This window comes from Balaenoptera borealis, assembly GCF_965194805.1.
Source record: "Balaenoptera borealis genome assembly, chromosome: 3".
Lineage (NCBI taxonomy): Eukaryota > Metazoa > Chordata > Mammalia > Artiodactyla > Balaenopteridae > Balaenoptera > Balaenoptera borealis.
Genome location: NC_138866.1, coordinates 78,240,384 through 79,325,311, shown reverse-complemented (window position 1 = coordinate 79,325,311; position 1,084,928 = coordinate 78,240,384). Strand labels below are relative to the sequence as shown.

Genomic DNA, 1,084,928 nt, shown 5'->3' with positions numbered 1-1,084,928 from the left:
AAGACACATATTAATCAAACTAACAAAAATTAAATTCAAAGAAAAAATATTAAAAACAGCAAGGGAAAAACAAACAATAACATAAAAAGGAATCCCCATAAGGTTATCAGCTGATTTTTCTGTGGAAACTCAGCAGGCCAGAAGGGAGTGGCAGGATATACTTAAAGTGATGAAAGAGAAAAACCTACAACCAAGATTACTCTACCCAGCAAGGATCTCATTCAGATTCAATGGAGAAGTCGAAAGCTTTTCAGACAAGCAAAACCTAAGAGAATTCAGCACCAACAAACCAGCTTTACAACAAATGCTAAAGAAACTTCTCTAAGCAGGAAACACAAGACAAGAAAAAGACCCACAAAAACAAACACAAAACAACTAAGAAAATGGTAATAGCAACATACATGTCAATAATAACCTCGAATAGAAATGGATTAAATGCCCCAACCAAAAGACACAGACTGGCTGAATGCATACAAAAACAAAACCCATATATATGATGTCTACAAGAGACCCACTTCAGACCTAGGGACACATACAGACTGAAAGTGAAAGGATGGAAAAAGATATTGCATGCAAATGGAAATCAAAAGAAAGCTGGAGTAGCAATACTAGTATAAGATAAAATATACTTTAAAATAAAGACTGTTACAAGAGATAAGGAGGGACACTACATAATGATCAAAGGATCAATCCAAGAAGAAGATATAACAATTATAAATGTTTATGTACCCAGAATAGGAGCACCTCAATACATAAGGCAAATGCTAACAACCATGAAAGGAGAAATCCACAGTAACACAATAATAGTAGGAGACTTTAACACCCCACTTACACCAATGGACAGATCATCCAAACAGAAAATAAGTAAGGAAACACAAGCTTTAAATGACACAACAGACCAGATAGATCTAACTGAAATTTACAGAACATTCCACCTAAAAGTGGCAAACTACACTTTCTTCTCAAGTGCACATGGAACATTCTGGAGAATAGATTACATCTTGGGTCACAAATCAAGCCTCGGAAAATTTAACAAAATTGAAATCATATCAAGCAACTTTTCTGACCACAATGCTATGAGATTGGAAATCAATTAGAGGGAAAAAAATGTAAAAAACACAATAACATGGAGGCTAAACACTGCACTACGAAATAACCAAGAAATCACTGAAGAAATCAAAGAAGAAATTAAAGAATATATAGAAACAAATGACAATGAATACACGATGACCCAAAACCTATGGGATGCAGCAAAAGCAGTTCTAAGAGGGAAGTTTATAGCGATACAATCTCACCTCATGAAGCAAGAAAAATCTCAAATAAACAATCTAAACTTATGCTTAAAACAACTAGAGAAAGAAGAACAAAGAAAACCCAAAGTCAGTAGAAGGAAAGAAATGATAAAGATCAGAGCAGAAATAAATGAAATAGGAATGAAGGAAGCAATAGCAAAGATCAATAAAACTACAAGCTGGTTCTTTGAGAAGATAAACTAAATTGATAAACCTTTAGCCAGACTCATCAAGAAAAAAAGGGAGAGTACCCAAATCAATAAAATTAGAAATGAAAATGGAGAAATCACAACTGACACCGCAGAAACACAAAGGATTATAAGAGACTACTACAAACAACTATATGCCAACAAAATGGACAACCATGAAGAAATGGACAAATTCGCAGAAAGGTACAATTTTCCAAGACTGAACAAGGAAGAATTAGAAAGTATAAGCACACCTATCACAAGTAATGAAATTGAAACAGTAATTAAAAATCTTCCAACAAACAAATGACCAGATGGCTTCACAGGTGAACACTATCAAATATTTAGGGAAGAGATAACACCGATCCTTCTCAAACTCTTCCAAAAATTGCAGAGAGAGAAACTCCCAAATTCATTCTTCAAAGCCACCATCACCCTGATACCAAAACCAGAAAAAGACATCACAAAAAAAGAAAATTATAGACCAATATCACGGATGAACATAGATGCAAAAATCCTGAACAAAATATAAGCAAACAGAATCCAAAAAAAAAAACATTAAAAGGATCATACACCATGATCAAGTGGGATTTATCCCAGGGATGCAAGGATTATTCAGTATATGCAAATCAATCAATGTGATACACCACATTAACAAATTAAGGACTAAAAACCTATGATCATCTCAATAAATGCAGAAAAACCTTCTGACAAAATTCAACACTGATTTATGATAAAAACACTCCAGAAAATGGGCATAGAGGGAGCCTACCTCAACATAATACAGGCCATATATGACAAACCCACAGCAAGCATCATACTCAATGGTCAAAAACTGAAAGCATTTCCACTAAGATCAGGAAGAAGACAAGGACATCCACTCTCACCACTCTTATTCAACATAGTTTTGGAACTGCTAGCCATAGCAATCAGAGAAGAAAAAGAAATAAAAGGAATACAAATTAGAAAAGAAGAAGTAAAACTGTCACTGTTTTCAGATGACATCATACTATACATAGAAAATCCTAAAGATGCCACCAGAAAGCTACTAGAACTAATCAATGAATATGGTAAGGGTGAAGGATACAAAATCAATGCACAGAAATCTCTGGCATTCCTATACACCAACAATGAAAACTCAGAAAGACAAATTAAGGAAACTCTCCCATTTACCACTGCAACAAAAAGAATAAAATACCTAGGAATAAACCTGACTAAGGAGGCAAAAAACTTGTACTCAGAAATCTATAAAACACTGATGAAAGAAATCAAAGATGACATAAACAGATGGAGAAATATACCACATTCTTGGATTGGAAAAATCAATATTGTGAAAATGACTATACTACACAAAGCAATCTACAAATTCAATGTAATCCCTAGCAAACTACCCATGGCATTCTTCACAGAATTAGAACAAAAAATTTTACAATTCGTATGGAAACACAAAAGACCCCGAATAGCCAAAGCAATCATGAGAAAGAAAAACGGAGTTGGAGGAATCATGCTCCCCAACTTCAAACTATACCACAAAGCTACAGTAATCAAGACAGTATGCTACTGGTACAAAAACAGAAATATAGATCAAAGGTACAAGATAGAATTCCCAGAGATAAACCCACGATCCTATGGACACCAATTTTATGACAAAGGGGGCAAGAACATACAATGGAGAAAAGACAGACTCTTCAATAAGTGGTTCTGGGAAAACTGGACAGCTACATGTAAAAGAATGAAATTAGAACACTCCCTAACACCATACACAAAAGTAAACTCCAAATGGATTAAAGACTTAAATGTAAGACCAGACACTATAAAACTCTTAGAGGAAAACATAGGAGAAACACTCTTTGACATAAACCACAGCAAGATCTTTTTTGACCCACCTCCTAGAGTAATGGAAATAAAAACAAAAATAAACAAATGGGACTTAATTAACATAAAACTTTTGCACATCAAAGGAAACCATAAACAAAACAAAAAGACAACACTCAGAATGGGAGAAAATATTTGCAAATAAAACAACAGACAAAGGATTAATCTCCAAAATGTACAAACAGCTCATGGAGCTCAATATCAAAAACACCAAAAAATCCAGTGAAAAAATGGGCAGAAGACCTAAATAGACATTTCACTAAGGCAGGCATACAGATGTCCAAGAGGCACATGAAAAGATGCTCAACATCATTAATTATTACAGAAATGCAAATCAAAACTGCAATTAGGTATCACCTCATGTGGGTTAGAATGGTCATTATAAAAATATCTAGAAACAGTAAATGCTGGAAAGGGTGTGGTGAAAAAGGAACCATCTTGCACTGTTGGTGGGAATGTAAACTGATACAACCCCTATGGAAAACAGTATGGAGGTTCCTTAAAAAACAAAAAATAGAACTACCATATGACCCAGCAATCCCACTACTGGGCATATACCCTGAGAAAATGATAATTCAAAAAGAGACATGTACCACAATGTTCATTGCAGGACTATTTACAATAGCCAGGACATGGAACCTACCTAAATGTCCATTGACAGATGAATGGATAAGGAAGATGTGGCACACATATACAATGGAATATTACTCAGCCATAAAAAGAAACGAAATTGAGTTATTTGTAGTGAGGTGGATGGACCTAGAGGCTGTCATACAGAGTGAAGTAAATCAGAAAGAGAAAAACAAATACCGTGTGCTAACACATATATATGGAATCTAAAAAAAAGAAAAGAAAAAAAAAAAAAGACTGCACTGATGAACCTAGTTGTGGGGCAGGAATAAAGAGGTAGACATAGAATATGGACTTGAGGACATGAGATGGGAGGGAAAACCTGGGGAAAAGTGAGAGTAGCATTGACGTACATACACTACTGAATGTAAAAGAGTTGCCTGGTGGGAAGCAGCAGCATAGCACAAGAGGATTGTCTTGGTGCTTTGCGATGACCTAGAGGGGTGGGATAGGGAGGATGGGAGGGAGGCTCAAGGAGGAGGGGATATGGGGACATGTGTTTGCATATGGCTGATTCACTTTGTTGTGCAACAGAAACTAACACAGTATTGTGAAACAATTATACTCCAATAAGGATCTATTAAAAATAAATAAATAAATAAACAAACAAACAAACATATAAAATGGGGGAAAACAAAGAGGAAACAGGCAGTCTACCTGAAAAAGAACTGAGAGTAATGATAGTAAAGATGATCCAAAATCTTGGAAATAGAATGGAGAAAATACAAGAAATATTTAACAAGGACCTACAAGGACTAAAGAGCAAAAAACCAATAATTAACAACAAAATAAATGAAATTAAAAATACTCTAGAAGGAATCAATAGCAGAATAACTGAGGCAAAAGAACGGATAAGTGACCTGGAAGATAAAACTGTGGAAATAACTGCCACAGAGCAGAATGAAGAAAAAAGAATGAGAAGAATTGAGGACAGTCTCACAGACCTCCAGGACAACATTAAATGCACCAACATTCAAATTATAGGGGTCCCAAAAGAAGAGGAGAAAAAGAAAGGGTCTGAGAAAATATTTGAAGAGATTATGGTTGAAAACTTCCCCAACATGGGAAAGGAAATAGTCAATCAAGGCCAGGAAGCACTGACCGTCCCATACAGGATAAATCCGAGGAGAAACATGCCAAGACACATATTAATCAAACTATCAAAAATTAAATTCAAAGAAAAAATATTAAAAGCAGCAAGGGAAAAGCAACAAATAACATACAAGGGAATCCTCATAAGGTTAACAGCTGATCTTTCAGCAGAAACTCTGCAAGCCAGAAGGGAGTGGCAGGACATATTCAAAGTGATGAAAGGGAAAAACCTACAACCAAGATTACTCTACCCAGCAAGGATCTTATTCAGATTCGATGGAGAAATTAAAACCTTTACAGATAAGCAAAAGTTAAGAGAATACAGCATCACCAAACCAGCTTTACAACAAATGCTAATGGAACTTCTCTAAGTGAGAAACACAAGAGAAGAAAAAGACCTACAAAAACAAACTTATAACAATTAAGAAAATGGTAATAGGAACATACTTATCAATAACTACCTTAAATGTAAATGGATTAAATGCTCAAACCAAAAGACACAGACTGGCTGAATGGATACAAAAACAAGACCTGTATATATGCTGTCTACAAGAGACCCACTTCAGACCTAAGGACACATACAGACTGAAAGTGAGAGGATAGAAAATGATATTCCATGCAAATGGAAATCAAAAGAAAGCTGGAGTAGCAATACTCATATCAGACAAAATAGACTTTAAAATAAAGACTATTACAAGAAACAAAGAAGGACACTACATAATGATCAAGGGATCAATCCAAGAAGAAGATATAACAATTGTAACTATTTATGCACCCAGAATAGGAGCACCTCAATACGTATGGCAAATGCTAACAGCCGTAAAAGGGGAAATCGACAGTAACACAATAATAGTAGGGGACTTTAACACCCCACTTTCACCAATGGACAGATCATCCAAAATGAAAATAAATAAGGAAACACAAGCTTTAAATGACACATTAGACCAGATAGATTTAATTGATATTTATAGAACACTCCACCCAAAAGTGGCAGAATACACTTTCTTCTCAAGTGGACATGGAACATTCTCCAGGATAGATCATATCTTGGGTCACAAATCAAGCCTTGGTAAATTTAAGAAAATTGAAATCGTATCAAGTATCTTGTCCTACCACAATGCTATGAGACTAGATATCAGTCACAGGGAAAAAACTGTAAAAAATGCAAACACGTGGAGGCTAAACAGTACGCTACTAAATAACCAAGAGATCACTGAAGAAATTAAAGAGGAAATCGAAAAATACCTAGAAACAAATGACAATGAAAACACAATGACCCAAAACCTATGGGATACAGTAAAAGCAGTTCTAAGAGGGAAGTTTATAGCAATACAATCCTACCTCAAGAAACAAGAAAAATCTCAAATAAACAACTTAACCTTACACCTAAAGCAATTAGAGAAAGAAGAACAAAAAATACCCCAAAGTTAGCAGAAGGAAAGAAATCATAAAGATCAGATCAGAAATAAATGAAAAAGAAATGAAGGAAACAATAGCAAAGATCAATAAAACTAAAAGCTGGTTCTTTGAAAAGATAGACAAAATTGATAAACCATTAGCCAGATTCATCAAGAAGAAAAGGGAGAAGAGTCAAATCAACAGAATTAGAAATGAAAAAGGAGAAGTAACAACTGACACAGCCGAAATACAAAGGATCATGAGAGACTACTACAAGCAACTATATGCCAATAAAATGGACAACCTGGAAGGAATGGACGAATTCTTAGAAAAGTACAAACTTCCAAGACTACACCAGGAAGAAATAGAAAATATGAACAGACCAATCACAAGCACTGCAATTGAAACAGTGATTAAAAGTCTTCCAACAAACCAAAGCCCAGGACCAGATGGCTTCACAGGTGAATTCTATCAAACATTTAGAGAAGAACTAACACCTATCCTTCTCAAACCCTTCTTAAAATATAGCAGAGGGAGGAACACTCCCATACTCATTCTATGAGGTCACCATCACCCTGATACCAAAACCAAACAAAGATATCACAAAAAAAGAAAACTACAGACCAATATCACTGATGAACGTAAATACAAAAATCCTCAACAAAATACTAGCAAACAGAATCCAACAGCATATTAAAAAGATCATACACCATGATCAAGTTGGGTTTATCCCAGGAATGTAAGTATTCTTCAATATACACAATTCAATCAATGTGATACACCATATTAACAAACTGAAGGATAAAAGCCATATGATAATCTCAATAGATGCAGAAAAAGCATTTCACAAAATTCAACACCTATTTATGATAAAAACTCTCCAGAAAGTGGGCATTAAGGGAACTTACCTCAACATATTAAAGGCCATATATGACAAACCCACAGCCAACAGCATTCTCAAATGTGAAAAACTGAAAACATTTCCTCTAAGATCAGGAACAAGACAAGGTTGCCCACTCTCACCACTATTCTTCAATATAGTTTTGGAAGTTTTAGCCACAGCAATCTGAGAAGGAAAAGAAATAAAAGGAATCCAAATTGGAAAAGAAAAAGTAAAACTGTCACTGTTTGTAGATGACATGATACTATATGCAAAGAAACCTAAAGATGCTACCAGAAAACTACTAGAGCTAATCAATGAATTTGGTAAAGTAGCAGGATACAAAATTAATACACATAAATCTCTTGCATTCCTATACACTGACGATGAAAAATCTGAAAGAGAAATTAAGGAAACAATCCCATTCACCATTGCAACAAAAAGAATAAATTACCTAGGAATAAACCTTCCTAAGGAGACAAAAGACCTGTATGTGGAAAACTATTAGACACTGATGAAAGAAATTAAAGATGATACAAACAGATGGAGAGATATACCTTGTTCTTGGATTGGAAGAATCACCATTGTGAAAATGACTATACTACCCAAAGCCATGTACAGATTCAGTGCAATCCATATCAAGCTGCCAATGACCTTTTTCACAGAAGTAAAACAAAAAAATTTACAATTTGTATGGAAACACGAAAGACCCTGAATAGCCAAAGCAATCTTGAGAAAGAAAAACAGAGCTGGAGGAATCAGGCTCCCTGACTTCAGACTACACTACAAAGCTACAGTAATCAAGACAGTATGGTACTGGCACAAAAACAGAAGTATAGTTGAATAGAACAGAATAGGAAGCCCAGAGACAAACCCACGCACATATGGTCACCATATCTTTGATAAAGGAGGCAAGAATATACAATGAAGAAAAGACAGACTCTTTAATAAGTGGTTCTGGGAAAACTGGACAGCTACATGTAAAAGAATGAGTTTAGAACACTTCCTAACACTATACACAAAAATAAACTCAAAATGGATTAAAGACCTAAATGTAAGGCCAGACACTATAAAACTCTTAGAGGAAAACAGAGGCGGAACTCTCTATGACATAAATCACAGCAAGATCCTTTTTGACCCACCTCCTAGAGAAATGGAAATAAAACCAAAAATAAACTAACGGGACCTAATGAAGCTTACAAGCTTTTGCACAGCAAAGGTAGCCATAAACAAGATGAAAAGACAACCCTCAGAATGGGAGAAAATATCTGCAAATGAAACAACTGACAAAGGATTAATCTCCAAAATATACAAGCAGCTCATGCAGCTCAATATCAAAAAAACAAACAACCCAATCCAAAAATGGGCAGAAGAACTAAATAGACATTTCTCCAAAGAAGATATACAGATTGCCAACAAACACATGAAAGGATGCTTAACATCACTAATCATTAGAGAAATGCAAATCAAAAGTACAATGATGTGTCACCTCACACCGGTCAGAATGGCCATCATCAAAAAATCTATAAGCAATAGATGCTGGATAGGGTGTGGAGAAAAGGGAACCCTCTTGCACTGTCGGTGGGAATGTATCTTGATACAACCACTATGGAGAATAATATGGAGGTTCCTTAAAAAACTAAAAATAGAACTACCATATGACCTAGTAATCCCAGTACTGGGCATATACTCTGAGAAAACCATAATTCAAAAAGAAACATGTACCACAATGTTCATTGCAGCACTATTTACAGTAGCCAGGACATGGAAGCAACCTAAGTGTTCATAAACAGATGAATGGATAAAGAAGATGTGGCACATATATACAATGGAATATTACTCAGCCATAAAAAGAAACAAAATTGAGTTATTTGTAGTGAGGTGGATGGACCTAGAGCCTGTCATCCAGAATGAAGTAAGTCAGAAAGAGAAAAACAAATACTATATGCTAAGACATATGTATGGAATCTTAAAAAAAAAAAAAAAGGTTCTGATGAACCTAGGGGCAGAATAGGAATAAAGATGCAGACATACAGAATGGACTTGAGGACACAGGGAGGGTGAAGGGTAAGCTGGGATGAAGTGAGAGAGTAGCACTGACATATATACACTACCATATGTAAAATAGATAGCTAGTGGGAAGCAGTTGCATAGCACAGGGAGATCAGCTTTGGGCTTTGTGACCACCTAGAGGGGTGCGATAGGGAGGTTGGGAGGGAGACACAAGAGGGAGGGGATATGGGGATATATGTATACGTATAGCTGATTCACTTTGTTATACAGCAGCAACTAACACAACGTTGTAAAGCAATTATACTCCAATAAAGATGTTAAAAAAAAATACTGGCTGTCAGCTGGAAGCTTAGCAGGGCTGGAGCATCTAGGCGTGCCTTTGTCATGTGACTCCTGCTTCTCACAGTACAGAGACTGACTTCTGAGAGAAATGTCTCAACAGTAGACGCTCCAAAAAGCAGGAAGCAGAAGCTGCCAGGCTACTTAAGTTTTATGCTCAGAACTGGCACACCACCACTTCCTTTGTGCCCTACTGAAGATAACAATCATAGGATTCATTCAGATTCAAAGAGGTTGGAGAAATAAACTCTTAATGGGGAAATGGAAAGGTCACAATGTAGAAGAGTATGTGAAATGGGAAATATTATGTGACTATCTTCAGAAAATATAATCTACTATATCCTCCAAGAGGCTTCTGCACTCTTTAATGAAGGGTTATTAAAGGAAAACCACAAACACAGGAGTAATCTGGGTTGGGGGATAGTATTTTAGGTATTGTGTAAAGTTGTGTAGGCAGTGAACTCTAAGTTGTGGTGACCTTGGCATGAAAAGGAATTCATTATGTAATATTGTGAGAAGAAAGAGCCCTAGACTAAAATTCTCCTGGCTCTGCACTTTGTTAACTATGTAGCCCTGGGATAGTAACTAGACCTTATATCTCTGTATTACTAACAACAATTCAGAGTTGAATGATCTATGAGAGGCTTTCCCATTCTTAATAATTAGGAAGCTATGAACTTAATGGTCACTTGCCTGCTGTAGATCAGAGGGAATGATACGATGAATGAACTGCTCATAAATTAAAAGAACACATTTGGAGCAGGGTTGGCTTTTCTGGGAACCAATAGTTGACATTAAATACTGTAGAGAAAGTTATTGATGGCATTGATTGCTAGATTATTCCTTTGGCTCTGGAGTCCTAGGAAGGCATTTCCTAGTGATCTTCTATAATGGAAAAACTTTTAAGTTGTTTTTCTCTTTTCTATGTTTTTCACTCTAATCTAAACTCCGGTAAATAATCTCTGGTCTGCTATCAGGGGTAGAAGTTTATTAATTTATTTTTAATCAGAATAATCGCTTCTTAATATTGGTTTATAAATCCATATTTTCATTCATTGAATGTCTTCAAGTAGGAACAGGATAGACCCAAGTCTATGGCTGTGGATTGCTACATGTGAATTCGTACTTAATATTAAATGAGATAATGCATATCTCTGCCAAACTATATGTGAGAGCTGAGCCTAATAGCATGTAAAAGAGGACCAAGCCAGTTCATAGTCTCTCTGAAAAATGTGAGCAGCGCATAGACATAAAACCTGTGCTCTATGCAGATGCTATGGGAACTTGAAGCTGTAGTGAATGAGATGTGTTCTCTCCAGTGAATAACCCAAGCAAGGGCTGGAAAGCAAATGTAAAATGTCAGGCATCTTCTGGATAGAGTTCATAGAGGATCTTAGCACAGGATATGTGTCTTGCTAGTTTTTTGCATAATGAGAAGTTTAAACAATAGGACCAACTTGTATTTTCTATGACAACAACCGCTTCCTGGACTTCTGGGGCTTCCCAAGTAAAACTGGTATCAATCTATCTCACTCCAGTTATGAAAAATTGCCTCCTCTCTGAAAACTGTCCCTCATTTACCTTTGCATATTAAATGGCAGAACAGCTTGTGGCATATGCCAAATTTTCTACTTAAATTGTACAGAAATACAACTGTATACTATCAACCAAACATTCATTGAGTGACTATTAGATACAAAGCATTGTATTTGAAGGCTATCAAAGGGTTTACTCATTCAATTCTTTTTTTTTTTTTTTTGCACATTTAACAAATATTTTGAGCGCCTATTCAGTGCCAGGCTCTGTTCACTATGACAGAAGTTATTGGTTGTCTACCTAATAGATATATGCCTCATCCCGTCACACACACCCTTCCACAGAGGCAGCCTAGTATTAATTTTTAAAGTACCATCTCTGAGGCCAGACCACCTGGGTTACAATCCTGGTGTCACCACTAAATAACTGTGTGACTTTAGGTTATTTAATGTCTCTGTAAATCATAGATAATAGTGCTAACTACCTCATATCCTTGTAGTGGTGATTAAATAAGTTAATATACTATAATCAGTGGAAAAGGGCCTAGCACATTGTAAATGCCATGTAAGAGTTAGCTATTACTATTGCCACTATTACTAAAACTACTAATACTACTACTACTAATACCACTACTAATACCACAAACACTGCTAACAAACTCTTGATTTTGTTCGAGTATTGGTGGCTGTGTCCTTCAAAGGAGGCTGAGTCCTAGTCCAAAGATGCATATCGACTTTAGTTGAAATTGGTCATGTAAATTCCATTCCTATTTTCACGGTTGTTTTAGAAATAGGCACGTGATGCCATTCTGTCCAGTGAAATGTGAGGCCATTATTGTTTAGGTGTGAAAGCTTGAAACTGCTTTGGAATGCAGGAAACTAGCTTAAGGATGAACACCAACGTTCTGAGAATGGCAGAGAAAAAGATGACGATTTCATTGAGCTCCTGAGTCAACAAACCCCCAAAACAATTATACTGGACTTACTGTTAGATAATAAAGATAATAATAGCTTTGTATAAGCCATTTTCAGTTGAGTTTTCTGCAACTTACTGTTGAACGTATCAAATGAAATGATGTATCATTCCTAATCATGATGATTCATGACATCATTGAAGTTCCTTGTTTATTTAAAGAAATATGAGCATAATATCCAAGGCTTTCTCATAAGGAAGAATGAAAGACCACTGGCAGAGGATGGAAAGTGTATCCTATTTACCCTAACTCAGATGTGGTGATATTTGTTTTAACATCTACAAAAATTACAGTGAAGATAAGTAGAAAAAGGTATAAGTTTGATTCCATTGGTCTTTCCACATAAGAGCAATAATCCTCTAGGTCACTCTCATTCTGCACAGAGACATAACACTGCATAAGGGGAAACATCATCATGGGTCTGTTCTGTAAGATGTGTGATAGTTGACTAAGTGTAATTAATCTATTAGGAGGTACCAGTAACAAGAAAAGTTAATTTGAGCCAGAGTTTCTCAGGTTAAACAGGAACTACTTAGATAGCCTCTCTCATGCCCTGTTTCAAAGATTCTGACTCAGGAGATTAAAATATGTCTATGGGCAACACTTGAAGAAACACCAGTTTGAACACAGATTCAAAGATATGTAAAAATAGATTATTGGTCTTCAGTTTAAATAAATATCATTTGCTAACAGAAGAGGAAAAATCGAAATGAATGTTTTAACTCTTCAGTGAGATCATCTTAATACATACTCTAAATTAGCTTATAACCTGTAAATAAAAGATTAATTTTGGTTGAAAAGAGTAAAATGACTTCATTTACTACATTTCTGTCAACTCTAACCCAATGCCCTAAATACTTTACTGAAGAGAATTTGATATCTTGTAGTTCCACCTTGAGAAACTACCTAGAGTCACAGAGGAAAATTACACAGAAGTAATTCTCACCTTTGTAGGAAGAAAGCACACATTAAATATCTACATCACCCATTTAGCAACCAGGCGGTGCCTTGAAAAAACCAAGGTACAATTAACCCATAGATATATGACCATTTAAAGTTTCATACCTGATGGAACTATCCGTCTGAATAATCAGATCACACATCTGTGTTATTGAGTTCTTATTCTTACATTCTAATCCCGTTACCTTCATAGTTTATGTATCTGAGATGTCATCTGCCTGTTTGCCGTCAGATCCATTCCCTACCCTCTGCTACTCTAGCTGTATTCCAGGGAATTACTTTTGCCAGTCTCACTTACTGACTTCTAACTAGGTTCAGCTGATAGGAGGCACCAAAAGGAATTTGGAGGGTGCATAAAAGGAAAAATCAATGTATTTTTCTGTCTCTATCTGTATCTGTCTCTGTCTCACCCTCTCCCTTTCCCTTAAGTGACATCTATGATAGCAACTGGGCCTCTGTTCCAAATCAGGCCAGATGTTTCTGCCTTACTGGTTTCAGCTATCATCAGGCATACCTAACGTGGTTTCTGCTTCTGAATGTGGGCCCAGAGACTGGGAACTAATACTGTCTTTTCCCTTTAAGCCTCCAGCCTAGTGGTGATAGTGGCTTTTTGCTGTTGCTAATTATCTGGGTTACCATACTGTCATCTTTTTGGTTTCTCAGCATTCCCCTGTATTAAAATTTCTCTTGCCTGGAGTGGTTACTGTTTTCTTGACTGATATGCTATCCTTGGCTATTATTCTGAACTATGCAAATTATAGACATTTTTGGTAACATTCTAGATTTAACTTGACTTCTACCAGTTATCCTACTTTTCCAATCATTGACTATTATACCATCTTCACTTGTATTCAGAAGTGACCTACATGCCCCTGATTTCATGTATTTCCCAAACAAGATCAACCTGGTTGAAACACAGCCTAGTTTTATATCAGTGTGTGATTAATTAGTTTCATTTAACCTATGAATAAATGTGACAGACCAAGAGGGTATCAGAACTTATATAAAAGCCATGTTATAATGGACTTCTAATGTAGTTTTCTTAACTGTATATGATGGAGCTTTCATGAAGAGACTTTCAGATGTAAACAGTAGAGAAAACTTTTAATATGAAATGTCCCACCTAAGAAAAGCCACAACAAAAGGCATATAAAGGGAACTATTGAAGGACAAATGAAAGGCAACAGGGTAAGAGAATTATGTAATAGCAGAGCTAATAGTTGGGCAAATTTAAATTTCTGAAAAGGTATGCAGTGTGTTAAAGTTATCATTGTTAGAGAAATGTAGAAATTGGCAAAGGAAATTCACACATAACAATATACAGTCCAAAGTATTGCCATATCATCTTTAATTTTTGCAGCCTTTCATTTAGCACACATAAGCCTCCGAATGTTCCAATACTTAAGGGCAACCAATAACAAAGGAGAGTTGTGGGGAGGACCACATCTTTTATTTTTACTCCCTTTGAGAAAATGTGCTGAGCTTAAAGGCTAGTTGCTACCAGCCTTCTGTCTGCCCCACAGAGAGAGGAGTTTTCAGCAGAGTTTCAACAGAAAATTTTATCAGGTAAAGGTGATATTTTAGTTAATGATTTCCCAGCTTCAATTCTGCATATACTATTTTGTCTTTGAAACATGCCAAGAGATATATGTAAGCTGTCTGGTACATAGTGCTTTAACCTGTGTTGTTTCAAATCCATAGCAAAGCAATTTTATGTAGTAGGAGTAGCATTCTCTTATGTCTGCTATTCCTTTCTACAAGCAAGTGGGATCATCAGACACTATTAGCTCTAGCTATAGTATTTGAAATGGATTAGCAAAACTACTCTGAGCTGTGGATTTCCTGAAGTCAGAGTGTTAACTATCTATCATGTATCGTGGTGGAGGAAACTCCTTAGATAAAGAAAAGCTCAGTTTCATTGGCTGACAAATAATTAATCTTTAAGGAGGTGATTAGCCTCATTTTTCCCCCTTATGTCTGGAAGGATCTGATACCTTAAAATTTTTGGAGATAGCTCTGGGAGATGGCTGAGTGCAAGAGCCACAGAGTCAAGAACTTGACAGGGTATGATTGGGAATCCTGGGTTTGTTTACTAAACCAATTTCCTAACTTTAAAAGTGACAATAAGAGTAACGGGCCTTAAGATGTGTTATGAATTTCCCATAGGAATATGTACACAAAATCAAACTCTGCTTTACAATATGGCAATTTTAGCAATTTCTTGAACATCTCTATTTCCACCACTACTTTTTAGTACCCAAGGTAAAATCCTCTCCAGACCAGAAGGATGCCACTTAAGGGAAAGAACAAAAAAAAAAAAGAAAGAAAGAAAAAGAAAAATCCACTTTCTAGAGTATATAATTTTCTTTCGAAAACAAAAGTTTGTGGTGTTTACCTATAATAAAAGTGTAAGGGTAAAGTTCGAACATGTTCATATCACCTCCTTGCATTTTTAAATTTCAATTTTTGGCAATCATCAGGGAATAAGATACTTTTAGATCCATCATAATGACCCCACTACACTCCCCCCAAAAAAAAACTCACAATTTTTCTAGGCATTTCTGATGCAAAATAGTTTGAAGATGTATGTCCTGGCGGGGTCTAAAAGTCAAAATGGAATTGCTCCTTACATGCTGTGGCATGTACCTTGGAGACCTGGGTTCAGATCCTATACTTCTACTTACTAGCTGTGTGACTTTGGATAAGATATTTCATCTAAGTTTATCTTCTCATCTGAACAGTGGAGGTTATTCCTACCTCACAAGGTTGTTTGGGTAATGAAATGAGATAATATAAGGAAAATGATAGCTCATAGTTGATGTTCACTTACAAACCTCATCTACATGATGTTTCCCTCTTAATTACCTATTTTAATTACAAAAATCTAAATGCTATGATCCAAACCATTTGCCCTGAAACATATAATTACCAATGCAAAGTCAAGGCTACCACTAGCCTATAAATGAAGAACTTGGTAATTGCTCCTTCTCCTGCCCTAGCCATCAGTTTCCTCATTACACAAAGCTTCTCCAATGTACATGTCCATAACTATCTCAAAACCTAGGACGTCTATTCACAAATGTATTACAAAGAACAGAGCTAATTTTAATGTTCAACCAAGGCAGTAGCAAAAGGCCAGAATCCCCATTCCTTTCCTAAATAGTGTGCCTTGTAGCATCCTATAATGTCATCTTATAGGTAGTTGCCTATCCATGTGTGCATACCACTGGCTTTGAACCAGTATGTGTGTATACAATTAATTTTGTCTTTAGATTGAATCCTTCCTGATCTTGTTCTAATAGGCTGAAACCAGATAAATAAATGATGAACAAAGCTGATTATAAATGTGTGGATGCCTGTAGCCTATTGCACATTGGGGCACTGGGGTGCAGATTGCTTATACGTAAAGGAAGGAATTCAACTGAAATAGCATGAAAATGGATTACTAAAACATATTAGAATTACAAGATTTCAGACCCAGTAGTTTTTTTTGTTTTGTTTTGTTTTTTAATGGTTTAATGGATGGGGGATCTTACATGTCTGAAGCAAGGTCCTGAAGCAACAACCCAATGTGTGCAGCTGATCGCAGGGCAGGACATGGCAGCAAGCTTCCCTTCGGGGGCAGGGGGAGGCTACCAGTTACAGGGGGAATTGAGGGCAGGTTGGCTCATTGGTTACCAGCAGAGGAGCACATCCCTCATTGACCCTTTGATAAGCTATAAAGTGGTTAAAGTTAGAAAAATCATTAGCTGGGGCCTGGGGCAAGCATGTAGGAAGGGCAGTTAGGTGAGTAGGATATAAGTGAAGCAAGCACTGGTTGAGCTTTGCAGACAGAGTAGTTCTTGTTTATTTATTTACACAGCCAAAATGGTAGGCATGTCTTTGTTACTTCTTAAAGCACATAGGAAATGAGAAGAAAGATGAAGAGGAAAGGACTTCTAGAATCTTTCTATATTTTTCTGAGCTCACTAGAATAAATAGCCTAACTCACTCATCCATAGATGAGACTTTCTCTTGCAGAATTTGCATGCATCCTGAGGTATGACTGAAAATTATGAGTTGACAATGAGACTTTAAACTTTGACTAATGCCCTTTGGTTTTGTTATTGTCTTTTGTTATTTGTTATTGTTTTTGTCCTAAGTTTCAAAGATAAAATTGTAAGATACATCTGTAGAGCTTTCAGTCTTGGAATTCCAAGGATATATTAAAAAATTGCTTTACCATTCTTGAGGAATAATAATAACATTGATGTAGGCACCATGAATAGAATCATTTATTGATAGAATATTGTAGACATGAGGAAATTTTATTTATTCTTCTAACATATCTTATCCTGAAGTGCTATCTTTATGATGACAATGTTATTAAAACATGAAATATTTGGGGGTTTGTTTTCCTGATATATGCATGTATGCGTATGTGCAGGAGGGAGTGGGCAGGTGATATATGAGAAGAGGGCCTGCTGACTAAGGAACCATACCTGATGCCAAATGACCAGTATACGTGATCCTCCCTATCTGCTCCTCATACCCCAACTTAACCAGTTGCCATGGCATTGATAGACATAGCTCAAGATAATCAAAGATTTCCCATTGGTCTGTCACTATGATGTGTTTAAAATTCAAGTTTCGGGCTTCCCTGGTGGCGCAGTGGTTAAGAATCTGCCTGCCAATGCAGGGGACACTGGTTCGAGCCCTGATCTGGAAAGATCCCACATGCCGCGCAGCAACTAAGCCCGTGAGCCACAACTACTGAGCCTGCGCGTCTGGAGCCTGTGCACCGCAACAAGAGAGGCTGCGATAGTGAGAGGTCCGCGCATCGCAATGAAGAGTGGCCCCCGCTTGCCGCAACTGGAGAAAGCCCTCGCACAGAAACGAAGACCCAACACAGCCAAAAATGAATAAATAAATAAATTAAAATTCAAGTCTCTCTAGGTCACATTTAATAGCCTAAATAAAGACAAAAAAAAAAAAAAGATGAAGTTTTACTGCTGTTTAAAATAAATCAAAGTAAATGAAAAAAAATTGTCAAAATAACAATATTGCCCTAATATAAACCTACAGCACGTGGGAATCTGAGTCAGGGCAGCACAATAATCTTAATACAGCAGTGCAGGGCCCACCAGTTACACACATATGGCCCACCAGCCTATTTGCTTTTGCTGATCCTGTGAAGGCAACACACATGCCACAACTGGTTGGAAGATCAGAATTGAAGGCAGAGACCTGAAATTTAGATTTTGTTAAAGAGAGTGTTTCTTGAAACATACTTACCTCTCAGGCTTACATCAGGTCTTTACATTTTATAAGGCATAATTTGAAATTTTCTGGCACACCCAGACATGGGGCCAGAAGACAATGAAGTTATTCATTACTTTTGGCATGAATCCGTCTGTTCCTAGAAGAATCTTAAATTGTCATTGATTTTATAACATTTTCAGCTTGAAAACACATACATCTATGTAAGTCAATGAGTTCTTTTTGTACTCCTGTATTCTATTCCAAACTCAGCCACAAAAGTAAACTTTTGGCAAAAATGGTTCAGGTTCAGCAAAATATCAAATAGGATTTGCCAAACGTTATTTTCCCTTACATTTTAAGGCCCTCCCTGCTCATTCTGGGGAAAACACAACCCACGTATCTCTAATTCATTTATATTTAATAAAGTGAAATATTTTGTCAGTGGTCTGCTGTCCAAAAGGGCTTTGGAGGTTCTTGAACAGTCTTCTCCTTGTCTTTCATGTCTCCACTGATCTGATTCCAAAAGACATTTTCTAACTAGTGATGCTTAAATAGTAAAAGATTCCTTTTAGTTTGAAACCTGGTAAAATGTGCACTTTTTTTCTCACTTTTTATCAAAGTTCTTATGACCTGATCTTTTAAAGACCGTTTTCAAATATTTAACACAACCTTACTGAGTTATATGTTTTCTTTTCTTTTTTTATGTTAAAACAGAAAAAAAAAAAGAACTCTGAATATGGTAAAGTACTTTGCAGCTTGCCAGTTTGTGTCAGAATGAAGATTAAATAATCACCACCTTGTTCTTTTTGCTGTTTGACTCTACTTTAGATAATTTAACGTAGATTAATACAGTCTCTTTTCCTGTAAGCAGCATCCAAACCACGATGTGTCTTTTCCCATATTTAATATTAATATATATTATTTAATATGGAAGAGTTGGCTTTTCCTGACCACTCTTACCACCACAGTCATACACACTGAATCCCTATTATCCATATTTGATTTTCATTTGAAAATAATGTAACACATCTGCTGCAATCGTGGAAAAAACAAAAAAATATGTAAATTCTGGGAAAGTCAGACATGTTGATGACAGTCTGCAGCCCGATACATTTGAAAAGACTATGCAAGATGCAAAGGAAATTTCCTGAAATAATAAACCACAAAAGAGTACTATACGTGAAGAACAGTCATGGAGCAATAGAGTTGGAGTGCTACAGCATGATGACAGAGACTATTTTCCAGAGAAGTAGATTCCCTAACCTCAATCTTGATGTCAAATGGACTAACAAAACACAGTCAAAATATTTTTTTCTCTAAGCTGAATATCTCATATTATTATTAAATTATTTTATTTCATCAAGTTATCTGTAAACATTCAATCAGCTGGATTCCAAGCTCTCCTAAAGGAGTGGGTTCCAGTTTTGAAAATCATCAGTAAACCATAGGACCTTTGGAAGAGGATATAGACAGAGACATTGAGGATCACTTCATAAGGGAATTGACTGGAGAGCATAGCACATTATTGGGTAATTGCATAAGTGTTGCTGTGTTTAAAACCTTCCTCTACCATTTACTATCCGTTCTCTTTGGATAAGTTACCTAACCTATCTGTGCCTCAGTTTACTCAAATAAAAGAGATTATAGGTAGTACTTACTTGATATAGCTGTTGTAGAATTTAGTAAAGTACTTCCTGTAAAGCAAGTATATCTCTCATAAATAGCTCATCCATGTCCCTCTCTATATCTTTCCAGAGCCCATTGCCTGCTGCTTTGTCAATACTTGCTCAACTGAATCTTCAAAACCAGGCTACACATGTACTTCCTCCTTGAAGAGCTCTGCAATCGATCTAGTTTAACTCCAATCTCTTCTACTCAATCTTACCTCAGGACTCCAGTAGTGACTAAACTATTGTTTTGGGAATTTATTGTTTTGAAATTATATCAGCACTTTATCTGTCTGATTTCTTTCTCTCCAATTAGAAAGCCAGCTCTTGAGAGTAGAAATATTTTATATTTTTATTTTGTTTTTTGCTCCATCTTATCTTCTTCTCTATACCACATATACATACAGCAATATTCAAAATAATCTCTTTAGTTCATTCATTTCTTTAATGAAGAAGGAAATGTTACTTAAAAGGATTTTTTAACTTAATCTTTTAAAACTGGTAAATACATGCAATTTAAAATGTAACCACTTTTAAGTGTACAGTTCAGTAGCATTAAGTACATTCACCCCGTTGCGCAACCAATATCCAGATCATTTTTGTCTTGTAAAACTGAAATTCTATACCCATTAAAACAACTCCCCATTTCTCTCTCCCCCCAGTTCTTGGCAATCACCATTCTATTTTCTGTTTCTATGAGTTGGACTACTCTAGGTACCTCATATAAGTGGGCTCATACAGTATTTGTATTTTTGTGACTGGGTTATTTCACTTAGTATAATGTCCTCAAGGTTCATCCATGTTGTAGCATATGTCACAAAATCTTTCCTTTTTAAGGCTCAGTAATATTCCATTGTGGGTATATACTACATTTTGTTTACCCACTTTTTCTGTTGATACACTTTTGCTTACTTCCACATTTTGGCTATTGTGAATAATACTGCTAAGAACATGGGTATGCACATATATCTTTAAGACCCAGCTTTCAATTCTTTTGAATATATACCTGGAAGTAGATTGCTGTAAAAGAATTTTGATATCTAATAAATGAAGATATTTTTACTGCAGTTAAAGAAATGATTGATACCTTATTCATTAATTCCATAAATAGTTATTGAATATCAGATACTGCACTAGGTCCAGGGGGGAGGGGGGCATGCAAAGATCAACAAGTCATGGTCTGTACCTTAGGAAGCTCATTCACATGATTTCAACTTCCTGTTGTATTAACAATAATAAAATGTATGTGAGTCCTAAGAAGGGAGGAAAGGCTTCATCCAGGAGGTAATCTTTGGGCTGATTCTCAGGTCAAAAGTAGAAACTTACTAGGTAGAGGATAAAGGAAAGGCATTCTAGGGAAAAGAAACAACAGGTACAAAAACACTAGCTGTGAAACAACACACCACATTGAGGAAATCTCGAGGTTGCTATGGCTGGAACATAGCCCATGTGGAGGGGACAAGGGACTAAAGAATGAGGCTGAGGCCAAATGTAACTCGGATTGTGAAGGACACTGGATGATAAAATAAGAGTTCAAAATTTAACTGCTAGGTGAAGGAGCTCCAAGAGGAGTCGGTTAGGAGAGAATGCTGATTTGAATTGCTTCTGGGAACATCAAGAGCAGTATGAAGATGATGCTAGAGGCAGTGGATAAGGGGCCATTGAAACAGTGCAGGCAAAAAAATAATAAGGTCCATCTTTCTGTTTGGTTATTTTTGGTAAAAGTGACTACTGAAAAGGGTTTGGAGGCAGAAAACCAGATACTGAGGCCTTGCTTTTCACTTATTAGCTGTCACTTAACCTTCTCTGAGTTTTCAGATCCTATCTATAAAATATGAACAATAATACCTGGAGAATTATGAGGATCGAGCAAAGGGATGCATATGAATGCACTTTGTAAACTGCCAACATTCTGTGCAAATGTAAAGTAATATCAATATTATCATTATATACTCATCAACCTGATAATTCATTCAAAACAATGCATTATTTTAAGTGTATTTTCCAACTAACAAGGTATCCTATTTTCAGTAATAACACAGGTTGAATAAATCAAATCTCATTGAATAAAAGTCAATTTTTTCCAGTCTCTTGCATTTAATATAATGATGTAAAATAGTGTGGTAGAAAATAAAATGGGCCTAACTAATTATTTCTGATCTACTTGAATTCATTTTTGCCCATGTTTTCTCCAAGGTACATGACCCTTTTACTATCAGTGAAGACTGCAAGTTTTAGACATGTATATAACCCCCAAAAGTTCTTGTTTAACCTCACAGTTTTCTTAGCCACACACACACAAAGATAGAAATATGGAACATTTGTCAAGATGATTTGATATTGTGCAGATGGGCATTATATAAATGCAGATACTGCTGGGATATTTAAAGTACTGTCAATGAAAAGGAGGACATTTTAGTTTCGAACTGACATAGACTCTAGACACAATGATGATAATAGGAGTTAGCAAGACCGTCCATCTATTCCATGCATTAGCAGCTCTGAGTTGTACATTTCCCAGCTACACCATGAGAGGAAGGCATGGCAGGCCTTGAAGGTTCTTTCCCCCCCCGAGAAGAGATAGAAAGAAAATAGCAATTATTTTTTGAATCTAGAATAAATTTGCTAAGAATTTGACTTGGAAAAGTAAAAATGGGATTGTGACTACCCTTCCTCTCATACGTGAGGAGTCAGGAGGATAACTGTTAGAATGATTTGGAAAGAAATTTTTAACTAAGCAAAAGGGTTACATGTCAATCAGAAAGTAAGTAATAGGTTGTTTGCATTGATTGGGTCATGTGTCAATATTTTTGGCACCTATAGTTTAAGCAAGACAGTAATCCTTGATATACAGGGTAAATTGCTTAGCATTTCAAATATGCCTTCAATTTAGGAGAGTAAGTGGTAATGAAGTTCAAAAGGTGGCATGTTGTACCTCATATTCAGTGATGGCTGCAAGTGTTTACTTAAGGGTCTACCATTAGAATCCTGCATGGATTTCCTTTACCGACTCTGTCTCTGGTTTAGTAGAGCTGCTACCTACTATGCCATCAACTCCAAATCAAAAACTTTCCTGCTGCCTCGGTTTCCTTTGCCATAACTGTATAATTTTTTTCTTTCAAACACTGTAAGCTGATTATCAATTTTTAACCCCCAAATAATAGTTGGTATTTTATTTATAATGTACACCCTACTTTTTCCAGAATGGATCTGAGTCAGAATTACAGGAACATTTTAGTGCATGTCTTCATAAATATTTGCACATTTCTGACTGCTTTCTCTCTCAGTGTTTACCTATCTATAAGGATATATTTCCTTCCTGTCTCCTGTCAGCCAGCCCCTTTGGCCATGTCAAGTTGGTTCCTACAGTTAGAGGAAATTAACAACAGCAATGTAAATACCCTTCTCTACCAAAGGACATTATTTGGCTGAGTAAATCCCAGTAGAATGATTCAGATAGTTTTTCCGAAGTTACAAATGAACAATTAAGTGAGATTTTACAAGCTGGTAGAGGTAGATAAGTCAAACTCAAGCAAAACCTAGAGCTTAGGCATAGCCATCCAGGAAAGGAGTGATAAATAAGAGACCACATGTAATAGCTGCTGGTCCAAGTCTGCAGGACATCTTCAACAACAACGTGATCTTAAGACACACCAAATGAATGAATGAATGATAAGTGACCTCGGGCATCTGGAAGTGAATTAGTAGAGAAAACAAACAAACAAACAAAATATACTTTCTTTAAGCCATTCCATACTTCTGACAGTTTCAACTTCCTTAGTTAGTTTCTTTATTATTTTCCATAGCGTATAAAAGCACCTGGCTGATATGCAGAAAAAGAGAGAAAGAACATTTGTGGATGTATTTTTCTTTGTGTTAAGAGGCTATATATTTGTCATAGCAATATTCCCTATAAGCTATTTTTTAAACACAGATGAGAAGAAGAGCTTAGATTGTGGTGCCAAAATTAGAATAAGATATGTGGTCACCTGCAAGGAGGAGGCTGTCTCCCAGGTAGGCATGGGAGTATATGCTTTTGTCTTTTTTTCCACCCAGGCTCCAACCCCACTTGAGCCTCCCTTTGGGAGAGCAGCCCCTTCCCTTGTGTGCATTTGTGTTAGGAGTTGGTGCCCACTGCTTTCTGTAGGAGCTATGGTGTCCAGACCATCCCCTCCCTGCCTCAGCATAATCAAGGAGACACACCTGACTCACGCTCAGCAGATTAGACACCCTTTTCTGGGAGGTGAATTTAACGGGGTGCAACGAGAAACTCCAGCCTCTTCCTGCTTCAGAATCTGTGCTTCAGTTCTTGGTTCCCAGTCCTCCAGAATTCCTCTCTTCTTGCCTGTTTTTCCACCTGATCCTCCAGGTCCCCACTGATTTGGTAGTCCCCAGAGATTTCCAGGTAATCAGGAAATTCCCTTCCAGCTCAATATAGACAGCCATTTCTGATGCTTGCAGCAATGAACCCTGACTAATACAGGTATAGTTAACAGACACCAGTCTTGCTTAGAGTGATATTTGGGTACTCAAGTTCCTGTTGTAAGTGTAGCATGAACTCAACTTGGTGAAATTCTCTCTGGCACTAGACGAGTGACCTACTTAGTCCACTGAGATCCATTAGATCTGACAATCAGCAAACAAGAACTAAGGGTCACAGATGTAACACCAGAACATAGAACTGCAGGGAATGCTAAAATGAAAGGCAAACTCCACTGTTAACCCAGTGGATGGAATGACCCACTGTGATTCTTTCACTAGGATAGGATAGAATCATAGAAGACTTTCAAACTTTAGGCTGCATAAGAATCACTTTGGAAGCTTGCTTAAAAAATGCTATGTCTCACTACTTTATATAAAATAGATAATAAGGACCTAATATATAGCACAGGGAGCTCTACTGAATACCCTGTAATGACGTATATGGGAAAATAATCTAAAAAAGAGTGGATATATGTATATGTATAACTGATTCACTTTGCTGTACACCCAAAACTAATGCAACATTGTAAATCAACTATATCCAATTAAAAATTATTTTTAAAATCCCATGCCCCAGTCATCCTCTCAGAAATACTAACCTAAGTGATATGATTTGAGTCCTACTTCATTTAAAGAATATTCCTTTCTCCCTTCCCAAGTTTCCTACAATTTCTATTAGGAAATTGGGAAAATTGGGAGGAAGAGAGAAATAAATATTGTCTATAAAAGGACTCTATTCCTTAAAAAATGTAACAAATCAACATACAGTAGTGTTGTATCCAAAGTGTACTTAGCCTGCTAGGATTCAATTATGTAGGCTTAGAAAAAGGAAACAAAACAAATAGAAAGAAAAACTATAAAGAGTGTAAGCGATTCTTTAGAAAAGGGCATGTGTCATCAGCCAGACTCGGCATCACTGCACCTCTCAAAGTGACCATTTCACCAACTGCAGGTGATTCTAGTGTCTATACATGTGGACATTTCTATCAATATTGTCCCCAAACATGCATCAGTTACTTTATCAGGTATTCAACCAAGCAAGCAACAATCTGTCCCAAGCTGTCAGAAAAAAATACCACATTGGATTTATCAAGAGACTTTCTTAGGAATCTTCAGGGTAATTTTGCTAACAGTGATTTTAAGCTACATAATAAGCTCAGAACTTGACCCCCTAGTAAGATGACTCTGCTCTTATTTAGCCCAGCACTGACAGAGGCAATATAGTGTAAATCAGAGGTTAAATGCCTTTATTCTAGAGCCAGATTGATTGAGTTCAAATTCTTGCACTGGCATTTGTTAACTGTGTGACTTTGAGCAAGTTGCGTACCCTTCCATGCTCAGCTTCCTCATTTGTAGAATAGTCTCTCTTTCATAAGGAGGGCTTCCAGGTTACAGAGTGGCAAAACCACACGTAAATCTTGGTGCAGATAAAAGATAGAATCCCTTCCTCACTTTTCTCCACTTCCCAAGACCAGAGTCCTGCAACAGGGTGCTCGACTAATGTTGGTGCACTGAAATTCAAGCCAAGTGAAAGCCAGGCAAATGCTGGAAAAACATTTGCCTTGGTTTCAGTTGGCAACCACTGTGGCTGTAAGTAAAGCCACAGTCTCAAGATTCCACATGTGTGCTGAAAAATTCAGCCAAGTCTTTCAGGTACCGAATTATCAGAGTAAGGATTATGACTTGGATTAAAACTTGAAGCCTCCCCTGACCACTAGCCTAGACTGGGTCCCCCAGTGGTATACTCTCAAGGCATCCTCTGATTCTCCATGGTAATACTTAAAACAATTTTATTTAAATAATATTTAGTGTCTATCACTCCTCTGTCCATGATATCATTCAGCCCCAATGCCCCCAGAATGTAAACTCCATGAGGATTCATCCACTTCTATATCACCAATATTTAACATAGTGCTGTGAGCAATTCAGGCACACTCAATAAATATTTCCTGAATAAATGAATGTGTGACTGACAATCATATACCTGTATAGATTTTAGATATTTTCTATTTTTAAAGTGTAGGCTATGAGTAAGGAATGGGACCAATATCTGTTTCTATATTGTCAGTTTTAAAGTCAGCCATTTCTCCACCATACTAAGTGTTCACTCAATTCATCTGAATTCAACAACACTTCTTGAGCACTACCATGTGCTACAGTGCTCAGGATACAAAGATGTTCTCAATGAGTTTATCCTCCCACACATTCCCTTTTCCCATCAAACACACAGGAGGGGGAACTTCATGTTATTCTTTCATTAAACAAGCCTTTTTCGAGTGATTGTTGTACGCTCTTTCTGTGCCTTCTTTCAATGGTATAGACAAGGACATGTACTCTCTGTGTCATGTATTGTGTGACTTTGCCTGTGAATAATTATTCATTTGCTGCATGAGTATAAATGGGTCACCTGGGTGAGCCACCTGGGTCTGAGGCAATGATATGTTCTTGTCTACAGAACAGATAACATTGCAGTTAAAGACCTCAAAATCTCACTTATTCAAATGTATTTCTTACTCTCCCAAGTTCTTTGCAAGTTCAATGGCTCTCCAGGGCAGCTCTCTTCCAAGTATCAGTGATCTGATCATTTCCATCTTGTGGCTCTGCTATCTCAACATTTAGCTTGCAAGGCTGCTATGTCAGGGGAGTAGAGACAATGAAGAACTCTCATTGCTCTTCTATTCTTTACTCCAGAGAGACATTCTATCTAGAGTCCATTGATCAGAAAGATTCACATGTCCCTACCTAACTGTAATGGATCCAGGAAGGAGAGGAGAACCAGATATGGTTAAATGCTGAAAGTTTCCACCATGTTGTTGTATCATATTCTTATCAGAAGCAATCTCAATCAGTGGAGTGAACGCTAAGATAATAGTAGACCACTAAAGCTGGACTAGATATTAGGGAGTATCTTCCATTCCCCTATTTTATAATAAAGGAGACTGAGGCTGAAAGATCATCCATGGCTTCAGAACTACTTAGAGGAAATACCAGAAGTGGAAATTAGGTGTCCAGAATCTCTATCCAGTATATTCTTCTCACTGCATAATGATCCTCTCAAAACACAGTCCACGTGGCATTCTACGTGGCTTCCCCATCAGTAGGAAGCTGCAGAATGAGATAAAAACAGAGCCTTTACGGTTCAACCAGAGCCGAGTGTCTCATGTCGGTTGATTAAATGGATTAGAGCTGTCTATCTAATTTCAGTAGAAATTCCATTTCCCTAGACTTTCCATTTTCCATACAGTATGTTATTTTCAATGAGAATTTCAGTAGGCAGGAACTATATTTGTTGAGCCCTGAGGCTTGGATTTTAAATTTTTATTAAGCATGTATGTTGCCCTCCCACATCAAGCAGATAGTTAAATTCTGGTTTGGAAAATTTGCTGGCATTTATTGGGCGTATATGAACTGGACTGTATCTTGCAGCACAGTGAGCTTGTTTTATAGGTTATTCTTCTCTATTTATAATTTTTACTGGTGTTGAAAATAGATTTAAAATTGGGCAGCTTAATTCCCATAATAGCTGAAAACACATTTGGTACAGGGGAAGTTTTTAAAGAGAGTATATTTAAAGTTACCTGATCTAGGGTTCAGTTTATAAGCGGCCATACATAATGTCTGTCTCTCTTCTTTCCCCAGAGTCTCTTCTTTTCACATATCTGTACCAAACATGCTTCTCTACTCAAAGGTCCTTTTCACCCTGACATAAGCGGTGACAAAGAAGGTGATGGTGGCAAACATCTTCTTGGCGGGAGATGGAAACTCATGGTCCCTCAGACAGACATCAACCAAACCCCAAAGTGCCCCCTGACACAAGTGTGCCCTCTGATGTGCTTACAAAGTCCTTTTAGGGGCACAGTAGCCAGAAGCACATCTTCAGGCCATTTCAAGTTCCGGTCAACAGCCACTTCTGGACATTTCCTAGGAAACTCATCTCTGTCCTTGGGCACTCCTTCAGCACAGCCTCTCCCACCATACCTAGCAGGCCGAATAGTTCTGACACCACACCATTTTCTTTCTAAGTCACACTCACAGTAGCATGGAAGGAAGGAAGGAAGGAAGGAAGGAAGGAAGGAAGGAAGGAAGGAAGGAAATTATATTTAAAATAGGATTAGGTCTCATTTCCTTCATCCCTTTCAAATTATGTTCTTTAGCCCAGTGCCCTCCAGCTGTGCATGGAGATCAGTGACTTTTTCACATTCAATGCCAATGATCAGTCTGCAAATTGTCTGGCAAGCAGTGCCAAGACACCAGGCAATTGGCTGGTGCCCTCTGATGAATGTACACTTTCCCTCCCCTTCTCTGTAACCCAGTTAGCTACATGAGTTGCCATGACTCTCTCCAGTCCAATCCAGTGCCCAAAGTGGGCATTAGAGCATACAATTCAATATGTTCCTATTTAGCAGTAGGACAGCTCATGATAGATTTTATCACAATGTTCTATGAATTATTGGGAGTAGAACAGGTAAGGTTTGTCAGGGCAACTAGATCATACTCAGGAGAATGTCCCTTTACATAGCCCCACAGGAGCACAGCATTTCTCTGTAAGACACCATATTTATCCTTGATACCCTTACCTATCAGCAGACACTAAATTATGAGACATTGGTCAAGTCACTGAACTTCCCTCAGTTTCACCCCTCTGAACTACTGAGCGGAGTTCTTAAGGTACTTGTTCTTCTTTCTCACATGGTATGTAAGGATAAAAATGAGACATAGTTATAAAATGCTTTGAACAATTATAAAATAACATATGATAATTACATGCTCATTTGTTGCTTGTGGGGCTATTAAACAATACAACCACTGAGAACTAACTTGGAGTATTACTGCATTCGTTGGAATTATATCTGGCTGGCTGTGACAGAAAGTCTAAAATAACAAAGGCTTATACAAGAAATAAGTTCATATTTCTCCAATAAAGTCTCAGGGAATAAAGTCTGTTGCTGGTAAGGCAGCTCCAGGAAGTTACCCAGGTTCCTCCTGGTTCTGACTTCCTTACGGCAGGGCCCTTATGCTCTTAGTCCAAAATGGCCCCTAGACCTTTAGTCAACATATCTGTAATTCTGATACCAGAAACAAGGAAGGGAACAAAGCAAAGGAAATGTCAATGGATATATGGCAGCTATCTTTTAAGGTCATATACTGAAAACTGTCATACAACATTTCCACTTACATATCATTAGCCAACATTTAGTTAAATTGTCAGACTTAGCAGCAAGGAAGGGTAGGAAATGTTTCTTCCAGACAACCATGTATCTAACTGAAAATCAAGGAAGAATGAGTTTTAGGGTTGGCAACTAGCAGTTTTTGCTCCAGCTAATAAAATTGAACCTGCACGTACCTTATGATCCAGCAAGTCCATATCTGGGTGCATGCCTTAGAGAATCTCTATCACACGGCAGGACTGACAAATGGACAGAAATTTTCACTGTGGCACGATGTCAAGTAGTTAAACTGCCTATCATGAGGGGAATGGATAAATAAACTGTGGTTTATTCTCCCTATGGAACACCATACACCAACATTCACGATTTAAAATAATTAATCTTATTTACTTAAATCAATCTAGATATATCTCGAACAACTTTTGGGGAAAATAGCAAGTTGCAAAATATATATGAAGTATGATACTGTTTATACAAACTTTAAAAATACATGAAGCAGTACTATGTATTGTTGTGGACAAAAATACATTTATAGAAAATGTTTAGAATATGTCTGGAAATCGTATGAACGTCAGAGTAACTATCCCAAGAGAGAAGGGGGGGGGAAGGATGGGAGAGTGGGCTTTAACTGTATTCTATAACATCTTCTTTTAAAAACAAGCAAAAACAAAGAAAGTTCTGAAGCAAAATGGCAAATTGTTAACTTCTATTAAATCTGGGCTATGAGTATTTTGATATCTGCTTTGTTATTGTCATCATGTTTGAAACATTTCATGATTATAAACAGAACGTTTAGTTATAGAATATTACGCACAGCACAGGGTGGTGTTATTGATGGCAGTTGCTGTTTCTTGGCGCACACAGAAATTTCTTATGGCAGAGATAGATTTGTGTATAAGTCCGTGATGGTTAAGAAACGTTCTTGGCTCATACAGAAATTTCTTATTGCATTACTTGTGCAGCCATGCAGTAGGTATCAGTTGAATAAATACAATGGACAGTGAAGGTCTGTCCAGTGGTATACATATACTGACTTCCAAAAATCATTGGAAAGAACTTTGGGACAACCTCTCTTCTGGAAGCTTCCCTGAATAAAAGGAAACAGGCAGCAGTAGGACCCATCGCCAGCCCATTGCTCCAGCCTCATCTTCCTCCACTCATTATTTTATTCTCCATACTTGGTGACACCAATTGTCTTTTTGAAGCCTCAGTCGTTTAAACTTATTGTTTCTCTTACCTAGTATACCTTTCCCCATGCAGCCTCTTTCTCAACACTCAAGGCTCAGTTTAAAAGACACCTTCTCAGAGAGGCCACCCAGGATCACCCTAACTAAAGTTGATTCCCCAACTCCTACCCATATCACTCTCTATTCCACTACCATGCTTTATTTTATAATTTCCTTCACATTGATTATCATGATCTGAAATTATTCTAATGATTTTTTAATGTATTTGTTGTCTGCCACAAAGTGCAAGCTCCATGGGGGTAGGTACTTCATCCATTTTGTTTACTGCTGTATCTCCAGAATCTAGAACAGTAGAGGCTTGGCATTATTGGCTCTCAGTAAGTAGTTGTTGAATGAATAATAAATGTGAGCACATGTTGTAACCTCTAAAAATCAAGGAGGGAAGCTTAGAGGTTTTTCCCTAATTGGTTAGGGAAATTAATGGCCCTAGAGGCCAATATTTCAAGAAAGCATAGTTTTTGTTATTGTTTTTTATTTTAATAGACTTTTTAGAGCAGTTTTAGTTTTACAGAAAAATCATGTAGAAAGTACAGAGAGTTCCCATATACCCCTTTGTCCCTTCACACACACCTTGCGTTAATGTGGTACATTTGTTATAATTGATGAGCCAACACCAATACGTTATTATTAATTGAAGTCCATAGTTTACATTAGGGTTTGCTCTTTGTGTTGCACAATGTACAGGTTTTGACAAATGCATAAAGTCATGTATGCACCATTACTGTATCATACAGAATAGTTTTGCCACCCTAAGAATTCTCTGTGCTTCACCTATTCATCCCCCTACCCTTCGCCTGAAGTCCTGGCAACCACTGATCTTTTTGCTGTCTCTCTGGTTTTACCTTTTCCAGAATGTCATGAAGTTGGAATCATATAGTATGTATCCTTTTTAGACTGGCTTCTTTCACATAGCAATATGCATTAAAGATTCATCCATGTATTTTCCGCTCTTGATAGCTCATTTCTTTCATTGCTATTGTAATGTACTGTATTGTAACATTTATACTTAAATATAAAATGTATGTTTATTTTATTTTAATGAATAATGATCCATTGTATATATGTTTCATAGTTTATCCATTCACCTACTGAAGGACATCTTGGTAGTTTCCAATTTTTTGCAATAATGGATAAAGTTGCTATAAATATTAATGTGCAAGTTTTCGTGTGGACATAAGTTTTCAACTCATTTGGGTAAATGCACAGTTGCTGGATTATATGGTAAACTTATGTTTGTAAAAAACTGCCAAACTGTCTTCCAAAGTGGCTCTACCATTCTGCATTCCCACCAGCAATGAATGAGAGTTCATGTTGCTCCACATACTTGTCAGCATTTGATATTGTCAGTGTTTTGTATTTTAGCTATTTTAGTAGTGTATCTAGTAGTGTATCTCATTGTTGTTTTAATTTAAATTCCCTAAAGACATATAATGTTGAGCATCTTTCATAGGCTTATTTTTTCCATCTCTATATCTTCTTTGGTGAGGTACTTATTCACATCTTTTATCCATTTTTAAAAAATGGATTGTTTGTTTTCTTGTTGAGTTTTAAGAGTTCTTCATATATTTCGGTTATAAGTCCTTTATCAGATATGTATTTTGCAAATAATTTTCTCCAGTTTGTGGCTTGTCTTTATTCTCTTAAGAAAGCACTAGTTGTCATAGAGACAGTTGCCTCAATAACTTTACCTAGTGTATTCCTAATGTCCTCTGAGAGCCCAAGCGTGCCTGACTCTTTGCTTCCAATGCCTGATTTCTGTTCCCCTACACCCATTTTGCCTCATAGCACTGACATTAGGAGGGCAGGTGGGAAAGCAAAACATCAAGTATTATACAAGTTTCTCTGAATTCATCATATGAAAGACATTGATTTAAAATTGACTAGTAGTAATCCAAAGGCTCTGTACAATCTATTCCAGAGGATGGGGCAGAGACTTGTACCTATAAGAAGGTACAGTTCACTAATTTTTTCTCTTTTGTACTATATTAAAAGCTTCTAATTCCATTGCTAGAGATACTTCCCTTTTGTAATCCTGTGCCACCCCTTCCCACCCTTCAGAAAGGGGGGAATTCAGGGAGACAATGCATTTACAGTTAACTTTCACTAGGAGAACACAAGTTTGTGGAGAAACTTCATCAGGAACTATTGTTAAAGAAAACTCTTCTGCTAATTCTACTGGAGATTATTGAGATACATAATAATCATTTATTGACATAAAGGCCTATACCTACAGAAACAAATTGCTTTCTTTTAAAGTCTTGGCAATCAAACATCCTCTGATTAAACTCTAAATTAAAAACCTTTCCATTGATTACTAGCCTGCTTATAAATTTCAGTTTCCAAATGCCATGGGACTATGTTCTTGGTCTTGGGTATAGTATTTCTTCCAATAGACTCCTATATGTACAAAAAGGTTCATGCAAGTTTAGAGGTTCCATTACAGATCCCCAAAGAGGATTTATTTTCCTTGTTTTTTCCTGGTTTCAGGCACAGTAACTAGAGTTCTCAAAGGAAATTCAATTGTCATGCTAAAATTTGAAATGGCAAATTAAAAAATTTTTTATTAGTTAATAACAGCATAAGTTATTTTCAAAGGGGAAACAAGGTAGGTGTTATTTTTAAAAAGGAATGAAGATAGTGAAAAAAAAATATTGCTTAGTTTCCAATTCTTGAGGGCATGGTTTCCAAAATGCCTCATTTGTATGTCATTTGAATGTCCAAAATTGACACCTTTCATAGATGGAGTAGACACCCTCTGTGACTTGCTTAGAGAATCTTCAGAGTAGCCTCCAAACTAAAACTATTTTCTTCACTGAGTTGTCTCTGTGCCCAAAATCCTCACCAGGTATGTTTTCCCTTTGTGCCTTTACATTCCTTATAAGAATTCTCCTACTCCCTGCTGCTCACAAAGCAACAAAGTTGATAACGTACATTATAATATTGGAGCAAATAATATATTAGATTATCAATAGTTTATTATTTTTGTCATTTCATAGTATTCCATTGTATTATGTTCCACAATCTGTTCATCCATTTACCAGTTGATGACTATTTGAATTTTTTCCACTTGGGACTCTTATGTATAAAGCTGCTATGAGCAATTCATATACAAGTCTTTGTATGAAGGTATGCTTTCATTCCTCTTGGAAAAATAACCAGAAGTGAGATTGCTGGATCATATGGTAAATACATCTTTAACCTTATAGGAAATGGCCAAACTGTTTTCCAAGTGGTTTACCATTGTACATTCCCCCCAGCAACGTATGAGGGTTTTAGTTTCTCCTCATCCTCAAGGCAAGTAACTTATAGAGGAGGATAGAAAGAATAACAGAAGGAGATAGAGGGATTGGTACAATATGAAGCCCTTGTCAGGATCTCTCTATATTGGGAGATACCTCCCAACAGCTGCCCTTCTCTCTCATCTACCTCACTCACCTCTACCTGCAGATGCTCAGAAATGGGTATTGCCCTAGTAGGAATTGTCCCTGGATGAGACAAAGGTCTGCCTTAGATTATCAAAGTTGTTTTGTAGCCTATCTACCTGTTTCCTTTCCCCTGCCTTTTCAGATTTCTCAGTCCTCCTGACCCTTTTGCCTTCATTCGAAGCCTTTACCTCTTTTGATCTTAGTTAGTTGTGCCCTCCTGGTTGTCACCTGTACAGTGGGCCTGTTTTACCTTCCCTTTTCATTGCTGCCTGGACTTGGGCTCCTTATGCATGAAACTACTTTGCTCAGCCTGGTGGCTTTACTCTTCAACTCTTTTTGCAAACTGGCCTAAGCTAATTTGCTCACATGTATTTTGACCTTTTTGGTACATAATTATAGTTACTATATATAATTACAGTCATAGCCTCTTCAATAAGAGCACGTTTCTGACCAAAGTCTCCCAAAAGTGTTGACATTTATTAAACATTTACTAGCAAGCAGGCATAGAACATTTTGTACAGTTTGCTCCATAAGTTCAAAGAAACAAATTCTCTGTGTCTTAAGTGTGCCTGCCACAACTTGTATGAGAGATGGTCATCATCTAGTCACCCCTGAAAACTGAATTTCTGATTAGGACAGTGCATAGCATGTGACTCAAACTAAGAAGTACCTACATACATCACACATGTTGCTTGTTTTTTTTTCTTTTTGCAGAAGTATTTTAAAGTAAATTATAGATATCATAACAACTCTTGAATCCTACCTTTGAAATAACATTTATTGAGTACCCACCACATACCAGGCGGTCTGCTAGGTGTTTTAAAATTGCATTTATATTCTTCAATTAGAAAATTATATAATAACTCAATGAAGCAGGTAGCATTGTATGTCCCTGTTTTACAAATAAGAACTGTAATTTACCCAAAGTCATTTGAAGTGATAGAGCTCTAGTTCAAATCTAAGTCTACCTACCCCCAAAGCGATATTTCAGCCATCTTTCAGTTTAAGCAATATAAACATAGTTCTTTAGTATCCACTCAAAGATGTAACTAACTCACTGTTTATTAATCTTTCTTATACTTTCTGGTTAATGAATACCTACCTTGGAGAATGTGATGAAAGCACTTGCATCTCTCCTATCAGAATGGACGTACATGGCTTATTTAGTCAATAACTTCAAGAAATTTGTGAAAACTTCCCCTTTCCTCCCTATGCCCAAATGAATCTCAGATTAAGAATCCCTGCAATAAGGAACATGAAGTGTTTCCCTACTTTAGGACTGTAATCTACACTATTTGCTCTGGTTCCTCTGTTTGCACTTCTGAACGTGTTACTTGTTTCTAAGGTACAGAAGCTATTTACCCTTTCTGTAATGGTGCTCCTATTTCTTTGGTTTAAAATGCCCCTAGACACAGGCAGTCAATCTGCAGATATTAGCAGCAGAAACCCCTTCTTGGTGACTATACTTTGTACTTACAAGGTATAGTTTTCCCTGAATTCATACCTCAGAAACTGTACTTAATGAGTACAAAGCCACTGTGAAAATAGGGTCTTTAACCCAAAGACCATATCCCTGCCCATTCAGAGGTCAACTGCTGCCTGAGAGGTTACTTCAGAGAACTGGCCATGAAAAAGCATGCCTTTCATCACCTCAGCACAACAGCACACCTGTATTTTTCTGTTGCCCTCCAGGTTCTTCAATGCTTTTGACATTATATGAACTTTCCTAGGTTTGGCATGTTGCCAGGGCTCTGTGTCATGTGACCAAGGGCCTTCTCTAAAAAGAACGCACAAACCACTCATTAGCATAATTTAAACATTAATTATGAAAACAGTCCCCCAAATGCCATGAAAGCAAATAAACCGCTGAGCAACTACCAAGCAAACTATTTTACTGCTGAGGTTCAGAAAAACAATAGAATGATTAGCAAAAATGCATTACTAGGCCTAGTTATATTTCACACAATTTGATAATCCATAGGGCCCACTTCTGTTTGCCCATAAATAAGATATACAATTAATGGTTCTCTTTTATCTGACACATCACAGTGAATCTGTGAGAACATCGCTTAACCACTTCAATCCATCTTTCAACTACTGTATACTTACATATAAGAATGAACAGAAATGTAACTTTCTTGATTTTATTCTGTGAATATGTACTTCTGTGTTGCCTCTGATAGAGTGAAAAATGTATATTCAAATACAGAAAAATTGCTATTGTCGTACATTAAGAAAGATTCTGAAGCTTATTAAAATATAATAAACTACCGAATTGGCATTTTTGGTACTTGTTGAATCCATTCCAAGGTATTTCATTATTTGGAATTACTAGAAGAACCTCATCACAAGCTAGCTTTTCCAATAACTCAATCTTGAGGCATGAGTAGAAATTATAGCATGAAAATGAAGCTATAATGCAAACTGAACATATATGAGTTTTATCCTAGGCAGAAAATAACCTAGTGTTATAACTAATCTCTGCTTTAAAGAAAAAAAAAGTGCTTTTAAATCATTCAACACTGATTCTTAAAAGAAGCTATTATCTATAACGTGACCATCAAACAAGTTTTGGTAAAACCAGATATAGGCAACACTTTGAGAAGTTGCATTTTCCTAAGAAACTATCTTTTTTCCCCTCTCTAATATTCATAGCATTTTGATTTTAGTTTTTAATCTCATTTACAAAATTTAAGATTCAATGGGTCAATTAATTTTTCTCATATATAAAATGAGGGCAATAATAGTAACTACAGGCACACTTTGGAGACATTGCAGGTTTGGTTCCAGACCACTGCAATAAAGCAAATATCGAAATAAAGTGAGTCACACAAATATTTTGGTTTCCCAGTACATGTAAAAGTTATGTTTATATTATACTGTAGTCTTTTAAGCGTGCACTATGTTAAAAAAAGATGTATATGCCTTAATTTTAAAATACTTTATTGCTAAAAAATGCTAACCATCACTGAGCCTGCTACGAGTTGTAATCTTTTTGCAATTGTAACAGCAAAGATCACTGATCACAAGTCACCACAACAAATATAACAATGAAAAAGCTTGAAACATTGTGAGAATTACCAAAATGTGACACAGAGATATGAAGTGAGCAAATGTTATTGGAAAAATGGTGCCAACAGACTTGCAGTGTTGCCACAAACCTCCAATTTGTAAAAAACTCAGTATCTGTGAAGCACAGTAAAGTGAAACAATAAAACCAGGTATGTCTGTACTCAACTGGCTTGTTGAGAAAATTAAATATAATAATGCATGTAAAGATCCTGGCATGGAAGACTTCTAGGTTCAGCTCCAACATGGAAACAGCTTGGATGTTGTCACTCCTGTCTCTATAATAAGAAAAAGCTGGACAAATAAAAAATCAACAACTTTTTTGGATTCATAAGAGAAATGAGGTCACAAGGCAAACCAGCATCCACAATCTGGAAAGACAAACAAATCTAGTGGGGTCACAGCCAAGATCTGCTTACCTGGAACAGAACAGCTGGAGTCATAAACTAGTAAGAACACTTAAATGATAATTTTGATGAATTGTTGAAGGCTGAGTCTGGACTAACATGAGAGTGAGAAACTCTCGGGGGCTGCAGTCTTAGGAAGGCCCCCACACTCTCATGGGTTTTACCTCCAGGAATCTCACAAGGTTCTCATGGTGAAAATCAGCAAAAGATCTCCTAGTTCATGGCTCTGGCTTTGGCAGGAGTTAGAGAAAAGTAATCACTCTGTAGTAAACCCAGACCTTCTCCATAACAAAGGCCTACCCTCAAAGAGAGAAGACTTTGCCAGAGCCTTATCTCAGCTGGGGGATATTCCCCCAATAGCCTTCCTGTCTCACCTAAGATTAAAAAGAAAAATCTACAGGGGTCAGGGCTTCAAAGAAATAGGTTAGGAATGCTGAAGCCAAAGAAGTGAATGGGGGAGGAGGAGAAAGCTATATCATGGAGAAATACTTGTGAAGATTGCTTCCCAGAGACACAGGCTCTCTAAAAGACTAAGATTTATTCACAAGATTATAGAACACTTCCCTTCCCCCATACCTGACCATCACATTAACAGGGCTCCTATTGATATATAATAGTGATATATTATAGCTAAAGAGCTGCAAGCTGCAGACTCCCTCTGGGAAGGAGTATTTAGGGAAGCCTAAAGTCAAGAAAGGAGACAAAAACTAGGACAATGGAGAAATTTAAACACTCTATTATCTATAGCCACAGCAAATATTAAACATAGTCCAATTACTAGACAGATTAATATAACTCCTCACACTCAATCCTATTTACCTCAGTTCCTATTACTCAATACATTTTCACTTTCAACAGAAATTACAAGGCTAGTGGGAATGAAAAAGTTACAGACATTTTGGAAGACAACTTGGCAGCTTTTGTAAAGCTAAACATAGAATTACCATATAATCCAGCAATCACACTTGTATATATTTACCCAACTGATTTGAAAACTATGTCCACACATAAACCCACATATAAACACTTACAGAAGCTTTATTCATAATCGCCCAAAACTGGATGCAACCATGATGTCCTTTAGAGGAAAATAGATAAATAAACTATGGCACATCCATATAATGGAATATTATTCATACACTAAAAAGAATGAGCTATCAAGCCACAGAAAGACATGGATTACATAAATATATATTACTAAGTGAAGGAAGCCACTCTGCAAAGGCTAAATACTTTAAGATCTCAGTTGCAATATATTCTATAAAATGTAAAACTATAGAGATGGTAAACAGATCAGTGATCACAGGGGTTCAGAGCAGGGGTATTAGTAAGTGGCACACAGGTGATTTTTTTTAGGGCAGTCAAATTGTTCTGTATGACACTGTAATTATGGATACACGACAAGATGTATTTGTCAAAACTCATGGAAATTTGCAGCACAGAAGCAAACTTTAATATATACACATTAAAAAAAAAACATTTAGAATGTTGGAGGTTCCCAGGATGAACTGTAGAATGTGACAAAATAATCTAACTGTATTACAAATATATGTAACAACCTCACTGAAGGAGGTAGAGTGGAAAGGTCTTTACCTTTGTAACTATGGAAATGAGTAGAGTCTGCATGACTAAAGGCAATAGAAACTGCACATAAGTACTGTACTCTAGTTGATTAAGTTGCTTCCCATAGAGGCATGGGTTAACAATTCTGCAACCACTACTTATAAGCAAGAGGTTGAGGCTAGAATGATCCATGATGTAATGGATTCGAGTTAGAAACATCAGTATGAATTCATATTTAGTTTAATATAGATATTGATGGTTACATGTAGAAATATTTATAAATATGTGTATATACAGATGTTAGTATACACATATGTTTCCTTGCTATGTCAGCTAAGAGGGGGAAAACCGACAACACCCCAGTAGCAATGAGCACATCTAGCACCCAGTTCTTGATTTCTAATTCTCCATTGAAAGGAACCAGGGATCCTAGAGAAATTGCTGGGTTTAGGACTGAGGCAGGAAATATACAAGATGAAGCTGAAGCATCTTGTAGTGTCAGAAAGTAAGCAAGTGTTCAAAAAAGAAAAGAAACCCACAAAAATCAGGGCACGTTAAAGGGACTTGGGAGTCAATCAACAGAGCTCCCTATTGCCAAAGTTGGAACAATTTAAGCAGGAAAATAAATAATGTTAGGTTATAATAAAAAATATAAAGCAAATACCATGAGTCCATATTGATGCAACAAATCATTTGGATAAATAAATAAGTTGGGGAGAGCAGACAAATCCCTCATGTAGAAAAATTCTAAATAATTTATGTATCTACTCCACCCTCAAGGAGGTAGAACATAACTCTTCACTTGTTAAATGTGGGCTATACATAGTGACTTCCTTCCAAAGAACAGTATGGAAGGGGTTAGGGAGGGAGGGAAATTGTAACTTTACAGCTGAGAGAACCTGACACACACTACCTCAGCTAGGTGGTCAAGGTTAACATCAATAATGATGTCATCTTGACAGCATGAACCCTTGATCTGACATGATGAGAATGATACTTTATTCTGTAAAGTATCTTCCTATTATCTTATTAAAGTATCTCTGTTATCTTCCTCCCCAAACCCATAACTTCAGTCTAACCATGAGAACATCAGAAAAATACCAATAGAAGAACATTCTACAATCTATACCTGACCATACTCCTTACAACCATCAAGATCATCAAAAACAAGGAGTTTAAGAAACTGTCACACCAAGAGGAGCCTAAGGAGACAGGACAACTAAATGTAATGTGTTATTTGGGATAGGATCCTGGAATAGAAAAAGGACATTAGATAAAACTAAAGGAAATCTGAATAAATAATGAATTTTAGTTAATAATGTATAAATATTTGGCTCATTAAAATGTGATAAATGTACCATATTAATGTATATGTACCAGATGTAGCATTACATGTACATATAATTAATTATTAATAGGTGGAATTGAGTACAGGGTATATGTGAACTCTCTGTACTATCTCCTTAATCTTTCTATACATCTAAAATTATTCTGAAACTAGAAGTTTATTTTTAAAAAAAGGACGTGACATGGGTCCTTCCTCATAAGAAGTACTTGATAAAGGTCCACTGTTATCATCTACACGATAAATACTAAGTTTTCAGGGATCTCTGTGGTCAAAGAGAAGTCAGATAATTATTAGATATTTGAATAGACTATTGACTGTAATTAACCTGAATAATTCAGAAATTAAAAGGAATTGCTGAACCATGGGTTAGCCAGATTACCTGTCTCCCATTTTGCTTATGAGTCAACCATAGAATAAATAGTCAAAATATGAGGTAGAAAAAAAGCAAACCTTAAGTGATTTCCCTCTTACCATCCAAAGGAAAAGTGAACAGTATTGCCTCCTGATTAAAAACGCTGTATTGCTTTCAGGGTGATGTCGTCCAATACACTTCTGAAGGCTTGTGCACAGTCCTCTTAGTGCCATTTACATTTCGGTAGTGAACTCCTACAGATCTAAAGACCCTTAAGATACAAGCAGGCATCCAATACTACTAAGGCTCAGAGAGGCTCTGGAAAAATATGAGAAGGGATAAGGTATGTGAATAATAATGATAGACTATTTCATTGGAAGAGTAATTGAATTGTCTGCTTTAAAAAATTTACTCCTATGCCTTGGCATTCATTTCTTATCTCATCTTTCAATAGATCCTTTTGAGAACTTCTTAGTTGTTGAAGAAATTGTCAATTGACCATTCATTTATAATCAGGGCCACACAGCATGGGGGAAAATGCCAAAGTTTTATTTTTAGTTCACTTTACAAATTTAAGAGAATCACTCAAACTCCTATAACTCTGGGTGAACCACATAGACATAACCTCACCTCTGAATTCAGTGAACCTTATCCTACCTTCATGTGTGTTCTCTTCTAGATGGGTTACGATTGTTGATGTTTGCCTCCATCACCTCTGGTATCTCTTTGGATAAATAAGAAGTTAACAAAGTCATGAGGACCTCTGGATTTAAAGGTTTCATTACATTGTAAATAGAAAAGCAGGCACACAACCTTGTCTCTGCCATTGCCTGACAAGGTCCATCTTATTTTAAAATTTTATGAATTAATGAAAACCACTGTCTGTTTAATTTTTTTTAAGTAAATACTAAATTTATCTACCAAAGATGAAGCTTCGTGTATAAAAGGATCTGGTTTTTAATGCTCCAAAAAGGAATGTGCCTACCAATAAGTCCCTCTGAATCTCCCTTTCATCAGGATGTACACATGAGAGTGTGCACTCAGTGGCTACACTGGCCAATAAAATGTCCACGTCAGCCTGAATTATGAAGCTGGTCAAGTTAGTCATGGGAAGGCTCTATTTGTCAGCACACAGGTCCCATTCTTAGAAGCACTTGCTTTAAACATGATGTCAGTAAATCCTCTCCAAAGTGTAAATTTATACTAGATTAAAGTATATTACCACCCTTTTCAGGAGTATTTGCATTTTGATAGCAATGCCTAAAGATTAAGAAAAAAACTCCATAAAATTGAAAGGTGTACCTCTCTAATAGTGGAATTTTAGACTCTGTCAGATGATGGAGAGAGAGGAAAGGAAAAATGCTTAGAAAAGGTTTTTGCTCAAAACCTCTTGAATCACAGCAGACAGGCAACCTCCTATTCTTCTGTCTCCCAATTATTTCTCTCTTTACATGGCCTCTTCCTACATGAAATGCTTGACTTTATCTACATTATATTTATTTTATAGAGTTTTAACAACATTGAATGACATTTTCAGAATAAAATTCATATATAGTCCCATGTCGAACATAGTTTTTGCAAGTGTTTTTACATAGCTATATTTCAGTGTAATCAGCTTTACTGATTGTGCTTTATTCTTGCTAATGTATTCATTCATTCAACAAACATTTGTTAAATGTCTAGTACGTGCCAGGCACCATTCTAGGTGTTAGAATATATCATTAATCAAAACAAAAAAAAATTACTGATTGCATGCAGCTTACATTCTTTTGGAAGAAAGAAAGATATAAACAATAAGCATAATACCTAAAAAAATTGTATATGCTATTTTAAAAAATAATAAAGCAGGGTAAGAAGGGTTGGCAGTGAAGATTGAGGAGAAGGATAAAATTTTAAATATTATATCTGGGGTAGGCATCCTTAAAAAGTGACATTAGAGCAAAGACTTGAAGGAGGTGAGTTAGACGTTGTAGATACTTAGGGAAAGAGACTTCCAGACAGAGCAAATAGTCAATGCCAATGACCCCTTAGCTGGGGCTGTGTCTTGCATGTCTGAGGAGCAGCAGAGAGGCCAGTGTGGCTGGGGCAGAGTGAGTGACAGAGAGGGTACAAAAAGATGATGTCTGAGAGCTATTGAAGGCTAGAAAATGTAAGGCCTTGTAAGCTATTGTAAGGGCTTTGGCTTAACTATTCTGTGATGTTGGACAAGTGGTTAACCATTGTAAAGCTCAGTCTAATCTGTGCAGTGAGGAACAACCAACTAAAAAGAGAAGTATAGCTAATAAACCAGCAATGGAGAGGAAATGGAAAAACAAAAATTAATTAATATTAAAAAAAAACCCCAAAAGGGAAAAACAAAAATTAATTAATATTAAAAAAAAGCCCCAAAAGGGGAACAAAAAAGGTGGGACAAAGAGAAAACAAATAGTAAGATAGTACATTTAAACCCAACCATAATGTAATAATAATTACATTACGTGTAAATAGTCTAAATACTTCAATTAAAGAGCAGATTGTCTGATGAATAACAAACCTAGACCCAACTGTATACGTCTATTAGAATCACACTTTGAATATAAGCTACAGAATGGTTAAAAGTAAAAGAATGGGAAAAGATGCTAAGCTTGATAAAAAGAAAGTTGGAGTAGCTACATTAATATCAGACAAAATAGATTTCAGAGTAAGGATTGGGGCAGATACAGTTAGGATTGTCGTGTTTTATCGATGTATTGACCACTTTGTCAAACATCCACATCCATTCTTGATAAAAATGCTCAACAAATTAAACATAGAAAAGGACTTCTTCAATTTGTTAAAAGGTATGTTTGAAAACCTCACATCTAGCATCATACCTATCTGTGAAAGACCTTGTAAGATCAAGAACAAGGAAAGGATTCCCCCTCTCACTGCTTCTATTCACATTATACTGAAGGTACTTGCTGATAAGGATAGAAGATAAAAAGAAAAGGCAGATTAGAAAGAAATAAAAATTTCTTTGCAGAAAATATGATCATCTATATAGAATATTTTAGTCAATATAAATTTTATCTATGCATAGTAGTAACAAACAATTGGAAATTTCAATTTAAAAATACTATTTACAATATTAGGGAATATGTAAAAACTTAGGGATAAATTTTATAAAAGGTGTATAAGAATTGTACACTGAAATCTACAAAATATTGCTGAGAAAAATTAACAATGATTAATAAGTGTAGAGATATATCATTCTTAAGATTATAAGACTCCGGACTTCCCTGGTGGCGCAGTGGTTAAGAATCAGCCTGCCAATGCAGGGGACACGGGTTCGAGCCTTGGTCTGGGAAGATCCCACATGCCGTGGAGCAACTAAGCCCGTGCGCCACAACTACTGAGCCTGCTCTCTAGAGCCCACCAGCCACAACTACTGAGCCCATGTGCCACAACTACTGAAGCCCGCATGCCTAGAGCCCATGCTCCTCAACAAGAGAAGCCACTGCAATGAGAAGCCCGTCCACCACAACGAAGAGTAGCCCCCATTTGATGTAACTAGAGAAAGCCTGTGCACAACAATGAAGACCCAACAAAGCCAAAAATTAATTAATTAATTAATTAATTAATTAATAAACAAAAACACTCTTACTTTAAAAAAAAAAAAAAATGATTATAAGACTCAATACTGTCAGTATGTCAATCCTCCCCAAACTGAGGTATATATTCAATGCAGTTCAACTCAAATTCCAGTAGAAACTCTCATAAATTACTAGTAGAAATGCAAAATGGTACAGCCACGTTGAAAGACAATTTGGCAGTTTCTTATACAGTTAAACATAGACTTACCACATGACCCAGCAATTGCACTCCTAGGTATTTACCAAGTGAATTGAAAATTACATTCACACAAAAACATGTAGTAGCTTTGTTTATAATTGCCAAAAGCTAGAAGTAACCAACTCAATAATAAATAAACAATCCAATTAAAAATAGTCAAAAAAGAATAGAATTTAACCAAATAAAAGATATGGATGCCAAATAAGCACATGAAAATATACTCAATAACATTAGTCATTAGGGAAATGCAAATTAAAGCCATAATCAGATACCACTACACATCTAGTAGAAAAGCTAAAATTTCAAACACTGACATTGCTAAATTTGCAACGAACTCACATCCATGGCTGGTGGAAATGCAAAATGATTAACTACTTTGGAAAACAGATAGTGGTTTCTTAACAATGTCATCATAAACATTTGCTACAAAGATTTGTATAGACATATGTTTTCATTTCTCTTGGGTAAATTTATAGGAGTGTAATGATCCAGAGGACTTTCTAAGTAGTGAGTAATGAACTACATGGTAGCAGTAGGAAGAAAGATACTTTCCCAGAATTTCCCAGTGTTAGAAAAGAGGAGAGTTAACAATGAAGTTCAGGAAAGTGAACGGTGTTACCTGGAGCACCATGAACAGTGAGAGAATTGATGAGGAATCCTGGAAAGGGAACAGCTCTGGAGGTAGGTAAAATAAAGGGTTCTATTCTCTAATATAAACTAGAGGGGCATGGCCCTTGAAAGGGGCTGAGATGAAGAGCTGGCTTAGTTAACTTGTAGGCCCACAATCTTTCCAAATCAGTTCTGAGACAATAAGCAATCTCATAAATGTAATAGAAATGTAAGCACCCACAAAAGATCTGAGAATTTATCCTCCAGATCAGGACGCATGCCACTCAACATCCCCCAAACGTAATGTGGCTCCAAGAGCTCTAGTTGTTACAGGGAAGACGTTCTAGGCTGAACTAGTCGTAGAAGCCCAAGGGCATGCAAGAGCAGTGGGTTGTGTGATAGGACTAGGCACATGAGGGAAACAGTAACTTAATTGACTAGAGCATAAGGTGTGTGAAGAGGAAAATAAGATTGAGGAGAAGTAAATCGAGGCCAGACTCAGAATGTCCAGACCCTGAATGTCCTCCTTATGATTCTAATTCTATTGTATATTTGGTGCTTAATTCTAGAATTTCACAGTTGGAAGAATAGAGGACAACATTTTGTTAAGAAATATATGATTGCATGGTGAAAACATTATTTTTTTAGGGCTCATATTGCTGTTGGCATACACTACAAGCTGAAAGTGCACTAACTAGTCTTTACTGCAGGGAATTGAATGGTGTGGCTCCATCTCCTATATGCACCAGTACCTACGGTACTAGCTACAAATGATTTAAAAGAGAGAACTCAGTCCCCTTCATGCCTTTGCTCATACTGTTTCCTCTGCTAAGAATACGTGTCCCTCCATAGGAACCACATCCTATGGTTTAATGGTTAAGAAAAAAGACTTTAGAGTCAAAGAGTGCCTGGTAACATAAGAGCTCAGTAAATGTTAGCTGTTTCTATTAATACCCATCCTTTAAGCCCACATGTCAATCCCTTGATAGTTTCCCTTTCATGCCCTCCATATCTCTCTCTCCCAAGCCATAAGGCTTCTTTCTTTCTTCTGAAAACCCATATCACTCTGCCAATGTCTACTCTTTAGTTGGCACTCTAATGACCCGTATACATTCATTATCGCCCTTGCTAGATGGTGAGCTCCTTGAAAGCAGGTCCATACCTGTCTGCCTTCATGTCCCTCACAGTGCCTGAGAGGATGCCTTACAGTAGATGTCATAGTAAGCATTTATTGATCATGATGTCATAAAAAGGTATCATTTAGCTTTTAAAGATATTTCCTACTCTTCGTATAAAAGCTGAAGTTTGGTAACATATGAAAGGTAATGATCATTATGAAAGTGTTTTTGAAAATATCAAGGTACTAATATTTGAAACTAATCTGCCAAATAGAGACACAGATGTAGAGAACAAACTCATGGACACCAAGGGGTGAAGGGGGGGGGGGGTGGGATGAATTGGGAGATTGGGATTGCTATATATACACTACGATGTATAAAATAGATGACTAATGACAACCTACTGTATAGCACAGGTAACTCTACTCAGTGCTCTGTGGTGACCTAAATGGGAAGGAAATCTTAAAAAGAGGGGCTATATGTATACATATAACTGATTCACATTGCTGTACAGCAGAAACTAACACAACATTGTAAAGCAACTATACTCTAATAAAAATTTTTTTTAAAAAAGAAACTAACCTGCCCCCTCCATACTGAGATAATCAAAAGAAATAATATCTAAAGAAATCTGCACATCCATGCAGTGTATGATAGCTGTACTGATCCAGCAGAGACGACAAGGAGAAGCCGCTTCATTTGGTTTTTGCTAAAGAAACACATGACGTTCATCAGCATAATTTTATGTGAGATAATTTTAAGAATCTCACGTTCTTAAAGAAAGCCTTAGTTATTGTTTTTTCTTTATTCTAAATTACAAGAAGAAAAATTTATTACTAATTCCTCAATTATTTCATTATGCAGCACTAATAAAAAGTCTTGACATCTCCATTATGTTTGAAAATTTTTAATAAATAATTTTTGACTAAAGTGATTATTTACTTAAAACAGAAAACGCAGAAGGAGCTTTAAATCATATTTTGCTGGTGCCATATAATAAAATAATTGTGCAATTAGTAATAAACAGCGTGCAAGAATGACAAATGTTTTATTTAAAACTTGGCAAACAAAAGCACATCACTTGTGTTTTTTCCAAGCGAACACAATTCTGTGGTATATTAATCAAAGGGCCTTTTTTATGCCTCTGGCAGCAGTGTTTTAAAGTAAACCCTTAATATCAGATCCCAATCCCCAGTTTCAATTTGCTTTCAATGGAAAGGACATTAGAGTTTATAAAATACTCCTTGATTACTTTTCTGAAGGCCTGAAATCTTGACATGTCCATGACTTGCTTGCACTGCATCAATATACAGTGGTTGAAAGAGCAATACCCATCGTGAACATTGCCACATTGACTTATAGAATCATGCCCTTGAGAAAAAGCCAGAGAGAAAAAAGGAGCAGCAGGCAGTGACAAAAATGAAATAGAACTGTCATCTGGCAGTTCTTCATAGTCCGTCAAGGAAACTATTAAAGATGTACAAAGAGCCAGAGAATGCTTGGGCAAAGGTTGTTAACTCGCACTTCAAGGGCAGGTCACTGCAGGCTGCTCAAGACTCAGTGAAAAGACCAGCCAGCACTCACTGAGGGGGCTCTGGGCAAAGGAAATGAAGCTTTCTGTCCCAAGGCAGTTGAAGATGAGGAATTTAAAATAAATTGTAAATTAACTTCTAAGTGTATCCTTTTTCTAGCAGCAGATATCATGGAGATTATTTTTGGTCTGGTTAGGAATTTTATTAAGAACCTTCCTGGTGTCATTTAACCCAGGTTCAAATATCAGTCTGCACAGTTTGCAGCACCTTTACCAAATTATTTAGATTCCCTGATCCTCAGTTTCCTCCTTTTCACACATAGGAAGTATGAAATTAGAACTTGTCCTTTACCTCCTTCCTCATTTGCACCCGCTCTATTTTTCTTATCCAGTATTCTGCTACTCATCTGTGTCCCCCTCATTTGAGAGTTTCCTAAATCCTAAATCCATTAGATCAGATATACTTCACTGGCCACCTATTAGTTGATTTGAAGAAAAGTAGTGGGTCCTTCTGGGGATCAAGGGGCATTTTCAGGGAACTTCTCCCCCAACCCTCACCCTCAACACACACACACACACACACACACACACACACACACACACTCACACACACTGCCCTGATGTCATGCATATCAGCTTTCTGGAGTAAATGTAATGGTTCCTGAGGCCTTTGTCTATTCCTCCAATTATACTAACAGTCAGAATTTCATCTAGGAAAGGAGGAGCAAAGGATGCCACATCCAGGCATTTAGGAGAGATATTTGGAGAAGGTTAGGCCTTTTTCTTCTCTTCATATCACCCAACATAGATCCCTATCACTCAAAATAGAATTGGGGAAGTTATCTAAAAATGGAATAAGCTCATATATCACACTATGTAAAACACTGGTGACAAATATACCTTGTCCTTAAATCTCATTATGATTTGGGTTTAAAATAAGTAATAAGACATCTTGAATATGAAAGGCAATAGAAAAGTATAATTCAATTCATAAAAATTAAAAGTTTAGCTTCAGTCACATATAGTAATTTAATCCATAAAGTGATTATGAGAATAATGGTAATTCAAATTTTATTCTATTTCTGTTGTTAAATCAACTTTTTATGGTCATTCAAGCTCAAAATCTTTATGTGTGTGTTTGTGTGTGTGTATGTGTGTGTACATGTGTGTGGTGTAGGCGACCATTTATAGGCCTCTCTAGAAGACAGTTTGCTTCTGGATGTAATTTAGAGTATTCACACAATCTAAAAAAAGGAGAGAAATCCAGTTTTTGAGAGTGGGGTGAGAAGAGCTTATTATGATCCTCTTTTCTAGCCATAGTCTTATAGTCATTTTAATTCTAACATGCTATTATTTATCCCAAAGATTTATTTTTCCAAATAGAGAGTACCACATTCAGAATAACTTCTGGTTTTTTATTCTAATGGAATTTTCACCTTCAGCTACCACAGTTTAGTGGGCTATTTTGGAGGTATTTCTTTCACAATTCTCATATTTAAGAAGTGTACTATAGACTTTTAATAGTAAGTATACTGTAGACTTATAGTAATAATGATTTTTTCATTTCCACTAATCTCTCATGCAGATGGGACATATTATTTTATTCTAGGCTTCCCCCATATTTCTTTGGCAAGACCAAACATACACTATTTCAACCCAAAAGATTTTATTTCTCATAACATTAGAAGGTATGCTGTAGAATTCAATTTACAAACTTGGCTACAGACATAACTATGACAAATAATTACAAAAACATAATATAAAATGAGTAATTTCCTGCTGCATGGAAGATATAGAAACCTGCTGTAGAATCCAATTTTTTTGGACAGATCATCAGGGGGCCATCACCACAATTGTCACTAAATACTTTTAGCAGTGACCCAAAGCTTCTGCATTTAAGAGAATGGCCTCTTACAAAAGCTTCTGCATTTAAGAGAATGGCCCTCTGGAAATTTCCTTTTCAAAGGAGATGAGAGACAATAGGCATGGATAGCATTTAATTCACATATTACAGTTTTGGGGTTTTTCTTTTTTTTGGATGGTAGTGCTTTTAAATATGTTCCCTTTTTTTCATTCCCCAGTTAATGTAATCTATAAATTCTTTTTCTGCTAAAAGAATACAAAGCAAATTGTTCCTGACTGCTCACTGTGACCAGAAAGAGGGCCAGGTACATATAAGATATAAGCAAAACTATAGAGGCATTATTAATTTCAATGATCACTTAATACTGAAGCTCTGTATTGGTTAATAGTTTTGCCCAAATCTGCACTATGCTAGAAATTGTATGTATATGGTAATAATCATAATAATGAGGAGGAGGAGGAGGAAATCTAATATGGGTAAGGCAGGTATTCAACATACATAGTCATATTTAATAAGAACTTTATGAGAGAGAGAGACTTTTATTTTCCGCTTTTTACAAATGAGGAAACTGAGGCACAGCCAGTAACCTGTGTGAGGTCCTAGTAAGTAGCAGAATCAGGATTTGAACCCTGAACTGTTTGACTCCAGAGCCTTTGCTCACAGTTGCTGTACTTACAACTTGGAGGTATAAGAAATACACATATAGGAGAGTTCATGAATATGGCAGCAGAGCACTGCAGATTGATTCTAGGATATCGGCATTGGACTAGAACCATGTATTTTCATGTTAATGGTGTAACGTAGATAGTAACTGTAAAGGTGATTTATTAAAGAAGAGAGTGATGTGAGTTGGCATCATTGCAGGAAAATGTTTAAAGAAGGCAGAACCTGAAAATGAGCAAAATCTAGATCAGCTGAGACTGGAGTGCAGGAGTGAGAGACTGTACACAAGAGAATAATATGAGTATGGGCACATGGGTGCAAGTTGTACATATATGTCCCTGGGAAAAGGACAGCTGCAAAATTGCCTCGAACTGTCCCAGTCAATCTCTACTACATTTAAATTTTACCCCAAATATTGTATGGGACATACTTATGTTAAAAGATTATTATTTATCTGATATTCAAATTTATCTCAACAGCTGGTATTTTTATGTGCTAAATCTGGCAACCTTATATAACACTTAAATTTACCTGATTTTCTTAATTATCTATCCTCCCCTACCCCCTATGCTAAAATATTTGCTCCATTCAACCAGAAACCTCACCAGTCTTGTTTCCCCAGCCTATCCTCAGTATGTAGAACATCACCTGGCATCTGTAGGTGCTCAATAGATGCTTGCGAATGAAAGAGAAATAGGCTTTTTACTATTTATTTAATTCCAAAGTTGCCAAGTTTGAAAGCAAAGGGGCAAAAAATAGGAAATTTAAGATTGGGTTGGGGAATGAAGGATAGGATACAGAGAGGCAGTAAATATGAAAATATAAACCTAAGTAAACTGGAAAGGAAAACATGCACAGCACATATGGAAGGGTTTGGGGGAGGAGGAGAAGGAACAGGAAGAGGAGGAGGGGGCAATCCCTTACCTGGGAGGAATATGAAAGGGAAGAAAACAGAGTTTTATTGACAGACATAGGAAAGGATGAGGGGAACAATATCAGTTTGCTTTAATAATTTTAGTGAAAAAGGCAATGCAAAATCCTTAGAATTTTGGTTAAGGACTACAATTTTAAAAAAGAGAGGGAGAGAGGCCCTCTTAAACTACGATGGAACCTGATGTAGATGAAAAATGACATGAATAGCAACAGATGTTCTCCTTATAACTCTTCTTTTTTTTTTCTCGAAATACCAAGATGGATTAGAAATGTGCAAAACAAAAGAGTCAAACTAACCCAAATTCTTCTAATTCTCTAACTGCAGAAACAGGGCTGTAACCAATTTTGCTTTTTTCTTTTTTTTTTTTTTAGTTTAAAAATGGGGAATAATTTTATCCAGACTAGTACTTCCATCTTTCAGCCTATGAAATATAATATTGTAGAGTTGCTCTTAACTAAAAAATCACATTTCTGTTGGGTACACATTTAGGCTATTTAAACGATCGTTCTGGTAGCTGTATTTGGAGGTTTCATGACCAAAATTGAACAATGCAGACTTTTTCCCAATTCATTAATTTGTAAATCAAATTTCTTTAAAGTATTTTCATCATAGTTTTTCTTGTATATTTGGCACCTGCCACTCCTCATCTATAGGAGAATCTAGCATAAGATGGCATGTGATTTAGCACAAAATGGTACATTACACAATTTTAGCTTTATATGTCAACATTTTATGATGTTCAGTAAATGCCATCATGATTTCCAGATGTTTCACCACCTGAATCAGATTTAAATCATGGTAAAATCTTTGATACATATGCTTGAGAAATAAAGAGGAGCATATATGTTTGAATATATCATATCAGCCTAAGCTCAAAAAAATACCTTCTCTCCAGCCAGGTCACCAATTTCAAAATTCACTTAAAAGTCTCCCCAGTGTTTCCTGTTAGTGTTAGTACAGCAACATTCACCTCCCTTTTCCCTGGGGGCCACCGATGGGATTAGTAATGCTCGATGTCATGAGCACTACTGGTATACAGAAGTGATGACTCAATTAAATCAAGTTACCAAATAACTAAAAGACAACTAAAGATAACTAAAAGACAACTCGTGCAAGATAAGGTGCTCTGAAAGTTGCCTGCCCTCAATGAGAGCAAAGTCAAATTGGCAAAATGCCAGGTAAATATGACCAGGTTAACTTAGTACAATATTTAAGAAAATATTGATTTAACAGATAGTGAAAAGACATACATGTATGCATTTTGACAATAAATCGAAACAGAAAAGGAGTCAGGAATAAAGGGGAAAGATAATGGTAGAAGGAGAAATACATGAAAAAAAAAGCGAAATGGAGAAATACATCCAGCTCCTGCCTTTGTGTGTTACAGTGTTCACAACCAAATTACAAGTTTTTTACCTTTACTAGTTGGTTTATAAATTGAAATGTGTATCTTTGTTTTATTATTGCTTCTGGTCAGTACTACCCCGAACTAGTCTATATACTAAAAATACATAACAAAATAAATTATAAAGAGTATAAAGACCATCTTCGTATCTTCCTCCTAAACCCAGAAGGGAGTCAGAAACATAGTAGGTGCTTAATAAATGTTGAATTTAGTAATTAGTTAACTAAATGTTGAAATATTATTATTGGTCAGGTATAAAGCTATGATTCAAATATGTATATATTACATAGAATTTCCCAAACCATATTCTATAAAATATTAATTCAGCTAGGTGTACCACTGGGGGTGGGGAGACAGATTCTGTATTGAAATAGATTGCGGAAACATGCATAGTCATACTTTCTCTCTCCAAGATATCCAATGCATGTTAATGTAAAGAGTTTGAATTGTAACTTTTCTAGCTCCAAAGTGGAAAAAGTTGTCATGCAGCTAAGACAACTTAAATTAAAAAATATATATACTGCCTTTGTTACAAATAAAATAGAGAAGGAAGAAATTTCTATAACATCAATCTGATTTACATATAATTGTTTGATTGGTGAATATTTTATGGGTAATATGGTCACTCTATGGCATTCAAGGAACACATAAATCATGGAGCTCAGGAGTCCAGGTCGGTCATTTTTTGGCTTCAAAACATTCCATCTGGACTTCCCTGGTGGCGCAGTGGTTAAGAATCCACCTGCCAATGCAGGGGACACGGGTTCAAGCCCTGGTCCGGGAAGATCCCACATGCCACGGAGCAAGTAAGCCTGTGCGCCACAACTACTGAGCCTGTGCTCTAGAGCCTGTGAGACACAACTACTCAACCCGCGCACCTAGAGCCTGTGCTCCGCGACAAGAGAAGCCACTGCAATGAGAAGCCCTCGCACCACAAAGAAGAGTAGCCTTCGCACCACAAAGAAGAGTAGCCCCCGCTCGCCGCAACTAGAGAAAGCCCGTGTGCAGCAACAAAGACCAACGCAGCCAAAAATAAATAAACAAAATTTAAAAAAAAAAAAAAAACATTCCATCTGATACTTAAATTTATGAATTAAAAAATTTTAAAATAGTAAAGAAAATGTGAAGGGAGAGCTCTCATGTACTAGATATATATGTATACTACACATATATTTGGGAGAGACCAAGTATGCAACAGTCAGTCAGTCCATCTTGGCACAGCTGGCTAATTTGGACAATGACAACAAAATATCAAATTCACCGGGTAGCACAAGTGTATGTGGGGCCATACTCAAGACCATATTAACTTAAAAAATGATGTTCTGCAAAACAGGTACAGAATAGTTCCGATCACAGTAGTAAAACATCAAGAAAGTCACTTCTCCTGCCTTATAAATTACACGAGGGAAGTCTTGCATTTAAGCTCTGTTGTTGTGACTGAGTGTGCTACTTAGATACATTCAATTATCTTTTTGACTTCTGGAAACTGGATACATGGTGGTTGACAACTATGGTTAAGCACTTAAACAAATTACAAATTATTATTTAAATGTTCAGTGGTAAATGATTGTGGGTCATGGGACTTGATACCAAAGTGAATGAGATCAGAAAGAGACTCAGCTTTAGGCTATATGTAGTACCTGACTAGAGAGATCTATATATTTTTATTTTTGTAGCCCCCATCCCCTATCCTAGTGAATGTCATTAATTGTTTTGAGCAATTTTTTTCAAAAAGTGTGATTCTTTTGCTGTATTAATAAACAAACTATGTCTTTTGATGTTTGTATCCCCAGGGCCCAGACCAAGGCTATGTATGTATATACTAGGTGTTCAATAAATTGTTGTATTTAACAGTGAATGTGAATTAACCAAAAAGCTATTTCAAACTATCTATCCCTTAATGTTAGGCAGCAGTGGTAAAAGTTCTCTGTGATTGTACATTTCTGAAAATGTCATCACAGCATCTTCCTGGATTGATTAGGCACCCTGTCCAAGTTGCTTATCTGATGTATATTAGGATTAGAGGAAATGTCTATGGAAGTTCCACAGAAGGCATCTGCAAATCCCTGCCTCTGCTTGACTATTTAGAAAGGCTTGAAACATGATATTATGTAACACCCCAGTACCTTAAGACAGTGTTTACCAAACTTTAATCACTAGTAGACCAACATCATAATTGCTCAATCCCCAGACTCCAGAGCATCTTACAATTGCAACTGCAATTCATATGGCCTAGGTGAATTGTCATGGCACTGCCTACCTTACACTTAACCTAAGCACTGCTATCCATAAAACACATTGAGTTCAACAAACTTTTATTAGATAAATATTTTCTATATGCCAAACATCATGTACTAAAAGTAACTATAACTGACAGAACATTCATTCTTAGGAATTTATATTCTGGAGTAGATAAATTTTTAAAATGCAATATGTCATTAGGGGATATATGCCATAATAATTTTGCCATAATAACGTGGCATAACAAAGCACCCCAATATTGAGCATCTTAAACATAATCATTTATTTCCTCCATGAGTTTGTGGGTCGTTTATTTAGGACTTGGCTGTTCATCTCTCTTAGTCTCCAGCGAATTTGCTTACAAAGCTGAAAGTCAGCCAGCTGTGGGCTACTCTAGACTGCTGTGGTTGGGATGAGAGGGTGATTCAGTCTTACTCCAGGAAACTTATCCTCCAGCAGGTATTCATAGAAAGTGCATAAGAGCAATATTCAAACAGAAACAAGCACACACTTTTTCAAGCTTCTGCCTGCATCATATTTGCTAATATACCGTTGGCCAAAGAAAGTCATATAGCCAAGCCCAGTGTCAGAGTGAGAGAGATTAGAGTCACATGGCAAAGAGGGCAGATACAGGATGGGATGACAAATAGAGGCCATTTCTTCAGTCTACCACTGGGCATAACATCTATGGAGAAACACAAAGCAGAGTGAAGAGATAGAAAGTGAAGTTACTAGGGAAGGGGCCAAATCAGGTGATATTTGAGCAAAGTCTTGAATTCAGTGAGGAAGAGAGCCATGTGAATAGTTTGGAAGAGAATTCTAGAAAGAGGAAAGAAAAGAAATTCCAAAGGCCTGAAACCAACTTACATTCAGCATGATGGAGAAATAGCAAGGAAGCTGAAGCAGAGTGGCAGTAGATAAAATCAGGCAAGTAGCCAAAGGAAAGACCTGGCATGGCTTGTGGGCCATGGCAAGGATCCTAGCTTTAATTTTGAGTGAGAGGAAAAGCCACCGCAAGATTTTGAGCTGACAAAATCAGGACCTAACCTATGTTTTTAAAGCTTATCTCTGATTCCCATGAGAAAGATCAACTGCAGGTAGGAAGAGTAGAAGCAGGGAGGTCAGTTAGGAGACTATGGTCTTAATTTAGCAGAGATATCACGGTGGATGGGTCATGAATGTAGTGTGAAGATGGTGAGATCACATACTGGATATTTCTAAGGTACTGCGAACAAGATTTGTTAAAAACTTTATACACACACTATGTATATATATATGTGTGTGTGTGTGTGTGTGTGTGTGTGTGTGTGTGTGTGTGTGTATATTCAATTACTCATTAAAATATCTACATAGTTAAAACAAAAAGTGCTCATTACTGTAGCACCTAAGGTCATCTCATGTACCACCCAAAGGTGATTATGTGAGAACTAACCTTGGGAAACAATGCCTTGCCGTCAGACAAACATTTAGACTAGTCATCTAAAACTCCTAACATGAATTAAGTGGTCAAAGACTCTTGGATTAAAAAGTCACAGACCCTTAAATTGTCTTGATCACTCAAAATATAAAATCAAAGTAAATGACACATTTATTTTACTAGAACTTTGTAAGGGGAAATTTCTCTTGTTCTCAATGCTTTCCATGTCTTAATGATTTCCCCATGATCACAGAAATTTCTGGCATTGACTCCTCACATCAGAGAAATTTTCTCAAAGTGTTTAATAACCTAGGTTTTATTTCCTTGGTTTATTATGTTCATAACTTGTGAAGCTGCCCAAGAGTTCTTTCTTATGGGAATAGAGGCACACACAATCCTCAAAATTATAAGTACCCACTACTGTTGGGAAAGGTGCTATGTAAATGCAAAGAGAACAGAGTACTGCCGCTCCCCCTAAAAATTATAAGAATCTACATGTTTTATTATTGTTGTCACTTTATTAAAATGAAAATTCATTTTCACAGGGATTAAATTTTCATTTTGCCGCAGAAAAAAGTGAAATTTTCTGCAAAAATTATAAATTTCCACAGCAGCAACTTCATAAAAATGTATGATCTTGCCCCTCAGGGTGCCTGCTCGCTTATTTGAAATGAAAAGCTGTTTGTATTCATGGTTAGAAATACACACATGAGGAAAAATTAATCATGCAAATATTTACAAAGTGGGAACAGTAATTGTTGGGAGCCTCTGCAGTGAGCTGGGCACAATACCACAGATAGAAGTGCTAGAGAGAATTCCAGAGGACAACTCATTTGACAAAGCCAGGTCTGAAGTCCCATCTTATGGACTGACAATGCTATAAAAAAAATCCTGGGTGTACTTCTTACGAAATTAAGTTTTGACAGTCATGATGCCAAATATTATGAGAGATAAAATAATTTTCATTAAACATCTGCAAATGGTACAATGGTAGGCAAGATTTAGAAATTAGAATGGGCATTTTTTGTGGAGGGTGACTATTTGCTCTGGCAATGTTCTTCTTATCTTTATCTGAGGAATATTATTTTGAGACTTCAGATTTATTTGATTTATAGTTTTCAAATGGGAAGGGGTACTATTTTTATTTTGTAAGTCACTTTAATGTTTATGGGAAATCTAATTTAAAATAAAATGCACTTGTTGTTACTTTAAAGGATAAAAAGTTGACTGGTCCCATTGGAAGAGTATTACCAAGAGCACTGGGAAGGGATTTTGATGAGTCCTGTGATGGCCGTGTGTATGACCTGGAACATGATGCTGGGTCTCCCTGGATGAAAGTCTGGACAGCTGGACATGAGACATGCTTAAAGGCCAAACAACTCCCTTATGTATCTCTGCCTACAGATCTCTACATTCCTTCTGCTCATAAGGGATGGAAGAAGAAAGAAAGCAACTTAGTATGAGAGCAAATCAGAGGTCCCTGACAGGACTGACCACATAATGAGTAGGGACCAGTGCAAAAGGAAAATGTGAGGCTCTTTGTTCAAATATTATTAAGAAACTCAAGATGGCAGCAGCAGAGCATGAAGCAAGCACGGAGCCCTAACTGCACGGTCACATACCCATGAAGTTAGTATTGGTTCCTAACACAAGAAATGTAGGCCTCAAATCAAGAATCTTATGCGTTTTTGGTATTCAGGCCAAGCCGCTAATAGGACATCTCTGATCTGAAAGGAAGGTACTGAGGGACTCACTCGGAGGGGTTCAAGAAATGTATTTAACAAGGCTTTCTGGATTGGGTGTTTTGGGAACTATAGAATCTTTGTGCTGTCCTTTAGTTTCCCATTTAAAATGGCATCTTAGAATAAGATGAAAGCCAGCATTACATTTTCTAAACATTAGAAGTTTTATTTTATCTTATGTCTTAGAACTTGAAGGCCACAAGCAACTGCTAAGTCATTCTACATCCTCAACTACATAGGTGGTCATGAAAGCATCAATACATGCTTAAGAGAATCATGCCAAGACCCCTCCCCTGATTTCCTCTAATCCTGGATTTTCTCATAGTCAAGAATTCTGTATAAATATCTACTATCCACTTAAGGTAGATGTCCCAAAGAAGGCATGAGAAATTGCCAGAAACAAACAATAAAATTCAACCCCTCAAATATGTAAATAAAATGAAAAAATAGGCAAAAAGGAAATAGTATTTTAGGTATGGACTTTTTGTGGCTGTCATTTGGTTAAATCTTTATTTGCTCTCTGATTTTCTTTTAGTGATGATACATGATGATTTCTTAAGCATTCAAACCACTAAACACTACTATCAGTATATTCCAATAATTATAGTGATTGCTGTTTACAGTGACCAAACTTTCTTGATGTGGTGAAGTCTTCCAATTCTTGAAGTTGGAGAGAAAAAGGTATTTTGTTCTTTTATGATGCATCAGTAGTAAAAAAATAAGACACAGTTTCTCAATTAGGTGCTCTTCACATATCCAATCAGCTCAGGAGCATCAATATTCTCACCTAAAACCAAGATAAAGAGAAACCCTTGAGATATTCCCTCATCTTGGCATATCTTCAAGGCTGACCAGGGTGATCAAGTTGTGCTGTTAAAAATGTCGTTGAAGGAGGGTGAGGAAGAGTGCAACTTTGCCCTCACTCTCACCTCTGGTGACCCTCTGATTGTGGTGTCAAATGGATTCTAAACAGTCAACACTCCATTATCTGCACTGTCAGTCCTCTGGTGTAATTCTTGCTTTCATGTTCGGCTGGAATAACTAAGCTTGATACGTGGACCCAATTAACTATCTTTTGCTTATTTTTACCTCCCTATGCAGCCTGCCACCCCAGCAGGAGGACTTCAAATCCCAACACTCAATTACCTTCTCCAACCCAGGAGAGGTGTGAAAAGTAAATAGAGTGAAGTCAGTAAAGAAAAATCAAGTTTTATTAGGCTGATCCATCATATGAACTCTCAGTTGACTATAGTTTTTGGCACAGAGTAGGAAGCAGAAAACAATTCCTTGCAAGGAGTAGAGTGCAAGCACAACCTTCAGCTTCTCTAACCAATGACAGTGCATCACCAAACAGCTTTGTGATGGAGTTTATCATATAGGAATGGCTCCTGCCAAAAGAATACTATTGACTCCAGAAATGACAGACAGCAAGGAAGAAGTCACAATGAGGATTCTGCTAATTCCACAGGCATCATTATCAGGAACCTCCAAAATACTGTATACAAAAATTTTATTACAACCAGTTTTAACTTGCAGTAAGCTCATAGAAGATCTCTCTTTTGGTAACTCTTCATAAGATACAGGTCTGAGTGGAAAAAGTGTAAAAGCTAAAGGGAGTCAGAAGAAAAGAAGCAATCTCAGCCAGCAGCCTCAGTGTTCATCTCTCATATGTGTAAACACCACATAAGCATTTCTTGCTGTTTAAACTACAAAAGATATAGGGTTATGGGCCCTTTAAGCAATCATTATTGCTTAAAAGTTTGGAATTTAAATTTCTATCACTGATTCAAAGTGTTATGAATTCCCAGAACATCAGACAAATCCTTATGATTGAGGACATATGTGATGTCAAATACACATTCTAAAACTATGTGATCCTAGATCATCCTTGGTGGTGCTCCCCTCCAATTAGCTAGATTATCCAACAAATACATGGATACACTATTGTCAGAGGCTTTGATCCAAGAAGAAAACTAACTGTGGCACCATTACAAAGGCCTGACTTTATCCTGACCAGTCCACCTGGAAACACCAGAAATCCATTTATATTTTGGTATCTTATTAACTAGATTAATAACTTTGATTTTTGAAGGCTTTTATGTATAGAGGGGAATGTCAAATTGGGTCACTTGTACAAAATGTTATGCTCATTGCCTTATTCTTCCTACCCACCACTACTTATGAGACAATACACTTTTCAAACTTGCTAAAAATGCAGTGACAACATTAATCACCCAAACTAGACCCTTGGACTACAGAGCTGAACTTTCCTACAGGCAATGCTGCAGTCTTCCAAAAAGTTCAGGGATCTCTCTAATTAACTGTCTAAAGGGGAAAAAAGAGGATTTAATACTTTACTTTGCCAATCAAAAAATATCCGTGGTATGGCTCTTGGCATTATAGCTCTTGGCATCACCAGGACTGCACACCTACCTACTCTATCTTGTTAGTACTTTTTGGTCTTTCATGTGACAATGACTTGTAATGTGTAGTTGCTGTCTCCTAGCAGGGAGTGAGGTGGGGAAAGAGGGGAAAAAGCCCAGCAATTACTGTGCAGTACTCAAATCTGCCTGCCAACAGGAGAACAATGATTTGTGAGACACATCAAGAAGTGCTGGCAAGATCAATCCGCGGAGATCCCTCTGATAGTGGAATAATGAGTTGACAAAGACCAATGTTCAATTGGGTCCAAGCCCAATAAGATTACTGTTCAGCATCATCAATATTGTCTCTGTTTGGAACTGACACAATCAGACTGGAATCAATTGTATTTTCCACAGCACTGTCACACATGATTTTTAACTTTGGCTCACAACTCTGTAGAGGAGCTTGCAGATGTTGGCAGATTTTTGCTAACTTACGGGATGTCGTTATTAAGTAGGAGTTGCACCCCACAGTAATTTGTGGTTCTGTAGTGTTTCTCTGAGGTCTGTATATTGAAGAGAGAAGACAAGGAGGAAGAGAAGGAGGAGATGAGAGATTAGCATGACAGAGAGATTTTCTGTTTAACCTCCCTGCTTTTGTTTTTGTTTTGTTTTTTAGTGTAATGACCAAATACCATATGTAAATATGTAAGCTAGTTCTTAGCTTCAGCTCAATTTAAGTTGGGGATCAAAGATTTTTAATGAAACACAGAATCATAAAATTTTTTCTGCTATGAAGCAACATAACAATAAAATTGTTATGTTTTACCATCCAAAGGCAGAGCGTATATGTAAATGGCTCTGTCTAGAAAATATCAGAAGTTGTTCAAGGAGCTGGAAAATCTAATAAGCGATTTGATTTTTAAGCAATCTCTCCAGTCTCCTCCAGTGTGTTTTATAAGTCATTACTCCCACCAAAGAAAGCGATCAGCTTATTTCATGAGATGAATTTGTGCCTCTAGTCTTGCCCAAATGGGCATCCTAGACCCCTGATACTAGCTGACAGATCAAGTTATCCAGTAATATAATGTGGTTCATGGCCACAGAATTAATATTGGAAAAATCCGGTAACGGACAGGGGCTGGATTTCTCTTTTGCCACAAGCATACATAACAATGGCATGACTAGATCTTCCCCCACTGAGATCCACCTAAATGTAAATTTTGTGAGAAGTAAGCGCTGTGGAAAGACAACGAAATTTGCTATTCTGAACTCTCCAACTTAATAGGCTTAAATTTTACCTAACAAACTCAGGCTTTTAAACCTGATCAAATGTCAGTAATCCTGTCCCTTCAAATCTAATCCCAGTTGTTAGAGTGTATCTCTCCCCAGTCCAAGATGACATCAGTGTTTCAGAATATTATGTAAAGCAGAAATTTATGGTGGCCTCTCTGGTCTCTGATCACCCCTGACACGGTTTTTGTCCAAGCCCATGTTGGTCCCTAAGAGGCAGGCATGTGCCCACCTTCTTGGGCAGGATATCTTTGTGGAGCCTGGGAACCTTGTTACCTATGGTCCAGCCTCCTTAGGTGAATCACAGTCATTTCCTCCTGATGTCCTGCTTCCACTCCAAGGCTCTGTGAAGAAGTGAAAGCACCAATTCCAAGGTATCTCAGATCGCTGCTGCTTCTCCTTTGGGAAAGTCTTCCTTTCCCTTCATGCTCACTGCAGCAAACATTCCCCTCCCCTACAATGCTCTCACTGCTCTCCATTTCCCTGGAATAACCCCCTCAAAGAGTTCAGGTTAGAAAACAAAGGTGGGTTACTTTGATGTTGACCCCATCACAAAGGGCTCAAGAACAAAAAGGCCAGGTTACCATTTCAAGATGAGGTTGGAAAAATTGAGAACAAATTGCAAATTAAAATCTTAATGAATAATTCTGTCACACCTGCGGCTAGGTGGTCTTGAAAAAGACCTAGAAAAATCCCAAATCTACAGCCTCATCATAATCCCAGATCTAAAAAAAGAAAAATAGTACTTGTGAGGATCAAAGGAGAATATGCATGCAAAAATGTCTTGTTGATACTAAAATATGAGTGGCATCAGTTATTCTTCATTGTTTAATGCCTCTTGCAAAGCAGATAGCAATTTGCAGCTGAGAAATGAGAGAGAAAAAAGAGAGACCAGTCTTCCTCATACTTGATTTCTTAGGTGGTTTGGATCTAGTCTGAACAGCCTGCTCTGTTGGGCTCCAAGCTAACTGAAACCCCTGGAGACTTTGCAGTCATTGCATTCAGCACTCCTCTGGCAGACTAAGAAATGCCAGATGCCCCATTAGGCAAACTCACAGAGGAGCAGCTCCATTCTCATGGGAGTTCCCAACATCAGCTCGGCCTTAAATATTGTGAGCATCTAGGGAAGCAGGGGCAGGAAAATGTCAGTGTGTGTGCTTGGTTTGAATCTCTATGTGTGCAGCATTAAAGACTTGAGTGTCTCTGGAGGGTATTTAAATAAATTCCAATGTTCAGGGCTGGCCTTATATATAAGTGAATTAAGCCTCTGCCTATTGGGTTTAAACATACCAAAGCATCCCTGACTGAAAATGGAACTCCTATCAAGTATTTCTATAGCCCTGGAAGTACTTCCTTAAGGAAATGCTTAATTTAACTTGGATTAGATATTACTTGATACCTTATAGAGAGCAGCAAGGAACAGTTTATCTGACCATCACACAGCAGAATTTTGTGTCTTGAGGGTCCTGGACAGAGGAAGAGTACATTATCTTGTGAAGAGGAGAGAAAGTCAAAGCACAAATGGGGGAGTAGGTGTTGTGGGTGCTGAGTGGAACAGGTAGAAAACCAAAGCAGAAGACATTGTGCATGTAGGAAACAAGCAGTGGGCTCAGGCACCAGATCGGAGAGCAATGAAGAGAGAGGAAGTGCCAACTGAAGAAAGAAAGGAAAAGCACAAAAGATTTGCCTCTGCTACAAATGCTTGCCAGGGTCTTTCCCTCATTCTCATTCAATTCAACAGATATTAATTAAGCATGAGTATCATAGACAAATATTTTCTACAAAATATTTTCTGTAAAAATTTGACAAACATGGGCTGAAGGCAGTATTCAAACACTAGGAACCATGTACCTGGTCTGTAGTTCAAATCCACCATATATTAGCTATATATTCATAGCATTTACGTTATCTGTCTCAGTTTCTTCAACTAGAAATTGATGATAACAGTATCTGTTGGACTTGACAGAGTAAATCTAAGCATATCCCCAAGAGGATCAACCATTTCTCCCACTGACAATATGCAGTAAAAGAAACAACAAACTCTCCTCCACTATTCTTCTGGCAATAAGATGTAAGAAAATGGGTTAACATGGTAAACTGAGCCCAGGCTCACTGCTGGGTCTGTCTCCTGCTTAGACTCCAAAGTGGAAATCACATTTTAGGGACTCCAGTTGCCTGTCTAATGTGATTCCATGTTTTTCACACATTTTTCTCCATGAACTCCATTGATAAGCAGCTGTGATGAGAGCCCAAAGGAGGATACAACCCCTACACATGGATTGACATTTACAAATGTTCCTTTACTATCCGCCCATTTCTGCTTTTCTAGGTTCTATCCTGAGAGTCTCACCCTGTGAGTGAGACTAAGAATTGCAATTAGGAATATTCAGTGAACTACTCAGTTCTTTGCTAGACTACTAGCTTGACCTGCTGAAGAGTAGTTCTTAAACTATGAGGTTCATAAGAATCATCTGGAGAATTTTTTTTAATGCAGATGATTCCTGAGGCCTTTCAATCTGCTAGATTTTACTTTCTCCTGTGAACTTTCCAGAAAATGCTCTTGGATCAAAAATTATTGCCTCTTCATCCTTGTCTTGCTACAATTCAATTTCATTATTTCCTACTCAATATGCCTAATGTCATGGCCTGGATAGATATAATTTGGTGTTATTTTTCTGAGGGTAAATGGCAAAAATATCATTACAGAAAAATTTTCAGAATTATCCTAGCTTTAATGATACTCCAGAACCTCAGTTTTACCAGACAGTATGAACATTATAATGAACACAGATTTTTATATTATATATTTAATTTTATGCTCAAATAAAATAAACTTTAACACGTTTATGTACATGCATTTTATATTGAATTTTGTTAGATATTTTCCTTAAGTCAGCATACCACTCCTTCAGCAAGTTTCTGCATCTGCTATAGTGGGCCACATTACTGAATATTGTTATAACTGGAGAAAAAACTAAAATGAAGGAACAGAGAGTGAGGTAGTATATTTCTTAGCTTGTGAGTCTATGTAGTTCAATGGTCCCTCTATTAAGTCATTTCCCCACTCTCCTTGGATATAAGGGAATTTTCAGTCTGACAATCTCTTGTTGGGTTATACCTTTCTCATTTCTCCCCTTCCTGGGGTGAACTGACAACATTAACAATAAAAGAATATGGAGTTTCTCAAAAGCAATAGCTTTGCGCTTCATTTTAGGAAGAGTCAGGATAGTAGAATGGTTAAAAGCATGGCTCTGGAGACAGATGGTTCTGGTTCAAACCATCACCCTGCCATTTATTAGCTACACAGCCTCTCTTTATCTCAATTTCCTCATTTGTAAAATGAAGATGATAATAGTACATGTCTCACAGGAATTCTGTAGGACTAAGTGAATTAATACATGCAAAGCACTCAGAGCAGTGTCTGGGACATGGACAGCAACAATTAATGTTAGTTATTTTATGAGAAGATATAGGTGCTGTGTTAAGAAATTAAATACTATATATGGTGAACCCTCATTATGGGTATTAAATGTTATTATTTATTAAAATGTTAAATTAGGTTTTAAAATTAAAACCACTAACAAATTACATTTAAATAATTTAGAGGCTAACAATATGGAAAAAGATTTCTAGGAGGAGTATATTCAAAACTTTAAAAAAATTCTACAGAAAGACTACTGAGTTATTTCAGTTAATTGAGACAGACTATGTATGACAAAGCAGACCTGGAAACACAGACTGGAAGGAATTGCAGACTATGAGATAAAACATATCAATTAAAGAGGAAGTTAATAAATGGATATTAGGACAAGCACTAAGGGCTCTATTACCACATAATAGGGAATGCAGAATGGTCGCTCAAGACCCATACCAGTGAGACAAGAAAATCTAGGTACAGTAGTCCCCCCCTTATCCATGGGGGATACGTTCCAAGATCCCTTATTGATGCCTGCAACGCAGATAGTATCAAATCCTCTATGTACTATATTTTATCCTATACATACATACCTATGCTAAAGTTTAATTTATAAATTAGGCACAGTAAGAGAATAGTGGAATTGCCAGCATCACTACTCTTGCACTTTGGGGCCATTACTAAGTACAAATAGGGGTTACTTGAACACAAGCACTAGGATACTGCAATAGTAGATCTGATAGCTTAGATGGCTAAGCAACCAATGGTGGGTAACAGGGATGACTGACCTCCCAGACAGGACAGAGTAGGACAGTGAAAGATTTCATCATGCAACTCAGGATGGCGTGTAATTTAAAATTTATCAATTGTTTATTTCTGGATTTTTCTATTTAATATTTTTGGACTGTGGTTGACCGTGGGTAACTGAAACCACAGAAAGTAAAACTGCAAATAAGGGGGGACTACTGCAATGGTGATATATTCATAAATCTTAGCTAGACAGGCCTTGGGAGAGATCTGTGAGCAGATAATGGAGAGCAGGGTCCCAGCTTAGAGCTGGGATATAAGATCAAACTCCTGCCATTGGAGTCAAGTCTGACAAGAATAAAGGATCCAAATCTTTTCGTGATGTGAAGGCGGAAATTTGGTCTAGGAAAGAATAAAAATCCAGTTATGAGAAACAGCATGAGTTGGTGGCCTAAACCAGTGATATTCTGGTAGATGTTCCAATAACTCTTCAGGGGAAAGGTCTGTTTTTTTAGAGTTTGCCAATTTCTGTAGTGTAAATACTCCCAACATGGCTGATTTCAAGCTACTATGCAACATCTGCCAGCTTGCATAATTCCTCAAAAATGAAAAACTGATTTCCATGAGCCAATACAAGTCAGCTCCAGTGCACAGTAGGAGTCCTGGTTTTCAGAATTGAGGGAGACGTTTCAAGAATATCAATGATAAGTCAGAATATCAATGCTGAATCACCAAATGGTAAACGAGACCTTCTTCTTTCTTATGCTAAAGGTCGAGTATGATCTTGAGACACAGGGCAAGGCTAAGCTTTTAAGGGAGGCAATCAGGAAGCCCCAGTGGAAAGAAGAGATATCAGCAAGCTCCACACCCCTGGGCTGCCTACACTTCAGCTGCCCCCATACTGTTTTATCTGCATGGCTTAGACTGGAAAAAGTACAACTATGTAATCCTGAGCCAACAACACTGGCTGACCGGCCAGTAGGCTCAGCACAAAGTCTGGACCAGCAAAATGGACTCACCAGTTAAGCACCACAGACTGGGAATTGGTAAATGCTCTTCTAGGAAAGGACGTGTTATCTCATTTCTCCTTTTGTAAATTATACTACTTTCTCCCAGAATGAAGTCTAAAAACAACTGGTGACAATAATAACATTAATAGTTAGCATTACTTGAGTAAATATTACATGGCTGGCATTGTTCAAGGTCCTTTACTTTCAAGGTCTCCAATAACCCATATCAAAGTGGGTTTCTGTCACTATTCCATGGAGCTCAGAGCTTCATGGAGATGCCTGAGGGGTTACCCGAAGAAGGAAGACAAGGCCAGGGCATGGGGCTTTGTCAGCATAGTAGCTCCGCATACATATATTTATGTAACGAAGTTTCACATAAGATGCCTTTTCAAAAAGGGGCTCTATTGATAAAAAATTTTTTTGAGAACAGTCAAAACTTAAATAGTCCTACAAGATTGTTACATTTTTTCTTGTTTAAAAAAATGTTTAAATCTATCTAAGGTAAAAGACAAATAAAATCACCTCCTTAAGATAACTACTGTTACCTGTGTGTTGTATAACCTTCCAGATTTGTTTTTTAAGGTACACATATTAGGGTAGGTTTTATTTTCTACATTTAACAGCTGAAGAAATTTATTCTTGCTCAGAGTAACACAGATGAGAAGGGATCCTAACTCAGGCCTGTCCCTATGTTCCTATCAGGAAAAACAGGCAGTTACCTCTTATTCTCTCATACAAAGACCATATAGGTTAGTCCCTTTGTCTTTCTATGAAATCTAGTGTTACAACTAAGGATGGCATTCACATCTGCCTACTCTCTCACTTATAACTGAGTCAACTGTCCCCCAGAGGAGAAAGCCCCACACTAAATTCCAGAACATATACTGCATACTCATGGGAAGAAAGCAGACCAGATAGACAGCTTATACCCTGGACCCATGCGTTGGTATAGTTCTTCAATGTTATCTCTTCCTTAGGCCAGGCTTTTATCATTAACCATTAATATCATTTAAAAGGGATAAAAATTGTTATAAACTTTGAAAGGTTTCAAAAGCAAATAAATGCTAGCTTATCAATTTCACCGTCAAAAAATATTAAAATTAGATTAAAAATATACAATTAACCTAATACATTTTGAATTTGGACTAATTGTTTGACATTCAAAAGGGCCCCGGGATATTTTTCACTTGAAACACAGAAATAAAAAATTCATACTAAACAGTCAGAGTTTGCCCTCAAGGTTGAAAACATTAATCATCTCGCATCTAACTGTTAACTGTAAAAAATCATTTTTCTTCTGATTTAAAGGGAATTATTTAGTGAGTGTTTTTAACTTCTCAGCTTTCTCAAGCAGAAGCAGTAACACAGGGTCAGGTTCCAGGCTCCTCTGCCCCTTCATGTCTCCCTTCTCTACAAAAAGCTGCCTTTGATATACAAGGAAGCTCCTGGCCCAGAAAAGAATACACAAAGCCCAGGAAGAAATGAGAGTCTGCTAGGAATGTAATTGAGATTTAGTTACTAAATTCAGGAAATGACTGGAGTTGAACAGTCTTTCTAAGAAGGTAATACTAACCCCAAGTAAACATGAACTTGAGGTGACAGATGAATCAGTAGGGATGAGTCTTCACAGAACTTCCAAGTTTCTGAGAATCTTTCCATAATTTTAAAAAGATCATCAAGCTAGAAGTAACCACTTTAAAGAAAAAGTTGTCTTTCCATAAAATGGACAGGCACATTTCATATCAGGAAGGAAGTAGAATAAATCAAATATACTTAATAGCCTATTTGTGCTGCTTTCTTATGGTGCCAAACCATCCCAACAACCTGACTGGTCTATAACATTATGCTTGGGCTCTTCAGTATTGAAATTGCCTTAGGTGGGATCCAAGATAGCTTTCCTGATATAAAACTATATTCCACAAGTAATGTTGGAATAACACTGAAAAGGATTCTTTATCTCTGATTTTGGGGTTGATATTTGGCTCACAAGGGAGTTTTAGATTTTTTTTAAAACTTCTGGTTCTGGACAGCATTCCTTTCCCTGTATAGGTATTAATTTTAGAAAAATGTCCACTGTTAATTAGCTAAAAATTTTTTTCTTTCAAACTGCAACATAAAGGTTAACTAAAAATGCTTGATTATATGTTAAAGCAAGTTTTAAAAATGATTCTCCTTTTTTTCTCTTCCTAAATATATGGAGCCATGGAGTTTGTTATAAAATTTAAGGAATCTAAGATAATAAGTGCTTAAAGTCACTGTCATCCACCCTCTAATCCATTCTTCTATAGTGACCCCAGAATGGGACTATAAAAGAATAATGCAGGGACTCTTTGTATATAATTATTATATGGAAAATACCCCACGCTAGTAATGATGTTTTTATATAATATTAACCAAATCTCTGGGCATATGCTCTCTTCTGAAATTAATCCTCATCATATCTTTGACTAGTAAACTAGATTGTTATTATACTCCTAAATAGCATACTGGATGATCAGAGATTATAGCAACATGTTCGCAGTCTAGTCAAATTATAGAAGGTTCACTTTAGAAATGTGGATAATTCAGAGACTAGTTTTAACATAATTTCAGTATTCTTTATTTTATACCTTTAAAAACGTGAAATATATTGAGCAATTTACTTACTATGTGCTAGGTCCTGTGCTAGGTAGGGACAAGTACTGCTTTGCAGGTATTGATAATATTACTACTCACATAGTTAAAGAAAATGCTAAATTTTATTAGAGGTTAGTAAAAATACAAGTATATTTTCTTCCCATTGAAGTTGTGGACTCCCTGAATTGCATCCATGGACCTACATTAAGACAGAGCCTTATAAGTTATTGCAGCCACTATCATTACTCTGCACATATCTCCTTAGATTCCTTTACTAATTAGATGCATACCAGCTTCCAGTGTGCTTTTATGCAAACAGTCTCTGCATCTGTAACTGGAAAGCAGGAAGTATACATATTTATGTCACCTTGGGGACATCCCTTAAACAACAACTGAGAGATACAGGGGTCAAAATATTCTAGCTTCTTTTGCCCCAACTTGAATCCTTCTGAGGTGTGACCAACATGGTCTTCAGAGTCCCTCTGCATCATTATGTCAGAGTTACAATTCTTGGATCTTGCATCCTTCTCTTCTAGGTCCCTATCAGTTTTTCCCAGGAACAGTTCCCAATAAAAAACATTCACAAGAATATTCATCAGACTATCTGCTTCTGAACCCAAGGCAGTGACACATCATGGTTAAGACTCAGATCAACAAGATGTAAAATATTGACATATATGATCCAGCTTACTTTGTATAAATAATCAATAATTTCCCAAATAAAATTTAATCTAAACTTTAACCATAAACTATTCAAACTCATAAAAGACTGAGAAAGATTTAGGACAAATGTAAGGAGAATACTTCCACTTACAGTAATAGCAGACCAGGTAATTCAGATTAAACCACCTCCTTAGGAAGTCCAGAGGCTGAACAAAATACACATCAAAAAATATATGTTTAAAGGCATAGGAGAGCTACTAAAGTAGCAAAGACTTATCAGTTGAAGATCTAGGGAAGAACAGAGACCCAGGGAGATGAGTGTATTTTGAGGGCCCCTTTTCCTCCGAGGGCATCTGTTAATTTTAAGAAGGGGAAGCCTCTTAAGTATAAGTGACCTGTATCAGAGTCCATGGGTCTCCAAGGAAAGGGGCTCTATGAACTCTCCCTGCTTTGGGTTAGGATCTAGAAAAGCTGTACTGTAAAAGCAAGGGTAAACTAGAATTAGATAAGACCTTAGAATGACTGTATGGCAGCTTTAAAGAATCCCAATGTCAGACACTGGATTAACTTCCCTGCATGAAAATTTCTACAGAATATTCTCCAGGCATCTGGAAGAAGCAAATAAAATATTATCTAGAAGACATCATCCTAGTTTTCATATTATTTCTGTAAACAATTTTTCACATACAATAAAAAAAACTAACCAGGGACATGGAGAGACAAAAATAATGTAACTTTAAAAATAGTAAAAACCACATTAGAAACAGACTCACAAGGGCTCAGTATAGATTCTGTAGATCTGGTTAGACACAGATGACACAGTTAAGAGATCTACAGTTTGAAATATATAGTTCAAAGTCTGAGAAAGAAAAGAAAGAGAATGAAGCAAGGGTAACATTTGAAGACATGATAGCTGAGAACATTTTAAAACTGATGAAAAATATCAAGCCATAGATTCAAGAAACCCTATGAACCCCACAAAAATAAATACAAAGAAAGCTATACCAAGAGATATAATAGCAAAACCACTGAAACGTTGCAGATTATAGCCTATTTCTCAACAGAAACAATGAAAGCCAGAAGATAATGCAAAAATATCTTTAAGGTATAGGAAAAAATGTTGCTGTCAACTTAGAGTCCTAGTTTTCTATAATTATTCTTCTAGAATAAAAATTATTCACCTAGAATAAGAGCTTAATACAGTTCAGACAAACTAAGAGAATTTGTCAGCAAGAGACCTACAATAAATAATACTCTAGGGCTTTCTTCATAGGAAGGAAAATAATCTTAGGTGGAAGCCTGGAAACTAAGCAAAAATTGGAAACCTACAAAACACAAATATTAGAGTAGATATTAATAAATATTTACTACAAAAATAACTAAATTTTTTCATTTACATTTATATATAAAAGGAGAGGGTAAATGAAACTAAATTATTCAAGAAGAGGATAAGAGCATCAATTAATATTAGGAATTTGTAAGTCAAGGATGAATGCTGTAATTTCTAGTGTAATCATCAAAAGGACAATAAATGAATTTATAACTTCTATGCCAACAGAATCAAAGTAAAATTATGAAAAATAATTACTCCAAAAGAAAATAAAAAAAAAAAAAAAAGAAAATAGTAAGGAGAAAAAGGAACACAGAGCCAATGGTACAAATAGAAACCACTTGAAACAATAGTAGATTTAAGCCAAATATATCAATAAATACGTTAAATGTAAGTGGACTAAATGCTTCAATTAAAGACAAATTGTGAGATGATTAAAAAGAATGCAAAGGAAACCATCAACAAAACAAAAAAACAACCTACAGAATGGGAGAAAATGTCTGCAAACAATGCAACTGACAAGGGGTTAGTATCCAAAATATACAAACAGCTCATACAACTCAATGTTGAAAAAACAAACAACCCAATCAAAAAATGGGAAGAAGACCTAAACAGACATTTTTCCAAAGAAGACATACAGATGGCCAATGGGCACATGAAAAGATGCTCAACATCACTAATTATCAGAGAAATGCAAATCAAAACCACAATAAGGCAACACTTCACACCAGTCAGAATGGATATCATCAAAAAGTCTACAAATAATAAATGCTGGAGAGGGTGTGGAGAAAAGGGAACCTTCGTACACTCTTGGTGGGAATGTAAATTGGTGCAGCCACTCTGGAAAACAGTATGGGGTTTCCTTTAAAAAACTAAAAATAGAGCTGCCGTATTATCCAGCAATCCCACTCCTGGGTATATATCTGGAAAAAAGCAAAAACTCTAATTTGAAAAGATACATGGAGCCCAATGTTCATAGCTGCATTATTTACAACAGCCAAGACATGGAAACAACCCAAGTGCCCACCAACAGATTACTGGCTTAAGAAGATGTGGTATGTATGTATGTATGTATGTATATATATATATACATACATATATACACATGTATATACATATATATACACACTCACAATGGAATATTACTCAGCCATAAAAAAGAATGAAATCTTGCCATTTGCAGCAACATGGATGGACCTAGAGGGACACTGTAATGATTAGAAGTATAATTCAGAAATTTATAGCAATTTAAAATGTTTGTGCCCTTATCATAGTCTCAGATATATAAAGAAAAAACTGAAAAAACTAAACAAATAGACAAATGGACGATCATAATGAAAGATTTTTCTCAGTAACTTAATAAAACACACAGGCAAAATTAGAAATTATATAGAAGTATTTAACAATATGATCATAAACATATTTAAACATGGCCATCATTTCAGAATACACATTCTTTTCAAGCATATAGGAAAATTTCCCCAAACTGACCATTTCTTGGGTCATAAAGCAATTTTAACAAATTTCAAAAGAATGAAACCATACAGAATATGTGCTCTCATATCAATGCAAATAAACTAGAAATAAGTGAAAGCAATTTAGAAAATCCCCATATGTTTGAAAATTAAGCAATATACTTTAAATAACTCATGAATGAAAGTAAAATAAAAATGGAAATTAGAAAATATTTTGAACTAAATGATAATGAACTATGACCTCTCAAATCATGGAATGTTGCTAAAGTTATTTATAATGGAATTTATAGCTTTAAATGCATATATTAGAAAAGAAGAAAAACTAAACCTCAATGAAGTATGCATCCATCTTTTTAAATTACAAAAGGAACAGAAATTTAACCCAAAGAGAATAGATGGAAGTACATAAGGAAAAGGGGAGAAATTGCAAATTAAACAAATGTATAATAGAGAACATCAATAAAATCAAATTTGTTTTTTAAGACTGATAAAATTGATAAACCCCGATAAAACCAATAAAATTAAAAGAATGGTAGGCATAAATAATCAATATCAATATTAAAAAGTGACTTCTCTATGGATGCTACAGATAATAACAATGTTATGCCAATAAATTTGAAAATTTAGATTAAATAGAATATCTAGAAAAATTAACTTTAAAAAAAGTGACCAAAGTTTTAAACATTTGAATAGATTACCTGTTCATCAAAATACACGAATTTGAGGGTAAAAAGACAAACCACACAGTGGAATATCTGGAGCACATAACTAATAATAGGCTCCTTTACAAAACATTAAAAAATGAAAACTGTGACAAATCAATAAAGAAAAGACTGCCTCTCACAAAAAGTAAACCAATGCATACATGGAGTATTCAACCCCATTACTAATAAGAGAAGAGGAAATTAAAACCACAATAAAACACCACAAGAATGACTATTATTTTAAAAGATTAAAAATAACTAATGATGACAAAGAAGTAGAGAAATCAAGACTCTCTAATACTTCTAACAGAAGTGTAAATTGATTGGTACAGCCACTTTGAAAAACAGATGGACATTATCTTCTGAAGTTGAGCATGCATATACCCTATCTCTCAGTAATTCTTCTCATAGACATCTACCCAACAAAAGCTCATGCACATGTGTACCAGGAAACACGTAAAAGGTTTAAGGCGGCATTGTCTGAAATCATTTCAAACTGAAAAGTAACCAAATATCCATCCATTCAATAAAATATTGTACAGTTCCTGCAACAACATGGAACTTTATAAAGAGCCAGACACAAAAGAATGCACATTGCATGATTGAACCTATGTAAGTGTAAAAAGCAGATAAAACTAAACTTCGACTTTAGGTGATAAAAGTAAAAGAAAAGAAGTAAGGATGGTGGTTACTGTGATGGGAGGCAGGGGAAGGCAGTGATTGGAAAGAAGTTTCTAAGATGCTGCAACTGATACTTCTTCATCTGAGAGGTGGCCACCTGGGAGTTTCCTTCATGGTAAGTCATTAAACTATACACACTTGCTTCATAAATTTTTCCATATACATGTCATATTTTTAATAAAAGTCTTAAATAATCATTTTAAAAAGTAAAATTATAAAATTAATTCTTACCATTGGAAATGTTAATGTTACATAGTCTTTGTTTTTGTTGTTATCCTTTGAATGACCAGATTCTACTTCATAGACTATTTCAGAACAATATAATATTGGGCAGCTCACAAACAACTGGTAATTGGCATTTCTGAATACAAGTCTTTAGAAAATTCCAATAAATGCGGCTTCTTTTAAGTCAGGCCTGTTCTCTACTAGACATGGAATAGGGTATTTGGGTTATTCAACTACTCTAAATAGTAGAGTTACTATCTATATCATATACAAATTATATATTTTTAAGATGTTAGAATCCATTTTTTAAAAATCACTTTATACTAACAAGACTGGGCATAATTAAACTATTAGTAATTTGAAAAGCAAAAATTTACCTTACTTGAGTCCCTTTAGGATAATCATAATGAGTATCAATTGTCATTGTACTGTTGAGTCTTAGAAGGGCCAGGTAAAAGTAAGTTTTGGTTAATGGAACTTAAAATAAGAGCATTTATAGTTAGTGTCTCAAAGGGCAATTATAGTGTCTCCCTATCTGGAAAACTGAAGTTCCATTTGGACAATATTCAAAGCATATTTTGCCTTGAGTTTCAGTGACAGAAGAACTGCCTTTCTGCTCACCTCTTTCCTCTGACATTACAATAATCTGTCCCAAACTTGAGCCTTATTAGTGTATGAACACATGCATGTGCACGTGCGTGCATACACACACACACACACACACACACAGAGAGAATGGTTTTGAGTTTACATTTATACAGATTTTTAGAGTATGCACCTGTTTTCTATCACTCCCAAAGACTTTTCAAGATTTATTTTTAGGGGGCAGAGGATCAATACATAGATAATACAAAGATGTTGCTATGAATTCAAAGACAGTACTACTATGTGTCCAAGACATTGCAATCCTAATATTAAAGAGATAAGGGTAATAATGTAAATTACTCTAGGGATGAAACTGCCTATTATAACCTTTGGCTGATAGTTTTATACAAACCCTGAAAGTGGTCTAAAATTTCTAAGTTCTGTGTGTAAGTTGAAATGTAAAAGTCTTTTGATGTTTTTCCTTTCACTTGGTTTCAGAAGCAAGGGCCTTAAAAATTAACAGTTTAATCTAAGTTTAGCCTAAAATTATGGAACTATCCTCTCTCCAATATCATCATATAACCTTCCCAACACACACATACACACACACACACACACACACACACACACACACACACACACACACACACACAGGCTATATCATTAAAAAAAAAACCTACTCCCAATCTAACTTACCATATTTTTATTATCATGGCTAAGGTTTAACCAGGACTTTTAGCCATCTTGTAAAATTTCAGTGACAGTCAAAAGTAAGTAAAATAGTTCAAAGGCAGGGTGAACTAACTCATAAAGTGCCCTGCCTCAGAGAACAATAACGAATGGTATCCTTCTAAGTTCAGAGACTAAGAAAAAGTTTGAGCTAAATCCAGATGATTTAAATTTTTCTCGCAGAGAGAAAAGTGAATTTCCTCTACCTATACTGTTCTATTCCTATAACTGAGTTTGACATGGTTCTAGTTTAAATACAATAGAAACAAAGAGAGGAAGTTATGCTTGGTATCTTTAACATTTATGTCTTCAAGGTTGTTTGGAAATCTTTTAGGCAGTCTTCCTTTCTCCAAAGTTCTCTTCCGTTGTTTCTTTAACTGGAAGAGGAGTTTTTTTTTTTCATTTTATATACTGTACATTTCCAAAGTATATATATGGTTCTGGGCATGGTATTTGCTTTCCTTAGAGATATAAATTGCTTTTGTTCATTTACTTTCTTTGAAATTCATTTCTAGTAGCTGCAGAACTGCTGCTATGAGTGTTAATAGGCTTCTCTAACATAGCTGTCATTTCAAGTAATAGGTGCCAAGCTTTCAGCAGCTTATTAACACATTATAACAGCAACCCCTATACTAAACAAACAAATTGCACAGAGGAGGACACAAGCAAAATTAGTGTATATAAATATATATATTCTTATGTATACATACATACAGTATATACTTAGGACTTACCAACATGTTTGGTTCCATACATGATTAGCCCAGAATTGGCACTTTGTTTTTTATGAATATTCACAGGGAGAAAGAGTGGATCGGATTTGTATTTGGTCCCAAATGTGAGACGAATACAAACTGGTATAATTACTGAAAGATTTCCATCCTCTCAACCCAGCTATGCTCTCAAGACTGAAAAATTGCAGACTTGTGGTATTTCACATCATGGAACTGTGCTAACGTGATCTTTCAGCGCCACTTCATGGGGGATGTTGCAGAGGAAGAAAAAGTGGAAACAAGCAAAGAAATACACCAACTGGCAAAACTACTGAGAAAGGAAGACATGCAAATATGAAAATTTGCTTCGAAGAGTCAAAATTTGCATTTGGATATGAACACTGGACCAACTCTCTACAAACACAAATATATTCTTCCAGATGCAGGGGCAGACATATGTACAGATAAATATGAGAGTGTGTATTCACACATGTTTTATATAAATATGTATAAATACACGTACACACACTTATATACATATGTATGTATATAGAGATACACTGTCCTTTACAAGTGTTTGCATATTTAATGGTTTCATAAAAATTTTTAGCAGCTTTATTGAAGATGTATTTCAATAAAGCCTCTAAATTTTACATTGTAGTAAAAGCTGACCTCTTTTTTGAGTATTAAAAAAAATCCCAAAGCAATTTATAATCACCTTGTAATATATTTGGAGGTTGTAAATATGTTAAATTCAACTTTTAAGTCAGCTGGATCATTTTCTAAAATTTACTAAAATCTGTAGTATTAAGGAGGATGGCTTGATGGCCTCTAGCTGTCTTGCAAGATTTAATATGTGTTACCTTTATTGTCAGTAATAATGACAGGTGGCATTATTAATTGTTCAGTAAGTACAAGTGCTGAGCTAGTAACTTTATATTACCCTAAATGTTTCTACTATCTCCAGACAATTTTTAAATCTTGGGAAATGAGAGAAATTCAAAACAAAAAAGCCAAATTTAGTGATAGAATTTCAGTTAACTGACTAATGATTGAGTTTTTCAAAAAAAACAATTCCTCCCCAATACTATTCTTGTTGGACTAGATGCAACTTAACATCATAGTTGGACGGAAAATTATTTTGAACCTTATAATAAATGACAATCATTGATTTCAAGAAAATCTGCTACAGAAAATGTCCAGATCATATAGTACAAACCCAGGACCGACTGTAAGAACCTCTTAAAGCTTACTTTCCATGATGGCACAATTCACAGGAATAATTAATGCCTTTTAGCAAAGAACATTTTCTTCTCAAGGTGGAAATAGTAATATGTAAGTAACAAAGTCCCAAATTTGGAGATCTATCCCAAGTTTCTCTCAATCACAGTCCTTGCATTGGCTCCCATATACCCTGTCTAACAAATTTGTAATGCTACCTTCATTGTGCTCGTCTTGTGTTTAATACTTCAAGTTGTTTTTTATACCTGAAAAGCCTTTGAAAACTAAATAATTTCTTTTATTTGATACTCTGGAAGTCCTTCTGTGAATTATACTCCTCTCTACTTCACTCATTTCTAAACATCTCAGATCACACTAGTATACATACACACTACTCACAGCATTATAAAAGAAGCTATTTAAAGATGGCATCCTCTAGATGCAAGCTCCTTGGGAGAGGTCTGTCTCTTGTTTGTCTTTGTTTCTCTCTGCCAAGTATAGTACCTTGTGCATGAGAGCTGTTCCTTAAGTGCTGAATAAATGAACAAATTAATAAATAAAGACTAGGTCTACTCTGTTTTTTCTAAACTGTCTTAGCTCTTGCTGCTTAGTCAAATTCAATTTCATTTTCCCATAAATATCTGCTTCTAGTTCTAACAACGATCTATACCTTAAGTTAGAGCCAGAAAAAGAGAAGTGTCTGAAAGTTAGGACCTCATCTTTCTCTAAGAACTTCTCCTGTTTCTTTGCCTGAGTAAATTGATGCCTACAAAAAATAAATATGCAGTAGGGTCAGGGCCAAGGGTCCTTTTGTATGATTTTAGTAAAAACATATTTTTTTTTATAGAAAAGTATCTGCAATAGCCTCCCAAGAGTTTGGTCAAATCACCCCAGAATTTGGTTTCCAATGACAGTTATATGATATATGTGTGAAAATAATGGGCAATGGTTTCAGATTATGAATGTTATTTTGGTTGACATTCTGAGCAACTACCATGATTTTAAAATGGGAGAGCAAAAGTAAAAAAATAAATAAATAAGAGAAAAGGGAAGAAAACAAAAACAAAACAAAAAAATTCTAGCTATATCTCTACAGAAACTATTCCAGCCAGTTTGGAAAGGCTGAATGCCACATGACCCATAAAATATGAACTTTGAGTTTCCAAACAAACTATGAGGGGAAGTTGTTCTGCATTTCCACCGGAGTATTTTTTAAAATGTCCCCTATAAATATATACATGGTTGGACTCTATGATTATAACACACTAATAAAGGTTTGTAGGAAAACCTGTTTTCCACCTCAACGTTGTTTATGCTATTTTAATAAATTGAATAAACTTAGGAGACTACGAAAATGTCACTTTTCTAACTCTGCTAGGAAGGAATCTGACAACTGTGACATAATCATTGAAATGCTGCAATTTGTTAAAATGCTCCTAATAATTTTTTCCTGACTTTTATTCAAAGACTAACATATGACAGAGAGAAAGAGAAAGAATTAGGCTAATGATGATTAACATATTGCAGGAGGGAAGGTTACAACGACGTTTAATTTCAGAGTCAAAATGCTAGGGAGTTGGCACCTTCATAGAATCTGTGATCATGGGAGGGAGCAGGAGTTTGAAAAGAGTGCAGAAAAACATAGCCTTTAAAATAATGAACAGCTTTCCCAAGTCTTTCCATATCACAAAAACACCCATATACCACACATGCATACAATTCCCAGGGTCTCATAAATTACTTTAGTGACAAAGATTGTACCCTGAGTGATAAAGGTCCAGTACTACTATTATCTTATGGATAATTGGGGCCACAAAATAGTTCCAAAGCACCTTTTATTTGTCATTTGTTGACAATTCAACCAACTCTCCTATCTGCCATCCTCTGTATTTAATGGGTCCCTATCGAAGTATGCAACACACTCGTTTGTATGGGAAGGATGTCTTCATATTGCTGTGCTGTTGCATATCCTTTACTTCCCTATGTTGTTCATCAGTCTGCCTCCTGCTCTTTTTTCCTGTGACACCTCTGAGATGGTACCCATAGCAACACCTCTGAGAATAAGGTGAAAGTGAAGATGCCGCAGTCATCTGCAGCACACAGTGCTGGCAATGCCAGTCATTAATGCAGCAGCTTCTGCCTACTCAGATCTCCCTCGCTCCTCTCTGGTCTTGTTTCCCTCCAGTGGCAGCCACAGAGCTCACTCACGGAGATCCAGAGACTTGCTGTTAATGATTTGTCACTTGTTTAGAACACCTCAGGATGGCAGCTCTGTATAATCTGCCCTCAATGGCACTGCCAGGTTGCATTAGGAAACAATTACCTAGTTTATGACTAGTAAAGTAGGCGCCAGAATTTCCAATTAAACTCGCGTGTTTCCAAAGGAGCCTGGGTGCCCCTATATTTGAGGAAAGGAAGAGAAACCACCATTACAGATAGTTCTACTCCCTACTGCTTCACAGTAAGCCAGATGAGACTCAGTGCACTCTAGATTAATAAACTGAGAGTCACAGAATATATAGAATGATTTTATGTGAATTGTCATTGCCATTTATTAGGTTCTCACCCTTTGTCAGGATTTGGGTAAAACGAAACAATGCACACACTTGCCTAAATGCTTTTACAGTAGAGAACCAAAAAAAAAAGGAGAGGCTAACATGTAACTTTATTACTTCAGTCACTGCCCTCCTGTATGTGTTTGCTCACACGCATGTGTATGTGAGCACATGATAATTATGGAGTTCTTTCTTTCTTTTACACTTCGAATAAATGCTAGAATTTGTAGGTTTTTGTCAAAATGAAAAGTATACTGCATTACAAAAAGCATCTATGATTGAATGTTTAACATCAAATATAAATATTAACTTGTATAAATTGACTAATTTAAAATATTACATTGAACAGACCTTGACTTAAATATACCCTATGGATCTGGAATCACTATATTTATTGAGACAGAATAATATTTTCTTCAGAGGTAAGAAAGGTCAAATGTTATTGAATGTCAACTCCAAAAAGTTACAGTCCAGATTTTCCATGCAATAGCTCTCATGATATCACATAATAATAATAATAATAATAATAATAATAACAATAAACAACTGAGAGTCTTATTTAAAATTCCCAAAAAAAAGTATACAGACATTTAATAAAAGGTATGTGTACACAAATATCACATACTCCTATATATCTATTCTGCCCCCTCCAAAAAGAGGAAGAAAACTAACCATTTATCAGTAGCAGTGTGAAAGGAGAAGATTTATCATTTAAAAATTTTCATTGCAGATGGTTTTCATTTTAAAAGGCAGGGAAGTGATTTTTTTGAAATCATTTTTTTTCCCTAATGCAATTGAGCCAGACATCTCTCATAAATCTTGTTGCTTTAGTAGACAATACTCAATTCTCTAAACTTTATATGCAATAGCCAGCTTTTTTTTTAAGATGCTCGTCTCCCAGGCATGAAAATGAAAGCCACCTGAAAGGTGGCATCATATCCAAAGTGTGCCCCCCAGGCCACTCCCCTTTTCCTTAGCTCACAGCTCTAGGATATTCATCTTTGTGCTCAAACAAAATGATAATTTTTCAATAAAATTTTTAAAGATTCCTGTCTTCCATTCTTCTTCTTTATTTTGGTTTTTGTTTGTAAATAGGGAGAAAATATATGAGTCTGCCAGTCAATATATCTTGTGAGTCAAATAGCAAACTGCACCCAGTGATTCACTAAGTTCGTTGGGTCAGGGAGTCAAGACAAAAAAAAAAAAGCAACTCATGAGGGAAAAAGCAGGGAGGGGATGCTGCATTTGTAATTAAAACAAACAAAAAAAATCATTTAATACTGGATTTGAAGTTCTTGCATGATGTCACCTCCTTTAAGGAAGAACAATTTAACATTTGTGGTACAGCACTGGATATTCCCACTGAGCAAATGACATGATGGTACCGTACTGACTAGATTCATTGTTATTCATAAAGCACATTTGCTGTTAGTTTTTGAGGCCATGGCATGCCTAGAATCAAAATGCTCATTAAAATGCCATCAATCAAAAAAAGAAAAATACTATCAATTGTCTTCACATGAAAAGTTTAGTCATATATATATGTATACATATATATACACACATATATATGTATACATATATATATATATATATATATATATATATATAAAATCTTCTTCTAATGGGAGATTACTTCCCATTTGCCCAGACCAAAAACATGTTGCTTTTTTAGAAACTGAGGTTGGTTCTCTTGTGACCATTTATGTCTCCAGCTTCAAAGATACCAAGGATTGAATAAAATACAATCATCGGTTGGCATGTATTTTGTAAGCTCCAAATGGGCAGATCCAAAGATGAATTCTACCTAAGATTTTAGTAAATCAAGATTCACATTTGCAAATATTTCAAAGAGACCCAACCAAAAATCAATACCTACAGAAAATCCTTCCTTTTATAATCAACAAAGGTGGTGAACGGTGGCCAAGATCTCTTTGATGGGAGTGATAGAAGGGGTACTAGATTCTCAGTCCCCTGATATCCAGTTCCGTGCTCCTGTTACAACCTGTGGCTTCATACAGAAGTGAGTGAATACTGACCATATAAGAAACGCAGAAAATGATCTTTAATCAACTATCTTTAAGTTCATTCCAAAGAGCATGTCATGACATTTGTTTGCTGTAGCATAGAATACACTTCTGCCCTCTCATTCCCTTTTACACATATATGGCTTTCTACTATCAAAATATGAAAATTACTGGGAAAAAATAATTCCATTTTTTGAGGCCTCTATTTCCCTATAGCAAAAAATTACAACATTTATTTGAAAGACATTTTTCCTAAACATCTGGAAAATATGCCAAAGTGATAAGCTGAGATACAAAAATCCTTTGCTCCAAGAATACATTCTTAAATATAATGCTGGAAAGTATAAACAGGAAAATGAAAATCACCCATAATCCCATCACTAAGAGATTATATATCTTGTGTGATATATATTTATTTTTCTAAATCAAATCACATTTGACGTAGAAACTCACTCCCTAGGGTTTGATAGAAATACAGTTTAAGTCACCTTTTGTTTCCACTCCTTAACAATCTTGCACAGAACTTAGGATTTAAAATCCAGAAAATTTTGGAAGAGGGGCCTCTGTCCTTGAGTCATCTGTAGTCTCCATTGCAATGATCTCAACTCAAACGTATGTTCCTGGCACCTTCTCTGCTATGCCATCCCCAGCCATGTGGACACACTGCTGTAGCTCAAGCCCAGGTTAAATATTCTTAAAAGCATATTTTTTATAGTTGTATAATGTTTCATCCTATCACTCTGCCATGATTTCTTCAACCATCTCTGTATTTTTTGATATTTGGATTCCTTCAAGAATTTTTGTTATTGCTGATAACCCTACATAATACTACATTTATACATAAGTCTCTGGCCACATCTCCAACTATTTCATAAGGATAGATTCTTAGCAGTGAGATTTCTGTATTAAGGAGTACAGACAGTTTTAAGGATCCTTATTCAAACTTCAAAGTTACTTTTCCAAAATCAAGTTAACATATTGATGATTTAGTCCTTTCAAAATATTTGTTGTAAATTTCCTTCCCTGTCTACCTTTCACATTTTTTGAAACAAATTGAAGTTTTAAGTTGTTCTGTAGTTCAATTATGCTATATGTGTAGGAATTACTTCTGTATCCTGAGAGCAAATATTATTCTCTTATACTTTAATTTTATTTATTTAACACTTTAAAATTTATTTGCTACAAAGAATGAACTTAGGGTATATTTTCTTAAATAGATAAATCAATTCTCCCACCACCATTTTCTTTCCCCAGTAATTTATAATACTATCTTTCACAGATGACCTAAATAGCCCTATGTTGGGACCAGAACTTGGATGAAATGAGTGAGGAGCTTACTTGCAGGGCAAAATTTAAGGAGGCACTAAGAAAACCTCAATAATCAAGATAAATAATATTTTGATGCAATATTTTAAAAACTCAAAACTAATGCAAAAATTTGTAATAAGCAATATATTAAAATTTTAAGTAGAGACAGAATCAAGTCCTGTAGCTTTCTGCGGTTATTTTTTAAAATAAAATCTACATAAAGTCACACGATTACTAGCAGTCTTCCCAGTATTCCAGGGATTCCTGTGGAGATTTACATTCTCTGGTGCTCACCTCACATAAAAATCTTGCTCAATTGTCAACCACTTCTAACCATCTCATCACCACTCTGCACAGCTTCATTCTCAGCATGGGCACAGTCCCTTCATCTTTATTTCCCAAGGCACTGCTAACACAGGGCTATTATGCATAACAGATTTTTACTGAAAGTTTGGAGATAATTGAAGGAGAGTATAACATGGAAGGGGAAACACCCTAAGATTCATCATAAAACATCACTGTGTCTAAAATTTCACAGCAGCACCCTCCAATCACTGTCACAAAGATTTCTCCTTAGATTGCCCAAATGCCAGTTGCTTTCTCCCTACTGAGTTCTCTCACCTGTCATATGTCTTTCCTGAGCTCAGCAATTATCAACCATCCTTCACCACCTTTTTTCAGTTCAAGTTATCACAGGAAAACTAAAAAGTCTGATTTCTTTGCTGTGCAAAGTAAATGCCTAGAGTACTGGCTTTTGTATCAGACACACTGCTATTTCTTCATCTATATCCCCTTGCCCTTAGCACTTCAGAGCTTACTGGCCTGACTTCCAGCTGCCAACACCTGGATTTATTGCCTGAGGCATTATTTGGCCACCAAAGTTTGTTTGGTCCATGGGAGCAGACGGTTGGAAGTACCCAGAGATTACTGCCTGCCCCTTTCCCAACCCAGCATCCCTCGACATATAACTGTTGTGTAAATACCCAAGTTCTCTTACCCTTGATGGGTTGGAACAGAAGAGTCTAGGTGCATGTTTTACACCAGCTCCCAGATTTTCCCAGCGAGATCAGGCTCCATTTGCCCACAATGGTAAGGTGGTTAACAACAAAAACTTTCTTGGCTGCCTTCCTTCTCTGTCTTATTTCTCTATTCCCTTGACAGTATTTCTTAGGATTACCTCCCAAATCAACTACTTGCACTCCAATACTTATCTCAGGGTCCTCTTCTTAAGATAGCATTCATAACCAAATGGGAAGTCTAACTTAGCCCCATGGCTTTAGCTTGGGGCCAAGTTAGACTTGGGGCCAAAGAACAGGCAGAGCTTTGGAATCAGAGTTTGTCTTTAAAATGGCTTCAAATTTTGTGTATTAAATCCTTCGGTTGAATTAATTTCCCACTAACACCTCTATAAGCAAAAGGGGAGAAGATATTGGGCAGGGTCTGAAAGACAGTATTTATTCTCCTGCTATCCAAAGCAAATTCCAGAGGATGTGGCTTTTTTTTAATCTTTCCATTTCACTTAAATTTTAGTATATATCGGGACTTACCTGGCGGTCCAGTGGTTAATACTCCACGCTCCCACTGCAGGGGGCACAGGTTCAATTCCTGGTCGGGGAACTAAGATACAAAAAAAAAAAAAAAAAAAAAAAAAAAAATTCTAGTATATATATATACAATACTGGGTCTTTTTTCCCCTGGTTTCCATTTTTATTTCCATTGATCCTTATGCCAGTACATATTTTTTATTATTATACCTATTATCATGGGTTTTTAAAAATTACATATCACTTTTCCTCTGATACCTGCCCCCTGCCTTATTTTCTTGTCTAGTATCACTCTTTTATATTTTCAGGTCAACTTAAAAATATCTAATTTAAGGGGAAAAAAACTTTCTAGGATCTAGAATAAAATTGAATTAAACCTGGAAATTAGGAAGAAGTTAGTTTTTGAAGAATTCTCTTTCTACATTGAAACATGGTGTGTCTCTCCATTCATTTCAGTCTTCTTTTATGTCTCTCAGTAAAACATGGGTTATTATTTCAAATAATGAAGCACATCTTTCTTATTGCAAACATGAAGTTCATTTGGCTGCAAATATGAAGCCCATATTTTTCAAAGCGAAATTAGACCTACAGCTAAAAATAAAGGTTAAAAAAAGATTGTTTCCATTATAGTGAATTCATTCACAATATGGTACAATGAAATGGATACTTGCTCCAAGCATAGTGATCTATTTCAGTTTACAGATAAAAGTTCAAAAATTTTTAATTCAAAAATGGCTTCTAGCATACAGGCAGTTTTTACCAGTCTTCAGTGCAGACTTAATACTATTAAGTATCTGCAACCTTTGATTTCAGAGAAAATCAACAGAGTAGACAATGTAACACCAAGTTTATGATTGATAATTTCATTTTTTTGAAATTTCAAATTTAACCCATTCCCAAAAATGACTTGAAATAGCTTAAAACAAAGGACATGAATTATAAGGTTAATTAAATAAGAACCAAGAAAAGGAAAAGGAAGCATTTGTTTTCTTTCCCACAGAAATATTTATTTAGACTCAGCCTTTTTCATTTAGGTACTTTTAGGTTCTGTGGCCAGTACCAAGTGATCTGACAGTTTTAAGCATAAGACTACAGTATGACTGAGAGATCATAAACTTTAGAAGATGTATAGACCATGAAAAACAGGGGCAATGCTGTAAACTCATGAGAACCTAAAGTTACAAGTCTTGCTCTCATCTGTGTAGGAGAATGGGCTTCAAAACCTGCCTTTGCCTTTAACTCTCTGTGAGATATTGGCCAGATTATACAGCCTCTCTGGGCCTCTAGTTTTTGCAACCAGAAGAGTTATAAATTATCTTCCAGCATTCAAACCTTTGGTCTAAAATGACACTTTGAATAGCTACATCTGGGTGACTTTCTAAACAATTTATGCGTGTTTGCTGATGTTTACTCACTTGCAGCAATCCAGGAAGTATACTTATTTTTTAACACCTTTATTGAAACATAATTTACATATCATAAATTCACATCACCCATTTAAAGTGTACAATTCAATGGTACTTTTTAGTCAAAATTCCATGATTTGGGTAAAGTGGGAGGGGTCGTTTAGACCATAAATTCTTCTTTTTAAATGTATGGCAAGTTCACTAAACCTACTGGTAGAATGAGAAGGTCACTGAAGTTATATTTTTTCAGTGTCCTTTCATTTTATTTGATGCATTTCAAATTCCTATGATATCAGACATAATACTCCAATATGTCTACAAACATTTCAGAGACAAATGAAATGTATTTGGGGGATACTCAGGACTCTGCTTAAGACATTATGATAGGCAAACCAGTTTCAGATAATAAATAGTCAGAGACTCACAGACAGATGGTATGGCTCAACATCCTAACAACACAAGAAAAAGACATGCACCTGACATTAAACTACGCCTGCTCTGTGACCGTTGGCAAATTCTCTATGCCTTTGTTTTCTCATGTTTGTTTGATAAAATACAGTCAATTATACTACAACCTCTCTTTGTAAGTCTGACAATGATAGATATTTTTATTAATTACAATAAATATCATATGATATTAATTTTAACTATTCTCTAAAATTAAATCTTGGCCCTCAGATACCATAAAATATATAGGCTTTGATGGGAACCAGTGGCCATGGTTGGAATTTTATGCAATTGTGATTAAAGAAAAAATATGTGGAGATTAAACAACATGCTACTGAACAAATTAGTCAAATAAAAAAATCAAAGAGAAATTTTAAAGTACCTTGAAACAAATGAAAATGAAAGTACACCAAAATTTTTGGAATATACCAAAAGCTGTTCTAAGAGGGAAGTTCATAGCAACAAATATTTACCTCAAGAAACAAGAAAAAAGTCTCAAATGAACAACTTAACTTTACACCTCAAGGATCTAGAAAAAAGAACAAAGTCCAAAGTTAGTAGAAGGAAAAGGAAATAACAAAGATTAGAGAAGAATAATAAATATATACTAAATGAAACAATGTGCTAAGAATAAATGAAATAGAGCCCAAAAAGACAATAGAGAAGACCAATGAAACAAAGAATTGGTTCTTTGAAAAGAGAAATAAAATTGACAAGCCATTAGTTAAACTCACCAAGAAAAAAAAAAGCAAGAAGACTCAAATAAATAAAATCAGAAATGAAAGAGAAGATATTACAATGATACCACAGAAACATAAAGGACCATAATAGACTACTCTGAACAATTACATGCCAAGAAATTTGACAACCTAAAAGAAATGGATAAATTCCTAGAAACATACAACCTACCAAGACTGAGCCATGATGAAACAGAAAATCTGAACAGACTGATTACTAGTAAGGAGATTGAATCTGTAATCAAAAACCTCCCAACAAACAAAAGTCCAGGAACAAATGGCTTCACTAGTGAGTTCTACCAAACATTTAAAGAATTAATACCAATCTTACTCAAACTCTTCCAAAAAACAGAAGAACAGGAAATTCTTCTAAACACATTTTATGAGGCCATCATTAGTCTGATACCAAAACCAGACAAGGATGACACAAGAAAAGAAAATTACAAGGATGCCACAAGAAAAGAAAATATCCCTGATCAACACAGATGAAAACATGCTCAACAAAATATTAGAAAACCAAATTCAACAATACATTAAAAGGATTGTACACCATAATCAAATGGCATTTACCCCAGGGGTGCAAGGATGGTTCAGCATCTGCAAATCAGTCAATGTGACATACTGCATTAACAAAATGAAGAATAAAAACCATATGATCATCTCAATAAATGCAGAAAAATCATTTGGTAAAATTCAACATCAGTTTATGAAAAAACTCTCAACAAAGTGGGTATAGAAGGAACATACCTCAACACAATAAAGGTCATATATGACAAGTCCTCAGCTAGTATCATACTCAGCAGTGAAAAGCTGCAAGATTTCCCTCTAAGATCAGGAATGAACAAGGATAACCACTATCGCTACTTTTATTTATGGTATTGGAAGTCCTAGCCAGAGCAATTAGGTAAGAAAAAGAAGTGAAAGGAATACAAATTGGAAAGAAAAAGTAAAATTGTCACTAATTACAGATGGCATGATAGTATATATAGAAAACCCTAAAGACTCCATCAAAAAACTCTTAGGACTAATAAACATTCAGTAAAGTTACAGGGTACAAAATCAATAAGCAAAAATCTGTTGCATTTCTATACACTAATAATGAACTATCAGAAAGAGAAGTTAAGAAAATAATGCCATTTACAATTGCATCAAAAAGAATAAAACACCTAGGAATAAGTTTGACCAAGAAAGTAAAAGACCTGTATATTGAAAACTATAAGACATTAATGAAAGAAATTGAAGAGTACACAAAGAAATGGAGAAAGACACCATGTTCATGGACTGGAAGAATCAATAATCTTGAGATGTCCAAACTATCCAAAGCAATTTACTGATTCAATGCAATCCTTATCAAAATTCCAATAGCATTTTTCACAGAAAAAGAAAAAATAATCCTAATATTTGTACAGAATCAGAAAAGACTCTGAAAAGCCAAAAAAATCTTAAGAAAGAAAAAATGTGGAGGCATCACACTCCCTGATTTCAAACTATATTACAAAGCTATAGTAAATAAAACAGTATGGTACTGTCATAAAGCCAGACACATAGATCATTGGAACAGAATAGAGAGCCCAGAAATAAACCCATGCATATTTTGTCAATTAATTTATGATCAAAAAACCAAGAACATACAACTGGGAAAGGATATTCCCTTCAATAAATGGTATTGGAAAAACTGGACAGTCACATGCAAAACAATAAAACTGTACCACTATCTTATACTATACACAAAAACTAACTCAAAATGAATTAAAGACCTGAACATAAGACTTGAAACCATAAAACTCCTAGAAGAAAACATAGGTGGAAGCTCCTTGATATAGGTCTTGGTGATGATTTTTTGGATGTGACACTAAAAGGAAAAGCAACAAAAGCAAAAATATAGTGTGATTACATCAAAATAAAAAGCTTCTGCACAGCAAAGGAAACAACAAAGTGAAAAGGCAACCTATTAAATAAAATATTTACAAATCATATATCTAGAAAGAGGCTAATATTCAAAATACATAAAGAACTTTTGTGCGACTCAGCAGTAAAACAAAAACAAGCAATCTGATTTAAAAAGGGGCAGAATATCTTTGCCAAAGAGGACATACAGAGGACCAACAGGTACCTGAAAGGATGCTCAACATCATTAAACATCAGGTAAACGCAAATCAAAACCACAATAAGAAGTCATCTCATACATGTTAGAATGGCTATTATCAAAAAGACAAGAAATAACAAGTGTTGGCAAGGATGTGGCCAAAAGGGAATCCTTGTGTAGTGTTGGTGGGAATGTAAATTGCTGTGGCCACTATGGAAAACAGTATGAAATTTCCTCAAAAAATAAAAATAGCAACAGAACTATCATATGATACAGTAATTCCACTTCTGGGATTTTATCCAAAGAAAACCAAACCACTAACTCAAAAATATATGTGCACCCCATATTCATTGCAGCATTATTTACTATAACCAGGGTACAGAAACAAACTAAGTGTCCATTATTGGATGACTGTATAAAGAAATTGTGGTATATATGCACAATGAAATATTATTCAGCCATGAAAAGAATTAAAACTTTCCATTTGTGACAACATGGATGGACCTCAAGGGCATTATGCTAAGTGAAATATGTCAAACAAAGAAAGACAAATACTGTATGATCCCTCTTATATGTAGAATCTAAGAGAAAAAAAAAAAAAAACAAGCTCATAGATACAGAGAACAGATTAGTGGTTGCCAGAGGTTGGGGGTAGAGGGTAGGGGTGGGGGTGGGAGAAAGGGGTGAAGAAAAGCATTTTAAAAAACTAAATTAAAAAGTTATGTGTTTGGTAGGGGCAAGATGGCGGAAGAGTAAGACGCGGAGATCACCTTCCTTCCCACAGATACAGTAGAAATACATCTACACGTGGAACTGCTCCTACAGAACACCCACTGAACGCTGGCAGAAGACGTCAGACCTCCCAAAAGGCAAGAAAATCCCCACGTAGTTGGGTAGGGTAAAAGAAAAAAGAAATAACAGAGGCAAAAGGATAGGGACGGGACCTGCGCCAGTGGGAGGGAGCCGTGAAGGAGGAAAGGTTTCCAGGCACTAGGAAGCCCCTTTGCAGGCAGAGACTGCGGGTGGCAGAGGGGGGAAGCTTCGGAGCCGCGGAGGAGAGCGCAGCCACAGGGGTGCGGAGGGCAAAGCGGAGAGACTCCCGCACAGAGGCTCGGCGCCAACCAGCACTCACCAGCCCGAGAGGCTTGTCTGCTCACCCGCCGGGGCGGGCGGGGGCTGGGAGCTGAGGCTCGGGCTTTGGTGCTGGCCGGGAGGGAGTCCGGGAAAAAGTCTGCAGCTGCCGAAGAGGCAAGAGACTTTTTCTTGCCTCTTTGTTTCGCGGCGCGCAAGGAGAGGGGATTCAGAGCGCTGCCTAAACGAAATCCAGAGACGGGTGCGAGCCGCGGCTATCAGCGCGGATCCCACAGCAACAGGGGCGCAGAGGGAAAAACGGAGAGATTCCCGCACAGAGGCTCAGCACCGAGCAGCGCTCACCAGCCCGACAGGCTTGTCTGCTCACCCGCCGGGACGGGCGGGGCTGGGAGCTGAGGCGCGGGCTTCGGTCGGATCGCAGGGAGAGGACTGGGGTTGGCGGCGTGAACACAGCCTGAAGGGGTTGGCGTGCCGCGGCGAGCCGGGAGGGAGCCGGAGAGGAGGTCTGCAGCCGCCGAAGAGGCAAGAGACTTTTTCTTGCCTCTTTGTTTCGCGGTGCGCAAGGAGAGGGGATTCAGAGCACCGCCTAGACGAACTCCAGAGGCGGGCGCGAGCCGCGGCTAACAGCGCGGACCCCAGAGACTGGTAGGAGACGCTAAGGCTGCTGCTGCTGCCACCAAGAAGCCTGTGTGCGAGCACAGGTCACTCTCCACACCGCCCCTCCCAGGAGCCGGTGCAGCTCGCCACTGCCAGGCTCCCGTGATCCAGGGACAACTTCCCCGGGAGAACACACGGCGCGCCTCAGGCTGCTGCAACGTCACGACGCCTCTGACGCCGCAGGCTCGCCCCGCCTCCACCGTACCGCTCCCTCCCCCGGCCTGAGTGAGCCAGAGCCCCTCGAAGCAGCTGCTCCTTTAACCCCGTTCTGTCTGGGCGGGGAACGGACGCCCTCAGGCGACCTACACGCAGAGGCGGGTCCAAATCCAAAGCTGAATGCTGGGAGCTGTACGAACAAAGAAGAGAAAGGGAAATCTCTCCCAGCAGCCTCAGAAGCAACGGATTAAAGCTCCACAAACAACTTGATGTGCCTGCATCTGTTGAATACCTGAATAGACAATAAATCATCCCAAATTCAAAAGGTGGACTTTAGGAGCAGGATATATTAATTTCCCCTTTTCCTTTTTTTTTGTGAGTGTATATGTGTATGCTTCTGGGTGAGATTTTGTCTGAATAGCTTTGCTTTCACCATTAGACCTAGGGTTAGGTCCGTCCATTATTTTTTTTTTTTTTTTTTTTACTTAAAAAAATTTTTTTTCCTAATATATGTTTTTTTAATAATTTTTTCCATACTTTCTATTTTTAGAAATTAAAAATTTTTTAATAAGTTTTTTCATATTTTTTATTTTAAAAAATTAAAAAAATTTTTTTCTTAATAAATTTTTTTCTTAAAAATTTTTTTCTTATTTTTTACTATAAAAAATTAATAAATCTATTTTTAAAAATTAAAAAAAATTTTTTTCTGAATACATTTACTCTTAATAATTTTTTTTCTTATTTTTTATTATAATAGCTTTATTTTATTTTATTTTATCCTCTTTCTTTCTTTCTATTTTTTTCTCCCTTATATTCTGAGCTGTGTGGATGAAAGGCTCTTGGTGCTCCAGCCAGGCATCAGGGCTGTGCCTCTGAGGTGGGAGAGCCAACTTCAGGACACTGGTCCACAAGAGACCTACCAGCTCCACGTAATACCAAACGGCGAAAATCTCTCAGAGATCTCCATCTCAACATCAAGACCCAGCTTCACTCAACGACCAGCAAGCTACAGTGCTGGACACCCTATGCCAAACAACTAGCAAGACAGGAACACAGCCCCATCCATTAGCAGAGAGGCTGCCTAAAATCATAAGGACACAGACACCCCAAAACACACCACCAGACGTGGACGTGCCCACCAGAAAGACAAGATTCAACCTCATCCACCAGAACACAGGCAATAGTCCCCTCCACCAGGAAGCCTACACAACCCACTGAACCAACCTTACCCACTGGGGACAGATACCAAAAACAACAGGAACTACGAACCTGCAGCCTGTGAAAAGGAGACCCCAAACACAGTAAGATAAGCAAAATGAGATGACAGAAAAACACACAGCAGATGAAGGAGCAGGGTCAAAACACACCAGACCTAACAAATGAAGAGGAAATAGGTAGTCTACCTGAAAAAGAATTCAGAATAATGATAGTAAGGATGATCCAAAATCTTGGAAATAGAATAGACAAAATGCAAGAAACATTTAACAAGGACGTAGAAGAACTAAAGAGGAACCAAGCAACGATGAAAAACACAATAAATGAAATTAAAAATACTCTAGATGGGATCAATAGCAGAATAACTGAGGCAGAAGAAAGGATAAGTGACCTGGAAGATAAAATGGTGGAAATAACTACTGCAGAGCAGGATAAAGAAAAAAGAATGAAAAGAACTGAGGACAGTCTCAGAGACCTCTGGGACAACATTAAACGCACCAACATTCGAATTATAGGGGTCCCAGAAGAAGAAGAGAAAAAGAAAGGGACTGAGAAAATATTTGAAGAGATTATAGTTGAAAACTTCCCTAATATGGGAAAGGAAATAGTTAATCAAGTCCAGGAAGCACAGAGAGTCCCATACAGGATAAACCCAAGGAGAAACACGCCAAGACACATATTAATCAAACTGTCAAAAATTAAATATAAAGAAAACATATTAAAAGCAGCAAGGGAAAAACAACAAATAACACACAAGGGAATCCCCATAAGGTTAACATCTGATCTTTCAGCAGAAACTCTGCAAGCCAGAAGGGAGTGGCAGGATATACTTAAAGTGATGAAGGAGAAAAACCTACAACCAAGATTACTCTACCCAGCAAGGATCTCATTCAGATTCGATGGAGAAATTAAAACCTTTACAGACAAGCAAAAGCTGAGAGAGTTCAGCACCAACAAACCAGCTTTACAACAAATGCTAAAGGAACTTCTCTAGGCAAGAAACACAAGAGAAGGAAAACACCTACAATAACAAACCCAAAACATTTAAGAAAATGGGAATAGGAACATACATATCGATAATTACCTTGAACGTAAATGGATTAAATGCTCCCACCAAAAGACACAGGCTGGCTGAATGGATACAAAAACAAGACCCATATATATGCTGTCTACAAGAGACCCACTTCAGACCTAGAGACACATACAGACTGAAAGTGAGGGGATGGAAAAAGATATTCCATGCAAATGGAAATCAAAAGAAAGCTGGAGTAGCAATTCTCATATCAGACAAAATAGACTTTAAAATAAAGAATATTATAAGAGACAAAGAAGGACACTATATAATGATCAAGGGATCGATCCAAGAGGAAGGTATAACAATTGTAAATATTTATGCACCCAACATAGGAGCACCTCAATACATAAGGCAAATACTAACAGCCATAAAAGGGGAAATCGACAACAACACAATCATAGTAGGGGACTTTAACACCCCACTTTCACCAATGGACAGATCATCCAAAATGAAAATAAATAAGGAAACACAAGCTTTAAATGATACATTAAACAAGATGGACTTAATTGATATTTATAGGACATTCCACCCCAAAACAACAGAATACACATTTTTCTCAAGTGCGCATGGAACATTCTCCAAGATAGAGCATATCTTGGGTCACAAATCAAGCCTTGGTAAATTTAAGAAAATTGAAATCGTATCAAGTATCTTTTCCGACCACAACGCTATGAGACTAGATATCAATTACAGGAAAAGATCTGTAAAAAATACAAACACATGGAGGCTACACAATACACTACTTAATAACGAAGTGATCACTGAAGAAATCAAAGGGGAAATCAAAAAATACTTAGAAACAAATGACAATGGAGATACGACGACCCAAAACCTATGGGACGCAGCAAAAGCAGTGCTAAGAGGGAAGTTTATAGCAATACAAGCCTACCTCAAGAAACAGGAAACATCTCGAATAAACAACCTAACTTTGCACCTGAAGCAATTAGAGAAAGAAGAACAAAAAAACCCCAAAGCTAGCAGAAGGAAAGAAATCATAAAGATCAGGTCAGAAATAAATGAAAAAGAAATGAAGGAAACAATAGCAAAAATCAATAAAACTAAAAGCTGGTTTTTTGAGAAGATAAACAAAATTGATAAACCATTAGCCAGACTCATCAAGAGAAAAAGGGAGAAGACTCAAATCAATAGAATTAGAAATGAAAAAGGAGAAGTAACCACTGACACTGCAGAAATACAAAAGATCATGAGAGATTACTACAAGCAACTCTACGCCAATAAAATGGACAACCTGGAAGAAATGGACAGATTCTTAGAAATGCATAAACTGCCGAGACTGAACCAGGAAGAAATAGAAAATATGAACAGACCAATCACAAGCACTGAAATTGAAACTGTGATTAAAAACCTTCCAACAAACAAAAGCCCAGGACCAGATGGCTTCACAGGTGAATTCTATCAAACATTTAGAGAAGAGCTAACACCTATCCTTCTCAAACTCTTCCAAAATATTGCAGAGGGAGGAACACTCCCAAACTCATTCTACGAGGCCACCATCACCCTGATACCAAAACCAGACAAAGATGTCACAAAGAAAGAAAACTACAGGCCAATATCACTGATGAACATAGATGCAAAAATCCTCAACAAAATACTAGCAAACAGAATCCAACAGCACATTAAAAGGATCATACACCATGATCAAGTGGGGTTTATCCCAGGAATGCAAGGATTCTTCAATATACGCAAATCAATCAACGTGATACACCATATTAACAAATTGAAGGAGAAAAACCATATGATCATCTCAATAGATGCAGAGAAAGCTTTCGACAAAATTCAACACCCATTTATGATAAAAGTCCTGCAGAAAGTAGGCATAGAGGGAACTTTCCTCAACATAATAAAGGCCATATATGACAAACCCACAGCCAACATTGTCCTCAATGGTGAAAAACTGAAACCATTGCCACTAAGATCAGGAACAAGACAAGGTTGCCCACTCTCACCACTATTATTCAACATAGTTTTGGAAGTGTTAGCCACAGCAATCAGAGAAGACAAAGAAATAAAAGGAATCCAAATCGGAAAAGAAGAAGTAAAGCTGTCACTGTTTGCAGATGACATGATACTATATATAGAGAATCCTAAAGAGGCTACCAGAAAACTCCTAGAGCTAATCAATGAATTTGGTAAAGTAGCAGGATACAAAATTAATGCACAGAAATCTCTTGCATTTCTATACACTAATGACGAAAAATCTGAAAGTGAAATTAAGAAAACACTCCCGTTTACCATTGCAACAAAAAGAATAAAATATCTAGGAATAAATCTACCTAAGGAGACAAAAGACCTGTATGCAGAAAATTATAAGACACTGATGAAAGAAACTAAAGATGATACAAATAGGTGGAAAGATATACCATGTTCCTGGATTGGAAGAATCAACATTGTGAAAATGACTCTACTACCCAAAGCAATCTACAGATTCAATGCAATCCCTATCAAACTACCACTGGCATTTTTCACAGAACTAGAACAAAAAATTTCACAATTTGTATGGAAACACAAAAGACCCCGAATAGCCAAAGTAATCTTGAGAACGAAAAATGGAGCTGGGGGAATTAGGCTCCCTGACTTCAGACTATATTACAAAGCTACAGTAATCAAGACAGTATGGTACTGGCACAAAAACAGAAATATAGATCAATGGAACAGGATAGAAAGCCCAGAGATAAACCCACGCACATATGGTCACCTTATCTTTGATAAAGGAGGCAAGCATATACAGTGGAGAAAAGACAGCCTCTTCAATAAGTGGTGCTGGGAAAATTGGACAGATACATGTAAAAGTATGAAATTAGAACACTCCCTGACACCATACACAAAAATAAACTCAAAATGGATTAAAGACCTAAGTGTAAGACCAGACACTATCAAACTCTTAGAGGAAAACATAGGCAGAACACTCTATGACATACATCACAGCAAGATTCTTTTTGACCCAGCTCCCAGAGAAATGGAAATAAGAACACAAATAAACAAATGGGACCTAATGAAACTTAAAAGCTTTTGCACAGCAAAGGAAACCATAAACAAGACCAAAAGACAACCATCAGAATGGGAGAAAATATTTGCAAATGAAGCAACTGACAAAGGATTAATCTCCAAGATTTACAAGCAGCTCATGCAGCTCAATAACAAAAAAACGAACAACCCAATCCAAAAATGGGCAGAAGACCTAAATAGACATTTCTCCAAAGAAGATATACAGATGGCCTACAGACACATGAAAGAATGCTCAACATCATTAATCATTAGAGAAATGCAAATCAAAACTACAATGAGATATCATCTCACACCGGTCAGAATGGCCATCATCAAAAAATCTAGAAACAATAAATGCTGGAGAGGGTGTGGAGGAAAGGGAACACTCTTGCACTGTTGGTGGGAATGTAAATTGATACAGCCACTATGGAGAACAGTATGGAGGTTCCTTAAAAAACTACAAATAGAACTACCATACGATCCAGCAATCCCACTACTGGGCATATACCCTGAGAAAACCATAGTTCAAAAAGAGTCATGTACCAAAATGTTCATTGCAGCTCTATTTACAATAGCCAGGACATGGAAGCAACCTAAATGTCCATCGACAGATGAATGGATAAAGAAGATGTGGCACATATATACAATGGAATATTACTCAGCCATAAAAAGAAATGAAATGGAGGTATTTGTAATGAGGTGGATGGAGTTAGAGTCTGTCATACAGAGTGAAGTAAGTCAGAAAGAGAAAAACAAATACAGTATGCTAACACATATATACGGAATCTAAGGAAAAAAAAAAAAATAAAAGGCCATGAAGAACCTAGTGGCAAGATGGGAATAAAGACACAGACCTACTAGAGAATGGACTTGAGGATATGGGGAGGGGGTGGGGTGAGATGTGACAGGGTGAGAGAGTGTCATGGACATATATACACTACCAAATGTAAAATAGATAGCTAGTGGGAAGCAGCCGCATAGCACAGGGAGATCAGCTCAGTGCTTTGTGACCACCTAGAGGGGTGGGATAGGGAGGGTGGAAGGGAGACGCAAGAGGGAGGAGATATGGGAACATATTGTATATGTATAACTGATTCACTTTGTTATAAAGCAGAAGCTAACACACCATTGTAAGGCAATTATACTTCAATAAAGATGTTTAAAAAAAAAAAAAAAGTTATGTGTTTTGATGGGAAACAGTGGCCATGGTTAGAATTTATGCTATAGTGATTATAGAAAAGAGATAGGAAAAAAATGTACTTGGTCAAATTTAAATCAAACTAAATGATTCATATTCTTAACTTGAGAGTAAGTTACATACAAATGCATTTAGTTTTTTTTGTAGTGAATAAAGATTTACTATATTTATTTAAACTCCCCTGTGCAAGAAGTTTCTGAGATGACCCACTATATTCAGGGGAAGTCAAATTTAATTTCATGGTTGATCTGTATGATCTGCCAAATTCCATGTTTGAAGGCATTCCACTTATGATACAAAATATTGATTTAACATGATTTTTGGCTAGTGTGATTCCTGCTTTCCACAGTGGAATTGTTGTCTGAGTGAGCTGGATAGAAATGTCAGGGGAAATGGGTGGTGGTGAACATGTGGACCCTGAGCTGCTTCCAGTATGAGTTATCGAGTTAGTCTTTGCTCTCCATGCTGCTGCACTGAAAGAAGAAATTCAAAGGTGTAGACTGCACATAGATGTGTTTCAAAACCGTGTGGTCTGAATAATAAACAGCTCCTCACATTAACAATCAGTAAAATATTTATTGAACACATACTATAGGCAAAACCCTCTGCTAAGTGTTGTAGCATATGCAAAGATGGATGATAGAAGGTCCCTGGCTTACAAGAGTGTAGGGAGTATGCATAAGTAACCGTAAATCAAGGCCGACTACGAGAGAGTATTATAAGAGAGCAGGGGAGACAAACTGACTGAGGGTTCAAGGAGGCTTCTTGAAAGAGAGATTTAAGCAGGCTTTAAAGTTACCATGACTAGATACATTTTAATTCAAGGCCTTAATCATCAGAAAAAGATTTGCCAAATCTTCTATGTGTATACAAAGTAAATATTAAGCCACACGTTATGTATATTGCTTTTGTAGAAAACTCTATAATATGAATGTTAGAAAAATTAAAGCATGATAGTGAATGTAAAATCGGAAAAGTTACTCCTTCATGTATAAAATATAATTCCCATGCCTAAATATTCAGATACAAACACTATCCTATGGCTTCCAGCAGATATGATACAGGAATAAGAGGCTGATTTTTTATTTATTTATTTTTTTGGCCACATTGTGTGGCTTGTGGAATCTTAGTTCCCTCACCCAGGGATGGAACCTGGGCCCACGGCAGTGAAAGTGCCGAGTCCTGAACACTGGACCACTAGGGAATTCCCATGAGGCTGATTTTTTTAAAAAATCAAAACAATAGCTTCTTAAGTAATGTGGAAAATGCATAATCGAGTGCAGGAAATTTTAGCCTGGAGTTTAATGCACTGGAAATAGTTGGGTCTCTATTTGCAGTGTTCCTCTTTCTTGACTGTTCAGGTTTCATGTCATTATCTCCAGTTCCAGGTCAGTGGGACATCACCCTCCAGGCCACTGCCCCACCCTCACTTGCCCAGGATGCCATTGATGTATGATGCCGAATCATCATATAATGAAGAACCAAGTACTCAGGCTTTTCTAATTTTCACAGAAAATGAACTTTAACTCAAAACTATGCCTGGTTAATTAAACTTTCCTGTGATCTAATTTGCTCTAATTATTTCCATAATTTGAGATGTAACAGGGGTTATATAAAATTATCGTAACAGAAAATTGAGTTTTAGTCTGAGTTTTAAGCTAGGATGAGGTTTCTGAATTATTGCAACCTGTTGCTGAATGTAAATACTCTTTTTTTTTTTAATGTATTTATTTATTTTTGGCTGTGTTGGGTCTTCGTTTCTGTGCAAGGGATTTCTCTAGTTGCGGCAAGCGGGGGCCACTCTTCATCGCAGTGCATGGGCCTCTCGCTATCGTGGCCTCTCTTGTTGCGGGGCACAAGCTCCAGACGCGCAGGCTCAGTAGTTGTGGCTCACGGGCCTAGTTGCTCCGCGGCATGTGGGATCTTCCCAGACCAGGGCTCGAACCCGTGTCCCCTGTATTGGCAGGCAGATTCTCAACCACTGCGCCACCAGGGAAGCCCTGAATGTAAATACTCTTAAACAAAAATCAGAACTGTACAAGATAAAATAAGGTTTTTCTCTTCCTCTTTGAAACCCTAAGGTAAAGTTTCACTCTCTTAAAATACTAGAGACTGAAGTTATACTGCACAAGTAAAGCTGAACAAACAATTTTGAACTAGAGCCAATGAAAAACTGAGTAATCTAAATCTAATACATTTACCATCCAATACTAACTATAAGCCAAACTACTTCCTACTTCCTGAAGGATGTAAAATCTAATTATACTCTGTATTAAAAAGCATTCACATTCTCTATCAAATTATATTTTCATATCTCTGTGGCACTAGGATGGCAACTTTTGAAATATTCCCAACAGTTTTTTTTGTTGAAGAGAAAGAAGGTAGAAGGCAACAACCTATGGGGGAAATAAAATGATTATCACAAATGGGAACATGTTAAACTGAACCACAGAACTTTGCCCAGAGTTAGAGCCAACACTCAGAAGAAGATATGAATAGAATGAATTCACAACCCAAATCATTAAAACAAGCATGAGTTTGGACCTTAGGATATCCTTCATTGTGGCTAACTAAATCACTTACTACTCATGCTGGTGTAAATCTGGCAATAACACAGAGCCTGGACTCCACCAATGGGAAGAATAGACATCTATAGAAGTCTGATGAAACTGCCTGATAAAAGTTTTTTGTAAGCAATTAAATAAATATATTAAACTCATCTATATTTTTAATGTACCTCATTGTAGTTCATTATGTAAGACCCCCATATGTTCTGTATCATTAGTGAAATTCTCAGTGGTGTAATGATGTAGTACATACACATGGGGTAAAGTAATGTATTTTTCATTTCTTCTACACATTTCATTACAGGGTGGAGATGCTGCAATTTTTCACTTAAGATTCCATTTTGGTGTGGGAAAGGGGAAATAGACCCAGAGCCAGAGCTGCTTCCAATTTCTCTAATTTCATAATTCAGCAACTGATAATTTGCTGAGGATAACTTTTCTTAATAGTTCTCTTCCCATCAGTGCTCAGGAAAAGAGTGATAGAGGTTGCAGTTGCTAGCATTTTTTCTTTTCAAACAAACCCGTGGTGTTTGACTTCTGAAGAAAATGAATTCTTTCATTCCCATTGCCAGTTTTGCCAATAATAATTATAATTTTTGATCTAATTCCTTAAAGGGAAATTCCAGTTTATGGAAGATGGGAAATGTAGGATCCCATACCGCTCAAAGTTAGTTCTTTGCTTTAGGGATTATCCATTAGTTTACTTTTTTTTTTGCTTGATTGGTGTAACTAGAGTTTTTTGATGACCTCAACAAAAGTGACTGCCCCACAGCGTAGTCTATAACTCTCTAGGATGATATGAAATGCTGTGGGATCACAGCCTATAAATAGCTGTGCACTGATCCCACGGCATTTCTGTTTGTAATGAAAGGTTACAAGCCAACACAAAGGTACAAAAGTTAAGTATTTCCATGGGATGTTTCAGGGCCCCTAGTGTTTATAACTGCTGCTTCTCCATTTGCTGAGCTTGTTTGTCCTTTCCTTTCTCATTTATCAACAACAATGAAAGGGCTTCTCAGAATTTGGGCACTAAACTGTCTGTGAAATATCCTTCCCCCAGTCTCTCAGCTTCTGCCTCATCTTGGCCCAGGTATGCAATGCAGCTGCAACAGAACCCACCTCACCCATCTCCATCTTCCCTGTGCCCTTATCCCTCACCTGCACAAGTGAAGAAGGAAGTTTTTCTAGAAGGAAGATATGTTATTACACATTATTTCATTACAAGAATCCTGTTGAGCAGGGACAGCCAATGGGCTCAGTGAAATGATTCTTGGGATGTGTGTGGCTATTACAGGTTGATACCAGACAACATGCTTCATTTTCCCTGGGGTATATCCAGCAACAAGCATTTTTCCCTCTCACCCTTTGCAAATATACGATCTATAACATATTGTCCATTCCTTCACTTTATATGAATTTTAATAATTACTATACTCTTTTCCTTTGAAGTGTTCATGTTAGGATGAGGCCTGGGTCAGGGAGAGAGGAAGAAAGAAGGAAAAAGAAGTAGCAGAAGAGACCCCCATGGGTTGGTAGGAGGGGAAAAAAAGGTTAAAGTAATAGCCAACAAGCCAGCAAGTCCCAGTTGTCTACTAAGTGCCTCTTTAATAATGTCAGGGAGACAATGACATTGAACAGTTGCTGTTCTCTGTTCAGCATCACTTCCTTGTCTGACATTAAGTTGATGTCCACCAAGGCCATGACAGACCCAGTTCTGCCTGCACTCCTCAATCTGGAATACTTGCAGGATAGTCAAGGCACAGATGATGCAATGGACGTAGTATTTTGTTGCAACAAGAGCTGGTGAAGAACAAAGGCCCTGGCAAATGAGTGAGCTGGCTGCCCTAATGCCCACTCCATTGTTCTGTTTTCTAAGGTAAATTTCTCTGCAGAATGGGCGCTCAAAGAAAAATAATTATAAAGGCCAAACTGAAAGGCAAGGCTAACTATATTTGCTGCCTCCTGTAAGAGATTTCCTTTCAATTCATGTGAAGTGCACAGCATCTACCATGTGATATTCTGTTCCTCGACAAATAATGACCCACATACAGCTGTGCACATTATCTGGCAGACAGATGTTGGATTAGGGCTGCAGTTGATATAGTTCATATGCAGAAAGAAAAAGAACAGTCCATTAGCGCTAATTCTCTTCTTTCTTAACAGGTTCACTATTTGAACCAGACCCTCCACTTGGTTTATCTGTAATACATAGTAGATTCAGTCTCTTCTTGATGTTCTCCTGTTTCAGAGAGGAGTTAATCGGGTTAAAGGTTTTGGCCTTTAGCCAAAACCTCTGATTCCAGACTTTAAACAGGAATGCTCTCACTTTCCCCCGTCTCCATAACTACGTTCTCGGGGGACTGGGGAGTTTAAGCTGAAATTAGATGGCTACAAGTGCTAACACCTGCTACAAGTTCATCAGTTTTTGCTGGCTTTACAGCAGTGTCGGCTGTTTCAACAGTTTGTTCAGTGAAAGATGGAGAAGGGAGCAGTGGCCCTATCAATCATGGTGTACCATTTTTTCTCAGTGTCTTTTCTCATTTTGCTGCCTTCACAGCCATGCTATGACCGAGCATGGCTGTCCTCTCTTGGGCTTCCACCTCATTACTGATGCCCGCAGAAATAAGACCAGTGGAGGTAGCCACAAATGCCTTCCTCAGCTGAGAGAGCCAGAAGTGCCTGAAGGTGACCTCAGTTATTTATAGGTTTTCCTTTTTCATCAGCATGTGCAGGCTGGGGTGGTAAGGGATGTGGCCCACTCCCCTACTCTCATGGGAAACAAACCCACATTTGGGGGAGGTCTCAGACTTATGTGGGAAATGAGAACCAGATGAAAATGTCTTACCAGCCACTCCCAGAACAGAGCACAAACAAATGAGAATGGATCTCAGTTGGGAACCTCTAGACCTGAGAGGTTAGGAGAGGTGGGGAGAATGAGGAAGGGATTGAGAGGTCCTGGAATCAAAGACTAATCCTTACTGTTCCCTCTTCACCACGAAGAACCCTCAAAACAGGGAGGCGCCCAGTCCAAAACGTCCTACCCCACTCACAGCTGCTCCTCCAAAGGCGAGACAAGCCCCAACATCAACTCAGCTGGGAGAGAGCACAGAGGTATCCGTTGCCCTGGTCTGCTCCTGTCTAGTTGTGCAACTTGCATTAAGTCACATAGCTCTCCTTGTAGTGAATTTCGACATTAAACAGCCTCTTTCCTGGGTTCTGAACTGCATCTGCTTTCATCCCTCTCTTCCTTTTCAGCCTATCATTTTAAACTCAAGCAAGCTCTTGTCATCTATGCCCTTGTACTTTCTGAAAGCACAAGTTGTGTCCTGCTCTCTCCTATTGAGTATTCTGCTTTAATTGTAGTTTATAAAGGTATTTCTTGCTGCAAGTCTGCTGGCATGTGTGGGACCTAACCCAGTGAGTTCTTTTCTCTCTCTTCATTTTATTTCTAGCAAAATACTTCCTCATCCCAGCAAGATTTGACTCCATCTCTCTTCCCTTTCTGAGTTTTGAAGCACTCATACGACTAAAATTGGGGCTCTCACCCATCTCCTTGGTGCTGGCTGGGAGGGTCCATAATAAAGACATTTCTAACACCTGTTTGCATTCAAAGGTAATATCTGCACCCTTTCCCTAAAAGCCCCATTGTCCCAGAATCCTAGATTAGAGCAACCAGACATCTTCAAAATGCAGTCATTTCTTTCAACTTCATTTTGCTAGAATTGAAGCTGAGGCACAGAAAGATGAAATACTTTGTCCAACTTAGTGTTTTTCTCTTAGAACATTTTAAAAACTTAAAATTTGCTTTATGCATGTTAAAACACAAATCTCTAGGCCCTTGGTTAAGAGGAGAAGCATCTAGTGGAGGGTATGAAGTGGAACTTCCTTCCTTTTAATTCCATTCTAATTTGCCTCTAGACTGTCCTCACCTGGAGGCTTGAGGCGCTGATGGCCAAGCCCTTGAACCAGAGGTCAGCTGAAAGCACACGTGCCATCAGTACCTATTGTACTTTGTCCTGCATCGTGGGAGCAGAATGCAGGCTTTGTACCACACATAGATGACTCCCTTCAAACCTCGGCTGCAGGTGAAAGCACAGCAAGGGCTGTGGGCAGGCAGGGTTTTCTCATCTCCAGTGAGTATTTACTTAACACCGCAGGGTAGATGATCACTTCCAAACAGATACCCTCTTAGGATGGCCTAGGAAACACAGTGGGCAATTAACCTTTCATCTCTGGGTTCTGAGCCTGATTAAGCTCACCACTGGAAAGGCATTGGGTGGCAGTACATGGCTTGGCCCCTTCCTTAATGTCCCCAGGTATCATTTTGAGTGGCAGGCTGTGACCAACACCAACCCAGAGTGAGAAGAGTGGGAATGTGGCAGATGAGGACAAAAGTACAAGGGAAGGTGCCCCACACTGTCCTGTTTCCCTTTTAAGCCTCTGCTGTGAGCTTCCCCACACATAGATAACGTTTGCTCAAATTATTAAAGAATGGAGAAAAAAATCCCCGTCACAATTACATGGATGTTCTGTCAACAGCGGTAACAGTAGCAGTTACAGAATAACTACAGATAATTACAATCATTTAATTCAAAGTACCAAGTCACTTCATGCAGAACATGACTCATTTATCATTATTGACCTTAGAAGAAGCAAATTTACCCAAATCAATAAAGGTTCCAAATATCCATTAGAGCAGACAGAGATTGGTTACAAGTGCTAGGAGGTTCTATATACCTGGATTAATAGGGGGAAGTAGATCTGGATGCTTTTGATTAACGAAGAGATTTTTTTTTTTCCTTTTGAGACAGTTATTTGAAACAGAATTGACCTTAATTTCTCCTTTAATTCATGTTATGGAAAGTCAGTTGTTTTTGTTAAGAAGTTTCATTCCCATTAGTTGCTGAAACATAGTGTAATTACAAAGAGAAATAATCTATAACCAGGTAGAGCTCAACTTTGTTTTTAATGGACTGTTCGGGGCTCTCTGAATATTCATATGGCAGAGATCCATCTGGTGGGAATGAGTCAGAGAGTCTGGTGGGAATGGCCAGACATCATTGTGGTTCTCTTTTAAACTACTGCTGTGCGCTTCTTCACACTCAGATAAAATTCACCCAAGTTATGAAAGAGGAGAGGAAAAAAATTTCCACCACAATTACAGAGATGTTCTATCAACAACAGTAGTAGCAGTTTCAGATAACTACAGATAATTACAATATCCCTGTTGTAATAAATGCTGGAGAGGGTGTGGAGAAAAGGGAACCCTCCTGCACTGTTGGTGGGAATGTAAATTGATACAGCCACTATGGAGAACAGTATGGAGGTTCCTTAAAAAACTAAAAATAGAACTACCATACGACCCAGCAACCCCACTACTGGATATATACCCTGAGAAAACCATAATTCAAAAAGAGTCATGCACCACAATGTTCATTGCAGCACTATTTACAATAGCCAGGACATGGAAGAAACCTAAGTGTCCACTGACAGATGAATGGATAAAAAAGATGTGGCACATATATACAATGGAATATTACTCAGCCATAAAAAGAAACGAAACTGAGTTATTTGTAGTGAGGTGGATGGACCTAGAGTCTGTCATACTGAGTGAAGTAAGTCAGAAAGAGAAAAACAAATACCGTATATTAACACATATATAAGGAATCTAAAAAAAAAAAGTGGTTCTGATGAACCTAGGGGCAGGACAGGAATAAAGATGCAGACGTAGAGAATGGACTTGAGGACACGGGGAGGGGGAAGGGTAAGCTGGAACGAAGTGAGAGAATAACATTGACATACACACATTACCAAATGTAAAACAGCTAGTGGGAAGCAGCCACATAGCACGGGGAGATCAGCTCCGTGCTTTGTGACCACCTAGAGGGGTGGGATAGGGAGGGTGAGAGGGAGATGCAAGAGGGAGGAGATATGGGGATATATGTATATGTATAGCTGATTCACTTTGTTATAAAGCAGAAACTAACACACCATTGTAAAGCAATTATACTCCAATAAAGATGTTAAAAAAAAAAAATCCCTGTTGTAGAAATGAGAAGGTTTAGGCTGCTTTCGAGAGAGTTTGGTATTGAAAAATAAAATTGAATGTGGAAGGAAATTGAGATAATAAGTCAGTTTAGTCGCTTAAACCTCAAATAGTTCAAATTGATTTCCAGGTATGTAACAAACATTACCTCACTTAATCCTGATGCTGAGGGCTGGTAGGGAGGAAGGGGAAAATTGGAGGGAAAATCTGCCTATCTCAACTAAATACACACAGATTAGAACATGCCCCACCCAGCATCCCAATCCAAGGTCCTAGGATAGAGAATTCAGATTTCTGTCAAAAAAGGAATAGATCACGAAATGTGTTAGCGTTAAGTTGGCTATCGTGTGAAAAAAAAAAAAAAGGTTATAAGTCTATTTGTTTTTAAAATGTCAAAATTACAAGATTTCCTTCATGACAAAAAGTTAAAATGTTGAAAACCTAGGAATATTATCCCACAGGAAGTCCTATCACTACAATATCAGATTCTTCTTCTGCCCCACTCCCAAAATTGTAAGTCACACCACTAGATCCTCATCCCATTTGGCTGAGAGGGAAACTGAGGCTGGCTTTTCCAAGGTCTCCCAGTCAGTAAAGATGGAGCTGACATCTGAGTCCACCTGAGTTTGGCTGCAAAGGCCATCCTCTTCCCACCATAACTTGCTATCTCCACTAGAGATTGAATGATCCCTAGCAGGGAAGGCATTCTGCACAGAAGTCATCTGGAAGAACTAAATCAACATTCTGAAATGGGTTTTGAATGCTCCATATCCCCAAGTAGAATAAAGGATCTTTCCCACTCCTGGGGGGTCTCTCAGAATAGGTGCAGTGTAGCCCACACTTTACATTGATTAGTTCTTGTGAAAAAGTGAAATTCCACAGCCCTTTCATTGAATATAGAGTTTAAAATCCTTACTTGAGGAACTGAGAAAATTCAGCCCCACTAAAAATCCAGCCCAACAGGAAATCCAGGTACTGGCAGGGAGGGAATCAGCTGGAACCACTAAAGAAACAATTGCTTCCTTAACACCATCTGGGGAAGAGAAGCTAGAGTGGGGGCTGAGAACATGGAAGGAAGCTCTAAGGAAGAGAGAAAACTGCACAAGAAGCATAAGTCACTGGGACTGAAAATTTGTTCCATTTGTGTCTCTCTGCAGGAAGAAATAAAGAAATGCTGACAAGGCATGCCAGTCTGAATCCCCTGAGCAGTTGGCCTGTTTGACTTTGTGTGATGGTGGGCCAACCTGTGTGCCTGCCGGCTCACACCACCATAGCTCTTCAAACACATTCTATAGATCCCGCTAATAAATTCCGTTTGGCTGCAACCATTTCCCAGTTCCAGGCAGTCGCCTCTGAAGTGTAAGTGCAGCCTGTCTTTAAGCCAGGCTACTGCCACTTACTGGTGATCTGTACCTCTTTGGAAAACTAATCTACGCTGCATTTGAAGGCAGGAAGCAGAGTTTGAATGAAAATGCAGTACCATGGCTAGAGGACACAGAGCTCACACCTTCTGCAGTTCCAGAATAAGTGCTATGTTTTAAAAATATATATGTATGTGTTGGCAACATTGAAAAGGGGGCTAAAAAAACATCCCCCACAGAAGTGAGAGCAGCAGCAAAAGAAACGTTAGCGCCCTGCTGACGGGAACAATAGAGCATATGGACATCACACTGCGCTTGCCAAGCAGACGAGGGCAGGATGATCAAAATGGAGTCAATCTGCTTCTCTAATAGAAGAATCGCCTGCGTGAACAGTGTGCACCGAAGCTCTTTAATTGCCTGAGAAAGGAAAGAAGGTTCGGTTCACATTTTAGCTAAGCATGCTCCTTCCACTGGGGCCTTTATCTCAGGGCATGTCCCGTGATAAGTCTCACAAGTGGCCACCATCTGTGGATCTACACACCTGAGACCTGGCACTAAAGCAGAACACCACCCAGCCAGGGCTCTCACCCCAGAAACCATTCTTGACTGTCACCAGGGTGGAGTTGACTCAACCCACAGCGTAGACGAAGCTACAAAGCTCAGTTCAAGCAGAGGTTCAGCATTGTCTACCAAGCAACTTCCTGGTTCTTACATATTTCCTTCCAAGTTCAATCCCTTTGCCCTTCAGGAAATCTACTAGTATATAGTTTACAAGCCTCAATGTCAACTTTTTCCTTTTTTGTAAATTTTGCATCTTTACAATGGTGATTGAAAGGGGGATGCAGATGGCTTGATGCAGCCCATCACCTTTTCTGAACACCACCTGGAAATATATTTCTAATTGCTGTGGGTTGATTAGTAAATTGCCTATCTTACAGCCATGTTTGAATGACACTCTAGTATCCTGTTTCCCTTTATAGGAACTTTTGACCCCAAAAGCACACTGTGAGCATAAGTAGAGGCCTTGGATCTTTTACTCTTCTCTGTGACTAAAATACTATACACTAATACAACTCCCAAATTTATATTTAAAGCATAGAACCCTCCTCTGATCTCCAGACTCATGTATCTAAATGCCCATTTAACATCTCAACTTGGAGGTCACACAGGAATTTATTTATTTATTTATTTATTTGTTTGTTTGTTTGTTTGTTTTTCACATAAGTATTTAAAATTGTGCAGCAAATACATTGATATCTGTCCCCACTGCCTCTCCTCCAGTTCAAATTACATTATGTTTCACCTGGACAACCATGAAATTCTCCTTGATGATTATCATTCTTCATGAGCTCCCTACCATCTATTTTCCAAACAAAAGTTAGAGTATTTTTAAAATATTAATTGTATGACTTTCCTACTTCAAATGTTTCAATCATTTGTCATTGCACTTCCATTAAAAGCCAAACTCCTTCCCACAACATTTGAAGTCCTGTACAGTTCCATGTACCCTCTAATTTCATCTGTTCAATATAGTTTTCTCCATCATCCACAGAGCTACACTCAGTGGCCTCCTTAATTTTTTTGAACCTGCGAAATACTTTCCTGCCTCAGTGCCACTACACATGTTGGAATGCTCCTCCCCTACCCCTCCCATGGTTTAATTTTCTACTTTCCTCAGTTCACAGCTAAAATGTCACTTCCTCAGAACCTTCTGTGATAATCCTCTCTAATCAGGGTTCCCTGCATCGTTCCATCATTATTGTTCATCCCTGGATCATATTCATTTCCTTCATAATACACACCATAATTTATTATTATAAGTTTATCTGTTTATTTTCTAATTTATTTTCAATCTCCTATATCCCAACAGAAACTCCATGAGATGAGAGAAGAGCCAAGCCTATTTCTTTTACCACTGTCTACTCAGTACCCAGCAAACATCTAATATGTAATAGGTATGTGGTTAATATTGTACTAGCTGAATGAATGAATGAACATGCCAAGTGAGAAAAGGGAGCCAGAAGAGCTGAAAAGGGAAGAGAAGAAACAAAGGAGGAAAGAATAAAACAAGAAGGCAAATGGGCATCAGTATAAGCTTAGGTAAGATTAGGCAGAAGCAGAAAATGTTCAGATAGTACATGCCAGGTGTGGAAGAGGGAAAAATCTCAAAGTCAAAGAGTGTAATTTCCTATCAGACATAATTTTACCATACCAAAAAACATGTTGTCCCTCCTAAAAACCATTCAATATAAATTATGACCTTCAGGAAAATTAATATAATCATAACTGTATTGATCAAGGCAATGCTAACCACTGTAAGAGATAAACCTACAAATATCAGTGACTTAACACACTACAAGGTAATTTCTCAGTCGCATAATGGTCCAGTGTAGGAGTCTCTAGTTGGGTAGATCTTCATTAAGAGATGAGTCAGAGACTCAGGCTCCACCATCTTCAACAAGTGTCTCCCAATGTCACCCTGGGGGCTGACTCTATCCTAGCTAACTGGAAAAAGAAAAGAAGATGAAGGGTCATGATTGGGAAGCTTTTATGGGCCAGGCCCACAAGCGGGTATGTCATTTCTGATCACATTCCATTGATTGAAACCCTGTTTCATTGATTGAAACCCAGTAGCTGCAAAGGAGGGCTGGGAAGTGGAGTTAGCTTTGCCACCAGGGAGTAGAGGAAACGGGTTGATGATCCGTGTCACAATATTCTCTAACTTTGAAGAATGCCTTTTAAATATTTTATTCAAGTTGTCAGTTATGTGAAAAGAAATGATGTTTACAGCATATGACTGGCAACCCTAAAAACAGAATGAGCCCATTTAGCACATAATTTGTAATAAAATTTTCCTCAGGTGCCATAGGGCACTTTCCTTGAGGTCCTAGTCAGTCTCCCGCCTTCATTCACAAGTGAGCTGCAGGAGACAGTGAAACGTACTCTCTGCTCGCGTCCTTAAAGTGTTAATGTGCAAGGTCTGTGTGCAGAAGGCAAGCTGCCATAGATCTCATTGACTTTGGCAGCAACTCAAGGGTTATATTTTTCTCAGGGATGAAATATTCTTGGATAATTGTTCCAACATGTGAGACCCAAAATTTTTTTTCAGAAAAGATCTCAGGAAATAGAGACAGACAAAAAAACAACAAAAAAATACCCTACTAAGTTATCTAGTCCATCCCTTGAGAATCCAAGCAGATTTATATATTTCAAGATAGTTCACAGGATAATCCATTTGTATGTGGAACAGCCAGCCATGGACCTCCCTGTCAGCCAGCCTTTATGGTGCATGACACACAACCTCACCCCGCACACATGCACAATCATCATCTCACTCAAACACAGGCTGAGTTGGCTTTATAAGTGTGCATAGACTGAACAGATGCCTGTGTAATATGGTATGAAAGATGCTGGAAAAAGGCTCCATGTCCAAAAATATCTCCCCACCTAGTGTGTAACACTTTCCTACAATTCTGCTATGAACAGATATAGAACATGAACCTCTCACCTTTGTGTGAATTAGGTTACCAGATCCTTCTCCTCCAAAACACTTTGCCAGATCAGAACATTAGTATTTTAAAGATAAAATAAGATGGAAAAAGATAAGTATGGAGTATACGACTCTGCCCAGGAAGAAGATGCTCTAGGCACCTGCAAATTGGAACTAACTGCACAGAACAGACATTTATGTCATTATCAGATGCTTTTGTAGATATTCAAGCTCTTTCACTTATATTAAATTCAATTATAGCAAGTCATTTCTGCAAGATCAGTGAATAACTACATTTTATTTCATTTTAACTTCTGAATAGATTCTTATAACCAATTCATGCAATCTATTTCAACCATACTTATTGGTCTTAGGCTTATGATTCCCTCCTGGATAGTACTTATTTTCAATCCTCCCATTTCACAGATAAGAAACTGAGGCCTGGAACATTAAGATCTCATAGTAGCAGAGCTAGGACTATAACTTGAGTCTCTGGATTTCTCATTCATTACTGTTTATATCATGTGATGGTATTTAGTATTTATAAAGTCTTTACACAGTCCTGGGCACTTTGAGTTAAACAAAGAAATAATATGGTAAATGCTTGCTCTCAAACATCTTATCTTTGGGGGAGATTAGATCTACACATGTAAAATAATTAGCAAAAGACACTGATGTTAATGGAAAATATATTTTTCCCATTCCTTGTGTTTCCTTCTTACGAAGGGAACCCAAAAAGTGTAAATCTGTGTTTCACCCTGCCCTTGGGGAAGTAGACTGCTTTATCTTACAGTTTAATTTGGAAAGGATCACTGGGCATGCCTAGTTCTATGCTGTCCTTCTTCCTCTTGTGAGCAATCCTTACTGAAGAGACCTCGAGTTCATCTCTGCACCTCCATGTCCAAGTCTTACTGCCCAAAACAAAGTGGATAAGCCTGCCCAATTTAGAGCTTCAGTTACAAGGCCAGTGGTCTCATACTACACTAGGTCCTCCAAGGCAGGTGAAGAAAACTACGATGGACCAATGAAGACACTGGACTGTGCAGATAGAGAGGAAAATTTATGTTGAGGAAGAGAAGCCTAAAATCTCACAATTGGAAGAAATCTTTCAAATCAGATGTTGAAAACTCAAAGGTCTTCAAGAACTAGGCAGGTTGAAAACAAATGTATGCAGCAAATAATTATGACAATAAAATAATGTGGACTCTGGCAACTAATGAACTAACGAGTTCTGCTCCATCTAAATGTATATAAGTTCTTTCTTTAATTTTTGATGGTAATAAATGGGTCAATCAAAGAAAAAAATACATCCATGAGAATATCTAATTGATCCCATCTGATCACTCCTAAAAAGTAGATGCCCAGTGTGTACCAAGTGACACCACCTCTAGCGGTGAGCTAGGCTACCTAGATACCACTCTGATAATCAGAAAATATTCTTTCACAGAAGCAAAATCTGACTCCTGTAAGTTCATACCCCTTACTTGCTAATTTCATCCTTGTGGTCATACAGAACTAGCCTAATTCCACTCATACCTTAGACATTCAGTGGATCATCAGAAATCAGTGTTCTTGTCTCCTTCTGAGTGTCTTCTTAGGATATGTTTTTTATTTCCTTCACTATCCTTGCTGTTCACCTTTGAAAAAATGTTTCATTCTGTCTGGGTTACTTTTAAAATGTGGTCCCCAAAATTTTATAGGAGAGAGTATTATAGAAATCTTAGGCATTATAGCTTTTTTCATGCCAATGAAGGAGAATATAGGATTATATCTTCCAGTGGTCTACATAACTTATTTATTCCTATTGATGCTACCCATAATTACATTGCTCTCAAATGAGGTTACTGTTGACTAAACCTCCAGGTCACCTTTATTCATGTAGCTGATAAGCCACAAAGTCCACACTATGTGGCTTATACTTGAACAGAATATTTTTCACATTCAATTTCACCTAGTTAGGGCTGGCCCCTTATTCTAATGAACAAAATACAGCAACCAATCAAGTACCCATTAGGTGCCTCTTGTTTCTTTGGGTGCTAACAATTGAGAGAGAGAGATAAAGGTAAAACTACTTGCCATCAAACAGCTCACAGGTTGCTATGACACTGAGAAGTAAATAAAAGAAACCACAAAATGGTAAATACTATGATGGAATGCTTATGGAAAATGCTGTGGGAACAAAAGCTGAAGAAGCATTTATTCTTATTAGGAGGGTTGAGGGAATTGAGGAAAACAGAGAGAATATGATATTCAGCTAGGCCTTGAAGGATAGGTAGGAGTTTTTTGTTTGTTTTATGTTATTGACTTTATTTTTTTTTTAATGTAGTTTTAGGTTCACAACAAAATTGAAGGGAAGGTCAGAGATTTCCCATACACCCCCTGGATAGCCTCCCCCAATTATCAACACCCCCCCACACCAGACTGGCAGATTCGTTGCATTGATACATTGACACATCATAATCACCCAAAGTCTACAGTTAACCATTCATTCTTGGTGTCGTATATTTTATGGGTTTGGACAAATATATAATGACATTTATCCATCATTTTGGCATCATACAGAGCATTTTCACTGTCCTAAATATCCTCTGTGCTCTGTCTATTCATCCATCCTGTGCCCACCCACCCCAACCCCTGGCAATCTTTTTATTTTCTCCATAGTTTTGCCTTTTTCAAAATGTCATATAGCTGTAATCATACAGTATGTAGCTTTTCAGATTGGCTTCTTTCACTTACTGATATGCATTTAAGATTCTTGCATGTCTTTTCATGGCTTGATAGCTCATTTCTTTTTAGAATTGAATAATATTCATTGTCTGGATGTACCACAGTTTATCCATTCACCTACTGAAGGACATCTTGGTTGCTTCCAAGTTTGGGCAGTTATGAATAAAGCTGCCATGAACACCTGTGTGCAGGTTTTGTGTGGACATAAGTTTTCAACTCATTCTGGTAAATATCAAGGAATGTGATTGCTGGATGGCATAGATGAGAGTAAGTAGGCTTTTTTTTAGAAGAAATACCTGTAGTACGAGATTATTTCCAAATGACGGAACCCCTTGAGGAAAGTTACTGAGGTGTGAAAAGGCACGACACATGAAGGAATTGTAAGGTGCAGGGAACACAATGAGAAGAAATAAAGGCTAATGTTCCAGGATGAGAATCATGGTCTCCAGGCTGAAGACAATAGAGAACCATCAAGAGGTTATAAAGAAAGGGAGTGATGAGTCTATATCTTGTGGGTTCTGATTCTTTTCAAGCAAAGGACTCCCTATTCCTTTCATAGTCCTGCCATCTGCCTATTTCATAGTGATTTGTATATTTTGTCCAAATTAATTGATTAAAATGTTGACAAGGACAGCCCAGCCAAGAGAAAGCTGCCTTCATGTTTATATCAGCCCATTCATCTAGTACCAATGGAGGTGGGGAAGATAAGATGAAAGAAGGAGTCTAAGGAAAGGTATGAAGTGCTCTGCACATGAAAGAAAGTTAGAATTTGGTAACAATCTGGTTATGTGGGATGACGGAGAGGCAAAATCAAGGATAATTTCAAGGTCTTTAGCCTGGATGAATGGGAAAATTGTAGTTCTGGAAACAGGGAGTGAGATTTTGAAAAGTGAGAGAAGGTATGGGAAATGTGCCCAATTTTGGTTTGAGAACTATTGAATATCAGGAGTCTGCAAGACCATAAGACATAAAGGTCTCAAAGCTTGTTATAAATTGAGTACTGAAGTTTGAGTGAGAGATCAATGCTGAAAATGGAGATTTGGAAGTCATCCACTTGGATGGATATCTGAAACCCTGAGGGTAAATAATGTTCTGGAGGGGAGCAAAGTTGAAAAGTTAAAAATAAATAACACAACATGGTTTATTTTGCTCTGCTCTATTATATTACGAGTTAGGTAGATGATACAAACAAGTTTGTGAATTTCTCTTATCCATCTTTAATGATCCAGGAATAGGTGAAGAATATTAGATGAGTTGAAGAGAATATCAATATTCAAGGATTACCGTCAATAGGCTGATTCTTCTCTGCATACTGGGGAGTCAAAGAAACATAACTGAACCCAGGCTATAATCTATGCTCTGAGTTTAAAAACATGTTCATGTTAAAAATAAAAAAATGAATCTCCTTCCTTGAAATGTTTCACCATCACAGATAGAGAAAAAATGATGCTGATTAAAAACACAACATAGAAACAAAGTGATGCCATTTGTATTTGATTTGTATTTAATAAGGTCTGCTTTTGTTGTTTACCACTCAGCCATAGAAACACTGTTTACTATTTCTTCATTGAGCTTTTGTTAATCTTCCTTCAGCCTAGCTTTAACCCTTGCTTCTGTTGGAGTGGGTGAGGGGTGCGTGTGTGTAGAACACGCAATGTACTATATTTTGTTTTGTAAGCCATTCCTCTCCACTGAAAAAGTACAATTTTTAAAAGTTTGATCATAGAATAATTGCCTAAAAGCTAATTTCTTCATTTCTTATATATCTGTATTAGAAAATTCATCTCTCAAACCATTATAAGGCACTAGGAAAAGGTGAATTTGGGTATTGGTTTTTGCAAAATTATTTTGCAATTAAAAGTAAAATTCTGGTACAAAATCATTTTTCAGTTCAACCTTTCTTCACTCCTGGCATCCTGCAACAGGCACACACGTGTGCATAGACACACTCTGTCCCACTGCATCTTCTTATCTGAAATTATTAATTTGATGGTGAAGGGCTCCCATTAATATTGTTCTCCTTTAGCAAAAGTCATCTCTCCTCAGAATCACCTTCAAAATAGCTTGACCAGTGACTAAATTTGTGAATTTTTAAAATATTGTCAGTCAGCATCAAATGCATTTACCTACTTTAAATGAGTTTTGTTTCCACGCACTTTGCTGCCATCCATGGTAATTGGAAAGTCAGTTTGAGATATCTTCTAATGTGCTTTTTAAAACTGACCAAGGCTGCAGAAACAACTTCTTAAACCAAATATAATTAATTTCTATCTGTCCAATCTGATCACTGTAAGCTGACAGTCCCTCATACCCTTTATTTTTAATGTATGTGTATTTTTTTTCAATAGAGAACATTGTCCTTTCATCTCTATCCTTTCCTTCTGCAAATTGGCACTTTCTGTCTTCTAGGAGTTTCGTTACCATCCAGGGATTTTTTTTCCACTTCACAATAAAGGCACTAAACTGGGGCACCCACAAGAAAACACGCACACCCACCTATATAGCACATTTTCTTTTCTTTCTCTGAATCTTCCTCCGTGTGGACTTTATGCTTTCAATAGCTCTCAAGTATCAACAGAGACCTGAAACTTTTCAACCGTTGGCTGCCTACCTCATTCACCCTCCATTCCTCCCAGGCAGCATCCTAGGTAGAATGGAATGTCGAAGCACATGATTGGCTCGTGGGCAGAGCATTCATTCCCCAGGAATGCCCTGTAGATACCAATTGAAACTGCATCATCCATAAAGTAATCCATAGACCCATTTGCTTTTCATTTTTGGCTTATGATAGCAATAATGACTATAACATAGGGCCCAGGAATTGATGACCAGCTGGGGTTAATGGTCCTTGGCTGCACTGTGGGCTAACAACTCCCCCAGCTGGTCATTAATCCCCAGGAAATGCCCCATACCTTGATCGTTATTTCTTAATTAATGCCTCTTTCACTTTCAGCCTAACTGGTGAGAGCACGGTAACCCTAACAGCATCTTGCAGTTGGAACTGCGTATTTCCACTCAAATACTGGAATTCCCTATGGCTGCATACATATTTTAAATTTTTCCTAGAATAGTTGATTATGTTTGCCTCAGGCCTTTTTTTTTCCCCCTTGCAGGGTGGAGGGGTGGTTGTGAGGGTTTATTTTTCAAGTGAAAATTTGCTACTTGCATATCAGAGCTACAAGTTCAAAAGAAAACTTGAATGTGCTCATCTTGCCTTTTGTTTTTAGGTCTTTTGGAGTGTTTTTTCTTCCAGAGATCTAAATGCAGAAGTAAATGGGAGGAAGAAGGGGACCATCCCTTCTGTAGCTGCTTTAGAACAGACTTCACAGTCCTTGAAACGACATAATAACAGAATTTATTCTACTGTTGTAAAACTCCAAGTGCTTTCATAACTAGTTAAATAACACCCGAAATAAATATTCTCATAGTATTAATATTACTATGCATTATATTTTCAGAGATTTCTCTAAACTATCACTGAAGAATAAGTTACCAGGCTGACAAAGAAGGTAGATTTCGTTTGGTTTAGTGGTAACTGGCAAATGTGACTAAAGGAAAATATAAGGGGAGTTTTGTCTGAGCACACAATTACCGCAAGGAACAAGCCAGATGCTGCTTTGGGTCAGCTGGGTTTATATACAAAGAACTGCCTGTTTATAAACCAGCTACCAACCCCAAATGATCTTAACTTCTTCGGTCTCAAGTAAATGTCTACATTTATTCTCAGCAGAGGCATAAAAGAAATGCAATCCTTCGTTCCTCTCCATATTCTGAGAGAAACTGATGTTATCTGGAGAAATATGTTTCTAAGAGATTAGCAGTGATTCATGACCATCGGAGGCTCAAGTGTGTAGAACAACTTAGAGGAGATCATTTGGGAAGATCCAAACTGTAAAGCCTTATCTTAAAGTTTACTTTGAGAATCTGACATCTCCAGGATGAATGTTATAAGTAGAAATGAACTCTCACCACTGGAACCATTGAATCTTAGGACTGGACAAAGCATTTTGCAATCATTTAGCTCCCTGACTCAACTTCATACAAGCTTAGGCATAAACTAACTCCAGTAGATAAAAATCTATCCAGAATAAAGTTGTATGACAACTTCCTTAAATATATCTTAATGATAAACAGTTGTAACTGATGGGTAATTTTTTCTCGTACTCAAGTTTGAGTTCATTTTCTCTTCTGTCGTTAGTTCAAATGGAAATTCCTTGTCTAGCCGTGAAGGTTTTTATTAAATTGTCTTCTCTTTTAGGCCCCTAAAGAAACAAAGTGCCAGTTCCTTTATTCTTTCTTTTGAAGTCTTATTTCCCTACAGATTGTCATCTTTGTGTCACTAGTTCCTTTCAATTCCCTAAAATCTGCTTTTGGTTGTGTGTTTGCAGATTGTGTATAGGTTGTGTTGTGATCTAAACAATGCAAGGTATTAATTGAGGATTGCCTCATGGCTCATGATGTCTGCACTGAATTACAAAATATTGGAATCTAGGTCCTTCTCTGTTGATACCCTGTCAAATACTTGAGAGGCCTCACTATGGGTACCCTGCCTCATTTTTGCCAGTCTTCCTATTCTGCAAGCATAGGGAGAGTATTTACTGTGATTGCACATTGCACTAAGAATGGAACATACAGAGATTCAAACAACAGAAAAGAGAAGGAATTCACAAATGGTTGCAGGAGACTCACAGATAAACAGAAACAGTTCAGGTCAACAGATCTGCCTCTAATAGACAGAAAGTTCAGGACACCATGAAGGCACAAAGAAGGGGCACCTAACTCAACCTGGAGAGTTAGAGACCTTTCCCCCACTACCCAAAATATAATATCAGAACTGAATTGTAAAGATGGAATTGAAGTTAATGAAAAAGGAAAAGAAGAGTGTTCCCAATAAAAGAAGCAGCATTTATAAAGTCACAAAGATATGAAAATAAGTGCTCCTGGCAAATGGTCCAGATGTTGACATTCATATTGGTCCTATGGCCTCTTCTACTCATTTAATGAATTTTGAAGTTATTTCTTGCTGAACCTTCCCAGCTCTGATCCTTTTCCTCTCCCTGAATCTCATTTTCCACTTGCCTCACTAAACATTCCCCCACTTCTGCATCTGGTTTTCTGAGCAGGTCTGGCTTCCACTCAGAAACCCCCTTAGCCCTACCCTGGACATCTATTAAGTGGTGTTAGTCCAACAGTTACACATCCCTACTTTGCACATTATTGTAATACATTATCATGTCCTGTAATATACAGTTAAATCTATAGCTACACTTAAATCCAGCCAACCTTTTCCAAGTATGTATATTATTTTGTTCTTTTGTGACTTTAACTTATTATCCAGGCTTAGAATCCAAAGTGAGTTGTATTCACCATAGGAGAACTGCATGAAATCTACTTCATCATTGATGAAAATGTTAAACACTATATAGTCCAAGAGTAATAGGAATGTAGAATACTCTTAGCTGTGGAAATTATTCACATTTTATATTCTAATACTTCTGTTATAAATGAAGCAATCTCGTTTACATTTCTTTGGTTGTATACTATATAAAATTGAATATGATTAAGAGAATAATACAGAGTAATCTTGAATATTCTATACATTCTATTTAAAATTATAATTTATTTCCAAAAGTTAAATCATATCTGAAATACGTAAATTCTTGTACGAGGTAGGTTATGATAGTAAACAAAAATATCAATACAGCCATACACAAAGGGTATTTTTTAAATGTTCAACAAACTTTGTATTTTAGAAAAATTTTAGAACTACAGAAAAATTGGAAAAATGTTGCAGAGAGTTCCCATATACCCCATACCCAAGTACTACAATACATTTTTCACAGCTAATACCAATAATGGTGTATTAGTAATAACTAAGGTCCATACTTTTAGGTTTCCTTAGTTTTTACCTAATGTATTTTTTTGGTTCTAGGATCCCATCCAGTATGTCACTTTATATTTAGTTATAAAATCTCCCTAGGATCCTCTAGACTGTGAAAGTTTCTCAGCCTTCTCTTGTATTTGATGATCTTGACAGTTTTGAGGAGCACTATTGAGGTGTTTTGCACAATGTCCTTTAATTTGGGTTTGTCTGATATGTTTCTAATGGTTAGATGAGCTTATGGGATTTAGGAAGGAAGACTACAGAGGTAAATCATCCTTATCACATGATATCAAGGGTACATGCTATCCCCATGACCACTGATTACTGATGACTTATCTCTTAACTGGCTAAAGCAGTGTTTGCCAGTTTTCTCCACTGTAAGTTACTCTTTTCCTCCCTTTCCATACTGTACCTTTTAGAACAAAATTCCCATGAGCATCTCACACTTAAGCAGTGGAGAATTTTGTTCCACTTCCTTGAGGGGAAGTACCTACATAAATTAGTTGGAGTCGTTCAACAGATACTTTTTAGTGTACAAAATTCACTTTGTAATAATATATATAATCTGTCAGTATATGTATTTTTAAAAGGACAATAGATAGATCAATAGATAAAGGTAGAAATAGGTAAAGATAATATAATGAATATGGAAGGGCACATAAACCAAGAACATGTTTTCCTTTAGGAGGAGAAACTGGAACAGTGCGGGAAGATACCTCATTTACAACTGAATACAATATTTAATTTTGTATTCTTAAATTATGTACTCTGCCCTTCTATATTTTTAAGTATTTAAAATGTAAAATATAATCATCTATGGGTGTAGGTTAAAACAATACAGAGGAGAGATAAATGGTCACATTGCTTTATGGATATTGTTTTTACAATGAAGAATAGTACCAGATCAGTGATCTCAATGATCATTCTTTGCACCTCATGATAGATCCCAGAATGCCTTAGTGCATACAAGTGAAAAGTAAATGTTAGTGGCTGGTTTTGATAATGAATAGTGTATGCCAGAGTTGTGTGCCTGTATTTGGTGGTAGAGGCAATTGGGCAAGAGAATCAATACCCTGATTAAAAACAGAAAGCCCAAGAGTCTTCTAAACTTAAAATGTTGATTTGCTATTTTAGTACATGTCATTGAATGCACAAACTACCCTGGTCACCAGACTTACTAGGAGAATTACCCTCCATGTAGGTTTCAACAAAGATTAATATTGCCATTGATAAGGAGAAACACTCGTGTTAGGTTATTCCCTTGAAAGGTACTTTATTTTATATTGTATAACCAGTGATTCCCATGGGATAAATAATTTGAATTGCATCTCACAGATGCATTACAGAACTAGTGTTTGTTTGTTTCAAGTTTCTACTGAAGTAAGCTTTCACCATTCCACATATATGAGATAAGGGTTATGTTGCTCAATGGTTCATTAGAGAGAGTAAACTAAAGGACTAAAATTAAAGGAAACTCTTCTAAATTGGGGAGCAAAATATTGTGGCAAGAGTTAATCCAGATAAAATAAGAAGAATCATCCAAAAAAAGCCAAAATGAAAGCATCTGAATTAAAAAAAAAGAAAAGTGGAATAGTTTTTTAAAAAGATCAAAATTGATCATTTCTGAGTGTTGAGAAGGGAGAAATAGACATTAAGAAGAAAACAGATGTGTTAGCTCTCTGACAGCAGGAACTTCTTTGATCTTATATGGCTTTCCACACAGACCTTTGCATAAATTAATCACTGTTTTAATATTGATTGTTTAGCTTTATATAGATTGTGATGGTATCTGAAGATGCTAATTTTTTACATGACACATAAATAGTCAAAGAGAAAAAGGAGAAATCATAAGGCTGACCTAAGAAATTAGGTCTGAGAAACAAGCATAGAGTAACATGTTTTTAGAAAATTGGGTTGTAGAGAACATATTTTAGACCTTTTGGTCAACTCAGGAAGGCATAGCTTCTCTTCAGCTTAATGCATATGATCTGAAACATCTTTTTTAAAATTATAGCCATAACCATTAATTAGACAAAGCACACGCTATATAAAATTCTATGCCAAATTTCAACTAGTATCAAATGAGCTCTCTCTGCCTTCTCTGCCATACAGAGTATAATAAACTGGCAGTTCTTTAATTGGGAGGAGACTATAACTTAATTCTTATACCAGCCCACTATAAAATTTTATCAGTACTGTTCCAGGAGGGATGGATACAGAAGTAACATTGTTTCCTCCCAATATGTTATTTTAGGTCAGTGTCAGATTCACAAACGGAACTAAGAAGTCTTTTAAGATGAACCCCACCCTACTCTACAAATTTAGCAATATTTGCAACAAATTTAGCAATATTTGCAACAAATTTGGAATTTATTTCATGATAAGTCTAGAAAATTAGATGGCATTTGAATGAATGCATTACATATCCCTGAAATCTAAAGTGGATAACATGTATGGAGGGGTAATGATTTATCTGATTTAAAAGGTCAGTGACATTTTAATTTCCAGACAATGTGTTGATTACTAGGGTATTAGTGACTGGCATATAAATGATCTTAATCATATTATATTTTAATATACAAAATAAGTATTTTATTGTAGTTGTACTATTGAATGGTGTTAGGTCATATGGATCTTGGTCTAAAAACAGAATGTGTTTCATCTAGTGTTTTAGTATTTCTAGTAGATAAGACTATGTCATTAGGCACTACATATTGCTTTTAATTAGAACAGGCACACCACCATAAATATGAGTTGTGATGCCACTAAGGCAGTTGTCAAGGGGGAATTAATTAATTAATTGTAAATTAATTAATTTAGAGTGAATTAAATCAACCTAGCAAGATGAATATAGAACTTGGGGAGGAGGGTTAAACTCACAAAACAGATTGAAAACCCAAGACAATCTAAATTGTTAATCAAGACAAGAAAATTAAGCAACACATTATAAGAGAGTACCTGTTGTTTTTGAGAAAGCAAAGTAATAGCAATAAAAGCAATAAATTAAATTTAAACATTTTCCTTAAAAATAGGAAATGAAATTGTGGAGAATACTAAGATTTTTTTCACTCTATGTTTTAGACCTAGAAAAATGATTTGTAGTATGGTATACTTAATAACACTCATCACAAATTTAATCACTTCATTTTCTGTTTGTGATTAAAGAGGAAATTCACTCAGATGCTTGAAAGAAAATAAATACACCAAATTGAAGAAAAAAAGTCTATTTTAAAGGGAGAGTTGTGCCCTTTTTTATGGGTTTCCCTATCATTACTGGATTCCAATGTTTATGAAACTCAATGCTTCAGCACTGAGCAGCATAGATGGTTAGCTAACAATTGGAGGTTATGTTTGGAGAAAGAAAAACATTAAATTTAAACAAATTTTACAAATTCAACTATGAAAAATATACATATAAGTAGACAAAAGCTGATAATATATTAAAATGAAAATATTTGTGTTATGGAGTGATGTTTTTATTAAAAATGTGTTTAATATTTCTGGGCCTGCACACACACACACACAAAGAAAAATAATCAGGAGGTTTCCTAACGACAAATGAAAGATCATATGTCAATTACAACTTATTAGTTAGGATTGAGATAAAATAGTCCAAAGTGAAAATTAGAGTCAGATGTGTATGAGTCTCTGATTTCCAAAAAATACATGTACTAGATAGTCTACACTTTTCGACAATGACTTCCCAGAGGCAAGGCATTGAAAATGAATGCCAGGAAGAGAAATGTTATTTGCTCTTGCTGTATCTGCCTGCAAACATGATGTTACCTCTGCTAAAACATAAGCAGAAACCACCTGTAATAAGCAATGCTACATTTTATTAGATCTTTGTTAGATAATCAATAAACAGAGTCGCAATGTGTCAAATGGCAAGAAAAGGGCATGCCTCTATGTGCCCTTAACAGGTTTAGGGGCTTCTTTGGTCAAAGGAACACACTGCATTACATCACAATCATCTCTGATTTAACCTTAAAAGCAGGCTACAATATGAACCTGCCTATAGTAACTGCCTATAATCACAAAAAGTTAGTTGCAATTTGTCCTAGGATAGTTGACACTGTAGTACCTTCAAAAATGCACTGTAATTTCTCAATGTGAATTTAACATTGAGAAATAACTTAACAACTGTTTATTGTGCATATACTATAATTCATACACTGTTCCAGGAGACTGAGATATATGGATAATTTTTTTAAAAAATACCTCTGCCCTTAAGAAGTTTATATTCCAGCAAATTGACATAAAAAATAAACAAAGGAAAAGCATAAGAAATAATTAATGTATTATATTAGAAATAAGTTGGTGAAAAAAGAAAAAGTAGATCAGGGTATGGGGAATTAGGATAAGAATTCAATTTTAAATAGAGTGATTAGGGTATACACCTAATCACCCTATTTGATTAGGTGATTAGTCCTCGGCCCTTTTCAATTATATACCTCACCTCATTGAGGAAAGGCACATTTGGAATGTTCTTATTCCACATAGAAGAGACAGCCAGAAAAAAGTTCTGAAATGAATAAAAAGTTCTGACATGATTACCTCCCTGACATATTAAAGGAACAGTAAGGTGGATGAGAGTAGTAAAGAGGATGTCAAAGAGAATTTGGAAGGCCAGGACGTGTAGAGTTACACCTGAGTAAAATAGAGAACCATTATGTGATTTGGGGGAAGAGAACTGATGAGATGTTACTTAAGTTTCAAAAGGATCACCATGGTTGCTCTCCTGATGGTAACGGACAAGGGTAGGAGCAGATAGATCAGTTAGGAGGAGACTGTGATAATCCATAAGAGAAACGAGGAAGGCTTAAATCAGGGTGGTATCAATAGAGACAATAAAAATTGATCCAATAATCCAATTCTAAATATATTTAGATGGTAATGCCAACAGGATTTGCTAATGTAGTGAAAATGGGATATGAAAGAGAGTGAAAAAGAGGGTATTACACCATGACACCAAGGTGTTTGACCTGAGCACTTGGGAGGATGGCATTGCCCTCAATTGGGAGGGGATAAACTGAGAGCAAGTTTAGGAGAAAAGATATGATTTGGGCAGGTTGAGTTTGAGATGCCTAGTAGATATCCAAAAAGAAATGTCATATGAAATAGTGATGAAAATTGTATTTTATGCCATGATACTGGGTATCACCAAGGGAGCGAGTGTTGACAGAGAATTGAAAAGGGCCAAGGACTAAGCACTGGATCACACCAGCATCCTACTCCTTGAAGAAAAGAAGAGGGATCAACAAAAAGGACAAATGGATTGACCAGTGAGGTAGGGAGAAACCTGAAAGAGTATGAGGTCCTAGAAGCCAAGTGAAGAAAGTGTCTCCAGGAAGAAGGAATGATCAACTAAGTTGATATCCAGTTGTGAGCAGGTGGAGTAGATTTATAAAATATGGAACCCACTCATTAAAATTAAAGACCAATTAAATAAGGATCACTTAACAGCAAAGTTTTATATGATTATGAGCTCTAACTCACAATCTCCAGCTAACTGCTTTATGCTTTCTGAAGCTGGTTTCCTGGATATCTACCTCACAGACTTTCTGTAAAATTCAGTGAAATAATTTGCATAGAATCACCAATGAAATGCTTGTGAAGTAATAGGTTCTAAGTTTAAATATAACATGTATACAAATAATACAAATATTAATGAGCCCAAATATTTTATTATATAATTGTTACATATTATTATAGTCATTATATGACTTCTGCTATTTGTAATATTACTCACAATTCATTTACTCATTTGTTACATCTATTATATATTAAATATTCTTTAGCATTTAGTCTTTGCCAGGTACTGGCACCCAAGAAAACAAAGATACAGAAGACATGGAACTTATCATTCCTATAATTAAAGTACACTAGACTCTGCAACTTATACTCTACAGAGTTTATTGCTTCATTTCATGTGTGGGACTTGGGCAGTGGCTCTATCACCTACTAGGTAGGTGATCATAAATAAATTAAGCTCCCTGACCCTCAGAAAAATGGAGATACATTGTCTCTATTTGCAAGGTGGTTGGAAAGATTAGCAAAGATACAGTAAATATTCTAGCATGTATTACTGAGTAGGCATTCACTGCATAGGTCATATTAGCACTGTAAATTCTGTACATTCTGTCAAAGAGAATATGGACTTTCTTGAAGTGAATAATTCATGGTTTTCACTTTTATTGAAAGTTGACAAGTTTTTAAGACAACCTAAACTGGCACCCTGATAAACAATATTTTATTTGTTTATAATTACTTATACCCTGTCTCTTTTCACAAAAGATTTGAGAGAGTTTATGTAAAGTGATAATAATGATAAAAATATAAAATCAAGAATGCATATATGCAGAACATATTTATGCTATGACACCTATTTAATTTTTTACTGTGTATTTCAAATTTAATTCTGAGCTTCCTGGCAGCAGAAACTAAATGGAAATATCAGTTAAACAGTTCTATTTATCAACAAAGAAGAAGATTCCAGGTTCTTATAAAAATAAAGTTTGCTTAGCATTGAACCCTAAAAAGATATATCTTAGTAGAAACTCCATATAGGATATGTGGAGCGATACAGATTATAATCTTAATTATTTTTGTAACAAATTTAGTTATAAATTTTATAGAAATGTCTCTTGCAATACCTTTTAACTAACAATTGAGTTCTAATGTAAAAAACAATTGAGTAATAATAATTCTGTGAAGAGTTGAACTAACATGGTCCAAATATGTAATAACTAGACTACGTGATAATCCAAAAACGCTCTCTAATTTTCTGTGTGCATCTTATCACCCCCAATATATTTATATGCTTGTTTATTTATAAACTATATATGTGTACATATAAACATATATATATTCTACTATATTTGTACCAATTTAGAATTTTTAGAGGCATAAATGACCTTTAAATCATCTACAATAAATATTGCTCCTCAGACTTTCAGTGGGAGCTGAATAGTAAACAAAGACCTAGGGACCTATGTTCCGTATTGCTAGATGAGGACAGAGGAATATTCTTCAGAAACCAAACTAACATAGTAAGTTTGACATTCCATTAGAAAAACTATGACCGTTCCAGGATTTTCACATTGATGGACATCCAGGTAGGTACTCTTGCCACCATATGACACTAATTCTGATGGTTTACAGATGATACCAGGATTTTTCTCAGGAAGAATTTTTGGTCAACTATCATATAAACAAATACACCTTTGAAGTCCGAATAGTAAACTCTGTTGGAAATATATCTTTCCAAGAATATAACACTATAATTTTTTTTTATGCAAACCCAGACACTCATAAAGGCCTCCTGGGCCTAGTTCACATGTGAAAGAGAACATCCACATCTTGCTAGTTTCAATTTTTATAGAAATTTCTGACATTCTTTCTCTTTAGTTGTCTTTTTTAAAATAAATTTATTTATTTTTTATTTATTTATTTTTGGCTGCATTGGGTCTTCATTGCTGTGTACGGGGTTCCTCTAGTTGCGGCGAGCGGGGGCTACTCTTTGTTGCGGTGCACGGGCTTCTCACTGCGGTGGCTTCTCTTGTTGCGGAGCACGGGCTCTAGGCGCGAGCGCTTCAGTAGTTGTGGCACACAGGCTTAGTTGCTCCGTGGCATGTGTGATCTTCCCAGACCAGGGATCAAACCCGTGTCCCCTGCATTGGCAGGTGGATTCCTAACCACTGCACCACCAGGGAAGCCCCTAGTTTTTGTCTTTTTTGTTTGTTTGTTGTTTTTATTGCTGTTGTTATTTCCCCTTCTTTTAAAAAGTTCTTGGCCAATCCTGATTTTCCTTTTATGATGCACTTGACGCTATTGGGGAAATGTCAGAAATAAAGAAGAAAAATCCTAACATGCTGTCCTACTGAAGTCCATCTTTTGAAATGAAAAACACTCATAATGAAAATGAGTTGACAGCTTACTTGATGATATTTACAACTGGATGTGACGTCAATCGGAAGGATAGTACAGATCAATTTTAATGGCAAGCAGCTAAGCACGTTTATTGATCTAGCAGCTTGCTACTCTACAAATGGCAAAGACCATTAATATGCTAGCACCAGGAACGTGAGAGAAGCATAAAACAACAAGTGACTTTGAGCCTTTAAAGAAGATAATTTAAGAGTGCTGATTTGAAGATCACAAGGGAAAGTGTGAATTCATGATTTAACCTCATTCACTACCTCTCAACTAAAAATTGATCACTGCTCCTAGGAATCATATTTCATTTGAAAGGAATTTAATTTATTTCATAATTTCCTCTTTAAGCCTTTTGCTTTAAGGGATGCCATTTGCTGTCCAGCTAATCCTAAAGTAGATGTTTTTTTCCCCTGAAAGAACAGAATAATTTCTGCTAGAGGAGAATGACCACATAGGTGAAACATGAATCAAAAACATATAAGAATATCATGTATTCCCCTTGTCTGCTTCCGTATTTCCTTTCTATCCTATAAGGACGATAGCATTAGTCCCTCCCTGGAATATGAAAGTGGCTAAGATCATGTCTTTTAAGTGCTGCTAGAAGACATTTATTTTAGGAACCAGTAAAAGCCATCAGTAGTACCCACACAGTAGTCAATATTACAAATATATATCACTTGAATGTGGCCACTGCTATTGAGAGTAAACATTTCCTCATCTGGAAGAGATGTGAATACTCTGCTGATCACTGAATAAACTTTTCATTCAGACATCTCGAATTGTATTTTAATACCTAATGGAGTTTAACCAAATGGATGTTAGGTGGGCTGTCTGTTATAATGAACTTCCTAACCTCTAGAGAGACAGTACAGCTGTTCCGATCAAAGTGTGTTGTTTATGAAGCGCCCACACTCTGGAGACCTATGTACAGTAACACTGTGAAAATAACAAGTTTCAAACTCTTCAAATAGTTCCTAGTTAGCCAGTAAGGAAACATTAACCCCCCAAATGTGGAATGAATCCTGCAAATTTACAAATGGTTCGAATCCTCAGTAACAGTATCTGATGTACAAAGACTCTTACATGGTCATTGTTAGAAGAGAAAATGATCAATTTAACCCGAAGAGCTTTGTGTTTTCCTGCATAAGTCCAAATGGCCCATTAAGGTGAAAGTAGAGAAGAACCAAGTCAGGAGTTCATTGTGGTTTATGACCTCTTATAATCAAGAATTTTCCCCCTCCTTTCTTAAGGCTGACTAATAGATTAAAATTCATTTTTTGGTGTGGTCTTATAAAAAATTTTAAAATAGCCATTCATTTCACCAAAATGCATATTCTCAATACCTATTATTAACACTCAGTGATGACCTTTGTAAGAAATTTGAAGCTTCCTAGCCATTTATAAATCTTAGTGCTAACCTCCAAATGTATAAAGGCAGTTCCAAATACTGTACTTATAATACTGCCATTGCTCTCTTATTTTATAAATGCCAATTATACTTTTCCCCACTTATTCTTCCTATCACTTTGTTTATTAAGATTATTACTTCATTCTATGGAAAAGTTTGGGTAAAATAAAACAATTTCTTTTGTTGAAAGCACATATCCTATTAACATTTTCTGGGTGAATAGGAATGGGTAAGGAATCCATAAAATATAGATATGTAACACTTCTAGTATCCCTTGCTATAAAGTAACTCAACATTAGGATTTACTAATATTTATATTGCTTAAGAACACTCCAAAATTCGACCACTCATCAAAAATAATTCATTGAGCAGCTAAACAATTTTGCTCTAACAAAGTATCAGAATATGAAATTCATGTTTAGTATATTAAATAGGAAAGCTGTTAAAATTACTAAAGATGTTAAAAATAATATTAATTTAATGTTAAATTAAACATTTTAAATTTATAACTTTTTCAAAAATATTAAAAATGTTAGGAATGAAGAATTTCAAATAAAGTGAATGCCGTTGGTACCCTTTACAGATCCCCTTCATTGGGTAAGTGTAAGATGCTGTGAGTGTTGGAGACCTAAGGAGAGCCACTTCACCTGGGAAATCACACACACACACACACACACACACACACACACACACACACACACACACACTGGACGAGGTGGTGTGAACAACCTCCAGCCAATGACTGACTCACATGGAAGTATATAAGGTCAACTCTTTACCTCATTGTGAAAGACCAAATCTAAGGTACAATTTATGCTTCAGAACTCCCTGGGGGATCAGTCTGTGAACCACATCCTTGTTTAGATCTTTTCTTTACTGTATCCTACTTCCTCCCCTCTTTTCTCCCAAGAGCATCCACTCAATAAACAACATGCACCCAAATTCTTGTCTCAGGCTCTACTTCCAGAGAACCTAGGCAAGATATCAATTAAGTACTGGACTTCCAAAAACAAGAAAAACACATACTTCTGAGACCTTCCTTAATAAAATCTTACCAACAGTTTTGTTTTGTCTTTAACAGGCAGTTTTAGAAAAATATTGGTGTAATAAAATGAAACCGTGACAAGTGATTGAATAATTTCATATATCAGAATTCAAATTTCCAGCTTTAGAAATTTTGACTTGCTGTGAGTTCTTACCTTGATACCTGGACTCTTACCATTCCCTAATACTAATATTTCAGTGGTGGCTTTACTGATGTTTATTTCTTTTTTTTAATTTTTGTATTTTATTTAATTTACTTTTTATACAGCAGGTTCATATTAGTTATCCATTTTATACATATTAGTCTATATATGTCAATCCCAATCTCCCAATTCATCATACCACCACCCCTACACCCCACCGCTTTCCCCCCTTGGTGTCCATACGTTTGTTCTCTACATCTGTGTCTCAATTTTCTCCCTGCAGACCAGTTCATTGGTACCATTTTTCTAGGTTCCACATATATCCATTAATACATGATATTTGTTTTTCTCTTTCTGACTTACTTCACTCTGTATGACAGTCTCTAGATTCATCCACGTCTCTACAAATGACCCAATTTCTTTCCTTTCTATGGCTGAGTAATATTCCATTGTATATATGTACAACAACTTCTTTATCCATTCGTCTGTCGATGGGCATTTAGGTTGCTTCCATGACCTGGCTATTGTAAATAGTGCCGCAATGAACATTGGGGTGCATGTGTCTTTTTTGAACTATGGTTTTCTCTGCGTATATGCCCAGTAGTGAGATTGCTGGGTCATATGGTTATTCTATTTTTAGGTTTTTAAGGAACCTCCATACTGTTCTCCATAGTGGCTGTATCAATTTACATTCCCACCAACAGTGCAAGAGGGTTCCCTTTTCTCCACACCTTCTCCAGCATTTGTTGTTTGTAGATTTTCTGATGATGCCCATTCTAACTGGTGTGAGGTGATACCTCATTGTAGCTTTGATTTGCATTTCTCTAATAATCAGTGATGTTGAGCAGCTTTTCATGTGCTTCTTGGTCATCTGTATGTCTTCTTTGGAGAAATGTCTATTTAGGTCTTCTGCCCATTTTTGGATTGGGTTGTTTGTTCTTTTAATATTGAGCTGCATGAGCTGTTTATATATTTTGCAGATTAATCCTTTGTCTGTTGATTCGTTTGCAAATATTTTCTCCCTTTCTGAGGGTTGTCTTTTCGTCTTGTTTGTAGTTTCCTTTATTTTGTGAAAGCTTTTAAGTTTCATTAGGTCCCATTTGTTTATTTTTGTTTTTATTTCCATTACTCTAGGAGGTGGATCAAAAAAGATCTTGCTGTGATTTATGTAAAAGAGTGTTCTTCCTATGTTTTCCTCTAAGAGTTTTATAGTGTCCGGTCTTACATTTAGGTCTCGAATCCATTTTGAGTTTATTTTTGTGTATGGTGTTAGGGATTGTTCTAATTTCATTCTTTTACATGTAGCTGTCCAGTTTTCCCAGCACCACTTATTGAAGAGACTGTCTTTTCTCCATTGTATATCCTTGCCTCCCTTGTCATAGATTAGTTGACCATAGGTGTGTGGGTTTATCTCTGGGCTTTCTATCCTGTTCCATTGATCTATATTTCTGTTTTTGTGCCAGTACGATATTGACTTGATTACTGTAGCTGTGTAGTATAGTCTGAAGTCAGGAAGTCTGATTCCTCCAGCTCCGTTTTATCCCCCTCAATACTGCTTTGGCTATTTGGAGTCTTTTGTGTCTCCATACAAATGTTAAGATTTTTTGTGCTACTTCTGTAAAAAAATGCCATTGGTAGTTTGATAGGGATTGCATTGAATCTGTAGATAGCTTTGGGTAGTACAGTCATTTTCACAACATTGATTCTTCCAATCCAAGAACATGGTATATCTCTCCATCTGTTGGTATCTTCTTTAATTTCTTTCATCAGTGTCTTATACTTTTCTGAGTACAGGTCTTTTGTCTCCCTAGGTAGGTTTATTCCTAGGTATTTTATTCTTTTTGTTGCAATGGTAAATGGGAGTGTTTCCATAATTTCTCTTTCAGATTTTTCATCATTAGTATATAGGAATGCAAGAGATTTCTGTGCATTAATTTTGTATCCTGCAACTTTACCAAATTCATTCATTAGCTCTAGTAGTTTTCTGGTGGCATCTTTAGGATCCTCTATGTATAGTATCATGCCATCTGCAAACAGTGACAATTTTACTTCTTCTTTTACGATTTGGATTCCTTTTATTTCTCTTTCTTCTCTGATTGCTGTGGCTAGGACTTCCAAAACTATGTTGAATAATAGTGGTGAGAGTGGACATCCTTATCTTATTCCTGATCTTAGAGGAAATGTTTTCAGTTTTTCACCATTGAGAATGATGTTTGCTGTGGGTTTGTCATATATGGCCTTTATTATGTTGAGGTAGGTTCCCTCTATGCCCACTTTCTGGAGAGTTTTTATCATAAATGGGTGTTGAATTTTGTCAAAAGCTTTTTCTGCATCTATTGAGATGATCATATGGTTTTTATTCTTCAATTTGTTAATATGGTGTATCACATTGATTGATTTGCATATATTGAAGATTCCTTGCATCCCTGGGATAAATCCCACTTGATCGTGGTATATGATCCTTTTAATGTGTTGTTGGATTCTGTTTGCTAGTATTTTGTTGAGGATTTTTGCATATAGATTCATCAGTGATATTGGTCTGTAATTTTCTTTTTTTGTAGTGTCTTTGCCTGATTTTGGTATCAGGGTGATGGTGGCCTCATAGAATGAGTTTGGGAGTGTTCCTTCCTCTGAATTTTTTGGAAGAGTTTGAGAAGGATGGGTGTTAGCTCTTCTCTAAATGTTTGATAGAATTCACCTGTGAAGCCATCAGGTCCTGGGCTTTTGTTTGTTGGAAGATTTTTAATCACAGTTTTGATTACATTACTTGTGATTGGTCTGTTCATATTTTCTATTTCTTCCTGGTTCAGTCTTGGAAGGTTGTAGCTTTCTAAGAATTTGTCCATTTCTTCCAGGTTGTCCATTTGATTGGTCTAGAGTTGTTTGTAGTAGTTTCTTAGGATGCTTTGTATTTCTGCCGTGTCTGTTGTAACGTCTCCTTTTTCATTTCTAATTTTATTGATTTGAGTCATCTCCCTCTTTTTCTTGATGAGTCTGGCTAATGGTTTATCAATTTTGTTTATGTTCTCAAAGAACCAGCTTTTAGTTTTATTGATCTTTGCTATTGTTTTCTTTGTTTCTATTTCATTTATTTTTGCTCTGATCTTTATGATTTCTTTCCTTCTGCTATCTTTGGGTTTTATTTGTTCTTCTTCCTCTAGTTGCTTTAGGTGTAAGGTTAGATTGTTTATTTGAGTTTTTTCTTGTTTCTTGAGGTAGGCTGCTACTGCTATAAACTTCCCTCTTAGAACTGCTTTTGCTGCATCCTATAGGTTTTGGATTGTCGTGTTTTCATTGTCATTTGCCTCTAGGTATTTTTTGATTTCCTCTTTGATTTCTTCAGTGATCTCTTGGTTATTTAGTAACGTATTGTTTACCCTCCATGTGTTTGTGTTTTTTACGTTTTTTTCCCTGTAATTGATTTCTAATCTCATAGCGTTGTGGTTAGAAAAGATGCTTGATATGATTTCAATTTTCTTAAATTTATTGAGGCTTGATTTTTGACCCAAGATGTGATCTATCCTGGAGAATGTTCTGTGCGCACTTGAGAAGAAACAGTAATCTGCTGTTTTGGGATGAAATGTCCTATAAATATCAATTAAATCTATCTGGTCTATTGTGTCATTTAAAACTTGTCTTTCCTTATTAATTTTCTGTTTGGACGATCTGTCCATTGGTGTAAGTGAGGTGTTAAAGTCCCCCACTATTATTGTGTTACTGTCAATTTCCTCTTTTATAGCTGTTAGCAGTTGCCTTATGTATTGAGGTGCTCCTATGTTGGGTGCATATATATCTATAATTGTTATATCTTCTTCTTGGATTGATCCGTTGATCATTATGTAGTGTCCTTCCTTGTCTCCTGTAACATTCTTTATTTTAAAGTTTATTTTATCTGATATGAGTATTACTACTCCGGCTTTCTTTTCATTTCCATTTGCATGGAATATTTTTTTCCATCCCCTCACTTTTGGTCTTTATGTGTCCCTAGGTCTGAAGCTGGTCTCTTGTAGACGGCATATATATGGGTTTTGTTTTTGTATCCATTCAGCGAGCCTATGTCTTTTGGGTGGAGCATTTAATCCATTCACTTTTAAGGCAATTATTGATATGTATGTTCCTATTACCGTTTTCTTAATTGTTTTGGGTTTGGATTTGTAGGTCCTTTTCTTCTCTTGTGTTTCCCACTTAGAGAAGGTCCTTTAGCATTTGTTGTAGAGCTGGTTTGGTGGCACTGAATTCTCTTAACTTTTGCTTGTCTGTAAAGCTTTTGATTTCTCCATCGAATCTGAATGAGATCCTTGCCAGGTAGAGGAATCTTGGTTGTAGGTTCTTCCCGTTCATCACTTTAAGTATATCATGCCACTCCCTTCTGGCTTGTAGAGTTTCTGCTGAGAAATCAGCTGTTAATCTTATGGGAGTTCCCTTGAATGTTATTTGCCATTTTTCCCTTCCTGCTTTCAATAATTTTTCTTTGTCTTTAATTTTTGCCAATTTGATTACTATGTGTCTCAGCATGTTTCTCCTTGGGTTTATCCTGTATGGGATTCTCTGTGCTTCCTGGACTTGGGTGGCTATTTCCTTTCCCATGTTAGGGAAGTTTTCAACTATAATCTCTTCAAATATTTTCTCAGGTCCTTTCTCTCTCTCTTCTCCTTCTGGGACCCCTATGATGCGAATGTTGTTGCGTTTAATGTTGTCCCAGAGGTCTCTTAGGCTGTCTTCGTTTCTTTTCATTCTTTTTTCTTTATTCTGTTCTGCGCAGTGAATTCCACCATTCTGTCTTACAGGTCACTTATCCGTTCTTCTGCCTCAGTTATTCTGCTATTGATTCCTTCTAGTGTATTTTTCGTTTCAGTTATTGTATTGTTCATCTCTGTTTGTTTGTTCTTTAATTCTTCTAGATATTTGTTAAACATTTCTTGCATCTTCTCGATCTTTGCCTCCATTCTTTTTCTGAGGTCCTGGTTTATTTTAACTATCATTATTCTGAATTCTTTTTCTGGAAGATTGCCTATCTCCACTTCATTTAGTTGTTTTTCTGGGGTTTTATCTTGTTCCTTCATCTGATACATAGCCCTCTGCCTTTTCATCTTGTCTATCTTTCTGTGAATGTGGTTTTTGTTCCACAGGCTGCAGGATTGTAGTTCTTCTTGCTTCTGCTGTCTGCCCTCTGGTGGATGAGGCTATCTAAGAGGCTTGTGGAAGTTTCCTGATGGGAGGGACTGGTGGTGGGTAGAGCTGGCTGTTGCTCTGGTGGGAAGAGCTCAGTAATACTTCAATCCACTTGTCTGCTGATGGGTGGGGCTGGGGTTCCCTCCCTGTTGGTTGTTTGGCCTGAGGCGACCCAACACTGGAGCCTACCCAGGCTCTTTGGTGGGGCTAATGGCAGACTCTGGGAGGGCTCATGCCAAGAAGTACTTCCCAGAACTTCTGCTGCCAGTGTCCTTGTCCTTGTGGTGAGACACAGCCACCCCCTGCCTCTGCAGGAGACTCTCCAACACTAGCAGGTAGGTCTGGTTCAGTCTCCTACGGGGTCACTGCTCCTTCCCCTGGATCCCAATGCACACACTACTTTGTGTGTGCCCTCCAAGAGTGGAGTCTCTGTTTCCCCCAGTCCTGTCGAAGTCCTGCAATCAAATCCTGCTAACCTTCAAAGTCTGATTCTGTAGGAATTCCTCCTCCCGTTGCCAGACCCCCAGGTTGGGAAGCCTGAAGTGGGGCTCAGAACCTTCACTCCAGTGGGTGGACTTCTGTGGTATAAGTGTTCTCAAGTTTGTGAGTCACCCACCCAGCAGTTATGGGATTTGATTTTATTGTGATCGCACCCCTCCTACCATCTCATTGTGGCTTCTCTTTCGTCTTTGGTTGTGGGGTATCCTTTTTGGTGAGTTCCAGTGTCTTCCTGTCAATGATTATTCAGCAGTTAATTGTGATTCCGGTGCTCTCACAAGAGGGAGTCCATCCTTCCCATTTTCATTCACTGAAACCAACTCCTGCTGCATCAGAGCGTCTTCTCCTCCTTCTCTTCTCCCCTGCATCCACACCAGGCTGCGCGCAGAACCTCGTGTTTGCGCTGAGAAGAACGATGTCCTGCAGAAGATGCTGGAGTGCCAACACCGCAGAAACCCTGAGCTTTTACCACATGCTGCACTGTTTCATCCCAAAGAGAAATCTGACCACATGCTGCACTGTTTCGTCCCAAAGAGAAATCTGACTGAATTGAAGTGGCTGCGTGGCCTGAACTGTTTTAAGGAACCACAGGAAAATGTTGAGAAATGCCAGGCAGCCGGCGGTCTGAGAGGACTAGCAGGGTTTGGCTTCTGACCCGATGACTGAGGGTTATAAATGCGGGGAGTACAAATCAGTCCTGTTCCCGAAACAGCCTGCTCAACCCAGGAGCTCCCTTCCCCTTTGTGCCCAGCCCACCGCCTGCTGCTCTGGGGCCCCGGCCCAGCTGGAGGCACGGGCAGCACCGCAGCCACAGAGTGAGCCCTTCACAAAACCTGAGGTTTATTTCTGAAGTCAGCCCATACATATCACACTCATCTTGTCTCTTCACTCAGCCTCTCTCCCACTCTATTCAATATTTTGTATTATTATATCTCTCATTTCTAGGACAAGGCTTTGAGCAGTACCTTACACAGTGGGAATTATTAAATATTTGTTAAATCTATTTGGCTATATAAATCAATTATTAAGGTCAAAGAGAGAAAGCAGGAACATTTACTGAAATGCCCATGTACAGTTAGAGAGAAAGAATAGGAAACCACACATTCCCACATAGGTTCTGAGGCAAGAGACAGAGACTCGTCCCTAATCATTGTCACTGGTTCCAGAGAGGACCAGAGACACAGGAGGATGCCAACATTAAATTACTCATGACTCCTCTTGACCCCAAAAAAAGAATATTTATTTCCCTTCAATTCACATATGCTTCCCAGAATTGAGCTTCCTGGAATTTCAATTAAGAATCTGGATTACATAGCAATAATTTTTAGGTGCCACAGTCTCTGCTAACAGTAAGCTCTAAAAGAAGGACAGTGGGAAAGAGATAAGCCATAAGCCAGTCCAGAGCTGCAGAGATTTGGGGACAGTTTGAATGGATATGCATGAAGGATGGAATTTCCAACAGGTAGAAATCACAGTTCATAAATTCAGGGTGCAAGAAATACACACTACCTCATTTTTCTATAAGCCTATTTCCTTTTTCTTTCAAGCTCTATCCCTTGATTCTGCTGAATTAGCAGAAGATTTAATATCACTATTTTGGGGGGCTCCTACTCCTCTTCCTCAAGGTTGATTAGGTCCCAGGAGATTTACATAGGGCCAGGGTACTTTGAAAATACAGTGTGAGTAAGGACACAGGGAAGGGAGTGATGGCTGGCAGTCACATTGTTTGTGGTTGACCTGTCCCTGATTCCTGTCCACAAGGCTTCCTTGAGCAGTGGCTCTTCCTTCAGGGCCTTGCCTGGGCATCTCTGTGAGGCCATCTACATGCATATTTCAGCCTTCCTCTCTTGGGGTCAAAGCAACTGTCCAGTCTACTGGACTAATTTCCCAGGAGTTTACTGACCTCTCTACACTCATTACTATTCTGTATCTCACCTCCTCCTGATCCAGAGGAATCCTTTCTATTCTAAGGGAAAACCTATCCCTTTCTTTTCAAATTTGCCTCAAAAGCACTCCCTTTTTTTTTTTTTTTTTGCATTTTCAGGTATCAGTAGGGCCTCAAGCTTGCTGGGTCCTCAAATTTTCCCTGCCACTGAGTAGTAAATTTGCACAGGGGAATGACTAAGCATATATTCCAGTCTTGGGCTCTATCTTCATTTATTTTCTAAGAATCATACTATCTCCAAAAGCTATTGCAAATCAATCACTTTCTCATAGATGACGAGTTAGTTTCACGATTTAAAAAAGTTGACAACCCAACTTGAAATTAATGGAAATGTGTTTACATTTAACTGTTTTTACTCAGAAGGTGACCCTCTGTTCCCAGAGAATCTTGTGAAATACTCCCATTGAATGTTCACCCATATTATTACTATATACTAAAAAGTCTGTTAATGGTAAATGACCTCGCCTATTAGAGAGTGCCTGCCAAGTAAATTCTCAATGTTTCCAAGCTAAACAAATTAAAAGGAAGAGGGCATGCCTGGCAAAGATTAGGAAGCAAGTAATACAGTCAGCGGATTCAAGAGATACCAGTTTAGCCTTCAGACAACACCAATGAGGGCAAAGCTTGAGTCACTTTCAAATCAGTTTTCATAGTTACATGTCAGAAATTCAAAACAACTCTCCACATTATGAGAAAAAAAAGTCCTTTTACTATGTAGGAAACATAATTCTCCATCCATGGAAGAAAAGAGTTAAAATATTTCTGTTTTTAACTTCCAAATAGTAAAGTTTTTGAGAAATCCTAAGAGATGGAATGGAACCAAGTCTAAAGTCAGTCCCCTTTCGTTTTGATTTATTTCAGTCTTTTTTCACAGAGACAGCCATTGAGACAAGTATTTTTTATGTCAACTCGCTGAGGACTGACTACAGTCATCGGAAAGATGTAATAATTGATTTCAATAATTAATTCCTGCTTGCCGAAGTAATGTTGCTTATGCAGTCCTCCTCTGGCCCTATTTAAAAGGAACTCAGAGGCAGGAGTGCATAAACAGCTACATTACTTTGGGGAGTGAAAGTCCCCTAACATACTGTAGATTTGGGAAGAGCTTTTAGGCCTGGGGCTATTTAAGGTTAATTCCTACAGAGTCCCATGTTACCTCATGTTGTCCGTGATTTTCTAACCAATTCAGAGGAGTAGAAAGCCAAGTGGAGAGATAGGCATCTTTGCAACAATTGATCTCTGCTGAATCAGAAAATCCATCTTCACACTATATCAAAGTTCTCTCAAAAACAAAAGGGAGAGAGAAAGAGTTCTGGAAGTTAGGGCATCAGGAAGAAGGAGACCCAGGAGTAGAAAAATAATCAGAGATGAAGGTCAGGAGGAAAACAAAGTAAGTGGAAAATGCTATTTGGGAAACCAAATGACCCCTGGTCCTTTTCAATGAAATGATTTCTAAAACCCCAAACTGCTTCTTACTATAGTCAAAAATGTTAAAATGAAGTCATTTTATGGTCATTTCAAAAAGGTTAAATAGGCTGTGCTTTCTTGTATGCCTAATATAAACAGAAACTAAACTGACTCCATATGACAGTATTTTATTGCTTCCTCTAAGATATTTCCATACATTTTTTAAAAATAATATTTTGTATGCCCTAATACAACCATGTAAAAGTAAAATTCAACTCAGACGCAATATTTTAGAATATTTATCCTTAATGGAAATGCTGTTAAACACTCAGATCTTTGCAAATTTATCACTGAAAAATAACTTTAACCACCTCCTTTACCCCAGATTATGTATTCAGCTCCCCTTGACCCAAGATATGTCACAATACAGGCGTTTCACTAATCAGGAATTTACAATCCCAAATTGATTGTGCTGTCAATGCTTTACTGTTAATGAAGGCCTATAAAGGACTGAAAAGCATAAATGGAAATCAGGCCCTTATTAGGCATGGACCATGCGTAGCCATGCCCAGGTACAAGAACCGACTTCTTGTTACTACTTGGTCCCAGGGCAATAAGGTTCCTGATGTAAAGAACAGATTAAAAGTAAAACTAGTCCAGATGTTTTTCCTATTAGATGGATTAAGTCAGACCAAACCTAAAATTAGGAAAACACGCAGGGCTGATTTACTACTGCGCTGCGATCGGTTGCTGCACTGGGAGCTGTGGCCAGTGGCTGCAGAGCCAGCTCTCCCTTTATTAATGGGGCTGTGGGAGCAGGAAGGCCTCACCCCTGACTGCTCTAAAAATGCTGAACGAGGACTCCAACCTGGTGATGAAAGCTGCTGTCTGAAGGTGGAACCTTGGTAAAAACAACATTAAAATCTACTTCAAACACAGCTGATGATACAAAGGGAAGAGGGAAAATCTAAGCTATACTATCTTCCTTAATAAAAATATTTGAGGAATAAGAGTACCAAATTAGACCAGCTGAAGGCACTTTTTTTTTCTGAAAATACAATCTTGTTATGACTAGGAAAATCAACTTCATTGAGTCTCATGTAGACCGAGATCAGACAATTCAACCCCAAGTGTTTCTTTGCATGCTGAGCTCTGAGAGTGTCTAATAGAATATTGCTACTGTAACAGTTTGCTAGATTAACCTTACCAGATAGAAGGAGGGAGACCAGGTTTAACACAGCAAAGAGTCAGAATGTTCAGAAACTCTGCTGCAACTGCCAGTTCTTTGTACTGCAGCAGTTGAATGTAGCTCCTTGCCAAGAACTTGACATAAGAAAGAATTATTTGAAGAATAGCCTTTATCTTAAAATCTTATTTAAAACTTTATAAGCTTTAAGAAAAACTCAAAACAAACCTTCCCAGACAGTGTATTAAGAGTAATATCAAATAATCCTTTGGACAGTTTCACCCATGATAGAGTCTTACTCAAAAGGTAAATTTCTTCCTAATTCTGCTGTTATTTATAACATAGTTACTCTTCAGTATCTTTAAGTAAGTTTTGTTGTTCTTGATGTTTGTTTTGTTTATGCTTTTATTTTGCATCCTCACAGCCAACTTTAATGTAATAGAAAGGCTATGTGGATACAAATCCAGACTTGGGTGGGAACTCCTGAGGTGTCACGTCATAGCTGTGACTTTAGATATGTCACATAAACTTCTATGAACCTCAGTTTTCTTAGTAAAAATAAGGTCAAATGTGCATCTTATAAGGTTGAGATGAGATAATGCCTCTAAAAGTAGGAACCCATTCAATCCATGCCAATTATGTGTCTGCCAACCTCCTTAAGGTTTGCATTACACCAGTTCTAAGAAAAAGTTTGCTCAAGATCACAAAGCTGACAAGAAAGCAAGCCTTAAGTCTCCTCCCAAGACCATTCCCTCAGTCACAGGGACTCCTGGGAAGACTAACTCTTTCCCACTTTTGCAGAGATTATGCTGATGAATTTTCCAATTTTAAATTGTTTTCAGCCCTCAAAAGCCTATATAGGGTTAAATAACATTTTTGTTGGCAGGACTGAGTTATGGTAGCCTCTGTGGGTATATACTTAGTCTAAAGCCAAAACTGAGTGTCCTTGGGCAATCAAAGAGGTCCACATTGCATCTTGGTAGGAAAGAAGGGGACACAGACAGACCCTAATATAAGACCAATAGCCAGCAGATGATGTATTCATGGCTAGGAACCAGATACCTAAGCTGGACCCAACAGCAGGAAGGTAAGAGACAGGCACAGTCATGGTTTCCAGGGAGTCAAGAAACCAAGCAAAAGGAAAAACAAAGGGACACTGAAAAGAAGAAAACTCACATGCATACACACACATGCACGCACAACCACACACAAGCTGATAGGATGGGTCTTTCCAGTTTTGCCTTTTTTGCTACAACAGGCAGCTTCAGAGAGCAATATCTATAGGTGAGGTAAAATGATGCTACAAATACTGTGCTGAAACTTTTAAACAGGCATTTGGGAAATCTGCTGTTTGTATTCATAAGCTGTTTGCCAGCAGATGGAAAAATATTACTTTTGTAGGAACAAATGGTCACCACCTAATTTACGGCACTCTCAAAAATATTGCTCCTCTATTTCTTGTGGCTGAGGGGACACATCAGAAATTATGTACAGCAACAAGAGTATTTGTTGTACCTGAACATGTTAATCTGGAGCTCATCTATGCTGTACCAATGGCCAGGCACACCATTCTGAAGTGTTTGACCTTATATTTTCACTTGTAGAATGCCAGAAATGTGATCTACTTTAACATGATAAACTATATTCCAAAATAGTGGTTAATGCATGATTTGAGTGTGGCAATAATCTAGTAGAATGGCTACAATATAATAATGGTGGTGGTATCATTTAGTGAAACTTGAATTTGTCTTTCTAGCTGGGTTCTTGACATTTAGTATGATTTCAGTTCTTTTGGGAAGTATGTCTAATTTTCCCAAAAAGAAGGAATCTATCACTAGACACTCCAGGTTGGAGTAAACATGTACTAAAAGCATCAGTAATTGTGATCTTACATGTACTTAATATTTTCTTCTTAAGTCTAGAATTCATGTAGCCTTTTATAGCTTGTCGAGTTAAGTACAAATATATGTCTGCTGTCAAAATACTTAATCCAGTTTCCTACTATGGTATATACAAATGTATTTGTAAAGTGTGAAGTGAGGGCCATGGTGTTGAGGGAGAGATGGGCCATGTGTTTATGTGTTTGTAAAGGATCTCTTATGCAACTGTCATTACTCAAAAACTATAGCCTCCCTGAAGACAGTTACCCCATCCCTAAGAGAAATGATCTTTGATTTAGTTACAACTGAAAGTTTCTACAGGTAGCTACCCTAATTATTATAGAACAAAGAAGAGCATTTGCAGACCACTTTTTTCACAAACTGTATTCTCAGTGAATGCATTCTCAGTGAAAAACACTAGTTAGTTCATGCCTTGATATAATGCCAGCTCTAAAGAGCATAAACATCTCTCTAATTTCTTGAGATAGTGGTGTGTAGTCTAGAATTTAAAGAACTGTCATGAAAAATCAGCAATTAATGGATCGTGTTCTGGTGACACATTCTTTTCATTAACATTTAGTGTAGTCCTATATTTACCTTAAAAGAGAAATGATTTTAGTAGATGAAATGTGTTTGGTATCCATCTTTATAAAAATTCCAAATTATGTATCAAGTTTTACAGAAGGTGTAGCTTTTGTGTTCTCTTTACAACTGTTGCTACGGTAATCACAAGGCAGAATGGGATCTTAAGAACTACCCAAATAGCCCCTTGCCTCTAGACATGTCTATATTTAAACCAGAAAGATGGCTGTTCATGCTGTTCTTTAAAACCTCTGAGGAAGCACATAGTCGTTAGATTATCATGGTAATAATGCAATATCTGTGAGTAATATATACAACTGCCTTTTTATGGCTACTGCGTTAAGAGTATTTCCATTCATTCCATTTTAAATTCTGTTCAAATGTAAGTGTGAATTCACTGTTAAACAGATACATAACCTATGTAACTCAAAGGAGAATAGAATGTCAAAGAATGAAAATTGTTCTACATGAAAATCTTGTTATATAACTTTGGCAGTATTAAATTGTTAAATTAATAAAAATGTTCAGGTGTGATACTCTTTATGCAGTAAAATACTTCTGAAAATGTCTGCAAGGTGAATCATATTGAAAGCTTTCCATTTAAAGTAATCATATAATAAATACTTTACAAAGTAAATAATCTTTTTCATGAATTCAAGCATATTTTCACCTAAACTGACACTCACCTGTATTCAAGTTTATTTTAATATTCAAGTTAACTGTCACACCAAATTGTATAGAGCCCTCTTCTACTGGGCCAATAGGAAGTCAAATTTTCGGCTTGATATCTTTTATTACAAGGTCATTATCTGAGTCAGTTTATTAATTCAGGCTACTATAATAAAAATACCATAGACTGGTGGCTTAAACAGCAAGCATTTATTTCTCATGGTTCTGGAGGTTGGGAAGTTCGGGATCAAGACAATTGTAGATCCAGTGTCTGGTGAGAGCCTGTTTCCTGATTTATAGATAGCTGCCTTCTCACTGTATCCTCACATGGCCAAAAGAAAGAAGTGAAGCAAGCTCTCTCATGTCTCTTCATATAAGGACACTAATCCTATCATGAGGGCTCCACTCATGACCCAATTACCTTTCGAAGGCCCTATCTCCAAATACCATCACATTGGAGATTAAGGTTTCAACATATGAACTTTGGGAGACATAAACATTTGGTCCCTAGCAGTTGTTTTGAAGTTATTTATTTTTAATGAGGTATAACATCAAATTATACAAAATTCAAAAGGGCTAGAAGAGACTATTGTGAAAAGTAAGTTACCGTTTGCTATGGGCTGAATTGTGGTCTCCTCCAAAAATTCATATGTTGAAGCTTTAATCCCCAATATCTCAGAATGTGACTATATGACAGGGCCTTTAAAGAGGTGATTAAGGTAAAATGAGGTCATTTGGGTAGGCCTTAATCCAATCTGATTAGTGTCCTTCTAAGAAGAGGAAATTTGGACACACAAAAAGACACCAGGGATGTGTACTCACAAAGGAAAGCCCATGTGAATACACAACAAGAAGGTGGCTATCTATAAGCCAAAGAGAGAGGCCTCCGAAGAAATGAAACCTGTCAACACCTTGATCTTGAACTTTTAGCTTCCAGAACTGTGAGAGAATAAATTTTTATTGTTTAAGCCACCCTGTCTGTGGTACTTTGTTGTGGCAGCCCTAGCAAACTAATACACTCTTTGACCTCTCTTCTTCAACTTTAGCAGTTTCTAATGTATAGTTCCAAGGAGATTTTATGCAATATACACACATAGATACATAATACTATACACTCTCTTCTGGATCTTTTTTTACTTAGTAATAGATCATGTACAGAACTTCATATCAAAATGCCCACCATAGAAATTATATCAATTTAGACTCATACAAAAAGAATGTATGGGAGTATCTATTCCTACACTCTCACCAGCATTGGCATATATAAAACTTTATATGTGGTTTCCCATTGTAGCTTTAATAGTATTTCTATTATTATGAAAGATATTAAGCTTTTTAAAAATTCTTCTTAAGAGCTATTTGGATTACCTTTTCCATAAACCATTTGTTCAGGTTTTTTCCCATTGTTCTACTGGGTTGCTGATAATTTTATCATTAATTTGATGAATTCTTTACATATTAAGAACATTAGCCTTTGCTCTATAATATGTGTTTACAAATTATTTTTTCTCAATTTATTATTTGTCCTTTGTATATGTTTATGATGCTTTTCCCATGTACATTTTAATGTAAATTTATCAACTTACTTAAGTCTCTAAATTATGTGTCACATTTAAAAAGGCCTTCCTCCCTCTGAGATTTTTTTTAATCTTTATTTTCTTCTAATAACTTAGTTTGAACTTTTCATTTGAATCTTTGATCTATCTGAAATGCATTTTGTTGAAAGAAAGGAGGTAAGGAGTGAATAATTTTTTAAAGACATTTATCACATTGTCCCAACACTTCTCATTGAATAAACCACCTATTCCCCATTGATATGCAGTGTCGCCTTTATTACATATACATATCTGTTATGTTTTGATACATTCTTGAATACTTGTTCTGTTCCATTAATCTATGTGTAAATTCTTTTCAATGCCTAATAATTTTCACTCTTGTAGAATTATAGTATGTTCTGACGTCTTTTAGGGTATAAATTTCCACATGACTTTTCTACTTATGAATTTTCCAGACTATTCATGCACATTTATTCTTCCAAAATTCTTTTAAATCAGTTTATGTAGTTGCCAAGAATGATTTGGATTCCATTAAATGTGTACATTATTTTATAAATAATTGATACCTATAGTATATTGAGTCTTTCTATATAATATTGACAACTTCTTTTCCAGGTACATTATTTTAGAGTTTCCATTAGTATTATGTTGTTTCCTTTATACAGATCTTACACGCTCATTGTTTTATTTATTGCTAAGTATCTTACCATTTTTTTGCCTTTTAAATGGAATATGGCACATTCAGAAAAAAAAAACGGAAATCTAAGTATAAATAAAGAAATCACACGTCAAGACAGAAAAGAGATTACCAATAAATAAAAATTAATCAGACAGTTATCAGACCTCTCATTTGCAACATTTGAAGCTACCAAACTAGAGATTACTGATGGAGAGAAATTAGTCACACATCAAGATGGAAGATAATTTTAGACTGCAATAAATCAGAGAGTAATCACTCAAGCCATATCAACAATAAATAAATAAGGACTCTAACCAAATAACAAATGAGTCAAAAATCAGACTGTATAATGAGGAGAAGTGAAGAGAAGAAGGAACCAGGGTGAATAATAAACTCCAAAAGATAGATAGATAGGATAGATAGATAGATAGATGGTAGATAGATGAGAGATAGATACTGTAGGATAACAGGAAAATGTTATATGAGTGTTTTTTATGTCTTTTGAAGCTGAGAAAACATACAGCAAAGAAAGTTCTAATTATAGTCTAGAGCCAAAAACACTAAACTGTCTAACTGAAAGTTAGAAATCTGGGTAGGGGTAAGGACAGGAGGAAATAATGTTCTAAAATTTAGGTTGGGGTAGGGGGATGGAAAGATAAGTAAAATCATCCCGATAGTTTTCTTTTTATGAAGGAGTAAGGAACCAAAGGAAATAGAGCATCTTGCTGAATGACGTGGTATCTTGTTTCCAAATAGCAGTAGAAAAAATATTTGTCTGAATATGAGAGCTGGGAAGGGGATATAACCACGAGTTAAGTGGAAAATTAGAAAAGAATTTCCAAATTAACCATGGGGGAAAAATAGAATAAATGGCAACTTAATCTAACCAACAAAAATAAGGGAAAGGAAAATTAAGGGGGAAACAGATTAAATAAATAAACACAAATGTAAGATGAGAGTCATAAAATCAATGAATTTGTCATTACACTAAATAGCCTGAATCTCCCATTAAAGATTTAAAAATTGTCAAATTGGGTCTACAAAAGAAAAGTCAGTTCTATGCAGTTTATAAGGAATATACTTAAATTGAAAAATAAAAACTTGTATTGCAAATCCTATAGAAACTACTAAAAGTTTTTAAAAGAGGTATAAATATTAAATAAATAGAAATAAAATGGAATTATAAAAAATGTTCAATTATATCCCAGAGTACAGAGAAAGAGGGGGAAAGTAACAAAAAGCTAATAAAAACAAAATAGTAAAAGGCTAGTATCTTTCTATATCTTAATCCAACCTAATCAATAATCACTTTACATAAGAATTATCTAGGGGCTTCCCTGGTGGCGCAGTGGTTGAGAGTCTACCTGCCAATGCAGGGGACACGGGTTCGAGCCCTGGTCTGGGAAGATCCCACATGCCGCGGAGCAACTGGGTCCGTGAGCCACAACTACTGAGCCTGAGCGTCTGGAGCCTTTGCTCCTCAACGAGAGAGGCCACGATAGTGAGAGGCCCGCGCACCGCGATGAAGAGTGGCCCCCGCTCGCCGCAACTGGAGAAAGCCCTCGCACAGAAGCGAAGACCCAACACAGCCAAAAATAAAAAATAAATAAATAATTTAAAAAAAAAAAGGATTATCTAAACATACTCATTAAACAACAGAGATTCTCAGATTGGATAAAAAGACAAGACCCAGCTAGATGTCATTTCAAAGCAACCCACTTTAAATATAAGACATAGGTTCATTAAAGTAAAAAGATAGAGAAAGTTATAGCATGCAAACACTAACCAAAAGAAAGCTGGGATAACTATATTAATTTCAGATAAAATAGACTTCAGAACAGGGATATTATTAGTGATAAAGAGGGACTTCATACAATAATAGTAAGGTCAATTTTCTAAGAAGACATAAATATCCTAAATGTGTATTAACAACAGAACTTCAAAATGCATGAACCAAATATTGATAGGTGTTAAATAAAAAGAAAAAAGAAAGAAAAGAAAAAAAAATAATCAAGTCCATGATTAGAGTTAGAGGCTTTTTCTTTCAGTAACTGATAGAATAAGTAGGAAGAAAACAGTAAGGACTTGACCAGTATGATCAGCTAACATAACCTAATAGATATTTATAGAGTATCCCACCCAACAGAAGTATATCACACATTCTTCTCAAGTGCACATGGAATAGTCACAAAGATATCTTCTGTGCCATAAAAAAAAATCTTTAATAAATTTGAAAGAATATCAACAGAAACCATACAAAGTATGGTCTCAGATCATAACAGAATTTAACTAAAAATTGAAAGATATCTGAAAATGCCCTCATATTTGAAAATTAAACAAAACACATCTAAATAATCTGTGAGACAAAAAGGAAGACTCAGGAAAATTTTAAATATTTTGAAATAAAGGAAAATGAAAATACAACATGGTAAAATCTGTGGGATGCAGCTAACAGTGCTTCGAGGAAAATTTATAGCATTAAATGCTTGTATTAGAAAAGAACAAAAATCTAAAATAAATAACTTATCTTCCTACTTAAGAAACTAGAGAAAGAGGAGCAAACTAAACCTAAAGCAAGCAAAAGGGGGTGGGAAAACAGAATTGCATACTACTTTATTAAAATGTTTTTGAAAATCAACTAGGATGATAAGGGATGTAGGATGGAATGTACACTGTAACAAATGAATCTAACTGTATTACAAATGTCTATGACATAAACTCACTGAAGGGAGCAAGAGGTGGAAGAAGGAGCTCTCCTCAGTATCTTTGGAAAATGGTCATTTTATTGTACTTGACACTCTAAAGACAAAAACAACAACAACAACAAAACCAAAGCTGCACATAAACATTGTACTTTAATTGGTATGTTTTTTTCTCACAGGGCAATGAGTTAGTAATTCTGAAACTACTTTATACATATTCCAGATGTGAACAAATAATTAAATAAATTGTAGATAATGGGAGAGAATATCTCATTGGAAGAGAAAGAGATTACAAATAAATAAGTGGTGAGGGGTGGCAGATTTAAATGAATCCTTTTGTGCTGGATTAGAATCACAGATGTCAGTATAAATTCATGTTTATTTTAACATACTAATAGATAGATAGATACAGAAATATAGATGTGTGAATGTGTTTTAATATACATGAAATGATTCCTAGCACTGTCTACTAGAGGGTCTAGATGCAGTGACACCTCAGCAGCAATGAGCACGCCCATCATTCAGATTTTGTTCCTAAGCATCATTCTTCATTAAGAGGATCCATTTCTCCAGAGAAATGGCTTATTTCAGAAGTGGAACAGAGAAAATACGAGATGAACCTGAAGCATCTTGTAGCACCAAATAAGGAAGTGCTCAAAAATTTTTAAATAAAAAAGAATGGAAGCATGTCAAAAGGACAGAGGAGCCAGCCTAAAAGAGCCCCCATTGGTCAAAGCTGTTTTTGTTTGAGCATCAAAATTAACAAACATAGTACTGAGTTATAACCAAAAGAATAAAATAAATACCCTTGAGTCAATGTTGATATAAATACATGATTGAATGAATAAATAAATATATAGATAAATAAAAATTGACAAATCTTTACAGAAGAAATCTAAATAATACACATAAATATTCCTCCTGCCAGAAGGTGGCACTTAATTTCCCTCCTCTTCAGGGTAGATTGGACTTAGTGACTCATTGATAGTGATTTGAGTATAGAAAAAGAAAAAAAAAAATAGTAGCTTTACACTGGAGAAACCTAGCAGACATCACCTTAACCAAGTGATCAAGGTTAATATCACCATTGGTAAGTCATGTTGATATCATGTACTCCCTGATGTGATGAAAAGGGCACTTCACCCCCGTGCTTTCTTCCAAAAGAACCATAATTCCAGTCTAATCATAAGAAAACATCAGACAAATCCAAATTGAGGGACACTTTACAAAACACCTGATCAGTACTCCCCAAAACTGTCAATGCCATGAAAAACAAGGAAAGACTTAAGAAACTCCCATGAGGTTTAAATGAAGAGATATGAATGTTAAATGCCCCATCGTAACCTGGGTTGGATGCTAGAATAGAAAAAGAACACAGCAAATTCTGAATGAAGTCTATTAATTATATTGAACCTATGTAAATTTTTAATTTTGACAAATGCACTATGATTATATAAAAGATTAGCATTAGGTTCCCCTAATGCTAACTGGAGGGAGGGTATATAGGAACTCTCTATACCACCTTTGCAAGTTTTCTGTAAAACTAAACTTTTTTCAAAATAAAATTTTTAAAAACTATATGCCAAACATGACTATAATCTCTGAGTAGAGTTTCATATAATAAAAATGCTAATACAGTATTGAAACACACATACACAGAAGAAGTAGCACAAAAGAAACATAATTTTTTGAAATAGGATGCCCATATTTTTAAGTTACTTTCACACCTACAGAAGTGTCTCACTATAGTTTTTTTTTTTTAATGCATAGTTTAGTTATAGTGGTAAGCTCCTTAAAGTCTATATAAACTCTTGTACTTTTTCAAAAAAAACTTGCTGTGATTGCATGCAGTGATAGAGATGCCTTTAAGAATGTTTCACAGATGCTTCAAATCATTCATTTCTCATAAACATATGGGGTCTATTCTTCCGTCACTGTGTGTAATTCCTATTGACACTAATGGGAAGTATGCATGCATATCACTATAATTTGCCTCAAACAAACTGAAAATCATCACTGTTGAGATGAGAAAGTAAAAAAACCAAATAAGGAGAATAACTGACTCCCTAAAACTCAGATTCTAGAATTTCTTGTCACAAGAAATTCCAGTCAAGGAGAATTAATCCATAGTGATTTCAACACAATAAACTACAATAATTCAAAATATAATACTGAAGGAGAGCAGAATTTGCCATCCCAAAATATGCCTCTTTGGCATAAGGATTATTTTAGGCTGATTATTTTTAAGAAACAGCAGACACTGGAGAAGCTGTGAAAACCAAGTAGAAGTTGCCCTTTTGAAAGAGGTATTTACATTTATAAGAGAAATCTCCATTTTTAGGGTGTCTCCATCTCTGTAGTGGAAAGAGAAGGATGACCTTAAATATCTAGAAACTCTTATCAACGTAGAGGCATGGACTTAAATCTGCTTAACAACCTTACCCTTATCCACTGTGCTTTTCCTAGCAACTTCCCATACTGGCCTCCTCCCCCCCCCCCCCAAATCTTTTGTCTTTATCTGGAGTTGATATTTAAGATGATGGCTTGGCCCATTTCAGGAAGCTACTCAGTTTTCCTGGGTATCTTTTTTGGGTCTACAGGAGGTATACATATTATTAATCTTTTGTTTATTTTTCTCCCATTAATCTGTCTTTTTATTACAGGGGTGTCTCAGCCAAGAACCTAGAAGGGTAGAGAGAAAATTATTTTTCTTCCCCCACAATACTTAACAGTTATTATATTTTTAGAGCATATTATCTTCCTGAATGTAATAAATTATCTTTTTTCAACTGTAATACAGAAATAGCTAAACATTTTGTGATACCACTGAACAAAAATCCCAACGCTACAAAAATAGCTCTAAGCTACTAGGTGGCAACACTATGTGTTATACAGTTTTAGGACTTTTATTCAGATCTATCGGCTGCTCATTTGTTCAAATCTCCTGTTACAAGATTATATACCTATTTTTAAACCTTAAGTTAAATATAGAATTTTTTCCTATTTAAAATTTAAGATTATAACATGTATCCACCAAGAAGGAGAGTCTCAAATTAGGGAGATTTGTTCACTGTTCCATTATCCCATTTCCACATCAGAAAACATAACAAAGTTCCTCGTTGTGTATCTCAGCAGTGTCATTTTGGCCAGATTCCAAGATGTTGCTTTAGATCTCAGTGGGAGGCAGCCATTATATGTTTGGGGGAAGCCATCTGAAGCTGGCAGGTGAGCCAATTCTATCACTGAGGAGAAAGTACTGCTAGTAAAGTCACCTTGTGACAAGTGTCTCCCCGCTGTGGGTTAACTTCCAGAAAGAAGGTTTGGAGAACACATAACAGTTCACAACAAGGAAATCAAGCAAAATAAATTGGGCATAATTTGACACTGTTAAAATAAGAAGTGTCACTGGTGCAGCTATGAAGTAGGAGTTATGAAGAGCTTCTCTGAGATTAACCATTTAGCTAGACAATAAAATCGCTTGCTGGTCAAGCCAAAGACATTACTCTTAATGCTTAAACTGATGGAGACTAGTGAATAAGTCTTTTTCATAAGCAGGGCTGCCAAAGAGTAGCAACTAGGTCTTAAGAGGCATGCATGTGTTCGTGTAGTTATTATGCCACAAGGAGAGAGAAATAGAAATACCATTTAAAAAAACAGAGTATGATGAGTTTTAAGAGAAATTTTCAACAATTGTATAGAATTGACCAGAAAAAATATTGTGTGGAAACATAGCTTCTTTTCCAAATCCACTTGGCTCTTGTTAGACTGAACAGAAATAATTCCACATTACAGTTTTCTAATACCAAAATACTGTCATTCAATTTTCAAATGTTCTTCAGCACATTCCCAAATGGTTTAAACTATATGTAAGACATGTCCAGTGGAAAGAAGATGAAGTCACACGAAATAGCTCAGACAGAAATATTGGCAGAAATTAGCCAAAAAAAAAAAAAAAAATCGCAAAGTAATAACAGCATCTTCAGTGCTTTCACAGTTGTACATCCCTATCCCACTTACTAACAAAAATAGGCCATACATGCTTTCTTTATAGGTGCCCAGTGCTCTCACTTAGACTTTCACTTCAGCACTGCACACCTACTTAGGATGAAGCCCTGTTCCTCACTCCTTTTCCTTATTTATGTAATGCTAGTTGAATTTAAACTTCTATTAGAAAGAAAGCAATTTAATTAAATGAATTCACACTAACATATGAATCACTACCCTTATAACTTGTTTGCCCCTTAAAGCAGTGTTTCTCAAAGTCTCATTTCTGGATTGCTGCACCATGCTAATGAAGGGGAGCAGAATTTGTCAACCCAAAACATGGCTCTTTGGCAAAAGGATTATTTTAGGATGATTATTTTAAGAAAGCAGACAGAGAAGAAGCTCTGAAAACCAAGTAGAAGTTACCCTTTTGTACGATACATTTACATTTATAAGGGAAATCTCCATTTGTAAGGGTGTCTCCCTCTCTATACCAGGAAAAGGAGGATGACCACATTTCTAGAAACTCTTATCAATGGAAAAGGCACTGAAAAATCTGCATAATAATCATATTCTTGTTTACTGTGCTTTCTGGTAACCTTCCGTAACCTGCCTCTTCTCCTCCAACATCTTTTGTCTTTAGCTGGAGAAGATATTTAAGATGGTGGCTTGAGCCATTTGGGGGAGTTACTCATTTTCACTGGGTATCTCTCATGTATACAGGAGGTATATATGTTATTAAACTTCTGCTTGTTTTTCTCCTATTAATCTATCTTTTATTACATGGATGTCTCAGCCAAGAACCTAGAAGGGTAGAGAGAAAATTATTTTTCTTCCCCCACAATACTTAACATTCTACTCCAGTAGAATACTAACATACTAACATACTAAACATTCATATTTCTGGGCCCATTATTGAATCAGAAGTGCTGCATATTAAACAACTTCCCCTGTTGGTTGTTATGGAAATGATTTAGGGAATCATTGTTAAAGAAAACAGTAATAACTCAAAACGCTGGCCTCTAGAATTGCAAAGAGAGCAATTGGGAGAGACATTTCCTGAAGGATAACTTTTCAAATCATACAAGTCATTTTCTTGGGTGTGGCCTTGAGTCTGGCTGAGATTGGCCACATTATTAATAAACTACTGATGGTTTAAATCCTATAAAAATTGTGAAAGACCTTTGAAATCAGGGAAGAACAGAAAACCAAGAGATATACTTGTCCTAGCCATATACCTTGTTGGTTTGCAATGCTGATTTTCAAACATATATGGGCTAAATAGAACAACAGCTTTTTGCCACATAATGATGCTATAAGATACAGTGAAACTAACTCATTTTATTTTCTTTGACATGCAAGGAAAAAGTGAATAAGAGAAAAGAATGCAGTATAACTTCAATTGTTAAAATAAGAACTCTTAGATTATGATTTGGCCAGCTGAGAATAAGTTTTCCCAGATATATCCTGTGCTTTCCTACCTCCATGCATTTGCCCCTTCTTTGCTGTCCCCTTCTCTACCTCAATATCCCACCTATCAATTTAGGATCCAACTTGAATACCTTCTCCCTCTCTGACTCTCCAGCTTAGAATCATCCTACAAATTCTCATAGTAGTTGATCATTACTGTGAAGATATATAGTACTTTCTAACATATTAATATTATATATATAGTATATATACATTATATATATACATATACATACATACACACACACATACATATATGAAGGGGAATAGGTTTTGCTCCCCCCAAATATGCCACATTGACATGAGGATTATTATAAGCTAAAGGACCAAAAACCCAGCAGATTCAGGAAAAACTCTTTACATCCCTGTCAACTGCCTAATTTACATTGGAAAGGGGGCCTATATCAGAAAGAGAGCTATTAACAGAGATATCTTTTTACCTAAGATATGTATCTTCATAACAGGGCAACCTTTGTTTTCTAAACATATCCTTTGCCTTCCTGTGAATGGCTTTCCTCTCCTTTGTATCCTCAGACCCCTAACCCTTTCCTTAGTTCAGGATATTATATGAGCTTCAATTATCTGGCTGCCTTTTGAGTCTTCAGATCTTTATGGGGCTCCCCTACATATGTAATTAAATTTGTTTTCTCCTGTTAATCTGTCTTATATCAGTTTGATTATTAGACCAGCCAAAGAACCTAGAAAGGAAGAAGAAAATATTTTCCACCCTTACAGTTGGTGACCATGAAGGGACCTGCACTACCTGGACACTGTTTGCTCCAGGATTGTTGCAGCTGAGATATCCTGGGACCTCTGATAAAAGCCAACAGAAGGTAAAAATTCTTACCACGTCAGTCTCCCAGATCTCCTCTTCCTTTTCTAAATGTAGATTAGCAGAAGAAAATATTTGTGTGAACTAGTTTCTTGGGTATAGCAACTTTGGTAAAATTTTGATGTGAGTGAGTACTCTTGTTTTCTATTCTTCCCTTTTCTCCCAGAGATGGTCATTGTTTTCTTTTGTCTCTGTCATCTCGTTCTATGTCCTGAGAGCTTTTAACCAGTTGAAACCAAGCAGGACACTATGGGGCCCTTAGAGGTACAAAAGCCCCTCCATATTCCCTGATTCTCATTTATAGAAAAACGCTTTAGTTTCCTAGGCCTTCCCTGAGTTCCAAAGAGCAGACTCAAGCAGTTACTAATTAGGGAAGTGGGGGAATGCAGAAACAAAGGAAAAGCAGTCAAGCAAGGAAAGTAATGATAGCTTAAACAATAGTTCAGTCATAAAACAGAGTCCTAGTTCCTGCTCAGAGGATATACATAACAGTCTGATGCATAACTTTGAGTTGTTCTGCAGACACTGAGATCCTCACCTAGGTAGAGGATGATGACTACATGTTGACCACAAGCTTGGAGACACCAGACTGGTTGGAACCAGAAGGTTGATGATTAAGACTTCTGAAACGTCTTCCTGTTACCTCACCACCAACCAGTCAGAAGAAAGTCCATGAGCTGTAATCCTTACCCCAAATGTTTCCTTTTAAAACCCTTCCCTGAAAGGCATTGGGGCGTTTGGGTCTTCTGAGCACAAGCTGCCCATTCTCCTTACTTTGCACCCTGCAAATAAATGCTGTACTTCCCTTCACCACAACACAGTGTCAGTAGATTGGCTTTGCTGCATGGCAGGCGAGCAGACACAAGTTCAGTTTGGTAACAGTGAGACCATTCTCTCTGGTATCCACCAACTGGAGGATGCATCTGGTGGACAGTTGACTAGGCTGTGGATCTGATAAGTAGTGTTTCCTTTGTTCAACTTTGCCAGCTTTCAGGGGAGTTTGTCATAAGGGGTCCCAGTCCATAAAGGGCCTTTGCTATCTCAATCTTTGAGGTGTCTCACATTCTCATGGAAAGCCAGAGACACCATTTGTACTACACCATTCTTACTGCTTGTGATGACAAACGTCTTTGTTTTCTTAGGCTAACTCTGGGAGTAAATTTTCTGGATCTTGTGAGGACTGCATCTTTTGCACTCTCCTGTGGGATGCCTCTTGTGTCCATGGTCAATCATAAAAAGGCTTATTAGTTTGAGTCACTATTAAGATTAATATAAAACCCTACTCATTAATGGTCAGACAATGGATTCTTTGAATTGGCTATACTTAAAAAAATATTTAGAGAGCTCTCATTCTAAGCAATTGTCTTATTAGTGTAAACTTAAAAAAAAATGTACAATGTGAGAGTTGCAAGTTAAGTTTTATTTGGGGCAAAATGAGGACTGCAGCCTGGGAGACAGCGTTTCAGATAGCTCTGAGAAATTGCTCCAAAGAGGTAGGGGGGAAGGTCAGTATATATGTGATTTTGGTGAAGGGGGAGTACATGCAATCAAGCACATAATTTTTGCAGAAGTTTTCTGCTAGTCTCATGAAGGTTACTGATAGTCAGGAGGAGCAGATGTCACCATGAAGGATTTTAGTGCTTTTCTAGATATGAGGAGATACAAGAGTTGGGTTCATAAAATAGCCTCCTGAAAATATCCAACTATCTGAAGACCTGTTCTGCCAGTTTTTCCCAGAGCACAGAGAGCCTCATTTCTGCTCTCTACCCTGAACTCCTTTCAGGGGATGTTGAAAATCAGCAGCTGCAGCAGCACATGATTTAGTCCTTATAGAGATAGATGGCAAGTGCCAATGGCAAGTGCCAATTTGTATTTGACATTAGTACCTATGGAAAGACCAAGTTGAAAAGTGGATACAAAGGAATATAACAGCTAGCCTTGGGGACTCCCTTGATAAGATGAAAAAACAGAAATTGGACCTAAAACAACAATTAAGGTCTGCACCTTATGAAAATCCCACTTCTCCACCCTCTTATACACCCCTTTATCCCCAAATCCCTGTACCTGTCCCTCTTGAAGATATTTTGGATCTCTGGGCCCCTGGTCTAACCCCCTGCCCTCAAAATCCAGCCCCACTTCCCTCAGCAAATTTCTTTAGACCCCCAAACTCTTCCAACTTCCCCAGGAAATCCCTTAAGCATCCAGCTGCCTGTTTTGACTTCCCATTCTTTATAAGGTTTACAGAGAGCACTCCAGCCTGATCTCTAGGTCCAGGGTATACTGGTTACTTATGTAAATACTAAAAGCCAGGAAATAAATTTATCAGAAGCAGCCAGGACAGGTGGTATGGTTTGCTTTGCTATTCCTTACAAGTCATCCTACTTTCCAGAGCTCTGTAATTAGGCTTTGCCAGCTTCAGACATTCCTATGCAGTGTCCTTTGTAGATGTATCCTGGACCTCCACCACAAAGAATTCATGTCCCCTGGACAACAGCAGTTTTCTAAATTATAATACTCCTTTACTTCCCCTTTAAGAAAAAGCCTACCAAATTTACAGAGGAGTTAGAAAGATTAGTGGCCATTCACAATCCCACTCACAGGGAGCTAGATTGGCTGTTAAGGAATGTTCTTCCAACCCATGATTATACTGTAGTTATCAGACAATCCATGCACCCCCCTGAGGAAAACCGTCCTCAAAGAGAAAACAGATGCTAAAATTCCTCCCAGATCCTCCTATAAATGACCAGGAAAGTCTCAGTTGGAGGCTGATATTCAGAGGCTGAAAGGAGCAATAATAGAGGATTTCCCCCCTAAGGTGAATTTGTCTAAGGTTGAACTGTGTACTCAGAAAGAAGGAGAGAATCCAAAGGCTTTTGTTGAACCCATTATAAAGACTTTTCAAAGGCATACTGCACTAAACCCTGAAGCTCCAGAGCATAGAAATCTTTTAATTTCCATCTTAGTAACAAATTTCCTTCCTGATCAAAAAAAAAATTCAAAAGAGTATGTTCCAGTGGGCTAGTCAACCTCTAAGCATTATAATAGAACCAGCGACCCAATTCTTTAAAGATAGGTTGCAAAAATGCAGGAGGGAAAAAAATGAGTTAAAATCACAATTCTTAATGTGCAACTTGAATCTTTAAAGAAACAAAAGTATAACTCTGAAAGCAACTGAAAGTCCACTCAGACCCTTTCTATTTGTCTTCAGACATATGCAGATATTGTTAAAAAAAAAAAAAAAAAGTCAGGACATTGGGAATACAATTGTCCTGTACTTTTAAAAAGCTTTTTTTCTTTTTTAAAAAAAATTAAATAGTAATTACTCTGGATCTCTGATAATAGGCAAATATGCCTTCAAAACTTGAATACTTTTTCTGTGTCTTTGTGATGTAGATTTTCCACCCCTATCTTCTCTAAGATCTAAGAGCCATTCTTTAAAATGCAAACTTTAAGAAGAAATTTCTCATCAGAAGAAAAAAAAACTATTTAGAAACTGGGCTAATGAAAAATCTTAAATGTCTTCTCTACAAATATTAGTGAAAAGCTTTAGCCATCTGAGCAGGTGAAATTAATTTATTCCAACTGCCAAAACAAAATTTGGATCCAACTGTCCTTTTGTAAACTAGTGAGTTTTGTATTATTTTATGTGACTCATGGATGAAATTTTAGAACAAAAGTTATATAAGATCTCTGTATCTGTCTGTATGTTTGTGTCTGCCTATATATGTATGCTGTAGATGTGATATTTTTCTACCTCCATATGGTATTGCCAAAATTAAATTGTAATGAGGTTTATTTAATTGGATTAAAATTAAGTGCCTATGAAGTAAATATTCCTAAAACTCAGAAATATAGAAACTACGCCACATATTTTTGAAGTTCATGTGATCTGAGATAATCTTTGGTAAATAAAAGCTAGTTTAAGTTTGTTTGAATAGACATGTCTTTAGAGTTATCAACATTGAATATAATGCAGACATACAACTTTTATTCTACCTGGGTTTATTAGTCAAATAAATTCTGGACACATCTATTACAAAATTTGTCAAAAAGAAAAAAATAATAACTTAGAATGATGGCTGACACTGTCTAATTTCTCATGAAGTTTTTGTGAGTAGTCTAAACATAATTATTGGGAGCAAGTAAATTTGATAGATATACCTGAGATAAGAGTTTTTAGGTAAACTTTTCAACAATAATTATATTTTATGGATTGTGTACTTAAAATAGTTTCCCCAAATCTTTTTGGTAATTTAAAACCTTAGAGTTTTACTAAGTTTGGTTAAATGATGGAAATTCACTGAGTATCTAGATCATTACACATAAGATAAAGTAATGAAACATTAATTACTGAACATAGGTTTATATACTTTGTGTTTCTTATTATAGGGAAACTAAAGATATTTGGGTTTGTTAGTAAACACGTCTTGTACCATATTGAAACAGTGTACTATTTTTTTAAAAGGACATATGTTTCTAGAAATTATAAAATATATTCATAAATTTGTCAATCTAAAGAATACAGGTGTAACAGGCAGTTTATAATTGCCTACTTGTTAGTTTTCACTGGAAATTAAAGTTTCTAAGGGTAAAGGATTCTAATTAACATGTGTAATTAAAGCTACTAGAAATAATAAGCAAAACAACTCTGTATGCAAGGAAAGTAAAAGTGTTTTGGGGTAAGGAAAGGTATGAGTATGAAGATACGTTTTTGTTTAGGGAAAAGAGAGTTAAATTTTTCTTAAAGTAAAAATGGTTATTTCAGAATGGGAAAGAGAAATATAAAGGACAAAATGGTATAGAAAGTTGAGAAGAAAGCAAGAAAAAGAGAGAATTTTACCTTGTGCAGTCAAATTGACTACAAATTAAGCTGTTATTATAAGGGTTTGAAAAATAACCTTTAATATCAATAGTTTACTTTTCTGAAACTAAAACTTGATTTCCTTTCATCTGCTAAAAGGACAAAGTTTTATTGGACTATTGATCTGCTCTTGATAAGATATTGTGAAGGGTTTTTTCTTTACTTTTTAAGTAATCTGCCTAGAAAACAAAGATTTTATGTCTTAAAATAATTTCCTGTGCTTCATGTTGTCTTAATTACATATTTGACTACTTAAAAAAACTGAATCTTCTCCATATTAAAAGAGCTAAGTTTTGCTCACAACCTTCTGTAGTTGCCTTTGAAATCTCTTATTGTCACTTTGGTTAAATAGATAATTAAGTGTTGTTTTATAATAATCTGTGATCCTTATTTAGTCCCGTGTCCAAACATTTTGCTATTTATGACAAACTTCCAAAAATGAAATTCTAAATGAAGTATTTTCAACATCAAACTAACTTTGGGATTTTTTCAGAAAGCTCTTGGAACATCTCAAAAGAGTGTTTTCTCTCCTATTAAAAAAAAAGAAAAGAAAGAAAAGAAAGAAAGAAAGAAAGAGAGAGAGAAAAAAGAAATGCTAAGCTAATTAGGTTTATTTGATATGTTAAACTACATGGGAAGCATTGTCAAATAAGGATTAATACTAAGCCTTCTTTATGTTGTATTCGTATAGGTATATAGACATTCCAGAAATTGTATGAAATTCCTAGAAATCAGATGTCCTGGTATAATGTAATCACTTGTAATTCTAGTTATCTTAAAATGTTGTGTGTGTCACAGAAAGAACCAAATTTCCCTGTCAGTTGCATTAATACAAACTCTCATCAGATCTTTAACCATGGCCATTTTTAAGCCTTTTGTCATTTACAGTTATTGTTTCATGCTTTTGCAAATGTGCTTCATCTTCTAGGAGATGGAAAGGACTCTGACAAGCTCAGGTTTCTGTTACCTTTAAGATTATAAAACTAAACCGGGAAAGAACTAGAACAAATGGAAAGACTGGATTCAAGCAGAATAAGAAATAATAACATGGGACTGAATGAACTGATGAGGATGATTATAATTTTTATAACTTTTTGGATAAAACTGATGGTTCTTTAATATTTTGTTTTTTGAGATTTAAGAAAATGTTTTTTATCTCTCTTAAGTTAACTATGACCTAGAGCAATTTGGTAAAGTGTAACTTTGTGAACAAAATAAAACAATTATTTTTTCTCCCTACCTAATCCCTCTCGAATTTGAAAACTCTGAATATTCTTATTTTTCATGGCAATATATTTATTTGCATACGTTCAATAAGAATCAGTTCTTCTTATAATAGGACACAATTGGAAACATTGGTTATATTATCAAGGCCTTCACTGGAATGTCATATTTGAGAATGATGTGCATAAAATCAGATATGGCAGACAGCTTTAAGGAACTAAGGTTGACTTTTTGGAGCCAATAAAGCCTCTTGGTAAAACATCCTGGTACCTTGCATACAGGGCTCTAAACAGCCTAACCAAGTAAGAAAGGTCACTTCCTGGCTGGTGCAGGAAACTCAGAATATTTGGGGGACCTCAAGAAGAAAGGAATTCACCCAAATCTGTATATATTGCAGGCAAAATCTGATCTCAAGTTCTTGGCTTGGCTTCTTGGCCTCCAGAGGCTTTTCAAAGTTCAATCTGAGATTTCTTACAAAAAGTTCCAGCAAAGCAGATTTAAAAGAGCCTATATGGTCAAATCACTATTCTTGCTGCACTTATGGAAATAATCAGGCCAGGTTTATTGAAATTAGACTTATTTTTGCAAACAAATTAGTCTTACTTTGGCTTTCTTTGGTAGAAATAAGGGTGACTTTAGAGAGAAAAATTATGTCTCAGTAATAACTATAATACACACTTGTGGATATCAGGTTTTATTTCTTTTAATTGTCTTTGAGGTTTTCTTTCCTACCTCTAAGCTCAGCTGGATACTGAATTCTTCTAATTTCCTCAAATATCTGTCTAATAATCTCCAAACTAACATTTCCAATTTTCTCCCACTCTTTTGATTTGGAATCACTAAGAAAAAAACTGCCTTTTTCCCTGTAGCCCTGAAAAACTGAATATAGACATCCCGATATAAACCTCAGAGAAATCACTGTAATAGCTATGTTTAGACAATCTTTGTGCTGCTGCTGTGTGGGCCACTCAGAAAGTTTACATGAACACCTAATGACATCACCAGAGACATTCAAACTGCAAAAGGTGCTTTGATCCTTACATCTGAAAATCTTCTCTTCTCTCAACTGGTTGCCTTCTGGACCCAGACTGGGTTTATCATCTGCTCCAATCATACCCTTTGTTTTTCTTTAGTTTCCATAGAAATGCCTCTTATTAAATACATTACTGCTTGCTTATACAATAAAGGCCTAATTTTGAGACCCACCTGCATCACTGCCTCCTGAAATGAGACACAACTGTTTAACTGAATTGACCTATTCTGAGGCTGGCTCAATGATATACAGAGCAATCTAACAACTTAGCTTCCAGATTATTAAATTTCTTATTTGAAGTTTCAAAGACAGGACTGAAAGGGAACAAGTTTTGCCACCTCAAACTATGTCACTTTGGCCTAAAGATTATTTTGAGCTAAAGGCAATCAAAAACCCAAGTAGACTCAGGAAAAGCTCTTTACCTCCCCCTCAGCTACCTAAATTTACATTAGAAATAAGATCTTTACCAAGTAGAAATCTATTATCAGATATAACTTTTTACCTAAGAAACTTGTCTGCATAACAGGGCAACCTTTATTTTCTAAACATACCTTCTCTCTTCCTGTGAATGGCTTTCCTCCCCTTCATGTCCTCATACCATTACCCCTTTCCTTAGCTCAGAATATTATATAAGCTTTAATTACCTGGCTGCCTTGAGTTGTCATATCTTTATGGGGTCCCTGTATGCACATAATTTTGTTTGTTTTCCTCCTGTTAATCTGTCTTATATCAGTTTGATTATTAGACCAGCCAATAACCTAGAAAGGAAGAAGGGAAAATTTTCCACTCCTACAGTTGGCGATCATGAAGTGACCTAGCCAACTGGACACTGCTTCATATGTATATTAAAGAGCTCCCATATGTACATAATTAAATTTGGTTTTCTCCTATTTATTTGTCTTATATCAGTTTAATTATTAGGCCAGCCAAAGAACCTAGGAAGGACTAAGGGAAGTTTTCACACATATATATAACCTTCCACCCTTGAACATAAGCTGCATAGTGCAGTATGCTTGCTATGCTTAAGGAAGGAAGAATGGGAGGAGGGAGGGAGGGAAGAGCAGCCTCATCTGTCACAGACACAGGAAAGAATTTTACAACTTTACTAGTGCAACCTTTCCTTTTAGATAGGCCACCCATTAAATGAGGAAGGTGGGCTTCTGTGAACTTCCTCTCTTCTCATATTTTAGAAAATCACCTACATGGTCTGTATTCATCCTTTCTCTGAATTCAATAACTTACCCTATGTTGTGTGTTTCTTATCACAAACCACATCTTTCTAATTTCATACCCATATATACAACTGCACATTTCTACCAAGATAACAAGAAACTGGGAACTCTGTCAATAAACATTTATTGAGCACATACTATGTGCTCTTCTGTGTGTCAGGGATACAGCAGTAAATATACCAAACTGGGCTGCTGTCATTATGGCACTTATGTAAATATATGATAAAATTCACATAGTAATCAATGTGATGAAGAATGAATAGAGCTTGCTAGGGGAAGAAGGATTTGCTAAGTTTGCTAGAGAAGACTTCTCCAAGAAGGTGACTTTTAAACTGAGACTTGAGTGGCGGAAGCCAGCCCTGTGAGCTCTAGGAGGAAGGACATTTCAGGCAGGGAGCAACAACTGCAAAGGTCTTAAGATGTGGCATCCATGTTCAACAAACAGCAGGAAGACCAGTGTAGCTTAAACAGATAAATGAAGACAGATAGAGAGATATGCAGCAAGATCATGGGTACGCTTAGAAGCCATGCTCAGAACTTTAGATTTTATTCTATAATAGGAAGCCACTGGAAGTTTTTAACTAGGGAGTAACATAATCTGGCTTATTATTCAAAAGAAGCAGTCTGCCTGCTGCCGGAGTAGGGTAAGATGAAAAACAGGGAGACTATTTTGGAGTCTATTGCAATGATCCAGAGAAGAAATGACTTGGGCAGAGCAGTAGCAGCAAGTGGTCAGATTCAGGATATAATTTGAAGGTAAAACCAATGGAATTTCCTGAGAGTTTGTATGAAAGGTGCAAAAGAGATATCTATGAACTGGGTAAAATGTGGTGCCATTTTGTGAGACATGGAACACTAGAGCAAGAACAAATTGGTGGGCAGATGGTTAAAAGCAGTTTTATTTTAAGCATGTAAAATGTGGTGTTAAATACTCAGGTGCAATATTAGGTAGGCAGTTAGATGTGAATCCAGAATTTAGGAGAAAGGTCAGAGCTAAAGAATAAATGTAGTGATCACATGACTATAAATGGAATTGACAGTCACATAACTAGAGATGACTTAGAAAGTGAGAATACCTACCTAGAAAAGAGAAAAGGGCCAAGGAAGGAGGTAGGGAGTAATCCTTATCAGTCCCACACACAACCCACTCCTTCTGTATTTCCAGTTAATCCTCTAAGATTCAATTTAAATGGTAGTTTTTCTATCAAGGTTTCCCTACTCTGCCTGCTCCCATAGCATCCTATACATGCCATTGCAATAGCACAAAATGACACAATGTTGGGTTTTCTTAACATGCCATAAACTTGAAGTTTCTGAGGTTGGGGCTGCACTAATTATCATTACACCCTCAATATTTTCTGTGGTCGCTGAAATATAGAGCACGGTCATTAACTTTGTTACCAAAAAGAAGGAATGAACATTTACTACTCCATTAGTTAGAAAAATACAGTACTATTTAAAGATTCACTAGTGTAAGGTAGAATTGGTTAACATTTTTATTTCAGCTTTTTCTAGGACAAACAAAGAGTTTTTCATATTATGAACCTGGAAATTAGTAACATTCCAGAGAGGTACATATAATTTTTTAAAATAGAGCACAAATCCCCAGAGGAAGAATTAAAAATAAATCTGCTACAAAGAAGTCCTATCAGAAATCCAAAACAAATTTGGTTAAAATTTTTGGCAAGAATCCTAAGCATATTGAATAGTTGAAATTATAGACAATGAGAGCAAAAATCTGTAAGACCACTTCTTGAAACACTTTAAAAAATTGAAAATAATCTGATCTATATTTTCTCTTCTTTCATGTCTAGCTCTTATTTCTCTGATGTCAAAATAGTCTGCTCTATGTTGAACTATTGTGGAAACAAAACAAAAGAAATTTATAGAATTGTCTATTATTTAGGATAAACTATAACTGTTATAAAATATCCAAAGCCTTCCCTAAAATTAATATATTTTATCCTAGGATTATTTAAAATCTAAAACAGATTGCTAAGTACTGATTTATATAATAGTTGAAAACTGCTGTTAACAAACACTTTATAATGTCTATGGAAAACTTACTTTTTAAAAAATGGACAAAAATCCCTGAATTTATAGCAAATATACTAAAAATAGTTTACATTTATACAATATTCTTCCAAGGAAATTCTTTTTTACACATTAGCACATTTATTCCAATTTGTTCCTAGATTCTATCATCCTCCTGGGAAGTTTTGGAGTTAGTTATGTTAGATTGTTTTTTATTTTCATTTGTTTTGGAATCAGGAAAAATGAAAGACCATGATTATATGTTACCTATCTTGGAAAACCTTCTCAACTCCCCTTGTGCCTTCACCCCAATCAACCTCCTTGTTCACATTCTTCTTCCTTCTACATTTCTATACTTTAGGCAAAAGAGAGGAGAGATTTAAATTTAAAAAAAAAACCAGAAAAAATGAGAGAAGTAGAGGTTCCTAAAGGACATGAGCAGATTGAAGGAAAACAGGAGAATCATCTGTTGCTTCCCCCATCTAAGGAATGGGTTCGAAAGCTTTATTTGAAGCCTTCGGGAAGTTATTAAGAATATAAAGATAAGTAAGGAAATGTATTTAGATAATGCAGTGATTAAGTTTTAAGAGACAGACATAGACAGACAGTGGTAACTTTATAAGTGAAACCTCAGTCCATTAGGATAATCATTGTTCAATTATTGCCAACAACGACAAAAACAGAAATAGGTTTAAAGGTCTGCTGCCTCTTTATTAAACCTTCTTCAACTGGCCTTCTTCTGGTCAACTTTCTGATGTCCCAGGGCTATTACCCTTCCCATCCTGAGCCCCATTCCCCACATCAAACTTGAGTAACTTTAGGGTGCTTCAAACTCGTTTATTCCCCCCCAAAAACTAGTATATCTTCAGCTTTTTGTAGGTGTCCTTTAAAAGAGAGTTCCATAGTCAAAGGGTAGAAAATACTGAAATAAACAAAGTTAAATAGGTTGACTCATTTATTATGTAACATATATTAATTCTAATAATATCTAAGACATTTTGAGCATTTCCTAGGCACCTGGAACTGTGCTAAATACTTTACATGGAATGTGTTATTTAATCTTCACAACAACCCAGAGGTAGAGACTATAGTCCTCTCTATTTTGTAGTTGAGGAAACCAAGGGTAGGAATGTCTTACTATTTTGATAGGTTAAGTAACTTGCCTAGTTTTTAGCAGGATTGAGGTTCAAACTAAGACCATTTAGCTCCAAAGTCAAGCTGTACATTTAACCAGTTTGATATATAGTCTCCCTGCAGGATTTTATCAGAGCATTTAGTAGGCTAATGTGATTGTGAATCTCCAATAGGGAGATGCGATAAACAGCGTTTCCCATTTATTTTGTTATAACCCCTCTTTTTCTTACAGAATCCTGAGCCGCCTGAAGAACACTCTTCCCTGTTCTCCTCCTCAGGTGAGGATAGGATTTCCCTTTTTCTCTCTCCCCCATTCTTCTTTGTCCTACTCCTTTCAGGATGGGTCCTACAGTTGTACATTTTATACTCCTTTAGGAACTAATTCTCAATTAAAGGAAGCCTTGTCCCCCAAAAGCCAAAATATTCACATTTCTTAATATCTTAGTCCTGGGATAGTATGTCCTGTGCCACTGAATCTTTCTAGTAATAACAGAAGTTTCTCCTGAAGTTTTTATTATTTTTCCATGACCTGAGGGTCTAAAAGAAGTCAAGGACTTCACACTTTATGATCTGTTAACTTTTCCTGTGTCTATTTTGAGTCTTCTATGTGGCAGATACTGTCTTTTAATATATTTCATGTTTACGAGTGCATTGCAAACAGTAGGTATTTAAGGGTAATTAAGGTCATAAATTGTCAGGTCCTTTTCAATTCTAGGAATCTATGTTCATATTGGAAATATAATTTATTCTTTATGCATTCCATACCAAATACATCAGTATTTAGTTATGTTTTAATTGGCCAGCTCTCCAAATACCAAAAGAAAGCAGGAGAAAGATTTTCAGTAGCTAATTGTGATCATGTTAAAATCCATAAATGAGAGTTCTACTGAAAATTGCTATTCCCTTTCCCCTCATTTCTTACAGTTTATTGAAATGTGACATATATGGGTATTCATGTACTTCTCACATGAAGTTTAGCGCAAGGTTGTAGAGTGTGTTTTTTACATTTATCAGCCCTTTAAACCTAATCGTTTAAATATCCATGAATGGAAAACTGGCTAAATAGGAACTTAAGAGAGTTCCTTTCCTTCTCATCGTACTACCCATCTGCCTCTTAAAATAGATCTACACATAGGCCTAATTGGTAATGCACATCCAGATGCATAGTTAGTTGCCCAATCACCCAGGCAACTGGGTCGCAATGGGTGTAGATGTATTTTTCTTAGGAGCTCTTCTGGCAAATAGCTTCAGTCATTTAGCCCATGGAAAATGAGCCCTGTTTTGCTTGATGTTTTAGGTTAGGGAGTGGCTGGCAGCATTCTGTGAAAAAGTGACACTTTCAACACTGTAAGTGATTTGCTGACTTTATTTAACAATATCTAAACCATTTTAACCAACAGTATCATATAGCTTGGCACATTATACCACTACAGATCTTCCGGAAAGGATGAAATGGCCAAATATTTACATGTATTCCGTTTTCTTTACATATTTGTATTTCTACCATTTTGAAAATTAGAATATAAACATTCTGTTTAAAAATCTGTTCTCCCCCACATACTACATATTCAAAGAGCAAACACACTTTTTTCCCTTTGGTATATGTATATATATATATATATATATATATGTAGGTGTATCTGGGTTCCCATACTTTAAATATCAATGACCACCTAATAGCCCCAACCCTTTGTTTTATGATGTGAAGCAGAATTATAAAATCTGCTATCCCTGTAATTACATTGCCCTTTGCCATCTCTTAAAAAAATGGCGGGGAAAGGTTGTGTTCAAATTTTCCCCCTGTTTTATTTGCACCCTATTAACAACTGTTACTGGAGCTTTAATTATGCCCCGGTGATTACGGAGTTGTGGCTGACTTGTGTCATTTTCCTCCCAGGGGATGCTTTATAATTACCAGCATCCATCGTGGCTGCCTGTAAGCTGATGCTTTTTTATTACCAGTTCAATAATCACTGCATCCTTGCGAACATCTGCTCTGCAAGCCATGCATCGGGGGTCCCAGCGCCTGTCACTTGATGTTCCCTCACCACAGTGACCCTGGTGCCCTCGCCTTCGGTTTATATCTAATTTGTTTACCAGAGGCTCTGTCCAGAAAGTCTCCCAGGAATGCAATTAATGCACCAGATTTGCAAACAAAAGAAAATTTTGCCCTTTCTCTCCTTACTCTTTTTCCAGATTATTGTTTTACTCTTAGATTCCATAATTTCTATTCCTAGGAGAATGAATCTGTTTAAGACTTACAGGAACAGGGAGAATGAAAGATGAGTTTATTTGGGAGCTATTCTCCTGCTTGTATTGAAAAGTAGGTGGATGTTTTGTAGTATATTTTTTCTTGAATATATATGATGGTGACTAGCAAGTGAAAGAAGGATATTGTACATGGAATACTCCATTTGTGTGAAGGAAAGGACAATTCATTTGTCCCCAGTCTGATTTTATTTTCTTCCTGACCTCCTGTCTCATTTTCTTCCTTATTCTAAATAAACTCTCTGCTTTTTGTTTTATGGAATAATTCCTCCCTCTGCAACCGTTCTACTTCCTCAAGTCTTTTGCTCTACTTCGTCTATCTTTTCCTTCTTGCTTGCTGCTTTACTTTACAAAAACAATACAAGTAAAAGATAAAAATGGGTAAAAACAGCACATGTTGGGCACAGCTGCTGGTCCTCCTGATGGTGATTCTCCCTTCTGACTCACAATTTATACTAATAAAGCTAATCTGGGCACTGCTTACTAATCCTGGGTAGGTCTGATTTCTTTAAATAAAAAAATAGAGTTTTAAAGTTTCAGTTATTTTCATAAGCATATCACAAGCTGTGCTGATTTTTTTAGAGCAGATGAGAAAAAGCTGAACTCCTTCGGCTGTGCTGACCAAATCCACGCAATCCTTTGACGTGCACATGTGGCCTTACCCTCTCATGTTCTTAAGTAACTGACATTGCAGACCTGATGAGAACATTTCATGAATGTCCAGTGCAGGTGCATTTATTTATTGAACCACCTGAACCATAGTAATTCCTAAAATCTCAAAATTAAGTAGAAATGGCATAGGTCAAACTTCAGCAGCAAAGTCAAGGACAAGGGAGGTTATCTATTCTGCCTCCTCTACTGGCCTAAGAGAGCATTAAGGAGGGGTCTCTACCTAATTGTTCTCTGTACCCACAGGAACTAGTGTTCTACTTAGTTCATACTATGTGTTGGTGAAGTGATTCTTGGCTGATTGAATTATACTACTTGTGGAAGAATTTGTATTTCAAATCCATTAACATAATATACCACTTAGCCCCAACCTTGGATGAAAACTACACACACACATACACACACATGCTAGAAGAATAATACTCAAGAACTTGAGACTACTGGTCAAGACTGTCATTCAAATTCATGCTTTAAGACACCTTCCAAATACAGAGTTTAGTTGAATCTCTGCAGAGAAACAGGAACTAAAATGCACCCTCAGGAGGCAGGAAGCCAAAAGAAAGCTCACTGCTTAAGAACAAGTGCTTAGTAAGACTCTCTCCTTCTCTTGCCTCCCCATATTATCAAATCCCACTCAAGAAAAGAATCTGAATAACACTGCTACTGACTGTAGCCAAAGGCTACATCTCACAGGGAGCAAGATTGTTGCAGTCTAGATCTGGTCCAATTCATCAAATGGCTTGGTGACCGAATCTAAGAATTATCTAAAGGCATTATGGGGTATCAGACCTGAGTTATCAGTTTAAGACCTAGATTTGAACTGGAGAACTTAGGAGACAACCTTGAGGCAAGCATATCAGAGAAGAGTTTAGGGGAAGAAGGAGGGAAGCAGGGAGGGAGTTAAAGAGGAAACAAGTAAAGAAGAAGAAAGGAAAGCCATAGCCAACAAAAGCTATTTGGGAGATTAATTCAATATTGATGAAATGAAAATACCACCACAATCTGGAAGTTACTTTAAAAATATAGGTATGTTTAGTGCCTAAAGAAGAATTAAGAAAACAAAAGCAAACAAAAACTCACCACTGCTTTTTCAAAAAGAAAAGATATCATAAAAAAAGATTAAACAAGGTCAGGTAGATATGAAAAAGAACCAATTAAAAATCCAGAAAATGAAAAACTATATAAAATAATTTAAATTTAAAATCTCACAAATTAAACTGGACATAGTTGAAGAGAAAATGGGTAAATAAGGAGAAAGTATTAATGAATTGCCCCAGAATGTAGCACCAAAAGATAAAGGGAATAAACAACATGAAATAGCAGTTAAGAGAGAAGGAAATTAACTTTTGAGGCTTCAACATACATTTAATATAAATTCCAGCATAAGACATTGGTGGAATGGCAGAAAAGTGAAATTTTAAAAAAGATAACACTTAGGAATATTCCAGGATTGAAGAAAGACAGGTTTAAGTGTAAAATGTAAAACATAGAGTTGGAAAAATGAAATAAAATATAGTGTTTATAATGTCAAATTTAACATTATTTTTAAGAGTTTCAAAATATTCCAAAATTAGAAAGAATCATGGACAATAAATATACAATCACTTATACAACCCTTCTAGCCCATCTCTTAATATATTCTGTGTATGCTCAATTTTATTTGTCCCATTTTAAAAAATTTCTTCTCACCTTTTGTTTGTTATCTTTACTTCTGCCATATTTTGAAGAGAACATGAAAATTTAAAACAAGAAACCCACTTTAGATATTTATCCAATTTTAAATGTGTTTAGCATAAAACTTTGTTAATGTTGCAAACTTTAAATCTCAGAAACTCTATAATCTCACTTTCATTTATGATAATAAGATACAAGAAAAAGCAAATTTTTACAGCCTCATATTACAATAAGATAGGAAACTGGTCACTGTACTGCTACATAATAATGGTGCCTCATTTGCTAAAGTTCCTAAGAAGTTTCCAGAGCGTATGACACACTGGAAACTATTTCTCACCACATTTTTATAGCGGGGAAACTAGCTACAAGGGATTGAGATTTGTATCTATTCTGAAAACCTGGGTCCATCAAACTCAGCTAATACGAATATAAAATACAAGTCAACATGTTTGAATTAAGGAATCATAAATTATAGAAAGTGATTCACTCTTCAGTAATCAGCATTTTATTTCAGTTCATTTGAGAGTCTAGGGGTTTTATCTGATGCTGTTACCTAGAAGGTGGAACAAACAGTATCCGGTTGCCCCAGGCATGGAGGAAGGGAAGAGGGACAGAGAGACAGACGACAAGCAAGAAATGTCTGTTCTAGTGTCTGTATTTGGATGTGTTGTTAAGACAGATGATTGGTCTGTTCTATCCTTTAAAGTTAGCATATCAAAGCCTCAATAGCAGCTGACATCACCAGAAGTGGTGTCCAACATGCTCTCAGGCAGCTCCAGTGGCTTCCCCCAGCCTTTCCTGCTATCAATTCTTAACTGCTCATGATCCCTAAGGCATTCTTTCTGCTTCTCTCCTTTGTTCTTCCATTTGCTCTTTTGCCCCTCCTTTCCAAGACTGCTTGATGTCCATTGCAGTCCTCAGGGTCCTTGGGTCAGATTAACTCTACCCCATCCCCACCCCCAGGAGCCTGCCACCTGGTTTGTCAAGCCCAGCGCTGAGGGAGGACTCAATACCCTCATCCTAAAAGAAGGTCATAGCAGAATGGGACCAGAAAACACTTCATATCTAGGGTGCTGAGGAGGCTCTTCACAGGGAGGGATCTGCTATTAAACTGCATCTGAGGGTGCTGCAGGAAGTTGTCGGACAGCGGGTGCTGTTGACCACAGTGGCCTGCAGGAACTGGGTGCTGCACGAGCCTTGTACTGGAAGTTACCCTGAGATGCAGGCAGGACCGGCTACATAATTTGCAGGGCTTAGTTCAAAATGAAAATGTGGAGCCTCTTGTTCAAAAAGTATTGAGAATTTCACGATGGCAACAGCAGAGCACAAACCAAGCATAGGGCCTTGGGTTTCTGCACAGATTGCATGTTCATGAAAATGGCCCCTCAGTGTAGAAAACAGGTGCTAGAGAAGACCTCTGTGCTATAGGAGCCTGCCCAAAGAAGCACAAAAGTACCAGGAAGAAAAACCTTTTCCTCCTGCAGTGTCTTGCCAGTGCCTTCCATGGACATAGCTTAACATGGTACAGCAGGAAAAAGGAAAATATTTGAAGGGCTCATCTCTGTTTTTGCAAATCAGTCAATGATGGGTGGATTTGGAGCTGGAGGCATCAAATTGAGAACTGCCACAAGCGGCAAAGGTCCATAGTACTGGAATAGGGTGAAATCATTGGCCTATGTAGAACTCAAATCCACAAATTTGACCTCATTAAATTTATTTCTCTATATACTTTTTGCTGAGGAAAACATTTAAAAACATTAGTTGGCCATTCTGCTTTCCACACAGGCATAGTCAGCATACCACTGAAGCTCAAATACACAATTCCCTTGACCAGAACAAATACAGCCTTAGGCTCGACTGTCTAATCCTTCAATTAGTCTAGTAAGTGTACATAGACTATGATGCTCTGTCAGTCTAATAGCCAGCCATTTATTCTATCAAAGTGTATTTCTAACAGTTTCCTTTTTCTTTCTTGTTTTTTTTTTTCCAAAACAGAAAAAAGTTGAGTAATTCATACTATGTTTGTTAGTTGACTCAAAACATTTCACTAAAACAGAGGATTAAAATGCATTTGACAGACAAACCCATTAGATCTTTTCCTGCCCTGGGCAGATTCTCGGCTTCTGGCTCTATTACCTGATTGGCAAGTGATTGAAACTGATTGACAGATGTGGCAGTGAACACCCCAGTGCATTAAACCCAGAGTGTCTGGTTTTACAAAGGCAATGCTTAGACTAAGAGAGGAGATTCACAACAGGTTGACTGTAGCACAGGGACTTCCTACATCACTGCACTTGGAAAGTAAAGCTTGAAGAAGCAAAGCTGGCATAAAGTCTAAGACGCCTCAGCTTGGTATATGCTACCAAGGCACAGGGAGGGTGCCATCACCATGGCAGTTTCTGCCCAGGGAACATTCCTCATGCTGCACTATTTACAATGGTGATGAGGGCTTAGGGATGGCAGGGGGCTGAATCAAGTTCTGGAATCACCTTCCTCATCATTTTTATCCCTGAGAGCTGTGCAGAGCAGGAGTGCCCTAGACCTGTCCCCTCTCCTTTTATACTTTACAGCGGACCCTAAGCTCCATCAAGATAGAGAGGCTTTGGCTGTTTTGCTTTCTTGGTGTGTTTCCAGCTACTGGAACAGCATCAAGCACTGCTTAGTGGTGGCATAAATAGCACTGGATCTAGAATGGAACCACCATGAGGACAGGGATTTTAATCTGTTTTGTTTACTGCTGCATTACCAGCACCTAGAAGAGTTGATACTTCAGTAAACTCACTTTTCTCTCTACCCCTCTCCTAAGAATACTCTTTCTTTTGGTAGTGACAATATGGAATTGCCTGCCCAATCCCTCCCCTCTTACTTCCCCTTGGATCTGCACTGGTGAAACTACCTCCTCTGTCCCTCAATATCTATATGGTGAGACTCATAAGTTCATTCCCAAATACAGTTGTTTAGCTCAGGAGTAGCCAATTAAAGTCCTCCCCTGAGATATTTCACTCTGTTACTGGGGGATAGGTTTGATTCTGATGGTAGAAGCCATGAAGATATAAAACTTAAGAATGGTCTGTAGCCATTTTGCCTCACAAGAAAGAAATAGTTCCATCTAAATTAAGGAAAAATAAAGTTTATACAAGATATATAGGATAAAAAGATAGAGAAAAAGAGTCCTGGTAGCATCTAAGACTCTGGTTTTCCATTGTGCCTACCTGGACCCAGCTACATCTCTCGCTTTCCCATGGGTTGGTTCTCCAACCCGTCCTGGGTTTTCATTACTCAGTAGATTTCCTTTTTCCCAAGATAGCTTAGGATTAACTAAAAGAGTCTGACATTCTTGAACTCCATGATCTATTTTCCACATAGCAGCCAGGGAGACATGTTTAAAACATCTCTGCTTTATTAGAATTCTCCAGTGGTTTTCCACTGCATTTAGAATAAAATCCAAACTCCTCTTTTACAAAGCCTCTGCATTCATCTTTAACCCCATCCTCCTCCTTGCTCCCAGCCGTTTTTAAACTCTTTAAACAGTCTAAGTCCCATCCTATTCAGAATTTTTGCACAAGCCAGTCTCTTTGCTGGGAATGTCCCTTCCCCCTGTCTTTACTTTCCTGAGTCTTTCCTGTCATTTGAAGCTCAGTTCAAGTGTCACTTCCTCAGAAAGGCTCTTTCTGACCATCTGATGTAAATGGCTATTCAATCACTCTGTATGTCATTACTTTTTTCTTTTGCAATAGCAGAAAATTATCACTACATGGCAATTTTCTTTTTTATTCATCTTTTAAATTGTTGTCTGCCCCTTCCCACCCCTAGTCTGCAGAACAGAAACTTCATGTGTCTTATTTACCTACATATCCCCAATCCCCTAGAACTGTACCTAACACATAGTCAGTGTCAATAAATATGCCCTGACTTAAGAAATTCATTACACACCTTGCCATCCCAAATTCCAGGCATCCACCAGGCTCCAAAATGAGAAGGAGAGTAGCTCCTATAACAAACAAAGAGTTTGGGGACCTTTCATTCTACTAAATTACCTTGGTAAAAAATTTCAACTTAAAAACTGTATACAGGACTCTCTATTTGATATTCAGCAAGTAGAGTACCCATAATGATTAGATAGGTAGATGATAGATAGATAGATAGATAGATAGATAGATAGATAGATAGATAGATAGATAGAAGATAGATAGATAGCAAACCGTAGGTGGTTAGGCATTAGGTAAGACATCAGCCTACTTACCAAAGGACTTGTCAATGAAGAATAATTGATGTTATGAAAGACGTATATAAAATAAAACAGGTTATCTTAATTAAGCTATTACAATATGTTAGGCACAAGTGCTTACATGTATTAACTTGTTTAAACCCCATAAAACCCTATGAGGTAGGTACTATTATTTAAAGATTAGGAAACTTGCCCAAGGTCTCAGGCCCAGTATGGAGTTGTTCCAGGACACAAACACAGACAGTCTGCTTCATGCTTTTAATATCACCCTGCACCATTTATATATGCTATGAGAATACACCAGAGCCATCAACTATGTTTGGGCAATGCTAAAGAGCCATCATCTAATTATTTGATTTGGGGATTCTATGTAGCCCATAACTACATAAGAGCTAGCTAATATCTCTTATATGTCCAATAAGTAATAAAAAGCACTTATCAACATAAGGATAATTTTCTTTAAAAACAAGCACAAATATTAATGATAGACACCACAGAGCTAAGCATGGGGCATTGGAGGGTGGAGGTACTTCTTCATTCCCATTCTCATTATTTTTACTTCAGCTCATGAATAACTGGATGGAGTTTGTGGTCTTCTTTCCAAATCAATGAAATGATTTTCAAGTTGGGTAATTTAAATTTACTGTCGATATATCCATGTCATTGCTACCTCTCTTCTAAACCTGATATATATGATTATTTAGGTATCTTTCTAGTTTAAAGCTAGTGTCTACATGATGAATATGCAGGTCCCCATATCAAACACCCTGATTAATGATAATGTGATCATTTGTCAGTGTTAAGTTATCAACATAACAGAAGGTGAAGCGTGATGCTCCCCACCCACCACTCCAATCAAAACTGGCTGGGTCTCCACCCACAAGAGAAACATCAGCCCTTTAACACAGCATGTCACATCACCTGCTGACAGACTCAAAAAAATAAGAAAAAGAGTATGTGTGTTCGTGCTTCAGTGCTGCCTTATTAAACATGGTTTCCTTTGTGTCTAGGTATTGAAGGGAACACTAGTTTATGGACAGCAACTTTTATTAATAAAAGACAACTAATTTTTGAAAACCCTATCATTGCTCATTTCTCCTCCAAGGGACTGAAATTTTTGTCCAGGAATTTATTTTTGAGCTGAAGGAGCAAAACAGTAGATGAGTCCCTCTTTTTCTGTCTATAGCTAGAATCTAGAGAAAAAGGAAAAATAGAACATACTATGTATGCACCAGTAATTGGACCATTATGAGGGTAAAGTTGGTCTAATGGAGCTCTTTAGTAGGGAATGTAATTTTACCAAATCATCACTGATTATCTTAAGTAATGCTTTGAGAACAATTATAACTCATCTTACTTTGTCTCAGTAAATCCTGCCTTGGAATTTTAAAAATACATATCACTATAATGACTGTAGTATAGGCCTCTGAAATATGTGAGGACAATAAATTCAACAGTGTTGCTCAAGTAGAATAGATGGAAAGCAAATGATACAGGTTTAATGCATGCAGCAATAGACAAATTAGTTTGTCTCATTGTCTCAGTTTCCTTATCTGTAAAATGATTTTAATATACCTAACACATGGAGTTACTCGAAGTTGTACATGAACATTTATATACATCACCTAGCATAGCGCTTAAGGCTGACAGACATTCCATAAATAGTAGCTATTATTATTATAATTAATAACAATTTATGTAATTATTATAATTATTTATAGCCATTGTGAGAAACTGAAGGGTTGCACCACTGGTGATAAAGATTATTTAAAGTTTAATTTGAGTTTCCTTTGATAACATGGAATTTTTTCAGCAGCAATCTTGTCTATCTTATTCTTAAACATGAAATATTCAAATTGCTCTGTTCAGTTATACATATATTCTACTATTCAAATATGTACATTAATGTATGTAGCATTAACCCTTAGTTTATATATTATGGAAGAAAGAGGGCTATTAAGTAAATATTGCTTACGTAAACTTATATAATTTTCATTTTTTCATTGCTTTCCATGACTTTTCTACAAGAAAAAAATCTCACAAGTAATTAAATTGAAAAATTGAGTTGAAGAGCAGTGTGTTTTCATATTTAGCATATCTTCTTAGCTATGGCATCTCTCCTTATCATTTACTTGACTTTCCTTTTTTCCTTCTTCATTTCGATTGTTTCCAGGCCATAAGAATGTCTACAACTAATAATAACACTCTAACAAACATCTCAAATGTCTAGAATTTATCTCTCCAAGTCCTCTTTTAGTCTGGGTTTCTATAAATCAGCAGAATTGGGATGCATTAAAACCTTTTTTTTTTTCCCCATGTTTTCTAATAATCTTAGCATAATGACTCTGAAATTGGGTTTCAAGGCTATACTGCCTGATTTCAAATCTCTGCTCTGCCACCTTCTAGCTGATAATCCTTGGCCAAGAGACTTCACACTCTTTTCTAAAGACTTCTCTTCCATAAGTGAGAATTATGATAGTAATCCCTATCCCAAAAGGTTGTTATGAGGATTAAAGGAGTTAATCTGTTTAGCACCTGCCGCATAAAAATCACTCAATTTTTATGATTTAATGTTTGTTATTATTATAACAGCTCCTACATTTTTTAGTTTAAGATATTTTCAAGCACGACAAAATAGTTTTATGACCTTAATTAATGTTTCCCCCGCCTTTTTTTTTTCTCAATTTAATGGCTCTAAAGTTCTGTTAAAAATGTCTACTTAAAATACAGTCTTAAAAGTGTACGATATTTCCTATGACTAGTACTTTTCAACTAGTGAATATCCAACAACATCAACTTATCAGCAGACCAATTCTACATTGACACTTTTTTTTTACCATGTTTTATTTAACTAATTGATAATTTCTTAGGGTTTATTAGCACATCAAATGCATGATTCTTAAAGTTTGGCAAGGAGAAAAGTGATACGCTTATAACTTATTCTTTGTCCTACATAATTAACTGTTAGCAGCAGATACACCTTCAGCTGTCCTAATTGGGGAAAAGTAAGCCACAAATGAAGAGAAATATTTACAGTCTAGAATGTTGCCCTAGTCATTTCTTCAATTGCTTCCACCTTTAGAAATGCATCATGGAGATAGAAATTTTAAATTACCTAGGAGGGCTCTCAAAACAAGTTCTGTTAGTTTATTGACTTTTAAAAAGTCTTTGCAACCATAAAAAAAGATTTGAAGCATCTTTACAAGGTCTGAGATGCAAGTTTTGAACTAACAAACTAGACACTTGGGTAAAGTCTAACTTCTGTGAGACTTATGAAATCTGCATAACATAGGAATACCATCTGCATTCCTGGCGAGAAAGCTCCCACTGAGTGTCGTTCAAACACCAGTAAGAATTTCTTATGATACTCAAATGGTTTGTAAAGTATCATCAAATGCAGTTTCTCTGGTAACAGGAGACAGATTTTACCTGTCTTATTTTTCGTCCTAGCACAGATCAGGTCTCTTTCGAATCTTTGTATAAGACAGTCATTCATCAGCCTCAAAGTCTTTCTTATAGCTTGGGCGGCCACTCTAGTTAGGGTCTGTGCCTTTTATTGGTATGCTACTTTACTGACTGGTTTCATATGTAGGAAGACCTTTAGACTATATTAATTCTTGTAGTTTACAAATTAACTTCTGTTCATTCCTCTTATGTTCACTTTTGAGTTGGGTAATTAATTTCTATTCTTTTTATTCATCATCACAAAATGACATGCCCTGCTTCTCCCTACAGGCCTGCTGTGTTGCCCAAAATAGGAGAGAACTCTACAGAGGAGATATAACTTTCCACATTAATGCTAGGTTTTTACTTAAGTGCAAATTCTCAAAGAACACAGAATGCATAGTCTCCAAAGCAAAAGAAAAAAAATCTCAATAAAAAATATTTTACCTCAGTGGAAAAGTAGGGCAGGGGTTTTAGAAGATCATTAACTCCTAACACTGAAAATCACAATGTTACAAACACAAAAGCCATGGCATTGTTTTCCTTTCAATGATGTCTTTCTTCTTTAAGGTGAAAAAAAGAAGTGATTGAAAATGCAATTTCTGTTTATTTACAATGTGTTAAGTAACAAAAATATTTGCCAAATATTGGACATTCTATTTATTTTCATGAGCCGAGCGGAGCAGAGTCTTCATCAATAAATATTTTTCATTATCAGGTTAAAAGCATGACTTTCATGAAATTGTAGTATCATTAATCCTTTACAACAAGCTGTCATTTTTTTAAAAAAAGTCTACAAAGGATTATGCTTTGTTGCAGGAATATTATGTAAAAAAATAGTTTTTGCTACTGCAGATAAGGTCACAGCCAGCATTCCTTCTGGTCTCACATGATCTTCACTTGTTCTTTCCTCATGTAAAAGGCAACTTCACTTACAATGGACGTTTATTTGAAACTCATATAAATAATGCATGTTCCCATTGTTTGTCAAAGATGAATAAACAAACTGCTCCTATGTCTCAGGACTAGTTTTTGCCAAATCTATCTAACGTTTTTATGTTCTAATTTATATGAGATTGTCAGTGCTTTTTACTTTCAAGAATTTCCTTTTCCAGAGACCAGACTTGAAAACACTTTTCAAGCCAAGTGTTTACCTAATGTCCTGGGTGACTGACGGATCTAGGGCAGACCCAAAGTCAGTTTTGTGCTTGAAGATCAGCAGGAGGACAGTTCAGACTAAAATTAACTTTGCTTTTACTCTGGTTCACTACTGAACTCGCAAGTAAATTCTGTGAGGAATATATAAAGTAAGGAGACAAGCAAATGCACCACAGCTTACTGATGCATCTCTGGCTTCAAAGACATGCTCCTAAAGTTATTTGATCCACTCAGCCCAAACACAGTGAAAAATGTGCCAGGAGACAGGAACTCATGATGGGGGACTTGCTGCCCTTTCGACAAGGGGCCATGTCCACACCACAAAAAGTGGCCATCGTCCACTCTACAACCATGTAAGAATGTCTTGCCATAAACATTCTTCTGATTCTATGACACGCTGTGTAGGTGGCCCTATGGCAGGTTGGCCATGGCTGATGGTTCTGTTTCTTGCCAGTTAAGTCATGTACAATCCTCTGTCATTCAAAGCACTTCATAATTTGGGCCTGCCTTAATGTACAAACATCTGTCTCTTCTCTCTCCATCCCTCACAACCCTCAGCCCAGTCAGCCCTTTGTCTATTTATTATTCACATGATTTCTACCCCATGGAATAGCCCCTGCCACCTAGAAAGATTTCTCTTCTCCTTTCTCTTACTTGTGTCTATACTTAACCATGAAATCTTTCCTTAACAACACAAACTCATCCCAGCTTCTCATCTCTCCTCATCACTGACTCCCCAGCATTTACTGCTGTTAACAAATCTACACAAATTAGAAACTAATACAACTTAACTCTTAAAATCATCAAGTTATATACATCAACTTTCTACAGCTTTTATATATCAACAAAAATTAAGACTAAAGACATAGAGTTACAATGGGAGGAGAGAGTTTAAAAAATATTAAGAGCCTTCACAATTACTCACTTTCCATATTCATTCCTGTCTTTCATACTCACTGTTCTCAATGTTTTTTTTTCTTCTACTCTCTCATCCCCCATGCATTTATGTACCCAAAAAAGTAAAACCTGAACATTAGTGGGAAAACCAGCAAAACCTGGATAAAGTGTACTTTAGTTTCAATATTAAAAGTGTGTAAGCACTTCAAGGGCAAAGAATATGTTTTTATGACTCATAATTCCATAATAGACACTAGATATTTCCTACTGCTGTTTCTGCTAACAATAATTATTTTGGATATTCTTCGCCCTTCTTCTAGATCCACCTTCCACCCTTCTCAGTCTCCTTTACATCCTGACCTCTATGGACTGCACCAGTGTAGCTCCCAGTTTTGCTCAGACAATGGGAGGCACAAGCAGTTGATCAGGTGGCAGAAGAGAGATTGGGGTATTTATTGCCCAGGCTCTCTCCCAGATAGACTGCAGATTGGCAGAGACTGAATTTCTCCACCAAAGTTTTACAGCTCTTATTGATCATTCTACAGCTGCAGCTACCAATCCCCTTCCAGGTTCTGGGAAATACTTCATCTTCTTGCTCCTTCAAGCTTAATAGTAATGGCATCTTGTCCCTGCTAGTCCTAATATGCTTCACTATCTCTTGTTGGTTTCCCTTAATTCTGTCCATATCTATTGTAAACTCTCTTCTGTCACCCCATTTAAGTGCCATCTATTTCTTGAAGGGTCCCTGAGAAATATGAGGAGGAGGAGGATATGTTTTATATCCCATCAAAAATTCATCAATTTGTTTCTATTTAGCAGCAACTCTCAAACATTTTAGTGAGAAGATGGCATTTTCACATATTTTTTGATATCTGACTTAACAAAAGAGTCTAGATTCTCATATTTGCTTCTGCATTCAATCTGTCGTGATATGTTGTATTGGTGTAGTACATGAAGAAAATCCAGCTTCACATAGACATGTAGATAGAAAAAGGAGTAATATAATTATCCTTTCAGATACTTATGGATGTTCTTATTTGATAATACATCAAAACTTGACAATTAATAGTTACTTAAAGGTTAGTGGCAATGTAGAATCTGAAATTTGTCAATAAGCTTTTCATTTCTCTTTCCATTAAAATCCACTGATTGCATTTACATGTCTTTTACTCATACATGATTTTGTAACATCATAAACTAGTCATTTAGAAAATATTATCTCACCAAATTATACAGATATTTCAAATGTCACATTTTATTGTATAGTATCAAAAATAACATTTAATTATATCACCACCAAAATTATGAAAAAGTTTTTAAAAAATATTGGAATGCTATTAAGCTCATTATGAAGAATACGAGTTTTCCAAAATCACACAATTACACAAGTGCTTTTCCTCAAGATAACCATTATACTTAGGCATGCAGCAGAAGTGTTTTATCCATATTTCCCATAGATTACAAAAAATATATACATTAAAAGAATGAGATTTAATAAAATTTATAATTGTTATTGTTTCAAAAGGACATTCTTAAATGAAACTAGTGTTTATTTTACTGTGAGTGCATGTTGGTGATGAATTCAATAACTGCCAGTACAGTTGGGTGCCACTGCCTTGATTTGTGCTAAGGAACCAGCAATTTTACCCAGCAATGTTTTTGCACCATCAGAGCAAATAACAAAAAAATGTTGGTCCCGGACAAACTGTGAGATCCAAAACAGCTATTCAATACTTTAAAGTACTGTGAATATTTCAGCAGTACTTGTTTGTTTGCCAAGTATTCACACACACAAACAAAGATCTTTGCTGATTTGTTGGTGCAGAGACCAGGAAAACATAAGCAAAACAATAAGTCCAGCCGTGGCTGTAGAGTCACCCTTTTGTAAGGCAAAAAGCATCATCTGCACAAAGATATTAACTCAGCCTTCAGGTTTAGAGCTAAATCTTTAATTCAATGAGTCAATTGGCACTGCCATGATTTTTCTTTTTCACTGATTTTTTTATCCAGCAGGAAGTCAGCACTGTAAACCATACAAGCTATCGTGTGTATTTCTCCAGTCAAGGCAATGCGATAACTTACCCTGTAAGATGATTCATTTTTCATTTCTAGTTTGAAAAAATGTAATGAACAATTTCTGCCTTTTAAAGAGTTCAGCATGTCTACATTTAATATCCCAAAATAATGCTACAACATAGCTGGCACCCTACTACTATTCAAAAATATTCTGATGCATAAGATACACTAAGGTAAATGTCTAACATCTATAAAACCAAGGATAAGATAACTTGCATCATATTTCCATTTCTTTTTTATGTTTTTCCCAATTTCATTGAAGTAAATTTTTCCTTCCATGAGATTTCATCCTTTTTGGCAACTTTAGACAAAGCACACAACTATACAGAGAAGGCAAGTCTTCTACTCTCCTTTTTTTAAGCAAGTGATCCAACTTTAAATACAAAAATACATTAATTTTAAAATTTTAGAACAAATATTGCTAAATACTAAATACAGCTTAAATACAACAAACATTTATATAATACTCAAAAATATTTTTCTTAATATTATTGTAAAACAAGACACAAGGTGCCCTTACTTCTTGTGTTTCTATGTAGTTGCAAGGGAAATTTCAGCATTTAAAAGTAACAATTTATTGAATAATAATGAGTTACAGAGATTATAGGAGGCATAATCAAAAATAATTGGTAAAAGCAAGAGAGAAATAATTGAGAACAAACGGAGTTAATTTCTAAAACCACACATGTATTTATACCCCCAAATCACTACCTTAGAAAATTCTATTAAACAAAAGAATTCACAAGCAAAAAAAAAAAATCTATTATTGTCAAATCAATAACAGTAGCACAAGTTATGTGGCATCTGGAAAGCTTTACACTCCTGAGAGAATGAGAGTGAAAAGGCAAAAACATCTTAGTGTTATTATGAAAATAGCTTTGTCCTTGAAGACATCCTGCAAGGATCTGAAGGACTCCTAGGGGTCCCTTGAGCCACACTTTGAGAACCACAGATTATAAATTGTTATGGGTAGAATTATTTTATCATTTGCTTTTGAGTTATCAATTTTGAACAGCGAAGTGGCTTGAATTCATTGGCTCAGCAAACTAAATCCTGGCACTACTAAAAACAAGGTTAGAAGTTAAAAATATAATAAATCTCATGTAAGGGGCAGGACTAGTTTACAAACATACTGCCAACTGTCTGGTAATTTTGTAAGCTCATATGATAAATGAGCATGAATAAGATTATGACTTTTCAAGTCTAAGGACATCTTTTTTAACCTTCAAAAATATTTGCAAAAGTTCCACATGATAGCAAATGTACTTTTAGTTTCCATTCATTGAAAAAGGAAAGGGGTGTTACGAAGACTACATGGGATAATAAGTGCAAACTGTCTAGCACAGTGACAGGCACTTAGTAAATGCCAATTAAGTCTATTCCTCCTCACGCCCAGAAAGTCTTTCTTCAACCTATTGAGTAACACAAATTTACCAAAATTTCCAGGTAAGAATTTAAACTCTGAATCAATGCCACAAAAGGTCTTAAGTGCAAAAATTTCAAGAAATATCTTATAATAACCTATAAAGGGATATAATCTGCAAAAAAAATGAATCACTATGCTGCACAGCTGAAACTAACACAATATTGTAAATCAACTATACTTCAATTAAATAAATAATTAATTTAAAATTTCAAGAAATATGTATTTATCATAGCAAGGATTTGCAAATTGTTTAGAAAGATTTAAGCTGATTCCAGATAAGGCGCACGTGACCTTGTTGGCATCAAACTTCAGGATTATATATATGTAACTGAATGATGAATTTTAAAAGTTTTATTTGCAAATTCCTTTGAGGTCTTAAGATTTCAGTATGTTCAGTATTATAGAACCTTTGTGTCTGTTGGTAGTTTTATCTCTTCTATCAATTAAAACTTCCAGGTATAGAGTATTTATTTCTATAGATTGATGTCATTTCTAATACATAAATGATATTAGAAAACTAAGACATACTTTCAGCTATTTTTTCCAAAGGGCAATAACAAACCCTGAAATATGCTCTGAATTTATTATTTTTCAATTTGTATCTCTCAATGAACCCAGCCCTACTGCCCTTAGGCAGACTTTTAAAAAAAAGAAATTCTTACAATTAAATCAAAACATGCCATGTAAGTGATCAGCAAGACAAACAAACAATAAAACAAATATCAACCCATTCTCAAAACTAACATCACCTTTTAAAACAAATTTCCCTGTCTCAGCAACAAGTTCCCTGGAGCACATGCTCTAGCAAATTGATGGATCTTGGCTATGAAATTAAAATGCCCAGAATCTGTTAAAACAATATTGGAAACTGGTTCCATAAAGGATTATCTTCTATTTCAAATGGTGTGTATCCTATACTCCATAGTGTAAATCCATGGCAAGCAAGGCCTGTGGTCTAGTGGATGGCTTTAGGATCAGAAACCTGAGTTTATGATTTGGCTTGATTACTAATAGTTGGTTCTCAATAAAATTTATTAAATATATTAAATTATTGCAATATACTCATGAGTCCACTAAATAGTTAAACAGTGAGCAATTTTAACCAAAACAATGGCATAGAGAAGAAAGAAAAAATCTTACATTGTAATATATATGATGCAAAGGGCTTTTAACTAAGGAGTCCCTTCCACAGAGTTTTAGCTTTGTGGAGGATATGGCAGTATATATAAATCTCTTCTCACTAGAGCAACACAGAGAGATGGTAAAGCATTTAAGTGCAATGGTGGTAGGCATATGTACAGAAACTAGAGGATTTCAAGACCTCTTGAAGTTCCAGTATGTGCAAGAATGATGAAGAGCAGCTTAACAAGTGAGAATCAACAAGTGATCCAGAGGTAGAAGACCAAGAAGGAGCAGAACTCAGATCAGAAGCAAGATGTAGTCACCTCTCTTTATAGTTCCTAGTTAAGATTTTCACATATATCTTCTTAGGGGATTGGTTTACTGTATGTAAATATTATACAATTCAGTTTAATAATATAGTTTAACAAATAGAACTGTGATACAACTATTCTGAGGTCCAAAGTACATCAGTACTTCTTCATATAACATGTCCAGTTATTTCAGTCAAATCCTGTCTCTTTAGTGTGTACTTTTTGTGACATTTCCCTTCCTTTGCTAACTTCATCCTCTCTAGGCAATGAGGTGATTCATAAACTCACATTATGTAAGTTTTTATGCAGTTGAACTCTGTTTTGTTCTTTGTTTTTTGTTGTTGTTTTTTGAGTCTTGCTTTGTTTTATTGTCTTAAGCATTGCTTTCAAGCATTTTTTGATAGAGTAAACTCTATGGATTCTTAGATAGCTTACTGCTTCCTGTTTGCTTGATTTCTGACAAATTTGCACTTCTTTAACTTTTCATGAAAAGTCAAGGTAGGCAAAAAGATAATAAATCACAGAGAGCACTATTTGGCTTGCTTATTGGCAGTTTGGTAAGCGTACTGAAAAATTAAGATCATTCATTAATCTAAGTTTTGTATTTTGTGTGTTTTCATTTAATATTGTATTTATTTTCTTTCCTCCTATAAGCAAAAGTTGGCTTGGTAAATAATTGCTTTTGTTCCTATCTGTATGCCCTTGATTAGCTGTGGATGTTTCTCTGCTTTGTTGACGTCTTCTGCAAATGTTTCAGCTCTTACCAGTAAAAAGCTGAAATTGAAACAACCTAAGCAACTCTTTGGCCTTAACCTCTCTAGTGAAATTTCATGATCTCTTTTGATTTACTTCAGAACTAGATTACAGTCAATGGTGGCCTGCAACAGAATAGAGGGGTAGGTTTACAACAGCCTGGGAAATAAAGCTTGAAGCTGGTCTTCCAGGCTACTTTTTGTTGAGGAATTTGTCCTGCCTCCATACTACCATCTTTGCTCAATCAACCTTCATTTCTCAAAAGTCTGTGCTCCTCAATTTGAACTTAAGAAATCAATTATGCAGATCTTTTAAAATTGGAGCTCTGTCTACCAGACATCAGTCTCTCCCTGCAAGAACTGGAACAGGGGGTAGAAGTGAGGAGAGAGGCAGGCAAGTTGAGAAAGTGGTGAACTCTCTATGCCCTAGTGAATAGAGACAGGATGAGAGCACATTCCATTCTCTCAGTAGGGCAATGCCCTCATATTCAAATGTAAATGAATATAAAAATGTCCTTCCAGAGACAAATACAAACGCTCTGAGGATTATTTCCCTTCTATCAGTGCCGATACTTAGAAGTTGGACAGTACCTTGCTAGCTAGGGCTATCTACCCTGCAGTCTTTATCCTTTCAGAAAATAGCTAGCCAAGCAATGCCAGGCTCTGCTCTACAGAGCACGAAGGATATCACTTAAATAAATAAAACCATTCCCTAAAAACATCACCATGTTTGGATTTCTAAACCTAAACAAAACGATATACGTTTAAATATGGCATGGGTTTCTAATCTATGGGTTTCTAATCTATGGGTTTCTACCCTTTGCAGATTGAACCATTACGGTTTTTTTTTTCTATGTAAACACAGATCTTGAAGTAACTCATAAAAATGAAGTATGTTCACTCTTCAAAGAGAGTTAGTCATTGGACTTTTAGAGAAAATGCCCCAATCTTCAGCTTCCTTCTATTCTTTTAAATATATCTTCAGTGGAAATAGTGGCTTCGTTTAATCTGGCTCAGAAACATACCCAGTTAACTGGAAAAGGAAAACTTTACAGCTGGGCCAGATAACATGGTGTTCATGGTAGGCATTATGCATTTTTGTGTGTTTGTGTGTGTGTGTGTATTTGTTCATTTATACTTAATGAGCGCCTGTGGAGAGACATCATGAGTAAGTCAATATTTATTCTCCCACGTACTTTTAAGAACATTTGGCAGGTTATTTGTTAATGGGTAGGAGGAAAGGAGATGGAAGAGCATGCCCAAAGCTTTTTAGCATGGCCTGCCATTTTTGTAGATAAAGCATTGAACAGATAGCTGTGGCTTCACCAAATTCTAGTTTTAAACTTGATCACTCTTAAAGGAGCTTGGATAAACCCTTACAAATTCTGGTTACTTTAAACCAAACTTTTATTCTTCATCATACAGAGTAAATCAAGTTCTCAGTATGCTTTTGTCATTAACAAAAACTCTGAGGGTGGTTTCACAGGGATTTTTATGCATTGTTCTATGTTCTTTGATTCACAAACTGCTGAGGGGAAATGGGGTTGTAAACCTAATCCAGGTTTATGATATAAAAGGGCAGCACATTTTAGAAACACCTTGTGGTCTTACAAATAGAGTTAACTTTAAGCAATTTATTTAGCTAAATAACTGACTCAACTATGTATTAAATTGCTGCCAGTTGGAAATAATGGAGCTTGGCAGTTTTACTGTCAAATATAGTGGGTATAGGAAAATATGTGGAGACTAGAGACTTGCAAAAGACTGAGCTGCTGTAGCATTTAGTGATGGAAAAATCAAGTAATTCACCCTGACTATACTCAAAGGGAAAAATTTGAAAAGCAAGCTTCCACTATTAAACAGTTAATTATAGTGTGTTTATGTGTACAGGGCTTGATTGTTAATTGCTAAAGCTAAGTTGTCCTATAAAGACAAGTTCTCTCCTAGATTCCTATGTGCTTACAGATTGATATGAGTGGTGAGCTGGTCTGTTTTGCAGGGTGTAAATTGACTGACATAAATTTGTAGTCTGAATTTTAGAAAAGAGGTTTTATTGAATGTCTTGAGCGTAAGATTAACTATGTGGAAAACCCCCAACATTAAGGGTAAAATTTAAAATATTACATGCTCAGTCTTACCACGACTTTTGAAGAAGCATTTCTTAGCCTCTTGATTCCTATCAGTGAGAAAAAGAAAAAAAGAAAAGGGGGAAAAGAAAAGACATATAACAGATTCTGGATTATAAGATTTTATGAGTTCAGAGGATTTGTGATTAGTTATGGAAAATAAGATCCCTGGGAAAAGATCAAGGAACATGGAATTGTTTGGTGCCAGAGCAAGGAAGGTGGAGGATTAATATAAAAGATCTTCAAGCCTATGAAAGCCATATAGGAAACAGACAATCAGCTATTCTATTTGAATATGGACACGAAGCTTAACAGGCAAAAGTTGCAATAGAAACAATTTGGGATGGAAATAATATGAATCTATAACTGTTCTTAAAGGTTTGTTTTTTTTTTTAATTAGACACTAGGATTATAAGATGACATAGTGGCATTCCATATAGAAAATAGACCCACATTTCAAATTCTGCATTACAAATTCTTATAAACTTTGGTTTTCAAGCCTTCAGATTTGATCAGCATAGGCTTCAGGAAAACTATTACTATGACTTGTAATTTGTTCAAATTATGTTAACTACAGCATGTAGTTAAATTGTAGGCTTATAAATATCCAGAAGAAAAAGAAATAATGATACAAAGTAAACCCAGTGTCAGGTGAGGTCATTCTGTCCTTTACATTTAATTAAAATTGGCTCAAGGTCCCTGCCCCATGTCCCTTGAAAGGTCCATGCCCTCCAAGATTTCTGAAAATTTCCCAAGGCTAAGAGCCCCATGGCTTCAAGGCTAAGAGCTCAAGGCTCTTTCCCAAGGCTAAAAGCCCCATGGCTTTCTTTGAACTTAGAACTCTAAGTCTCACTTGGGTCTCAAATTCCAATTTAAAAAGTCATAATAATAAACCCAGTGTTATAAGGCATTGTGTGTAAAATGGACTTTCACATCAAACCAAAATTTTCTTCTTATCTGAATCTCTGTGTAGGTATACTAGTATTCTCAGACATTAAGTGCTCTTAAGTGAGTGAGCCTCAACTATGTTGAGTAAGGATGGTCTATAGAAAAGTATAGCTAGTCTTTGTAATAAATCCGGGAAAAATATAAAGTCAATTCAAAACGCAAGTCACCAAAAGCAAGTTTCATCATGCCTTTCTACATTGCAGGCTGTCTGTAGCTTACAGAGAAGGGGACATCTGATAGAATTCAGGAGAGTAATTAACTGAAGGACAGCATGCAGTTTTGAAGTAAGTTGTGTCTGGTTCAAATCAGGAGTAGAGAACAGAGCTTTTTGTTCTTTCTTTCTGTGAACTTCAAGCTCCGTGGCGTAAAACTGTTCAAAAAGGGAGTGTGATGGATTAAGCTAAGAGATAAGTATGATCTTAAAGTGATATAATACCTCAAAAAATCATTTTTCCCATTAATAATGGAAGTAAACAAAGGCTTTCCAAAATTTCTTGTTTATAATAGTCCCTGTTTATGTTGTTTTATCATGCTTGGGGCTTCTCCCTATTATTCTTACTAGCTTTCTTTGAGTTAAAGTATGGCTCTATAAAAAGGAATGAAATCATCTGTTCAGTAACTTTCTATCCAGTAAACTTTTTTTTCCTCCAACTACAGCACTCATAATTTTACTAGTTACCATTCTTCTCATCTATTTTCACATTCTTTAGTTTGCATGTCAGTCCCAAATACCTCAACCCATCAGTTAAATTAGTTCTGTTTTTACAACAGCTCACAAAGGGTTTACAGCTGAAACTCTTCCTCTAATCTAGCTCTTCTCACTACATGTACTATTTCTTTATTGACCTTAGCTTGGGAGAGCTTTAAAAATAATACATATCAGCAAGAGTTGCATGCTTTCTAATCACATGTTTTCTCCTGCTAATCATTGTTACGTGATTAGAAACAGATGCAACCTATTTGAAACGTGAACTTAAGAGTGAACTGCTCATAATGGTTGCATATTTTTGAGATATTCTATGTCTATGTTGTGAAATGCCCTAGAATGTTTTCAATAGCAAGCATTTAGATGATATTTCATAGCTACAAGCCTTTTTCCTACCAAATTACCCATTCCAACCAATACAAACTGATAAACAAAACAAGCAACAACATTCAACCAACACTGAAAGCCCCAACATTTATAAGTAATCGGCAAACAAGAATACTGTAACTGTGATAACACAATTTTAAAACAGACAAATCCCCTGCTTTCAAAGAGCTCATGGTATATTGGGAGAAGTAAACACATAAACAGCTATTTATTATCCAGAGCAAATGTGATAATTACTTTAAATAAACTACATACAAAGTGTTAAGTAAAAAGAGAGGAGAGAAAAGAATACTTCTAAGTGATCCATATCAATAGCCCAGTGCCAACCAAAGGGACTTGAACTGAGCCATGTACAAATTTTGTTTGTAGAACTCCAAATATAAATATACTCAAATATTTGTTTAATCAGACTGCCAACTGAACTGAAATTTTCTTAAAAGAAAAAAAAGAGTAGAGTGAATCTCTTCGAATTAGAACTGAATCTATGTGGGCTTCTTTATTAAGACTTTCTTTTGTTAGGGCAGTTTTAGGTTCATAGTAAAATTAAGGGGAAGGTACAGAGGTTTCTCATCTACCCCCTGCCCCCACGCACGCACAGCTGCCCCCATTGTCAACATCCTCCACAAGAATAGTACATTTGTTACAATTGATGAACAATGGATTGACACATCACAATCACCCAAAGTCCACAGTTTACATTACAGTTGATTGTTTTTACTTTTATAAAAATAACAAAATCAGGGCAATCAGCATGTTCTCAAAATCAAATCTGAGCTAAACTGATATTTATTACATCTGGTTCATATCTGTGGTTATCAATAAAACACCCATTAGGTCACCAAAATTTGGACAACAAATTTTAAGTCTTAGTAAACTGAGGCTTTTACAACGACTATTTGACCATTTGGAGAGTTTTTGTTTAGAATAATTCTCATCAAAGGTAAAACGCAGGGAGAAAGTTTCTAAGCTTAAATTCCCTGGTTCAGCATTTAAATTACATTCTTTCCTGTGGCCAAATGGTTTGTTCAGACAATTCAGGGTGGATACAGAAGTAGTCGGTGGTGGGGGGGGTATTTTTGCTGAGGACCAGTTAGTAATAATAATAACCAGACACATCAAAATTTGCTGCTTCCTAATAAATAAATGCTTGTCAAGTGACTGCTGAGTTCATCCCAATGTACACTCTTTGAGTAACTGCTGAGTTCATCCCAATGTACACTCTTTCAGTAACCATGAGAAGCAGAGAGGCAGGGATCTGACAACTAAATGGCCCTTTTTCCATTGCTTTGATCCACCACCAATTCTATTTAGTCATCTCTGCTCTGAAAACCGAGTTTCTCCGTAACTCTGAGGGCACACGATGGTTTGTTTTGGCACTGACTCTGTGGAGCTAAAACTCTGGGCTACAGAAGCAGAAAGATTTAAGAGCCTCTCACCTCACAAACTTGAGTTTCAGGTTGGGGCAGTGACAACCTGTCAGAATCTCGTTTGTGGCACCCAAGCAAAAACCAAGCACATGGACAGCGGAAATGGCTAGAAAAATCCTTAGACCCTGGTTCTCTTGGTCATTAATTCCATGGATGATTTTGGTGTTTAAATACTGAGACAGGCCCTGGTGCCAGCCAAAAATACAACTAGTCAACTCACATTTCCCTTGGCCTTTTAGAAAATGCAGACGTGCCAAAATCCTAAAAAACAGCTGAATTAAAAAAAAAAAAAAACAGGTGGGGGGGGGGAGAAAAAGAAAGGAAAAGGAAAGAAGCAGGGAGGAAAAGTGTTCCAAACAAACGAAATGTTGATCTGCCTTTTATTAATTTCATTTTTTATCTTCTTGTGTACAGACGTTTGACAGCTGTGACATTCATGGGCAATGCATTTGAAAAAGAAGACATAAATATTCAGAGACATATTAGAATGCTGTTCAATGTAAGCACCTGTCTACTTAGTGTTGACAGAAAATCATTTACTTTGCTTTATGCATGTTCTCTCCAGAGACCACAGAGGTCCTATTTTATTTAAAGAGCTGGTCCCAATATCAGTGCTTGCTCTCGAAACTGCAGTATATACAGCTAATTATATTTATTGAGGAAACAATTCTGTTTTATATTTTCAATAATACTTAAACAATTTTGTCAATCTTGACCTCAGAAACAATTTCCCCAAGGATTCAGTTAACAAAAGATTTCATACAAGGCCTGATACCAATGTCCTTACACTACACTATTTCCATTATCACCTAGGGAAGTTTTTCAAGTATAACATTCATGGAGGAGAAGTGTACAAGATGAAACTGCAAGATCTCTGTGGATATTATGAAAAAACATCACAGTCAATGAAATCCATGCTGGTATCTGTACATATGCATTTATTATTTATTATACTTTGATTTATACGCTCAAACAATATTAGTATTGCGTAAAGTAATACATTATTAAAAGACACATGAATCATCATAACTTTTAAATCATATATATCAAATTTGGTAAATCTTTGTTCCTTCTCTGGTCAAATCACAGAAGTAATTTTGGAACTTAATTGAAACAGGTGGCCAAGCACAGAGAAAAGAGAGAAAGAAAGAATAAAGAAAGAGCAAACTTTGTCAGGATGCTAAGTTTGCTGTGGGGACCTCATGAGGTGGTTTTGATATGTGTTCTCGAAGCCTTCTGACTTGTTCCCAAGTGATTAAAATAGGTATGCTTAAGTTAAATTAATTATTCACCCAAAATTTAATTTCCCTTCCTGTACTTGGTACAATGCCTATCTTGAAGGTGTATGGCTTGTAATGGGTTAATGTTGGACTACAGAGAAGCCTCCTTTCGCTGAATCTTGGGTCAGAATTACAAATGTACCATATTATCAGAGATATAATGAAACACAGACCGAAGTGAACAAAGCCTAATTTTTTGGCTATGACATTTCTCTCCCTTTTAGTTTTACCTGACCTGAGTGTGTAATGATGTTAGCTCGGCCTGATGAGGTGGGGCCGGGGGGTGCGGGGGGTGTGGGCTGTTGTTGAGGGGTGCAGGAAAGGCAGAACAGAACAGGCAAAGACCTCAGAGCTCAAGACTTCCAAAACCTTACAATGCTGCCACCTACAGGCCAAAACTTTCCAGGCGGATTCCATCAATGCTGTTTTCCGACGCTTTACAATGAAAAACATGCCAAATCGTGGTAGGAGACCAGAGCCCCAAACTCAGAATCCCGCAAAGAGTTAAATCGCCAGGTGATATGAAAGCACAGGCCCTTGGGCTTAGCTAGTTCAGTGCCGTTACATAATTTAATTAGGATCATCACACGGCAACCGAGGCTGTCTAAAGGAATTATGAGCCACAAGTTCAGATCACATGTGAATCCTTTTGCTCAATTAAAGCTAAGCAATTTTTAAGGTTTTTTTCCTCTTTGCAGTATATGCAAAGAGCACTGAAGCGTGGCCTGCATATTTTTCACATTAAAATTATTACATAAAGCCTGTAGCATTTGAAATACTTATGGAAATCAAAATGTTACACTCTGACCTTGGGCATTTAAACTTCGTCATTTTTAAAGCTATTGTTACCATGCTCTCCTTTGTTCTAAGAAAATTACTGTGGTTAGTTATAAAAGCCGAATGAATACTTACCGCAAGAAGAACAAAAGTATGTAATAGTGCTGAAATAATTCTTGAGCCTGTGTTACCACTAAACAAAGTTTTAATTCTGTTTTGAAGACCCAGCATTGTGACTAAAGGCATTATCCTACTTCTCCTTACCCTACTGTGCCTACCAATAAAAGTCACCATTTCCCTTCTCAGCAGACTATCCAGTCTGCTTACCTGTATGTCAAGGAAAACTCTGCTAAGAGCTTGATGAGGGGAGAAAATTCCTGGCGGAGTCTGTATTTTATGATGTAAGCACATGCAGTATGAAGCATGTTAGGTTCCTTACCAAGATTTTTTTCTAAAGTTTTAAACTTCCTTCAGGCTTTTAGCTTCCTTTCTCACTGATTGTATCAAGCAGACAGAAAAGATGGCAGTACTTCCTGGTTTTAATTATGCTTTAAACTTATATAATTAGACACAAAATTATAATTTTAGTAATTTAAAATTACAGTTTGGGATCATACTTGTTATTTGTGCTTAGGAAAATGAATACTTTCAAATCAAGCTACTTTAAATTCCCCATACTAATGGGGATTTAAAGTTAATTTTTAAATGTTTATTTTGGGAAATAAGTATTACTCTTAATAAAAGATCATTCTAATAAAAATGACAAAATGGGAAGATGCAAAGAAATGTCAGAGCTAGGCAGAAGGTTACATTCAGTTGAGAATCTCAGCAACTTGGAGTTGTTTTATTTTTTTATTTGTTTGCTTTGTTTTAAAAATCCTCAGTATTTCTAGATCTATTGCTTAAGATAGTTGAAATTAGAACAAACAATAAAACTTCCAGTGAGTACTGTGGGAAATTCTTCACTAACTCATAGATCAAAGAGAATAGGCAAAACTCATTTTTCAGTAGTATAGCCTACTTATTATTTGCAATAGGAAAAAATATTTCTAGATTTGAAGGGCACATACAGTGTTTCCGAGTCACATATTGTTTATTAATATCTTAGACAAGAGGTACACAAAATGCAAAAATGAGGCAATCCTTAGTTTCACAAAATCTGAAAAGGTTAATTCTTTCTTCTTTTGCAACCAGATATTTGCAGGATTAACAACTTCTTTAAACACTAGTTAGATTTGGCTATAATAAGAATATAAATACAATAAGACATTCCTAAGGGGAATACAATTTTTTAAAAATTTCCATATTTGCTACAATAAATGTTATGCCTAGAAATTTTATAGCTAACAGAGACACAGAAAATACTATACCCAGAGCTAGAAAACTGTTCTGGTACAAAGCAAGTCTGATATATTACCTCCCAAATACACAGCATATCCCTGGTAAAGTTGTAAATTATGGTTGCAAATGAGGCCACAAAAAAAATTTTGCTCAAGGCATGAATCATAAATTCAAACAATAATCATATCCTACGTGAGGCACAACTACTTTGTTTACTTCTTAGACACTGTTTCCTAAACATGAAGATGAAAGTAGGTCAAGGAAATTTCGCATCTTTTTCTCATGAAGCATGATCTGATATTGGGTGCACTGTCTTATTTACAATTGCACAAACCTTTTAAATATTAAAAATGTGTGTTTTCACAATGCTGGGTCCTTAAGCATATTGATGCTTTACCTCATGATGACACAATATCATCAAAACTATAGATGATTACTGAGGAAAAACAAGCACATCAAAAAGTAACCTGCTATGTGGAAGTCAGAGGTATTTTTCATTTTGAAAATAAAAGGATATTAAGCTAATGTTCAGTGGTACTTTTAATCTACTTATTAGTTGATTAGATATAGTTGTTTGCTATCGCTTGCACGTATCTGAGGAGTCAAAGGTTTTTCTTTTTACATTTTAGAATTTCTAAAAGCCTAATACCACTAAACCCTTTTTAAGCATGAAGCTTAAGAAGGCTGTCCTTTAATTAAATCTGTTCAAATCATAGAAAGAATCATTAAGATAAATCACTTAAGCACCAGTTCTGAGGATTACCTTGAAAGAGCATACAATTGTAAAATATTGTTTGGAATGCAGATTTTGAATATTAACCTAACGATTTCTATTTATGGATAATAAGAATGAATAGCAACATGCTTGTTCACCTCTAAGGAACCTAAATGTCACAAACTTCCTGTTTTTTCAGCATTGAATATCAATAGCAATAACAATCATCACATTAGTGTTTACAATATACTTAAAACTGTGCTATGTACTTTATGTGAATTATCCCATTTAATTTTCACAATAACTCTTTAAAGTAGGGGTGATGTTTATATCTGTTTTTGATTATGAAACTAAGGCTTAGAGAGAAAAAGTAAAACACCTTTTCCATGTCACCATGAGCTAGGCACTGGGTATTCAAAGATAGGGGGAAGGGCAGTTTCTTCTATTTCCTGAAGAAACCATTACAATTTTGTACCAGTGTATAAACCAAGGGGAGACACATAAAATTTGATTTCTTTTAAGTCTACTCAATTGAAGTAAGACAACTTACAGGTAGTCATATGAACTAATAAACTGGCACAATGATCTATGTGATGCAATCATTCATAAAATATTTATTAAATGCCTAGTGTGTACCACTGTCCACTAAGTGGTATGAATTCAGTGATGAGCAAAATGGAGGTATCCCTGTTTCTGCCCTCAAGGAGTTTTTGTAGTAGTGGAAAATCAAACAAAATATTTTTAGGAGAAACCAAAGTGTGTATGCACCAGGAACAGGTGTGTGGTGAGTCCAAGGTCCAAAATGAAGGGTCTTTGTTTTCACATCCACCCACCAATCTTCTCTGTCTCAGTCACATCACCTCCACCCAACTGTCCAAGCTGAAAAGATAGCAGTTGTACTCAATTTCTCTTGGCTCTCACACCCCACATTCACTCAATCAACTAGCCCTGTTAGCTGGAACACATTATTCTGAATCTATCCACTCCTCTTCTATTCCCCATCCCAGTCCAACTTATACTCATCTCTTGCCTGGACTACTGCTATAGCTCCCTAACTGGGCTGCCTGCTTCTACCTGGCTTCCTTCAATTCCATTCTCCTCACTGCAGCCAGAGTCATCTTTTAAAAATGTAAAACAGTTCACATACCTAGCCTACATAAAACCCTCCAATAGCTTTCCTCTGTTCTTCCTTCTGCTATCCATATGATGTGTTCCATCTTGTCTCTCAGATTTCCACTTAAACACCACCTTCTAAATGAGGCCTTCTTGTATGGCTCAATCCAAGATGGGACCTGCTCATTCTAGCACATTATATTTATTCTTTTTAACTTTCTGTTCATGGTGTATCTTCATCTCCTGGAACATATGCTTTTTGAAGAAGAATCTTGTCTATCTTAGAAGCTGTGTCTCCATCACTTAGAACAATACCTAGCAGACAGCAGACACTCAAACTGAAAGGGTTGAAAAAGTATGCAGAGGTCAAATCATCCATTGATCTTTTGGTCACAGTAAAGAGTTAAGGTTTGTATTCCAAATTCAGTGGGGAACTTTTGGGAAATTCTAAGCAGGGGGACAAAAATCACGCCGGCTGTTCTTTATGAAGAATAGACTGAAGACGAGCATGAGTAGAAGCAAGAAAATGGATTAGGAAGCCAATTCAGAAATCCAAGAGAAAGATGGTTTTAGCTTGCACTAGGATGGCAGTATTAGAGATAGAGGAGAGATGGGTAAATCTGTGATATAATTTCACTTGCTGATGGAGGAAGGAAAGTAAGAGATTAAGAATTATTCATATACTTATATATTGTATGTCATATATATATGACATACCATATATATATATATTTGGCCAGAGATGACAGGAAAGGAGGAGTTAAAGGAGGATGGACCTGGAGATAAGACAATGAATTTGAATTGCATGCATTTAATTACCCTGAGCCAGATTTTATTTTCTGGTGACACATTTGGGTTTGCTTCAGGTCTGGTATTTCTCCTCAGAGGGGCAATTTAAGGAAAGGTCAATCTATTAATGGAAAGAAATATATCTTTAGCAGCCTTCCTGCCTTGATTGGATGGAAGCACCATAAGATGCAAATAACAGCCCATGAAGGATGATGAACATTTAGCTCTTTGTTTTTTTATACCGGTTTTCCAAAGAGGCCGAAAACAATTTTGTCAAAGAATTTCCAGCCCTAAATATAATATATGGAGGAACTCATGGATTAGTAAGCTTTCACTGCACTTAGTTGACAGATGGTGATGCTGTAGGTTTTTACTATTCCATTCCACCTCAAAATCCCTCCATGCAATCTGTAGCAACAGGGGGATGCAGGACAGAGAGGAGTAGAGATGGCCTGATGCCATTAGCAATGTGTTAGTCATTGTTAGTTAGGGAGGCCTGAGAATATGAATCATAGCAGTAGAGCTGAAGGAGAAAGCCTATGTAGAAGTCCAAGAGTAACAGTGATTGTGGTAGGAGCAGTGGTTAAAGGATAAATAAAATTGGATAAAGGAGCATAACAAGAGAATGGAAAGTACCTTGGGTGCCTCTTGATTCTAAAATGAAATGAAATGTTGCTTTTCAGAAGGTTTCCTAGTCCATTTGAAGATTGATATTCTAGTAGTTATCAAATTATTAAGAAATTAAAAATCCCTTTCATTGATATTTTATCTTTATGACCAAGGTAGCTATTATATTCATCTTCATTCTTCTAGTAATGTTGTTTATGAAACAAGAATGTACTGGGCTCTAATATAATTCCAAATTTGTGAACATCAAGTAAACATAGATTTTAAATGCATGGTAAAGATTCAGAACGCAACCAAAAGTAGGTAAATGACAACAAAGACGTTACTTTGGATATAAATTGTTCTTAACATCCTTGCAGAAAAAAATAAAATAACCATTGAATGTAACTTCTAAGAAAAAAACAGAACCATAGTCAATATTCTACTTGACATAGATTATAAGAATTGAATGATTAATATTTCTAATTATAATTTTAATGTTGTAAAAAAAGGAGGGGAGAGAATACCAAAAGTAATATGATTGTTACGAACATAACTGAATTTCAATAGTAACCTTAATACATAACCAAATAAAACATGGATAAAGGGAAAGCATGCACTAATGTAAGATCAACAAAATAAGCTGGATATCTCCTTTACAACATCCCTATATTGTTAATTAAGAAATTTGTGCCAGGGATATCTACCCGCTGCTCACCCCAGCTGCGGATGGTTTGAAGTACTTAAGTGCGGACATAAACTACAGGCACAGGAGTGTCTCTTCCTCCATTCTACTGGGTCCAAGGTCCTGTTAGGGATTCTAAGTCTCCTGGTCTCCTGGGGCACAAATAATCATTTTCCTCAAGGGTCCAAACATCAAGTAAGCATACATTCAGCCCCCAAATAGTACTGATTCCCTCTTGTAATGACTGGACAACATGCTGGTAGGATGAATCTTCCCTTGGCCTGTATTTTGGGGCAGGTTCTGATTCTCTTCTACATAGCCCCTGGGTACTTGAGAATTTAGCTTCACAGCAGTTCTTCTCCCAGGCAATTGGCCACAGCACCTTTTGACCACAGGCTGCGTAGTGGATAACTTTCAGGGGTGGGGGACACAGGCCCAAACATTCCTGCCCCACTCTCATTATTTTTCGAGCTTCCTTTCTTTATTTGCACTTCCTCTATCTTTTGTCCTTCATCCCACTTGTTTTCTCCCCATAGGACTTAACAGCCTATCAGAAAGAGACTGTCAGCAAGGACCTCAGCATTCAGCCACATGTAATTTATTTACCTTCCTTGAAGTAGAAGGTGCCAAATCCTCAATACACAACCTCCTTTCATAAAGGAGAGAGGAAATGTTTTCACTCCTCTTGGTGTCTTGGACATTTTTAGGGTGGCTTGTAAATAGAAAACATTAAAAAGTAAACATACACACAGAGGGAAATGTGTTTTCATACCTGATTATAAACACTCATATTTAAATAATTCCTTTCTATCAAGTGACTTCCTAAATCTTTAGATCCTACCTCCTTTCTCTTTTGTAAAATGGACTAAAAATGACTCCTTACATGACAGTGATGCTTTGAAGCATCAGAGAACCTCAAAAATGTATCTTGCCAGCCTAGAGCAAAGTGCTATTTTAACCCGAAACCAAAAAAAAATTACCAATACTAACCTGACTCAATTTGCATATGGCAAAATTAGTAAATAGAGCAGAGTATTCTAGAATACACAGTGTCCTTAAGTCCCTTTGAGAAAGAAGACAGAATTTCTAAAACTTTAATCTTTCCAAAAAATAAAATGAAGTGGTTCTTGTTCTCCCACTTCAGGTGAATATATATTTATATATAGTGAAACCATTTAGGCATACGATAAAGCTGAAAATGGTGATACACCTGCATAACGGAATAAAAACCAGCATAGTTGAAAAGCCCACTAGATCCTCCTAGTAGAAGTGATGCCATCTACCCATTAGAATATATTTGTAAAGATACTGCCATAACCTGTTAGGGTTAAAGCAGACTATTTTGAACTACACTTTACCATAATTTAGACCCCCATTCATATTAAACACAGCACTCCATTGGTTTTGAAAATTTGTACTAATTCACACTTCAAAACTGACTGAGATCTCATCTTCTGAGCTTCAGTCTGGGCAAATATTTTATAGGCTAGTCATAAACCCTAAATATGGAGAGTAGTGATGAAAAGTACAAGCCCCCCAAAAATGATAATAATACATTCAATAAATCTTTTCTTTCTAGTCTTACCAAACTACACGTGAAAAATGTAAGCATATAAATTCATACCATGTGTAAATAGAATGGAGGAATAAAATCCAGTAGGAAATGAGAATCAGAAGCTGTAGCCTGAAGTATGCAGGTACAGTGAGAGTTTCGAGAGCTATTTCTCTGCTTCCCATAATTTCATTAATGTGTGCCATTTAGCTTTGCTAATGTCTGATACTCCATTTTTTTTTTGGAACAGCCTGTAAAACAGTCCTGTGAACTGCGTTAGTACTATTCCTACATTACAAATGAGACACTGAGGGAAAGAATGGCCACACAGCTAGCCAAAGTAGGTAAGGAGAGATTCCATACTCTTTGTGTTTGACAGCTCTGCACATTAGGGGTCAGCAAACCATGAGATTCACGGTCAAAACGTAGCCAAAAGCCATCAGGCTGCCCAAAAGATCGCCTTCTGGATTCAAGAGGAAATGCTAACATAGACAAAATATGATTCTAGCAACCTCAGACTTTGTTTTAAATCCATCAATGACAAGTACATGTGGTCTTTCTCCTCTTTGTCACTATTTTCTGCTACACTGTGTTGAAGGACTATACCCACATGTATGAACTGATTGGCAAGGCTATATAGGCATTTATATTAAAGATATGGGTAATTTACACATGCCTATGAAGACAATACTTTGTGTCCTTGGACCACTTTCATGATAACAGTCTCATACACCAGAAGTCAATAGATCAATGATAAAAAGAATAAGACAATCACCAAGTAAATGAGTACTGACTGATCAAGCAAGAAGAGAGAAACTCAATGCTTACCTGCTGTTCAGTCCTCTAAAGAAAGAACTAGAAGAGACAGTATATAGCCCACTAAAAACTTTTGCTAAAGGCTTAGAGGCATGATACCATTGCTTCAAGAAAATTAAAGAAGTAAAAAAGCATTCTTCTTATTCTAGAGAAGCAGAAAATCCCGATGAGAGGAAAAATAGATACTACTGGGGACAAAAGAGACTTGAAACCCTTCAAAGCAATAAAGTCAAGAATGAAAAAAGTAAACAGTTAATTTTCATAATGTAATAGTAAAATTGAAAGAGGAGGGATTTGGAGTCGGAGAACCAGGGCTCCATCATTCAGTGGCCAAATGGCCTCAGGCAAATTCCCAAATTCACTGACCCTCACTTTTTTCATAGTGAAATGAAGACAATACTAGCAATCGTTACCACAAGAGTGTGTTGTGTGCAATAAGTTAGTTATTATAATCCAAAATGAAATCAGTTGGAAACCTCACCAGGAAAGCCTTGTGACTAAGATGTCAAGTCTAAATTCGAATAGTTTATCTTTAAGAGTTTTCCTTATCTATAGCGTACTGTCAGAGAACCCAAGAAATTCAAAGACGGTGGCTAGGTAGAGAGATTTCAAGACATTTTAAAATGGAACTGAGTAAATGAAAAATAATTTATAAAGTTAAGGAAATTAAAGCATACGGCAATTAATTACTTACCCAGACTTCTAAAACACTTCTAAACGTATAGAAGTATTTTAACCAAGAGTCCATTCTAACTCTTGATAACCCACAGTGACAATAGGAATTTTATCTATAGAAGTAGCTCTAAGGCAAGGCTTGACAGCCTATCTGGTACTGCAAGAATCAACAATGATTATTGAACATCTACATGCCTTCCCAATGCTGTGATATTACCAAGTACTCTAAAGATTTTGCATTTAACAAAAATCACATGTTTTTTTTTTCTTATCCTCCTCCAATTTAACTGATCTCCATGCCTCGTAACAGCCTGAGGTCTGGAGGCCTGGCTCATATAAGGACTCACATCTGCTGGTTCTGTAGAGTCTCAGGGGTTTCTGCAGTAGCAACATTTACATTTTCATTACGGAAACTTCCCAACCAGATAATGTCACCTCATACGCTATAGACCCTCTGAGTCTTCCAAACGCTTGGCATCGGCTCCGCAAGAGCCTGTTCTTATTAGACAGTTTCCTTTCACTCTCTTTGCACTAAGCTGTTTGCTAGGCCAAAGATTCGCCTTACCTTGCCTTATGACCCATTTCTTCAAGATTTTCCTTTGGCAGCAAGATTTCCAGGGGAGTCTAAGTATTGAATCCCTGGGTGCTTTTAGTTGCACCTGTTTTATTCTTTATGGAGTCATTAGAATTTGGCTGAGAGGACTGAGCAGCAGGTAAGCATTGAGTTTCTAAACGAGCAGCTCAGCATGGCATTTTTTTCCAAAGTGCAGTGGAGTGCATCTTATAACAGAAAATTTAGCCACAACCAACCACCTTAGAGGTTTATAATTTGGTGCTCTCACACTATCCGTTCCTAGGATTTCTCCCTCTGGTCTTGACGCTTCAGGCAAATTCTGAATAATGAATGGGAGGAGCTGGGGTGGGGGAGCTGGGGAGAAAGTGTCAAGAACCCTATACCAGGAAATGAAAATAAAAAGACCCTGTGCAGTCTATATTGGATACAGATGTACACAAGGCAGCAACTCCATCCTGTAAAGTTGCCAAGAATGCACCAGCTACATATGGCCTCGTAGTAGGATGGAGAACAGTGATAGGATAATCTAATAAGCATTCTTTTACTATTAGAAACAGAGCTATAAACGGCACTGTGGTCCTGGATCTACCTGATACCTCAGCAGTTAATGAATACCCAGTGTGGGCAGAGGACTGGGGTAGGGACAGGAACCATGTCGCTCCTATTTGCCTTTTTTCCTCCCATGCCCACGTCACTGGTCAGGCTCTCATTAATTCTCAGCTGGATTCTTAAAATCATTTTCTAATAGATCTCTCCCCTTCCAGACCAGCTTTCCCACCACCGTAGGATTGATTTTTCTAAAATATAGCTTTGATCATTTCACTCATCTGATCAAAAGCCTTCAGCAGCTCTCTACCATAAACCCAATTAAGTCCAAAGGTCTCAGCTTAGCATTTAAGACCCTTTACAGAATGGTCCTTTTCTCCTTGCCTTTCCCCTCTGCTCTCTCTGGTCTGGCTTCTGGGCACATTCCATGAAGTCAGCAATTCTCTAGACTCTCCAAGGTAAGCAAGTGTGAAACAGCCAGGGTGTCAAGGCGTTCTGGAAATTTCCTCTAGGCTCAGGGATTGAGGGGGTGCAGGAGTATCCCTGGTGCAAGGAAGGTTGGTGATGGCCAACAAACTGTAGGAAGGGATTCATGGTAAAGCTAGGAAGGGACCTCCAACCTGCAGACAGTGTAGATGTTACATGTTCCACTCACATCACTCAGCCAGATAGTTCTCACTGGAAGCCATTTCAAAAGCACAGAGCTAATATGTATAAAATGGATAACTAATAAGAACCTGCTGTATAAAAAATTAAATGAAATAAAATTCAAAAATTAAAAAAAAAAAAAAAAGCACAGAGCTAAGCCCACACGAGGCTAGTGATCCCTGATGTTTGCATATGAGGACATGGTGGTAACAGCAATTATGCCCAGCTTTCCTTTTCTCCCTCCCTTCCACCAGCCTAAGGACTGACCATGCAAGCCATCACTTCTTCCTCCCTGACTTGGAGAGTATTCTTTTCTTTTTTTTTTACAAAGAGCTCCAGATTACATAAGAAAACACTTGTTACTTCAAATATTGTCACCCCATTCTGACTGGCATTCTATATGTTTGTGTACCTTAAAAGTGCAGGAAAGAGCAACACTGAAGTCCTAAGAGGTAGAGATCTGAGTAAAGTGAGTGCAGACTGAGTGTATGGATCACCTGCATGGCACAATCACCAACACCTCCTCCCTGAGAAGAGAAACAAGACAACTATGTTTGCAATTTCCACTTCCATCAAACACTATATTGGAGGTCCTGGAGAGTACAAAGAGGCAAAAACAAAGAAACAAAGAGTTTATAAGACTTGAGAGCTCATTATTCACAGATGACATGACTGTGGCTGAATAATCTATACATACACTCTCAGAATTAACAAATTTAGCAAAGTCACTGGATGCAAGAGCACTGTACAAAAATTAATTATACATCAGCAAAAACAATTAAAAACAAAATTTAAAAATTTACAAAAATATCATTTACAATAGCATTAAAACCAATAAATACCTAGGAATAAATGTAACAAAAAGTTGTACAAGTCCTCTAATAGAAAACTAAGACCTAAACAGTGGAGGAATATGTAATGGTTGTGGATTGGAAGACTCAGTGTTCTAAAGATCTTAATCCTCCTCAAATTGATCTATAGAGTGAATCAAAATCTGACCAAATGAGGTGGTTATTTTTGCTTTGTTTTGTTTTGATGTTGCTTGGGAATACATGGTATGCACGTGTGTAGAAATCAAGAGGCAAATTCCAAAATGCATATATAGACCTGCAAGGTGTCAAAAATGGCCAAGACAATCTTGAAGATGAAGAACTAAAGTGAAGGATTTATACAACTAGATATGTAAATTTATTATAAAACTATAATATTTAAGATAGTGTGGTACTGGCACAATGATAACCAAAAGGGTCAATAGAACAAAAGAGACCAGAAACAGATTCATGTATATATAGAGACACCTGCTTTATGACAAAGGTGGCATGACAGTGTGATAAGGAAAAAGGTGGTCTTCAGAGTCAAACAGTGATCTATAGGGAGAAAAAACTCATCTTGACCTCCACACCTAATATCATACACTAAAATTAATTCCAGTTAGACTGTAGATCTACATGTGAAAGGAAAATCAATTCAGCTTTAGGAAGATAGGAAATATTTTCATTAGCTTGGAGTAAAGCAAAAATTTTCTTAAACAAGACACAAAAAACCCTATCATAAAGGAAATGATTGACTTGAAATACATTAAAATTAGAAACTTCTTTTCATCAGAAACACAATTAAGGGAGAGAAAAGGCAAGCCACAGAGTGGCAGAAAATGTTCAGAGTAAATATGATCAACAAAGGACCCATTTCTGGCATGACAAACAACTCCTATAAATCAATTTATAAAAGACAGATAACCCAATAGAAAAACAGGAAAAGATTTGAATCAAGGCTTCACAAGAGGCTATGCAAATAGAAAATTATCATGAGAAAATGTGTTCATCCTCATTAGTAATCGGGGAAATCGAAAATAAAACTACAGTATACCACAACATACCCACCTAAAATTTCTAAAATTAGGAAGACTGACAATATCAAATGTTGACAAGGTTGTGGAACAACTGGAACTCTCATACACTGCTGCTGGGGGAGTAAATTGTACAATTGCATTTGGAAACTGTTCAGCCTCATCTATTAAAGCTGAACATACCCAATCCAAAAATGGGCAGAAGACCTAAATAGACATTTCTCCAAAGAAGATATACAGATTGCCAACAGACACATGAAAGAATGCTCAACATCATTAATCATTAGAGAAATGCAAATCAAAACTACAATGAGATATCATCTCACACCGGTCAGAATGGCCATCATCAAAAAATCTAGAAACAATAAATGCTGGAGAGGGTGTGGAGAAAAGGGAACACTCTTGCACTGTTGGTGGGAATGTAGATTGATACAGCCACTATGGAGAACAGTATGGAGGTTCCTTAAAAAACTACAAATAGAACTACCATACGACCCAGCAATCCCACTACTGGGCATATACCCAGAGAAAACCATAATTCAAAAAGAGTCATGTACCAAAATGTTCATTGCAGCTCTATTTACAATAGCCAGGACATGGAAGCAACCTAAGTGTCCATCATCGGATGAATGGATAAAGAAGATGTGGCACATATATACAATGGAATATTACTCAGCCATAAAAAGAAATGAAATGGAGGTATTTGTAGTGAGGTGGATGGAGTTAGAGTCTGTCATACAGAGTGAAGTAAGTCAGAAAGAGAAAAACAAATACAGTATGCTAACACATATATATGGAATCTAAGGGAAAATAAAGGTCATGAAGAACCTAGTAGCAAGACGGGAATAAAGACACAGACCTACTAGAGAATGGACTTGAGGATATGGGGAGGGGGAGGGGTAAGATGTGACAGGGTGAGAGAGTGGCATAGACATATATACACTACCAAAGGTAAAATAGATAGCTAGTGGGAAGCAACCGCATAGCACAGGGAGATCAGCTCAGTGCTTTGTGACCACCTAGAGGGGTGGGATAGGGAAGGTGGGAGGGAGGGAGATGCAAGAGGGAAGAGATATGGGAACATATGTATATGTATAACTGATTCACTTTGTTATAAAGCAGAAACTAACACACCATTGTAAAGCAATTATACTCCAATAAAGATGTTTAAAAAAAAAAAAAAGCTGAACATATACTAACTCTAAGACCCACCAATTCCACTCAAAAGAAATGCATACATATGTGCACTACAAGTATGTACAGGCAGCTTCTCAAAAAGTTAAACATAGAATTAACATATGACCCAACAATTCCACTCCAAGAGAAATAAAAACATACATCCACACAGAAACATGTTTGAAAAAGTATATAGCAGCATTATACAATATATATTTTGAAAATAGTCAAAAGGTAGAAACAACCCAAATGTCCATAGATAAATGCAAGAACAAATGGAGGTATATCCATGCAATGGTATCTTAATCAACCATAAAAAGTAATGAAGTGCTGATACATGCTACAACTTGGATGAACCTTGAATACTTCATGCTCAGTGAAAGACGCCAGATACAAAAGTCACATTTTGTTTGACTCCTTTTATATAATATATCCAGATAGGCAAATCCACAGAGACAGAAAATAAATTGTTAGTTACCAGGGAATGGGGGAGGGAAAACAGGGAGTGATTACTAAATAAGTACAGGATTTTGTTTTTTTAGTGCAATGAAAAATTCTGAAAGTTGAGAGAGGTGGTAGTTATACAACATTGTGAATACACTAAATGCCACTGAACTGTACACTTTAAAATGGTTAATTGTATGTTATGTGAATTTCACCTTAATTTTTTAAAAGATATTTAAAATGGCCCTTTTCCGTCCTTACTTTAATATTCTCTGGAAACTATATCCCTATTCTATACAGGTAGTCCTCACCTTGTGCAGCACTTGTGTGAATTTCAGTTACCACAGTTAAGTTCAATTATACCAGTCCCCCAACAAAATGGCTCCAATTTCAGTAACCACAGTATACTTACTATGAGTAATTGCATGAAGTACAAACTTTGTACCTAGGTCTTCAGTCCACAAATCACTATGTAAATAACAGCCAAGCATCATAATCAGTGACCAATCACATCACTTTTTCAAAGTCTGCCAGTGAAGACTGCACATCTGATACTCAGTTCCAGCATGAACAGGGAAGCATACAATTGTGTTGTTTCCCAGTGATAAACTCACATGCCATTCTATACAAATGGATAAGTGAAAGAGGGAATTGGCCAACAAATACAAAAATGCTAGCAAAGAAATGAAAAGTGATAACTTCAAAAGTGAAATTCTAATCCAATGTAAATAGAGTTATGGAAGAAATAGTTGACCATGGGATTTTTGACAGGGCTACCATTTGAGAGACTCAGGATATACAGCCAAAGGAACTTAGTAAAGGTGAACTTATCAACATACATGAGGAAAGTGGTTTTGACAAAAAGAATGAATATGTCCCAGAGGAGACGATGCTGGCAAACAACTTCAACATTAAAGGAGCTCTCAGAAATATTTTGCGACATTGAAAGCACGAAGAATAAAATGTTGGAAATTAATCAAAACTTAGAAAGGAGTATAACAATATGCCAGTGCATAGAAAAATGTTCACTCCCTATCATAAATTATAGGCAAGAAAATAACAAGTACCATTAAAACTACTTTTGATAGGTTTTTTACAAAAATAATAATGTATTTTAATGTTCAATGTTTCTCATGTCTTTGATTACAGTGTATTAAATAAGTTTCAATGTTTTAATTTCCCTATATATTTATAACTGACAACAACACAGTTTTTACTCTTCTGACAATAATTTTTTAAAAGTCACTGAACAATTATAATTTTCCCATTGATTATTTAGTTCACTTTGCATGGTTTCAGCTTGCACAGCCATTTTTATGATCCCACACTACTATGCAAAACTACAACAGCCTCTACTCTATCCTTTATACTCCATATCCCAGTCAAATATTCATTATTAACACCAATTTAAAATATTTCTATACCTCCTAGCAATATCTCTGCCACATGATATTGGCTTAAGAAATTTTATTTCCACCACTCCCTCCCCACCCAGTGACTTTGATTGATATTTCCATACCCTATAATTTCTTCCTCTTACAATTTTAAATTCACCTTCCTTCATGAAGACGTTTTCTGATTTCCTGCTCCCCAAATTAAGGGGATCCCTCCCTCCCTCCTTTGAAGTTTCTGCCTACTACAATAAAAATACTTCTTTAGAATTAGCAACAAGCACCTCTTAATACACCTTTGTTGTAAAGCCATATATGTCTGGGCTTTGGTTTTGGTTTTCTTTTTTGTCTATGTTTTTGCAAATAGAGAATTGTGTGATTAAAATGGCATATAGCTGAACATGTGCCTATAAAAATAAAGGCAAAATGGATAAAGGAAGGGAAAACTAGAACTTCTCTTTTATTTTTAATAAATATAAAAATTCCAAAGCAAAATTTTCCTGGAAAAGAGTTAACATACTATTATGGCTTTTTATTTGAGTATTTATAGAATATTGGACACTCCTAAAACATCTATGTTAATAACAAAGTCTATGTGAGTTTTATTCCTCAAGGGTGTGGGGAAAAGACAACATTGTGCACTGTATTTCAGCAGTCACTCTAGCAACCTCCCAATTGCTGTGTTCAATTGCACTTTTATATATTGCCCTTGAATAAATAGTTACTTGGCTCTGAAATTTCTTGAACCGACAGCTCTTTGTTGAAGACCTCACAAGACTTTTAATAAAGACAACTAAAAAGCAATTGATTTTCCCCCTGGTTGGAGTATGTATTCAAAAGAGTGGTAAACAATATCCACCATGTTCTCCCTTAAGAATGCATCCTTTGATTTGTACTTTGAAAAAAAAAATATAAGTCAATATTTGTTTTCTTTGTATAATAACCACATGCAGAATTTTCTGGGACAGTCATACAATAAAGCTACTGTTGTTGAAGATTGGGACAAATGGTTTTTGTTCACACTCTCATTCTATGTGACTTAGTTGAAATTAGTTCTAGCTGATACATGCTTGGATCAGTTTCTGCCCCCATCACACACAACATGCTATATTACACTGCTGGGCACTTTACATCCACTGCCACTCCATCCATGAAGGTAGACACATCAGCTATCACTTTATTTATAACCCCACTCCCTTGGCCATGATTGATTGGACCAAGGATGTGCACCTGCCTCAATCTCAGCCTAACAGACTCCCTTCTCTCAGAAACTGAATTTACAACCTAAAGGCAGTCCTTTTAGGGGTGTTTGGACCTGTGAGATGTACACTTAGAAATGTGAGAAAAAGATTTCATTTGTCATGCAGAAGAAACCAGTCTTCAGAAAGGAAAAAAAAAAAGTTTTCTGGTCCTTGGTTTCAACTCCTTCCTAATCCCAAATTCCTTCCCACTACTAGATTCCATGAGACATCCTTGTATCTTTATAATGTATTCTTCTTGCCAACTTAAGCTTACTAGAATTGCTTTATGTCACTTGCTACTGTGACTCATAACAAAAACAAGGAATTTTCTAATATGGTTCTGTGTAGAAACTTCATCTTTGAAACAGGAATAATGATGACATTATTATTATAAATCTCAGTAGTAGACAAGCAGAACAATGAATGCCATTTTAAAATTGGAATCAACTACTAATTATTTTTACATACAAAATTTTCAAGCTTTTCTCAAGAAGGCTTTCTTACCTGTCCTAAGCATGCTGTGTAGGTCTAAACTGCTAATTTGCTACACTCAAATTGATCTGCTACTCCACAAAAGCACATCAGCCTTTTAAGCCTGCAAGTAACTCTCCACCTGAGTGGGATATGTAGTCTCAAACAGTGTAGTACATCTTTTATATGAGACACTCTTCTAAATGAATAACAATTTCAACATCTTAACAGAGTTCGTGTTGGTTTCCCTGGTGCCACAAGGTCCTTGCTGGGGAAAGTGTCTCTAATCTGACTACTGACCATAATGGTGCTTGTTTGTTTCCTGTCTAATATTATCTACCTTTAGAAATGCTTAGTTATTAATTTTTTTGACTTAATATTTTCTAAAATGCACCTCATATTCTCTCCTAGAGGACTTTTTCTCTTTTCCTATTCAATTTCTCATGGGTCTTTAATCCCATTCTCATCACAAAACGGTATACAAGAATAGAATATCGAAACTTGCTATAAATTGGGAAAGCTGGATAAACGGATCCTAAGTATAAAGGTAGGAGGAAGGCAATATTGTAAGTTTAGCAGACAATGCAGACCATTATTTTCCCCCAAGGCCATACTTAATTTATTAAAAATAGAATGATTATACAATCAAGACCCAGAATAAAGAGTCATTTCTCCTTTACTAAATACACAAACAGTAGGATTTATTTCCAATATTTGTACTTACCTTTGAAAAAGTTCTCAGTTATCATCAGATGGTTTAAAGGTATCTAACCTCCAAATTTTTACTGGTCCCAACAACACAGTTCAGGTTAACATTTTAAACAATCAATTAGCTAATCATTTATAGAGTATCTAGAGAACAGTTGGGAAGGCCATTAATTTACTATTCTACTGTCAAGGTTAATAGCTGTTTTCTTTTAATTGTGATGTGTTCTTTTTTTTAAGGCTTCTTTCCTTACTGTAAATTAAAACGTGTTTGATTTTTATAAATATGTTTAAATAAAATAGAACATTTCACAGCTAGGATATGGGTCCAGGTAATCTTTTCAGGAAAATGGGGTATTATATAAATAAACAAAAAAGAGTAAAAGGAACCATAAATAATAACTATTATCAATGTAATTCCTAAAAATGGCTATCTATCTATTTATCTATCTATAATCAACTATGTAACATTGATTATCAATTATTAATATAATCATTTTTTTGGTTTGTCTCTAATACTGGCTGCAATAGCATAGTAAAAATTTTGAGTCAGAAAAGTTTAAGGAACAAGGAATGGGTGTTTAAACTAAATTCAACTTAACTATCCAATACATAAAATGGAACTCTAACCAAGGAATAATTTGTACAGAGAAGTTAAAGTAAAAAGAAAGCATAGGTAAATTGATAGAAATAGGACAGTTGTTGAATGTCAATTATACATTATCAACTTATAAATACTTATATTTTTGCTGCTTTGGAACACAGTTTGGAAGGTCCTCAAAAAGTCAAACCTGGAATTACCATATGACTCAGCAATTACACTTTTAAGTACATTCTCAAGAGAATTGAAAACAGTTGTTCAAACAAAGACTTGTACATGAATATTCATAGCAGCATTATTCAAAATGTGGAAACAATGTAAATGTCCTTCACTTGATAATTGGATAAACAAAACATGGTTTATTCATACAATGGAATATTATTCAGCCATACAAAGAAGGAAATAATCAGCAAACTGATTCAAATTTTATACGGAGAGGCAAAAGAACCTAAATAGCCAACACAATGTTGAAGCAGAAAAATAAAGTTGGAGGACTGACACTGTTTAACTTTAAGACTTACTCTGAAGCTACAGTAAACAAGACATTGTGGTACTGGTGAAAGAATAGAGAAATAGATCAATGGAACAGAATGGAGAGCCCAGAAATAGATCCCCATAAATATAGTCAATTGATTTTTGAAAAAGGAGCAAAAGCAACACAGTAGAGAAAAGACAGTCATTTCAACAAATAGTGCTGAAACGAATGGACATCCACCATGCAAAAAAATGAATCTAGACACAGATCTTACACACTTAAAAAAAATTAACTCAAAATGGATCACAGACTAGATGTAAAATGCAAAACTATAAAATTCCTAGAAGATAAAATAGAAGAAAAACTAGATGACCTTGGGTATGGCAATCCCTTTTTAAATACAACATCAAATCATTGATAAACTGAACTTTATTAAAATTATGAATTAAAAAATTTCTATGAAAGACAATATCAAGAGAATTGGAAGAGAAGCCACAAACTGGGAGAAAATATCACACATGTGATAAAGCAGTGGTCCCCAACCTTTTTGGCACCAGGGACCAGTTTTGTGGAAGACAATTTTTCCATGGACCGGGAGTGGGGGTGGGAGGGGGGATGGTTCAGGTGGTAATGCAAGTGATGGGGAGTGGCAGATGAAGCTTCGCTCACTCGCCTGCCACTCACCTCCTGCTTTGTGACCCAGTTCCTAACAGGCCACGGACTGGTTCCAGCCCGTGGCCCGGGGGTTGGAGACCCCTGTGATAAAGGACAGTTATCCAAAATATTCAAAGATCTTTTAAAACTTAACAATAAGAAAACAAAACCCAATTTAAAAATGGGCCAAAGACCTTAACAGATACCTCTCCAAAGAAAATATACAGATGGAAATAAGCATATAAAAAGATGTTCCACATTATGTGTCATTGGGGAAATGCAAACTAAAACAATAACGTACCACTACACACCTACTAATATGGCAAAAATCTGGAACACTGACAACACCAAATGCTGGTAAAGATGTGGAGCAACAGGAATGCTCATCCATTGCTGGTGGGAATACATAATGGTACAGTCACTTTGGAAGATAGTTTGGCAGTTTCTTACAAAATTAAACATACTCTTACCATATGATCCTGCAATCACACTCCTTGGTATTATTCAGATTATGTCCACACAAAAACCTGTACACAAATGTTTATAGATATTTTATTCATTATTGTCAGCAACTATGACAGCAACTATGATGTCTTCAGTAGGTAAATTTGGTACATTCAGACAAAGGAATATTATTCAGCAGCACTAAACAGAAATGAGCTATTAAGTCATGAAAAGACATAGGGGAAGCTTAAATGCATATTACTAAGTAAAAGAAGCCAACCTGTAAAAGCTACTGTATGATTCCAACTATATGACATTCTGGAAAGGCAAAACTATGGAGACAATGAAAAGGTCAGTGGTTAACAGAAGTGGTAGTGGGAGCTGTATAAGCAAAGCACAGAGGATTTTAAGTCAGTAAAAATACTCTGTAAGATAGTATAATGATGGAAATATGTTATTACATAGTTGTTCCAACCCATAGAATGTACAACACCAAGAGTCAACCATAATGTAAACTCTGGACTTTGGGTGATTATGATGTGTCCACGTGGGTTCATCCTTGGTAAAAATGCACCATTCTTGTGAGTGATGTTGATAATGGGGAGGCTATGCATGTGTGGGGGCAGGAGGAATATGGGAAATATCTGTAACTCCCTCTTAATATTGTTGTAAACCTAAAATTGTTCTAAAAATGAAGTCTTTATAAAAATAAAAAGAATGAAATACTGATACATGTTACAACATGGATGGACCTTAATATATTATGCTAAATGAAAGAAGGCAGACACAAAAGGCCACATATAGTATAATTCCATTTACATGAAATAAAGAGTGGGAGTCACACTGGAAAGGACTGGGAGGGATCCAGAGAAAGAGAATGGTGTAAGTTGTAAGCAGGCCCAGAAGAAAAATAGTGTTGCACTTCAGAAGCACCTTTGGGACTTTGGATCCTAAATTATTAGAACGGGGTCCCCAACCCTTGGGCCATGGACTGGTACCGGTCCGTGTCCTATTAGGAACCAGGCCACACAACAGGAGGTGAGCGGCGGGCAAGTGGGCTGTATTTACAGCCACTCCCCATGGCTCACAGTACCGCCTGAGCTCCGCCTCCTGTGAGCATTATGGTGAGTTATATAATTATTTCATTATATATTACAATGTAATAATAATAGAAATGAAGCGCACAGTAAATGTAACGCGCTTGAATCATCCTGAAACCATCCCCCCAACCCAGTCCGTGGAAAAACTGTCTTCCAAGAAACCGATCCCTGGTGCCAAGAAGGTTGTGGACCGCTGCATTAGAAGACTGCTGAAGTAGAAATACGAATTTAGAACAGCTTGCAGAAAATGGACTGAAGTATCCATCTAAATTTGGATGTTAGTTTAGTGCTAACCACATGACGTTTCTCTGACTCTTTGCGTACCCTGTGTTAGTCCTAATGCCAGGCTTTCCCAGATGTTTTTCTTTGCCACAAAACATCCAAGAGGGAAAAGAAAATAAATTTTCAGTAGTCATGCAAGTGAACACCGTTGGGGTTTTTCACAGGAGCTGATAGAACATTTCACCTTTTTGATGCAGTATCTTGATAACACCAACCCTCATTCTGTTCCCTCCCTAGGCAGAGCCTTCTATTTCCAACAGTGCCTCAGAGAATGAGATCCCAATTCCTTAGTGTACAAGTGTTGAAATTTATCTGTAGTCCCAGGCAATGTCAGTATACCAAAATGGATGCATTTAGTGTTAAGTACCTTACCAGCAATTTCCCTTTTGAGCATTGGGATGTGATAAAGCATCAGAGCTTTACTCTTTGGAGTGAAATGTAATACTGCATGGGCTGCAAGAAAATAGATTGGGAAGAACTTCTTGCAGCCATTTGTCCCAGTAATTGACCAATAGAGAACAATAAAGCAGTATTCCTCAATGCTAGTATCCTATTGGAAGCTTCTTGCCCTTCCTCTTACACATTTTATAAATTAGAATGCTAGTAGGACAAGCACATTTCTCCATTAAATGGATAAATTTGGTCCCTGGAACATGAGCAACAGCAGCGTAGCACCTACAAACAACAAGGAGGAGATCCATTTCCATTGCTTCCCAGAACTTGTGGGCCTCTTTAAGGATGAAAGCAATCTTTTCACATTCCATCTTGACGTAGTGACCGGATTGGCTCTGAAGCTGGCACCTGCATCTGTCACATTCTGACAAGAAGCATCTCCAGCTGAACTTCTTTCCAAGTAATTCCCAAACTTTATACAATTAAATAAGCTGATGGAAAGAGTGAAAGGGTTCCACTGCAGAAAGAATACCATGGCAAACAGAAAAGTGAGGATTTCACCAAAGACTGCTTCTTTCATGGTAAAAATGCATCATGCACACGTGCAATAATTAAGGGATCCTGTTCATCTGAGAAGCATAATCTCCTAACACATCATTTTACATGACAGATCATCCAACAATCTACTCATTTTTGGCTTAAGTCTATAATAGCTCCGTTGGAATAGTTTCACAGAAAAGAAAAACGTTCTTTCCCTAGGTAACAGTCTAGTAGGTTTTCCCGCCTCGATTCCTTTTTCTCTCTACTATCTCTGGCCCCAGTGTGCAATTTTTTTAAAGCATTGCAAAATGTCAATACACAAACAAAGGAGACCAGAAGCAAACCTCTGCTATCACAGACTCTTGTTGTATAAACTGAGAAACACTGACATGTAATGAAACCTTATTCCCTTTTTTCCCTCCTCTTTGTAAATGATTTGCTTCCCCCTCCTTCTTCATGTATAAATAAACAGAAAAGTGTCTGTGTATTTGGTGTTTTTTCTCCTTTGGTCTTCATAATCAAGGGCTATTACAGCAATAGATCTTATCTGTAGAATGGCAGTCCCTCTGCACCTTCAGTTCAGATTTTTGTTTATGCTTGGCTGCCATTGTGGCTGTTCCTGATAGTTTCAGGTCAGCCATGACAGACTATGGGTGACACTAAATAAACAAGCTGGGAGTCTGGGACCAGCCAGGAAGGAGTGGTACTAGGGCTCACAGTTTGATTTTCCTTGATTAATCACCCCTTTTACTTAGAATAACTTACTGTGTACAGTACCTGCTTGTCTGGCTAAGCAAATTACACCATCAACAGGCAAGGGCTTAGAAATCCTCATAAACAAAGAGAAACAAGGAAGACAAGTACAGCTTACTCAACTGCAAAGTGAAGCTGCCGGCTTTAGGAGCATGATCACGGCTGTTTATTTATTTTCTTAAATAGCATATAGCTCTTTCTTCTGCTGCTTGTTATCCTGCTTTGACCTAAGTAACCTTGTCAAGCCACCTCCCAGGTTGCCCAGATGGCCACAACCAGCAGACTAATCATTCTGAATGATAAGAAAGGGCATGATTCCTAGTGATCAGTGTCTCAGTATCCATCTTGGCTCCCCAGAAGCACTCTGCATCTGATTGTGTGTGTGTGAGTGTGTGTGTGTGTGTGTGTGTGTGTGTGTGTGTGTTACAACTATTAGGTTTAGAAAAGAGGCTGCTGAATGGGATCACACTTTATTATATTTTCTGCTCTGAAACTCGGTTCAGAATCGTCCTCAGTTCCTACTGTGTGTCAAGAGCTGTAGCACTTTTGTAAATAATCATTATCCATTAATTTCCTCATATTGTGCTCATGAATTAAGCAAAGATGGGTGACTTGTGTAGCTGACTATAACCATTTGGGAAGAAAACAATTTATTCCTCAAATTTTATGTAGTTAAAAAGCATATCTGTCAGGAATATTGAGAATCCTTCAGTTCAAATTCAGCAGGTTAACAAATGATCCTAGGAGTTGTCTGCATTGCAATAACAAAGGTAAGGATAAAAATAGAGTTTAGAAAAGTATACAGATATTTAGATGAGAAAAACAGCTACCAAATGCTATGTACAGAGAATTCATGGACAACTATTAATAAGGAACATCACCAGTAATGAAAGAGGATAAATAGTATTAAAATATGAATTTTCAATTATTAAAACTGCAGAGTTTTCTTTTAATTAAGGGTAATACTCCGTGCTGGTGAGATTATGGTGAGTTGAGTTTTCTTATACTGTCCTGCTACCAGTAGAAAAATAAATTGATACAATCTTCCTGGAGTGTTAGAATTCCCATGGCTACAACCATATTCTAAGAAATTCCTTTTAACTTTAATTTAAGAATCACTTGGGGATCTTTTTAAGAACGTGGATTCTGATTGCATAAGTCTGGGTGAGGATTGAGATTCTTCATTCTAACAAGCTTCAAGACAATGGGGATGTTTCAAGTTCAGGGACCATATTCTAACTTGCCAGGTGTTAGAAGGCTTCTCAATAGTTCCCCCAACAGAGCCTGTACTAAGGAAGTAGGTGTGGAAGGCAAACACCACACATGTGATAACCATGGTACCGGACACTGAAAGAGGAATGACCCAAAGATAAGGTCAAAGCTTTAAGCTTAGAAATTTCCTAAGAAGATGGTAAGTTCCATTTTGGATGTGTTACTCGTGAGGTTCCTATGGTGTAATCATGTGGATATGTATAAAAGGCAGGGCAACATACAAGTTTGGAGCTTCATGAAAGTTTAGAGTAGAGACGTACCAGGTTGAGCCATATGAAATTGCCAATAGCCAACAACTTTCAACCTACAAAAATGGCTGTGTCATATGGTTCAACCTAATAAATCTGAGGATCATTTTCATGGAGGTAATACCTAAATGTGTGAAGATATGTGATATTAGCAAAGGTAAGCATGAAGACTGAGGTAGGGGCTGAACTTTGGGAAATGTCTATATTTAGGAGATGAGCAGATAGAGAGTAAAAAATGAAAGAGTCTATATTCATTTGCGAGGGCTGCTGAAACAAAGTAAATGGACTGGATGGCTTAAAACAGAAATTTATTTTCTCAGACTCCTTGATCTCTGGAGTCTGAGATCAAGGTATCAGTAGGGATGGTTTCTTTGGAGGCCTCTATCATTGGCTTGGCTTATAGATGGCCATCTTCTCCCTGTATCTTCACATGGGCTTCCCTCTGTAAATGTCTGTGTCTTAATTTCCTCTTCTTACAAGGACACCAGTCATATTACATTAAGGCCAATCCTAATAACATCATTTTAATTTATTTACTTCTTTAAAGACCCTATCTCCTAATATAGTCACATTCTGAGATCCAGGGAGTTAGGGTTTCAACATATTAATTTGGGGGGAACACAGTCAGCCCATAAGAGAGAATGACAAAGAATTTTCAAAAAGATAGGGAGAACTAGCATTGCACTCTCAAAATCTTAAAGAAGTAGAATTTCAGTAATGAAGCCCAGAACAAGAATGTAATGGGAGGAATGTGGATGGGTTGTTGGAAGAACCACTGGATTTATAATTTGGAGGTCTTTGTTGACATTTGGAAAAGCAGTTTGAGTGATAAAACTGGGAGTGGAACTCAGAATAGGAAGGGGAATAAGTGAAGACCTCACAAAAAAGATTAAAGAGACCCACTGGATCAAATAAAACAAGCATAAATCCTTAGGCAGTCCTTGGTCCAGCCTTGCTGCGACCTAACAACTCCCTTTCTCTCCCACTGAGGTACCGCTTCACTTACCCAGAAGGAACCCAAGTGTCTATACCTAAGAAAATGTGTAGTCCTAGGTCCTGGGACCACACTAATTTCAGTACTACCCTCTGAACATTCTGGTACCTTTAGAGTACAGTGTACAGTGGGAATCACTGACAAATCATCTGCCTCCAGTAGACAGAGTTTACCAAAGATCACTAGCTTCAAAGAGAGGAAGGAAAAAAGTTCTTTTTTTCTCAAAATTAATCTGGGACAAAGGGTCAGCAGTGAGGCACCCAAGTGCCTTTGGTGTTTATGTGATATCATTTCCACAGCATCATATGGCAAGGTCATGAAATTACCCACACCACTCTGGCAAATCTCCCTACTGGCAGATATCAGGAAAAATGAAGTAAATTTAAATTTAATAAATTACCTCAGTCATTCCAGTGTAAAGCTTCCTTTTAGTTTAGGCATTTAATTCACTGATAATTCATTTTAAATCAAGATCCACTAAAGTACTCTCATTTGGATATCTGCACTTGGCAAATTTTGCCACCTTCTCCCTTCTCTTCTCAAAATGGTATCTGGGTATATGTTGGGGAAGGGGCTTACCAGGTCTTTGTGTCAGTGGACTGAAGGAGTCCTCAGAGCTGATGGTAACTCTGCTATCATATTTCTTTTTTGCCTGGTTGCTACTCCCTCTGCTGGCACTCAGGTCTGAAGTCAGTAGCTGGTGTGCTTGATGGGTGGCCCGTTCCAACTTGATTGGGGTCAGATGGTAACCCCCTGACTCTTACTGTTGACTTGATATGGGCATCCAGCATTCAGGCCGTGCTTTGATTTACCTCACCAGAGCAGATACCATCCCATCATAGGCCCACTGGATCCCAACTCTACCTCAACCAGAATAAGATCTCAGCAAGGGCAGAGATTTATCAATAGATTTTATTCACTGCTATATTCTCAGTGCTTAGAAGGGTCTCTAATCCATAGTCATCATTCAATAAATATTTGGGAGAAGTGACTTTTCTAGGCTTGGCTCTTGCCACGCTAAAGGAAGAAAATCCTTTCTCAATCTCTCTCTCTCTGTCTTCTTACCTAGTTTCAAGTTTATTTGTCAAAATCCTTATTTGAATATCAGCAACTGAATGTTAACTTTTTAAAATTTGTATCACTTCTCTAATGAGCCTAAATCCTTCCTCCTTCCTCTCTTCTCACCTCTCACAGAGGGAGATAGTTCCCTCAGCCCACAGAAAGAAGGCCATTCAAACACACACATGCATGCGCACGCACGTGCACACACACACACACATTTAGTGGCCCCAAAGTTCATAAAGAAGGAAGGTGCTTCCAAAAAATCTTAGGTTCCATGTCTTTCGTGGCCAACTGAAAGGAAAAATCATAAAAGGCAATATCCACCAAAATTCAAGCACCTTTGTTAGGAGGCAATGTTTCTTCCCCCTCCTATGTCTTCCTGTGAGGGAGTTCAAGGAGAGTAACACTGATCTTTTTGCTCTCCTTTCACTTCACCAGCAAAGATGAGAACATAAGAGGCAAATGGAGTTACTTATCAGATTAATAAATGTGATATGACCCCGCCCCTCCCCTTGCCCCTGGGAGCAGTCCTGCCCACCTGCCATAGGTCACTGTTGCCTGTGACTAGTGAGTGAAGCCCACTGGATTCTGGGATTCAGCTCTAGCCCATCTGAATGCACTCTAAGATATATTGTTCGAATTTTATCAGTAATAAAGGTGATCTTTCAGTACTCCATTAGCTTACTGCTGATTTATTACTTGATTAGTTCAGAATCTGGGCAAGGTAGAGAAGCATTATTTATTACACTGCCTCAGAAACCCCCAAATTGGAATATTCTCCTCAACCTAGATCTATCAATAGATACTTAGTCATGAGATAATGAAAAGCCAAAGTGTGCATAGTATGGATGAAATAAATGTCTAGGTTGAATCATTTAATATGTTGCAGAGTGTAGGACATAACAGAACTCCAGCATTCTGACGCTAACCAGTCCCCTCTCTTTGCTTCCATCTGTGCCAGGGCCACTTATCTTCTCCAGATTTGTTGAAACAAATTTCAAGAACTTTCTTTGTTAACCATTTCCATTTCTTTTAAGATTAGCATTATAAAATTCTTCACTGGCTTACAGTAATGCAATGGAAGAACTCTAAGCTGAGAAACAGAGAAACTTAGTTTATATCCCAGCCGTAAAGGGGACAGGTAGACTAGATGTGCACTAACATGCCATTCTGTACCTTTTCTAGACAATTCATCCTTTTTATCTCATAAAATAAGAAGAAAGTTGTCTCAGTTAGAAAGCAAAGATAATTGATCAGCATTCTTCATTAAGTAAACTTTTATAAAGTCACCTCTAAATTAAAGACATTCTTAAACTCTATTTTTCTAATCTTAGTAAAATCACCTTAGCATATAGCTTCAAGATGGTGGAGGAGTAAGATGTGGAGATCACCTTCCTCCCCACAAATACATCAAAAATACATCTACATGAGGAACAGCTCCTACAGAACACCTACTGAACGCTGGCAGAAGACCTCAGACCTCCCAAAAGGCAAGAAACTCCCCATGTACCTGGGGAGGGCAAAAGAAAAAAGAAAAAGCAGAGACAAAAGAATAGGGATGGGACCTGCACTTCTGGGAGGGAGCTGCGAAGGAGGAAAAGTTTCCACACACTAGGAAACCCCTTCCCTGGCGGAGATGGGGGGTGGGAGGGGGGGACGCTTCAGAGCCACAGAGGAAAGCACAGCAACAGGGGTGCAGAGGGCAAAGTGGAGAGATTCCCGCACAGAGGATCGGTGCTGACCAGCACTCACCAGCCTGAGAGGCTTCTCTGCTCACCCGCTGGGGAGGGTGGGGGCTGGAGCTGAGGCTCGGGCTTCGGAGATCAGATCCCAGGGAGAGGACTGGAGTTGACTGCGTGAACACAGCCTGAAGTGGGCTAGTGTGCCACAGCTAGCCAGGAGGGAGTCCGGGAAAAAGTCTGAAACTGCCTAAGAGGCAAGAGAGCATTGTTTCAGGGTGTGCGAGGAGAGGGGATTCAGAGCACTGCCTAAATGAGCTCCAGAGACGGGCGCGAGTTACAGCTATCAGCGAGGACCCCAGAGATGGGCATGAAATGCTAAGGCTGCTGCTGCAGCCACCAAGAAACCTGTGTGGAAGCACAGGTCACTATCCACACCTTCCCTCCTGGGAGCCTGTGCAGCCGGCCACTGCCAGGGCACTGTGATCCAAGGCCAATTTCCCTGGGAGAACACACATCATGCCTCAGGCTGTTGCAACGTAACGCTGCCTCTGCCGCCGCAGGCTTGCCCCATTCTGTACCCCTCCCTCCCTCTGCCCTGAGTGAGCCAGAGCCCCCTAATCAGCTGCAACTTTAACCCCGTCATGTCTGGGCAGGGAACAGACACGTCAGGCAACCTACACGAAGAGACGGGGCCAAATCCAAAGCTGAACCTCAGGAGCTGTGTGAACAAAGAAGAGAAAGGGAAATATCTCCATGCAGCCTCAGGAGCAGCAGATTAAATCTCCACAGTCAAATTAATGTACCCTGCATCTGTGGAATAACTGAATAGACAATGAATCATCCCAAACTTGAGGCAGTGGGCTTTGGGAGCAACTGTAGACTTGGGGTTTGCTTTCTGCATCAATTTGTTTCTGATTTTATGTTTATCTTAGTTGAGTATTTAGAGCTTATTATCAATGGTAGATTTGTTTATTAATATGGTTGCTCTCTTCCTTTTTTAATATATATATATATTTTTTTCCTTTTTCTCATTTTGTGAGTTTGTATGTGTATGCTTCTTTATGTGACTTTGTCTGTATAGCTTTGCTTTTACCATTTGTCCTAGGGTTCTGTCTGTCCGTTTTTCTTTTTTGTTTTTTAGTATAGTTTTTACCGCTTGTTATCATTGGTGGATTTGTTTTTTGGTTTGGTTGCTCTCTTCTTTCTTTCTTTCTTTTTTTTATTACTTTTTTCTTTTTAATAATATATTTTTTATTTTAATAACTTTTTAATTTTATTTTATTCCTTCTCTCTTTCTTTTTCTTTCCAGGGTCTTGGTGCTCCAGCCAGGTATCAGGCTTGAGTCCCTGAGGTGGGAGAGCCAAGGTCAGGACATTGGTCCACCAGAGACCTCCTGGTCCCACGTATTTCAAATGGTGAAAGCTCTCACAGAGATCTCCATCTCAATGCGAAGACCCAGATCCACTCAACGACCAGCAAGCTACAGTGTTGGACACCCTATGCCAAACAACTACCAAGACAGGAACACAACCCCACTCATTAGCAGAGAGGCTGCCTAAAATCATAATAAGTTCACAGACACCCCAAAACACACCACCAGATGTGGTCCTGCCCACCAGAAAGAAAAGATCCAGCCTCATCCACCAGAACACAGGCACCAGTCCCCTCCAACAGGAAGCCTACACAACCCATTAAACCAACCTTAGCCACTGGAGACAGACACCAAAAACAATGGGACTACGAACCTGCAGCCAGTGAAAAGAAGACCCCAAACACAGTAAGGTAAGCAAAATGAGAAGACAGAAAAAGACACAGAAGATGAAGGAGGAAGGTAAAAACCCACCAGCAGAAACAAATGAAGAGGAAATAGGCAGTCTACCTGAAAAAGAATTCAGAGTAATGATAGTAAAGATGATCCAAAATCTTGTAAATAGAATGGAGAAAATATAAGAAACGTTTAACAAGGGCCTAGAAAACTAAAGAGCAAACAAACAATGATGAACAACATAATAAATGAAATTTAAAATTCTCTAGAAGGAATCAATAGCAGAATAACTGAGGCAGAAGAATGGATAAGTCACCTAGAAGACAAAATAGTGGAAATAACTACCACAGAGCAGAATAAAGAAAAAAGAATGAAAAGAATTGAGGACACTCTCAGAGACTTCTGGGACAATATTTAACATGCCAACATTCGAATTATATGGGTCCCAGAAGAAGAAGAGAAAAAAAAAAGGACTGAGAAAATATTTGAAGAGATTATAGCTGAAAACTTCCCTAATATGGGAAAGGAAATAGTCAATCAAGTCCAGGAAGTGCAGAGAGTCCCATACAGGATAAATCAAAGGAGAAACATGCCAAGACACATATTAATCAAACTATCAAAAACTACATACAAAGAAAAAATATTAAAAGCAGCAAGGGAAAAGCAACAAATAACATACAAGGGAATCCCCATAAGGCTAACAGCTGACCTTTCAGCAGAATTTCTGAAAGCCAGAGGGAGTGGCAGGACATATTTAAAGTGATGAAAGGGAAAAAACTACAACCAAGATTACTCTACCCAGCAAGGATCTCATTCAGATTCGACAGAGAAATTGAAATCTTTACAGACAAGCAAAAGCTAAGAAAATTCAGCACCACAAAACTAGCTTTAAAACAAATGCTAAAGGAACTTCTCTAGGCAGGAAACACAAGAGAAGGAAAAGACCTACAATTACAATCCGAAAACAATTAAGAAAATGGTCATAGGAACATACATATCAATAATTACCTTAAATGTAAATGGATTAAATGCTCCAACTAAAAGTCATAGACTGGCTGAATGGATACAAAAACAAGACCCAAATATATGCTGTCTACAAGAGACCCACTTAGGACCTAGGGCCACATACAGACTGAAAGTGAGGGGATGGAAAAAGATATTAAATGCAAATGGAAATCAAAAGAAAGCTGGAGTAGCAATTCTCATATCAGACAAAATAAACTTTAAAATAAAGACTATTACAAGAGACAAAGAAGGACACTCACTACATAATGATCAAGGGATCAATCCAAGAAGATATAACAATTGTAAATATTTATGCACCCAACATAGGAGCACCTCAATACATAAGGCAAATGTTAACAGCCATAAAAGGGGAAATCAACAGTAATATAATCATAGTAGGGGACTTTAACACCCCACTTTCACCAATGGACAGATCATCGAAAATGAAAATAAATAAGGAAACACAAGCTTTAAATGATACATTAAGCAAGTTGGACTTAATTGATATTTATAGGACATTCCATGAAAAACAACAGAATACACTTTCTTCTCAAGTGCTCATGGAACATTCTCCAGGATAGATCATATCTTGGGTCACAAATCAAGCCTTGGTAAATTTAAGAAAATTGAAATCGTATTAAGTATTTTTCTGACCACAATGCTATGACACTAGATATCAATTACAGGAAAATAACTTTAAAAAATACAAACACATGGAGGCTAAACAATACACTACTAAATAACCAAGAGATCACTGAAGAAATCAAAGAGGGAATCAAAAAATACCTAAAAACAAAGGACAATGAAAACACGATGGCCCAAAACCTATGGGATGCAGCAAAAGCAGTATGAAGAGGGAAGTTTATAGCAATACAATCCTACCTCAAGAAACAAGAAAAATCTCAAATAAACAACCTACCTTACACCTAAAGCAATTAGAGAAAGAAGAACAAAAATACCCCAAAGTTAGCAGAAGGAAAGAAATCAGAAAGATCAGATCAGAAGTAAATGAAAAAGAAATGAAGGGAACAATAGCAAATATCAATAAAACTAAAAGCTAGTTCTTTGAGAAGATAAACAAAATTGATAAACCACTAGCCAGACTCATCAAGAAAAAAAGGGAGAACACTCAAATCAAGAGAATTAGAAATGAAAAAGGAGAAGTAACAACTGACACTGCAGAAATACAAAGGATCATGAGAGATTTCTACAAGCAACTATATGCCAATAAAATGGACAACCTGGAAGAAATGGACAAATTCGTAGAAAAGCACAACCTTCCGAGACTGAACCAGGAAGAAATAGAAAACATAAACAGACCAATCACAAGCACTGAAATTGAAACTGTGATTAAAAATCTTCCAACAAACCAAAGCCCAGGACCAGACGGATTCACAGGAGAATTCTATCAAATATTTAGAGAAGAGCTAACACCTATCCTTCCCAAACTATTCCAAAATATAGCAGAGGGGGGAACACTCCCAAACTCATTCTATGAGGCTACCGTCACCCTGATACCAAAACCAGACAAAGATGTCACAAAAAAGAAAACTACAGACCAATATCACTGATGAACATAGATGCAAAAATCCTCAACAAAATGCTAGGAAACAGAATCCAACAGCACATTAAACGGATCATACACCATGATAAAGTGGGGTTTATCCCAGGAATGTAAGGATTCTTCAATATACACAAATCAATCAACGTGATAAACCATATTAACAAATTGAAGGAGAAAAACCATATGATCATCTTAATAGATGCAGAAAAAGCTTTTGACAAAATTCAACACCCACTTATGATAAAAACTCTCCAAAAAGTAGGCATAGAGGGAACTTACCTCAACATAATAAAGGCCATATATGACAAACCCAGAGCCAACATCTTTCATCTTTGGTGAAAGATTGAGACCATTTCTTCTAAGATAAGGACAAGACAAGGTTGCCCACTCTCACCACTGTTATTCAAAATAGTTTTGGAAGCTTTAGCCACAGCAATCAGAGAAGAAAAATAAATAAAAGGAATCGAAATTGGAAAAGAAAAAGTAAAACTGTCACTGTTTGCAGATGACATGATTCTATACATAGAGAATCCCAAAGATGCTACCAGAAAACTACTAGAGCTAATCAATGGTAAAGTAGCAAGATATAAAATTAATGCACAAAAATCTCTTGCATTCCTATACACTAATGATGAAAAATCCGAAAGAGAAATTAAGGAAACACTCCCATTTACCATTGCAACAAAAAGGAAAAAATACCTAGGCATAGACCTACCTATGGAGACAAAACACATGTATGCAGAAAACTAAAGGACACTGATGAAAGAAATTAAAGATGATACAAACAGATGGAGAGATATACCATGTTCTTGGATGGGAAGAATCAATATTGTGAAAATGACTATACTACCCAAAGCAATCTACAGATTCAATGCAATCCCTATCAAACTACCAATGGCATTTTTCACAAAACTAGAACAAAAAATTTCACAATTTTTATGGAGATACAAAAGACCCCAAATAGCCAAAGCAATCTTGAGAAAGAAAAATGGAGCTGGAGGAATTAGGGTCTGGACTTCAGACTATATTACAAAGCTACAGTCATCAAGACAGTATGGTACTGACATTAAAAACAGAAACATAGATCAATGGAAGAGGATAGGAAGCCCAGAGATAAACCCACACACATATGGTCACCTTATCTTTGATAAAGGAGGCAAAAATATACAATGGAGAAAAGACAGTCTCTTCAATAAGTGGTGCTGGGAAAACTGGACAGCTACATGTAAAAGAATGAAATTAGAACACTCCCTAACACCGTACACAGAAATAAACTCAAAATGGACTGAAGACCTAAATGTAAGACCAGACACTATAAAACTCTTAGAGAAAAACATAGGCAGAACACTCTATGACATACATCAAAGCAAGATCCTTTTTGACCCACCTCCTACAGAAATGGAAATAAAAACAAAAATAAACCAATGGGACCTAATGAAACTTAAAGGCTTTTGCACACCAAAGGAAACGATAAACAAGATGAAAAGGCAACCCTCAGAATAGAGGAAAATATTTGCAAATGAAGCGACTGACAAAGGATTAATCTCCAAAATATGCAGGCAGCTCATGCAGCTCAATATCAAAAAAACAAAAAACCCAATCCAAAAATGGGCAGAAGACCTAAATAGACATTTCTCCAAAGGAGATATACAGATTGCCAACAAACACATGAAAGGATGCTCAACATCACTAATCATTAGAGAATTGCAAATCAAAACTACAATGAGGTATTACCTCACACCAGTCTGAATGGCCATCATCAAAACATCTACAAACAATAAATGCTGGAAAGGGTGTGGAGAAAAGGGAACCCTCTTGCACTGCTGGTGGGAATGTAAATTGATACAGCCACTATGGAGAACAGTATGGAGGTTCCTTAAAAAAGTAAAAATAGAACTACCATACAACCCAGGAATCCCACTACTGGGCATATACCCTGAGAAAACCATAATTCAAAAACAGTCATGTACCACAATGTTCACTGCAGCTGTATTTACAATAGCCAGGACATGGAAGCAACCTAAGTGTCCATTGACAGATGAATGGATAAAGAAGATATGGCACATATATACAATGGAATATTACTCAGTCATAAAAAGAAACAAAATTGGGTTATTTGTAGTGATGTGCATGGACCTAGAGACTGTCATACAGAGTGAAGTCAGAAAGAGAAAAACAAGTACCATATGCTAACACATATATATGGAATCTTAAAAAAAAAAAAAAAGGTTCTGAAGAACCTAGGGGCAGGACAGGAATAAAGTTGCAGACATAGAGAATGGACTTGAGGACACGGGGAAGGGGAAGGGTAAGTTAGGGTGAAGTGAGAGAGTGGCATGGACATATATACACTACCAAATGTAAAATAGATAGCTAGTGGGAAGCAGCCGCATAGCACAGGGAGATCGGTGCTTTGTGTCCTTCTAGAGGGGTGGGATAGCGAGGGTGGGAGGGAGACGCAAGAGGGAGGAGACATGCGGATATACGTTTATGTATAGCTGATTCACTTTGTTATAAAGCAGAAACTAACACACCATTGTAAAGCAATTATACTCCAATAAAGATGTTAAAAAAAAAATCACCTTAGCATTCTTTCTTAGATATTATTTGTTAACCAGTTCTGAGTGATAACTTTTTGCTTCCAAAATGCACTTTAAACAGTGATGCTTTTTTTTAAGTGGATATTGGCCAGAGTATCTGACACCAGGATAGTTTAATTAGTTATGCATTCGCCTCCTGTCCAGGTCCAATAAATATGCATTCATCAGCACAGCTGCATCTCAGCATGCACATTTAAATTAAAGAGGCTTCCTCAGAGGCTGAGGCAATCCTCGCATCTCTTCACTTTGCCAGAAGACACATCAAATACTGAATCAGTTATTTCCTTAGAATTTCTTCATAGGTTCTTCCTGTGACAATCATAAACATGTTGCCAGATTAGATTTTCACACTGTTGCTTAATAACCTAGGGATTATTTTTAAATGAAATAATAGCACCTAGTTCTTTAATAAAATCAATATTTTCCTCTCTGTCTCTTAAATGTAAGTGCATAAATGATATTTGATATAAGAGACTCAAGACTATTGTCCCATGCTTTTCCTTTGATATTCACTGTGGCTTTTCTAGAATAAAGCATCATTAGTTGAAAATTAAATTAAACCCCAAAGATTCTATTTTTTGTACATTAGAATCCAAATGTAAGTTACCCTAGCTAATAGACATCAGATTAGCAGTTATTCAAAATGAGATGCTATTTCTTGAATGTTAACATTTAAAATGATGCAGATATTATTTTCTTCCCAGTCAGAAACCCCTAGCTAACAGGGAAAAGGGGCATTGTTATGGAAGTTCTAACCAGGGCTGTGTCAGTCTCTGAACATTCATCCACAGCTTGCACCTGAGATAGGCAATGATGAATGAGCCAACTTGCTGTTTGCTCTCCCCTGCAGAGAGGGCGAGCTTCCTTTTTTTCTAGAGAGCCAGAGGGAAAAAGATGAGAAGGAGATGGATGGGCATTTAAGAGGTACCTGCAGGGGCGCTGTATGTGTGACAGGCATCAGTAGCACCTTCCACCACATGGAACCAGGCCAGAAGGCTTTAGGACCTGCATCAAGTCCCCCCCCAGACTTGGTCCTCAGGTCCTCTGGTCCTCAGGGTCGATCCAGAGCAGAAAAGATGTCACGTAACCATGTGTAAGTGATCTCCTTGAGGGCTGCCCACATTGAGACTTTACAGATGGGCACCAAGTTACAACTGCCACCATCCACATGTAAGTAGGGGACTCTACACATCTCAAAGACAGCTATAGCATAAATGAAAACGAGGGGAAGAGTATGGTGGGGTGGGATGGGAAGGGGCCGGGGTGGATGAAGAAGGGGGAAGTGAAGAGAGAGGTGGTGAAGAAGATCTTAGATTTTCTTCCAACTGTTCACTTCTTTAAATAACAAGAAGGTTAATGGTTTCTGCAGTCCTAAAATATACCTATGCCTGACAGGTTCCTGAAGGTTAATTGCTGCTGCTAGGGAAGCTGTCCTAATTTGTTCTGCCTTATAATGACCTTCCTATAGGCAAACGCCAGAAGAGGCCTGCCTGCAGGTGTGCTGCATGCACAGGAGATGATGACCCCTCCTAGAGAAATGGGGAATATGAGGTTGAGTTACTGGAAAAGTTTATCAGTGATTGGCAGTGATTGATATTCAGGGGCAAATGTTGCTAGACAATTTCACATTTTCATCTGTCTTATAGGTTTTTTTAGTGGAGTTTTCAATTACATGTCAACTGTGCCTTTCCTGTCACCTTGAAGTTCCTATACTATCCACAACATGCTCCTGTAATACATTCATGCCTTTGAGAGGTTGACAAGAGAAGTGAATGGCATGAGGTACCCAAGATCACAGCCACACTGTTTCCCTTTCCCCCTGGTGACGACAAATATGTCCAAATCCAAAAACTGAGATATACTGACACCTGTCTGAAACAGGAAGTTCCAGGACATGTAATGACCGTAACTTTTTACAACAAACTAGTTCTTAGTGACTCAGTGATTAAACTGACCTACATTAGGCCAATTTCCTAACCTGAAAAGTGTATATTAAAAATGTATACGATGCTATTATTTTGATAGAAATGTAGAAACTGTTACTATGCATTCAGGTTAGTTTAGCCACTCATTTTCACTAGCAACATCAGAGAGATTCTTTGCTTTCCTTTGAAGCAATTCTCACATACATGACCATCTCCCATCTTTTTAATCAACTGACAATGAGACACACTCATACCCCCTGGTCCCCTACCTCAAGCTATTTCTAGAAGTAGGTAGAGAAGCAGGCAGCCACCTCTGTGCTGTGTAAAAGGAAAGGGGAAAAAACCTTCTTCCAGTAGTAGTCATAATTCTAGAATAACTCCATTCCAGCAGTCCAGAGGGGCTGCCCTTACTACCACTGTAGCTTCATTTCTTTGGTTTTGGAAAAAAATTTCTATCTTCTTGGGGTCCTCTTTTTTATGGTAATGAAATTGGTAGGGGCTACATGCTTTATTTGTTCACTGTATTAAGTATAGTGTGGAAAAAAATAAACATGGCAATGGGTTTAGTGTGGAAAGATATGATTTTGAGTCCCAGCTCTATCACTGGGAATTAGGATCAGGCACTTTGCTCTCTTATGCTTCAGTTTAGTCATCTGTATAAAATGGAGTTAATACTCTTTGTCCCACATATGTCCCTGGGTGGTTGTGAGGGTCAAAGGAGATATTTTATATAGAAATGCTATGTAAACTATAAAGTCTCTATCAATTCAATATGTTATCATTATCAATTAATATCTTGATCAAAATCAAGTAATAGCTCAGTTAAATCAAGTGCAAAACAGAAAAATGCCTGGACTGAGGTGGGTAGTTCTAAGCTGATGAATGCTGATCATGGTGAGGGAAAGAAAAGTATAGAGAAGGAGGGAGGCATCTAGGGTAATCAATAGTACTATCTATCAAGTATTTATTCCTTTCCCAAGCACATGGAGGGATTTCATTTCCTTGCCCAACTAAAGATATTGTGGCCATGTTATTTGCTTCGTCATGAAATATGAGCAAAAGAAAACATGTTCATCAGCAGGATACTTTTACCTACTAGATCCTTGAGAGGCTATAACATATAGGAATCTCTGGTAACCAATCTTAGATATGAAGTATGAGTAAGAAATAAAATTTTGTTGTGTTAAGTCATTGAAATTTTAGGATCATTTGCTAGCCTATTCTACTGCTATGGATCAAAAGTAAATTTTGTGCATAAACCATCTGCCTAGATTTGACCATATCTCTGCTGTACTTTATCTCCTGCTCTTTGAGGGAGACAGAACTTTGATAATGGTTTCCCTATGGATAATTTACATTTTATAATAGCGATTCAGGGTTGGTCTAACCAGTAAGTTATTTTGGTTTACTTCATTAAAAAGTACAGGAGTGGATATGTAGTGGCTTAATTTTTTATTTGCTTAATATTTGGTGGCTTATTCTGATGCAAATGCTAAGAGATCTTCTCTGTGCAGGGAGAGCCACCTTTGATGTTTGGCAAATAGCAAATGACTGGTAAGCAAATTCTGGAGGAACGCTGAATGAAGTTAGTTTTCATGAAAAAGAGTGAAGTTTGAATAAATACCATAAAGGATGGAAAGGTAAAGTTTAGTAGCATGAAGAAGGAAGAAATTTTAGGAAAACCAAAGAGTAAATTTCTAGTCCCAAAAGAGCCTGTCCTGCTCTTGACCAGAGGTGGGAAAACCAACTGCACTGGAGGATATTTGAGGCCAATTCCATTATATCTCAATTGGAAGTCTCTGGTTTGTAATCAACAAAAACCAACTCTAATTTAATCAACAAAAAACAACACTAAACAGAAGTTTATTGGAAGGATAATGAGTAGTTCACATCATCGTGAAGAAAGCTGAACAGTCAGACTCAGCAAGGATAAAAGCTATAGCAACATTAGGGGTGCAGGGAGCAGGGGCAGATGGGCAATCTCCTTGGGGTGAATGAGCTCCAATCATTTTCAGGCTTTTTGTCATTCTGCTCTGCCAAATTTCAGGGAAAAGGTTTGGATCATGGACTTTTGCCTAGGACAAAGGAGGTCAGGGCACCTTTATTGACAGTTTCAGTAGATTTTACACAATAGAGCAAAATTGAGGTAATGTTACCAGGAGAAATGAGTGTTGTGTGGTAAAAAAAAGTTCCACCAAAACCAGCAATAGAAATGTAATCCTGTAGTCATAAGACTGAGTTTAGATTTGGCTTAACAAATAACTAGAAGGTATAGTAGGTAGACTGCACATGGAAATGGCATTCCCTAAATGCCATGTACTTCTAGTAGACGATCCTTACTTTGTGTACCGGACAAAAAAGTAAAGAAGATAAAACCAATAGTGGGGTAATCGATTACTGGAATAGTATGCATTCGTGTGAGGTAGTCACTTCCTGGGAGGTGCTGACTTTTCAAAAGAAGGGATGAATCTGAACCCTCTGAAAAAAATGTCAGGGGGCAGCTAATTTGGGGATTGAAAGAGAGGGGAGCTAAAGGCAACTCATGCTGCAGCAAGACAATCAAATCATGTAGAAAAGTTTAATACTGAGCAGATAGTGGTAATTAAAAATGATTCTCATTTAACAACTTTGAATGCAGCACACTGATTTAAGAACTCTGCAGTGAGTAATCTTTTCTCTACATGATAAATTGAATTGAATTTCTATGTTTGGACTCAGTGAATGCTGATGGGTCCAAAATCTCCTTTTAAATCCATTTTTTAAAAATTCTTTGCCTCTCTTCCTTCAATTCATCACTGTGAGAAATGTTCTTCAGATTGTGGTGAGTTCTAAATGGATTGATTGCTTGTTTTAAATAGCTCTCTCATTTCCTTTGGGGAAGGAATTGTACTTTTAAGAAGGTCTGCTCTGAGGCATAATGCAAGATTACGATTCAGGGCTCCTCTTATATTTTAAATCAATAATATGAAACAAGACATCTACAGTACCTGAGGAGAGTTAGAACTTTTCTCAGAAGACAGGAGATTTTGTTTTTTTATCTGCATTGTGTGTGTGACTGTGGGGTACACACATGCATATTCACAAGGCTTCAAAGATAGGCAGAGAAAGGGCAATAATGTTGAGAAGTGTGATAAAAGCAGCACTAAAGGAAGAGAACGCATCCTTATAGGGAGAGAGGCTGTGACACGGAGGAGGGGAGACCTTCGGATGACAGACAATGAAGTGGGAGGATAGAAACTTTCAAAGGTTAATAACTTAATGAACTTTAAATTTCCAAAAAAGGGAGGAAAAGAAGATATATGTTCCTATTTAAGAACTCTATACTCAGAGTTAAGAATGTTATTTTACTTAAGCAAAATAACTTGTACAGAGGAAAGAGTTTGGAATCTAAGTATTAGGTTTAAAATACACCTTACTCTAGGAATAATGAGCTCCAAGTTCAGCTGGCTTTGCACATCTCCCCCTATCGCTACAGAGGGACTTATTGAAGAATGGACTGTGAGGAGAGATCTTTACTGGGGCCTTTCAGAAGATCTTCAGAACCAAAGTATTTTGTAGTTTGAATGGACTAAAATGAGTCCCTGAGGCTTAAGACTCTAAAAGAAATCCTAACTCTTGGGGCAGGTTTGGAAGGCTTTTTATTTATAAGGTTCACATACAAAAAATGGTGACAAGCTGTTCTCCTGGTCTGGTCCTTGCCAAGACCAGAACAAGAAGAAAGGATCTAAATCACAAAAAGAGGGTTGTTTAATCATAAGGAAAGACTTCCTGCTTTGATTCAGCGGGGAAAAAAACACAGTACTACAATCCCCCAAACACAGATTTAGGCAGAGCTTTGTCACTAGCTATCAGATTGAAAAGCACAAGTTATATAAAGTGTATGAGCCCCAGTTTCCTCTTCTTTAGAAAAATGGTGTTGAACTAGATTCTCATTCATGTCACTTCTACAGTAGTGGCAGAGCGGCGTCTAGAATCTATGATTCTAAATGCCATTCACTTCCTTAACGCACCATCCTCTTCCAACCTATGTAATAGAAAGCTTGTATAGACTGGGGAGAAAAGAGATCAGGATTTCTTTGGAAAGAGTTGATTAGAGTTATACATTTGAAGGGAAAAGGTGCTTCCTTATGATCAAGCCAAGTTGACAAAATGATTCAAGAAAACCTTGAGGATACTAGAACTGTCCTTCACCTGGAAAAGTTTAATGATGAGTAGCTGCCTCTATTAACAGAGAATAAGGACTACAATAGATGCAACACTTTAATCAACCGCAGGTAAAGGTGCTGATTTCTCTTAAGTGGCATATAGTAGCAGAACTTGAGTACTTGGAAAAATCCCACCCAATAGATCTGATAGACTGAAAACCTCTGTGAGTCGTGTATCACCAGAAGCAGGAGCCAGGAGTGGTCATGCAGAAGGTACATCATCTGTTCCAAGGAATGGTTAAGCAAGAGGTCCCTGCCAGGGATTTCAAAAGAATCCACAAAATATGTCATGATACAAAGGACCAGTACCTTGCCATGTGCTATACATAGGACCCCAATTTATATTACAGAAGACTAGCCACATTAGAACTTGCTCTTTCCTTCTAACCATCCTTCTTTCTGGCACTCAACTTTGAAGAAGCCAGAAATAGCATGTAAAGTTAGAAAGTAGGTAAAGTGAAGAAAGGAGAAGAACGGAAAGAAAGAAAAAAAGAAAGGGAAGGAAGGAAGAAAGGAAGGGAGGGAGGGAGGAAGGAAAAGAAACTGGCCATGCTCCCTTTCCCCACTACAGACTTCTAAATATGGATCAAGCCTGAACTACAGTGGGGAAAGGAGAAATTTAGGATTAGATAGGATATTAAAAATGTGATATTAAACTCAACTGGACCTAACTTTTTTAATAGTATATAGATGATTGTCCAGCAATGATTCATCCCTCTCTACCTCCTGGAGGAGCATGCATGCATTATTCAAATATGTTGGTTAGAAGTGACTGTGTGAACATTCCAAGCCTAGACCTTTAGTTAGAAGCATGAGTGTTTTTTGTCACCTCTCTGGGACCTCTGGCCTCACTACAAAAAGAACATGTCCCAGAAAGTCTCTGCCCCTCCAGCTGGGGCCCCAAAATAAGACAAGTGAAGTAGAGCCACCACAGGCAATCTGCACAGTTGCAGCCTGAAGCAAGCCACTCAGCCGAACCACTTGTCTATGAGCATGAGAATCAATGCTTATGGCCCTGAGTTTGGGAGTAATTGTTATTATGCATCATTATTGTGGAAATAGCTGACTGAGCTCAATAGTAATACATTCAAGTAGATTAAAAGTCAAAGAGAATAAAAAGACATTCAGTGAAAAGTTTCCTTCCCTCTACAGTTACCCCAGCCAACAACTTCACCTTCCCATGGGCACATCTTTTTATTAATTCCTTGCGGATATTCCAAGTAGTATTTAATACACATATAATTAAATATAAATATGTATGTTTTCCCTTTATTACATATTGGTAGGTTATTCTGTTCACTCTCCTGTTTTTTTTCCCACTTAATATTTTGTTTCAGTACATAAAGAACATCTTCATTCTTTTTGCCACCACATGGTATCCATTATATTAATGCATGGATTACAATTTCTAATACAGTACCTGAAAAGTGATCAAGAGAAGTTAGGGGATCTGCTCAATATATTGACCAGGGGTAGTCATGGAGAACTAAGGGAATGGGATTGAAAGGTTGTGTTAGGAAGAGAAAAATTATTTCCTGCCTTGAACCCTACTGAGCCCAGTCCATTCAGTGAGCCAGTTAGCATTAAATGACTTAATACATGTAAATCACTTAGGAAAGTGTTTGGCACATGGTAAGAGTTCAGTATATATTTACTATTATACTTAACAATCTGAGGTCCACCCCAATCAACATATTAGAAAACTCTATGAGGTGGCATCATGGGCCATCTTGCCACTCACCCCAAATTTTAAAGTTCTCACCCCTCTTTTCTGCCACATTTAATGTAACTGTTCCCTCCTTTCCTTCTCTCTAGCTTTGGCTGTGCTTGCCTCATACAACATAGAGGGGTTTCTCCCTCCATCCCTCAGAGAACATCCATGCAGTGTCCTCATCCCTTCTCCTTATTGTCTGTGTTTCACACATCTCTGTCCTCTTAGGACCTGCACCACATGGATTTGGAAGTCAGACAGACAGGTTCAAATCTGAGCTGTGTGTTCATTCTTGTGTGATCTTGGACCTTGCTATGCATCACTTTTCCTGTTTTGTAAAATGGGGAGAACTATATATATGTCACAAGATTTTTGTGAAGTTTAAATGAGATGTAAATAACATGCCTAGCACAGAGTAGCCTCTCAATAAATGTTAACTCCCTTAACTCCAGTTTTCTCTCCTGTCTTTTTTTATTGAGTCTTGTCTTTTCCATTTTGTGACTTCACCTACTATCTCTCTGTAAGTGACCCTAAATCTCTATAGATCACCTCATTTCTATTTTGCAAATGAGAAACTGGAGTCTTGCTCTTTCTCAAGTTTCCAAGGAGCTATCAGATATCAGAAAAAGATGTCATTGGCCTCTACATTGCAACAGATCCAAACCTTTCCTTGCCCACTGATTCCAAATTATTCTCTCTGCTTGACTCTCTTATCTGTGAATGACACTAGTCACCCATTCCTCAAACCATGTTTGATTCTTTCTTCTCCCTTCCTTGTATTTATATTCTTTTGCCCAGCCCATACAGTCACAATAATTTTTATGTAATTAAAGTTTTCAAAGCTAGGAGGAACTTAGGTGATTGCATAGGAAACCATCCCCATTGCACAGATGAGGAAAACGGAGGCCTGGAGAAGTAAGGGGAGGTCTAGTTAGAGGAGAGGTAGGACTAAGACCTGAATCCTTTGAGATGCGGGACAGTGTTCTTTCCATGTCACTTCACTAATAGACGTCTTTCTCAACATTTCTGCTGCCTTCACCATGGTTCAGGCCATCATTATATCTGTTCCATTATTGCAGTAGCCTTCTACCACTTCTCTCTACCACAGTTTATCTATATATACCTCCTGACTAATCTCATGACAGTACAGTCTGCCATTATACAGGAGTATGGCATCTGTTCTGGTTCCCACAGTGTAGGCCTAGGGTATTGTTTTTCATACTTGGTCATTTTGTAATCACCTTCACAATGTCAGTCATATTCATATTTACATACATTTAACATTTACTTAATAGTTTATCAACTCAGCCTTACAAAGACTCATTTTCTCTTTCCTTAACTTCATCTTATGCAATAATAATCTGTGAAATCATGAGTTTGGTACACTAGTATATTTTTTGAATGTATGTTGAAATATATAGTATCATTAAAATTAAAAGACAATTTCCTGTATATCACCTAAAACCATGTCAAATACCACATTTTGCAAGACACTAAACCAGCAAATGAGTGAAAATCCAAGGATGGTTGGTTGAAAGAAGAATTTTCAAACAATTAGAATGTTCTGAAAACTAGGTAGTAAGTTTCCTCTCACTAAAGATATGCAAGTCAAGATTGGTTAATCACTTTTAAGGGATATTGTAGAGGGATCATATGCATTAAAAACTTAGAATAGATTATCCTTAAGGTTTTGTCCAACCCTGAGATTCCATGATTTTAGGGACTAATCTAGTACTTTTTAATTAGTTACTATCAAATTATTGTTTTGTAGTATAAATTTTAACTCACTCATCCCCCATGAGAAAGTTGTGATTGTTCTCTATTGCCTTCTAAATGAAGTTTTTTGTGAAATGAGTCGATTACTCCTTCCTTTCAACTTGGAAGTTTCTAATGAATAAAACCTACTTATTTCTTCAAGCAAATAATTTCTTTTCACTTACACTCCTCCAGACTCTCATTTTAGCTCCTCTCCCAAAAGAAGACACTTCAACCCCAAGTCTAAGGTCATTCCTTAAGTAGGAACTTCACTAAGCCAATAGAAGGCATGAGTCTTTTAATTCTTTTAGAGTTAGGAACATTTTTGCCTCATACTAGATCACAGAATTAAACCTAGACTACTCCAATTCCTGAATTTCTATTTTGTTTTTACTTCCTATTTCTTTAAAAAATAACAACTACAATATTCCTCAAAAGGGTGAGAGGCTCTAGGCTACTAATCTCTCTCTGAAGAAACGAAAGAGAATTTATAGCTTTTAATGGTTGTGAAAACCAGGAAATAATAGAGAAATCATGCATTCTGCAGGAATTCTCCTGAGTGTATTAAATTAAACTGACAGCGTTGATATCGCTATTCATGTTGAAATAATTAGCGATTCTAAGGCTATTAATGGTGTACTGTATCACTGTTTTAGAATTGGTAGGATGAATGCAAAAACCTGTTGGTGACTTTTGCTCCTCCTAAAATTTAATTAGCCTTAGTTACTGACCTCATGTTTTATGTAACAGTACACTCCAAAATGATCTCATAAAGAACTGAAGTTTTAGAAGAAAGTCATTCTTGCTTTAAAAACTAGCATCACATAAAAGTTCTCTGAGTGTTTTTTAACTACTTTTGCAAAGTATTCTTATAATTGCTAACATTACATATGGGACTGACGGACTTTGAATTTAATTGAAGCAAAAATGCATCTCTTTGACAAGGTCACTTTTTAAAGTGGAGCTGCACTACTTTGCATTACAGTTCTGATTTTTTTCTTTCTAAATTAACTATGATCTATAAAATTATCGATAAAGAGTAATACCTTGGCCATCAAATATTAATAATGATTACAAGAGGGGGAAACTACCTTTAATGCACATAAAATTTATGGATGGTAATGATCTCTATTAAATCTGGAAGACTGGGTCTGTGCAGCTGGGGGTGGGCAATGCATTGGGGTTCAATGGAAAGATCTGAGCCAGAACAGCTATGCTTCATAAGAGATTGGAGACTAGGAAGTCTAAACTGGCTGAGACCAAACAAAGGCTTAAAAACAAAACAAACAGGAAGTACCACAGATGGTGAGGTGGTGTTGTTGTTTGGGGGTAGGTGGGAAGGAGTTAATCCACCAGTATCTCTATGTTGCTTAATTGGAGTTTTACTAATGCTTTGTGATTGTTCACACTGTTCTAAAAACACATTATGGAAATGACTATTTTGTATTAATAGATCATCTTTCTTTGACAATTTTGTACATATTGGACTTTCTGCTCCTTAAGAAAGTTGCTACTAAATGTACCCTCCTCATTCTGAGAAAAAGGTATCTGAGAAAAAGGTAAAGGATGTTCTAATCTTCCCCCTGGTGGGTCAATTGGCCCAGAAGCTTACACTAAACTTCCTTTTGAGCTGAAGCCAGAATCATGCTGGTCAAATGAAGCATGAGAGCTCAATGTGCTCAGAGTGCAATGTTTGAGCTACATGTGGCTCTTTTTCATGCAACTTTCAGTTCTTTAAGGCCTCTTATTTCAGTATTACAATTTTATTATGCTAGAAGCTACCAAGCATATAGTAGTCAAGGGGCTCTCTTGGTTAATAGTATTTGCAAATATCACTTGAGGCAGGGTTGTTACTTCAGGATGAATCACAAACTGTGAGCATTGCAGTGATAGCTTTATGGAATGAGAAGCAGCCTGGTGGGTTGGAAAGAGCATGAACCCCAGAGGTAAAGAGAAACAAAACAATACACTGGGTTCAAGGTTCGACTACTTGTAAGATGTGAATATGGACAAATCACTAAATCCTTGGGAGCTTCTGTTTTCTCTGCCATAAAATGGAATCAATATATTGACTCCCAGTTTTCTTGTAAGAATCAAATGAGATAATATATATTAAAAATACTTGAATTTCCAAAGAGCTGTTATTAATAAAGATAACTCAACTTGGCCGGGTCAGATCATGCTCTCATTTGGCGCTCCCTGAACAGGATACATGAGCTACTAGACACATTCCTCTTCTGGTTCTATCCCATCTCCACAGAGAAGAAAGAGTTGTACTAATCCTATACATTGTGAAGTAATTTATTGTGCCCATGATTCATGTCATATTATGATCAGTCAAGTTCATATCTATTGCATGCTCTGTATGGAGCTATATGTTAGACCCTTTGGAGTTAAAAAAAAAGTGATTAAAAAGAGGAGTGTAGTTAAAAAACTAAATAGACACATCAAAGAGCTAAAGAAGGGATGTGAAAAATATATGAGGTGAAATGAAGCTATCTAGGTATTCATAGATGACTGAACTGTGTCAATAAAGGAGGCTTTATTAAAGAGGCAACTTTTTTAAAAGGCCTGGTCGTGGAATAGCAGAGTACAAGGGGGAATGGCATCTTCTGGGAGAAAGAATAGTACGGACAGCAAGGACCTAGTCCATAGCCTTCTGCAGTTGCCTGTTTCATCTAGCAATCATATATTCTCCCCTTGCTTCTCCTCCTGACATTTGTCTTGACTGCTGTAGAGATTAAATATATATCTGCCTTTTAGAAGCATAAATCCTAAAATAAAATTAAAGCAAAAAATGAACTCTATTAGGAAGATTTTAAAATATTCCACATATGCCCTTCCAATAAAGAGGGCTTCTTGGAAAAGATGATTTTTTTTTTTTTTTTCTTTTTACACAGTGAGCTTCAATGGACACACATATACGTTCCTAGTTTTTCCTTTTTCTTTTCTTTTCCAAGGGAGAGCAGGGTTGGGTTGGTTTTTTTCTATTTTTTTTTTTTTTTTTTTAACTCATAGATACAATCCAGCACTAGGGGTTGAAAATGTGAGGTTTGTGTACAATGAGAATTGGTGCCCCTGGGCAAGTCACTTACCCTCCTGAATCTCAGTTTTTCTATTTCAAAATAAAAATTCTTTGTGCTAGCCAGAATTTTTACAACAGAGTATATTGAATTCTTCATAAAAAAAAATACTATAAAGATTATTTATTTCTGTTAATACTCTCTTAAAAACAAAATCTAAAATACCTGTAAAAAAAACTTATCAGCCTTCCTTGAGCACAACATTTTCATAATAGTTAACTCTTACGTCAGCTGGAACTGAGCCATAAGAAAGTCTGCGACAGATAAGAAAAGTTTAAGATGAAACTTGGCCCTTGTTGAACAGAAGTCTATGACCTGGAGATGCGCAGAAAGGTACCCAACCAAAGAAGAAAGGATTATTCTACCTCATCGTGGATGACTGCTCTTCTGCTTTTATTGAAAATTTTCTAAATCCTCTACTAATTACTGCTAAATGTATACATAAATTAGCCACTCAACCAGAATAGTTAAAATTTCCTTCCAATTATATTTCTGGACTTTAGCTTCTCAAACTAGTTAGGAAAAACAAAGAATTCCATTAAAAAAAAAAAAAGCTAACTTCTCTGAGATCTTTCCCATAAAATGATCAGGAAAGATGCCTTCTTTAATGACAGTATGATGCGATACAGTATAAATTAAAAAAAATATGGGAGAGGGTATCTGATCCAGAGGCCTACTTTAAAAAAAGTAACAAGTGAGTAAAAAAATCATGAAGTCGCAGTATCTTCAATAATTCTACATGGGTGTTCAAAAACAAGGACTTACCTCTCATTAATCAAGAGAATGTAAGAAATGCTATGCTTTATTTTCTCACATGAATTTTAGGTGAAGACTTGAAAATGGATTCTTTGAGTTGACAGCAACTGTAGTCAAATCCCATCCTCTAACCCCATCCCCAAAGGTCAGGAAAAGCTCTTGAAAGTGGCTTATTTTACATCATAGCCCCAGGTTAAGCCAAAATAATCCAGGAGGAGGAAAACAACAATCATAACAACAAAAAAATTCCCACAGTGAGCTACACACCCCAGATGCCCAGACTTTCCATGGGATCTTAATGAGGGTCAGAGGTCAGTGCTAAGGAGCCTGGTGAAACAGTGAGAACCAAGATCCTGTTTCCATTTTAATGCCCTTGTGTTTATGTTTTGCGCTCTGCAGGGGAAAGACCGAGACAATCCCACTTCCAGGGAGGCCAGAGAAAAATGCACTGGATATAGTAGTTTGACAGAAAAATAGGGGTGTTCCATGAGGCCAAGGGTAGCCTCAGTTCAGAAAAACACAGAACTGCCAAAAAGTATACTGTTAGCTGAAATTTCTCCTCCAACACTGGCCTAAAATTAAAGTACATTATGAAAATAAAGACCATTGTTTTCAATCTGCCCCTTCACCTCTCCACCCACACACGTCCAGAGAAGGCTGCTGGTGTTTAAATTTAGCGGAGATGTTAGTTATATAAGAGTCATGAGCCAGCTCAACATCCAGTCTCCCAATTTGTCACGCCTGACCTTCCTATCGCACTCTGATAAACTTCATTCTATTACAGCTGCTTATTTTGTTTATCTTAGAGACTCAGATTATAGTTTATCATTAATTTAAAGTTACCTGCTCTCTTGGCCACTATTTCAGTCAAAACTTGTTTTCCTCTCTACAGAATAATTTTCCCCTATGGGTAAAATGCTAGATGCCCTCCCACCAATACTTAAACTTCCATCCCTTTCTCAGCTCCTGAACCTTTGATAACCTTTGAAACTAGATCCAAATCAACATTTCATGGAGTTCCTGAGCTTACAGCTTTGGGATAACTTTAGCTTCTGGTTTCCAGGACAGGCCTAGCTGGAAATCCTGAAACAACATGAGTATGTTCATCCTAGAGGGAAGTCCAATGGGGATCGGAAATGCCAGTCTCTTCTATTCTGACCTCACCAAATGTCTAGTTCGTCCTTACTGAGATTTAGAAGGAACGAGTTTCTCAGACCATTTTGTGGTTAAACAGATGAGAGAAAATGATATGACAGCCTCATCCAAGAGACCAGGGAATGCAGTTCTTCAGCCTAGGTCTAGTACTAAAAATAAAATAAGCCACAGTCTCTGATGGTTAGCAATAGCAAAGTTTATTGAATCCCTATTCTGCACCACATCCTGGGATGTGCACTTTTTTTTTTGAGGGACTTTTTTTTTTCTTTTCCCTTTGTGCTGAGTCTAGTGTCACTTGCCCATAGAGGGCAGCATTCAGAGGCCTTGCATGGTTTGCTTCAGACCAGAGTTCCTGGATTTTATATGGATTATCTCCTTGAATCCACCCAACGGTCCTATGATGGTAGTTATTTTTATTCTCCCCATTTTATAGATTAGAAAACTGAGACTCAGAGAAGTTAACCTTAAAGTTAAAAAGCTAAAAAGGGCTAGAGCCAGTTTTGAAACCCAGTCTTGGTTGAACTTGGCAGCAGCCTGTTCTCTTCACTAGGGACACATTCTGTTAGCATATGGCTGTGTGCCAGAATAACCTGATGAATTCTGATACTGTACACCCACCATCAATACCGATTCCCAGAAAGATTCCATTCTCTAAGTCACATTGGGTTGCAAACATCTGCACATTAAAAAAAAAAAAAGTCTACCCAGGTGATACAAACCAGAGTTGGAACCACTGACTACTATAGATAATAATGTAGGTCAGAGACATCCCTGGTGGTGCAGTGGTTAAGAATCTGCCTGCCAATGCAGGGGACATGGGTTTGAGCCCTGGTCTTGGAAGATCCCACATGCCACGGAGCAACTAAGCCCGTGCGCCACAACTACTGAGCCTGCCCTCTAGAGCCCGCGAGCCACAACTACTGAAGCCCACGTGCTGCGCAACAAGAGAAGCCACCGCAATGAGAAGCCCACCCACTGCAATGAAGAGTAGCCCCCACTAGCTGCAACTAGAGAAAGCCCGCCTGCAAAAACGAAGACCTAATGCAGCCAAAAATAAATAAATAAATCTATTTTAAAAATAATAATAATGTAGGTCAATAGATTTATGAACTGTCAAGCACTCCATGAATGCTTTTAGAATCAATAGGCTCCTTGTGGGCAGAGAATTCATCTTACAGATCTTTGCATTATTTTTTCCACTGCATTCGTTGAACAAATATCTACTAAGTGCCTACTATATTCCAGGAAGAGCAAGGGTCTTTCATAAACATCAGACAAGGTCTCTGGACTCATAGAGCTTAAGCCCAACTCTGTGACACCCTATGACAAAGCAGTGCCACAATGGGCATTCAAGACTCAACTACTGAATTGTTAAAGTATTTAGTATATGTATTGCTTTGCTTTAACCTTTTAATTGTCGTTTGGGGCAGATATAATCTCTAAGAATCACCTTTTTAGTTAAGTACTACAGGAAAAGATCGTACAGCCTGAATCAACAGTCTTCTAGTACCATCACCCCAACCTCCTTTCTTTTAAACACTAAGCCTCTGCTTCTATGTGGTTTGTAGCACAAACATGATGCTACCTGCCCATCAGTGGGGAAGATGCTTTTGATTTTCTTTTCTAATACTGTTATTGGTTCTATGTTCTCAATTCATCCTCTTTGGAGACCTTTGAAATCCACCGTAAAGTGGTAGTTCAGGTTGACTACATTCCTAAGTTCTCAAATTTTAGTTTGGTTTACCTCCAGTTTCCCCTTGGTCATAAATCAAGCATTTTTGTTATCATAACCAAAAAAGCAAACAAAGAAACAAGATTTATTGTTTAAAATACTAAAGAATCCTAAAAACATGGGTTGTACGCTTAGAATTTTCTTTTTTTTTTAAACAATTTTTTAAGAAATTTGTTTTGTCTTGGTTTCTATGCCTAACAAACAGGAAGTATTCCAGTAGCAGTCATAGATTAATGCATTTCAGGAATGTAAACTGTTAATCTAAAGAAAAAAATTATACCTGTGCACTAGCATATACCAAAGTATATAGCTGAGATGACTTAAAATATAGTTTTCTTTCATCAGACAAATATCCCTTCTTTAGTGATCAGCTCTCTACTCTCAACTCATTTTCATGCCATTTCATATTTATTTTTTCTTAAGATAATGATTATAAAAATAAGTATCTAATAAATCACTCCTTAAAATGAAAAAAAAAAAAAAAGAACAACCCCCTTTCCAATCTCTTTTCTTTCCTCCTTTAAGTTGCTCCCCTTTTAAAATATACCTAATTTCAGGAAATTTTCATGATTTTGTTTTACATGAGCATGAAAAATAAGCATACATAATATTTAACAGTAATAATTCAAAAATAAATTATATATTTGATATTAAACATTTCCCGAAAAGCCAAGTCCTTCTTTGGCTGTCTAAAAGAGGTGATACCTAAAATAGGTGATTGGAATCCAATCTAGGAACTTCTGTTTAATTGGAATCATGACCATGAACTTGGGAAAAGAGATCAGGCCAAAAGTTTGACTTCTCTTTGAAGCAGTTTTTTAAGAGTGAAAATAAAAGATTCGTTTACACAGAGGTTACTCTAAGGACCCTCACAGGCAGTCTAACAAGGGAAAAGCATTGTTATTAAAAAGGAATGCAGAGGAATGGAGGGTAGAATCATCTGGTTGGTGACCCTAACCTCAAGAGCCTAAGCTTGCCTCTCAAGGGGCAAACTGGAAACAGAGTGAGGCCCAACAGAGTCTGGGTGATCTCTCTGGACCAGAGAACTCGAAATTGGGCCTGAGAACCTTTTCACTTTGTTTTGCAGTCAGACTATAAACAAAGATATTTTTATTCCCTTCTGAACAATTTCCCTTTCCAAACACCATTTGTCAATCAAGTTGGGCATACAGAGCATACTCAAAGGTCTGTGAAAGAAAACTTCCCTATGTAGGCTTGAGTAGCATCCAATCCAATACCCAGTGCCTATTTTTTTAGTCTCTTCTGCTTACTAAACACTGGAAATTCAATGGAAAATAAGACAAGCAGGGTGAGGAAGGAGAGTATCAAGAGACCTGAGATGAGGCTGGGAACTGTGTCATAAATAATGGAGTAACATTTGCTCAATGAATCAGTTCTATAAATTGCAATCATACCAAGGTTTTTCTTCCTGGATTCACTATATCTGAAAGTTAAAATCTAACAAAATAAAAAGTAACAAAATCTATAAATTATTGTATTACACAGTTGAATTTCCATTTACTTTATTTTATATTTTTGTTGTTTTTGTGTGTATAAGAGAGGGTCAGAATGCATAGCATCTAGAGGAAGTAGCCACAGAAATCAAATTTTCATTACACTTATCCATGGCTCTACTATAGCTAGATGTCTTAGAGTTGTTTTACAACCCACAGACGGGCACTTAACTGTGAGATGTTAGTAAAGAATAAACTTTAGGGTATGGGACAAACCCTTTAAAAACAAGCAGTCTCACCTCAAGCAAAAAAAATGTTTTGAATAAGTTGAACACCTTCTGTTTTCTTCAGCTGTAAGGAGACTTTACACCTCAGTCAGTTCAGATAATATCTTAGTGTTTTGGGCAGTGTCTCTTTCATTGTCAAAAGGATCCAAATGATCTTCTACTGAAAGCATATCTTTTTTAATCAGTCTAAAAGTAATGGATATTTCCTTTTCTTTTTTAAAGGCATCTTAATGAAGGGAAAATAATTAAATTTCTCCTTCTTTCTAAGAAACACATTTCCTACACTCCTACCCCAATTAGCCCATTAAAAAGTTACCAGATCTTTAAAAAAAAAAAGGATATATATATATATATATATATATATATATATATATATATATTATATATATATATGGTATTGAATCTGAGGTCCCATGGGGGCTCACCAGATATAAGCAGAGAAAATAGGATTTGATCCCTTTGGAGTGGTTTTAATAACAAATGTTCCTATTTAGGTTTGATTAATTGCTCTCTAAAGGGGTCTTAACACTAGAGAATGCAGGCTTTATAAACTCCTTCCCTAAGGATGCAAAGTTACTTATTTCACAGGTATATGCAAAGATTCATCATATTATTATATCAGATTGGGTCAAATTGTAGCACTTCAGAAAGTGTGTGTGCTTTTCAAAGAGGTTAAGGAAAGTGGGCTCCTGAAAGTCTCTCAGATAGATAGCACAGTGGGAAGGAAACAAAACGCCCTTCTGTTTTCCATTAAAGTTATGTTCTGTACCAAGTTTGATTGCTAAACATCTGGCAGTCTTTTCTCTGATAACGTAGTTCAATAGGGTGGACAATGCTAAGCCTTTGAAGCTCTCCCTGTAACTCTTAAGTGGTAGGTGAACAAGAGAAAGAGATAAGAACTCTAGATCTTTCCCTTCTATCAAAATTGGCAAAAGAGGTTTACAGTCTTCTCTTATTTTCTTTATTCTTTGAGGTCTCATTATTCCCTTTCCCTTGAATAGGATATAGGCAAAAAACAGAGAAAGTCAGTAAAATGTTTTACCCATCTCCACAGCCAGACACAAAGCCTTCTGGCTTTTCCTTCACTGTTAGAAAGGAACCAAGAACTGACTGCAATATTCATAATCATTTCTTTAAATTCTTTGGGTAAATCTGTAGTGAGAGAGAAAAGAAATATCCGAAGTGATAAGATCTGAAAGATTTTCCTATATCCTTTGGCTCTGATAATATTATGCATCACTTGTTTCCTGGAGAGTCTTCTCTTCATTTATCCATGCTATCATCTTCAACAACAAGAAGAACTTATTTAAATTATGAATCTGCATTCTGAAGCTGGAAAAAAAATATAAAAATCACCTAGCTCAGCTTTACAGTTTAAGAAGGAACTGTGTCTCAAAGAAGCAAAATGACTTGCTCAATGGTGCACAATTATAAAAGAATAATTGATGTGGTTTACAATATGCATACAGTAAAATAATTTTTACAAATAAGGACATGGAAGTTTATGAAACTAAAGGAGGGAGAAACAAAAGCCTATGATGCAAGAGTCCTGTGTAGATAACTGGAGATGCGTTGGTTACAGATTTGCCTTTGAGATTCCTAGCAACCAATGAAAACAAACAAAAAAATTATCTGTTACATATTCACTGTCCATAGATTTTAAAACACCAGTTTTTACCCAGATTCTCATTAAGAAGTCCCTGCATTACAGTGTGAATCACTCCTAGAGTAAATGCCTGCCTACAATAGTAAGTCCCATGGGGATCATGTCCCTCAAAACAGTCTTATGGCATAATGCTGAAAATTCAATAAGCTCACTCCTATTAGAGACCAAAATGATTCCATGTAGGTATACAGCCTTGAGGCCTGGCTTTATCTGGGAGAAAATTTGTATGAAGCACTGGAAGGACTAAAGATCTTTCAACACAGATTTATTGACTGAGCACTTGCTCTTTGCCAGGCTGTGTTCTAGGAGCTTTATGTGCATGAACCAATCTCATCCTCAGCAACCCTGTGAGATACATACTAAGTCTTCCAGTTGAACAGATGGGGGAAATAGGTGCATGACTTGACCAAGTGCATGCAGCTAGTGAGAGCTGGAGACCCAAACTCTGGCTCCAGAGCCTGGGCTGTAAGCCAGTCCCGCTTGACTCCCTAGTAGGCCATCTTTCTCTCCTATGTGTGCTAACATTCTTTCAACAGTTCTCAGCCATAAGGTCTACTAATAAGTAAATATTGATACTAAAAAGTATCTTTTTGGAGAGTATAGTGCTGTTTTTCCAACCTGTACAACAAAAGTAGCTGAAAGTTGATATTTTATATTTTTAAGCCCTGAATCCATGCTGAGGAGAAACTATTTATTAAATTAATTTTTACCAAAACTAATCAACCCTTAGAAATGCTAAAAAAGGACAGTTTTCTCCTGATCTCTGTAGGAAACTAGAACAAGAAATGCAAGTCAAGTTCCAGGGCTCCCACTGAAATAATTCACCATAGAAAAGGCTCCTGACACCAGAGGGAAAAGGCACTTCTGTTAACACTTCTAAATGTCCCTTAGCCATGCTCTCCTACTTACTTTGTAATGATTGCATGTTTTCCCTTTGGGCCTACTAAAGTATTTAATTGCAATTACACTCATTTACATAGCAGATGAGGCTAATTGCTGGTATTAGTTACCAAAAGTATGCTTATATTGTGAGGGTGAAAAAAATGCCCTACAGAAAAGAGAACGACTTTGCCTCTAATTAAGGAGTTATGAAGTCAGAATGAGCTGGCTCCAAGATGTAAATATGAAATTGAGGGCTTGCAGAACTTTATGATGGTTTTTTATGACTCCATCTCACTTCCTTGATTACACACAATGTTTAGGGACTAAAGATAAATACAGTGCGACGTTCATAGTGCTGACCTGATTGCTAGGCACATTCTCTCACACGTAGACTGAAATAAATGCAGTTGTCTGGCAAACCCATGATAAATGGGGGGTTATGAGTACCTGGTCTTTATTTACTTGGCTATTCAATTGCTAATTCTGGCTCCACGGATTGCAAGAGCAGCTTTGGCATCATCAAATACACACAAATCGGTATCTGAAGCTTGTTAGGCATACTTGATAAAGAATAAACAAAGAAATAATGAAATGTGGTACAAATTTTGGGGGGAAGACCAAACGTTAGAGACCTCTAGATGTACTGTTCTTCCCTGATTCATTTCTGTGTTGGCACTATAATGTCTAAAAATGGAACTTTGTGGCGACCTACCTTGCGGACGCTTACAATCTCATTGAGGAGACAGAATTCATACCCCTGAAACCATACCCATATATGTATTTTCCCACCCATTTAATGCCAGAACGATTTAAGGCAGAATGGTAGCCAACAATAAAAGATGGCAGTATTTAGTACTAACTATAAACCAGAAGGTCAAAAAGGCAAGCTGTCAGAAAGGACAGGAGCCTTTTGAGAAGGTGTCATAAGAAAATGTCTTCTCTTAATAAAGATTTGCAATGAACAAATATGCAACAACTCTCACAGTCACAGAATTCCAACTGTGAATTGGAAACAAACTCAGTTATTTATGAGTTATTTAAGAGTTTCCGTTTTTTACAATGATTTTTCACAAGTAACATTTTTTTTTTTAGTTTCTCATTCCTTTCTTCTTCTTAGTTCTGGCTTCCCACCATCACCTCCCACACCTTCTCTTAAATTGTGTTTTTAGAAAGAGAGGGAGAGAGAGAGAAAAAATGAAGGAAGGAAACAAGGGAAGAGAGAAAGAAAGAAGGAAAGGAAGGAAGGAAGGAGAGAAAGGAAGGAAAGAAGGGAGAAAGAAAAACTTTTCTGGCCTTAAAATATACTAGCTCTGTTCATTTTCTCTTTACTGAACACTTAGTTATAAAAATATTACACTGTACAGTGTTCAGTTACCTATGCAGGTCATTTCATGAAATGAGTCTGGCTGTCAGCCAAGCTTCTGCCTCTCCCTTTTCTCTTTGTTCAAAAAAAAAGTATTGAGGGAGAAAAAAAAGGAAGAGAAAGGATAAAGAAAATCCTCCACGCCACCAAAAACTGCATTCCATGGAAGCCACGGCCTCACCCTTCTTAGTAAGCATTCTTTTAAAATATAAGCCCTTGATAAACCAATCCCAGGTGGCATAATGACAGGGTCAGCTGAGTGCCATTTTTTAAACTTGTGTGAAAAATCCATTTTGAGTTTCATCTCATCTCTGGGGCACTCAGGCAGTGCAATCACCAGGCTCTGGTGCCAAATGTAAACAGGACATCCTTTCAGATATCCAGGTCCAGCTGGTGAGAACACACACCCACTAGTTCTTGCCCAGTTCGGGAAACCGACCCCAGTCCTTTCATAGAGAGATGCTGAAGCAGGGAAACCTACTTCTCCATGTGGGATGTAAACAGAATCCTTCAAAACATCTTTTTCTCGCTATTGTTTGATGTGTTCCTCCCCATCTCTTAATTCTTCTTACACCACAGCAACACCTGCAGGCTAAAATTATCACAAACACCCCATGGTTGTGATTTGTCACAAAATTTTCCATTCACTGGGGAGAGTTTATATCTTAGACCCTGGAATCAGAGAATGTTAGGCCTAGAAGACATTTGAGAGATCATCCAGTACAATTTTTTGATTTTTCCAGTTAATAATAGATGCTGAGGAGTAAAGAAAGGGTACAAGCCCTTAAGTAGCCCAATCTCCAGGTGAATCACTGCCTTCAGTGCTCTTGGGAAAAGGTGGGTCATAAAGAAACAAAAACATGATTCCTACTCTGAAGAAGGTATAAATGTACATTCTTACCATTTCTCTGCATAACACAACACTTAAAATGAGATATTATATTAGCAAGAGTACAACAAGAATTATAGACTTTTAGAGGTTAAAGGCATCTGTGAGAAATGACTAGTCAGAAAATGCTTTAAGTAAGAGGTGAAGTTCTCACAGCACTCTCCACCTCCATGCTGGTAAAGGAGAGGAAATATTCTCAGTCAGAAGTGTAAGAATGGCTGACTCTAATCCTGGTTGATAAAAAGTTACTTTTATCTCTACTGCCTTTTATTTCTTTTATCTTTTACATCTTCCTTTCACTTTTCCCTACACCATTGTAAAGTTTGAACCCCATTTCAAACTTTACGCTACCACTCTTGGGCATCTATCCAACTCAGCTGACTTACCCCGCTTTGGAAATTGCTCAAAGTAGCAGATGGTCATTTGGCTAGTCTTCATTAGTTCAGTTCTCCACTCACCCCACCCATCTCTATCACAAAGAGGTGATTCGATCAAGGTTCAATGGCTGATCCAAGTTGGGTCAATCCACTTCTCCCAGGAATTTGGAATTAGATTATCAGAGAGTTCAGTTAGTTTCAACATGCGATTGGAAGTATAACAAATTCTTGTGAGAGCTGTGTACTGGCCATGTGTACCTGAAGCAGAAAGATAGTTGGAGCTGGCTTTCATAGACACTACTTCAATCCCTTTCCAAAGACTGGCTGCACTCTTGCCCTCAGGTACCTAGTGATGTCCCTGTATTCCTATAATAAATTCCTAAGTAGTTTGAGTTGTTTTCTGTTGCTTGTAACCAAAGAGTCTTAACTAAACTTAAGTCCTGGACTTGAATATTTTCCCAGTAGTTCCATGTGAAAAAAAAATGTCTCCTTTTCCTGACCATCTAATTCCAGAACCAACCTATCCCCAAGCATTAAGAGTGAATCCAAATTTGTCCATATCTTTTTTCACTCTCTGGATCTGTCAAAGGAATAGCATGGTCAAGTTCAAACAGGATTTAAGACCAGTTAGCTAAAATCAGATTCCTCCTAGCAGCTTTTAAAATAATAATTAAATTTAAGGAAGTACCCACTGGGATCTCCAGTGCTGCCTAACACCTAGTGTATTGACTTATCAGAGCAGTCCCACTTTAAGTAAGACTTGAAATAATATTGTTACTTCATGTTTTTACAAGCTAATATTTATATAATTTACTATGGTAGTTTGCTTTTCTAAAACAATTAGTAAAGCAAAAATATGCTTATATAATTGCATGGGACAATTATTTAAAATAAAATACTTATAAAAGAAATTTGGTTTTATAATAAGAATTCCTAAATAAATCTGAGCAAAGAAACAACTGACTATGGTTAAAGTTGATTTCACTAATTTCATGTACAGGTCTGAAAAGAAGAAAATATCTATGAGAAGACTGAACATTTTCATTGGACTATCAATGTACATTGCCCATTGTCAGGCAAATACATCAGGAATAACACTTTTAGAGACATTGATCCTTACAATCAGACTGATGTTTTCTGAATAATCACTAATTTCATGTTTCTTCAAGAAGGTCATAAAGGCACCGAATCATCACCTTCCTCTCCCATTTCTTATTTCCTACCAATTCTCCATCAATTCCCCGTCATCACCATAGATGAGCTCAGGACCAAGTCCAAGCGAAGTTGTGAAGCAGAGCTCTGTTTTAGTATCCTCTCCCAAGACAGGCTCTCAGAATCCTCACACCACCTCTACTGACCAGGGATCCTCCCTGTGGCTCACCCCACTTCCACCCCCCACACATTTCTCCTGGACAAAGGCCAGTGTGCTTGTCTTCACTATCCTCCACCATCATCATTTATCTTTCCAAGTCTTTTTACCTTAGGGCCCTGTTGTTTGCTGATAAAATGATAAGTATTTAGTGGTGTTGATAAATTAATTCATTACTTTGTCCAGTTAACTAGGTTTGCATTTTAAGAAGCCTTCTAGAGACAATGTTTATACTCCAGAAGGTCAGGAATATGTCTTAACCCTTTCTAAACATCCTATAACGTCTAACATGGTATAGATCTGGTAATAGGTGCCAAATATAAACTTGAATTGAATTCATAAAAAGAATTAAACCAGATGAGTCATTCTAGGTTTTTCCCAATGTCTTTCCTTCCATCTCCCCTTCCTTCCCCACATAACCATATGTTCATGCCAGAAGAGATTATATTAGTCAAACTATATGTGGCTCTAGGTAAAAACCACAAAGTAAATTTAGAATTTAATAGCTTGTTTCAATATTATGGCCCCATTGAAGTCATTTGGCCATACTTTGTCTCAATTTCCTCTTCAATGAAATGGGGTTATTATTGATCTATTACTCCTAGAAATTTTTGGTAACATTCTGTTTTGGTAAAAACACTTTAGGAGTCTTCCAGGAAAACTGTCAGAGAAAATTAAATATGGTCTATTAATTTTTTAAAACAAATGTATTGAGCACCTATGGTGCACAAAGCAGTGTCAGCTCTTATGGAAGACACAAATATGGCTAATATTTACTGCCTTTTTTAAGCCTGAAGTCTAAAGTGGAATTTTATAATCTAGGTTGTTTTACTAATGATAAAATCACAATATAAGCAACAACATTTCTTTAACTGTTGTGCAAAGGAGACACGCATCATTTTTACTTATCTTTCAGAATTTTTCCCATAAATAAATGTGGAAATATTATGACAAACCTCACAAATTACTAAAAGGGGTGGCCCAAAGAACTTAGGCAAGTACCTGCACAATTGTCTATGCTTGATCAGATAGCTCAGCAGAAATTGACCTTATGTCTTCATAACTGTCCTGTGAATGCCATTCATCTCTATGGAATCTAGGAATTTACTGTAGAGTGCCTTGCTAACAGTGTTCACCTTCTTATCGTTAACCATGAACTTCAGGTCCTGCTGGATGTACTCAAGGGACAATATAACGCAAAACTTCAAAGCCCAGAGATAGCTAAAAAAAATGAAAAGAACAGTTAAGCTAGGGAAACCTGGAAAATTTTGAGTGGCTCTAAATAGAGTTTCCCCCAACGCACACACCTGAGCCATCAGAAGGCACATCAGGTCAGATGTTTGACTGCACACTGACCCTGTCACGCAGCACAATTGCTGGAACGAATTTATATTATTCCAAGAACTATCACCTCTAGAGAGCAGATTCATCAGAAAAAAATGATGCTGTGTTATAGGGAAATGATGAAATTTTAACACTGAGTCCCCTTCTATCAATATTACTTTATGGAAAATCCCAGGAATTATAGTCAAATATGCCTAGGGATGTTCTGAACATTCATCAAAGATGCTGCTATCTCTAGGATTAAGGCAAGTCATTATTTTTCTTCCTAGTTCCTGTTCATATGGAGGAAATGCATTTCTGAAAAGAATGGTCATTGAATGTTCACTCCAAAAACAAGCAAAGGAAATTTAAGAGTGAATCAAATTCTCTCATTCTGGACTTGGAGGCTGATCTGCCAGCTTCTTACCCAACATTCCAAGGGAAAAAATTCTTTTCTAAGAATGCAAATAAAAGCATCTCTCACTTCAAATTTTCCTGTCTTTGGAAATCATAGTTTTTGAGTCAGGACATGAACCTAGCATTAAAAGCAGCTGTCCAAGAAGTAGGTGTGTACAGGAAATGGGAGGGTGACAGCCAGGGGACATTGAAAGGGCATTTTTAACTGGCCTCTGAGAAAGCTTATGGAAAATTTTTCCAGATATTATATGGAATGACAAAAGGAGTCAAATATTTGGAATTTAGGTAGAAACTCTTCCAATGGAGGACTATGGCAGACATGTTAAGGCACAAATTTTTCCAACTTTAGGCTTAGGGAAGTTAATATTCTGTGTGTGTGTGTGTGTGTGTGTGTGTGTGTGTGTGTGTGTGTGTGTGTGTGTGTGTGTATGTGTGTGTTTTAATTGGGAAGTGCTAAAAATAACTCAAGTCTTGGACAATCACCTTTTTCCTTTCTTATCCAAAAATGTCCACCTATATTAATTATGGGTATCGTTAACTTTGTCTCTTATTTGAGTATGATCCTACTACAGAAATTAGGATCCACCAAAAAAAAAAAGAAAAAAGGATTTTCTCTACCTTCCTCCTTCTATACATTTTCAATAATAATCTTTCCTTACCACTACTCCCTACACCTTTCCCTGTGTCCACTTTGTGAATTCAGCACACCAAGTCACAGTATTAGGTTCTGAATATCAAATAAGTTTTGTTACTTGCTTGCAAAGAAAGTGAATATAATTATTTAAAAATCAATTTACCTCAAGAAATACAACTAAGAACTTAGAGCAGAAAGATGGATCTTGGCCATCACTGTATCTCTGCAAGCTACTCTTTTTTCATATTGGTCTTTGACCTGAGCTGGTGAAAAATCTTCAGTTTCAGAGAAGCCTGGAATTTAACAAAAAAGCTAATATTCTCCCCATGTATCTTTTCCTTTTGTTAACATTTTGTATTAAAATAGCCACGTTGTCAAGGGCTTTGACTTTTCAGAGATGAGCACTAGAAATACATAAATACATAGATGTCTTTTTACATAGGCTTTTTCTGACCAAATTTAGCTGCAGAGGGATATAAAAGACAAACGTGTTGACAAATGACAAGATGTTACTCCCTGTAAAAATATTATTGCATGCACACAATTTCCTGTTATGGTGCATATATTGAACGCAACTTTGTTCAAGATGAACTGCATATTAAGAGAAATCTTGCCTCTGATCTGTTCTAATTTGATTTTGAATGCTCTGGAAGTAGCTGTTTAAAAAAGCTTGTCCTGAACCTAATAATCACAAATAGATGTGAATTTCCCCCAAGAGATGCCACAAATTTAAAAAATGGATTTTATTTGGATCAAAAGTGGTTTTGGCCAGAAATTGATAAAAATATTTCAGATAAAGTATATGAGGGATGTGGCTCTGGAGACACATTAGGAGTGTTACTGCCAACCTCTGCTAAAATGCGTGCTCTTCAATAATGATGTACAGATAGTCATGTGGCTATTTTAATTTATTATCTATATTTCAGTTAAGTCAAAGTCTTAAAGATAAATCTGGGCATCAGAAATATTATTCATGTTTTTGTGGACCTTACAAACTAACCTCATAAGTGTTTATGTATAATTGGTTCTAATATATTGATTACCCAAAGAATATATATTATAGTTCCAATATCTACTAGCATTAATAACAAGAGTTTGTGGTCCAACTTATTATTTAGCTGAGTTGGATTATCTTTTGGTACAGATATCAAATGTTAAAAAGGATGTAACAGGAATTCATATATTCTTATTCTCCATCAAACCTGGCATATTTAAATCTAGGTTAATATCACATCACATCATCATAATTAATGAGTGAAAATTGAAGCCAGCAACTGGAATAAGTTACACACAAAAAGAGCAAATCTGAATGCACTTTTATTAAGCAACTCAGGACTCTTGGACATAGAACTCATTTGGCTTCAAAAAAACATGTCACAGAGGGCATCAGACCTCGGCTAGGGTTATGAACCTAGATGTCTTATTCAACTGTTGAGCCAAAATAACTCTAGCCGAAGGCTATTCAGTATTCTCAGTGTTAATTACAGTTGTCCTGGTGTTTTATGTTATGTCTGGAAAGAGCATGACAAACAAGCCCATTCTGAATTAGACAAGGCACATGGTAGACACAACACTGAACTCCAGGTCTATATTTGGGCTTCAGCATGGGCAAATCCTAACTGTGTTTGGCAGAAACGCAGGTCTAATGATCCTCCCAAGACTAATCCAAACACAGGCTAATGGCTGGATTTAGTAAAGTTTTCAGCATACCACGTTTCAAATCAGAAATAGGTCCACTGCTTTGCCCAAATTTTATTTGAAGTCAATATTTAACTGTAAATTTTTCCTACTGTCTTCTCCAGCCTATATATCTTACAGAGCCACCATAAACAACAAGCCAAATATTTTCCCATTAGATCTTCAGGGTGGGGATTCTATTGAGGTCAGTGTTTCGGAGCTTGGTACAGGATGTCCCTTCAGCTTTCTGAATCCTGGCTCAGTGAAATCACTGATAAGCTGAGCCTTTGCTCTTGATTTCCCACAGAACTGAGGGGGGAAAAAAAGGATAGCTGAAGTGACTTGGGAGAAATGGGTAAAATGTATTTTCCCAGCACCGCAAGCTCGCCCTGCCCCCACCACATACTCCCACACACCATCTCTGTCTCTTTTTTATTTTTTTCTTCCTCTTTGGCTTGTGCTGTTCTTTTTTGGTCTCTGGCCCTAGTTATGACAGCTGATTGACATAGCTGGCAGTTCCCTTGGTGTCTGGTTAGGCAGAATTCCCCCTGCAAAACTAGGATGCAAAACAAAGAACAGACAACAGTGTAGAAAGGAAGACCGAACAAAACAAAACCAAGAAAGAAGCAATGTTGTTTGCTGACAATATTTTTAAATTTTTCAGAAAGAGAGAGCAAACTTTTAAAAGATTGTTTTAATTTTCTGTGTTCTTTTTTCTTCCCTCTTCTCTTTCTAGCCATCCCTTCCCCCCACCCCATACACACCACTTTTTGGCTTCCATTTCTCCATCTGCCTTCTTCCTTGTATTTTTTTTCCTGAATCATAAACATTTTATCAATAAGAAGTCTTCCTATTTCTTACCTTCCTCAGAGCCAAGCATTTGTATTATCTTATTTATTTTTCCACGTGGAGGGTAGAATCATGATTGCATCAAGTGAAATTGTGAGCAATTATTACTCTGTCTCCTTTTATTTAAGACCTTTCTTCTATTCTTCTACAGGAAACTAGACTTCATGCTGTCCCCAATACTACCACTAGGCAGGGTACAACACCTGCAGCCTAAGATAATCTTCACTAAAATCTTCTTATGTGATAGATGGCCCTCTCTATTTTCCCTCTGTTGGGTGGATCACTTGTCTGAGAAGTTTCTCTCAGTTCTCTATCACATTTCAAAAGATCATATAAAATTACATTCATTGAACTGTTGGTAACTTAATACATCATCCCTTTGATAGTATATTCTTTTTAGTATTATTAAGGCAGAGAAATAAATATAAGATGGAAATGCAGGCTTCAGCAACTGGCCTTCTGAATTTTTTTTGATTTTATAATGCAACTAGCTATACTGTTTAGGACAGAGATTTGTCCTATGTATCAGGCAGGGTCCTAGAAACTCTTTAATCCTCTTTTTCTTATAGTAACTCTGTATAAAATTTGAGCTCAATACTTTTTTGTTGCTCATATTTATGCATTTAGTTTTCCTGAACTTTTAGATGGACGCTTAGCTTACATAGCTTTTTTACCTTCACAGAGAATTCTCTTATGTTATTTTTGTGTATGGTTTTTATATATATATATATATATATATATATATATATATATATATATATATATTATATCTGATAAAGGACTTGCATCCAGAATATATAAAGAACTCTTAAAAGTCAAAACCATGAAAACAAGCAATCCAATTGAAAAATGGCAAAAGACTGAACAGACCAGACGTTTCACTTCACCAAGAAGATACATAGATGGCAAATTCCATGCAAAGAGAGATAAGATACAAAGATGCTCAATATCATTAGTCATTAGAGACATACAAAACTGAAACCATGAGATACTACTACACACCTACTAGAAGGGCTAAAATTAAAAACACTGATCATGCCAAATATTGGTGAAGATGTGGAGGAACTGGAACTCTTCATACACTGCTGATAGGAATGTAAAATATCACAACTTCTTTGGAAAACAGTTTGGTAGTTTCTGAAAAACTTAAACCCACACCTACCCTATGATCTAGTCTTTCTACCCCTTGGTGCTTACACAAGAGACATTAAAGCATACGTCCATGCAAAGACTTGTATGCAAAAGTTCATAGCAGCTTTATTTATAACACTCTCACACTGGAAACAACCTAAATATCCAACAACAGGTGAGCAGATGAACAAATTGTGACATATCCACACACTAGAATACTACTGAGCATTAAAAAAGAATGAATTAATGTTATATACATGCAACAACATGGATAAATCTAAGTAAAAAAAAATAGAAAAAGATAACAAACTTTATAATGCAATTTATATAAAACTCTAAGAAATGCAAACTAATCTACTGTGACAGAAAGCAGATCAGTGATTGCCTGGAGGGGAGCTGAGTTAGGCAGGAGGGTGAGATCACAAAAGAGCACTAGGGAACTTTCAGGGATGATGGATATGTTCACTATCTTGAGTGTGGTGATGGTGTCACATGTCACAGCTTGTCCAGTTGCACACTTTAAATATGTGCAATTTATTGTATGCCAATTATATCCCAATAAAAATAATCTAGTGGCTTGCCTTTTGAGACTTCTTTGCTCTGTTTTCTGCCACCTACATTTAATTGACTTTCTCTTTCCTTTTTCCATTAAATTTTAATTCTACCTCCAGCAGTTCCTCCTCATTATGGGACCCTGTCCTGGAAGGGAGCCGTGGCATTAGTTTTGAGAGTGTGTGGGAGCTAGGCAAGGGCCATGGGACGCTTGAACTTTTCAGCTCTTAGAGTAAGCAAAACCTCTTCCAGTTTGAGCTGCTTCTTAAATTGATCTACCACATTGCAGGGAGCACCTTTTGTCTACTTTGAGGCTCTATTCTTCTCACCCCATTGCTTCTTTCCACTTTCTCTCTCACTGACATCAATAGCATGCAGCTCTTATGGCTGTACGTGGTTTGCCCCTATCCACTTGTCTTTTGGGGTTCATGAGGATACCTTATCACCTAGTTTTATCTTAAGGGTTATCTATGGGGTTTTTATTTAGCTATTTATTTAGCTATTTATTTTATTTAGCTATTTAGCTATTTTTTTCTCTCAGATTTTATAAAGGAAATTCCAAAAACTGCACTGCCAATGCTATCTCCATCTTCTTAAAATCCCTGGTTGACATTTGTTTGAATTTTTGAGATTCCTTTTTTTCAGGAATACTTTTCTTTCTCTGTTGACAAGAATCAAACATTGTGCTTTGGTAAGGCATCGCATACTGAAATTGGTCATTCATTCGAGTAATATTTGTTGAGTGCCTACTACATGCCAGGTACTGTTCTAAGCTTTGGAGATGCAGTGGTGAACAAGGTAGATAAGGTCCCTGCTTGAATGTGGCTTAAATTCAAGAGGGGAGACAGGCTAACCAATAAAATAAATAAATAATACATTGATATGGTCTGAATGTTTGTGTCCCCCAAAATTCATATGTTGAATTCTTAATCCCCAAGGTTATGGTATTAGGAGGTAGAGCCTTTGGGAAGTGATTATAAGGGCTTAGTGCCCTTATAAAAGAGGACCCAGAGAGCTCCCTTGCCCCTTCCACCATGGAGGACACAGCAAGGAGATGCTATCTATAAACCAGGAAGCAGGCCCTCACCAGCCACCAAATCTGCTGGCACCATAATCTTGGACTTTCTGGCCTCCAGAACTATGAAAAAGAAATGTTTGTTGTTTAGAAGCCACCCAGTTTATGGTGTTTTGTTATAGCAACCTAAATAGACTGACATATAAATATAGTAATATATTATTTCAGTTTTTAAAATTGTCAGCATGGGTTGTAATTGAACCCCTGGTAATAAATGATGTTACTTGGAAAGAGTATGTAGAATTACAAGAAACATAACCCTCAATCATATTAAAAGTTTAGGTGCAGAATTAAAAGAGAACCCATGAAACAGACTGAGAAAGAAAAATCAGAGAGATGGAAGTAGGATGGGAAATCAGGGTTAGAAAAGAAAATGGAGAAGAGTTTATAAAAGGAGGAAGATTGTGATTTCATGGAGCTTGTCCATGAAGAAAGGACAAAGGGCAGTAGCAGGAAAAAAGTGATGCAGCTCTCAACAGTTTGCTTTGTTAGAGAGAAACTTGGTGGTTTTGGTTACAGTGAGGAAGCAACAGGAAGGGGGAAAGTATTAAAAAAAAAAAAAAAAGAAAGAAAGAAACAGTCATTTTTGCACCACTAGAATCCCTGTATGGAGCACATCCAAAAATTTCCCAGCAAGCTTTGATGGAATTAGGGCCAGGCACAGTGCTAGGCACTGGGTATGTAGAGACGTAAACCCATCCTCTCCTGCCCCATGAAATACTCACCATCTAGTGGAAAGGGTGGCAAATAGACTTAATTTATAAATTACATTAACTATCTTAAATTGGCTACATCAGCATTGTGTGTCAGATTGCAAATTAGGTGGTGGAATTTTATTCCTTCAAGGGGACATAGCAAATATCTACTGTCTTTTTTACATGATAAAACTAAGTCATAAAAAGTTTAAATAGCTTGTCTAAGTCTACTACAGCGCATTAATAGAAGATTCCCAATTAGGACAGAGTGTCCAGACTCCCAGGAATTTTTTTACTCGAACAGCACAATACCTTACTAAAAGCATACATATTCATGTTACTTTTAAATACTCATGCATGTTTTAAATATTTAAAATCTAAATAGTTAATTTCAGCAAGAAAAGCAAACTTGGATAAATCTGAAACCATCCTGCTACCAACATCTAGAAATAATGGAAAAACACAACAAAATTTTTAATGCATGTCTAAGTTTGAAAGGAAAAAAAGGAAAGTCCCAGGTGGTAGAAACCAGGGAACTAAAAGCCCTAATTGTAAGCACATGAGCTGACTCTGCAGTTGCCCTGAGGTAGGGTCCTTTAGTTTGGTAACAGCCAGAGGCTTAGGGTTACAAAACACAGGAGACAAAACCTTGGGCCTTTATGATGCAAGGTATTAGAACTGAAACTGAGCATAAAGTCAGAACTTTCAAAGCCACACCCTCAGAGTAAAGGATAACAGAAAGAAAATAGACCACCACCCAAGGGAGATTACAAGGAAGTTTGTCTATGAACTCTAGGGAAAAGAAAATGATAAAAATCTCAAGCAACGTGCACAAATTTAGAGACTGAACTTAGATCACCTTCATAGTTCAAGATTCCCCTAAAAATGAGAAATTAATTTAAAAATTAAATTTTCCCTAGGGACACAAGCAGAAGTAAAAGTAAAACCACTCTGGAGGGATACTCCTTAAATCCAAAGGCAGAGAATTCACACACACACACACACACACACACACACACACACACACACACACACGCCCGCACGCCCACGGACACAGCACCACTAAAGATGAGCTCACAGTTAAAACTGACAAAACACACATAAGCAAAAGTCAGCAACAAACCAATGGGAGGATTAACTGCCTGTAGCAAATGTTGATTGCCCTGCCAGTATGCTTTTGGCTTTGGACTTTACTACTTCATGTTTGTTGTCAACTCCCAACTGCAGGTACCAGCATGACTGCCTGAGGGCTGTCTCTAAAGCAGCAGCAATAAAGATGCAGACATAGAGAACGGACTTGAAGACACATGGTGGGAAGGGGAAGCTGGGATAAAGTGAGAGAGTAGCATTGACATATATACACTACCAAATGTAAAATGGATGGTTAGTGGGAAGCTGCTGCATAGCACAGGGAGATCAGTTCGGTGTTTTGTTGACGACCTAGAGGGGTGGGAGGGGGGCTGAAGAGGGAGGGGATATGGGGATATATGTATACATATAGCTGATTCACTTTGTTGTACAGCAGAAACTAACACAACATTGTAAAGCAATTATACTCCAATTAAGATATATATAAAAAAAAAAAAAAGCAGCAGCATAAGCCACTCTATCCTTGCACATAGCAGGCTACGTGTTCCAAGGAGTTAACACCCTCAGAGCAGCCCTCAACCAATGACTAATATGTAAATATCCCAGCACCCTTGCTCCTGGGCAAGGGAGGGAGGTGTGATAACTCTGAGAAGTATTCTAGCTGTTTCCCACACATTTCCTTCACCTCCCAAATAAACCACTTGCACCTGAATTTTCTCAAGGTTGACTTCTGGAGAAACCAGAGCTAATAAAATAATAGAACAACAATTTGAACAAGAATATAAAGCAAATACATTTAACAGTGTTAAAGACATGAAAGAAGGGATAGAAACTGTAAGCCAAGAGCTATACCTATGGGCAAAAGAAAAGGCATATTTAGAAAGAAATGAATAGAAGTTACAGAATAAAAATTGCCATCAATGAAACTTTAGTAAATGAGTTAACCAGAAGGTTAGACATAAACATGAGTTAATTAGTAAACAGAAGCATAAATCTTGGAAAACTATTAAGAATACAGCACAGACAGTAAAAGAAAAAAATCGATGAAAAATATTAAAAATAGTTAAAAGCTTAGGGGATAGACCAAGAATTACCAATATATCTCTAATGGATAACATAAAATAAATGGAATAAAAATAGTATTCAAAGAAGCAATAGCTTAGATTTTTCTAAAATCAAAGAAAGTCAAGAATACCCAGATTCAAGAAACACAAGTCCTGAGCAGGAAATATAAAAGAAGTAATGATCACTTATTTAGACGGAGGAACTAAAGCCAAGGTTGTACTAAAATACTAGGTAATAAAAGCATGCTAGATAGAGATGGTTATAGAAGTTAAAATACTCTAATGATCTTGCATTGCTTAAAATGGAACATAGATATATTGATCATCTTTAGAGATTCTTAAGTCAAACATGCACATTAAAAATGTCAGGATGGGCTTCTCTGGTGGCGCAGTGGTTGAGAGTCTGCCTGCCAATGCAGGGGACACGGGTTCGGGTCCTGGTCTGGGAGGATCCCACATGCCGCGGAGCAACTGGGCCCGTGAGCCACAACTACTGAGCCTGCGCGTCTGGAGCCTGTGCTCCGCAACAAGAGAGGCCGCGACAGTGAGAGGCCCGCGCACCGCGATGAAGAGTGGCCCCCAGCTCGCCACAACTGGAGAAAGCCCTCGCACAGAAACGAAGACCCAACACAGCCATAAATAAATAAATTAATAAATAAATTCAAATAACCTTTAAAAAAAAAAAAATGTCAGGATAACTACTGAGAGAAATCGAAAGTATTTCTAACGAACTAATAGAGGGGAAAACAGGAAAATAAGAAAACTTTGTCAATTCAATATAAAGAAAAGAAGAATAAACAATGAATAACAACAAAAAAGTCAACAGAAATCACAAAAGATGCTATGTACATACACACATACAGACAACATAATCACAATGAAAGTATATAGACTAGAGATGCTCAGATAGGATTTACAGTTATAGGATATTTTAAAGGAACTCAAAAATATAGCAGAGGTAAGACAAATAGAAAACTAATGGTAAAATGGCATATTAAAAAAGAATATTATCAATAATTTAAAAATTAAAGTGACAAAGGAAAAATTTTAAAGGCATATTGTTTGTGTCAATTAGCTATTGCTCTATAACAAACCACCCCAAAATCCAGTGACTTAAAAATGTAAGTATTTATACTTGCTCACAAGTCCCAAATCAGCTGGGAACTTGTGCTGATATGGACCAGGTTCAGCTGCCCGTGACTTGGCTCACCCATGCATCTATATTCAGCTAGGGAGTTGGCCAGAGGCTGCTGGCCTAGGATGGCTTCACTGCATGCTAGCTCTTGGATGAGGCAAGGAAGGAAATGGGCCATATCACTCATCATCCAGTAGGGTAGCTTGAACATTTGCAGGATTCTAAGAAAGAAAAGAAACGCAAAAGGCCTCTCAAGGCCCAGACTTAGAAGTGGCACTCTGTCATTTCTACTTCATTCTTTTGGCCAAAGCAAGTCACAAACCACCTTGGGGTGGTGAAATAGACTCCACCTTTTCACAAGAGGAACAACAAAGTCATGGCAAAGAGCATGGACATCTATAGAGGCCATCAACTGGAATTATCAATACAATCAAACTACTACACTCAGAAAGTACAAACAAAAATAAAGCCAATAACTACACTATAATAGAAAATATATTTTAAGAGCAATTAAGATAATCAGAACCAGTATATCTTATGAAAAATGAATATGTCATAGAAAGCTATAAAAATGTCAAACCTATACCTACTTAATAAAAACAACTCTAAAAAATCTGACTAAATTACACAGAAAATTTACAAATTCATAATTACAATGAGCGGTATTAAGGGACCACACAAATTGATCAAAAAGACTGAAAATTAATAAGGATATAGAAGATGTGAACAGCAATATAATCACATTTAATCTAATTAACATATATAGAGTTCTGCATCTGAACATTGACGTATACACATTTCTTTTAAGCTTATATTGGAACATTTACAAAACTGACCATGTAATTGGCCCAAAACAAAGTACCAATGAGTACTGAAGAAATTATACCATACCTACCATCTTATATCTCTGACCACAAAGCACAAAAGGAGAAAAATCAGAAATTTATATCAATAAGATAGCTACTCCCTAGTATTAAAAGATAGTCCCTCCACCAAAACAAACAACAGAAACAAACAAAAAACTCTTAAGTTTGGAAATTTAAAAACACACACATAATGAATCAAAATTGAAGTCATAATGGTAATTAGTAAAATTTAAACCTGAAGAACAATGAATATATTGCACATTAATATTGAAGGGTGTAGCTAAAGCAGTACTTAGAAGAAACTATATGGTCTATGGAATACCAACTAGCAATAAAAATCATGAGACAAATATAATCGGTAATGTTAATTCAACATTAATGCTCTGTATATTTTCATTTAATCTCAGAACAATCAACCCACTGAGTTGACTACTATCATGATTTTACAAATGAGGAAATTGGATCTCAGAACTTCACTAATTTGCCCAAAGTTACAGAGTAAGCAACAGAGACAGGATTCAAACTGAGGCCTTCTTACACCACAGCTCATGCACTTAGGTGATATATAACTATGTATGTATGTAGTGCCATGAAACGATCTCTAAGAGGCATTTTTTAGGTAAAACAGCAAGATTTCTAGTAATTCCTATGTATAAACCCATTTATGTAATATCAAATTCTAAGACTAGGTATAGATTTATGTAAATAAATATTTTATTTCTTAAGTATTAAGAATGGAAGTGAGGAGAACATAGGGTAAGAGGGGATGTTCAAGTTTTGGACTACGTACTCACTGTTTGAGTTATTTTTATATTGTGAATATACTCATATATTACTTGCATACTTAATTCAGAGTGGAAGGGGAAATGGTAAATTTGAAAGTCACGTTGGAAAATAGTTCTAGAGCAAAAACTTCAAAATATAAATGCACAAAAATCTATATACAGTTGACCCTTGAACAACAGGGGTTTGAACTACACAGGTCCACTTATAGGTATATTTTTTTTCAATAAATACATGTTACAGTACTACACTATCCACTGCTGGTTCAATCTGCTGATGTGGAACTGTATATACGGAGGGCAGACTGTACTGTTATATTCAGATTTTCAACTGTGTGGGGTCAGTGCCCCTAGCTAGCTTCCACATTGTTCAAGGGTCAATTATATATGCGTGTAAGAGCAAACAAGTTGTTCAAACCAGTAGTCTGGTGAAACAGTGCTAGGTGTGTGCATGTTCTATATACATACAGTTTCAATTTGCCCTTTGGAGTAAGCTTGGATTATTCTCCAGGTTTGGATTATTCTCACATTGAAATAGCCTTCAAAGAGCTAACAAAGACTTGATTATATAAAGATTAACTTACTTTATTTAACACAAAAACTGTGTACCAATTACTATTCTAGATTCTGGGATATAACAATGAATTAAGATCATAGTAATTTCCCTAAAGAAACTTAGAGTTTAGTAGAACTTGATGGATCTCTGTGCTCTATATTTAATACTAGATGTCAGGATGTCAGTGGCTAATACATAGGATTTCTGGAGAAAAGAGAAATCAGAACTGATTTTAAAATGCAAAAAATAAGTAGGTATCTAAAGATCCAAAGCAAAATTAGCAAAGATAAAAAGAGACGTAAACAATGGAGGGGGAGGGTGGTTGGAGACATGTTTTGTTTTGTTTCCCTGAAATCACCTGTATGCATCACTTTTTAGATGATGAAAATATTTTTTCTATTGCCACCACACATTCACAACCACCTTCTTATAACATTTGTCCTACCCTTGCTTATATCCCAAGAAATAGCTGCAACACAAGCATTCCAAAGGGTATGGTGAATTTCCCTCCATCAGAACAGTTTTCAAAAACAGAAGCATTTCAACCTGTTCTGAACTTGTTATTATCATACTTTCTTGCTGCTTTGGGGTTTAATCTTCCCAATTTAGCTGACAATTACAGAGCAGGCAGGCAAATTCTCCAAGCAGTTATGCCTATGGGGTCCATGACAGAGTAACGTTCTTCTGAGCACTGGATTGACTAAATAGTTTCTGAGAAAAAGGTCAAAAACAGCTGAGCATGTCAAATTAGATTGAAATCCTAAGTACTTAACCCACTGAGGTACAGAAGACTAACATGTGGACCACAAAGAAAAAAAAAATGCTGTCTTCTTTATTAAATTTCTAAAAACCTGTACAATCCGTTTGGGCAAATAATGGTACTAGAAGAAATAATCTGAAAGATTACAGATGGCAAATATTTGACATGTTTTAGGAGGTGAAATTTGTGACTTTAACCAAAGTGTTTTTCAGAGTGTTTTGTATTTAAAAAGGATTTCCACTTTTATTTTCTCAATAGACTTTAGAATAGCAAAGGAAATACAAATACCTCATGTTGGATAGGAAAACAAAAACTCAAAAGAGTAAAATGACTTAACCAGGGTCACACATTAGGATTCAATGCCTCTGTTATTAGCAAAAACAGAACAATAAATCTATTCCTTCTGACCCTCTTTGTCTTGATGACTACCTATTGCAAATTTAATTCCATCCTTAGGAGTCTTCCCTAGTTACCCAGGTGTGATTGCTAAGTCTACAAATAAGGAGATCCACTTGAGGCTAGGTCTCTTCTTCTTGAATGGATTCCCAAGTATGAGGCAAAGAAAGAAAACTGTTTATCTATATCGGATATTTTTACATTCCCTGAAAGTTACTGATTTTTGTAACAGAGGCACTTGTGGCTAGAGCCAAAATAACATACTGTCTGATTAAAAGATGTTACAATAACGTTATTCTTTTGAGAACTGTTTTTTTTTTTTTAATTTAGCTCCTGATAAGAGAGAAATATATGATGAAGGGATAAGACAGAACAAGTGTCAATGCACTGACTTGAATCTTTGGCTGTAAATCATGTTCTTTAGGCCATTTGTTAGTTGTAAATATCTAATCACCTCAATACCCTCTTTTACTGCCTAAGGAAGATGAGACTCTGCTAAATATTTATAAATGGCAATTGTGTGTACAAACTATGCTATTTTCTGGTATGAGGGAATGCAAATAAGACTGAGCAAAAAATATATATAAATAAAAGCACCAGCTTGCTTTTCCCAGGAAAGTATATCGTGGGACCCTTGGCACATTTCTATTTACTATTTCTATATTAAGCTAACCCTGAGCTAAAGTACTATGAGACAATGAAAAACAAAAAAGAACAAGAAGCATGCAGAATGGTTAAGGAGGGCTGGGATCATCAGTCTAGGTGTGGGGGAGGAAAAGGAGAAAGAAATCACAGAGTTATAATCTAGTTGGGAGGAGAATACCTACACACACGAACTGACTTATCTGGTGTGATGGATTATCAGCAAGTGTAAACTAATATGCACGAAAATTCCATTAACCAGCACCATTAGGCAATTAACATGGACTGAAATTAATTTCAGGTTTTCAGTCATATGTGTTTAGCTTGAGCGTGGGGAATGGCAAAGCACCACACACACACATTTTTATCATTTAAAAACTTTCCAAAATGTGCTTTTGGACCTTTACAGTTCTAGAAGTAAAATATAGTTACAGTAACCATGGATATTGGATTTCCTGGGACAGCTCCCATTTCAAATACTTGGCAACACTGCTTCCATTAATCTTTCAATCCGGATTTTGTAAAGACTTGAGGCTATCAAGCTGAATATCAGCAACCTCATATAGATCTGCAGATTAAGAAGTTATAACAGGTTACCATAAATGCATGTAATGCATGGACATACTCTGTAAGTTTCTTTTATGAAAAATATGTTTATTTTATTACCAGATTTTCTTTAAAAATAAAGCATATCAAAGAGATTACAGTTTGTCCAAGATCCTAGTTAATTTATCTAACAAAGAGTTCACAAGTATAAAGAAAACATTCATAGAGACCTGACCAGAGTCAATGAAGTTACTCCAGATGTTGGACTCTAGTTATGACTATGAAAATATAAACTGGCATTTTAGATACATTGCAATATTATTTATAACATCATGCCAGACAGTGTAGATTAGTTGACTCAAAACTTTTTCCCCCAAAACTTTCTTCCTTGCCTTCCTCTACTCTAAATATTGGAAAGCTGAATATTCCATTTCCCAGCCTCTCTTGTAACTAAGGTGGCCGTGTGATAGTTCTCTACCATGGGAGATAGGCAGAATTCTGTTGAAAAAGGCTTTCCTTACAGAATAAAAGGGCAAAGCATCACAAAGTACTGTTTTCCCCTTTTTCCTGTTAAAAATACAGATGCCTGGAGGTTCAATAGTCATCCTTATACCAATGAATTAACACAGTAATATAAAGGTGAAGAAAACCCCAGAGATGTAGACACTGGTAGTTCAAAGCTACTACATCATTGCCAGAAGCAACACTTTGTGACTTTTGTTGTATGCAAGAAAAAAAAGAAAAAAATCCAACCTTTTTTTTGAGCTATTGTTTACTCTGGTACTTAAAGTTGAACACACTCCTAACTAATGAAAATGTCTCCTATTTTTACACACTTTCCCCTCATTATTTCTAACCACAAACCTGTGAAGTAAGTTAAGTATTAGTGTAGAAGTAGTAACAAGATTAACAATTATAGTAACAATAGAAATAATGATGATAATAATAATAGCTTAGATTTATAGGAATTACCATGTGCTGCCAGTATGCTTAGTGTTTTGTTTTGTTTTTTAACATCTTTATTGGAGTATAATTGCTTTACATTGTTGTGTTAGTTGCTGCTGTATAACAAAGTGAATCAGCTATACTTATACATATATCCCCATATCCCCTCCCTCTTGCGTCTCCCTGCCACCCTCCCTATCCCACCCCTCTAGGGGGTCACAAAGCACCGAGCTGATCTCCCTGTGCTATGTGGCTGCTTTCCATTAGCTATCTGTTTTACATTTGGTAGTGTATACATGTCCATGTCACTCTCTCATTTTGTCTCAGCTTACCCTTCCGCCTCACTGTGTCCTCAAGTCCATTCTCTTCATCTGCATCTTTATTCCTGTCCTGCCCCTATGTTCTTCAGAACCTTTTTTTTTTTAGATTCCATATATATGTGTTAGCACACGGTATTTGTTTTTCTCTTTCTGACTTACTTCACTGTGTATGACAGATTCGAGATCCATCCACTTCACTACAAATAACTCAATTTCGTTTCTTTATATGGCTGAGTAATATTCCATTGAATATATGTGCCACATCTTCTTTATCCATTCATCTGTCAATGAACACTTAGGTTGCTTCCATGTCCTGGCTATTGTAAATAGTGCTGCAATGAACATTGTGGTACATGTTTCTTTTTGAATTATGGTTTTCTCTGGGTATATGCCCAGTAGTGGGATTGCTAGGTCATATGGTAGTTCTACTTTTAGTTTTTTAAGGAACCTCCATACTGTTTTCCATAGTGGTTGTATCAATTTACATTCCCACCAACAGTGCAAGAGGGTTCCCTTTTCTCCACACCCTCTGCAGCATTTATTGTTTGTAGATTTTTTTGATGATGGCCATTCTAACCAGTGTGAGGTGATACCTCATTGTAGATTTGATTTGCATTTCTCTAATAATTAGTGATGTTGAGTATCCTTTCATGTCTTGTCAATCTGTATATCTTCTTTGGAGAAATGTCTATTTAGGTCTTCTGCCCATTTTTGGATTGGGTTGTTTGTTTTTTTGATATTGAGCTGCATGAGCTGCTTGTATATTTTGGAGATTAATCCTTTGTCAGTTGCTTCATTTGCAAATATTTTCTCCCATTCTGAGGGTTGTCTTTTTGTCTTCTTTATGGTTTCCTTTGCCGTGCAAAAGCTTTTAAGATTTATTAGGTCCCATTTGTTTATTTTTGTTTTTATTTCCATTTCTCTAGGAGGTGGGTCAAAAAGGATCTTGCTGTGATTTATGTCATGGAGTGTTCTGCCTATGTTTTCCTCTAAGAGTTTTATAGTATCTGGCCTTACATTTAGGTCTTTAATCCATTTTGAGTTTATTTTTGTGTATGGTGTTAGGGAGTGTTCTAATTTCATTCTTTTACATGTAGCTGTCCAGTTTTCCTGGCACCACTTATTGAAGAGGCTGACTTTTCTCCATTGTATATTCTTGCCTCCTTTATCAAAGATAAGGTGACCATATGTGTGTGGGTTAATCTCTGGGCTTTCTATCCTGTTCCATTGATTTATATTTCTGTTTTTGTGCCAGTACCATACTGTCTTGATTACTGTAGCTTTGTGGTATACTCTGAAGTCAGGGAGCCTGATTCCTCCAGCTCCGTTTTTCTTTCTCAAGATTGCTTTGGCTATTCGGGGTCTTTTGTGTTTCCATACAAATTGTGAAATTTTTTGTTCTAGTTCTGTGAAAAATGCCATTGGTAGTTTGATAGGGATTGCATTGAATTTGTAGATTACTTTGGGTAGGATAGTCATTTTCACAATGTTGATTCTTCCCATCCAAGGACAGGGTATATCTCTCCATCTGTTGGTATCATCTTTAATTTCTTTCATCAGTGTCTTACAGTTTTCTGCACAGAGGTCTTTTGTCTCCTTAGGATGGTTTATTCCTAGGTATTGTATTCTTTGTGTTGCAATGGTAAATGGGAGTGTTTCCCTAATTTCTCTTTAAGATTTTTCGTCGTTAGTGTATAGGAATGCAAGAGATTTCTGTGCATTAATTTTATATCCTGCTACTTTACCAAATTCATTGATTAGCTCTAGTAGTTTTCTGGTAGCATCTTTAGGATTCTCTATGTATAGTATCATGTCATCTGCAAACAGTGACAGGTTTACTTCTTCTTTTCTGATTTGGATTCCTTTTATTTCTTTTTCTTCTCTGATTCCTGTGGCTAAAACTTCCAAAACTATGTTGAATAATAGTGGTGAGAGTGGGCAACCTTGTCTTGCTCCTAATCTTAGTGGAAATGGTTTCAATTTTTCACCATTGAGAACGATGTTAGCTGTTGGCTTGTCATATATGGCCTTTATTATGTTGAGGTAAGTTCCCCCTATGCCTATTTTCTGGAGTGTTTTTATCATAAATGGGTGTTGGATTTTGTCAAAAGCTTTTTCTGCGTCTATTGAGATGATCATATGGTTTTTCTCCTTCAATTTGTTAATATGGTGTATCACAATGATTGATCTGAATATATTGAAGAATCCTTGCATCCCTGTGATAAACCTCACTTGATCATGGTGTATGATCCTTTTAATGCAGTGTTGGATTCTGTTTGCTAGTATTCTGTTGAGGATTTTTGCATCTGTGATCATCAGTGATATTAGGTTGTAGTTTTCTTTTTTTGTGACATCTTTGTCTGGTTTTGGTATCAGGGTGATGGTGTCCTCGTAGAATGAGTTTGGGAGTGTTCCTCCCTCTGCTGTATTTTGGTAGAGCTTGAGAAGGATAGCTGTTAGCTCTTCTCTGAATGTTTGATAGAATTTGCCTGTGAATCCATCTGGTCCTGGGCTTTTGTTTGTTGGAAGAATTTAATAACAATTTCAGTTTCAGTGCTTGTGATTGGTCTGTTTATATTTTCTATTTCTTCCTGGTTCAGTCTCGGAAGGTTGTGCTTTTCTACGAATTTGTCCATTTCTTCCGGGTTGTCCATTTTATTGGCATATAGTTGCTTGTAGTAATCTCTCACGATCCTTTGTATTTCTGCAGTGTCATTTGTTACTTCTCCTTTTTCATTTCTAATTCTATTGATTTGAGTGTTCTCCCTTTTTTTCTTGATGAGTCTGGCTAATGGTTTATCAGTTTTGTTTATCTTCTCAAAGAACCAGCTTTTTGCTTTATTGATCTTTGTTACTGTTTCCTTCATTTCTTTTTCATTTATTTCTGTTCTGATGTTTGTGATTTCTTTCCTTCTGCTTACTTTGGGGTATTTTTGTTCTTCTTTCTCTAATTGCTTTAGGTGTAAGGTTAGGTTGTCTATTTGAGATGTTTCTTGTTTCTTGAGGTAGGATCGTATTGCTATAAACTTCCCTCTTAGAACTGCTTTTGCTTCATCCCATAGGTTTTGGGTCGTCATGTTTTCTGTGTCATTTGTTCCTAGGTATTTTTTGATTTCCTCTTTGATTTCTTCAGTGATCTCTTGGTTATTTAGTAGTGTATTGTTTAGCCTCCATGTGTTTGTATTTTTTAAAGTTATTTTCCTGTAATTGATATCTAGTCTCATAGCGTTGTGGTCAGAAAAGATACTTAATACGATTTCAATTTTCTTAAATTTACCAAGGCTTGATTTGTGACCCAGGATATGATCTATCTTGGAGAATGTTCCACGAGCACTTGAGAAGAAAGTGTATTCTGTTGTTTTTGCATGGAATGTCCTATAATTATCAATTAAGTCCATCTTGTTTAATGTGTCATTTAAAGTTTGTGTTTCCTTATTTATTTTCATTTTGGATGATCTGTCCGTTGGTGAGAGTGGGGTGCTAAAGTTCCCTACTATGATTGTGTTAGTGTTGATTTCCCCTATTATGGCTGTTAGCATTTGCCTTCTGTATTGAGGTGCTCCTATGTTGGGTCCATAAATATTTACAGTTGTTATATCTTCTTCTTGGATTGATCCCTTGATCATTATGCAGTGTCCTTCTTTGTCTCTTGCAATAGCCTTTATTTTAAAGTTTATTTTGTCTGATATGAGAATTACTAATCCAGCTTTCTTTTGATTTCCATTTGCATGGAATATCTTTTTCCATCCCCTCGCTTTCAGTCTGTATGTGTCTTTAGGTCTGAAATGGGTCTCTTGTAGACAGCATATATATGGGTCTTGTTTTTGTATCCATTCAGCGTATGTCTTTTGCTTGGATCATTTAATCCAGTTACATTTAAGGTAGTTATCAATATGTATGTTCCTATTACCATTTTCTTAATTGTTTTGGGTTTGTTATTGTAGGTCTTTACCTTCTCCTGTGTTTCCTGTCTAGAGAAGTTCCTTTAGCATAACTGGTTTGGTGGTGCTGAATTCTCTTAGCTTTTGCTTGTCTATAAAGGTTTTAACTTCTCTGTCAAATCTGAATGAGATCCTTGCTGGGTACAGAAATCTTGGTTATAGCTTTTTCCCTTTCATCACTTTAAATATGTCCTACCACTCCCTTCTGGCTTGCAGAGTTTCTGCTGAAAGATCAGCTGTTAACCTTATGGGTATTCCCTTGTGTGTTATTTGTTGCTTTTCCCTTGCTGCTTTTAATTTTTTTTCCTTGTATTTAATATTTGATAGTTTGATTAATATGTGTCTTGGTGTGTTTCTCCTTGGATTTATTCTGTATGGGACTCTCTGTGCTTCCTGGACTTGGTTATTTCCTTTCCCATATTATGGAAGTTTTCAACTATAATCTCTTCAAATATTTTCTCAGTCCCTTTCTTTTTATCTTCTTCTGGGACCCCTATAATTCGAACTTTGGTGCATTAAATGTTGTCCTAGAAGTCTCTGAGATTGTTCTCAATTCTTTTCATTCTTTTTTCTTTATCCTGCTCTGCGGTAGTTATTTCCACTATTTTATCTTCCAGGTCACTTATCCGTTCTTCTGCCTCAGTTATTCTGCTATTGATTCCTTCTAGAGAATTTTTAATTTTACTTATTGTGTTGTTCATCATTGTTTGTTTGCTCTTTAGTTCTTCTAGGTTCTTGTTAAACGTTTCTTGTATAATCTCCATTCTATTTCCAAGATTTTGGATATCTTTACTATCATTACTCTGAATTCTTTTTCAGGTACACTGCTTATTTCCTCTTCATTTGTTTGGTCTGTTGAGTTTTTACCTTGCTCCTTCATGTGCTGTGTATTTCTCTGTCTTCCTATTTTGCTTAACTTTCTGTGTTTGGGGTCTCCTTTTCACTGGCTGCAGTTTCGTAGTTCCCATTGTTTTTGGTGTCTGCCCCAGGGGCTAAGGTTGGTTCAGTGGGTTGTGTAGGCTTCCTGGTGGAGGGGACTGGTGCCTGTGTTCTGGTGGATGAGGCTGGATCTTGTATTTCTGGTGGGCAGGACCGTGTCCAGTGGTATGTTTTGGGGTGTCTGTGAACTTAGTATGATTTTAGGCAGCCTCTCTGCTAATGGGTGGGTTTGTGTTCCTGTCTTGCTAGTTGTTTGGTATGGGGTGTCCAGCCCTGGAGCTTGCTGGTCGTTGAGTGGAGCTGGGTCTTAGCGTTGAGATGGAGATCTCTGGGAGAGCTCTCACCGACTGGTATATTTTGGGGCCAGGAGGTCTCTGGTGGTCCAATGTCCTGAACTCGGCTCTCCCACCTCAGAGCCTCTGGCCTGACACCCAGGCAGAGCACAAAGACCCTGTCAGCCACACTGTGTAGACAACTGTGGTAAAAATCTTACTGGTGTCCTGGATTTTTCTTTGCTGGGCGATTTATCCTGCTGGCTGCTCATGGCTGGCTGCTCATGGCTGCGAGGATGCACTGGTGGCAACTGGTGGCTCTTGGATCGCTCCTGCCTGACACCCTCAGGAAGCCCTCGGATGAGAGACGCAGCCCCTGGGGACAAGATAGTCTCTGCTCCCCATGCTTAGTGTTTTATAAGGCGTTATCTAATAGGAACCTTAGTCTTTTTAAACTTAGTCTTTTTAAACTTAGTCTTTTTAAACCCAAGAGTTTTTTAAACTATTAGTTTCAAAAACACACCACAAATCATTCTTAAATACTTATCAAATTCAAATTCAAAGTGCAAATAATTCTTAGCCATTTTTTAAATGTTTTTCCCAAGAAATGTCAGTAAGAGGCAGTTAGCCATATTCCAGTTCTATGTAGTATTTTCAAGACAGGACATTCTTCCTTCCACCCTGCCCACTGAGCTGGATTGGGTATTGCTCCTGTGCTCCCAGAACAACTTTTGAACATCTCCATCATATCTCTTGCCACATTCTATTAAACTTATCTCTGTCTGTTTCCCCAACAAGATTTTCTTATGCACCTTGTAATAAAGGTACCTAGCATACTTCATATAACGTTGTTGTAAGTATCCAGTAAATGTTTGTCCATTAAACAAAGAAAGCTTTTAAAAATTGTCTTCAACTTTTTTTCTATAATAACTTTGTTCTTCCCCTTCAATTATTTCATTAAGTTATACTGTCCTTAATTTCTGTCTCTAGTAAAATTTTTTCTAGTAAGAATCTGAAAAGGGCTTAACAGCAATTTGACTCTGTGATTGTGGGGACTGGTTCACCTCCAGGATGTTAGCATATTTTGTTTAATTTATAAAGATGGTGAGCCTCTGATGTTCCTTTCCCTCACTGAAGAAAAAAAACGAGTAAAAATAGTAAATTTGATGTTGAGTCACATTACTTGTTTCACTTAAGGAATTGCCAATTCAAACAAAATGGTAAATATTATCTGTTCATAAAGCATAACTCAAGTCCAGATTATATGTCTAAAAAGTGGAAAATATTTCCTCATTGGTTAAGACTTATCTGTATCAGTTGTTTTTTTTTCTTTCCATTATCAAAATAACAGCAGTAGTTTTTCCAATGTTAAAATATACAAGCATTTATAGATATATGTATACATACAGTACATATATACACATATGTATATATACATGTAAACATATATGTATATTTATGTATGTATACATGCTTGTGTGTGTACAGCAGCCCCCCTTATGCATGGTTTCAATTTCTACAGTTTCAGTTACCCTCAGTCCACCAAGTTCTATAATTATTAAATGGAAAATTCCAGAAATGATTCATGTTTTAAGTTGCGCACCATTCTGAGTAGCGTGTTAAAACCTCACACTGTCCCACTCTGTCCACCCAGCCCAAAATCTCCAACAATTGACGTTGTCCACTCATGACATCCAACCATCGACATCATCATGGCTCTATGATCCAGGATCACCTGCAGCATATGATACTCATCTGCAGATAATTCTCGTATGTCACACGTCAGAAGGTCAATAGTAGCCAGGGCTACCTCACGATGCCTACGTCATTCACCTCGCTTCTCTCATCAGGTAGGCATCTTATCATCTCATATCATTACAAGAATAAGGATGAGTACAGTAAAATAAGATATTTTGAGAGAGAGAAAGACCACATTCACGTAACTTTTATTACAGTGTATTGTTACAGTTTTTCTATTTTATTATTAATTATTGTTGTTAATCTCTTAACTGTGCCTAGTTTATGAATTAAACTTTATCATAGGTATGTATGTATAAGGCTGAGTACTATCCACAGTTTTAGGCATCTACTACGGGTCTTGGAAGGTGTAGGTATGCCACACAGATAAAGGGGGACTACTTTATAATACACACACATAAACTACATGTGTGTATTATATATATTGGCTTACTACATGTGTTCCAGAATTGATAAAACTGGTAAATTTCAACCTCAAGACACTTTACAAATAATGACAAGATCAATGAAACCCCAAAGTTGATGCACAAATTCAAATGCTTAGTCTCTGAATTCTTTAAGTGAATAATTTGCATTCACAAGATCTGCTGAACTTGGCCTATATATTTACTATCCTAGTATATCTTATATATTGAAAAATCAACAAAATTATTTAAAATTCAAGGAATAACATTTGTGTCTTTGATAACTGTATTCTTGGAAATAATCTCATTATTCTAGCTGCCAATACATAGGGTTTTAAGCAAAGGGTTATATAAATGTTATTGGTCTATGTCTTGTTTAGACCATTATCAGTTTGCAATTATATGATTTTTAAAGTGCATTAAGTTATTAGATCAATAAGCATAGAAGGAACTAAGGAAGGAAAATTGTTACTGCTATAATTATGTCATGGGTCTAAAACTGTACCTATGAACAGATTTTTGAATGAAAAAATTCAAAGTTATAAAATTATGGTTGCATGTGGGATTGCACATGTTTGGGATTATATTATATAAGGCAACAAAACTGTAAGCATCATCTTTCCTTTCTTCGTTCTGAGAAAGCAAGATCCCCAAAGTAGCTTTGAGGATACTTTATTTATGGGCCTGCTAGTTCAGGAGCCACACACCAATTCATCATGCTCCTGCTTTGTGCCATCTGTTATAAATAAATATCCCTGCCTGCAACTTTCTGTCAGGGCATGTGTTTACTGTTATGCAGATGAATGCAATATGGGAAGACATTAAAGTTAAAAAAGAGAAAAATTGCTTATGAAAATGTCTATCGAACGTGTATATTCCTTCTACTTGTGTACAAAGGTTAGGATCACGTGAAGGCCTGTAACCCAAGCAAGTCTGACTCAGAGCTCCTCGTTTAGCTTGCAACTACCTGGGGAATAGGTGAAAACAAGCAGGGAGGACGTGGCCAGATTTACAAAGAAGCGCACAGCCAAAGCCTCTTCCCTGAGCCCTTTTAGCCATTTCACACAACATATTGCTGTGACTTTGGGGAGGGAAGGACACATAGGTAATGTGGGAACAGTGTGAGAGAGTTTTGAAGGCAGCAGTCAACATCCAAGCTAAAGAGTGAAGAGAAGCCTCTGGGGGCCTGTGAGAAGCAGAGTGACATGGTCAGAGCGCTCGGAAAGCGAAATAATTCTGAGAAGTGTGTAGAAAATGTTTGAAGTGGAAAGAGCCTGGGAGGTTGGGAATCAAGCTAAACAGAAAAAATGATGACAGTGACTCCAACAGCAAGAAACCCTAAGCATTCTGGCGCATTCTGGAACCAGTTACTGAATGCACAAACACACTTGAAACAGTAGAAGGCCCTTTTCTTCTATAGCATATTATGCCTCTTCTTTACCGCCTTCCCAGAATTCCCACAGACCTAGAAGTAGGAAGGATCCATCCCCAAGGAAAGAGTAGAGTATATCAACAACACACTACATTCCAGTATGTAAATAGAGTTATCTGTAAACCCACATGTTGATGAGAAGACAGAAAAGTAACATGTAGATATATAGTGATGAGAAAACATCTCACTGACTTACGGAAAACCTGAACCAGCCTTTTTCCCCAAATAGGAAGAACAATAAAATTAAGACAAGCAATCTAAAGACATTTATTTGACTTTTGGTTGCTTCACCTAAGTTTAGAGTATATACAAATAACCATAGTTTTATATAACCATAGTTATGGTTATATAAAAAAACATAGTATTTTTCATACCATTAGTATCTAAAACATCACTGTTTTCAGTGGTGAAATGGAGAAATTTACCATTTACTTAATATGAGTACTTAAAATTAGTAATTTTACCTTAAAAATTTATAATCATGATTATTCTTCATATTATAAATTTTAAAAAACTATGTAACTTGGCTGTAAGTTTTTTGGAAGTACTTATGGCCTAGGTAGAATGTTTTACTCGATAAATCTATATGAGAAAAGGGTACCTCCAAATTAACATAAAAGAATAAGTGATTTCCTGACTTCAAGATAAACTACAACTCTCATCCCCAGGGTGTCATTAAAGACTTGATATATTTTCTGAAGAATATTTTTGAAAGTCTCTTCTATTGGCATTATAATATTCCACAATGTTTTCTGTTAGTCATTTTATTATTTCCTTTAAAGATTTAATTCAATTCTCTTTAATGTGTTTCTCAGAAGATTAATTTTTCCCATTATTTATTTTTAGAACAAGATTTTTCCTTGAAAATAGGCCTTGATCCTTTCCTTTCTTATTGGACTTAAATATTTCTGCTTGGAAATGAGAGAGTTTGCAGTTAAATTTGAATTAAAAAACAGAATACCTTTCAGTAAATACAAATATTATCACTCTAACCAAATTGTTTTATTCGTGGTGTTTTCCAATTTTGAAGATTTCCAGAATGCTAATTTTAAAACTGCTTGTTGTAGAAAATAGATTGCTGATAAGAAAGCATCTACAGTTACTCATTTTATATCAAATTGCTTGATTTGGGGTTGCAGTAATTACTAAAAGTGATAAATACTAATTAATTGTAGGGCAAATTAATAAATGCCCAATTACACTTCTAAATCATGATCTGAATAGATTTAGAGGTCAGGAATGTAGACATTACCTGTGTATTTCTCCAACTGGAGGAGTTAGAAACTAAGAAACAAGTTTTACACCTGGACTCTTTAAATTGGCAGAGTGAATTGTACTTTTAATTCTCATGCTCATTTAAGCTATTGCACCAGCAGTTACTGGAAATGAGCTTTGTACTAAACAAAAAATCTAAATTTAAATAAGGCTGAGTATGCATGAGTATCTATGGCTAAACACAAGAAGGCTGCTGTGGGGTGCAGGGCAAGTTTCAGGTCTTGATATTTTCTACTTTGCCAATCAGGCTGTTTCTTATTTCCTTTGCACCTGGACTGTTTGCTGAATAAGAGATGGCAAATAATGGAACTGATAGTAACTTTCCAGTGAGTAAGAACAGTCCCTTCTATCTGAGAGGAAGAATGTCAGGTCTGCAAAAGCCAAATGATCCAAAGCACCCAAGAGGAAAAACACCCGAAATGACTCCAGCACCTTGGGTCTCCTCCCCAAACAAACCCTGTGCTGCTATCAGGTTTGATAAGCAGGCTTTCCTCACCCATGAGGCTATAACATGATAATGTCATTCAATAACCCTCACACCCTTTCCTGCTATTTGTCCAGCACAGGAAACTGAGGATTTTCTTGTCGTGTGGACACAGCGGAAATATCTAACCCACAAATACTGACCCTCGCATGCAAACAGACCTATATCCTCTTTCCGCCTGACAACTTCCTTCCTGCATGCCAAGAACAATCTACCCTTCATTTTTTTCCGGACTTTATACTGACTACTCTGAAAGCCCTTGGGGAGAAGACCCATGTAAACTTCCACTCAACAGCTGGATTCTCAGACAAATAGGCTGCCATGGTTGAGATACTAAAGATGCCCTCTAAATATGGTGATATTGTATTGGAAACAGTTACTACATACCACAAATAGTGCTTGTGTTTTGACAATTACCTGAAGAATTTGGCCTGTATGGACAACTGCACTAGATGTTTCAGACTCAAATCTAAGATATTTTAAATTATATCATAGGCCAGAAAGTTCTCTTTTCTAGTTATCCTGCAGAACTAGACCTGATATCATTTTATGTTCTTCAAACCTGAGAATTTAAGACATAGACATTTAAACCTAGAGAGGCAGAGGATATTATAGTTGCACATCAAATTAGCAGCTAAATCCATTTTGCTCACCCATGCAGATTAGGCTTACTAGAGATATTCAAAATCACTATTCTTTGAGCTAGGTAGTAAGACTGATGAGGTAAGTTATATTGCTGCTTAATCACACCTCACACCTCAGGCAAAGACAGTGTGGCTTTTCAAATTTCTTTCTGAAATACTGAAAGCTTAAGACTTGACAGTCAAGGGACTTCCCTGGTGGTGCAGTGGTTAAGAATCCACCTGCCAACACAGGAGTCACAGGTTCGAGCCCTGGTCTGGGAAGATCCCACATGCCGCGGAGCACCGAAGCCTGTGTGCCATAACTACCGCGCCTGTGCTCTAGAGCCCGCAAGCCGCAACTACTGAGCCCGCAAGCCACAACTACTGAAGCCTGCGCGCCTAGAGCCCATGCTCTGCAACAAGAGAAGCCACCGCAATGAGAAGCTCGCGCACAGCAACGGAGAGTAGCCCCCACTCGCCACAACTAGAGAAAGCACGCGCACAGCAACGAAGACCCAACGCAGCCAGAAAAAAAAGACTGACAGTCAAAAACCTTATTCATGTATATTTACTTAACAGAATAACTTCTTGATATTAAAAAGGCAAAGAGCTCAAGCTCGGAAAACCTAACCCAAACTTGAAAAAAATGTTACTAGCTTTTGCATCCTTTTATGAAATCAGTTTCTTAGAGTTAGGTGGTTTATAATGGGCAAAGTTAAAATGCTTATTTAATAATGTTGTCAATAATTTCACTTGGTTTAAAACATTTTACTTCCTGGACAAGCCTAGTGTCAGGATATGCCTATGCAGCTAAACCTCAGGAAAGCGTAGCAGGGAGGAGGAGAAGGCTATACGTTGAAAGCAATGCTGCCAAGCACAAAGTCTGTTATCACCAGCTGCCTTTCTCCTCATATGTCCTCAAGTGCTCTCTAAAACTTCTACATATAAAATAATACCCAACAATGATAGAAAATAATAAACACTTCTATTTCTTTATGGCAGTTATTGAATTGGTAAATAGTATTCATGGCCAAATGATTACCTTTTACCAATTTATCTAACTAATAAGTTTTTACATTTTTAATCCACACAACTTATTTAACAGTTTATTTAAAAATATGATAGTAAAGGACATTAAAAAGTACTTTGAGAGAGTTGTCACCACCATTCATGTGAAGGAAGGACTAAAACTGTCTTTCAGTCTCCAACAAATAACTCATTTGAGTGTATATTTCATCACCATGATGGCATAGAATAAACATAAAAATAATATTGAAAGGACTCCAAACACTAATTGCTTCTTTTTTGCCAGGAAATGTCCAAGCATTTTTCATGAACTATCTTATTTAAACCTAAAAGGTAGATATTATTATTTTACACTATTGTGTTAACAGCTGACACTGACCACTTACTACATGCATGTCACAGTTTTTAGAAAACTAATTAAATTAATCCTAACAAGAACCCTAAGATGGAAGTGTTATCCCAACTTTTACAGATGAAAGAACTAAGACACAAAAAGACAAAGTATCTTTCCCAAAGTCATAGAACTAGTAAGTGGTGGGGCTGGGGTTAGGAATAAGGGAATGTGAAAATTTAGAGCCTAAGACCTTGAGTGAGTCACTTGAGTTACAGGTTCCTTATCTCTAACTTGGGTCTAAAAATAACTGCCCCTCCACATCACAGGGCTGTTACATGGACCAAATGAGAAAAGGCGTGTGAATAATTAACATGGACTTTCCCTTACCCTTAACGCACACAATTCCGAATCACTATGGCTAAACAACAGGCTGTATGTCAATTAAACATAAAAGCCACATTTCTCCTCTGTGGCTTTTTGTTACTTCACTTCCTTTAACAATTTCTGACATTTTCATAAGCTTGTTCAAAAGAAAGAAACCCATGCCATTTTGAGAGCAAAGAGCAATTTACTTCATAATTGATTGGGTAAAATGTCAAGAAAATGAAGAAACAGAAGGGTATTGGTGTTGGCTGCAGCTATGAAAACAACCCAGCACAACTTGGATGAAGGTTCTTGAAAAGTACTATGGGAGAGAATTTTATGCATCTATAGTTATTTGCTCAAAGATGCTGCTACATCAGCTCTAATATGTATCCCTGGAAACAAAGAGGCACTGATTAGCCCATTTTAGTTCAGTGCTTCTGAGGCAGACCTGATCTCAGAGGGAAGGCACAAAGCAGGAGGGACACTCATTGTTTTTATCATGGGATCTCAGTCTTAGGGAGGCCCCTGCTCACATCTGCACACCCACACAAGGCCCCAGTCCCACAAAGGCAGCTCATGGGAATACTGACCCTCCCAGGAGTGAAGGTTGGCATGAATGAATTAACACATTCATTTCTGAGTGATTCTTTGGCTTGGTTTGAATAGATGAAAATCCAGAGCTGGAAAGGAGAGAGTTTTTAATAATTTTCTATATTATCTGCTTCTGTTCTCCCTTCAGTAAGGATGGCTGGATGGTGATAATAGTTAATGTTTATTGACTACCTCCATGTGTAAGGCACTGTGCCGAGCAATCCACATTCTCTCTCTTATTCCTGACCACATCCCTCCTGACCACAGTATATAGACACCATTAAAATACCCATCTTAAGCACAAAGAATCTGAGGAACAGAGAGCTTAAGGGTATACAACTATAAGTGAGAGAGCTGTGATACAAATCCTTATAGCTAGATTTTAGCCCTTGTACTCTATACATTAAGGGATAGCTTCTGAAAAAAAACAAAATAGAAGAAGAAAAAAACAATGAGTTAATTTCAATCCACAAATCAACAGACAGTTGTGCCATGCTAGGTAAAAAGTGGTAAACAAGGCAGGCATGTCTTGCCTCTGTCAACATGTAACTTACTATGTACCAGGGAAAACAGATACTGAACAGATAATTTTAAGTGTATTGAATCTTATTAAGTACATATGCTAACAGAGCATTCCTCAAAGAACTTTAACCTAATCCAGGGGATACCTGAGGTAGCAGTGTTTAGATGGAAAGAGGAAGGATGAGCAAGTATTAAGTAGATAAAAGGAAGATGAAGAGTCTTCCAGGGGAGGTAGTGGTGTGTGTATGAAGACATAAGAAGCATTTCAATACCAAACTCCATATATCCCTATTCACATACTATTTAAATACAAGGGATGATGTGATTATTCTGAATTATACAAAGATGAGTGAGGTGAAGTCACCTCTTCCGTAACTATCAATTCAGTGAAAGAGACAAAGCCATACATAAATACACGGAAAACAGCGGTAGGTGGCATAAGAAGATACAAACAAGATGAGAAGGGAAGGCAAAGGAAGACATTAACATTGATGTGGAGGGGAGCTTTTAACTGGTCCTTTAAGGATAAGTATAATGTTTAAAATGTAGTGGATTCTCTACTCTAAAGTGGGGAATAAATGGGAGAGTAGGAGTTAGCCCAGCAGGTAAAGGCTCTGCAACATTCATCCTGCAAAAATGTGAATGTGATCCCAAACTGAGGGAATCAGAAGTAGCTAATGAAAAATGAGGCATGGAGATGACAGCAGAGACAGCAAGAGGAGACAAAGTAGGAGGGCTATGCTGAGTAAATTCCTGAGTAAATGGGGCATTGTTCCCCATTGGTTTTTGCCTTCCCTGGAAAATGTGGTGTTGGCAGGGCAGGCTAACTTTAAAGGCAGAGAAAAGACCAGTCAGACATCTGTACCCTATGCAGCAATGTGAAAAGAACAAAGAGGTTAAAGAGAGAGTGAGAAAAGACATTATCATACTTCAGAGAAAAACAGCAAAAAATGTAGTCCAGAGACCTTTTTGTAGTTGGGACCACAAAGCCCCTGAAACGTAGTAACTAGTCATTGAGTAAGTGTAAAGAGAATCTGAAAGTCCATAAAATATACACATGAACTGCACAGAAGCAGAAAAAAGTAAGATGGAAAATGTGAATGCAGTAAAGAGAAGGAAGAAGCTAGAGAACTGACCTGTGACTAATAAACAATTGTTGACTCCCTAGTACAATATACTGTAATAAATAATAAGCAGAACTACACCTGTACAGTATGCCTGCAATAAATAATAACAAATAACAAATATCTGTAGAATTATTTATAGTGCCTGAAGCGTGTATTTTGACATATATTATTTCAACTAATCTTGTAAACCACCTTGTGAGATAAGCGCAAATCATGTCAAAATGTAATGCCAGTAGATACTTATCTATTGAGAGATAAATGGCCAAGAAATAAGATTCTAAATTCCTAAATCCTGTCCTACATCAGTCATCTCTCCACAAGTTCCCTGAATTAAAAAAAAAAAAAAAATTGCCCAAGGAGAAAAAGAGCAATTTATTATTATCTTACTATCTGGGGCTTTGACCCCAACACTGACGTGGACTCTAGCCTTCTGGTATGGCCCATGTGGAAGACTTCTTTTGCCCTAGCAAAGTAGACTTAAGTAGAGCAATGTCAAAGCAATTCTAAAGGCCTATACTGCTTCTTACCACTGCATTCCAAGCCCGACTATCAGATCTTACCATTCCAATGGAAGAAAAGAATAATCTAGAATGCATCTGCCATTAGGCCATAGTAGAAATTCAAATCAAGACAGTGGCTGCCCTAGATCTCAGTCTTCCAAGTCACTCTCATTTCATCATCCATGTGACAACCCAAGAGATGGCCTCTTCCCCTTACAGATAACTTATCCAAGCTCGTGGGGAGAGGGAAAGGGAAACTAAAAGGGCCACGTTCAAGTGTGAGCCAGTCTTTAACCTGGCACAGCTCTTAGTGCTGTGTCAACAAAATGAACCCAAACAATTCACAGCAGCAATCCTTCAGGGAAGAAGCCCTCAGCTTCTTTCTCCTGCAAAGAATTATTAGTATCCCGGCTTTATAGTTGTCAATGGCTTGACTAAGAACATACAATAATAAAAAATGAAACTAGAAATGGAATTCAGATTTTCTACTTCAAATTCCCTGCTCTTAGTTAAAATGAAAACTTTAATGTTTTATTAAATCAAATCTGCCCGATAAGATTTGTATATTCACAAATAATACCTTTGTTTCCTAAATCCCAACTTCAAAACTCATCTTGGGGAGTAAAAATGCCTGAAGCAAGGCGTTTTTATATATTAAATAAAACATTGATATTATCACTATGCTGATGTCTTCTTTGAAACACTCACATTAGTGCCCAAGGAGGGTCTTGAGACTGAGGACCACAACCCTGATTCATACTGCTCTATTTGCTAAATGTGAGGAGCACACAAAGTAGCTTCAGACCTGAGGCCACATGTATCTGGTGACCTTGAAGCAGGACTATTATGTTCCTCAACATCTTTGCAAACACGGGGGAAAGCCCCAGTAGTTGGAAATCTTGTTCTAAGAATGAAGGTTCTGTATCAAGGGAGTACTACGACCTGCCAACAAGTTGATGGGTATATTTTGGAAGCCATTTTTATCTAATATTTTGCCTCAGGAGAGCTCGTTCGGTTTTAATAAAAGTCCTCAATAAAAATGGATGAGCTAGTGCATCAATTCTCTTGCTTCTAATTTAAGAATCTGGTACATAAAAGCACAGAGAGTGTGAAGGAAATGGATCATGACCTTATGACATTTGGCATGATTTCTGAGGCAGGTGTCAGATAGGTTCATAAGCAACTATCTTGCCAAATCTTATCAAAACCTAAAAGACGAAAAGAGAAGAAAAAATACACACTTTATAATTGACATCAAAAAGGAAGTCATTTTATTTTTAGTACATTTGCTTTGGAGGGAGAGCCAACTAATTGGAAAGAGTCCATAATTTAACCAACATCAGATCTCCTCACTGCATTCCCCATTGAAACTTAATAAATGTTAGTTTCCAGATTCACTGACTTTACAGTTTTCTCTAGTTAATGATCAGCAAGCACCTTTTATTACTTTAAATGAAAACAAAATGAAGACCTGAAATCTTGTGATCAAGAATCTGCTGGCAGACAAGCAAAATTGTTTGGTCTATTTTTATGGTTGATATAATTGTATTCAAAACCCATAAACAATGTACATCCACTTCAATACTTTTCAGCCCGTCTTTGGTCATAAACTTTAATTAAAACAAAACATCCCTTAGGTAAATCAAAGGAAGTGCCATTGAAATAATATAAACACCCAAGGAAACCTTGGGCTGTTTCCATGCTCAAGTCTGATTAGGTGGAAAAGCACCAAGCACTTGTGTCGGTAGACCAACCAATAGAGTGTGTGATTATAAGCACTTTCTCTAGTATTAAAGGTCTTCCACATAGTTTCTGGGAAAAGTGGTGCCAAATTTCTCTGTTCCAAGAGAGGGTTTTCCACTTGGAGGCTGTGGTATCTATAAAGGCTATCTTTCATGAGCAGGGTGTCCTCTATTTAGCTGTCAGAAGGCCTGTCTATCGCAGGACTTAGACTGTCTGTCCCATTTGGCTGATGTCAGAAACTTATGCTAGAGTTATGGCAGAGAAAACATGTTTTCCATTACGCTTGCACCAAAGTGTTGATTAAGGTGGCACATGTCAGACCTGGGAGTAGCCAGCACTCAAAAACAGTATAGACTTTTACAGATGCTGAAATTGTTTCCAGAAAATTCAGCATCTCAGCTTATCTTTTTTTCTTTCTCTCTCTCTTTTTTTTTTTTTAAAGAGAGAAAAGAACCCAGGGCATTTTGCCCTTATTTTTAAACTAGCACTTTAATCATGTCTGATTTATTTATTTTTACCATATTCAGACATTTCCTTGTGTTTGTAGTCAAAGAACCTTTTGATAATTGGCAAGTAGATTCTACAAGAAGCAAAGATTTCAAATTTTACTTGAGATCTGGTGCTCTCTATAAAGGGTGCTCTCTATAAGATGATTCTTAACGTTTTTATAATTCTGAGCCCTTTCAAAATCTGTCAAAACTATGCATTCTTTCTCAGAAAACAACTGCGCAAGATCACAAACCTATGTGGAACACCTAGAATTCCAAGGGCCTCAGGTTAAGGACCATTGTCTAAGTGAAGACAGAAATAATCATACAGCTGGCAGATTGAGTTTTTACTAGTAGATAGGAATAGAATTCCTTCACAAAACATAAATATTAATGAGCCCATATAATTTAAGCAGCTGTTGGCAGTTGGTAGAATCTTCTCATTCTGGAAAGTAGGGAAAAGCAGAGGTTATCCCAAAGGCCAGCAAGCCCTTATGTGTAAGTCTCCTTAGAAGGCCAACTCCTTAGACAATATATTGGTTTCCAATGACCGTCAGTCAAAACTACATTGTTTCAGAAACAGAATCAGGGACATAGATGGTGGTTGCCAAGAGGGAGGTGGCGGGGAGAGGGATGGATTGGGAGTTTGGGATTAGCAGATGCAAACTGGTATATATAGAATGGATAAACAACAAGGTCCTACTGTATAGCACAGGGAACTATAGTCAATATCCTGTGATAAACCATAATGGAAAAGAATATGGAAAAGAATGTATATATGTATAACTGAGTCACTTTGCTGCACAGCAGTAATTAACACAATACTGTAAATCAACTATACTTCAATTAAAAAAAAAACTGCTTTGTTTCTCCTTAAGGAAATACAGAGTCTCAGAGTGATAATGAGTAGACTTGCCAGATTTAGCAAACAAAATGAGGGACACCCAGTTAAATTTGAATTCCAGGTAAGTGAGAAATAATTTTTAGTACAAGTATGTCCCAAACATTGCATGGGACATGCTTATACTAAAAATTATTCATTGTTTATCTGAAATTAAATTTAACTGGGTACCCGGTATTTCAGCTGACAACCTTGTAAGTACCCAAAATTTTACAGCCAGTCACTGGCTGACAGTGGGATCTAAGTTTCTAATATTTTCTAAACAATAAGTAATGAGAATTACCACTAGATTTCACAATATCACTTCAGTGAACTCTTGGGCTATTGGCAGTTAAGGCAAGCCAAAGTGATGAGGTTGATATTCAACATTTTGGTTTTTGCCCTTAACTGTCTGACTCTGGTTCATTAACCCATTGTTCTCCTTCTTTCACTCACCCCTAAATTTGGGTATTTGACGATCTTTGGTCCTCAACCCTGTCTATTCTTTATCCTTTCAAACTTTCTTTGCATTTTCATTTACCCTACCACATCAGTATTTTTACCAATGACTCCCCAATCCACACTGCTATTTATTCTAACTCAAGACTAATTTTTCCATTTGCCAGCTGAGCCTTATGCCAGAAATGGACTCATTAAATCCCATAATGACATCTCAACCTACCACCAAATAGCAAAGCATCATTTGTCCTCTTATTTCTTTTTCCTTATTTCACATTCCTAAAATTAGTTAACTAAATCCTGTATATCTATCTGTTAAATATTTTCCCATCCACTACCTCCTTTCATTTCCCTTTTCCTGTACTCTAGTTCAGATCCTCATCATCTCTTTCCTGTATTATTGCATTAGCCTTGAATTCATTTCCCCACTTTTAGTATTTTGCCACTGTACTGCATCTACATTATGGTCACATTCATCTTCCTTTTCTATTTAACCATTTATTGAGCGTCTACCATGGATATACAAAAGCAGTAAGACTAATATTTGCCCTCAATAAAAGTACATTCCAGTGGAGGAGGTAAAAATATGCACAAAAGAATATAATTGGCCCTTGGCCAGAGAATAACACAAAATACAGCGGTTATAGAAGTATGTTAGGGGCATGGGTGATGGTGGTAGGAAGGTATTCTGATGCTTGGATGAGATAACACCTGAACTGAGTTTTAAATTGGATCAGCGTTGGCCATTAATCAGGGAGACCAGAGTTCCAGGCAGAAAGAATACCATATACAAACACATGGCAGTATAAAAAATGTGACACTTTCAAGAAACTTCAGTAATCCATTATGGCTGGAATATGTGATTCTAAGACAGGAGGGATGAGGTTATACAGGTAAGATGGGTCACATAAGCCACGATAATAATTTAGATTCTACCATGAAAGCAATGGAGAGTCTTTGAAGCTCTTTATGTAGAGTGATGACAAGATCAGATTTGTATTTTGAAAAAGGGTGTGAAAGGATATGAAAAATGGTTTTTAGGTGGCAAGGCCTGAAGCAGAAAGATGGTGAGATACTATTGCAGAGATCTCTGTGGGAATGATGCAGGCCTTTCCTAAGTCAGCAGCAATAATGATACAAAGAAAATATTCAAGAGATATTTAGGAAGGGTTTAGATTACTTGGTGATGGCTTATATGTAGAAAAGAAGGAAAAGCATTTCTTTGATTATATGAAGGCTTGGTGAAACCTGCCCTGATTCCCATTGTCTACAGTAGAGATTTTAAGTACCCAGAAACTAAAGTAATAATTTACTATGAACCATTTCAACATAAAATATTTTGCATTTATCACTTGTCACATGATATTCTTTAAACATTGCCCTGGGAGGCGGGGGGGGGCAATTTTCCCCCCCCAGGGAATATGGTAAAGTCTGGAGACATTGTTGGTCATCAGAAAAGGGGAGATAAAGAGAAGAATGCCACTAGTCTGGAGCACAGGACAGGCCCTGACAACAAAGAATTATCTGGTTTCTATTCTTAGTGCCAAAATATCCATAGTGGCAAGGTTCAGCAACTGTGCTATACAGCATCAAGTGGATCTCTTACCCTGAAATGTAAGGCTCTTCAAAATATTGCCCAACTTCCTTTCCAGACTAAATTCCTATAGCCCTGCAAGTCTTCTATAGACCAAGCAAAAACAACCTATTCCTGATTTCCCAAATATATCTCTCACTTTCCACCTAACCAATCTTTCTTTTAATATTATTCTCTCACCCAGGAACATTTTCTCACCACCTGTTGGACTGCACGCCACAGGCCTTTAAGTCCTGTGCTTGCCCAGCTTCAAGACTGAAGAAAGAGCCCGGAGTCAGCAACAGAGACATCAATGGTTTAATGGATAGCAGGGGAACTTACAGGTCTGAAGCAAGGTCCTGGAGCAACACCCCACCATGTGCAGCACATGGCGGGCAGGACATGGTGGCAGTCTTTGCTCCCAAGGTGGAGGGGAGATTGCCAGTTATAGGGGGAGTTGACTTCAGGTTGGCTCATTAGTTACCAGAGAAACCAGCAGAGGGTCATGCCCCTCACCACCCCTTTGATAAGCTACCACTAGCTGGGACCTGGGGCAAGTACATAGGAAGGTCAGTCATGTGCATTGGGTATAGGTGAAGCAGGCACTGGTCTGGCAGGGGATGGACAGAGAGCAAGAGAACAGCCATCTTGAGTGGCCTGACCATACACCACCCCACCCCAACCCCCATTTGATTGTCGAAGTGCTACCACTGTCTCCTCCATGAAGTCTTTTATAATTTGCCCTTCCAGATAAATCCTCTCCCTCCTCTGCATCCATTTTGTGGTATTCATTACATTGTACCTGGTAAATGTACTACTAGTGGATTGACTTTGTCTTATCCCCCTCCTTGAAGAAAGACCCTAACAGGCCAAGCACAGTTCCTTCAACAAAGTAAGCATTCAATAAATATTTGTTAAAATTAAGCATGATTTTCTAAATCAGTTGTCTAAAATCAATGCCTAGGCTTCCACTGCATTCATGTGGACAATTCAGAGTTGACAGGTTCTCACTTATAAATGCTAAATAATATGTAGTGACAGTAAACTGTAACCAATACTTAGTTCTACAAATATTGTGCTTTCTAATTTGAATATGCTTGTCACCACAGCCCACGAAATATCTGAGTTTTGTCCTTAAGTTCTCATTCCAGTCCAGGTTTTGGATTTGCTTGGTAGAATAGATGCTTAAGATTCCTTATACCTCTTTACGCACAGATTTTCCTATCTACCAGGTGTTCTACATTGCCTTCCAACTGCTCATTTTAAGCTATTTAATTCTGCAGTGCCTGTTTCATTGTTGATATCCTTAGAAAATTTTTTCTGCCTGGTAAAATAAAACCTGTTCCTTGTCAGCTTAATAGATAACTAAACTACTTCATAGAAACACTGGGAAATATGAATGGTATGGGTGGCCAAGACGTTGCTTCTAGATTTTTAGTTTATTGCCTTTTGACTTTTACAAGACTTACTTAAGGACAAGGATGGAATATTGCTTAGTCCTCTGAGGGCCATGCATTCATGACAGGCATTTGCTTTGCCTAAGCACTAATTCATTTCTACCACCTCTGAGACAGTTTTTTTTTTTTTCCCCCCCCAAATCCAGTAAGGTCTATGAAACTGAAAAGAACCTGTGGATCACCATGTTACTTACCATACACAGTGAGGGTAGGCTTGGCAGTTCTGGTTTCTGCTGCCATGTTTGGCCTTAGGATATGTGTAACAGCCTCAGCAACAGAACGTGCACAAATCTTCAGCAGGCAAGGTGATGTAGAAACCAAACTACCTTCCAAGCTATGGAGAAATTTAGCTGGTAAAAAATAAATCTAGGCCAAGTATACTGTTTCCAAAGCAGATATTTGCAAATCATCTGGACCAGGATGGCTTTGTGCACACAGATCAAAAAGTTATGGCCTGACCCCTTCCTCCCAAACAGTTCCATCTTCATGGCAAGAAAGTGTTTGAGTTGTTGGCCATTGTGTGATACAAAGGATGAAGGATGGGCTCTAGTTTTATTCTTCTGTCTTAGTCTATAATTGGTGTCAATTAATACTCTGGGAGATATAGATAGATAGATAGATAGATAATAAATAGTTTAAAGATAGAAAACGAAGCCCTAAGAAGCCAATTCCTCCTGAGAAGATTAAAATTTGGAAGAGAAAAAGAATGTTTTTGATTTTTTAAATTTAGGTATAAGCAACATATTACATGAGTTTCAGGTGTACCACATGATTTGATAATTGTATGTATAGTGAATGATCACCACAATAAGTCATTAACATCCACATTTTTAATATTTTCTTGAAATAGCTATTCTAGTTAGAATAATAAGCTATTTATTTCCATCCTCCTTCCACTGGACTGACATGGGGAAAATGCATTTTTCTTATTTATGCCTGATCAAATGTGAACATATTTCACTACAACATGAGACCCTGAAGACCATGGATCATATCTTATTCATCTTTGTTTGTCTTCATATCACCTGGCCCAGAGCTTTGTATGTTTTAAGTGTACAGTAATTGCTATTGATTTCATATTTGATCAGTCTTGTGGTATAGAGACAGGTGTGGTCTGCAATGGCACTACCAAGCACCTCTATCAGTTCTCTCTGTATATTGATAAGTTTTTAGACTTCAGTTTTCAGATGAAATTCTCAGATTAAATTTATCATACTGATATAAATATATATTTGTCTATCATGAAATTTGAAAAATATCAAAAAACAATTATTAAGAAAGAAAAATGGAGGAAAATGAAGAAAATTATTAATATTATAATAGTAAGAAACTGAGTACACTTAACTGTTAAAAAGACCAAAATAGTAATACAGTGGAATTTTGTCAATTATATATTTTATCCAAGTGTTTAAATTGTCCAAATGCCTATTGTGATTCACTGTTTTGATACAATAGTAACAATGAAATGAAATCCAGTAAGCTATAAGTAAAGGGCATTAAACTGCAACTTTCATTCTCAAATGGGTACCTCTAACAGCATCCTTCCCAAAGTATTCAAATAACATTCAAGGTCTACTTCACGGCAACTCCAGCCAACATAAAGTGAAGCACTTGTCAATTACATGTTAAATATTACAACTTTTATAATAATGATTCTATATACAGAGTCATGAAACACTTTTTACTTCTTCCAAGAACTTCCACACACTGCTTTGATTATTATAATCTTGAGGTGAACAGGGCAAACATCATTCTTTTCCAGTTTACAGATAAGAAAACAGGTACAAGATTTTAAATAACTTGCCTGCATACGTCTTCTTTCAGTAAGGGGCAGAGAGGAATGACACTCATCAATAACTCCAAGGCAGACTGTGACTGCCTCCCATATTTGTTTTACCAGAACATATATAGAAGAGTTCTGGCATACCATAAACACACAATCATTTCAATTATTCATTTATTCAAATGTGATACTGAGTATTCACAATGAAGGAATAGACATCATCTGACTCTAAGACCAGAGTTTTACCTTAAATGTATAGGTAGTAAATTCAGAAAGTGGAGAATGCTGTGGTGCAGCAGCCAGGTCCCCCTACAGGGCTGAGGCATTCTTTCTCCCAACTCACAGATCACAACTGCATCCTCCTATAGAAATTGCCCTTGGCCAACGGAAACTGTTTGGCCCAAGATTATGTTTCTTCCTGGAGCCCACCTGTGTCTAATGACTGGTCAATGCAAGGCTAAAAAGCCTGGGCCCTTTGCCTAAATTTGGGAAATCTTCAAAGGATCGTTCCAGCTTCAACACTCCCAGTGGGATCATCTGAGGCTGTTATTGCAACCACATTACAGTTCAGTTTCTTCAGCTGCCCATTCCTGCTATCTTTGCCCTCTCACAGGTGTTGTTCCTGAGAAGGCACCTCAGTAAATCTCCTGCATACAAATCTCCAAGTCTCAAGTCTATTTCCCCAGGATCTTGAATTGTGATGGTTAGCACAAGAGTCCAGTGGGACAGATTCTAAAGTGGGATTTTCATTTCTGGATACATCCAGAGTCTCATTAAACATTAAGTTTCAGGTGGTTACTTTGGGTTCCTCTGAACAAGAGATTAGCAGATAGAGAAAGGAGTCTCCATCCTAACAGAGACAATTGACCCTGATCATCAGGAAGATGTGGGTCTATTTTCACACAAAAAGGACAAGGAAGAATAAGTTTTGTGCCCAGGTGATCCACTGGGGCATCTCTTGGCAATCCAATGGCCAGTTTTAATGGCAAATGGACAACTACCTCAGTCATGGCCTAAGAAGAGCATGGTAACCATAGGCTCATGGATGAGAGTCTAGTCACCCTTGCAGGTAAGCCACCTGGACCAGCAGAGTTGTTAATCAAGGGTGAGGGGAAACCTAGAACGTATAGTTAAGGACAGAGATGGTGAGTGTCAGGAACAGCTTTGAGACCAGCTGTCCTGACTGGGGCTAGAATTCCTCTTAACTTTCTCTTGAAAGTTTCCCCAGGAAAAGAAACCATCCAGAATGAAGTCGGTCTTCCCAGATGGGTTGAATTTACTATATGAAGCAAACAGATTTGAGTGGCAGAGGGAGTGGACTGTACTGGATTCTGTAGTGTGCCCTTCATATTTCCCCAAGGACCAAGCCATTTATTTTTTCAACTGTAACCCTCTCCAAGAATTGCCCTTGGCTAAAGGGAGCTGCTTGACCTAGGGACAGACCACATCCAATGACTGATCATTGCAAGGGTGCAAAATTTCAATCCCCTTGCCTCCACTTGAGACATCTCTGAAGGGATATTCTAGCTTCAGAGCTCCCTCTGAGTTGGCTGAAGCTATTGTTGCAACTGCATCACAGTTTGATTCCTCCCTCTGTCCAGTCCCACTTTCCTTTGCTACTCAGTAAACTGCCTGCAACCAAATAGCCAAATCAGTCTGTTTCCCAGGGAACCTTGTATTTGACAACCAAGAATCCAACTGTATATAATTCCATCCTTTATATTATACATCCTTAAATGATCCAAAATTTGTTTTTTTCTTCCTCTGGGTCAGAATTTGTCATTCAGGTGACAGAAGCAGAAGCAAAAAACCAAAATTATTACTTTATTTTCCTCTAATGGTTCTGGCTCTTGGGTTATGATCACCTTACTTATCTGAAAACTGACTATAACTGAGCTTTAATTTCATCTTATGCAGTGGCTTTTTTACAGCAAATATTTTATAAGGCTTGTCTTCCTGCTGAATCAGAACCCATGTGGTAGCAGGTCTGACAAAATAGATTGTCATGATCTATTAAATCAATAATCCATGCACTAAAGAAAATTTACACTATGAGTTCCACTCTACTCTCCAATATGCATCACTACAAAGCTTGGGGAAAAAAGCCAGCTGCTGCAATGGTGCATAAAGAGGTAATTTTTAGGTTTTTTTCTTATGTGATACTGGGATCATTCAGTGAAATTTAGTCCTAAGGCATTCTAGTCAATCATACTAAAATTTAGCATCACAGAATCAGAGAGACATCAAAGTGAACAGGACCCCAAGAGATCGTTTCATGCTGCCTGACTCAAAGCAAGTTTGCTTGAATTATTTCAAATACATTATTTTGTAAGGTATTCTTCAGCTTTCAAAGAAGTTACCCACTGCAGGATCCTCAAATCCTTATTGTTAATAAATTCTTCTGCATGTGATAGTAGATTTTTTTCATTTCCTTTGTATTGGATAAGTAATGCATTTTGCCAACAAATTTCTAATCATCTTCCCTATACTTGGAGAAAAGACTGTTTCAACTTTTCTTTAATAAGCTTCTTTTAAACTTTCATTAGATCTTGTTTTCCAACCTTGCTTCTAAGTTTAAATCTTTCTGTTAAACATAGAGGAGCTAGAGTAAAAATCTGACCGAAAAAAAATTAGTAGAGCCGTCAACAGTGAGATTTAATCTTATGATCACTAAACAAAGTTGATTAATCTGTGGCTGAAACAGTTGATTGGCTCATGAAAATCTCCATTCCCAACCATGCAGTAGCAAACAAGTGAACAAAAAATCAACACAGCAAGGACAGTGGACCAAAACTATAGAAAAAGAGCTTGAGTCCTCAATGGCATCTTTGAGCAACTGACCAATAGCACCAGCACCTATAATAGCCTGTCTCCTGACTTCTCGTTATATGAAAATAATGAAACCTTGTTTTAGTCATTCATCAAGTGTTCTGTTACTTACAGCCCAGCACAATTATAATTGATACCATGATCATTATAATGAGGTATTTACTGTGGGACTTCTACCAGTGAGGTATATCCAGCACCAGTCTTCCCATCTTAGTGGAAATATTCAGTCAGTACTCTACTTATTATCCATTTATATCATTTTCATTAATGCAAAATATTTCTCAAATTTGTAAGTTGTTTTCCCTCCCTAACTGCACCACTCTTCTCAGTCCAGGAGGGGACAGAAAATTACAAAAGCAGTGATGGCAAGAGAGGAGGCATAAGTTAAATTACAGAGTCTTTGGTTTTTTTTGGTTGTTTTGTTTTGTTTTTTAAGAATTCATATGCAGCAACATACCTGGCATCTCCTGGTCCCTCCACAGGGAGGTCCCAATCCAAAGTTATAAATGCCATTTGTTTTTTGTTTGTTTGTTTGTTTTATAAATTTATTTATTTATTTTTGGCCGCGTTGGGTCTTTGTTGCTGCACACGGGCTTTCTCTAGTTGTGGCGAGCGGGGCTACTCTTCATTGCGGTGTGCAGGCTTCTCTTTGCTCACGGGTATTTTGAATGAAATTATGTCATTCTGGCTTTGGGTGGGTGGGTGGGTGGAGAGGGATGTGGGTAGGGAGAAGAATCCGTAGTCATCTCAGGATCCAGCTGCATCTGAATTATTTTTCTGTGGGTGTCTTGTTTCCATTCTTTGCCACATGAAAAGTAATGAGACAAGTATACTAAAACCTCACTCAAAATTATTTCTTTAAAGAAGAATATCTGGCAAAGGCAGTTTCTTTCCTGACCAAGGATTCATTTTCAATACCAAACGTCTTTTTAGTAGGTTTAGCCATCCACCAGGTGGTCCTACAGCTTCAATTCCAGTGACAGCATCAAAATGAGATTCCAGTTTTTATTTTTGTGGCCATAGGAAGCAGGCATTTGCAAAAATTTTACATATAGCAACATTATCAGTAGGCTCAGAGTATTACCCTTCTGAATGCCACCCCTGCATAACCCATAAGCACCACCAATTGCTTTGGTGGATGCTATTTATTTCTTGGGTTTCTAGGAACAGATGTACTTTATAGATGTGAAAATACATGGTTAATGGAAAAACATGATTCCACGTTAATTTTTTCAAATATGTGCACAATTGTCTTAAAAAATTACACACACACACACACACACACACAGAAAGAGAGATTGAGAAAGAAAGGGAAGAACAGGGAATAATTATGCACAGTGTAAATGCCAAATTATTTTAGTTTTCTTAAAGTATTTTCATATTCCTGAGCTTATGAAAGTAGTGACCATGTCCACTGAGCTATAATTTTTTAGGAGTTGAAAGTCGAAGGAACTAGAGCTCAGTAAGAATTCTTAATCTGTGATGTGGCTTTGCTAACTTAGATGAAGAAAAAAACTCCATTCCTTTGGGAAATGAGACAACCCTGGCCTCATTATAAAGGTGTACTGAACACAATTCAGTGATGTAAAACACCCCATTCTTCCAAACACTGTTTTTAATCAAGAGGTTACTATAAAATCACATTACATGCCATCACAGAAACGTAGATAACATTTTGAAGTTTATCCATCATGCTTGTCATAATTCAATAGGAATGTATAAGATCACTCATAGATGTCATCAATTATTCACCTGCCTTCTTTGCATCTTAAAGAGTCAATACAATTCTCTACTTTAAAAAGGAGTTCATTTTCTTTATTGAAGACTATAGGAGAACCCAGTTTACCTAAGAATCTTTTGTAAAAATATCATAATTAATGAACAAAAGATGCCAAACTCTATCAAGATTTATTGGCGATTTGCTATAATCAGACTAACTTAGGCACAAGTTTGTACCTTGCCCAATTTTATCTAAAGACTACATAATGAAAAAACGTTTGACAAGTTGATTAATACTACTGAGCTGTTAAAGTTCAGCTGAGTGAGCAATTAAACATTCCAAACAGCAATGAACCTTCAGAAGGTAATTTATGATAATTTTATGCACAAGAGCTCAGTGGCTTTTTAATTTGATAGAATGTTAGTAGCACGAATTTCTAACAAGGGAGTGTCAGGGTTCCATACATCACTGAGATTACTTAAACATTTCAAACATGGCTGATGAATGAACTTTCCTGAGATGTGGGGAGATACAGGAGGTGTTGGAAGGTTGAGATTATTCATCATATCAATTATTGAGAGTAGATGCACTGACATCACACTCCCTGATCATATTTTATGTCCACAGTAAAGATAAGTCAAGCTTGAAATAACAGACTTTCCCAACCACAATATCTGCAGGTAATTCAACTCCCTTTACCTCCTTCCCCTCCTTCTTTACACCACTTTAAAACTAGTTTCTATTTTTTGTGTCATCTTTTCAAAGGATTTTTTGTTTGGTTTGGTTTGTATTAAATTTTTAACCTTTCTTGCTTTGAAACAATTTCAGATTTACAGAAAAGTTGCAAAAGTAGTGCAAAGATCTATAGAGTTCTGTATATCCTTCAGCCAGATTTTCAAAATGTTGATATTGTTCATATTTGTGTTCTTTTACTCTCCCACTCTTTTCACCAGTACACAAATACACACACATACACATACCACACACTTTCATGCCCGCACACACACACATGCACACATCTCAGATATGAAAATCCCCTCTACCACATCTGCAGCAATGGCCATCTAGCCTCTCCTTTAGCACCTCCATCCTTGAACTAACATGCCGCATCTCTGGCAGGCCTTTCTCTTTTCAGATCATTAATGACATAGTGTGTTTTGAGCAGAAGTAAATTTCTTCTTGCTGCAATTCCTGTCCTCGAGTCCTCAAATTTTAAAACCAGAAGACCCCCTGGAGATCCTTTAGTCTAGAGTCTGCACTTTTAGCTCATGGAGCATTATGTAGCCTGTTGATGTGATTATTTGATCCACACATTTTTTTTTTCTTTTTTTAAAAATTTGAATGAATTACCCTCCTTGAAAAACTGAGCTATTTTACACAAAATCTAGATTTCTAAACTGAAAAATTAGAAGCTTTGGAAACACGTGTCCTTCCATTCCCAAATAATAGTATTTGTCTGGAGCTTGGTAGCAGCTGCCCCTTTAAAGGAAACATGCTCTCTCCAGTTCATCACAAGCCCCACCACCACCTACAGGCTTACACCTGGGCAGATGTACTCATGTATGATACCAGCCTGGACCGTGTAGAAATTTGAATTTGTTACCATTTACTTAGATTAACCTCTTTGCTTTATAGTCTAGGAAGTGAAACCAGTAGTAATAACATGACTTTAACCAAGGTCACCAGCTAGCTAATGGCAGAACAAAAATCTTTTAACTCTTGATCCAGTGCTCATTTCATTACACAATAATTTTAGCTCATCATCTTTCTCATCACTTCTATGTGTTGTGTTATCTTTTAACGTAAAAAGGGGAAAAAATACACTAACCTGATCATAATACAAGTTATGCCTCTATATCAGTTTCAACTCAGTGAAATAAGAATAAGATAAACCAGGCTAAATTTAATCCATATGCAATAAAATATCTTTGACATGAAGGTGTTTTATTGTCTACTCAGTTCTCTCCATCTTCTCTAAAATCAAAGTAGCACATTAATTAGAATTACATCACTAAAGTAATAACAAATATGGACTGTCTCAATACCTACTTTTGTTTTCTTCTATATATGTTAGATAGCTACACAGCAAATGTCAAATGCTGACACAATGTCAGTTATGTTTCTCTGCTACAGACACAGAAATTGAGTGCAAGATCATCGTGACTATTTCCTAATGTTTTTATTTCATCAGATGGGTTGGAAAACAAAACCAAACAAGTAAACACAAGCTCATCTAGCTATCATCTCTGCAGATGTCGTTTCTTGGTAATGTGCTATTATAATTCATGTCAGGTAAACAGTCTTGCAGATGAAGTCAGAATTATTCAGGCAAGTTTCTTCATACCACCCTGTAAAGCTGTTTCCCACACATAAGAAACTTCCACAAAGACTACTTGTTTACAGAGACCATGTGCCACATGATCCTCTTTTGTGTTTCTCCCTCCCTAGTACTAAGCATATGTTTTTAATGTTAACACTCCCTCATCTATAGAGACCATCTGCTTATTAAAAAGAGTGTTCTCCTCCCTTCTTAGCCAGCTTTTTTGCATGGTGAATCCTCTATGCCAGTTCCACAGATTCAGGGGAAGGAGAAAAGGCTATGGTTTCCAGTTCCAAATGAGACAGTTTGGGACTTGAGTGGCCTTTGTAGAAGGAGTGGAAGGTGCTCCTGTGGATTCAGAGAAAGAGAGGTGTCACACACCTGAGGGCCTGAAGCTGCTTTTTCTGCCCATGTAGCCAGTGGATAAATCTTGAGGGCCCTATCTCCCTTATATCACCACCATCTAACCTTATAGATTAAGGTACTTTATTTTCCATCTTTGCATCTCTGCCCAATCTCAGCAATACAGATATTATGATAATAAGATGGAGGTTTCCCTGAAAACAATACACTTAAAGTCCTGAAAGATGCATAGGAACTGATCAGGCAGATGATAGTTACAGGCAGAGAAAAAAAAGTCCACATGCAGGGGTAGTTTAAGAGCATGTGATCTATAGAAGGATAAATTGCCTGATATTTTTAAAGCTTAGGGTATGAATAAAGAAGAAGCAAGAAACAAATGAAAGAGAACTGGAGGAAGACAAAATATAGACTATGAAAAACCTCATAGTTATTTAAGGCTGATTTGGCTTGTAAGTCCTGAAGTTCAATTTTGATGCCCTTGGTTTGAGGAAGATCTCATTTCAAAGAATAAGAAAGGGCAAGAAAAGTTGTTGCAGCTGCCTTGATTTGGAGACTCAAAAAGGAGAGTAATCTTGGCACAAACTCCTTATATGGGCTGTGTATCCAGGAGCACAGGAGTCCTGAAAAACCTCAGCTGTCATCAGCCTCATGGAGTCTTCTCCACCCAAACCACAGCTGCTATCTACAACCTTACTCTGTACTGCCTGGAAGAGAATGGGTTGAGAAGAAAGTTTCATAGTGTGGTATAGTGAACTTTCCCCCAGTGAAGCAGTGCCCAGTGGTATATGGAAGAAACTTCATAACTTAATTGGGAGTTAGTAATGGGGAGCAGGCAGTGGTGAACAGCATGGGAAGGCAAGAGGAGGAAGTATACCTCCTCTGGACTAAACTACCAACTCCCCACTCTGGAAGGAGAGAAGTGGCCAGAAAATGGTGGGAAAAGCAAGCTGCTAGGATTAAGAGCTCTCCTCTCTGCCACGAGAACATAATGAAGCCAGGAAAGGAACTGGAGAAGTATTGGTAGTTAACATGCCCAGATGTTTTAGTGCCCAAACTGGTATATTTTTGAGTAAAAAAATGGCATAATTAGTAATTGTGGGACAATAGCCATAAATTAGACTGTCCTGGGAACAGCAAAAACAAATAATCACACTACTTAAATGACACCAGCATTTAAAAGGCTGCCTCCTAACTGATCTCTCTTCACTGGGTTCTCTGCTTCCCTCTCTTCCCCCCAGCCTTCTCCAACTTAATGGTTAGTATCACCATCTACCAGGTGACTGTGCCAAAAAATTGTTCCCACGTTTCTCTCACCTCAGATGCTACTCCCTTTCTTAATAATCTGCGCTCAAAAGAAGAAAATCCAGGATAAGGGTAAGATACTCCTTATCATGGCCTACACAGGTTTGCATGACCTTGCCCCTTGCCTATCTCTTGAACCTCACCTCATGTTATTTTGTGTTGTTTTTCTGTCTTCTGGTCTTTTTTGTTTCTAGAATCAGCTAAGCACTCTTCTGCCTTGTGACCTTTTACTGCTGTTACCTGTGCCCATTATGTACTTTTCCTAATTCTTCATATGCCTGGCTTATCATCCTTCATCTTAACCCAAGCATCTTCTTCTACAACAGGTCTTCCTTGACCCCCATCTAAAAAAGGGTATCTTTCCCTACACACACACACACACACACACACACACACACACATCAGAGCAGCCTGTTTTATTTTCTTTATAGTATTTATCATAGTCTGGAATTATCTTGTTTATCAAGTTAGCTCACTTACATAAAAACAGACCCATAGACCAATGGAAAAGAATCAAGAGCCCAGAAATAAACCCATGCATATACAGTCAACTAATATTTGACAAAGGAACCAAAAATACTCATGGGAAATGAGAGTCTCTTCAATAAACAGTGCTTGGAAAACTGAACGACTACACGCAAAAGAATGAAATTGGACCCTTACCTTACACAATTCACAAAAATGAACTCAAATGGACTAAAGACTTAAATGTAAGACGCAAAACCACAAAACTCCTAAAAGAAAATGTAGGAAAAAAGCTCTTTGATGTTGGTCTTGGCAATGATTTTTTTTTGGATATGACACCAAAAGCACAAGCAACAAAAGCAAAAATCAATAAATGTGATTACCTCAAACTAAAAAGCTTCTGCACAGCAAAAAAGCAATCAACAAAATCAAAAGGCAACCTATGGAATGGGAGAAAATATTTGCAAGCAATATATCTGATAAGGGGTTAATATCCAATATTTACAAGGAAAATATATAACTCAATAGCAAAAAAACAAATAATCTCATTTAAAAATGGGCAAAGGGGGCTTCCCTGGTGGCGCAGTGGTTGAGAATCTGCCTGCCAATGCAAGGGACACGGGTTCGAGCCCTGGTCTGGGAAGATCCCACATGCCGCGGAGCGATTAGGCCCGTGACCCACAATTGCTGAGCCTGCGCGTCTGGAGCCTGTGCTTCGCAACAAGAGAGGCCGCGATAGTGAGAGGCCCACGCACCGTGATGAAGAGTGGCCCCTGCCTGCCACAACTAGAGAAAGCCCTCGCACAGAAACGAAGACCAAACACAGCCATAAATAAATAAATAAATAAATAATTAAAAAAAAAAAAATGGGCAAAGGAAAAAAAAAATGGGCAAAGGACCTGGCTAGATATTTTTCCAAAGAAGACATACAAATGGCTAACAGACCAAAGAAAAGATGTTCAGCTTCAGCTATCATCAGTGAAATGCAAATCAAAACCACGATGAGATATCACTTCATACCAGTTAGAATGGTTTTGATCAAAAAGACAAAATATAAGTGAACAAGATGTGGAGAAAAGGGAATCCTGTACACTGTTGGTGGGAATGTAAACTCATAAAGCCTCTGTGGAAAACAATACAGAGGTTCCTCAAAAAATTGTAAATAGAACTACCAGGTGATCTAGCAACCCCAGTTCTGGGATATATCCAAAGGAAATGAAATCACTATCTGGAAGAGATATCTGCACCCTTATGTTCATTGCAGTATTATTTAAAATAGACAAGACATGGAAACAATCTAAGTGTCCATCAATGGATGAATGGATAAAGATGTGGTATATATAAGCAATGGAATATTAGTCAGGCATAAGAAAGAAGGAAATTCTGTTATTTGCAACAACATGGATGAACTTAAGCGAATTCTGCTAAGTGAAATAAGTCAGACAGAGAAAGACAAATGCTTTATGATATCACTTATATGTAGAATCTAAAAAAGCCAAACTGATAGAAAGGAAAGTAGACTGATGGTTGCCAGTTTCCTGGAGGTGGTGGGGATGGGAGATAGAGGTCAAAGAATACAAACTTCCAGTTATAATATGAATAAGTTCTGGGGACCTAATGTACAGCATGATGACTATAGTTAACAATACCGTATTGTATACTTGAAAGTTACTAAGAGAGTAGATCTTAAATGTTCCCACCACACACATGCACACACACGCACACACACACAAGGTAACTATGTGGGGTAACGGATATTAACAAATCTTAATGTGGTAATCATTTTACAATATAAATGTATATCAAATTACTGCATTGTACACCTTAAGCTTATACAATGTTATATGTCAATTATATCTCAATAAAGCTGGAAAAAAACAGTCATAAGGAATTTTTTAAAGTTAGCTCACTTGCATATTGTTTGTCTCACCCACTAGTAAGCAGGAAATAGGACGGTTTTGTCCACGTTAACTTGCCAGTGATCTAGCCCAGTACCCAGCTTTTGGCAAACATACACTAACTCTTTATTTGAGTGAATGTTGAATCATTGAATAATGTCTAAGGCACTTTCCCACCATCAGAACCTACCATCAAGACAAAGAGAAGGAAAGGGAAGATAATGAGTCCCCACCTCTGCACACCAAAAAATAAAACGAGATGAAACAAACCTCCCAGGACAAAATTTTTAGCCTACCCCTTGAGTATCCTTCAGGATTTCCAACTCCCTGCTGAAGAAACCACCTAATAAAGGACTGTGGGGACCTATATGGGGGACATTAGGGGTAGCCTTATAACTCCCAGAACTCCTCTCCTGCTGTCTCTAGTGTTTCAGAGATATCAGCTTGATATACTTTGAACATGGCTAAGAACCAAAACTGGGCCTGCTGGTGGATTTCTCATAGCTCCAGGCTAAACATGTTTAGTTATCTGATAATCAATATGCACAAATGTTATTATTTGTTTTCTAGGAGTTAGATGAACAAGATCATTCTAAATTCTTATGTTATTAGTACATGGTAATGAAAGTGAAATATTAATGACTTAGTCAAGTGTATTAAGAATTTGAAGTGCTGTGCAAACTGAAAACTTGCATCTTAGAGGGGGAAAAAGCTCAAAAGCACCAGATGGCTTGGTGACAGCCATTTTATTTAATGCCATCTCAGCAGATATGTTTGATAGCCTTCATGAAAGGCCATCAACTATGCAAGCGAGGGTGCTATACCTGATTGTCTGGGAGGGCCAGGCCAAAGACATCAAAGGGATGGAGCTGAACTGTGCTTCTTTGTGTCTTAAGTGTGCACGGCCCTGAATGAGATATTAGGGCATCTCGGGCTGTCAGTGAACCGTGGTGGCAAAGTCTGCTGGTTTGTCCCCCTCCCCACACCTAGCTGTCATATCTATGACTGGCCTTAGAGTAACGATCTTCCTACATCTTAAAATGTGACGGAGTGGAAACAGCCCTAGACTAGGAGTCAGCAGAACTGAGCTTGGGCCAGCCTGACCACAGAGGAGCCGATTGGCCCTGAGCAAGCAGATCATGGATTTGTGTTGAAAATTCCTTGTCTCCAATCTGCAGATGATAAAACCTAGTTCTCTTCCTCTCTGAGACTGCCAAAAGATTTAAAGAGATAACACTTTATAATAAATAAACAGACTATGTAAAATGCAGAGTGAAATTGTTTTGAGGCTGAATGTACTTTATCAATTCTGTTACATTTTTGTGTCTGGCTTATTTATTCTTATATAAGAGGCACATCATTCAATAATACTAGTTTCTTTTTTGTAGTAAATATATACTCAAGGATTGTCTTTTTCTTTTCTTTCTTTCTTTCTTTTTTTTTAATCTATATACCAGGCACATAGATGCCTTTTCTGTAATTTCAGTGTACTGTTCTTAATTTATTCTGCATACTAATTTCAACATTCATTAACAGTATTGAGGTAAAAGTCCTGATATGACAGGAGATATCTATACATAGATCTATCTATAGATATCTAGGTAACTATATAGGTATATCAATCTTAGATAGATAACTCCTGTCATTTTACATCCTTAAAAGAAAACTAATTAATTAATGTATTCACAATTTCACAGTCTGATGTCCTAGCTAAACATCTACTAGCCACAATACCCATCCTCCATCAAGGATCTGGAATGTTGGTTTGCCCTAGAGCAAATAGAAAGAATTGGCCCTGGTCACTTGACAGAGAATGCAAGGTAATAATGACTAGAGAAATAATTTCTGCTTTTTCAATAGGGAGAATGTGTCCCTTCCTTGTACTTTGTTTATTATGATCCTACCAACTCTATGGAGAAGATGTCCTTTGAGTCAGGAAGTATCAGCTACATAGAGACTCCCCAAGAGATAACTGAGAAGCTGACAAAATTTCCTCATTAGCCCATACCCATTTCCTGTTCCCAATAAATCACAAAAAACAGTTGACCACTGGACACTACTAAGGGAGTTCAAAATGTACAAATTCTGCAAATTCAATAGCAATTTTCATTTGATAATCTTTAATCTCCTCTTTGCTAAATTCTGCTTCTAACTCTAGATATGTATATTAGATATTTCTGGATTTTATCACTAATTATTTCCTCTGGCTCTGTCCTAATGTTTTCTCCTTATAACTACCCTGAGTTTGCGTATTAATCTATCCAATGAATATTTATTGAAAGCCTGCCATATACCTAGCACTGGTCTGGACACTAAAAACGTATACATGAACACAAAATCTCTACTCTCAAGGATCATATAGTTGAGTCAAGGTTATTATCATTCAAACATCTTTAATCTACTCTCAAGGACAGTATAATTGAGTCAGGGTTAATATCATTCAATCATCTTTAATGATCTGATCATCAAAACACATAAATAAAATCATTACTCTGGTAATCAGGATAGAATAGGCTATGGTTTAGTAACAAATAACCCCCCAAATTTCAGTGGCTTAACATAATGGAGAATAATGGAGATGTATTTCTTATTCATGCTACAATCTGATACAGGTTGCATGCCTATTCTGTGCTGGTCTCTACAGGTGGAAATTTAGAGCACTAGGCTGCTTCCAACTTAAAACTGCCATCTCAAAGTCTTTCAATGCCAGCCCCAGAGATTAAATGTATCCCTTACTCTTTCCTGCCTCCAACCAGAATGGCATTACTTCTTCTCATATTCTATTAGTGAGAATTAGTCAAACACCCCACCCAAATGCATGGGAACTGGGAAATACTGAGGAGCAAATGAAGTTTCGGTAAATACCAATATTCCCTGACAGTCCTTTAAGAAATATACGAATAAGCATATTACTTCATTTTTTTTTCTTTTTTTAAAGTGATCACCACCAAAAGTCTAGTTACCATCCATCATCATACATTTGACATCCTTCACCCATTTCACCCACCCACAAATCCCCCTCTGGTAACCACTAATCTGATTCCTGTATCTATGAGTTTGTTTTTGCTTTATTTTGTATGTTCATTTGTTTTGTGTTTTTAGATTCCACATATGAGTGAAATCATATGGTATTTGTATTTCTCTGTCTGACTTATTTCACTTAGCATAATCCCCTTGAGGTCCATCCACGTTGTCACAAATGGCAAGATTTCATTTTTTTATGGCTAATATTCCATTGTGTATATATACCACAATTTCTTTATTCATTCATCCATCAATGGACATTTAGGTTGTTTCCAAATCTTGGTTACTGTAAGTAATGCTGCAGTGAACAAAGGGGTGCATATGTCTTTTCGAATTAAGTGTTTTTGTATTCTTTGGATAAATACGCAAAAGTGTAATAGCTGAATCATATGGTAGTTCATTTTTGAGGAAACTCCATACTATTTTTCATAGTAGCTGTACCAATTTACAGGCCTACAAACAGTGTATAAGAGTTCCCTTTTCTCCACCTCCTCTCCAACATTCATTATTTCTTGTCTTTTTGATTATAGTCATTTTAACAGGTGTGAGGTGATATCTCATTGTGGTTTTATTTGCATTTTCCTAATAATTAGTGATGTTAAACATCTTTTCATGTGCCTGTTGGCCACTTGTATGTTTTCTTGTAAAAATGTCTATTCAGATCCTCTGCCCATTTTTCAATTTGTCCATTTGTTTCTTTGATGTTGAGTTGTGAGTTCTTTGTCTATTTTGCATATAAATCCCTTATAGAATATATCATTTGCAAATATCTTCTGCCATTTAGTAGTCTGCCTTTTTTTGTTGATAGTTTCCTTCTTAGTCTGATGTGGTCCCATTTGTTTATATCCGCTTTCATTTTTGTTTCCCTTGACTGAGAAGACATATCCAAAAAAATATTGCCAAGACCAACATCAAAGAGCAAACTGTCTATGTTTTCTTCTATGAGTTTTATAGTTTCAGATCTTACAGTTAAGTCTTTAATCCATTTTGTGTTTATTTTTGTATATGGTGTGAGAAAGTAATACCTGACAGTCTTCTAAGACATATATGAATGAGCATATTACTTCATTTTTTTCTTTTTTTAAAGTGATCATCACCACAAGTCTAGTCACCATCCATCATCATGCATGTAGCTGTCCAGTTTTCCCAACACCACTTATGGAAGAGGTTGTCTTTTCCTCATTGTATATTCTTGCCACATTGTCACAGATTAATTGACCATATATGTGTGGGTTTATTTCTGGGCTATTTGTTCCGTTTATCTATGTGTATAATTCTGTGCCAGTTCCATACTGTTTGATTACTGTAGTTTTGTAGTATAGTCTGAAGTCAGGAGTGTGATAACTCCAGCTTTGTTCTTCTTTCTCAAGATTGTTTTGGTCGGTTATTCAGGATCTTTTTTGTGGTTTCAAACAAACTTTAGAATTATTTCTTTTAGTTCTGTGAAATATACCATTAGAATTTTGATAGGGATTGTACTGACTCTGTAGTTTGGAAATTTTAATAATGTTAATTCTTCCAATCCATAAACATGGAATATCTTTCCATTCATTTGTGTCTTCTTCAATGCCTTTCGTCAGTGTATTATAGTTTTTAGTGTACAGGTGTTTCACCTCCATGGTTAAATTTATTCCTAGGTATTTTATTCTTTGCAATGCAATTGTAAATGGGATTGTCTTCTTATTTTTGCTTTCTGATAGTTCATTATTAGTGTATAGAAATGCCAAAGATTTCTGTGTATTGATTTTGTATCCTGTGACTTTACTGAATTTATTAATTAGTTCTAACAATTTTTTTGGTGGAGTCTTTAGGGTTCTATCTATATAGTATGATGTCATCTGCAAATAGTGACAGTTTTACTACTTCCTTTCCAATTTTGGATTCCTTTTCATCTTTTTTCTTGCCTAACTGCTGTGGCTAGGACTTCCAATGCTATGTTGAATAAAAGTGGAAAGAGTGGGCATTCTCATCTTGTTCCTGATCTTAGAGGAAAAGCTTTCAGCTTTTCACTGTTAAGAGTGATGTTAGCTGTTGGTTTGTCATATATGGCCTTTATTATGTTGTGGTACATTCCTTCTATACCCATTTTGTTGAGAGTTTTTATCATAAATGGATGTTGAATTTTATAAAATTCTTTTTCTGCATCTATTGAGATGATCATGTGATTTTTCTCCTTCATTTTGTTAATGTTACATACCACATTGATTGATTTTCAAATGTTGAACCATCCTTGAATCACTGGAGTAAACTCCACTTGATCGTGGTGTATGATCCTTTTAGTGTATTGCTGGATTTCGTTTGCTAATATTTTGTTGAGGAATTTTGCATCTACGTTCATCAAAGATATTGTCCTATAATGTATTACTTCATATTTTGAAATGTAGAATATTAATGTCCACATATAAGCTAATTCCCAGCACAAAGTCTAATACATGGCAGACACTCGATAAATTTTTGAGAAATATAGCAAAGAATAAATGATGCTAGTGGAACTAATGATTTACACAAGTATAAAAAATGCATAAATGAAAAGTTATTTTAAAATACAAGAAAAACAAACACTATACCATTTTATATTGCACATAACTGACAAGTAAATTATACAGATCACACATACTTAAGAGATGGAAGCAACCACCTTGTACTGGCATAGGCAATTATGTTGTTTTGTTTCATTTTATTTTATTTTATTTTAAGGTGGTGGGATTTGATTGAAGAAACAGTTAAGATTTGGACAGTGAAAAAGGTCATGTCTGATAGAGACCTTTGTGATCAAATATATACAAATAGACAAATGCAAAATGTGTTTGAGAATCATTAGGTCAAATGACCTGGTAGGACAAGAAGATCAATCTAGGAAAGTTACTGTGAGAGAAGTTTGGAGCAAAAGATTCAGAAATTTAAACTTAAATGACTATCTGCAACCTACAAGATAAAAGTTTTGAACAAAGAGTAGCAACCTAGAGGTCACAGAGGTAGTTTTGGCTCCTGATGCTGTCCTCAAGCCTATTCTAGATATAGATCTTGAGTGAAAGTCCTGTCTCAAAATAAATCAGGAGGGTAAATACAAAGTATAAATTCCTGCACTAAACCACTGTAAAATAAGTGCCCCAACATTATGGCAATGCCAAACTATATAGACTAAAAGGTATAGACCATGAAATTGGTATAGCAAACTTCGGCCAATCTTGTGAGCCCTAGGCATCTATGAATGACAAATAACTCAAAGATATGAAAGGAACTCAGAGTTGGGTTGGGTGCATTAGTCAAACAGGGTATATTGTCTAATTATTTAGAAAAATAATTTATACATATTTTTAACTTATTTATGATTATACTGAAAACATTTCTTTTGGAGAGGGAATGAGTATAGATAATTGTGCTCTTGTAGGTGTTTTAGTGGTTCTCTTTAGAAACCTTGTTAAAAAAAAAAAAAAAAAGCCAAATTTACAAGAAAATTGAACCATAGGAGTGGTTGTTCAATTTACAAACATTTAGCAACTATTTCCTTTAAATGTTTTTTCCTGATATATTTAAATATGGTTCTATGTTTAAATCGTTCACTTAAAGTCTCTAAAAGTAGTTTGCAAAGCACTTCCTTGCAAGTTATCCCTGGCAACATTGTTCAGCTTCATCTGTCATTAACCCTAAAGCAAGTCAGTACTTTGTTGGAAGTCAAGGGGTTTAGCTCAGATATTTGCAATCAAGCTATTATACATGATATTAAGTCTCATGAAGCTACTTATCTTACCGAAGGAAAAAGGAAACACTAACTACTCTTTTCAATAAGAAGAACAAGGCAAAATGTATTTGAGTAACAAAGGAACAAATGACAGGACTGAATCCATTTAGCCAATAAACTGTCCATAATCTAGACCAGTGATTTTCAAACTGTGGAATGCCACCCAATTGGTGAGCCATGACATCAGTTTAGTGGGTCACAGGGTTGCATTGTTGAGAAAAGGAATAGAATAGAATAGATCCAAATATAACTCAAGTAGTAAAGACAGATATTTATGAAAATTTTTAGTTATGTGTGTGTGTATATATTGGAGTACAATTAAAGTTATTTCTTACTGTAGGTCAGGGTCAAGAAGTTTAAAAATAACTGACATGCAGTTATCATAAAGAAAATGTGTAAGGTCATGTCAAAATAAAGTAGCTATTAGCATTCATTGTGATCATAGCATAAAATCACATCCACAAAAACTCATTTCTTCTTAAGGATACTAGGTAGATCTTGAGAGCATCTTACTATTTTCTAACCATTTTCACAGAAACATTTCTCTCTTAATTGTGGTAGGTTCATCCCTTCTTGACAGAGAGGAGACAAAATTGGGATTAATTGGCTCTGTTTTTTCTGTTATCCTTCTTCCATTTGCTCCTAGTGGAAGATCAACGCCTTTTTAGTTTTCTTGTTCTGAACATAACTGAAACCAAACTCTTTGGTCACCAGCATTCTCACCTGACTCCACACCTCTGCCATTAGTTTCCTGATCCCATTCTAATTTTTAAAAAATATATTATTTCATTCTAACTGATTTGTGCCAAACTCTATATTGATCCCTAGTCATGTAATTTTTTTTTGGCTAATGATTGTTGGAAGGATGGATTCATTTGAGATCTCCTATGCAGTAACAGTAAATTATTTAGCTGTCTCCCCTTTTCCTGTCTGTCATTTACAATTTCATACCAGCAGATTGTTTCACTTATTGTTAACCATCTATTTTAGGGTCCTTTGGGAAGCAGCCTTGAATCCAACTTCCCCAACATTTTATTTTCCCTTGGCTATAGCCTACCTTTGTTGCTAGAACAGATCTCTTACCACAGCAGTACTGCTTTATTCTCCACTGACCTCTGGTCTAATTTATTTTTCAAATGTCCACTGCCTCCTAGTTCTCGGAGACGCTCTTGGCCTTTTGGTAAATCCTTCATTTTCTCCTGCTTCACTTGACCTTTCTCCTTGGCATCCATGCATGATTCTTTATTCTTCAATTCAATTTGAGCACTAAAGCCCTGTAGCTATTCCCTGCGTAACGGTCCCTTCAGATTTCAGTATAGACTAAACAGTTTTTCTCTTGACATTATTCTCTCCTGACCTCTTTGCTTCCAAAAATGGTGACCTAGCTTAAGTAGGCCTTTTGTGAAGACAGTTTTCTCTATTTCCTGAAATATTAGATACTTTCCCTGCAGTTATTTCACTTTTTACAAAGTAATAAGCAAGGGAGTCACTGTGTAATAAACATGGGTTCTCTCACTATAATAATAAATTGTAGGACAACTTATTCTAATTTGATGAATTTTTGAATTATCATTTTCTCCTTTACGTAAGGCAAACAATGTTGATGACTTTGAAGGTCTGTTCTGCCTTCCCCTCCCTCACACAGCAGAGTATTGCTCCCTTTTCCATTGCTCACTGGGACATGCCACATAGTACTGCAATGGCCATGTCTGCAAAGGGGTCAGAGATATTTCAGCACAGAATCAATCACCACCGGTTTAGCAAAAGCAGCCCGAAGCAGATTTTATCAAACTGTTTAACTCTCACTTTTTCCCTTTCTGAATGAACTCTGTTTCCCCTTTGCCCGTGTGCCATTCCCTCAAACCCAACATTCCCATGTACCTAAGATCACTCTTATATGGCAAAAGATAAATTTGATAACCTAACTTGTATTAATATGTTATTGACTTATAGTGTTACCTCTTGTAAGAGAACTTGCTTAAGGAAGGTAATATTTAATTCAAATATATTACTTTCATTGAGAAATTCAGGCTCCCTTAAATGTGTTTCAGGAGAAGAACTGGAAGCAGAGGTGACTGGCAATTGTGCCATGTAGGTGACTGATTTTTGCATCTTCATAGAGATTTAACCCAGAGCCCAATTTGGAAAAGGCCTTGTTTCACTTTGTTTCTAAAGAGACATTCATCTTCTAAGGAGTTCACATCTGTCAGGGAAAGGCAGCCCATTTCCCAATGCTCATTATTACCTCTGCAAAAATAAAAGCAGAGCCCAGTTTCAATCCCTGTATACCTTGAGCTCTATGGAATGTGGACAATAATCAACCACAGAGAATTGACTAACATAGTTCCCAATTATTAACTCTGCCACATTTTGATGTTCAATAAATTTAGAAAGATATACTGAAGTAGAAAGGGTGTGAATTCCAGGTAGAATATAATAAAGATTTATAAGGTTTTTGCAAAACCCTTGCCCTTTGCAAATATTAAGAGCCGAATTTACCTGCTCTTCAGCCTAAGAGAGAATGGCACCTGAAGAGCCTCAGGAACTAACAGTTTTAAACTCTGGTTGAACCCCAGGTGCTAGCTCTACCACAGCACTATCTTTCTTTAATAGAAAGTTATAAGTTTCCAGAATTCACAGGAGTCTGGCTGGCTTCTATCCAGGACAAGAGTGTAGAGGAGAGGTAATCAATATGCCCTAGCCTATCCTGCAAGGTTTATTTTAAAGATTACCTTGAGTTATGGTAAGGTCTTTGTGAAATACATCATCCTTACAGAGTAAAGCAGATCCATGGAGGTGTCCTGGATGGGTCTTCAGGGAACCACAGCAAAATGTCAAAAAGCCCTCGAAATCTCTGTTTTTATTTTATGAGGAGCAGAGGATCGATAGTAGTGATTGGTAGAGCCCAGTTGATGAAAAGGTCCATAACTTGGGAGGATGCTTCCAGCTGTGATTGGCAGAGGGACCAGGTTGCAGCTTAGAGCCAAGAATTAAAGTTGCATAAGCAGCATGAACTAAGTCCAAATGCTGGGTAATCTAGAAATAGCCTTGTCAGAAAAGCCATGCTAGAGAGAATAACAGAAATCAATTTTGGTTGCAAGCGAAGCCTTGTTTAAAATTTCGGCTTGCTAGATACTAACAACTATGAGAGATTCTTCGATTCAAGAAAATTGGAGGTAAATGCTTTGGGATACGACTGTGTGATTGACATAGTTGAGTTCCAGGACAGAATTGTGTTGTCTTTATAACGAGGTTTGGAAAAGCTTCACATACTGCTATACCATAGTAGTAGTTTTATTATCACTCTAAATATTACTAGTAGGTGAAATAAAAATCTTTATGAAAGTCTTCATAAATTAAAGTGCTTACATTTGTAAATAGTTGCTATCAGTTTACTTCAATATTAGTTCATTTGCTCAGAATTAGTAGAGTCCTCTTTTTCAATCGATCAGAGCTTGTGATAGATGAGAGTAAATTCTGTGACAACTGGAAAACTTAAGTAACACAGCAATTGTAATAGGACTGCTTTTGGTAGTGATGAGAGAAGCAGATGAAAGCTATTGGCAGTCCATTTGACCCATGAACCTGATGAGATAAAATACGCATAAAGGTAGTTTGACTAAAGTCGCTCCTTATAAGCTCTGGATTCTGAGGGAAATTTCTTGGCTCTGTTGTTTTTACTCACTACATCTCCTCTCTGCCTTCAATGCTTATGCTTATCACTCAACTTGTAAACCTTTGCCTTGGTCCTGCCATTCCTTCTAAATATGGGACCAATTCATAACCAATCTGCCTTAATTTCTTCTTCTTCACCTTCAATGTAACCACTTAACTCTATTGCAATCTGGCCTTTATCCCCATAATTCCACTGCAACAAAATTTCTCCAACCTTATCAATAGTTTCTTCTACACCATACTCTTTCAAATTCTGTATGACATTTAATATTTTGATCACCCGCCTCCCTTTAAAAAAGTTGGTTCTCATCTAACCTCTATAACTGCTCTTTCTCTGTTCCTCATTTAATAGTTCTAGAGGTCTCCCTTCCCTCCCCGTCCCCCAGCTGTCATTCAAGTTTTAGTCTTTGACCCTATGCTAACTGCCCTCTGCTTTCTCTTCTTCACAGAGTTCTTGAGGCTTCAACCATCATTTTTGTCTTCCAAATGTTACATGCCAGGTAACACTTCTCATGTATCTCTGCTAATTAATCTTCAAAAACTATTGTTTTGTTCAGGTTGATCTCCATTTTGAGAGTAACAAAGATGCCTGGATTCTGAGACCCAAACTCCACGCTTGACATCTTCCATGAGACATATCCCGGCCAATTCTATTTCAATAATAATACTGCCTTAATGAAGCTTTTTACCTCTTTTCTATGTCACACAATCTAGAATGTACTTTCTGTTGCCTTTTATTATCTAGTCTATCTAGATCATCAGTCTCAAAAGATAACATACTGTATGATTCCATTCATATGATATTTCCAAAAAGACAAACCTATAGTTATAGTTAACAGATCAGTGGCTGCTAAAGGAAGGGGAGGATGTGACTATAAAGGGATAGCACAGAGGGCTTTTGGTGATGATGGACCTGTTCTGTTTCCTAATAGTAGTGGTTGTTACATAAATCTATCCGTGTGTTAAAATTCACAGAACTTTATACCGAAAAAAAGTCGCTTTTACTGTATGATCATTTGAAAAATAAAACTTAAAAAAGACTTAGGGATATGAGTAACTTTTCATCTTTTTTTCATTTTGAAAACTTCAGAATAGAAAGGCTATGAAAAGAGTAGAGCTGGTCTGTGGATAAAGCTTTCAAAAATCAGATTAACCTTCTGGGTCATGCATGCTTCCATGATGACAGCATGGACACATGTGGATTAGCCATAAATATGAAAAGGAAGCACGAAGTAAATTAAGGTTTTACACTAAGTGTCACTCAGCCAATGTAGCAAATAAGCAAAGGCTAGGCATCCCAAAATATCTTCTCATGGATTGCAGCTATGAGTGAACATGACAGTAAAAAGCTAAGGTCTAAGACATAGGCACAAAGTATTAACTCTGAGGGTGAATGATAGAACTTAGAAGGTATCCAGGTCATAATTCTTTCCCGTAACCCTAGGTCATTAATAACTAGTAAAGAGTCCAATTTCATCTAGATTCCATAGCTTCTCTGTGTTTTCATTTCCTATCTTGATGGAAACAATTATATTTTTACACAACCAAAGAACAAATATGACCTGTTTCACAATTTAGGCAGCTGACCTGCATGAATTTTTGACAAAATTATCAAGTTTCTTAGTTATAAATGTTTCTCCTTCTGAAATTTGGGATACAGTGGGGAGCAAGGCAGAATATATCATCTGTGACTCCCTTCTGATGCTACATTCATGGCTAACTTCTTGATTCTGGATGAGCCTTACCAACAATCTTCATTCTTTGGAAAGATTTTCCTAGTCTCTTATAATCTTCATCAATCAAAAGTTACCATCTGAGGGACCATGCTTTCTTTGCAGGTAGCTAAGACTTCCACACACTTTGTTAAGCAGAACTCTTGACTCCAGGCTTGATCCATATATCTTAAAGCTAGAGGCAGTCCCTTTTGCTAAGGTTATCTACAGCAATTTCTTTTATTGCCATTAACAGCTGGAGACTTTCTTATTGAAATGTAACCAGCGCCATAATAGCCTTGGTACTCTCAATGCTCCCAGTGATCTCTTCAGAGGCCTTGAAACACTGCTCCTTTAGGAAGACTGGATCAAGCATAAGAGTTCATATAACATCTACTGCGATGGCCCCAGGTTCTCTGTGGGACATTTCAGATATTAAGTGATGGATACTTGCCCCTCCTGAATCATCTCATCCAAGCATGCTATTCAAGGTTCAAATGCTTCCTTTCCAGGAGCGAAAAGAGGACTTGAGCATAATCTCCTTTATAGACACCGGCCCGGTTCAATAGGGGAGAGCTCTAACACTTATAGAATGCCTCATCCCAGGGCTTTGGGCTGGATCGCCATGATGTCAAAGAGCACCAAAGAGGCCCACTATATCATTACTACCTGTCCGCTCTACTTCAAGCACTATTGCCACATTCATATGGGTACTATCTCAAAACCATTTTCTTAAAGAACTCTGTGTCACGTGAGGAAGGTTTACTTAGCTACCTTCAGGCACACCCTTTAGGGAGTTTAGCAGGTTCTGTTACCACTGGCAGGCTAAATGACCCTTTTAAAGAATTGTTTTTGTAAACATAGAGCAAAAACACCACTAAGCCAGAGAGCACAGGCTCTTGCACAACTTTGGGATTATTCTTAGAGCCCCACCACCCATAGGAAAATGGACCCCTAAGTGGTCAGATAGCACCTCCCCGGCCCAGCTGTTAGAGAATAAGCACAAGTCATGGAAGAGAAAGGGTACTGAATGGACAAAATTAGGGTAAATGTAATGCTAAATATCACCAAAACAAGCTCTAACCAACAAAGGATGGTTCCTCACCCTTCCTCACACTTCATAGGGAAAATTCTGAATCATATTTCACATCGCCTCTCAGAGTTCCCCAGCAAGGCTAAGCCCAGTTGCCCACAGTGAAAACTCACTTATTAATATACAGGCCTCCCCACCTCCCACTCCCACCCTCCTACCCCGACTTTCTAAAAATTCACTTTATACCGCTTCACTTTTACAAAAGACCTACATTAGTACCTTTCTTTGCTAACTGAAAGAAATACGAAAAGGATTTTAACTTTTGCAAAAAAAGCAAAAAGTAAAAATAGCATTCAGCCTTTTTTTGCAGTGAGCCCTGACAGAGGCATCAGGCTCCTTGAGCAGCAGCGAGAGTGGGACCCCCAAGCTCCTTCCCCGGGAACTACATTCAGCATCTCACCATCAGGCCACCACAGCTTTGAACTGTTTCTTTGAGCAACTGTGCTTTATCTGGATTTATTTTATACATCCATTAGCAAGATGTGTCCTAGGGTACTTGCATCTTCTTCACCTTATGCCATTTCAGCTTAGAAATGTTTCATAGGAACGCTCTACTTTCAAACATCAGGGGAAAACTGTACTCTTTATTGACTTCCCTTTCTTCCATCTCTCACTTTCTCACTCACAGTGCTTCCTAAGGTAACTTTCCAAAAAAAACTCCGTATACCCAATCATTGTCATAACATTTGCTTTGGGGTGGCGGGGAGGAGACCTAATTTAATACCCTGTCTTTTACTCATACACAAAATTTCTGTGATTTCAACTGCCAGGCTTTCTGCCGATTGGATTCGATTTATTTTTACTCAGAGAATATTCATTGAATACCAACAATTTTATATTACCATGGAATTCTTAGGTTAGAAAGAGAAATAAGAGCTGCAAGTAAAAAGTTGTACTAGAGTATATAAAATTGGAGTAATAAAAAAGTTACAAATGTGAGAGGCAAAAGAGGGAGCTCAGAGGACCAGAACAGAAGAACTGAAGAAGGTGACATTGGAGCTGGACCTTGAAGTGCAACAGGATTTGGGCATCCGAAAGCCCTGAAGAAGTGCCTGATGGGCAGAGGGAATGATGAGTGAAGACACTGAGTCAGGAACGTACAGGGTATATATGAGAAACGAGAGGTAGTTCCATCTGTTTCAAGTACAATATGTAATAAGGGCACGTAGAGAAAGATAAAGATGGAAAAAAAGGATATTGTCAGATGGGACTTCCCTGGTGGTCCAGTGGTAAAGAATCTGCCTTCCAATGCCGGGGACATGGGTTCGATCCCTGGTCGGGGAACTAAGATCCCACATGCCGCGGGGCAACTAAGCCCGCGTGCCACAACTACTGTGCTCGTGCGTCTCAACAAGAGAGCCTGTGTGCCACAAACTACAGAGCCCACGCTCCCTGGAGCCTGCGCGCCACAACTAGAGAGAGAAAGCACGCAGGCCACAGCTAGAGAGAAGCCCGTGCACCACAATGAAGATCCCACATGCCGCAACTAAGACACGAGGCAGCCAAAAAATAAATAAATTTAAAAAAGGATATTGTCAGATAATTGATTCTCAATCTAAGTAGTTTATAAAGAAAGCAATGGTAAGCCATTGAAAATATTTGAATACAAATAGTGATATCTTATCTTTCATGTCTCAGTTTGCTATCAGTTCAGGTATACTACTTTTACCCCCTTATCCTACTGGCCCTATCCCTCTCTATCTAGGTTCTTTGCTTTTTTCCTTTATAGCATTATTATAATACAATGTTGGTTTTATTAATTTCTGTACTTAGTTTTTTCTCCCTCAGTAAAAAGCTGTCAGATAACCCATTTAATATTATGTATCCAGTGTTTTTTATGGCATCCTGCAAATAGTAGGTACTCAATTTAAGTTTTGTTGAATAAATGAATGAATGACATGTTTTTTGATGGCTCTGATACTTTATCTGATACTTCTCTGACAAAAGACTCTTCACTTTCTCCTCTCCTCATAGAATCACTGTATTCAAACACAAATCAAACTCACAACACCTAATGTATCCCACGGTTTCCAGACTCACACAAACAAGCTTAACTTGAACTATGGTTACATATGATTTGAGAGAGTACCAAAGACCCATCTAGCAGGCTCTAAAACTTTATTTAATCAAATCTGAACAGAGAACTTGACTGTTTACTCTCCTGTTACATCTGAAGCCCCAGACTTGAGGGCATGGCTGGTTGCAATGCCGAGCTGGTCCTTCCACCAGGTAAGGTGTTCCTGCCACATCACAGGTTAACCCAGGTGAGTACAAGAAAGCAGAGTGGCCTGCTTTTGTTCTGATTGGCACAAGCTTTTGATTGTTCCATCCAGGCTTCCATCTTTATAAGTCTACACACCCCTTGGTGAGAACACAAATTCTTGTGTTTTAATGTTGACTTTTGATGTTAGGCACTAACAAGAAGGCCATTAGACTGAGGTGGCCTGCTTAAGCAAACCAAAATCTAAGCCTGTAAATGTCTCAAGGTTATGAAAGCAAAACCCAAGGATAACAAATCACAAACAGCCAACTATAGTCAATTAAATAATTTCTTCTCTTTGCTTCCATACCTTCTCTGTATAAATCCCCAGCTCCTGCCAATGAAGTGTCCTAATTGATTCTGCTTTGGCACTGCCTGATTTAAATTGATTTTTGCTTAAACTCTTAAAAATCTTTATATGTCTCAGTTTATCTTTTAACAAAACTGAGTGTGCTATGGGAACCCAAGTCACCCATCTCTAAAATTAAGAAAGGATGTACACCAACCCAGAGAAACAACTCCCCAGGATTTACCACAAAAGGAAGAAACTCTTGAGCAGACAGATGATATCTGTGACCACCTGACCTGAGCATAGATCATTCCTCTATTGGTGCAGGAATGGCCTCAACACATTATTGCAATACTCTTGGGTAAAAGAATGCATAGAAGCTGATAGCCCCACTGATTATTGGCTACAGACATATCAAAAAATAATCGGAGCAGATAAAGGAAGAGAATTCCTCTCCCTACGCAGAACACAGAGAGACATGTGCAGGAACTCAAAGAAAATCAGCATAGTTAGCCACTACAGTGATTAGCAATAGCAGTGATCATAGTAGGAGGGAAAATTTAAGCAACAACAGGAAAATTACTAGATAAAAGAGAAGACAGGTGGAGATAATCTTAATTTTGGCCTGAAAATGTTGGATTTTGAATCTTTCTGAAAGATTTTCCAACTTCCATCGTCTGTGGCCTAATTTTTCAACTAGTTCCATCAGTGCCTCTTATTTTCTATTTTCTAGCCCAAACTCCCAAATGCTTGCCTGTTTATCCATCCTTCTCTTCTCCCTTTCCAGATCCTCTTTCCTTTCATTTCTTTGTTCCTCCATGTCACCCATACTTGTTAAAATTATTTGCATATAACACTCATAATAACTTCATACCCTAGCAAAGTGACTTGCATGGGGGAGGTTTTCAATAAATATTCATTTAAGATGACTTTTTTCCACTCTTCTTTTGTCATAGCTCCCCATCCCACCGAGCCATGGAGACATTGGTCTTATTGTAGGTCGCAAAATAATGAAGTACAAGGATTTCACTTTAGGAAGAAACAGGAATCAGGACTTTTGTCACTGACTTTCATGAACTGGGCTTCCAACTTTTAAATGTGGTGCATAATTGACACTTTGATACTTTTAGGCTATGGTGTATTCTCACACTCTCATGGGGAAAAAATACTTGCTGACACAATCAGGAAACAGATGGTGACAAAGATCTTATACTTTGGTGCCAATCAATATGTTTTACTTGCCACTACTAAAATCTCATTTGAGGGACCCAGGAATTTAAAGGAATTTTTCTGGCTTTTTTCTCTATCCTTTAAAGACTATTTTTAAGAATCTTCAGGGCTTAAAAGTTTTACTTCATTTTTCCTCTTCAGTTTATTAAGTCAATTCTAGAAGGGTTTTGGCTTGTAGCTAAGAGAAAATAGTGAATTCAAGTATTTTGTTCTTTACCATCAGTGACAGAATAGTGTCTTAACTCTTGCCCCCTCCAATCCAGACACCACCCTTGAGTACAGCTACCCTAACCTTGAAAAATTAATCTTCTGGAGAATGATGAGTTCTGTAATTGTGCACTGACATAACAACAGAAATGCTTCTCCCCATCCCTTCATTCCTGCTTCATTTACGTAATAGCGACTGCTTGTCAAACAAGAAAATAAAAGGAGGGACTTCTCTGGTGTTGCAGTGGTTAAGAATCCGCCTGCCAATGCAGGGCACACGGGTTTGATCCCTGGTCCGGGAAGAACCCACCTGCCGCGGAGCAACAAAGACCGTGCGCCACAACTACTGAGCCTGCACTCTAGAGTCCATGAGCCACAACTACTGAACCTGCGTGCCATAACTTCTGAAGCTGCACGCCTAGAACCCATGCTCCACAACAAGAGAAGCCACCGCAATGAGAAGCCTGCACACCGCAATGAGTAGCCCCCACTCGCTGCAACTAGAGAAAGCCTGCGTGCAGCAACGAAGACCCAACGCAGCCAAAAATAAATAAATAAATACACAAACCCTTAAAAAAAAAAAAAAGGAATATTTCTGGAAGGAGTAAATGATAACATTATTATCCAGAATACAAAATATTAACGAGTTGAAACTCTATGTCTGAGGAGAAAGAATCAGATAATCACGTCCAACTAGGAACTTCTCCCCTAGACCAGAAACTTCTGAAGGGCAAGGACAATGTTTTATTCTACCTCAGAGCCCACATAGCCATTTTTAACAAATATTTGCTGAGTTGAATCTACAGCAGTCCCTGAACTGGCCAGAGAGATGTCCACCAAAAGAAGCCCCCTTTGTTTATGTATCTCTAGTATATTTGATTTACATTGTGACTTTTAGGGTTTGGGATGCCTAAGAAATGTGTAGGTGAGTGAACCTTTATGCATCACCTACCTAGGCAACTATGGGAGCCTGATTTAATCAGGTGTATTCTATTTCACTGTGCTTTTCTCCCCACTGCTTAAATTGGTCACTAACATCTCTCAAATAATTTGAAAATATTTGCTGAGTATGACTTCCATAGAGGATACAGAGGAAGAAAACTACATTGTGTTGAACATATACAATACTTTATGCCAAGCACACATAGGATATATAATTTAACCCTCAAAACAATTATGTGAGGGTGCTGTTATCGATATTCCTATTTTATAATGAGGAGACACAGGTTCAAAGATATTAATTAAGTAGCCTAACATCACACAGATTGCAGCATAGCTGGGGTAGAAACCTAAGTCTGTCTAGTTGCAATGTCTATTGCACAGGAATGAATATTAATTTTACTTTAATTTCCTTGAATCTACACAAATTCTGTGCTCCTACTTCTAGGATCATAAATAGGTCATTACTTCTAATTTCTCAGTTAATTGTTCAGTAACTTACTCAGCAAGATTTTGGCTCTGACATCCTAACAGAGTTCTGATATGGGTTTGGTTTTCATCCTCATAGCAGTCCTTCATAGAAATCCACAAAAGGTGTAAAGTGTGCTGATCTTACTCTTCTTCATCTGCCAGGCTTCCTGAAAAATTCTACAAACTCCAAACTGGTCACAATCTGAGCAAACATGTTTTTGTAGAAACAAATGTATGGCATACACATCATATAATTCCTCTGCTCAAAACTCTCTAATAAACCTCCATCTTGCTCAAAGTACTAAATTTTTGGCTTTCCAATAACCTAGAGGGCATTACATAACCTGGGCCACCTCCCTTACCTCTCTGGTAGTCCCTTCTACTGTTTTCTCCCTGGCTCATGTTCTCTGGCCACACTGCCCTTCATGCCTTCCAGTTTTTCACCCATATCAGAGCCTTTGCATTGGCTGTTTCCTCTGCCTAGTGCCTTCTTCCCCAGATTTGCAGACAGTTTACTCCCTTACCTTCTTCAAGTTTTTGTTCAAAAGTCACCTTCTCAATGATATCTACCCTGATCCCCCTATTAAAAATTATAACCAAACAGTCAAGAATTCTCAGTCTTCTTTACACTACTCAGCATTTTTAGGTAACATTTATCACTTTCTAACAAACTATATTTCAACTGTTTTTTAGGCTCATTATTTACTGTCTGTATCCCTCCACTAGAATATAAGCTCCACAAGGACAGGTGTTATTTTAAATTTCATGCATGGATGTATCCCGAGCACCTAGAAACAGTGTATATAAGAGATGCTCAATAAATGAATAAATATGCATGTAAACACACATACATTTGTGAACTCTTAAACACCTGAATCTCTCAGGAGTATCACACAGTATTAAGAATTATAATAATTACCTGACTTATGAGTTTAGATTCAACCCACCCTACTTTATAGTTCTTTTTGATCAATAAATTCAACAAGAGTATGTTAGCAGTGAAAAAATAGATCCAGCTGCATACATTCCTTTAAAAGGCACTCAGTAACATTGAACATTTTCTTTTCAGTAGTAAAATGACTTATTTGAATCAGAGACCTTAAAGTCCATGTACGGGGAGGGAAATACTCTCACATAAACTGAAAAGTATATGCAGGTCAACATATAAAGACTGGTCAGACTCTGGTTTGTATTTTCATCTGTCTCTCTCCGGCTGTCTGCTCATCGTTCAGCTTCCCGCTCCCTCTTTAAATCTATGCTCTTTTCTAAGGTGTAGTCCTCTATCTCTCCCAGCTCAAGAGGAAAACAGTCTTCCATCAAACATGGTGCTCAGGTTTAGACTTCCTTAATCACTGCATCAGATTTATTGCTGGCTTCATCACTTTTCAATAAAACCGGCTTACACACCTTGCTCTATCTTGACAGCCGTCTCTCCAGACATCAGGAACCAAGGTTTACATAGACTCTGGACTTTATCTGGGCCCTGTGATGTACAATATCATGGCAACAAGGCCTTTTCTCTTTGTTCTGGGGAAACTTGAGCCATAATGTGCCAGCCTGGTGTTCATGCTGATTGTGATAAAGAGCAGCGCACAGCTTTTTCTCTCACTCTTCTTTCTCTTCTCTCATTTTTTTCTCCTCTCTCTTTTAAAGAAACAGGTGTTGGCATGGATTAGAGAAAAATTACATCATCTTGAAGAGAAGAGGAGAAATGGAAAGGAGGGAAAAAAATAGGAAAAAAAAGTGGCAACCAGACCCAAATACATTTGCACATATAAAGCTGTTCTAATGAGAGCCAAATTGATTTGACATTCAGTGGCAGTTTGAAGCCAAGAAAAGCAAAGCAGCCTACAAAAGGCCTAGCTCATTGTTTATGGAGTGTCATACTCTATCATCTGTGAGACCAATAACAGGGATGGGAAGGCCTTTAAAGGCAGGGTGTGTTCTGGGAAGGGCTGTGTGGATACCACCAGTGTCAGATCTGATAGACTGATTGAACGTGGCTTCCTGAGCTGAGATGGGGTTTGTCAGATGAGGCGGATATTATCTGCAGATTACACATTAGCCAGCAAATTTATAAAGTATTAGCATTCTTTGAAGATGTGTACAATGCTTAGGGAGGCACATTTTACACTGGTCTAGGGAGAAAAAATTCTCATAAAAATATTAACCAATGAAAGACAGTAATGAATTATATGTCATTCAAATGGAACTATATGCATAATATAACAGAAGCATCATTATCATCACAAAAAGAGTATGGTTCCCTCATAGCAAGCAACAAACACTGCAGGTATGCACATGTATACAGTTGATAGAATGAAAAAAAGTCATACTAAAATAGAAATTTTTTCCATTAACTTTATTTTTCAAGAAAGAATGTTTGGTCATTTCAATATTTGTTAACTGGCCAGGGATTTAGCATTCTGCAGCTCACTGTTAAGAATACCTGGGGAGGAATGAGGTGTTTATTAAATGTCAGCACATGATAAGGTGGATTAAATAAGTCTTTCTAGAAATGTGAGAAATGCTAGAGTGTTACAGTCTGTGTACAAAGAAGAGTTTCTCTTTCTCCATCCCCTCCAGCCTCAAGCCCAGTCTAAGTATTACTTTGATATTAGATTCAGTAGAAGATTCGGATATTAGTGTTTACTTTTGGGCTTCACAAAGGAAAGTTGATTTTATTGCAGGGTATTGCTGAGTGATATCAAATACAAAATTTCAGCCTCTTTCATCTCAATCTTCTAAACACTTATGGGGTTAACAATAAAATTTGACCTTAAGTAATCTAGACTTCACTGTGTTTCTCTGGTATAGATTTTATGGCACCATAAAATACTGTGCATATGAGACAAAGATTAAATATCAAAATGGTGTCAAAGGAAGCATATTAATACACCATGAATAAATTCAGAACTCCTATTAATTTAAGCATATACATCTTTAATATAAATTCAAAAAGAGAAATGGAAAGTATTATTATTGATAGGAATAACAGTGCAGATTAGAATTTTGTTATGCACATTTATCTCATAGAGCTATGAGATCCTTACTTGATAATCCTTGGGACTGGATAGGCCTTGATGCTTCTTTGCCCCGTATTGCTGAAGGTCAGCAGGACTGGGGGTTCTGAGGAGTTACATGTAAAGAACAACTGGAATTGCTTACCAAGCCCACTGCCCCCTAGTTACCTGCATGCAGATAGTGGGTTACAGGATTTTTATAGAACCCTGATGGAGCATAAGCACCTCACTCTAAACCAGAACAGAATCCCTTAGCCTGTACCCTGTGCAGGATATAAGGATGAAAGCTGCGGCAGTGGCTAGGCTGGAACATGGTGTTGGACACACAGCTTCTCTCCCTCCCTGCCACCACCACACCAATGGAGTCACCACAAGGAGTTCAATTCCACAGACATTTATGCTGGGAATACAAGTTAAACAAGATCCTAGCCTTTACTCTCAAGAAGTTTAACATAAGTTTAACATAATCCTAGCCTTTACTCTCAAGAAGTTTAACATAATTTACGGAGTTCCAGGCAAGAATAACTCTTACTTTCTCCAAATCTCAGGCCCTCACGCCACCATCAGAACTTATGCTCTCTGGTGGCATATTGTATGCCTCACTGAACAGAGGGATAAACATTTCCTAATAGGAGTTTGCTGGACCTAAAGTCTCAGACAGTCTAAGTGGACAGATATGGAAGCCTTAAATTAAAACAGTAACCCTTACCTATGGATTACATGGCTGAGGAAAATAGGGGTTCAAAATAAAAATATAACTAATTGTATAGTGGTTGCTTTCAAAATGCTTTCACATAGGTAATCTACTGTGATAATGTCAAAGAATTTGGCCATTTGATGGGACAGTTAGAATTAGGATCTGATAGATGGATTATAGTTATACTCAACTGTTATGGACTGAATATTTTTGTACCCCCCAAAAATCAAATGTTGAAACCTTACCCACCCCAAGTTGATGATATTAGGCTGTGGTGCCTTTGGGAGATAATTAGAATTAGATGAAGTCATGAGGGTGGAGCCTTCATGAATGGGATTAGTGCAATTATAGGAGTCACCAGAGAGTTTGCTTCCCCTCTCTGCTCTCTGCCATGTGAGGATACAATGGGAAGCTGGCAGTCTGCAGCCTGGAAGAGGGTCCTCACCAGAACCCAACCATGCTGGCACCCTGATCTCAGACTTCCAGGCTCCAGAACTGTGAGAAATGAGTATCTGCTGTCTATAAGACACTCAGTCTGTGGTAGTTTATTATAGCAGCCTGAATAGACTAAGACATCAAACTAAAAGAAAGATCTAGCATGATTAGTGTAGACCCCACAGATTGCTCATTAAAAAGATGAAGATCTTCAGGAAGTTCTCTAGCTTTAGACAGGATTTGTTCTTATTTAGATCCAGGGGTATACTTTCTATGAATATCAATAACAGTAAAAAATGATTTGAATTCTTCTATCTATAGGTATTAGATGACTTTATGAAATATTTTAAGGACAATTTGGGTAAAACCAATCAGTCTATGTGTTCTGTAAGGAAGAACAATTAATACAATGATGCTTCCGAGTCTTTGTCATATAAACGGATCCCTGCTGATTGTTTAAGCTAAAATAGCTATCAAAATCATTCTGACCTCACTTGAAAATTGAGATCAACCTGCCTGTGCACCCTTCTACACTGTTGGTGAGAATGTAAATTGGTGCAGCTACTATGGAGAACAGTATGGATGTGCCTTAGCAAACTAAAAATAGTTATGATCCAGCAATTCCACTCCTGAGCATATACCTGGAAAAGATGAAAACTCTAATTCGAAAAGACACATGCACCCCAATGTTCATAGCAGCACTATTTACAATAGCCAAGACATGGAAGCAACCTAAATGTCCATCAACAGATGAATGGATAAAGAAGATGTGGTATATATGTACACTGGAATATTACTCAGCCATAAAAAAGAATGAAATAATGCCATTTGCAGCAACATGGATGGACCTAGAGATTATCATACTAAGTGAAGTAAGTCAGAAAGAGAAAGATAAATATTACATGATATCATTTACATGTGGAATCTAAAAAAATGACACAAATGAACTTATTTACAAAACAGAAACAAACTCACAGACATAGAAAACAAACCTATGGTTACCAAAGGGGAAAGGGGGTGGGGAGGGATAAATTGGGAATTTGGGATTAACAGATACTACCGTACATAAAATAGATAAACAACAAGGACCTACTGTATATAGCACAGGGAACTATATTCAATATTTTGTAATAACCTATAATGGAAAAGAATCTGAAAAAGAATATATATATGTGTATATATATAACTGAATCACTTTGCTGTACACCTGAAACATTGTAAATCAACTATGCTTCAATAAAACACACATACACACACAAAGAGCAACCTGCCTGTGTTCAAATACTGCCTCTGCCTCTTTTTAGCTAGGTAACCTAACACAATTTAATAAGCCATTTTGTGCCTCAATTTCTTCATCTGTAAAATGGGGATACTAAAGGAGATGCTGTAAAGATTAAACAAACAACACTTGTAGAAGGCACTGGACATATATTAAAATAACAATGCTAACAATGATAATAAGTTTTAATTTAAGGAATATTCCAACAACATATCTAAAACAATTCAATAATTGTTTCACTAGATTTGTAGTGAATTGTTTCTTTTTCAATTTTGGAAACTCTATTACTTTAATGTTGATGGTAATGTTAGGGAAAAATAAAGAATGATGGCAGAAAGTTTACTGATCATTTCTACTAATCCAATAGTATTCCTTTTAAAAGTCCTGGATTCATTGTACTTACATCGTATCCGTCCTCCTACATGTATCTTTTCTGGTACATGAATATGTAGTACTTCATATTGACCAAATTAATAGTCTTTCTTTCTGGTGTGAAATATTATCAGCTCTTTGCGGGGTTTCTCACTATGTATGCTGTCACTGCTTTTCCTCACAAGCCATAGATGCCTTTCTGTAAACCTGGTCACCTTATCCTTGGTTGAATTACTTTAAAACCCAATATCAAATAAACCTGTATGTTGCTCTTTTTCAGAAGGAAAAACTATAGATAAAGATTCATGTTTTATTTTCTCAATTTTGTTTAAAAAGTGTCACTGGGCCAAAATACAACAATAATAATAGCTACACTAACTTAGTGCCAGGGAGTAGGTATTATTACTATCTCTATATCACAGATGAGTAGGGAGGAGGGTAGAATAGAAAGGAAGCATCATACAGCTGTTACACAGCTAAAACAAGATTAGCTCCAATCTCTCAAGCCCTTAACCCCAGTTGCACTGCCTCCTGGGATTATGTCTGAACTGTCACCTCAAAGGAATCAGAACCCTCAGTGGCTAAACAATAAATGGGCATCTCCTAGAGATAACAAACTGCCCTTTCAGACTCAACGATTAGTGACTGTAATTTGTGGCATGTGCAGCTCCAACAAGTTCAAGTGTTACAGACAGAGATAAAGCAGTGCACTGGAACATTTTCTTGTACATGTTGCGAGTTAATCTTCAGTAGTTGAACCTATATTTTTGGTTATAAAGTTTAGATGAAATGCCTCAATAAACATATAATTAACAATAAAATATGGTAAAATAGATAAAAATATCCATCCAAGACCACTGACCTAACCAGAAGCCTGACTCTCTACTTTTAAATTTATTAATTCATGTTTAACATGGGTATTTTTTGTAATCCACATGGTTATGCTTAACAGAGTGCTATAGTCTAAATAAGTTTATAAAGTAACATTACTAAGCACTTGGCAAAGTTATTTTGTCATCATTTCCACTCCCATCCCCTTACTTTGCACAGACTGCTATGTTAAGAAACAGTGTGTGAAATAATGGAAGACACCTGAGTTCTAAATTGATTCATGAGCTTGGTGCTCTGGAAGAGATAGTGTTGAATCTCAACAAGCTGAAAGCCTTATGCCTCTTCCCAATACAAAGAGATGAATTCCTGTTTGGCAAGCCAGAACAGGTCCATTATTTCTGACTCTGTTATCACAGTGAAATTTATCTTATTTAGATCTCAGATATTTGAAACTTTAGTTATCAGGCAAACAATCTTAGGTCACAGCTTATAACATTGAAACCAAAAAACAAACAAAAACCAAAAAAAAAACTGCCCGTGATTAAACAAAATGTCCCAAAACTTATGCATAGATGAGAATCCTCAGAACATATTTACACTTGCTTTTTCTACAGTTCAAAAGAGCCTTTTTTTCCCCATTTCCAGTCCCACAGTCGATTAAATACAACAAATTAATGGGTGATGGTTGCTATCTGCAGACACATTGAAAGTACAAGAATGTGCTAGTTAGTGGTCTGATAACAAGAGGGAATGTAAAGAAATATAAGAACAACTTGAACCATATTCCCACCTGGGGCCATTTAATGTTGGAGAAAGCAGCTACTTGAAATTCAAACCCCACAGTATTATGTGGATCATTAATATATTATAGAAAACTATAATTTACATCCACGATGATTATCTTGTATAAATAGGATGTCACAAAAATTATGTTCAGTATATTCTTTAAAAGAAGGCAAAAAGTTTTTAATATATTTAAGGAAATATTTCCGTACAAAATGCTTCACATATTGGCTTAGCTTTGATATTTAAAGGATAAACACTAAAATAACCAGAATACTCAAATGCAAAAAAATCATGCATTCCCTGAAGGCTCTAGACTATTGTGGTTTTATTAAATATAATTGTTTTTGAAGAATAATACTGGTATGTCTGAACTGGTTGGTGCCCTTAACAGCTCCCTCTCTACCCACAAACAAGGCCAAGTGCTTTCTATAACCACAATTCCAATACATGTTCCAAAAAATATTTCTAAGCTCTCTTTCCTACGCACCCTTCCAAATCCACTGGCTCTGGCTTGGTGTCTCTAGTCACTACCCTGTTGCCTTTTCCTGCTTTGTGTTTCAATTGCTTATTTAGTTCCCAACTCTGGCTTTAGCCTTGGATGTAATTCAGATATCCCATAGCTCCATGCCCCAGAATAGCACTGTCTAAGAGAAATACAATGCGAGCCACATACAAAATTTCCAATTTCCAGTGACTACATTTAAAAAGTAAAAAGAAACAGACACAATTAACTTTGTAATGCATTGTATTTAGCCCAATATACTGAAAACTATCATCATAAAAATATTAATGAGATTTTTTACATTTTTTCAATACTAAGTTGGAAATCTTGTGCATCTTTTACACTTATATCTCATTTTGGACTAGCTACATTTCAAGTGTTCAATGGCTACATGCGGCTAGTGGCTACCCTATTGGACCATGCAGCTATAGAGCACTTAGGTCATAATCACTCTCAACTCCCAGAACTCCCACCCTGGCTGGAGCTTCAGATTACCTAATGGTCTCTGAGGGTAGTTCTTAAAGTACGCCACATTATTGGCTAGAGGTTCCATGTATGCATTGGTATGTACCTAATAATAATCTCATTTTAAACAACTTTGTCTTTTATAAGTTTCACACCAAAACACTTTTAAATCTTTTTTCTTCCAATTGGCACCCACATCAACTATGTGATGTAGATAAAGCAGGCATGAATATCCCCATTTTATAGATAAGGAAACTGAGACTCAGAGAAACTTAGTGATTTATTTAAGGTAGCCAGCAAAGATAACAATTCAAGGGGAAGTTTGTGATTTCTAGTTTACAGCTGTTTCTACAATTCCTTATTACTCCTTAAACAATTAGAGGATGAATCTGTTTACTGATTCTTGGATGCAAATTCCCAAATAATGCAGACATCTGGTCATCAGTAGCCTAACTCTCTCTCTTGAGCAATGATATCAAATATATATTGAAACATGCACAGTCAACCCAGAGATATCAGGGATAATAGAAGAAAGTCTGCGTGAAATATGTGGGAAAGAGGTTTTCTCTTCACGTATAAGTAGAACTAACACTTGGGCAATGATTAAATCACATTGAGAAACCTCAAAGACACATAAAAAGGGAAATTCTTTGGGGGTTTGCTTATTGTTTATTTTTCAGAAATGAAGTGATCTAAAAAGAGAGGACAAGTTCATTCAGTTATAGCTTTCATATAATTACCACAAACTCTAATGCAAATTAGACTGTAGGTCTGCTCAATGTACATTTCTGTGCTTGCCAAATTATGTTTGGCAGTGTGGTCAAGCAAGAACAGATGCACACTGGGCCGAGTTTTCTTGGGCTGTTCAATAATTAGGAGGACCATGTATTATAATAAACCACATCCCCTTGGCTAAGATTTGGATGCAAATTGCACACTAATTCACTTCCAAGTTTTTTGGAAGCTCACCAAGAGAGACGAAAATCAGGGAAATATACTGTTTACTTCAGGAAATTTGTTTAAAACTAAATATGGCTCATTTATAAGAGGCGTTGGGGAACTCCATAAGAAATGTAACAATAACTTTTTTCAGGTTCCATTCAGCAGGAATAAGGAAATCCTAAGAGGCTCCTTTGAAGAGCTGTCCTGTGTTACATGCCAGTTCTAACCACCTTCTTATGAACGCATTGGAAGAGTTCTAAGTGGATGATAAACACTCATATTTGTAAAATATCATGTTGCTCAAATGGAGGGTGAAATAAGTTCACCCTCAGTGAGTGAGGCCTTGTCAATATTTTATGCTAAAAAATATTGATAGGTAGCAGGCTGCCTCTTAAATTTGGAAGTGGGTGGGTTGAAACATTTTTTCTGCAAAGCCAAAATATCCATTATAATAAAAGCCCTTGCATCACTTCAACTGGTATTGCTTAGTAATCCAACAATTGCAAACACTATCTAGAATGAGGTATTTTTAAAAAGGCAAGACCCAAAAGACCAAAGTCTATGCCACATTCCCTGCATGTCTTTTACAACTTGCGGAGAGAAGCCAATGCCTTCCAGCATTACTCTTGTTCTTAGATGAAGTTACATCCAATCATGTTGTTAAGAAGAACTGCATGTGTGTTCTCAGTCTCATTCTCCAAATTACATTTTTTGACTACTTACTTGAGTTCAGTATTAGCTCAGTCACTGACCTGGGTCTTTGTATGCCAACTGTGTCAACACAGAGATACACTGCCTGAATCCTCCTTCCAGGCAGGACTTGATGCCCAGCTGTGGGGAATGCAGTCAGCAGAGAGCCTGAAGCTGCCAGCTTTTTCAGGATCTGTCTCAGTTACAGAGAGCCACTTCACCTGAGGTCATGCCCTCTGAGGGCTGTCTACATTTGATGACTGAGTAAGGCCATTGGGTACAGCTCAGGATGACTCTGCAAAGCAATACTCCATCCAGAGCTTGAGTCTACTCAATCCTTCACTTTTCTTTCATAGGTGTCAATCCTCAACAAACACCCTAAATTCCTTCTCATCATCTGCTTCCAGAAAGCCTAGCCTACAGTCAAGCTTCTGCTCATGTCAGTGCCCTTCTGCTCAACCTGGACCTATGACACGAATGCTACCACTTGATCATGTCCTCCAACTGGACTGAATACTCCAGCCTCTAATCTTGGCATCCATTCAGGATTCACAGTAAATCACTCCTTTTAGCAGAATTCCTAACACTTTATGACCTGATCCAATCAGTCACTTGATATCATTCTCAGGCTAGTGTCTGCAGAAATGGTAATACAGATGCCTGTAGTGGATTCATAATGGTAGTGAATAATCATTTTCTAAGTTTTTATTTTGAGATAATTGTAGATTCACATGCACTTTTAAGAAGTAATTGAGAGGTCCCAAATACCCTTCAGCCAGTTTCCCTTAATGGTAACATCTTGCATAACTAGAGTACAATGTCACAACCACTAAATTAAGATTGATAAAATTCACTGATCTTGTTCAGATTTCATTAGTTTTATATGCATTCATTTGTGTCTGTGTATGTATGTAATTCTATACAATTTTATCACATATGTAGATTGGTGTGATCACCCTAACAGTGAAGATACAGAACAGTTCCATCCCAAGGCTTCCTGGTGCTACCATTTATAACCACAGCACTGTTTCTTCTAATTCTCCTCCCTAAACCCTGGAAACCACTAATATATTCTCCATTTCTATAATTTTGTCATTTCAAGACTGTTATATAAATGAAGTCATCCAGTATATAACCTTTTGAGAGTGACTTTTTTCACTCAGTATAACTCCCTTGAAATCCATCCAAAGGATGTAGCAATAGTTCTCTTGATTGCTGAGCAGTGTTCCATAGGAAGCATGTACCACAGTTTGTTTAACCATTCATCCACTGAAGAACATTTGGGTTATTTCTACTTTTTTGGTTATTAAGATAAATCTACTTTGAATATTCGTGTACAGGTTTTTGTGTGAATGTACATTTTCATATCTCTTGGACAAATGCCCAAGAGTGCATTCACTTGGTCATACAGTAAGCACACGTTTAGCTTTGTAAGAAACTGCCACACTCTTTACCAGAGTGGCTGTACCAATTTAAATCTGCACCAGGAGTGAGTGAACCAGTTTCTCTACACCATTGCCAAGATTTGGTGTTATCATTATTTTTTATTGTAGCCATTCTGAAAGGGGTGCATGATATCTCATTGTGGTTTTAATTTGCCCTTCCCTAACAGCTAATAATGGTGAACATCTTTTCATGTGCTTATTTGCCCATCTGTTTATCCTCCTCAGTGAAATGTCTGCTTATGTATTTTGCCCATTTTCTAATGGGATTATTTGCATTATTACAGTTGAGTTTTGAAAGTTCTTTATAGATTCTAGATACAAGTTCTTTGTCATAAATGTGGTTTGCAGATATTTTCTCCTAGTCGAGAGTTTGTCTTTTCATTCTCTTAACAGAGTCTTTGGCAGAGCAAAAGTTTTAAATTTTGATAAGGTCCAATTTATCAATTTTTGTTTTAATGGATTGTGCTTTTAGTGTCTGAGAAATCATTTTTCATTATGACTTTTTTTCATTTTTGAATGTGTAATAAGAATTTTATTTTATCTTTTACAAGTTAGTATATGTACAAGGTAAAAATAAAATTCAGACAGTCCTGGAAGGTATAAAATCAACAATGTATGTGTTTTTATGGAGCATATACAAATTATTTTTTAAATCAAAAAGCAGGAAGCTTTACAAAGTGAAAAAATTATAAAAGACAGCCAGCTTGTACAACAGTGAATATAATCCCATATTTTATTACAGAATATTTGTAGATGATCTATTTCTTTCCAATTCAGTGAGATTCATGGTTAACTTATGAATGGGGATAGCTCACATTGCATCCAATATTTATTCATTTATTCATTCAACCAATATTTTGAACAATTACTACATGCTGGTCATAACCTGTCTCACTTTCATTCCAAAACCCTTAATGATGTAGTTTTACATCGATCTTAAACCAATGGTATTTCTTTTACATTGCATTAAGTCCACAGAAGATGTAAAGTTAAAAACTTTCAGTTTTGTTCCAAAGCAATTCGTAATTTGTTAGAGGTAAAGGAGCAGTATCTGTTTTGTGATGGAAAAAGGTCAGTAGTAGGTGTCAAGTGATGGCATAATTTACTACAAAGACAATTGATATGTTACGTATTTAATAAACTGTTCAAATGTAAAAATTATTGACAGCACCAAGCAATTTAGTTGAGGCAAAGTTGAGAAGATATGATGGCTTCCAGAAAAGCCTTAATAATGTCAATTAGACAATGGAATGAAACAAAATTGAGACCAGATGAACATAAAGTAATACACAATGGCAGGAAATTTTTAATTATGTCTGTATACATGTGGGTTCTAAATCAATTGTAATCATTCAAGAGCAAATAGACATCATTACAAGTCAATGAATAAAACAATAATAACAGTGATCTTTAAAAGTGAGTGGGACTTTAGACTGTGCAATGGTAAAAAAAATAATGTGGAGAATATTTTGATACTAACTATATTGCCATATCAAATAGTGAATTCAACTTAGTATTCTTACCTACCAAGCACTATCTAAGTTCATCAAGATTTAATACCATTAAGCATATTATTGAAAATAGGTAAAATAATACTGTTTCAATAATATTTAATAATATATTTTCTAGTAATCTCAAAGCGTTTTGCAAATAAATTCATTTTGTAAAGGAAAATGCTACAAAAAAAAGAAGTTTTTACAAGTCAATGGAACAATAATATGTAAATCTGGCAACTGTGGAGTGGACACATTTAACCATACAGAATGAAGAAACAGAGAAAGCCAGTCCACAGAGACTGACAGAGAGACAGAGATAAGAGATAGGAAAAGAAAGTATTGCCTGGGATGCTGAAGGTTATAAATTCCTTATTCCTAAATCTTGGTTGTATTCTTTTCCTTGAGTTTATATGCCTTCTATACAATAAATTCCTCCCTCCCTTTTTTTTTTCATTTAAAACATATTATGCCCAGCCATGATAAAATATTAGGTACTCAATTTACCCCATATCAGTAAACAACTTAAAAAAAAACAGGCAAAAGAGATAGAAAAAAAACACACACACTGGACAACAGGAAGCACTAGACAGTGATCCCTGAGAGAGTAGAAACAAATATTTGATCCCAATAAATGCCTTAGCTCACTACTTAAAGAGATTTTCCAGGTCACAGCACAAGGAGGGGACACCAAAAAAAGACTGCAGTCTTGCTGAGTTTCAGAGAAATAATTCAGAGTTTGGGGAGGCCAAAGTGGGTATAATTTTCAGAGCAAAGAACCAAAGAAGGAGGAGGTTGCCACTAACAGAAAGAACGCAGGAGAGCTCCAGAAAAATTCCTCTTGAGTCATTGGCTGGGTACTGATCTGCACATGAGTGTGAGGCCAGGAAAGAAACCACCAGAAAAGAAGAGGCAAATCAAATCCTTGAAGGCTAAATTGGCCCAGAAATAGGTTCCATTCTCAACATAGTAGAAAAACTTCCTAATACATAAAGGGCGTAGAGTCTTCAGAAGTATACTACCTAAATAATGATAGCAAATTAACTTAGACTAATGAATGTCTGCACTCATGTTAACAAATCTTGAAAGGAAACACCAAAGGACAAAATTGGATCCAAGTAACTTAACTTTATCCCAGAACCAAGCTCCCAAATATTCAAAGTATTACACCCCCAAAAAAATCCACAAAACAACAACTTAAAATCCTAGCTAGCTTCCAATCAAAATTTACCAAACATGCAAAGAAGCAAGAAAATATGACCTAAAACCAAGAGAAAATTATTAGAAACATAACAAAAATTACACAGAGAATAGAATTAGTTTAAAAAATAGAATGTTAAAACAGTTAAAATATATATACTCCATATGTTAAAGAAGCTATAGGAAATCATGAATATTTTGGAGAGGGAAATGGAAAATCAAAAAGAAAAATTAAATTTCTAGGGATGAGAAATAAAATATATGAAATAAAAACTATACCAAATGAGATTAAGAATAGAATAAGCTTTACAGAAGAAAAAGTCAGTGAACTTATAAACAGAGCAATGTAAATTACCTAAAATGAAACACATAGAGAAAAAAAAGAAAGAGTGAAATTAAAATTAAAAAGAGCACCAGTGGATTGTGGGAAAATAACAAGAAACTTAACATAAGGGTAATTGACATCCCAGAATGGGGTCTGGGAGGGCAGAAAAAATATTTGAAGTAATAACGGCTGAAAAAAATCCAAATTTGATAAAAATCATAAATCCACAAATCCAATAAGCTCAGCAAAAGTAAAGCAGAAGAAAAAAAAGAAAACTATACAAAGGCATATCGTAATAAAATTAATGTAAACTTTAGGCGGGGGTGGGGGACAGTCATAAAGGCAGCCAGAGGGAAAAAAAGACACATTGTGTACAAAGGGAAAAGAATGCACTTCTCATAAGGAGCCATGCAAAGCAACATAAAAGACAATGGAATATCTTTAAAGTCCCCCAGAAAACAACAACAACAACAAAAAAAAAACCTGTCAACCTAGAATTCTATACCCAACAAAATATATTTTAAAAATGAGGATGAAATAAATAGCTATTCAGGCTTACCAAAGCTGAAAGAATTTATCCTCAGCAGACTAGAACTACAGAAAATACTGAAGGAAGTTCTTCAGGAAGAAGGAAAATAAACCTAGATGGAAATGTAGATCTACTCAAAGAAATGAAGATCACAGAAGAGGTAAGTATGTGACGAAATATAAAAGATTTTTTTTTCTCTCCTTAAAGCAAAAGTAATGATCACATACTGTGGGGCTGGTAGATTTGGAAGTACAACGTATTATAAATATAGCACAAAGGCTGGGAGGGACAAAATGAAAATACATGATTACAAGTTTCTTACATCATACGCCAAATGATATGACATTATTTGAAAATAGACTGTGATAAATTAAAAGTATATACTGTAAACTCTACACTGACCATATAGAAAATGAAATAAAGACAGCTAACATGATAATAGTGGAATAAAATAGATTTATTAGAAAAAAAGAAGTAATCTGACTAGAAAAAGTAACAGAGAAAAAAAGAAACAAAGAAAAGATAGGATGAATAAATCCTAAATAGCAAGGTGGCAGGTTTAAACCTGACTGTACCAATACTCACATAATAGCTTATACTCATATAATACAATAGCTCAGTGATGGAAAATTTTATTATTTGACTGTTGTGATGTTTTCATGGGTGCATATATAAGTCAAAAAAGATCTAATTGTATACTTTAAATATGTACAGTTTATTGTGCTTCAATTATACCTCAATAAATTTGTAAAATAGGTAATGAAAGAAGATAGAAAAAGAAAGAAAATAATGCAATTTTTAAAAGTCTCAAAAATATAAACTACTTAGAAATAAATTTCCAAATATTCCAAGTAAAAGGCATACATTATTAAATTACATGAAAAATAAACAATGCCAACTTTATACTGTATTAAGGAAATTCACTTGATATATAAAGTTATAATATGTTAAAGGTAAAAGCATACCAAAAATGTATACCATGAAAACACTTGTCAAAGAAAGCAGAAGTGGCTATACTAACATTAGACAGAGTGGACTTCAGAACAATGAATATTACCAGGGATAGAGAGGGAAATTCATGATGATGATTGAGTCAATTTTTCAAGAGAGATTAATTATTATGTTTTTGTACTTAATATCAGAGATACAAAGTACATGGAGCAAAATCTGATAAAACTAAAGGCAGAATTAGACAAATCCATAATTATAGTTAGAGATTTCAATACTCTCAATAATTGATAAACAAGTTAGAGAGAATATCAGTATGGCTATATAAGACTTGAACAACACTATCAACCAACTTAACCAAGTGTATGTCTATACAATATTCTAAAGTAATAGTAAAATGCATATTTTTTTCAAGTGCACATAAATCATTTAGGAAGGATAGACCATTTTTTGTCTTCAAACAAGACTCAATAAAACTTAAAAGATTGAAAAAATACACAGTATGTTCTCTGATCACACTGATTTACATTAGAAATCGAATTTTAAAAATAATATCTGGACAATCCTAAAATATTTTAAGTTAAATGACACACAGCTAAGTAAATCCTAGGTCACAGAAGAAATCACATTAATTAGAAAATATTTGTAACTATGAAAATTAATATACAATATAACAATATTTCTGAAGCAGTGCTTAGAGGAAAGTTTATAGCATTAAATACTTATGTTGGGAAGAATCCAATCAATGATCTAAGCTTCCACCTTAAGTAATTAGAAAAAGAAGAGAAAATTAAACTGAAGTAAGGAGAAGAATTGATATCATAACGATCAGAGTAGAAGACAATAAAATATAAACAGAAAAACACTAGAGAAAATCAAGAGCTGCTTCTTTGAAAAGAACAAGAAAATTGATAAACCTTTAGTCATGCTAATCAGGAAACAAAGAGAAGACACAGTGTACCATTATCATGAATGAGAAACAGAACATCGCTACTGATTCTATAGTCATTAAGAGATTAATAAGGTAATTTTATGAACGACTATATGCTAAATAATTTGATAACTAAGATAAAATGGGCAGTTTCCTTGAATGACATGAACAACCAAAACCCACTAAAGTAGAAATAGATAAGCTGAATGTTCTTATATATCTGTTAGAAAAATTGAATTATTACTTTAAAACACCCTACAAAGAAAACTTCAGGCCCAGATTACTTCACTGGTGAATTCTACAAAATATGTAAAAAGGAAATAAAACCAATTCTGCACAAACTCTTCCTAAAAGTAAAAGAGGAGAGAATTCTTTCTAACTCAAACAAGGAGACCATCCTACCTTGACACAAAAACCAGAAAAAGAAATTATAAGAATGACCACTCTTATCACTTTAATTCAGTAATATAGTGGAGATCCTAGCCAGGGCAATCAGGCCAGAAAAAGAAATAAAAGGCTTACAAATTGAAAATGAAGTAAAGCTGTCTATATTTGCTGACAGCACAATCATCTTCATTGAAAACCCTAAGGAATCTACCAAAAAAAGCTATGGAATAAATAAGTGAGTATAGCAAAGCCATAGGATACAATGCAAAATAAGTTGTATTTCTACATACTAGCAAATTGAAAAAAAAATCAATTGCATTTCTATACACTAGGATTGAACAATCAGAATCTGAAATCACAAAAATGTTTCTTTAAAAATTGAACATTCACATGCCATACAACCAAGCCATTCCACTTCTAGGTACTTACCCAAGAGAAACAAAGGCATATGACCTCACAGAGACTTGTACACCAATGTAATTCACAGCTTTATTTGTAACCACTGGAAACTGGAAACAACCCAATGTCCATCAATGGGTGAAGAAAGAAACAAATCCTGGTGTAGCCTTACAATAGAATACTACTGAGCAATAAAATGAAATGAATTATTCATACTTGCAACACCATAGATAAATCTTGATATCATTATGTTTTGTGAAAGCAGCCAAAAGAGATAATATTAGATGATTCAATTTACATAAAATTCTAGAGCATACAGATTAATCTACAATGACAGAAGGTAGGTTAGTGGTTGTCTGGGGCTATGGGTGGGGAAAAGGATCAACTGCAAAGGGCATAAAGAAATTTTGAAAGGTGATGGTAATGTTTTTTGTCTTGATTGTGATGATAGTTTCGTAAGTGCATAAGTAAGTCAAAACTGATAAAACTGCATACATTACATATGTGCATTTTGTTGTACTTCAATTATACCTCAATAAATGGGTGGAAAAAAATGACTAAAAGAGATATAAAAACACAGAAAATAATTCAATTTAAAGTAGCCTTTAAAATATGAAATACAAAAGGGAAAAATTTTGTAAAAAAATCCTAGAGTAATGAAAATAAAAATAAAAATAAACAAATGGGACCTAATGAAACTTCAAAGCTTTTGAACAGCAAAGGAAACCATAAACAACACGAAAAGACAACCCTCAGAATGGGAGAAAATATTTGCAAATGAATCAATGGACAAAGGATTAATCTCCAAAATATATAAACAGCTCATGCAGCTCAATATTAAAAAAACAAACAACCCAGTACAAAAATGGGCAGAAGACCTAAATAGGCATTTCTCCAAAGAAGACATACAGATGGCCAAGAAGCACATGAAAAGATGCTCAACATCACTAATTATTAGAGAAATGCAAATCAAAACTACAATGTGGTATCACCTCACAACAGTTAGAATGGGCATCATAAGAAAATCTACAAACAAATGCTGGAGAGGGTGTGGAGAAAAGGGAACCCTCTTGCACTGTTGGTGGGAATGTAAATCAATACAGCCACTATGGAGAACAGTATGGAGGTTCCTTAAAAAACTAAAAATAGAATTACCATATGATCCAGCAATCCCACTACTGGGCACATACCCAGAGAAAACCATAATTCAAAAAGACACATGCACCCCAATGTTCATTGCAGCACTGTTTACAATAGCCAGGTCATGGAAGCAACCTAAATGCCCATTGACAGACGAATGGATAAAGAAGATATGGTACATATATACAATGGAATATTACTCAGCCATAAAAAGGAACGAAACTGGGTCATTTGTAGAGACGTGGATGGATCTAGAGACTGTCATACAGAGTGAAGTAAGTCAGAAAGAGAAAAACAAATATCGTATATTAACACATATATGTGGAACCTAGAAAAATGGTACAGATGAACCGGTTCGCAGGGCAGAAATTGAGACACAGATGTAGAGAACAAACGTATGGACACCAAGGGGGGAAAGTGGCAGGGAGTGGGGCTGGGGTGGGGGTGTGATGAACTGGGCAATTGGGATTGGCATGTATACACTGATGTGTATAAAACTGATGACTAATAAGGACCTGCTGTATAAAAAAATAAATAAAATTAAATTTAAAAAATAAAATAAAATACATGTAAGACCTTTATACTGAAAACTACAAAATATTATTAAAAGATATTAAAGATGCCGTAAATATATACTGTACTCATGGATTGAAAGAATCAATATTGTTAAAATGTCAGTTTTCCCCAAATTAATCTATAGATTCAATGCAACCCCATTCAAAACCCAACAGATTTTTTTTTCAGAAACTGATAAATTAACTCTAAAATGTATATGGAAATGCAAAGGACCTAGAATGTCCAAAAAAATGTTGAAAACAAAAAATTGTGAGATTTACATACCTGATTTTAAGGCATAATAAAGCTACAATAATCAAGACATTGGTACAAAAATAAATATATAGACAAATGGAATAGAAGTCCAGAAATAGACCAATATATATGTGGTCTGTTGATATTTGATAAAGGTGCCAAGGCAATTCAGTGTAGAAAATTGATTTCCAATGTGCTAGAACAATGTGCTAGGACAATATACACATGTCAAAAAAAAAAAAAAGACCACAACTCTGGACCCTTACCTTTATATATAAAAATTGACCCAAAATCCATCAGAGACCCAAATTTAAAAGCTAAAATTACAAAACGTCTAGAAGAAAATTTTAGTCTTCTTAGATCAAGCAGTTTTCCTAAATGACTCAAAAATTACAGACTATAAAAACTGGTAAATCATATTTTGTTAAAATTAAAAATTTCTTCTTCGAAAGACAGTGTTTAAAAAATGCAAAGGCAAGCTTATATCTTACTCGAGAGCTACAAAATTAGTATCTCCAAAGATGGGGTTCCACATGTCATTCTGAAACATGACTAATGAGAATTACTGCCTTAAGTTCTCAAAAACAAAAACTTGAGAATTTTATTATACTGTATTCATGGTCTCCACAATGAACCGTAGAAGAGTCATATGGAGAAATAAAACACATATATTTTGTTTTCTCCACATCCTCACCAACATTTGTTATCTATGTTCTTTTTGATGATAGCTATGCTGACAAATGTGAGGTGATATCTCATTGTGGTTTTGATTTGCATTTCCCTGTTCAGCAATATTGAGCATCTTTTCATGTGCCTGTTGGCCATCTGTATTTCCTCTTTGGAAAAATGTCTATTCAGGTCTTCTGCCCATTTTTTAATTGGATTTTTTCATTTTTTGATGTTAAGTTGTATGAGCTGTTTATATATCTTGGATAAAAACCCCTTACTGGTCATATCATTTGCAAATATTTTCTCCCATTCCATAGGTGGTCTTTTTGTTTTGTTGATGGTTTCCTTTGTTGTGCAAAAGCTTTTAAGTTTAATTAGGTCCCATTTGTTTATTTCAGTTTTATTTCCTTTGCTTTAGGAGACAGATCCAAAAAAATATCGCTACGATTTATGTCAGAGTGTTCTGCTTATGTTTTCCTCAAGGAGTTTTATGGTTTCTGGTCTTATATTTAGGTCTTTAATTCATTTTGTGTTTATTTTTGTATATGGTGTTAGGGAATGTTCTATTTTCATTCTTTTACATGTAGCTGTCTAGTTTTCCCAGCACCACTTATTAAACAGACTTTCTTTTCTCCATTGTATTTTCTTGCCTCCTTTGTTGTAGATTAATTGACCATAGATGTATGAGTTTATTTCTGGGCTATCTATTCTCTTCCATTGATCTATGTATCTGTTTTTGTGTCAATACCATACTGTTTTGATTACTGTAGCTCTGCAGTATAGTCTGAAGTCAGAGCGCATGATTCCTCCAGCTGTGTTCTTCTTTCTCAAGATTGTTTTGACCATTCAGGGTCTTTTGTATTTCCATACAAATTTTAGGATTATTTGTTCTAGTTCTGTGAAAAACACCATTGGTATTTTGATAGGGATTGCACTGAATCTGTAGATTGCCTTGGGTAGTATGGTCATTTTAACAATATTAATTCTTCCAATCCAAGAACACTGTATATCTTCCCATCTGTTTGTGTCGTTTTCAATTTCTTTCATCAGCGTCTTATAGTTTTCCAAGTACAGCTCTTTTACCTCCTTAGGCCCTTGTACACTGTTGGTAGGAATGTAAATTGGTGCAGTCACTGTGGAAAACACTATGGAGATTTCTCAATAAACAAAAAATAGGACTACCATATGACCTAGCGATTTCACTCCTGGGTATGTAGCGGAAAAAAACAAAAACACTAATTTGAAAAGATACATGCACCATAATGTTCATAACAGCATTATTTACAATTTCCAAGATATGGATGCAACCTAAGTGTTATTCAACAGATGAATGGATAAAAAAGATATGGTATATACATACAATGGAATACCACTCAGCCATTAAAAAGAATAAAATTTTGCCATTTGCAGCAACATGGATGGACTTGGAGGGCATTATGCTAAATGAAATAAGTCAGACAGAGAAAGATAAATACCATATGATATCACTTTTATGTGGAATCTAAAAAATATAACAAACAAGTGAATATAACAAAAAAGAAGCAGACTCACCTATATAGAGAGCAAACTAGTCATTACCAGTGTGGAGAGGGAAGTGGGGAGGGGCAACACAGGGGTAGGAGACTAAGAGGTACAAACTATTATGTATAAAACAAGCTACAAGAATATATTGTACAAGACAGGGAATATAGCCAACATTTTATGATAACTATAAATGGAGTATAACCTTTAAAAATTGTGAATCACTATATTGTATACCTATACCTTATATAATATTGTACATCAAATATATTTCAATTTTTAAAAGACATATATTTTCTAAAGGAAATTAGACCTAGAGGGATCTATTAATATTGGCCTGCAAGTGCATGAATGATCTCTATGCAGAGATCTGGACACAGATGCAGTAAATTAAAAGAATGGAAAAATAAATATAAGAATTTTAGGCTAAAAAAAATAAACCTCGTTTTTGATAGTCAGCTTCCAAATGAGGTTGTGAAATCTTATCAAATGCTCATTAAGATTAATTGTCACTCAGTAGGTAAAATTATCCTAATCACAAGAAGATTATCTAGAGAATTTAAATTTTTCTCCAAGGGGATTAGACCAGTGGTCCCCAGCCTTTTTGGCACCAGGGACCAGTTTCATGGAAGACAATTTTTCCACAGACTGGGGTTGGGGGGGGATGGTTTCTGGATGATTCAAGTGCATTACATTTATTGTGCACTTTATTTCTATTATTATTACACTGTAATATATAATGAAATTATTATACAACTCACCATAATGCAGAATCAGTGGGAGCCCTGAGCTTGTTTTCACTTGCCACTCCCTGGTAGGGTTTTGATGAGTCTGCAAGCAACTGATTTATTATGGTCTCTGTGCAGTCAATCCTCTCTGCTAATGATAATCTGTATTTGCAGCCACTCCCCAGCGCTAGCATCACAGCCTCAGCTCCACCTCAGATCATCAGACATTAGATTCTCATAAGCAGTGTGCAACCTAGATCCCTCGCATGCGCAATTCACAGTAGGGTTCTCGCTCGTATGAGAATCTAATGCCGCTGCTGATCTGACAGGAGGCGGAGCTCAGGTGGTAACGCAAGCGATGGGGAGTGGCTGTAAATACAGATGAAGCTTCGCTCGCCTGCCCGCCATTCATCTCCTGCTGTGCGGCCCGGTTCCTAACAGGCCACGGACAGGTACTTGTCCGTGGCCCAGGGGCTGGGGACCCCTGGATTAGACTCAAGGGGGCCACTCTATTAAGCTCAAATAGTGACATCAAAGTCCATTTGCCAAGAAATTGGCAAATTGGGTGTCCAGAAAATTCCTACACAATCCATATCCTTCTGTCCCTGTTCTAAGTTGTACAATGTTAATGTAATATTGAAAAACTACAACGTGATAGTTTCCTCTTTGTCAGTCTACTTATAAGCAAAGAGTAGTGGGTAAGAAGGGAGATGAGGAAAAGTTGTTAAACTGTTTGAATTTATGTGTGTCAGAAACAAGATCCCTCCAGGTAGCAAGAGTATGTGCCAGGGTAAAATCTAGTTAATAATCAACCCTAGAAACCAGTGAGATAGCAAGAGTGAAATAGCTGAGGGTTTGTTTTTATTTTATACCCTGATTTCCCCCAACTGAATGCTGGAAATCAGGATGTATTGCATCTGAAGGAAAATCACAAAGCAGGCACTTTGAAAATAACTCTTTTATTATTACAAAAGTAATGCATGTTCATTTTAGAAAATAGAGTTAAACACACACAAACACACACACACACACACACACACACAAAGAAAATAAAAATTTTCATAGTTCCACCACCCAGAGATCATTACAATTAATACTTGGGTATCAACCATCTATGTGCTGACCCATCCATAACACCAAAATGGAAGCAGTCAGTACATATTGCTTGTGATCTTGAGAACTACATTCTCTTGGTAATATATGGATGCCTCTGCTGTTCCAGCTATTATGCAGGATGAAATTCAGCAAGCCTTAATTAAACATGTGGTCCCAAAGAAATGTAAGAGTAGATTCCTAGCCAAAAAGAGTTCACTTACACCAAATATGTATGTTGAGAGTTTGGTAACCTGATTTATCTGATTACAACAACCACAATTTAACTGTGTCTTTTCTTCCTTGTCACCTTGTATTCTAAACATAGGGATACCATTTTTAATGGCAATGTCTTACTTTTTCTTTATCTCCAATTCTCTCCATTGTAAACTACAATTTCCCACTTAGTTGCAAAATGGATATTAATTATCAGCAGAGATCAAAGGATCAAAATTTACCATCCTTACAGAAATTCAAATTCCTTCCTACTTTTTCATGTCTTTGTCCCTAAACTGTAGCAGTAATAACTTTCTCATATTTAAAAAAAATACTATACAAACAGAAATTATTATTGTTGCTCATTCTTACTGTCCTTTTTCCACAACCACAGGGAGCCAAATTACTAATTCTTTATTGGATTTGTCATTGGAAATGTTGCCAACTGTGGAATTAGAAAGAGAAAACAATCGAGCTTCCTAAGAGCACAAATCCTCGAATTAACTCTAATAATTAAGGCATCTTGTGAAGGGCTTCAATGACAGGATAAACTCATCTGTCCCTAGCACAGGACCCATATCAATTACCCTGGGCATGGGGAGGCTGGTACACAACAAAAGGATCAAAATACAGAGACTGACAATCTAGACAAAGCCTGACTCTGGTCAAAGGCAGCCTCTCCAAGTGTTATCTTTAAGCCAAGTGGTTTTAAATAAGTTTAAATACCAATAGGGGGTTAATTTGGACCCAATTTGATTTTATTTCTGAATTAATGCTTTTAAAATCTGCTTTTATAATTTCTGCTTATCAAGGATTGCCCTTCTGGTATAAAAACTGAGCCAAGACTCAGTTATCAAATACTATGAAGGGTTCTGTTAATTAGATAGTTTATCTGTGATGAGTTGTTGACACTGAGATGATGTGTTAAATAATTTTAAAATATTCTGTGGGGCACTAACTTGGTGGCTCAAAGCACTGTTCTTCCATTTTTCAGACCCTGATTTGAGTCAAACTAGAAGCTCTTAGTAAAAATTAATGTGATGGTTGTAACACATTTCTTAAATATAGAATCATTCATATCTCAAAATTATACATATGAGAGAATAAATCTTCTGGCACTCTTTATTAGGCTGCTCTAGACCATCCTAATTCAGCCTCCCTCACATGCTGGTTGGTCTTTAACTGCTCAGTACAGACTGCCAGGAAATTCATCCTTGCTGTTATTAAACACAATTCTCAGGATTTGCTCTTTTCATAGTGTTGCTTTTAAAAGCTTTTTTGGTGATTTTTCCTCTGGCTTCTCTCTCTACCTTCAAATCAGGCAACCCAGGAGAAATCTCAGAAAATGAAATATTTTTTCCCATGTAGGTAAATTAAAGCTCCAGCTGTTAAGGTTTTTTTCTTTCTGTCTGTCAATTTTCTTTTTCTAGTTATAGTCTGTGACAGCAGAGGCCAAGAACAGTCCACAGGGAATGGCTTGGAGCCTTAGAACAAGCTGGTATCTTTGTATTTTCCAGAAGAAAAAATATTGGACACTAGTCTTTAACATCAGGAAAGCTGCTAATTAATGAACCCGTAATTGTTAAAAGCACAAATCACTATTATCTATGGAATTTCATTTTAAGTTCCATTTTAAATATTGATTTTTATTTATAATTTTGTTTCTTTAAATTTTTGCTATTTTCTTTCCTCACTAATTCTCTAAGACACATGGTATACTAGAACAGCTGTGTCTCATGGAATCTGGAGTCCTAAGCCTTCCTTGTCTTTAATTTAAATTAATAGCCATAATGTGTTCAACCATTATGCATGTGGCTCAGAAGAAGAGATGGCTCTTCCAAGGTAGTGAAGCTCTCTGCAAGTCACTAACCTCAGAGAAATGCTGAGTTCAGATCCCAGTGTTACCAATGTCTGTGCAGCCTCAGGCAAGTTGACTCCCTCAGCCTTGATTTTTATATTTGTAAATAAGGAGATTAGAATCCATAAATACCCCTTTCAATTCTAATACTTTATGATTCTTTTCATCAGAGGAGCTTACTCTTGTGAAAGAATAAAAATGGAGCTCACATGAGAAAAAACTTGGCAAGCAGCCATTCTAAACTGGCTTTGTTCAGTTTCTTCAGAGGAGGTTTTGGAGAAAATTATCAGAAAAGAAAGGAGAACATTGGGCATCAGGTAAAAGGAAAGAACACTAGAAAACGAGGGGGTATCTTGTTCTAGTCACAGTTGTGCCATTAGCAACTTAGTAATCATGAACAAGTTATGGAATTGAAACCTCTGAGGCCAAAGATTGGACTCAAAATTGAAGAGTTTTGATTTTATTATCTCTTAGTCTCTTTCAGTACAAAAATTCTATGATTCTATAAAATGTCCCAGAAGTCATGGAGGAGGTGTACCTGAAAATGTTCTAACAACTATTGACAATGAACTCTGCTCTTTTGATCCAGGTTGGAGAATGTTGTTCAAAAGCATGCTGTCCCAGACTGTCAAGTCAGAAGTAAAACATTAGCTTGGGGACCCTAAAGAAATGCTAAGGGTAACTTTCTGAATCTATAACATCTTAGTTATCATAATGGCAATTTCCCTCATGCCCACTCCAAGAGTTAAGGATTATAAACAAAGCTGTTCCACGCATTTCTTTTATTCCACTTCTTGATTTCTTCTGTCCACTTCTTTACCCAGAATATAGCTGAAATAGCTAATAAAAATCAAGAAACAACTAAAAATGTTAAGTCCTAGTGGTACATCGCAGGACCTTAGGGCATGTGAAGTGCTTGCTCGTTCTGCAAACCTTCCTAGACCCACTAGGCACTCTCTACAACACTGAACTTGGCAAAGCAGCTATAATACTAATGCATCCCAGCCTTTTAGCAAGAGAAATATCATCATTAATATTTTTCAAGTTCTAGTCCAGTTAATAAATCTGAAAGAACCAAGTATCAAAGGGAAAAAATGCCAAAATAATGGTAGTAGGAAGGATAACTTCCAGATTTTAATAATTTACCAAGTGAAAAATATAAAAGGTAGTGGGATTTTTTTTCTCCTGAAACATCAAGTACTGGACACTGCTCAAGGTAAGACTATGAAGGCAGATGGTGTCATCATCCATTCCAGATAGTCAGTTCTGCTTTTTTTTCTGATCGCCTCCTTGGAACCCAGCCAAATGCTTTCCTTTCTTCTTCAGGACATTGACCCTTCCCCTTAGTGTCTGGAACCCCCACTTTTTGCAAGCCCTACTTATAGGATAAGCAGCATCTTCCAATAGCCCATGCTTTGAATCACAGTAAAGAAGATGGAGATTCTGGTCCCAATTTTTTATGAGCCTGATATGCTACCTAGGCCAAATCCCTTTAACCAACTCCTAGTGTCATGCTTTGATTTTCCTTTCATTGGTAAGATAATAAGTGGCAACATATGAATGCACTTAAATATGCATTAATGATTATAACACATTGTGCCCAGAACATGAAACTCACAGCTAAAACTTTCGTTAATGAATAAATAAGAAATCTGTACTTTAAATTTTGATCCATAGAGCTCTTGAACCACAGCAAACAACCGATTTATCTTAGCCTCCTACACAACTATTCCATTTTCCAAATGGGAAACTGGAACAGAGGCTAAGGGAATTTCCTTAGGCTACAGTTCAGGTTCAGGGAATAACTTCTTTGTTCAACGTAAGTAATTCACTTTAAATTTCCCCAAGTCAAAATATTTCCAATATGAATCTCTAACGTATACAGAGCACCCACCAAGCATGGGGGAAAAAAACCTCAAAATACTCATTATTTGAAAATCAGCAATAACCTAAACTAGGTTATAATGCCAAAAACTGTTCCCTTAAAATAAGCTCTCATGTTGTACTCCCAGTGCTTGGTACATAGTATGGACTTTGCAAATGTATGCTGAATGGATGATGGATGGTTGGTGGTAGTCTTAAATAAGTTAGCAAGAAGATGGGGAATTGACGAAAGTGGATGGTCTATAGAACTATTATAAAGATAAAAATTTTTTAAGTTGGTAATTGGATGTAGAAAATATGTTGAAGAGGGGGAAATAGAGGGATTTCCTGGTTTCTGACTTACGTGACCAGATAATGCCATTCAATAAGATAAGAAACACAGTTAAGGGGGAAGTAGGTGAGTTGGTGCGTAACGAGCTCAAGATTAGATGTGCTAAATCAAAAGATTTGTGAACATCAAGGAGATTCATTCAGTAGGAAACTGTATATATAGATTTGAGCTTAATATAGACATTTTTTACTTGGAGCTCACCATCATGTAAGTGATAACTGAAGTTATATCCATAAATGAAATAAACCAGGAATAACTGTAGAATAGTTTCTCAATGTCCAGTATAATTTTAAATGGTTGGAAGGGAGAGCCAATAAATGGTTGTTAAATTTTTACTTTTTTAAGGACATTAAAAGTATACATAAGTAGCCATGTACTATCACTATTATTTCATAGAAGAAGTAGAAGACATTTCACCTTTTAAAAATATGGATAACATAGCCTTAAAAAGAAGGATAATTTTTCTAATTAACAAATTAAGGCACATAAAATGCTCACTACATTGTCCTTCATCACAAAATGACTCTATCATGAAATGGTATCATTCACAGGCCAGCATTTGGGAAACACTGATACTGGTGAAAAGGAACACCAAGGACAGATGCCCAGGGAACACTCATCCTTAAGGGTTCATCAGAGGAGAGGAACCCACAAAGGAGACTGCTTCTAATGGAGAATCAGGAAGCAAAGCCAGGGAAGTGTGGTGTCCTAGAAGGAGGCAGAGAAAATATTTCAAGGAATACATGGTCAACAGTTCAGATGCCACTGAAAGATCCAATAGATTTATTAACAAACAGTTTACTGATGTTCTGAGTAAGAATGGTTTAACACTGAAATTACATGATATGAGGACTTCATCTCAGGGTTGACTCAGGCAATACAGTCTTTTGTTATGACTCCTAAATTCAGGTCAATAAGCATTTGTTGAGCACTCAGTGTGCCCAAATCAATTTAACAGGTCCCCTGAGAGATTAAAAGATTAATAACAATTCCATCCTGAAGAAACTTGTAGTCTCAGAGGAGAGATAAGAAATGAACATAAAAGTCTATGGAATAACTCCAAAGATACACAAACGGCCAACAAGCACATGAAAAGATGCTCAACATCATTAGTCATTTGGGAAATGCAAATCAAACCCACAGGAGATGTTACTTCACATCCACCAGAATGGCTACAATTAAAACACACACACACACATATACACACACAGAAAATAACAAATGTTGGTGAGAATGTAAAGAAATTGGAGCCCTCAAACACTGCTGGTGGGAGTGTAAAGTGGTGCAGCTGCTATGGAAAACAGTTTGACAGTTTCTCAAAATGTTAAACATAGAGTTACCATATGACCTAGCAATTACATTTCTAAGTATATGCCTAAGAGAACTGAAAACAGGTATTCAAATAAAAACTTGTACATGAATGCTCATAGCAGCAGCAGCATTCATCACAGGCAAAAAGTGGAATCAACCCAAATGTCCACCAACTAATAAGTAGATAAACAAAATGTGGTATATCCATACAATGGAATATTATTCAGCCATATAAAGTATTGATACATGCTACAATTTGAATGAACATTGAAAACACTATGCTAACTGAAAGAATTCAGACAAAAGGCCACATATTATATGATGCCATTTATATGAAATAACCAGAATAGGCAAATCCATAGAGATAGAAAGCATGTTAGTGGTTGCTAGGAGCTGGGGGATAGAAGAATTGGGAGTGACAGCTTAATGGGTCCAGGGTTTTTTTCAGGGGGGAGTGATGAAAATATTCTGGAATTTGAAAGTGGTGATAGTTACACATTGTGAATGTACTAAAGTCACTGGACTGTACACTTTAAAATGGTTAAAATGGTCAATTTTATGTTATGTTAATTTTACCTGAAAAATGTGTGTGCAATACAATGTGATGAGCCATAAGAAACTTGCCAAGCACTGTGAGAATTAGAGCAATCACAACACTAAAGAAGATAATGGTGTTTGACCTAGGCCTTAAGGACAGACTAGAGGAAGAATAGCAGTAGAAGCAGAGAGAACACTTTCAGTGGGGCAAGAAAGGGCAGGAAAATGTAGGTCATGCGCAGATAGCAGTTGACAGCCCTGCTTAGCAGTCATATGATAGGTAAAAGGTAGTAGTAAAAGAAAACATTGGGGCCCACGTAGTTTGGAAAATCAGGTGCTGCTCTTTCCTCCTACAGGATACATTTACTCTTGGCAATGAGCTGTGACAGGACATTCTTTGAAGCAGATCTGAAACACAGATCCTTGAAATGATTCTCATAGTAAATGCCTAAATTGGAAGTTTTTTCTGTGTCCTTCCTCCCCATATTTCTTTTTTATCTTGAATAGACTTAGGATAAACAAGACAATTAATCATGAAAAGTTCTTGATGCAGTGAAGAAACAACAGTCTGTCTTCTCAAGTGGTCCTTTGCTGGGTATAAAATTCTTAAACATTGACAAGCAGTGACAGCCTTCCTGTTGTAGCTTTGTTAGTTACAAAACCCCAAACAGCCACAAGTTACCAGAGTGAATATTTGCCTTTCCATGATTTCAGGATATAAAAAGGCCAAGATATTTTAACCATCTACTTTATATATCTAAATCACAGCAGAGGACATGGACACCTTAAGTCACCAAAACATTGTGGAGGGAATAAAATATTTAAAAACTGCAAGCTTATGAGATGCATAGGATGGAAATTTAGTTCCTGGTTATAAAACATTTTATCAGGATACATGTCCCCATTGCTGGAGAAGGTCTGTAACCTTAAGCTGTTCTTTCTTCCTTAGAGTCCTTACACAAATCTCTGGTATCTGGCCCTGCATCTCCATGATCTTCATCATTATTAGAGTCATTGTCACTATATAGCCATGGAGAATCTACATGAGTCTAGACTGATTTGCACTTTGAATTTATATAAACAGCATTATACCTCTGGGGCAGAAAGATCCTAAGACAGCCCTCCAAGATCCTTGCCTCCTGGTATTCACATCTTCGTGTAATCTCCTCCCCTAGAGTATGGATAGGCCCTGTGACTTGCTTCTACCCCATGGACTATGGAAAAAGTGATGGAATGTATGTGATTACATACTAGCATAGCACCCAACTTGCTCGAGTCTCTCTCTCTCTGTTGCAGATTTTGAAGAAAGAAGCTGCCATGAATCCTACAGCTGCTAGGAAATGAACCCACCAACAACCTAAGGAGTATGAAAATAGATCCTTCTCCAGTCAAGCCTCTGGTGAGAACCCAACCCTATCCAACACCTTGACTGCAGCCTCGTGAGAACCTAAACCAAGGACCCTGTTAAGTCATGTTCAGATTCTCAGCCCACAGAAACTGTGGGAGATAATAAATGTGTGTTGCTTTAAACCATTAAGTCTGTGGTAATTTTTTATGCAGTAATAGAAAAATAATAAAACCTCCAAGAAGTACACTGTTTAAAACAGATAAGGGAAAACACAGTTATGCAAACAACAAAAACATGAATTAAGTAAGGATAGCTGTGGGCTTTTTTACTCTCTCTGCAGGGAAAAAGAAATAGCATGAAACTTATTTTATTACCAATTAGAGAAGTGAGGCTTAGAAATGTATATAAGTTCTCAATGTTAGGGAGCCAAATAAAAAAGAGTATCACATCATGACATCCAACAAAGTAATTTAAGCAGCATTAGGAAAGTTCCTATGGCACTAATTCTCCTCAACCCAATAACAGAAATACACCCTTCATCATTTTAGCCTAAGACTTCGGGTTATAGGCATATGTATATATTCCTCAGAAGGAAAATATTTTAAACTATTGTCAATCATTTTCACGTATTGAGAATGAAATTTTATATGAGTCAAGAAAAGCATAAGAACCCTGTTAGTCAGGTCAGCTCTATCCTTTTAAGTCTATGCTCTTAACCTAGCAAAGCTTTCTAAGACCTGCATAAAAGCAACACCGCCAAAGATACTACAGGTTTTCAGACCTGGATACTGAATCATTCACTTCAACAGCTAGCACATTTCCCTGTCCTCTATCTTCCTCGTTGTGTTTTCCTGGTTAATGTCTCTGCCTTATCCTTCCAGTTGATGTGTTGATTGATTACCTTCCAATTTCCCCACCTCCAAGCATGGATCCATTAATGCTCTTATTTTTCCTACCATTTATTCTGATACTCCAAGGGTGAATTTCCAGATAACATCCCCTAGGACTTTCCCTGGTAATACTGAAGCACTCTCCTAGCCAGCATCTCACCTGGGCAAAGTCCATCCCCCAAACAAGATCCAGATATAGGCACCTGAGTAGAGAGGGAAATAGTGCTCAGGAAGAAGGAAAGACCATGAAAACAACTTCACCTACTGCAGAATTTTGCATAATTCTGTGGGGTTGTTATTAAGTTATCTACACAAGCAGATATTTAGACTCAGCTGAACTTGGTCTTCTTCCTCTCCACTGTCCTGGACTCAACAGTGGTATTTGTGGGAAATAATGAGAATAGAAAATTATCTTTCTCTTAATTTCTTCCAACATTTATGAAATGTAAAACAGTTATATGCAAGGCACTTTGTAAAGTGCTGTTAGTGACCTCAAAATGAATAAATCATGTCCCTTCTGCTGAGTTGCAAGAGGGGAGGACATAATTTATATAAGTATAATGCAAAGCAGAAAAATAATTCTATGATAGAGTCACAAAGAGATAGAAGGGAAAGATTATATAAGATTGAAGCAATCAGGAATGTATTTTTGGAGAAAGGAAGTTAAAAGCAGTTGACCAGTGATCCATTTCTTTCTCAATTACCATAGGGATGCCTCTAGAGAAAGAAAGAAGGCAGTGACTCACTCTAATGTTCTTGCAAATATGATTACTGGAATTCTGGGGAAATAGACTAATGATGTAGGATGTTTCTGGTTTAGGACTGCATAGGATGAACAAGCCTATAATCTATGGATTTATCATGCTTGGTTCCCTGTAGAATGTGATATAAGCTAAACACCTCTCTGGAGCGTAACGTGGAGATGTTTCCTAACTTAAATGCTTCCCACTGTGTGAGGTGACCTGCAGTCCGCATTAGAGACCTCATCTATTATTCTGGGCTGGAGAGCACATCTACCAAAAAAGGGACGTGGGGAATCTTGTGGCATGTCCCAACCTTCTCTCTGCCCTGCCTGTGTCTTTTGAGTGCTTTCATTTTTGAAACTGTATCAAAAGCTTGATACTGGGTAAGAGCTATATTTGTGTGAGTCTTGTTTGACAATCTGATCCTTGGTGTTAACTCAGTCTTCATGGAAGAGGCAGAATTTGAAATGAGTTTAGAGAGGTGTTTAGGATTTTAAAAGGCAGAAATGAAGCAAATGGCATTCCAAGCAGAGACACAATAAGTACTGAGAAAAGAAAGTAGAAAAACATAGGATATATTCAGGCTACAATACACATCCTAGTTTAGCTAGGGTATATGCTATATCTAAGGGAACAGTCATGAACATAAAGCTTGAAAAGTAAGTGGAGGCTTTGAATTCCAGGCTGAGGACTTTATACTTAATTCTGTAGAAAATGAGGAGCCATTAAAGGATTTTTACAAAGAGAATAACAGTATCACAGCAGAGCTTCAGTAGATTTTTCCAGCAGATCTGTGCAGGTTGCTTTGGAAGGTGGAAAAATTTTCCAGATTGAAGCTTGAAATGCTTAGCTCAATGATTCTCAAATGAGGTCTATGAACTCAGTGGATCTCTAGGCACAATTTTAAGTTCTTTTTGAGGATTTTGCTGTTGTTAGTATTTGCTTATTTGTTTTTTACATTTAAAAATATTGAATATTTATTTATTTTGATTATAATTTTTTTTGATTCATGTAATACTGCATGCCATGAAATGGCCTTTTTTTTAAAACTGAAGTGTAGTTGATTTACAATGTTGTGGCAATCTCTGTTGTAGAGCAAAGTGACTCAGTTATACACATAGAGAAATTCTTTTTTAATATTCTTTTCCATTATGGTTTATTCCAGGAGATTGGATATAGTTCCTTGTGCTCTACAGTAGGACCTTGTTGTTTATCCATTCTAAATGTAACAGTTTGCATCTACCAACCCCAAACTCCCAGTCTATCCCTCTCTCTCCCACTCTCCCCCTTGGCAACCACAAGTCTGATCTCTATGTCTGTGAGTCTGTTTCTGTTTTGTAAATAAGTTCATTTGTGCCATATTTTAGATTCCACATATAAGTGATACCATATGGTATTTGTCCTTTTCTGACTTACTTCACTTGGTATGATAATCTCTAGTTGCATCCATGTTGCTGCAAATGGCATTATTTTCTTCCTTTTTATGGCTGAGTAGTATTCCATTATATATATATATGTACCACATCTTCTTTATCCATTCATCTGTCAATGGACATTTAGGTTGTTTCCATGTTTTGACTATTGTGAATAGTGCTATGGGTAAAAGCTATGATTTGTGTGAGTGAACATAGGGGTGAATGAACATAGGGGTGCATGTACCTTTTTGAATTATAGTTTTGTCCAGGTATATGCCCAGGAGTGGTAATTCTATTTTTAGTTTTCTGAGGAACCTCCATACTGTTTTCCATAGTGGCTGCACCAACTTACATTCCCACCAACAGTGTAGGAGGGTTCCCTTTTCTCCACTGATGATAATTTTAAAATGTAATTTATGTTCAGCTAGATGACCATATCATAATTAAATATGCCACAAATTTCAGTGCTTACGTCTTCCTTCTGTTTATCATCATGTTGGCACTAACTACAATTTAAATTGTCATGGACTACTAAGAAAAAAAAAACAGGACTTCAAATGTAAATTTGTATTCATGCCAAGGGAAAGACAAATATTTTTTATTCATTTGAATTTTTAAAAAAATGTTATGAGAGAACTATGTCATCACAAAGTACCTGATAGTACATAGTACTGAACTCCAAAGAATTTGAATAAATATTTATCTTTACCTCTCTAGACAACTCTCTCTACCCTTCTCCATTCTATTCTGTTCCCATAACCTTCATCAAGGGGTTTCCTTGATCTCTGGTTTCTGACTGGGCTCAGCAAATGGGAGTTAGCAGCAGGAGGCTGAAGAATGAGAAGAGTAAGATCAAGGTATTTATTTTGATGTCTTCCTCCCTGCTGGATTCCTGCAAATTCACTGTATCGCTCTAACAAAGAGCATAGCTTCTCTACATTGTTCTCCTATAACTGCAGCCACTCTCTCCAAGCTGTGATGATCACTTCTTCATTTGCCTTTACAGTCTCACAGTGTTAGTGGCTCTTCACTACTAAAATACTCAATACTCTTTAGTTTCTTCTGAGCCTGTCTACACCTTTGTATATATTTCTTTTATTAAATCCTCTTCAAATACAGCTAAAATAAATGCCTTTCATTTTCCACCATGATTCATCTGATACAATGAATCTCAATGATCAGTACTCTGTTCGTATTACAAGCATCAGTTTGGTTTCAGCAAAACAACATCTGTCACATTGAAATAAATATATTACTCTGAATTTGATTGGTTTTATAGTTTCATTTTATTTAATTTATAAAGTTATTTTTGTTTATGGTTGTATCTAAGCTCTAATCATAAGTGTATACCTAGTTTCATGTTTGTATGTTAAGTAAATTAATAAATAATAATAATAATGTCAATCAACACTAAGGAGATCCTTGAATTTTTTCTCCTTCAAAAGAAGGCCATATATCATTCAGATCTGAGACTCAATAGCCTAGCTCATTGCTTCTACCACAGCTTCCAAAACATCTTTTAAAAGCATCATAAAAATTGTCAGAGTGTGAAATGGACAATTGATAGTGAATGCATACCAAAAGCCAAGAACTTCATAAAGCCCATTATGACCCCAGAAGCCATAGCTGGAAACAACTGCACATTCTCCTACCCCCACAGTGCTCTGAGAAGGCCTACATGAACCACTATGGTTTTTCATGAATTCCAGTCTTTAAACTCCAGATTGGAGAACTGCATTCGAACATTTTCTTAGTCAAGCTAGTAAATTCATGACTTGACACACCCCTCTACTACAAACATATAGCAAGTTTGAAAAGGAAAAAAAAATAGGCATTTTTTTTCAAAAGAGAAGCATCTCTGTAAACCAGAATTCATAGTGGTACGTGGGGCTGAAGCTCCTGACTTGCTGGGTATCAGGTCCAGAAGAGACGGGCAGGAGGTAGTTCAGCCTCAGAAGCATAAGGTACTCTAGATGAAGAACAAGAGTCAGCTTCACAACTTGTAGCCAGAGGTTGGAGAACTTATGGTGATTGCTGCCTGGGACTAAAGAAGGCCTCAGACCTATGGAATTGGGAGTATAGAGACCAGCCTTCTAATACGAACTGAAGCCTGCCTGCTGGCTTGGTGGATTAATCTTCAATACCTCTAATATCATAATAGAGTAGGAACTTTGAACCATCATTTTATAACATAGTTCTGGAATAGAGGTTGGGGAAAAGGGTAGGTTGGCATGTGGTATATCAGCTAGGGCTAAGTTATGTTGCAGTAAAAAATTAAACCAAAATATAACCAGATTTAGATGACATTCCACGTTCACATCACCGTCCATGCAGGTCAGATGATTCTCCTTGACAGATGTCCTCCAACAGTGATATGGGAATCTGGGATGATTCCATCTAGTATCTCTGCCAATTCAGTGCTCTTTACACCCATCAATAAGATAGAAAATGTGGCTATCCCACATATGCAGACCAATGTTTCTAAACATATGAAGAAATTTACCAATAAGAAAAAAACATAAAACAACAATCAGAACATGAAGTTGCTTCATAGGAAATTAATTTCATAGAAAAGATTGACAGACTTCAGAATAAGTATATTTTGAATGCTCATAGAGATATGTGAGTTAATAACTTCTATTTAGAAATTAATTATGTAAAAGGAAGAATTATTTATATCAAAAATGATCAATTAGAAACATTGGAAATATAGCCATTAAAATTAAAAATGCAATGGTTGGATTAAACTGAATTATATATAATTGAAGAGAGAATTAGTGACAGTAGGAAAAAGGAGCAAGGAAGCCACCCAGTATGCCAGAGACAATGAGCTTTTTTAAATAGGAAGAGCAATTTTGAGAATGTAAGACAAATTGAGAAACTCTCACATTCATCTAATAAAAGTCACAGAAGAATAATATAGACAGTATGAAAGAGAAGCAATATTTGAAGACATATTTGAAGGGAATTTTCCAGAATTGAAGAAAGACATGAAATAGGGAATGTATCCAAAATAACAAGATTAAGCCCACACCAAAACCCGTATTAAATGTAAAATATCAAAAAATTTAAAAGCCATCTGAAAATCTACAAAGGAATGAAAATAGATTAACAATGATACCTCATCTAAGGCAATAGAAATCAGAAAACAATGGAACAACACCTTCAAGATGTTGAGGAAAAAAGTTGTCAATTTAGAATTTTATATCTGCTTAAAGTGTTACTTCAGAATGAGGGCAAAGTAAACACATCATCAGACCTACAAAGGCTTAGAGTTTGCCACCCACAAATCCTCACCATAAACATTGATAAGACATGCACTTCAGCAAAAAGGAAAGTGAACCCCACAGGAATATATGTGCTACAAAATGTGTGAGGACAAAAACCAATAAAATTATAGTAACAAAAAGTAACTCTTGTCCATGGAAAAGTAACAATAACTAGTAATTTATATTTAAAAGGCAAAAATAAAAAATTTAAATGTCATAACAAAAAGGAGAGAATATCTAACAGTAATAAAAGAATGCTAAGACCCTTATCATGGTTGCCTTCTGTTGCTCGGGATTTCAGTATTAGAAAATATTAGGAGTGAAAAAGCGTTCAAGAGTGATAGATTCATGCCTATCTCCAAGTAGGTAGCTGTGGTTGTCTTTGATAAAACACAATTTTTTGTGTGCCTTGGTATATTCCCTCCATCCTATTTATTTTAAGTGTTGAAAGAGAATATGGTCTGACATGTTTTCCAATATTAGTCTTTTAAAATGTTTTATATCAATCCAGATGAGTGATTGTATTTTAACTATTCATAGAAAGTATGAGTATTCTTGAGATTGCAGAGAGGTGTTATATTTCTGACTTTTGGTGGGGAGAAGTACATAGTATCTTTGTCCACTTCTCTCCACGGACCACAAAATTACACACACGCACACACCCCACACACACACTGAATTATAATGGGCTTTTACCTATGTTGCTAGGTTACTGTAGCTTAAAAACACACAAAACAAAAACTGCATGAGGCTTTCCAATTGCTTCATAATGGCATCTTACTTGAAATTTAATTTGTCATCCACAGGTGATAAAGATGAAAAGAATCTGATAGGTTTCCTAGTCTGAGTTAGCTTGTGAGTTAAAAAAAAAATGTTTTGTGGTCAGGAAAAGTGGGAGATGCTATGTTATATCCACCATTTTGAGCTTTAGTTACCATAATTGTTTGGGTTTAGTGATGGCCGATATCAAACTTTAAATATTTGGGGTCTTTTTGTCTAGCTCAACTGGCTTTGGTAAGAAAGGAGTGAAAACTTCAGGAAAGGTGATGTGTAATTGGTGTTTGATGGAAGGATGAAGCAATTGAAATGAATTCATCCATAGCTCATTATTATAAGCAGCAAATAAGTCTGTTGCTTAGTGACAGTGATTATGTAACAGAGATAAGCAGAATTTTATTGTAGAACAAATATTCGTTATATAAAATTTGTTATAACAAGATCATTCTTTTATAGAGAAGCTCATTGAATGGAATAAGCTTTGTTATACAGAACACCTTTTGTAAAGTAATTTGTTACAATGACTATTTTCACTCTTTTTTTTATCATATTTTAAGCCCAAATCATATGAAATGAATGGTCAGTTTCTTATAGCTCTTTGATCTGTGTCACAAGAAAAATGCAAAAGTAATAAATTATTGACTACATCAAAGGAACAGAGAATTCATGCAGTGACAATGTAAAACATGTGGGAAATGTGGTTCAAGGAAGACCATGACTTTTAAAAGTTTGTAATTTCAGGACTAATTTCTTGAAGTAGGAAAAAATCTAATTTTAGCAGCTTTCTTTAGTAACAAAGATTGGAACTGGATTTTCAAGAACCTGTATAATTAATCATTGTTCTCAGAGGCATAGATGTGGCTTCCACTAGTTTACTATTTAAATTCAATACCTTTTGAGAACCAAAATTCCTAACCATGTAGGAAGTGGGAAAATATCAGATTTCATTTACCATGAATCAACTCAAATCATTTGACAAAACTGAGCTACTTCTAGCCTTCTGACTGTTACTTCTAGACTCCTGACTCCCAGTAAAAGAAGCATGAGTAAGACTACCAGTATTTATCCCTAATCAATTAGCTACTAAGTTGTTACTTGTTACTCCAAGATATGGGGTGAGCAATACAATGCAAGTGAGGCTGAAACTAGGAGAGAGGCCTGAGTACCAGAAGTTTAGCCAAGTTGTAATGAAATATCACAAGTTTGCAGGAAGGAAAAATCAAGCATCCAAATATTGTATCAAGTTAAAAGTACAACACAGATAGGCAGAACAACACAAGAAAAGATTGATCTTGTAGTTTAGGGGATTTATCTTCCATATTCTTTATCTTTCTGATAAGATGCAAAGTGGTCACAGGGTAGAAATAGAAAAGAAATATAATAGAAAAGCTTTGCATATACATACATTTATACATATAAAGTTAAACAGAAAACAAAACAGTTTGCAGTTAAATGCTAAATAGTGATAACATATAAGACTGAGCCTAAATAATTTTCAAGAAAGGTCAAATGTTTGTTTACTTGGCTCATTTGAAGCTTACGTTTAAATATGCTGTTTGGCTATTGTTTCTTGGGAGGCAGGCATCATGTATAGACCACAATTACAATCAACAGACCCTTTAGCTCTTGTCTTTCCAAAGTCAATTTACCATAGCAGCTACTATAGATTCATTTAGCATGTAATGTTTTACATTTTACTGTGTCTATTATAACCAATTACATGTTATTTTAAAGATAGTCTAATAAAACTGAACGCATAGCTCTAAATAAAGAATCATTAGCAGCTTTCACTGCAGAATGTAAGAACAATGGAGAGGCATGTTGATAATACTCAACAATTTCACCTCTGAGATGTGATTTTCTGTCTGTGCATGATCAAAAGCAAAACAAGCTTACTGATGTTAATATAGCCCATTTTTCAAACTCTGCCTTAAGCTATTCAACTTCAAGCTTCCCATTTTCAAAGATGTTGGGTCTTAAGGGACATGTATTTTAAACTACTATGTCAAATTGATCAATTTAAAAATATATCTATGATGCACATCTCGAGAAAATCCATAAGAAAAAAATGGACAGTGTTTGTTGGAATCTAGATAAATAACTCCACTAGAACAATATTTTGGCTTAAATTCAAAAGCATCCCAAAGACTTAAGTTTCCATGACATTTTTCTAACTTTCAAAAAAGTTCATAAACAGGAACAATATAAGATACTCTCCCTTTCTCTCTCTCTCTCTCTCTCTCTCTCTCGTCAACTCTAACTAGTATTTCCATTTTTAGCTCTGAAAAATTGTTGTATCTGAAGTTGTACCATTGTATTCTAATTCAAGGAAAGATTCAAAATAGTAGTGTCCATATTATTTAGTGTTAGGCAATACCTGGGCATTTTACTAACAAGACAGAGAATTTGTGCCCTCAAGCCCTTTAATTGCCTGTGAGTTAATAAGTACTCATAAATAGATTTGAGAAGGAAACACAAAATTCCTGCTGATTATCATGTGAGTGCTGGTGCTAACCCTGGTAAAACATAAAGCAAGTAAACTTTGCTTTAGAAGTCCCATCTCCCCATCGGCTCCATCACTCCAGTTCTCTTCACTCCAATCTCCTTCCTCTACCCAGAATACTGACAATTTTAACTCATCTTCTGTAGAAGAAGATGTATACAAGACAAGTATTTTGGAGAGAGAAAGGATTTTCAGCAGATAGGACTCAATGGCAGTAACTCTGAAAATAAAACATCTATGTGATTGTGTTAGGATGCTTCAGGAATCCTTTCTGAAACATTTTGAATTATTGCCCTGATCTTTTCCAAAAAGCATTTAATAATTCAGTCGATAAGTATCAATGGCATCAACTATACTTAGTAGTAAGAGGGTGACTTCTTTATTCTCCTGATTCTATAAATTAATTACATTCAAACTATCACTTAATGATAATTCCCTGTTTTTAAGTGGTGTTCGATGCTGAGTGCCAGAACTGGCATCTGAATACTCCACCTTCTAACTTCAAAGGAATGCCAGTAATTGGAGCCATCATCATCTTCCACATAGGGCCTGTAGAAAGGCACTCTTTCAACATAACCATAAAGATCACCTCCACCACCATCACTACCAATATAAGAGAAAGACTGGGTTTGGGAAATGAGGCATGGCTTTTATGGAGAGTGCAAGAGCTGTAAATTTGAAAATCAAGGCTATTGCTTTCCCAAGGAAGAATAGAGATGGCATACTTCTTACCAAAACAGAGAGAGAAGGGCTCCAGGAGAATTACTCTCAGTGACTGTCTGAACAGTCCTTATTTAAAAATTTCCAGGCTACTAGGCCAGCAGAATGTCTGATACTGAGTGTGGACAAAGGGCAAGAAGAAGATGGCATGTAAGAGAGGTCAGTGAAACAGCCTGCATTCCACTGTTAAATGTGGACTACGATCCATGATTTCCTATGTAGACACTGAGTAGGATGGCTGGCTTGAGCTAACTTGCTGGTATTAACCCCAAGAAGGCTGTCTATTAACTAAGAGGATCCCAGCAGTAAGAAGATATAGAGTGGGTGGCTTGTGAGAAGGGTTGACCTGGGAGGAAAAGATTAAAGCCAGCTTGGATCTCCCATTCCAGGAGATTATAGAGGGGGCATTCCTAGGGCCCTCCAAGAAACCAAAGGAGAATGATGGCCAATCAGCATTAGGTAGAGATTAGCCTGTTGAAAAGAAACATATAAGAAACCATGTCCATCAGAATAGAAGTACAGGAAAGAGGGAAGGGAAATGAGTCTTGTCTCGGTCATTTGGGGCTGCTATAACATAATACTATAGATGGGTGGATTAAACAACAAAAATTTATTCCTCATAGTTCTGAAGTGTGGGGAATCCAACTTCAAGGTGCAAGTATGGTTGGGTTCTGGTGAGGCCCCTTTTCCTGATTTACAGACAGCCACCTTCTCACCATATGCTGGCATGGAGCAGGCCTCTTCTTATAAGGGCACTAATCCCATCGTGAAGACTCCACCCTCATGACCTCATTTAAACCTAATTACCTCTCAAAGGCTCCACCTCCAGTTACCATTACATTGGGGGTTTGGGTTTCAGCACATGAATTCTGGTGAAGCACAAACATGCAGTCCATAGCAAGTCATAAATCTAACTAGAGCTGGGGGGTGGAAAATGGGAAAGTTTTGAATTGAATGTGAGATTGAAGTTGCAAAACACACAGGACTGAGTTTTCAAAAACTAGAAAGACTGTTCTGATAACTGAAAAGACTGTTAAGTCATAGAATTGGAAGTAGTACCTCAGCAAAAAATAGAGAGGTCAGCATAGTACAGAGTTATCAGAGAAATAAATCTAATTCATGTTTATCCCTAACAAGTTGAAGCTCCTCAATAAACTCATTACAGATTTAAAATTTTATCATATTAAAACAAATTTTAGAATAAAAATAAATCCCTGAAAATCATACTACATTAATACATTGATACTATTTTATAAATATCTTTTTAGTGTTTACACATATAGTTACATATTTTACATAGCTATATCCACAGTGTAATTTAAATTTTGAATCTTTTTATTTCCTGTATCATATGGTAGCATATTTAAATCATCCATTGTAAAAGACATAACATTCCATTGAACTGTTATTTTATAATTTGTAACTATTGTGTTTTTTTTCATATTTGCTTCTACGTTTTGCTACTATAGAAAATATAGCAGTTACTCGTAGCTCATGCAGCTTTTAAGATTTTATTTAGTTATTTCTTAGGATCACTGGTCATAAACCTGTCTCAAGGCTTTTGATATAATAAAATGATCAAATTTGTTTCCAAAAGTTTTACATTGCAGCCAGCAATAAATACAGATACCGGCTTCTCCACAATCTCACTAACATTACATAATATCACTTTTTAAAGTTTTACTTACTTTAATAGATGTAAAATGGGCCTTTATTGTTGTTTTAATCTGCATGTTTTGGATTCCTCCTGAAGGTGAACATTTTCTTTATTTCCTGGTTTTATTTTCTCCTGAATAATTATCTCAGTAACTTTTGTCCATTTATCTATATGGGATCTTGATGTCATTCTATGTATTTAAATGAGCTTTTATAGGTTCAAAATATGAACTCTGTTCCACTTTAAAGCTGGTTAAACTTCTCTAGTACTAGCCCTCCCTTACAGCATGCATATGCATGAGCATGGCCACAAGCATCCCTACTCTAAGGAGGGTCCCCTTATATTTAATTGTTTTTTCCTTCTAAATTATTCAAGACTTCATGCCATTTGGGAGGAAAGGTTCATCATTAAGTATATGACTCCGACTCAAGTAATTACATTCTGCTAATTGGGGCTATTCTTGTGGCATTCCTGAGGGATGGGATTCTCTGAAACTGAGAGACTTATTTTGAACAGTCAGGGACAATGTGCTCCATGTAGGGGCAAAGAAATTCTTCTCTAACGTTTCTTGTTCCTTGACAATTATTGGAAAAGATCCATTTACATTTATGCTACACATCCTCATCCCCCACTCCCACCCTAGGGCAGAAAGTTTCGGGCTATTACATAGTCCAACAGAGAGGAAGACCCCACACAGCCTCAGAAGGAGGCCTGCATGGGAGATAATAGGACAGAGACGAGAGGGTGTCCTAGAGCAAATAACAGAAGAGACAATGCCCACTCAGATGTCTCTTGTCCAGATACACCTAGAGCCCAGGTTCTCATTCTCTAAGGGCAAGGTCTTCTAGCAATATGAGTAAGGAGAGGGTGGTGTGCATTTCTGTGAAACTTTAGAATGAGAGTTTCTGTTCATATTATTGCAGTATAAGGGTCCCTCAGAGCCCTTCTTGTAAAATCAAGGAAGTTGTTCTGGGATCTGTAGCTACACTCCTTGAGCCTGGCTCCCATGCAGAAACAACACTGCTTCAATAAGAAGTCAATGAATATTTCCCATAAGCCTTCTTCTTTGCCAAGAATGTTAAGCCTGCAGGCAAAAAAGGAAAATTACAGGACCAAGCGGGGTGGTGAGCAGTAAATACATAATAAGGCTGTGTGGTTTGTAGGTGAAGACAAATTGTTTTGAAGACTATAAAGACTTTCTGGGTGCACATACAACATTCATGAACACCTGCAACGACAGCCTCCACTGTTTTAGTCATGAACGACTTATTCCCTCCCCTCTTTCTAGTTTTCTTAAATTTACAAAGGATCAGCTTACATTATACCTTTCTGCCAAACATCTCCCTACATTATATTAATAAAAGGCTTGGCCTAATATAAAAGTAATGAAACCAAGGAAAGGGCCAGAACCTTAACAAAGATTTGAGCATCTCCAACTCCTAACAAGTATTAAATTGTTTATATTTCTATGAGCAAGGAGTCATAGAATTACATGATTCACGTAGGTCATCTGCTAAAGGAATCACTGTTCCATTGGCACATTGTCAAGTATTAAAGAGAGAAAGATTATTATTACCTTTATACTGCTCTTGGTAAATAAAAACAGAGTTCAGTTCTTAGACAAGAAAGACCACTGCCCAGAGGGGTGACTACATAACTAAGGTTAAGGTTCCTGAATTCAAAAATATCTCTCTTGGCCACTCTTTCTGAAATTAGAGCTAGACTTTTAGGCAATTATCCCATTAAACCTCAAATAGCCCCCATACAGGACAATATAGAAAGACACTGTCAAACATTAACATTAGGGTATGAATTTCTTTATAATACTCCTTCTCAGAGAGCTATTTAGAGAAAATGGTTTTGAAAGGAGAAATAAGGAAGAAGTTGGTCCAGATAATAGGAGACTTTAAGTTCAGGGCAATAGAAAGGAATTTTTTTTCCCTAGGCCACAAATACAGGATGAAAATTCATCATGAAATCTTCACCTATTAAGCTATTTATGAAAACAACAAGGTCTGAATTAACTCAATCATGAAAAAATGTGCACTAAAACTGTTGCCCCATAGAACTACTTTTGTCTGAATTTACTTTTAGAAGGGTGAAATCAGAGGAGCGCTGTTCAGATTTTATGTTATGACAGACTAATTTCTTCACTTCAGTCCTGGGGCAGACATGGCTAGATGCCTACCCAATGTCTTTCCTCACTTCTGCTTTGTCTAATAGGACCCTGGCTTTTTGGAGACGTAACAAACTGTCTAGCTAAAATCATTTGCTTTCCCATACTCCATGGCAATCTAATCATGTGGCACAGTCCTGCTCTATGAAACGTAAGCAGACATCTGCTGGGATTGATGGGAAATCTGTTGCTTCTTGATGCAGTCACCATCCATGCCTGACTCCCTCTTCACTTTATCTTTCCTTTTTGTCTGATAAAATATTAGCATAAGACATGGCAGCAAGCATCTTTCTTGCAATCATAAGATGCCAAGCTTGAGAGCAAGAGCCTGCAAACTATGTTTGGCAGAACAAAAAGATGGAAAGAATTGAGGTTCCTAGTAGAATTACTGAGCTGCCACACCTACCCTGTACTACCTACTCCCAAACTTCTTGCTGCAGAAGACAAAACCTGGTCTCTCAGGGCCACTGTGGTAGTTTTCTGTTATTTGTAGCCAAATACATCTCTAACAGACCCCTTTGACCTTGTTCTGACCATAGACAAATATCAGATCAGAACAGATATTAGTACACCCTTTATTAAAGCTTGCTTCAAGTCTTATCCTCTGGATTTCTGAGCATACAAACAGAGAGAAATAAACTCCACTGTGATAAACACATCACCTGTTCAGAGCTGTGTTCTCTCTCTAACATGTCACAAACGATTGATTTCTTTCCCCCATTCAACAAGTATGTATTGAACGCCTCTTATGGTCTAGTCACTAGCAATACAATAGTGAGCAAAATATATAAAATCTGTCTGTTATTAGAGCATATATCTAGTTTCCATAAAAAATATCTTGTTTTCTAAGAAACATGCTCATTGATTGGAATAGCATTAACTGAATATTTCACTTTTTAACTGGTTAGCCTGGTAACATATAGAACTCAAAACATCCCTTCTATATAGGTTCAAGAATATAGTGTTTAAAGTGGAAAGTATTACTAATGTTATATTGAAATTTAAAAGCAGGGTATCCATGAATGAGTGCTGCAATTTCCAAATTAAAAAAAAAAAATCTTGTCTGAACAATGGACTTTTAGACACTTATGGTTTTACTTTTCTCCTTTCATTGTTCTTAATTCTTATATTAGTCTGAATAATGTAGTAGGGGTGGGTGGAAAACCACCTTTGCTGATGCTCAGTAAAGCATGTTTGTGTGTTAGATACCGTGGGGAGTGTTTGGAGAAGCAATAGGCTCGCAAAAGATTTAACCAGCCAGGCTCCCCAACTTCATGACAGCTTAAATTATCTACTCCAAACTGCCAGCCACACTCTTCTCGAGACCAGTTATTAGACTTTACTTAGGCGGGGTTTCAGGAGCATCTGATGCTTAGGAACCAGCATTTTTTGTGCATTTACATAGGGACTAGTTTTTACTTTGACTTTTCCCCAATGGACAAAGCATTCTTGGACTGGTCCTGAGTGTTCCCCTGACTCCATAATGCATGAGTCCCTTATGGAGACAGCTGATTTGGGAAGAGGCACAACATATAATAACCCAGTGTAAATTATAAGGAACTGGAGTGGAATCCAGGCATACAGTAAGTCATTCATGAGTACAACTCAGAATGCTTAAGGCTGGATGCATTTTATTTCCACCAGCTCGGCTCCCTGCTATGATTTAGATCTAATAGGATACACATGCTGTTTGTTTGTATTTCTATTGGCAATATGCTTATAATGAATTGTACGGCTTCCATGAGCATACTAAGGATTGAGTGAATTAATTTTCCTGTTTGGTGATACCAGCTTGTCCTATTCCAATGCAAAGTGTCAATGATGTCAGAATTGTGCTTGAGCATGAAGTATGAATATGTGTACTTACGTTTGAATATAGGTCTATGGGCTCTTTTTTACTAGACTATTAGACATGTGTGTGTACATACACACACATCCTTACATACAAATATATAGCTTGTTCTTAGAGTGGTCCATTCAAATCCTACACATTAATGTAGTCTATATATTCCTTTACTTTCCCAGAATAACACATATTGATTTCAAAGGAAATTAATTTAGAGGTAAGCTACATGTTCATTCTCTAAAACTTCTTGTCTGAAAGTCTAGAGGTAATAATCCTACCCTGCATGATTTGGTCAGGGAGTCACACCTGAATAACCATGCCTGACCTGCAATCTTGAGGTAGCATGAGTTCATAAATATTCTTTAGACCATAGTGCTCTAGTTTTGACAAAAATTATCTTAAAATTTCTATTTTTGATCTTTTTTCAATGATGTGATTAAAACACAACATTATGTTTAAAGGATTTTGTCATAAGTCTAAAGACAGGAGAGATATTAAAGTTGTGTGTGCCACCTTTCCCCAGATTTCACACTCATATACCTGGAGATCCACTCTGACTGGTGAGACTATCTTTAAAAATTACAGACATATGAGGATTGGGGGAGAATTTAAGAATAATTTTCAAAATCAATATACAAAATAAAACAGTTAAAGAAAATAAACATATTTCTCTAGGCAATTCAGCTTTAATAGATTAACTGATGAATGGGCTTTTTTTTGGCTTAAAAAAGAAAAATAGTAAATTTTGCTTTATGACATTCAAGTGTTTTGTCAAAATATACCTGGCTGTACTTATTATCTTCCCTTCCAACACTACCAAACACACACACACACTCTGTCAGAATAAACCTGAGGAAGACAGGTGCATGCATGAGTGGCGTTCTGGTACACATTGTAATCATTTTAATATAGGTTATCCAGTCACAAATGATGCACAAAAATGGGAAAGAGATGAAACTCCTTCCCGTCCTTTCTAAGAGATAAATAGAATCACAACAAGAGCAATTAATAATTCTCAACTCAGAAGAAGAGGTCAAAGGGTGGGATGCTCTCCGGAGCAGGAAAATATCAAATCTTAACTGAGGACCAGGTAATGCCACCATGTTGGAGAGCATATTCGTTCTCTAGGGAATATACATTATCATTGCTGTTGTTGAGTCTATTTGTATTATTGCAACTATTCCTGTCACTGATTGACATGAGGTTGTTTGGCATACTTCCTTATACGTGAATCTATGTTCAGACTAAATAAGTATCTGGGACTATGTACGGGGCTTGATATAGTTTGAGCAAACCAAACTTCTAAATATATGTTCTTGGTTCTAATAACAGATTAATCTGGTGAGCTCTCAGAGTCAGTTCCTAGGTTCCCTTTGTTCCTCTTTACTTAATGTCAATATGTCTGAACAGCAGGTCTGATACAACTCACCATAACACTCAAAGTTGACATATGCAAATAAATATTACATTTCAAGTCAAATTCAATAGAGAGACAATGATAAGAATATGAAAAATATTGCTGGTAAATAAAAAAAATAGTAGCAACAATAGCAGTTTTTTACATTTGCAAATCATTTACAGATTAACAATTTCATGATTAAGTTCTTAAGTCAGAAAATATCTCCAGTCATTATAAAAGTTTGTTTATTATTAATTTACAATAGAAATGTCTTTGAAAGTTAGTCAGAAGGTAGTCAAAACCAAGCCTTTACTGTGGATTTAAAAATCTACCACCAAGTCCACTATGCATGGACTTTAAACTTTTATAGAGTTACTCCCCTCAGTTTTTCTAATATACCTGTTAAAATTTCATCCCATGAAAATCCTCTAAAATGTGGCTGTATTATTCTGCTGGGAGTGTGGCAACTCAAGCAGCAGTTCTGACATTAAAACTGCTGTTGGTGTTTTATCTTCTTTGCATCACTTACCCCAAACAGGCCTGATAGCTACTTGCCTGGAGCTACGTCAGGGCAGAGAAGCCTTCTGAGCTGGCTCACTGAGGATGCTGCAAGCCCAATTCCGACCTTTCTTCTCCAGCAGTAAGTGGGCTTCCTCTGTGCCATTTCCACACTTGTAAATATTTCAGATAGGATCCCACAGGAGCAGAAAAAAATCTGACTCCTGTTTCTTTTTTCTTCTCACATCTTTTCCTCCTCAGAGTGGGGGTGGGAAGCTGGGGGACGGGCTGGTTAGGCTTTGATTCTGAGAAAGGCCAGTGAGGCTTTAAAAACTTGGTACTTTTCAATAAACAATCAGATATTCCTTTCAGAAAGTTTCCTCTTAACATTGTTCATGACAATGCCAATGTTAATGATAAAAATAAAAACTATTTATTGGTTGGTGCTATAGGTCAGGGATTTCTAGATTTTCAAATTTTATGAACCTAAAAATTAATCAGCAGTAGAAAAAACTGGGAAAGTGATATAAAGCTGCCAACTTTTCATTTCCTATGAAAGGTAATTTGAAAAAATAAGTACTATCTTTTATCACTGTTGTATAAAGAAAAGACAATTTGATACCAAAATTGTAGGAAGAACCCCTGAAGAAGATGTAGTTTCTTATTAAATTGAATAAATTTGGCTAAACAAAATTCTCACTACTTTTTATTTTTGTTTGTTTTTGCCAGCCTAATAATATCATCACCCACTAACCCCAACTGATATGTATCCAAGATATAAGCACATGCACAATGAGGAAAGAGATGATATGCTGTCTCTTTAATTAGTGCTAAGTTTTCCATTATTCTTTTTATATTCAACATTGTATCAGTGCTTTAGGGCCTAGAAAGAATTTGACTAGATGGTTGCTTCTCAGAAACAAGAGACCATTAGAATTTCAGTGATCTTCCAAATCTACCTGTTTTAAGGCCTTCATTTTGTAGGTTAAAAAATCAAGGACCAGCAGGGCCCAATTTCTAAATACCACACAACTTCCCTCAATGTAAGGTGTTAGCCTCTATCTGTCTATAGCAATATGGTCACCTTTCAAATTTATAGTCAACATTTGTCTAATAAGCATCAGATATGACTACATGTTATTTCAGTTACGCTTATAGATTGGTTAACCTTTTTGGTAGAAGTTAGCAATCCCGTTACACAGATAAGGAAAATAAAATCAATATGTAATTAACCCAGGTTCATACTGCTAGGAAATGGTAGGGTCGCCATTTGGTGAGACCTTCTCCAAGTTAAATGTTTGTTATTCTTTACCATATAATTAGAAGGTATTTATTGAGTGGCTCTATGGGCCCAGCACTCTGATTAGTGCTATAGCATTTGCCAGCTAGGTTGAGAATCTTAGGGCTGTCATGAGAAGAAAAAGGGGTGCCTTGAGCTTCAGTTGCTCTCTTCTATTTATTAGGAGAAGAGAGAGTGAAAAAATCTATTTTAGTAAGAGTAATCCAGTGTGGTACATGTCTAGGAATATAGGGCAAGTCAGATAGATGCCCCTCCAGACCCCAGTACATTGGTTCAACACCTCTTGATTCCAGGCCATAATGATGGCTCCCTCCCCCCAAATTTTTATCATTTCCTGGTTAATTCTTCTGGTACTACCTGATGATATCTATACTGTTAAATGAAATAATGATTTACTTTATGTCACTATATACATTTTTATATGCGTAAATGAAGTGCCCTACTCTCCTCATCCTATTGCTAGCCCGGTGCTTAAATCTCATTTCCTCTTGAGGACAAAGAACAAGACTCACATTTTAGGCATTCTGGCGAGCAGCTAGCGAGATGGGCGCTGAGCGGGCGTGGAGCTCGGTCCCCCACACACACACCCCTCTCAGACGTGAGCCCCACCCCTCCGCCGGCCAGGCCCACCCCGACCGAACTACCCCCTGCGGCGCGAGCCCGGGGCGGCTTCGGGCGCCCCCCAGCAGAACCCCCGCCATGGGCAGCCAGAGCTCCAAGTCTCCCCGGGCGACGTGACCGCGGAGGAGGCAGCAGGCGCTTCCCCCGCTAAGGTCAACGGACAGGAGAACGGCCACGTGAAAAGCAATGCAGACTTATCCCCCAAAGGTGAAGGGAGTCGTCCCCCGTGAACAGAAAAGAGGAGGCAGCCGGGGCCACTGGCGATGCCATCGAGCCGGCACCCCCTAGCCTGGGTGCTGAGGGCAAGCGGGAGGTTCCCCCCAAGGATACCCCCAAGAAGAAGAAGAAATTCTCTTTCAAGAAGGCTTCCAAATTGAGTGGCCTGTCCTTCAAGAGAAATCGGAAGGGGGAGTGGGGGGACCCGTCTGCTTCCTCACCCACAGGAAGGGCAGGAGCAGGGGCGGTCGGTGCCTGCAGCAAGGAAGGCACTGCCCAGGAAGGGAAGGCATGCGCCACCCCTGAGAGCCAGGAGCCCCAGGCCACAGGGGCAGAGGCTGGTGCTGCCTCCAAGGGAGGAGACACAGAAGAGGCAGGGCCCCAGGCGCAGAGCCATCCACCGCTCTGGGCAGAGAGGGGCCCTACACCAGCGGGCGGACAGAATGAGTAGCTGGGTGGGGGCAGGTGGGTGATCTTAAGCTGCAAAAACTGTGCTGTCCTTGTGAGGTCACTGCCTGGACCTGGTGCCCTGGCTGCCTTCCTGCGCCCAGAAAGGAAGGGGCTGTTGCCCCCTAGCCACGTTCCTTCTCGTCCTCTTCCTCCTGTGGATTCTCCACTCATCCATCTGGTCTTCCTCTTAAGGCCAGTTGAAGATGGTCCCTTGCAGTTTCCCAAGTTAGGTTAGTGATGGGAAATGCTCCTGTCCCTGTCCCTACCTCCTTCCCTGTCCCCACCTGTGCAGAAGGCAATTGCTGGTTTTCTTCCCCAATTCTTTTCCAAGTAGGTTTTGTTTACTCCCCAAATCCCTGAGCCAGATCTGGGGGTGCCTACACTCCCAAACCCTGAGTGTCCAGCCTTCCCCTGTTGAGTTTTTAGTCTCTTGTGCGGTGCCTAGTGGCCCCTGGGCTGGGGAGGACACTGCCCCCTTTTAGGTTTTTATAAATGTCTTACTCAAGTTCAAACCTCTGGCTTGTGAATCAACTGTGTCTCTTTTTTGACTTGGTAAGGAAGTATTAAGCTTTGGGGTGGGGGAGAGGTATGTAATGTGAAACAACTTCTTGTTGTCCTTTTTTTTTTCCCCTCCCATTGTTGTAAATAACTTTTAATGGCCAAACCCCAGATTTGTAATTTTATTTTTTCCAGCTGCTAAAACCATTCTCTTCCACCTGGTTTTACTGTAACACTTGGAAAAGGAATAAATGTCGTCCCTTTAAAAAAAAAAAAATCATATTTTGTTTGTTTGCTTTTTTGAATCATATTTTGAATGGCACAGTCCTTTAATGTAGAGGCCCAGAAATTATTTATTAATTGCTTCTGTTCTGGTTGAAAGTACTAGGAGTAGGCAAATTGTGTAATAGATAATGTTTGTCTCTGGCTGTATTATCTCTTCTTTCCATACTTTTTCTCCTCTTTTATGTTACTCTCTTCTACACCTACACCCCCCAGCCCAAAAGAAACTAGCCCCTTAATACCTCCTACTAGATAAAATTATGTAGCCCTTTCCAGAAAATTTGTCTTCCCTCTGATTAAAACTCACATTCCTTCTGTGCCCAGATCTCAGCTACATGTCACCTGTCACAGAAGTTGAGCTGATAAGCCAATTAGCACTAAAGTATGATGACTACAAGAAGTAGTTCATTAATCTGTTAATAGAAGCATTAGATTATAACTGGGGATATTTGGAGACACAAAATTTGAACCTATTCACTCAACTTTTAATTAATATTTGAGTACACATTACGGTTCTCAGATTTTTCACCATTAAGTAAAGCTTTTTAATTCATTAGACTCCACAGTCCTTATGTTTTGATATATTTTGTTTAGCAAACAAATTTATTTCAAGCAATATTTGGTTTCCTGTTTTATTACACATACATATCTGTTAATCAAAGTTTCCGGTCATCATGAAGTAACCAGGATATAATCTTACTGAACTGGTAGAATCCTAGCCAACAGCCGAGAAACTCATCTCTTTAAACAGTCTGTGCAGTCTTATCATTGTAGATGGATCATTTTCTTTGACATTTTAGAATACTGACTGTAAAACACATAGATTCTCCAATATTATCATCACATCCCTGGTGGTCCAGCAAACCCAGGTTTAAAATCACTGTTGGAACACTCACTGTACACTGAGCTTGGTACTAAGTGCTCAAAATATGAAACTAAATAAGCCAAGGGCCCTGCCTTGATATTCTCAGGGTCTACTTCCCATTGTGGATAACCTTGGCTTTCACGTGTACAACACCTGCCTGGATTTCTAACTTCCCCCATTTTTACTCTGTTTATTTCTTAACCACCTAGGGCTCTCTTCAGGACAGAGCACTTAACACTTTTATCTTTTGTTATCTTAAGCACTATGCATAATTCAGATACTTTTTGCATAGGAGGCAGTCTAGTAGCTGCTTCCGTGGAGAAACTAAACCAGAAGGCAGCAGAATGTGAGGTTAAGATCACTCACCTGAAGTGGACACTTCTCTGGATTTGAATCCCAGCTCTTCCACTTCTGTGCTAACAGAATTAGGGCAAGTTTCTAACCTTCTTTATGCCTCCCTTTACTTATCTGAAAGACAGAAATAATAAGAGTACTTACCTCTTATTTTTTATGAGGATTAAATGATACAGTGTATGTAAAACATTTATCACAATATTAGCACATAGGAAGTGCTTAATGGATTCCATCTATTATCATTATTAATACTACTATTACTAAAGGGGAAAAGAAGAGAAATAGAAATATTAGGATACTGAGGCTTTAAAAAAGGGATGCATTCTTAATGGACCTTTAGCCAGAGAAGTATCAGGTTTGAGGAGATCATTGTTTTGAGAGTTAAACAAAGGACAGGTGAAGGAAGATGGGAAAGAACAGGAGAGACAAAGAGCAAGGAAAGTGAAGTAACAGGGCAGAAAAGCTTAAATCATAGACCATGGAACTTGGTGTCTCTCTTTTCCAGGTAATTTTGGGTGCTTATGTCCATAATTTTAACGATCATAATATACTTAAAATGGAATAAAAATAGACATTGTTTGTTTTAGAGAAAAAGTGTTCAGAAATTATAGATTATGTAGAGAGATTTTCCTCGTACATAGTTCAAATGAAAATAAGACTAATAATGAATCTAAATCAGGCCAAGACTTCCAATTTTTGACTCTTGAAGTTATGTCAATAAACTCCAGCATTGGATTAGTGAGAAATCAAAAGTCATTCTGTAATCTTGGAATTTGAAAGCTGTATTAGTCTCCTGTTTCTGCTGTAACAAATTACCACAAACCTAATGACTTCAAACAACATGAATTTATTATCCTACAGTTTTGGAGGTCAGAAGTCTAAAATGGGTCTCACTGTGTTAATATCAAGGTATGGGCAGGGCCCAGAGGAAAGTCCATTTTCTTGCCTTTTCCAGCTTCTAGAGACTGTATGCATTCCTTGGATAATGGTCTCCTTCCATCTTCAAAGATAATAATGGCGGTCAAGTCTTTCTCACAGTGCATTCCTCTGACACTGACTCTTCTACCTCTCTCTTCATTATTTCTGTATTTTCTTGTGATTACATAGGACCCACCTGATTAATCCAGGATAACCTCTCCCTAGATCCAGGTCATCTGATATGCAACCATAATCCCATCTGCAACCTTAATTCCCTTTTGCCATGTAACTTAATATATTCAGGGGATCCAGGGATTTGGATATGGTAATTTTTGAAGTGTCCTATTCTGCCTACCACAAGAGTGTACTGACTGCATTCTGCTTTAGCTTTTCATGCTTACAGAAATTAAATAGAATAGATCCAAATTTTAATATATGTGGGTAATTAATACCATTAATGGAGGTCACTTCTGAAGTCCAGTTAGAAAGAAGTTCTCCTCACTTACTAACAATTCGGGAAAACTGATTAACCTTTCTGCGCAACAACCCTCTCATTTTAAATGAGAACCATAATATCTACCTCATATTGTTGTTGTGAGAATTAAATGAGTTAATTAATGTAAAGAATTTAGGCTGACATAAAATGAGCAGTCCATAAATTTAGTTGTTGTTATTATTATTAGCCAGCTTTATGATCTACTGAATCTCTTAAACGTATGTGTGGTTTTATACATTCATCAGTCATTACCAATTTATCCATGAATCTAGTCTGTCCATTGATCCACCAGCATTTATTAAACATCTATTGTGAAATGAGCAGCATACTACACATAATAGAAATAACAAAAATACCTTACAATTACATAGCACTTTACATTTTCACCTTTTTATCTTATCTGACCCTCCTTAGAAGTTCCTGCCCTTAGAAGTTATAGTCTCCTTGAGAAAACAACAGATTACATACAAATTTAGCCAAACACCCTAGACATAGTATTGAAGTTTTGCAACATTGGGAATGGGCACTCACTCAGGCCTGAGATTCATTAAGAGTAAGTCTATGGATTAGTGAGCACCACAGGGGGGAATGACAATGTCCACCGTCTCAGTCTAGATTGGGCTCTTCTCTCACACAGGGCTGTGCAGTCTAGACTCATCAGTTTAATGAGGTCCTAACAGTTCAAAAGAAAGAGAACAACAAAAAAGTAGGCAAAGAAGAAAACAATCTACAGGGTGGTGGCTGTAATACCTCCATGAGTTCCTCCACTAAACAGTTAAATCTACACTACAAATTTCCAGGTTTATTCTTCTTCCAAATAAGAAGGGGTGGAAAACCCAAGACAAAATTATTTGCACAAAATTTCTCAGGTTGTGACCTGAGAAAATTTTATAGGGCAAGCACTGTGTCTCTTTCCCCAGAGTTGGTATTTTGATGTATCCACTTGCTGTTTCGTATGTTCATCGTTGATTCTGACAGTCACTTCGTACTATAGAGTATAGGGTAGGGGGAGTTTGAGTAGCATTCTCCAAGATAAAGAAAAGACCAATAAAAAAATAGGTGGAATGGGAAACCCCCAAAAGAAACAGTAAATGAGGGCACAAGGTTAGAATTTCAGTTTGAGTGTTCCATTCCTTCCACTAACCTCTTGAGTCTGGCTGCCCAGTGGGAGCTTTGCTCCCAGGTGGATTTCTGGGAAGAGAAGGCCACCATTTGCTCGCTTTACCCTGGGGCCACCCAGCTGCCAAGTGTCAGCTGAACAGAGGTGCATCAGAGGCCTGCAGTCAAAAGGCAGCAGGATGGCCAATTGCCATGAATTTCTGAAGCAAGTCTGGCATCTTGGCATCTTGCTGCTCTCCCCCTCCCCCAGGTTAATTGCTGAGAACCTCCGACTTGAAAGCTGCTTATCCTACCAACTTCAGCTGCTGCCCTCCTTTCCCTATGCCACTTCAATTCCTACCTCCTAACACTCTGGAAGTGAAATGAAGTCTCTCATACACCTGGCTCTACTCGTGAGACCACCTAAGCTCTAATGTAAATACTTCTTTCCCCCTTTACACACCCCCATGGGTAAACGCAGAATTGCCACATCCCCCTTGGACCTGATTGCTAGGCAACACTCAGCCATGTGAATTTGTCACTTCTGTTTGGCGCAAATTTCAATTTCACCTCCAACTGTAACACTGCTCGATATATTTTAGATGCCACTGTGGTTGGACGGCATCCCAGGAAAGATGTGAAGTGCTACTGCCAGGAATGAATGATTGGCATTGGGTAAAGCAATTCTCTGAACTCAGCCTTGGCATACCATTAATTGTTAAGTCTGTTCAGCTACCACCAACCTCTTGTCAGAATCATGTCTATTGTAAGTCTTTGCAGCAAGAGTCCAAATGGTAGAGTTCTCTCCCTCTGTAAGATCTGAAGAATTATGTCAATAATGAAAGCAGTGGATTTCTCAGCTCACAACATATTACTTCTTCCTACTTTCATCTATTGGCTGCACTTTCATGTGCAAAGAAAAATAGTTCCACGTTTGAATATTACTGAGCTAAGAGCTGCCAATTCAGGTTCTGGCCCTGAATAAAAGATTTACCTTCCCTTCACTTCTTCATCACAATCTGCTTTCATTCATGGTAACAATTAAATGCTGCTACAAGGAAACATGTTATTAACGGAAAAAGATAAAGTTAATACTAAACATACTCTGGTGACAATAAATATATAATATTTGACATGTAAAATTTACATACTGACATTGTCAGAAAACATGCAACACAAAAACAATTATAATTTTTGAATAAACGCGTACCATCACTGGCAAGATATAATGCTATAATTCCCAAAGCCTCCATCTAATGTGGTCTACCCAATGGTTATATACATATATAATATTATTTGTCCTTAATACATTTGTCCTTAATTGTCACATTCAATTGCCTAGCCACCTACATCGAATATCCTTAAATACTACACAATTGCTCTATTGACTCTAAGATGCTATAGTGTGGAATGCTTTCATTTCTGTGCACTGTGCTAATTAATGGTAAAAATAGTAAATCTGTTTTGATTCCCCTTCCGTCCCTCCGGCCACCAACTTTTTAGTCAATTGATCATTTTTTTTCCTCAAATCTAAACATCCTCAGAAAGCTTGGAAATATTTCCCCGGAATGAGTCTAATTAAATAGAAGAAGTCAGTCAGCTATGAGTAAGAATAGTGTTTCAGACTTTACATGCATTCCCTGATTCACTGGAAACAAAAGGAGTTTCTGTAACAGTGTGAATGAACCATGAAGTGTGCATGTTCTTTTAAGAAAGGCCAAGGGTGCAGTTCTATTTTCTTAGCTCTGCTTTCATATTTATGTGTCTCATTTCCAGCTCATTGCTGATGCCTCAGTTGCGCTATCCATCACCACTTTTATCCTCCTTGTTCCTCAAAAAGAACATAAAATCCTTTTTTATGTGGTGGTAATATTATTGCAAATAAAAGCAAATACCAAAATCTTTATTAGTCTGCCAAAATAATAAACTATTTAATAAAAGCATGCTGTAAAAATAAGGTCATTTGCATCACTCAAGTTACTTGTAGGAAATACAGAGAATTATTGGTCAAAAAAGCACAAACTGACAGTAATTTTTGCTGTCGTTCATCTGATGCACCATGCAACAGTGTTAAAATTTTGTTTATATTTTGCATATTTTCTGGGTTCAAATGCCTTTAATATTACTTAAAACTGGTTGCTCATTGGAAAATGAAAAAAAAAGATCCAATTCTCACAAAATACTGATTTCCTCTTTGTAAAAAAGATTTTTGGTAAGGGAGAAGGACTAAGTAGACTGGTCTCTTTTTGACACCTTTTTCACAAATGTGGAAGTTGACCTACTGATACCCTTGATATTGTAAGATTTATTGCCTAAATATTTACCATTTTAATATCCAATATTAATTTCATTTGCTTTGGATTTGTGTCCATGCTTCAGCTGTATAATTTTTACCTCTTTGTATTCACCTTTTGTCATTTCTGCATGCACACCAATATAAGATATTTCATTTGGGAAGTTTAGTTTAACAGTGAAAGTTAACAATAAGTGTACTATTTCTAAATAAATGTCTAATGTTTGCTCTTTTAGCCTATTGTAATATAAACCCACCAATTCTTTCTCCCTTGCAATTTCCAACCTCAGCTGGCAGATTTGCAAATATATTATTGATATGTTTGTAACATAGCAAACTCAGTAGTGTGGTGAGAATTAAAATATAATTTGTATAGTCTTTCCGTTGCCAAGAATAACTTGTACACCAATTCTTCTACATAAAAAGCAAACATGACAATTAAACAAATATTATAAATCTTTTCAAAACTACATATTAATTATTTACATTACTTATTCCATGATGACATTTAAGACCAAGAAAAGCTCTTCAAACTACAGTTATTACTATTTTCTCTTTATAAAGCCTTTTGTCTGTGGTTGTTTTCTTTGGGCCACAAATTAACCATTGCCAGTTTTATTGACATCAGGTTAACATAAGAAAATGAGGTGCAATTTCTATATAATGTAATGTTTCTGAAGGATAGTTCAAGTATGAAAATTTGGAATTTGAAATAACACTTTTAGGGGCAAATAAAGGCAAGTAAATTCATATACTATGTGTTACAGCCTGAACTATGTCTCCCCCTAAATTCATATGTTGAAGCCCTACCTCCCCCATCCCCCCACCCCCATACCTAGGAATGTGACTGTATGGGAAATAGGGCCTTTAAAGAAGTCATAAAGATTAAATGAGGTCACATGGTGGATCCTAATCCAATCTGACTAGTGTCCTAAGAAGAAAAAATGCAGACGTATGAAAAGACACTAAGAGTGTGAACCCACAGAGGGACAATCATAAGAAGAGGCTGCAAAAAGGCAGCTATCTGCAAACCAAAGAGAGACATCAGAAGAAACCAACCCTGCGGACACCTTGATCTTGGACTTCCAGCCTCCATAATAGTGAGAAAATAAATTTCTGTTGTTTAAGCCACCCAGTCTGTGGTATTTTCTTAAGGCAGCCCTAGACAACTAATATGCTATCCTATATAAACAGAAAATTTTAATAAAAATCTATCTGCAACACCAAATCAAATATAATATTTATTTTGTCCAATTCTACCACCCAAATGCATTAAAGACACACAATACAACTAATTATTATCAACTCAGTGTTATAAGTTATCAACAAAAATCCAATTTGACGCCCTAAGCTCTGTGTTGTCACACAAATGTCTGAAAATCTTGCTCCATATTTGAAATTCTTTGTGTCTCAATAGTTTTTAACCTGAGGTCCACAGACCACAAAAGCCTCTTGATATTTCTTATACACCACATTTTGTGGGCTTTGCATACATTCACTGTCATGGGAAGGAGTGTGTCATCTCCAAAATTTAAGAACTGGGGTATTGTTTCTATTTGACCAATCAGTAGGCAATAGAGATGTTCTCTAATGGAAAAAAAAAATCTAATGCTGTATATTTTAATTAACAGGTTTAGATGTACAATCATTTACCATCAAATGAATGATCTGGCTGGTCCACAGTGAGACGCTTGACTCAGTGAATAAGTCATGTGCAAATTTTGTCAGAGGACAAGATAAACCATTGTTTTCTGGTAACCAAATGTTTTCTAAGACCGTTTACTGGTTTGTAGCTTCTGGACTCATAAGGATCACATAAATTCTAAAGAATCTGCAGTATGGTAGGTTCTAAGGAAAACGTCTGCAAATTTGGTGAATTCTATTTTATGCTGAGAGGAGCATTGAGATTACATTTCTGATCTGGGCCAAGTGCTGTGTCTTAGTGACACTGTTGGATAGTTCTTAGAAGGTCACAGTTCTTTCTTGATAGAATCTACAAGAGATTAAGAAAGTCTTCTAAATAGAGCTGACATCTCCCAATTAATACTTGGATTTGTCAACTGTGGGTTTATCTAAATTTTACTTGGCACTATCCTTCTGGATTCATCAAATTCAGTATTGGCGATAATGCCCAGGGGAAAATAATCGTGTGGGAGAATCAAAAGAGCTTAAAAACATAAAATCTTCAGGATGCCTCTTTGTGGCCAGCTATCTGCTATGGAACACACCTGACTAAGTGTAACATAGAAGTAAGGACATCTTTCACCTCCTGCCTGGCCATTCACCTCAAGAATCCATTCTTGCCTTTTTTTTTTTCTTGAAGACCCAGTGTAGATATGCTCAGAGGGCACCAGAGCATGTTGCAGCCTGCCTCAGAAGTACTGCAGGCAGCGGAGGTAGCACCAGGGCCTCTGGGACCAGTAGATACCAACATTTTATAAGGGGCCAGCAGTGTTGAAATCCAGCTAGAGGCACCATCTGATTTGCTGCTCCATTCTCAGGCAGTGAGTGGAGACGAATTCCCAGAAACATTCAATGAGGGGAGCCTCTGGAAAAAGGATTGGAATTCCTGATTCTAAAGGCAATGTGGACTTGGAGCACTATAATCTGGTTATAAATAAAATGAGACCATTTTTATCACAAATGGCCCTTTTAAAAAATTCTTATTTTATGCAGGAGGAAACTGTAATCCAAAGAGGATAAAGGTCTCAAAGTTTATAGTAGATATAGGATTCAAACTTGGATTTCCTTGGCTCCAAAGCCAGTACTTTTCCACAACACTAAGAGTTTCCCTGCCTGATCCATCCACTTTTTGCTTTGTAAAATGTGGCAGGTCTCTATGCTTGTATTTAAGACAGCTACCTAAAAAGTAGTATCATCTTACCTCAGATTAGCAAATTAAAGTGTGCATGTCTGAAGTGGTAAATTAAGCATAGAAAGAAAGCTAAAAGGGTCTCCCACTAAATGCCCATAGCTCTGTCTGAATTCAAGTCTCCACTCATTGCCTGAGAATGGAGCAGTAAATCAGTTTTGGACACTGGGATGGGGAGGAGGAGGGTGGAGAAACCTTATCAGTTTGTAAAATTTAAGCAAGCAGATCCCTATTTTGACTACATAAACCAGATAATAATACTTTCCCATAACCATTTCACGCCATAGCACATGGTTAATTTAATTAATTAACGTGTGTGACATTACATTAGTTTCCTGTTGCTGATGTAACAAATTACCCCAAACTTAGTGACTTAATGGAAATTTATTCTCTTACAGTTCTAGAGTACAGATGTCTAAAATCAGTTTCACTGGGCTAAAATCAGGATGTCAGGAGGGACTTGCTCTCTCTGGAGACTCTAGGGGGCGAATCTGTTTCCTTGCCTTTTCCTGCTTCAAGAGATGCATTCCTTACATTCCTTGGCTTGGGGCTCCTTCCTCCATCTTGGAAGCCAGCAAAGTAATCATTTTGCTACAGGCATCACATGGCCTTCTTCTGTATGCAAATCTCCCTCTGCCTCTCTTTTATAAGGACACTTGTGGTTACATTTAAAGCCCAACCAGATAATTCTGGAAAATCTCACTATCTCAAGATCCTTAATGTAATCATATCGCAAAGATGCTTTTGCCATATAAAGTAACATTCACAGGTTCCAGAGATTAGGATTTACCAGGATCTCTTTGGAGGATATTATTCAGCCTATTACAGGCATTCATACAAAACCTCTTTTTAAGGTATACTGGAGAACTGAAGTATTTATTCAGATATTTTAACAAAAGTCTATGCTTTTAACGGCAGAGTAGTAATATTTATTGAGTGCTTACTTTTTGTCAGGCACAGCTCTAAATATTTTAAATATATTATATAGGTTAGTAGTAACAAAACAAATTATGAGATGGGTTCTTTGTTATTTCTATTTTAAGGATGGGGAAACTGAGGCACACAAAGCGAGATTATCAAATTTGCCCAAGGTCACAACTACTTCTTTAAATTATCCAGATTAAGTACCTGCATATATAAGAAAACTCCTTAAACTATCATTTCATATTGCCCATGTAGTTATTCTAGAACGCTATGCAGTGTATAGACTTGCAGCTACAATGTGTTCTTTGTATCATTTTCAGACAAACGTTAATTTCCTTGCTTTGGTATTCTTTCTTAGAATGGTTTCTAAACAATAAACCCACTAGTCTCTCATTTTGCTACCAGCAATGATAATCCTAATTTTATTTCCTGAGTATCTTTCTTTCTTCTAAAGGTCACAAAGTTCAGGATAGGGTTACACAGTAAAGGGAAAAAAAGCAATTTCTCTCTCCAAAGAGGCATGAGATAGGGGGCAGGCCTTGGCATATGCTCAATTCCTGTTGTTACCCACCTCATTAATTGCTTGTTTTCATTTGAAACTCTTCTCTGAATGTGTTCCTTATAACTTTTAAAACTTCTTTTCATACCCTTGTTTTCAATGGCCCCTTATAGGCTTACAGATGGAAATCTGTTTCCCTTATCCTTATCCTTAACCCATGTTCTTGTTTTTCTTTGTAGCAAAGGAGGGAGAGTGAACAAAAACAGCTCTGTCGTTCAAGATCTTTTACACACATTCCTCAACTTTTGGAGCTTTCTCTAAACCTTAGCTATGTAACAGTGTGTGGGGAAAAAGAAGATTCTTTTTTTTTTCTTTAATTTTTTTCTGGAGTTTTGAAGAATCTGTCTTAAATAGTGGAAAAGTTGTAGAATTTGAAGACTCAGTGAAAAGTTAAGTTTGGTCCCAAACCCACTGGCAAGGATTATGGGTTTTATTTTGTTTAGATAGGTTTCAAGTTACATCAAGCATGTTATTGTTGTGATATTAGAGTACTTCCTTGTAACATTATTAGATTATATAATTGTATGACCTATTCAACTTAACTAAAAACAGTGACACTAATGGTGAGAGTTTCATACACCACACCATATAGGAAGAAGAATGGTTTACAGCAGACTCTGGCCTTTTAGTATCTCTTAACCCATGATACTATTAGTGGTTTATTACATTTCTCTCTATTGCAAACAAAGGAATAAATATACCATGATACTATTATGCATGAAGAGGTAGTGTCTTAATAAAATGGTGGACTAAATAGCTATAGTGATTGGTCAAGTCATACTCAAATGAAATCTATAGAAAAAGGTTGATTTAATTTTTAAAACTATGAACAATACTGAGAGCAGATGATACTGAGAGAAGGAACTGTATGGCTGACAGAGTCATGAAATTTAGAAGTTAATTAATACATTGGTAGATATCCATGAGATAATTAGAGAAATGAGACAGATGTTGTATTTGTAGCTTTATTTCAGCCTGTAGGACAGAACTTATTTTAATAAATCTGGAGAATTATAGACATATATACACACATAAGAGAGGGGGGAAATCTAAAAGCATTGTTCTTATGACTCTAAGTTTAGGGTTATCTGTAAAGCTTTTTAATTAAAAAGTTATCGAAGAAGAAACATCTGAAATAGAACAGGGAGCAGGTTCCTCAAGTGACTTAGCAGTTTGCAGTAGCATCAACTGTTGCAGTGAAAACAAAGATTTCTAATCTTAGAACTTGGCAGGTGAGTGAGTAACAGATTTCTCAATATAATGTTTTGATTTTTAAGAAATAAATGGATTTGTCACTTTTTTCTTTGGCCTGCTTCACATTCAGTCACATGTTTTATTAACCACTTGGGAGGTTGATTACAAATATTTTTAGTTAAAAGAATTCTTGGTTCTCTATTAACTGAACAATTTCCTAGACCTTGCACCTCTCTGGGGATCTGTAAGGTAGTACAAGCCTGAAAAAGTGAGTATATTTTTGAATATGCTGATATTAAGATATATGTAGGTCTGTGCATGTGTGTGTTTGAAATGGAAGAGAGGATGTAATTAAGAAATTGAGGCTTTTAGTGTTAGAGTTCCTTTTTGAACATTATTGGTTTCTGTCACTTTATTAATTTCTCTCAACTTTTTGATTATACTGATTGCAAATGTTGGGAAGAAGGTGCAGAGTTGTTTGAGATATTTTTACCCCCTGCAGCACACCATCTTAGGTTTCTTTAAGTGCAATGAATGTTGTATTAATGAGGGCTGTTGTCAACGCTATGCCAATAAAATTGCCAATTAAGACAAGAAAAGGTACGCCTAGAGATTTTTTAAAACATAAATTAGCTAGGTAGTTGGGCTGTATAAAAATACATTAAAAAATAAATTTCTCACTAATAAAATGCTTTTGAGTCGAATGAATTCTACCTAAAAACACTACTCTTCCTCATGGTCTCTATACCAGCCTTGCAAATATTCCCTTATTCACTTGTCCATTGCAAGTAACCATGGGGGCTTCAGGAGTAATAAAGACTATGAATTTACTGTTCAAATATATTTCTCCTGAGGTGAGGGCAGGTAGGGAAAATAATGAACAAGTCAATTTTTGAAAATTATTTGCAAGGCTGCTATAACACACTTTACAGAGAGAAAACAGATGGTCCTTAGAATTTGCCTTATACTGACAGGGCAATTCTAACCCAGAACACTAAGGCCATTTCTTACTATGGTGGCAAAATGATAGAAGCCAAAATCTCAGAGAATATTGTACTTTGCCCTGACAAAGTAAATTGTGAAAATGCCATATTTCTACAATATTACATCTTGCAGAATGAAGTTATCTAACAGTAAATACTTTTAGTTGTCTTTCTTCAAGGGGTCAGAGTTCTTTACTAATTGTACATTAATATTTAGAACACAATATGGTTTACTTTATGTGGGGCATTTTATGCCTAAAACTCAAATACTTTCAAACATCAGCTTAATTTCCCTTGATCATTAACATAAATTTAAAAATCACTGACAAAAATTTTTTCATGACACACATAGCTGGAACAAACTTAATTGTTTAGAAATGGTATAAAAATAACCACACTCTTTGGTTATGGCTATTTAATATTAAGCCAATTCAGTATGCATTTTGCTTCCATAAACTGGGTAACCCTCTGAAAAATCTCCTCTTACACTACTGTGGACTTGTTGGCTTGATTTAAATAAGTTTCTTTTTTTCCTTCTCTATCAAAAGAAAATTACTTCTTTAAAATTGCCATTTTTCACTAGAGATTTAATTCTTTTCTCTGTTTCGTCTCAGACAAAACATAGAGGCCTAATGTCTCTGTGTCAGTGAAGAATTTTCGTATAATTTAAAATATTTTATCTTTCCTTTCTTTCGTATTACTCAAACTAGGTTCACCCATCTACCCACCCACCCATCCACTTAATCATCCAACACTGATTAAATGCTTACCATGTTAGGCACTAGGACTAAAGAAATAATAATACATAATCTCTTCCCTTAAGAAATGTGTACTATTCAAGGCGCTATTAGGGAAACCAAAGAATTTAATGAAAGAAACATTTGTAGATGTGTGTGAAGAATTAAAGAATCAGCAAGAGATGTTGAGGTATTCAGGGACTGGCAATTGTGGGAAGCCTAAATCATTCCTAAACCTGAAGAGGGAAGAGGAGGAAATGGTGTTACCAGCACCTAGTGAAGTCTGGAGCTAGGCGAGCAGAATTATGAGGAAGAAGAGCACAGCTACTGCCAGAAACACAGCATGAAAGCAGAAAAAAAGCAGGAAAAGAAATATTTCTACTCTATTTCTATTTCTCTTTCATCTTTTATTCTTCTGCCTGGACTTGCCATTGGTAAAACCCAACAGAAAGCCAGAGGGTATGAGCCTGAGTGATGCAGTCCAACTGAGATCCATATCAGGGCAGAATCGGGCAGAGAATGAATTGAGGGTATGAGAAGCAGCCTCCAAGTGGCTCCCAATGATCATTGCCTCCTGGTATTCATTCCCTTGTGTATCCTCCCCCTGAAGTGAGGCTGGAAAAGTCGTATACTTCTGATGAATAGAATATGATAAAAGTGCTGAAAAGTCACTTCCATGATATGATTCCATCCTGGCTTCCATCATGGGCTTCCATATTGGACACCATCCCCTGCTCTCTCACTTCCTTACTCTACGGGAAGTCAGCTGCCTTCTTATGAGCTGCCCTATAGAGAGTCCCACATGGCAAAAAAATGAGAAAAGTCTCCAGCCCAACAAGGAACTGAGGCCCTCAGTCCAACAACCCTGAGGAACAGAATCCTGCCAATAGCCATGTGAGTGAGCTCGGAAGTAGATCCTTTACAAGACAAGTCTTTGGATGGGCTTCAGCCCTCCGAGAGAACCTGAGTCAGAGTATCTAGCTAAGCTATGTCTGGATTTCTGACCCACAGAAATTATGGGATAATAAAATATTGTTCTTTTAAGATGTTAGGTTTGGGAAGTAATTTGTTATGCCATAATAGATGGGAAGGGGGGCGGGACAGAGCATAAACAGCTTAGTTTACAATTTTTGCCTCATAGCATTAATTTTTGCCACTCCATCACATGAAAAAACTCTAACTCCCTCACACAAAAGTGACATCAGCTATTCCATAAATATGGAGTGATTTCAGTTCATTCATGCCCCTTCCTGAAACTTAAATTATAATTAACCTCCCATCAGAACTTTTTATATTCAGTAGCAGAAAAAGGGGGGAAATGAAATTAACATATGATACAGCCACTATAATATCTGCTTTTGTAGCTGGTCATGAGACCTAAAATTATATCCATCACTCCTTCCATGTATTTTTCAGATTGGGGTTATTTACCTGGAAGGGTGACCTAAACCTTTATTTCCACAATTTAAAATTCTTAGTGGTGCTGACTTTATTGCGATTCCACAGTTTCCCACGGACTATTCTTATGGAACAGTAAGTTCCTCAGTGAAATCCCCGAGTTCCACACGTGTTTTTCTTGCCTCTACTGTAACACAGTAACCCAATTTCCACATAGCAATTACCTTAGCCAATAGAGTAAGATCTTCTTGTTGGTTCTTCAGCATGAGAAGCCCCAAAATAGCCAAAAGATCGACTCAGCTCTTAATTTAATGGAACAATGACTATGTTTCCTGGCAGAAATTGTTCTACCTTGGAAATTAGGATTTCTAAATCTTCTGAATACTTAATTGATATATGAGATCTTAAGACAGGCAACTCCCACCTCCATTCTTTGGTTCCTGAATCTCTGCATTCTGGCTAAAAGGGCACTATATATCTAATGTTAGTTTAAGGCATATACTACATTCTATAGCATAGCAACCTAAACTCACCAGTTGTTGTTTCTAAGTTGATGCCTCAGCTGATAAAAAAGTCTATTTTTTAATATATTCAGAAACTGCGGAAATAACTACAGGATGGGTCTGTGGACTTATTGAATCCACTGTCAGATTAAATGAAGTCAAGACTTCATTTATCACTTGACCTCCATTAAGTCCATACTCTGACCACTGGGCAATAATAGTGTTTTGTCTCCTAAGGACTAGCATTATCTCAAATTCACTATCTAAAAACCCCTAGAAGGACTGGGGATTTCCCTTCCCCAGTAAAAATCATCCTGGTACATGACCATAGGTTAATCTGGAAAAGCCATGGATGCCATTTGTGGCCATATTTCAGGCTACATTCTTCCTCAAAGGGACCTGGCCTGCTCCTTAATTAAAGGACTTCAGATCTGTGAATTGGGAACTGGGCCTGAGGCTAATTCTCACTGACAACTTAAATTGGTTTTTATTTTATATAAGTCAAGAAACACCTTACAAGATTGCCCATATATTTAATTGCCAGTGACCTTGTGATCAATTAGTCACTGGCACATGTCCATGTTGGTCAAAACACTCTGATTACCACTCTGTAAACTGCATCTAATAAGATATTATTATTAATAATAAAATATATTGTTAATAATAAGGTATTATTATTAATAAGGATATTGGGATAATTGTGCCCACCTTGTCTCTGACAGTTAAGAGCAGCCACTTAGCCCTGCTACTCAGGGAGTTCATTTCCATGGCAACATTCTCATGTCCATCCTCAGCTGTTAGGGATGCCACCACAGAGGTTTTCAAGGGTGCTCTCTTCCTTAACCCATTGCATTTTAGTATGTTTTGAACGAAGGAGGTGTCCTCCAGGATGTTCTGGAGTAAGGAAGGTGAGAGGGTGTGGAGCAAATTGCACATTTTAAATCTGTTCTAACATTCTTATTTCTCTAAGCCATCAAGCTTCCTTTTCTACATTATGTCGAGGTAGTTCTGTAATCTTAAACTCATTAACTACAGGAAACTGTTGAGTCCAGGCTTTCATTTACCAGCCAACCGTTTGACTCACTCCCAATTTTTCTAGCTAACATACTAAAATCTCATATTCTAGTAGAGGCCACATACATACATTTAGCATATTCCAATGGTTCTCAAATTTTAACACATACCAGATCACCTGGATGATTTGCTAAAACAGATTTCCAGGCCCCATGCCCTAGATTTCTGATTCATTAGGTCTAGGATGGAGTCTAGGAAATCTGCATTCCTAACAAGTTCTCAAGTGATGCTGATGCTGGCTGGTCCAATGACCACATTTTGAGAATCATTGGCCAATTAAATCTTACAATTCATTCACCTTGACCTAATTCTTTAGCATTCAATCTAATTCATGCTTGCCAGATTCTTGTTTATATAAATTGGCAAGATGATCTCCCAGAGCAGACCTTGCAATTTTCTCTCAGGATTATGCTGGGTCTCATGGTTATGTTGGGATTTAATTCTCATTATGGTCCTGGAGGCAATAAGGCATGGTGAATGGGGCAGGAGTGTCTTGAGGAGAACAGGTACTCCGTTGAGAGGCAACTGCCCCAAGCGAAGTTATTGAAAAGTTCTTCTGGAAGGAAAGACTGGTTTCATTAGACAGTGGGAGAAAGCATCTTCCATTGTCAAGGCAGCTTCAAAGGAATTTGAGTTTCTAAGTTCTCAGCCTCATCTATGCCTGCCCAAATGTCCCTATTTCAAATAATAGTTTTCACTTCTTCCCAACAATTGCCCCTACCTTAGATAAGAAACATGAATTTTTAACGTGGATTCTAGGTTAGGAAATCTTGCTTAAAGCTTCCATAGAAGCTTTCTGATATTCTCTTCATGCCTTTGGTTTAAGAGTTCAAGCACTGAGCTTATTTGTTTCTTTTTTATAGGCTTTACAACACAGAGATAATCTGCCCATCTCACAGTCTCTTAATCATCATTGTTGCCATAGTGATCAAATGCCACAACCACATGATCTCCTAATGCCTTGCCCCAGCTGACACTCCACCAAATATCAATACCAGTGATAATTTGAGTAATTGTGTGTAACTGCATGCCATGAATTACATTTTCTGACTCACCTTCTTCACTTAATTATCTACTCAATAAACTTGTTCAAATTGAGTCACCTCAATTTTGCATACCAATACGATCTCTTTCACAATTCCTTCCCCAGTTACTTTACTTTTTAGTATTCTTCATAGGAGTTCAAAATGTGGTTTAAAAGTATTTAATATCAATAGCTAAAACCCTCTCATGACAATATTCAGTGACAAGACAACTTATTGAAGTAAACTAATTTCCTAAAAAAGCCAAGAAATGCAGCCTGATCTTAGCATCCAGATTAATTACTTTGCTTTTAATGTCTATGTTCTTCATTCTTTCATCCATTAAATATCTTTAAGTATTCCCTATGCACCAGGCAAACAAACAGGAATTGGGAATATAGCAATAAGGAGGTGTATAGGTTCTTCTATTTGCCCTTCTAAGACCAACCCTTCATCCTACTCTGCCTTCCCTGCCAACCCCAAAGGGCTGATCTCTGTGAACTGTATCCACATGCTTCCTTATCCTCTTCCTGTGAAATTCAGCCAGTGGGAGGCACTGGTAGGAGATGGCAAAGCAGATGTAGAAAGAGGTCAGTGATTTCTCTTTCTTGGTGCACTATTATGGTAATGACTGGATTCCTCTATCACTACGGCTCCTATTGAGTGACTGACCCCTCTTCCATCACTCCAGTATCTAAAAAGATCCAATGACACCATTTTCTTCCTTTGCCTCTTTAGAGTTTGCTGCTCATGCAAATTGGCAGGATTATCTCCTCCCTGAGATAACTTGGTGGACTTCGAATTTCAGTGACCTCTAAAATCTCAGTAGTTTGCAACAACAAAAGTTTACTTCTTAATCACTCTAAGTATACATCCCAAGACAGCCAGGGGCTTTGTTTTAGGACTTAAGCTAGTAGAGCAATGAGCAGTCTGATTACCAGTCCCTTGGCAAAAGAAAAAGAGAACCAGTGAACCATGTACTGGTTCTTAAAATTTCTTGCCAGAAGCGACTTCTGTCACCTCTGTTCATTTAATTGGTCAAAACAAACCACATGATCTTTGGGCAGAGGTTAATGGTCTCTCAGCAAGGGACTTCAAAGGGAAGAAAGACAGAATATTTGGTGAACAGTAATAAAAGCTACTACATTTACCAGATGGGATCTTGCCAATGGATGGGAAATCATCCATTGATGATTGAAAAGTCTTGATAAGTCTTAGGAAGCAAAAGTCTTTTCCATAAGATACAAAGTTAATGTTGAGTTTTTAACTAGGACTGATATGGGCAAAATGTTCCCAGCCATCCACACAATAGTGTTCTGCACTAATAGCATTAGAATATTTCAACTGATTGGACAATTATTGTGCATTTCGAAAGAAAGCAGAATTAAGGGTGTATAAATTTCCTTTTGCCTGAGAGAGAAAAAGGAGTCAGTGATGAAGAAAAACAAAGAAAATCCTATAAACAAATCAGGTAGGTTATTTGTTCTTTATTGATTTATATGTCTACCTTTTATTTTAAAAAAATTGGAGGAGATTTTAGAGAACGATTCTTCCTCATTATTTTTATTTTCAATATTTTAAAACATCAAATAAAATTAATATCCACTGCACTTTTTCAAAGAATTTCTTATCTATAAAAAGTATTCATTTTCCCAAGTCAGAACACAAAATTACATCCACTCAAAATAACAATTATGTTAAAATTATGTTTGTATATAGGTACAAACAAAAATTAAATGTGGAAAATTAAAATTAATATTGGTAAGGAGATACAGAATTTTTTTGTTTAATTTCTAGAATTATAATACCAATTGTGTGATGAATAATTTAAAGTGTTCATTGCCTATTATTTATCATCGAAATCTCCCACTATTTTCATTACATTAATGCTTACATAGTATATTTTGCTTGCTTAAAAATCCTACCTATTTCATTTCTGTCATGTTTTTTACTGTAGATAAATTAAATCATGTCAACTATATGCTTTCCTTCCTCACAGCTGAATAGTTCTCAGATATCACTTATTCTCCAAGCATGTGCACATGCTCAGATACAGAGATAAGAAATGAAAAACAATATTAGAATTATGCACACACATAATCCAAAATACACATTGCTAAACACAATAAAAATTCAATCTATTGAGTTCTACAAAAAGAGCAAAGCCAATGTACAGAAATCTATGAAATGAAAGCTCAAAGAGAAAATGACCATAATTAAAATGTTGTTCAATCAAATTCTAACATATTACTATAATTGCAATGAAAATTTTCCAAGTTTAAATTCTATTTTTATAGACTGTTTTTTTCAGTTTTTCTTGCAAATTGCTCTACTTCAGAGAAATATAGGTTTTCCATTTAAACAAACACGTTTATTCAACTATTCCTGTTGCCACTGAGTCACTGTTTAGAATTTAGTTTGCTGGATTATTTAATTCATCTAATTACTCAGAAATACACAGCTGGACAGAGAAGTTTATTCATAAGCTTTTACCAGAGCCATGAGATATTGCTATGAATGAGTACAGACTATATATGTTCCATGATGAAAAAGAAGTGAGAGATGGGCATGATGTTTATGATGCTCCCAATATTTTCAGAGTGTAGTCGACCAGTTTCAAATGATTGATTTAGAGTCTAGGGCATTTATATGTTTGGACAATAATTTACAAGAATGAAAACTGGTGTAACATTGAGCCTGATGTCATCACATTTTAAGCTCATCAGCAAAGTTCTGATGAAGAGAATCAGTGGTTGAATACATATTCTCTACATTTCTTGAGAAATATTCTTTTCCAATGAGATTAGAATGAAGATTTTTTTCTTTTTTTAATGGATTATTATTAAGCTCTAGAAATTCAGAATGTGTGAGAGTAGATGCTATTACTTTTGCAAAACTGCAGAGGTGACAGTTTTATGATTCTGAAACTTATAATCTGGCTTGAACATGAGGAAACCTGGGTTCTAGTCCCAGCTCTGTCACTAGCACACTTTGTAGGCAAACACTAATTACTTGACATATCTATGTTTCTGTTCTTTCGTTAATAAAGTGAAAAGACAATATTTTCTTCCTATTTCAAGGGGATATTATTAGGACAAATGAAACAGAACTTGTTAAAGTACTTGGCACTTGTCAAAAGAAAGATGATCCACAAATCCCCATTATAGTTATACAACACTATATATTCTACCAGACCAGAAACATTTTCATAAATAAGAACAATGTATAAAATTATAAAGAAGGAATCTGGAAAGAAACTTTTTGAATATGGAATTATTAGAAATATCAATTTGTCACTAAATAACTCTAAGTTTCTTCTATGATGCAAGTTTACAGACAAAACGTCTGGCAATGGAGACTGAAATTGGATGCACATATTAGTCTTATTTGCAGTACATTGAATCAGTAGCAATGAACTTCAAAAAGAATTTCATCATCCATCTCCAACTTACTGGGACATCTTGAGAGTGTAATCTATAAGACTTGATTACAGTTTGGGGAAGGATAAGGGAGAAGGAGAAGTTAAGAATTACCTTGGAGACTAAATTGGTGGAAGCTTATGTCTTCAAAAAACAATAGATTGGTAGAAGTGTGAGTTGGTGTAATGGTGCAGGAGTGTGACATGTTAAGATATTGACCTTAGCTTTGAATGTGCTGGAGATGCAGGTGTCCAGCATTCTTTAAATTAGTTACATTCCAATCTTATTTTAGAGGGGCTTCACCTAGCCACATTAGCTAGAATTTGGACACCCTGGTTTTTTTTGATGGAGACCTTAAAAAAAAGAATACTTTATTCTTGGTGGGAGGGAGACGCAAGAGGGAGGGGATATGGGGATATATGTATACGTATAACTGATTCACTTTGTGATTCAGCAGAAACTAACACAACATTGTAAAGCAATTATACCCCAATAAAGATGTTAAAAAATAAACTTTATTCTTTACTATGCAGTTGATAAAAAGAATGAGATAGAACTATATATAACAGTACAAGATAATGCCCTAGATATATTCAGAAAAACAAAGTACACAACAGTGAATATAGTATGCTCCCTTTGGTGAAAAATAAAAGTGATATATGCTTATATATTCATAAACTCATTCTGGAAAGATACAGAACAGTGGGTAATGTGTTGCCTCACAGGAATGATCTGGAGGACTGAGGGTCTGAAGAAGGAGAGAGACTAATTTTATTCCTTGCTCTGAAATCTGATATGTATATAGTCACCCCAGCTTTTTTTTGAATAGCGTTTGCATAGTACATATTTATATTTCTCATCCTTTTACTTTTACCCTGTATGTGTCTTCATATTTAAAGTGAGTTTCTTGCAAACATGATATATTTGGGTCTTGCTTCCTTGTCTAATCTTTCAACCTGCATTTTAGGTATTTAAACATTGATATTTAATGTGATTATTGATATTACTGGATTTAAATCTACCATCTTGATATTTGTTTTCTGTCTCATTTTTCCCCCCTATCCTCTTTTTTTTTGCCTTCTTTTGGACTAATACAGTATTTTTATAGGATTCCATCTTGACTCCTTTTTGGCTTTTTCGCTATAAATCTTTGCTTCGTAATCTTTTAGTGTTTGCTTCAGGGTTTACATGTGACAGATACTGTGACCACTGTGTGTGTGTATGTATATGTATAAAATTCTAACCTCATAAGGTAAATGTGAATATCTCTATTTCACAGATGAAGTAAAAACATATTGCTGAAATTACAAATGAATGCCTCAGAACCAGAATTCAAACCCAGGTTTTCCTGACTCCAAAACATACATTGTAATATCAGGAAAATTTTATAATAACTTTAAACCTTGATATAATCAGAAGTCTATAAAAAAGACATAGGCTAAAAACTGAATTGTTATTACATTTTTAATTATTGAATATATACATGAAGATTGCAAAGAGATATAGGGTCTAAACATAATGGATTGCCAGAATTTGGAAATAAATTCAAGAATATGGTACTGTTATCGCTCTCTCTTTGAAGCTAACTATAGTAAAACAGAACAATGAAGAAATTAGCTATCTGCAGAAGTAAACCATACCCTTAAGGCAAAGTTTTAAAATACGTCACTGATAATATTAATGTGTAGTGCAAATTTCCTTTCATATATTTATAACTGACTAGTGCCTGATTGAAATCACTATAGTATTTGAAAATGCAACTGCCACTAAAGATGGTTTTGGAGGCTTTAGCCCCCTTATAATCTCTTGCCTCCATTTTTAACTGGATAGCCACTCCTAAAACATTTTTTATATAGAGATTCTAGAACTCCTATTGTTTGGGAAAAAGAATGAAAGGAAAAGGGAAAAGGATGCCCCACCAATGAATGTAGATATTCCGGTCTCCTTCAAATTTTAATTCTTATGGTACATATACTCATACATATAATATATATATATTGAGAAAGAGACTTAATGGAATGATACCATTTATCAGATAATAAAAACTGACTCTATCCTTTCCAATAACTGTTTTGTTAATTAAGATATTAATTGCATACAATAAATATTACCAATTTTAAGTGTACAGTTTGATGAATTCTGATAATTGCATATAATTGTGTAACCACATCTTCTATCAAGATGTATTAGAACAATTCCTTCACCCTAAAAAAGTCTCCTTAAGGCCTTTTGCCCTTGATGACCTCTCCTCATTCCTGACTCCAGGCAATGCTGATACTCTTTCTATTACGGGTAGCTTTGCCTTTTCTAGCATTTCATAAAAATGGAGTTGCATGAAATATAGTCTTTTGTGTTTGACTTCTTTCACTTTAGCATGCTTTTAAAATTCATCCATGTTGCTGTGTGTGTTGCTGAGAAGTATTCTATGGTATGAATATACCATAATTTATTTATTCATTTGAAAATTGGGGTTGCTTTATGTTTTTAGCTATTATAAATAATGCTGCTATGAATATTCAACTACACATTTTTACATTGATATATGTGTTTATTTCTCTGAAGCAAATACAAGGAGTAGAACTGCTGGATCATAAGGTAAAATGTGTTCAATTTTATAAGACACTGCCAAACTGTTTTATAAAGAGGCTGTACCATTTTTGCATTCCTACTAACAATGCACTAGAGTTTTAGTTGCTCCATAACCTTGTCAACACTTATTACTGTCAGTCTTTATTCCATTAGCTATTTTAGTGGGTATGTATTAGTATCTCATTGTGGTTTTCATTTGTTAGGCAATGTTTCAATGAAAGAGCTATATTTCCAATGTGTGCTTTCCTATTGGCAAAAACACAACTGACTTACGTACATTCTGGTTTATTATTGAGTCATCCATGAAGCTGTGTAGCTTCTATCAGTTCCCTACAGTCTTATCTACACTGGATGAATGGTAAAGACTTTTTGAATCTATGGAGCTGAAAACTAGCTCCTATACTTTTCTGTAATTTCATCAGAGTATTGCCTAACCCGTGAGACCTAGCCTGAAGCAGTCGGGTATCCTGCCTCTCTTCCTTCCTTCCTTCCACTCTCCCAATTATCCATTCTTCCAAATATCTCCTCTATTTACAAAGATAGGTTTTAATTTTGGAAAATTAAAATGATATAGAAAGGTATATATAAGAAAGAAAAATAATCCATTCAGTTTTACCACCCAAAGACTACCACCAACATGTTAATGAATTTTTTCCAGATCTCTCTTTATGTAAAATAAAAAGACTTTGTTATTATAATGAACTATTTAATTTAATTCTTACAACAACTATGTGTAGTAGATCATACTTTAACCCCACCATACAGATAATAAAACTAAAGAAAAAAAGGTTTCAGTACTTTGTCTCAAATTACAAAGCTTAGTAAGTGGCAGTACTGATATTCAAATTAAGGCAGTCTGAATCCAGACTGCAAGTACTTAACCATGCTTCTGCACTGTCTCTCATATATATGCCTATGTATACGTGTGTGTATATTCTTTGTATGTTAATGCAATCATATTATATCTCATGGTTATATTTACATGGTACATTTATTTAACCAATCCCTAATTATCGATATTTAGTTGTTTTCTGTTTTTCAATATTATAAACAACATTGCAAAGAACATTCTCTGTACTATTGTTCAATTATCTCCTTAATATAATTCCTACTGATGGGAATGCTTAGTCAGAGTTTATGCACATTAAAGGTTTAATATGTAGTCCCAAATTGCCCTCCAGAAAAGTTGTACTTACTTCTCCAGCAACTGAGGATGAGATTTTCCCTTTCCCTGTATTCCTGCCAGCATTGGTCTCTATCCTCACCAGTTTTGGCTTTTTTATAACCTCCGCTAACCTGAAAGTTAAGAAATTATATCACACGTTATTTTATTTCATTTACTTGTTATTGGAGCTAAATTGTTAGTCTTTTAAAATATACAAGTAATGCATATATATTCATCAAAAATAGTCAAACAATACAGACATATGAAGTGAAAGTAGAAGTCCCACCTCCCATTTTTCTCACAGAAGTATCATTGTAACAGTTTAGTATATAACTTTGTAGAGCCTTTAATATTTACTAATATATTTATGCATATGTATGCTTAATTTTCCTTTGATATAAATGAAAACATCTTATGCAACTTGCTTTTTACACTTGAAAATATGTCCTAAATAATTTTTCATTTTTCTTTAACTGTTACATATTATTTCACTGTGTGGAGGTACCATAATTTATTTAACTAGTTCTGTTGATGAAATTTAGGTTAATTACATATATATGTATGTGAATAAATATATAGTAAGTACCTACTATATACAAGGACTGTTCAATAAATGAATAATAAATAATATCAATTAATAAATATAATAAATAATATTATATATAAATATATAATAATTTAAAAGTCCCTGTCCTGATGAGATTTCCATTTTGCTGCAGTGGACATTCCTATACATTTTTGCACATATACAAGCCAAAATATTTCTGTAGCCATGTAAACATTTAAAATTTTGATTAATAAACATATAATAGGTCATCAATAAATACTAGTTGAGTAAAGGAATAAAGATTGTTCTCTAAAGTTAAATTAAAAAATTAATAATAAGCAGATATGTTTTATTTGCTGTGCATAGTGATTAAAACTTTTAAAATTAGTTTCCAACACTGAAAAAAGGAGTTAACTAAAATGGAGATTTCTATCATCTCTTGGAAAATTGGAAGATCTGGTAACACTGGGTTCACATTTGCACAGGGCAGCTACAGCAAAGTGATGAGTGAGTAGTGGTTTGCCACAGTCTTCACCATTCCAAATTTTCTTATACCAACCTACTGCACTCATCTATGTTATCTGACTGGCTCCTATAGCTTCTGAATTTGCCATTCTAGATTATGGAGTAAAGAAAAAAGATATCTAAAGGAGACAGAATGAGTCTCAGGCCTATAATGCTCACCCAGGACCTCATGCAATATATTAATTCATGTAATACAATTTGTGTCTTTCAAACAATAGCAGACATCAATGAAACTGAAAGCTGGTTCTTTGAGAAGATTAACAAAATTGATAAATCTTTAGCCAGACACATCAAGAAAAAAAGGGAGAGGACTCCAGTAAAATTAGCAATGAAAAAAGAGAAGTTACAACTGACACCGCATAAATACAAAGGATCATAAGAGACTACTACAAGCAACTATATGCCAATAAAATGTACAACCTGGAAAAAATGGACAAATTCTTAGAAAGGTACAATCTTCTAAGACTGAATCAGGAAGAAATAGAAAATATGAACAGATCAATCACAAGTAATGAAATCGAAACTGTGATTAAAAATTTTCCAACAAAGAAAAGTCCAGGACCAGATGGTCTCACAGGCGAATTCTATCAAACATTTAGAGAAAACCTAACACCTATCCTTCTCAAACTCTTCCAAAAAATTGCAGAGGAAGGACTACTCCCGAGCTCATTCTACGAGGCCACCATCACCCTGATACCAAAACCAGACAAAGATATCACAGAAAAAGAAAATTACAGACCGATATCACTGATGAACATAGACGTTAAAATCCTCAACAAAATACTAGCAAACAGAATCCAACAACACATTAACAGGATCATACACCACAATCAAGTGGGATTTATCTCAGGGATGCAAGGATTTTTCCATATCTGCAAATCAATCAATGTGATACACCATATTAACAAACTGAAGAATAAAAACCATCTGATATTCTCAATAAATGCAGAAAAAGCTTTTGACAAAACTCAACACCCATTTATATAAAAACTCTCCAGAAAGTGGACATAGAGGAAACCTACCTCAACATAATAAAGGCCATATATGGGAAACCCACAGCCAACATCATTCTCAATGGTGAAAAACTGAAAGCATATCCTCTAAGAACAGGAACGAGATAAGGATGTCCTCTCGCCACTATTATTCAACATAGTTTTGGAAGCCCTAGCCACGGTGATCAGAGAAGAAAAATAAATAAAAGGAATCCAAATTGGAGAAGAAGAAGTAAAACTGTCACTGTTTGAAGATGACATGATACTATACATAGAAAATCCTAAACATGCCACCAGAAAACTACTAGAGCTCATCAATGAATTTGGTAAAGTTGCAGGATACAAAATTAATCACAGAAATCTCTTGCATTCCTATACACTAACAATGAAAGATCAGAAAGAGAAATTAAGGAAACAATCCCATTTACCATTGCAACAAAAAGAATAAAATACCTAGGAATAAACCTACCTAAAGAAGCAAAAGACCTGTACTCAGAAAACTGTAAGATACTGATGAAAGAAATCAAAGATGACACAAACAGATGGAGAGATATACCATGTTCTTGGATTGGAAGAATAAATATCGTGAAAATGACTATACTACCCAAAGCAATCTACCGATTCAATGCAATCCTCATCAGATTACAATGGCATTTTTCACAGAATCAGAACAAAAAATTTTACAATTTGTATGGAAACACAAAAGACCCCGAATAGCCAAAGCAATCTTGAGAAAGAAAAACGGAGATGGGGGAACCAGGCTCCCTGACTTCAGACAATGCTACAAAGCTACAGTAATCAAAACAGTATGGTACTGGCACAAAAACAGAAATATAGATCAATGGAACAGGATAGAAAGCCCAGAGAAAAACCCATGCATCTATGGTCACCTAATCTATGACAAAGGAGGCAAGAATATACAATGCAGAAAAGACAGTCTCTTCAATAAGTGGTACTGGGAAAACTGGACAGCTACATGTGAAAGAATAAAATTAGAACACTCCCTAACACCATACACAAAAGTAAACTCAAAATGGATTAGAGACCTAAATGTAAGACCAGACACTATAAAACTCTTAGAGGAAAACATAGGAAGAACAGTTTTTTACATAAATCACAGCAAGATCTTTTCTGACCCACATCCTAGAGTAATGAAATAAAAACAAAAATAAACAAATGGGACCTAATTAAACTTAAAAACTTTTGCACAGCAGAGGAAACCATAAACAAGACGAAAAGACAACCCTCAGAATGGGAGAAAATATTTGCAAATGAAGCAACTGACAAGGGATTAGTCTCCAAAATAAATATACAAACAGCTCATGCAGCTCAATATCAAAAAAACAAACAACCCAATCAAAAAACGGGCAGAAGACCTAAATAGACATTTCTCCAAAGAAGACATACAAATGGCCAACGAACACATGAAAAGATGCTCAACATCACTAATTATTCGAGAAAGGCAAATCAAAACTACAATGAGGTATCACTTCACACTGGTCAGAATGGCCATCATCAAAAAAATCTACAAACAATAAATGCTGGAGAGGGTGTGGAGAAAAGGGAACTCTCTTACACTGTTGGCGGAAATGTAAATTGATACAGTCACTATGGAGAACAGTATGGAGGGTCCTTAAAAAACTAAAAACAGAACTATCATATGATCCAGCAATCCCACTCTTGGACATATACCCAGACAAAACCATAATACAAAAAGATACATGCACCCCAATGTTCACTGCAGCACTATTTACAATAGCCAGGACATGGAAGCAACCTAAATGCCCATCAACAGAGGAATGGATAAAGAAGATGTAGTACATATATGCAATGGAATATTACTCAGCCATAAAAAGGAACAAAATTGTGCCATTTGCAGAGACGTGAATGGACCTAGAGACTGTCATACAGAGTGAAGTAAGTCAGAAAGAGAAAAACAAATATCGTATATTAATGCATATATATGGAATCTAGAAAAATGGTATAGATGAACTTATTTGCAAAGCAGAAATAGAGACACAGACATAGAGAACAAATGTATGAATACCAAGGGGGGAAGGGAGGAGGTGGGACGGATTGGGAGATTGGGATTGACATATATACATTATGTATAAAATAGATAACTAATGAGAACTGACTGTATAGCACAGGGAACTCTACTCAATGTTCTGTGATAACCAAAATGGGAAGGAAATCCAAAAAAGAGGGGATATATGTATGCATAAAGCTGATTCACTTTGCTGTACGGCAGAAACTAACACAACATTGTAAAGCAACTATACTCCAATTAAAAAAAAAATTTGTGTCTTTCAGAAAAAGTATTGGTCAGCTTGGAAGCATAGAAAAAGGAAATTCAGGAAGTGAATGATGGCAATATCCTTCCAAACATATTTTGGAAATAGGATATATTTGCCAAAATAACAAGCTGGCCTTTTCAGTTGCAGATATAGTACAGTGGTTAAGAGCATAGACTTTAGAGATAGGCTGCCTGGGTTTGAATCTTGATTTTGCCACTTATTAGCTCTAGGATTCAAGGCAGTGCTACAGACTGAATGTTTGTGTTACTCCAAAATTCGTATGTTAAAGCTCTAATCCCCAATATGACGGTGTTTGGAGGTGGGGCCTTTTGGAGGTAATTAAGTCATGACATTGGACCCTCATGAATGGGATTGGTGCTCTTATAAGAAAAGGCTCTCCCCACCACGTGAAGGTACATCCATCCACAGACCAGGAAGAGAGCTCTCATCAGAACCAGACCATGTTGATATTCTGATTTCAGACTTTCCAGCCTCCAGAACTGTAAAAAAGTCTGTTATTTAAGCCACCTACACTATGGTATTTTGTTAAAACAGTCCAAACTGACTAAAACAGGCAGCTTATTTAACCTCTTTGTGCTCAGTTTTCTCATCTGCAAATGGGAATAACAATGTATCCTACTTCATATATTTGCTGTGATAGTTACGTCACTATACCTAAAACACTTAGGAGAGTGCCTGGCCCATATAAGTTGTCATTATTAATATAAATGCATCAGACACTCATGTAACGATGTCCTTAAATCTTCCAAATAATCACTTAATTCCTTTTTTCCTAAATCCTCACCAGGAAATCTTCCAATGATTCCGTGTATGGCATGACTTCAGAGAGATGCACTGGCTTGAGTTGTATTGATAAATCCTCTCAAGATCTCTGAGGAGTATCTACCTATAGGGTTTTTGATTTGATTATCTGAATCTCTATCAATCAGTACATCATTGAGATGTGCTGCCAAGGAAGCAGAATTCAGTGACAGCTTGCAACTTTTTATTACCAGCAACAGTATTTGGCTATGAAGAGTCTCCCCTAAGTAAACTGGCAAGGAACTGAGATTTTTTGAGGCTGATTTTCCATTCACCTATTTTGTTGGCTTTATAAACTAATACATAGTCATTTATAACAGTTTGAGATTGTAGGAAGTGAGCTCACAATGCCTTTGAAAGGCAAATCTTGGGCAAGTCATTTCAATATATTATAAAAAGAATTACTTTAGACTATGCTGATATAAAATCTGTTATCTTGTTGACACTGATTGGGCTGCAGCTACCTTTACACTATCCATGTAGAATGCTATGCATATAGGGGTCCTGCTAAGCCAACTTTTCTTGAAGTTTGGGCAAATTACTTATCGACAAGTGGATTGACTACTTAAAAATGAGTTCTCCTTATTAACTTGTGAGTCTTTTTAAAAATACTTTGTGAAGTTTCAATATTAGTATGTTACTATGTTCAGGATTAGTATATTTGTTTCAAAGTAAATTAAAGCATTTCCTTAAAAATACTGGTGTTGAAATTCCTCATTTTGGCTTTCCATGACACTGGATAATCTGGCATCATTTTATCCATCCAACTTATTTTCCCTTCTCTCTTATATACTCTTACAACTTATCAGGCAGGTTTGCCCACTACTGCTGAACACACCATACTCATTCCTGTAGGGGAGGAAAAATTCTCTTCTACCCTCTTAGGTTCTCTGGCTAAGAATTAAACTCGCCTATGGCAGATTAACTGGCAAAAAAAACATACAAGTTTTACTAAAATTTCTTACATGGACATGGGAGCCTTCACAACAGAATGAAGATCCTCCCCACCAGCCCCCAAAAGATGGCAGAACCTACATGCTTTTATAGTAGGTTGAACAAAGAGAGGTAATTGTAGAAAAGTAACTAAACTATACGGAGAGGCGAAAGGAAGATAAGAATCCATATTTTTAACAAGTTCTGTTTGCACAGTTTTGGCCTTGATTCCCCATTTCCTATCTCTGGAAGAGAATATCTTTTTTTCTCCCAAGTACAGAGAAGGCACCTTTTACATTGGGCTTTTATCTCCTGCTTTCAGAAATAAAAAGGAGTTCAGAATGCCCTTATTGCACCTGCTATTTCTCAAGTGCCCTTAACTTAAAATAATCAGTATGCCAAAGTGGCATTTTTGGGGTGACATGCTCTGAATTCTTATATCTGTCTTTGTTTGTAAGGTCCACCTATTCCTCCTCTTCATTTCTGCCCATCATTCAAGTTTCTAGAATTTATCCTGTGGATTCAACGCATGAGACTCTCGTCATATGCATTACATAACTTGTTACTTTCAAAATATGCCCTCTTGTATTGTGAATATTTGTTTCATGCATTTGTCTTATCTCCCCAACTAGACTGCAAGCTCCTTAAATATTTGACTCATTTCATAAATATCCATGATCACAAAACTTTAAAACTGCATTTTAGATGCTGAAATTGGTATGCAGACTGTCACTGCTCTAGTCACCCATACTAAGAATAGCAGAGTTAATGAGAACATAATAGTATAATAAAATTGAATGCTTACTGGGTACAAGTCCCTTACATATATTTATTTATTTAATTCATAATGGTGACATCATCCTTCATGGTTTTCTTCCTCTCGCATCCAATGTTTAGTCCATGTGATTCTATTGGCTCTACCTTCAAAATAGATCTGGTACATTCCCACTTCTCAGTGAAGTCACCAGTACCATCCTGATTCCAGGCCCCATTATTTCTCTCCTGGATTATTGTAAAAGCCTCCTAATAGGTGTATTCGCAACACAGCCCAGTGTCATTCTTTCAAAGTTTTAAGTCATATGTCTGTTCAAAATCCCGCAACGGTCACTCACTTCAAAGGAAAAGATGAAGTCCTTAGCGGCCTACAAGAACCTATGTCACTGGCAAAGCCCACTGGGGTTCCACGGAAAAATAAGATGGAATCTAGGTGTTAAGGTCTAACTTCTTCTTTTGTGCTTAGTCTAGTTTCACTTGCCTGTAGGGGGTCGTGTGCAGAGGCCTTGCACCTAACACGTGGAATCAGAGTTCCCAGTGCAAAACTGCTGCGCCCGACACCCCAAATTGCCTGGGCCGTGGGCAAAAGCCCTAGCGCACAACATCTCAATTCAAGATGGGGACAACATACCCTGTGCACAAATGCTGCACCCAGCACTTAAGTCTAAGGTGCCCCCAGGAACACAACTGTGCCCCACCCTATTGACAAGAACCTCATAAAGCTGCCCTGCCCATGGCCTGTTGGGGAGAGCTTGTCTTCTAGAGAGAGAGCTCACACCTCTCCGTTCTTTGACCAAAGAACAAAGCTTTGCTTTGCTTCTGAATGAACCAGGCAGGAGGACCCTTGTTGGAGCCCAACTTGAAAGGGTTGGTAATACTAAGACAGGCTGGGACATGGTACACTCTGCTGTAGTACTTTCACATGGACAAACGGCTCCTTGAGCAACAAAATACAAGGAAACTATAAAGGACTAAAAATAACTGCGTGCATGCTCAGTTGGGGCAAATTATACAAAACAAGATACAAAAGACCAAAAAAAGAGCTGGGAGCAAAAACAGGGTGTCAGGAGCAAAAGCAGGGTGCTGTGCATGCCCCCTGCACGCAACACCACCAAAGGGGTGGGCAAACCACCTAAGCCACCACTCCCGGCCAACCCCTGGACACCCCCCCTACCCTCATCCCATATAAGGAACCAGCTGCCCCTACCCCCACCCCTGGGGAGCGAGCAAGGGAAACTATTACTTGTTTTTGCTCCTCCCTGCTTGCCTGAATTTCTTGTCTGGCTTCTTGTCACCTTCTATTGATTGGGCAAGGTCAAGAACCATGGATGGTATCCGTAACACCTATATGATCTCCCTCACTCCATCACCGGAACCTCATCTCCCACTACTCTGAGGCTTCAGCCACACTGGCCAGCCTTGCTTTTCCACAAACACATAATGCATCTAGGGTCTCGGCTCTGGTTTTTTTCTTCTGCCTAAAGCAGCGGTCCCCAACCTTTTTGGCACCAGGGACTGGTTTTTGTGGGAGACAATTTTTCCACGGATTGAGGGTGGGGGGATGGCTCAGGCGGTAATGCGAGCAACAGGGGAGCAGCAGATGAAGCTTTGCTCTGCTGGCTGGCTCTCCCACCCACCGCTCACCTCCCGCTGTACAGCCCAGTTCCCAACAGGCCGCGGACCAGTTGGGTCTGTTCCCAACAGGCCGACAACCTCCTTCCTGATTCCTCTCAAGCTCCATTCTTTTTCATAGCACTTAACATGTTTCAACACGCTATGTAACCTTTTGGCAGTATACTGTCTGCTTTCCCCACCCCCATGTAAACTCCCGGAGGGAGGTGATTGGTGTTTTTTTTTTGTTTATTTTTGCCGCTCTATCCTTGCAAAGCACACCTGGCAGTCTCCCACGGGACGTTATTGTTTTATTCACGGATGTATCCCAAGAGCCTAAAACAGCGCCAGGTAAATAAAGGCACTCAATAAATACTTGGTGAATAAATTTAGAAACTAGATTTTCTTTCTGCAAGGACACTGCTCTTTGGTGATGAACCTTAATCAGCTTCTGAGCTTATTACACAAAGGGCCCAAACCACAGGGAGCCTAGCGGCCCTGGGAGTGGCCCCAGAGGTAAGTTGGAAGCACTGAGGAGACAAAAGCTAAAAAGCTAAAGGGTGCAGCTCTTTCTGGGGAAGGGGTGGGTGGGTGGCTGAGGAAGTAAAGACCAACTTGCTTTCCCTTTGCATGTCCACAAGTGTTTCAATGGGCGGCATAAAGGACTTTGAACATTCTCCTACCCAAACAAATCCAGGGCTCCGAGCCCGAGCGCGACGACGCGGGACTTGCCCTTCCCCAGGCAGCTTCAGTGCCCTCACTTAGGTGGTTAGGCCGCGCCTAAACAGCGTTCTTTTCCGGGCCGGGACGTCCCTGCCTCAGGGACTAGGCGCCAACGTGGCGCGTACTCCGCGCCCAGGTGCCCCGTGGGCGGCCGCAGGGGCCGCAGCACCGGTCGCCTGACAGGCGGCGGAAGGAACACCCGGGCGAGGACCTGCGCGCGTCACGGCGGCGGCGGCGCCCCGCCCCCGCCCCCGCCACACGCATGCGCGCTGCGCCCAGCATGAGGGTCGCGGCTCTGATCAGGTAACCGCCCCGGTGCCGCCTTCCTCCTCCCTGCTAGTCTCCAGTCCCTTTCTGCTGAGCGGCGGGAGCTGCCGCCACCGCCGAACTGACGGTGTCCCTGCAGAAGCCGCGTGTCGGAGGCTCGGCGGGTCCTCCCGGTAGCAGGAAGAGGCGGAGCTTTCGGGCTACCGCCCGGTCCGGCTGGTCCCCGGTCCCGGGCTGGCGCTCCTCCTTTCTGTCCGTCGCCGCCTCCTGGGTCTTCTGGGCCCCAAACTTGGGTTCAGATTGGTTTCTCTTTAAAACGACTGCTGATGTCTGGCTCTCACCGCCCGAGAGCTGGTTAAATTACTCCGACCCGACTCGGGGTCGGATTCTCAAAAACTGTAATGGGCTGTGAAGTTTGAGGGGCACTGCTTGACGCCACTTAGTCTCTCCCACCCTTTTCTCTCTTTCTTCATCCTCTTTTATAGTTCCCTTCAGTCCTTCTGCTGGTCCTCGGGCCCTGCCTGGTTCCCTAAGTTGTTACCAGCCCCGCCCCCTCCGTTAAAAGACCACCTCTCCCTCGCCTGCCGTCCCAATAGTGACTGGACTGTTTATGGCATAGATGTGTTTTACTTTGGTGCTCAAGTGATAGAGATGGAATTATCCTGTTTTATCTGAGATCCAGTTGCCATTGCTTTGGACACTCATGATTGCTTTTAGAAAAGTGACCTTACGGTAACATACTCCATATTCCAAAAGGAGTTTGAAATCTATAGTAACCCATCATGTTTAGGTGTCTAAATTAAGTCCTATGACGACCAAAGATTGGTCAGCTTAAATGTCTCCATACTCACTCTGTAAACTGAAGCAAAAGGGAAAAAAACAACAAAATGCAAAAGGGAAAAAAACAACAAAATGCAAAAGGGAATTTAGACTACTTGAACATTTGTTTGATGAGTTTTGGCTCTGTATAGAGTGAGATGAATAGAGGGCAACCATGCAAAGCCCATTGAAGATTTCATGAAAGTTTTTGTTCAGTGACCTACGAAATTAATACTGGCTGACAATAGTGTGACCTATTAAGGACTCGATATAACATCTTTTACTTCAATGCCATTGTTAGGATACTGGACTATAATGCCAAAATAATTTTTTTTTCAATGAATTTCTTCTGTAAACAACGTGATTAAGCTTCCAACATTATGGACTTCATTTGATCTAGATAAGTAAGAACAAAAAGCAGTCCAGGAAATGAGTAATTCATATCCACATGCAGTTTACCAAAAGTTTAACCGTTAAAGTGAGACACTTAACTAAAGTCTCAGAAATGTTGAAGGGAAGGAGAGAAGAAGATTGGTATAATCCATTACACTAAATATTCTGTAATGTGCATATGTTACTTTTATAATAAAAAAGCAAATTACTTTTAAAAAAAGGCAATGTTGGAAAATTGTTGCTAAAATGTAAAATCTGTATAAATGTTGGAAGACATAAGTAGGAGTACAGAACATAATATGTACATACAAATATGAATGCATACGTAATACATATATACATTTGTATGCATATACACTTGAATGTATTTGGATTTAAACTTAATACAGTGAATCTGTTTGCAATAAATATATTTAGTGTGTGCACTAAGAGATGGGATATGTGTGTGTGTTCTAGGGAATAAGTGAAACCAAGATTCTTACATTATCTTTAGACCATGAAGAGCATATTTTCCTAATACACAAAAGATTGCATCATTGAATTTTACAGTTGAATGACACCTTGAGGATTAGTTAGACCATTCTCTAATTTTATAATGAAGCATGTGAACCCAAGCACATTGAGTAACTTAGTTTGGTATTCCAGAATTGGGAACTGAAATTCTGATCTTGTGAAGGATGTCTGTCCTAACATGCTGATGTACTTTGTGATGTTCTAAGAAGTGAGTATGGTACTCAGCATTTTCCAAATGTAATTTGACCTTGAAAACCTTTTGTTCTTAGAGTACTTGTTGGACACTAGTGTTCCACAGAACACAATTTGGGAAATACTATCTTAAAATCATATTTGAAATCTTAGCATATTTTAAAATAAAAGGACAAGTTCTGATTGTATACCCTTTAATCTTTAATATTCTAAATATTGTAAAGAATTACATCATCTTGTCCTGGGGAAATAAAACAGTGAGGTTCAATAGGAGAAGTTGTGAAAGAGGTACTTGGGGGAAACATCAGAAGCTGAGGAGAGAGAGCATGATGTGTAACTTCACTTTGCCCCTTGCAGTCTCCCTCCCCTTGAGAAGTTCTGGAATGACAATTGTTACTGATCAGAATATGGTAGAGGCTGACAAATGCTGGGAACTAAAATAAAAGGCAAAATGGCCAACTTCTAGGGTAATCAGTCTCTTGGTTTCTTTGTTTATAAATAGGTCTAAACATTATCTGGGGGTACATTTGCAGATTTTAGCAAAGATTAGAATGAAGGGAAACAGGAATAAAACAAAGGAAGAGAGACAAAGATAAAACAAAGGAAGAAACATGCAACAGAGCACTAAACTGAAATAGTATAGAGGTTGCCATTCAACCTTGTTATAGATGAATGACTATTGGTCTTGAATAAGTGATTTGCCAGGTAGGTAGATTTGGTACCAGAATTTAGAATTTCCTGTCAATCTGTTTGTTAGATTTATGACTCAGGCCTTATCCTGCCATCATATGTAGTGATGGCTGAAAGATGAAGTACTGATAGTACTGATGTTTAACTTTAGCAGTGTAATTCAGCATTTTGCTTTCAACCTCTACAGAATTTGAACCCACCAAGTACATCAAACTTTGTCATTTGATTGGATCTCAGATCTTTAATTTGATCCTTTAATTGGTGATGGTGACCCTTGTTAGAGTTCTTAAAGTGGAACAGAACAGATGTTTTTTCCTACTTTTTCATAGAAAATTTCATCTGAGAAGTATATATAATAGTTTAACTGAAATGTAAAATTAAATCATATTTTATTTGCAAAACACTTTATATATTAAGCAAAGCCACTATCACAAACCAAAGAGTTACCATTTTTTGTTTAGCATAGTCTTTGTTATAACGGCATATAATTTCATAAGCCCTTGTGAGTAGCAGCCTTAGATAATCAGATTCGTTTGATCAGTTGCGTATGCTATGGAAATTACATGTGTTTTTTGCATTCTAATGTAAAATAGTCCCTCAAATATTCTGAAAAGCTGAAAAAATGTGTTCTATTTCGATATCTAATGAGTCTATGTCAAATAATGGTCAGTAACCTGATATTTGTCTCATCTATTTCTTTATTTATTTTTTAGTGGTGGGAAGGACAGCTGTTATAATATGATGCAGTGCATTGATGCTGGGCATCAGATTGTTGCTTTAGCAAATCTAAGACCACCTGAAAACCAAGGTAAGTGTATAACTATCAGAAAGTTCTCTAAATGACTGAAACTCCAACCTCATAATCGCATTCTATTGTATGCAGTATGCAAACAATAAAAGGAACTCATATATCTTTAGCACTGATTACCTGCTATGTTCTATGCTAAGTGTTTTCGATTACATATCCTTTACTCCTCGCAAGAACGCCTAGAAAGTTTTATTAGACAAAGATACTGAAGCTTAGAGTTTTATAAATTTGTCCAAGGTGAAATAGCTAGAATAAACTTGCAGAGCTGAGACTTGAATCCTCTTACTTCAGAGTGCACTGCTCTTCTACTACAACACTTTTCCAAGTGTTGTTGGCAATGCACAGTTAAATAAGGTACAGCTTCTTGGATCTTGGGAAGTAAGACATATATTAATAAATGATAATATATGAATTTTGTTATTAAAAGCATCCAGTTTAGCCACCTTAGATGTAAGCTAAATGTGTGAGACTTGAGAGAGCCATAGAGCAATGTATTTCTACTTTTTATTTGTCTGTGGTAATAAGGACATCTACAAATAATCCATAGACCTTATTTTAGCTACTTTTTTCAGTTTTTCTCCCATGAAATGTCCCCATTTAGAACTGTTTTTTCTCTGTGCCCATGTCAGTGTCCAGATTTCCTCTTTTAATAAGGACACCAATCATACTGGATAAAGGCCTTACCCTAATGACCTCATCTTAACTAATTATGTCTGCAATGACCTTTAGGACTTTAGCACAGGAATTTGGGAGCGACACAATTCAAACAGCAACAATATCTTTTTTTTAATTGAGATATAATTGATGTGTAGCACTGTATTAGTTTTAGGTGTATAACATAATGATTTGGTGTATATATATATATATATTGTGAAATGATTACCACAATAAGTTTACTTAACATCCATCACCACACATAATTATAATTTTTTTTCCCAATCAGACTTTTAAAAAAAGAAAAATATTCACTGATTTGCTTTTTATACTCTTTTATTATACCCATACAACCATAGATATTAACTGCTAAAATGTAATAGGGCAAGATTAACACTTGTCTAACTCTATTACTACTTTTCTAGTAAGATCGTTTTATCATCCCCTTTACTTAACTTCTTTCAAGATTCCATGCTTTTGCTCTACTATTATTTTAGGATGAATTATTAGTGAAAACCCTAATCATAGTTCCTGGCATGAAGTAGGCACCCAGTAAATTTAGTTGAATCTGCATCTAGCACTAAATATCCTTCCTTCCTTCCTTCCTTCCTTCCTTCCTTCCTTCCTTCCTTCCTTCCTTCCTTCCTCAGTGCTGGCAGTATATTGAATTTTTGTTTTTATATCATTTTACAGTTGTTTTCTATTTATTTTGTCTTTTTCTTTTTTTTCTTTATGCCCAAATAGGTTGTTTGTAAGCTTCTTGAGAGGAGAGGTCATATCTTTTGTGTTCCTTTAATTGTTCCTCAGCACAGGACAACTCTGTGCCTCTGATAAGCATTCACTCAAGGTTTATTGATGGACAGATGAATAATGAACTAACTAGAATTAGCCCTGCAAGAGCGAGCAGTTATTTCAGTCAGATATTTGAATTTTCTTTCCTTCTCTGATTAAGACCCAAGTAATGCTGGAAGTGAAGTGGGGAAGATAGAGATTAGAAATATTTTATAGGAAGAAATAGAACAGGTCCTGTGGAGGTTCTGTAGAGGATCAGGGGTAAACATACACTTTAGGATTTTGTACTGGGCTTCTGATGATTAATAATAATAGCTTTTTCGAAGTTATATGTTTAGAAAATAACCTCCTATTTCTGACTTTAAATAATAGAGAAAATTCTTTCACTAAGGGTGAGTGGGAACTATACTATAACTTCTATATTATAAAAGAAGAAGCAGAATTTCCTTGCAGGTTGTGTTCTGTTACCAAAGGAAAGTATTTTCTTATCCCTTGTGGCCAGTCAGGCAAGTGAGTTTTTTAAGCTTTCTATCTTTAGAGGTGTTGGGATTTAAAAAGCAGATTGTTTTATATAACATATAATACGTACATGATATAATTTCATTCCCTGGAGTTTCTATCTTCAGCTTTTCTATATGAATTATTACAGTTACCTTGTACTGAATCATTAACGTACAGAGCTTCCTTGACTTACAGTAGGCTTATGTTGAAATAACATAAGTTGAAAATATCCTGTCATAAATTCATTTAATACACCTAACCTACTGATCATCATAGCTTAGTCTAGCCGACCTTAACTGTGCTTAGAACACTTACATTAGGCTACCACTGGGCAAAAACATCTAACACAAAGCGTATTTTATGATAAAGTGTTGAATATCTTATGTGGTTTATTGAATTCTGTAGTGTGTGGAAGTGAAAAACAGAATGGTTGTATGGGTACAGAATGGTTCTAAGTGTATTGGTTGTTAACCCTTGTGATCGTGTGACTGACTGGGAGCTGTGGCTCTCTGCTGGGCATCACACAGAGTATCGACCACGTATCACTAGCCTGGGAAAAGATGAGACTTCAAAAGTCGAAGTACAGTTTTTACTGAATGCGTATTGCTTTTGTACCATCGTAAAGTTGAAAAATCCTACATTTAACCATTTAACCAAAAATCCTAACCTTAACCAAGTTAAGGACTGTCTTTATAACCTTCCATGTGCTCTGGGTTCACTAGCAGAGTGGTAAGATGACACGCAAAGTATATCTTTAAATTACGCCTCATATGGAATGGAACTATTTATTTAGAATATTGTTAGTGAGAAAAAATTTAGTAGTAAATGGAATTGGAATATTACAAAGTAAAAGCTGGAAAAAATCAGAGGCAACTCTCATTGTAATGGAAGAGAATAGATGGCTGTGGGTTGGTAGATGGAGAGGGTTTAGCTAATCGTGATTTAAAGTCAGCAGGAAGTTGGTGATTATTGAATGAATCATTGACTGACTTTTTCCCCCAACCACGTAAAAGGAATCTTAATGAAGAATGACTGGTAGAGATGACTTCAGTACAAAGTTGGTTAAAGTAAATTCACAGCACTGAGTTTTCAATGGGTAGTCTGGAAAAGACTTTATCCCCATTAATGGGGATAAATGTGAACTTGTCATAAAATTCATAAAGCCATCTCTTTAAATTTGTAGTAGGAACTTTTGTGGTGTGTTAATTGAAGTGTTTCAGGCAACAGTGGAGCCTTTTGGTTTTATTTGCTCTCATACCATTGTTGCTATGTAGCTTCCATTAATAAAAGTTACATTGTGGTTGGGACTAAATGGAGCCTTAAAGGAAAATTGTCTTCCAGGTTTTTGAAGTCAGTAAAGTGTTCTAATTATTAGGCTAACATCAGGAAGTTTCTTGCTAAGTAGCTCAAAGTTATTTAAATATATTAATTCGATTGTATTAATTGCCTTTAAAACTAATACATTTAAAGATCTAGTTTAAACTTGAGATGAAGGTAATCTGAAAGGTTTTTAGGTAACTTTAGCTATATCTCTCCTTCCTACTGGGACCAGGACTAGACAGATTTATAATAATAATGTGAGTACATGGAAGCCAGTCTGTTCTGTGGGTTCAGAAATCTGGTGAGCCAAAATCTGATAGCATATGGTGGCAGTTTTGATTATTGAAGGGCCCTTACAATATCATTTTTCATGCCTTTTGATAGAATTCTTTCACATACAGTGGAAAGCCTAGACCTGCTTGGCATATATGCATATAGAAACACATATATGTCAAACATTGTTTTGTAACTTTTTGAAAACTTAATAATGTATTGTGACCATTTTCCCTGTCATTAAGTACTATTCTACCATAACATTTTCTAGATATTGTGTTTGGAACACAAATACCCTATGAAAATATAAGTGTTCTGTGGATAGATAACTTAGAGAGATAATTCATACACTCTCCCCTTGTTAGAGCACCTTAAAGAAGAATAGCCTAGGAAGAACTGCAGTTAAAACACCTGTTTAATATGGTTTATCCTCATTTTTTATAAATTTATTTGACCACAGAGTCCTTTTTTTTCATCCAATACCTATTAATATCTCATGGAATTTCTATTCTGCAGAACATACTTTAGAAAATACTCCTCTTCAAAATTATATGAATGGCTGCATAGTATTTTATTATGTGAATATACTATCATTTTAATCTGTTATAAACAATGCTGTGATGAACATCTTTGCAAATAATCTTTGTGTATATTCATGATTCCTTTTTCTAAAAAAAAGAGTGTTAAGAAATCAGAAAGCATATTCCAATATATTTCTAAGTTTATTTGTATCACCAAAAAGTCTGATGTGACTCATCTGTTTTGAATATTTCACTCATTGATATTTTTGGAATCTTGTGGCAACCAGTGATTGTGTTACTTATTAGCTTAAGTTATGTTTCTATACACATTTGTAACTGCTCTAACAATACTGAATTTATATATGTTTATATGTTTTATTGAAGTAAGAATATAGAATATATCAAGAGCATCTAAATATTTTTCTTACAAATATTTGTCACTTATTAACTAAGTACATATTTAATTAAGAGTTTCTTCTACAACTCTAGGTGACTTCATGAATAACTTTGAATGATTTGAAAAAATATTTATGTAATAAAATCTTTAATCAAATAAACTATTCAAAATTTGCTGGATACATTACTCTTCTCTTTAAACGTTCTATATATAGTTTTAAAAATTTATATATACTTGTATTTCTAATTGCAGAAGAAATGACCAGAGCTGATGTGAACTGGATGCAGCTTGAACAAATGTGTAACTCTTATATATTTTATTTCATTTAATAACTGAAGAGAGATATAGTGTAGTAAGCTTTTAAATTGTGTTGACTGCTCTCCAAGCAGTAAAACTTCAGTGGACTTTCAAATCCACTCTCTTTCACTCTGTTTGACTGATTATTTCTACTTTAATTGTTGCAGTGGGGTCAGATGAACTGGATAGCTACATGTATCAGACAGTGGGTCATCACGCCATTGATTTGTATGCAGAAGCAATGGCTCTCCCCCTCTATCGCCGCACCATAAGAGGAAAGAGCATGGATACAGGACGAGTGTACACCAAATGTGAAGGTGATGAGGTTGAAGATCTTTATGAGCTTTTGAAACTTGTTAAGGTATGCAGAGTAACTAATTACCTTTACTGAATTTAGTGTGTAATTTAGTAAATTACATTTACTGAATTATTTAGTAATAAATAATTTACAACTGCTAGTAGCCCAACTATCCTTTGAAAGGATATTTTGTCTTTTTGGATAGAAAACTATTACTATGCCTTTATATTACATAGTATTTAAAAATAGAACTTTTGGTGTACTCTGGCACCCATAACTATCAAATGATATTTAATTAAGTTCTCCTTAGGATTTTGGAGCTGATGGCCTTTCAGTCATGATTTTAGCAAGTACTTTTTGAATACCTACTATGTGCTTGTTATATATAGTTCTAGGCACTGAGGATAGGGCAATGAACAGATCAAACAAAGTCCTGTTTTGTTGGAGCTTACTTTCCAGTAGAAGGAGACAGACAATAAACAAATTATATGCTTGGTGGTGAAGAGTACTATGAAGAAGTATGAAGCAGAGTCAAGGTGCTCACGAGTGATGGCAGGGTGTGGTTAAGCAAGACCTTTCTGATATGGTGAAATTTAAATAGACCTAAAGAAAGGGAGAGACTGAGCCTTACTTTAAGTTAGTAAGAGGTATGAATTAAATACTTAAGTCCCTGTATATAAGAGTTTGGCAGTCAATGTGTATTCATTATTAATTTCTCTAGACAGAAAATTTAGGAGAGAAAGTATGGGACTCATATATCTAGTAAGTACTATACTTAGTAAATGTTAATTAATAGAGATCCTTTTAAAAGGATAAAAGCAGTTATCTTTTATCTTTTCATTCTCATTGATAGTCAATTACTTTAAAAAGAAACTGGTAGGGAAAACACTTAGAATTGTTACATAATTTACTGTCTAGTTATGGATGGCCTAAGAAGTAGATACTTTTCAAAGGAAATCACAGGGACCTGATTTCTTCCCTCTGGGGATGTACATGCTAATAACAACTATTCTGATTATCAAACAAAGGGGAAGGCATAAAAGAAGTTTTCACTTCTCCCCATGTGCACAACTAAGACCTTGACAGCATTCACTTTGAGGTGTGAAATACTGAGCGCAAATTCTGCATTTTCAAAATTTCTTTCTCAGGGTACAGAGAAACTGTGTATCAAGTTTTTAGCATAAACCAATATTACAGAATGGTGGGACTCAACACTAGAGGTAATTGTATTGCTTAAAAATCACTGATAACTGATAACTTTGGAGAAACTACGTGATAATAACAGGCTTCCAAGAAAGGGAAAGATAATAAATTACTAATCAATTTAATTAAAAATGGGCTGATTAGTAGTAATTAAGAAGAAATTTCCCTTTCAATCCATGCTGTCTTTGGAGAAATGGATGCTTTGCCATTATCTTTATAGTAACCGTCAGTTACGACATAAATTAATGCTAATGTTAAATCTTGACAACTTCTGCTTTGGAAGTTCGTACATGATAATTATAACTATAGCTGAAAGAGATGTTATCAGGTTGTCTGGGACTAAATAGTTCCTTCTTTTTCTGTGCAAAAATATTAATTTTACTATAGGATATTTTAAGGACATAAATATTGGAAATATATTGCTTTTATGGAAGAGATTGTATAACCAGGCTTTTATAGTTAAATCCATTTATAAAACACGGTGCAAAGATTCCAATAGTGGTCTTACATAGTCTAATGAATAATTGAGTAATTATGGAAAAAACGAATTGAGAGGAGCTATAATTCTTCAAGTTAGACTTCACTTGTTCTAAGGAAAAGATGGAATTGCATTTTTTTAATCCTTTGAATATTAATGAAGAATTGAAAGCATTTAGATTCATTTTCATTTTAAACATTAATTTATAACAGGTTGCAGTTTTGTGACTTTCATATGTATGTCAGTCTTTTGTTTTTGTAAACTCTTTTTCCCCCCCAAATATTAGAGCTAATTTTTGAGTAGGAGGTACTTGTTTTTGCAAAGAGTTTAATTGACTAATTGCTGAAAATAAGTAGAAAGACTTGGAAGAATTTACAGAATTAAAAGTTTCCTAACTATTTTCTAGAAGTCATGAAAACTAATAGAAATACAATAAGCCTTTATGTCTCATAGATTGTCAGGTGATTATGACAGGTATGTGTATATATATATATATATATATATATATATATTTATATATATTTATATATATATATATTTATATCAAGCTGTTTTCAAAATATCTGGTTATCATATAGCTAGTCTTTTATTCTTTAGAATTTCTTTAATATTAAAATGTCATTTTGGTTCTCATCTGGATTAGTTTGGTATATAGATAACTTGTATTATTTCCTGAAAATATAGTAATTTTCAAATTGTGTGGGTGTTTTCCTTTTAAGTCACATAAAGCAATGAAATAGTTACTGAAGGATACATCTAAACATCATATCTCTATAGAGAATATGTTTAGGGATCATGTATTCTTTCTTTCTCCACCTGTTGGGTGCCACTTCTTACTGGATCTCATATCGCCCTCTTTCTTGGTTTATTCCCTAATTTCAGTGGAATCCATCATTAAGAGACTGCCTTAGAGAAGTTACTTTCAAATCCTTGCATTTTGAAAACGTTCTTATTCTGCCCTCATATTTGATTGATAAATTGGTTGAATTTAATATTTTAGAATGAAGGTCATTTTTCCTCAAATCATTGAAGGCATTGCTCCATTGTCCCCTAGCATTTTGCCAGTGAGAAGTTTGATGCTAATATGATATTTGTTCCTTTTTAGCTGACTCTTTTTTTAAATTAATTAATTAATTAATTAATTAATTTATTTTTGGCTGCGTTGTGTCTTCGTTGCTGCACGCAGGTTTTCTTTGGTTGCGTCGAGCTAGGGCTACTCTTCATTGCTGTGCATGGGCTTCTCATTGTGGTGGCTTCTCTTGTTGCAGAGCATAGGCTCTAGGCATGCGGGCTTCAGTAGTTGTGGCATGCAGGCTCAGTAGTTGTGGCGCACGGGCTCAGTTGCTCTGCGGCACGTGGGTTCTTCCCGGACCAGGACTCAAACCTGTGTCCCCTGCATTGGCAGGCGGATTCTTAACCACTGCACCACCAGGGAAGCCCCAGCTGACTCGTTTTTCTTCTCTGTTATCTTTTATGATTGTGTCTTTATGTTTGACATGCTGAAATGTCACAACAGTGCACTGGACATTGAAGGTTGTTTCCCCTGTATCCCTTCTGCAACTTCCTATTGAGTAGCAGCATATCTCTGTCCTCTTTCTCTTAATGATGGTTTAGGGTGGCATTAATGCAGGTGAAAGCCAGTCACAACATGGCATTCTGGCCATAGCCATTAGTCAGGGATGATTTTGTTAACCTGCATTGTACCAAATAGAATGAAGCCTAAGATGATGGATTGTTGGCAGAAGATAAGGTCTTTCTCCTGTGCAGAGGGATGTGTGGATGTGAGACCTAGAACTGTTGTGGCTTTTTTTGGGGGAGGCAGGGAAGAGAACGTGCTGTCAAATATGACACACAAAAAATGGCAGAGTCAATAGAATTGCAGTGTGAGGATGACTCTGCAAAATGCTCTTTCATTATTTGTTTGATGATTTACCCCCCTTGACTTTCTTTATTCCCTTTTGCTGGTACCCTCACTGATCAGACTTTAAATCTCCCAGATTGAATTTTCATGTCTCTTGTCTTTTCTCACATACTTTCCATCTCTGTATCTTTTTGTTGTACATTCTGTGAGGTTTCCATTTTAAATGCCCTACTTTCTTGTTGAAATTTTCTTTTTATTTTAGCAATCGTATTTTCAGTAGCCAAGAACTTGTTTATTGGTTGTCCCTTTTTTAATAACAATCTGTTTTTTCTTCTATAGATATAACGTCCCTACATCCATTTTAAAATACAGATTAGAGATTTTAAACATTATCTTTCATTCCCTAAAATATTCATGTTTTCTTTGGGTTTTTTTTTCTCATGTTTCTTTCTCTTTCATGTTGTAGGCTTTTCTCAGATGTCTCAGTTGCTTGTTCATATCTAAGCATAAGGCAAGAGGAAAGCTGACTGTGAATGCTTTTGACATTAGAGTTTTTCCAGCCTCGCATTTCATCCTTGTTATACCTAGAGTTCAGAATAATGTGGCCTCGTTTGGTTCCTTTCTTGACTTTCTTCTCTTCCATACAACAGTAGGTTACAGCTTCCTCTGTTGATTTATCAGTTGTTGTTCCTTATTCTTCTGCTTTCTGACTCAAGAAAACTAAATGAAATTCCTTTTCCATTGGTGTTTCCCCCCTGTTTTCTTTGTTTTTTGGAGATTATAACTTTGTTTTCATTTTAATGGAATCTCTTAATCCAGAAATCTTTCTTAATTTCATTCCAATGGAATTCATTTAATATTCTTCCCAAAGTTGAGTATTCAATTTCAGTCTTCCTCTTCTAATCTTTGGTACTTTTCTTCTTTCATGTTCCTTTTTGCATTAGGCATTTTATCTTGGTATTGATGATGTTAAATATGATGTTAAATTACCTAGTGGACACTTGTTTTCTAATTTGAATACAACAATAAGTGAATAATGATCTTTTTTCTTTTTTAGATATAATATTTACTATTGATAGACAGGCTTGTGAAAAACTTATTTTTTAAAACTGGATTTTAATTTAAAATTTTTAGAAAACATCAATTGCTACTTTACTCTTTGTATTGGTCAGAATTCTTTTGATTATAAGGAGTAGAAAGTAATGTTCAAGCTAGTTTAAATAATAAGAGAATTTACTGACAATGACCTAAAGATAAGTTTAGCTTCAAGTAGATTAGAAACAGGATACAAGCTATATGACCAACCCGCCTGCTGGGCTGTTTTTATCTCTTGCCTTTCTTTTCTTTTGATTCTATTCTCAGTCTGGACCCTTGTAGTTAGAAGATGGTTCACAGTTACATTCTTTCTAGTTCCTACCTAGTAGGAAAAGCTCTAATCTTCTTAAATAGCTAGAGGGAAAATCCACTTATGTTTCATTGTCACTCAGTGGCCTGACACGTATCATCCATGAATGCATTGTTGTTGGGAGAAAATGATTTCATTTGATTGGACAGGCCTAGATCCTGTGCCGTTCGTGGAGCAAACGACTGAGTCGTGATTGCTGTAACCACATCTACTGTGGTTCTGTGGGAAGAACAGAACCCACTGTTGGCAGGGTAGGTCTCCAAATATAAAGCAGGCTGTTGCCGGTAGAAGGCTGAACTGTGGCAGGGGGTAAAGAGTAACAAGTTTCCTGAGAATAAATAGGTTCCAACTGCTTACAAACTTGAGAACCATTCTAAATGGTTCTTCTTTTGAGATCTTCCTCCCTTTCTCCGCACCCCTCCCCCCTTCTTTTCTTTCCTCCCTCCCTCTCTTCCTTCCTTCTTGGCTTCTTTCAAAAATAGTTGACCATTGGAGCTACAACAGTAAGCTTATACTCTAGGACCTATATATTCAGTTGCTCATGATTTCTCCACCTTAACATCCTGTAGGCATGGTAAACTCCACAAGTTCAAAATTTATTCATTATCTTTCTGCACAAACGTGCTCACTTTTCTGTATTTCCCTCTTAGTTAAAAACATCGTCATTTACCCCATCACCTGAGTCTAACCTGGGGCCTCACTACCAGACTTCCACTTTCTCTCAGTTGCCTCCCACCCCAACCATAACCATTTGATCTACAAGACCTTTTGATATTACTTCTATGACTTCTGAAGTTGACCCTTTGACTTCATTCCCACCATAAATGTTTTTTTTAATCTATACTGTGCAAGTCTTCTAACTGGTCCACTTGCCTTCAATATTGCCTTGTGCACCCTCCAGCCTTGCTACCACATTGTCATCAGCTGATCTGCATACATACTTAAATAACCCACCCTTAAGATAAAGTCCAAACACATTAGCCTGGCAAAAAAAGACTCTTTAGGAAGAGGTCCTTGCAAGCCTGCCTGTCTGATCCTGCCATTCCCACATTCCCAAGCTTCTGGGTTTGAGTTATAATGAACTAATTAGGTTTCCAGGAGATTGCTTTTTCATATCTGAGTCTTTGCCTATGCTTTTCTACGCCTTTATCTCTTTGTTCTCTTGAAGAATCTCTTGTTGCTTCATACCCTTCTGTGGAATTGGCTCTAATTCACCTTCCTGTCTCTTCCTTGGCAGCTTGTCCATACCTCTACTGTGCTTCTTAGGATATTATCAATACTAGGATTGTTTATATGATTGTCTCTTGCTAGACTGTGAGACCCTCAAAGACAATCTCAGTACTCTTCATTTTTATATCTCTAGTGTCCAGCTATGTTCCTGGCATATGGATGACGTTTAAAGGATAGTTGAACAAATTAGTCCAAAATTTAACGAATTATCTTTTATATAATAATTTATCTAATGCAGGGGAGCCACAACATTGTTTATAAATAGATGTAAAACCATTGGCAAATTCATTTTATTTTTGTTTTTTCATTTAGAAGCTTAAATAGAAGTGAAACTTTTATTCATAGTTCGTAGAATAGAACTTTTATTCATCATAGTGAAACTTTTCAAAATAGGGTGTCCTATCAGATTTGGCAGTGTCACCATTAAGTGTACCAAGAATAATTTCCAGCTGCAGAATGTTTTATAAAAATGCTAAGCAGACACTTTTTCAAGTTATTTTTGGTATATATATCTTAGAAAACCTGCTTATTATGGTGGAAAATTACTTTGTGGATCTCTTTTCACTTTGAATCTCAGGGAAAAACCCTAGATAATTGGGTGGCTTGAGGCAAATCCAAAGGGTTTAGAGCGGGAGGCACATATAAGATGGCCTTAAGATTTTCAGGGAGAACCCATAGTGCTAATTAAACAGGCCCATAGTCCTGTACAGATTGCTTTTGGCTCTTCAGCATTGCACAGCTTGCCTCAAGCCCTGTCGGTTCCCAAGATTTTGGACATTAAGCCTAATCCCTTGGCACAAGAAATGCTTTGCTAATATTGATTCTGGACTCCAAATAGGAAAACTCGGAATTAGCACAGGCCAGTGTCATTTTGACTCCCAGGTGTGGCTTTATTGAGGCTGTGCCATCTCTGGCCCTTTCAATGATAAAGTCAACTATGCATGAGAAAGTACATGATGGATGATCTGTCCGGAAATAAAATGTTGGATCATACTCATCAATTATTACAGTTTGTAAACTTATCACAGGTCTAGAGTCTTCATCTATAGATTTCCCCTAAAGCCTGGAAAACGTGACTCCTTCATTCTAGCAAAACTATCGTTCTGTCTCCTCAACTTTGAACTTTCTCCACTTAGTATCAATGAATGTGTGTGTATATTACACATGCACTTATATACTCTTTCTTTTTATCTTTTGCCTGATTCATTGCCTCTCTATAAATTTACCAACTGACTAACTTTTATGTCCTTGTATTCCTTTCTTCTACGAATTATAGATTTTTTTCTATCTTATCATCTACTCTATATATTTTAAAGTATGTTGGGTATGTTTGTCTTGTCTTTCAAATTTCTTGCTTTTATGCTTTTCAACCTCTGATGCTTGTGTCCTATTAACTTTTTGGACTATGCTACTATTTATTTTTTAAGAAACCTTTTGTTGATGTCTACTTCTGGAGTTGTGTTGTCTAAGATGCTAGATGTATGTTGCTGTCCTACAGTCTATTATTTCATTTCTAGACCTGTTGTTTACCATGTCTTTGTTATGTTCTCTATTAAATGACTGAGAACACATTACAAAGATTTATAAGTATAAATTACTTTATTCCTTTATTGTTATCTTTACATTTTTTGTTACATAAGACTTTATTGGTGGTCACACAATAATATGATAGGTCTTGAACTGAACTTTTATGTCAACTTTCCCTTTTAAGTAGGGAATGTCTTCATTCAGCAAGTTTGTAGTGCCTAAATCATAAAGTAGCCATAAAATCAATGATAATATCAATAAATATTTAGAGCTTATCTTTTTTATTGGTAAGAAATGATTTAATAGGGGCTTGTTCTGTGACATGTGAGAAAAAATTGAGTGAATCAAAGGGATGTGTTAGTTGACCTTGACTTTTCCTGTTAACTTTAACCTATACTACTACCATTTAGAGACTTTTCTTATGTCATTCATTTTGCAAACATTAATTGGATGCTTATAATGTACCACTACTGTAGAGTAAAAAAATGTACAAGACGTAGTCTCTGCTTTCACAGACCCTAATGAGATAAGACATATACACAAAGAAACTAATATAATGTAGAGATGCCATTAGAGTGTGCATTTAATAGGCTTGGGGATTCAGAGGAGAAAAAAGTCCCCTGTGTTGGGGAATCAGGAGAGGCTTTACAGGGAAAGTTACATTTGATATCCTTAAAGGTTGTTTCAATTTTGACAAAGGCAAGCATGGAAAATGACTAAGAGAATGTTGCAAATTAAGGGCATAGTTTAGCCACAGTCATGGAAGCAGGAAATCATGAGATATATTAGGGAAATAGTAGTTCAATTTGGCTAGAGCTCAAGAGTTCAAGGAGTAGTGGGAAATTAGTCTGGAAAGGTAGGTTGAAGCCACAAAAAAGAGTGTCTTAAATTTTAGACCAAGTTCAGGCAGTGAAGAGTCCCTAAGGCGGTATTTTCCAAACTCAGTTTGGTGGTCACATCTTTTTCCTTAAATGAAAGAGGCTAGAATAAAATAGAAAATATCAAAATGCAGTGTATGTAGTAAGCTTAATTATTATTTTGGGAAACATGCGCACGTGTGTGTGTGCATGCTAGGCTGTTAACATTACGTGTATATATGTGTTTCTTACTGTTAAACAAATTGTCATGGTCAAACAAGTTTGAAAGCCACTACCTTGAAGGATTTTGCAAAAGAAATGACATAGAATTATATGGTTGAAGGGAACTTCAAGACCATTAGGTTGAACCACTAATAATGTAAGAAATGGATTAGGGAAGTGGAATTCTGGAGATGAGTTCAAATTGGAAACTGAGATACTCGGCTAGCTGAAAGGTTCTGAGGATCTAAACTGGGGGAGTACCAGTGGGAAAGTTGAAGAGAGGACATTGAAGAGGTGGGTTGATAGGGCTTGATGGTAATATTTAAATAAAAAGTGACAAGGAGTCTATGTAAGGTACCTTGTGAACTGACAGTTCCATGGCTAATCTACTCAGCTTTCACTGGGCACTGTTGATAATCAAATGAATTACAATAGCTATCTATTACAAATATTGTGATCCTCAATTTTGCAGCACCCTATCTTTGTCATCTCTTTAATCTGGTATAGGATGGTATAGAAGGTGCTTTATATCAATCTGGGTTCATTTAATCAAGATTAACTCTTAATAAATGTTAGTCTTGATGGTCCTTTTACATCTTCTTCATAGGGTTATATGTAGTACACATCAGCTAAAATAGTCCATCATATTTCTTGACTCTAAATAAAAGCACCTACAGGGAAGCACAATGTATGATATTAATGCTTTTAACATAATAGTCATGCATGTAGGTGGGATTCAAATTACCATGGTCTTTCTCCACTCTCTCACACTCTATAATGTATCCTGCAAACTCCTGCCAGGTTAGTCTTTCTAGAGTGTAGATCCAGTCACATTTGTCTCCTCATCAGAAACCTTTGCTGTTTACCATTGACCCCCTAGGTGCTCTGCAGTATGACTTCATCTTATCTTTCATATTTTCCCAGTATTCCCCCACATAGAACCTGTGTTCCACCTGCACTAGACTATTGTCAGAACTCATTCTTCCCCATATAGTCCTTGTCTTACCTGCTGAGTGCTATGTTTTATTCAGAAATAACCTTTCCTCTCCAATTCCTTCTTTAACATGGCATCTCCTTCTTGATGTCTTCCTTGATATGCCTCCACTGAATGTAATATCTTCCTCTCTGGACCTTTCATGTAACATTGTATTTCTCTTATAGTACTTAATCTATCTTGATATCCAGAGCTACTGGCTCTGTTTTGTTGTGTAATTTGTTTTTGTTGTGGGTTTTTGTTTAAAGGTTATAATTACTTCAAGGGGCAAGGATTGTATTTCGTTCTTTTTTATTTCTTATGGACTATACAGGCATTGTGTTCAACTGTTCTCCTCTGGAATTCAGTTTTTCCATCTGTAAAATTTGAATATATCTTCCTTTTATCCTTTTTATCTGTTTTGAGAATAAATGAGAAAATATATGAGAGCCTCTTTAGGTTTCTAGAAAAAAAGATGCTGTATAAGTTACTTTTTTTTTAAAGCCTGTCAACTTCATGTCAGTCTCAGATTTTCTTTCTCCTTTATTCTCTAGCTTCCAAAATAATCCAGTACAGCTAAATAAAGTCAGTTTTTTTCATTGCATACAATTTCCATTAGTATATTAATATTAAGTAGTAGCTGCAAGTTGGCATGGAGATGAGTGTAATTCCTCTTGACTTTATTAGTACATTAATGCAGAGAAGAAAAAGAATGGTAATCGTTCAAATTGTGAAAGAGGTTTTAATGGGGGCAAATTTATATTATATATTGGATTGAATTTATTCTACTACATTTGTTGCCTATAATTTTTGGCCCTCTGAGTCTTTTTTAGACTCTTTCAGTCAGATAGTTCAACCTTCCAAGAGATGTGTGGAAATAATGTTTTCTGTCTAGTTTCCTATATGAGTAAACTGAGGCATGGATTGTTTCAAAAGAAGATAAAGAAGTGAACCCAAAGATGACAAAGGTTCTTATTAATAGATGCTTTTTTTCCCATTAAAAATTATTTTGGCGTGTTCTTTTAGGGTTAAACTATGCTTATTTTTAAAATTGAAGCAGTATATTTGCTATTAACTCATTTGTAAAAAGCCTTAAGCAAGGACTTTCATTGAGGGTTAATGAACTAAATTTAGAGAATTTTGACTTTTGAAATAGTATGTAAAGAATTAACAGATTTTAAAAATGGCTCTTAGAATGTCCAGAGGCAGTAAAATGGGACAATTATGTGCACTCCTGTATATAAGAGCAATTACCTCTCAATGCCAGCAGAATTTTCCTACCCTTATTCATAGAATCTATGGTGCTGAGGCATGTGGTCACTTTGTGTACTTGCACAGCGTAGGTGCTCAATGAGCAGTTGTTAAATTAGACTTACTAATCTGAGTCTATCTAACCTTCACCAAATTTAGCTAATATTGATCCCTATAGATTTCTATAAAAATAGAGACAAATCAGAAGAGGCAGAACTATTTATCAGATATTTATTTTCCCTTCCTTGTGCAAAATACTTTGCTGCCTACTATAAGATTGGTTCTAGAGCCATTGAAATGGTCTGTGGTCTCTTTTAAAACCAGTTCCCTTGTGGATTCTTTCCTACATACTAATTTTGCAAGGTGGTGAGGAGAGGAGGAAGAATCATCATCACTTGGTACATAACCCGTGGTCTTCCCTTTTGAGCCTTTCACAGTTTCCCTCCTTTAATGATTTTTATTGGTTTCACAGTCATTTTTGTGACTTCTTAACCCTCACCCAACTTGTACTGATTTTGAGTGGTCATATAACCTGGGCTTGATCACAGAAAGCTAGTAGGAATCAGGCTAGTGGACTTCAGTGCAAAATAACTTGATACTTTAAGACAGGATTTCTTAATTTAGAGGGGAGAGATGTTTTTGAACCCTGAAATTTTGTGCAAATTTTTTGTGAATGTAAATTTTTCTGGGGAGAGGTCCAAATTTTTATCATAGACTCACAGCGATCTGTTCTTTTCAAAAGTTTAAGAACTACTATTTTAACCATCAGTTTCAGAAAGCCTTGTAGCCTAGGGGTACACATGACTACTCAGGTTAGGCATCTACTGTCCACTGAGCTATGTGCTATGAGATCAGAGGGAGCTTCTGTGGCTTCCAAAGAGTGAAGAGGAAAGTACCATGGAGGTAGCACCTGAGAGCAGATGGGGATGTCAGGCATTTCTCAAGAAAAATATTAAGATCTCAAAAATAATAGAGTGAAAAGTGGCATCTTATAATTTCATGTAGGAAATGATGACCAGAGAAGGACCAACAGACTTGGACCTTGTGTGTGTTCTGGATGGTTCTTAATAAGCCTTTGGATTTTATGTTGAAAGAGAAAAGGATAGGGATACAAAAAGCAGTGTTCCTGATTTTCTCAAATGTAGCTTTCTTTTTTTGAATTTCTGTTGTGCTTAGTTACTTTTTTGGGTTGTTATTACATTATGCCTTGTGTTACATCATTATTTGCATAGGTATTATATCTTCCTTGTCAGTTTATAGCCTCTTGAAGGCACAACTTTGTGTTTTTCAACTTTGGATACTCTGCAGTGTTCATCATGGTGCCTTGTCCATAAGAGGTGTGCAGAATTTGTCATTGTGTATTTGCCCTAGGGATGCTGTTGAAGATTTTCACCATATTGCATGTTCAACTTTATAACGATCCAAGGGTGAAATTTCTCTCAGGACTTAGTCTTTATAATGGTTTGCCTTACTATAACTATTAAGACGGTTTTTATTGTATGAACACTAAATCACGCAACTCATTTTAGTTTCTTCTTTATATTGATTGTTAGAAAGCCCAGAGCCATGTGATTTTTTTTCAATTATTTTTGTCTTATTGTAATTATAGTTGCTATTGTTCATGTAGCACTACCTGCCAGGCACTGTCCTGATCTCTACACATTATATTCTAATTTATCCTTACCTCAACCCTGGTTTATTATCCCTGTGTTACAGATATGTCATTGAGATACAGAGGTTAAGTAACTTGTCCAAGGTTACACAGCTAGAAAGTAGAACATGTACTTTTAATCACTGTGTTCTGCTGCCTCCCAGCATTACATATGTGTTAATTCATGCAGATATTACCATATATATATATATATGGTACATATATTACATATATTATATATTACATATATAATACATATATAGACCAATAAGGCATGTGTGAATTAGCAGTGAGACAGAGGGGGCAGGTATGTGGTTTGATAAGGGGAGGTGGAGTTATTATGTCTTGGATTAAATTCATCTATCATCTGCGATCTCATCTCATTTCAAAGCTCTCAGAATAGTTTTAGATTATTGCTACTCAGAGTATGGTCTAGGGGCTGGTGCTAGTCGAAGAAGTGTTTGCTGTTGGCTCAAGGTCAGCTATTTATAGAAATTGAAGGTAAGTATTTAGAAACTTTTATAGTAATTTGAGAGTAATTTTATATTTGTTGAATCTAATAATAAAAATTTGGCCTTGTGTTTTTTATCTTTTTAATTTTTTGTTTGTAATTCATTTTAATTGCATTTTACAAAAGTGTTGGTCTTTGAAGGTTTGGAAATCTTTTTTTAAAAAGTGGTCCTTAACTTGGTTTGAGAAGCACTGGTCTAGGTAACAGCTTTTCAAGTTTTTAGGCTATTGTTTGAAAAAGAAAAGACGTGATCTGTAGCTTGAAATTACATTCTAATCTAAACCTGGTTCTGAGGATGAATTAGGAATTGGTATATTTGGCTGCATTGTCAGTTTCTTGATTCTGTGAGAAAAGGCCCTAAATTGAATGGACTTTTTAGGGAAGGAGGGCAGTTTTCATTTTTTTTCTTATATTTAGTACTTTTCTCAAGAATGACACATTTTATTGATTCCTTGATCCAGGATAATAGCATGAGGAACTTGTCTATCATTTACAGTTACAGCCTCCTTCCTTGACTTAAGTAGCTAATAAGGTACTTCAAATTTTTTTGTGTTCAAATTTTTTCCTGGAATAACAGAAAAGAAAAAAGATAATAACAGCAACAGAACATTGCTGATGATGCCACCTTGGTGTGATAGCTTCTACATTTATGGAAAGCAAAGATATCTTCATTGAAATAATATTTGCAAAACCAGTTCAGTTTTTATTTTTTTGAATTTTATTTTTATACAGCAGGTTCTTATTAGTTATCTGTTAAACCAGTTCAGTTTTTAATTTTTCTTTTTCTTTTTAGGTGGGTTGGGAAGTCTTCTTCTACAATATAATATGCTGTAAAATAACTACGTGTTCAGTTACCAATCCTAATAGGGTGTTTTAGTGTCCATACAATTGCCATCTTGTCTTTAAAATAATCTCTTTTTGGTGATCCCGTAAAGTAGTATTTGATGAGTTCTTTTCATCACTTTTTTTTTGGATGTTTAAAAGCTGGTCTGCAAATAGAGAAATGGGCTAAGGATATGAACAGGCATTTCACAGAGAAAGAAATTCAAATAGCCAAAAAATGTTCAACCTCACTAACTCAAAAATGCAGCTATCACTTGGGCAGGATTAAGAAACGATACTGGTTTTGGGGAAGTGAGTACTCTTATGTGCTGCCAACAGCCCTAGAAATTGGTTCAGCCTTTCTGAGTGTAATTTTGCAGAACTCATCAGAAAACAAAAAATATACTGTCTCTTTATCCAGCCCTTCCACTTTGGGGATATATTCTAAGGAAATAAAGTTGTACTGAAAGATTTAGAAATGGCTGGCAAACTAAATTATGGTGTATCCATACAGTGGAATGCTGTATAGGATCAAAACTGAAGTTGCAGATATATATCTATATATATTATTAGGAGGAGGCAATGGAGTACCAAATACTCTGTATGGTATAATTACATTTTTGTATAAGTATTTGTACAAATATATGCATAGAAAAATATCTGAAGGATAAATTTTTTTTAAAGTACTTTATTTATTTATTTATTTATTTATTTATTTATGGCTGTGTTGGGTCTTCATTTCTGCGCGAGGGCCTTCTCTAGTTGTGGCAAGTGGGGCCCACTCTTCATCACGGTGCGCGGGCCTCTCATTATCGCGGCCTCTCCCGTTGTGGAGCACAGGCTCCAGACGCACAGGCTCAGCAATTGTGGCTCACGGGCCTAGTCGCTCCGCGGCATGTGGGATCCTCCCAGACCAGGGCTCAAACCCGTGTCCCCTGCATTGGCAGGCAGATTCTCAACCACTGCGCCACCAGGGAAGCCCTGAAGGATAAATTTTTAAGTCTGTATATGGAAAGTATTAAGAGCATTGGTGTAATTTTTGCACATTGGAATTTTTGATTCTTTCCTCTAATGAACATGCATTGCTTTTGAAGCTTCTTTGTTGAAGATTTGGCTTCCATCTTAAAATGCACAGAATGGTATAGGAGTCAAGGAAACCTGGTAATCAACAGGATGTCACCATTCCCCAGGTCCTTTACTGAAGGTTCATCAGGAGCCTGTTTTTCTTTTCTTTTTAGAGCTGGTTCTTGAAAGCTGTGTTTGAGGGGTTTTTTTGTTTGTTTGTTTTTCTGTTTTTTTTTTCCTTCTGTGACAAATGCCTATCATTTTCTAAACAAGAAAGCCAATGTCCCAGTTAGGTGTGTGGGGTTCTTTTCATTCACTTGCAGCCCTGTTGTGTTAATACTGAATAGGCAGAGACAGCCTGACTGGTGGTGAAAGATGGTGAGCCAGCCTCAGGGCTTTTTCTGGTCAGCCCTAAACCTCTGATTGCCACGTTTTCCTAATTTCCCATTTCCAGGGCATCACTAGAGTGACCTTGCTTGCTGAATATGACGCTCTGAATCTCAAAGATTTTCACATGCATTTGGAAGTGGGCAGCCAGGCGATTGTTTACAGGACTCTGAATGAACTGTGCGCTCACAGCAAGTTTGATAAACACACCATTTCCTCCTTTTATCAGTGAGATTGCAGAATGTGAAGTATGAGTTTCCAGTTTTACTCATTCTCCTCAACCCTTTTCCTGTTTAAAAACTTAGACATACTAATTGGATGCTGATCTGTCCCTGTTTTTTATTTTGCTTACTGGTAGTTGACGGCTTATTCCACTACTTACCTAGGCAAGGTTTGGCAGTCCTTCAAAAATAAACTTTCCATGTATTCAACTTAAAGGAGATTCATCCCAAGGAATGTAATGTGAGCACTAATTAACAGTAATGACTGCTAATCACTTTGCTTTTTATACTCCTTTAGGAGCACTGCTATTATCCAGTGTAGTTAAGTAAAATGCTTGTATATGAATCAACAATGCTGCATCCTTTTAGCAGCTATTGCTCACAGTCAAGCTTTGCATAAATTAGAGTTAACCAAAATTGATTTTAGTATGCTACATTTCTTTTTATAATAGGAAACTAAAATATCTACTTAAATATCCTGAATATTAAAGACATTACCTGTTTTTCTTTATTTCTTCTTTCTTTCTTTCTTTCTTCAATCATCCTTATGGTAGATGAAGAACAATATTGCAAATAAATTTTCTCATAGTTCACGACATTTCTCTTAGATTTCTTTGAAATTGCGTGTGACATACTCTTCATAGTCACAGCAGCACTTTGATTCTGTTGTATGCATTTTATCAGATCAGTGAAAAGCAATAGGCTTATGTTTAATTTTTCTGGTTTTGTGCATTTACTTCCTAGAGGATCTTACAGTTTCTTTAAATTACATGGCCCATTTATATAAACTTGGTTCATAGGATTGCTCCTTCAATGTTCATTAAAAGAGGTTGTTTTATTATGTTTAGTGTATTATTAGACTATTATAAAAGCTTTCTGTTTATTTACATGCACTCAATATACCTACAAACTGCCTTGCCTCAGGAGGAGACTAAGCAAAACTCATAAATTAATAATTTAAGGGAGCAATACTCAAGTAGCATTTTGGTTAAGTTAATAAGTTAAAGCCTTAGAGTCAGTGCTGGCCACTTCAACAATGCTTTACTTTTGACTTTTATTGGCTGAAAATAACTTGTTAAACTGGAGCTTTGGTAATAAAATGAAATCTACATACCATCTGAAGCCCCTTCCCCTCTTTTTGATTTATGAGTAGGTTGACATATTATTGAAGAATTTTTAACACTTTCACAGTTCTGCACTTTGATTTCAGAGAACGTGCCAATCTCTCTGGAAGTTTGAGAGTGACAAAATGAGTTGTATACTGTTTTTCTAGGAAATTTGGGAGTCTTTACTAGAGGCCTTAGTTTTATTTTATTATTATTTTTTTGAGCTGCTCTGTGCAGCCTTTGGGATCTTAGTTCCCTGACCAGGGACTGAACCCAGGCCCTCAGCTTCGGCAGTAGAAAGCGCAGAGTCCTAACCACTGTACCGCCAGGGAATTCCCAAGGCCTTAGTTTTATGATGGTACCTTTATTAATGTTGATTCATCTAACTTCTAATGTGGTGTTATGATTTGATATATATTAATGCATTTCTCATTTTACATATTATCTCTAGTAGTCTGGTCATGATGTTTTAATTCTTATAGCTGTATAGTGTTTCAGCAATTCAGGACATTATTTTTAAATTACCAAAATAAATAATTTAATTTTCCTTTCCCATTTATATTATTTGTGTCAAAAATTTTAATTTTTGGTGAATAAACAAGTGGAACAAAATTAAGTGGTAGGGTAATAAGTAGCTTTGTATTTTATATACTAGCCTCATTGTAATTCATTGCAAACATATATATTAAAAAAGATCTTTGGCACTGTACTTAATCGAATTTAGTTGCAAAGAGTTGTAACAGGAATGATGTGAGAGGACAGAAAATACATGGAAAGCTTGAATGCTATCCGTATGTAATTATATGATTAGTGAATATTGTTGTATATAACTTATTTCTTTTATATCCCAGAACTGTTGCACAATAGCACAAAATTCATATCTCTGAAGGAAAACTTGTTTTTTCTATTTTGCTTTGAGTTTGAGTTTTTACATGTAATAGAATTTTGTTTAAAAAAGGTGAGGATTTCAATTTTGATCCTTTTTTTGTTTTGTTTTTTTGCAGTGTGTTTACTTTCATGGGAGAGTGATTGATCTGTAGCTGTCATTTTTCCCAAAGAGGGGACAAATGGAATTGGCCTTTTAGACAAAAGTATGCAAACAGACTGCATTCTTTCTGTTGATAGAATTATGGAAGGATTGCATGAGGTGCCACATTCGTTTTCCTATTGATTGTGAAGAGGATTTTGCAATGGGGTGCTGTTTCCATTGGATAAGGAGGTGCTATGATTAGTTACCTTTCTCATGAAAGCACTACAAAGTGAAATGCAAAATGTGTGCAGTGCGGTGTTCTCAATTTGACAGTTGTTTTTGTTAAGTTTTTTGCCCCATTGAAGTTCAGCCTATTTTAGAAAAACATACATTTTGGTTTTTTCCCTTTATTAGGCTTAGTAGATTACCATGCATTTGACTCTTTAAAGAAATTACACATTCTAGACGTTTTTCTCAGCTTCTATTGTAAAGCTTCAAAGCTAATGCAACAGTGCCCTCTATAGTCTTTTAGTGAACAGTAGATAAATGTAGATGATTTGGAATATTCAGGTAAGAAGCAGGATATTTAAATTTAAGTTTTGCTCAGACAAGAGACTCCTTTTTCCTAAGCAGACATTCTTGTTTTTCACTAGCGGCTTTACTTTAAACAAAGGGAACAAAAGACCATTCTGAGTTTTCATTTAGAATTATTGGCTACCTCTTGGTGTTATCCAGTGGTAAATCTCAAGTTTTATCAGACATTCATCAGAGTAATTTGAGATAGAAGGAATCTTACAAGCTTTACTGTCTCTTCATGAAATATCTTTTTGAAGTTGAGTTCCAATAGGAGTATTTCAAAAAATAATTTAGTTCCTTTGTACTCATTTCTTCTATTTAATTAGAGCCTGAGTGGGCTGCCTAGAACTTAACTTTTACTTGTTCCTGAATTGGGTAACCCAGGCTTTATACATGACATTATTTAAATTCAAACTAAGGGAGTTACACAATGACTAAAGTATTTGTCATTAATTAGCATTGATTTAAATTTTAGATTTTCCTTTCTCTTTTTTGGTAGCCTATTTGATCATATATGTCGATAGCTAAATTTTTCATTGTAAAACAGCTTTATGTACAGCTGTTAAATGATAGTAATAGAAGGCATCATATTTAGCTGTGATTAGAAGAGAAAAATTTCATGTGCTAAGTTTATTTTGCTTCTGAGAGTATTTTAATAAAAAAAAACCATGGGCCCAAATCCTAGCTTCTCCTTGTATTCACTATGTAATATTGAACACATTTCTTAACGTCTGAGCCTGCTTTCTCATCTGTCAAACGGGAGTGAAAATAGCTTATCTTTTGAGGTTTTGTAAGGGATGAGAGATAATGTATATTAATTGGCCAAGTCATTATAGATGCTTAAATGGTAACTTCAGTCCAAAAATCACAGTGTGAAGGTAAGTGGTATTGTTTTACATGGGGAAGTTTTAATATAAATCTAGAACACATTTAATGCACTATAGATTTCTTTAAAAATTCTGATCTCATAACTTCTGATGATTTATGTGAATCTGAAAGCTGGCATGGCATTCCTTGGTAACGTGGACTGACAAAGTGAGATGGTGCATTAACTTTCAATTCCCTGCAGACCTCATCCCCAAACTTCTTAAATAGGCCATGTTTATTAACTTTACTTTAGTAGACATTTACCCACAAAACAATATTTGGCAACATGTGAAACTGATGATAAATGAAACTCAAAAAAAAAGGGAGTCTTTTATTTTTTTCCCTCAGTATATCTGGGAACAGTTAGGATACTTTTCATTTACCTGTGTTCTTAGAGGTAGTCTAGAGCCCTTATTCTACTTTCTAGGTAAGCGGCTTTTGCTTTCTTCACCTGGCTGCAAAAAAGACGTGTAAAAATAGATGAAGGTGGAGCTTTTCTGGTCGAAGTGGACTTGGGTCAATAAAGACCCGCCCCTTTGAAGGAACAAAGTTTAAAAATCACTTGGTACTGTATTGTAAATGTATATGTGTGTACACACACACACACACACACCCCCTCTATTGTGCAAAGGCTTTGTTCTACTTTGGTTTGAATACAAAGTACTTAATTCTTTACCTGGCACATAAAAGATGCTCAATTAATGTGTGCTGAATACAAAATTTTTTTAACATCAGGCCTTTTTTATTGATATATAAGATTTGAGATATCATATGTATTAAAATTCACAATTTAATGCAGTGACGTAATATTACAGTAATTGTTTCTCTGTGAACCATTTAAAACAAGCACACCTTCAGAGTAATTCATATACTTATTCTTTAAAGTCAAATTGTTCTAACTACAAATAATAATGGGAAATGAATTTTTAAAAATTCAGAACTTGTCTTCAAAACGTAAAAGCTGCTTTATTCCACAGTGATGGATTTAGCTAAATATTCAGGCATTTCACATAACCCGATGATAAACATAATCTTTCTCTAGGAAGTACTGAACTGAATTTTCTTAACATTCTGTAAAGCATTGTTTTTCTTGTAAGGTTCTTACTTGTGCTTCATATTGATTTTGAATAACCTTGAATTTAATATAATAATCAAGCACATATTGTTTTTAGTATATCACTTGGGTTAACATTGAGAACTGCAAAAGCATCTTTTTAAATCATTTTGAAGAAGCAACCAATGTTTAAGCCTTTAGATTGAAAATGAACAAGCTCCTAATAAACAAATATGGTAGTTCTTTTTAAAATAATGGCCAGTTGCAGTAGGAAACATGTTTAAAATTAAATTCTGGTTTCCAAGACTGACAAGATGCTGTCTACCAAAAAAAACGAATAAGGTATTTTTTCTTTGCAATGGAAGTACCAAATTAGGAATCCACTTAATTAAAATAGTGATAAATGTAGATTACATTACTGAAGACAGTGAAATACAGCTGCTCTGTCTAGTTAGAGCCTGCATGATTTACCCAGACTGTACAAAGAAGCAGTGGAGCAGCCACTGCAGACTGTTAGAGGAAATGTCCTGTTTATTCTACATACATGTCTTTTTTTAATTAAAATGTCAGTGATAATTTTATAGCAGTCCTCTAAAAAAAAAAATCCTTCTTTAAATTTCTTCAAGGTGGTAGAATGTGAGACGAGATCATTACCACTGCTGAATGAAGAAGAATGAAACCTGAGAAAAAAATAGCATTTTATTATTTTTTTACTAATTCAGTTTTCTTTATTATAAGTTGATATTGAAATATGTGATGAAATTTTTTTAATGTGAGTCTTGCATGAGAGAAATGTGGCAAAAATCTTTGAATATACATTTTATTTAAAAATCTTTTGGAGCCACAAGCAAGATTTGGGTGGAGCCATAAGTAATATTGCTTACAAAAAAAGATGTGTGTATGTATACTGTGGAATTCTCAAGGTGGGTATATCAGGATTAGCTGGGTGGTATTTCCTCCTCAGCTCCATCACTGGGTTGTGATGAGGAATAATATGTTGTCAGTGTTTGGAGACCAAAAAGAGGTTGATAGCCCTTGTTACACTGTATATTTTCACCTTTTACTTTAATGATGACCAATGATATCTTCATAATTACATATATTTCAGAAAACCAAGGTTGTATGTAACAAGAAATGTTGGGGATTTCTTTGTTTGTTTCCAAGGGCTGAGTGGGGACTCTGGAGTCAGACTTGTCTGCTGTGTTCCAGGCTCTACCATACCACATGCTAGCTGTATGACCTTGGTTTAGTTAATTTCTCTAGCTTTCACATTTGTAAAGTGGGGCTAATGATAAGTACCTACATCATAGGATTGTCATGAGCATTAATGGGACAGTAAAATAGATCATAAAGGAAACCTCAATAAATGTTAACTATTACATTATTATCATTATTATTATTATTATTTTTAGTCACTAAGTATTATGTTTCTTTTGCATTAGAGCAATAGAGCATTGCTCGTAGTTAACTAACTTAAGATCATTGTTATCTGTCCTGGTTTATCTGTTGATCTGGTTCTTAGAGCAGTTAACCATGCTCTTCTGTGTCTTCAGGCATAGTGTGGTAGAAATTCTGCTACTCCTTATTTTGTCTTTAATTGTCTTTCCTCTTTGTGCTTCAGATATCAGTTTCTTTGACATTGGTGAATATAATGTCAAAGCTTATGCATTTCACTATGTGTGTTTTTTACTTTGCTTTAGCTTGATATTGCTGGAATTAATTGAATATCTTCCAGGGTTCAGTTTTTCTAAAGGGTCTTGCAGGTGCCCACCTACTAAAATTTTATTAACTGGAAAAGCTTTGTAGACAGAAAATGGTCACATTAGTAGAATTTGAAAAGTTTATATGAGAAAACAATGTGAGGAGGAATTCTTCAGATGATTTTATTCTGTATGCTTTTTTCTTTAGCTTCAGTAAGGTGATAAATGCAAGAGGTGCAAAGATAGGAAGTCACATACTATATAACCATTATTCATAATGTTTACACATGCTCTGTGAGTTGTAGAACATTAACATACATTTATTTTTTCTCTTGTTATTTTTCTAGGGTTTTTTTTTGTCTAGCTGCTAGAGATGTGGATGATTTAAGGCACAGTGCCTGTCTCAAGGACTTAGCACTTTGAGTTTTAAGGGAAAAAGTTACTGCTATGTATTCATCAGAATTATTATTTGTGATGAAATCTTTGCTCTTTTAAAAATATTCCATGTTTCTTGTAGTGTACCTTTGTTCCACGAGTTTGCATTCATCCTTCCTTGTCTGGCCATTGTCACTGAGTTTCTCCTAAGAGTCCTGTGGTCTTTAAGGCTCAGTATTGCTCCATCTGAGCCTGTTTGTGGATTATACTTACGAATCTTGATTTAGCTTATAATTTTGATTAATACCTTCAAATAACTTAGTAGTTTATTTTTAACCAATTTAGCCTTAGAGTCTCTAAGATTCTTCCTTGTCCTGGTCCTCCACAATGGAGAGTGGATAATTACACGGTAACAGTTTTTCAGTGCTTCCACCACAGTACTAGTTTTGCCAAAGTGAAGTGTGATTTTGTACTAAATTAGGTCAGACTTCCAATTCAGTGTATCCTGAGGTCATTACTTAGACACTTATTACTGTTTTAAATTAGTTGCTTTGGAAAGCCAGAAACCACCTCTCCCCTTTATTTATGGAAGCATCATCACATTAATTTCAAATATTCTTTAGAGTTGTCATAGACTAGTTTCTATCAAAGACTAGGTAATTTAAACATTAATTTTAGGTTAATATCAAGGGGCCTTGTTTTCAGATGGAGTTCTTGCACATTTATGCTCATGTAGAAATTTTGTCTTCAGCTTTGAGTAGCTTGATTTTTCCTTCATGCTATTGAGCATATATAGTTTCTTCTCAGACTGTCACTTGTGTATATTTTAGACAAAACAGTGATATATAATAGGTAAAACTAATCTAGTTTGTGAAGATTTCACAGTTATAAGATACCAAACTTATGTTGATGCTTTCTGTATACTTTATGGTTATTTGATAATTACTGATTCCCTACTGTGTATAAAATCAGTGCATTCACTGAATTTCCTGTTTTATATAATGGATTTAGTGTGACTACTCTTTACTCCATGTTTTTATTGATTTGGAATCCAGATCAATCAAGCAATCTGAAATGAAAATGATTATGAAGCACTTACAGTCAAGAAAAGTTTAAGGGAAAACACAGTAAGTTACAACTTACTGTTACTAATTAACATAGTAGCTAAAATATTGTTTTATAAAAGACATAGCTTGTAGATTGTACACATTTCAGTATATAATTTTTATCACCTGGACAGTTTAAAGTTGTGTTTTAACTGTGTTTTGTGAAAGAAATGAAAACAGCAGTCTTTGTATCTGTCAATTTCATAGAAAACAAAATGAGGTTCTAGAAATTTGTTTTGTTATTATTTAATAGTAACTAGTTTCTTTCTTTGTATTCAGTCCAAGACTTGGAACAAACATTCTAAAACTAAGCGTTATTATAATTTATTTTCTTATTTACTGAAACTATTTGGTACTTTTGTAGAGTAAAAAATCACATTGGCATTGATGATATCCCCTTTGCTTTCTTTGTCCAATTATTAGATTCTAATAGATCTGACTTTTCTACATTCTTTTTTTCTATTTTTTATTGTTTTTTTGCTTAACTGTTTCATCTGTCTTTTACCTCTCAGGTAGTCAGAAGAAAGAGCTTCTTTTTTTCTGACACTAGGTTCTTGGTACTCCTCTTGCAGACACACACACAATTTCTTTATTCAGTGGAATAGCTTCAGTGTAACCTTGCAGTATCCTCACCCTTGTTCTTCATAACTTGTCTTTTATCTAAATTATTACTTAATTTTCTTTGATACTTAAAACAATTGATTCTTAAAGAAAATATATAAAAGTATAAGAAAAGATCTTGCTCAAAATTCAGTCATTCAGAGTTAACATTTTGACATATTTTCCACACCCATATATTTAACACACATACATAGATATACACACATACTTTGTGTGTATAACTTTATACACTGCTTTTTTTTTTTTAGCTTAAAATATCAGGAGCATTTTTCATGTCACTAAAACGTCTTTATGAATATAATTTAATGGCTACTTAATAGTCCATCATGTGGCTGTATAATAATTTCCTTAATGATTCCCTAATTTTGTAAATTAGGTTGAATCTAATTTTTACTATAAATAATAGCACTTTGATGTGGGTATATCAATTATTGTCTACATTAAAAAAAAATTAATTCCTTAAGATAGATTTTCAGACAAATCTATCCTAAGGAATTAATGGATCAAAGTATATGATTATTTCTGAAGCCATTGATATATATTGCCTAGTTGACTTCCATAAATAATAAACTTGTTTATGCAAATATTATTTATATTTGGAAATTTTAAGTCTTTGTTTAATAAGTATCTGAAACCTCAACTTGGAATCCTATTTTTATAGTTCCTGGCATTTGGTGAATACAAGCTGGGAGTAGCATTCTGCCCATCTTTTTTTTTTTTTTTTTTTTCTGCCCATCTTTGACTGCATTTTTTTCTTGGAGCAAAACCAAAGAGATATGTATTAGGGAAGCTCAGTCATGAAATGCAAGATATAGGGTGATTTTTTTCCCCCTATTATTGTGAGAAGTCAGTCTCCAGTGATTTAATGGAGCTACATTCCATAGATGGTCAGCTGCAAAGTGAGCTGAATTTTACTACACTGTATACTATTAATGTGCCATGTGGATGAATACAGATACAGATATATATGTACACATATATATTATTTTTTAAACAGATACAATATTACATTAATTATAATTCATTTTTTTCCAACAAGTTCTGTTTTCTGATTAACCATTATGTTCTCCTGGATATCAACTGGTATATTTTCTATTGGTATCATTAAGTTTGGCAGTATTTAGAAATGATTTCTAATTTTCTCTCATTAAATAAATGATAAAATATTGGATTAATCATGGTAGATTAATCATTTTAGGTGTATATATATATATATTTAAAAGTCAAATGTAACATTTTAGGTAAACTTTACACTCTGCAAATTATTACTGCAGGTTTAAGCCGTTACTTTATGTCCAATAGAAAATGTTTCTCTTTTTTCTTGGGCTCGTGTTATTAATGTTAGCTATTTTATGATGTCATTAAGAACAATCAAAACTATAGTGCTACTATTTTGAATTTAGTCTCTTAGTATAGTAATAATAAGAGTAAGAATAGTACGTTCATTTGTAAGAATAAAACAAATAATGTTTATTTTACGGTAACTATTTCTAAATGATTATTTAAACTTTGGAAAAAGAGTATTAAATCACCTTTTTAGTGTTATAATTACCTTGTGCTGTTGATCTCTTTACTTTCTCAGAAGTAATCTTTCCATGTTTACTTGTATTGTTTAATACAATTAGGGAATACTGGTTTCTGTGACATATTTTGCTTTTAATGCTTATTTCTTGGTAGTTTCTTGTTGCTGAGATGAAAAGTATTCCCATCACACTGTCTTGGGCATGTAAAAGAGGGAGTGTGTGGGAATGTGGTTGAGAAGGGGCATTGCCGCTCTTCTCCAAGCTGCTGGGTTCTCACTTAGTTTCTTCTACTTTTCGGCCCTAAATACATCTACATATACATCCTCTGTACACTCTTACGGTTCCATTCTCTCCCTTTTATTTTTTCTCTCATTCTTATTCTACCTTTCCTTTCTGTCTTCCTCTTTCACCTCTCACACATGTCTGTGCATGCACATACACACATATAAGTGAATTTGCAAGTATTAAAAACAAAGATTGCAGGATCTAGATCTAATTTAATTACTTAAGTTTTGCTAACATTTTCTCCCTGTTTTCTCTTTCATTATTTAAATTGTGGTCATCTGTAATATTATGTGTTTTTATGAGTACAAGCTGTTCTGTTCTTCACTGTTTTATGTCTCTCAATGAAGAATAAATGGTGGAACTAGAAAAACTTAGACCAGAGCTCCTCAGTGCAGATGAATCATCTGGGAGTCTTCTTAAAAATTCACATTCTGATTCAGTTGGCCTGGGTAGAGCCTGAGATTTTTCTAGCAAGTGCCCAGGTGATGCCATTGCTACTGGTCTGAGGCCACACTTAGAAATGTGAGGTTTTAGACGGGTTCTCTGCTGAGAGTACCATTCATTTAGAACAGGAATATTTGAATTTAAAAGTCAGTTCCTTCACACATTAGCTATAAAAGTCTAGTATCTACAAGGATAGGGAGGTACTTTCTTTTAAATCATAATTTGCCGTGTTTCTACAGTTGTTCTCTAATTTAGGCAATTGTAAAGCAGGTGATTTAAAATATCCGTGAGTCTTGGATCTTCTGTGATGTTTCATATACAGCTTCCCTAGTTTAGTTTGCTACTTAGTGTAGACTAATGAAGATATGTATCAAGGTTTATTTTTGATGATTAGATTTTACGGTATATCATCTCCCACTGATATTTGAAATATTTTCTGCTGGGAGGTTTGGGAGTGAAGGTTAGGGGTGGGGAATTGGGAGCAGGCATGGAGGCCCTAGTGTAAATGAGAATTAGGTTACTGTAGGGAAATGCTTTTATTCTTTTTCATCCCTGTGGTTATCATTAGGAGAATCACGGACAACTGGATTGAAATGAATTACCTGTTGAAAGTGAGAAAACCACCCAGTACATATGCAAGAGTTTTTTTCCCATTACACTTTTGAGTAAGATGTCTTTTAAATAAAGAGATCCACACAGCTTCCTGTACAAAAGCCAGCAGCTTCTAGCAATAAAGATGTTTCAGAACTGATGGGCTGATTTTAGAAAGGAGATGATATGGCCAAGTTTTTCAGATTGGCCCATTATTTGCAGTCCAGTAGTCAAATGTGACTACCATCAAAACACCTGCATCTTTGAAGCTGGTAATTGTTGAGTATCTTCGTTTACAACATTGTTGAGGAAAATGATCAAATTATGTAATGCGGTTGGTTTCTGAGGTGGCAGAAGCCATGTACTCTATTATAAACTCCAAGGAAGAAAGGTGGGAAGCCTTTCCCTTGCCAGTAAACACTGCACTTGAAATTAATTGTATTTTAATATATCACAAAAAGATTTCATCCAGCATGGATTTTGCTTTTTCAACCCTTTTCAAACATTATTTTAGAACTAGGTACAACACTTAAGTTATATTTTCAAACTTACTTACCTGCGTACTTTCAGTGAATATATTGCCCTTTCTTTAGTCAGCCTACATTTTAAAAGCTTATGTTTTGCCATAATACAGTAGAATTATTTGTGGTAATGTTACAAGTCTCTAAACTGCATGAACATTATCCTGCTGTTTTATTGTTTTATAATGTAAAAGTAAATGCAAGCATTAAGAAATGTGCAGTGCTGTCAGGCTCCTTCAGGATTTAAGAAAATTGCCCCAACTATTGAAGAACTGAAAATAATCTTTCAGGTTGCAAAGAGCAGTTGTTATAATATTGCCTAGCATTTTGCTTTCTTTTTACTCTAACCATGGTGGTGATTTGAGTCAATGCTGAAGAAACTCAGATTTTATTTGATTTCAGCAAACTGCTGTTGCCTTCTAAGAATTCCATATAAAATAGCATAGTTAAAAATAGGAAGAAAATACAGGACTCATTCTTAAGTCTGCACAAGCCTAAACAGTAAATATGTTTCTTGTAATAGTAAAAATTTTGCAACCCTACTTCTTCATCCAATTTGTGAATTTGATATAATAGCCACAAATAGTATGTGTTAATCACAAAACTGTGAAATTATGTTGCACTGCAAGCTCTTCATAAAAATGAAACAAACATGCAAACAAAATCTTAATGCCATACCATACAGAAAAGTTCTTATGAAGCATTTTGGATTTTTAAAATGTAAGGATGGAGATATTCCTTATGGTTTTAGCCTTTTGTCCTGTCTGTTTTAAAATATTTCCATTTAAATGTAGATTTTGATTTTCCATCTGGGAGTAGGTAGAAGCCATTCTATTACACTACTAAAAGAATAATCCACTTTAACACAACATTTCTCCCTAAAGAGATGGTCTTTTCTAGTCATAAGGTATTATTTTTTTCAGAATGATATTAACATTCATGATGTAGCGATTTTATCTTGATTTGAAAGATGTTTTGTTCTGGAAGTGAAAGGGATTAGAAGAATGTCCTTTGTATCCTGTTGCTAAAAAATAGCCTTACCTTGCTCAAGATTAGGTATTAGTGATTTTCAAAGTGTTTTGGGGTGGGTGTATGATTTATATTTTTATAACATAAAATCTTTAAGTCTAGTGAAATGGAAATCTCCAGATTCATTTAATTGAATTCTTAAACGTTGTACAAATATACATATTTTTAATAGATCAAGAAGCATGTTGGAAAATTTCTAAACCTGTTAGAACATTTTTTTGCTTTCATTTTCTTTACGCCTTGTGAAGAAGCCTTTGGGGTACATAAGAAAAGTGTTAGAGCAACTAGTTACAGCATCCAGTGCCATAGATATGTTGGTTTTGCCTCACCTAAATTTATTAAACCTTTAAGATAAAGAGGGATTACATTAATTAAATGGAATGTCTCAGACAGAAGAAGAAAGGCTCTGAAGGCCTCTCTGCTATTTGTTGGGTAAAGTCTTGGCGTGCAGAATGTAGCTATCCAAGGCTTAAAGCATGTTGGGACCCTGTGTGGGATGCCAGTGCCATGCCCCTAGGCACGCTGTCATTCAGCCGCAGATTAATTAACCAGAGGCTGCAGAGCCTCATGCTTTCAGTCAGCCCATTCTTGAGGCAGAAAATACAAGGTTTTTAAAACCTTGAACATTCAAAAAAGTTTTTATTTTCTTAACAAAATCAGAGTGTATAGTGACAGTTTTTCTGGGAATAGTTTTACTTATACATATATAAATATATATGTGTATATATATGTATATATACATATTTATAATTTTTGTCTCTTTGCACCAATGAGTGATTTAAATGGATTAAAATTTTTTTAATCCATGCAGAGGATGACGTGTATAGCCTCCAAAGAGAGGATTTTTCTAGTGTCACTGTGCGTCTTTAAAACTTCCTAATTAATGATTTATTAAATCACAGTGAGTAGTGAGCTCTTAATTATGATTAAGACTTATGAAGTTTCAATAGAGTCAACCTAAAAAACATACATTTATATATCTGACTGATCACAAACTATATACATTCACATTTTCATTAAGACCATTTTTTATCTTCAGCAAGGACATTTCCATTCATACATGCATAGAAAGTATTTTGAGGTGAATGAAGATTTTTACACTGTAGTGTTTTGTTTAAACAACATAGTTTTAAAAATAACTTTTAACATCTTATCTGTATATTCATCTATAGAAATGAGTACATTAAATTTGAAATGAGCCTTTTTTTCCCTTGTCAGTTTAGCTTGTTTTATAATTATTTTAAGCATTATTAATAGCTTATGGGTAAAATATTAATAACTAATTATTTTCTAAATATAGAGCAAGGTCTATGTTGATAAGATAATGTTTCATTTGTACCTTAAAGTTAGGAAAGAATAAGGCATGTTTTCATTTTTATTTTTTAGCAGTGTAGAATACGACTCCCGCTTCCACCCTGCAACCTTTTTTCCCTGACACTGTCAATTTTTTAGCGTTCTCACTGGAATTTATTTTGTTGTAGTAAATAAAAGACAAGTCATTATTAAACAGATTTTTCTGTTAATTCAATGTATGATTACCCTTTGCCATAGGTACTTCTAAGGGCTTTTATCCAAAATAAAATTCATTAAAAATGCAATTAGAAAAATCTATTGTTAATGACTGCTTGAGTGACTGGCTCATAATTGGCTCATTACAATAAAAAAGCCACTGTTTAAAAATCTTGACAATGAGATACAGTACAGAGTGAACACTTCATTGTAAGGCCCTATGTGATTACAAGATCCTGAAGGTGAAGCAGAGAAGCATGCAAATCTGAGACTCCAGCAGAACTTTCTCTTTTACACCAGTACAGTGAGTTTAGGTCGTGACCTAGCATGGGCTGTCAAAGTAGGAGCCCCTCTTATTTACAGTGTCCCACACTGAGGAGTAAACTTAGGTAATATATTCCACTTAAATGCTAGCATTCAGACTCCTCTTTGTTTCCCTTCCCCAGAAATCTTTTCAGTTGACTTAGATTACCAAGTCGTAATCAGGAAATCTTTAGTTCTGTTGGGGCTAAACTAACAAAGACAATATTGTCATACAAGCCATCATTATTACCTGCCCTTTTGTTAATGCAGGAAAGCTTGCAAATAGCTCTTTTTTAAGCTCCAGAATTTTTGTTTAAGCATTCCTAGAGATTGTTTTTTTTCTAGTATTTTGGTGATTTGATATTTGCATTAGATTATTTTTAATTAATTAATTTTAATTCATTTAATTTTTAGGCCATAAATTGCAGGTAAGATAAAAATACAGACTTGGTGATGCAGGAAGGAAAGTAAACTGTACATGATAAGGTTTTTCCTTAACAAATTAGTTTTATTTCTCTTTTTGTGTTTTGGGCTTGACATACTGTGGTTTTAATAATGAACTTGTGATGTCAAATATCGGCTGTTCTTTGCAGAGTATCAAATTTTAAAATACTGACAAGTATAAATAAGAATGATCATTAAATCTCTGCTTAGAGTTCCACCTATAAGGCAAAAATCCTAAGTTCCAACAGTAGTTTAAAGGGCTTCTTTAATGAGCCCTATATTTCCAAAATGCTCTTCCTGTTGGAGGCTAGAAAAACAGTAAAAGTTTTAAAGACTGCGGACTCCTGCTTTTGTTTAGTCTACAACAGCAATATTAATGTTGCTTTTGTGTTCTGGTGAGTGACTTAGGTGTAATTTTTCATTATATGTATTAAAAGTTGAATTATTTTGAACTCTGAACTTTAGACCAGCCCATGTGTGAACCTTAGTGTATAAACAAGGCAGTAACTTCAGGATCAGAATCACTCAAGACCACTCATATTATTAAATGCAATCCAAGAATGTTGACATGAGAATTTAATATAAATTAGGAAAAAACTCTCAGTGAGATACTCAATAGTTTTTAAAGAAATAAGGCACATTTAATTGACTTCATTGTAGCTTAAGTAACTAAACTGCTCTGAGTATTTCATCATTGCTCTGTTTGTGCTACTTTGCATTTCTCTCATCACCTTATTTTGTAACCTTTGCATTTTTTTTTTTCTTTTTCTCAATAGAATTAAGAGGAACCGCCTGCAGAGGAAACCACCGTTTAAAACATGGTGGAAACCACATTGCTTTCTGGTTGAATTTTTCTTTAAAGATCTACTTAAGGCAGTTTACCTCTACTCTTACAAGCAAAAACTGTACTATGAGTTTCCCCTACTTAAGGCTGAGTGAGACAGCTTCAATCTACCTCACACTTATATGCAGTTGGGCATGTAAGCTGATGCCTTTGTGATTTATAAATGTAATTTAGTAAACCATTTAGTAAATGCCGTGGTGTGTCATACCATTGCCAAAATATTTTATACATGTAGGAATTCGAGTAGCGGGAAAAACTATTGAGACTAAAACTTCAGTGTTTGTTTGGTTCATGTGGATATCTTGTAATATTTATAATCTGATGGCTATTCATGATCAAGTTTTGTGGCTTGGAGACAGGCCTAACATTTCTGACTTCTTATTGCCTTTATGTATTTTACTATTTACTTAAAGATTGCTTGTGTAGATGGTAGAGTTCTTTGTTCACTGGAACTTCAAGGAAGAGTCTATACTTGTATTACTATTTAAACAAAAATATTCTCTGCATATTGCTAGGTTTTTAGCTGTTTTATAGGCAAGTAATTATTAATTAAGATTATGATGTCTCTTAGGATGTATTCATTTATCTTCCCATGTCCAGAGCACATTGATTTTGAACAGTAAAGAAGAGCTACATCTATTCATTTATCAAATGTGTTCTGAGTGACTGCTGTGTTCTGGGTACTGGATACAAATATCAGTAAGAGAATGTCCCAGTTCTCTAAGAGCTCATAGTCTATATTACTAATGATAGAACAATATTATATTGTGATGATAGAGTTGGGTTTTTTTTAAACAAATATTTTGGGAATGTAGAAGTAGGAGAGAGAGATTAGCTTTACCTGGGGAAGGTGCAGGATGGGCGGTTTGGAAAATACAGATGAGTAATGATTCATCAAGAGAGAATCAAAAATGACTTCCCAAACTGAGAGAACATTCTTTGTGCAGCAGAAGATGTGACAAAGCTTGGTACATACTTCTCAGAGTTTGATGATTAGAGGATATGTGTAAGTAATTGCCGGAGTAGAAGTGAGAAGGTAATTTTGGAGCAGGTTATTAAGTGTCTCGTGTGCCTTGCTGAAGAGTTTGGAGACCCTATTTTGTAGGTGATGGAGAGTCATTGAAGGTTTGTAAGTTAAAAAGCATAATGGATAGATTTGATTTTGTAGCAGTGTAGAGGAAGCATAGGGAGAAAAGAGATGGAGGCTAGGTCTTTCGAATATATTGAGATCAAGGTATCTCAAAATAGAAAGTAATGAAACTACATAGAGAAAAGTCAAGACTGGATAGACTGATGGTAGTGATTATTAGTGTATAATTAATAATCAAAGTCATGTGAGTAAATATCCTTACCCAGGGGATGAAGTGTTGCATAGTGGGAAAGAACTGGGCTCTGGTACCTGGTTTCTCAGTTGCCACTTACTAGCTATGTGACTTTGGGCAAGTCACTTTGCCTCTTTGTGCCTCAGTTTACTTTTCCGTACAATGGAAATAAATACTGCCTACTTATAGAGTTGTGATGAGGACTGAATAAGTTAATGTTGTATTACTTATTATTAATGTTATGCTATTATTTAGAATTGAGAGTCGGGTTTTTTTTTTCCCATGAAGTGTTTTGATAAGGAGGAAAAAATGGCTAATCAGTAGAAAGAACGCATTTTATAAGATGAGAGAGATTGGGATGTGTTTATAGGTTAAGAAAAAGTAGTCAATAGAGAGGAAGTTATTGAAGTCAGGTGACTGAATGAGATCCAGGAAGATACGGAGGTGATGGTGTGAAGAGCACAGGTTCGTGGGTCAGCTCTGGACAGAAGAATATAGATATGTTTAGAAAGGAGAAATGGAATGATAAAGGACTATGTGTCCTTTGCTATTTTTCTCTGTGGTCTTGGAGGCAAGACCATTTATGTCAAGTGGGTGGAGATGATGGAAGTAATTAAGGGATTTGAGGAGAATTTTAAACATTTGGAATGATCCCTTTGGAGAAAAGAAAAGGGGACTGATTGCCAAACTGCCCAGAGCCCATGTGTGGTTAGAAATCAGAAATTTGAAAAGGAGATAGTTTTTAAAATTTAACTTTCACTTAAATTGAAAAGAATTAGGGATGTTTGGTAGGTAAGATCACTTTTAAGGAAGCAGATTACTTATGTACTTATATCAAAGGTAAGTAGTAAATATAATTTATTATGGAATATATAAATAAAGCATTCCAGAAACCATAGCAGATAGCAATTGCTAAGTAAAATTTCTATGAGAATAATCTTCCATACTTCAGAGGGGAGAATACAGCATTAGTATGAATTTAAATGAATACAGCTGCTGAAAGATTATATTTTCTGGGCAACAAACAACAGATGATACAGTCACTTTATGATGGTCACTTAACTATGTCAGTGATGAAAGAATCACATACCAGAAAACAGTTCATAGAGTCAAACAAATATAGTCCTCCCTTTCTAGTATTAATAATGATCCTAAATAGAAATAGGTGCCTAAACTGCCTTCTTAAGTGAATTAAAAACAAAATGAGATATCCACAAATAAGTTAAATAAATGTCTGCATAACAGTCTAGTGTTGCAATTTTTCTATATTATGTATAAGTTGCTTCAAGAGTTATTCCAAGTAGCTTTTTTATTTTTCAAATATTCCTCTTTAAATGTTTATCCTATATTTAATTTATAAAACAGTAGTCTCATTTTTAATAATTGAGAATAATCTTTAAAATATTGTCACTTCGTTTACATTAATTTATACTACAAAGGATGAATAAATATTGCAATGTCAACTACTTACTGTTCTTTAACTGCTGAGAAATGGACAGCTTATAGTTTGGATTCACCAATATAAAACAAACAAACTGAATGGGCAATTATTTGTCAATAGGAGAACAGTGGTTGCAAATAGTAATGTAGAGATTCTGGTGGTATTTTGTTTCCTATCACTCTGGTGGCTATTTAATGCTTAATTTTTCTTTTTCTTTTTTAACTTTAGAATGAGGAAAATTTTAAGCATGTATAAAAGTAGAGAAAATAGCATTATGAATCCCCATATAGCTGTCTCCCAAATTCAATAATTTTCCACTCATGGAATGCTTCATATAAAGTATACAGATTCATATGATGTCTTGGTGCCAGTATAATTACCTGTATCTTAATTATAAATATAGAAAACTGCAGAGTAGCATTTAAAATTGTCGATTTGCGTAAAAAGACTTTGAAGGAGTAAGTTTTTCCTCTGAATGAGCATTTTAAAGCCATTGTTTTTATTGTTTTCCAGTTAGGAAAATTAAAGCATCATAATTCTAGGTTATTTATCAAATGAGAGATTGAAGTCAAGAATATTTGCTGCCTAGGTGTAAGGATTGAACTGACCTTGACAATGTTCCATGCTAAACTTAAATTGGATGGGTTAAGGTCTGGCTTAAGAATGTCTTTGACCCATTGTGTAGTCCCTTTTACTTTGATTAGGAAATCTCTGAGAACTATTTTAAAATATAGCCACCCTTAAAAGAATATGAACAAAATTAAAATCAGAATGACTTCCTACTTTTTCTCTAGAAGATAAATGTAAAAACTTGAGTTTTGCGAGTTTCTTAATGAAGGAACAAAAGTATGATCAGAGTTTTATTTTAGGGTTAACTTTTCAGGAACATATTTATTCTATTTATTAAGAAAACAAAGAAACAAACAACTAGACTGACTCTCCAGTACACAAATCAACTCAATGGTTCCTAAAATGTTTTCTCTGTATATAACAGAGACCAAGCCTTTGTTTTTCACTAGGAAGTTGAAGAAAAGTTGTAATGTGCAACTAACTTTTCTATGTTTTTTATCTTTTATGTGAAACATGATGAATATTTCTAGAAAGAATTACACTTGTTAGAAATTGACCCATGTTAGCAGTTTAGAGGACTAACTGAGTTTTTGACTAAGCTAAATACTCATGCTAGCAGGAAGGCTGCTCTGGCATTCATGAGAGTCACTGCTGAAAAGTGAAAAAACAAGCTAAGAGGCCATGGTTTTCAACAGAAAGTGATATAACCATGAAAGGAAGCTTCTAATGTTTTTCCATATCTTAGGTTTTTATTATTATTGTCATTGATTGTCATTATGAAATTAGGGGAAATATCTTTTGGAAAGAGGACGGGCAATGAGAGGGAAAAAAGGGAAGAAATACATGGAGTCGTTTGAATGGAGAAATTCATATAATGCATAAATCGAACTAAGCCCCATTTTATTTAACATTAAAAATTATCATGAAAAGAGAGTACATGTTCAAATCTGCTGGCTTGCAGTTTATTCCTGGTAGAAACAAAATCCTGGGCAATACCAGATTTGAGTAGGCATGGTGCCTTGTTCATATTTGGGTACCCCAGTTATTTGTTAAATGAATAAGTAAATGCCAATGAACAAAGCAGTGGAAGTTTAGCCTTCATGTGAAAAAGTATGTAGTAAAATAACCAACACTGCTTGTAGAATGATAGGTTGAGTTATTATTTAAATCACAACAAGGACCCCCCAAATCAATATATGCTTGTTAATAAAAATAGCCCTAGCACTCTCATTCTCCTTGATCACTAGATCACATTGCCAGCAGATGCAGTTCTGAGAAAAGGTAGTGAATATCTAATTAAATTGACTTGAATCATATTGAGCTTCTTGTTAGTATGCTGAAAACATTTGCAAGGTGGAGTATAGCCATCAGTGATGTATTCATTGACTGTAACAATATGATTTGACTCATAGAAGGTATAAGATTCAGGACTGAGAATAGGAAGCTTCTAATCAAGGGAGAGCCCATCACTGTCTTCCTAACCATCAGCATTATATGGAGTGGTTATGATACTGATTATGTTGTGGCATACACTGATACATTCATTATCCTGGAAAATAGAGGACTTACTTAAAGGATAGGACCAAAATGTCCTCATATTCATGATAGGGGTGAACCTAGAAAAATATGACAACTTCCTTAAAATTATTAACTTCACCTCTTATCTCATCAACTTCTTAACCTCTTTGCACAGTGGAAAACAAGCTGCATTACAGTCTGTGACCTTGTTGACATTCACAAGACTGAATGGTTGCTTTAGCAAGCTGGTTGCTATGGGTATGTTATTGCAGGAACCTTATTCCTGCTTCTTTCTATTGACACTGCTGCAGCTGTTGTCAAGGTACTTTCTGAGTTAAATGGGAAGCTCACCATCATGACACCTCTGCACCTATGCCCACCAGGCACACCTGTCAAATACACAGTGGCCAGAAAGTAATGGAGCAAGCATCTGCTAGACCCACGAACCTGTGATTTCCCTTTGCTGCTGTGACTAGTTATTCTCTTTAATACTTAAACAAGTTCAGTTATTGATAAAATGATTTTGGCTATGACAAACATGCTATTCACATTAGGACCCTGGGGCCTCTATCCCTATAGCAGTAGCCAGCAGACCATCTCTCTTAACTCTTCCCTCTTTATCTTCCCTTTCCTCCTAAAACACACAGTGGAAAAATTACTATTTCACATGTAAACCTTTTCCCAGATTTCCATGGGTGTAGGTTCGGGGCTGGAGATATTCTTGTATTCTGTGTCAGTAGTAAAATTTGGTAGGTTGGAACAGAGGAGGTACACATGTCAGCCTAAAATGCATTTGTAACCAAAAGGTAAGTTAAGTCTCATAATCATCAGAAAAATAACTTGTGGGGGGAAAGGAAGGGAAGGGAGGGAGGGAAGGAGAGATGGGGAGAGAAAGAAAGAGAAGAAGGAAGGGAGGAGGGGAGAGAGGATTCTGCCTTGGTGTAAGTTCTATAAGTCCTGCACTTAGACTGTTTCATTTGGTTCTGGTTGTAGTATCTCAAGAGGAATTTTGTCAAGAGCAAAGGGAATTGGAAAGGAGTATGAGAAGGATGAACAAGGTCATTCTATATTTAGTGTTCTAGAACTGGCAAGAGACAAATTTAGGAAAATAGAAAAGTATAGAGTGGCTTTCTCAGGGAAGAGCAAACTACTGGAATTTGCTACTCTGAGAGCCACAACATTGTGGGAATGGTTAAATAAATTATTCCCATGGGATATCCCATTAAATATCCCAATGGGATATTTCAGTGCTAAAGCCTATATATATTAACACATAAAAATGCATATGATTTAACAAGATAGAAAATTACACGTATACTTTGACAACATCTATGTAAAAACAACTGTATGAATTGAGACTAAAAGGGAAGATCAAAAGATCAAATTGTATTTACTCCCACAGTAGGCTGGCCCATTCCTATCAACAGCGAAGCCTGTACTTCCCACTGGTGGCCATTTCTTAACTGTACTTCCTGGGAAGTGGGGAAATGTGGGATGGGGTGAGGGGAATGAGTAGAAATTTTCTAAATAACTTTAACCTTATGCTTTGATAACCACGTGACAACCTGTGCAAAATATCTGTGTCTTATGGTAGACCAGGAATAAGAGGATTCTCTAATTTTCTCCCAAGAGGTGATTTTATTTTTAAAAGTGAGAGTTGGGAGAAAGGAGTGAATGAGGGATGGGGAAGAGAGACTCTAGTACTCATCTAAGCTCATGACTTTGCTGTTAAAAATGAGGGACCTGAGACTGAAAGGGGATTTTTGTTGTTGTTGTTGTTTTGTATTTTAAACATTTTATCATTCTAGATCTATTTGAGACAAGCCTGTGAACTTATAAACATCCAAGAGCATGGTTAGAAAGACATTTGAGATAGTATTAGGGGCAGGGGCTTTTTAACTTCTGAACTAAGGGACATCTCAACTCAAGAGAGAGTTGTCTACTAGACAACTTTGTATCTTGGTGTCATTGATGGTTTCCAAAATGTGTAAATATTTGTAAATTCACTCCTGAACAACAGCAAAAATAAAAACTGCTGTATAAGGAAGAACTCACTAATATCTGTTTCTTGATTCCATAATATTTTATTTTTCGATTTCATTCATTTATTTAACAAATATTCATTGAGTACTTACTGTGTGACAGGCCCTATGCTTACTGCTAGGAGTATAATGGTGAGCATCTGCCTAGAGTCAAGTAATTAATGTCTATGTTAATTACTAATTAATTACATAATTAGTTGTTAGTGTCTACAGATATTAATCAAATAAACCATCTAAAACATAAAATTGCAGCTACGACAAGTATTACAAAGGAGAAGTACATGAGGCCATGAGGAGGAATTTAAACTGGTCAAAGATTATGAAAGGCTTTCTTGAAGTGAGGTTTGAGTGTGAGAAATTTCTCCAATTGGACAGTATCTGATTAAGTGCTGGGAAGGAAGAGTGTTTCCATCCCACCGATGGCTGTGAGCAAAGGCCTCTAGCAGGCAGGAGAGCAGCCTGGTGCGTAGTAGGAGGCTGAGAGAAAGCTAGTGTGGCTGCAGTGCTGAGAGTGAAAGTTGAGAGTGATATGTGAAGAGGCTGAAGTAGGTAGATTTGGGTAGAATTTACTTAGGTGGTTTTCTTTGTAAGTACTCATCAAGGTGTCCAGTTTGATACACTTTTCTATTTGTGCATTCTACCTCAATTAAAAAGTTTGCTTAAAATTTGTTTGGGTTCACTTCAGAGAATATTTTAGAAGGGTCCAAAGTTTTATACAAAAGAGCACCTTAGTAATTCTCTTATATCCACTCCTGGTTACCACTCTCCCTTCACTAGAGGCAGCCACTATCCTGGCTTCAATCACCATGGGTTATTTTTGTCTATTGTTAAACATAAAATAATTGGAATCATAATATTTATGAGTTTATATCTGGCTTCTGTTGATCCGTTTTATGTCTATGAGATACTTCTGTGTTTGCACAGAGCAGTAACTTGGTGCACTTTTATTGTAGCATATATCCCAATGTATAAATATACCATATTTTGTTTATTCATTCTACTCTGGATGGTCATTTGGGCTCTTTCTAGTTTGGGGCTGTTACAGAATATTTTGTATATATCTTTTGGTGTACTTGTAGACTCATTTCCATTAGAAATGTGTATAGGAGTCAGATTGCTAGGTTATAGGGTATGCATATGTTCCGCTTTAGTAGATATTACCATATAGTTTTCCAAAATGGTTGTTCCAATTTATACTCCCACCAGTAATATATGAGAGGTCCAGTTGTTCCACGTCCTTGTCAGCACATGGCATTGCCACTTTAAAAAAAAAAAAAAATGTTACTCATTCTGGGTGGTATATAATGTTATGCATTATGATTTTAATTTGCATTTCTCTGCTGAGATTGAAAAGTTTTTATATGTCTTTTGGCCATTTCGATATTATTTTTTAAATTTATTTAATTTATTTTCTTTTTGGCTACATTGGGCCTTCGTTGCTGCGCGCAGGCTTTCTCTAGTTGTGGTGAGCGGGGGCCACTCTTCGTTGTGGCGTACGGGCTTCTCATTGCAGTGGCTTCTCTTGTTGCAGAGCACGGGCTCTATGCGTGTGGGCTTCAGTAGTTGTGGCTCATGGGCTCTAGAGCCCAGGCTCAGTAGTTGTGGTGCACGGGCTTAGTTGCTCCGCGGCATGTGGGATCTTCCCAGACCAGGGCTCGAACCCGTGTCCCCTGCATTGGCAGGTGGATCCTTAACCACTGCGCCACCAGGGAAGGCACCATTTAGATATTCTTTTTTGGTAGTGCCCTGTCAAATCTGTTGACAGTTTTTCTGTTTTATCCTCTCTTTCTCTCATATTGACTTAGGAGTTCTTTATATTTCTGATATTTTAAGTCCTTTGTTAGATAGGTGAGTTGCAAATATTTTTTATTCTGTGGTAGAAAAATATCTTCTACTCTGCTTAAAAATTTTAATTATCAATTTTTTCCTTTATTATTAGATAAGGCATCTCTATACCTTGGTTTTGGAATCTTTACCTACCCAAAAGTCAGAAAAGTATTATCCTATACAGTCTTTTAGAAGCTATTGTTCACTTACACATTTAGATGTGCACTTGAAATTGATTTCAGTATAGTGTGAACTAGGGGTAAAGATTCATTTTTTTTTGTCGCAAATGGATATCCATTTGTCCCAGTATTATATATTGAAAAGACCTCACTATACCACATTGTCATCTTTGGCGTAAATTAAGTGATCTTATACATGTGGATCTGTTTCTGAATTCCCTATTTTCTTCTGTTGGTTCATTTATTCCTTCTTGTGCCATTAGAACACTTTTTAAATTACTGCAGCTTTATAATAAGTTTGCTCTCTGGTAGTGTAATTTCTCCAACTTTTTTCTTTTTTAAGAGTGCTACGCTTTTTTTCAGCTATTTTAGATCAGGTTGCCAGTTTCTACAAAAATAATCCACTGGCATTTTGATTGGGATTATACTGAATCTATAAATTAATTAGAAGAGATCTGGCATCATTACAATATTGAATCTTTAATCCATGAATGTAGTATATCCCTCCATTTATTTGGGTCTTCTTTAATTCCTCTTAATGTTTTGAAGTTTTTTGTGTAGAAGTCATTCACATATTTTTTTAGATTTATGTCTGAGTGTTTTTGATGCTAATGCCAATGTGTATTAGTTTGTTAGGGCTGCCATAACAAAGTACCGCAGAGTGAGTGGCTTAAACAATAGAAATTTATTTCGTCCAGTTTACAGGCTAGAAGTCCAAGATCAAGGTGTCAGTAGGATTGCTGTCATTCTGAGGCCTCTTTCATTGGCTTACAGATGACCTTCTCCCTATGTCTTCATATGGTCTTCCTGTGTCTGTGAGTATATCTGTGACCTAACATAAGGTATAGAAGACCTACTCTTCTTATAAAGACATAGTCATAGTGGAGTAGGGCCCATGCATGTGACCTCATTTTACCCTATTTACTTCTTTCAAGGACTAATCTCCAAATACAGTCACATTCTGAGGTACTGGGGGTTTAAGACTTCAACATTCGAATTTTGTGGAGACACAGTTCAGCCTATAATACAGTGATATCAAATTATTTGTTGCTGACATATAGACATACAATTTTAATTTTGCATATTGACCTTGTATTAATTATATAGTGATCTTGCTAAACTCACTTATTAATCTAATAGTATTTCTGTTAACTGTTTTGGATTTTTGTGCATAATTACATCACCTGTGAATAACGGCAGTTTTATTTCTGATCTCAGAATGAAAGCCTTTAGTTATTTCACTGTTAAGAAGATACTTGCCATGGGCTTTTTGTAGACACTTTTATCAGATTACGGTAGCTTTCTTTCTATTACTCATGTTTCTTGTTTGTTTGTTTGTTTGTTAATCATGAACTGACTTTGAAGCTCTTAGACTGTATGAATGTTAATTGTTACTGTAATGGGGACAAGTTGGTAGAATTTATTGATGGATAATTTTGATATGGAGAATGGTGGAAAAGAGAAATTTCTTGTTTGAAGTATGAAGTTTTGTTGAAAAAGTTAAGAATTCAGCCATCTAGTATTTTTAAAGTTACAGGTATTTATAATCATCAACACTTGAGTATTTTAACATGATTTTTATTTTTTTTAGTTCTTGCCAACTAATGTTGTTATCCAGTTTATTTTCAGTTAATAATGGAAATAACTGCTCTGGTTTCTTTGCTTTGGTATTTTGGAGTTTGGTGCTCCAAAATAGTGAGTATGTGCAAAAGTTAAACAGTGCATTGCACAAATAGCTATCATTTTAGAGAAATCTGAAAATCATTAAAAAGTATGTCATTCAGAAATAGATGGATGACAAGGAGTAGTCATGATGGTAATAGTAATAGTAATAATAATAATAGTAGTTATTAGTAATAATAACTAAAGGTTGTAATAGTAATAATAACTAAAGGTAATATTTTTTGAGCAAATAAAAATTGCCTACTTTTGAGCAGGCACTGTTCTAAGTGATTTACATGTATTAATATACTCCTTACATTAACTCTATACTACTATTTTATCGTTCCTTTTTACAGATAAGGAGACTTAGGCACAGAAAGATAAGTAACTTTTGCCAGGCCACGCAACTAATAAATGATTGAATCATAATTTGAACCTAGGCAGTTGCTTCCAAAGCTTTCTCTAGAACGCTATGTTAGGCTGGGATAGAAATCTTCAATTTTAAAATAGAATCCTAAAATAGATAGGTAGTAGTACATTTTAATCTCAGACTCAAAAAATACAGCAGGAGCAATAAAAATGTTATTAAAATACCCTCATCTGAAATACAAGAGTTCTTCACATTATGACTTCATTATTTGTCCCTGTGCATTTACTAGGTACATCGTTCCTCTCCCTCCTGTTATTCTTAAACCATTTGTCTAACTCTGTGCCTAATTACTCCCCTTACTACATCAAGCCACTTCACATGTTTTATCTGTGACTATGGACGAGAGAACGTTGGTAGATCAGCATGAATCTACTACTTTTGAATAAAGAACTTAAAAGTTAGTGATCTTCCTAAGGTAGAAAATAGAACCATGTTAAAGATGACACTAAAAATCAGATAAAAGTAGTTCACACATTTGGATCTATGTTTGTCAAGTTCTGTCTTGTGTCTAGTAAACCAAAATAGTGGACTTCATTATTCATTTTTTTCTACACCTTTGCCCTGTTGTTTCAGTGTAGTGGTTACAAGCCCAGACTCTGGAGCCAACCTGCCCTAGTAGTTGTATGTTCTTGAATAAGTTACTTAATCCCTCTGTGCTTCAGTTTTCTTATTAGTAAAATCAAAAGTAAAGGAACATATCTTATGAAGTTACAATGAAGATGGAATAAGATAATACATGTGAAACCCTTAGCAAAGAGCATGCACTTATTTAACACCTCAGTGATTGTCAGCAATGCTCTCAGACTTGAAAATCTCAGTCAGCGAAGACCATGGGAAATAATCCTTAGTGAGAAAATGTTTCTGAATCTTAGGAAATCTTATTCCTATAGATTACTATTACTGATAAAGAGGGAGGGAAATTTGTGGATTACCTTCTAGCACCCACATGATAAACAATTTTCATTTGTTAGTTGGCAAATATTCTTATTTCTGAGTGAAAAACTTGAATAACGTAATAGGTGAATTTAATTGTCTTCCTTCATTGGCCTTATGTTTGATGTTGACCATGGAAGTTCAGATGATTAATTGAAAATGCCACTGAGAAAGTGATTATAGGAAGAACTTGAAAGAACTTGGTTTAGGACATTAATTTCAGTAACAGTTTACTTTGTAGAAAAATTTTCTTTATCTACGAATCCAGTCATTTCACTTTTGACCAAGCAAGGTAGTCAGCTAACCTTATGGCATTCTTGTTGACTCTGTGCCAGGCACTGTATATCGATATCCATTAATTTTCTCTTCCCTAATGTTGCGCAGCCTTTTATCTGTCTTCATTTTTCTATTCTTTAAAAAAGAATATATATACATATATATGTATCTTTAAATTCCCAGAGCAAGCTGAGATGGCACAGTGTGTTTAAGCATTGTGGATTTCGTCAGACATCACATTCTTCCAGATATATTTTTCCAAATGGAAAGATGGCTCAACATTTTCTATTATTATTTTAGATGAAATGTTCTGCAATATGTTGTTGACATTGTACTGAAGTAAATACTGTATGCTCAAGTCTCTCAGGAACCCTCATGAAAATGAGATGCGTGTCCCAGGAGGCTATCTCAGAAAAGAAAAATTCTAAATAAAATAGCATGAATGAAGAGGCACAGAAGAATTTATTATAAGAAAATATTCTTTTTGTACATTACTGGACCTAAAGAAAGTGAAAGGTTGGCACAACAGATTGCTATCATTTTATGGCTCTATGTGGTCACGTACACATAATAATTTATAATAGTTTTCCTTTTCTAGTCAAATAGACTGAAGGTATTTTGTTTTACAATGATGGAATGTAGTTCGTTTATTAGCTATATTCCACATTCACTTGATCCACTACAAATCTCTCTTTATAACTGACAATTCAGGCTGCTTTCTTTTCTGGTTTTGGGGGATATATTTTCCTTTAAGAGGGACTAAGTGGGAGCCACAGAAATCTCAGACTTTACTTAGTGAAGTGTAGATTCACCCAAGAATTGAGGTGCAGTTGAAAAAGGGCCAGTGATCCTAGAGTAGATTTAGTCCAAGTACAAAGATAAATGCTCAGTCTTCTTTTACCCTTGGATGTTTTAAGTTTAGGTGCACCTCCTGCATGAAGAGCATTGCTTCAGGGCTTATGCATTTTCAGTAATTTTGTCTAATTGTTTGCTTGCCAAAAATAGTTTTTTGCTACTTTTTTAAAGTAATCGTTATTAGGTTGTTAATTAAGAAAAATGTTTGGGCGTCCCTGGTGGCGCAGTGGTTGAGAATCTGCCTGCCAATGCAGGGGGCAAGGGTTTGAGCCCTGGTCTGGGAAGATACCACATGCCGCGGAGCAACTGGGCCCTTGAGCCACAATTACTGAGCCTGCGCGGCTGGAGCCTGTGCTCCGCAACAAGAGAGGCCGCGATAGTGAGAGGCCCGCGCACGGCGATGAAGAGTGGCCCTCGCTTGCCACAACTAGAGAAAGCCCTCGCACAGAAACGAAGACCCAACACAGCCATAAATAAATAAATAAATAAATTCAAATTAAATAGCTAGTCATCATCTTAAGTTATAAAAAAAAAAAGAAAAATGTTTAAAAAATCTTGTAATCCCATACCCAGATAACCTTTGCTGACATTCTAAAAAATAGTGCATTATTAGACAAATAGAATTGCACATGAAGGTACAGAATTTGTTTTCCATCCCCCCAAAGCAAAATATTTAGTAGTTTTAATATATTGCACCAGAAAAAATGGTTTTTATATTTAATATTTCATTATGTAAACGAAAAGCATCTTATTCTGTGTACACTGTAATATGAACATGAGAAAGATATGGGCTCTTTCCTGCAAAAGTTTGGTGAATAAGTTTTGGTTGTAATTCTAGTTAATATTTATTAGTATGCATCTTATTCTATTTATGATGTATTAGTTGGGTCTGTTTTAAGATAGAAAAAAATGTTTTAAGGACAGAAGGGAAGCCAATGTCATAAAACTCTAGAGCAAGGGACTGGAGTACTTTCAAAACTCTTCTCTCTTATTTCTGCTTCTCTTTAAAAATCCACTCTATTTTCTCTGAAAAGACTGGTTTTCTCAGATCCTCAGATTATGTGGTAGAAAACATGGCTGCTCCTAGTTTTCAAGGTTATAACTCCCTTTTCAAGAGTCCGTCTTAGCCTGAGATTGAAATCTATCAGTTTCAATTTCAAATTTCTGAGAAGCAAACTGTTGGCCAGCTTGGAGTGCCCAGTTTTGAACCAATTAGTTATTCCCACAGGGACCAAATCATCTTGTAAAAAATAGTTGTGGTTACCACATGGATGGTAGGTGGGTGTTTTGCACAAAAGAGATGCTGGACAGACAACTAAGTATGTATTTACTGTATTCATTGACTGAAATTACAAGATGCTAGGTGATTTTATAGCTTGCTATGCACAAAGTTGCAGTATCAATCTTGTATTTTTAGGGAATTTAGTATTAATAAAATTCAGCGTCTCATTTTTTTCTGATTTGAAATGTCTATGGCCCTCAACCAGATTTTTAAATTCCATTTGCCTGATTATAATTTCCTTTCCTCATCATTTTTATCTCTTTCATAGCCCTGTAGAACTTTATTTTACATAATGTACAATTTATTCTTTTTTTGTTCTTTTCAAACTAATATTTAATTACTTAAACTAACTAGTGATTTGTGGTCTCCTAAACCCCAGAAGCATTTAGGGAAGAATAGTGGGTACTAGGAAGGGCCCTGGACTCAGAAGCAGGAGTTCCAGTGTGAGTTTTGAATTCCCCACTTACCATATTACTGTAATCCAAATAGAGCAATACTATAAACTGTCAATTTAATTACAGGCTAGTGTGAGAAGGATCAAATAAGATAATATATATGAAATTACTTCATAAATTCAGAAATATTCTATCCAAACAGTTTTTAGACATTTGACTTTGACAGAGGGAGAGTGAAGCATGAGAAAAGGAAGCCTTGCCCTGCCAACTGATCAGAGACTGATGAAGGCATGTGATTTGTTAGAAGAACAAAAGAGAGTTGAAAAGAACAGCTGGCCACATTTATGATATGTATAAATGAGAAATTACATTAGCTATTAAATATTGCTTACATCTAAAAATAATCCATGCTGATCTTTTGAGCAGAGGGTGAACCATAGAATAAACTTGTCTTTGTAATGACCTGATCCTGTAATGGGGTTGACAAGGGAGAATAAGACCATTTAATTATTTTGACATAATAACATATCTTGATACCCGAATTGTGTAGTAATGATGTAAACATTAATAAGACAACACATGGCAACACAAAAAATCTTAATCCCCTTCTCCAAGAATTCCTAATTCTGAACTTTTTTTTTTTTTTTTAATTTTTTTAAATTTATTTATTTATTTATTTTTGGCGTGTTGGGTCTTCGTTTCTGTGCGAGGGCTTTCTCTAGTTGTGGCAAGCGGGGGCCACTCTTCATCGCAGTGCGCGGGCCTCTCACTATCGCGGCCTCTCTTGTTGCGGAGCACAGGCTCCAGACGTGCAGGCTCAGCAATTGTGGCTCACAGGCCTAGTTGCTCCGCGGCATGTGGGATCTTCCCAGACCAGGGCTCGAACCCGTGTGCCCTGCATTGGCAGGCAGATTCTCAACCACTGCGCCACCAGGGAAGCCCCTAATTCTGAACTTTTGATGTGTTCCCCATGTGCCATTCAATCCCCATCCCCCTCCCTGCCACCCATGGAACTTTTGGCTCTACTACTTACTAGCTGTGTGACCTTGGACAAGTTATTTAACTCTTTGTACCTTAGTTTTTTCATCTGAAGGATATTAGTAATACCTACTGCAGAGGATTGTTGCGAAAATTAAATTACACTAATATATGTTAAATATTTAGAACAGTATCTGGTATGTGGTAAGTGGTCAAAAAATGTTAAAATAATCATTTTATTGTTTTTTCATTTAACGACATTTTCATTATTTTGCTACTTTGTAGAAACTTCTGAAATTTTGTTAAAAATAAGAAATGTTTACTTGCATTTAGTTTCTGAAAATAATACTTTCTCTCTCTTCTTGAAATTTTTATTAGGAAAAATTTCAAACATACACAAAGAAATAGAAACACAAAGAAGTAGAAAGAATAGTGTAACTAACCCAATTACCCATTACCTATTGCGTTTGACAGCCTCTAAGATGGTCCCTAATGATCTCTGCTTTCTAGTGTTCCTGCCCTTTTGTAATCGTCTCCCTTTGCATGTGGGCTGGACCTAATGACTTTTTTTTTTTAATTTTTAAAATTTGTTTATTGATATTTATTTATTTTTGTATTTTGGCTGCACTGCATGGCATGCAGGATGGTTCCCCAACTAGGGAATTCCTTGTTAATTATTTGTATTTTATAGTTTTATTGAGGTATAAATGACAGTGTGCTGTAAAATACTCATTGTAAGTGTACAATTCAGTGCCTTTAGTAAATTTATAGAGTTGGACAATCAACCGCCATCTAGCTTTAGAACATTTTTACCTCCACCAGTTTTCCTGTGCCATTTGTCCTTGTTCCCATACCCCAACCCGAGGCAACCATTAACCTGCTTTCTGTCTCTATGGATTTGCTTCTTCTAAACATTTAATGTAAATGAAATCATCTAATATGTAGTCTTCTGTATGTGATTTCTTTCTGTTAGCATAATGTGTTTTCTAGGTTTATCTATGTTGTACATGTATCAGTGTTTTATTCCTTTTCATTGCTGAATAGTATTCCATTATGTAGGTATCTCACATTTTGTTTATCCATTCACCAATTAATGGAAAATTAAATTGTTTTCAGTTTTTGGCTAGTATATGTAATGCTGCTATGAATATTCACATATAAGTTGTGTGGACATGTGTTTTCATTTCTCATGCATAGGTACCAGGAATGGAATTGCTGGGTCATAAGATAAATTTATCCTTAACTTTTAAAGAAGTTACCAAACTGTTTTCAATATGACTACACAATTTAAAATCCCCATCTGCAGTGAATGAGGGTTTCCCTTTCTCTACATTCTCACCTCACTTGTAGACATTTTGATTTTAGATATCCTAGTGAGTGTGTATTGGAATCTCATTGTTTTAATTTGCATTTTGCTAATGACTAAAGTTGCTAAGCATCTTTTATGTACTTATTAGCCATTCATGTTCTCTTTGGTAATACTCACTTTTTAGTTATGTTGTTTGAATTCTCATTATTCAGTTGCAAGAATTCTTCATATATTCTGTATACCAGTCTTTTATCAGATATATTATTTGCAAATACTTTCTCTTAGTCCATGGCTTATCTTTTAATCTTCTTAATGGTATTTTTTGAAATGTGAATTTTTTAAGTTTAAAGAAGCCCAATTTGTCAATTTTTTCTTTTATGAACTGTACTTTTGGTGGTGCTTTTAAGCTAAGGCCATTCGGGTATTCTTTTGTATTTTCTCTTAAGTGTTTTATCGTTTCAGCTCTTTAAGTCTGTGGTGTAATATATTTTTAGTTATTTTTTTGTATATGGTGTGAGGACAGGATTTGAATTAATCATTTGCACATAGATAATCAACTATTTCAGTACCATTTGTTGAAAACTATTCTTTCCTCCATTTAATTGCCTTGAAAACTTTTTCAAAATTCAATTGGCCATAAATGTGAAGGTTTATTTCTAGAGTCTTAATTCTAACAGTTTAAATGACCTATATGCCTATTCTTACTCCAGTACCATCATCTTGATTATTTGATTTTATAGTAAATATAAAATGTTTAATAATCAGCTACTATTCCCTTTTGTGTCCTACCTGCATAGGCTTACCATTGTCAGGAATGTGTAACTAGCTTGGGCCCTCTCTGGTGTCTCCTGCATATATGTGTGTAGAATTTATCAGTTGGTTCTATGCTGTTTCATTTTCTGGGTCTCCTGTTATATGTCTGGCTAGTCTGACAGTCCATTGCTTCACCCAACCAGGATTGCAGCCTCAGGCTATCTGAGTCCCTGGTCTTCTCACTTCGTTTGCCGGGGAAATCACGGTTGGTACTGAGGATGCCACTGGATGTGGAGATTTTTCCATGGCTCATTCCAAATCTAGTCAGCCTCCTCTAGCAATAAAACTGCTGATTTTTTCAGCTTCCCCTGCCTTGATATGGGAGCAGCTCCAGGCAAGAATGCCACAGACTCCCAAAGTTCAGTAGTTTTTCATGTATTCAATGTAACCACTTCTCAATTTGGTACATACCTTTGATCAATTTCCAGATCCCCGAGAGAGTTGTTTCTGACAGTTTCTCCAGGTTTATCATTGCTTTTGTGGGGATAGTATTTGCTGAAAGTAAACACCAGGCCTTATTTTCTTTTTCTTTAACCTTTTTGTTATTTTTTTTTTTCAAAAAATTTTAAACATTTAAGAAGAAGGTAAAGGGGGGATGGAATCAAGATGATGATGGGGGAAGATGCTGGGTTAGCATCTCCCCACAACTAGGGTGCCTGCTGGCCACTGGTGGGGGACCCTGATGCCCAAGGAGACAGAAGGAACCCCCAAGTGAACTGGTAGGACGTGGGGGGACTGAGGGGGGGGAGGAGAAGTGGAGGCCAGACAGGATTGGTGCCACTGAGGCCAGGAAGATCAGGAGAGGCAGGTGGGAGGGACCCTCCAGGAGGAGCAGGAGAGGAGCAGAGGGCGATTGCCCTGCCCACTTGGGTCCCAGGGAGCAGGCTGAGCTCCCAGGCAGATCCCCTGCCCTGAAAAGCCCCTTCCAGGCCATGTAGGCCCTTAGGGGCATAGGAAGGAGGCCAAGGGGAAATCAGGAGAGGCAGGTGGGAGGGGCCCTCCGGGACCAGAGGAGCAGGAGAGGAGAGGAGGGCATTTGCCCTGCCCACTCGAGCCCAGGAAGCCTGCTGCATTGCCAGGTGAGGTCCCCCACCCTCTGACACCTTGGGCATGCCTGGGCCCTTTCAGTTCTGTTGAGCCTAAGCCCCACCGCCGACAGCCCCCAGGGCCTTTTCCAGCCCTGTGGGTCCTAAGCATAGGCCACACCCACTGCCCAAACCTCACCCTTGCTTAGGCCCCACCCTCCGCAGCCAAGGCCTTCCCCGCCTCCCTTTTTTTTCTCTTTTCCCTCCTCCTCTTTTTTACTATTGTACTATTGTACCTTCTGGTTGTTGATTCATAAATATTTTTATTTTTATATTCTTTCTAACATATCTGTTAGTTTCCTAGTCTAATTTTATGTTTTATTTTGTTACTGTTCTCTTTTTTTTTTTTTTGCCAGCCCATGTGGCTTGCAGGATCTTGGCTCATGAGCCGGGGGTTGGGCTGAAGTTCCTGCAGTGGGAGCTCTGTGTCGGAACCACTAGACTAACAGAGAACCTCAGACCCCAGGGAATATTCATCGGGGTGAGGTCTCATGGAAGCCCTCATCTCAGCATCAAGACCCAGCTCTACCCAACAGCCTACAAACTCCAATGTTGGAAGCCTCAGGCCAAACAACCTGTAAGATAGGAACACAATCCCACTCATTAAAAAAAAAAAAAAAAAGAGACGGCAAAACAATATGTCACAGATGAAGGAGCAAGGTAAAAACCTACAAGACCAAAGAAATGAAAAGGTAATAAGCAATCTACCTGAAAAAGAATTCAGAGTAATGATAATAAAGATGATGCAGAATCTCAGAAATAGAATGGAGGCATGGATTGAGAAAATGCAAGAAATGTTTAACAAAGATCTAGAAGAACTAAAGACCAAGCAAACAGAGATGAACAACACAATAACTGAAATGAAAAATACACTAGAGGAATCAATAACAGAATAACTGAGGCAGAAGAATGAATAAGTGAACTGGAAGACAAAATGGTGGAAATAACTGCCGAGGAGCAGAATAAAGAAAAAAGAATGAAAAGAATTGAAGACAATCTCAGAGACCTCTGGGACGACACTAAACACACCAGCATTTGAATTATAGGGGTCCCAGAAGAAGAAGAGAAAAAGAAAGGGTCTGAAAAAATATTTGAAGAGATTATAGTTTAAAACTTCCCTAACATGGGAAAGGAAATAGTCACCTAAATCCAGGAAGCACAGGGAGCCCCATACAAGATAAAACCTAGGAAAAACACACCAAGACACATATTAATCAAACTAACACAAATTAAATTCAAAGAAAAAAGATTAAAAGCAGCAAGGGAAAAACAAACAAAAACATACAAAGGAATCCCCATAAGGTTATCAGCTGATTTTTCAGCAGAAACTCTGCAGGCCAGAAAGGAGTGGCAGGATATACTTAAAGTGATGAAAGAAAGACCTACAATCAAGATTACTCTACCCAGCAAGGATCTCATTCAGATTCGACAGAGAAATCAAAAGCTTTTCAGACAAGCAAGAGCTACGAGAATTCAGCACCAACAAACCAGCTTTACAACAAATGCTAAAGAAACTTCTCTAGGCGGAAAACACGAGAGAAGAAAAAGACCCACAAAAACAAACCCAAAACAATTAAGAAAATGGTAATAGGAACATACATATCCATAATAACCTTGAATGTAAATGGATTAAATGCCCCAACCAAAAGACACAGACTGGCTAAATGGATACAAAAACAAGACCCATATATATGCTGTCTACAAGAGACCCACTTCAGACCTAGGGACACATAAAGACTGAAAGTGAAGGGATGTGAAAAGATATTCCATGCAAATGGTAATCAGAAGAAAGCTGCAGTAGCAATACTTGTATCAGATAAAATAGACTTTAAAATAAAGACAGTTACAAGAGATGAGGAGGGACACTACATAATGATCAAAGGATCAATCAAAGAAGAGGATAAAACAATTATAAATGTTTATGCACCCAACATAGGAGCCCCTCAATATATAAGGCAAATGCTAACAACCATAAAAGGAGAAATCGACAGAAACACAATAATAGTTGGGGACTTTAACACCCCACTTACACCAATGGACAGATCATACAAAGAGAAAATAAAAAGGAAACACAAGCTTTAAATGACACAATAAACCAGGTAGATTTAATTGATATTAATAGAACATTCCACCCAAAAGTGGCAGAATACACTTCTCAAGTGCACACAGAACATTCTCCAGGATAGATCACATGTTGGGTAACAAATCAAGCCTCAGAAAATTTAAGAAAATGGAAGTTGTATCAAGCATCTTTTCTGACCACAGTGCTATGAGATTGGAAATCAATTACAAGAAAAAAACTGTAAAAAACACAAATACATGGAGGCTAAACAGTGCACTACTAAATAACCAAGAGATCACTGAAGAAATCAAAGAAGAAATAAAAAAATACATAGAAACAAATGACAATGAAAATACGATGACCCAAAACCTATGAGATGCAGCCAAAGGCAGTTCTAAGAGGGAAGTTTATAGCAATACAATCCTACCTCAAGAAACAAGAAACATCTCAAATAAACAATCTAACCGTATGCTTAAAACAACTAGAGACAGAAGAACAAAAAAACCCAAAGTCAGTAGAAGGAAAGAAATAATAAAAATCAGAGCAGAAATAAATGAAATAGAAACAAAGAAAACAATAGCAAAGATCAGTAAAACTAAGAGCTGGTTCTTTGAGAAGATAAACAAAATTGAGAAACCTTAGCTAGACTCATCAAGGAAAAAAGGGAGAAGGTGCAAATCAATAAAATTAGAAATGAAAAAGGGGAGGTCACAACTGACACTGCAGAAATACAAAGGATTGTAAGAGACTACTACAAACAACTATATGCCAATAAAATGGACAACCACGAAGAAATGGACAAATTCTTGGAAAGGTACAATTTTCCATGACTGAACCAAGAAGAATTAGAAAATATAAGCAGACCAATCACAAGTAATGAAATTGAAACTGTATTTAAAAATTTTCCAACAAACAAAAGTCCAGGACCAGATGGCTTCACAGGTGAATTCTGTCAAACATTTAGTGAAGGGCTAACACCGATCCTTCTTAAACTCTTCCAAAAAATTGCAGAGGGAGAAACACTCCCAAATTCATTCTACGAAGCCACCATCACCCTGATACCAAAACCAGACAAAGATATCACAAAAAAAGAAAATTATAGACCGACGTCACTGATGAATATAGATGCAAAAATCATGAACAAAATACTAGCAAACAGAGTCCAACAACACATTAAAAGGATCATACACCATGATCAAGTGGGATTTATCCCAGGGATGCAAAGATTCTTCAATATACGCAAATCAATCAATGTGATACACCACATTAACAAATTAAGGACTAAAAACCATATGATCATCTCAATAGATGCAGAAAAAGCTTTTGACAACATTCAACACCCATTTATGATAAAAACTCTCCAGAAAATGGGCATAGAGGGCAAGCTACCTCAACATAATAAAGACCATATATGACAAGCCCACAGCAAGCTTCATACTCAATGGTGAAAAACTGAGAGCATTTTCACTAAGATCAGGAGCAAGACAAGGATGTCCACTCTCACCACTATTATTCAACATAGTTTTGGAAGTTCTAGCCACAGCAATCAGAGAAGAAAAAGAAATGAAAGGAATACAGATTGGAAAAGAAGAAGTAAAACTGTCACTGTTTGCAGATGACTTGATACTATACATAGAAAATCCTAAAGATGCCACCAGAAACTACTAGAACTAATCAATGAATTTGGTAAGGTTGAAGGATACAAAATTAATGCACAGAAATCTCTGGCATTCCTATACTCCAACAACAAAAAATCAGAAAGAGAAATTAAGGAAACACTCCCATTTACCATTGCAACAAGAAGAATAAAACACCTAGGAATAAATCTGCCTAAGTTGGGGCAAGACTTGTACTCAGAAAACTATAAAACACTGATGAAAGAAATCAAAGATGACATAAACAGAGGGAGAAACATACCATGTTCTTGGGTTGGAAGAATCAATATTGTGAAAATGACTATACTACCCAAAGCAATCTACAGTCAGTGCAATCCCTATCAAACTACCAATGACATTCTTCACAGAATTAGAACAAAAAATTTTATATTCTTATGGAAACACAAAAGATCCCAAATAGCCAAAGCAATCTTGAGAAAGATAAACGGAGTTGGAGGAATCAGGCTCCCTGACTTCAAACTATACCACAAAGTACAGTAATCAGGACAGTATGGTATTAGCACAAAAACAGAAATGTAGATCAGTGGTACAGGATAGAATGCCCAGAGGTAAACCCACACACATATGGTCACCTAATTTACGACAAAGGAGACAAGAACATGCAATGGAGAAAAGACAGCCTCTTTTATACGTGGTGCTGGGAAAACTGGACAGCTACATGTAAAAGAATGAAATTAGAACACTACCTAACACCATACACAAAAATAAACTCCAAATGGATTAAAGACCTAAATGTAAGACCAGATACTATAAAACTCTTTGAGGAAAACATAGGAAAAACACTTTGGCATAAACCACAGCAAGATCTTTTTTGACCCACCTCCGAGAGTAATGGAAATAAAAACAAAAATAAAAAAATGGGACTTAATTAAACTTAAAATCTTTTGCACAGCAAAGGAAACCATAAACAAGACAAAAAGACAACCCTCAGAATGGGAGAAAATATTTGCAAATGAAACAACAGACAAAGGATTAATCTCCAAAAATATACAGACAGCTCATGTAGCTCAATATCAAAGAAACAAACAATCCAATTAAAAAATGGGTGGAAGACCTAAATAGACATTTCACCAAGGAAGACATACAGATGGCCAAGAGGCACATGAAAAGATGCTCAACATCACTAATTATTAGAGAAATGCAAATCAGAACTGCAGTGAGGTATCACCTCATGCCAGTCAGAATGGCCATTATCAAAAAATCTAGAAACAGTAAATGCTGGAAAGGGTGTGGTGAAAAGGAAATGCTCCTGCACTGTTGGTGGGAATGTAAATTGATACAACCACTATGGAAAACAGTATGGAGGTTCCTTAAAAAACTAAAAATACAACTAACATGTGATCCAGCAATCCCACTACTGGGCATATACCCTGAGAAAAGCATAATTCAAAAAGAGATGTACCACAATGTTCATTGCAGCACTATTTACAATAGCCAGGACATGGAACCAACCTAAATGTCCATCAACAGTTGAATGGATAAAGAAGATGTGGCACATATATACAATGGAATATTACTCAGCCATGAAAAGAAACGAAATTGAGTTATTTGTAGTGAGGTGGATGGACCTAGTGAAGTAGGTCCATTCACCTTACTTCATACGGAGTGAAGTAAGTCAGAAAGAGAAAAACAAATACCGTATGCTAATGCCTATATATGGAATCAAAAGAAAAGAAAAAAAAAGTGGTACTGATGAACCTAGTTGCAGGGCAGGAGTAAAGATGTCGACATAGAGAATGGACTTGAGGACACAGGGTGGGAGGGGGAAGCTTGGCGAAGTGAGAGTAGCATCGACATATATACACTACCGAATGTAGTATAGTTAGCTAGTGGGAAGCAGCAGCATAGCACAAGGAGATCAGTTTGGTGCTTCGCAATGACCTAGAGGGCTGGGATAGGGAGGATGGGAGGAGGCTCAAGAGGGAGGGGATATGGGGAGATATGTATGCATACGGCTGATTCACTTGGGTGTACAACAGAAACTAACACAGCATTGTGAAGCAATTACACTCCAATAAAGACCTATCAAAGAAAAAAAAGAAACGAAAAAAAATTAAAATTTTCAGATAACAGTAAAAAAAAAGAAGACAAAGTAATATAAAGTAATAAATATTACGGCACCTATTAGAGAGCTTCAACAACAACGTAGCCAATAACCCATCTTCTTTCATCTATATACCTGCTTACTTACCTCCATCAATTATTATTTTGAAGCAAACACCAGATATCATGTATCATTTGCAAATATTTCAGCATCTATCTCTAAGAGATAAGATTTTCCTTTTAGGTATAATGGTAATACCATAATCACAGATTAAAATAATGCATAGTAATTTCTTAATTCATTATATATCCAGTCAGTGTTCAAGTTTTCAGTTGTTTCATAAATGCCTTACATTGTTTTGTCTTGCTTAAATCAGGATCCAAATCAGTTTTATGCATTGTAATTGGTTGGTATATCTTTTAAGTCTCTTGTAATCTATATTTTCTCTCTCTTTTAACTTCTCTGTTGAAAAAACTAGGTTAGTTGTCCATTAGGGTTCCCGCAGACTGACAAAATCCCCACAGTGTAGTGCAGTATGTTTCTTTGTTCTCTGATTTGCTGTAAATTCATAGTTCAATCTAAAGCTTTGCTGTCCAATATGGTAGCTATGAGCTACATGTCATTAAATACATCAAATTTTTAATTAATTAAATCTAAGTAAAATTTTAAAATTACTTCCTCAGTCTCACTAGCCACATTTCAAATGCTCAATAGCCACGTGTGGTTACCGTATTGGACGGTACAGAAAGAACATTTCCATCATTGCTGAAAGCTCAGTTGAAAAGCACTAATCTAGAAGTTTCATTAAATTCAGGTTTGAATTTTTTTTTTTAATTATAACTCACAAATGGTGTTATGTTCTTCCATTAGGAGACATAACGTTTAATTCTCTCTCTTTTTTTATGATGCTAACATCATCAGCTGTTGATGATTGTTGCTTAGATTTATTATTTAAAAGGAGGTTGCAAAATGTTGATATTAATGATTCTACCATTCTTGCTTCATTTATTAGTTGGAATATTCTATAAAAAAAGACTTCCCTTCACCTATTATTTGGTTACTCAGCAGCTACCCATAATAGAGTTCATATAAGAAAGACAGGACAAATTCTTAATTCTTAACTTACTTGAAAATAATATTTTCTTAAAGATAATACCCAACCTTAAATATTAAAGTAGTTTAATTTCTCTTGTTAAATTATTTTAATGGAGTTTTTAGGTTAAATATCAGCATGCCACATGTGAAATCTTATAGTGCTTGCTTTAAATGTTAAACATTTCATTTAAGGATAAAAACGTAAAACTGCTATAAGTTTAACAGGCATCCTATGTAAAATCCCACAAATGTATTTGATATATATGTGGTTGGTATTGGATAGAAAACTATGTAGCCTTTAGACTTAATTGTTGTGGTTGTTCACTGGCACCTGATCACTGCAGAATAACTTTAGTGTATTAAAGTTTGGGAAGCTTGTTTATGTCAAATTCAGTTTTAAATATAAGTCATCGTCAGGTTGCTAATGGTGGTCATTCTTATATATAGGATTTCCTGAAGGAATTGTCTGTAGGAAAATGCTGTGTAAATATTTGAGCTTTTAAAGGGAGAAACCACAAAATTCATACATATTTCACTGCAAATAAGCATCTACCTAATATTAGCTTTTTTTTTTTTTTAAAGAAATTCACGTATTTATTTATTTATGACTGTGTTGGGTCTTCGTTTCTGTGCGAGGGCTTTCTCTAGTTGCGGCAAGTGGGGACCACCCTTCATCGCGGTGCGCGGGCCTCTCACCATCGCGGCCTCTCTTGTTGCGGAGCACAGGCTCCAGACGCGCAGGCTCAGTAATTGTGGCTCACGGGCCCAGTTGCTCCGTGGCATGTGGGATCTTCCCAGACCAGAGCTCGAACCCGTGTCCCCTGCATTGGCAGGCAGATTCTCAACCACTGCGCCACCAGGGAAGCCCAATATTAGCTTTTTTTAAGCTGATATTGTTATAAAGTCTTCTGGTTGACTTGAACTCATCCCAGGAGCAAAATTGGATTATTACTATAAATTTTTTTTAAAATTCAAGATTAATTTTTATTTTGTTTTCTTCAAAGTTTAATAGGTCATCATATTTATATCTTACATATTTATATTTATATCAGGTCTATATCAGTAATCGCATATCCAAATAAATTTTATCATTAGAATAATTTTTTTTTAACATCTTCATTGGAGTATAATTGCTTTAAAATGGTGTGTTAGTTTCTGCTGTATAACAAGGTGAATCAGCTATACATAAACATATACCCACATATCTCCTCCCTCTTGCATCTCCCTCTCACCCTCCCTATCCCACCCCTCTAGGTGGACACAGAGCACTGAGCTGATCTCCCTGTGCTATGTGGCTGCTTCCCACTAGTTATCTCTTTTACATTTGGTAGTGTATATATGTCCATGCCACTCCCTCATTTCGTCCCAGCTTACTCTTCCCCCTCCCCATCTCCTCAAGTCCATTCTCTATGTCTGTGTCTTTATTCCTGTCCTGCTCCTAGGTTCTTCAGAACCATGTGTTTTTTTTGTTTTTTTTTTTAGATTCCATGTATATGTGTTAGCATATGGTATTTGTTTTTCTCTTTCTTACTTCACTCTGTATGACAGTCTCTAGGTCCACCACTTCACTACAAATAACTCAATTTCGTTTCTTTTTATGACTGAGTAATATTCCATTGTATATATGTGCCACATCTTCTTTATCCATTAATCTGTCAATGGACACTTAGGTTGCTTTCATGTCCTGGCTATTGTAAATAGAGCTGCAGTGAACATTGTGGTACATGACTGTTTTTGAATTATGCTTCTCTCAGGGTATATGCCCAGTAGTGGGATTGCTGGGTCGTATGGTAGTTTCATTTTTAGTTTTTTAAGGAACCTCCGTACTGTTCTCCATAATGGCTGTATCAATTTACATTCCCACCAACAGTGCAAGAGTGTTCCCTTTTCTCCACACCCTTTCCAGAATTTATTGTTTGTAGATTTTTTGATTATGGCCATTCTGACTGGTGTGAGGTGATACCTCATTGTAGTTTTGATTTGCATTTCTCTAACGATTAGTGATGCTGAGCATTCTTTCATGTGTTTGTTGGCAATCTGTATATCTTCTTTGGAGAAATGTCTGTTTAGATCTTCTGCCCATTTCTTGGATTGGGTTGTTTGTTTTTCTGATATTGAGCTGCATGACCTGCCTGTATATTTTGGAGATTAATCCTTTGTCAGTTGCTTCATTTGCAAATATTTTCTCCCATTCTGAGGGTTGTCTTTTCATCTTGTTTATGGTTTACTTTGCTGTGCAAAGGCTTCTAAGTTTCATTAGGTCCCATTTGTTTATTTTTGTTTTTATTTCCATTTCTCTAGGAGGTGGGTCAAAAAGAGTCTTGCTGTGATTTATGTCATGGAGTGTTCTGCCTATGTTTTCTTCTAAGAGTTTTATAGTGTCTGGCCTTACATTTAAGTCTTTAATCCATTTTGAGTTTATTTTGTGTATGCTGTTAGGGAGTGTTATATTTCATCCTTTTACATGTAGCTGTCCAGCTTTCCCAGCACCTCTTATTGAAAAGGCTGTCTTTTCTCCATTGTATATTCTTGCCTCCTTTATCAAAGATAAGGTGACCATATGTGCATGGGTTTATCTCTGGGCTTTCTATCCTGTTCCATTGATCTGCATTTCTGTTTTTGTGCCAGTACCATACTGTCTTAATTACTGTAGCTTTGTTGTATAGTCTGAAGTCAGGGAACTTGATTCCTCCAGCTCCGTTTTTTCTTTCTCAAGATTGCTTTGGCAATTCAGGGTTTTTTGTATTTCCATACAAATTGAGAAAAATTTTTTTCTAGTTCTGTGAAAAATGCCATTGGCAGTTTGATAGGGATTGCATTGAATCTGTAGATTGCTTTCGGTAATATAGTCATTTTCACAATGTTGATTCTTCCAATCCAAGAGCATGGTATATCTTTCCATCTGTTTGTATCATCTTTAATTTCTTTTAGCAATGTCTTATAGTTTTCTGCATACAGGTCTTTTGTCTCCTAAGGTAGGTTTATTCCTAGGTATTTTATTCTTTTTGTTGCAGTGGTAAATGGGAGTGTTTCCTTAATTTCTCTTTCAGATTTTTCATCATTAGTGTATAGGAATACAAGAGATTTCTGTGCATTATTTTTATATCGTGCAACTTTACCAAATTCATTGATTAGCTCTAGTAGTTTTCTGGTAGCATCTTTAGGATTCTCTATGTATAGTATCATGTCATCTGCAAGCAGTGACAGTTTTACTTCTTCTTTTCTGACTTGGATTCCTTTTATTTCTTTTTCTTCTCTGATTGCTGTGGCTAAAACTTCCAAAATTTTGTTGAATAATAGTGGTGAGAGTGGGCAACCTTGTCTTCTTCCTGGTCTTAGTGGAAATGGTTTCAGTTTTTCACCATTGAGGACGATGTTGGCTGTGGGTTTGTCATATATGGCCTTTATAATGTTGAGGTCATTTCCCTCTAGGCCTACTTTCTGGAGAGTTTTTATCATAAATGGGTGTTGAATTTTGTCAAAAGTTTTTTCTGCATTTATTGAGATGATCATATGGTTTTTCTCCTTCAGTTTGTTAATATGGTTTATCACATTGATTGATTTGCATATATTGAAGAATCCTTGCATTCCTGTGATAAACCCCACTTGATCATGGTGTATGATCCTTTTAATGTGCTGTTGGATTCTGTTTGCTAGTATTTTGTTGAGGATTTTTGCATCTATGTTCATCAGTGATATTGGTCTATAGATTTCTCTTTTTGTGACATCTTTGTCTGGTTTTGGTATCAGGGTGATGGTGGCCTCGTAGAATGAGTTTGGGAGTGTTCCTCCCTCTGCTATATTTTGGAAGAGTTTGAGAAGGATAGCTGTTAGCTCTTCTCTAAATGTTTGATAGAATCCACCTGTAAATGCATCTCGTCCTGGGCTTTTGTTTGTTGGAAGATTTTTAATCTCAGTTTCAATTTCAGTGCTTGTGATTGATCTGCTTATATTTTCTATTTCTTCCTGGTTCAGTCTCAGGAGGTTGTGCTTTTCTAAGAATTTGTCCATTTCTTCCACGTTGTCCATTTTATTGCATATAATTGCTTGTAGTAACCTCTCATTATCCTTTGTATTTCTGCAGTGTCAGTTGTTATGTCTCCTTTTTCATTTCTAATTCTCTTAATATGAGTCTTCTCCCTTTTTTTCTTGATGAGTCTGGCTCGTGGTTTATCAATTTTGTTTATCTTCTCAAAGAAACAGCTTTTAGATTTATTTTTTATTTTTATTTTTTATTTTTTTAAACATCTTTATTGGAGTATAATTGCTTTACAATGGTGTGTTAGTTTCTGCTTTATAACAAAGTGAATCAGTTATACATATACATATGTTCCCATATCTCTTCCCTCTTGCATCTCCCTCCCTCCCACCCTCCCTATCCCACCCCTCTAGGTGGTCACAAAGCACCGAGCTGATCTCCCTGTGCTATGCGGCTGCTTCCCACTAGCTATCTATTTTACATTTGGTAGTGTATATATGTCCATGACACTCTCTCACCCTGTCACATCTCACCCCTCCCCCTCCCCATATCCTCAAGTCCATTCTCTAGTAGGTCTGTGTCTTTATTCCTGTCTTGCCACTAGGTTCTTCATGGCCTTTTTTTTTTTTCCCTTAGATTCCATATATATGGGTTAGCATACTGTATTTGTTTTTCTCTTACTTCACTCTGTATGAGTGACTCTAACTCCATCCACCTCATTACAAATACCTCCTTTTCATTTCTTTTTATGGCTGAGTAATGTTCCATTGTATTTAGATTTATTGATGTTAGCTATTGTTTCCTTCATTTCTTTTTCATTTATTTCTGATCTGCTCTTTATGATTTCTTTCCTTCTGCTAACTTTGGGGTTTTTTTATGCTTCTTTCTCTAATTGCTTTAGGTGTAAGGTTAGGTTGTTTATTTGAGATGTTTCTTGTCTCTTGAGGTAGGATTGTACTGCTATAAACCTCCCTCTTAGAACTGCTTTTGCTGCATCCCATAGGTGTTGCATCGTCTTGTTTTCATTGTCATTTGTTTCTAGGTATTTTTTTATTTCCTCTTTGATTTCTTCAGTGATCTCTTGATTATTTAGTAGTGTATTGTTTAGCCTCCATGTGTTTGTATTTTTTACCAATTTTTTTCCTGTAATTGATATCTAGTCTCATAGCATTGTGGTCGGAAAAGATACTTGATATGATTTCAATTTTCTTAAATTTACTGAGACTTGATTTGTGACCCAAGATATGATCTATCCTGGAGAATGTTCCATGAGCACTTGAGAAGAAAGTGTATTCTGTTGTTTTTGAATGGAATGTCTTATAAATATCAATTAAGTCCATCTTGTTTGATGTATCATTTAAAGCTTGTGTTTCCTTATTTATTTTCATTTTGGATGATCTGTCCATTGGTGAAAATGAGGTGTCAAAGTCCCCTACTATGATTGTGTTACGGTTGATTTCCCCTTTTATGGCTGTTTGCATTTGCCTTATGTATTGAGGTGCTCCTGTGTTGGGTGCATAAATATTTACAATTGTTATATCTTCTTCTTGGATTGATCCCTTGATCATTATGTAGTGTCATTCTTTGTCTCTCGTGATAGTGTTTGTTTTAAAGTCTATTTTGTCTGATATGAGAATTGCTACTCAGCTTCCTTTTGATTTCCATTTACATGGAATATCTTTTTTCATCCCTTCACTTTCAGTCTGTATGTATCCGTAGGTCTGAAGTGGGTCTCTTGTAGACAGCATATATATGGGTCTTGTTTTTGTATCCATTCAGCCAGTCTGTGTCTTTTGGTTGGAGCATTTAATCCATTTATATTTAAGGTAGTTATCGATACGTGTATTCCTATTACCATTTTCTTAATTGTTTTGGGTTTGTTATTGTAGGTCTTTTCCTTCTCTTGTGTTTCCTGCCTAGAGAAGTTCCCTTAGGATTTGTTGTAATGTTGGTTTGGTGGTGCTGAATTCTCTTAGCTTTTGCTTGTCTGTAAAGATTTTAATTTCTCTGTTGAATCTGAATGAGTTCCTTGCTGGGTAGAGTAATCTTGGTTGTAGGTTTCATCACTTTAAATATGTCCTGCCACTCCCTTCTGGCTTGCAGAGTTTCTACTGAAAGGTCCACTGTTAACCTTATGGGGATTCCCTTGTATGTTACTTGTTGCTTTTCCCTTGCTGCCTTTAATATTTTTTATTTGTATTTAATTTTTGATAATTTGATTAATATGTGTCTAGGCGTGTTTCTCCTTGGATTTATCTTCTGTGGGACTCTCTGTGCTTCCTGGACTTGATTGACTATTTCCTTTCCCATATTAGGGAAGTTTTCAACTATAGTCTCTTCAGATACTTTCTCAGTCCCTTTCTTTTTCTCTTCTTCTTTTGGGACCCGTATAATTCGAAAGTTGGTGCCTTTAATGTTGTCCCAGAGGTCTCTGAGACTGTCCTCAAATCTTTTCATTCTTTTTTCTTTATTCTGCTCTGCAGTAGTTACTTCCACTGTTTTATCTTCCAGGTCACTTATCCGTTCTTCTGCGTCAGTTATTCTGCTATTGATTCATTCTAGAGAAATTTTAATTTCATTTATTGTGTTGTTCATCATTGTTTGTTTGCTCTTTAGTTCTTGTAGGTCTTTGTTAAACATTTCTTGTATTTTCTCCATTCTATTTCCAAGATTTTGGATCATCTTTACACTCATTACTCTGAATTCTTTTTCAGGTAGACTGCCTATTTCCTCTTCATTTGTTTGGTCTGGTGGGTTTTTACCTTGCCCCTTCATCTGCTGTGTGTTTCTCTGTCTTCTCATTTTGCTTAACTTACTGTGTTTTGGGTCTGTTTTTCGCAGGCTGCAGGTTCATAGTTCCTGTTGTTTTTGGTGTGTGTCCCCAGTGGGTAAGGTTGGTTCAGTGTGTTGTGTAGGTTTCCTGGTGGAGGGGAATGGTACCTGTGTTCTGGTGGATGAGGCTGGATCTTGTATTTCTGGTTGGCAGGACCGCGTCCAGTGGTGTGTTTTGAGGTGTCTGTGACCTTGTTATGATTTTAGGCAGCCTCTTTGCTAATGCGTGGCATTGTGTTCCTGTCTTGCTAGTTGTTTGGCATAGGGTGTCCATCACTGTAGCTTGCTGGCTGTTGAGTGGAGCTGGGTCTTAGCATTGAGATGGAGATCTCTGAGAGAGCTTTCGCCATTTGATATTATGTGGGGCTGGGAGGTCTCTGGTGGATCAACGTCTGAACTTGGCTCTCCCACCTCAGAGGCTCAGGCCTGACACCCGGCTGGAGTACCAAGACTCTGTCAGCCACCCGGTGTGTAGCACAGGGAAGTATACTCAGTATCTTGTAATAACCTATGTAGATGCTGTTTCTGCTGTTTTCTTTTTCTTTGTGTAGATCCAGGTTTCCATGTGATATAATTTACTTCTGCTAGAAAGATTTCTCTTAACATGTCTTATACTGCAGGTCTGTCTGTGAAGCATGATTGCAACATGTGCATCTGCTGGTCTTGGAGACTCTCCTTGAGAGGCAGCAGGGACAGCTGTGGCTCACCCTGGGGATATAGTCACTGGCAGCAGCCGTTTTGGGGAGCTCTTTCTACCATGTGGACACTGGTGCTAGTGCTAGAGTAATTTTTTAAAGAGTAAAATTTTCACTATTCAGGAAAATACATTTGGAAATATAGCAAATTGTGTTTAGAACCATAATAAATACATTATTTTCATAAATGGTTATTCTTATTTTCCTTGCAATTACTTTTAGAGGATGGACCTAGTATTGTAATTGTAGTCTCAAATAAAACTGTGGATAATTTTCTTTTCAATTAGAATTTTTAATTCTTGTAAATCATTACTCTTTTTATTTAAACAAGATGTTAAGTAATACTCTTGCATGGATTTGAAGTTGTGGAGCGTTCAGAGGGATAGTGTTGTGTCCATTAATGTGAGACTTTCAGAGGTCAGAGGGAGTGTGCATTAATTAAACCCTGTGGTATGAGAGGAGACCAAAAAGCCCTGGGGATTGCTAGAAGCAGCTAAATTGAGTCACCTCTTGGTGACCGGTTCAAATTTCATTCTATAACCCTAAGATAATTTTTCAGCTGCTCTGTGGTGAACTCTGAAATATGTGGACGTCTTGGAGAAATTTTAACCTGCTTTAAGCAGTGTTAGTCCTTGATGGACTCCCATCGTCCCAAGTGTTTCCTGAAAGGTGTACATTGCTGCTTGTAGCAGTTAGGAAAGCAAAACCACTTCCTCTGCACTTCAGGTAATTCTTGACAAAAACAGTGATTTCAGAGAGTCTGTATTAAGCTTTTTAACATATTGAGAAGTAAAACTTTAAGGTACAGTGATCCTCTATCCATATGTGGGTAACAAGTTTGAAATTCTGTTGAATAACTTTAATTTGTGCTATAGACCTCTGATGTTTAGTTGTTTGTATTTGCATAGAATTGGCCCAATTCTTCTCCTGTCAGTGGTCTACTTACTAAGAAGTTGCATTTGATAAAGAGTATGAGAATCTTGTTGAAGTTGAATATATTATCTGATCGCAGTAGAAGAGAAGAATAAAGATGATGGAGTATTAATTTGAAATTTTCTTTGTCAGAGGGTTTGGGACTCCTGCTCTGATTTATAAATGGATTTTTCATAACTACTGCCTATTATGTCTTTCAAAGATAATTTTCCATTCTTTTCAGATTTAGTTTCTTTCTGGCACTTGTTACTGATATATCAGTTTATAAGATAGCCCTCTTGTATAGTTAAAGCAATCTTAATTAGAAATCTGAGAATGCTTTGAAAGTCATAATATGCTCTGAAAGTGTAAAGGTTTGCCAGCCTCTGTATATAATAATAATTGTAGGAGCTTTTAAATCCTATTATTAATAACCAGGCCCCTGATGATATATATTATTTTAATTGGTAACACTGCAAATGACTGTTGGTGCTCATTGTTACAGGTTAAAAATTGTCTGCTTTCTTAATTAATTTAGGATCTTGCTATAGTTTAATCTACCCCAGATTTTTTTAAAAAATTGGTGGAATTGTATCATTTCAGGCACTAGGTAGAACTCTGTGGATGAATGATCTTGAATTTACGTACACTTTCCCTTAGCCATTAAATATTTGGTTTACTTGGTATAATTTTTCAAGTGTCCTAGAAGTAGTCTCCGTGATAATAAGCACTGTTTCAATAAAATCTCTCAGAGAATCTAGTTTTAAGAATTCCATTTCCCTACTCCAGTGCATGTTTTTACTATCTTTTTGTGGGTTCATTTATATATAAGTGTGCATATGTTTGTTTTTATGTGTGGGTAAAATATTCCTAGTCTTTTCTCTAAATTACTTTTTTTTCCTTAAAATCATTTAGAGTAATTTGAATGTTGACTCTAACATTTCTTTCCAGACAGACATTGTTACAGTGGTAAGCAGTTCTGTTTACTTATAGGCTTATCAGTAACCTTTACACATAATGTGATATTGTCTGAATGTCTTATTTTGTTCAGCTTTCCCTGGCACTGATGAAGCCTAAGGCTGCTGTTTCTTTGAGTTACTGATAATTTTTTATCTGATTAACTGACACATTTAGTTGAAATCAGACACAGCCCTTAGGCTGGGCATGGATTTAATTTAAAAAGTATCAAAGGTTTGCTCTGTGTGCTATTTAATCATCGTGTTTATCAGGCAAAGAAAAATTACCGGAAGGACCATAGGGAGAGGGTTATCTTAAGGAGCAGTAGCTTGGGAAATTGATAATAGCTACAAGGTAATTTACTGCTAACTTTTACATTCATTAATATAACATTTCCCGCTAATAATTACAGTGCATGTAATATACTAATTAAATTGAAAGCATTATCACTAATTTTCTTTTTGCTGAGTCCTAAGATGGCTAGATAAGAAGTGAGAATGTGAAATTGAAGAAAACCCATATAGTCACACCAATTTAAACAATTGGTTAGTTGGCCAGTTAAAACATTTTGGAGATAGACAATGAAATTACCATGAGTGTTCAGAAAACTCATTTTAGGCTGTGACAAGGAAATGAAATTTCTAAATGAATGAAATCACTATGTACTATAAATCTATAAAATATTGCACTGGTCTAACCTGTAAGAGTAATACATTACCAGGAACAAGTGCATCACTACTATCCATGTGTATGATGGAACTACTCTAGTGAATGAATATGCTGCACTGCTGGAGTACACTGATGCTGTGGGGCCTTTGCAGTGCCTTTGTTTGTTATATAGCTCTTAACACTTCATAATATGAGTCATTTTTTACTTAGAAAAACATTTCATGCTGTATAACAAAGTACAGTAACTCCATGTTAATATTTAAGAGAAAATCTACCCCCCACCTAAGATCCCTCAACAAAACAACAAAAAAAACTAAAAAAAGATTTATTTAAAATTTTATGTAATTCAGACAATAAATGTTATACTATGATATATAGTTATGGTATAATTGTACATTTTAATCTAGCAATAAGCCTCCAGGGTTTTTCCCCATTTTCACTAATGTTATGCATAGGGTATATTAAAAATGAAAATAACATAATCATTTCAGCTTGTATGAAAAATAAAACCTATAATTAAGAAGTCTTATCTTTGTAGCTATAACAAAGTATTGTGCTACCTCTAAATGTCTTTTTTCACAATTCACAAATGTATTTGTTTTTATTTTGTTTTGTTTGGTTTGGTTTTTGAAAGTCTCACATTGTGTTCACTTTTAGAACAGAAAAGTTTAGTAGTTTCCGTGGAAAGAAAATGTTATAAAAAATGAAAAGCTTTGTTAAGTGGAAATCTGCATAGTCTTTTGCCACCTATATTTTCTAGATTATTTTCTTAACACTTAGTGTTCTATAACTGTTCTATAATGAATGCTCTGAAGGCTAAGTAATGCATTGGGATTTCTCTATAATACGCAATGTAACTAGTAAGTGAAACTCAATCTAAAGTCAGTCTCTCTTGTACCTGATTAATCACGGACTGTGTTTTAAAGAAGTTTCACCTTTAAGTGATACCATAGGATAGATCTTGAAAACTTTGTAATCACAAAGTTTTTTTTTTTATTTAGTTTATATTTTATATTGGGGTATAGTTGATTTACAATGTTGTGCTGGTTTCTGTTACAGCAAAGTGATTCAGTCATACATATACATATATCAATTTTTTTCAGTTTCTTTTCCCATATAGGTTATTACAGAATACTGAATAGAGATCCCTGTGCGATACAGTAGGTTCTTGTTGATTATCTATTTTATATATAGTAGTGTGTATATGTTAATCCCAAACTTCTAATTTATCCCTCTCCGCCACCTTTCCCCTTTGGTAACCATAAATTTGTTTTCAAAGTTTGTGAGTCTGTTTCTGTTTTGTGAATAAGTTCATTTGTTTCATCTTTTTAGATTCCGCTTCTAAGTGATATCATATGATATTTGTCTTTCCCTGATTGACTTCACTTAGTATGATAATTTCTAGATCCATCCATCTTGCTGCAAATGGCTTTATTTCATTCTTGTTAACAGCTGGCTAATATTCCATTGTATATGTGTGCCACATCTTCTTTATCCATTCGTTTGTCAATGGACATTTAGGCTGCATCCATGTCTTGGCTATATTGTAAATAGTGCTGCAGTGAACATTGGGGTGCATGTATCTTTCCAAATTATGGTTTTCTCCAGATATATGCCCAGGAGTGGGATTGCTGGATCATATGGTAGTTCTAGTTTTAGTTTTTTAAGGAACCTCGATACTGTTCTCCATAGTGGTTGTACCAATTTATATTCCCAACAACAGTGTAGGAGGGTTCCCTTTTCTTTACACCCTCTGCAGCATTTATTGTTTGTAGACTTTTTGATGATGGCCATTCTGACTGGTGTGAGGTGATACCTCATTGTAGTTTTGATTTGCATTTCTCTAATAATTAACGATGTTGAGCATCTTTACATGTGTTTATTGGCCATCTGTATGTCTCTGGAGAAAAGTCTGTTTAGATCTTCTGTGCATTTTTGATTGCGTTGTTTGTTTTTTTTGATATTGAGCTGCATGAGCTGTTTGTATATTTTGGAGATTAATCCCTTGTCTGTTGCTTCATTTGCAAATATTTTTTCCCATTCTGAGGGTTGTCTTTTCATTTTGTTTGTGATTTACTTTGCAGTGCAAAAGCTTTTAAGTTTAATTAGGTCCCATTTGTTTATTTTTGTTTTCATTTCTCTTGGAGGTGGATCCAAAAAGATATTGCTGTGATTTATGTCAGAGAGTGTTCTGCCTATGTTTTCCTCTGAGAGTTTTATAGTATTCAGTCTTACATTTAGGTCTTTAATTCGTTTTGAGTTTATTTTTGTGTATGGTATTAGAGAATGTTCTAATTTCATTCTTTTACATGTAGCTGTCCAGTTTTCCCAGCACCACTTCTTAAAGAGACTGTATTTTCTGCATTGTATATTCTTGCCTCCTTTGTCATAGATTAGGTGACCATGTGTGCATGGGTTTATTTCTGAGCTTTCTATCCTGTCCCATTGATCTATATTTCTGTTTTTGTGCCAGTGCCATACTGTTTTGATGACTGTAGATTTGTAATACTGTTTGAAGTCAGGAGGCTGATTCCTCCAGCTCTGTTTTTCTTTCTCAGGATTGCTTTGGCTATTTGGGGTCTTTTGTGTTTCCATACAAATTGTGCAATTTTTTGTTCTAGTTCTGTGAAAAATGCCATTGGTAATTTGACAGGGATTGCATTGAATCTGTAGATTGCCTTGGGTGGTATAGTCATTTTGACAGTATTGATTCTTCCAATCCAAGAACATGGTATAGCTTTCCATCTGTGTAATCTTCGATTTCTTTCATCAGCATCTTATAGTTTTCAGAGTACAGGTCTTTTGCCTTCTTAGGTAGGTTTATTCCTAGGTATTTTATTCTTTTTGATGTGATGGTAAATGTGATTGTTTCCTTTAATTCAATTTTTCTTCTGTACATTGAATATAATATATTGGGTTGGCCAAAAGGTTCATTAAGTTTTTTACATAAGATGGTTCTAGTAGTGCTTACTTAGCTGTCTTTAACATCATTCAAAACAATTTTGTTAGATTGTATTATGACAGCTGTCATATCAGTGTGCATTAAAAAAAAAACTTATCAAAATTGGTGAATCTTTGTGTAAGCATTTTAATATTGAAGATAGAAGAAAAAAAGCAACATTTTCAGCATACTATGCTGTATTATTTCAAGAGAGGTAAAAATGCAACTGAAACACAAAAAAAGATTTGTGCAGTGTAAGGAGAAGGTGCTGTGACTCATTGAACATGTCAAAAGTGTTTTGTGAAGTTTCATGCTGGAGATTTCTCACTGGACAATGCTCCACGGTCGAGTAGACAACTTGAAGTTGATAGCTATCAAATCGAGACATTAATTGAGAACAATCAACATTATACCACGTGGAAGATAGCTGACATACTCAAAATATCCATAGCAAGTGTTGAAAATCATTTGCACCAGCTTGGTCATGTTAATCGCTTTGATGTTTGGGTTCCACGTAGGTTAAGCAAAAAAAACCTTCTTGACTGTATTTCCATGCGTGATTCTCTACTGAAATGTAATGAAAATGTTCCATTTTTGAAACAAATTGTACATGGTTGATGAAAAGTGGATACTGTACAACAATGTGGAATGGAAGAGATCATGGGGCAAGTGAAATGAACCACCATCAACCACACCAAAGACCGGTCTTCATCCAAAGAAGGTGATGTTGTGTATATGGTGGGATTGGAAGGGAGTCCTCTATTATGAGCTCCTTCTGGCAAACCAAACAATTAATTCCAACAAGTACTGCTCCCAGTTAGACCAACTGAAAGCAGCACTCGATGAAAACCATCCAGAAGTAGTCAACAGAAAACACATAATCTTCCATCAAGATAACGCAAGACTGCATGTTTCTTTGATGACCAGGCAAAAACTGTTACAGCTTGGCTGGGAAGTTCTGAGTCATCCGCTGTATTCACCAGACATTGCACTTTGGATTTCCATTTATTTCTGTCTTTACAAAATTCTCTTAATGGAAAAAATTTCAATTCCCTGGAAGACTGTAAAAGGCACCTGGAACAGTTCTTCACTCAAAAAGATAAAAAGTTTTAGGAAGATGAAATTATGAAGTTGCCTGAAAAATAGCAGAAGATAGTAGAACAAAAGGGTGAATACGTTGTTCAATAAAGTTCTTGGCAAAAATGAAAAATGTGTCTTTTAGTTTTACTTTAAAACCTAAGGAACTTTTTGGCCAACCCAATAATAGCAATGAACTAAAATTATCAAGTAGAAATAGCCCAATCTTTGTGCTTCTGTGTAGACTTTTAAAAAACTAAGATTTTTAGATTGTGTATACATTGATAGTGTTGTAATTTTCTGGTATTTGAGAATTAAAGATCTTTCCTAGCATTTTTTTGTACTAATTTCTTTGATAACCTGCTTTGGAAAAATGAAGCCGTGTTTCATTTATTTATTTATTTGATTTATTTGGTTTATTTATTTGATTCAACACAGCAGGACCAAGTCACATTCTATATTCTCAGATCATCTGTTATTCCATCATCCTAACTTTATGCACAACCATATTTATTAGTTCAGCTGCTCAGTATCAGGATAATAGACACACCAAGTCTAAACTTCTTATTTACCAATGACGGACCTGAGATCTAGAGAAATTAGGAATCTTGGCTAAAGACCCATAGTTAGTGATTATCAAAAATATATACCTGGTAAGATACTATTTCTATCATAGGAACTCAACAGTTAGGAATATTTCTTACTTTTATAAATCATCTAATAATTTTTAAAATTAAAAAATGCCTTTTATTAAAAGTTAGTAAGCCTTCTCTTGTCCCAAATCTTTTCTTTTCACGTCTTATGCACCCTCGGTAGTCATTTGCAACGATGTTTTGCTGTTTTGTTTTTATAAGATTTTTTATTTTGTTCTTTTCATTTACTGTTTTGTATTATTCATATATCTTTTTCTCCAGCTACATGTAAGCTGCTTGAGGGCAGAGACTGTGGCTTACATTGCTTTTTAATATTCTTTCCAGGTTTTTTTTGGTTCATGTTATAATTTATTATTATTTTTGCTCTGCCACTCTTACCCCTCTTCTTGACTGTCTTTCTTATCCAGTATTTTCTGTGATAATTTCAGGTTACTCTGATGCTTTATGTGCAGAAATTAACACTATTAAAATGTTAACCTGTCTACAATTCTGGCAAAATACAAAATGCTTCAAAGCAACATTAAAATTCCGTTTTTCACCAAATGCATCAAAAAATTTTGCTTTTCTGTACTTGACCTCAGAATATCAAAGATTTGACCTAAGAAATATATAATTCAACTTAATCAACATGTCTCCAATAGCACTGCAGTCTCTTTAATTGTAACTGCGTGTCATCTTAGTCAGTACTTGGTCTAGAAAGACCTTGACAAGTTTGGGATACTGGTTCTGATTAGGTTCTCCAGTTTTATAATTTCCAAGAGCCTTCGATTGCTGAGAGTTCAGGGAAACTAAATAAACATTGATGTTTATAGGTTCTGAAATCATTGCTGATCTTCAGGTTTATTTCCAAATCTGCCCTACAGCTGATACTGACCCTGAAACTAGAAAATCACACCAGCAATTTCTTGGATGTATGTATGGAAAGAAGACTTATAAAAGACTGTTTCCATGTTTTGTTTAACTCTCATTCTCATCCTATCCCTATTCTATGCAATATTTAATGTTTGGCAGCTAGAACCAGGGTAATATACTTTACTAAGTCTGTTGTTGCAGTGCTTCATTATCTAGATGCAGGGATGAAGCTGGAAGGAGAGAGAAAATCAAGAATGGTGGTAGCTGTTTAAGTTTTTTCCCCCAAGTGTGAGCGGGTAGCATGAAGGGCAGTATTCTAACTACTCCGCTCATAGGACTGGGCCTTGATGTCCCAACTCTTGATATCAAAGATCTTCTGAATGAAGGCCTTTATTATTTTATTTTTGCATTTATTTTTTATTATTTATTTATGCATTCTTTTCTGGTGCAGTTATGGAGCTAATATTCATTAATTAGAGAATGCTGGCTTATTGATGACTAATAACATTGAAAAAAATCTTTAATTATTTAACTCTTTACATTTATATAGTATTCCAGTATGGTTTGAGAGAAACCCTGTTTGGCTGGTGGTCAACATTCTTTTTCCTCAGGGATGCTAAAATGAATAACTAAAAGATGATCTACCAAGAAAAATTGGCAAATAGATCTGTGCTTTGACTTAATTAGCCTAACCATGTGCAGACCATTGGCGGGTTAACCTTAAAAGAATTCTGAAAACTACGGTCTCTGCCTTTAAACTTTAATGTTATGTCTGTTGGTGGCTTTTTTTTTTTTTTTTTTTTTTTTTGTTTATCAAGGGCAAAGAAGAGTTAAGAATGTAACTGGTCTTCAGTATTTGCTTCTCCTTTTTGTAATTCCATATGTTTATGTGGCAACATTCTGTTAGAGTTTTAAACCTAGTGACTCTATAGTTGTAACAGCACTTCAGGCAATAATATGTAGAGCAGGGCTAATTGGAATTTTTCCCTTGAATTTTTCTCTCTCTTAAAGAGGGGAAAAAATTAACTTGGTTTGGAAATCAGTTTCCTGCCAAATTTGCTAAGGGCAAAAAGATTCAGAGGATGTTGCTGTTGAAGTTGCTCTTAATCTTGTTTATTTATTGAATAGGCAATGCATTCACCTGGTTCAAAATTCAGAATGTTCAAAATGTTCATGGGGACCTCCGATTTGTAGCCAAATGGGACAGAAATTGTGAGTAACCTGGGGACCTACTACTTGTAATTGGCATCTGAAGGAGGTGTGGGGGCAGTCTTGTAGGACTGAGCCCTTAACCTGTGGGATCTAATGCTATTTCCAGGCAGATAGTGTCAGAGTTGAGTTAAATTGTAGGACACTCAGCAGGTGTTGCAGAATTGCTTGATGTGGGACAACCCTCCTCTGACATTGGTGTCAGAAGTGTTGTGAGTGTGGTAGTAGTGTGAGAGTAAAGGAGAAACACAGGAGGAACTGGGTTTTTTCTAACATAATGATTATGTTATTACTGATCAAGGCTTTTATTTTCATTTCCTTAATGAAAAGAAAACATAACTGAATGTTGGGAGACCCGAGTCCTTTTCCTGATAATGATTTATTTGGTGAACTTATGTAAATCAAAGTACTTGCTTCATTTTTAAAGCTGGCACCATGAGTTTTCTTTCCCAGGATTGTTACCAAACTTTATGTAAAAATGAGACAACTCCTGTTTGCTGAGTGACCTACATGGTGTTTATTAATTAGCATATATAAACATGGATTCTCTTTCTATTCCTGACTTCTGGCAAAGCATTCTATAGTTGAAATTGACCATCTTAAAGACTATTCCTCCTAAATTTCTATTTTGGGTATAGTCAGTTAAAGTTGCTTCTCTCAATTTCGGGATTAGTATCTAAGAGAATCAGAAGAAAAGAACATTTCAAATAGAGCTGGTAGCCCACCGTTCTTAACCATTTATATGGTGATGCTGGAAACCAGCAACGTTTATGATATATTACTATGTCTTATTTATTAAGGTTGATTATTCTAGCAAGCCTTTGCTAGACAGTAAGGTCATTAAGGTAAAGATGATGTCTGTCTGTATTTGTTGAATAATCTACTGAGTGAGAAAAAATAGTGTGTTGGGATTTGTCTCTTGCTGATTTTTAGACATTTTACTTTCATAAGTAGTTTTTTTCTTCCTAAAAACATTTTCTTAAATGATTACATACTGTTAAGGTCATTGTACGGGTCCTGGGCCTCTGCCTTCATATCTTTTTTTTTTGCTCCTTCCAGACCCTGCTTGGTATCCCAAGGGGGCTTAGTGGGCTTAGATTCCAGAGCTCCCCAGTAGCTGGCTTTCCCTTAGATAGGAGCCACTGGGGAGATTAAGGTCAGAAGGAAGTGAGAAACCCTGGTTCTTCCCTTTTTCTCTGCCTAGGTGGATTTTGTGCTATGGCTGGCTTGCCTCTTGCTTAGCTCTTATTGGACAGGCCCACTGAGGTTCCAGCTTCCACCAGGTACTTGGTTCCTGGGCTCTGGAAAAGTCCTCCTTTGTCCCTTCAGCCTAGGGATAGTAACTGCTTTCTGCTATTGCTGGTTCCTGGGTTCTCTCGCAATGCTCTGTTTGGCTTCTCAGTTCTGTAACCTGTGTAATTAATTCCCTGTACCTTTCTTTAAATTCTCAGAGTGTTTTTTTTTCCTACTTGTACTTTGACTGATACAGTCATCAAAGTGCTAATTTTATAAAGTATAACTTTAATATTGCTAATAAATTAGTCATCCCTTTACTTTTATCATTGTAGGATCTATAGAAATGACTGAATTCTCGTGTACTTTTTTGATGATTGAATGTAAGACACTATACTGGGTGCCTGTGGATGCCAACAGAATAAAATAGATTTTGTTGTTATTTTATATATATATATAAATGACATATGTAAAGTGCCTCAAGAAGTGTACAGAGTAAGAGGTATAAAGGGGTGAAAGGCAGAAGAGATCACCTCTGATCAGAGGAATCAGGCAAGGCTTCATGGTTTGTGAAGAATGAGTAGGATTGCACTTAGTGGAGATCGGGGCCAGAGGATTGGTAGAAAGCTGTAAATGGAAAGAAGAGTAAGATAGGAAATTAGTACATTCAGTCTAAATAGAAGATACATAAAGGATTTATGTAAATAAGTGTAGATTAGAGAGAGAAATGTATTTGGCCAATACGGAAGTGTGAAGGGATTGCTTTTAGGAAGATAAATCTGTTAGTTGGATCAACTGGAGGGAGAAGAAATTAGAGGTGGAGAGAGCAATGATGGCTCCATTGCTGTTATTTTAGGGAGAGCTGAGAGGATCTAAACTAGTACTAACGCAGTAAAATGCCTAATTTGCCATACCTAGTGACTGGATATGGGGAGTCTTTCTAGTCTCAATGTCTGTCTGGCTCCAGGTAAGCACCCACAGAGGGTGGAGAGTCTAAGGTCACTTGTACATTTTGAAGCTGGGTGATGTTAGTGACAAATACAGAGAAATGAGAACATAAAGGAGGTTAATGAGGAAATATTTGTATTGCTCTATGATTATTTGAGCACTTTTCCGTATGTTATACTAGTTGCCTCACACAACCCTATGAACTAGATTACCATCTTTATTTTATGAAGAAACTATGCTTATAAGAGTTGAGATTTGTACAGGATTTTGTTATTTGGTATGTTGTAAAGCTGAGTATTTTAACTCAGGTCTTCTCTTTCCCTGTTTTCTTTTTTTAATAATGGACTTTATTAGCTTCCTTGATCACATTTAAAATCATATATTCTTCTGACCGTAAATCACAGCTTCTATAGTAATTATAATAAGGTTAATTTTGGACATGTTTTTAAAGGAAAGTTAGAAACTTTTAAAAAAGTTTTTCTTCTGAGAGTACAATTATTGAGGTAAAAGTAAGTTTTCTCGTTTTGTTTTACTTTTTGGAGGACACTCGTACTTTTAGAGATTATGAAGCTGCATACATTTTCTTATGGTCGTGTCATTCTTGACCTGGATAGCATTTCTGTATGTTAGTAGAAGTAAGACTGAGCTCGGAAATGTTATTTCAAATTCTGATTTTCATGGTGGTGCCACCACTATGTTTTGTGAACTTGTAATACTAAACATTATGTATCCCTCCTTAATCCTAAATTCTCTTCTAGCAATTGCACCATCTGTCTACAACAGATCTTTTTGGAATATTTATTTATATTTATTTTCTTTCTCATTGCCCATTCTATTATGCTGCTTCAACTTAGTTCCCATCAACAGCAATGCATTAAAACTTCTCTTCTTAAGGTCAGTAACAACTAAATCCAGTGGACACGTTTTATTCTTTTTCACTCCCAATCTTTGGGAACTTGTAAACTTTTCTTCTTTGGCCTCGTCTTCTGTGATATCCTCCCTTCCTAGTTTTCCATCTGTTTTTCTGTCCTTAGCTTTCTTTCAAGACCCTTCTTTCTCTACCCAATTTATAATATTATAGTTCCTCGTGGTTCATTTTTCACCCTCTTTTACTCTACACTTCCTTGCCGTTTGACCCCATCTCTTCTTATGGCTTCAGTTACCACCCAATTATATCTTTTTTTTGAGCTCCATATTCAACTGTCTATTGGACAACTCTGATTGAATGACCAAAGACACGTAAGGCTTAATGTCCAAAATAGTACTCATCATATTCCTCCCCAAATTTGTGTATTTCTTATAAAATTAGTGTCATTGCTCTTCATCAAGTGACCAAGTCAAAAACTTTAGAGCATTCTGGATTTCTTTCTCAGCCACATGCCACCAAAATCTGTTGATCTTTTCTTGTATCACAAGTCTGCCTTTTCCTTGTCATCATCATAACCACTGCCTTACTTTAGACCTTCATCATTTCTTACTTAGATACCTTTAGGGTTCCCTAAGTAGTTATTCTGCTTCTGTACACTTTTCTGATCAATATTCCTATGTAATCACTTAAAAATGCAAAGCCAATTGCACAACAGTGTTAATGTACTTAACATTCAGTGCTCAATCAGAAAGGTAATATTGTTAAAATGACCATACTACTCAAAGCAATTTATAGGTTCAGTGCAATCCTATCAAAATTCCAGTGACATTTTTTATGGACGTTAATAAAAAAATCCTAAAATTTTTATGGAACCACAAAAAATCCCCAATAGCCAAAGCAATCTTGAGAAAGAACAAAGATGGAGGCAAACTATATTACAAAGCTATAGTAATCAAAACAGTATGGTATTGACATAAAGATAGAGACATAGATCAGTGGAACAGAATACAGAGCCCAGAAATAAACCCATGCATATATGGTCAATTAATTTTTGACAGAGGAGCCAAGAATATACAGTGGGCAAAGAATAGTCTCTTCAATAAATGGTGATGGGAAAACTAGTTAGCCACATGCAAAAGAGTGAAACTGGATCCCTGTCTCACACCATAGATAAAAATCAACTCAAAATGGGTTAAAGGCCTGAATGTAAGATCTGAAACTTTTAAATTACTAGATGAAAACATAGGAGATAAACTCCTAGACATTGGTCTTAGCAATGATTTTTTTGGACTTGACACCAAAAGCAAAGGCAACAAAAGCAAAAATAAACAAGTGGGACTACATAAAATTAAAAAGCTCTGTACAGCCTCAGAAACCATCAAGAAAATAAAAAGACATTCTATGAAATGGGAAAAAATATATGCAAACTGCATGTATGATAAGGGGTTAATATCCAAAATATACAAGGAACTCAGACAACTCAATAACCAAAAAAAAAAAGAAAGAAAGAAAAGAAAAAGAAAGAAAAGAAAAAGAAAGAAAAGAAAAGAAAAAATCCCAAGTAACCCAATTAAAAAATTGGGCAAAGGACCTGAATAGACATTTTTGCAAAGAAGACATATGAATGGTGAGTAGGTATGTGAAAAGGTACCCAAAATAACTAATTACAGGGAAATACAAACCAAAACCACTATGAAATATTACTTCACACCTGTTAGGATGTCTGTTATCAAACAGACAAAAGATAACAAATGCTGGCAAGGATGTGGAGAATAGGGAAACCTTGTACAGTGTTGATGGGAATGTAAGTTGGACGGCCACTAGGAAAAACAGTATGGAGGTACTCAAGAAATTAAATATAGAACTACCATATGATCCAGCCATCCTGCTTCTGGGCATATATCCAAAGGAAGTGAAATCATTATCTCCGAAAGATATCTGTACTCTCATGTTCATTGCAGCTTTATTCAGAATAGCCAAGGTATGGAAACAACCTAAGTATTGTTGACAGATGAATGGATAAAGAAAGTATGATATATGTATATAATGGAATATTATTCAGCCTTAAAAAAAGAAGGAAATCCTGACATTTTGCAACAACATGGATGAACTTGGAAGGCGTGCTAAATGCTAAATGAAATAAGCCAGATAAAGACAACAGGTACTGCATGGTATCACTTATATGTGGAATCTAAAAAAAAAATTCTTTTTAAAGATGAACTCATAGAAACAGAGAGTGGAAAGGTGGTTGCCAAGGGGTGGGTGATGTGGGAAACAGGGACAGGTTGGCAAAAGGGTGCAAACTTTCAGTTATAATATGAATAAGGTCAGAGGATTTAATATATAACATGGTGGCTATAGTTGATAATACTGTATTGTAAAGTTGAAGTTTGCTTTGAGGGTAGGATTTAAATATTCTCACCAAAATGAAAAGAAAGAGAAAAAAAGTTAAATATGTGAGGTGATAGATGTGTTAAGTCAGAATCCTTTCACAATAATATGGATCATCATGTTGAACATTTCAAGTATCTTACAATTTTACCTGTCAATTATTCCTCAATAAAGCTGGAATAATCAAAAAACATATAAAATATAATAATCCCCATTTATATAAGTTGCATTTTAAAAGTTATCTCTAATCAAAGGAAGTTTCCTTAAGAGCTTAGAAAATGAGTTCAGAAAGCAGCTTTTAAACATATTAAACACCTCCTACCAAACTTGTCTGTTTAGAAATGAATACTTCTTGATTCTTTATTCTTCCAACAAAGATTAACAATTTAATCCTTTATTTATTTATGTTGTTGTTGTTAGAGTTTCACAGAAGTCCTCAAAATGTTACCTTGTCTTGTTAGCAAGATGAATATTCTTGGGAAACTCAAGGAAAAATAATAAATAATTGTAGTTCTAGACTTGTGTTCAGTTTCATTTTGGGTTGAATTTGGTCTAGGATGACCAGCAATCTCTAAGTCCATTGAGGTTGGAACACACTCTCTGTAGCAAACGACTGATTTATTACAAACTAGGAGTGTCATACTGTTGCAACTCAGATGGAGACTCAAAAGTAAAAGAATACACATTCGTTTTAAAATGAAATAAATGACAAATGATTATGATTTTCTGCAGTTTCTTTGTCATTTAATTTCCAGCCTTAACAAATTTTTCCCTATTTAACTGAGAAAGCTCACAAAGGGAAACAGTAATGCTACAAATTAGTGACCTAATACTCTGTCATGAGCTCACTGTTTAATGGAAGAACTCCAGATGGTGATCGTTTCCCATTTCGGAAATATTTTATATTGATGATGCTAAGAAAAACAATAACAAGTCAAACAAAAATTTTAGTCAGACGCCTGAATATATCACTTGGAAATTCTCTGTTACTTTCAGAATTATTTCATATAAAAGAATATTCACTTTTGTGGTTATTTTTACTAACCTGGACTGGTCTAATTCTACTAAAATGAAGAATTAGAAGTTTAAGGAAAAATCATCTAGTGCCTTACTGGCCACATAAACTTCTTGTTTAGTTATCCAGTCCCCAGAATATCATTGACATTCACAAATGTTTCTTATTTAATAATGTCATGCTGACAGAAGTCCAAGTATCACCACTCAGAGCTATAATGCAAGTGTGCTTCTTTAATGAATGGTTCATATTAAAAATGTTAGAATGCCTTTCAGATGAAAAACATTTTGAATTCAGCAGTTCATTTTTTTCTCAACAGGCAGGAACTCATTAACAGAATAATACTGGTAACGGAGGCATTTTTCAAAGAAAATAATATCCCCAATAAATGCAAGCTGCATATCTTCTCATCTTTGGAATAAGTAGGCCTAGTTTTCATCTGTAAAAAGGGACAGCTTGTTTTCATCACGTTGCACATTTTAAACATCTTACAATTTTATTTGTCAATTATACTCAATAGAGCTGGAATTGTTTAAAAAACATAAAAAATAATAATCTTCATTTATATAAGTTGCAATTTAAAAGTTGTTTAAAAAGTTTATGTTGTTGGCTTTGTGAATCAACTTTTCATTATGAAAATAAGTGAATATTGAGTGAATAAATCTAATTTGGGTCTAGATTTCTACCTTTAAAACTTGTAATTATCACTATTACCATATGACTGAATGCCTTCATCATCCCAATCTCTATATTGGGTGCCTTTTAACTGTTATATGGTAGAGTTTTGCATGAGGACACATCAAGTACTTTTCAGAGTGCAAGCCCATTTCTATCCTTGTGTGTCTATGTTCCTGATACCTTAGGGTATTGATTTTAAGAGAAGTCAATAAGACTTAGTAGTTAATAAGGCTTTAGGACTAGGTTATAAACTTATATGGGCAGGTCCTCATAATCTGATGCAGTTCCCCGCCTGGTGCAAAGGCTTGGACTTCTAGGGCCAGGCCTGGGCTGGGCTCACAGGAGCTTCGTGGAGCCCTCAGGGCAGCTGTTCACCCAGCAGAGGACTCTGGCTTTCTGAGGATCTAGGCCCAGGCCAAAAGCAGTGAGCATCCCAGGAGCCACAGAAGAAAGGTGCCAGCCTGGCACAGGACCCGCCCCGCGGCCTTGACAGATTGACATGGTCATATTTTTTTGATGATTATTGATTGCTGTTTTCTATGGAAGATGGAACCACACAATCGGATACCAAATGGAGATAAACGATTAGTATTATGTAGATTCGTTAGCTGATGAATTTTATGTATTTCTTTTTAGATCCAGTTTTATTTCTTTGAAGAAAAAATACTTGGTGGATTTTGTACATAAATGAGATATGAAGGAGGGTAGAGGAAGACAGTAGTGGGAGCTATTATCTATTTTCTTATGGTCAAGAAGGGCAAAGAATCAACATTTCTGACTGTTTAGTATTTGCAGTATAATTTTTTTTTAAGAAGTATTTTCTAATATCATTGCCCCAGCAAGAATTCTTTCCTTTGTGGTCCATTATGCTCTATATGGACTTATGTCACTTATTTTACTTAATTTCTTAATGTGTCCATTCTGCCACATCCCTCACCACTAGATTTTAACTTCTTAAGGTTAGCAACTGTGCTGTTTTCAAATGTGTTTCATCCTTCCTAGTATAGGACCTGTCACAATAGGCCTTTATAAATTACTGTATAATAAATACATGAATAATTTTGTCTGCTAGCTTACCAGCACATAGGATAAGAGATGAGTACGTATACGCATATGTGGATTTTAATAACTTTCCCCCTAATTGAAAAGTAATACACGTGTTGTAAAAATATTTGAGGAAGTATAAAGTTGGAAATGAAATAGGAAAAATGAATTACTATTCAGAAGTAAGCATTATACAATTTGGTCTATTTCTGGTCTCCAGAAGTTAAAATGTATTGTGAGAAGCATGGTTGACCATCTGTATTCAGACTTGGATTCTTAAACAGAGTGCTGATATATTGATATATTTGCTCTTTCTGAATAAATCCTTGGTATAACTGCCCTTTTGCACACAAGTAGGTGTAGAAATAGTAATAATGAAGTTGTGAGTATGTGTCTGTTTTTGCAAGTGAACTCTCTATTGTTATGATTGGTGAGGTAGGTCAGTAGCTGCCTGGACTAGCTCACCAGCAGTCCTGCAGGTGTGTTTCACATTGACAGAATTGGGAAAAAAGAGTGATCTAAGCAACAAATAAGCTTGTGATGTCTGCTTAGCTAATCTGATCATCGTATTTACAACTATTACATAGCATTTACATTGTATTAGGTATTTCCAGTAATCTAGAGAAGATTTAAAGTATGTGAGAGAATGTGCATATGTTATATGCAAATACTACACCATTTTATGTAAAAGACTTGAGCATCCTTGGATTCTGGCATCCACAGTGGGATCCTGGAACCAATCCCTTTGGATACCAAGGGACAACTGTACTCTGATGCTCAAGAGAGAATAGAGAAAGATGGGGGTGCTGTCAGCATGTAGGAGAACTTGAAGCCACAGGAGCAAACAAGAACCTCAAGAAGCAGGACACAGAGTGAGAAGAGGGCTCAGTATCTGACCCTGAGGGTTCAGTGACTTGTAAGAAGAGAGGGGAGGAGAAGGAAAATTCAGTAAAGATGTTGAGAAAGAGTGGCCGTGATAATGAGACACACAATGGGGATAGAATAATGGTGTGTGCACAGAAACAGAATTTTGATGAAAAGGTAAGATAAAGTAACAATATTACCAAGTTCCTATTATATACCAAGATTTGTGCTACGTGCTTTGTATATATTATCTCAGTTATTCCTTATAACAATCCAAAATATTATTAACCTGATTTTATATGTGAGAACACAGACATTAACCCATTCAGGTTGTCATAGCTGGTAAGTAGAATAACCAGCCTTTAAGGCCTGTCTGCCAACCATACTTGTGTTCTTTCTTGTATACATAGTACCAAATTCTGTAGAAAGTTCAACAGAACCACTGTATTTTACAATATTTTACAATTAGGAAATTGGTTATGACCACTGAGGGGAAAGTTGTCGATGTTTAATGAAAGCAAGAACACAACACTTGACACATATTATTGCCAAATTCTTCAAAGAATAAATTTCAGACCCTCAGTAAAATAAATATGGTTAATCAATTAATGAGTATCTATTGCTAAATTTAACACAATTCAGAGAATTTGGAGAGTTGAACACATATTAAATTATATTCCTGTCATAAAGTAGTTAAGAACAAAGAAGGCAAAAATAAAAATAAAAATTAGTAATGTCAGTAATAGAGAAGTTAGAGACAAGGGCCTGGGCCCTAAATAGTCTGGCACATTACTAAGCCCCAGGGACTCCCAGACACAAGTGGAAACTGTTTAGCTCAGGCCATTATCACTATCGATGATGGATGTGTAAGTTCAACTCAGGAAATAATAAAATCAACAGTAGCATCACTGAGTACCAGAAACAGCAGCACATAATGTCATTAATCATTTATATTCGTTACTACCCTCAACCCTGCTCCAAGGTAGATAAACATTATAAGGGATGCTAAGAAATTTTAACAAAATTCTGTGCACACACCATTACTCTGTCCCGGTGGTGTCTCTTATTATCCTGGCCACTCTTTCTCAACGTCTTCACTGAATTTTCCTTCTCCTTCCTTTTCTTATAAGTCACTGCACCCTCAGGGTCATACATTGAGCCCTCTTCTCACTCTGTGTCCTGCTTCTTGAGGTTCTTATTTGCTCCTGTGGCTTCAAGTTCTCCTACATGCTGACAGCACCCCCATCTTTCTCTATACTGTCTTGAACACCAGAGTATAGTCATCCCTTGGTATCCACAGGGGATTGGTTCCAGGACCCCATTGTGGATACCAAAATCTGAGGATGCCCAAGTCTCTTATATAAAATGGCACAGTACCTGCGTATAACCTATGCACATTCTACCATACTTTAAATCCTTTCTAGATTACTTATAATAGCTAATACAATGTAAATGCTCTATAAATAGTTGCCAGTGTGCGACAAGCTCAAGTTTTCCTTCTTGAAACTTTCTTGAAAATTTTTTAAAAAATATTTTTGATCCACTGTTGGTTGAATCCATGTATGCAGAACCCATGGATATGGAGGGATGACTGTACTCAATATACCTAATGGTCTTATCTACTTTGGATACCTAGCAAACAAATTGAACACAACACGTACGTTGCTAAATAAACTCAGTATTTTCTTTTAAGACATATATTTCCTTTCTCAGTTAATAGTCACTTAAATTACAGTCATTGGCCCCATGCTTTATGTGTGCTTCATGTCACTGTTCACAAGTCCTACTAATTTTGTCTCTAAATCATTTTTGGAGTTTGTCCTCTTATCTCCATTCTTCAGTTCTTTCAGATTAGGCTCCTTCTTCTATTTCTCTACTCTCTAGTCAATCCTTCACACTGTCGCCACGTTTATCTTTTTACTTATAAATATCATATCTCACTTGTTAAATTCTTTAGTAACTCAGGAAAAGTGAAAACATATATGAACACAAAACCATAAAGTAAAATTCATAGCTTTATTCATAAGAACCTTAAACTGAAATATCCGTCAACAAGTGAATGGATAAACAAATGTGGCATGTCCATACAATGGATTAAAATGGAATAGAAGGAATGAACTATGGATACACATACAACATGGATGAACCTCAAAATCACACTGAGTGAAAGAAGCTAGAAACAAAGAATACGTATTGTAGGATGCTATTTATATAACATTCCAGAAAATGTAAACTAATGTATACTGACATAAAACAGATCAGTAATAGTATAAAGCCAGGAGTAAAGGGGAAGGGTTGGGCTGCAAAGAGGCACAAGGTATCTTTTGGGAGTAATCAGTAATCTTGATTGTGGTGGCAGTTTCACTGGTGTGTGCGTTTGTCAAAACTCATTGAATTGTGCACTTTAAATAGATGCAGTTTACTGTATGTGAATTGTACCGCAAGAGTTGGTTAGAAAAAATTTTCTACAGGGAAGGGTTCTCTGTTACCTTCAGGATGCAAGCCACATTTCTGAACAATCTGATCCCAATTTGCTTTTCCATCCTTTTTTCCTTCCACTTCTTGATGTGTGCTTTCAGCTCCAGCTACCCAACACTGCTGACCATCTCCTAATATGCCAAACACTTTATTTTGTTGCCTTGGTTCATATTCTTCACTCTGTCTGAATTGTTCCCTACTACCTTTCTTTCCTTTCTCAACAAAATCAAATATATCCTTGATGAGTAGGCCCTGAAGTCTACTTCTTCTGTGAAACCTTCCCCAACTTTTTGCTTTCATATCACTTTCTTTATTACTTAGTTTTGGTGCCTTAATCTCCCAACAGTAGAGCTAATCTTATTTATTAAACTGGTACATAGTATGGACATATAAAACATTTTTGGTTACATGTTTTAATATTAGATGAACCATTAAAGAATGATGACATGACAATTAGCATTATTGTTAGAAGAGGTTACATGGCTGGTTAAGCTTGGGAATATTACTTTGGTGAGTACTGTGGTATAGCTCTCCAGACTAGAGACTTGATTTTGACAATGTACCAAGAAGTTATATCAGTCTCTTTAGTATAGACTAATAGAGACCAAATTCATTTAAGACTAATATATGGGCTTGAATGCCAATTTGTTGATTTATAATGTAGACCATTTTTGTTAAGTGGATGAGAATGCTTGTTTTTATGGATTAGCATAATCTTTCTGGGTTTGACAGTAACTAGGCAACCTAAGGTTGCTTAGTGGGCATGGGATTGATCATGGGAAGTTGGTTCGAATCTGGTCAGATTTCTGGGTCTCAGATTCTATATTAACTGTTTTCTGCAGCACATTTACTTGTTTATTTATTTTTAAATATTTATTTATTTATTTTGGCTGCACAGGGTCTTAGTTGTGGCACACGGGATCTTCACTGTGGCATGCCTGTGGGATCTAGTTCCCCAACTAGGGATCGAACCTGGGCCCCCTGCTTGGGAGCGTGGAGTCTTACCCACTGGACCACCAGGGAAGTCCCTGCAGCACATTTATTTTTATTTCAGTTATGTCACAGGGTGATTTATTTGGCTATGTCTTTATGCTGCCTTGGTATAACACCTTTTATTCTGGAGGTCTGGTAGCTCAGGTAGGACCTGAGCTTAGCTTTGTGTTTACTGCAGAGTAGATTGACTATGTGATAGAATGTGATAGATTTTTATCTTTTATAGGTCTCTCTTTCTTCAAAATTAGTAGTATGTTCTGAATGATTAAGGATTCAAGAGAAGTCTTACTTATCCTTGGATTATTCAGGGCTCACTAGGTTGGGAACATTTGTGACTGGACTGTAGAGTTGGTTGTCAAGGGTTATGTATTAGTCAGGGTTCTCCAGAGAAACAGGACCAATAGGATATATAAAGATATACAGCAAGAGGTTTATTTTGAGGGATTAACTCATCTGATTATGGAAGCTAAGAAGTCCCACGTGCTCCATTTGCAGGCTGGACACCTAAAAAGCTGGTAGTATATAGTTCCAGTCTAAACCCAAAAACCTGAGAACAAGGGGGCCAGTGTTGTAAATTCCACTCTGAGTCCAGAGGCCCAAGAACCAGGAACACTGTTGTCGGAGGACAGAAGAAAATGGATGTCCCAGCTCAAGCAGAGAGTAAATGCGCCCCTCCTCCACCTTTTTGTTCTATTCAGGTCCTCAACAGGTTGGATGATGCTCACCTGCATTGGTTAGGGCAATCTTCTTTACCCAGTCTATGAATTCATAATCTCTTCCAGAACTTCCTCACAGAAATAATGTTTTACCAGCAATGGGTACCCCTTAAGAGCCTAGTCAAGTTCACACATAAAATTAACTATCATGGGTTAGTAAGCTAGTTAAAAAGTGATAATGAGCAAGAGATTAAAGTCCAGGAATGAAGGGCTTTGTTTGTCAAGTTAGGCCTTTATCTAGTTGTAGTGGTGGTGGTGGTCAGTAGTAGTAATAGTAGAAGTAGTAACAGAAGTGGTTGTAAAAGTAGTATTAGTGATAACAAAGATTATGATAATGACAGAAGAAAATATTTACTGAGTGCTCACTAGATGCTAGTCACTTATCTGTATTATATTACTCAATGTTCACAATGCATGTAGACTAAGAAGAATTTTATAATTATTTTAGGGTTGTAGTGAACATTAAATGAGAATTATAAAACATTAACACATTTTAAGTGGAGAGTAAATGCCAATTATTATTTTAACAGTGGCTTGACTTAGTTTAGAAAGAAGAACACCAATGACTTGTGTTTGTTTTCATGATCTATAGAGAAACACACACACACACACACATACTGTTCAGTACCTTATATTTTCTTTTGGCAGTTAAACAATATATGGTAAAAGAATATAACTAAAATTTTGATTTTTGATAACATTATTCACTACCCTATGATCCTATGCCATATTTTCATTTAATGAGGATCACTATGCCATGCTTTTTTCTAGTAATACAATGACTTTTATGAAAAGAAAATGGCTAGGAAGGTTAGAGAAAGGTTACAAGCAAATGTTCTCACAAAGTTGCTGAAATAGGAAAGCAAAGGAAATAGCTCTTTTCCTGGAATCCTTATCTAATAGAAAGAATCATTTTATTTTGGGGAGGTTTGGGAAGATGTTTCTCTATCATTTTAGAGGGGAAATTTTAAATTGGCTTTATCTTCAAAGACATGAGAGATTCCTGTTGTGCATTTTTGTTTATTTATTATGGCATCATTTTAGGACATTCGGGGTTATTTTAGAATGTCTCCAAGTATTACATTTATTTTTATGTGAAACACTATTGTTCTTTTTTGTAGGTTTCCAAGTTTGGAAAGACCAATGTTAATAATGAAGTTATCTCTCTGAAGTAGTTTCTTCTGTACTCCATAGGCTAGGATGACTTTTCTTTTATGCCTATTCAGAGAATTTCTATTCAGTTTGTTATTAGTAATCACCCCCCAGTCACTTTCTTCATATCTGTTTTCTAGATAACATTTCCCTAGTTTATACCTGTGTTGTGTGTGATTCTTCCTTAAGGGTATTATTTTATACTTCTTTACATTAAATCTCATCTTAGACCTGTCCTTTCAAATCCCCAGGTTGTCCATATCCATCCAGGTACTTGATTGATTTTCTTTTCTTTTTAGTCCATCCTAGCTTTGTATCATCTGTAAACTTGATCATATTTGAATTTACATTCTCCTCCATGTCATTAATGGCTGTGTTGTATAGACTACTCCTCATCCCTGGGGGACTCTGCTGGATATACTGCTAGATGTTCTCAGCTCTACTGATAATAATTCATTGCTTCCTTCTCATCCTAGATTTCTTTATCCACTGTTCTATACTGTTATACAGGCAATGCCTCTATCATCTCTGCTTCCTGGATGCTCCTATGTCAATCACTTTAAGATATGGATTAAATCATTGTATTCCTTTATCTACTTATACCATTGCTTAAATTTTTTAAAAAAGTTACTCAACCTGGGAATACATTGTCCTTAAATAGAAATTTCTTGGAAATTTCTATCAAACATCAGTGAATCTTTAAAAATATATCAAGTGAGAAAACATTTTGGAAGTGCTGCCTTTATCTTCTCCACGGAAAATGGTCTCCAGTTATTTGGATTTTAGGTAAAAAGAATAATTATTTCCCCCCAGAGCTGAGAGGGTGACTTAAAGATATATTTTTTTAATATAATTTCTTTTTCTCTGAATGTGGATTGCATTTCCAGTAAGTTATTCTGTTTCAAGGTGGTCTTCTAAATGAAACACGGTTCAGTTATAATTTTTAGAACATGATGCAAAGCCACATGTTATTTATTTTTTAATCATATTTTTTTCTTTATTTTCAGGAAAAAGAAGAAGTAGAGGGAGTATCAGTAGGTGCTATACTCTCTGACTATCAGCATGTTCGAGTAGAAAATGTGTAAGAAAACGTTAATTTGTCCTATATTTTTAAAGTTTATGTATTTTAAGAATGTGAATAAAAACTCAATATGGGATTGACATATATACACTAATATGTATAAAATAGATAAATAATGAGAACCTGCTGTATAGCCCAGGGAACTCCATTTTGCTGTAAAGTAGAAACTAACACAACATTGTAAAGCAGCTATACCCCAATAATAAATGAATAAATAATTATATCCAAATAATAAATAGATATGGTATTCTACATGCCCCATGAAACTAAATGTATTGCCCTAAGTAACAAAAGTTGCACTTTTACTTTTTTTCTATCCTTATATCAACACATGAGAAAACTTACCATAAGGAAAAGTAAATTATTTATAATAAAAAATTGAAACAAAGATTTTTTTGAAGTCAAAGTATTATTTTCAATTTTTCCTTATTTGAATTAGTACACCCTTTTAATATCTTAACTTATCATCATTTGTAATAAAAGTGCAGTAATAAAGAAAAAAAATGTATTAAGAAATCTCTTCTTTGGTCCTTAGAATTCAGTTCTTGACTAAAAATATTCATGAGATTGAAATACTTCTATAAAAAGCCATTCAACTTTAAAGGAATTTTTAGATTGTTGCTCCTCCCATCTCCCCCACCTCCCAAGCAATGTAGTACTAGTAAAAAACATTGTCTGTACAAGTACCAAAATAGTCAACTCCTTTGATCTACTCAAAAAACATAAGGTCAAATGAAAATAATGATTATTAAATGTTGGCTTGGCAAAACACCCCCGAATGAATTTAATTTCCATTTTTAATTTATTCGGATAAATAAAATATTGTGTAGAGACTTTACATGTCATTATATTAGCAAAACAGAAAATAAGGACTTCAGTGTTAATCTTGAGCACAATTCGATATAGAAATAAATGATTTTGCCATGTAAAAGGGTAAATGGAAATAAGATAAGGGCTGTATTTAGGTAATAGTTTCATGTTCTTGACAAAGAAACATTCATATTGACCATCTCATTAAACACTCGCATATTAATAGACTTGAAAACTAGTTTTATTTTTTGCTTTATTTATTTTCTCTCTAATTCCACAATGAATTTAAGGCAGTTAAATATATAGAATTTTAAAAGTAAGTGAAGGGAAAGCAGGACAAAGAATAAATAAATGAAAAGAAGTATGACGATCTCATATTTGGGGGACTATCAGAATCTCTGGAGAATGGAGAGCGGAGGTGGAAGTGGGGGAGGAGGTCAAACGTGTATTTGGAAAGTTTTCCTTACATTCTATCTGCCTACATTTGAGAACAGCTGATTTATTGATGGAGATGGATTGCATATCCCTTAGCCATATGTTAAAAATAATATTATTCTCATCAAGTTTTAAGTCATGTTCTCTGAGAATTATTTTGTTTAAAAATCTTTGTTTTTGAATAAGTTCAAACCTACATGGTTCACTGGGTAGCCAAGCTGTAGATAGGGCTGACATCTGTTTATGAAAGCTTTAAGGAGCAGAATGAAAATGTGCTCCTGAGGTGAAGCTGCCTTATAGCAGTATCTAAATGGGAGAAGGGCCCATTGATTACTCATAGGTAGAGGCAAGCTATTTCTCAAAATGCAGTCTCAAGTACACTTCAACACATGGTTTAAGATGCCCAGATTATATACCATAAAGCACATCTGTAATAATTTAATCCTTGAAAATTGTAAAGCAGTGTTATTGGGAGTCTGTTGGTCTACAAACTCAGGTTTGAATTAGCTGATCTTCAATTTGTAGTTAGTGTTGCATCATTATATTTTCAAGGTATAAAGCACTTAATAGATGTCACAAGCTCAAATACAACAGTGATTTACAGAGGAAGCTTATTTCAGCCATGATATTTTAAACTGTTAAAGAATTTAAATAGGTAAAGAAGTATGACTTAAGTCTAAAAATAGCCAAAAGATCAGGGATACCGAAGAAACAATCAAGAATTTTGCAATAAGGCCTGGAAGGAATACAATTTTTTTCAAAAAAAAAAAAAACCTTTTAGCTGAAAAAGGTGGAGAGAAGTTTGATTAGTAGGCATTAAAGATTGGTGATAGGACAGCAAAAACTGTAATGCTTGTGTTACATGGATAGTTACAGTTTTATTATTTTTGTATTTATTAACTGCCTCCACATTGCTTTAGATGCTCAGGACATTTTACAAAGGTAAATTATATACTGATGAAAGTCTCTACATTCAGGAAGATTTTGATTTCTTTGAAGGTCAGGGTATATGTGCATGAAAAAAGGAGTGATATTTCTAAGACCATATATGAGTAAATGACTAAACGTGTGGTACATTTAATAGGTACTGGGATTATCTGAGAAAGAGTTCAGTGTGTGCTGGAGTAGTCAGCCAGGAAACCTTACTGACACTAGGGATGATGGGGTTTAGAGCTATGTTCTTTTAATTTGCAATCTGATCTCAGCCACTTACTCTGTGACTTGAGCAAGGCACTTGGCTCTGACTACCATTTACTGAAGACCTATTTTATCCAGGTATTGTACTACATTTTTTATCTACATTACTTTTAATTGATCAATCAATTAATCTACATTAATTTTAATCAGTTGGTCCTCCCTGAGAAAGTGACATTTAAGCAAAGGCATAAAGCAAGTGAGGAAGGTAGGGAACATGGCAAGTGTGTTAGGCAAGAGTGAGCAGGCCAGGGGTGGCGGGTTGGAGTGAGAGGAGAGTAGTGGGAGATGAGGTATGAGAGCCAACCAGGGTGAGATCCATGTAGGTCTAATTTACTAGGAGTAATGGGGAGAGTTCTGAGCAGAGAAATCCCATGATCCGTTTATGTTTTAAAAGGGTCACACTGGCTACTATATTGAAAACTGATTTTAAAAGGGCAAGAATGGAAATGGGAAGAAGTTAGGAGAGATACTGGTGGCTCAGACCAGCATTTTAGCAGTGGTATTGGTGAGGAGTGGTCATATTCTGCATTGTGGTAGATTGGATGTGGAATGTGAAGAAAAGAGGAATAATGAATGACTTCACCTTCTAATATTTTAATCTTCTCAAGAACTTTGGAAGGAAATATTTTTGTCCCTAGGTATGAACTGGGAAACTAAAGGCCTGGAGCTTAGCTCTGACTTGTCAAAGTCATGCAGGTAGTGAGTGTAGAAGGAGGTTTCAAACTCAGATTTGTCTGGAATCCAAAATCTGCATTCTTTCTACAGCAACATAATGTAAAATACGTAGTACAATACCTGCAGCATACTAGGTATTCAATGAATGTACTTTTTGTTCTTACTATTTTCTTTTCACTCAGTCGAATTCTTTTTTTTTTTTTTGCTGTCTTTATGATTATGCTTTTTCTTAATTCTTTTTGTTTGTATTAACATATCTTTATTTTACCTTTCTTCTCTTTTTTATTGAAGTATAGTTGATTTACAATATTATGTTAGTTTCAGGTGTACAGCAGAGTGATTCACGTATATATTTTTTTCGGATTCTTTTCCATTATAGGTTATTACAAGATATTGAATATAGTTCCTTGTGCTATACAGTAAACCCTTGTTTATCTATTTTATGTATAGTAATTTTTATCTGTTAACTCCCATACTTCTAATTTATCCCTCCCCCTCTCAGAGTCAAATTCTTTAAAAAAAATTTCAGTTATTAGATAGGAATAATTCATATAACCATAGGTATTATAAATGTAATCAATATATAATTATTTTATTAGGATAAATGTATTTGCCTGTGCTTCACAATTTTGATACCCAAGAAAGTTCTAAAACAAGAATAAACATCCATTAGCATTTGGAAGCTTTTTTGCATAGATTTCTAAACTTAGAGTCTTACTAAAATTAATATTTCTAATCTGCCTGGAGATTTCATTTTTATCTATTTATGCATAGCCCATGGAAATTAAATATATTTATGTTGTATATATAAACTTCATTATGCAAAACATGTTTTTAAAAGTATTTTATATGCTAAAATCCTTGAGAGAAGCAGTATGTTTAAAATCAAAGTAATTGCTGTGGGTCCAAGTATAGAACATTAAGATATCATCTGATTTTTTTAAAATTATGTTATAGGTGTAAAAGGCTTAATCTCCAGCCTTTAGCTTACCTTTGGCAAAGAAACCAGGAAGATTTGCTCCGAGAGATGATATCATCTAACGTTCAAGCAATCATCATCAAAGTAGCAGCTCTAGGTATGTAACCAGAATTCCAAGGGAGCTGTCTGTTACCACACAGATAATCTGAGTTCACTAATAAGCAATTACAAGTAAAAAGGAAGAATGACTTAGAATATAAAAATGTGGAGTCACAAGCTGAAAAAATTGAGTAAGGGGAAGTTTTAAAATGGGCTTTTGATTATTAACCAAAGTGATTAAATAGTGAGCCTCTTTTCTTTTTTTAGTATATAACTACCTCTAAAACTGGTATTATATTGTGGTCCTTCAATTTAAGTTCTTTTTATAAGATATGGAAATCATATTCATAGGAAACAGAAAATATAGTTTGATTTTTTTTGAAGCTTTTTAAAATCTGTATTTGGTATAACACATGATATTTTCCTTGTATTTTTTTTAACATACTTTGAATAATGCTGAAATAGAAGGATTGTCTTTGTTTGTGGTATCAGAAATAAGCCGCGTAGTGGGTTTTTGTTGAGGATGATGAGAAATTCATGTTTGAGAAAATGTCGTTTGATCAGTTAGCATAGACACAACAGGCAGGTGGTAATCTGATTCAGAAATGGATATTACATACAAACACATTTAATTTGTTGCTTTGAATTTTTATAATTATATTCATTTTCAAGAAACCATGGGATTTGAGCCCAATTCATTTATTTCATGAACCTATTACAGTAAATGCCCTGGAGCCTCAGGGTTCTCAAAGCCTAAAACATGTACCTCATTTGAGAGTGTTCACCTTGCTGACCTCTAAAATAACAAGGTCCAAAGCTGTGGAAGATTTCACAGATGAATTCACATTTTAAACAGCATTAAAAGGAAGATTCCATAATATTTCTTCTTGGTAAACACCAAGCTACTCTCTTCTTGTGGAAGTTGAGGTGTTATCTTTAGTGGAAAGCCTCATTTAGAGAACATGCAGTTGATCTCCTTAGCTGTTAAAAAGAAAAACATTGAGGTGGTGTTGTGTTCTCATTTTTGAGAAAATGTTGCTCAATAACTCTTATGATTGAAGTTCTCACTACAGATATATTTGTCATATGAGTTTCTATATGCATGTATACAGAATATGCTCTCTCACTTTCTTTGTCGCTCGCTCTCTTTTGGATTTTCTCAGATTGCATAGTTCTGTAATGAAGTTCATGTGACACCTCACTGGACAGTACATATTCTGTCCCTTTTACTACTAGAAAATGGAATGGATTAGAACCCTGAGAGATCCTGCCCTGTTAGAAAGACAGAGCAATAGAATATGACCTTACTGCCACCTTTATTATAGTATGTGGCTGATATTGCTTGTCTTTTCATTTGTGTGTGTGGATGTGTGTGTGCCTCTCTGTAAAGGTTGGGGATGGTGATTAACTGTATTAAACTTTTGGCTAAAATATGAAACTGAGATAATTTGCCCTTGACATCCCAAAGACAAAAGTATAGATCCAATTTGAACATTTACAGCACATAGTTTCTATTGATTGCCTATAGGTGTGCAAAGATGAAAGTTATTCTCAAGAACACTATTAAAGAAAGATTTGTTGAGTGGCACATTCCTTGTAAAGACGCAAACATAAATGATGCAATATAGGTTTCCAAGCTTCCCCCCACACACACTTTAAAATTTTCAGAAAAAGTTTTAAACAAAAAATGGGACAATAGGACCTTTCCATTCACAGAGCGGGTCAGCAAAGTTTTGTGGCCCATGAGATTATGGAATGGTCTTATAAAAGGGTTGATTCTATATGAACGTATAAAAACAAATTTCGAATAATTGTGTTACACAACCTTGGTGTCTTGCAGGCGTGAGTGAACTCGTGAAATTTTCACATTAACGGCTTAGTGCTTAAAGGAGTTTCTGGTTTTTAGACTTATTTAAAGAAATGTTTCCACATTGGACTTAAGAACAACCCTGCCTTTTAGAAATATTTATTTTTAATTGTATGAGTATTACATGAAAACATTCTTGCCATGTAATGTTAAATTTTCATGGTTACAGAAAAGATTTGATGTGCTTTCTGTCTGCTCCTCTGCTGCCAATGATTCCCTTTCCCAGAGATACCCACCAGAGTGATGCTGATCATCTTTTTAATCACTTTTTTGGTATGTGTATATGTAATATTTAAAAAGCCATAAAACAATCATAGTACTTCTACATAGAAATATTATATGAAGAGTATCTTACTCTGTGTATTGATGGGCAACTTGCCTTTTTTCACTCAACAATATGTTTTGGAGACTTTTTTTTTCCATGTCAATAAATGTAGATTTACTTCATGTTTTGTTTTGTTTTTAATTAACCTTTTATTGAAGTATAACATAAATACAAAAAATTGCATTCTTGTGTCCAACTTGATGAATTTTCAAAAAGTGAACATATCTATGTAATCAACACCCAAATCTAGATATAGAACATTGCTAATATCTCCCTAGTCAATACTTGCCTTGCCCTCCCAGAGGTAATAGCTCTTCTGATACTTAATACCGTAGATTCGTTTTTCCTGTTTTTGAATTTTATATGGCTGAATCATAGAGCATAGGCTCCATTGTGTCTGGCTTCTTTGGCTCAACATTATGCTTATGAGATTCATCCACGTTATTGAATGATGCAGTAGTTTGCTCATTTCTCCTTATAGTGTAGTGTTCCATTGTAGGAGTAAACCACAGTTGAATTGTCCGTTCTATATTCGATAGCCTGTGGGTAGTTTCTAGTTTGGTACCATTATAAATAGTACTGCTATGAACATATAGTGTCATTTTGTACATTTTCTGCCCCAGACCTAGAACATCCATTTCTTTAAGAAGACCTTGGGTTTTTTTTTTAATGGGGAATGATATATATGTATGTGTATATGTAAAACCTCAGGAGTTCATGATATTTTGAAATCAGATTTAGGGCTATATAAGGACTGTAATTATTCTGTCTTCCATCTGTGCTTTCTTCCACAGTGAAAAATATTCTTGATTCTCAAGGCCATAGGAGATGTTATTGATTAGAAGATCCCATAATTACTGGGAACAAAAGATCAAGTAGTAGGTCTGTAACTCATTCTTTCCAGTAACTGGGCTAAGTCCCCTGGAAAAAAAGGAAGAACTCATATAATCTCCTTATAAACATTAATTACAGATGTCATGGCAAAAATAAACAAACAAAACAAAATCACTAATGATATTTACTAGTGGGGAGGAGTCCTTATCTTTAAACTGCCTTTAGCAGGACGTATCTGGTTGCTATGGTTGGTTTTGGTAAACAAACCTGGAATCTTTGGGTTTGGGGGCATGGCTCCCTGGAACATGTCATGTAAGGTATGTAACTATCTGAATAGGAAATCAATCAAGATGTTTTATGACTGAGGTAGCTATTTTCTGTGTAAGTAATGTAAGCTACATGCATTGCTTAGAGACCTGACCTGTTGACCTGGTTCACGGCAGGTTCAGTGTGACCAGAAAACACCTGGGGGGCTTCACGCATAGTTCTGGCCCTCTCCCTGCTTCACCTGGCCCTTTGATTGCTTGTATCCTTGGAATTATTAGTAAAGCTTGATACTAGGTAAGGTCTCTGGTTTGTATGAGTCTGATTTCACAGTACAGTCTTCTGTTATTGCAAATTGGCCTAGTCAGTGGGATTTTGTTTTTCAGACCCACAGATATATAAGACACCTTTTGGCAAGAAAAAAAAGGGTAGAAAATGGTGATGAGGACTTAACTATTGTTAGCAGCCCCGGTAAAAGCAGGGCAGTTTAAAAACAACAAAAAAAGAGATAGTAGTTGGAGAAAAAGCTTGAGACTATCTTTACCCATCACTGGAAAACCTTCTGCTTCCATATATATTTGCTAACAAAGTAACTAAATTGATCAGTAGAAATACCATACAGGTAGTTGGAGACCAAACTCAGATGACTACTCAATGCTAACAGTATTCTGTTTAAGAGTTAGTGCTCTTTATAGAAAATACCCGCAGAAGCCTGGGGAATGATTATTGACATGGATTTTTAGAATTAACAATCAGGAAGCCATATCACTATTCTAGACATTGTTGAATGGAAAGGAGTATCTAGGTTGAGCAGATGGATGATACGACAGTTCATTCTGTATACTTCTGAACGGTATGACAACTAACTTGCTACAGTGCATTATGGTTGGGATTTGGCAATCTTACCCTGAGAAGAGTAGGTGTCTCACCCCTTCCCTGAACTACAAATGGATGGAATACTCCTTGCAAAGCAATAATAGAAATGGTATGAGTTACAATTAACCCTAGACTGGCTTTATTAAGACCAGAGGGAGACACATAATTTGATGCCATTGGCGCAAATGATGAAGTCATGCGAGTAGGTCATCATGAAAACATTGCTTTTGGGAAGCCAAGAGACTATTCAGGGCAGTAGCTGATCTGCTGGCTTAGTTACCATGCATAGGGCTGCATTGTGAAAAACTACCAAGCTATCCAAAAGAAAGGAGGCAAAAAGGAGAGAAATGAAAAGATAGAACAGTAACTGGCTCAACCAGGTGGAGTTGTTTAGATGACTTCTGAAAAATGGGTTGACAAAGTAGGAAATTGATGGAGTTTCTACTAAGGATCTAATAAAGCACTATGAAGCTTTAGGAAATGGGAGAGGCATTCTGGCACCACCTTTTAAAATGCTTCCGCAAATTCATTCTATCTGTTCTGGAGAAATTTAGCCCAATTATGAGGATCATGATTTACAGTGGAAAATAAAAAGGGGACTGAATTTATTCTCTCAGAAAGCCGTAGAATCTGAAAAACACTGAGAAGTCAGATCTGTTTGCCCAATCCCTAGCAGGGAATCTTAGGCTACATACACTGTTGGGGTGGAATGCAGAACTTTTTAGTTAGATACTGGGCTCAGTATCCTATGTAGTCCCTATGAAAGATAAGAATTGTGCACTGAAAGGCTGAGGGTGAAATTTGTGGTATGTAGGAATGCTGTAGTGGAGAAAACCAAAGTAGGGCTAAGGTTAAAAATTGGAAAATATAACTCTTGAGCTTCTCCTGTGGTCATTTCATGTTTACCTGAATGCATACTTGGTATGGATATTATGTGTGAATAGTATATGTTGCCCTTACCCTTTTTACAGGGGATGTGTACTAAGTCTGTCCCTTCATTTTGGTTTAACTGGCCATGCTAAATGGAAACCTTTGGAATTGCCCAGGCCCTTCTTAGTAGTGAACATTAAGCAATAAGGATTCCAGGAGGTCAATAGAAGATCACTGATCATTTTTAATCACCTAGTCTGGCTAGTTCCTGGAGGTTAACAATATGCAATCAAGGATTATACAAGGTAGTTCTTCCTATTGCTATAGCTGTACCTGATATAAAAAGACTATAAACAGGAAGTGCAAAAGGACCAGGGGGACTAGTATGCCATTAGAGCCCTGACCAACACCTACTTTACAATACCAGTTTCAGAGTCCATCCATGTACAATATGTTCCATTCTCATGGACTGGAACTCAATATACATTTACTGTGCTGCCACTGTGATGTTTAAATTCATCATCACAATCCAGTGAGGTAAGACTTGGACTTGAAAAACATTAATACCAACCAAGTTAGTGCATTGCATTGATAAAATCGTGAGAATTGCCTCTTCAGAGGAAGAAACTCAGGAGGAGTTAAGAACTATAGTATATATATGAAAAATAGAGTCTGGCTGACAAATCCAGCTGAAATTCAAGGACTAGCTCAGTCTTTGAGTTTCCTGAGAATTATATGGGCTGGAGCAACCATGGGATGTTCCTCAAAATGTGAGAATTAAGTTGATATCTCCCACCGAATTCACTAATAAACAAGAATCTAAGACTAGAAGGGCTTTTGGATTTAGGCAAAAACATATTCATCATTTAGGAATCCTGTTCATCCCTATTCACAGAACCACCATAAAGAAATCTGAATTTGAGTGGAGACCTGAGCTAAAACAAGCAAATTGTAATCCCTAAGAGAAGGAAAATGAGTGAGGTGAGTGCTGCAATTGTCTTAGCTAACTGCCTGGAGGTAATTTCTGCACTGCAGCATAAGGGAAAAGAACCCAAAGAGAGCTCAGGCAGTTTTCACTGAACTGAGGAGACAGAGATCACAATTCAGAGAGACCAAGGGCTGAGATTTTGTGGGACAGAATACCAGACAGAAGGGATCTTCATGGCGAGAAACCTCTGTAGACCTATAGAAAGCTTCCCTCAGTCTTCGGCAGAGTATGGATCTGCATATGTGTGAAAGGGAGCTACCTCCAGCTGAAGAAAGAATCATCAAAAAACAGTAGGCTGAACAATTTCCAGAGTTCACATAAAACTGGAAACATCCATGTTTCCACCAGTGGAAAGACCTCATCATACATGAGATATCAGGTAGAGTCCTCAAACAGGTATCACCTTAGTAGTCATGAGCCTTAGACTAAAGGCTGCTACGAACCTGATCTAGCAAAATTTAAAAGCAAGCCTCAAAAGGATCAAACTGATTTCAAATAACTTAACTTATGCCAGAACAAAATCTAAAACTATTTAAAGGAAAATAATAAAATCCAACATATAGTATAAGATTCATAATGCCTTGCGTCTTAGTTACCAGGCATGCAAAGAAGCAAGAACGTGATTAATACTGAGAAAAATCAATCAAAATACACCCAGATTTGGAACTGGCAGGCAAGGAAGTTATAACAGCTCTTATAAATATGATCATAATGCTAAAAAACTAGAGGAAAACATGATTATGATAAGAAATAAAAAATATAAAAAGGCCCAACTACTACTTCAAAAATACCTTATCTGAAATGAACAATACACAGCAATTAGACATTGCAGAAAACATGAGTGAATCGGAAGACAAATAGTATCTGTCAAAAATGAAGCATAGAGGGAAAAAAAGGACTGAAAATAATTAACGCAGTATCAGTGAGCTGTGGGACCATAACAAGCAGACTAACTTAGGTGTAGTGTCCTAGGAAATAGGATGGGGAGAATATTTGAAGAAATAATGGGCAAAAGATTTTTCCAGTTTGATGAAAACTCTACATCTACAGATCCAAAATTTCAATGAACCCAAGCAGAAGAAACATGAGGAAAATCACAAGGCACATTATCATCAAATTGCTGAAAACCAGTGGTCAAGAGAAAATCTTAAAAGCAGCCAATGTGAAAAAATTAATTCTATACAGAAAGCAAAGATAAAAAAATCAACAGGCTTTGCCTCAAAAGCTGTCCAAAATGGAATACAATGAATTTATATCTTAAGGTACTGAAAATCAATAAAAGTCACCAAGAATTTTATACCCAGTAAAAATAAATTGCGAAACGAAGACCATATAAAGACATTCTCAGATGTACAAAAATTGAGGGATTCATCACCTTTAGATCTGCATTTCAAGTAATATTAAAGGAAGTTTTTTGGACAGAAGGAAATAATAATTGATGAAATTTGAATCTTACAAGGCGATAAAGAGCAATGAAATAATAGAGTAGATAAATTTTAAATCTATTCTCCTAACTTTTAAAAAGATAAGCTAGATTACTTAAAGCAAAAATAATGGTAGTGAGTTGTGGGGTTTATATGGGAAGTAGATATATAATTATAGTAGCACAAATAGTATAAGGGGGAAAGTACAGTGAAATGAAGTTACAATGTATAAGATTCTTAAATTATACATAATTATATAATACTATTTGATTGTGGACTGATAACTTACAGATGTAAAATGTAAACCATAAAGAACCACTAAAAAATAAAACAGGTGTATAGGAGAGTAAATTGAATATTGTAAAATAATCCAAAAGAAGTCAAGAAAGGGAAAAAACAAACAGAACAGATGAGAAAAACAGAAAACAAAAAATAAGATGGTAGATTTAAACTTAATCATTTCAATAATTACATTAAATGTAAATTATTCAAACACCTCCAATTAAAAGAGAGGGATTTGCAAATTCAATTAAAAAATGAAAAAGAAGGCTCAACTAAATGCTTTCTATAAGAAACTTGCCTTAATTGTAAAGACATAAATAGGTTAAAAGTGAATTGATAGAAAAAGATACTCCATGGTAACACTAATTCAAAGAAAGCTGAGATGGTTATATTAATATCAGACAAAGTAGTCTTTAGAACAAGGAGTATTATTAGGGATAAAGAGGGACATTGCATAGTGATAAAGGGGTCAATTTATCAAGAGAGCATAGCAGTCTAAAAGATCTGTGCACCCATAACAGTGCCTTAAGATACACAACATGAAACTGATATAAGGAGAATTGGACAAATCCACGGTTATACACAGAGCTTTCAACATTTTTTTTTTTCAGTAATAGCTAAACCAGGTACAGTAGACAGAAAATTATTAGGATATAGAAAGTTTGAACAACACTACCAATCAACTCACCCTACTTGCCCCTCATAAAACACTTCATGCATTAGCAGCAAAATACACATTTAAGCACACATGGACCATTCATCAAGATAAACCATATTGTGGATCATAAAAGAAGTCTCAGTATATGTCATCATACTGAAATCAGACAAAGTATGTTCTCTGAATATACAAAAATTAACAGATATATCTGGAAAATCCCCCACGCTTTGAAATTAACCAGTATACTTCTAAATAACCCACTAGTCAAAGAAGAAAGTATTTGAATTGAATGAAAATAAAACTGCAATGCATCACAGTAGTGGGATACAAGTAAAGCTTCGTATTATAATTATTCCATTTATATGACATTTTGAAAATAGAAAATTATACAGGCACATGGTAAATAACTGGTTGCCAGATGCTGGGAGTTGGGGGAAAGACTAACTGTAAAGCAGGAAAAGAACAGCCTACAACTTCTCTCATGAACTTTTTAGAGTGGTGGAAATGTTCCGTATCATTATGATGGTGGCTACATGCCTGTATATATTTCCTGAAACTTAAAATTGGTGAATTTTATTTTAAAGCGAATTTAAAAAATGAAAATAAACAGAGCAGTGAATAAAATTTCCCAAAGACAAGGACTGGCATATTAGCTGTCAAGTAGATTATATTGGACCTTTACCAGAAGCCCCAAGAGACTGCAAATGAGTGTTAACTAAGATGATGCCTATTCAACACTAAGCCTTATTCAACTTAAGCAACATTGGGAAGTACAGTTAAAGTTTGGAGCAGCCAATTCCCCATCTTTTGGTCCACTTCAGTATATTCTGACCATTGTATACATTTCACTGCTATAAATACACAGAAATGGGCAAGAAATATCTCATGGACCTACTACATTTGTTAGCATCCTTAGAGCAGCGATGTATTTGAAAATTGGAATGGGGAATTGATGCACTAGTTAATTAAAATGGCTGGTAAGGGAAAAAAAAAGATTTATGGTTAGCTTAATTAGTTAAATTATTTTGTGCTAATATTGACTATGATAGGAAGTAATGCCAAGACTCTACTGGCAAGGGTTCTAGGATTGGGAGGTAGGAATGAGGTGATGGGAGATGATGCAAGTGCACAACTATATACTTTTCCTATTTCACAAATTTTTTCTTTTGTTTTGCCTGATCTATACTGGTCCCAGGCCTGAGTTTAAAGTTACATGTACCAAAATAAAGTGTTATCAATGCACAAAACACAATATTAATACTACTAAATTTGACAGTGCATATTCTTAAAGACTGTTAGGGGTATTTCATAGCTTCACCCATAGAGATAAATTAAGGCCTATCTCTAAACACAGGGCCATGTGTCCTGTGATTCTTTTTCTGTCAAATCCTGTAACATCAGCCTGCGAGTCAGTCCAAGGAGAAGTGCTAACAAGGCTGCTGTTTTTACTGCCCCTGTGGGTTTATAATACATCTGCTGAGCCAGAAAGGCCAATCATAGGGGAAAGGGTATGGGTCAAAACAGGTAATAAATGGAAATGGAGGGAATCAGAGGAGATGGAAAAGCACTTATAAGTAGATTACAATTCTGTGGCAGAGTGCAGTCATGTGACCTCCGTGCCAGAGCCTCTGAGCTAGAGAATAACACTCTTAGGCATCCCTCTCAGATCTGATGCTGACTACTTAACTTATGTTGAGAGAAAACTCTGGACCTCTTTTCTGCAGAGAAGGGAAGTTGCTGATATATGAGCTCTACGTGAAGATTTTACCTAGATAATTTGAAGCAACAAAATGACAGTGTTCCAACTGATGGTTCAGTGTAGGGGTAGTTTACTACAGTTACCACTCAGTTATTGGTTTATTGTCTATAGCTACCATTCTGATCATTTTTCTGATGATTATTGCTAATGAATTATGTAGGTGGAGGATTCTGAACTGTAGAGCTTTTGCACTCTTTGTGGGCATAAAGCAAAACAATATGTTGCTAAGACATCTACCTAGGTATAATGGAGAGCAGATTTTTACTGCCTGCCGTAGCTTAGTCTAGTCCTTCAAATACAGAATATGTGAATGTAATGGACTTCATTTAAGGAAATTGGAACACAACCCTTGAGGGAGATGGATTTGGTAGAGATATAATGAATTGATATTACTTATAACTTCTCTCTGGAGTTATGCAAAGTACATTTATGGAAAACCTGTGACACCCAGGCAGAGCTGTATTTGGTATAATACACCAATTGATAATCTTACGGGGCTTAACGTTATTTTTGTGTACAAGCCATTTTCCTAAATTGTACAAATGCCACTAATGTACCGTGGTCATAACACACGTTGTGGGTTGATTACTATTGCCTCTGCTGTACAAGATGTTCTGTAGGGATTTTTGATCCTGGTCTTGCAGTACTACATCAGACCAAAATATGGAATGCTCCTGGAAGTTCTTCATGGTGAAAAGAACCTGCTAGTCCAAATATAGACACTAGAGGGAGCTCTTTTCCAGGAGACTGACTACATCTAGAAACGGCCCTGAAGGGAGAGCAAAGCTTTAAATGCCTGGACTAATGGAATATTTACTTTCATGGAACATTGTGTCAGTCAACAGTATAGGGAGAGGGCCTGAATACTTACCCACGAAAGACTGTTGAATATTCTACTCATTATGGAAGTTGCTATTTTTCTTTTAATTTACTTAATTTTATTTATTTTATTTTTGGCTGCGTTGGGTCTTCGTTGCTGCGCGCAGGCTTTCTCTAGTTGCAGTGAGCGGGGGCTACTCTTTGTTGCGGTGCACGGGCTTCTCATTGGGTGACTTCTCTTATTGCAGAGCACAGGCTCTAGGCGCGCGGGCTTCAGTAGTTGTGGCTCGCGGGCTATAGAGCGCAGCCTCAGTAGTTGTGGCCCACGGGCTTGGTTCCTCCGTGGCATGTGGGATCTTCCTGGACCAGGGCTCAAACCTGTGTCCCCTGCATTGGCAGGCGGATTCTTAACCACTGTGCCACCTGGGAAGCCCCGGAAGTTGCTATTTTTAAAGATCAAAGGAGTATTAGAAGCCAAGCTAAGGATGCCAGTATACGGGAATACTACCATTAGCCTAGATTATGGTAGGACATTACTGGACAGTGTGACCCTTATATTTGTTTTCTAATGGCCCGGGTACCACAGATAGATATAAAGGGGATTTATCTTTCCATGGTGCATTGACTGAGATTGGCCAGATAAAGGAGTAACGCTGTGTTGACCTGAAGAGAGCATTTTGCACAATGATATCTGGAAGCCAATGGCTGTTAAAACCTACACTGTGATATCTGGGATATAGTTGAATTCTCAAACCAGATGGAATCCACAACTTAATTGAACAGTAATCTCTGGTCACTACCCTGGTCACTGAATGTGAATGTGCATGAGAAAAAGTTGGTTTTGTTGGGCAAGAAATGGAGAATGGTGCTATAATTCTAATTGACCCTTTATGCCAACCTGGGCCAGAGCATAACCAGTGTGACAGTGAAGGACTTGGAAAGATGTTCTGATAGTCCTGGACCTCTCCCTGATTTGCTGTGTTGTTTATTTCTGTTCTTTAAATTATCAGTAAAGATTGATACTGACTAAGGTCTTGGATTTGTTTGAGTCTGACTTGGCAGTCCAGTCTTTTGGTTTAACTCAATTTCTCATTTATTTTGTACCACATTGTATATGTAGGGTTGTAGAGAAAATAGGCTTATGTTTCTGCATAATTAGGGCTTTCTGAGCAAATTTTGCAGAAACTTGGGACCTCGGCTAAAAGACAAGCATTAGAATTTAATGTATGTTGGAGTAGACAGAGCGGACTGCAGAGAGATTTACTTCTCTGGAGGTCTGTGTTTACATTTCAGGGGTGGGGGTTGAGACCAGGACCTTAAGAGACATCTCCTGGGTTGTAAAGCTGCAGACACTGGTTTATTCCTCCCCAGAGAGATTTTTTTTACGTTCCAAAATGAAGACACAAGTCTTTCCCTTTACTTTTCCAGAGAAGCTCTCAGAAGGAGAAGGAAAACAACTGTCTCTTTTTTCCTAAGTAAATATACAGATTTATACCTTACCTACAGAAGATGGAATTACTTGAAAAATTCCATCTCATTCTCACCACCTTGCTACTGGGATAAGACCTGGGGCCCAGAAGAGCCAGAATGATATTACCTACTTACCGTATGTAAGTAGTAATAATAATCTGTTCTGCTCCAAGAGACTCATGTTGGCACTCGGCATTATTAATAAATATAGATATTAAAATTTTAACAATGTATGATACAGTCTCAGAATAACCATGCTAATACCACCACCATTAATGTGATTGTTGAGAACAGTTAAAAATAATTTTTTACACGTGGTTTCCTGCATTTCACTTCCCATTTCTTATGAGTTCTACATCTGTTTTGTCTGAGAATATAACTATTATATACTGCACTATTTTTTAACAGTTTTATGGAGATACAATTAACATGCCATACAATTCACACATTTAAAGTGTACAATTCAGTGTTTACTAGTATATTCACAGAGTTGTGCAGCAATCATCATAATCAAATTTTAGAACATTTTTGTACCCCCTCCCCCATAAGAAACCCGTACCCATTAGCAGTCATTCCCCATTTCCTCCCAGCCTTCTCCTACTCCAAGTCCTAAGCCCCACAAAGCTGCTTTGCATCTTTATGTCTTTATATATTTGCTATTATGGATATTTCCTGTGAATGGAATACTACAATATGTGGTCATTCATGACTGGCTTCTTTCATTTGGAATAGTGTTTTCAAGGTTTATCTATATTATAGCCTGGATCAGTATTTATTTATATATATTGCCGTGTAACATTGCACAGTGAATTGTCCCTTTTTTTAAATTGCTTGATTCAGTTTGCTCATACTCTGTTTAGGAATTTTGCATGTATGTTCATAAGAAGGATTGACCCATAATTTTCTTTCCTAGTAATGACAGATGTGGGTGATAAGGTTACGCTGGCCTCATAAAGCCTCATAAAGTTTCCTCTTTTTCTATTGTCTGAACAATTTTCTGTAAGATTGGTATTAATTCTTTCTTCAGCGTTTTGAAGCACTTATTGCTTAAGCCATCTGGACATGAAGATTTCTTTTGGGGAAAGTTTTCAATTCGTGATTGCATTGCTTTGTTAGATTAAGACTATTCAGATTTTCTATTTCTTATTTCAGTTTGGTAAGTTGTGTTTTTCTCTGAATTTGTCCAAAGTTTTGAAAATTGTAAATATAAAGCTTTTAATGCTTCTTATTGTCTTTTTATCATCTCTAAGATTAGGAGTGATGTCATTTTTTTCATTCCAATGGTAATTTGTTCTTTTCCTTACTTTGTCAGTCTTGTAGGGGTTTATTGATTGTATTATTGACAAGCTTTGATTTTGTTGATTTTCTAAATTACATGTTGATTTCTTTAGTTCCTTAATTTCTGCTGCTGTCTTTATTATTCCTTCCCTTATACTTTCTTTGGGTTTAATTTGCTGTTTAGTATAATTGACATATAACATTATATTAGTTTCAGGTATATAACATAATTATATATTTGTATATATTGTGAAGTGTTTTCTAATTTCTTGATATATACATATACACTAAATTTCACCCTTGTTTTCTAATATATATATATTTATGCTATAATTTTTCCTGTAATTGTAACTCTAGTTGTATTTTCATTATCAGTTAGTTCAAAAGCTTTCCAATTTTCATTGAAATTCCTTCTCTAATCCATTGGTTATTTAGAAATGTGTTATTTAGTTTCAAGTATTGCTTAGTTTCCAAACATGATGGCTTCCTATTTGTCTTTATGTTATTGATTTCTAACTCAATCACAATTTTTAAAAAATTTAAGGGGATGCTTTATAACCTAGCATATAGTGTAATCAATATGTTATTTCTTAATTTTTCTTCTTATTTTATCCATTTGATGTTATCTATTTTTCATGATTTATTGTGTTTTCCTTTATTTTCTGCCTTTTGCTGTGTGTAATATTTTAATGTTCTCTGTTGCTCTGGGAGGGATTCATTCTACTAGTAATTAGCTTTAATCTTTTCAAAGTTATATTTTTCAACTTAAAAATTCTAAAATATTAATATCAAAAATGCAATATCATCTTTATAGTACTTCCTAATCAATATAAGGAATTTAAGGGGCTAGCCCATAGGCAGGACAGAAACATAGTCCTGCCGCATAGCACAGGGAGATGAGCTCGGTGCTTTGTGACCACATAGAGGGGTGGGATAGGGAGGGTGGGAGGGAGACGCAGGAGGGAGGAGATATGGGGATATATGTATATGTATAGCTGATTCACTTTGTTATAAAGCGGAAACTAACACACCATTGTAAAGCAATTATACTCCAATAAAGATATTAAAAAAAAAGAAAAAGAAACATAGTCCTATTTGGGATCCTTATATCCCAGTGATACAAAGGATTGACCTTTGATTCAAAATGACTTGCTGTATTTTTTCAGAAATGTGCTTAACATGTTGGGCCTCATATGTGCTAGTTTGTAAGCTGATAATAAAGACAAATAGAAACATTTTCAATGCAAGATGCTCTGGTATCCTGACAGTTAATTTATATATTATACAGGACAGCCTGGTGCAGTACATTTGGGAATGTTACAGCCAAATAAAGACATCTTTACCCCTCTTCTTTTTTCCTCTCCATAGACACATATATCAGGGACCCAGGTCAAATTTCTAGAACAATTGTTTTCAACCTCGGCTGCACATCAGAGTCACCTGTTGGGCTTTTAGAAATCCCTTTGCCAAAGCTTCACCCCAGAGGACTTAAATCAGAATATCTAGAGATGACACCGAGGCTTGCGGGCTCTAGAGTGCAGGCTCAGTAGTTGTGGCGCACGGGCTTAGTTGCTCCACGGCATGTGGGATCTTCCTGGACCAGGGCTTGAACCCGTGTCCCCTGCATTGGCAGGTGGATTCTTAACCACTGCACCACCAGGGAAGTCCCAGAAATTGCTTTTTTAAACAGGGGGAAAGATTGGATGAAGATGGGACACAGAAACAGCTATAATTCAGTGAGTGGCGAGTGACCAGAACATTGAAAGGACGAGAAATGGTGCCATAGGAGGACTATTTAAAGGAGCTATATATTTAGCCTGAAGTGAAGGCAGCAGGTTACTGGGTCAAGGAAAATGGGGATTTTTACAGCAATCCACAGTATTTGAAAGGCTGCTGGTACTTTCGTGACTTCAGAGAACAATTTTAAGAGGAAGTGGAAGTTATGTAGTGAAACAAGTCTTGATTTGGTATCAGAACTTTCCTACATTTGGAGCTCTCAGATAGTTTCATAGGAGGTTGCCGCAGGCCCTTGTGTGGATTTCTTCAAGCTTCTACTACATGCCCTTGCCCTTTCCAATATAATACTGCTCCTTCATGCTGAAACAGAAGTCATCTGAGGTTGTAGAATGGGGCTAGCTAAGGTTGCTTTGGGGAGGAAATTCCATCCTACTCTGATGGCTTCTGGCTCCACTCTTGAAGGGTGGAGGTTTGCCACCATTGGATAACTTCAGAACAATATGCCACTGGCTCTGAGGGCAGTTCTATAGAGAGAATTTTGGAAATGGATTGATTAAGGGCAAATATATACTACCGGAATAAGCATATGTCATGTGCAAAGGCGACCACTTTGAAGGTACAGCCCTCATTTGACTACGTAAAAATCACTCTCATTACTTTATTACTTCTTAGTTTTCATTAAAATCTGATGCTTACACAGAGCACAGTGATGAGAAATTTAAACTCAGTTATGGCATTCAGATTCCATTTGCTAGGTTAAAATTTTGTTACGTGCTTATTTTGCCATTGCATGTTGGTCTCTTACTGTTTTTTTCTTGATTTGGAAGCATATCTTCCTTCCCTACTGTTATTCTGCATCTTGTGTATAGCGAAATTCTTTTTTTTTTTTTTTTTTAATTAAAGGTGATCTATATGTGTCTGGAAAAGGTAACACGGTGTTAGGGAAGAAAATTGTCCCTGAAACTTTGTTTTCATTACTTAGCAAGTTTTACAGTTAATGACAGAAGTTTCTCTTGTGGCCTCTCCTCCCAAAGACTGCTTATTTTTCTCCAGTAGTTTCATGTGAGCTTGTTAAAAGCTTCATGTAATTCCCAAATAAATTACATTTACTGGTTTACTTCTATCTAGTATTTTATTGACATTTCCAGATAGGTTTAATAGGATGGAGAGAAACAGTGTTCTCTTTATAGACTCAGTGGGTGATTTGACCTTAGCAGGTTAACCTTATCCTGATGTTGAAGGAAGCTATTCTTAATTAGACTCTATCAGTTTCTCCATTATCACCAAGAGAGTCACTGGTCTGTAATTCTATAAATCTTAATTTGATTGTTTTTCTTTCTTACAGAAGAGCTACCATATTAGAAAAATTGCAATATTTGGAAACAGTTGCTGGTTTTCTGAATACATTGCATATCCTCATCTGTAGCTGAGCCATTTCACACTTTATTTCCTTCAGAAACTCTCAGTTGAATACCATCTGGTCATGGTAATTTATTACTGTGGAATTTCTCAAGTTGCTCTGTTATTTCCCCCTAGGAGATTGCTCTCTGCTACTGCCCCACTGATTTTCTCAGAAAGTGCCCTTGGAATAGTCGTTTCCCCACTATCCTGTACAGCAAAGGTCAATGCCAAATAAAACTGAATTAAACTTCTCTGCTGCTTCTCATCCTTTTATTTGTCCTCATTTCAAGTCCTCACTGATGGGGAGAAGCTCAGCAGTTAGTCCAACCACTCATGTTGTCTGCTTAGTCCTCATGGCACCTTTTGTCCTTTTAATTTTCAAATTCTTTTTTTCTCTGACAGTGTATTTTTGGTATTTAATTCAGAAAAAAAAAAGGCAAGTGTTAAAAGATATTCTAGACACTTTCAATGTATTCATAAGTGACTCTGGAATTATTTCCAGTTTTGTTTTTTTTTTTTCCAAACTATCCACAGATTTCTCTTTTGACCTGTCGAATAATGAGCACTCTGTATATGTCTCTCATTGCCACTGTCCTTTTCTGTCTTCCAAGCAGCCTGCATAGTTTTTAAACTCCCTTACTTGCCTCTCGGAGGGATGCCAACCATTTTTTTTCTTCAAATTTTTAACATACACTTTTTAAAGTTTCACCCTTTGGATTAACATTAAGAGATGCCCATACTAATTAGAAAACAGCTTTAATTGTGCCGACATCCCAATGGCTGAGTTCCACTCCTACGCATACTCACCTGCGGTAATTCCTATATGTTATATTAATCTATTTCTTCTTTTATAACTGCCCAAATAAGCCAAGGTAAGGCATATTAATTATTGCTTCCACACCTTGCACTCTTCTGTCATTCATTTGGATAATAATGGACATAATTAAAATCATTCATTGCAATAGCCTTCCTAGAAAAAATTGCTGAACAGTAAAGGTTAAAAGCAATTTGCATTATTCTTTCATATTCTGTGGTTAACATAACATTTTTTTACACCTGAACTTTGTTCAAATAATTATTTTGTTTAAAAAAGGTTACTTAATGTGCATTCAAGTGTAAATTGCTACTAGAAATATATTTTTATCTTTATACAAAGTACTGTAGCACAGAATTTTTAAACTCAGGTGTTGAAACATCAAAAGTCGAAACTTTTAATGTCTCCCAAATGTGTTGTAAATATTTACCATTTTAAATTGAAGGAAAAAAATCAAGTCTTAAATATCAAATTCTAAGTATATGCAATATAATCTTTCCTTAAGGTTCAAATACAAATACTACCAGTCCCACAGCTACCCATCTCTGAATAGAGTGCCTTTTGCTCAGTCTGTAAAGTGAAGTAACAGATTATAACAGCAGAGGAAATAAATGCTGATTTTGTTCATTTTATGGCTAGCACATCTTTTCCTTTGCCAGGTAAGGCAGGCTGTTCTAAAAATAAGTTAGGCATATAACTATTTGGTGCTAATATGGATATGTTCTTTGAATTTTTTAATACATTAAGATTCTATCCATCCCAAGCTACTTTGTATGTATATGTATATGTATGTGTGTGTGTGTGTGTGTGTGTGTGTATATATATATATATATATGTATATATATAGCCTTCCAAGAAATATGTACCATGTTATAATTCTAAAACCTGTCTTTCTACCTTCATTCCTACCGATTCCCTTTATTCTTTAACATATACAAAATGTAATATTCACAAATAGATAAGATCTTTTTTTAGTGCCTGCTATTATAAAAATTATCTCTCTGTAGCAAGTAGCCTTTATGGCTGTGTCAGGCAGTTTACACTAAAACAACTTTCATGATAATATGTAACAATTCACTGAAAATTCCTTCTGGAAAGGTAAGTCTTTGAGTCTTTTTCTGTTTATCCATGTAGTAGTAAGACTATTTAATAACTATACGCCCAAGCAGATATTTGTGTGTAGAAAATACCAGTATCATTCTATATTTGCCATGGTTGGAAAGTGGGATTTTCCTGTCTTAGCTGAGGTCCCAACATTTACGTATTAAAACTGCTTGGAACAAGAATATGTTACAAAGTTTGTAGAGCTTGTCTTCTGACAAAATCTCTTTCAGAAAGTTAATATTGTATTGGTTGATGTCTCAAACATATGTAGGTAAATATGTAGAAATATTTATAGGTCACAGTTAGTGTAAAGTTACATAAAAACCAGGTGAGGTGGGCATCTCACAGTGCAAGACCTAAGGTATGGACAATAATTAGGGTTCTCTGAAGTCACCTGTACTTCTTTTTCTAGAAAGTTATTCTTTCACTGGAAAAGTCTTAGGATAGACTTTCTTCTGAATTTGATTCCAACTTCACTCAAGTAAGCAAAATTTAGTTCAAGTTTTGGGCAGTTTCAGTCCTGATATTTTCCTCTTCCTTTATTTAGTGGTCTTTTCAGTGGAGTTTGGAATGGAGAGGGTACATGTGTTAATAAGCAGGGTTCTCCAGAAAAACAGAACCAACATGATATAAAGGAAGTGTATTATGAGGAGCTGGCTCACATGATTATGGAGGCTAAGGAGTCCCACAATCTGCTGTCTGTAAACTGGAGACCCAGGAAAGCCAGTAGTGTATTTCAGTCCAAGTTCAAAGGCTTCAGAACCAGGGGAGCCAATGACGTACATCCCAGTCCGAAAGCGGGAGAAGATGAGGTGAGATGTCACAGTTCAAGCAATGAGGCAAGAAAAAAGGGGTGAGTTCCTCTTTCCTCTGTCCTTTGTTCTGTTCAGGCCCTTAACAGACTGAGTAATGCCCACGTACATTGGAGAGGGCAATTTACAGAGACCACTGATTCAAATGCCAGTGTCATCCCCAAACACTCTTACAGACACACTCAGAAACAGTGTTTCATCTGGGCATCCCATGGCCTACTCAGGTTAACACATAAAATTAACCATCACAGGAAGAAAAGGAAAGAATTGGATGCCAGTGCTCATGTAACCATCTTGCCTAGAAGTATAAATGAAGGATTTAAAAATGAAGATGACCAGATCAGATTTCCATTTTGGACAGCTCTCTGACTGTAGTGCCCATTAAAGTTTGATATTCCTCAAAGCTCTTGCCTATATTTTATCTTCTCACTTTGCAAGTTCTCCTTGACTGTTCATCTTGTGGCTTCTATTTCTATATCAGTGTCCCCAGCTCAGACTTCCATGCTGGGCTCTAACCCCATATACCTAATTGCCAATTAAATATCTCTTCTTGGGTGATTCCCTGAAACCTCAAACACATGTCTAAAATTGAATTTGCCCTTTGTTTCCTTCCCAAACTTTCTTGTGTTCTGTTCTATATCTGAAGTAAATGGTGTTTGGTGCCACCATCTTTTAATTTGACCAAATCAGAAACCTGCAAATCATCCTTGCCTTTTCTTTTTCTTGTATTCACGATACCCAATTTATCAGCAAGTACTATATATCCTACCTACTGTATGTTGCTCTCAAATCTGTTCTCTTCCTTCCATACCTATTGCTTTTGTCTGTTACATCCTGTCTCACTAATTACTGCAACAATCCTTTTATTTGCCTTCTTACCATCAGTCTTGTTTCCTCCCAAGGAATTCAACTGAAGCTAGAGTGATCTTTCTAAAGAAAGATCACTAATTGGATCACTAAAGATCTAATTGGATCATGTCATCCTCTGCTTAGAATTTCTCTGTGACCTTGAATTCAAGTACAAACTCTTTAAAATGAAACACAAGGCCCTATAGGATTTGGCTTTTGTCTACTTTTTTTTTTTTAATTTATCTATTTATTTTTGGCTGTGTTGGGTCTTTGTTGCTGTGCATGGGCTTCTCTCTAGTTGTGGCGAGCGGGGGCTACTCTTCGCTGCGGTGTGTGGGCTTCTCTGCAGTAGAAGCTACTCTTGTTGCGGAGCACGGGCTGTAGGCACGTGGGCTTCAGTAGTTGTGGCTCTCAGGCTCTAGAGGGCAGGCTCAGTAGTTGTGGCACACGCACTTAGCTGCTCCGTGGCATGTGGGATCATCCCGGACCAGGGCTCGAACCTGTGTCCCCTGCATTGGCAGGCGGATTCTTAACCACTGCGCCACCAAGGAAGCCCCCTTGTCTACTTTTTTTAACCTCAACTTTCACCCCTCTAAACACTCCCTACTCATATCAAGCTTCTTTCACTTTACAGTCCTCATTATGTTGAAAACTAATATGAAAAATTAGGAAGATATTTCTATAATAAATATTTCAAATCCCCCTTTTAAAAATTTCTTTGACTCGCATATCTTTCACTTTTTATTCATTTTTTTCATATTAAAACTGTGTAGTATTTTAAAGGTAGAAGAAGGACCATTTGGGCTATCATCGGCAAGTATTGATTATCATTAACTGCATAATTATATTTAATATGATTTATTGGTCATTCATTTCATGGGTGCCATGGATCTCAAAAGTGAATCCACGAAGTGTCTGAGTCTCCTTTATGTTACATACACTGAAGTACAATACCAGTTCATAGATTTCAGAAAGAAGTTACATGTTGAGATGAGTCCTAACACAACCTCTAAGATAGCTAAGCTTTTAGTGATCTAATTGTAGAAATGGAAAATCTGGAAATTCAAATAAGATCCTTCCCCCAATAGTCAACTTTCAAAACATGTGAGCTAATTTTTACCTTAGAGATCATATAATCAGTCTTTTTTATTTGTTCTTTTGACACAAATATAGTGGTTATATTTATAAAGTGCTCAATTGTAGAATAATGGTGTGCTAAGTTGAAGTCTGGGAACAAAAAGGTTATATTTACCAACAAAAACATTAGAGCTTTTTAAATGAAATTCACTTGTTTTGATGGCCAGTGAGCCTGGTAAAAATAGGAAGAGATTATTGGGGGTGGGGAGGGGTTGTGTTTAACTTTTGAAGATACACAGAATGCTCCATTCCTGTCTGCACTGAAATTTATCAAGAATTATAGGCAGACTAGAAGTTGCTTCTCAGAGTGATTATACCTTTTCTGATATCACCTACTGATTTTACAGTAAAAGTCTAGGCTACAAAAGCTGAGAACACAATTCATTTTACTTGACTCTGTTAAAAGTAGCATTATCAAACATTTCGTGATGTTTCTCTCATATCATATATTAGGCTGTCCTGAAGAAATAAACCTCCACTTGCTTTCATGATAGTAGACAATAAATTGACTGATAAAATTCAGTTGAGAAGTTGAAAAATGCATTGAAAATAATGGGGCATAACATTGTAGGGTTAACATTTATTCATAGATGATACAATTAAATAGAACAGGCATTAACTTCAAGGTCAGTCAGTAAAGTAATAAAATTGAATATTTTAATTGAATTGTAATTGCTTCCCATTGATACATGCAAGTAAAGTAAAATAGATGTCAGCTCTGCAAATTATGGTTCTTCCTCCTAATTAATTTCTTAATTCTGCATGGAGTTATCCAGTGCCTAGGTCTTGTTGTGGGTTTATTCATCCACCCAGCTTCCATCAAGGAATGTCTATAAGTCATGATTAAATGATTAGGTGTCAGGATTTATAGTAAATTTTTCTGCACTTTGAAGAAAATTTTGTTAGTAACTTAAAGTAGCTTATCTAGGTATTTGAGTTAAATATACTTTAAATATACTTTATATTTATATAAACATTATTAAATGTTACCATCTCGGTGATTATAAAGGTTTTCATAAGGGAGCTAGACACACTGAGACTCAGATTCCACATCTGACTGATTCAGGAGGTAAACTGAAGAGACTGTTAGGGTTCTGGTGAAGCACAGTTTATGTCCATTCATGACCCAGGCTTCACTAGAGAAGAGACACCTAAATTGAATGAATCTAAAAAAGAAACATCTTTTTCAAGGACTAGGATAAATTGAAGCTTTTAGTTGAATTGCATGGAAAAAGCCCATGAACCATTGTGGCTTTTTCATAGGCTTTTCACAGTCCCTCAGAGGGTTTTTACATAATATAGTTTTATATAAAATAAAATGGGAATGAAGATATTACAAAGATTAGGCTAGAGATTTTCAAATTGTATTGAAATTGTATTGGGTCTAGATACTAGCATTTATTCAAAGAAAGAGAAGATTATGCCTTTGGACTGGCTGCATTTACCAGTTAAATAGCTACTGTTTAAAAATTGAAAATAGAATGAATATATAAGATGGATTTTAAAATTACTGAGGTGTGTTATATATTCATGTACTCTAAAGTGGTTCCATATAGTAGAATCATTTGAGAGCAAATATATTGGTATATTAGCATCTTTCTTTAGTTGAGTTTAAAAATATAAGTGGATACTTGTTGATAAAACAAGTAAATTAAACTGAGAAGTTATTTATTTTGTCTAAGCTTTGTGTTAAATTTTAACTCAAACATTGACTTTATTATGTAAAATATTTCTGTCTAAAGCACTTAAAGCATAAATCCAATGATAAATATATTTTATTGATACTAATCTGACCCTGACTTTCCATTCTCAATTATGAAGGATCTTCAGTGTCAGAATTCTCTGTGCATATCATCTAGTTAGAAAATACCAAAACCAAAATACATGAGGTAAAGATTAACATCTTTGGGCTTCGTAATTATAGATAAGCTAACAGGTTTTTGGGTTTTTTTTAATGTTAAACTGATCTGTTTCTCCAGATGCTTGTTTTAAAATTATCTTAATAATTGTCTTATTCCATTCAGAGAAATTAAATATCATACAGATTGTACATACAATGCTAAGATGTTTCTAAATGAAGAAACTTGTGAAAAAAATGTGTAAGTGTAATAAAATTAAATATTCAATCATCCATTATATTTATAAAAAAGTTGCAAAGAGTTTTCATTTGCATATAGTTTAATATTTATGGAAACATCAGTGTTTTAGGCAGAAACAAGAAATTAAAAAATTTCTTGAGAAAAGTTCCATATCTGAGTGTATTCTAGGGTAGGATGAATAATCTTCCTACCGCATCCCTGACTAATATCATCCCACGTGTAATAGTATACCAATTTAGAAGAGATCTCGGAGATCAGGGTGGCTTCAGGCCATTGATTTCTCAAGGACAGGAGCTTGAATTGCTAGGAGTCTCTGGATCTTATCCAAGAAAACATTTTATAAAAACAATTTGAAATGCACGTCTTATGGGCAGTGATCGTGAGGTCCCCAATGACTTGTCACTTTCTAATGAACAGAAAAATGGAAGCAAAGACAGATTGCACTTGCACAGGATAACCAGCATCAGGAGAAAAGCACTTGAGTAGTCATTACCAACTATAGTAGAACATGGTAGCCTGACCCAAATATATATTATATATAGTGTTGATTTAAAGTAGAAAGATTCATTCAGAACAATATGTACATTATTGTATGGAATCTAGACAAGCAGTTTCATTATTAAAACTTAGACGTTTTTTGGGAAAGAATTATAGTCTAGTTAAACAGTATCATCTCATGAGATAAGAACTCCTAAATCATTGTTTATGCAAAGATGCCTACCAAAATCACCAGACATAACCTCTGATAAGTTTACAATGTGTCAAAATTGTTTATTTCTCAGTTCCCGCATTTCCTTGGTTTTACACGTCCATTGGAATCATCTATTGATGTGTGTATGTGAAGTATCCTTACTGATTGGTCTGCCCTGTGTGAAAGATCTAAATAGTCAGACCATGACTCGTAACAGCATCTCATCCTCACCAAACATGGTGCAGACCGTATTACCAAACTATAATGACTCATACATGCAGCTTATTTCATTATTAACTCTGAGAAAAAATGTAACTCTTTTATTTTAGCTATCTTATAGTTTTACAATAATCTCCTAGTGAAATGATCTATAATGTGTTTCAGAAAAGTATTTGAAAATCTTCCTTAAAGTTTTAAATTTCTATTCTAATTGTTTTAGCTCCATAGAATTTTCAGTGCTATCCTAGGAATAAATAAATTGAAAATATTTCTATGAATACACAAAAATCTTGAAATAATTTTACCAGGGTGTACTTCTGTGATGAATACAGATTCATGTGGAAAAAATGTGCCCAATGTGACTTATGTTGACATATTTTACTGACTCTCTTATCTAAAGGCAAGCCAAATTACTTTACTGGTACAGCATGGAATGTAGCCATCTTTGAAATGAGATATTACAGCTATTTCTCTACTTTAACAGTTCAGAACTGGGGCATGATCATTTTGCAATGAATTAAAAGGCTGCAAGGAAAATGGGAAGATTGTTGGCTTGATCTTTCACTGCCCACTTGTATAAAATCACATGCTCTTAAATTCCTTTTCATGCCTTTTAGATAGACATTTATTTACTCCCAAACCCTTATAGAGAACACAAAACATAAATTCTTAGGTTCAATCATGAGAGACTTTTTAAATGATTTTAATGATGTGTAGCCTGATGCTAAGTGCTAAGGTGATATGTATGTGCTATGTGACCAATATATATGAGAATCAAGGAATTGGAAGGGCGGCTAAAAAATGACTTCCTGCCAGGCTGGCCTTGTACATTCTTGCTTTGAGTTTTCCAAATTTCTACCCCAAACCATGGCAGTAATAGATGAATATATGAAGGAAAAGTATGAAAGAGCTGTGCTGGAAAGCATTATAAACATCTCTGTGAATTAAGAATGAATAGACATGCAAAATAATTCAGAAATGAAGCTGTGGGGCTGTAATACAGAGGGTCAGGAAATAGGCAAAAGCAACTGGGAGATCACAGTCCTGTGGGGAAACAGACTGAAAGTGCCCCTCTGAAGGAGAACCTCAAAGAGATAAAAATAAAACATCCATTAAAGAAAAAACAATCAATTAGAAAAATAAATCACTCAAAATGAAATAGCAACAGTATGATGTGAAAAGTAAACAATTAGAAATTTGGGGTGAAACATAGATTCATTTAAAAAACAATAGTGGGCAGAATAAACTCTAGATGAACCAAGTCAAAGACAGAATGAGTGAAGCAGAAAAAAATAATTCACCCAGAAGACAACATTGAAAGAGCAACTTAAAAATATGGAGGATAGATTGGGAAATTGCAATATTTGTGTAATAGATGTTTCAGAAAAAAATAGAAGGCAGAAAAACAGTATTTACAGATATAATGGCTATAAACTTTTTAGGTTTGAAGAAAGATGAGTTTTGGAATTGAAAGTGCATATTAGGTGCTGTGCAGTGTAAGTAAAAATAGATACCTTGTGTTAAAATTATAGAATGTCATAGGTAAACTGAAAATTGTACTGTCTAGCACAGAGAAAATGAAGATTCCTTATATGGGAACCACTGTTTGACAGCGTAAATCTCATTAAGAACAACTAAAGCCTAAAGAAGTAATAATATATTACAACTAAACTGTTATGTGGTGGAGATAGCAAAATAGGACATTATCAGACAGGTTAAAAACTAGGAGAGTTTACCACTCACAGATCTTCAGTGAAAAAATAAAGAATGGACTTCAGTCAGAAATAAATTGAATTCCAGGAGAAATGAATGACAAACAACTGTGAGCACAGACACTGTAAAATGTGTTCATAAGCTTACATTTTCTTGCCCAAAATGATGGAACTAAAATTTAACACAGTGATAACAACTTAAATGGTAAAACTTATTTAGTGTCTAGTTTAAAACATGCTAATTTGTTGTGGTCAAAAAGTTGCTAAATGGAATTCCCTGGCGGTCCAGTGTTCAGGCCGCTGGGCTTTCACTGCTGAGGGTGTGGGTTCAATCCCTGGTGGGGGCACGAAGATCTCGTAAGCCACGCGGCGTGGCTAAAAAAAAAAAAAAGATGCTAAACATAAATTCTTAGATTAAAAAAATTTAAAAATAAATTCTTAGATTTATATTCTAAGGTTCATAAATTCTTAGATATTTAATACTTTAGACTTAAATACTGTTTTGAATGAATGTTACAAGTGATTACTGGAAGAGTAGAAATTCAGTCTACAGCTTTCTTTTTTTTATTTTTCAGATTAACATGCATTTATTCACTAAATATTTCTTGAAAGCTTATACTTGAAAGTGTTCCAGGCACTGTACAAAGATGAGACCGATGAAAAGGATCACATTTTAAAAAAATTTTTATTGGAGTATAGTTGCTTTATAATGTTGTATTAGTTTCTGCTGTACAGCAAAGTGAATCAACTATACGTATACATATATCCCCTGTTTTTTGGATTTCCTTCTCCTTTAGGTCACCACAGAGCACTGAGTAGAGTTCCCTGTGCTGTACGGTAGTTCTCATTAGTTATCTATTTTATACATAGTATCAATAGTGTATATATATTGGGAGATTGGGATTGACATAAATAGTCTACAGCTTTCTAATCAGCAGAGAAAACAAACAGACAAAATATCCTTTTTGATCCAGTATGAGGCAGAAAGTGGCAAAGGAAAAAATATATATATAAAGTTTAATGTAACAAAAAGTGCACAATAAGGTGATGGAAACAGGTCCAGACAAAAAAAATTGTAAAATATAAAAAATATAAAATATTTAAAATCAATTCTTTGAATTTGTATTTATAAGATAGGATAAAAAATTTCAAAACCCGGTTATATGTATATCAGAAAAACGTTAACAAAAGAAAGCTGGTGGGCTTCCCTGGTGGTGCAGTGGTTGAGAATCTGCCTGCCAATGCAGGGGACATGGGTTCGAGCCCTGGTCTGGGAAGATCCCACATGCCGCGGAGCAACTGGGCCCGTGAGCCACAACTAGTGAGCCTGCGCGTCTGGAGCCTGTGCTCCGCAACAAGAGAGGCCGCGATAGTGAGAGGCCCGTGCACCGCGATGAAGAGTGGCCCCCGCTTGCCGCAACTAGATATAGCCCTTGCACAGAAACGAAGACCCAACACAGCCAAAAATAAATAAATTAATTAATAAAAAAAAATAGCTCATATTAAAAAAAAAAAAAGAAAGCTGGTGTTGTAATGTTGATAAATAGAATATATGATAAAAGTCATATGTGGAGATGAAAAGCTCACTACTTCTTGGTAAAGGAATAATCCTCCCAAGAAGTTTTAGAAATTATGAATTTGTGTCCATAACAACACACCTCTCAAATGTATAAAACAAAACTTTCAATTATAAGAAATTATTAAAACCAAAATCATAATGGGAGGTTTTAACCACCTCTATTTGAAACTGATGGTTCATGGAAACCAAATACTAGTAAAGTCATAGAAGATACGAACAGCAGAATTAACAAGATCATGATTTTTTATGTTTAGGTATAAAATCTTACTTTGCTTTCAGCAGATCCACTTTCCAAGCACAAATGGGGCATTTATAAAATTTAATCATCCATAAGTCACAAAGGAGCTTCACCAAATTTTGAAGAATTATTATATAAAGACTACAGTTTTGACCATATGCAATTAAATTAGAAGACAACAAAAAGTAGTGAAAGTAAACAAACATGTTTTGACACAAGAATAATCTTAAATAACAAAAATGACAAAATATTGAAAACAATGACAATAAATGTGTCACTTTCAAATCTTCTGGGATGCAACTAAATTGGTACTTAAAATCTTTCTATTTAAAAAGTAAGAAATGTGTAAATATAAATGAGTCAAGCATTCAAATCAAGAAGCTAGAAATAAATAAGCTATTGAATGAACACAAAGAAAGCAGAAATAAGGAAGTGACAAAAGTAAGAGTAAAATTTATGAAATTGAAAAGTGGAGAAAATATTAAAAACAACAAAAAGCTAGCACCTTGATGAGACTCCCCAAGTTGCCAGATACATGACAAGATCCATCAAAAATAAAAGACCAGTCACCAATAAAGTATTCTGCCTTATATGAATTCATAAAATAAATGGCCTTGGTTTAGAAGTGTTTCAGTATTAAGAAAAGAAGATGAGTGGCCTATTAGAAAAATAGTCATTTTCACAGTTAAAAAAAAAGTTACAAATCTGGCCACAAATTTCTGAAGAACATGTTCCACCTCAATCATACAAGAGTAAAGATATGCAAATAAAAATACCAAGGAGATAAATATCATTTCTTCCTATCAAAATAGCAAAAGTTTTAAATTTAATAATATCTAGTATTGGTGAAGATGTTAGAGAACACATCTCAGTAGATATAGACAAAGTATGTATAAAATTTGGTGTCTGTTCATGCTATAAAACAGCAGAATTAGCAAGTATGATCATGAGAACAGCAAAGAAATCTTAGCAAATGAAGTATAGATGGAAACATCCTTAATCCAACGTAGAGAAGCAACATAGTCTGGCAGTTGAAAGCCTGGACTGTGTAGCCAGACTGCCTAGGTTTGAATTTTCATTTTTATCTCTTGGTAGAGGGTGATCTTAGAGAGTCACTAAACTTCTCTGTGCCTCTATTTTCTCATATATTAAATAGGGATAATTATAATACCACTCATTGGATTGTTATGAGAATTCAGTTAATATTTGCAGAGCACTTATAACAGTGCCTTGTACATAGTACTATATAATCTATATATATTTTAAATTTCACAAGGAAAAATCATTTCTAACAGACATGTTAATTAGCAAACTTTCTCTTGCTGGTCTAAGATAAAGATAATTGTACCACTAGAAGTTGGAGTTATGGGTTCTGATTAGAGTGCTTTAATTGCCAAATAACCATCTCTGAGTGTAGATTAAAACAGACACTTGTATATTTCACTGGTTATGCTGAAATATTTTAAAGTAAGTTGTAGGCAACATGACATAGATTTCCATATGTATGGAAACGTTTGTCAGAGGTGGCGTATACATCAATAGGGAAGGGATTCCATAAACAGTACCTACCCATAAATAAGAGATACAGTTATAACACTACATCTATGATAACTGAAAGTAAATTCTACATGGATTGAATATCTAAATGTGAATAGCAAAATTTTAAAACTTTGAAATGAAAATATAAGAGAGTAACATTATGACCATGGGCATTGTTTATTACAATACAAAGGAAAAACATTTTTAAATAACAATTCTTTTGACCACTATAAGGTTAAAAAGTTTATGTTTATCAAGAGACCCTCCCTCAATTAAAAAAAGTGTAATGACAAGCCACTGATTAGGAAGATATTTACCGTGCCCATAATGATGAAGGATTAGCATTCAGAATATATCAAGAACTATGAATCATCAAAAAACAGCATTAAAAATAGGCAAATGATTTTAATAAGCAATTCACAGAAGTGAAACCCTGAATGAATGGACAATGAAATATGAAAAAGTGCTTACTTTTAATAGTAATCAGAAGATGAAAATTAAAACAAGTATCCAGAACATTTTTTATATGTCTATATAACTCAGATTGGCAAAGATGAAAAATCTAACAACATTAATTATTTTCACCTTATGGGAAATAAGAATTCTATTTCCTTGATGACAATACTGCTTTGGAGAGCAATTTGGCAATATATAATGGACTTGAAGATTATATGTATATATAAAATAGCAAATATATTTTTTCTCCTCTATCATATTGCAATAGTAATTTCACATAAAAGCATATTTACTGCAGCATAGAAAGTACTTACTAGTGGCAAAACAGACATTAGAAATAAGTCAGTGCCCAACTGTGCATCTATTGGAAAATGGATAAGTAAATTCTGATATATCCATATAATGGAATACAATACAACAGTAAAAATGGATGGACCAGAGCCATAGTAATTACTATAAGTAAATCTCATTAACAATGTGAATTGAAAAAAACAAGTAAAAAGTTATCATTCGTGTTAAAATTTGATATACATGAACAATAACAAATATTGTTTTGGATATGTACATTTGTAATAAAATTATAAAAGCATAGCTGGGAAATAACATACCAACTTCAAAAGACTGAAGGCTAGGGAAAATAGATTGATTAAGGGTAGATATACTGTGAGATTCTATTATGTTGGTGGTGTTTAAAGAAAAGTTGTGGAGGAAATAGGGCAAGATGTTAATGCTTATTAAATCTGGGTGGTGATTACATAGGTGCTTATCTCAAATATTTTATTTACTTACTCATTTTAAACATTGAATTGCAAAGGTTGCAAGGGTGACAGGAATAAAGGAACTGGACAAAGTCAACAATTAGTTCATCAAGTGTTTACCCAGCCAATTGAAATTTTGATTTTAATGAATGCATCTTGAGAATAAGATTGCTGTGAAAGGAGTCAAATAATCCATTTAGTGCTAGTAGTCTGAGTTGTTTCCTTTGGGATTAATGTAATTTAATATCAGTAGGAGAAGAATCCTTAATCTTTATCTGACTTCCCTTTTATTATTCTGTATGTGATTATAAGAAATACCATGTTACAAAGAAGGCATTTGACTAGAAAAAGAAAATTATTACTCAGTTTGTATAATTAATAAGCTGATTGGTTTAAACCAATAATAAATAAAAATAGCCTATTTAAATGAACCTAAGCTAATACATGTATTATGGATGTAAATATCTAAAATGAATTCATTCCTTTCATAGCTGACTTGCGGCATGTGATTTTTTTCCTGGCAGGTTAGTTTTGGAATGTGGGAAGAGTTCCTGTTGTCCACAGTAGTCTACCTATACCCCATCACCCACATAAACTCTGCTATTATATCAGTTGAACATCTTTATCAGAGATTATGCAAATGCTATTGGTACTATAATGATTTTTCAGAGTGTTTCTATTTTTTCTTGGAAAACGCTGTCACACAAGTGGTCATTGAAATGAGCTGTCATTTAATTTGGTAATACAATTGTTTGTGTCCATATGCTACTAAGTGAATTAATTATATAAGGATACAGTTTACCACTCTTTTATTTTCTACTTTTATTCTCCAAATAAGAAGTTTGAAACAGATAAAATAGAAATGTCAGAAAATTCTCGCTGTTGTCCATGAGTAAAAAAAAATAATAATAATTAAAATACCAAGGATTTAAATTTCATATCTTTGAAATGATACTTTTTTTTTCCATCCTAATTACAATTCCTCAAAAATGAAAAAGGGATTGAAACAATGTGTCTGGTAGTTGATGAAGTGCAATTGAAATGAATTGGAATGAAACTTATTTTTCAGGAGCAAGAAAACCAGTTACCCAAGGGGAATAGAAAAGTAAATACTAATAAGGTACATTTTGCCTTAAAATACACATACACTGGTTTCCTAGGCAAGGAGGAGCCAAGGGAAGGGAAACATGTCTTTAAACCTCCATTTTAATCGTTATCTAAAAAAAAATTTAACCTTTCTTGGCAGGTTTAGATCCAGATAAGCATCTTGGAAAAACCCTGGACCAAATGGAGCCTTATCTCTTAGAGGTAAGAATTTATACTATTTCTCAAAATATAGGCATCTAAAGCAAGAAAATAAACAATGCCATGATATAATGATTATACAATCAATTTTTAGAAAAACTCAGATACATTGATGATATAGTTTTATGAAAAAATTAAACCTCTAGTGGATATGAAAGTATGTTTAAAATTAATTACAAAAGTTATATCAGCTCGTTGAGCTCACTGAAAGAGTAAGTAAGCTATACCTAAAAGGAAATTGTTCCGTCAAGAACAATTTTACTTTTATTCAAATCGACATTGTTAAGTACTATACAGTACCTGATAGTCTCCATCAGTACCTGATCAGGTGCATTTCCATCAGAAATGTGAGTGGAAACTTCCTTTAGAGATTATCTAATATAACCTCTTCTTTTTTACCAATTGGGAAATTAATTTGCAGAGTAGTAAATAAATTATCCCAAGCCTTCAAATTACAATTGTTTAACCCTTATCATTGTCAAATCCTGAATGTGTTCTAAATATTAAAGAAAGGTTTTGTTATTTTTACTCTTTTCTATTAACTGTATTATATTTTATTAGAATTGGGGTCAAATGTTATGATTAGTATGGCAATGCTAAATTAGCTAGAATAGTGTAATTATTAGAATGTTTTTTTATTTTACAATCATGGTAGAAAAAAGAAAATCACCCTACTTCTGTGACAGAAGTGAACTCCTCTATTATCATTTTTCCCTCCCATGTTCTTCATCAGAATTGTCTCTGGACATTGTTAATACCATTGCTGTGATATGAACTGTTAGCAGGTGTGCTCTTCACTAACTGTATAGATTTCACATTTTCTTTCAGACTTATTTGTATTTGATTATTTTATGGCTTATCAATATGTACCAAATGCTTAGAAATCCCTAAAATGCTAATTCCTTCTTTTATTAAGCATTATTAAGCATCTAATATGTGCCAGGGAAATAGTAACGATTAAAATTAAAATGCAATGCTTATATAATTGTGACAAATTATATTTGATTTCTAGACAATTTGGTGTCATTTATTTAAGTCTATCTAATGGACATGATTGCTTTCCATGCCCTTCTGATAGGTCTCTTCTCACAGCAGTTTGTTCTGTGGCCAACATATCTATGTTCACATCTGTTCACTACCATCAGACTAAATTTTGTTTCTGCAAAAACAATGTAGATAAATAATGAAATTAAATTTATGAGGGTGAAAGAGAACTTCAGAAATGGGAGACTGGAGCTTTGGCAAAAGAGCTTTTGTAAGCTGCTTCTAAAATTTGAAATGAGTTCAGGTTTCAAGCATGTAGAGATTCTTTGTAGAAAAGGTTAAGTAAAGTTTCAGGATTGCTATGATGTTGATTGTGAATTAACCTATATGTTATCATATATGTTTAAACACAAAAATGCAGAAATTATTTTATTCAACTTCAGCAAGTTCCTCACATGACCTGGCTATCTTACATTTCATTAGAAAAATAATCTACCCATTCTCTATAGTGGTCATTTTATTCCTTCTCCACTCCTCAAATTTCAAACCCCTGCATATTTTCTCCTCACAATGAGAGGATGACTTGTTTCTTCCTTCACAGAAAAAATAGAAAGCATCATCCTAGGAATCCCTCCACCTCTGAGCACCACTCCTTCTAACTGATGCGCACTTACACCTATCCTTGCTTGCTGTGACGGGGAGAAGTGTCCTTCATCCTGTCTATGGCTAATCCACTCTCTGTGCTCTAGATCCCATTAGCATCTGCCTTCTTAGAGACCTTGCAATCAACCCTCCCCCTCCAGTATCTTCCTCCTCTCTCTCTTTATGGTCTCCTTCACATCACTGTTGAAACATGCCACCATCTCTCCCATCCTAAAGATTCGCTCCCTCTACTCTAGTTATTTCTCTAGCCACTTCTCTTTATTCTTTGCTTCAAAACCAAAAATTTCAGAAGTGTTATCTGTATTCATAGTATTTCTTTGCATCTCAGACGCCTCATATACCTAGCATCTTACTTCTTTTTCTACCTCTAAATGGGTACAGCTCTGATCAAGACCACCCATGATCTCCAGTTTTACCAAACCCAACAGACACTTCTCAGTCCTTATTTGACAGATATAAACATTTCTTCTTGAAATGCTTGTACCGGCATTCATGATGCCACACTCTCCTAGTTTTTCTCCTTTGCTTCTGGACACTCTTAGTCTCTTTTGCTAGTTCCTATTCTAGTCCCCGTTTTCAGTCTACAGACTTTTCCTGGGTGATCTCAGTCACTCACATGGCTTTCATTACTAGCTCTATTCTGATAACTCCCAAATATTTCTAGCCTAGATTTCTCTGCTAAATTCTAGTGCCCAAAGGCACTGCAAATTAAATCTCTACAAACTTGATTGTGGCCTTTATATCCATCACTTCTTGCCGTTCCCTTTGTCATCACCTTAATTCAGATGCCTGTCACTTCAAGCCTAGAGTATTACTGATACTTCCAAATTTGCCTCTACTTTCCATTTTATTTCTCAAAGAATTTATTTTGCTACTGCTTCAAGATCATTGTTTGAATATATTCTACTGTAATTGTGTCACTCACTTCAAAACTTTAAATGAGTCCCCATTGCCTACAGGCTAAAATCCAAATTCTTTACACTCCTCTCCCTCACCTACTCTGTCCAACCCATTAACATGATCTTGTCTATTCTATCTCCAGAATATATTCCAAATCCAAGCACTTCTCACTGCCTCTGCTGCTACCACCAGACCATAATCATCTCTTATCTGGGATACTCCATCAACCCCCAACTGGTCTGCTTACTTCTGTCATTGCCCTGCTATGATCCATTATTCATACAGATGCCAGAGTGATTTTTTTTTAAGGGTAAATCAGATATAACTATTTTGTTTAAAGTTTCAGTGGTTTTTCATTTCAATTAGAATAACATCCAGACTCCTGTGAGATCACAACCACTGAGACCCTGTGTGATGAGCATTTTATCAATCTTTTCAGTCTCATTTTCTCCAAGTCTCTAACTCACTCACTGAGCCGTAGCCACATATGCCTCTTTTATTACTTAAGCACACTTTATTTACCCTTTTTCTCCTTAAGACTTTCCTCTGCTTGAGGTTTTTTTTCCCTCAGACCATCACATGGTTAATGCTTTCTCATAATGTGACAGCTCAAATGCTACTTCCTCAGCTCAAAAGCTCTCCCTGACTACCCCAGCTAAAGTAGGTCTCCTCAAATTATTTTGTTTATCTGTTTACATGTATATTTTCTGTTGCCTCTCTCCTTACTCCACTAGAATGTAAGCTCCAATAATATTACCAAGATTTTGGCAAAAACATGAGTTCTTTAGTTCTTTCATTCATTTGTTCTGTCTGTCCATTCATCGCTTTCATCTTTAAATTATTTAACATTTATTGAGGACCTGTTATGTGACAGATGCTGTGGTGAGCACTAAATATACATGACGAATTAAGTAAACAAGATCCTTGTTCTTGAGGAGTTTACAATCTGCTATTGCTGTTTTCAGACCTGAGAGGAAAACTGGGGACCTTGTTAAAAATGCCTATACTCTTTTCCCATTCCAAGAAATTTCAGTGCTGAAGGACCAGTAATTTGACCTTTAAATAAGCACAAGGTAATTTTGACACAATGATCGAATGTATAATCTTCTAGTTCCTCAATACCAGCAACATACTTCAGGTCCTATCTTTCTAGATTTCTCTGAAAGAGTGTATGCCTTGTTTGTGTGTTGGGAGGGAGAGATATAAAGCAGAATTTTATTTATTTTATGCAAATCAAACATTCATTTATGGAAATGAAAGATTAGCATGTGACTCACTTATGAACCTGTCACTCCTTGCTCTAAAGCTTTTGATGACTCCCATTCGCTATAGAACAAAGTCCAAACTGCTTAGTATATACTTTAAGGCCCTCTTTTATCTGGTTTTAACCTACTTCCCTAGGCTGGTATTTACCACCCTCTCCTCCCACATCCAGGAATCTTATGCTCCGGTCTCTTGGACTGATTTCTACTCCTGTTCCCTTGGACCTCCTGATATTTCTTACTCCACTGGGACCTTACTCCTTTTCACTTTCTCTGTCCTTTGACCGCCTATCAGTCTCAGATGCTCACCAGTTTTCCCATAAAGTTTTCTCCATTTTACCCGAAGGAATTAATCTCTTGGAGTGTATGCCTTCCACTCACTCCTGAACTTCTGAGTACTTTCTTAGCTTCCTCTTGGGGCTTCCGATTATATTCCACCCCTTATATATTGTGGTTCCATCCACAGCCTTCCTCCTGTGGTGATATTAAATACCTATGTGACTTCAACTACCAATTTTATTCTTACGACAGTTAAGCCTATTTCTCCATCATCTTTCTATGCCTAAGACATGTGTTCTTTTTTTTTTTTTTTGGCCATGCCATGCAGCATGGGGATCTTGTTCTCTGACCAGGGATCAAACCCGTGCCCCCTGCAGTGGGAGTGCGGAGTCTTAACCTCTGGACCACCAGGGAATAGATACATGTATATGCATAACTGAATCACTATGATGTACACCTGAAACTAATGCAACATTGTTAATCAACTATACTCCAATACAAAATAAAAAGTTAAAAAAAAAGACATATATTCAGCTGCCAACTGGGCACCTTTCTCTCTTAGGTGTCTTCAAGCACCTCAGCCTCAACTGTGAAGAACCGAACATTTCTTCCCTGACATCTATGCCATATTTATGTTTCCTGACAGTGAAAGGCCCCATTGTTTCCTCAGGTATCCAAGCCAAAAAAAGAAAAAAAAAAAAAATTAAAAATGAATTGTAATAAATCATTTCACATACTCCATTACTCATAAATAAGGCCCCAAGTCCTTTTCATTCTACCTTCCTAATATCGTATTATCTGTTCCTTTTTGTCCTCATGTCACCACTTTAGAGTCTTCCCTATCTTCCTTTTTTTTTAAATTAATTTTCATTGGAGTATAGTTGCTTTACAATGTTGTGTTAGTTTCTACTGTATAGCAAAGTGCTTCCCTATCTTCTTTTTCAAGTCTGTCTCCTCCCTGTCTTGCCCCTTGTCCCTCCATTGTCCATATATTGCCATCATGATATATATGAAATTCAAATCTGATCATATCACACTTTCATTTCAAAAAGCAAACTTTTGAGTTGCTCCCCATTGTCTCAAAATAAAATTTAAACTTCTAACACAGCACAATCTGTCCATGAGGAAGAGTGAAGCTTGTAAGGTATACAGTCTCCTGCATCTACCCTATCCTTCATCAGCTTTGAATAGTTGATGATTTCCCTAGAGTGAGCATGCCCTCATACCTCCATGTTCTACTCGCCTTCTCTGCATGCTTTCTCTCTCCTTCACTCTACTAAATCCAATTTGTCCTTAAAGTCTAAATTCAGAGTTTAATACTGTGAGGTTGTCTTGCTTAAATAAGCCTTTTTTAAAGAGCCTGCCATTTTCCTCTTTGCCTCCTGGTATGTAGCACTTCTCATGCTATATAATATTTTTCTCTTAATGTTTATTATAAAGTTAAGGCATGTAATATGTAAAAACATAAATTCAAATACTATAAAATATAGTGAAAAATATTCCACTGACTCCAAGCTCCAGTTTTTCTGTCCTTTCCCAGAGCAGCAACTCTTTTCTGCTCTAGGGTATCTTGTCAAAAACATTTTTGCATATGTAAAAAATATATGCATGTGTTTATCCACTTTAGCCTAAATTGGAGTATACTATGCACATTAGTCTCCATCTTCCATTTTAACACATGAAAATTCAGGTCATTTGTTTCCACATCATTGTGTTCTATTACATACACATAAAACCTGTTCTTTATTGATAGATTTTATTCTTTATTGATTCCTTTCATGTCTTGCTATTACAAATAATGCTAGAAAGAACATTACATATAATTTTGGGCATGTATGAGTTTATCTATAGGATAAAATTCTAGAATGGACATGCTGGGTCAAAAGTATATATGTTTTTAATTCTAATAGATACTTAAGAAATCCATTTCCAGTTATGGTGGAATAACTTGCATGAGATCAACTCTCCCAATTCAAACAACTAGAAAAGTGGTATGAAATTAAAACAAATTAATGTTGGAAGGCATTAGAGAGTTACAAAAACTGAAATAATTTGAGGGGCCAGAATTCTAGAGAGGATGGAAGACCTGAACATTGCCTCTTCTTCTAATTCAAAAATGCTACAGAAGTGCCAAGAAGCTGAGGAGAAAACTCCAGCTGAGAAGCTGACTTGGACTTTCAGCAGCTTCATAGGGCTAGGGAGACAAAAATTAGAATTCAGGGCAAACCAAAGTGGAATGGACCTGCTTAACCTTCCAAGTTTTCAGCTGTATTCCTACATGGACTCTAACTTAGGAATAAAGGCAAACCAGAAATAGTGCAGCCCTTGCAAATGCTTATATCCAACTTTGAATCGTATCAATCCTAGAGTGAATTAAAGTGGTCTGATCTTACTCTTATTGCCTATTTCTCTCTGGAGAAAAATAACGTGATTCAGAGCCTTAGATTTAAAATATCTCACATACAGTTTTCAGCAGGCAATCAAAAATTACCGAGCATATCAGGAGACCTGAGAAGATAACTGAAACTAAGAAAAAAACACAAAATAGAAACAGTCCCAGAGGATATCTATTTAACCAAATTATCAGATGTAGACTTTAAAATGACTGTGGCATTGGGTGAGAAGATGAACTATTTTAGGGGATATTTGAAAGCTATATAAAATAATCAAATAGAATTCTGGAACTTAAAAATACAATACCTAAAACTAAGAACACAATACATGAGTTTACCCGTAGATTAGATACAGTTGTATAGACAATTAAAGAACTGGAAGATAGGGCAATGTAAAATATCCAACCTGAAGCACAGAGAGAATAGAATGGAAATAGAGACAAGAATATGAGATGTAAGGAAAAGAAGTTTATCATACATGTAATTGGTGTTGCAGGAGTGGAAGAGAGAAAGGAAAGAACAGAAGCAGCGTTTGAAGAGATTTTAGGGCTTTGCTGGGATTATTTTTGCTGATTTTGACAAGTAGCTTCTCAGGATGGTTTAAAATTGCTCTAAAAGGGAGGGGTGAATATAAATGGATAGTTGTACATTTTGAACAGGAATTCTTTTCCCTGATAGTTATAGAAAATTATGCAAAGCAACCTGAGTGTCTTTTTCTCTGGCTTCTGCGTAGTCTAATCTGTGTATGTGGATTTTCTGTAAAGTGAGTACTTAATATTTATACAGTTAGAAATTTGTTTCTCAGCTCATTCACAACAGTTATCTGACACAATCCACATTTTAATTCAGACTGCCCAGGTTTTTTGCTCTCTTTTTGTTTCCTTTCAGTTTTGCATACGCTCATAAAGGAGACTCAATCAATTGCCTGATGTACACATAGTACAGTGATTCTAATATAAAAGTGAATGAGTCATTTGTCAAGCTCTAGCTTCTTTCTGAATTTAGAAAGTATGTTTTTTTTAACTTATTATCTAGGACTCTCATCTTCTGCATCATTGTCTAAGACAAATCAGATTTTAAGGAATGCCTGTATCTCCTTATCTTTATGAATAATGTGATTAACCTCATTAAGTGATTTTAAAGATCAACCACATGTTCATTTTTCAACTTGTTGGCACAACTCTCATGAATAGTCAAGGAGTCCAAAAGAAGGGGAGAAAGCAGACAACCTTTGAACTTGCAGGGGTGGGAGAGAAAGAGGTTAGGTAGAGGAACCCAGTGTGTTTACCTGCCTCAGATCCCCTGAGCCACTTTTTATGTACTGTGTAATGTGGGTTGACATGACTTATTAACCGTAATGTCACTTTTGCTAATATATTAATCTTTGAATATATTGCTATATTCAAGGGTTCATATTTTTAAGTTAGGGAATTTTTGCATATTATAATGTTTTCCCATGCAGGAATTAATATTTAATTGTGAGAATTACAGAGAAGTTGGTGACAGGAGTTGTGGAGAGAAGATGATACCTTTGGGCAAGAGTCCTTTCATAGTTCATTCAGATCCCATAGGGTAAGAGGCAGTGTGGGATAGCAATCAGCAAGTTACCTCTGTACCTAGGAGCCCAGGTGTGAATCCTACCCCTGACTCTACTGCTTACCTGAAATGTTGATCTAGTTAGTTTCCCGTATATAAAATGGAAGTAATAACAATGATATGATATATAAAGTGCTTAGCTCAGCATCTGGCAATGTTAAATGTTAGCAATGTTTACTATTATGAGTAAAATTTATAATGTTAAATGTTAGCAATGTTAGCAGTGTTTACTATTACGAGTAAAATTTGCCATTACTAAAGAAAAATTTGGAAACTTTTCTGCCTTACAAAATACACGGAGAACTGGGTAGACACTATAATTGGGGTCATATTTAAAACTCTCAAGGGATTTTTAACTGGCATATATCAACATGTGAGGCAGCAATCCTAACAGAAAAATGGCAAAAGCTATGGAGAACCACTATACAGAAGAGAATGTCTTAAAACCTAATACAGACGGAAGAGATGCTCAAACTGATTTAGTATCAGAGAAATACAAATTAAAGCAACAGTGGGATGTTACTTTTACCAGTTTGGCAAAAATGCGAAAGCTGGATAATGCCAGTTGTTGACAGGTGGGGATTTATAGAACCCCTCTAAGAATGTAGACAGGTACTACCATTCTAGAGGGCAATATTGTAATACCTAGATTAAATGTCCCTATGCTCCTTGACGAAGCAATTCTCCTATCAGTCCCTAAGGGGACATGAGTGAGACTAGTCCTTTGCAGGGTTAGTTTTGATGGTGTTGGGTTGGGGTTGTTGGAGGCAGCATGGATGTCCATTCCCAGGAGAGCTTTTAGTTAAAACGTGGTAGGCACACCTTACAAACTACAGATTTACAGTTAAACAAATATATTCAATGTGCGAATGGCAGCAAAGTGCTGAATGAATAAAAGTATAGGGTAGCAAATAAAAAGCATAGTTCTTCTGCCCCATGATGCACGCTGCTAACATGTTGGTGTATTCCATGTTGTTTTATTGTACACACAGTGTTCATTGTACACACAAGCTCATGTCATTAAATACTTGTACATATTGTATTTACATAATTTGGTTCAACTATACATACAGTTTGTTTCCTTTTTTTCTCCTAATATTATGCTGTGTTTATTTTCCCACATAACTAAATCTATTTGAAAATACATTAATTAATGGCTGTGTAGATTCCATCATATTTATATTCTGCATATGAATATAGCATAGTGAATTTAACAAGTTATCTCTTGTTGGGAATATTTCTTTCTAAATTATTATAAATAATGTTATTTATTTTTAAATTATTATAAATAATTTTGTGATTATTATCTTTCCTAGTAAATCTTCATGTACATTTCTGATTATTACTTTCTTTAGATAAATCCCTAGGAATGTAATTTCTGGGTCAAAAAATACAACAACTTCAAGGTTTATACATTTATTACTCTAAATTAACTATGGAATCATTTTAGTCATTGATTCTTAAATTCCTACAGGTTCCTAAAATTATCATCTGAACAATGGAGTCAAAAATCGTTTTATCTTTTGTGCTTTTTTCCCCCAGGATTATTTTCTCGCTGTTCAAAAAAAGGAGATGAATTTTAATATGAAAATTACATCAAATTTTAAAAGTTTTGGACTGTTATTTAAATGTTTGTTAAGAGTATTCCTATTCTGTGATATTTTACAATGTTTGTCAAAGTTAATACTCTCAAGTGGTCCTTCAAACTTTGCTATGGGAAGCAACCCTCTGAGTCTTTCCTGCCTCTCACTCATTTCACCATCTTACTTTCATCTCTTATAGTTGATTTTTACCTCCATGTCTATGTATTACTTCATGATTTCCCCCAATTCTAGAACTATTTGTTGACTTCTCACTCTAGATTATACAGATTTAGCTATCTTTACTCCCTTTGCCTCCATCACATATGTGTACTCTTTCCCTCATTCCATCTTCCCATACAGTTATACTGCAATTCCAGTTGGATGAATAGTCAGTGTTAAAATTACAATAACTATGAAAATTCAAAACACAGCTGAGTTAGATAATAAACTCTGGTAATAAACCTTTCCTGTACAACTTCTTATTTTTTCATTTGAATTAATAATTGTCTTGTTTTATTCACTTATTTAGTATTCCATGTACCAATCACTAATTCAGTGCTGTACTCGCTGCCAATTTTCTAGTCTCTTAGCCAGATGTTCAGACATGTTAAGTAGTTTTTCAGTTTCCTCCTCCTGAAGTCTTTTCCAGGGCCCTCTGACCTGTATGTAATCTGGGCCAGTTTCCTTCTATGTTACAAGGCTGTCATCCTATCATCTCCTCATAATCCTGGAGACCCCTTTACCTTTCTTCTTTGTTGAAGCCCTCATTTCCTGGATCCAGCGTCTTCCTTTTTCTTTGTTTTATTCTCATTTTTGTGAAGCGCATTCTCTATAAGATTTTAATAAATGGTCCACAGGAGGTAAGTGTTTTGAGACACTGTGCATATCTATAAATGTCTTCATTCTTTCCTTGCATTTGATTGGTTCTTCAGCAGGTCGTAAATTCTATTTTTGGAATATTTTCCCTCCTGGATCTTGATAGTATTGCTTCATTCCCTTGCAGCTTGGTATATGCTGTTGAGAAGCCTAAAGTCATTCTAATTCCTGACTAGTTGTATGCAACCTTATTTTTTCTCTCTCCATCTCTCTGTAAGAGTATGTAAGATATTTCTATTGCCCCAAGAATTTTAAAGTCTTATGTGCTGTGTCTTGGGTGTGCATATTTTTATCCATTGTGCTGACACAGGTAGAATTTTCAGCTTGAAAATTTCAGTTCTGGGAAACGTCCTTGAATTACTTCACTGGTGTTTACCTCCCCTTTGTTTTTGCTTCTTTGAATTCCTATTATTTAGATGTTTCTTTAATTTCTAACTTTTCTCTTTTAATTTTTACCTACATCATTTTTCCCCTTTCTGGGAGACTTTCTCAATTTTACCTTCAAAATTTTTAATTGAGTTTTTTCATATCTTATTTTTAATTTCTAAAAGCTTATTTTTGTTCTCTGTTCTTTTTTAAATCTATAATACTTTATCCTTATTATAATTTTTCTTCTCTCCTGCATAGTCCTTTTTCTCCATTGTTTACTTTGGTCTCTAACTTTCATTTTAGAGATGTTTCTGCTAATCTTTGGTGTTCTACTCATATTTAAGAGTAGGGACCCAAAATTTTTGTGGTAAGCACTAAGTGTATGGATGGAGCTTTGTGACCTTGAGTTTCACTATAGGGAAGTATATCTAGGTCATTTAATCTGAGCTAGTTAGATTTCAAAGAAGAGGATTCTCCAGTCTGCTCTTGAAGTGAACACATGCTGCAGGTTTTTTTGTTTGTTTGTTTTGTTTTCTGGGAGTTGAACATGGAAAATGGCTAGAGGTCTCAGAATCTTGTGTGCATACATTAACTGAATCCCTCTGTTTTTATTATAGTACCTCTGCCCTCAGCTGTGTCTCTTTTCTCCCAGGCTAGTTCCTCTGTCTCACCCTCTGCAGAGAATAAACCTTCAATGTTCTGTCAGGGTGGAGGAGAGACAGTTGCCAGCCTAGAGCAAAAGGATCTGGGGATCTGACTGCTTGTTAAACACACTGCCAATCAACCCTTCTTATTTTGGTGTCCTTTTCACATTTTCCCTTTACTTCCAGAGGTACCCAGTGCCACCAACTCATTACCTTATTGTTTTAGAGGAAGGAGTTATCTTACTGTGTAAGTTGGTTTGGTCCTTTGCATTCTCCACTGTCGGTTGGCGTAGGATCCAGTGTTCTTGGTTCTATTAAATTTATTGATCCTGTCACTTGCCCTCTGCTTTTCTGCATCTTTTTGTGTTTATGCCATTTTATGAAATACCTCCCATGAAGGTTTTAGAAGGGGGTGGGAGTAGATACATGGATTCAATCCACTGTCTTTACCAGCAGCCGTTACTCTTTAATCAAGAGATTTCTTAAGATCATCCAAGTAAAAGTTGTCTGCTAAATGGAAGAATGAAACCATATTATATAAAAATTGTGAATATATAGAATTGGTTGCTTTTTCCAGAACTATTCACATAGAATTGGGAAATTGGACTTCTAGCCTTGAGTCAAAGGTAAGTAGATATGTGCTGACTAAGAAGTATACCACTCAGCTAGGTGCTATAAGAGCTAAAGCCAGATATGTGCAATGCTGATTTCAAGCTTAAAGCTCTGTTTCAAGTTCTGTTTTATATGAGTTAACTTGTCTTCCTTATGGGTTTGACAAAAGAGCAGTTTACAATCCCAGCTACCTGTCACTTAAAAAGCAAAAGATATAGGGAATTTCACTAAAGTTGATTTGATAATGTGGGAGAGAGAGACAGAATTTTAAGCCTTGTTCCCTGCACTGCTAACTTTATGGAAAAGAACACCTTTAACTGACCTTGAAAGTCAAGAGGAGGTAGAACTTCCTTGAGAGGAGATTTTGAATTTTGAACATAACTGAGTTGGAAGGATATGTGGAATTTTATGGTTGAGTCCAGTGACTATTATAAATATAAATTACAAGGTGTATTGAAATGTACTCTAAAAAAAGTAAAAAATATGTACCATAGAATTTCAAAGAAAATTATATGTTGTTGAGAGAATTCTGAGTAAATTCAGAGATAAATTGACCGCCATACTGGACTTTAAGAATGGATAGGATTTTTGACTGGCTGAACTGTTTGGAGTATATTTTGAGTACTGGGAGAGGAAGCTGAAAAAAGAAGTCAAAGCCATATCGTGAGAGATTTTGAATACTGAAGTGCGGATTTAATTATCTAAACAATGAGGACTAACTGCAGGAGTTAGAGGAAAGGACTAAAATTCTGACAGGTGTAGTTTAAGGAATTTGACCTGGCAGTAGTGCCCATTAATAGCTGTAGTTAAAGAGAAGAGGTGAAGGTCCTCCGTAGTTAGTGGCTGTTATAATATATGACCTTGAACCTGTCCCTCACATTTCTCTGACTGTGTTTTATAGAAGAACTCTTAACTGCCAGTGTCATGTGGTACTAATAGAACTGAGTGATAAGTATTTGTAAGGCCTTCTTATGTGCTCAGTTCTCTGCTGGCTTCTATAAGGGGTACAAAGTAAGTCAAAGAGTTATTTTTCATGGAACTTAGAGTTTTGTAAATGAGGGGAGGACCCTAATAACTTGGATCAGATAAAACCAAATTGGTATTTACTATAAATGTAATTGGGACCTAAGAGTTGGAAGATGACCACATGACCTAGAGTAGCTGAAGGCGATGTCATGGAAGCCTCAGCACTTAAACTGGTCTGAAGGATGGATGAAATTTACATGGGTGGTAACAACAAAGTGAATCAATATGAAGAAGATTCCTTGGCAAGAAGACATGCAGGGACAATGAGGAACTTGGTTTAAATGAAACTAAGAGTTGGTATTGGTAGATTAATAAGAAAAAGGTGAGGTGGGAATTTAGGACCCAATCATAAAGGGCCTTGAGAGATGGACCAAGCAATTTGGGATAAGAAATAGCAAGATACAGAAGGCTCATCAACAGGGATTTATATTACTAAAATATATCTCAGGAAATTTAGTCTGTCAGTAGTATTCATGGATTGGGAGTAGAAGAAATTGGAAATGAAAAAAAGTCTAAGGTGCTCTTATAGGAAACAGGTGTGAGGGCTTAGAGCATGAAACCGCTGACAGTAGGGATGGAGAGAGAGAACAAAACTAAAAGAAAGATTTTGTTGGAAGAATGAAAAAGAAATTAGCACCAAATGGCCAGAAGCTGGAAAAGGAAGAATCAAAATTAATACACACGTAATGATTGGGGAAATTAGAAGCACACATTTTTGCAGAGGAGAACAGGGTTGAGAAAGAACATGATAAGCTTGGTCTTAAACATACTGAGTTTTAAATTATAACATGTAAACCAAAGGCATATGTTTTTAAACTATGAGGTTGGCACACAATTGAGATGTTCAGGCTAAAGACTAAGGTTTGTTATTTATCAGAGTCAGGACACAACTTTAAATTCTGGGTTTGTTTAGTTCTAAGCTATATAACCTTTGCAAATCAACCTAGTTTTCACCTCTGGAAAAGGAAGAAAATAAAATTAGTAGCCATTTCATTGAGTATATATTATGTGCTGTGTAGTATATTAGACTTTTTTTTCACATGGTTTTATTACTGAAAACAGCATTCCTATGAGGTAGATGCTGTTGTCATCTCCATTGTACAGATCAGTAATCTGAGGCTCTGAGAGTTTGCATGACCTAAGATCACGTAGCTACAAAGTGACAGAGCTAGGATTTGAACCAAGGGCAGTGTGTCTCCAGAGCTACTGCTTTTAATCAATTATGCAATGCTGCTTTCACCGTGCCTCACTACCATACGTGCTTTACCTACTTTTATAGTTAAGCTGTGTATTTACTAAGTGCCATACTCTGTGCTAAGTGCTTTTTATGCATTATTTTATTTAACCATCTAACAAGCCTATGATGTTGCTACTACTAATGTTTACATTTTACAGATGAGGAATCACTTAGAGGGTGAGTTACTTTTCCAAAGTCACAGAGCTGGGAAGTTGCAGAACTGGAATTTATGCTTTAAGTCTATCTGATTTCAGAGCCTATGCTCTTTTTTATTCTTAAAAGGCATTTTGAAGATTAAATAAGATAATTTCATCATTTTCTTAACTTTAAGGCATAAAGCAAATTGTCTTTAATTAGTAGTGACAGTGTTTGTGTTTGCAGCAGCAGAATAACATAAAGGTGATGGTTGAACCCGTGGACTGCATAAGCTATCCAAGGGAATAAATTGATAAAGAAGACTATAGAGAGAATCATGAGGGCTACTTATAATTTAGGAGCAGCAGGAGGGAAAGGAGGTGGAGAAGCCTAGCAATAACTTAGAAAATACAGTAACATGGAAGCCTAAGGAAAATAATCACAAAGATTTGAGACATCAGTTGTATCACATGCTACATAAAATTTGAAAAAGATAAGGTCATTAGACAGTGTCCCAGCACATTGCTACTTATACTAAAATCCAGGAAACAGGACCACCATCCATCCAGTTTCCCAATGCAGAAAGCTGGGAATTTTTCTTACTTTTTTTAAACTTTCTTCACTTCTCCAGTCACTTATTTCAGCCTAGAAAATCTCTCTCAAAATATCTGCCCTCTCCTCTCCATCCTCACTGCTACTTCTCCAGTTCAGGAAAGCTTTACCTCCTGCCGAGATTCCTCCAGCAACTTCTCAGTTCTTTCTGCTTCTTGACTTTCTGCCCTCCAGCCCATTCTCCACTGTGCAGCCAGAATGATGTTTCTAAAAGACAAATGAGATCAGGTCAGTTTTCTGTTTAAAACATCCCCATGGGTTCTCAATGACCTGAGGATAATAACTTAGCATGGCATATGAAGCCCCATAACATCTGTCCTCTTTCTAGTTTTTCAGCCTCACCTCTCCACTATTACTCGTCTAGTTATGTTTCAGCTATGCCAAACTTACTTCAATTTCTAGTACCCATCATGTGCTCTGGGACTTAACACATGCTGTTCCTTCTGGAACAGTTTTCTTCTCTCCTGCCTTCTCTCTCTCTCTCCCCTCTCCCTCTCCCTCTTTCTCTTTCCCTCTCTCTCTCCAGACTTTCCTGGTTAACTCATCCTTCAGATTCTTTGAGAAGCCTTTTGAGTTCCTTCCAGTTAGGTCCCCTGCTTTATATTCCCACTGCATTTCATGCATCCACCAAAGCAATCCCTACCTTTTATTGTAATTGCTTGTTTAACTTTATGTCTGTACCTCCAGACAGTAAGCTGTTTTATGCAGAATTTATGTCTGCTCCTATTGTTATCCCCAGCACTTAAAACAATGCCAGACCTACTGTAGACATTCAATAAATACTTCTTTAATAAATGCTATGAATGAATATATGCAGCATGAAATTATTTTGTATGTTAAATACATCATTTATAAAATGAAATTGTGGTGAGTTTTTTAAACCTCATGGTTTTCTTTAGGTGGTAGGAGGGATGAGGGAAGTGCAGTTTCATTTGGCCCTTTTTTTTGTCAGTTTTAAGATTAGTAACAGCAAATGAGGTAGGTTTAAAAGAAGAAATATCTTGATTTAATAAGAAATTCTCACAATTATGGTTATTACAGTCTTTCAAAGGGATAAAAAAATTAAACAGGGAAATCATGATGCCCATAACCTTTTCAGTTCAGTAATTAGTAGAGTTCAAATGGAGTTATTATGAATATGAATATTTATCTGTATGAATAAATGTGCCAGAAAAAATAGAATCATATAAGTAATTTCCTTTTCATTTACTAGGAATTCACTTTTTAAATGCTCAGACTCCAAGGCATTCTTATAAGCCATGAAATGACCCAAGTCAGCCACATCTGTTCAAAATGTGTTTTAGAAAGCTTATCTTAACAATAGTTAGTTGGAAAATTAATGTTCACCTTCCATAAAAATTTTATCCAAAGGAGAACACAGCACAATTTAGATATATGTGAAGCAAGGAATATACTTTTATACAATGGAAATTATAATGTGAAATAAGTAAAAAATGATTTTATTATTTTATCAAAAATAATTTAACTGGTTAGAAAACAGCAACATATTTCTTTTCAGCTGGTCAAGATCCTTTTGAAATTTTATTTTATTTTATTGATTGTGTTAGCTTTATACCTTTGTATTTATACAAAGAATGGGACCAGTTTGACTGATGTCAGACAAAATAACAGGTGTATTAATCATATCCAATGGCCATCTGATCTGAATCTTTTTCTATATAACATTCCCCAAATGGTTAAAGACAGGGGGAAAGATAGTGACATCCCTGATTCAGTGGGTAATGAGATAAGAAAAACATTGACAACCATGTGTAAATTTTATCCAGTTTTAGAGTTCCAAAAATAGAAAAATTTTATCCTATTTCTAACGATATAGAAAAAGCAGTTAGTAACTTTCTCCTGATGCTGAAAGCTCAGCTTCTCTGTACACTGGTGCCGAATCAAATCTCGGAGACAGAGATTTGGGTGAAGTAGAAAAGGATAGCTTTATTACTTTGCCAGACAAAGGGAGACACAGCGGGCTCCTGCCTCGAAAAACTATGTGTCCCAACTTGGAGAGGATAGTGAGAAGTTTTATAGTAATGGTTCAAAGAGGGTGTGATCAGCTCATGGACATTCTTCTGATGGGTTGGTGGTAAGGTAAGTAGGAGTCAGCCTCATCAACCTTCAGGTTCCAACTGGTCTGGGGTCTACATGCTTGTGGGCAGCATACCACCGTTAACCGTTAACTTTCTCCCACCTGGAGGGGGTTTCAGTATCTGCAAAACAGCTCAAAGATATTATTGTGTGTATCCTTTGATGGGGAACCAGGACCTTGCACCAAGGCTGCACTATTGTTTCTCTTGACTGTTTTGTTTCTCCCTTGTCTCATATCCCCTCCCTTCCCTAATTAACAACTGCTTGAATCTGTATTTTGGGACTCAGGGAAGCTTCCGGAGGCTGAATGAAGGCTACTTCCTGTAATCACAGAAATGGGAGACACAGAAAGGCTTTGTGCCCAGAGGGCCCACAGGGCCCTGCTCGGTATCACTCCTCCCTTTTACTTGATAATTCTGTTTGGGAATGGCTTACTTTCTGTCTGAAACTAGACCTGTCAGTACATGCCAATTGGACCCTTTTCTGGGAGTATACAGGGTATCCGGACCACAGATAAGACAGCCATTTGGTCATTGTGTACTATGTGCTACACACTACTAGGAAAAAATTATGAGAGGGTTTAAGAAATTTAGAAACTTATAGTCTCATGAGAAACATTTAAATTCAAGGGGTACATAGTAATGCAATACAGAAGTATGTCACAAGGCAGCAGAGGACAATCCCACAGTCAGTAATAAGAGTGATTTCTATAAGTTGAAGAGAAGGAAATTGCCTGTTGGGGTTTATGTTTATCACATTATATTTCACTTTTTAAGATTTAATCTTCTGGGGTTTTTTTCAGCCAGTCAAGATTCTTTTGAATCTTTATTTTACTTTATTTTCCCATTCAGTGTATTAGCTTTATGTCTTGGTATTCTTGTGAATGATGGGACCAAATGGCTGAAGTCTTTGACTCTCAGTTTACAGAGCTTGATTTCCATTGAATAGGCAATAGTCAAACACCAAAAGTTTTTGAGTGGATGAATGCCATCTCATATTGTTAAGGAAAGTTAGTGTGTTGATAACATGTAGGGTAGATTGGGAGGGGTGAATATAAAGCAGGAAGACAAGAGTTTATTGTAATAGTTCAAGTGCAAAGTGATCAGTAAGGATGTTAGAATGGAAGGGAGTGCGTACATTTTCTCATTCACTGCCATATGCCTAATGTATAGAAGAGCATCTGGCACGTAATAAGTACTGAGTGAATATTTGTAGATTCAATAAATGAATTCATGAAAATTTTAAAATGTAGGCTGTGTGGCAGAAGGAAAGGAAGGAATTAAGTTCTACTCCAGTATTTTAAGCTTGATTGAACAGAAATTGAGCAGGGAGAGAAGGTTTTGGGGAAAAAATAAAGAACTGTGTTTTATTCATGTTGAAGTAAGACAACAATGCTCCCAAGTAAAACACTCAATAAACGTTTGTTATGGGGGGAGCGAATACATGGGAGAGGGGTTGATGGCTAGGGTTTTCGCTTCAAAAGCCATTTGCAGTAGAGGTAATAGATATAGTAGGGGTCATGGTCCTCAAAGATGGGAGTATATAGGTAAAGAGTAGAAGGTCTAAGGGAATGGCAAATTAATAGAGAAAAGATAACATATGTCGACTGCTTCCTGTGCACTAGGCACTGGGTTAAAAGCTTTGTATGTATTATACCTTCTAATACAACATCCCCCGAAGGGCAGGGATCCCCCTAGGGAAATGGAAATTCAGAGAATTTAAGCAATTCATCCTGGGTCCAGTACTCAGAAAGTATTGGAGCTAGAATATGAACCTACAGCTGTCTATCCCTAGTTTTCCAACTGTGCTAAAATTACTCTCTGTTCGTAAATTTTGTCTATCTTTTCCAGTAAATCTTTAATGTATTTATAGTAGTTATGTTTAAAGTCCTTATCTACTGGGTTCAACATTTGGTTAATGTGTGGGTCTGTTTCTGTTTTGTTTGTTTTTCTCTTGATTACAGGTCACATTTTTAACTTTTTCACTGTTCATCTAATTTGTTTTATATATATTATAGTAGATATTGAATAAAAAAGAACAGTAGAGACTGAAGTAAATATTCACTCTGGAAAAGTCACACCCCTTCCTCTGTCTGACAGCTAGTTTGTGATGTTTATTCTCTGTAGTCTAATCTCCAGTTGAGCTGGGTCTGGTTTGAGTTGTTTCAGTTTGCTACTTGTTTGAAATGTTTTGAAAGCAGGATAAGGTCTCTCCCTTTATCAGGGCATGTGATCTGTGCTCCAGTGAGTCTAGAGATCTCTCTCTCCTTCTCCCCCCCTACCCCGTCCCCCTGCTTTAAAGTCCTGCTACCAGTGTTTTGTGCCTTTTCAAGGGCTTACTGCTCTTGGCCTTTCCCTGCCTCCTCTCTGGCTTTCCAAGTCTTGGCTGAAATCTCTCTGTCTTCCTGCCCTGTCACCAGTCCTTGGTACAGTGAAAGTTCAGTAGAAAAGACTTGATGGGCAGGTGTTCTCAAAGGGATCTCTCTCCCCTTTTCTGCCCTGGCCCTAGCTCTCTGCATGTAGCTACTGTGTACACTTAGTTAAGACTGTGAAAAAGAACTGGCAGGCTGTACACACTCCCTGGGTCTTCTCAGGACCCTAATAATCCATCACAGAGGTCCACAGATGGCCATAAGAGTTTGGCTTTTTGTATACACTGATAGACGTCCCTCATCTATAGAGGTTTGCTTCTACTCTGTCTGTTCCCCCATTAGGAAAGTGACCATGGATCTTCACTCATCTAGGAAAGGCTTACCCTGATCTGAAGTTAGTTCATCCAGACTTCTTTGCATTCTCGGATCTCTGTAGGTAAAACACAAAGGCATGGTTTTGTAGCCTATCTGGCATATTTTTGGTGTTACAGTGATAACTGTCTACTTCCACTTTTTACATACTAACTGAAACTATTTAACGATGTTTTAATCATTAATGGACATTAGACCTTAATGGTCAAATAGCAATATGAAAAATATTTTTTATTTTTCAATAGATTGCTATCGTTTGTACTTAAATTATGGAAAGAATCATGATAATTCAGCGAGAAACTAAACCTTAGAAAAACTGTTACCTATTTAGTATTTTCAATTACAATGAAATTGACAGAGAAACTTATCGAAGTGAACTGCAAAAATTGTATTTGGAGTGATTAAGTGCTGGCATACAATAATGCTAATTTTGAGTTGAAACCCAAACACAGACCTGAAACATGTTAGAATAAAGTTGCTACTTTCTGTGAATAGTGTAGATATGAGTAACAGTGGCCTACATGTTTTAGAAAAGTAAATTGAATGTTGTGTACCACAAATATGTCTCTGGAATGTACACATCTGGATTCTCTACTTACCTAAACTGACCCTTTTTTTATCACATGCATACATCATGCTTTTGTGCTACCAGGATGTTGATTTCTAACAGGGTGCTATGTCTTAGATAAAGAAAGTGGCTTAAAGAAAGTGGCTAGCATAAACTTTGCTTCTTGAGGCCTCTCAGGACATCAAAGGGACTTGGAACTGGCTAAAAGTCAGCCAATAAAGATCGAATTTTCTAAATACTTGCATCTACTAGAGCTTGAAGCTAGTAGAGTTTAGAGGGGCTGCAAAAGACATTCTAAGGATTCACAGACTACTTCTTGGTTCATCAGCCATAAAAACCACTGGGCTCTTTACCCAAATTTCTTGACTTGGAATCTGTGTCCATGCTGGTGAACCAGTAGTAGTGGGGAGAAGAGATTGCACATATTATTTATAGAAGTGACATCACTATTTCATCATATTGTGGTATTAAAATATAAGGTGCAGTATATTTAGGAAGCTTCCAGAGACCAGGGACATTGTCTTGTTTACTTTTGGATCTTTTTCATCTAGCAAGGCCTGCCAAATAATCACTGTTCAATAAATATTTGTTGAAGAACTGATTGGGTGAATATTATGGAAATATTTTACTTGAACTGGAAATATCACTGGATGCATCCATATTAGATTTCCTAGTACTGTGTTGGATTAACATAGCAGCTTGCATTATTTTTACTAGGGACTAATAGAAGGATATCAGTAGGATAACAGCCATGCCAACTTTAATTTTAAAAAATCCAGTTATTCTTTGGTGGTAGATTATAGAAATTTTGCAAAGCTTCAATGAAACATTTTCTAATAAAAAGAAGCCAGTGATTGTTAAGGTATACTCCCACGTAAGGAGACTGTCCATAAAGGTGAGAGTAGATGGTTCACTTGGTAGACAGTTGCTAGAATGGGAAGACCAGTGAAGGGAGATCAGCACAGAAGGGGTCAGGCACCAGCTGACAGAACAAGGAAACACCCCTGAAATCCACATCCCATTATTATTCCTACATTTTTTATTGCAAAGCAGACATGAATTTAATTTGGTTTACTACGGTAATGTATTCCTGTTATCTGCTCTTATAAGGACCAGCTGCCGTAATTCTTCTGCCTTGCTGATTCCCTACTTCATTTATCTACTTTGCTCTTGTGAGTTCTTATAGAAAATGCCACCCCATTTTCTTTCCTTCACTTCTCTTGCTATTTGGCTTTACAGGTCATCCACATTACTGTTGAACCTTAGAGGGAGTAGTAGAATTTTCATAGATGTGTGCTTTAAATCCCGAAGGGCACGTAGTCAGTAGTTGAAATGTAATGGATTTGGAATGGTAGCACAACCACAAAAATAACCAAATAAATAAATGTGTAACTATGCGGGTAAAACCGAAGACTTAGGCCACAGTCCCAGCACTGGCAGTAACAGAGAACATCAATGGAGTCGCTCTTCCTTTGGGCTGTGAGGACTTTGGGCTGGGAGAGACTGTAAGCAGGGAAAGCTATGAAGTTCAGAATGAAGGAGAAGGAATCATAGTGATAAAGCCTCTGCACAAGAGCAGAAAGATTCTGTGGCACAGCCAGTGAGAGTGCTCCCCAGCACTGATTCCAGCCATGTACCAACCAAATAAGAGATGATTGTACTCTCAGTATCAGGATCATTTAAATAACACAGCTTATATTCAGTGCAAAGCACGGGGAATTTATTTGTTTCTTTGCTTATTTTTTTGTTTTAATTTCAGGTTTAATCAGACAACATTATAAGCTATCCCAACCTTTCTGGGAGTTATACTTTCCTAGGGCTTGTCTGCAGCGTTGGAACTTGGAACTTTACTATTAATAATAACCTTAAGCATAATAACCATGTTTATGACTTCTTTGTGTGCCCAGGCCCAAGGAAAGGCCTTAGATTACATTCTCTGTGTCTCTGAGAAATGCTCTAAACACAACATTTTTTCCCCTTCTACATATAGGTCAAAGGGCAGGGAAAAGCACAGTTTGGCTGCATATATTCTCATTTACTACGTAATTACTTAGTATCTTTCCTCCTTAGCCTCCCTTTGAAGCTAAAGCTAGTGGCATTCCTAAACTTTATAGTAATCTTTAAGCTTTCTCATTCTACACAAAAATGTTGGTCCCTTACATCTTTTTATAAGGGTTTGGTGATTATTAAAAATGCTATGCTTTATGATAACATTTTTCATATGGTTTTAAACCCATATTTTAAGCAGACGTATACAGTTATTTTCCTGTAGCTCACAATCTATTTTGGAATTAAAGTTTCTGGCATGGATATTTTTTAGGACAAAATAAGTTAAGTGAGCATTTTTGCTAACTAATTTTAAGATTCCTGTTTCTTTCTTTTTCTTTTTCTTTTTTTTCCCTATTTTCAGCTTTCTAAGAAGTACGGAGTCCATGTTTGTGGAGAAGGTGGAGAGTATGAAACGTTCACTTTGGATTGCCCTCTATTTAAGAAGAAAATAATTGTGTAAGATATCATTTCAGCATTTTCTTCCCCTTCCTCAAATTTAAGTGATGGAAGCAACGTAACATTAAGCTGGAGGCAACTTTTGTTAAGAGAAATAGAACATGTCCTCCAAGTTCACAAACACTCAATTTGTTTAATACCAGTGAAGTCGTCTGAATACCTAAATCAATACATGACAAGAGGAGGCCTTCATAGAAGCCTATAAACTTTTTAGACATTGCACTTTCATTTACTTGCTGATTATGGCCTGCAGTAAAACTGGTACCTACACACTGACACTTTTATCCTTTCATGAAGTGTGAATTGCCTGTATTATTTATCTTTCATTACAGCTACACTTGATAAACTGCCACATCAGTAGCCTGTGGGTTCCATTAACTCTGTTCTCTTTTTCCTTTTTCTTGGCTTTAATAACTTAGAATGGTAATACTAAACATTTCTCTTCAATTATTTGGGGTTATTTTTACATATGAACTTTGTTTTTAAATGAATTCTGTTTTATGGTGAATAGTGTGATTTCTTTGCCATAAATTGTTAAAATTTGTGTAGCAAAAAATAGGAACTTTCTTCAGTTTGTTAACATTATTATCCATACTCTAATTTATATCACTCTTCTCATATGCTAAGAGAGCACTTTATTTGCTTTTCCTAAGCTCTTCAGCTTCTTGAAAAGATTGTCAGAATTATGCTTGATTTCAGAAACCTCACTTGATGAAAGACTAGAATCTTGTATCGAATGGACAGCTTTAATATTTTCAACACTGAAAGGTGACTTCTTTGTACATATTAATAATGAGGGAAAGAATGTTCTAAGAAGTTAAGACAACTCCAGGTGAATTTTCTAAAAATTACATTTATCTTGGGAAACATAGCCATGACCTTTTCATTACCCTATGCAATATTCACCCACTCTTGCTTCTCTCATTTCTTCTAACTTCTCTTCCATTAATAATCATCAAACATAATAATAATATATTTGGCAAATATATATCAAGTACCTATTATGTCTAAAGCATTCTACTGGGCACCACTGATGTTGAAACATAGTTCCTGTCTCCAGAAGGGTGGAAGGAAGACACATCTGCATAAAATTGTGACACAAAATGGTAGAGGATAAGAGTCAGAAGAATAAGTTCATAAACGGGAGGTATTTCTTCTGGCTTCAATGATCACAAAACAATTCATTGAATGAACTGTGCCTTAGGTATTACTTCTATGAAATAATACTGTTTGGTTTTTCAAGAAAAACATTTCCATGCTAGGGTGAAATTATAGTATCATAGGAAACTTGCAATATACTTATTAGACTAACCAAATTAGAAAAAAATAAAAAGCACAATAAGAGAAAGAAGGCCAAAGAATAATACTCTTCCTGTTTATTAGACAACTTGAGGTCCTGGAGCACCCAGAAGTCTTCATGGACAACATAGAATTATAAGAAATGTACTGCTTTACACTACATAACCAGAAGGTTTATTTATCATAGTACTTTAGACCTGAAAAGTGAATCTTTCACCTCATCATTGTGTAGACAGAGAAACCTCAACCTGACTGAGACAATGACATGATGGGAGTTAATCATGCTATTGAAGAGAAGGATGTCAGGGAAGGTGTATTAGAACCCTCTAGTGCCAAAATGAGCTGTTCAATTGAACTGGATAATCATTTGTTGAGGATAATTATGTGGGTGGAACTCTGCAAGCTGCCACCCTGCTCTGTAAAAGTTCTTCTGTAAGAATGGAGAGGCAAATCAGCAATACTGTAAGTGCTGACATACGAGTGTGTACCTTGAGAACAGAAGGGGGAGAACTGACATTTCTTTCTTACTCAGTTATCAGCTAATCACTAATCTGATTCTGATGCTTAAGCATGTTCTTTGATTTTTTTCTTCATAGGCTCTGCCTCACCTCAGCTTCGTAACTTTCTTATTTGACTTCTTTTCGCTAGATTGCCTTCCCATTTATCCCCACTTTGCTAAATCCTTCCATTTTTAAAGGCTTTGGTTGTTACTGCTTCCAGTGCTTGTCCTCATATCTGAACTCTCAGAACACACAGTAGTAGGCACTGATAAATGTTAAATATCGTGGAATTAATTTTTCATTTATTGTTTAGTTTTAAATATCCTATTTCACTTTTATGTGTTCCTTTCTTAGGTTATAACTAGAGGTTGTAGTAGTTGAATGGAAAAAGAATGTCACCTGCTCTATGCAAAATCTTTCCTTCTCTTTAAAATAGAAAATGTCCTTATCATACCTATCTGATAAGCACTAAATGTGATGATGTGAATGAATATGCATTGCACATTCTAAAACTGTATATAAATTAAAGTTATTTTATTTAGAGATAGTTTTCCATGTGACACAATTAAAAGATAAGTTTAGACCTGGTAACTACTTGTTAACAATTGACTATTAATCATACTGGATCCTGTCAGTTAGAATGTATTTGGGGGGACAAACTTAATAATTTCTCCTGTTATATTTGACATAGTAGTGATCTTCCACAATTAGCATACAACTAGTTGATTATTAGGAATCCCCTTTTAAATGTCTAATTCAAAATTTTATGTTAAAAAAGGAGACTACCTCTATGAGGAGAAAAAATAAACTTTTGCATGCAAAATGATTTGATTATAATTAGGGTGTGTGTTTTTTGTTTTTTTTCAAAAACACAGATAGAATCTCTTGTATAATGAAATAATTTAGACAAATTAGGGTGGTTCTAGAAGTTTATTATAAGATACATTTTGCCCCGAATTCCAACTAACATTTTTAAAATCTTGTGGGAAACACTGGTATAACAGTCTTTGTGTGGAAGTAATTTTTTAAATTTTTGACTAGAACATTTTACAATTTACTTTTCACATCAATTAGGATGTGACTACTCACCTCTAGATACAAATTTTTAGATCAGAAAATGAGGGTTTTTTCCTGAGGAGCCTTGACAAAAGGAATTACAGCCTAGTCTTTAAGAAAAGAGGACAATTGTAGGTCCTCAAATAAAAAACCTACTTTCTCGGCATCCCTGGTGGCGCATTGGTTAAGAATCCACCTGCCAATGCATGGTACACGGGTTCGAGCCCTGGTCTAGGAAGATCCCACATGCCGCGGAGCAACTAAGCCCGTGAGCCACAACTGCTGAGCCTGTGCTCTAGAGCCCGTGAGCCACGACTACTGAGCCTGCGCACCTAGAGCCTATGCTCTGCAACAAGAGAAGTCACCGCAGTGAGAAGCTCGCGCACCACAACAAAGAGTGGCCCTCCGCTCGCCGCAACTAGAGAGAAGCCCGCGTGCAGCAATGAAGACCCAACGCAGCCTAAAATAAATAAATTAAAAAAAAAAAAAACTACTTTCTTATTATTTCTTACTTTGAAATATATGTGTATGCATATCAAAAGTAAGAACTAAAACACGGGGAATATAGCCAGTATTTTGAAAAAAAAAAAAGTAGGAACTAAAATCCCAATGTATTAATGAAGGTGATAACTTTCTTCTCACTGTTAATGAACACAATTTTAATGTCAATCTTTGATACAACCCCATATTTCCATTTGAATTGTCAATATTAATATACTACTGCTACAGAGTTGCTGTGTATGGGATGGATGGATGGATAGAAGAAACAATGGGAAGGAAGGAGGGATGAAAAGAAGAACTAAATTCTATGATTAAAACACGATGCACTCATCTTCCCCACTTACTCCTAGTTTCTACCTATTCAAGACAGAACTCAGCCCAGAGCATCATAATATGGCATTTAGCCGTGAGGATGAATCAAGTACTTTCCTTATCTGCCTTCTCATTTCTATTCTGTATCACTTAGGAATTTATTAGAATTTATGAACCATTTTCCTTGTATTTAAATTTATATAATTATTTTTATTATGCTAGAGATAACTATATATTGTTATTGGTATACATATATGCTTATGTTCATGTACCCATATATATGCAGTATGCATGTATGAAAATGTACATATTTGTGTGAAGATAGGTAATTGAAAAATCAGTGTGGGTTTTTGATAGTGTCAATAGTTACTGTGTAAATGTAAAGATACTTAACAAAGTTAAACTATACAGTTATTTGTTTATTCAACAAATGATTGAAAATAAGGCAGTGTATTCTGCACTGAGCCAGAGGTGGAGTGTGGGGAGACAGGCAGACAAAGATGAACAAAACCTGGTCCCTCTCTAAGAAGGGCGACAAGCACACAGACACATAATTATAATACAGTGAATGTGTTATGAAAGGTCTGTAAATGCATTACCAAAGCACATAAAGCAGAAAACTAGCACTGTCTGAAGATGTCAGGCAAGCCTTCACAGAAATGACGTTGGAAATGTCTTGTGAGGATAAGTGTGAGCCCACGGGGAGTATCTGCGTGCAGTTGTCTTTTCAGAGGGGAAGTAGGAACCAAGACCATGGCTGAGCCTCAAGAGAAAATATCAGGGTTTTGAAGTGAGAGGGTTAGGGCCTGATCTCTTAACTCGAGAGAGAGCCTGTAGTCAGGGAAGAGAGACTCAGACCTGACTCAGCTAGCTGCCCTTTTGAAGTCATAACTAGGGATAAGCCTAACGCAGCAGTGAAAGGGAGCATGGGATCTAGCTCTTGCCTACCGAGAAACCTCAGTTGTGTAAGAGGAAGGGGCTGCACTGATTACTTGTATTAATAGGGAAAGAGGAGGAGGGTAGTGAACTGGAAAGCATTTTTGCTGTGGTAGAGTTGTTCTTAATTTTCTGGGTCTCTCTGAGGGTATTCCAGCAGATTCTGCTCTAGGTTTCAGAGAAATCCATGAAGCAGACAGAAACCAGAGACCCTTGAAAGTTGAGTTTCAGGTGATAGTTTATGAAAGAAAAGAAGAGCAGTAGTGGCATTATTCTGTTTGAAGCTAAAAGCCATTGATTTGAATCTACTATCTGTCTCCCAGTTGGTTCTAGCTTTGTATAACTGAGTGAAATGACATTAGTCAATTAGAGATTATGGATTTAATAGAATCCATAAAAACCATATTCCTCTTCATTTAGTGTTCAGAATGTTATATATTTTCTCTGGATAACAATCTTGATTCAGAATGCAATAATTGTATCAATTAAGTGAGCTATTTGCTGTCAATCTTCTGTTTCTAGTGGGAATAACTGTCAAGAGAAAGGAGGGCCCGAAACCCTTTCCACTGACACATCACTGGTTCAGGTTAATCATGGTTTTGGTGTACCCATTGTCAAGGATATCAAGACCAAGCTGCCTACATCAGGCATAATTCAGGCTCAGGGTCAGTTTCCAAAGCTGGGATTGGGAACATAGAGATTGAAATTTAATGTAAGAATGAGGTCATACACAGGAACTAGAATTTGAATCTATTGCGGAGCCAAGATAGGACCAGAACAGACAACTCTGGAGTAAATAGACAAGACAACTAGACTAGAGTTAACAAGGCAGAGAGACAGGTGGTAGAAAGCAAGAGGGTCTCCTCTTTTCTTTCTCTTTCTCCTCTTGCTCATTATACATTGAAGCATCTTTCGGTTAGGTAGTCTGTGAAGGCAGGTTATTACTTTCTTTCATGATCCCGACTCTAATGATTTTATTTCTATTATAATATTTTTCTTTTAAAGTCATAGAAGCCTGTTTTAATGTAATTTTTTAAAGCACTAACAAGATACGTATTTGATACTAACGGTTCATGAATGGTAGTTGATTTTTTTTTTTTTTACCATCAAACTGTTTTTTCTCTATCTCTGATCTTCCAAGTGAAAAGTAAACAGATTTTGCTCATGAAAATTTAATATATCGGATCCTAGTCTTTTGAGATTTCTTCTATTGTCACTAAATAACTTTGCATTACAAAAGTTAATTCAAAAATATTTTACATTAGTGGAAAAGAATCAAAGTAAGAATTTATTTTGCTGAACAACAATGGTTAAAGTGCTAACAGTGTACTAATATAAACATTGGAACTAGTTCCTAAGGCACTAAAGAGATATGAGAAATTTCTGCCTTTAGAATTTGAGTTAAAATGCAAAAACACTATTGCTTTCTTAATAAACAACAATAAAAGATAATTAGTTATTAGAACTTCACACATAATCTTAGTTATTCATATGTGCTTTACAGGGTATCTTTGATAAAAGTTGAGTTAATTTACATGTATCCATATGGTGCCAGCAAGCAGTTCATACTGTTTTACCTGAATGTGGTAATTACTATGTCAGACAATCAATTTTAATAACAATGATATTGCAGTGTGAAGAGTTCATCTAGAGCTTAAAACCATCACCAGTACTGCCTTTGTGAAGGATAATTGAGATTTTGTGTGAAACACTGGATGAATTACCTCTTGAAAATGAAAAGAATAATGAAGATAAAGCACTACTGTTTAATGGTAGCCCATACCAACCAAATTTGTGAAAATGAAATTGAATAGAAGTTTCAAGTTGTAAAACTGTTCCGAGAGCTTTGAGTGAACCTGAAAGTTGAACTGTGTGTCCTCATAAAGATGAAAAGGTCTTTACTTAGTTTTGAAAGTTTAGTATTCTCAATCTTTTCCCCAATTAAATATTGGATTATTAAAAGTAGATGTTAATCACAAATTATGTAGTAAATATGTATACAATAGTATACTAGTGGAAATAAATGAGGATTTTTGGTCTTTTCTAGTCACTAGTAAGAGTAACTTGCCACAAAACAGATTTTTCATAGTAGATAAATGTATTATAAAATTTTTTTATTTCAGGGATTCATCAGAAGTAGTCACACATTCAGCTGATGCATTTGCACCTGTGGCTTACCTACGCTTTTTAGAATTGCACTTGGAGGACAAGGCAAGTAAGTCTAAGATTCACAGTGATTTAAAGAGAAAATTGAGATATGTGCGTTGTCTCTATAGATGTAATTCTATAACAACAAATGAAAGGGTAAAAAAAAGTGATTTTTTTCAAATCCTCAGTAACTAAGAATTCTGCAGATGTTTATAGTTTTAAGAGCTCTATATTATATAAAAGATATTACATTTCTGAAGAGTTTGCAGTTCATTTGAAAAGGGAATCATATATACATTAATCAAGGAGAAGACAGGACGGTGTATAACCAAATATTAAATCAGCTAGAAAATTAAGAATTAGGTTATTGAGCATCAGCCTTAGGGGAAAGGTTTGAGGATAAATTGGATCTTCATTATACAAAGTTTAAGAGGAGAGGAAAGGGAGAAATTAAAGCTTTTCCAAAAATATACAGGGGAACAGATGTACAAATGAAAGATGGAAAATGAAGCAAAAAGTGTGATAGTTTTATTTTAAATACATTGACTGTCAAAATACAGCAGAAGTCAATTTTTAAATGTTTTGTGGAATAGTTAAGGTCTAGATTAGACCCTGTGATTGAAAGCTCTGCTCCTTGAGGCATAAATGATTGGAAGAAATCTGCATCTTTCGTGTTCTGTCATCAAGTCTTGAGGCACACCCACAGTCATACATATGATATAGGATCTGAAGAACCAAGAGAATCAATGATTGGCAAAGGAAGGAGAAAAATGGGAACCCCAGTAATCTCTCAATCAGCAAGAGTTTCCAAAAGTAGAGAATAATATTTGGTGCCATTTCTCTAGAAAAACTAGAAAAGACAGGGTTGAAAAGAGATGATTGAATTGGGCTGAAAGATGACTATTGGTGACCTTTTACCAAAAAACTGGTAAACCTCAAGAGAATGAAGCTAAACTATCCAGACATCTTTCAGACCCACTGAAAGGAGCCTCTTACTTCTAGGTCTCTGCTGCTTTTGCTGCCATGGGCACACACAAAAAAATCAAAACCACCAAATTCTGGTTTAAATACATTAGCCATTATATGTTCACCTCTACCTAAATAGCTCAGTATTTACACTATCTTGGTATTTCTTTGGTCTTCTCTGTCCATTTGCCCTCTTGCAGAAAAGAATGTTACTTCTTTAAGGTGCAGTACTCACTGACACTGAATAAATATGGTGCATTTCCTTTTTTTTCCTTAGGTGTCCCCAGTACCTGACAACTGCAGAACATCTAATTATATACATAACTCTTGAAAAGCATTTTTGTTACTAAGCTGGTATTTTTATATTTTAAAAATCACATAGCATTTTCTCAATTATAATGTCCCACTTTTTTCATTACATTTTTTTATTCTTAGAAATATTTATCTTTATCAGAAGTTGATAGAACCATTGATTAATTGGTTAACACATCCAATCCATGATCTCTGTGATCGGTACCTTCTTTTTTCCCCTTTTACTTCATCTGAAATCCTCATTTCTGTAACATTTCTTTGCTTTCATCACACTGGTTTATTTTCCTCTTTCTTGTTCCTGCTTTCATCTCTGCCTATAGTATCCTAATGCAAAGGCATTTGAAAATGAGGATGAAAAGGCAATCACTGTATTTAGCTAATCAAGTTTATTCTACTGGGCGTCACCATTTTTGTTTTGAATATATTCATTGTTTCAACATTATTGGACAATCAAGAAGAATACCATTAACTCTTACGGGTTGTTTTATAACTGATTAAAAAAATGCAGTTTTTCGGTATTACCTATGCTGACTTCAGACTACTTTTAGAGTTTGCAGCAAAATTGAGTGGAAGGTACAGAGAGTTCCCACACATGCACAGCCCCGCCAGCTGTCAACATCCCACACCACAACAGTACATTTGTTACAGTCAAGGAATTTACACAGACACATCATTATTACCCAAAGACCATAGTTACATGATGAGTCACTCTTGGTGTTGTACGTTCTATGGGTTTGGACAGATGCATAATGACTTGCATCCACCATTATAGTATAATACAGAATAGCTCTGCCTATTCATCCTTCCTTTTCCTCTAACCCCTGGTAACCTCTGATGTGTTTACTCTTGCCATAGTTTTGCCTTTTCCACAATATCATGTAGTTGGAATCATTTAGTATGTTGCCATTTCAGATTGGCTTCTTTCACTTACTAATATGCATTTGGATTCCATTGTGTCTTTTCATGGCTTAACAGCTCATTTCTTTTTTTTTTCTTTTTTTTCTTTAATTAAGACAATTTTTTAGAGCATTTTTAGGTTCACAGAAAAATTGGAGGGCAAGTACAGAAATTTCCCATTTACCCCCTACCCCCACATATGCATAGTCTTCCTCATTATCAACATTCCTCCCCAGAGGGGTACATTTGTTACAAGTAATGAACCTACAGTGCACATCGTAATCACTCAAAGTTCATAGTTTACATTACAGTTCACTCTTGGCGTTGTACATTCTATAGATGACATGTATCCATCATTATGGTATCATACAGAATATTTTCACTGCCCTAAAAATCCTCCATGCTCCACCTTTCATCACTTACTACCTCCAACCCCTGGCGCAACCACTGATCTTTTTATTATCTCCATAGTTTTGCCTTTTCCAGAACGTCATATAGTTAGAATAATATGGTATGTGCCATTTTTAGATTGGCTTCTTTGACTTAGTTATATGCATTTAAGGTTCCTGCATGTCTTTTCGTAAGTTTTTAAATGCTTAATAATATTCCATTGTCTGGACATACCATAATATATTTATCCTTTCACCTACTGAAGGACATCTTGGTTGCTTGAAGTTCTGGCAATTGTGAATAAAGCTTTTGTAAAACATCCATGTGCAAGTTTTTGTGTGGACATAAGTTTTCAACTCTATTGGGTAAATACCAAGGAGCGTGATTGCTGGATTATATGGTAAGAGTATATTTAATTTTACAAGAAACCACCAAACTGTCTTCCAAAGTGGCTGTACTATTTTGCATTCCCACCAGCAGTGAATGAGAGTTCCTATTGCTCCACATCCTTGCCAGCTTTTGGTGTTGTCAGTGTTTCGGACTTTCATCATTCTAATAGGTGTGTAATGGTATCTCATTGCTGTTTTATTTTATTTTTTTTAATATTTATTTATTTATTTGGCACTCAGGATCTTTGTTGCCACCTGCGGGATCTTTTAGTTGGCGGTGCGCAGGATCTTGAGTTGTGGCATGTGAGCTCTTAGTTGCGGCATGTGGGATCTAGTTCCCTGACCAGGGATCAGACTCGGCCCCCTGTGTTGGGAGTGTGGAGTCTTAACCACTGGACCACCAGGGAAGTCCCCTCATTGCTGTTTTAATTTGCATTTCCCTCATGATGTGTGACATGGAACATCTTTTCATGTATTTATTTGCTATCTCTATATCATATTTGGTGAGATGTCTGTTTAGATCTTTTGCCAATTTTTTGTTCGAACTCTCTGTTTTTTATTATTGAGTTTTAACAGTTTTCTATATATTTTGGAAATAGTTCTTTATCAGCTATGTCTTTTGCAAATATTTTCTCCGAGTCTATGGCTTGTCTCCTCATTCTTTTGCCAGTGTCTTTCACAGAGCAGAAGTTTTTAATTTTAATGAAGCCCAGCTTATTAATTATTTTTTTCCTGGATCATGCCTTTGGTGTTGTATCTAAAAGTCATCACCAAACCCAAGGTCATCTAGGTTTTCTCCTATTTTATCTTCTAGGATTTTTATGGCTTTGCATTTTACAATTGGGTCTGTTATCCATTTTGACTTAATTTTTGTGAAGGGGTATAAGGTTTGCGTCTGCATTCATTTTTTTATGTGTGGATATCTAATGGTTCTAGCACCATTTGTTGAAAAGACTATATTTTCTCCATTATATTGCCTTGCTCCTTTGTCAAAGATCAGTTGACTGTATTTGTGTGGACCTATTTTTGAGCTCTCTATTCTGTTCCATTGATTTGTTTGCCTATTGTATTGCCAGTACCACAAAGTCTTAATTACTGTAGCTTTATAGTATGTCTTCAAGTCAGATGATGTCAGATTCTGACTTTGTTCTTCTCCTTCAATACTGTGTTGACTATTCTAGGTCTTTTACCTTTCCATATAAACATTAGAGTCAGTTTTTTGATATCCACAAAATAACTTGCTAAGATTTTGAATGGGACCACATTGAATCTATAGATCAAGTTGGAAAGAACTGACATCTTAACAATATTGAATCCTACTACCCAAGATCATGGAATATCTATTTATTTCATTCTTCTTTGATTTCTTTCATCAGAGTTTTATGTATATATGTATATGTATATGTGCTTAGACATTCTTTTTAATGTTCATTGTTCTAACTTAATCAGTTAAATGTTGCCTCCTTTAGGACTTTTTTTTTTTTTTTTTTAATATCAGGCTTTGAGATGGCATTCTTAGGGTGAATCAGGAAAGAAATAAGTAAGAGTTCCTTTCCCAGAAATTTTACTACATCTCAGTGGATTGGGTAAAGCATTGGCCAAGTCACCAACTTTACTCCTGAGCCCACCCAGGTAGTAGAGAAGGGGATTCTATAGAGGGAAAACAAAGTATAATTAACAAAAGAAAGATGAATAAATGCTAGAGGGCAAAAATGACAGATATTCTTCCACGTGTTTTATCAAATTCACATTGTTATTTTAAACTCATATTAACAAATTAATTAACACTCTACTCCAAATAATAGTGAGACCTCAAATGTATACTTTGAATACCACTCTGAAAATCCGTATCTGTTCCCTAAATTCCTTTAGTTTCTATTCACTTTATAACACATTTGCAATCTAGCTTGACCTCAGTTACTTTGATGTTGGTCTTTTCTGTCTTCATAATTGTTAATCATTTGCCCTGATAATATTGACTACCATCTCCTCGAAATTTTTTCCTATAATGTGTACATGTCATTGTACTATTCTGACTTTCCTTCCACTCTCTCAAGATTTCTTCTGTCTTCTTCAATAGCTTCTTTGCTTCTTACCTTCATCATATATATATAAATATATATATATATATATATATATATATATATGCCTCAAGTTCTTTTTATGGCTCCATTTTATTCTTTGTCAGTATTTTCTCTGACAAAGACTGTGTCTTTTCCCACAAGTTTACTTTTTACCTCTATGCAGATAATTCTCAAGCACTCTCTTTCTGGACTTTCTACTGCTATCTTTTTTTTCCCCTTAACTCTACATCCTTATTTCTGACTGGCTGCTGGACATGACTGCCAATGAGTATCAAGCTCATTATGTACAAACTTTGAAATCATTTTCCTCTTCAAGTGCACCTTGTCCTTGTTATTTGTTATTTAACACAACTCTTTTCCCCCTAGTAACTCAGGCACAGAAAAAACAAATCATCTCTTCTTTACCATGAACATTCAATTGGTTATCTAATCCTTTATAAGTTAGTTTTAATGTCTTGTACACCAGCGACCCCCAACCTTTTTGGCACCAGGGGCCATTTTCGTGGAAGACAATTCTTCCACAGTTGGGGGTGTGGGAGATGGTTCAGGCAGTAATGGGAGCGATGGGAAGCAATGGGGAGAAGCAGATGAAGCTTAACTCACTCACATACCACTCACCTCCTACTGTGTGGCCCAGTTCCTAACAGGCCACGGACCGGTGCTGGTCCTTGGCCCAGGGGTTGGAGACCCCTGTTGTACACTATTCCATCTCCGTGCCCATCTCTGTAGTTAAAGTTGTATCTTGCCCAGACTCTTGGACAAGATAGAACTTCTTTAAGTGGACTCCTTGCTTTTATTCTCCCCATATTCTACTTCATTGCCATATTAGATTTTTCTTTCTAGTTTTTGTTTCTCTGCACAAAAATCCATAATGGCACTACATTGTTTTCTCAATAAATAAGATGTTTAGCTATGACATGTTGCCATAACATCCTTTTTCAGTCTTTCTCCCAGGACTGCCCCACATGTACCTTTGCTCTTGTAATACAGAACCATTGGAAAAGTCCCTTACCATGCCTTCTGCTTCTCTCCTCCCTTGCCTTTGCTTATTCTGTCTGTCTTTTTTGACTGTTTACATCCTGTCCATGATGTATGACTGAATTCAAATACTCTTATACACTTAGCCACACCAGATGAACTGCCCTAATACTTTGTTTGTTCCTTTCTTGTGACCATTAATTTAAGCAGCTTATGTTATAGTTGTTTAAGGACTTATTATTTCTACTAGATTGTAAATTTCTTAAGGGCTCTTCTTTTTTCATCTTCATACCCCCTACAACAGCAACTAGTTCTGCAATAAGAATTTTTTAATTTAACTGATTGTTATTTTCATACTTCATTTTTTCTTCTTATAGAATTTTATGGACGTGCTTCCATTTCATGTTGCATACCATTTTTCTTTTATCCTGTTAGAGAAAAATGCTCCAAGCAAACTGGAACATAAAATACAGCCTTTAGAGAGGTTGTTAGTGTAAAATTTAAGTTATCACTAAGATTTGCACTTATATATAATGACCCTTAAACTTTTCTATTGAATAATTAACCTATTTAAATGTTACCTTTAAGTTAAAATATTTATTTATGTGAGTGTAAAAATTATATCAACTAAACATGGGATCCCAAACAAAATAACTGAATAATGAAAAGCTCCAGGTTAAAAATGGGGAAATATATTAAAATTTCTTTTGGGGGCTCTGACTTTATTGCTTATGGCAAACTTGATGCTAAAATGAACCATACATCACTACTCTGACAGGCTTGAGAAAATGAAAAATACAAAGCTTTACATAAATCAGCCAACAGATCATATTAAAATGCATAACCTTTAACAGAAGAATAAAGACTTTTAACAATTCAGAAGCTCTTCCTTCCTTATGTAGTTGTTTTAGATTTTTCAAACAGCTTTATGAGAAATAATATTTCAAATTAATTATTGGCAAAGCCATTGCATTTATAAAGAGACAAGGTTCACGGAAATTTAGCCCCAATTTTACTAACGTACCCTACTATCACTTAGTACTTTCGTTTTTTGTTGAAATAACCCATCGGACAATTATATATTTTATATAATTATAAAAGCTCATACTCCTTCTAGTTGTAACTTTTAAAGACATCATAATTTCATGGACCATTCTTGGTCTTTCATTTTATTTTGCTTTTTTTCAGAAACCTCTTCAAATATCTTGAAAAAATTTATAACATTAAATCATCTCTGTGCTTTTATTTTTCTCTTCAATCCAACAAATATCTGTGAGCACCGACTCTATTTCAAAAACTGTTAGGCCTACATGGAATTGACTATAATTATGGACAGAATACAGCATAATTCTAATTCTGATTTTAAATTGAAGTTATTATGAGTAATCATTATTCCCAGTATTATGATTACAATAACAGTTCACTAGCTTGGCTAATCTGAACTTAAGTTATGGCCATAATATATTGTTGATTCAAGGTGAAAAGTAATGTGTAGGATATGGTCTTGTTTTTCTAAAATATAGTGGTGGAGACAAGGAGCTTATATATTTAATTATATTTGATTAAGGATAGTAAGATGTAAGCACATAATAACCAGACTGATAATATTGGTTTCTTTGGGGAAAGGGAGCATGAAGGGGAAAAACAGAAAGAAGCTTAATTCTTTATATATCTGTAATTGTGACTTCTTACAATGAGCATATGTTTTTAAATTTAATATTTGATTAAGAAAATGAGGCAAATGAGTTCATCAGTGCTAAATGAGTATTTAAATGTTATTCTACAGCGTTTTAGTAGTCTCGGTAGAAAGAGATGCACTAGAGCCCTTTAAAACTTTCCATATAACTTAAGTGAAAACAGTACCCACGATGTGGGTTGAAATCTAGTTGATCCTATAGTAAAGTCTAAGCAGTGAATCTTGGGGCAAATAAATAAATAAATAAATAAATGGACTAAAAGTATTTGGATGGTTGGCCTCTTGATTATGTTGTGCATGGGAATTTACTCTCACAGCTCATAGACACATGTATAAATTTGAAGATCCCTGCCATGGAGATATGCTGCCACAGTCTCTATACCACCTCAAAAATATTTCCTTACAGAGGGACGAAAGAAGGAGAAAGATAAAGGATGACTTTTATTCGTCAACATTTGGTTCAGCACAACTTTTCTACCACATCCCACCCTTTCCCCATCTTTTGCCATCAAGCTAAAGAGCAGAAAACTGATCTAGTAGGCGGGAGCAAGGCATTTAGCAGGTTTTAAAACCTTATTCTATAAACCTTATTGATATAACTTGGGATTCAGGTAGATTTTGGCCTTAGGTACCGCTGTGCCAATGCTGCCATAAATGATCACTGAAGCAGATTAATAAATCAAGCGTCAGGGCTTCCCTGGTGGTGCAGTGGTTGAGAGTCTGCCTGCCAATGCAGGGGACACGGGTTCGAGCCCTGGTCTGGGAAGATCCCACATGCCGCGGAGCAACTAGGCCCGTGAGCCACAATTACTGAGCCTGCGCGTCTGGAGCCTGTGCTCTGCAACAAGAGAGGCCGCGACAGTGAGAGGCCCGCGCACCGCGATGAAGAGTGGCCCCCACTTGCCGCAACTAGAGAAAGCCCTCGCACAGAAACGAAGACCCAACACAGCCATAAATAAATAAATAAATAAATAAATTTTAAAAAATTAAAAAAAAAAAATCAAGCGTCAGATTCACCCAAGTTTAGAGAGCTGCTTAACGCATTTCTGCCCCTAATGCATAGATTTCAGTAGTACCAGCAATTTATCAGTGTGTCAGGAAGCCGTGAATCAAACTGGGCAGTAGAAGAGATTTTGAACCCAAATCTTGGTAGATTTAATCAGTTTGGGGCAGGATCATAAAAATAACCAATCAGTTGATTTCCTTCTCTTCCTTCAAATTCTAATTGACTAACTTTTTTTCTTTAATATTTACTTAGTTGTTATGTTCTCCCATGTAGCTTTTTGTTCTTGGTGTTGTTTTAAAAAATAAAGTTTCTGATTGGTGTTTTCATAAAGTTTCACTTTGATGATTTCTCATAAAAGAGATGTGGCATACCACTTATTCATTTAATATACTTATTTGGTGCTTACATTTATATGCCTGACACTGTTCATTCAGTGGGGATACAATAGCGAATTGGACAACCAAAAATCATTTCTTTCATGGAGCTTTTATCCTATGGAATGAGACAGATAAACAAATCAAATATATAAAATAGAGGGGATGGGGGAAGTTGCCTCATTGCCCATAGAAATGAAAATTGGAGTTTATGGAATAAACATGATCTGAGAATCTTAGGCTGCTCTGGTGACAGGTTTAAACCCAGATTTAGGGTAGCAAGACTGGTTCTTTTGGTCATATACCAGATAGTGGTGGTGAGCTGTGAGTGGTTGGATTTGGGTAGGGAAAGGCTAAGAGTCTTGCCAGAAGCCTGTAGATACATCCAAAGAGTGATTCAGTGAATTAGAAGTCAAAAGAAAATATTCAGAATGAAGCATGGAGAGAAACAAAGATAAAAAATATGCATTAGAGGTTGAGAAATAAAAACAGTGGAAAGGTCTAAAATGTAATTAAAGTGTCAGAGAGGAATGGTATAATGGGTAAAGTGCACAAATTGAGAAGATAATGGTTCAGAACTTTCCAAAATTAATTAAACACACTAAGGTACAGATTCAAGAACCGCAGATGGACTAAAGAGAGATCCATATTTAGGTGTGTGATAATAAAACTGCTGGAAACAAAAATCAAGGAAAAAAATTGAAAATAATCAAAATGCATTTTTTAAAAAGGCTACATTCAAAGAAGCAACTATTAGAATGAAACCTAACTTTTAAACAGAAAAAAAGGGAATCCAAAACAATGGAGTCATATTCTTGGTAGTGCTAAATGAAAATAACCGTCATCCTAGAATCTGTAGCCAGCAAAAAATATCCTTCAAAAATTAAAGTGAAGGTACTTTCAGGATGACGGTAATGCATTTGTCAAAACTCATTGGTAGTGCACTTATGGTTTGTCCATTTCACTGTAATTTTTATCCTTAAGAAATAAATATTTTAATTCTAGTTAATAACATTTATGTTAAAACCTTAACATACTTTATTATGCTTTGGTGTGTCTGCTAGTAATAATTTTTCTAAGTTTTTGTTTGAAAATTTCTTAACTTTATTTTTATTTTACTCCAACATTTTATTAAGGAAAAATTTAAACATACAGAAAAGTCTAAAGGAAGAAGAAATAAAGACCCTCCCAGTTAAAGTAAAACTGAGAGAGTTCTAGATTTGCCTTTTTTATGAGTATTGCTAAAGGGAGTTCTTCAAGTTGAAAAAAAAAAAAAGACACTAGACAGCAACACTAAAGCATTTGAAAATGTAAAGCTCTCGAATAAAAGGTAAATATATAGACGTATACAGAGTTTTATAATATTGTAATGGTGGTGTGTAAATTAATTCTAATTCTGGCATAGAATATTATAAGTAAAATCATGAAAAGTAACTATAAAACTATGTTAGAGGATACAGAATATACAGAGATATAAGTTGTGACATCAATAACATAAGGTAAGAGAGAGGAAGTATAAAGGAGTAGAATTTTATATGTGATTAATGTTAAGTTGTTATCAGTTTAAAATAGATTGTTGTAGATGTTTGATGCAATCCCCATAGTAACCACAAAGAAAATACCTATAGAGAATGCACAAAAGAAATGGAGAAAGGAATCAAAGTGTGTCACTACAAAAAAAAAAAAAAAATCAACAAAACACAAAGGACAACTGCAAAAGAGGAAAGGGTGACAAAATAACTAGAAGACTAGAAGACATAAACAATTAACAAGATGACAATAGTGAATCCTCTCTACCACTAATTGCCTTAAATATAAATAGATTAAACTCTAAATCAAATGACATTGGGGAGGGTGGAGATCAAGATGGTGGAGTAGGAGGATGTGGAGCTCACCATCTACAAAACACCAAAAATTAACATCTACATGTGGAACAATTCTCATGGAAAACCAAATGACATAGAGTGGTTGAATGTATTGAAAACAACAACAACAACAATATGCCCTATATAAGAGATACACTTTAAATATAAGGTTATACATAGGCTGAATGTGAAAGGATGAAAAAAGGTATTCAATGAAAATGGTAACTAAAAGAGAGCAGGAGTGGCCATACTTATATCAGATAAATAGATTTTTAAGTCAAAAACTGTCAAAAGAGCCAAGAACATTTTATGATAAAACAGCAGCTCACCAGGACGTTATAACAACTATAAATATATATACACCTAACAGCAGAGCACCCAAATATATGAAGCAAACAGTGACAGAATTGAAATGAGAAATAGTAACACAATGATGGTAGAGATTTCAGCATCTCACTTTCAGTAATGTAGAAATCAACCAGATTAAAGGTCTTGACCTATACTGTAGACTAATTGGACCTAATAGACATTAAAATAACTCCACCCAACAACAACAAAATATACATTCTTCTCAAACATACAAGGAACATTCTCCAGGATAGATCACTTGTTAGGCCACAAAACACTTCTTAACAAATTTAAGAAGATTGAAATCATACCAAATATCTTTTCCAACCAGAATGGTATGAAACTTGAGATCAATAACAAAACTGGAAAATTCACAAATATGTTGAAATTAAACAATACACTCTTGAACAACCCATGGGTCAAAACATACACACACACACACACACACACACACACACACGCAAGAGAAATTAGAAAATATCTTCCGACAAATGAGAGTGAAAACAGAACATACCAAAAATTATGAAATGCAACAAAAGCAGTACCAAGAGGGAAATGTATAGTGGTAAACACATACATTAAAAACAAAGACAGAGTGATGTTAGCATCGTGGTCAGGTGAGACACCCCCTTTGTTGCTCCCTTTTAATCTGCAACCAGTAAAACATCCACAAGTCAGCAAAGGTGGTTCTGCCTAACACACCAGAACACTGCAGAATTTTCACACATCTGTACATTTAAAGGTGGGTGGACTCCAGCACATGGGGGAGGCAAAACCAAGGGAACAGCAGAGGCAATGCCTCTTATCCTGGGTCCTCAGCCACTACAGCTGAACCTGCAGCCCTAGCAAACCCAGTAGCAACAGAGGAGTAGCACACACAACTCTGTCCTCCTGGCCACAGCAGTACTCGTGGCCACAGGTAATTGGGCAAAAGTGGTTCAGGGCCTGTGACCCCATCTCTCCAGCCGATACACCCACGACTTAGGCCCTCCTGCTCCCCACCTTCAACAGTGGCAGCCACAAACTCAGCAACTCCAGACACAGCAGAGGCACTGACAACCCCAGCAACCCCCATCTAACCCCCTCCCTCTGCAGCAGTGGAGTCTGTGACTCAGGAGATCCCCAACACAGGAGTAGCACCTGCCACCCCAGTGCCACAGATGCTGGCGCCAACAACAAGCAGTAACAAAGGGCACTAAGCTACACCACTGAATGATGGAGGCAGTGGAGGATGGAAAGTGACATCTCTAAAGCACAACCAGAGGCAGCCCAAGTAAGGGAGACCAAAACTTGTGCTATAGCACTGCCTACTGAGGAAAGAAAGACCTCTAATATCCAACCTGTTGAATCCATTATTGGGGAAAAAAAAAAAAAAAAAGCTTTATCTAAAGAAGAAAAGTATTCACTACTTCAAAAGGAACAAATCATCAAGCATCATAAAGCATCACAGTAACACTGTATCACAAAAAGAAAATGACACTTCTCCAGAAACCAAAAGTAAAGTCATGGAATATTACAAGCTAACTGATAGAGAATTCAAAATAGCTGTCATGAAGAAACTCAACAAGCTATAAGAAAACCCAGAAAGGCAGTTCCATGAGTTTAGGAATAAAATTAATGAACAGAAGAAATAGTTTATTGAAGAGATTGAAAGTCTAAAAAAGAACCAAAACGAAAGTCTGGAGCTGGAAAACTCAAGAAACAAGATGAAGAATGCATTAGAAAGCATTAGAAGTAGAGCAGACCATGCAAGTGAGAATTAGTGAGCTCAGTGGCAGAACTACAGAAATGATACAAGTAGAAGAGGAAAGACAATTAAGATCTTTAAAAAAGTGAGGAAATTCTACAAAAGCTATCTGACTCTTCTAGGAAGGGCACCATAAGGTCATAGGCATCCCAGAAGGAGAAGAGAGTTTTTGTTGTTGCTGTTTTTTAATAACTGAGAAATTCCCAAACCTGGAAAAGGAACTGGATATAAAAGTCCATGAAGCTAAGAGAATACCTAATTACCTCAACACAAAAAGACATTCTCTAAGATACAGTATATTAAAATTGTCAGAAGTCAATGAGAAAGAATTTTAAAGGCAGCCAGGGGAAAAAAGATGGTAACTTACAAAGGAAACCCTGTAAGGTTAGCACATATGTCAGCAGAAACTCTACAGGCCAGGAGGGAATGACATTCTCAAAATACTGAAAAATAAAAATTGGTCCACCAGGAATACTCTATCTTGCAGTTATAATTCAGATATGAAGGAGAAATAGTCTTTCTCAGACAAATAAAAGCTGAGGAAGTTCAACACTAGATCCGCCTTACAAGAAATGTTGGAAGAAGCTCTTCTACCAGAAACAAAAAGGCAAAAGTACACAAAACTTTGAGTAAAGTGATAGAGTCAGAAAATTGCAACTCTATCAGAATAGGTTTTTAAACACTTTAATATAGCATAAAGGTTAAAGGGGAAACAAGCAGTAAAAATAACTATAGCTACTTAAATTTGGTAACAAATTCACAGCATAAAAAGGGGTAATTTGAGACAACAAAAGCATAAGAACACTAAGATATATAAAACAACTATTAACAGATCTAAAGGGAGAAATTGACATCACAATAATAGTATGGGATATTAACACCCCACATACATCAATGGATAGATCATCCAGAAAGAAAGTCAACAAGGAAACAATGACCTTAAATGAAACATTAGGCTGGGTAGATTTGATAGATTTGTACAGAACATTGTATCCAAATGCAGCAAAATACACATTCTTAAGTGCACATGGAACGTTCTCAAGAATAGACCATATGTTCGACATAAAGCAAGTCTCAATACATTAAAGAAGACTGATATCATATCAAGCATCTTTTTTGGTCACAATGATATGAAACTGAAATCAACCACAAAAAGAGAGCTGGAAAAATCACAACTATATGAAGACTAAACAATATACTACTGAACAACTATTGGGTCAGTGAAGAAATCAAAGGAGAAATTTTTTAAAAATCTGAAGACAAATGAAAATAAAAATACAACATGCTGCTTACATGGTATGCAGCAATAACAGTTGTAAGAGGGAAGTTTCTAGCAATACAAGCCTACCTCAAGAAACAAGAAAAATCTCAAATAAAACAATCTAATCTTACACCTAAAGGAAATAGAAAAAGAAGAACAAATGAAGCCCAAATTCAGTAGAAGGAAGGAAATAATAATGATTAGAGTGGAAATAAATGAAATAGAGACTAAAAAGACAATAGAAAAGAGCAATGAAACTGAGCTGGTTCTTTGAAAAGATAAAAATAATTGACAACCTTTAGCTAGACTCACTAAGAAAAAAAGACAGGAGGCTCTGATAAATAAAATCAGAAAGGGGGGAAATAGCAATGGATACTCAGAAATACAAAGTAATATAAGAGAATATTATGAACAGCTATATGCCAACAAATTGGACAACCTAAAAGAAATGGACAAATTCTTGGAATCATATAACCTTACAAGACTAAATCATGAAGAAATAGAAAATCTGAATAGTCCGATCACTAGTAAAGAGATTGAAATAGTAATCAAAAACCTCTCAGAAAACAGAAGTCCAAGACCAGATAGCTTTACAGGTAAATTCTACCAAACATTCAAAGAAGATGTAATACCTATCCTTCTCAAACTCTTCCATAAAGTTGAATAGGAGGGAATGCTTTCTAACACATCTTAAAAGACCAACATTACTTTGATACCAAAACTAGGCAAGCACAACACAAAAAAAGAAAATTACAAGCCAATATCTCTGATGAACATAGATGCAAAAATCCTCAACTAGCAAACTGAATACACCAATACATTAAAAGGGTCATACATCATGATCAAGTGTGATTTATCCAAGGAATGCAAGGATTTTTCAATATCCACAAGTCAATCAATGTGATACACCACATTAACAAATTGAAGAATAAAAACCATATGATCACCTCAATAGATGCAGAAAAAGTATTTGACAAGATTCAACATCGATTTATATAACAACTCTCAAGAAAATGGGTATAGAAGGATCCTACCTCAACATAATAAAGGCCATCTATGACAAACCCACAGCTAACATCATACTTAATGATGCAAAACTGCAAGCTATCCCTCTAAGATCAAGAATAAAACAAGGATGCCCACTCTCACCACTCTTATTCAACATGGTATTGGAAGTCTTAGCTAGAGCAATTAGATGGGAAAAAGAAATGAAAGTCATCTAAATTGAAAAGGGAGAAGCAAAACTGTCACTATTTGTGGATAACATGATCTTTATATATAGAAAATTCTATACCAAACAACTATTAGAAATAGTAACAGATACAGTAAAGCCGCAGGATACAAATTAACGTGCAAAGCCCGTTGTTTCTATATGCTAACAGTGAGCTAGCAGAAAGAGAAATTATGAAAATCTCATTTATAATTGCAACAAAAAGAATAAAGTACCTAGGAATAAATTTAATCAGAGAGGTGAAAGACCTGCACACTGCAAACTATAAGGCATTGTTGAAAGAAACTGAAGAAGACATAAAGAAATGGAACAATATTCCATGTTCATGGTGTGGAAGAATTAACTTCTTAAAATGTCTATATTACTTAAAGCGGTATACAGATTCAGTGCAATCCCTATCAAAATCCCAAGGACATTTTTCACAAAAACAGAACAAAAAATTCTAAAATTTGAATGGAACCACAAAAGACCCTGAATAGCCAAAGCAATACTGAGAAAAAAGAACAAAGCTGAAGGTATCACACTCCCTGTTTTCAAACTATATTACAAAGTTGTAGTAATCAAAACAGCATGGGACTAGCAGAAAAAAACAGATATATAGATCAGTGGAACAGAATTGAGAACCCAGAAATGAAATCCACACTTATATGGACAATTAATTTATGACAAAGAAGCAAAGAACAATGTAGAAAGGATAGTCTTTTTAATAAACGGTGTTGGGAAAATTGGACAGCCACATGCAAAAAATGAAAATAGAATATTATCTCACACCATACACAAAAATCAACTCAAAATGTGTTAAAAATTTGAAGGTAAGACCTGAAAACATAAAACTCGAAGTAAACACAGGCAGTGTGCTTTTTTTCATCAGTCTGAAAAATATTTTTCTGGATATGTCTCCTCAGGCAAGGAAAACAAAAGCAAAAATAAACAAATGGGACTGCAAATTAAAAAGCTCCTGCATGGTAAAGGAAACGTTTAACAAAACAAAAGAACAACCTACTGAATGGGAGAAGATATTTGCAAATCATATATCTGATAAGCCATTAATATCCAAAAATATATAAAGAACTCCTACAGTTATCAACAACAACAACAAAACAATCAAAAAATGGACAGTGGAGCTGAATGTTTTTCCAAAGAAGACATACGGATGTCCAACAGGCACATGAAAAGATGTTTAATGTCACTAATTATTATGGAAATGCAAATCAAATCCACAGTGAGGTATCATCTCACACTTGTTAGAATAGCTGTTATCATAAAGGCAAGAAATAACAAGTGTTGGCAAGGATGTAAAGAAAAGGGAATCCTCATACACCATAGGTAAAAATGTAAATTGGTACAGTCACCATGGAAAACAGTATGGAGATTTCTCCAAAAATTAAGAATAGATCTATCTTATGATCCAGCTATTCTATGCTGATATTTACCTAAAGAATACAAAAACAGTAATTCAAAAAGATATACATATTTGTATGTTCATAGCAGCATTATTTACAACAGCCAAGATATGGAAACAGTCTAAGTTCTTATCAGTGGATGAATGGATAAAGAAGATGTGGTATATATACTACATCTTGCTGACACTGGAGTGTAGGTTCTTGTCTCATCACAGAAAGTATTCAGAGACAAGACAGGGAGGTCAAGAAAATAAAGCGAGGATTAATTTAAGTGATAGTTCACTCTCAAGGGGAGAGCGGGCAGTTTCAGGTCAGTAGCTGCCCCAAGTTTCTTTGGCAAGCCAGTTATGTGGGCCATAGAAATGAAGGGGTGGAATATTCATTAGGGGGGAGGGATGTGGGGGTCATACTCCCTGATTTTCATCCCATCTCCATCTTCCAAGGGGAGGAGGGATTTATATCCTTATTTAATCTTGATTGGAAGTGTCATGGCATCAGTGCATGATGGAAGCTTCTTATCTGCAAGGCTAATTTTATTGTAATGAGAGCATAATGAGCAAAAGGTTACATTCAGACACTGGAGATTCCCAACTTTTCCCACCTTTCTTTGTCTGCCTCTAGGACACTATCATCCCAAAATATGTGGTTTCCTGTCAGTCTGGAGGTTCCTGCTTTTCTTTTTCTGCCCAAGGACCCCCATTGTTTACAGGTTGTATGGTTTCCTGCCATTTGGCCCGTGCCCCCCTTTCTATGCTCATATCTAGGTAACTGCCTGCTTTAACATTGCCACTTACAACAACATGGGTGGGCCTTGAGGGTATCGTGCTAAGTGAATTAAGTCAGATGTAAAAAGACAAATACCGTATGATTTCACTCATATGTGAAATATATTTTTTCAATAGTAAAATAAAATAAATGAACAAATTAAACTAAACAAAAACAAACACCTAGATACAGAGAAGAGTAGTGGCTACCAGAGGGGAAAGAGTTGGGGGAGAGGGTGAAATGGGTGAAGGAGCTCAACTGTATGGTGAGGGATGGAAACTAAATTTTTGCTGGTGAGCACACGGTATTGTATACAGAAGTAGAAATATAATGTTGTACACATGAAACTTATGTAATGTTTTAAACTGATGTTACCTAAAGAAGATTTTTTAGATGATTGGGGAAAAAAAAAAAAGAAAGATCTCAAATCAACAACCTAACTTTACACCTCAAGGAACTAGAAAAAGAAGAACACACTAAACCCAAAGTTAACGGAAGGAAGTAATAAAGGTTAAAGCAGAAATAAACACAGTAAAGAACAGAAGAATGATAGAAAAAAACCGCAAAACTAAGAGTTGGTTATTGGAAAAGATCAACAAAAATGACAAATCTTTAGCTAGACTAAGAAAAATAGAAGACTGAAATAACAAACATCAAAAATAATAGAAGTACATTGCAACTGGTATCACAGAAATAATAAGTATGAAACTACTATGAACAATTATATGCCAAAAAATTGGAAAACCTACAAATAATAGATAAATTTCTAGAAATATACGACCTATCAGGACTGAATCATGAAGAAATTTAAAATCTAAGCACACCTATAACTAGTAAGGATATTGGATAAGTAATCAAAAACTTCCCAACAAAGAAAAGCACAGGACTAGTGGTGTCACTGAAGAATTATACCAAACATTTAAAGAATTAACACCAATTTTTCTCAAACTCATCCAAAAAAGTGAACAGGAGGGAATATTTCCAAGCTTATTTTATGAGGCCAGCAATACCCTGGCAAAGATACTGCAAGAAAAGAAAATCGGGCAATGATACTGTAAGAAAAGGAGACTATAAGTCAATATCCCTGATGAATGTTGATGCAAAAATCCTCAACAAACTACAAGCAAACTGAACTCAATAATACATTAAAAGAATTATATACCATGACCAATTAGATTTATTCATGGAATGCAAAGGTGGCTTAGCACATGAAAATCAGTCAATATAATATACCACATTAACAGAAGGAAGGACAAAAACCACATGATTATCTTAATTGATGCAGAAAATCATCTTAATTGATGCCTAGGAAGAGAAGGAAATTACCTCAACATAATAAAGCCCAAAGGTGAAAGCCCACAGCTATCTTCATACTCAATGATAAAAAAAAAACAGAAAGCTTTCCCTCTAAGATTAGGAAAAAGACAAGGCTGCCCTCTCTCACCGCTTCTATTCAACGTGGTACTAGAAGTCCTAACCAGAGCAGTTAGTCAAGAAAAAATAAAAGGCATTCAAATCAGAAAGGAAGAAGTAAATTTTTCTCTGTTGGCAGATAATATGATCTTATATGCAGAAAACCTTGATTCCACAAAAATATTATTAGAACTAATGAACAAATTCAGCAAAGTTACAAGATACAAAATCAACACACAAATTCAGTTGCAGTTTTAAACACCAACAACAAACAATCTGAAAAGGAAATTAAGAAAACAGTCCTGTTTACAATAGCCTCAAAAAGAATAAAATATTGGATTGGCCAAAAAGTTCATTCATGTTTTTCCTTAAGGTGTTACAGAAAAAGCCTGAACGAATTTTTTGGCCAACCCAATACTTAGGAATAAACTTAACAAGTAGATGGAAGATTTATACACTGAGAACTACAAAGCATTGCTGAAAAAAATTAAAGATACAAATAAATGGAAAAACATCTCATGTTCATAGGTTAGAAAACTAATATTGTTAAATTACCCTCACTACCCAGAGCAATCCACAGATTCAGTGCAATTCCTATCAAAATCCCAATGGCGTTTATTTTTCAGAAATAGAAAGTACTATTCCTATGGAATCTCAAAGAACTCCAATAGCCAAAGCAATCTTGAGAATGCAAAACAATGCTGGAGGCTTTACACTTCCTGGTTTCAAAACATATTACGAAGCTACAGTAATTAAAACAGTATGGTGCTGTCATAAAGACAGACATGTAAACCAATGGAACAGAATAGAGAGCCCAGAAATAAACCCTCATATACATGGTTAAATGATCTTCAACACGAATGATAAGGCTACTCAATGAGGAAAGCATGGTATTTCAACAAATGGTGCTAGGAAAACTAGATATCCACATGGCAAAGAATGAATTTGGACCCTTACCTTATACCATATGCAAAAATGAACTCAAAATGGATTAAATGCCTAAACATAAGACCTGAAACTATAAAATTCCTAGAGCAAACATAGGGGAAAAGCTTCATCACATTGCATTTGGCAGTGATTTCTTGGACATGATACCAAAAACACAGGCAACAAAAGCAAGAATATGAAACAAATAGGACAACATCAGACTTAAAAACTTCTGCACAGCAATGGAATCAGTCAACAGAATACAAGCTACAGTATGGGGGAAAATATTTGCAAACCATACCAGTATTCAGAATATATAAAAATACCTACAACTCAACAGTGACAATAAGAATAATTCAATTTAAATATGGGCAAAGAACTTGAATAGACATCTCTCCAAAGAAGATCTACAAATGGCAAACAGATGAAAAAATGCTCCTCATCACTAGTTATCGAAGATATGCAAATAAAAACTGCAATGTGATATCAATTCACATCCATTAGGTTAGCCACTATCAAAAAAAACAGAAAAAATACGAAATGTTGATGAAGATGCAAGGAAATTGTAACTTTTGTGCACTCTTGCTGGGCATGTAAAATGGTGCAGCAGCTATGTAAGAAAGTATTGAGTTTCCTCAAAGTATTAAAAATAGACCTACCATATGCCCAGCAATCCAACATCTGGGTATCTATCCAAAATAATTAAAATCAGGATCTTAAAAAGAAATTTGCACTCCTGCATTCATTGTAGCATTATTCACAGTAGTTGAGATGTGGGAACAACCTAAATGTTCATCAACAGATGAACAGATAACAAAAATTGGTATATACATATGATGGAGTATTATTCAGCCTTTAAAAAAGAAGGAAATTCCATCATATGAATAACATGGATGAGCCTTGAGGACATTATACTACATGAAATAAGCTAGTCACAAAAAGACAAATGCTGCATGATTCCACTTATGTGAGCTATCTAAAGTACACAAACTTATAGAAACAAAAAGTAGAATGTTGGATGTCAGGGACTGGGGGTAGGGGAGGAAAGCGGAATTGTTCAGTGGGTACAGAGTTTCCGTTTTGCAAGGTGAAAAGGTTCTAGAGATATGTTACACAACAAGGTGCATATATTTAACACTACTGTACAACACATTTAAAGATGGCTAAGATGGTAAATTTTATGTTACTTGTCTTTAATCACAGTAAAAAAAGATAGCTAGAAAATTTATAAATATGTGGAAATTAAACAGATTTCTAAATAACTCATAGCACAAAGAATAAACCCCAAGTGAAATTAGTAATGTTTTGAACAAATTGCTAATGAAAAATTTGACATATCAAAATTGTGAAATAACATTAAAGCAGTGTTTCCAATGAAATGTATAGCCTCAAATATGTATATATATAATATAAAGAGAATGGCAAAAAAATCAATGAGTTAAGCAATAATCATGAGTTAAAGAATAGAAATTTAACCCAAAGAAACAAATAATAAAGTTTAAAAAGAAATTAATTAAATAGAATATGAACGTAAGACAGAGAAGTGGTTCTCAGAAATGATTAAACTCGATCAATCCGTGGCAACGCTGATAGAGATAAAAAGAGTGAAGGCACAAATAATCAGTCCCAGAAATCTTAACAGGAAGACATCATTATGATTCCTTCATACAGAAACCTTTCAAGAAAACAGAAGAGGCGACTCATTTTATGAGGTTAGTATCTACATTCTGTTACATATAATTGACATTTCTTTTGAAAATGTTTTGGGAAGGATGACTGACTACACATCCTTTCAATGTTATTCTGGAGTATTGCTGAAAAGCCCACTCAAGGAGCATTTATTCTCTAGGAAATAAACTTTAATTTATTACTTATTACTTATAAACTTACTATTTACTGATTAAAGCCTAGAATCTATGAAGTTACTAATTAATATATAGATTTTTGTCCAGTAGGGATGTGAATTATTTCTGTGAAATAGAAAAAGATAACCCCAAAAGTTACAATATTACTGCCCTGTAGGTGGCATTAACCAGTTTTGATATTTAATCCTGGTTTGCATTAGACTCATGATTCTAATTTTTTTTTAAATATACTTGGAAATAATAAAATCTGATAATGAAATTAAGAGGTAGGAAAACTAAATCAATCTCACTCACGAACATAGGTTTAAAAATCCTTCACAAAATGTTATCAAATTAAACTTGTGATATATAACATGAATAATACACCATGACCAAGTTGGGTTATTCCATGAATGCAAGGCTGATTTAACAGCTGAAAATCAGTTAATGAATTCACCATATTAAAAGAATAACAAAGACAAAAACACATGATCATCTGCAATAGTTAGAGAAAACATCATACCTAAGTGTGAAATGATGAAATCTTTTCATTTGAGTTTAAGGACAGGATAAGGGTGCCTAAAATCACCACTTCTATTCAGCCAGTGGGGAAGGTAAGAAAAATAAATAAATGTATAAGTTAGGGAAAGGGAGAAATAAAGTTATCACTGTTTGCAGATTATGACTGTATAAGTTGAAAATGTAGAGCAGATCTATAGACACATCCTTAGAATTAAGTTTTGTAAGGTTTCCGGATACAAGGTAAATTTAGAAAAATGGTTTTATTTATGTATAACAAGAAAAAGTTCAAGTGCTTCCACTTTTGTGTTGAGTGACCTTGAGCAAATTTTCTAACCTCTCTTCTTTCAGTTTCTTCTATAAAATAGGAATGATAATACTGTATCTTAGTGATTCTAGGGCACATTTTTTCCATTTTTTAACATCTTTGAAATTATGATGTAAGTCTTAACAGTGATGTCTTAGATTTGATGAAATATGATATCATATACCTCATAATGTGGTTTTGAAGGTTAGATTAGTAAATACAGTAAATTTAAAATATTTACAACAGTGGCTGGCACTTAACAAATGTTCAATAAATGTTAGCTATAATTATGATTTTCTTCCATTATGTTTTTTAATGAGTTATTGTTTGCATAAAGAAAGCTTCTGGTTTTTTTATAGATTCTTTTTGTAGAACTAGCTTACAAAAGTTTTATTATTTCTAGTATCTTTTTAGTTGATTCCCTTGGATTTCACAAGAATATATACATATCAATTTAATTTGAATATTTTATATCTCATTTTATTCTTTTCAAGTTTCATTTTTTTCCTGTACTCTAAGAACAATGATAATTACAATAATAATAGCATGATAACAATAATAATGATAATAATGAAAGCCAGCACTAAGTAGAACTTACTGTATACCAGGTACGCTTCTAAGTATTTTAAGTATGGACACACTTGCCTTTTTTCTGTGTACTAGAGTAGTTAAATTATAGCACATTAACTCATTGGAATAGTATATATCCATTGACAGTATTTATTTTACAGGGTATACGACATTGATAATTGCATGTTATATATCTTTAAATGATAAAAGTATAATTGTGCCTATAGTATGACTGTAGATGTGTAAAATTTATGCATCTGTAAAAAAGGACAAGAAGAAACATGAAAAATAATTTGTTAGGAAGGAATTCTATATTTTTTGCTTCTAAATTTTCATTATTTGTGCTAAAATTACGTAATAATCTTTTAAAAATATGTTAATGGTTTATAATCTAAAGATACAGTTTTTACTTCCATGTTAAAGGTAGAGGGAAACTTCTCAATCTGTTGCAAATACGGAATTTTTGTGAGAAAACAGAAGAATATTTTTTTCAGTATGATGCTTTAATTGTTATATTTGTCCTTTTCAATATATTAAAAGTGGGATGAGGAATCAAAGTAAGTCCTTGGAAGCATTAAAGTAATTGTGGACAGAATAGAAAAAAAAATGTCTCAAGAAGAAATAATGATTAATGCAGTACCCCCCAAAAGTAGGTCAGTCTCAAATATTAGAAATTAGCTAATATTTAATAATGGTACTATTAAACAATCATAGTTATATTTAATAATATCAATTAGAAAATGGCTAGTTTAATCATAGAAAATGTTTAAATTGTTATTTGAGTGATAGTATTTTCACAATGAATGTTAGTATGTTGGGTGCCACATTATATCAAGAAATCTATCCTTATTAAGCAAATGCTATCTAGTATGATACTTTGCAGCTACATATTTGACAGTTTCTGTTGATTGTCTTATATGTGTGTGTGAGTTTATGGGTGGTTGATCCAAGTCAACCATATAAAAAAACATTTTCTTCGCAAAAACGGCTCTTTTTTCTAATAATTTACTAAAGACAAAAGATTAAAGTCACTTCGAAAATAAGATTCTTCGCTGTTTTAAAAGTAATTTCCCTGGATTAGGTCCACAGGTAGTTCAAGTTCAGTTTGAAATAAAATAGGAACTGATATCTGCCTATTTTTTTGCACATTCTTTAACTGTGACATAATACATAAATAATTTCACACCTTTTTTGTAACCAAATAAAGTTCAGAACAGAATTATATACTCCAGTAATATCCTTCTTACTTTATTTATAATTTAGACCACGGTCCACATGTAGGAAAATATTATACAATGTATTATTTCATATACTATTTAATTGCTTCTTTTCGTCAATTCAGTTTCTATCACTTGGTCATTTATTTGCCTAAATAAGTGAATATCTAAGGAGAGACTATAAATTCTTTAGGAATCTAGCATGTTTTTAACTTCCTTTTAAGCCTCTCCTGAATTATGTTTCCTAAAAGAATGGGGGGTAGTAATTGAGTCTCCTGAGAACTTTGAAACATACAGCTTTCACTTAACTGGAGACATTTTTTCCTTATTCGGGTTAAGTATTTATGTGTATTTTGAATTTCTGCTTTAGACTTTTGACCCAACCTTAATTATAAGTGAAGGTTCAGTTCCATTGCATATAATGGGGCTTTCAGCCTGGAACAAATATTTTTCTAAAGAAAGAGAGCAATTTTTAATGAGTTTAGGATTGGCAATTTACATATCTTCTTTGAGCTTGGTGTATATGCTTACAATTCTGCCTTCCAGTTGGCTTCTCTTTATCATCAGTAGTAATCATAAACCTCTAAAAAAGAAAGCTGTCTAATAAGAAAACATAGATGTTTCAAACTTATCTTAATTGATTACTTCAGGTTTAATTACAAGTTGTTTAACCCATCTTAAACACAGCTAACTGTTATTAAACAGGAAAAGTAATGAATGCCTTATCCAGAAAAAACCTAGGTTAATCAGTTTAGTCCCATTACTATTAATTGAACGGCCTCCTATATGCAAAACTTTTTGCCTCTCCTCATTTTTTTCCTTAGTAAAATCACAGTTTTCAGATGAGAAACAAATGTTGTTAGGGATTTTTTTAAATATCACATTTCCTAATTTTAGAAATAGGTTACATGGGCATTGCTTTGGCATATTTTTACAGTTTTCCTACGAGACTAGATTGTAAACTTGTTGAGAGGGGAGATCATTTCTTGCCTATTGACTGCTCACATAACAGTACGTATAACATCGTGGAGCCTAGCATTTATTAGGCACTCAATAAATATTTATTAAGTTGAAGTGAATTAGCCAACTTTTTAAATCTGTCAAAGGATGAGTGATTGGTTTAAAGTAGTCCAAGGCCTTACCTATTCATTGCTACTATAGATAAAGTAGTTGTTGGAACATGAGGCAGTATATAACAGAAAATGAGGCAGCAATATATCTAGAAAGACATCATGTACTTTTGTGTGGTGGGCATAGAAGTAGCATTATCCCATGTCAGTTTGTGTGCATGTACAAATAAAAGTTAAGGTGACTATTCACAGAAAAAAAGTGAACACATTGGAGATAACTCATTGGCAAGTACTGAATCTTAAGGTCAAAATCCTTCTATATTGCTTAATGGAGACTTTAAAGTAAATAATAATGGATACTTAAGAATTTTACTTGATAATAATTCATATGAAAACAACATTCAGTTAATTACCAAATGTATTTTAAAAATTAAGACACATATACCAGTTGGGTATGGATTTTGCTTTGACCATTTATTGTACTATTTGTTAAGATATCTTACATTTTGTTGCATTTCATCAAATTTTGATGGGAACATTGACAAGATAATTGATGATATTAAAGAATTATTTTTTTAGGTGTGATAATTGTATAGTGGTTATATTTATAAAGAAAACAATAGTTCTGTATGTTTACTTACTGAAATACATACAGATGAGATGTTATGATATCTGGGATTTTCCTCAGTATTATCCAGTGAGGATAAGAAGTGGGTGAAAGTATAGGTGAGTAAGATTAGCCTTGAGTAGATAAATGTTAAAGCTGGCTGGCAGGAATACTGGACTGAGTTGCCCTCTCATTTGACTATATCTGAAGGAAGGAAATCAAATAACCCATGGAATTACTGAACCTCCATTTAAAATTATTGAAAAAAACAGACCAGATGAGCATGAATAATTTGACTTTTCTAAAGTTTATTGGTTAGTTTTACAGAAAAACATTCAACATTTTTTCTCAGGTTCATATTATGAAAACCCATATAATAAGAACACTATGTTTTAATATGAAAACTCAGTTTTAAAAACCGCTTGGAAACAACTTTTAAAAACTGGGAGAAAATGTACTTTATTTTCTATTGTGAAATACAAATTTACTTCAAGATATATTTTATGTATGTCTCCCTATTTTAAACCAAACTAAAAATTCAATGCATAGTTTGTTGGGATTAGTTGATGAAAGTTGTTCTTTAACGTAACCTTAGTTCTCATCTTTAAAAAAAAATGATGTTTCTTTTCGAGCTGCAATTATAGAATCTCAAAAAAGTATTCTTCTCTATTCTACTTTTAAATTCAAAATTAGGAAACTTGAAGAAGCCTATTTGATGCCCATTAGATACCTATAGTAATTTAGATCTATTGTGCCAATATGCAATAACAAATTTATCCCAGATTGACATAAATTTAGTTTCCTAAAGGTATGCTCAGTGCTTTAAGTTTATTTGTATTACTGTGTCCTACTTTAGACTATGGTATTAGTTTATATGTTTATTTATTTAATTGAACTTATATAGTAATTGTGCTAACATATGACTTTCTAATGCTGGCCTGCCACTGCATGATCAACCTTTTTTCCTACTGGAATTTAAAATTTTTTTAATGTTTTTAATTGATGCTTTTTTACTTTGTCCCTTTTGCCTTTAATAGCTTCATGATGTTTTTCCCTTTTCTTTGAGCAATTCGCAACCTAACTCTATGCTATTGTATTATAATGCTTTTGCTCCTTTGCATGATTGTAACACACCAGTCATTTGTGTGATTGTAATCTATTATTCCACATTGGTCATTGACCACATTGCGTCACCAATATCTACTGTTTGCCATTTTCAGATATTGTGTTTTCCTACTAATGGATAAACTTCTTGCTTTTCCTTTTAGTTTTTTCTTGAGTAAATGTAAGTTGCATTTATCTATCCAATTTCATCTTTTTTTTAGCTTCCTGATTCATCATTTCTTATTCTGCTCCCTAATCTTTATTCTGAGCATTTGACATCCTCAGACAGGCTGTTTATGGGTAACTGCTCATGTGAGGTGAACTGTAATGAGGATAACATCCTTGCTCTCAAAGAGGAAGAAGACCAAAATGAAACTCCGCCTCTCATCTGGAAATCATTGACTCCCCTTCTACCAAATAGTGAGTTTATGTTTTACTCAGAGTCTTTTTCTCCTTTATTGCTTTGTAGTATAATTGTATATGAGTGCACACATAATTACACTTACTGTTAATGACTTTTTACCTCCTAACTTTTGTAGATTATTAGCAATACATAATAATAATAATCTGTAATGTTACAGAGCAGTTATTATGAGATGGACACTTTTCTGAGGGCTTCATATGTATTATATCATTTAATCCTAAAGTACTAATTACTAAATATATAACTAAGTATTATCATTGTCCCCATTTTGTACAGCTGGTAAGTTGCAGAGAGACAATTCAAACATAGGCATCTGACCCCAAGGCCTGAGCAATTTTAACCACTATGATATATGGCCTTTAAAAAAAAAAGTACAATTAAGACAATGTGTTTGTTCATGATGCTGAAGCAGCTAGTTGGAAAATGTGGAGTTAATCCAAACCAGATTGTTCTTTACTGAGATAAAAAAGGATAAAACTGATCAAATTACATTATTTTCCATTTAAATAATTTTGTAGTATAGAAACAATGTGAAAATTATTTGTCATATACCTATTTAAGTGATACTTTCTCTTTCTTTTAGCATCAGTGGCTTCTTTTTCTTTAAACTTCAAAATTATCCTTTTGCCTAATTTAAACATGAATTTCTTCTGAAAGCACACACACACTCACACACCAAAAAAAAAAAAAAAAGGAAATTGTATTGATTATACGAACACATAAATCATTTTTATAAATTAGATTGTTTTCAGATTTTTAAAATTAGGAATAATAATGTATTTTAGAAAGTAAAAACTTTAGATTTATGAAGAGTCTTACTAATCTCCATCTTGTGAGCTGATTCAAAGTAATGCAGTGATAACTTTTGTAGGTGACCTGGCATCTGAGGCACAGGTTTTTGGTGCCCTTGTCACATGCTGTCGAGCACTGCCAAATAGTTCTGGGTACACTGACAATGTTCTACCAAAACTTGGGATGTGCATTTCTCCATTCTTCTGCCTCAGGGCTTCCTCTGAAGCCAAGGGAGCTTACCCAGCCCTTGTGCAAGGAAGCCTGGAAGAGTGAGGGAAATATTGGCACTTGCAGCAGCGTTCAACTAATGGGGGACAGGATACTGTGAATAAATACACCAGCCTGATATCCTTCAGATGAGCAATCTGAGCCACCTTCTACAGAGCTCCTCAGAGAATTCCCAGTAGAATTGATCCTTGGTTCCTCAGATCATTAACCCACTCAATAGCACTGTTGGCTTTTCCTCTCCTGTCTTGCTCTCCATGCCTTCTCAGTCAGCTTTTTGTGACTTACCTCCCAAATAAGTTACCTACATCCAACTTCTTATTTTAGACCCTCTTTTGGGACAGTCTAAACTGAGACAGGAATTTAGAATTGAATGTACAGATAACTTATAAAACCCAGTGTTCTTTTTAATCCTGCATTTTAACTTCAATTTTTTAATGGTACTCTTTAAAAATCTTTTTAACCCTATGCACAAGTTACATATAGCATAATTTATCTGTTCCAGGGATGATATATTTATGTATACCTGAAATGTATTAATACATTTCAGAGCTTCAACTCTATATTTCAAAGTTAAAAACTTTTGAAATCATTTGAAAAACATTTGTTACTATATGTTTACCTCCTCTAACTGTGCATAATTCACTTGTTCAAACCCAGTGATAAGGGAAGGAATGTGTTTCTTTAACTTGACATTTTATTCTGCAGGATGTTATTTTCCTCCCAGGAGTTCTGTTTTATGGAACTGTATTAGGAAAGTGTTGATTTGACATCTGTCATTATAGGTTTCATTTACTGTTTTTTTTCTTTCTTTCTTATTCTTTCTTTTTTTTCTTTTTCAGGTCAAAAATCACTGAGTTCAGGAAAATCTCCAAGTGGTTACCAGTGGATTCGTGGCATCATAGCCGCCTTTCTCTCATTCAGTGAAGAAAGTGTTATAATTGCAGCAGCACAAGCCTTTTCTTCTCTACAAGGTGCTAATTTAGTTAGTACTTAGTGAGTAAGGAAACTGCTTTTAAAATTCAGAAAAACAGTTAACAGGTTTATTTATTTATTTTAATTCTAAGCCTTCCCCAAACCAGAATCTATGAATATCTGGTATTAAGTGATCTTTAGTGATGAAAATCAACTGTCTAGTGATAATGTATTTATTTGGACATTCATAAACATCAAGGTGATAGGGAAAAAAAGTAAAACCTGTGTGTTTGAATTATCTCTGAAATGTATTCTAAAGCTTTATGCAAATAACCATGGCTTCTTTCTGTAGTCATGTATCTTAGATTAACGTGTGCATGTATGCCGGGTGTGTTGTCTGCTTCCTAAAGTGCTTTTGTTAACATCATAATTTTAAATTAAGTTTTTCAGAAGGCTGTTCCTACTGTACATTTTGGCATCTAAGATTAGGTCAGTGGCCATAAATCTCATTTACGTACTTAATGCAAAGGAGATACTGCTGTCTTGGGAATCATGTGAGCCAGATTCCTTACTTTGCCCCTCTTGTAAGATATTAACATATAAAACAAAATGCTCCCATTTTGTTTTGCATCTTTCTTTATTTAAAACTTTAAATAAACAATGTTTATGCAAGATTCTTTTTCATTCATAAAAATGGAAATCACTCTTAGTGACTGCATGAGAAGGCTTGTTCACGAATTCGCATGATAGATCACCCCATAAAATCTTTACATTTGGCTTGTGCCGCTGAATTCATGACTGAATACAGAATGATAAAGAAGCGTTAGCATTTTGTGGAAAGAAAAGAAATCATGCCTTCTAGATGGCCCTTAAGCTAGCTTTTAACTGCCTGGAAATCAGATAGAAATGTATAATCAAACTTGCCTTAAAGGCACAGTGTTTAGTGCAAATCTTTAGGTCATAATCTGTAAATTAATACAAAGAGATTCTTTAAAATTTATTTGGTTTTCATTATATTTGCATGGAAATCTGCCAGTCCAAACATATATTTATCTTTTTTTTTTTAACCTTTCTATCTATCAGAAGTTAAAATAGAAATGATGGATTGTGTCACTGGCCAGTCCAGCAGCCTATTTCTTTCAACACATTGCTATGTATTTACTGTTTTAGCTATAGTGTTTTCAATTTCTGGCAAAATAGTCAGTTTTTGATCCTGGGTAGAAAATGTCAGTGCTCACATTTCCTGTGGGGTTTTGGCCTTTTTGTGAAAAGGTAGGGGGAGAGCTAAATGAATTATGATGCTGTCATCTGAAGAAACCACAGTGTAATTCTTTGCCAAATTTTAGCAAGAACAGAGCTGATCATCTGCTAGCACAAGCCTTTCCTTGAACCCTACCAGCAGTTCACTCAGGCTTCTGCCTGTTCTCTTTCATGCTGTGAGATTGTAGCCTACAGAAGTTCTTTTAACCTTCCCTTTGCAAGGTTAATTGATTTAATAACCCCCAAAGAAGACAAATTTTGCCAGAGGAGTTTAGAAATCTAAATTTAGGAATTTAAAATTTCACAGCTGAGCTTAAGTAATATTAAAATTAAGACTGAGTTGCTTCTTAACATAAATAGTTTATGGAGAATGCATGTGTCTTGTATTAATTTTTTTGAAAGCTGACACTCTTCTCATCCTTCACAAATCTATTTCCCTAGATTTTAAAGAATGGCAAATATTACCAGATAACATTTGTGTGTTATAGTCTTTGAAATCAACACATTCTGAATGTGAATATAGCTAATGTATATTGTAATCATCTGATAGTATAGTTTGCCATGCTTAAGTGCTCCTCAAAACCATTAATTTATACATTCTAATATCTTTTACTGACTCCTAAGGAAGTATCCTTGCTTGGACTAATGGAATTTTGTTCCTACCCATTTGGAACAATTCATAGGAAAAAAATCTCAATATTAAAGATTGTTTGTTATCTATGAGGATTCTTCAATTTCATTTTTTAGCAATCATTTTGTAACACTAGTTTCATATGATTTTTTTAATTGTTCATTTACAATGTTGTGTTAATTACTGCTGTACAGCAAAAGTAATTCAGTTATACATACATACATGTTCTTTTTTTTAATACATTCTTTTCCATTATGGCTTATCATAGGATATTGTATATAGTTCTCTCTGCTATACAGTAGAACCTAGTTGTTTATCCATTCTATATATAAATGCTTACATCTGCTAACCCCAGCCTTCTACTCCATCCCTCCCCCAACGCCCTACCCCTTGGCAACCACCAGCCAGTTCTCTGTGTCCATGATTCTGTTTCATAGATAGATACGTTCATTTGTGTCTTATTTTAGATTCCACATATAAGTGATATCATATGGTATTTGTCTTTCTCTTTCTGTCTTAACTTCACTTAGTTTGATAATCTCTAGTTGCATCCACGTTGCTGCAGATGGCATTATTTTGTTCCTTTTTATGGCTGAGTAGTATTCCATTGTATATATGTAGTACCACATCTTCTTTGTCCATTCAACTGTCAATGGACATTTAGGTTGTTTCCACATCTTGGCTATTGTGAATAGTGTTGCTGTGAACATAGGGGTGCATGTATCTTTTTGAATTATAGTTTTGTCTGGATATATGCCCAGGAGTGGGATTGTTGAATCATAGGGTAATTCTATTTTTAGTTTTCTGAGGAACCTCAATACTGTTTTTCACAGTGGCTGGACCAACCTACATTCCCACCAACAGTGTAGGAGGGTTCCCTTTTCTCCACAGCCTCTCCAGCATTTGTTATTTGTAGACTTTTTAATGATGGCCATTCTGACCCATGTGAAGTGGTACCTCATTGTAGTTTTGATTTGCATTTCTCTAATAATTAGTGATGTTGAACATCTTTTTATGTGCCTATTGGCCATCTGTATGTCTTCTTTGGAGAAATGTTTATTTAGGTCTTCTGCCCATTTTTTGATTGGATTTTTTGTTGTTTTTGTTGTTGAGTTGTATGAGCTGTTTCTATATTTTGGAAATTAAGCCCTTATTGCTCACATCGTTTGCAAATATTTTCTCCCATTCTGTAGGTTGTCTTTTTGTTTTGTTTATGGTTCCTTTGCTGTGCAAAAGCTTGTAAGTTTGATTAGGTCCCATTTGTTTATTTTTGTTTTTATTTCTATTGCCTTGGGAGACTGACCTAAGAAAACATTGGTATGATTTATGTCAGAGAATGTTTTGCCTATGAGCTCTTTTAGGAGTTTTATGGTGTCATGTCTTATGTTTAAGTCTTTGAGCTATTTTGAGTTTATTTTTGTGTATGGTGTGAGGGCATGTTCTAACTTCATTGATTTACATGTGGCTGTTCAACTTTCCGAACACCACTTGCTGAAGAGACTTGTCTTTTTCCCATTGTATATTCTTGCCTCTTTCGTTGAAGATTAACTGACCATAAGTGTGTGGGTTTATTTCTGGGCTCTCTATCCTGTTCCATTGATCCATATGTCTTGTTTTTATGCCAGTACCACACTGTTTTGATTACTTAGCTTTGTAGTATTGTCTGAAGTCTGGGAGGGTTATGCCTCCTGCTTTGTTCTTTTTCTTCAGGATTGCTTTGGCAATTCTGGGTCTTCTGTGGTTCCATATGAATTTTAGTATAATTTGTTCTAGTTATGTGAAAAATGTCATGGGTAATTTGATAGGGATCGCATTAAATCTGTAGATTGCTTTAGGTAGTATGTCCAGGGAATGATTTTTTATTTGATTTATCCTTCTTGATAAATAATTTTAAGTCTTTGTTTCCTCTTATCACCTTTTTATTTTATCACCTTTTCTTCTTTTGTCCAGCCCAACTCTAGGATTCCTTCTTTCCATAACATGTATTCAGCAAGCACTTTTTAGTGCCTATTCTGTGCCAAGTACCATGCTACGTTCTGGGTTTACTACAGAGAATGAAATAGGTTTATATTCTGCACTCACAGAATTTAGAGTCTAGTGGAAATAATACCCATAATTATGCAAAAATGATAGGTGAGAGATAGAGAGGAATATATTTAACCTAGATTTTTTTTTTTCCAGCTGAATGCTTTTCCTCTAAAATCAGGAACAAGACGAGGATGCCTACTCTTACCATTTATATTAAAAAATTAAAAATAAAATTACCATATGATCCAGCAATATTCACTCCTAGGTATATATCTGAAGGAAACAAAAACACAAATTTGAAAACATTGAACCACAATGTTCATAGCATTATTTACAATAGCCAAGACAAGATATGGGAGCAACCTAAGTGTTCATGAACAGATGAATGCATAGAGAGAATGTGAGATATATATATGTAATATATATACACAATGGAATATTACTCAGCCATAAAAAAGAATGCAATTTTGCCATTTACAACAACGGGGATGGACCTGGAAGGTATTATGTTTAGTGAAATAAGTCAAACACAGAAAGGCAAAATTCTGTGTTTTTACTTATATGTGGAATCCAAAAAACAAAACAAAAGAATGAATATAACAAAACAGAAACAGGCTCACAGTACAGAGAACAAACTAGTCATTACCAGTGGGAAGAAGGATTGGACTGCAACAAGATAGAGGAAGGGGGTTAAGACACAGAAACTACTAGATGTAAAATAAATAAGATACAAGGATGTAATGTACAACACAGGGAATATAGCCAATATTTTATGACAACTTTATATGGTATATAATCTATAAAAATATTGAATCACTATGTTGTATACCTGAAACTAACATAATATTATAACTCAACTATACTTCAATTAAAAAATTAAAAATATTGACACTCCCTCTTGCGAGAGCACCAGAATCACAACTGGCTGCTGGACAATCATTGACAGGAAGACCCTGGACTTCACCAAGGAGGATACCCCACGTCCAAGGACAGAGGAGAAGCCACAGTGAGACGGTAGGAGGGGCGCAATCAGAGTAAAATCAAATCCCATAGCTGCTGGGTGGGTGACTCACAGACTGGCGAACACTTATACCACAGAAGTCCACCCACTGGAGTGAAGGTTCTGAGCCCCACATCAGGCTTCCCAACCTGGGGGTCCGGCAACGGGAGGAGGAATTCCTAGAGAATCAGACTTTGAAGCCTAGTGGGAATTGATTGCAGGACTTTGACAGGACTGGGGGAAACAGAGACCCCACTCTTGGAGGGCACACACAAAGTAATGTGTGCATCGGGACCCAGGGGAAGGAGCAGTGACCCTGGGGGAGACTGAACCAGACCTACCTGCTGGTGTTGGGGGGTCTCCTGCAGAGGCGGGTGGTGGCTCTGTTTCACCGTGGAGATAAGGACACTGGCAGCAGAGGTTCTGGGAAGTTCTCCTTGGCGTGAGCCCTCCCAGAGTCTGCCATTAACCCCACCAAAGAGCACGGGTAGGCTCCAGTGTTGGGTTGCCTCAGGCAAAACAACCAACAGGGAGGGAACCCAGCCCCACCCATCAACAGTCAAGTGGATTAAGGTTTTACTGAGCTCTGACCGCCACAGCAACAGGGAGGGAACCCAGCCCCACCCATCAACAGTCAAGTGGATTAAGGTTTTACTGAGCTCTGACCGCCACAGCAACAGTCAGCTCTACCCACCACCAGAGCCTCCCATCAAGCCTCTTAGATAGCCTCAACCACCAGAGGGCAGACAGCAGAAGCAAGAAAAACTACAATCCTGCAGCCTGTGGACCAAAAACCACAGTTACAGAAAGATAGACAAGATGAAAAGGCAGAGGGCTATGTACCAGATGAAGGAACAAGAAAAAACCCCAGAAAAACAACTAAATGAAGTGGAGATAGGCAACCTTCCAGAAAAAGAATTCAGAATAATGATAGTGAAGATGATCCAGGACCTTGGAATAAGAATGGAGGCAAAGATTGAGAAGATGCAAGAAATGATTAACAAAGACCTAGGAGAATTAAAGAACAAACAAACAGAGATGACCAATACAATAACTGAAATGAAAAATACACTAGAAGGAATCAATAGCAGAATAACTGAGGCAGAAGAACGGATAAGTGACCTGGAAGACAGAATGGTGGAATTCACTGCTGCGGAACAGACTAAAGAAAAAAGAATGAAAAGAAATGAAGACAGCCTAAGAGACCTCTGGGACAACATTAAATGCAACAACATTCGCATTATAGGGGTCCCAGAAGGAGAAGAGAGAGAGAAAGGACCAGAGAAAATATTTGAAGAGATTATAGTCGAAAACTTCCCTAACATAGGAAAGGAAATAGCCACCCAAGTCCAGGAAGTGCAGAGAGTCCCATACAGAATAAACCCAAGGAGAAACATGCTGAGACACATAGTAATCAAAATGGCAAAAATTAAAGACAAAGAAAAATTATTGAAAGCAGCAAGGGAAAAACGACAAATAACATACAAGGGAACTCCCATAAGGTTAACAGCTGATTTCTCACCAGAAACTCTACAAGCCAGAAGGGAGTGGCATGATATACTTAAAGTGATGAAAGGGAAGAACCTACAACCAAGATTACTGTACCCGGCAAGGATCTCATTTAGATTTGATGGAGAAATCAAAAGCTTTACAGACAAGCAAAAGCTAAGAGAATTCAGCACCACCAAACCAGCTCTACAACAAATGCTAAAGGAACTTCTCTAAGTGGGAATCACAAGAGAAGAAAAGGACCTACAAAAACAAACCCAAAACAATTAAGAAAATGGTCATAGGAACATACATATCGATAATTACCTTAAACGTGAATGGATTAAATGCCCCAACCAAAAGACATAGACTGGCTGAATAGATACAAAAACAAGACCCATATCTATGCTGTCTACAAGAGACCCACTTTAGACCTAGGGACACATACAGACTGAAAGTGAGGGGATGGAAAAAGATATTCCATGCAAATGGAAATCAAAAGAAAGCTGGAGTAGCTATACTCATATCAGATAAAATAGACTTTAAAATAAAGAATGTTACAAGAGACAAGGAAGGACACTACATAATGATCCAGGGATCAATCCAAGAAGAAGACATAACAATTATAAATATATATGCACCCAACATAGGAGCACCTCAATACATAAGGCAACTGCTAACAGCTATAAAAGAGGAAATCGACAGTAACACAATAATAGTGGGGGACTTTAACACCTCACTTACACCAATGGACAGATCATCCAAAATGAAAATAAATAAGGAAACAGAAGCTTTAAATGACACAATAGACCAGATAGATTTAATTGATATATATAGGGCATTCCATCCAAAAACAGCAGATTACACGTTCTTCTCACGTGCGCACGGAACATTCTCCAGGATAGATCACATCTTGGGTCACAAATCAAGCCTCAGTAAATTTAAGAAAATTGAAATTATATCAAGCATCTTTTCTGACCACAACGCTATGAGATTAGAAATGAATTACAGGGGAAAAAAACGTAAAAAGACAAACACATGGAGGCTAAACAATACGTTACTAAATAACCAAGAGATCACTGAAGAAATCAAAGAGGAAATAAAAAAATACCTAGAGACAAATGACAATGAAAACACGACGACCCAAAACCTATGGGATGCAGCAAAAGCAGTTCTAAGAGGGAAGTTTATAGCTATACAAGCCTACCTAAAGAAACAAGAAAAATCTCAAGTAAACAATCTAACCTTACACCTAAAGAAACTAGAGAAAGAAGAACAAACAAAACCCAAAGTTAGCAGAAGGAAAGAAATCATAAAGATCAGAGCAGAAATAAATGAAATAGAAACAAAGAAAACAATAGCAAAGATCAATAAAACTAAAGGTTGGTTCTTTGAGAAGATAAACAAAATTGATAAGCCATTAGCCACACTCATCAAGAAAAAGAGGGAGAGGACTCAAATCAATAAAATCAGATATGAAAAAGGAGAAGTTACAACAGACACCGCAGAAATACAAAGCATCCTAAGAGACTACTACAAGCAACTTTATGCCAATAAAATGGACAACCTGGAAGAAATGGACAAATTCTTAGAAAGGTATAACCTTCCAAGACTGAACCAGGAAGAAACAGAAAATATGAACAGACCAATCACAAGTAATGAAATTGAAACTGTGATTAAAAATCTTCCAACAAACAAAAGTCCAGGACCAGATGGCTTCACAGGTGAATTCTATCAAATGTTTAGAGAAGAGCTAACACCCATCCTTCTCAAACTCTTCCAAAAAATTGCAGAGGAAGGAACACTCCCAAACTCATTCTATGAGGCCACCATCACCCTGATACCAAAACCAGACAAAGACACTACAAAAAAAGAAAATTACAGACCAATATCACTGATGAATATAGATGCAAAAATCCTCAACAAAATACTAGCAAACAGAATCCAACAACACATTAAAAGGATCATACACCACGATCAAGTGGGATTTATCCCAGGGATGCAAGGATTCTTCAATATATGCAAATCAATCAATGTGATACACCATATTAACAAATTGAAGAATAAAAACCATATGATCATCTCAATAGATGCAGAAAAAGCTTTTGACAAAATTCAACACCCATTTCTGATAAAAACTCTCCAGAAAGTGGGCATAGAGGGAACCTACCTCAACATAATAAAGGCCATATATGACAAACCCACAGCAAACATCATTCTCAATGGTGAAAAACTGAAAGCATTTCCTCTAAGATCAGGAACGAGACAAGGATGTCCACTCTCACCACTATTATTCAACATAGTTCTGGAAGTCCTAGCCACGGCAATCAGAGAAGAAAAAGAAATAAAAGGAATACAAATTGGAAAAGAAGAAGTAAAACTGCTTTGCAGATGACATGATACTATACATAGAGAATCCTAAAACTGCCACCAGAAAACTGTTAGAGCTAATTGATGAATATGGTAAAGTTGCAGGATACAAAATTAATGCACAGAAATCTCTTGCATTCCTATACACTAATGATGAAAAATCTGAAAGAGAAATTATGGAAACACTCCCATTTACCATTGCAACAAAAAGAATAAAATACCTAGGAATAAACCTACCTAGGGAGACAAGAGACCTGTATGCAGAAAACTATAAGACACTGATGAAAGAAATTAAAGATGATACCAACAGATGGAGAGATATACCATGTTCTTGGATTGGAAGAATCAACATTGTGAAAATGAGTATACTACCCAAAGCAATCTACAGATTCAATGCAATCCCTATCAAATTACCAATGGCATTTTTTACGGAGCTAGAACAAATCATCTTAAAATTTGTATGGAGACACAAAAGACCCCGAATAGCCAAAGCAGTCTTGAGGGAAAAAAATGGAGCTGGAGGAATCAGACTCCCTGACTTCAGACTATACTACAAAGCTACAGTAATCAAGACAATATGGTACTGGCACAAAAACAGAAACATAGATCAATGGAACAAGATAGAAAGCCCAGAGATTAACCCACGCACCTATGGTCAACTAATCTATGACAAAGGAGGCAAAGATATACAATGGAGAAAAGACAGTCTCTTCAATAAGTGGTGCTGGGAAAACTGGACAGCTACATGTAAAAGAATGAAATTAGAATACTCCCTAACACCACACACAAAAATAAACTCAAAATGGATTAGAGACCTTAATATAAGACTGGACACTATAAAACTCTTAGAGGAAAACATAGGAAGAACACACTTTGACATAAATCACAGCAAGATCTTTTCTGATCCACCTCCTAGAGTAATGGAAATAAAAACAAAAATAAACAAGTGGGACCTAATGAAACTTCAAAGCTTTTGCACAGCAAAGGAAACCATAAACAAGATGAAAAGACAACCCTCAGAATGGGAGAAAATATTTGCAAACGAATCAACGGACAAAGGATTAATCTCCAAAATATATAAACAGCTCATTCAGCTCAATATTAAAGAAACAAACACCCCAATCCAAAAATGGGCAGAAGACCTAAATAGACATTTCTCCAAAGAAGACATACAGACGGCCACGAAGCACATGAAAAGATGCTCAACATCACTAATTATTAGAGAAATGCAAATCAAAACTACAATGAGGTATCACCTCACTCCTGTTAGAATGGGCATCATCAGAAAATCTACAAACAACAAATGCTGGAGAGGGTGTGGAGAAAAGGGAAACCTCTTGCACTGTTGGTGGGAATGTAAATTGATATAGCCACTATGGAGAACAATATGGAGGTTCCTTAAAAAACTAAAAATAGAATTACCATATGACCCAGCAATCCCACTACTGGGCATATACCCAGAGAAAACCGTAATTCAAAAAGACATATGCACCCGAATGTTCATTGCAGCACTATTTACAATAGCCAGGTCATGGAAGCAACCTAAATGCCCATCAACAGATGAATGGATAAAGAAGATGTGGTACATATATACAATGGAATATTACTCAGCCATAAAAAGGAACGAAATTGAGTCATTTGTTGAGACGTGGATGGATCTAGAGACTGTCATACAGAGTGAAGTAAGTCAGAAAGAGAAAAACAAATATCGTATATTAATGCATGTATGTGGAACCTAGAAAAATGGTACAGATGAGCCAGTTTGCAGGGCAGAAGTTGAGACACAGATGTAGAGAATGGACATATGGACACCAAGGGGGGAAAACTGCGGTGAGGTGGGAATGATGGTGTGCTGAATTGGGCGATTGGGATTGACATGTATACACTGATGTGTATAAAATTGATGCCTAATAAGAACCTGCAGTATAAAAAAACAAACAAAACAACTAATACTAAACTTTCATTGGGTTATTTGTATGGAAATATGTTAATATAAATGTTTCAGACATTACATGAAATTTCTAAAAATCTTATATTTGTATTTGTATGGAAATATGTATGGAAATATGTTAATATAAATGTTTCAGACATTACATGAAATTTCTAAAAGTCTTATATGTTCTGGTATAATGTTATAAGTAATAATCCTAGTTATTACTTTAAAATGTATATCTCAGAAATAACTAATTTTCTTGTCAACTGCATTATTATGAACTTTCATCAAATCTTTAACCGTGGTCATTTTTAAGTCTTTTGTCATTTACAGACAGTTCTGGGTGTACTCTGATGATTTTGCATATATGTTCCTATAAAAGGGTTTCATCTTTAAGAAATTCATGGAAAAGACTCTGACAAGTACAGGTTTCTGGTAACTGACTGTACTGCTTAACTGAATGAATAAGCATTTTCAGAACTCTAATGAAAAACTGATGAACTCATAAAAGTGCTAACAAAAGATCAAGATGAAAAAAAAAATTAATTACATGGGACTGAGTGAACTGATGAGGATGAGTATAATTTTTGTGACTTTCTGTCTGAATTAAAAAAAAAAAAATCCCACAAGGACTCAGAGGCAAAGAATATACAAATCAATTTTCACTGCAAAGTAAAGGAGCTGTTACAGTGGAGGATTACTGGACTGAATGTCAATATTATGACATAGTATGAGTGTGTTTCATGTTTGGTAATTGCAATCATTGTTGCTTTTGTTGTGGTCATCCATGTACAATGCTTGGTGTCAGTCTATTTATCTCTTGTAAAAATAAAATACAGTGTGTGTGTGTGAAAAAAAAAATTAAAAATATTAGTTTGGGATGAATTGTAAATAGAACAGGTCTAAACATCAGCTTAGGGAACTGGAAGCTTAACCTGAGGAATTTTTACATAACCCAGTGCGAAATCACAAAGGGATGAAAAAGCAAAGGAGTTTGTTACATTTGGTACCCTTTACTTCTCTTTTTGGGGTCTACAGGTTCCTCAGCTTCATATGATTGCATGTATATGTTTAGTCTTTGGGAGATAGGACACAGGAAGTGTTTGAAGTCATAAAGGGAATTGTTGGAAAGCTTTGAAAATAACAGAAGGCACGGTGAGAAGACGGAATGGTTTTGTATTTAACTGATACACGTATCTTTATTTTATTCTTCATCCTATTTTTGTTGGATTTAAGGAAAAGTGGGGTGTCTATCTTTTCCTCATATTCCCCTTGCTCCTGTGAATTTCTATTTAAAGGTCTTTTGGAAGATGACATGACTTTATACAATACACTTATATCTCTACTGATTTAGCATCTTCTGACAATTCTCTATTATCTCCTCACTATAAAGAGTGAATAATTAGCTAAATTTTATTTAGTATTTACTATATGCCTGATCCTGTATTAACTCAATTATCACAACAACCCTGTGAGTTAGGTACTGTTATCCCCATCTTACAGATGATGAAACTGGGTTAACTAGAAGTTATCTAGGCCAAGTTTACACTACTAGTCAGTTGGTGGGATACACATAAGCAACTGGCCCTTCTGCTTCTGCTTTTAGCCTCTGTTCTATATGGCCTCTCCCTAAGTCAGTGATATACCTATGTTTTAATTCTGTTATTGAAGGATTAAGTAAACATACAGGTACTTTTCTCAAGCTACTTAGCTTTAAATTTTTAAGTGAGAAATTTAAATGTAGACATTTGTCATAGGTTATAAAATAAATTACTTCCAGTGGATTTCTAATAATAGTTTCTCAGTGCTGAAGCAAAACAAATACTGGATGGATTCCGGTGCTGCATTTAGTTTTTAATTAGTGACTGTGAAAATAATTTCTCACTGTTGTTAAAGCAATTCAGTAGTAGAATCACTTTAAAACATTAATTCTTACTTATAAATAAATTCACCTTAGGCAAACAGTACATAAAAATGAAATGATACCACTTAAAGTGAACAATAGACTTTTGTTAAAGTGTCTAAATGTAGCAGTAGGTAAAGAGGTGAGCTGGCAACTGCACTGTTTTGGAAAGCTACTGACTTTGGGAACAAAGTGATGCTGACAAAGTCACCTCTACTGTTCAGATTTGGAAGTTTGATAACAACCTATGCTCACTCTGTAAACAAAAATATCCCAAGAAAAAAAGAAAACAAAATATTTTCCTCTCTTTTCCCAAGTGACACATTTTCTTGGCTTTTGTTCCACAAATATGTTCATTTTAACACAATCAAAAAATGTTTCAATCCAGACATAAAACCAAAATTCTCTATAAGAAAGCTGATTTAAAGGCATTCATAGGAAAATGACATCTAAAGTGTGTTACACATTAATAACATCACCCTTAAATAGAATGTCTTTTAAATGTCATGTTCATAAATTGACATACTGATTTTTTAAAAATCCAATTTAATTACTTTATGTCTGCATTATACAAGATTTGAGGAGGGAGAGTTTAAAATCCTTTTCTAACTCATCCAGAAGCAGTGTCTTCATTATTTTTCCTTTATTCTTTCACTAACTATGTTTAAATAACATATTTGAGTGAAAATTTTAAAAATTCAGTGAAAATTAAGATGTTTCCAAACATATTGATAAATTCATTCAAGAAATTATTTGGATTCCTACAAGTAAGTATATTTAACCTGAGGGTAACGTGATGTTCAGAGGCATATAATATAGTTCAAAACACAAGAATAAGTTAATAATCTGATAACTTCCTACCAGTCAAGGATATGTCCCAGAATATATAACAAAAAGTTTGGAAAATATGGGAGAAAAATTGAGAGACATGGAAGAAAAATCTGGAAGGTCCCAGGTTCAAATAAACAGAACAGAAATAGGTGGTAGAGGAGAGATAGTTTTTGAAAAATAGAAGGAAATTGTATTCAGTTAATAAGGATAAAATTATTCAGAAAAAACTTCAACCCAAAAGACTCTTGGATACTATCAGATTTACATTCTCCACTCTAAGGAAAAAGAGAAATGCAGTAATACAGAAATGGCAGTGAGAGAAAATATTAAGTAACACAGGTATAATGCAACCAAAACTTATTAGAAGATGGTGGCAGTACAGATTGAGAAGCAAGAAGAAATGCGTCTGTTCAGTCACCTCAGGATGAATGAAATGATATTGAGAGGATCTCTTTTAGGAAATCCATAAACTGCTTTTTTACTTACATTCTCGTTGAAGTATTAGCACACAAAAAAGAGCACAATTCAAATATACAAATCAGTTAATTTTCACAGGGATCACACCTGTGTAACTGCTACCCAGGTCAAAATATAAAACATTATCAAGACTGCAGAAGTCCTCCTCACAGCTTTGTGCCCTTCTCAGTCACTATTCCTTCTCCCTTTCCTGACAGTGAACACCATTCTCACAATTAATACCACAGATAATTAGTTTTGCTTGTTTTTGAGCTCTATATAAAGTAAATATTTATTATTTATTCTTATGTGTTCTTTGTGCCTGGCTTCTTCCACTTCATTTCACTCAACATTGTGGCTATAAAATTCATCCATATTGTTGTATAAATGGTCGGGGTATTACTTTCCTTTTTCTTTTTTTTCTGAAAAGTATTCATATTGTGTGGATGTACTATATTTATCCATTCTATGATGGACATTTGGGTATTTTATGGGTTTGCAAATAATAGTGCTATGAATATTCTAGTACATATCTTTGGTTCAAATGTGTATTCATTTTTATTGAGTAGAATTGCTGGGTTTTCTAAAGTGTTTAAAACAATTTGAACTCCCACCAGCAGTGTATTAGGGTTCCATTAGCCCCATAGCCTCACCAACACTTTGTGTTGTCAGTCTTTTTAATATTTGCCATCCTAGTGAGTACATAGTGGTATGTCAATATATTTCTAATCTGTAGTTCTCTGATCATGTTTTCTAGCCATTTGGATATCTTCTTTTGTAACTTGTCTGTTTAGGTCTCTTGTACATTCTCCTACAGGATTATCTGTCATAGTTTTTAATTAATTGGGAAGAATTCTTTTTCTATTTTAGATGTGAGCTGTGTCAGATACTGTGGCTTCCCATTTTACTCTATTTATGATGTCTTTTGATGAACAATTCATTCCTTTTCTTGTCTTTTAAGGTTAATGCTTTCTGTGTCTCATTTAAGAAAAACCTTTCCCTGTCTCAAGATCATGAAGACCATGTTGTCTTCCAAAAGCTGTATTTTATGTTTCATATTACAAATATGGACTATGAACACTTTGTTAAATTGCTATTCAAAAAGTTTGAACCAATTTATATGCCTACTAAAATGTGCATAAGAGTTCCAGCTTAGTCACACTTGCTAAAACTTGCCCAAACTGGCTATTATTAATGTCTTGTATTTTTACCAATATGGCAAATATGGTGTAGCTTTTTATTGTTATTGAAATTTATGGGATGTTCAAGACATACAAAAATGATCAAAAATATTATATAAAAAACACACTCAAAAAAAAAAAAAACACACTCAGATATCCATAACCCAGTTTTTTTGCTTGTTTGTTTGTTTGTTTGTTTTAGTATAGGCTAGTTGAAATAGTCTTCTAAATGCAAGAGACTAAGCACTTTCAGAGTCTTGGTCAAATTATCTCTTGTTTATAACATTAGTGTGATAACAGTTTCTAACAAAGTTACCAGCAAGGTAAATTTTCACAAGTGACTGTCTCAAATCATTTTGGGAGTGAGAGGTTTACAGGGTGCATAAATAAATAAAATTTTTTCTTATGAATTAATTTTTAGGATGAAAATTAGGTTTCTATGTGGAAATCCCTCAGTTTAAAACTCTTAGCATTAAAATGTCATGAACCTAGATAGTCCAGTGGAATAATGGGAAGGATAATCTCCAAAGGATTAAAAAGCAATAGCATATCTTGATGGTCCCAAAGTAGCATTCCTTGGCACATTTACCCAGTATAGACTTGATCAGAAAAAAGAGATTAGCCACAGTAACAGATGACCTTCAACTTCTGGGAAGCTATGTATAAAATAGTGGACCTTTTGGCCTATCTGTTACCTACTGTAGTTTGAGAGTAGCTGCATGTTAGCAGGATACCTAGTTTTTCCCACATGGCAGTGCAAAGACGTATGTGTCTCCAAACACATCACAAGTGGAAGCAGCTCCATCCCAAGAGTTATTAGTAGGCAAGCAAACCAGCCAGGTGTTGCCAGAAAATGGGGCAGGAAACCCTTATAACCTGCACATCTTCCTCAAGGAATAGCTTTGGGTTGGGAGCCCCAAGTCCCAAATGTAGGTACATTTTGTGTAACATGAGTTCCAATTCAAAATCTCTCTGCAGCTATCAGACACTGTTTAAACCAAAGATATGAGTGAGGACAGTTCCTAATTCTCTTTACTTCTAGACTAAGAGAAGTTGTAGAAGGATTCTGACATGGGAACTTTAAATCCTTTGCCTGTTAGTGGTATCCTCTGTCTCCTAGGTATAAATGCTGTTGGGTGTCATATTTATCAAAGGATCACCAAACAGAAAGGAATGGGAAAAGCTCATCTGGGCTGAATATCTACTCTTTCACAGAATTTTACTACAACTCAGAAAAATAGCAGTCTGTTCTTCTTTGAAATGTACAAAAAATGAAAATCTTCCAATAGTCAAATGTTTCATAATTCTTGAAGCAAGAAGTTCCTCAAAAACGGAATTTTTTTTTTTTAGCTTTTGATACTAAATCTTTAATATTTGCTTAGGGATTTTCCTTTACCTTTTTTAAACTTTGGTTCACTTTTAAGTATTAACTTGCATGTTAAGCTATAACACTTCAGAATAATTTACATTTTTAATAATTTGTAATAATTACAAATTATTACATTTGTAATAATTTACATTTTTCTTAGTACTTCAAGAAAAAATATAGCCAGTGAATGTTGAATAAGTGAACTCAGTGGCCCACAAAAAAAAAAAAAGAAATGCGGCATCCCAAGAATGGCTGTTTGCTGGTACATGAAGCAAATTGATTATTATATTTGACTTAATGTTTCAGTGTATAAGAATGAAATAATATTAATTTTAAAAGCAGCTTAAGATCTTCATACGGAGCTCTTTGAAGGTTATTTTGTTTTCTATTTTCTTCTATTCAAAATATATAATATACATTAAATCCTACTTCTTTTATCTGCTTTATTGATGATTAGCTGCTCAGTTATCTTCTAAGCATTCTTTTGCCTGAAATTCGAAGTTCTAAATGGAATACCCTTAAAGAGAAGTACTTTCCCTCAAGTTCCTTAATAATTAAGTCCCATAAAGTCAATGATCATCCCAGGATTCAGTTCATCCCAAGAATTTTACTGCCCTTTTCTGTTTTATTAGTAATCTTCAGTCTCAACAGATGGTGATTCTGGTTTCTTACTTCTTTATCTTCTTAAATCCTCTTAGTTTCTTGGTTCAATCAAGATTTATCTCATTTCCAGAACTTTGGAGAAAGTAAGGGATAACAGTATATGGAAACAATCAACAATCCTTAAGAAAATGGTATTAACTTTTTAGTATTTATAATCTATCATTTTCAGTGGATCTAACTGGGAAGTGTCCAAAGCTCAGATCTAGTGTAGAGGACATTACAAGCAATTTAAGAGGTCAGAAATTAGATCAATTTGTTTTCATTGAAATTTCGATAATGGTTTGTTTCCTTAATCTGGCTATCGTTTGCGAAGACATAAGGTATTAAAATCATTGATATTACTCATTGGAAGTATTCTGAAATAAAAATCAATGGGTTTTTTTTAGCATAAGGTAACACTTTAAAATATATTCACTGATTTAATCTTACTAACATGAAGTTTATACAGGAAGAAAACCTTGATAAGTTGCAGATGCTGTATTTCATAAAACCTAAAGTTTAAAGTCATGTTTCTTTTTTTATAAAAGGCCAAATTATGGTAGCTTTAAAGACCATTAGTGTAGAAGTCAATAAACTAAGGCCCATAGGCCAAAGCCAGCTTGCTGCCATTTTGATACCACCTACAAGCTAAGAAGGATTTTTACAAATGAACATTTGCAACTGATGCCAGGGAATACTAACTTAGAACCCTTATTAAGTGAAATGTTATCCCAAAAGAAAAAAAAAAAAAAGAGAACTTCATTCTTCTCATGAGTAGACATGTATTTTTTAATGATCTCAATTACTATTATTACATTTTGAATTTTGTTAACAAAGCAATTTGTCTTCTGCATTTTGTTAGAGTTTCTATAATTTGTTATGTTCCAGATGATATCCTCAATTTTGCCTCTTGGCCTGCAAAGTTTAAAATATTTACTATCTGGTCCTTTATAGAACAAGTTTGCTAACCTCTGCATTATACCATCACCAAATACTGCAATCACACTAATCCATTGTCAAGAATATAAATATTATAAATGGCAAGTATTTTGTATAAAATCTACTCAAGATATCACTAATAATTTTCATAGTTTTCCTAAACTTACGGATATATGTTTCCTTCTGCAGCTACTATTAAATCTGAGAGATTGGAATTGAAAGATATTATTTTGGTCCATCTCTATCTGAAAAACATGAAAGATTTCTCATCTATTAACTCAGCATGTGTGACCACCTTCAAGCATTGCCTGCCTGCAAGGTATGTAACTGTTACTGCTACATGAAGGGAAAGTTGCCTGAATGCCTGATACCAGGCATTTCTCTGGTTATCTCCTTTAATCCTCATTCAAGGTTCATGCTCTGATATCCCTGACTTTGAAACCTGTTCGTTATCATGCTCTCTCCCATTGGTATAGTGGTTGTGTTGTTTTTCAAATTTATGTGGTTTTCATGTTTTCTAGCATGGTTTATTATCATAGGTTTCTTTTATTTCCCTCTCTTATTTACCAATTCTTACTATTTCTTAACAACAATTGTCAGTAATTCACAAATGGAGATACACATTCATGGTAAGGCTTAAGAAATAAAGGAATTCTGGGATATAAGGAGAGAAAAATTAATATTGGAAAGTGACATTGGCAGTGAGGTAAAGAATGAATCTTCGTGGAACCAGTAAAAGGAACACTCTTCCTTTTACTCCCTCAACTCATCTCTATACCTCCAGTGTATGGTCATTTTCAAATTGTCTAATTTGGCCTTGTTTTACTTATCCTTAAAATAAATGGTTTCAGACATAATCTTAAACAACCGAACATCAGATGTTTTGCTGTTGTTTTGCCTGCACAAGACTAATCAGGACAATTTGCTAATATTTAATTATCTTTTCCAGTTATTTTGGAATATATAACTTTCAAATTAAAAAGTGAAAGAAGGGCTTCCCTGGTGGCACAGTGGTTAAGAATCCACCTGCCAATGCAGGCAGGGGACATGGGTTCAATCCCTGGCCCAGGAAGACCCCCACATGCCACGGAGCTACTAAGCCCGTGAGCCACGACTACTGAAACCTGCGTGCCTAGAGCCCGCGCTCCGCAACAAGAGAAGCCACGACAATGAGAAGCCCATGCACCGCAATGAAGAGTAGCCCCTGCTCACCGCAACTAAAGAAAGCCCGTGCACAGCAACAAAGACCCAACAAGTCAAAAATAAAATTAATTAATTAATTAATTATTTTTAAAAAGTGAAAGAAGAAAATAAAAATGATTTTGATTGTACAATATAAAATGCTTCAAGAAATTCCAGTTGTTTGACAAAAAAGTTAATTTTTTATAGGAAGTTTTCTAGAAATAGGTATTTATTTAATTTTGATGCAGAACACTATACTAGGGACATATATTTTAAAAACAAAAGAAAGTACAAAGACTTTTTCCATGGCAAGCTTAGAGATAAAAATAATTTTTCTATAAAACAACCCAAGTCCCACTAGAAGTAAATAAGCAGAAAAGAATTTACTGATGAGAGAATGCTTTAAGACTTAGTAGACATGGGATAAAAGGATAGAGTATTGTGGCATTAAGCAGGGAAATTGGTACTTTCTCCAAGATCTCTGCCTTACTCTAGGCCCATTCCAGGTAGCCACAGTGAGCAGCATCCAGCCATGAGCAGCCTAACCCACCTGCCCCCAGAACCAGTGGAGGACAGTGACTCAATATACGAGAAGCTCTTTTCCCATTAGGCAAATGAGATTGGAAATGCTCATCTGATTTGCTACACTTAAGGGCTTAAGCGCCTGACATCTGCCAGCCATTCCACCATGTAGGCAGCACTAAGATTACAACTTCCTATTCAGACCTCATTGGCTCTGAAACCAAGGGTTATTTCTGCTTTGTTTCCCAAATAACTGGTTAAATCCACCTTTCAATTCATATTGCTTCCAACCCTGTTTTCTCAGGCTTTGTCCTGTTTTCCATCTATTCCTTCAAAGTTTTGATCAATTTCAAAAAAAAAATATATATATATATATATATATTTGACACTCCTACAGATTGCCCTCCCTATTATAGAAACCTCCCCCACTATATGACTCCCTTCAGACTAAGAAGGAATTATCTAAGAGGTAGGAAGAGGACCGAGTTCAAGTAGGACCATGGAATCCTTGGGAAGATACCTTCAACGAGAGTCAGGGTTCAGTAGTATTCATTACTGCAAATGAAGACTAAGAAAAGAACATAGGTTTGACTTATGAGGGCCTCAACATTGTTTTTCATTCTTTTCTTCCTATTTCTGATCAATTTCCATGATTCTTCTCTATCTTTGGCATTAGTACCCTTTCCACACAACATTGAGAGAATCCCCACTGTCCCACTACCTTCAGACTAAAGAGTTGATATAGAGGTAGGACAAGGACCACAGTAGCGTTAGGCTCAGGGAACTCCCAGGAAGGCTTCCTCAAGGGTGAGTGTTTGGCAATGTTTATTGCTCTTTGGGCTTAGGAGTTAATGTGAGGGCTGTGAAAGATAGGAGGGAGGTGAAACAGAAGAGATATTTTTAGAATAGGGAAATTTAAAATCTGTTTTAAGAGAAAAGAAGAGCCCACAGGAGAAAGATTGGAGATACAAAAGAGGGTAGGAGTAGAGAAGGGATGGGGTATACTTCTTATGCTGAAGCAAGATTGAAAAAGCAGAGTCTGGATGAATTTACTAAAACATTAGTGGAGAGTTGGAATTAAGACAGATGGCTCCCATTTCAGTAAACTAGGAAGTGCTATCAGATTACATTTATTTAATTGGTCAGATAATTCAAGTGAATTGACATAGAAATTTATATACTGGTTCAAGAGAACTGACTCACATTTTGACAGCTTTTATCTTTCTATCCTACCAAAATTTCATTGAAATGACAGAAGAAATGTAAAACAATAATAAATCCATAGCAACTTTAGAAAGCAGGGAAGGGTGCCATCAGAAGCGCAAATTTCTGTAAGGTATAAAGCAAATAGGATAAGATTGATGGCATATACCAGCAAAGGGGAGCCTGCAGCTCCATAGAGATGGAAAATATCCTCCAGAACAAAAGGAGTCTATAAATAAGCCCAAGATAAAAGGCTGCAGGGAACTGAGAAGAATAGGTTATGTCTGGTTGGCTAGGGTGGTAGAACAATTGCACCAGTGTCCTGCCTTCAGGATGATTCTACTGTGTACAGGATGAAGCCACAAATTTGGAAATCCAAATAAGATATGAGAGAGTCCCAAAGGAGATTTTGATGAGGTAGAGTCTCCCCTGATTAATGGGCCCCAGAAGACAAGGAAGTACACCCACCCCAAAGATATACAGTGTACACAAACCAGCCTGACAGTGTGGCCAGCACCATGTAGTCATTGTCACTCTCAGAATCAGGTGAATGTTGTCACTTGAAATTCACTCCCGGTAACAATGCTCAGTAATCAAGATCCTTGCTTATAAATGTAGATAACCAAGAACCAAACATTCAAGAATAACCAGCCCAAGGGACTTCCCTGGTGGTGCAGTGGTTAAGAATCTGCCTGCCAATGCAAGGGACACGGGTTCGAGCCCTGGTCCGGGAGGATCCCACATGCCACGGAGCAACTAAGCCCATGCGCCACAGCTACTGAGTCTGCGCTCTAGAGCCCGTGAGCCACAACTACTGAGCCCACGTGCCACAGCTACTGAAGCCCGCACGCCTAGAGCCCGTGCTCCACAACAAGAGAAGCCACCACAATGAGAAGCCTGCACACCACATCGAAGAGTAGCCCCCGCTCGCTGAAACTAGAGAAATGAAAGCCTGCGTGCAGCAGCAAAGACCCAATGAATCCAAAAATTTAAAAATTAATTAATTAATTAATTAAAAAAAAAAAAAAAGAATAACCAACCCAAGCACAGAGAGACATCAAACTCAGCAATAAAACAATGTAACCTTTGTGGGAACAAAGTTAATTTGGGAAATAAAGAAAACTTCAAAGTTATTTAATATCTTTAGTGACATTCAGGTGGATAATAGCTTTTTTTTAAAAAAAGCTGCTATGAAAATGAAATGATTAGTGATTTTTTAAAAAGTCACTCAGGCTATATAGTAGACTTAACAGCCAAAGATCAGCTTAGTGAACTGGAAGGGTGAATGGACTAATTCTCACATAATCCCAGGTAAAATGGCAAAGAGGTGAAAAGTATAAGAATTTATTGCCCATAATGTCCTTCCTGTTCCCTTTTTGGATCTGCAAATTCTCATCTTTGTTGCAATTCTTTCTTAATCTTTCTTTCCCAATTTTGTTTTATACCTTCCATAAATTCCTTCCTATTCTTGCATGCTGGTAGTACCCTCTAACTTTGCAGCATTGCTACAGATATATTTTTAGATTTATATTTCTACTGTCACTTCAGTAGAATTTTTAGATGGACAAGAAATTAATGTTTAGGTTCCATCAGTGACCTTGAACTACAACAATGAGAGAAGATCCTTTCCACATTGGTTTTCTTGGTTTTGGTTTTGCTTTTTTGTTTTACGTTGTTCCTTTAAATTTGGTTTATTTTTCAGAGTATGTGTAGAAACTGTGTTGCCAGAAGAAGTACTTTTCTCAATAGATTGCCTTATCCGCCAGAGTGACATAAAGATTGATGATGGTCTCTTTCATCCTAAAGAGATTCCGCATGTTCAGAATATTTCTCATTGGGCACCTGCTAGCATTGGACCATATAGTCAGTCTATCAAGGTTAGTAGACATGTTTTCTTGATTTTGTGGCAATCAACTAAATATGTGAAGGAAGTTGACAAGTTGGCTCTTTTTTAATAACAAAGTTTTCAATTCAACTATAATCTTTATCATGTTAGTGATCCCAAGTATATATAGTGACATCTTTAAAAGGGGAAACTTGATATATAGGCAAAAATAATTAAGAAAAGCAATTCTATATATCATTTGATCTATGAAAAGTTAAAACACTATTTAAATTTTTTTTTTTTTTTGGTAATTAACAAAAAATAAATATGAATTAATTCCAATTTGTTATAGTCTTAGTTTGGAATATGAAACAAATATATTTGTAATTTTTTGGTTATTGATTTCTAGCTTAACTAAATGATAGTCAAAGAATGTACTCTAGATAATTTTAGTCTCTTGCAATTTGTTGAGGCTTGCTTTATGGCCCAGCACATGATCAATTTTGGTAAATGATTCATATATATATATATATATATATATATGTATTCTTTTATTATTTGCTGCAGGGTTGTATATATGCCAATTAAGGAGGGTTTATTAAAAGTATTCTTCAGTACATGCACCCCAATGTTCATAGCAGCACTATTTACAATAACCAAGACACAGAAGCAACACAAGTACCTGTCAACAGATGACTGGCTTAAGAAGTTGTAATATATATATATAATGGAATATTACTCAGCCATAAAAAATGAAATATTGCCATTTACAGCAATGTGGATGGACCTAGAGAATATTATGCTTAGTGAAATAAGTCAGAGAAAGACAAATACCATATGATACCTCGTAGATGTGGAATCTAAGCAAATAACACAAATGAATCCATATACAAAATAGAAACAGACTCACAGACATAGAAAACAAACTTATGGTTACCAAAGGGGAGAGGGAAGAGGGATGGACAAATGAGGAGTATGGGATTAACAGATACAAATTAGTATACATAAAATAGATAAGCAACAAGGATTTACTGTATAGCACAGGGAATTAAATCCTATATCTTATAATTACTTGTAACATTGAAATACAGTCTGCAAAAGCCTGAATCATTAGGCTGTATACCTGAAATTAACACAATATTGTAAATCAACTATACTTTAATTTTTTTTTTTTAATATTCTTTAGATCTTCTATAGCTTTGCTGATTTTTTTCTTTCCTTTTTTCACCAGTAATTGAGAGAGGTGGTTGTATGGGATTATGTTCTCCTTTAAGCTTTGTCAATTTTGCTTTAGATAGTTGAAGATATGTGAAAGCAAGTTTAGAATTGTTTTATCTTTCTGATGGATATCCTTTTACTATACATCCACTTTCAAAGTAGAATAAATACACTGCACTGATTTTTTTGGTTAGTGTTTCCATGGTATGTACTTTTTCATCCTTTTACTTCCAAATTTTCTCTATTCTTATATTTAAAGAATATCCATTATAAGTAGCATCTAGCTGTAATTTTAACCCAGTTTGAAACTATTTACCACTTAATTGGAGCAGTTCTTTTAATTAGTCATGGATTTGTGTTTATACTTATCGTCTAACTATCGGGTTGGCCAAAAAGCTCGTTTGGGTCTTTCTGTAAGATGTTACAGAAAAACCAGAATGAGCTTTTTGGGCAACCCAATATTTTCTCCTTTTCTCACTGGTTTCGTGTTTCTTTTTTTTCCTTCTTTACATTATTTAAGGTTAATCAGACTTTCTTCATGTTAGGTATACATTCTTTTATATGTTTTAGTACATATCCCAAAGAATACACCATACAACGTGTACTTATTACAACCTAATATAATTTCATACATTTAAAACTTCTTGGAAAATGCTAGGACCTTAGAATATTTAAGTCCATATATCACCGTTCTTTGTGTTATTGTTATCAAACATTTTAGTCCTATCTATGTTTTATTCCTCAGAACACATCATAGTTTCTATTTTGTATGGTCAGTATTCATTTATATTTACCCACAGTTTTTACTCTCCCTGTTGAATTTCTGTGTTTCCTTGGAATTATTTTTCTTTTTCCAGAAGAACTCGTTTTTGTATTTATTTTAGTGGGCATATGCTGGCAACAATTTCACTTGCTTTTTTGTTTGTTTGCTAATGTCTTTATTTCACTTTCACTTTTGGAGGATATTTTTGGTGGGTATAAAATCTTAGGATGACAGTTTTCTTTCAGCAACTTGAAAATGTCATTCCGTTATCTGTCTTTCATTATTACCATTGAAAAGTCAACTATCATTCTTATTTCTGTAATTTGGACATTTTTTTCTTTGCCTTTTTTCAGCAGTTTTGCTGTGATGTGACTTGTTGCAGTTTTCTTTGACTTGATGTCTTTCAATTTGGAAATTCTTTGCCTTTATTTCTTCAATTTTTTTTCCTGTCCTGTTTTTCCTCTAGGATGCCAATTAAGTATACTTTTTTACTCATCTTATGTTAAAGCTATAAACTTTTTAGTATTTCATCTCTTTTATTCACCAAATTTCAACCCAAATACTTTCTGGTATTTCTTTCAGATCACTTATCCTCTCTTCATCTTCCAATATTCTCTTTAGCCCACCTATTGAGTTTTAAATTTCAGTTATTACATTTTTAGTCCCAGAATTTCTATTTGATTTTTTAGAATTTATAAATTCTTCATGTTATTTATTTTTTGAACCCAATTATAGCTCTCTTTATCCAACCTGATAATTCCAATAAATGGGTCATCAATTGATCTGATTTTTTCTCCTGTCCTATTTTGTGTCATGTCTGTTTTCTTATTTTGTTATTAGTATCAAATATTATGTTTGCTAAACTGTAGTGGCTCTGGATAATGTTATCTTTCTCTATGGATCTGGTTTGCCAGTAGAATCTTGGCAGATTACCATATTCTAATTCTAGGACTCAATCGCAGATTTTGTGATGCTCAATCTACCTTTTGTTTGTCTCTGCTTTTCTAGTATGTGGACACCTGGGTTTCTAACTGAGATCCTGGAGTTTTTAATCAAGATCTCTCCCCCTTGGAAGTTTCTGAACTATAGTTTTTGTCCCCCTAGGACTGTAAGACTGTAGAAAACCTTGCTCAGCAAGTCCTTCAGTGGCTTTCTGCCTAGCTTCTTATTCTCTTGTTTGGTGTAATTTAATAATTCAGCAAATGATTTCTTATTCTTCAGTTCATTTACTTGTAGAAATGCATGCTTTATTGTTTGCACTAAATCTTATAAAATAATTGCATGCATCATAAAACATATACTTTTAAAATGTACTAACTTTTCTTATCTTAGCATTAAAAAAATGCTTCTTCATATAGTCTGCTTTCCCTGGAACCCAAGAGAAGTTTATTTGTTTGTTTTTCTTCTTTTTCATTTTCTTAACCAGGCCCTCAGAGTTTGTATCATTAAAGTAGTTATTAATGTTTGGAACAGACATAAGATTATAAAATTTAGCATTGGAAGGAACCTAAGACATCATCTTCTGTTGGCTAATCTCCCACACAGTGCAGAAATGTTTCATGCAGCATCCTTGGCATATGCTTATCCGGTCTCAATTTGGATATCTTCAGCAAAGGAGCTCATCATTTCCTGAAACAAACCATTCTGTTGGACAACTCTATTTTAAAAATCCTTATGTTGAGCTAAAATATGCCTCTTTGTAACTTATACTCATTTACTCATTGTTTTAAGTTTTCCTTCTGGAATAAGTCAAAACAAGAGAACACTTCAGATAGCTGTATTTAAAGCAGATCTAAATGCCATTCCTGTCTTTTTTATTTTTTATTTTTTTGCCTTCTTGTCCCAAAGCATTGAAGGTAATTTGCTAAACTTGGATAATAATAATCATAAGGAAGGCCATTTATTTGGAAACAATTTAAAAGCTATCTTTACATTATACAAATCCCTCTGACATTTTGAAGACAAAAAGCCTTTTGTAATTAATCTTGAATTACATTTTTGTATACAAAAAAAGAGTAAGAAGACTGCCATCTATTTTCAAAGATGACACTACATGACCACATGTGGGAATGTAGAGAAAAACAGTATTCAATTGTAGAGATATGATTGAAATCTTGGGGTGTGCATTTTTGTTTCCTTTTCATACATAGACCGTCTTTAAAACCTGTTGCTTGTGAATTAATAATAACGACAATAATCTTATAGCAGCTAATATTTGTTGAGTACTTACTATATGTAATTCATGTACCTTGGTTCTACTTTTAGACTGAGTTCTCTGCTCAATAAAAACTCTCTAATTCCTTATAATGTAATTTATGATCCAAACAGGATGCTTTGAGCATCAAAGAAGGTACTATTAGTAACTACTCTGAGACAATAGGTATAACCTGGAACTGTCCAGGCAGAGGGGGACTTAGAGTCACTCTTCTTGTAGTTGAATTCTAGTTATTCCATTGGCTGATACTGTTTGCCCAGAAATTTGCATATATATGCCACATTGTTTCAAAAAGTTCTAAAAGGCATTTTTAAAACATTATTAAGTCCTGTTCTCCTTATGATTTAAGATTCCACTTAAACCCCACCCTCTCCATCACCTTCATGATTGAACAATGTAGTTTTATAGGCAAAATTTACTACTTTTTTTCATAATTTTTCAAAAATGAAAAAAATCCATTGTTCTTGTTCCATTCTTTTTCAGCTAAAATGGAGGAAACAGTAGGGCTTAGAAGTCTAGACTGCCTATCCTCGCCTGCCAACCCTTAAGGTATTCTCAAAATGGGAGAAGAGGTATATTTTGAAGAATCAGAGCTGTTGTGTTAATAATCCCAGATTCCAGACCTAATTAAAAGTTAGAGGATGGAGAGCACCTAGTGCTTCCAAATTATTTTGCAGAAATGCTATATTTGCAAAATTAATCCCATGATCCCTAAAGGATGCCCATCCTCATTCTAAGCAGTGTTCTCAGTCTTGGCACTATCACATGGGGCTGATTCCTGAGTTTCACTCTGACTTAATTGGTCTAGGGAGGGGCCTAGGTTTGAGATTTTTTATATATATCTAAGGTTGAAAGCCACTATTCTAAAGCTACACGGGGGAAAGAAAAGATTTTTGCTAGGCCCAAGATTTGTGATTGCAAGTGCTGGCATAAGTAAAGTGCATGCAGGAAGATCACATAGATTCCAGATTTTCACACCTCAAGATCAATGCATCACTCTGAAACATCTGGTTGATTCTAAAGGAAACTTTCAGAATCTTGCTGGTCAGATCAAGGGGGGGGGAGATTCATATTTTTCCCCCAAAATATGTCCTTTTAACCTCAACCTGGCAGAAATCACTTTAGATCTTCTGTTCATAAAATAAAGAACTATGTGAGTTCCTTTTTGCAATATTGCATACTCTAGAAATTGGATCAAAACGATGATTAGGGAAATATAATGTCTATCCAGTTTCTTTTGTTAGTAGAAGAGAAAAACAGCGTAGAAATACTTATTTCCCTCTGTTCTTGCCTTTGTACTCTTAAAGTGGGTTTAAGATAGTTTATCCTGTCGCTAAGGAGGCAAGTTTCGTACATTAGTTTTCATTAGGAGCAATATCAGATGATCACCATACAAAAGCGCCTCCTCTTTTTATTTATTTATTTATCTATTTATTTATTTATTTATTTATTTATTTATGACTGTGTTGGGTCTTCGTTTCTGTGCAATGGCTTTCTCTAGTTGTGGCAAGTGGGGGCCACTCTTCATCGCGGTGCACGGGCCTCTCACTGTCGCGGACTCTCTTGTGGCGGAGCACAGGCTCCAGACGCGCAGACTCAGTAATTGTGGCTCACGTACCCAGTTGCTCTGCGGCATGTGGGATCTTCCCATACCAGGGCTCGAACCCGTGTCCCCTGCATTGGCAGGCAGATTCTCAACCACTGCGCCACCAGGGAAGCCCGGAGCCTCCTCTTTTTATGCTATCTTTTCTAATTTATGCATTGCCACAATCCATCAGCCTACCTGTGCTAGCTCTAGGATGTGTTGAGGAAAATATTTTTTCACTTTAGTATCAAATATTTCTTTTCTTAATGACTCAGTATCATCATGTTGCTTTATTTTTTTAATCTGTATACGATTTTCTTTCCTAACTTATGTCCATAAAAGGTAGCTGCTAAATCATGATTTTGACCCATTGATTGGATATTTCTGATTCTACTTACTAGAATGAAATGAATCTCACATGAGCCAGCAGCTTAGTTGTCACACCAAACACTGGTCCATAACACTGCCAGAAGGTCGTACTGCAATGAAACTTCAGTTCCGAGAGTTAACAGTTTCCTCACGCTCCTCCCTCTGTCAAGTATGTTTAGCTGAGCTTGAGCGTATGACTTCAGTTCATAAAAAGTTTACAAGTGCAGCTGGAATGCTTAGCATTTGATTGTTACATAAATAAGTATTTGAGAACATATGTAAACTTGACAGTGTTAGTACCAGATGTTCCAGTAACACAGTAATGTACTTTGAATGTCCCTTCTCATTTCGGCTTGTTTATTTTGGCACTCTTTCTTTATCTGATAAGTTTCAGATAAGCACATATTAACTCTATCCATAGTGTTGATCCTCTTATTGTTACATTCAAGTTAGATGTATTACATTTAATGTGTAGAAGTACAAATAGCATAGACATTAATACACAAAGTCATTTTTTACACATCCCCATAAAATACAAATATTTCAGTTCCTTAATGTTTATGGTATATAAAGAATAAAGAAATCTTCTCTGGGCATATGAATGTACTCTCATCTCTACAGGAATTGCCCTTCCAGTTATGAGTTTTCCAAGTATTTTCTTTCTCTTTTTGACCACCAGGCACTTCAATTAAGAGACTTCTGTCTCCTGCACAAATTCCCCTGCCTTCCTCAGGTCTTTTCCATCCCCTCACCATAGTTGACTCTATCTTGATATGTAAAAGCTATTGGCATTCTGAAGCACAATTTTTGTTTCTTTTTGGTTTTATTTTGCAGTTATTTCAAACTCACTGAAGAATTGTGAAAATAAGAATGGTACATAGAACACTTATATATCTTCTTGCCAGATTCACCTGTTGTTGACATTTTGCCCCATTTCCTTTATCAGATGAGTGTGCTCACTCTCTCTCTCCCCCCCTCTCTTTGCATATGTGTATGTGTGTGTGTATATATGTATGTATATATATGTGTGTGTGTGTATATATATATATATACCATGTATATATATATATATATATATACTTTTTTTTTAAGTATTTGTTTGTTTATTTATGGCTGTGTTGGGTCTTCGTTTCTGTGCAAGGGCTTTCTCTAGCTGTGGCAAGCGGGGACCACTCTTCATCGCAGTGCACGGGCCTCTCACCATCGCGGCCTCTCCCGTTTCGGAGCACAGGCTCCAGACACGCAGGCTCAGTAATTGTGGCCCACAGGCCTAGTTGCTCCGCAGCATGTGGGATCTTCCCAGACCAAGGCTTGAACCCGTGTCCCCTGCACTGGCAGGCAGACTCTCAACCACTGCGCCACCAGGGAAGCCCTATACCATGTATATATTATGAATGTGTTTATGTATGTGTGTATACATGTGCACACACATTTTTTTCTGAACCTTTTAAAAGTTAGTTGCATAGTCTTTTACTCATATACTCCAGTGTGTATTTTTTCTAAGAATAAGAATATTGTCTTACATACAAGTAAATTTTAAATAGATATTTTTTTTCCTAATCGTCCATCTGTATTCCAATTGTGTTTGTTAACCCAATGGTATCCATTGTAAGATACCCAGGTCTTACTTTTGGACTCAAGTTGCACATGTTGGATGTGTTCCGTATAGTTATAGGGCTCTGGGAACCTTAGTGGCCCAGCAGTTTACTAGGGAAGTAACTTATTTAGAGGAAAAAATCCAAATATGGTCAAGAATGAAAGCAAAAAGTTTAAGCCAGAAATTCAGTTCTAAGCCTCAGAATGAGAGGTTATGCAAGGCCCAAAAAGGACAATCAATCATGAGATTGTTTGGGAAACGTGGTACAATATGTGTTAAGCCAAGAGATTTAGAATTAATGCCCTGAGATTGATGGAGGTCTGTCTTTATATGAAAACATCTCTATGGTAAGGAAGCAAGCTTGACAACCTAAAAGAGCCAGATTCTGCCTTGCTTGGGCTTTGCCTGATAGAAGACTGTGACTCAGGTGTTCACGTGGCTTTTGTGAGATGAGATTCCCTCAGTGATCCTCTGGAGCAGAACCAAAATGGCTTCGGAGATAAAGGAGTGCAAGACCTCCTGTACCGGTTGCCTCTGATCATGAGGGAAGGGGTAGCGCGCCATCCAAATAAGAGTAAAAGTAGTAAGAAGTAACAGGGAAAAGGAGTAAAAGGCAAGTGAGTAAATGATTTCTAATTTTCAGAGTGGACCTAGGAAACATGCTTCAGGTTTGTCCAATGGATGCAGCACAGTTCCAGAGGGAAGAGAGTCAACTAAGTTTACTGATTGAATTGTTTCCTTTGGTGGAAAATGTGTTTTATTTGTATGTAATATTGTAAAAAAAGTTTTTAGAAACACACTGTTATAAATTTCAAGCTTGCCTCCAAAGATACAGGAAAACAAGAAAAATGTGCATGAAGTTAAGTAAGAGTAGACCTAATTAGCATTCTTATAGAATGAGCTGTAGATTTACTGGAGACTTACAAAAGGGAAAAATACCAGAGCACCAGACTAGCACATCAATCATTTGAAATTGTCTGACAGTCTTGAAGAGGATATCCTGGCTGCAGAAAGCACATAGCTGTCTTAAGGCTAGGGGCCCAGGTCAGAACTTAATAAGAACAAAAGATGAGCAATTTTGAGAGGAACCAGCTGGCTTAAGGTGATCCAAAGTGCACAGATGTTAAAGGCTTACTGTTCCAACAATACCATTACCTAACACAAGACTTACAGAATAACCATCAAAAGAATTACACAACTTGATTTACCACGTTGACCCTTGAGATCTAACAATATATGTGTTTCTGTTCCAACATACTAATTTTCTATTTCTACTTCCATGTTATTTTACTTTGTGTCTTCTGGTTGATGGCTGTAAGAAAGGACAGAATTTCTTACAAAAGTTGAAAAATAAAAGGTAACTGATCTTTCTTAGAAATATATATAGAATCCTATTGATGTGAGATATTTAAGTAGGTTTTTAAAATGGCCTAAGCACAATAACCAGGAGTCTATAATTTCCTCTATGCTTGCATCAAAATTCCTCAAACTCTTAACACAGGTGGTTTTGTGGCAAGCAGAGAAATGGTAGATCTCAAATCAATTATGACCCTTCTGATGTGGTAATCGAATGTAAAAGGGAGTAATCTAAAACAAAATCTTAAGTGGTTTGAGTCATGGGAGTAATCAGGAACTGAAAACAAAAGTGGTTTGGAAAATGTTCGTTTTGCTAGTGCAGAGTATGTTGCAGTTAAAGTCATGAAAGATACTTTTACTTTCTTTAACACTGTGGTCATTGTCTTCTATCAGTGATATTGAACACTTTGTGAGTGTAAGAAATGTTACTGATAATTACATGGAGGCATGACATACCTTAGAAAAGAGTCACTGTGTACCATTTAAAGATATTTAAAATGAATCACCCACCATATATAGTAGAATCAACTCTTTGACTCGGAGGTACCCAACTTTATTTATTTAGTAAGGAGTATTAAGTACTTAAAAATAAAAAACCTTTATGCCTGTCTCTGTGGCATTACTGAGTACATGGGCTGGCCATGTGAAAATTCCTTGTCGCATGCACCATGCAATACAGGGAGGCTTCCCCATTTGCACTTAAATAAAGATGTGAAAACAATCATGTTAAAAGTGATCCTCGGTGACTGGTTGTCTCTATTTTCAATTCTAGGACATAGTAACTGCATAAATAAGCAGGATTTCAAATTTGATTATTAAACTCTGTAAGTACATCACGTCCTTTTGTTATTTGTATTCAGAGAATGTGAGAGTGAAGCTATCTAATTTAGCTGCAGCTTGTCTCCTTTTTTTAAAAAAAAAACATCAAAATAGCTTCATGGATGAGCTTTGAAGAATGGCTTAAACATACTGTTTTTTTCTTTCTTCTCAGGTTAGTGTCACTTCAAAAATAAAAATAAAAATAGGCACTCTTACTGGAACTTTAGGAGTAATGCTGGGTATAAACAAGCTTAGAATATACTTAACTGTAGTAATCCTTCCCGACACACATCAAGATGAATTAATAACCAGATTTGGCATTTCAAATATTTTTACCCAAGGCAAGGGCTTTAAGGTGTTTTCTTGGTATTAGAGAGTTTAGAGATGAAAAAGGTGCCATTTATTATTTTCTCTTTCTGTCAGCTTAGGACTTCTCTTTGCAATCACGTTTATAATACTGGGCCTAACTGTTCTTAAATGTTTTACCTGTTGAAGAATGTTCCATTCAATGTATAGCCAAGGTTTTGACTGAATAATAGTCCGATAAAATCAGATAAGATAAGTTATTGGAGGGGAACTTGGACTTGGAATCATAAGTGAGTTCTAGTCAGGAATCTGCAGCATAATTTGTATTGATCTTGAGCAAATCACTTCCTGTCTCTCAGTTCCTTATTTTCTCATATGAAATGCAAAAGATTTTGGGTAGATTGCAAGATTCCTCTGGTGTGAAATGGATTCCATCAGTTAAGCATCAAATAAATAAGTCATTTAATCATGTTAACCACATCAACTGATCAGTTCAGCCAAAATATTTAAACCATTTATAATAAGACTAAAAACAATCAGAAAATGACATTGTTACATCTTGAGAATGTCGGTATCTGCTTTCCTAATATTGGTACTACTTTGCCAAGTAATAGCAATTTAAAAGATCTTTCTCTCAAATATGATAGTAGTATACCATGTTGCTGCACTATTTTCTAAAAGAATACAACCACAGCTTACCTACTGCCAGGGTCATAGACTATCAATGAAAAAAGTGATTAACTTTCACAATCCTACTTTCTCATGGGATTCAAAGAAGAAAATATCTGTCCTCCTTAAAAAAAAGATGGTTCCATATATTCCCATTCCTCCAAAAAGCTGAATGTCCAAATGGAAAGTAAGTAGTCATTAAACCCTTTTTTTAACTTGGTAGCTCACTGATTTGAATAATTTTCTCTTCACCAAAACTGATAGAATATTTTACTGTATCAACAGATTATTTCTGATTGCAAAGACATAACCTCACAGTATTCTTATAATGAAAAAAGCATAGAATTTCAAGTCAGGAGATCTAGATGCAAGAATCTGTTCTATCTCCTATCATATACATATGATTAGGGTAATTCTTTTAACATCTTTGAGCCTCAGTTTTCTTATTTTTAACAAAGTGGTAGCAATAATACTTGTCTCTGGAGCTGTTGTCTGTATGCAATGAAATAATGAATGTGAATCATAAAGGCTAGGATGCATTGTTAACATTAAGCCTTTAAAAATATTCAAAAATAATTAATATTTCATAAATTTTTATTTCCATCTGACTACATATTATTAAAACTCAAATATTAAAGGGGAAGAAGGGAAGGGAAATGGAACCAATGTTTCTTGAGCACCCTGCCACAGTGTCAGGAAAAGCTGGACAACAGCTTTATTTCTAACTCCTACATAATGTACTTTCTAACTCCTGGGTTAGAGACAGGGCCTCACAGGTTATCACCTCCATAACAGAAGGGAACTAAATACCTTTCTGGGTGCTATAAATTGTGGAATAAAGAACAGTTGCTCAAATATGGAGAAACTCTAGGTTTTCCTCTACTACCTCACTCCTGTACCATTTCTCCAAATTTTATTTTCTTAATCTATAAACCGTTCATAATCATATCGCCTACAAGTCTAATGGATGTGGCTGCACACCAAGCTGTGAACTGATTTTCTTATCGGAAGATTGCTATTCAAGTTGAAATCCAGGTGGATTTTTTAGTTGAAATGCCTTAAAAAAAAAAAAAAAATGAAAGCAGCAAAACTTTCTTCATTATGAATATGAGATAATTACTTTTCAAAAATTGCAGCCCTAATCCAAGAAGGGGCCACAAGGTTTAATTGTGGGTATGCTATTTACAGATTAATTAGGACGTTTAACTTCATTTTTTATACCACAGAATTAATCCCATAAAAATTAGTGATCTCGAAGGAGTCAGTTGTCAACTCTGACAGGATCCCTTTGCCATAATCTATTAAAATGCTGCTTTTATCTTGTCTTGCCTGTGTCATATTTTATGGATTTTTTCATAAACACTGCCTATACTTCATAAATGTCTCAATTTTCTAGTCTATTAACATTACTTCAAAAGCAATTGATAAAAGAGTAGGGCATGCATGAAATAATACACCAATAATGTGAAGTGCTGGAGGCAAGAACAGTGGGTAGGATCTGCACAGCTTGTGAGCTGAAACAATGAAAGGATGTTTTATCTACTATAATAAAGAAACAAATGATCATTTTTGATAGTAGAAAAAAGAGTGCTAGTAATTGGGCAGATGAAAAATGGGTTTCACAGAAAATACAGCCTATTTTGAAAATGAAACTGAAATGAGAAAATAAACATCCCCAAGTATATGTTTACATTATGGGGAACCTTTTCCCTTTGGTTACTAAAGATTTGGTATTCGGCCAGATTTAGCTTAGACATGATAGTCTTATTCTAATTGTAAACAATATTTCCTTTGTATGCATATATTTAATAAACCTATTAATATATGTATTTTATCTATTAACTACAATAAATGTTAGAATTAGTTTTTTTAACCTTTATAATTTTATTATTTTGGTTTTTAAAATAAGTTTAGTTTTTCTTTTGAACGTATAGATGATATGTCTGTAGCATCCTCTTTATTTTATTTTTCTCTTTATATTTTTAAAGCACTAGTATCTGACCTAGGTTGATATAATGAAATGAGTACCTTATCTGGATTTGTGCCACAAATTTAAGTCACAGGTACGTAATCAGACATTTCAAAACCTCAGTTATTAAATCAATCAAATAAATATATTTAAATCAATAGAACAGAAGACAAAGAAAAGAAGGAACATTAAGTAGATGCAGAATTCCTGATTTTCCTTTCATTTTATTCTTTATATTTTACCACCTGATTTAGCTAAATGAAACCATATGCTGTTCTGGACTTTCATTTTTAAAATATCATGCTTTATGAAATGAGTGACCATAGGTCCCAATATGCCTGGACAATCCCAGGCATATTGTTTACCTGTAATTATCAATAACTCCTTCTCTCACTTTCAAAAATGTACTGGCTTGGATGACAAAGTATATGGTCACCTATTGAATCATGTGGTCAAATAAATATTGGAAGGGATGTTTTAGTAATACATTTAATTTTAAATTTCTTTAAACCTAAAGGTACTATCTGAAAGAATTAGCATGATGTAGTGTTAAATTCAGAAAAGTCCTTGGTTCTTGACTCATATTCTTTTTTTGACTTGGAAACAAGACTATTTTGTTGTTGCTCAGGTCAAGAAATAGGCTTGACTAACTCCATTGTGATCATTCAATTCTAACACTTGGAAAGTAGATGGTTTTTCTCAAACTGAGAGATAGTGATAGAATAGGTTGTTGCATTGTACTAGTGGTACTCTATGAAGCAGACAATGTAATTGAATAGGACCCAGCATAATGATACTGTATGTTCCTGTGACCTTACAGGGGCACGGGAAATCATGATCAAGGAGATTTTGTAGTCCTCAAATGTTGCAAAGAATATTTTAGAACGCTGATCCTCAGTACTAATGTAAGGAAACAGCCACCAGAATTATGTGAGTAATATCCAGACTTACCATGTAGGGTAAAAGACAGTAAGTAACATAACAGTTTCCTAACCTGACCTAATTTCCACCCATGTCCCAAACTCATTTTTTTCAATCTTCCCCGTCACATCATAAATATTCACCCAGTTGTTCAAGCCAAAAACCTGGGGATTTTCCATGTTTCCTCTTTCGTCCACTGTATGCACCAACAAATTCTGCCCCTTCTACTCCTAGAACCGAGTCAGAGTCTGTTTTTCTTCCCCACCCTTACAATCCTAGTCCAAGCTACCTTCATCCTTCTCCGTGGTTTTACAACAGCTGTGTTATCTGATTTCCCCACTTCTCCTCTTTCCTTTTTCCCCGAAAATTCATTCTCCACATAGTACTCAAGGTGACCTTTTTTCTAAGAAATTTTTGACATATTTATTTATTTATTTTAAAATTTTTATTAGAGTATAGTTGCTTTACAATGTTAAGGTGACCTTTTAAGAATATAAATCTGCAAAGATAAACAAGTGAGATTTCATCAAACTAAAAAGCTACTACACAGCATAGGAAACAATCAACATAGTGAAAAGGCAAACTATGGAATAGCAGGAAATATTTGCAAACCATATATCTAATAATGGGTACATTTCCAAAACATATAAGGAATTCCTACAACTCAAAGGCAAAGAAATTAGTAACCTGAATTTAAAAGGTCTAAAGACTTAAATAGACATTTCTTCAAGGAAGATACACAAATGACCAACAGGTAATGTCACTAATCATCAAGGAAATGCAAATCAAAGTCACAGTGAGATACCACCTCATGCCTATTAAGATGGCCGTTTAAAGAAAAGGACGACAAATGTTGACAAGAATGTGGAAAAGTTGGAACCCTTGTACACTGGGTTAATGGGAATGCAAAATGGTATTCATATGGAAAACAAATGAAGGTTCCTCAAAAAAATAAAAATAGAAATACCATATGGTTCAGCAATCCCACTCTGGGTATTTATCCATAAGAATGGAAATCTTGAAGAGATATTAGCACTCTCATGTTCCACAGTAGCCAATATGTGGAATCAACCTAAATGTCCATTGATGGATGAATGGATAACAAACATGTGGTGTATACATACAATAGCATATTATTCAGCCTTTTAAAAAAAGAAAATCCTGCAATATGCAACACAATATGGATGAACCTTGAAGACATTATGCTAAGTGAAATAAGTCATTCATAGAAGGTCAAATATTGCGTGATTCCAGTTATATGAAGTATCTAAAATAGTCAAACTCATAGAAGCAGAAAGGAGAATGTTGGTTGCCAGAGGCTGGCAGGAAGGAGAAATGAGGTGTTGCTAATCAACAGATACAAATTTCCAGTTATACAAGATAAATAACTTCTATAGATCTGCTGTACAACATTGTGCCTATAGATAACAATGCTATATTGTACGCTTAAAAATTGTACACTTAACAGTACTGTTAAGAGGGTAGATCTCATGCTACATGGTCTTACCACAATACTATAAAAATGTTTTAATGTAAATCTGATTACATAATTCAGTACTTTACATTAAGTTGAGGATAAAATCCAAGCTCTTCACTGTGGTCTATGAGCACTATATGATAGAACCCATCTCCCTCATCTCCTGTCATTCTCTCCCTTTTCCCCATTCTCCAGCCACACTATCTTTTACTTATGTCCATCCAGCATACCAAGCTTATTCTTGTTTGATGTTGCCTCTGAATGTCTGGCTCCTTTTTCATCAGGTTATCTTTTATGAGGCCATCCCTGACTATCTTATTGAGTACTATTTCAACTCACCCCTCACTCCAGCTCCTTTCTTACCCACCCTGGTTCTAGACCAGTGATGATGACTTGAAGCTAGCTTTGTCAGTTACCTTGGCAAATATCATCATAGTAGCTAACATTTATTGAGCTTTTACGAGTTATGTGCCAAAACTATTCTTAAGGTTTCACATGAATTCTACTTCCCACAATAATCCTGTGAGATAGATGGTATTATTATTCTCTCTTTACAGATGAGAAAACCAAAGCACAGAAAGGATAAATAACTAACGAGGAACTGGCAAAACCAAATTTTGAACACAGGTTTTCTGGCTCTTTACCACTACCCTGTGCTGCTTTCTGTGTAGTAGGGTGAACGATGCCATGTAGTCAGGAGAGTCTTTGGGGGGTTTGAAGACTAACATGATTACAGAAAGGTAAAACCACTTGAGGACAAAGGCCAGAAACAGCATAGGTGAATCACCACTACTGATTATGGACAGAAAAAAGCAGAGCCTGGCACCAGCCAAGATGAAAATATAGGTCAACTGGTGATAAGTCAATTTAAGTGCAGATAGAAGGATGAAAGCAGAGGCAGGCATGAAGGCTGCCGGGCAAGCTGAGCTCTTGTTTGTGAGTTCAGCTCTAGGCTCTTTTTTCATGCTGTACTTCTTTTCTCAGTAATCTCATCCATACATATGACTTCAGTTACCACTTATGTATATACAGATGACTCACAAATTTATCTCCTTAGTCTAGATCATTCCTTAGAGCTCCAGACTTTTTTATTGAAGTATAGTTGATTTACAATGTTGTGTTAATTTCTGTACAGCAAAGTGACTCAGTTATATATATGTATATTCTTTTCCATATTCTTTTCCATTATAGTTTATCACAGGATATTAAATATACTTCCCTGTGCTATACAGTAGGACCTTGTTATTTATCCATCCTATATATAATAGTTTGCCTCTGCTAATCCCAAAGTCCCAATCCTTCCCTTTCCTTCCCTACCCTCCCTCCCCCTTGGCAATCACAAGTCTGTTCTCTGTATCTGTGAGTCTGTTTTTGTTTTGTAGATATGTTGATTTGTGTTGTATTTTAGATTCCACATGTAAGTGATATCATATGGTATTTGTCTCTTTCTGACTTACTTTGCTTAATATGATAATCTCTAGAGTCATCCATGTTGCTGCGAATGGCATTATTTCATTCTTTTTAATGGCTGAGTAGTATTCCACCACATCTTCTTTATCCATGCATCTGTTGATGGACATTTAGGCTGTTTCCATGCCTTGGCTATTGTAAGTAGTGCTGCTAAGAACATAGGGGTTCATGCATCTTTTCGATTTATAGTTTTGTCTGGGTATATGCCTAGGAGGGGGATTGCTGGATCCTATGGAGAGCTCCAGACTTTTTTTTTTTTTTTTTTTTGTGGCTGCATTGGGTCTTTGTTGCTGCACGTGGGCTTTCTCTAGCTGCAGCAAGCGGGCTTCTCATTGCGGTGGCTTCTCTTGTTGCAGAGCACAGGCTCTAGGCACACGGGCTCAGTAGTTGTGGCTCATGGGCACTAGAGCACAGGCTCAGTAGTTGTAGAGCACAGGCTTAGTTGCTCCGCAGCATGTGGGATCTTCCCAGACCAGGGCTTGAACCCATATCCCCTGCATTGGCAGGCGGATTCCTAACCACTGCACCATCAGGGAGGCCCCAGCCTTTTATATCTAATGCCATTTTGTCATCTCTTCCCACATGTGTCAAGAGAAATCAAACTTAGCATGTCCAAACCACAATTCATGATTTTTCCCTTAAACCTTGGCCTCTTCCAATGTCCCTAAGTCGGTGACACACAAACACAAAACCTTGGTGACACTCTTCAAATCTCCCTTTTCCTTACTCTCATTTTTCATATCCAAATGTGATAGGATATCAAATGATCTTCTTCCTAAATATCTCTGCAATCCATTCACTTCTTGCCATTTCTCCCCAGAGTCTTAGTACAAACTCCCATCATTACTCACCCAGATTATGCTAGCAGCTTCCTCATTGGTCGTGGTATCACTCTGGCTCTCCAGCCAGAGTCATATTTTCTTAGAAGTGCATATTTGATAGTGTTGACACCTTTATTCCTTCTCCATCGCTGCTCTTTCCACCTCAACCACACTGTCAGCTCCCATTCATTCATTCAGCTACATTCTAGGAGCTGAATATGCAGCCCTGGTCTTATAGATTTATATTTTAATGGAGAAGCAGACATTAAATACACAAACAAATAGAATAATTTCCCATTCTACTAAGTACTGTGAGGAAAATAAATTAGGACACAGAGAGAGATAATAATTAGGAGAGGTGTCACTTTTGGGTTAGAGAGTCGGGGAAGCCTTTTCCCCAAGGATTAGCTGTGTGAAGATCTGGAGAAAGAGGCAGGAAGGAGCTGGGGTGGGGAGAGCATAGTGAGTGAGAAAGAAAATAGAGATAAGGTTGAAGAGGTAGGAGGTGGGGATAAGAGATGAAGAAAAAGGGATGATCTGGCACATATTCTGGAGGTAGAGCTAACAGAATTTGCTAATGGTTGGTAAAAGAAAGGTAGGAATTAAGGATGATGCCTAGATATTTGGCTTGACCATCAAATGAATGGTAGTCCTATAAATTGAGATAGGGAAGAGTAGAGAAGGAGCAGGTTTGGCGGGGGTGGGAGAAAACTGAGTTTTTGTTTCTGTTTTTGTTTTTTTTGGCTGGGGCAGCTAAACTTTACAATATCTGGTAGACATCCAAGTGGCTGTATCAAGCAGGTAAATAATTATATGAGTCAGGAGCTCAAGGGAGAGGGCAGGGCTATAGATATAAAACTGAAAGTCATAGCATTTAGATGGAGATTAAAATCTAGAAACTGAATAAAGTTACCTACAGAGAAAAGACAGAAAAGTAAAAGGGAGAGGGATCAAATCCTGAAGCACCCTTAATAAGATCAGTTAATCTCCTTTTATGGATGTCTATCTGTTAGAGATAAAAAGAAAACCCAAGTATGGTATCTCAGAAGTGAAGGAAGTACTTAAAGAATGAGGCGATGGGGAACAATAAAGAAGAATTAGGCAGCAGGACAGATCCTACTCTGAATAGAATAAGGTGAGGATGGGGAACTGACTTCTGGATTTGGCAAAATGGGGGTTGTTGAGAACTTAGACAAGACTGAATTCAACAGACTGGTGGAGAGAAAAGCCTGATAGCTATTGGTTAAAGTGCAAGTGGGAGAAGAGACAGTGGTTATAGACGACACTTTCAAAGATTTTTGCCATATAGAGGAACAGAAATAGGGCAGTTGCAAATTGGGGTCAAGAGATTACTGTTTTTCAGGTGGAAGTCACTGCAGCATATTTTTATGTTAATGGGTATAATCCAAATGAGAGGATAAAACTGAACACATAAGACAGATAAATAGTATTTTCAGAATCCAAGCCTTTGTGTTGGCAAGATGGATGGGAACTTTAAGTGGAGTGGTTAATCTTAAATAGAAGCAGGGATGATTCTATTGTGATCTAAGGGAAGGTGCAATATGCGGGCTCATCTCTTTGTAGATTTGGTACTGGGAAAATGAAATAAGAAGCCGGGTCATCAGCTTAGAGAAGATGAGGAATAAAATTGTCAGGAGAATGGGAAAGTTAAAATACTAGGGAAATGTAGTAGGACTGGGCAACAAGAAAGGCCTGCTTGAAATCTGTGATCATAAATTTAACGTGGTGCCTGCCTGCACAATCATGTGTTTTTCTCCAGCAACATTCAGCAGCTTGGATGGTGGCACAAAGCAGTTGGAGAGTTGGGTGTAGTTTTTGGGGTTCTGACAAAAAAATAAAACTGAGTAGCAAAGGGCAAAGGAGTTAAAGGTATGATGAAAGTAATAGAGCCTGGAATCTGAGACAGGCAAGGAGGGATGAGAGCATATGAAGGGGGAGGTAGGAGTACAGTAAAAAGTGGTAGAGTCAGTGAATTGGAAAGTCTTCTAAAAAATCTAGAAGGAGGAGACTGGAACAAGTAAACTCTAAAGTTAGAAGGTGGTAGTTAGCAAATGGGATGTTTAAAATCAAGATTTTGAAAGTAATTTGGTTATTGGTGATGACAAAGTTGGTCAGTGTTTTTCACACTTTTTGGACTGGACACAGTAAATAATATGATTTTCAAAGCAACTTAGAATGCTCATATGTATATGACATGTAACTGAAAGAAATGTTTATGAAACAATGTTTACCTTACTTAATGTAATAAGCTAATATTTTAAAATCTAATCTATGTTATACTTAAAAGAAAAAAAACTGTTTATAACTCATTAAATCAAATCAAAGATTATTTATTTTTATGATTACTAATGGACCAAAACTTGTAGTTTTGTAAACACATTAGAGTCTACATTAGAGTTTGTACTCTAATGACCCCAGGAATGGGTAGTTAAGGTGGAGTGGGGACACAGGTTGTTGGAAATGTACGATTCAGACCCCTGAGAGTCCACAGGCAGATGGATTATCTGTCTCAACATGGAAGCCACCAAGGATGACAGGAGTAATGGCACAGTGGAAGACAGTGAAATAGATGCTCTCTTAGTCCATGAATGAGTTCGGTGATAAGGTGATAGGTGCTTGACGATATAAAGTAGGGGAAGTGGTGATACAGTCTGCTGGTGGTTTGTGCTTCTAAGAGGCCATAGGTTTTAAGGAACTGGAAAGGACACACCAGCCCCAAGTCCTAGAGTGTGGGGTGGGAAAGAAAAAAAGAGCTCCATTTTGAAAGCCTCAGGGGAAGATGTGGACTTGGAATATAGCCTGGTTTCACTGTGAGCAATAAGGTGAAGAGAAATTTGAGAGAAGGGATAGTGGATATGGGGAATTTTATTGCTGTGAGATGGTTTGGACCTTCTGTAGGGCCCAGGGGGAGGCTTTGGGAGGTCAGAGATGGGTGGGAGATGGAGTCAAATGAAAATGACTCGGGAGGCTTGGACTGAAATGAACATGGATCTGATTATTCTTGATGATAATGTAGGGAGAGGTGGGAGGTCAGTCTATATGACCTCCCTGACCAAACTTTTACAGCACCTTGCACCTCACCTTTAATCTATTTATCCATGTGTCACAACTGCAGTTTTACCCCTATCTGTGGGATTGTTGTATCAAACTTGACTCCTTTACTAGACTAAGCTCCATACAAAAGGGACTATACCTGCTTTTGTTCACTATTGTATCTCAAGCACAGTGTATGGCATATAGCAGGTACTCAGCAATGATAAATTGAATTAATGAAATCAGAGCTAGAAGATGTTGATGACCAAAAAAGGCTGGGGGATAGGAGTGAAGCAGTACAAAGGGAGCTAAAGAGAACCAACAGGAGATACTGTTGAATTTGCAAGGAGGACATCTTGCTGCAATTAGTGAGGCTCCTTTTGAAGGTTTACAGCTCAATCCTCATGGACATAACCTAGCCGATCTTGAAGGGACAATACTGTGAACCTAGTGTCTGAAGGCAGAGAACTATCTAAAGACTATATTAATTACCAATAATCACCAGAGGGGTTGTTAGATGGAAATTTGGGGGGAAAAGAAAAATCTAGAGACAACTTCAAAGATAACTCCTGTAAGAACCTAGTCCTGACTAAGGAAATAACAACTGTTTCAGTTCTGTAAGTGTCTGAGGGGACAGGGTGCACCTAGGAGAGAGGAGGTGCTTTTGGCAAGGGGTGGAGCGGGGTGAGAAGAATGAGAGAACAGGATAGAAAGTAGCATTGCAACATTCTGAAGCCGGGAAGCAATGGGCCATATTTGGAATCGATTCAGGAACTGGGACACTTCAGGGAGTGTGGCCATGCCAAAGACAGTTATTTGGGAAAGACAGAGTTGGTCAAGTTGGAGCAAATGATTTAACTACCTGGGTTGTGGGGCTCTCTCCTACCTGAGTAGGACTTGGAGTCTAGAGGTTGGAATGCCAAAGGTTTGTGGGAACTGTACTCTTCCCTTATGCTACCAAGTGTCACCCAAGACAAATATCATAAGACAGTGTTAGCACATCTTTGACAAAAGTCATAACAAAGTTGAAGAATCACCTCCAGGGAAGATTTCATTCTGTTTCCATTTTAGTTTTGTACCGGTCAGGAACAGCGTTACATTCCTTTCACACCCACCCCCTCTGTGCATTCATAGTGCATACTCTTCATTTTTCTTGTTAAGACCTGCGTGTGAGAAGTGATTTTTTTTCCTTACTGGATCATCATTCAATAGCAGAGTAGGAGACCTCTGAGCAATCACTGAGTTTCATCTTTCTGTCACAGAGGAATTCAGTGACTCACCTTTTGCAACTGCATTAACTCCTTCAGGCCAAGAGGCCACTGGCCAGCATTTTGGAGGAAGTAATTTACTAAATGGTGCCTTTGTGGCCAGAAAGGCTTAACACACATAGAAGAGAGAAACCACAAATTCCATTTCTTCTCTTCAGAGTGTTGGAAACAATTAGGATTAATTATGTGTTTTTGTGTGGAAGAGATGATATGAATTTCAATGGCATATAGAAAAAAAAAAAGATAAACCTATTTTTTAAGGGAAATAATTCCAGTTTAGGTCCATTATAGCTACACAATATCATTATGAGATATGAGAAGGAGATAACTAAATTATTCATATTATAATTTTATTTGTATTCTATTCCTTATTTTTCCTGTAAAATGTCCCTATTTGTTATTAAAACTAGCATGTTTTGTAAAGAGATTTATGTTAATTACACAGAAAGATGCCTTGCTTAACAGCAAATTCTATAGTGAATTTCAGGGTTTTTTAATGTGTGATTTCTATGGTGTAGAATATTTCATGCTAATGGTTCATGCCATCTATATATTTAGTGATCTTTGAGCCCCATGTTCATTATTATGGTTATAGCTGTACCCAAATGGCAACATATTATTAAAATATGAAGCACTGATAGAAGAAACTAGATATAATTATGCTTGTAAGGAAAACAAATCTTCTCGGAGTTTTTAGAAAACAAAATAATACCTTTAAAATGTTGTACTCAAAGTAAACACATTATGACAGATGACAAATACCAGGTTTTCAAAAAAGAAGGAGAGAGACTGAATACAGTATCAAAGGCCATCTCAAAAAATTCGCTCACTTCAAAAAACTGTACTTTTTTAATAGGAGGTTTCCCAGAATTTTCTTTTGATAGATTTGAAATGTTTTATTATACAAATGAATAAACATAGTCATTGTTATTTCAGCAAAATCTGAAGTCCTACCACTGGGGAGTGTCATTCCTAGCTTTGTGCTATTAACTTTTAGCCCAGTAGGTCTATTTCTGTGTCATGAAGGCTAGGAGCCTGAAAAAAAAATGAAAACTCGTTCCTGTCACCAGCTGAATCAGTTCCATTATCATAATAGTGCTAACAGTTCAGGGAGAAAAACAGGTATCAAATACTCTCATATCAGGCTGCAGAAAGATCTTGTCTTACAAAAGAGACCCAGACATGGAGGGCTGAGCTTAAGCTAAATGTCCTATAGACTGACCAAGAGTTGATCATTCATCTACTGAATTTCTCTAGAAGGGGATATATTCATCATTGTTTAGGACCAGATAGACAATTTACATTCACAGTATATTTTTAATGTAATAATGGCTTAATAACACTGCCAGATGTTTGCAAAGTATGTTTACTTTGGATACAACTAAAAGGAAATATATTTTTAGCACGGTAACCTTTTTGCCTAAGTATATTTTTATTAAAATAATTATTTATTTATAGAAATGTGTTTTGGGATTGCATGAATATTTGAATGTTTGAACTTTTAACACTAGTACTCTTTTTTTTTTTTTTTGGCTGCATTGGGTCTTCGTTGCTACGCGTGGGCTTTCTCTAGTTCTGGGGAGCGGGGGCCACTCTTTGTTGTGGTGTGTGAGCTTCTCATTGCAGTGACTTCTCTTGTTGCAGAGCATAGGCTCTAGGCACGCAGGCTCAGTAGTTGTGGCTCGCGGGCTCTACAGTGCAGGCTCAGTAGTTGTGGCGCACGGGCTTAGCTGCTCCGCGGCATGTGGGATCTTCCCGGACCAGGGCTCGAACCCATGTCCCCTGCATTGGCAGGCGGATTCTTAACCACTGCACCACCAGGGAAGCCCTAGTACTCCTTTGAAGGCTTAGTTCTGAAAGCTTTCTGAGAAAGGGAAAAAGTGCTTATATGAGGAAGCACGTAAGCTGGTAATGAATCAAGTAGTAGGGGAAAGGGGTGGCGATTGCTGAGGTCAGAAAAAAAGAGTGAGCAAAGAGAATTGAACAAAATCACAAGAAAAACAACAGTGGTATATGAAATCAGAAATAAAGAAGTGAAGACTATCTCAGAAGAAAAGAAAAAATAAGACCCAGGAAAAAAAAATGTACGTATCATAAAAAGTTACCACCCTGACAGCATGATTCCCATTAAGCTCTACCCAAACACCTTTCTTCGTATCTGTCTGGTCATTCATAAACAGACAAGGCTGAGCTATCTGCCTTAAGCCCTAAGGTATTACAACATCATCTTTTGTAGCTGGGATGCTGGAAGTAAATCCTGGAAAATTGGGAGGGACTGCGAACATTAAGAGTTTATAAGAAAACTTCTGCCACTTACCCTCCATTAGGTCATAAGAATATCTTATCCAAATAAGCAGAAAATATGGAAGAAGAGCCAAAAATTTAAAAATTACAGGATTTATACATAAAAACAATTTAAGAGTGTGATATTGTGGAGTTTTATCATTACATAAAAATCTATAGGCTGAACTGTGTGAGAATATTGTGCTTCCCTTGTTATTGTTTACCTAACCAGTGTTTAACATTTTTCCTACTCATTGTTGATTGTCAGGTCATAGGCATGTAGGTTTTTATTTTAAATTACTATCAAATTGTAAAGACAAAACACAATGTCAGTGAGGTGATTTTCTGTAACTCCTGGTTTCACTTCTTTGAGGAATAAGTTAATTCTCTGCTAATGGTTTTGGAGCCTAGGTAAGCAACTTCCCCTATTACCTGTAAGTAACTTACATAATGGACATTGTTTCTTTTAGACACATTTGACTTGTGTTGGGAACTTTTAATGAAAACTACCTGAGAATGGGATGAGTTTAATTATTTCTTTTGCCTTCTGAAATCCATTGTAATTGATTAGCGGGGATTATACTGCTACCAAAGAAACAAATAAAAAATACCATGTATCATATAAACCAGAAGTGAAAAACACCCCAGCCTTCTAGTGACCAACACTATGGCATGCACAAAGGGCGATGCATTAGGTGGCGGAGGGAGGGACGGAAGTGGATAATTATTTGTAGCAATGCTTTTACTGTTGTTCGAATGAGACAGACTAACAGTGGCAGCAGTCATTTTGCTGAATCAAAGTCCATGTTAGTCGCATTATACACTGCCACAAAAGGTTGTTAAGGCTGGTATTAGCATGTACCACTGAGGACATTGGAAGGACTCGATCTGTCACACTAAATCGCCTTCTTGCCCTCAACCATTGAAGTCTCCAGCTCCTCTGACATGTTCTTTCATTAATGGCCTGGCCTTGACAACTGATCCTAATTGCCTCTGAACCGCACTTCATGTATTATTGGTGTCTGCCTGCCCTGGTTCATGTCAACAAGCCACAGCATGCACAGGGTGTGCCCAGTGCCTTTGCTGAAGTCACGCTCACATTGTCTATTCCTCTGAGGGGTCTGGGTCTCACTGGGAGTAAAGTAGAAAGCTAAAGATCCTCCTGTCTCTTCTTAGTAATACTTTCCTGTCATTTTGTGCTGTGTGCTATGAAGCTTCTATACGGACCCACTAAAACATTAAACCAGTAAGGCAGCATTTTATTAAAGCAGAGATATAAATGCTGACTTAAATTTGCCCTTACTTCAGTAACTAGTAAAACGTGTGTTTATTGTAAAATCCTTTTTCTACCTTAGATAGTACAGTTTACATTCTTTCTTCCTTGATTATGCATAGCAATTTCAATTTGATACATGATAATGGCCAAAAAAGGTCTATAATATTATGTAGTTTCCAGGTGGAATTACACATGAGACCATAATTCCCCAAAAGTAAATTATTGAAGGTTTGAATAGGATATTTTACTCCTAACACTTATCAACAGATTTGTATTTACTGCATTTTCTAGAAGTAGTTAAAATAATCAATTTTAGTGCATTACATGTATTTAAAAGTCTTTATTTTGTTCTGACATTTTCAGAAGATACTCATAAATAGAGCTTAGATGTATTTTAATTTACTATTCTATAAGGTGATTTATATGCAGTGAAATACTTTAAAATCTGAAACATAACATTAGAAATGCTCAAGATATTTACCTTTTTTTTTTTTTTTTGGCGGGGTGGGGGAAGTGTCTCTGCAATTTAAAATTTACCTCATTCCTGTGACAATTTTTTACAATCACATCTCCAAACAATAATATGAGATTCTTTCAATCTTTTCATCCTTTTTTATTTATTGAAGACAGTTTTCTGGTGAGCCTTTTAAGCATGCAAGTTCTACCCATGATCATAAAAAATAAATCATAGAAGCTCTTCCGTGCTAGGTATCATTTAGCCTAATCTAGACAGTGACATTTGGGCCACTAACAGCATAATCATGGTTATTGCTACAAATTGCTCCATGTTTGAGTTTTAATGTTATAAGTAAATTATGCCACTGGATAAAATATATGTTTCTTTGGGAATTAAACATGTTTATTTCAGCAATGTGGTCATAGAATATCACATAGACTTTAGACTTCTTTCATGTAGTAATACTGCCACCTTCTGAAGCACAGAGGAATTGTCCTCAAGGTTAGCTGTCTGACTCTTAAGACTTCTCAGGTGGCCATTTGCAGTGACCCAGCAGCAGAAAAACTTCCAATCAAAAGCATTCCAGTCTAGAAACTGTCTGATTTTTTAAAATGATAAGTTTGATCTTAACTCTTCGTTTTAAATAGCTAAAAATGAATAGAGTATCCAACAGTCAGTAAAAATGTTTTCTCTTTTCATTTTACCACCAAATGCCTTTTATTTTCTGGACTTGAGAACTATCTTGATTGGTGATTATGTATTTTTCCTGTAAGACAGCTCAGTTGATATGAAGTTAATAATTCTCGTATGGAAGTTACACAGCAAGAGCAGTTGCCTGGCAGAAGTGAGGCAGTGGTGGCCACAGCTGGGGTTGTGAGAAGGGGATGGCAAATGTTGTTTTCCTATCATTCAATCAGACAGTATGCCCTTCAGCAGAACAGCAAGCCCTCCTGATTCTTTAGAATTAGTGAGATTAGCATGAAGCACGTAATGCAGGATGATGGAATTTGTCATAATTTGCATTGTCCTGGAAAAATGCGGGTTGATAGAGCGATGCATCTTGGAGCATGTCATGTCCCACGGGCAGGTCACAGAGGAAGCTTGGCAGAAATAATTTTATGATATGTGCATCAGTCACAAATGCTTCATAAACGATTTGTCAAAATAAAATAAAATACATAGGAAGAGGTTAGAAAGGTAGAGAAAGTAGGGTCATTGCGGAAGCATCTCAAAGAACTGGATAGGCCATCCTCTGGTATCGGCAGGCATTTTCAGTGAATAAATGAAAAGATGCAGAATGATTGACTTCACTCTTTTTTCAGTTTGACATTACTAAAGCCTTACTGGTAAGTCTTTCCTTTCTCCCTGGTCTAGGAGTCAGATCTTGGAAAATACCTCTGTGTTTCTGCAAAGCTTATTGATGGAAGCCCCTTACAGAAATTATCAAATACAGCCACATTAAGAAAGGTTATCTGAGAGATTGCTTCTGACCTTGATAATGTTCCCAAACTGCAGATAGGAAAGGATAATCGGCATGTAGTTGACAAAACGAACATGACAGTGTTACTTATCTGCAGCAGCATTTCTGGAAATGGGCATGTAGAACTCAGACAGGCAAGGAGAGCATGCTTATTTAGCATAGCAGTGCAAGAAGGAAAGGTCCAATGTCAGGAACTGTCCGTGGTTTATTTATGGAGCACCTGACAGTGATGCCACTGTCTTTGATATTTAGGAATTTTTCAACCCAAGAACATTATAACTAGTGTTTGCAGGTTATATTGTTTATCATTCCAATATCTGCTTCTACTTCACAGAGACATTTTGCCATGTCTCCTTTATTTGTCTTTCTTTATACATTTCAAACAAAAGATTAATGCTGGCAGTTCAGTAACACTGATCTTTTATGACAGTTGAACATTTGTGGGTTGAGGGTCTAATAAGAAAAAAATTTTTTAAGTAAGGAGTTTAAGGAAAATGAAAAAAAAATCACTTGTGAGGATCAGGCTTATAATAAAAATGTTTCTTCTTACTACAGTGTTAGATAGGAAGAGTACTCATTTTCTCAGATGGTTATAATTGTGGAATTAGGTTTTACGAAAACTAAAATTACCTCAGGGCACAGCTCAACATGAATAAATCTTTCAACACCCAGTATCGGGAAACATGATACATATGAAACTAATAATGCCCTACAATTACAAGTAGATCAAGAAGAACTGTGTGAAGTTTTTAAAAAGTATTATTTATTGAGTTCTATAACATGAAAGTGACTCTGAATAATTGTTAGTTCAGACCATTTTAAATCATTTGTTGTTTGTAAAATAATAGCCCTCTATATAACCTCCATATGTTTTAAAGCTTGCCCTCCTGTCTGTATTCTTCAAAACTGATTGCTTTCAAACAAACTGTTTTAATAATCAGAGATAATAACTGCTTTATGGTCCCAACTGTCCAAAAGTAGGTTTTTTTGTGAACATTTGTTTCTCTAATGTATCATCTCTTGACTCATAAAAAAATTTTTTTAATGAAGCCTGTTTGCTGGGTTGTAACATTTCAGCCCAAATTTCAGCATCGTGCCCATAAGTAGATATCCTGTACAATATTTGGTGCATTTGGAGTTGGGATTGTAGACTCCATTTTTATTGTCTATGCCACATTTTAACTACTTTTTCCATTATCTTCTTTTCGATGGAGACTACTGTGAAAAAAAAAAAAAAAGGCACCTGTTGCTTCTGCGAAATTTCTTTCCTTGCAGGAAATGTGCTTGCAGTGCCCAATAGTTTGCCTAGATTAGAACTTCTTCAGCGTTTTCCCCTAAATGTCAAAGCCATAGTACTCTTACATAACCTTCAGAGGAGAAACCAACAAACAAAAAAGCAAAGAAATTATTAGCTTTCTTTGCAGAATATTATGACAAATGATGAAAAACTTTTTCAAATATGTATGTTTCACCACCCACCTCCCAAAATTTTTAATAACATAAGAGTTTTAATTATATTTTTCATATAAAGTTTTCTAAATTGATTAACCAGCATAATGCAATAGATAGATCAAATTTTGCAGTATTTTTAAGCTTTATTCTGCAGTATTTTTAAGCTTTATTCTGTTGCTCTACCTAGTGACCACTAACCTAGCAGTGCTAGTTTAACTCCGCTGTCTTATGAACTGTTTATTCAGTCATTCGTTCACTCAGTCAGTATACTCTCCTACTATTTATGGTGCCTCCTCTGTGTCCTATGAAGGATACCATGCTAGAGTTTATTTCCCAGAGAGATAGAGTGAGCAGAGAAGGCCCAATCAGTGAATTTAACCAAGAAGTATTTACTGAGCAAAGCACTGCATCCAGAGTTAATGGCGTTGCCACTCTGCGAATGAGCCTCGGAAAATGAAGAGGTAGCTAAAGGAATTAGCTTATTAATGCGCTGTCATTACACCTGGACTCAATCCAGTTCTTGGTGCTTGCCTCGAAAATGCATTGTATTATCAAAGGATATGGTGATCGTCAAGTTAACAAAAGGATATCTAGTCTATGGTTCTCTGTCCACCTAGTCTGTGATGCAGCCCAAATCACTGGTTTATTTGAGAATGAAGTGATGTTTTTCCTGGTACAATTGACTTAAGGAAGATAACTACATTCATTTTCCATTCTACTTTCATTGACCTGTCTTCTCTAATACACTTAATGCCTCAAAGATTATTAATGGTGTTTGGATGCTTTTTCCATTTTGCCCTAGCTTCAATAGCTGCCCCTATTAACTCAATCATTTTAGAGTTGTCCTTTAGGATTCTCTATGGTGGGCAAGATGTCTCAAGGAAGAAAATCAAAGATAAAATGATGATTGAGTCAGCCAAGAATGTCATTGAGCCTGTGCCATAGAGATGTCTATTGTAGATATTTCAAGGTAGATAGGTAACTTCCTTAAATAAATGAGAATGTTAACTAAACCACTATCCACAGAATTTAAGGCTAAGTATTCATTTCTAAATATAAAGGAAACAGATTAAGTAATTACTTAATATTTATTGGATTTTTATATAAAAGTTATGTTTTAAAGAAAAATATTTGGTTACTATAAATTCTTTAAAAGTCGTTAGTAATGGGAAACAACTAAAAAATAATCAAGGCAAGGAATAAAATATGCTTATTTTAAATACAGTTTTCTTTTCACCACCAGGGTAGATATCTCTAATACATTTCAATGTATATAAGTTTTGGAGGCTCACCCAAGAATGTTCCTTTTGTATCTGTCATAAGTTTTAATACAAAAGTCATTGTACTTGTTTCTGGCTCAAACTTGCCATATAAGCTCTGAAGTCCTTTTACTAAGATTATGGGGAAAAGAAAGTGTTCCTTCCCTCACTTATTCTTACTTTTCCACCTTCACCATCCACCCCACCCAAAAAAAGTAAGGGTCTATTGCCTGTTATAAAATAATTTATAAAATGTATGTATAATTTATATTCTAAAATGTTTCTGAAGTTATAAAATAAGGCAATGTGTTCTCTCATTTTTTTTCTTCGTTAATTTTTAAACCACCATCTTTATTGCCCAGACAGTTTTTGCAGTCTATTAGTCCATGATGTAGACAGGCTCCTTGGAGCATTTCAGATAAGAATTTAGCAGAATGATAGTCATTTTACCTTAGGAGTAAAAAAAAAAGCATCACTTCATTTCCTTCACACACAGTAATTTTATCCCTCACAGATGCTTCGGAGGATGTCTTCTTACGTATACTATGTGGGAAATATATTATTTGTAAATATCTAGTAAGATCACACTGAACAATTTTTAGGGTGGGATGTCATCAAGCTCTCAAAATGTCTGAAAGTGCATGGCAGTTGATGAGTGACAATAGATGACAAAAGAAAAAAAACCACTAGTCTTACTGTGAAAGGTGATCAGATCACTCTTACAATGGAAAGCTTCCCTGTTGACAGAACAGAACTGTGTCCAGAAAAGAAACAGTGTTCCTAGGTCCTGTTAGCCCCTTGGAACTGGATTAAAACTCATGGATTCTAAAATGTATGCTTGATGAAAGACTAAAGCATCTGAAATTACCACAGCACAGATAGAGCCTAAAGAATCACTAATGTAACTCTTGGAGAACTAGTTCTCCCTACTGTCAATTTATATTGCTATGGCATATATCTTATATACAGGTGTCAAAACTAGCTTTCCAAGGCATTAGAAGTTGTCTGGACTGTCTGCTCGAGTGCATGCATGTGCACAATGCTATATGCCCAATGAATATAGGTAGACCTTTCTTGCCAGAAATGGTGGCCAGTGGTTATACTTTAGGTTGAAAGTGTTTTGGTGTTGATGATGGGGTTCTATAGGATCTTACCCTGGAGTTGGAGGGGATGGATGGACCATAGGAGTCATGAGTCATTTAGGAGCACCAAGAAAAGTGGAGAGAGCTGGACCAGTAAAAGGAAGATACATGAAACTTCCTTCTGGCCAGGAAAGGGAGTTAATGTGATAATGTCAAGGCCAGGAAAAAGATGACATGCCCCTTAAAGGCTATACGGCTACTAGGAGAGAACATCCAGAATGTAAATGAGAACAATGAGTGACGAAGGCTGGCTCCACTGGATAGCTGGACCATTCTTAACTGCAAGGTAGTTCAGATCTAATAAAGAAACTGGTCAGGGGCCAGGGGCAAAGCCATAGAGACTCAGTGTTGTCTTCATGCTAAGCTAAACATTTGTCATTTAATCCTCACAGCCATTCTTTCAGATGAATGTTATTGTTCGCATTTTCAGGTATGGAAACTGAGTTTCAGATAGGTTGTGTATTTTGTCCAGAAGCACATAGCTAGTAACTGGTGGAATAAGGGTGTGAATCTCAATTTTAGCTGACTTCAAATCTATGTTATTATCATACATTATTTTTCAAGTTTGGGAAAGAAGGAAACCAATAAAAAAGTAAAGACTAAGCCCCTTTAAAATCTATGTGCAGAAACTGCATCATGCCTTAGGAATAACAAATCAAATAAAGATCTGGAATATTAGTTTTTTATGAAGAGAGAACAGAAGATTTGGGGATTGTCTTGGAGAAGCAAGGACTAGTAAGATGAATTGAATAATATTATACTCTTGAATATTCTCTAAATCCTGAAGCATTTTCAAGAAAATAATACCAAAGTTGTTCTTTTATTAACTGAAGACAATATACAAGGAAATGAATTTAAGTGAAAACAAACAATAAAAAACCAGTTTGTGGCATGTGACAATATCTTAACCAAAGGGTATTGAAAGGCTGACATATGCTACCCAAAATATCTACAGTATATGTCTCTACTGTGCATTCCTCCTTAAGCTGTATCGGCTCTTTGAGATTCTTTGCTTAGAATCTTTGCCTGACACTTACAGGCAAATAAGTGTTTTAGGAATGAACAGATAACTGAATGAATGAGAACTTTTCCTACCCAGCCTGGGAATTCATGAATGCCTTCCTAAAAGGGATGATACCTGAACAGTGGGCCGATTTTTTGGAAAGAAGAATGAAAATTGAGAGGTCATGACTTTGCTAAAAGCCGTAGAAAAGAAAATGACTTCCCTGCCTGCCAGCCGCCTGCTCAGGTCAAAAGGCATGTCTCCTCTAGGACATTTTAAATGACGCTAACAAATGTATTATTAGCACATGTTTTCTGAATTTAAAAAAATTATTTGGGGTCAAAGTATGTTAATGCATATTTAAATGACACTATTTAAATAATAGTTTTCAGGCAGTGTCTTTCTTGGGTCTTATGAGCTATTTGGGGGAATATACCTGATAAGTTTGTTTTAGAATGGGTTGATTATCTTTAAAGTTTTAAAAGAAAGTAGTGATGAAATTCACCCTTGAGATCTGTAAATAAGAGTTTGCTTAAGGGAACAAGACTTACGATGCCCTTTTGACTTTTACAAGATAGCTCACTCAGAATTGTAAATGAAGTGGTACAGATAGGCAATTGTTTGTCTATTTTAATATTATATTTGAAGACGCATTCATCAGTAGAAGGCATAGAATTATCTGTCCAACAGAGACCTAGAAGAGGTAACAAATTTTCTGTGATATCTGAGAGAACTTGAACTTTTTAAAAAACTGATGCTTTGCAATGAGAATTATGAATAAAATTGAGAGAACTCATGGGATTTGCATCCTCACTGAACATAACACAAAAGAGAAAAATAATTTTTACCTTACCTATTTAACAATGCCTTAGGTTTTATTACAGCATCTAGATATTTAAATTTGAGACTTGTGCCTTTATTTAATATGTTTAAGATACATTGGAAAATAGTTCTCCATAGCTATGAGAAATATAGAATAATCCAAATTTCATATTTGGATTATTACCACTGAGCCTGATGTGTACCTGCTGTGGTGTGCACAGCGCACACAACTCTGTGCTCTGGTCTCTGTTATCAGTGCATTTTCACTCTCTCTACCTTTTAAAAGTTTAGTCATTTTCAAGTTCCAGCTTAAATTCCATCTCTTCCATGATACTTTCATCCCAGCCATGAGCTACAAGTGACTTTTGTCTACCCTAACCTACAGTGTCGTTTATTGGTAAGACTCTTTGGTTATCAATTACAGAAGCCTACTTAGACTATTTAAGCAAACAGTAGGAAATATACTATGAGGATGCTGTACTATCTCCTAGAACCTCAAGGTAGGAATTGGCCAGCCCTCTGAAAATCACTAGGAGCTAGAACTAGAACCAGGAACTGAAACCAGAAAAATAATGATAGCAAAGGTTTATGTCGTGTGTTTGGTCTGCTTAGGCTGCTAGAGTAAAATACCATAGACAGGGCAGCTTAAACAACAGAAACTTCTCACAGTTATGGAGACTGGGAAGTCCAAGATCTTAATACCAGCCAATTTGGTTTCTGGTGAAGTCTCTCTTCCTGACCAGAAGCAGCTTGCAAATAGCTGCTTTCTCTCTATGTCCTCACATGCCTTTCCTCAGTGTATATACATGAAGGGAGAGAGAGAGAGAAAGAGGTAGAGAGAGATCTCCTTGTAAGGCCACCAGTCCTATCAGTCAAGGACTCCATCTTTATGGCCTCGTTTAACCTTAATTACCTGTTAAAAGTTTTAACTCTTAGATATAGTCACATTGGGGATTAAGACTGCAACACAGGAATTTTGGGAGAACACAAGTCAGTCCATAGCTTCTGACTCCCTAGGTACCAGGCCTTATTATAAGCACTTTACATATATTAGGTTATTTAATGCTCACAAGGATTCTATGAAATAGGTACTATTATAAATAGATAAGCAGAAAAAGGTTAAGTAACTTGCCCAAGGTCACGTAGTTTATAAATGATGAAGCCACGTTTAAACATAGCTGTCTGGCTATAGAGTCCATGCCCTTGAACACTGAGCTAAACTTCCCCTCTGGAAGCCAACAGGACTCCCTCTGTCATCTGTCCTTCTATCTCAGTATTTGTTCATCTTGCAACATAGCTTCCTCTGCTTCTTCAGTCCACAGAGAGGAATATAGGCAGCCCTCAGCCCCAGAGTTTCCATTATACAGTTCTTTCAGGCCCCATCCCATATGTCTGAGCAAGAGAATTCTACTACCAATGTAGATCAGCTTTGCCCTGCATAGTACCTAACAATATTGATTAAAGAAGTAGAAAAACAGTCACTATGTGTTGCTGTTATGCTCAATATGTGTTGCACTAGTGGTCAAGATGGGTGAGTCATGCTCTGCCTGGGTTCACTCATCTTCTTTTACTGTTGTTCCCCCCTGAAATGGCACCTTGATTCAGATGCTTTCCTTTGAAGTGAGTTTAATTGTTGAGGGTGTTTTCATCGGATGTTTGTTTTATCTTCTTGCCTAAGGAAATATTTGCAAAAGATATGTTTTCTTTCTGCTTGTCTTCAAATTGTGAAAAGCAAGGGAGCCAACTGGAAAAAGAAAAAACAGGAAAGAGGGGTAATGCTTAGTTGTTTGTTTGGCTCAATTTACCTCTATTTGAATCCCTCTGCTCCTAAGGGAACGTCTGTGGTTTGGGCAGCTTTGTGGGGATAAGGGTTAGCTCCACGATGTGAACGAAGTTTGTCTGAACTAACCCTTTTCAGGAAGGCCTTACATTTGGCTGATAGTGGTTTCATAGGCATGTTCATACCCCACCTCAACTTTCACTCCTTCTCTCTATCTGATCAGATAAAAACTAAAGAACAGGGATTTGTAGGTAGACAGTCTTGGCTTCAACCCCCACTTCTGCCATTATACAGGCGACGTGATCTCTGACAAGTTACTGAACTTCTCTGAGTCTGTTTACTGAGCTGTAGCATGGAAATGATGCTTATATCATAAAACTGCTATGGGAATTAAATGAAAATATATCTAAATATTTTGTCTGTGTTAGAAGCTCAACAATAGTGGCTTTGTTTCCCAGTTTCTTTATTAAGAAAATATGACCGTAATAAAAATATGTGGTGAACTGGATCCTTCTAGGCAGTTGCCGTTCCCTACATATGCAAGAGCGTTTTGAAGGAACAGTTAGTACCTCAGGATATCAAAGGGTATTTGAGAAACAATTGAAACTTTTCCTCGATGGCCTTAAAGAAATAAAATAGACAAAGTTTCCACTACTGTGGACCAAATGCATTGTCTAAAAGCTGTATAGAAATAACTACTGAAAAATAGCCATAACTGTATTATCAGCATACTACTACTTGAAGTACAGTTTTTGAAGGCTGGAAAAAATTTGTAACATTCCACCTCACCTACTTCCTTCCAGGATTTGGAAACCAAAGCCCAGATGTTTCTGTTCACCTTTGAAATTATCTTGCCTTTACCTTACTATACAAATAACAAAATAGCTAACAAGACTAGCAGGACGGGGTGCACTCTGTCCACTATATTGCTTCTCTGAAAATGACTTTCCACTTCAACATAACACAGACTGAAAATTATAGTGAGATTATAACAAGCTGTTATTTCCATTGTTTCTTTTTATTGCATATTTATTATTTTTCTAGTTGGTGCCAGTGAGTAGAATTCTAACAGCTCTATGGATTATTACATCTTGTATTCCAGTTAACATCTTTAAGAATTTAACAACATACCCTTGATAATGTTAAAAAAAAAAAATACAGAAAATGAGGTCCTGAAACTCAATGAAATAAGTTTATTCTTACTGACTAATAAGTCTAAACAGCTCACTGTGTTGAAAGATTTCAGGGATTGCGTAGGTTCTCCCTACTCCTATAGATTTAGGCAGACCCTATAATCAGAACAATCAATAGCTAATAAATTTGGGAGAGTTCATAGGACAGCAGTGAAGAAAACAAGGAGTATAGGTCTTAAGGAATTGAAATCATTTAACTTAGGAATGACTTCAAGAATAATTAATAGTCTTCAAACATATGAAGGGGTTTCATTCAGGTGATCCTTACAATGTGCTCTCTACTTTCATAGGCTACAGGGAATGAGTCTGAATAGCAGCAAAGGACTTTGGGATTGATATGAAGGAGTTATTTTAAATGATGCATCAATATAATCATTTGCTAAGTGATTTATATAATCAAAAAGTGGTTTTCATGTTGATAACATCCATCTTGGCATTGTTTCACATGTAACCTACTTAATATTCCTTATTTTAATTGTATATCATTCTCCTTTACCTAACTAATGGCCTTTCCTTGGTCTCCTCCTACCTTACCAGCCTGGCTTTTTCTATCTTTTCCTCCTCATGTACCCTACCTGTGGTTACTCCCACAAAGTCCAGGTACTGGCCCTTTGTTCCTTTTTAGACCTTCTATTTATTTTTTTATACCCTCTATTAATTAGCCTATCTGTCCTTATGGTTCTATAGCATGACTTCATGTATAACTTTGTGCCTTCTAATATTGTGTTTCAGAAAAATACGGTATTAGAAGATATCCTATAGTCACCTCACCTTCACTAAGTTTTTTCTACATCTCCCTTTAAAAAAAAAGGAAAAAAAAAAGAGAGAGAGAGAGAAAGAGAAAAGACTCTCCTCTTTATTGCGTTCTCTCTTTTTTTTAATCATTGTTTTATTTTATTTTTTAAAAAATATTTATTTATTTATTTTGGCTGCACTGGGTCTTCGTTGCGGCATGCGGGCTCAGTTGTGGCATGCATGCGGGATCTAGTTCTCTGACCAGGGGTCGAACGTGGGCCCCGTGCATTGGGAGCACAGAGTCCTATCCACTAGACCCCAAGGGAGGTCCCCCCAGTGTTCTCTTTAATGCTATAAAATCACCAGCCTTCCAGGCTTCCAAAAGAGGAGCCTTCAAGTCATCTCTGCATATTTCATCATCACATCTATATCATATTTGCCACCACGTTCTGCCATTTTTTCCTTAATCATGCCTCTCAGATCTGCATTTCATCATCCTTCCTTCCATTGCCATCCTTATTACCTTAGATATATGCTACTGCAATTGTGTTCCATCTGGTCCACCTGTCTCCATCTCCCTTCTTCCTAATTCTTCCTGCAAATATGACTACAAAACTATTTTATTATTGATTCTCTACTGTTCAAAATCCCTTCAGTTTCTTTTAACATACTACATCAAGTTCAAATTATTTTGCCTAGCTTCTGTTAGATTGAATTGGTAACATTAAGATCCTGTTAGAGCATTGCCCTAAGAGACCCAGGAGTTTCCATATCCTGTCCTACCATTCACACCTTGCCCTCGTGAGGTTCTCAAGGGAAATAAATATACAAAGAGCAATGGCAAATGAGAACATGAGTTACATGTAATACTAGCAAGGTATGCAGAACCTCTAGATTATTCTAGAAAACTGATGAGCAGTTGGAGGTTTAGGCCTAAACCCAGCTTCTCCACACTGCAAAGGCCAGATATTGCCATAAACAAATCCCAGAATAAAGCCTGAGATAATAAGAATTCCTGGGAAGCTAAGTGCTGGTAGGATTGGGGAAGACAGATAGAGACAGACAGACTGAGAGGCAGGAATAAGTACCTTTCTTGAGAAGGGCTTATCCTTCAGCCTGATGGGTGAGAAAATTAGCAGAGTGACAGAGAGAGAGTGCTGGTTGACCCAAGAGGAAGGCCTTAATTCTTTTACAGATGTAGTTTCAAGGGTAGAAGAAAAGCAGCAAAGAGCACCTGTACCCTTGTGTGTGACTTTTGGCACACATAAGTAAAAGTGGCCCAGTCCAGGTCAGGGCATCTGGCCCAATTCGATCAGCATCTCCTCCCTGCCCACTCACCACGGTTTACAAAGTTTTGTTTTTTTTTTTTTTTTTTAATTTTATTTATTTATTTATTTATTTATGGCTGTGTAGGGTCTTCGTTTCTGTGCGAGGGCTTTCTCTAGTTGCGGCAAGCGGGGGCCACTCTTCATCGCGGTGCGCGGGCCTCTCACTATCGCGGCCTCTCTTGTTGCGGAGCACAGGCTCCAGACGCGCAGGCTCAGTAGTTGTGGCTCACGGGCCCAGCTGCTCCGCGGCATGTGGGATCTTCCCAGACCAGGGCTCGAACCCGTGTCCCCTGCATTGGCAGGCAGACTCTCAACCACTGCGCCACCAGGGAAGCCCCAACAAAGCTTTTTGAATCAAGCCCCCGGCAGCCTTATTTTTCATTGCTCTCTGTTTTGTTTTGTTTTCACTGCACTTTATACCATCCATGAACATTTCCACTTCCTGGATTGTTAACTTTTCATCTTTTCTTTATCCAGATCCTTACATTCTTTCAAGACCAGTTTGTGACTGGCCTCTTCATTCAAATATTCTACTACCTCTCCCCACAGTGATTATAAATTCCTCTGAATATCTATGATTTTCATAATTATTTCTACCCAGTTTAGCATTTAACTGTCCTCTAACCATTTTATATATCTTAGTAAACCCCTTGAGTGCATGAACCTGCCAGGGAGGGGGAAATTTCCCCCCTACCTTTCTTGAGTTTTCTTGGTTGGTCAAATAAGAAATAGACACGGACAGATTCGTGGGAGAAAAAAAACAAAATTTAATTCATACGTACAGAGGTCTCATAGAAATAAGGCCTAAAGAAACGAACAAAGCAGGCAGATTTTAGACAAAGAAACAATAAATTTGTCAAGAACTAGTGAGACATAGAAGTTTGGGTTTGGGGTAAATTAGTAAAGTAACAAGGTTTTTTTATACAGCCTTCTCTATATAAGCAAATTCTTAAGGTATATTTATATGATACTGTTAAATAAAATCATAATGAAAGTATGTAGTCCAGTCTACCTCTTTTAGGTATTTAACACCAACAAGGAATAATATTCAAAATATAACAATCATTATTGAACAGGCACTGACCGATCAGAATGGATTTTTGACTGGTACAGTATCAAATTTATATTAATCGATTGAAAGTACAAAATCCAGATAGTTCAGAACTAAAATAAAGTTTAATTCCTGCTTTGTCACAGATTAACAATGGGTCTGTAGCCATACCTTATATATCTTAACTGATTTTTTCATTATATCTACCTATAAACCAATGAAAGCCAATCAAGCTAATTTAATACTTAATCTGACAATGCTTTCTTTTCTCCCTCCTACAACCATAGCTCTCCTGTGTATGTATACTATAGTGTGATTGCCTATTCCGTACACTGTCTATTTCAAACTTTTGTAGACCCATAAGCATCATATTTGGGGTGTCGTGGTCCACAGTATATAATAAGCATCTCCATTGGCTACTCTCATAACTATGCATTTGGTACAATAGCAAACACCACTGAACAGCAGTCCATGCCTTTCATGATATAATGAAATGCTTTTGGATTACTTTTTATGTAGAAATTACTTTGGGCCTAGATGTTTTTATATTGCACATACTTTTACAAAAATATATTCCTTACATGTGTCCTGAAGTACTTGTATTCAGAGTCAACCAGTTGAAACAATAAACATGGACTATTGAGGTAGCCATCTACACTCTTCAACATTAACAAAGCAGTTTAGGTGTTCTGTTACATTATTTCAAAATACTGATAATGCCACAACTGTCATATGACAGCAACATAAAAGAAAGACTATGTTGGGTTTTTTTAACCTGTCAAGTAGTGAAAGTTAGTATTTGTAAACTGAACTCTAACATAGTATGGGGATAAGTGTGTATGTTTTTAAAGACAACAGATTATTCTCAATCCAAAAGTGAAAGCTATGTAATTTTTTTAAAGACAGAGAGATGTCTTTCTGGGTGCTAACACCTTCAGAAGCTATTATCACAGTGTAGCAGAGAAGGACTATCTTGCAGATGGAGAGAGTAATGTTAAGATTCCCACCAGACCTTGTCCTTCTATGCCTTTTCCCCTGTGCAAAGGAATCTGTCAGATCTCATTCCTTTCTTTGAAGAAATGCCTAAAGAATGTCACTTCAGTCTGGCTACACTTAGGCATCATGTGGAAGATTGTGGATGCCTTCAAGAAAGAGACACATTCTGAAAAATGTAATTTAATTTAAGGATTACCAAAAGGAAGTTTTTTGGCTTTTTATGACTGGCTTGAAAGTTTACTGCTTTTTCATAATAATGCCTTCTCACATTTGTATTGTGCTTTTTCCTTTTTTAAAACACTTTAGAATTAAGTATCTTATTTGATTCTCATTATATTCTACATTTAATTTAAAGTTATCGTGTTTATCGTCAAAAACAGTACTGTTTTTGTATTTTGTATTTTCTGACCACTAGAGCCTGTAGCGTAGGTTTGGTCATTTTTCTAGTAACCATGATAGATGATTTTTCACTGCGTGGACTACAGACAACATGACCCAGTCTAGAAGGGCATAATTGTTTCTCAATAATAATTATAAACATTGACATATACTTTCAATCATTTCTGAATGTTCAGGAGGATTCTCCAAACCCTTCTTTTCATGTTATGCTCATAATCAGATGATAGAGGCCAAATATCTCATCAAGGAAGTCTTCCCTGACCCCCAACAGAGCTAGATACTCTGCCTTTCTGCTCTCAGAACCCTTTGCACACAGTATTGGCATTATATTGGTGTCCCATTACGGTCCTGACTACGTTGTATTTATCTCTGTGTTCTCAGTACCTAGCTCAGTAAACGTTCATTGAATGAATACATGCACAAATGAATATGTGTGTTGTGCTTTGTTTTGTTAAACTGATACCTCGTGTAATGGCCACTCCACGTGACTATTGCTCTGTTCCCACCCACTGAGTCTGAGGGTAAGTTCAGCAACACGACTGGGACATGCAGGAGCTACTTAAGCTACTTAATTTCTTTGTTATCTACAATTAAAGTTAAAAATAGCAAACCTTTTTATTTTTCAAACAACACTTGTATACCTGTATTTCCTGAGAGTAAAAGAGAGTCCATTACGGTTTATGCATGGCCACAGGGTAATATAAAAAAGATATTAAAGTATTGGGTTAGGTCAGAGTGGAAACTTTAAATGCTATTTTGAGCAAAGCTTTGAAAATATTGAAAGGGAAGTGTGGCATTGCCTGTAGTAGGAAAAAGAAAAATTTAGGTGAAATAAATGTCAAATGAAATCTAATTTCTAATGAGCAGATAGCACTAAAGAAAACAAACAAAGCTTTATTCTTTATTTTTTATAAAGCATTGGAGAAACACACTGCATAAGTTCTTGAAGTAGATTTTTTCTCCTTGCTCTAGAGGAAAAAAGAAAACTGTAAGAAATACTTATTTTAATACTTGTATCCTTCCTTTAATCCTGAATTGTAAAATGAGACTTGATCCATATGAGTGAAAAGTCAGAATGGACTAGAAAAAAGGTCATTAAAAACTTATGAACTGTTATGTTCCATTTAAAATATTTTCTTGGTATTATCCTCTTATGAATTTAGAGAAAGTATGAAACAATCTTTCTAGAGTCAATTTATACCTTTAATATCCCCAGGTACCATAGTCTCAGTGGGGGTTTGTGAAGAGTAATGAAATGTTTATAAGAAGTCTGAGATCGCTGGATGAAGTGTGATCTATAGATAGAGTATTATTATTAGTTGGTATGATAAACTAGTGAATAAAATATTTTCCTTAGTTACAAGAGTAATGAGTTCAAATCCATTGAGCTATCTCTCTTCATTAGAAAGTTTTCATGTCTTTTTCCTTATCATGTCAAATAGAGATCTTACTTTTGGCACTTAATTATCCACCCTGAGCTGAAATTCCCCAAGACTCAGATATTTTAAAGGGGTATTCCTTATTCGAGGGTAAAATTTTAATTTTCTAATTATTTGTAAGGGCAAAATTTTGCATGATTTTCCCATTTTAGTTTTCTTCTTTAAGACATGTAGGCATGAGAGTAATCTAGTGGCAGACTCCTGGAAAGTATCTTGGTAAAGATCTCTCTAGAGGTTGGCAAGAAAAGAAAGAGGTATTTGTACAATTAGGAAGTAAAGAAAATTTTGCATAAATGGCTATTCATCAAGATTTCTAAAAAATCACTTAGAAAAATTTTTAAAGAATTAGGAAAAATTATGGGAATATTTTTTCTATTTTTCCAATTTTTCCAAAATTACTAGGAAAAGTTAATGTTGATTAAATGTATTCTGAGTCACTATTAGAATTAGAAATTTTTATGAAATGTGTTCATCTTATTTTTGAAGCACTTTGGAGATTACATGAAAAAATTTGGTATCACTTTTCAAATAGGAAATTTTAAGGGTGTTGACTAAAAAACAGTGCACAACCTGAGAACTGTGAGTTCAGTTTTATTTGGGGACTTATTGAGGACTGTAGCCTGGGAGACAGCCTCTCAAATAATCCCGAGGAACTGGTCCAAGGAGGTAGTGGGGAGGTCAGTGTATATATGATTTGGCAAAGGGGGTATGTGCAATCAAGCACACATCTCAGTAGAAAGTTGCTGCTACTCACAAGGAGCAGATGTCTTCATTAATGATTTTAGTGCTTTTCTAGGTATGAGGAGATGCAAGAAACAGGGTTCATAAAATTCCCTCCTGAAATTATCTAACTATCTGAAGGCCTGTTCTGCTAGTTTTTCCCAGAGCACAGAGTGCCTCATTCCTGATCTGCATCCTGAATTCCTTTCAGGATGTGTTGGAGTCAACATCTGCAGTGGCTAGTGACCTAATTCTTGTAGAGCCAGATGGCAAGTGAGTGACATTCTTTAGTTGGCAAGGGGCTCTAGTAATAAATCTAATTTAAGTATCTAATGAAATGAAAAAATGGTACAAATGTATATAAACTTATTGACTGTTGTAGAATCTTGAGCTATAAGTAGTCTTTCTAACATATTTATTAGTCGTTTTACATAAAACTCCCAGGATACTGAACACAGATAAGTGCAAGGGCCATACACAGTAGTTCTCAAGAAGACCCTTTATTATATGACTCCACCCTATATCACCTTTTATATATACATGGTATTCACTTCTCTTTCACTACAGTAAGTTCAATGAAAACTTTTTTAATCCATGTTTTGGGTCACTTTAACTTAAAATTTTCATTCTTTTCTGTAATGCAAAGGAGGAGTTTTCTTTTTCCCTAACTTTCTAGATTTACTTTTCTACTTCATCCTGAGATATCAGTTTACTTAAGCCCTTCCATTATATATGTAAAGTTTATGCCTAATAATTTGAAGTAATTAAATCTGTATCTGTGACTATCAAGGTGGAACTACAGAATACTGGGAAATTATGCAATGGCCTCTGCAAAAGATAGTCAACTTGAGAAACAGTCATCATGAATACAGGGCAAAACAAGATTTGAGAGGAGGGAAAAAATGCTTAAAGCCAACAAAGACTTCAAGGTAATACCGGATTTCAGATTAGCTGAATGTCTCTAGTTCTGCATGACAGCAAAGACAGTGGTGTGGTTATGGGCACCATGCTCGGAGGCACGCTTTATCGCTGAGCTGCATCAGGAAGGATAAAATTTCTCTATAAAAGCCTAGTTAAACTGCATAAGGAATGTATTTTGGGCATCCCATTCTAGAAAAAAACTAAGTCATCTGGGTAGGGGATGGGGCAAGAAGGTATGCAGAGGTGACTTCCAAGAGGAGATGATTTAATAGAATGTGGGCTTTGGTTTCTGGATTTCTTTTCATAAATCAGTAGTTAACCTGTGAATAACTATAAGGGTGGGTAGGTGTTAAAATATTATATATATAGAAAATATATAAAGTGAAAAGAATGACTTAGAGTTCTTCCAGAAAAAATATGAATATCGCTAAGTAACAGTTTTGCTGGAGTCCTCTACACATCATATTGATGTCCTTAGGCCCAGTGCATCCAGAAACAAAAACAAACAAACAAACAAAAAAGGATACTCTGAAGGAATTGAGAGGCTTTCTCAATTGTTGTTGTAAGGAAGTCTCCTCTTGAGATGGGGAAGGAGAAAAAAGGAACTAGGTAAAATAAATGAAAATTGGTATCATCAAAGCAAAAGTGAGTTGAGGAAACACTGTACAAAGCTACTTCATTTATCCTAAATTCAGAGGAAAAAATATTCCGTGTAAGTGAAGTATTTAGATTACTTATGTTATTTAAATATTTTAAATAAAAAATCTTTTAAAAATACATTTCACTTTACCCTGCATGATAAAAAGAATGTACTGAAGATTTTATTTGTTCTTAAAGATTTGTGGTCACATGAAGAATATTAATTATTTTATTCTAAAGCAGTTCTCCCAAAAGTGGTTGAGGTTAATAGGACCATTTATCCCTGCTTGGATTTCTGGGTATTTGTACTTGCTTTATGTAGCCCTTATATCCCCTCCCTGGCTACTAGTTTACCAGCTGTCGTTTCTTGTTATCATCCATGAGCCTGAGTCTAGTGACTTCCTCCCTGCTTCTTTCCAATTTGTTGCATCTAACTTGTTGTGGGCAGAAAAAACAGATAAGAAGCTTGGTGTAACCATAACTAAAGTAGAGTAAGTTTTGAGGAAACATCCGAGAAACTATACTAAGATTGTGTAAACTTAAGCATGTGACTCTTTTAGGACTGAGATTGGCTGCTTATTGCTTTTTTTTTGCAGGGGGGTTGGGGAGGAAGGAGGGAAGGACCTTGCTTCAAGGCTCTTGACTGCATTCTACATAGTAAACATCGTGGCATTACTTATTTCTGTATATCAGCTAACTTGTTCGAAATTGTCAGTGTATTCACTATTGCAAATGTAAAAGGGAGCTGTAGAGCATATTCTAGAAGAGATCCTGTGAAGCAGTGCTTCATAATTGAAATCTTATTATCTATGTTATATTACTTGTGAATAAATACTATCATTAATTACAGGAACTTATCCTTTCTTTATATGATACGTTATGTGTCAAAGACAGCACCTCCTCATGGGAAGTGCAGTATACATGCATAGTCATAGTTATATTTGTAGCAAAATCTCCACTTTGAATAGTTCACACTTAAGCCAATAATTCTCTTCTGTCAGTTGCCCCATAGATTTTGAGAGAAGTGAGGCAAAAAGTATTGGCTTAAGCTTGCCTCTACAAAGACGTGATAGAAATTAGAACACAGCCTAATAGATTTCAAGCAGGGAAAGGGACAGAAGGATGATCACATAGGAGGAATCTTAAGGAAAAGAAGACTATGGAGTACTAGGGGCAGTAAATATATAAGGGAAGGTGAAAGGATTGGGGAGGTAAATAAAGTATACCATCAACTAGTGAAAACAAAGTCTTTATGAAACCCTGAGAAAGATAAATGTCCAAGTATCGGAGAAAGAAAAGAGTGAGAATGGTTCATAGAAAATTGAATTTCTATCTTGATAAGGGTTTATTGCTACATTAGCATATCTCTAAGCTTCCTGAGACAGCTTGGGATAGAAGAGGGACATTACGCCCTAAGCCTAGCTCTGTTCTAAAGAACCTTCTGGCCTTTAACTGACACTTAGCAGACACTTAACCCAGACTTCAGTTTTCTCACTAAAAAATGTAATGAAAAGTTTATATAGTGAAAATTTACATATTATATAACTAAATACTTCAGTATACATTTACATAATGAAAAATTATGAAATGAAAAGTTTAGACCAGATGATTTTTAATATCCTTTCCAACTCTAAAATTCTGTGATTTTCTGAGGAGCAGATTTTAGAGTATTGGCTTAGAATTTGTATAGCCAACTGATATCACTATCACAGTGTCTTTTTTCATGTCTTACACTAGTCTTTTACTCTTGTGGAAGCTGCCTTGTCCATGGTTCCCTTCGAAGAGACACTGTCCTGTCCATCTCTTTTACAGAGAAAGTTCTAACCTGCTCTTTGTGCAGAGTATGAGCCCCGCCCCTATCTCTCACACTATCAGTGACTTTTTGTCCAAGGCTCAAGGTCAGTTATTCCATCCATCATCCAGTGACCTTATCAAATGGCTTGGCACAAACTAAGAGGTGACAAGAATAATCTCCTGCCCCAAAAGATATGGGTTGGCCTAGTATCAGACTGCTAAGGTAGAATGCATAAAAAGATGTCATAAAATAGGGGGAAGCATAATGTTGCATAGGAGAGCTAAAGTTGTAATCCATGAGAAACCAGAACCTAACAGGAAGAGAAGCTCTATGGAATGGTGGGTTACATGGCTGTTTGGAGAAGTTCCCTTTATTGCTTGCGTTTATGTTCTAAGGATAACACATTTAAATTATTTAGGAGTACCACCTGTCAATCCATAGAAGTAATTATAGGAGAAGTGAGAAAATACACACTCAAAAAAACTGAGACCAAGAAAATAACTGTATATTTGTTTGAATGAATAGAAAATTCCTGAACAGCTGCTATAGAGGTTCTTAAAACCGCCTTCAATCCAAAACAAGACTTTAGTTCCAGTACTCATGAGACGTTTTTCTGAAGTTCTTTTCCTATAATGCCCCTTGTATCCCTATATAAATCCCTATTTCTTAAACCTGAGTTGAATATAACCCAAAGAACCTACTTAAGAAGTCGTTATACTTTCAAAATCATTCCCACATCTACACAGTCTCACAGCAACATCTTGAGGTATGTTGGATCCTATTTCATGGTTATGGAAACTCAGAGAATGTAAATGATCTTTCAGGGCCTTTTGGCTCTAGCCTACATTTTTCAGGCCTATAGATAAGCAGTTGTCTAATCTGGTATATCTCTGACTAGATCCTTTACCCTCTCTGAGAAAAATCCCACCCTATAATTTTTTTCCCAAAGATATTACATGTTCCTAAGAAATAGCTTACATAAACATGAAAAACTAATACCCTTGGCTATTGATGGAGCTTCTACTATTTTCTCTCCTCCTTTCCTGGTTTGCTATACAGATGTTGTCTCTAGGGGGTGATACCTGCTTGTGTCATTACTGACACTAAATGAGGGCACAGAATTTTATGCTAATGGTACCCATTCTTTTCCCAAGTCACCAACACTCTCCCGAATCACTACCAAACTACTAGCGTTCTATCAGTGGTGAAGTAGTGGGCCCACTGCCTCTAATGTCTATCAACAGACTCTTTTAAATTTTTCTTTATGCTCTTTTTGCATATTTCTTGCCATAAAATTTAGAAATGATATTGTTGAAATCACCACTACCCCTATTCTCGCCCCTACCACACAAACACGTGCATGCACACACACACACACACACACACACAAGCTTGCCCAGGGTCAGTGGGCAAGCTTGTCTGTGTGTGTGTGTGTGTGTGTGCACACGTGCGCGCACACGCATGTTTGTAAACTTCTCTGTTTTCCCTTAGGTCAGATGTATGTTCTTCCACTCCCATCTGTAGCCTACTGACTCCCACTTTTACAAATGGATCCCTAGTGGACCCAAACTACCAGTCCTGTAGACATGCCCAGACATAGCTAAATCCTACAGTGAATACAGATCTTGGCATCTACTCCACTACTAATTAGTAATGGGGGCCTTTCTGTTACATCCACACAGCCGCTTTTGTAGATTATTACTGATGATGTAAATAACTTGCCTTTTATTTCTAAATAAACAAAATATTATATCTTAAGTACATTGAATATCCTGAGAACTTTCAAAGATAAAAATATATTACTTATGAGAATGGCATTTTACTCCTGTGGTCTTCCTTGCAAAAATCCATAATCACGGTCTAACCATGAGAAAAACATCAGGCAAACCCAAATCGAAGAACAATTTATAAAGTACCTGACGGGTACTACTCAAAACTGTCAAGGTCATCAAAAACAAGGAAAGTCTGAGAAACTGTCAGTCAAAGGAGCCTAAGGAGATATTATGACTAAAAGTGGTATCCTGGATGGGATCTTGCGGCATAAAAAGAAAAAAGAACATTAGGTGAAAACTAAGGAACTCCCCAAAAATATGAACTTTTCTTAATAATAATGTATCAGTATTGGTCCACACGTTGTGACAAACGTATCATGATAATGTAAGATGTTAACAATAAGGGGAACTGGATGCGGGTTATACAAGAACTCTCTGGACTAACTTTGCAACTTTTCTGGAAATCTAAAATTATTCTAAAATTTAAAATTTATTATATATACACACAGATATATAATGTGTGTATACATACACATACATATTTATTTACATTTATTCATTTATATGTAAATGTATATCATTATATCATTTACTTTTATATCATTTACTTTTTATATCATAAATATTAAAATATAAAATATATATAATATAATGTAATATAAATATATATAAATATATTATATAAATATATAAATAAAATATAATATAAACAAAATATTAAAAATATTTACTTTTTTTATATCATTTACAATTTATTATTGCTTAGTTGGACAAAATTCATCCTAGTTGATAGGATGAATAATAATCTAAGAATAACATTCAAATTATTTAGCAGTACCCTCACTTAACTAATAAACTCATTTGGTTAACTATTTAGCAACAGGCAATGATTTGAAAAGTCAAAAAAAGTTTTAATACAGGTTTTACTGAAGCCAGTGGGAGTAAACTGGTGCATCCAAAATCGTGAGGACACATTCAAATTCTCCAGGATTACTCAACAAAGTTTGAGCGACTTCTAGTGGGTGGAGAAGTGACGCCTAGATAATGATTAGAGAAAAATATCTGAGACAACTCTAACAGTTACCTCTTGGGGAAACAGCTTTTAAAAAAAAAAAAAATCAGTGTTAATTTTTGAAGAGGCCATAAAAGCATTTGAAAGGAATATTTGCATGCTGATAACTATTGAATTTCAGATCACTCCTCATGAAGCCTTCTGTTAGGCATAATCTTTAGCCCTCATTTATCTTCACTTATACTCTATTGATTCTCAAACTGATGGATGATTGAAGATTTTGAAGTATGGTTTCAGTGCAGCAGGTCTATTTAAGTAGATTTGAGGAAGCCCCAGTGCAGGACTAACATGCCACCTCCTTTTCATTATGTTAATGTTTATTTGCTAGATATCTTGTCATAATGGATCATTTGACTGTCACCTAAGGAAGTATGATACCGTCTTGCTTCATATTTCTCTTTTCAAAAACCCCAAGTAAGGCAGGAACACTTTTGCATCACCTTTTATACTTCCTATTTTCTAGACCATTGATGCTTCTAGACTGCAACTGTAAACCACAGTTGCAAATTGGGTTGCAAACAAATTTTGCTTGAGGCACAAACCATAAATTAAAGTAATGATCACTTCAAGATGAAACTTTTTTCTGTCTTTTGAAATCAGGATGAAAGTAGGTCAATGAAATTTAGGATATTTTAGAATATGTACAGTATTGTATTGTTTGCCAGTACCTAATTTACAATTACAGAGCTCCATGAATATTGAAATGATTCAGCTTCCCATTATAAATGTATGTGGCAGTTTGGTTGTTGATCAGTTTATGAAGTTAATGCAAATGAAACTGTCTTCCTGTCAGCATTTGAAATCTATAATGCAGTCATGTTGTATATTCAGGGACAGGCCATTGACAGTCAATTAACAAGTTTGATTGGTATGTCAACTCATTCTTTTGAATTGTTAATAGTATGTTAATAGCGTTCATTTCTTTGTGCAGTCCCATTTGCAGCTTCATAGTTACAGCTATTTTTTGTAATTCTCAGTAACCTGAAATAGTGCCTTAATAATAGATTATTAAACACCTGTCTAGTGTAGCTTAGGGAGGTTTTTCTAGACTGGGAGTTTGCAGTGGATCCCTTTGATATTCAAATCAACAAATGATAGCCTTTTTATTCAAAACGTAAATTCTTTTGATGGTTAGCTTGTTAAGAAATATTCAGCTCTAGTCTGACCTGATCTGGTTTCCCATGGAAAAGATCTGATGCCGTTTGAAGGTTCATAAATGGAATGCCAATGACAATTTGTTGTTGACGTTCTGCCGCCTCAGCCCTCAGATGCTGCTGGTTGATGTGCCGCTTTACCTTCACCAAATAATCCTGGCAGGTAAATGATCTATGAATTGATCAGATAGTTTCAAAGCAAAGAGGGCCCTTCTGTGGTCTGGATTTTTAGGCTTGGAGGGATACTTAAAACGATTCATCAAAGTTGACAGATGAATCTTAAGGCATAGACTGATGGGAGAAAGCAGAAATGTGGGAATATTTTTGTGACTAGCATATTACTTAGAGTTTTGAAAACCTTCAAATGTCGATCAAATCTGTTCCCCATAGCAGATTTATTTCTACCTTGGTTTTTGTTATGGTTGTTTTGTCTGTGTGCACAGGTTTACTCTCACTTTTCTGGGGAAGTTGATGAGACATTAAGCGTATTATTCCCGAATGGTGCTTTGGAATAAGGTTGCGAGTTCATTTGCACAGCCATGTTTTATTCATATAGTTCCTGTACACCAGAATATAAGAATCTGCCATTTCCCTAGCCTAAAAAAAATTGTCTTTACCAAGGAAGCAGTACAAATTTTACTTTATTTTTCCTCCTGTTCTTCACTTCTCTTGATGATGCTCTCCACGACCTACTATTTATATTTAATTTCTTCGGTAGAAGTTTCTTTATAATATGGAGAAAGAACTCCCACCAATGTAGTTTAGATATTTAGTTAATATTTTTCTATTCTATGCTTCAGTGAATTTGGAGGAGAAATTTGCATGTATTTGAATTTTAGAATTAGATTAGATTGAGAGATTGCTACTCAAAAATTCTTAGCATACAGGTAAAGAAACTGAGGCATATAGTAAGACCTCGCAGCTAGTTGGTGCATACCCAAGTCTCTTTATTTCTAACCCTGTACACATCCCGCTTGCTGCCTTTAGAAACACATAGAAGCTCAGTTGAAGATTGATACAATTCTAATGTACATATCTCAACTGGACATAGAAAGTTGCTGAAGTTTTCTAGCTATAACATAAAAACCTTTATACTATAATTTAAGATTAAGAACTATAGTTGACATCAGTAAAAAAAAATTATGAAGAGTATGTATTTCTTAACATGTAATTAAAGTTTCTGTAAATCTGAATGAAAGAAGGAAGAAAGGAAACTAACTACTGTCTTTGACAATTTGTTTACCTCTGCCCTTAGGCAGAACCACAGAACTTGTGACCTAGCTCAGGATTGGGGGAGGAGAGGAAGAGAAAGAGGCATGCAAGTATTAATTGATAACAGATTTTATTACATCAACTTAACTAACCCTCCAGCAGTGTTTTTCAAAGTGTGTTTCACGGATCTCTAGGTCCACAAGATGCTTGGCCACCAAAATGTTCTGTGTCTAAAGAATCTGGGTATATATATATATATATATATATATATATATACACATACCCTTAATGGAGTTTCACATTATCACAGTGCTTGTTGGCAGAATAAAGACTGTAAGTCTGCAAGAAAGAAACTTGTTTATTTAACCCAGGATTTCCAAAAAAAATTTGAACCCAAAATCTTCATTTGTTTGTTTATATGTTTATTTCTTTTAAAACCAGTGAACATTATTCATGGAAATTTGGGAGTACTTGAATGTCCCTGGGCAAATAATTTCCCTATGGTTCAATTTCCTCTTTCTATAAATGGAGGTAATAATAATATCTATTGGCATGAGGTTTAAATGAGCTAATATATGTAGTGCAGTTAGAACAGTGTCTGTCACATTGTGTTATATAAGTATTTGCTATTGGTATTGTTTATTAATAGTAATATTGTTAGTGATACCATTGAGACCAATGCCATAGTTTCATTTGGTTTAATGGATGTATATATGTATTAAATGGTACGCAAAGCATTGGGTTGGAGCTAGAGATTTTGAGTAAGATAAGGCAGAAATAAAGGGAAGCAGACAAGTAAGCTGATAAATTACTGAGCAAAATGGTAAAGGCAGCTACAAAGATAAGCTCCAAAGCACTATGGGAATGCTGACGACAAGAGTCTACTGACAGCTCAAAGAGACACCAAAGATTATATCTGGTAGCTGACAAGCTACTGGATGTCTCAGAAACTCCCAGAGGAAGAAATAGGGAAATTCCAAAGAGAGAGAACAATTTTGCTTTCTGTGAAAGAGACTAGTGTATCTGGGGGATGAGGATAATAAGTACAGGGTCCTGGATGTGGCAAGGGCACATAGTGTACTGGCAGGGTAGATTGGAGCCCAAGTGTGAAGGCCTTTGTATCCAAGCTCAGAAGTTTGAGTTTTATTCTCCAGACAACAAAGTGAGTAGAGAATTCTTAGGTATGAACGTGACATGATCGGCCTTGTTTTTTGGAAAGAAAACTTGACAGCTGGGTTTGGGAGGACATGAGAGAAGAGAGGCAGGGAAACATGGTGGGAGTCTGGACTGAGGCAATGGCAGTGGGAACTGAGAGGACATTGACAGATTAAAGAGACCTGTCTGAGGGAGAATTGACAAGAACCCATGACCAATTAATTGGGGGAAGAGGAATTAAAAAACAGAGAAACCAAGGATAGGGCTGGTATGTCTAGTATGGGAGGTTGTGTAAATGGTGATTCAATTTAGTTTTATAAATAGAGACACTATTTTTCAAAATCATTTCTCAAAAAGAAACCTCCAGGTGTCCACAGCCTGCCATCAGTTTTATAACAATGACCTTCTTCTCAAGAGGGATTAATGGAATATATGTGTGGATTGCTTGATACTACTCACGAAAACTACTGGTAATACAAATCAAAAGTGACTAACCCACCTCACTAAGTGACTTACTGGAAATACATGGGAATACACATTTAAGAATTAAGTGTAAAATGCCATATGCAAAATTAAAAATCATAGTGAAAAATTTCTTCCTTATCTGCATGCTTACAAAGTTTTACAAATGGCTCAGCTAAAGCACTTCTAATATATTTATTATATTTATTATTTCAATACTTTCCTCCACTCTCCTCTTCTTTCTTATTCTGAGCTTCTTGGATCCTGGATCTTGCTTGTCTTTATATTTACAGATTCATCCACAAATGATACATAGTAAGTGCTTAATGAAAGGTTTAAATACATAATACTTGAAACACCATTACTCTAATTTCATTCTAAAAAGAGAAATGTAAAAAATATTCAGCAATATTAGATATAAAATATCATTTAGGAACTTTTGCATAATGTGTTTCTTGTACCTTCAAAACCTTGAGACTATATTGGCATGTAGCATAAATTTGGGCCACCATGTTACATGAACATTAGTGGAAAAATAAGCCCAAACTCATAGTTTGATGTTTGTTAAATATCAAAGAAACTGACATTTTGAGTCATCTATTTTAACAATAAGCCTCTCTTCCCTGTTGTGGGACTCCTTGTTGGCATGGCCTTCTGTTTGAAGACACAGGAAGCTCTAGTCTTCTGGAGATGTTAAGCCATTAGGTTGTATCTTATACAATTTTATCAGAAGTTGGTTGACTGCTGTTCCTGTTACCTCATGCTGTGCTTGTAAGTATTTTCATCTAATTTTATGTTGTGCCAGTTTTCCGCATTCCCTAACACATCACACAAACTTAAATGATAGCAGAAAAGGCGTTATCAGCTCCAAATTCAGAACTAATAAGCTATTTCTAAAGTTGTTCTTAACTCCCAAATTGGAGCAGCATATTACTTTCTACTCTCCACTCTACTTAAGCAGTACCAAGATTATAAATCTGTCCTGCAAAGAGACGAGAAGTAAAAAATAACCAATATAAAGACTGTGGAAGGTCTTAAAAGTCTTAATAATTATTCACTCCACCATAAAGAATTTTTACATAAAATAATTTATCCATGCCTTTGTTACCCCCAGGAATGTAGATTTATACCATGTATCTCTTTAAGTATTTTTAAGATTTCTTTTTATTTTGAGGAAAGGAATTTATGCTTTGAAAAGGGAATGCGACCATGAAAATTTCTCTCATTCCCAAACCTCTTTTAACCTAAATACTCAACTTTTTCAATCTAGATATTTTTCTCTAAGTCTTTCCTAACTCCCTGTAATATGCCAGGTTTTGTCCAGGTAGTGGAGTAATTTCATCCACAGTAATGAATATGGTTCCGTAAGAGGCTGCTTTCTCGAGGGACAGCATTAGAGACTGTAGTCCCTGCAAGTACGTGGGCCATCCTGTTGTTCAGTAAAAGGAGCACAGTTCTAATTTGTTCAGCCACTATATTAACCTCTGTATGATAGGGACCACTTCTTCTTCAAGTGAGTATAAAATATTCCAAATTCCAAAGATCTGGAATTTCATAATATAATTCTACAGTTTCCTGTAGTCCTGCAAGCTCACCATCTTTATTCATTGTTAATTCTTATACTTTAGATATGTTTTCATTAGAGTTATTACTAGAGCAAGGGAGAAAAATTACAATGCATGAAAATTTAAGAATTAATTGCCCTTTAATGATGTGACCATTATTGGGAATTATACAAACAGCTCCTCTTGACTGGGTAAAATTCTAATTTTGTTGTTATGTACATTTGTGTGATAAAAGTCTTGCCATTTAAATAAGCCAGAGATAGTCTGTGACTTGCATACCATATGCCTATAGTAACATGTGGATTTCTAATATATATTTTTTGTACATAAGGACTGCATCATGGACAAACTGATGTGTTATGCCCTTTGCACTGTTTACCATTGATTTTATACTGTCATCCACACATTTCCCCTTAAAAATCAGTCAAATGTAATTGTTAGACAGTTAATCCAGGTTTCAGATTTGGGTCTATGAATGTGTGACAGCTGAAGCAAAACAGTAGATGCAGTGATCACACCCGGCCACTTTGACCTTTACCTGGTTTTTATTTCTTGTTTTGATGCACAGCTTTTTACTTTTATTATTAATATTTTTAAACTAACACAGTGAAACTAGTTTGAAGAACCAGAAACAAATATGTCAAGGGACCAAAGAGATAAAGATTTAGAAATCGCATGCATGTTACTTTATCTTTGGCATGGAATAACTGCAAACTAGAGAAATAGCAACAGATCTGCATTTGGGTATTTCCCTTCCTCTCCCAATTGAAGCAGATCTACTATAGTTCTGAAGTTCCTATTAAATACTTGGGGCTAAAGAGATTCATTTTCAGTAAGTTAAGAAATCCAGATTTATTTTGTGACTTGGTAGAAGTTACTTGGTGGCAAGAAAGTGAGTTCCAGTAATGAAAGCTGGCAGGCCAGGATTTGTGCTCCACTCTGTTGGCATATGAAATTACAGCACATCATTCAAACAAAATCAATAATCCAACTTTTATGTCCTTTGCTAGGTACAGTGAAAATTTTATTATTCTGTGATCATTTTATTCTTCCTGGATTAGGTCATGTTCTGTAGCAGTAAGAAGCATCTCAAGTAGGTATAATATGCAAGATCAAAACTTGTGTTTTTACCCACGTACCAGAATGCTCATATAATATTCAAGGAAAGATGCTATAAAAGTCAGACTCTTATTTCCTTAAATCATCCCTGTAATACCCTGAATGATATTTAGAGGTTCAGTTTACCTGAAGAAAGGAATTTTGCCCCTCAGTGTGGAATGAGGTTTATAAGCTGTGGTATTCTTTAATTGAGGCAAACAGAACAGAAAGAGATAGTTTGTTTCAACATCAAATTTGCTCTACATGAACAAGGAGAGAAAATCGGATCATATTCTTGCTCCTTTGATCTACCTTCTTCTGTGTCACTCTTTCTCTATGGAACAAGAGTATTTTTGTAGAAAAGACAGATTGTTCTTAGGGAAGGTCTACAGGGCCATAAAAGCCAGGTAATAAATTTACTTTAAAGCATCAGTTCCTAAAGTATGTTTGCATAGTAAAGTATGGTCCAGGCCAAAATCCAGGCTTAAACATTTTCTCCTTGTTATCACCTCGTTAAGCTCCCCACCTCTGAGCCATGCCTCCTGCAGTCACAGGTATGATGCCACTAATTAAGAAAAAGGGGCTCATTACCAATTCTCATTAACATCAATTGGAGTTTTAAAGCCAAATCCCTGGACTGAAAATTTACCCCCTTAATGTTCAACACAGGTGAACAAATAAAATCGTTTAAATGCCTGTTTCATGGGGTAGTGCAAATGTGCTCTCCAAGGATGAACAAATTGCTTACTGCAGTATGGCGCTAATCCCATTGCTCAGTAAAAGACAGGCAGAGCTTTGAAGAAAACACTATTCAAAAGGGAGATTCTCACAGGGAAACGGGTGGAGCATGGGAACTGATATCACAATATACAAATTATCATCTGAATCTGTGTCATCTCTAGTTAAGGATATATGGGTGAACAAAATTAACAATAGATTGTGCCTGACAACTAAGTGCTCAACAAATATTACCTGAATTAATGATTGAAGAAATAATGTTCACCAGTATGTTTTAACCTGCTGAAGAAACTGATCTCTCAGACTCTTTTAGCATTTGCTTTAGAATGTCCTAGATCACATTCTTTAAGCCTTCTTATGTGATTTTAATTTCTTATAGATAACACTGTAAGTTATTTTATTGTGGGAGGCTCTTGAGTTAAAACACTTCAAAATGCTTAATTTCATGAAAAGTTAAAATGTGTTTATTTGGTTGATTTGAAAGAGCTGTTCTGCAGTTCATTGAAGTGATAAGCCATATGGAAATAAGTCTTCTTGGAAAATAAAAACAACCTTCCCTTGCATCAGATTAGGCTTTCTCTCATTTGTAAACCCAAAAGCTAGCCAGTTTTTAAACTGAATTTCTACTTTCCCTCGTAATTTCTCTTCCTTACCCCAATGTAAACAATGACCCAGAAATATTCGCAAGATTAATGTTTGCCCCTAAACTATATGTGGATTGTAGACTTTTTTCTGGTTTTATAGAATCTTGAGTTATATGATAGATTACTTTATAAATTGTCTATATTTTTCCTGAGTGGGCATGTTGTTCATATTTAAATCACGTTAATGATTTGTACCATGATTAACCTCCCCCCAAAAGTGTACTGACTTTGGTCTAAATTTCTCATGAGTGTCAGATTTCTTCATAATGTTACTACCTGTCGGTGGCAGTTAAGGAATCATAGAGTATTGTAGCTAGATGGAGCTTTCAGAGCCATTGAGTTCAGTCCTCACATTTTACACATAAGGAAGCTGAACTCCAATAAGTTAAATTTACTTTCCCAAGCTCATAGGCAATGATAGGACCCTAACTAGAATTTTGGTCTCCTTACCCCCATTGTAGCCCTGGTGTTAATAGCTGACTCAACCCAAGTATATAGTAGAAGTCTAGCTTCACTCCCCCATCACACGCTACCTTCTTTCATAATTCCAAAGTTGTCTTAAAATTGTGATTAATCAGAGTAGAAGAAACCCTTAGGGAAACACTCTTCTGGATATATGTGAAGATCAGTTATTTTACTTAAGATAGGCCTGCCTTATAAGCCTTATAACCTTATAAGCATTAACTTTTCACCTGCTTAAAAATGGAAAGACAGTGATAATGGATGCATAAATGCATCATGGGATGGAGAAATTGTGTGAGTTAGAGAAGAGAAAATGAATGTGTTCGTGAAAGAGTGAGCACGTCAATCAGTGGTTGCACGGTGTTTGCACCAGTGTGTCCAGGGAACACCTCACCAATCAGTCATTCAGGAAGCTCCCTCCAGCTTTCAGGAGAAAAAGATTTCACAGTAAAGTGCTATAGAGAAAGCTTAGCATCTAAACAGGTCATTCTAGGGACTCTTCAAGTTCCCAGGGGGGAGGAAAAAGAGGGTAGGGAGCAAAATGCCATAGAAAGCCTATAGTTTGGAATTTTTTTAAATGCTGATTGTATTATGAATCATTCTCATTTTATACTGACTCAGAGGCACTAATTAAACATCATGTGGTATATTCCACTCTTATCTGAGCATAAAAATATTGACATTCCTGCCTTCAAGGAAAGCTGAAAAACTGGAAACAGTGTTTTCTCCTCAAACCTTCCATCACTGTACTGAATTATAATCCAATACTGCTGTTTTCCTTGAACATTAAACATACAAACATTCATTGGAAATATTTCAGTTTTGTGGGTCATTCATCCAATAATTGTTGGTCACGTGCAAGATACTACTTTAGCTACTGCCTTGAAGTAGCTTACATTGATAAGGCAAATAAAATTAGTATGTGAATAATTATGATGCAAAAGAGAAGGAATTAAATGACAGAATTGTTTAAGCAACATTGTCTATTCCCAAATTTCCAAGAAGATAAAGAGAACCACAGAAATACGAAAAGTTTGTCCAAGATAGTCTATTATTGAATTGCAGATCTGGGAATTTGCTTCCCAAGGAACTCAGTTCTCAGTAGTAGTATACTTGCTCCTGAAGGTGATGTACCATTTGCATAGCTAATTAAAGCAGGAAACATATTGAAATGTCTTAATAAAATGTTGCCTATCAGTAAGGAAAGGCAGCTACTGCCAATAAAGTGATTTTGTGAACAGGAAGTAATTCTCACCACACAGTCCTGACAGCATGGCTTCATTTACTGCTTGCAGTCACTCTTTCTATACTGGCTTTTCAAGTCAGAAACTGGTAGAAATTCAGTGTAAGGATTACCATCAAAGTGTAATTGCAGAGGAAAATGCAAGCAGCCAAACAATAATGAAGTGTATCCATTCCAAACCAAGGAAACCAGTATTAATTGTGATATACAGTATGAAAACAACAGCATCTGAGACAGTGTACAGTTTACTATAGAAGTTGAAAGCACCAACTTGGGGATTGGACGGACAGGGTGTTAATTCTGCCTCTTCCATTTGTTAGCTGCATGGCCAAAGATTTCCCTTTCTCATCTGTATTAACATCACAATAAAAAACGGTAGTGGTTTCTGTTTTCCTTCATTTTGCCCCTTTATGACTCCTAAAACAGGGAACAACCATTTATTTAAAAACATGAGTACTTATCATACTTTGTCTTATATTATATAGGTTGCTGTAGGCTCATCTGTTGCCCTGCTTGCTTGTAAACTATTTGGGGGTAAGGATCTCTTGAATTCTCTTAGTGCCTAAACAGTACCATACACATAAGAGGCACTGAAAAATGTATGGAAGATGACAATGTAGCCAACTGCATGTAAGGCCATGTGAACAGTCCATAAATCCTTAATAACCATTCCAGTTTGACTGGTATCACTGTGGATTAAGAGTAGCATTCAACCCATAAGTAGTTTTCTAATCTCAAGAGTTTTCTACCAATAACAAAAATAACAATAATAGCTATCATTTATTGAGAATCAATGATAAATTTGGTGTTTTCCCATACATTAGCTCACATAGTCTTCACAGTCACTTTCCATAGAAGATATTTTAATCCCCTTTTTAATATAATCAAAATAAGACTTAGAAGGACGTTAACTAGGTGGTCCAAGGTCACACAACTTGACGGTAGAAAAAAAAAACTGGATTTTTACTTAAGTCTAACCCTAAAGGCCAGTGTTTTTTCTTACATTTCTTTATATTGATATTTGCAACATTATGAGCCTTAGATTGAAGACTAATTTCCTAATTGTATTTTATTGAAAGTATGATATCCACTAGTGAAATTTACAGGTGAGTATAATTTTTATACTGCTTGCAAGTAGCATTTTATTCAAATGTCCCTAAGACTTTCTTAACCACTTAACTATTCATTTGAGAATTCTCAGGTCCAGTGCCCTCAACGGCTCACCAGATGATACAACTTGGGTGAAGCACTTATTATTTACCCATCAGTTTTGTCCACTGTGAACTTCAAATAGTGTTTATTAACAGAATATATTCAGTGTGTCATGGAAAGCAGTATGTAAGAATCCAGGTCTTGAAGATATTGAGTAACTAAATGACTTCCAGATCATATTATTTAATTAAAGCAGCTATTCCTATTACTGATTATTTATCTAAACTCATCAAATTGCACCAGCTTATAGGTAGTGATGGTCTACAGAAAGAACATCAAAATCCTGGGTAGATTACCATTATAATACATGTATAGGGGCTTCCCTGGTGGTGCAGTGGTTGAGAATCTGCCTGCCAATGCAGGGCACACGGGTTCGAGCCCTGGTCTGGGAGGATCCCACATGCCGCGGAGCAACTAGGCCCGTGACCCACAGTTACTGAGTCTGCATGTCTGGAGCCTGTGCTCCACAACAAGAGAGGCCGCGATAATGAGAGGCCTGTGCACCGCGATGAAGAGTGGCCCCCACTTGCCGCAACTAGAGAAAGCCCTTGCACAGAAACGAAGACCCAACACAGCCATAAATTAATTAATTAATTAATTAATTAAAAGAAAATAATAATAATACATATATAATACATATAAATAGTAAATACCTCAATATCAACAACACAAAGTTTTCTAGCCTATGATTACAATAAGGCAAATTCCTTTAAGAGATTCCATGGCCCATCATTATTACTTTTTTAACTATCCAAAATTACTCCTATTTGAAAAATTTCACCAAAATCCAACTTGAAATTTCTTACTTTTTGACCACTTACATTGACCTATAAGTCAACTTTATAAAATGAAATGATTAGTTTTCCATGAATAGTGTAATGCTGATTTAATATGTCAGATATGTGATGTCTCATATTTATACATATAATGAGACTAAGAATATAAAACCTAAACCAAAAAACCTTCACGGTTCTATATAAATAGTAGATTAGAAAGCACTTAGTTTTTAATCTAATCACACATTAAAATCAGCATATGTGGGTGTTATTTCAGTAAACTATTAGTCACAGGGGGTTTTCTGGTTATTTCTTTTTTCACTAAGAAAATATTCATAACACAAATTAAATTTTGAAGGCACGGTCAGTAATTTCTAAGTTGAATATCTTGCAACAGCAGTATATTTTCCTACAACTCAGACAGCAAATCCCCCACGGTGAGTATAGCACACTGTGGGAAAGAATCATGCTGTAAGCACTGACCTTGGTACATAAGAATTCAAGTATTTAAGAAATAATTCTTTATTTTAAAAAAGCTAAAATCTTATCAGTGTTTTACAAATTTGAAGTTTTAAAACATTGTATATTCTGGGACATACACACACTCAACATTGAATTTTTGATAAAAGTCTGTGGAATTGTCTTGCAGTCAGGCTCTCTCTGTTCTCTCTGGAACCAATTCAAATTAGGCAAAAGAAAAACTTCTCTTATCATGGTTCTAATATTCTTATTGCACCCTTTCTGCCAATGATTGACACTGGCACACACATTGAGGTGTCTTAGACCAGACCCTTAGATGAAAATTTGTATGCAAGTGATCTATGAGGGAAGCACAGACAGGAAACAGAAGGAAGGCTGGCATAGTGCAGCCTCAGGGGAACTCTGGAGTACACATTATGCCACAGAGTTGTCCCAACCGAGGCAAGGGAAGTAGACATCCCTACCCCTGGACTACACAGTCTCTGATACTTGTGGGCCAAGTGGCTCTAGCAACCCAAGAGGATGTGGCTATTACACCAAAGGGTGAGTGCACAGAAACAAAAACAGTAAAAGGGTTTCTGGGCAGAGCATTGACATTGCAACAGGTTGTACCCCAGATACCAGACATGGAAATAGAACCCAACTTAAGATCTATGTTTTCCTTGATGTCCATTAAGAGTATTTTGACTTCAGGATATAGAAATGAATAGATCTCACTCCAGATGTAGCTTGATCCTATATTCACACAATATCATCAGGTTCCATCTCTTAACTCTACTTTCTCTGGGTTTACTCCATCCTGATGGGATCTCCTAGCAGCTCCTATCTCTCTCCTCATTGCCGTTGCAGTTCCAAGCTTTATATCTCCATACACGAAGCACAGGTAGAAATGAGGGAATCCATATCTCTTTTTCACATCAAAAATACTGGATTACTTGCATTGATCCAGTGTAGATCACATGTTCAATTCTATTCCAATTGATAAGGCCATAGAAATGTAATGGATTCATGGGCTTAAGCCAATGTTACATGCCCATTCCTAAATTTAGCTTCAGTTCATTAGTTGAGTCAATATTATTCAAATGTCATAGTTTGGAGGTTCAGAATAATATTAGAAAGGAAGAAGAGGAAAGTACCTGCTAGGAAAGAAAGTAATAAATAGCCACTGGTCTCTTGTTTTTACTGTAAATTTGAATTCGCTGTGATCTGAGCCTAAGTAATTTCAAGCTATAGACATGACAGTGTTTCAGCCAAGTTGTGAACCCAGTTGGAATTAGCAGAATTGGGTTGAGTGGAAGGAGAGACAGAAAATTCCCAGAAGTTAGGCTATGGTATGTGAAGCATGGGATATACCACCTCTATGATCACTACCACCACCATCACCTCATCACCCTACCCCTGCAAACAAGAAAACAAGCCTTCCTACCATATTTACTCAGTTGGAATAGAGGTTTGCAATTAAATACAGCTTTTGAAATGGATATCCCTGGAAATTCCTATAGGCCCAGTCTGGGCCAACACAGAAGAATGAGGCTTAGTCAATTAGACATATGACTATCTCTTAACTGTTCCATCATTTATTCACTCAATAAATATTAAACACCTATTATGCACCAAGTACTATTCTGAATACTAGAAGTATAGTGGTGAACAAAACATAGTAGGTACCTACTGTCAGCAGGGGGTTACAGACAATTACAAATAGGCAATAAGATATCTTTAGAGAGTGATAAATACTATGAAGAAAATAAAAGGGAATGAATTTGAGGTCAGGTAAGTGGAGCATTTATCTGAAAAGGTGATATTTGAGCTGAGACTTGATTGATGAGAAGAAGCCAACCATGCAAAGATCTCTAAGAGCATTAAAGGCAGTGGAAATAGCACAAAGGCAAGAAGTAGGAATAAATTTGGTGTTATTAGAAAACAGGGGAAAAAACAGTGCCTGGAACATGGTGAGTGATGTGGGGAGAGGTGGGTGCAGTTAGGGTGGACCTATGGTCAGACCCACGCATGAGTCCTCTGTGTCTGTCTCTAAGGGCAGTTGGTGTTCAGCTGGAGATGAATTTCAAATTCCAATGGTCTTCATTCTTCAACTCTGCTCCCAAGTCACTTGAGTATTCCACAAAACCCTAATGAAATCGTAATTGTTCATTTTAGCCAATGTCTTTATCTTTTATTGATTTTGTACTAAAATATCTTTACTTTTTAAATTTTAGAACCTGTAGAAGCTTTTAAAATCCAGGAATTTAAACAAAAAATTTTTAACAACAAAAAGAACTTACCTTGTGCATACATACCATTTTATACCTTACCCCACCCACACACTTAATGAGATACCATGGGCACTATCTCATATCTTTACATACACCACCCCCTTCATTCTTTTTCATGGTTGCATGATATTTCATTGATGAGTGTATGATAATTTATTTCACCAATTGTCTGTTGATGGACATCTAGGTTATTTACAGTTCTTTTCTATTGTAAACACTTCTGCAGTTGAACACTCTTGAACAAATGTCTTTACATTCTTGTACAACTATTTAAGTAGGATAAATTCCCCATAATGAAACTGCTGAGTGAAAGTACGAGAATCAAAGCAAATATTGCCAGACTGCCTACGAAAATGTTGTACCATACTCTTCCCACACTTGGCCAATAATGGAACCTATCAATGCGTTTCGTATTTGCAAATCTGATAGAAGGAAAATGTTGCAGAAGTTCTTATTTTATTTATTTTTATTTTTTTATTGAAGTATAGTTGATTTACAATATTGCATTAGTTTCAGGTGTACAGCATAGTGATTCAGGTGTTTTTTTGCAGATTATATTCCACTATAGGTTATTATAAGATATTGGGTATAATTCCCTGTGCTATACAGTAAATCCTTGTTGCTTATCTATTTTATGTATAATAGTTTGTATCTGTTAATCCCATACTCCTAATTTGTTCCTCTCCTCTCCCCTCTTCCCTTTGGTAACCATAAGTTTGTTTCCTATGTCTGTGAGTCTGTTTCTGTTTTGTATATAGGTTCATTTGTATTATTTTTTAGATTCCACATATAAGTGGTATCATACAGTATTTGTCTTTCCCTGACTAACTTATTTCACTAAGCGAAACATCCATTTTACTGCACATGGCAATATTTCATCCTTTATTATGGCTGGGCAATATTCCATTGTATATATTATATATATAAATCACATCTTCTTAGGTCAATCATCTGTTGATGGGCACTTGGGTTGCTTCCATGTCTTGGCTATTGGAAATAGTGCTGCTATGAACATTGAGGTGCACGTATCTTTTCAAGTGAGAGTTTTCAGTTTTTCCAGATATAGACACAGGAGTGGGATTGCTGGATCATATGGTAGCTCTATTTTTAGTTCTTTAAGGAACCTCCATACTGTTTTCCATAGTGGCTGCACCAATTTACATTCCTGCCAACAGGGTATGAGGGTTCCCTTTACTTCACACCCTCTTCAGCATTTATTATTTATTGGCATTTGATGATAGCCATTCTGACCAGTGTGTGGTGATAACCTCATTGTGGTTTTGATTTGCATTTCTCTAATAATTAGCGATGTTGAGCATCTTTTCATGTGCCTGTTGGCCATCTGTATGTCTTCTTTGGAAAGATGTCTATTTAGGTCTTCTGCCCATTTTTTGATTGGGTTGTTTGTTTTTTTGGTATTGAGTTGTATCTGCTGTTTGTATATTTTGGATATTAACCCCTTATTTGTTGCATCATTTACAAACATTTTCTCCCATTCAGTAGGTTCTCCTTTCATTTTGTTGATGTGCTCCTTTGCTGTGCAAAAACATTTAAGTTTGATTAGGTCCCATATGTTTATTTTTGCTTTTATTTCTTTTGCCTTGGGAGACTGATCTGAGAAAATATTGCTATGATTTGGATCAAAGAATATTTCACCTATGTTCTCTTCTAGGAGTTTTATGGTGTCATGTCAAACATTTAGGCCTTTAAACCATTTTGAGTTTATTTTATGTGTGTATATGGTGTGTGTTTATTTTATGTGTATGTATATGGTGTGAGGGCGTGTTCTAATTTCATTGATTTACATGTAACTCTCCAACTTTCCCAACACCACTTGTTGAAGAGACTGTCTTTTCTCCATTGTATGTTCCTGCCTCCTTTGTCATAGATTAATTGACCATTGGTGCATGGGTTTATTTCTGGGCTTTCTATTCTGTTCCACTGATCTATACAGAAGTTCTTATTTTAGTCATCTACAGACCCTCAGATTATTTCCCCTCATTCCTTACATATTTTGACTCCAGTTTCTCTGTCAAGTCTTGGTGACTACAATATCCTTCCAAGGTAGACAAGATAGTCCTTCCAGTACCTACCTGCTCTTCTTCATTGACAGACACTAAATCTCATGGTTATGCACTGAGCCTTGTCATTTTACCAAAAACAGCAAACCCTCCATAGTCTCATTTCAAGCATCTAACACTCTGATTGCCCCCTCCTCTCTTTTCAGTTCACTACCTGTAGTATTCTAATCCACTACCTGTAGGATTCTAATCCACTGTAGGACTTATAATCATTAATCCTACATCTCTTAATTCTTCTCAGTCCCTCCTTGTCCTTCCTTCATAGCTCCCTGCTGTCCTTCCTTTGTTTCCCTGGATAGATGTAATGGCTCATCTTTGTGATCACTCCATGCACTTACCCCCATCTTCCTTGTGCTTTCCCCACCCCCATTACACTCACCTGACAAATCCCAGCCCTGGTGTAATCCAGTTCACTGCCCACTCTTTACCTGCCCCTGGGCATCTATAAACATAGCTAAAGAAAAACCACAGTCATGCTGACTGGTATACTTTAAATCTGTGAGCATTTACCATTACTGAGCACTTTCTGCTAACCCAGAAATCTTACTGTATTCTCTAATCCATTCACTCTCTGTCAACTCCTTGATGACTAGTTCACAATTTCTCCTCTCATCCCAGACCTCCAACAATTTCTTCATCCTCTTGACTCTTTGATGGATCTTAATTCACAGAGATAATGGAAGCAATCAGAGGAAAATTCCCACACCCTCCTGCTCCACATTTAATATTCTATTTATATCTGACTTCCTCCTGTTACTGCAGATGAACTGTCTGTGCACATATCTAAGGCCAATTTTGAGACAAGGAAACTTGAAGTCATAAATAGGAATACTAACAATGGAGTAAATTAATCTTTGTATATGGAATAGTTAAGGTACAGAGTGCTAGATTTGTTGTTCAGCTCTTTCTGTACGTTGACATCATAGTGAACATACTCTAATGATTCATGTCTCCATGGAAATGTACAAGACCCCATAAGTCAGCTGGCTACCCCTTCATTTTACAAGTTGAGACCTAAAGAAGTAAAATGACTTTCCCAAGGGTATAGCTTTTTTTAATGGACCACAAGAGGAAAAATGGCAAGCAACATAAGAGTAGTTTCACAAAATTTGTTTCTGTAGAACTTACCAAAAATTAACAAAAGAAGCAAAAACAAAAAATTGTATGACCAGCGCTATAACTAGGGAAGGATAAAAATGCATGATCCAAATACGGAACAATTTAAGTCAAATTAGAATAAGATCTTTCTACACAGAGTTCCTCTTCTAGAGAGTAGTGTAATGAGGAGATAATATGAGAATAAAATTGTTTTTAGAAAACTCACTGATACCCTTCCAATTTTATCCTAAATTTAGAGGGATAGAAATTAGGGGTAAAAATAGGGCAAATAAAAATATGTTGACTATTCCCTTTAGGAGTACCAGTCCCTTATTATTTCAATAAAATAAGCTGGAACCCTGACTTGAAGAGCCACTGAGTTTGGTCATTTCTGTTCTCTGTCCGAAGGAGAGAAGGAGTGAAATGGGGAATAATCTCTATGGAGCAGTTGGCTTGGTCAAGACCAGCAAACAGCAGCCAGCAAAGTCAGGGAGGCAGTGGAAAAAAAATGTGTTGTTCAACCATACAGACTACACAGGAAAATATCTAAATTACATAGGAAAACAAAGTGAAGCCCATAGTATTTCCCCACCTCCAAACTCCACTAATGTATAAGGAGAAAGAAGGAAAGGCTATCAAAAACAGAATTCCCTCACTCTTCCTCCCATCCCCTCTGATATCTGAGACACAAAACAAATAATACTGAACATTGGTATATGGCCACTGCATATATGCTAACAAAGAATTTACCGAGCACCTAGGCATTCAAAAAAGAAAAAGCTTGGGGAATACAACCACACTATTCTGGAATGAGAGAGGGTTGGATAAAATGGCCCACTCAGAAATGAGAGCTATCAAATAAATTTTACTCCCACCAAAAAGAAAAAAAAAGGAAGCAATGAATTACAACATATAAAATTCAGATAGAGATGATAGTTTGGAAGAAAATGCAGTTCAAAAATAGTATAGAAATCTTGAAACTGCTTTGCACACTCAAGAAAATTGAGAACTTGGACTTTATGAAGTAATAGATCAAATATGGGATAAGACAAGGAATAAGGTGAAAAAGAAGGTCATAGAACAAAAGAAAGAAATTGGGAGGAAAGTAACAACACAAGAAAAAAAAATTAATGTATTTAAAAAAGCAAAGAGACTCAGCAATGTAGAAAACCCAGACAGGATTGAGGACAGGATTGTGAAAAGTCACACAAAAATAAGAAGTCATAACGAGTCAAGCACTCAAAAATACCAAAGTATCAATAGATATGAAGAAAAGTGGAAAGCTAACATGTGGTTATTATATGCTGGGGGGACAAAATAAATGAATCCCTCAAAAATATAAAGAAAAGTCTCCATGAGTGAAAAAAAAAATACCTTGAAACTATAGATCAAAAAGGTTCAATTTGTTTTAGAAAATGCTTATAAAGAATGGCCAATATCAAGACATATTTTAAGTTATTAAACTGCAAGGATAAAAAATGCATTTAGAAGATCACTTAAAAGGGGGATGGAGACTTAGGGACTCAGATTTTTTCAAATTACAAATGTGAAGATGCTGGAACATTGTCTATAGAATTTTCAGGTTAAAACTATGACTGTCAGCCAAATGGATATATTTGAGGAAAAATTATATTCTCAAACGTGTAATGACTTAGTAAATGTGTCACCCATGTCTGATTTCTCACAATCGTACTTAAAACATAACCCAGACTTCCATTTCTGACAATATGATGGATTAAATTCTAGAGCTGCCAGATATAGCAAAAAAAAAAAAACAAAAAAAACAGAATGCCCAGTCAAATTTAAATTTCAGATAAACAAGGAATACTCTTAGTATAAGTATGGCTCATGTGCTATTTGGGATACACTTATACTAAAAGAGTATTCCTTATTTATCTGAAATCCGCACTTTGTATATCCTGAGTTTCTTGCAACCCTAGGTAGTCTGAAAAATATCCCAAAACATACAACTAAAAATAGTGGATTTTTTTTTTTAAAAAACAGACAAAAATATCCCTTAAATTCTGTGACTGATCTCATAAGAAAGTAAAATAAATCTCTAAGGGAACAAATGGAAAAGAAATTGGTAAGCTGAACCTGAAATGATGAGAATTATTTGCTAAGCATAGTGACCAAAATGCTTGTGTTTGAATGGCCATTTAGGACAGAAAATGGTGCTTTGGAGCTGCATAAAATGAAGAGTAGGATCTGAGGCCTCTCTATAAACCAGCATCCTTGGAGGGCTGTAATTTCTGAAAGGATGATCTGAGAAAATATGCTCACCAGAAAAAGGAGACAACAGGAAACTTGTGTGTCTTGGCTTAGCCTCTAAGTAGAAAACAAAATACATTCCCCTGCGAATTCAAACACACAGGTTTTCCCTGAAACGAATTTGGACTTGAAATTGCATGATCAGTGAGGTCCTGGAGACCCCAAGCAGATAAATTAGTTTCAAGTAGTCCCAAGTTAGTAAACTGGTAACGTGGAGCAACTGGCAGAATCAGACAGAAATTCCTCTGAAGAAATGCACACTGAACCCAGGCTTTGCAGGCATTGCACAGATAAAGCCATGCCAAACATTAGTTCACCATCCAAAACAACAGAATGCATCAAAAAACAGACTACTACAGAGAAGAGTCATCAAGAGTCATCAGGACAAAAAATGAACAAACAAAAAATAAATACAAAAAAAAAAGATAACAACAGAATTAGAACCCTAGGAGCTTTTTTGGATACATTATTGTTGGATACATAATATGAAGTATTTGGAAAAAACAAGAGACTACTAAAAGTGGGCGAATGTTTGAAAGAAAAAAAAAACTGAACATTTAGAAATAAAAACTATAATCATTAAAATTTAAAATTCTGGGAATGAATTAAGCAGAAGATTAGACACAGCTGAAAGAGAGACAGAGTAAATTGAATATAGAGCTGAAGCAGTTATCCCATATGCAGCACAGCAAGACATAGTCATGGATAATATGAGGCAGGGGTTAAAAACATGAAAGATAGAAAGAGGGGTCTAACATGTCCAATTATGCTCTGGAAAAAGAGAATAGGGGAAATAAGGTAAAATCAGTACTCAAAGAGATCATGAGTGAGGAGGTTTCAGAATTGAGGAAAGACTTCTGATGCAGGACAAGTAAGAAATCCTCACTTAACCATATGGTGTTTTAAACTCAGAAACAAAGATAGCAAGAAGATTTTAAGAGAATATTCTCCTGATGAGAGTGTACATTTATCACCCTTTTCGAAGGACAGTTTAACAATATTTATCCATGATTAAAGTGTTCATATCTTTTTACCTTGTGATCCTCCTCCTAGAAGTTTATCCTAAGGTTATACTCTGACAACAAGGATGTTGATCTCCATATATTTTATAACAACAATACTTTGGGTACAATTTAAATATCCAGCAATAGGAAAGCTAGTAAATGAATTATAGCATAATAGTTCCCTGGGATATTATACAGCATTAGAATGGCTGGTATATGTGTATATCTACAGACAGATCTCCATCCTTATCAATAAATAAAGCAGCAGAAGAGCAAATATCATGTGGTCCCACTCACATAAGGTTACATATACATTTATGTTTATATTTAAGCTGTCTTGATGTATTGCCCAATGTGGGTATATATAAATAAAAAAAGGTCTAAATGGACATTGGAATGGTCTAAAAGATTGAAAGTGGTTATCTCTGAGTAGTGGGATTTCAGGGAATTTGAGTTTTCCTTCATATATATTTCTTCAGTGTTTAATTTTTTTTCTTAGGAAGCATGGTTAAACATACATACATCTACACAGGGAATATTCCACATTTCTTAATTCCCAGTATAGTTTTCTTTCCTCAAAACACAAGACCATTTTGATGATATACCATTTGACTGGTATGGATAGGGCTATCCATACAACTATAATTATGCTACACTTTCCTGTATGTTTTTTAATGTATTGATATATAGGAATCATCCTCCATTACCACTCCCAAATGTCAGGTAACTAGTAAATGAATTCATTTTGGTTACCTTATGTAGGTAAAGACTAAGGAAATGTATTCAGAAGTTTAAGAAGAGAAGTACACGGGACTTCCCTGGTGGTGCAGTGGTTAAGAATCTGCCTGCCAATGCAGAGGACACGGGTTCGAGCCCTGGTCTGGGAAGATCCAACATGCCGTCAACAGCTAAGCCCGTGCACCACAACTACTGAGCCTGCGCTCTAGAGCCCGCGAGCCACAACTACTGAATCCTGTGTGCCTAGAGCCAATGCTCCACAACAAGAGAAGCCACTGCAATGAGAAGCCCACGCACCGCAATGAAGAATAACCCCCACTCACGACAACTAGAGAAAGTCTGCACGCAGCAACAAAGACCCAATGCAGCCAAAAATTAATTAATTAATTATTTAAACAAAGAAGTACAGATAATTATACCAAAAGACCGTAGTGTTTTTTTAGTTAAAAAAACAAAATAATGACTACAACACTACACTAATAAAACTGAATGGATATATGAGCATTTACAACTATTTCTGATGTTTCTGTCATTTTTTAAATAAATTATTTTTATAAAGGTCCAAATAGGGCTGAGTAAAATCACAAATAAAAATATTATTGAAAGTAGTATAGTTTTTTCTAAGACATTGGATAAAATGGAACAATTAATGGTACTTTTTTTTCTTTTCTCAAATGTTTAAGAAAAGTTGAATTTTCAAAGAGTGCTTCTTCATGTCACATTCTTAGTGATTATCAAGTTTAAAAAAATCATTGTGGTAGCACTGCCATGGCAGTGAGCACACTGGCATCTGGATCTTGCTTTCTAAATACCACTCCCAAATAAGAAGAACCAGGACTCCTTGAAGAAATGGCTGACTCTATAGCTGAAACAGGGAGGATACAAGATGAGCCTGGAGAGTCTTATAGTGTCAGAAAGTAAGGAAGTGCTCAAAAAACAACAGGATGGAGACATATCAAGTAGACGGGGAGCCATCCCAAACAAGCCTCCAATGATCAAAGCTGGAAAAAAAATTTAGTAACAAAGTCCAAAGTATAAAAATAAATACACATGAGTCCATACTGATATAAATAATTCCCAACCCTCAAGTATGCACTGGTCTTAGTAACTCCCTTCCAAAGAACAGAGTATGAAAAGGGAGGAATAGTGACTTTACAGTGAAGAAATCTGGCAAACACTACCTTAATCAACAGATCAAGGAATATCACCACTGATAAGTTATGTTCATTGCATGTACCCCCATTGTATGATGTAATGAGAAGGACACTTCACCTGTGTGGTATTCTTCCTCAAAACTCATAACTTCAGTCTAATCCCAGGTAAACATCAGTTAAACCCAAATTGAGAGGAATTGCACAAAATGACCCATACTCTTCAGAGCTGTCAAGGTTATAGAAAACTAGAAAAGACTGAGAAACTATCACAGACTAGAGGAGATTAAGGAGATATGATGAACTGAATGCAATCCTGTATGAATCTTGCAACAAAAGGGTGACACTGATGGAAAGACTGATAAAATCTGAATAAAGTCTGGAGTTTACTTGCAATCAGTGTATCAATGTTGGTATCTTCATTTTGATGAGTGTACCTGGTAATTTAAGGTGTTAACATTGGGAAAGACTGGGTGAGGTATATACAGGAAGTCTCTGTATTATCTTTGCAACTTTTCTCTAAATATAAAATTATTCCAAGATAAAAATTTGCTTTAAAAATAAATTAAATCCACTTCACAACTATCAGAATAACTAAATCCAAAACACCAACACCAAATCCTCGTGCAGATGTGGAACAACAGGAATTCTCATTTATTATTAATGGGAATGCAAAATGGTACAGCCACTTCAGAAAATAGTTTGGCAGTTTCTTAAAAAATTAAATGTACTCTTACCATATAATCCAGCAATCATGCTCCTTAGCATTTACCCAAATGAGTTGAAAATTTACATCCACACAGAAACCTGCACATGGATGTTTATAGCCACTTCATTCGTCATTGCTAAAAATTAGAAGCCACCAAAATGTCCTTAGGTGAATATTTTTCAGCACTAAAAAGAAACGAGGGCTTCCCTGGTGGTGCAGTGGTTAAGAATCCGCCTGCCAATGCAGGGGACACGGGTTCGGGCGGGAAGAGCCCACATGCCGTGGAGCAACTAAGCCCGTGCACCACAACTACTGAGCCTGCGCTCTAGAGCCCACGAGCCACAACTACTGAGCCCACAGGCCACAACTACTGAGCCCGCACGCCACAACTACTGAAGCCCGCCCACCTAGAGCCCATGCTCTGCAACAAGAGAAGCCACCTCAGTGAGAAGCCCACACACCGCAACGAAGAGTAGCCCCTGCTCGCCGCAACTAGAGAAAGCCCGCGTGCAGCAACGAAGACCCAATGCAGCCAAAAATAAATAAAATAAAAACTAAAAAAAAGAAATGAGCTATCAAGCCACGGAAAGACATTGATCAACTTTAAATGCGTATTACTAAGTGAAAAAAACCAATCTGAAAAGGCTACATACTGTGTGATTCCAACTATATGACAGTCTGGAAAAGGCAAAACCTCAAAGTAAAAAGATCAGTGGTTTCCAGGAGTTCCTAGGGAGGAAGAGATGAATAGGTGGAGCACAGGGGATTTTTAGGGCAGTGAAACTACTCTGTAAGATACTGTAATGGTGGGTACATGTCATTTTACATTTGTCAAAACCCATAGAATGTACACCACCAAGAGTGAACACTAAACTATAGACATTGGTTAATAATAATATATCAATATTGGTTCATCAATTGTAACAAGTGTAACACACTAATCCAAATGTTAATAGTTCAAATCCAAAATGTTAATCCAAAATGTTAATAGTGGAAACTAAGGAGGAGGGCTTGAGGGGGAGATGTGGGAACTGTGCACTTTCTGCACAATTCTTTTGTAAATCTACAACTGCCTCCCAAAAATAAAGTCTATTTTTAAAAAAATACAAGCAGTCAATCTAAAAGAAAAACAATTGGTGGTAGATGGAAAGATATATGATACAGCAGGTGTAGTGAAATGCTAATAGTGGTGATGTATATGGATGTTCACTATATAACTCTTTCTACTTTGCGCTGTTTGGCATTTTTCATAATAAATATGGGGGAAAAGTCATTGTGGTTAATATTAGGAGAAAGCTTAGCATAGAAAGGTCAAAATAAGCCTATGGGATTTAATTTAACTCCATCATGGATTTCTCATATGTTTCTGTACAGAATAGGTAACTTGATTTAATGACCTGAATTACTCATCTAAATTTTGAATCCCAGTCGGCCCTGTCTTCAAAGACCAGAGTCTAGATTAAACTGCCTTATTGTTTGAGAAATACAACTAGATATTAACTAGTTAATATTGTTTGAGGAGTACAGCTAGTTAATATTGTCTGCGAAATACAACTCGTTAATACATTTTGAGAAATACAACTAGATGTTAACTGTATGTCATCTCATCAGTAGAGAAAAATGAGCAGTGCTTTGTAGTTTTTGAAACAGTACTGATGACATGGTAGTGTAATCTGCACGACTACTGTGCTGGACTTTGTCAGTGTCCTTGTTATGATTTAGCACTATTTTATTTACTATCCCAAGACATACATTTTTATTACTCGCTACAATATGACAATAACAACAGTTTTGAATGGTACATATTTCTCACTATGAATCTAAATACACAGAATGTTTGCTCTATTCTGAGTCACTACACTGTGTAAAACTAGTGTATTAAAAATAGTATCACATATTTGCATATTTATCTGTATTAAAACCCCCATGAAACAGTTATTGCAGATAAACAGCTGTTGCTTTTTAAGTATCTTTTAAAGGAACCATATTTCCTCTCCTATATAAATTATATGCATTTTCAAATATATCATCTGAGCCAAAGGAGTTTCAAAGCTTTAAACAGGAAAACATGCTCTCAGAGGAGAAGAATGTTAAAGGAGAGGAATTGTAAATTTTTAGTCATTGTGGCCAAATGATAAATTTTTAACCTACAATGATGAACTTGTCCCTTTGCCAAGTCAGATATTATACATTGTAAACAGATAGTAATTCTGGATGCTTCTACAAATTATGGCCATATTTCAGCACGGAGACTGTTTACCTAGTCTACAGAGCACATAAAGAGATGCTGCTTTATATCGATCAAATTACAGAAGAGAAGTCTCCACTTTGTGACTTAAAAGTGGCAAATTCTGTTGTAATGTAAAGAACTTTTTCTTTTAATAGCATTCCCATATCTTCATAAAAGCCAATAGTAGCATTCTTCTTTTTAATTAAAAAGGAAACTATGCCCCTGGAATGCTAGCTACTATCATCTTGTAGTTCCCAGAAAAAGAGTCCCAAAATGAAAAATGATTCTATCAAATTTCATTATTTTCTTTATAATTTTAATATGTACCAAAAGGTTTTAGGAAAACATGTATATTCTTTCAACTCTGACCATATTCAGTTGATTAATATATAATTCAGATACACATGAGAAGTTCTCATTTTAGTATCTGAATTACAGTTTGTTTTAAGGCTTTTAAACATAAATAGTTGAATCAAAGATGTCACATTTCATAGTTCAGTTTCACCGTGTTAGCTAAATAAGGGGGGTATTAAAGGAAAGGATTTTCATATATTAAATTAAAAGTTTGTCACTTTGCAGCTCTAAGCCTGTTGAAAAAAAAGATAATTTCTGTCCAATTTAATCAGCAAGAGGTCTTTATTGCCTTAAGTATTAATTGATCAGGTTCTCATTAAGGTCAAAAGTACACTTAGCTGCCCAGAGATGGCCAATTAGCACATTGTCAACTGCACTTATTTATATTGACTGAACATAATGGTAGTTATTTGACTGTCAAGTCAGAAGGTCACTGAATCTTTTGTACACTTTGCCCTCCAAAAGGGCAACAGTCATTTAGACACGAGAAAACATTCATAACAAAGATTTAGTTTATTACTTATTGACTTAAATCACTCTTAGAAACAGGTGTTCTATTCTCTTTGGACAAATGATACATCATTTCTTTGTGAAATGCTTGAGGTCCAGTTGAAATCCTGTGGTTGATTGTGTCTGAAGATTTTTGTTCAGCAAGCAGCTTGCACTTGAAACTCTAAATAGCTTTTTTAAAGACCAAACCAGTTCAATGACTATAATCCTTTGCGATATAGACTTTTCTCCTGCTAAGTGACTGCAGCAAGTTGAAACAAGTTGGACACACAGGTGCTGAAATGCCTCTGGGGCACCAGTCTCAAAGTTGAAGGTTAGAACCACATTTGAGTCTCACCTTAATGAGGACATTGGTATGCTTTTTAAATGCACTGGTGCTGCCATAGATATTGGATATTTGCTACAGAACAAAAGAGAAATAAAAATTCAAGGTTATTCATGAACCAGTAATCTAAAATTTCTACCTATAGTCCCAGTGATTTTTGTCATTGTAAATCATTACACCTAATTTATATAGTGATGATATAACTAGTTGCATTTGCTAGCACTTTATTTTTTCTATTTATCCTCTTCCACTTAAATTTAACATCATTCTCCCTTACATTGTTCTATTATTGAATGAAATATCACTGATGATTCCATGAGTTAGATTTTAAGGAGAAAGTATTTTTGTTTAGCACATCACTTTTACAACTTATCAAATTAGAAACCCATGAGTCAGCCTAGATTCCCCCCTTTACACTCTGCCCTCTCCAAATATGTGTCTCATCAAGCATCACATTCCATCAGTTCTAGTTACTGAATAGCATCAATAGATATAAGTACTTCAACCCACTGCCACTGCCTCAACTTGTTGTCTCTTTATTAAATTGCTGTGATACATTTTGATGGGTCTTCCCAGTGATTCAGTGACCCTCTAGTGGTCTTCTCACTAGACTGGGACTCCTTCAGAGTAGGGTGATATATTTTTATTGTATCCCCAACCAACAGTTAGTGCCTGGCACATACAGGCATTCAGTAAAAATATACTGAATAAATAAATGAATGACCACAATTAGCTTTATGCTACATATAAATGTAAACCTTGATAGAATTTGCTATGATTTAAGAACTCATTAAATCAAACTTTTTCACTAGTATTAAATTATTAATACTTTCTCAGACTATTATAGGAAGCAATAAATTCATCCATATGGGTAAACCAACAGCATTGACTATGAAGACAGAGTGAGAGCCCAAGTCAAAGGAAAAAGTTACTACCATAATTCTTGAGTAATTAAGCTACCAAGTATATATAGAAAACAAATCCATATACTATCAAAACATGTGCTTTGTCTGTGGTATCATATTAAATAACAGTTACTATTTATATATTGTGTACTTCTTATACATTAACTATCGTCCTCTCAAGGACCATGTAATGTAGATATCATAATTGTCATTTTACAGATAAGAAAACTGGTTTCACAGGGTAACTTATCCAAAGGCACATAACCCAGGTCTTGCTTGCTCCAAAGCCCAAGTTCTATCTACCACACTAAAGTTTGCATCCTTCTTTAGAACTTTGGACAACCTATTTCACATTATTCAAAAACTTTACTAAATGTTGTATAGAAATGTTTCATATCCATTGTTGGGTTGGGTTGGGTTGGGGAGTGTGGGGGAGATAATCAGAGTCAAAGATGAGAAAAATTACAGTGGAAATGAAAGGTAATATGACTTAGTAGTTAAGACTGCATGGGCTTTGACATCATACAGCGCTACACTTGAGTCCCAGGTCTGCCTTGTACTACCTGCATGACGTTGAGTGAGTGACTTGACCTCCAAGTTTCAGTGCACTAATCTCTAAAAGAGAGATAATAACAGTAACTGCCAATTAATTTGTGAAGATCAAATGAGCTTATGCAGATAAAATGCTTAGCACGGTTTTTACTTAAAACAGTTCTTACTGTGTTATTTCTTTTAGTTATATAAAAGACAGGCAAATAAAGCAGATATTTTATTGCTTTTTCCTCATTTAATGACAGGTTATTGGAGGCTCTATAGTTAAGCAGAAAAAGAAGAAACAATGTGAATTCACCATACTGAAAGTATGTTGACTTGTGCGTTGTCTACTAATTAATAAGCATTTATTGAATACCTGCTGTGCTAGATGTTGGGGATAATATACCTGATTCTGCAGAACTCATTTTCAGTCAAATTTAAGTAGAAATGCAACATTGATTTATACTCTTACTTAAGAGAAAATTTCAAAATTTTTAAATACAATTCAGCCATTAATATCAGGTTAATCTCTTGTTAGGATATCTTTGGAATGACCACAGTTTGCATTTAATATTTGGTATGCAATCTTAAAGGAATGAAATTTTTAGATTTTACTATTTTTAGCATGCCTAGCTCAGTCCTTTACTGCATCCTATTAGATAGTTATTCTAAACTTTTTTCTCATCAACCATTTCTTATTCTATAATAACAACTATGGTTGCTTCCCTAGTTGTTACCTATTTTCTCTATGCTCATCTAAAATAAAGCATGACAGTATGGATTGCCTTTTTTCTTAATCTTTTGGTTTATTTTAAACTAAGGCATTGTATACATTGACTGGAAAAAGAAGGATATTCCTTATTCTTTTTTCGGTTTTTACAGTGTTTCCCATGACTTTCAGTATATGTTCTTGGCTAAACCCCTTCCTTATCATTCATTGTGTTGCTTCTGAAATGGATTCTTTCAGCAAATATTTATTGAACACTCACTATGTGCTGGGTTCTATGCTGCTGCTCTCATGGAACTTGCATGCTAACAGAGGGGAGACAAAAAATAAACAAGATAAGGGAGATTGAGAATGGAGATAATGATGTAGAGGGAGAAGGAAGTTACAATTAAATAGGGTCGTCACGGATGGGCTCATTGAGAAGTGTCTTTTGAGCAGAGACCTGAAGGAAGTGAAGGATTTAGCCAAGCACATTACTGGAATATGGCAATCCAGGCAGAAGAAACAGCCAGTGGAAATGTGATAAAGCAGAAGTGCTCAAGGTTTGACGCTTGTTTGAGAAATAGCAATGAGACTAATGTGGCTAAAGCAAAGTGAAGTTACAAGAGAATGATAGGCAATGCCATAGAGGTAAGAGGAGAGGGTCGGATTTTGCTGGGCCTTACAAGCGGGAGGCGGGGTAGGGGGGAGATTTGGGTTTCACTCTGAGTACTGTGGGGAGCCAAGAGGGTTTCGAGCAGAGGACTGACCTGAAGTGATTTACATGTTAAGAGTGTCACTTAGGCACTGGCTTGAGCATGGGTCCTACCAAGAGTAGAAGCCAGTGGACCAGTTAAGTTATTTCATTAATGCACATGAAAAATGATAGTGACTTGGATCAAGAAAGTAACATTGAACTTAATGAGAAGTGGCTGGATTCTGGATATATTTTGAAGGTACAACTGACAGGATTTCTTGGCAGATAGAAAGTGAGGAGTAAAAAAATAAAAAGAAAGAAAGGATTCAAGGACGATTCCAAGGTCTGGGGCCTGAGCAACAGAAGAACATAAAAAGGGTGAAAATCCTACACACTCTGTGCTCCTAATGATTCTATATGTCAACTTTATTTTTTTCTTTTTTTTTTAATTAATTAATTAATTTATTTATTTATTGGCTGTGTTGGGTCATCGTTTCTGCGTGAGGGCTTTCTCTAGTTGCGGCAAGCGGGGGCCACTCTTCATCGCGGTGCGTGGGCCTCTCACTATCGCAGCCTCTCTTGTTGCGGAGCACAGGCTCCAGACGCGCAGGCTCAGTAGTTGTGGCACACGGGCTTAGTTGCTCCGCGGCATGTGGGATCTTCCCAGACCAGGGCACGAACCCATGTCCCCTGCATCGGCAGGCAGATTCTCAACCACTGCGCCACCAGGGAAGCCCCATGTCAACTTTATTTATAAAACAATTTTAACTTCTATTTTATCCTCTGGTATGTAGACAGTAGAAATCCAGCCAACTCAAAAGTTCTAACAGCACTTTGAATGCTCTTGGTAAATCTGAAGTACCTATATGTAAATCAGTACACTAGCTGTCACTTCTGAGGACACCACCACCTCTAGTATTTACTGGACAACATAACATCAACATGAGGATACTTGGAACACACAGAAGAATTAGATGACATGGCCCCTGTCTTCTTTAAGTTTATTGTCTGTCTCACCATCTAGGTAAACAGAACTCCAACTCTCTGCCTGGGTTTGGATCTTAGGCGCAGGGCCTGGATGTAGGGGTAGGTGCTTTCAGTTGGTCTCTGTGTGATGTAAAGGGTGGTCCAGGTGAGAAGTTCCAGGTGAGAAGTTCCAGGTGAGATGGCTTTAGGGAAGTGGGAACCACTGTAAATATTAAGTCCCAAATCAAGGGGTCAGGCTAACCCTAAAAACCAATCAGCAAGAAAAGACCTGCCCCAGGACACTGTGTATATTTGTCCAGTTACCTCAGAAGGCATTCTATCTATTTTTTTCTAAGTATTTAGGAAAAGCCTTGCTGTAGCCTTCAAACACTAACAGCAAGTTTACTGGGAGGTGGGGGAAAGGTGAATACATAGAAAGAGAAATATGAATAGATGTCAATAAGCATAAAATGTGTGGTATCACAAAATTCTTATCTACAGTGAATTGTCTTTATTATGCTTCTTCCTTTTTTATTGTATGGACTTACTTTACTGTCACTTTAGGCAACAACAATTAACAGCATCTCTTTTGATAATTTCAAATTTGTTGATATCTTTTTTCTAAATTTAGTTGAATGCAAAGAAAACCTTTGAAATGCAAATAATTAATCATTTCTCGGGTCTCTAAGAAGGTTTGGGACATGGCAAACCTTGAATCAGTCTTGGAAAGAATCATCTAATTCCAGTAAAGTTTAGGAATCCCAAGTCTAATCCTCAGACAGATAAGGGCTAGCTGGACATGAAATACAAACTGTGGCCAAGTTTAATTTTCCCAAATCAGATTTTCATGAAACATTTTCATTTCTTTGAGTGAGACAAATGAATTTTTCTAATATTTTATAATCCATTGTTAAAATTCAAGTAAAAACAAGTCTACAGTCAAATATAAATTACTTTGTTATGTTTAATTTTAGATAATCCTCTTCTCCTTTCTTTGGCATTAGAACAAATTGCAGTTTCTGAAGCCCGAAGATTATAAAGTACTATTTAAGCATTCATGTTTGATATCAAGATTAAAGGAGAATACAAAGAGTAGCATTAGAGGATAAAGTTTCTGAGACCAGATGGGGCAAGTTTAAAAAGGTTTTAGGGAGAAAATACAATAATCAATTTTAGAAGGAAAGGAGGGGAGATAACATATTTTAGCAGTAACTTAGGCTTTTAGTACAAAGGATATTATTTGGTCTTTGTAATTGAATATAATAAAACACTTTGCCCTTTAACATAAAATCATATTTCCCATATATATATGAGTACACTTCTCTGAGACTAAGCAAACTGTTTGTAAAACAGGAATTGAATTGAAGAGGGATCATATTCTTTTAAATAACTTCCCTTTCATCAGAGAGTATGAGTCAGCCTAGGGCACTCAGCACCAGGACAGACCCTACCTGCTTGTATTTCTTTTGCTGCAGAGCACAGGCCCATAATCCTGATTAAACATTTATATGTCTCATTCGTCCATCTACTCAAGTTGACCTCTAACAGAATTCTGGCTGTTTTTCTCTCCATTTCGGAAGAGAATTTTCATTTTAAACTCTTCCAATTTAACAGAGGGAAAAGGTTAAAAAGAAAGTCAACCTACACCCCCCATTCAAAAAAAAAAAAATCATCCAGAGTTTCCCACTGAATTGGAGCCAAAATCTCTGCCAATTTTGCTCTCATATCTCCAAGTTGTACCCTGACCCTTCATATGACCAGTGGGGCTTGTTACAAAAGCTCTCTCTGGGCGCCTTTCTAAAAGTGCTATCTTCGTCCATATTTCAAAACACTCACAGATATTTTATCATTAATTAGTATTCATATTATGTCTCAAACAATCTGTTCACGAACAGGGGAAGTGAACTAGTTGAACAGCTCTTCTGTTTGTCTAGTGATTAACATGGATGATGTATGTAGTGCCGAAGACCTTTTAAGGCAGGAAGCAGTCAAATGTTGGGTAGGTAACTCTTGGAACATTTAGAAGCTTACCTGTTTTGGAGGCTGGACCTCTCCAGAGAAACCAGACTTGGCAAACAGGATGGGGAGACACAGGCCCCTTTAAAAATAGACCCATGCCTCTTTGATTCACAGCATCCTGGATTTGCTTTTCATCATGTTAACATGCCACTTGGGAGCTGGCTGGACTCCCTTGTTCAGTGACATATATTTCATAGTGTTTTTTTTTTTTTTTTAAACCCATTTGTTCTTTCAACCACAACATGCTTTGCATTTCTCTTTCAAATTTGAGGGTGTATATATAGATTGATCAAAACAATATTTTTAACATTCCAAACAATTTAGAAAGCTGGTGGATGGGTGTCAGTTAATCTATTATGTTCATCTTTTCCTCCTCCCCCTCTTCAGCTGCTAATCTTAGAACTTGTGTGCCAAATTGTGTAAGATATTCTTCCAATAGCTACATGTGTGACTCTTTTGTGAGCTCAACAGACAGTTATGAGGACAGATTTGGAGTTGCATATGGGACTGTCACATGGTTTGATTGCCTTGTCTTCCAGGCACTGAGATTTCTTTTCACTGAGCTTTAATATTGAGGAATTTTTAGTTATGATAAAAGTTCAGCAAAGTCTCTATTAAATTATTTATACACCTCAAGAATGGAGAAGAAAAAAAAAGTTTTTACTCACCACCACTCTGTATTTGGCGTCTATATATACTTAACAGTTCCTATGTTTACTTTTTACAGTAGTGAAAAAAATTCACAGAATTTTTATGAAAATCAGAGCGTTAAGAGCCTTTATTATCCTCCTTGCTCTTTTGGAGCAAGATCTAGTAGATGTCTCGACAGAAAAGAAAGCAGATGCTTTGTAAAATGGTCTCATATAATTCATGTCCAATTATAGAGGATGATTTGTAGGAAAATGTGATCTATCAACTGTTAGGAGCCAAAAATCCTATGTCTTTAGTCTCTGAAATGGTAAGGTGCAGATAACTTTATACACACATATTGAAAACCCTCTTTCAGGACCCAAACACCACAGCCCTTCATCCCATTGAACCGTAGTGCCACCCTCGAGGGACACACAGCCTTACAACAAGGTCTTTCTCCTAATCTTATTTCAAATACTTTTCAAGAATGAACAATGTCCTAGTGATAGCTGCATCCAATGAATGAAGACATATAATATTATAAAAGCATTAATCACATATACTTGTATTAATTTCACCCTGTAAAACAAATACAATGGTTAATTATTCAGAGCTGCACCTTTATTTGCTTCAGTCTTAATTCAGAAATATTAATGATGGCTACCATATGTTGATTTGCCTCTGTGAGACTAAACTCTATAAAACAGATGTTTTACATACATTACTCCTAATCCTCAGAATAACACACCAAAGTAGGTGTTATTATTATCTCCTTCTTCCCAGTTAAGTTAGAACTCAGAAACAGCTTGAATGAGGATAGAGGTATATTTTCTTTTTTCACACTTTAATTTCCTTTTCCTGTTTTAGGTTGGAGAAGTCATGTACCCTGCTGGGCAAATTGCACTAGTACCTAGCACAATGAAACTTGTGAGTGGCAGAATACAAACAGAAGCTCCCATGTCCTTGAGCCACACCCTGAAAACTCTGGAAGCTCTGCATAGAGGCACTGGACTTCACCACATTCTCATGGCTCACTGTTAACATAACAGGCAGCAAGTTCATTGCGACTGCTTCTGCCAGGTATGGCAGAAGAACTTACGGACACATAAAGAGGTACCTAGAGTACCTATTTTATTTCTAGTCTACAGAAGAGCAATTTATGAAGAGGTTTCCTCCAGACAATATCAAGTCTTTCTCAGTGTATTTCATAGGGGTTTGAACTAAATCCATAATAAGGTTTGATTGAGCTGTTACGTTCTGCCTCGTAAGTGGCAGTGCACAACAGAGAAAGGAAATTGCTTAATAGAAAGTTATAGTCATCACTAACTTTATCTTAATTCTCCAAAGCAATAAGTTAAGAGTTCTATAAGAGCAGCTTAGAGCTCTTAGAAAATGTTGAAAAATACTCTGTTTAGAAACATTTCTGCCTGTATGTCACACTGTACTTTCTGGGGATGGGCATTTATTTTTCTGATACTTCGCTCACTTAGGGTAAGTTTTACCGTGTGTCTCCAAGGACGTTTTAAAAGGGCCTTATCTATCCATTCTTCTAAAATATTTAACAGAAATTCTATTTTTCAGCATGAGATCTGTACCCTGGTTTGGGGTTGTAACTCCTAGTTATCCCACAGACATCAAAGCCATTTCTGAAATATATTGAATTTAGATCAAAGCATTATTTATACAGTTGTGTCATCAGAAAGTAATGGGCTGTTTAAATGAAAAATTGATTAAGCTGATGACTGGAATTTATTCTAGGAAGAACTTACAAGAATCTGTTCTTTCTTAACGTTAAAAGTTATACTGACAATACAATCATTATTTGCAGGTGACATTGTCTACCTAGTAAATGCATGAGACATGAGAACCAGTAAAACTAGTAAGAGTTTTAGTAAGTTTAGAGTTTAGTAAGATTGCTAGGTATGAAGAAAATTCTAAAAATCTTTTACTTTCTAAATATCAGCAATTACCAATTTAAAAAGATAATGGGAGAAAAAGACACAATGTACAGTAGCATCAAAACCTGTAAGAAATTTCAGGACCTCAATAAAGAAAACCATAAATCTTTATGGCAAGATGAAGCTTTAAAAAATTGGAAAGGTATACCATATTTATGAATGGAAATGATTTAAAGATACCTGTTTTTTTATATTTTTATTTTAAAAATAAATTTAATTTCATTAAAATCAAGTCTCATAGGGAATATATTTAACATAATGATTCTGAAATAGATATGGAGAAATAAAGCAGGCAAAAATAGACTGGAAATTTTTACCAAAAGAAGAAACTGAAAGGGAAAGAGGAGTACAGAGGAAGAGGAAGAATTAGAAAACCTTACACTGCCAGATATTAAAATATAATGTAAAGATCCAATTAAAATCATGTAGCATTGGTACAGTAACAGATAATAATCAGTGTCTCAAACTGGAAGTTTCTCTTAAAATTATGTGCTTTCATATTTGTAGAGGTGGGAGTGTTTCTTTAGCTCCAGCAGGAACACAGAGGTCATGTTGCCTGTTGCTGATGTAGCAAAGCTTGGTTTGGCGATGCCTCGTTTTCCATGAATGAGCCTGCTCATTGCTGCCTCTACTAACAAGGTGGAGTTTGCTAGCCGTCCCCACGAGCTGCCTCTTACTCTGGTTATGCCTTGGAGTTTCTCCGAATCCAGTAGGGTCTAAGGCTTGCATATCTGAGAGCCTTTCCTCTCCCCATGACTCATGGGGTCTGTAGAATTCTTATGAAAGTTGCTTTCTTTGTGCTTTATTTAATTTTTGCTGTGGCTGACATATGTGAATTTGAGCTATTGCACAGATTCCCTCCCGCCTCCGCCCTCAGTGGCTTCATTTGGTATTCAATGCCAGTTAAAAATAAGACAATATAAACTTCTATATTATTTAAGCTAAACTTAAGTTTTGATATAGAGTGAACACATTTATTAATAACGTATTTCTTCTTACGTATCCACAGATGTGGGTTCCAATTTGGAAACAGTTTCACTAAGGAAAGTTTGTGGAATATTTTCAGTGTGGCTAAGGGGCAAAATAAATACTGGTCATCTTTATAGATTTTGAAAAATAAAGTAATTCCTAGGCAAGCCAACCATACCCACCTTACAACTAAATGTAATGCAAATTACCATATCAAACAGAAAATTTGAGTGTTCCAGTTAGTGGTATTTAGTTTCCTGCTTATTAATGTCAATTTAGGTGCTGCTTAGAGTAATTTGCTACAGAATCATTGTATGTCATTATTTTGCTGTTGGAAGAGATTACATTTTTAGCTAAGAAGGAAATGAGTTTGGGAAAGATCATTTTGCCAAGTTGAAATTTATGGCCAGGACTGTAAGGTATGAGGAATATATCTAGTTTTGCTTTAACAATGACTTGCTATCAGAAGTTAAGTGATCATTTTATAATTTTCTATAAAGTGAAAGAAAGGTGTTTTTAATTTAATTACCCATGCCTGAAAGGATATTTGAGTATATTCTTATTGGAATAATTAGTAATTGGAACATATCATAATAAGCTATTATATTCTTTCCAGAAATTTTTTGGTTCTTTGGTTTTCTTTGAAGGTGCTAGGAGAGTATACAGACTGCCATAATATTATTCAACATACTGATACTTCTTAGGATCATAATGTTGGTTGTTAAAACTTTACTAAATTGACTTGACAGTTTCAAATTAAGTATCATCTTGTGTTTTTCCTTTCTACATATCTTTTTAATGACAGTGTCATATAATATGATGGTTTTATGAGTGGTTTTGGTATCTCATTCATCAGAGTAATCAATGAGGAAAGGAGCCATATGGGTTGTAGTTCATTTGTATTGGACAGATGGCATTATTGATAGATGGAAATATTCCAAATATTTATTGTATAATGATATCACAAGGACTCTGACTTCTGAATTTTAATGCTTTAATTTCTACAGTAACTGGCAAAGTGAGTAATTTATTCAGTTGCCACGTATCCATTTAATGATATCAATGTGTGAATTGTAGCATTAATTACCTTTCAGTTAATACTGCATTTTATATGATGGGTATTTCTTTTTCTAAGCCTTTTGTGTTTACTTATCTGATTTCTGACCAAGCTATCAGTTTGGTCTTGAGGATTTTAAAGTTGAAAGCAATATTTGGAGCAGACAGTATGTAAATATAGGATGCAGAAGTGAGCAAAGTGAAGATTCAGTAATGGTTCTCTCCCAGTATCACCTCTGTCCTGTGGGAGGCCAAAGGGAAAAGGTACGCTTAAAGAATCTTTACATTTGCCTCTTGCATAAGTTTTTACTCTCAATAGATTTCTTAAAATTATGTTCTAATATAACCATAGACAAAAGGACATAAGGATATAATTCAGGATCTACTTATATTTTATTACCTCAATTTGAAATTGAGTTATTCCAGGAAGGGTTACTGCTGGATGGTTAATACACCATCCTCTCAAATGTTTGACACCATTCCAGAATCACATTTGCACTACTAGAAATAAATGAAATCCAGTGAAAAAGAGGTCTTCACTTTTTACTTTTGTATTTTATATTTTTGTATTCTTTAAATGCATACTGAATGCATATCGTCATGCCTTACTTTTGCAATTGCTAAGTTAAAAATGATAGTTTGAGTCATTCTAAAACTTCTGTTGCCATTGTTTTATTTTAAAAATACTATCAACCCCTAGTATTGAAGACCTACTATGTATTTAAACACTGCTGGGAGCTCTCTGATATTACCTCCAGGTTGCTTACTATTTTACTTAGGAAGTAATATAAATTCCTTGAGTAGTGACCTTTTTTTTCCAAACTAAAAATTAGGACACATTGTCCTACAGTGTTTTGTTTTTTCAATTTGTGAATTTGTTACTGTGAAAAAAATTACAATGGTATTAAGAACTAAAGATTATTTACATTTAAGTTATAAATTTATCAAGTTACCTCCAATACTGACTGACACCACTAAATTCCCAGTATCCAGCTCACTGCCTTGCACATGTCAAATTCAATGTTTGTTGATTGCATAGTGATAAACAAGGTAGGATAGTTTACATCCATAAAGATGATTGGAAATAGAGTTTAATTATATGCTTTCAAAATGATAGTGTGATCCCACTAATGAAATAGAAGCTTTATACTAAATTTTGATAAGGTCAATCTTTTTAAAAAGTTCTTATAGAAATAGACAGTGTAATTATATTGGAAGAGTAAGTTGACCAAGTTTATTTAGTCAAAATATCTAATAGTGTGCAGTGGGTCAAGAGAACAAAACAACTTAGACCTATCCAGAGACATCCCATTCAAACAGACTGTCTATGTATGATTTAGGGCAAAACTTCTTGCATTCTTACTGCCCTGGCAAGTACAAATAGACCAAATACACCCTGATGATCCCAGATTTCTCCAACACTCTAGGACAATTTCAGAAGCATTGATGAAAATGGCATAGATAATATTCTGATAGAAATCTCAGGACCAATAATAAACCAAGAAAAAGGCTGGCACTAACTGAAGTGATATGGAATTTTAAATATTCTACATATATTTACTGTTCCTTTAAAAAAAGTCAAAGTCTCAGTAAAATAAAATGCATGAATATTTTGTTGTCACTAAAGCCTTCTATTTCCTTTATTTATGGAATAAAATATATGAGTGCTTTCCAGTAAAATTTGGGAATAATTTTTAACCTGAACTTTGCATCATATTTGCAGCCTTGAACCTTTGCTGATCTTTTCTCATTTTTCTCATTATCAGTGTTTGTTTCTCTCCCTCTCTCCTTTCTCCCTTTATGCTCTTTTAGGCATTGAGAGACAGAATTAAAAACTGACAGACAAATCAGCTATTACTTTGAATCTCCAAACAGGAAAACTTCCTCTCAGGCAACACTGCAAAGTATAGTCATATTGTTATGTGATTATTGTTATTTTAGGAAGATTTTATTTTTCTCTTCTTATTTTAAATTTTATATATTTGGAGAAATTTTGTTATATCTTTCCATTGATGGAAAGTCTAATTACATTTATAGTGAATGAATGACTCTCTTCACTGTATTTTGCTAGAGATTTTTCTCATAAAAGTTCTTATCCAGACTTTTGGGTATGACCCATCCTCCCCCACCCCCCCAAAAAAGATTATGCATTCCTAAAAGTAAGACATGAAGAGTAAACCTCAGAATTTAATTTGTGTTCCTGTAATTTCATATGACCCCAAGTTATTTAGAGACAAACAAAAGATATTACAATTATGTTTTAAATAAGCAAGGCCTGTGTGGAAGCAAATTTTTTTAATAATGTTTTAAGAGCACCAGAATATTTATCCAGCTAATCTTCTTTAAAGATGTAATGCTCTTACAGAGAAAATAAAATAAAGGTGCTCAATAATAAATTTCTAAATTTAGTCCTGAGCATTCGGACTTTGATTTAATCAAATTTATCAGAAAAAAATAATTTTCCAGGCAACCCACTTAATTTCTGAAGACAGGATAATAGTAACTGATCATGCTAGTGAATAAAGAAATAAATGTTGGCATACTAAGGCAATATATAAGCTGAAGTTCTTGAACAAAAGCAGCCTGTCAACTACAGTACGTTTAAGTACAGGAACGATTGATGTTTGCCAAATGTCAAATCAGAGAGAAGAAAAATGTTTTCAAGCTTAAGAGATTGCCAACAATGAAAGGGAAAATAAATAAAAATTTAGATGTACAATATTGTTTTACCTTGTCAAGGAAATGTTAATTGAAATCAGGCCTCCTTTTTGAAAAACATAATGTAAAATTTCCACCAAAAGACTACTCAGGAGTCTGACAATTAATGCAAAAGTAGAATTTTAAAAGACACAGTGATGGCTGACATTGACAAAAATTGTGCTGTTAGATTATCAAAAAGCTATGCTCTAGATTTCATTGTCAATGATCTACAGAATAATTAATATAATCGGTTATGTTTTAAAAGAAAACGAGGAGTTCTGAAAAATGTCGACATGAACCATGTGAGACTTCATCATGAATTCAATAGTTAAAATACACAGGTTTCTGTTTATTTCTTCTGCGTTATCAGGTTTATGACATTTATTTGGTAGCTAGATATTGTTTTGAATGTGCAATGATTTATTAAAAGACAGCTCGCTTATGATCCATGTTAAGAACATGCAGTGCATTCAAATAACTAGGTAACGTTAGGCCTTTCACCTCCGAGCATATGTTTCATTTTCCTAAGGTTGGGATTAAATTGAGATTTTGTATTCATTTGAAGTATAATTGTAATGAGAACATTTAACATGGGTCAAATGGAGAATAGTGGCACCCTGGAAGTGCTTAGAAATCATTTGCCTTTTTTATACATTGTTCCACAGTAGGATTGAAAAAGATTACCACTCCTTGTTTAACGATGTTATATTGCTCTATCTGTGAATCTAATGAAATCTTTGGCAGAAAAGAGCACAAATTTCTCAAATGGATTTTAGAAAATAAGAAGGCATCTGAATCAATAATTATACATTTGAAATACATGAGATACTGCTAACAATCTTTATCTACAGAAAGTCAGAGATATGTATATATATATATATATTTTTTTTTAACTCTTAATGTTTCCTTTTTATTCCCATAATGGAAAGTGGGGGAAAATTGTATTTTATTTGCCCACAGACATGGGAAAGAATTACCCAGCAAAGCTATGTACCCAAACAGATTTTTCCAGACTCCTTTTTTACCCTGAAGCAGTCTTTTTATTTGAGCACCATAAGTGATTTTCCATCTTTCTCACTGAAGTGCTCAGATATATTAGCACCACTCTCCCTCTCAGGACCTTGACTTTGTTAAAGCCAAGAGGAAGTAAATTATTTTTTTGTGCTGCTTGTCTGTGAGTGCTAAACTGGATCAGCCTGTGAGCAAAAACTGGCCTGTCACTGAATGACCAGCTACTGAAAACCATGTAAAAATTATATTAGATTGGATAGTATCACAGATCTTAAAGAATGTTTCTTTATGAAACAATGCAAATGTCAATAAAATTCATTAAGCTCTACATGGTATTCAGCAACTGTTTTATTGCTAAAATATACCAGTGATTGCTTAGGGCTAGATTATGCTGTCTCAGAAGAAAATGATAAGTTAGGTCACTGTAACAAGCTAAAATAATACAGTATTTTCTTAGAGAGTTACAGCCTTTTCCCCTAAGTGGAAATGTATTTTTGTTGAGCACATTCTAGGATGGAAGCTTGTTTGAAGGTCCCAATAAATCCAGTCACCACTTCAGGACACAAAGAAGTATTGCTTACCCAAGAATTATTAAAGAAGGGAAAGTGTTCCATTCGGTAAACTCCCTAAGGTAACATGAAAGTTCTGCTGTATGACCACCATCCTTGGTCTTCCCAATACCATTGGAAATAAATATATTAATACAGTTACTATTCATTGTTTATGCTTGATGAAAGCCTTTCAAATGTGCCTAGAAAACAGCCACTATATTGTGCATAGTAGAGACAATCCTCATCAAAATCTGGAACAAGGCAAAGATGCCTAGCATAGCACTATAATTTAAAATTATTCTGGAAGTTCTAGACAATTCAGTAATGTAATGAAATGATACAAGATTTATTAGAAAAAAGGAGAACAAATTTTCATTTTCATGAAATATATAATCACATACAATATGATTTACATCAAACATACCTAAAATTGCCCAGGGCTTATTCATCCTGTTTCAGAAGAATGTGGTAAATTGGGATAATGGGAATGGGCTGACATAATATGCCTTTTCTAATACATTTTCAGACTCCTACCTTAAGTAAACATATATTTATGTTGCTCACATTATAACATGGAGAAACCCAAGTGAATCAACTGGAAAACTACTTGAACTAAAAAGAGAATTAATTAAGATGGCAAGATACAAAATAAATAATATACTTAAAAAATGCCTATCCATCAATAGTATCTTGATTTTGGGGTAAGGAAAAGGGAAAATAAATTCATGGTAACAATCACAATTATAAAATATCTGGTAATATCCTTAATACAAATTGCACAGAAGACCCCTGTCTGGAAAGAATTACAAAACTTTCCTGAGCAACATATAAAAAGACAAATAAATGTAAAGAATTATGCTTCTGAATGGGAATATTGTAAAGATAGCAATTAATGTATAGGTGTAACGTTAGCACATCAATCAAAATCCTAGTGGGATTATTTTAGGAGCATGAAGAAATTATTCTAAAATGGTTAGGATTCAGAATAGCAAAGGTGAAGTATATATTAAATATATTAATATCATATATTGAATATGAAAATATTTTCTAACACCATATTTTAAGTGGCATGATATGACTACAGCCAGAATCTACACTTATATTAGTAAAATGGAACAGATAAGCATGAAATTAACCCTAGCATTTCTGTGAATCAAATATGACAGAAGCTCCTAATAATGTAGGTAGGATAGGTTATTCAGTGAAGGATAGTAAGAGATTTGGCCAGAATTTGGGGAGGAAAAAAAAAAGAGTGATACAATGGAATTCAGACACTATATATAAGTTTTGAAGAATTTTAGTTACATAGAAATGTTCATAAAATAGAGAAAATATGAAAATATTTATACAATATGAGCTGAGTCTGGTAAAATACATATATATATATATATATATATATATATATATATATAGGAAAACGGGGGGGAGTTGTTGGTATGACTGCAGGTGATTTTAGTTTTCTTCTTTATACTTTTTTGTTATTTCCAACTTTTTCCTTCAATTATAATATATTACATAATCAGAAAGATAAAAATTTTTGCCTTTGTTATTTAAAGCAGCCTTCATGTTATCTAAGTACAGTTATCCCTTGGTATCCATGGGTTATTGGTTCCAGGACCTTTTGCAGATGACAAAATCCTAGGATGCTCAAGTCCCTTATATAAAATGTCATAGAATTCGCTCATAACCTACGTACATCTGCCTGTATACAGTTGATCCTTGAACAACATGGGTTTGAATTGCATGGGTCCACTTATATGTGAATATTTTTTCAATAAATATAGAGTCAGCTCTCCGCATCGCAGATTCAACAAACTGCAGGTCAAAATTTCCATCCGTGGTTGGTTGAATCTGTGGATGTGAAACCCGCGGATATGGAGGGTTCGCTGTACTCATTGTACTACACCATTTTATATAAGGGACTTGAGCGTCCATGGTTTTTGTTACCTGCAGAAGGTCCTGGAATCAATCCCTGGTGGGGATTAATCATCTCTAGATTACTTAATACCTAATAGAATGTAAATGCTATGTAAATAGTTGTAAATAAAATGCAAATGCTATGTAAATAGTTGCTGTCCAGGCAAATTCAAGCTTTGCTTTTTGGAACTTTCTGGAATTTTAGAGGGAGATATTTTTGATTTGCAGTTGGTTGAATCCATGGATGCTGCACCCGCAAATATGGAGGGCCAATTGTACATAATAAATATTATATATTTTCTAGCATAAAATACAGACTTTCTTCAGGAAGATACTGTTTTGTTGTTGTTTTAGTCTCTAAAATCAGCAGACTTTTATTTTCTTTTCCTTTTGCAATGATGTACAGTTAGAATAAGATCTATAAGCAGGGAACATACAGCAATGCTTACCTTTATATTTCCAACACCTAGCATAATGGCTGACACATAGAGGGCATGCAATAAGTATTTGACTAAAGAAATAACTAATCAATACAAAACTCACCTATTTCCAGAAAGTATTAATGAATTAGCTCTTTCAGATAATCTTTTTTATGTTGTCATTTGTTAGGATACAATCTAATCAAGAAATGCCAATCATTTGATTATCTAGTATCTAACTTGGACTAGTTAAAATTTTTTCCTGTTTTTATTTAATCTATTTAGATGTGGTTTAGTACACAAGGCAAGAACTGAGATGACCAAAGAAACATCTTAGCACCTTACATTTTGACATGCTAACCCTAGAATTTGGTAATCTTCCTGGGGATCTAACATTTCTTTTGGATAGGCCAAGACTTCTCTTGTGGGAAAAGAGAAACCACTCAGCTCAATTTTTAATTCTTAGAGAACCATTTTGCATTAAAACAACTCCCTGGAATATACATTATAATGACATCACAATACTGGACCCTTACCTTTCTCCCAGTCCTGGTGCCCTCATCTTGAGAGACATTTTTTTTCTCTTTCTTCTATTATATACCCACTCTCCTTTTGCCTTCCACTGAGCATTGTCTTGTTCTGCTCCGAGAGGCTCTTCTTCCTCCAGAGTCATTTATATTCAGCTATTTTGCTGAATTATATTAAGCCATTGTGTTGTAATTGAATTACTGCATCCTTTTTTATGACACAAGGACTCTCCAGATAAAAGCCTGATAATGTCATCCTTGATTTACATTAAAAAAAAATAATGACATGAAAAAGAATTGGTCTAGAAGTCAAGAAATTTGGAGTCTAGTCTTTATTGTTTTTCTCTGAGTCACAAGTTAAATAAATGGCAGTTAAATCAACTGTGGCTTCAACTTTCTTAAAAAAAAAAATCTTAATATTGCCTTCTATCGCTAACAGTCTTTGACCATTTCATTGATTTATTTTTTCAACCAATGCCATTTATTGAATTCTTGCTAATTCCTCAGCACTGTGCCAGGTATTTATTTGGGACACAGAAATGATTAAGAGATAATTCTCACCTCCATGATACAGTTACATTGCTTCCTTTATGAAACTGTGAGGGAGATGATTATTCTATAATTGAGATGTTGAATCTTGATTTCTGATTGAGCTTCCTAGGCAAGGACTTTTGAAATGAGAGCATTAAATTTTGTGATACCATTCTATCAAGAGGACAATACATTATTTTTAAAATAATTTCTGTATTTAAAAGTATTTGGAATGTTATTTTATAAGAATGCATTTATATCTTTATAATCACTTCTTGGTTGTACTTAGAGTAGTGTACTACCAATATTCAACTTCTAAAAATTATTGAGCTGGCAACTTTCTTGCATGATGACTTTTCAGATAAATACTTCTGATCCTGTTATGCTTGCTATTACTATCCCTCAAGAAAAACTTAACACATTTCATTTTTGTTCACCTGAGGAAATTGCTTTTAAAAGAAAATACCCAGATAGCTTTTCAAGACGAATAGTGCTTCCTGATTTTCACTTGACTCAAAGGGTAGAATAAATGAATAATTCTGTATGCAAGTTTCTTGGTTTGCTTACAACTTTCTGCTAAGACTCCAGAGACCTTTAAGCAAAGGATTCCACCAATTACATTTGTTGTATGTGTATGTGTGTGTACATTTTTTTCAGAAAGCATATGTTAGTAGGGCTATTAAGCAATTAGCTTCATGCATATAGATAGTTCGTTTTGCACCAAACCATATGATGTGATTGGAATTTATAGAAAACCATCTTTCTTGCCAGGAATTGAGGCGAGTTAATTCTCTAGTTTGGAGAAGTGTGGTCTTATGGCTGCAATCTGTACCCTTAAAAATTAGGAACCTAGAATTCTATATTCAATAGCTTAGAAAGGCACATAAAATGTAAAAGTTTTGTCTTTAATAAATACAGAAATTGGAAAGAGAAAACCCAAGTAGAGTACCTGATTCATGTTGCATGCTCACTACATGTTTGTTAACTTACAATGAAATGAAACCAGCAAGGGTTGAGATTAGGGTTTTTTAAATATAAAATGTGTGCCATGAGGTCTTATGTCCTTGCCAGATTTGGCTCTGAGCTTTCTAGCAGTCTATGCAAAAAGGGAAATGCCATCAGCGAAGGAATCTGTAATGTCAATGAGATAAAAACAAACTGGCTGCTCAGGAGAAGCCCAGCTATTTCAGATATTTAATAACTATTTCCAGAATGAATGAATGATGCTGACAGCTGAGAAAAATTTCTCCCATTTGCATTTTTAGGAGGTCACTTGGCTCTTCACCATTTTTCCAGCAAATAGCCGAGAACTTCACGTGGCTATTTTTCAGATCAGTGCCTAAGAGTTGTTCAGGAAAACTGCTATTATGGAAGTGAAACACAGTCACAGCCTGATAATATGCCTTAATTCAAACAATATTCTGAAATACCTAGAAATCCGGAAGCAGAGGTAGATCGATTGCGTATACTTCAGGCATGTATATATTTTCCATGTGTTAAGTAAGATTCATGGCCACCTTTTGAAGCTCTAGTTGCACTTTACAAAAGGAGTGTGTTACCATCTTGTCTCATTTTTATAGCATTCATAGCCCTGGCCACAGCGTTAATCATTTTTTTTTCTTTTGGGGGTGGTGGAGATTATACTAAAACTCCATGGAATGTCTACTACAAGATGTAAAATTCTACATGATTGGCCTTTTGTAAATATTAAGCAAAACCAGTAAATCAAAATGATCAGATTAACATATTTTAGCAGAAGCATCCATATGAAAGGAAATGTTGACATTCTTTATGAAAGCTGTTTTTTCCCTTTACTGCTGCCATTTTTTATTGTGGATTTCCCTGTTCAGCACTTAGTTCCAATTTTTTAAATGATCCATTTCAACACTAGACAGCAATATTCTTCCAGTCATATGAGTTTTGGGTTGCGTTTTATTACATTAAAGATTGCAGAGCTCTACTGTGAATTACAGTATTAACATTCCCTATATTTTAGAGGACTGGGCTCACAAGCATTATGACTGGGTCCAGGAATTCTTTGTTTGGGCCTTTGAAGAGGAAAGTCCAATGCAATTTAATCTTTAGTAGTAACTAGGTTATGGATTTATTGTATTTACAATTACAAAAAATTTGGAAGTACCAAAAACAATGGATAATTCATTCAAGAATCCCAAAGAAATGTTTGATTTAAAGGAGGTACCCAGTTGAAAATGGTAAAATATTCAAGTAATAAACAATTCACCTAAATATAGATTCTCAGGGCTTTGCTTATAACCTAACTGGTTTAGCTCAAAGTGCAGTTTTCTTAGAAACAATGCTAAAAATTCAGGTCCATCCTAAATGGATACTTCATTGCCAGTGCTATCTCTACCCTTAAGAACTTGCTTGCTGGTGGTGTGGAAAAAATAAGGCAAGGACACAAATAACTCAGCAAACCTCTTTTCAACACATTGTCAAGTGCCTTATAAAGCAAGCTCAAACATGGCAGAAAGCCACCACTGAATTTCAGAGTAGAAGAATGCATAAACTGTTACAAGCGTATTCTATAGATCAACTACCCAGAATTTGGGAGGTTTGTGCTAGTACCTTACTCTCAACCCCCCTTGTCATTTCTTCTTCTCCCAGCATAAGTACCTCACTGCCCACCTACTCCCCCAAAACGATGGGACAGGTATAAACCTGTTCCAGCTAATACTCCAGCTGATATGATCATTGGAAATTTACTGGATTTCAGAACTTTACTCTTCTTATTAACCTTGGAATCTCTACCAAGGACTCTGCTATTGCTTAAGTAAATGATTAATATTGATCCAAAAAATGACAAATTGACAAAGCTTTAGAGATTTTTATCTCTTCACTACAAGTGGCAGAGTTTCTGAACCATAATCGATTTTCACTTGTGATAATTTTATGATCTAGACACTTGTTAATATTTTGAGAATTGTTTATACTGTTTTACCTTAAAATTTTTTTTTAATTGAAGTATAGTTGATGTATATATTATATGTTACAGGTGTACAATATAGTGATTCACAATTTTTAAAGGTTATACTCCATTTATAGTTATGTGTACCCATGTTGTACAATATATTCTTATAGCTTATATTATTTTATATCTAATAGTTTGTACCTCTTAATCCCTTAATCCCTTACCCCTATCTTACCCCTCCCACTCCCCTCTCCCCACTGGTAACCACTAGTTTGTTCTCTATATCTGTGAGTCCGCTTCTTTTCTGTTATATTCACTAGCTTGTTGTATTTTTTAGATTCCACACATAAGTGATATACGGTATTTGTCTTCTCGGTCTGACTTATTTCACTTAGCATAATGCCCTCCAAGTCCATTCATGCTGCTGCAAATGGCAAAATTTCATTCTTTTTTATGTCTGAGTAGTATTCTATTGTGTGTATATATATACCACGTCTTCTTTATCCATTCATCCGTTGATGGACACTTAGGTTGCTCCCATTCCTGGAAATTGTAAATAATGCTGCTATGAACATTGGGGTGCATGTATCTTTTCCAATCAGTGTTTTTGTTTTTGGTATTTTGGATATATACCCAGCAGTGGTACCTTAAATTTCGTGTTTGCATTTGGAGACCAGTTTTTCTTTTTCCTGTAGATCCCATTTAAATGTGATTGAGAACCCTATTCTATTAAATGGAGAATACCTCATTTTATCAATACTTGCATTTTTCTCCTGGTCTCCCAATCAGAGATGATATCTTAAATATTTACATCTACAATAGTACCCACCCCAACCCACCAGCCAGCCCAGACTGCCAGATTCTTCTGCCTCTCCCTGGCTCCCTCAAATTCCTATGGAGACTGAAGTTGCTACAGCTACAAGGACAGGACAAGGGCCAGCCAGCCTGTGGGGATCCCCGTGGGAGCCACTGGCAGTAACCAGGAGGCAAGGCTTTGAGAGACTGGCTCAGCATCGATTAGTCAGAGTAGGTTTCTGGAACCTGGTTAACTGGGCATATTAACTCATTAGTTGTTATATCAAGAGTATCCTGGATGAGAAGCCAGTGTGGCCAGGGCACTTTTACCAACCTGTAGGGGATGTTTAAAATATTTTAATAATCTGTATAATCTGTGGAGATTTACCTATAAATATTGGCTGAGTATCAGACCTACTCAGAACCCATCATAAGAAATTGAATCTCCAAACTTAAGGCAGTGAGGATAAACAAGCATTTTAGCCACCTATCTAAATGTTTCCTTGTCTTCCATACTTGAATCAGACCTTCTGCTTTGAATGTGGGTTTAATGCCTGCAAGATTCTTGATACCTGTTTACCCAAACTTTTGACTTTTTCCTTCTAAGCCTCAGTTTCCTTTTCTGTAAAACAGTTAAATTAATAACATTTCAACGTACTGTTACTGTGAGGTTTAAATGAAACAATGCAAGGGAAATTCTTAGTACAATACCTGGAATACAGTTAGTGTTAGCTATTATCTACTTTTCACAGGATCTTCAATTAATGAATTTTATAATCCTATATGCAGGTTCATAGCAAATCGGTATATTTGGTTACACGAACACATGCTGTGCATTGTGTTAGAACAAAAAGATGACCAGAAAAATAGGTTATTATTGGGTATGGGAGGTTTTCATGCTTTCAGACACTATAGGGCTATTATTGTATACTCTGATGACTTGAAGAAGCCAAGGGTTGCAGGGACTGATGTCAGTTTGTGGCTTCTGGGCTTTTATTCCTAATGAGGAAGAGCTCTTCTCTCTCTAGAAAGAGAGGGATCCTTTGTCAAGCTTCGTGTCTCCCTGTACTCATATATTATCTTTTCCTTTGACTTTTGCTCAAAACTGGGGAATAGAGCATATCTTAAAAGCACCAGTGTCAGGAAACCCCAGGCTCTTTTGTTTCTGGGCAACATGAATAAGAAGACTGTCATAAAAGATATGGAACCTTAGGAGGAAATAAATAAAAATGAATCCTAGAGGGCAGCATAAAAAAAGTGTATAGAAAAACTCTGTTAACAAGTAAATGAGTCTTTTTAACAAGGTTTTCTTGTCATCCTCTTAGACTGGCATTGAGTCTTCATTTGAACCATGTCACATTAGGTGCTCTGAGCAAAAGTCAATTATATTCTAGAGACCTCATGAAAACTAAACATCAAAATAAGAGTTGGAAGGAAGCACTGTGGCATGCCATTTGCTGAGAGCTTCTTTGAACCATGTCTGTTTGCTTCCTCTTCCCCCCTTGGTCATATTCACAATATGGGGTTTTTGTTTTCGGACTTCCCTTCTCGAAAGTCTCGTTCACAAGTGTGTGTCATTGTCCCAATCACATATTGGTTTAGCATTGACTAATTAACTTTTCTTGATGTTTTCTTCATCATCCACGAGGTGGAAAAATTCCTCAGATGCCTTTCAAAAACTCGCAGCTAATTCTCTAGTGATTTCTAAACCAAAACTGTTCGCATTATTCTAACTCTAAAATTTCTTAGTCTGAAAAATATGTATATGATGATGGTCCTTCTTTGAAGCAGTCTTATTTAAACCACTTTCCTCCTGTTCTTTCCATGCAGCTATCTTCATTACTGCCAAGGAACAACTGCCATGACCATCTAGATTAATAAGTGAAAGCCAAAAATAAAAGAAAGAAAAATGTAAAGCTGGACTTATATATGAGAAATTATTAAACCATAATTGCAGATGTTAAAGAGTATCCAAATATTATTGATTCATCTTAGGTTTGCATGTCTGTTGATATGATTTTCTTTAACTGAAAAATCCCTGTCTTTTTTGTAAAGTTGGGATCATTTAGCAAATTCAGATTTAGTGAATGTCCCAATTTCTCTGTCTTTGCATTGTTGTTAGAAAGAGGAGAGATCTGAAACCCCCGTTTTTGTTTTAATCATACAAGTTTATTTCTTTTTAACATCTTTATTGGAGTATAATTGCTTTACAATGTTGTGTTAGTTCCTGCTGTATAACAAAGTGAATCAGCTATATGTATACATACACCCCCATATACCCTCCCTCTTGTGTCTCCCTCCCATCCTCCCTATCCCACCCCTCTAGGTGGTCACAAAGCACCAAGCTGATCTCCCTGTGCTATGCAGCTGCTTCCCACTATCTGTTTTACATTTGGTAGTGTGTATATGTCAATGCCACCCTCTCACTCCATCCCAGCTTACCTTTCCCCGTCCCCGTGTTCTCAAGTCCATTCTCTACGTCTGTGTCTTTATTCCTGTCCTGCCCCTAGGTTCTTCAGAACCATTTTTTTTTTAATTCCATATATATGTGTTAGTATACGGTATTTGTTTTCCTCTTTCTGACTTACTTCACTCTGTATGACAGCCCGTAGGTCCATCCACCTCACTACAAATAACTCAATTTCATTTCTTTTTATGGCTGAGTAATATTCCATTGTATATATGTGTCACATCTTCTTTATCCATTCATCTGTTGACGGACACTTAGGTTGCTTCCATGTCCTGGCTATTGTAAATAGTGCTGCAATGAACATTGTGGTACTTGTCTCTTTTTAAATTATGGTTTTCTCAGGGTATATGCCCAGTAGTGGGTTTGCTGGGTCATATGGTAATTCTATTTTTAGTTTTTTAAGGAACCTCCATACTGTTGTCCATAGTGGCTGTATCAATTTACATTCCCACCAACAGTGCAAGACAGTTCTCTTTTTTCCACACCCTCTCCAGCATTTATTGTTTGTAGATTTTTTGATGATGGCCATTCTGACCAATGTGAGGTGATACCCTCATTATAGTATTGATTTGCATTTCTCTAATGGTTAGTGATGCTGAGCACCCTTTCATGTGTCTGTTGGCAATCTGTATGTCTACTTTGGAGAAATGTCTATTTAGGTCTTCTGCCCATTTTTGGATTGGGTTCTTTGTTTTTTTTATATTGAGCTGCATGAGCTGCTTGTAAATTTTGGAGATTAATGCATTGTCAGTTGCTTCATTTGCAAATATTTTCTCCCATTCTGAGGGTTGTCTTTTCACCTTGTTTATAGTTTCCTTTGCTGTACAAAAGCTTTTAAGTTTCATTAGGTCCCATTTGTTTATTTTTGTTTTTATTTCCATTACTCTCGGAGGTGAGTCAAAAGGATCTTGCTGTGATTTATGTCATAGAGTGTTCTGGCTATGTTTTCCTCTAAGAGTTTTATAGTGTCTGGCCTTACATTTAGGTCTTTAATCCATTTTTAGTTTATTTTTGTGTATGGTGTTAGGGAGTGTTCTAATTTCATTCTTTTACATGTACCTGTCCAGTTTTCCCAGCACCACTTATTGAAGAGGCTGTCTTTTCTCCATCGTATATTCTTGCCTCCTTTATCAAAGATAAGGTGACCATATGTGCGTGGGTTTATCTCTGGGCTTTCTATCCTGTTCCATTGATCTATATTTCTGTTTTTGTGCCAGTACCATACTGTCTTGATTACTGTACCTTTGTAGTATAGTCTGAAGTGAGGGAGCCTGATTCCTCCAGCTCCATTTTTCTTTCTCAACATTGTTTTGGCTAATCGGTGTTTTTTGTGTTTCCATGCAAATTGTAAAATTTTTTTGTTCTAGTTCTGTGAAACATGCCAGTGGTAGTTTGAAAGGGATTGCATTGAATCTGTAGATTGCTTTGGGTAGTATAGTCGTTTTCACAGTGTTGATTCTTCCAATCCAAGAACATGGTATATCTCTCCATCTGTTTGTATTGTCTCTAATTTCCTTCATCAGTGTCTTACAGGTTTCTGCGTACAGGTCCTTTGTCTCCTTAGGTAAGTTTATTCTTAGGTATTTTATTCTTTTTGTTGCGATGGTAAAAGGGAATGTTTCCTTAATTTCTCTTTCAGATTTTTCATTGTTAGTGTATAGGAATACAACACATTTCTGTGCATTAATTTTGTATCCTGCTACTTTACCAAATTCACTGATGAGCTCTAGTAGTTTTCTGGTAGCATCTTTAGGATTCTCTATGTATCATGTCATCTGCAAACAGTGACACTTTTACTTCTTCTTTTCCAATTTGGATTCCTTTTATTTCTTTTTCTTCTCTGATTGCAGTGGCTAAAACTTCCAAAATTATGTTGAATGATAGTGGTGAGAGTGGGCAACCTTGGCTTGTTCCTGATCTTATAGGAAATGGTTTCAGTTTTTCACCGTTGAGAATGATGTTGGCTGAGGGTTTGTCATATATGGCCTTCATTATGTTGAGGTAGGTTCCCTCTATGCCTACTTTCTGGAGAGTTATTATCATAAATGGGTGCTGAATTTTGTTGAAAGCTTTTTCTGCTTCTGTTGAGATTATCATATGGTTTTTATCCTTCAGTTTGTTAGTATGGTGTGTCACAGTGGTTGATTTGCATATATTGAAGAATCCTTGCATTCCTGGGATAAACCCCACTTGTTCATGGTGTATGATCTTTTTTATGTGCTGTTGGATTCTGTTTGCTAGTATTTTGTTGAGGATTTTTGCATCTATGTTCATCAGTGGTGTTGGCCTGTAGTTTTCTTTTTTTGTGACATATTTGTCTGGTTTTGGTATCAGGGAGATGGTGGCCTCATAGAATGAGTTTGGGAGTGCTCCTCCCTCTGCTATATTTTGGAAGAGTTTGAGAAGGATAGGTGTTAGCTCTTCTCTAAATGTTTGATAGAATTCACCTGTGAAGCCATCTGGTCCTGGGCTTTTGTTCGTTGGAAGATTTTTAATCACAGTTTCAATTTCAGTGTTTGTGATTGGTCTCTTCATATTTTCTGTTTCTTCCTGGTTCAGTCTTGGAAGGTTGTGCTTTCCTAAGGATTTGTCTATTTCTTCCAGGTTGTCCATTTTATTGGCATATAGTTGCTTGTAGTAATCTCTCATGATCCTTTGTATTTCTGCAGTGTCAGTTGTTACTTCTCCTTTTTCGTTTCTAATTCTGTTGATTTGAGTCTTCTCCCTTTTTTTCTTGATGAGTCTGGCTAATGCTTTATCTATTTTGTTTATCTTCTCAAAGAACCAGCTTTTAGTTTTATTGATCTTTGCTATTGTTTCCTTCGTTTCTTTTTCATTTATTTCTGATCTGATCTTTATGATTTCTTTCCTTCTGCTAGCTTTGGGGTTCTTTTTGTTCTTCTTCCTCTAATTGCTTTAGGTGTAAGGTTAGGTTGTTTATTTGAGATGTTTCTTGTTTCTTGAGGTAGGATTGTATTGCTATAAACTTCCCTGTTAGAACTGCTTTTGCTGCATCCCATAGATTTTGGGTCATCGTGTTTTCAATGTCATTTGTTTCTAGGTATTTTTTTTATTTCCTCTTTGATTTCTTCAGTGATCTCTTGGTTATTTTGTAGCGTATTGTTTAGCCTCCGTGTGTTTGTAATTTTTACAGTTGTGTTTTTCCTGTAATTGACATCTAGTCTCATAGCATTGTGGTCAGAAAAGATACTTGATATGATTTCAATTTTCTTAAATTTACCGAGGCTTGATTTGTGACCCAAGATGTGATCTATCCTGCAGAATGTTCCATGAGCACTTGAGAACAAAGTGTATTCTGTTGTTTTTGGCTGGAATGTCCTATAAATATCAATTAAGTCCATCTTGTGTAATGTGTCATTTAAAGCTTGTGTTTCCTTATTTATTGTCATTTTGGATGATCTCTCCATTGGTGAAAGTGGGTTGTTAAAGTCCCCTACTATTATTGTGTTACTGTCGATTTCCCCTTTTATGGCTGTTAGCATTTGCCTTATGTATTGAGGTGCTCCTATATTGGGTGCATAAATATTTACAATTGTTATATCTCTTCTTGGATTGATCCCTTGATCGTTATGTAGTGTCCTTCTTTGTCTCTTGAAATAGTCTTTATTTTAAAGTCTATTTTGTCTGATATGAGTATTGCTACTCCAGCTTTCTTTTCATTTCCATTTGCATGGAATATCTTTTTCCGTCCCCTCACTTTCAGTCTGTATGTATCCGTAGGTCTGAAGTGGGTCTCTTGTAGACAGCATATATATGGGTCTTGTTTTTGTATCCATTCAGCCATTCTGTGTCTTTTGGTTGAAGCATTTATTCAACTTGTATTTAAGGTAATTATCGATATGTATATTCCTATTACCATTTCCTTAATTGTTTTGGGTTTGTTTTTGTAGGTCTTTTCCTTCTCTTATGTTTCCTGCCTAGAGAAGTTCCTTTAGCAATTGTTGTAAAGCTGGTTTGGTGGTGCTGAATTTTCTTAGCTTTTGCTTCTCTATAAAGGTTTTAATTTCTCTGTCAACTCTGAATGAGATCCTGGCTGGGTAGTTATCTTGGTCATAGGTTTTTCCCTTTCTTCACTTTAAATATGTCCTGCCACTCCATTCTGGCTTGCAGAGTTTCTGCTGAAAGATCAGCTGTTAACCTAATGGGGATTCCCTTGTATGTTATTTTTTGCTTTTCCCTTGCTGCTTTTAATATTTTTTCTTTGTATTTAATTTTTGATCATTTGATTAATATGTGTCCTGGTGTGTTTCTCCTTGGGTTTATCCTGTATGGGACTCTCTGTGCTTCCTGGACTTGATTGACTATTTCCTTTCCCATGTTAGGGAAGTTTTCAACTATAATCTCTTCAAATATTTTCTCAGACCCTTTCTTTTTCTCTTCTTCTTCTGGGACCCCTATTATTTGAATGTTGGTGCATTTAATGTTGTCCCAGAGGTCTCTGAGACTGTCCTCAGTTCTTTTCATTCTTTTTTCTTTATTCTGCTCTGTGGTAGTTATTTCCACTGTTTTATCTTCCAGGTCACTTATCTGCTCTTCTGCCCCAGTTATTCTGCTATTGAGTCCTTCTAGAGAATTTTTAATTTCACTTATTGTGTTGTTCATCATTGTTTGTTTGCTCTTTAGTTTTCTAGGTCCTTGTTAAACGTTTCTTGTATTTTCTCCATTCTGTTTCCAAGATTTTGGATCATCTTTCCTGCCATTACTCTGAATTCTTTTCCAGGTAGACTGTCTATTTCCTCTTCATTTGTTTGGTCTGGTGGGTTTTTACCTTGCTCCTTCATCTGCTGCATATTTTTCAGTCCTCTCATTCTGTTTATCTTATTGTGTTTGGGGTCTCCTTTTCACAGGCTGCAGGTTCATAGTTCCTGTTGTTTTTGGTGTCTGCCCCCAGTGGCTGAGGTTGGTTCAGTGGCTTGTGTAGGGTTTCTGGTGGAGGGGACTGGTGCCTATGTTCTGGTGGGTGGGGCTGGATCTTCTCCTTCTGGTGGGTAGGGCCACGTCTGGTGGGGTGTCTGTGAACTTAGTATGATTTTAGGTAGACTCTCTGCTAATGGGTGGGGTTGTGTTCCTGTCTTGCTGGTTGTTTGGCATGGGGCATCCAGCACTGGACCTTGCTGGCTGTTGGGTGGAGCTGAGTCTTAATGTTGAGAGGGAGATCTCTGGGAGATCTCTTGCCAATTGGTATTACATGGGGCTGGGAGGTCCCTGGTAGTCCAATGTCCTGGACTCGGCTCTCCCACCTCAGAGGCTCAGGCCTGACACCCAGCCGGAGCACCAAGACCCTGCCAACCACATGGCTCGGAAGAAAAGGAGGGAAAATAAAAACAAAAAACGAACAGATAGAAAACCTCATACCAAATGGGAAAAGCAAAACTAAACAGACAAAATCACACAAAGAAACATACACATACACACTCACATAAAGAAAACAAGCAAACAAAAACAAAACCAAAAAAACCAAACAGAACTCTAGGACAAATAGTATAAGCAAACATAAACAGGCAAAATCACACAAATAAACATACACATACACACTCACAAAACAAAAAGAGAAAAAAGGAAAAAAATTTTTTTTAATTAAAAATAATAATAAAAAAATAATTTTTTAAAAAAGAGAGCAACCAGACCAATAAACAAATCCACCAATGATAACAAGCACAAAATCTAAACTAAGATAAACATAAAAACCAGAGACAAATCAGATGCAGAAAGCAAACCCCAAGTCTACAGTTGCTCCCAAAATCCACCGCCTCAATTTTGGGAACATTCGTTTTCTATTCAGGTATTCCACAGAGGCAGGGTTCATCAAGTTTTTTTTGTTTTTTTAAACTTTGGGTTTATTTATTTATTTATGGCTGTGTTGGGTCTTCGTTTCTGTGGAGGGCTTTCTCTAGTTGCGGCAAGTGGGGGCCATTCTTCATCACGGTGCGCAGGCCTCTCATTATCGCAGCCTTGTTGCGGAGTACAGGCTCCAGACGCGCAGGCTCAGTATTGTGGCTCACGGGCCTAGTTGCTCCATGGCATGTGCGATCTTCCCAGACCAGGGCTCGAACCCGTGTCCCCTGCATTGGCAGGCAGATCCTCAACCACTGTGCCACCAGGGAAGCCCTCATCAAGTTGATTGTGGAGATTTAATCCACTGCTCCTGAGGCTGCATGGAGAAATTTCCCTTTCTCTTCTTTGTTTGCACAGTTCCTGGGTTTCAGCTTTGGTTTTGGCCCCGCCTCTGCAGGTAGGCCACCCTCAGGCATCTGGTTCCTGCCCAAACAGGAAGGGGTTAAAGCAGCAGCTGATTAGGGCTCTCTTGCTCACTCAGGCCCAGGGAGAGGGAGGGGTATGGTAGTCACAATTGGAATGCGGGGCAAGCCTGTGGCAGCAGAGGCCAACATGACATTGCAACAGCCTGAGGGTGTGCCATGTGTTCTCCTGGGGAAGTTTTTCCTGGATCTTGGGACCCTGGCAGTGGCGGGCTGCACAGGCTCCTGGGGGGGTGTGGATAGTGACCTGTGTTTGCACACAGGATTCTTGGTGGCAGCGGCAGCAGCATTAGCGTTTCATGCCCATCTCTGGGTTCCGAGCTGATAGCTGCAGCTCACGCCCAACTCTGGCACTTGTTTAGGCGGTGCTCTGCCTTCTGTGGGCACATGGAGCAGGAATCCCCTCTCCTTGCGCACCCCGAAACAATGGTCTCTTGCCTCTTAGGGAGTTCCAGACTTTTTCCCGACTCCCTCCAGCTAGCTGTGGTGCAGTAGCCCCCTTCAGGCTGTGTTCACTCAGCCAACCCCAGTCCTCTCCCTGGGGTCTGACCCCCGAAGCCCGAGCCTCAGCTCCCAGCGCCCACCTGCCCCGGTGGGTGAGCAGACAAGCATATCAGGTTGATGAGTGCTGGTCGGCACTCATGCTCTGTGTGAGAATCTCTCCGCTGCACCCCTCTTGCTGCGCTCTCCTCTGTGGCTCTGAAGTTTCCCCCCCTCCCACCCCTGCTCATCCCCACCAGTGAAGGGGCTCCTAGTGTGTGGCAACTTTTCCTCCTTCACAGCTCCCTCCCAGAGGTGCAGGTCCCATCCCTATTCTTTTGTCTCTGTTTTTCCTTTTTTCTTCTGCCCTACTCAGGTACATGGGAATTTTCTTGCCTTTTGGGAAGTCTGAGGTCTTCTGCCAGCGTTCAGTAGGTGTTCTGTAGGAGTTGTTCCACATGCAGATGTATTTTTGATATATTTGTGGGGAGGAAGGTGATCTCCACGTCTTACTGCTCTGCCATCTTGAAGGTCTCCCCCAGTAATACAAATCTATGTAAATATTTTACTATTTGGAAATTAATCATAGATATTATGTTTACTTTCTTAACACTTACATTATATTTGCTACTGGTATTTGTTACTGGTGTTGAGATGGAAGATAAGCATTTAGTGCTACAAACGTGTGAAACACTCTTTTTTATCTATTAGAACTGTTCATATAATTCAATATAGCACATCATTTTGAGTTACAGTATTAACTTATATCTCTGTTTCATCACCCTCCCCTTCAAGGTTGGTGGTTTCTGGATAGAAATACCTTGCCTGCCTTATGTTCATTCCTTATCATCATACAGGTTCTTGTCATGGTGCCTGGCAAATAGTGGGTGCTCGATAAATGCTGTCATTAAATAAATGAATGATATTGGTGTTATAGAGGCATAAAAATTGTGTAGAGTTGCTATAAATGTTCAAATGCAATAGTCTTATAAAACTGTCAATTAATTATCCGTATCTTAGTGTACATCAAGAAGCAGCAAAGAACCCTGTAAAGACCAATACTCAAACTTAATCCCAAGCAGGTTATATGGCTCTATCCTATGTAGCGAGAAGGATGTGGTCACTAAAGACCTTCCCTAAAGTTTGGAGTGAGACTTCCAGCTGTTGACACTTGTCGGGAAATAATGATTAAACTTAAAGTAATTGTTGATAGGGAAAAATAGAGCTAGTCTGCTTTCAAATTGGACCACCCCTTAGAGGGAGGCAAGTCATGGTCAAAGGACAGGGTAGAATGAAGAGGGAACTAGTATGTATGATCTACTTTGTACCAGCAACTAAGCCAGGAGCTTTACATGTTACTTCCTATAGTTCTCACAACAGCAATAGGAGTTAGATAGTATTATTCCCTTTTATTAATGAGGAAACAGATTCCTCACAGCTACCAAGTAGGAGTCCTGGAATCGAAACTGTAAAATCTAAAACTCTTTTTTTTTTCACCATAGCAGAGTACATGATTGTGTTTCACTCCTGTCTTAAATCCTTTCTAGAATAAGGCAGGGCACAAATCAATTATACAAATTATTCCCACCAGCTTTATTAGAAGTTACATCCATCTTAGCAGTGGGAAGAGTGAGTGTCAAGGAGGGTCTTCACAGTGGAAGAGCACAGACTTTGACTTGAAATGGACTTTGAGCTGTATCCCTGTTCTGCCTCTTTCTTGAGCAAGTTAGTTAACCATACTAATCTTTGATTATATCATTTATGAAATGAAGATGTTCATAGAATTTTCAAATGGACAAGTACAATGCCTGAAGCAGAGAAGGCCTTCAAAACTGGTGGTTGTTTCAATCACTATTTAAGCAAAATAGTAATTCATTCTTCTTTCTGGGGATGCTACTTAAAGAAGGACTTTCCATTAGAGCAGCACAGAAAAAGAAAACGGCTATCTCTAGGGAGGGCTTAGCTGGTTTTATGACAAAGGGATATACCTCAAGGTATGGGTCAGCTTGATGTAAAATGCCTTTGACACACAGTGAAATATGGCTTATTATATGGAATTTATATTTTTCCTTGTCATTTGCTTCATTAAAAAGTGATTGATAGGACTTCCCTGGTGGCACAGTCGTTAAAAATCCACCTGCCAATGCAGGGGACACGGGTTCAAGCCCTGGTCCAGGAAGACCCCACATGCTGTGGAACAGCTAAGCCCACGAGCCACAACTACTGAGCCTGCACTGTACAGCCCGTGAGTCACAACTACTGAGCCCGCACACCACAACTACTGAAGCCCACGCACCTAGAGCCCGTGCTCCGCAACAAGAGAAGCCACTGCAATGAGAAGCCTGTGCTTGCCACAACTAGAGAAAGCCTGCGCGCAACAACAAAGACCCAACGCAGCCAAATATAAATAAATAAATACTTTTTTTTAAAAAAGTGATTGATAATACATCTTAAAATTCATCAAAATTTTGAACAAACTATTTTTGAGAAAAATATTACAAAGGTACCTCAAGGAATTTGCAAATATAATATACTGTAAATTATAATCAGTGCCATAATAAATGCAATGGAGAAGTCAAAACAGGGAAAGATAGTTCCAAGTTTAGAAGATAATTCTAGATTTGGGGTTTTCTGGGTCTTAAATCATTGGAATGGACTCTCAGAAGCTAAAGGAATATGAGAAAAATAGAGAAAGGGACACCAAGACAGTTACCTTCCTATGTGGTACAAACATAAGAATAGGGACAGAAAAACTAAAGTGTAGTATAAACTAAAGCTGGTGACAATGCTAAAATTTAATCATGACAAGTCATTTAAATGCAACTTTTAGAGTGAGAATTAAAACAAAGAAGTGATCATCTCACTGGTTGGGAAGCATACCGTAAAGTTAAAAGTTGAAAGAAAACGTCATCATCATTCACTTCCTATTCTGTTTCTGTCATCTCCAACCCATGGTGATCTTCAAATTGGAAAAGCAGAACAATAACAACACTAATAACAATAGTACTTTGTTATTGACACCATGCTTTTAATGCTTCTTCAAATCCCAGAGCAATTTTTCTGAAATCATAGTGGACAGAAATCATGAATTCTAATTCTAACTGGTGAAAAGTAGAACTGTGCCCTTGACACTCCCTTAAATTAAATTACTTTGTATGACTACTTTTTAAATCATAAAATATAATAAATCAATAATAATAAAAAAGTAGACCCAAGAAGCAGTAGGACATAAGTAATTATAGACCACCTCCCCAAAAAACAGATAGACACAAACACTTAACACTAATGAAATTTAAACCATTGCATCTGTCAGCTGTTCCCCAACTTATAAATGGACCACTAGGCAATTCTGTCCAGTTCGTCTTCAGTTAATATCAATGCTTTCAGCTGTTGACAGTGCATTTACAACTTAACATGGCTAAATCATTCAGACTGGAATCCCATTCAAAATTACACCATGATTAAACAGTGTCTTGTAGTGGAAAGGCTCAGGCTTTAAAGACAGATGTGGGCTTGTATGCAGGCTTTCCGAATTATTAGCTGTGTAATTATAAAATAAGGATAATAGTACCTCCTTGTCAGTTATCATGGTAAATCAATGCAATAATATTTTTAAGGAAACTGATCTTTACTGAGCACCTCCCATGAGTCAGGTAGCCTACTATTTAATCTTCTAGGCAACTTAATGAGGCAGATATTAGAGTCAGGCTTTGAACACAAATCTTAGTTCAAATTTCATGTGCCTTCCACACCTTGTAATAAGATGCCTGTCGTGTACAATGTTGTACACACCAGATGTCTAGGATTTTTTCATTTTGCATGACTAACACTTTATACCCGTTGAACAACTCCTCCAGCCTCTGGCAACCACCATTCTACTTTCTGCTTCCATTAGTTTGACTACTTTAGAAACCTCATGTAAGTGAAATCATGCAGTATTTGTCCTTCTGTGAATGGCTTATTTCACTTCTCATGATGTCCCCAAGGTTCATCCATACTGTAGCATATGACAGAATTTTCTTCTTTTCTATAAGTGAATAATATTCCATTGTATGTATATACCATATTTTCTTTATCCATTAATCCCTTGACGGACACTTAGGTTGTTCTTACCTCTTGGCTATTGTGAAAATGATGCAATGAAAACGAAAATGCAGTATCTCTTTGAGATTCTGATTTCAGTTCTTTTGGATAAATACCCAAAAGTGGGATTTCTGGATCATATGGTATTTCTCTTTAACTTTTTGAGGAACCTTCATACAGTTCTCCATAGCAGCTGCACCATTTTACATTCCCACCAACAGTGAAAAGGAGTTCCAGTTTCACTATATCCTCACCAACACTTACAACATTATTAATAACAGCTCACTTTTGTAAAGCCTATCCAAAATATTTAACTTAATTTTTATAGAAACAACTCTGCTTTGTTTTACATTCATATTACAGAGGAATATGTAATACTTAAGAGAAAGTACAAAATGCCAATAACAGTTGCAAGTAGCATATTCAAGTTTGGAATAAAGACAACTGATCATTTGTAAATGAACAACTCAACTGGTAGGGACAGAGTGGTGGGAATCTAGAGAAGAGCCAGAAGCCTAAATAATTCATCCTTCCATGAGTATCAATGAAGTGTTTATAAAGAGAGTGGAAAGGATTACTCTTGTGAAGGTGAGTTAAGAGAGAGCCTACTCCTTGAAATGAAAGGGTTGGACAAGATGACCTCCGAGGGTCCTTCAAGATCAAAATAAGCCTTTGTGGTAGACTAAAAATGATAGAACTGGATTAGAATTTCAAAGCTATCATCAGGGTCATATATTTAATAAGCCCTTGAAGGTTTTGATTGAGTATACAGATTTCATACCTTGCAAACTGACCCCTCCCCAGATTTTCTTTGAAGATATAAAGGAATTGTACAGGCTTTCTTCTAGTTTAAGAGGTTACACCTCTATTTGAAAGCTGATGCGCCTAAAATGCACTCTGAGTAGGGTTTATGGCTAGATCAAGCATACAGAGATGTGGCTTCACGTGCTAACTCTGCTTCTGACTGGTGAGCAAGGCAGGTTTTTCTGCAGTTCTGTTTCCCTTACAAAATGAGAAGGTTTAAGAGATGATGACCATGGCTTTGTCCAGTCCTACAGTTTAATAATTCTATGATTTTTAATACTTTCTGCACTCAGAAATTTTGATGTGAAAATTGTCACATATTTGGTAGCGGCTACCACCTGAAAGGTTGATCACTTTTTGCAACTCTGTCTTCTAGGCAGTAATCAGCCTGAAGTTTTTTTGTTTTTTTTTTTTACTGAAGATCAACAACTCCATTCCTTGTAGCTACATACCAGGCTGCTCTGTCACCAGTGTCATAGTCATCTACAGTGAAATCCAGATTGCTCTAGTTTCTGCTTCAATAGTAATTTAGAGCATTTCTCTGCCCTCTCTGTTTGGCAATGTCACACATTAGAACACTATACTCCAGTTCCTTGAGTATCCTGCTGTTGTCTCCTCCTCATACAAGGCCAATCAGCAGAACTGTGTTTCAATGAGCATCCCTTTAGTCCTGGTGGTCAGGCAGCTTTCAAGGACTTTGTAGTTATTACTCTTTTCTTGTCATTTGATTTTTCAGGTGGGATGAAATTATTTCAAAAGGTAGATATAATGTCAGCAGTTGTTCATGTTTACATACCTGTTGAATATCAGACAGCACTGGTTGTTTTTGTGTGTGATTTGCTGTGGATTGGGTTTCTCTGCCACATTAGAGCTGTATTTTCTGTCAATTTTTCTACATATGTATCTCTTTCAATTCAATTCCATTACCCTTAGTCAATATCTAATGAAACCTTAAAGCAGAAATCCCTGGAAGTTTTCAATTTCATACCTCCAGTGGAGAACCTTAAACTGCCCACACGATCTATGCTGGGGATGGCTAAAGGAACTCAGTTGTGTTTAGAGCTACTGAAACTGCACAACAAAATGCTAATACCACAAAATGACCTATTGCCTGAGTACCCTTTAAGGACACACAAGTCCTAGGTGACTGTTTCCACAACTCCAAATGTTACCTACAACCTATTGAGTTTGAAAAATAACCCACATTCCCAAAGGCGTGATCTAACTGATATAAACTCATAGGACCCAGTTGTATCTGAAGATACACAAAAATGTTTGTATTAAAGAAGATGTGTCAGGAAACCCAATTTCTCTCCTTTTCCAATGGAAAATGGGTCAAGCAATTCAGAGCAGTCAATCAACCTTAGTACATAGGTGACTTTTTTTCTTAGGTCAACTTTTCATACTATAATGATCCTCAAGACCTTGCCATTTTAATTTCCGTGAAATGGGGCAAGTTTAATTAACCTTGCTTGTAGGCTTAGATCTGCTCCAGGCTTTGATGCCAGTCCTGTTACTTTGCAGAAGAAGGATTATGAATTTATTTTCGTAGCCTAGAAGATTCAGAATATGGGTTCCACTCTCCCAGGTATTGCACTTCTTGGTTTCTTTTTCTTTCTTTGAAAGATTTAGAGTAGCTTTCCTAGAACACTGTTAATGTCATTCTTCTAAAAGCATCTTGTCTATCAGATGTGGCTGAATGAATCCATTGCAAAAACTAAACCTACACAAAAACAGCAAACAAACATAGAGCATCAGCTTTGAGAGTAATTTACAGAATTGTAAGAATATACAGATAAATTTATCAATTGTTAAATTTACATCTGTTGCAGTTTGACTTGTTGGAAATTACATGAATTGGATTCTACAGCATGTGTTTATTTTGCTGAACAAATTGTGTCCCAACAGTCTATCCTGTATATCCAGAATCTAGCAGGTGAATTTATGCTGATGGTTTGTCTCTCCAACAGTGTTTTGGCACATCTAAGTACTACTTTTAGCCCCAGGAAAGGATTCTAATCTCTAGAAAAGATTTTTAAATAAAGCCTTGCTAATATTCACCTTTGTAGGCACCTCAATTTGGCTGCTATTTCTGTTTCCTAAAAGATGGTTCTATTTTTTTTTTGAGTTTAATTTTTTTTTAATTAATTAATTTATTTATTTATTTATTTTTGGCCGTGTTGGGTCTTCGTTTCTGCGCGAGGGCTTTCTCTAGTCGCGGCGGGTGGGGGCCACTCTTGATCGCGGTGCGCGGGCCTCTCACTGTCGCGGCCTCTCTTGTTGCAGAGCACAGGCTCCAGACGCGCAGGCTCAGTAGTTGTGGCTCACGGGCCTAGTTGCTCCGCGGCATGTGGGCTCTTCCCAGACCAGGGCTCGAACCCGTGTCCCCTGCATTGGCAGGCAGATTCTCAACCACTGCACCACCAGGGAAGCCCAATGGTTCTATTTTAACGTTGCACATGAAGGAAGAAATCCTAGTTTAATAATTTGAGATTGTGTTTTTTCTGACAGAATTCATTTGCTTTTAGTTTATATCATAATCAGTTTATTTATTGCTTTGGTCCTTACACAGTTATCTTTTACCAGTTGTGTAAAACATTATACTGAATGTTAGATATTGCATGATATTTCAAGGAAATTTAACTTGAGCAATTATGGATTTCATCCAGAGTCTGGTGCCTCTGTTTGTCAAGAAGTTAATGTTTTTTCAAAGATAAAATGACTTTATAATCTATAATTATTTTCTTATCAATTACAATTTTATAATCTCCTGATTAGCTGGCACTTGGTACTTAACTTTACATTTTAGCTCTGCAGGGTCCTTTTAGACATTATTATTGCAAAGAAAAATCAAAAATCAGAGTGAATTCTTAGTATTATACTTGAAGCAATAAGGTGCAATTGCTGAAACAGCAGCCAAGCATTGTGGTATAGAACTAACTCACAGCTTGGTGCCCAGTCCCTGCTGAGAAGGAAATATAGGGGAACTGGCAGAGTTTTACTACATCTGCTCCCTGCTGCTAATGAGCTTTAACCTGTTTCATTGTTGTTATGCTTACTGTTTAGATATTTTGCTTGCAAAATTAATTCTTTAGCTGAGAGAACACATGAAAGAGGATATGATTTATAAAGTAGGACTGTTTAAAAATTAAAAGGTATCAGCAAGGGAGACTGGAGGCCATAATGAGTGATATGGTTACTTAATATCAATTCAAGGGCAGAAGCTCAGGTGGTAACACTGGAATTGTTTCTCAGTTTCTGTAATGTGGGCTCCAGCTTCAGGAGGTATAGTCTTCGCTTTGCATTGTGCATCTATACCAATATGCTTTACATTTATCAAAGAGATTTAACAGTATTTTTTTGCTTTGAAAGCTTCCTTGGTCCTCTAGAAAGTGCCAGAGTTTTAGTGATGTGTAGCCTCTGCAAACAATCAGGTTTCAGCAATAGTATTTTATTATAGTCAAGAACTAATGAACTACCTATGCCCAACTCTTGTAACCTATGCCTGATCACCCAAACAAAAGCAACAAGAACTCAGAGAGTAAATGGGCCCTGAGATTATTGTTAATGAAATAATAATGTCATTTTTATAGCTATAGACTCTTGCTATTTTAACTTTCACACATTCCTTTGCTTCTCACCTTAACTTTCTAAAGCAATCATATAGGTATTGTTCATTTTATAGATGTAGAACTGGAAACTTGAAAACGCATCTTATTTATCATAAGTGGATGAAAATTCTCAATGGGTCTGTATAAATCAGCACACATCCTATCGATGGGGAGTAGGATGGTCATCTTTAGATTTGCAGAATCATCCTCACCACTCTCATTATTGTCTTTGTCAATAATCATCCACAAAGCTATCCTACTTCTTGAATAAAAGCCAAATGTATTAGCTTTTCAGCCAAAACTGCACATTATTTTTGGTAATAAAATGGTTTGAAACATTCTGCAAAGAGAAGCAGGTTACTCTACTACAGCATTTCTCAAACTTTTTACTCTTGAAAGTAATAAAAAATTCTTGCAGATGTCCAGTTGTGGCCTGTATTCTTTTTATTATAGTGTTACTTGTACATGTAACACTATAAAACTAGCTATGAACTCCTTTACCTGTAGCTTTTTATCAGCTATACAATGAAAAAAACATAAAGGGTAAATAAAAATAAACCTACAAAACCAGTACAACTATAATTAAGGCATCGCTTTATTGTGACACATGCTGTAGTTAATTTTAAAATTATATAATTTACACAAATGTATACATCTTTATTTAGAACAATTATTTTAATAATCCTAACTGATTAATAAAGAAATATCATTAAACAGATATCCTATTATATATTTATTTCTACACACTGCTAATGAACTACTGCAACTTAATACTTAAAAAGTAGGACTCGTAATATATCTCCTAACCAAATAAGTGCTGACTCCTATGGTTTGACTTCTTTTCTGGCTGGTTTAGCTATACTGCAATGTGACAGGTAAGGACTCATTTCTCCCACTATTTCTATGTGAACCACTATAAAACCTTCTTTTGAGCAGAATGTCATGATATCATTTGGCCTCTACTTGGCACTAGGGCATCATTTATGTGTTAAGTCCACCTAAGTTCTCTTCCTGTTAGTGTAAGACCCAGTAGTACATTACTGTACTGCAATATTAATATCTTGATGTCAAATCATAATCTCAACTTACTAAATGTTAGGAAGCTAAAGTTTTATTCTATTAAAATATTTTTAACGGTGAAATTTTACTACAAACCAGAGTTTTGTCCTTATAATTGACAAAAGACTCTGAGAGCAATAATAGTGAACAAGAATGACTACAATAGTCAGTGCCCATGTTTGTATATGTTAGTGGCAAATGAGCACTTTAACCGTTGGTACTTTTTTTTTTTTTAATTTACTGAGTGCAAACATTTATTGGGTGCTCAAGCCTCTGTTTGCTGTCAGGGATATAAAAGGAGAGAAGACACAAACATCGCTTTCAAAGGGTGGAGTCTAGTAGGGTAGATAGACATGTAAACAAACAATGGTATGGCAATGCCGGCAAGCTATAATAGAGATAGGAATTAAGTGATGCCCAGAATCCCAGAGCAATTAACACTGTCTGGGGGGAATACAGACTGGAGCAGGGATTCTAAAAGCAACATGTAACTGTTGGTACTTTAAATGTTCACTGGCATCAACACAAATGTAAACATGGTCATAAATATATGTGGCAGTATCCAAATATAAGGTGATCATGTAGACGAATCTAAAAATGCTTCTATTATTCTCATAATGATGCTGAGATGGGAATTGGTGTTATCCCCATTTTACAGGTGAGGAAATTGAGAAGGTAAATAACTGTCCTAAGATCACACAGCCAGTACGTGGTGGAGCCAGCATTCAAGCCCTAGTTGTCTGGTGAGTATTGATGTTCTTAGGCATTGGAGCTGACAATTGGAAGAACAGTAATGTCAGCACAACTGCATTCATTAGTTCGTTAAATGCACATGCTTATTTTGCTATGTTCCCTTTTTTAATGGAAAATACATAGAAATAAAATTTTTAAAATTACTTTCAACTGTGGGTACAACTAATATATTATTTTTTTTTACTAAAATAAGATCCAACTTTTTCTTTTTTCAAGAAAATTAAGTAAGCATATTTATTATTTGACTAATCAGGCTTTGTAGAACTCATTGGGCAAAAATACACATGTGTGTGTATATTCTAAAATCAAGTGTCTTATTTCAAAAGACAACCCAAAACTGGAAAGAGGCTCTGGGGTTTCTTATATTGATTGTAAATATAGCAATTTCCATTTGAGAGTATACTTCAGAGTCTTTCTCAGAACTACCACTTTTTTTAATAAATTTATTTATTTGTAAATTTATTTATTTATTTATTTATTTATCTTTGGCTGCGTTGGGTCTTCATTGCTGCGCATGGGCTTTCTCTAGTTGCAGCGAGCAGGGGCTGCTCTTCTTCGTTGTGGTGCACGGGCTTCTCATTGTGGTGTCTTCTCTTGTTGCAGAGCACGGGCTCTAGGCACAGGAACTTCAGTAGTTATGGTACGCAGGCGTAGTAATTGTGGCTCGCGGGCTTAGTTGCCCTGAGGCATGTGGGATCTTCCCAGACCAGAGCTCAAACCCGTGTCCCCTGCATTGGCAGGCGGATTCTTAACCACTGCGCCACCAGGGAAGTCCAGAACTACCACTTTTTAAAGTCATTCATTCATTGACTTGTTTACTTATTCATTCGACATTTAAAAAAAAAACATTTTTTCTGATTATGATAGAAATGCACATTCATTACAGAAATTTGGAAAATCCATTAAAGTACAAAGAAGGAAATGAAAATCCCCTTCTTATTTCTGTACCCACAGCTAATGACTGTCTCATATTTTGGTGCATTTTCCTTCATAAAGATATCCCCAATGTGGGCGGGCCCCTCAGGCAGCCTTGCTTCTTGCCCCTCAGCAGGACTCTGCACCTGGTCACCACCCCTCAAAGAAAATCTACCTTTACAAAGTATAAGAGAAAAATAAAGTTTTGCTGAAGTTTTCAGGAGAAGGCAGAGGAGAAGGACACAATATGTACTGCACAGAAAAACTCAGTAGAGAATCTGCATTAGACATCTGGGTTCTTTGCCATGCCCCTAATTCCTATTAACTGCCGACTGCCATAGATCCCTGCCCATATTTAGTCCTGCTGCACAGAGCTAGGCTTGTCCTCAGCTCCAGCCTCTCTTCTCTCTGCATCCTCACACAGATCTCTCCACTCATTAAATAAGGACTCATCCCAACACCTTCTATCTTTACAAGCCAGCAGGGGTTTGCAAGAAACATGCATTTGTTGGCTTGGTCTTTTTTCCTTATAACATAATTTTTTTCTGTCTCATTCAGATATGTATGCATGTATATATGCACACACATATTGTGTATGCATTTTTTAAAATTGTACCTGCTATTCTTTGAACTGCTTTTTCTTCCACACAATATATTTTATTTTCCCTTATAATTAAATTTTCTTTGCAAACATGGTTTTTAATAGGTTATCTATAAAAAGATTTCACTATCTTATATACTATAATCTATTTGACCAGTACTCCACTGTTGGATATTTTGGTTGTTAACCATTTTTGCTATTATACATAACATTACAGTAAACATCCTATATACCTCTAATTATTTCCTTTGTGCACATCTCTATTTTATTAAATTTCTAAACTTGGAATTTGAGTCAAATTGAATGAGCATTGGGAAATTCGATATAAATTGCCTTCCAGAAAAGTGTTAGTGTGAAACATTCGTTGAGGACTTATTGAGTACCAGGCACCATGCTACCTGCTGAGGATTCAGAAATATGTAAAATGTATTCTCTGTTAATGAAGAGCTTGTAGTTGACTATTTGTTTTAATTAGATGTTAGGCCTCTGCTACTTTCTCTAAAAAGTCTATCTGAATTTCCACTCAGTGAAATGGTTGAGAAGCTGCTGGCTCTGGTCCTAAATTTATTGCTTAAATATATATATCAAAAAAACCCCACTCTAATTCTTGAAGCCAAATAAACTTTCATATGCAATGTTTGCCAGCATCTAAAACCGTGGGCATATAAAATAGTTCTCACTTTATCCCCCAAATTATGTTTTTTTTAAAAAATGTATTACTGTTTATTTATGGATTGAAAATTATTTTAATTTGATCTTGAAAAGGAAACCATTGTTTTGTTCATGTAAATATTATATATGAAAACTACCATTTTAAAACTTGGTTACAAATGAATGGGCATCTGTTAAACCCATGGACTTTGAAGTTTCAGCAGAAATGTACTTAATACTTGTTTTCTCAAGTCTGGACACAGTAAACATTTACAGGCCATTTTTGGGATTACCAGAATGCAAGGGATATAAGGAGGGGTGGACAGAAATGCATTAACCTTCTGGGAAAGGCTGAATAACAGTGATTTCCCAGATTAGTAGAATAGTAATGTAAATTGGCAAATATAATTACATTTAACCCTATGAATAGAACTTTAAGCCAAACAGTCCTTATTGCCAACATTTTTAGGCAGAATCGTGTTATATGTTGTCTCTAATTGTCTCTTACAAATGCAGAGGGACAGTAGTCACATTTACATTTCACATGTCATCTGAAAAACATGATGGTCTGAATTTGGTAGTTAAAATAGACTATTTTGTGCAATTAAGGTTGCTAAATAATCTAAATGACAATAGACTTTTTTAAAGACCTTAAAATGATTGAATGATGGTATGCTAAAGAAATTTGAAAGGCTAGGAAAGAAGATAAACGATGGCAAAGGTAGGCCTAGCAATAGCCATGCTTTTAGATGCCCCTCTCCTTCCTTTTTTTCCATTTTAGATGACTAAATGGTCCTTATTTTTCTAAGTGTGACAGCACTTTTCTTAGGCCTGAATTGGAGATAGTTATTTTAAGAGGACCTAAAAAACATAGTAGTAAGAGTAAGGATAAAGGCAGTTTTAATTTAAACAGCTCTACCACAATGATATACACAATACCTTACATTTTAAAAGGGCTTACCATACTCAAAAGGAAAAAAAAAGAAAAGAAAAGAAGTATGTGGGTGTTGTGTGTACAGTGGCTTAGACAGAATGATTATCATTTGCTCTCTGGAAATGAACTCCATCTTGGCCTTAAATTCTTATATTTCTTCCCAGAGTTGAAATGGCAGGTGAAGGCATTCAGAAATTTAAAGTGACTGATTTAACAACCTTGGACAAAGAGAACATGTCTGAAAGTTTGTCTCAATGTTTGACTTGACCTAGGAGAGTTTCTCTGAGACTTATTTTCTGAACAGTACCCTAGCACCTTGGGCCAGCAAAATGGCCTTTAAGCTTGAATGAACAAGGTATTTCTTTTCCTGTAGTGCAAAGCCTCACTATTTCATCTTTTCAAACTCCTTTACTGCACTCAGTGTGGAATTATATTGACAAGGGTAGAATTTATCTCCTAGAGGAGAATGCTGTGCTTCTGTTAAGTGCTAATATAACATTTATGTGTTGGTACCTTAATAACAGCCCCAGCTTACCTAATGAAAGTTGAAAGCAAACAGTACACTCTGAGATTTTATTATGACTGAAGTGACTGCAGTTTGAGGCAAATTATCCCTATTTTTGTTCCCATATCAAAAACAGAGATGCTAAAGCAATTGCTACATGTTTGGTGTGGAATTAGTTTCCACTCTCATTAATCTACAAGGAAGAGCATTTTTCATGTAAACAGCTCACGAGGGTCAGAGAGAAGAACTGTTGCTGTGAAAAATGCTCGTCAATAACTTTGTGAGTGAATTTTGAAATAAAGTGCCTGTAACCTGTCATTATTCCTTCCTCTCAAAGTCGAGAGTGAGTGGATGAAAATTGAGCCTGTGAATTGAAAGCAGGGTGAGTGTTATGGCCTTATCGACTTCAGGTAAAATGACTGTTTTAACTTGTTATTATTTTTCCATTCAGAGGTCAGGCAATGTACAGTATTACCAGCATAGACTGCAGTGTAAGCAAATTGGTATACAAAAAGGCTAGTACCCACACTCACAAAGCAGAGGAAAGTGTAAGTCACTAATATCAAGTGGACTCGTGATCTCTACAAAAACGAAATAACCAACAGTGCTTTGAAAAAGAATGGCGAAGGTATGTAAGTGTGAAGCATCTTGGAGGCAGGAAATATAAACCTGTTTAAATAAAAAGGCATATGTTTAGAAGGCAGTGACCATTTTTTAAAATCACATATTAATCTTACTTGTTTTGCTAAGGAATTACGGGACCTGAATACTGAGTGTTAAGCACCCCAACTCTATGTCACCTTAAAATTTTTTCCTGCCTCAGATCATCTTAAAAGTAATTAGCTGCTGAATTTTTCAAGTCCATCTGATATATTCTTATCAAAAGCAAAATATTGCTGTGGTTTTCCTTTTCACCTAGGAAAAACCGAACTCAATGAGGCTTCAAAACACCAAAAACCCTTTCCTTGTCTTCTAGATTTTTATTTCTAATTCTGAAGAACAGCTTAAGAATTTAGCATGGCTATTTTAGGTTTGCAAGAAAAACATCTTTTCTCCAAGTAATCTCAGGCCCATGGAAAGTGTACATTTAATACTTTTGTTCAAACAGTTTAATTTTTCTATTTCAGAAGACCGTCTAGTGTTTTTGTCTTCGATACTGATTTTTCCATTATAGACTCTGTTGGTCAGAAAATGAGCAGATTGACCTAGAAATTAAAAGAGGTTATAGAAGGACTCAATGACTGAAACCAAGTTTAGGGGGAAAAAGTATTACATTTAATTTTGGAGACATGTTCATATGCCTATTCGGCAGATTTCCCCAAATAATGTCAAAAGTTTGGGTTCTTTTACTTCTAAACAAGTTTTCCCTGGCTTCAAAATAATTTTAATGACCTAAGATAAAAGAAATATATTGCTTTGCATTTTCTCAGTTTATTCATTTCTTTAAACAAATGTTTAGTAGTTGGACATTGTGCCAATCATGGTAATACAGTAACCTCAGGAGAGTCCTTGCCTTCATCTAGTGAGGAAGAGAGTCAGGAAAACATGAGATAAGTTGCCATGAAGTTACTAGAAGAATGCAAGCTCCATGGAGGCAATGGTCTTTGTCTGTTTCTGTTCAGCAACATATCCTAACCACCTAAACCAGTACCTGGCACACAGCAGACACCGGACAGATACTTGCTGAGCACTGAATGGATGTGACTGGAGTATGCACAGTGTGCTTAAGAGGCTATGAGAGGGTCAGGGAAGACATTCCCAGGGAAACATAGGTCTAACATCCAGGAATGTTGACATGATTAAACTAGACAAAGTTGGAGCAGGGCCTTCTGTATCAAGGGAGCAAAGAATTCCAAAACAAGTTAGCAGAGAGTGGACGAACTGCTGTTAATTCTACATGGCTCCAGCAATGAGTGAGGGGTGGGACAGACAGAGCTGGTTGAAGTACATGGGGGCCAGACCTGAAAGGCCTTGGAAACCATGCTAAGGAGTTTGAAGTTAGGTCAAAAGTCATTGAATGATGGTAAGCATGCAGGGCCTTTTTTTAGAAAAGGCAGATATATCTTAGAAAAAGATTATTCTGGCTGAAGTGTAGCAAATGGACTGAAGAAGATTGGAATTGAGGAGACCAGTTAGGAGGCTTCACAGAAATCCAAGCAACATATAAATGACAGTGACCTATATTAAAATACAAGTAAGGGGACAGAAATGAATAGGCATATTTTAAGTGATTTAAGGAGTTAAAAATGACAAGACTTGTGGCTACTTCGAATGAAGTAGGGAGAAGTTGCTAAGGAAGACAGAAGAGACAAGGACAAGACTCTGCTCTCCAGCCTTGGACAATGGAGTGGATAGATGACATTTCCCAAGACGAAGAAAGTGTATTTGGTAGAGAAGGTGGCAAGTTTATTCTTAGATATGCTGAGATATTTAAAGCATCAAGTTGTTGCATCCCAGGTTTCTATACCGATTCTCTTTTTTCCTACACTCCCAATCTAGAGTTGCAAAAATCCATTGCAAATGGATGAAATAAACCTAAGGACCTATCATAGTAATTGCGAGCATACTTTTCTTACATACGACACAAATTGCATTTTTCAATATAAAAATATTCTTCTTTCCTCACAAGTCTTTTTCAAATGCAAAGGAATACAAAGAGTAAACTATTTCTAACAGTTAATTATTCTAACTATCCTCAATTGTGGCTAGTCAATGAAAAGCATGACAGCACAAACTAAGGCACCACAAATGATGTACTGTTCCCTTAAGGAGTTAATTTTGAGTGTATCTATACAGGTAAAAATACTTCAATATTTTTGCATTTATAGTTGTATGACATGCAGGGACTAAAGTTATAAATTGAGTTGAATGTCTATGCCCACATATATATTTGAATATAATATGATTTTTAAGCTTTTCTCTCTCTTGGTTCTATCAAAGACATTAAAAGAAAGATTCAAAATGCAAACATATATAATAGGACTCCTCCTAGTTCATATTGGTAATTATGGGCCATAATTATTAATTAATTAATTAAGAACTAGTAAACCAAAATACTTTATACAGCTCCTGTATTTAAGCTGTTTCCATTTATTACATAATTATTTAATTGACTAAATTCTTACTCAAGTGTGTATATGTAAACCTAATAGGGTTTCTGAATTATAGCAGATCCATTCTGACATCAACGTCCTGATTATTTTCTTTTACTTCCAGGAAGAACACGAGTGTCATGGCAATGCCAAGGACACAGGTGGCATCCTGGTGGTAGTGGTACTTCCCCATCTCCCCAGAGATGCTGCTATTGAGTGGCACGTCATTGCAGTGGCAGATAAGCCACCTAGAAGGAAGCATTTTGCTTTGTAGAAAATATCTGAGGCTTTTCAAGTTGAATGTGAAGCTGTGACTTCCAGTTCCGTGTCCAGTGCATCTGTCTATCTCCATTTCTTTAAGATGGACGTCGCCATCTATGTCCTCACCTGATTTAAACAGGACTCTAGAAGACCTGATGACTGTGTCTGGGCAAGCAAGGAGAAGACTATCCAAAGACAACCAAGGTGCACCACTGTGTTTAGAATATTCTACGAAAAAGACAGCATTAGTACCCATGTACTGCAAGCAGGTACGAGAACTATCAGAGAGGTGAAAGTACAGACTGTGGCATCACATCATATATGCTTGTCACAGAGAGAGTTTGAGAGAGAGAGGGAAAGAATAACATAAGTAGTGTGGGAGACATTTGTTCCCAGTCCAGTTAGAGAGAGTGAGTGTGAGGCGGGAGATGTGAATCCACTGCTTCCTTTGTTGATCTCCGCTCTCTTGTGCCTTTTGTGTGAACCTCTCACTGCCCTATGAATGATTGTAGTGTTTAAAGATATTTTTCCTGCTATATAACCCTCTTTATTATATTCCAAACCATATTGTACACATTAAACATTTGTACATACATATCAGAGAATAGGTTTGTGGACACAGTACCTTGAATATACTATCCTTTAGAGATGACTCATGGGATTTAGACCAACCCCGTGTAAATCTGACTCCATGATACACACACAAAGCGAGCCAGAGTCTCATCCCCAAAATCAGGTCTGACTCAAAGAAGAGCCCCGCTATTCATGTTCTAAAGGCATTTTACTAATATGGCTTTGAGTCATCCTTCTAAGAGACAGAAACAACCAACGTGCACTTGGCATATTTCACCATGTGGCTGGCTATTAAAACAAGAGGTCTGAACCAAAAGACACACTTCATTCTCATTAAGTGAGTCACGGTCAAGAGTCAGAACTCATAACCTACCAACTGGTTAATTTCCAACTTGAATAGCAGTGGGAAGTTCTCACTCTTCCCAGGCCCATGGAAGTTTTGGTTTTCATTGGACCAGTGTAATGTAAACAAGACTTAACTGAACAATCAATCCAAATTTGATATACTATTCCTTTATCGTATTAGCCTAAATTGTGTGCAAAGTCCCTCAGTGGGTTTTCAAATGCAGTTATACCTCAGGCCTTGCTACAGGTGAATTTGAATTCAATATTTGCAAATTGAATTGTGTTTTGAACATTGTATGGAAGTTAGCTTTTAAAATGCATTATTTCTTATATTAGATATTTCATAAGTAAGGTGACTAACTCCCTGCTCATTTGTTTAAATACAGATTTTAATATGTAGAATCTGTCTAAAGCAAGAACCTTTCTGTAGCTTCTCTTTAGTCTTTTGGTGACTGTTTCTTTGCAGACCAAACAGAATAATAACAATTACATCACACCAATCCTGTGGTATTATTATCTTTATAATATGGGGACGAGAGTAAGTCCCAGGTGGTTCTGATCACCACCCCAAGATTGGTCACCTGGCTCCTTAGAGGATGGTAAGGTACAGAATCCTCGTTATCTGTGTTCTGAGTCCATGTCCTTTTCACTACTCCAGGGTCTGCTACAAGAAGAAAGGGGAAATAGGTGTATGGAAATTAAAGAAGTAGCTGCTTCCACGTGCCATTAGAAAGCCTATCAATGGCTTTGAAATTGGCTCATAAAGGGAAAAACAGAGACTATACTAATCAACTCAGTGTCTGAATCTAAATCTTTTTGCAGCCTTGGGATTTTCATAGTTTAATCCTTTGTGAAATAAAATACACCATAATGGCCATCACAAACCACCTTGGGACAACTTTAGTTTTGGAGAAATACTAACTACATATATCTTCATAAAAAATAATTCTGGACATATCTCTTTGTACCTGTATGCTAGCATTTAAGGGCAGGGTCTATACATTCACATTTTTATGAATATGAATATGATATGAAATATTAATCTGTATTAATTTAATCATGTAAAAGATGGTGCTCCAAAGCCCCAGTATCCTATTTGAAGCAATATTAGAAGGATATTCAACTTGACATTCTTTAATATATTTAAAAAGATAAAGCAATGAAAATGTAGTAAAGAAAAAACTCCTCTCATTCAGGAAGGAAGGAGTAAACATAGAGCCTGACAGAATCTGGTGGTTGTTCTATGAGGACTAGTTTTAGAGGAAAAAAAAAAAAATCAACCAGGTTAAATGTATTTCCTTTCTGCAGCATGCCTACTTGCTTGCTGACAATCCACAATCTCATTTCTGAACAAATTATACTCATTTTGTTTGAAAAAGAAATTTAACACATACTTAAATAGAGCAGTTTTGTGGGGGAGAAGAACTGTGCTGAGCTATGCGTTATACTAATGGCATAGGGTGCAGAATGAGTCATCGTGGTTTTTATTTATTCATTCATCCTTAGATCCTTTAAAAAGTCTCCAAGGCCCTAATGACCATCATCATTATCATCAGTAAAATCTGCTTTCTGGTGAAAAGGCAATAGGCATTAAATTTAGAGGCAGCATTAAATTATCAGTAAAGAGGACTTGAAATAGTACTACACGCATATTCCAGGACACAATATACTGAAAGTTTATACAGCACCAGTCAGGCACTCTTCTTTATAAAGTCTGAGATTAAGATGTTCTCTTCTCCTTTACAAGGCAATGTCATTTAGCGCGGGAGAAAATTAAGTATAGGCCAGTTTCCTATGCTCCAGAGTCAAACATTGGAAGTCAAAGGTATGTCATAAGAAGGTTCTTAACTATAAATAAAATTTTAAGAATTATCAGTATCAAAACTTTATTTCGAGCATTTCCCCTACCCACTATAGTTCTTTGCATGTATTAAATAAACACTGTCCAGTGAGTGAAAAAATCAGTGAGAATTGTTTTGAACTAAACCTTGGTAACTCCTTTCTGTCTCAGAGGTATTTTAAATATTCCATTGTCATTCGGCAAACATAATAGAGGCTTTACTTCTCTGTGTAATCTCCAGCAAAAGAATGAGAACTAGATTCAAAGGGTCAAATTCCACTCATTTGGGTATGAACTTAGTGTGTCATCTGAAAACAGGGAAAGTTAATACCTTGTGATCAATCCAGAGGGTCGTGATGCTTGTCAGTCCCCACCTCCTTCCCTTACCCACAGTTCCATCACAATGTGGGCAGTTGATGCAGTTCAGAAAGTTACCATGAAAAGAGCAGACCAGAGAAGATGACTTCATTGCTTTGTGGAAACCTTGTAGGTGAGTGCAAAGTGTTCTGAATTTGGAGCAAGACCGTTAGAGATCATTCTATGCTATATATGATCCAGTCCCTTTAACTCCCTAAACTTAGGGGTTGCCAGATTTCTGATTTGGAAGCAGATGGTCAGGTATTTGAACTTTCTGCTTTGTAAAAACAAAACCAAGACATAAAGCCCCATTATGAAACAAAAGAAGTACCTTATAATGTAAAATGTAACTTTTAGTACCAGCTACTGTTGATAAATTTTCCATCTCTATGAATGTGGTTCTTTTTTAATTTGATCAAACATTTTTTTAATCAAGAGTGACAGGTATCTTTTTGAAAGCAACTGGCAATTTCTTCAAAGCCTCAATGTCCTTTTCCATAAAATGGAAATGCTAACTTAACTTTGTGCACACTCAGGGTGCTAACAGTGATCAATTGAGGCAATGGATGTAAAAGTGTTCTTGTTCATTGTTGTACCAGTGTAAATTGTTGCTTGTTGTGTTTGTGGCTACTCTTCTGAGATTCCTAGTGGCTTTAAAAAGAGTATAATTGGGGTTTCACTCTGTATCACATTCTTTAACAAATAGGCTTTTGTTTGCCCCCATATTTAAAAGCATAGTTTAAAGGTACATTTAGTTTTATTGTTGATCTTTATAAATTTTCCTAATCCAGGCATATACGGAAATAGAGGTTCTCAAAGGGAATTCACTTCCATTCATGCTCCTAATTCTTCTGGCTCCTTAGTACTTCTAAAAAATGGAAAATATTTCCTTCCTTGATCAGGACCTTTCCTTCTCTTGCCTTTTGCAAAATGCTTATTTCCCTTAAACTCCTCTTTCTCACGGCTGAGAGTGATAGGATTTTCAATGTCCAGCATGCCCAGCTTCCCTTACCGGAGCAGATGGGCCAGTGCCTTGTCCCAAGTAGCAGACTTATAATGGGGTCCCCTATGGGAAAAGAGTCCTACAATTCGATGTTTTTCAATATTCTTTTTGTTGTGATCCTTAACACCAGAATCCAAGCATTTCCTCATTTCTTAAAAGAACTTTGAATGAAGTGTAGGGCGGGCTTCTTTTTGCATTCTTCCTTGTTACACTGGAGCATCATTATCATCTTTTTTTGTGTTTTGTTATGTTTGTTTGCGTGATTGGTTTTTTTGGTGCTGAAACCCACGAATTAGCCATTACCGTCTTTTTTAATTCTATAAAATGTTCATGGGGGGCCTAAGTGAGATGTTGTATTTCTGTGATTAATGGTTTGGGGCTGGAAAAATTCTTCTTAATTATTGGTTTCAAAAGTGAAATAATGCTCTGTGCTGTCATCAATTTTAGTGTGTATGTTAAGAATCCAGTATATAGAAGTCCTCTTAATGGTGTTTTGACAGTAATTGGATTATTTTTGTTACTATAAGACCCTGAGTTATTTGAGATGAGATGTATGATAGTTAGACTTTGTAGACATATAGAATTTTACTGAACTCCGGGAGTTTCTGAACAATTCAAAACCTTCTAAATCTTATATACTCTACAGACCTCTGAAGTAAAGTTGCAGTTCTGCAATTTAGGTTGTTCAGAATTCTAGACTAAATTACCTGGCTAGGTAGACTTGGGTCTTCGAATTACTGATCACAGTGACTTAACTAAACAGGGTTAAGCTAATTAAAGGTTTTAAAGCTATGTTTGCAGTTAAAATAACTTCTGAGCTCAGCATTTGTTTTATTTTACCATACTAGGGGCATGGTAAAATAATCCTCAAAATAGGTTAAGTTGATGCTGGCAAATTCAATTTAATACAGAATCTACAAGTATATTTATATAGAACTGAAATTAATTTGTAGAACAATTTGAGTTTCAATACCTGTAGTTATAAAACTTGAAACTGTAAAAAGCAGAGAGCATTTATTGTTATCGATATACTTGAAGGGTTCCGCATTGATCCTACCCTCTTTGGCAAATTCTTAGATGGTTTTAAAAAAAATTCTTCTCTTCAAAATTAATTTTAGTTTCCTAGAAATAAATCAAAGGGTGTTTTCTGCCAGAGTGAACCATATAAGATGAGGTATTGTTTCAACCACACAAAACTCAAAATTCAACTTGAGAAACATTTATTGGGGTACAGAGATTAATAGCCCCTGCCCACCTGCAATTTAAGGCTTAGAATAAAGCAGGGATATGCAATGAAGGTGTTAGGCTGAGGGCTCAGTTTATGTGGCTACTGTATGTGGGTAAGCCTAATAGTCCTAAATACCAGTCTGGAAGATGGCCTAGAAAGCATTTCTTTACCACCCACTCTTTTACTCATGATGAAATAAAATTCATATTGCAAGGCCGAAGAAGAAAAATTTAAGCATAAAGTCTTTTTCTTTCCCCGTTTGAGCCTCCTTCCTCCCCTCAAGCGTGCGTTGTTGTAGAGTCAAGCCACTCAAGTTGGCTCTCCCTGTGCATCCCCTGCTCAACCAGGCCCTGCTTCACTCACATGATTATCCAATCCTCTTAATCATAGGGCTGAATTAGTAACTGCCTATGTGCTTGCCCCCTACCCCAGCTGCTGGTTTCCCTGGTAACTAATGAGCCAACCTGAAGACAATTCCCCCTATAAAAGGTAGCCTCCTCCTCCCCAGAGTAGCGAAGGTTGTTGCCGTGTCCTGTCTGTTTTCCGCCGTACCCAGTGGGATGTCGCTCCAGGACCTTTGCCTCCGGCGTGTAAGACCCCCGTCCAATAAGCCAGTGATGTGTCCGTCGCTGTCTCTGGACTCTTTCTTCAGTCGTGAGGCTGAGCAGCTACAGGGCTAGCAGGCCTGCGGGGTGCAGCCCGAAAATTAGCAAGCCAGCTATGAGGCCGAGGAAACTCCCGTGAGTGCCAAGATGTCAGGAGATAAGGCTGGGAAACAAAGTTGGGAGCTAATCCCGAGGTGGCTGATCGCTAGCATGTGGGGGCCAGTGGCAGCTGACTACCATGAGAGATGTCTTTTCTCTTCCCTTATAATGATGATATCCTGTTAGTCTCAGAATCTCTTTCCAGTTTAAAAGTAGCAGCCCCACGCTCGTGGCTCACCTGACTGCTCGGGGATGAGTGGTGAATACAGACAAAACACAAGGACCTGGATTATCTATCAAATACTTGAGTGTTATCTGGTTGAGTGAGACTCGTATACTCCCGGCCCACCACCCCTGAACAATTACAGACACAGGCTTTAGGGATATTAACTCAGGGACAGGCTTGTGAATTGGGCGTGGCCAGTTACTCGGAAGGTTTTGCCTGGGGCCTGTGATAACAGCAAAATAGTAAGAGTATCCTTGCGTTTCTGGCCCCAGCTATGGAATGGGGGGGAGCAACGATACAGTGTGATGGAACAACAGCTGTATGCTTCGGCAACGCGTTACAACAGGTGGGAGACCTTACAAAAGACCCACCTGAGTCATGGAGCAACGTAAAAAACATGTGCGACATACGGGACCCCCACCCCGCCCATGGACATCAGTAGCAACAAAGGAACCCACTTTACTGGCCGTGAAGTTGAGGAATGGGCCGATAAAAATAACAAACACTGACCTTTCCACCTGCCTTGCAAACCCCACTGCTGCTCGGCTAATGGAAAGGATGGATGGACTACTTAGCAACAATTGAGATGGAAACCCGTTCTCTCCTCTGTGGACCAGAGGCTAACTCAAGCCATCTGAGCTATAACTGAACATCCCAGGAGCAACTGTCCTAGTGCCTACATCATGTTCACCAGAGGCAACTGATCAACACCATCCAAGTTCAACTGCTGACCGCCGAAGAACTGTTGCCACCTATCCGTCAGCACAATAACTCCCTTTTGGCGCTGGCTCCGGATCTACACCCAGGGGAACACACTATAAAATGGCCCTGTGACTGGCAGGTAAGTCCCTGGTGGTTTGGGTTTGCCACCCCACGAGGAATAGGATTAGAAAATGACTTAGAGACCTCACCTGTCTTCTACCAGGCCCCACCTAAGACTACTAAGGTAATTAATCAGGGCCCCTACTGGAGAAAGGCACCATTATGTTAACCCTGTGGTCTGTTGTTACCCCACCTCTCCAGTATTTGGCCCCGGCTGAGGAGACTGAGGGTGGACAGGCGGTATGGTACCTGAATGGTCATGATCTTCCTATATCGTGCCTGTTAAACGTCTTACATATTGTCCGTTGTCTGAGCCAAGGGAATCTGTTCACGGAGTGGGCAACAATGGTGGCCTCACTGAGAAATCAGTCTGATTGCTGGGTCTACGGTGAGATGCCATTGTCATACTCCTCTGGACTTCAATGAAAAATGACCCGATAAGCGCCTGGCTTACTCTTTTTTTTTTAATTTTTATTGGAGTATAGTTGCTTTACAATGTTGTGTTAGTTTCTGCTGTACCGCAAAGTGAATCAGCTATACGTGTACATATATCCCCTCTTTTTTTGGATTTCCTTCCCATATAGTTCTCCACAGAGCACTGAGTGCCCTGTGCTATACAGTAAGTAGTTCTCATTAGTTATCTATTTTATACATAGTAGTGTATATATGTCAACCCCAATCATCCAATTCATCCCACCCACCCACCCTGCTTCCCCCCTTGGTGTCCATACATTTGTTCTCTATGTTTGTGTCTCTGTTTCTGCTTTGCAAATAGGTTTTTACTCTTGTTACTCTCTAGCTGCTGGTGTCTGTAGTGCATGTGTGGTATCGGGTTGCAATGCACCTCTACATGCCTGACCCCAGGGGTATCACAGAAAGGGGCAGACCAAGATTGTAAGGGCTGTGCAGGGTAAGTAGGGAGGCCTTCAAGGTGGCTGTTCTCTTGGTCTCTACATCTCCTGCTCGACCAGGCTCTGCTTCACTCACATGACTATGCAATCCTCTTAATCATAGGGCTTAATTAGTAACTGCCTACGTGCTTGCCCCCTGCCCCCGCTGCTGGTTTCCCTGGTAACTAACGAGCCAACCTGAGGTCATTTACCCCTATAAATGGTAGCCTTCTTCTCCCCCAGGTAGCAAAGATTGCTGCCACATCCTGCCTGCTCTGTGCAGTACACCATGGGGTGTCTCTCCAAGACCTTTGCCTCTGACGTGGATAGGAAATCTTACAATAAACCACTGATGTCTCCGTTGCTGTCTCCACTGATGTCTCTATTGCTGTCTCTGGGCTCTTTCTTGGTTTTGAGGCTGGGCAACTACAAGGCTTGCAGACCTGCAGGGTGCAGCCCAACAGTTGTGCAGCATTAACCAGACCTCGCCAATGGCAGAAACACCTGCTCAACCATAAAGATCAATTTCTTTTTCTGGCACTAGCCATGTACCTCCATAGAAGATAACATTCTTTTCCCAGTCCTGTAAGGGGTCATGATGACATACCACTCACCTTTTTACATGCAGAACTTTATGTACAACGCCAATGCATCCTGTAAAGAGAGTCATTGGTGTGGAACAGACCAGGTCAGATAACCTGGAGAAATATTGGGCTGCACCTAATGGAAGTTCTTAGCTTAAATACTTACTTATGACCTTACTAATATTACTAGCTAATTACTGTATCCTGCCTATTTTACAAGATTATTGTTTCTTGCATTACCAAATGTATGGCTGAGCCTCTGATAAAAATAATGATGACTAGCAACTTGAAACGATTGACCAAATAATACAGTTCTATAAGATCAATGATTGTAAGAGTGTAACTCTAGATATGGGAAGAAGCAACAAGAGGGAACCATTTCCTGGACCATAACAGACTAGTAAGACTGGCGGTCCAGAGGCTTTGGGCTACTGTTAACAGGGCCTAGTCCAGTAATAGAACATTGAGTGGCCTATCAACGAAATCCTCCCCTGATCTGGGAATGAGCATTCCTAGTGCTATGGGACCAATTGGTCATGAAATGCCTCCCAAATCTTGGTCAAAATTATGTCCAAAAGGGGAAGGGATTGTAAAGTTAAGAATGTTGCCCACCATCCTGTTCTGTACGAATCAAGTCATTGGCCACTGCAGTTGCTGACCTATAATACACCCTGAAAGGAATTCAGGGTGAAGATGGGTATGAGGCTTCTGTGCTCTGGGAAAACTGGCAGAACTGGCCTGTAGTAGTTAGATATTTTCAGGAGAAAATTTTATGAACCCAGTTTCTTGTATCTTCCCATACATAGTGAAGCACTAAAAACCATTAACTAAGATACCTGTCCCTCGTGAATAGCAGTAACCTTCTACTAAGATGTGTGCTTAATTGCACGTACCCCTTCACCAAAATCTCATATATACTGCCCTCCCCACTTACCTCTTCAGAATAGTCCTCGGAGCTTTCTAAAAGACTCTCCTGGATTATAATCCTCAGGTTGGCTTCATCAACCCTCACAATTGGGATAGGCCTCACTTAAGAGAAAACGTTACACATGTAAACTTAGCAAACAGGTAATTTTGGAGGGGGAGAAGAGGTAGACTTATTCCATTATAAAGTAGGGGGGTCAAGCTCTTTTCTAAAAAACGTATTGTTAAGGTCATTTAAGTAGCAAACGTCTGTGGTGACAATAGCACAGAAACAATTTTGCAAAAATTCAACTTAATTCAATTTTCCAAAGGTGACAGCCCATAAGACCAAAGCCTAGGATGGTGATGGTTATAGAGTGAACATTTTGTATTAAGAGGAAATCTTTCAAAAGTTGACATATTTGGTTGGTATTATTAACTCTTAAACTGACAATATACCTGATCACCTCAGCTAAAGCCAAAGGATAGCTATAAGGCATGGGGTGAAAATATGGCATGTGATCCTTCTACAGTTTGGCTTTTCTCCCCACCCACAAAAAAATACTATGTTATGATTGAAAACAATATGGGCAATGAACCTTTTTTTTTTTTTATACCAAACTGTTAATTTAAGATGAATGCCTTTAAAATAAAAAACTGGGAAACTGTTGCTGATTGCATAGAGGAGGAAATTTCACAGCTGATTCTTAGTTTTTTAAGAAAGCAATGATTTTGCCAAGTTTCATAGTTCCGGCATCAGAACTCTGCTGCTGTTCCAAAAAATAAAAATAAATAATAACTAGTTAAACTAGTGTTTGGGGAAATGGATTAGAGTGTAATGTATGCAAGCAATTAAGCAACACAGACTTGATTCACTGTGCTGTCTAAAATGGCATTTTAAAAAATGAAAGTAGCTAAATTTGGCCCTGATAAAATATATAGCAGCAATGGGTTAGGAATTTTGCAGTTTTGCCCAAAGAGTCCAATCAAACAACCCATATATTAGGTAGCTGTTAACATGCAGCTGAATTCAGCTGGCAGCTGAATTTTTTACATCAGTTTCCAAGGTTGCACAGTAATTACATCTACTGTGAGTCATTTTTGCAGCATATTTTATAAAACTTTTACAGGTTTGCTGGGAAGGAATTATTCAAAGTCACCTTTTATAGATTCTGCCATGAATATTAGTTCTTTGAAAATGTTAGTGTTTACCACTTTCATTGCTTCTGGGTTAAGCCTAGTTGGCATTTGAGGGTTTAGTATGGTATATGAGTGGAGCTTCCTTTTCTGCGTAGACCTGCTGTTCCCTAGCATTGCTAGTTTATGTTCCCACTGAGCTGCCACCAGAATAAAATAAATCCAGTTGCCTTTTGCTGCTCAAGGCCAACCTAGCAACCATGGAAAGAATTAGTTGCTCTGAGCACTTGTCCTAGGATGTCATTGGAAGGTGGTGATGTGCAGTTTCATGGTCAATACAATCCACAAAGGGTTTGCTCATTTGAACGGCTGACTAATTTAGATTTAATATTTTGGTACTTGTTCTTTATTCTTATTCACAATTATATCCAGTCAGTGCCCAGAGATGTATTGAAGACTGTGATTGGATAAATTACTTAGCATAACATTTAGATCCACTGCTTATTAAGTCAAATGTGCTTTAGTTTATTCTATTTGCATTAGTACATTTTCACATCTGAGTGAAAAGTCCTGGTTGTTTCTTCAAGTCAATATTTTAAACTTACTGTTTTATTTCATGGATGGCATTGTATTCACTTTAGAATATAAAAGCCTGGTAAGAAATATGAAGTTACATTTTGGAGATGGTGTGTGATCTTACTGGGAGGTGATATCAGTATTGGAATTTAGGATGGAGGAAGATAAATGGCAGGAAAGCTGGGGCTTTATGGAAAGCTAAAAGGCAAGAGGGAAGGAAGCAAACTGGTCTTCTCTGCTGGAGTCATTAGCAGCCTCAACAGAGTCTTCAGTAAAGCTCAAACGAGGTGTAACAACTCTAGTTCAAAAGATGCGGGGATGAGAAATTGCGGTTGCACAGTAGAACCAACCTCTTTCACTCTGCTGCTCACTCAAGAATCCAAAAAGCACATGTGATGTTGTTTTCTATACTTACTTTCTCACGTTTTCTGTGAGCATGGTTGTAAAGTTCTGCTGATACCTCTACCTTTGCCACTCTGAATCTTCTTGTCTTACAAAGAACTAGTCCTGGCTATTGTGCCATTTGTATTTTTTTTCTTCTCATTCAAAGAACACATTTTTGAAAACAGATTTCAAACCTTAAAATTCGTAATTAGCAATGTCAGTATCTTTAGAAACACATTTGAAAACTTCATTCATTCATTCAACACATCTGTTGAATGTCTGCTCTTTACTGGGTGCTCTTCTAGGCATTGGGGATTCAGTGATAAACGAAACAAAGATCTTGCCCTCATGGAGCTGACCTTGGTGAAGAGAAAGTTGATAAAGATATTATTATAAGTGCAATGGAGATAAGTAGAGCAGAGAAAGGGAGAGAGAAAGACAGGGGAGTGTCTATTTTAGATTCAACGCTCAAGAGAACCCTTTGTGAAAGGTGCCATTTGAACAGAGACCTAAAAGAAGTGAGGGCATGAGCGCTGCAAAGCTCTGGGAGGAGAGCGAGTCAGAAGGAATGAAGAGCTCCCACAAGGGTCCCAAGGCAGGAACAAGACTGGCATATTTAGAAGCAGCAAATGTAGCAAGAGCTAAGGAAATAAACAAAAAATTAGAAGGAAATAAGGATGGAGAGACAAACAGTGGTCAGATTATGGAGGACCTTCAAGGTCACACTTAGGTATGATTTTAAAATCCAACAGGTAGGTTGGATTTCATTCTGAACATCCTAAGATACCACAGAAGTTTTCAGGCAGAAGTAACACTTTCTGATTCTTTCTTTCTAAAAATTATCTCTGCCAGCTGTGTGGAGAATATTGGGTTGGTTTGGGGGATGGAGATATGAAAGAGTGGAAGCAGAAGAGCCGCTAGGAGACTTTGCAATAGTTTATGGTAAAGATGTAAGCATCTTGGGCTAGGTTGGTAGCAGTTGAGGTGGTAAGAAATGGTCAAGATTCAGGATATGTTTTGAAGGAAGACCTGATAGGATTTGTTGGTGAATTTGGATGAGGAATGTGTGGTGGCGGGTAAAGAGTCAAGGATGCCTCCTGGCTCTCTGGCCTAAGCAAGTGGATACATACTGGTGCTGGTGCTGCTTATCAAACTGGGATAGCCTGGGGAGGAGCAAGTTGGAAGGCAAAGGGAAATGTGTTTATCAGCACAGACTTCCATAACAGGATACTATATACTGAGCTTAAACAACAGAAAATTATTTCTCATGCTTCTAGAGGCTGGAAAGTCTGAGATCAAGGTGCTGGCCACTTTGGTTTCTGGGAAGAGCTCTCTTCCTGGCTGATAGATGGCCACTTTCTCATTGTGTTCTCACATGGCAGAGAGAGAAAGTGCAAGCTGTCTCATGTCTCTTCTTGTAAGGGCACTAATCCCATCATGACGAGCCTCATGACTTCATTTAACCTTAATTACCTCCAAAAAGCCCATCTCCAAATACCATCATCTTGGGGTTTAGGGCTTTGACATACTAATTTGGGTGAAAATTCAGTCCTTAACTGGGAGATATAGTTTTGGCCATTTTTCTGCTTTTCTTTACTTCAGATGCTGACATACATACCAACCATTTAAGTAAAAATGAGTAGGCAGGTACATGAGTATGAAACTTAGGGAGACTATGAGGCTGGAAATATAAATAAGGAAGGCATCAGCATTTAGATTTTAAACCACAAAAGGGATGAAACATCTAGGGAGTTGAAAGCAAAGGAAAAATGTTAAGAACTAGGGCTCCTTTTGGAGGTGAAAGAGTTGTAGGATTCAGCAAAGGAGACTAAAAAGGAGAGGTCTCTCTGAGGTAACAGGAATGCCAGCAATGTGTGGTATCTCAGAAACCAAAGAAGGAAGAATGTGTTTCAAGAGAGACAGCTTAACTGTGTCAAATTCTGTTGATAAGTCCAGTAAGATGAGAACTAAGAACTGACCATTGAATTTAGCTAAAAGGAGAATGCTGGGGACCCTGATAAGAATGGTTTCTGTGAAGCAGCGGAGGGAAAAAGGCTGAATGGAGTGGGTTGAGGAGAAAAGGAAGTGGAGGGATGGATGTGGAGAGTACAGACACAGAAGCCTTTTGAAGATTTTACTGCAAGGGAAAGCGAAGAAATGGGACAATATTTAGAGGTGATGTGAGGCCTAAAGAGAAGTACTTTTTTTTAGCGGGAGCTATTACAGCCTGTATTTATGCTGATCAGGAATAATCCGGTAGAAAAGCAGAAATTTAGGATACAAGAGAAAGGTAGGATAATTGTAGGAGTGAAGTCCTAGAATGGTCCAGAGGGAATGTGATCCTTGTACAAATGGAGGGGTCGGCCTTACATAGGAACATGGTTCCCCAGTGTAAAGGAAGAAAAGGCGGGGTATATGGAGGCAGATTTGATAGTGAGAAGATGAAGTAATTCTCTTATTTCTCAATTTTGAATTGAAATAACTGGTAAGATCACTAGCTGAGAGTGAGGAGGAGAGACAAGTGTGAGAAGTTGGAGGAAAAAGGAAAGAGTGTGGATGTGAAACTTAGTTTAGAAAATAGAAGAATAAATTGACCAGGTAAATGTAATAGGATTGTTGAAGGCCCATTTAAAACCAGTGAATGTAAATCTAAGATGAGACCAATGAGAATTTCTCTATTTAAAATAAGGTTACCTGTGTTTTTTCCTAACCACCTTTGCTGTTTGGTGCAGGCAGGAGTAGGTAGAATGTTGGGTTTTAAGAGAATTAAGGTTTTGCCAGGCGGGTAAGATAGAAGAGAGAATGGATTTTTAAAAATCATTTCTAGTTGTCTTTTGCTAAAACCAATTTCCCTAACTAAAACCCACTGTGTATGCTGGTATGTAGGCGTTCAAGTTTTTTCTTAGTCATGCCATTACTAAAAAAATGAAAAACAGCTTTCCCAACATAAGCACTATAATTTTTTCTATCTCTCGCTTATTTAATTCAAGTTGAGGACTCTATTTTTTAAATTCTTTTTACCAGTTTTTCTTACATAATACATAACAGCGTAAGCTGTAGAGAAATAATTATGGATGTTATTAACATTGGTACTTTTGAGTTTCAAAACAACTTGCTATAAGAACGTTCAGAAAAATATGCTATTCATACAAGGAGGTTTATTTAAAATTATTCAGATTACACTAAGTGAAGGCATGTAACTCCATAATTCCATGAAAACCATAAGTGAATTTAGTTTCATTGAGCACCACGATGAAGGTAGCAATTCAAAACTGATCAGGCAACGTCCGGGGGTGGCAGGGGAGATGGCTATGTAGCCTAACCAAGATATAAAAGCAGAGATCTTTGTTCATTTGAAATGTAGCCTTTTGGTCTCACCTCTTTTTTTTTTTTTTTTTTTTTTTTTTTTTTCATTTCTGCCCTTCCATCCCCTCTAGAGAGGGGCCAGGAATGCACACTGGGCACATATAAAGAAATTGGAAACTATAGAAATACAAAAGACAGGAAGTTGTCACAATTGGAGCCCAGGCAATGGCAGATATTTCCTCCCCTTCCTGCCTGGTTGGAATATGGTGGTATTTTAGTATTATCTAGGGATCCTAAGAAAGTGAAGTTTTTTTTAATAGGAAAAGCCAAAGAGATTATAAATCTAGCATACTTGACAAAGAGTTTTTTGTTGGATAGATTTTGGGTCCTGTTAGTAAGTGCCTTTGACTTCCTATTGCTATAGCTTCATGTCCAGGCCTAAAATTCAGAAAACCGGCTTGCTCTAGGCTCTTAGCTTAAGAAGGAGAGAGTGAAGAAGAACACTTCAATTCCTTTCTTCGTTGTCCAACTAATTTATCAAAAGCAGGAATGACAGTTACAATTCAGGTGGATACCTTATTCAGAATTAAAAAGTGGGCATCCGATAGAAGCAGCCATTCTATATGTCTCTCATTATTAACTTGATTATGCCTGCATAGGAGCATAAGACCAAGAATGAACCTCAACACTAGGCATAGTGGAGACGATTGAAAGAAGAGCCAGGAAATAAGGGAAAGGAGTATTTAAACAGTCTCTAAGAACTTCTGTTTTAATAGTCTCAGGTAAACTCGTCTGCTTATTTATTATCAGTGATTCTTAACTTCTGGGGGGTAGAAGTGGTGGTGGATTCCTTTGAGAATCTAATAAAGGCTATAGTCCAAACACATATGCAACCCCAAAATTGTATACATATACATAAAGCTTAGAAAACAATGTCAAAGGTTCATGAACCCAAGAGTAGGGATACCTGCATTACACGATCTTAAAAATGCAAGCAGCAAGTAAGTTACTTATGATGTGATGTTCTGAACTTGATGTGTGGGTGTAATGATATCTTGGGTACATGTTTTTTGTGAATCACTTATTTTCTTCGTTAATTTGAAAGATATGCTGAAACAGAAAAGTTAGCACAACCACTAACTGAAACATTTATAGAATGTAAAAGAAATACCATCAGAAACATTCCCGGATATTCTTCAGGCCTAACAATCTGTATTCACCCTTCTCAGCCTCAGTTCCATCTCATGCTATAGAAACTGCTTTTCTGAAATAGATTGGATCTTGATTACCAGAATTATTATACAATCGACAAACTCAAAATTATAGCAGTGTTGTCAAGTGCTTCAGAAGGTAATGTTTTTTAAATCTCCAAAATATAGTTAAAAGAAGCATTTTCTCCAGTGGGATGTACCTATTCAGGTTCTGTAAACTGGCTATAATTTCTAAGCTGTGGTGCTCAGAAAGTTCTCTGTGATGGACATCTCCCTCATAAATGTGTAGGTTAATACCTACTTTCAACATAGAGTACCTGCAAACTGTATTTCTCTATTCATGGCCCAATGGGGCTTTCCTGTGCATCAGACTTCAAATAGCAATAGGATTGCTGGGGCAAAGGGAGAAGTGAACAATCAGACGAAGGTAGGTAATCCATGTCTCCAAATCAAAACAAAAGTAAAAACAGCTTTTCTCAAATAGCTTGAGTGAATTTGCATTCCCTGGTCTTTCTGGCCACATTTTGGTCCCCATTCCCTCCTGTACCCCTTCCTCCAGAGCCTCACACACATGCGTGTAGAAAGTTCAGTAATGCTGTTTTAACCTTAAATTAAAAAGAAGGTATTATTACCATGCTTTTCTCACATATCATACTACTTCAAATAAGAGGATTTAAATGTTAACATTCCAGATGTTTAAAAAAGGAAATTTAGTTTATGAATTCCAAATCAATTTGGGTTTTTAATTGTCAAAAAATCTTGATATAGGCCATGTATTTCATATTTAATATGAGAAAAAATGTAATGATTTCCTTAAATCTGGGCTGGGTTTCTGTAAGAGAATCCAAGAGTCATTAAGTATTCAGGATTCCCTTAACTTCTCAAATGTGAATCTCAATAGAGATGAAAGAAGATAAAGTCATTTAAGTGTTATCTGTGGAGGGGACCTTGGTCAGACACAAAGTTTGCTCCAGATCTTTAGAAAAGATAGTTGATTCTGTAATATAATAATTTTCAAGATAAGCTTTATTTAAAATACTTCAAATTATGCCCAGAAAATATAAACATTTAAAAATTGGTACACGTTTATTTTCAGTGAAACAAATATATGATTCAAAGTAACAATAGTAGCATCTCATAAAATAGTGCCCTAATCATGGAAGAACACATGATTCAAACAAGATTAAACTTCATCTGTGGTTACCTTTTTCATAAATGTGACCCAGTCTCCCTCAAGCTGAGTGTCACTTTTACATGCACATTCAAACATGATAAATGTCATCTTGGCATGTGTTTCACATAAGGATGGCCAAGCCCTTGGCTAACACAATGCAGGCCTGGAGATGTGTAGTCTCTCTTTGCCCTTTACCCTGGGGATTCATGGACCAAGACAGGGAAATGTGGTAGAAAGATCAGTGGACACGGAGTTGACAGACCCCATCCCATCTCGGCACTTTCTAACCATGGGAAAGTAGATGAAACCCTTAATTTCTCAGTTTCAATGTGCTTCTCTATAAAATGGAGGGCAGTTACGCCTGCCTGCCTCATAGAGTTGTTATGAGAATCAAATGAGATAATGTAAGTGAACATACTTCAAAAACCACACGACACACAACAAGGTAAAGGAAAATTTGGATTGAAACTTTTATAGTTCTCTGGCTCTTATTTGAGTTATGAGGAGTTTCATAAGTCCAGTCTTTTTTATGGTTAGCTCTAACACTTTATAATGATGCAAAAAAGGGTTGAGAATGTGTGCTACAGTCATGCAGGAGAAGAGCTGGTACTTCTTTTCCATCTCAATTAACCTCTGCTGAAGGTCACAGACAGACCAGAGCAAAAGGTCCATTTTCCTTTTTGATCTTGTCATGCCTTCAAATGTAAAGGGAAGAAGTAGCTGTTGTAGGATATTCAGTTTTCTGAAATACTCTGAGGAGAAAGGAACATTTTCCTTACGTGGCTCCTTTATTCACATTTTTCTTAAATGAATAGATTTTTTTCTGCTATCTTCTTTGCCTCTTCGTCTCAATCAAACTTGTGAGTGCGTGATTATAGTCATCAATGGTCTGTGATATTTCTGAGTAATATCTTACAGCAGTGGAGGGCCAATGTGTCTCCAGGGCCTCATAGGTTTGATAATATTAAGGCTACTGTAAGAAAAAGGAACTTACCATTATAATAATCCTAATTTCATAACAGTTCAGGCAATTTGTCTTACTGGTATTCCTTTAAGTCATAATCAAAATGTAAAAGCGCAGCACTTTTTAAAAGGTATACATTATTTCACAGTGCATTAACATTTGTCATGAAGAGAGAACTTTTCTATTTATATACAACAGATACTGTTTGAACACCTACTATGTGCTTGACAGTATGCTGAGAACAATGAAATAAGAGTAATGGTAACAATATTAAGCATTAGTTGAGACCCTGCTATGTGCCAGATATAGGGCTACAAGCTTTATATGAATGATCTCATTTAAGCATCACAAGTTAAGTATTCTTGGCCCCATTTACCAGTTGAAGAAATGAGACTTATCAAACTTAAGAAACTTGTGCAAGCTCACCATTCAACAGACATTGACTGATTGTGCAAGCCAGATATCAGCTGTGCTTTCCTTCCTCTGGAGATATAGGTGAGACTGTCTTGAACCACTCAATTATGCAGCTTTTGAATCCCAGTGTCTTCCCAAACTTCCTGCTAATTCCCCTGTCTCCCTTTGTCTCTTGGGTTCTAGCTATGCCTCACCCCCATTAGGAAACTCCATCCTTCGCAGCTTTTCACAACAAATCCCCTGCCAAGCATTCGTGTCATTTGCTGACTTTTGGTAGGTTTTGAGGACCCTTCTCAAGGGCTCACGTTACTCATAATCTTCCATTCATTCATTCATTCATTCTCTCTCTTCCGTCTTTTCCTCCAGGACTGCCCAAATTCTTCTTACTTTCTTTCTTTCTTTCAGAGAGCTCTTTCAGTCTCCACAATTCCTGGGTCAAACTTACGTTCTAAACCCACTATAATGTTCTGCAGAACCAGAGGTCTTCCATTTCACAAGCTCTATACTTCTTCAGAAAGATGTAATTACACAAACAATGTGGATTCCTGACATAAATTCCTATTGGGTATTAGCCATGAGAAATAGTTACATACGAATACCTGTTATACATTTATTTTTTTAGTTCAACAACATTACTAAATAAGACAGGGCCCAATTCTACTGATTCTCAGATAATAAACTTTTTAAATTTAAAAATTGGGAGGAAGGGGAAGAATAATATATCAAAAGCCCATGTACCCTCTACCCTTTCCTCGTTTTAAATGTATGTCCTTCAGGCCCATTATGGCAGTAGTTGGCACATTATTTTCCTGTAAAGGGGCAAATAGTAAACATTTTTTTACTTTCAGGCCATAGTCTCAGTTGCAACGACTTACCCTTCTTTCCTACAAAGGCAGCAGCCATAGACAACACATTAACAGATGGACAGGCTTGTGTGTGGATAAAACTTTACTTATGAACACTGAAATTTGAATGTCACGTAATCTTCTCATGCCATTAAATATTCTTCTTTTGGTTTTCTCCAACCATGTGAAACATCAATTTTTTTAATATAAAATTTATTTATATTTATATTTAAATGTAAAATTTAAATAAAAAGCCATTTTAGCTTCATACCAAAAAATGACCATGAGGACTATAGCTTGCCAACCCCTATCTCATATCTTTTATAGTTGTGAAAAGAGCATACTAACCTTAATTAGTAAGAGCTTAATTAGTATGCTCTTAATTTAGTAAGAGCATACTAAATTGTTACATTTTTTTCTGCCCTGCCCTAGCTACATCTCAGAAGAGTTAATATACATTCTAGAAAAAAATGATGCTCTTCCCACTAAGTACAATAAGCCCATCATTTCTTACCCCTTCCTCTCATCTCAAAAATGCAATGTAATAATTTTTCTCAAGAAATAGAGTTTGGAGGAATGAGTTAAGATGGGTGTACTCTTCTTTGGGCTAGTATTTCCTAAAGTGTATATCATAGAACTCAAACTCCCCTAGATTTTAATGTGTTAGAAAAAAAAGAGTGGATAGGGAGATGCTATGGTATTTACCATTTAAGTTAAGTAAATGCTCACAGGAGTAAAGCTAAACATGTTTTCTTTTTACAGACCCTTAAGTTTTTCAGAGCTTTTAATATTAATATTAATTGTAACTAATGTCAATTATGACTCATCAAGAGGATGATATAGTCAGTGATTCCTGTCTACTAGCCATAGAACTCTTCTTTCTTGAAGCATTTCAAGGAACTAATAGTCTCAGATCTAGAGGTCTGCTACTCAAAATGTAGTCCATGAACCAGCAGCACCAGGTGTACCTGGGAACTTGTTAAAAATACTCTCAGGCCACACCCCAGATCAGACTTCTGAATCAGAATCTTCATTTTAATATAACACACAGGTGTTTTGAATGTACATTACATTTTTTAAACAATGCTATAGACCATAGTTTTGTAAACAATACTTTAAGCTAAAATAATAGCATAGATCCAGAAGCTAAAATAAATTACAACAAGAATTACTAGAAATTTTGGCTACTATGAACATAAAATACACTTCCATGGGTTACAGTTCAGTACCTCAGACTTGTTGCTTACATTTTTTACTTCTTCCTTTCTCATCATATTCTGATGTTTGCTTTTATTTCCCTTTTGTTTTTGTGGGGTTGGGAGAGCAGGAGAGAGACAAGGCAATTGAAAAATACAACTTAACAAAAGATACAATAATTGACTCCATGTTCTGAATGTCTTCAAAGCCTTAAACAAAAATCATCATCGTGGAGCTTGAAATGTAAAATAGAAATAAGCCTCTATTTTTGTTTCTGATTCTTAATAGAAACACTAATCATCATCATCTTTCAATAGATCCACAGTTCTCTCCAGGAGCATCTGAATCTTTATTATTTCTATTACTTTGAGTGAATACAATGATTTTCCAGGTAAAAGTCCTAACACATGTTCTTCACCACAAGCCTGCGTATGTAGGTAGGAGTAACAGCTAAATCTGACTGATGTTTACTGCAAGTAGATTTCTAATGGCCTTGTATAAAATTTACAGCACAAACTCTGCCTTCCAGACATATATCTTTTTAAAACCCCCGTGATCCATGGGCAAATAGTTTTCTTATATTTGTTAAGTGCTTGTTATGAATAACAGCTGTGAAGTTGTTCTGTACTTCACTATTGGCAGATACTGTTTGGAAATCAAATGAGGCTCTTAAATGGGTTCATATAAATTTTCATTGTGTACCACTAGTTCAGATAGCTAAGGAACTTCTCTATTGCTATTCTCAAGCCCCCCTTTTGTTGTTACTGTTATTAAATTGTACCATATGATAAGAAATGTGTTCCTGATTTTATTCTCCAGTTACAGCTCTGGATCTGTCATTCTCTCTCTCTCTCTCTCTGACACCTCAGAAAGAGTAATCTGATTTTAAAAGGTGGAAATGAGGCACAATTGAAAATAACATTCACATTGTCTCTATTTGCAAAAATCTTTCCAGTTTCCAATTTTTTGGTCCCTTTTGTAAAATGATTCAGCATATAAGATTAAAAAGTCATAAGACTCCCAGAGGACTGGATCCTCACTGTCCTCAGAGAAAGCCATTGAGAGTATTCTGCATTAAAGAGATACGTGGGCCATGTAGCAGAACAAGCATCTGGATCACATATGTAGCTAACAAGGATGGATATATGTAATAAAAATATTTCTGCACTCACCGTGCAGTAGTGGCACCGAAAAGACCCTAACTCCAGCAATAATTCTTCAACACAACTCTAATGCAATGATAGCCTGTGAACAGTTGACCCTAGCTGTGCTCTCCTGCAGGATACTAAAGTGAGGCTTGTTCTTGTGTACATTCCCTGATGTTTAAGGCTTTCAGTTGTTATAAAACTCATGTGCTCAAATGTATCAGCCTAAGATTCCTGTAAAACTGAAACCTTTGGATCATATTTGATGATTGCAAAATAGTCAATAACTAGTTATTCAAGTATTAGGTAACAAACTTGAATTAGACCGCAAGTTCTTAAAGGGGTAACATGTGACCAATGTTGACTTTTTAATTCAATTTATTTAAACTAAAACAAGAACAGTTCACCCATTTCTCCCACCCTCTATCCCCCACCTCTGGCAACCGCCAGTCTGTTCTCTGTATCTATGACCTTGATCTATATAAATACATATTTTAGATTCCACGTGTAAGGGAGATCATATAGCATTTGTCTTTTTCTGTCTGACTTATTTCACTTAGCATAATGCCCTAAAGGTCCATACATGTTGTCACAAATGCAAGATTTTATTCTTTTTATGGCTGAGTAATATTCCATTGTGTGTATATACCACAATTTCTTTATTCACTTATCCGTCTTTGGAAACTGAAGTTCCTTTCATATATTGGCTATTGTAAATTATGCTGCAGTGAACATAAGAGTGCATATATCTTTTCAAGTTAGTGCTTTTGTTTTCTTCAAATAAATACTGAGACATGGAAATACTGGATCATATGGTAGTTTTATTCTTTATTTTTTGAGTAACCTCCATACTGTTTTGGATAGAACCTCCACCAATTTACATTCCCACCAACACTGCACAAGTGTTCGCCTTTCTCCATATCCTCACCAACACTTGTAATGGCTAGTATTTTTGATAATAGCCGTTCTAACGGGTGTGAGATGATATCTCATTGCAGTTTTGATTTGCATTTCCCTGATGATTAATGATGTAGAGCATCTTTTCATGTACCTCTTGGCCATCTGTATATCTTCTTTGGAAAAATGTCTATTCAGATCTTCTGCCCATTTTTTAATTGGATTGTTTGTTTTTTTGCTTTTGAGTTGTATTAATTCTTTACATATTTTGGATATTAGCCCCTTATCAGCTATATGATTTGAAAATATTTTCTCCCATTCAGTAGGTTGCCTTTTCATTTTATTGATGGTTTCCTTTGCTGTGTAGAAGCTTTTTAGTTTGATGTAGTCCCACTCATCTAATTTGATATTGTTGCTTTTGCTTTTGGTGTCAGATTAAAATAAATCATTGCCAAAACCTATGTCAAGGAGCTTACCATCTGTGTTTTCTTCTAAGAGTTTTGTGGCTTCAGGTCTTCAATTTGAAGTTAATTTTTGTGTATGGTGTAAGACAGTGGTCCAGTTTGATTTTTGCATGTGGCTGTCCAATTTTCCCAGCATCATTTATTGAAGAGACTGTCCTTGCCCTTGTATATTCTTGCCTCCTTTGTCATAAATTGACCATTTTTGTGTGGGTTTATTTCTGGGCTCTCTATTCTGTTCCATTGATCTATGTGTCTGTTTTTATGCCAATACCATACTGTTTTCATTACTGTAGCTTTGAAATATAGTTTGAAATCAGGGCATGTGATGCCTTCACCTTTGCTCTTCTTTCTCAAGATTGCTTTGGTTATTTGGGGTATTTTATGGTTCCATACAAATTTTAGGATTTTTTTCTATTTATGTGAAAAATACCATTGTAATTTTGTTAGGGATTGCATTGACTCTAGATTGTTTGCGGTAGTATGGCCATTTTAACAATATGGATTATTCCAATCCATGAGCAGTGAATATCTTTCCATTTATTTGTGTCTTCTTCAATACCTTTCATTAATCTTGTAGTTTTCAATATACAGGTATCTTACCTTCTTGGTTAAATTTATCCTTAGGTATTTTATTCTTTTTGTTACAATTGTAAATGGGATTTTTCCTGAATTTCTCTTTCTGATAGTTCATTATTAGTGTATAGAAACACAACAGATTTTTGTGTATTGATTTTTTGTATCCTGCACCTTTAGTGAATTCATTTATTCTAACAGTTTTTTGATGGAGTCTTTAGGGTTTTCTATATATAATATCATGTCATATGTAAGTAGTGGCAGTTTTTTTTTTTTTTTCTCTTTCCAGTTTGGATGCCTTTTATTACTTTTCTTGCCTGGTTGCTCTAGCTAGGACTTCCAGTACTATGTTGAAGAAGAGTGGTGAGAATATTCACCCCTTTCTTGTTCCTGATCTTAGTGGAAAAGCTTTTAGCTTTTCACCATTGAGTATGATGTTAACTGTGGCTTTGTCATATATGACCTTTATTATGTTGAAGTACATTCCCTCTATACTTTCTTTGTTGGGATTTTAAATCATAAATGGATGTTGAATTTTGTCAAGTGCTTTTTATACATCTGTTGAGGTGATTGTGTAATTTTTATCTTTCATTTTGTCAATGTGGTGTATCACATTGACTGATTTGTGTATGATGAACCATTCTTGCATCTCTGGAGTAAATCCCACTTGATCGTGGTTTATGATCCTTTTTTAATGCTTATTATTGAATTCAGTTTGCTTAATACTTTGTTGAGGTTTTTTGTATCTATGTTCATCAGGGATATTGGCTTGTAATTTTCTTTCCTTATGGCATCCTTGTCTGGTTTTGGTAATCAGGGTAATTTTGGCTTTGTAAAAAAAGTGAGGAAGACTTCTCTCATTTTCTGTTTTTTGTAAGAGTTTGAGAAGATTGGTATTAATTCTTTCTTGAATGTTTGGTAGAATTCACCAGTGAAGCCGTCTGGTTCTAGACTTTTGTTTGTGAGAGATTTTTGATTACTAATTCAATTTCCTTGCTAACAATTGGTCTGTTCAGATTTTCTGTTGCATCATGATTCAGTCTTGGTAAGTTGCATGTTTCTAGCAATGTATCCATTTCTTCTAGGTTGTCCAATTTGTTAGCATATAGGTGTTCATAGTAGTCTCTTATGACCCTTTGTATTTCAGTAGTATTAGTTGTAATGTCTCCTCTTTCATTTCTGATTTCATTTATTTGAGTCCTCTCTCTTCTTTTCTTGGTGATTCTAGCTACAGGTTGTAAATTTGTTTATCTTTTCAAAGAACCAGCTCTTAGTTTCATTGATCTTTTCTATTGTCTTTTTAGTCTCTATTTCACTTATTTCTGCTCTAATCTTTGTTGTTTCACTTCCTTCTAACTTTGGGCTTTGATTTTCTTCTTTTTCTAGTTCCTTAAGGTGTAAAGTTAGGTTGTTTATTTGAGACTTTTCTTGTTTCTTGAGGTAGGCATATATCACTATGAACTTCCCTCTTAAGAACTAGTTTTGCTGCATCTCATATATTTTGGTATGTTGCATTTCCATTTTTATTTGTCTCAAGTTTTTTTTATTTCTCTTTTGATTTCATCTTTGACACACTGGTGTTCAGATACATGTTATTTAATCTCCACATATTTGTAAATTTTCCAGTTTTTTTCATGTGATTAATTTCTATTTTCATACTATTGTGGTCAGAAAAGGTGCTTAATATGATTTCAGTGCTCTTAAATTTATGAAGATTTGTTTTGTGGCCTAACATATGATCTACCTTGGAAAATGTTTCATGTGCACTTCAGAAGAAAGTGTATTCTGTTGCTTTTGGATGGAATGTTCAGTAAATATCTGTTAAGTCCATCTGATCTAATGTGTAGCTTCAGGCCCATGTTCCCTTATTGATTTTCTTTCTGGATGATCTATCCATTGATGTAAGTGGGTTATTAGAGTCCCTTCCTATTATTGTATTGCTATTTCTCCCTTTAGGCCTGTTAAAATTTGCTCTATATATTTAGATGCACCTATGTTTGGTACATAAATATTTACGAATAAAACTTCTTGCTGAACTGACCCCTTTATCATTATGTAATGCCCTTATTTGTCTTTTATGACAGCCCTTGTTTTAAAGTCTATTTTGTCTGATATAAGTATCAGCTTTTTTTGGTTTCCATTTGCATGGAATATCTTTTTCCATCTCTTCACTTTCCGTCTGTGCGTGTCCTTACATCTAAAGTGAGTCTGTATATGTATGCTGTAGGAGCATAAAGATGGGTCTTGTTTTTTATCCATTCAGCCAATCTGCCTTTTGACTGAAGAATTTAGTCCATTTACATTTAAAGTAATTATTGATAGGTATTTGCTTATTGCCATATTATAAATTGTTTTCTGGCTGTTTTTATAGTTCCTCTCTGTTTCTTCTTCACTTGCTCTTTGTGGTTTGACTTTCTCTAGTGGTATACTTATATTACTTTCCGTTTATTTTTCATGTATCTGCTATAGGTTTTTGCTTTGTGGTTACCATGAGGCTTACATATAACAACTTTTATCTATAACAGCCTATTTTAAATTGATGACAACTGAAGTTTGATCCCATTGTAAAGCTCAACATCATTACTCTCCCCCACAACATTTATGTTTTTGATGTCACATTTTTCATCTTTTTATATTGTGTATCCCTTAACTAATTGTCATCATAGTTATTTTTTACTACTTTTGTCTCTTAACCTTTATAATAGCTTTATAAGTGATTAATCCACTACCTTTACTGTATATTTACCTTTCCAATGAGATTTGTTATTGTGTTCTTGTTACTAATTAGTGCCCTTTCTTTTCAGTTTAAAGAAGTCCCTTTATAACACTTCTTGTAATGCTAGTTTATCGGTGATGAACTCAGTTAGCTTTTGCTTGTCTAGAAAACTTTATCTCTCTTTTACTTCTAATGATAACTTTGCCAGGTAGGATATTCTTGGTTGGAAGATTTTTTTTCTTTAAGCATTTTGAATATATCATGCTACTCCCTTCTGGCCTGCAAAGTTTCCTCTGAAAAATCTGCTGATAGACTCTGTGGGGGTTCCCTTGTGTGTAATAAGTTGTTTTTCTCTTGCTGCTTTTAAGATTCTCACATAATCTTTGAATTTTGACATTTTAATTATAATGTACCATGGCATGGGTCTCTTTTTGTTCCTCTTATTTGCACCTTCTGGACTTCCTGGATCTGTATATCAGTTTCCTTCCCCAGGTTAGGGAAGTTTTCAGCCATTATTTCTTCAAATAAGATTTATGCCCCTTTCTCTCTGTCTTCTCTTTCTGGGAGCCCTATTATGCGAATGTGAAACCATTTGATGTTATCCCATAAGTCCCTCAAGCTATCTTCATTTGTTTTTTCATTCTTTTTTCTTTTTACTGCTCTGATTGGGTGAGTTCCACTGCCTTGTCTTCAAGTTGACTGATCGTTCCTCTGCTTCATCTCGTCTGCTGTTGCACACACGTAGTGTATTTTTTAGTTCAGTGTTTGTATTCTTCAGCTCTGTGACTTCTATTCGATACTTTCTTATATTTTCCATCTCTTTGTTGAAGTTCTCACTGTGTCCATCCATTCTTGTCCCCAGTTCATTGAGCATCTTTATGACCATTTCTTTAAATTCTTCATCAGGTAAATTATCTCCATTTCATTAAGGTTTTTTCTTAGGTTGTTCTTTTATTTGGAACATATTCCTCTGTTGCTTCATTTCACTTGATGCTCTGTGTTGATTTCTATATAGTAGATGAAACAACCACCTCTCGCAGTCTTAAAGGAATGGCCTTGTGTAGGAGTTGAAGCTTGACATTGAGTCCTGCCTCAGGTCTTGGTTGTCTCTCAAACATTTGTCTTTGTCCAAGCAGCCTACTACATGTTTAATAACTCCCAGTAGTTGAGGATGTGCCAGTACCTGTTGGTGCCCCAAAGGGGAGGACCTCAGCACCTAGATTCAGGCTGACTAAAAGCCAGACCCTTAGACATCATATTTTATTTATTTATTTATTTTAATATCTTTATTGGAGTATAATTGCTTTACAATGTTGTGTTAGTTTCTGCTGTACAACAAAGTGAATCAGCTATATGTATACATATATCCCCATATCCCCTCCCTCTTGAGCCTCCCTCCCACTCTCCCTATCCCACCCCTCTAGGTCATCAGAAAGCATCGAGCTGATCTCCTTGTGCTATGCAACAGCTTCCCACTAGCCATCCATTTTACATTTCGTAGTATATATATGTCAATGTTACTCTCTCACTTTGTCCCAGCTTCACCTTCCCCCTCCCCTGTGACCTCAAGTCCGTTCTCTACATCTGCCTCTTTATTCCTGCCCTGCCACTAGGTTCATCAGTACCGCTTTTTTAGATTCCATACATGTGCATTAGCATATGGTATTTGTTTTTCTCTTTCTGACTTACTTCACTCTGTATGACAGACTCTAGGTCCATCCACCTCACTACAAATAACTCAACTTCATTCCTTTTTATGGCTGAATAATATTCCATTGTATATATGTGTCACACCTTCTTTATCCATTCATCTGTCGATGGACACTTAGGTTGCTTCCATGTCCTGGCTATTGTAAATAGTGCTGCAATGAATACTGTGGTACATGTCTCTTTTGGAATTATGGTTTTCTCAGGGTATATGCCCAGTACTGGGAATTGCTGGGTCATATGGTAGTTCTATTTTTAGTTTTTTAAGGAACCTCCATACTGTTCTCCATAGTGGTTGTATCAATTTACATTCCTGCCATCAGTGGAGGAGGGTTGCCTTTTCTCCACACCTCTCCAGAATTTATTGTTTCTAGATTTTTCTGAGGATGGCCATTCTGACAGGTGTGAGGTGATACCTCATTGTGGTTTTGATTTCCGTTTCTCTAATGATTAGTGATGTTGAGCATCCTTTCACGTGTTTGTCGGCAATCTGTACGTCTACTTCGAGAAATGTCTGTTTAGGTCTTCCACCCATTTTTGGATTGGGTTGTTTGTTTTTTTTTGATATTGAGCTGCATGAGCTGCTTGTAGATTTTGGAGATTAATCCTTTGTCAGTTGCGTCGTTCGCAAATGTTTTCTCCTATTCTGAGGGTTGTCTTTTCGTCTTGTTTATAGTTTCCTTTTCTGTGCAAAAGCTTTTAAGTTTCATTAGGTCCCATTTGTTTATTTTTGTTTTTATTCCCATTACTCTCGGAGATAGGTCAAAAAGGATCTTGCTGTGATTTATGTCATAGAGTGTTCTGCCTATGTTTTCCTCTAAGAGTTTTATAGTATCTGGCCTTACATTTAGGTCTTTAATCCATTTTGAGTTTATTTTTGTGTATGGTGTTAGGAAGTGTTCTAATTTCATTCTTTTACATGTAGCTGCCTAGTTTTCCCAGCACCACTTATTGAAGAGACTATCTTTTCTCCATTGTATATTCTTGCCTCCTTTGTCAAAGATAAGGTGACCATGTGTGAATGGGTTTATCTCTGGGCTTTCTATCCTGTTCCATTGATCTATATTTCTGTTTTTGTGCCAGTACCATACTGTCTTGATTACTGTACCTTTGTAGTATAGTGTGAAGTCAGGGAGCCTGATTCTTCCAGCTCCATTTTTCTTACTCAAGATTGCTTTGGCTATTCGGGGTCTTTTGTGTTTCTTTTGTGAAATTTTTTGTTCTAGTTCTGTGAAACATGCCATTGGTAGTTTGATAGGGATTGCGTTGAATCTGTAGACTGCTTTGGGTAGTATAGTCATTTTCACAATGTTGATTCTTCCAATCCAAGAACATGGTATATCTTTCCATCTGTTTGTATTGTCTTTGATTTATTTCATCAGTGTCTTATAGTTTTCTGCATACAGGTCTTTTGCCTCCTTAGGTACGTTTATTCCTAGGTATTGTATTCTTTTGTTGCAATGGTAAATGGGAGTGTTTCCTTAATTTCTTTCTGGTTTTCATTGTTAGAGTATAGGAATGCAAGAGATTTCTGTGCATTAATTTTGTATCCTGCTATTTTACCAGATTCATTGATTAGCTCTAGTAGTCTTCTGGTGGCATCTTTAGGATTTTCTATGTAAAGTGTCATGTCATCTGCAAACAGTGACACTTTTACCTCTTCTTTTCCAATTTAGATTCCTTCTTTACTTTTTCTTCTCTGATTGCCATGGCTAAAACTTCCACAACAATGTTGACTAATAGTGGTGAGAGTGGGCACCCTTGTCTTGTTCCTGATCTTAGAGGAAATGGTTTCAGTTTTTCACCATTAAGAATGATGTTGGCTGTGGGTGTCATATATGGTTTTTATTATGTTGAGGTAGGTTCCCTCTGTGCCCACTTTCTGGAGAGTTTTTATCATAAATCGGTGTTGAATTTTGTCAAAAGCTTTTTCTGCATCTTTTGAGATTATCACATGGTTTTTATCCTTCAATTTGTTAATATGGTGTATCACACTGATTGATTTGCGTATATTGAAGGATTCTTGCATCCCTGGGATAAATCCCACTTGATCATGGTGTATGATCCTTTCGATGTACAGTTGGTTTCTGTTTGCTAGTATTTTGTTGAGGATTTTTGCATCTATGTTCATCAGTGATATTGGCCTGTAATTTTCTTTATTTTGTGACATCTTTGTCTGGTTTTGGTATCAGGGTGATGGTAGCTTTATAGAATGAGTTTGGGAGTGCTCCTCCCTCTGCTATATTTTGGAAGAGTTTGAGAAGGATAGGTGTTAGCTCTTCTCTAAATGTTTGATAGAATTCGCCTGTGAAGCCATCTGGTGCTGGGCTTTTGTTTGTTGGAAGATTTTTAATCACAGTTTCAACTTCAGTGCTTGTGATTGGTCTGTTCATGTTTTCTATTTCTTCCTGGTTCAGTCTTGGAAGCTTGCACTTTTCTAAGAATCTGTCCATTTCTTCCAGGTTGTCCATTTTATTGGCATATAGTTGCTTGTAGTAATCTCTCATGATCCTTTGTATTTCTGCAGTGTCAGTTGTTACTTTTCCTTTTTCATTTCTAATTCTGTTGATTTGAGTCTTCTCCCTTTTTTTCCTGATGAATATGGCTAATAGTTTATTAGTTTTGTTTATCTTCTCAAAGAAGCAGCTTTTAGTTTTATTGATATTTGCTATTGTTTCCTTCATTTATTTTTCATTTATTTCTGATGTGATCTTTATGATTTCTTTCCTTCTGCTAACTTTGGGGTTTTTATTTGTTCTTCTTTCTCTAATTGCTTTAGGTGTAAGGTTAAGTTGTTTATTTGAGATGTTTCTTGTTTCTTGAGGTAGGATTGTATTGCTATAAACTTCCCTGTTAGAACTGCTTTTGCTGCATCCCATAGGTTTTGGGTCGTTGTGTTTTCATTGTCATTTGTTTCTAGGTATTTTTTGATTTCCTCAGTGATCTCTTGGTTGTTTAGTAGCATATTTTTTAGCCTCCATGTGTTTGTATTTTTTACACAGTTTTTTTTCCCCTGTAATTGATATCTAGTCTCATAGTGTTGTGGTCGGAAAAGATACTTGATACGATTTCAATTTTCTTAAATTTAGCAAGGCTTGATTTGTGACCCAAGATGTGATCTATCCTGGAGAATGTTCTGTGTGCACTTGAGAAGGAAGTGTATTCTGTTGTTTTGTATGGAATGTCCTATAAATATCAATTAAGTCCATCTGATCTAATGTGTCATTTAAAGCTTGTTTCCTCATTTATTTTCATTTTGGATGATCTGTCCATTGGTGTAAGTGGCATGTTAAAGTCGCCTTACTATTATTGTGTTACTGTCGATTTTCCCTTTTATGCCTATAGCATTTGCCTTATGTATTGAGGTGCTCCTATGTTGGGTGCATAGATATTTACAATTGTTATATATTCTTCTTGGATTGATCCCTTGATCATTATGTAGTCTCCTTCCTTGTTTTTGTAGGTCTCTTCCTTCTCTTGTGTTTCCTGCTTAGAGAAGTTCCTTTAGCATTTATTGTAAAGCTGGTTTGGTGGTACTGAATTCTCTTAACTTATGCTTGTTTGTAAAGCTTTTGATTTCTCCGTCGAATCTGAATGAGATCCTTGCTGGGTAGAGTAATCTTGGTTGTAGGTTTTTCCCTTTCATCACTTTAAATATATCTTGCCACTCCCTTCTGGCCTGTAGAGTTTCTGCTGGAAGATCAGCTGTTAACCTTATGGGGATTCCCTTGTATGTTATTTGTTGCTTTTCCCTTGCTGCTTTTAATATTTTGTCTTTGTGTTAAATTTTTGTTAGTTTGATTAATATGTGTCTCGGCATGTGTTTCTCCTTGGATTTATCCTGTATGGGACTCTCTGCACTTCCTGGACTTGGTTGACTATTTCCTATCCTGTGTTGGGGAAGTTTTCGATTATAATCTCTTCAAATATTTTCTCAGACCCTTTCTTTTTTCTTCTTCTTCTGGGACGCCTGTAATTCGAATGCTGATGTGCTTCTTGTTGTCCCAGAAGTCTCTGAGACTGTCCTCCATTCTTTTCCTTCTTTTTTCTTTATTCTGCTCTGTGACAGTTATTTCCACCATTCTATCTTCCAGCTCACTTATCTGTTCTTCTGCCTCAGTTATTCTGCTATTGATTCCTTCTAGAATATTTTTAATTTCAGTTATTGTGTTGTTCATTACTGTTTGTTTGCTGTTTAGTTCTTCTAGGTCCTTGTTAAACGTTTCTTGTATTTTCTCTATTTCCAAGATTTTGGATCATCTTTACTATCATTACTCTGAATTCTTTTTCAGGTAGTTTGCCTATTTCCTTTTCATTTATTTGGTCTTGTGGGTTTTTATCTTGCTCCTTTGCCTGTAAGATACTTCTCTGTCTTCTCATTTTGTCTAATTTACCGTATTTGAGGTTTCCTTTCCCCAGGCTGCAGCATCATAGTTCCTCTTGCTTCTGTTTTCTGCCCCCAGCGGTGAGATTGGTCCAGTGCCTTTCGTAGCTTTCCTGATGGAAGGGACTGTTGCCTGCGTTCTGGTGCGTGGAGCTCTTTTCCCTCTGATGAGCAGGGCCATGTTAGGTGGTGTGTTTTGGTGTGTCTTTGAGCTTAGTATGACTTTAGGTAGTGTGTGTGCTGATTGGTTGGTTTGTGTTACTGTCTTGTTTGTTGTTTGGTGTGAGGCGTCCAGCACTGGGAGCTGCTGGCAGTTGGGTGGAGCCAGGACTTGGATTCAGATAGAGGCCCCCATGAAACTTCTCAGCAATTAATCTTCCCTGGGGCCAGGAATTCTCTAGTGGTCCAGCATCCTGGAGTCGGTGCTCCCACCCCAGATCCTTAGGCCAGACTTCTGGTTGAGGGACCAAGACTCCACAAGTCGCTCATCCTGGCAATGAAGGGGATTAAAAAAAAAAAAAAGACTAATAAAACCCCAGGCAAATGGTAAAAAGTAAAATCAAACAGACAGAAACAGAAACAAGGAAACAAGCACACACAGAAAAGAAACAAAAACAGAACCAAATAAATCAAAAAGCAAGAGAACAACCAGACAAACAAAAGAACTCAAGAACGAAATCAAACAATTAAAAAGAAAGCTGACAAAAACACAAAACCCAAAAACAAAACCAAGGCAGAGTGCCAACTGAAGAATGAAGCAAAGAAACAAAACAAACCAACAAAAATGATTAAAAAAAAAAAAAAGAAACAGAGAAAGGGAAAAGAAGACAGAGTAACAGAAAAACAACATAGAAATAGAAAAAAAAAAAAACGAAAACAAATAGAAAATATATTTTAAAAAAAAGACAAAACCCCAGAGAAATGGTAAAAACAAAATTAAACAAATAAAAACAGAAACAAGGAAATGCAAACACATGTAAAAGAAACAAAAATAGAGCCAAATAAAACAAAAAGTAAGAGATCAACCAGACAAATAGAAGAAGTCAAAAACGAAATCAGACAATTAGGATTAAGACTAACAAAAACACATAACCTAAAAACAAAACCAACACAGTGTGCCAACTGAAGAATAAAGCAAGGAAACAGAACAAACTCGTAAAAATGATTTAAAAAATAATAAAATAAAATGGGACAAACACAGGACAACAGAAGCACAAAGTAGAAATGGAAATATTTTTTTAAAAAATATATATTAAAGAAAAAAGAAGAAAAAAAGGGGAAAGAACATAGAAAAGCAAAAATAGAAATGTATAAAAAAATTAAAATAAAAAATATGTTATAAAACATGGAGATCCCAAAAGACTAACTTAAAAAAAATTAAAACAACAACAAACAAACAAGAAAAGAAAGAAAAAGAAACCAAAAAAAAGAAAAAACACCAGCCAGAACCAACAACAGAATGAATCAAAACATAATAAAAATAATAGTACTAATAGTGTTTTCCTGGCATCTCAGCTGTCAGTGTCCTTGCACATGCTGTGAGCCACAGCTCACCTCCTGCTTCCCAAGAGGCTCTCCTCTGCCTCTGGGCTGGTCTCTGGACCTGCTGTGAGCCCTTTGGGGACCACTCAGACTCTGATTGGGCCCAATTCCTGTGTGTGCTTGCCTCCAACGTCCACAGATGCCAGAGCTAGACCGTTTTCATTTGTGGGAACACTCATTATCTACTCAGATATTCCATAGATGCAGGGTCTACCCAGGTGATTGTGGGGATTTAATCTGCAGCTTGTACAGCTGATGGAAAGATTTTCGATCTTCTTCCTTAGTCACCCTGTCCCTGGGGTTCAGCTTTGGTTTTATCCCCACCTCTGCATGTGGTCCACCCATAGGAGTCTGGTCCTGAGGCTGCCTTGGAGCTCTTGGGCCTGCCCCTGTGAGGACCAGGCGCAGAGGTGGTATGACTGCTTGGATCTCGGGAGCCCCAGTGGTGCCAAATGCACAGGGAAACCAGTGGCCATGGGCGCAAAAGATATGGCCCTAGTGAGGGCCTTTTCTGGCGCCTGGCAGCAGGCGCACGAGGGCCAGTCCTGAGGGGGCTTTTTTTATTACTCAGCAGCCAGCGTGCAAGATCCAGCCCTGAACGGGCTTCTTTTATTGTCATTGGCAGGCACCCGTGTGCAGGGAAGGAGATGCTACAATAGTGGCTCCTCCCCCTGTGTGTGACTCAGCAGTAGCGCCCTGCTTCCATGGCCGTTCAGTCTTCCTCCATAGGCATTCCCTGCTGCGGATTTCTTCCCTCCCATCCCCTCAGTCCATCTCCCCACAGCCAACAGCAGTTCTTGCTCTCGGCCTGTTCTACCATCTCCATGCACCAGCTCCCAGCCCCCTTGCACACCTGTGAACACACATCCCAGTCCAGGGCACCTAGGGCCGAGGTACGGACCATCTGTGTATTTCTCACTCTGTCCCATCTGCCACAGGTTGGCCGCTTCACCCTTTTCTGACAGCTTCAAATGCTTCCCTTCTGTCCCAATCGATTTCCCTGTCAGAGAGGGGGTGTCCCAAATTCGGGAATCTGTCCTCTGCTTCAGCTCTCCCACCCCAGGGTGCAGGTCCCATCCTGCTTCCTCTCCTCCTCCTTCTCCCTTCTTTTTTCCATCCTACCCAGTTATGCAGGGATCTTTATAGTCCTTTCTGGTGTCCAAGGTCTTCTGCTAGTTTTCAGCCAGTGGTCTGTGAGAATTGTTGCATCTGTAGATGTATTCCTGATGCATCCGTGGAGAGAGGTGAACTCCACATCCACCTACTCCTTTGCCATCTTGAATCTCGACATCAGATTTTAATAGTATGCAAATATATACAGACCTGTAGGACTGTAGGTTTTGTAAGTCCTACTGGCCACCAGAGCCAGGCAATCTGGAGGTATCCATTGGGCAGTAGTCATAGTAATCAGGTCTTCAAACAAATGTAGAAGCTCTTTTCTGGGTGATACCATGAGCTGGAGAAACGTAAAGGGAGAGCCAAGATGGTACTGCTCTTGGGACCACCAACATGATGTCCATAGCCCTCACTCCTTGAGAGCAGCTCTGTAGGCCACTAAATATGTGCCAGATCTGAAGCCTGCCCCTCAAGATGAATCTCCAAGATAAGCAAAGAGGCCTCCTTCACAGACTGAGGACTATACCTTAGTTTGCTGTCTGTGCAGTGCCCTGGTGGTGATAGCCAGCCAAGAATTGTCTGTCTGTCTGACTGCCATAGTCCAAAGGGACCCAGGAGTGTAAGCCTCTTCAGCCACCAGAGCCAGGCAATCAAAGGGTGTCCCTTGGGCAGCAGCGCAAAAACTAGGGCACCAGACATAAAAGCCAAGGCACCAGACACATGAAAATCTCACTTCCAAGAGACACTGGTGCTCAAGAGCATGGCAGAGGATGAACACGAAGATAGAACTGCCTTCTGAGGTCTCTGGAGAGTATTACAGTGGGCCTCAAGATGCAAGTGTAATTAGAAGCCCGCCCCTCAGGCCACAATCATGATTAGCTAATAGGCCTCCTTCACAGAAAAACTAAGCTCTTAGGTGTGTTGCCTCTTGCTATGTCCTGGGGGTGTTAGCTGTTTAAGAACTCTTTCTCCTTTGGTTACAGTCCTGTGGGTCCCACAACTGAAAGCCCCATTGGCCACCAGAGCCAGGTGAAGTAGAAGTGTCCCCTGGCAGCAGTCACAAAATTGGGGTATCAGACAGGGGTATGACTTCCTGTCTGGGTGACTCTGATTATTACAGTCTCATGGGATGAGTACAACCAGCTCCCCTGGCCTCCAGAGCCAAGCAATCAAGAAGTGTCCCCTAGGTGGCAGCCACAAAAATTGGGGCACCAGACAAGTGTAAAATTTCTCTTCCAGGAGATACTGGTGCTCTGGAGAACGGCAAAGGGAGAGTACCAAGATGGTACCCACAAGTCTCTGTCCCTGGAGAGCGTTCCAGCAGGCTCCTAGATGTGTGTGTTAAATGAGATGCCTGCCCCTCAGGCTGATGCTTCAATATAAGCAAGAGAGTGTCTACTTTAAGTCTGGGTGCTATTGGCTGCTTCTGAGCTGAGCCCTGGGGAAGGTGAGCCTGAGTCTGTGAGCCCTTTAAGAGACATTTCTCAGATCACTACAGTGTGTTGGGTCTTGGGATGCAAGCCCTGTTGGTTTTCAGAGTTAGATGTTTTGGGGGCTCATCTTTCAAGTGTATGTCTTAGAAGTTGAGATGCCTGATGAGGGGTTTGAATGCTTTGCTCCTCAAGGAGAAGCTCTTGAGTTTTGAGATCCCTCCCAGTTGTGGGGCACCGCACTAGGTGTGGGGTTTATGGCAAGATTGTGTCCCAGCCTCTTCTACCCACTTCGATGTGCTTTTCTTCTCTTTTGCTCGATGTGTAGTCATCACTCAGCCAGACTTTTTTTTTTTTTTTTTTTAAGAGGAAATTGTTCTGTACGTAACTGTAGACTCAGTGTGTCCGGGGAGGAGGTGAGTTCACGATCTTCCTATGCCTCCATCTTGAACCAGCAGTTATTCCTGGGATACCCCACGTTGACAGAATTAGGATTTATACCATATTTTCACCCTTTTACTGATCACCTTACATCTTTCTGGACCTACCTCAGATTCTGCTGTTTCCATTAGATCATTTTTATTTCCCCAGTCTGATAGCTCTTCCTCTTTTGAATCTCTAAAGTATGTTGTATCTCTCTCAGGGAACATATAATGCTGTTCTGCCTTGTCCTATGTTTATGTTCACATGGAAGTAATGAGTACCTACTTCAAATGGTTGTTATAAGATTAAATGAGTAAATATATGTAAAAGTCTCAGAACAGTGTCTTGCACATTGTACATGCTATGGAAGTATTAGCTTCTAACATTATTGATTGTAATATTTAGAAAGTCCTTTACACTTCAAATTTATAAAGGAATTTGCTTGTGTTTTTTCCTAGAATGTTTGATTTTTTTACATTTAAATACTTGATCCATTTGGTCTTTTATTCTGATGAACAGGGTAAAGTATACAACTTTGTTTCTCCACATTGCTACTATATAATCTCACTATCACTTATTGTCTTCCATTTCTCCCCCACCGATTTGAGAAGCCACTTTTATCATAGACTAAATTCCCATAGGTAACTTGAGTCTCCTTCATATGCCAGAATGATACAACTCTTAAAGTTTATAGCTTGTTTCAGTATCTGATAGGTATAGTCTCCGCATCACTGATCTTCCTCTGGTGACCTTTGCAATAAATTCCCAAATGACTAGAATTAGCTTGTTTAGTTTGGGGGGAGGGGTAAGAACAACAAAACCTGGTGGTATTTTTTTTAGGGGGTGAGGATATTGTTAGATTTACGAACTAACATATATGTGTTGTTGAGCTTCCCTAAGTACATGACTTACCTTCACATTTGTTTCAAGTGTACTTTTATGTATTTCAGGACTGTTTCCTCATATGGCTCTCTTACATTTTTTGTAGTGTTTATTCCTAAATATTTTACCTTTTTGTTACATTTTTTGTACTGTTTATTCCTAAATATTTTACCTTTTTGTTACTATTTTAATAAGTTTTTTCTTCAGTTTTATCTTCTAAATGGATATTTGTATCATGAAGCCTTTTTTTCAGTATATTAATTTAACATCAAGCATCTTCCTAAACTATCTTATTGTATTTAGTGATTTTTCAGCCAAGTTTCTTGGGTATTCCAGGTATATAATCAAATCATCTGCAAACAGTACAGCTCTGCATCCTCCTTTACAATTTTTACACCTGTCTCTTATATAATTTTATATCTTTCTCTTATACAATTCAATAATATGAGTATATTATTATAATCTTGCATAATCACTTTCTCTTATACAGTTGTCTTGCCTAATATACCAGGTCATTGTTGAACAGTAGTATCATGGTAGTATCCTTGTCTTGGATCTGACTTTAGGAAATATCTCCAGCATTTTCCCATTAAGTTAGATGTTGGCTTTGGGCTGAGATATATGTATTTTATTAAGTTAATGAAGTATCCTGATTGCTTTTGTATTGAGTGCTTTTTTTAAAAAATAGCTATTTAATTTTGTCAAATGCCTTTTGAGTGTCTTATGGAGATGATCATGATTTTCTCAAAGTTATATTATGATGAATAATATTAACCTACTTCCTAATATAGAACCATTCTTGCATGTCTGGCATAAATCCCTTAAAAACAAACATGATTCTGTAATTAATAGTTGGATTCTATTTGTTAATATTTTATTTTTTTGCAGTAATATTTATAAGTGAGCCTGTTCTGTAGATTCTTTGTACAATATTTGCCTATATCCATTATTTCATAAAGGGTGAGCAAAACAGTATTATAATTCTATCATTTATTAATCATTAATTCTATTGATTATTAGATGGAATACATCTATAAGGAGAAATTTTCCTTCATCAACCACTTGGTTACACAGAGATCTAGCTTATACTGAAAAGGCAGGTTAAATGCTCCATTTACCATTTTTTAGAATAATGAGTTTGTTTCCAGTATTCTCCAAAGATAACCAATGAGGTTTTGTGGATTTCCTTCAGTATTTCTATGAATTATGAAGTTTTAATGTGTCTGATATGTTTTAACCATTGCCATTATTCTTATTGACACTCAAATTGTCCCATTTTTGGCAAGTGGAAGTCTCTTCAGCTTGGCTTCAGAGTCTTTGATCGTTTCCCTGCTATCTTGTGTGCCAATGTTTCCAGATGCACCTTGTACAACTTCCCTCTTAGGCCAGAGCATCCAGATCTTCACACTCCCCTTGCTCAGCCATTGGATCTGGTCCTACAAAAAAGGCATGACCTTGGGCAAGGCAGTTCAGCTCAGGCTGACCCTGTAGAGCTGGCATTTGGAGGCTGTGTGTTGACTGCACTCACCTCAGGTGGGTCTTCAGTCCTTCCTGAAAGGAGACTGGGGTAGAGCATCCTTCTGTTCACTATACATGTAAATGTTTAGTCATGTGAATATGGTCACCAGGAAGAGTGTACAATGTTTAGCCAACAGTTATTATGTGTTATAGCAACATTGGGGTAAACAGAAGAGAAGCCCACAGAGGGAATGGTAAAAAAGACGAACGAAGTAGAAAGAAAAACCAGGAAAACACAGTGTTACTGAAATCTATTTATTTTTCCCCCACAATTGTATCTCCTTTGCACTTAGAATAATGCCTGGCCTATAGAAAGAATTGAATAACTGTTAAATAAATGAATGGTCCACTGTGTCAAATCCTATAAAAGGCAAGCTAAGTCACGGAGAAGTATTCATCTGCTTTGTCAAAACAAAGGTGATGGTAATCATTATGATGGTAGGGCAGAAGCTACTGTGGGTTGAGGAGTGCACGGTGCTCAGGCAGTGAAGAGAGCCCATGCAATGGTCTGCTCTGGAAGTAGCTCGACTAAAGATGAGAAACTTAAGGATGATTAGAAAGGGGGGGGGGAAGGAAGGACATTTTCTCAGTTTAGGGTTTTTGTTGGTTTTGTTTTGCTCTATTTCTTAAGTTGGAAGACACCTAAGGACATTCATAGGTTGAAGGGGAAGAGCAAATGGGGTGGGGGGGATGTTACATACTGGAAAGAGGGGGTATTATTTCTGAAACAAGACTCCTGAGGAGGCAAAGCAGTTAAGGTCCATAGTGTACAGGTAGAGAGATTAACCTGAGCCGAAGGAAGGCCAAGGTTTCTTCTGAGACAGGAGGAAAAAGAGGGAAGCATGGTGAATAGTCAGTAAGAAGTTCTTCAGTAAAGCATAAGAGTAATAAGTTCAGAGCTTGGTGTCATAGGTAATACATATATATTTTTTATCATGAATTGGTGTTGTGATATTTAAATTTATTTATTTATTTATTTATGGCTGTGCTGGGTCTTCGTTTCTGTGCGAGGGCTTTCTCTAGTTGTGGCGAGTGGGGGCCACTCTTCATCGCGGTGCGTGGGCCTCTCACCATCGCGGCCTCTCTTGTTGCGGATCACAGGCTCCAGACATGCAGGCTCAGTAGTTGTGGCTCACGGGCCCAGTTGTTCCGCGGCATGTGGGATCTTCCCAGACCAGGGCTCGAAGCCGTGTCCCCTGCATTGGCAGGCAGATTCTCAACCACTGCACCACCAGGGAAGCCCCATAGGTAATATTAATAGTCTTTTATATACACTAATACTAGCTGGTATTTCTGTGCCTTTTTTCTAATGTTTGCAAGGAGCTTGTGTTTATATTTTATTACATAGTTACATATTGAGACAGATTAGAATTAAAACAAAGTTCCTTTCTCTAAAAGCATCATAGCAGATCAGAGAGAGGCTGAACCAGGAATCAGAAGACCCAGGTTCTGGACTCAGCAGGACCATATAAGCCTCTGGGTCCATAGAAATAATTAGCCTCTATGAACTGTATACACTATAAGATATTTAAGAGATATAATCAAGAACACATGTTGATTAAATATGAAGTGTGAAGGGAGAGGAAAGAATCAAGAATGACTTCCAGTTTCTAACTTTGAATAACTGGATGGATGGTAGAAATACTGGAGAGAAAATAATAATACCAGATTATGAGGATCAAATGAGATATATTTAATCTATATGTAAGTTAAACAAATTCTACAAAAGACAATATATATTTAACCTATATGTAAATTAAACAAATTCTACAAAAGATATTAATGTTAAGAAACTGATACATAATGTTCACTGAAAATATGAAATGTGTAGAATAAATTATAATTAGCTAAAATGGGGAGGCAAACTATAGTACAATCTTATAGCATGTGAGGTAAAAGGAACAAAAATAAAATAATCTTACTGTTAACTTAAAAGAGATGGTAGGAATAGGTATAGAGAATTTCTAACAATTTAAAATTTCCTATATTCTTATTTATCCTGAGGTGCCATTGGTCTTGTTATTTAACTACCTATTATTTCTTCTGAAACAATTGCATCACAGTAAGAATAGATAAATATAACCCTGGAGTACTGTAGATCACTGAAATGTTGGTTGCTTTAAACAAAAAGAAGTATAAAATCAAGTCAGTTTCTAGATTGCTGTTGTCCTGGGCAGTGGTTCATTTTTCAGGGCTGTTAAAGGGTCTTGCCACTCCCAAGCTTCTGTGACACACTGGCTAACTGTTTGCAGCCCAAGGCATTGCATGTCCCACTTTTAAAGACATCAAGACAAGCATCTTCTGAATTATCTGATCACTCTAATTCTATATTAATGGCACAGTAATGGTGTTTTAAGTTCCTTTGTTTTATGTTAGAAATTCTCACCTGCTGGGGTTTAATCAAGTACTCACTCTACCCACAGATGATTCAAATTATTTCAGACCGTCTGTCTTAGTGAGTTTCAGAGACATTTTTAAGCTATTCCTATTTTGGATAACTTTATAGAGCATAAAAAGTATCTTGATCTTTGGTCCAAACCTCTCAGAAGTCCAGATATATGAAGTCTTTCCAAATTTCCCCTGCTTTTGGTGACCTGGCCATCTTCAAAATCCTAGAGAACTCATCTGAATGATTCCTTTATCACAGCTTCTATTGCCTGGTATTGTTTACAGTTTTATATTGTTTACCCTGTCTTTCTCACTAGGTTGAAAAACTCTAAGGACAGAAACAACTAATGCCTTTTTTATACATTCCTTGTGCATAGCATAATACTCTGTATATTTTTAAAAATATGATCAAATATTTACTGATAATATAATAAGGTAGGATAGCATTGGGATTAAGAGAAGAGGCTCTGGAAGTAAACTGCCTGGTGTGACATGCCATCTCTTCTCTATAAGAGCTCCATGACTTTGGATAAGTTTTCTAACATTCCTACTCCTCGGTTTCCTCATCTATTAAACAGGGGTTCTATTGTACCCATTCATAGAATTATTAGAGGAAGAAACAGGTTAATATATGTCAAACATTTAGATCAAATTCTTGCCATATACAAAGTACCATATAAATGTTTGCTTGACAGTGATAATAATCCCTATTCAACTCTATTTAATTTTAGAGCTTAATTTATTCAATAATGTGACACAACTATATGTAATATACATTAAGCAGTGTTTCCTTCAGGAAAAAAAATAATCAGGAGCATCATTCCCACTTTAATTTGTCTAGAGTTAGCAACAACTGCCCCCAAGACATCTATGAACAGACTAACATTAAGCTAGATCAGCAGGATAGTCTGATTAGCTGCTTGGTGACATGTTGGATGATAAAGTAATGGTGTACATTTACTAAATGAATACCATTTTAAACAAAGGAACCTAGCCAATTTAGAGGCTCAATATACCACTAAATGTGCAGACCAAAGCAATGCCAAAACACTGTGATGACAAACATTGTAAAGTCTTTCAAGTTCACCTTCAGTAGCACCATTACTTGCTACTTCTGGGATATGGCAAATCAACGTAATTATTCTAGGAAAGAGAGGAAAAGAGGGGGGAAGGAAAGGGAAAGAAGATATAGAAGGGCAAAGAATGGTAAAAAGATGCACACACACAAAACTATAAGCCATTACATGCATCTAACCTTTATATACATCTTAGTGTTTTCCTTTAAGTGTTTTGGGTTTTGGGGTTTTGGGGGTTTTTTGTTTTTTTAAGATTTTTTGATGCGGACCATTTTTTTTAAAGTCTTTATTGAATTTGTTACAATATTGCTTCTGTATTATGTTTTGTTTTTTTGGCCGCGAGGCACGTGGGATCTTAGCTCCCCGACCGGGGAATCAAACCCCCACTCCCTGCACTGGAAGGCAAAGTCTTAACCACTGGAAGTCCCTCTGTTTGTTTTTATTTGCGTACACATCTACGAAACATTACACAGATACTATTACAAAGAGGATTTAAATATTTCATTATGCTATTTGTTTTAAAATCATTCCTTAGTTTTAAAAATGAAGCTATTTAGGAGAAGTGTTCTGTGCCTCAAAAAAGTACATAGATAGATAGATGGATATATAGATAGAAATATCTCCAGCTATCCTTTTCATAGGGCATAAATAAAATTGTTCTTTGATTGCTGGTTTAGGTTACTTTAGAACTTGAAGCCCTTTTCACCTCTGTGTGTTCCAGTGAAGAGACAGTGATTGTCAAGTGTTTGGGACGATATTGCAGCAAAGAGAGAAATGGCAGAAGAATTTTGACAAACTGAAGGGATCTGTCACAAGCAGACAGGAAGAGGGAACACATGTTTCTAAGAAAGCATGTTCTGAGCCTTCTAGAGGGGGCTGCCACCGTAGAGAACACAGCAAGAGCTGGTTCCCCAGAACACTCGCGTTGTCTTCCTCAGCTAACCAGCTCCCAAGCATCATGTCCGCCTCCTAACTCCTCTAATGGAGAGTAACGTCAATTGTTAGTCTTCCTGAACACAGGCCAGTGTATTTTACAAACAGAGGAAGTTTAGTTAAGGGACACTAGGAAAGCAAAAGACAAAACTCACTGTGAGTGTAAAACATGTAAAACATAGAACTTCCATGCTATGAAATCTACGACGAGTCACACGGTAATGCAGGTACGCACACAAGAAGCTGAAAGGAAATTCACCAAACGTTAAGAGGTTATCCCCATATAAAGGCGGGATTAAGATGATTTTGGTTTTATTCTTTATATGTGTATTATGTTGCAGAAAAAAACATATAGTAAAAAAAAATCAGAATAATAATTATTTTAATGATAACCTAGAGAAGAAAGATTAAGATGTAATTAACCATAAAGTCAGGGTTCTTTCCCTATACTTAGATCTCAGTGAAAATCTTTGCCTCAGAATCCTTAAAATTCAAAGTTCTTACCAAGAAAAGAAAAAGGACAAACCCAAATTCACTAAAAACAATATACCTTTATTATAGAAAAAGCTCTCTTCAGTGCTTTTGTTTTATTTATGTTAACAATTCTAGTCAGGCTCTAACTAGACCAACAACTCAATTGCTAAAGCCCTTGGTTTCTTAGTATGACCCACTAAGCCCAGATTAACAATTATGAAAAATTCCTATCTATTGCCACTGGTTTTAAATAAATGAGTTGGATTTTTGAGAGGAAAGGAGACAGGAAAAGTCTAATTTTCAGGGTAGATGAAAAAGATATCTAACAAAAGATAGCTTTCCCATAAAATACTATGCACTTACTGGAGGTGATAGAAAGTAAGGCTTTGGGGTAATGGCCCCCAAAATAAGAAAATAATATTTTAAATTAAAATTAAAAATTAAAGATCCCTAAGGCAACTTCTATCATGAAAAATCATTAGGAGGTTAACAGCTTCATAAAGTTATCATTAATAAAATAGATTCCCATCTTTCTTAATAGTTTACACTTTTAAAAATAGAATCCTGTAGACTATAAGTAATTTCCAACTACATTAAGTCTCTTAGAGTTATCAGTGTTTGGGGGCTTTTCGTTTTTATGTTGTCTTGTTGCTGCTGTCGTTTTTTTATGAGTTTTCTGGTCCAGTTTGTATTAAATTTAAGTTAAATTAGTTCTTCAATGGTTCTCAAAATGAGCCTTCTTCAAGGAAGAATGAGAGTAAGACTTAATCACATTCTCCTTGTATTGCTGTGATAAGATTTATATTTAGACCAGGTATATATTAAGTCTAAGTTTATTTAAAGTTGAATGTAGGGACTTCCCTGGTGATCCAGTGGTTAAGACTCCACGCTCCCAATGAAGGGTGCTCAGGTTCGACCCCTGGTCAGGGAACTAGATCCCGCATACCGCAACAAAGACCCAGTACAGCCAAATAAATAAATTAATAAATATTTTTTAAAAATAAATAAAGTTGAATGTAGACAAGTTTAGCAGGCCATGAATCAACCTTGGGTGCCTTCATTTTGAATGTTCTTTTATACCCTTCATTTTGCCTGTGAAATAGCATAGTAAGAAAAAAGCCCAGGGCTCATACTAACAAAGGGAAGATGGTTACCTTAGAAGATCAAATATGGAAGTCTTAGACCGGGGCGGGGGTGTGTGGGGTGCCCAGGTTAGGTTCCCAAAGGCAATAAAGGAAATGGTAAGAGGATCAAGAGAGTTAGAGTCTAGCAGTAGGAGAGAAGAGTCTGTCCAGTGTCTGCCCCACCTTTACTCTCAGAAATCAGAATTTCCTCCTTTCTTTGAGGGATTTTTAGAATATAAATTACAACCTAGATTAAACTATTGTTCTGCTAACCCTCACAAGGATCACATTTTGAAACCAGGGAAAACTGAATGATTATGAAGTTGCTATGAAACGCTGACTAGGAAAGTCTATCCTGAGGTCTCTGAAGCATTTGCCTTGTGAATTTACCCCAACATTGCTTTCATGTGTCCTTAGTCCTCTTTGCATTTATGCTGTGAGTCCAATTTCCACTTTGCTTAGAGATTACCAAACCTGAGGGTCTCATGATAGAGACAAGTTGTGTATACACATTCCCCATACCCTGAGGAAGGACCCTTCAGTCCCAGCCACGCCTGAAGGAGGCATATCCAGCTGGAAAGTGGACACATCACCAAGCACTACACTACATCATCTGACCTGGTTTCCCTCCTTGTTTCAAACAAATTTCAGGCACCTCTGTCTGGGTCCCAGTCTCTTTTAACTCACACTAGCACTTCAGCTAGTTGTATCTTTACAACTCTATCTTCAGTTGTATCTTTATAGCACTTTTAAAATGCAGAGTTTTCAAGGTTTTTTTTCTTTTCTTCCTAGAGTAGTGCGTATATTGGAATAACTATATAGCTTTACCCGGTAATAAATAACTCTTTGGAGAAAAAGAAATGCTTAAGATGAATATTCTGCAAAACTCAAGAATTATTGTGAAATCACATTTTTATCTACCATTTTTAGAGCCCATTTGATTTATCCCAGCTTGGCATATTAGAGTAGATATGGGGATACAAACAGCCTGATAGTTAAAATTTTGTCTGCATATGAATCTCCTCTGGCTTCCTTCTCTGCCAGGAAAATTTTTCCTGTTGTCAGTCAGCTGATCCTAATATCTTCTTGGAACAGAGCAAACATTTTAAAGTACAAAGCAAAATTCCTCCCCCAGCTCGGGAGAGAACACTTTTTTTTTCCTTGAGCTGTTGATGTCTTTTAAGAGAAATGACTTTAGTTGGTTCAGTCAGATGACAGAAGATACAGTTAACTCCATGTAAAGGAAAAATGTTTGAATACCAGTACCACTGATTTCAAGGAAGGTTTATTTGGGTAACATTGTTTAAGAAGCTAATCTGAGTCATAAATTGCACAGGGGCTAAATCCCTCTTAAGCAACAGCAGAAGACTAATTTTGTTGTAGTTTTGAATTTTGTATCTCTACCTTGAAAAAGTCCCATATTAATATGCATTTTGAAATATTTTATCAGCTTAGAAAGGAACTCAGTCCTCCTGACGTGGACTGCATTGCTTTAATTAACTGATCATTTGCAGTTCTTTTTAGAGTTCTGGTCAGAATTAGTTACTCTGAATCTAAAGAAGAAAATGAAGACACAGCTTTATCTTAAACACCAGTAAAGGGTCTTATTTTAAGGTAGACAAAGCAAGTCTTCTTAAGACAGCCTTATGGTAATTGATCCAGAGTCTTTGAGCTTATTTCAACTATTATCCAAGCACACATTATTTTAACTGTTGGCTAAACATAAATTTATAGAAAACAGTCACCAGGGAGAACACTTAAAAACCAGAACATAGTAGTGATAGTCACAGAAAAGAGACTTAAACCAAAAAATTTGAAAACTATGTTAGGGTGTCTATAAAGTTCTTCAATGATCTTGTATTTTAGAAAAATGAAATATGTGTTAGGGATGATTCATGGACTGGATAGGAAAGTAGTGAGGAGTTGGGTGGAGGTGGAGAAAGAAACTCAGGGACAGGAATATTGGGTAGAAAGAAGTTCTTTTGAGCTTTTAAAGTTTTTGTTATCAATTTGAGCTAAAAGGAATAAAATATTTTGGATCAATTTAAATAAAGCAAGTGAAAAGTGCCCAAAATGAGAATACAGAATTACTTTTCTTCAGAAGTAATCAAGGTTAATGTCTTATTTGCAAGGTGATTGGGCAATAATAGCTATTTAGGCAGGGTTTGTCTGAGAGAAACAGAACCAATAGGAGATGGATCTATCTATCTGTCTGTCTATCTACCTACCTACCTACCTATCTATCTGTAGAGAGACAGAGAAACAGAGATTTTAAGGAATTGACTTATACAATTTAGGGGCCTAGAAAGTCTAAAATCCATAGGGCAGACCAGCAGGCAAGAAACTCAAAGAAGAGTCGATGTTGCAGCCTTGAGCCCAAAATCTGCAATGCAGGCCAGCAGGTGGCAAACTTGGGCAGTGTTTCTATGCTGCAGTCTTGAGGAAGAATTGCTTTTTCCTCGAGAATCCTCCATCTCTGCTCTTAAGACCTTCAACTAGTTAGATGAGGCCCACCCAGATTATGGAGGATAATCTGCTTTACTCAAAGTCTACTGATTGTAAATGTTAATCACATCTAAAACTATTTTCATAACAACCAAATAACTGGGCACCACAGCCTAACCAGGTTTACACATCACAATAGCTTTAGAGACTACCCTTAATTTTGTACATTTCAGTTTCTCATAGTGTCTAGGAAGAATAAGATGATGTATTAAGTGGAATGTTAAATAGCATATGTATTTCTGAGATTTTGGAGTCTGATGTGCATGTGTGTGTCTGTGTGTTAAAGTTTGTGCCATATGCTCAAAATTATTAGTGTGTATTTCTAATTTATACTTTCAAAACAAGTATATGCTACCACAGAATTTCTCCTGCAACTTTCCAAAGGAATATAATCTATACATCTCAAACATACCGTTGAATATATCTCCAATAATAACATTTAGTAAAACCTCACTGCAGATTGTGAATCATATGGCTAATATCTTTGAGGGGGAAAGTGTCTAAACATAAAAGAAATAAATGGTCCATTAGGATACATGACTTCAGTAAATCTAGACATTGATCTTTTGTCCTTTAACATTAGCAAGATAAAAAAATAGATATATGAGAGAGTTCATTCACGCCATTTGCATCACTTTTCAAAAGTGCTTATAAACTTAAATGCTTTGTTTTGTTTATTTTTTTGTTTTTACTTTTATTTATGTTTGCAGAGTTAGTTGAGTGATTGGTTGGTTGGTTTTTGGATTCAAATTAAATACTTTATCAGGCTTAGAAAAAAAGAACCTATGAATATAAATAGGAATTTAGAGAATTATTTTGAAGAAAATGATCATAGATTTTAAGTTGGTTTTATTGAAAGTACCATATCTTAATAAGTATAAACAATTTCACTAGCTTCTATAAAATAATGAATTTTTATCTCTCCAATATCTGCCTTTTTGCTGAAATTGGATAAACAGTATATAAAGGAAAACCATCAAGAGTACCATAACACATATATTTAAGTAAGCCAGAGTATCTAATTTGCAATTTATGTAATGGAAATAAGTAGTTTAACAAAAATGGCACCAAAAGATGAGAGTAAAGGGCTTAAATCATTCAAATGATTAATAAAACTAATCATATTAGCAAGTTAAATATCTATTTAAACTTTGGTATATATATTCAAATCTTTTTTATAGATATTCAGATTTACATCCATTCCTTTTGTAGTCAAAGCCAACAAATAAAAGCAGTCTTTCTTTGCTAGGTTTGTAAAATACATTCAAAGAAATTTTTAGCATTAACCTTAAGGATTATTTTATTCCCTTCACATTTTGACAGCCTTTCTCTCTCTCTCCCTTTTTTTAAGAAATCTGTTTTCTATAGCTGCTATAAAAAATTACCTCAAACTCAGTGGCCTAAAACAACACAAATTTATTATCTTATGGTTCTGTAGGTAAGAAATCTGAATTAGGTCTCACTAGGCTAAAATCAAGGTGTCGACAGGCCTCCAATCCTTCAGGCTGCTCTAGGGGAGAATCTGTTTCCTTGCGTTTTTCAGCTTTTATAGGCTAGCCACATTCCTTGGCTCAAGGCCCCATTCCTCCATCTCTCTTCAACAGCATCAGCCAATACCTTCTCACATGGCCATCTATCTGGGTCTCTCTCCAGTGCCTCCTTCTTGCACTTACAAAGATGCATGTGATTAGATTGTTCCCACCTGGAGAATCAGGATAATCTCCCCCATCTCAGCGTCAACTGATGAGCAACCTTAATTCCATGTGTAACCATAATTCTTGCTTATCCCATAACCTAACATATCAACAAGTTCCAGGCTTTAGGACATGGACATCTTGCAGGGGCCGTTATTCTGCCCTGTAAGTTAATAATTCTTGCAGCTAGGTGATGGGCACACAGGATACTAATTTATCAACTTTTATAAGTTTTAACTTTTCCAAAATACAAAGGTAAAACAAATAAATTTAGGATCCTATATCACCCAAGGAATTGTGTCCAGAAGAGAATTCTAAATTCAGTTACAACCTCATCAGTATTCAGCCTCTTAGGAAATTTCCATATTTATTTCCAGTGAGCTATCTGAAAAAAGATAAAATAATGCAACAATTTTAAAACTTAAAAGTATAAAAACATAGGCATACATTTTGCCTCTAGCAAACAGCTCTTCATCAGATTTCATGCTAAAACAACAACAACAACAAATTTTAAATAATTTTTTAAAATACTCATTAAAGATTCTTAGAACTTTCAGGTTTGGAGAGCTCTTTCATACCATCTGGTCCAAGAAATATCTGACACATGACTTTCATGTCAAATGATCATCCACACTTTTACTGAACATCTCCAGAGGTAGAGGTGGGTCACAACCTCCAAAGTAGTCTACTGGACAACTATGATTACTAAGATTTTGTCCCACCCATATGACTTTGGAGAAAAAGTATACTACTACTTCTATATAACATTCTACAAATATTTGAAAGTAGCTCATATATCACCCTGAGGCTAAATACCTTTAGTTCCTCTAGACATTAGTGGCAACCTGAAATTGGTAAAGAATGAAGACTATGTCCCTATGGAACTTTATACTGGAGGAAAATTTGTCAATTTAAATGAAAGTCCTCCAACAACTCATTTATCTGATAAATTGAATCACAATACATTGGGAAAATCTAGAGAATATTTTACTCATAGCTATACTCCAAAAGCCAGTCCCACAGACTTCCTGGGATTTTTAACCTTCCATAGAAAGGATATTTCAACTGCGTGGTTAAGTAACCATTTTTGTCCTCAGTGAGTCCTGGACATAGCTGTCCTGCACACCTGTGAGCCGTGAGCACAGATGAGGGAACCACGGAGGCCAGAGGAGCTCAAAGTGTGGTATGATTGATCTGAAGGGCTTTCAACCTTCACTGAAGATCTTTCATTAATAAGGACCAGTTGAATTTCTGCTTCTGTAACTTGAGAGAGAAGTTGATCTCTTTTCACCAATTAGCAGATTTGAAAACCAATTTTACCTGAAAAATAAAATTCAACAGAAAATGCACATTCTACGTTTCACTTTTCTAGTACCTAACTTGACAAGATTTGCTGAGAAGCTTACAATGACAAAAACCAAACAAGAGGCCATGGCCTTGTAAAATTTAAAGCTTTTAAAGCTTATTTAACACAATTTTATTACCTCAGGAAAACCTTAGTTCTAATAAAACCTGTAACAGGACCAGAGCCATGCCATTAGATTTCATTAGACAATATGGATAAATTCTAGACAGAGTTATAGGTATGAAATGAGTGGGGAAACAATTTATAGAGGCTCAACTTTTAGGCAGGAGGCTCAGTTCTCACCACCTTACAAGACAGTTAACTGCCTCAACTTTTGTCAATCAGGGCCTCATCCTGTATAGCCAATTGAAAATATAAACCAATAAAAGCCCTGGTTAAGACATTTTGCCCTGAAAGCTATTCAGTGATTTTTCAGAACTGAGATCTCTTCCTCTTCAATAGCTTGTTTTACATGTTTATTGACTCTGGGCATAGTGTTGATAGCTCCTGGTGCGACTCTATCGTCCTTTCTATTTTCAGAAAGGATCCCCTCTGTTCCCCCAAATCATACACTTATTAGACTGCTGGACTGTTCACCCAAATTATACACAACCCATGTGCCTGACCAATTATTGGCCGTAGTTACGCAGGCCTTTAAACTTAGCTATTGTGCTACAAACAGCCACCACACTATCCTGCCATTTACCACTGCATGCGGTATCTACCAGAAGCACTTTCAGATTACGTGCAGCTTTTATTAACTTTTGCCTCTGTGGACAGGAATTAGTTATGGGTCAAGAAATATGAGCTCAACATATACCACTCTCCTCACCCTATCCCTATATTTACACAGAAATAGATTACTGACCCAAGAGTTAGTGTTACATGGGATGATCTTTTAACACAGCACTTTATTTTTTCATAGTTTGTGTTACCCTCTTCTTTTGAACTTGTTTCTAAACAATCTTAGAAGCATGTCTGGATATACTCAATTAAAACTACCTTATAACAGAAACTATTTGGCTAATGCAATTTAAGTCTTGCAAACTCAGAATAGCCTGAACAGGCAACCACCCCTGATAGCTAATCACTGCCAAAAGGAAAGGTTACATGTCAAACATTCTAAAACCAAAGTTAGTGTATTTGTTAGGTGGTGTTTAAAAATAACAAGCCAACCAGTAAGTTATTTATTTGGATTGGTATAAATGTCACAAATAAGTCATCTTGGCAAATATTCAGGCAGTAGAATTATTAAAGACAGGCATTACATGAGTACTTTATTAAGATTGTGTTTTGGTGAAGGTGGCATCTGGTTATATCTCCTTTAAAAAAAAAAAAAAACTCTTTTTGAACGAAAATCATACCCACTATGCTACAACAAATAGGACATTATGGCCTCTATCACCCATCTGTCCATCCGATTAAATGACTCCAAAATCATTCTTTTGAAATATCCTGGCCTTTCCAGTGGGTACAATTTCAGCTCACTCAGGGGGTAGCTTGGCTTTCTCTCCTAAACTGGTTTTTTAACTTCCACACAGAGATGTAAAATAGCTCTAGTGTCTGCCAAGGTTCACCGATGTCTGCTCAGCTAGCCTTATTCCTAACTCCATTATATCCTCTCCCTCATCTTTTCTCTTCTTTCACTCTCATTTTTACTCACTCAATGTATGATTTCTGTGTGCTGCTTAAAATCCTCTATGTATATATATTTAATAAATGAGTAGATGCACAGACAGAGGAATAGATGGACAAATTTGTTCTGCTTAAGAATGAACCTGAGCCCTTTTCTGTAATACAGCTTAGTGTTTATTACACACACGCCAGGAGATCTTTCGAACCCCACCTCTTGACATTTTCCACCACATCCTTCACACACCAACACATTGAAGAGTTGCAACTCTGTAAACATACCAGTTCTTCTTTGGGACAAATTTCTTAACCATCTGGGATCTGATATCCTCATCAGAAAAATGGAATAATACTTATCCTTTAGGGCGGTTGTAAAGATTAAAAGCATTCCTTTATGAAAAGCTTATAACACGGTGCCTGGCACATAGTAAGTGCATCGCACATATTAGTTGTTTTTGTGACTGTTGTGATAGCAATGATCGTATTTTTCCCAAAATCCATGGTTTTATACGTATTTTTCTTCTCCCTAAAATACTGCCTTGTCCACCTGGCAAATTCATATTTATTTTTCTCAGTGAGGCCCTCCTAACCCCTACAGGACAAGTTAAGGTGTTCCTTCTCTGTACTTTAAAACATTTTTATAGACATTTATTTTTGTATTTAATACATTATACTCTAATGATGTCTGATGTCTTCCTTTCCCCACTAGATTGTTAAAGGTGGGGGACATGTCTCCTTAGGGATATCCCTGACACTTAGCACAGAACAGATCATCAATACATGGGAAGAATGGAAGGAAGGAAAGAGAGGAAGGAAGGAGCAAGCAGACAAATGAATCCAGTCTTCTGACAGCTATCCTGTCCTCCATCATTCCTGGATGATCCCCAACAGTGATGCATGGACCTCATTTACAAATTCTTTCAGTGTGCTGATAGACAGTTCCCAAGTTTATCACTCAGAGCATAAATAACTCCAGTTCTGCAAGATATTAATTCATTTGCAGTGACTAATTTGCCTCCTATTTGATGATAATGCCAACTATTGACTAAGGCAAAATCCCTCAGCTTGTCAACCAAAAAAAAAATCGCTTACTCAGAAAATGGCTCATATAGGAAAGAAGCAGCTGCTTTCGAAATTGACACAAATGAGCCAAAATTTGTTTCTTTAGAAAAAAATCTTATCCTAGTGATTAATTTAGCTCCAATGGTGAAGTTTTGGTGAAGACAAGTGGAAAATGAAGGTTAAGGGAGCACAGAGTAAGTAAGCATATCGATTTTCATCATCATTTGCTTTCTCTCTGATAATTTTCCCTGTCTAGATTTTCTAAGTTATAGATGCAGGGTTCTTATTGATCTAGCCTGTTATATCAGAGAAAGAAAATTCAGTCAGAAAAATAAAATTAATTGTAAACTGGAAACATTTTCTCATAAAGAGCAACAGTTTTTCTCCCTTGACGTGACAAAGATCCTCTTTACGAACATCCGTTTTGCACACACTGTTCACTGGCAATAGAACTCATGAAAGTGAGTAAAATTTTCCCATTTTATGAAACAATATTTCAAGCTCTGAAAATGCTACAAACATATATGTTTTATCCGATAGCCTGTTAGATGATCCTAATAGTAATAAAGGTTGCCAGTTTTTTTTTCTATGGTGAAAAGATGTGTGGTAACTAAAATATAGATGAGGTTGCTTTTCTCACACAAACACACACATGTTCTCTTGCCACCAATGGAGGGAATGACCAAATGTAGATCACAAAGTCAGCTCTCTTCTTTCAAGCCAGGCTCTTCTCCAAGCCAATTTGTTTGCGGGACCCAAGCACAGCCCTGTGGAGAGCAGGCTCAGTCCTTCTCCCGGGAGCTCGTTGTACTTTCTGCTTTCTGCCCTCTGCATCCTCTTCTCAAAACTACCAACCAAGGAGCCGTCTAAGGTGAATCCTACTCTACTCTTACTCTTTCCATCTTCAAATAAACACTTGTATTTTCTATCTGTATTGTGTTTGATCTCTTTTCCTAACTCTCTTTGGCTCTTTTATAATTATTCTTGTGTCTTTTGACTCTCTATTATATCTCTCCCCAAATCCTACTGCAGGCATGTGATTTCTACCCCTTCCAGCCCATCCTACACACCAATGCCATAGTATGTTTCCTAAGTCACAATTCAGAGAGAGTTTAAATTTCTTAGCTCTTACCGTAAGCCTTTTGCAGTCTGGCCACAGTAGCCTATTTTTCAGCTACATCACCCACCATTTGGACTTTTGATTATCACCCTCCTCACCCAGAACCTGCTCCCTCTACAGTCTTCTCTGCATCAGTAATTGACATGAACAGCCAGCCAGTTACTCAAGTGAAGAAAATCCAGGAAGTTTCTTGGAGTCCTGCCTTGCACCGCCACGTCTAATACATCCCCAGGCTCCTTGACGCTACTTCCAGAGCATATGCCCACTCTGTCCATTTCTGTCCATTTGTGCTGCTGCGTATCCAAACACCGTCATCAGCTGAGCCCTGGACTACTACAGTAGTTCCTATTTGGTCTCTCTTGCCTCTCTACAATCCAGTTCCCACACAACACCAGAGAGCTTTGTGGAAACATAAATCAAATCACATCATGGCCCCTACTTCTGCCCTATGTCATCTGGCTCATGTGAACCTCTTTGACCCCAGCCTTTACCATTTTATCTTCTCCTACTGTGCACCAGCCAAACTGGCCTTCCTTATAATCTTCTAACCCACATTTTCACCTGAAAGCCTTAGCACTAGCTGTTCCTTCTGCCTGTGATGTTCTTCTCCCTAAACTTTGCATGGCCACTTATCTTTGTCATTCAGCTCTCAGCTGAAATGTCACTATATTCTTTACCCAATATATATATTCTTTACCCAATATATATATTCTTTACCCAATACATATATTGTTTACCCAATATAAAGTAGTTGCTAGGTCACTGTCATCATACCCTGCATGGAATTTATCTGATATTTCTTTGTTTTTTGTTTGTGTGCTTATCTTCACTTGTTCACTGCTGAATTCTCTCATATCTAGAACAGTACTTGGCTCTCAGTATGTGTTGAATGAATGAATGAAACTTCCTTTCCCATCTCTATGCCCTGTCCACAACACCGCACAATATTCCTGGTGGAGAATAACAGGACCGACAACCAGAAGTGGATTGAGTTGCTATGGAGACAGTAAGGCTGAGGAAGAGGAAGAGGAAAAACCTGACTAGAGGGGAGCATCTTTTTTGAATGATAGTTATGAGATATGATCAACTAGGATCAACATCAGATTCAGGAAGTTGGGATCAAACATGATGTTATAGAGGATCCTTCTTAAATGTGGGGAAAGAAAAACTTAATTCCATGAGGTCAGTGATGTTTGTTTTGGTCAATACTATAAACCCAATACCTCAAACGGTACTTAACACACACTGGGTACTCAATAAATAGTTGAAGGCGTAAGTAGGTGAACAAACATGATATAATCTTTAGGATTCTTATTTAGAAATGGTTTATAAGACCCAAAAGAGATAAGAAGACTGTAGAATAAAATTTCTCAAAATCTGGGCAATGGATTATATTTAAGTGATTAAAATCCAGTTTCCTGTGCCTTTCCTAAGACTTGCTGAGTGTCATCTAAGACTGGGATCAAGAATCTGAATGTTATGAGTTTCCTGTGTATTTTTTAATATGCACACTAAAGTTTGAGAATGACTGCCCCGGGAGAGGTAAGATGATGAAAGACCTGAAGTAGGATCTATATTTGAGGAAATTAGTGAAAGACAAGCTGCCAGAATTTTGTGAAGGAGGGGAAAGAGTCAAAATAACTGTTTGCAACCTGGCAGACAGAGAGAATTACACTGTCATTGGTAAAATATAGGAGACTTGTGCATCATTTTAAAAACATGTAAGGTAATAGATTTTCACCTTTTGGAAGACAATATAAAGGCATATATGTAAAGGAGAAATGTGAGCCTAAATTAAGAATATTATGGGTTCCCAAAACCATGGGAGGAATTGCACTATAGTAAGTAGCAAAGGTATTGCCACTGCATTCCATAGTGTGAGAGTGCTAAAGACAAGTAAGTCTCATTTCTTACTGTGAAAACCTTTATTAAAGTCATGTAACTCCTGTTTATTTCATAGCGAAAGCACTGCATATGTCTCAGTAAATAGTTCTTTGTGCAATAGATCCTTGAAATTGGCTTCCTCCCAGCCATAACACTGGAGAACTGCTAGAACACAAGAAAAGATCTAATTAGAGGAAAGATCTGAGTGCAAATGTCTCTGGTAAATAGTAACATTATAGAAAGTTGTTCTGTTTTCCATGGTTCAGATTTTATTCATAATTCGTAGGCTTCAGAATCTAGAATCCATACTTAGTATCAGATTTTTTTGATATAAAGATGGGCTGAGGCCAGTGAAAGTGACTCATGAGATAAATCTTAAAACTTGGAACTACTTTTGTCACGTTAGCCTCTGTACTTTTTTTTTTTTTAATAAATTTATTGATTTATTTTATTTTTGGCTGCATTGGGTCTTCATTGATGCATGCAGGCTTTATCTAGTTGCAGCAAGTGGGGGCTACTCTTCGTTGCGGTGCACGGGCTTCTCATTGCAGTGGCTTCTCTTGTTGCAGAGCACGGGCTCTAGGCGTGCGGGCTTCAGTAGTTGTGGTGCGTGGGCTTAGTTGCTCCGCGGCATGTGGGATCTTCCCGGACCAGGGATCGAACCCGTGTCCCCTGCATTGGCAGGGAGCTTCTTAACCACTGCGCCCCAGGGAAGCCGCAGCCTCTGTACTTTTGTGTTAAGAGTAACCTGCCGTTTAAAATACCCAGTGAGTTGAATACCCAAAAGTAAGTTAGTCTTTCCCACCATGATGGACACATGTTTAATATATACTTGCAGAATGATCATCATAAAACCACAACTTCCTCTTGTCAGGTTCTAGTCAATCACTATCATACGAAAGAAGTAAAAGAAGGGAGGTCAGCTGATAGAGGCAGTACTATACTGCTTCTATACTCAGGAGACTTCTTGCTTCACTGCAACCATTGTAGAGACTGATTTTTTGAGTCTGTTGCAAAAGTAGGGGCAATATATTAAGAGATTCTATGTGAATTGTTCTGCAGATAAGACCTCTCTGTTTTTTTTTTCTCTAACTTGAATAAGAAGTAATGTTGACCCCAATTTTTTAAACAACAGCAGAGGAAAAAAAATGAAACTACTGCTTGAAAATTTATGCCACAAAATTTGGGTCACACATTAGTGAGGTGTGGGATACTATAACTAATCACTTCATTGTTCCTGTTAAGGGAGCTCTGAGTGTGTCTCGGCAAAAAAAAAATGCCAAAAGCTAAGTAAGGCAGCATACCTGAGAGTAACAATTCCCGCCACCCCCCTAGAAATGTCTGGTGAAGAGAACATATTTAAACATAAAAGAGGAGCAGAATTTCCTTCATGGGGAGTTCTATGCTTCATAGATGACCATTCCTAGGGCAACTTTCATACAGGAATTCTAGATCAAGAAACTAACCTGATGAGGGAAATAGTTTAAACTCTTTAAAGTGTGCTAAAAATTACTACTGATCAATACCAATTCAAATATTGAAAAGGATCTTGGGGTTATTTATGCATTCTGTCAATAAATATTTGTGTACAACTTTATCTCTGCATGATATAATTATGTTTCAGTATTAATTATCAGAGTCTTACTCAGCTTGATCCTGCAATAAGAAGAAAGGAAAACGATTCCTTGAAGATCCTTAGATCTAAACTACTAATTGTCTCAGACCTAAACAACTAATTAGCATACAGTCCGTGGCCTCTTTTGCTTGGTCCCCTCAGTACCCAAGCTACCTAGAGGATGTCCAATGCAGAAGCAGAGGAGGAGGAAAGAAGTGATCCTTATCCAGAGGCTTAGAGCATTGGACATAAAGTCAAATGTTTCAAGAGACAAAGAGCTTTTCTGTGTCTTTGCCTTGTTTTGAAATGGCTCACTTAAAAAATATGAAGGGACTTCCCTGGTGGCATAGTAGTTAAGAATCTGCCTGCCAAGGCAGGGGACACAGGTTCGAGCCCTGGTCCGGGAAGATCCCACATGCCGTGGAGCAACTAAGCCCGTGCACCACAACTACTGAGCCTGTGCTCTGGAGCCCATGAGCCACAACTACTGAGCCCGTGTGCCACAACTACTGAAGCCTGTGTGCCTAGAGCCCATGCTCCACAACAAGAGAAGCCACCACAATGAGAAGCCTGTGCACCGCAACGAAGATCCAATGCAGCCAAAAATAAATAAATAAATAAGTTTATTTAAAAAAAAAAAATATGAAGATCCTCTCCCTTCATCTTAATACTGTAATACTTCTATTATTTTTATCACTTTCTCCCACATGGATAAAGACCAGTCATACACTAGAAGGAAGAAGTGTTTTTATTTTCTGAAGAGAGAGGTGTTTTCTATGCGTCAAGGACAACTGAGCTCAGAAGGCATAAATTAGATTTATTTAGAGGCTGAATTTATATAAGACTAAATTGTGATATTTTATTTCCCTCAAGTTTGGCCTTAAAACCATGCCACTTTGTTCTGAAGGTATATTTTTATTTTTGTAGATATTAGATTTATAGGCCTTTTGTGAATGACAGATAACATTGTTACATTTAGGTATATTTTAATCATTTAGCAATGTGCTAATAACCAACTGCATTTAGTGAATGAATATTTTTTAAAAACTTCGAAACGCAACTCTTTAAATCTACTGTTGATATTTACATTTTTTCATCAGAGTGATTGTGCTATAATTACCTAGAAATAAATAGCCCCTAACTAATTTTGCCCATGTCTAGTCCTCCTTTCAACAATAGCTAATCAAATATGTTTAGAAAGCAAAAATTAAAAGAAAATTTCATTCATTATGCTCAACAACTATAAAGTGCTTTTTAAATTTTTTTGTCAGAAGATTATAATGTTTTTTTGTAGGGCATTAAAAAGGCATAGAACCAGAGACATAAATATAAGAGAAATAAGTCACTTTCAATAATTTAGTCTAAAAACAATTAACTCTGGGTCATTTCTCAAAGTCAGTCTTCTAGGTCAGGAAAATGGAAAGTAATTTAGAGAAGCGTAATACCTTTTACTAAATATTTCAAATCCAGGACGTCCATCTATATTATAAGTAGATAGAGAAAGAATTATTTAACAGCAGTTCAGACACTTCCCAGCTATGAACAACCAACTTGCAAACATCAACTCGTGAGTAAAGGGATGTACACTTTCCTCTCCTCACTGCAACAAAGCTAAATTGGTGCTGGTTAAGGGAACTTCCTAGTTTGCATCTCTTCTCTATCCCTTCCATTCTTTATCACCAAGAAGATTGTACACAAACCACACACAGCAAGTTAGCAGGCTTCTCCGAGATGGAGAGGGACTCAGAACCCTTCCATTTATTGAGACTCCCAGTATGTTAAAATTTTTAAATGTGTTAAAATGAGATTACAAAATTTGTAGCCAAATTTGTATTTTAAATGTTCAATCCTGAAAATGAGTCTCAATGACAGTGTGGATAACCTCATTAGGAGACAATATCAAGTGTCTGAATTTGAGGACCTCAGGAGGATGAGAACAGACCAAACGGCTCTCCAAACTCTATTATTAGCCCTGCTATTTACTACCAGGTTTCATTCTCTTGCAGTTTTCTGTCAGGTTTCCCTGCCACCAGTATTTCATACCTCCAATCTATCCTCCATAATGCTGCCAGAGTGATCTTTCTAAAATGTCCAATTGAGGACTTCCCTGGTGCCACAGTGGTTAACAATCCACCTGCCAATTGAGGGGACATGGGTTCGAGCTCTGGTCCGGGAAGATCTCACATGCCATGGAGCAACTAAGCCCATGAGCCACAACTACTGAGCCCACGTGCTGCAACTACTGAAGACCACGTGCTGCAACTACTGAAGCCCACGCGCCTAGAGCCCATGCTCTGCAACAAGAGAAGCCACCGCAATGCACCATGCACCACAACGAAGAATAGCCCCCACTCGCCACAACTAGAGAAAGCCCGCGTGCAGCAACGAAGACCCAGCACAGCCAAAAAAATAATAAATTAAAAAAAATTTTTTTAATTAAAAAAAATATATAAAATGCCCATTTGATGATGTTATTCCCCTGTTTAAATCCCTCCTCAGATTTCCAGCCATCTGTAGGATAAGGCAGGCTGCTTCACATGGGGACCACAGTCCCACCTGGCTCACCCCTCCATTTCTGTCTCCTGGCACATTCCTTCTCTCCTCTCAGCCTCTGTACTCAGCGCACTTTCATTTGCTCACAGTGTTCCCACCTTCTTTTTTTTGGCTCCACATAGCCTAGTTACTTTTTCACAGTGTTTATCACAACTGTTGCACTTAGTTGCTTATGAGTTTGACTCACCTTACTACGCCTGAAGTTTCTTGAGGGCAGGGACTGTGTTTCATGCATTTTTTTTTATCCTCAGTACCTGAGCACAGAGGGTACTACATTAATTCATATTACCATATTTTCATCTCTGTTGTTGCTGTTCCATTTACTTGATTTTTCTTCACGTTTGTTTCTTTTCCTCTTTTCACTATTCTATTTTTGAATTTTAAAAGGCACTTTCATCTTAGCTGGTAAGAGTTAAAATAGTGTTATTCAAAGACTTTTATCATGGATAAGCAGAATTATGTTTTGAAGGGGAATTCTACATAATTTTTAAAAAGCCGTCAGCTTCTAAATTCCTCGAGAATACAAGCCTCTCCATGACAGTTTCCATACATCTCTTCTTCTCATACTTAAATCTGCTTCTCTTCAAGCACTGAGGGACAAGAAAATTTTAAGGTTTTATTCAATTTTATTATTTCTATCTTGGTTTTATTGCTGCAGTATTTTTTTTTCTGCTACTTGTTCATTTCATATGTATAATGTTTCTGCTACATTGTAGATTAAGTGACTTTCATGGCAGGAGCTGGCCTGCCAACCCCTGTACCATCCATAATAGCTTTTTCTGTGGAGAAATATATTTTAAGTTGCAAACAATATGCCTCAAAATTCTTTTGGAATTCAGCATATTTGTAGGTTGTGGATTCTCCACTAAGATTCTCCAGTGAGATCAGAAGACTTGATACGTATTAATTTGTTATTCATTCAGCAAGTATTTATTGATTAACAGCATTTGTCAGGATGAACTTCAGGCTCTGAGGATAGGGACTGAGATGAATTAGGTCTCTGCTTTCAAGGGGTTTGCAATCCACACATATATTTTCCTAAAAGTCAGCCTGCCTCTCCAGTATTTATTATAAGCCCCTCATGCAAACACATAAATTCTATTTATGATCATAATGACATAGAAAATAACTATTATGAAAATTATAACAACTTTCATCCTTCTGAGAAACACTTCATAGATATAAGAAATATTTTGTCATGTTTGTTTCCTTAAATAACTCATTTGAGATCATAATCATCCAAGAATGGGTTTTCTGTTTTGTTTTATTTTTGTATGTTTGTTTTCTGGCTGCGCTGCACAGCATGTGGGATCTTAGTTCCCCCGACCAGGGATTGAGCCGTGTCCCCTTCAGTGGAAGCACAGAGTCTTAACCACTGGACCTCCAGGGAAGTCCCAAATGTTTTCCTTTTTAATGAGCTTCCCTCCATCTCAAAGAGACTTGTGGTATTTTGTTATTTCATAATATCTACATTGATCCTTGAGTGGAAGGATTCCTCAAACTGTATACTTGTTTTTGTAGCCCTCTTTTTCTTTGGTCTAGATGGATGGATCCATCCACTATTTAAGGCTCTCATGTATTGTCTTCTACCAAGAGAAAAAAGATAATGGGTCTGGAGATGTAAGGTCTTTAACAATGTACAATCCTAAGCATTTAGTATGTAAATTAGTGGTCTTACATGGTTATCCTTTAATCAGATCAGAATTATTCTTGGCAACTAATGGATGTATCTGTAAAATGAAATTTGTTCATTAATGATAGAAAGGTTCCTAAGGATCTTTTAACACGAGATAAATAAAGCAGCAGATCAACAGAAGATAGGTACATTTCATAATAATCACTCTGAAAGAGCTATTTCAAGTAATAATTACCTACTCAGGAATGATGGGGAATTTCTAATGGCTGTAAGTATAAGAATCACTTACCATGTGGCAAGAAAAACCTGATATTTCTCCAAGCTTAAAATGGAAACATTCTTTAATGGGAAAATAATGTCTTAATTCACTCTCAAAAATTTTAAAGTAAATTAATAAAATACAGTGTTTTCATCTCTACAGTTGTACTCATTATTTTCCTAAGGATAATATATTTTTTAAATTTATCCTCCCAAGAATTAAAAGCTGGCAAGACAGTATATTCATTTTCTGTTTCCATGGAAGGCTTTCTTCTATAAGACATAGCTTACCTTTCCTGGTAAAGTATTTAAACTTTTCAGCTCTTGGTGGTCTTTTTCCCGAAATCTCCAGTTTAAGTCAGTTTATATTTTGTGGCTTGTCTAATTGTGGAGACCTCCTTCTCTGAAAAGGTCATACTACCCAGAAAAAAAACAAAGAATACAGTTTTTTTTTGGTGCCAGTCTGAGAGGAACAAAGAGGTCAGCTCCTACTATTTAGAGTTGAGTAAAGATTAGGAAATAGGCACCATCTTTCTGGCCAGTCTATTCATTTGTTGCCTATTCATCCAACTAGTATTTACCGAATATCTATTCTAGACAGGTACTACTAGCACAGGGAACTGAAGGGAAGCCAGGAATGTCAACACACAACAAAAATTACTGTACAATACAGGACAAAACACCAGAAGTTTATGTGTGGCACTCCAGCTTAGGAAAAGAGCACTAAACCTTCACAACACTGTTACAATTATAATTAAACAGTTTTCGTCCACTTAGTAGATTCTACTCTTCCTAAGATTTCATGGCTTATCTTACCAGGGAACTTCTTAATTATAAGAACCTGTCAAAAGACAGAACTGATTTCGGAAACTCCTTGGAAAGCTTCTAAAAATAACCCCTCATATGGTTTTTAGAGCATCTATAGACCAACTTTCCACTGTTACCCTATCATTATTTTTATTGAAAAAAATGCATAGATCCTCAGCAATCATAGACTGAATGTTAATGATTTTTACTGTTCTCAGATAACCTCTGTTATAAGAAATCCACTGCATTTCAAGCATGTACATATGCTTAAGGCATCTACTGAATGAATCTAGCAACACCCCCTAGAATCTTATACAACTAACTCAACCAGACTTGTTTGAAACCAGGTTTCTCAGTGTGGGTGCCATGGAACCTGAAAGATATTAATCATAAGAAGAGTTAATCTACCTCATGGGTCGATCAGAAGCCTGACCTCAGAGTCTTGCCCTTTGTGTTGTACTTCCTCCTTCTGTACTACCTCTAGCCCTTGAATTTCTGGTCAGGAAGACCTTCTAACCTGCTCTTAGGGATGCGGCTCCTCCTTGCCTGTCCTGCAATAGACTGAGCTTTGGTATTTTTCAGCTCTGATTATCTTTATATGTTGATTTTGACATGTCAAAGACCTATAATGTGTATTTTTCTAATTTAAAAATTATATAATGTTTACTACACAGGAGACATTGTTCTTAGGACTTTGCAAATATGAACCCATTTTAGTATTGATTTGTAGTTTTTTTGAAGCAAGGACTGGAGTCACAGATACTTTTTTTTTTTTTTTAATAAATTTATTTATTTTATTTATTTATTTTTGGCTGTGTTGGGTCTTCGTTGCTGGGCGCGGGCTTTCTCTAGTTGTGGCGAGCGGGGGCTACTCTCCATTGCGGTGCACAGGCTTCTCATTGCAGTGGCTTCTCTTGTTGCAGAGCACAGGCTCTAGGCACGTGGGCTTCAGTAGTTGTGGCACGCGGGCTCAGTAGTTGTGGCTCGCGGGCTCTAGAGCGCAGGCTCAGTAGTTGTGGTGCACAGGCTTAGTTGCTCCGCGGCATGTGGGATCTTCCCGGACCAGGGCTCGAACCCGTGTCTCCTGCATTGGCAGGCAGATTCTTAACCACTGCGCCACCAAGGAAGCCCCACAGATACTTTTAAGATGCATCACTTAACCAGTGAATGGACCTACCTGATTGTCCAGTATTCATCTCACCATCTAGCACCTCATTACTGTTCAGCTTTGTTTTTTACTTGTTTTCAACAGTAACTGTCATGAAGATTTATGAAGAAAATGACTCAAAAAAGAAGACCAACTGCTAAGGCTGTTGACAGAAATAAAAAGGAAGCAAAGTAATTTGGGGAAATAATGTTTCTGGATCAGATGTGTAACATGAAAGAATTCACAAAACCTTCTACAAAGAACAAAAGAAAACTATTTTAGGGAGAAACCATTTCATCTCCCAACCAATGCAATAGTTGCACACCATAGGGAAGAAAGGTCAATGAAAGTTGAATTTGTTTCCTCGGTGTTAGGAGGCTATGTACCAGAAAGAACTATCAATGCAAAAGTAACTAGGGAGAAAGCCAGAAGTCAGAATAAAGTCAGAACAAACATTCCCATAATATATAAAATTGGGGATTCACAAAGGTCCCCAAATATCTTTGTAAATGTCAGGGGTCTACCACACTGTGTAAGATGCTTGAATATGACATAATTTTTGTTATTCAGTGTGCATTTTTTAATTTTTATTTTATATTGGAGTATAGTTGATTAACAATGTTGTGTTAGTTTCAGGTGTACAGCAAAGTGATTCAGTTATACATATACGTGTATTGTTTTTCAAATTCTTTTCCCATTTAGGTTATTACAGAATATTGAGCAGAGTTCCCTGCACTATATAGTAGGTCCTTGTTAGTTATCTATTTTAAATATAGCAGTGTGTATATGTCAACCCCAAAGTCCCAATTTATCCCTCCCCCACACCTTTCCCCTTTGGCAACCATAAGTTTGTTTTCCAAGTCTGTGAGTCCGTTTCTGTTTTGTAAATAAGTTCATTTGTATCATTATTTTTATATTCTGCATATTAGTGATATCATATGATATTTGTCTTTCTCTGTCTTACTTCACTTAGTATGATAATCTCCAGGTCCATCCATGTTGCTGCAAATGGCATTATTTCATTCTTGTTAATGGCTGAGTAATATTCCATTGAAGATGTACCACATCTTCTTTATCCATTCATCTGCTGATGGACATTTAGGTTGCTTCCATGTCTTGGCTATTGGAAACAGTGTTGCAATGAACATTGCGGTGCATGTATCCTTCGAACTATGGTTTTCTCCAGATATATGCCCAGGAGTGGGATTGCTGGATCATGTGGTAGCTCTATCTTTAGTTTTTTAAGGAACCTGCATACTGTTTTCCATAGTGGCTGTACCAATTTACATTCCCACCAACAGTGTAGGAGGGTTCCCTTTTCTCCACATACTCTCCAGCATTTATTGTTTTTTTTTTTAACCATCTTTATTGAAGTATAATTGCTTTACAATGGTGTGTTAGTTTCTGCTTTATAACAAAGTGAATCAGTTATACATATACATATGTTCCCATATCTCTTCCCTCTTGCATCTCCCTCCCTCCCACCCTCCCCATCCCACCCATCTAGGTGGTCACAAAGCACCGAGCTGATCTCCCTGTGCTATGCGGCTGCTTCCCACTAGCTATCTATTTTACATTTGGTAGTGTATATATGTCCATGCCACTCTCTCACCCTGTCACATCTCACCCCTCCCCCTTCCCATATCCTCAAGTCCATTCTCTAGTAGGTCTGTGTCTTTATTCCCGTCTTGCCACTAGGTTCTTCATGGCCTTTTTTTTTTTTTCCCTTAGATTCCATATATATGTGTTAGCATACTGTATTTGTTTTTCTCTTTCTGACTTACTTCACTCTGTATGACAGACTCTAACTCCATCCACCTCATTACAAATACCTCCATTTCATTTCTTTTTATGGCTGAGTAATATTCTATTGTATATATGTGCCACATCTTCTTTATCCATTCATCTGTCGATGGACATTTAGGTTGCTTCCATGTCCTGGCTATTGTAAATAGAGCTGCAATGAACATTTTGGTACATGACTCTTTTTGAACTATGGTTTTCTCAGGGTATATGCCCAGTAGTGGGATTGCTGGATCGTATGGTAGTTCTATTTGTAGTTTTTTAAGGAACCTCCATACTGTTCTCCATAGTGGCTGTATCAATTTACATTCCCACCAACAGTGCAAGAGAGTTCCCTTTCCTCCACACCCTCTCCAGCATTTATTGTTTCTAGATTTTTTGATGATGGCCATTCTGACCGGTGTGAGATGATATCTCATTGTAGTTTTGATTTGCATTTCTCTAATGATTAATGATGTTGAGCATTCTTTCATGTGTCTGTAGGCCATCTGTATATCTTCTTTGGAGAAATGTCTATTGAGGTCTTCTGCCCATTTTTGGATTGGGTTGTTCGTTTTTTTGTTATTGAGCTGCATGAGCTGCTTGTAAATCTTGGAGATTAATCCTTTGTCAGTTGCTTCATTTGCAAATATTTTCTCCCATTCTGAGGGTTGTCTTTTGGTCTTGTTTATGGTTTCCTTTGCTGTGCAAAAGCTTTTAAGTTTCATTAGGTCCCATTTGTTTATTTGTGTTCTTATTTCCATTTTTCTAGGAGCTGGGTCAAAAAGAATCTTGCTGTGATGTATGTCATAGAGTGTTCTGCCTATGTTTTCCTCTAAGAGTTTGATAGTGTCTGGCCTTACACTTAGGTCTTTAATCCATTTGGAGTTTATTTTTGTGCATGGTGTCAGGGAGTGTTCTAATTTCATACTTTTACATGTATCCGTCCAATTTTCCCAGCACCACTTATTGAAGAGGCTGTCTTTTCTCCACTGTATATGCTTGCCTCCTTTATCAAAGATAAGGTGACCATATGTGCGTGGGTTTATCTCTGGGCTTTCTATCCTGTTCCATTGATCTATATTTCTGTTTTTGTGCCAGTACCAAACTGTCTTGATTACTGTAGCTTTGTAATATAGTCTGAAGTCAGGGAGCCTGATTCCCCCAGCTCCATTTTTCGTTCTCAAGATTGCTTTGGCTATTCGGGGTCTTTTGTGTTTCCATACAAATTGTGAAATTTTTTGTTCTAGTTCTGTGAAAAATGCCAGTGGTAGTTTGATAGGGATTGCATTGAATCTGTAGATTGCTTTGGGTAGTAGAGTCATTTTCACAATGCTGATTCTTCCAATCCAGGAACATGGTCTATCTCTCCATCTATTTGTATCATCTTTAATTTCTTTCATCAGTGTCTTATAATTTTCTGCATACAGGTCTTTTGTCTCCTTAGGTAGGTTTATTCCTAGGTATTTTATTCTTTTTGTTGCAATGGTAAACGGGAGTGTTTTCTTAATTTCACTTTCAGATTTTTCATCATTAGTGTATAGAAATGCAAGAGATTTCTGTGCATTAATTTTGTATCCTGCTACTTAACCAAATTCATTGATTAGCTCTAGGAGTTTTCTGGTAGCATCTTTAGGATTCTCTATGTATAGTATCATGTCATCTGCAAATAGTGACAGCTTTACTTCTTCTTTTCCGATTTGGATTCCTTTTATTTCTTTTTCTTCTCTGATTGCTGTGGCTAACACTTCCAAAACTATGTTGAATAATAGTGGTGAGAGTGGGCAACCTTGTCTTGTTCCTGATCTTAGTGGAAATGGTTTCAGTTTTTCACCATTGAGGACAATGTTGGCTGTGGGTTTGTCATATATGGCCTTTATTATGTTGAGGAAAGTTCCCTCTATGCCTACTTTCTGCAGGACTTTTATCATAAATGGGTGTTGAATTTTGTCGAAAGCTTTCTCTGCATCTATTGAGATGATCATATGGTTTTTCTCCTTCAATTTGTTAATATGGTGTATCACGTTGATTGATTTGCGTATATTGAAGAATGCTTGCATTCCTGGGATAAACCCCACTTGATCATGGTGTATGATCCTTTTAATGTGCTGTTGGATTCTGTTTGCGAGTATTTTGTTGAGGATTTTTGCATCTATGTTCATCAGTGATATTGGCCTGTAGTTTTCTTTCTTTGTGACATCTTTGTCTGGTTTTGGTATCAGGGTGATGGTGGCCTCGTAGAATGAGTTTGGGAGTGTTCCTCCCTCTGCAATATTTTGGAAGAGTTTGAGAAGGATAGGTGTTAGCTCTTCTCTAAATGTTTGATAGAATTCACCTGTGAAGCCATCTGGTCCTGGGCTTTTGTTTGTTGGAAGGTTTTTAATCACAGTTTCAATTTCAGTGCTTGTGATTGGTCTGTTCATATTTTCTATTTCTTCCTGGTTCAGTCTCGGCAGGTTGTGCATTTCTAAGAATCTGTCCATTTCTTCCAGGTTGTCCATTTTATTGGCATAGAGTTGCTTGTAGTAATCTCTCATGATCTTTTGTATTTCTGCAGTGTCAGTGGTTACTTCTCCTTTTTCATCTCTAATTCTATTGATTTGAGTCTTCTCCCTTTTTCTCTTGATGAGTCTGGCTAATGGTTTATCAATTTTGTTTATCTTCTCAAAGAACCAGCTTTTAGTTTCATTGATTTTTGCTATTGTTTCCTTCATTTCTTTTTCATTTATTTCTGATCTGATCTTTATGATTTCTTTCCTTCTGCTAGCTTTGGGGTTTTTTTGTTCTTCTTTCTCTAATTGCTTCAGGTGCAAGGTTAGGTTGTTTATTCGAGATGTTTCCTGTTTCTTGAGGTAGGCTTGTATTGCTATAAACTTCCCTCTTAGCACTGCTTTTGCTGTGTCCCATAGGTTTTGGGTCGTCGTGTCTCCATTGTCATTTGTTTCTAGGTATTTTTTGATTTCCCCTTTGATTTCTTCAGTGATCACTTCGTTATTAAGTAGTGTATTGTGTAGCCTCCATGTGTTTGTATTTTTTACAGATCTTTTCCTGTAATTGATATCTAGTCTCATAGCGTTGTGGTCGGAAAAGATACTTGATACGATTTCAATTTTCTTAAATTTACCAAGGCTTGATTTGTGACCCAAGATATGATCTATCCTGGTGAATGTTCCATGAGCACTTGAGAAAAATGTGTATTCTGTTGTTTTTGGGTGGAATGTCCTATAAATATCAATTAAGTCCATCTTGTTTAATGTATCATTTAAAGCTTGTGTTTCCTTATTTATTTTCATTTTGGATGATCTGTCCATTGGTGAAAGTGGGGTGTTAAAGTCCCCTACTATGATTGTGTTGCTGTTGATTTCCCCTTTTATGGCTGTTAGTATTTGCCTTATGTATTGAGGTGCTCCTATGTTGGGTGCATAAATATTTACAATTGTTATACCTTCCTCTTGGATAGATCCCTTGATCATTATATAGTGTCCTTCTTTGTCTCTTGTAATAGTCTTTATTTTAAAGTCTATTTTGTCTGATATGAGAATTGCTACTCCAGCTTTCTTTTGATTTCCATTTGCATGGAATATCTTTTTCCATCCCCTCACTTTCAGTCTGTATGTGTCTCTAGGTCTGAAGTGGGTCTCTTGTAGACAGCATATATATGGGTCTTGTTTTTGTATCCATTCAGCCAGCCTGTGTCTTTTGGTGGGAGCATTTAATCCATTTACATTCAAGGTAATTATCGATATGTATGTTCCCACTCCCATTTTCTTAAATGTTTTGGGTTTGTTATTGTAGGTGTTTTCCTTCTCTTGTGTTTCTTGCCTAGAGAAGTTCCTTTAGCATTTGTTGTAAAGCTGGTTTGGTGGTGCTGAACTCTCTCAGCTTTTGCTTGTCTGTAAAGGTTTTAATTTCTCCATCAAATCTGAATGAGATCCTTGCTGGGTAGAGTAATCTTGGTTGTAGGTTTTTCTCCTTCATCACTTTAAGTATATCCTGCCACTCTCTTCTGGCTTGCAGAGTTTCTGCTGAAAGATCAGATGTTAACCTTATGGGGATTCCCTTGTGTGTTATTTGTTGTTTTTCCCTTGCTGCTTTTAATATGTTTTCTTTATATTTAATTTTTGACAGTTTGATTAATATGTGTCTTGGCGTGTTTCTCCTTGGATTTATCCTGTATGGGACTCTCTGTGCTTCCAGGACTTGATTAACTATTTCCTTTCCTATATTAGGGAAGTTTTCAACTATAATCTCTTCAAATATTTTCTCAGTCCCTTTCTTTTTCTCTTCTTCTTCTGGGACCCCTATAATTCGAATGTTGGTGCATTTAATGTTGTCCCAGAGGTTTCTGAGACTGTCCTCAGTTCTTTTCATTCTTTTTTCTTTATCCTGCTCTGCATTAGTTATTTCCACCATTTTATCTTCCAGGTCACTTATCCATTCTTCTACCTCAGTTATTCTGCTATTGATCCCATCTAGAGTATTTTTAATTTCATTTATTGTGTTTTTCATCATTGCTTGGTTCCTCTTTAGTTCTTCTACGTCCTTGTTAAATGTTTCTTGCATTTTGTCTATTCTATTTCCAAGATTTTGGATCATCCTTTCTATCATTATTCTGAATTCTTTTTCAAGTAGACTACCTATTTCCTCTTCATTTGTTAGGTCTGGTGTGTTTTGACCCTGCTCCTTCATCTGCTGTGTGTTTTTCTGTCATCTCATTTTGCTTATCTTACTGTGTTTGGGGTCTCCTTTTCATAGGCTGCAGGTTCGTAGTTCCCATTGTTTTTGGTACCTGTCCCCAGTGGCTAAGGTTGGTTCAGTGGGTTGTGTAGGCTTCCTGGTGGACGGAACTAGTGCCTGAGTTCTGGTGGATGAGGCTGGATCTTGTCTTTCTGGTGGGCACGTCCACGTCTGGTGGTGTATTTTAGGGTGTCTGTGGCCTTATTATGATTTTAGGCAGCCTCTCTGCTAATGGATGGGGCTGTGTTCCTGTCTTGCTAGTTGTTTGGCATAGGGTGTTCAGCACTGTAGCTTGCTGGTCGTTGAGTGAAGCTGGGTCTTGATGTTGAGATGGAGATCTCTGAGAGATTTTTGCCATTTGGTATTATGTGGAGCTGGGAGGTCTCTTGTGGACCAGTGTCCTGAAGTTGGCTCTCCCACCTCAGAGGCACGGCCCTGATGCCTGGCTGGAGCACCAACAGCCTTTCATCCACATGGCTCAGAGTAAAAGGGAGAAAAAATAGAAAGAAAGAAAGAAAGAGGCTATAATATAGTGAAGTAAAATAAAGCTATTATAAAGCAAAGCTATACAGACAAAATCTCCCCCAGAAGCATATACATATACACTCACAAAAAAAAGGAAAAGGGGAAAAATTAATATATCCTGCTCCCAAAGTCCACCTCCTGAATTTGGGATGATTCGTTGTCTATTCAGGTATTCAACAGATGCAGGCACATCAAGTTGTTTGTGGAGTTTTAATCCGCTGCTTCTGAGGCTGCTGGGAGAGATTTCCCTTTCTCTTCTTTGTTCGCACAGCTCCCAGGGTTCAGCTTTGGATTTGGACCCGCCTCTGCGTGTAGGTCGCCTGAGGGCGTCTGTTTCCCGCCCAGACAGAACAGGGTTAAAGGAGCAGCTGCTTCGGGGGCTCTGGCTCACTCAGGCTGGGGGGAGGGAGGGGTACAGAGGAGGCGGGGCGAGCCTGCGGCGTCAGAGGCCGGCATGATGTTGCACCAGCCTGAGGCTCGCAGTGCGTTCTCCCAGGGAAGTTGTCCCTGGATCACGGGACCCTGGCAGTGGTGGGCTGCACCCGCTCCCGGGAGGGGCGGTGTGGAGAGTGACCTGTGCTCGCACACAGGCTTTTTGGTGGTGGCAGCAGCAGCCTTAGTGTCTCACGCCCGTCTCTGCGGCCCGCGCTGATCGCCACGGCTCGCGCCCATCTCTGGAGCTCGTTTAGGCGGCGCTCTGAATCCCCTCTCCTTGCGCGCTGCGAAACAAAGAGGCAAGAAAAAGTCTCTTGCCTCTTCGGGAGCTGCCGACTTTTTCCCGGACTCCCTCCCGGCTAGCTGTGGTGCACTAACCCCTTCAGGCTGTGTTCATGCCGCCAACCCCAGTACTCGCTCTGCGATCCGACCAAAGCCGGAGCCTCAGCTCCCAGCCCCGCCCGCCCCAGCGGGTGAGCAGACAAGCCTCTCGGGCTGGTGAGTGCTGCTTGGCGCCGAGCCTCTGTGCCGGAATCTCTCCGCTGTGCCCTCCGCACCCCTGTGGCTGTGCTCTCCTCCGTGGCTCCGAAGCTTACCCCCTCTGCTACCCGCAGTCTCCGCCCGCGAAGGGGCTTCCTAGTGCGTGGAAACCTTTCCTCCTTCACGGCTCCCTCCCACTGGTGCAGGTCCCATCCCTATTCTTTTGTCTCTATTATTTCTTTTTTCTTTTGCCCTACCCAAGTATGTGGGGAGTTTCTTGCCTTTTGGGAGGTCTGACGTTTTCTGCCAGCGTTCAGTGGGTGTTCTGTAGGAGTAGTTCCACGTGTAGATGTATTTCTACTGTATCTGTGGGAAGGAAGGTGATCGCCGCGTCTTACTCTTCTGCCATCTTCTCCTAGAGCCCTCGCATTTATTGTTTGTAGACTTTTTCATGATGGCCATTCTGACTGGTGTGAGGTGATATCTCATTGTAGTTTTGATTTGCATTTCCCTAATAATTAGCAATGCTGAGCATCTTTTCATGTGCCTCTTGGAAGATCTAAATAGACATTTCATACAGAAGATCTGTATGTCTTCTTTGCAGAAATGTCTATTTAGATTTTCTGCCCATTTTTTGGTTGGGTGCTTGTTTCTTTTATGTTGAGCTGCATGAACTATTTAAATTTTGGAGATTAACCCCTGTTGCTCGCATCATTTGCAAACATTTTCTCCCATTCTGTGGGTTGTCCTTTCATTTTGTTTATGGTTTCCTTTGCTATGCAAAACTTTTAAGTTTAATTAGGTCCCATTTGTTTATTTGTGTTTTTATTTTTATTACTCTAGGAGATGGATCAAAAAAAGATATTGTTGAGATTTATGTCAGAGTGTTCTGCCTATGATTTCCTCTAAGAGTTTATAGTATCCAGTCTTACATTTAGGTCTTTAACCCATTTTGAGTTTATTTTTGTGTATGGTGTTAGAGAACATTCTAGTTTCATTCTTTTTCATGTAGCTGTCCAGTTTTCCCAGCACCACTTATTGAAGAGACTGTCTTTCCTCCGTTGTATATTCTTGCCTCCATTGTCATAAGTTAATTGACCATAGGTGCATGGGTTTATTTGTGGACTTTCTATCCTGTTCCATTGATCTATAAATCTGTCTCTGTGCCAGTACCATACTGTTTTGATGACTGTAGCTTTATAGTATAGTCTGAAGTCAGGGAGCCCAATTCCTCCAGCTCCATTTTTCTTTCTCAGGATTGCTTTAGCTATTTGGGGTCTTTTGTGTTTCCATACCAATTTGAAATTTTTTTGTTCTAGTTCTGTGAAAAATGCCATTGGTAATTTGACAGCGATTGCATTGAATCTGTAGATTGCCTTGGGTTATATAGTCACTTTGACAGTATTGATTCTTCCAATCCAAGAACATGGTACATCTTTCCATCTGTTTGTGTCATCTTCGATTTCTTTCATCAGCATCTTATAGTTTTCAGAGTACAGGTCTTTTGCCTCCTTAGGTAGGTTTATTCCTAAGTATTTTATTCTTTTTGATGTGATGGCAAATGGGATTGTTTCTTTAATTTCTCTTTCTGATCTTTTGTTGTTAGTGAATATTTTTTCTTATTTTTTATTTTGGTAAAATAAAGTTTACCATTTTACCATTTTAAAATGTACAGTTCAATGGCATTAAGTGCATTCCTATTGCTGGGCAATCATCACCACTATCCATCTTCAAAGCTTTTTCATCAACCCAAACTGAAATTCTGATTTCATTAAACAATAATTCCCCATTCCTCCCTCCCTCCAGCTCCCTGGTAACCACGACTCTACCTTCTGTCTCTCTGAATTTAACCATTCTAGGTACCTCTTATAAGTGAAATTATACAAGTTCTCTCCTTTTGTGTGTGGCTTATTTCACTTAGCATAATATCTTCAAGTTTCATCCATACTGTAGCATGTATCAGAATTTCTTTCCTTTTAAGGGCTAAATAATATTTCATTGTATGTATATACCACATTCTGTTTATTCATTCATCCGCTGATGAATATTTGAGTTGTTTTCACCTTTGGTTATTATGCATAATGCTGCAATGAACATTGGTGTACAAATAGCTGTTTGAGTCTCTGCTTTCCATTCTTTAGTGTGTATACCCAGAAGTGGAATTGCTGGATCAATGGTAATTGTATAATTTTTTGAGGAACCTCCATGCTTCAACAGAAATATTTTAATAGAACTAATGAAGTTAGTATAATGGTAGCAAAGCTTAAATTTAAATAATAATTATCCCCACTACTAATTTTTGTAAACTAATTAAAACAAAAATCACATCGCCCTTTAATAGCCCTTATTTGCTGGTGCAAACATCTTGCACACATTCCATTGTTTCTAGACCAGATGTCTATAGCCGTATGTGTTCTTCTCTCTCTCTCTGGAAGCTGTCCATTGATTTTCCTTGGTGATTCATGGCCTCTGATTCTAATTATTAACTCTATTTTGATGGCAGAAACCCCAAAGCTGGAGAATTATCTACTGTGAAACTTGCTCATCAGAATTTAGGTTCACATTTTCTTTTGCATGTAGTTTTTACTTATTTCCTCATACAAGTCAGAAATAAATGACAGTTATGATCATGATCTGTTAACTTTTGATAGTTTATTTTGCAATGTTTTCTGTCTACATTTTTAAGGAAATAAATTACTTAAATGGTTGGGGATCTTTTCTCCTTCTTTGATTATAGCACTGTCAATTGTATTTGGGTTGGCCAAAAAGTTTGTTCGGGTTTTTCCATAAGATGTTATGGAAAAACCTGAACAAATTTTTTGGCCAACCCAATATTTTCAGTTGGTTTCCTGAGTGTTTTAATGTAACAATACACATATTACCCATCATAAAGGCTTTTCAGAATCCTTTCAGATCAAAAGCCTAGCTCAAGTATTCAATATCCACTAAAGTTAATACATTTGCGAAAAATAGTTTTTGACCTCAAAGTTTGTATAGGAATCAAATGTCAGACAAGCTGTTTTGTGTCTCTCATTAACAGCAATACTGTGGTTTGTTTTAATACAATAACGTCAGTGATGAAATATGCAGGAAAAGCAGGGAATTAAAATAAATTTTAGTGAAACTTTTTCCCTAACCTATTTTAGTTATGCATTACACTGCAGCCCAGTAATGAACCAGATTTCTGGAATAATATTTACTTCACCCTGAAAATATGTGTAGCATTACATGTTGTGATAGTATAATCAAATTAGATGTAATATTCTTATTCTGGGTCTGTGATAGTATATTGCTCCAAATTTGAAATCTGCTTAATATTCTTTGCTTTAGAGCCTTAAATCAACTCTGATATATAAGTGTGTAGCTCCATTTATTCTGAACAAAATATAATTTCCTTTTTAGGGAGGGAGTGTCTTTAAAAGGCTCATTAATAAAATCCTAATGAGGTATCTCGGACTTAGGAGAATACTCATGTCATTTTTATGAGTTAAGTACAAAAAGTTATAAAATATACAGACAAGATTTCCTATCAAATACTCAATAGCAAAATGTTCCTGACAAAGTCAGAACATTCTAAAATAGTTGAAAACTTTTCTAATGCCTTTGAAAACACCAAAGCAATTATGCTGACACTTTATGAACCAAAAGTCTTATTTTCTCATTGTGACTTGAGTTCAGCTGACACACCTTTAGAAAGAGAAAGTGGCACTCCTCATTGGATTTGTAGTTCAGGTGGCCTTACGACTTTAAGGATATAAATGCTCTATTTCTAGAACCATGTAAATACAGAAATAAAATACATGCCAATTTACAAAATGAAAGGACTAGCTGAAGAAATGTAAATATAAGAACATTAATAGGGATCCAAGGCTGAAACTAAAAAATACATATACATATCATATATATATATGATATATATATATATCAGACTATGGATAAATAATCATTGTAATAAGAGCAGAACTTGAACCCAACAGCAATAAAATTTTACCTAAGGCTATTTGTTGGCATAAAATTGAGGATCACTGATAACAGGAAGCATAAGAAAGGCATAGAAATTTTGGAGGCTGTTAAAATCGTCAAAAGGTCAAAATGCTTTTTTTAAATTTAGCAACAAATCCATTCTCCAACTAGGCTCACACATGGCCTTATGCCTGTTGCAGTTTCAAACTGGCAGCTTACAGTTTATTACTGGCATCTGAAATACTGATAGAAATAATCACAGAATCATTGATCTGCAAAGAACCTCAAGAAATTCTGTTCTGCCCCCCCAACAGGAAGACACCTAAACCATTTAAGACAAAATAGCAATTCTGTAGTTTTAGAGGTCTTCAGGAGAGTTGCTGCTGCAGTTCTTTCTGTTCAAAGGTGATTTAACACATTTACCTGTTTTGCTTTGTGTCCCCTGAGTTCACAACATAAACTACAATTATGTTTAATTAAACCAGCTTAGAAAGTTTTGCTTTCTGCATTTTCTCTTTATTTGATCCTCAAAACTGCTGAGCTGATTTTAATATTGAAAAAAAAAAAAAAAAAAAAAAAAAGCTTTACTCCTAGGCTGTAACCCTGCATGACGAATTCCAGCCCAGAGCAACATTTTATGATCCAGTGTCAAGTTCTCGAAAAATGAAAAATGAGAGGAAAGAGAGGCTTAACTGTAACATGGATACATTTTGGACTGGATGTTAGCCATTTGAATAAGGTGTGTGTGTTTAATCATAAAAACTGACTGTATTTTCCTTTTCTGGTTTGAGCATGCAAAACCTGTTATTTTCATAATCAGTGCCAAATGTATTTTGTACTCTGAAATTGAACCAGAACTCAAAAGGGGGATGAAAGAACATTACCCATGCAAGCAATAGATTTGAGGCAAGTTTTAATTGAAAAGAAAAATCCCACCACCTATTCATTTTTAAAGCATGAGCTGCATTCAACACACAAATCCTTCATTATTCATACATGGAAGTACGTGTTTAATGATTAAGTCTCTAAGGATTTATTTGACAGAATAATCTAAATTTCTTTTTTTAAAAAGAGGCAAATGAAATGTGGTTTTTAATTCTTTAAAGGACAAGTTACAAAGCATGTAAAAATATAACACAGGCTATTAGTTTTTAAAACTATATCTGCAATTTGCCTATCCATTGGTTTGTTCATCTGGATATCAGTAACATACAGACTTGATCTAATAATGGCTAATTATGCAGTTGTTTATCAGCTCATTTGAAACAGTTTGAGATTCAGTCTAGCTCAGCAAATTACTGTGCTTAAGGCAGTTCCTATATTCTAGAAAATTATAATATCCCCAGAAGGCAAAGAATTAATAAAAATCCTCTTTTGTAAAAGATTATCATTGCAGAGCAAATGGAGCACATCTTCTCTATCCTACTGCATTTAATATTCTCATTTTTTCCCTGAAACTTTGATGGGGAGGCAATGAGAATATCTCTGTTTTATTAACTTATTAAGAGGCACATAGAACTCATGCACTATATTGATTCCTAAAGTTGTGGCACTGCTAAGAGCCAATAATCACAGAAGAGTAGGATGATTCAATTTGTTATCCCAGAATGTTTCTGAAATTCGGTAGAGCCCAAATTTTCACCCAATTCAGAAAGCCTGGGTATTTAACTTCTGTAAGCTTCAATTTATTCAACTGTAAAATAGAGGTAATAACAAAAGACAACCTCTGAATGTTGTGAGGAATAAATGAGACAGACAGTGAATGCAATGCACATAATACAATGCCTACATATAGTAAATAATGTTAGTTTTGGTTATTATTATGGTTAGTATTATCATTATCTCTTGTGGCTCAGGAATCAAATACCTATGCATTTAATTAGCCATTTGCCTAATATTTATTATACTTTACAATATAAATATTTTCATATCAGCTACAAGTTTAACATGAGCTTTCTGCTCCAGCACTTTTTAACCCAGAACTGCTTCAACAAGCTAACATCAAACCAGCCAGAATAGGTGGGCTACTACTATACAAGATAAATCACCTAGGCTGTACTTTGGAATCATTCCAACTTCATAGCAGCTGGGCTTGACAACATAGTATTTTAAAAAGCACTTGATGCTGCCTCTATCGAACTGTGCCAAAGAGTTCTGAACTTTTTCTTCACGATTCAGATTTTGTTGTAGATTTTGCCACCTTCATTTCCTCCACATTGGATCATTACTTCATATTTTAAGAAGAAAAAATAATCTTTAAAAACTATCCAGATGCCTTAGTTGGAACATATGAGACTATTTGCTTTATAACATTATTTGCACAGAATACCTGTACCACTTCATTTACTTTGTCAACCAGGACTACTTTTGGACTTCCTGGTAAAATTCAGTGTGCTACCTTTAGTTTATAAATATGGTTGAAGCCTACATAGATATATACATATATATAATTTTTAAAAACAAACTACATCTTCATTTGTATATTTGAAGAACTAAGTTAATAAGTGTTCCCTAAAAACCAAAAGTCAACCCTAAAGGTAAACTTTGGAACTGACGGTGACTCAATTTCCCAATTCCTGGCTTCTAGATATCTCTGCTTCTCTTGGTTCAAGAAAACAACTCGTAATGCAGAGCATTTCAACCTGGTGGAAATGGACACACTATTGAGCTTTTTCTGCCCTAGTATGTGAAAAGCAGACTATCCAAACCTCAGGGACAAACTACAGAAGTTAGCTGCTCTTTACTTCATTCTATATCCAGTGTTAGACTTCTTAAATTTTAAAACATGCAAAGACTTTTTAAATTTTAAAACATGCAAGCAATTTTTCTTAAATTTTAAACCACCCAGGAATAGCCTCTTCTTTATTATTCCTCAAAATTTCCTAGGGAAAATGGAATCCATTACAGGGGCTACATATGAAGAAGAGAAAAATGAGACCACAAAAATTAAAAATCCATGTAGGGTGCACCCAATGTTCATTGCAGCACTATTTACAATAGCCAGGACATGGAAGCAACCTAAATGTCCATCGACAGAGGAATGGATAAAGATGTGGTACATATATACAATGGAACATTACTCAGCCATAAAAAAGAACAAAATAATGCCATTTGCAGCAACATGGATGGACCTAGAGATTGTCATACTGAGTGAAGTAAGTCAGAGAAAGACAAATATCATATGGTATCACTTATATGTGGAATCTTAAAAAATGGTACAAATGAACTTATTCATAAAACAGAAAGAGTCACAAATGTAGAAAACAAACTTATGGTTACCTGGGGGGAAAGGGGGTGGGAGGGATAAATCTGGAGATTGGGATTGACATATACACACTACTATATATAAAATAGATAACTAATAAGGACCTACCGTATAGCACAGGGAACTCTACTCAAAACTCTGTAATGACCTATATGGGAAAAGAATCTAAAAAAGAGTGGATATATGTATATGTATAACAGATTCACTTTGCTGTACACCTGAAACTAATACAGCATTGTAAATAAACTATACCCCAATAAAAATTTATTTAAAAACCAAAAAAAAGAGAATACAACATTGTAAATCAATTATATGCCAATATAAAATAAAAATTAAAAAAAAAATTTTAAGTGGATATATGTATAACTGATTCACTTTGCTGTACATCTGAAACTTACACAAAATTGTAAATCAACTATACTCCAAAAAAAATTTTTTTTTTAAGAAAAAAGAAAAAAAATCCATATAGGGTACAGAAGCTAACAGCTGTAAAAAGTGAAAACTTGCTAGAAAGCAGTGACTCTGGAATGCATGTTTACTCTGTAGGCTAATGAGACTTCAGCATTCTGGAGGATAATGTTTTGAGCCCTTTCCATTATTAAAAACTGTTAAAATGGGTTATTGTCACTCTGCTTATTATACAGGTGGTTTAGGAAAGAGCTAGCCTGGAGAGGGTAAGGTGTCTTTCACCAAAGGTTTCCAGAATCCCAATCAAACCCATTGGCATGGGGCCATGAAAGCACCATCTTTTCATCACTACCAACACAGCTGTGATTGCGCTGTTGTTATTGTTTGATCTCTCCATGTTCAGCCTGCTATAATCACCATAATTCACCCTAATGTTACACGATTAGCAGCCTCAGTTGTGGTGAAAATTAAACGCCACTCACATAGCGTCTGTGACCTTTCACCCCTCATGGAACGGGTCAGGGTTGCATTCACTGAGCGACAAAATGCAGAAACTCACACGGTGCTGCCTGCACTCTCTCAGGCTGGGGAATCAATGGAAATTTCACTTTTCAACTGTATGTGTTGATCCCTCAGCAGCCATACTATGAAAGTTCAGTTCTTCCACTTAATTTATTCTCATCCTGTGATTTCAAAAGAATTTTGTAAAGTATTGCTGTAGTGCCTTAATGCAGAGGCAAAGTATCATTTTTAACAGGCAAAAGTTCATCAATTTCATTCACACCATAGTCTGTAAATTAACTGAATGTTGGACATATTAAGAGGTTTGGAGAATTTGATGTTTCTTGGTCTTACACTGAAGAGAGTACAGACGTTAAAAGTCCACTGAATGACAACTGGCAAGAACGTACAAATAACTAACCATCATCTTTTTCTAAAAGGAATACATTTCCTTCCATGCTAGAGTCCTAAGTTTTGTGGAACATTGATAGTAAATACTATAGAAATCTGTTATTAATTTACAGACCTTTTAGATCACAGCAGCAATTAGAACTAGAAAATTATTTCCTGACAACTAATATGGCAGGGTAAAAGTGGTAAATTTTTAAATATATGAAAGATTAGGCATTTATAGAATGTTGCTATTTATCACACCTATACTTTTAACCAGATTGACAGTATGTGGCATGATGAGTTTAATTTTCTATAGCACAGTACAGACTCTCTGCATTTTTTCTAATTACCACTTCCTACATGTCAGCTCAAATAGGAATAGACTCACTTGGTTCAGCTCAATTTCCACAGCCTGACAGGCACTGATATCAAAATTAATTCAAAAATGAAACTTCATAAAAGAAAATCCTATTTGACAAAAGAACTACTGGGCTTGAATCACAGTTGCACTTGCATCGTGAAGTCCCATTTTTATTTTTATTGTATATAAAATAATGCCAAAGGAGAGACTGAACACCCAGAGAGAGTTCATTTGGGGCATCCTGATAGTATCTGCCATATGCAAGTAAAGCAGAAGCCATTTTTATGACATCTTGAGAACTTGAAGATTGAATTACAGTTTTAGTAATCATCAGTTCCCCTTCTCCAGTGTCACTTTTTGGTAATATATTGCATAGAAAAGATTTATGGTTCCAGTTTTATAAGCTTGCAATAAAAATATAACAACTGTTGTATTAAATTATTTAAGTTGTAAACCATTGTGAAAAAGGAGAAAATGTTTTATTGACATAGAGGCTGAAAAACTGATTATAATGGAGAGCAAAATGTATTGTGCTGATTATTCCCAAGTTTTTCCCTAGTTTAGCATATTGTACATCTTCAAGATATCTTTCAAATCAAGGTCTGGGTATATAGGGGTTTTTTTCATTTGTTGCTTATTTAGAACTGGCCATGGTGAAAGACAAACAACACCTATATAGTTCCAGGTACCAATTTATTTTAGCAGAGTTGTGAGTGCAAATAAAGTAAGAAAAAAAAAAGATAATATAAGAGAGACTTAAGGTTAAGTAAAAGATGCTAACTGAAAGAAATCTAAATATGAAATGACTACATTTCTGCAGAGCAATATAGACTCAAGAGATTGTCATGTCTTTCCAGAATTTTTTTTTTTATTTTATATTGATTTTACAGTCACTCAGTACTACTACTTTCTAGCATACTATACTATTCTGCTGCTGTGTACAAAAGGTACTAGGCTAAGGTGTTTTCTCTTCTCCAGTGTTCCTCCATTCCTCTAATAGGTCTTCCCTTCTAGTGCCAGACTTCTTCCAGAACTTTCTGTCCATATGGTGCCTCCTTTCCCTTGAATTTCTAGGCCCCACCTAGGAATCTTGGAGCATTCTCTGGCTTGGTCAGAATGTTGGCATTCCATACTTCTGCACTCCCACACTCCATTCTCTCTCTGCCTCCACGATTGCTGGATATTGAAACAGCTCAAATCAGCCACCCACACCCATATCTACCCTCCCTCTCACACACACAGACACAAACAGATACCTCTTGGCCACCTGGAAGAAAAAAGGGATCCCCTTGACTAAATAATCATATTTATTTCTCTAAAGGAAATTAGAATAAGGAAGTCCCGTATTTCCACCTGGTAAATCAAATCATACAGAGGATGCACAATAACGATGGGTTAATAGATCCTTTAGTCTTGTCCACAACAATAACTCTGGCCCTCTTACCTGCTACTACAGATGTTTTCTCTCTCATCTAGACCCAACAATAACAAACTGGCCATAGTCTCACTTTGATGGTGATGGTAATCATAGTGTAATTTCTATGTGCCAGACCCTATACATTAACTTATTTAATCTGCACAACATCCCTATGAAATAAGTATTATTCTGATTCTACAGACATTTAAGTCTTGCTCAAAATCACATAGCTAAAAAGTGTCAGAATTGTAATTCAAATTAAGCACATGGCATCCACATGCTTACCAACTATACTATATTAATGTGGAATGATTCAATGTCTAAGGCATCATCACCAAAAGGAAAGAGTAGGGTTAAAAAGAAGTGTGGGGCTTCCCTGGTGGCGCAGTGGTTAAGAATCCACTTGCCAATGCAGGGGACAAAGGTTTGAGCCCTGGTCCGGGAAGATCCCACATGCCAAGGAGCAACTGGGCCCGTGAGCCACAGCTGCTGAAGCCCGCACACCTAGAGCCCATGCTCGGCCACAAGACCGCAATGAGAAGCCCACACACCGCAACAAACAGGAGCCCCCGCTCGCCACAACTAAAGAAAGCCCACGCACAGCAACGAAAACCCAACGCAGCCAAATAATTAAGTAATTAATTAATTAATTAATTAAAAAAAAAAAAAAAAGTATGGAAGCCCCAGTGTTCCTCTCTGGTTTCTCCTATTCACTCACTTGTCATACATTTGTTGAGTACAGGTAATGTGCCAGCCTATCCCTGATCTGAGGCTATAAAGATGAATAACATACAGTTACTGTCCTCATTATCCATTGAGAAGGAAAACCAGGTAAACGGTTGTAGTTCAGTTTGATGTTGTAATTGAAATGTATATAAGGTATTATGGGAGGACTGGGAAGAAAATAAACCCCAAGGAATTCAATGCTTTTACTAAACTTATTGACAGCCTATCTCCAGGAGAATAGTAGATCCTCTAAGGGAGAATCCAGAATAGCTCCATCCTCAATTAAGAAGTTTTACGAAAGTAACTGTCTGCTTCCCCTTCCCTAGACTAGGAAGGAAAAACACTTAGCTAGGTCAACTCCATTCATTTCCTTGAAATCAGAGGATCTTCCTTCTTCCTTCCACACCTACAGCTCTATGAGCCAAGAGGACTCAGATCCATTTGGAGCAATTTTTGTCAGCAATCTGGAATTGGCTACCTCCCTGACATCTAGAATCCCTGAAAGTACACTGCTTGGTTTAATTAGAACCTTCTACGTCTTCACTTCCAATTCCACAGCAATGAGACTTCAAGTTAAGTAGCCATAGACACATGGATAACTGGTAATTCCCTTGACCCCCTCCAACACATGATCTCTATTATTGAGACATTCTACCAAGCTGGCTTCATTGTATATACATGGCCCAGGAGTAGAGAACCATGCTGTTTCCTCCACAACATCCAAAGGTTACCATGAGCTCCCTCTGAGAATACTTCAGAAAGCACTAGATACTTCCTATTCTTTATATTATTAAAAACCATGAACTTGAATTCACAGTACAGCAGTCAGTATAGGTACCAGTCACTATTTTAGCTTCCTAGATGTATAGTGTCATAGGAAAGCCAGAAATTGAAAATACCTCAGTAAGGAAAAGCAACAAAACTTCATAAATAATCCAGGATAGCTAAAATCTCTTTTCTTTTGTCCTGAGTAACCAGGGTTCTTTCTTTCTCTTCTAAATAAGAATGGCTAATATCTTTGTAATAAAACTCTATTAGTTTTTCAACCAAGCCAGGAAAGAAACAGGGTGTTTGGCCCCTGGCAACAAAATCTATGGTACTACAGCTAGAAAGATCTAGAAAACAAGGTTACCTAACTCACCTTGAATAAAGAAGGCTATTAGGAGCTTCAACCACATTGAGGTCTGAAGGAAAGAGCACCTTCAGATCTTTGGCCTAGTGTGATGAGCTCAAGTAGCCAAAGATCAGGGCCTATGCACTACCCAGCAGATCACTATGGATGCCCAGGTTGAGATTAAAAGCCTCCTAACGACTGAGCAAGTGCAGGATAATCATCTAAACCAAGAACTGCTAGGAACAATATTTCTTCAGAGAAGCCATCTGTCTGGAGGACCTGGACCTGGAGTTTTTATTTAATGAGAAAAGATAAGAACATTATAACCTGCACTTTATTTATTTTAATAAATTTACTTTTTTTTTTTATTTTTGGCTGTGCTGCAGTGCACTGGCTTCTCATTGCGGTGGCTTCTCTTCTTGTGGAGCACGGGCTCTAGGTGCGTGGGCTTCAGTAGTTGTGGCATACAGACTCAATAGTTGTGGCTCACAGGCTCTAGAGCGCAGACTCAGTAGTTGTGGCGCACGGGCTTAGTTGCTCCGTGGCATGGGGGATCTTCCCGGACCAGGGCTCGAACCTGTGTCCCCTGCATTGGCAGGCAGATTCTTAACCACTGCACCACCAGGGAAGGGAAGCCCCTAACCTGCACTTTAGAAAAGACCTGAAAAGCAAACAAAGGAAGGAAATACACACATACAATCTTTAGAAAAGAAACATTTCTACAAAGGAAAGAATAGATAATAGTTTGAGGCAACCAATCAGGGATCAGCTGGTTTCATTTGCAGGAAAATGTCATACAGAGATAAATATTCAATAACTGGATACAGCAGACCTTGAAGATAGCAACCATTATTGTTTACCATAGGAGACTATAAATATAAACATATCTATGAATAATAACTAGCACTGCTGATAATGCAATAATTTTTCACCTTACATATACCCTCAGACAAGCATGATAGTGTCTTTGAATGTAAGAGACAATGAGTCTATGTGAAGGACTTAGTTCAAAGTACTGGTTTGTTTTACACCAACTGTCAAATAGGCCTCTCAAAACTCCTCTAAGTATTGGAAACAGTGACCTGGGGGTGAAAGGCTTGTAGCCCAGGAACTGATCCCTTGAGCCACCCAGATCTCAATCCCTGACGATTTTGATTAATCCATGCAGACTAACCAGATTTGAATCAATAGAAATTATCTGTAACAAGAAACTAATTGTGCATTTAGTAAGTTCAGTGAAGTTTTTGGTGGCTTTAAATTTTTTTTTAATTAATTAATTAATTATTTTATTTTTGGCTGTGTTGGGTCTTCGCTTCTGTGCGAGGGCTTTCTCCAGTTGTGGCAAGTGGGGGCCACTCTTCATCGCGGTGCGCGGGCCTCTCACTATCGCGGCCTCTCTTGTTGTGGAGCACAGGCTCCAGACGCGCAGGCTCAGCAGCTGTGGCTCACGGGCCCAGTCGCTCCGCGGCATGTGGGATCCTCCCAGACCAGGGCTCGAACCCATGTCCCCTGCATTGGCAGGCGGACTCTCAACCACTGCGATTGGCTTTAAATTTATATGGGGGGGCTTCCCTGGTGGCGCAGTGGTTGAGAATCTGCCTGCCAATGCAAGGGACACGGGTTCGAGCCCTGGTCTGGGAGGATCCCACATGCCGCGGAGCGACTGGGCCCGTGAGCCACAACTACTGAGCCTGCGCGTCTGGAGCCTGTGCTCCGCAGCAGGAGAGGCCGCGATGGTGAGAGGCCCGCGCACCGCGATGAAGAGTGGCCCCCGCTCGCCGCAACTGGAGAAAGCCCTCGCACAGGGGCGAAGACCCAACACAGCCAAAAATAAAAAAAAAAAAAAAAAAAAAAATTTATATGGAAAAGACCCTACTGACTTTTGAAATCAAAATTCATACCACCTTAAGGCAATATTGCCTTGGGTTATAATAACTTACAGTGTTCTACTTTCTCTCTTGAGTAATGTATGGTCTGAAGGCATCGAATCTGTTTACTCGTAAACTATGAAAATTCTTTCATTGTTTATGGAGACTTTAGATCTAATCACATAATGTAAAAAAGCACAGAACATGTACCTCTATACTAGTTTCATACACCATCCCTGTTTAAATGAAGCAGCAAATCACAGCCAATTTCAAGCAACGTTACAATCTCAGCTCAAATTATGCAGTGGCTTAGAATAGTAAAAAGATGTCCCTAAAGTTGCATCATCTTTAGGAGACAGGAGACCTCAGGTGTTAGAGGGCTGCTGAGAGGCAAAGTGGATGAACCAATGAACCAGTGCTGAATTTATATTGTACTTTTCACACAGGAAGATTATCTAGGCCTCCAGTACACCTACACGTGAATGCACGTGTGACATCTAACTCTTTTCACAATGTCCTTATGGACCATTTTTCTGGAAAAGAAGATGGAAAATTTCAGCCAGCCACAAATGGACTGAGACCCACCAATCTCATTTCACACTGAGCAGGTGTCCCAGACAGGGTTTGAAACCAAGCTACAAAGGTGAAAAAAAAAAAAAAGAAAATACTATTAGAGCTAAACAGATGGCCCTTCATAGGAGCTATGGCACCAGCTTAAACTGGGTTTGTCTTAGTATCTAGAGTAAAGCCTTGCCTCATAGTTCTTTGCAATTCAATATTATTAAAATCCTCTTTTTAGCACAAACTGCTAACATATCTAATAGAAGGACCTTACTAATCATTTCTCTCTCAAGGAGGAAAAAAGTCTAAAGGCCAGAGCTTGAGGTCACAGGTCTATGAGGGAAGGCAGCAAGGTCTGTACTTTATCAAATGTGGGAACCACAAAAAGCCTTCACCTCTTAACCAGGGTGCTCTTTTTGTGGCCCAAAACAGAACTGTTCAAACCGTTCTTTGCCTTAAGTGGATAAAAACCCCTTTGAATATTCACCAGAACCCTCTAGCATGCCTGCATTAGTTATATTAAGGATTTTAAGCAGACTATTGGTATTTGTTCTGAATAGTTGCACCACTGTACCAAGCACATGTAAGGCAATAGGTGAAAGGGTAAAGAGCCCCTGTTTAATAGAATTTACATGCTGTGTGAGTCTAAACTGTTTAGCTGCCTGATAGAATTTTTATAAAGCCTAAAATAAATATCCATAAACTTAGCAGATATGCAGGAGAACTAAAAAACTGCTTGTTTTATTTCTTCAAAGGTCACACTTTTTTCCCATGACATAACAGTAAATAGCATGATAAAATGCCTTCAATATATCATAAATTATGGAAAATAACCATTGACTTTTCTAGATAGTTTGGGATATAAATACTTGGGACATTAATGTTATAGATGCTTTTCAAATATGAGCAAGAAGTATTGCCAAACTCATACGGTTCAAATAAATCATGAATGTGATAAAAATTAAAAATTAGAATGATATCGGCCACACTTAGAAAAAATGGTTCTAGAATAGTCCAATTTACTCATAAAATACATTGGGTTGAAATTTCACAAATTTGAAAACCATTGACAGTGGACCCAGGACCACTATTAATATATCTGAAAATCTATTTGATTTTGTCCTCTGATGTCTCCAGATTATAAATTCTCTGGTTCAGTGGTACCACCTAAAGATTCAAGTAATGCCTCAGCCCACTAATGTGTTTACCAACTATCCTAACTAATATCATTTAAAAGAAATAACAAAGTAAAAGCAACCTTAAGAAGATACAACAGTAGTATCCTAGGCTCTCTTCAAAAATATTTATCTATTCTCTAATCCATATCTCCAGCCCTGACTTGTCACAAAGCCCCATTCCTGTGTGTCATCTACATATAGCATATTTCCGGTTGAATTTTCCTCAGTATCTCAAACATTATAAACCAGGGGAAAGCAATCTATGACCTATGGCCAACTTTGGCCAGCGGCCTGTTTTTGTAAATAAAGTTTTATTGAAACTCAGCTACCCATATTCATTTACATATTGTCTATGGCTTCTTTTGCCCTACAGTGACACAGTTGAGTAACAGAGATCATACAGCCCACAAAGTCCTTTACAGAAAAAATTTGTCAACCTGTTATAAACACAAAGGAAAACTTAGGATCTTTTCCCAAAAACATGTGCCTCTCTTCAGTTTCTACTACTATAACTCTAAGTTGGGGGCTTATCATGACACGTTCATTTTATGGCATAGCCTCCATTCTAGTTATATATTGCCACATAACAGAATACTCCAAAACTTAGTGACTTAAAACAACAACCATCGCTGTTTTGTATTTCTTGATTCTGTGAATCAGAAATTTGGGCAAGATTCTGCTGAGCAATTGTTCTGCTCCATGTGGCATTAACAAGAGTTACTCATTGGAATTTATCTGATAGCTGGCTTGTCTGGAGGGCTCAAGGCAGCTTCATTCACATGTCTGGTGCCTTCAATGAGGACAGCTGGACAACCGGATTCAGCTAGGCGCTTTTGCCTGCCCTATAGTCTCCAGTTTTTGCTTATCTGACACCATCATTCCTTGGTGACTTTCAGTGTGTACATCTTCCCAGTTTTTGAGTTTGTTGAGGATGCCTGTGCTTGTTTCCTGTTCCCCAGAGTTCCCAGCACAGTGTCACTCAATAAGTGTTGTCCTACTTAATAGGCTTTAACTTATGACCTATTTGCTTCAATATAATATCTTCTAGGTCTGAATAATTTCTCTTAGGCATCAGGGCTAGGATAATCGGCACTCCTGAACATCATCCTAAGTGAATTTAGGAGTGCTTTTCTGTTTAGTGCTACTATTACCTTTCGCCAGCCTGGAAGAACATGTTATAACAGACAGAGACAAAGTCATTTGAGGTGGGGGTGGGGGAAGGAGGATGCAGGGTATAATTCAGTGTCATATATGAAGTAGATACCAAATAAATATTAAATGAAGACAATAAGCCCACATCATGACAGATAGATTTGCGTGGAGAAGCCAATGAATGAAAATTTTAAACATGCCACAGTCCTTTGGACACTTTTATAAAGTATAATTAATTCTGGTACTGAAGAACAAATATAATTTATATCTCTTTAAATAAAATCATAATAAAGGGGAGAGAAAGTACTATAGAAAAGAAGTAGGTATAATTAGCTAATTTAAGATTCAATCTTTTAACTATGTTCCACATTTCTTACACCCTGGATCCATATTTTGTTTACTGTTTCCCCAGAACCTTAACAGTGCTGGAAACATGAAGGTTATTCAAGAAATATCTTAATTGTTTGAAGCTATACTTGCCATGCTAGTATTCTATATGCTGTAAAACCAAATTAAATAGATGGTGTTCCTACCATGAGTTGCAAAACTATCTGAAGAAAGGGACTATTTTAGGCAAAATTGTTCCATATGGGGGTTATATTTTGCAAAGTAACGACAAATAAGAAAGTTTGCTGTTATATTTACTGCTTTAGAACCAAAAAAAAGGATATCTATTTTGGACCAGAATATGGCTCAGTTTGAGTTTTTAAGATCTGGTATACCTGACTTGGTTTCTGGTGTTCTAAGATAACATCAGAAGGAGCCTTGCCTTCTCTTACAGAAAAGCCTAATGGCTAGCTAATTTTGAAAACGAATTTCTTCCCTGCTGCTGTTCTTAACCACAGAGACAGTCATTTGAATGCTTTACAAAAAAGTCCTCAAGCCTCCTCGTGTTTCACCTTTTCATTGCTCTGCCGATCATTTAGAGGGCGGACTTGTTCCAGACAGCTTTAATTAAACTGTACCAAGGACGCAGATAGATGTCAATGGAAATGATCCATAACATGAGGCTAAGCATGTATTTAACACTGTTCCATCCAGTTCAATCACCTTCTAGCATTTCAGTGGCTTTATATTCATGTAGCAAAGAATGAATGTGTATGTGTGTTTTTTTTAATCCATCCCATTAGTGGCCATATGCTTGGGCTTCACTGGATACAAGAACTGTCTGCAATCTGCCAGGGATTTAGGGACATCAATAATTTGTGAATAGTCATGTTGGTACTGGTCGAAGGGTTAAGTGCTCTGCACACCAGGGGCACCTCTCAGGGGATTTGAACTCTTAGTTGACTGTTAGGAACCTTATCCCCCGTGAGGTTTCCTACTACATGCTGCTTGTCAGATGCATCCAGCTGTAGCTGGGAAGCATTATTAGCTCTGGGATTTAAAGATCTGTGTTAAGTACTGATAGAATGGTGTCTTTGAGTTAAAAAGCAAGGAGAGTACATTGTGGCAAACTCAAGGAGGTTTTCATGTTCCATGTTTAGGATATATTCTTTCCTTTTGCCTATTCTTTCATACATTCCTTATGGGTAGATAACACAGCATCCTTTTGAGAAAGAGCTTATGTTTAACACTTGTTCCTACAACTTTCTGATAGATTCGACTACCAGAATCAGCCAGAATCTGGTATCAGCCAAAGTAGAAAGATAAATGTCTCTTTAAAATAAGAGAAATTTTGCCATGAAAAGCTTTTCTTCCCATTTCCCTACCCGAGGGTGAAGAATAGGTAACATGAATGAATTTTGAAGTTTGGTCTTCAAAAATTTTTGAAGTACTGGTCTTGCATGAACATTTCTCAAATACAGTTATTTTAATACTGAAAGCAACAGAGATTTTATAAAACCTTTTGCCTTATGTGCTAGCCTGTAACTTCACGTATACCTAAGCCTTGTCTGTCTTACTCACTGTTGTAGCCCCAGCACTTGGCCCAGTGCCTGGCAGATAGTACTTAATAAATGCTTGCTGGGTGAAAGGATGGAGGGAGGGAGGGAGGGAGGGAGGGATGGATAGGAGAAAGAGAGGGAGGGAAGGAAACACTTGGGAAAATACTTCTGTACGTCTGACCTGCATGCAAGTAGTTGCTCTCTAGTATTTTCTAGAAGCTGTTTTGGATGTGGCAGTGCATGTTTAGCAATAAAACACGTTTCAATAGTTTTAATGAATGTGCATTTCAGAGTAAACTTACACTGTTATGACCTCTTAGTAATACTAGCACTTGGTTTTCTTGTTGGGTAAATTATAGGAATAATTATGTTGTGATGACAGGTTTCCAGATTATTTTTTCTACCACATACCTAGATGTGATTTTGTTTTAATATGACTGAATACTACCAGAGTAAAGCATATTGCAGTTTCTTAAAGGAGGGTAATGATGATTAAGCACAGGGATCTTTAGTCTTTCCCTCCTTAAATATCTAACTGATCTTAAAGACAGAGATAGTTTGTCTAGCTGACAGCTGATATTCTATGTGTGTTTGTTTCCAGTAATTCCAGCCTTCTTACCCTGGAGTAGTTTTATCCATCCCTTAATTTTCCCTAGCTGATGTATAGAAGGTCTTTTTAAACTTCTTAACTGCACAATGAGGCCTCAGTGGACACCTAGATTGTGTCTGCTTGGGAAGATGCCAAGCACTAATGAGTATTTTGTTTAATGTAATGGAAACTGAAAGTGCATGGCGTCTTCCTTGACAGATCAATGCCCACTTCTGTTGTTTGAATGTATCTATACATTCTGAATTCTAGAAGAAAGGTCACAAGGGGGCAGACCACTTAGTGTCTGCCTAGGAAGGACTTGAAGATTCAGAAATTGTGTTTATATGGAGCTCAGTAGAAGTAGAAAGTACTTGAGTTAGTACTTCAGCCCCTCCTCCTCTGTTCAGATATGCCATCCTTTCTTTCAAACCCAAATTCCATAGTCTTAAACTTTTTCATGTTAATTTTAAAATGTTCATGTTAATTTATTCCCTAATTATTATTTTTAAAAATTATGTTGTTAAATTCTAGGCCAAGCAATATATATTTCTAAGTAATTATCTATTTCATCATTATTTTATTATTATAAAATAATTGATATATATTATATTTACTTTATTGTTTGTTTTCAAGTTTAAGTCACAATGTGTCCAATACAAATTTTAAAGTAAATAATTAAAACACTATTTCTTAGTTATATAAAAAGTCAGATTTGCTGGAAAACCAACCTTAAGCAACTCAGTAAGCAACATGATCAAGTATGTTTGAGTAAAAACTAATGATTTCCATGTGCTACTAATGCTCTACACACAACTAAGTGGAAAGTGTAGAGGGCGTTTCTGAGATTTCATTGAACTATATCTTGTTGAACAGATACACAGCTCCCTCTGGTTGTATTTATAATTTATAGCCTGCTTGAATGTGCTAGATAATTTTCAAAAGTAAAGATTTCAAGCTACTTAAAAACTCAAAAGAGATTTACCTCTCAGCTAAAGCTTCCTGGGTTTAAAGATTTCATAAAAAGTCTGTGGTAAGAAAAGATGGGTTTTGAATCTGGAGAATGGAAATATTAATACTTCCTCAACTTTGAGTATAATGACTCACTTTCTCTTTGTTTATGTCCAAACTATCATCCTGCTTCAATCATACTATCACATGTCTTACTATCACATGCCTTTGGAGACTCTGGAACTATGCCTCCCCAAGCCTCCCTTGAAATAGAGTTTATAATAGAAACCTTGCCTGACCCTTAATAATTGTTACTTTATGGAAATACTGCAATACCTAAACTAAGTTGCTTATTACACCAAACATGAAGTCCTTTGACCTTAAGGTTCAATATTGATCAGCCCTACTTCTGTCAATACTCACCTCTAGTGTCAACAATTTTCAATGTGGAATAAATTCAGGAATGGATAGTCTTCTTAATCCACAGAAATTCAAAATATTTCATTCCTATGCATTACAATTTTTATCCAGTTAAATAATTTTCTTATTTCTTCCATACTCTGCATGATTGGAGATTGGGCATCATTGTGATTATATCATTAAATGTGATTACAATAAGAAGTTAGCTATAAATAATCCTTACATTGGGTACAGGATTCATGTAAAAAATTTCACTGATAAAATGCTTCTCTAAAGAAGACTTAAAGCAAATGTACCGCAAATTCAACAAAAGTGGCTGAGCTATTTTTTAATCCTGAGATCATGATGGGGGAAATGCTTTTAAAAAGGATATTCAAGTGCTTGCTTTGCCCTTGGATAATGCAATAGCAGATTCATTTTTTTTAAGCTGCTGTATTTTTCAGATTGTCAAGTGCATAACAAAGAGCTATTCTCTTGGCAAATTTTATGAATTTTAGTTCCATTTTCTTGACAATTTAAAATTCAATTATTCCGATTATAACTAAAGGTCATTAGTCTAATGTGGCAGCTTCGTGACAGTTTTAGTTACAAGAGAATTTCTCAGTTTAGAGAGGAAATTCTGCCATATGAGAAATTTTTATTTACCAAGAAGTTGGATGATATTAGAAAAGATTTTTGTTTTCTTCTTTTGCTTTTATTATTTATTAATAAAAATGTATACTTAGGGGATTGGAACCAAGATGGTGGAGTAGAAGGACGTGCTCTCACTCCCTCTTGCGAGAGCACCAGAATCACAACTAGCTGCTGGACAATCATCGACAGGAAGACACTGGAACTCACCAAAAAAGATACCCCACATCCAAAGACAAGGGAGAAGCCACAATGAGACAGTAGAAGGGGCGCAATCACAGCAAAATCAAATCCCATAACTGCTGCGTGGGTGACTCACAGACTAGAGAACACTTATACCACAGAAGTCCACCCACTGGAGTGAAGGTTCTGAGCCCCACGTCAGGCTTCCCAACCTAGGGGTCCGGCAACAGAAGGAGGAAGTCCTAGACAATCAGACTTTGAAGGCTAGTGGGATTTGATTGCAGGACTTCGACAGGACTAGGGGAAACAGAGACTCCACTCTTGCAGGGCACACACAAAGTAGTGTGCACATCGGGACCCAGGGGAAGGAGCAGTGAACCCAGGGGAGACTGAAACAGACCTACCTGCTAGTGTTGGGAGGGTCTCCTGCAGAGGTGGGGGGTGGCTGTGGCTCACCGTGGGGATAAGGACACTGGCAGCAGAAGTTCTGGGAAGTACTCCTTGGCGTGAGCCCTCCCAGAGTCTGTCATTAGCCCCACCAAAGAGCCCAGGTAGGCTCCAGTGTTGGGTTGCCTCAGGCCAAACAACCAACAGGGAGGGAACCCAGCCCCACCCATCAGCAGTCAAGCGGATTAAAGTTTTACTGAGCTCTGCCCACCAGAGCAACAGCCAGCTCTACCCACCACCAGTCCCTCCCATCAGGAAACTTGCACAAGCCTCTTAGATAGCCTATCTACCAGAGGGCAGACAGCAGAAGCAAGAAGAACTACAATCCTGCAGCCTGTGGAACAAAAACCACATTCACAGAAAGATAGACAAAATGAAAAGGCAGAGGGCTATGTACCAGATGAAGGAACAAGATACAACTCCAGAAAAACAACTAAATGAAGTAGAGATAGGCAACCTTCCAGAAAACGAATTCAGAATAATGATAGTGAAGATGATCCAGGACCTCAGAAACAGAATGGAGGCAAAGATCGAGGAGATGCAAGAAATGTTTAACAAAGACCTAGAAGAATTAAAGAACAAACAAACAGAGATGAACAATACAATAACTGAAATGAAAACTACACTAGAAGGAATCAATAGCAGAATAACTCAGGCAGAAGAACAGATAAGTGACTTGGAAGACAGAATGGTGGAATTCACTGCTGCAGAACAGAATAAAGAAAAAAGAATGAAAAGAAATGCAGACAGCCTAAGAGACCTCTGGGACAACATTAAACCCAACAACATTCGCATTATAGGGGTCCCAGAAGGAGAAGAGAGAGAGAAAGGACCAGAGAAAATATTTGAAGAGATTAGAGTCGAAAACTTCCCTAACATGGTAAAGGGAATAGCCACCCAAGTTCAGGAAGCACAGCGAGTCCCATACAGGATAAACCCAAGGAGAAACATGCCAAGACACATAGTAATCAAATTGGCAAAAATTAAAGACAAAGAAAAATTATTGAAAGCAGCAAGGGAAAAATGACAAATAATATACAAGGGAACTCCCATAGGTTAACAGCTGATTTCTCAGCAGAAACTCTACAAGCCAGAAGGGAGTGGCATGATATACTTAAAGTGATGAAAGGGAAGAACCTACAACCAAGATTACTCTACCCGGCAAGGATCTCATTCAGATTCAATGGAGAAATCAAAAGCTTTACAGACAAGCAAAAGCTAAGAGAATTCAGCACTACCAAACCAGCTCTACAACAAATGCTAAAGGAACTTCTCTAAGTGGGAAACACAAGAGAAGAAAAGGACCTACAAAAACAAACTCAAAACAATTAAGAAAATGGTCATAGGAACATACATATCGATACTTACCTTAAATGTGAATGGATTAAATGCTCCAACCAAAAGACACAGGCTTGCTGAATGGATACAAAAACAAGACCCATATATATGCTCTCTACAAGAGACCCACTTCAACCTAGGGACACATACAGACTGAAAGTGAGGGGATGGAAAAAGATATTCCATGCAAATGGAAATCAAAAGAAAGCTGGAGTAGCAATACTCATATCAGATAAAATAGAGGTTAAAATAAAGAATGTTACAAGAGACAAGGAAGGACACTACATAATGATCAAGGGATCAATCCAAGAAGAAGATATAACAATTATAAATATATATGCACCCAACATAGGAGCACCTCAATATATAAGGCAACTTCTAACAGCTGTAAAAGAGGAAATTGACAGTAACACAATAATAGTGGGGGACTTTAACACCTCACTTACACCAATGGACAGATCATCCAAAATGAAAATAAATAAGGAAACAGAAGCTTTAAATGACACAATAGACCAGATAGATTTAATTGATATTTATAGCACATTCCATCCAAACACAGCAGATTACACTTTCTTCTCAAGTGCACACAGAACATTCTCCAGGATAGATCACATCATGGGTCACAAATCAAGCCTCAGTAAATTTAAGAAAATTGAAATCATATCAAGCATCTTTTCTGACCACAACGCTATGAGATTAGAAATGAATTACAGGGGAAAAACGTAAAAAAGACAAACACATGGAGGCTAAACACTACGTTACTAAATAACCAAGAGATCACTGAAGAAATCAAAGAGGAAATCAAAAAATACCTAGAGACAAATGACAATGAAAACACGACGATCCAAAACCTATGGGATGCAGCAAAAGCAGTTCTAAGAGGGAAGTTTATAGCTATACAAGCCTACCTCAAGAAACAAGAAAAATCTCAAATAAACAATCTAACCTTACACCTAAAGGAACTAGAGAAAGAAGAACAAACAAAACCCAAAGTTAGCAGAAGGAAAGAAATCATGAAGATCAGAGCAGAAATAAATGAAATACAAACAAAGAAAACAACAGCAAAGATCAATAAAACTAAAAGCTGGTTCTTTGAGAAGATAAACAAAATTGATAAACCATTAGCCAGACTCATCAAGAAAAAGAGGGAGAGGACTCAAATCAATAAAATTAGAAATGAAAAAGGAGAAGTTACAACAGACACTGCAGAAATACAAAGCATCCTAAGAGACTACTACAAGCAATTCTATGCCAATAACATGGACAACCTGGAAGAAATGGACAAATTCTTAGAAAGGTATAACCTTCCAAGACTGAACCAGGAAGAAATAGAAAACATGAACAGACCAATCACAAGTAAAGAAATTGAAACTGTGATTAAAAATCTTCCAACAAACAAAAGTCCAGGACCAGATGGCTTCACAGGTGAGTTCTATCAAACATTTAGAGAAGAGCTAACACCCATCCTTCTCAAACTCTTCCAAAAAATTGCAGAGGAAGGAACACTCCCAAACTCATTCTATGAGGCCACCATCACCCTGATACCACAACCAGACAAAGATACTACAAAAAAAGAAAATTACAGACCAATATCACTGATGAATACAGATGCAAAAATCCTCAACAAAATACTAGCAAACAGAATCCAACAGCACATTAAAAGGATCATACACCATGATCAAGTGGGATTTATCCCAGGGATGCAAGGATTCTTCAATATACGCAAATCAATCAATGTGATAAACCATATTAACAAATTGAAGAATAAAAACCTTATGATCATCTCAATAGATGCAGAAAAAGCTTTTGACAAAATTCAACACTCATTTATGATAAAAAACTCTCCAGAAAGTGGGCATAGAGGGAACCTACCTCAACATAATAAAGGCCATATACGACAAACCCACAGCCAATATCATTTTCAATGGTGAAAAACTGAAAGCATTTCCTCTAAGATCAGGAACAAGACAAGGATGTCCACTCTCACCACTATTATTCAACATAGTTTTGGAAGTCCTAGCCTCGGCAATCAGAGAAGAAAAGGAAATAAAAGGAATACAAATTGGAAAAGAAGAAGTAAAACTGCCACTGTTTGCAGATGACATGATACTATACATAGAGGATCCTAAAGATGCCACCAGAAAACTGCTAGAGCTAATCAATGAATTTGGTAAAGTTGCAAGATACAAAATTAATGCACAGAAATCTCTTGCATTCGTACACACTAATGATGAAAAACCTGAAAGAGAAATTAAGGAAACACTCCCATTTACCATTGCAACAAAAAGAATAAAATACCTAGGAATAAACCTATCTAGGGAGACAAAACACCTGTATGCAGAAAACTATAAGACACTGATGAAAGAAATTAAAGATGACACCAACAGATGGAGAAATATACCATGTTCTTGGTTTGGAAGAATCAATATTGTGAAAATGACTATACTACCCAAAGCAATATACAGATTCAATGCAACCCCTATCAAATTACCAATGGCATTTTTTACGGAACTAGAACAAAAAATCTTAAAATTCGTATGGAGACACAAAAGACCCCGAATAGCCAAAGCAGTCTTGAGGGAAAAAAACGGAGCTGGACGAATCAGACTCCCTGACTTCAGACTACACTACAAAGCTACAGTAATCACGACAATATGGTACTGGCACAAAAACAGAAACATAGATCAATGGAACAAGATAGAAAGCCCAGAGGTAAACCCATGCACCTATGGTCAACTAATCTATGACAAAGGATGCGATGATATACAATGGAGAAAAAACAGTCTCTTCAATAAGTGGTGCTAGGAAAACTGGACAGCTACCTGTAAAAGAATGAAATTAGAACACTCCCTAAGACCATACACAAACATAAGCTCAAAATGGATTAGAGACCTAAATGTAAGACTGGACACTATAAAACTCTTAGAGGAAAACATAGGAAGAACACTCTTTGATATAAATCACAGCAAGATCTTTTTTGATCCACCTCCTAGAGTAATGGAAATAAAAACAAAAATAAACAAATGGGACCTAATGAAACTTAAAAGCTTTTGCACAGCAAAGGAAACCATAAATAAGATGAAAAGACAACCCTCAGAATGGGAGAAAATATTTGCAAACGAATCAACGGACAAAGGATTAATCTCCAAAATATATAAACAGCTCATGCAGCTCAATATTAAAAGAACAAACAACCCAATCCCAAAATGGGCAGAAGACCTAAACAGACATTTCTCCAAAGAAGACATACAGATGGCCAAGAAGCACATGAAAAGCTGCTCAACATCACTAATTATTAGAGAAATGCAAATCAAAACTACAATGAGGTATCACCTCACACCAGTTAGAATGGGCTTCATCAAAAAATCTACAAACAACAAATGGCTGAAGAAGGTGTGGAGAAAAGGGAAACTTCTTGCACTGTTGGTGGGAATGTAAATTGATACAGCCACTATGGAGAACAGTATGATGAAAGTTCCTTATAAAACTAAAAACAGAATTACCATATGATCCAGCAATCCCACTACTGGGCATATACCCAGAGAAAACCACAATTCAAAAAGACACATGCACCCCAATGTTCATTGCGGCACTATTTACAATAGCCAGGTCATGGAAACAACCTAAATGCCCATCAACAGACGAATGGATAAAGAAGATGTGGTACATATATACAATGGACTATTACTCAGCCATAAAAAGGAACGAAATTGGGGGCTTCCGTGGTGGCGCAGTGGTTGAGAATCTGCCTGCCAATGCAGGGGACACGGGTTCGAGCCCTGGTCTGGGAAGATTTCACATGCCGCAGAGCATTTAAGCCTGTGAGCCACAATTACTGAGCTTGTGCATCTGGAGCCTGTGCTCCGCAACAAGAGAGGCCATGATAGTGAGAGGCCCGCGCACAGAAACGAAGACCCAACACAGCCATAAATTAATTAATTAATTAATTTTAAAAAAAATCAAAAAAAAAAAGAGGAACGAAATTGGGTCATTTGTTGAGACGTGGATGGATCTAGAGACTGTCATACAGAGTGAAGTAAGTCAGAAAGAGAAAAACAAATATCGTATATTAATGCATATATGTGGAACCTAGAGAAATGGTACAGATGAACCAGTTTGCAGGGCAGAAATTGAGACATAGATGTAGAGAACAAACGTATGGACAACAAGGGGGGAAAGTGGTGGTGGTGGGGGTGGTGGTGTGATGAATTGGGCGATTGGGATTGACATGTATACACTGATGTGTATAAAATTGATGACAGGGCTTCCCTGGTGGCGCAGTGGTTGGGAGTCTGCCTGCCAATGCAGGGGACACGGGTTCGAGCCCTGGTGTGGGAGGATCCCACATGCCGCGGAGCGGCTGGGCCCATGGGCCACAACTACTGAGCCTGCGCGTCTGGAGCCTGTGCTCCGCAACAAGAGAGGCTGCGGCAGTGAGAGGCCCGTGCACCGTGATGAAGAGTGGCCCCCACTCACCGCAACTAGAGAAAGCCCTCGCACAGAAACGAAGACCCAACACAGCAAAAATAAATAAATAAATAAATTTATTAAAAAAAAAAATTGATGACAAATAAGAACCTGCTGTATAAAATAAAATGTATACTTAATATTTCTTCCAATCCCATATTTATAATGTATAATATCTCATGCTTCACTCCCATGATTAACATCATGAAATTAATAGCAAATGCCTTCTAATATTGCTGGTTTTATCATCGCTATATTTTGTCTTAAATGTTTCTTTTGGGTTGTATCCCTTTTCTAATTTTAAATAACCTTAACCTGAACATAATTCTCAGATGTAGGAAAAGACATTTTCATTTCAATCATGTTACAGGTAGAATTTCTGTTAAGATGAAAAAGCAGAAAAGTTGGAGACCTGGTAAATATTTTAACATTGGTTCCACTTGGTATGATAATGGAGAACTCCTCAAGCAAGACACACCACAGACCCAGACACAGTGGGTGCTGGGTGTCAGGCCAGTACAAGATATAAGAGTCTTTATCCCTGTCCTAACCCCAAAGAAATTGACTTTGCAGTGGTAGATAAATGTATTCAACAACTATTGACTGTGCACCTGGTCTGTGCAAGGTCAACAGTGAAAACGCATCATTTTTCTGTTTTTGCATTTTAGAGTTCCAGACACTGTTGGAGGCAGAGATGGACAAGATTGCACCTACACTGGTTCTGGTACCCGTGACCCATTTACACAGAGGAGAACTCATCCATGTGGCATGCTAGCTTAGCACTTAGACCACCAAACAAGAACTCCACCACTCTGCTTGAGGAGCAAGCTCTTCACACTAACTGCTCTCAGCACCATTCTGAAATGTCTTTGTCTCACTGAGGCACAGCTGTCCTAAGGATTTTAATACTGCAATCCACAGGGCTTTTGTTAAGCAATAAGACCCAAAATGACCTTTTCTACCTAGGTATCAAGATTTCAAAACTATTCCCTATCAGCACAAACTCTCTGAACTTTTAGCTTCCTGCTAGAGCTGTGTAAAGTCAGCTTCTTCTGAACCACTGGTTGAAACTTGTAAAGGGACTGATTTTTCTGGTATTATGGTTTACCAATTGCATCATCATTATCATTTCTTGTCCACTGACAAGAGACTTTGTACTTGTAGATGACAGTTGTATTTGCATTCTGTATGGCTTCCCTATCAATGCACTTTTGAGGCCCAGTATTTAGCAGAGAATGTTCTTTTCTATATAGCAGATTATTACCTTCATCCACTACTGTGCTAAGCATGCATTTTAGCTGCATTATTTCATTTAATCCTCACAGTGATCCTCTATGGTGCAAAGAGATAAAAATGACTAGGACATGGTCACCACAAACTGAAGAACCAGGACTTGAACCAGGGTGATCTGACACCAGAGCTCTCATTCTTAACCACTTCGTTTATACTGCTTCTGCAAGAATGGCCTTTCTATAATTAAAATTATATAATGGACTTTAAAAATCTGTTAGAAGAGTAAATTCTAAGAACATGAAAACTAACTCTTGGTCAAAATGGAAGTTTTTTATTAGTGTGCTGAAAATAGAGCTAGAGAGGCATGTACATTTACTTCTAATTTACAAGTTGGTACACAGGAGCAGAAAATGTAGTGATAAAAGACTGTTTCTGTCTTTTTAGACATTTAGCAAATTCTTCTACCACCTAATTGTGTGGGTACATATTCTGCAGTGTCCTTCAGTATCCCTACCACAGTCAAAAGGTTCTGTATATCTATTTGCATATATGTGATAAGGTTTATTTTGAATAAAGAGTGAATGTGATTTCATTTTTCCCTGTGATATATAAACATGAATCAATAAAGATTCCTCCTGAAACTTCTCCAAGGAATGGCATGAATTTCCAATTAATCTCATAACTTGTCTTTAACTCTTTGGCCATATTCCATAATTGATAGATGTTATTTTAATTCAGATACAAAGAGAAAGAGAGAGAGAGAGAGGATATGCCCAGGCCAGAGAATGGGGTATACATCAAGTTTTAGACACATTTTGCTCACCTAGTCAATCAATGTTTTCTGAGACCCCAAAATACTTTGGCTGATCCCTGTGAGTGACTGTTTTGTCAGTTATTAACAAATTGCAAAAATGACATGCCCTAAAAAAATCCATCAAATTGGTGACAAAACTTGCACAGGGTCTAGGACATCAAGGCTATCACTTTTCAGCCACTAGTGTGGCTATCACCACACTTTTCAAGGGTGGGGGGGTCAATGGAAAATCACTTAAGCCTCTATAAAAGATGGCTTTTAAGGAGCAGTTTGGCTGATGGAACCTGGTGGACTGGGAGAGAGAAGGCACTTGAAGTCTGAGTGAAGATGTGCAATGGAAGTGAAAAAAACATAAGGGCAGAAACTAAAGAAATATTGAGATAATGAAAACAATATATTTTCCTTCATTATTGCCTACATGATAGCACCCAAGTCCCTTCACACAGCATTCAAGGCCCTCTACAAGTTGATGCTAACCTAGTTTTCAGGTCTTAGTTCCCAGAACTCTCCCATGCGTCTTCTGTCCTGCTATCACACTGTGTGCTTTTTCCCAGTGACATGGCATACCTTCATGTATGAGTGCCCCTGACGCCTTTCCTCCTCTGTCCCCATGTCATGTGCTTCACAAAATACCACTCTCTTTTTATGAAAATTCTGAAAACTCTCCTCTCCCCAACCTCCACTCACCACACCCAACAAGCAGAAGTAATTGCCTTCTCCCTGAGCGTCTCTAGTTCTTTCAGTAACTTCTTTATCATGTTGACATGTGCTAGGGGTCAAAAACACATCTCTTGTTCACCTTGGTACACCTAACACATAGTCAGCATTCAATACACTTTTATTGATATGTGTTGCTTCTGTGTGTCCAGGCTGGTTTCCACTCCCTGGCTCCTCCATGATACCCCTTCTCCCTCCCTTTTAGCTTTAGAATGTTCTCCATAATAATGATGATGATAACGGCATGTGTATAATACTCTATCAATTACAAGCACTTTCAAATCTGTATTAGTCTTCTAGGGCTGCCATAACAGAATACCACAGACTGGGTGCCTTAAGCAGCAGAAATCCAAGGAGGCTAGAAGCCCAAGATCAAGGTGTCAGCAGGTTGGTTTCTTCTGAGGCCTCTGGTCCATGGCTTGCAGATAGCCACCTTCTCACCTCCTCACGTAATCACCCCTCAGTCTGTGTTGCTTGCGTCATAATCACCTCTTATTATACATTCACCAGTCATACTGGATGAGGGCTCACCCATATAACTTCCTTTTACCTTAAGTACCTCTTTAGAGGTCCTGTCTCCAAATCCAGTCACATTATAAGGTACTGGAGGTTAGGGCTTCAACATATGAATTTTGGGGGAACACAATTCAGCCCATAACAATATCCACTACCTGATTTATCCTTACAAGCAATAGCTGTAGCCTCTCTGTACCTCTGCACTCTTTTCATGGTGAGCGTCTTCAAAATACAGCACTTCTATGCCTAACTCTACTCCTTCCAGCTTCCACAGTCTGAATCTCAAGTCTATTTATTTTGGAAAGGGGCTTTGTTCCTCAATGAGTGAATAAAGACAACGGTTCCAAATTCTAGGGTTTCGTACAGAGTTTAAATTGTCAAAAGCCAAGCTCTCAAGTCAGTATAAGAAGAAAAAGAAAAGCTGCCCATTTCTTAGCACTGAGAAAATAGGAAACAAATATCATATTTGAGGGAGGTTTCTGCAGTCATTAAAAGCTTGAGAAAGGGATCTAGAAGTACATATATTAGCCATTTCAACTGGACAAATGCTGGCCTAGTTAAGAAGGATGACTGGTACTTACTACTGAGTACATTAGCCTACACTCTGACCCTGGGACCTGTGAAACACCCATTGACATGAATGGCTCCTTTCATGTGAAGAAACGTGCTAACTTTTCAAAAGGGTCTTGATTCCAGGCCAAGGTGAGGAGCATCGTGTGTACTACAGTATATTGACTAAAGCCTCCTTAGAATTGTTGCCACATTAGTCAGGGGTAAGCAGGGCACTCTTAAGCAGTATGAAGACACTAGGTTTTGCAGGTCTCACCCATTTCTGTCTCCTCCCTCATAAATCACTCTCATACTGTGTCCAGAAAAAGCAATCACCTCCAATCCAATGCATTTCAGCATTGCATTTGAGCTCCAGGTGGAAGACACAGTGGATGAAACATTAACCGTGACCTAGATTTGGAGCTGGCCCAATGTTGGGCCTGCCTTACTTCAGAAGGAGAGTCACCATCCCCTGTCCTCTTTTCACTCAAGTGTTGAAAAGTGGGGAAACAATGCAAAGGTTCAAGACATGATCATGTGATAACTCCTCTCCAATCAAGAATCATTTCCCTTCCTTTTATGAGGTGGGAAAAACTGAAATCATCCCTGTGAGAAGGATAGTTTTTGAAATGTTTTTGGGGGTGAGGGGCTGCTGATTCTACCCTTACCAAACCACTATATTCTTGTCTCCCCCTTTATTCTCCCTTTCACTTCCTCAGGATTTTAACAGAAACAGTTTATATCAGTATGGTGATGCAACTTATGTGTGTAAATAAATGCAAATAGCTATTAAATGTTCAGGAAGTAGCATAACCATCTTTTAACACAATTTATACTGGTGAGTATTTTTTCATAATTTTCCAGATCTGCTGCCAAAGAGCATTTCCCAGAGATCTTTGTAGCAATGTATGCATCCAGACTATGGTTGCAAGAAATCCAGGATGCTCTATAGACGGGATCACTTTCAGGGTTTGAAATTTAAGAAATTTTTGCCATTAGGTGATAGACCTTCACATCAATATTTAACTAGCAGGGTTTTGATCTTGGGGTACACAAATATATATTTGACTTTTGGTTCTGGAATCTTCTAAAAATATATATTTGGGCCAATTTTATTGTTTCCTTGATTTTATTAACCATGCCCTCTTTTCAGAATAATTTAGATTTTAGTGATTGTATCAAAATTAGTCTATGCTCATTCAGATGGCCAACAGGCACATGAAAAGATACTCAATATCACTAATTATTAAAGAAATGCAAACCAAAACTATAATAAGGTATCACCTCACACGAGTCAGAATAGCTATCATCAAAAAGTCTACAAATAATAAATGCTGGAGAGGGTATGGAAAAAAGGGAACCCTCCTATACTATTGGTGGGAATGTAAATTGGTGCATCCACTATGGAGAACGGTATAGAGCTTCCTTAAAAAACTAAAAACTGAGTTACCATATGATCAGCAATCCAACTCCTGGGCATATATCCAGATAAAACTCTAATTAGAAAAGAGTCATGTACCCCAATGTTCATAGCAGCATGATTTACAGTAGCCAAGACATGGAAGCTAAATGTCCATCAACAGATGAATGGATAAAGAAGATGTGGCAGATGTATACAATGGAATATCACTCCACCATAAAAAAATAATGAAATAATGCCATTTGCAGGAACATGGATGCACCCAGAGATTATCACACTAAGTAAGTCAGAAAAGGCAAATATATGCGGAATCTAAAAAATGATGCAAATGAACTGATTTACAAAACAGAAATAGACTGATACACATAAAAAACAAACTTACAGTTACCAAAGAGGAAAGGCAAGGAGGGAGGGAGGGATAAATTAGGAGTCTGGGATTAACAGATACACACTACTATATATAAAATAGATAAACAACAAGGACCTACTGTATAGCACAGGGAAATATAATCAATATCTTGCAATAATCTACAATGGAAAAGAATCTGAAAAAGAATATATATGTATATATGTATAACTGAATCACTTTGCTGTATACCTGAAACTAACATAACATTGTAAATCAACTATATTTTTAAATAGTTTAAATAGTTAAAAAAAATTAGTCTATGCTGATGACTATTACAGCATCCAAATTACAAAGTTGTGTTAGAAGACTCTATCAGTGCACAAAGTTATAGGCAGTTATGGGAAAGTAAGTATGTTTTTAATGAGCCTTTATTTCTCTCTTGCTTATGTACATCAGGCTGTGAAAATATCTATTAGTATTTTTTTCCAGATGTCTGTTGTGTATGTGCATGTCGGCCTAGTATGTCTCATGCTCTCTCTTATCACTCCTTAAGAGTTCTGCCTGCTCTTTCTCTAATTGCTGGGCAGTAAGAGAGATGGACGGATCAGGCTAAGCAAGTAGAGCTTGCAGAGAGCAGAAACAGATTTACTAACTTTGATGATGGCTTCTAGTGAGTCCTTACCATACACATGGCTGGGGTGCCATAAAGCCAGCTGAGCCTACCACCCTAAATAGATTAAAAGATGACACAGACAGATTTTAAGCAGAAATTATTTCATTCTCTCCTCTCACCAGCTACATGGTTAGCTGTTTCATGCATGGATTCGTTACAGCACACAGGGCTGGCTCACAGTCCCTGCCTTCTGAGATCTTGATGGCACTGGAAATGGACTGTCTCCTGGGAATGTGCAAGAAAGAAGGTCTGAGCTCCTCTCCTCCAAGGACACTCTTTTCAATCCATTATCTCCTACTCATGTGCAATAGTCTAGTCTATCAAAATACAGTGATTGAATAAAACTTTTATTTCAGATAATGAATGCATTGATTTAATAAAGGGTTTGGACTACATGGTATTATAGTTCCCTAAATGAACACTGAAATGCTAAAATGGAAAAACTTACCATTGGTCCAAGTTAAATCATAGCCACTTCTTTTAAACTGCATACCCTAATAAGACACCAACCCATTTGATACTTATATAACACATTTTTTAAAAAGTGCTTAACATTTTCCAGCTGTTTTAAAGCCAACTGTTTTTCCTGTCATAAGTACATCTGGCATCAGGCAAACAGATTATAGCCATGGACAACTGACTAATTTATGATGTTTTTATATTTTCATATTTTTGGCAGACTAATCCTGGTTGATATATTAGCCTAGCTTTCAGAGGTGAATCTTAAAATCTTGTACTCTTAACAACCCTTTTACCTTTTTCTCTCCCAAACCCTAGAATATTTTTGGCATGTCCTAAAATTTAATTAAAAAACAGAGACAGGGAGAATGAATTGAACCCTTATGCTCTGTCCTCTAATGTCCCTTCTGTAGCTGACTTCCTAGAAGGAATTACAAATCTGTGTACCCGTGCTAACTTTGAAAGATCTTTGTACTTTTGACCATTCTCCTTCCTAAATTCATTAGGTCACTGCACTTGTGTTTGCATCCTACTGTGAGAATTGCGTTTGTCCAAATGTAAGGGGAGTTTGGTAAGTCAAACCAAGCAGGAGAAGAACCAGTTGCCTGCCTTTGCAAAAAAAATACGAAGTTTTAAGCCATAGGGAATGGAGGCAAGACTATTTTCTGTGGTGGTTCTGTTTCTGCATCTTGAGTTAGAGAGGCCAAGTCCACTCACCTTCTCAGAACATCTTTTTACTCTGACATCCCCTAGTGGGCCATCCCTTAGCTATTTATGTGGAATCATAACTGCTGGATTGAATATGCCATATTCTTCCTTTAAATATCCACTCAAGGCCTCAAAGTAATGGACGTGTTTTTAATAAATCTAATATATAAATCATTCATCAGATACACTTCAAAACAGAGCAGCTATGAGAACACCCTGAAAGATTCATTAGAACATTTTTTTTTTTTGCAGACATGTCACCAAGTTAAATAAATGTGGGTCAACTCAAAACTGAGATGAGAAATGGCAGAGTGCTTTATGGGTTGAGTCAAGAATAGAGAAATTCTAGTCTTGTCTCTATTGCTAACTTGTTTAATGACTGTAGTAATGTTTATGACTTACTCCTAACTACTCTTCCTGCTGGCCAAAAAACAGAAGATGTCTACATAGGATTTTGAGCTCCTAAGAGGAGGGCCCTAAGTAAGTTTAGTTGGCAGTAATAAAGGCTTGCTTTTATAAGCATGCAGTCAGCTTGCCTGGATTCAAGTCCCAGCCCCATCACAGCCTGGTACTCCACCTTGGGTTAATCCCCCACTGAAGTGCACTGGGCGGTCTTTTGCTATTATACGTAAAACCACGATGAATATCTTTTAACATATAGATACGTTTATGCATTTATATGATTATATCTATAGGGAGAATGCCTAAAGGTGAACTTCTTCACTCTAAGGTTAGGGAAATTTTAAATGTTCATGTATATTGCTAAATAGCCCTCCAAAGAGGCTAGACCAAATTGGTACTCCTGACAGGATACGTGGATTCCTATTTCTCTACACCTTTGTCCACACTGCTCACTGGCAATTTTAATTTTTTTATCTTTATCAGTCTCAGAAGTGAAAGATGGGATTTGACTTTAATTTGCACTTACTTAATTTTGATCTAAGATACTCATCTTTTCATATTTCACTAGCCATTCATTATTTTGTGCATACCCCAATCCCCCTTTTCTATTGGATACCTGGTGGGTTTCTTTTTTTTTTTAATTGATTTATAAAGTACTTGGTAGAGTAAGATTAAGATCTTTGTAAAAAATGATTTGGAGAGCAATTCTGATTAATTTCCGTCATGAGGGATATTATAAATTAGAGAATTTTATGGCAATTGGCATTAGTAACTGAAAAAGGACAAAACCTCCCAAGCATGAACAGTGAAAGGATATCACCTGAATTATTACAATAGTCACTGAAATAATCCAGATTATATGTAAAGCACAACACAAAGAAGTCCAAGGTGTGATCTCTGCTGTTAAAGCATTCATAGTAAAGAACAGAAGATGCACTCACATGAAATGATAAAAATCTGAGACAGTAAAAGGAACGAGTGATATAGACCATAAATACTCTAGGAATTGAGGAAGGAAAGCTCATCTTCATCGGACTGGTTAAAGGACATTGCTTAAAAGAAAACACATGCTTGAATAGACAGAGAGAAAGATTCAGAAGTATAAAAGTGAAAAGCAAGGAAAGGAAAGAGTAAAGAGACAAAGGTGAATGGAATAGAGGCTTGGATGGGGGAATAGGGGAAAGTTTATACATGGAAAGGTGGGTTGGGGTCAAATTATTGAAGGTCTTGGCTGTATGCTTTAGCTTGGATTCTATGCTGTCAGAGCAAATGAATGTTTTGGGGAAGAGCATTGATATAATAAAAATAATTTTAGGATGATAATATTGACCAGAGAATAATGAATGAGTGAAGAAATGAGTGAATGGAAAATATTGAGTTGGGAAAGGGGATGACTATTGTATTAACACTTTCTGTGGGAGAGAATCAACTAATTAAAAAAAAAGTGGTTTATATTTTCTTCAATTTATAAAACTTAAAGCCGTTAATGGAACTAAGGCTACATAATGTTACCTAAGAAAATAAGACTGATCAAAAACCAGAATTCTTTGTGTATATGTTGAACATTCCAATGCAGTGCCTTTTTCTAAATCTGTGATTCAGCTTTCATACTCCTTCACTCACTCATTCTAATGACAGTAAGCCTTTCTTTGTTGGGTCTGGAATTCATACGGGTTTTTTTCACAGACCTAGAAATTCCAAACATGCTTCTGTCATTACACCTCATCTGTCATCCTAAGGAATGGCTTTATTTGTTCTTGTGATTTGGAGCAATACGGTGATTGCAGAAGGGGTTTAGAATAATGGGAGGAAGGTGTTGGCTACAAAGAACCCGCAATTCCTTTCTTACTTGATTTCCCTTACATGTTAGTGAGGGTTAGGTAATGGCTCTGAGAGCCCCCTGTACTGCAAATGCAGCATCTATTCAACAAGTATCTACTGAGCACCTAAAATGTGTCAGGCACTGTGCAAAGCGCTGGGAACATATAGCGCTGACTGGAGGAGAGTTTAAAAAATAGAGCCAGTCTTTGCTCTTATGAAGCTTACAGTCTGGCGGGACCAATATGAACAAGTGCACATCCCATTGCTGCTCCTTACAGGTGACAGCGGGCTGGGCTCCTCTCTCAAAATCTTCCTACATGTAACAACCCTATTCTGTTGTTAGGGCTCTGAAAACCCCATCTCTAGTTTACTTCATGTATTCCTATGTGTACTGAGGTATTTAATTCACTTCTGATGGGCATTAAGAGGATAAAAGGAATTCAAATAATAAATAGCTGGCAAACGTTGTGAAGTAGCAGATGTGCTAGTCCTATGGAGATCACCAAGGAGTAAAACATGGAACCAAACCATAGAATTGGAGAGATCCAGTAAACGCATTTGCAAAAGTGAACTTTCTAGTGTGGATAATAAGTCCTAAATTGATGGCACAGATAGTAGGTGCTATGGGAACTCAGAAAAGGAGGCGTCACTTGCAGAAGGCACTGTGCCTCAAAGGATGGGCGGGGTTTGAATCAGGTAGAGGACAGAGGAGGTGTCTGTGGGAGTCAGGGAAGCCCAGTACAAACTGCATTACGCAGGAGTGGCCCCGGGGCTCCCAGCATGGCTGCGATCATGGGGTCCCACAGTTTAAACCAGTTTCTCTTTCCCTCTTCATCTCTTGGTTCTGCCTTCCTCTGTACTAGCTTCAGTCTCAGACTGACTGACTCTATGTGGTAGTTGCCGGGCTTACATCTTGCTCCCTTAACCACCCAAAACAAAAGGCAGCATCTCTTTCCCAACAGTCCTAAACAAACTCCTGTAATTTACCCGGACTGGCCAACTTATATCATTTTCCCATCCCTGAGTCAACCTCTGTAGCTAGGGGGGTGGAATTCACAGATTGGCCAGGTCTGGGTTATGTCTCCATCCCTGGAATGGAAGCAGGCGGGGTCAGCCCCATCTAAACCATATCAGAACAAGATCAGGGAAGGAGTTAGTGGTTCCCCAGAGAAAAAAACTGTACTGCTATAATTAGAAAAATAACAACAATCATCATCACCATCATCATCATCATCATTGGAAATACTCTATAGTAAAGAATTTACTATGTACTGGGTACTATTCTAACCAACTTTTGTGTGTTACTTATTTACTCCTCCTATCCCTGTGAGGTAGGTAATCTTATCTCATTTTCAGATGGGGAAACTGAGGCAAAGAGATGTTAAGTAATTATCACATGGCTAGTAAATGGCAGACCTGGGAGTTGAACCCAGGCCACCAGAATGCCAAGTCCATGGTTTTACCCGCTATAGTATATTAAAATTGACTTCTATATACACAGAGAACTAGTTAACACTGAGGCTCAGAAATGAGCAAAGTATATGAAGAGCAATGAGAAGACCAGAAATTCAGCAAGATGGTAATTTTGGTCTGTTCTCAAAGCTATGGAAACAATATCCAAAAAGCTGATAGGTTGTGCCATCCTCATGAAGAGGTCAAGTTCTGACAAGATCCAGGCAACCACTGACTGAACTTCCAAGGGAAATGAAATGGTCACCAGAGAAAACTGAATAATTCCCCAAAGGCTACTCCAGCCCAATCCTCTCAACAGCTTGTGATTCACACTTTTATACAATTTACCAAGGACTGATTTCCTATCCATATCTGATTCTCAGTCTCTTTCTCTCCTGCTTTGAAACATCATTCATGCAACATATATAAATCTTAGTTAAAACTAACAATGCATTCAAAAACACAAACAAAATCAAATGATTGCCATTTGGCATTGAGAAACAGCAGACCCAGGCTTGAGTCTGTTTACTGTGCATTTCCTGATGCAAAGAAAAAGCAAGCACAGTCTAGAAAACACCACAAAGCATGATATGGCGACAGCTCGTGCACTTCAGAAGAGAAGTGGATACATTAGGAAAAGTTTTTCTCCCTTTGATGTAGAATATGTTATCTTTTTTTGTATTAAAATGGGAGTTAACTTTAAATAAATAAAATTCAGCCTGCAGGCTTCAGAAAACTAATGCTCTCTTTTGATAGTGTCATCTCTCTGATCCCTGAAAGCATTATGGGAGTTAACTTGGGCCTTCATCATGATTTCCCTTTATGGTGTGGACAGCACATTACTTTTTCATCTCTGTTTTATTGATTTCCCCTCACTTCCGCCCATATTTTCTCTTCGCCAGCTGTTACCTCTGCCCCTTCTGGTCCCCCAAGTGCTATGAGGGCAGGTAGAGAGAGTTTCTCCTGTGTCTTTGGCTGCGGGCAGTCCAGGCACTGCTGCCTTAGTGCTCCATTCTAAGGTGAAAACCTCTTAGCTGCATGGTTTTTGAAAAAAAGATAAGCCAAGGGCCCTAGACCTGCCTTCAAGAAGAGATCAGAATGAGCTTCACACTCCTATAATGAAACAGTGGAAGAATGTGCAATTTGTAGTTAGCATGTCTTTAATTGGACTTGAGGATGTGCCCCCTCCATTCAGGATACAGAGCGCATGAGCCTGGTAGATGATGAACTTGTTTTCTTTTATGATTTTCCCAAAACAAGATGAACTTGTTTTCTTTTATGATTTTCCCAAAAGAGCCCTGAACAGTCAAATATCAGGTAATCTGAGCCCTCTAGAATTTGGTAATAGAATGAAGCCTTTTTTCTTTTAAACAAAATTACTTTTAGGTAAATGAATATGCAAAAATCTCAAAGGTGTGCTATGCAGCATAAAAAAACACTGATAACAAGTGTTTTTACCCTTGTAATTGTCCATTTTGGCCCTTCTTAGTGTTCTAGTAATTGCTTCTAAAAATGAGTGGATTTGAAAGATACATGCAAGACTACAGTTGGAGAAAGAAAACTCTTTAATATAAAAAAGTTGCTATGATTAGAGTTTTTCAGAATTTCTTGGTTGTTAATAAGATTTGAAAGTTTATAGCTTCTACAGTTTAACTTTTGAAACAAGAGGTATACTTGTGTGTAAAGAAGGTGGGGATTCATGAAATTTTATGCAAAACTATGCATGCATATGCATATGTCGTGTTCTGGAGAAAGACTTCATAGCTTTCATCAATTCTCAAGAGGGTTTGTGACAGGAAGAATTCTCAATTTGCCTGTCTCACTTTCCTTCCCCACACCAACCCTCCCTTTCTTCTTTGTAGTCAATAGCGCTCTCTCTGTCTTGCCAGCTTCCTACTTATCCCTTCCCAGATGAATTGTTCTTTTTGTTTTCTGACCAAATGAGGCTGAGCCAGAGGAGCTCAGGAGCTGGTTCCCTGATGATGATGGTGGCAGACAGATGGCAAGACTACTAGGAGTGTTACAGTGAGTGGCCCCTGGGTGAGCTGTTAGGCAGATGGACGGTGCCACCATGACCCATCCTGAACAGCATCTTCTAGGAGGGAAGTGGGGCATCCAAGATGCCACCCATGTAGGCAAACTTCCATTACACTGAGGATACTGTCAAGGGGAAAAACTGAATTGGGCAGTAGTTTTCCCTGAATACTTCACTGGTATCTATTTTTTTAATTCAATTTTATGTTTTATTTGATTTTGGGGGGATTTTTTTTTTTTTGCCATTTTCCTTAGCTTCTGTATCCATTACAACATCCTAACACTCTAATTGGCTTTCTATGGGACAAACAGGGAGCACTGCTTCTGGCAAGATAGAATTTTCTGTCCTGTTGATTGATGGGTTAATTTTTATTGAGCACAGTATGCTAGCAGAACCAAAAATCCAAGACAGAATTCCAACTCTAGGAATTTATGTTCTAATGGAAAGTATGACAGACAACAATGCAATCCTCCCAGTTTCTTTCTTTTATGAGTATGCCCTTCTATTTCTCTCTTTTAAGACAAGTCTACATAAGCAAAAAGTATGTACTGAGGCAACTAGACAGATAACTTGAGCCCAGAAACATGCTATTTAAAAAAAAAAAAAAAAGGGCTTCCCTGGTGGCGCAGTGGTTGAGAATCTGCCTGCCAATGCAGGGGACACGGGTTCGAGCCCTGGTCTGGGAAGATCCCACATGGCGCGGAGCAGCCGGGCCCGCGAGCCACAACTACTGAGCCTGCGCGTCTGGAGCCTGTGCTCCGCAACAAGAGAGGCCGCGACAGTGAGAGGCCTGCGCACCGTGATGAAGAGTGGTCCCCGCTCGCCGCAACTAGAGAAAGCCCTCGCACAGAAACGAAGACCCAACACAGCCATAAATAAATAAATAAATAAATGGATCATCACGTTTAAAAAAAAAAGAGCCAATTGGATCAGGTAGCCTGGTGGGGGGATTAGTTTCCTCAAAAGAGTTTCACTAACCATATTCGCTGAGTGGCTACTCAATGGCGAAATTTAAAAGAATCCAACATTTCTCCAGATTCTTTTGGTTCTATTCTATGTCAACTTACATTAAATTATGTAAGGTTAAATTTCTAAAAGTTACATTTTTGGACTATGTAGTAGCTTAACCCCACACAGAAATCCTTCACTGAAATGCAACTCCATAAATACTGTATGGCTGAATTTCATGAAGGGCTGATGATTTTTTTAAATAATCATTTAAAGAATGTTCATTGTCCCTCTGTGTCCATGATATAAGGATCCATATGATCATTTCTTCAGTAAATGGCCCCCAAAAGGAGATTCCCTTTCCAAACTATTCTCTTTCCTTTTATCAAGCACTCAAAGCTAAGTAACCTAGAGTGTTTTCCAATTTGCTCAGAGCAAATTTCAGTGCTCAAATGAACTGTTTCACCTCTGAATCAGCCACAGTATTTCTAAGCCACCATTTCCTCATCTATAAAATAAAGTGTATTGGAGATAATGATCTTTAAAATTCCTTCCAGCTATGAACCACCAACACACACACAGACATACATACATACACACACACACACTCTCTCTTATATGATTTCTGACTTCATTCATATCTTTATTTAATTACAACAGAAGCTTCATAAAAGCCCGGCCCGTGTCTGTCTTATTCACCTGTATACCCCTGGTTCCTGGCACATAAATGGACTACACTAAATATAACTTGAATTAATATAATTACCCAATGTTCATAGCAATGTGTTCTGTTGCATGATGCCTTGAATCCTTCTCTGGAAGGAAGCAAAGCCCATATTATAAATTCACACAATTTATTTGCATATAATTCTTACACCATATTTTAAAATCTTACATTTAATCTGCCTGTTTAGATGCAGCTAAAATTTTGTCATTTCTCTTCCACTTTTCTCTTACTGAACTCACTGTCTTGCACACTTTTTCATAAAAGGCCCAATTTAAAAATAAAGCTAAAACATAGAACATGGAACTTGCACGCAGGTGACTGGAGCTTGGACTGCTGGGAAAGAAGTGAGCATGGTCCCCACGCCCATGGAAGCCAGGTTTGCTGCCACCAAACTTACCAGCTGACAGCCTATCCAACAACACACAGAGGAAATAAAGCTCCTTGCTCCCTAACTTAACAATGTTAAACTCCTGTGCCCCCCCGACAATGAGTCTGATCCTGAAGAACTGGGCAGAATGAGCGAACCACAGCCCCCAGAGACCCCCAAGATTCCCATTACCCACTGAAAGGGTCCACGGTGAGACACAGGGTCAAAACACCTCCAACAAGGTTAAACGTGCTGACTTAATTTTTTCCTAACAAGTCCAAGGTTCTTCTCTAAAAAGAAAGCCTAACCAGAACACTGAGACTGTGTCCTAGGATAGGTGGACGGCAGGGAGCTAAAGGGTGGATTATGGGGAAGACAGAGGAGGAACAGGAAACAGAGATGGCAGAGATGTATTACCTGTGGGATTGATTTTCTTGCGCGAAACCTCCAGTACATTTGATAGGCAATGCTGCTCTCTAGTGGCCAAGTGGGATGAGCACAGGTTCCAATTAAATGCCCACACAATTTAGGGGCATTTTTTGTTGTTTGTATCTAGTTTTAAGATTATTCTGTTTTTAAATCTTAAAGTGAAAAAACATACATTTTACCAAAACACATAACTTCTTATAAAAGAACTCATGTGACTTTTCTCCTCTTCCTTTCTTCATTTATTTTTCCACGATGCCCCTTTATACCTGGGCAGTGTTAGGCTTTCCCAGCAAACCATTTGGCCTTGGTCCCTGAAATGGCCTAGGGAAGCTTGGCATCTCTCATACACCTCAGATGCTTCCTTCTTGAGGACCACAGGGGAAGGCATAGGGTGGAAATTTGCCCTCACTACTCCCTTTGATTGGAAGGCTCTGTCCTTACTTCCTCATATGGCTGTTTCCTTCTCATCACTTAGCTCAGCTCAGAGGCCACCTGGCTACAGCAGCCCCAATCCACCCCCACCTTCCCAGGGTGTCAATCCCTAGCACATCATCATTCTTCTGGTTTCATACAGTTCATCACTTTTCCAAATTATGTTGTTTACTTGTTTCCTTATTCTCTCTCTCTCTCTCCCCCATCACAATATAAGCTTTATTAACAGCAGGGACCTTATCTATTTTTTTCACTGATATATGTCCAAATACTAGAAATTGTTGCAGATGCTTGGCACACAGCAGGCTCTGAATAAATATTTTTGAATGAATGAATGAATGAGTGAATGAATGAATAATAGAGAATATTTACCTCCTAAGCCTTCTCTTCTAATAGCAATATTTTTGTCTAACATCTTGCCACCTCTCATGTTGGAAAAGTGGGACATGGAAATGCAGAATTTCACTTGGGAACAGTAAGGTATAAAATCTCTGACCATGCATCGGCAGAGGTAGCAGATTAGGACTGAAAATTACTAGTACTAGGTTTAATTTAATTTCTTAAGTCTGATTATATATGTTTCTCCCTGTCTACACAGCAAAAAGTCCTATTATACTCAAGTACAGTTTTCTAAAACAACAGAAATACACAGAAAAGATACGGAAAAGAACAAAATGATAAAATTCTCAGTCTTGTTAATAACCTTGTTATTAAATGTCAGTTGGTAGTATAAGTCAGTTTAATTGATTTAAGAAGTGATATAAACTTAAGAAGATATACAACCCCATCATCCCAGGACAGTTTTTAAGAGCACTGTACGCTTTCTTGGTAATAACAGTATATACTATGTTGTAGTAACCACAATACCTGCCTCCATTATATCTTTTAAAGCAAACACTTCAGTTTCTTTACTTAATTGTAGAACCATCTTTGTAAGACTTGTTTGGATAATCTCCTTATATCAGGGCTATTTTTTTTTTGTTTCATGTTTCCTTCCTTTTTTACCCCATATAGAATATAATAATATAATATGCCACCCCAGTGCATTAAACAAAAGAATTCTAGCTGCTCTGGTGAAAGCCATGTTAGGGTCCCAGAGTCCCGCCCAGTGAGCCTCTTCCGCTCTTCTGTAGCATATTTCTACATATCTTGTGCTCTCCCTCTCCAACCCTCCTCTCACTGTGAAAGCCACTGAGTTCCCTCTGTGGGGCTACAGGGCTCCTGAATTCAGACAGAAGCCAACAGGTGTAGATCATACCCATAGTGATCCCAATACTTTAAAAAATATTCTAATATCCTACTATGAATTATGGCTAAAAAGAGTGGCACCTATTAAACAGGCTAATGGGTGATTTCTATACATTTGTTCATTCAGTAAGTACTTTGTGGATTATGTTCTCACCATGAGTCAGGCTCTGCTAAGTGCAGGGAATACCTGCGAGACAGACAGGGCCTCTGCTTTTACAGAGGTTAGCATAGTGGGAGACAGTAGTAAATAAGCAGACAATTATAATACAAGGTAGCAAGTGTGATGACGGGGCAGATACAGAGGGAAGCATACAGGGAGTATAGCCAGCAGGAGCTTCGCAGATCAGGAAAGGTTTTCTGGAGGTGGAGATATAGATATAGATGGGGGAAGAGTTTGGAGAGAATTTCCAGCTAAGAGGATAACAAGCACGCACGCAGGCCTGGGGTGAGAAAGAACATGGCTCAATCTGAGGAACCAGAAGAAGCTCTGTTTCAACGGAGCCTCAAGTGTGTGGAGGGCAGAACAGGGAGAGGAGGGAAAGACAAGGCTGGAGAGGCGAGCAGAGTCACATCACAAAGCGTCTTATAAGTCATTGTAAGAAGTCTGGACTTTAGCTGGAAGGCAAGGTAAACCTCTTGAAAGATTATAATAAGGGAAATGATGTGACTAATTCAGCTTCAGTGTGAAGCATGGCAGCAAGACTGATCGAGGTGATAAATAAGGAGAATGTTGTAGCAATGGAGATGAGAGACGATGGTGGCCTGAATTGGAAAATGGCCATTGAGATGGAGAAGACAGATGGATTCAAGAGATACTTAAGATGAGACCTGCTTAGTTGAATGTGGGAGGTGAAGGTAAACAAAAAGAAAAGGATGATGCCCAAGTTTCTTGCTTGAGCCACTGAGTGGATGGAGATTGCATCACCAAAATAGGGTAACTAATATGGGCAGAAAGATAATCAGCTTTATTGGGACGTGTTGTGGGACATATCTGAGGGACAAGCAAGTGGAAATAATCAGGATGTAGTTGTGTATGTGGATTTGAAACTCAGAAAAACTGTGAGCTAAAGATAAAGATTCAGGTGTCATCAGCATATATGCTAGGTGGTCCTTGAAGACATGAAAATACTTAAAATACCTGGAAGATTTTGTAGAGAAAGCAAAATAGGATCTAGAATAGAACTTTGTGGGACAACAATACCTGTAAGGGGCAAACAGAAGAGGAGGAGCCCCACAGGAAACAGAAAAGGAAGAGACAAGGAGATAGAAGGCACATTTTTGGAAGCCAAAGGAAGAGAGTATTCCAAGAAGGAGAGAGTGGTTGACTATGTTGGATTTTGCTGAGAGATAACTGAGATATGTTCTTTAGATTTAGCCAGAAGGCATCATTAGTGACCTGAGTGAAAACAGTATTGGTGGAAGTCATAAGAATAGAATTCACATTCTTATAGGGTCAAAGGAAGATGAGAAAGTAGAGACAATAGTGAGACAATTCTTAGGAAGCTTTACTATATAAAAGTAAGAGATACGGTGATAAAACAGAAATGTGAGCTCAAAGGAGGTTTTTTGTCGGGTATACGTAGAAATACTGATGGAAAGGAAAGTAGTATCATTTCTATTATATAGAAAATCAAAGAGGTTAAGCAATTTGCCCAAAGTTATATAATCAGCAGAGCTAGGATTCAAACCTAGGTCTGTCTGGCTCCAAAGTCCTTGTTCTTAACTATAAAGAGTACACAACTCAATTCTAGGTACTGGCTTCCCAACAGAATTTACCATATTAGAATCATATTCCAATTAGTACTAGGGGAAAAAAGCACATATCATGTACCCCAGCCCTATTTAATAGACCAGGAAACTGAAGCCAACAGTGCCTGGCTTAAGCTTGCACAGCTCACTGGTGGCACATCTCAGCTCTAAAGTTCAGTGCTCTTTGCCTTCTTTTACTCTAACTCTCATAACATTTCCACTTGGTTTAGAAGCAGATTTGGAGTTGGAAAGTAAAGCGTAACCGATTGGGTTATGTTATTTAGATTTGCTGTATGAATATCTATCTATGTCACTCTTTGCAAGGCTAAAGTGACCTCTAAAAACTCTGCTTAGCATGCTAAGATATAAATAAGTAGAATTCTGAAGATATATACTGAGCCTCCCATATATTATATGTCTAGTAAAAATTATCAAAATTAGCACTTTCAACTCAGTCTCAGTTGGTGTTATTCACCCAGCAAAACAAGTACGTCATTATTGCCAAAGTTATCCTCAGGGAAAGGAGTGTATCATTTTTGCATTCCTGGTTTGGTTTACCTAAAAGGTATGTTAAGTACAGATTGGATAATTAAGGGAAGTTTTAAAAACGGGAGGATATAAAATTGTAGTGAAATAGAAAATAACTATATATAAAGTTCTGCAGTAGAGATGGTCAACCTTTTTGTAACACAAAACTCTAAAGTCTATGTGCATCAGATTCAGTTCAGTGACACAGTGGTTTCAAACATGGAAATTAATAAGTGGTTTCAAACATGGAAATTAATAAGTAGGTAAGTGGTGCCATCCAAAGAGGGTAAGCCCTTGGAACCTGCCCAAGTACCTCCTAAATAAACCTACCTGCACCCAAGTTCTTGTCTCAGATTCAGCTTTCAGTGATCTAAACTAAAACACTACTTGCACAGAGCATGTGCTCTGGAATCAGACTGCCTAGTTCAAATGCTAATCACACATGTACTAATTTTGTGAGCTGAGGCAGGTTACCTACCCTCCCTAAGTCTCAGTTGACTCAGTAGATTCTGAGCGTATTCACAGTATCTATCTCTGGGACATTGTTCTCCGTGAGTTTCTCATATTTCTACATATCTTGTGAGACACTGACTGCTCTTTGTTCCAGACTACTTTCTCAAGAATTTTGTAAACCAAGCAGCTGTGGAAGATAGAAATAGCATCCCCCTCGGAGCAAAGGGCAGGCATACTTACTGCTCATTATAAAAGATTTAGGTTTCCTAAGCTTACCGGCTCCCCTCCTATAACACCATACACTATATGCTGGCATCCACACAGAACTTCAGGGCCAGAGGAACTATGCACATATGCTGATGCTAATGCTGTAGGCTCAGTTGTGAGTAATAAAGTCCTTTTTTCTCTGACCCAGGAGTCTCCTGTCTTCTGCCAGCATCCAAAAACTTGCAAATAGAGCACAATTTCAGATCCTTTGCAGTTCTTGACACCTTATAGAATTTAAAGATGAAATGAGTTTGTTCATTGAAAATGTTTAGCATACCTCTTGGTACTTGGTAAGCACTCACTAAATGCTAACTCTCTATATTATAACCATCAAAATATGAGTATGCCCATGGGATTGCCACATAAATAAAAACGTGTGTGTGTTTGAAATCCCACTAGCAGAAATTCAGTCCTGTGTGTTAAGGCTTTGTGTATTTCCAGATGTATACTTTTATACATTCCAGGTACAAATGCCCACAGGGAGGTGACTTATGTAACTCTTCTTTGCCATCAATACCTCAGTGACTACCAGTATTCATTTCTCATAGCAGAGCCTGGCAGGTGAAGTCTTAGGACAGGTTCATTATATGTGATTGGGAGAGAGATTTTGAACATGAGGTATTGCCCAAATAAACAGACCTGAGTAGGAGCCAAAGGTCTCATCCTGAGGATGGTATCCATCAGTATCTATCTTGCTTAGTATTGTATTTCCAATGTATAGCACAAGGCCTGACACAGAGCAGAGGTTCAGCAAATCTTTTTGGATGAATGACTGCTATCCCAGAGACAAGTTGAGGGAGCCTTTCTTTGCCATCCAGAAGTAGACTTCTGAATCATTCAAGTGTTCCTGTCCTCAAATTATCCCCACCAAAATGGCAACCATTTTACCCACTAAAAGGAACTCCATCAAAAGGCTAAGATAAAAAGAAACAATAAAATAACAAAACAAACTTTTGACCTACTTTGTTATGCATTGAAAGGCACACTTTAGCAGACAAAAAGGCTCAGTGCTATGTAATTGTCATCAGTGTTTCACTTAATATTTTAATGAGCTGAGCAACTGACATCCTGGTTGAATACATGCCTTTTGCGGGTCTTGTTACTAAGCAAAAAAAGTGTATAAAAACTTGTCCTTTAAAAAAACCCATAATTCCTTAAAACGTAAATACACCCCAAATGCCACTTGGATTTATACAAAGATGATTCCTGTCATCCTTCCTCCTTCCTTCCAAGCCAGCTCTTCTCATATTTTCCTTCTCCTGCCTCAGAGTTGCTGACTTGGGTTCCAGACTCCTATGCTGGTTCCTGGATTCAGAGCAGATCTTTCTGAGCCAGGACATGTTTGCCAGGACAGGCAGTGCCATTTTTAGCTATTTCTCTTCTCTATTCTCCCAAATCCTTCCCAGAAAAACATTGATACATTTATTTTAATATTCCTTCTTTCCCTTCAGCTGGCAAAGGTTTCTCTATATCTGATGTTTGCCTCTATTTGCTCTTCTCTTCTTTCTTTTTTTCCCACTTTCATTATCCTCTCTCTGGGGAGGGGTGATTGATTGGAAACCCCAGGGCCATCAGGAGGCAATTTCAGAGAAGCAGGGGAGACTGGTAACATGGTTCTAAACTGGGAGGGAACAATAGCAAACTGAATATTCTTTAAGCAGTGTGGAATTTACATTCCTTCTTTACCAGCCTTGGAAAATAAGCATTAAAATTCTTCCCATCACACAGATGGGAAAACAAAGGACTGAGAGGTTAAACCACCACGCCAAGTCTAACAGAGGGTAAATGGCAGCACCAAGATTGGGGCCCAGACAGTGTGACTCCAGGGCCCATTCTTACCCCTGTGCTTCTCCCTTGAACTCAGATTTGAGGGATGAATATGAGTTACCTGAACAAATAAATAAAGGAGAGGGCAAGTTCTTCCAGGCAGAGGGCAGAGCATTATACAGAGGCCTAGAGATGTGAACCAGCTTAACAAGTTTGGGGAACCACAATGACCACAGGGAAGTAACCAGGAAACAAAAATACCTAGCAAACTTCAGATACTCATTCATGACATAGCTGGAGAGTGGTAAAACATGTAGAGTTCATATTCATGAGACTTGGGTTGGAATGACAGCTCCATTTCTGGTTAGTGTGTTATTTAAACTCTTTAAGCATCTATTTCCTCATCTCTAAAACTGGAATGACACACATTTCACAGTTTAATAGCAAAGATTTTTAAAAGTTAACATATGAAAAGGCTTGTAAACTGTGGCGTTCTATGCAAATATCTTTCTCCCTCTGTAATGGAAACTGGGGTTCAGCACAGGGACTCAGGAAGCAACTGTAGGATAAAGGACATTCCAGGGGCCTGGGAAAATCTTGCAGGCAGCCTTCAGTCTAGAAGTTATTTTTTTCTAGCCTGAAGTCTGAGAGGTTTATAAGACCCATCCTAACCCAGCAGTACAGAGAAAACAGTTTTGCCAAAGGCATTAGTCAAGCATTTTTCCACCAGAGGAAAGTTGCACCTCTGACCTTCAGCATTTTATGGATTTTATGAAATACGATAAGAACAGAAATGACTAAAACAAAGAAATACCAGACTCTATGTCTTAAAACTGAACTTTGCAAAAATAACAAAGAATCTCCAGAATCTGTATATCTGCTCTAATCCAGTGAGCTGGTGTACGATGCAGGGTCAACCTGGGACACAGATTGGGGTGAGAGCAAGGCTGATTAGTAGGTGAAGAAGCGGGCTGTGATGGAAGAAGATGCCATAGCCAACACAAGAGTCGCTTCCCCCAGCCACCACTGGGTTTTAGTACATGTAATGATTTGGAGATATTTGCAAGTTGTGTAATACCAGCTGAAAGAAAGTTCAATCTGTCATGTTTTGAGGGCTCTTCTCTGTCCCTAAGCTCCACTCGAGGCACCTCAGCAATAAACAGGAACTATCACTGCTCTCTTGGAGCTTATGTTCTAGGGCCCAGTTGGGTGGGGATAGGGAGTACAAATGAACTGGAACCAGGCCGCACAGCAGAAGGTGAGCAGCAGGCAAGCAAACGAAGCCTCATCTGTATTTACAGCCGCTCCCATCGCTCACATTACCGCCTGAGCTCCACCTCCTGTCAGATCAGCGGCACATTAGATTCTCATAGGAGCATGACACCTACTGTGAACTGCACATGCGAGGGATCTAGGTTGCGTGCTCTTTATGAGAATCTAATGCCTGACGATCTGAGGTGGAGCTGAGGCAGTGATGTTAGCACTGGGGATCGGCTGCAAATACAGATTATCATTAGCAGAGAGGTTTGACTGCACAGAGACCATAATAAATCAATTGCTTGCAGACTCATATCAGAACCCTATCAGTGAGTGGCAAGTGACAATTAAGCTGCATCTTACGGAGTAGACAGGACATAAGCAACACACTTCAGGTGTCACTGTCTCTCATCACCCCCAGATGGGAGCATCTAGTTGCAGGAAAACAAGCTCGGGGCTACCACTGATTCTGCATTATCGTGAGTTGTATAACTATTTCATTATATATTACCATGTAATAGTAATAGAAATAAAGTGTACAATAAATGTAATGCCCTTGAATCATCCCCAAACCTTCCCCCCACCCTTCGGTCCATGGAAAAATTGTCTTCCATGAAACCGGTCCCTGGTGCCAAAAAGGTTGGGGACCGCTGAACTAGACAATTTCAGATAAAGTGCTAAGTGGCACATAGGAGGTGCTCAGTAGTATCTGTCACCTGGACAGACAGATTGATGAGGCCTAGGATTCTCTCAAAAGACCACCTTTGAGCAGCAAGACAGTAAAAACACCTGCCTTCACTGGCGAAGCCACTTAAGGCAGTGATTCAAATTCATTAAGTCATTCAGCCAACAGTTCTTAAGTATCTATTCCATGTCAAGCACTCTGCTAGGGACACTAGGGATACAGAGACAAAACATATCCCAGACGCTCAACAACCCTTTTACTGAGAAATCAGCTTCTGTTTGTTCTATCTCTTACTAAATTTGCCCACTTTCAGATTCACCTGCGTGTATCTCTTTCCAGGAGGGACATAAAAGGCCTGATGCCTAAAGGCTTTCAGAGCCTGGAAGGTCCAGGCTTCCCAAGTAGGAAAAGTAGAAGGTGACATTTTCACAAGGTAGGTGGTTCCTTGCTGGAGTTTCCCATCACACTCAGAATCTCATGTTGAACTAGTAGTGAGGAGGAAAGTTAAAGATCAATCAAGGCAGTGACCAATTCTCTCCCAAGCATGAGACCACATGTTATTTAATTTGCAGATGGGTGAACCAACCACAGAATGCTCTGGAAGCCTAAGATGTCTAGAAACCTAGAATGTTCAAGAAGTATAGAAGTTTGCTTTCTAGAAAGAGGAGTGGAAAATCATTACAGAGGAAGAGTATTACTGGCTGCTATTTCCACAGAGCAGAGAAGAGTCCTGTGACTGCAGTATAGGTCCCCTTACCACTGGCTCTCTGAGCTCACAAACATGCATAGAGACACATATAATTAGGATGGCTCTGGCCATCTTATTATTAACATTTAAGATATGTGAGGAAACAAATCCAGCCAGTTTCTTCTCTAAATCCCATAGTATCTTTGGGGAAAGCCTAATCTGTCTTCCCAATATATAGAGCTTCTTCCAGGTGCCTGTTAATCCTCCTTTTTATTTTATTGTTTTTAAGTGAAGAGAGTTTATTGAGCTGACAAAACCATTTAACTTGTGATTTCAAAACTGTGAGCAGAGAACACTGAATTTATGAGTTGTTTAAAGGTCTGGAAGATGGAAAACAGCCCAGACAAGCAGCCAGGAAGGCTGAGGAGGAAACACAGGTGCTGAGAATGGAAAATAATCTACCCCCAGAGGCAAATGAAAAACACAATACAGAACAAGAAAAGAGCACATGGGTCGACCTGAAACTTGTTGTCAATCTCTTTTCTCCAAAAAAAAAGATGATTTAATATGTAAGAACAAATGTATGTGTCAACTGGGGTTGCCTTCTGGAAGAAACTCAATCCATAAATCCAAGACATAAATAAACAAGCCACCATCTTAGACAATGTTCTTGAAAAACTGACAAGGGAAATCTGCTTTAAGTTGATAGGCTGAGGTTGGAAAAGTGGCCCAGGATTCTGTTTGCTTTCCCCTGATTTGATAAAGGTCTATAATTGCTGTTCTCCCTAACCTCCAGCCCTCCACTTCCTCCATCCATATATAGGCACCCTTCCCAGAGATTAATGTGACTACCTTTGTAGCATGTTGAGATATCATGTTGAGGTATCACACTGGCCTCCCTGGAGCCTAAGAGTCAGCAGATCGGTTTTTCTAGATAGGCTTTGGTTTGATTTCTTCAGTGGTGGGAAAAAGTTTTTTATTTGAAATGTACATGTATCATCATAGGCCATGAGTGAGAATAGTAACATGACTAATGTAAATTTTATATTCCATAATATTATTAGCATGGACTTTGGTAACTCTATGGGTTCATTTTTATTTTGTTTTGTTTCAGCTATGGAGGAAACCTAATTATGACTTAAGCTTTTCTTCAAGGTGGAAAATTCTATCATGAACCCTAGATTCAGTACTCTGAATGGGAACCTCAGCCCTTTTTTTGGATACTTGGTAAGGTTGATGTATTCCTGGATAGACAGGGGGAGAGGGGGTGGTTCCTGAATACAATCATTCCTCCTCTAGATCAGGAGCTTTGTTTCAGGCCTTAAGTAACAGAACAAACTCAGCTGTAGCAGGCTTGTTGTGAAAAATGCAACTGAATATTGTTCTAAAGAATGAATCCTGGAGGGGATAAAACAGACCACGCAGATGAGGGCTACGTTATCTTCAGTACTTTGTGCCTGGCATGGAGGAAATGTTCTATAAATAATATTTTGAATAACTGATAGTACCCTCATCCTCACTGGTATATTCATCAAGCATCTGACAAAACACCAAAAACTGAAATCACCACTTTATTCAAATTTCTCAACCTCCCTCACTAATGGATATTTTGCCAGCATTCCCAACGGATGGCAGAATGAACGGACTGGACTCTCCTGTGCCCAACCTCCCTCTCACCTTTAAAAGCCAAAGGATCCCTCACCTGTAAGACCTGTACCAGCCTCAGCTTGACTGGCCCTTTTCTGTTCCATAGCCCATCACCATATCTTTCCTTTCTGCAGAAGAGCAGTGACATGTCTAAAAGCCAGAAGAACAAAGGTCTGGAAAATTTACTAACAACCTAGTCATCCCCTGAATAATAAAATGTCCAAGGCAACGTATGATTTTCTGTTGGTTGGTTTGTGCTCCATTGTGTGTATGTGGTTTTATATATATATATATATATATATATATATATATATATATATATATATATATATATATATATATATATATAGAATGCCCTGTTTGGTAAGTGGGTGCTGTACTTTTATCCTACCAAGAAAAGAAGCTTTTGTACTTGAAAATATTTTTTTACTTGATAGAAGCAATAAAAAGGACACAACCACTAATAGCTTATATTCATTTATGGCCTTCCTAACCCTCTACTCAATTTGTTTCTTTGCAGCAGTTAAGTATATTTTGCCTGAGTGTCACCAAGATGGTGAGCACACACTCTGCCCCTCCATACCCATCTTGAGGCCAGACTTGATATTCCATTGAATTAAAAAAGAAAAAGAAGAAAGAAAAGAAGGAGGAATGGAGGGGATAAATTCACATTTCTAAAGCATTAATGATTAGTGTAGACTCTCTGAAGAATGTTCCAAGAAGACAGAGATGTTCTATGGCACAGGAAAATTTCATCAAAAACCACCAACCATCAGTTCTTCCTTTCTATATACCAGTTGTTCTCAAAAATATACAGGTAGGGCCCACCCAGACTAATTGAATTTGTATCACCGGGACTAAAATTCAGGTTTCCTAGTTTTAAAAACTCCCCAGGTTATTGCAATGTGACATCAAGGTTGAAGACCGCTCTACCCTCCCCCACATCTCTTTTCTCATGCAAACAATTTAACTCTCTTCTCCCTCAAAAATTATATCCTCATCCCCTTTACCCTACTCCACAAACCAAGATTCTTCACTAAGATCCATCCTCCTTAGAAGGCTATAGGTAAGTGGAAAAGTATGTAGTTTTCCCCATGACAATTTCCTTCTGGTCATATGTAGAATCAGCATCTTTTAGAATGAGCAAGGCATGTCCCCTTTTATTGAATCCAGGAGGCAGAACTTGTACAATACAGCAAGGAACTTGATATAGTATTTTACAAACAAAATCCTTGGACTAGACTTGAAAGATGCACTCACTTATTCTCAGGCATAAGGATTTGCGCTCAAGCCCTGCTAGTAGGTCGCAGTATATCCTCTTTGCAAATAATCCAGGAGAAGAGATTTTACATTCCTTCAGCAAACTCTGATCGTCATGAATAAAAACATCTGCAAAAGTGTCAACTTAGCTGGTCTGGGAAGAAAGAAGCCAACAGATCAGATTCCTTTTTTGTATTCCCCTTCTCTTTGCTACCTTTCTCCTGAATTAACCGCCATGTTTCTATCCTTAGGAAAGACAATGAGCTATGGTAGAAACGACAGGGGGCCAGTCAGAGTCAGGGATTATAAGACTGCAAGAAACAGAATCCTATTCAAGCTAGTTAAGGATCACTTGGAAGACTCTAAAAAAATTCCTAGTGGTTTTCATTCAGTGGGTATGGGAGGGGGGATCCATGCATTTGTAGTTCTAAATGCTGCACCATGCACCTGTCCCTCAGCAGCCTCTGGTCTCTCCTTCTCTCTGCATCTGCTTCATTCCTGCCTTACAGAGCCAATTCCTTTGCTGATTCCTACACTATGATACCAGAGGGCCTGTGGCTTTGGTTTGCCAGGGCACCAATTCTGGCCCCCACTCTGCAGAACCTTTCAGAACTGTCTCTCAGTTCAAATTACAGAGCAAATACACCTGCTCACTGCACAACAAGTACATTGGTTCTTCTTTGATCTTTGTTCAAATGTTAATCCCACCACCTCTAGATGTGTGACTTTGACCATGATACTTAGAACAGAGAAACAAATTTCCACTTCATTGGACTGCTGTGCGGATTAAGTGCAAATGTATAGGGACTTCCCCGGTGGTGCAGTGGTTAAGAATCCGCCTGCCAATGCAGGGGACACAGGTTCGATCCCTGGTCTGGGAAGATCCCACATGCCACGGAACAACTAAGCCTGCGAGCCACAACTACTGAGCCTGCGCTCTAGAGCCCATGAGGCACAACTACTGAAGCCCGCGCACCTAGAGCCCGTGCTCCACAACAAGAGAAGCCACCGCGATGAGAAGCCCGCGCACTGCAACAAAGACTAGCCCCTGCTCGCGGCAACTAGAGAAAGCCCGCGCGCAGCAACAAAGACCCAATGCAGCCAAAACATAAATAAGTAAATAAATAATTTTTAAAAATGCAAATGTATATCTTACAACTATCACATTGCCTGGCACCTACCAGATTAGTCTCCATATCCTTCCAAACACAGCGTCAAGGCTAAGAGTCCGACTTGCTGTTTCTCTCTCACACTGACACCTGAGTTACCCCCACCTAGAGTCTTTCCACAGATGCCCACAATGTGGTCTGATGAATCTTGTTGCTTCTGCCCTTCCTCACTTTGTCAATAGCCATTTACATAACTCATTAGTACAGAGATAGAAAAGAAACTTTCTGAAACTCAGAGTAGTTTGATTTACTTTTGTTAGACTCTCTGGTTGAGAAGAAAATTAAAACTAAAAATCAAAATGAAATTTTTGTTTTGGGCGTCTGTGGATTTAATTCATCTATGCTGTCTTAATTCAGGTAATAACAAATTACCACCTGGGTGGCTTAAACAACAAATATTTATATCTTACAGTTTTGGAGGCTGAAAGTTGACGATCAAGGTGCTGGCTGATCCAGTATCAGGTGAGAATCCGCTACCTGGTTCGCAGATGGCTGTTGTCTTGCCATGCCCTCCCACAGCAGAGATCAGAGAGCACAAGCTTTCACGTCTCTTCTTGTAAAGGCACTAATGCCTTTACAAGGCACTAATGCCTGGCTCCACCTTCATGACCTCATTATCTCCCAAAGGCCCTACCTCTTAATAAAATCACATTGATGGGTTAAGATTTCAGCATATGAATTTTGGGGGACAAACATTCAGTCCACAACAATGCCATCTGTCACTCCTGTGGCCTTGAAAAATGGAGACTTTGCATGCATTCAATATTTTCATTTTTACTTGTTTTAAGTTTTGTAAGTCTTCTGAATGTAGACAAGATTAAAAATGGGTAATAAGTCAAACTATTTTTCCTCTTTTCTGCCTCTATCTCCTGACATGTTTCTTGTTTCTTTGTAGGGTAAAATTAGCATCTCCCGTTAGTTTTTAATAGCTCCATAAACTCTCAGTTCTACCCAGCCCTACTTTGAGTTAGTCTGTCTTGTTGCTTTTTGCTTTTGGTCAGTGGAGAGACTCTTCAGCTTGTCAGGATATGCCTCTGTAGGATGGGAACTAGAGAAAATTCTGACAAGTAAAGTTTTTATTTGATAAGCTCTCTCATGTGAAGTCAAGTCCTCTACTTGCCTTACCAGGACAGGTGGTAGAGAAGCTTTTTAGATCTTTTTTCTTCTAGGAAACATTGCACATCTGGAGAAAAAGTCTCCTTTCTTATCTTTTGCCATATTGTTCAAAGCTTTTAGGAAAAAAAAAAAAAAAACAGCAAAGAGAAAATCGGTTTTCATCCAGAGATGGCTCCTTTTGGAAGCCCTGGACTGCACAGAGATATTTAGGAGGCAGGAGGTCACTTTCTTTTGAAGTCAGACAGCTGTCTCTTTATCATACTGACAATTTCTGGCTGGGAAGAACATCTGAAAAACATATTTCCCAACATGAAAGTTGAGGCAGCTCTTTACCCTGCCATTTCCCGCTCTGGTCTCTACAGGAGTTCCTCCAAACAAACCTCATGTTATAAGAGTGGCAGGCCCACTCCTTCTATCCCATTCTGCTTTGCAGCCTTTTGAAGGTCCTCTCTTATCCTCCTCTCTCTCAACCCCACTTCTATAGGTGTTCTGAATTTTATACTTTAGAGAGGAGAGGAAAGTCTAATGTCTCAATGACAACATGCAAATGGCATTTTGGCCCCTGTAGAAATGAATAAAGCATCACATCCACTTTGAAACTGGGAACTGAGGGGGACTGTAGACCATATGAACTTTGGGGACCTCATTCAGAACTCTCAGTAAGGTTCCGAGTGATGCTTTAGGAAGGCATTTTATGTAGACATGCCATGATCCTGCCTGTGGCTTTGAAAGGACATAGGGACACCATTTCAACTAGTCAGAAGGCCCAGGGATGGGCCTCTCTGAGACAAAGGAAAATAATTTATGGAATAAGTATTTAAATAATAACAACCAATTTTATTGAACATTTACTCTGTACTAGGTACTATAAAGTGCTTTTATAAGCATTATCTCATTTAATCCTGCCACCAATCCTATAATTTCTTCACTTGCAGATGAGAAAACAGAAATAAGTGCAGCAAACCAGAAGTGGATATGTATATGCATTGTTTGTAGTAGCCATAAACTGGAAACAACCTGACTGTCCATTAATACAGAAATACTTAAATATGCTTTTTAGTAAAAAGGTAATTTATCATATAATATTGATTTTAAAAACAACCCTTTTTTAGCCAGATAGAAAGAAGAGAGAGAGGATCAAAGAAAATTTGGTGAAGTGAATACATAGTAGGAGCTAGGAAGCCCAATGCCTCTCAAAGAAAACTTTTGCCCAATTCTAGACCAGTTCCTTGGTCCTTAAGAAGCTTTCTGTATAGTATGTTTTACTGGACTGTCAAGCATAGCACCCTTGGGATGCTGATGAAAGGTATAGTAAGGTGAATAGGTAAGGTGACAATAGAATTTATCATCCAAATCAGGACCCTTTTAAGAGTAAAAAGGGGTGTTACCGTAACTGCCTTGGGCAACAGGCATAACCCAGGAGTATCCTAAGCATACCAGAATGCATGGTCTTGTGCACGCACAGCGGACCCTCCAGAGAACAAGCTTCAGACAATCCCACAAACGGCTGTGACTCTGATTCCAGGTTCTGCCCTCCCCTGGCTCCAGGGCTCCATCCTTATCTAACAATCTGCTACTACGTCTATGTTTTCAAGTGTTATGTCTCTTTTCTTCTCATCCCCAACTTACCTCAGGTACCTCTGCCCCAACAAACTCCCTGGGGTTAACAGCTTCTACTCAGGTCTGCAAGGGGATGAGACCATCCTCCACCAAAGACAATAGAGCCACAGAGCCAATAGACCCTGTCTCACTCTCTCATCCTCTGTGAATCAATACGTGACCACTGCCATCTGCACAGACTCACAGCAAGGCAAACAAAGCAGATGGCTGAACTCCATGAGGAGAAGGAGGCCAGTCACAATCTCCTCAGCTTTGCTCAAGAAGACCAGACGGTACTAAGCTCCAGGGGACTCAAGGGAAACCAAAAAAAAAAAAAAGCTGAGGAAATCCAGAAAGTAAAACAAACTCTATTCCACTCAAATTGTCTCAATCATTCGCCAGGAAGAAAGCCCTGACCCTAAAATAAAAAATGCTCACTCTAGCCTCTTCAAAATGAAACAGAATGCAGACGGGAGATTCATCCTCTCCTTTCCTTGCTCACCCACCGTCCCATATCCCATTAGTCACGAGAAGCCTCTTACGCCACATAAAATAGAGCCCAGGAGAGGCCAGGCCCACTGATTCATGAACTATATTTGTATCCATTTTATGGGGTTCTAAGGAATCCTATTTTCATGGAGTAAAAAATGTCACTTAAAATACTGCATAGATGATTTATTAAATCCTCCCTTTTCTTTCTTTTTTTTTTTTTTTTTTAGGTGGTGACTGCATAACATTGTAAATTTATTAAATGACACCGAAATTTACACTTTAAAATAGTTAATTTTGTTAGGTGAATTTCACCTCGATTGAAAAAATGCCTTAGACCCATATAAAGAAACAGAATTATTTTAAAACCTTGGAATGGACCAAATTATGATTCTGAATTAAGGAAAAGGCTTCTCGCTTAGGAGTGCTTTCAGGTGTATTTCTCCAGCTTCTCCCTTATCTTTTCAATGGTCGTTTCTTCTGCTTTGAGTTGCTTGGGTCAGTTGAAACAAATGCTAAATATTTTGTCCCAAACAGCGAGACATGGCAGAAGCCCTCTCTTACTCAGCTTGTTACCCAGGTCAAATCACGCAAGTCAAATCACATGCCATGGAAAAGAAGAGCTTCCTGTGAAAAATGCCCCACCTGGCAGCTTTAAGCAGGTGTTTGCCCTGAGTTCTCATCCTAGTTGAGGTGGGGGGTGGGATGGGGAGACATCAAAAGGACCCCAAGAACTTGGCTGTTCCACCCAGAGTCCCTTGCCTCTGTAGTTACAACCCCACTGCAAGGTCGAGAGTGGATGCGGTGCAAAGGGTCAAGTTTAAGGAAAGTCACCCTCTGGTGGGGGGCAGAGGAAGTAAGTGGACGGGCAAAGCAACCAGTGCTTTCCCTTCTCACACACCAACCCCTGTGCTTTACGAATAATCGTTAACACAAATGACTGAGCTACCTTCAGTACCCTTAGCGTTAACTCGGTACAGAGGAAGATTCACAGAGACATCTACAGGTCATAGTTGGAACTGGATTAAAATAAAGAATGGTGTATACTAACTTGTTGATACTCCAATTTGGATGATTCCATCAAACACTAGGGTCAATTTACTGGGAGTTAATTGGACTAAATTAACTAGGAAACAATTTGTCATTTGTTTATCAGTGTGAAAATTATTCGGTGTGGCGAGGAAAGAAATTGATATTTGTTGAGCATTTACCACGTGACAAGCCTTGCACTGATTAACTCTACATTCAGATGCCATTTGATTTCAGAACAGGCCTCAGGGGTAAGCAGTATTAAATCCACTTCATAGACAACCATGGCTCACATGTGTCAAGTAACTTGCCCAAGTTCCCACAGGGAGGGAGCCCAGTGGAAGAGGCGGGTTCAAACCTAGATCTACGTGGAGTTAGGGCCTACCCTCTCTCCACTCTCCCACTACAGCCAGAAGCTTTTAAACGTATGAACTAACTAAACACAGGGCTACCGACAATCATCTACATGTTATGAGGTTGTAATTTACTCACTCCTCTTATTAGATGGGTAAAAAAGAAAACTGGTAGTTTTAGATAAATAGATGAACATCTTTGTGAATTCCCAGCTGCTGAGTAACTAGGAGAAAAATAATTAAGGTCCAATCTGCTATAAACCTTGGTCCAAAGAAACCATTTAGAGTCCCCTTGTTTAATGCTCCACCTTTCTAGTTAAAGGTACTTGGTGATTTCTCTGTCTTCCATTCCCCTTCCTGGCTCCTCTGCAAGATGGCACCTGAATACATGAGTACACATGGGATTGGGTTGTTGTTCCTAAACTTTGCAAGCTCGTGGTAGGTGGGGTCAGGCGCCTCAAGCATGACATCCTCTAGCTCCCTGGTCTGCAGGTCCTGGTCATCTGTCTATCCACTTGCTGTTGTCTAGCTAACGTCTGCTGCTCCAATTGCTTGCAACTTGTCCCCTGGTTTCTCCTTAAGCTTGGCCAGACCCAGTAGTGCCTCCTAGCTACCTAAAAGCCTCAACTTCTTGCTGGCGGTCTTGCCTTGCTGGGGACCCTGATGTCTTCCTACAGACCTCATTTGAGCTCCAGACCAGTGCTGCCCTGAGCCTCCCCAGACATACACACTGACATACGTAGATAACACACGTGCCAGGTGCCCCACTTAGCCCTCTGGCAAGCTTGCCGGCCAATGCCCTTAGCACTGTCAGTGTTTCTTCTGGATACACAGCCACCCCTGGATACCTTCAGGGTATGCTGGAATCTGGGTGAGACCCCTGGGGGAACTCAGGCCCTCCGTTTATGCCCACTTGAGCGTGCCGCCACTTCTACTTTGATGTGGCCGCCCCCTCCTCCAACATCAGCGTGTAGAATACTCAGTCAACTCTTCAGACTTCTGCACCCACTCTTAGGTTTATTCAGCAGCACAGCCAGCCCTGGCAAATGTGAGCCTTAATTTTTTTTTTTTTAATTTTTTTATTTATTATTTATTTATTATGTTTATTTTTGGCTGTGTTGGGTCTTCGTTTCTGTGTGAGGGCTTTCTCCAGTTGCGGCGAGTGGGGGCCACTCTTCATCGCAGTGCGCGGGCCTCTCACTATCGCAGCCTCTCCTGCTGCGGAGCAGAGGCTCCAGACGCTCAGGCTCAGTAGTTGTGGCTCACGGGCCCAGTTGCTCCGCGGCATGTGGGATCTTCCCAGACCAGGGCTCGAACCCGTGTCCCCTGCATTGGCAGGCAGATTCTCAACCACTGCGCCACCAGGGAAGCCCCTAATTTTTTGTTTCTTTTTTTTCTTAATATTTTTATGTAAGACAAAAATGAACATCAAGAGAGGCCTTAAAAGGTGAGTGTGTGGGAGGAGTAGGAGTGGGTTGTGACCTCAAAGACGGGGCCGATCTCTGGGCTGAAAGATGACTGGAAGGGGAGACGGGAAGAGGGCCCACCGGACGATAGAGTAACAAAAGTGGCTGGAGGGAGGGCAGGCCTACTTATGTATGAGAGTGGCTTTTCTTTCTCAATTAAATTTTTATCTTCTTCTTAGTGCCAACAAGATAACTTCCTCCTAGGAGCCCTGCGATATCTGGTCACTGCAGGCCAACTGGGCCAACACAGAGACGAGCCTCGTTCTAGGGCTGGCAGCACCTCGACCACAGTCTCCTCCACTTTCCTGGCCAGTATCTCCACTCCTGCCCTGTCTCCTCTCAGGGCCCCCAGAGAATTAGTCAATGTACAGGGCCTGCCCCTACCTTGCCCAGTCCTACCCTCACCCCCCCACAGGTTCAACATTGCAGGCTGTGTTTTGTGCCTGGCAGATCTCAAATAGAGCTTTGACTGTCTTCTATTTTAGGCTGTTTAAGCTGCCAGATGTCTAATTTCAAATATTTAAACCTCTTTTTTTGACAAATAAATTGCAAAAATACCAGAAGTATAAATGTCCAGTATTAGAAAGTATGTCTTTTCTCAAAATGTAACTTTAAATTTTATTAAAGTAACCAAGTGTTCCTAAGTATTTCCAAATCTATAACTGCCTTTGTTTAAAGATCCAAATAAGACAGTTCAGGCTATCATGGGAAGGTCAGAAAGGCCCTTCCCAGGGGCTCAAGTTCCAGTGTTACCTCTCACTTGAAATGTCTGTTCCCACTAAATCTGGGTGTTACGAGCTCAGCATCTCATTGTTTGAAACCAGCACCCTGTCTCATCTGCACTCAGCCACTTTGCTTCATTCCCCCAAAGCGCTACTCACATAAGAATGTTGTAAATGCTAGAGTTTATTAGTTTGGGGAATTCATTCATTCATTTAACAAATATGTATTAGGCATCTACTACAGACTAGGCCCAAACAGCAGCAAACAAAAGAGACAGAAATCTCTGCCCTCATGGAGCTGACATTCCAGGGTAAACACTCAGATAATACATACAATAAATAAGACATTATAGAGTATGTCTGGTAACAGTAAATGCACTGAGATTAAAAAAAGCAAATAAAGGGGAAGCAGAGTGCTGGGAAGAAAGTTGATTTTTAAATAGAAGACTCAAGAAGGCTTCACTGTGAGGCCTTTACATTGAGCAAAGTCTTGAAGGAGGTGCTGGAGAGAGCCATGTCCCTACCCGCGGGAGGGACGTCCCAGGCAGAGGGAGAAGCAAGTGCAGAGCCCCTGATGGAGGAACAGCAGGAGGCTAGTAGGGCTGTGGCTGCACTGGGAATGAATGCAGAGAAAGCCAAAGTGTGATCAGAGGACTTGGAAGCTGACTGTGCAGGCCAGTAGGTCAGTATAACATTAGCTTTTACACAGAGTCAATTGGGAAGCTGTCGCAGGCTTTGGCGTAGAGGAGTGATTCTGACTTACGTTTTAGATGGACCATCTGGCTCCTGGATTGGGAAGAGACTAAAAGAGGCAAAGGTGAAAGCTGGATGACGAATTTGGAAGCTATTAGAATCACCCAGGTTAGCGCTGGTGGCTGGAACCACTGTCCCAGCAGGGTGATGGTGAGTTTATGGATATACACTGAAGGTCTGCCAGCAGGGTTTACTGATGAACCAAATGTAGATGTAAGAGAATGAGAGGTTTTGGACCTGTGTGAATTCAAGGATGGGGTTGTCATTTACGGAGATTGGAGAGTAGTAATAACAATACAGTTCAGGAAAGGATGTCAAGCTGAATGTTAGGCAGGTGAATTTTTCCCTGGTTATGTTCCTCCGGAGTCCCAGCTTCTGGCCTTGTTGCAGGGCTCCTCTCTTTCCAGATACTTTTTTCTCTGCCCTCTCACCCAGGGTTCCAACTGCCAATGTTGAGCTGCTCGACTAGAAACTCCAAGGTTCCTATTTTTTATTATGTGCCAATGAACAATCTAGTTCTTTCCATATGATGAAAAAATGGAAGAAAGCAAGTTCTCAAATTGATTACAAGAAATGTCAGAGTTCTATTCCAAGCTTGCTGCAAGCCAAACCAAACAATTCTCTCTTGGGAGAAACATTTATGGAAAAGAAGAAAAAGAAAAGGAAAAAGAGGAGGAGGAGGAGGATGCAAAGGAGGAAGAAGAAGGAAGAAGAAGTTACAAGAAAGAAGACAAATAGGAAGATGAATCAATACAAGTCTGGTTGAAGCCTGTCAGCTTGACACTGTCTGTCGGTAGGTGGGCGGCTAGCCAACCTTCCAGACGAGGTCCTTATTCAGTAATGTTAGTCCAGCATTTGATTGGGAGGCTAATTACTTCCCATAAGAGGCCTAGTACCTTTTAAACTAAGTAAGAACAGTTCTGTCCACGGCAGGATTTGGCACCATGTTCTTTCTCACTTGTTTCCCTTCTCTCTATCCACAACCAATAAACTCCAAGTTTTTTATGAGTGATGAGTGCTACCCTTTCACTACAATGCACAGAATGACAACCACTTCTTTGTGTCTAGCCATAATTTCTTCCTTCTCTTATGTTATGCTCTAAAGGAAAGGTTTTGGCTGACACCATATTACTGTATCACTTCTACACATGTTACTATAACTGGCATCACTGCTCTCCAACCTGCTTTTTTATGCACAGAGCTCCACTGGCTGTGGGCTCTAGAAAAGGAGTTTGGTCAAAGAGGTAATGAAAGTACCAACAGCTCAGAGAACCAATCTCGTTGGCATCGTTTTATTTACACTTTCTATTAAAGAGAATTCTAACATGTACAAAAAGTAGGAAGACTTGTACAAGAACTTCCACATATTCATCACCAAGCTTCAATAATTATCAACTCAGGCTGATCATATTCATCTATATCCACCCACTTCTCTTCCTCTTGTATTATTTTGAAGAAAATCCTAGACATCGTATCATTTAATCTGCAAATTTTTCACTATGTATTTCTAAGGTTAATTTTTTTTACAGATAAACTCAATACCATTGATAAAATTTAAGAACTAACAATTCCTTAATATCATTAAATTTCCAGTAAGAATTCAAATTTTCAACTGCCTCCTGAATATCATAATTTTATTTTATAGAGAGTTTGTTTGAATTGGGATCCAAATAAGGTCTACATGGTGTGATTGATTGGTAAGTCTTTTAAGTGTTTTTTATAGGTTCCCCTTTCTCTTTCTCTCTCTCCCTCTCTCTCTCATTCTCACCTTGCAATTTCTTTGTTGGAGAAATCATTTGTGGTCCTGTAGAATTTCCCATGATCTGGATATTATCACCCCTCCATGGTATAGTTTACCATGTACTGCCTATTAATTAGTGGATAGATCTAGACACTATTGGCTTGTTTTAAAATCACATGTGCAGTCTACTCTAGTACTATTTCCATTATGAAATGTTACTGTTTCTCACAGGTGTTGCATTTCACTTTCACCTTTTTCAAATCTTGCAACATTCTTTTAAGGTAAGAAATATTTGATAGTTTTATTCCAAAAGGACTAACCACTTAAATCAAATATTAAGAAAAAAATTATTATTTTAGAACAAAAAACTGATGAGAACTTTTGGCACAAAAGTTACATTCACACTGAGAATAAAAATTGTCCCAGGGCTTCCCTGGTGGCGCAGTGGTTGAGAATCTGCCTGCCAATGCAGGGGACACGGGTTCGAGCCCTGGTCTGGGAAGATCCCACATGCCGCGGAGCAACTGGGCCCGTGAGCCACAACTACTGAGCCTGAGCGTCTGGAGCCTCTGCTCCGCAGCAGGAGAGGCCATGATAGTGAGAGGTCCGCACACCACAATGAAGAGTGGCCCCTGCTCGCCGCAACTAGAGAAAGCCCTCACATAGAAACGAAGACCCAACACAGCTAAAAATAAATAAATAAATTTATTTTTAAAAAAAATTGTCCCAAACCTGGTCTAAGGCAGAACTTTTTACATGATATAATTCACAGCCTCCTCTGGGATGTAATAGGCATTGCTGTTAAAATGCTTCAGCAATTTTCTGATAAACCTAAGTAAGATTAAGGACTTCTGGGAAGCCAGGGTTACCCATCCAGCTGACTGGCTAGCCTAATAATCTTTAGCCAGACATTATTTTTTCTTGTATTTGGTTTAACAATAATTAACCATTCACTTTTCTTATAAAATCCCTAAAGGGAATCTTGAATCAGCACACTTAAGGGTCTCATCCCTTGCGGCTAGCTTGAAATAAAGTTTTGGCCCACTCTTTTAATCCATTTGTCCAAGAAACTGTTTTAACATCATTTAGGAAGAAACATTGTATTTTTTTTTTTTACTACTTTGTGTGGCAAAGAATTTTCATTGAAAGGTGTTAAATGTATATATAAGAGTCTTTAAATTTATGGAAAATTGGTTTCTTTGAAACTTCTGAGCACTTTGATTTGACTAATGGAGAGAAATTTCTACTTTAGATAACGTAATTCAAACTTAGCTCTTATCATGGACAAAAAGATCTTCCTTCAGATTCTTTCTATAAGCAAATTGGTGCCTTGGACGTGGGTTCCAAGGCCCTTGAGAAAACATCTCTTGATAAGTGGAAACTAGTTTGACATCATGATTTAATTGTTGTTTCAAATGTATCATGGATAATCTATGGACATTAATGAATTTAACAGGTGAAGGTTAAATTGGTAAGAAGTGCACTTTACATCTGCATTTTAAAAAAATATATTGGAGGGCAGACAGCAGAAGCAAGAAGAACTACAATCCTGCAGCCTGTGGAACAAAAACCACATTCACAGAAAGATAGACAAGATGAAAAGGCAGAGGGCTATGTACCTGATGAAGGAACAAGATAAAACCCCAGAAAAACAACTAAATGAAGTGGAGAGAGGCAACCTTCCAGAAAAAGAATTCAGAATAATGATAGTGCAGATGATCCAGGACCTCAGAAAAAGAATGACGGCAAAGATCGAGAAGATTCAAGAAATGTTTAACAAAGACCTAGAAGAATTACAGAACAAACAAACAGAGATGAACAATACAATAACTGAAATGAAAAATACACTAGAAGGAATCAATAGCAGAATAACTGAGGCAGAAGAACAGATAAGTGACCTGGAAAGCAGAATGGTGGAATTCACTGTTGCAGAACAGAATAAAGAAAAAAGAATGAAAAGAAATGAAGACAGCCTAAGAGACCCCTGGGACAACATTAAACGCAACAACATTCGCATTGTAGGTGTCCCAGAAGGAGAAGAGAGAGAGAAAGGACCAGAGAAAATATTTGAAGAGACTACAGTCGAAAACTTCTCTACCATGGGAAAGGAAATAGCCACCCAAGTCCAGGAAACGCAGAGAGTCCCATACAGGATAAACCCAAGGAGAAACACGTCGAGACACATAGTAATCAAATAGGCAAAAATTAAAGACAAATAAAAATTATTAAAAGCAGCAAGGTAAAAATGACAAATAACATACAAGGGAACTCCCACAAGGTTAACAGCTGATTTCTCACCAGAAACTCTACAAGCCACAAGGCAGTGGCATGATATACTTAAAGTGATGAAAGGGAAGAACCTACAACCAAGATTACTCTACCCGGCAAGGATCTCATTCAGAGCCAATGGAGAAATCATAAGCTTTACAGACAAGCAAAAGCTAAGAGAATTCAGCACCACCAAACCAGCTCTAAAACAAATGCTAAAGGAACTTCTCTCAGTGGGAAACACAAGAGAAGAAAAGGACCTACAAAAAAAACAAACCCAAAACAATTAAGAAAATGGTCATAGGAACATACATATCGATAATTACCCTAAACGTGAATGGATTAAATGCTCCAACCAAAAGACACAGGCTTGCTGAATGGATACAAAAACAAGACCCATATATATGCTCTCTACAAGAGACCCACTTCAGACCTAGGGACACATACAGACTGAAGGTGAGGGGATGGAAAAAGATATTCCATGCAAATGGAAATCAAAAGAAAGCTGGAGTAGCAATACTCATATCAGATAAAATAGACTTTAAAATAAAGCATGTTACAGGAGACAAGGAAGGACACTACATAATGATCAGGGGATCAAACCAAGATGAAGATATAACAATTATAAATATATATGCACCTGACATAGGAGCATCTCAATACATAAAGCAACTGCTAACAGCTATAAGAGAGGAAATCAACAGTAACACAATAATAGTGGGGGACTTTAACACCTCACTTACACCAATGGACAGATCATCCAAAATGAAAATAAATAAGGAAACAGAAGCTTTAAATGACACAATAGACCAGATAGATTTAATTGATATTTATGACATTCCATCCAAAAACAGCAGATTACACTTTCTTCTCAAGTGCGCACAGAACATTCTCCAGGATAGATCACATCATGGGTCACAAATCAAGCCTCAGTAAATTTAAGAAAATTGAAATCATATCAAGCATCTTTTCTGACCACAGTGCTATGAGATTAGAAATCAATTACAGGGAAAAAAACGTAAAAAACACAAATACATGGAGGCTGAACAATACGTTACTAAATAACCAAGAGATCACTGAAGAAATCAAAGAGGAAATCAAAAAATACCTAGAGACAAATGACAATGAAAACACGACGATCCAAAACCTATGGGATGCAGCAAAAGCAGTTCTAAGAGGGAAGTTTATAGCTATACAAGCCTACCTCAAGAAACAAGAAAAATCTCAAACAATCTAACCTTACAACTAAAGGAACTAGAGAAAGAAGAACAAACAAAACCCAAAGTTAGCAGAAGGAAAGAAATCATAAAGATCAGAGCAGAAATAAATGAAATAGAAACAAAGAAGACAATAGCAAAGATCAATAAAACTAAAAGCTGGTTCTTTGAGAAGATAAACAAAATTGATAAGCCATTAGCCAGACTCATCAAGAAAAAGAGGGAGAGGACTCAAATCAATAAAATTAGAAATGAAAAAGGAGAAGTTACAACAGACACCACAGAAATACAAAGCATCCTAAGAGACTACTAGAAGCAACTCTATGCCAATAAAATGGACAACCTGGAAGAAATGGACAAATTCTTAGAAAGGTATAACCTTCCAAGACTGAACCAGGAAGAAACAGAAAATATGAACAGACCAATCACAAGTAATGAAATTGAAACTGTGATTAAAAATCTTCCAACAAACAAAAGTCCAGGACCAGATGGCTTCACAGGTGAATTCTATCAAACATTTAGAGAAGAGCTAACACCCATCCTTCTCAAACTCTTCCAAAAAATTGCAGAGGAAGGAACACTCCCAAACTCATTCTATGAGGCCACCATCACCCTGATAACAACACCAGACAAAGATACTACAAAAGAAGAAAATTATAGACCAACATCACTGATGAATATAGATGCAAAAATCCTCAACAAAATACTAGCAAACAGAATCCAACAACACATTAAAAGGATCATACACCACGATCAAGTGGGATTTATCCCAGGGATGCAAGGATTCTTCAATATACGCAAATCAATCAATGTGATACACCATATTAACAAATTGAAGAAGAAATACCATATGATCATCTCAATAGATGCAGAAAAAGCTTTTGACAAAATTCAACACCCATTTATGATAAAAACTCTTCAGAAAGTGGACATAGAGGGAACCTACCTGAACATAATAAAGGCCATATACGACAAACCCACAGCAAACATCATTTTCAATGGTTAAAAACTGAAAGCATTTCCTCTAAGATCAGGAACAACACAAGAAAAAAAAAAAATTAACTCAATGGAAAGTAATGATGAATGTTTGGATAAAATTTTAAGCTTGATCATAAGTAAATATTGAGTGAAAACAATAAAAGGACAGGTTGTGTATAGAAATATGTATTTTAGAAAATTATTTTTTATGTCTGTACAATAATTTTATTGACATTATCTGGAAACTTTTTTAGTAGCCAAGGAAAAATATACAAGTTTCCAAATGTATATATTACAACAGAGTTGAGCCCATACTCCTATACATTTCAGAATGCTGGATTGTGTCAAATGGCTCAAGATGGCTTAAATTAGACCTGCAGACCTCAAGGTCTGACCAGGGCCACCAAGGGTAGGTTGGGCCTCACCTGATCCTCAAGGGTTGACCAGCTAGAAGTCTGCATACAGGATTTATGCTGGTATGCAAAACAGCTTCCCCATTCTGGGAGCCAGCCCAGGTAATTTATACTGGCTCACCTGCTTTCATCAGCCCTGAGTCTACACCAAAAGAGAACAGGATTCCTGTATTAAGGAAATGACTCTAACGGCAAGGGGGAATAATAACCATTTCACAGAATTTTTACAAGGATTAAAAGTAATAATGTAGGGCTTCCCTGGTGGCGCAGCGGTTGAGAATCTGCCTGCCAATGCAGGGGACACAGGTTCGAGCCCTGGTCTGGGAAGATCCCACATGCCGCGGAGCAACTAGGCCCGTGAGCCACAATTACTGAGCCTGCGCGTCTGGAGCCTGTGCTCTGCAACAAGAGAGGCCGCGACAGTGAGAGGCCTGCGCACCGCGATGAAGAGTGGCCCCCGCTTGCCGCAACTAGAGAAAGCCCTCGCACAGAAACGAAGACCCAACACAGCCATAAATAAAATATAAATAAATAAAAAAAATTTTTTTTAATAAATAAAATTTTAAAAAAGTAATAATGTATATAAAGTACTTAGCACAATGTTCAGTGGACACAGGAGGGACTTACTGTTTATTATTTTTAATACATTAAATTATTAATAAATGTATTAAATATTAATGAACATACTAAATTAATAATATTTATTAGATCCTTTTCTTTCCCAAAGTTGAGAGATCCACATGTGCTCAGGGTCAGGGATTAACAATGAAGAAAGCATGACGTAACCAAAATAAGTGTGTCTGCACAGTGCTTTCTAATCTACAAAAAGCTTTACCGCATTATTGCACTTGAACCTCAGCTCACCCGCAACCACCCAGAGTGCTCTGTGAGACAGGAATAAGTACATTCAGTTCACGCTCCCTGGGAACCTGGAGAAGAAGGCCATGATGTCGCAGCCACACTCCTAGTGGAGATCTGACTCTGCAGGTTCTGACTCTCAGCTATGTCACACCCACAGTCCAGGCCTCCCTCCACATTGCACAGTCGCAAGATTCCATTCCCTGTACTGAGTACAGGGATTCCCAGGACACCAGACTTCCAGTGCTAAAAACAGCAAAGTCCCAGGCAAACCAAGACGAGTCAGTCACCCTAATTCCAAGAGAAGTGAACACGAAACTCTATAGACCAAGAGTGCAAAAAACATTCGTCATCAGAGCCATAGGAAACATGCTGCTCAGCATACGTTGTAGAACTCCAAGGTTACATGGCATGAGAACTGTACGTGTTGCTTGGTCTGGGAAGACAGCTTCTCAGATCTCTCAGCTCTCCAAGGGAGGCCGGGAGCAGGCTGCAAAACGTTTCTCACCAGGGCTCCTGTCAAGGGGTCAGCATTGGTGTTAGCCCCACTCCACGGTTTAATTGCACTCTTTCTGAGGCTTGGCAGGTGTGTCTCAGCATGAACTGGGTGATCACCCAGCTCGGGCTTCCCCTCACAGAAGCAGATGTCTACAGGAGGGCCAAGCAGACCTGCTACAGCTCCTTTAGAACAGCTGTAATGAGAAATTGTGTCACAATGTAAAGGAGGGGGAACCATCCCCAAACCTCTCCTTTTAGAGAAATCTAAAAACTCCCACTTGTCATAGAATTTTAAAACTTTATGCATTAAGAAACAGTGACATCCTTTCCTTTCAATGCTGTCCCTGACCCCTGTTTTAGAGCCTGTATCTGGAACTCATAGTACATTCTTCTGCCCCTTTTGGATCTGGAATATATGAGTTCACTGAACTATCTCCAGAAGAAACGCTGACTCATAAAGCTGCACAAGCTCAAAAGAGGCTATATCTAAGTGGGTCTCCTGCCACTCAACTCAGCAACATCTCAGTTCCTGTCTGGAGAATCTGCTTCTCTCTCCCAAGATCAAAAGACCCTGTTTTCAAATTCTCCATAAGCTGGCGGGGGGGTGGGGCGGGGGGGGCAAGAGGAGGGAGAAATCCCTCTAAGGCTTCCTATAATTACTAGACATGTCTCATAAAGAAGGTTGATCTCTAGTGTAAGAGAGTGGAGGACAGGAGTTTGGTTTGTGGTTTGATATCCATTGCTGAAAGGAATACAACTAAAAAGGGCATCAAAGAAAAACCAGTTTTTTCGTCAATGCAGCTACCAGGGGAGCAACTTCCACAAGATGTGGGAGGCTAAAGAGCTACGAGACAAATGTGCAAGCCAAAGACCCAGGGAGACCCTAAGGCCATAGGGAATCTTCTACTTACTATATTATTTGACTACTTTAGAAAAATAGCTATTCACAGAGGGAAAATGACTATATAAGCTTCTAAGAGAGTTCAGTGACATATTCTACTCACCACAGTGAAACCCTCTTATGGTCTAAAGAGGCAACCTCAGCTGAGGATCAGTTACCCAGTGTGCCAGATATCTTCAGCCCCAGCCCTCCAGATGCACCTTCCGCCCTCCCCAACCTTCTCTGCCCCCTGAGAGGCTGATGTCCGCTCTTTGCATCCTCCCAGCTCCTTTCCCCTCTGCCTTCTGGTTGGATTCAGATAATAGGAGGTGCTTGCAAGAGATGGGCTGGAGATGTGAGGATGGGAGAAGAAGGAGGCAGAATAAGGTCAGAGGTCCTTCCTTGCGTGACCGAGGGTGGGCAGTGGCTTCTTCCCTCAGGAGAAGTCCATAGCCCCCACCATGCTACAGATACAGATCTCTCTCAATGTTCTGGTAGCTTTTCCTTCCTCTGCCCCTAAAAGCCTATCGCTGGTGAAGATTCCTAGCTGTTGCTAGCCCTGGGGATATCTCACCATCCTTTTTTGGTTTCCCTTAAACCCGCCTACACCCTTATAAATAGCCTCTTTGTTAAACTCCCCTAATAAGCCCCTTTGAATGTGCCTCTGTTTCTTGGAACTTTGACTGACACCCTCAGCATATCGAGGATGGTGTTAGTCTGCATGGGGCAGTGCAGCAAAATACAAAAACCAACAGCAAGTGAGAGACAACACAGAGGTAAGCTAGGACTACCTTCCTCCTCTTTCCTACTTTCACCTATCAGCCAAGGAATTCATACACTGAAAGGGGAGTTTGGTAATAAACAAGGGCTGTATGGAATTATTCTGAGATTTTGTCCCAGGATCCTAAGTTCCTGGCCTGAATGACCAGAATGAAATGATCCAGAGGAGTTTTTCCAAGTAAATTAAAAGGATCTTGCATAAATCATTTTGCTGATCCTGAAAAAGTTGGTTAACCCTCTCTTTTTCCAATAGAGCAGCACATCTGGGTTTCTCTTACTGTCTTAAACAAAACTGAGTGAGTGGGACAGTCAGACAAACTGAGAAGCCTGAAACCATCTGGGAAGAACGGAGACTTTCAGGGTCTGGGAAGAGTCAGAGATCCACACAGGAGGTCATCATGGCCAGAGGATGATTGTTTTAAGAAATGAGATGTGAGTCTAGGAAGTGGGGCTAAAACAAAATATCGGCCCAAAGGAGAAAGGACAAGGAAGACACAGTGTAGACTCTTGAGGACTAGAGAACAGGTGTCTATCCAAGCAGGCACAGAGCAGGCAGTTAGCAAAGATCTTCACTAGAGGCAGTTGGTGGGGTCAGTGAAGGCACACAGACAGCAGCTGATATCATTTCCCCGTACGGCACCCAGCCGTGGAAAACAAGAGGAAAATAGCTAAAGCTCATCCTAGTAGAGCCAACAGAGGACCAACTCAGAGATGGCATGGGGCTCCTCACTACCCCATATTAAAGCCCACATTAGATCTCCATTCTTGAACAAGGAAAGCCCATAGGTGTGGGTTAGGAGCCCACTGCTAGAGCCAGAGGAATAGAAACAAAGTGAACATTGCAACAAAATTGATGTACCATAAATAAAGTTGGTGCTGAAATGTATTCTTCTATCCTGCCTAGATAAAAGGCCACAGGACAAATGATTTCTTTCAGCTGAGTCTTCACAAAAAAGGAAAGTATTCTTTTTTTTAAAAGTAATTTTTAATTTTATTTATTTATTTATTTATTGGCTGCGTTGGGTCTTCGTTGCTGTGCGCAGGCTTTCTCTAGTTGTGGCGAGCAGGGGCTACTCTTGTTGTGGTGCGCGGGCTCCTCACTGCGGTGGCTTCTCTTGTTGCGGAGCACAGGCTCTAGGCACGTGGGCTTCAGTAGTTGCAGCACACGGGCTCAGTAGCTGTGGCTTGCAGGCTCTAGAGTGCTAGCTCAGTAGTTGTGGTGCACGGGCTTAGCTGCTCCATGGCATGTGGGATCTTTCCGGACCAGGGCTCGAACCTGTGTCCCCTGCATTGGTAGGCAGGTTCTTAACCACTGCGCCACCAGGGAAGTCCCAGGAAAGTATTCTTATCTTACTTTCGGCATTTGTTTAAGTAAAACTACATAAGGCCCAATATTTCTCCAAATATGACATATCAAAGAGCAAAGTTAAGGAATGAATCCCTGCTAGAAATCTGACCGGGTATTTTCTATGCAACTTACAGGTACGAAATCAAGATTCTGAGTTCGTATTTTCCTCCTCATGTCAATTGGCTCTCCTTTACCCCCCAAAATTAGCAATCAAATATAGTTAGGATGGTGGTCAGTAGGCAGCTGAAGTTGAAGCAGCAAGCAGTTGAAGAAAATACACACAAAACAGGTATGTGGCACATAATTAACAAGTCAGAAATATTTACTAACTGAAGATAGAAGACAATATAGGCTCCTAAATGAGACATGGATTTTAGTCATGTTGGGAAGGAAGAACAAGAGCAAGAGACTTGAAGGATCTCACTCCTTAAAATGAAAGGAAATTTGGGAATCTGATCTTTCTCAGGAGTCTGACCTTGACCATCACAGCTACATCATCGTAAGGAGTTGAAACCTAACACAGCTACCTATTATGTATTGGCTTTGTATTAACACAAAGACAGTACTTCCGTTGACCCAAAAACAATTCTTTTCTCATATCACATGAAGGATTCTCTTTCCTGGAATTCTGAATTCAAACATATATATGCTAAATATATTTTATATATAATACATAAACATATCATATAAATAAATGTATATCTATATACCTATACATACATTTATAATATATAAAATGAATGCCTATATATCTATACTCATTTATATTCTATATATCTATATATCTGTACTCATTTTATATATCTATACCCATTCATTGAAGAGTAATTGGCTATCATGTTCAAAGCCCTATGTTTGATGCTGGAAAGGCAGAAATGAATAAGATGTCTTCTCTATCACAATTTAATTGGAGAAGCTGACTGATACAATATATCAAATTAAAATCTAATGTGATAAGTGCTTTAAGAGAATATAATTAATAATTAGGTACCCAGTGTCCACATAGTACCATATACATACATTTATTAAAGCTCATAACACATTATTCAAGACATGGGTCCTCACAGTCTCTCCCCCAACCTCTCAAAGAAGAAGCTGGACTACAATACTTATCACAGCGCCCAACAAGTGTCTGGTGTTTTAATAAGAATTAAATAGATAATGCTATGAAAGTTCTCTGAAAAATATAAAATATGACACAAATACAGACAACTGTCATTGTTTACTCAATAGAGTTGAAAATAGAGAAATTGGGATTGACATATATACATTATTGATACTATATATAAAATAGATAACTAATGAGAACCTACTGTATAGCACAGGGAACTCTACTCAATGCTCTTTGGTGATCTAAATGGGAAGGAAATCCGAAAAAGAGGGGATATATTTATATGCACAGCTGATTCACTTTGCTGTACAGTAGAAACTAACACACATTTTAAAGCAACTAGACTCCAATAAAAATTTAAAAAATAAATAAACCCATTAAAAGATAAAAGAGAGCCAACTCTTTTTTTCTTAAATAATGTCTCTGAGAAGAAAGTAAGTAGTATATTAACATGTCCAGGCAAAATGAATCAAAATGGAACAACGTCTGCTGGAGACCTGATGGTCAGATTTTAAATGATCACTCCATTTGAAATCCAACCTCATACTCAGGAAAATTGTGAAATTTTCATTATCCTAATAATTGTGTTATGACTTTAAAAATTAAAGAAACCACCACATTCCAGCTTGCTTAATATTTCCACAGTGGAAATAAATGGTAATACAGGTTTTACTGAGAACTTCCATTTGTTGAACACAGCAGGAAAGTCGGTGGCAGCTGAGCTCTGCCAATGAGAAACCAGTTTGGGTTAGACTGATGTGAAAATGAAACTACTAACTACTGTAGTGTATCAGAATGTGGTAAAGCGCTTTTGAATCCTAGTCTTAGTGATTTATTGAAAAGCAAGAAGTGACTTATTAGAAAGAAAGAAGTAAAGAAGAGAGTAGCAAGAGGAGTTAATGATGATGAAAGATGGAAGAAACGATCGTGAAACCAGCCAATTCCTTCCTTCAGTTTTTGCACCTGTGTTTTATTGCACTAAAAGGGAGAGCACAAAAGCTGAATTTATTTTGTCGTTTTCTCTTTTTTAAGCATAGGAGAAAGAGTGATGGTAAGATAGAAATAAGAAGGGAGAGTTGTGAGTAAAAATAAATGAATTGGTAAAGAGGAGCAAATAAAAGACAGAAATCTGAGAACTTAAAAAATGGAGGGATAAAAGTAAGAAACTTGGCCAGGAAACAGAAAGAATTCGTTCCTTTGTGTAACATATTTTTGCCCCTCAAAATGGTGAAACAAGTACCTTGGTAAAGGTTTAATATTTTCTTTTTCTAATGTGTTAACACTCATCATCCTACTTCTTGTTCTAGAATGTTAAACACTAACCACCATTATCCCCTCCTTCCTACTCTATCCTTTCATATTTTAACTGCTTTTTTAGGCAAGAATTTCAAGATCATATAGCCTAAAGTTTGGCGCAACTGGGTTGGGATTACTCATTTCCAGAACAATAACACCAATTCTATGTGGTGAGACAAATCATCAAAAATTGACAGTGGCCCAAACTGTTGGAGTCCAAGCCATCCAAAGATTTTAGAAATGGTCGATTTGTAGGCATCATCCCTAAAGCTGGGATAAATATATCTGTAGGTTACAGAACCTCTGTAAGAATGAAATGAGTTAACATTTATAAAGGCACTAGCAGAGATTAGGCAATAGCAAGAGCTCAATAGTTGGATTTTGATTCAGTTTAAAATAAGGATTTGTGCTTGAATTGTTTCAATAACTGTAGCATCAAAAACTTAAATTTTCTTTAACTGGAGGAAATGCTTGTTTTTGATACCTTCTTATTCTTTAACACCTTTGAGATGTAAAATCTACAAAATAAAAACTACCCCTATAGAGGTGCTCAAAGAAGGAGTGATGGGAACTTTCCCCTAATGAAAACCTGGTCCAAGATTTCCTCCTTTTTCAAAGGAAAATCTGTCCTTACACTCATTTTCTGACATCATGACTTCATAATCTTTCCTGTCCAGAAATGATCTCCAACCTCACATTTTGTAACTTTCTTTTAAACAGCACAGGCATGATGGCACCTCTCCAACTTTCTCCCAGTTTTCCTCTAAGCGGATAGATAGCATAGGCAGATGTTTACACATCTAGCTGTCTTGCTAGAGGAGTACTATAAAAATAAATTCACGATGGCAATTTCCTCAAAGGAAAGGGTAAAAAATGTGCCAAGTAATTTAATTTTAAAAGTGACTTTAGGACAGGAAATCAGGAGCTGGTTTGTGGGAAACTCAGGGAAGGCTGAGGACTGTGGTGAAGGCACAGATCCTGTACCACCCCGAACTGAGTGGGGTTGACCCCTGCAAGGAGAAGCTTGTAAGCCCTTTGTAGAACAATATCTTATTTTCAGGCCTCTGACTGCCAGTCCTCCACTCTGGTTAATAACATCAAGGGAATCCTTGCCTGACAGAATGCAATTTAGGATCTATTAAATATGATTACTTGGCCTTGAAAATGATGGATATTGGACAGAATTATAGAATCACTTTACACAAGAAAGGTCTCTTTTACATCCTTTCTTGTGGAGCCTAAAATGAAGCCTGGGGAAATCCCTCAGTGGGGTTGTGGCATTTATAGGTTAGGTTTATGAAAAAGGGAATTGATATTCATATTAAAAACTGTAAAAATTGAGCAAGGTGAAGATAGTGAGTATGCAGACAGCTGTGACGTGTGTCTGAAGGCTGAGTGGCATGTTGCCCAACTGATTTACTTGCTTTAATTATATTAGTAATGTGAAAGTTGACATGATTTGAAACAAGCTTTTTGGGTTTTTCACTCAAATACTAGTCCCCAGTGACTACTTTTTACCGTCCTCCCAACTTCCAATTACTTAAATGTTCATAGCTAAAATACTTTAGAGTTCATTGCTGGGTTTGCTTTGGAGGTGGCCTATGCTTGAGTTTTTATTTAATTACATTTTGTTCTTGGTTATAAAAGTAATATATGGTCACTGAAAAAATTACAAAACATAAAAAATTGCAAAAAAGAAATTAAAATCACTAATAATTCTGCCACCAAGAGATTACCATTAACATTTTGCTGTATATCTACTAGACTTTTCTTTTATATATGTATATATCTGTATTATTTTTATTACTTAATTGATATGTCATATATACTATTTTCTAAAATTTTAAGCAATATTATAACATGATCATACTCCCATATTTTTTTTTTTTTTTTTTAAAGGCATGCACATTACAGGACAAGAAGCAAACTGCCTTTTTTTTTTTTTTTTTTTAGAAATTCACGGTCTTTTATTTATTTATTTATTTATTTATTTATTTATTTATTTATTTATTTATGGCTGTGTTGGGTCTTCGTTTCTGTGTGAGGGCTTTCTCTAGTTGTGGCAAGTGGGGGCCACTCTTCATCGCGGTGCGCGGGCCTCTCACCATCGCGGCCTCTCCTGTTGCGGAGCACAGGCTCCAGACGCGCAGGCTCAGTAATTGTGGCTCACGGGCCCAGTTGCTCCGTGGCATGTGGGATCTTCCCAGACCAGGGCTCGAACCCGTGTGCCCTGCATTGGCAGGCAGACTCTCAACCACTGCGCCACCAGGGAAGCCCCATACTCCCATATTTTTAAGTATTACTCTATTATGATATATTTGACGGTATATGAGATATTTGGTGGTTATAAACTATTCATTGTATGTATGTACCATCAATTTTTAAACTGATGTGCAATTGAGGAGAATTCAGAATATCTATTTATATTTCTTAACCATAATCAGATAACTCTTTGCACACATCCCTAGTTACTTCCTTAGGATACAGTTCCAGAAAAATCACTACATCCAAAAGTTTTCAAAATATTCAGCCTTTTACCAGTAGCTGAATTGCAAATTTCTCCTATCATTCAAAGTCTACATTACAGTATTTTTTTACGACTTCTTCTTACTGTTTATCTTACAAGGACCAAAACAATGGAAGTAGCAGATAGAATTGAAATTACCACCATTGCACTTCTGGTTGGCAGTGAATTTTGTGTTAGGGATAAGGCGGGAGCAGTATTAGAATTCTAAATTATCTCAAAAAATGAGGAAGCAGGAAGGGGGAATGGGGAGCTGTAGTTTAATGGGTACAGAGTTTCAGTTTTGCAAGATGAAGAGTTCTGGAGATGGATGGTGGTGATGGTTGTGCAATAATATGAATGTACTTAATACAACTGAACTGTATACTTCAAAATGGTTAAAAGGGTAAATTTTACGTTAAATGTATTATACCACAAAAAAAAAAGGGGGGGGGGAAATGAGGAAGCAAATGGGAAAAAAGTCTCTACTACTTGTGTTGCAGAGGAGCACGTTTGGGAAAAAGAAATAAGTTCCCTGTATTCCATGATGTTATGGTAGAAGAAGCCATAATCATAACAAACATTTATATGGTGCTTTACAGTTTACAAGTGCTTTTGTACATGTAGTTTCATTGCCACAACAGCCTTGTGAAATACTTGATTATCCTCATTTTGTATATGAGAACTCTGAGACTAATGTAAAATAACTGGCCAAGATGGCATGGCTGGCAAAGAGTGGAAGAAATACCTCATTCCAGGGCCCCAATTCCTTGCCCAATCTCTCTCCTATGAAACATACTACCAAGACGGCAGTGAAGCTCTTGAGCCGGCAAAACCACTAAGTTTTTTCACTTGACAAGTCAAATGTTTCATATATAAACTGAAAAGAGCAAATATTTAAATTGCACTTAAAGAAAAACTTTAGCTTAGGAAAACAACTTATTTTTGTAACAGCTTTAGAAAGTTTAATGAAATATTAATTTTATTAATATCAATAACAAATAATACTCCACTGTTTGATTCCTTATTTTGAGCTTTTTGCACTTTCAAATATTGATTTAATTTTAAAAATTTTCCCTCTATAATAAATGTATCATTCTAAAGGGGGAAACATGCAACGTGACCAGTTATTAGTGTGGCCAGGCAAAGTTGTAGAGAGGAAAATTGAGGAATTGACAACAATTTAGCCCTTTTCACTACCTCTTATCCTATTAAAATACAAACAGAAAAGTTACATATTTCCAAATTAAATATTAGCATAAATGTAGATTTTTTAATGTAGATTTTCCCCTTGTTCCTCAAGTTTTCTTTGTCTATTTTTGGATGCAGGATCTGATCAAAGATTAAAAACTGTTATTGGCTCTTTTTTCTGTTCAATATTATCTTGATTTGTAATAGATGATTTCTCCGACTTTTCAATATCTCTTAGAGTTTTGTGTTTAGATGATTTCCAGATAATTTAATCTGACAAGCAGATGTTTTTGGTAAACAGAAATCTGTTCTGTGAGATTTATTTTGTCTGTCAGCCCATTTATCTTTGGAATTACAAGCATCATAGGTATCATGAACATTTCTTGTTCTCATATACTGACTAACCACACGCATTCAATACCCATTATTATGGACCTGCTATGTGCCCAGTACTGCAAAAATAAAGACACAGTCCCATGAACTCGCACCATATTAACAGAGAAACTAACACATACACAAATTATTAGAATGAAATGGAATAAGTGTAATACTAGAACTATGTGCACATACTCTGGGGGTCATAAAAGTATTATTTTTGCCTCTGTGAGTAAGAAAAAGCTTCACAGAAGAAGAATCATCTGAGTTGGAACTAGAAGGATGAAAAGGTTTTCATAAGGAAAGGGATGGGAAGGTTTATACATATATATATTTGTCCCTTGCCTAATGATTAGATGTTTTTCTTCAACGAATAGTCTGGAGCCACCCGCTATCTGACACTCGGACTGTAACATTAAAACCATCTTTAGGTTTCATAGCCAGTTCAGCACTTTTTTGTACAGTCTGCATTCTCTTTAGATTACTAAACTGTCTATCATTGTCCACTGTGCCTGCCATTGAGTGGGTTGATAACAATTTATTGTTGCTCAATAAATATTAAGCTTCACCATTAACTTCTGGATTCATTTACCACTGCACTGGTGGGTCAGGATGCCCAGCTCCAGGGGATGCCATTCACGTGAACACCACCTATGGGGGTTGGGCGGTCTTCACATCTGTTTGATCTAAGGCATTTATCTCCATTTTCCTTGTACACAATTCTACTTTAACTACTGCATTTTCCTTTCCAGTTGAACTTCACTTACAGTAGAATTTTAAGAAAACAAAAATTGCTGCCGATTATTTATGCTGGTCACTTCTCCAGCTAATTTGATTAAACAGAATTTCTAGAACAGTAGTAATGACTTTCTAAGATACTGTATCATCACTTGTCCTAATCTCTTATTGGTATTGATGTAACATGGATCACTGGACAATGTAATCTCCATTGTGTAGTTGATATTGATGGTTTCTGGTCAACTGATATATACCAGATTTATTCAGAAATCATACCAGCTTTGAGATTCCTGCTCAACTATGCTGAGTATTCTCTTTTAACCATTAATTGAATTTTGAAAAGGAATTTGATGTACCTCTAACTTCTTTTTGATGGTCAGTCAGGTCATAAATGGTCTATTGTCTAGAATCCTGAATGGCATCTACCTTACTTGTTCTTTGCTAATAAATATTTCAGGTTATTTTAACCTATAGCTGGGTTTTTTTGCATATTTGAAACAAATGGATAATAGACCAATACTTAGATGGTTCCTCTGTACAACCTAACTTCATTTTACAAAGTTTTATTTTAAATCTTCTTTATACCATTAGATTCCTTTAACTTTGATATGTCTGCCGGGCAAGGGCTTTAAACAATAGCATTTTCCCTGCTTCAGATTTTTACCCATCAGAGGCCATGGACTTTTTCTAAGAAAAAGAAATTCATGTGAATAGAGTGGTTTGAACATTCAATATTCGCTTATAAGAATGAGTTCTGTAGGTCTTTCCAGCTCTAGGATTCTGTTTGTAAAATGGCAGAGTGGAAACAACAGATTGTAGTTGTACGAATGTTACCTGTATTACATCAAGGAGAAAAACATCAAATTCATCCTCAATCAGATCAAATAGAACAGTTCAAAGAATTTTGACAGAGGTGAAAACTTAGTCAATTACTTGAATTGGGAATTATAATTTTCAGTGTTTAGACGTCATTGAAATATTTTGCTATGTGGCACATTAGCGCTGAGGTGCCTGTGCAAAGCCACATGTAATCACCCCACTGTAATACCTCTGTGTGGAGTCTCTCACACAGTGACCTGTCCCCTGCAGAAACAGGACGTCAAGAAACCAGTGATTCTTCCATGAGTACAGACAGAGGAAAACAGATTTTTCTGTCAATGGGTCAGCCTCTTTCCAATTTTTGGAGGAGAATTTCTCTGCAGGTTATTTAGGAACAAATCAAGCACTTGGTCAATGCAAAATCAAATCTATCAGTTAATTATTTTTTTTAAGTCAGTAAAGGAGTGGCTTTTTTCCTGCACCCAGGAAAATATGTCTGTTTTCTTGTAATTTGCATGCAGTTGCATGGAGTTGCCTAGAGCGTTTCATTAGCAACACATACAGTTATGTTTTAACACTACACGGCCAATAACCCACCTAATACAATCTTGTTCTCTTTCTAAGCAAATCTGGGAATGAACAATAAAAATAATAATTTCTAAAAAAAAACTATTGACATCAGGGTGATGATTAGCTCATAGCCATAGCCTCTTCCATACCTCTCAGTAAATGCCAAATCTCACCTCAGTAGCCTTTTCTTTTCAAATGTTTCTCTAATGTTGTATCGACTTATACTAAATCTCTTACCTAATAATAACAAAAGCTAACTCTTTTTGAGCAATCAATATATATTGTCCCAGACACATAAGTATATTATCTCATTTAATCCTCACTACAACTCTATGAGGCAGGTCCATTTTAAACATGAGTAAATTTACATTGAGGCACCAAGTAGCTGAGTGACAGCTTGAGGTTGCATAACCAATAAGTACAGACAGTGTATTAAAAGTCAGATTGTCTGAGAGATGACTGAGACTCAGCAAGGGAAAAAAATGCTAGTCTTATAAAACAGTGAGAAACTTAAACAGTTTTCCTTCTGCCATGTGAGGATCATAATGGAATTTTTCCTAAAAGATTATTTTAGAAAGCAGGAGATGCACCATAAAATTATACATGCTAAATTTGGGAGAAAAAATTCTCCCAGGCAGTGACCTTTATTACTAAGATTGGATTTGGAAGCCAATTTTTATAGCTCAGTTAAAAACTGCTAAACCCAGGCAACTTATATAATAGAAATGCTGATGTGACCTTAATTCCAGAGGTGCAAAGGGTATAATTGAATTTAAGAACAATGTATCTCCTCCATTAAGTCATTAAATAGATCGTAATAATCTGACACATTTGGTAAGTACTACATGAAAGTGGTTAACAATGGTATGCAAATAAAATGAGCTTGCACTATTAGCTACTGTATTTTGCTTGTGTTTGCCAAATATTACATTAAATTGCAATACAGTCATTTAGAAAATATTATGGCAATATATTTTAAATGTTCCTGAACATGATGCCAACACAGCGAGAGGAAATGTTAGAATATACAGGATATTGCCAAGTGCCTATGTGTAATTTAGATAAGTTATATTTACTGTTCGTAGAATTAAACTTAATCAGAAATACATTGTTTTGACCCAAACTTCCGGAGTTGCCCCAGTGGTGTAGTGCACCTGGTTCAAGAGCATATATATAACAATGGCAACTAAATGCCAAAATCAGAACATTCCTCCACACAGATGTATATTTGGCATTGTTGAGGAAAAAATCCAGATGTTTGGCATCATGCAACTAAATGCATAAATACAAGTGAAATCATGAGTTAAACACACATTCAGGGAATTTAATCAGTATAGAAAACCAGCTGGGCTCATTCTAGATCAAACAAAACAAAGCCAAAACCCCTCTCTTCTTTCTTAAAGGCAGGGCTAGAGACCTAGGTTTTCAATTTATATTGTCGAAAATCTTCATTTAATCTGTTTCTAGGACCAATAATGAAGTGTACTAATAATTTCAGTGCAACAGAGAATCCAGTAGTGCAAAACATAATTCCAACAATTATTTTAACCAGATCTTCTGTTTGTTTTATTTCCTTACATAAATCTAAATAACAAATAAGAGTTAATAAATAAGAATATATCTGATAGATTTTCTAGGTAACGATTGCTCACAATAACTGCAAACATTTTCAAATGTTTTATTTTAGGTTTATATACAGACAGCAAGTCAGGGATATGAATATGTATGTTTATGTAAGAGATATATAATAGTGATGTAAAAATTGAAAATGTCAGAAATCACTGCCATAGTGAAATAGATAAAAAAAAAAAATCAAGGGTTTAAATTGCATATAATTGACTCAGTGTCAGATTGCAAAAATGGCTCCAATTTTCCCCACTTCTTACAAGGTGTTTATACAGCTCCTCCCATCACAATGTGACATTTATTTGTCCCACACTCCTACGCCTTGAATTAAGCTGTCTTGCAGCTTGTTTTGGCCTCTAGAATCTGGTGAATGTGATGAGGTGCCATATTTAGCTGAGCTCTTAAGGGGTGTTATGCACACTCACCCCCTGTCTTGCTCTTCTTCCTCTTCCCCCACAACTCTGGCCTGGCCTGCTGAATAATGAGAGACTATGTGAAAGAGAGCCAAGTTGTCCCAGGTGGGGCCCTCCTAGACCAGCCAGCCAGCCTCCAGATGACCAACCAGCTGATCACAGATGCACAAGCAAGCCCAAGAACAGCTGAACCTGGCACAGACCAGCAGAACCCACCCAGATGATTTATAGGCTTATGAGAAACAATAAATGGTTGTTTTAAGCCAAAAAGTTTTGAGGTAGTTTCTTATGCAGCAATAGATAACTGATACAATCAGCATCAGACAGTATTTTTGTAGCAAAATATTGCAAATACCATGGCTATCTCTAAATATTAATGATCCTTGAACTTATATACATTTAACATTTTTTAATGCACTGTCACAGACTTGACTTGTGTGATTGGAAAGACAAATATGATTATCCTCATTTTAAAGATGAGAAAATTGAGACAAAGAAAAATTAAATCATGCAGCCAGCTATTGAGGAAAGGAGTGAGGGTAAGATAAAGAGTAGAAGACAGTCGTTTTCTCTCTAAATCCATATCAATTTCCAATAATCCTTATGATCTTAACTGGCTTCATTATGATTTTGACTTAAGGATTAAAAATATCAGCAGTCTGGTACCCAGCTAATGTGGCAAGTTCTATCTTCACCATTAGGAAGACTAGGGTATCACAGACTCCAATAAATCCACTAAAATAAAAAATGAGAAACAAAAAACAAAAGCCTACACATAATTTAATTTTGACTGTTGTTGTTTTTGTTTTTGAATATTTTAGAATTCCGTGGTGTTTACCCTTCCTTCAGAAGAAAAAGGAGCAGGAGGAAAATTCACCTCTCTTACTTTGGTGTCAATCTTTGGACTATTTAATAAACCAATTAAATTAAAGATTCAGAATGTACCAATCTTTATACTGAGATAACCACTGAGCAATCAATGATAATTAAAAAAATCAATTGGTCTTCTGTAGTAATTAAATTTGTCCACTTAGATATAATTGATATTGTTCACAACTAATTATCCAAGTACAGGCTCTGAGGGATTTTAGAGACTAAAGGATTGAGCCAAAGATTCTTCCTAATTTGAAATTAGACTGAACGCCATGTTTTCTCAAAAACTGATTAAGTCTTCCCTAGAAACACAGTATTGAACAAACTCAAATACAGTCAGGAAATCAGTATTTCATTAGGAGCAGTTTAGCATACTCTCCAGTACTCTCTGTGTAACCATGGGCTAATCACTTAACCCCTGTGTTTTAGTGCCCTCATCCATAAAACCCAGATAATAACAGTATCTACCTCATGGAGTTGTTGTAAGCATTAAGCTATGAGTAGTAAAGTGTTTAGAACAGTAAGCACTGAGTTAACATCATTATTAAGTTCTCTTGGAACTTTTTTTAAGAAAGAATCGTAAGATAGTCACCAAGCACAAGTTTATTCCATTGCTTTATTCTCACTTGCACCTAATTCCTGTAGGCATTTTACATTCAAGGATTACTACTGCCCTTTCCCATATTACAAGATTCAGTTGTTCTTCTTGGGATAAAAGATAGCTAAAATAGGGAAATGGGAAGTTCACATTTGCTGTGTGCCATATCTGATCACAAGTTATTAAGCCAATCTTCCCTTGCCTCTCATCAGCAATTTATTTCTCAGCACCAGCCGGAAGGAATAACAATAAAACACAGGATGATCTTATCACTGATGCTTATTAGCATTTGTATATTCACTTAAAAAGGTGGCAGAGCAATTTACTGCAGCTGTCAGGTGGCCTAAATGACACGTTAGCAAGTTACATAGATTTGCTATTACCTATTTATTCTGATATTCAAAGCAAAAATGTCAGGGAGATCCCTACTTAAGTACACTAAATTACTGACTCCTGGGGCTGGGAAGTACACTGAGAAGCTATTAGTTATTGAACCCATCCCCCAGATAAGAATCTATGGCCCGTATAGATGCAAACCTTTCCAAATTCTAGAGAAAGCTATTAAACTATCTTCTACATTATGATCCCCACTCTTCCAGGAAATTCTTTTCAAGATATTCTGACTTCAGCTTAGGTACACGTGCATTTGTTTTATCATTTGACGGAATGAAAACAGCTGGTGAGCCGTCTGACCCCCGCAGTATTTCCTTGAATTCTCTCCTTCATCCCAGCCCTGTATTTCCCAGTACCAGCAAGACAGTTTTATCTGAATGTCATCCACTTATCCTATAAACTGTATTCTCACGTGAGATTAAGTTTAAAGTATCCTGTGCACTCTGATTCTGAAAATGCAGGAATCATGACTTGAGCTCTGCAGTCCAGATATGCCTTCTCCAATCTTCTGAAATACCCATCAGTCATATAAGGGTTAAGGAAAAAGAACAGCCCCAAGGTCAGACCCTTCTCTATTGTTACTGCCAATAGTGGGTTAAACTATCTGGCCAAGGATCAGAACTTGAGCCAGAAGTCCAGCAACAACAGATCATAATAGCACAGTTCATGGCACATTGTAGCTCCTAAGTAAATGTAGAATTGAAAACAAGTAGATGTATGAGTGAAATATAATAAAAAGCTCTTGGATTTCTAAATATATTTCTTAATTAAGAAATTAAGAAATTCTAGCATTAAACAACCTGACGTTTCATGTAAGGAAAAACCAGATTTTGGTTTTTGATGATATTAAGAAGGCTTTATAAAGCATCAGTTTCAAAATGGCAGACTGAGCACATGTATCTACCTCCATTTCTTTCCAATGTCATTAAAATTCCCATTTATTAATACACATTGTGCTAGAAAACAAGAAAAAGATCCAGTATCAGACTACAAAGTTTCAAGAAATATTACAGGAAAAATTATATATATATATACTTTTTGTGTGTGTAATTATACACACACAATTATATATCTGGTGAAATCTGAGTAAGCTCTATGGATTGTACTGATGTCAATTTTTTGGTTTCGATATTGAAGGGGATCAGAATATGCCATCTCAAAATATGTCATCTTGGCAAATTGATTATTTTGAAGTGAAGGCACTTGAGAAAAAACAGATGAATGAAGGGCACTCTGACTTCCCACTTTCTGCCTAAAAGCAAGTTATAAATTTTCCCATGAGAAAGGTGCCCTCCCTATACAAGAAAGAGAAGAACATTCTATCACCAGAGATGAGGAACTGACCTGCACAAACAAACCTACTAAGATAACACTTATCTTCCACTGGTTTCCCCATATATTTCCTAGTCACTTTCCCATAATTTACCACCCCAAGAAGCTTAATCCTCTTTTCTTTTGTCTTGTCACTTTTTCACAAGTTTATCATTATTTGTTAAAATGATATATAAAATTCTCAGGTACATCCCTTTGAGTTTTCATTTTTTTCTTTTCATTGAATCTATTAAACAAGAACAGCCTGCTGTGAAAAAAAGAGTAATAAGAGAATAATAACATAGAGTGCTAGGAAATCAGAAACGTGACTTTTGAAATTTAAAAATTCAACAAGTTCTAAAAATAACATAAAATAAAAATGAATTAGACATTAATGAAAAGACACTGTGAAGAATAAACTGGGGCTCCCCTGGTGGCGCAGTGGTTGAGAATCTGCCTGCTAATGCAGGGGACATGGGTTCGAGCCCTGGTCTGGGAAGATCCCACATGCCGCAGAGCAACTGGGTACGTGAGCCACAATTACTGAGCCTGCGCGTCTGGAGCCTGTGCTCCGCAACAAGAGAGGCCGCGATAGCGAGAGGCCCACGCACCGCGATGAAGAGTGGCCCCCACTTGTCGCAACTAGAAAAAGCCCTCGCACAGAAACGAAGACCCAACACAGCCATAAATAAATAAATAAATAAATAATTTTAAAAAAAAAAGAATAAACTGGACAGTATTAAAGATCAAACAATAAGGAAGGTAAATGCAAGGAAATTTTCTATGATGTAAAATTGAAAACCAAAGAAACAGAAAATATGAAACAAAATTGAGAGACAGTCGATATATGCAGAAAGGATCCAGGAATTTCAACATCTTTTGGCCCAGAGACAAGGCGGGTGGGGCACAGTGGGGGACAGAGAAGGAAAAAAAAGAGGAGAAAATTTTTCTGAGCTCAAGAAAAATATGAGTCTTCAGGATAAAGATACCTACTGAGATAACTGGACACACATGAGGAAAAAATAAAATGGATCCACTTCTCACACAAAGGCAAAATCCAAATAGATCATTGTGACCACCTGGAGGGGTGGGATAGGGAGGGTGGGAGGGAGGGAGATGCAAGAGGGAAGAGATATGGGAACATATGTATATGTATAACTGATTCACTTTGTTATAAAGCAGAAACTAACACACCATTGTAAAGCAATTATACTCCAATAAAGATGCAAAAAAAAAAATCCAAATAGATCAGAGATTTAAGTGTAAAAAGTGAAACCATACAAGTACTAGATAAAACTATGGATAAATTCCTCTATAACCTAGGAGTGAGGGAAATTTTTCTTAACTATGACCCCAAATCTAAAAGCATTAAAAGAAAAGATTGATAAATTTGATTACATACAAATTTTAAATAATGTGGGTTTGTTTGTTTGCGGGGCAGTGGGGTTGCTTTGTTTTGTTTTGTTTTGTTATGGCCAAAATATGTACCACAAAGTAAAGGTCAGAGGATGTATTGAAAAAAAAAATCTGCAACTTATATCACAGACAAATGGTAAAAATTCCACAACTTATATTACACAGGGTTAAAATTTCTAGTATATAAAGAGCTTCTAAAATTACTTTTTGAGAAGATATAGACTAATGATCATGTTAAAAGAAAAAAGGACTAGAGACAAGAGCACACATTTTACAGGAAATAAAATGCAAATTGCAAATTGCTTTTAAACATATGAAAGGATGGTCAAAAACTTATTATAAAACAAATGCAAATTAAAACTACAGTGAGATACCATTTCTCACCTTTGCTTTTGGTAAAAATCCAAATGAAAATTCAAGTGTTTGACAATGCATTTTCGAGAAGTTATGGGAAAACAAGTACTCATATATACTCTTCGCAGGAATACAAAATGGTACTACCCTCTACAGGGAGAGATATGACAATATCTAGCAAAAATATATATTCATTTACCCTTTGACCCAGCAATATCATTTCTATGAATTTATCCCAAATATGCACTCTCAGATATACAAAAAAAAAAAAGTAATGTATGCACAAGGCTATTCATTGCACCATTATTTGTAATAGCAAAAGACTGGAAACAACTCAAATGTCCACCAATGAATGTACTGATTAAATAAAGCAAACATCTATACAACAGAGTACTATGCAGCTGCAAAAAGGAGTGAAGACTATCTCTGGACTTCCCTGGTGGTGCAGTGGTTAAGAATCTGCCTGCCAATGAAGTGGACATTGGTTCGATCCCTGGTCCAGGAAGATCCCACATGCCACGGAGCAACTAAGCCTGTGTGCCACAACTACTGAAGCCCGCCACCAAGAGCCTGTACTCCACAACAAGAGAAGCCAGTGCAATGAGAAGCCCGCGCACTGCAATGAAAAGTAGCCCCCGCTCGCCGCAACTAGAGAAAGTCCATGCACAGCAACAAAGACCCAACGCAGCCAAAAAAATTTTTTTAATTAAAAAAAAAAAAAAAAAGACTGGGACTTCCCTGGTGGCGTAGTGGTTAAGAATCCACCTGCCAATGCAGAGGACACGGGTTCAATCCCTGGTCCAGGAAGATCTCACATGCCGTGGAGCAACTAAGCCCGTGCGCCACAACTACTGAGCCCACGTGCCACAACTACTGAAGCCCTCATGCCTAGAGCCCATGCTCTGCAATGAGAAGCCCGTGCACCACAACAAAGAATGGTCCCCACTCACCACAACTAGAGAAAGCCCGCGTGCGGCGATGAAGACCCAACGCTGCCAAAATAAATACATAAATAATTTTTTTAAAAAAGACTATCTCTATGTATTGTTATAGAAAGATCTCCAAACTGTAATATTAGGTGAAAGAAAGCAAAGTAAAAAAACAAAAACAAACAAACAAAAAAACTCTTTAATAAAGAAGGGGGATACAAATATATTTTTGTATTTGCTTAACTAAAAACAAAAAAAGGAAGTATAAACCATAAAGAAATGCTTATTTTTGGGGGGAAGCAGGAAAAAAAATGATAAAGGAACAGGCATAGAAGCTAAACTTCTCTGAATATACCTTATTCAATAGATTTGACTTTGGAACCATGGAAAAGTTTTGCATAGTAATAACAAAGTCATATCAAAAATATTAAAGGTATTTCTAACACTCAAAAGCAAAATGATACAAATGAACCTAACTGTATATCAAATTGGTGACTTAACAATGCAGAGAAAATATATTTAAAATGACTTTAAAACACAATCATTTGACTGTGTATCCCTGGTGAGATCTGACTTATGGTGAAGGGAAAAACCTTCAAAAGTCCTAAACTTTTCTCACTAATCACATTGTTAGTATAATTCAGGAACCATTATCCAGAGAGAAGGACAAAGTAAGAAAGCATATTAAAGTCTGAAGAACAAGGATTTCTGAGGAAGAGAAAAGAGATACTAACATAAAATCAAAGAAGTTTCATACACCCCTGAATCAGAAACCAGACCAAATTAAGTCCCTTTGTTGTAATTTGTTGATAGGTTTCTCCTTCCTTTTTTTCCCCCTTGTAAGCTATTTATTGAAGATACTTGGTTGTCCAGTTGAATCTCCTACATTCTGGGTTTTTTGTTGTATCCCCATAGTATCATTTAACATGACCCTCTGTCTCTGTATTTCCTGTAAACTGATAGTTGGATCTAGAGATTGTCTAATTTAGGTTAAAATTTTTTGCAAGAATACCTCTTAGATGGTAGTGTGTACTTCTTTCAGGAGGCACATAATATCCAGTTGTCTTTCTTTTTGTGGTATCACCTCATCAGCTACTTTGTTACCCTGAATTGTATTTCTTATGGGAAAGTATCTTAGGTCAGTTTCCTGGGAAACAGACTCTGAGATGAAGATTGCATGTCAGAGGCTTAAAAAGCAGAGCATTAGGGCTTCCCTGGTGGCGCAGTGGTTGAGAATCTGCCTGCCAATGCAGAGAACAAGGGTTCGAGCCCTGGTCTGGGAAGATCCCACATGCCGCGGAGCAACTGGGCCCGTGAGCCACAATTGCTGAGCCTGCGCGTTTGGAGCCTGTGCTCCGCGACAAGAGAGGCCGCGATAGTGAGAGGCCCGCACACCGCGATGAAAAGTGGCCCCCGCTTGCTGCAACTAGAAAAAGCCCTAGCACAGAAACTAAGACCCAACACAGCCATAAAAAAACAGATAAATTTTTTTTTAAAAAATAAAGCAAATAATTAAAAAAAAAAAAAAAAAAAAGCAGAGCACTAGGGAACAACCCCATTAAGGGAAGCAGGGACTGGGTGAGGGAGGAGTTGAACTGTGATGGAGTTGAAAAGGAGGATTCACTCCGTCAATCCCACAAGGAGCTTTGAAGCTGGGGTAGCCCTTCGAAGTGGAGGCCGTGCCTTTGTACCCCCTCCCACTCTTGCATCGACTAATCGTTTTCTGTGGGCTGCCCCTAGGTTGAGGATGTAACCTTCGGTAAGATAGCTCCCTTTACCCAAAGACAATTCCTGGGGATGGTCCTGGCAGTTGAATGAGTGCCTCAGTCCTGAAGAGGGGGATCTGGGTGGTGCACTGGAGTATCCAACACAAAAAGGCAGGTTAAAGGCTTGGTTCTTTCTGTTTATTTACCAGATTTTACATTTATGAGCTGGCTCCTCAGCATTCTCCAAAAGTTACCAGTGAGATTTTTTTTTAACGTCATAAACTCATGGATTTTAACATATTTGATGTGTTTGCAATCCACTGCAGTAATTATTTCTGTTGATTTCCATCTTTAGCCAGGGGAAACTTCCTCAAGTTAGCTCATGAACCCTTCGACATGACGCCCAATCAGTTTATAGGAAATACAGAGACAGAGAGTCATGTTAAATGATACTATGGGGATACAACAAAAAACCCAGAATGTAGGAGATTCAATTGGACAACCAAGTTTCTTCAATAAATAGCTTACAAGGGGGAAAAAAGGAAGGAGAAACCTATCAACAAATTACAACAAAGGGAATTAATTTGGTCTGGTTTCTGATTCAAAAAAAAAACTATAACAAATTATGAAACTATATAATCAGGCAACTTTGAACTCCCATTAGATTTTCGATAATATTAAAGAAATGCTGGTGGTTTTAGGTGTGATTATGATATTGTGGTATTGTGAATATTTTTTAAAAGATCTTTATCTTTTTAGAGATATATACTGAAATATAGTAACATTCCTTCTACTTTTATATACATTTGAAATTTTCAATACAAAATAAAATAATACAGAAAAACAATCCCACTGAGTGCTGAACAGAATGAACGAAATGCAGTGCCCAACATTTTCCACTGTGTAGAGTGGTGATTTCTTTTACTTGCCTTCAAATAATACATAGTAATACATGGTATTGAACTATAATAAAAGTAGCATAATGATAAAAATCCTTATTGATTTAAGGTTGAAACACAGATCTCAAGAAATACACGAAATAATTAAAAAGGTAAATTAACCCTAATCTCCTATATAAAAAGATGAGTGAAAAATAATGGCTATTTTGAAGGGAAACATAATTTTAAAGACACTAAATGAGCTACAGAACGAATATTTCTATTGAACATTTTATTTTTTCACTATGGAATAATCAGAACAGAACTAAGGAAAAAGGAGAGGCCTTCCATTAAAGGATGCCTGATAAGATACAGGTTACCCAATTAAATTTGGACTTCAGATAAACAATAATTTTTTAGTGTAAGTATGTCTTAAATATTTTTCTTTGCAAAATCTGGCAACTCTACTTCTAATTCCTTACCCTGTTTTTTTCTTTTCTAGCCTTATTGAGATATAATTGACATATAATATTGTGTAAGTTTCAGGTGTACAACATGAGGATTTGGTATATATATATATATATATATATATATATATATATATAGTGAAATGCTTTCACTTATTTCTATAGTTGATTTTTTTCTTTCTTACCACCATTTGACTGCCTGTCCTAAAATGTTATCCATATGGTACTTCATTAAAGCAACCTTTAAAACCTCTCATATTGAGAAGTCAAGAGCGATTTCTAGCACTATCACCTTGAAGATGGCAGTTCTGGTACAGGTATTTAAGTTTGAAATATCAGCAGAAAAATTATCCCCTAGAGAATGAGGGATCTGGAAAGTGTTTTTGACAGGTCCACCCCATTCTTACGCCGGCAAATGCTGCCACTTACTTGGTTCTCTCTCCTCCTCCCCTTTCCTTTGTAATAACACACAAACTGTATTAGTCAACCAGATAATGGTGGTGGTGAGTGGGGGTTGATGAGGGCTCCACTGTACTGACTGAGCTGACTCAACCAGACGTGGTTTGAGGTGGGAAAAATGGGAACCAGAGCGAAGTCCCTTAGTCCCAAGCACCTTAGTCTTTTAAAGATGATCCCATCTCTTCAATGTCTCTACTACTATTAACTCATATTATTTTCAAAGAACTTCCCTACACTTTCCTTCGTTACTCAGAAAAGGTCTGAAAGATAAAGAGGTTAAGCAACTGGCCAAAAGTCACACACCTGGGTGAACCCTGTAGTCCTGAATTTCATTCTGGAATTCTTCGTAGCATAATTTGGAGTATGGCTGGGTTTTGGTAAAGTTAGGGATTCTCTCCAGTGGAATTCCGGTGACTTGATTGCAGTTCCAGACCCGGCCTTGGATCCTTCTAAGTGAGGGGCTTACTCTGCACATAGCCTCAGACTCTCAGTTCATTCAGTCCTCAACACATACTTAATGAACACTGGACTAGCTATGAGGAAACAGTGGTGGACAATACAAAAAAGGTCCTCAGTTTAGGCGCCAATAGGCAATTAGATATGAAATAACAATGAAATGTGGTGACTATGACAGACAGTTGTCAGAACTATATGAAGAGTCTCTAACCTCTATGTTAGGGAAGCCTCCCTAAGAAAGGCATGATTAAGCTGAGACCCACAAGACTAATAAGAATAATATAAGTGAAGGGAAAGAGGATGAGAGAGAACAGAAGAGTATCCCAAACAAGAGTATTCCAAAGACCTGGAGGAGAGAGGAGGTAACATGGGGGTGGAGTGAGAAACAGGGCAGGACTAAAACATGGGGATGCATGAGCCAGGTCAATGATTTTGTGCTTTTTCAAGCCAATACATTTAACATACTTGCTAAATACTTACTTAAGGGAGAAGATGATTAGCCTGGAGAAAAAGTAGTGAGGAGAACACAGGTGGCACCTCAGCCACTCCACTCTGGTTGTAAACATGGACACACTTTGGCCCCAAACCTGCAAAGCCTCTCAGCCAAATACAGGCTCTGCACCTAGCAGGACCTGCCCTCCTTAGAAGCTGTTTAATGACCATCTATTGTTGCTGAAACAAACTGCTTGGGGGGCCGGTCCCCTCTTCCCACTCACTACCCCAAGAGGTTTCTTCTTTTCTTGTTTTCTTTTTTTGTTTTTGGTTTCTTCTTGTCAATTTTAACACAGTTCAGGTCTCAGTGAAGAGTTCTATTAAAAATAATTTCCTCTATCTTGGTACACTTACATGTTTTGGTTTAGCACTCTTCCCAATTGGCTGGCTTTCCCCGATTTTGACTTTGTGAGAGAGACAGATGAAACTGAAGAAGTGACAGGGGCCAGGAGTGGAGGATTTTGTGCAGGGTGTGCAGTTCACATGTAATATTTCCTCCAGCATCGCTCACTCATTGGGTGGAGTCTTCAGGTCCATGCACAAGAACACATCCTGTCTCATGGCTGATATGGGAGCAGCAATGTGGAATGGAGCAGCGGTCCTCGAACCTCCCTGACCAGCAAATCAACGAGGCTTTTTAAAGTACAGATTCCTTGGTCCCATTCCCGACCTACTAAATCATGAGAATTTCTAGGGATAGGACTTAGGAATCTGTATTTTCAAAATTCTCCTTGAGTGAATCTGGTGTTAAACAATTCTGGGACTCGCTGAACTTTACTGTAAAAAGCACAAATTTCAGAGCCAGTAAAACCTGATGTCAAACTCCAGGTCTAGCATTTATTAGCTGTGTGATCTTAGACAAGATTTTTTGCCTCTCTGAGCTTCAGTTCTCCAGTTTAAAAAAAAAAAAAAGGAGGAGGAGAAGAAAAAAGAAATAACATGACTTAGCTCATATTTTTAGAGGATTGAATGAGACCATGACTAGCAAGTACTTGACACAGCAATCCATAAGTGGTAGTAGTCACCTACCTTATCTTACCTTACCAAGATGCCAAGCTAATTCTGGTCCTAGCCCCACTTGCACCCCTACTTGCTGCCTTCTTGTATTTCCCAAGAACCTATTTTAACCCTCTTCCAACTTACCAGCAGCTTCCATGGGGAATGACATGAGATAATGGTTGCTGCCTGCTGAGAAGAGGGGCTGAAATTGAAGCCACAGAAAAAAAAGAGTCTGTCTACACTTCCCACCTTGGGCACAAAGACTTTCCCAAAGAGCTAGCTATCCCTCCTGATGACTGGATAAAGTTGCTATATAACAGCCAAGGTCTATTTGACTTTTTCTTGGGCACAAGGGTCTGCAAACAAAACTAGCTCTAAAGTGGTAGTGGCTATATACTGTGCCCCTCTAATGACTGAGATAATTACTTCCAGGCACCTCCATTCATTATTAAGAAAAAAAGCTATACATGGAGACATACGTCAAAATTTTCCTTTAGGGCTTCCCTGGTGGCGCAGTGGTTAAGAATCCGCCTGCCAATGCAGGGGACACGGGTTCGAGCCCTGGTCCGGGAAGATCCCACATGCCGCGGAGCAACTAAGCCCGTGCGCCACAACTACTGAGCCTGCGCTCTAGAGCCCGCGAGCCACAACTACTGAAGCCCGTGTGCCACAACTACTGAAGCCTGCGCGCCTAGAGCCCGTGCTCCGCAACAAGAGAAGCCACCGCAATGAGAAGCCTGCGCCCCACAACAAAGAGTAGCCCCCGCTCACTGCAACTAGAGAAAGCCTGTGTGCAGCAGCAAAGACCCAATGCAACCAAAAAAATTAAATAAATGAATAATAAAAAAAAAAATTTTCCTTTAACATAAATACTTGGATTGTTTAGCACATGTCTGTCAGAATTCAATTTTTAACTCCTATTATTTCATTTTCCTCACAACATCCTTATGAATTAGGCTAAAGCACATTCTTTCTATTAAAAACAACATCTTTTCCTAATGGTAAAATTAGTATATGTTCATAAGACACAATTTGGAAAGTAGTGAAAATACTACATAAAGAAGAAAATTAAAACACATCTCTAATTACCACCTAGATACAATAAAATTAACATTTTGATATATTTGTTTCAAGTATTTTATAATCATCTATTTTTTTTTAATTGGCATAACAATATATACAGTTTCTGAATCATGCTTTTTTACTCAACATTATATTATGAATTTCTAGTATATTGCTAAAAATTTTCAAAACTGACATTTTTAATGCTGACAATATTGTAGCATTTAAAAATTCCATAATTTATTTCCCTGTTGTTGACATTTCGGTCCTCCCCTCCTTTTTTTTTTTTTTTTTTTGCTGTCATAAATATTAAGAGCTAACTTTCTTATTTGCTGTTTACCTTTGGGAAAACCAACTTACAGAGGTTAAACGGCTTGCTGCAAGGTTAGGTCTGGAATACAAATTCTGTACTCCAGTCTAATTCTTTTTTTCATAGGCCACAAATATTAATTTATTTTAACACTATCAATCAATGCTTAGACCATACTTGCCACTTCAATACATTTTATTTCCTGGCCTTCATTTTTGTTTTTTTTTTTGCCTTAATGACATATTCCTTTAATGAACGTTACAGAAGGAAAGACCCATGCAAGAAAGACAATTTCCACCTCCTGTCTGTCTCCCTGAAAGCAGGAAATAAATCTCTCCTGTGAAAGGTACACCACCTGGGGGCCAAGGCCTAAGGGTGGAAGGCTGCAGGCATGCTGACTCCTGCAAATCAATTCATTCTGGGAACCTTCCGTTGGGACTACTGAGGTGTCAGTTAGCTTTGTCACAACCAAAGCCAACTCCACTCTCTGCCAATTTCAGAGAATGGTCCATATATATAAATCTTCTTTATCCAACTGATGGACACTTTGGTGGCTTCCATATCTTGGCTATTGTCAATAAAGCTGCCGTGAACTTAGGGGTGCATGTATCTTTTTGAATTCGTGTTTTCGCTTCCTTCAGAAAGATACCCCAAAGTGTAATTACAGCGTCATATGGTGGTTCTTTTTTTAATTTCTCGAGGAGCCTCTGAACTGTTTTCCATAGTCATAGCGGTTGTACCAAGGAACATTTCCAACAAAATGTATGAGGGTTCCCTTTTCTCCACATCCTCACCAATACTTGTTATTTGGTGTCTTTTGGATGACAGCCATTCTTTCAGGTGTGAGGTGATCATCTCATTGTGGTTTGGATGTGCATCTCCCTAATAATAAGTGATGCTGACCAGCTTTTTATGTGTCTGTTGGCCAACTGTGTATATTCCTTGGGGAAATGTTTGGTCTTCTGCCAAGTTTTTACTTGGGTTTTTGTCTTTTGGAGGTTGAGTTGCATGAGTTCTTGGTTCATTACGGATATGAACGCCTTTTCAGATATATTGTTTGCAAATATCTTCTCTCGTTCAGTAGGCTGCCTTTTTGTTTTGTGGATGGTTTCCTTTGCCGTTGAAAAGCCTTTCAGTTGAAGGAGTCTCACTGGCTTATTTTGCTTTCGTTTCCCTTGCTTGAAGAGACAGATCCAAAAAAATATTGCTAAGACTGATGTCAAAGAGCACACTGCTGATGTTTTCTTCTAGGGTTTTGTGGCTTCAGGCCATATGTTGAAGTATTTGATTCGTTTTGAGGTTATCTTTGCAGAGAAAAGGATCCCAGTTTGATTCTTGTGCATGTAGCTATCCAGTTTTCCCAACACCATTTATTGAAGAGGCTATCTTTTCCCCACTGTATATTCTCACCTCCACAGAGGAATTGACCATATAAGCGTGGCTTTATTTCTGGGCTCTCAGTTCTGTTCCATGGATCTGTGCGTATTTCTCTTGTGCCAATACCATGTTGTTTTGATGATTCTAGGTTTGTAGTATAGTTTGAAATCAGGGAGCATGATATACCCAGGTTTGTGCTTCTTTCTTTTTTTTAAATGAATAACCCAGTTTGCTTTTTTTTTTTTTTTTTTTTAAGAAATTCACGTTCTTTTTATTTATTTATTTATGACTGTGTTGAGTCTTCGTTTCTGTGCGAGGGCTTTCTCTAGTTGCGGCAAGTGGGGACCACTCTTCATCGCGGTGCGTGGGCCTCTCACCATCGCAGCCTCTCTTGTTGCGGAGCACAGGCTCCAGACGCGCAGGCTCAGTAATTGTGGCTCACGGGCCCAGTTGCTCCGTGGCATGTGGGATCTTCCCAGACCAGGGCTCGAACCCGTGTCCCCTGCATTGGCAGGCAGATTCTCAACCACTGCGCCACCAGGGAAGCCCTGTGCTTCTTTCTTAAGATTGTATTGACTCTTCAGGTTCTTTTGTGTTTCCCCACACATTTTAGAATTCTTTGTTCTAGTTCTCCAAATAACCCCATAGGTATTTTGATAGGAATGGCATCAAAACTCTAGATTGCCCTGGGGTGTGGAATACTTTTAACAATACGAATCATTCAACTCCATGAGCATGGCATATGTTTCCATTTGTTTCTGTTGTCTTCAATTTCTTTCATCAGCGTCTTATAGTTTTTGGAGTACAGGTCTTTTGCCTCCTTAGGTAGGTTTATTCCTAGATATTTTATTCTTTTTGATGCGATGGTAAATGGGATTGTTTCTTTCATTTCTCTTTCTGATCTTTCGTTGGTAGTGTATAGAAATGCAACAGATTTCTGTGTATTAATTTTGTATCCTGCAAATTTACCAAATTCATTGATGAGCTCTAGTAGTTTTGTGGTAGCATCTGTAGAATTTTCTATGTATAGTATCATGTCATCTGCAAACAGCGACAGTTTTACTTCTTTTCCAGTTTGGATTCTTTTTATTTCTTTTTCTTCTCTGCTTGCCATGTCTAGGACTTCCAAAACCATGTTGAATAAAAGTGGTGAGAGTGGACATCCTTGTCTTGTTCCTGATCTCAGAGGAAATGCTTTCAGCTTTTCACCACTGAGCATGATGCAGAGAGTTACTCAGAAATGTGCACAGTTTTTCCTAGGCCCCTACTAGCAGTGGAAAAACAGCCAGATCATGTAGTTCCTCACAGACCAAGAGGAGGATTTTCATGGCTCTCACCGTGAATGTGAGGGATAATCACTGGAGCTGAGAAGCAGCCATTTCCTCCTCACCTTCCTCCTGCTCTGGGTTGTTGTTGTTTTTAATAAATTTATTTTATTTATTTATTTATCTTTTGGGCTGCATTGGGTCTTTGTTGTTGCACACGGGCTTTCTCTAGTTGCAGAGAGCGGGGGCTACTCTTCGTTGCGCTGTGCGGGCTTCTCATTGTGGTGGCTCCTCTTTGTTGTGGAGCATGGGCTCTAGGAGCATGGGCTTCAGTAGTTATGGCTCGAGGGCTCTAGAGCGCAGACCCAGTAGTTGTGGTGCATGGGCTTAGTTGCTCTGCAGCATGTGGGATCTTCCTAGACCAGGGCTCGAACCTGCATCCCCTGCATTGGCAGGCGGATTCTTAACCACTGTGCCACCAGGGAAGTCCCTCTGGGTTGTTTTCTCATCAATATTATGTGGAGGAATTACATCAGCATCTTGAGAATATACCTTCAAAGGTTCCAGGACATCTCCCTCTTCCTGACCTTCATTTTTAAAACAAACATTACTGACAGTGTAGGAGGGTATGAATGAAGTTGAAATAGAGTCCCAAAGTAGTGGCAAACAGGAGTGAGGGACTAATTCAGACATCCTATAGCTCCCTTCCTCATTTCTACCTTTTCTCATTGTACCAAGTTCCCCAGTTGAACCGTCTAATGATGATATCACTTCCTGGTTTTGACTCATAAAAAGAGATAGAGCTTCTCTGATGCTCAACATCCCCACCAAGACATTGGCCCCTGTATTTTAGTGCTTCCCCTCTCTTTCTTTACCTGATTTTCTATCTCTCTCTCTCTCTCTCCCTCCCTCTCTCTCTCTCTCTCTCTCTCTCTCACACACACACACACACACACACACACACACACAGGCTGACTGATCTTTGATTTTCAGTAGAAACCATTGGTATTTGCCATTCTGCTCTGTCACACTGTTGAAAAGACTTACTTACAGTATAAGAGCTACCCTGTGGCCATCTTTCTTCCATCTTGGCTTACAGTTTTACATCAAAGGGATTCAGCACAGGGTTGTGGAAAAAACCCAGTCCTGAGAACCTGGCAGTCCAAGTTCCCAGTTTTTGGCTGAGCTCTATTACTAATTTGCAGTCTGACCCTGAGCAAGTTGTCTGTCTTTGTAGTCTCATTCCATCTTTATTAGCTGATCTTGAATATTCCTTTCAGTCCTGACATGACAAACTTTTGAACAGTCTTGTTCTTTTAGATGCTTTTTTCAATCTCTTGAAACTCCTGTTTTAAAAATGACTCCTTTCTGGCCATCAGACATCTTTGATTCCATACTCTGTACAGGTCCAACCCAAGACAATGTCTATAGGAGGGCTCCATTCCAGAGTTTTTTTGTTGGCAGTACTGCTCTTGATCCAATTAACCACAACTTCTTTCCTGGGTCCCATGCTTTAGAAGGCCCTCTTCTGGCCCTCCTCCTCCCCCCAACACGAACAATGGTGGGTCTGTGAGTCCAAGGGTGTTTGACCACCTGTAACCTTCTTATCCTCTTCTAGACCAAGCTCTCCCTAACCAGGATGTCCAGAATTCCCTGCTCATGAAGCTCTGAGCCTACTTCCAGGGCCTGCTTGGGCTTTTGCTCCACTCTGTACAATTAGGGGCAGACCATATTGCCCAAAGTGTAGTTAAGAGGTAGTTGTTTGTATACTTTGTGTTTGGAGTTATGGACAGAACTTGAATATGTAGGGTATAGTCTGCACACTTATACACAAGTTTCTTTGAGGTCAGTATGAACAGAAGGGTAGGTGGCCCACTTAGGGGGGATTTGTGAAAATAACCATTTGTGCATTCACCTCAGGCTCACAAATATTAGAGATGGGCCTGTTTGTGGGATACACTATCCTGCAAAGAGAGGCATACAGAGGTCAAGAAGAGTGGCTCTTCAAAGATTCTGTGAGTTATTTGTGGCTACATAGACAGACTCACTAACCGGTATGAGTGGGCAGCAGAAAGAGAATGGGGAAGCTACAGACTTTTCACCTTTGGCTCTTGCTAGATGCAAGTTATGGACACAAAGGTAATTTATAATTTCTTACTGGTCTTCATTTTGCCAAACTAGAGTTATGATCTTGTAGGCACAAAGTGTGATATTATATTAATAGTAATGACAATAGATTATTGAACCTAATCTGATTCCTATGTTGACATTATTTCTCTCTATTTGCCTTGGTTCATTTTCCCTCAACTCCCTCCCTCACCAAAATAAAGGTCATTAGGTAAAGCAAAGCAATCTCTTTAGGCTGACCTAGCCAACCCTCAATTAACTTGTACATCTGAGACCAGCATTGTAAGAAATGGTCTATTAAAAACCATGTTAATTTCAAACCTCTTTAATAATTTCTCACATCACAGTGTTTCTCAGAATTAGGAGTCAAGATTTTGTAAATTTGATTACTGTACATTATATCCATATGATATTTCAAAAGGACCAAGAGGGAAAAGTATGTGGCCTTTAAAATGGTTTTAGTTGTAATTCTAGTCAAGCCAAAAAAATTAGCTTGGGAAAATTCTACCCGGTTTACAAATTAGCTGGATGTCATTGAACAAGACATTTACCCTCTTGGGGACTCAATTTCTTTAACTATAAAATGAGGGGGTTGGATTAAATGGTCTCTAAGTTTCCTTAAAAAAAATCTAAGGTTTTATGGTTGCCTATGATTTTATAAGCAATTATGCCTAGAGCTATTTAGCAGAGAAAACTGCAGAATGTGAAAACCTTTAGGACTTAGCTAAGAAATAAAAAGACCATTCATCAGGAAACGGGGTCAAGTTAGAAAGTAAAGGGTATAGTTGCCTGAGCAACTCTAATTTTAAAAGAAATTATTACAGAGTTAAACACAGGCCTATGCAGGCCAAGGAGAAGAAAAGAAACAAGAGCTCCATCTTTTCCTGTTGTTGTCCTGGAAGAGGAATCATGTGATAACTGCTTAACTTTCTGGAACAAGGCGGAGTATAAAAGAAACAAACACACACAATACCCAATTACAAGGTGGCTATAGTTATATCTGCTACAGCTTCTTTCCTAGAGGTTTTTTTTCTTTCCTAGTGTTTTAATCAAGTCTGAAAGTTTGAATGCCAACTCTCCATGGGTACTTCAGTGGCTACCCACAGCAAGGTAATTTTCCCTCCCTCTTTCAGTATCAGAAATCCTCTCCAAAGTCCTACAAGCACGATTCTTTGCTGAAGTTGGTATTAAAAGTTGGCGTCAAGCCTCCAAATCCTGTTAGTGATAATACAGGAAGTAAGACATTCAACTCTGTTGTGAAACTAAATCATAATACATCAGACAAGAATATAAAACTGCTTGGTCAGAGTGCTCAGCCCAAGGCTACAGTCAACTACTCCAGAGAATACAGAGGCCCCCAGAAGGAGGGGCCCTTTCATTCTGTACCTTCCTGCTAAAGAGGAAGTAAAACACTACACAGTTTGCCTTGGAAGTCTAAGCATATTAAGAGAAACAAATCTCATACCTGACTTCGCATGCTTTGAAATTGATCAAAATACAGGATATTGCAGGGGCAGGATGAAAAGAAAAGAGTAACAAAAGACTTGTAAAATCTCAGATCTGGCTAACCAGCTCTTGATTAAATAAAAATTGTCTGTATTTCTAATAGTTATAATAATAAAATCTGAAAATGTGGGTTATAGGAAATCCCTGGAGGTCCAGTGGTTGGGACTTGGTGCTTTCACTGCTGGGGTCCGGGTTCAATCCCTAGTGGGGGAACAAAGATCCTGAAAGCTGCGTGGTGCGGCCAAAAAACAAAACAAAACAAAAAAAAAACGAAGAATGTGAAAATGTGGGTTATAAATATATACTGTCAATGAATTTTCTATCATTTTCTTATGTTCAGAAGGTTATGCTTCCTGACAATCCAATTTGTTTCTGTACTTATGTTTCTGAAATCTGACTCGATTTCTTCTATGATATGTTTTTGCAAATCTCCTCTTCTTGTTAGACTATTCTGTTGAACAAAAAGAATGTGCTAACAACTGTGAGGAAATAGACACCCAGTATCTGTCCATTTTATAACCTGCTTTTTTTTAACCTAAAGAAAATATCATTTCTTATTAGAAGTTAGAAATCCAGAAAAAAACACTGAAATATAGGGCTTCTGTGAGTACTGAATAGAGAAAGCTCTATAGTGAAGGTCTGATAAGGAGGAGAAGGGAGATTTTTCGCATGATATTTTGAGCAACTTCAGCTATATTTGAACTTTGGAAAAGTTTCATGAATAGTTGCTCCTTCAGGAGACTTCACAGTGCCTATAACATTGTGTATTTTATCTAACAAATACCTATATAGTGCTTTTTATATGCCAGGCCCTGTAAGTGCTTTATAAATATTAATCTCCGATTTTTCACAACAACCCTACAGAGTAGGCAATATCATCATCATCATCACCACCATCCCTGTTTTAACAGATGAAGAAACTGCAGCACAGAGAAGTTAAGTCATTTGCTCCAGGCCCACAGCTAATGAGTGCGTAAGTCTACGCTCCTAGCCACCACACACTGCTCCTCTCAGAGGAGCTCATTATTTGAGGCAAAGGTGGAAGCAGAGAGTTAGAAAATGTCCTGGGTGCCACAGCCCTTTAGCATGTCACTTCCTTAGTGTGGAAACACCGCTTTAACTTCTAGCAACTTCCACCTCTTTAACCTGGAGATTCTTTCTCAGGTTTGTGCCTCTTAGATGTTCTTAAGATAAAAGATATGATGAAGTAAACACCAAAGAAGAATTTTTTAAGAGTAATCTCCAGAATGACCTTGCTTAAGAAACTGAGATTAGTGAGCTAAAGGAGAAAATAGCAAGATATTAATGGTGTCTACCAGATCTAAACCCTTTTAGTCACTTTTATCGTTTGCCTAAAATTCAATAAAATGGTTTTTTGTTGTTGTGTTTATAGGTTAATATGAATGACTTCCAAGAGAAGGTTTAAGAAAAAAGAAGTTACCAGTTCCTACAAAATATATACTTTGGCCAAAGACCTTAAAGAGCAAGGTCTTTCAAGTATTTACAAATAAGAAGTAGTACAAGGATGTTAATCTGAAGGATTATTTGTCATAATAAAAACTTTAAAAGAGCCTATTTACCATCAGTTACAGAATGGTTAAATTAAAGAAAATCCTTGCAATAGAACACAAAGCAATCATTAATATCTACATGAAGATACATGTAACGTATCAAGTGAGAAAAGCAAGTTGCAGAACACTCTCATGGTATTATGCCATTTTTGTGGGAAAACAACACAAGAAACAACATTTGGTTTTGTATGTCTGTAACATATAGGAAGGTTTGGATACAAACCTGAAAAAATAGAACACACCTCTTAAGAGTGGTTACCCCTAGAGAAAGTGTTGAAGGGGGAGGGGGAGGGGCGAAAAGGAGATAAATTTTTATTTTATAGACTTTCACTTGTTTGTGGTAGGTGGGATTCACTAAATGCACATGAATTAAAACACAAGCAAGCATACGGAAACCATTAAACAATTTGAGAAAGATTAAGAAATAATCAATTATAAATAAACTGTGAAATAAGTTTGACAAAGTGAGCCATGATATATCATATCATCACTTTGTGCACCAGTTTTTCCATAATTATGCATAAACTACTGTGCTAGCTTTACTAGACTTTTATTTTGCTTAATGCTATAGATTTTGAGGTTTTATTTTCATTAAAACTTGAAGAGGAAAAAATTATACCTTCCAAAGACTGATAAGTCAATAGTTAATGCACTAGTCTTTTACTTCTATATTTTCTTTTTAGCAACTCAAGTACACATTTATGTGGACCATCACCATATTGCAGACTGACTGGATGGCAGTGTGGTGTGATAAAAACAACACGGCCCAGAGTTAGAAGACCAGTCCAGATTCTATCACAGACTCACTGGGTAATTACTGCCACTTAATGCCTGTGGGTCCCTATTCATTCCTCTTAAGAAGAATATATGATTCAAAAAAGCAAGGGAACAGTATCTCTCTTGGCTGACGAGCAATGAAATATATCTGCAATGCTGGCAAAAGCCTTGTTAAGCAGCTTACTAAGCGGTGCTGAACATGACATCTGAAATTGTTATAGTGTCCTCTTCTGGTCCCCAGCAGGCGTTTCTCTGATTCTTCCACGTTCTGTTCAAGCGTCATCCGTGCAGTTGTGAGTCACTAGAGCCAGACTTTCACCCCTCCCTGCCTCCCTCCCCCGCTCCTTCTCTACTCTGAGATACGAGAAATGCCAAACCCAGGCCATCATATGCTCTGCCGCCCAGGAGAATACAACGCAATCTGTGCATTATAGCCAGAGTGATCTTTGTAAAACACATGCATAACCTTGTCATCCCCTTTAAAAGTCTTTCGATCCCCACCATTTACAACCAAGTCCACACTCTTGGCCTGACATAAAAGCCTCTTTCTGTCATGGCTCCAGTCCACTTTTCCAGCCTCCTCTTCTGCCTTCTAACTCCCCATGTACAAAATCTTCTAGCCATATGGAAATGTCTCCAGTTTACTGTTTGTAGGTATGCTCTTAACAGAAACCCCAGAGACCACAAGCGTTTCAGAATTCATAACTTTTTAGATTTTCAACAGGTAATCCCATGTATAGATAGATAGATAGATAGATAGATAGATAGATGTCTATGTATATATGTTACATAACACCCCAGATGGTCTAAGGCATCAACTCGTATCAAACACATAAATGTTTCTGCAGCAAACCTAGAATATTCACATTAAGTGTAATAAGGTCACAAATGGCCTCAGTCAGTTGGGGTCTGGTTTTGCCACTGAGCCACTTCCCTTGGCTCCTCCAGATCTATAATCCGCCCTTTTGCACCTGCTCTGTGCCTGGGAAACTGACCTATCTGCACTTCAGCCCCACACTCCACTGCCCCCAGGTTTCTAATGGGATACAGCCAATGGGGAGCCCAGCAGGCTATCCAGGAGCCTGGGGTGTTTCCCTCTCCTGACGGACAGTCATCTGGAGGCAGTTGCTCTTTAGGCAGTCTTCTTCCCATGACTCCTTCCTTCTGGCCTCCAAGAACCACTGTCTCCTCTCGTCTCCTAGGGACGTGTGTCTCGGGATCACAGCTCTCCTGTCCCACTATCACTTCCTATCCCTGTGCCAGCACTCCCCCCACACCTTTGAAGGAGTCTCTTTATTAAATCCTCTTTCAACGATCCCAATTTGAGAATACCATCTGTTTCCTGATGGGTCCCTGACAAATGCAGCACACCAATGAGTTCAGATTGAGTCAGGTTTTCCTGCTTAATGGATTAAGGAAAAGCTTTCAGCTTTTAGAACTTCTTGGATTTCAAAATTACATGTAAGATACTGTGAACCAAACAATCTACTATTTCTTTCTTCTGTTTAATATATACTGCTCCTTCTACCTGGAATGCCATTCTCTCCTTGTCCAATTGGCTAACTTCAATTTAGTCTTTAAACACCAAGTGAACTTCCAGTGAACTTCAAGAGTGAACTATCCACTGACCAATCCCCTGTAGACAGCACCTCATCCAATAGCCCTGGACACTTGTAAAGTCCCTGGAACAGCCTTGGAAAACTTATGTGAGTCTGGGACTTGAAAGGAAAACCCCACCCAAGGAAGTGATGGACTCACAAGTACTGTTACTGTTACATAGGTTAAATATACAATGAATGGAAGGCTTAACATTTCTTAATATTGCTGTATGATTCAAGAAACATTGGGGCGTGCAGTCATAATAACTAAAATTTAGTGGTTTTAAATTTCATTTATTCACCCTCTTGTACCAAAGACTCACAGACAAAACACAAACAGAAATTTCTGAAAAATACTCATCCTTAGTATGTGCAATGCACTCTGGCATTTTCTAGCCTATTGTAGTCAATATCACTTTTTAAAAATATCAATCACACCCTAGAAATGGGTCATGCAATACACAGTGCGAAAGACACCAAACTAAACAGTATTCATGGACAAATGCTTCCACACTTTGTCAAACAAAGAACCAAAATATTGTAACCATGCTTTAGTTTTTTTGCCATTTATACTTTCAGGTTGTTTCCCCCCATTTTCAGTTATTTGCTCTCCTGAGCAGGGGGAGGAATTCCTGTCCTAAAGCTGGATGACATCTGGCTAGAACCACAAGACGTGTGCTGAGACAGAAACCAGAACAGCAGGCAATCTGGGAGTTGGGGCTGTCTTAGCCAATTTTGAATATTTGGTCACCTTATCTGAGATTACATGTAAACTCACTTTTTCCAGTCTCTCAGAAGGCAGCTTTTACTGTGTAATTTTAAAAGAATTGTTTTCTGTGTTGTTTAATGATTTGCGTTAATTTTAAACAAGGGTTTATGAACTGTGAGCTAGTGCCAGGAAAATGTAGATCAATTGTTGCTTCCCTAGAGAAAGTAGCAGTGCTTTTAATAATAGATCCTAGTAAAGTATCTATAATTCTTCTACGACTTAAAAGGCAAAGCAAAATATGGATTGGGTAAAAGGATTTTTTTCTTTCTTTTTTTTTTTGGTGTGTATGTAGAAAATATACACAAGGTCTGACTAAGAAAAAAAAATTGTTCTAATTAGACTCTTGTTTGCATCAAGCCAGCATTCATTTAGGTGTCCTTGAAAGAAAAGGAGTTAATTATATGGACACTGTATCATTCAGGATTAACACTGGCTACATGTGACAGAAATTGAAAATAGTGGTAGATAGTAATCTTATCTTAAATAAGATAGTTTTTGCTCTCTTGTAACAGACAAGAAGTAGGAAGTCCAGAACTGGCATGGCTTCAGGATGTCAAAGGTCCAGGGTTCTTTTCTGCTACCTACTACTGAGATTCCTGACAATGCATATAAATTCTAGACAGTTGGAAGGAAGAAGCGAGGAGGAATTACACACACAATGTCCCCTACAGCCCATTAAACAGAATATCATCACAAGGTTATGCTTAGCTGCATGGAAGGTAAGGAAATGTAGTCTTTTTAACAGGAGCCCAGCTAACAAAGGAGGAAGATGGCAAAGACAGATATTGGGGAAAACAAGGCGTTTTTCCCACAATTATACACGACCTGAAATTGAGAAAACTTTAGGCTTGATTTCTGCAGCCTTTGCCTCTCCTTCTCAAATAATCAGTCTTCTCCTTCTTCTTTAGTCTACGGTTAAAGGGAATTACAAAGAGCACCAGTAGTTTATATAGCTTAGTTGATTACTTTGCCCCTATATGGCAGAGACTGCCATGCCAGGACAGCATGTGGATGGCTGGAACTAGAGCCAATCAAACCCTAACCACAAGGCTGCGAAACAAGGTCTAGCTAGGAATCAGGAAGAGGGAAATGAATGCTGGGGAAGCAGTCAACAAATATCTTACCACAATGTCTAAGAGGCAGCTCTACGTTAACATGTTCAAATCAAAATTCTTGAGCTCTCTGTCAATTTCCACCTCCAATGCACTACCATCCACCTAGTCATTTAATCCAAAAACCCAAGTGTAATCCTTAAGCCTTTTATCCCCCTCACTCCTCACATCCACCAGGACCAGCTACACAATATGTGGGGCCCAGGGGAAAATGAAAATGCAGGCCCTCTTGTTGAAAAATTATCAAGAATTTCAAGACAGCAACAGCAAAGCATTAAACCAACTGTGGAGTCCTTCTAAGTATGGGGCCTGGTACAACTGCACATGAAGCCAGACCTGCATCCAATATAGATCCATACATTTTGTAAGTTCTACCTCTGTGATAGTTAAGTTTATGTGTCTATTTGACTGGGCCACAGGGTACTCAGACTTTGGTTAAACATCATCCGGGTATGTCTGTGAGGGTGCTTCTGGATGAGATTAACATTTGAATCAGCAGACTGAGTAAAACAGATTGCCCTCCCTAATGCTGGTGGGCCTCGTCCAATCAGTTGAGGGCCTGAATAGAACTAAAAAGAGTAAGAGGGAACTCCTTCTGTCTGACTATTTGAGGTGATACATCAGTGTTTTCTTGCCTTTAGACTCAAACTGAAACATTGGCTCTTCTCGGGTCTTGAGTCCGCCAGCTTTCATACTGGAATTTACACTATCAGCTCTCCTGGTTTTCAGGCCTTCAGGCTCAAACTAGAACTGCACCATCAGCTCTCCTGGGTCTCCAGCTTGCCGACTGCAGATCTTGGGACTTCTCAGCCTCCATAATTACATGAGCCAATTCCTTATAATAAATTTCTGTCTTTTCTCTCTATATATATACATCCAATCAGTTCTGTTTTTCTAAAGAACCCTAATACAACATCCAAAACAATTCTTAAATTGGTACACCTCTCTCCATCTCCATAACAATATCTCTGTATCTCTGGTTCTGGACTAAATGGTATTGGCCACTTAACAAGTGCACCCGCTTTCACTTTTGCCCCTGCTTCAGTGGTGTTCAATCAGAGAAGCAGAACCATAAGGATAGATGCACATACACACACACACACACACACACACACACACACACACGCATATATAAAACAAATATATAATATATAAAAAATATTTTTATATGTAATAAATATTTAAATAAAATAAAACATATTCAAATACAGTATATTTAAATATATAATATATATCATATTTTATAACTAAATATATTTACATAAATATACTATAATCTTTTTCTATAAGTATAAAAACTACAAAATTTATATAAATATATAAAATACACACACACATATATATATATATATACACACATACATATGTATATGAATTTGTTATAGGGCTTTGACCTTACAACTGTGGAAGCTGATTAAACAGTGCACGTGCCAGTCCCAGGCTCTGGCACTTAAAGGGATGATGAATAAAAAGAGGGAGATGTGAGGATCAACTGGAACCTGTGAGAACAGACTTGAACCTACAAAGATAGACTCGGAATTACTGTCATTCTCTCACAACCTCTGAGCCTCCAACTTTGATGAGAGTATGTGTCTTGCTGGAGAAGCTGATGCCCTTAGTCATGGAGCTAAATATGATCCTGGCCCAGGGCGGAGCGAGGCTGAAGGAGAAAATCTGGCAGGACTTGTGGGCCAGATGTTGTCCCAGGCCAGTAAGGTGAGCCAGCAGATTACAGCAATGTGGGTGCATTGCAGTGGGGTCTTGTGCCCTGCTCTGACCTTCCAAGTGTAAAAGCAATAGGCTACTGCTTCCTTTCTGCCTTCCAAATAGCGTACAAAATGCTCCTCGTAAGGCTCACTACCCCTGAGCCATGCAGGGAAGGGAATTCTGGGAAACATAACTCAGGTTTAGCTAAATTGACGCCATACAAATCCTCCCCAACCCTTCACTTAACTACAACATAGCAGCAATAGATATCACTTAAATATTCAAATCAGACCAGTTTTTCTTCTTAAAGCCTTGCAAATGCTCTCCCCTACATCTAGAATAAAATCCAAACTCTTTACCATAGTTTACAAGGCTGCACAGGATCTGACCCCTACCATTCTATGAGCTCATTCATTTTGTACCACTTCCTCCTTGAGCACCATTCCTGAGCCTTCTACTTGTTCCTTAAACACATGGAGGTCTTTACCGTCTCCATCTTCACACGGCCTTCTACCGTGTGTCTATGTGTCTCTCTGTGTCCTTTTCTTAAAAGGCTAATCATCACTGGATTTAGGGTTTACCTTAAACCCAGGATGATTTCATATCAAAACAATTCATTATATCTGGAGAGACCCTATTTCCAAATAAAGTCCCATTCACAGTTCCTGGGGTTAGGACTTGAACATGTCTTCTTAGGGGACACAATGCAACTCATTACAGGTCTAAGGAAAGATTCCTACTATGCCTGCTTCTTCTACTGGGACAGGATCCTTCAGAGATTTGAACTTGGGACTGACTATCAGGACCCCTAGTAAATGCTACATGCCACAAGAAATTTAGACATTTTCAGGTAATGCAGAAAGGAGGATTTTTACATTCCCTGAACAATTAGAGAAATGACAGTTGGGATGTGGACAATAATTAAAGTTTGCAGGATCCAGAATTAGGAATTTATGTGATCACAAAGCTTCCAATGCATCCCTTGGGGTATGGGTAGCTGACTGCTTAACAATACTTGAACATGTGGTAAACTGCCTGGATTTGTAAGTCAGATTTTTGACAATGTAACAGCTGGAAGGAGAAATGACCTTTGCGCTTGTGTTAAAACTTAAGCAGCTTTTGCCACAAAGCATTCCACGTTGCTATTAGAAAGCAGCTTGGAAAACTCAGGCTTGCTGAAGAAAGTTGTTGTAGGAGGATTTTAAAGCAAAACATCACAGAAGAAGCTCAGAACTTCCTGTGAAAATGTGAGTTATCCTTCTCACTCCTTGCTCTTAAAGAAGTTATTCAAGGGGAGGAAGAGAGGGAACTGTTCAGGGTTAGAAATAAGGGTACAAATCCAGCCGAGCAGAGGGTGGAGCTCAGTCACTCAAGTTCAGATTTCTAACACCAAAGACCCCTCACTACGGGGTAAGTGACTTCCTTACTTTGGATCAGAGAACATGCTAGAAAAATCCCTGGGCCTTAAACATGAACCATGACTACTGAATTTTTACCTAGCTGGGAAGCCAGTCCTAAACAAGAGATCAGTAATATCTTACATATTTGCCCCTGGAATCTAGCAGCTGCTGGCGACAGTTTTAACATCCACAGCACCACTTAGGGGTGGAGGCTACGAAGAGAAATACCTCCATATGTTCCCACTCTTGTGAAGATGGGTGTTTTTTGGTGGAATGTGCTTGTGAGAAGAACAGTCCTCCAGAAATTAAGATCCAGAAACAGGAGAAAGGTCATAGCATCAAGCTCTCCTGACATCATAAACAAAAAATCTTGGTAGATACCATAGCTCTGCCCTCCCTCCTTGGTAAGCCTAGACCCTGGTATTATAATAGTTGGAGGGGTCTCCATAGTCAATGACAGTCCAGTGGTCAGCCCTGACTTAAGGGTGAACAAATGTGGTCAAAGTCCTATATTGGGAATCCTGCCTGCTTTTAGGGTAACTCTAGAAACCCAGTGCTACTGAATTTGAACCAACACATAGAGAGTGGGGTAGGATGGTGCTACCTAACTAGACCCAGAGATCCAATAGGCATTATCACCAATGGAGCTTTTGAGAAAATTTCTAGCAACGCTTTAGGAGATTGATACTAGCCTGTGAGTTGGAGGTGGTCCAACTACTTTAAGTAAAATACAGCTGTACTACATTTTACCTTCTGATCCCAAATGACCACTCCCCAACCCCAGCCACTGTCACCCTTCCATCAGAAGCCATGTAGCAAAATATACAGAGACGGCAAATATTTTTCTCAAGGAAATACATGATGAGGAGGAGAAGATTTTATTCACCAAAAATCCTCTTAGAAATATATGATGAGAAAGAGATTTTATTCACCAAAAGTCCCCTTAGAAAGGGAGAGCGGTCTTTGTTAGAAAAATCCTTTGAAAAACACGAATTCAAAAAGATGTATGCACCCAATGTTCATAGCAGCATTATTTACTATAGTCAAGATATGGAAGCAACCCAAGTGTCCACCAATAGATGAATGGATAAAGAAGATGTGGTATATGTATACAATGGAATATTACCCAGCCATAAAAGAAAGAAATTTTGCCATCTGTGACAACATGGTTGGACCCAGAGTGTACAAATACTGTATTTTTTCATTTATATGTGGAATCTAAAAAATAAAACAAACAAACAATTATAACAAAACAGAAACAGACTCACAGATACAGAGAACAAACTAGTCATTACCAGAGGTGGCAGTGGTGGGAAGAGGGGCAAAACAGATGAAGGGGATAAGAGGTACAAACTACTAGGTGTAAAATAAGTAAGTTGCAAGGATGTAATATACAGCATAGGGAATATAGTCAATATTTTATAATAACTGTGTATGGAGTATAATCTATAAAAATATCAAATTATTATGCTATATACCTGAAACTAATAAAATATTGTAAGTCAACTGTACTTCAATAATAAAAAAAATTCTTTGATAATTGGGAGTAGAAACTGACACCTGAGGGATACAGATTTTGGTGGATTAGTTGCAGGTGACCAGATGGTTTTATTGGTTGCTCCACAGAAGGAGGAGGAAGAGGAGAGAGGAAAGATAAGAGGTGGAATGAAAACAGCAGGTGTAAGCTCTCTGCTAGGCCAATCACTGGGGGGCAGGAACAGGCTTTAACAAGCATTAAAGCTCAATGTGGGGCCTTCCCTGGTGGCGCAGTGGTTAAGAATCTGCCTGCCAATGCAGGTTCGAGCCCTGGTCCGGGAAGACCCCATATGCCACGGGGCAACTAAGCCCATGCGCCACAACTACTGAGCCCACGTGCCACAACTACTGAAGCCCGTGTGCCTAGAGCTCGTGCTCCGCAACAAGAGAAGCCACCACAATGAGAAGTCTGCGCACCGCAACGAAGAGTAGCCCCCGCTCGCTGCAACTAGAGAAAGCCCGCACACAGCAAGGAAGACCCAACGCAGCCAAAAATAAAGTAAATAAATTTAAAAAAAACTCAATGGGAAAAATATTTGCAAATAATATGACTGACAAGGGGTTAATATCCTAAATATATTAACAGCTCATACTACTCAATATCAAAAAAACAAACAACGCAGTCAACGAATGGGCAGAAGATCTGAATAGACATTTTTCTGAAGAAGACATACAGATGGCTAATAATGACATGTAAAGATGCTCAACATCACTGATTATTAGAAAAATGCAAATCAAAGCAACAATGAGATATCACTTCACACCTGTCAGAATGGCTATCATCAAAAAGTCTACAAATAATAAATGTTGGAGAGGATGTGGAGAAAAGGGAACCCTCCTACACTGTTGGTGGGAATGTAAATTGGTGCAACCATTATGGAAAACAGTATGGAGGCTCCTCAAAAGACTAAAAAAAGAGAATTAGCATATGATTCAGCAAATCCACTCCTGGGTATATATCTGGAGAAAACCATAATTCAAAAAGATACATGCACCCCAATGTTCATTGCAGCACTATTTACAATAGCCAAGACATGGAAACAACCTAAATGCCCATCAACAGAGGAGTGGATAAAGAAGATGTGGTATATATATACAATGGAATATTACTCAGCCATAAAAAAGAATGAAATAACGCCCTTTGCAGCAACATGGATGGACCGAGAGATTGTCATACTGAGTGAAGTAAGTCAGACAGAGAAAGACAAACATCATATGCTATTTATACATGGAATCTTAAAAAATGGTACAAATGAATTTATTTACAAAAAAGAAATATAGTTACAGATGTAGAAAACAAACCTATGAAATTAGAACACTCCCTAACACCATACACAAAAATAAACTCAAAATGGATTAGAGACCTAAATGTAAGACCGGACACTATAAAACTCTTAGAGGAAAACATAGGAAGAACATTCTTTGACATAAATCACAGCAAGATCTTTTTTGATCCACCTCCTAGAGTAATGGAAATAAAAACAAAAATAAACAAATGGGACCTAATGAAACTTAAAAGCTTTTGCACAGCAAAGGAAACCATAAACAAGACGAAAAGACAACCCTCAGAATGGGAGAAAATATTTGCAAACGAATCAACGGACAAAGGATTAATCTCCAAAATATATAAACAGCTCATTCAGCTCAATATTAAAGAAACAAACAACCCAATCCAAAAATGGGCAGAAGATCTAAATAGACATTTCTCCAAAGAAGACATACAGACGGCCACGAAGTACATGAAAAGATGCTCAACATCACTAATTATTAGAGAAATGCAAATCAAAACTACAATGAGGTATCACCTCACACCAGTTAGAATGGGCATCATCAGAAAATCTACAAACAACAAATGCTGGAGAGGGTGTGGAGAAAAGGGAACCCTCTTGCACTGTTGGTGGGAATGTAAATTGATACAGCCACTATGGAGAACAATATGGAGGTTCCTTAAAAAACTAAAAATAGAATTACCATATGACCCAGCAATCCCACTACTGGGCATATACCCAGAGGAAACCGTAATTCAAAAAGACACATGCGGGCTTCCCTTGTGGCGTAGTGGTTGAGAGTCTGCCTGCCAATGCAGAGGATACGGGTTCGAGCCCTGGTCTGGGAAGGTCCCACATGCCGCGGAGCAACTGGGCCCGTGAGCCACAATTACTGAGCCTGCGTGTCTGGAGCCTGTGCTCCGCAACAAGAGAGGCCACGATAATGAGAGGCCCGCGCACCGCGATGAAGAATGGCCCCCACTTGCCGCAACTAGAGAAAGCCCTCACACAGAAACGAAGACCCAACACAGCCATAAAAATAAATAAATAAATAAACCCAAAGTTTAAAAAAAAAAAAAAAAAAAGACACATGCACCCGAATGTTCACTGCAGCACTATTTACAATAGCCAGGTCATGGAAGCAACCTAAATGCCCATCAACAGACGAATGGATAAAGAAGTTGTGGTACATATATACAATGGAATATTACTCAGCCATAAAAAGGAACGAAATTGAGTCATTTGTTGAGAAGTGGATGGATCTAGAGACTGTCATACAGAGTGAAGTAAGTCAGAAAGAGAAAAGCAAATATCGTATATTAACGCATGTATGTGGAACCTAGAAAAATGGTACAGATGAGCCGGCTTGCAGGGCAGAAGTTGAGACACAGATGTAGAGAACGGACATATGGACACCAAGGGGGGAAAACTGCGGTGGGGTGGGGATGGTGGTGTGCTGAATTGGGCGATTGGGATTGACATGTATACACTGATGTGTATAAAATTGATGCCTAATAAGAACCTGCAGTATAAAAAAACAGACAAAACAACTAATACTAAACTTTCATTGGGTTATTTGTATGGAAATATGTTAATATAAATCTTTCAGACATTACATGAAATTTCTAAAAATCTTATATGTTCTGGTATAATGTTATAAGTTATAATCCTAGTTATTACCTTAAAATGTATATCTCAGAAATAACTAATTTTCTTGTCAACTGCATTATTATGAACTTTCATCAAATCTTTAACTGTGGTCATGTTTAAGTCTTTTGTCATTTACAGACAGTTCTGGGTGTACTCTGATGCTTTTGCAAAAATGTTCCTATAAAAGGGTTTCATCTTTAAGAAATTCATGGAAAAGACTCTGACAAGTACAGGTTTCTGGTAACTGACTTTACTGCTGAACTGAATGAATAAGCATTTTCAGAACTCTAATGAAAAACTGATGAACTCATAAAAGTGCTAACAAAAGATCAAGATGAAAAAAAAATTAATTACATGGGACTGAGTGAACTGATGAGGATGAGTATAATTTTTGTGACTTTCTGTCTGAATTAAAAAAAAAAAATCCCACAAGGACTCAGAGGCAAAGAATATACAAATCAATTTTCACTGCAAAGTAAAGGAGCTGTTACAGTGGAGGATTACTGGACTGAATGTCAATATTATGACATAGTATGAGTGTGTTTCATGTTTGGTAATTGCAATCATTGTTGCTTTTGTTGTGGTCATCCATGTACAATGCTTGGTGTCAGTTTATTTATCTCTTGTAAAAATAAAATACAGTGTGTGTGTGTGAAAAAAAAAAAAAGAAAAAAAAAAAAAAAAACCTATGGTTACCGGAGGGGAAGGGAGGGAATAAATTGGGAAATTGGGACTGACATATACACCCTACTATATTTAAAATAGAAAAAAAGCTTAGAGAGAGATTCTTGGGGGATACAGAATTTCAGTTTTTAAAAGAAATAAAGAAGGTACTTGGTATTTTTATTTTTTTATATAAAAGCAAAAGAAGAAGAATAGTGTATAATCAAATATCTTCTTTAAAAATGCAATTTCTGGCTTTTTCTTAGAGAACACAAATTTAAAGTGAAATAATTTTTAATGTCCAATACAAAATTAAGAAAACCCACCAAAGTTTTGTGTAAATATTCAGGCATACATTCATTCATTAACAAATATCTGCTGTGCATCTGTTACATGCCTGGTACTGCTTTGGACTCTTGAGGATGCAGAGGTGACCAAGACAGATCATGTCCTTGACCACATAAATTTTGTAGAGCTTAATGATTTAAAATTTCTGAGAAGAACTATAAAGGCAAATAAAACCAACACCTGAACTAACTGCAACGCAAATTCAAAAAAAAAGAAAAGCTTTGAGAATTGACTAGACTTACCCTTAAAAGTCCAAGATAGTGACTGAGATACAAGCTTAGTCATGGCATACACATCAAAGTCAAGGAGACAGGCACAAGAATCAAATTTATGACAGGAGGACAATTGGGTTGCAAAAATGTCTTCAAACAAATATTCACCATGCTATCCAGTTAAGGTTCTGAAAACCCTGGGTAACACATTCTACCTACAGGAAAAACAAGGTTCAAATTCAAGGTTTTCTAATAGCTAATTAAAATAAAGCAAGAGAGTAACCACAAGAGAACAGAGAGAGAGGGAGGGACTGAAATTAAGATTGAGATTCTGTCTGTCATTGGATAAAAACAAGCAGCCATCACCAAAAAGTGTACAAACAGTAAATGCTGGAGAAGGTGTGGAGAAAAGGGAACCCTCTTACACTGTTGGTGGGAATGTAAATTGGTATAGCCACTATGGAGAACAGTATGGAGGTTCCTTAAAAAACTAAAAATAGAACTACCATATGATCCAGCAATCCCACTCCTGGGCATATATCCAGAGAAAACCATACTTCGAAAAGATACATACACCCCAATGATCATAGCAGCACTATTTACAATAGCCAAGACATGGAAGCAACCCAAGTGCCATGAAAAGATAAATGAATAAAGAAGATGTGGCATATATATATATATATAAAATATATACACACACACACACATATATATATACACACACACATATGTACACACAATGGAATACTAATCAGCCATAAAAAAGAATGAAATTCCACCATTTGCAGCAACATGGATGGACCTAGAGAATATTATGCTTACTGAAATAAGTCAGACGGAGAAAGACAAATACTGTATGAAGTCACTTATATGTGGAATCTAGGAAATAATACAAATGAACATATATGCAAAACAGAAATAGACTCACAGATATAGAAAACAAACTAGTGGTTACAAAAGGGGAGAAGAAGAAGGGAGGGGCAAACTAGGGGTATAGGATTAAGAGATACAAACTACTATGTATAAAATAGATAAGTAACAAGAATATATGTATAGCACAGGGAATTCCAGCCATTATCTCGTAATAACTTTTAATGGAGTATAATCTGTAAAAAATACTGAATCACCACGCTATACACCTGAAACTAATATAGTATTGTAAATCAACTCTACTTAAATAAAAAAAAAAACTCAGTTTCAAAATTTCTGTCTTTAAAATATTCCAAAAGGCATGACAGATGCTGAAAGTGTGAACTTTCAAATGCAATTATGTTGAATGCGCTTGGTACTGGTTGACTTGCTCCCAAGGTCCCACATACTTTCAGTTGAAGCCCCATCCCATACTGACTCCTAAATCTTCAGTAAAGTATTTAGACACACACACACACACACACACACACACACACACACACACACACACACAACTATGAGTGAGTGTTTTTCTAGAACTTGATGAATAAGTTCTATATTCAATGGTTTGCTAAAAAGGAGATAGCCCTAAAGGTTAAGGACTACAGAGGACAGACACACACTAGGAGCAAGCTGTGAGAACTCACAGGTATCATGAAGACTGTCACATGCCACAGAATTAGATTTTCACCCAAGTTAACCAGGTATTCAAGGAGGAGGAAGCCCCCAGATGACAGCATGGCTATTCTAATTTTGCCTCCTCCATTTCATTATCCATATAACTTCTGAGTGAGTTTTCTAAGACACAAATCTAAGCATGCCCTACCTATGATCAAGATTCTTCGATAATTTCCCATTGCCTACTGGATTAAAAAAAAAAGAAGAGGGGCTTCCCTGGTGGCGCAGTGGTTGAGAGTCCGCCTGCCAATGCAGGGACATGAGTTTGATCCCTGGTCTGGGAAGATCCCACATGCCGTGGAGCAACTAAGCCAGTGAGCCACAACTACTGAGCCCGCGCGCCACAACTACTGAAGCCCGCGCGCCTAGAGCCCGTGCTCCGCAATGAGAAGCCACCACAATGAGAAGCTCACACACTGCAACGAAGAGTAGCCCCCGCTCGCCGCAACTAGAGAAAGCCCACGCACAGCAGCAAAGACCCAACACAGCCAAAAATAAATAAATAAAATAAATAAATTTATAACAACAACAAAAAAAAGAAGAAGATAAAAACCTTTGCAAAGCATTTAAGGCCTTTCCCAGCTTCTTGCAAAGTGCCTGGTGAGCAGTGGGTTCTCTAAACATGGAGCATGAGCATGGTTCCCTCTTTCTATCAGGCCTCAACTCAAAAATCACAGAACTTCTCTGAAAGGTCACCCCTGGCCATCTACTAGAATGCCAACAAGCCCTCTCCCCCAAATTTTCATAGCCTTCTTCTATACTTATCTTCTCTCCTCAGTTCTTTCAATATCTAACATATTATATACTTTACTTATTTAACTTATTGTCTGTCACCCTCAGTAGGCATATATAAAACATCACCTATAAACATAACCTCTAGGTAGACAGGGATTTTTGACTTTTTAATTTGTCCACTACTATCTCCATTACCTAGAACCGGGCTTGGCACACAGCAAGTGCTTCATAAAATATATGTAGGATGGATGGGTGCGTGGATCATTAAAACCTCAACCCCAAAACCAGTTCCACCTGAAGCCTCCAGGAAGATTTAGATATTCCTGCTTCTCTCTCCTTCCCCGTACATAACTTCTCTTATCATATTGTACTTCTTTGTATGTTGAGCTGAAAACTTCATTGAAATCAAGGGCCTCACTTTCATTTGTATGTACTTAGAAGTGACTCCTTTGTGCTTGGTACATGATATGTCATTCAATAAATGAATGATTGATTATACCCTTATTTTAAAGACGAGGAAAATAAGGTTTAAAAAGGTTAAATAACTTTTAAGGACACACACTAGTAAGTTGCAGATGTAAGATACTAACCCAAATGTATGCCAAGCCATTCCTTTATTTTTCCTTGTCACTACTACCATATCTCCCTACAATGTTCTATCCTGTCCCACATTTTCTATTATTCATATTGTACCTATTACTAAGTCCCTGTGCAAATCAAATCCCACCTATTCAACGAAATCTTCCAGATGACTCTTATTCACAGTAATTTCTCCTTTTTTTTTTACCAGGAAGTTCCTGAGATAGCTCTCAGGGTAAATGGGGGAGGTTATAAGGTAAGGTTTGTGGCCTTGGAGAACAGCTTATCCACTTGTGTTCCTCACTCCATATTCAGGCTCTTGGTGCAAAGGCCTACCTGTTTTGCAGGTAATGCACCCTCCATTGGTCCCCAACCTCAGGTAACAGTCTCTCATGATCTGCATATCTCTCCTAAGGACTTATGTGGCTGGTGATGGATGCAATTGTTTCCTTGGTTTGACTGAGCTGAGCTTCCAAGAGAAGCTGCAGAATGAAGCAACTCTGAATAATCCGCATCCCCACCCTGGGATTAGCACTCAGGATACATAAAGCTTTTTCCCTCCTCTCTCCGTCTCTGTTTCTGTTGAAAGAAAGGGTTTCAACCTTTCCCAAATGTGACTCTTGCAAGGTTGTTTCATGAGAAGCAAAAGCTTATTTCCTATTAGCCATTTCCTCATGTTACCACATGGAAAATAGACTTTTCATTGGCCCAACTTCTCCCTTTTTAAATAGAGGTGCATATACCAACATCAGAAATAACAATTTTTGTTTTCAATGGTCCTTGAAAAGTAATGTAAAGAGATACTTACAGTTGAAAAAATATGCTTGTTACTTGTTCTCATTTTCTCATCTCAAGCTGAGACATATACACTCAGAACCTGCAAAAACCACAATAAATTCTTCTCTAATGTCTTCCGTACTTAAAATCTTCAGTACATACCCAACCATCTTATTCAGTAATAATGTGCCACCCTAGTTTGTAACTGCACTACAACATTTAACCCTTAATTGTGTCTACATAAAATGTTGAGATATCCACAATCTGAGAAGCCGTAGTGAATTAAAACAGCAGGACCACCTGTGTTCAGATCCCACCTCCATCATTTATCAGCTGTGCGAAGTTAAGTTCCTTAAAGTCTCAGTCTCATTTTCCTCATTTTAAAATGGTATCCTATCACTTCATAAAGTTGTTATATTTAATTTGCAAATAGTAATTAATAAATGATAGCTATATGGGAGTTTATTATGCACCGGGCACTATGTTGATCTAACTGTCAGAGAAATCTGAAGAAACTCAGAAGCTGAGCACAGGGCTTGGTACATCGTAGACAACTAAAATATACTGAAGGAATGAAGCTCAGAGAAGCTAAGAAGGTCCGGGTCTATCAGGATATTGGTAGAGCTGTGAGTGGAGCCCAGGTATGCCTGACCGCAAAGCCCATGTCCCTGACCCCTGCACTATATTCTGACAACGTCCAGAGTGCCCAGGACAAGGGCTGGCACAGAAAGGCCAACAAAACATGGCGTTTTGTTTACCATGGGCCCTCTGACATTAGAGAGGACTAGAAGAGTGGTCTTTGAACGCGGGCTCACCAGTTTCCAGCAGGGCCTTGAGCCCACTGGTCAAGCTACGTGGTTTTCCTAGCCGAGGACCGAGGTGAGATGGAAAATGCACCCTTCTTCACTCCTCTATTCTCTTCCCCCCACAATTGCAGTGCCGGGTGAGCGGCCCGGGGGACGCACTTCTGGATCCCCTTTTTCCTCTGAGACTCGCAGGCTAGCCGAAGCGACTGCGGCCCTGGGTTGGACGGAGCCTGTTTCCAGTCGGACCGCGTCCGGCGACGCACCCGAGCTCCGCGCCTGCGCACTCAGCCCGTCGCCGCGCCGGCTCTGAGGACGTGTGCACGCTGCCTTCGCGGCTCCTGGGCCTTGAGATGCGCGGCTCGCGGGCCCGTGCCAGCTCCAGGTGCGTGAGGAGGATTTCAAGAACCCAGGTGTGAGGTGGAGCGATCCCCCGGGAAAGGTCGGGCCTGCCTCGGTCCCTCCAAGGTGCCCGGGGACCCAGCACGGGGGCGCCACGACCTCAGCTCCTTTGCTTTCCCCACTTCCCCGCCTCCTGACTGCGACTCATGGGGAGCGGGAATCTCTGAGAGGAATTGCAAAAAACGATACTTTCCCCTGCAGTGGGTCGTATCACATGTGGCATTTTTCCCCCTCTCTGTGGCCAAAGCAGTTTTCACCCTTGCCTTTCCTTTCCCGATGTGGGATTTTGCAGTCTCTGGACTCTGGCTCAACTCCTAGGTGCTTACTGGTTGTGGGCAATTAGGGCGAGGGCCAGTTGTCAGGGTCTGTGTCCTGTGCACTCCTTCTGAGAGGAAGAGGTGAGGGTTCAAGGTCAAGAGAGGGGGCCGGGGGAGGTGGGGCAGAAGAAGCTACAGAGAGGGAAAGGCTGTGATAAATGTCGCCCGAGGTTATTCCCTAACTGAAAGTTTTCTAACTTTCTCTCAGTTCTTGTGTTTCTTGTTCATTTACTTTTGTGATATCCTCACCTCGTTTTAATGGTGTTCATTAAGACTGGAAAACCAACAGGCTTTCGGCCTTGAAGTATCGTTGGAATTTTTTGAGATCGGTTTTCACAGTTTTACAACGGAGTGTATCTTGCTGTTGTCAGGATAATCTTGGGGTTGACCCATTGAGATTTACCATCTTTTATTTTCACTTTAACATAGGAAAAATTACACGCTGTTGGATTTGTTTTTGAAATATTACCGACAAAAAAAGTCATTTGAGAACACAGAGAAATCAGTAGAAGTGGGATTTGGAGTTCTATCAAATTACTGTGCATATGCTTAAGTACGCGTGGGACTGCATTTGGAGCTTGGGGATCCCTTAGCTGTCACTTATAAATAGCAGATGAGATCACTGCTTGCCACCAGTGATTCTAACAATATAGGGCTTCCAGTAAGTGCTTTCCCACATGGTGTGGACACAACTGACAATAGTATCCGGTCTTAGTGCTAGTGTTAGTTGATAAGCCATAGTCTCTTTTTGGCCCGGTAACTATAGGTCATCAATTCCTGTTATAATCAGAAATGGTTGTCATGTGTGTGGTTCTAGTGTGGGATTTTTTTCAAGTGTTCCAAAGAAACTATTAAAGGAAAGAAGAAATACACAATAGGAGCTGAGGAGCCTGGCTGCAGGCCAGAATCCTGTGTGTGATCTTTCAGGCCCAACCATAGACAACTGCGTGGCTTTGTCTGGCTGGCCTCTTTGGGGGAAGCTGCTCTTGCCACACCAGACTTGTGCATGGCCAGTGCACTGCAGTTTTCTGGAGGGAGTTGCAGTCAAGGACTCACCCCTTCCCTCCCACTAGCCATGCTCATACTGTATTGCATTCCTGGCTCAGGTACTTCCATTCTGAGGGCCTTGGCCGAGGTACTTCCCAGGTGCCTCCACCAATACCTCCTTATTGCAAAGGGAGGGAAGGTGGAGGGGGCAGCCTTGACTGAGGTACTTTTCTCCATTTTGACTCAGGACCATTCCACTTGTAGCTCTTCCTTCCTCCTCCCCTGGCCCACAGGTCCATAAAGAGGCAGAAACCTTTTGTTCCAGCCTCCTTTGCAGAGAGGTGATGGTGTGCATTGCATCCACCTAACCCTCACCTAGTGTTGTTCCATTTAATCGACCACTGGGGAACCAGTACTTTTTTAGCCTCTTGCTTGCACTGTCGCAGTAAGTGAATAGACTCGATTATTACTTGCAGTTTGGCTCATTGTCCTAATTGACACCTCAACACCTGATTTTGCCTGACGGGAATTAAATAAATTGCCAAGTTCTTGGCAATTCACTTAATTTTAATTCTCCTAACTGCTGCTGTGTTCGCATTTTAAGGGTTTGGAGGCCATTCACCTGTAATTTCTCTAACTCAGTGTTGTGAAAGTGGATAGTAATAGCATCAACAGCTGATTGTTGTTAACGTGGATATCTGGGTTATATGGTGTATTTTATAAATTAATATAGTGGCTTGCAGTCAGATTATTTTAGTTATTTGTGGCACATTACCTTTGGCCTCTAATTAGATTTTTCTGATAAATATTTTGGGGTTATATGGGTCAGTTGAAGAAAATTAATAGTCCTTAGTAATCCTGTCTCATCCTATGGGCCCCAATCTTACTTAATAGATTACTTGGCCACTTTGGATAAAGTGATTGATTTGTTGTAGGTTCCTCTGTCTAGTGTGTAAAGAGATATGCCAGGAACAGGTTTCACAGTTTTTTACCTCTTCCTACAGAAGTTTCACAAAACAGTATTTATGGTTACCATATGTTATGCAACCTGATGTTTTCTACTCTATTAAACAAAAATGCTGATCATGACACACTAAAGTGATTGCACAATCCACTAATGGGTAGTGACATGCAGCTTGAAAAACACTATAATAAAACAACTAGAAGATAATTTGCTCAATAAATGAATTTTTCTTCTGTCTTTATATCAGATTCCTGAAGAGAACCACAGCGGGAGTGTTTGTGATTTTGTGTTTACGGTGTCTTCCAGGAAAAAATAGATAATAGCACACAGCATATGTGTTGGATATCCACTAAATCATCTGACAAAAGGACACTGAGTTTCTGGTAGATTTATCAACTCTCTGCTCTCAACTAGAAGATACAACATTAGAATGAGAGAGCTGGAACAGCTTTTTTTAATCTCTGGCTTCCTTATTTAAGGAAAATGCAGTAGAAGAAGAAGGATGAGAAGAAAATTGGCTTTTCAGTTAGGAGAAGATAGGGTATAAAATGGTTTTGAAAGTTCCTGGTTAGCTTTTGCATGTGTCCTACCGAGGTATATTAGGGAAAGTATCTTTATATTAACTGAGACCAAAATGACCTTTTTATTCTACTGCCTGAAAAGTAAGCTACACTCAGACTTTCAATTACTTAGCCGTAGATAAGTATGTAAGTAGCCAATGTGTCAACCTCATTGCCTCTGTACTTGTTTTTTAGGACTTCTACAACAAAGTGGAAAGGAGAAATAAAAAGAACTGTACGTTTAGTGTGTTTATCTCTTAGTTAGAAACCCTGAAAATGATATTAAGTAGATAAGGATAAAGTTTTTAAATTTGATTAGTGTTGAGCTAAATAATACCTTACATTTATACATTGCTTCAGTTTTCCAACACATTCAGGTGCATTATCTCCATTGATTCTCACAACTCAATGTGGTAGGCAGGCCAGGAGGCATTTTCCCTGACTCAGAGATGAGGAATCTATATTTCCTTCTTCTTGCCACCAAGTTCATATGATGGCAGATCCAGGACTAGAATCCAGGTTTTCTGGGACATTTTCTCCCAGTTGCTTATGTTATCTTTGTTGGTCCAAAGAAGTAACTGAGAGTAAATATTGCTAATGATGTGGCTAAGAATTTTGATAACTAAAACATTCCATTCTCAGATCATGTCCAAGGTATGCTATAATTGAATGCAGATATGTCTTATTTTTAGTATTATATTTTATTTCTTACACTCTTTATCTTTCTAGCCCAATTTTTGAAAAATGACAAATCTACTTAATAGTGGACTAGGAAAATTAGAATTAAAAGATCTATTTAATGTTAAGAAATTCAACTCAGTCCCCTTTTAACGTATCATCTCAATTAATTAGAAACATAGCTTAAAATTATATACATTTTTAAGTATTTCTTTTAAAGACTCCTCATTTCTCTGTATGAGTAAAATTAGTTTAATGATTCTGAAGTATCTAAAATGGTTATTAACTTACTTTTAAACACAGGAAAAGTTGAGGTTCCCTATTGCCTTTAATACCTTTAGCCAAGGAACAGCTTAAATTATTTCTTTTCATATGAATAAGTAATTTTTAATTAATACATTTTTATTTTTAATTTTTAGACATCTGTGGAGTGTAAGAACACCATGGAGCTCATCAGAGTATATCACTGAAGAATATGATGGCTGAAAACAATTTGAAAATGCTAAAGATTCAACAGTGTGTAGTAGCCAACAAACTACCTAGAAACAGGCCATATATTTGCAATATTTGCTTCAAGCATTTTGAAACACCCTCAAAATTAGCTAGGCATTATCTCATTCATACTGGTCAAAAGCCATTTGAATGTGATGTGTGTCATAAAACCTTTAGACAACTAGTTCATCTGGAAAGACATCAACTAACTCATAATCTGCCTTTTAAATGTAGTATTTGTCCACGCCACTTTAAGAATCTGAAGACATTCGTGAAGCACCAACAGCTTCACAATGAAACTTACCAGAATGATGTTAAACAGGTCAGAAGACTGCTGGAGGCCAAGCAAGAAAAGCCAGTGTATGGAATGTATCATGCTCTTACCACAGAGGAGAGATGGGCATTACACCCGTGCTCCAAGTCTGATCCTACACACAGCCCTACAAAGAAAAAAAAGAATATTCACGCGTGTACAATCTGTGGCAAGCTGTTCCCATCACAGTCAAAACTTGACAGGCATGCACTTATTCATACTGGTCAGAGGCCTTTTAAATGTGTCCTGTGCAGTAAATCTTTTCGACAGTCAACTCACTTAAAAATCCACCAACTCACACATTCAGAGGAAAGACCTTTTCAATGTTGTTTTTGTCAAAAAGGATTTAAGATTCAAAGCAAACTTCTGAAGCATAAACAAATCCATGCCAGGAATAAGACTCTTCAGACTCTTTCATTAAAGGTGAAGAGTCCAGAATCAGGCCCCCTGCCTAATAAATTAAATGCAAAGCAGGATAGTTTTGAAAATGGTGATATATGTGAATCTGAGGAGAATAATCAACTTGATGTCCACTCTATTTATATTGTCCCTTTTCAATGTCCAGAGTGTGAAGAATGTTTTGAATCAGAGCAGATTCTCAATGGACATAAGTGTTTTCCTGCCAGAAGTGGCAAAATTCCAAGCAGGCTCAAAAGAAGCTACAACTATAAAACCATTGTTAAAAAAATCTTGGCTAAGCTTAAACGTGCTGGGGGTAAAAAATTAGATAATTTTCGATCTGAGAAAAAAGTATTTAAAAACAGTTTCTTGAAAAATTGTGATCTTATTTCTGGTGAGCAGAGCCCTGAACAAACCCAGAGAACATTTATGGGTTCTCTTGGCAAGCATGGAACATATAAGACAGTTGGCAATAAAAAGAAGAAAACGTTGACTTTGCCATTTTCTTGGCAAAAGCACTTCCAGAGCCAAAATATGGGAAAAAACGTAAAAGGTATTCTTACACCAGAGAACATGTTAACTATGGATAATTCTGTGAATAATAAAGATGTATCTATCTATGGTTCATCAGGTGAGGAATTCTTTGAAAACTGCGAAGTGCTTCAGTGTGGTTTTTCAATTACAAATGAAAACATCTATACTGGACATAAGATGTGTCCTTGTGACAAATGTGAGAAAGTGTTTCCTTCCGTATCTAAACTACAAAGACACTATTTAATTCATACTGGACAGAGGCCTTTTGGCTGTAATGTTTGTGGGAAATCTTTTAGACAGTCAGCTCACTTGAAAAGACATAAATTAACTCATATTGATAAGATTCCATATAGAAAATCTCTTTGCCAAGTAGAATTGGAAAATTTGAACAAACTTTTCATTCATCAAGGTGATAATGTTAACTATAATGCTTCCCAACAATGTCAGACTCTTGGTTTTCAAAAATACGACGTCTCAGAGTCAGATCAAACATCAGAAATAAAAGTTAAGGCAGAATCAGAGGATTTCATTCTTGGTACCCCCTATAGGAACAGGCAGCCCTGTCTCTCTAGTGCACTTCTGGAATCAGAGCAGAGCCATCATAGTCATTGTTGTAGTTATTCAGGGCGTACTGAGAGGAACGATGGCCTTCTTTACCAATGCAGTGTTTGTTCTAAAAGTTTTAGATCCCCATCGAAGCTGGAAAGACACTATCTAATTCATGCAGGGCAGAAGCCATTCGAATGCTCAGTTTGTGGCAAAACATTCAGACAGGCTCCACACTGGAAGAGACATCAACTTACTCACTTTAAGGAATGACCACAAGAGAAAATGGTTGTCTTAAAGTCAGTTATGTAATTGACAGACCCACTAACACATGTGTGGTCTTTCTGGTGACCTTGCTCTTTAGCCTGTATCATTTATAATGTATTTGTATCAAAAGGCCTGCATTAGATTGAATGATTTCGTAGGCACTTGCTTGTCTGCATAGTCAGAGGTAAGATACATAGAAATGTAATACGTTTTAGGAACAGCCGAATTAATTTTTAGGGGGAAGAACATGATTTGATGCCATAAAGCAGGTATTTGTTTTATTTTAACATATACTTTGGCTGTATTGAAAATGTTGTAAATCCATGATGTGGTACAAATAATTCAGCCTCATTTTTAAAGGAATTATTCCTTAAGACACGCCATCTCCTTTTATATATGCTCAAAAGACTGAGAGGCAAAAATTGGTTTTTGGCCACTACAGATAGCCCCACTATATTATTTCATGTATTTTATATCTATGGTTCAAATTCCATTGCAAAATTTTTTCTTACAAGCTAAAAAATATAAAGGCGATAAAAGTGAAAGTGGATGAGAAAATAATAGCATTATTTTCATTGTTCTTTTCCAAGCTGTTTATTCTTAGGACTCCGGTAGCTTCCCCCCCCCATTCTATAGGTGATTTGAATTGTTTTTTTGCCCAGCCTGCTGTTATCTTTACCCCCAAAATGTAAAAGTAGGAGAGAGGCTAGGATGCACCTCTATACATTTACCATGTTTACTTATCAGGAATAATGTTCAAGTGCCATAATCTTTTTGATGATATGTATGCAGTGTCATCTTTTCAGAGGAATGAATGCAATTCATCTACATGCTTATTAATGATTGATAGCAGTAGTTGTAGACTTAAGACTCACCTGTATATCTGCATCTCCATAAGACTTTTACATTTACCTTAGTAAAACTTTCTTTTAATACCTCTTTGAGTGGTCCTATGACTAAACTAAATATTCTATTAAGTTTGATCAAACGGCAGTGACTAGGTGTAGTTCTAGTTTTTATTCCTGTTTTTTGCAAGATTCTAATGCTAAAGAATGTTATTTTGATCATTAGTAAATTGTTATTTTAATTAGTAAGGTAATCCCATGTAGGAATAAGATGCTTATGGAATTGAGAGTATCATTCTAAACAGTACTGTCATGATTTGGGGAATATTTAATCAAACTGTAAAAGGCTTGTAATCACACATTGTCCTTCACATTTGCCATTTTTAATAAAATCTTTAAGAATGACATTTCCTAGCAATAAGAGAAAATAACCATTATCTTTCTAAGGTGAAAAGAACAGGTGGGTATTTATCCTAGCACTCTCAGATATATGTAGTGACAAGCCCTCTACTGAGAATGGATAAAGGAACAATGTTACATTGTACTGTAAGAATTGTCTTTGTTGGGGGGGAGGGGGGAGGAGAAGTCGGTCTGCTTCTTTTACAAGTGAATTTTGAGAAACTTGGGTTTAATTCATAGAGATTAAACTTAACAGTACAGATAAAAGCCCAAAGATGTACAAATGTGCAGGAGAATCGTGTTTTAAAGAATAATTTCTCATGTTTCCTTGAGATGTGTTCCTCCAGTGCTAGCAAGGTGATGTTTTATATAATTTGCTTTACACAAAACTTTTTAAGAACACATCTATTACATAAAAGCAAGGGATAACTAGTTCATGTTTTCCAAGAATAAAGTTTCAAGGGTTTTTTTCTTTAATATGTCTGAAATTATATATTTGGGAATTTTCCTAAGCTATTTATGTAATTTTATTTGAAGTAAACATCTCATATACTCCTTTCCCAACCCTAACAGGAGAATCCTAACAGTGTTGTGCTTGTATGATTATTAGACTTTATTTGCCTAAGTGATACTACTATACATTTTTTTTTTTTTGGCCCATGCCTTTTTAAGCTGTTTCATATTGAAAGTTGGAATATTGTAAAAATTTTGTCGAAGAGGTACTGTAGTGCTATTTGAAGTACCTGTAACGAAATACTTATTTACTTTTATTATCACTACAAGCTGTGGAAACTTTATAGGAATGAAAATAAACTGTATACATCCATGATAAGAAGTTTAAACATTAGATGTTAAATGATGACTTGCTGCATGCTAGAACCGTTATTGTTGAATCAGTTGCTTTGGTTTTCTGAAAAAAATAAACTTTTAAATATCTGTAAAGAAAATTAGAAGAATTTTTGTTTGGGCAATTCCAGGCTGTAGCATGATTATTTACTGAAGTAGTTTGACTGACTTAGTGAAATTGTTTCTTGTTTTGTACTACAATAGGGCCTATTCGGACAAAATGTGTGTTGAAGGAAAGTAGATGGTGATTCTTGAATAATTCAAATTTTAGAATATTTTAAAAATAAAGTTTCTGATTACACAGTTTGAACTTTTTTAAAAGGGAAAATCACATAATACAGGAACAAGGTACTGATCGCCAAACACTTTCCTGGGCCCACTCCAGTCTACTTTCTACCTTCTGAGCTTTCTACATGGATAGTTAATCGTTTACTTCCTTGTTCATGTTAAGTTTCTTTGATAGCTCCTTATCACCTACAAATGGATATGTTAACTCCATTGCATGTCACATGATTTATCTGCTTATCCATTTATCATCCTCTTTGGCCTCCCTCTCCAGATTTGTACTAAAGAAACAAAATTAGTTCCTCCAATACATATTCCTGTTATTCCCGCTTCCATCTTATCTATGTAGTATTAATTTAAATTAGATACAAACTCTCATACTGTATTCAAAGAAGAGATTTAGTTGAGCTAGGTTTTATTTGTTTTTAGTCTGTGATTATGGAAGAAAAATAAAGTGTTTAATTTGCAGAAAACAGATTTCAATATACGTTATGTGAGATAACCAATGAGAATTATAGACATTTTTAAGGGATAGCACCAGTGTTTGAAGTCTGCATATCTTATAAGAATCCTTTGTTAGAAGTGAATTGGCAAGGGCTGTTTCATGCAGAATATCTGCTCTTTAGAAGCAGTGAAAGGAAACATTTAATTCCTTTCTTGTTGAGATTTCTCCTATTGCCAGTTAGAAGGGCTTAGAGTTTCAGGGCTAACTGCTAGAATTCTATTAGAGAACAAAATTCTATTAGAGGAAAAAAGATAACTGAAAAAGAAAAGTGGTACAATGGTATTATTAAACAATATGGAACATGTAATACTTTGCATCTGTATCGGCTAACTTCTATTCATTCTTTGAAGTTTGAGCTTAAACACTGCTTCTCTGGAAGCCGTTTTGATTTACCCTAGCACTCTATTCCCTGTGCTCCCACTGCTTTTTGTTCATAACTCTATTAATCGTCACTGTTGACTAGTGGTTTTCAAACTTATAGTGTGCACTAGAATCATCTAGAGGGCTTGTTAAAAGCCTAGATTGCTGAGCTACACCCTCAAGAGTTTCTGATTCAATATTTGGAGTTGGGCCTGAAAATTTGCATTTATACAGGTTAGCTGTTATTGCTATATTGAAACTACACTTTGAGAACCATTGAGCTAAACTACATGTTTCTGGAAAGCAAGAGAATGCATGATTTTATGTTTTATACATAAAGTATAAAGCAGTATCTGTAATGTTTTTACATCCTCAAATATATACTGGATGTATAAAGGAAGAAATGAATGGAGTCATTATTACAAACTCTTACCTTCTCTGTAAATCTATAATTTCGTTTAGAGCCTTTCATTCATTCTTGGAATAGTTTGCCTTCTAAAATGTTGAGATCAAAGCCAATCCAAAACTTTCTAAACTTCCCTCCTCTTCACTCAAAAATGTCTATCTTTACTCCTTACTTTTCTCATGTATCTCAGAATAATAATATTCTTCCACTTTTCTGAAGCTAGCTTTTCCTTGCTCTCTTTCTCCTTCTGGGAGCTTCATCATTAGTCCCTTCTTTTTTCTGGTGTTTTTAGTTTTTCCCTCTCATTGGTTTCCTTAAAGAAAAATTCATGTGTTCCTTATTCAGTTATGATGGTTTTGGCTGCAAGTAGCAGAATGCCTGACAAACTGCTTCTTGCAATGGGGACCTTATTGGCTTATACAACTTGAAGTCCAGCAACTAGATAAACCTTAGGGTTGTTAAATCATATAGTTGACTCTGGTTCCTTCCATCTGCTCTGCCTTTCACAATGACAAGGTTATTTTCCTTATGGTTTTAGGATGCTTTGTTTGCAATTAGGGCTGCATGCTTCCTTCATGGGGGGAGGGTGGGACAGTGAGTGAATGAGAGACCCAGAAACTCCCCCAAGAGCAAAGATAACTTTCCTAGACGTCTACAGTGAACATTACCTCTCTCACCTGCCAGAATTGCTTCACAGCCACATTCCTGAACCAGCCACTGACAAAGGAGATAGAATTACGTAGAGCTGGACCAGGGCCTCAGCCTACTTCCTTCAAGCACAAGGTTGCCTGAAGATAATACAAATACTGGTCAAATTTGAAGTTGCATTTGGAAAGAAGGGAGGAATGGATAGGCAATCAAAATTTCCACTGCACCAAGCTTAAAAAGATAGCAGTTGGGCCAAATAACTTTAGTTTTACCTATTATTTTGGTTACTGTTATATTTTACTCTTTGCCTTTTAGGGTCAGAGATATTGAAAATTCATTACACCTACTTCCTCCATTGCCTTTTCGTTCATTAGCTTCTTAGCCCTTTATTACCTAGTGTTTTCCTCACCACCTCTTGGGAGCTGTTCTATCAATGATCATTGTAGTAGGCATTGTTAGTTGCAACCACACCTTCTTTCTTTCACTGTGTATCAGCCAGGTATTCTGGGTAGGACTGATCTTAACTGCAGCTCCAGCAATGGTCATGATCAGTCTAACTCTATCAGAATATTCATCATGACTTAAAGGGATGGGTAACCCAAGTCTAAGCCAGTCTACGCACAGTGCTACCTTAGCCAGAGTAATTGGCCTGGAAGAACTGACCTAAGTTGATCTGATCAGAGTGAAACCTTGTACTTATTTCAGTGATGGAGGAAGGAGAAGTGAGTGTGGAGAAGCTTTCTCCATTTAGGTACCATGAAGAATGCTAGTCTGGGGATGACGTCAAAACACAAAGCAGAGTAGGGTGGGAGGAGTAGGGGGAGCAGTGCCAAAAGAATGGAGCTGGAAGCCTGATCAACTGCCTGAAGCCTAATTTATCTCTAGACTTTATTTATACCTATAGATTTCCTTTACTTTAAAATCAATTTGAATTAAATTTTCTTTTTCTTACTACAACAAACTGATAATGGTCACCAATGGTCTCCTAATTTCCAAACCCATGGACTTTTTGAAGTTCTTGTCCTTTTAGATTTATTTGAAGCATTTGATACTATTGACAATATTGTGTTTTGAAACTTCTTTCTTGATTACCTGGTTTCTTTGCTTTCTCCCTTCCTTACTTACAAAACTCATTACAGAAAGCTTGTAAAATAAAAGAAAAGTTATAAAATGAACATATTATAATTTGAGGATGTCCAAAACCATCATTCAAAAACTTGGCTAAGAGAAGTGATATGAAAAGAAGAGAGAGAGGGAGAGTTTGAGAGAGAAGGAGAAAGATTATGATACTGCATTTTTCCATAAATCTACTAGGTATTATAAATTAGAACCTTTCACATAGTTAGATCCACATATGATCTGGAGCTTATTATTGGCTTAATATCCTCTTGGCCACAAAATCATAAGATAAATTACAAATTTAATAAATGTTAATTGGCAAATAAATTGCTCATCACTGCCCAGATCTCCTCCTGCTACCTCAGACTGTGTCTCTATATAATGGAACTATCTTTTCCTTTTAAAATCTACTTCTACCTTCTGTCTTCTCTGCTGGTACAGGGTTCCACTATTCTTTCAACTGCTTAGGATGAATTTCTCTTTACTCTGTTTTATCAGTGTCTTCCATGCTTATTCCCTCCTCTTCAATTTTACTGCCAGAACCCAAATTTAGGCATGTTACTTTTGCTTTAGATTTGCAATAGTCTCCCAACTGGTATTCCCATCCCCACTTTACCTATTCCAACCCATCTAACAAACTACTGAAAAGTCATCTTCCAAAAGTAGATTTCCAATCAGTGGTTTCCCATTGCCTTCCATGATAAATACAGTCTCCTTTCTCTAGCTTTTAAGGTTTTGACATGTTAAGCCTGATGGCTCACTCCCAACATTCTCCCAGCATGACCTGCTTTCATGGCTTTATCTGTGCTATGACTATACTAGAAATATTGTCCCTGATGTTTTTGATTATCAAAATCTTATCTACCTTTCAAGATTCATCATAAAAGCTATTCAGAAAATCTTATTTTACCTCTTGTTGTATAGACTCCATTTGTAAATAAAGTGTAGTTAGATACTTTATGTATTCAAAATCTGTTGCATTTAAAATTAGGATCATGCAAATTTTCATCTTTAGCTCTATAAATAAACTTTATACAATAACAAGTAGAAGGAAAAAAGGATTCCACGTTTAATTTCTATATCTACAGACACTTTTTTGTTTTTTCCATCACAACTGTTTATTTTCAAACGGGCTATAGATGTTACAAAATTCAAAAGTTTCAAAAGGGTGTAAAATGTAAAATAAGACTTCCCTTGCTCCTGTTCTCCCCTCCCCCAGTTCCTCCTCCCTAGAGGCAACCATGTTACCAGTTTTTTGCCTGTGTTCATCCAGGGAAAGTTTACTAGAGGTACATGTTTAATTTATATATGGATTTGGGAGTGGTAGAGGTATGCATTCAAACTCAGTAATAAGAAAACATGCAATTCAATTTAAAAATGGGCAAACAATTTGAATAGAGGCTTCCACAAAGAAGATATATGGATGGCAAATAAGCACATGAACAGACATTCAACATCATTAGTCATTAGGGAAATACAAATTAAAGCTACAGTGAGATATACCACATAGCTATTAAAATGGCTAAAATTAAAGAGACTGACCATATCAAGTGTGAGTGAGAAGGAAGAGGAACTGGAACTCTCATATACTACTGGTGTGAATATAAAATGGCACAACTACTTTGGAAAACAGGCAGTTTCTTAAAAATTTAAACATACACATACCATATGATCCAGCTATTCCACTCCTAGGTATTTACTTAAGAGAAAGGGAAACACATGTCTACATTAAGACATATATACACAAATGCTCTTAGCAGCATTATTTGTAATAGTCAAAAACTGGAAACAATTCAATGTTCATCCATAGATGAGCAGACTAACAACCTGTAGTATGTCCATAAAATAGAATACTACTCAGCAATAAAAGGGCACCAACTATTAATACCTGCATCAACATGGATGAATCTCAAAATCATTATGTTGAGTGAAAGAAGAAAGAAAAAAGGTACATACTGTATTCTTTTCATATTTATAAAATTCTATAAAAAGGATACTAGTCTATACATCTATAGCGACAGGAAGCAGATCAGTGATTGCCTGAGAATGGGTGGGTAGAAATGGGATAGGGATGGATTGCAAAAGGGACTAGGAAAATTTTAGGAACATTGGATATGCTTATTATTATGACTTTGGTGATGGTTTCACATATGTGTGACTATTTTTAAAAAATCAAATTTTACACCCTAAATATGTGCAGTTCATTATATGCTAATTTATATGTCCATGAATCTGTTAAAAAACAGTTAAAATCAAGCCTCGCATTCCCCGTTTAGGTTTTTTTCACTAATGCTTTTTATAGGGTTGAAAGAAACTCCAAGTCTCCCTTTCCCTCCCTGACCCTACCACAAGAAAACCTTAACCAACACCATCTACCTGGTCACTGAGACATCAATCCGGTCTCCCTGGGTGTTTTCTCTCAGCTTCCCGCTAGGGGGCAGGAGCGGGGGAGGTCGAAGCCCTTGCCTCTCTAGCTCAGAGCCAGCGCTTGCATGCACTTCCGGCCCCGTTCTGTTCCGCTTCTCGAAGAATGTACAAGCTGCGGTGCGCGTTCCTTATGGTCTATAAGCGTTGAGGATATTCTGCTCCGCGGGTTTTTGCGTCTCGGAGTTAGGCAGCCGCAGTCGCTTCTTAGGGGGAAGTGTATTGGGTTCACCGCTGCTCGGAGCGGTCCATTTTTTTCCACTGGAGCGGAAGGAGAGTGCTGCCATGACGGCCCCTGCTCAGCCCAAGAAAATCGTGGCCCCTACGGTGTCCCAGATCAACGCGGAGTTCGTGACTCAGGTGCGCTTGGGCGAGTCTGGTGTGTGTGAAGGGGTGAGGACGCTGAAGCCCCGAGGCCAGGAGGTGGGATTTTTCTTGGGAACGGGAGCACCGAGGAGACATTCGTTTGTCAGTTCATACACTCAAGTCTTTTTACTAAAGAGTACGTGCCGTGTGCCAGCAACTGTGCTAGCTGTTGGGGAGACCGTGATGAAAGAGGCTCTGCCCTGAGGAGTTCATGTTCCAGGGGAGACAGACACATGAAAAGAAAGCTATTATGCGAGCTTTGCCGTGTTAAGAGTTTGTCGCAGGAGCGATGGATTCACAGAAGGAACACCTTAGTCACCTGAGACGGGCAAGACGGTTTCATAGCAGAGGTGATACTGAACTGAGGGTCGAAGGAGGGATAGGCTTATTCTTAGCCTTAGAGCAACCTAGATCTTTGAAAGGAATGGTGAGAATCTGACAAGACACCTGCTCCGAATACATGCATCTACGAAGAGAGCAATCCCGTGGTCGGAGAGCGTTCATTTAAAACCTGTTTATTGTGTTGCATGGTGAACCGCGGTTGGCTTTGAATGGGGAAACATAGCCCTGTAGCGCTCAGCAACTTTCCTAATCCTTATTTGTTGCTTTGGGTGTTGGATAAGAGTGCAAGTAGCTCTATGCAGAACTTATTACTCACTTGCTTCTTTCTTCTCTGTGCCCTGTTTCAGCAGATTTGCCAAGGCAGAAGCATAAGAGTCATTTTGAATCCTTCCTTAAAGAGTTCTAATTGCCCTTAGGATAATGACTGGAATCATTCACCTTGTTTTGTGATCTGGCCCATGCTTATATCCAGTTTCCTCTCTTTTTTTCTCCTTTTCTTAGCCATACTGAACTGCATTTATTTGTGCCATGCAATCTTTCACCTCCTGGCACCTCCTTTCAACATTGTTCCCTCTACTTCATTTTTTTCCCTACCTTTTCTTATATGGTTAATTCATTGTCATCCATCTACATTAATTTGGAGAGGTTTTTCTGGACAAGTTAGACTAGAACTCCCTTTTCCCATATGCTTGAATTTTTGTGGTGAAAGTTATTAGTTTCCTCCCCTCAGGGAGCTTACATTTTAGAGGGATGAGTGAGACAAATGAACAGTGTCGTTTCAGACAGTGATTATTGCTATCAGGAAAATGAAACGGCATTGTGGCAGACTGGGTGGGGTTTATGAAGAGCAGTCAGGAGAGTCCTGACTAAGACCCGAATGAGCTAAGACCTGAATGCAAAAGCTAAGACCTGAATGCAAAAAGGAGCCAGTCTGGGGAAGAGCAGGGAAACAGTCCAGGGAGTAGCAAGTGGAAATGCCTTATGGTGTGTATGTAAAGAAGCCAGGAGAGCGAACTTAAGAAGTAAGAGGGAGGATGGTATGAGATGAGGACAGAGAGTATGTAGGGATCCTACCATTTCCCTGCCCCTCCTCCTCCATTATTTCTGAGTACCTGGCACACCTGACCAGAGAAGGGGCTTTTTAATTATTATTGAATGAGTGAGATGTAGAGGTTAAAATTCAGTTTTAAGAAGATCAGATATCTGAACTCTGTGATCTCACTTTTTTAAATGATGGTTAGCATTTTTTAGCAATAACATATTTTTAAATTAAGGTATGTACATTGTTTTTTTTAAGACCTAATGCTATTGCCACTTAATAGACTACAGTATAGTGTAAATTATAACTTTTATATGTACTGGGAAACCAAAAAATTCATGTGACTTGCTTTATTGAGGTAGTCGCTTTATTGTGGTGGTCTGGAACCAAACCTGCAATATCTCTGAGGTACCCCTGTGTATGTATTTAAATTCACATTTTTCAGGTAAAACCTGCTTTGCTGAAATCTAACATACTGACTCTTTTATTCTTGGTAATAACCCACTGATAAACTACAATTTTTTTTAGGTTTTGTTTAGGTGTGCCTGAGTGTGTACTGATCACTTAAAGATTATTGTTTTGCAAATCAGCATTCCTGAGGATTTTGAATCTGTTTTTTAGTACTGGCTCACCTGTTACCTAATTGTAGTCTAGGGCAGGTCATTTAATCTTTCTAGACCTGGGTTTCATTAGCTCTATGCTGAAGATGTTTGACTGTGGTTATTAACTTCACCCTATTGTTTCCATAGGAGTAGTTTAAAAAGTATGTTTTGTTTTTTTAAAAATCATAGTGGCAGGTTGCCATGCAGGGCATTACTGGCATTCAGTGGTTTGGGCCCAAAGATGCTAACTGGTCTGCAAGCCCATATGGTCCCCTTAATAGGTAAATTACTCTATCGCCTCGCCCTGCGCCAGTAGCGCCCTGTTAAGAAACAGCTTGTCACTGAATGATCTCAGTCTGTTAGGGGTATGAATCTACAGTGGTATGAATCTATGACTTACTGTTTCTACTGTTTACTTTTGCAGTTAGCATGTAAATACTGGGCTCCCCACATCAAGAAAAAATCACCTTTTGACATAAAGGTAAGTATTTTTGGTTTGCCACATCCCTTTTGAATAGGTATGCTCTTTGTATCTTTTTCAAGAGCTAATTCGACAGAAGCTCTTTATAATTTTTTTAAAAGTCAAAATGAATGGTTTTCTAAACTAATAATTACTCATAATAGAAAATTTGGAAAATACAGAAGCTACACATAAGAAAATAAAAATAACTACCCAGAGATAACCTCTACTATCATTTGTTTTATTTCCTTTAAGCTTTTTAAAAAATGTGTGTGGATTTTGCTATTTATAGATTCTTAGATTGTTCTGATTTATCATTATTAGGTGATCATGTAATGAGTATCTTTGTAAATACACATCAGTTTTCCTACAGTTTTTTTGACAGTTCATCTAGGATAAAATCTATTGTTTTCTCTTTTAGTTTTAGGCTGATGAACTGAAATAAAGATCTGTAATAATGGTGGAAGAGGTGGGAGTTGTTTAGAGAATTAGATGACTGAGGGCCAATCATATTCAATTAGGGAAGGGACTTAGGATTCAGGTGACACAATTTAGAGTAAACGAAAGGCAGAATTCCTAATGGAGGATTAATTCTCATTGACATAGGTTCTTAAAGAGAGGTCTTATAGAGCTAACATATGCATGCCATTTAACAAGTAGTGAAGACTCACTTTAAGTTTGCCATTGTCAATTGAATTGTGATACTCTAGGCACTCTTATTAAAACTGAACTTAATCCCAAACTTCTCACATTATTTGAGCTTAAATGTTTTATTTATAAATAAATTTTTGTTTTGCCAGCAATCCCATTTTATTCATCAGGAGGATATTCATAAACTTGACATACATTAATTACTCTTAATTATCAGCCAGGTTGCTTTATCTTACTATATGCTGTTTGTGTATGTTTGTGCTTGTATATGTTGGGTCTGGGGGTTTCTAGGGTTATTTTTCATTAATAACAAAAATATCTTTACGACACTACTAGATTGAGTTGAACTTAATTAGATCAAGGTTTTTAGAAATTAAATTTATATTCAGATCATTTTAGTTAATACTAGATGAAGCTATGTATGCCTGTTTAGAAGAATTTTATTATAAGTTGGTATTTAAAGAAGATTATACCCTTCATTTTATTATTTAATTTGGATTTTGATAAACAGAAAAGCAATGACAGAAAATTTCATACAAATTTAAGACTTGCTTGCCTCATTGTCTTCCTCCCTTTACCACCCACAAACATTTATTTGAGAAATATACTTTGAACAGTTAAAAGACATAGTTGCCATAAAATAATATTATACCATGTTAAAGTACTTCATAATTTTAGAGTAAGTTGTTTTTTTAACTACTCTTGTCACTAGCACTACTATTACTTCTGCTACTGATAACTGTTATTAAAGGCTTACCATGTGCCAGGACCTGTACTGAGTTCTTTACATGTGTTGTCTTATAGCAACCCCATGGGGTACTTCTTATTATTAGATCCTTTTTGTATACTGGGAAACTGAGCCTTAGAGCAGTCATGCATTTGCAAAGGTTGTAGTCTTCAGCAGTAAAGGTGGATGGTTTGAACCAGGCTTCCAACCCCAGAACCAGAATTCTTATGTATTATACCATCCTACCCACCCTAACCCAAGTAAATGGAAATTCTGAGGTTTTATCATATGTGCTTGGAAAACAGGATGTAATGATTAGCATTTGCTTCTGTTATGTCTTTGCACGTTCAATTTACTTTCTGGTTTTTGAAAGCACTTAACTTAGGTGGAGCCTGATAACATTTATATACTTTGTTAAGTTTTAAAAAATATCCTGATCTTGTGAATTTTTATTTTCCCTAGAAATGAAATAAATACATCATTTTAATAATTATTTCTAGAATTATTTTTATTTAGATATATTTTATTATTTATTTTTTTCTACTACTTTGCTTTCTGTTATTTTACATTTTGAGGGATATAATGGGATTATAAAAAATCTCTTAAGTATTACTTCAATAGCAGTGATATTTGATAGCTTTCCTAAACTACCTTGTTTTGTGTAATCTCAGTAATTGAAAACTCTCAATTTAGAGTCTGAAAAAAAGTTATTTGAGATATTAAACATTTTTATATTTTTAACAGGTGATTGAAGATATATATGAGAAAGAAATTGTCAAATCAAGGTAGGAATGAGTTTAATTTTCATACATAGGAAGTAGATGGGACTAACTTGGATCTCGTCTGAACTTCTAAACTAAATGTAATCATAAACTTGGAACTTTCCGTCCTTTTTTTGATTTGGTCATCAAGGAGATGGTGACTAGAAAAACTATATCTAGCTGCTGAAGAGGCATAAGATATTTTTTTGCCTTTTAATTTTTGGCTCAGATTAGAGGGATTAAGTTCTTTAGGGTTTATTTTGTTTTTGAAGGAATGTGAGGAAGAGTAAATATGGAGATTTTAAAATTTCAGTTCAACTAATACTAATTTTATTTTCTGATAAATCTTTTTGAAAGATTATTTAAAAATTGGAAAAGTAAAATATACATGATAATAATTAAATACAAAATAATAAATTATGTATTTTGTACATAATGTACAAACTATATATATAATAAAAAATAAAAATTATTTTGAACAATACACAGAAAGGGTAGGTTTCAGTACATCTTCTTCCCTGTCCCTTAACTCTCAGTTTCTTTATTTATGTATACATCTGTTCCAGTTCCCTACCCCTTAGATTTTTTTTTTTAAACAGCAAAGAGTTTATACTCTACATACCATTCTGCATCATGACTTTTTTTTTTAAACAATGTGTCTTGGGCATATTTCCATGTCTGCACCTGTAGACATATATGCCCAATGAGTATTTTAAAAGGTAACTTTTAATATGAAATAGGAACATTTGTGTTATGAATGTCATAGACCTTATAAAATCTCAGATTTTATTTTTTTCATGTGTTTGAGTCTTAGGAGGTAAATTTTACTAAATATTGTAAAGGCAGTGTCAAAATAAGAGGCCAGTCGTTTTTTTAAAATTTTTATTTATTTATTTATTTATGTTTGGCTGCGTTGGGTCTTCGTTGCTGCGTGCGGGCTTTCTCCAGTTGTGGCGAGCGGGGGCTGCTCTCCGTTGCAGTGCTCAGGCTTCTCATTGCGGTGGCTTCTTTTGTTGTGGAGCACCGGCTCTAGGCTCGCAGGCTTCAGAAGTTGTGGCACGTGGGCTCAGTAGTTGTGGCTCCCAGGCTCTAGAGCACAGGCTCAGTAGTTGTGGCGCACAGGCTTAGTTGCTCCACGGCATGTGGGATCTTCCCGGATCAGGGCTCGAACCTGTGTCCCCTGCATTGGCAGGCAGATTCTTAACCACCAGACCACCAGGGAAGTCCCTGTGCAAACTATTTTAAGAAACAAGTTTTCAGGCAAAATGAAGACAAGAAGAATCTAAGAATGCAAACAACATAAGTAAAAGCACTTAAAAATAAAAGACTATTTTACTGACATTGATGATTAATGTAAGCATGTGGGATCTTCCCAGACCAGGGCTTGAACCCATGCCCCTGCATTGGCAGGCAGATTCTTAACCACTGCGCCACCAGGGAAGTCCTCTAGTTGTTTTGTTTCAGCAATCGATTCTTGAGCCTGTAGAAGTAGGTAGGGCCAAAGACCATATTAAGGTTTGTTTGTTTTAAATTTGAAGAGAAATAGGAAACCAGTGAAGCATGATGGTGGTATTTTAAAATTTTGGAGAGAGCAAGAGGCAGGAAATCAGTTAGGTGACCATTGTTGTAGTCAGATTGAAGATAATGATGGCACGGACTGGCTTGGAAAGTTGAGATAGAGAGGAGTTACCAATCTGAGAGAGATAGAAGTGGTTGGTGGTTGGATGTGGTGAACACAGGAAGGGAGGAATCAAGGATGACTCCAAAATATTTGGCAAAGGTTGTCAGGTGATTTGGTGCCATTACTGACTTTTGCTGTTGTTGTTGGTGGTGGGATTGGGTGTAGATCAGTAGTCACCTTTGGAAATGTTGAATTCTAGCCACTGAAGAGCTATAGAGAGAGATGTAGAATAAGCAGTTGGGTATTTAAGTGTAGAGTTCTGAAGAGAGGACTGGGTTGAGCCTACTTTGTATCAACCACCATTTCAATGCTAAGCGTGCATCAGTGAACATGGCAGATGAAGCCTCTACTCATGAAGCTGTGTTCTAATTCTTATCTAGACAGACAAAATATATACGTATATATACAGTATCAGCAGGTAGTAAGTGCTATGAATTAAAGTGGGATTAGGGTATAGCGACAGGACTGCTATTTTAGATTGATGATCAGGCAAAGATCCTCTCTTAGAGTGAAGTAAGTCAGAAAGAGAAAAACAAATATCGTACATTAACACACATATGTGGAATCTAGAAAAATGGTGCAGATGAACGTATTTGCAAAGCAGAAATAGAGACACGTAGAGAACAAATGTACCGACACCAAGGGGAGAAAGCGGGGGTGGGATGAATTGGGAGATTGGGATTGACATATATACACTACTGTGTATAAAATAGATAACTAATGAGAACAGAATGTGTAGTACAAGGAGCTCTACTCAGTGCTCTGTGGTGACCTAAATGGGAAGGAAATCCAAAAAGAAGGGGATATATGTATATGTATAGCTGATTCACTTTGCTGTACAGCAGAAACTAACACAACATTGTAAAGCAACTGTACTCCAATAAAAGAAGAAAAAGATATCACATTTGAGCAGATATGTAACATATGACTTGTTGGTGTGAGTGTGGGTATGGAGGAAATTGCCTGAGGAAAGTTAACTGAAGATGAGTGGGTAGATAAATTCTAGGACCCTTTTTTATTATATATTAAGGATATACCAATCTGGAATTTACCTTGAACCTTAAGAACTAGTTCTCTGCCTCTTTGTAGAACAGGGTTTCACTCCAATGGATTGCTTAGGGTTTTTGGGGTTTTTTATTTAAACCTTTGCTACTAATATTGCTTCCTTGAATATAATTTTTATATAATTAACAACTAAAAGCTGCTGGCGACTTTTAAGTTACGTAGACTTGGCTAAGTCATTTTTAATTGCTGAAAGTAGTAACAGTCGTTGGCGGGGCTCCCTGAATCTTATCACGGCACTCTTAACAGCCATATTCTCATCTTGTACACATTTAAACACTTGAATAAAAGTGAACTGATTGCATTTTGCCCCCAAATCTCTAAGTTCAAAGAAGTTAAATAATGCACCTGTGTAGCACAAAAACTGTAGTGTATATTTAAAAATTTAAATGACCATTTTTTTTTAGACTAGTGCCTTGTGGAAGCTGTTTTGCAGAGTTATATGCTCGTAGCTTCTTCATTATTGGGGAATGGCTTAATGTAAGATTTATTAACTTGTTTGTAGGCTATCAAGATGGGCAGTTTATAGCCATAAGGCACTCTTAATATGATACATTAAGGTTCTTATAATATACATTTTTTTGTACATCATCCCTATTTCCCTAGGAGGCATCTGGGAATTAAATCAATCAGTTCTTATATTCTTATGGTATAAATGATCACTTCTAGAATCTTAAAATTAGATAGATCTTAAAATACCATACCATATTGTTCAATCCCCATTGTAGTATGTGGTATATTACACAAAAGATTCATATTTGCTATCCTTACCATTATCAGATTTGGTGAATTTGGTGAATTTGTCTTAATGTGTTTTTATCTGTTTGATTTTAAAATATTTAAAGTAACAGTAATTGTCATTTCTGGAGTGCTTACTATGTGCCAGATTCTGATCTCAGCACATTGCATATAGCAGCGTATTTATCCTCACAACAATTCTGTGATAGTTACTGTTATCCTCATTTTATGGATGATGAAACTGAGGTATAGAGAGATTAAGTAACTAGCCCAAGGTATTTTACCATAGATACAGACAGCGCCAGGTTGTTAAATCCTTGTTCTCTGGCTCTTATCCAATACTCTGTTCTTAAATAGGACAGGGTCCATTTGCCCTTTAGGACTCTCTTAACCCACACACTTTGGTATGATTATTAATCCTGTTAATCCATCCAAGTGATTTTTATACTGAAAGAAAAAAAAGGGATGACTTTTAGAGCAATTTACTTTTGCCAGTGTTTATATTTCTTTTTATTAAAAATGTTTAAACCTCTTTACTATGAAATTAACAGAAAGCACATAAAATGTACAGAAACATTTAGCCTTCTGAATTTTTACCACCACTGAGGTAAAAAAAAAAAACCAACCTTTTGGCATCCCACAAACCCTTATGTGCCCTTTGCTTTACCATTTAAATATGTAAGTATGCAAACGTGAACACTATAGTTTAGTTTTGCTTGGTTTTACACTTTAAATAAATGGAATCACATGGTATGTACTCTTTTATGGCTGGCTTCCTTTGTTCACAATTATTATTTGATTTTTTAATCATCTATTTAACAATAAATCTGGAGTAGGTAGTTCAGAAGTTCATAATGTGAGGGTCTTTGTCAGCCTTTTAACAAACTTTCTGGCTTTCCCTATGTGGTTGCAAAGGGGCTGCCACAGCTCCAGACCTCATGTTTTCACACAACCATATCCCAAGAGAGATAGCAGAGGGCAATTATAGCAGCAAAAAAACCCCCCTTTGCCTACCCCTCCCCACTCTTTTTTTTTTTTTTCTTCAATCAAATTTAATCATCCAGTTAACAATACAGTTAATAGACCCAATGTATTGTACATAAATTATCCAGCTCTGGGAGGAGTTAATGAAATGCATGTTAAACCCTTGACCAGAGTCAGGCTTTACAAAGCATGCTGTCAGTAAATATTGGTAACTTAATAAAATAACCATCCCCAAATCCTTTATAACTTTTCATCCTTATCTTTAAAGATTTTCTGGCATAATATCTAGTCTCTAGACCCATTTTTATATCTTATATGTATACCTTTAGTTAAGTTCTTTATCTGTCTCAGGAAGTTTACTGGCAGAAGTGTAAAACCCCCAATTTAATGAATACCACCAAGATCGCTATAAGAGAAGTTGAGTGTTTTTGCATTATCTTGCCCCATCAGAACTGATTTTTCACTTGTCCAGTCATCCATAGGAAAAAAAAATTGACCACTTCACCTCTTTTGTACATGAGGAAACTGGGTCCCAGGGTGTTTAAAGATGTTGCCAAGGTAACACTAAATCATGACTAGAATACTGATCTATCTCGTGAGCCAAGATTTTCTTTCTTTCATCAATGAGGTCCTATATGTGGCTGAAGAAATGAAGGGTGCAGGTATTTGCATAGCAGGCCCTGAATTCTGTTGTCCAACACACATATAAAGTGAAATGCCTGCAGCTGGAGATCTAGAGTGTACCACACAAGCTCTTGTATCCTCTCAGTGGCTTGGCTGGCTGTAGAAGCCAGTGCCTTGGCAGTGTTCTGTCTTTGTGCTATTGCACAGTTAAATCCTTCATTTCATTCTCACTAAAGTTCTCTGACATTGCTTGCTCAGTGAAACTATTTAAGAGATCAGAAATCAGTGGAATAGGATTTTGACAGGATAATGGTCTCTTGGGGTATTATAAATTTATAATGCATACTCATTTAATTTTCAAAGCTGGAGGCTAATATCCAGTGGCATGGTTCTGGTCTGGCTACTTTATTTTCAATATACAAAATGATAAAACTAAATTAGTGGACGTTTGAACCTACCTTTGGAAGGATACCCTGTAACTACTGCATCATTTATCCATATAAAACAAAACACTCTGATTTTTAAAGTGTATAAAGAGATATCTGATATTCCCACCACAATTTTCTAATATTTTAAACTTAATGTCAAGGCTACAGAAGCCTGATTCCCATGTTTGTGATATAGGTACATGTGTCCCTTGTGCTTATAGGAGGGCATGACTTCAGCAGAATGTTTTCATTTGATTATTAAATGGAAGAATGTTAGTCAGTGCTTAAGAAATTGAGACAGGCTAGCTTTTGGCAGTTGTGATCTAATATTATGAATATTGATGAGCACTTGTGTTTTGATTAAAATTACTTGGCTTATTAATCTATGTGTTGTATCCTCGTATGTCATGGTGCTGATTGTGTTTGTTATATGGGTAGGATATAAGTAACTGTTCTTAGACAGTTTTTAAAAGTAAAATAAACTATCTGAAACAAAATACAAACAAAAAATAAAAAGAAAATTTGCTTTTTTCAATGCATAAATAAATATAATTATTCTGATATGTGAGTCAATATTAAAACAAGATTCCAAAATACATCTGCATTAGTAACTCAGAAATGTTTATTTTCTCTATTTAAATATTTTTACTATTTATTTTTATATTTTTAGGTTTGCCATCAGAAAGATAATGCTCTTGGAATTTAGGTGAGTTTAAAGGCTTTACTTGATGAAGTTAAAGATGACAGTGTGACTTAACTTTTAGCTAAGTTTTCTGTACATTTCTGTGAGTGGATAAGAAAATAATTATAAATTTTAAAAGATTTATATTTTTGTGATTGGCTTATTTTGGAATACGTGTATGATAGCCTTTGTTTTCAAAGATGATATTCCATTATTAGTGTAACTTGTATTTTGAGTTGTTTTTCACTAATTAAGATAGTGTGTGCCGAGCAATTTCTGAACTCTTCTTTGGTTCCTCTAGTGATAATGGGAGTATATTGGAATGCATTCTGTAGCCATTTTTTCCTTCCAGGTTAACTTGTTATTACTAAGCCAGCATTGTTCTGACCTAAGCCACTGATAAATATTTCAGACAGAAGAGAATATATAATTTTTAGGTTACGATTTAGATTATATTACAACCAGGTGTTGCCAGTAGGCTGGAAGTAAAAGCCAAGGTTGCTGTTGATGATAGTAGTATCTGCCATTTATTGAACTTTGTGCTAGGCACATTGTTAAACATTTTACATACAGAGCACTCACAGAAACCCTGCAAAGTCAGTATTATACTCTCCACTTAGTGAAGGAAGAAACTGAGGTCAGAGCAGTTATTTGTTAAAGATAATGCATTTAAGTAATTGGCAGAGCTGGGATGCCAATATCTGATGCCAAAGCTCATGGTTTTTCCACTTCTCCACACTTCTTGAGGTCTAGTCTGCATCAGAAGTCAGTCTCTATTAACAACTGTTTCTCCCTACATACACTGATATGATCCTCACAAAAAATGTCATGATGTAGGTGTTCTTATTATTTTTACAGAGAGAAATTGAAGTTTATAGCTATGAATTAACTTGTAAGTAGACTCCTACTATATCCTAAGAACTGTATTGTCACTGAATACTTGATCTCATTTAATCCTCATAATAATCCCAGTAAGAGCTTCCTTATTTTATAGAGAGCACTGAGGCTAGAAATTGGGTCCATCTGGCCCTTAGATTAATATGCCCTTTTCATCATATCATGCCATCTTTCAGAAGAAAAGTAAATAAAAATCAAGAGGATGCTGATATATGATTAGGATAAAACCAGAATTCTATGGTCCTGGCAAATATCAGATACTAAGAGAATTGCAGGAACTGAAGGAGAAAGCAGCAGAACATATTGAAGGCACCAGTGACAGTGAAAGATTTTTAATAACTGAAAAAGGGGGTTGTTACCTTCCAGGAACTTTTTTTTTTTTTTTTTAGGAACTTTTATGTATAATAATTTCTGGGTGAGAATGCCATTTTCTCTGTGCCAGCCTCCAGACATAATGAGTCTCAAGTTTGTAGTAGAGATAGTTGATGGTCTCTTGCTAGAGTGGAAAGTGAGATGGCATGGAGGAGGTGCCTGGGTACAGGAGAGTGATGAAATCAAATCTTTGATGAAATGTGTCAGAGGGACATGTTATTATATAGATTACATTTGCTGCGATTGCCAAAATAGAATCAAGGAATTACTGAACAGTCCTTAAGTTTGGGTTAAAGAGATGTAGTTTGGAGTCAGGTGTGTATCATCTGTATATCATGGAGATAACTGCATCATCTTGGGCAAATCATTGACTCTAATATTCTCAGATTCATCATCTGAAAAATGTAAAGAATAGGTTTGGAGTTTGCTGTGTAGTCAGATAATACCCAAGACATTACTGTTAAAAACTGTGGCAAGCCAATGATATCTGTGGGGCATCTGGCAGGAACAAATATAAAGATACTCTGAAAGGATATATATTCCAACTATACTGCAAAAAAAATCCTATAGCTAAAACCCTGGTAAAGATGAGTTCAAACTCCCAATTACAAAGGACATTAAAGCAAGATTTAGTTGAGACAATAAAGAATAGAATTAGATATCCCTCAGAAAATCCCAGGTAATTATATAATTAATACACACTATCAAATCATGTTTGAAATTCTTATAGGCATAAAAGAACACATAGAATATGTGAACAAGAAACAGGACACTAAAGATGGACAGTTTGGGGGAAAATGAAAATAAAAATCATTGAAATTATAAAACTCAATGGGCAAATTAAATAGATTAGACACAGCTAAAGAGGGAATTAGTGAATAGGGGTTTAGATCTGAGGAAATTAACAAATAATAGCAAAGAGAAATAGAGATGGAAAGTATACAAGGCAATTAAGATATCTAGATGCTAGAATGAGAAGATCCATTAGGAGTTTCAGAAGAGATTTAGAGAGAATGAGGGAGTATCGTTTTAGAAGAGATGATGGTTAAGAATTTTCTACAGTTGAAACATATGAATCTTTTAGATTCAGGAAGTATATATAGCAAATTGTGAACAGAGCAACAGTGACAGGGTAAAGATCTTAAAATCTGCTGGAGAAAAAAAGACAGATTACTCAAAGAGGAAGAAGAACAAATTGATTGTAGACTTCTCAATTGTAATGACAGAGAAGATAGTAGTATGAGACTAGTACATAGAAAAAAATTAGAACTATCAACCTAGAAAGAATTCTATCACCAGCTAAACTGCCATGAAATGAAGAGATTTCAGACAGATTCACACTAACAGACTTGGTAATGGACGTTCTAAAGGGCATAATTCAGGAAAAAATTTAAGCTTATAAGAAAGGAATGATACGAAGTTTCATGCATTTTATTTATGAAAGAGTAGTCTCTAACTTGGAGCCTTTTGGCCATTGTTTAGGATAAAATACTATTTACCGGTTTCCTAGGCTCTTGCAAATTAAGCAAGAATGATTGCTAAAGATAGACCCGTAGAAATACCAACGTGAGCAGACCTTTGAAGCATAAGAGAAAGTAGAAAAATTATATGCTACAGCAGAATCTAAAATGCATAACTCTGTGTGTGCATGTATGTGCCCGTGCACTTGTAACCGATTGAAAAGTAATACGTGTGGAGTGATTTAAAATGGGAACAAAAAGTTCTTCTTTTTTTTTTTTTTTTAAGAGGATTAGTCATTTTATTTTTATTTATTTATGGCTGTGTAGGGTCTTCGTTTCTGTGTGAGGGCTTTCTCTAGTTGTGGCAAGTTGGGGCCACTCTTCATCGCGGTGCGCGGGCCTTTCACTATCGCGGCCTCTCTTGCTGTGGAGCACAGGCTCCGGACGCACAGGCTCCAGACGCGCAGGCTCAGTAATTGTGGCTCACGGGCCCAGTTGCTCCGGGGCATGTGGAGTCCTTCTTTTTTGCATTAGTGCTTGAGAGTATTTTACAACCCCGTACAGTAATTAATGTTTATAATTACTCTGAATAAGAAATGGCTAAGCTTTGTTTTAGAAATCAGAAATGCTTATTTTGTTTAGGAATATTTTCACCAAAGTCTTAGAATAAGAATTTTGGCATCTTGAGGGGGAAATGCCAGTTACCTTGAAAACTGACTTATGTTGAATACCTTGTAAATTAAGTAACAAATCCTCTTTTTGATTGTTAAGTCTCTTAGTTTCCAGAAATCATTTGGTCCTGATGTGAGTTCATGTTAATTTCTCAGATACATTTATCTGTGAAGCTGCCCATCATATCATTTCATTTTAGAGCTGATACTTGTCAGATATTTTTATTTTTTACCCCACGAAATGCCTTAGATAAGGGAATATCCAGTGCTCTAATGGTGATAATTATATATGTCAATAACCTTTGAGGTCTTCCTACTTTGAAAGTTTAAGACTCATTCTCCAAAGCCACATTTGCTACATATGTTTGTAGTAGGTAGCACTGACCTACATTATAGGTAAATTTGTGAAGGATTCTCAAACTATAAATATAGATTTTCAAAAAGTTATAAATAATTAGGCTTTTTCAGGGAAGTGATATATTACAAAGAAGTGGTGGTAACTAATGAAATATTCTATGCCTTTTCATTCTTCCACAGCCAGTATCTTGAAAATTACCTCTGGATGAATTATTCTCCAGAAGTGTCCAGCAAAGCCTATTTAATGTCAATCTGCTGTATGGTGAATGAGAAGTTCAGAGAAAATGTCCCTGCATGGGAGGTAACAGATTTAAATTACTTCATAGCTTTCTTACTGTGCTCACTTAAGCTATTACAAAGTAGCAAACTTTTTACCAATAATAAATAATGTTTTTAGAACAGAACTTTATCCAATAATAAATGTTGAGAAAAAGAATGGATGTATGAAAAATAATATTAGATTTCTTTCGGTTTCAATACTTTCTTTAAACTAATTTACTGTGAATTGAAAAATTATGAATGTGGAGTTATTTTTCTGCTTTGAACTTAAAACAGAGTGGCATGAGTTATATAGACTTTTACATCAGATAAAGTAAAATTTATATTAAGTAGCACAATAGATAATGCTCAAATGAGATAATATTTTTCAGTGCCTTGTTTCACAGCAGGGGGTATATATTTGTAGTTTTATGTGAATAAAGTAGTGTTTCCAAAGTCGATACAGATATATTGTAATTTCAATTTTCTCTTTGTCTCTGATTTGTGATCTGTTTTCCCTTTTTGACATTTCTAATTGACTGTGCTACTGTAGCTACTGTAGTAGCACCTCTACTGTAGTAGAGGTCTCAGCTAGTAGAGGTCCAAAATCTTGGCTTTATTGTAATCTCAGCTAGTAGAGGTCCAAAATCTTGGCTTTCTTTGGCCACCGTGAAATGGTCAGCTCATCAAAAGAGTTTCTTTCCCTCCAGTCGTACTTTTTTAAATGAAGGAAAGGCATGGATACTTGTCATCTCTTTTGAGGGGATGGTCTCCAAAATGAAAAGGTGTTAACATTCTTTAAGATAAAACCATGGACACTTCACTCAAATATTCATTAAGTGACTATCATCGTATGGCAGATTAGAACCCAGAGTAAACTAAGGGCCTTGTCTTATTGAGAGATCTTAGGGATTTCTTGAAGTTGCTTCGAACTACCAAAGGAAGGGAGAGGGAAGCCAGAGAATGACTTGATCAGTTTGCATGTTATAAAGACCACTTTGGTGATTAGAGCTTGAACCAGAGAAAAGACAGTACAGATAAAGAGAAGAGGTTACACACAGATTTGGAAAGTAGAATTGATTGGACTTGATAACTGAAGTAGCTTTAGCAGGGAGAGGTATTATTTCCAATAACCTTCCAGGCTTGGGCAACTAAATGTAAAAGATGAGAGTGCCATTTACCAAGATAGGTAGAAGAGGGTTGAGGAATACTTTGGAGGGTACAAAATTATTGAATTGAGTTTTGGACTTACTGAGTTTAAATTGCTTTTGGAACATCTAGGTGAAATTGTCTAGTAGACAAAGGAATCTAAGGGTCTAGAGAAACCTGGACTGAAAATGTGTATTTAGAATCATTAGCATATGGTAGGTGAAGTAATGGGAGGGGGAAAAGAAGAATGAGGCTAGAACCCTAGGAACACTGCTCTGTAAAGTGACAAAGGAGGAGGAGCCTTCAGCACATTGAAAAGGGGTTGAGTGTTGGTAGGAGTCCTTTGGACTTGACAGCTGTAACAACTTCAGGGAGTGCTGTGGGTGGAAACCTGTTGTAGAGAAGTAAGTGAAAACAACTAGTGTAGGCCACACATTTGGAGCACATGCCTGTGAAAGAAGGGAGAGGTAACAGAAAGAAACTAGGTGGGGAGGTAGATCACAGAGAGGCTTGAATATATTTACATTATTTACCTTTTTTTTTTTTAATGTTATATGTTAAGAGTAAAGAGACAATATAAAGGAAAGGCTGTCTTTGAGATTAGAGTGGGAAGACTTTAGTTTTTGCTAAAGATGTTGTTTCTTTTGTTTAAATTAGAAGAGTTAAAACACTTTAGATCTTTAATAAGAAAAGAAAGCCTAAGCTAATTACCAGCCTAATCCTTGAAGAAAAAAATAAAAGAATTGAAGCCATTATTTTATTAGCTGAACGTTTCTGCAACTCTCACATAGTCCTGCCAGAAACCTATATTTGACTTGCTACCGTTAATGAGAAAGCAAATAATCTTTTTGTAATTATTAGGTATTGTTAATGGACTACTAAAAAGTCCACCAGTGTTTGCTTAAAGGAGAAAAAGAGGTGAGCAAGCCATTTCAAAATGAATTTTTATTTTTCTTTTCAGACTTTTAAGAAGAAGCCAGATGACTTCCCATTCTTTTTCAAGTGTATCTTGAAAGCGGCATTAGCTGAAACTGATGGTGAATTTTCACTCCATGAACAGACAGTCTTATTGCTTTTTCTTGATCATTGCTTCAATAGTTTGGTAATTTTACTTTATCTTTTGGGGAAACGTTCAAGTTTTCTTGTTCTTTTCAGTTGAATGTAGATGAGATTACCTCTGTAGCCAACTCTTCATAGTAGTGGGGAATGAGGGTAATACTAACAGCTTGATTTCAGCCCCTTCTCAGTAAAATCTTTTTATAAGATCTGTTTGCTTTTTAATAGATTTGGACTTGATCCCTCCTTTTTTCTATCTAGCCTCTAAGTAAAATGATAATAAGAACTGAAATTCTCCAAACGTAGAGCAGCAAATATGAACATGGAGTAATGAGATCTGTGTGTGTAAGCTATACACAAAATCATGGTTTCATTACTTCTCAGTCATACTTCATGCATAAGCTGGCAGGTCAGCAGGAGAGTTATGTTTTGAGTTGACTGTTTAAGGGTGGTTATGGATGATCTTTGAAAGTCTCTTGGGTTGTGTATGACACATTTTTCCTTCTTCATAGGATTATCTTCTAAAAAATAAATATTTACAGTAATTACTATTTTATTCGTGCTTCTCTACTGTGGTTATCTGAACGTATATACCTATTTATTTAAAGATAGGTGCTTCTGAATTGATAGTGCATTTAGACCCATACAGAAGAATGCATGGGGTTTTTTCTTACTCTGAAAACAGTGTTGGTAGATGGATGATTATTATCTGTTTCCATGTAGTACCTCACATGGATCTTGTAAAGACATAAGAAAAAGATTTATGATATGTCACTATTATCTCTGTAACATTTATTAAATTAAAAAAAGCAAATATAAATAGATGTGATTCCTAATCAGCAATTGAACAAAAACAACATTTAAGTAGTATTAGTAGTTTGGTGCTAGGTTTAATTAACTTAAAAGCTAGCTTATTATTGAAATACTTTATTTTTTTCAGCTTACCATCAGTTCTCATTATTTGAGGTAGCTATGCTCTATAAAGTAGCTGCGAACACTGAATTAGCTATAAGTGAACCATTGCTCTTGGGGAAAATACAGGGTTAGGTTCATGCAAGCCTCTGGTCACAACAAACTGATCAGCGTGTAACTTTGTTTTATGTGTTTCTGTTTAAAGTCACCTTATGTAATATATGTTGTTGATTCATTAACATTGAACTCATGGTCAACAGTGCTGTAACTTAGAACAAACCTTATCTAACACACATATTTCCTCTGTAAGGCACATCACAGCCTTCTGCCCAGGAACACTGGACGACACTTCAGTCCTGTGCTTGGGGCCATTTTAAATAGCAAAATCACCAACAAAAAACACAATAATGTGAAAAAGTAGCACTAAGTAGACCAAAAAAAGATGCTAGTGTATAATATGAGAGCTGAGGCAAGAAGACAGAGCATCACCTTGTCCATCCTCTGCTGGAAATGTGTGTGTTGGGCAGCTCACATTTTTCTCTGCTCTGTGCTGACAATGGATGACAGCAAAAGCATCGGGAATATTGAATTGGGGATTACAAATACATTTTTGCAAGTGGATGAATTCACAGATGTGGAACCTACAAATAACGAGGCTTGACTGTATCTTTTTTAAAAAATATTGAACTTCTTAATAATAAAATATCATTAATTTGAAAGTACGATGGCATGTTTTCCCCCCAGGACTTAAAAAGGCAGTACGTGCCTTATGTAAAGACTTAGGTTAAAGTACTGGTGTGTTTATAAACTTGGTTTCTTCATGCTTTAAACAGGAAGTAGACTTGATACGGAGTCAAGTACAACAGCTTATCTCCCTCCCAATGTGGATGGGCTTACAGCCTGTAAGTATTTAATTTCAGAAACTTACATATATTTATAAGTGGAACATGTGGTTTTAGACTGTGTAGCTTTAATATGGATATAAAATGGTAGCTAAAAATCCCCTTTCCTGCTTACAAAATTTGTCTAATTTACTATGCATTAACTTATCATAGATGTAGTTTTTTCAGTTTTAAAGTTTTTATATGTAAGCTAGTATATGTTTCACCTGATTTCATTATTGTAAGGTGAAATAAGGTAATATCTATTGCGCTCAGAGAGGAGTTAATTTAGTAAAATATTATTGCTCGTATATATGTCTTTGGATGAGACTAAATACAGACTTGAATTTTTTAATTTCCTTGATTGGAATGTACATACAGCTATAGGAGAAGATCAGAATTATGTTTAGTATTAGCAACTTCATTTTTTTCATCAAATTCTTGTTGGATAATATGTGCCAGTATCAAATTAACAGATCTTAGGGAATAAAGTTAAAACTATCAAATTTCAGTATAATACTGTATTCAGAATTCCATTTCCTGCTCGTGGGTGGTTTTGTAGATGCCCAGATATGCAAGCTCATTCATAGGTACCAGTTGAGGAAGGTGAAAACAGGCACGTATAAATAATTAATACTAAGTTAAAAATAGATAAGTACGGTAAGAAAGAATGTGGTGGTGTGGACATTTCCTTATTGTGATAGCTGTTTTATGTTCATTGTTTCAGACCCTTTTTTTGAACTTTAATGCTCCTAAATGTTAATGCTCATATTTTTCAAATTGAAGTCCTTAATTTTAGAAATAAGAAAAAAATTTATTATTGAGCTTAAAATCTTGACTAGAAAAGGCAGTTTCTTTTGTCTTATTTTTTTCTATTAACAAGTGTCCGAATTGAACAGTTCTTTGAAATATAGGTATTCGTTTCTTAGTTTTCAGATTTTGTCATGTTACTTTCTGGTTTTATCCCATTGCTCTATATTATATCCATACATTAGAAAACTACCTAATAGTTGATCTAATCTTTATCCTTGTAAGCTTTGGGGTTACTGATGATTTAATGTCACATCACTCTTTCAGGCACGATTGGAATTAGAATTAAAAAAGACACCTAAACTAAGAAAATTCTGGAACTTGATTAAAAAGAATGATGAAAAGATGGATCCAGAAGCAAGAGAACAGTATGTTGCCAAAGCTTTGTTCCACGTTGGTTTCTTATGCTGGGTTGTGAGTCTTAGATGTTGCTGACTTGATTTGTCGTTTCCTTTACATACTGCTGAACCAAATAAATGATTAAGAAGCACTTAGACTGTCACAGGAATATTTTTCTCAGAGGTCCAAGGGAGAAGCCAAAACATCACCACATTTTTCTCCTTTCCCTTATCTCTGCTCCAGTCATAAGTGTATCACTGGGTCTTCCCCTTGCCTGTTGTCCATCATAGTCTCTGTCGTGGATGGTTCTCAATTTTCTCCACAATCTGCAGGCTGTCAGTCCAACTTATCTTTCTTTTTCTCACTCCTGCACTCTTAACAATGACTAATACACTCCATTTTATACAGTTCATTCATTCCATAAATATTGAGTGTTTATTATTTTGCTGAGTACTATTATAGGTATAGGGGTTGTGGCAGAGAAGAAAATGGAAAGTAATTCCTGCTCTTGTGGAGCTTACATTCTAGTTGGGGAAGGCAGCAAATAATAGACGAATTATATGGTATATTATATGGTGGTCCATGCTAAGGAGAAAAATAAATCAAGTATCACAATTAAGGAAGCAGATGAGGGTTGCAGGGTATTTTAATAGTAATTATTACCAATTGGATAAAAGGCTGGCAGCAAGCATTTATTTCATCAAACAAAGTGCTGTTAGGACACAGGGGAAGAATCTGTTTACTCATAAGAGATTTGTTCCTCTCTCTCTTTGAGGCTAGCTGATCTAACTGTGCTCTTGCCTTATTTACTCTCTGACTCTTCTAGCAGTGATCCTTTTTCTTTCTTCATCTTTAAGTGCTCTTTTCCACTCACTATTTTTTCCCTCTGCTTATATGCTTAGGACTCGCTTCCCTTGGGCCTATGATAACTTCTTCTGACTCTATTTTTTCCTCCACTTAGGAGAGTAGTCTGTATACACCTGTAGATAGTAATTGAAGTCATGAGTATGAGTGAGATTATGTAGTGAGTATGTAAACTGTGAAAAGAGGGTTGAGGACAAAAGGAAGTGAAGCTTGGAGTTGTGCTGGTGATTACTGAAAATGAGAAGAACTGAAAAAAGCTGGATATCAGAGAAACAAGTTTGGGAGTAAGGAAATGAGAGCTCTAAGGACAGGATATTAGGGTCAGAATAGGAATATCCTTTCTTTAACTTCGAACTCCAGTCTCATCTCTTCCATGGTATCTTTCTAACCAGTAGCCTCTTGATTGGGCTAATTACATGATATCTTTGCATTATTTGACTACTTCTAAAAAATTTAAACTCTCTCTTCCCGTTATCTCAATATGATTTAATTCCAAACCGATAGACTATTCATTGTTTTGTAAACATTCCTTCCCTAACTACCCTTTCCACTCTACTCCACTTAATTGAAGGGTAACCTTCTAAATGCTCTTCCACACCAACTACTTTAGGCCACAGTGCTTTCTTCTTCTGAACTCCTAAAACAGACTGTGTTTCTTATTGAAACATCAGTTCTTTTCATAATGATTAGACTATGTATAGTTGTTTAGAGTATAGGTTCTACAATCAGACTTAACTAGGTTTTACACTCACCTGCCGTGTAACTTTGGGCAAGTTACTGCACCTCCTTGAGCCTCAGTGTGAAATCAGGACAGTAGTACCTGTTTCGTAGGACTGTCGTCAGTATGAGATTATTTTGTATGATGTACTTAACACAGCTCACATCCTGGCACAGTAAGTGCTCAGTTAATGTCAGCCAGTTTTATTACTGCTGGCTTGTGCTATTAATTATATTTTATGACTTGTCATTTCAAGTATATTTTAGTCATTCTCCTTCTTTTTATTTCCACCAGGACTGGCATAATCATTTGTAGCCATCCAGTACCTGATGATTGTTTTTTGATTAGTTGGTACATAGTGCATCTTAAATTAGTAATGAGTAAAAAGTTGTTTTTTAAACTAACATTTAATTTTTATAAATTGTAATACTCTATTATGTTTAATAGTTTAAACATATTAAAGTATGTAATTGCTTATCTCATTTTAACTACATACTTAAATGTTAGATTTTTAATGTTTCAAGAGCAGACTGTAAATGAAATTTTGAAAACTTTCTAGTCCTGACCTTTAAAACACCAGTGAAAACTTTTACAGTAAGAAGATAGAGATGCTTTCTTGGCTGGTTTATTAGGCCAGTAATGAGGCTCTTCTTTTCTTCATGTAGTGCTGTATTTACATTCAAAGAAGAAGCTGTGTGTTTAAATTATGGTCCTGGTTTCAGAGAGAAATGGAACATTTTGAACAGTGTAAGGAAGGCTGTTCAGCATTTAAATTTTACTTTTGAAATAATTATTTCTCAAAAATAATTTGGTCACTGTTTGTTATCTCTCTGACTTTAGAGCCTATCAAGAAAGAAGATTTCTTTCACAACTCATCCAGAAGTTTATCTCTGTGCTGAAATCAGTCCCACTTTCTGGTAACTATATTCCTCTTCTCAGCTCATTTGTGAAGTTACCATTTAGATGCCCATACAGTATTTACTAATCTTTAGTCTAAAAACTGCTCTCAGAATGATTTTAAATTATATTGACAAGGGGTTATGTCCTTCCCTTTTCAAATAAGTTACCAGTCTGAGTATTGTGGCTGCCTTAGAAATTCACGTAATTTAGGGGCACCAGCATGGTTATTAAAATGTTCATTTATTTATTTTTGGAGCTTGCTTACAAGCCACAGGTCCTGAACAAGGTTCTGGGACATGGTGAACAAGACAGTCACAGACCCTATCTACATGGCATTTACAATTTGCTGAGTAGTGTCTTCAAGCAGTATCAAATATTGTTAGGAGGGGAAGAGGAGAATTATTTTGAGATACGAGCTACAAGGTGAAATGGGAAGGATTTTCCTCCATTGTGGCCCCCATTTATTGATGAAACAAATATAAATATATGCTATGTAGAGTATAAATTTCAAAATATATCATGATTATACTGTATATAGATAGATGTGTGTGTGTGTGTGTGTGTGTGTGTGTGAGTGTGAGAAAGACCTATGTGCCAGGAAGAGCTAATTACATTATTCTGGGTTGGCAAGATCTTTATAAGGATTTATGTATGCTATGTATGATATGTCATTGGTTGTTAATATTTTATTTTCTAACTGGAATATAATCTAAGAACAATGCTGTAGGTGTACCATATTTATATGCAGCAGAGATTATAGCATATATATGAATCAGATTGTAGCTTTGTTTAAACTGAAATACAATTATTTACTTATAAATGTTGCCCCCCCCCCCGCAAGTAATAGTTTACAACCGAAAATCACACCTGTAATTCAGTGACGAGTAGATACTAATGCTATAAATGCTAATTTATGGTACCTGATTTGGGGCATAATATCAATATTACTACATCAGTATAAAGAAAAAATTGTCGTATGCTTGTAATCTAAGTCACTTAATATTTGTGTATTTAAATCTTTCAGTTAAGAACCTTAAACCTGGAAAGAGGACTTAGATTTGGTTTCCTTGGCACAAATAGTAATAATGAGAACCAGTAATGTCTGTAACAATTAGGGTCATAAAAATTGATGTCATCTTGGGAACTCCTTTGTGGTCCAGTGTGTAGGACTCAGTGCTTTCACTGCCGTGGGCCTGGGTTTGATCCCTGGTCGGCGAGCTAAGATCCCACAAGCCACGCAGCGTGGCCAAAAAAAAAAAATTGATGTCACATAGAAATGTTTGAAAGTCAAGTAAATACAACAATATACGGCCTGCAGTAATTTTAATATCCTATAAACTACTAACTGTTGCCATTGTCATAATATATTGTCAGAAAACAAAATTTCTTAGATTGATCTTGAGCTTTAATCAAAATTTGTTAACTTTCTGGCAAAGGAACCAACAAGGTGATGAAAATAGTGTGCCAGTTCAGAGAGGGCATAAAAACAGATAAAATATATAGTTAGGAAACAGAAAACTAATTTATAAGAGAGTAAAAAAGATTGTGTGTAGTTTCATTTTACAGGGTCATTACAGACAACCTGTCCATATCAATTGTTATAAAGGAAATCTGTGTAGTATGGTCTGAGATGTCAGGACTGCTATCAGAAGAAAGGAAAAATACACAGTACACATAAAAAGCAAACAATACGGATATATTGGTGTCTGAAACTGAAATAACAGGGCCTCAGCTCTGAAGAATTATGCCTAGTAGGGCCAATTAGTGTAAAAATATGCTGTTTTATCCACCAGAACGCAGAAATTGAGTACCAAGCATCACGTTCTAATCTTAAACAGGCCATTGCCAGTAATTTTCTCAAGCAATAAATAAAAATACAAATACAGCTCTTGTTCACTTTTAAAATTTTGGACAAAATTATTTTCCCTTGACGTAGTAAGAACAAAAGATACAACAGAGGACTGATTTGAATGGATTTAATTTAAAAGTCGCTCCTTTAAATTCTTTAGTTTTAGTGGCTGTGTGACCTAGACTGTGTCTCAGAAAACCTGGATTCCAGTTCTCACCAGCCATTACTTTGTTCTATACTTTTATCAAGTCATTTTCATCTGGTCCTCAGTTTCTTACCTGGAAAATGAAGAGCTAGTACAGATGTTCTCCGAGGTCTTTTCCAGCTGTGAAATTCTATAGTTATGTTATTTTAGGGTTTGGATTATGGGCATGTGTTAGTCACAAAAGTATTCATATTTCTTTCTTCACATAAAGCCTTCTGTTTTCCTGTATGCTACAAGTAAAAAAGTGGATTTATTTAAGCATTTGTAGGATGCCTTCTACAGGTCTAGCACTGGTTTATTCACTGCTGGGAGTCCTTAGCCTAGGGACCCTGAAATTATCTCCTTTTCAATTGAAACAGTCTTGTCAGGATGGTTTCAGCTGGTAAAATAGCAGAACATTTTCTGACATTAGAAAAAAAAAGACATTTGTATTCTGAAAGCATGTCATGTCACAAGGTTGTAATTCTTTTAAAAACAAAAATGTTTTTAAAAATAGTACATTAATGCTCGTGAATAACACAAGATAGTGATTTTAAAAATATTTTATTGTTCTATGCGTCATTGACATTTTAATGTCAAAGTTAATACATGTACAGTGAAAAAAAGTCACAAAAATTGTCCCTTTAATTAGTTTGTTTTGTATCTTCCCCACCCATTTTCTGTGCATTCTAAAGATAGATATATATATATATATCTCTTTGTGTGTATACAGGTACACATACATGTATGTGTTTATGCATATGAAAGAAGTTCTAGATGTTTAGTATGTGAAGAAAATAAGGAAAGTAGGTCAATAACTGTGATAAAACTGCCTTTCTAGTTTTTCTATTCAAGTTTTTTCAAAATCTAATCATTTGGTACAGATTTTTAAAAATTAACACTTTAAAAATATTTTTGCAGGTCTGATTTTTAAAATGTTTCTCTCATTTAAGCTACATTTTTCATTTTCTCATATTTATAGAGCTTACTGTAAGGGTAAGCCCTGCCCTTTTTGAAATATATGTGAGGTCTGTGCTCTGAACCATAGTTAGTCCAATCCTGATGAATGAGACAAATAACCTTGTTTAAATAACTAAATAACTGCCAATTTTAAGATATAGTACCATAGAACGCCCTAAGTAAGAAAGTTTTAACATGTTTTCTCTGTTATGTCTAGAACCTGTCACTATGGACAAAGTTCATTACTGTGAAAGATTTATTGAACTTATGATTGATCTAGAGGTAAGAAGTGTACAGTGACTTTTCTGTTACATTATCATTAAGGAGGCTAGGATTAAGCCTATGACTATATATGAAATATTTCTTTATCACCTCAAACTGGCCTTAGTTTGTTTGTACCTATTTCAAAATGTCTTATAGAGAAGAAAGTCAAAAGTGATTGACCCTTGAAGTTTTCAGATGACTGTCAAATGGCTGCATTTGTATAAAAAACATTATTTAGTATAGTTATTAAACATGAGTCCGGCAATGGCAATTTATTTTGTGTCACAGTTAATACCCCTACGTAGAGTTTTAAAAAGGGCTGAAGTTATAGATTTATGGCCATCTCTTTAATAATCTCACTTTTCTAAATGTGCCTAATTTTATTGATGAAGAAAGATACAGCTGCTTGCTATAGTCAATTTTTTAAATTAAGATTTTTAAAAAAGATTTCATGCTACTAGGTGCAAGATTTGGATACAAAGTTCAGATGCAGAGTTTGTATAGTTCAGATTGAATTCATTTCCTTTCCTTTCCTCTCCTTCTTTAATGCAGGAAATTGAAAGAAAATCCTTTCTGTTCATTCCTTATCAGGAGAGCTAGGGTGGTTTCTAGACATGAGGATTAGAGTATTGGACTATCAGTCATTCATGAGATCCTCATTGAGATTCCAGCTCTGCCAGTAACTGTAATCTCTGAGGATCTCAGTAACCTCCCCTTTAACATGAGGGTATTTGACTAGATTAGTGGTTTCCCAACTGTGATTGTCATAGTTTCTCAGTATTGTCTTTCTGACTGTCATAGGATGATATGGGAAGAGGAAACTGAGAAAGGAATCTCCATTTAGGGTTTTCCACTCCCTTTTCCCCATTTTTAAACCTGCACACAATACATATTGGGATTTCATATAGGATTTTGTTTGAAAACTAGTGGCCAGGATATCTGAGATTTCTTCCAGTGCTGGATTTTATTTAGAAACATTACCACTGAATTTATTTGCAGCATGGACCAGACCCTTTGCTTTGTGCAGAGTGTCTTTTGGGGGGCTGAGGGTACTTTGTATGTGACTAACACTTCTGCGCCATGTATCAGTAGACTTCACCTGTAGCTGGGAGAGCATGCAGACTTATTGCTGTGGTGATTATTTTCTCTAGGCCCTACTCCCCACAAGACGCTGGTTTAATACCATCCTGGATGACTCCCATCTTTTGGTTCACTGTTACCTTTCCAGTCTTGTTCGTAGAGAAGAGGATGGCCATCTTTTTTCCCAGGTGAGCACTGGTGGATCTGAACATACTTATTGTTTTCATTTCTAAGTCAATCTTTGCTTTCTTTGCCATGCACCTGGGAGTACTGGGGCATGGTGCAACGTATATTTTGCTAAATATTGAATTGAATGATGTAAATTCCTAATGAGTCATTTTAAAGTAAAACCAAGTCTTAATATACAAAATGGATGCCTTCTTGTATAGGTGGCCTATACTAATTTTATATTATAACCTTTTTTTCTTTTCTGAATATTCATTTTATTAATGTAAACAGTAAAACAATTAAGCATTATTAAATTTGAGGGGAATAGGTAATTCAAATAAACGTTTTGTTAATCATATGTGATTTTATTATTGGACTAAATTATGTGTGATGTAGTCCCATATACTCATATATATTTTGATTCTATGTTAGTAACCACTGTGGACTATAATAGATGATAAGCATTAATTTCGAGTGAACTATGCCCTAATATCATGGCTCTCTTTGCATAAGACAATGGTGACAGAGGCAGTTGATAGTGTGGAAGTACATATACACTTAGACTGCTGCCTTGAGTTGGAAGGCAAGTGAACTTTGTTTACTGCCTTGGGTAGGAAGACACACTATTAAGGTTTCCCATTTCCTGTAATGTCATCCAGAAGAAAAGTCTTCTAACAAACATCTAACACTCGCCTTTCAGTGAGATCACAGCTGGAGATAAAATTTTCGTGTGTGTATTTGCGCACTGTCCTAAGAATCCTTTTATCTTGTATCTGTGAGCATTCCTTTTTTTTCCTATTCTCTTATTAAATTTTACCCAGTGATTTGTTGCATATATTAAAATACATTAAAATCCTAATATGTGGGGGGTGAGGGATAAATTGGGAGATTGGGATTGACATATAGACACTACTATATATAAAATAGATAACTAATAAGAACCTACTATATAGCACAGAGAACTCTACTCAATACTCTGTAATGACCTGTATGGAAAAAGAATCTAAAAAGAGTGAGTATATGTATATGTATAACTGATTCACTTTGCTGTACAGCAGAAACTAGCACAACATTGATAATCAACTATACTCCAATAAAAATTAATTTAAAAAATCCTAATATCTGATCTGCCATAGATTAGAATTAAGAATAATAAAAATTTGGAGCAAATGGAGCCCCAAATTCTGTTGATTCTGTTGATACTGCCAGCACAGGGGGAAAGCAGGCCTTCTTAAAGCACCAGGAACTAAGCCAGAGAAAGCTTGATGGCCATGGAGACCGAAGAGAGGAATGAATAACTTAGCTTTTCCCACCTTGCTGTTTTTTCTAATAGAAGCATAGAGAAGAGTATCTCTAATTGTGAATTGCAAAACCCTCGTCAGAAAATTTTAAGTGGCATAAGACCTCAGGAATTCCCTCTAATGGTATAGTTCTATGTAGATAGATTTTTTTTTTCCATTAAAATGATTGACTTCCTTTGATTAGTTCCTTAATGTCTCTTTAGTATTGGGATTGCAGTTGAAGTTCTTTCCTGTAGAAGTAGACCATGTGTATGAAATAGACTTAACAGTTTGTTCACAAGGCATATACTTTATGCTCACATAAATAAAACACGTTTGTATATGTGCTGAAATGTTTGTTGCAATGTTTACATTCCAAAGCTTTTCAGTACCTCTAAGAAGGTATGTGGACTTGTTTATTATTTTTAATACTGTCTATTTTTGCTTTCTTGTTCTCATGTTTACACAGTTTATTAATTTAAATGTATCCTTTCAGCTTTTGGACATGCTTAAGTTCTATACTGGTTTTGAGATTAATGATCAGACTGGAAACGCTCTGACAGAGAATGAGATGACTACGATTCACTATGATAGAATTACTTCTCTACAGGTAATTGAAATGCATTATAGCCTTTGCGTCTGCTGCATGAAGTTGAGTCATAAATAATTTAGGTTTTATATAGTACAAATAGGAAAGATACTAATTTAATAGTGTGTTCATCTTGAATTTTTAAAATATTGCTAATTCTGATGGATTCATGAAAAAGAATGCTTTCTTTTATAGTTCTCAATCTTGAGAATCAGTATATTGATATTTGACACTCAAAAAATATTAGTTACTGGGCCAGTTTAGTGTGTTGAAGTATCAGTTTTATTTTATGAAAGAGTATTTCAACTTGACAAAGTATGTGTAAGTGCTTTGTACATTTTAAAGATAAACACATGTAATGGGACTGAAATTTACAAATGCAGCTCAGGTATGCCCCAAAAGTACCTTTGTTTCTATTACTGAGCTCATTTTGCTCTTGAACTCAGTTTTGTCTGGTGGCAGCTTTTATTTCTCAATTTAAAGTAATTCAGTTCTTTACATTTTAAAGAGTCTTTTTTTGGGTAAAGACTCAGCCAAACTTAAGTTCAAATTGTCTTTCATAATCAGCTCAGACATCTTTTCCTGCTTTTCTCAGAACATTAGTGTTTTTGTCCTTCTGCCTCTGCCCTTGAAGTGACCACAGCGGGTGTGGTGTGTGGCTGTTCTCATGGCCACCAGCAAGGCACAGTGACTGCTGCCTCGGAGCTGGGTTGTCAGCCTACTGACAAGGCCCCAGCCCTTGTTCTTGATGGTGCTGGAGTCCCCCTGGGAGCGGACTCGCCTTCGTTTCCCAGCTCAGGCAGCTCACTTTCAGGCTTGGTTTCAGGGTCATTTTGCCATTGCCTGTAGTTGTTTCACGGCAGGCTCATCGATAACCTTGGCAACCTTCTGTGTCATCCAGTACAGAGCACATGAAAACTTGTGGATCTTCCCTGTGCCACGTGAGCATTGTGGAAGACTAAGAATGTTCTTTCACACACACTTAATCAAGTCAGCATCATGCTGCTCTTTCTGTTTTCTTGCAGCTTACCCCACGTTGGTTGGAGGTGTTACCCTGCGAGGTTCTCTCTTTCCAGAGTTCCAAAGTAAAGCAGGGCACAAGCATACTATGCTGTAGGCCTCTCCTTTGAGATACCTCTTCATTGGGAGTTGCCCTTGAGACTTTCTTATAGTTTTGTTAGGCCAGTTCTTGATCATAAAGTGTTTTGTTTTGTTCTTTCTCTTCTCCTGTCAGTGAAGCTGGACTTCCTGGCTATTTTCTTGTATATTCAAAATACAGTTTTAGAAATCAAAAACTGAACATTGATTCTTTGTACTCTCCGGCTAGAACAGCTCTGGGTTTTTTCCCCATTGTATCTAATGCTTTTGAATAAGGCAGAGGTCACATATGAGAAGCATATAAGAAGGAGAATTGCATTAATTAAAAAAAAATTTTTTTCCATTATGCAGTATATAAGTTGTAATTTATTATATTAATATGTAGGCATTAATTAAGTCTGTTATTTTCTAGAGAGCTGCTTTTGCACATTTCCCTGAACTCTATGATTTTGCCCTCTCAAATGTTGCAGAAGTAGATACTCGGGAATCCTTGATCAAGTTTTTTGGACCTCTTAGGTAAGGCAATATGAAAGGACAACTGAATTTTAATTTTCTTTTTTGGTTTTAGTTATTTTTGCACTACTTTAGGTGATGTTACTTGTTGCACTACTGTTTATTGACAACTAGAACTAGTGCTTCTCTCTAGCATTTGTTATCTTTGAGTCACTTAAATATAATTATACATCTTCTCTTTATTTTGGTAAAATTTTTATTTTTTGTAACATATATTTTTCCTAGATCTTAAATTTTTTTAGAGTAGAATATAAGCTGGTATCCCATCAGTCGTAAATAACATACAACAGAAACCAGTAAATATTCATCCTATGTGATGTTAGAGGTTAGGCATAAGAAAATTTTTGCATGTTTAAAATTTATTAAATTGTAATGTTCTCTGGCATCTCTGTGAGTATACTTTTTTGAAAATAGCAATAATAGCATACATTTATTTACTTTGTGATAGGTACTCTACTAGTATGTAAATAATTAAATCCTCAAAATATTCATGTGAGAGGAGTAGGTACCATTTTACATATAAGGTAGCTGAGGCACAGAAGAGTTGAGTACTTTGACTAAGTCACACAGCAAGTAAGTGGCAAAGATAGGATTTTTTTTTTTAATATAAATTTATTTATTTATTTATTTTATTTTATCTTTGGCTTCGTTGGGGCTTCGTTGCTGCGCGCGGGCTTTCTCTAGTTGCGGCGAGTGAGGGCTACTCTTCATTGCAGTGCATAGGCTTCTCATTGCGGTGGCTTCTCGTCGCGGAGCATGGGCTCTAGGCGCATGGGCTTCAGTAGTTGTGCCACACGGGCTCAGTAGCTGTGGCTCACGGGCTCTAGAGCGCAGGCTCAGTATTTGTGGTGCCCGGGCTTAGTTGCTCTGCGGCATGTGGGATCTTCCCGGACCAGGGCTGGAACCCGTGTCCCCTGCATTGGCAGGTGGGTTCTTAAGCACTGCGCCAACAGGGAAGCCCCAAAGATAGGATTTGAACCTAGGTAGTCTGACTTCTGAGCCCTAATTATTTTTTTTTTTGAGGTATAATTGACATACAACATTATATTAGTTTCAGGTGTATAACACAATGATTTAATATTTGTGTTTATTGTGAAATTGATCACCACGAGTCTAGGTAGCATTTATCTCCATATATATAGAACTTTTTTGGTCTTGTGGTGAGAACGTCTAAGATCTACTTTCTTTGCAACTTGCAAATATGCAATACACTGTTACTAATTATAGTCACCATGCTGTACAATTACATACCCATGACTTACTTATTTTATAACTGGAAGTTTGTACATTTTGATCTCCTTTACCATTTCACCCACCTTTGCCTCGGGCAACCACCAATCTGTTCCCTGTTTCTGTAAGCTTGGTTTTTTGGGGGGGGGGGGTTGTTTTAAAATTCCACATATAAGTGACTCATTAAATTCCACATATAAGTGACCCATACAGTATTTGTCTTTCTCTTTCTGACTTATTTCACTTAGCATAATGGCCTTAGGGTCCATCCATGTTGTTGCAAATGGCAAGATTTCATTCTTTTTTATTCTGAGCCCTAACTTTTGACGACTGTGCTCTGTTATCTCCTCATTTTCCTTAACTCTGGGGAGAATTTATGTGTAGTTAATTGGCTATTTAAACTGAAACGAACTGAGATTGGTTTGGTCATTCATTTTCATATGAGGATATGTAATAACTTATAATAATACACAGGTCTACTTCCTTCTTTTAAATAACGGCATTGAGTTCTGTTGAACAGGTCTACCATACTATTTTTTAATCACTCGCCTGTTGACGGATCTTTAATTTTTAAATTTTTGACTATAACAAACAATTAGACAATGAACATTCTTTTTACTTCTATTTTAAAAATTTTAGTACTGATTCCCAGAAGCAGAATGGCTGATTCAAAGGGGTTATGTGTTTAAATTTTGTTACATATTGCTAAATTATCTTCCCAAAAAATGCCAATTATACACTTACATCAATAGTGTATGAGGATTTATTTCTCTCCCTTCCAACACTAGGTAAATTCATTTTTCATTTTTGCCAATCCAAGGACAAAAAAATTCTCATTGTTTTACTTGCATTCTGTGATTATATGTTACTTTCTGGTTGTCATCCTTTGCTATTTTGTATTCCATTGTTTGTCATTTTATTGATTTTTTTAAATAAGGAACCTTTATTCTGGATATTAATATTTTGTCTAGTTCTGTTGCAATTATTTTGTCTCAGTTTCTCCCTTTTAAACTTTGTTTATGGTATATTTTGTTATTACAGATGTTTTAAATTTTTAATCACATCTTTCAATCTTCTTTTTAATAACAATAACATGTTTTATTTAGAAGGCCTTCTTCACCAAAAGATTACAAAAATATTATATTTTTAAAGCACTTTCGTAGATTTTTTTTCTTACATTTAATTTAATAGCTGTATAGTCTGTCCAGGAAATTTATTTTTGTCCATAGAGCTCCTTTATACTCTTGCAAATCATTGAGGATCACAGAGAACTTTTTTAATGTGGATTATAGCCATTATATTTACTACATTAGAAATTAAAAGTAGAGGAATTTTAAATATTTAATTTGTTTTAAAAATCAAGTAAAATCCATTGTATATTTCATACATATTGTTAATGAAAAATATATACTCCAAAATGAAAATAGATACATAGTGAGAAGAGCAGCATTGTTTTACAGTTTTGCAAATCTCTTTAATGTCTGGCTTAATGAAAGACAGTTGGATTTGCAGATCTACTGTTGGTTTCAGTTTGTTGTAAGATGTTATTTTGCCTGAAGTAAATGAAGAAAATCCACTCTTACACAGAGGGAAGTTTATTTTAAAATCTTTTTCAAGTAATTAGGAATATTATTCTTTGATACATATCAAAACTTGACAGTTGGTAGATTTCTTGAAAGTTAGTTTCATTGTGGTATCTGAAACCATGTTAAGGAAGTCTGTGCAATTAAAGTGAATTGACTTTAAAAATGGAGAGGTACACCTTGTTCATGGATGAGAGGACTCAGTTAAGGTGTGGATTCTGCCCAAATTGATCTATAGATATAATTCAGTTCCAGTCAGAGTCCCAGCAGGATATTTTATAGAAACTGACGAGCTTATTCTAAAACTCATATGGAAAGGCAAAGGAACTAGAATAGTCAAAACCATTTTGAAAAAGAACAAAATTGGAGGATTTCCACTACCTAATTTCAAGACTTACTATATAAAGTTAAAGTCATCAAGACATTGTGGTATTGAAAACAGGGTAGACATTATAGATCACTGGAACAGGGTCGAGTTCAGAAATAGACCACACATATACATATGGTTAGTTGGGTTTTGACTAAGGTGCCAAGGCAACTCTGGAAAAGAGATAATTTCAGCAGTGGTACCGGAACAATTGGACAGCCATATGCAAAGTATGAAACTTGACCCATTCCTCACATCTTATACAAAAATTAACTCAAAATGAATCATAGACCTAAATATCAAAATGAAAACTTAGGAAATATAGGAGAAAATCTTAGTGATTTTGCTTTGTGCAAAGATTTCTGTAGACACCAGGGCACAGTCTTTAAAGGAAACAACTGATAAATTGGACTTCATCAAAATTAAAAATTTCTATTTGAAAGACATTGTTAAGAGAATGAAAGACAAGCCCCAAACTGGGAGAAAATATTGGCTAAATACATATCTGATGATGGACTGGTATCTGGAAGTCTCAGAACTCAATTATAAGAAAACAACTTAGTAAAAAAAAGGCTATAGATTTGAACAGATACTTCACCAAAGAAGATATATAGATTTCAATAAGCCTATAGAAAGATGCCTAACATCATTAGTCATTAGGAAAAGCAAATTTAAATCATAATGAGATATCATTATGTACCTATTAGAATTGTTTATAAAAACAACAGTATATTAACTCTTGACCGGGATATGGAGCAACTGGAATTCTCATACATTGCTGATGAGAATTCAAAATGGTAGTGCCACTTTGGAAAGATTTGATAGTTTCTTGCACAAACATGCGCTTACTGTGCGATCTAGTGTTCTCACAGACATACCCAAGAGAAATGAAAACTTACATTCACAGAAAAATCTGTACAGAAATATATATAGTGGCTTTATTTATAGTTGTCAAAAACTGGAATATGTAAATATGCTTCAGCTGGTGAGTAAACAAACACATTGTGAAATATCCATATAATGGAATATTACTCAGCAATAAAAAGGAACCAACTACAGATACACACAACAGTGTGGGTAAATCTCAAATGTATTATGCTGAGTGAAAGCAGCCAGCGTCAAAAGGCTACATAACGTATGATTCCGTTTATTTGACCTTCTGGAAAAAGCAAATTTATAGAGATTGAAGACACATTAGTGGTTACCAGGGACAGGGATAGAGAGTTTGAGGGGCTTTGGGGGGTAATGAAACTGTATTTGAGTGGTTGAAAGCTGTCAGGTAAGTAGTGGCAAATGCAAGTTTTTCAAATTTTCAGTTTTTCACTCTGAAATTCAAATTTTATCTTTGGCAACATATACTGTCCGTTATTTTCCTTAAGGTTAGGTTTATTTTGTTCAGATTTTTTGCTATTATTCAAGTCTGAATAACTAGTTTGTCAGTCGTTCTGACAAACGTTCTTTTTACACAAGTAAAAATTGTGTGCAAAATGTGTACTTCCCACTCTGTCACACAGATTTTTTAAAAAACAGATACTCAAGTCCAAATTTAATAACCTTAATAATTTTTTACTGTTTCATCAAGGACATTTTTAAACAAAACTGGCGGGGTTTTTTTGTTTGTTTTAATAACTGTGTGTCACAGTGAGGAATGCTGTGACCACTTATTGTACTGGTTGGTGCCACTGCCTTGATCCATGCCACCAGTTTTACCCATTATTGCACTGTCACTGTATATGTAAAGACAGTGAGAAAAAAACTTAATAATGTCTTGCTATTAATATGAAAAAGTATTGTCCTTGTAGCTTCCCTGAAACAATCTTGGGGACCATGAGAGGTTTGCAGAAGACACTTTGAGAATCCTGTATTAGGGGTTTAACTCTTTGCTGATTTCATATATTTGTTGCTTGTGTCATAGGATTATATTTTCTACGTAAAAATTTTTAAGCCATCTGTAAAATTATGTTTCAAAAACGCATTAAGTTGCAATAAAATATTCTGATCTGAATATTCTTTATTCTGCAGTTCAAATACACTCCACCAGGTGGCATCATACCTCTGCTTGTTACCAACTCTTCCTAAAGGTGAAGACACAACTTCTGATAAAGAATTTCTTCTAGAATTGTTGGTAAATATTAATGTTCTTTGAATTTTGCATGTGGTTTTCCCTACTTTTTTGAATCATTCTTAAAGATGTAGGTTGGTACAGATTTTTTTTTGGGCTAAAAAATTGGTAGGTAATGCCTACTTGTTTGGGAACTATATCATCTTTTGATTTTGTCAGATTTCTTTTTCATCTCTTAGATTTCTTTTTTCAAGTCTCTTACCTCTTAAAACTGCTTTATAGCATGGGTTTGTTCCATGCAAATATTTACGAGCAACATCTGTGTCAGGCACTGGATTCAAGCACTGGGGATACAGAGATGGCCGACACTGTTCCTGCCTTTAAGAGATCACAGTTATACCTACACACACACATACACACACAGATAATACGTATATATTCATATTTATTTATCTGTTTATTTTTAAGTTATTATTTAAATATAGTACCTTGAATATTAAGCCATACCTTTATCACTAGCGAGCTCAGGAATGTTTAAAACTAGAAAAAGTTATTACTGACTTAGTGGTTTAAGAATTCTAAGGGATTTCTCAATCATTTTGGGAAATGAGTATTAGTTTGAGCATCAACTCTTAAACTAATACTTTTTTGTGTGAGGTTTTATTTTTTTTAGTACAGTTTCAGGTTCATAGCAAAACTGAGGGGAAGGGATAAACTTTATTTTTTAAACTTCCGTGAGATATTTCATAAAGTGGATGAGTATTTAACCATACGCCACTAAGAATATCTAGGTTGTTTGCATGCTCACTAGTACAGATAATGATGCAGTCCTAATACATGCCTCTTTGTGCCCATATGTGGACATTTAGGAGAGGTACCCAGAAGTGAAATTATTTGATGTGCTTATTTAAAAGATAAAAGATGCAGCCAAACTGTCCTCCAAAAGCTGTATGTTCCCATCAACAGTGTATTAAAGTATGTCTCCTTAAGCTTTTATCGGCATTGGACGCTATCAGTCGCCTCAGTTTTGCCAGTCTCATGGGTTAACAAAAAAAACTTGTTTCAATTTTTTGTTTGCTGACTGCTATAAGGTTGAGTTGTCTTTTATATGTTTCAGACATTTTTTATACCTATACAAATGTACACTGCATGGATTTGTAAATACATTTTTTTTACACATATGGAACAATAACGGGCACATGTTTTTGTAACATATTTCAAGCTAATACTTCTAATACAGGGTATAAAATACAGTTCCTTACTGTAGAGAGGAAGATAATATGCTTATTTTGGGGTAGTAACAGGAAACTATTTGTAGCAGGTGTTTTAAGCCTGGTGACAGGTGTTTAAGTGCCATTTGGAGAGAAATCCTTGGGAAGGGTTTTAAATTAACTCAAGTACAGAAAATACTTTTTTATTGATATATTTACTTGCATGAAATGTATGTCTTGGGTCACTATCTTTCCCTTCCTTCTTACAAATCACTTTTTGTTGTCTCTGACTACAAGTGCTTTCTAAAAATTCCTTGTCCTGTTTTCTGATAATGTTAAAATCTTCTCTGGTAAGTCAGGTTTCGGAGATTAATAATAAATCCTTACTATAGAAAGAAATGAGGACTTTTCCAGGAACCTTTCTAATGTAAAATAGGTTTGAGTATAAAGTTGATCCTATCTATGCTTTTTAGGGTCTTATAGCTAAGATTTCATCCTTAAAATTTAAATAGTTATGTGAAAAGAAAGCAGTTTTAAAAATTTATAGTGCTACAGCATTATCTTTCATTTCCTCCCCCTCTTAAAGGATTTTTTCAGGCTTTGGATTCTTCTAATATCCAACCAAATATGATTAAAAAATTCAACTATGCATATTGTTTAGATGATATCACACTGTCTTCTTTCCTAAAACAATGCTATCTCTACTGAAAAGAATGTGACACATTTTTCAAATATATCATTATTTTAGCATCTCTTAATTAGGTAACTAACTTATTTCTGTATATGAGATAGATCACTGTAGTATTAACAATGGAGGGGTACATAGAGAACATCAAGTACAACTCTCTCGTTTTACAAAGAAGACTGAGGCCAAGTTATTAATAAACTTATCCAGATTATTTAGCTAGTTAGTATAAGAATGAAAACTGTAACCTAGGACTTAGGGCTCCCATTTTTTTTCTTACATTGGTGAATGCTGTGTTGCTGTGGGTTTTAAGGTCTTGGCATGTGCCAGACACTTTGACATTATTTTACAATATTCCACTTCATTTTCATAAGAAACCTAAGAAGGGAGTGGCATTTTAATCTGCTTTACTGAAAAGGAAACTAAAATCAGGGAGGTTGCAGTAACTTGCCCAGCTTTCACGTAGCCCATAAGTAGAGGTGCTAGGAGTTGAACTCAGATCTGTCTGATTCCAAAGTCCATCACAATCAGTACCTCTTTCTTCTTTGATTTGTGGAGAACATGAAAAAAGGAAAAAAAAAATCTCTTCTTAAGTGGTACAATAACTCAAAGACATGAAACTTCTCATTCCATACTTTGTGTTGAATTTCTCCATAAATTATTTTGATTGAAAAAAGATGCTTCTAACTTTCTTTCTAAACCTGTTTCCTTTAGGTATCGCGTCATGAGCGTCGAATTTCTCAGATTCAGCAGTTGAACCAGATGCCTTTGTATCCAACCGAGAAAATCATATGGGATGAAAATATTGTCCCAACTGAGTACTACTCTGGGGAAGGTATGGTAACGAAGTACAGTATTCAGATGTAACATGAAACTTAGTTTAGAATTCATCATATATAACTGAACATACTCCTATCTGCTATATACATTAGGGTAATTTTCTGGTACCCTCAAGTTCAACTTTAGAAGCTAGAAACTATTCAGTGTTTTGAATGCTTAGCATTAAGGATTTTTATTAAATTTAAGCATTGCCTAATGAATATGGGTTTGTGTGTGTGTGTGTATCATCCTGTATAAAATGTGCCCGTAAAGCTGTGTTTTCAGGAGACCTAATAATACAAGAAGTGTAGCTTTCATTATGTCACTCTAACAGGCTTTGGTAGTGTTTTATTTTTCAAAGCCTTTTCTAGAGGCTCTTTTGAATTCCTTGTAGAGCCAGCTAATGACCTCCAAAAGAAAGACATTGTCATTAGTTAAGATAAACCCTTAGTTTTGATCCAGAGTAGTATTGCCTAGTATGTTCATCTACCTCTTTCAACAGATTTGTTTCTAAATGCTCATCCTCTAATGATGAGAATTTGCCACATTTGAGTATATGCCAAAGTGCATTCTGACACATTTTGAAGGCATATTTCAAAAAAAAATTCCTGGAAGATTTTTGAACAACAGTGTCATGATTAGTAGAGATGTGGCTATTTTAAAGAGATCGCCAATATAGGTATTGGTATATTTATTTAAAAGAAAATTGTTTCTTCAGAGTCATATCCTGGAGCCATAATTCCAGTAAACCCAGTACACTAAAATTGTACTAGATTTCAGAATAATCAGTCTTCATATCTTTCTATATTCTGACAGTGATTAATGCATTGTTTTCTCACTTTTCTAATTTGTTCATACTAAAAGCATTTGTGACCATATATGTATGAATATCACTTAAGAATATTTTGTCATTTTATTTTATTTTATTTATTTATTTATTTATTTATGGCTGTGTTGGGTCTTCGTTTCTGTGCGAGGGCTTTCTCTAGTTGCGGCAAGTGGGGGCCACTCTTCATCGCGGTGCGCGGGTCTCTCACTATCGCGGCCTCTCTTGTTGCGGAGCACAGGCTCCAGATGCGCAGGTTCAATAATTGTGGCTCACGGGCCCAGTTGCTCCGCAGCACGTGGGATCTTCCCAGACCAGGGCTCGAACCCGTGTCCCCTGCATTGGCAGGCAGATTCTCAACCACTGTGCCACCAGGGAAGCCCAAGAATATTTTGTCTTTTTAATGAAAAGTTTGTGTCCTTGAAAATGTAAACAGTCTTATGTCTAGCTTTTGGTACTATTCAGTGATGTTGGTCTGAGTTTAAAACATATTTTGCTTAGTATAAAGTGTTGCTTTTCTTTTTGCTCCTGTGATTAATGAAGTTAAATGAAAAGAATGACTTCTCAAAATTTGTCTTTGCATCTTGTCTTGCCATGGTTCTTCACTGACCATGGGTGAAACTGTGCTTTTGGGGCACGGTATTCAATGCTGTGAGATAGGCAAAGATCAGAGCTAATCCAGCACAATTATGTAAGCTGCTTCCAGCTCCCAAGGAGAGAAAATAAGTGTGGAATTGGGACAGATATTTTAAAAATATAGTATAAGAATTGTAAAGAAAGTCTTTGTAAAGTGTTGCCTTTTTATTGTAAAATAAACACAAATATAGAAAACCCACACAAAATAAAGATAGAGCTTTACTAATTATCTTAAGGGACATACCCTAAAACCCTTATAATCACCTTGTCAGCTATCCCAGAATCCTCCTGTGTATCCCTTCCTACTTACTGCTTTCTTCCTCCTCTGGAAAGTAACCATTTCTTGACTTCTATAGCAATCACTGTCTCACTATTTCTTCATAGTTTTATCACCCAATTGTGCATCCCTAGACACCATAGTCAGTCCTGTACATTTTAAGATGCCTTTTATTTTACAGGTACCCACTGTATCCCTTGCTCTTCTTTCTGTTGAAGACCCTGAGTTGTTTGATCTGTACAGTTTTCCACAGTCTAGATTTTTCTAATTGACTACTCACAGTACAGTTCAACATGTCCCTCTGCTCTTTATTTTTTCTACAAATTGGCTTGATCAGGCGGAGATATTCTCTCTTTGGCAAGATCCTTGTTGGTGGTGTATTCTTTCATCAGGAGGCACATGATGTCTGATTGTCTTTCTTTTTGTGATATTGCTCTTTAATACCTAGATTTGTTAATTCAGGGAGGGTTACAAAATAGTGATATGTTAATTTTTTTTTTTTTTAATATAAGTATGCTATCAAAAGAGATGCTTTCAGCTTCTGGCTTGAAAGAAATTGAACTAGATTATAAGTCAGAGTTTACTAACAAATGATGTGAAATTTTTGTACATTGATGTTTCTTGCTTTTAGGTGCATTGTTTCTTTGGTAAAGTATGGATAGGGATGATGAAAATAATATGATTTGCTAGTGAAATGTGTTTGGGGGTTCTTTTTTTTTAAAGATTTTTTTGATGTGGACCATTTTTAAAGTCTATTGAATTTGTTACAGTATTACTTCTGTTTTATGTTTTGGTTCTTTGGCTGCGAGGCATGTGGGATCTTAGCTACCCGATCAGGTATCAAACCCGCACCCCCTGCACTGGAAGGTGAAGACTTCACCACTGGACCACCAGGGAAGTCCCTGGGGTTCTTCTTTTTTGACCTTTTTGATATTGGTGCTGAGTGCTTGGTTACTTATTATCACAGGGAAATAGTGTTAGGTGAAGGTAATGGAAAGAATGTGGTTCATTAATGTTGTCAGAGAAGGGAAATAACTCCAGGAATAACATACAATCAATGCCTTATCCTTAAAGTCTAGCAAAGGTTCAGAGCACAGTAGTGATCACTGAAGACAGAGTTGTGTAAGGTAATATCCTAATTCAGTTTTCGTGGTAAATTTGGTCATGGGCTATGTTTATGGCAGCATTATTTACTTTGAGATTTGCCAAATACAAATTAGGTGGTAAAGAAAGAATTTTTAAACTACTTGTGTTAGTTTTAAGTGTCTTTAAATACTTTTTAGAAGCACTGTTTGCATGTGAGTCATTGATGTGCAGATTACGTGTATTAATGAAATTCATCCTTTATTCCCAGTCTTAATAGATGGCATTTGTTAACTTGGTTTCAGTTTCTGTGTGGAAGTAAGAACACGACCTTATCAAATATGCTGTATTTTAGACACCATTAAACTAGATTGTTAACAAATTTGTGCTGCCTTGTTTTAATACGTAAAGCAGATGTCTAATTAAAAAAAATAATTCAAATCTGGATGTTATTTTCCTTTTCAGGTTGTCTTGCTCTTCCCAAGTTGAATTTGCAGTTTTTGACTCTTCATGATTACCTCCTAAGGAACTTTAATCTCTTCCGCTTAGAATCAACTTATGAAATTAGGCAGGACATCGAGGATAGTGTCAGCAGAATGAAGCCATGGTTAGTAAATTGGTTCCACTTGCAATGAAGAGATGCAAACAGTGACTGACATACTTCTGTCAGAAACCTCACACGTGTAATTAGAAATAATATATCTGTCGTGAAGATGCCCTTTAAAATATGAGATACTTACTCTTTGGGAAGTTCTTGAATGTGAATTAGATATATCCAAAGTGCTAAAATAGAAAATATGTATCTGGGTCGTTGGAAGTGGGGCTGAGGGTAAGGGAAGAGAGGGAGAGGTCATTGTTCTGGGAAGTGGGGCGGGAGGGAGAAATGTAGGGGGGAGGAGGTTGGGCATTAGAAGAAGGGTAAAGAGGGAAGGGTATGGGCTGGCCAGCAGGCCTGTACTAGGCAGGGCAGTTTAAGTCCTGGGAGAAGCTTATGGTAAAGGGGCATTCTGTTACCCCAGCCGCTCTTGTGGCTGTCACCACTAGTCTCAGTCAGCCTCTCTGAAGGACCTGGCGGGAGATGAGGGGCATAGCTGAACACTGCACAGAGCGGAACATTGGAACATCTTCCCTGCCCTCCATCCATAGGTTGCCCTGAAGAGACTAAATCATCAGCATTTACTTTTAGGGCCTGTTGAGTAGGTTTCGTTATTTGAAGAACTTTTCTGCCTAAACTCAACTTTCCACCTGCTAGCCTCCGTCTGGAACTCCTTTAGCTAAGAAAAGACTTTCATTTCTGTTGTAGGCAGCTCTGCATTGTAAGATTTGTGAAGGTTCGTTTTGCTTTTTAGACATGACTAACCTTGGGTAAATGCCCTTCATTCACTATTTCGTTCTAAGTATGAAATTACTGGAGATAAGTTATATATCACAGTTGACTGTAAATGGGTAAAATAATTCTGTAAAATGAATTTTCATTACATTCTTGTCACACCATGCATACATACGTACAATTATACTGCATTCTATGTGAAAAGCTTAACATATTTTGAGTGTGAACTGATTTAGGTATCTTCCAGGCTTCTCTCCTTACTAATTACAGAGAGCTGCATGGACACTGTGATTATGATGTTTTTTTCACTTCCATATTTTATTTCATACACAGTTCTAATTTTTAATTAATTATTATGTGAAAAGTTATTCTGGGTGAGAGTCTAAAACACAACAAAGTATTTTTGACTTAATAATCAGTTGAATCAGTGGGCAGGCTAGCACTGTACAATTTGTATACCCACTGGCTGATCGTTTCTGCCCACAGCTTTGCTGAAATTATTGCCCATTGTTTGGACCCCAGGGGAGTGCTTGATTAGAAAGCTCCCTTACAATTTATGGTTACCTTGCACTTATATGCTCAGATTCTGGACCTAATTTTGGTCATTTTGCAAAGTAGGGACTTAGTAACTAGCAGCTCATCAAGTAGAATGCATTTATATTTTACTTAAATGCCAAATAAAGCAGTAATACTTGGAGTTCTTATGGTTTATTAATAAAATAATATTTTTTAATTATTTTCTGCTAGTGGAAGAAAATGTTACTTTTTGGAGATAACTGTTGGTAATAAATTTTTCTAAATTTTCATTCCTAATTGCCTATTATTGGAAACTGTTAAAAAATGAGATCTAAAGGGGTAAGGCTTCCTTCTGTTTCATGTCTTGAAGGTGGAAAAGTAGCAGAGGCATTTTTACTTATTGCGTAGTTCTAATCATTTTTCAGGCTGCTGAAACTACTGAGCAGTGTAAAAGAGGATGTGCTTATAAGGATCAGAAATCTGTACTCTTTTAATGCCTCATGTTGCAGGTAGATTTTATAAAGGAGGAAAGAATTGGGGAGAGTAGATTAGTGGTTGCTTGGGAGTAGGAAGGGTTGACTGCAAGTAGACAAGAGGGATCTTTTTAAAGTATGATGAAGATGTTCTAAAATTGGATTGTGGTGATGGATGCACAACTTTGTAAATTTACTAAAAGTTATTGTACATTTACAGAATGAATTTAATGGTATATAAACTATATTGTAGTAAAGTTGTGAAAAATGGAGGTGATAGAAAGTTATTACAAAAGCTTTTAGACACAAGGTAATGCCTTTTAGAAATTGTTTTAATACTGACCAAGTCATTGGATTGCAGAACTTTTATTTTTAATTAGTTTCACTCTTTGATGTTATGAAGTTTTATAATTTTTTGTTGTTTACAAAAGCCTTTACTTAGGATATAGATTCTCTTTATCTTTGTAAGCATGTCATTTTTGGCAGTACTTTCCAATTTTGGAGTGTTGCTGCAGTTTTTATATTACAGATTTCCCAAATACACTATTTAATGTAAAAGCTAAAGCACCAATATAAGAAGAAAGAATGAATATTTGCTTGTTAGTGGTTCTGGTTATTACAGCTAGCTTGATGATTCCCCACACCCCCATCCATAGCAGTGTCTTTTCAGTGTTTTAAATATTATGCATGAAAGAAAGCATTTGCATAGATATTGTCATTTGCTTGTTTTTAATTTCTTAAAGTCTAACTTGTTCTAAAACATTTTTGAAGCAACTTATAGAAATATTTATAATACATAAGATAAAATGTAAACAGTTGAGGCTATCCTGATGAAGAGGGGAAGAGGGTAAGAATATAAAATAAAACTGAATGTGCTGGATTATTTCATTCTTTGACACAATGGCTCAGCTTTTACGTACATAGAGTTATATGTTTTTCTGGGGATGTGGGGGACATTCCTCTACTTCCCTTTCTTTTCTGGACCATGTTTGCCTGTTTCATCCTACCATATATACTTCCCAAATATTGAGACTTAGGGGTTTTTTTGAGTTTAGAAATAAGAGTTACTAATGTTAGGGCTTAAATACTAGCTAACCATGTATTCTTAGTTACTAGTTTAACTTGTCCAAAGTTGGGCAAAAGTTATTTTTTGCTTGGGTAATCAGTCTTCTGCTTCTGGTTTCCAGGCAGTCTGAGTATGGCGGGGTGGTATTCGGTGGCTGGGCGCGAATGGCCCAGCCCATCGTGGCGTTCACCGTGGTGGAGGTTGCCAAACCCAGCATAGGCGAGAACTGGCCAACCCGGGTTCGCGCAGACGTCACCATCCATCTGAACGTCAGAGACCACATCAGAGATGAGTGGGAAGGTAACTTTGCCTTTCAAGAAGTGGTCACCTTTTGCTTTTTCAATTTATAGACTTTGGCTTAGAGCATTAGCAGAGCACATTCACCAGATACTGCCCTTGTAAATTTATTAAATTTTATCTTTAAAATTTGTTTTAAAGAATGGCAATTGATTTATAGTTATTACTAGTAAAAATACCAAAGCTCATACAAGAATAATTACATACCTTAATACTCTGATAAAGAGCATAAAATAGCACGTATATCAGTGTTTTGAAAATTGCAGTCGGCAGAGCTGAGAGGAGAGCATTTTAAATCGTAAAATTTAGGAAGGTAATGTTTATGAATTTATAGGATCACTATAAAAAGAATAAAATATTTGTGTTCACAAAAGAAAGGGGGGAAACCCACATATAACTTGCACACATGCAAAGCAAGTAAGGAAAATTGGTATTTTTAAGAGATAAAAGCAGCCAAAGTAAAGTGAATAGGGATGTTATTACAATTTGTGGAAAATACAGATGCAAAATCAAAATTAGACAAACTCAAAGCAACTCAGAAAGAAGCAATAGTTTATTTGTACCAAAGAGAAGAAGTCAGATAAAAAAAAATCAGTGAAACCAAATGTATTCAAGGATAAATAATAATTGCAGGAAAGTTATTTTCCCTATTCTTTACTAAGCAAGATTTTAGGGATGGGAGTTCTATGTCACAATTTTATTTAGAGGCAGATATGTTCTAAGTTACTAAGTCAAATGGAGTTAAAACATCAATACCACCTGTGCCAGAAATGACACGTAAACTGATTTTTAATTGGCACTTTTGTATTTTTCTCCCAGCTGTCTATGAGAGCTCTTGCTGCCCCATTATGAGAAACAGGAGCTGGTAGGTTTTATCTCCTTCTACCTTCTTGGCATGCCAGAAGGAAAGGGATGGTCCCTTAATGGATCAGTTTTCAGAAATTATTGCTCTCGATATAGCTGTTTATAACCATAGGGACTGTATGATATATTTATCAAATAATTCTGAAGGAATCCAGCAACAAAGCTGGCCAAATGTTTAACATATGGCCACCATAGTTGGTATAGTTTGTGACAGATTGTTTTTGTGGCTCTTGTATCCTTCAAAATTGTTCACATCTGGTGCATTACACATCTAGAATAATATGTACCTTTATTATTGCTGAATTGTGAGAAAGTCATTCAGTTGCTGAAGAAGGTTTTACATTTATTGCCCCTTGGAGCTTAAAGAGGTGTTAAAATAAACACCATTTTATGTAGTGGGTAATGAACTGAAATAACTTATTGGCCACCCCTAGAAGCAATGATGGCTAGAAGTAAAACCTGAAGGAAAAAAAAGACCCTTTGTTTGTAGAAATGTATAGATGACAGATGACAAGCCTGCATTATGGTGTTAAGGAAAAAAAAGGATTTGTTACCCCAAACCCCTTACGAGTCTCTTACCTCCATTACTTTGGAGACTGGTAATCAGAAGGCCATCAAATAGTCTCTCTTGTTTTTTTAAACATAGGCCTCTGGTAGATGAGAAATAGAATGGGTAAATTTTGATGGGCAAGATAGGGAACAGTAGGGTATTGTAGGACAAGCCATTCATCCGGGGCATGGTGGGGAGAAGAGTGTTTCCTGGGAGGCCAGAGCCAAAATGCAGGCCCTTTATTGATTCCAGATAGAGCAACCAAGTAAAAAATGAGAGGGAGGTTCTGTAAATAGCAAGGAATACTGTCCTGTAAAAACAGAAAATTTTTGAAGAATTTAAGCTAAATACTGTAAAACATTGTTGTCACTTCAAGAAGGTGTGAAGCTCGGGCCCTTATCTTCTCCATTACCCCATTTAAAATTAAGGAAACAGAATTAGTGAAACTGAAATGTTGGATTCTGCCCTAGAAGGCACAGCCAGGAGTAAATGCAAATGGTTGAAAGGAGAGTTCAGCTTATTGTAATACAGGTATTTTTAATGTGGATGTAAGACGTCCCACAGCATCCCTCTGTGATGCCAAAAGGTAACATTGGTAGGGATTAAATTACTTCTCAGGCCCACTTCTTTGGCTCTGAGACTGGGAAGTTTTAATGAGTTGTGCAGATCAGAAGTCATATAAGCGGTACAACTCACATAGTAGATCATTTCCCCTTAGTTTGCATTGTTCTCCTGCTTCTTTGCATAGAATTTGTTGGGAAGTAAACAATCAAGTCATAATTATGAATCAGTTACTATTTCTAGCACACTTAAACCCTATTCCATATTGAAACAAACCAGAATGGTGCTAATACTATAAGTAAAGCACTCACATGGCTGATTTGATTTAGTTGTATCTCTTATTACCAAGGTTATGAGCAAGCAGACTGTTTAAATTTGCATTTATACTATACAATGACTAACAGAAGTGACTCGGGGGACTTCCCTGGTGGCACAGAGGTTAAGAATCCGCCTGCCAATGCAGGGGACACGGGTTCCAGCCCTGGTCTGGGAAGATCCCACATGCTGCGGAGCAACTAAGCCCATGCGCCACAACTACTGAGTCTGCGCTCTAGAGCCTGTGAACCACAACTACTGAGCCCACGTGCCACAACTGCTGAAGCCTGTGTGCCTAGAGCCCGTGCTCTGCAACAAAGAGAGGCCACCACAATTAGAAGCCTGCATACCACAACGAAGAGTAGCCCCCGCTCACTGCAACTAGAGAAAGCCCGCGCGCAGCAACAAAGACCCAACACAGCCAAAAATTAAATAAAGAAAAAAAGAAAACTAAAGAGAAAAATGAATCGGGGGAAAAAATTGAAGATTAAGTGGTGTAACATTACGTGCTGTGTGGTCTAATTTTGTGTCCCTCGTCTTCCAGTGTGTATTTTTAATAGAGCTGGGAATCCAGTTGAATCCATTATTTGAGCCAATGACTGAGAAACTACAGACTTTGGCACAAGTCTCCTGCTTCTTGACATTTGCTTATAAAAATTTCAGCATTTGCCAACTGAAGCAATATATATTCAGCTGTCTTCTCAAGATGCTATCTATAAACAATGCTTTTGTGCCTTGATGAATTATTCTAGACTTGACCTCTTTTGGTGAAATACAGTTAGACTGTTGTTGAAATGACACTGATGGGTAATTTAAACTGATGTTAGAAACCTGCTAACTACGCTATAGATGGATTATATGCCAACCATATTTTTGGTTACTTACTAAGAATGTTATAAATAAGAATGATGACAAGCATCCAGTTTTGGAGCTGTAGCATGATCTGGAGGTCTTATTCAGTAATGTATATACGGCATAGAAGTTTCTAATTTTAATATAAAGAGAAATTTTTATTTAATTATTGCTGTCAAACATTGAGTATTGAAGGTTATAGGAGAACCCGTAATTGTATTACAAAGCGCATGTAATCATTGATCACCTCTGATATTTTAAATGTTTTTTTTATACCTTTTCAAAAGATAAGAGGATGAGAATTTGCCAACAGGAGACAAAGCAATGTCATTCTAAGAAGTGAAAATGTCTTTTGTGTTTTACTAGGACTTCGGAAGCATGATGTATGCTTTTTAATCACCGTGCGTCCCACAAAACCTTACGGTACCAAGTGTGACCGGAGGAGACCTTTTATTGAACAGGTCGGCCTGGTTTATGTCAGAGGCTGTGAAATCCAGGGCATGCTGGATGATAAAGGGCGTGTCATTGAAGACGGTATGGTGATTGATCTGTGTTTTTGAAAGAGTGTGTATACATAATGATAAATTTCTTTGCCTTTTTTCCTTTTTGTGTCCTAGGTGATTTATTTTAGTTGTTTTATGTACTAAATCAACACAAAGAATTATATATAGAAGTGTGTAGGGTACCTACCACCCGGCTTTAGAAATAAATAATACGGTTTCTAAACTTCTGTTTTAGATATTGGACAGGATCTTTTGAAATTGCCTATATTTAAAATTCTTCCTTATGTGACACTTTACAATATTGCTTTCAAAAACCTCTAAGCACCTCTTATAGTTGTTCAGTGATATATTTTTCTAATTTTTCCTTTTTAAGTTTTACTGATTTGATTCATGATAGCAGTGGTTCTCAAATGGAAACAGCGCTACCCTGTGTTTCAGAATACATGGTGGTATGTCATATGACTGGGGTAGAGGAAGGGGATGGTGAGCTATTGGGGTTTGATGGATGGGGGTCCGGGATGTTGAGTACCTAAGCAGAACTGTCTTCTAGAAGGAACTGTCCTGCCCAAGATGCCAGCATTACCCTATTTAGAAACGCAGTTTGATTTCTTAGACTTAACTGATTGTTTTTTGAAATTCTTTCTTTTGTTGTCCTGACTTTTTTTGATAATACTTACTATTAAATTATAACTGCATCTGTGTCCAGTGCTTATTTTACAATTTGTTTATGAAACTTCTCTCAGAACTTGAATCAGCTTCTACTACCTGTGATTTCAAGATCAAATCATTGCTAAGGGGCTGAAAATTAGGCTACTCTTATCACTAGAATAAAAGAAAATAGGAGAAGAGAATGGAGGAGAGGTAGAATAAACATAAGGCCACGTCATGGGACCAGAGTTGGAGGTCTAAGGCAAAAAGAGAGGAGAGAGGGCAAAGGGGCAAGAAAAAGCCTCTGAGCTTTCAGCCATTAGTATATGAAATTTCCTGTTATACTAGTGATGTTACACATGGAATGTGGAAGGACATAAAGAGTAATCAGCCGAGTACCTACTACATGTAAGGCGATAGGAGGAGCTATGAGTCACTGACACAAGTAAAGTTCTTTGACCTCTAAGGATCCTATTCTAGTTGAGGGCATACACAAATAATTGCAATTCATGGCATGGCACCGTAAACATCACATGACTGTTCTGGGAAGAAATAGTGACAGTTTAGAGAAAGGAGAAAATATTTTCAGCTTGGAACTCAAAATGGATGAGTGGAAGGCATTCTAGTTGGGGGAATTGCTGGAGTTAAATCTGGACTCTTTACTCATCATTTCTAGAAAAGGAATTCTGCTAACTTACTATGATATTTGAAAAGAATATATTTCATTTAACAAACTTTAAAAAAATGTCTAGGACCTGAACCCAGACCCAATCTTAGAGGAGAATCAAGGACATTTAGAGTGTTTTTGGATCCAAACCAGTATCAACAAGATATGACCAATACGATACAAAATGGAGCAGAAGATGTGTATGAAACTTTCAATATAATAATGAGGAGAAAACCGAAGGAAAATAACTTTAAGGTAATTTGGGGGCTGTCAACTAAAAGTAGTATTTCATAATTTGAATAACTTTTAAGACATAAATATATAGATCCTAGGTTAAAAAAGATTTGTTAAAATAACGATCACTGCTTTTGTTTAGATTCTAAACAAATCTCTTAAATTCTTAACATATAGATTAAATCTAAAAACTTAAGTAAATTTATTTGCTAAATCTTACTTTTTCTTTTGATGAGTTTGGAAACTTAAAATATAAATTAATCCAGGTGTTATTTTAAAACTCAGCCTCCCTTCTTGCTTTTTGTATATTAGATACTCAGTTTATGCTTCAGTCTGAGATGAAGAAAACTGCTTGTTTGTTTACTGAGACTTCTTTTTTAAATCAAATGTAGGTGTATTTTCAAATTACTTTTAAGAGTACAGATGTGGAACCTCAGGGTTCTAAATTACTCTGTGATATTTTGTATTTATACTTTACTCATTAGTGGGAAAAGGGAAGTTTGCGGGCTAGAGAGTTTTACCTTTATAATAACTTTATGGAGAGAAAAGGAGTTTTAGTAAGGAAGAATTTGGAAGTATTACTTGAAACTATATTATAAAACTTAAACATTGAGCAGTTCTAGCATGTGATAACACTAGCTTTTGCACAAATGCCTTTCTTTTCTCTCTCCCCCAAAACAGTGCTTCTTATACATCAACACTTTATTACAGTTTTTAAAAAAAGAAAATCTCATATACAAAGGAATTTATTTTCTATCTCACACTCCACATCCAATCCATCAATCAGTCTAACTACCTCACCACCTCCACCGATGTGCAGGACACCTTCATGTCTCACATGCCTGCTTCTCTTCTTGACTGCTCCTCCCCTTCTACTCTTCTCCACATAGTGACTGAATGTGAATTATACCTTGGTACCCCTGTTCACACCCTTTAGTGGTCTCCCATCGCAGTAGAAAGTTGTTACCGTAATCCAAAAGTCCCATTATTATCTGTCCTCTGGCTGCCTCTCCAACACCATTTTCTAACACTTTTTCCTTCTTCACTCCATGCCAGTCACACTGACACTTTTGCTCCTCTTTAATAATGCAGGCTTCCGTACGTGGTATTTCCGCTTACCTAGACAGTCTTCTCCCAGGTATCTACATGGTTTTTTCTTTCACTTTACATGGGCAGCTCTGTTTAAATGCCACCTCCTAAGAGAAGTCCTCTCTGACAACCTTATCTAAAGTAGCATTTCCCTTTCTCATCGTTCCTTATCCAATTATCTTTATTTTTCCTCACAGCTTTTATTATACCTGATGATTATATATTTGTTAGTTATCTGACTTTAGAAGGACTTTATATTTGTTATTTCTCTAGCATTAGAATGCAAACTTATGCGGGCAGGGCCTCTGTTTGGTCTGTCTCTGTTTTATTGCTCAGTAATGAGTGAATTTCAGTTAGTTTACTAAAAGAAAAATAGTTCCTTTCTTATATTCATTTCTTTCACCATTTTATTTAATGTCTGTTGTGTGTCTAGTATTGTGATAAGTTATATGGAGCTAATAAAGATGAGTAAGACACAGCTTATACCTTTAGGGAGCTTAGACTACTAATAAGAGAAGTTAGAAATATAAACAGGTAACTACTGTGACAGGTTTGAAGTCATAAGAAGGATGCATGGACGTTCAAAAGAGGCATTCAGTTTCTGATTCAAGGAAGAGAGGGAATGATTAACTTGCCTATGTTGGGAAAAGGAAGAACACTCTTTTGGTATCTTTGGTGTTTCACTGTATAGCTGGGCAACATCCCTCATCTATTTCCTTCTCTCTTTCAGTATCCTGTCCTAACCCGGATACTCTACCTCTTGCCTAAGTAGTTGCATTAAATAGCCTCCTGTGTCTCTACTCTTATTCTCCTCATAGTCAGTCACCTGTTTTACATTCACTTCTACTGATCATTTCACTCTGCTTCTCAAAACATTTCTGTGACTATCCATTAATGATGAAATAAGCTCTTCCACAAATCTTTTACTTGAACTAAATTGAAATGCCACTGTCCTGCTTGAAACCTTTCCTAATGTCAAAAGTCTCCACTACATCCATTTCTCACCCACTTTGAACTGTATTCCTATTGTATTTTGTAATATTCTTTATAATTTGCCACTTTCTGCTGCTTTGTATCATTGTGAAAGACATATTGTATCTCCCTACTAGAATCGTAATTACCTTAGGGAGTAGATCCCTCATCTGGGGGCTCAATTATGTGAACATACTCATTTATCTGTCCATCTGTCCATTTACCTATCCCGTATTTAAGCTGTTCTAGATCCCTGCTCTCATTGGAAATTGTATTCTGATGGGGATTAGACAAATGATAAACAAGTAACCAGTTCTCTTATGACTAAGAGAATTTTAGGTAGAGGTAAGTGCAAGAAAATAAAATAAGGCAATATAAGTGTGATTAACATACACTATCCTGTTATTTTATTACCTTGTTAGATGTATAGCATTTATGATATAAAAATGTCTGGTTTGGTTATTTTATTCTTTGAAATTAATAGCCTAGCCTTCTGATTTCCATATGTGGCATAGATCACTTTGTTGAAATAATTATTGGAAAGTTTAAGAATTTGCCTTAGCTTTTAGCAGTTACTCTTGACAATGTATATATTAACTGCTATAATGACCTTTTATTGTAGTTCTGATTCTTTCATTCTGAAATTTTGACGTTTCATTTTTATCATTGTTCACTTTATTTTTTATTTCTTTTTTCTAGCAGTGTTAATTTTAGTATTTCTAAATCGTGGTGTGTTTCACAATCGAGGCATACATTAATGTGCCTCTGGTTGTACGTGGTCTTAGCATTGAGGAACTATGGGCTATAAAGAGGAGAAAACTCCAGTAACTTCTAAGAAGAAGCATTTTTTAAGGGTTTGTTCTATAGTGGTCTATAATTATAGACCACATCAGGTCTATAATGTGTAGACCTGATCAGATTTTCATCCTGCTCAACAGAAGTCAAGTGGTAAACTCATCTATGACATTCTGTCTAAATGAACTACTAATGGATAAACTGTTCTTGCTAAGTTTGGTCTTCTGTTTAACTCAGTGTATGGTATCAGCTGAAAATATAGCTGTTGATTCAGTCTAGCCAAGCACCTGTCAGCAGAAAATAGCTTCTTGCCCTGAAACACTCAGGAATTCTGGTTAGTGCAGCCCCCTCGGCATTCCATGGAAGTGCAAATGTTTGAGATGTCTTCTCCACAAAATCCGTTTTTGTCCTCTTACTGACAGGCTGTGCTGGAGACGATTCGGAACCTGATGAATACTGATTGTGTGGTACCTGACTGGCTGCATGACATCATTTTAGGTTACGGGGATCCAAGTAGTGCACATTATTCCAAAATGCCCAATCAGATCGCCACCCTTGATTTCAATGATACGTTTTTCTCCATTGAGCATTTAAAAACCAGCTTTCCTGGTCATAATGTTAAAGTAACTGTGGATGACCCAGCTCTACAGATACCCCCTTTCAGGTAAAGTCAAAACTGGATATACTCCTTTTAAGCTTTCTGTAGTCAGTCTGAGTTAGGCCATCAGGACTGTAGCTAAAGTAAGTTTTGAGCATCATATCTGGGTTATGTTTGGGTAGTCTTTACCCTCACCATATAATCACTGGGATAAATTTATGTTATTTGACTCTGTTTCTAATTCTTTGTGTAGTAGCTATTTTAAGACCACAGTGAAAGTAGCCTCATGTCTTACAAGGGTTCAGTAAATGCTTTTTGTCTGAAGAGTACTATATAAACGTAGTTGTAGCGTTCGACTGAAGAAATACGTGCTAATGAATACACATAGCCATGTGATTTTGAACTTTCTTTCGTTTTAGGAAAAAATTCTCTTGTTTTCTTTTAACCCTGATTGCTTTTACAAATTCTAAATATTCATAATACAGTTATACTCAAAGTTAAAGGAGCTTTGGTTTAATTTGAGTAGAAAAAGAACAAAGTACCTGAAGTGCTGATTGCTTCATGAATTCCATCATATGGATTAGTGGCGAAGCACTAAGTATACCTTGGTGGTAGCAGAGGACTTAATTACTTTCTTAGTTGCGAATTAGAACGTTTTTAGTTAACTGTTATATATAAATATAATAATTCTGCATATTAAAAGCATGTATGCTTTATAACTCCCAAACCTAGTGTTCCTCCATACTTTCCTCATCTTGTTAATGGCAAAATCATCTTGAAATCTCAGCAATGTTTTGTAATCTTTCTATTCCCATAACTCCTGCTGTGTCTTACAGATTCTGCCTTAAAGGTACATTTTTTTTCAAATGTCAGTCCTGACTGCTACCTCTCTAAACCCTCAACACTTCAGTCTTTATAATGGCAATGTCTTTGCTCCCTCTGTCTCCTTGCTTAAACCCATTACATGCCTTACTGCTAGAGTCATTCCACTGTCTAACTAAAAATTTGATTTTTCCTGTTGCTTATCAGAGTAAGAGCTGACCATTTAGCTGCTTTGGTTCTTAGCTTTTTTTTCTTTTTTCTTTTTTTTTTTTAGTATTGTCTGTTTTTTCAGAATGTGAACAAAGACTGGAAAAAGTACAGAGAGAGAATTAATTTTTTAGTTTAATTTTAGGGTATTCATTGACTTCCTCAGGTACCTATGGGAAGTTGCCTCCTGAGGTTTCCCTGACCCCAGGCTAAGAACTTCTGCCTTAAAGGCTTGATATTCCAAAGGTGTCAGAACAAGGCTCCAGCCTTTCTCTCTAGCCTTATTTTCTCTATTGTATCCTACACTTCAGCAGAACTGGCTCCTTCTCTCTTCCTGGAATGTCTTTTGAAATTCATTTTAGATGCCACCTTTCCCATAAAGCCTTTTCTGATTAAATGAAGGACAGTGTGTAAGGCACTTTACAGTGCATGTGCCGTAAGTATATAAATTTTCTTTTGTGAACATGCTAAGTGAAAGAAGCCAGACAGAAGAAAACAAATATTGTATGATTCCATTTACATGAAATGTCCAGAATAGGACAATATAAAGACAGACTGATTGCCAGAGGCTGGGTTTAGGTTGGAATACAGAGTGACTACTTAATTGCATGGGGTTTCCTTTGGACTGATTAAAATATTCTGGCATTAGAGAGTAGTGATGACTATACAACATTGTGAATGTACTAAAACCCATTGAATTGAACCTTTAAAATGGTAAATTTTATATTATGTGAGTATTACTCCAATTAAAAAAATAGTTAATTATTTCCCCTAAAAAAAACAAAGTAAATATATAAATAAATGTTTCTTCTTTGATTCTCCTTTAATCAGATGACTTTTTCTTAATCTAAACACCCTTAACTACATTTTAATGCTTTTAAATATACTTTTTTCAAAATTTATATGCAGATAGTAAGTTCCTTTAAACTATAAATGCTTACTCATCTGATTATCCTCTGTACAATGTCATGCACAAGATAGGTGCTTGGTAAATTGTTGTTAATTGTAAAGATGAACAAGGTTTTGGTCTTGTAGGATAACTTTTCCAGTAAGAAGTGGAAAGGGGAAGAAAAGGAAAGATGCAGAGAAGGAAGATGAAGACACTGAAGAGGCAAAAACCTTAATTGTTGAACCTCATGTTATTCCTAATAGAGGTCCTTATCCTTACAACCAGCCCAAACGGTAATTTCACTATTTCTGCTAATTGTAATAATGAATAATAGTTTGCTATTTCAAGTGGATTAGTAATATTTAAAAATTTTTCTGATTTTAAAAATTATTTAGAAACTTCTGTTTCTGGACCCTGTTTACTTCTCGTCTGTTAGTTTTGGCCATTTGTAGTAATATTTTAGGCCACTCTGTAGTAATATTTCAAAAAGAAACATTTTCAGTTACTATGAGAAATAAATATTAGCAGTCTACCTTAATGTGAGCACAGGGTTCTTACTTCATGACCATGTGTTGCATTTAGCAGCTACCCTTGTGCTTGTGTGCCATGACTAATAAAGTGGCATTGTATTTGGTGTTAGATTTGGAACTAGAATTTTGACACTCCTGTTAAGATCTGGTCTGGGCTAAACATATTGAAAAATAACTGTAGTCTTTTCTTTCCACAAAATTCATTCAGTTTTAATTGGTCTGTGGAGGGGCGGAGGTAAAGAGAGTCATTCAGAAGAGATTGGGTCAGCCATGTAGGATGTAAAGTTCTTGAGATCTGCTGTGCAACATTGGGCTTATAGTTAACAACACTGTACTGTACATTTAAAATTTGTTAAGAGGGTATATCTTATTTTATGTACTTTTTACTGCACACACACCCACAGAAAGGGCTGGATTGGGAGGAGGAAGAAATTGGGAAACAAGGGGCAAATATAGAGCAAATGTTCAGACCTCTGGTCATTGTTGTCTAAATTCTTACTAACGTCATCCATCTTTATTTTTAACAAACTTCTTATCAACTCTTATTTGCAGGAATACAATTCAGTTCACTCATACACAGATAGAGGCCATCCGTGCTGGAATGCAGCCTGGGCTAACTATGGTAAGAGAGTTACTGTTCTGCAAGTTCTTAAATGGATTCAGACTAGAAGTGTCAGATTTTCAGAGTGTATTCTGTTTTAAGCCCAAAAACCCAACTGAATTAAGTGTTTATAAGTAATTGTGGCATCTTATGTGTATGGACGCTACTCATTTCAACGTTCATAAATAAAGTTTTGTTAGAACCTCGCTGTGGCCATTCATTTATGTATTGCCTATAGCCATTTTTGTGCTACCACAGCAGAGTTTAAGTACTTGCAGCAGAGACTGTATGGGCCACAAAGAGTAAAATGTTTACTTGCTGGCCCTGTACAGAAAAAGTCTGTTGACAAGGATTTAGAAATGTGTTTAATTTCCAAGTATTTGAAGGTTTTCCTGTTGTCTTCCAGTTACTGATTTCTGGTCTAAGTCCATTATGGTCAGAGAACATACTTTCTATGATTTCAATTTTTTAAAATTTATTAAGGTTTGTTTTATGGCCCAGGATATGATCTATTGGTGAATATTCTGTGTGTGCTTGAAAAGAATGTATGTTCTGTTGTCTTGGGTGGAGTGTCCTGTTTATGTCAATGAGATCCATTTGGTTGATGCTGTTATCCAGTACTTCTCTATCGCTGATGGTATTCCACCTACTATTGCTGTTACTGACTGAGAGAGGAGTATTGAAGTCTCCAACTATTATTGTGAATTTGTTTCTCCTTTCAGTTCTGTCCATTTTTGCTTCATGTATTTTAAAGCTTTATGGATATGTACATACACTTTCAGGGTTGTTGTGTCTTCTTGGTGAATTGACACTTTTGTCATGTATAATGTCTGTCTTCATCACTGGTAATTTTCTTTACTCTAAAGTCTACTTTGATATTAATATAGCCACCACAGCTTTCTTTTGATTAGTGTTTACATGATATATCTTTTCCCATCAGTTTACTTCTAACCTACTTATTATATTTGAAGTGAGTTCCTTATAGACAGCATATAGTTGGTGCATGTTTTTTTTTCTCCATTCTGACAAGTCTCTGCTTTTAATTGGTGTGTTCAGTCCATTTACACTTAATGTACTTATTAATGTGTTTGGGTTTAGGCCTACCATTTTATTATTTGTTTTATGTTTGTTCCCTTTTTTGTGTGTTCCTGTTTCCCTTTTCCTGCCTTCTTCTGAGTTATTTGGATAGTTTTTAGTGTTTCATTTATATTTATCTATTTTGTTCTTTTATTATATCTCTTGTATAGGTTTTTCTTAATGGCTGCTCTAGAGAATTACAGTGTACATACTTACCTTTTCACAGCCTACTTAGAATCAGTATTCTGTCTCTTAAATTGATTGGAGGATCCTTGCTTCTGTATAGGTCCCTTTACCTTCCCCTTTTATGTTGTAGTTGTCATATGTTTTACCTGTAAATACACTGAAAATACCATCAGGCAATATTAGAATTTTTTCTTGCAGACATCAAACATATTTTAAAGAACTCCAGAGGAGAAGAATAGTCTGTTATATTTACCATTTGTCCTTTATTCCTGATATCTCAAGTATCCTCTGGTATCATTTCCTTTGAAGGATTTCTTTTACCAGTTTTAAGAGCAGATCAGCTAGCAGTGAATTACCTTTGTTTTCCTTCATATGAGAATGTCTCTAATTCATCTTCATTCTTTAAAGATATTTTCACTGGACAAAGAATATTGCATTGATAGTTTTCTCCTTTCAGCACTTTAAAAATGTTATTCCACTTCCTTTTGGCTTCCATGATTCTGATGAGAAGTCCACAGTCATTTGAAACATCTTTTTGCTATATGTAATATATCATTTTTCTCTGGTTGCTATTAAGATTTTTTTTCTCTGTCTTTAGATTCCAACCATTTAATTATTATGTGTCTGGCCTTAGATTTCTTTGGGATTATTCTGTTTATGGTTAAATGAGCTTCTTGAATCTGCGATTTATGTCTTTTGCCAGATTTGGGAAATTTTCAGCCATTATTTCTTTAAATACTTTTTCTACACTGCATGCTTTTCCCCCTCTTTCTAGGATTTGAAAGATATGTTATACCTTTTAATATTGCCTCATAGATTCACAAGGCTGTGTGTATTATTTTTTTAATCTTTTTTTTCTGCTTGTTGTTCAGGTTGGGTGATTTCTATTGATTTGTCTTCAAGTTCACTAACTCTGTCTTGTCCATTCTGCTTTGAACTTACCCAGCGAATTTTTTAATTTATTTTACCTTTCAGTTTTAAAATCTCCATTTTCTAGCAATGTGATAACTTAGTAGTTTGCTATGTGTTCATCTGCTTTTTAGGTTGTGGGCCCACCAGGTACAGGAAAAACAGATGTGGCAGTCCAAATCATATCCAACATCTACCACAATTTCCCAGAGCAGAGGACTCTGATTGTTACTCATTCCAATCAGGTAAGAGAGAGAGTGTGTATGCACGCATGTGTGCACGCACGTGCACGCATGCATGTATGAAGCGGACATGCGTGTATGGAGCAGGAGATGCATGAAAGCACAATGGAGATTTCTGCTTATATGATAACCTGATTATGAGCTCACAGAATACCAGGAAAGGCTGATGAGCATAGTGTTTGTTTATCACTGGTCATAACCAGACCATATTGAGAAAAATATAAAAACATTCTTTTATTTCGAATAGAGGCAGTCCAAATGTGGAAAAGCTGAGAAGAATATTTGGATATGTGGTAATTGCCTTTTTCTCCCATCATCCATGCTTACTTTGAGATCAAAAGCATTACCCCTTACTAGTAGTATTTTTCTACTAGTAGAATGGATATTCCTAAAAGACTAAATCCAGATCATATTAATACTGGATTGAATTTTAAATCCTTATAAAATATGCATATGAATATGTATATTACATGGAAGGACAATTTTAGGTTGCAGGTCTAATACATAAGGCATTTATAAATAGCTAAAACAAGCAAAACAAACTCCTTTCTTGTAAATAATGGATGAAAAATGGTTTTTACATCTGTATGTGTGCCGAGGTAGTTTTTCTGAAGCTGTCACTACCATAGAAATGAAAAAGAACAAGTGATATTAACTCATGTAAAATGTGACAGGGAGCTAGCTCTCAGAACATTCTGAAACACATTATGAAACTCACATGGTAGTCTAAATCTCCAAAGGTACTTGTTTTCTCTGAATACATATTAACAATAGTGATTTCAGTTGACCAGTTCTTTAAAAAAGTTGGTCTACAAAGAAACACTTGAGTTTTTAGAAGGCTAAATGTTATTTACGGTTATTCATCAACTTAATCTCAGGATTTTAAAATTAATACTATCCAATTCATTCACTTATGTTTTTATTTCTTTAAAGTTTATAAGTAACTGGCCTGGTGTACTAAAATTGTGCGCAAGAGAGGGTTAAGACTTTATCTTGATAAAAGAAACAAACTGTGTAAAGACTTTTTTCTTCTATTTAATAAAATTCAGTCTGTAATAATTTTACCTATTTGCAGATTCTTAGAATGAATAAGGAATTATTCAGTGTTGTTTTAACATAATATTTTTTAGTAAATTTTGTCGTAACTTGATAATGACTTTCTATAGTATCCTCTACTTATGACTGTCTTGTGTAGCACAATTATAGAGAAGGTTATTTTGCAAAAATAGCCAAAGACTTCTTTGCTCCTTTGATAATCAGACCATCCTCTTTAACTCAAACTGTTGATTTTTCACAACTGTTTTCTTTACCAGATCTTGGTTCCCATCTATAATTCAAGCAGTTCTCCAACATCACTTTAATTCATGATGAAATCTTGCAGTTTTTTCTGAGATTGCAATGTGCTAGTATTTTTTGTCCCCTAAATCTATGTGGTTCATGAGTTTGGATAGGAAAGGTTTGGACAGTGAGTAATGCCATGTGGTCTGATCTATTGCATCTCAAGTTTTAGATGGAAAATATCAAGAATTTAGATTGTGTGAATTTTTTTCCTGAAGATTTATGTTTATCTCATCAGTTTCTGAGCTCTAATTGCTAGAATTTTGATAACAAAGAATATCTGTATACCTTATGTAGCCTGGATGTTTACAAGACTGGATGTTGACCTCACGGGTGGGGTTAAACTAATGGTAAATTGGGAGAAATATTTGAGTGGGAGCTAATTTTTAAATGTCATCTTATTAGCATATCTTTCCATGCAATGAAACTTTTGCCTTTCTGCAAAACCTTATAATTGCAGATGTTCAGATAGTAAATACTAGGATTTCAGGGAGCCCCAAATACGAACATTTCATAGGTAAGTGGCTTTCATCAGAACAGTTTGTGATGAGTGCTCTGCTTCTTATTGTATAGAGAGCTAATTTAGACTTTCAGTCTAAGATTTGAATGATGCACTTTACCTTTCCTCTCTGTGATCCTTTTGAAGTATTCTACCCACACATCTCCTAAGAGGACTTCTCCAACCACAAAAACTTTTCAGTTTTCTGCAACTCATGGAAATTCTGTTAAATAAAATGAGACTTAATGTGATTGTTAATTATTTTAGTAATTTTTACTACTTGAGAGAAATACATACTGAGCCAAAGTCTTCTCTTTTCATAAATTATCAGAGATGTAATGGATAGATGGTTTTTATGATTTCCAGTTACTAATTTGACAAAGTACACGTATGTAGCAATATCAGAAATCAATAAAAATACTATTTTGTTTAAATTATAAATGGCCTTAATATAAGATGTTTCCTTCTGTGTTTTGACTTTGATTCTTATCTGACTGGGCAATGCTCATTCTTTTCTATCCTTCTGATTGTTAGTTTTTGTTACTTTTAAAGGAGCCTACTGATTCTATAAAATTCTCCATCATTCTTTTTTTTTTTATTTTCCAGGCCCTGAACCAGTTGTTTGAGAAAATCATGGCTTTAGACATTGACGAGCGTCACCTCCTGCGTCTTGGTCATGGAGAAGAAGAGCTGGAGACGGAGAAAGATTTCAGCAGGTGAGCAAATGGGGATTAGTTTTGAAACGGTATACAAAGAATTTTTAACCTTCTCCTCTTTTTCTTTAATAAAGAACAGGAAAAGAGAGCAATGAATAATCCAACTGAATTCTGAAGGGTTCTAGTGTAACCTACTTAGGCTATACTAATTGAACCCAGAGTCTGTTCAGGATTTCCCTCTGCTCCAGTTCTGCATGTTTATGCTATTTTTTTCCTCATACAGTTATTTCAGTGAAGAGAGTTATCTTTTCATCTTTTTAAAATTGCAGATATCCATTTGCTTTCTGTTTATTGAAGTAATTTTTAACGTTGCCAAACCCAAACCGTACGTTACGCAATTCCTTTTCACATTTCATCTACACATTTAATTTGCATTTATTTTAGGCACCAATTAGCTGGATTCATTTAATGAAATGCAGTTGGAGATTAATGATAGTATAAGCTTTGGGGTTGTAAGTATTATTTCAGGAACTTATTGCCAGTTTAGCTGGACTTTAAGCTTAATATTACATATTGTAAGGTGACTAAAACTTTAGAAGTCAAATTTCTTCTGCTGTTAGTATTTTGGTTTTTTTCCTTTAAAGTTGCTTTATGTTAGCTCATTTCATTTATATTTAAATTCATTTTTAAAGCATAATTTCAGTCAATAGGTATAATTAACAGCTGTACATAATAAATACAGCCTTTGACTACTGAACATTACTTTTGACTAAATAGATTATAGACATCAAAAGAGCTAAAAGAGTGTTAACTTACTATGTTGCATTTATTTTGAGTCCTTGTATTAAAGAGATCACCCAACAGGTTTTTTTTTAACCTCTTTATTGGAGTATAATTGCTTTACAGTGTTGTGTTAGTTTCTGCTGTATAACAAAGTGAATCAGCTGTATGTACACATATATCCCCATATGCCCTCCCTCTTGCGTCTCCCTCGCACCCTCCCTATCTCACCCCTCTAGGTGGTCACAAAGCACCAAGCTGATCTCCCTGTGCTATGCAGCTGCTTCCCACTAGCTATCTGTTTTACATTTGGTAGTGTATACATGTCCATGCCACTCTCTCACTTTGTCCCAGCTTACCCTTCCCCCTCCCCATGTCCTCAAGTCCATTCTCTATGTCTGCATCTTTATTCCTGTACTGCCCCTAGGTTCATTAGAACCATTTTTCTTCTTTTTTTTTTTTTTTGGATTGCATATATATGTGTGTTAGCATACAGTATTTGTTTTTCTCTTTCTGACTTCACTCTGACTTCTTTATGACAGACTCTGGGTCCATCCCCCTCACTACAAATAACTCAATTTCATTTCTTTTTATGGCTGGGTAATATTCCATTATATATATCTGGCACATCTTTCTTTATCCATTCATCTGTCGATGGACACTTAGGTTGCTTCCATATCCTGGCTATTGTAAATAGTGCTGCAATGAACATTGTGGTACTTGTCTCTTTTTGAATTATGGTTTTCTCAGGATATATGCCCAGTAGTGGGATTGCTAGGTCATATGCCAGTTCTATTTTTAGTTTTTTAAGGAACCTCCATACTGTTCTCCATAGCGGCTGTATCAATTTACATTCCCACCAACAGTGGGAAAGAGGGTTCCCTTTTCTCCACACCCTTTCCAGCATTTATTGTTTGCAGATTTTTTGATGATGGCCATTCTGACCAGTGTGAGATGATACCTCATTGTGGTTTTGATTTGCATTTCACTAATGATTAGTGATGTTGAGCATCCTTTCATGTGTTTGTTGGCAATCTGTGTATCTTCTTGGGAGAAATGTCTATTTAGATCTTCTGCCTATTTTTGGATTGGGTTGTTTGTTTTTTTGATATCTAGCTGCATGAGCTGCTTGTAAATTTTGGAGATTAATCCTTTGTCAGTTGCTTCATTTGCAAATATTTTCTCCTATTCTGAGGGTTGTCTTTTCGTCTTGCTTATGGTTTCATTTGCAGTGCAAAAGCTTTTAAGTTTCATTAGGTCCCATCTGTTTACTTTTGTTTTTATTTCCATTTCTCTAGGAGGTGGGTCAAAAAGGGTCTTGCTGTGATTTATGTCATAGAGTGTTCTGCCTATGTTTTCCTCTAAGAGTTTTATAGTGTCTGGCCTTACATTTAGGTCTTTAATCCATTTTGAGTTTATTTTTGTGTATGGTGTTAGGAAGTGTTCTAATTTCATGCTTTCACATGTAGCTGTCCAGTTTTCCCACCACCACTATTGAAGAGGTTGTCTTTTCTCCATTGTATATTCTTGCCTCCTTTATCAAAGATAAGGTGACCATATGTGTGTGAGTTTATCTCTGGGCTTTCTATCCTGTTCCATTGATCTATATTTCTGTTTTTGTGCCAGTACCATACTGTCTTGATTACTGTAGCTTTGTAGTATAGTCTGAAGTCAGGGAGCCTGATTCCTCCAGCTCCGTTTTTCTTTCTCAAGATTGCTTTGGCTATTCGGGGTGTTTTGTGTTTCCATACAAATTGTGAAATTTTTTGTTCTAGTTCTGTGAAAAATGCCATTGGTAGTTTGATAGGGATTGCATTGAATCTGTAGATTGCTTTGAGTAGTATAGTCATTTTCATAATGTTGATTCTTCCAATCTAAGAACATGGTATATCTCTCCATCTGTTGGGATCATCTTTAATTTCTTTCATCAGTGTCTTATAGTTTTCTGCATACAGGTCTTTTGTCTCCTTAGGTAGGTTTATTCCTAGGTATTTTATTCTTTTTGTTGCAATGGTAAATGGGAGTGTTTCCTTAATTTCTCTTTCAGATTTTTCATCATTAGTGTGTAAGAATGCAAGAGATTTCTGTGCATTAATTTTGTATCCTGCTGCTGTACCAAATTCATTGATTAGCTCTAGTAGTTTTCTGGTAGCAGTTTTAGGACTCTCTATGTATAGTATCATGTCATCTGCAAACAGTGACCGTTTTACTTCTTTTCCAATTTGGATTCCTTTTATTTCTTTTTCTTCTCTGATTGCTGTGGCTAAAACTTCCAAAACTATATTAAGTAATAGTGGTGAGAGTGCGCAACCTTGTCTTGTTCCTGATCTTAGAGGAAATGGTTTCAGTTTTTCACCATTGAGAATGATGTTGGCTGTGGGTTTGTCATTTATGGACTTTATTATGTTGAGGTAGGTTCCATTTCTGCCTCCTTTCTGGAGTTTTTATCATAAGTGGGTGTTGAATTTTGTCAAAAGCCTTTTCTGCATCTACTGAGATTATCATATGGTTTTTTATCCTTCAATTTGTTAATATGGTGTATCACATTGATTGATTTGCATATTTTGAAGAATCCTTGCATTCCTGGGGTAAACCCCACTTGATCATGGTGTATGGTCCTTTTACTGTGCTGTTGGATTCTGTTTGCTAGTATTTTGTTGAGGATTTTTGCATCTATGTTCATCAATGATACTGGCCTGTAGTTTTCTTTTTTTGTGAAATCTTTGTCTAGATTTGGTATCAGGGTGATGGTGGCCTCATAGAATGAGTTTTGGAGTGTTCCTCCCTCTGCTATATTTTGGAAGAGTTTGAGAAGGATAGGTGTTAGGTCTTCTCTAAATGTTTGATAGAATTCGCCTGTGAAACCATCTGGTCCTGCGCTTTTGTTTGTTGGAAGATTTTTAATCACAGTTTCAATTTCAGTGCTTGTGATTGGTCTGTTTATATTTTCTATTTCTTCCTGGTTCAGTCTCGGAAGGTTGTGCTTTTCTAAGAATGTGTCCATTTCTTCCAGTTTGTCCATTTTACTGGCATATAGTGGCTTGTAGTAATCTCTCATGATCCTTTGTATTTCTGCAGGGTCAGTTGTTACTTCTCCTTTTTCATTTCTAATTCTGTTGATTTGAGTCTTCTCCCTTTTTTTTCTTGATGAGTCTGGCTAATGGTTTATCAATTTTTTTTATCTTCCCAAAGAACCAGCTTTTAGTTTTATTGATCTTTGCTATTGTTTCCTTCATTTCTTTTTCATTTACTTCTGATCTGATCTTTATGATTTCCTTCTTTCTGCTAACTTTGGGGTTTTTTTGTTCTTTCTCTAATTGCTTTAGGTGTAAGGTTAGGTTGTTTATTTGAGTTGTTTCTTGTTTCTTGAGGTAGGATTGTATTGCTATAAACTTCCCTCTTAGAACTGCTTTTGCTGCGTCCCATAGGTTTTGGGTTGCTGTGTTTTCAGTGTCATTTGTTTCTAGGTATTTTTTGATTTCCACTCTGGTTTCTTCAGTGATCTCTTGGTTATTTAGTAGTGTATTGTTTAGCCTCGTGTGTTTGTAGTTTTTACAGTTTTTTTCCTGTAATTGATATCTGGTCTCATAGCATTATGGTCAGAAAAGATACTTGATACGATTTCAGTTTTCTTAAATTTACCAAGGCTTGATTTGTGACCCAAGATATGGTCTATCCTGGAGAATGTTCCATAAACACTTGAGAAGAAAGTGTATTCTGTTGTTTTTGGATGGAATGTCCTATGAATATCAGTTAAGTCCATATTGTTTAATGTGTCCTTTAAACCTTGTGTTTCCCTATTTATTTTCATTTTGGATGATCTGTGCACTGGTGAAAGTGGGGTGCTAAAGTCCCCTACTTTTTTGTGTTACTGTCGATTTCTTCTTTAATGGCTGTTAGCATTTGCCTTATGTATTGAGGTGCGCTCCTATGTTGGGTGCATAAATATTTACAATTGTTATATCGTCTTCTTGGATTGATCCCTTGATCATTATGTAGTGTCCTTCTTTGTCTCTTGTAATAGTATTTAAAGTCTATATTTTCTGATATGAGAATTGCTACTCCAGCTTTCTTTTGATTTCCATTTGCATGGAATATCTTTTTCCATCCCCTCACTTTCAGTCTGTATGTGTCCCTAGGTCTGAAGTGAGTCCCTAGTAGACAGCATATATACGGGTCTTGTTTTTGTATCCATTCATCCAGTCTATGTCTTTTGGTTGGAGCATTTAATCCGTTTACATTTAAGGTAATTATTGATATGTATGTTCCTATTACCATTTTCTTAATTGTTTTGGGTTTGTTTTTGTAGGTCTTTTCCTTCTCTTGTGTTTCCTGCCTAGAGAAGTTCCTTTAGTGTTTGTTGTAAGGCTGGTTTGGCAGTGCTGAATTCTCTTGGCTTTTGCTTGTCTGTAGATGTTTTAATTTTTCCATTGAATCTGAATGAGATCCTTGCTGGGTAGAGTAATCTTGGTTGTAGGTTTTTCCCTTTCATCACTTTAAATATGTCCTGCCACTCCCTTCTGGTTTGCAGAGTTTCTGCTGAAAGATCAGCTGTTAACCTTTATGGGGATTCCCTTGTATGTTATTTGTTGCTCTTCCCTTGCTGCTTTTAATATTTTTTCTTCGTATTTAGTTTTTGATAGTTTGATTAATATGTGTCTTGGCATGTTTCTCCTGGGATTTATCCTGTATGGGACTCTCTGTGCTTCCTGGACTTGACTATTTCCTTTCCCATGTTAGGGAAATTTTCAACTATAATCTCTTCAAATATTTTCTCAGTCCCTTTCTTTTTGTCTTCTTCTTCTGGGACCCATATAATTTGAATGTTGTTGCTTTTAATGTTGTCCCAGAGACTGTCCTCAATTCCTTTCATTCTTTCTTCTTTATTCTGCTATGTGGTAGTTAATTTCCATTATTTTATCTTCCAGGTCACTTATCCATTCTTCTGCCTCAGTTATTCTGCCGTTGATTCCTTCTAGAGAATTTTTAATTTCATTTATCCTGCTGTTCATCATTGTTTGTTTGCTCTTTAGTTTTTCTAGGTGCTTTTTAAACATTTCTTATATTTTCTCCATTCTTTTTCCAAGATTTTGGATCATCTTTCCTATCATTACTCTGAATTCTTTTTCAGGTAGACTGCCTATTTCCACTTCATTTATTTGGTCTGATGGGTTTTTACCTTGCTCCTTCATCTGCTGCATATTTCTCTGTCTTCTCATTTTGTTTAACTTACTGTGTTTGGGGTCTCCTTTTCGCAGGCTGCAGGTTCATAGTTCCCGTTGTTTTTGGTGTCTGCCCCCAGTGGCTGAGGTTGGTTCAGTGGCTTGTGGAGGGGTCTGGTGCCTATGTTCTGGTGGGTGGGGCTGGATTTTGTCTTTCTGGAGGGCAGGGCCGTGTCCATTCGTGTGCTTTGCGGTGTCTGTGAACTTAGTATGACTTTAGGCAGCCTCTCTGCTAATGGGTGGAGTTGTGTTACTGTCTTGCTAGTTGTGTGGCATGGGGCATCCAGCACTGGAGTTAGCTGGCCGTTGGGTGGAGCTGGGTCTTAGTGTTGAGACGGAGATCTGTGGGAGAACTCTTGCCGATTGATATTACATGGGGCTGGGAGGCCTCTGGTGGTCCAATGTCCTGATCTCAGCTCTCCCACCTCAGAGGCTCAGGCCTGACACCAGGCCAGAGCACGAAGACCCTGTCAGCCACATGGCTCAGAATAAAATGGAGGAAAAAAGAAAGGAAGAAAGAAAAAATAAATAAATAAATAAACATATTTTTTTAAAGTTATTAACATAAAGAAAATAATAAAAATTAAAAATAAAAAAGAGAGCAACCAAACCAGTAAACAAATCCACTAATGATAACAAGCACTAAACACTAAACTAAGATAAACATAAAAATCAGAAACAAATCAGTCGCAGACAGCCAACCCAAAGTCTTACAGTTGCTCCCAAAGTCCACTGCCACAATTTTGGGACGATTCATTGTCTATTCAGGTATTCCGGAGAGGCAGGGTACATCAAGTTGATTGTGGGGATTTAATCTGCTGCTCCTGAGGCTTCACGGAGAAGTTTCCCTTTCTCTTCTTTGTTTGCACAGCTCTTGGGGTTCAACTTTAATTTTGGCCCACCTCAGCGTGTAGGTCGCCCTCAGGCATCTGTTCACCGCCCAGACAGGAGGGGGTTAAAGGAGTGACTGATTAGGGGGCTCTTGCTTATTCAGGCTGGGGGGAGGGAGAGGTGTGCTAATTATAATTGGATATGGGGTGAGCCTGAGGTGGCAGAGGCTGGCGTGACGTTGCAACAGCCTGGGTGCGCCATGTGGTCTCCTGGGGAAGTTATCCCTGGATCACGGGACCCTGGCAGTGGTGGGCTGCACAGGCTCCCGGGGGTTGGGAGGGGGAGGCGGGTGTGGACAGTGACCTGTGCTTGCACACAGGCTTCTTGGTGGCTGCAGGAGCAGCCTTAGTGTTTCATGCCCTTCTCTGGTGTCTGCGCTTATAGCCGCGGTGCACACCCGTTTCTGGAGCTCATTTAGGCGGTGCTCTGAATCCCCTCTCCTCGTGCACCCCGAAACAGTGGTCTCTTGCCTCTTAGGCAGCTCCAGACTTTTCCCCGGACTCCCTCTCGGCTTGCTGTGGGGCACTAGCCCCCTTCAGGCTGTGTTCACGCAGCCAACCCCAGTCCTCTCCCTGAGATCTGACCTCCGAAGCTCGAGCCTCAGCTCCCAGCCCCCACCCTCCCCAGCAGGTGAGCAGACAAGCCTCTCAGGCTGGTGAGTGCTGGTCAGCACCGATCCTCTGTGCAGGAATCTCCGCTTTGCCCTCTGCACCCCTGTGGCTGCGCTCTCCTCCGTGGCTCCAAAGCTTCCCCCCTGCCGCCACGTGCCGTCTCTGCCAGTGAAGGGGCTTCCTAGTGTGTGGAAACTTTTCCTCCTTCACAGCTCCCTCCCAGAGGTGCAGGTCCTGTCCCTATTCTTTTGTCTCTGTTTTTCCTTTTTTCTTTTGCCCTACCCAGGTATGGGGGTATTTTCTTGCCTTTTGGGAAGTCTGAGTTCTTCTGCCAGTGTTCAGTAGGTGTTCTGTAGGAGTTGTTCCACATGTAGATGTATATTTGATGTATTTGTGCGGAGGAAGGTGATCTCCACGTCTTACTCCTCTGCCATCTTGAAGGTCCCCCTCCCAAAATTTTTTAGCTTTTGAAAAGTCAGAGGGCAAGATCAACACACATTAATTTATTTAGGGCTGTAGATTCTTAATTTTGGATCAGCTTGTAATGCTTCCCTGAATTCTTCCCATGGGTATTTCTTATTAAACCTAACTTACACCAGTGGGCTCAACTGTAAAATCTACCAATGCATAATTCATTGAATGTATGGGTGCTCATGGAATGCTAAATAGTGTAATTATAAGTGTGATGCAGTTCAATTTCTGGTATTTAAAGATATTATAATAGAAAAGCAGCAGAATTTTTAAAATGATTTCAGGTACTACCAAGTTTCTCAGGAAAAAAGAACTTTTTGCTTTCTGATAGGCAAGTCAAGCTCCAGATCTTGTTAATAATGTGTGTGCTTGTTTGATTGTGCATTTATTTCATATTTCTCTCTTTGTCATAATTAAAAAGAAAAATAGTGAATATTTTTTCACAATAAAATTAATATCACTTTCCCTAAAGAAAAATTTTTGTATCTAGTAAGATAGCAGAGAGGGAGTGATCACTCATAATGCTACTTCTCCCAAACAAGTTTTTATTAGTCTCTTTTTCAATAATCATCTGTAACTATGCTATTATTTATAATTGTGTACAGGCATACCGCAGAGACTTTGCAGATTCAGTTCCAGACCATCATAATCAAGTGCCTATCACAATAAAGCGAGTCACATGGATTTTTTGGCTTCCCAGTGCATATAAAAGTATTGTTTACACTATACTATAGTCTACTAAGTATGCAATAGCATTATGTCTAAAAAAACAATGTACATGCCTTAGTTAGAAAATACTCTATTACTAAAAAATGCTAGGCGTCATCTGAGCCTTCAACAGGCTGTAATCTTTGCTGGTGGAGGGTCTTGCCTCAACGTTGATAGCTGCTGACTGATCAGGGTGGTGGTTGCTGAAGGTTGGGGGGGCTATGGCAACTTACTAAAATGAGACAGCAATGAAATTTGCCATGTGGATTGAATCTTCCTTTCTCGAATGATTTCTCTGTAGCAGGCAATGCTGCTTGGTAGTATTTTACCCACAATAGAACTTCTTTCAAAATTAGAGTCAATCCTACCAAACTCTGCTGCTACTTTGTCAACTAAATTTATGTAATATTCTAAATCCTTTGTGGTTATTTCAACATTCTTCATGTCATCTTCAGCAGGAATAGATTCCATCTCAAGAAACTTCTTTCTTTGCTCTCCCATAAGAGGCAACTCCTCATCTGTTAAAGTGTTATCTTGAGATTGAGGCAATTCAGTCCCATCTTCAGGTTCTACTTCTGATTCTAGTTCTCTTGCTACTTCTACCACAACTACAGTTTTTTTTCCTCCACTGAAGTCTTAATCCCCCGAAAGTCATCCAGGAGGGTTAGGATCAACTTCTTCCAAACTCCTGTTAATTTTGATATCTTGACCTCTTCCAGTGAATCACGAATGTCCTTAATGGCATCTAAAATGGTGAATCCTTTCCAGAAGATTTTCAGTTTATTTTGCCCAGAACCATCAGAGGAATCACTGTCTATGGCAGCTATAGTCTTACAAAATGTATTTCTTAAATAATAAGACTTGAAAGTCGAATGACTCCTTGATGCATGGGCTGCTGAACAGGTGTTGTGTTAGCAGGCCTGAAAACAACATGAATCTCATTGTACATCTCCTTCAGAGTTCTTGGGTACCAGGTGCATTGTCGATGAGCAGTAATATTTTGAAAGGAATCTTTTTTCCTGAGCAGTAGGTGCAAACAGTGGGCTTAAAATATTCAGTAAACCATGTTGTAAACAGATGTGCTGTCATCCAGGGTTTGTTCCATTAACACAGCACAAGCAGAGTAGATTTAGCATAGGTCTTAAGGGCCCTAGGATTTCTGGAATGGTGAATGAGCATTGGCTTCAACTTAGAGTCACCAGCAGCATTAGCCCCTAACAAGAGAGTCAGCCTGTCCTTTGAACCTTTGAAGCCGGGCACTGACTTCTCCTCTCTAGCTATGGAAATCCTAGATGGAATCTTCTTCCAGTAGAAGGCTGTATTTTTTCTACACTAAAAATCTGTTGTTTAGTGTAGCCACCTTCATTACCACAGCTAGATCTTTTGTATAACGTGCTGCAGCTTCTACATCAGCACTTGCTGCTTCACGCTGCACTTTTGCGTTTTGGAGACAGCTTCTTTCCTAAAACCTCATGAACCAACCTTGGCTAGATTCAGACTCTTCTGCTGCTGCTCCCTCACCTGTCTCAACCTTACTAGAATTAAAGAGAGTGAGTTACGGCCTTGCTTTGTCTGGATTAGGCTTTGGCTTAAGAGAAGGTGGTGGCTAGTTTGATCTTCTGTCCAAACCACTAAAGCTTTTTTCATATCAGCAATAAGGCTGTTTTACTTTCTTATCATTCGTGTGTTCACTGGAGTAGCACTTTTTTTAAAAAATTAATTAATTAATTAATTTATTTTTGGCTGCGTTGGGTCTTTGTTGCTGCGCACGGGCTTTTCTCTAGTTGTGGCGAGCGGGGGCTACTCTTCATTGTGGTGCGTGGGCTTCTCATTGCGGTGGCTTCTCTTGTTGCGGAGCACGGGCTCTAGGTGCGTGGGCTTCAGTAGTCGTGGATGGCAGGCCCTAGAGCACAGGCTCAGTAGTTGTAGTGCACAGGCTTGGTTGGTTGCTCCGCGGCACGTGGGATCTTCCCGGACGCGGGCTCGAACGTGCGTCCCCTGCATTGGCAGGCGGATTTTTAACCACTGCGCCACCAGGGAAGTCCCTGGAATAGCAATTTTAATTCCCTTCAAGAACTTTTCCTTTGCGTTCACAACTTCACTAACTGTTTGGTGCAAGAGACCTAGCTTTTGGCCTGTCTCAGCTTTCAACATGCCTTCCTCACTAACCTTAATCATTTCTAGCTTTTGATTTGAAGTGAGACATGCAACTGAACACTGAGAGGCCATTTTAGGGTTATTAATTGGCCTTAACTTCAATATTGTTGTGTCTCAGGGAATAAGGAGGCCTGAGGAGAGGGAGAAATATGGGGGAATGGCCAATTGATGGAGCAAATCAGAACACACACACGACATTTATCAGTTAAGTTTGCCATCTTACATGGTCATGGTTTGTGGCACCCCAAAACAATTACAATAGTAATATCAAAGATTACATATCACAGATAGCAAATGTAATAATAATGAAAATGTTTGAAATAGTTCAAGAATTTCCAAAATGTGACACAGAGACATGAAGTTAGCAAATGCTTTTGGAAAAAACAGCACTGATAGACTTGCTCAATGCAGGGTTACCACAGGCCTTCAATTTGTAAAAAATGCAGTATCTGCAAAGTGCAATAAAGTGAAGCACAATAAAATGAGGTGTTCCTGTACCTTGCTCTTTAAAATTAATTAGTAGACTTTTTTTTAGTATAGTTTTAGATTTACAGAATAATTGAGCAAATATTACATAGAATTCCATTGTAAGTTGCTTTTTTTTTTTTTTTTTTAATTAGTGTTAAAGGATTGAAGGAGGCACTTTTTATGGTGGAAAGAGTATACATAGGCTTTGGGATCCAATTCTGGTTCCACTTTTTTTCTTAACTACCTATCTCTGGGCCGGGTGCTCTCCAAATTTTAGTTTTCTTACTCGTTCAGCAAACATTTATGAACATACTTGGTCCAGATGCCAAGCTCCATGCTCTATGCCAAAGAATGATCAAATAAGTTTTAAAATTACTTTTCAAAACCTTTAGAGCTAATCTACTTTTATGATGGTGCTATTCAGAGTAGCCAATCTGTAAACTATATTCTGGTCTGTTATGAGATGCACTAGCACCGGAATGCACTGTAGTGTTTCCTTTTTTGTGAAGGTCATTTTATGAAGAAAAAAAAAAAAAAGCTGAACCAGAGGTGTGTTTAGTAATGTAGTTGATTTTCCTGTCTCACAGACCACTAACACATTTGCAGATCAGCCCTGATCCACAGGGTACATTTCAAGTAGCTTTAGTATAAAATAACTCAACAACTGTCACTTACAGTAAATATAAACTTATGTTTTCTACCGTTCTTTTTTTCTCTTTGGCCATTTATCGTTTCTATTATGATTTTCTTAAATATTTTGCTGACAGTTTCCTTGCAAGTCTCTTCATTATGTAATTTTGCCTTTTTGCTTAATTGAAATTTTTAGGTATGGAAGAGTTAATTATGTCCTAGCTCGAAGAATAGAACTTTTAGAAGAAGTCAAACGATTGCAGAAGAGTCTAGGGGTTCCAGGAGATGCTTCATATACTTGTGAAACTGCTGGCTATTTCTTCTTATATCAGGTAAGAGATTAAGGGTTTTTAAATCATACTTTATTATAATATGGTCTTCAGTTGGAAACTGGGATGGGTTCTGGAGATCCTTTCTTGAAAGCTTACTTTTTTGTTGAGTAGATTAAAATATATGCTATTGCCAAAGCTATGTTTGTGAGTGTTAAATGTTTGTATTTCCTGTTATCTTCACTTTTGTTTGCTAAATAACTTTGCTTGATGACTTATTCAGTGAAAGGCCAATGTTGCTACTTTAAAATCTTTTTTCTTTTTTTTTTTTTCTTGCTATTGACAAAGTTTCTAGTCTCTCTCTCTTTTTTTTTTTTTTTGTTTTGTTTTCATTACTATAGAACTATAACCAAACAGTCTAGCTACCCAGTGGTAACAAATACAGTTCTTTAACTTACTTTTGCTATGCATATTAATCAAGTAATGAAGAAAAACATACTTTCTTTTTAAATTTCTAGAAGTACATTTTGTTTTAGAATTAATTTCAAAGTAGGAGTTTAAGTTAAACATTCTTTGACTTCAATTTAGAGGCATGTTTTTGCTTTTGTTTGGGGGGTGTGAAAGTTAATGAGAAATGTAAAGCCAAATAAAATAAAAATAAACTTTAAAAGTCAACTGGTTTACTAATAATTTTAAATGGATTAAACATAAATAATGAAGATTTTTGTATAACTGTATTTGTTCTCTTTGTTCTAATGCTATTTGTATATTTTAGGTATAAATCATACACTGAAATTGTAAAATGTATATGAAAAAAAGAGTTTATGCTCATTATAAGCAGATAAACCAGTTGAGTCCGTTCAGAATGAGCTGATTTCATGGTTCCTTGTGAAACACAGGACATATGCTTGATCTTGCAAAGTTGTCTGCATTAGACTCAGACTGTTAAGAACTTTGAATAATGGAATAAAGATCATGCTTAAATGCATGTTTGTCACAAAATAAAAATCACTAGGCTCTCAGTGAAAACTAGTTTTAAAAGTAATAGAAATAATATATAAATTATAGAACCTTAGGTAATAAATTTGAGAAATATGAACTTGAGGCCTCATAAGGCCTCACAATTTTGAACACACAATAATCACATTGGGAAAGTTGTTTAAAAAGGGAATTCTCAAGCTCTGTCCCCAGAGACTTCGTTTTAGTAAGGTGTGGCATTCAGGTATCTACATTTTTATTTAGCTTTTCAGATATTCTGCCTAAGGACCACACTTTGAGAAACACTGAAATTATAACAGAAAAACTGAAAGAATTACAAAAATGGACATTAAGCAGGAACTGAGTAGAGCCATAGTTAACATTTATAGCAGGAGGTAATTGAACTACCTATGTCACAAAAGTCATAAAATGAGCTTTCAAATATATACGCAGCTTAACCAGAAGTTCTTTATAAGTATACTAAAGAGAATTGGAAAAATTATGAAGGTCTAGGATAAGGGTTGACAAGTGCTAAATTGATTAAAAAGCTACTAGAGCTGAACTTAACCATATATGGAGAGAAACTGAAATAGTGAAAAAATGAGGAATTTCTTTGTCCAGAGAGGTTTTTTTTTTTTGATCATCAATCATAAATTGTTTTGAATATGCATAGAAAATCTGAAATGTCTGAGATAAAGTCCCATGAGATGATCCTGAGGTTCTTTCCCATCCCATCCGTACATTTTTTATCAAAGAGGTTTTTTTCCTACAGTCTTAAAGGTTACTTTTATAAAAGAAGAAGGGCAGTCTATCAGTGACTTGGATAAGAAATAGTCCTGTTGGGTCAAAGGTTGCTTTTCTTTTCCTTTTCCTTTTACCTACCAAATCTTATTTTTACTCAATTCGTTTTTTATTTTATTATTTAAAACATAAGAACTGGCAAATTTAACCTCAGGTCTCTTTTTTTCTTACAGGTAATGTCTCGTTGGGAAGAGTATATCAGCAAAGTGAAAAATAAAGGTAACACGTTGCCAGATGTCACTGAAGTCTCCACTTTCTTCCCTTTTCATGAGTACTTTGCAAATGCCCCTCAACCCATTTTTAAAGGCCGGTCTTATGAAGAAGACATGGAAATTGCTGAAGGATGTTTCAGGCATATTAAGAAAATCTTTACTCAGCTTGAGGTAAGGGTTCTCAAGTTCTTTTAACTTTCCTTTAAAGGTTTTAAGCTTAGTTTGTTGTTTTTTTTAAAATGTAGTAAGTGGAATATTCAAATCTAGCAAACCAGATTATTACTTTTTAAGTGAGATTATTGGAAGCATTTATTTTTCTAGTTGAAGAAATAAGTAAAAATTAAGATATGAATTGAATCCCCATTTTTCTGGCTTTTCTGGTGTGAAAGTCTTAGTATTTAAGAAAGGAATGCTTTCATTAGGAGATTTAACAATGGTTCTTTGATTTGGAATTTGGCTATTCTAAGTTCTTTATGCCTTTGATCTGTAAACAAAAAATGAGGTTGCTATGTTAGCCAGGATGACGGTTCCTGATTATTAAGGTGAAATAAGAATCACCACTATATAAAGGGGACAGAGAATATGTTTGGAACCCAGGGAGCCCCGGGATGCTTCATAGTTTTTTCATTCCTTATTGGAAACATCATTGGAAGACTACAGCAGTGCTGTAAAAAGATCGCATTCAGGCTCAGATTCCTCAGTAAGAACGTTTAGGATTACTTCAGATAAAAAGGACAAAGACTGTGTCTTTTTTAAAGTCTTTGTACCTTTTAGATATGATTTTATTCCTACAACAATATCTGGCACATAATAGATGTTCAGTAAACACTGATGTATGGTGTGAGTAGGTGGGTAGAAATGGATGGATGGTAGGTACAGAATAATAAATATATAATGTATATACATATGTAGTATATATGTAGTATGATAATTATAAAATTTTAAAACCTACAAAACAGTATTATAGTATGTTTATGATTACATAAATAGAATGTAAAAGGATAAAAACATATAATTTATAATAGCTGTCTGGGGAGAGAGTGGGAAGAAGGATATATACAGGGTACCTCCACCTGTACCTGTGATGCTTTAATTATTTTTTAAAAAACAAAAAAAAACGTTTAAAAGTCTGAAGTAAGTATGATATAATGTTCCGATTTGATAAAACTTGATATTAGGTGCTCTGCATGGGCTTGTTTGCTCCTCACATCCACCTGTTGTCCGTTCCCCTCCTCTCCTCTATGGGGGATCCTGTGCCGTGGTCAGGGCTGAGACTGGTCCTTGGAGTTTTCATTTCCCAGCCTCTCATGTCAGCTGACTTTTTTCTGGGTTTAGCCAATGAGAAATGTGGCAAAAATAGAATAAAGAGAGAGAAGCCAGGATATTTCTGTACCAGCTCTCTCGGCCTGCGGTTTCGTCTCTTCCATGGCTCCAGTTTCTCCTGACCTGGCCCACCGCAGTTCCAGCTTATTCTGGTACCCCAGTTTCTGGGCTCTGATAACACTTCCTCCTCATTATCCTTCCTAGCCTAGGAATGGTCATAATTTCCTGCTGTTGCCAATCTCTGGGTTACTTCGCCATTCCCTGGTTGGCTTTTCTGCTTCTCCATCACCTGTATAACGAGCTCCTTGCAATAAATTCCCTTTGTTATGAGTGCTTGAAGTAGTTTCTGTTTTCCTGGAGAGACCTTGGGTAATATAGACACAATGGTGATTGATATTTTATTCAGTATTTTTGTTGATACTGTAAATATTTTATCTTATACCAAAAAAAACAGTCCAAATTGTAGCTTGACTGTCAGTTATTATTTGAACTCAATTAGTACCTTATTAATCATGGACAGAATTACGATTCTTTAGGCTTAGTTTATGAGATATTTATATTAATTTCTCATATTGTCTCATAAACTGGATTGTATGAATGTATGCATGAACTGTTTATTTTCCTAAAATAGTATCTCATTGTTCCCCCACTTCCACAGGAGTTTAGAGCCTCCGAACTGCTTCGAAGTGGACTAGACAGATCTAAATACCTTTTGGTGAAAGAAGCCAAAATCATTGCTATGACCTGTACTCATGCTGCCTTAAAACGACATGATTTAGTCAAGTTAGGCTTCAAGGTAAAGACTTATATTTTAGTTCCTTAATTCATCTATGCAGCTGTTAGTTCTCTTCCCTTCCCCTTCCCCTCCCCCTCCCCTTGCCCCTGCCCCTCCCCCTCCCCGCCCCTCCCCTCCCTTCCTCTCCCCTCCCTTCCCCTCCCCTTCCCTTCCCTTCCCTTCCCTTCCCTTCCCTTCCCTTCCCTTCCCTTCCCTTCCCTAGACCATTTCCCTTGGACATCTGCTTCTTACTGAAGTTTGCATTTATAATTACTTTAAAATGCCTCTTTTAAAAGTGATCATAACCTCCCATGTTTATATGATTAGTAAAATCTAAATCTAATTTTTCTAAATTTAGTTATCAGACATATGTCCTTTAAGTAACATTATAACCATATGATTGTCTAACTAACTTCTAATACTTGTTAAGGTACATTAATTTATTTTCACTATGTTAAAAAAAATCTCCAAACAGAAGTAAAAGCTTTATACAAATAATATTTGACAATGTTTTTCACCTATTAGAAATCCGTACACTTGTTTACCTTTTAAGCACACATCCACTCCCAGTTATTTGTTCATTCAGTAAATAAAAAGCCATCTATGTGAGGATGTGTAATACAGTTATTTAGACTGTCAAAGGAGATATTTAAATGACTTCATCTTAAGATAAGGACTGGAGAGCTAAAGGGCAAGACAGCCGGTTACTTGTTACTCAGTTGAAATGGAATGTAATAATTGAGCAGTAAATTTGAATTTGCAGACACTTTGTGACTTTGCTATTGATACTGACTAAACTCTGATTTTAATGCACATCATTTAACTTCCCTGCAACTGTTTTATCTGTCATTACTTATAGTGTTTGTGTACTGGTTTGAATTTAAAGTTAGCAAAGCATTTGTTGTTGATGAAAATAACTGACAATTTTTAAATGTTATGAGCTCACTGGAAGATAAATGCTAAATAAATTCAAGGTGATAGAATTATTGTTATCTTGGATGAAAGTTTCCTCATTTGCAAGGTAGGACAAATATGATAATTTATTAAAAGGTAGTGTGAACTTACCTAATGGTGTGAATTTACCTTTTGTAAATTAGTGAGAATTTTTCACCTAAATATTTTTTTCTTGGGGCTGACACATAAAATATACTTTGGATTGATATTAAATTATATCAGTTTAATAATACAGGGAAATGATGCAGTCTAAATAGAGCATTTTATGCTTTCATGCAGCTGTTCACATGCATATTCTACAAAACATTACTTGTAGCTTATCACATTTTCACTGATCATTTTCTTACATTGTGCTATATACATCTAAAGGTAGTTAACATGAGTGCTGATAGTATCCCTTACATCTTTTATATTTTTAATTTTGAAATTTTATTTTTTCAAACTAACACATGCATCTGATGTAAGAGCTTAAAAACTTTGTAGCTCTACTTAATGTTAAAAAAAGGCAGTCCCCTACTCCCCTGTTGCTCTCTAATTAATCTTTCAACTCTTGTAGTATCTCCTTTGTCCTTTCATTGATATCAATAAAGAATGTTAAATTTCCATTAGGCATATGTTTTGATTCTGTGCTGTCCCCATGGAGACATGCAAGCACGTTTGTGTACTCTTTTCCTTCCTTAAAACACCCAGTATAGTTGTGTCATAATTTTGCTTTGTGATTAAAATCTCCTTTTTAATAGAATCTATAGATATATTTTTATAAGTTAAATCACATTAGATTTGCAGAATTATTTCTCAGGAAAGAGGCTCTTTAAGCTGTCGTCTTTGAGCTGCTCCCACTCTGTTTTCCATATTGTGTCTATCACCTTCAGAGTCCACGTGGGAACTTCTGAGAAAACATGGCTTTTTGAACCCCTCCTTCTCCTAGGTTCCCACCAGGATGACCTAATTAATCATTGTAATAGGGAAATTTAACATTAGATAGAGCTAGAGAAGACACCCATCCACATGCCTAAAACTTTCAGGTAGTTTCGATAGAAACAGTGCAGAACTGAACCTTAACTTTATCATGTACAGTGGAAATCCAGCTCAGCTACCAGTCTTGAACAAATATAAGCATATTTTGGTAAAATGAGTAGCACAGAAATTAGAGGATATATGAACAATTAGTTTAAAAGAGTTAATTAAGTATTAAGAGCAAATATGCTCCCCCTACCTTCCACTTCCTTGGAAAACAAAATAAGGGGAGAAGACTTTGAAAATAGAAAACAAAGGAACTCTAATTGTACTTAGTGAAAGTCTCAAAGAAAGTATTTTACCAATAAAACAAGGAATAGGATATTATACTATCATAAGTAACAATCAGAATTAGAAGTGGAAGGGAAAAGATAAAACCTGTTGAGAATAAATCTAGAAGAAAATTGGGCACATAGAAGAGGAGGTACATGAAAGAAAGAATGAAATTTCCTTAGGTTGGAGAAAGACTTGATTTTTCATTATTTTACAAATGTGCAGTGCCTAACATTCCTGGAAACTGGGCTAGAGGGAAGATTCAGGCATTAAACAAGTACATAAATATACAGACAGAATTATAAATTGTGATGTGCCGTGAGACAAAGGCACAGAGTACTGTGAAACCCGTTTTAGAGTGAGAGGTCAGAGAAGGCATGGATAAAGTGGGTTTTAAGCTGATACTTTAAAAATGAGAAAGAGCCAAGCAGACAAAAAGTCAAGAGAAAATAGCATGTTCAGAGGGCCTGAAGCATGAATGGTTTTACCATTTCTGAGAAAATGAAATAGGTCAATGTAGTTGAAGCTTAGTGAGTAAGGAGGAAGGTGACATGTAAAGTATGAGAGGAAGGCAGGGGCCAGATTGAATACAGGCCCTAGTTAACACATCTCTTACGGTCCACATTAAGGGTCCTTTTTTCCTAGGACAAGTGGAAACCAGTGAAGGGTTAGAAACCAGAAGGTGACGTGATGTGATGACTGTTATATGAGTGGTTTAGGGGAGGCAAGACAGGAAGGAGAGGGACTAGTAAAGAGATTGCTGGCAGTAGTCAGAGTAGCAGCTTGGATTAGAGTGGTGGTGGTAGTAGAAATGTAGAAAAACAAACAGATTCTAGAGGGAGTTTTGAAGGTAAAATTGACATGCTTTGGTGATGGATTGAATGCCGGGGGTGGGGAACAAAAGGAGATTGTTGAGTGCCAAGTAGGATTCATAAGGGAAAAAAATTACTGCAAAATACTACCTAGGATAAGAGTACCAGTGGAAATGACCTCATATATAATCATAGGTTGATTCTTGCTTATATAGAACTTCAAAACTGAACTGAAAATAACTAAATTGATCATCGCAATCCAAGAAATGATAAACAAGGCTTCCTTAATGTAGAGTTGTATGTTTAGGGCACTTCCTTAAAGTTAAAGACTTGAATTGGAGAAGCAATAGCATAATGGTAAAGAAGATCATGAACTTTCTGTTTGAATAATTTGTTGTTATTTTGATCTGAATTATTTGAGGGGTTTTGGGATGCTTATTACCGTCATGGTGGTAGCTGTTTGGCTTTCAAGCTCTCTTTTTGACAAGCTTTCTTTTTTCTCCCTTTCTCAGTATGACAACATTTTAATGGAAGAGGCTGCTCAGATTCTGGAGATAGAAACTTTTATACCTCTTCTTCTACAGGTAAGATACTGAGATTGAGACAAAGAAAGTAGAGTTTTGGGCTTCCCTGGTGGCGCAGTGGTTAAGAATCCGCCTGCCAATGCAGGGGACACGGGTTCGAGCCCTGGTCCGGGAAGATCCCACATGCCACGGAGCAACTAAGCCCGTGTGGCACAGCTACTGAAGCCCGTGCGCCTAGAGCCTGTGCTCTGCACCAAGAGAAGCCACCGCAATGAGAAGCCCGCACACCACAATGAAGAGTAGCCCCTGCTTGCTGCAACTGCAACTAGAGAAAGCCTGCATGCAGCAACGAAGACCCAACATAGCCAAAAATAAATTTATAAAAAAAAAAGTAGAGTTTTAAGAATTCTGGGGGGTAGCATCAGAAAACTACACAGTTTGGGGGTGCTAATTGCTATGATTATGTGTTCTCCTTAACTTCATTATGTTTGGTATTCTATTTTAAGCATGTAAACTTCCTTTAATCTATTCACTGGTTATTGAGTAGTTTGTATTGTTTGGGAGCACTATTTAAAAATTCATAGTTTATCTCTAAGTTTTGAAAAGACTTAGTAATTTTAATCAAGAAAATTACATTGTTAGGCAGTTTGGAGGGAAGATGAGCTCCTTTTTCATTTCTTTTATTTAGAGTTGTTTCTGGAATTGTTTTTGATCCCTGGGTACATTGCTTTTCTTTATTTTGTGCCTGAATTTTTTTAGATAAATGATGATGTTTAAGAACGTTTTCTTATTGTACAATAGTCTTTACTATGGAGCATAAAAAACAAAATGTGGAATTCCTAATTGAAGAATAGAGACTACTCTAATTTATAGATAAATTGGGTTCCAAAAGTTGTTTTATAAAGCCAAGTTATTTGGGACTTGTATTTTATCAGAATATGTTACAAGGAACAAGGAGACAGGTAGAGTAGGAAACTGAAGTATTAGTGTAGGAAATTAAAGAAGGTATAATTTCTACTGCTTTGGGGGGTTCGCAAACTGGCTCTTGGCGTAATTGTGATACAAGGTATTTACGTTGACATCTTTCCGTTTCCCTGCTTGGGCATCGGTTTCGTTCTGTGCACCCTTTGCCTAATTATGACCTAAGTCTCCCAGACCCTTTTGGGTTACCCTGCATATTAAAGTACGGTAATTCCATGCTTGCCCCTCAATCCCTCCATCCTCCCTCACACACTGTCAGCCAAGAGCAGTGGTACCCATACAAGTCGCTCTATAAGTTTGCCAGATTCTCTTCTGTGGAACTGGGGAAGAGCAGGAATTAATAAGCTGTTAAAGCCATCTTGTGAATAGCAAGAAGCTTGTGCAATAAATTGGAGATTAACAGGGTAATATATTAGAATATTTTGCCATTTCCTCACTTTTTATTTCTAGAATCCTCAGGATGGTTTTAGCCGACTGAAACGTTGGATTATGATTGGTGATCATCACCAGTTACCTCCAGTCATTAAGAACATGGCCTTTCAGAAGTATTCAAACATGGAGCAATCTCTCTTCACTCGCTTTGTCAGAGTTGGAGTTCCTACTGTGGACCTCGATGCCCAAGGGAGGGCCAGAGCAAGGTAAAGGAGACAGGGCAATGGGGGGCAGGGAGGGTGGATGTTAGGGATATTACTTCTATTTAAGGACATCATTTCGATGATCCAGGTATTCTATAACATCTTCTGTATAGACTCTTATCTGTTATCCAGAAACTTGGATACAAATCTACAAATTGGAAAGTACCTTTATTACCTTCAGCATGGGGTGTGAATTGACCAAATTATATCATTCATTTTATTTATTGAGATTAATTTAAGTGACTTATAAACTAAGAGCTTCTTTTCACTGTCACCTCCCTTTTCTTCATGCCCCCAAAAGATACACGATTAATATCATTTTGAAATCTAAAGCTAGAGGTGAACAAGAGGAGAACACACTAATTCTTACTTCATAAAATGTACAGGTCCCCTCTCATAGTTGCCTCAAAAATTTTTTCACTGTGCAGACTCTTCCCTGATTTTTTTATTTAAGGAATAAAGGTAGCATTTACCTCAGAGAACGTAATGGAGCTATCATTTCTTGAAATATCATCAGTCTTCTGATTTGGTTACTTACAGGGAGACAAAGGTTGCAAAAGTATTATTGCTAAAAAGAAGAGCACAACGTGGATAATATGAAAATTAACAGGAAGAGCCCATCCCTTAGAAACCCCCTTATATATATTAAAAGGGGATTTACAATGCTAATATTTCCTGTTTTGGGGGGGATTTGTCTTTGAAAGCTTGTGCAACCTCTACAACTGGCGATATAAGAATCTAGGAAACTTACCCCATGTGCAGCTCTTGCCGGAGTTTAGTACAGCAAATGCTGGCTTGCTTTATGACTTCCAGCTCATTAATGTTGAAGATTTTCAGGGAGTTGGAGAATCTGAGCCTAATCCTTACTTTTATCAGGTAAGAAAAAATAGGAAACTTTTAAGTTTATTTTGCATTTTCCTGGCTGAATTACTACCTAAATCAGTATTACTGAACCACTTGGACAAACCATTAAATAAAGCAAAGTTAGATCTCCACCTCACACACAACACACAAATTTCCATTTCAGATGGATTAAAGATATATACACCAAAGAAAAGAAACTTACATAAACATACTAAAAAAGAAGAAAATAATGATGAATATATAATTCTGGGGTAAGAAAGGTCTTTTTAAGCTCATTACCAAAATCAAAAATCATAAAGAAAAATATTGCTTGATTGAGAGCAAAATTTATTTTCAGCCTTTAAAAAACAACAGGTTGAAGTCTGGATGTGTATAGAACTCTTTAAAATCACTTATAAAAGAATCAACCCCCCAACAGAAAAATGAAATAAGGACTAGAATATGCAATTCACAAAAAAAAGATACAGATTTGTAGCAAGTATAAATCACTGGAATATATTTTCACCTCTGTTGGGTTAGGCTTGGGAAACTATATTCATGCAATGCTCGTAGGAAAGTAATTTGGTGAACATATTGTTAGTATGTATTAAAAGCAGTACTCTCACTTCTAGGAATTTATCCTTAAAAAAAACAGACAAATTTGCAAAGACTTATATGCTAAAATGTTCATCACATCTTTTTTGTATTGCAAATTATTTTTGAAAGGAGAAACAACCTAAATGTCTTATCAGTAGGGATTAATTACACTTTTACCTATTCCATATAATACTGAATAGCCACTAAGAGTAACATTATAACTTGGTTTACTGACAGGGAGAATTTCTATGCTATATTAATGAAAAAATCAGCTTGCAAAGTGTGTCTATAGTATCCCGTTTTGCTTTTTAAAAAGCAAAACATACGTATAGAAATATGTACAGATAATCTCTACAAAAAGATCTGGCAGCACATGCACCAAAAGATTTGTTCTTTTATCTATATTAGCTGATGCTTAGATAAATGTAGTTTGTTATCAATATAGAAAATGGAAAGATTTACACAGTCATGTGGCTCCTGTCTTCCAAAGAACGAGAAAATTTAGATGAAGAGTTAACTGAAGCTGTGTGTCACCAGAATACAAGTGATTTTTCTCAAGGTCTTCCTGTAGTTTTCCTGTTGCCTTTACATGAAATCCAGCTTCTTGTCTTTTTTGATTTTCTTGTTATGTTTATATTCTCATTTTACTTTCTTCTCTTATCTGTTACTTTCAATTTAGTCTCTGTTGAACTGGACTAAGCAGGCTTGTGTATGCTTTCTCACTCTCAAGTAGTGTATTTAAGTCTTGATTTTAAACTCCTTCCCATCCATCTTTACCTAGACCCTCTAAGGTCACAGCAGGCCAGAATGATCAATTTGAGGCCACATCCTCTTCCCATCTAAAGTGGTCTGGTAGAGGTGGCAACCATTAGTAAGAGAACAAACATAATACACACACAAAAAAACTAAGAAGTATGAAGGAAAAAGGAAAAACATTGTGTAAAAATTGAGAGCCAACTACGGTACTGCTGGATGTATATGTTAGACTGGATTTTCTACTGGCTTCTAAGATAGTTACCTTTCTTCTTTATGTTAATATTTCTTTCCCTAACTATAGTTGCAATATACTGTAACAGGATATTATTGATCTGTATTGTGACTGTTGTGGTCCCAGAAATACTAAGCCTCTTATTTTATGATTGTTCCATGTATTGCAAATATATTACAAATGTTAAAGGGAAGTAATTACCACATACTCTATTTTTATTTATCATTGTTAATTTAGGATAAGTTATTGCTCAGTTTTATGAGAGGTATTCACTTGTCCAAGATATTAACTGTTCACTTCTTGAGGTGTGATAAATGAACAAATTGTGCTAGTTAACTGTTTTTTCTATAAAGGGAAATAAATGCACAATCTGATTAATGTTTTCATTACAGAATCTTGGAGAGGCAGAATATGTAGTGGCACTTTTTATGTACATGTGCTTACTTGGTTACCCTGCTGACAAGATTAGCATTCTAACAACATATAATGGACAAAAACATCTTATTCGTGACATCATCAATAGACGATGCGGGAGCAATCCATTGATTGGAAGACCAAATAAGGTAATTTTACAAGTATAATACGTTCTCTTATTCATGTTGTTGGCAAGATGGAAAGATTTATATTTATTATGAGTTATTTATGTTGTTCTACCTTGTCTCTTTGCTATCTCCTTTTAAAATAGGTGAGAAAATGAAACAATAGGAACTCTATAAATTATTCTCTGGCAATTCTATCTGACAGTGTTATTGGTTTGCTGTGAACATCTGTCTCAACTATCACACTGAAGATTTTTGTTGACAGTAATCAGAAATAAATGTTTCTGAAACTTTTTGTTGGTAAAATGATGCCTAATGAAACTATTTATGTCCTTTATAGTAGAAATAGGAATTGTAGTATTTTTTTATTTTGTTTGTTTTACAAAGTTATAATTTGTACTGCTTCTTATTGTGTGTGTGTGTAGGGGGGTGTTTTTTCTTGGGGATAAAGGAAAATCATAAAGTACATTCAGACCTTAGGATTTTTTTTATACTTCTTTATGTGATATGATGGAATAATAGCAAATAAAAATGAAGATGCTTGATTTTGTCAATACAGGTTTGAAAAATTAGAAAGAATAACAAAACATAAATATAGTATTAGTAATGATGCAGTTAGGACTTTGGTTGTGAACATAGCTATATAAAAGCTCTTTTACCTTTTCTTGGAAATCATCCACAAGTAAGAGAAAAATGGGAGGAAGAAAAAACAAATTCCATTTTTAGTGAGAGGACATGTGACTAAGATCAAGAAGAAAAAATGGGAAGAGGATTTAGGGGACCAGTCTTGAAAGTGCCAGCAAAAACACACTTTCTGAAAGTGGTGGCATACTTTGAAGTATAAGAGCCACATCCCTATTATTCAACAATGGATATGGGTATTGGGGTGAGCAGAAGCCTTCCTGGTTCCAGACTGATTCAAAGAAGAGTACAGATGAGCTGTATCTGAAAAAAATACACCGTCTCTATAGTAACAGTGGAGAAGAGAACCATCTGTTGTTAAAATCACTGAGCCTTTAGAAGAAAGTTCTGCTCACCCTAACCTAACCTCTTGTGCATAGCTAATCTGAGAAACCCGCCTAATCAGTGGTAAAATAGAGGAGAAAAGGAAACTAGCACAAGCTCAATTTATAAATGAGGGAAAGAGCATCCGAACAAACTAATTGACAAGATAGCATACTCCAGAAAACATGTTGGCCCAGAACAGATGAAAATTTTGAATGCATATTTGGGTATGAATTTTAAAATACTTAATGAAGTACCCATTTCTGTGAGGGAAGGCTACAAAACAGAGAAATTGAAGAACCCAGGAAGAGATGAAATGTGAACTGGCAGAAAATAAAACAAAATCAAAGAAACGGAGACAAAATTAAAAGGAATGGGGAGGAACAGACACTGTAGAACACTCCATAAGGGGTATAGACAGTGAAAATGAGAAACTAATAACTTTGAAATATAGGAAGTTTAGAAATAGAAGAACCTCAGTGTCTGAGTCCTTTTATTTATGAGTAACAGAAAAACTTAAACAATAAGGAAAGTTACTCTCTCTCATAACAAGAAGATGAAAGTAGTGTGGCTCCAGGTTAGGTTACAGTGTGACTCAGTGATGTCATGAAAGACCAAGGTTCATTTCATCTTTCTGCTCTGCTGTCCTCAGTCTGTGAGCCCAGTTCTCAGACAAGCTCTCCACATGGTCAGGATGACAACAGAATTTCCAGGTATAATAGCCACACATAAGAGCAAAGGACTATATCCAGAATATTTGAACTCCTATAAAAGTCATTGTAAAATATAGACAACCCAATACAGAATTGGCAAATGAATTGGGCAGCATACAAATGGACAATAAGCACATGAAAAAATGCTTACCATCACTAGTTGTCAGGGAAAATGCAATTAAAACTACAGTGATGGACCACTACACATCCATTAGAATGGCTAAAGTTATAGAGATTGACAGTATGCCAAGTGTTGGCAAGGATGTGGAGCAACTAGAACTCTGGAACTGGAACAGTGCTGGTGAATGTGTGTACAGCAACTTTGGAAAACAGGTTGACAGTTTCTTAGAAACACCCACACAGTCCAACAATTTTACCCCCAGATATTTATCCAAGAGCAATAAAAACATATTTACACAAAAATATTTATACATGAATATTCATTGCAGCTTTATTCAAAATAGCCCTAAACTAGAAACAACCCAAATTCCGTGAACAAGGGAATGAATAAACAAATTGTAGTATATTCGTTCAGTGGAATACTATTCACCAGTAAAAAGGTATGAACTTCTAATTTATGATTCCATTTTTATGGAATTCTAGAACTGGCAACAAAATAATCTATAGTGACAGAAAGCTGATCAGTGGTTGCCTGGGGCTGGGGGATACAGATTTGATGACAAAAGGGACTGAGGTAATGGAAATTTTGATTGTGGTAGTGGTTATTTGGGAGTATATATTGTCAAAATTTATCAAATTGTACATTTAAAATGTTGCTGGGCGTCAGATTGGGATATCAGGTATATAATTAGCTGAACAACAGTCCCTGCTTTCATGGAGCTGAGTAGTCTAGTAGGGGGAAGATTGTTAATTCCACAAATATAATAGTTACTTAGGTATCTGCAGAGTTAAAGATGAGTGCTGTAAATGTGAATAACATAGGGACATAGCCTAATCTGGTTACCGTGGTTTATTTCATAGTGTTCATTAACTTGTTTTTTCAATTCCAAGTATATAGTCATGTTCTTTTGGGATTGATTATTTTAAGGGTAAGATTTTTATTTCTAGCACTTTATTTAAATGATCTCTCTAGAGTTTTTGCTTTTGAAAATATACCATATTCCGCCTTTTTTTGCCTCAGGTGACAACCGTTGACAGATTTCAAGGTCAACAGAATGATTATATTCTTCTTTCTCTAGTACGAACCAGGGCAGTGGGCCATCTGAGGTATGTAAGGAAACATTTTCATAATAGTGTTGAACTTTACTGTATGCTTTAATTTTGAGCTTCTGTGGCTAAGTAGTTTTAAATTTTATGTTGAAAGTGTAAATAATTGTTACGGCAACTTTTGGTGCTTTTTGTTGGACTGTAGCAGTATCATATTCTTTATATAGTTAGTTAATCATTGCCATTGCTTCTGAATTTTTTGAATCTTAAATGTTTTAGTAATTTTAACTTTTTTACTATTCAGGAACAGTCAGAGATAGCATTTAATCATTATATATATATATATATATATATGTATGTAATGTATCTCCTATGTCTGTTTGAAACTTAATGTCAGAAATTAAAGGAGGTAAAGTGGTAAAAAGTCTAAGAGTAAACTTTTCATTGCACAGGATTTCTCACTTTCCCCTACACAGTCTTTTAGCTTCAGTGTTAGGATAAAGGAACCATTTGTTCTCCCAGGATTAAGAATTGTCAAAACAAACAGTAATATATTTTTATCATTTATTGTGATATATTTATGTGCTGGAGATTTATGGGAATAATGTCTCCTTGTTAAAAAGCAGCCATTTAGTTTTATATAAACCTTCATCTCATATGACTTCTAGCAAAACTATAAGGAGAGTTCATTTTATTATTTTATTTGATGGATATAAAAAGAAAATTCTGCAAGCTCTCATAATGTTGTCATTAAGTCAAGATCTATTTGGTGCTTAACCCAGAGTGATCAGGTTCCATTAGACCGATAACTTTTATGTAAGAGTAAACAATGATGTAATGTTTCAAGAAACTGTTTCAATACTATAGCATTCTAAAATGCAGTGTGTTTTTACTTAAGTGTCAAACATGTTTTGGAGACTAACTTTTCTAAAAAGCGGTTCCATTTCCACGTTGAAATTTATAGCTGCTGCTGCATAGGGTATCATTATGATTTACATAATTAAAATCTCTTACCCAAACTCACAGTATGAATACGTGAATACTGCTTCCTCCCCTTCCCACCTTTTTTCTTACTCTGTAGTGCTTTTGTCTTTTTCACATTCCCATGACTTTATTTCTATGCTGTTTTTTACCTGACTTCTGGAAACTTAAAAAAAAATGAAGAGAAAGATGATGATAATAAAATGCTTATAAATGAAGGCTTAAAAAAGAACCTGATTTCATTGTTGTCTTACATATCTAAATTTTCTTTATCCAGATAAATTAGTCTTCCTTGTATTTGCCAACTTCCCTTTTGGAAGTCTAGCTTCTTCTTCAGGGGCTGCTGGTGATGGTGGTAGTGTTATTAAAGCATAGAGGGGAGAAAGTCAATTGACCTATGATTTACGATTCAACTATCCAGGTAGGTTAGGTATCTTAGCTAGAATTTTATCAAACTCCTCATAGAATTTTTTGGTTTGTAGATACAATATTTCATATCTTTCTTTTTCTAGGAAGTAGTAAAATATTTTGTTTTTCAAGTTTCAAGATACCAAGGAAACCTACTTTCTTCCATATTTCTCTTTTTAATAATAGCTTTATTGGGATATAATTCACATACCATACAATTCACCTATTTTAAGTGTACAGTTCAATGATTTTTAGTATATTCATAGTTATGCAGCTATCTTCACGATTTTAGAACATTTTTATCACCCCATCACGATTTTAGAACATTTTTATCACCCTATACCTGTCAGCATTTATTCCCCTCCCCTCTCCCCTAAGCCCTTGGCAACCACTATTCTACTATATGTCTATAGCTTTGCCTATTCTGGACACTTCATATAAATGAAATCACTTAGCATAATGTGTTCAAGATTCATCCATGTTGTAGCATGTGTCAGTACTTCATTACTTTTAATTGCTAAATAATATTTCATTATTTTCTGTGTGAATTTTTTACTTTTTATTTACCCATTCATCAGTTGGTGGACACTTGGGTTGTTTCTACTTTTTGGCTATTAGGACTAATGCTGTTGTGAACATTCATGCACAAGTTTTGTGTGGAAGTATGTTTTCCTTTCTCTTGGGTGTAGACCTTGGAGTGGAATTGCTGGGTCATATAGTAACTCTATGTTTAACCCTTTAAGAAACTGCTAAGCCGTTTTCCCAAGTGCCTGACTTTCTTCTTTTACCCACATCTTTTTTTTCATCCAGGATAGACTAATCAGGTGATTGTTTAGGAGCCAGGCTATTCAGCGTCCAGCGTCCGTTCCCGAGACCTGTTTTAGGACACTGTGGAGCTGTTTAGAAGCTAGAATAGTGAGACATTTCTGGTTCCTTTTCCAACATTCGTTGTTCTTGTCCCTACTGACTTGAATAGACCAGCTACAAATAGAAATGCTTGTGACTTGTTCAGAGCAAAGCAGTGGAACTGTAACTTTCCTGTGTTGTCTCCTTGTAGGGGCTCTATCAGAGTGACAGCTTGTTGTTTAACAGTGCTGTTTCTGTCCAGCCGTCTTCTGGGGACTATGAAAGAAGTTGGTAGTTCTCATTGCCCTGGTTTCAAGATACAGCTCCAAGGAACCCTGGCTTTTCATGCTGCCACCCTTTACTTTTTCTGCCTGGTAGTTTGTTATGTTTATAGTGTTTGGTCATTCATTTAACAGACGTTCCCAGATCCTCCTATTATTTGGCAATGCGATGGGTTCTTGATATATAGTCGTAAATCTAACATTCATTATCTCTGTCCCCATGGAGCTTAGAGTCCAGTGGAGGAGACATTAAACATGTCCTTGGAAAATACCTACATTTGATTCTGCAGAAGATTTTAGTCTAACTCTCCTCATGTACAGTGGAGATCGAGCTTAGTAGAGCCACTTAACTGGCCTACAGTACTAAGTACTAAGTACTAAGGACTGGAGGGAGAAGTTCCTCAGAGGAACAGGTTCATTGTCACTGCTCTGCCTAGAGATAGAGCCTTCTGGATGAGAAAGGGAGAACCGAATATCATAATACAGGGATTACCATGAAAACAACGGCTTAGGTCACCTCCTTCCACCATGCCCTCCCCACCTTTTTCCCTGACAACATTGTTTTAACAGTGTTTTTATTAAGTTTATAATACTTAGGTGAGAACTCATGCTAAGTATTTCCAGCATTGTACATCCAGTTACTAGTTTTGGAACCACCCACCTATAGCGTGACCCCTCGGGCTTCTAAGGGATGTGGAGGAAGTAAAAACAATTTGGCCTGCAGTGACCTAGAAGGTGACATTTCCTTCGTGAATCCAGGGTGTCACAAACGTAGAAATTCCTCAAAGCTACTGAAAATGGGTATGCTTTCTCCTCATACCTAAATGAACTTCTCTTAGTTTGGGTTGCTGGGAGGCGGGGATACCCCCTCAACGTAACTGCTATTATAGATGATGTTGCACAGTCCCTCCTGATAAGGGAGACTAGATCCTTATCAAGGCCACAAAACACAATAGAAAATGAGGCTGAATTAGAGGTATTCCCCAAATACCTTGCATTATGCAGAGACAAAGAAAAGCCATTTGATAAATATTCCAATTCCCGATTCTCTGTCTGGTTATTATATGATCTTTGTTACATTTGATCTCTGTAACACTCTTTAACGCTTTCTTTCAGGAGTTAGGGATGACTGTACCAGGTTTTATTATTATTCATGAAAGTCTTCTCTTTTGTAGAATACTCGCAAATTTAAATAGCCGTCTAAGAACATCTCAAGAAAACAAGCTGTCCTCTGTATTTGAAACCAAAACTATATTTTCTTACTAAAACACATTCTAACTAATAGTGAAGTGAAATTAAACTTACATAGCCACTCTTTTATAATTTTTTTTTTCTTTTTACATACAGCCACTCTTTTGTAATTTTTTTTTTCTTTTTTACATGGTCCTTGTTGGTTATCTGTTTTAAATATAGCAGTGTGTACATGTCAATCCCAAACTCCCAGTCTATCCTTCGCCACCCCACTTCCCCTCTGGTAACCATAAGTTCATTCTCTGTTTCTGTTTTGTAAATAAGTTCATTTGATTCAAGTAAATTCAGATAAAGTTTTAAGAACATATTCTTTCTGAAAGATAAAGAAAACTTCCATCATTCATCAGATAGCCAGCTACATGTATAGCTGGATCATGCATTTTGGCATTTTTATTACTGTTATGTGAACACTGAGACCTATTATAGTCCAGCCATTGGGCGTAGGTACTAGAGTAAATGCGTGAATAAGAGATGGTATTATTATGTTATATCATTCGTCATACTGTATTTCTGTTTGTATTTGTAATTATTATTATAAATAAGTATAAAACAGTACGATAAGAGTTATCTAGGAAGTAAAATTTGACCCATTAACCTTGACAGAGCATGGGAATTTGGTAGGTGATATGGAGCAAGGGCTGGTTTGAATTGATTCAGTGGTGGTGATACAGTAAATTGGTAACTGACAACCGAACTATATCGTAATACTAGTATAGCAACTTAAACCTTTTTAATCAGTCATTGGTTATTTTGTGATTCTCCCCACCCTCTCCCCGCAAAAAAAAACATAGAAGTTGGTAATAAAGCATTAACTTCTTACTTGGTTAACTAGTTACATAGCATTGATTAACTTAATGTTTATTCTGTTAAGTTTTTAAGAAGCTTAACTCTTTATTGCCACAGCTTAACAGGAATATTTACTGGAATATGTTTTAAAAATAAAAGGCTGCATAAATATATTACTAATCTTGATATGTTTTAATTCATTTTGTTTGTTTCTCAAAGGGATGTCCGTCGCTTAGTGGTGGCCATGTCTAGAGCCAGACTTGGACTTTATATCTTCGCCAGAGTATCCCTCTTCCAAAACTGTTTTGAACTAACTCCAGCTTTCAGCCAGCTCACAGCCCGCCCACTTCATTTGCATATAATTCCAACAGAACCTTTCCCAACCAGTAGGAAGGTAAGACCACAGGTGACCACGTTAGCAAAGAGCATCATCACATAAATCATCTGAACACCGGTTTAGAGTGCTGCTTATGCTAAGGAACTGAATTAAGATTTTCTATGTAAAAATAATGACACCAGCTAACATTTACTGAGTACTCACCACATATCAGGCAACTTCTCTGATCCAATTTCCAACATATGGAAAATGGGGTTAATAAGAAAACCTATTGAACAGGTTACCAATAGGAAATAAAATAATGTATGTCAAAGCTAATAGCCTGATACATGGTGGGTACTCAATAAATGTTACATTACATACGTTATCTTATTTCATCTCAGTAACAGCCCTGTTCAATAGGTTTTCTTATTAACCTCACTTTCCATATGTTGGAAACTGTGGATCCGAGAAGTTAAGTAGTTAAGCCACGCATCTGAGTAGATGGAGAGTCCAAGATTTAAAAACGCAAGCAGCCTGACTCCAGAGTCCATGTTAATCATCATCATACTATACTGCCTCTCTTCAGCTTTGTAAGGAGAACTTAGCTAATTACTTGATAACAGTAATAACTGGTTTAGCTCTTGGAGAACCCTCAAGAAGCTTGCATTCTGGGAGAAGGTGTCAGGGAACAGCACAAACACTTAACTCAGAGAAGTGCCACTCTCTCCTCATCCCTGCTACCCATCTCCTATCTCCCCTTCTTTCTTCCCTTTCCCACCCTCAGCTCCCAGAGGTAACATTATCTCTTCAGTTTCTGGCTTAGCCTTACTTTTGCACAAAGGAGCAGGTAACTTTATTTTCTTACGTTGTTTTCTTTCTTACATGAAGGTCAGCATACTATAGACTTTTGGGCTTGTGTGTGTTTTTAATTTAATGAAATGTCTTAGTGGTCCATTGAATTTTAAATAAAACTGTCTTAAACGTTCACAGTATACTTCTTTTCCCCACCTCTCTTTTTTCTATTTTTTAAAAAATTAAAATTTATTTTTTTATTTTTTCATTTTTTGGCCGCACTGTGTGGCTTGCAGGATCTTAGTTCCCTGACCAGGGATTGAACCCGGGCCCTCGGCAGTGAGAGCATGGAGTCCTAACCACTGGACTGCCAGGGTATTCCCCCCACCCCTCTTTTAAAAAAATAATAAAGTTAAATTCTGTGCGTTTGTTTTGTAATAATGTTAAGAACTTTTTTTTAATTGTTTTTTTTTTCCCTTTAAATAAAAGAAATGCTGCTGTGGAGGAATAGAAGGGAAAGGATGGAACGATACAATGGGATGGGGCCATGTGCAGCCTTGAGTGTCAGGCTCTGAGGTCTGGACACAGTCCTATAGCTATGAGGTTCTCAGTCTTTTGTGGACTGATTATTAAACAGGCACATTGCTGATGAGAGGTCTGGGACAGAGGCTAGGTATCTTCAGGTTTAACACACTCTCCAGGTGCTTCTAGCCAAGGGCTGCAGACACACCTGGAGGCAATACCAAGGAACAGAATGTTTGGAAAGTGGTGCTCTAGGCAGTACCATGGACTCAAGCCCTGGGGGCTGAAGGCTGGGAACATCTCCCCATCCTCTGCTCAGGAGACAGTGTGAGGGGTGAGGAGGACTGAGCAGCCCTGAATCTCAGGAGAGGCTGCTTCCAGCAAAGCCGCCAGATAATATGTAAATACAAACAAACAGAAAGACTTCCATGCTTTAAAGGCAATATTCCATAGTTGTAACAGCATGGCAGTCTTTGCACACAGAAGTTGTGACCGTAACAGAAAGTGACCACCATCCAAAGAACACCTGCTTATGTGCAATACCACCGTCCTGCTTAATTCTGAGAAATGCTATTTAATGTACTAAATATTTCTAACTTTATGTGCTTTAAATAATTTGTCACTTTAAGGTAAAATCCTTTTTCTTGATATGTTTTTTACCTCTATGATTTTCTGAATTGTACAGTAAAAAAGGATGAGACTTTATAAAAATTTTACAACTGACTTTAAATAGGAAAGTTCTTAATCTTTATTCTCAGATGGTTTAGAAGAAGTGCAGATTTTCTGTTTTCTTCATTTGCTTTACCACTTTACCTACACCGATAGAGTGGTGTTTCTCAGATTGTTGTCAGAAGCTACTGCATCAGAATCACCTTGTTCTCCCTCAGACCTACTGAATCAAAATCACTGGGGGCTACAACCCAGGCCTCTGTTATTTAACACTTTCTCCACATGGTTCTGATGGATACTACAAAGTTTACACCTTAGACTACTATTTGCCAACATTTTTGACCATACGCTTTATTAGTAAAGAAAAAAAAATCTTGCAGGAATTCACTGGCGATCCAGTGGTTAGGACTTCACGCTTCCACAGCAGGGGGCATAGGTTTGATCCCTGGTTGGGGAACTAAGATCCCACAAGCAACATGGCATGGCCGAAAAAAGAAAACTGGCAAATATTAACTCTCATGACTAACAGTCTATATATTAAGTAATAATAAATGATAGCTTCTTATTTTTTAGGAAAGCATAAATGGGAAGAATAATTTTAATATTTTCTTTGTGAATAGCCTTGAGAATTGCCTTTGGAGCATATGTGGTATTGGAGACCACTACTATAGACCATGTTGATTTTTTTTTCTGTTCAAATCATTGCTTATTTCTTATAAATTCTTCTACATTAGTTAGTAGACCAAAACTCATGTTTTACTTACCAACTTGAAATTATATTAAAAGCTAGTGACTCTTAGCTCTCTCATCATCTCTACCTTTTCTAAATTTAAATTGAATCACTTCTCTTCATGAAATCCTTATTTGACTCTAACAAACACTTACATGTTAATGTCCTCTTACTATTCTTATTTCCTCCAAACCCTAATAGTCAAATAGTGTTCATACATAAGATGGAGACATGGGCTTCTGTTGAAGTGTTAGCTTTCAGTGTCTTTCACTCTATACTTAACTTTCTTTTTCTTTTTTTTTAAAATTTATTTTATTGATGTATAGTTGATTTACAATGCTGCATTAGTTTCTGATGTACAGGAAAGTGATTGAGTTATACAAATATACACTCTTTCATACTCTTTTCCATTATGGTTTATCACAGGATATTGAATATAGCTCCCTGTGCTATACAGTAGGACCTTGTTGTTTATCCATTCTATACGTAATAGTTTGCATCTGCTAATCCCAAACTCCCAATCCATACCTCCCTTACCCACCCCCTCCTTGGCAACCACAAGTCTGTTCTCTATGTCTCTGAGTCTGTTTCTCTGTCTCGCAGATAAGTTCATTTGTGTCATACTTTAGATTCCACATATAAATGATTATACTTAACTTTCTTTTTGCCGTCTTCTAGAATGGAGAGAGACCATCTCATGAAGTACAGATAATAAAGAATATGCCCCAGATGGCAAACTTTGTATACAACATGTATATGCATTTGATACAGACCACACATCATTATCATCAGGTAAGTTTTCTCAAAATTGACTCTTATTTTTCTTGCTGTAGAATCTTCTCTGTTGCCGAATAAATCTTTAACGTACTTGATTCCTTGCGGGAAACCAGCTAAACCAAAGTAGATTACTATTCATGTAACATCCATATTTTAAAAACATCTTTTGTAGATATAATTTGGCATACAATAAATTCCACATATCTAAAGTATACAATTTGATATGTTCTGATATTTGTATATATCCATGAAACCATCACCGTAATCGAGATGATGAACATGTCCATTATCCCCAAAAGTTTTCCATGTACACCTTGATAATCCCTCTCGTCCCTCACCAGTTCCTTTTCCACCTTCTCCAGGAAACCAAGGATCTACTTTATGTCACAATAGATTAGTCTCCATTTTTTAGACATTTATGTAAATAGACTCATACAGCATGTACTTTTTTTTCCTACTTTTATTCAGCATTATTTTGATATTCATTTATGTTTCAGAATGTATCAGTAGTCCTTTTCCTTTTATTGCTGAATAAGTAATCCATTATGCAGATTACCAAGTTTACCCATTCATCCACTGATGGACATTTGGGTTGTTTCCAATTTTGGCTACTACAAATAAAGCTACTATGAACGTTCTCCTACAAGTCTTTGTACTTTCTCTTGGGTAAATTTCTAGGAGTGGAATGGTTGGATAGTATGGTAAGTATGTATTCAACTTCTTTTAAGAAACTGCCCACCTGTCTTACAAAGTGGTTGTACCATTTTATATTCCCACCAGCAATGTATGAGAGCTCACACACACTTACTACGTTTGGTCTTTTTATTTTAGCATTCCAGTAGGTGTGTAATGGTCTCGTTGTGGTTTTGATTGGCACTTCTCTAGTAACAATTGAAGTTGACCATCTTTTCATGTGGTTATTTACCATCTGCATATCTTTGAGGATGTGTCTGTTTAGGCCTCTCACTCACTTTTTCGGGTTGTTGTATTATTATTGAGTTTTGAGAGTTTTAAAATTTATTCTGACTACAAGTTCCTCATCAGATGTTTGTTTTACGAATAATTTCTCCTAGTCTGTGACTTGTTTTTTCATTTTTTTTTTTTTTTTGTTTTTTCATTTTTAAGTGTCTTTCAGAAAACAACAGTTTTAAATTTTGACAAAGTCCCAGTGTATCAAGTTGTTCTTTTGTGATTCATGCTTTCTATGTTCTAAAAGAACTTAGCCTGACCCAAAATTCAAGTTTTTTTTTTTCTAATGTTTTCTTCTAGAAGTTTTATAGTTTAATTTGCTATTTAGAGGTATGGTACATTGTGGGTTAATTTTTTTTTATATGGTGCAAGGTAAGGTTGCATTTTACTCATTTGCGTGTGGATATCCAGTTGTTCTAGCACCATTTCCTGAAAAGGCTATTTTTTCCCTCTGTTGACTTGCCTTGTCATTTTTTTTTTTTTTGAGATTAAAAAAGCAGTTTTTCAAATTGACACATAATTGACATAATTTTATATTAGTTTCAGGTGTATAAAATAATGATTCGCTATTTCTATATGTTGCAAAACAATCACCACAATAAATCTGATTAACATCCTTCACCACACAGAGTTACACATTGTTTTTCTTTTTTTTTTAAATTAATTTACTTTATTTATTTGTGGCCGTGTTGTGTCTTCGTTTCTGTGCAAGGGCTTTCTCTCGTTGCGGCAAGTGGGGGCCACTCTTCATCGTGGTGCGCAGGCCTCTCATTATCGCAGCCTCTCTTGTTGCAGAGCACAGGCTCCAGACATGCAGGCTCAGTAATTGTGGCTCACGGGCCTAGTTGCTCCGCGGCATGTGGGATCTTCCCAGACCAGGGCTCGAACCCGTGTCCCCTGCATTGGCAGGCAGATTCTCAACCACTGCGCCACCAGGGAAGCCCTTTTTTTCTTATGTTGAGAACTTTTAGGATCTCACCTTGTTGTCTTAGTAGAAAAATCAATTGACCACGTATGTGAGAGTCTACTTCTGGGCTTTCTATTCTGTTCTTTTGATCTTTGCATCTTTCCTTTTTGCCTTTATTACACTACCTTTATTAGAGTTTCTTTATCGTAAATCTTGAAATAAGATAATGTGTGTCCTTCAGTTTTGTTATTTTTCAAAATGGTTTTGGCTGTTCTAGTTCCTTTGCTTTTCTGTATAAATTTTAGAATCAGCTTGTCTATTTCAACCCCCAGAAAAAGCATGTTGAGGTTTTGATTAGGATCTTGGAGTATTACTGCTTAAGATCAATTTGGGGAAATTAACATCTTAACAATATTGAGTCTTCTTTCCATGAATATGATCTCTCTCTCCACTTCTTTAGGTCTTCTTTGAATTCCCTCCTCAGTGTTTGGCAGTTTTCAGCATACAGGCTTTATACATATGTTGTTAGTTTTATTGCTAAGTATTTCATATTTTGTGCTGCCATTGTGAATACTACTTTAAAACTTTTTCAGTTTCCAACAAGAGAAACAGTTCCTGAAGAGAGAAGCCCAGCTTTAGCTCCAGGCTGCCATGGGGTAAAAGGGAAGCCAGGCATATAGAGCTGCTCCAGTGTTCTGGTTAAGTGGGACAGAAGCCTTGTGCCCTGCTGCTCTCTCCCTGCCATGGCCTTGTCTCAAAGCTTGGTTCCTTCTCACCCCTCACAGGGCTCCTTGATTGAAGTTGGTCCTTTCTTGAGTTGGTGTGGCAGTCAGTCCTAATCAGCCACTGTTTTTCCAGAGTGTTACAATAAATTCCTTTGCTAAAAAATTTAATAGCTTTTGATATTGTTTTTCTCCCTGAGGATGTAATATATGATCTCATCATTATTATCTGATATCTATGCAGGCATATTCCATGGAGTCAGTAAAACTTAGGCCATTATCATCAGAGTTGTTACATCTGTAATAGAAAATGGCCAGCAGTGTTTTGGAGAATTCTAGAGTGACAGTATCAATTAGGAAGATAATGTTAATGTGAGAACTTAACTTTATAAGCCAGTGTCTTTCTATTTGGATTCATTGATGTTTTCTCTCTCTCTCTCTTTCTTTTTTTTTTTTTTCTTTAGACTTTATTACAGCTACCACCTGCTATGGTAGAAGAAGGTGAAGAAGTTCAAAGTCAGGAAACAGAATTGGAAACAGAAGAAGAGGCCACGCCTGCTCAAGCTGACATTGTACCTAGTCTAACAGATGCCAGCTCCAGTCAAGAAACCTCAGCCTCTCAGACTGAGACCATCCCCAGTCACACAGGAGCCAGTTCCAGTTCAGAGGCCATCCCTACTGAATCCGAGATCACTGCTACTGTGGCAGAACCTGTAGCTGTACCAGCGGAGAATAACACCCCTCAAGATGCCACATCCGCCCCCAGAGAAACCAAGTAGCCAAACTGTAGCCCTTCTTAGGGAGGACATTTCATTTATAAAGTCTAGGTAAAGTTACCTTTTGTATTTTACATATGCTTCTGCCATTTTAATGGCACTAATTAATATTCAGTCCTTATTTTTGTTAGCTGATCTCAATGTCTTCTTGTATATATGAAAAAAGAATGTGTGTGAACAACTCCAATTTTATTTGTTCAGTCAGAAGAGTAAATAACCATTCCTTTGATATTTTGATTATTAAATAACTATATCTGTAATCATACCTACATTAAAAGAATTTTCTACAGAGTAATAGTTCACATTTTTAGTGAACTTCTCTAAAGAAAAGGACAAAATATACTGGAATTAAATACAAATTACCTCAAGCAAGTGTCCAAATTGGGGAGGAAATCATTTCTTCTACCATAATGTAAGATGCTCAAGTCATGTTTCTTTCTGTCCCTCCTTTCTTTGCTGTCTTCCTTGATGGAAAGGCATCTACACCATAGGATATAAGTTGCTCTGATCCATTAAAGAAGACATGCATTTCCTTCCCCCAAATCTCAGAATGTGTAAAATCACCTAGAATGTCTCTTTATTTTGGGGGCCACTCCAGACCTAATGAATCAGAATCTCAGGGTTAGAGCCTAGGAACCTGCATTTTTATTTTTGCAGGTGCTACACAATTAATGTTTGAGTTGCTGGCCGAATGATATCAGATAAGGCTGGTGAGGCTGGGCCAAGATTTGTCATTCATCTAAGCAGGAAGGATCTGGCAGATCCATTTGGGCAGGAACAAAGGTCCAGGGTCTGGGCAGTGAAAATCAGTGAACTTAATTAATTCCTGTATTCAGGATGGATTTCTTCCAATGCAGAGCTTCTGAGTTTTCTGCCCTGTTTAGTTCTCTTGATAGATAACCAGCCATAAGGAGACCTTAAGGTAAAATGTGCTCCAGATTTGAGAAGGCATCTGTACTAGGACCTTGCTACTCAGGTATGGCTTGCATATCAGCAGCATCAGTGTTGCATTGAAATTTGTAAGAAATGGAAAAGTTTGGGCTCTACCCCACATTTGTTAAATCTCAATCTGCATTACAGCAAAGTCCCCAGGTGATTCATATGCACTTTGTAGTTTTAGAAGCGCTGTACTGAGATTACTGTGCTGTCCTCACATGAATGAGAGGTAGAATGGTGATCCTATGATGGTAGAGTTTACAGTGAGTATGACTGTTTTCTGACAATGGACCTCTGCTTATAAGTCCCTGGGCATGGTGACCAGAGAAGAGATGAATATGTGTATGTGGGGAGGGTGAACTTGCCCACTAGTTCTCTTCCCCATTCCCACATCTGCTAGAGTGGCTAAGGGGAGCATTTCCCCAAATCTAGTGCATCTGCCTTTAGGCTTGACCGTGTCCAACGAACTTTTGAAGAATTAAGCAAGAATTGCACACTGCCAATGACAAGACCAGTGCTTCTCATCTTGATATTTTGAAGCAATGATGAATTCATAAGGAAATTAAACCCAGAAAGTCAAGTCAATGATATTTTTGAGTGACTAATGTTTGCTTAAGTTTACCAGTCTGTGGTGGGTATAATTTAGACTTCCTGTCTTACAGTGCTCCTTGCAGCATCAACAATTGTGTTGGGTGGGGAAGGGGAAGATGAAAGTGATGGGATAATAAGGGGAGTGAAATGCCAAGGAAACGAACGTAGGAAACCTAGGTCTGTTTGTTATCAGAGTTAGGATGGAGCCAAATGGTCTGCTACATAATTTCTCTGAGTATAAGAATTTGAAAGCAGGTGTTATGGGCATCTGTATGAGGACTTGCACTCAGAATTATTTTCATTTGTGAATATATAGTATCAGGCTAAGCAAGAGGGAAAGAAGCTTTACCATATTACTGTCTTTCCTGGAAAAGACTGATTTTTCCCTCTACCCTTTAGAGGAAATGAATCATGATACCTGCAACCAAAGTAAGCAAAACTGCTGTGCTGCTTTCTCTTTAAATAAACCATTTTCCTAACACTGTATATCACTCTGTCTAGCTGGGTGACTGAACTTTTTTCTCTGCTGCTTGATTTTCTATCACACTAAAAAGAAAATTGTAACTGGAAGATGAATAATTCCTTTGCCTTTGTCAAATTAAGAAAGGGATGATGAAAGTGGGACCTGCATTATTTTAAATTGTTTATTCACTGGAAAGGCCAGTGAACTGCAGTTGACTATAGAACTGTGGAATTTTTAAAGGAACTTAAGAGATCTTTTCTAATCTTAAATAATGAGGAAACTGAATCAGATGGTCTTAACCAGGGTGGCAACTGTGGGAGACTGGAGTAGAATCCAATCTATAGTCCAGGACAGTTTTGTGCCTTTTTTTTTTTTTTTTAAATCAACCACACATGAGTAATTGCTTCATAAATTCAAAATTTTTCTATTTAATTTGGGATTACTACAGACACAGTTATTCTAGCCAGGTGACCATTTCAGATTAGTGTTCCCATTGCTCTCCATCCTGTTTTTCATATCTGAATATGTCATGATTTTGGAGTTTATTTTTAAAAGCAAGCCAAAAAGACACATGCCAAGAGAAAGAGCATGAAATGAAGCAATTCAAGTATTTAGACTTTTTTTCACAAAATGCTGAGTTAAGAAAGTACATTACCAGCAGTTGAGAATAAATAGCTCTATTGATTTGGGCAAATGAATGAGAAGATCTAAATATTATCAGGTCTCTTGAAGTTAGTGCGATGATAAAAGTTGATATTTTGCTAGATACTGAGAGAAATGGTATAAATGGGCCATTTGTGCTCCTATAAAAAATGAAGTTTTTATGATCAGGGGACAACATGATATTGTAAAACAGACTTTGGACTCATCCAGACCTGACTCAGATTTTACGTAATTTGCTCATCAGCATTTGGTTTGACCTTGACAAGTGTTATAACCTCTCTAAGTCCCAGTTTTATCTACAAAATGGGGGAAAGATCTGTTTGTTTGTTAATGGGGTAATGTTTATGAAAACATCTGGCACCTGGGTGCTCGGTAAATACCAGTCCCACCCTCTCCATTTTCCCCCAAATCTTTGAGACAGTGTAGGATATTGCCAGCCAGTCCTCTGACTTGAGTGCGTAGCTATGCCCCTATCCAGGGAGCATGGAGGAGGATTAAGAAGGGAACACATGGTGGCAGTTGACTTTTGAAGATCAAGGGTCAAATTTACTGATTGGAAACCTCGAAATCAGCCCATGGCAGCATTGAGGATGGTCTCTGCTGAAATTAAAATTTCTAGCAGAACAGCCTACCCAGATGGAGATAGTAGGTACCATTGTGCTTGGGATATATTGATAACATCAATTCCGTATCCTGTACTCCCCCACCCCAAGATCATCTATATTATTGCACTTACCTAGCTTGAATGTGCTTTTTCCTTTTTATCTTGCAGTCACTCACATGGTATTTTAGAGATGTTTCTTCAATTAAAATAAGATTAAAAAGATTTTTTAAAAAACGCTGACCCTTTTGCATGCACCAGAAGAGCAGTTAAAAACAAGCAGTGCCTTGCTTCCTGTGGAAAATGCTTGGCAGTTAGCCTTTGTAATTATGAAGCAATCATGTTAATAGATGTTTAAGAATAATACAACTGGAGCTGTACAGAGCCAAGGATGGAAATGAGCACATGAGACCATTTTTTCTTTACCCATTGCTGTTCTTCAGTGCCCGAGAAGGGGTTTTAATTCAGCAGTAGCCAGAAGCTTTGGACACTTTTTTTCTTCATAGGGACAATCCTGAGCTCAGTCCCCTGGAACATGACTCAGAATGCAGCACAGTTACAGCTGACTGCCAGCTTTATTGCCAGCTCTACCTTTTGGCTTACACTTACTTCGTTAGCTACTTAAACTTTTGCACTTACGTATAAAAGATGGCTAATCCCAGTATTTCTCAACATATGTTACAAAACCACCTGTCTTCAAAAATACTTTGAAAAACATGTTCTATGGTCAAATAAGTTTGAGGAACACAATTAATTATCATTCCCCATTTGCAGAATAACAATGCATTGTTAGCTAATTAAAGGTTCTTTCCTGCAGGAAAAAATCATGTTAACTTTGTTTAATCTAGCATTTGATTATCCCAAGCTTATTTGACCATAGAACTCTTTCTTTCTTTTTCTTTTTCTTTTTTTAAAAATAAGACATTCTAGAGAACTAGTTCCTCAGAACAGTTTGGGAGCCAATATTTTTACATTAGTAAATGAACTTTGATTCCCCCTTAGAAAATTAAGGGGATAAGAATATACCAGCCCCAATATGCTACTTTGTCATAAGGATTATTTTGAGCTAAAGGCAGTTGAGAAACAGCAGATACAGGAAGTATTCTCTGTCCTTGTGCTTCTGCCTAAAAGCAGGGCATAAATTTCCCTTTGTAAAGATGACATAAATTTCCATTTGTAAAGGTGTCCCCTCTCTCCTGTACCAGGAAGAAGACACCAACCCTTATCACCGGACACAGAGATGATGCTATGAAATGAGTCTGCATAAACAAACCTTACTAAAATGACCCTTATCTTCCATTAATTTCCCCGAGTATTTACTTTCCCACAATTTTCCACCCCTAAAAGCCCAAACTCCCCCCCCTTTTTTTTGTGCCTATTTACTTCTCCATAATTTATTGTCCTTTGTTAAAATGGTATATAAGCTTCAAAGCCTAACGGCTTCGGGGGGGAGTTTTTACTTTTCTGTGTAGGCCCCTGGAAGTAAAGTTAAAAACATCAATTAAATTTGCATGCTGTTTCTCCTATTAATTTGTCTTTTGACAGTTTAATTCACAGACCCCAGGTACAGACCTAAGAAGGTAAAGTCTTCCCTCCCCTACAAAAATAAGACTTTAATACATCGTTTTTCCGTAAGTAACAAGAGGCTAAAGTAACACAGCTGAAGAAGAATGTAGAGGTGAAGTGATTTGGACAGAATGTCATATTATAGTGTAATTTGTTGAATGTCACATGGTATTAATAGCAACATCCTGAAAATACAAATGAATACAAGTTTGATCAATGTACCATGACATTTGTTCGTGTGAGCCTTCTAAGAAAAGGTCGCTGAGCATTCTCTGTTTACATTTTAATTTGAGAGTCCAGGATTTCACACTAACCTTTTCTCATTTCTTACTGTGCAGTAAAAGAACAGTCCATATTTCCAGTGTGTCTTGTTTTCTCAGTTCTCTAAATGTTTGTTTTCTTTAAAAGTCTGTTTCAAAAAGGGAAAAGATTTAGTATGGTAAATAGGGGTGGACAAGAAATAATAGAAGAAAAAATGGTCCCCACCATCCTCTTTCTCTCTATCTTTGACTTACATCATACATTTACCCAACACTCTTCTTGCAGTAAATCTAAGTGCAAGAACCTCAATGGTAGCTGCTTCTCCTTGGGAGATACCTTGTTTAATATAAATGGCTCTTTTGAGAAACTGATTTTATTGACCTTTTTAAAAAAGTCAAGAGTTCTTGATAAGAAGTGGTCATATAAAATATTATCTTTTTCTACTCTCATTCATTGGTTCATTTTGAGGGGAGTTTTCTTCTGGTTTTTAGTTCAGTTATTTACAATAAATGTGGTTACTGTATTATGGTATTTTCATTACCCCTTTTCTTCTAGTAGCACTTTCCAGTGCTGATTTCTCCTAATCCCAGACTTCCCCAAGAATAGTAGTGGAACAAGAATAGAGCTAGTTAATTTGCATTTTATTTTGCTGGTTGACTACTTTTCACAGAAGTGAATTGAATTAAAAATAGTAAAAAGTTGGAAGATGTCTTTGAAACTAATTCTTGTGCATTCATAGACTGAGTACCTACTGTATGTCAGGCAACAATGCCATAGTTCATAGGTGAGAACACTGAGGCATTGGGTGGTTTGCCTAGGAGACTATGGTTAGTTGAACTGGGACCAGAACCACCATCTGACATTCAGGCAAATCCCTTACCTTGCTGTTCTTTAAACTTATTTGCTTGAAACAAATCAAAGTAGAAGGAGCCACACTTAATATTTCACAGATGAGCAAGGCAAGCCTACTAAAGAATTCCTCTCAGGCTTAGAATACCAGAGAGGAGACCAGGTTGCCAAAATCAGGATAGGAAATAAGAGGTCTATGAAAAAATATGCTTTAATGTTAACAGTGTTTATACTTACAGGTGAAAGCCAAATTAATACTTATTTTGGATTGGAAAAGGTATGAGAAACATATAATGGGGAGAGGCTATAGTAAGTAGTATTTAAGTGCCAAAATGCAAATTATCCTAAAGCTGTTTTAGTTTTAGACCAAGTCAGAACAGGTTAAATAACAACAGTTTTAAAAGAATGTAATATATGATAAGGGAAAAGTTAGAATTTACCAAGACCTGCACTTTAAATTACTATTATAGGCAAACCTCAGAGATATTGTGGGTTCATTCCAGACCACTGCAACAAATTGAATATCACAATAAAGAGAGTCACACTAATTTTTTCAGTTTCCCGGTGCATATAAAAGTTATTTTTATACTATACTGTAGCCTATTAAGTATGCTAAATAGTATTATGTCTAAAAAAGCATACATACCTTAATTTAAAAATACTTCATTGCAAAAAAAAAAATGCTGGGCTTCCCTGGTGGCACAGTGGCTGAGAATCTGCCTGCTAGTGCAGGGGACACGGGTTTGAGCCCTGGTCTGGGAGGATCCCACATGCCGCGGAGCAGCTAAGCCCGTGCACCACAACTACTGAGCCTGCGCGTCTGGAGCCTGTGCTCCGCAACAAGAGAGGCCGCCACAGTGAGAGGCCCGCGCACCGCGATGAAGAGTGGCCCCCGCTTGCCGCAACTAGAGAAAGCCCTCGCACAGAAACGAAGACCCAACATAGCAATCAATCAATCAATCAATCAATCAATCAATCTTAAAAAAAAAAAAAAAAGCTAACCATTATCTAAGCCTTCAACAAGTTATAATCTTCTTGCAGTAATAACACACAGGATCACTGCTCACAGATCACCGTAATAAATATAACAATAATGAAAAAGTTTGAAATATTGTAAGAGTTACCCAAATGTGACACAGAGACTCAAAGTGAGTAAATGCCAATGGGGAAATGGCGCTGATAGACTTAACACAAGGTTGCTTCAAACCTTCACTGCATTTAAAACATAGTATCTACAAAACGCAATAAAGTGAAGTGCAATAAAATGAGGAATGCCTGGTTCAGCCTTCCATTTTAACTCTACCTGCCGCACACCCAACGTTAGCATGTTTGGGAGCTGAAAAGAACATCTGTGTGAGCTCAAGTTCCCAGGAGCGAACGTCTGTTTCTAAAACAACTCAAAGCAAGATGCTCTTACGCAATTACGGAAATCCGTTGCGGTTTTTTAGAGGTGGCCATTGCAACTCTTGGTCTAGTTGGGCTCACTAAATGAATGGGCTCATCTGAGCAAGTAGAGAATGTGTTTCCTCTGCAGAAATACAGTCGTAGCTTTGGTGAAAAGACTCATGAATGTCAACTGTCATTGACACTTGAGAAATTAAATTGGTCAAGTGGTTCTCTTAAATTGACATGGTACTATGAATATTGGGCATGGGTAGTTTGGCCTGCTTTTGAGCTACATAAAAATGGAATCATACAAAATGTGCTTTTTTTGGTCTGCCTTCTCAAATAGATCGTAATGACATGAGGTAGGGATCAAGATTAACTGAGCACTATTTATTAGATCGTTCTTTCCCTCAACACACTATACTGTAATCTTTGTCATAAATCAAGTAATTGTATATGTGTGGGTCTGTTTCTGGAATTGTTTCATTGGTATATTTTTCTTTTCTTGTGCCAACATTTAACTGTTTTAATTACTGTAGCTTTACATTAAACCTTGACATCTGGTTGTGTATTCTCCCTTAGCTATATTCTTCAAGATATTGGCCACTCTTAATCTGTGTATACACATTAGAATCATCCTGTCAATTCTAAAAAAAAAGCAAAAAAAGACTTGCTTGGATTTTTATTGGGATTGTATTGATTCTATAGATCAATTTGGAGGAAAATTGATGTCTTTATCATTTAGGAATATGGTGTTTCTTTCCATTTACTTAAGCCTCCTTTAATCTCAATGTTTTGTAGTTTTCTAGGTAAAGGTTTTGGCCGTCTTCTGTTAAATTTATTCGTATTTGATTTTTTATGCTACTATAAATGGTACTTTTAAAACTACATTTTATTATGTTTTGTCATTATTTGTTACTGGTATATAGAAATACAGTATCTTTCTTGTATGTTGCCCTGGTATGTAGCGATCTTGTTGAATTCACTTATTATAGTATGACAGTAGATTATTTTGGGTTATCTACATACATAATTATGTCATATGTGAATAATGGTAGTTTTATTTCTTCTTCTTTGATCATTATACTTCTTATTTCCTTTTTAATCTTTGTGCCTTTTACTTCCCTTTTCTGCTTATTGGCTTATTGAAGACCTCCAGTACAGTGTTGAATGGAGGCAATCAAAATGAGTATCTTTGTTTCCTCCCAATCTTCGGGACAAAGCTTTTAATATTTCACCTATTGCTATAGGTCTTTGTGACACCCTGTACCAGATTTTGAGAGTTTCCATCTATGCCTAGTTTGCCAAGTGTTGTTGTTGTCATTGTTTTTAACATGAATGGATGTTGAAATCTCACAAATACTTTTTCAATGTATCCTCAACATGATTATAAGCTTTTTCTCCTTTATTCTGTTAATGTGGTGAATTGCATTGGTTTATTTTTCAACCTTTTTTTTTTCTCTTTTAATTTAGTTTTGGCTGTGTTGGGTCTTCGTTGCTGCGCTTGGGCTTTCTCTAGTTGTGGCGGGGGGGCTGCTCTTTGTTGTGGTGCGCGGGCTTCTCATCGCGGTGGCTTCTCTTGTTGCAGAGCACGGGCTCTAGGCACACGGGCTTCAGTAGATGTGGCACACGGGCTCAGCAGTTGTGGCTCGCAGGCTCTAGAGAGCAGGCTCAGTAGTTGTGGCGCACGTGGTTAGTTGCTCCGCGGCATGTGGGATCTTCCCAGACCAGGGCTCAAACCTGTGTCCCCTGCATTGGCAGGCGGATTCTTAACCACCAGGGAAGTCCCTTGGTTTATTTTTCTATTGATTTTTTTTTTCTTCTCGTCATGGGCCAAAATTGCTACTCTTTACATGCCGAATAACTTTTTAGTTGAATACTGGAAATTAAAAATGCTATGTTGTTGAATGTTTGGATTTTGTTGTCTTCCTTTAAAGACTGTTGAAGTCTCTTTTAGCAGGCAGTGACTTGTGGGTATTAGTTGACCTTTTTGATGTTTGTTTTTAAGCTTTGTTACACAGGTGTAGAGTACTTTACTCTAGGACTAGTTTAGCTCTGTCACTAAATTGTGACCTTTCTGTGGTCACTGCCCCAGGTGTTCAATGAGGTGTCTCGGTCTGGTAGAAATTTAAACCTTGATTTTCATGTGAGCTCTGGTAAATGTTTAGCTTATAGCTCCCAGGTAGTTGTTATTCGATTGACTTCATGGAGTTTCACACTGTGCATGTATAGATTAGTATTCAGCCAAAGACTTGAGGGGACCCCTCTTCAGACTTCTGGAGTTCTTCCTATGCATAACTCTCTCCTTTCATAGACTCTGCCCCCAAATTCCACCCAGCTCAACCTCCTCACGTTTTAGTTCCTAAAGTTGGTGAGACTGCTGGGCTTCTACTTAGGTTCTCCTTCCCTGTGCTGCTGTTTGGAAATTACCTCTCGGCAAAAAGCCAAGGCAATCACAGGGCTCACCTTGTTTTGTTTTGTTTCCTTTCTTTCAGGGATCAAAGACCTTTGCTGCCTGTTGTTCAACGTCTGAAAATAGTTGCCTCGTATATTTTGTCCAGTTTTCTAGTTGATTGTAGTGGGATGATGAGTTACTATTTCATGAGCAGAAGCAGAGGTTCTCACATTGATTGGTTTTTCAAATATTAAAGTGACCTCACATTCCTAATAATTTTAAAATAATTGCTGTAATAAGTTACTAATATTTTTATTAGGATTCTTGCATCTGTGAGAATTATAGAGATTGGTCTATAATTATTAAGATGATGATATTACTTTTATCAGATTGGGTATCAAGATTATGCTGACCTCATAAATTGAGTTGAAAGTATTCTCTCCTTCTTCTTTTACCGGAAGAGATTTTGAAAAAGTGGTGTTATTTCTTTTTTTAGCATTTGGAACAATTTACCAGTGAAGTCATCTAAGCCTGGAGATTTTTTTGTGAGGTTTTAAATTTCAGATTTAATTTATTTAATGGTGTAAGACTATTCTGTTTCTTGTTGGTTTTGGTAAGTTGTGTTTTTATAGGAATTGTCCATTTAAGCTGAATTTTAAAATTTATATGGGCAAAAGTAATGTATAATAACTTTTCAGCACAGCTTTAGCTATATCGTGCACATCCCATATCATGTTTTCATTAACATCCAGTTCAAGATGTTTCCTAATTTCCATTGGGACTTTTTCAAACACATTTTTTCATTTTCTTTGAAAATGTTTTGGAACTTAATAGAGGTGGTGGTTACACAAACTTGTGAATGCACTAAATACCACTTAATTGTTCTCTTTAAAATGGTTAACTTTATGTTATGTGAATTTCACCTCAATTTAAAAAAAAAAACAAAAATGCCTTTTAAGAAGTGGGTTTCTTAATTTCCAGGCATTTGGGCATCTTTCTTATCTTTTTGTTATTAACTTCTAGCTTTGTTCCACCATGGTCAGAGAACATACTCTGTATGATGAAAATCCCTTGAAATTTGTCAGGACTTTTATGGTACGTGTTTCACATGCACTTGAAAAGATTGTGTATTCTGTAGAAGTTAGGTACCATCATATGTATATACACACACGTATAAATTAGTGTTAATAAATTGTTAATTATTTTGTTCAAATCCCTTATATTCTCACTTTTTTTTTTGTCTGCTTGTTCTATCAGTTACTGAGAGAGGTGTGTTTTTAAAAAACATCTGAGTGTGTTATAGGCTTACTTCTTCTTTTAGTTCTATCAAGTTTTGCTTTGTGTATTTTGAGACCATGTTATTAAAAGCATACAAACATAGAATTATTATAGCTTCTTGATGGATGGATTGTTTTCAATTATTTAGAAATGTCTCTCTTTAAGTCTAGATATGCTTCTTGCCTTAAAGACTACCCTGTCTAACATTAATATAGCTATACCAGCTTTCATTTGGTTGCTTTTTGCATGGCATATTTTTTCCATTCTCCTACTTAAACTTTCCAGGTCCTTATATTTAGGGTTTTCCTGTTGTAAGTAACATATTCTTAGGTTTAGGGTTTGACTTTACCTATTTATAAGTAATAAGTTGACGACACAAGGCTTCTGGGTGAGAAGCAGAAGACTGCAGCACTCACACAACAGCAAGGAGCATGGGCGTCAGCATGTTTGTTTGCAACAGTTCCTCTTGCACCCCAAGTCCCACAGAGGTGACATGGAGGGCCCTAATGCGTCCCTGCATAGTCATGGGTTGCGTTATAGGAAGGAGCACTGGGGAATCCCCCACTTTTACCGTAAGCAGCAAGCAAACCTGTTTGTTGTCCCAGAGGGCGGCGTGTCCTCACCCCTCAGGGTTTCTTGCTGTAAACTCAGCCCTTTTGCGGAAATGACCTGAGTGAAGAGCAGCCTTGTATTCTTGACACACCCACCAAGAGCGTGTTGGGATACCCTGAACTTATTTATTTCTCCTTGTAATTCTGTCAATTTTTCTTTGATGTATTTTGAGACTATTTTATTAAAAATATACATATTTAGAATCATCATACCTTCCTGATCAGCAGACTTTTTTATCATGAAGAATGTCCCTCTTTAACTCTAGTAATGCTTCTTGCCTTAAAGTCTACCTTCCCGTATATTAATTTTAACTACACCAAGTTTTCCTTGGGTTAGATTTTTCATGCTGTATCCTTTTCCATCCCTACTCAGTCTTTCTGTGTCCTTATATTTAATTTTTTTCTTTTGTAAGCAACATATATAATTAATATAATAATCTTTGTCTTTAGAGTAGATCATTTTAATTTTATATAATTGATATGTTTGGGTTTATTTTAACCATTTTACTCTCCTGTGTTTTATGTTCACTTTTTCTCATCTTTCTTGCCTTTCTTTGGATATATAATGTATTCGTTATTATTTTATTTTTCCCATTCTTTTAGTTTGTTAATAACACTTTTTTTTTTTTTTTTTTTGGCCACACTGCTCAGCTTGTGGGATTTTAGTTCCCCAACCAGGGATTGAACCCGGGCCCTTGGCAGTGAAATCACCAAGTCCTAACCACTGGACCCCCAGGGAATTCCCAATAATACATTCTTTTACCTGTTATCTTCAAAAGTACAACAGGCATTCTTGACTTATTATAGTCTACTAAGAATTAATACCTGTTCTACCTCTCACATGATACTAATACTTTGTAATACTCATTTTATTAAACCCCTCCTACTTTGTTATTATTGTTATACATTTTATTTCTACATAAATTTTTGTAGAAATTTTTCTATACTCCAATAAAAACATTATTATTGTTTTGCAAGTTAATATTTATTTTGATTAACCCATACATTTCCCCTTTCCATTGCTCTTCTTTCCTTCATATATCTTTATTTTTCATCTGGAAAATTTTCTTTCCTTATGAAGAATTAAATCCCTTTAGTATTTCCTTTAGTGTAAGTGTGCTACTGACAAATTTCTCTCAGTTTTTGTTTATCTATTTCACCTTTGTTTTTGAAGGATATTTTCCCATGTATCTAAACTGTCAATTATTTTCTTTGAGCACATAAAAAATATTTTATTTTCTTCTACTTCCATCTCTCTTTGGAAAAGTCAGGTGTCAGTCTTTTGTTGCTTCTTTCAAAATATCTCTTGTCTCTAGCTGTTTTTTACAATTTCTAGCTTTGTTGTTGATTTTTAGCAGTTTGCCTAGGATGTGCCAGGGTGTGCAGTCTGGTGGTTTTCTACTCATCTACCTTCCACCCCACTAATCCTATCTTCTGCTCTGCTCTATTTGCTGTTAAAGCTACCTATTGAGTGCTACTATTAGTTTTTGCATTTTCCACCTCCATAATTTTCACTTTATTCTCTTTTAACACATTCCATTTCTCTGTCTTGTAATATATTTTCTTGAACATAATCACAGTGGTTTCGGTGTGTCTGATAACTCCAGTATCTGGATTACCTGTCTCTGTTTCTGTTGCCTGTTTTTCTCTCAGTCCTGTTTCTTGCTATGCCTGGCAGTACTTTAATGAATGTCTGACATTGTATGTGAAACATTGCACAGGCTCTGGGTGATGTTTTCTCCTTCCAGAGAGGATTTATCCTCTGCTCTCACAGGCAGCCTGGAAGCAGATCACCTCAATCCAGTTGGGGCCACACCTCTCCCAGGCTGGTGTGCTGTCTTTGGGAAGGTCAGTCTAGTTCTGGCTCACTCTTATTCCTAGGGTGTAACCATCTAGACATCCCAGCTGAGGGCCTGAGATATTTTGGGGGGATCAGTCCTTTTGGGTAGGTTCCAAATTCAGGTTTTGTCTCCATAGCATTATGAAATTGCCAAATATTCTGCTTTGCTTGTTCACCCACTTTCTGTTTGGCTCTAAGCCTCTTGCCTGCACAACTTAATCAGTAAATAACTTGAAGAAAACTTATGCTGATGTTGGGATCACATTTTTGCACCCCTCTTCTCTAGGATCTTGATTCTACATGTCCTAATTGCCGTGGCAGCTTCAAACTTCAATTTTTATCTTCCCAGCCCCGTCAAATTACTGCTAACTTCTCAGCCATTTGCCCTGCACCGAGAATTGCCAAATGCCCTGTCTTATTCCATGTGGGTTGCTATAACAAAAATACCAGAAACTGGGTGGCTTAAGCAACAAACATTTATTTCTCACAGTTCTTTAGACTAGGAAGCCTAAGATCAAGGTGCTGGCAGATTTAGGTCAGGTGAGAGCCAACTCCCTGGTTCATAAAGGACCACCTTTTCTCTGTGACCACACACATTGGAAAGAGGGCAAGAATGTTCTATGGGGTCCCCTTTATAAGGGCACTAATCCCATCCACAAAGGATCCACCCTCATAATTATTTCCTAAAGGCCACACCTCCAAATATCATCACATTGTGAGTTAGGATTTCAACATAAGAATTTTGCGAGTATACCCATTCAGTCCATTGCATGCCCCTAGGGGTAAAGCAGTGTGCAAAAACTTGGGATCACCTCAATAAGTCGCCTCCCTTCAAGCCCTGGCTATCTCAGCAGGTTTCTAGTGCCTTCAAACAGATTTTTTTCTCTATTTCTATCCAGCTTTTTCAGTTGTTCTTGGTGAGTATTGGTCAGGCCATTCCATCACAGCTGGACTGGACCACATTTGAAAAACACTGATTTAATGCCTTTCTGTACCTATTTTGTAATGTCTCATTTCCCTTACTGAACTCTAAGTCTCTAGAGAATTACCATTAATCCTCAGGTTGATCAGACTCTGCCTCATTCCTGATAACCACTGACTCTTCTTTTCATCAAGGAATGTTTAGACCCCACCTGCAGGTATAGCCTTATCCTTGACCTTTGACCAATCCTGGGACTCATTAGAAGAAGGTGAAAGAAAGATCCACAGCTTCAGGTCACCCCTGCTACCAGATGGGCTCAGAGCATATTCATTAGACACGGGCAGTTCCAGGTTTTGGTGGGCCCAAAGTGTATACAAATTGAAGAGCCATATTTAAGAAAAAGGATGCAAAATTATGAACACAAAATTAGGTATAAGGTTTTGGAAGGGGCCATGCAAGAGAGGAGTCTTGAAACTTAACCTTCATTAGCTTCATACTAACTCTGTCTCTGGTGTTGGTTTAAATTTTTGGTCCTGGCTTTCTTTCTCCACCATATTTAAACCCCTATCTTAAGGAGCAACTACTCTAGAATTGTTTCTTTCACACAAGGTTTGGGGTCCTGACATGGAGTTGGGTTCTATTTCTTTACCTGGCCTATTTCCCTGAAAGTGGCTGGCAGGAAGGAGTGTCCTAAGGTCCTCCAGAAAGAAGAACCATGGAGCCAGGAAAAGGAGGCTCAGAATCAATGGGAGACACTGAAGATTGACTTTCAGACAAAATATTAAAGATGTTTACTGAGTATTTACTATATGCCAAATACTGTGCTTTTACATGCCTTCTCTCATTTAATTTTCTCAATAACCCTGAGACTTTGGTATTACTTTGAAATCTCCTCGGTACAGATGTGAAAACTTCTCTAAGCCTTATTTGTCCAAAGTAACAAAATTTATAAGTGAGAGAACTGGGATTTGAGCTTCGACTCCAAAGTCCATCATTCTCTAAACTGCTTCAGAATATAACCACAGAGGCCTGGCTCAGAGGTAGGTTGTATTGTCTGTGACAATACTGGAAACGTTGCTTTATGATGTGGAGTTCAGGACACGTTGGAAATCTACTTTTCTCTCCGTTTGCTGGAGATGATAATGTTTTGCTTATAACAGCCATAGAGTTTGCTTCAGGCAGGTCCCCTTTGGTTCAGTCACCATGGTTATGAATTTATTTACATCATTTGTATTTAAGCATTTTTTAGTTATTTGTGAATCAAGTGTCAGAGAACTCTCCATTGCCATTTATTCCTAACTTGTACCATAGTGTGCTTAATTTAAAATATCATAGAGGGATACAGACTCATGATCATTTCATTATTAATTACCAGAAGAGTCAGTATTCCTCTAGCACCAGAAGAGAAACCAAACAAACACTATTTCATCTTAGCAGGATCTGGAGTCGTACTGTTGCCTTTTGTCAGCTCTGCTTATGTAACTGGAAAGAAGAGCACTTACCACTGTTCAACAGACTTTTTCTCAGACAGGGCCTGCATGTGCAGCACCCTGCCAAGTTTCCCATTAGTTATGGAGAAAAGCCATTCGTATTCTGAAATTGCAAATCAGCCAGGCAATCACCACACAGAAATAACCCCCATGAAAATACAGCAGTGCTATATTTGAAACCTTAATCATGTATATTTATAGACCTGAGTTTAGTTCTATTTGGAAATTTTCACATTATACAGTAACATTGTGATTACCAACATGCTCAGAGGGTGAAGGGGGATGGGATGTTTGATCCACTTAAATTTTCTGAGTAATGGGGAGTTAGTCACAAAGAACTTTTCTGTCCATCTTTTGCTGAATGCCTTTCAAAAATTGCATTGGGGGCTTCCCTGGTGGCGCAGTGGTTGAGAGTCTGCCTGCCGATGCAGGGGACGTGGGTTCGGGCCCTGGTATGGGAGGATCCCACATGCCGCGGAGCGACTGGGCCCGTGGGCCACAATTGCTGAGCCTGCGCATCTGGAGCCTGTGCTCTGCAACAAGAGAGGCTGCGATGACGAGAGGCCCGCGCACTGCGATGAAGGGTGGCCCCCACTTGCCGCAACTGGAGAGGGCCCTCGCACAGAGGCGAGGACCCAACACAGCCATAAATAGATAAATAAATAATTTTTAAAAAAAAGAAAAAAAAATTGCTTTGGTAGGCTCATAAGGAGATCAGAAAGCCACCTATGAGGTATTGGGGGTGGCAGGAGTAGGGAAGTGTGTCCTCACCAGATTTGTCACTGACATATAGAAATCCACCATTAGAGATTCAGTTTTGTGGCTTAGGACCTGTTCCCACAGTGAGACGAAAAGTACTTGGGTTGGCCAACGCATTGCACATATTAGTGTTTATTAGCACATTTCCTGAGAGAAGATTTGAAAAGATGTAGGGTACCTGAGGCCTGTGGTACCTGGAGTTAGAGAGCAGTTCACCTGTTTCCAAATGCTGCCCAGGGCCAGGCCTGTTGGTGACCGTCTGCCCTTCTTCAGGGAATACTCATCCTTGATCTGTGTGACTCAGATTCTGTTGGCTCCTCAGACTCACATGCAGAATGACTCGTCAGCTTCCCACCCTCACACCTGCTCCTGTGACCTTCACTGTCTTCCTGTGTCCTAGGCACTCACGCTGGTGAGGGAAGGCCCCACTGAGCAAATGCTGGAAGAGAGTGAGGCAGAGAGAATAGCATTGGAAGGCCCTGACCCAGGACATGGCCCAGGTGTTTAAGACAGGTGTGGGGGGGTGTGGTGCCAGGCAGACCTAAATTAGAAGTCCCTGAAGGAGCTCTGCCGCTCGCTCACTGGGTGACCCTGAACCACATCGCTTTAGTTTCCTCGTCTGCGTAATTGGGGTAATAAGACTTTCCTTGAAGAGTTGTTATAAGGATTAAGTATGTGGAGATACAGGATTGACTAGTATAATGCCAGACCCATAGTGGGAACGCGGTAAACCATAGCCGTCATTACCATGATTATCATCTACCTGAATGGTGGCGTTACCGCATGATGTTATAGTTCCTTGCTTAGGGATCTTCTTCTCTCCCACATTAGACTGGATTCCAGAGGGGCAGGTTTCAAGCAGGTTAGAAGCCACCTGCTATAAAGAACGAATATGTGACTTGGTTTGCTAGACAGAAATTTTTCAGGAATCATTTATTTGGCTAAAAATGTTTAGGGCATCCTTACTGTGTAGCAACATCCTTCCGTCAGACAGACCAGTAGTATAATAAATATGTGCGTCCGAACCTGCTGAGCATGGTTTTCAGTAGTTGAAAAGATCTGGTCAAGAAGGTTCCTTCTCAGTCCTGGCAGTGTCCAAACCCTCCGCTTTTGTCATACCTTGGTTTAGCAGAACAATGTCAGGGAACAACACATGCGACGGGGCCGCTGTCGTCTGGCTCTGACGCAGAGCAGGCATGATCTGGGGAAAAGACCTGAGATGATGACAGTGATGGTGTTTATTGAGTATTTATACATCAGATGCTGCGATACGTGTTTTTTTTTTTTTTCAAATGTTGAGTTTCTTTAGGAATTTTTGTTTAAATTCCTCTACTTTTTTTTTTTAATTTATTTATTTATTATTTATGGGTGTGTTGGATCTTCGTTTCTGTGTGAGGGCTTTCTCTAGTTGCGGCAAGCGGGGGCCACTCTTCATCGCGGTGCGCGGGCCTCTCATTATCGCGGCCTCTCTTGTTGCGGAGCACAGGCTCCAGATGCGCAGGCTCAGTAGTTGTGGCTCACGGGCCCAGCTGCTCCGCGGCATGTGGGATCTTCCCAGACCGGGGCTCGAACCCGTGTCCCCTGCATTGGCAGGCAGATTCTCAACCACTGCGCCACCAGGGCAGCCCGCGATACGTGTTTTACACAGATGGTTACATTTGATTCTCACAACAACCCCAGGGTAATAGATTTCCTGTTTTATAGATGAGGACTTCGAAGCTTAAAGAAATTAAGAAACCCATTCAAGGTTGACCCAGCCAATAAGTGGTGGAGCCAGGATTTGAACCAGGATATTTGAGTACAGGCCCTATAACTGTGACTGGCTCATGCGTGGGGGTGCTACCCAGAAGGGCAGACCCACGTTGCGGGAAAGGGGAGGGGGCGGCTGGTGTGTAGAGCTCTGTGCCACCAGGAAACAAGGTGGAGGCTCTGGGGGTGTGGAGAGGGGCCTGCTGAGAGGAAGCAGGCACGGAGTCCATTTTCATCTGTTCCTGAAATACGTGTAGTGGGTGAGCAGCTCACTCTGGCCTCTCAAATGAGCAAAAGCACCCCTTGGCTTTCTGAAATGTATTTCCAGTGGCGGTGGTGCCCTGGCAGAGCCTCACGTGTTGCTGCTGGGCAAGCTCTACCTGTGCTTTGGCACCATGGGCGGCAACATCACTGACGGACAAAAGGTATTCAAGGAGCGTTCGTTCCCCAGCCCCACGCTGCTCTTAAGATGTGATTGCTTTTATTAGTAAAACACATAATGGGTTCACTCACATCTGTTCTGAAGGGGAAAAATCAGCTCCTCCTCCATCATTTTTCTTTTTTCAGAAATGACTAGAGACTTGGCTTCAAAAAAGGATGCACAACCGCCCAGCGCTGACTCACCGCTCAGCTGCAAGTGCCTGGCCGAGAGGGAGGCCGCAGGCATCCGCACAGGAGCGCATCCCACTAAGGTGGCGTGTGCCGGGGGGGCGCGCAAAGCCTTCTCACGGCCCAGGCTCTCCCCTGGGTCCCTCTCCCCTCCTCCTTGTCAACACTTGCTGCGACTTCCAGTGCCAGAGGTCTTGAACACCTCACTGCGCTCCCCAGGCCCATCCCAGTCACCGTGCTCACCGGCCTCTTGTCTCCTCCACCCTCTGGTGGAGCCTCCACTCCTGCATTCCTGCACGGGGCAGGGAGCCTGTGCTCACCTCCTTCCCTTCCCACGCCCACCTTGGCCCAGCCGAAATGTTTTCTCCTCTCCTTCCTTCGCTGTGGTGGAGAAGCTGTCCAACAGCATTTAGATGAAGACATCACAAAGCACATATCCAATCCCAGTGGCCGTGCCCTGAGCTGCTCTGGTTAAACCCTGCCTGGAGTTTCGAACAAAGAAGACCTTTGCCATCACGGACGAACTAAAACGTCAAACATTTGACCGCTGGGAGGAAAGTGGTGCACATACTGACAGAGTCGTTCGCATGGAGAGAGGAGCTGTGAGAAAGCGCGTCAGCTAAGGTCACCTGTGTGGCATGTGCGCCGAGCTCTGCTGGGATGTTACCGCCTGAATTTCTTTTCAAGCCTGGGAAGCTAGCACAGCCCCATGTAACAGCTCAACAGGGACAGTGCACTGATCCTGTGGCCGTGTGTTTGGAGCATCTGAGGATGCCAGCCGTCCTGCAGCTTTATAGTTGCTCACGGTCAGCTTCGGTCATTACCTAGTAAGCTCCAAATGCTCGCTCACCTGAATGTAGTGTGCTAATGAAATCTTGAAGTGGTGGAATTTATACTTGGGTATCTATGCTTCTCCCCAGTCATTAAAAAAAATTCATTCCCATAGCTGGAGAGCCAAAGAAAGGCCATAATATATTTCTCGGCCACTGTCATCACCACCACCTTTAGAAAGAGTGAGAGGAAACCGGTCAAGGGTCCCTCTCACAGCCCCTCACTGCTCCAGACTGCTGGCAGTGTATGTAATCCATGCAATCTGGGGAGTAAATTAAATAGAAGTTCTGTGCTATTGTTGATTTGAGGAAGCATCAAGGTGCTGCACAAAAGCTTCTTCAAACAGAAAGAGACTTTTATGAGGAAACTAGATGTGAAGGCCTTCCCATATCTTTGTCCCAGGAAAACAGAATGAAACTTGCCTTGTCCCCCGCTCCCGAGAAGGAGAAGACCCATCATGCCCGTGTTAGAAACGTGAAGCTGCAGGACTACTCAGGTTAACAAAATAATAATGACTCAGTGCTTGAAGACGTCTATAAATAAGTGCATCCTGTGAAGACTAAATCTGGAAACTATGATCCTTGAAGAAAAAGTCAGCATTCGCACACAGATCCATGCCTGCATGACAGAAATAAAGGTGGGTCCAAATAGAGTCCATTCCCCATCCACACTGGTTAAGGGTTACCAGCAGCTTCTTCATGAGGCAGAACATGAGATTGATACTGGAATCCTCTGTGTTCCCTTTACAGTACAGTAGGGTGTCGGTTGAAATTCTCCAAAAATACCCTTTGTCATTATCATTAGGTTTTGTCAGAGGTAAGCAATCCTTTTAGGCACAGTTATTTATAGATAGCTAAATCTTCTCACCCCATTGTGGAAA

At 36.7% G+C, this 1,084,928-nt stretch overlaps 3 protein-coding genes, 1 long non-coding RNA gene and 1 pseudogene across 15 annotated transcripts; 4 read left to right on the top strand and 1 right to left on the bottom strand.

Annotated features, from left to right (window-relative positions):
* Nucleotides 1-374,799: 374,799 nt before the first annotated feature.
* LOC309625478 (MARCKS-related protein pseudogene) lies at nt 374,800-378,652 on the top strand (annotated as a pseudogene). Its single transcript has one exon. The product of its transcript is annotated as an MARCKS-related protein pseudogene (transcript).
* A 32,852-nt stretch (nt 378,653-411,504) lies between these two features.
* On the top strand, nt 411,505-856,816 carry DPH6 (diphthamine biosynthesis 6). 5 transcript variants are annotated; one of them, XM_082384997.1, is made up of 15 exons: nt 411,505-411,843; nt 415,128-415,222; nt 420,145-420,338; nt 509,765-509,838; nt 513,913-514,031; nt 546,079-546,140; nt 569,127-569,221; nt 575,949-576,036; nt 603,485-603,683; nt 623,840-623,969; nt 628,260-628,434; nt 705,921-705,983; nt 711,543-711,788; nt 745,482-745,566; nt 853,711-856,816. In XM_082384997.1, exons 1-13 carry the CDS (start codon nt 411,803-411,805, stop codon nt 711,714-711,716), a joined length of 1,509 nt encoding a protein of 502 aa, XP_082241123.1. In that variant the 5' UTR covers nt 411,505-411,802; the 3' UTR covers nt 711,717-711,788; nt 745,482-745,566; nt 853,711-856,816. The 5 variants fall into 5 exon arrangements, with proteins under 5 accessions (XP_082241123.1, XP_082241124.1, XP_082241125.1 ...); XM_082384998.1 differs by lacking the exons at nt 623,840-623,969; nt 628,260-628,434; nt 705,921-705,983; ... (1 more) ...; nt 745,482-745,566; nt 853,711-856,816 and adding an exon at nt 605,547-613,343; XM_082384999.1 differs by lacking the exons at nt 603,485-603,683; nt 623,840-623,969; nt 628,260-628,434; ... (2 more) ...; nt 745,482-745,566; nt 853,711-856,816 and adding an exon at nt 577,217-590,511.
* LOC309625505 lies at nt 793,221-949,269 on the bottom strand. 3 transcript variants are annotated; one of them, XR_014242540.1, is made up of 4 exons: nt 949,044-949,267; nt 948,260-948,328; nt 803,336-803,529; nt 793,221-802,594 (listed from the first exon to the last, which is right to left on the bottom strand). It is a non-coding gene; the product is annotated as an uncharacterized lncRNA (long non-coding RNA). The 3 variants fall into 3 exon arrangements; XR_014242539.1 differs by lacking the exons at nt 793,221-802,594; nt 803,336-803,529 and adding exons at nt 813,520-817,205; nt 817,299-817,431 and having other exon boundaries at nt 949,044-949,269; XR_014242541.1 differs by having other exon boundaries at nt 793,221-803,529; nt 949,044-949,261.
* Nucleotides 949,270-949,309: 40 nt separating this feature from the next.
* Nucleotides 949,310-957,881, top strand: ZNF770 (zinc finger protein 770). Of its 2 annotated transcripts, none has more exons than XM_082384962.1 (2): nt 949,310-949,416; nt 953,359-957,881. In XM_082384962.1, the coding sequence occupies exon 2, from the start codon at nt 953,415-953,417 to the stop codon at nt 955,494-955,496; it is 2,082 nt and encodes a 693-aa protein (XP_082241088.1). In that variant the 5' UTR covers nt 949,310-949,416; nt 953,359-953,414; the 3' UTR covers nt 955,497-957,881. The 2 variants fall into 2 exon arrangements, with proteins under 2 accessions (XP_082241088.1, XP_082241089.1); XM_082384963.1 differs by having other exon boundaries at nt 949,318-949,444.
* A 5,493-nt stretch (nt 957,882-963,374) lies between these two features.
* On the top strand, nt 963,375-1,075,172 carry AQR (aquarius intron-binding spliceosomal factor). Of its 4 annotated transcripts, none has more exons than XM_082384935.1 (36): nt 963,375-963,687; nt 966,101-966,157; nt 968,259-968,299; nt 974,463-974,498; nt 978,412-978,532; nt 980,600-980,740; nt 982,440-982,508; nt 983,565-983,665; nt 986,059-986,135; nt 989,329-989,393; nt 990,527-990,643; nt 992,400-992,513; nt 994,003-994,106; nt 999,306-999,408; nt 1,001,956-1,002,076; nt 1,005,348-1,005,489; nt 1,008,389-1,008,567; nt 1,012,073-1,012,240; nt 1,013,610-1,013,779; nt 1,017,037-1,017,278; nt 1,019,277-1,019,423; nt 1,020,213-1,020,282; nt 1,022,568-1,022,678; nt 1,025,119-1,025,228; nt 1,037,303-1,037,438; nt 1,039,328-1,039,537; nt 1,041,348-1,041,485; nt 1,045,033-1,045,104; nt 1,046,476-1,046,663; nt 1,047,365-1,047,536; nt 1,049,481-1,049,651; nt 1,052,487-1,052,572; nt 1,057,285-1,057,459; nt 1,060,776-1,060,889; nt 1,063,937-1,064,299; nt 1,074,060-1,075,172. In XM_082384935.1, exons 1-35 carry the CDS (start codon nt 963,613-963,615, stop codon nt 1,064,249-1,064,251), a joined length of 4,458 nt encoding a protein of 1,485 aa, XP_082241061.1. In that variant the 5' UTR covers nt 963,375-963,612; the 3' UTR covers nt 1,064,252-1,064,299; nt 1,074,060-1,075,172. The 4 variants fall into 4 exon arrangements, with proteins under 4 accessions (XP_082241061.1, XP_082241062.1, XP_082241060.1 ...); XM_082384936.1 differs by lacking the exon at nt 1,074,060-1,075,172 and adding an exon at nt 1,068,708-1,069,423; XM_082384934.1 differs by lacking the exon at nt 1,074,060-1,075,172 and adding an exon at nt 1,065,133-1,066,271.
* Nucleotides 1,075,173-1,084,928: the final 9,756 nt, after the last annotated feature.

Excerpts from the sequence above, each read along its gene's own strand:
- DPH6 (XM_082384997.1), top strand. The coding sequence starts at position 411,803 with ATGCGCGCTGCGCCCAGCATGAGGGTCGCGGCTCTGATCAG. Across the intron at positions 546,141-569,126 it reads TGGAGCCTTATCTCTTAGAG|CTTTCTAAGAAGTACGGAGT; the intron begins GTAAGAATTTAT and ends CCCTATTTTCAG. Across the intron at positions 603,684-623,839 it reads GACTCCCCTTCTACCAAATA|CTACTATTAAATCTGAGAGA; the intron begins GTGAGTTTATGT and ends TTCCTTCTGCAG.
- ZNF770 (XM_082384962.1), top strand. The coding sequence starts at position 953,415 with ATGATGGCTGAAAACAATTTGAAAATGCTAAAGATTCAACAGTGTGTA.
- AQR (XM_082384935.1), top strand. The coding sequence starts at position 963,613 with ATGACGGCCCCTGCTCAGCCCAAGAAAATCGTGGCCCCTACGGTGTCC. Across the intron at positions 974,499-978,411 it reads ATAATGCTCTTGGAATTTAG|CCAGTATCTTGAAAATTACC; the intron begins GTGAGTTTAAAG and ends ATTCTTCCACAG. Across the intron at positions 1,041,486-1,045,032 it reads TAGTCAAGTTAGGCTTCAAG|TATGACAACATTTTAATGGA; the intron begins GTAAAGACTTAT and ends TCCCTTTCTCAG.